The sequence below is a fragment of the Homo sapiens genome, chromosome 15, assembly GCF_000001405.40.
Source record: "Homo sapiens chromosome 15, GRCh38.p14 Primary Assembly".
Lineage (NCBI taxonomy): Eukaryota > Metazoa > Chordata > Mammalia > Primates > Hominidae > Homo > Homo sapiens.
This window is the reverse complement of record NC_000015.10, coordinates 56,079,567-57,232,999: the sequence shown is the minus strand read 5'-3', so window position 1 is coordinate 57,232,999 and position 1,153,433 is coordinate 56,079,567. Positions and strand designations below refer to the sequence as shown.

General features: G+C 37.3%; 6 protein-coding genes, 4 long non-coding RNA genes and 4 pseudogenes across 93 annotated transcripts in view, besides 43 other annotated features; 8 read left to right on the top strand and 6 right to left on the bottom strand.

The window, feature by feature from the left end:
- Positions 1–314,910, bottom strand: part of TCF12 (transcription factor 12) — a 373,221-nt gene extending 58,311 nt beyond the window's left edge. For 7 of the 34 annotated variants that reach the window (XM_011521960.4, XM_047432971.1, XM_047432972.1 and 4 more), the window contains exons 1-12: positions 314,094–314,356; positions 313,012–313,108; positions 311,902–311,974; positions 231,616–231,651; positions 169,177–169,250; positions 141,109–141,211; positions 66,534–66,598; positions 40,707–40,842; positions 35,175–35,227; positions 1,743–1,848; positions 570–709; positions 144–288 (exon numbers count right to left, since the gene is read on the bottom strand). In XM_011521960.4, coding sequence (XP_011520262.1) covers positions 144–288; positions 570–709; positions 1,743–1,848; positions 35,175–35,227; positions 40,707–40,842; positions 66,534–66,598; positions 141,109–141,211; positions 169,177–169,250; positions 231,616–231,651; positions 311,902–311,974; positions 313,012–313,086 — 1,006 coding nt within the window. In that variant the 5' untranslated portion in view covers positions 313,087–313,108; positions 314,094–314,356. Of the gene's footprint in view, positions 1–143; positions 289–569; positions 710–1,742; positions 1,849–13,409; positions 13,571–35,174; positions 35,228–40,706; positions 40,843–66,533; positions 66,599–141,108; positions 141,212–160,285; positions 160,348–169,176; positions 169,251–231,615; positions 231,652–311,901; positions 311,975–313,011; positions 313,556–313,771; positions 313,914–314,093; positions 314,357–314,643 lie in introns of those variants that run through there. The other 27 variants (NM_001322159.3, NM_001322157.3, XM_047432973.1 and 24 more) reach the window with 12 other exon arrangements.
- Positions 33,122–33,791: an enhancer, noted in NCBI's record as "NANOG-H3K27ac hESC enhancer chr15:57491407-57492076 (GRCh37/hg19 assembly coordinates)". NCBI's record gives its function as "activates a minimal SCP1, AML or CMV promoter by ChIP-STARR-seq in primed H9 embryonic stem cells {active_cell/tissue: H9 hESC(primed)}" and the evidence as "EXISTENCE:reporter gene assay evidence [ECO:0000049][PMID:30033119]".
- Positions 33,792–34,461: an enhancer, noted in NCBI's record as "OCT4-NANOG-H3K27ac hESC enhancer chr15:57490737-57491406 (GRCh37/hg19 assembly coordinates)". NCBI's record gives its function as "activates a minimal SCP1, AML or CMV promoter by ChIP-STARR-seq in naive and primed H9 embryonic stem cells {active_cell/tissue: H9 hESC(naive and primed)}" and the evidence as "EXISTENCE:reporter gene assay evidence [ECO:0000049][PMID:30033119]".
- Positions 34,462–35,131: an enhancer, noted in NCBI's record as "NANOG-H3K27ac hESC enhancer chr15:57490067-57490736 (GRCh37/hg19 assembly coordinates)". NCBI's record gives its function as "activates a minimal SCP1, AML or CMV promoter by ChIP-STARR-seq in naive H9 embryonic stem cells {active_cell/tissue: H9 hESC(naive)}" and the evidence as "EXISTENCE:reporter gene assay evidence [ECO:0000049][PMID:30033119]".
- Positions 57,603–57,803: a silencer, noted in NCBI's record as "peak2352 fragment used in MPRA reporter construct". NCBI's record gives its function as "represses an SCP1 promoter by STARR-seq MPRAs in K562 erythroleukemia cells {active_cell/tissue: K562}" and the evidence as "EXISTENCE:reporter gene assay evidence [ECO:0000049][PMID:32103011]".
- Positions 98,246–99,170: an enhancer, noted in NCBI's record as "VISTA enhancer hs623". NCBI's record gives its function as "enhancer in: forebrain[4/8]" and the evidence as "EXISTENCE:transgenic organism evidence [ECO:0001131][PMID:17130149]".
- Positions 99,240–99,954: an enhancer, noted in NCBI's record as "VISTA enhancer hs357". NCBI's record gives its function as "enhancer in: neural tube[6/10] | hindbrain (rhombencephalon)[6/10] | midbrain (mesencephalon)[9/10]" and the evidence as "EXISTENCE:transgenic organism evidence [ECO:0001131][PMID:17130149]".
- Positions 255,568–255,752: a silencer, noted in NCBI's record as "fragment chr15:57269446-57269630 (GRCh37/hg19 assembly coordinates)". NCBI's record gives its function as "represses an EF-1alpha promoter that drives an FKBP-Casp9 reporter gene in an ReSE screen in HepG2 liver carcinoma cells {active_cell/tissue: HepG2}" and the evidence as "EXISTENCE:reporter gene assay evidence [ECO:0000049][PMID:32094911]".
- Positions 313,317–313,756: a silencer, noted in NCBI's record as "silent region_6472". NCBI's record gives its function as "represses an Ori minimal core promoter by ATAC-STARR-seq in GM12878 lymphoblastoid cells {active_cell/tissue: GM12878}" and the evidence as "EXISTENCE:reporter gene assay evidence [ECO:0000049][PMID:35858748]".
- Positions 313,807–314,096: a silencer, noted in NCBI's record as "silent region_6471". NCBI's record gives its function as "represses an Ori minimal core promoter by ATAC-STARR-seq in GM12878 lymphoblastoid cells {active_cell/tissue: GM12878}" and the evidence as "EXISTENCE:reporter gene assay evidence [ECO:0000049][PMID:35858748]".
- Positions 314,187–314,236: a silencer, noted in NCBI's record as "silent region_6470". NCBI's record gives its function as "represses an Ori minimal core promoter by ATAC-STARR-seq in GM12878 lymphoblastoid cells {active_cell/tissue: GM12878}" and the evidence as "EXISTENCE:reporter gene assay evidence [ECO:0000049][PMID:35858748]".
- Positions 314,407–314,536: a silencer, noted in NCBI's record as "silent region_6469". NCBI's record gives its function as "represses an Ori minimal core promoter by ATAC-STARR-seq in GM12878 lymphoblastoid cells {active_cell/tissue: GM12878}" and the evidence as "EXISTENCE:reporter gene assay evidence [ECO:0000049][PMID:35858748]".
- Positions 314,501–346,830, top strand: TCF12-DT (TCF12 divergent transcript). The gene is made up of 4 exons (NR_015419.2): positions 314,501–315,460; positions 315,788–315,935; positions 342,833–342,986; positions 345,076–346,830. It is a non-coding gene; the product is annotated as a TCF12 divergent transcript (long non-coding RNA).
- Positions 315,057–315,196: a silencer, noted in NCBI's record as "silent region_6468". NCBI's record gives its function as "represses an Ori minimal core promoter by ATAC-STARR-seq in GM12878 lymphoblastoid cells {active_cell/tissue: GM12878}" and the evidence as "EXISTENCE:reporter gene assay evidence [ECO:0000049][PMID:35858748]".
- Positions 340,590–341,149: an enhancer, noted in NCBI's record as "NANOG hESC enhancer chr15:57184049-57184608 (GRCh37/hg19 assembly coordinates)". NCBI's record gives its function as "activates a minimal SCP1, AML or CMV promoter by ChIP-STARR-seq in naive H9 embryonic stem cells {active_cell/tissue: H9 hESC(naive)}" and the evidence as "EXISTENCE:reporter gene assay evidence [ECO:0000049][PMID:30033119]".
- Positions 344,779–345,932, bottom strand: LINC03065 (long intergenic non-protein coding RNA 3065). 2 transcript variants are annotated; one of them, NR_183869.1, is made up of 2 exons: positions 345,830–345,932; positions 344,779–345,312 (listed from the first exon to the last, which is right to left on the bottom strand). It is a non-coding gene; the product is annotated as a long intergenic non-protein coding RNA 3065 (long non-coding RNA). The 2 variants fall into 2 exon arrangements; NR_183870.1 differs by having other exon boundaries at positions 344,779–345,244.
- Positions 345,459–345,888: a silencer, noted in NCBI's record as "silent region_6467". NCBI's record gives its function as "represses an Ori minimal core promoter by ATAC-STARR-seq in GM12878 lymphoblastoid cells {active_cell/tissue: GM12878}" and the evidence as "EXISTENCE:reporter gene assay evidence [ECO:0000049][PMID:35858748]".
- Positions 346,009–346,098: an enhancer, noted in NCBI's record as "active region_9457". NCBI's record gives its function as "activates an Ori minimal core promoter by ATAC-STARR-seq in GM12878 lymphoblastoid cells {active_cell/tissue: GM12878}" and the evidence as "EXISTENCE:reporter gene assay evidence [ECO:0000049][PMID:35858748]".
- Positions 376,593–376,793: a silencer, noted in NCBI's record as "peak2351 fragment used in MPRA reporter construct". NCBI's record gives its function as "represses an SCP1 promoter by STARR-seq MPRAs in K562 erythroleukemia cells {active_cell/tissue: K562}" and the evidence as "EXISTENCE:reporter gene assay evidence [ECO:0000049][PMID:32103011]".
- NREPP1 (NREP pseudogene 1) lies at positions 386,188–386,687 on the bottom strand (annotated as a pseudogene).
- Positions 408,664–408,833: an enhancer, noted in NCBI's record as "experimental_40384 CRE fragment used in MPRA reporter constructs". NCBI's record gives its function as "activates a minimal promoter by MPRAs in K562 erythroleukemia cells, with activity observed for both the introgressed and non-introgressed 15:57116450 variant alleles {active_cell/tissue: K562}" and the evidence as "EXISTENCE:reporter gene assay evidence [ECO:0000049][PMID:34662402]".
- Positions 418,707–418,876: an enhancer, noted in NCBI's record as "experimental_40379 CRE fragment used in MPRA reporter constructs". NCBI's record gives its function as "activates a minimal promoter by MPRAs in K562 erythroleukemia cells, with activity observed for both the introgressed and non-introgressed 15:57106407 variant alleles {active_cell/tissue: K562}" and the evidence as "EXISTENCE:reporter gene assay evidence [ECO:0000049][PMID:34662402]".
- Positions 425,998–426,167: an enhancer, noted in NCBI's record as "experimental_40373 CRE fragment used in MPRA reporter constructs". NCBI's record gives its function as "activates a minimal promoter by MPRAs in K562 erythroleukemia cells, with activity observed for the non-introgressed 15:57099116 variant allele {active_cell/tissue: K562}" and the evidence as "EXISTENCE:reporter gene assay evidence [ECO:0000049][PMID:34662402]".
- Positions 499,472–499,741: a silencer, noted in NCBI's record as "silent region_6466". NCBI's record gives its function as "represses an Ori minimal core promoter by ATAC-STARR-seq in GM12878 lymphoblastoid cells {active_cell/tissue: GM12878}" and the evidence as "EXISTENCE:reporter gene assay evidence [ECO:0000049][PMID:35858748]".
- On the top strand, positions 499,491–602,824 carry ZNF280D (zinc finger protein 280D). 5 transcript variants are annotated; one of them, NM_001288588.2, is made up of 22 exons: positions 499,491–499,542; positions 525,694–525,737; positions 525,857–525,918; positions 528,733–528,879; positions 531,762–531,827; positions 531,928–532,067; positions 539,785–539,902; positions 543,530–543,700; positions 543,850–543,959; positions 550,523–550,746; positions 554,179–554,336; positions 555,326–555,426; positions 556,184–556,330; positions 564,043–564,177; positions 566,014–566,321; positions 566,465–566,605; positions 574,514–574,576; positions 578,497–578,615; positions 578,766–578,802; positions 590,003–590,048; positions 597,750–597,805; positions 600,878–602,824. In NM_001288588.2, the coding sequence occupies exons 3-22, from the start codon at positions 525,891–525,893 to the stop codon at positions 601,500–601,502; spliced, it is 2,940 nt and encodes a 979-aa protein (NP_001275517.1). In that variant the 5' UTR covers positions 499,491–499,542; positions 525,694–525,737; positions 525,857–525,890; the 3' UTR covers positions 601,503–602,824. The 5 variants fall into 5 exon arrangements, with proteins under 5 accessions (NP_001275517.1, NP_060131.2, NP_001002843.1 ...); NM_017661.4 differs by having other exon boundaries at positions 525,850–525,918; NM_001002843.3 differs by lacking the exon at positions 525,857–525,918.
- Positions 513,393–513,552: an enhancer, noted in NCBI's record as "active region_9456". NCBI's record gives its function as "activates an Ori minimal core promoter by ATAC-STARR-seq in GM12878 lymphoblastoid cells {active_cell/tissue: GM12878}" and the evidence as "EXISTENCE:reporter gene assay evidence [ECO:0000049][PMID:35858748]".
- Positions 528,876–529,045: an enhancer, noted in NCBI's record as "experimental_40335 CRE fragment used in MPRA reporter constructs". NCBI's record gives its function as "activates a minimal promoter by MPRAs in K562 erythroleukemia cells, with activity observed for both the introgressed and non-introgressed 15:56996238 variant alleles {active_cell/tissue: K562}" and the evidence as "EXISTENCE:reporter gene assay evidence [ECO:0000049][PMID:34662402]".
- Positions 602,825–627,403: 24,579 nt separating the features above from the next.
- On the top strand, positions 627,404–753,493 carry LOC105370832 (uncharacterized). Of its 6 annotated transcripts, XR_007064649.1 has the most exons (6): positions 738,969–739,544; positions 740,500–740,604; positions 740,978–741,114; positions 749,224–749,297; positions 752,016–752,424; positions 753,351–753,493. It is a non-coding gene; the product is annotated as an uncharacterized LOC105370832 (long non-coding RNA). The 6 variants fall into 6 exon arrangements; XR_002957754.1 differs by lacking the exons at positions 738,969–739,544; positions 740,500–740,604; positions 740,978–741,114; ... (1 more) ...; positions 752,016–752,424; positions 753,351–753,493 and adding exons at positions 627,404–627,624; positions 683,490–683,843; positions 684,993–685,140; positions 689,188–689,441; positions 689,904–690,413; XR_007064652.1 differs by lacking the exons at positions 738,969–739,544; positions 740,978–741,114; positions 749,224–749,297; positions 752,016–752,424; positions 753,351–753,493 and adding exons at positions 627,404–627,624; positions 735,927–736,087; positions 737,209–737,317 and having other exon boundaries at positions 740,500–740,852.
- Positions 741,515–741,809: an enhancer, noted in NCBI's record as "tiled region #15328; K562 Activating DNase unmatched - State 12:CtcfO". NCBI's record gives its function as "activates a minimal TATA promoter and a strong SV40 promoter by Sharpr-MPRA in K562 cells {active_cell/tissue: K562}" and the evidence as "EXISTENCE:reporter gene assay evidence [ECO:0000049][PMID:27701403]".
- Positions 764,311–764,360: an enhancer, noted in NCBI's record as "active region_9455". NCBI's record gives its function as "activates an Ori minimal core promoter by ATAC-STARR-seq in GM12878 lymphoblastoid cells {active_cell/tissue: GM12878}" and the evidence as "EXISTENCE:reporter gene assay evidence [ECO:0000049][PMID:35858748]".
- Positions 767,684–767,933: a silencer, noted in NCBI's record as "silent region_6465". NCBI's record gives its function as "represses an Ori minimal core promoter by ATAC-STARR-seq in GM12878 lymphoblastoid cells {active_cell/tissue: GM12878}" and the evidence as "EXISTENCE:reporter gene assay evidence [ECO:0000049][PMID:35858748]".
- On the top strand, positions 767,863–804,276 carry MNS1 (meiosis specific nuclear structural 1). The gene is made up of 10 exons (NM_018365.4): positions 767,863–768,030; positions 768,753–768,974; positions 776,479–776,606; positions 786,057–786,159; positions 788,327–788,556; positions 789,146–789,362; positions 789,463–789,570; positions 798,605–798,862; positions 801,502–801,627; positions 803,807–804,276. The coding sequence occupies exons 1-10, from the start codon at positions 768,028–768,030 to the stop codon at positions 803,897–803,899; spliced, it is 1,488 nt and encodes a 495-aa protein (NP_060835.1). The 5' UTR covers positions 767,863–768,027; the 3' UTR covers positions 803,900–804,276.
- Positions 772,990–989,027, bottom strand: TEX9 (testis expressed 9). 33 transcript variants are annotated; one of them, XM_047432466.1, is made up of 13 exons: positions 867,523–867,574; positions 867,330–867,421; positions 859,496–859,559; positions 848,969–849,048; positions 844,480–844,528; positions 843,600–843,682; positions 841,582–841,757; positions 838,753–838,835; positions 838,166–838,339; positions 820,564–820,698; positions 805,261–805,395; positions 804,527–804,633; positions 772,990–773,372 (listed from the first exon to the last, which is right to left on the bottom strand). In XM_047432466.1, the coding sequence occupies exons 1-12, from the start codon at positions 867,547–867,549 to the stop codon at positions 804,556–804,558; spliced, it is 1,176 nt and encodes a 391-aa protein (XP_047288422.1). In that variant the 5' UTR covers positions 867,550–867,574; the 3' UTR covers positions 772,990–773,372; positions 804,527–804,555. The 33 variants fall into 33 exon arrangements, 29 of the variants coding, with proteins under 29 accessions (XP_047288422.1, NP_001273378.1, NP_940926.1 ...); NM_001286449.2 differs by lacking the exon at positions 772,990–773,372 and adding an exon at positions 787,117–787,329 and having other exon boundaries at positions 867,107–867,421; NM_198524.3 differs by lacking the exon at positions 772,990–773,372 and adding an exon at positions 787,117–787,329.
- Positions 861,809–861,948: an enhancer, noted in NCBI's record as "active region_9454". NCBI's record gives its function as "activates an Ori minimal core promoter by ATAC-STARR-seq in GM12878 lymphoblastoid cells {active_cell/tissue: GM12878}" and the evidence as "EXISTENCE:reporter gene assay evidence [ECO:0000049][PMID:35858748]".
- Positions 867,281–867,330: an enhancer, noted in NCBI's record as "active region_9453". NCBI's record gives its function as "activates an Ori minimal core promoter by ATAC-STARR-seq in GM12878 lymphoblastoid cells {active_cell/tissue: GM12878}" and the evidence as "EXISTENCE:reporter gene assay evidence [ECO:0000049][PMID:35858748]".
- Positions 867,871–867,920: an enhancer, noted in NCBI's record as "active region_9452". NCBI's record gives its function as "activates an Ori minimal core promoter by ATAC-STARR-seq in GM12878 lymphoblastoid cells {active_cell/tissue: GM12878}" and the evidence as "EXISTENCE:reporter gene assay evidence [ECO:0000049][PMID:35858748]".
- Positions 867,931–868,110: an enhancer, noted in NCBI's record as "active region_9451". NCBI's record gives its function as "activates an Ori minimal core promoter by ATAC-STARR-seq in GM12878 lymphoblastoid cells {active_cell/tissue: GM12878}" and the evidence as "EXISTENCE:reporter gene assay evidence [ECO:0000049][PMID:35858748]".
- HMGB1P33 (high mobility group box 1 pseudogene 33) lies at positions 909,263–909,901 on the bottom strand (annotated as a pseudogene).
- Positions 916,014–916,565: an enhancer, noted in NCBI's record as "OCT4-NANOG-H3K27ac-H3K4me1 hESC enhancer chr15:56608633-56609184 (GRCh37/hg19 assembly coordinates)". NCBI's record gives its function as "activates a minimal SCP1, AML or CMV promoter by ChIP-STARR-seq in primed H9 embryonic stem cells {active_cell/tissue: H9 hESC(primed)}" and the evidence as "EXISTENCE:reporter gene assay evidence [ECO:0000049][PMID:30033119]".
- RNU6-1287P (RNA, U6 small nuclear 1287, pseudogene) lies at positions 958,364–958,470 on the top strand (annotated as a pseudogene).
- Positions 987,212–987,857: an enhancer, noted in NCBI's record as "H3K27ac-H3K4me1 hESC enhancer chr15:56537341-56537986 (GRCh37/hg19 assembly coordinates)". NCBI's record gives its function as "activates a minimal SCP1, AML or CMV promoter by ChIP-STARR-seq in primed H9 embryonic stem cells {active_cell/tissue: H9 hESC(primed)}" and the evidence as "EXISTENCE:reporter gene assay evidence [ECO:0000049][PMID:30033119]".
- Positions 987,858–988,503: an enhancer, noted in NCBI's record as "H3K27ac-H3K4me1 hESC enhancer chr15:56536695-56537340 (GRCh37/hg19 assembly coordinates)". NCBI's record gives its function as "activates a minimal SCP1, AML or CMV promoter by ChIP-STARR-seq in primed H9 embryonic stem cells {active_cell/tissue: H9 hESC(primed)}" and the evidence as "EXISTENCE:reporter gene assay evidence [ECO:0000049][PMID:30033119]".
- On the top strand, positions 987,918–1,145,720 carry RFX7 (regulatory factor X7). Of its 9 annotated transcripts, NM_001370561.1 has the most exons (12): positions 987,918–988,160; positions 988,915–989,085; positions 989,398–989,555; positions 989,713–989,875; positions 1,053,697–1,053,730; positions 1,088,517–1,088,599; positions 1,090,100–1,090,222; positions 1,129,330–1,129,446; positions 1,130,747–1,130,831; positions 1,131,434–1,131,641; positions 1,134,624–1,134,919; positions 1,136,380–1,145,720. In NM_001370561.1, exons 4-12 carry the CDS (start codon positions 989,715–989,717, stop codon positions 1,139,653–1,139,655), a joined length of 4,383 nt encoding a protein of 1,460 aa, NP_001357490.1. In that variant the 5' UTR covers positions 987,918–988,160; positions 988,915–989,085; positions 989,398–989,555; positions 989,713–989,714; the 3' UTR covers positions 1,139,656–1,145,720. The 9 variants fall into 9 exon arrangements, with proteins under 9 accessions (NP_001357490.1, XP_047288904.1, NP_073752.6 ...); XM_047432948.1 differs by lacking the exons at positions 987,918–988,160; positions 989,398–989,555 and adding an exon at positions 988,615–988,703; NM_022841.7 differs by lacking the exons at positions 987,918–988,160; positions 988,915–989,085 and having other exon boundaries at positions 989,121–989,555.
- Positions 988,096–988,145: an enhancer, noted in NCBI's record as "active region_9450". NCBI's record gives its function as "activates an Ori minimal core promoter by ATAC-STARR-seq in GM12878 lymphoblastoid cells {active_cell/tissue: GM12878}" and the evidence as "EXISTENCE:reporter gene assay evidence [ECO:0000049][PMID:35858748]".
- Positions 988,182–989,649, top strand: LOC124903569 (laforin-like). Its single transcript, XM_047433428.1, has 3 exons — positions 988,182–988,266; positions 988,821–989,017; positions 989,118–989,649. The coding sequence occupies exons 1-3, from the start codon at positions 988,182–988,184 to the stop codon at positions 989,565–989,567; spliced, it is 732 nt and encodes a 243-aa protein (XP_047289384.1). The 3' UTR covers positions 989,568–989,649.
- Positions 988,396–988,445: a silencer, noted in NCBI's record as "silent region_6464". NCBI's record gives its function as "represses an Ori minimal core promoter by ATAC-STARR-seq in GM12878 lymphoblastoid cells {active_cell/tissue: GM12878}" and the evidence as "EXISTENCE:reporter gene assay evidence [ECO:0000049][PMID:35858748]".
- Positions 988,504–989,149: an enhancer, noted in NCBI's record as "H3K27ac hESC enhancer chr15:56536049-56536694 (GRCh37/hg19 assembly coordinates)". NCBI's record gives its function as "activates a minimal SCP1, AML or CMV promoter by ChIP-STARR-seq in primed H9 embryonic stem cells {active_cell/tissue: H9 hESC(primed)}" and the evidence as "EXISTENCE:reporter gene assay evidence [ECO:0000049][PMID:30033119]".
- Positions 988,504–989,225: a biological region, named in NCBI's record as "H3K27ac hESC enhancer GRCh37_chr15:56536049-56536694".
- Positions 988,936–989,225: a silencer, noted in NCBI's record as "silent region_6463". NCBI's record gives its function as "represses an Ori minimal core promoter by ATAC-STARR-seq in GM12878 lymphoblastoid cells {active_cell/tissue: GM12878}" and the evidence as "EXISTENCE:reporter gene assay evidence [ECO:0000049][PMID:35858748]".
- Positions 989,376–989,435: a silencer, noted in NCBI's record as "silent region_6462". NCBI's record gives its function as "represses an Ori minimal core promoter by ATAC-STARR-seq in GM12878 lymphoblastoid cells {active_cell/tissue: GM12878}" and the evidence as "EXISTENCE:reporter gene assay evidence [ECO:0000049][PMID:35858748]".
- Positions 989,526–989,595: a silencer, noted in NCBI's record as "silent region_6461". NCBI's record gives its function as "represses an Ori minimal core promoter by ATAC-STARR-seq in GM12878 lymphoblastoid cells {active_cell/tissue: GM12878}" and the evidence as "EXISTENCE:reporter gene assay evidence [ECO:0000049][PMID:35858748]".
- Positions 1,000,643–1,000,843: a silencer, noted in NCBI's record as "peak2347 fragment used in MPRA reporter construct". NCBI's record gives its function as "represses an SCP1 promoter by STARR-seq MPRAs in K562 erythroleukemia cells {active_cell/tissue: K562}" and the evidence as "EXISTENCE:reporter gene assay evidence [ECO:0000049][PMID:32103011]".
- LOC390586 (hydroxyacyl-CoA dehydrogenase pseudogene) lies at positions 1,039,692–1,041,416 on the top strand (annotated as a pseudogene).
- LOC124903498 (uncharacterized) lies at positions 1,070,466–1,083,595 on the bottom strand. The gene is made up of 2 exons (XR_007064648.1): positions 1,083,503–1,083,595; positions 1,070,466–1,076,484 (listed from the first exon to the last, which is right to left on the bottom strand). It is a non-coding gene; the product is annotated as an uncharacterized LOC124903498 (long non-coding RNA).
- Positions 1,082,855–1,083,149: a silencer, noted in NCBI's record as "tiled region #1757; K562 Repressive non-DNase unmatched - State 23:Low". NCBI's record gives its function as "represses a minimal TATA promoter and a strong SV40 promoter by Sharpr-MPRA in K562 cells {active_cell/tissue: K562}" and the evidence as "EXISTENCE:reporter gene assay evidence [ECO:0000049][PMID:27701403]".
- Positions 1,092,036–1,092,644: an enhancer, noted in NCBI's record as "NANOG-H3K27ac-H3K4me1 hESC enhancer chr15:56432554-56433162 (GRCh37/hg19 assembly coordinates)". NCBI's record gives its function as "activates a minimal SCP1, AML or CMV promoter by ChIP-STARR-seq in naive H9 embryonic stem cells {active_cell/tissue: H9 hESC(naive)}" and the evidence as "EXISTENCE:reporter gene assay evidence [ECO:0000049][PMID:30033119]".
- Positions 1,092,645–1,093,254: an enhancer, noted in NCBI's record as "NANOG-H3K27ac-H3K4me1 hESC enhancer chr15:56431944-56432553 (GRCh37/hg19 assembly coordinates)". NCBI's record gives its function as "activates a minimal SCP1, AML or CMV promoter by ChIP-STARR-seq in naive and primed H9 embryonic stem cells {active_cell/tissue: H9 hESC(naive and primed)}" and the evidence as "EXISTENCE:reporter gene assay evidence [ECO:0000049][PMID:30033119]".
- Positions 1,145,721–1,153,433: the final 7,713 nt, after the last annotated feature.

Here is a 1,153,433-nt window from a genome sequence, read left to right as displayed (position 1 = left end):
ATATAACACACATATACATATATAACATATATACATATATATAACATTTATATATATAAAACATACATATATATATATAAAGATATCGGGGTCACTGAAAGTCCACAAACTTTTAGGAAGTTTTGCCAACTCAAAAAGCTCACCTAGAATGCTGTCTGATCCATTGATGGGAGGAGTGTGTGAGGCAGCAACGTAAGGTGAACTGCTGGTACTGCCGCGATGAAAGCTGGACATTGGTGGAAGACTCGTGTTTATGTCTGTTGGTGAAACTGAGTGTGGAGGATAACTCTAGATGGAAAGAGATATGATCTATTAAATATATTTTCTGAATAATATTCACATAAAATGGACAACTATGATAACAGGTCAAAAAGAGCATTTACAAGTTACAGCTAAAGAGCACTACTTATTGTCATTTATTTTTTAGAAAGGCATGGTAAACGCGGTAAGCCTTGAAGTACTTCAAACTTCAGAAGTTTTGGCAGACTTAGATTTTACACTTCTAATCCAAAAAGAAACACAAGTGAGGACAAAGTGTTGCTGTACCCTAGTCACGTGTTATAGCCTACCAAGCGGTCATGTGAATGAAGGTTGCCATAACTACTGGATTGAGACATGTGGGAAGTGGAGGTCCCCAGAATTCCACCAAAACCAGGCTGGCTCATCCCATTTGATGAACTCCAAAGGTCAGAAGAATTGTGGGTCCCATCTAAGACAAAAAGAGAAATATAAAATTTTCCTTAGCTAAAAATTTTCTTGTATTTTGATGTTGCTTATAAAAATTCAAGGGGTACCCTCCAGATATTTTTCCTCCCTTTTCCAACCTAGTCTTCTACCCACTGTTCTTCCCTCTAAACTGTAAAATTACTATTTAAAAAGAAGAAATTAACATTTTAGTTAGGGAAAAAAGTAATCTAAGCTGTAATAGGCAGGCCATTATAAAAATCTTCAGAAGATCTCAATTCATATCAAGGAAGATAGTAAAAATTCCAAATTTGGGAATAGGCTAGATTTATTTTTAGTTAAGTGGTATACTTATACATACACAGAAAGTTATTAATGCATAACACGCAATGTGCATTATATCAAACATTTTGAAACTGTGGAACAAAGAAGTTTTTCTAATAGTAAAACTAAGTAATTGATAATTACCATATTATAGTTAGCTTTCAAATGAAATGTGTCAGCAATGACTCCACTCAACAATATAAAGTCAAGGAACCATTTATGTAATAATTTATTGCTCCCATATATTTGTTTCCCATAGTCCAAAACCACAGGAGACCAAATAAAAATGATTTGCTAGACATGAATTAAAGGAAATGCAACACTTTTTCTCTCTTAACAAGTCTTACTCTGTTCTATGATATTCACTCTTTCTTTATATTGGTAATTCTAGGCATGATATGAATCCATAAATTAAACAAGAAACTAGAGTTAACAGTTTTCATACATTTCAATTCTAAAATGAGCAAGAACAGCTCTATTAATTTTTCTCAATTTAAGACCTTTATAAATTCAATCAATACTGGACCAGCACTCCAATGGTTTGCTAGATAATTCAATTAAATTGCAGTCAGCAATAAACACCACTGGAAAATTATAAAGCTAAATTTTAATTTAGCCAAAAAAAATGCCTAAATAAGGCCTGAATATAGGTATTCTCTTTCCTAATACTTTAAAATACTGGCTGATATACAGATGACTGCAGTAGTATTTGGCAATTGTTTGGTAGTACTTACCTTGCATAAAGAAAGTGCTAGCGAACATACTGGTTGGTGGCTTAGGAGATGGATAACTAGGAGATTCACGGTTGAAATCATCTGAATTTGGGGATGGTGCATATACCTTAAAATTAAACAGCACATTTAATTAAAATGTAAATGACTATCATATTACTTATGTAAAATGAGTTCTATATTCTGTAAGGGGCTTAAAAAGGCCTATCTAATTTTTATAAAGGGCTACCACAAATGAAAAGAATACTGCCTAAATCCACATAAATAATGTCAAACTTAATTACCATCCACATGTTTTTTTTTTTTAAGCTGGTTATTAGGGAAAACTACTACTCTAAATATCTCTGTAATGCATCTTGGTATGACAGTTACACCAAGTGACTGAATAAGCATTGAGCTGGCTTACCAAACACAAACCTCACATAGGCTCAGGATTCAAAATCTGATCGAGCAAACAAATGTCCTTTCAATATAGCATAACATAAAATCTGGGTTCATAAAATTCATTCTTTTCAGTGTTACAAGATTCACCAAATAAAATCAACATGAGTTTGATTAAACATTGCTATCTTTGTTACTATTAAGGGGTAACTATCAAAGGCACAACACAATTGTTCAGGAACTTCCTTAACTTGGTAGAGTTAGCAAATAAATTAAAAACACATTTCCAGTACACTTTCAAGTCTGGCAAAGCTTTAAGAAAAATCTCATTTAATTTGTTAGAGCAGTATTAATTTCCTTTGATAAACCCTTGCTTTAGATAAGCAAACTATAAACATTTTGAATTAGCAAATGGCCAACATTTGCATTCCTCTGGAAAACTAAATGGGCAGCCAAATAACCTTAATGATCAAAATGTGATCACACTATTCTCATAACTATTGAAACAAAGGTGGAAAACAAATAATATCTAAAGTGATGCACAGTCTATAGAAGTAAACCAGAAGTCAGGAAGAAGAGAAAGGTAAGCTATTATGAGCAGTGTATGAAACAAACAAATTATTTTGTTTTAGTTTGAAATGATACAAAAAATTCAACAAAATAAAAATTTTAAGTGTTGACTGAAACAGAATAACATTAACATTATGGAAGCATGTATTTTAAAAATCATGTATTAATTTGTTTGCATAAGCATAGAAAATTTCTAGAATTACACACAAGAAACTCAATAATGGTTACCTCTTTGGACTTCGAATTGGGAAGGAAGACTTTTACTTTATGTTCTTCTACATAATTTGATATTTTACCCCAAGCATATATTTCTATAGACTAATAATAGAAAAAGAGTTAAGGAAGCGCACCCAGATTAAAATGGGATCCCAACTTTTTATTTACATAAACTGTCAATTATATTAATTTATTCTTTCTTGGAGGTATTAACTGTAAAGACCCCTTGCAAATTACCCTAATCTTCCCAAGATTCAATTCCCTCTTTTGTAAAATGGTGTTAACACTACTTGCATGAGGAGACTGATGGGCAGATCAGATGAAATTATATATAAAATGTTTAGCACAGTGCCTTGTACGAAGTATGCAGGCAATAAGTTATAGCTAACAGTATCACCTTTCATTCTAACAGAAGTAGTTATGTTGCTAAATATTACCTGTTCACTACTCAAATGCTGTTCATTACAGTTTTCGTCTAACATGAGCTTAGTTATATATACAGTTTATTCTAAATAAAAGGTTAAAAAGTCAATTTTTACTCTTCGTGCTAGTCCTGATAATACTAGCACAGGTGACTTTTTTTTTTTTAAATGGACTGGCATTCAGGTTTGTTTCCTACCTTTCACATCCCAGAGGTAAAAACACACATCTGTGGTACCTGAGAAGTCTTAGAAAAGATACAGTATATTCCCAAGAATCATCTAGAAGGATCCCCTAGTTTGGGGAATATGGCAGATAAAATGGTTTGTTCCTCATAAGCATACTTTTCTGGTTTAAAGGTATTTCACAAATGATTGTGTTGAAATAAAATAACTGACTATATACCAATGTGTCTGCAATGTATTGTACAGGCTGATAGGCAGATAAGGTTTTCAGGAAAGGAACTTTGGACTATTTTCTTTTAATCAAGTTTCATCTTCTAAACTTAGCCCTAGCTAGAAGTTCTCTGTCCCCTTTCTATATAGATTTCCTCAAGCCAAGCTAAACCATGAACAACAAAAAAACAGAATAAATCCACAGACCTAGCCAGAAAGTACAATGTGAATCAAATTTAGAAGACAGCACCCGAACACATGCTTTTTATCACAAATGTGCACTTACTATACACATCATCCTTGATATGTAAGTATGAAATATAAAATTCTCTAATTTTATCCAGGTTATAGACTGAAACAGTAAGTCAGTCTCTCATACTTGATAATTATGAAAACACTCCAGTTTTGATGTGTCATTTCACACAAAAATGGACATAATTTGTCAGTTTAAATTTTTACATAATTTATCAATTTATATTTCTTTATCCTTATTCCCATTCAATTCGCTGTATTTCACACACTAATATACTTACATTTTTAAATTTTGAAAATGGTTACAATTACAGAAGGAAGTCAAAGGATAAACTTTCCTGATTTACAAATCGCTGCTAAATAAAAGAGAATATGCTGATCAGAAAATGGTTTATTCACGGTTGTCATGGAGAGCAAGAAAACTAAGATAAACCACACAAAGCACAGAAAGAGACTTGCCTTCCCTTACGCAAAAATTTTGAAGTTGTATGGAGAAAATGGCACATTTTAGAGGTAAAGTTTGTTTTTAATGCTATTTCTTTCAAACAGATTTTGAAAACAATGGACTTTTAAAGGACAGACCTTATAAATGAAAATGGCAAAAAAAAATCCTACTATATCATTTTTGTATTAACACGAGTTCAAAATTTTCATCATAAGAATGTTTTGAAATATATGGCTTTCAAAGAGGTACATTTACCAGCATTTCTAACACAGGCTAAATAAGCTAAATAACTTTACTTTTGGTATCTTAACTATAGCTTGCAAAAACATAGATGCAATGTTATGAAGCAGCAGTTGTGCCAGTCTTGATTTTTCAGATCAAAGACTTCTTGCGGCAAAGCACAACTGATGTGGTCTCAAAGGCTTTATTAACTCCAGATGTAGGGAAATAGTCAGCCAATTCCACAAAAAGAGCAAGTCTCTCTTGGTTACAATCAGTACTGGCCACAAATTAAAATCAGACTGCTTATGTCATCTGATCACCTGAACATAGATGCCAGTTTTTTTCCCCTAGTTAATGATCTAATCATTGGTTTAAATCTGAAGGATGATTTTGTATCATGACAGTCGATCTTAAAATTAAGAGAAAGGAATATATATGCTTTAAGATAATTAAAATCTACCAGGAGTCAAACTATTTTAAAGAGAATAGAAAAAGGGTAAAATTAAGTAATTTAAGATGTTCTATTAAAATGTGGTAGATATTTTCTTTAGAATTCTATCCTCCTTTTCAGAATGCCAAGCTCACAGTAGCTACCATGGGACCAACTCTTTTCCCAAGCACTTATACTTTCCCCTCTAAGAATGGTGTTAAGAAAAATTTTGAATGTGTGGTGAACAGACAGTTCTAACTTGGAAGAATAAAATAGAAAATCTAACAGATACCTCCCCTTCACTATTAAGTCTGTTGAAAACAACGCAATCACATAAATCATATCTTGCATGTCCTCATCACACTCACCGTAAAGCAACTTTTAAAAAGGGATAGTATACTTTGGGATGAATATTTACAGTTACTCTTCACAGTGATTACATAATTATCCTTAAAATGTTTTAGTTCATACAACAAATTTGAGTCAAACTGGCAAAGACAGATCCCTTTTTTCCTGCTCAGATGATTCAGTTTAGTCATATGGATAACCCCAAATTCAAGGCATACACTCTGTTCAGCTCTAGAGGCTGGAGCTGTGCACTGTGCTCTCGATTTCAATACATCTTTCCTGTAATTAACACTGGAAACATTCTTGTGAGGCAGGGAGGCGTAATGACTTTCTGTTATTGAGAAAAAATGCAAAGAAGCAGAGGTTTTGCTAAAGAAGATAGTTTTTCTTTTTATCTAGTCACATTCAGATAAGACAAAGTTAAAGCATGGTGTGATTATCCATACTTTAAAAATCAGATCTACAGCCTGTGTGGTGGCTGATACTTTTTAAGGTACCAAGGGATGAAGAGATGGGAATTTTCTTTAGTATGTGACAATAGCTATATATCCTAATTGAGATACCCTTCCACAGAAAATAAGAAGAATGCTTTATATGAGTATTGTCCAATAGGTTTCTGTGATGATGGAAATGTTCCGTATCTATGCTGTACAATACAGTAGCTATCAGTCACATGACTACTGAACACTTGAAATGTGGATAGTGCAATTGAGAAACTGAATTTTAAATTTTATTTTATTTTATTTAAATACTGCTTGTGGCTACTGCTTACTATACTGAACAAGGCAGATTTAGATCCTTCTTATCCGGCAGTTTAAGATTGTATAAATTATTTTGAAACATATTCTAGAATTCTTATGTGCTTCAAGGCCTAAGAAAACCAAAGTCAGCCTACATTCTGAAACATTTTGAGAACACCTTCACCTAATTTGGAATAAAGAAGTATGGAGAAGGCTACCTACTTTTCTGAACATGGTCCAACACAGAACTAATTACCAAGATTTCACTATGTTTGGGCTTCTGTTAGATCTTTTGTCAAGATGGTTTGAATAGCAGTTCTCTTTAAGTTCCCATATGTTCAGTATCATTAAACACTTTAACACACGCTAATGTGGGCCTCAAATATGTGAAAGGTCTGTGCCAATAACAGAAATTATATTCAGCATAATTTACATCAATTTACCAAAGTAACAAAACATAACAAAATTATTTGGCTAACTTGCCCTGCCATCATAATTTTAAAATGAAAATATGATATTATATTCAGGAACATCCACTTTATCTGGTATCTTATATAATTATATTTAGTATTAAACAATAAAAACTTTACAAGATCTAGCTAAGTACCTAAAACCTTGAGAAAAAAAAAAAAAGTCTAGGTCAATGAAATATTAATAAAAGAATATCCCAACCCAGGTCAAACCCTATATTAAAAAACTGTAATTAAGACTCTAGGCCTATAATTTTAAGCATATGTACATTTAAGAGTCAGCATTCAAAAAACTAGGTAATTTTAAGATTTTTAGTGTTTAAATTATTAATTTAATTTAAATTGATTAATCTGGGGGGAGGGGGGAGGGATAGCATTAGGAGATATACCTAATGTTAAATGACAAGTTAATGGGTGCAGCACACCAAACATGGCACATGTATACATATGTAACTAACCTGCACATTGTGCACATGTACCCTAAAACTTAAAGTATAATAAAAGAAAAAAAAAATGAATAAATAAATAAATTGATTAATCTACGCAAGTTCCACACGTAGCAATATATACAACCCATGTCTCTTTCTCAATTTTATGGGATTGGAATTTAGTAAAAAGAGGCTCTTTTAAGAAGAGTAAATAAAATTTTGCTTTAATAACTATACCCATTTGTATTAGAGTGCTAGGAAGATATCAGAGAAAATTAAAGACATTTCCTAAAAACCATTTCCTATATATTTTTCTGATCATTTTCAGATCATTCTGATCTGTTATTTTGTATTAATACTGATCTTATATACATCCTCAGATAAAAAGCATATATCCTTGGCTGGGCGCAGTGGCTCACGCCTGTAATCCCAGCACTTTGGGAGGCCGAGGCGGGTGGATCATGAGGTCAGGAGGTCGAGACCATCCTGGATAACACAGTGAAACCCCATCTCTACTAAAAATAATAATAAAAAAAATTAGCCGGGCATGGTGGCGGGCGCCTGTAGTCTCAGCTAGTCAGGAGGCTGAGGCAGGAGAATGATGTGAACCTGGGAGGCGGAGCTTGCAGTGAGCTGAGATCACACCATTGCCACTGCACTCCAGTCTGGGCGACAGTGCAAGACTCCGTCTTAAAAAAAAAAAAAAAAAAAAAAAAAAAAAAAGCATATATCAGTAACCTAAATGGTAACATTTAAAAATTTCTGAAACTTAGGCCTTCTCACTTTCCTTGTTCCTTCGGTAATCAAAATTTAAACAACGTAATCCCAAAGAAAATAACCTAAAAATCTAGATAAATATTAAAATGATAGTCTAATTCAATAATTCCCTAATATCTAAGAATATTTCAACAAATGACAGATTTGATAAATATCTCAATGCTTTCAGTATTTTCATATTACATAAAATGGCAAATTCTGCCATAAACTCCAATCTGCTACTAGAGTTTTTAATGGTAATTTCAAGCCTGAGGGGGAAAATATTTAGATAGTTCCAGTAAAAATACCACAAGAACTGAAACCACAGGTATTATAAAGCAAAACGTCTGAAGTACAAAGACTGACTCAGGCACATACAAGCCATCTCCACGGAAGATTCTTTTTACCTAATTAGCCTGTTAAAAATACAACTTGAAATTCTGTAAAAGGGATAAATATGTGTTTATATTTTCAGCAGTTTCCTAAGTAAAAGGACCAATATCTCTTTCCAAAAACTTCCAGAGACATGTTTATTTTCCAGGGAAAATAAAATGAAATTTCTTTTCTAACAACAGTAAGAAAAATGAATTCTAGTTTTCATACAAAGCATTTTAAAACCAACTGCTGCTCTTACTGTGTAACAAACACAGGTGAACATTACTGGTTTTCAACTGTGAGAAAAATTCCTTCTAAGCCCATTTAAATTAATCTTAAATTAACATTACTGGGCATATCACTGGTTTTCTAGGAAAATCAAGCACATTTTAGTTAATCTTAAATTAACATCACTGGGCATATTACTGATTTTCTACGATAAGTGCTATCATTTTTCTAATAATCTCAATGTTTTTCTTCAATTATGGAATTTCTAAGGGACAGGGTTTGAAACTTGTTTGCTAGGATAATATACTGAACAAATCAATGACTGACACGTTACCTACCTACTTTAAAAAAAATTTAGATTCAACAATATTGCACCTGATCCCCTTTGATATACAAGTGGAAAGGAACACAAATTTCTCTCAAAAACATTCATAAAGTTGACCAGTGACAACATACCTTCTAGTATGTAAAACTAGCAGGAGCTAGTTTTAACTCACTAGTATTTGTACTCACTTGAATCAAGATAAGAAAACTTTCTTGGGCTCACACACCATAGTCGCAGATATTTTTGGTAAAGGGGAAAAATGTGAAGTAGGTTTATGCTGAAGTCCTTGTCATTCAATGTCTTTAGCATTCTATATTAAGAGATTTTAAAAATGACTTCATGTTTTCCCTATTATAAAAAATGTTAGATTTAACTCTTTTGGGCCCATGGACAGTCTGGAAATGTGAATTAATTTAATTGTATATTCTTCTCTCATGTTAACTAGCAATAAATACCCCAATAGAACAGAAATGCAGCTGTATACAGTCACATCGGTTTCTGTTCTTTTATTAACTGAAAATGTTTGTTTTAAAAATAAGTCTTATAAGTATTTACAATGTAATTTTACTTACTTGCTACTCTATTTCTAAAAAAAAAAAAAAAAAAAAAAAAAAAACCTCATTGGTAGGCAGGTGCCAAAACCATGGCTAAACCAATTTTCAGTATGATTAATTCTATTAGAAGAGGAGACTTGCTAAAACGTATCTGAAAGTTTTAATTTTAAATTCTTAAACAAAAGTTGACAAAAATTTGCTTGACTAACCACATCAATTAGTATTCATGAAATTGTTACTCTGACCACACATGCAAAAGATTTGTAAGAGTGGCCTTGTGCTTTTCCCAGTTACGTTTTCTTTCCAATGTAGTATATATATGTATTTTTACATATCCAAATACACATTGGATCCAATGTAGTATATTTTAATGTAAATGGGTAGTCAGGATAAATTCAGTTTGGCCCTTTGCTATGGAGACTAATTTACATGTCCTTGGATGATACAAAGGAGAAAATGTGCTTTTGGGGGACAGATAGACCTGGGTTCAAATTCTGACCTCAGTACTTACAAAATAGGTGAGGTTGAACCTCATTTTCCTTATTTATAAAATGAGCTAGTAACAGCTAAATGACAGTGGTTGTGAAAATTAAATCAGATAAACAAAGTTCCCAGCACAGTTCCTCCCACAGAATAGCCCTTACAATCAAATTAGTTTCTTTTTTTTCCCAGATTCCATTCAAAGAAGCTTAATATTCAAAATGTGCGTCTAGCTTGAATTTTAAAACTTGGATTTCTGTGTTGTTTCTCAGAAGATTAAAATAATTTCCTCATACAATGAAAAGGCCATCATGTCTGTTTGTGTGGCAATTTTTATACCTGGAATACTCTGTAGCATCTTTAGTCCCAAAACTAAGAAAAATGGAGACTGGTCAGAAAAATGGAGTAAGGCACTCCAGAATCTTAAAAGTAAAAAAAAAAAAAAAAAAAAAAAAAAAAAAAAAAAATGGCAGTCCTTTTTTTCCCCCAAAACTTTTCTTTCCTTTGCTCTCAAGACTTTTTTCTCACTTTCTGTGTAAAGGACAAAATTTACTCAAATTAATGAGAAAACTGAATGCAGGCAGAGTTCTTTATAAAGAAGGAACCTCAGAAACCCACTGTTCTCTACTATTTTTTATATTTCAAAACAGTATAAGGTGCAAAATAGTTTTAGTTTTCATACTTACTATAAACCCACATTAATACCTTACAACATGATAAAGAATACAGCTACACAAAAATTACATATAATACAAAACATTAACCCCTTCTCTTTTTAAGCAGTAGGAAAAACTGCATTAACATTTTTGGCTTTTCTTTTCTACACCTACATGCCCAAGTCTGTTACATATCCAAGAATAAAATACTGGCCATACAATTTTAGGTAATAAAATATAAAAAAGTTCTTTGGTCTCTTCCTAGAGTTTGTTCAGTTTTATTAAAAGATCTGAAATACCCTTAAATATATGCAATCAACTCGAAAACTAAAAAAAAAAAAACTGGAAAAAAGGGAAAGAAAGCTTTCTGTTTAAGAGCAGGACCACTTAGGGTTTGTCACTCTCTCATAAAACCTGAAATGGGATGTTAAAAATGAATCAATGTGAACTTATTATTAGTATTTCAAAATATTATTTTGTTCTATCATTTTAAAATAAATCTATAAAATGAGATTAAATAGTTTAAATTTAACCTGTTCATGACAAGAAGTATATTAAACTTCTATAACTTAAGTGAAGACATATATTTCACTTAAGAGTCTAGAAATGTTAATGAAAGTGCTAGTTTTTATTTTAAGGCATTGACAAGCAGACATTTCCCAATATACACTAAAATAATACATTTATATAATCTTGAGACAATGTAATTACATACCACGATTTTCTTATTGAAGAAAACTGAAGTCATCACAAAATAATAATGTTGCCAATGACTTCTAATAACTACTAGAGAATAATTTTAAAAACTAGAGGTGGGTAAAAATAAAATACATACAAGTCTAGGGTCTTATGATTTGGAGGACTAAGCCAACATATCATCTCTTTATTTATATATTTTTCCAGAACATAAAAGTCACCTTTGACCTATATTAGGCACAGACTATCAATTTTTCCAGGCTCTCTACCATACCAGCTATGCCATCTACCATAAGCCTGGAAATACCACTATCAAAGCTCCCCCTACCCCCCTCCCAATGTAGAACAAAGAGAAATGTAATACAGTAACCTGTGCTTTCCAAAGAATAAAATCTAAACTCATTTTGAGTTAGTCTGGTTCAGGGTCCTACATAATTAATTTTACTGAACTTATACACGTGCACACACACACACACACACACACACACACCCCACACACATACCCACATACCATGTTCAGACTGTTTTACTTAAAATCAGACACAAAAGAAAATTATTTTCACATTTGAAAGACAGCTGGCAAGAAAATTATATAGAGATTAAATAATTTCACTCATCCATCTAAATCTACTTCTTACATTATCCAAAGCTCTGCTTATATGGGCAGCTTGAACATACACTTTTTAATGAGTTTAAAGATATTTTGACTTGCTTATCTTTTTTGAAAGCTTACCCAAAAGTTCACAACCAAACACTGGCCCAGTCCAAAGAGCCCTTACTAAAGCAATCAGTGAATGAAAAAGTGCTTTTATTAGTTCTTAGTATCCTAGTTGTAGCCATAGGCTACTTTAAAACATTTCCAAGTGATGAAAAGGGAAGAGACAACCATATCTAATTTTAAGCCCATTTTAGTAAAATGTAATTGAATATTCTCTATAACTTAAAACATTAACATTAAAAATGCTCCCCTCTCCCCCCCTTCACTAAGCCCATATATGCATTTTTTCATAAGACACCTGAGGGTAAAATTATTTGTGAAAGATTTAGAAGGAAAACACTGAGTTTCTGACATAAACCAACACTGTTATTCATTAGTGTACCTTTTAATAATATTTATCAAGTATCTTACAAAGATAGCTCCTATTGAAACTTTCCGAGTTTACTCTTTTTTTTTTAGAATATATAAAATCCTCTGGCTTATAGATTTTTTTGTAGAAACACAGTAAATTATTAACATTAGGTAATTAATTTAAAGAATAGAACTCTTGTTTAGCAAAACAAAAAAGTATTATTTTAAAACACCTAGTCATGTGCTTGCTATAAATCAACCAGAAGTACAGTGCATTCTTTGGAAAATGTATAAATGCATTCTTTTAAAAAATAGTGATTTATTTCATGAATCCACACAAGGTCAAAATTCTAGTTTGATTGGAAACAGATGGTATCCCAGAGAAGTCAGGCTCTGGACCTGAAACTCTAAACAGGAAATACGGCCCTTACTAGCTGACTGCTTCCCTAATCATTACCAGAGCTTCATACTTGTTATTTTTATGAATATCCTAGATGACTTTCATCTTTTCCTTCCATCTACAAAGCATCAAATAATTCTCAATACATATGTGTGTATATACATATTTTATGTAAGGATTTGTTCACAATATACGAAAACATAAAAACAAATGTACTTTCAAGCTCATTGCTAGTAAAGATATCAGGCTAATAACAACTCAGAAACTCAAGTTTATTTTCTACACTATCTTAAAAATAAAATGAAAGCCAACAACTATTGAGTAGCTATGTAGCAGACAGGACTTTACTGACACTACTTCTAAAGAAATCTACAATCTAGGCTGGGCGCGGTGGCTCATGCCTGTAATTCCAGCATTTTGGGAGGCCGAGGCGGGTGGATCACCTGAGGTCAGGAGTTCGAGACCAGCCTGGCCAACATGATAAAACCGCGTCTCTACTAAAAATACAAAAATTAGCTGGGCATGGTGGCGGGTGCCTGTAATCCCAGCTACTCGGGAGGCTGAGGCGGGAGAATCGCTTGAACCCGGGAGGCGAAGGTTGCAGTGAGCCGAGATCGAGCCACTGCACTCCATCCTGGGTGACAGGGCAAGACTCCGTCCCCCCGCAAAAAAAAAAAAAAAAAAGAAATCTACAATCTAATACATTGCATAAAAGGATAAAACAAAACCTCACAGATTTTAGTAAAAAGCGAGTAATGTATACTGCTTTCCTTTAAACAAGTGAGTTAGAAGCTATACAAAGAAAAAGGCTTACCGTTTTCCCATTGTAGTAATACATCAAAGAATTGCTGCCCATTCCAGGGACAGGATAAGCACAATACATGTTGATTTTGAAAATGTTACTATTTGTAGCTAATGCACACAGCCTCTCTCCAAGACATATATCCACACAGGCAAAGGGAGTAAGTCTTCAGTACTATGCATTCACACATGGATCTACTCAAAAGGAACTTATGCAAAATAGGACTGAACCAACTCACAGAGCACAGAGGGAGGGTTTATGCTGTAAGTAACCTCTTTCAATTTCCATCAAGTCCTTGCATTGGTGGAGGATACCAATAAGACAAAATTTGAGGTATTAAAAAAATGCAAGTCACTTTTAAGCGCTAAATAAATATGCCCTGAATAAAAATAACCCAAGAAATTATTAGATTTGTCTCATATATACATATATACACACACAAAAGGAAGGCATACTGACAGATTTTCTGCTAATCTGTTTTTAGTTTTAATTAAATTAGAGCACTTGTGGCAGAGAAACCTAGCTTGCTACACCTCCAGCGTTACCATCTGCCATGGTCTAAAGTTGCTTCAACTTTGATAAACACATGATCAAGTAATCAGGAATTGGAAACACTGAATCATGTGTAACAAGAAGGATCTAGACAGTTAAATCTTGTACAAAATCACTTCCTGGAGAAAGCAGACCATCATGCAAATACCTCTTAACTAGCTAGAACAAACCATACTTTAAGCTACAAAAATTATGTTGAGGAAAACTGAAAGGAACACATTTTATTAAAAAGCTTAGTCCAAAAATCAGATAGATTATCTTGAAACTAAATTACCTGTTTTTAAAATGGAAACACTTAATAATACAGATTTTCAGTTATAAAGCTCCTTGAATTCTTCATACACAACACCAATCAAAAGTTTATAATGTCCTGCAATAGGACTGTTCTTAAAAAAAATTCACACATCTTTCATATAAAGTATGAGAGAATAAACTAAACAGTTTCCTATAAGTCTTTCCTCTAAGTTTATTATTGTTCTTAATACTTTGTATATTCATATTTTTATGCTAATGCTCACATTTCTCAGAAAGGAAAAATAAGAAGTGTGGGAATAAATGTCTTACAGACATTTCTAACTCATACTTCGAAGTCAAAAGGTTTTAAAAGTTGTCTACAAAAACATGTGTCTCTTACACAGACACGTTTTGCTATTTAAATGTTTTCCAATCAATCGTTTGCTGTAATTACAACCTGGAAAAACAGAATAGCAACTTTCCCTTTTTGTGTCATTTCCCTTCATCAAAACTTCTTTGTACTATCCTTCCCTCTATGCCTTGTAGGTTCTAACGGGATTGTATTAATCAGAGGAGAGCTCACAAGCTGCAAAAGGGGGCACATCACTTTTTTTAAAGGTACCTTTCATGAAGCAGAAATCCTCTGTGAAATATTCTAGGAATATACTATAAGGGACCCCCTATCCCCCCAACCTCATTTTTACTAACATATTGATCAAATTATAGTAACGAAACTAAATCAGACAATAAGGGCAACTAACTTCACAATGTTTTAAAAGCTGATAGTATTGGAACAACAATAAAACCTCCCCACACTCTCCAGATATAGAAAAGGCTAAGCAGCAGCTGCAAAAGAACATCGCTGTACAGCAGACTATTAAAATGCCAGTCTGCGGAGTGGTTTGTAACTTCCTCCCTCCTGAGAGACCACAAAGACCCATTTCAATCCTTGGAGAACTGTGTAAAAAGCTTTGATTCACAATTAACAATAGCATGCCTTAAAACCATTCAAGTAAATTTTAGTCTTCCATACACAGTCTTTCTCTACTGACAGATCGGCTACTCTCAAAACAAAAAAAAAGGAAAATCAAACAAAATCGAATCAAAATTTTCTTTTTCTATTAATTATTAAAAATAACACTTACTTTTCAATAGAAATTGAGGAGGAATAGGGAGAAGAGGGGAGCCACAAAGCACTGACAATACTTCAACATTTTTATAATCATCGCTTCAATCTGAGAAAACTTTCTTATATTGGTTAAAAAACATCCACCTATGACAGTTAAGCCCATTTCCCTGATGCCGGGCAGAAAACAGAGAGGGTACTTACTATGTTGTTTGATAAAACAAACATCATAATGTAAACCCAACTAAGCAACCTTGGTTATTAAAGCACAATGAAAATTTTAATATTTTAACACCAGTTCTTTATTTTAGAGGCAATTATATGATAATCTGAAGAGAATAAACATACATTCAGATAAAAAAGAAATTCACTGTAAAAGCCAAATAGTATAATCAAATTTCTTTAATGGAAAAAAACACAGTTACTTTTGCACAAACCTAATCAGTTTATTAAACACCTAAGTAAGATTTAGTGTTAAACATGAAACCTGAATGTGAAACATAATTTGTAAAGAGAGTTGAGTAACTAATTAAAAGCTTTTGCTTCTACTTTTCATTGTTCTCCTAAAAAACATAAATATAAAACTCGTACATGTGTAGGTAAGACCTCCCCTGCCAATACAAACCGTAGTCACTTGGTATACACTACTGCCTAAATTGAGCATAGATATAAAAACTTAAAAAAACAACAACAACAAAACTCTATGCCTGTATCTATAATTATATGATATTAAAATCTCATTCTTCAAAAACAGTAAATCATCAACAAAACTGGTGGTAATCTACATAAAATGCCCCTATATTCTACTTGTATGCTATGGAAAAGTCTTTTAAGTTTGTCGCTCCAAAACAGCATTTTTCTTGAAGTCTGCCTTACCCCCCAAAAAACTAAAACTGTTTGATGTAGATGGTCATTGCTTGATTGCCATTATAAATTATCTTGTATAATAAAATCTTTTTTTCTCTGCTCCCAATTTTTTAAAAATTAATTTAATCTATGCAACAGCTGTAGCACAATTTCTTGTCCTAAGGAGAATCATATTACAGGAAAAAAATGCATATAGATGGATCAAGTGCTGCTTTAGTAAATGCAGTTGTTTAATCTTTGCTTTTTTTTTTTTTTTTTTTAAAGGAACATGTCAAGGGTTAATCCTATGACTCAGTCTGACAAAACGAGTCAGCTGGAGACAGGGCCAATTTTTAAACCTGATTTCAGACAGGCTGCCTGCACAGTAGTTCTGAACTGTCATGCACTTTTTATCCAGAATTGTTTCCACCCACAACGCTACATAATCACTTATGTGTTACTCTAAGATTATGTGATCTGACTCAATATTCATGTCACCTAGTTCAACAATATAAAAAAATCACCAAGTTTTACAGCAAGATAGGAATCATTGTACACACTAGCAAAATGACTAGTGAAAATGCCAGAGGACCCTGACAAAATACGTAACTTGGAGCCATATACCTTTTATTAGCAAACTGATGATTCCTGGTTTAAAGATTATTGCATTTCACCAATTTTCAAATATGGCTTTTCCTCCCAAATGTTATCAGGATGTTATGTTTGCTGCTATTCCAGTAGTCATTAAGCACAGACCTAAACTAGGCAAGAAAAAGCCATAACGTGCTTTGCCTAAACAAGTTACTTCTTTACTGACGATATAGGAAAAGATGTTTTCAAAAAGTCTACCAAGTAAGAGCTCTCTGGAAACTTCAGTTTAAATTCCAGGCTTCCAGGCAAAATTTCCCTCTTCCATCTTACTTTTCTGTTGATTGGGAAACAGATCTTCCTTGGAGAGCTATATAAAATTTCTTAGAGTTATCCACGCAGTATTTTTATCTACTTTATTAGCTCATTTTTATCCTGATATTTGGATCACTACAACAGTTATAGCTATTTTTAAATGATCCGTAAGCAAGAATGTTTCTAAAGGTAACACAAAATTCTAAATAGTTTTGGAAAGAAAATTTTTAATTGAAGTGAATTATGTATCTTGAATTAGTTAACATAGGCCAGTTAGTGGTTAATCTTACTGTATATTCTTCTAAAACAAACAGGCAACATTCCACTGTCCCAAAAGCCAGAAGATCTGGCTGGAAAAGTAAACCTAAAACCCACTCATAATATTCCTCACGAAAAGTTTCAACATTATTTCTAAGTGAATCAAATCTTGGAAAACAGACTTTCAGAGTAATAAATGAAGCCAAACTTAAAAGCTGACACATGAATAACTCCACGAATGAACACTATATTTTCCTAAAGGATGAACTCGGTAAGTAATAAATTATTGGCTGCAAGGGAGGTAGGGGTGAGGATAGATTTAAGAGGATAGTGAGAGAATCTGCAACTGAACAAATTCAAAGCAAAAGAACCTTCCCCAATGCCTCTTCTTCCTCATCTACCTTGTAAAGAGATGACATGTGAGTGAATGCTGTCTCTCAAATGTGCAGTATTTTAGTTAGCCTTGCTAATTAAGTCAGACATCAAAATTCCAGGTTTTATATCTGAACATTATATTGCAGACTTCTCTGGTAGTATATGCTACTTTGTAAATATGTTCAGAAAGTTGTTATTCTGGTTTTTCTAATATCCTCACATTTTAGAAAATTTACTTCTGCAAGAAAGAAATCAAGAATATAAAACTCCAGTGAAATAATGCATCATTTTCAAACCAATCCACTAGCATTCAATGCATATTATTTAAAGTTAATAGTGTTATTGATCTAAAATCAATAGTGCATCTTTTAATTCAACAATCACTCCCATCTTGCTGATAACCCAGTCTATCAGTAAAAAGCCTTCTAATTACTATCTTTCCACTGTATGAAAATCTTAAAAATCAAAGACTTGATTTTTGTGATCTTTACTCAAGTGGCACTCCATGAAAAAAACTGTTCCAATTAAGCCTCAATTGTGATTACCAAAATCTTAACCAAACCAATAACCAGTGGATATTAAAGATTAGTCTGAGTACTGGTAAATAACTTATTTGGATATCAACACATATAAATATACACTTCTCAACACAATGTAAAGACACATGCTAAAATTCATAAAATAGCGTCTGTCTCAGATACAGGATATCAGATGTCATACTGTTTCTTTACAAATATCTCAAGTCTAAATTGAGTTTTAGAAATGCTTAATGATTAACAAAACAGAAAACACCTACCTATATAGCCAATGGAAACAATCACCTCTGTAAACTGCATTTTTAAGGCAAAAGAACAATTAATTTCCTTTTGACAACCATACGACTATAATGAGGATATGTAAAAACAGCCATACCTCCTGGAGAAGAAAGCAAATAAATCTCTTTCTGAGGTGAATAAATTGTATCCCTCCGACATCAACATGAACAGAACTGACAGATCATACAAAGCTTCTAAAAGGCAATCATTAGATAACCCTTCAAATGAGACAGAACTATATAATTACTGAGAATATGTAAAATCTGAAGCAAATTGCACGTTTCTTTTGATCACAAACTCACAACGACAAAGCAGTTTTCTTTGAAAAATTAAAGAGGGGGGGTCCCCCTGCCCCTGCATCTCTTGGCTGTCCCTTTCTTTCCCCTTTCCTTCCCTACGTGAATTGCAGTTTGTCACTTCTCATTTACCACTTGAAGTAACACAGTAAGAGAATCATTAACTATGTTGCAACTTGATAATTTTCCTGCAGATGGCTCCATAATCAAAGGACTGCCTAAAGGTGTGTGTATGCACACATTAAAAAAAACAATGAGGATGACCCTCAGGTTTTTAAATTCCTTAAGAAACCAGCACTTCTGAAGAGCTTTCAAGACTGACACAAGGCTTTGCGCTATTGACTCGTTAGGCAATCTAACAACAAAACAAAACTGTAGGCAAACAAAGCTATCATTCAAAATCATCTGTAAAGCTAAATAATTTTTGTGAACATGATGTCTTGGGTCAAATTAGCTGTCTCTTAAAGAAAGTGCCACCCGTTTTTTTGTTTCTTCTTTTGGCCTGTGCGATTTTTTTTTCTTCTGAACTGGAAGACATCAGATCCTTTCAATTTATGAGAAATGGAACAGCACCAAGATATTCTATTCTATTTTAAATTCATTTTTTAAAAGACCAGAAGTTAACATCTGCATCTTAGCCCAGAACCATTTCAAAAATCTGCAATCCAAAGCTGTAAGTAACTTATACATTAAGTTATTTTTTGGTCCCCAATCTATATTTTTGTTTCAGTAAAAATTCTTGCTAGTGGTAGTAATTTTTTAATACTTCTTGCCTCTAAATAAATGTTGAGTCTACCAAAACATCCTCCCTCACATTTGTGACAATAAAGTAAAAAAGCAAAGCTAATTTTTGCTATATTCACTGGAAGAAATCATACAGATCTTGAATTTATGAAAAGACGTATCTTTTAAGAATGGTTTCTTATTAGTAAATTCTGGTGACCATTCTTAACAAAAGCCAAAAAATACTTCACTTTGAAAAGACATCTAAGAAGAGTGACATCAACAGGGAAAAAGATGGGAAATGGTGTCAGTCATACATTTTCAACAAAGAACAACGCAAAACAAGCAGTGCTTGACCAGTATTTGGTTATGCTTCACTATTCCTAACAATGACAAGTGTCCCTAAACAGACACTGGGAAACAGATATAAAACTTGGAAGAAATTTGTTAAGCTACTTGTTCTATGTAGCAGTAGCACATGTGTATGCAGTAGGGCAGAAGTATTCTCCCTATCATTCATTAGTATTCTATGTAATATAAGATGGGCTACTCAGGTCCCAGAAAACTGTGGAGTTATATCATGTAACGCGAAAGAGCACTAAACTGGGAGTCAGGAGACAGGGATCCAGGTTTCAGCTCTGCCTCTCAGGAGGCAAGAGAGCTTAGGGTAGGTCGTTGACTCTCCCTGAGCCTAATTTTCCATTTCTGTAAAATGCAGGCATTAAACCATTAAACTAGGCCAAAGACTTCCTAGCCATTTCACCACTAATAAAACATTTTATTATGCACTCCACCCCAAAACTCTGAATTCCTATTTTGAAAGATTTTTGTCTCTCAGACTCTTTTTTTAAAATTCCATTATGATAAATATTTTTCTCTCTTAAAAGGAAAAATCAAGGCAGGGTATGGTGGCTCATGCCTGTAATACTACCACTTTGGGAGGCCAAGGTGGGAAGATCCCTTGAACCCAGGAGTTTGAGACCAGCCTGGGCAACATGGCAAGACCTGTCTCTACAAAAAGTTAAAAAATTCACTGGGTGGTGTGCACCTGTAATCCCAGCTACCTAGGAGACTGAGGTGGGAGGATCGCTTCAGCCCAGGAGTTCATGCCTGCAGTGAGCTATGATTGTGCCACTGTACTCTAGCGAGGGTGACAGAGAGAGACCGTCTCTAGAAAAACAACAACAACAACAAATGAACAAAAGCAAAAAAGAAAACTCAAAGCCATGTAACTGCAGTTCAGAACTTCAGATTAAAAGGTAAATGAAGCATTGCCATACTGAGTTGAAATAATTCCAGTGAAAGAAACCTGATGTTTAATTACCATTTTATTTTGGTAAAGTATAGAATCCACAGAATTTGTTAGGTTTTTCTGATGTATTTTGAATCTTGTTGTATTCAAGATTCAAGATTCAAGCTGTGATCCACTGGCATAGATGATACCAGGTGTCCACACCAATCTTAAAGTGTGTGTGTGTGTGTGTGTGTGTGTGTGGTGTGTGTGTGTGCGTGTGTGTGTATGTCTCAAAGTCCTGCTTTGTTGCCCAGGCTGGAGTGCACTGGTGCAATCTTGGCTCACTGCAACCTCCACCTCCCGGGCTCAAGCCATTCTCATGCCTAAGCCTCCAGAGTAGCTGGGATTACAGGCGTGTGCTACCACACCCTGCTAAGTTTTGTATTTTTAGTAGAGACAGGGTTTCGCCATGTTGGCCAGGCTGGTCTTGAACTCCTGGCCTCAAGCGATCTGCCAGCCTCGACTTCCCAAAGTGCTGAGATTACAGGCATGGGCCACCATGCCCAGCCTTAAATTGTATTTTTATAATCATACCTGCAAGAGGCATAATTAAAAGTCTAAACCCTCACAGGAAATGAAAGGCTGAACCAAAAAAGGAATTTGAAAACATAATTACAACTTCTCAGTTCTAAGACAAGAGTCCAAAAGCTTTGTATTCTAATAACATTTATGCCAGCAAATGAAGTATCTAAAAGGCTAGTTATATATAACTCCATTGCCTAGTAATATGTTCATTTAAAACCATAATCTTTCTTTTTTCTTTTTATTTTTAAAGTATAATTGACACAAGGTCTCACTTTGTTGCCCAGCCTGGTCTTGAACTCTTGGGCTCAAGCAATCCTCCCACCTCAGCCTCCCAAAGTGCTAGTATTAGAAGCGTGGGCCACTGCTCCCTGCTCCCTGCCCTATCAACTTTATCTTGAACAAAATAGTAAAACAAAATAAAGAAAAGCAGTGACATCCTACCGATAGATAACAACTCTTACCTAACTTTGTCATTGTTTAATTTACTCAATAACAATTTTGGTTTCTCAATAATGTGCAAGTTAATCTACAAGTCAGATATTTCATGGTGAATACAGCATCACCTGGAAAACAAAACATTTATGGCTATGCCCTTCAAATAATATACAATCTCCTCCAGGGATGGCTTTGTTATAATTTTAGCACGCAACACAGAGTTAAGGAGTCAATATGGGAGCTCATCTTAAGTAAGTGGGCTGAGGCTCCTGCACTATTCTGTAATAAAGATGCAGTGCCCATCTATGACTTGTTTCTTTGCTCCTTTTGGCTGGAGAATTTAGTAGAGCAGTAAACAGGACTATTATACACAAATGTGGCTGTAGTGAGTATGTAGGTTGGAAAGTTTACAGGATAAAGTAAGGGAGTAAAGAGTGAAAAACGGGTGGCAACACTACAGTAACTTTATAGGTGCGCGATCTTGAGGACGCTTCCTTGCCATAACACTGGTGATTTCAGACTGAAATGGTTGTTATATAAAAAAGGTTCAAACTGTATTACTGTTGTTAAAATGGGAATAAAGATTATATGAATAAAAGAACACGATACTCTAATGCTAAGACCTCACATTGGAAAACAAATGCATGACTTCCTAGCTCTCATCTAATTCCTATCTAATAATTCCTATCTAACCAAGGGGCACACTGTCCATGTAAATAGAAATAACTACAGTGTTCTTTGCTGCTGAAAAGACTTTTAGTTTTCTGATGAAAACCTGGAGCTCTCTCTTTTCCTCCCTGAAAAGTGTTTACAAAGTTTAAGCATGTTAGATGTTTTATAATACAGTGAGTTAAAACATACAGTTATGTAGCTATCTTTCTCCTGAAGATAATTTAGATTATCTAGTATGTAGCTCATACCTTGTCTGAGTCAGCTAAGCATGGTCTAGAAAGAAGAGCTATGGCTGTATTGCTAATCATTTGCCTTTGTTCATTTATTCAACAAATAGTTATTAAGTATCTGTTATGCACCTCTGTGCTGCAGGTGCAATAAACAACATAAATAAAATCCCTGCTTTATTATGTTGCTCCTGGGTAACACAGATAAAGAATAAACGAATTAGGCCATATCAGATTGTATGAAGTACTGTAGAGAAAAATACATCAGGAAAAGAGTGAGGAGGTACTAGGGGTATGTTGCCCTTTTATATAGGATGGTCACAAAAGATCTTCATTGACAGTGTGATATGACATCAAAGAGAAAACTAGCCATTTGGATACGAGGGAAAGTGTGTTCCATAAACTGCAAATGCAAAGGCCCTGAGGTAGGAGTGTGCTTGACATCTTTAAGAAGCAGTAAAAAGGAGAGTATGGCTAGAGTGAAGTAAGGGAGGGGCAGAGTGGTAGAAGATGAAGTCTGAAAGGTGGCAGGTGTCTTATAAGCCATTTTAAAGATGTTGGTTTTATAATAAGGGAAGCTACTGGAGGATTTTAAGCAGAGGAGTATATGATCTGACCTAGATTTTAAAAGGATGTTCCTGTGTCTAAAAATAAAAACAAAATAAAACTGGAAGACCAGTTATAAAGCTGTTGCCATAATTTAAGAAAGAGGTAAAGGTGGTTTAGACAAAGATGATAGCTACACAGGTGACCACGAATGGTTAAATTCTTGAAGAGAATTCTAGTAAGAGAAATATAAGACTGTCCTCTGTTTCAAATTTATGTCAATGAAACCGTAACTTATTTCCTTTAGAAAAATAATTCCTGTATTGTTGTTTTCCATACTTTTCTTTCGCGTGAGGACCATGGCCCTATATTTTTAATTAGGTCATCCTAAAACAATGTAGAATTAATGCTGATGGCTGAATTACCTGTAATTTTCCTGCTTTCTGTTTTGGTTTTGGTAAAATGCTCCTATTTTGGTAACTAGGAATTAACTGCATAATTGAAGGGAGAAATGGGACATATAATTCAGTTTCTTATACAAAGAAGGCCAGTTAACATATTGAAGGTTTGAACAATCAGAGAAGTAAGTTAAAAAGTACAGCTTAGAGCAGGAAGTCATTAACAGGTGATGTTTCCTATTATAGATACATAAAATAATGGCCTTGTAGTCCTTATTTTTATCCCTTTAATTCAAAAAGCATTTCCTAAATACTACATCATGTGCCTGGTGAACAACAATTATGCAACAAAAAACATTTTGGGCTGGCCGCAGTGACTCACACCTGTAATCCCAGCACTTTGGGAGGCCAAGATGGGAGGATCACTTGAGGCCAGGAGTTTGAGACCAACCCTGGCAACACAGCAAAACCTCTTTTCTACAAAAAATAGAAAATGTAGCCAGGTGTAGTGGCATGTGCCTGTAGTCCCAGTTACTCAGGAGGCTGAGGTGGGAGGACTGCCTCTCTGCTTGAGCCCAGGAGTTTGAGGCCGCAGCGAGCTATGATGGCACCACTGTACTCCAGCCTGGACCACAGACTGAATTCCTGTTTCAAAAGAAAAAAAAAAATTTTTTTTTAAGTTCTTTCTTTCCAGGCTGGGTGCAGTGGCTCACGCATGTAATCCCAGGACTTTGGGAGGCCAAGGTGGGTGGATCGCTTGAGTCCAGGAGTTCGAGACCTGCCTGGGCAACAAGATGAAACCCTGTTTCTACAAAAAAAATACAAAAATTAGCCAGTTGTGGTGGCACTTGCCTGTAGTTCCAGCTACTCGGGAGGCTGAGGTGTGAGGATCACTTGAGCCCAGGAGGTGGAGGTTGCAGTGAGCCAAGATTATGCCACTGCACTCCAGCCTGGGTGACAGAGTGAGACTCTGTCTCCAAAAAAAAAAAAAAAAAAAGGATATTTTTGTCCAAAGAACAAGGTTATCTTTTGACTATAAGAATCTTGGCCAGGGGCGGTGGCTCACAACTGTAATCCCAGCACTTTGGGAGGCTGAGGCGGGTGGATCACGAGGTCAGGAGTTCAAGACCAGCCTGGCCAAGATGGTGAAACCCGTCTCTACTAAAATTACAAAAAAATTAGCTGGGTGTGGTGGCAGATGCCTGCAATCCCAGCTACTCAGGAGGCTGAGGCAGAGATTTGCTTGAACCCGGGAGGTGGAAGTTGCAGTGAGCCAAGATCGCACCACTGTACTCCAGCCTGAGCGACTGAGCAATACTCTGTCTTTAAAAAAAAAAAAAAAAAGAATCTTGAAGTCAGGGTCCATATTTTATTCATATTTAAATCCCTAAAGTCTAAAATAGTTCTTCATTCACGATAAGGACTTAGTATATATTTGTTGATTTTGACAGAAGGGATTCATATTCTCCTGACTGGGAATCTACTAGATGGAGCCCATACTAGTAGCAAATAAGTTTTCTAAATCTCATTTAAGTTACTGATTTTTGAAATTTTAAAATATCTTTTGTGTTACTGGAGAAGATACTGAAAATCATGATTTCAAATAATGATGAGTTTGACAGTTTAAAAAATTGTCAAGCTCAAGTCAGAAAACTTGAAGTTTTCTTAGTTCTTACTTATTATTTTTGTTGTTGTTTTTTGAGACGGAGTTTTACTTTTGTTGCCCAGGCTGGAGTGCAATGGTGTGATCTTTATCTCGGCTCACTGCAACCTCCACCTCCTGGGTTCAAGTGATTCTCCTGCCTCAGCCTCCCAAGTAGCTGGGATTACAGGCATGCCCCACCATGCCTGGCTAATTTTTGTATTTTTAGTAGAGATGAGGTTTCACCATGTTGGTCAGACTGGCCTCAAACTCCTGACCTTAAGTGATCCGCCTGCCTTGGCCTCCCAAAATACTGGGATTACTACAGGCGTTAAGCCACCGCGCCCGGCCTATTTATTATTTATTATTAATACTAGCCTCATAAAAGCAAAAAGGAAACTAAGAACCATATAAAATTTACTTAGATTCATAGGGATTAACATTGAAAAAATGAATTTTCTAGGGATGGAAGATATTCTTAATTTTTGTATGAAGGTTTTATGTTTAGACCAGAAACATGACACATGATTCAAAAGAATTGGTTTCACAGTCACACTTGGGTTGGAACCGATTCCCAAGCTGCCAGCAACTATCTTTAACTTTAGGTTCCTCTGTTTTTTGTTTTTTTGGGGACAGGGTCTTGTTCTGTTACCCAGGTTGGAGTGTAGTGGTGTGATCACAGCTCACTACAGCCTGAAACTCCCAGGCTTAAGCCATCCCTCCAACCTTAGCCTCCTGAGTACCTAGTACTACAGGCACACACTACCACGACCAATTTTTTTTTTCCTTTTCTTTTTTTTTTTTTTCTGTAGAGACAGGGTCTTGCTATGTTGCCTAGGCTGGTCTTGAACTTCTAGGCTCAAACACTCCTCCCATCTTGGCCTCCCAAACTGCTGGGCACTATGGCCCAGCTTTAGGTTCTATCAGAAAGTTGGAACAGGAAAAAAAATGGTGATTGGCACAAATATATCTAAGTTTAAGTTAAGTGTCTGTAATACAATAAACTCTCCACCTCCTGGGTTCAAGTGATTTTCCTGCCTCAGCCTTCCGAGTACAGGAGGTGGAGGATGCAGTGAGCTGAGATCGTGCCACTGCACTCCAGCCTGGGCAACAGAGCGAGACTGTCTCAGAAAAAAAAAAAAAAAAAAAAAAAGAGAATACAAGGTAGTGGATCTTAATAAAACCAAGAATCAGGACTAAGAAGTATTTAATTTTATTTTTAACTCTTTAGGTCTGTTTTTCACTGGAACTACATTTACCTTTTCTTTAAATCTAGTGCAGGTTGGCAAACTTCTATTTTCATAAATAAAGCTTTATTTATTTTCATAAATAAAGTTTTATAAAGTGTCTGTCAGTACAGGTGTGCACCACCATGCCCGGCTAATTTTTGTATTTTTAGTAGAGAAGGGGTTTCACTATGTTGGCCAGGCTGGTCTCAAACTTCTGAGCTAGTGATCTGCCTGCCTCGGCCTCCCAAAGCACTGGGATTACAGGCATAAGCCATCACGCCTGGCCTCATTACCTTGTATTCTTTAGTGCCTTAAGACCCTGGGCACTGGGCCAGAGTTTATTGTATTGACAGACTAAGGCATTTACATAATTCAACCATATAGCCTTTAAAAACCATATGAGTTACAAACATGCACACATACTGGGCTTTATCCTACATCTGCTTTGTGAAGTCTCTAAGATCTTACCAGCAGCCAAAGAGTTCAATAAACCTTAAAAGCTACCTGTAAATGAAATGCAGCCATGTTCTTCTTTTAAAAGGAATAGAGAAGTCAGAAAATAACAATAACAAGTATCACTGTATACAGCCATATCAGTACAACTGGATCCATAGGACTCACTCACTGGTTACTTTTCCTTCTGCTTTTTGGTTTGAAATTACATCAAAGACATTACCGACTTCTCACAAAAATCAACATCTTAGAACTACACATTAAAGGCTATTAATTCTGACACTGTTCTGAACAGTGGTTACTGTCAGCATAAACAGTGGCTACTTCTTATTAATGTATGAAAAAAATCTTTCACTTAACGACTAAACTGAATATAAGTTTGGAATGGATTAAAGGATAATCCACTTACGTACTTTACATACAAAGATTTTTCTGCTAGTCTGACCTGTAAGGTCAGAGACTGAATAAGCCACTTTGGAAATTTTGTATCACAGTAGCCTTCAAATAGAGATACCTCATCTAACAGCCCGAAACTCTTAAGTATATACAGTTGTTGTGTGTTCTCTATGCTGTTTGCCCAAGGAACTAAGCAAATACCTATTCTAACTCATGTTCAAGATCTGGAGGGTTTACTCATGAAGTTCAGCAAAAGCTGGTACTTTATGTAAATACTATTTATTCCAGAATCAGTAGATTTCTTGCTAGTCTTAAGGGCCTTGGATAATTGTTTGTTTTTATTTTTATTTTTTTTAAGACAGGGTCTCAGTCTGTCACCCAGGCTGGAGTGCAGTGGCGTGATCCTGGCTCACTGCAATCTCAACCTCTAGGGTTCAAGCAACGCTCTCTCAGAGTAGCTGGGACTATAGGCACACAACACCATGCCAGCTAATTTTTGTATTTCTTTATAGAGGCGGGGTTCCATTATGTTGGCTAGGCAGATCTCGAACTCCTGGGCTCAAGTGATCTGCCCGCCTCCACCTCCCAAAGTTTTGGGATTATAGGTGAGAGCCACTGCGCCTGGCCGGGCCGGATAATTGCCTATAAACACACTCTGTTATCTTGGCTTCCTAGTGACTTCCATACGACTCTACTCACAGAGTATTTTTCTTGCTGCTCATCTTACTATTTTCATGGATAAATTGGAGCTATCAGTTTCTCTATAGTTCTAACTCTTGACCTTTTTCTTACTGGTTCAGATGGCTAGCAAGCTCTTAAATCATAGTTTTAAAATTATTCATTTCCACCCATCCCAGAAAGTTCTGTTTGTCATCTCTTTCCTATTAAAAAAAAAAATCTTCAGTTTAGACACCCTCAGGATTTAGTATTTTTTTCTTTTGAATATTCTTATTCTACTTAGTATGTATAGCAGCACGCTAGATTATTAGACATGGTCTAGCAGTCTTTATGGTTTGGGAATACCTCAGGATATTTCCAATTGTCTCAAAAGGTATCCCTACAATTTCAAATTTACGATAACAAATGACTAAAAATTCACATTTTTTTAAAAAGAGCCATTCCCAACAAAATGAAATTCCATAAAAACTTTAGGAGAAAGAAAGGCACCACTTTCTTACCTCTTTTCTTTTTCTTTTTTTTTGAGACAGAGTCTTGGCTCTGTCACCCAGGCTGGAGTGCAGTGGTGAAATCACAGCCCACTGCAGCCTTGAACTCTTTCAGGAGTATCAAGAGATACTCCTGCCTTAGCATCTCAAGTAGGTGAGACCACAGGCACATGCCACCATACCTGGACAGTTTTTTAAAATATTTTTTTGTGTGTGTGTGTGCAGACAAGGTCTCACTATGTGGCCTAGGCTGGTCTCAAACTCCTGGATTCAGGGGATACTCCCACCTTGGCCTCCCAAAGTGCTGGGATTACGTGAGCCACTATGCCTGGCCTCATCACTTTCTAAATTACAGTCAGTGACTAATTCAAGGGCCACTGAACTTTGTAACTGTCTGCATCAAACCAAGAAAAAGTAGAGTCTAAGCTGTTTTGATTCATGTCAGAAACAATAAAGCTCCTTATAGTGGTGGAGAAGAGCTAGCAAATTTTTATTTGCAGGCAGACTCTTCCTCTGTCACCCAGGCTGGAGTGCAATGGAGTGAACATGGTGGGCTCAAGTGATCCTCCCACTTTAGCCTCCGAAGGAGACAGAACCACAGGGGGTGCCAATCACACCTGGCTAATTTTTTTGCAGTGACAGGGTCTCACTAGGTTGCTCAGGCTGGTCTTGAACTCTTGGGCTCAAGTGATCCTCCTGCCTTGGGACTACAGCCACCGTGCCCTGACAAAATATTTTTCTTGATGGGGTAAATTACACTTTGAGAGTTTAAGCAAGAAATTACAGTAACAGCTTTTGTGGGAATATATACATACACTCTTTAACATGACACTTGATTAAGAAACAATCATGTCATCAGGCTACGTACGGGACTGCAAACAAGTTACATTCAAAACTTGTAAGACACGTCATTTTGATGCAGAGTTAATATTTGATATGAAAAAGGTATTTTCAATTGCCATAGAACAAGAATACAACTTTAGGTATTTGGGTCTAGGAAGGGATTTCAAATCTCTCCAGGTATTTACTTACATTTTGGAAAGACTTGTTCTGATATATCTTGCTTCTTCTATTATCTACTGCAGCACATAAAAGAAAATGATCTATGTTTGGAAATATTAACACTAACTTAAGAAATAAAGAATAAAGAGCAAAGAAACTTTTCTGCATCTGAGAAATGCTTCAGAGGGCCATAAAGATGTTCAACGAGTGATTTAGAAAAGGAAAAAAAAAGTGTCGACTCCTGAGAGTTCAGAAAACAAAAATAATTAGAATGAATTCTAGGGGCAGCCGGATTTGATTCAACAAGTTTTCCTTCCTTTTGTAGATTGTTTTTCTGCAAGTGAATGCTTTCTAAACAACAAAAGGAACTGCTACAATTTACCATGCAGTCATTAGGTGCCAGGCACATACATTATATACACAGGTGGAGGTAACGTGAAAACTTTTTATTTCACTATAATACTTATCCTTTTTTATATATCTTCAAACTTTTTTTTGTTTGCTTTTCATCAAAATTTGGTAAAAATGAAATGCTAAACTTCTTTAAATTTCAGGCTGTAGTGGTATGAACTAGCTAGAATAATGAAGGAACATTTACTGAGTATCTAGGATACACCACACTTATAGTAGGTACATAATACTCTCACAATAACATCTGAGATAGGCATTATCATCCCCTTTTACAAATAGAAACTGGAGGTTCCGAGAACTCAACAGCAACTTCTCCAAGGTTACAAAATAAAAAGCTGAGGGCAGACCGGGTGTGGTGGCTCACACCTGTAATCCCAGCACTTCGGGAGGCTGAGGTAGGTGGATCAGGAGGTCGGGAGATCGAGACCATCCTGGCTATAGCGGTGAAACCCCATCTCTACTAAAAATACGAAAAATTAGCCGGGTGTGGTGGTGGGCACCTGTAGTCCCAGCTACTCAGGAGGCTGAGGCAGGAGAATGGCATGAATCTGGGAGGCGGAGCTTGCAGTGAGCTGAGATCATGCCACTGCACGCTAGCCTGGGAGACAGAGCAAGACTCTGTCTCAAAAAAAAAAAAAAAAGCTGAGGGCAGATAAATAAAATCCATCACATGCTTAATTGGGAAGTCTGTGGTTTTCTACTACTGTAGGTCCTTAAACAACAAAGCCAAATAAAAATAAATTTGATCAGTAAAAACATAATTGACAGAATAAATTTAAGTTTTAATTTAATATACTAAGCAAGATATTTTCTGAATAAACCAAGGTATTAAAGAATCAGATTTTAACACTCAAAAAGAAAATGGTGTTTGATATTAAGTTAGGTTGTAATCTTGGCCCTATGTGTGATTTTTGGCAAGTTAATTTATGTCTTTGAGTCTTAATTTTCTTATTTGTAAGTAGGGAATATTAGTTATAGAGTTGTTTGGCAAAAGGTTGAAGATTAGGATATGGGTAATGGTTAACAAAGTTCCTCACACATGAAGTCTTGCACCACTAACAACACAGTGACACTGAGGCTGTAAAGGATGCTAACAAATATATTACAAATGTTTCCTTTTTTTCCCCCGACAAATTACCAGGAAAAAACCCTGCCCCAAATCCCCACCCAGAGATTCAAAATTCCCTTGAACTTTGTATCTTAGTGAAGATCTCATATAGATGAAAAACAGCTGATGTACATGCAAAGAACAAAGACAAGAGTTGGCAGTTAGAGAATGGGAGGGGAGGTTTAAGAACCCTAAAACGGAAGTAAAACACCCTGCAAATCCAAAGTACCACCCATGCCTTTGGAAACTCCCAGATAAAACTTTAACAACTATAAATGCCTTCCATTATCTCTTGGCCAGAACAGTTGAGTTGTTTATCCAGGATAGACTGCTATGACAACTTATCTCTTCTCATATCTGTACTGATTTTATGTGTGCCCCCACTCAATCTACCTCTGGAGTAGAAGAGTGGGTTTGCTATAGGAAAATTACAAAGGTTGCAACTTGTATATAATCTAGTAATGCTGTACTTTTAGATGTGACCTCAACACGTGTTTATTTTTTCACACCTCCAGGCCTTTTACCTGTCTGGTCCATTCTCTCCTTCTCTAACAGATGAGCTGCTACGCATCTTTCCAGACACAACTTAAATGTCAACTCTTCCTGAAGTCACTATAGTAGGGTTAGTTCTACCTACCCTATGTCACCAGAGCACCTGGTACACACCCTTACTTGCTTCACTGCAATATAATTAATTCCCTGAATGCTTGTTTCTCATATAAGATAGTGAGGTCCTAGAAGACAATTATGGTGTTTGTATATGTTTGAATTCTCGGTGTCCAAGCATTATTCTACTGTTGCTGCTACAAAAGTCCACTTTTCCCAATCTTTAAATCTGTCTAGAAAAGCAAGTGGAGAATCTCATGTGCTTTAAAAACATCACTTCTTCATCAGGAGGAAGAAAACTATGCTCACTATTCTTTTTTGGTTATTTATTGAGCATATCAGTTTTAAAACCGTAAGTATGTAGCAATTTAGACCTGAAAGGAACTTCGAATTTCCCACTCCAAACATCCTAAGGGCTGACTAATCTAAGGCTATACAGCCAATCAGTAACTGAGCTGGGCAGATTTAGGTGAACCATTCACTTAATGTTACTGACTATACTGCTCTAATGATATTTAATACAGCTTAGTTAGACCTTCATCCACAAACAAAAGTTACTAGTCAGTGGTTCTGCAGAGAGGAACAGAGAAGCTGAGTTATGCACTTATGATACCTAAATATAAAACAGTTTACAAAAAAAGTCTCTAATCAATGCTACATGATCAAATTATACAGATTATCAATGCTTTGCATGCTAAGTAACCCTGCCTATTATTTTTTGTATCAGTATCAGCGATACTTAGTCCTTTCACTGTTTCTTTAGAAAAAGTCACATATATTTTACAGATTAAAGATAGAATGAACAAGTAGGAAACTGATGAAATCCTGAATGCTACTGCCAAATTTCCAATATGGTTTGGAAAGTATAATATTCAAATTATCATAAAATAAAATATACATAGTCAATTTTCATTTTTAATACTCCATTTTTCTTATAGTTTGCATGTCAAAAGTTTATAGTTTGCATATTTTTCAATAAAAGCTCTGAAATAGGAAATCACAACTTAAAATTCTATTTTAGATCCTGAGAAGGTAAACAGTATAACCTTAAGTGTTCTTAGGACATATTTTGTCATTATTTATTAAAGTATTTTCTTTTAAAATCTTTTCAGTTAATCCTAGAAGTGGGAAAAATATCTGTCTTTAAGGTTTTTCTGTTTTCTTTTTTAAATACTTGAGATTTCAGCCGGGTGTGGTGGCTCGCACCTACAATCCCAGCACTTTGAGAGGCTGTGGCAGGAGAAGCACAGAGCCCAGGAGTTCAAGACCATCCTGGCCTGGACAGAGACCTCCTCGTCTCTACAAAAAAAAAAAAAAAAGCCAGCCGTGGTGGCCTGTCCCTGTAGTCCCAGCTACTTGGGAGGATGAGGTGGAAGGGTCGCTTGAGCCAAGGAGGTTAAGGCTGTAGTTTGCAGTGACTGTGTCACTGCACTCCAGCCTGTGTGACAGAGTGAGATCCTGCCTCAAAAAAACCAAAATAAAACAAAAAGACCCTGAGGTTTCAACACAGCATTTTATCTAAAACATACTTTCAGTTAATTAAAATGAATGTGTTATTTATACATCCTTAATAACATTTAATATATACTAATATAGCTAGTAAAATACAATATATAAGTAGGCTTGGCCTGCAAAATTTCCTAATGGTTCTCAAAGAAATCAAGTTTCATCAGAATTCAGTGACTTGTTCCAGATACCTGAGACAATACAGAGAACTACTACCTCCAAGTAATGAATGTTATTACGATTACGAATGTAAGAAATGCTGGTGACCTCCAGTGTCTACTCTCCTTCCAGACTGTTCTGTCCATTTTGCCTACTGCTTTTAAAATCAAAGAACTATGGAACACTGAACATACACTGTTTCTTAATGTCAGGTTAAGAAATGAGATGAATTTTTCATTCACTAATCTGTTTTTTTAACCTGTATAGTTCTACTAAATATTAATGTGTAATTTAACTTTTATTACTCTCATTGAATTACAGTAATAAATTACAAGAAAATTGCACTGCTACATGTTTTAGCAGTACTGTCAGTTTTAATATGATTTCTGTTAATTTAACAGAAATCATCTGTTATGCTGTTGAACCACCTACCCCTGCATAGCACACAACTGTTAAAATGTAAATTGCCAACTATTTTTAGCTGCTGCTGAAAAAAAATTCCTGTCTTCGGGAATAACGATTTGAGGCATTGTGTTCATTTTGTTTATCAAGCAGTCTCTAGTGGGCCCAAGTGCTTATGCAAGCAAAAGCTTTTAAGAATGCCTGCAGCTGCAAGCCAACCTTCCAGGTAGGCTGCAGGTTCAGAGCACAGCTGCCCTAGGCTGCATAAAACTCAGATCCATCTGGAACTGAGTTACAGAGAGGATTTCAAATTCGACTTTTCATGTATCACACGGTAGAGAAGGCAGGGGAATAACACAGAAAAGAAGGAAGGCAGACAACCAAAAAGATTGTATCTCTACTTCAGCCTTAATAAAAACTAAAAAGCTCAGACCCATGCTGCTCCTTCTAGATTACTACTTGCCAAGCCGGATATTCCATTCAGTCTATACTTCGATGAGCTGACTCATCTGGCGGCACCTGCGCCCATGGGTTAAGTACTGCCAAATAAAAGCCCAACATCCATTTACACAACAAAAAGATGTACCCTACAAGGCACTGGGGCCTCAATCAAACAGCCTCACTCACCATTTCTTCTAAGCAAAGGGAGAAGAAAAAAAAACTTCCGTTTTTTGCACCAGAGATTTAAAAATTGTAGGTAGATTTACGATGCAGGTTCCTTTACAAGTACTTTTACTCCTTTAAAGAATAAAGTATATTTAATAGCACAGTCGCCCCTACAGTATTAGATTATCATGGCCATTAATGATTGTTCCACCAAACCTTTCCAACCTTCTTCATCAAAGCCCTTTATTCTCAAAGGATACATTTTTGAGCAAAGAGGGATCAACAAACTAGTTGCTTGAAAGCTTTCCTGATGCTAGGCTGAAGTTAGGAAAGGCTTAATGAAGGCTTTAAAACCCACAAGGGCTTCACAATGAACATCTGACTTGGTGATTTATGCATATTAATAACCTCAGTCCTACTGAGGCAAGCTGAGCCAAACATGTACTCCGAATCTTAATGTCTTTAGCTCCATTGGGATTATTACAAATGTAAATTTCTAAGATTTTCAGCTATTAATCTCTGTCTGTCCTCCTGTTCAGCAACATAATGACTAATTAAACATCAAAAGACCTGCATAGGAGATCATCTTTGACAGCTACTGGCCTAGTCCTCTTCCCAAGAGGGGAATTCAAATGACAGGGACAAGGAGTAAGAGCATATGAGTAAGCTACAAATCATTGCAGAGAAATCTAAAAACCAAACATTAAATGTGGATTTACCTCAATCAATGATTTTGTTAAGCACTGAACAATTACTATGTAAAGTATGCCCACTCGCATCAATCGAATGTACCCTTGTAGCAAGGTAATACGGAACACTTGAAATCAGTTTGTTTACCATCAAGTTAAAAAAAGATAGGTACTTACAGAAGAAGGCAAACCAGGAGGCACCTTTCTGACTTTTTTTGCTTGCAAGGGATCTGCAGATGGAAAACAATACATTTCTTCAGCATAATATACCAGAAAAAAATCAAGACTTCAAATTAACAGAATAACTTTTCCCCTAGCGTCTTTCTTGTTTTCCAATATTTGGGAGTAAGCAGCAAAATACAGTAATGAGGGCTTCATTCCTTTTAACTAGTCCCAGTGAAAAACAGGTTCTCCTAAAAAAGTGATACATTCTGAAAATACATATCCCATAAATTTGGGAAGATGACAGCAAATGAACCAATACAAGAAAGAAAACAACAAACTAGTATGAGGGAAGGGAATGAACATTTCTTAAGAAACTGTTCGGCCGGATGTGGTGGCTCAGGCCTGTAATCCCAGCACTTTGGGAAGCCAAGGTGGGCGGATCACCTGAGGTCAGGAGTTTGAGACCAGCCTGGCCAACATGGTGAAACCCATCTCTACTAAAAATACAAAAAAATTAACTGGCCGTGGTGGCGGGCGCCTGTAATCCCAGCGACTCGGGAGGTTGAGGCAGGAGAATCACTTGAACCCGGGAGATGGAGGTTGCAGTGAGCCAAGATGGCACTACTGTACTCCAGCCTGGGTAACAAGAGAGAACCTCTGTCTCAAAAAAAAAAAAAAAAAAAAAGAAGCTGTTCTGTGCCAGGTACTATACTAGGTACTTTACAGTTTCATTTGCAGAGGGGCACTTAGTGTAATAGGTCATGTTGATAATATGACTCCTTTAGCAGAGTCATATTTAGTGATTGCATCACACTGAGAATTAGGCTTAAAAGCATATTTTAAAAACTGAGAGCTAATGCTATGCTTGCTATCCTACAGTTTTTTAAAAATTTGAAATAAAGAAATAAAATGAAGGTTATAATGTCAATATATGATACATAAACTATTAAATATGGGCATTGACAAATGCAGTATCATTCAGTATTTGACACATTTACTTTTAACATTATGTGGCTATAACCACAACTACAGCATTAATTACTGTACAATTTGTCCTTGAATGTTTATATTTCCAGGAAATAACTTGACAGAGAAAGTATATTTCTTTCTCAGAATTTATCAATATAAATGAAAACATGAGTATTTCATATGTTAACCAGTCTCACTTGATGAGTTAATTTTACTTATATGTAAAATATAAAACTTGTTCATCTTATTTACTGTAAAACAAAGTGATAAACACAGGGTTCCAGGTTTACACAAAAAATGGATCAAATTCAGAATTTTCTGAGGGGCTCATTATTAGGAAGAGAGAACACATGAGGAAGCTGATGTAAAGTGTAATACTTTTGAAAGCTGTAAAAATGGGAATTAAACAATCACAGCACAATCATTCCTCAGTATCAGTGGGATTGGTTCCACGATCCCTGAGGATACAAAAATCCACAGATGCTCAAGTCCTTTAAATAAAATGGTGTAGTATTTGCATATAACCTATGCATATCCTCTTACATACTTTAAATTATCTCTACATTATTATGTATAATACCTAATACTATGAAAATGCTATGTAAATAGTTATACTGTATTGTTCAGGGAATAATAACAAGAAAAAAATAAGTCTATGCATGTTCAGTACAGATGCAATCACCCATTACATTTTTTTTTTTTTCTATCTGTGGTTGGCTGAATCCACAGATGAGAAACCCATGGATGTAGAGGTGGCCTCAAGTGATTCTCTGGCCTCGGCCTCCCAAAGTGCTGGGATTATATTTTCCTGGTCCATAAATGACACTATACAATAAAACATGCAGTTTAACCCATTTATTTTTCAGAGACAGGTTCTTGCTCTGTTGGCCAGGCTGGAGTGCAGTGGTATGAGCACAGCTCACTGCAGCCTTGAATTCCTGGGCTCAAGCAATTCCCCTGCCTTGGTCTCCTGAGTAGCTAGACTACAGGTGTGTGCCACCGCACCCAGCTAATTAAAAAAATTTCGTTTGTAGAGAGGTGTTTCACTATGTTGCCCAGGCTGGTTTTGAACTCCTGGTCTCAAGTGATCATCGGCCTTGGCCTCCAAAAATGCTGGGATTATAGGCATGAGCCACCATGCCCGGCCCCAGTTTAACCCATTTAACTTTGGACTGGGAATTCTCTACAGTGAATATCCCAGGAGGCTGCAAAGTTAAAAAGGCAACTTTATATGTAGCATATGAAGAAAACTGTACACAACAGCAAAGGGGGGAAGTATTCATTTCTGACCCCAAGAGGCAAGCCTATATTTCCTTAAAACAGAAGTGCCAAAGATGAACAACATCTGGCACACTCTGTATTTATAAAACCCCAACTACTCACAACTAATACAGCATTCCCTTGAACAAAAGCCATACTCCTTGTACGAAAACAGTCAACTGAACTGCCCCTACCAGTTTAGAGCCTATCATTCTACTTAGAGGTCATTATTAGTAAAAGATTAGTTTAGGCCAGTTTTTCCACTGCCATGTGAAAAGAAATTTTTCTTTTGTATTTGGTTACCCACCACTATACAATCAAATACAAAATGTCTGATTTAAAATCATGAGAGCCTGGGATTCACCGACCACTTCTGGGAAGTTGCAAAATATAATAGCTAAGAGATGGCTGGGTGCGGTGGCTCATGCCTGTAATCCTAGCACTTTGGGAGGCCAAGGCAGGAGGACCACTTGAGGTCAGGAGTTCGAGACCAGCCTGGCCAACATGGTGAAACCCCTTCTCTACTAAAAATACAAAAATTAGCCAGGCACAGTGGCTTGTGCCTGTAATCTCAGCTACTCGGGAGGCTGAGGCAGGAGACTCGCTTGAGCCCGGGAGGCAGAGGTTGCAGTGAGCCGAGATCATGCCATTGTACTCCAGCCTGGGGGACAAGAGTGAAACTCCGTCTCAAAAAAGAAAAATACATAAATATAAGTGAATAGAATAAAAAGAGAGTAAGCTGGCTGGATTCTAATTCCAGCTCCATCATATAGCAGCTAGTTACTTAACCCTCTTTGAGCTTCAGTTACCTCCATGTAAAAAGGGGGTAACACATCCTTTTGTGTATTTCATGTATTGTGATAATACGTGAAAGACGCTTAGGGGAGTGCCTAACACAAGTATGAGACTGAACAAATTTTAGCCATTATTATTAGGTTTCCATTAAAATGTGGGGAAAAATGATTATAAATTGGGTAATTAGATACTGTTATGCAGCATGCTGATTTCCTAAAGCACCTAAATAGTTTGTGAAGATGCTGAGGTTGATGCAGATCATCTCAAGAGTGCTTTTAAACGCTGAGATTTTATCAATAACTGTAATGCTAAGAAAGAGCGGCTAACAATGAGAAACAGCCATAAAGAATGTAGTAAGAACCCACTAAATGACATTTACACAGGAAATCGGTGGACCTCCCTGGGCACCAAGAGAACTACCATATCCCAACTCAAGCCTTGGCCAAATTATTTAGCTTCTCTGGGTCTTAGCTCCTCATTTGTAACATGAAGTTAACATTACAACCTCACAGAGGTTTTGTGAAAATGTAGTGTGTACAGCAATGCCCCTGGCATGGAAGAGACAATCAATAGTGTCTATCATCATAATCAAAATTAAAATGAAGAAGATACAAGTTTTAATTTATAGAAAACCTGAATTTTAAGTCTGGATTTTTCTGAAATTTACTCCCCTCTTCCCTAGTTATTTCAATAACTAATTTTCCCCCTGAACTTAATAGTGTATTAGCTTGTACTAAGTGCTTTTTGTCACAGTATATACTCACATAGCATACTAACAAGTTATTTTTCTAGAGTAACACTGACACGTCTAGACTCCAATCAATGTTCCTATTCTGACTAACTCATTAGGTAGGAAACAAGACTGGAGATGGAAAAATGCATTTACAATTTATCCTTTCTTTAATAACAAAAAGTATACTGGTCTAAATCACCTGGGCTGACTTAATAGTAAACATACTAAATCATCCATGATACTGAGAAGTGGACACATCTAATCAGAGTTCTCTATGCTGAATATGATGATCTATCATAGTGCCCTTTTATACCCACAAGCAAACCCTAGACCCAGAGACCAGGAATATTTCACCAAAACACAGGTTAATAGAAAGTAGATACATAAATATGAAGCAGTCATCAAATGCCTGTGCAATAAAAAAATGTGACATAATCTTTTGGTGGACTATATATTAGAAGCTGGCCCACTTTTAATTTAAAAATGCTTTGCAGCTTTAAGTATCTTGTTTAAAAGATATTTGGTAGAAATCACCAGAAATTCTGACATTTAAACACAGTTTGGATAAAGCATCAGAGAATACCTAAGGCTTGCTGTAAGCAGTAAAACAAAAGGCACTGGCCTGGTTAGGCTATGTGTAAGACATAAAAGAAGGGAGCTAATGAAAAAATAATGAGGTTTGAATGCTTCATATGAACAAAGTTTGCTTTTGCAGTAACGTTTCAGAACTAGATAGGGGTGACAGCGGCACAATGTAGTGAATGTAGTATATGCTACTCAACTGTACAACTTAATATGGTAAATTTAACCTCAATTAAAAACAAAGTGGAGTGCAGAAGCAAGTAATATGCAAAAGACAATGAACCTGGAGTTAGAAAATCTTAAAATTTTATCCTAAGTACTAATTATATGAATGTGCCTGCCCTCCCTTTTGACCCTCAGTTTTTATGTTAAATCTATTTATAGCAACTGACTAGCAGGATTGGTGAACTGATGAGATGAGAATGTATATAAAACCACCTTGCAAATTTTGTTATATCATTTTTAGTAAAGAATTAAGTTATTAACATTAGAACATGAAATTCTAATTACAAGAAGGAAAACTAGTTAAGTCTCATTTTTCACTACTTAGTTGCTCATGTGAGGACCAAGCAAGAGTATTACACTGGCTGTTTGAAACTTGTTAAAATTATGGCTTACAAATTGAACAGTCATCCAAAATTATTCATGGCCAAACCTTTCATTAAAAACTTACAATGTATTTATAAAAGTAAGAATTTTGATAATTTCATTTATTAAATATTTAATGGATGTATTATTCTTGTGCAAATAAGCCCTGACATCAATGTGATACCCACGAATCCAACTCTCTTCTAATTAAAAGCACAGACAGGGCTGGGCACGGTGGTTCACACCTGTAATCCCAGCACTCTGGGAGGCTGAGGTGGGCAGATCACTTGAGATCAGGAGTTCGAGAGCAGCCTGGACAACATGGCAAAACCCTGTCTCTACAAAAAATAAAAAACTAGCCAGGCACAGTGGCACATGCCTATAGTCTCAGCTACTTGCGAGGCTGAGGTGGGAGGACGGCTTGAGCACAGGAGGTTGAGACTGCGGTAAGCCAAGATTGTGCTGTTGCATTCCTGCATGGGTAACAGAGTGAGACGCTGTCTTAAACAAAGAAACGGAAAGAAAAAAAAAAAAAAGCATAGCCAGAAGTACAGATTATGGGAGGAAAAAACAACAACAACATATGTGGGATGGGATTTGTTGTGTGATACACTCACCAAGCGCTGCAGAGTCATGGAGTGGTCTCCTCCTGGAACTTGTAGCAGAGAATGAATAGTATGCTGTCCCAGGTTTTCCTGAAGAAGATAGCTGTGCTGGGCTCCCAAGCCCCAGATCTTGTCTCAGGAGACTAGACTATAAAATAAGGCCAAGGAAACAAGTTATTTTCCTGCTGATACTGACCCAAACCTGAAAATTTCATCACTTCTGAATTATTTACAACTTCAGCAATGTCTTAACTTAGAACGCACCCATTAAGTACGTTTTGAATTCAATTAGACCACTGCTTTCAGCCCATACCTACTTTCTCTTTTTTTCTCCACCCTCACATTGTCGGCCTTTTTTTCTTTTTTTTTTCTGAGATGGAGTCTCACTTATTTGCCCAGGCTGGAGTGTAGTGGTAAGATCTCAGCTCACTGCGACCTCTGCCTCCCGTGTTCAAGCGATTCTCATGCCTCAGCCTCCTGAGTAGCTGGGATTACAGGCGCGCACCACCATGCCTAATTTTTGTATGTTTAGTAGAGACGGGGTTTCACCATGTGGGCCAGACTGGACTCAAACTCCTGACCTCAGGTGATCCACCCACCTCAGCCTCTCAAAGTGCTGGAATTACAGGTGTAAGCCACTGCGCCCAGCCACATTGTCTGCTTTTTAATAATTATGTAGATCCATAAAATCTTAGAGTTGAAAGACACTTTAGTGGCTGTGTGGTATCACACTTTTTAATCATCAATATTTTTGAAAAATGGTCACTAGTCTTTGCTTTAATACTTTCATGAACACATACGGCAGCAGAAATTCTGTTCTTCTTCCTTTCCTTTTTTCTTTTTAGAGATGGATTATGCTCTGTCACTCAGGCTGGAATGCAGGGGCACGATCACAGCTTACTATAGCCTGGAACCTGGGCTCAAATAATTCTCCTTTCTTAGCCTGCTGAAACAGCTAGGACTACAGGCATGTGCCACCACACCCAGCTAATTTTTAAGTTTTTTGTAGAGATAGGGTCTCCCTATATTGCCCAGGCTGGTCTTGAACTCCTGGGCTCAGGCAATCTTCCCACCTTGGCCTAACAAAGAGCTGGGAATACTGGTGTGAGCCACTGCAGCTGGCCCATTCCTGCTTTTTTCACTTGAGTCTCATGACATGGGTTTGAGAGTCCTCCTCACCATCTCTTTTTTAACACTATATTTAAGCAATCTATTTATGTTAGCTCGCATTAAGGGGTTAAGAATGATCACATGCTTACGTGGTTCTTCATTTTGTTGCATCTGCTGCTATTAAGTCATGTCCCTCCAATGTTGTACTTGTTCAGTTTGTGCTTTTTGGTCCCAAATACAAGACTTAACATTTATCTCTGATAAAATTCATCTTGTTATACTTCGTCCACCATTATCATCCATTCCCATCTTTTTCAGATTCTTAATCTGTCAACCAATGTATATGCTAGCCTTTTTAATATCTTAGGCATCAAAAATATGATTAAGAGAAAACCCATCAGGATGACAAGGGTGAGGAGAGAGCTCTGAGGTATGCTACAGTGACATTATGAGACTTTGTGAAGTGCTTCATTTATAATTCAGAGATTCAGCAGCTCTAACCTACTAATGCAGTAACCCTCTCACAAAACAAACGAGGTTAGTTTGGCAGAATTTTGCACCAAGATTTCTGGTAGATGAGATGAAATAGGATCACAGAGACTTGAAAGACAGGAGAGGGAAAGAAGACCTCAAAAGGAAGGGGGGTTGAATACACTTGAGAAGATACTCTCAAGTGAAAAGAACTGTGATTCCTCTGGTACATTTACGAATCCCCCATCATATATTTAATACCCCTTACTGCCATCACCATACTCTTAAAAAGTAGTTGTTTCAGCCACCAAGTATCACAAAGGAACTGAGAAATAAAACCTCAGCTCTGGTCAAAAAGCAGGAGCAGAGCTTTGGAACAGTAGCCCTAATAGCCCAATCTCTGCCTCCAGTCTAACAGTCAAGAAAAACTCTCATTTAAATGACTTTTCTTTGGTGTTTGAGCTTTTTAAAAAGTTGAGGTGGAATTTATATAACATAAACACTGAATGTTTTCATTTCATTTCAAATCAGTGGCATTTAGTACATTCAAAATGTTGTTCAACCATCACCTCTCTAGGTTTCAGAACAGTCTCATCACCCCAAAACGAAATTCCAGATCCATTAAGCACTTACTCTCCATTCCACCCTCCCCTAGCCCATGGCAACCACTAATCCATTTCTGTCTCTCTGGATTTGCCTATTCAGGATATTCCACACAATTGGACTCATACAATATGTGGCCTTTTGTGTCTGACTTCTCACATTTAGAATGTTTTTGAAGTTCATCTATATTACAGCTTGTATCAAAGTACCTCATTCCTTTTTAGGATAATATTCCATTTAGTATGGCTATACCACAAACTGTTTATCCATTCACCCACTGATGGACATTTTAGTTGTTTCCAGCTTTTAACTACTGTGAATAGTACTGCTATGTATATTCATGTACAAGTATTTGAGTAATTGTTTTCAATTCTTTTGGGTATATAACTAGCAGTGGAATTGCTGGGTCATATGTGTAATTCTATGTTTAACTTTTTGAGGAACTGCCAAACTGTTTTCCACAGGGGCTGCACTATTTTACATTCCAACTAGCAATGTGCAAGGGTTCCAATTTCTCCATATCCTTGCCTAGTTTCTGTTTGCTTTTTAAATTACAGCCATCCTTGAGGGGCAAAGTGGTATCTCATTTGCAGTGGTTTTGATTCGCATAACCCTAATGACTAATGATATTGGGCATCTTTTCATGGGCTTGATGTACACTAGAATATCTCCTTGGGAAGAATGTCTAGTCAAGTCCTTTGCCCATTTTCTAACTGGGTTATCTTCTTGTTGTTGAATTGTAAGAGTTGTTTATATATTCTGGATACTAGGCTTATCAGATATATGAATTGCAAAATTTTCCCTCATTCTGTAGACTGTCTTTTCACTGTCTTGATAATGTCCTTTGATGTACAGAAGTTTTCAATTTTAATGAAGTATTTTTATATTGTTGCTGATTCTTTTGATGTTGTATCTAAGAATCTACTGCCAAATTCAAGGTCATAAAGATATACTCCTAGACTTTCTCCTGAGAATTTTATAGTTTTTTGCTCTTATATTCAGGTCCTTGATCCATTTTGAGTTCATTACTGTAGGCTAGGCGTGGCAGCTCACGCCTGTGATCCTATTACTTTGGGAAGCTGAGGCAGGAAGATCTCTTGAACCCAGGAGTTCAAGACAAGCCTGGGCCACATAGGGCGGTCCCATCTCTACAAAAAATTAAAACCATTAGCCAGGTGTGATGGTGTGCGCCTGTAGTTCCAGCTACTCAGGAGGCTGAGGTGGGAAGATCGCTGGCGCCTGGGAGGTTAAGGCTGCATGAACTATGATAATGCCACTGCATTCCAGCCCAGGTGACAGAGTGAGACCCTGTCTCAAAATAATGATAATTATTATAATTTCTGTATATGTTGTGATGAAGAAGTACAACTTCATTCTTTTGCATGTGGATATCCAGTTATCCCAGTCCCATATATTGAAGATAATACTATTTCCCTATTCAGTAGTTTTGGTATCTTGTTGAAAATCAATTGGCCATAGATGTTTAGGTTTACTTCTGGACTCCAAATTCTATCCCATTGGTCTATATGTTTTAATAACTGTAGCTTTGTAGTAAGTTTTGAAATTGGAAAGGGTAACTACTCCAACACTGTTCTTTTTCAGTATTGTTGTGGCTACTTGGGATCTTGAAATTCCATATAAATTTAGGAACAACTTTTTCATTTCTGCAAAAAAAAGCCATTGGAAGTTTGATGGGTATTGCATTGAATCCACAGATTGCTTTGGGGAATACTGACATCTTAATATTAAGTGTTCAAATGGACTGAATACCAGATGTGTTTACATTTATTTAAGTCTTGTTTAATTTCTTCTGGCAGTGTTTTGTAGTTTCCAGGGTACAAGTCTTATATTTCATGTTCAAATTAATTCTTAGTGATTTTCAAGGGAAATGAAAAAAAAATTAAAGAAATTAAATTAATTCTTAGGTATTTGATTCCTTTAAATACTATTGTAAATGGAGTTGTTTTCTTAATTTTATTTTTGGTTTATTACTAATAAACCATACATCCTGCAACTTTACTAAATTTATTTATTAGCTCTAATAGTTTTATTGTGAATTCCTTAAAATTTCGTATATATAAGATCATATCGTCTGCAAATGAGGATAGTTTTACTTCTTTTACAATTTGGATACCTTTTATTTCTTTTTCTTGGCTAGCTAATCTGTTTATTTTTTATTTTTTTGAGATGGAGTCTCACTCTATCATCCAGGCTCCCAGGCTGGAGTGCACTGGCACAATCATGGCTCACTGCAACCTCCACCTCCCAGGTTCAAGCGATTCTCCTGCCTCAGCCTCCTGAGTACCTGGGATTAAAGGCGTGCACCACCATGTCCGGCTAATTTTTGTATTTTTCATAGAGATGGGGTTTCACCATGTTGGCCAGGCTGGTCTTGAACTCCTGTCCTCATGATCCACCCACCTCAGCCTCCCAAAGTGCTAGGATTACAGGCATGAGCCACCATGCCCAGCCACTAATCTGTTTAGAACAAGCTTGTCCAACCCACAGCCTGTGGGTTACGTGGCCCAGGACGGCTTTGAATGTGGCTCAACACAAATTTGTAAACTTTCTTAAAACATTATGAGATTTTTTTGCAATTATTATTATTTTTTTGCTCATCAGCTATCATAGTGTTAGTGTATTTGATGTACTGTCCAAGACAATAATTCTTCTAATGTGGCTCAGGGAAGCCAAAAGAATGGATACCCCTGGTTTAGAATTTCCAGTACAATGCTGAATGTAATCAGTAAAAGTAGAAAACACTGTTTTGTTCCCAATCTTAGCGAGATGGTTTTCACACTGTTACCAACAAGTATATTAGCTGTGGGTTTTTTGTAAATGACCTTTACCAAATGGAGTTAAGTTCCCTCCCTCCTATTTCTAGCTTGTTAAATGTTATCATCATGAAAGAGTGTTGGATTTTGTCAGAATCTTTTTTTTTTTTTTGGAGACAGTCTTACTCTCACTCAGGCTGGAGTGCAGTGGTATCATCTCGGGTCACTGCAACGTCCACCTCCAGGTTCAAGCAATTCTTGTGCCTTGGCCTCCTAAGGAGTGGGATTACAGATGTGTGCCACCACGCCTGGCTAATTTTTGTATTTTTAGTAGAGACAGAGTTTCATCATGTTGGCCATGCTGGTCTTGAACTCCTGGCCTCAAGTGATCTGCCCGCTTTGGCCTCCTAAAGTGTTGGAATTACTGGTGTGAGCCACCATGTTCAGCTGAGATTCTTTTTTGGCATCAATTGAGACAATCATATGGGTTTTTTTCCCCTTTCTTTCTATTAGTGTGGTGAGAATTACACAGCCTAATTTTCATAGGCTAAACTATCCTTGCATTCCTGGAATAAAACTCCCTTAGCTGTGATGTATAATCTTTTCAATACGTTGCTGGATTCACTCTGCTAGTATTTTTGTAGAGGACTTTTACATCTATATTCAAAAAGGATATTCATGTGTAATTTCCTTTATCCTGTAATATTTGTCTTACTTTGGTATCAGAATTATGCTGGCTTCACAGAATTAATTAGGCAGTGTTTGGGAAGAACTGGCATTATTTCTTCTTTAAATGACTGGTAGAATTCACTAGTGAAGCTGTTTGGTCCTGGACTTTTCTTTTTTTCTTCGAGACGGTCTCACTCTGTTGCCCAGGCTGAAGTGCAGTGGCTCAATGATGGCTCACTGCAGCCTTGACCTCCCAGGCTCATGTGATCCTCTGGCCTCAGCCTCCTAAGTAGCTAGGACTGCAGGTGGATGCCATCACACTCGGTTAATTTTAAAATGTTTTGTAGACATCAGATCTTACCACATTGCCCAGGGTGGTCTTGAACGCCAGGGCTCAAGTGATCCTCTCACGTCAGCCTGCCAAAGTGCTAGGATTACAGGCATGAGCCACTGGGTCCTGCCTTGGACTTTTCTTTTATGGGAGGATTCTTATTACTAATTCTATTTCTTTACTGGTTTTAGCTCTGTTCAGATTTTCTATTTCTTCTTAAGCCAGTTTTGGTAGTGTGTTTATATCTAGGAATTTGTCTACTTCATCCAGATTATTCAATTTTTTTAGCAGACAATTATTCACAATAATCTCTTATAATCCTTTTTATTTCTATAAAGTCAGTAGTAATGTCCTCTATTTCCATTTGTGATTTTAGTAATTTGACACTGTTCTTTTTTTTCTCAGTCAATCTAGCTAAAGGTTTGTCAATTCTGTTGATCTTTTTGTTTACTTTTGTTTGCTTTTTGACACAGGAGTTTGCTCTGTTGCTCTGGCTGGAGTGCAGTGGCACAAACATGGCTCACTGCAGCCTCAACCTTTCAGGTTCAAGTGATCTTCCTACCTCAGTCTCCTGAGTGGCTGGGACTAGATGTGCACCACCACACCTGGCTAATTTTTAAATTGTTTTGTAGAGATGGGGTCTCACTATGTTGCCCCAGTTGGTCTTGAATTGGCCTCAAGTGATCCTCCTGCCTTGGTCTCTCAAAGTGCTGGAATTAAGGTGTGAGTCACCTTGTTGATATTTTTAAAGAACCAATTTTGATTTTGTTGATTCCATATTGTCCTTCTTGTCTCTATTTTGTTTATTTCTGTTCTAATCTTTTGTTATTTCCTTTCTTCTTCTGCTTTCTTCAATTTAGTTTGTTCTTCTTTTACTTGTTTCTTAAGGTATGAAGTTAGGTTACTGATTTGGTGCTTGCTTCTTCTTAAATGTAGGTATTTACAATAATAAATTTCCCTCTGATTAAGGCTTCTGCTACATCTCCTAAGTTCTGCTATGATGTCTTTTCATTTCCATTTAATGCTTCAGTTTCTTTAAAGCTTATTCAACAATGTTGGAGCATGAAGCAAACAATGTACTAAACCAGCCAAAGGTCATTCATCACATCTTTCAGAAATACTCATAATTAAGAATGTAATTTTCCAGACTCCTCAAAATGTACACTTTTCTTTAGATAAAGCTGATACATTCCCTTATAAAGGAGGAAAGTAGAGAGAAGACAATTTCAATTACCAGGCAATATAATGTGAATATGAAGGCTACATAATATTAATTTAATTATTTAGCATTAATTGTACAAATTCCAATAGATACAACATTTGGTACATTGGGAGAGAAAGATGTAATTATCAGACCTAAAGGAGAAGTAGTCTCCATTAAAATAATAACCTCCAGAAGAAATGATAAAAGGGAGAAAATGATCAATATAAATATAACAATAGGCATATATGTATTTTATTTATATGACAGACCATCAGCTATGAATTTTCTGATGGTGTTATGTGAGAGTAGTATGACCTAGGAATCATTAAATCTCCCATAGATGTTATACTGAAATTTCCATTGTCACATCTGTTTTGAATTTCCTTCTTTTATTTTGCTCAGGCTGGGCACATTCAATATTGCTTAAATGGCAAGATCAGAATATGGCTCGTAGTACACTAGATGGAACATATTATTACCACATGCTTAAGGGCAGGGGTCAAGTACCTTAAAGTTTCCTTTAAATATCATTGGTATTTCAACAGGATTTTTCCTGCTCAGTGCCAAACTGACTTTCATTGATATGTTTTGAGGTACCTGCTGCATTTATTACTTCATCTGCATTTTCTCATGGGGAAGGCACATATGAAGCTGGTCATAACATACACACAAACAAATATATCAGAAGGAGGGATGTGTGTATGTCTCTCAACAGTGTCCCTTACACTAACATTCCCTGGCATACAAATTCTTATGGGAATATAAGAGAGTGATTTATATTAGGGGTCAAAAAACCAGAGCTTAGAGGAGAAAGTGGGTCTGTTTTTGAAAATACTTTTCTTGAAAAACAGTCTCAAATGAAACACAATTCATTTATGTATTGGCTATGGCTGTTTTCATGCAACAGTGTTAAGCGTTCAGTGTTGCAACAGAAAACGTATGGTCTGTTAAAACCTAAAATATTTGTTATCTGGCCCTTTATAGAACTTTTTTTTTTTTGGCTGCTAATCTAATACGTCAGAGGGACAAAGGACTAAGTCTGCAGGGTGGTGAAGAGAAGTCTGTTTGCTTAATAAGGTAAACATAAACTTTCAGATGAGTAAAAGTTAGCCAGTGAATTATTTCTTCAAAGAAATCAAATAGTAGTCATAATAAGGGCTGAGAGAGGAAAGAAATAATCTAAATGATGAACAGGAAGTGTATTTCCTATATTTCTAAAAGTACACTGAAAATCTACACAAATACTCATGTTCTGGAAACAGCACTGGTTTTGGAGTTAGGTATCCCGAGTCCAAATCCTGACTGGTAATCTTGAACAAATTATCTAACATTAATGAGTCTGTTTCCCTCTTCTACAAACAGCTCACAAGGTTGTTGGGGGAAGTAAACAAGGCCTAAAAATAAAAGTGTACAGCACAGTTATTGGCCCTAGTTAATACAAAAAACTCAGTTTCATTTTTTTCTTTCCCCATTAACTCACTACATTCTAAATATTACAAAATAAATGAGACGAATGATATTTTTATTCTGTTTCCTGGGCATAAACCTTTTGTCTTAAGTAAGTGATCTAAGATTTCAGGAGACCTTGTCTGCCCTGAATCCAAGCTGACTGGGTTACAATTCCCAATGGCTATGGTAAGAAAGGATGTTGGAAATACGCAAGAGAATAGGGGCAGAAATGACAGATCCCTAGAGAGGATTGACAGATGCTAAATCCAAAGAGGGTGTGACAGATTCAAGCAGTATCAATTAAGATCAAGAATAAATAGGAAAATGTCAACTTATTCTCAAATGATTTAGCAAAAGTGTGTGCATTTGTGTATATAAAGTCATAAGCAGCACACAAACATATATTCATACACGCAGAATGAGTAGAAAGAAAAGGAATGTGTATATACAAATGTGGTGAAATGTTAACTGATGACTCTTGATGAAGTTCACATGGGTGTTCATTGTATTATTCTTCAACCTCTTCTGTGGGTTGGTAACTTTTCAAAATAAAAAGTTGGAGCAAAGAAGAATAAAATATTGAGGACTCCCTAATACACTTTCAAATGTACTATCTCATTTAGGATTTATAGCAATCTTAAGTATTATATAGATTTCACATATTAAAGTGATAACAAGTAGTGAAATCCTAATTTGAATCTAGGTCTGCTCAGAAAGCCCTTTCCTCAATACAACAAGACTTCCATAGTAACTCGGGAACATGCATCATTTCTAAGATTGTTAACTTGAAAACATGTAAGTGATTTATAAATGAATTTGTGGATTACAATCCTAAGGCTGAGATGACTATAGAACACATATTGGCAGATTTTTTATCTATGCAATAGTAAAGAAAGAAAAAAAGGAGAACAAATTTTTTTGGAAAAAACAAGTTTACTAGCTACCAGTTTTAGTGTTGATAAACCTTTTTCCTCACTATAGACAAATCTGGATATGTGGTTAGGAAATGCCCTGTCTTCTTGTTCCACAGTGAATATTAATGCCAAAAAAGATGCACAGGTTACACTTCTTTCAGCTGTCCTAATCACAGAAATAACCATTTTCCTGTGTTTAGTCTGTATCATGATCCATAAGATGAGGCAAAGTAAATATAGAAAAAATTGTTTCTTTTTAAGAATACAAGACCATATTTTATCCTGTTAATTAAAATGAATTCTTCAGTACTCTTAAGAAATACAAAAAGTTTAAGACAAAATTTTGTCCACAAGGACTTGACAGTCTACAAAATAATATTTAACAAAACAATGAAAAAAATACAATTAAAAAATCAAGTGCTAAACTATAAAAGCCTAAGATTTTGATATTCTAACACTAATAAAATAATATATTTTTCTTTATTTGATTCTTCAAACATTTAGGCAACACTGAAACACACATCAACTATTTTATTTTTCTTCTCCTAAAATAAAATTAGGTATCAGCTCATATTATTGATTTTTCTGTCTTCCTAAAACAAATGAGAAGCATTATTGATTACTACTGATCTTGTCCTGGAGGTATCTCCGGCAAAAAGAATACAGAACGATCCCAGAGGATATAGAACTAGGCAAAGCAGTTTTATTGTGCCGAGCTATCTTATTCAAGAAAGAATTAGTATTCTGAAATTACATAGTATGAATTTCTTAACATATTCTTGGAAAATAATCTTTTTTATAGTCATCTAGACTATCTTTTATAGAAATACATATATCTAAAATATAGATACAGTCATCCAGACATTTTTCTCTGTGAAAAATATATCTAATACTAGAGAATAATTAATAAAGGGTTATCCCCCAAAACACTAACGCAGCCTAGATGACTGCCCTAGGTTATGGGATAAAATCTACAATAAGTAAGTTATATTTTGAATTACATATGACAAACCTCTAGCCTGTGAACAAAATTTCCAATTTTTAAAAATAAGGAACTTTAACAGCCTATGTGATACATGTATTTTAAGTTTTTTCTCCCTCTTCATCTGTAAGAAACAGCTTAATTTCCAGATGTGAACTTGATGAGTGTAAGCTTTGGTGGTGATAATAAACAAAAAGTAAATGAAAGGAATAAAGTAGTAGGTAGACTTGGCCAACATCCTTTTTTTAATGGGAACTCTTGTTAATTATATTAGAAGGTACTCTAAATATGATTTTGTAGGGAGGCAGAAGAATATCCTATGTAAAATGGTGCTGCTCAGTAAGCTAGGAGGCGATTCAGAATCATACTGCTATAATTTGGATATTCTTTATTCTCAAAAGGGAAAATAAACTAGGCACAGTGATGTGCACCTGTAGTTACAGCTACTTGGTAGGGTGAGGCAGGAGGACTGCTTAAGCCTCGGAGTTTGAGGTCAGTCGGGGGAACACAGTGAGACCAAAAAATAAAAAATAAAAAAAACAGAAAGGGAAAATTAAGTGTTGAAAAACAGGCTTACTTTGTCGGAACTGGGTTTTATTAAGTGGCTTGGCTTAAACGCCAAGCCACTCATAACTTCACATCAAATAAGGGCCTAATTAACCGTAGGTCAAAAATTATTAGCATCGGCCAGGCGTGGTGGCTCACGCCTGTAATCCCAGCACTTTGGGAGACCGAGGCGGGCGGATCACGAGGTCAGGAGATTGAGACTATCCTGGCTAACACAGTGAAACCCTGTCTCCACTAAAAATACAAAAAATTAGGCGGGCGTGGTGGCGGGTGCCTGTAGTCCCAGCCACTCAGGAGGCTGAGGCAGGAGAATGGCGGGAACCTGGGAGGCGGAGCTTGCAGTGAGCCGAGATCACACCACTGCACTCCAGCCTGGGCGACAGAGCGAGACTCCATCTCAAAAAAAAAAAAAAAAAAAAAAAAAATTATTAGCATCATTTTATGATTAAAATTTGGAAGTACTACCTATTAATTTATTTAAGAAAATTAGATGGAGAGTACCTCATATGTTATAGTCACATATCTCCAAAAATTTAAAATACTGATATGAATTCATGGAACCTCTGCTGTGTTATTATTCTACAGAATTCCTTAATTTCAAGCCTATCTTACACCCCTGAAGTGGTATGCAGTTTTAAATACATAAAGGCAAGCAGCTGTTCAAAAGATTTATTTTTTGGGGGAGGGAGTATGTGGAAATTAAAGGAATAGAAAGGTATAAAACACAATTATAACAGAATACATAAACTGTTATGATTTCGCAGATTCTTTATGCTATAGTACCACGTGTTTCTTTTGTCACTGAGGGATCAAGAAACAAAATTGTTCTAAAAGGAGAATTATTATAGTATTACCATATTTGCAGTTGTTGTTCTAATTTCGAAAAATCATTGTGTTTTAGCTGTAAATCCATTTGAAGTTTCAGAGATTATGACAGAGTAACCCAAGAATGATAAAGAAGTCTCTCACCCCAAGTCATAATCAAATCAAAATCGAAGGGTGAGGGCAACTCAGGGCAAAAAATAAATGTTGGGCTTTAATAATATGTCAGTCTTCTGTTAATTTTCTACAAATGATTAAAAAAACTAACACATTTCAAATTTGGAAAATATCGCCATTTGTAAAATAATTGTATTATGATGCAAATTCATTTACATTGAAATTTCAGGGATATGTTAGCAATTATCAGCATGTTGTTAAAGAATTCTATCCTGAGAATCTCATTAGATAGTGATGCAAACTACAGTTATCATTCTGAGAACAAAGGGATCTTGAATGAGTAATCAATAGCAACTGGCAGAAAATGAGACATTAATTATGATCCTCTCTAGTGTTTTGTCTAAGACAAGATTTCATTAAATGCTTTGTGCAACCTGAATAGTTCCAAGTCATTATGAACACTTTGGACAATATATTAATTTGGGGGAGGAAGAAGGGGGGAAACAGAAAAACAAAGTGAAAGAAAACCTGAGATGCTTCTAATCCTTTCCTAGGTCAATAAAAAACCACCAGCCACCACTAGCCAACTTTTACACTGGTTCTTTTACAAATCCCAAATTTTATAATCTCAACATATCCTCTTGAAAACTTAATAAATATTGTCTATAAAGTGTCATGCAAGTTTGAGAAGATGACAGTCATCCATCAAATGTATCCTGCCAACGAAATCAGCCCAATCTTTAAAAAAAAAAAAATTTCTTTTGAGATGGAGTCTTGCTGTGTCGCCCAGGATGGAGTGCAATGGCACGATCTTGGCTCAGTGCAGCCTCTGTCTCCCAGGCTCAAGCAATTCTCCTGCTCACTGCAGCCTCCACCTCCTGGGTTCAAGCAATTCTCCTGTCTCAGCCTCCCGAGTAGCTGGGACTACAGGTGCACACCATCATGCTTGACTAATTTTTTTTGTATTTCTAGTAGAGATGGGGTTTCACTATGCTGGCCAGGCTGGTCTTGCACTCCTGACCTCTTGATCCGCCTGCCTCAGCCTCCCAAAATGCTGGGATTACAGGCATGAGTCCCGTGCCCAGTCAATCAGCCCAGTCTTTCTAGCACAAAAAAAGAAAATAAACTATGCATGTAATATTACAGTGCTAAAACGTGACAATCTAGTAGTTTCAGTTTCCTAATCTTCTTTAATTATTAGTCGCAATAGGAAATTTTACCATCTTAATTTTTCTTTTTCACTAATTTTTTTTTTTCTCAACTTCCCTCCCAAATCTTTTATCAGCCAATGAGAAGATATCACAGTAGAGAGATCCGGGATGTAGATCAATACAGACAGACTTCTTAGAAATAAAAGAAATATGAAGAGAACAAGCTAAATGTCATTTTAATATATGCAATATTTGAATAATTACAAATATGGAATAAGAATGACTTTCCTTTAGGAATGTATAGGCTTCCATAAAAAGTCCAACTTCCAAAAATGCTATAGGGGATTTTTTGAAGGCAGTCTTGTGAGGTTAGTAGTGAGCATACTCTAAGCATGTCTACTTCAAAGTGAGTAGTTTTTCTGAATGCCTGAATTTACAACTCTCTTATTAAAAAGGGCTAACTGAATGTTCTCCTATGTGTTACCAGTATGCCTTTGCGCCTTTTCTTTAATGAATACAAAGAAGCCAGCTGTGTGAGGTGCTAACATTAGAAGAACAGGAGATGAAATCTTATTTCTCTTTGGTATTCGTGGAAATGGTGTTAAGTAGCACTACTATTTTCAGAAGAGTTCTAATACTTTGAAGCCACTCTTTTTCTCTTTAATACTAGCTTTAACATGGAGCAACTAAGTATCCTCTCTTCTCAATTCCTTGTATTTTTGTAAGTATAATTAAGAGTAAAAAAACCCAATATAGCATTAGACATATAGTTAGGCATGCCATACTTTATAAAATGAAACATTACGTACTGGACGTCTTCAAAACATTAAACTTCTTAGTTTAGAACATTTCATAATACACAAAAGTAGGAAAAAAAAGTACAATTAACCTTCATGTACCTATCACCCAGCTATGACAGCTGTCAACATTCTGTTGTTCCGGCTTCATTTGTTCTGCCATCTCCTACCCCTTGTTACATGCTCCAAAATTGACAATAATCCCTTATCATGTAATAGCCAGTATGTTGTCACCTCTTTTTTCTGTTTTGAGATGGCATCAAATCTCTACCCATTATTTAACAGGCTCTTTTCTCCTGAAATAAGTTTACGAAAGAATAAACGGACTTTCTGAAACTGCTTCCAACGAGCACTAAGTATCATCAAAAGTATAATCATCAATTTTCATGGAGAGAACAGAAAGAAAGAAACAATGAATGCAGCCTGGGCAACATGGCAAAACCCCATCTCTACCTAAAAAATATAAAAATTAGCCGACTGTGGTGGCACATGCCTGTAGTCCCAGGAGGCTGCAGTGAATTACCCAAACCTGGGAGGTCAAGGCTGCAGTGAGCTGTGATCACGCCACTGCACTCCGCCCTGGGTGACAGAGCGAGATCTGTTTCACAAAATAAATAAATAAATAAATAAATAAGTAAATAAAATAAAAATAAAAGAAAGAATGAATGAAGTTTTTTCCCTGCCAAGTAGGCCCTGCCTAATCCAACTCTCTCTCTCTCTCTCTCTCTCTCTCTCTGGCCTTTTAACAAAAATAGGACATTAAAAGTGTCTATTGACTGGGCACAGTGGCTCACGCCTGTAATCCCAACACTTTGAGAGGCTGAGTCAGGTGGATCACCTGAGGTCAGGAGTTCGAGAGCAGCCTGGCCAACATGGTGAAACCCCCTCTCTACCGAAAATACAAAAAGTTATCTGGGTGTGATGGGGGGCACCTGTAATCCGAGCTACTCAGGAGGCTGTGGCAGAAGAACTGCTTGAACCTGGGAGGCAGAGGTTGCAGGGAGCCAAGATCATGCCATTGTACTCCAGCCTGGGTGACAAGAGCAAGACTCCATCTCAAAAAAAAAAAAAAAAAAAAATTGTCTATTGCCTGATACTCCAAGATCAGACTTTCTTTCCACAAAACAATTTATTTACCTATGTTCCAAACAACCCACAAAATGCACATCACTCTGCAGGCAGCTGATGGCTTGTTAGCCTTACTTATATACTCTTTCCTAGATCACATGGTTCAGATTCAAACAACATTTTCTCAATGCCTACTGTGTGCCAACTAGTGTGCATGTAGGCCCCTTTCACATGCTACCTTATGAGTCAATCATCTCTGGATAGCTTCCACATCAATCCAAGAGCTAGTCTTACGTCTTCTTAATCTTCGTGACTCCAACAATTCCCTAAATCACCAATCTACTCCCCAAAGGAGGACTAGATTGTTAGCCCTGGAAACCACTTGACTTGTGAAATCTGTAAGTCCAATATTCAACTCTTTGACATAACCTCCTTTTCTTATAGTGCCATCATTCCCTTATTACTTACTGCACCTGCTCTTTCACTGCATAACAACCAATATCTTGACCTTTTTTCCAGTCACAAAGTTTAATCATGGCTTCATTTCCTTCCTTTGAAACCTGGTCTAGTACTTCAACTATTCTCTTATCACTACATCAATTCTCCTATCCTTCTAATATTTACCAGCTATGAAATCTTGGGTGAATTATATAACTTCTTGAGGCTTCAGGTTCCTCAGCTATCAAATGGGAGGAATAATAATAACAGACGCAACAGCAGCAACAATATCACCACTTGAGTATGGCGGGGACCAAATGAAATTATGCTTATAGGGTCAAGTGACTGATACATGCTAGTTATTATGTAGTATCATCATTGTTAACCTAGCTAACTGGCCTGCAATCCTGATCACTATATTGATTCAACCATTTGCTGTCTGTGCTTATACATGTAGTTTGCTGGGTAGTATTAGAATAAAAGTTGAAGCACATACACAATCATACAGGTTAGTGTCAACAGTAATTTCTGGTCACCAACCTCAGATGGATCATCAACACCATTTGGAAAGCCTTTTACTTGTCACTAGAGAGCTCACGGAATTGAGGAACATTTTAAGGTCTTCTATTTCTTTTTCTCTAGAGACAGGGTTTCATTCTGTCACCTAGGCTGGAGTGCAATGATGCGATTATAGCTCACTGTAACCTTGAACTCCTGGGCTCAAACAATCCTCCTGCCTCAGCCTCCAGAGGAGTGGGAATACAGGCATGCAACACCATGCCCCTTTTAAGGTCTTTTATTTCAGTCAAACAATAGGTACTGTAATCTATTATAAAATACCAGTAAAGTAGATGTCTACCCTCTGCTTGGAAACATCCAGTGGGAGAAAGGCATTTATCTACCAAGGTTTAATGTTCTACGCCATTAACAGCTCAACACATGACAACATTTCTTTTTAAAATTAAGCTGAAATCTGGAATGCTTAATTTCTACCTATTGTCCAACTTTTTAACCTTCAAAGTTATAGAAAAGTCGAATTATGCTTCAAACACTTAAAAGATGCTCTTCATGTTATTTGAGTAACTAACTTCTTAGTTCTCTGAATGAGTTGGTTTACTTATGCCTGTTCTGAAACAGGTTTGCTCAGAATACAATACAGTATCAACTTTCTTGTTCTAAATATTACATTTCTAATAATTCTGCCCAAGACTGAGGCTACTATTAGGTTTGTTGTTACATAAACAAAGATCAAAATTGCTGTTTAAGACAACTAGTTTTAATTAATCCTGTTGGCGAAACAGCAGGCCAGTGTAATCTTGTTACAAAGTGGAAATGATCTTGTTCTTGACATTACCATACAACATAAGTCTAGAAGGGACTGGAAACTTGCTAATTCACTGTACTTAAACCTCCTGTTACAAAGAGAAAAACTGTAGAAGCCTTAGCTAACCTTACAGAGTTGTAGGAATTCTTTTTTTTAAGACACAAGATCTCGCTCTGTCACCCAGGCTGGAGTGAAGCAGCATGATCACAGCTCACTGTAACCTCAAACTCCTGGGCTCAAGTGATACCCCTCAATCACTTGAGTGATCAGCTTCCTGAGTAGCTAGGACTACAGGGGCACACCACCACCTGCAGTTAATTTTTAAATTTTTTTGTAGAGATGGGAATCTTGCTAAGTTGCCCAGGCAATTTGAACTCCTGGCCTCAAACAATCCTCCTGCCTCAGCCTGGAATGCTTTATATATCCTGTATATCAGTCCTTTGTTAAATATGTTTTGCAAATACTGGACTTCTAGACTGTGGCTTACCGATTTATTTTTTTTTTAACCTATGTCTTTTGATAAGCAGAAGTCTTTTAGTTTTTGTTTTGTTTTCTTCCCCTAAAGAGACAGGGTCTTGCTATGTTGCCCAGGGTGGCCTTGAAATCTATAACCCAATTTAGGAAGAACTAACATCTAAGTGACAGTAAGCCTTCCAACAGATGTTTGAGTTTTCACTGTTGAAGCTTTGCCATCTTCTGTTACATTCTTCCCTCAGTATTTCACGCTTTTGGATACTACTATAAGCAGTACTATTCTGTTAATTTTATTTTCTAATTTTTGCTGATAGTGTACAGAAATACAATTAATTTTTTAGATTGACTTTGTATCCTGTGATATAGCTAAAAGTACTATTTAGTTTTAGAAGTTTTCTTGATGATTCCTTAGGATTTCCTATGTACACAAACACGTCATCAGCAAATTCAACTTACTCCTTTTCAATTTCTATAACCTTATTTCTTGTCCTCATACACTGGCCAAAACATAAAATGATGAGAACAAAAATTATTACCTTGGTGCTGACATTAGGTGGGAAGCATTTAGTCTTTCATCACTAAGTATTCTGTTAGCCATAGATTTTTTTCATGTTTGTCTTTTATCAAATTGAGGAAGCTACCTTCTATTAGCTTGCTGAGAGATTTTATCATGAGTATTCAATTTTGTCAAATATCTTTTCTGTATCTATGGAAATGATCACATTGTTTTTCTTCTTGATTCTGTTATAATGTGGTGAACTAAATACATGGATTTTCAAATCTTAAACCAAACTTTCACTTCTCCTACAAACCACACGTGTTGTTTGAGTATTACTGGGATGTTGCTCACCTGATAAAAAGAGCTGAGAAATGTTCACTCTTCCTCTGTTTTCTAAACTAACTTGTATAAAATTGGTATTATTTTTTTCCTAAGCATTTGAAAGAATTAATCATTTTGAAAGAAGCCATATGACCCTTATGCTTTCTTTGTGGGAAGGTTTTTGATATGAATTAACTTTCATTAATAGATATACAGGCCGGGTGCAGTGGCTCACGCCTGTAATTCCAGCACTTTGAGAGGCTGAGGCGGGGGGATCACAAGGTCAGGGGTTTGAGACCCGCCTGGCCAATATGGTGAAACCCCATCTCTACTAAAAATACAAAAATTAGCCAGGCGTGGTGGCGGGCACCTGTAGTCCCAGCTACTCAGGAGGCTAAGGCAGGAGAATCACTCGAACCTGGGAGGCGGAGGATGTAGTGAGCCGAGATAGCACCACTTCACTCCAGCATGGGTAACAGAGTGAGACTCTGTCTAAAAAAAAAAAAAGAAAAAAAGATATACATGGATTCAGATTTTGTTTCAATTTGTCTCCTCTTGGTAAGTATTTTTCAAGGAATTCATTTATTTAATCTAAGTTGTCAAATTTACTAAGTTATAATATTTATTATATTCTTAATGTATATATGATTCATAGCAGTAACCTCTCTTTCATTCCAGATTCTGGTAATTTGTGTTCTTGTTCTCTTCTCCTTCCCCTTGTGTTAACTGGTCTAGCTAGGGGTTAACTTTATGATTTATTTCAAATAGCCAAATTTTGGTTTTGTTAGTTTTTTCTATTACATTGATTTCTGCTCTTATTTGTAGTATTTCCTTCTTTCTATTTATTTTGGGTTTACTTTGTGTTTCTTTTTCTAGCTAAGTTCTTAGGGCAGAATCTTGGTCATTCACTGTACATCTTTTCTAATACAAGCTTTCAAAAGTATACTTTCCTTCAAGGCACTGGTTTAGATGCACCAACACATTTTGTTATATCACATTTTCATTATTATTCAGTTAGAAATATCTTCTGAATTTCCTGTGGTTTCTTTTTAAAACAATGGGTCATTTAAACATGTTGCTTAACTTCTGAACATCTGGTGTTTTTCTAGATATCTTACTGACATTGGTTTTTGAGACAGAGTCTTGCTCTGTTGCCCAGGCTGGAGTGCAGCAGTGCAATAACAGCGCACTGCAGCCTCGAACTCCTGGGCTCAAGCAATCCTCCCGCCTCAGCCTCCTGCCACCACACCTGACTAGTTTTCTTTTTTTTTTTTTTAATTTTAATAGAGACAGAGTCTAACTATGCTGCTCAGTCTGGTCTTGAACTCCTGGGCTCAAGTGATCCTCCTGAATCGGCCTTCCAAAGGGCTGGGGTTACAGGCATGAGTCACCACACCTAGTCTTACTGACTTCTAATACAACTTTGCTTTTTACTAAACTTGTATTTTAGATTCAGAGGCACATGTTCAGCTTTGTTATATAGGTAAACTCGTGTCGGGGAGGTTTGTACACGTTATTTCATCACCCAAGAAGTAAGCCTAGCACCCAATAGCTATTTTTTCTGATCCTCTCCCTCCTCCCACCCTCTACCTTCAAGGAGGCCCCCGTGTCTACAGGTGCCTTCTTTGTGTCCCTGAGTTCTCATCAGAGTTTTTATTTAAGTCTTTTGTGTCCAGAGAACATACTCTGTATGGTTTCAAACCTTTCCAATTTACTGACACTAGTTTTATGGACCAGCGTATGATTCCAGCCTGTTAGTGTAATGTGTGCCCCTGAAAGGAATTTATGTTCTTCAGTTGTTGTATGCAGAGTTCTATACATATCATTTAGGTCAAGGTTGTCGATAGTTAATTTTGTTCTACATCTTTACTAAGTTTTTTGTCTAGTTATTCTGCAAACTGCTAAGACAGAAGTATTCAATTTTCCAAGCATGATTGTCAATTTGTTTATCTCTCTCTTTAATTCTATCAATTTTTGTTTTGCTTCGTTTTGAAGCTTTCTTATTAGGCGTATACACATCTGTCATTGTTATGTCTTTCTGATACATCAACTCTTTTATTATTTTATTATTATAAATGTCTGCATATGAGATTGGGTATAACAGGAAAAAAGAACAAGGAAAAACCAAATGGTATAAGCTTATCTCCAAACAACTAAGAGTTAAGTAAGGTACAGTTTTTAAAGCTGTCATTTTTTCAAGGGTATAATATCTGAACTCAGATGAACTTCACACTTTCTGAAAAAAACCAAGACCCTGCCACCTTCTACATTTAAACACTTAGAGAAAAACTTATGAAACTATGTGAATAAATACTTGCTTAAGAGGTATAAATGAAAAACTTTGTTATACTGATAAAAGGATTTTTCACTTAACTGTGGTAGTTTTTAAAGTGATATACCTATTATTAATAAAGACACTGGCTTCTATGCTCTGTGTTTCATCAATAAAAAAATTTAACTGCAGAATGATCTATCAGTGTTTCCAGTAATACTGCCACATGAGTTTCCTTTTAATGGCTCATCAGTTAATGTGATTGTTGTGAATGTAATATGATGACACTCATTTAGCAACATATTATTACATCATCTTAACATGAAGTAAGGCCCATCAGGCATTATTAAATTAGTCTGAATTTTGCAGTATGTCAGCAGCATTTTATGTACATTAATAGCAGAGTTAATGCTCCTTGGGGAATTCTGTTGAAGAAAAATGGTTTTAATGTGGTGTTTGGGTATAATTTTGGAGTCACTATTTATATTTCCTTGGATTTTTTTTGTCGCTTGTGAATAGGTAAGACAAAATGGCAGCCAGTTAGTTAAAGTATATTTTTTGTCCCTCCTCTGACTCATTATAATAAATACTGTCTGGAATACATGTTTTCCTTTGAATAGTTTATCCTTGCTGCAGAATAATCTTTCCACTCTGCTGAATTTTGGGCTTCCTCTCTGGGGCTCACGAACTGCTCCTATGAATTCTTAAAAAAAAAAAGGTATCTTTCTCTCATCTGAATATCTTTAAATCTTGTATATAGCAATATTGTTATTTTGTATCAAACATTCTAGTAGCCTTGTTCTTCTCTTTTCCATAGGCCTTCCTGATCTCTCCAAAATGTTTATAAACTGTTTGCTAAACAGTAATCATATAGTTTCCTCCAAGGATAACTCCTATTGGCTTACACAGAGGAGTTGGCATACACAGAGGAGTTGGGTTTCTTAAAGCATGAACTCTAGTCCATGTGAATCAAAATCACCTGGACATTTGTTAAAAATTTAAATTTCCTCTGGGAGTGGTGGCCCTTGTCTGTAATCACAGCACTTTGTCAGGATGAGGCAGGAAAATTGCTTGAGCCTAGGAATTTGAGACCAGCCTGGGCAACACAGTGAGACCCCATCTCTAAAAAAAAAAAAAAAAAAATTATATATATATATTATATATATATATTATATATAATATATATATAATATATAATATATAATATATATTATATATAATATATAATATATATATTATATATTATATATAATATATATTATATATAATATATTATATATATATATATTTTATATAATATATATATTATATATATATATAAAATTAGCAGGGCATGGCGGCTGCATGCCTGCAGTCCCAGCTACTCAGGGAGGTATATGAAGACCCAAATAACCTTTTGTTATGTGGGCCACATGAATTTAGAAATTTAATATTATGTATTTATTTTTTGAAATGTTTTCACAAGCGCATACACTTTAAGTTTCAGAGACCTACTACATAGGTGGAAGCAGAAACTGCTTATCTTTCAGATGAAGAAATCAATGTAGAGATGAGACTTGAACCTAGGTCTCTTGACTCTAAACCTTACATCCCTTGAGCCCAGGAGGTCTTGTGAGCGCCACTGTACTCCAGCCTGGGTGACAGAGTGAAACCTTGCCTCAAAAAAAAAAAAAATTTTTAATTCCCTGTCTCCTTCTCAAACAAATAAAAATGAAGGAAGGTAATAAGGGCACGGAGTTGAAATCTGATGGATTCCTATGCTGAAGTATAGTCATATAGTCAAAACACTCAAGCATGAGTTTAAGTTTACCACTTGCTAGATATGTAGCCTTAAGCATAATACCTTAGGAGAACCTCTGTTTACTAATCTGCAAAATGAGTTGTTGTTAAAAGAATTAAATGTGATTATGTTTAGTTCAATGGCTGGTTCAGTTAGTGCTCAGCAAATGGTAGCAAATTTTATTAGAGCGCTACACATTTAGGTTTAAAATAAATGTCTTTTGATATGAGAATTAAATGTGGTACAAATGCACATTAATCCTTGGTAAAAACTGTTAAGATTCACCTTTGCAAAACTGGACAATTACATTAATAGAACTTATTGCTGACTCTAACTAAACAGCAATACCTTTGCCAAGAGGGTATAAATACGTAAGTGAAAACATTTGAACATAATAAAAACATTAATATAAGCATGAACTATGATTTATTAGACTTAGCTGTGGTCTCAAAAAGCTTACAATAGTGTTTTCTCCCCCCTCAAGTTTAGCAGTAATGTTAACATTAGCCCAGTGGCTCTCAAACATTTAGGTCTCTTAAAAATAATATTAAAGATCCAAAATATCTTTTGTTATGTGGATTACATGAATTGAGAACTTTAAAATTATTTATTTATTTTTTGAAATGTTTTCATAAGCCCATACAGTTTAACCTTCAGAGATCTACTAAGTAGGCAGAAGCAGAAATGGCTAATCCTATCTTTCAGATAGAAATCAGTGCAGAGATGGGACTTGAACCTAGGTCTCTTCACTCTAAACCTCTGTCTTACCCCCCTCAACTGACATTTACTGACCTTCTACTGTATGATTAGGAACTGAGAAAAGCACTTTCATATATCTGATAATTAAACAAATTTGTTATGGTTATGAGGTATTCTTATGAGAATACATGTAAGATTCAATACTGCCTAACTAAGCTGCTATCTTAGATTTAAGATGAAGACGAAAAGACTTTTAAGGCCCTGAAGCAGGGTGGCAGACAAGTTAGCTTAATGATATGTCACAGAGGCAGTTTGCACAGCTTAGAAGCTTAAACCTACAGGATTCTTTGTAGTTACTTTTATCAATCATTCATTGTCCAAATGATGTAACTTAGTTTGGTTATTTATTTATTTATTTATTTTTGAGACAGAATCTCCCTCTGTTGCCCAGATTGGAGTGCAATGGTGCAATCTCAGCTCACTGCAACCTCTGCCTCCCGGGTTCCAGCGATTCTCCTGCCTCAGCTTCCCAAGTAGCTGGGATTACAGGAGCCTGCCACCACGCCCGGCTAATTTTTGTATGCTTAGTAGAGATGGGGTTTCACCATGCTGGCCAGGCTGGTCTCAAACTCCTGACCTCAGGCAATCCGCCCGCCTTGGCCTCCTCCCAAAGTGCTGGGATTACAGGTGTGAGCCACCGCGCCTGGCCACAACTTAGTTTTTCAAATTTTGTTGTACTCTGAAGAGATTCAGAAGAATGATGGTTAGGTGGCCTACAAAACTCTCAAAATGAGTACTATAGCCAAGATCAGAAATTAGATCCACGGCCTCCAATCCAAGTCATTTATGAACTAAAATTCAGACTATGAAATTCAAACAGTAACTTGTATCATAAAAAAGAATGAGTTCTGATATCAACTATGAATTGCAGAAATATTACAATCACCAATCCACATTTGATATGGACCAAAAAAGAGGATATTTTGGTTTTCATCAATGGATATTGCTAAAACTATACAGAATAAATTGTGTATCTTGGTTGGCCTTAAAGCACTGTTACCTTTGAAAAAGGTCAGAAAGATACCTTAATGGGGGCTAGATGTTCAATTGCTGCTTTTCTATTTTTTACTGTGATCTGAATAAGCACTTATATTCTGTGGTTCTCTGCAATTTTTAACTAGGCATGAGCGGTATGCTGGTAAATGTTTAACAACTGTTTAAAAAAATGGAAGCCCTGAATTGTAACATTTTTGAATTTCCACAGTGCAGTGTAAATACTTCCTTGATGGCCATTGTTTTGCTTGTTTTTATTTATTTTTTTTTAGAGATGCAATCTGGCTACATTGCCCAGGCTGGACTTGTACTACTGAGCTGAAGTGATCCTTCTGCTTTGGCTTTCCAAGTAGCTGGGACTACAAGTATAAACCACAGTGCCCAGCTCATAATAGCCAATTTTAAGATATCAGTGTGATGTCAACCATACTTGCTAAATTCCTAAAAGTTTAACAGATTCGGCTCTTGTCAGCTAGTAAGAGCTGGTAAGGCAAAACACTGGCTATGACACAATGCTAATCTATATATATTTTAAATGACTAGAATAAAATAAAGCTAACCATAAACGGAAAATAGAGCAATCATTAACAACACTAAAACTTTAAAAAATCACTTGGATGAAAATAGAGTAAGACTGCTTGGTCTGAAGCCAAGAAATCTGAGTGTTGGTCCAGTAACTACCCCCAAATCTATGATATTTAACAAATCACTTATTCAGACCATGCCTATTTGCCATTAAGGACATGGGAATATATGATCCTGAATTTTTACAATATATTTATTTTCTCTCTCTCTTTCTTCCTTTCCTTCTCCCTTCCTTCTCTTCCCTCCTTCCCTCCTTTCTCTCTCTCTCTTTTTGAGACAGAGTCTTACTGTCACCCTGGTTGGAGAGCAGTGGTGCAATCATGGGTCACTGCAGCCTTCAACTCCTGGGCTCAAGTGATCCTCCTGCTTCAGCCTCCCAAGCAGCTGAGACTACAGGCATGCACCACTACACCTGGCTGATTTTTACATTTTAAGTAGAGACAAGGTCTCACTATGTTGCCCAGGTTGGTCTCAAACTCTTGAGCTCAAGTGATTCTCCTACCTCAGTCTCCCAAAGTATTGGGATTACAGGCGTGAGCCACCGTGGCCAGCCTACTACAATACATTATTTTATAATGGGAAGGCATATCACAAAACAGGATGTTATGTAAAACTCTCTTAGAGGCACAATTATGAAATATGTATTAAATGGAGTATTATTAGCATGGCAGTTAAAACCGGCTCACATGCCCATGCCTGAAATTAGGGTGGGCCCTCATGTAGAGCATGCAGATGGCAGAAAACAAATTTAATATGTTCTGCCTTTCCTTTCTATTCTTTTTGGCTTGATTCTGATGGGAATCTGCAGGTGAATTGTGTGTTCAGGATTCTCAGTCTAAAGATATGAGGAAAAAGGCAGAAAAGATGCCCATTAGCAGAAGCACAAAATGCTAGAGAAGGTGGGAGAGTCGAAACAAAGATTCCAAGTCAGGGAGGGTGTGAAGCCTAAAAATTGGTTACATGCAGGATTGAAAACAAAATACTTCCAATATTAATGATCAGTTTGACATTACAGGATATTTAAGCTATGCAGATCAATCATATATTCTTTATGTACCACCAATTACGTTTTCTGTGAGAAAATATGCAAAAAAATTTCTCAGAAATGACAAGCATTTTGGAAAGCGGTAGCTTTGTTTCCAGTTAAAATGGAGGTGGGTTATGAAAATCTTTGATGATAAAGACAGCCTGGTAAACTGGGGAACTGAAACAATTTTAAGCAAAGAGAGCAAAAAACAACACTTAGTTACAAATTAAACAAACAGTAGTGAAATAAATTGGATAATTTCTATCTCATCTATTAATAGAGCCTTTATTTATGTGTTTAAAAACCATCTCATTGCTTTTTTTAATCATTAAACTTACTTGACAGCCTGGTAATCCAGTATCTCTGCTGTACAGGGAAAATGAGCCTCTCTCTGATGTTTTTCCTATAAAACAAAGAAATTAACTTTATATAAAACCCTTCATTTATTGACAGACAATCAAACTGCTAGACTATTCATGGTAATTATATTGCAGTTTTAAAATAGAAAGAACAAATTAGAAATAAGAGGATACAATTCAATAATTTGTAAAACTTGCTATCACTTCAGTCAGTCTGAGTCAAATTCTGGGCAGGATGTAGTGACTCACGTCTGTAATCTCAGCACTTTGGGAGGCTGAGGTGGGAGGACTGCTTTAGTCCAGTAGCTCAAGACTAGCGTGGGCAATAGTGAAGCCTCTCTACAAAAAATAAAAAATTAGCATGGTGATATATGCCTGTATTCCCAGCTACTCAGGAGGCTGAGGTGGGAGGATCACTTGAGCTATATAAAGTAGCATGTAAATACTTTATTTTCAACGTATAGTATTTTAAAACACATTTAAAAGAATGAAAGACATTTATATAGCCAACAATATGATACATGTACCCACTAGTTAGAATGTTTTCCCATGTTTGCTTCAGACTGAACCTTCTTCTCTTCTTTCTCTCTCAAAAATTAATACAGTATTGGGCCAGGCACAGTGGCTCACGCCTGTAATCCCAGCACTTTGGGAGGCGAAGGCGGGCGGATCACGAGGTAAGGAGATCAAGACAATCCTGGCTAACAAGGTGAAACCCTGTCTCTACTAAAAATACAAAAAATTAGCCAGGCATGGTGGTATGCGCCTGTAGTCCCAGCTACTCAGGAGGCTGAGGCAGGAGAATCACTTGAACCCAGGAGGCGGAGGTTGCAGTGAGCCAAGATCACAACACTGCACTCTAGCCTGGGTGACAGAACAAGACTCCGCCTCAAAAAAAAAAAAAAATTAATACAGTATAGACATAGCTCAAACCACACCTCTGGATAACCATTATCATAATAATGATGTGCATGATTACCATGTATGTTTTATACTCTTAAATATATATTCATGTTCTCGAACAATATACATTACTGTTTGCATTTAATATATTTAAACAGATGGAATTACATGGTTTTTATCTTGAAACCTGTATTTCCATATATTATGTTTTTGAGCTGTGTGTTGATAACAGATCCCTAGTTTGAGCATCTTTACTGCTATACAATATTCCATTATACAAATAAAACCAGTTTATATATTTCCCTACGGAAAGATAGTTTTTATATTTTTTTGTCATGAGCAATATTGAAACAAATATCCTTGCACATCTCGTGTACGCACACACACACACACACACACACACACACAGACATACATTCCTTCAGGATAGACACAAAGAAGGGAAACTGGTAGATTAAAGGATGCGAACTTTCAGCTTTATAGGCATTGATTGCCTTATTATTCTCAGAAGTCACCACGCCCATTTATATTCTTCCCAGCAACATGTAAGAATTCTTGCTGTGGTGGGGGGCAGTGGCTCACGCCTGCAATCCCAGCACTTTGGGAGGCCGAGGCGGGCGGATAACCTGAGGTCAGGAGTTCAAGACCAGCGTGGCCAAAATGGTGAAACCTCATCTCTACTATAAATACAAAAATTAGCCAAGTGTGGTGGCACACGCCTGTTAGCCCAGCTACTCGAGAAGCTGAGGCAAGAGAATCATTTGAACCCAGGAGGCAGAGGTTGTGGTCAGCCAAGATCGTGCCATTGTACTCCAGCCTGGGTGACAGGGTGAGACTCGTCTCAAAACAAAAAACAAAAAAGAAAAAAAAATTCTTATTGTGACTATACCCACTGATACGGTTTGGCTGTGTCCTCACCCAAATCTCACCCTGAATTGTAGATCCCATAATCCCGACATGTCGTGGGAGGGACCTGGTGGGAGGTAACTGAATCATGGAGGCGGTTACCCCCATGCTGCTGTTCTTATGATAGTGAGTTCTCACAAGATCTGATGATTTTATAAGGGGTTTTTCCCCTTTTGCTCGGTACTTCTCCTTGCTGCTGCCATGTGAAGGAGGACACTTTTGCTTCCCCTTCTGCCATGACTGTAAGTTTCCTGAGGTCTCCCCAGCCATGTTGAACTGTGAGTCAATTAAACCTCTTTCCTTTATAAATTACACAGTCTTGGGTTATGTCTTTATTAGCAGCGTGAGAACGAACTAATACACCCACAGTTCAAAACTTTCATGGCCAAGTATCAGTAATAGTATGGGCCAGTTCTTGAGGGAGAATGGAGGTTAAGTCTCACAGCGTTAACAATTAACAGTAGGGTACTCACTCATTTGTATTCAATATACTAAATGAATTTGCAAATGTGGTATTTTTGAGGCTCAGTAACTAAGGCCCCCAAACATGGTGCTTTGACATGCTGGATTGAAGCAGCAGCCTCAAGGTCTCTCTAAGTCATGCCCTCTCCACCAGACCCCTCCCCACAATCTTCTGTTTTTTGCAAAGCACAGAATGAAGTTGTTCTCTGAAATTCCCTATCTATTTAGAAACCGGACCTGCCAAAGAAGAACACAATTACCTTCCCTGAGTTTCAGTAATTCCTTCTATGCCAGTCATTCTAAGTTGGCAGTTCCCTTCAGTCTCTGCCATCTTCTTGTTCCAAGAAGATTTCTGATCCATTTTGATTACATGCAGGGAAGGCTGTGTATGTCAGAATTGCAAGTGTACAATCCTTTAATGGTTTTATTTTGTAGTAACTAGTTTTATTGAATTAATTCATTTATTTATTTTGAGACAAGGTCTCGCTCTGTCGTACAGGCTAGAGCACAGTTACATAATTACAGCTCACTGCAGCCTCCAACTTCTGGGCTCAAGCAATCCTCCCACCTCAGCCTCCCAAGTAGCTGGAACCATAGGTGTTTGCCAACACGCCTAATTTTCTAAAATTTCAGTTTCAGTAGAGACAGGGTCTCATAGTATGGCCTAGGCTGGTCTCAAACTCCTGGGCTCAAGCAACCCTCCTACCTCAGCCTTCCAAAGTGTTGACGTTACAGGTATGAGCTACCACGGTGGCCTAGCATTATTATTTCAAGGATTATTTTGCATATCTAAAGGGTTAACAGATGTCAGATTTAGAGTTGTAAAACTTCTACGTCAATTAGTCAGCATGACATGTATACTTTAATGAAAATGATACTAGTCTATTTCTAAGGTTTTTAAAAATAATTATGTATCATATCAATAAACAATTTTGAACATCCTATTCACCTGTAGAGTTTTTTTAATTAGTGAACTACATTTTTTATTTTTTATTTTTTTTGAGACTGAGTCTCACTCTGTCACCCAGGCTGGAGTGCAATGGCATGGTCTCGGCTCACTGCAACCTCCACCTCCTGGGTTGGAGTGATTCTCCTGCCTCAGCCTCCCAAGTAGCTGGGACTACAGGGGCGTGCCACCACACCCGGCAAATTTTTGTGTTTTCAGTCGAGATAGGGTTTCACTATGTTGGCCAGGCTGGTCTCGAACTCCTGACCTCGTGATCTGCCCACCTCGGCCTCTCAAAGTGCTGGGATTACAGGCGTGAGCCACCACACTCCATCACAAGTTAATACTGTATTGTATTTTGAATCAAATGTCCTAGTAAGAACTCTTTAAAAAAAAAAAGTTGAAGTGGAAAAAGGAACAAGGTTAAAGGTGAATATTAGCTCTGTTTTTAATAATGTACAGCTTTTAAATACAATCTTAATTATCTGTGTCGAGGCTACCCATATGATAGATCATTTTAAAAAACCTAAAGTTTTAAACTTACTTTCCTGTGCTTATTAAAATTCCTTATCCTTTCATAAAGGACATTGAATTCAAAGAGAATGAAAACTAATTTAACATAAGCTGAAGATGTTACAAAGTAAAAGTTTCTTCTGAAATGAAAGTTGATAGCTTATTTTCAAAATGATACTTAATCTATTCAAATAAGATTTTGAACTGTAAATACATTTTTATTTCACCTTTCATTTATTAGAAACTAGTTATTTTCTTAAGGACTTATAAGTTTGAGTATCCTTGAAATAAAATAATGCATACTCAGTCTAAGACTTAGGAGGCATTCATTTTTAATTCTTTCAAAATTACTTTTCACAAGAACTATTTTCATGAATTAAAATTAATCATATACATTATCTTTCTTTTATCTCAGGCATCTGACAACAAAAATCTCTGGCTACTGTATTAAGGGTTTCTACCAACCTTTTTTTTTTTTAACATAAATATACATAAATGAAGTATAGACAATTTTAACCAGTCAACTTCAGCTGAAAACAGTTTAAGAACTACTAGTAATGTAACATATATCTAATTTTCCTTGAAGCACCTATGAAAAAATTATTACAAAGAATTCTCTGGGATAGTCTAATACAGGGTTTTTACTACACTCTTGTGTTGCGGGGGTGTGAGTGTGTATAGGTATCGGTGTGTGCACATGTGCATGGGCCTCTTGGGCGGACTTCTCAGAATCACGATTATAAATGTACAAAACAAAATGTAAGTATTTTAATGTACAATGACACGTAATCATCAAAATGTTCTTTTAAAAACCTCACATTTCCTGTAATTTATTAACACATTAATAAGATTTAGCAGCAGGACTAATAATAATTTGAAAGCATAAATAATAGCTTAAGATATCTGCAACAATTATGATATGAAAATATCTATTGTTCTACTGTGACAAAAACTGTAGGTACTGTCTGGATTATTTTGTTATCCGTATTCAAAATGGAAGGCCATGCTAAATTTCACTTAGAGATTGGTAAAAATAAAGATGACAATTTTTTCCCATTCAAGTTCACTGATTTTCCTTCTGTCCTGGGATTCTCTGGACTCCAGGTTAAGAAACCCAACTCTAGTAGAATAGCAACATATTATTGGAAAATATACAAGAATAAGACATATATATGTATATTAAACCATCAGACACATAACTTGTGTGCAAAGGTATTTTAAGTAGCTAAACTTACATGGTTTACATTAACTACATTCAGCATTTTCTGACCTAAACTAAAAATTGCTCAAGAAATGACAGATAATTCTGACTAATTTATACAGTATTTAAAACATTTATTCAAGAAACAGCAAATGACTGAAGTTCAAGAAATTATTTTCTCCAGACTCATAAACTCTTAGAGGCATTAGTTACCCTAACAAATATTCTCAGACTTAAAAAAAAGTTATCTTGCTCTCTACCACTAATATACTTAAGTTATAACCTTTCAATGCTTACAGAAATACAAACTAATGCTATTCTTTTGACATAAGATACAATCGGCAGTCACAGTGAAGGTGGGAGTGGACAGGCACAGTTCTACATTCCCATTTCTCCCCATCTCAATTACAAATATCCAAACATTGACTGGACAGAAGAATCTAAGATCCATACATTCCATCAAACATTTATGGGCTAGTCACTGACAGATGAAGAGGTTAGGAGATGAGTAAGACACAAGCTTCTGGCCGGGTGCTGTGGCTCATGCCTGTAATCCCAGCACTTAGGGAGGCTGAGGTGGGAGGACTGCTAGAGCTCAGGAGTTCAAGACCAGCCTGGGCAACATAGTGAGAACTGACCTTTATAAAAAATAAAAAAAAAAACTTAGCTGGGCATGGTGGTGCATACCTGTAGTCACAGGAGACTGAGGTGGGAGGACTGCTTGAACCTGGGAGTTTGAGGCCGCAGTGAGCTATGATCATGCCACTGCATTTCAGCCTAGGAGACAGAGTGAGACCCTGCCTCAAAAAACAAAAAACAAAACACAAACAAAAAAACCCCCACAAGCTCTACCCTCAATAGGTGCCAAACAATGAAAAAGCTTATAGCCTACTGGATGACCAAGTTTTAGAAGTACTGCTACATTTGTTAGACATTTAGCTCTTTTTAGTGACAGAAATCTAGTATTTGATAATATATATTTACTAAAAATACCGCAAAGGTTAGAAGGTGCCTGATATGGTTTGTGTGCCCACCCAAATCTCATCTAGAACTGTAGTTTCCATAATCCCCACGTCGTGGGAGGGACCTGGTGGGAGGTAATCGAACCATGGGGGTGGTTACCTCCATGCTGTCCTTATGATGGTGAGTTCTCATGAGATCTGATGGTTTTATAAGGGACTTTTCCCCCCTTTGCTCTGCACTTTTCCATGCTGCCACCACGTGAAGAAGGATGTGTTTGCTTCTCCTTCCACCATGATTTAAGTTTCCTGAGGCCTCTCCAGCCATGCTGAACTGTGAGTCAATTAAACCTCTTTCCTTTAAAAATTACCCAGTCCCAGGTATGTCTTCATTAGCAACCTCAGAGCAGATTAGCCACAATCCACACTTGGAGAATGGTGTTCAGTTTCACTCTGCCTTCAACACCCAAATTTAGACCAAAGCAATTCTACAATACTCTCATGGTGTGTGCTCTGTTGTTATCAATAGAAAATAATGTATTGATGAGGAAACAGACAGAGATAATGATATTATGGCATATAAAGCCTGCTCAGCATTTCTTTCTGCAGCAGTCCAGTAAATACCTAAAAATTTCCAGACAAGTTTATTAGTTTCAATGAATAGATACTATTCAAGAAACAATTGTTGCCTTCACAACAGTACAAAATAGAATAGCTTCTCTATTTGTATGGAAGCCAACATTATTTCTGTTCATTTTTGTAAGACATTCTGATTTGCATTCATAAATTTGAATTCAGCATATTTTACACAGAAAAACTCCATGTGTTATAATTTAAGTATTAGACTGGTTTTTCTTAAAAGCTAAAAGCTTAACCTAGAAACAATTCCTGGATGTTTCAAAAAAGTTAATGAGATCAACATTACTATGTTCAAAATGAAATATTTCAGTGTGTAAGTCATGTGAGCTTTTCCATATTTACTTTTCAGAGAAACAATATGAAATCCTTACATAGGCAAATCTAAATATTTGTGCACAAATCTAAATCTGATGACAGTTTTATGAGCAGACTATCCTCCTCCCCCTTGAGTGTCTTTGAAAACTCATTATTTACCTAACCTTTTTGCTCGTGGAGAACCTGCTCCTCTTTTGTGGGCAAATCCTATTAAAATATCATACAATTTGAATCATACTAACCATCTGGAGAAACACAAAATGCTAACTTACAAAGTGGGCAAACCTGCAATGCCATAGAGTATGAGAGCAAAGACCTGGGAATTCTGATTACTGGATTCGTCTCTTAGCTCTTGCTTCGCTCTCATTGAGTCAACTAGGAAAGTAACATGTCGCTTAACATCAATGACCCCACTCACTCTTTTAGGAAAATCAACCAAATAACATGTACCTCACACAGACCCTGCACAGTTTAATTAATAAACTATTCAGAAATTCTTGTCTAGAAGATACTGTCAGAATTATAGACTTTATTTTGGTAGTAATCTGCTCAAATGTACAGAAAAAGAATCTAAAAAGGATCTTAATTGACCAGATTTTTTGTTTTTAAAGAAAAGAGAAAGGGGATTTTTAAATAAATGCTTGCCTATTTTCTTCACAACAATTTGTTTAAGCATTATTGGCTAACATTTGTGCCAACCACACTGCTGGCTACAGTGAAGATGCTTAAATATCTAGTGCCAACAGGCACAGCTGCTGGACTCTCTATGCCCTCCTCTTGTTCACTCCATGCCAAATTACTCACACAGCTATGAATGATGAGGCAGCAGCATAGGAAAATGCCAAGTGTGAGTGAGATTAGTGATAAACCACAGGATCCCTATAGAGGTCAGTGATTAGCAAGTTCCCAGTTGTAATCACTTTTCTAACCCAGCCTTTATCTCATCACATATGCCATCTTAATTTTGCACCAGCTTCCTGTGATGTGCATCAGAACTGTAAGCAGCTTCCCAATCAATAATTCTGGCAGAAGTGCTAAAATGCCAATGGAGCATCCTATTACCCTGATAAAAGCACACAGTCAGACCTGGGCAATTTGAATAGGCTTTATAAATGACTTTCTAGGCTGGGTGCACTGGCTCATATCTGTAATCCCAGCACTTTGAGAGGCTGAGGCTGTGGATCACTTGAGCCCAGGAGTTCGAGACCAGCCTGGGCAACATGGCAAAAACCCAACTCTACAAAAAATACAAAAAATCATCTGGGCATGGTGGTACACACCTGTAGTCCCAGCTACCAGGGGGGCTGAGATGGGAGAATCACCTGAGCCCAGGAAGTCGAGGCTGCAGTGAGTCCACTGAATTCCAGCCTAAGCAACAGAGTGAGATACTGTCTCAAAGAAAAAAAAAAAAAAGAAACGACTTTCTGAGACTTTAACATCTGTGATGAAGTATTCTAGGATGCAAAACATTCACCAACTCAACTACCCTTCCTCATGCTCTCCACTTCTCTCCCCTTAACATCAGATTTGCAAATTAAATATAAATAGGTGAGGATGAGAAGGTTTATAGAAAACAGTTTACATTTCCATCATTAGAATGGCCAGAAGAGAACATTAAAATGCACAATTCAATTTGAGAGGGTGAGGTGGGTGGGTAGTAAAAAATTCTAAATGAATGAACGGGGAAGAATTACATAAATACATTTTGATCAATTTCAGTCACTGACCAGAACATTCTGGGCCTGGCACGGTGGCTAATGCCTGTAATCCCAGCACTTTGGGAGTCTAAAGTGGGCGGATCACCTGAGGTCAGGAGTTCAAGACCAGCCTAGCCAACATAGTGAAACCCCATCTCTACTAAAAATACAAAAATTAGCTCGGTGTAGTGGTGCACAACTGTGGTCCCAGCTACTCGGGAGGCTGAGGCAGGAGACTCTCTTGAACCCAGAAGGTGGAGGTTGCAGTGAGCCTAGATCGAGCCATTGTACTCCAGCCTGGGTGGTGACATAGCAAGACTCCGACTCAAAAAAGGAAAAAAAAAAAAAAAAGAAGTAAACTATAATTAAAGGTAGCTCAAAATCTAATTTCCACTTTGGAATCACTTTTCTTAACAGTTGTATATTCTAAATTGTCCTTGATAACATAATTTACATCTGTATTGCACTGTTGCTTTGCCTAAAGTTCAGAATATGAGTATTTTTCTTAATGTCACCACATTTCCCCAACCACATGTTGTTTAGAATTTAGAAATAAAGACATTTTCATTTTTTACAGCAAGTCAAAAGATTACAGAACTAGGGGAGCTGTTTTTCAGGAAAAAAAAAAACCCATCATGAATGTGTACTCTTTAAAAATAATCAAGTCACCTTGGTGTCTTAATGTTTATCTCATTCTTAAAAAACGATTTAAAATAATTTAATGGTTTACAACTTTCTAAGGACTACATAAACTGAGATAATCATTCAATGCCTTAACCCTATTTACTCCACTTACTCCAAAACAAAGAAAAAGAAAGTCAAGTAACAATCACATCACCAAATAATTTGGGGGAAGATAGAGGGAACAAATTATCAAATACATCTACTTTTGGCATCTCATTTCCTTCCTGACATTAATGTATCTCAGTATTCACACTCTTAAATAATTTACTCCTTCTGACACACTGACTCTGTTTCCACCAAATCCTTGTATCAATGCTCGTCTAAGAAATTTCTTGCATTATACAATGATAAGCAGAACATTAGGCTCACTGTTGCTAAATCCCATTATTACCTCACATCTTTTTTGTATTTTGACTATTTAATTTAGACCATGACCTTACCAGGCAAGGTCAGTGTTTAACTCTGTTTTTTATGGCACCCAGGGACCAGAAGGCAGATGCCACTTGTTCAGAGAACACTGGTCTGGAATTCCAGACTTGTGTTGTTTGCGTGCCAGGGACAGATTCTACTCCAAGCCTCCATCTATGGCATAAAGCCATATGAAGGCAGAGAGACAGCTTAAGAGAACTGTGCTCTAAAATAGTGTATAATAAATGATTGTTAATTAGCCAGTTCCCCTGACAGCAAGAACTGGAAGAGAAGGAAAGAAACTAGTCAATGGAACTGCTACCATTCATCAACTATTTGGTCATAAACAGGCCAACGGAATGAAACAAACATGGAAATAAGAGTCAAGAGGATCTATTTCTGTCTCTGATGTGAACTAGCTATGTGAGATACATAAGTCATTAAACCTCTCTAGACCTCAGTTTTTTTTACCTAAAAAATAGAGTGAGGTGGGGCAAGTGTGGATTAAATGATTTCTTTTAATGTCCCATGAAATTGATATGCTCATCAACTCTTCGCTATTAATAAGACATACCCTTCTGGTGGAACATTAATTTGGACACTGCACATAGTAAAAAGGATAAGCTGCTAAAAATATAGGGATTTTTGTAATAAAGATGATGTACAGTTATAAAACCAAAGTGTAAACACTTGTTTAATACATTTTGAGACATTTAGCTGTGAATATATTTGCTGAATACAGCAAACTGAAGTCAGTATATTTAAAATTACCAAGACTTAATCCTATTCAGATTAAGAAAAACAAAATGTCAATGAAATTTTTTACTGAGACTCAACAGCCTCTACCTATGTAATATAGAAATGAAGCACATTTTGTACACTTTGTGTATAAAGAAAATACATAAATAGCCATCAAATGGTAACTATTTCATTTTGTTGAAACACATGGAGAAAGCCCAGAAGAGAGCCTTAAATCCCATTTAGGTTCTACTAAGACTGTATGCATGTGTTTTATGTTCTCATTTATTTATGAATGACAGGGTCTTGATCTGTTGTCCAGGCTGGAATGCAGTGGCGCTCGATAGCCTTGAACTCTTGGGTTCAATCCTCCTGCTTCAGCCTTCCAAGTAGCTAGGACTACAGGCACACACACCCACATAGGTTAATTTTACAACATTTTTGTAGAGATGGGGGTCTCTTATGTTGCCCAGGCTGGTCTTGAACTCCTGGCCTCAAGTCAGCCTCCCACCTCAGTCTCTCAAAGTGATGGGATTACAGGGGTGAGCCACCATGCCTGGCCTGCTAAGACTTAAATATGGTTCTTGCTACATGAGGACAAAATATGACATGTTCAATTTTCATTGAGCTGTCTCCAGTATTGCAATTTACTGCCATCCTATGTTTGAGTTTGAAAATAGGTAAAGGCCAGTCTCAACTTCTTGATGGGTCATAATCCAAAGTTGATTTGTGAGTAAGGCATAACTCAAAATAAAAATCTTACATATTAACTCATTATAACTGGATACACAAGTAAATTCAGGTCACAGTGTGTCAGAATAGAATATTTGCTGAATGGAGGAATGAGGAATGAAGGATGGAAGGAAAAAATGAAGGAAGGAAGAAAAGAAAAAAATCCCAACATTCTGTAACAGTAAATTAGAGAGAAGGCATGGGGTAATGGTAATGAACGAAGACTCTAGATGTAGACTAACCAGGTTTAAATTCCCACTTTGTTGCTTATTATCTAACAGCTCTGTCCCTTAGTTGCCTCATCTGTGAAACAAGGATAAAAATAGTTCTACCTCACTGGGTTTTTTGTGAGGATAAAATGTATTAACATCTTAAGTGCGTGGAACAGTGACAAACAAGGGGTAATTAAATTTTAGTTATTATTTTTGAACTGAAATGTACTGACTAGAAAATACATTTGACTATATTATACAATACTATATTGACTATATATATCTTAAATATTCATGCTTAAGGACAAAGTCTTAATTAGAAGAGAAAAAAATTAGATTCTAGGCAAAGAATTTAAAGGAAACTTTTGGATACTTTCAGAGGTTTTAAAATTCTTTATGCCTTTCATTTCATTAAAATTTAACGGCGTCACTCTTCTTAGCATTAATGAATGGGTAACTGGATCTCTTTGTATACATAGCCATAATCTGTTCACAACTGAAAAAAACAAAGATTCACCAAAGAAAGTATGCAAGATCCAGAAAAGGTGGTAGAGAGAGCTGAGAAGTCGAAACATAAAAGAACAGTCTAAAATGAATTTCAACAGAGTTTTAGATTTTGTAACATAGAGGAAAAAGGGTAGATATGTTTGAATATAATCTTTAGCCTGCCTATTCCTTGTTCCCTAAGGTTTGGGCAAAGTGGTTTTAGGGGAGCACCTTGGGTCTGATGGTCCCAAGTTTAGTAACTTTAGTAACAACCAAGATAGCTTGGTTGTTGTTTGAAGCTCACGGGGGAAAGAAGGGCAAACCATTTTTATTCAGTAAAAAGGAGCGCCAGGGTTAGCAGTGTGTAAACAGATGTTAAGTAGTTCACTATTTAAATGTTTTCATCTAGCGAAGACCCTATTCTTAAAATTATGTGCAAAAACCACTGGAAAACAGAGAATGAAAAAAGCCAAATGCTTGCTTCCTCTATCTCTTGGTATCTCTGTTTCATTTTGAAAATTTGCATTATATTACTGATATGGCTGGATTTAAGTCTGCCATTTTCTTACACGTCTACTATTTATCTCATTTGTTGTTTGTTCTTTTATCTTTCTCAAACTTCTTTTTTCTTTTCTTTTTTTTTTTTTAAAGACACAGGGTCTTCTTCTGTCACCCAGGGTGGAATGCAATGGCGTGATCACAGCTCACTGCAACCTTGAACTCTTGGGCTGAGATCCTCCCATGTCAGCTGCCCAAGTAGCTAAGACTATACCTGGTTTTTTTTTTGGAGAGACAGAGTCTTGCTATGTTGCCCCAGCTGGTCTGGAACTCCTGCCCTCAAGCAATCCTCCCACCTCCCCAAGTGTTGGGATTACAGGTATGAGCCACTATGCCCAGCTCTCAGCCTGCTTTTAGATTGAGCATTCCATTTAATAGCCACTATTGGTAGATAAGTTACATTTCTTTTTAATTTCTTAGCGATTGCCCTCAGTTTACAATATACATCTTTAACAGATGTTAAATCCTTCCTCCCATCTTTTAGATTACTGTTACATATTTTATAAAACCGACAATATAATGTACTAATTTTGCTTTAGACAGTTATTTCACAGTGTAATTTAAAAGGATGAAACGTATGTCTTTTATATTTACTTTCATTATTACCATTTCTGGAGCTCTCATTTCTTTGTATAGATCATGGGTTGGCACACTATGACTCATGGCCTGCTTCCTGTTTTTGTAAATAAAGTTTTACTGGAAAACAGCCATGCTCACTTGTTTATGTACTGTTCATAGTTGCTTTTGTGCTACAATGGCAGAGTTGAGTAGTTGTGACAGAAACTGTCTGACCCACAAAGCCTAAAATATGTAATATCTGGCTCTCTATGAAAAAAGTTTGCGGAGTCTTGGTGCAGATCCAAGTTTCTGTCTGGAGTGACATTCCCCCTGCTTGAAGAACTTACTCCAGCAGTTATTGTAGTCTGCTGGGAATGGATTTTCTCAGATTTTCATATATCTAGAAGTCTTTATCCTCTTTTTTAAGAAAATATTTTCAACAGATAAATAATTCCGGGTTGACACAGTTTTAAAAATTGTAATACATTAGAGATATCACTATCATCTTGCCTGCAAAGTTTCTGAAGAGAAGTCTGCTGTAGTTTATCTTTGTTGTTCTATACATGATGTGTTTTTTTTTCTGCCTCTGGTTGTCTTCAAGATTTTCTCATCTTTGGTTTTCAGCACTTTAAATATGTCTAAGGGAATATGTGTGGTGTGTGTGTGTGTGTGGAGGGGAGTTCTTGTTGTTTCTTAAGTCTTGCATCTATGGTTTGATGTCTTTCATTGCTTTTGGGAAATTCTTGGCCATTATCTCTTCAAATATTTCTTCTGCATTATTATTTATCCCTCTCATTCTGAAACTTTAAGCATACACATATTAGACTGATACTGTCCTGCAGCTCTGATCTTTTTTCATTTTTTTTCTCTTTGTGTTTTAGTTTGGATAATTTATACTGGCCTATATTCAAGTTCACCCATTTCTTCAGCAACTGGGTTGTCTACTGATGACCACAAAGGAATTATTTACCTCTGTTTTTTTTTTTATTACTACCATTTCAACTTGACTCATTATTTCCATCTATCAGCTAAATTCCCCATTAATTCATGCATGCTATGTTTCCCACTAGATCCTTTCAATATCTTAGCCAGAGCTATTTTCAAATCTTTGTCTGATAGTTCCAATAACAGGGCCACCTCTGAGCCTTGTTTTGTTAACTGTTTTGCCTCGATAGTTCCAATAACAGGGCCACCTCTGAGTCTTGTTTTGTTAACTGTTTTGCCTCTTGAAAGTATTTGTTTTGTTTTTCTCTTGCTTATGTGTGTGACTTATAATTTTGATGGATGCAGGATACTGTGGGTAGAACAGTAGTATATTTAGGCCTGGAAGTGGGTATGCCTCTTTCCATATAAGGACTTTAGAGTGAGAAATTCAGACAATCAGTTAGGAGTTTAGCTTGGTGTGACTGTTGCTGTGATGACTCTGAGTTTACCAGAGGCTTCCACTCCCTCTAGTGATCACCTGTTGTGCCTAGTGTTTAGCACGTGGCTGGGGTGCTGTAAAACTTTTCTGTTAGTATTTCATCCTCAGCTTATAACAGATGCTATAAACCTGTGCTTGAGAGTGGGTCTGTCCTCAAGCTTTTGCCCCTGCCCCAGTGGCAGACTGCTATTGCTTAGTACTCCTTAGGCTTGTGACGGAGGTAGTTCTCTGCTGTTTTAGTTCAGCCTCAGTACTTACAGAAACTGTGTGCTTGGGCCTCTTTGAAGGGTTCAAAAAAGTTAAAAGTTTGTAGTTTATCAGGCTTTTTTTTTTTTTGAGACAGAGTCTCATTGTCGCCAGGGTGGAGTGCAGTGGCACAGTGGCATGATCTCGGCTCACTGCAACCTCCACCTCCTGGGTTCAAACGATTCTCCTGCCTCAGCCTCCCAAGGAGCTGGGACTACATGCATGCGCCACCACACCCAGCTAATTTTTGTATTTTTAGTAGAGACAGGGTTTCACCATGTTGGCCAGGCTGGTCTCGATCTCTTGATCTCATGATCTGTCCTCCTTGGCCTCTCAACGTGCTGAGATTACAGGCGTGAGCCACCGTGCCTGGCCAAAAGCAGCATTCTTTATAGTTTTCCACACCCTAGATAGAAGCTGGAGGTCCTCTGATCTTCATTTTGGATAGTTTCTGTTTCTATGCCTACAAATTCACTGATTTTTTTTCTTCTGAAGTGAATAAGCTGCAGTTAATATCATCCAGTGTATTTTTCATTTCAGATACTGTATTTTTCTTCTCTCTAAAAATGACATTTAGGGGGCTGGGTGTGGTGGCTCACACATATAATCCCAGCAACTCAGGGGACGAAGGCAGGAGAATGGCTTGAGGCTGGGAGTTTAAGACCAGCCTGGGCAACATAGTAAGACCCTGTCTCTAAAAAAAAAAAAAAAAAAAAAATTGGCCAGGCATGGTGCATCCTTGCAGTCCTAGCTACTTGGGAGGGTGAAGCAGGAGGATCACTTGATCCAATAGTTCAAGGTTACAGTGAGCTATGATCGCTCCACTGCACCCTAGCCTGTGTAACAGAGAGAGACCTGCCTCCAAAAAAGGAGAAAAAAGGGGAAAGGGGAAAGGAAAAGGAAAAGGGGAGGGGAAGGGAAGAAGGAAGGAAGGAAGGAAGGAAGGAAGGAAGGAAGGAAGGAAGGAAGGAAGGAAGGAAGGAAGGGACAGAGGGGGAGAGACAGGGAGGGAGGGAGGGAAAAGAGGTAAATGAATAAATTCCGTTTTTTTCATAGCATTCATTATCCCTACATCTTATTCATTATTTTCCTCTACATTCTTGAGCTATCAAGCGTATTTATAAAAGCCATTTTAACATCTTTGCTTGATTACATCATCTCTCTAATTTCCTGGACTCTTGTTTCTACTGATTACTTTTTCTCTGGGTTACAGGGTACATTTTTTTCTTGTTCTTTTCATGCTAGTAATTTTTAAGTCAATGCCAGACCTTAAAATGTTTATATTTTTGGGTGCTAGATTTTGCTGTATTCCTTCAAAGAATGTCAGACTTTGTTCTGGCAAGCAGTTAAGTGACTTGGAATCAGTTTGCTCCTTTTCCAGGTTTGCCTTTAATATTTCTAACAGTGGGTCAAGAATACCCTTTAGTCCAGGTCTAATTCAGCACCACCAACACAATACCCTTTTGAAGACTACACATGCCCTGTTAATTATGAGATCTTTCCACTTTGGTTCATTGGAGAAAGAATTATTCCCAGCTTTGTGTGAGCTTTCCCTGGTCTCAAGTTGTTTCCTCTCATGCATATACATGCATGTACATGTCAGTACTTGGCCAAAGACTTGGAACCAAACTCTAAAGATCTTGAGCTCCCTTGCTCTCTCTCTGCTCCTTCCTTTTTACCCTATAAATCCTAGTCCCATAGCTTCTCTGAATTCTGATTTTTGTCTTCTCAACTCACAAAGACTGCCAGGCTGCGTTTGATTATCTCGTCTTTTTGCTGTGGCCCAGAATCTTCCTACAGGCAGTGAGAGAGTGGGGGTAACTTCAGGACTCACCTTGTTTTCCTGCTCTCATGGAGTGCCTACTGTCAAATGTCTGAAAAGTAATGATTTAGTTAGGACCACTATGAAACTTCCTAAGGTTTTTATACCTCTTAGAAACCCTTTCACACACCCCCTTTAAAGGAAAAAAATAAAAAAGCTTTCTCCTAGTCTTTCTCTAGCAAACCCATTTTTACAGATCAGAAAAAGATAGAACATAACAAAACTTGACTTCTGTAAATAATCAGACTTTCCAACAAACAAAGACTGCTTAGAGTAGTGCATGAGGTAGAAGATAACCTGAAAAGTTGGATCTACATTTGCTACTATCTTTACTTTTTGGAGTAGCCTAAGTTAAAAACATCCTACTCAGCGAGACTTTACCATAATAGATAATGGGTTTGATAAACTCTTGGACAATCTAAAAACTTTGTTAAACTACCTCTGTTTTTATGATATTGTGCTCTCTTATTTCCAACATTAGATGTTTTATTTCTAAAATACTTTGAATTCCACTAAGTCTGCTGACATATTTGAATTTAGAACAAACTGCTCTAAGAAAATGATCTCCTGTACTAACTACACACATAGCTATTTCTAAAAGGTTAAAAGGCTGGCAATTTTCCAGTTCTTTCTCATCATTTCAGTTATGAAATACAATGTCCAGTTCCTAGTTCTCTTCTATTTTCTTTGGCATGTTGTGACCAGTTCTCCAAATTCAGTATCATGTATTTTGTTGTGTAGGTCTTTAATTCCTGGCCCCAACCCTTGCCCACATACATATACTCTAAATATATGCTACAGATAACCACAGGGCATGAAAAACACTGGTGAAAATTGCTATTATTAAATTTTACTGCTTCTTAGAGGTCTGTCTCTCACTATGCAAGCTACGTCATATTTACATTTATTTTGACACTTTTATATTCAATTTAAAAAGTCACTGATTTCATTAAAATATTTTGACAAACTATATGCTAACTAACAGTAAAATTTATACTGAAAAATCTTAAAGCACTCCTGTTCTTTCTCCGAGGGATTTGTATATCCTGGCAATGTAAACATAGATTTAAGACTACACCTAGACCCGTCTCACGTGGGAAAACTGGTCACGTTGTTGTTAGTTATAATGCTTGTAAGTACATTTGAGCTTTCTGTTGTTGTTGAGATGAGGTCTCATTCTGTTAACCAGGCTGCAGTGCAGTGGCACAGTCCTGGCTCACTGCAACCTCTACCTCCAGGCTCAAGCTATCCTCTCACCTCAACCTCCTGAGTAGCTGGGACCACAGGTGCACACCACCATGCCCAGCTAAATTTTGTATTTTTTTTTTTTTTTTTTGCCACGTCACCCAGGCTGGTCTCGAACTCCTAGACTCAAGTGATCCACCCACCTCAGCCTCCCAAGTGTTGGGAATACAGGCATGAGCCACTGTGCCTGGCCATTTGAGCATTTTTTGAAAAAACAATTTTTGTAAACTTGTATTTTGTCATTTTCCTTGAACATTCCAACTTTCCAAGTTCCCTCCCACTGAAGGCTGCTGGTTTGGCTTGTTAGCCCCTCTGTATGAATTGTTCTTTTGTCACAGCATTAAGTCTGTGAGGGAAACTAGACAATTTTTTTTTTTTTTTAAACAAAGTCTTCCTCTGCTGCCCAGGCTGGAGTGCAGTGGTGTGATCATAGCTCATTCCAGCCTCCAAACCCTGGGTTCAGCCTTCAAACAGCTGGGACTACAGGTGCATTTGCATTTATTCAAATATTATTTCCTCAGAGAAGGGTTCTCTGACTAAACTATCTAAAATAACCCCACTCTAGCCTTTCTTTCTTTCTTTCTTTTTATTATACTGTTAACAAAAATCGACCTGGTAAAGTGGCTCACACCTGTAATCCCAGCACTTTGGAAGGCCAAGGTGGGAGGATGGCTTGAGCCCAGGAGTTTGACACCAGCCTGGGCAACATAGTGCGATCGTGTCTCTACAAATAATAATAAAAAAAAATTAGCAGGGCATGGTGACGTGCACCTGTACTCCCAGCTATTCGAAGGCTGAGGTGAGAGGATTGTTGAGTCCAGGATTTGGAGGCTGAAATGAGCTATGACCACACCACTGCACTCCAGCCTGGGCAGAAGAGCAAGACTTTGTTTAAAAAAAAAAAAAAAAAGTCTAGTTTCCCTTGCAGAGATAATGAAACTTGGCCAGTAACCTTTGGTAAAACCATTATAACTCACAATTTCCCCTTTTCCTATTATAAAGTTTAGGAACTCTGCTTTAATTTGTATTGTCACTTTATCTACATTTTACTATCATTTTCCATATTTGTATTTTGCTATTATCACATATGTGATAACTGAACCCAAAACTCCTTTGCATTTTCTGTTCCTGTGACTGTCTCTTTCCATTCATAATTTTATAAAATATGCACAAGGATTTAACTGCACCTTTATAGGTTTTTTATTTTATACTTTCTGTTTTTTTTCCCTAGAACATGCAAAGATCTCACTTAGTGCTTTTATGGTAAGAGTTTATTTTGGGTAAAGCTTTAAAAAAAGTATAAAATGCTTTAAAATATTTCAATGAAAGATTATAGCAGATAAGCAGGATTAATTTAAAAAACAAACTATTTGGGGATCAGAAGTAGTTGTTTAATAGGATATAGGTTTAGAGTTCCCAAAAGATATCTTACAACTAAGGAAATAAATATAAAGATAGCTCTAAAGGGTTAGATAACTATTACACTGATGTTAAACAAATACCATGCTTACTGGAATTAAACTTTCTAGAAGTAATAAGCTTAATAACTGAATATATAGTTACATTGTTAGTACTGAGAATGGAAGAAGTGATCCAGAAATGATTGCATTTATTTCACTTTTACTTCCTCAACTTTTTGGATTATATTCAGCCAATATCTATTTAAGGAACTGCTTTGGAAGGCCCTTATGTTTTATGCAAGGCACTGCTATTTTCCCAAATGAATAGAATATCCATTCTCCAGCTCCAAGTTTCCATGACAATAAAAACAAAACATTCATCAGCACCAACTTGGTATTTTATGGCAAATGCAGCTGCAGCTTATAACAGTTCAATCTTTATCCCAACTCATTTCTGCCTAACAGAGGCACTATATTTCTCCAAATCAACTGAATTATTTTTACAGTGATTTTCCCCACCGCAGACCTAAACACTAACAGTGTGTTACACCATCTCTAATTATCATCCACTCTTCCCAATTTCACGCCAAATACAATGAAAGGTTCCCAAATGTTGCTAAGAGCACATTTGATTTGTGAAATCTGAAAGCTCAGTTGATTTAAGTATTACAGCTTTAGAGGAATGTATAATATTTAAGCTTTCATGATTAACTACAAAGAAGACAGAATTTTGGAAACGAAAGACATTCACAGCAAACAAAAAGCTAAATTAAAATCAGTCAGATTATGGTAAGACAGTGCCCCCTTGTGTCTTGGTATTTCTGCCTTGACTAAATCCGGTATTCATTTCCTTAGAGTTCTATAATATAAATTTGAATATTTTTTGTATCACAGAAATAAATAGAACTTGATAACTCTCCTAAGACAAAATCCTAATTTAAAACAATATGAATACACTGGCTATTAAATATAAGTGATTTTTACATGAATACTCTGTAACATGGTGAAAATGTAACAAATTTGTATATCTAGTAATTTCATTTTAAATTTCACATTTAATTTACTATTAGTGAGAGATGTTGACAAAGTTTTAAGAATGAAAGAAAAACCTTGCTACTATCAGTTACATTTTCCTTTGGTATTGGTTCTCCTGTGTAACCACTTTATGCTAGTACTGGTTACCCTCATTATTACCCTGGGGCAACTAATGAGTTTGAGGCTTTACACAGAGAACAAGACTGTATTAAATAGAAGAAATTAACATGAAATCTTAAAGGGTATATGTAATAACAATATGAGTAATACCCTAAGTTACAAATAGCTTTAGAAATAAAAAGTCACATAAAAAACATCATTCATGTTTTTTAACTCCACTCAAAGTGTAATATTCAGATCAGAGGCAAGGCCATGAAGTTTGTAAAAATTCAGAATCTCGGGTACCATACCAGATGATCTGAACTAGAACTTGCATTTTATAGCAAGATCCTTGGATGATTCTTATAAGCAATAAAGCTTCAGAAACGCTGCTCTAAACTCAAAAGCCTTCCTACCCTCAACTATCACGCAGCAGGAGCAGAGTAGCATAAGGAGAGGCTGACTGACCTTTGGGCATAGAGTTAGCTTTTAGAGATCAGGTGGATTCAAAGAAAGAGAGAATCAGGAACAGCTCTAGGAAGGCATCCCTGAGTATATAAACTGAGGCTATGTCAGCGTGCTTACCAAAGTGACTCCTACACCAACTCTTTTTCCCTTTTTCATTCTCTAAAATATATTTTTTAAATGAACAGCTAAGATTCTATCAATCTGTGGTCAATATGGGTGACCAAGAAACTTCAAAAAGCAAATAATGTAAGAATTAGAAGTCCATCACTCATTATCAATGATCCCTAGTACACATTTTTTTTTTACATATTTCAAACTACATTTACTGTGCATTTTCTATCTTATTTCACACTCACCAATCCCCTGATAATCAAGTTTTATTATTCCCATTTTATAAATGAGAAATCATTTATAAATGAGAATCATTGAGGTCAACTAAATTACCAAAGGTCATAAATGTAGTGAAGGCTGAGCACACTGCTAAGATTCAGGTTCTGATTCCAAATCCTAGGTTCTCTGTACTGTAACACATTACCAATACTCATTAATGTAAATAAGCTTAATTAGATTGCCTTTCTCCCAATATTAGCTATGGACAGAATACCCTGCAGAATAACTTTAGAGCAGAAGACTAAAGCAGCACAGTAGCCCTGGGCATATGGAAATGTTCTTATTAAGATGTTTAAATGTTCTTAAATAAGGGATGTTCTTATTTTCTTTTGGCTCATCCATATTTTGATTTTCTACAATAAACATTGTATTTGATACAGGAAAAGTATTTTTAAATGCTCATAGTATATAGTATATTCCTTACAGATAAGCTAAAATCTTTAAAAGAATTCATGCATGTGAAGTAACCCATATAACATGTGCACAAAGAAGTTAGGTCTGCCAGGTATGGCAGCTCATGCTTGTAATCCCAGCACTTTGGGAGGTTGAGGCAGGTGGATCTCTAGTGCTCAGGAGTTTAAGACCACCCTAGGCAACATGGCAAAACCCTATCTCTACAAAAAAATTCAAAAAAGTTAGCTGGGCATGATGATGTGTGACTGTAGTCCCAGCTACTTGGGAGACTGAGGTGGGAGGATCACTTGGGCTCAGGAGGCGGAGGTTGCAGTGAGCTGAGCTCGTGCCACCACACTCCAGCCTGGATTACAGAGTGAGAAGCTGTCTCAAAAAGAGAGGGAAAAACAAACGAAGTTACGTCATTTGATGATTTGACTTACCCAATCATCAGTACAAAACGGTCACAAGTTTAGGAACACAAGTATAAGAAAAGAAAGCCTATAAAGTGTAAGAACTCTAAGTAATTTATGTAATTAAATGCTACTTGTTTACATTAAAAGCATTTACATTAAACAGTAAGATGTCATCAAATTATTTTCAAGTAAGTTCAGGAATACGCCCTGTTCTGGTCCAGAATGTGAACTTATTTGTACTACGCATCATCTATTTCTCTTTCTGTCACTTTCATTTTAAGAGTGAACAAATTCCAAAAGATAATCCTTAGAATGTGCCTCGTATCTATCCCTTTCTTTCTGCCCATAACAATCACCATCTCAGTTTAGATTCCTGTGGATGAACACATAAGCATTTGGCTCCCAACTGATACCCCTGCCTCTAGTTTCTCTTTGCTCCCATCTATCCATACAAGAACATCATCTTCATTACACTCCACTGTTCAAAAACTAATAGAAGTTTCCCAGTGCATGTGAAGGTGGATCAGGATATGCTATCCTAAAATATTACACTTTGGCATAAGAATTATTTTGTGCTGAAGGCATTTCAGTTTCTGAAATCCTTATCTGCCTAAAAGCAGAGCCTCCTAAAAGAACTCAATTGTCAAAAAAACCCTCCCCAGGAGCAACTCTAATCTCTCTTACTGGAGACAGAAGTAAGCACCACACCCAGAGAGACACTGTCACAAAGTAGCCTATCTCCAATCTATTATCCTAAAGACCCATTTATTTTTACAAAAAGTCATTTGCTTACCATAAGTGCCCTGACTTTTCCCTCTCTTTCTTCTACCAAGTTAGGTATACAAACTCCAAATTTTAAACAGTCTTTTGAGTAACTCGTCTCTGGGTACACTCATGTGTATAGGCAATGCACATGTGAATAAACCTCTGTCTGCCTTTCTCTTGTTAACCTATTGCCACACAAATGTACAGGGCCCCAGTCAGAAAACCTACAACCCAGCTTAAAACCTAAAAGATTTTTTTCCTTCTCTATACATGGAACACAAAATCCATTTTTTAAATATTCTGACATTGAGATTTCCACATTCAGGTTCAAAACAATCCTTTTTTGTTGCTGTTTCGGTTTAATTTTTAAAATGTCCCAAGCTTACATAAAAGTTGTTAGTAAATGAAACTTCCTCCCCTTAGTTATTTTTGAGAATAAGCAGCAGACACGATGCTCTACCACCCACAAAATACTTCGGTGTGTATGTGCTGATGTGTACTGTACAAATAAGCATGACAGAACCATCAGAATCATCTAATTAACATTTATACATTACTATCTTCAGACCCTGTTTGAATTTTACCAAATGTCTCAATAATGTCCTTTAACAAAAGGACCAAGTTCAGAATCATGCATTAGCTTTACTTCTTTTTTTTTTTTTTTTGGTGGGGGGGGGCACGTAATAGGTGTATATATTTATGGGATACATCAAGTATTTTGGTAAAGGTAGGCAATGCATAATAATGATGTCAGGGTAAATGCGGTATCCATCACCTCAAGCATTTATACTTTATGTTACATATAATCAGTCCAAATATACTCTTTTAGTTATTTTAAAACTTACAATTAAATTATTGAATGCAGTCACATTGTGCTATCAAATGCTAGTCTTATTCATTCTCGTCAACTTTCTTGACTTTCATATCCTTCATACTGTAGCTTAGAATGTCCCTCAATTTATTTTGCATGGTATTTCCTTAAGATTAGATTGGAAAGAGTAACACAGAAATGATGCTGTGTTCTCAATGCACTCTGTTAGGTGGCACATGAATCTGAATTATCCCATTATTGATGGTGAATCGACCACTTCATTAGGTGGTGTCTGCTAAGGCTCCTCAACTGAAAAGTTACCTTTTCCCACTTTAGTTGATAAGCATTTTGTGAGAAGGTATTTTGAGACTAGGTAAAAATCCTGTTTCTCACAAAACTTTATTCATTTATCAGCATAATTTATATATCAGCATAGACTTATAGTTTCCTACTTTATTCAAAGAATTATAAATCTATTACTATCACTATTTATTTTGTTGTTCAAAATGTACAGATTTGGCCAGTGGGAGCCCCTTTAGCCTGGCTTTTGGCACATCCTTCCTTTCCAGAATAACAAGATGCTGCTCCAGGCTCTATTCTCAGGCTCTATGAGTGAACACAGCTGAGGGAATCTGTATAGACATATATATGTAACACAGTTATATTTATATTTCTTTCTGTATCTATCTATCTATCTATCTATCTATCTATAAAAGTGTGAGTAAATACTGATATAATCAATTCCCATCCAACACCACAGGATTCATTCTGGTTTTGTTCCTTCCTATATTTGTAATTTCCTTCTCTAATAGCGATAATGGGTCTTTTATCTATAATATGTTTACATATTTAATCAATTCCCCTGTATATAGCCAACTTCCATTTGCTGCTGCATCCTGCACCCTTCTGTGTGGATGCTCTACTGCACAGAAGCTCTTATCTCACCTCCTCTTGTTTTTGCTGTGATCACTGGCTTCAAAAAGAGTGCTGCACAAAACCAAGGACTGTAGCTATATCGTTTCTCCCTTGAGCTGTTAAACACCCAAACTATTCCTCCCGTTTGTGCTTCTTCCCTTTATGTCATTCAAGCTTGAAATATTCTTCAACCAAGAGTTCCTACATTTTTGCCTAACCTTTCCATAATCTAGCTAATCTTCCTGTTCCTACCTACCTACAGCAACTGCCCCTGTGTCCCGCCACTGCAAATTAAGGGAGATGTGCCTAGGCTGACTGATTTCTGACACTTGAGTGCAGAATTATAAGGCTCACATAATTTAAAAGGAAAAGATAGTTCTTCTCTGAGTTGCAAGATTTATAGCTGTTTCCAGTGAAATAACTGTTAATTTAATTAAAAATAACAGCGAGTGGTCTGGGCGCAGTGGCTCACGCCTGTAATCCCAGCACTTCGGGAGGCTGAGGTGGGCGGATCACGTGAGGTCGGGAGTTTGAGACCAGCCCGACTAACATGGAGAAATCCCACCTCTACTAAAAATACAAAATTAGTTGGGCGTGGTGGCGCATGCCTGTAATCCCAGCTACTCGGGAGGCTGAGGCAGGAGAATCACTTGAACCTGGGAGGCAGAGGTTGCAGTGAGCTGAGATCGTGACACTGCACTCCAGCCTGGGCATCAAGAGCTAAACCCCATCTCAATCAATCAATCAAACAGCGAGTGGGGAATGGTTAGTTAATGCCTGCTTTTACCACTTTCACTGAAGAGTGTTTCCTGTCATTACTCTGTATCTGGAGAAACTGCATCAATATCTGGGGCCATAGTAAGAAAAATACAAGCAATCTAAAACTTGTTCACGGACAGTGACTAAGAAAATAAATACATTTGAAATCACAGGATTTGATACCAGTGGAGAAGTATTTCTGGAGAAAAAGGGTGATAGCCTGATTTAAATATCTGAAGGACCGGCTGTCACAGTTTGGTGTGATCCTCAAAACACATCTGGGACCAAAGTGGGAAAATTATATAGAGACTGATTTTTTTAAAAAACACATCATAAAGACCTACCAGAGATATCCAAAGATTAGATAAGTACCTTGAGAGAACGTATTACATTATTAGAGATGTTCAAAGCACAGATTGGACAATACCTTGACAGAGATGTAAAGGCATGCAAAAAGGCAAAAAAAGGGAAGTAATGAACTTGAGGTCAGAGGTCATAATATACTGGTTAAAATCAAATTGCAGAGTAAGATAGACCTGGGTTTGCAATGTAAATTGTTCAATCCTGTGCAAACCAATTATCTCAGCATCAGTTTCCTCAAATATAAAATAAAATAATTTTGTTTATATCTCATAGAATTTGAATTTAATGCATAAATATACACAAAGGCTTAGCCCACTATGTGTCCCAAATAAATAGTTAAATAAAGGCTATCTGCAATAATTACACGGCACTTTGTAATCAGCAAGCCCTAAGTGATGGAAGGCTTTACTATTAGGCCTTAGATCTATGAATGCAGGAACCTTATCAAACTTGTTTCCTTTGTTTCCACAGTCCTTAGCATAACGTCTGACACTTAGCACATGATCTATAAATATTTGTTGAATAAAAGGAGATTAAAATACTCAAGGGTTGTTGGATGATGAACCTTTTAAGGTTCCTCCTGATCCCGATAATCTGTCTTTATGAATCTGACTACTCTAGGTACTTCACAGAAATGGAATTATACAGTATTTGTCTTTTTATGACTGGCTTATTTCACTTAGCATACTCATTCAATTAAAACATTATCAAGATCCATCCATGTTATAGCATGTGTCAGAATTTCCTTTCTTTTTAAGGCTCAATAATATTCTGTTGTATGCATATACCACATTTTGTTCATCCATTCATTCATCAACACACACTTGGTTACTTCCATCCTTTGGTTAACTGGGAATAATGCTGATATGAACATAGGTGTACAAATGTCTCTTTCAGATCTTGCTTTCAATTCTTTTGGGTATGTACCTGGAAGTAATACTGCTGGATCATATGGTAATTATGTTGATTTTTTGAGGAATAAACTGTTTTTAATTAAATGGCAAAGTGCCTGTCCGATTTCTGTGGGAAAGACGGCATCTACTATACTCCAAATGTTAATACTGATAATGACTGAATGATAGGACTGTGAGTGAATGAAGTTTACTGTCTCTTTTTCTGGCTTACTGTAATTTCCAGATCTTCTATAGGGAGATTATGGAAATTAAAGAATGAAAACATCTATAAAGCTTTTTTGGTACTATTACTTTTTTCTTGAGTGTCATAGCAAATGCTTTAATATTCCTAGCCCCTAAACATTAGTGCAAGCATACTTTTTCTATGAATGCAGGCCACAGCTATAATGCTCTAACTTTTTTTTTTTGGTTTAAAGAAGTAAACATTAGAGATTTTTTAGTGTTTGCAAATAAAGGTGATGGCTAGGAACCTGGAAGATCTCCCTGGTGGTTTAGTTATGCAGGAGCAAAGCCCTATGTAATGAGTGATACTATTAATTTTTCCAGGGAAAAGGACTAAGATTCACTAAAGTTTGCCTAGTCAAGAGAATCTGTCTTCTGCTCCCAATTATCATAATCACCGCTAACACCCTTAAACTGTTTAGGGATGGATACCAACATGCAGCTGAAATCTAGTTATATGTATGATGATTTCTGAAACATCTATACAATAGAACATTAGGTCTTTGCTTTGAAAATTTAGTGTATGTAATTAATAGCCATAAAACGGATTATAAAAGACCATCATTCTTGTGGTACACATGAGTAAGAAATTTTAGAGCAGAGGAAAGTAAGGGGACAGAGATTACGAGAGCAAGAGGAAAGGATATTGGAGAAGGAAGAGTAACTAGAAAAAGAGAAGTCAAGGAGAGGTGAGAAGGGAGAGAGAAAAACAGACTGAGACTGACTGAGATTAATTTTGTCTAAATTATAGGCTAATGTGTTTGGGACAGTCTAAATATGATCTTATCTAGAGGACCTCTCAAGGTCCTTTCTGGAACTGGGATTATGTATAAAGCTTAATTTTAGCTCAAGTTCTCAACTGAAATAGGTAAATGATCTCAGCTACTGGTTAATTTAATCATATATTCACTTACTTAAATTTTTCTCAATTTCAGAAATATTAGTTACAATATTCTAAACCTAAAATTTTGATCATTTAGTAACAGCAAAACTCTTCATAACTGAAAACATCAATTGGTAGCACGCGCTTAAAAAAGAAATGACTACATAATGGCTTATAATGAAAATACCTGGTCATTTGCTTTTTATCTATGAACCCCAATAAACATAGTTAGGCCTCTTCTAGCTCTACCACTTTCTGCCTATTGCCTTATTTTAACTGTCTCCAAATGAACTCTTTTGAGAATAAGTGATTTTAAAAACAAACAGCTGCCCTGTTCCTACAACTGGCTGTTAGAATGGTTTATAAAGTGGAATATATGAATTACCCCTCTAAGCTTTACACTTTTCCTTTCGGTTAGATAGGAAACAGATCTGATTATCTGTGAAGTACTTGTCTGGAATAGCCATAGCAGTTGCCTAAATTTCCACTGGAGGCAGCAGACTCCCCAGGCAAACCCACATCCCATGACTTCTGAAGGTTTTAAGCCAGGAATGGTTAACAGGGTAAGAGAAGAAGGCTTTAAGATAAGGCACATTCCAAGCTTACAGAAAGCTTCTTCCAAGATCCGATTTAAACACTGAAACCCAGGCTCAGCTGTAGAGAAGCAGTGTTAAATGAAAAAACATGAAAAACAGAAATCTTTAGTTAACGCTGAAGTGTCATTTTAGACATGAGCATCAAAGTATAATTTCATGAAATATTTAGCCATCAGTGATATTAACAAGTAAAAGTAAAATGGAAAAACTGGAAATTCTTCTCTTTTGCCTGTCTTTGTTCTCTACCAAGGAGAGAACTGGCTTAAGGATGGGCCACTGAAAAGAGAAGAACAAGTAGAACTGGTGGTAATACTTTATTTTTTTTTTTTTCTTTTGAGACAGAGTCTCACTCTGTCAGCCAGGCTGGAGTGCACAATGGTGCTATCTTGGCTCACTGCAACCTCTACCTCCCGGGTTCAAATGATTCTCCTGCCTCAGCCTCTTGAGTAGCTGGGATTACAGATGCCTGCCACCATGCCCAGCTAATTTTTGTATTTTTAGTAGAGACAGGGTTTCACCAGGTTGGCCAGGCTGGTTTCGAACTCCTGATCTCGTGATCCGCCAGCCTTGGCCTCTCAAAGTGCTGGGATTACGGGCATGAGCCACCGTGCCCGACCTAATATTCTTTAAGTCTTTCCTATAAGCATAGTACCTCAGAATTATAATCTCTGCCAATATAAAAATAAACAAAACATTTGCAAATTATTACACTCTACAAGTGAAAAAAATCTAGATAGCAGTTGCAGAGTCACTGTATTATGGAAGCAATGCCACCACAACCAAATATCAATGGTTAAAATGTATTAAATCCTACAACGATTCCTACATTCTCAGTTAATCCACAAATATTTTTAGAAATAATATTTTAGGCAATTTAGATGAGTAACTTCTAAAATATTTTGTTTGAATACCATATTTTTCAATATAAGCCCTTTATACCTGTGTCAAACTTTTACCAAAGTGGAAAAAAATTTCATTATTCATTAATACATCCTTTGTAAATTACAGTATTTAAAATACATGGGGAAAAATGTGTTTTATTTATAAGCAATGCTGGATATCACATTAAGAAACACTGCCAGGGCCGGGCGTGGTGGCTCACGCCTGTAATCCCAGCACTTTGGGAGGCCGAGGCGGGCAGATCATGAGGTCAGGAGATTGAGACCTTGAGACTGGCTAATGCGGTGAAACCGCGTCTCTACTAAAAATACAAAAAATTAGCCGGGCATGGTGGCAGGTGCCTGTAGTCCCAGCTACTTGGGAGCCTGAGGCAGGAAAATGGCGTGAACCCGGGAGACAGAGCTCGCAGTGAGCCGAGATCGCGCCACTGCACTCCAGCCTGGGTGACAGAGTGAAACTCCGTCTCAAAAAAAAAAAAAAAAAAAAAAAAAAACAAAAAAAAAAACTGCCAGAAGCAGTGGCTATTGTCTATTGTCTGTGATTCCAGCATATTGGGAGGACAAGGCAGGCAGATGATTTGAGCCTAAGAGTTCAAGACCAGCCTGGGCGACATGGGAAATTGTCTCTATAAAAATTAGCTGAGTGTGGCAGTCCCAGCTACTCAGGAGGCTTAGGTGTGAGGATCACTTGAGCCTGGGATGTAGAGGCTGCCATAAGGCATGATAGCAACACTGCACTCCAGCCTGGGTGACAGAGTGAGACCTTGTCTCAAAAAAAGAAAACATCTATTACGAAATGAAGGAAAAGGGATCTTCAAACCTAAAATACTTATTTTGATGTCTCTGAAAATTTTATTGTTTCTTTGAGGGTAAGTTCACATATTTCCTTTATATGTATTAGTGTGAGATAATACACTAGAAATTGATAGCTATTTTTCATACCTTGGAATGTAGAAATAAGAAATATACGTCGATCTGTTAAAAGCTGTGACTTAAATCATGGGAATTATTGTTTTTGTGTTCAAACATTTAATCCATGGTTATGACAGGCCACTGTGACTTCATAAGAGAAATAAAGAGCAAACGTCTCCCAAGAGCAAAGAAAAAAAAGAAAACATGGCCTCCCAGCCTAGTTTCCTTCCCACTTCCAGTGTTTTTTGACACAGCAAAGATGGTTAAAAAGCTTGGCCTCTGACTTCTGTGTATGTCCTAGGTACTCAAAATAAACTTGCAAAGATGTCAGCAATTTTTAGTGTTTAGAAGCTGCAAGGGATAGCTGTCTTTATCTACTGTGCTCAGAGACAGCACATTACCTAATGTATCAAGGATACTGCAGATCAATAGTATAGATCAATGATTTTATTTAGACAAATTATAGATTTCCACATAATTTAATTGATGACATAAGCTCTATATTCCACCTAAACACAGAGTGGAAGATAAATGAAGATCTAAATTATTTAAAAAGAAAGTGAAAATAACCAAGTCAGCTAGTTTTTTTTAGCATTACAAGCCCATTTCATGAAAAAAAAAAAATCCAGATTTTTTCCCCCTCTAACACAGCTAGAATAGATGTCAGTTCTTAACAACAATGTATTTAAGCATTCTAGGTAACTAGCCTTTGGTTACATGATCATTCTGCCAAAGTGGCTTTTAGTTTTCTTATTCCCACCAGATAAATTAAGAGTAACTTTCACAGGGATACATATAAAACCAAGAAGCCAACAGTCAGCAACTTTATTACTGCTTGGCGAAATAACAAACCTTTTCTTCTATTATATGTGATATACTGCAGTTAAAGAAAAACTGGATACTTTTTTAAAAAGCTTTTCTATCTCAAATCTTACAAATCCAATTCATCTCAGAGAGGGCTACTATTTAATAAGCATTACTAAAATAATTTCATAATTGACACTGCTTGATCATTTATGTCTACAAACCTGAAACACCTTTAAGGTTGATACAGACAACTTTCTAATCTTGAGAGGAAAATTCATTTTGGATACTACCGTAAAGACAAAAGCAGTATCAGCTTATATACACCATGACTTTAATGTGCTAAATATACAAAAATAGTCTCTTTCATAGCATTTTACCAAAAAAACTGCTCAGAATACATGTTTTCATTTGAACAATTTTCCCTTCGTTTACTTTTTAATATTTTGATTCTTTTAAAAAAAGTTCTTTTTCCAATTACAGGAAGGAAATAAAAATAAATGCAACTCTTTTATGTAAAGTAAATCCATCTGGATGTTTGTTGCATCCCATACTACAAACCTGTGATCCCCAACCAGAATGAGTTATAGTAAAGCTGCAGGCAAAATTGTCTCCATATACCACAATCCATTATCCCTGTCAAGTTAATGTTCCATGTTGAGCCATATGGCATGGGTACACATTCAACAAAGGAAATTCCTTAAACTTGTTATAATCAGCACTTGCAGTCATCCAAAAAACTGACATAAACAGCTTTATTGTGTTTAGAGCATTTCAGTTAATATCCATGACAAAAACAGGAAACAGTACAGGAAAAGGAGGAGGAATGTGGGGGTGCACAGCTATTCAAAAAAAAAAAAACACAAAAACCCTCAAACTGTACATTTTATAATTAGATTTTTTTCCCTAAGCAAGTGATTTTCAATTACAGTAAGCTCCAACCTCTTGACAGTGATCCACTGGGCAAGATTTAAGAGAGAGGAAAAAAAAAATTAATGGCATCAGTTTTCCATGGTATGAGCAAATTTAAATCTTGAAGTCTTAATTGTATCTGATTCATATAAGCCATTTCTGGCAAAATAATGAATGATTTGAATTTTCATGTTTGTTTTCTTTCTACAGTTGTCTCATAATTGCTAAAATCTAATGGTGCTTCATTAAAAAAATAAGGCAATTTAAATAAAGAATCTTTATATGCATTAAGTGTAGGTCACAGATGAATCAAGGGCTCCCAGAAGCCTTTCGTACCTGGCACAGCCCTGCACATCAAATTCCAGTCAAGGTACAAGTAGAGCAGAACTTCATTTCAGCCCCCGCAGTGACAACAATAAAATGCTGAGAAAACACACTATCAAATACTGAACTCAGCATCAATTTCTGTTAATTACAGCCTTGTCAGCAACGTGATTATTCAAACAACTCATGCAAATGTTAATGAGGCCTTATTTGCATATTTATTTTTTCCTTTGTTGAAATGTCATTGATTATTACATTCTACTATGATGAATGTGGTTGATGATGTGCTCTGATATGTAATTAGTCATTAGGTGGAATGAATAGATCAATTATGAAAAAGGACTAAGATTAAGAAATATCAAACAAGACCGCCCAATATAACTATAGAATCTTTTAAAAAAAGAACCTAATAAATAATTTCTTGACATTTAAACTGCAACATCAGTAGTTTTCAATAAATAAACCACCACTCTTGTGAGGTTAAGTGAAAGCTTAAAAATACATCAGTACTCTGATAATCCAATTATGATCACAGAAACTATCTTTTAAAAAATTGCAAATCACTTCAAGTGGCATATCAAAACAACAAACAGCAAAAAAGAACAGATTTTGCTTTAAACTTGCACAAATTAGAAATACAGAAAGCGTAATCTATTATGAAGAGGAGGTAAAAATAGGTAAAAAGAGAAAAGCACATAACATCCTAGACAGAAGGAGTAGGAACCTGATGGAGAATGACTACCTTTACAAAAGGCAAGGTAAGCAAAAACAAACTCCTTCATATCCCAATTTGTTCTTAGAGGAAAAGGATTATTTAGCTTCTGAAACTGTTTGCTGTAACTATTCAGCCAGCACTTGCTATTCACAGATGGGAAAAAAAAAAAAAAACACATTACTGCAGACCAGATGGGAACATTCCACATGACCAAACCAATCAATCACCTCGGTGGGGCGCAGGTGCAACACAGCCGTGTAGCAACACACCATTTCACAGTCTATCGGGCACAAACACATGGCCACCAATCAATGGCACCCTGAGGACCTCGGAGGGGGCAGGCTCTCTGGAGTCTTACTGGTCCATGCCTGATGACTTCATAATCACACATCATTTCATTCACTAGAGGATACAAACTAGCATTCTAATAACCTTCTACTGAAAATGGTCATGTTGTGCATATTAATACAGGGTTGTTTCGAGTGAGGCAACTGACTTTACACGGCAGGCTAAGCAAGGCACGCAGTGCTAAAACAACCTGAAGCTAGAAACTTCTTCCTATTTGAAGATGGCTATTCTGTTCAGGCTCAGATCAATGGTAACATGATTCATTCTGCCACATCAAAGTTGGCATGCAAGGCTTGTATCCTACACAAAACAACTGTTAAACAATAGTATGAAACAAAGGAGGATGAAAGTAAAAATGGTAGTTGGTAATCTTGTATGAAGGATAAAAAGGCTTTGCATCCTTCTAAAATAACCTAGCTAAAACTGAATTGCAAATAAAAATTAGGTGACCATGAAAAAAATTTAAATGTAGAGTCACTGGCTTTGTTTTCCTCACATTCTCCTGGTGTGTGAGGGGTGACTCTGTATAGTGCATAATTACAAGAGAAGATAAATAGAACAATTTTCAGCAAACATTGCTATAATTAGACATAGGCAGAGCTCCATGATCTGTTAGGTAGCATCCACAGAGCTCTTGTCAGCTCCTTTTACTCAGAGAGGATGTAGGCAGGGATATCTTGGATAACTTAGTATTATGAATAACTGATTGACTATATGCCATGTACAGATGACACAATTTAAAAAGAAAAATCAGGAAAAATAGGTTTCATTCTTAAAAAAAGCAAACCAGCAAACTCAAATCCTTGGTGGGACAAGAATGGGCACACACGTGTTTAACCAGTAGATTTCTTTGATAATTCAGAGGGCAATTCGGCACCTTAAAGGTCCTTAGATTCCATTAGGAACATCAATCATCAGAGCCAGAAATCATGTGGAAACCAGTGTAACACACGTAGCTGAATCTGAATTGACCCTTTGACAACCCTGAAAGTTGACTTGGGTGATTAATTTTTGCTGCCAATATGTTTATTTGATCTCTCTCAAAAACAACATATAGAAAATCTAATTATTTCACATTTCAGATTAGGATGCTGGATACATAAGTATTTACTTGTAGATATAAATACTACACTTTGCACAAAAGGCTAATAGTGATTACATATTCTACAGTCTAAAAGAAAAAAATGTACACATTTGATGAAAATACGCCCACTACAACAGAGATTCCCTTTGGGAAAGAAATCTAGTGATTAGTCAAAATAAGATATTATTATTATTATACACTGTTTTGTTTGTTTTAGTGAGGGGGCTTGCTCTGTCACCCAAACCGGAGTGTAGTGGCACAATTTTAGCTCACTACTACCTGGAATTCCCGGGCTCAGGTGATTCTCCCACCTCAGCCTCCCAAGTAGCTGGGACTACAGGTACATGCCACCATGCCAGGCTGGACGATATCATGATTCCACAAAGAGAAAGCTGACAAGATAAACTCACTGGTGGTTTATTATACACCATTCACTTTAAAATGCATACCTAACTTCTTTTCCAAATCTTAGACTAGAAGAAGACATCAGACCCAAATCAGAAGACTCAGATTCTACTTCAGGTTCTTACTATTTGTTGTTTAGCCTTTATCAGATGAAATTATAACAATGAGTTCAATTTATTAATCTGTAGAACGATTAGAGAGGACCTTGAAGTTTCTCCTCATTTATAATCTCCCTTTGTGGCCTGACATAACTTTAAAGGCTCTGTCTAGTCATCTTCAGAGTATCATGTAGGGATGAACAGAGATCAAATGTGCCAGTTCCAAAAGTACAGCAGGAAAAGCATAATGAGATATACTTATTGTTATAAGTGGTCATTTAAAATTGATGATGAGTGATTGCTTTTATGAGGATACAAAGACAACCATTCCTTTGGTTTACAGAAGCATTAGTAAGTAAAAACAGTAATATTGGACTTAAAATTTGCTTGCTTTCTAAACAGAGTAACACCACCATTTGAAAAATGGTACAATGTTACCCACCCATCCCCCAAACAACATAATAAAAAGATCATAAAACCTCTCCAAACAATTTTCTGAAGTAACTAACACATAGGTTGAGCTTTCCATGCAATAGCTCGGTTAAAGCTCAAAATAATGCAGATTACACCCATTCACCAGAAATGGAAAAAACATAAAGAGCAGTGACTGGTCTCATCAAAGCAACAGGCAGAATTAAACAGCATTCAAAGCTGTTAACCACCAGGTTTACCTTGTGCGACCACCAGAAGACATTTTCTCTTTTTTGATTCCAAATTCAGTCCTAAGTGAAAGCACCTACGTTTGAACCTTTTGCCCCCAAAGACACAGGAAATATCTTATTAACAGTATGTCTGACAATAACGCTCTGAAAAGCAAAACAGAAAATGGAACCCTTGCTTTTTAACTACTATGAATACAGAATTAAATAAAAAATAATATAGAAAGGTGAGGAGGTGAGCTCTGGAGTCAGATAAAATTTAGTTTAAATCCCAATTCCATGACTTACCAATTTTGTGACTTTTGGACCAGTTACCTAAACTTTCTAAACTTTAATTTCCTGATATGAAAAATACATAGTAATTCAGGCAATACATACAACTCGTAAGTTGTGAAGATTTTATGAGCTAATATATGTAGTACTTAGCAACGTGTGTAACACAACAAGCACATTTTTCATTATCATTTAATATTAATAATTAAAAATAGACTAATTTGAAAACACCAAAACCAGAAAAAAAAGAATCTCTTTAACACTCTACTTTCAGTTCAGAAACAGTTCTGATCCCAACTCTGTTGTTTAAAATAACAGCACTTCACAAGAAAATTGACGGCTCTCTTCTGGTAATCAACAATAACTGGAGATGTTGGTCAATGAATTCCTCAGCTGGTCCCCTGATAATGCACTCTAGAGTATCTGAGTTTGCAAATCCTGCCAAAAGAGTAGGGGTTTCTCTTTTGTCTAAAAAGATTCTATTTTTTTCTTTCTCTGGAGTTGTGTGAAGTTAAAAAACAAAAACAAAAGTCAGTATGCACGTAATTTACAGATGCTGCCTCTCTAAAATCCACAAAAAAAAAATCAAAATGGTCAATAATATATGTCAGTGGTCCTGCTCACTATAAACTACATATAAAAACAGGTTAGCTTTAAGGTAATAACATCTGGAAACCAGAGTTCTTCAACCATTCTAGCTGAAACAGTCTTTGGTGGTCATGCATCAAGACATTCATCCAAAATTGAGCCTTTCATCTGTTACAGACATTTTATCCTAGAGAGGTCAAAGTGTAAGGAAAACACAGTTCCTTAGGCACATTACATTTCAAATGAATCTAAAGAGACAGTCTATTAAATTCGATTCCTTGAAAAGGTTTCTTTAAACAAATCAGCTATTTTTGCTTTTACAGCAAAGATATAAAAGACAGTATCATATACAGTAACTAAGTTTACCTACTCCAAGGAGCCATTTCACAGTAGAGGAGCATAGGCAAAAAGGAGGGGTTGTTGGGGGAGTACAGTGTTGAATCTAGCACGAATACAAAAATCTGCATTTGAATCTAGCGTTCACAAGCTAACTGTAAGATGAACCCTGGTGAATTACTTGTATGTCTTCTCTCTAAGCCTCAGTTTCTTCATCTGTGAAACTGGAGAAGGAATGGGAAAGAAGAAATTAACGTTTAATAAATGTCTTCTAAGTGTTAGGCCCTGTGCTGGGGGATTAGATACATCTTTTTATTACATCATTCTCAAAAATAGTGCAAGGCCAGAACCACTATCTCCATTTCAGAAATTAAATCACTAAGTCTCAGAGTTTCCTCCAAAGAAGATACACAAGTAGTCAATAAACCCATGAAATTATGCTCAATATATATTTCAGACAGGGTTTTACTCTGTTGCCTAGGGTTGGAATGCAGTGGCGCATCACAGATCACTGCAGCCTTGACCTCCCCAGGCTCAGGTGATCCTTCCACCTCAGCCTTCCAAGTAGCTGGGACTACAGGTGCGTGCCACTAAACCTGGATAATTTTTCTAGAGATGGGGTTTTGCAATGTTGCCCAGGCTGGTCTCGAACTCCTAGGCTGAAGCCATCTGCCTGCCTCAGCCTCCCAAGGTGCTGGGATTATAGGCATAAGCCATAGCACCCAACCTATATTCATTATTAGTCATTAGGGAAATGCAAAACCTCAGTGAGGTTTTCACACCATTAAGATGGCTAAAATAAAAGGAACAGACGCATGTTGGCAAAGATGTGAAGAAACTGGAACCTTCATAAGTTGCTGATGGGATTGTAAAATGGTGCAGAGCCACTTTGGGAAAAAGCCTGGCAGTTCCTCAAATGGTTAAACACCAGAGTTATATTACCTGGTAACTCCACTCCTAGGTATACACCCAAGAGAACTGAAAATACGTCCATACAAAAACTTGTACAGCAAATACACAGCAATATTATTCATAATAGCCAAAGAGTAGAAGTACTCCAAATCTCAGTCAACTGATGAACAGATAAATAAAAAATGGTATATCCATACAATGGAATATTATTCAGCTATAAAAAGAAATGAAATATTGATTATGTAACATAACACAGATGAATCCTGAAAATACGCTAAGTAAAAAGAGTCAGTCACAAAAGACCACATATTATGTGTTTCTATTTATATGCAATATCCAGAATAGGCAAATCTATACAGAGAGAAAGACAAACTGTTGCTAGGAGATGGGTGAAGGAGGAAATAGGAATTGACTTCTAATAGGTACGGGGTTTCCTCATGGGGTAACCAAAATGTTCAGAAATTAGTGGTGATGGTTGCACAACTCTAAATATACTAAAAACCCTTGAATTGTATACTTTAAAAGGGTGATTTTATTATATGTGATATATTTCAATAAAACTATTATTAAAAACACTGAAGTACAGAGCAGAATTGTGGTTACTGAGAAGGAACCAAAAAACCCCACTGAATTCTAAATATTTTAAAAAATGGCAAACTTCTCACATAGTGTTATGAAGATTAAATGAACAGAGCAAAAGCACTTTGCGTGGTGCCTAGGATAAATGAAGGTTCTTAACGAAATGGGACCTCCTTTTTCCTTTGTCAAATGCGGTAGAAGTTAAACATGATCTTGATTCTAACTTGAGAGCTTAATAAAGCTACCTGTTTCTCGTCATCTGATTAGCGAAAAAGGAGTACAATTACATGTTTATAGATGTACAGTAGGAAAATCAGTATATACCTATCATTAGTATAAAAGAAAATGGACTTACTAACAGCCCACACTTGAAGCGGACATACATATAATGAAAATATACTGAAGACAGCCAAATGAGTTATGTACAACTGCACAGAACTCCAAGGGATCCCCTCCAAATGAGTCAGTCATGGATCATCTCAGGAACAATGGAGTTGCATCCATGAACATTATATCCCCCTTTTTAAAAAAGAACATTACTGTTAAATGAATTTGGTAAGCTCATAAAATTGTTCTCATTTCAGAATTAGATATTCCGATGTCCAGGGACAGTATTTAAATGTTAAAACAAACAAGCAAAAAATGTGTGTTTCATCCCATTAGATGGCTCGCCCGAGAATTCTAACAGTGATCAAAACAGGACCCTACATGCCAATTAACTCATCAACCGACGTAATAGTGAAGAATAAGTAGGGACAGCTCTTCCTATGGGGCACCATAACCTCTAGAAAGAGTTCTCTGTATCTATTCTTACACTTTCACTGGGAGTGACTAATTTGAATTATTAGGTAAATAGTTTTTACTATTGATTACTATATACTCACACTCATTCACTCAACATTTCACAAATGGTCAACTCATTCTCAAACTCAGTAACAGGACTCACTTTGTTTAAATCGGTGCAGGAAGCACTGGGAAGATACTCAGAATCCTGAAATGTAAGGAGATGAAAAAATTTTCTATATAAACGGTGATGGTATTTATATGATAAACGCTACTCTATTATAGGTTGCCTTTACTTGTGTGAACTATGAATGACCAAAAACTATTAATGATGAAAATATTAACCATTTTTGTCTCCTCAAAGTTTAGCAGAACTTCTTGTATATTGTAATTGTTTTATAAATATTTACTGGATGTATGAATAAAAAAAAAGAAGAAAGAGTACAAGCGGGCCAGGCAAGGTGGCTCACACCTGTAATCCCAGCACTTTGGGAGGCCAAGATGAATGGATCACCTAAGGTCAGGAGTTCGAGACCAGCCTGGCCAACGTGGTGAAACCCTGTCTCTACTAAACATACAAAAATTAGCCAGGTGTGGTGGTGGGTGCGTGTAATCCCAGCTACTCAGGAGGCTAAGGGAGGAGAATTTCTTGAATCCAGGAGGTGGAGGTTGCAGTGAGCTGAGATCACGCCACTGCACTTCAGCCTGGGCAACAGAGCAAGACTCTCTCTCTCCAAAAAAAAAAAAAGAAAAGAAAAAAAAAGTACAAGTGAAGAGTAAGAAAGAATATATATTTATTGTTTTGATTTGTTTCCATTAAGAAAGGACCCTACCCATGTTCCCAAGACACAAAATAGCCACATTGGACAGATAAAATTATGGCCAATTACAAAGAATCTTGATAATCTTATAGTTTCTGTGTACTGCCTTGTCATAGAAAATTTCCATTAAACATTAACATGTAGCATAGAGATCCTCACTGTGACCTTTTGAGAATCACTGGGGAGACCAGATATTAAGGGAGATCAGATAATAAAGCAAGATTGGTAGTAAACCAAGATTGGTAGATGCAGGCTGGTTTAGGGCACATCAATGACAGAAAGATGGAATCTAACTAAGGAGCCAAAGACTGACATTATCAGAGAAACATATTTAACTTCAGCAACTGAGGTTTTTCCAATATGTAGATTAAAGGAAGGGTTTTAGTTTTTTGTTTCTTAAAGCAATATGCATGAGAAATGATTCTCCAATAGGACTGACACAGAGCATGTTATACTGGAGAGGATGGAGAGTAGAGATTATGAAATCTGAAAAATTCAGTTACCTTTTTGGTTTTATAATGCAAGTAGAAGGCTCAACCAAATTTTTGCTAATAACTTTATAAGGATGATTCAACAAAGAAGCACCTCTGGAAGAAAAACACTGTACTTATGACAAATTACTATGGACTGTTGAGGTCTCAATTTAAAAAATCAGATGCTTTGTTTTTTTTGAGATGGGGTCTCACTCTGTCAACCAAGCTGGAATGTAGTGGCGCAATCTTAGCTCAGTGCAATTTTCTCCTCCTGAGCTCAACTGATCCTCTCATCTCAGCCTCCCAAGTAGCTGGGACTACAGGTGCATGCCACCATGCCCAGCATTTCTTTGTTGTTGTTGTTATTTTTAGTAGGGACGTGGTTTCATCATGTTGCCCAGGCTGGTCTCGAACTCCTGAGCCCATGCAATCTGCCTGTCTTGGCCTCCCAAAGTGCTGGGATTACAGGTGTAAGCCACTGTGCCCAGACCTAAAATCAGATTCCCTACACACAAAATCTAAGTATGATAAACCTAAAGATTATAAAATACCATATTCACTGGAGTTACTAGTTGATTTAATATCTTTCTACAGTTTTAGTTTTCTATATGTGAAGAAAACAAGCTGAGAATTGCTTCTATTTACAAGAGTGTATGCCTTTTACTTAAAGGGTTATAAAATAATTTTAAAACTACATAAACAATAAGCAGAAAAAAATTTAAGTACAGCACATTCTGTATTTACTGAAAACACAAGTATTAATGTTAAATTCACCACTGTAAAGAGAAAACTTCTTGCTTTCTAGAAATTAGCTATGTGTCACAAAGTAATAAAGTAAAACTTAACTAGCCCATTACCATGGCTGTTCAGAAATTCATTGTTGGCTTGTCTGGTATCTTTAAGTTTAAAGGCTAATATGTAATAACTTTCTATTTATTTATTTCATGAGTCTCATCACTCATTCTACCTGTAGGTTTGCCTCGTGTAACTGTAAAATAGTAATTGCTTCATTTGTTGTTGGCCTTAAGTTAACTGGGTGCATCCTATTACCAATCACAGCAGTAGTCATATGATTTTATTCAGGCTTAACAGCTGGATCTACTACAATAGAACTTATAGAAATATTATAAAGTCTTTAGTCAACATTTTATTTTCAGACCTTACCACTGGATAAAGGAGAACAAGACCAGTTACATTTCAGGCCTCAAATCATACTTGGTTTTCTTAGGTTTCCCTGCATATAAAAGTTCCAAGTAATTTTTCATAACGATCTGGTCAGGCTGCTGAACCTGGGCATGAAAGCTTGGCTATCTGTCCTCAGTGGGATCTGTATCATCACCCCATTCAAATTTCCTATCCAGTTGATAGTTTCTTCCTGCTAAGGCAATGCTTAGACATAACGGCGGTCGCGGAAAAAGAAATATAATCAGGTTGATGCAACCACTCTAAGAAAAAATAAATATTTTTGGCTGGGTGCGGTGGCTCATGCCTGTAATCCCAGCACTTTGGGAGATGGAGGCGGGCGGATCACGAGGTCAGGAGATCAAGACTGACACGGTGAAACGCCATCTCTACTAAAAATACAAAAAAAAAGTTAGCCGGGCATGGTGGTGGGCACCTGTAGTTCCAGCTACTCTGGAGGCTGAGGGAGGAGAATGGCGTGAACCCGGGAGACGGAGCTTGCAGTGAGCCGAGATCGCGTCACTGCACTCCAGCCTGGGCAACAGAGTGAGACTCTGTCTCACAAAAAAAAAAGAAAAAAGAAATATTTTTGAGAGTCAAGCCATTGTGTCTGGTGAAAATGTTAGTGCACTGACAGGATATTAGCAGTTGGAGGCCAGCACAAGGACTTCTGGAATGTGGCTGCCTGCATTTCTTCATTTTGTAGAAGAATGTAGCTGTTACCTGCAATACCTGGGAAGTCTGGAACACCCATGGTAACCAGTTCAATCGGATCCATGAAGAAGGCCCCCATCATGCTGGCCAAGGTGAAGTCAACCAGAGTGCCCAGAATTCTACAGGGGATGATGGAGCCAAAGATACCCAAACATGCTAGCTCCCAAATTCCCTAGCCAGTCTCAGCATTGTTTGTCATAGCTGTACTATTTAATATTTTCCTCACATCAATGTTTTGCTGAAATCAAGTAACAGGAAATGAAAATGATAAATCTCTATGGAACAAAGTGGAATCAAAAACATGGAAACCAAAGTATATGAAAAACTCCACTAGAACAGAATGGAAAATCAGCAGCATTTGCCATGAACAGAAACTTCCTGCTTTAGATTCTGAGCCAGAGGCCTTTAGAGGAGAGACTCAAGAATTAAACCAGACACAGTGGCTCACATCTATAATCCCAGCACTTTGGGAGGTTGAGGTAGCGGGATCACTTGAGCTCAGGAATTTGAGACCAGCCTGGGCAATGTGAGACTGTGTCCCTATGGAAAAAAAAAAAAAATTTTTTTTTTTTTTGAGACGGAGTCTCACTCTGTCGCCCAGGCTGGAGTGCAGTGGCGCATCTCGGCTAACTGCAAGCTCTGACTCCCGGGTTCACCCGGGTTCACGCCATTCTCCTGCTTCAGCCTCCTGCGTAGCTTGGACTACAGGCGCCTGCCACCAGGCCCGGCTATTTTTTTGTTTTTTGTACTTTTCTAGTAGAGATGGGGTTTCACTGTGTTAGCCAGGATGGTCTCGATCTCCTGACCTCGTGATCCACCCGCCTCGGCCTCCCAAAGTGCTGGAATTACAGGCATGAGCCACTGCACCCGGCCTTAAAACTTTTTTTTTTTACATTAGCTGAGTGTAGTGGTGCTCGCCTGTAGTCCCATCTACTCAGGAGGCTGAGGTTGCAGTGAGCTGAGATTGTGCCACTATGTTCCAGCCTGGACAACAAAGCAAGATCCTGTCTTAAAAAAAGAAAAAAAAAAAGAGAAGTGGTAGAGTTGCCTTAGCAGCAAATGGAGATTGTCTACCTAATTAGAAGAAATGAAAGACTTTCAAACAAAATACTTTAAAAGAATCTTACAATGGAATTCAAAGTTATTTAACTCTGTGTTAGTATCCCAAATAAATCATTTAAAGAAACAAGGAAATTAAAAAATTTTAAACATTGTTAGCAGTGGTTTCAGCTTCAAAATAAAGCTCATTACCAAAAATAATGCTAATTATATACTTTCTATTGCAAAAGCCTCAGACTTTCATTCACTTAAGAATTATTTTCGTTCATGCTCATTCACTTCATTTAAATCATCAAAGCCATGTAAAAGCAAAAATTTTCTGACATAGCAAAGAGCTAAAGTTTGAATTTAACAAGAAAGAAACACACATAAAGGCAGGAAGTTTACTATTGTATCATTCATTGTTGTGAATGACATCTGTCTTTTTTGCTTCAATGTTGGTAATTATTTTGCATTTAGTTTAAATGTTTGATTTTCTCATCCACTCAACCTTTTCTCCACAATAATCTGAGACCCCTTTCCATTAAATTATTTTAAAAAGCTGTTTTTTAGTTGGTCTGCTCTGCTTATCTATTTTATGTAGAAAGAATAAATCCCTTTCAAATCTCTGTTCAATTTTTTCTACAACTAATGAACACATCCTAATTTATGAGCCTCACTCTTAGAAGGCTTAGTTTATGACCAGTTTGTAAGAGATCTAGTGAATACACATTTTTCTAAATACTGCATTCCAAATTTAATTGTATTTAACAGATACATTCCAAAGGTCCTAACAAAAACAAAACCAGGAAATAAAATGATGGGATGAATTGGCTCTTCTGGTGGTTCTCTTTGAAGCTGAGAAACTATAGTAGTAGCACAGCATTGTATTTTAAGAACATGTACTTTGGAGTCAGAGAAATCTGAGTTCGTTCTACTTCCTCAATCACAACTTAATAGTCGCTGCAGCAAGTTTGTTAGTTGACTTCTCAAGTTTGTTTCTATACCCATAAAATAATGCTGTTAAAAGAATTGAATGAAATAATGAATATAAACACTTCTTACAATGCCTGGCTTACAGGTATGTGCTGAACAAACTGTAGTTACTAGTATATATGATCATTATAATGAGAATTACATTGTCTTTCTGTTTTGTTTTTTGGCCACAAACATGAAGTCCAGTGATTATGTTTCAGGAAATCAAACATGCATCTCTCCTAAGATTGCTTAAGCTCTGATGAAGGGGACTTAAAGCTATAACACAAGGCAAATTTTTATTTCCTCAAAGGTGCCATGGTGAAAAAAATGTGAAAAAAAAAAATCAAGCAAGACTTTAAAAATGAGGTGATGTTTGAACAGGACTATGAAGCATGGGCAGGTTTGGGGGTGGTTTTTTTTTTTTTTTTGTACAAGGAAACAAGGAGATAAGAAGCAGGAAAAGTGAAAACATTTTAAATAGAATAGCATATAGTAGACAATAAATGTTGGCTAAATATGTAATACACAAATAAAAATCTCTATTTTATTCTAATCTCACCCATAGGTATACTGTGTTCACTCACCATCATAAAAATATGGCAAGGACAACCTAGTAAGTTATATATAACTCCACAAAACTCCAAAGAATCTTCCCCAAGAATTCCAGGAACAATAGAGCTGTATCCATGAACATTATTCCTTTTTAAAGAAGAACACTGTCAGACCATTTGTGCTGCTGTAACAAAAATTCCATAGAATCGGTAATTTACAAACAATACAAATTTATTTCTCATGGTTCTAGAGACTGAGAAGTCTAAGATTAAGGGGCTAGCAGGACTGGCATCTGATATGGGTTGCTCTCTGCTTCCAACATGGCACTTTATTGCTGCCTCCTCTGAGGGGAGCAATACTGTATCTTCAAATGGCAGAAGGGCAAGAGATAAACGCTGTGTCCTCACAGGGTAGAAGAGTGGAAGGGCAAGAAGGTGCGCCTTTCGACCTTGAGCCACTTCATAAGGCGTTAATCCTATTTATGATAGTGAAGCTCTGTCATAATTTAATAACCTCCCACAGGCCAACTACACCTTTTAACACTGTTGCATTGAGGGTTAAATTTCAACATGAATTTTGGAGCAGATACCATCATTCAAACCATGGCAAACACTATTGTTCAAATAAATTCAGTGAACTCATGGAACTGCTCTAATTTCAGAGTGAACCGAATTCATATTTAGAAAACAACCAAAAATGTATTATTTAAACAGTGACAAAGTCTGGTTCTATCCATCAGCGAAGTTAAGCTTCATCTTTGTCCTAGACTAGCGAAAGAACCTCAGTTTCTACGTCAGTCATGTAGCCTCACTGGTAGATGTCATCATCTATATAGCCTCTGGAATGTATGTCAGCTCCAGATCATGCCAAAATGCTACTTCTTTCAGTTTCAAAAACAGATATCCATAAAACTCCTGTTCCAGATTACCTTTCAGTATCAGCTCATTTGCAGAGGAGAGACAACAGGCATTTTCCTTTCCTTTCTTTTCTTTTTTTTAGACAGTCTCACTTTTTCACCCAGGCTAGAGTGCAGAGGTGCAATCATGGCTCACTATAGCCTCAATCTCCTGGGTCCAAGTGATCCTCCAACCTCAGTATCCTGAGTAGATGGGGCCACAGGCTTGCCACAACAGACATTTTCTGAGCCCACTTAACAACCAAACTCTTCCAGTCTCTCATTAAAGAATGTCTCACTTTCCTACACACTGAGATTCCTCACTCAGGTGGCTCTCACAGGAGATCAGCATTTACCAAAAACATTTTAGGAGAAGGATCAAAATCTTACAGGTCCCATATGTAAAATTAGATATGGTGGGGCATAGCAAAAAAATATAGAAATATAATTGTCCATATAATATAAATAAAATATGCTGATAAAATTTTATTCTTCAAGAAGCTGGCAACCTAACAGGAGAGACAGATATGCATTCAAACAACTATAACAAAAGCCAAAACATACACAGAACTGTAAGTCCTGAGAGCTCATCAATGGCAGGGATCATGTAATCTATCTACAGTTTAAAAGCAGTTCAACAAACAATTATTGAGCACTTGATATATATCAGATATTGGATAGGGCCAAGGGAAGAAATGAATCAAGACATCCTATCTTCAAGAAAACTCCAACCTAAAAGCAAGTGTACACAAACAGCAAATTTCAGCATAACATATACAGGGAGCCACAGACAAAACAGCAAGGGAGCACTGAATCCAAGTTGGGAGTTTAGGCAAGGCTTTCTAGAAAAGACAAGCATGGGTTGAAAACTCCAGGACGGCAAAGTCATAAATGCTTCCATTACCAATGTACATCCGAGTAGTCAACGCAGTATCTAGCAAATGGCAGAAATGCAGTAAGTACTGATAAATGAACTGACAGATTTAATTAGGCAAAAAAATGTATGAAGGGCATTTCAGTTAGGGGGAATAATGTGAAAGAAAAGCATGCAAACATAAAACACTTCAAACTAAATGTGTAATTATAAGCAGGTAAATAGTAGTAGGACCTAAGACTCATGACAAGAAATGACAGGAAATAAGGATGGGATATTTGAATACCCTGCATTTAGCTAAGGTTCTGAGACAGAAACAAGGTTGGTGGTCCAAAAAACTTTCAATGTAGTAATGTAAACAACTGATTTTTTTAAAGAGATATAAAGTACTATGGGAAAGCTTAAGAGAAAGAGGTGAATTCCTATTTAGGATTGCCACAGGATCACATGACGAATATTTACCAAGGATCTGCTAAATCAGTGATATTGTGATTCCACTGCCCATTCCTTTAAGAGTTAAAATATTCTAAAATCCAAAGTATACAGTATCCATATGGAGTGAGGGCTGTTGAATAAAGTAGGAGGAAGAAAAGAGACTCTATTTCTTAATTTTGTTTCCAAATAACACAAGGATGAAAAAAGAAACTTCAATTTTACTAGCTGGTTTACAATTATACTTGACTACGGAGTCTCAAAAATAGCATACAGTATCGTATCTAGTATGAAGAAGATACTTAAAAAAAAAAAGCTGTGGACCGGGTACGGTGGCTCATGCCTATAATTCCAGCGGTTTGGAAGGCTGAGCGGAGAGGATTGCTTCACATCAGGAGTTTGAGACTAGCCTGGGCACAATGTGAGACCCTGTCTCTACAAACACTGCCCACCCACCGACCTGCTGCCAAAAAAACAAAAAAACAAACAAACAAACAAAAAAACAAAACCACCATTAGCCAGTCATGGTGGTTCATACTTGCAGTCCCAGCTACTCAGGAGGCTGAGGCAGGAGAATCACTTGAACTGGGGAGGTGGAGATTGCAGTGAGCTGAGATCGTGCCACTGCACTCCAGCCTGGTGAAAGAGTGAGACTCCGTCACAAAAAAGAAAAAAGAAAGAAAACCTGTGAGGGTAGGCATGAAATAAATAGCCCTTCATTAACTGCAAATTCATGACTAACCTATCACAGTACATGATAAAACAAACAAGTTATTCTGAGAGAGTGGTTGATAGATAATACATTATATCCTTTGGGGGAAAAAAAAGGAAAAAAATGTTAGCTTTGAAAATCTGAACACTTTCTTTTTACCTCTATCTTAAGGAAAAAATAAAATATCTTCAGGCAAGTGTGTACATACACAGATATGGAAATTCAAGTATGGCTAGTGAAAGAATTAAAAATCAGTTTCTGGAATTCTAGCTAACTCTAAAGACACTTAGATTGCCTTTACACTGGTTAAACAAGACAAGAAAAACTGGAAAAGAAAATCACATTAGACATAAAAATCTGAAAATATACTGGCTACTTTAGACAAGTAGGTCTGAAGAAGTAACACATATATGCACAATGCAACCACTAACTGAAAAATCTAAAACTGAAAACGCAACCACTAACTGAAAAATGGTAAAAATTTTTCCACAGGCAAGTTCAGAAGGTTTCTGTTAACTGGGAGGCAAGTTAAGGGTAACAGCACTGTCTGAAGCTTAATCAAATTGGTAAGATGTCAAAGTATATCAAAAAAAGAAAAAAAAAGATATTTCAAATGAAGAGCACATACTGCTGATCCAAAGCACCCACTAAAGGGAAAAGAGGACCTTCATCTGTATAGTTTCTAGTTCAACTGCATCCAAAGTCTCAAGAGACAGTCAGTGATTCTTTAACATGGGTTAACAGAAATAAGAGTTAATTTGCTCAGACAAAATTCTTTCCTAATGAATCACTGCCCTTCAATTTGCTCTTTTATTTAACATTTACAAAGGTTGTTATTGACGTTTGCTGTATATCACTGCCAGGGGACCAAGCTGTGTCTGTGCTTAGAAAGAACACAATGGTGACAAGGCAGTGTTATAATCAACATAGAAGCTTGCCTTCCTCACACTGCCAAATATATCCTGGCCAAGCAACCTCATCCTAGACACTGCAGAGCCAATTAAATTGATCATTGTACTGAATACAAGATAAGCTTTCTGCAATGCAAGAACTGATAGAACAAAGATAACAGACAAAAATGACTCAATGAAATTATCAACAACAAAACTTAATTTAATATGCCTTCCCCCCCCTTATATTTCTATGGACAGACTATTGAAATATAAACTCTTCACAAAATAAAAACAATTTTTATAAAATATCTGCAAGCGTTCCATGTTTATAGTCTATAAAACCACTATGGAAATTATACAAGTATTTTAATAATAGTTTCATATTAATAATGGCATGATTCTAAATGAAATAAAATGGCCTTCATCCAAAGTTGGGGGAAATGTTATTACAAATTTTAATTTACCAATAACAGAAAATGCTAGAGTACTATCAATGTGCCAGGTACTACTTTCTGCATCAAGTATGTCCTTTAATTCTCAAACCAATATTACAATGTAAGTATAATTACTATCCGCATTTATATATTAAGAAACTGATGCTTACAAACAAGAGCCAGAATTTGAACCCAGATCATACTTGTAGGAAAGTAACTCTAATCCACAGTAACAAAGAAGTTTTGCTCATTCATGGCAGAGCTTAAAATTATAGCAACTCTTGAGGCTATTTTCTGTCAAAGTTAATAATATCTAATTATAGACCTAATTTTTACTAGTAAAGAAGATGTTAAGATCCTTTTTTTCCTACCTCTTTTATTGGGTTTTAAAGATGCTAAGAAGGCCAGGTGCAGTGGCTCATGCCTGTAATCAGAGGCATTTTGGGAGGCAGAGGCAGGGGGATTGTTTGAGCCCAACCTGGGCAACCTAGTGAAACTCTGTCTTGACCAAAAACAAAACAAAACAAAAAGGCCAGGTATGGTGGTGCACACCTGTAGTCACAGCTCCTTGGGAGGCAGAGGTGGGCAGAGCAAAACCCTGTCTCAAAATGAAAAAGAAAGAAAAAAAAAAAGGTGTTAACAGTTGAATTTTAACATAAGGCTTTTTTTTTCTACTTTAGCTCTGTTTTTCCTCATAAACAAAAGTGTCATTAAAAGAACAAACCTACATGACATGGTTAGCAGTGACACTGATGCCAAATAATGATGAAATCTGGAAACCTTTAGTATTCAAATCAACTCACACCCAAAAAAGGGAGTCAATAAAAGCTGTTAATAAATTACTTCATTATACTGTCCCCAAGCTTCTTCTCAGCTACCCTACTGCAATTAACCAAAATACTTCCTTCTCAGCTATTAAATTATATAGAGAAAAATAAAATAACGAAGCATTATAAGTGACATGAGAATGGCAATTATTACATAAACTGTAACCTCCCAGATGGTAAGATCTTATAGCTCTCATATATCATTTAAATAATTATTAAAAGAAAATCTGGACTTAGAAAATACTACATAATAATATTTACTGCTGGGTTCAGTGGCTCACTCCTGTAATCCCAGCACTTTGGGAGGCCGAGGCAGGTGGATCACTTGAGCCCAGGATTTTGAGACCAGCCTGGGCAACACTGCAAAACCCTGTCTCTACAAAAAATTACAAAAATTAGCCAGGCATGGTGGCATGTGCCTGTAGTCCCACCTACTCAGGAGACTGAGGTGGGAGCATCTCTTGAGACTAGGAGGCAGAGGTTGCAATGAGCCAAGACCATGCCACTGCTCTTCAGCAGAGCCAGAACCTGTCTCAAAAATAAAATAAAATAAAATAAAAAATATACCACAGTAAAAAATAATAGAATATTCATCAACCTCTGAGATCCATAATCTTATTTGAAAGTCAGCTACATAAGGAATCTAAAGTTTATTGGTTACCTGTGAAAATGTGTATATGTAGGACCCAGGGTCAGTACACATGATAGTTAAAAACAGGCTTTGGAGTCAAGGATACCAATACTTCCCTATCACTACTGATAGTGTCAAGTAAAAAGATACTTAATCTTGTCATGCTTCAGTTTCCTCAACTATAAGGTGGGACTAACAATACCTGCCCCACTTTTTTTTCTGAGGATAAAATGAGGCAATGTTATGGAAACAATCATGACAGAATCCAAAACAGTAAGGAACTATGTAAATGCTAAGTCTGGGAACTGGACAGAAGAGAGAAGGAAAAAGGCATTTTTTCCTATTTTTCTGAGTTAAGGCCTGGAAGAAATACATCTTTGTTTTCCTCTTCTCTCTCATCTTACAATCTTCTCCTATTGCCTAGCATCTCTCTGCTTACCTGGTGCTTAGGGTGCTAAACTCTTTATCATAGATCCCATCCATTCAGTAAATTGTCATCCATGGTACACCACACGCCAAAATGACTGACCTTTCTCGCACAAAACTTCTCTGCTAGGAATTAAGCAACAGAACTTGACTAATTTATAATAATATATTAACATTCTGACAGATTATACTTATTAACCCAAATCAATCACTAATGGAATACAAGGCATTAGTGAAAAAAAATTAAAATCTAGGCAAAAATAGACAGTATGACCTTTCCTAAAAATCTGCCTACAGGCTTGTGCTTTTTTCTACTTACTACAGATTCTTCCAATATAATTCACATCTTCACCAGGTCCTAAGTATTTTCAAAATAGCTTCCATGACAGTATGCAGGTAATAATAGTTGTTTGTAAGATGCTAATGCCACTAATGTCACTGCCAATTTCATCAAAAATTACTAGAATGTATATTTTGATGTTGAAATCATAGAAATTACCTGTTTTTCTTCATAATCAGAAGCTAACATCAGGACTAAAATACACTTATGTTTTGTTTATTAGTTTATGTAGCTCACTCCATAAATAAATGAATGAAGTACATTAAAGTTACTGCAACAAGAGGAACTAAACTATAATTTTTGAATAGAACTTTGAACCTTTGATCTTTAATTCTTCCAGTTAAAGGGTGGATAACCATTATCTATCCTATGAGGTAAACAGAACCCAAAAGAATATTTATTTTCCAAAACTACAGAAAGAGAACAAATCTAAAAGTTCAAAGTACTGTCAGCCTAAACCAAAGCTCAATCAGACATTTAATTGTTTGAGAATTGTTTAAAACTGCTATCATGCAACATAAACAGAGAGCAAAATAAACATGCTTACTGTTTTCTATTTTCCTTCCTTGTTGCATTACCAAAAAAAAAAAAATCCTCATTTTAGTCCTGAGTTTGGTAAGAAATAGCTTTCATTCATTCACGTATTCAATATATATTTCTTAATGCCTCCTTCAGGCAAAGCATTATGCTAGATGCCAAAGATATACAACAACTTAAAACTCAACCAACTATATTGTGAAACCAAGAATGTTGTTCTATTTGGAAATAAAAACATTGAGATTTTTGTGAAATTAGAAACAATTGAGAGGAATTCATGTACCCTAAGAAATGCTTACAATGGCTAACCCTTTCCACCCTACCTGTCCCGCTACTACCTCCACTTAAAATCTTAACTGTTTATAAAAACATTATACGTGGGGCATGGTGGCTCACACCTGTAATCCCAGCACTTTCAGAGGCCCAAGTGGAAGGAATGCTTAATTCCAGGAGCTCAAGACCAGCATGGGCAACAAACTGAGACCCCATCTCCACAAAAAAATAAAAATAAAAAAATTAGCTAGGTGTGGTGGTGTGCACCTGTACTCCCGACTACTTGGGGGGCTGAGGTGGTAGGATCATTTGAGCGCAGGAGGCCAAGGCTGCAGTAAGCCACGATCATGCCACTGCACTCCAGCCTGCACAACAGAACAGGATCCTGTCTCAACAAACAATTACAGTAGGTTAAATGCCTATAGTTTCTTCTACTGGCTGAAAGTACCTTGGGATGACTGCCAACTACAACCACTTCCCCAAGTAACAAGCTCCTGATAGAGTAATAAACAGAACATGTAATATGCTCCTATTTCAAAGAGTAATAAATCACATATTAGTGAGATAAACAAGTTTTCAAAAAGGGATCACAAAAAATTAGTTGTTAGGCTTATATATGGTTCTCAAAATTGAAGCCACTCACTAAAGTCCTCCACCCCTATTGAGAAGATCTAAGACTCTTATTTCAAGACTGGGGCCAAAGCCAGGTTTCATCTCTAAATTTACTATTTTTTTTCTTCTTTTTGAGACAGGGTCTCACTCTGTCACCCAGGCTGAACTACAGGGGCATCATCATGGCTTACTCCAGCCTCTACCTCCTGGGCTCAAGCTATCCTCCTGTCTCAGATTCCTAAGTAGCTGGGACTACAGGTGCATGCCACCACGACCCGCCTAGCTGAATTTTTTTTTTTTTTTTTTTTTTAAGTAGAGACGAGCTCTTGTTATTTTGTCCAAGCTGGTCTTGAACTCCTGGTCTCAAACAATACTCCTGATTTGTCCTCCCAAAGTGCTGGAATTACAGGTGTTAAGCGACTGAGCCCAGCCTAAATTTACTTTTCAACAGGAGTTCTGTATCTTCCAGCAGACAATGACAGTACTCCTTTCTTGAAAGGTAAGGGGGATGTTAGGAAATGAGCATTAAAAGAAAAAGAAAAAGAAAAAAAAGAAGCAAAAGAAAGGTAAGGGATTGCCAGTCAAGAAATGCTAATTTACTGAATGTTGCTATATTTCAGGCATATTGTAGAAGATACAGATAGAAATATAAATAACAAGGAGACCTGCCCTCAAGGAATTTATAATTCAGCAGAAAAAGAGAGAGGTGTACACAAATGTCTATGATAAATGGTACTAAGGTATGCTGCTCAGCGAGCTGCACAGATCATTAAGGAAATACAAAAGAAGCAGTGAATGTCTATTTCCGAAGCTACAGATGTCAAGCATAAGCTAATCCTTGACGGATAAGAAGAAATTCAGTGTCATCTAGGAAAGGCAAAAACTTGTGAAAGTGAATATTAGCTCTAGAAATAGGGAGTCACGGGGATATGGCCAGAGTGTGGGATACTTGGTAGAGATGAAGATGAGAAAAAAACAAAGCTTGAGCCAGAAAAATGAAGATCTTCAAGTGCCATACTAAGGAGCCTAGAGGCTTTATCCTAGAAGTAGGACACACAGAACAATGATGTGCAGGAGATCCACGATAACTTCTTACCATGAAAAAGCAGAATTCTTAATTGAAACTTAAAGTATTCAAACTGAAAATCATGTTTTAGTTAAATGAGTTTGGATTTTATTTTTTTTCCTACTCAAATAAAATGCTCTATATTACTATAGCTTAATATGGAATGTAATGTCTAGACAGTATTCTATTTTTATACTCATCATAAGCTTATTAAGTACAAAGTCTGAGTCTTTAGTAATTCTTTTGAAGGTAATGTCTTTTTCATCTTGATATTTCCCACACTCTTAAGCACAGTGTTTAGCACATAAAAGGTACTCAATAAAATAAGAGATACTATAGTAAAACTCTTACAGGAAAAATTATTAGAATTTGTGCTATACCAAATCAATTTCACAAAAATGAACTGCCTGTCCACTGTTTTTCCACAAAAAATCCAGGCCATCTACACCTTGCTGGAAGGATGGAACCTCAACTGCTATACTCCTTAGATTGCTATACAGCAATCTAAGTGGCCCCATCACAGCTCCTCTCCTTGAACATTTGTTGAGATCAAGTTGCAGCTGGGCCAGGCACAATCGGTCACAGTTAGACAGCTGAGGGCATTCCAAAGAGTAGTGTTCCTTCCTCCACATTATCTGCCAAAGTAGTCATCTACCTTCAGGCAGAGCTAACCCAAGGCCTGTCCCTGAAAAAACTGCCTGAGACTTGGCTTCTTTGCACTACAGTCTTAGATCACTGGAAAGTCAGATCACCTGAAAATTCAAGTGAGATCAGGTCACAGGGCTATTCCCGCCTGGAGGATATTCCCACCCCCAGGCCTTTCTACCCAAATCTAGAGAGCTAGAGCCCTCAGCTGTCAGCAGGCTCATGTTTCTGGACTAAAAAGTTTTGAGTACAATTCTCATTCCCACCTTCTTAAGACGGATGAGGGGCAGAGGATTTCCTTTCCTTCTAAATCACATGGAAAATATAAACTACACTCCAGAAATATTCCTGTGATCACTATGAAGTTAGATTTCTTTGGTAATCTAAAAGAAGTGGAGAGGGGGCTTAGCATCTTGTTCATATGGCACTTTTGGATAACTCTGCACTTTCTCCTCTTCCACTTACAAACTGTTTATAAACAAGCCAGCCAGGTGCGGTGGCTAATGCCTGTAATCCTAGCACTCCGAAAGGCTGAGGCTAGTGGACTGCTTGAGCTCTGGAGTTTGAGACCAGCTTGAACAACATGGTAAAATCCTGTCTCCACAAAAAATACAAAAATTAGTTGGGCATGGTGGCTCGTGCCTGTAGTCCCAGCTACTTGGTGGGGCTGAGCCCGAAGGATCACTTGAGCCCGGTAGGCAGAGGTTGCAGTGAGCTGAGACTGAGCCACTACACTGTAGCCTGGGAGACAGAGTGAGACCCTATCTTAAAAAAAAAAAAAAAAAAAAAAAGATAAACAAACCAAACCTACCTATTCCTCTGCACCACACAGGCAAACTAAGAGAGGAGATGGGAGTTGGGCCTCCTGTGGCTGATGGTTGTCATGGGTGAATTTCAAATTGGGTTGCAAGGCCTACTGATTACTTCTATTCCCCTTTGTGTCATCTTCCCTGAACAAGAACACACCAAGGACCTCAGTCTAAATGATCTCTCTTGCTTAGGTCTTAGAGAGAAAAGGAATTGTCCCTACCCACAGTGATCCCGAAATTTTTCTTTTAAGAACACAATGAACATCTAGCAAAAGTTGTAGGCACTATGTTTTCATAAGAGTTTGGCTTGAAACTCACTGGGATCTGGACACTCCATGACTCCGTCCAGGGTGAAATAACACATTCCTTCCACCAAGAAGCCAACCAGAAGTCCATTCAGCGCTAGCTAGTTGTCACAAACTCCATTTTTAAAACAAGAAAAAAGCTAGAACAGAGTATGATCACAGCAGGCCAAAAAAGAGAGGACGTTAAAAAGATGATTCCATTTAAAGTCCAATCTATGGGACTAACACCAGGCACAATGCATCTGAGACAGAATGTAAATATGGTTCCTCATTAACTGGAATTCTACATTTCTGTCCACTGACCCATTTTAGCCCAGGAAACCACACTCTGCCATTTTAATCTCCTATTACCATATCAAATTTTCCCCCCTTTTTGCATAATAATTAATGTTGGCAATAATCTGAAGGTAAAGCTTCTAGAGTGTTTCAATCTTTTTAACATCAGTTGGCATTCTAACCAAACACAGGGGCTTACTTTCAGTTTCCTCATTTATATAGTGAGATGAACTAAGTCCGTTTCTAGTTTTCAACACCCAATGTATCCATTCTATCTAGGGCCAGCCCAAGCAACCTGTAAAGATAGACTGAACTTCCTAAATTAAAGGGTTTTATGGAACTAGACAGAAAGCAGCAGCCTTCATTACTACTCTTGCATTATTTTCTTCCTGTACACAAAAAATCTCAGCTTCTCCAATTAAAAGCTAACTTTCAACCAAATTCATAAAAGCCAGTCAGAGAAAATAATTAATGAGCACCATGGAACGATGACGCCAGTTTCTCAACTGGCAAAGCATTTGTTTAGATTCTGTATTAAAAATGAAAATGTGATACACATTAGGTCAGAACCTATTAACACAAGCCAAAAAGATTCAGTGTCACAGTTTCACACTATCTGTGACACTAATCTATTCTGCTAGTGCTTTCAAGGCAAAAGCATCATTTTTCCCCCAACTATGGTATATTTAAAATAGAACTCCTAAAACTAAAAAATCTTAATACTCAGATGAACAAATATTATTTTTAGCCTACCTTGATCACATTAATTAAATCTTTCTTATTGTGTATTTTATTGACCCTTAGAACCATTATCTTTCAAGGTAGTCAATTATGACAGTAATCAGATATATTATACATTGTTATGCTATCATGAGAATGCATGCTGAGAAAGGTGTATCTTTACAACTTGCTGGGTAATTTAGGAGTCATTTTTACTTTTTCCAAATTTCTACTTTGGTCTCCTACGACATTAAATGATCTACACACTTTCTCATTAGAAATATTAGAACTATTTGTGTCTTCAATTAAAATATTTCATCTATCATATACAGCTCCACAGCAATTCTAACCGCTTTAATTTGTTCCCTCACAAATTAACGCTTTCTAGATACCTTATGCGTTCATTTGCATTAAGGAGGAAATCTTCATGGCTGACTTAATACAACTGTGATTTATGGTAATATATAAATGATTCAGATAAGAATATCTAATGACATTTTAAAAATCCCTTAACTTTTAACATTTTTATGAATGTAGAAAGGCAAATTAAGCTATCTTTGACAAGTTCTATGCATTTTTAAATATACAATAGTATCCATCTCAACAAAAACCTAAAATACTATACGCAACAATAGGTTAAGATAAATAATCTGAACTAATTCAGTTAATGGCTAACCTAGGCCACAGGTTTAAGTTAACTAACTATAAGAACAAATTAAAATCTCTGATATTAAGACGAGAATAGAAATTCGAATACTCATAGAAAAAGGATAAACAAAATACAATGAATTTCAAAATTCTTTAAATGCCACATAAATTGATATCCTATTTACAATATTAAGTATTATCATTATTGTGCAGACTTCTAACTGCCTTATGGGAAATAAGAAATATGCATTTTTTTTAAAGACCGGATGTCTCATTCCCTTCATAAAACAGGATCTCAGTACCTTTACAATAGCTGACATCTTAGCCCTTTTAGCGTTCCCCAGCAGACTCCACACACTGAGGCATAGCTACAAATGCCCAGAGAAAGAAGACCCACTGGGGAAAATTGTACTCTGCTTAGCTTTGCATGCATCAGTGGGCTTCACAGTAGATAAATATATCCTACAGCCAGATTAACTGACACACTGAAGCAAAAAGGGAAATTTGAGATTTAGCCACTTCATCCTAAACCTCTTTTTAAGCAAGAGGTGGTTTATTTTTACTTCAGATTTCACATATACAAGAAAACAAACAAACAAAAAAACACCTGTCCCAAGGACTCATCCACACTAACACTAATCATTTGAAAAATATTTCTGAAAACCTTAAATTTATAATTCACCATAGTTTATTATAATTTTAAAAGAGTCACAATTATAGTTTTTGTTTTGCAGACAATAAAATTTTTGACAACACAGAGGAAAGTATATTTTCATTTGTTATTGGCTCTTTGTACACTTTTTAAAAAACAGAACTTTTAAACAAGTTGAGGACAATTTTGACAAATTAAGTAGAATCTTTAAAAACTCAAGGGGAAGTTATGAATTAGCTCACTGACATTTTTCTCAACTCCATTTCCAAGAACCCACTCCTACCCCCCAACAATGTCCCTCACCCCCACACCAAGAGCCTCCAAGCCAGATCTCTCTCTAAGGAATTGTTTGCCTAACACCCAACCCTGGGGACCACCAGAACAACCTCACCCACATTCTCAAACTCTACCTGTAGAGCCAGTTTCTTTCGGCTAGTGAAAAACTGAAATTGTGTAAGAGTTTCCTAAGTAGAATCATCATTTTAGGGGAGAAAAAGGGACTCTTCAGATTTGATTGACATTATAAAAGACAGTCAAAACCTAACCCTCAAACCCCACTTCTCACCCAGTAAACTTGAGGACAGACCCAGATATTAATTGTTTTTGTGTCTTTCTATCTTGCCTCTAGGGTTGGGGGTACGGGGAGAAGAAAGGTGATAGGGATCAGCCCTAGGTAAAATTTTATCACCAAAGAATTAACTCTGAGATGCTCCAATATTTTTCTCCTGTACTGCCTTTCCCTCACCCCACACATCTATATGTCTTCTTACTAAGATGTTTTATGTAAGTACTTAATTCTGAAATACAGATTATCTTGATTTTTGAATATTCTCAAGTTGTTGATGGTCTTTGATGCTTCCCATTTCCTACTGCCCAAAGGTACAAGAGTGCAGTGCACTCAAGGGAAAGGACTAAATGTTGACCAAAAAGTTCTTCTCACTTGCTAATATCACTCATTAGAATTGTAGTTTCCTAAAAATAAAAGTTTAAAAATATTCTTGACTTAGAAATTCATGGATCTTCAGAATGCATGTTTGTATGTATTTTATTTATTTATTTTTGAGACAGGGCCTCACTCTGTCACCAGGCACGAGTGCAATGGCATAATCATCGCTCACTGCGGTCTTCAATTCTTGGGCTTAAGCGATTCTCCAACTTCAGCCTCTGGAGTAGCTAGGACAACAGGCATGCACCACCAACCCAGCTCATTTCTTAAAATTTTATTATTATTATTATTAATTATTTTGTAGAGACAAGGTCTCCTTAGGTTACCCAGGCTGGTCTTGAACTCTGAGCTCAAGTGATCCTCCTGCCCTGGCCTCTGAATGTGCTGGGATTACAGGTGTGAGCCACCATGCCTGGCCAATGAACCTATATTGACACATCATTATCCCCCCAAGTTCATAGTTTACATTAGGGTTTACTCTTGGTGTTGTATATTCTATTGGTTTGAAAAAACATATAATGACATATATCTACCACTAAAGTTTTATACAGAGTAGTTTCACTGCCCTAAAATTCCTATTCATCTCTCCTTCTCCCTTAAGTCCTAGCAACCACTGATCTTTTTTACTGTCTCCATTGTTTTGCCTTTTCCAGAATGTCATATAGTTGAAATTACACAATATATAGTCTTTCAGATTGGCTTGTTTCACACAGTAATCTGCACTTACACATAGTAATCTGCACTTACGGTTCCTCCATCTCTCTTCATGGCTTGATAGCTCATTTCTTTTTAGCACTGAATAATATTTCACTCTCTGAATGTACCATGATTTATCCATTCACCTACTGAAGGACATCTTGGTGGTTTCCAGGTTTGGCAATTATGAACAAAGCTGCTATAAACTTCTATGTGCATATTACTGTGTGGATTAATTTTCAACTTCATTGTGTAGACTTCATGGAACACAAATGTTGGACTGCATGGTAAGAGCATGTTTTGTTTTGTAAGAATCTGTCAAACTGTCTTCCAAAGTGACTATACCATTTTGCAGTCCCACCAGCAACGAACAAGAATTCCTGTTGCTCCGTATTGTTACCAGCACTTGGTGTTGTCAGTGTTTTGGATTTTGGTTGTTTTAATACATGTGTAGGGATATCTCACTGTCATTTAAATTTACAATTCCTTAATTACATTACATACAATTTTGAGCATTTCTTCATAGGCTTATTATTATCTTCCTGGGTGAGGTGTCTGTTCAGGTCTTTTGCCCATTTCTTAACCCAGTGCAAGTTTTCTATTTGTTACATTTTAGAAGTTCTTTATATATTTTGAACAGTAGTCCTTTATGAGACATGTCTTTTCCAAATATTTTTATATCCCATTCTGTGGCCTGTCTTTTTCATTACCTTGAGCAATTTACATGCACATGGCAATAACAGGCACAAGGTACAAAATACAAAAGCGTATGCAGTGAAGTTTCTTTTCCTCTTCTGCCTGCCGGGAGTTCTCTTCCCAGAAGGCAATAATTGTTGGCAATTTCTTGTATATTCTTTCAGAGATACTCTAGCCAAACGCAAAAGTGCCTACTATTTTTTAAACAAACTTTTTATTTTGGAATAATTTTACATTTATAGAAAAGCGTCAGTTAGTACAGAAAATTCCCATGTACTTTTCATCCAGTTTCCCCTACCATCTTACGTAACCACGCTACTTTTGTCAAAACTAAGAAATTAACATTAGAGCATTACTATCAACTAAACTCAAGACTTTATTAGAATTTCACTATTTTTTCTACCTATGTAATTTTTCTGTTCCAAGATCCAATCCAAGATACCACATTGCATTTAGATATGTATCATTTCTAACACAAATTAGAACAAGCTTCTCTGCACTTAGCTTTTTTCACTTAATGTATCTCAGAGATCTTTCTATCAGCACCTAAGGATATGACTCTGAAGGCTGTGTAATATGCCATGTATAGATGTGGAGTAATTATTTACTCAACCTTTTCTCTAATTTCTGGCTGCTTTGGTCCTAGACAGGAGCTGTTACTGTCTCCCATGTGATCTGCTTTTTATCCCTATGCTGACAGTAATCAACCACTTTTTAAATACCCCTTATAACGAACATAACAACTCATATTTATGGAACACTTTACAGTTTATGAGGTGGCCACAATGTTCAATCCAACAGTCCTGTAAACTTGCACTGATGTCCCCATTTTGCAAGTGAGAAAAATAAGACTCTAAGTGACTTGTTCAAGAGCATAAATAAAGACCAAACCAGCGTTTCTCATTAAAAACTTTTCATGGTTGGGCGTGGTAGCTCAGGCCTGTAATCCCAGCACTTTGGAAGGCTGAGGCAGGCAGACCACTTGAGGTCAGGAGTTCGAGGCCAGCCTGGCCAACATGGTGAACCCCTGTATCTACTAAAAATACAAAAATTAGCTGGGTGTGGGATGCACACCTATAATCCTAGCTATTCGGGAGGCTGAGGCAGGAGAATCGCTTGAACCTGGGAGTGAGATTGCAGTGAGCAAAAATCATGCACACCACTGCAGTCTAGCCTAGGTGACACAATGAGACTCCGTCTAAAAAAACACCACCACCACCACAAAAAGAACTTTACATAATTATGCAGGTACAATGAGGCACACACAAAGGTTTAAAGACATGTTCCCTCACCAGGGAGCTGCAATTTAACTGGAAAATCAAGTTTATAGGAACATTAAGAGATGGCGATACAAGGCATTCTCTATTAAGGTTATTCATATAAAAGGAAGAACCTGTGTTAGAATTTGAAAGCTAAACAGCATATACACATTAGGAAGATAAAGACCAGCAAGATTGGTCGGGCACAGTAGCTCAGGCCTGTAATCCCAGCACTTTGGGAGGCCAGGGTGGGAGGATCATTAGAGGTCAGGAGTTCAAAGCCAGCCTGGCCAACATGGTGAAACGCCATCTCTACTAAAAGTACAAAAATTAGCTGGGTGTAGTGGTGGGCACCTGTAATCCCAGCTACTTGGGAGGCTGAGGCAGGAGAATTGCTTGAACCCGGGAGGCAGGGGTTGCAGTGAGCAGAAATCAAACCATTGCACTCCAGCCTGTGTGACAAAGTGGACTCCACCTCACAGGACAAAAAAAAAAAAAAAAAAAAAAAACACCACCAAAGACCAGCAAGATAGATGAGAAAAGGAGAGGGACAGTGAAGAATGCCTAAATCCTGCTCAAAGGAGAACAAGGAGATCACTCAGACCAAGTAAAAGTTAAACAAAATAAAGATTTATGGCCAGGCACAGTGGGTCATGCCTGTAATCCCAGCACTTTGGCAAGCCAATGCCATCAGATCACCTGAGGTCAGGAGTCTGAGACCAGCCTGGCCAACGTGACAAAACTCCATCTCTTCTAAAAGTAGAAAAATTAGCTGGGTGTGCGCGCCTGTAGTCCCAGCTACTCCGGAGGCTGAGGCAGGAGAATCGCTTGAGCCTGGGAGGTGGAGGTCGTGGTGAGCCGAGATCGCTCCACTGCACTCCAGCCTGGGCAACAGAAAAAGACTCCATCTCAAAAAAAAAAAAAAAAAAAAAAAAGAAAAAAAAAATTTATTCTTGTGGCTCCACACAGGGAATCCTGCTGAAGAATCAACGTGCTTAGTATATTGCTACAACTATCTTATTAAGCCTCCCAAGAAAAGTCTGCCAATAATATTTTTGGATTTTGTGGCTAAACATTTTTTCCCTTCCTCTATCTTCCAATTATGTTATGAGATAGTCTTATTTAAGTATTTTTTTCTGTATAAATACATGCTCATTGTGAAAATATAGTATATTTTCACATATACGGTGTCTCTCCTGATACTAACTTCCAATCAGACCAATGTTAACTTTTTGATATTCTTTAGATTTTATAATCTACACATACTGCAATAATACATTACTCTGCCTTTCCACTATGAAATACTGTAGAAAATCCTATCACAAAATACTATTTTGAAGTGTTTTTTTGTTTGTTTGTTTTTGAGACAGAGTCTTGCTCTGTAACCCAGGCTGGAATGCAGTGGCGTGATTTTGGTTCACTGCAACCTCCACCTCCCGGGTTCAAGCAATTCTCCCACCTCAGCCTCCTGAGTAGCTGGGATTACAGGCTTCTACCACCACGCCCAGCTAATTTTTTTTGTATTTTTAGTAGAGACCAGGTTTTACCATGTTAGCCAGGCTGGTCTCGAACTCCTGACCTCAAGTGATCCACCTCTCCCAGTCTGAAAGGTAAGTTTTAATGAGTGCAATGTTATCCATCATATGACCATATTATAACTTAATTAGTCCCATATTGGGTGATGTTAATTTTTCTTTATAAAATACTGTGTGGGGCAAACATTCTTGCATACACATCTTTACGTGTATTTTCAATTACTTCCTTGGGTTAAATTCCATTGTGGTAGAGCTAACATACAATGTCTTCTTTTATTGGGTATGAAAATTCATCTTCATAAGTGCGTTTGGGACTGTTTTCTTTATACAATTTGCGTTTAACTTTTCCAAATGTACATGTGGAAAGTAGCTGGGACTACAGCAGGTGCCACTGCATCTGGCTAATGTTTCAAAAAATGTTTTGTAGAGGCAGGGTCCCAATTAAATCCTTAAGACAGAAGACAGCCTTAAGTTGAAAATGAATAGCATATAATACTCAGAAAATTCTTCAAATACTAACCATTAATCACTGTACATGGAATTTTAAAATTACATACTTTATAAACTGCATCAAAATCCACAATTTACATTTATCTTACAAAAATTATTTATACACAGCCTAGAAAATGCTGTATTTTTATTGTACATACCCTTTGGGGAGATTCTCATATGTTGGGCAGTACCGATTTTCACTAGAGCAACAGTATACTTTTTTTATTACTGTGCAATTCTCACACTATCCTCTCATTATAGATTCCCTCGACAGACTCTTTGCAGCTGTTCTTTGAAGGCTTCTCTCTGCATTAGGCTGCTCAATAGAGACGCGACTGCCCAACTGCCACACCTCTATTAAGCAGCCTAATTTTCACCTTTTCCTCTCCCAATATAGCAGTTCGATACACTAAAGCTAACAATCTTATATTGCTATCTTGAGAAGCAGGTTTTTTCTGAAAGATTTCTGATTATAGAAAACTAAGGGAAACACAGGATTTCAGAGAGAGAAAATCTGACATTTGCCTAGAAATTTGCCCATATTTGAAAACAAAACAACAGAAAAACAACTCACCTAACTAATAACTTACCATTCTGTATAGAGGCAGTATAGCTCCAGAAACTTTAGAAATAATTCACCACTACAACCACCAACCATCACGTCTGAATTTGTTTTTTAAATAAAAAAGAAAAAACCTGGTACTTTCCATAAAATTTCACATACATAACTTTTTTTTTTTTTTTTAAAGACAGAGTCGTGCTCTGTTACCCAAGCTGGAGTGCAGTCATGCGATCTTGGCTCACTGCAACCTCTGCCTCCTGGGTTCAAGTGATTCTTCTGTCTCAGCCTCCCTAGTAGCTGGAATTACAGGTGTGCGTCACGACGCCCAGCTAATTTTGGTATTTTTAGTAGAGACGGGGCTTTGCCATGTTGGCCAAACTGGTCTTGAACTCCTGACCTCAGGTAATCCACCTGCCACAGCCTCCCAAAGTGCTGGGATTACAGGTGTGAGCCACCACGCCCGGCCATATGTAACTTATTAATTCTTCAACAAATTGGCAGAGTTACTGCTATTTCAAGTATTTTTGTTAAATTATCTAGAGCAAGACTGGCAAATGTAGCCTATGGAACAAATCCAGGCCACCAACTGTTATTTTTATAGCCCCAAATCAATGATATATAAGTACTTATATAGCTATTTAACCATGTAAGTAGTTATATGTTTATGGCTTAGTTGATAAGCCATGAATTATATGTTTATGGCCTACTTCATAAACATATAACTACCTACATGTTTAAGTAGCTATATAAGTACCTATACGATTATCATTGATATTGGTATGCTGGACCACAGACCTTAGACTATTTACTATCTGGCTCTTTGTGTGTAGTTTGCTAATCCCTAATACCAGGGACAAGTGTGGAAAAGTATGTAAGAGAAACTAATAAAATTTACAATTAACTATACATTAACTAATCGATTTAATTTGCTGTGAAGTGGACTAGTAATGTACTCCCATTTAATTGTCACTCCCTAGAAATTTCATGGAACTTTGAAAGTGTGATAATCCTCCAGAGGTATACTCAAACTAAAAAACAAATACGTAACACAAGAATGACTGTGGAACCACCAAAACATATCATGTATATGGAAATACCCAAAGAAACATTTTTCAAGATAAAGATTTAAAAACTCAGAACCATATATATATGTGTGTGGGTGCATATGCACGTGTGTGTGTGCACGCACGCGTGCACATGCGTACGTATCAGAAAGTCCTGAAATACAGGCAGAATGGCAAGTTCTAGTGTTCACAGAAACCTAAAATCAGGGGCCAGGCATGGTGGCTCACGCTTGTAATCGTAGCACTTTGAGAGGCCAAGCCTGGAGGATCGCTTGAACCTAAGAGTTCGGACCAGCCTGGGCAGCGCAACAAGACTGTGTCTCTACAAAGAATAATTTTTTAAAAATTAGTTGGGTGTGGTGGCACACACCTGTAGTCCTAGCTACTTGGGAGGCTGAGTGGGAGGATCACTGGAGCCTGGGAAGTTGGGGCTGCAGTAAGCCATAGATGTGTTACTGCACTCCAGTCTGGGCAACAGAGCAAGATTCTGTCTCAAAAAACAAAACAAAACAAAAAACAAAAACCACCACCACCAAAAAAAGCCTCCCTAAAATCTAAAATCACAAATAAAAACAACAAATACCAAACTGGAAGTCACAAAAACCATGAATTATGAAAGGCAAAGGCTGAATTTTCCAAGAAGAAAAAGAAGCTGAGATGTGGAAATAAGGAGATTACAAAAATGGTGAATTGACACTCAAAATAATCAATTGTTTTATGGGGCCTCACATAAAATGTGAGGCTTATTCAACTACAGCAATGTAGTAAAAAAACCTATATAACTAAAGACCAGAATGTAATGGAAACCTTCAGACAATAGTAATACTTGTACAATTTAAACCAAAGCAATTCAGTATATGCTTTCAAATTTTTTTAAAAAATTATTTTGATGGCTAATTAAAACTTACATAAATACCATGACCACTAATCAAGCTACTGCTAATTCTTCACTTTGAAAGAGGCCCTAGAGTTTTCAGGGTATGGGGAGTAAGTACCAGGAATACCTCCCCCTACTTCTATTCTTTATAACATATTATTTATCCAGTTCAAACATCTATGAGAATTTTAATATGAAACCATTTATTTTAAATAAAACATTCTGAAAGCCTTTATTAAATGATGAAGGCAGCATCTTTACTATAAGAAGTTAGTCTGGGCTAGATAAAGTGGCTCATGTCTATAATCCCAGCACTTTGGAAGACCAAGACAGGAAGATCACTTAAACCTAGGAGTTCAAGACCAATCTGGCCAACACAGCAAGACCTCATCTCTACTAAAAAAAAAAAAAAAAAAAGAGGAAGTGAATCCGAAATGTTACCACATAGGAGGCAAGATCTGTTAATGCTGCTCTAGGACTTTTCTTAAATCAAAACAGTGTCCCAAATTCTCAACTGCGTGCTATGGTGTGCTTCTGAAATTCTACGCATATAGCAGAACTGTAAAGCTACAAAAGCTCCTTAAAAGCAATCTTTCTCTTGTTCTCTAGCAACCAAGTAGCCACGGCCCCTGTCATCCACCTCCCTACAGGCAGAACTCAGAACATCTCTGGTTAGGAGTTCATGTTCACTTGGTTAGAACTAGACACAAACAATGGGAAGATTCAAAGAAGAACCATTTATCAGATCTATGCAACTGGCCCACTATAAAACAATAAGGATCCATAAAGATAACTACTGATCATAGACAATGCACACCCAAGTGACAATGAGGAAATGCACTGGATAAACAAGTAAAAGTAAAGGTGGTCCACTTGATTTAAGTCCCTAGAGTTTGCAAGGATGCATAGTTAAGCCAATGTTGTGAGCTCACCAAAAAATCCATTAGACCAGATAACTTAAAAAAAAAAAAACTCTGAAATATCCTCTACAGATAGTACGGTTGTCTCAAGCCACAGTTGATTGCTTTGATCAATCTTCTGTTGAATATCCCATAATATATAAACAAAACAAATCTACTATAAGTTGAATACCATGCAAAAGACTGAAGACTTCATGAGGTCCTGAAAAAGGTGTTAAAGAGCCATTTAATCAAATATAAAGTCACTAATGGATTACGACCTGAGTTAGAAATAGTAGGCTAAATCAACAAGATTCAAATGTGAAATACAGGATATATAGTATTACCATATAAATTTTCTGAGAAGAATACGCTAAAAAAATCAACAACTAATTCTTTGTTTACTCTAAGACCTAGTGAATAATATATAGTTCACTTTTTAATATTATATTCTTATTTTAATTTTAATTTTTGAAATATTTTTTTAAAATTCAAATGAAATATATTTTTTCCCTATATTTTCTGAAATCCTGGTTACTCTTTCAAGTAATTCATTCTAGGACGGATTACCCATAGATAAGAGGGATCTGAGTCCATACAGGAGTACTCTGGAAAGTGTGGAACCTCTTTCAAACTAAGGCGTTAGTATTACTTCGGTCTCTCTCAGACTGGGTAGAAAAGAAGCCTTCAGGTCATCTCTGGCTCACAGAAACAGCTTCAGAGAATGGCTATCAAAATTCATTCTAACCATAGAAAGAGAACTGCTTTTTAGGCTGTAGAGGCAGGGCAGGGGCATGGAAAAAGACGATACTGCCAGGAACAGGATGTTATAAATTAAATGCACATGTCCACTGATTAAAAACATTCCATACCACTAAGGAATAAGGTACCTTACAATATAGCAACCATGAAGAACAATTTAGAGCAATCTGGAAATACTGGAGTGAGGGAGCTAGAGAAGGAGAGACCAGAACACTGTACTCCTAAATTTTCCCACTTCTCACATCCACTCTCCTTGGCCCAATTTGCCTCTCCAGTTCTTATTCTTTCAACGAAACATTTGCAAGGTGAAAGAGGGAGGGCTGATGATATTGTTTAAACCCCTAGGTCCCCCATGCTCCAAATCAATCTATTCCTAGCCTTCTTAGATAAATGGGTTAATAAACACCACTTTTTGTTTCACCCGGTTTAAGTTAGGTTCTGTCACTTATAACAAAAAGAGTGCTGACTGGAATAAATGTGACCCACAATAAAACTTTTCCTGATCACCTCTGGTTGTGCCTGAATGTAATCTCTTCTGAATGTCTGTAAGAATTTATTCGTATCACTGACATTCTGCCACGTATATTAATTGTTGAAATTCTTATCCCTCTATCACACTAAAATAATAGTCTATAAAGATAGACTGAATATTATTCACTTTAATATTCTACCATACAGTACTTTCCTCTGTAAAAGGCAGAAAAAGGGCATGGTAAAGGGCAGAAAAAAATGGAGGAATGAATACATAAAAAAGATGGAGGAAGGTACTCAACAACTCAGACTGGTTAATGAGAGTTGAGCAATAGTGAAAGAAAGAACAAGACAGCAGAGCTATAATGTAGAAAAAGGCAGCAGATGAAACAAATGGTTGAACACAAGAAGTTAAAAAGAGGAAAAAAGCAACGTAGTGGAAAGGGACTGTGAGCTAGTCAGAATCAAGAGGGTCAATGCCATGTTTCTTTTTCTGTTTTTTTGTTTGTTTGTTTTGTTTTTTTGAGATGGAGTCTTGCTCTGTCATCCAGGCTGGAGTGCAGTGGCGCAATCTGGGCTCACTGCAACCTCTGTCTCCTGCGTTCAAGCAATTCTCCTGCCTCAGCCTCCCACACAGCTGGGATTACAAGCATGTGCCATCATGCCTGACTGGTTTTTTTTTTTTTTTTTTTTTTTTTTGTATTTTTGTATTTTTAGTAGAGATGGGGTTTCACCATGTTGGTCAGGCTGGTCTCGAACTCCTGAACTCAGGTGATCCACCTGCCTCAGCCTCTCAAAGTGCTGGGATTACAGGGGTGAGCCATTGTGCCTGGCCAGGGCCATGTTTCAAACTAACAAGTAATTTCATTTTTCTTGGCTTTAGTGCCTTCAACTGTATCTAGGCTCCTTTCTCTCAAGTTTCTCTTGGTGCCAACATTTTGTGTTTGTCAGCACAGCCAAAGGTCAGAGAATGTAGATCAATGAATATACAATCATATTCTTTCATGAAATTTAGGGTTATTAAAACACTGGAAAAAGTAAAAGGCCTCATCCTTATGAAACACTGTCAAATCAGATACTATTTCCCTTCGACACTTTATAATCATTTTCAGTATCTCATCTAGTGAAGAAATTTCAAGTATATCAAACTACATATCTTTTTTTATTTTTTATTATTTTTTTTAAGACAGGGTTGGATCTGTTGCCCAGGCTGGAATACAGTGAAGTGATCTGGCTCACTGCAATCTCCACCTCCCCAGCTCAAGGAATCCTCCCTCTCAGCCTCCCAGGTAGGTGGGACCATAGGCATGTGCCACCATGCCTGGCTAATTTTTTTTATTTTTTGTAGAGACAGGGTTTCACCATATTGCTCAGGCTGGTCTTAAACTCCTGGGCTCAAGCAATCCTCCTACCTCCCAAAGTGCTGGGAATGTGAGCCACCCCACTAAGCCAAAAGAGTTAACTTTTGAGGGCAGGGTTGTATTACCCTTTGATAGTCTGAAAATGGTGATTCTACATATTTTGTAACTCTAGGAGATTTCAGAATTTTTCATAGGTTATATTGCAAGCAATATCAAGTTTACAGAAGAATTTTCTTTGAAATTTGGTTATTTGAGGTACCAAATATACAGAAAAAAAGTGTACTTGGGCTTAAATTCCCAGACAAATCCACTGAAACCTATGCAATCTACAATGAAATGGAAATAAAACACAGAAGCTTTACCAGAGGTGCCCTTTAAGTTCTGAGATACAGAAAGTGGAGTTAAGCAAAGAGATTCCAGCAGCAATGGGAAGACACTTGGTCTGCTTATAAGTCAAATGCTTATAAGCAGAGGTTTGACAGTAATATACTTGAGCAATTAGACCCAACCTGTTAAATGAGTTAACATGCCTAAAATAAGTTACAACAATATATACAGTCTGCCCTCTATCTGTGGGTTCCACATCTGTGAAATCAATCAACCACAATTTGAAAATATTTAGGGGAAAAAAATGGATGGTTGCATCTGTGCCGAATGTATACAGACATTTTTTTCCTTGTCATTATGCCCTAAACAATCCAACATAAGAACTATTTACACAGCAATTACATTGTGTTAGGTATTATATGTAAGTTATAGATGATTTAAAGTATACAGGAGGATATGTGTGGGTTATATGCAAAAACTATACCATTTTATATATATATATAAGGGACTTGAGCATCAGGGGACCCAATCCCTCACAGATACTAAGGGATGACTGTATAGCAATTCTATTAACATGATGCTATTTTACTTTTCAGAGAACTTTCATGATCTTTTTTTTTTCCTTTAAATAACCAGAAACATTTCCCAGTGTCCTACAGAAAACTAGTTTCTCAGAAGCTAATGACGCTCTTTACAAAAAGCCTTCTGTGCCTAATGTGATTTTGGGGTGTCGTAGGCTAAAAAAGTTAAATCAGCTTTTTCTTTTTTCAGAGTCTTTAACATTCCAAAGTACAATCTGAATTTCTAAGAGGGAACAACTGATACGCAATGGTGTCCAAAGTTATTTCACTGTGGAACCGTTTTTCCACGGTCATCCATCAAGATCAGTGTCTCCATAATCATGGTTTAAGAAAATGCTGAGCTAGTAAAAAATCTGAGCTATGAAGAAACAACAGGTATCTTAAACACCTAAACAGTGTGGCCTAATGGAAACAGCATTCAACTAAGAGTCAGGAGATATGAGTTCTACATTTAGTTTTAACATTTACTGGCTTTGTGACCTCAGAAAGAAACACTTAATTGTCCTCTGCCTTAGTTTTAATCATTTGCAAAATAGCAGTTATAATTCTAGTTGTGGCCTTTTTCAGGGTTGAATAAAAGTTATTAAATTTATGAGATTATGGAATTGTAAAATTCTAGAGCTGTACAAGACCTCTGAGAATTCCCAGCATTACCCTATCAGAAAGGTAAAGGTATTTTCAGAATCTGGATTAAAATCCACACCTCCTAACTCTCAGCCCTGCAATTTCCCCCTGTACCACCACATATTACATTCACTCTTTAAAAGAAAAATTGTTAACAAACCATCTCTAGAGGCAAAATAGTGTCTCAGAAAGGAACACAATTAAGGGTCTCAAAAAACAAGCAAAACCGAAGATAATTTTACACCTTAAGTCTCCCATTTATCACATATACACATACATACATCCTAAAATAAGTAAAGCTTATAAACATGGAGGGATTAAAAAGATAATAGTAGTTTATTACACAATCACTTGGGGATGGAAGCCAGGCAATTCTGTGAGAATAATTTGTTTCTAAGTTCAACCAGTAAACTGATCCTCCCATCATCAAAAATATGACTAATTATCAAAAGGTAAAGGAAAACAAGTATTACTGAAATTAATGAGAGGATCAAGGGTGGAGAAATGGACCAGAGCTGGAAGAAGCTTGAGACAGACAAGGCTACTTGGTGATTGATAGTAGCCTTGAATGACCATGGGATTCACTGCTACGGTCAAAGCTTTTCATACAGTTTTAATATTTCAGAGTACAGAACTGCTTGATGCTAATTACCTAGTGATGTGCCAAAAAGATGTACTTATTTCACTCGAAACATAAGAAAAGCCCTCTTTCCCATATTGACATATCCACAGGAGATTTCTGCAATTCATAAAAGAAACATTAACTGATTCAGCATAAAACACTTCAAAATATATACATGAATATATAAACACACTTTCTGTTGCAAATTGTTCATTACTGAATCATTATCAACCCTTGTTAGACAAAATTTCTCATTTTTGCAATGTACAAAATCATTAAAGTATTTGAAAGCTCTATCACAGAAGACAGTGGTGCTTTATAATCCACTGTTTCTTCAGGCAAATGTGCTTATGGCTGAACATAATACTCAAAATAACAACATTCCCTAGATGTACAATCCCTCCCCCACTTAATGGTGTTTTTATATGTTGACAGCAACAGGAAATGTTACTGCTTTCCTATTAGTTTTAGCTGTTTCTGAACATTCATCATGCACAGCACCACTCTCAACTGTTACCTGTTGCGATGATTGGTTATCAACAGTTCCAAATGCTTCAAATACTACCATACACATCTCAGCAGAGCTTTAATAATTTAGGTTTTTCAGCCAGAAACTCCCTTAAATTAACAAACGGCCAGAAAAGTCAGTCTATCCACTGTAACTATATATTGCTATAAACCCACGTTTGGGTGTCAGTTCAATTACTTCAGCTCATATCAAGTTGAATTGCCTGTTGCTGTATAGAACTGCATTGTGATTTAAGAGGCATTCATTTCCAAAAGCAAGCTATTGTCGTGCAGATTGTTTACACTAAGGTACCTCATTTGATCATTTTTACTAAAAATAAAGGTAAGGAAGTGAAGTATATCAGATATTGCCAATGACCAGTGAATTTCTTTTGAACCTATCTACTTAATCATTTCAGGGTTCTGTCTCCTTCTTTTATGTATAAGTAAACATTTTTACATTAGGTAGTTAAAACTCACAAATAAAACGTATGGTCTGGGCCAGACATGGTGGCTCATGCCTATAATTGCAACATTTTGGGAGGCTGGGGCAGAAGGATCACTTGAGGCCAGGAGCTCAAAACCAGTCTGGTCAACATAGTGAGACCTCATCTCTACAAAACTAAAAATTAAAAAATTAGCTGGTGTTGTGCTAAGGAAGGAGGACAGCTTGAGCTCAGGAGTTCAAGGCTGTAGTGAGTCATCATCATGCGACCGCACTCTAGCTTGGGTGACAAAGTGAGACCCTGTCTCAAAAATAAGAAAAGAAAATGTATGGTTTGTATATCTGCATCTGATACAAAGTAGTACCTAAACAACGTAGTTCACATGAATGCAGATTTTTTTCATTTGAATTAAGAGATCAATCTACTTACAAATATTTATTTACTTCAAGACTTTTTTTAGATGTTGATTTTATACATAGGGTATGGATGACTATTGAACGTATTCTAATAATTATCTGAAAACTAAAGAAACCAACAAGCACATGCTCGTAATTGCTCCAACTGAGAAAATGTTACCTCAAAGTGAATTACAGATATATTGTTAGTCAACATCTGCTCAGAGCAACTGACTGACATGCATACCTCTTAGGATTCATTTAATTTCCACACTTGTCCCGTACAAAATTTTAATCGTCACCTTGGTACAAAGCTGTACTAATGATGAAATTCCATTGGGCCTAAAAGTCATCTCTATGAGTGAAGAATAAAGGTAAGAACATAAATACAAAAAGAGCAATTTCTGATTTTTCACAGTTCAGAGTTATATTCTCAATTAAGAAAGCTTAGTTTAATCCAAAATTACAAAAACACGGACTTTTACTTGCCCTACTACACTTAATATAAATTAAATCCTACTTGGGGAAAAGTTGTACTCCGAAAGGAAATAATTTGGAGTGTTATATCGATTTTACTTTGATGGCAAGCTCAATTGAAAATTTAAAAAATAAATTAGAAAGTTTTCCCTAGCCAAATAATTTATTGTAAACCTAACTCTGATTTTTTTATCTGGAATGATAATACATATAATACCATGATTTTCTATGTGCATTTATTTACGCTGAAACAAATTGTGATTTTAAACACAAGTTTTATTGCTTGTGTCAGTTTTTTCACTCTTCTGTCATACTCTAATGGTTCTTCTGGCTTCAAACTGTCAACCGCCTTCGGCAAAATCCACACTAGACTATCAGATTCTGTCTCCTCGACACTATAGAGAATAAGGGAAACAAAGACTGTGCAAAGCAAATCATTTTAAATAAATTGCAGACCACCAGGATTTGGGATTTGGGTAATCTACTCAGATTAGTATGGCTGTGTCTTAAAAGGACGATTCTAAGATCACAATATAGGTCATGTCCTTAAGAAATAAAGTAAGTAATGAAATCAATGTCAATTACACAAACTTTCCATATTTATATGATGCCATAACTGGTAAAAACAGTTATAACTGGTAAAACAGATAAAAGTTTTTGTAATATTTTCAGCCCCAGCATAAGCAAGAAAAAAAATCATAAAACATACAGATTATTTTCAATCAGGTTTTGCAAAAGGGTAAAATATTTACACAAAAAAAAATGGTATTCAAACTGAAAAAAACAAGCTTGGGTTTATAATTTTAGACTGAACAACTTTAAACTTTCATTTGAGACAGAGAAGGAGAAAGGAAAGGAGGGGTGTTTTGCAGAGCATGATTAACCACAAAGGTTTTGCCTAAACATAAAAATCAAGTTTAGATGGTAGTGCATACCCTTCTTGAAAGTGCAACTTCACTTCTTCAAACCAAAACTTCAAAAAAGTCCTAGTATGAAGCCAAGTGCTTAAAACAATGCTGCAATATCTAAATATACTATGTTTTAATCAAATTGTGCCAGGAGAAATATTGTCCAATGCAAGTAAAGTCTGCCTAAAATCACTGCTATGTCACATTTTTAATTACAACATAATACAACTGTTAAGAGAAATAGTAACATCACAAATGCCCCTAAAACAATACTTCTCTGCCCCAGAAAACATGTAATGCTTGAGGTCACAAAGACATTGCCAAAACTGACAATCAAAACACTGCCACTTCTTTTTTTGACACCAAAACAATAATGCTTTAAGAGTAGACCCCAAATTTTCTGGACATTTGATCCTCAAGCTGTGCTGAACAAGAAAAGCCCTAGATGCCCCTAGAAACTCAAGAACTTTCTTCTAGATACTTACCTGTCCCTCCTGGACAAAGGGATAAAAAATGTCTCTGACCAAAGAAGCTTTGAGAAGACTACTTGCAGAGAATTACCAACTTACCCATCAGATTTGAGTTCATGAAAGGTGTTGGGGACAAGCCTTCATGGGCTCCTAATCGACTGTCATTCAAGTGATCACTGTAATGAGGGCTGTCTGTAAAACCCTAGGGGGAGAAAAAGATCAGAGTATTAAAGAGATTATTTGGCAGTCCCGCTAATTGAGCATAATGACACTCACCTAATTAATATACAGACTTACACATGGTCATTTCTGACCAAGTTTCTTGTTCATTATTTGAAAAGCTAACAGCAGAAGTGCTTCTTTTATTCCTTTTAAGATTTTAAGTCAAAAAACATTTTCTTTATTGATCGTAAAGAAAAGTGGGTTTCTATAAATAAACACTAACCATGAGCACGAATGTTTTCAAAGTATCATCAGCTCTTCTGATGGGATGGGGAGCTATAAGAATTCTGTAAACTATTACTAAAATTACCTCTAAGATTACTTTACATCCAAAGGGAAAGTACAATGGATTTTTTAAAATAAATTAAGAAAATATATTTCTCAGTTGTAATAAATTAGGGAAATGCTTATCTTTATCCTCCTATTCACTCCCTGCCCCCAGACCCTAAAAATAAAGCGTTAGGCAATTACAAGTGACTTAAAATACTAAAACTAATTCACAATCAATATGCTAGAAATGAATCCTTTCCTAAATGGCAAATATTCAACAAAAAAGGTCTGTTTATACTCATTTTAATACTACTGTAGTAGAACAATATATACTCCTACAGAAACTGAGCCATGTAAAAAGTAAAACAATTATTAAACATAGCTGATTTAAATTCTTAAGAATGAAATTACAAACACCATTAAAAACAATAAAGCTAATGTTACTTTTCACAGTAGCTGTTATTACATTTCTCCTTATAGTTTAAAACATATTTTTTTAAAGCAAAGGGGAAAAAAGATAAAGTTTACAAACAAAAACAAGTGTTACAAAATTACTACGTGATGAAACCTGTCCTGGTTCTCAGACTTTTACGCACTCTTTAAGTACAGCATTACCTCCAAAATCATATTGTTTCTAAACAAGGCTTTGAACTCTATTAATTAAAACTGCAGGTCATATATATCTCTGCCAATCTAAAACCAACATGGTAAAGACCGGAAAAACGTATACGAAGCCCAAGTAAGAGAAAAAACTACCCTGGCTCACAGAAACCTGAAACCACCCAGAATCCCCGGGGACTAAAAAAATCATCAATCACTGAACATTTATCATTCCCCAGACTGCAGGCTACCATTTAAGAGGACATTAATGTGGCTGAAACAGGCCTCACTATCTTTGCAGGCATGCTGTCAGTTCAATGAAAGGGCTAGGAATAGAGGGCTAAATAACTGTCAAATCATTACAATTGTTTATAGATGCATGTCACAACTCCTTCTGCTGTTCTGTTTTAACACTAATCTTCTGGAGTGCTAACTCCCAAATAAATCTTTGTTTCATTTTTACATACTTCAGAATTACTGATAGACATGTGATAGATATTCAAGAAGAATCTGGGTGCCATTCACAACTTATGACCACAAGTGTTCTCTGGTAACTATAACCATAAGTCCTGTCTGATACAGCCACATTTAGTAGACCCTATATACACAATAGTATGGCTCTTAGCTAACGTCACTCCACAGAGCTTACCATTTTTTTGTTTTTGTTTTTGTTTTTGTTTTGGAGACAGGGCCCTCGCTCTGTTGCCCAGGCTGGAGTGCAGTGGCGTGATCACTGCTGACTAGCCTCAACCTCCCAGGCTCAAGTGATCCTCCCACCTCAGGCTCCCAGGAGTAGCTGGAACTACAGTAGTGCACCACCACACCCAATCAATTTTTAAAATTTTTTGAAGAGATGGGGTCTCACTATGTTGCCCAGGTTGGTCTCAAACTCGTGGGCTCAAGAGACCCTCCAGCCTTGGCCTCCCAAAGCGCTGGAATTACAGGCCTGAGCCACCATGCCTGGCCCATAGAATTTGCTTTTACTACTTAAAATGAATACTAAGGGACAAATCACTATCTCACGTACATCTGGGTGTTCTCTCTGCCACCCTTCCCACTGCCATTCTTAGGCACACAGTCAAAGGAAGGCATCAAAACCTATAAAAATACTCACTTAAATATTGTTTGTCATCCTACAGCAATACTACTGTAGAAAAATGCCAATTAAAATGTGCTTGCGGAACAGCTACATTGTTCACGCTACACATTTGAATGCTAAAGGCAAATGAAAGAGCAATTTTGTATCCTCCCAGTTCTCTTCATTCTTGAACAACAAAAAGTAAAAACACTACAGTTAAAAAAAAAAAAAAAAAACTATTTCCTAAAGCACCACTATACAAATATATCTAAGTTTGAAATGTATTTATGGTGTTGCTAAATGACTACACACAATTTATTAACTTTATAGATTAGATTACATGTAGTGTCTTTTACCCTGCTAACCTAACTTTTTTGCTGTTCCCACTGCTAATGACTGGGATTTTCACAGTGCACCAGAAAATAGGAGCCTATAGACTTTTTTCCTCAAATACAAGCAAGAGTTGGATATGAATCCTCAATACCTATTTACTGAGATTATATGCATATACTATTAATCCACATATCAAGTATCAGTAAGGCACAATTTCTCTGATTTAAGGATGAAAATTAGATATTTTCCCCAACACCTTAGAGGTTCAATTTAGCAAATGGAACTTTGTTTAAAAGCCACTGTCCAAGAGACAAGAAAGGAATAATAGTTCTTCATCTACAGGTGCAAACTGATGCTGGGAGAAGGGACAAATAGAGTTGCAAAATGTTTGTCACAGTTTTACATCGCATACAACTGTACACCAAAACTTCACTTCAAGGACTGGGGGTAGCTACTGTTTGGGATTATTCCTGTCATTCCTTTCACACAGTAGTAGTAATACCCACCCATAGTATAACTTTTGGTGAAACAAGATGAATAGTTATGAAATAATTCACAAATATTTAAATACGATTATCACAAGTCATATGTTTAAAATCAGTTGTAGAAATGTACAACTATTAGCACGTCAATGTATCATCTAGTTGACCGATACCTACAGCAATGCTTTGTAGACTTCAATGTTCTTATCAAACGAGTAGAGATCTTGCTAAAATGCAGATTAAGATGCATAAGGTCTTGGGGGTAGAACTTAAGATTCTGAATTTCTAACAAATAGGTGATGCTGATGCTGCTGGCTTATCAACTACACTACTAGTAGCAAGAACTTACACAACTTGGAATAAAGATCTTTTTCATAAACACAGAGTAAAAAGGTCTAGAAAGGTGACAGCCAGGCACCCCCCACTGAAACCATATTAAAACACCAGAAATTTCCAGATAAGAATAAATTAGGGAGAAACCCCACAGTTTAAAGAAAAAAAAAAAAAAACTAAAGCAATTAGAATAGCAAAATATTTTTATGTATGTATGTAATCATCCATGTAGTTTTAAAAGTAGAAGGTAGCTTAGCTGTCAAATATAGCCCCAATGAAAGAAATAGGTTAGTTGACTAGGAGTTTAAACTTCTTCTGAAATACCACATAGAGTTAGGCAACAAGCATGGCTGCTCATAGAGCAAAAGGGGAAAATGTCATAAACCAGAGCACTCACGGGGCTGACAGAATAGCAGAGAACAAAGCAAAATAATGTAGTAACTTCCAACAGGCTGGAGAACATAGGTTGAAGGTAAATGGCCTAAGGGAGTGGTTGCAGTGACAAGAAAAGAACAAAAACCAAGCAAACAATGGTTAAGTTGGAGCCCGAGTGGATCAACCAATGGGACCAGTAAATGAATGCTATTTCAATTTTAAAATATAAAGGAAGTAAATCAGTGACATCATTAAATATACAATGATCATGCTGCATATTTCAAATTGATAGAAAGTTACTATGCTAATAAAAGGGGTCAAACATGGCTCCCAGGACTCCTAATTAAGATCTTGAATTCTGTTAATAGCAACTAAGATAAACGAGATTTTTTAATACATGAGATGACATACATTATGAAGGACAGAGCAATACTATCAGAATTATCTATTACACCAGCCTTTTAGCCACAATATGCTATTGAACACCAAAATATTTCCAAATACAACCTAAACAATCACTGTTCCCATCTTATAAAAATGGAAAGCACTCAAGATATTAATAATTGATAAAATCAGTTGATGCATGGCAAGATTACAAAAACCATTAATTTCTATACTTAAAATCTGTCTAAAATTTGGTTGGTAAATCTTAAATAATTCCATCTATGAATGCATAATACTTCATAAAAGCTTTGATATTATAAAATGTGGTCTATAAAGTAGATTTCATACTTTTCTCTATGTTCATTTCCTGATGCAGGAACTTAGAAATGTTAACCCCTGCTACAGTATGACAACAGACCTGAAGTGATCAAAGCAGCTTCCATATTTAAACTAAACAGCACATAATCAAATATATATATATATAAATTTTTTTTTTTTTTTTGAGACAGGGTCTTGCTCTGTTGCTCAGGCTGGAGTGCAGTGGCATGATCACAGCTCAACGCAGCCTCAATCTGCTGGGCTCAAGCAATCCTCCCACTTCAGCCTCCTGAGTAACTGGGACTACAGGCACACACCACCACGACCAGCCAATATTTTTATTTTTTGTCGAGATGGGGTCTCCTATGTTGTCCAGGCTAGTCTTGAATTCCTGGGCTCAAGTGAACCTCCCATTTTGGCCTCCCAAAATGTGGGCAATCAAATATTTTGTTGTATCCAAGGTGAGCAGGGGGGTAGGGAGAGGGAGAGGGAGAGAGAGGGAGACAGAGGGAGACAGAGGGAGAGAGAGGGAGACAGAGGGAGACAGAGGGAGAGAGAGGGGAAGAGACAGAGGGAGACAGAGGGAGAGAACACACCTAGTATTATTTATATAATAGTACTCTTATCTGGTTTCTCACCTCAAAAATACAAGAATTTTTTCTTTTGGCTAATTTTTAAAACGGCTCATTTAAAAAATTTATCTCATCCAATTTATAGAGTATCATCACCAGAGGATCTTTCCCAGTTCAGAATACACTTACAGTTTTACAAACCTATGTTGTTATTTCTTTGTATGAAAATCAGTTTAAAAAAAAGAAACCACTGTTTTTAAAATTCTATTAAAAAATTTTTCAATTCTTTTCAATGGCCTTTTTTTTTTTTTTTTTTTTAAAGGGAGGGAAAGAGGCTCTTTGAATAAAGATTACTTTCTCAGGAAAGCTTTCCCTGGACCCTAACAAGACCAAATTGCGTGAGATTATTCTGTGCTCCCACAGCAGTGAGCACTCCATCATTGCACGGCTCCTACTTATTAAAACTGCCTATTTAATTATCCATTTAAATTAAATTTATAATTTAAATTTGTGTTATAATTGCACAGCATAGTGTAGTGGATAAACATGAAATTTTTGGAGCCAGACTGGCAGGTAATTCCATCTTTGGTACATACAAGCTATGTGGCATGGGGCATATTAAACTTTCTTATCTCAGTTTCCTTATCTGTAAAATGTAGATGATGGTAATAAGAATGCGTTCACTTCACAGGTTGTTACAAAAGGATTAAATAAGTAAATATATGTAGCACTTGGAAAAGTTCCTGGCACATAGTAAGCACATAATAAACACTAGTCATTATATTATTATTATTATTATTATTATTATTATCATCATCATCCAAGTTAGAGATTATGTCTTACAAATTCTGAGAGCACAGGGACCCTATTTTTTTTCTTTTTCCCCCAACAATGACATCCTCAGAATGATGCCTGCCACATACATAGCAGGTGCTGAACAAATGACAAAGGGAGGGGAGGAGGTTTTAGCTGCTAAATCTTTAAAATGCTGCTGAGTTTTAGATATTATAAATGTCCAATCAGTTTCTCCATAGACCTCAGGGTAACTATCAGAAAGAAAGGTGGTAAGAAACTAGCTTATCTAACCGGATTGAACAAGTATCCACGGGTTTCTGGTATTCAAAGAGCTACAAGATTTCCCACCAATTACCGAAATCTTACACCCTCTAAGTGGGCAAAAGCCAGAAGAATCGGCCAAAACCCATAAGCCATCAGAAAGTTCTGGATGAGGCCTGGATATAAATAAGTGTTTATGCTTCAAAGTGAAATATTAATAAAATGGAAAGTTAAAAAAGTAAGAATAAATGCAGTTTCAAAGAGAGAAAAGTGTTCTTACTGTATTTCTTCACTTACCCCATCATAAATTGCCAAAATTAATGTCTAGATAAATAACGCTATACTTTCTAAAACAAATCCTTGAATGTCACTGTCTCTCTCAGTTAAACACAACTATGAAAAAGTCAAGTGGGTTGACTTGATCACAACAGTCTGTTATGTGAGAGCGGGAATTATATCTCTAGTTACCACTCACTAATCTCTCACAAGGGACAAGCACACTAACGGGCATGTAGTAGGTGACTAATCTGTTAATGTAATGAATGACTGAAAAATAAACACTACCCCAGTTAATGAATCAGGTCTACATCGGAAACAGCTACTTAATAGTATTTTAAGATTCTGATATCCTTTAACAGGTCAATACTAACATATAATAAAATTTCTTAACAGGGAGATAGATTCTGTCATCCAGGTCCATACATTTCTACAGGGCAAGAACTTTTTATTCCTCTTCATAATCCAAAAAGAGACTAGCATAGAATTTTGTGTGTAATGAAGTGCTTAAGTTTTTGTTGAGAGGATGAATAATCTCTTCAGGTAACATTTTATTCATGAATGCTAAGTAGTTTTATAGAATTACTCTAATCCAAGAAGGAAGAGCGAGTCTTGAACTGGCCTAGGAGGAAGAGGAGAATCAAAAACTTTTAGAAATAGAATATTCAAAAAATATGCTGGATACATGAGATGCTGCTTAGCACAAGGGCAAGTATTTTTATAAAATTACCTGTCCTTAAAAACTGTACTATATAGTGTGACATATCTAAACATTTTTTAGGAAACAGTTTATTCTAAATTAATGTACTAACTTTATACCTGTAAAAGGTTTATTGAAAGATTACATTCACATTAATGTACAATTTCATAATATACATTTAATATACATTTAATATACATTTATAATATACAATTAATATACAATTTTCTCCCTTTGCCTTCTATATATTCTTTAGTTTATTTCCAAGAAGTATTCTTTTGTGAAATACTAGATAGTATCTTTTAAAAGCTAGTCTTTTGCAGATAGTTTGAGAAGCACTAATCTACATCCTCAGTACTAAAAATGTGGTCCTTAAAACTGACTTATTGGCAAATTCTGGGAGTTTGTTGAAATGCAGAAGCTCCGGCAGAGTTTTAGGCCTAGTGAATCCAGAATCTGCATCTTAACAAGATTTAAAGGAGATTTATAAACAAAATGAAGTTTGGCAAGAACTGGTTTATATTATCCTGTAAGTCACAGGACCCGGTACATTGTAAAACAGTATTAGCCCTATTATTTCTTTTTGTAGTACCACTAGCACTCACTAGCACTACATCAAATCCTAAAGAGCTCACATTGTAAAACCATAATTCCACTGTCGTGTTCATAAATCTGCCTATCACATACTATATACAACCAGTAAAATTAACAGTTAAAATGTTACTGTCCCCCTCCCAAGAAAATCTCACATTTTACATAATTTAAAGCTTTTATCTTCTACTACTATAAATCAACAGTATTATCACTGAGCATATAACTGCTCGTATATATTTTTATTTCCTGATATTTGTAAAATCAGTTAAAATAAATCAAACATAAGGTACAATATAATTTTATTAAAACCCATGCTTAAGAAGCAACAACTAATTGCAAGAAAAGAGAACATCAGCCAATGAGCAAAACCATGTTCTTACATTCAGAGGATAACATATTTTAAAGTAACTTTAAAATACCAGTCCCATATATTAAATGTTTATTTTATAACAACAGGCCGGAAAAATAGGAGGAAAAAAGAATATACAATAATGCTTAACTTCTATAAAATTTATAGAGCTGGGTGCAGTCGCTCACACCTGTAATCCCAATACTTTGGGAAGCCGAGGTGGGAGGATCACTTCAGCCCAGGTGTTCAAGACCAGGGCAACATAGCGAGACTCTGGTGCTACAAAATACAAGAAAATCAGCCAGATATGGTGGAATACACCTATAGTCCCAGCTACTTGGAAGGCTGTGATAGAAGAATCCCTTGAGCCCAGGAGTTGGGGGCTGCAGTGAGCCAGTATCACGCCACTGCATTCCAGCATGGGAAGCAGAGCCAGAGCTCATCTCAAAAAATTTTTAAAAATTAAAAACAAATAAATAAAGTTTATAGAAAGAAGACTAGAAAATTAATTATAAAAAGTGTTAGTATTTTTTTCATTTGCCTATATTTTCCAAAAATTCCTAAAACAGTCGTTTATTTTTCTAAAAGATATATTATTTCTCAGATTTTCCTTTAACATGATTAAAATAACATATACCCATTGTAGAAACGAGAGAATGTACAAAAATCGCATCAAGTAAGCAGGAAAAAAATCTCTTTTTATCTCCACTGAAATGCAAACATCAACAAGACACATTTTCTTTCAATTTTTAAATGTTTCTAAACTAGTCCAGACATATTAAAATGTACATAATAAAAAGTCATGTGCCCACAACTCAACAAATAGAACATTACCAGTATAGTTTAAACCCCTATGTAATTATAATTCCCATTAGAAGCAAACACTATCCTAAATTTGTTTTTTATCATTTTCACACATTACTTAATACTTTCATTACATATTATTATCTAAATGATATATAGCATCACTTTTTATGTTTCTAAATAGTATCTCTTTTTCTTTATTCAGTTAACATTCAATATATAAGACTGATGTATGCTGACAACGTGTAGCACTGGTATATACATGTCACTCCTATAGAATACTCTATTTATAAACATACCACAATTTATCCAATTCCCTATTGACATTCAGCTTGCCTCCAATTTCTCCCTATTACAAATAAGGTTGTTATAAACATTTTAGGAATATGTCTCCTTGTACGAATTTATATGAAATTTTCTCTTGGGGTCAATTATCTAAATGTGAAATTACTGGTTTGCAAGGTATGCTTGTGTTCAAATTTACTAGATATTGCCAAACTGTTCTCTAGAATAGAAATATGTTATCATTTAGGGGGAAAGTCTCATATCTCTTGCTGCATCATGAAAGCTCCAAACTTATGAAAGGTGGCTTCCAAAATCCCCTTGTAAGTTGTATGTAATTTGTGACACACTTCCCAAATGATAAAAAGCAAAGCAATCATGATTACATTTCCTTATCAGTTCACTTAACCGTTAGTGTAGCTATATTCTTATCTGAAATAGTTTGGCCTGGGTCCAAAGGCAGTCCTTTGCCATAAAAAATGTTCAAGACACATTTGTTAAATGAGTTAATCTTTGCTAGCCTCTTCGGTTCATCTTAAGTTTCTATAAAGTTGCATACATTACTCCAGGCACCAATAGATTAAAATCTGCAAGATATACCATATATTTTTAGTTTGTCACTGGTATCCTATCTTGATAGCCAGTGTTGTGTGGACTGTTAAGAGTCATGGCAACAAGACTGGCTGCTGCTGACTTTTAGAATCTGACCCATGGCCGTAATAATACACAGTTCATGATTAAAATAGTACTGCATATCTTGGTAGGAACCACTAAGACAGTACTTTTGAATTCTGTTACTAGTCAGGGCAGTTGACCATGAGCCACTTATTTACACTCCCTCTTCCTGCCCCATGACTAAAGCCAATCATCTTTAAGGGTAAGTTCCAATTAAAAGTATAATAGTGAAACAATGTTTATTTAATAACTGGCTCACATATGTGCTAAATCCCTGGCCTAGATTCATTTCCTTGAAGGTGAAAGTAGATAAGCCACAGCTGATAGATCAGTGGTTCCTTCCAGGAATATATTACCGAATCTTCACTCATCCTCCCTAATTTGAGGTTTTGTGTAACAGTACTAACCATAATAGCATGGGCCGGGTGCAGTGGCTTTTGCCTATAATCTCAGCACTTTAGGAGGCTGAGGCTGGTGGATCACTTGAGGTCAGGAGTTCGAGACCAGCCTGGCCAACATGGTGAAACCCTGTCTCTACTAAAAATACAAAAAACAAAAACAACAAACAAACAAACAAAAAACATTAGCCGGGTGTAGTGGCATGCGCCTGTAGTCCCAGCTACTTGGGAGGCTGAGGTAGGAGAATCGCTTGAACCCAGGAGGCAGAGGCTGTAGTGATCTGAGATCACGCCACTGCACTCCAACATGGGTGACAGAGTGAGGCTCCAACTAAAAAGTAATAACTACTACTATAATAAAAATAATAATAGCATGAGCATACATTTGGCGATACCATTTGCCAGAACTTGGGCTAAAGGCTTTATTCATTTAATCTTTACAACACTATGAACTAGTTACTATTATTCCCATTCCACAGATGAGGCAAGAGGCACAGAAAATTTACACAGATCACCCAAAGTCTAACAGTAAATAGTAGGATGGGGATTTGAATCCAGGCTGTCTGTCCAGAGCCCACCATGAAATGCTGCCTTTCTAGTAATAACTGCTCCCCGATAGAACTATTGTGAACTGAATGGCTCAATGACAGGCTGAAGCCATACAAAATGAAGAATAAATCTGTTCAAACAGTAATTCATAAGAATAAAGGAATGAAAGTAGGAAAATGCAACAACAAAACAAAACAAAACAAAATTTAACTACCCAGTTTGGCAAATGGTGCTCACAACAGTGGAGACAGTCATAAGAGCTTTAGTAAACTGTTTGGACTGGGGGACTCTCATGAAGCCACAAACAAAATGGGAAATGGAAAAACCTCCGCTGCTAAGTGAACATCTACTGCAGACATTTTTATCTACCGCAGAACTTTTCTCTTGCCCAAGGTGGGAATAGGTACAGTAGTCTTCTGGGATGCTAACATAATTCCCATGGAAAATGCATACAGAGGCCTCAAAAAACCTAGAGGCAAATTTCTACAGCGTCAGAGCCAGTAGTTGAGTACCCTTATGTTAAAGTTTATGATAATGATTTGGCAATTATAGTTAAGAATTAATATTCATTATAATTAATTGGGAAAGGCTATGTAACTCCATTCTAATAAAAGGCATCCGAATGGCCTAGCTGTAATGCACTGACAATTGCAAAAAAGGAAATTATTCACAGAGATATCAAAATCTTTTGGGTCAGGGCCCTAAATCCAACATCAATTGAATGCTCAACAAGAGAAACAGCATGATAGGGGGCACTAATCTTCCTCAGGGACTCTGTGATTCGTTCTGCAGTACTGAAGCTTCCCAGAAATAGCAACTGAATGCAAAACGGCTTGTTAAGAGACAGACCTATTATCCCCTTCCTCAATTCCTAGATCTCTGAAATCAACAGTGATTATCTGGCTAAAGGACACAGGTGCCATGTGAATAATCCAACAAAGAACCGGCAATGAAGGAAGTCTTCATTTCTACTTAACATCAAAGGCAGACAGTACCCCTGCTTTCTGATGTACAGTATACAGTTTCTCTTGCAGAGTGCTCAGCAGCTGAAATGCTGGAACTCCCTTTGAAAAACAGAAAGGTTTCACTATCAAGTTATGAGAGGTAGGTGTAACTGTGAGTACATTAGATATACAAAACCTAACTTTTAGAGATAACCTTTAAATGATAAATTAGCTTCTTAAAACTAAAATATAATCCTGTCAGTAGAGACATTTATTTTCAATGAGCAGCTTACTGAAGTAACTAATCAGGTTTTTCTTGGAAGTGGAATACTTCCTCATTTTGAACTTCTGTAATTTTTCAATTTGAAAGAGCATCTAAATTATTTTTCAAGAAAGCTGCTGTTTTAATTTGAGAAAGCGTTTTTAGAATGATCTTTAAGTCTCCTTAAATATACCAAAATCACAGATTTAGAATCTGTGAGTCTTCCTATTAATATGTTAATACTTTATAGATTTATTTAAAGAAAATATCTCTTCAGGTTAGTCCTTATTGCTACAAAGAACAAAGGAATTAAATTCTAAATACACTACCCTCTCATTTCCATAGCACTTTTGTAACTAAAGACCATTTTACTTATTTCTGCATGGTTGTCAGTCTCCTTTCACTGAAAAAATCAGTAAGTAAAGGCATTTCCTTCTCTAACCACGTTAGAGAACAAGGCTGAGGAACAACCGCCAGGGGCTACTCATTCACCAGTTTGAGAAACATCTACTAGAATTGAATAAAATCACACAGCGGAGGGATTTTGTGGTTATTTGTGTGTCCAGATATACTGACTCGTATCTTACGTCAATTGATCTAATCAAACTATGTGAATTTATAAAAAATGAAAGCAGAAAAAGTACTGTTCCACTCCATCCCTACTCTACCAAAAAGCATGGTTTGTATCCTGGAGTGAGCATGAGATGTGGAAGTGCCAGCAATTCTCATGGATTTTTTAATGCTTCTCAGTGGAAGCATCTCCTTCCATGGCCATGATTCTAGTGTGAGAAATAGTATTCTTCATATAACATGGTATGAAAACACAAGTCAGCATCTTCACCTAGTACACAATCAAAGAAATAACTATCTGATCCATTACCAGAGAAAAACTCTATTCTGATGTGTGTATGTAAACTGTGAAGCACGTTTAAGTGGCATTACTTTATTGGAATAGTTTCAGCTAATACATGTAATTAAAAGTAAAAAGCAGTTATTTCCTAAAAAATAAAATTACACTTCAATTCAGACATTTAGTCCAAACTGATACTGCTTTACTGTATTTGCACCCAATACAAACTTTTCACATACTTACGAAAATATAATGAGTTAATTACATTTGCACATAATATAAAATTTTCAGATACTTACAAATATAGAAGACCAGCATTACTTTGATAACAAAAGGTCACAGCATTACCTTTCTTTTCTTATACCCTTCCTAAGGAAACTAAAGCTAATTGTGATATAAACTGAGTTATCTATGTGATCAAATACGATGGTTTTCATCAGCAGCAATAACCGAAATGGATTTCTTGTCTGCTTTGAGTTCTAATATTTGTAATGCATACTATCAATCTATATCCTAAATGCCAGGTGTGCTTTTTGATACTTCATCTTCTCGTCTTACCTGCTCTCGATTTTTAGCCCCCATTTTCTCCTTCAACACTCATCTTATTTTTTTACCTATCTTTTCATGTCAATCTAGTTATTAATGAAATTAAAGAAATTAAAATATGCATATGGAAGTGTGATAATGCATATGTATATATGTGTAGTACTGCCTATAATACATTAGGCATTGTGCCAGATGATAGGATGCAAGAATAAATAAAAGCCTTTGCCTTCAAGGAGCTTACAGTCACAAGAAGTCACAAGAAGAGAGAGACATTATCTGAAAATATATTAATAAACTGAATAACCTTTTCATGAGGTCTGGGCCTGAGATGCATGTACCACATTATAGCTTCCAAGGTTTGATTAGTACCATTGGACTCCCTAGTAGTCTAGGGGACAGGATGATAATAAACAGTAAAAATTTAAATGAGGTACAAACCAGTCCGCCAAATTACAAGTTAAACTTGCTGGGTTTTGTATGAATAGTTTAGAAGATGCTAATACACCAGCACAGCTTCAAATGGGAGCACCAAAAGCAGAACAAATACTGTTAGGCAGGCAGAAGTCGCATTAAGATTTGCTAAAGAATACCCTAAAGCAAAATGAAACATATTGATAACTGGAAAATAAAGTGTCAATAAGCACCTCTGGTGTCATTTTGATCATCACAACTAAGTTTTATTGAGTACATACTACGTACCAGCACTGTGTTAAGAATATCCATGCATTGTGTCAGTTAATTTAACCTATATTAACCTATATATCGAATAATACTATATTTCCCCCATCTCATAGACGAGACAATAAATGTGTTATTTAAGTTTCTGGTACCTAGTTAACAATAGGTAACTAATAAAAAATTAAAAAGAAGAAAATATTATTCACAATCTTGTCAATAAATTTGAAGAAGTAATACTTCTCAACTAATTCTTTCAAGCCAGGATTAGCATAACAAATTCTTAAGAAAGTACATGCAAACGTTTTTTTTTTTTTAAAAAACTACAGATCCGCCAGGTGTGGTAGCTCACGTCTGTGAACCTAGCACTTTGGGAAGCCGAGGCAGGCAGATCACTTCAGGTCAGGAGTTCGAGACCAGCCTGGCCAACAAGGTGAAACCCTGTCTCTACTAAAAAAAAAATATACAAATTAGGCAGGTGCAGTGGCGGCAGCCTGTAATCCAAAAAATGCAATTAAAAATACTTATAACATCATCAAAAATTATGAAACATTTAGTTAATAAATTAAACAGAAAATGTGCAAGACTTGTTCACTAAAAACTATCTAAAAATACTAACAGAGATCATGTCACTGCACTCCAGCCTGGGCGCCAGAGCAAAGCCTTGCCAAAAAAAAAAAAATATATATACACACACACACACACACACACACACACACACACACACACACACACATATATATACATATATATGGAAAGTAAATACTTAAATATAGAGATATATCATATGCATGAATCAAAAGCCTCCACACTGTTAAGTTCCCCCTCCAACTGATCTACAGACTCAATGCAATCCTAATCAAAATCCTACACAGCTTCGTAGAAACTGACATACTGGTTTTAAAGTTTTCAATATATATATGCAAAGAACGTAGAATAGTTCAAACAATTCTGAAACAGAATAACAAGGTGGAAGACTTACACTACCTGATACCAAGATTTACTTTAAAGGTATAGAAATCAAGACAGTTATGGTATTGGTGTGAAGATAAAATCAATAAAACACAATACAGAGCCCAGATATTGATCCTCGCATATATGGCCAACAGATTTTTAACAGAGATAACAAGTTAACTCAATGGGAGGGAAGAAAAATCTTTTCAACAAATGGTGGTGGCAAACTGGACAGCCTTATGAAAAAAAAATTAACGTTGACCTGACTTGACATCTTATACAGAAACAAACTCACAATGGATCACAGATTTAAGTTAAGAGCTAAATGTTTACACTGCCTAACTTACTATTTCTTGAGACTGCTACTAGCAGTCAAACTACATTTCTTAAGTAATATCGAGGGAATTCTATGATGGAAAAAAATGTGGGAAAAAGTTTATTCTATTCCTTTCTTTTCTTTTTTTTTTTTTTGAGACAGAGCCAGGCTGGAGTGCAGTGGCGCGATCTCGGCTCACTGCAAGCTTCGCCTCCTGGGTTCACGCTATTCTCCTGCCTCAGCCTCCCCAGTAGCTGGGACTACAGGCGCCTGCCACCACGCCCAGCAAATTTTTGTATTTTTAGTAGAGACGGGGATTCATCATGTTAGCCAGGATGGTCTTGATCTCCTGACCTTGTGATCCCGCCTCAGTCTCCCAAAGTGCTGGGATTACAGGTGTGAGCCACCGTGCCCGGCCTATTCTATTCCTTTCTTAAAGATTTATCATTTACTACAACCTATTAAAAACTAAGAAATCTAATAATAAAAAAGTCTATTTAATTTTAACTAATACATAAATGTTTTGGATCACAAAGCTCTGTATTCGTACACTGCTTGTTAATATCCTATGAAGGCCAGTTTGAGAAACTATGATCTTATTCAAAATTTTTGTTTTACACATTAGAAATCTGATGCCCATCCGAACGCAGTGGCTCATGCCTATAATCTCAGGACTTTGGGAGGCCAAGGCAGGAGGATCACTTGAGCTCAGGAATTTGGTAACAGCCTGGGCAACCTAAGTGAGACCCTGTCTCTACAAAAAATTAGCCAGATATGGTAGCACAGGCCTGTAGTCCCAGCTACTTGGGAGACAGGGGCAGAGGATCACCTGAACCCAGGGGTTCAATGCTGCAATAGGCCACGATCGTGTCACTGTACTCTAGCCTGGGCAACAGAGCAAGACCCTGTCTCAAATAAAAAAAAAGAATGGAAAGAAAGAAAGAAAGAAAGAAAGAAAAGAGAGAGAGAGAGAGAGAGAGAGAGAGAGAAAGAAAGAAAGAAAGAAAGAAAGAAAGAAAGAAAGAAAGAAAGAAAAGAAACCTCATGTCATGTCCAGAAAAAATGACCCATTTGACCAAGTTCATTTGTCTAATGAGAGAACTCAGGCTTAAATTCCCTGTTCCTTGTATTACAAAACAGATTATCATTTTCACTTGCTATACAATATGTCCTGGAGGTTTCATAAACAAATATTCCTTCTATTTCTGGACTTTTACTCTCCCCTAGGCCATCCTTATCATAGCTTTTATCATTCTACAGTACAATAATCTCTGTTTTTCCCATAAGAATGAGGACTCCCTTTATGAAATATAAACTGATGATTTTTGTTTTCCACAACTAATTTCAGTGACAAGGAAATAGTGGAATCTCAGTAAAAGCTTCATGAATGAAAGGAGCTGGGAAAAAAAACATTTCCATGTTAACAACATAAAGATGTGCATACAGAATTCCAAGAGACTACAAAACTCGAAGTAGGGAAGAAAGATACTGAGGAAAAACGATCTAAGGAAGTAAGGCAAAATTAGTGGAAAATAAACAGTAATACACACACAGCAAAAACTCAGAAAAGTCAACTCAATAAGATGCAACAGTATTACCAACATCGAGAAGATATTTGGTTCAGGACAGCTGGCACTTAATTATTTAATCACAAAATAATTTCCAGTCCTAACCACCAGAATATGCTCTGCTCCGTGCACAAAGCAACAAACTGATTATGATGTAAAATGACATTTAAATAATTATTTCATTTTATAAGAAGGTTAAAGCATCAGTTCAATATGTTGAAGGGAAACGTTTCAAGCTTGTTCTCAGAATAAAAGTGTTTAAGTATATGACAACAAAAATACATGACACAAAAATCTAACCATTATTGATGACACCAATCCTTTGGCCTATATAAGCTAATTTAGGTCTCTTAAATGCCTTGTGAGATGCATATCCTTTTAAACAGATTTGAGGAACTGAAATCTCTTCCTTTCCTAGAATGTATTAATCTGCAATCTGTTATAAGAATATAGATTTGTATAAATTTACATTCATAAGAATGTGGGTTGCCCTACTTCTTTTTCCCAATAATCTCCAAATCCCAAGACCTGCAATACAGTGAACTTTCCAAAAGTTCAACTGTGGTGGTAGACCTCTGTAATCCCAACTAATCAGGAGGCTAAGGTGGGAGAGGCACTTGAGCCTGGGAGGTCAAGGCTGCAGTAAGCCATGACTGTGCCACTGCATTTCCAGCCTGGGCGACAGAGCAAGACCCTGTTTCAAACAAACAAAGAAACAAACAAACAAACTTCTTGTTGGGCATTTAAAAACCCTAATAGTCCATCATCTTTTCAGGATATACTCCAAGAATTCAAAACAGCTACCTCTCCAGTGACCATCCAAGATTTGAAAAATTCCTAACATCTTTTTTTTTTTTTTTTTTTTAATCAAAATGGGCATGAAATTTCTCATGGGAATGTAAAAAGAAGAACAATGTATAGATTTCTATATGAGCTAAATACTGTATAAAACTTCCTCTATTAATTCTTGCACACTTCCTATGAGAAAAAGCTCTTTGGAGATGAGAAATCTGAGGCTCGGGAATTAACTCTCTTGTCCAAGGTCAAATAGAGTGGTGAAAACTAGAAGCAAACCTGTCTGATTCATCCTATGGCTCATTTATTTTAATACATAAAATACGAATTACTGCTTTTATAAGAAGTAAGATGGCAGTACCGTTATCCTGAAACTTCTAAGGCCGGGCGTGGTGGCTCATGCCTGTAATCCCAGCACTTTGGGAGGACGAGACAGGCGGATCATGAGGTCAGGAGATCGAGACCATCCTGGCTAACACGGTGAAACCCTGTCTCTACTAAAAATACAAAAAAAATTAGCCAGGAGTGGTGGTGGGCGCCTGTAGTCCCAGCTACTCGGGAGGCTGAGGCAGGAGAATGGCATGAACCCAGGAGGCAGAGCTTGCAGTGAGCCAAGATTGCGCCACCGTACTCCAGCCTGGGCGACACAGCGAGACTCCGTCTCAAAAAACAAACAAACAAACAAAAAAACTTCTAGTGACTCTGTCCTTCAAGTCCTGCACAAGTAGAAATAACTGTTCTGGGGGTCTCTTTTATAATTTGGCAAATGCAACACAGTAAAAAGGGAAAGTAATTTAGAGACAGCCTGGATAAAGTCCTAAGCATTTAATATCTGATAAGTTATCTACCTTTTCTGAGCTTCAATTCTGTCACCTCTAAAATGGAGAAGATTTTAAAAATGGCTTCTTGGTGAGCTCGTGTGAAGATCAAAGCAGGTAACATGAAAGTGTGTAAACTAAATTGTGACAAGTGCTGGTTATGATTTCATTGTTATTAATTTAAAAACCCAAGTGGGTACAAAAAAGTGTCACCCTACTTTTTATTCCCACAAATAAGCAATCTCTAAACTTAGGGAAAAAATATTAAACAGGCTGTCAAGAAAGACCTCAACAATTACAAAAAGGGACATAAAGATTCAAAGATTAATATGCTTTGATTTTTACTTGTTAACTTTAAAATCTGAACAGTTAGAAGATTAAAAAAGAAAACTATAAAGATTAGATCAGTCCTGATCAAGATGTTATTTCATGGGCCTAGAAAGTTAATCACAGTAAGGTGAGAAATTGACATGAAGGTTATTTCCAAAAAGATCCACAGCAAAGCCTCTCAGTAAGTGTTGTCCCCAGGAAGAAAGGCTAGTCTGAAAAAAACAGAAGCTTTAATTGTCTTAAAATGGAAACATGGGCAATCTGATCAGTATGTGCTTTCTTTCACTTTAAATATCTGCTAGCAAGAGATTTAAAGGTGCTTACATCATCACAACCCAATTTTTTCTTATCCAAAAACATTTAGGTTATAATTTATAGGCAGGTGCTGTTTCAAACAGAACTAAGAGTAAAAACATTTTACTCTTCTGGCTTTATTTAAACCTAACTTTAAAACACACCCTTTTTCTTACTCATAGTTTTCTTCACATTCAGAACATTCAGAAGGAGCAGTTACATAACAAAACAGAGATTAATGGGAACACAGATGCAATATATAGAAAACACTTACTTTAATTCTCTGACCCTTCTGTCTTGCTTTGCTATTTAACTGCTTCATCTCGTGTATTGTACCTGAGATCAAGAGGCATAAAATACTATTTCAAAATTCGTGTGTCCTTTCTAATTACTGTATTTGAACTCCTAGTAGCTATAAAATGTATACCTTTTTCCCCTTCAAAAATAAAAACAATAGCAAACACACAATTTTGAGAAAATATCTACACTAGAGAAGAAAAAGTAACACTAATCTTTATTACCCATCAATGCTGACAAATGGGACAACTGAGTAAAAGCTATTTTATATTTCTTTATTCACACAACTCGATTTTCCCATGTATTAAGGAAAACTATTTATCAAAATCAAACAATCTGTTTTAATACAACCATAGCTAACTTGACAAAGCCTAAATAAAACACATGAAGTTTAATTCAGGAGTTACCATTTTGTGGGTGAAGTGAGTCTACATGATTTTATATCTTTCCCAGTCACTTAGTTGTACCAGTTTTGTGTTTTCCCCTTTGTGAAATTTCTTATATAACTTTGCAATCTGATTACTATCCTCCCAATCCAAGTCTTATTTCATTATCCGTGGGTCCATGTACCATCTTTTCAGATCATCCTATTTTTTGTCACTCTTTCACCTTGGATCCATTCTTCATACCACAGTAAGTTAATATTTATAAAACATTTTGTGTATAAAATCTATTTTTAATTGGCTCCCAAAGAATAGATAACATTTTTTTCTACAGAAATGTTAACCTGCCTTATCTCGTACTATTTTCCCACAAAGTAAGCTGATTTATTATCTACCGAATTTTGTAATGAGACCACTGTACTGTTTCCATCATTCCATATTTCCAGACTTTCTTCCAGCCCTATTCAAATGCTATCTGTCCTGTAACAGTCTACTCAAACACTTCCTCCTCTATTAAGTCTTTCTTGACCATCCAAAGTAATCTCCCTCCTCTGGAATCTCACAGTAGCCAAGAAAATTATTTTCGTAATTAACTATTTGTTGCCTAATTACAGCATCTCCACTGCTGTCTTAAAAGAGTTAAGAAGTTTTTTGGGCTGTGTTTGTTTTTTGTTTTTTGTTTTGAGATCGGGTTTCACTCTGCCATCCAGGCTAGAGTGTAGTAAGGCTCATTCTAACCTCCGCCTCCCGGGCTCTAGAGATTCTCCTGCCTGAGCCTCCCGAGTAACTGGGACTACAGCCAACACCACCACACCCGGCTAAATTTTTAAGAGATGGGGTTTTGCCATGTTGCAGAGGCTGGTGTTGAACTCCTGGACTCAAGCGATCCACTTGCCTCAGCTTCCCAAAGTGCTGGGATTACAGGTGTGAACCAGCAACTTTTTTTTTTTCTTCACTACAACCTCAACCCCTGGGTTCATGTAATCCTCCCACTTCAGCCTCCTGAGTAGCTCGGACCACAGGTGCGCACCACCAGACCTGGATTTTTTTTTTTTTCTATTTTTTGTAGAGAGGGGGTCTCATTTTGTTGCCCAGGCTGGTCTCAAACTCTTGGGCTCAAGCAATCCTCCCATTTTAGCCTCCCAACGTACTGGGTTTACAGGTGTGAGCCATCACGCCCAGCCTAAAAAGTAACTCTTTAGGCAAATATGACTTACATGTCTAAGCATATTTCCTGAACTATAAGATACACATTTATTCACCTTTAACATTTAAGAAACTGAATGCATTTACAAATCTCAACATCTTAAAATTGGGGGATCAGGGTAAGTCCAACCTCCCTAAAAGCAGGCCAACTATACTGTTCTTATGCCACTGGACTCTGTTGGAGGAAGGAAACTACAGGTTGCCTCTGCCCATAGATACACTCTTAAGGCATCTGCTGTCAAATGTAAATGAACTACCCACCAGTTCCTTCTACACCTCCAGCCAGTATGACCCTGCTGAGGTCAGAATGACCTGTGTTTTTTGTATAGATAGCACATTAGAAAAACCAAGGTTCTATTATCCTATTTCTAACTCACTACCTACAAACTATAGAGAGGTTCTTAGCCAAACTCTTCCACATTAACGAAAAAATACTGAACTCCTGTTAAGAATGGAGAGAGCGCTAAACAAAATTAAAGTTCCCTTTAGCCATATCTGGCAGGAATGGTCCAGGATTTGCAAGAAAAATGACATTAATCTCATCCAGATAATCTTATAGGCTGATTTTACTTTCCCATAGAATCTGAAAGCTTATGTTTACTTTCACTGAGTTTTTATTTATTTTTGTTTCCCTTATCCCAAGGCCCCAATCTATGGCTTTGTCTATGAACTTTAGAAGACTGGAGAAATACTTAAATCCTTGTACCCACATATTTTCATTTTCAACCTAGTTGGGTCTATGGTCCGTTTTTGTTTTTAACAACTGGTCTGTGAAAAAAACCACTGCTGATGCTTTTTAAATGAACTGAATCCTCATATCCCTTTATTGCTATAGGTATCAGAAATCATAGCATGTATTGAAACAAAAAGCCTCAGAACATACCTATTACTATCCCTTAATAAAAAAAAAATCCCGGATATCATCTTGTGCTGAATCATATACAGCAGCTAAATCAAGTATTTTAAAGCTAAATCATCACCACACAACTGGTTTTCCCCTTTCCACTGACAGGTATAAGCCCCAAACTTTAGTGAGGAAGTTATTATTAGTACCCACCCCCTTTTAATCAATGAAAAAAGAAAAAAAGATTAAAGTAAAAACACATAACTTGCTCAGAGTCACAGAGCAATGAGGCAGAAGTGCCAGAAATAGAACCCAAGACAGCTTGATTTTAATGCTCAAGCTCTTAAATTCTATGCTATTCTACCCAATACACTATACTTGCTAAACTGTTCTATCATATCATGTCCCATGTCCTCTTTTATCAGCTGCAGACCCTCTTCTATTTTCACCTTTCTCCTCTCTCTTTTCCCATTCCTTCAGTATATGGCAGAAAACGTAAAGTTCTTTGAGTTGGGAAGTACTAAAGTCAAGGGGTTAAAAAGCACTAGCATAAGATTCAGAATATCTGAGTTCTGTCATGCCAGAGGCTGTCATTAACTAGTCACATAGCCTAGCCAAATCTCTACATACAGCACAAATCTACACCTGGTCAAATCTCAAACATGTCGTTTCAGTTTCCTCATGTAGGAAATAAAGAGACAGAACATATATAACCAATGCATCTTTCAGTTTTGAAAATTCTATGATACTGTAAAACACAGAGGGAAGAAAGAGCAAAAAGATAAATGACTGTTTCATTCTGCAAGCCATAATACAGACAGAAGAGAAAACCATGGTGGACATTTAGCAATTCATTTTTTTAAAAAGCACTCAAACTCTACTCAACTTAATATTGCTTCTTTTTTAAAAAAATAACTACCATAATAGATTACATATAAACTGAAAAATGTTCATGATTAAAATGCCAACTCTTGATCACTGATGATGCCTATAAATGTAATTCCTATCAGTGGTTTCCTATCAGTGAACTCAATTCTATCTTTTAAACTAAGGAATGACCAACTCTGTATCTTAGAAAAGAGTATCAATATACTCCTCTCTCCTACTCCCACCCCAGGATGCAAACCTCAATGGTACTTTAATACTCTACTCCAGAGCTTGGCGTAGGTTGGCTAACACAGTTAAAAAGGCAGAGAAACCAAGATGACCTGGCCTCTTGACATTTCCACAAACTCATATAACTCGACATTCTAGAAACAGAATTTGTACATCAAGAAATATAACCATGAAAATGTACTTCAAATTATTATAAATAACAATATAATAGCAGTTCTCACTTATTATATCAATAAATGAAATACTTCATACCTATTATCACATTTCATCTTCACCAAAACCCTACAAAATACATGTAAAATTATCATAATTTTAGAGACCAGAAAACTAAGACACATAGAAGTAACTTTCCCATGGTCACACAGTACAAGTTTCCAAATCACTTATTATTACCATTAATACCACCACCACCTACTTCAAGCTTCACCTTAAATCAACTTTGATTCTTTCCTTCCTCAACCTCCCAGCCTAGTTAATCTAGTAAATCTGATGATTGTTCCCGAATTTGATTATATTCAGCAAACATGTATAGAGCACTCATCATGTATAAGGTGTTATACTAGAGAGACTGATAACTTTTATATCCAAGTTTGGCAGGAAGAGACTGTTGCTTTCCCAAGAAAGAAATAAACAGTTGAAGAGGGGAAATTGATTTTATTTATGTCCTTCATACATTTAAAATAAATAAAAGTAGTTAAATTAAGCATGACTGAGTCGGCAAATAATTCTCATTTATTACACTTAGAATACAGCATATTTGCAAATGTATCCATGTGTTTAAATTTGTGTAATTGTTAAATATAGATCTAATGGGTGAATTTTGAGATACACAGGTTTAAAGCCAACACTTATATAGCACTCACCACATATCAGACATTGATCTATGCAATTTCCATATATTGCCTCATTTAATCCTCAACAACTTCATGAAACAGATATCATTATCCCCATTTCACAGATGACTAAACCGAAGTACACTAGATTTAAATAACTTGTCCAGAATCACACAGGTAGTAAGTGGCAGAGTTACGATTTATACCCAAGCAGTATGATTTCACAGTCTGCCCTCTTAAGCACAGCCTTCTGAAGAGAAAAAAAAAATCTGAAACTAGAGTAAGTCATTAACACCTTAGTGAACAAGAACAACCACAATATTCTCTGGCCTTTATGCCTGGTACACCAACATTTCTATGCAATAAAGAATAAAAAGCAAGGGAGAGAGGGAACAAACTCATTAACTAGATCTCTTGCCCATGTCTAAACTACCTGAGATTTTAATCACTCCTTTCAGTCTCAGGTGCTTTACCTTTATCACCACATTCACAAATTTCTAAAACTGGAAGTGCTATTCACAACATGATTCTATCTATATGTTCATGTGTGTGTCTATGCTCTCTGCACAGGTAGACAGCAGATGAAGAGTGCAGAAACCAGGACTCTAACAAAAGTAGAGAGGAAGGAACAAATGTTTGTTCCTTCCCTCTGGGTGTCTCAAACATGCTGAGACATGCTTAGGAAATGTGAAATCCACATTGCCTAAGAATGCTGACCATGCCTACCATTTCTTCTATAACCACTCTTTTTTTTTTTTTTTTTTTTTTTTTGAGACGGAGTCTCGCTCTGTCGCCCAGGCTGGAGTGCAGTGGCGGGATCTGGCTCACTGCGAGTTCCGCCTCCCGGGTTCACGCCATTCTCCTGCCTCAGCCTCCCAAGTAGCTGGGACTACAGGCGCCCACCACTACGCCCGGCTAATTTTTTGTATTTTTAGTAGAGACGGGGTTTCACCGTTTTAGCCGGGATGGTCTCGATCTCCTGACCTCGTGATCCGCCCGCCTCGGCCTCCCAAAGTGCTGGGATTACAGGCGTGAGCCACCGCGCCCGGCCTATAACCACTCTTAGGTACAATGTCTATTTTTATGTCAACCTAGCGAAACCTCTTCACTGAATGGATTGCTGTAGGTACTTCTGATAACCAGAAACTTAATCACCTCTAAACTGCGAGGCTACTTTTCTGGTGGATTTGGTAAAAGCAAGGGCAGACACACAGACTGGAACCATGCTAGAGTGACTTTTCCTAATTCTGAAAGAATGGGGATAAGCCTAACACAGAGATAAGAAGTTTGTGACCGCTTAATACATAACTCAGGTGGAGCTCATTTATGCATCAAGGCTACTATAGTAGAATGGTATCTTACAATTAAAGTCAGGACCCTGTAAGGCAAATAGTGTACATAGCAAAAATTTCCCTTGAAAAGCTATTAAATAAAGAATAAGTTCAATCAATATGACTTTGTGTAACTATTCCCATACAGTAACATATAACATACAATATTAATAGGGTTCATCTGCCAAATATGGTTTCATATTATTGTAAAGAAAGTATTGTTTCTCCCTTATAGTTTGGCATGGGAATGGGAGAGGGATAGAATGGCAGGCAGCTCAGATAGTTCAATTCATGTTAAGTTTAAAGCAGGTATATTGTATCTCCAACAAATTACTCATTTTGCAGTTTCTAATACCCTTTTTTTGGCCTACTAAGCATTTTCAAATGTTATAAAAAGTATAATAAAAAATTTCTATTTAGTGATGTTACTGAAAATCAAATTATTTTTAAATAATGGAATCTGCTGATAGAAATGTAATATTTATATAATATGATAAAGTCTAAATAAATTTCATTTACTTGATTTCTACTGAAGTATCTGCAACTACATTGTTTAAGTTGACAAATTTTTAACTAACAAGTCAAAACTAGTCTTTAGCCAACATTAATATTTATTTTTGAATTTAAGAACCTCAATGTACTTAAATAAGAATTTAAGAAATTCAATATACTAAAATAGGAGAATGAAGTACTTTAGTTGAGATTCTTATCAACACAATTATACCCATTTATGCTTATGATTATGAAAGAAATGGTCAAGATGGTGAATACTGTTAAAAGATGAAACCCCAAAAGCTGATAATTTCCCTATAAAGTAGTACTGAGGGAGGCTTCAAAGACAACCATAAAGTTCTCCTTGGCAAGAAGAGTTGCCAAGGAGAAACTGGATCCAGATTTTTGTTTGAAAATGATACGAAAAACTTCTTAACTATCTCACCAAACCTTTTAGGTTTAGACGATGACTAGGATAGAAGGAGAAAAATTAGTGAAAGAGTGGATTTCAATGGGAACAAAAATAAAGAAGGGTAGCATTAAATCTTCACTCTATCTGATCTCTCAATAGACAGGTAGAAATACATATGTGGTTCTATGGTTCTATGAAAACTAGCTTACTATATAATCAATTTAACTTTTCACTGTACATAATACATACTAAAAATAAATAAACTAAGTAAAATACAGCATTTCACATTTGACCTATAAATAGCAAAAAGAAAAGCAAGATTTGCTTTGGATTTCATGTCTGAAGGTAAACTTAATTTCAAGATCATAAATTACATAAGTGTTTGGATACATTAGTACTTTTCTTCTCCTAAAATCCTATGCAGCACTCAAGGGGGGTGGTGGGGGGGCGGGGCGGTGAAGAAAGCCTGAAAGAGAGAGAAATATAAGGCACCCAGGCACCATTTAATGCATTCTAAGAGATAACAAGTTATTACAAAGTAACTCAAGCCTCTGAAAAAAATAATCCAATATTAATAAGTAGTACTGTGAGTTTCCCACTACATAAAACTCCTACCTTCAAAATCTAAACTAGATCCTATCTCACATATTCACAATATTACTCAAAGAATCAGAAACGTTTAAGAGTGGAAGGAAATTTGGGTATCAACCAGTTTAAGTAGCCTCAAGACAAAAACAATGCGTCCAAGATTAAATAGCTAAGACAAAAATAGTGTGTCCAAGATTAAATGGCTGGTTCACAATACAGTTGATAGTAAAATCCAAGTCCTGACATACTCAGCATAGGGTTCTTTACACTACAATGTAGCTTTCTCAGCCTCTGATTCTCAAAAGTGAAACACAAAAACCCACCTTTAACAGCCTCTTTATATATCTTTTTGGATTCCATACGACTATCCCAGTTCTTTCCAAAGGATTTAAAATAAATTAAACATGGGCTACAGCCAGATATAACAGTAAAACCCCGTATTTTAAAAGGTATTTTAACTCAGCATTTTTCAATGCAAACTTGTGTAAACCATACTGAGACTATGCATTTCAGTCACTTACTCAGTTTTCCTCCCATTAAGGCAATTTGCTTCTAGGATTAACTACCCATAAATCTTATGCTTGTCTCTTTCTTCTCTTGGTTAATTCTGAGAGAAATGAGAAATTTATTCACTTAAAGTATGGCCTTTTGGAAAAGTCTTTCTCTCTCTCTCTTTTTTTTTTTTTTTTTTGAGATGGAGTCTCACTCTGTGGCCCAGGCTTGAGTCCAGTGGCATGATCTTGGCTCACTGCAACCTCTGCCTCCCAGGTTCAAGCGATTCTCCTGCCTCAGCCTCCCGAGTAGCTGGGACTACAGATGCCCACCCCCACGCCTTGGCTAATTTTTGTATTTTTAGTAGAGATGGGGTTTCACTATGTTGGCTAGGCTGGACTCGAACTTCTGACTTGTAGTGATCCACCTGCCTCAACCTCCCAAAGTGCTGGGATTACAGGCATGAGCCACCATGCCCAGCCTGGAAAAGTATCTCTTAACCTCGTCAGTTTACTAGAGAAAGTCTGGGAGCAGAGTGCTTACTTTTATTCCAATTCTTTGATCTAATTTTCCACCTCCTGGTCTCATTTTATAAAGCTTTGGGGGTTTTTTGTTTTTGTTTTTGTTTTTTGCTGGAAAGGGCTCTAACCTTGTGACCTCAGTGTGTAGAAAGTTGACTTGGTCCTATTTTCTCTTAACTGTTAACTAAGAAATGTCATCTGTTATGTCTGTTTTGATATGCTTCCAAGAGGCAGGGCTGTTGAGTTCCTGATGCAAAGGGCTGATGACTGTTGAAGCAAGGATGAGGGAGAGAGGCTAGAAGTTAGTATGTTGAAAGCCAATGCCATCTCTCAAAGCAAATAAACAACACATAAAGAAAAATGGCTAAATACATATGGAGAGCACTTATGCATTCTAAGCTCTTTAGTAGAGTACTGTAGGCAGTTCATGTGTACAAGTAACACCAAGAATATTTAACTGTAGGAAATTAAATTTCCAAAGTTTGACAGCTTATAAAAAGAACTAAATGTAACAAAAAGGTACTAGGTATTCTACTGCATTTCCATGAAAAGAAATTAATTTTCATTTCTCATAAGAAACAGCATATATGAAAGAAATTACGTAGTCTGCCAAATTACAGCTTTAATCAAGGGTTGATCAGCAAACTTACTCTAGATGAATCATAGGAAGGACTTGGTTGACCACTTGTTCCCCAAGATGTTGTACCTCCTCTTTCATCAATACCTAAAAAGAGAAGAAAATAAAAGATATATCTAAAAACATACTTTTGTGGATTTTTTTGGTACGGGACAGCAGAGTACAATTTAGCAAGTGGTATTTGCGCTTTCGTGGAAGAGCTAAGTATCAATCCTTGCTTCAGAAACCTGTAAAATATAAGTTACTGCAAAGTATCTTCATCATTGCTCCATCAATCCTCATGCAATACCCTATGTAAATTATAGTAATTCAGAATCAAAATATTTCTTTGCAGACTTTAGAATGGGGCATAGTCTCTCCATCCAGCACCACGCCCTGCACTGCTACTTCTAGGAGTAGATGAACCCCCAAACTTTGTCTGGTTTAGTACTGCCTACATGAAAACATGAATAATTCATTTTTCATAGTTAAGCCCTAGAAAATGAAGCAAGACAAACAATCATTCAATTTAATAAAGTTGGTTTCTTTCTGATCAGTGATCAGATATTCTTAACTGATGACATCAAACTAAATCTAACTATATCAACCATATCAAATCAACATTAGTTATATAAAATCAAAATGACATGAAAACTCACCCTTAGTAATTTTGTGGGTGACACTTCCATCTCTTCTAAAATTATACACAATTTGATTTCAAATAAGCAGTTCCACTCTTATGAAGGTGGCAAAAGAAAATTCACAGTGAGAAAGAATTAGGTGCCATAACCAACAAAACAATTTATTGTGCATCCTTAATGCATCTTCTGACACTTGGGCTCCATTATTTTCACCTCCGAATCAGTCCCCAGAAAAAGCTGGAAGACTTGGAGATCTCTTAATCCAGCCATTTCTACCTCTTCTGTTTTGAAGACTCCAGTCTTTTTCATCCTTGACTGCAAGGAGGGTACACTTCTCTAACCCCTTCTGAGTTTCATTCTATGATGAAATTCATCAACACAGAAATAGTTGACTTCTTTCTTTCATTCTTTCATGAGAACAGCCTAGATACTACAATGATAACATTCTGCTAAGTTTAGAAATTATCTTTCTTTCAAGATATTCCTGGAAGTCCCTCTGTAATTTCCCTGTAATTTAGGTGAGAATGTGGTATGTAATAAATTAAATGCCACAAATTCTCCATTAATTTGCAATGATTACTAAGGCTCTTTTATAGTGACACAATTGCCAAATTGAAAGGATGGGTAACAAAAAGCAGGGAAGGGGGAGGGGTCAGTTTCCAAAGTAGAATGTACTAATTACTAACTTAGTTATTAGGACTCTATTATTTTTATGAATCTGTACTTCCTGTATCAAGTGACTAAAGTATATTTTAATAACTTTTTTTAAAAAGTTGATACAAAAGATGAGTATCTAGTATAGACAACATTCCAGGCACAATTTCAAGTGAACCAGAGGCTTTGAAAACACAGAGATTACGTGAACAGTGTTTTGTTCATTCCTGTGGAGCTAGTATTAAAGTTCCAAATTTAAGAGATATTCTATGAGTTTGGGGAATGTCATGTAAAAAACACTGTTACCGGCCGGGCACCGTGGCTCACGCCTGTAATCCTAGCACTTTGGGAGGCCGAGGCGGGCAGATCACAAGGTCAGGAGATCGAGACCATCCTGGCTAATACGGAGAAACCCCGTCTCTACTAAAAATACAAAAAATTAGCCAGGTGTGGTGGCGGGCGCCTGTAGTCCCAGCTACTCAGGAGGCTGAGGCAGGAGAATAGCTTGAACCTAGAAGGTGGAGGTTGCAGTGAGCCGAGATTGTGCCACTGCACTCCAGCCTGGGTGACAGAGCAAGACTCCATCTCAAAAAAACAAAAAAAAAACACTGTTACCATCTCTCCAGTATCATTAGACACCAGTGAGCTATCTTCCAAGCATTTTCTCTGCAACCAACACTGTAGAATAGCAGCAAGTATTCCTCTGAGACTCAATCCAAGAAAAAGATGACCATTAACCTACAAAATCCACTAATATATGGAACTGCATATAATTTTATGAAAAGTTGTATTTTAAAAAATCACTTTTATTGAACATATAATGGTAAGTGATTTCGATGAATCTTGTCCTGATGAAAATAATCAAACCATAACTTAGTCTTTTTATGACTTCATATTTTCTTATATCAAATGACTAATAAATATGAGGCTTATGTGTATTTTAATTTTTATCTCATTTAGAGGCAGCGTTCATGTTCTGTCATCCAGGCTGCAGTACAGTGGCATGATGATAGCTCACTGCAACCACAAAATCCTGGGCTCAAGTGATCCTCCTGCCTCAGCTTCCTCAGTGCTAGGACTATAGGAACATGCCACAATGCTCAGCTAATCATTAATTTTTTTTTTTATTTTGTAGAGACAGAGTCTTACACTATGTTGCCTAGGTTGGTCTTGAACTCCTGGCCTCCAGCGATTCTCCCTCCATGGCCTCCTAAAGTGCTGGGATCACAGGTGTGAACCACTATGCCCAGCTTTGCATGTATTTTAAATACATTTGTAAAAACAGAGAGAGAGGAAAGATGGGTGCCAGTTACAGAGAACATCTCAAGCAAAATTCAAGAGACACACAAAATTATGTGAAACTACATATTCAATTTTCATCAAGTGACTCTACTTCTATAAAATAAAGAAAAAGCAAAGACTAATGAAATAAAATGGTAATTAATTGGGTGATGGCATCACCAGCTAAAGAGTAGTACATACCACTGATACTGGAAATGACAAGGGGCTCAAAGAATGCTATAGAATAACAAGAATCTGGCTAGGTTTTAAACTCAAGCTCTGTAGTTTTATTGTTAACATATCCAGACTCTGAGTAAAAGGTCGTGGCTGGCACTGACAAAGGCAAGAGTCATCTTTTAGAATCAATGACTCCTTTCTGCTAAAGACAATGGCTGTACAAACACAGAAATATGACAGGAATAATAAACTTTCCAAAGCTTCAGCCGTAAGACCAAGGTAAGCAGAAAAAGGAAATTACACACAGAAGATAAAACTTAACACAGATATTATACAAATTGACCAAAATCTGAAAAAAATACCTATTGACAAGAAAATACACCACAGTTGCAATACAGTGATGAGAAGTAACATTTTTCCTGTTATTTCTGAATTATCATTCCCATATTATTTTCATCATTCCCATTTCTAGTATATGCATGCGAATTCAACAATTTCAGAGAAGTTAGTTCCTTGACTCATAAACCAAAATGGCAGATGTAAGAGAAAGTTCAGCAATAATTAATGATAGAAACACTTTTGAGCCTTATTTGACTTTCTAATAAATTTTTTCCATTTCTATTCAACAGGATTAAAAGGGGTGATCAATAACAGAAAGACGTAAATTATTTTTTTCCTTGTTAACCTTTTATATAGATAATCTCTTAGTACCTGGTTTTCTGAATGGAATCAATTAAGTCAAATGTAATATATTCTGATTCTATGAGCTCCATTTTTAAAAGCATGCTGTTTTAACTTAGTATTTTCCAGTAAGGAACATTAAATTCTAGACCTCGTATCTAAAAACAACAGTTTGTGAACTTAACAAAAGCAATCCGCCTCTTTCTTTTGTGAAAACATTTAACAAGAAAAGTAACTAAGAGCAATCATAAATTACTATATATACAGGCAGTTCCCTAAAAGGCTGATACCTTAAAGAAGGAATAGAAAGGTAAAATTCAAGTTTTTAAGGTTTCAGAGTATAAGACTCTTAGAGGAACAGGTAAACTTCTTGCCCAAGTCCAACATCTGCCATTACTCCCTTTTCTAGGAAGAACACAGATTTAGACTACCTTCTTATGCTCTACTCCCATCTTAGTATTTGAATAACAGTATTTTCTTTCTAGTGTCAATCAAAAACTATCCCACAGCCTCTCTCCTACTTCTTCCCTTTCATCAAGCCACCAGAGTCCTATGGGCATCTCTAGGTTTTGATCCACTAGCAAAAACTGGAAACTGGAATTTTTTTTTTTTTTTTTTTTGGTGGGAGGAGATGCTTTTCTATGCCCTAAGCACCTATTGTGTTTCCCTCCACCCTCCCCCCAGCCCCCCACCACATATGAGCCCTGTAAACAAATTATTGTTAACACTGCAGAGTTTGAGTAAGTAAACCATCATTAAAGAATTGGTGAGACTTAGGCAAGACCTGCCTGAAAGTAAAAGGGAAGAATTAGGAACAAACCTGCTGACATGAACACCAGTTCCTTCTCTGCCCATTTGCCACTACCAGACCTATCACTAAAGACTCCGCCACCCTGAACCAAGACTAGGGTAAAGTGAGAAATAAGACAGGAAATGGGAAAATATTTTCAGTTAGTAGTGGTGAGTCTGATGACCCAAGAAAGAATGAAAGGATGAAACAGGGAGACAGCATACAAGAATGAGAGAAATGGTTAGGATGTCCCTGCAGCAAAAGCAGTAAGAAAAGCAATTCAATCTGGCCATACTGCTAGGGTATCATAAATGAGAGCCCATCCCTGTGGGAAAGAGACACACATACAGTTGGGAGCAAGGGCACAGGGAAAATCACATACACATTTCTCTCTTTTTCTCCCCCCACCCGCTGGTGCACATGTGCACTCTGCCTTTAGTAGCACTGAAATCAAATTTTTATTCTAGAAAGTAAAATGTACTCCAAAAATATCAAATCTCAGCACTGTCATAAATAAGGGAAACATAACATATTTTGCAGGATTGCCATCTGCTGTAGGGGGATCCAATAAATGATTTGATGAAAGAATTCTGACTAGAGATAGCTATATCAGATAATCAAAGCTATGAATGTGTCTATTTTTAATAGTGTCTTTATTCAATTCTATTTGTAGAGTAAGGATATTCCTTTAGATAAGACTCAAAGGCTGCAATCAATTGTAAACTAATATACACCTAAAAAACCAACACCAAGATTTTTTATTGTATTTTTCACATTTTAGACACTCATGAAATAAATCTATGAATGTATTTTCCCAGACATTCATTGTGAAATAGGATCAGTTAGAATATAATAACAAGTGCTTTGTTATGCTACACATTAGTAAAAAAGGGAAAAGCTAGGAAAATATTAAAATTGCAAGGGAATTTAATAGAAGTTAAAACATGCTACCTCATCTAAAGTATATAACATTAGTTATAGACTTTTTTACTTATAAAAAATTTAGGTTCTGTGCAGTGAATTGTCAAATAAAACAGTCTAAAAAACACATATGTAAGAAAGTAAGTCCGGTGGAAAGATTAGAAGGAATCACCCTTTCCGGTCATCTTTAATAATCCAATCAGAATTTTTGTTTGGCACTGTTGAAACCAAAGATTTACAAGTACAGATGTTCCATTAAAGTTTTTAGTGCCACAGTACAGTACAATAAGGTAATGAACACATGGCAAATTTCATTCAAAAAAATGACTAATTTTGAAAATGACTTTCATACATAGATTTTGCTATATTATTGTTACTAGCTATATCACCCTGATACAAATGCCCTGTAAAGATACAAAAGGAAAACCCAATGACTGATTTAATCAAAGAAGTAAGAGTACAGGGCCAAAAGGAAATGCCAAGTCTATCTCTTTAAGAAAAACAGAAACTGCCTGATGGCCAGGAATTGAAAGTAATACGTTCCCAGGGGTCGACTTGGGAATTGTTTAATGGGAACTATATAGTGATATGGTGGTCACTGTATTTTGAGGACTTGTTCTGACTGTCTGAACAGACATTCCAAGACTGACAAAGGCTCTTGAGCTACCTTTAAAACTCCCCTAAATTAGCTGTCAAGTTTCTAGAAAGAAGGAAGGGCCCTCCCAACGTACCTGAGAACCAAGTATTCTCCCAATCTAATATACCAAAGCCCTGTATCTGAAGACCAATGCCAGTGTTTTCTTCCATAGAAGCACTACAAACGTAGTTTTAAGAAAGGAAAAACAAAAAACAAAACGTTGATGCTATTTTTAACACAATCAAATCATCTCTGACCTGCATTACTGTAATAGTCTCCTAAATGTTTTCCCTTCTTCTTGCCCCTCCTACTAGAGCAACCTTTTAAAAACAAGCCAAATCATGTCCATCCTGTGCTCAAAACCTACCAATGGCTTCCCAACTCATTCAGAATTACTAATAAACCCAATGGTCTACAATGTTTTACAGGTTCTGCCTCCCACCTCTCTGAACTCATCTCCTACTGTTCTTTCTCTTCTAATAGTTACTATAAATCCTAGGGCTGGCGGAAAGAAAATATCTAGCTAGCTTGCTATCAACTACATAAAGGCTCTGGGGAGTAAACAAAAACAGGCTGATTGGGATGAAAATATAAACTTGAAAGAAGAGACCAGAATGGGTGAGTTTCTCTTTTAATCAGCTTTCAGGGACCAGCACAGGTGAGTTTCCCATTCTGAAAGCTTTCTCCTGCAGGCAAGCAGCAATAACCTCTAGTAACTAAAATTCCAACAGAAACCCCATTGTCTTTTTGGCCTGAAGGAAAAGAGGACAGAGACAGGACAACCACAGTCACTAGAAAGTGAGGATAGAATCCCAAAAGGGAGAAGGCCAGAAAAGAGAGGTCCCAAATTTTTGGTTTATCTCTGCCCACATCTTTGGCTGAGTCCTGGAACACCATTCACAGGGCAGGCACAAGGCAGTTTGTAGCAGAGACTAAAAGAACCGAATTGAGATCTGAGCAGCTACCAACTTCAGGCAAGAGATAATTTTTGCTATGAGTCTAACCAAAAGCAAATGGCTCACTAAAACAAATAAATCAAAACTCTTTGGAAGAACATGAAAATAAGCCACAATTTCCACAAATAACACTCATAATATCCAAAATTCTTTGACAGTAATATGTAACCCAATCTCAAGGGAAAAGATAATCACCAGAGGCCAACAGCAAGATGACCCAAAGTAAAATTTTCAGACAAGGACATTAAAGCAGATGCTGTAACTATGCTCAATAAAGTGAAAGATACATGCTTTTAATGAAAAAAAAAAAAAAGTGAAAATCTCACGAAGAAAAAGAAAACATTAAAAAAAACTAAAATTAAGCCAGGTGTGGTGTCTCTTTCCCGTAATCCCAGCACTTTGGGAGGCCAAGGCAGGTGGATTGCTTGAGTCCAGGAGTTTGAGACCAGCCTGAGCAACATGGCAAAACTCTATGTCTACAAAAAAATTAAAATTAGCCAGGCACGGCAGTGTGCTCCTGTAGTCCCAGCTACGTGGGAGGTTAACATTGGAGGATTGATTGGAGCCCGGGAAGCAGTGGGTGCAGTGAACTGAGATTGCATCACTGCACTCCAGCTTTGGTGACAGAACGAGATTCTCTCTCATAAATAAATAAATTAATTAAAAATAACTAAAATTGGCTGGGTGCAGTGGCTCAAGCCTGTAATCCCAGCACTACGGGAGGCTGAGGCAGGTGGATCACCTGAGGTCAGGAGTTCGAGACCAGATTGACCAACATGCTGACACCCCATCTCGACTGAAAATACAGAAAAGTAGCTGGGAATGGTGGTGGGCGCCTGTAATCCCAGCTACTCAGGAGGCTGAGGCAGGAAAATCGCTTGAACCCAGGAGGCAGAGGTTACAGTGAGCTGAGATTGTACCATTGCACTCCAGCCTGGGCAACAAGAGAGAAACTCTGTCTCAAAACACACACACACACACACACACACACACACACACACACCCCTAAAACTAAGTATCTGAAATTTAGAAAGAAATTTCCTGGATGGTCTTAAGAGTAAATGGAGATAACAGGGGTAACAGTAAGTGAACGTGATGAGAGATCATCAGAAATTATCCAATTGATAAAAAGAGAAAAAGGATTAAAAGAAAACAAACAGGGCCTCAGAGACCTAAGGGAAGATATTTAAAAGACTAACATAGGTATAATGAGAGAACAAAGAAAATATGGTAGAAAAAAGTGTTTGAAGAAATAAGGCCAAAAAATTCACAAATGCAGTGACAGACACAAACTTACTGATTAAAGACTGTACTCAGTGAAACCCAGAGAGTATAAATAAGAAGAAAACCATACATAGACACAACATAGTCAAGCTGCTGACAACCCAAAAATACAGAAAAGCTTGAAAATGGCCAGAAAGTGACATACTACATTGAAAGTAACAACATTTCAAATAACTAAGAACTTGTCTTCAGAAACTATGAATGCCAGCAGATGTGAAAAAAAAAATCTTTAAAGTGCTTGGGGTTGGGGGATGTGGGAGAATAATTATCAACCAATTCTATACTCAGCAAAAATATCCTTCAAGAATGGAGTTGAAATAAAGACCTTTACAAATAACAGAAAATTAAGAACTCATTACCAGTATAACTTTGGTATAAGAAATATTAAAAGAAGTTCTTCAGGCTGAAGGATAATCATTATTATTATTATTTTTTGAGACAGAGTTTTTGCTCGTCACCCAGGCCAGAGTGCAGTGGCGCGATCTGAGCTCACTGCAACCGCCGCCTCCAGGTTCAAGCGATTCTCCTGCCTCAGCCTCCCAAGTAGCTGGGATTACCGGCGTGCGCCACCACACTCGGCTAATTTTTGTGTTTTCAGTAGAGATAGGGTTTCACTATGTTGGCCAGGCTGGTCTCGAACTCCTGACCCCGGCTTGATTCGCCTGCTTCGGCCTCCCAAAGTGCTGGGATTACAGGTGTGATCCAACGCACCTGGCCCAGGTTGAAGGATAATGTTATCAGAGGAAGACCTGCATCCTAGGGAATAGTATCATATATAATAAATAAAAAGACTAATTTTTCCTTTAATGTCTTCAAAACACATAGAGCTTAGGAAAGAAAAAATAATTTTCTCTCCTAAGAGTTACAATGCATTCAGATGTAATACACATGATAACTATAGCATAAAGGAAGGCAGTAAATAGACCTATAATAAGGTCAAGAGTTCTGCCTTTTATGTGAAGTGGCACAATATTAACTCTAAATAGCCTTTGAGAAGTTAATGATGTATGTTAACATCCCTAGAGACGCTACCAAAAAAAAAAAAAAAAAAAAAAAAAAAAAGCAGAGGCATTGCAAAAAAGCCAGCTAATAAAAGGAGTCCTAAGAAAATCCCACCCCAAAAGAATGGAGATACAGTAAAACAAAATACTGTTGGAATACACAGAAAACAAACAAATTAGTAGACCTAAATCCAACCATACAATAAAATATTCCACTTCTGTCTGGGAAAGAAGACAGGGAAGCAATCAAACAGATACTCCTCTTTTCAGTGCGAACACACCCCATTGCTCTGTGAGCTCATAAAGTTCATGTTGCTGCCCTTCTTGAACAAGACAATTATATTTGGGTTTGGTGGTTAGAAAAGGAAGATGAAAACATTACAAATGGACTTACACATTAAACAAAAAACATACAACACTATACCAATGTGAAAGTGCAAAGGTTTTTTGTTTTTATGGTACCCATTAGGATCATAAGTCAGTACCAATAAAGCAGTTTCTGCATAACTATCAAGTACATTTTAATGAATTTTTGCTGATTACCTAACACAATTTGCTATTTAAAAACAGCTGTGTGAGCAATTACTATTATTAACTTAATTCCACAAACAATTCTATTCATTTCCTGTAATGAGGCCCATGTACTCCCTGGTTCAAGTCTTAGACCATTAATTCCTATAATGACAACACACTCTGCCTCTCTCAGAGGAACTCTAAAAATTTTCCTTTCATATTTTCCTTATATTTAAAAATCTCCCTCATAGTACAAAACTGCCACTCAATTCTTTCCATACTCACAAAAGAAAAATTTATATTCATCACCTTCACTTCTTACCATTTACTCACTCATTAATTAATCTCCTGCTATCTATCATCTTCTGGATCACACCAGCAAAACCAAATGCCACACACCCAGCAGGCTCTCAGCAAACATTTGTTTACAGGATAAAACTAAACTCTTTCAGGTCATCAAAGCCGTCCTCGTCATAAAATATAACTCTTACTCTTATTCTTCATTTCTTTGATCTCTATAGCACAGGTCAGCAAACTTTTGCAATAAAGGGCCAAATGATAGATACTTCAGGCAACTGGGGGCTGATCACTTCCATACCAACTACTCAACTCTACTACTCTAGCAACAAAGCAGCTACAGGCGTTATGCAAACAACTGGGAGTTGCTGTGTTCAAATAAAATTTATCTACAAAAAAAAAAAAAAGGTGATGGGCTACAGGTTATATTTACCTCTGTTCTGCGGTGCCTGATCCTGTTAAGCACCTCACCTTCATGACACTGGTCTTGTCAATGTCTTGGATGTGACAAAATAAAAACAGACAAAAAAGCAAAAACAGACAAGTGGGACTACATTAATCTAAAAAGCTACTCAAAACAAAGTCAACAACAGAGTGAAAAGGCAATCTACAGAATGGGAGAAAATATTTGCAAACCATAACTTTGATAAGGGGTTAACGTCCAACATACATAAGAAACCCCTACAATTCAACAGCAGAAAAACCCAAATAAGCCAATTTAAAAACAGACAACAAATTTGAATAGACATTTCTCCAAAGAAGGCATACAAATGGCTAACAGGTATATGAAAAGCTGCTCGGCATCATACATATCAGGAAAATATGAATCAAAATCACAGTAAGATATAATCTCATACCTGTTAGAATGGCAATTATTAAAAACACACATACACAAGAAAACAAGTGTTGATGAGGATGTAGAGAAACTAGAGCCCCCGTACATTGTTGGTGAGAATGTAAAATGGTATAGCTGCTATTAAGAAGATGGTATGGAGGTTGCTTTAAAAATTAAAAACAGAACTATCATAATGACCCAGCAATCCCACTACTAGATAGTTATCCAAAACAATTACAATCAGGATCTAAAAGAGATATCTGTATTCCCATGTCAACTGCAGCATTATTCACAATAGTAAAAATGTGGAAACAACCTAAATGTTCATCAATGGATGAAGTTATACTGTTTACATGAGCACTATCTAACATGTCTCAAATTAACAGCAAAGGCCACATTCAGCTCTTACTCTGTATCACCTTCAATGCTGAATACACAGAAGAAGCTCACTAAAGAAGTATTTATAAATAACATGACACTGTTACTTAACATAAGGACAAGTTTTCTAGTAGCAGATATAGTTTTGTTTTATTTTGGTTTTTTTTTTTTTTTTGAGATGGAGTCTCGCTCTGTCACCCAGGCTGGAGTGCAATGGTGCAATCTCGGCTCACTGCAACCTCTGCCTCCCAGGTTCAAGTGAATCTCTTGCCTCAGCCTCCCGAGTAGCTGGGATTACAGGCACCCACTACCAGGCCCGGGTAATTTTTATATTTTTAGTAGAGAAGGGGTTTCACCATGTTAGCCAGGCTGTCTTTAACTCCTGACCTCAGGTTATCCACCTGCCTCTGCCTCCCAAAGTGCTGAGACTGCCACCACGCCCGGCCTAGCTATAGTTTTTTACTTATCCACTTATGTTCACTCTCCCAATCTCCCTGGTAAAGGGCATGACATTGCAAGGCAACCTTCATAAAAGATACAACTGATGACCAAGGCACAGAACAAAGGCAATCACACCAAGAATGTACTCAACTGAAACCCCTGATATTAGCACACTGTTCTCATGAAATGGACTAAAAAATTCATACAAATTTGTTATATGTATGAGTGTACATATGTAAGCAAAAATTAATGTCATGTAGATTTCTAAATTCTGAACTCTCATAATTAACGTCTAAACCTTTCTGATTTCAAAATATTATTACAAAGCTCTAGTAATTAAAACAGTATGGTCCAGACATAAAGTCATGCCATTAAAAACAGACACATAGACCAATGGAACAGAATAGAGAACCCAGAAATCCATGTGTGTATGGTCAACTGCTCTTTGACAAGGAATACATAATAGGGAAAGGATAGTCTCTAAAAATGGCAATGGGAAAACTGGACGTCCACATGCAAAAGAATGAAATTGGATGCTGATCTCACATCATATGAAAAATTCAACTGAAAATGGATTAAAGACTTAAACATAAGACCTGAAACTAGAAAGCAAAGAACAAAACCAGACTCTCTGGGTAAGATCCAAATCTATATGGTTAAATGAAGGCACTCCCCAGTCAACATGGCAATGTGGTGGCTGGACAAGCAGAAAGCCAGTGTCTTCTCTGCTTAAGAAGTCAGAAAATAGGCTGGGCGTGGTGCCTCATGCCTGTAATCCCAGCACTTTGGGAAGCAGAGGCAGGAGGATCACTTCAAGTCTAGGAATTCGAGACAGCCTGGGCAACATAGCAAGAACTCATCTCTACTTAAAAAAAAAAGAAGGAGAGGAGGCAGAAAAGGCAGCATCCAGAAAACAGAATTTGAGAATGCCAATGTGACTGGAAATTACGGATGGGAAACACAAGGGAGCAGAAAGCCACAGCTGAGGAAGGTTCAAAAATTTACATTTAATTTCCCCTCCAATCTTTATGACCTCTCAACATAAACGTGAGGAAGAATACAAGAATCCCAACTAAAAGCAACAGGTGGAACGCTAAAATAACTGATCACAGATTTCAGATGCTGGGCACCACAGCAGAGACTAACTAGAAAGGCTTGGTAAATAATTTGGGCTTTCTACAGACCTGCCTTAACAAAGCATAAAACCATGCCTCAAGATAATCAACCAATAATTTAACTACCTACCAGAGCAAAAACAAAACTCTGCAAAAATTAACAAAAGCCAAAACTTCTACAACATATCACCTACATTTTCCAATATGAAATTAAAAATTACTACATGTGTGGTGAAATAAAAATGTGACCATTAGTCAACATATCCGAGGATGACAAAGATGGTGGAATAAGAAAAGGATTTTAAAGCAGCTATTATAAATATTCAAACACTTTAAGAAAAAGACAGTCAAAATGAATGAACAAATGGAGGCTCTTAAGACAGAAAACCATTTAAAAAAAGAAAATTCTAGCACTGACAAGCACAATATCTGAAATGAAAATTTCACTGGATAAGCTTAACAATGGACTGGAGCAGCAGAAGAAATGGTAAGTAAAACTGAACACACATCAATATAAAATTATTCAATATTAAAGCACAAAAAATAATGAAAAAATTAATAGTTTCAGCTACCTGTTAGATAGCATTAAATGGTCTAAATGCATGTAATGAGAGTACCAAAAGTATTTAAGAGAAAAAAACTGGCAAAAATTTCCCCAAATCAGTGAAAAAACTGTAGATCCAATGAACTCGGCAGTCTCTAAGTAGGAGAGAACTACAAAGCAAACCTCATCAATGCACCAATAGTAAAAATGTTAAAGTGCAAACGCAAAGAAAGAAATCTTCAATTCACCAGAGAGAAAAAAGATAAATTACATAAGAGCAAAATGATACGAAGACTTATCAGAAACAATAAAGGAATGACATCCTTTAAGCATGAAGGATGCTCATGTCACCTCAGAATCACTGACTAGAAACCCAAACTACAAGAAATACTAAATAGAGTTTTTAGGCTGAAGGAAAATAATACCAGATAAAATTCACAACTATAAAAAAAAAGAAAGCATACAGATGGCAAATATGTGAGTACGAATAAAGATGATTTATCCTCTATTTTCTTTAAAATGCACGTGATTGTTCAAAGCAGAAACTACAGTTGTTTTGAAAACCTTGCAACATTTGTATGACAAAGAATAGGAAGAGGTATACAGAATAATACTTTTCAAGATCCTTAATTTTACATTGACATAGTAAACTATAAGCTCCGAGTAAACTGTGATAAGACTGTATACTGTAATTCCTAGAGGAACCCCTAAAAATAACTGAAGGAGGTCCAGCTAAAAAGCCACGTTGAGGAATTAAAACTGAATACAAAAAATATTTGATTAATAAGTCAGAAAGGGCAAAACAAAGGCACAAAATAATTAATGGCGCAAAAGAAAACAAATAGTAATGTTACAAAACTAAATATATCAATTAGAACAAGAATTAGAGAGAATGCAGAGCAACTACAACTGTCGCAGTAAAATCAGTCTGGGAAACAAGCAATTTTTCAGAATATTAAAATACTTCTCAACTCTGACCTAGAAATTCCAGTTCACGGTAAATGAAAATATGTATCTACAAACAGAATTACACAAAACTGTTTATAGCAGCTTTATTTGTAATAGCCAAAAACTTGAAACAGCCCTAATGTCTATAGATACCCAAGGGGATAAATGTATGATGGTTTATTGATACAATGAAATACTACTATTCAGCAACAGAAAGAACAAACTGCTAATACACACAACAACGTGGATAAATCTTGTGAGCAAAAGCAGCCAGACACAAAAGAGGACATACTATTTCATTCCATCAATGTGCAAATTCCAGAAGTAACGAAACTAATCTATGGTGACAGAAATCAAAACAATGGTTGTTTGGAGTAGGTAAGGGTTGACTGGAAGCAGACATGAGACATCTTTCTGGAGTGCTGCTGGGTAGTTCCTGGGAAGCAGACGGAAGTATCTATAAAATAAATCCACTGAAAAATGCTCTCTCATGCTCAACCTATGAGTTGAAGGAAGCACAAAGGGGTAGAGGGAGAAGATGAATTGAACTACATAGCAACAAATGCCTCAACTGATCACATGGGAAGTTCTGGAGCTGGGATGACATTTGAGAACTGTCCCAAATTGCTGCAAGTGGGCCAAGACCTTTATACCTCTCCCTCCATCCCACGGCCCCCAGAAAGTGGATATAGGCAGCCCCCAGAAAGTGGACGTGACCACGGTCAACATGGCTCTCTTTAGCAGAGGGTAACTCTTGAAAAGCAACTTTGGTGAGTCATTCACCAACACTTCCAGCAGCTGGAGAAGTAAGTGTTCAATGCTGGAAGCCCTCCATTGTATCTTCTACATGTTATAAGGGAAACGTTTTATATCTTGATGATATAAACATCTTGATATTGATGATGGGTGTATGCATTTATCAAGCTTACTGAGTTATACATTTAAGATACACTTATTTCACCATATATAAATTTTTCCCAATATTCATGTTTTACTCACATTCTTGTGGGTTTCCAGAGGATAATGGGTACATACAGAAATCAAACAAACAGCAGCAAATTATGTTCATTAAAATTGTAACTCGATACAAACCAAAATGATAGGTTGAAAAAAAATCTACCTAAATGATAGAGAGTGCCATGTCTTTTGCAAGATACAAAGTAAGACTTAGTCCTCCACCACAATTAAAACTTCAGTGGAGGAGGCTGGGTGCAGCGGCTCACACCTGTAATCCCAGCACTTTGGGAGGCCGAGGAGGGCAGATCATGAGGTCAGGAGATGGAGACCATCCTGGGAAACATGGTGAAACCCCGCCCCTACTAAAAATACAAAAAATTAGCCGGGCGTGGTGGCGGGTGCCTGTAGTCCCAGCTACTTGTGAGGCTGAGGCAGGAGAATGGCGTGAACCTGGGAGGCGGAGCTTACAGTGAGCCGAGATCGCGCCACTGCACTACAGCCTGGGCGACACAGCGAGACTCTGTCTCAAAAACAAAACAAAACAAAACAAAACAAACAAACAAACAAAAAAACTTCAGGGGAGGAATATGAGTGCTGGCTTATGATTGGTAAGCCCATCCAATTACATCCAGGAAATTAATTAAATTTATAGATTGAGAAGGTAAATGCAATGTTATTTTTAGAAATTTAATGCAGATGAAAGGTAGAAAATTCATATGTAAATAAAGTCATGCACCACATAACAACTATGGAAGGCATATATGACAGTGGTCCCAGAAGATTATAATACTGTATTTTTATTGTACCTTTTCTATGTTTAGATACACAAATACTCATCACTGTGTTACAACTGCCCACTGTATTCAGTACAGTCATAGGGTACTGGTTTGTAGTCTAAGAACAAAAGGCTATGCCATACAACCTTAGGTGTGTAGTAAGCTATACCATCTAAGTTTGTGTAGGCACTGTACTCTTTATGATGTTAGCAATAGAATGAAATCGCCTAACAAGGCATTTCTCAAAACATATGGCCGTTATTAAGTGACACACAACAATGGGGGTATGTTTTGAGATATTGTATATTTATACTGATATTCAAGAGGAAAAAAGGTTTTTTCAGTTGAGGCTAATATTTTCTTTATAAAATTTTCAAAAATATTTTCTCTCACAATCCAAATAGAGAAGAAGGGTGAAAAATCAAGAATTATTTTCTGGCATTTTTGTAATATTGCAAGATAATCAATTGCTGCTCAAGGCAGAGATCTCCATAAGTCAACCAATTTTTGCTCATCTACCCCCATTACAATTTCTTATATTAAGAATCCTTATTAAACCACTCAAATTATTATTGTTGAATAGTTTTAGGTATACAAAAATCACTTATCTTGTTCAATCTTTCTCAAAGTAAGCTGGTAATCAAGATAGCAATAGAAGACAGTAACTTAACAGAACTATTTATAGAACACACTTCCCTTTGCTAACCTTGAATTACAAGTGAAGGGCTAAAATCTCTCCATTTATTCTACAAACATCTATGATAAAGTAACTTGTTTGTACTACTAAGCACCATTTTAAATATTCTAAGTATTATATAGAATACCTATCAAGTATGTAAAACCCGTTAGAAAAAGCAATGTCAACAGCAAAACGCTGGCAAAATACTTATAGGTGACAGTATTTCCTTAAGTATGAATTTATTCTGAGTTTGCTCTGTGTCCTTTAGCTGAATTAGCCATGTTCCTCCCTTTAAAACTTTCAAACTAAAGAACTTGTAAAGACGAAAGGCGTAGTTTAGATTCATCTCTGCCTATGAGCAAGGAACCAGACAGGGCTTCTTAATTTCCTCAATTACATCATCAACAAGATTGGGGAAAAGATGGGTAAAATATGAGTTTATGTATTGTTCAGAGCTGCCTCAGGAGGGAAGAAGGGGAAATACTGTTTCTCCCTTGGTGTGCCTTTAGTCAGAGGAAGATATTTATCGATAGTGTGAAGGAAACTTGAGAGATTAAGAACATTTAATATATGTATTCCAATAGTTTTAGAATATCAGCCAGGTATGGTGGCTCACGCCTGTAATCCCAGCACTTGGGGAGGCCAAGGCAGGTGGATCACTTGAGGTCAGGAGTTCGAGAACAGCCTGGCCAACATGGTGAAACCCATCTCTGCTAAAAAAAAATCAAAAAACATACAAAAATTAAGTGGGTGTGATGGCACTGGCCTGTAGTCCCAGCTACTCAGGAAGCTGAGGCAGGAGAACAGCTTGAACCTGGGAGGCAGAGGTTGCAGTGAGCGGAGATCATACCACTGCACTCCAGCCTGGGCAACAGAGTGAGACTCCATCTCAAAAACAAACAAACAAACAAACAAAAACAATGTCAGAAAAAAATGAATCTAACTGATGTCCTTCCATACCCAATTTCTCAAACTAGTGTCTGAGTTTCTCTTCAAGTCAACAAAGAAAGTAGAATATAGTGAACTCTGTAGTAACTATGTAAGGTGACAAACTCAAGAAAACATGCTTTAGAATTAGCTAGATCCAGGTATGATGCCAAGTTTTGATATTTGCTAGCTATGTGATGACCCTATCTAAGTCTGCTTCTTCCTCTGTTAAATGTGGGTTGATAATAGTACATAACTCAAGAGTGAGGCTGAGAATTAAATGAGATGATGTTGGTAAGGCGTTTAAGTACAGTCTCTGTCACACAGTTAAATTCTCAACAAATGTAAACGATCTGAAACTGTAAGGAAAGGTTTTTCATTCCTATTGTTAGAGAACTCATTTGGCAATTTTTCAGTGAAGAAAATCGTGGAAGGCAGTCATCTGCTGCTTATGAAGTTGCTGGGTCTAAGTTGGATTTCCCATTTGTGGTATTGCCTCTTAAAGTATCAGTTTCTCTCTGACTGGAGTACTGACAGCCTGCCGGAGCTAATAGCCTCTGTACTAAAACTTCTCCACATGGCTAGGCACAGTGGCTCAGGTCTGTAATCCCAGCACTTTGGGAGGGCAAGGAGGGCACATCGCTTGGGTCCAGCAGTTTGAGAACAGCCTGGGAAACACAGTGAAACCCCATCTCTACAAAAAATACAAAAATTATCCAGGCATGATGGTATGTGCCTGTAGTCCTACATACTTGGGAGGTTGAGGTGGGAGGATCGCTTGAGCCCAGGAGGTAGAAGCTGCAGTGAGCCATGATTATGCCATTGTACTGCAGCCTGGGTTACAGAGGGAGATCCTATCTCAAAACACAAAAACTAAAACAATAACGCAAACAAATAAAAAAAAATCCTCAACATGAATGACTTATTATAGCAAGTGATACAGAAGATATTACCACAGAGTGTAATACTGACACAATCCTGATCCCACTGCTCTTTAAAGTCAGTCAGGCTGCACAAAGATACTCATGTTTATCACAAATCAACTCTTTTCCTACTTTCATGAGAATAAAAACCTAGACAATAAAAAAGAAACAGTATTCATCTTATGGGGAAAAAAAGAATTTGACGTATTAATCCAGACACAGTTCAAATCGTTTGTCTTGAATGCCACACACTTTTTTGCCCCAGTTCCTTTTGTGAAAAGGAAACATAGGTTCTGCCTACTTAAATGGGACAGCATGTAATGTGTCTGGAACACATCTCACATGGAGTCATTTCTAAGTGTCTATAATCACCATCACAAAACGGTCTCCCTGCACTGTTTCACTGAGTTGTTTTAAAAGATTAACACGTGACAGAAAATGTTACTGTTTTCTACAATGATCAATTATATCTGCTTTCCACTACTGAATAATTTCTACTCAATAAGCATTTAGTGAAAATCTACTATGATTCTGGATGCTTTGTCATTTACACCCCCAAGTTTATCTTCACTGCTTTTTGTATGGTAGGTTCATCAGTACCACAAACGATCAAGCAAGTTAAACTCAATAAAACAGAGGTTTTCTCCCAAAATGTCCCATTCCACTTTATGTCCACTAACCTCAAAACATGTATTTGTATGGAAAACATAACAAATCCGTGAACATTTGAAAATAATGAATTCTTACTAAGCAGAATATGTCATCCTAAACACAGTCTTATAAAAAAAAAATTACCTGAAAAATCACATGACTAAAGTCAGCATGAAAAGCTCTACTTCAAAGAAAAGATCCATAAAATTTTGACCAGAAAAACGGGTAAAAGCAAGGCTGAAAAAAAAATTACAATAGTTAGAAAAGAAAAAAAATGGTAAGGCAAATCAGTCACAAATCTGGAACTCTCTCTGAGCATGATGATTCATTCAACAGGTAGAATATATGCCCTGTAAATTTCTCTAACAAACAAAAAGTTCATTTTAAAAACTAGTAATTAAATGACAATATAAGTAACTTCACTTAAAGAATCCACAGGTAAATTTTTTTTTTAAGAGACGGGGTTTCATCATGTTGGCCAGTCTTATCTCAAACTCCTGACCTCAAGTGATCCGCCTGTCTCGGCCTCCCAAAGTGCTGGGATTACAGGTGTGACCCACTGTGCCCGGCTGGTAAATTCTTAAACAGTGAAACATTTAAAACTCAAATAGCAGAGCTTATATTAGAGTCATGTGGCTCATTATCATATAAATTTACTATGTGTTCTGACTCTGTCCATGTTTCTAAGAGTATATAAATTCAGTAATACAGTATTAGCTCCTATTTATCCTTGTTTATTTCACTTTCCCATTTAATTCAAAAACTGTTTCTTCTTGTTTCCAATTTGAAAGTGTCCAATCTGAATGTAAAAACTGTACTACTTTTTCTCTTTTATCTGTTAAGCTTTTTTTAATTAAAACTTTCTTTCCATCATAGTTTTCGGTAAAAAAGCAAGATAAAAAAAAAAGTTTAATATGGTAACTTTAAAAACAATGCATGACGGGGAAAACTGAAGGGAACTAGAAAACTAATAATAATTTCATTTGCAAAGTTGAATTTTTTCTTCCTTTCACTATCTTCCAAAATTTCTGAAGTTTATAAGTTAAAAATGAGTTTTCTTGAAGAAATAACTTAAACCAAAAACAATCAATGGACAAATACAAAACTACTAGCCTAACACTTCATAGAATTCAAACACAATCACAAAGACTTCCAGAAATTCAGTATCTTTTACTTTGCTAAAATTCTACTGACTTAAATATTGTTTTAAATCAATTAAGAATACCCAATTTCTCCGAAGAAGACATACAGGTGTCTTCTTTGTATATTTTTATAGGTACATAAAAATGTGCTCAACATATCTGATCATCAGGGAAATGCAAATCAAAACCACAGTGAGACTGATACATATCCTCACACCCATTAGGATGACTATTATTAAAAAACACACACACACAACATAAGAACATAAGTGATAGTGAGGACGTGGAGAGACTGGAAGCACTGTTAGAGGGAATATAAAATGATACGGTTGCCATGGAAAATAGTATGGCAGGTCCTTAAAAAATTAAAAATAGAACTACCATAATGATCCAGCAATCCCACTTCTGGATACTTATCCAAAAGAGTTAAAATCAGGATCTCAAAAAGGTATCTGTATTCCCATGTTTATTGAAATATGAATAGCCAAAATGTAGAAATAACCTAAATGTCTACCGATGGATTAATGTAGTTAATCCATGTAGTTTTAGTGGGTCTTTAGATGAAAAAAATAAAGAAAATGTGGTACACACGTGCAATAAAATATTATTTAGCCTTAAAAGAAAGAAAAAATTCTATCACTTGTGATAACATGAATGAACCTGCAGGATGACATGTTAATAAAGTAAGCCAGTCACAAAAGGACAAATACTGCATAATTCCACTTATATGAAGTATCTAAAGTAGCGAAACTCAGAAGCAGAAGGTAGAATGGTGATTACTGTAGAGTGGGGAACTGTTATTCAATAGGGACAGAGTTTCAGTCATGCAAGATGAAAAAGTACTAAAGATCTGCTGTAAAACAATGTGCACATAGTTAACAATACCATACTAAATACTTAAGAATTTGTTAAGAAGACAGATCTCATTTTTTTAACCACAATAAAAAACAAAAAAGTAGACCTAAAAATTCATAAGAAAAAATATTTATATGTAAGGCTGGGCACAGTGGCTCACATTTGTAATCCCAGCACTTTGGGAGACAGAGGCAGGAGGGTCACTTGAAGCCAAGACTTCGAGACCAGCTTGGGCAACACAGTGCGATCCCGTCTCCACAAAAAAATTAAAAATTAGCCAGGAATGGTGGTGCGTGCCTGTAGTACTGGCTCCTCGGGAGGCAGAGGCAGGATGATCAATTCAGCCCCGGAATTTGAGGTCACAGTGAGCAATGACTGTGGCACACATTTCAGCCTGGGCAACAGAGTTAAGACTTTGTCTATATATATTAGAGCAGGAAAATCACGTTTTTTTGCATATACCAAAAAGTGATGCCCATTTCTTTAGCCATTATCTTTTTATTTCCATAAGAACACTCTGTTTTCGATCCTTTATCTTCAAAGAAACATTACTACTTTTGTTTCCCTTCGTCCACGTCCATCTGATGAACCACAAATGAGCCAGACCCACACTTGCTAAGGATTCACTTTATGCCCTCCCATATGAGGCAGAGGTTGCAGTGAGCTGAGATCGTGCCACTGCACTCCAGCCTGGGCAACAAGGCAAAACTCCATCTCAAAAAAAACAATAAAAATTGAAAAATAAAATAAGGTAAAAGGTACTTTTGTAGTTAAATTGAGTAAATGGGCATGCAGGCAATGGCTAGAAAATGGCAATTATATTAATATAAAATATGTTGCCAACATACCAAGAAAGGATTGTAATTACAGGTCCCAATCCAAGGCTTAGGGAAAAAACGTGTTCAGTAAACTTTTGATGTAATGATCATGTCTTCTTCTGTCATCCAAAATGACTTTCATAAATATGAAGAGCCACAGTACACTAGTAATGCGATCAAGTAAACAAATGGATTTTAACAAAAGTGAAAGGCAGCATTCTTCATACAAACTAAGTGGCTACTATAAATTTCCAAAGACCATTTTCCTATTTTTTTTTAAATCTCAATTATTTTTGCTTTTGTATAAGTGATGTCTTTTGTATTTTTAACTCCAAGAGTTGCCAAAATAAGCCCATTTACATGAGATGCCTGCAAACTAGCAAATTTACATTTGGATTTTGTTGGCTTTGGACCCTGCATTCTGTTCTCTTCTTTGTGCCATTGTTGTTTTCAGGTTTGGCAGTGGCTCTAGATCTTTGTTTAACTTAGTTTCTTTGTCTAACTTCTGCAGTATATACACATTATAAAATTAGCATGAAAGAACACTTTAGCTTTCATCACCACAATGAATTCCCACTGTGGCAAAGGCTTTTTTGCAAATTATACTTATGTGAATACAAAGGGAAAAACATAGACATAACACCTAATTTATCCACCTGAAGACAACATAAAAAATAAATAAGAGAAAGAACTATTTGGTTCAATAGTATAAAGAAAAGATTCATCATGAGATTAACATCCAATTTTAACGTACTAAAAGCTGAGTAATTAGAAAAGAGACCCCAGCACTCAGAGCTAAATTTGTTTGACTGCCAAATTGCCCATCTTTCTTTTAATCTTTATTGTACTTTTCTGTCTGTCTTCCAAAGTACTGCATCTGTCTTCCAATGCATTTTTCGTTTTATCAAATGTAGAAGAAGTACCTGATGTCAGGTAGGACATCCTGCCTCAAATTCTTCATGTGATTATAAACATGATAGCTTAATTTGTTAAAGTTAATACCTGAGAGCCTCATCATAGATTCACATAAGTTAATCAGGTAATGAAAATCAGTAATTTAAAAGGGATTTTTTTCAGTGTGGTCTTCAGAACACTATGAGGAAATGTTAAAATGTACAAAAATAGCCTATATGCACTTAAGCAGAAATTTTGACTATAATAACATTCACAACACCCAACTATATAATCACAAATAAAGTCAGTTGCCTTCACATCCATATTATGAGTAAGTTAATTACCCTAAATGCAATTTTTCACCCTAATCAAGGCAGTAGTATAATTAGGAAAATTCAAAAGAACTATTTATATTGGCTCGAAACTGTTTTTTGTGTTTACATCTGATCATGAGATATTCTCGATATTCTGAGAGCTCATGTCTCTTCAAAAATAAATAAACCATAGGGTAAAGACCTATTTGAAACTGCTTTTATCTTCTCCTACTGAATACCAGCCTAAAAACAGCTGTCTCTTCGTTTGAAGGTTGAGCTCTTCCTCCCATCACTTCTGGAGGAAAGGAAAGGCAGTAAACTTTTCAGAAAGTCAAACTCCTACTATTCAGCCAATTCTTACGGAACTCCTTTCCATCTGTTCCCTGACATTTCAGTCAGGTTATGCACTTGCCAAAGAGCTTTCTTCCGATACTGAATCCACTGGTGAAGACAAATGGAATAAGATCAATTTACTTTTTACCAAATATAATTAAAGGATAAAAAGCCATCATGATGTCAAGATAGGCTCCACAAATATACAGCCCACGTTATAAACAAAATCAGGAATCTAGATTGAACGATAAATTAATGGTTCAGAATCTTTGCTCTTTTGTTGCATTAAGAATGTACTCTACAATGGGGAGATAAAAAAGAATCCATATAATCATGTTTTCACAGACAGAAGATACTTTTTCAAAAGAAAGAAATAAAAATCCTGAAGAGGAGTTTGAATATTATTTACAAGTTACTCAAAAAGCCAATAATAAAAGTTCTTATTCAGGAAAGAAAGTGAGATAAAAGAGAGACTCATGAAGTCTGGAAAAGCTAATCAAGAGAGGCCTGAAATAATTTTTGAAGCAGAAGTTAGAATATTAGATCAAAGAGTAATACAGTTATATTAATATAAAGAAATTACTAGGTCTGGATGACAGGCAATCATGACTTCTGACAATCTCAAAGAGCTGTGGCACCTAAGTGGTAGTTACTGTGTCAGAGGGCAGGAATATTACTAGTAACTCTTCTTGTCCTTTAGGAGGTCCAGAAGAAACCCAAAACTGTACAAATAAATGGGTCTCATGATTCCTGAAAAGCCAGTCTGCAACAAGAAGGTCTACGGACTTAATAAGTAAGCATAACCCACAGAGAGACAGGAAACAAAGTTTATTTTGGGGGCTGAGGGTAAAAAATTCTACCACATGGACTACTCAAAGCAACAATAAAAACAAAAGCTGAAGCTATGATAAAATTAAGGATTTTTTTTGGTCATGGGTAAGGAAGGGTCTGACAGAGAAACAAAACCAGTGACCAGAAAACATTTGCTGAAGTAGATGGAGAGGTATGAATTGAATTCCACAAATGGTCAGAAAATATAAATAGCCTGAATGGGAAACCAAGTTAAATACCTGGGTATACAAATGACAATGAAGTAACTGGCTAACAAAATGCGAAGACTGAGGTTGAAATATTTCACGGAGCCTCAGAAATAGGGTAAAGCAGGAGATGAGTTTCAATATGAACAGATATGTAAGAAAAAACAACCCATGTCTATTTATTTAGACATCAGGTAATGACCTCTCAATTACGGCATCAATTACACAGAAAAGTGAACATGGATGTGTTCACTCAACCCTTATACAACAGAAGACAGCCTTCAATGTACCTTTAAACAAATTAATCAAATCAAAAAGGTAACAAGTGGAAGAATACTTTCTAAGTTTTTGTGAATTAATGGTACGGAATGGAGATACACCAAGCAGTCTGGCCTATACAGTTAAGGGGAAAGTATCATTTGACAATTAAGAGCTAGGCACATACCACAAAAATCACAGCATTTGGAGTACCTTTTCATTTTTCCTCATTCACACAAGGAAAAAAACATCAAAGGCCTAGTCATCTATCTATCCCGTGTCCCCTCAGCTAACTACAGTACAAATAATGTACATATATTTGCATATACCCAAAGAACCACTGCACTTCAATACAACGCTAATGTTTACCTCTATGTCTACAATATACTTGGAACAAGGACTAGCTAAAGAAAAATGCAGATCTCCCCAATATTCCCTTCTCCTGTTCCCAAAGTAGCAGTTTCCTACTAAATATAACAAAAATGCTTAGGACAAAAAATTTTTAGATAAACTCTATGGCTTGTCGCTTCTTTTTTTTTCACCTTACAAGTTACATTTTATTATCCTCTCCTAATTAAATGAAGGACATGCTTTGGCAAGAATGCGAAGGTATGAAAAGCGTATTTTCAGGCTGGTGAATCACCTCTAGAACTCTGAAGCCAAAGACTCAATCTGTGATATCACGAAATAGTACCCAGATATTTTTTTCTTTTCTTTCCCTCCCTCCCTCCCTCCCTCTCTTCCTTCTCTCCACCACCCCCACCTTCTTTCTTTTTGAGATGGGCTCTCTGTCACCCAGCTGGAGTGCAAGTGGTATGGTCATGGCTCACTGCAACCTCCAACTCCTGGGCTCAAGCAATCCCCCTGTCTCAGCCCCCTGAGTAGCTTGGACCACAGGCAGGCACCCTCATGTCCAGCAATTTTTTTTTTAACAGAGATGGGATCTCACTATGTTGCCCAGGTTGGTCTCAAACTCCTGGCCTCAAGTAATCCTCCTACCTCAGCCTCCCAATGTGCTAGGCATGAGCCGCCACGCCTGCCCCACACTTTTCTATTATTGAGAGCTTGCCCTATCCCAGCTTCCTAATCAGATGTTGTGAATAAATAGCTATTAATTCCTTTCTAATAAAATTAGAACAGGAATTTTTCCACTTAATTTTGTTTTTCCTTGAACTCTTATGAATATTAGTTTAAAACCTATTTCATTTTGTAATTAAAACTCCTTACCCCTAGAAATCCATCAAGCTGTTTTTAAGATAGCTTATTTCACTTTACAGTGCTGAACGTGATAATATCCTATGATTTGGTTCAATAAACGTATGTGTTTTAGCACTAGCAATAGAAATAAAGTCCTTCCTGAAAAAGGAACACTGGTTTTTTGCCACATCTAATTAAACCACATGTGTAAGTACATGTGTGTGAGAAAGATCAACTACATATTCATAAGAATGAAAAAGGAAACGGAAATCAGTACTAAAATTGATACTACCCTTCAGTTAATTTGTCCATTAAAAAGCAAGGGTACTTGTTACAGCATCAGAGAATCAAAGAAACGGAACATATGCTCATAAGAAACCGAACAATTTTCCAAAGCAGTCAAAATTGCTACCAAGACCCAAGACAATACAAGAGGACAACCCAGAATGGCTTCTTTATCTCCTTATCCTCTATTCTCACTAGAGCTCTTGATCTTCTACTGTGCACTTACTTCATCCTACAGTTAGGTAGCTTATACTACCTTGTTTGTTTGTTTGTTTGTTTGTTTTTTTGAGCTCTTGTCACCCAGGCTGGAAGGCAATGGCACGATCTCGGCTCACTGTAACCTCTGCCTCCTGGGTTCAAGCGATTCTCCTGCCTCAGCCTCCCAAGTTGCTGGGATTACAGGCGTGAGGAACCACACCCAGCTAATTTTTAGTAAAGATGGGGTTTCACCATGTTGTCCAGGCTAATCTCGAACTCCTGACCTCAGGTGATCCGCTCGCCTTGGCCTCCCAAAGTGCTGGGATTACAGGTATGAGCCACCGTGCTCGAGCCCCTTATACTACTTTTTAAATCTGCACAGGATGTCATTTTTCAAACCACCTTAATTTTCTTACCAGATTTTATCACCTCACAACAATCAACATAAGAAAATGATTACACTTTAAATCACTTACCTGCTTGTCCAGTTAAAAACAACTGACTTCTTCACTTAATTGAAATAACCACATCATCCCAACATGCTAGTTATGTGCAGCTGTCCCAATCCTTTGACTTACTATAAGGAAATGTTCAAAAACTTCTACACAGAGGAAAACAATATAGGATTTGCTTCTCTCTTTTCTCTGCTTCCCTTAAAAGTCCTTCTGAGAGATGATACCAAAAACACAAGCAATAATTTTTTTAAAAAGGGAAAACAGGACATCATGAAAATGAAAAGAAACCTAAAAGAATCTACAGAATTACATAAGGAATTTGTATTTAGAATATTTTATAAAGAAATATAACTCAGTAATTTTTTTAAATTTTCAATTAAAAAATGGGCAAATAAACAAAATAGTTCTCCAAAGAAAATAAGCAAACAGCCAATAAGCACATAAAATAGACGTTCAACACCATTAGCAGCCACTAAGGAAATGCAAATCAAAACCACAATGAGATACCATTTCACAACTACTAGGCAGGCTATAATTAAAGAGATAAAAACAAGTGCTGCCAAGGATTTGGAAAATTAGAACCCTCATATGCTACTGCTGGGAATGTAAAATGGTGCAGCTACTCTGGAAAACAGTCTGGCAGTTTCTCAAAATCTTAGAGTTATTACATGACCTGGCAATTTTACTTCTAGGTACCTACCAAAGAGAAATGCCAGATTACAAACGCAGTCAACCTCCCCTTTAAAATATCTCTTCTCCAACTCTTTTATTCCATTCCTATGACTTCTTCAGTGAAAAAAAAACAAAAAACCTTTATCTATATCAAGATGCCTTCATTACCGTCTTCACTGGTGTGCTGTTCAACTAATTCCACACCACATTTAGGGAAAACCAAAATGCTTTGAACAGCCACCGTTCAAAATCTTTCAAGAACCTCTCAAAGCCCAAAACTATTCAATGTGTCAGTCAAGGCAGCAGTCTCCAACCCTTCTGGCACCAGGAGCTGGGGGTGGGGGGTGGGATGGTTTTGGGATAAAACTGTTCCACTTCGGATCATCAGGCATTAGTTAGATTTTCATAAGGAGTGAGCAATCTAGATCCCCCCACACGTACAGTTCACAATAGGGTTTGGTTCCTATGAGAATCTAATGCCGCTGCTGATCTGGGAGGTGGAGCTCAGGAGATAATGTTTGTTTGCTTGCCACTCACCTCCTGCGGTGCAACGGGGTTTCCCAGTCTGTGCCCAGGGGTTTGGGGACCCCTGAGTCAAGGCTTCTCACAATCTGATCCTGATCCACTTTTCTAATTCCATAAGACCTCAGTTAAGAGTCTTCTAATCCTGACAGGCCAGGCTTTTGGTGTTTTTTTCCCCAAAAATATAAACAAAGAAAAAATTTTAACTTGCCTAAACCACCCTTCAAAGTCCATTAAAAGCACCTTGTGACAAGACTACAAACACTTTTCATGCTCTTATTTGAATAAAATTATTGTTTCAGAGGCTGGGCACTAGTGGCTCACACCTACAATCCCAATACTTTGGGAGGCCGAGGTGGGAGGATCACTTGAGGCCTGGAGTTGGCAATCAGCCTACACAACATAGTGAGATCCCGTCTCTACAAAAAAATTTTAAAAAATTAGCCAGGCATGGTGGTGCATACCTGTAGTTCTAGCTTCTTGAGAGGCTGATGCAAAAGAATTGCTTGAGCCCAGGAGTTCAAGGCTGCAGTGAGCTATGATCGTGCCACTGCACTCCAGAATGGGTGACAGAGCAAGACACTATCTCTAAAATAAAATAAGATAACATTACTCTTTCAGGAAACAATATCATTTAATCACTTTGGAAGTTTAAACCCCGAAGTCATTCACTGTGTGTAACTTTGTACAAATTACTGATTCCCAAGACTGTTTCTTCATCTGGTAATTAAGGTAACTGTACCAATCTCATTGGGGGGTTGTAAGAATAAAAGAATTCATGTTAAATACACATAAAAGTATTAAGAAAATGTTAATATTATTAACATTAGTTTCTAATATATGCGCAGTGATCTGGAAACTTACATGTTGAGGAAAATATTTTATGTTGATATTATTTCCTATGGCACCCAGAAAATGGGAAATTATATGTTCCTAAAAAAATTGGAGAATCACAGCAAACAGAATTTTAAATGACAACACTGCCTGTTCAAATAGTAAAGCTTACAGATTATTTCTCACTGTTTTGCTAAAGGCAGTATTGTGAAATGGAAATAACACTGACCAGGGAGACAGTGTCCTAGTTCTGGGTTTAAATCACTATTATACTGCTTATTAACTATACGGTTTTGGGAAGTCATTATAATTAGGTACTGGTCCTTCATATGTAAAATAGAGACAATACCACTATTAAATTCACTGTATCATGAGTATGAAATGAAAAGTATACAGATATGAGAGTACTTTTAAAACTACATACATATCTTTATACATCTACATATATGTGTGTATCATTAAAAAATATATTCTATTAAATGTTAAATTCATTGTCATAATTTATGAACCTGTTCACAACCATAAGACACAAGGCTGAACATATGAAACCATAAATGATCTTAAAATCAAACATTATTAATTTCCTTTGTTTCTCCAACACTGCAATCCCTTTCACAGGTGGCAAATTTTATTGAGTACAGCTACAAACTCGACTAAATAAAGGGCAAGCTCTTCTTGCCCACCCAGAAGTGGTCAAGCGTAGTGAAAAAACATAGGGCAAAAGGAAGAAAAAAAAGTCATCAACAAGAAAAGCAAGAACCTAAAGATTCTTCCATTCACAATATAATAGTTTATTTAACCCAAAAACAACAACAAAAATAATCTCAGTGACTCAAGTAAAATCTGAAAATGTGATCAGTCCTATATACATCAATTAGGTTATCCAAGCACACCTAAGGAAAGAGAAGCCATTTGCTTAATGAAGTGTTAAACTGTATCCAAATCCAAACAGGTACTATAAAAACCAATGTGGTGATCAAAGATTTAAAGTAGCTCACTAACAAAACTAAACTGAACTGTATATTACTTATGTCTCAATTTCATCACCAGGATACCATTAAACAAGTCTGCAGGATGAATAGCTTTAGGTAAACATTCTTTTAGAGAGCAAACAGCATTTACATGGACCCTTACATGTCAATTCATCATATCCATTTCTAAACCATTCTTATTTGTGTTCCCTTGTAATAGCTACTCTGGTGTTTACTTTCCTTTTGGACCTGTATAATCCCTACCAAATGTCTACGGAGCTGTGAAATTGAAGGGTTTTAGTTAATGGTACATCTTTAGAATTAAATAAGCAAGAAAGCTAATAATTTTTACTAATATATCATAAAATTCTATACGTAGAAAAATAAGTAAGAACCTACTTTCTTTCTCAGGGCTGTTCATGTCCCTGCAGTACCTCACAAGTAGAACATTTCTACAGCTTAGAAAATAAGAGCCATAATAAGCCAAACTGTTGTACATACCAAGAATTGCTCTAAAAAAAAAGTCAGTATCTTGCCACCACTACTCACACCAAGTTTCGATTCAGTTCAGACAATAATGTGGGGAAAACATTTGCCATTACTAACTGTGAAATCAATAATTCCCAAAGTCACAAGATCAGGATTTAACTACTGTAAAATAAAAATTCCATGTTACTGTCTGAATATAATAGCAGCTCCTCTTTAAAATTATTTTTTAAATTCTCATGTGGTAAAATTGACTTTTTTCACTTTAATGTATACATCTATGACTTTTAACACAATCATAGTTTTCAGCAATTATTTCTTCAAATATATATATATTTTTTGCATCACACTATTTTTCCTTCTGGAAATTCAATGACATAAGTTTTAGTCCTAATGTTACCAGTCCACAGTTCTCTGAAGCTCTAAAGTTTTTTTCATTTTTCTCTTTATTGTTCAGATTGAAAAATTTCTATTGACCTATCTTTATTCACTCTTTCCTCTTTCATCTCCATTCTGTTATTGAGTCCATCCGCAGCTTTTTAAGTTATAGTTATTGCTCTTTTAGTTCTAAAATTTTGTTTCCTCTTTACCTTTTACTTCTTTGTTGATACTTTAGTGTAACATTTGTTGCAGAAATGTTCACAGTTGCTTATGCAAGCATTTTCATAATGGAGGGTTTAATGTCTTTGTCAAATAATTCCAACATTAATATTATCTTGTCACTGGTGTCTGTTATTGCCTTTACCAGTGTGAATTACTTATGGCCTTTTGTATATCAAGTAACTTTGGATTATATCCTTGACATTCTGAATAATGTGCTATAAAACTAAGGATCAGCCAGAGGCAGTGGCTCATGCCTGTAATCACGGCACTCTTGGAGGCCTAGGTGGGAGAATCACTTGAGCCCAGGATTTCAAGACCAGCCTGGGCAACATAGTGAGACCTCCTCTCTACAAAAAATTTTAAAATTAGCCAGGCATGGTGGCATATGCCTGTAGTCCCATATGCCTGTAGTCCCAGCTACTCTGGAGGCTGAGGCAGGAGGATCACTTGAGCATGGGAGGTCCAGGCTGCTGCGAGCCCTGATTGTGCCAGCGCACTCCAGCCTGTATGAAAGAGTTAAGACCCTGCCTCAAAAAGCCGAAACGACACAAAAAACTCAGAATATTCTTAAATCCTATAAGGTATATTTATATTTTTGTTTTAGCAGACAATCAACCTGTTTAAGGTCAGTCTGCAAGTTCCAATATGCCCTCTGTAGATTGCAGTTCCAATGTCAGTTCAGTTTTCAAAGCCTTTGCAGCACTATTTGGATTATTCCTGTGGGTGTGCCATCCAATGGTAAGTCTACAACCTGGTGGAGTTCTATCTCATACCTGTTTTTAAAGTCTTTTTAAAATATGCTAATTAAGATCAGATTCATGAGCCCAAGGTGTCTGTATACGACTTCACGAGGTCTCTTTCCCAAGCTCTTTCCTCTCTTTTCCAATTTCCTGAGGATATCTTTTTCTGTCCTCCTGCCCGAAAGAGGTCACTTTTACAACTGCCTTGGTTTGGTGAAAAACATTGAGAGGATAGAGTAAAAAATGCAATGGGCTTTGGCTCTGCCTCTTGGAACTACAGTTCCATCAAACAGAGCTGAAGGTACCCTCCCCCTCAGAGTTTTGGTTCCTGCATGCAACGGCTGTCAGCTGATGTCATTACCATGTGATTGCCTGGGACTAAGTTGTAAGAAAATAGGGGAAAAGGAAAAAGAAAAAATAACAAGGGATGACCTCAACTCTCTCTAAGCTTTTCATCCTTTCTCACAGCTCAAGCCAGAGTTAGAGAGCTTCTGGATCTGGCTGTTTTTCTGCAGTGTTCACTTCTAGGTTTCTGGCTGTACTGAAATGGATCATGGAGGTTTGCTGGTATTTTGAAATCTGATGTTCTTTCTCTATCTGCCTGCAGCTGGTGACCATGTATTCTGTCCAGATTTTATAATTAAATTCAATTCTAAAGAAAGAGTGCTGTGTGTTCACTCCATATTACCCAGAACCGGAGAATATTATCCTCTTTTAAATAAGTAAAAGAAGCTGAATTTCTTCATGTCTAAATTCTGAGTTATAGGGTCTGATTATTAGCTTAATGATACTGTCTAATATCCAACCACAGCGATAAGCCAGGTCAGAAAGCCTCAGAAGATTGATCTGACCCCCCAAACCTCAAGCTAAACAATCCTTTTAGCCAAGCTCCTGGCCACAAAGAAGACAGGGAGATCACTGATAAACACTTCAACCAAATGCAGAGAAGAAAATGTTTATCCAAGTTCCACAAGGCCACATCTAGCCCTTAGCAATCACTTGACAGGAGCCAACATTCTGAAAACAGGAGTAGCCCACAACACTTAAAAATAAAGGTAAGAGGCAGAAAAATATAGAGAGAGCAGCATCTGATTTCTAAAACTATGTGGAAATATTTGCACCCTATTCCTTTTGAGAATACAAACATTATTCTTAATTTAGAAGACAAGTTACTACAGAAATAATAATTCACACAATAAAAAATGACAAGTATGTAGGCTTTATTCAGTCTGAATGGCAAGTCAAGTGGTTGGCATCAACTATATAATCCTTGAGATAGGCAATTGGTTGGATTTGATGAATAAATAAAGCTTGGTCAGTCAAAACTATCTCATATGAGCCAGTTACACTGTCTAAAATCCCACTACAGTAACTCACTTCTACAAATGTGAATTGTGGTTATACACATGGAAGATAATGTGTCACATACTAATCAGCAAGTTACTAAGAACTGAATCTTATATATGAATATGCAATTAAGATAAAGATGGAAATTAAATTATATTTTCAAAATGATTGAAAACAGAAAAAGAAGAGAAGAGGAAGAAACGGAAACAAACTGAAATTTCTATAGTGTTTGAGTTTCAGCAGAAAGACAATGGGCGATAGTTTTCCTATTTTTCAATTATGTCCACATATCCAAAATCTTTCTAATGAACGTGATTACTTTCAAAATAAGAAACAAATATTTATTAAAAATAAAAAAGGCCAGGTACAGTGGCTCTTTCCTATAATCCCAGCATTTTGAGAGGCTGAGGCAGGAATTTGAGAACAGCCTGGGCAACACAGCAAGATCCCATTTTCTACAAAAAAATAAATAAAGTTAGCCAGGTTAGCCAGGTGTGCTGGCTTGCACCTGTGGTCCCAGCTACTCAGGAGGCTGGGGTGGGAGAATCAGTTGAGCTCAGGAGTTTCAGGCTGCAGTGAGCTATCATCATGCCACTGCACTCCTGCCTCAGTGACAGCGCAAGACCATGATTCAATTAATCAATTGATTAATCAATTAATCAATCAATAAAGCAAACTCCTGCCTCAGTGACAGAGCAAGACCACGACTCAATTAATCAACTGATTAATCAATTAATTAATCAATAAAGCAAACTCTACAAATTATCACATGACCCAGTAATCTTATTCCCAGGTGAGATTTGAAATGAAAACTAGAAATGAAAACTTATGTTCATACAAAAACATGCACAAAAATGTTCATAGCGACTCTACTCTTATCTCCAAAAACTATAAAAAACACAAATGTCCTTTAACATGAAAAAACAAACTATGGTACATCCATATAACGTAACACCACTCAGCAATAAAAGAAAAGAAACTACTGATACCTACAACATAGTTGAATCTCACATGTAATTATGCTTAGTGAAAGAAGCCAGTGTCAAAACATTACATACTGCATTGTATTATTACATTTATACGCAGTCTCCAACAAGATAAAACTACAGTAACAGAGAACAGATCAATGGCTGCCAGGGATTAAGAGGTGAGAAAAGGGGAAAGTAACAGCTTGAACATGGTTTATAGGGTAACAGAACTATATATATCTTGACCGTGGTATGCGTTACACAGAGCTACACATGTCAAAGTTTATTGACTTATACACCAAAAAAGTCCATTTTACTCCATGTTAATTTTTAAATATAAAACTTAAAAACAACACAACTGAACAACCCATATAGCGTAGTACAAAGTATACTTTTCTCCAAGTAATAAGGTGGAGGAATAGTAAAAAATAAAACAAATAATCGATGTAATTCCAATCAAAATTCTAGCAAGCCTTTCTAAAATGAAACTGCAAGCTGATTCTAAAGTGCATATGGAAGTACGAAGGCTCAGAATAGGCAACATAATTTTTAAAAAGAAAAACAAAGTCAGGTAGGCATAAATTACAATAGACATAATGATTAATACAAGAATAGAGAGTACAGAAATAGAATCAAATACATGTGGTCAAATGATTTTCAACTAAGGCACCAAAAAAAAAAATTCAATGAAGACATGATAGTCTCAAACAAGTGGTGCTGGAACAACCAATTATGTAGTGGAAGAACCACTCTTTCACACTGGAAGAACCACTCTTTCACAATGTAAACGAAAATTAATTTGAAATGCTTATGATACATGTAAAGACAGGTGGGGTGGTTCATGCCTGTATCCTAGCACTATGGGAGGCCAGGTCGTTCGAGAGCACTTGAGGCCAGGAGTTCAAGACCAGCCTGGCCAACATGGTAAAACCCCGTCTCTACTAAAAATATAAAAAATTAGCTGGGCATGGTGGCGCACACCTGTAATTCCAGCTACTCAGGAAGCTGATGCAGGAGAATCGCTTGAACCGGGAGGGAGAAGGTGCAGTGAGCCAAGATCGCATTACTGCACCTCAGCCTGGGCGACACAGTGAGACTGCCTCCAAAAAGAAAAAAAAAAGGACTACATATAAAATCTAAAACCACAAAACTTCTGAAGAAAACAAGAAAAATTCTTCACAATTTTGCAGTAAGCAAAGATGTTTTTTAGACAAGACAATGAAAGCTTTGGTAAATGATCCTATCAAAATAAAATCCTAATGCCCCTCAAAAGACTATTCAGACAATGAAAAGGCTAGGAGAAAATATTCATATTACGTATAACTGACAAAAGATTTTATATCCAAAATTATGAGGTGCCCTTTAAATTTAACAAAAAGCTGGCAACTTGATTTAAAAACGGGCAAAAGAAGATACATACATGAACAATAAGCACATGAAAAAATGTCCAACATCGTCAAACATCAGGGAAATGCAAACTAAAACCATAATGAGATACTACCACATGAATAACAAAACTTAAAATGACTGACAATACCAAGTGTGATAGAGAATGTTGAGCAACTGCAACAATAATGTGTTACATGTGTTTATTAGTACATTTTCATAAGGCTATGAAGAAATACCCGAGACTGGGTAATTTATAAAGAAAAAGAGGTTTCAGTCGGGCGCGGTGGCTCACACCTATAATCTTTGAGAGGCCAAAGCGGGCAGATCACCTGAGGTCAGGAGTTCAAGACCAGCCTGCCCAACATGGCGAAACCCCGTCTCTACTTACTAAAAATACAAAAACTAGCTGGGTGTGGTGATGCGTGCCTGTGTTCCCAGCTACTCAGGAGGCTGAGGCAGAAGAATAACTTGAACCCAGGAGACAGAGGTTGCAGTGAGCCAAGACCACACCACCACACTCCAGCCTGGGCAACAGAGTGAGACTCCATCTCAAAAGAAAAAAAAAAGAAACATAGGTTTAATGGACTCACAGTTCCACATGCCTAGGGAGGTGTCACAATCATGGCAGAAGGTGAAGAAGAGACAAAGGCAAAGTCTTGCATGGCGGCAGGCAAGAGAGCGTGTGCAGGGGAACTGCCCTTTATAAAACCATCAGATCTCATGAGACATTTACTATCATGAGAACAGTAAGGGAAAATTCACTCCCATGATTCACGTGGGGAATCCTGAGACACATGGGGATTATGGGAGCTACAGTTCAAGATGAGATTTGGGTGGGGACACGGCCAAACCATATCAATGTGGGACTGTAAAGTGGTACGATCACTTTAAAAAAGCACTTTTCCACTCTCTCAGAGTATTAACCATACAGTTAACAATGTGACCTGGCAATTCCTCTACTCAGTATGTATCCAAGAAAAAAAAATGACCATAAAAAACCTTATAGAGAATTTCACAACAGATTTATTCATAATAGCTTAAAAACTCTAAAAGGTCCAAATATACATCAACGAACGAATGGCCAAATCAGCACTGGCACGTGGAAAACTATTATTCACTAAGATAACTAATTTCTGATGCATGCAACAACTTGGATAAATCTTGAAAACATTCTGAGTCAAAGAAGCCAGATACAAGAGTTTATCCTGTACAATTTCATTATTATGTAGTTATTTCTACAACAGGCCAAAGGTAATTTACAGTGACAGAAATCTGATGACCCGTTCCAAGACATAGGTGTTGAAGAAAACTAACTGAAAGGGGGTACTTTCTGGAGTGATGGACATGGTCCCTATCTTGATTAGAGTATATACATCTATCAAAACAGATCTCAAAACTAATCTTATCATACATTAAAATGTGTATGTTTTATTGTATATACAGTCAGCCCTAGGTATCTTCAGTTTCTGTATCTGCAGATTCATTCAACCTCAGTTCGAAAACATTTGGGAAAAAAAAATACAACAAAATAAAAACCAATACAAATAAAATAAAAAATAATACAAATTTAAAAATACAGTATAACAACTATTTACATAGCATCTACATGGTATTAGGTATTATATGTAATCTAGAAATGATTTAAATTGTATAGGAGGATGTGCACAGGTTATATGCAAATACTACGCCATTTTATATAAAGGCCTTCAGCATCCACAAATTTTGTTACCTGCAGGGGTCCTGGAACCAATCCCCCACGGACATCAAGAAATGACTGTATGTATGTTATATATACAATATTTACATATACACAATAAAATACATATTATGTAAAATGTATACGTAAATTAAAATATATAAAATGAAATACTGTACTGGATAAAATACAATGAAACTAAAAAATAAGCAGAGTCATACAAAGCAAAGTTTAATACAGACTTATTTACTGAGTTGAATGTTTTTCCCTTAAACTGTAAATATTAACGACTAAATCAGAAAATTTTTATCCGAGAAGCACAGACAATTTGTGGAGAAAAGTTGGCAGAAGTCAGGATTCCTCTGGTCCTCTCTTCTACAAGAGTCCTACCAACAGCATGCTGGACTGCTGCTTATAATAAATCAGTAACAGGACACTAGGCCTCTCAAGACAGTCTTTTTCACTGCTGAAACCCATATTCTCTTGAAAGTTCTCTTAAATTCTTAAGCTAAACTTTTAACCTGACATGGAAATGATGCTCTTTCAGAGAAGAGTTTGGCACACTATTGGCTGGTGAAATCCAGCCCACTATCTGTTTTTACAAATAAGGTTTTGTTGGAATACAGCCATTCCCATTTGTTTACCATATATTGTCTATGGCTGCTTGCTTTCATGTTACAACTGCAGAGTTAAGTGGTGACACAAAGCCCACAATGTTTACCTGGTCCTTTCCAAAAAGAATTTTCCTATCTCTGTTCTAGAGGAACACCAGAGAAATCTATATTATCTTCTACATGACAGCATTTAAAACTCTGGAGAGTATTATTCCTGTACATTCTCAGTCTTCCCATTCCCAGTTTTTTAACTGTTCCTACAAGAACATTTTCAGTAGCTCAAATCCTAAACATGCCTTTCTAAGTCACTACAGTTGACGAGTGACCCTCTTAAAGTATGAAAATGAATTCATCATCTCAGCGAAGATTACAAAGGAACCACTACCATCTATGATTCTGACACCACATTTCTATTAACACAGTTTAAGGTTTCATTCTACGTTTCATCACACTGGTGACTAACATTTCTTACGTAAGAACTTTTATTTTGTAAACTGATGTACATGAATTACTTTTATAAATAAAAACACTGTATGAGGAGCTATCATACAAATTCTTTCAACACAACTTCTCTGCATCTGGAGACCAGGCGCATTTCAAGTATTTAAAGCTCTTAGGTGGTAATCTTCTCTTTCTCTTCACTTATTATAGGCTACAATTCCATCCCATTGTGTCATTTAATACATGATTTCCAGACTGAGGATTATTCTAACTGAAACAAAACAGGTTCTGTGGTCAAAATTCCAAAGGGAAAATTCAGGTGCATAGATAAGAAATGTGAAAACGCAAGCAGGAGTGCCCCAAAGAAACCTCAATAAATGTGATTTTAGTGAAAAGGGCACAGGCTGGGGGCGGTGGCTCATGCCTGTAATCCCAGCACTTTTGCAAGGCTGAGGCAGGCGATCACTTGAGGTCAGGAATTCGAGACCAGCGTGGCCAACATGGTGAAACCTCCTCTCTACTGAAAATACAAAAATTAGCCGCACATGGTAGCAGGCGCCTGTAGTCCCAGTTACTAGGGAGGCTGAGGCAAAAGAACAGCTTTAACCCAGGAGGCAGAGGCTGCAATGAGCTGCGATCGTGCCACTGCACTCCAGCCTGGGCGACAGAGCGAGCTGAGCCTTGGTCTCAAAAAAAAAAAGGTAGCGGGGACACAAACTTATAAATCACATAGGACTAGATTTGAATTTAGGTGCTGTTCCATCATAGCTATGCAACACATTTTCATAATTTCAAAAGCAGATTAAAAATACAATGAATAAGCCAGATATTACCTTGACTACCTTTAAACATAAAACATAACCCAACATTTTAATGTAGGATTTACCTTTTCCTAACCTCAGCCTTCTAGCTTGAAGAATTCGTTCCTCTCCCTTACCTACCTTATCCCAAAGGGAAGTGAGCTTGTTGACGAATGTGCATGGTTCTTTTATATGTGGAGCTAATGTAATAAAAAGCTGCCAATATTACTGATTGGCACTATTCTTCCAATTACTGATTGGCACTATTCTTCTTACTATGGAATGGTCTAAGTCAGAAATTCTGGGTATTTTCTTTGCAGTACCGGCAAGCTCCTTTGGCAGCAGCTCTAAAGCCATGAATTCTGATCATCTTATCATTAATAAAGCTGACATTCCAGTCTTACTATGTTACTCTCTTGTATCTTATTTTTCATTTGGTTCCAAACTCAGGATCAAGAACCTTTTTTGGGTTGGGTGCAGTGGCTCATGCCTGAAATCCCAGCACTTTGGGAGGCTGAGGCAGGCAGATGACTTGCAGTCAGGAGTTCAAGACCAGCCTAGCCAACATGGTGAAACCACATCTCTACTGAAAATACAGAAATTAGTTGGGTTTGGTGGCGGGCGCCTGTAATCTCAACTACTCAGAAGGCAGGAGAATAGCTTGAATCCTAGCAGAAGCTGCAGTGAGCCGAGATCGCACTACCTCACTCTAACCTAGGAGACAGAGCGAGACTCCGTCTCAAAAAAAAAAAAAAAAAAAAAAAAGACACTTTTTTGAGTATGGGTCCTCAGATTAGTTTTGCACTTTGCCTTTCTTGCCTGAGCCATACTCCTAACACATTGTTCACAGTTATTTGTCTTGCTTCTTTAAAGCAGGGGTCCACAACCCCTGGGCAACAGATTACTACCAATATGTGGCCTATTAGGAACCAGGCTCCACAGTAGGAGGTAAGCAGTGGGTAGAGAGCATTAAGGCCTGAGCTCCACCTCCTGTCAGATCAGTGGTCACATTAGATTTTCATAGGCACATGAACCCTGTTGTGAACTATGCAAGGGATTTAGGTTGCACGATCCTTATGAGAATCTAATGCCTGATGATCTGAGGTGGAATACTTATGTCCCAAAACTATCCCCTACAACCCTCACCATCCACAGAAAAGTGTCTTCCACAAAACCAGTTCCTGGTGCCAAAAAGGTTGGCACCTTTAAACTATAACAAAAACTAATGTATTTGCAAAGAAATAAATTCAGAATCACACAGATTTGTTTTTTCTCCAATTTATTGTTTTCTTATTTACACCTAATTCAATAGCAAGTTTTGTACCTCCCTGTGTTTGAGTCTTTCCAAACATTCCCTCGGTTTTCATAAAAAAAACTTCTTTATGAATCCAATCTGCTTAATTTTAAATAAATAATTATTAAGAGGTTTGGGAACCAATATAATTGGCTCTTGGTAAGGGTACAACTCATATGGTTGGTGCAGAAGTATGAAAGTAAACTAGAATATAACTGACCAGATACAATGATCAGTAAGTTGTGATCATCAATTGGTGTATTTTTCAAGCAGAATGGGGAGGGGTGGTTACTCTGTTTGGTAAAGAGAGTTTCAATGTCCTCACCTTTTAAAACTGAAAATACCACTTCCTTTCTTTTGAAGTTCCCATGAGGATTAAATAAAAGACATAAAGTACCTACAAGTATTTGGCACATATCAAGTGCTCAATAAATACTCTAAACAAGCACTGAATAAAATCAAACTCCATACTTAAAAAATAATCTCTATGAAACAAGTGAATGTTGTTCAAATAATCTGCTTGAGGTAAAAACTGGAGATGTTGTCTAGGATTATTTCTTATAACCCCAGCTAAACTTTTAGTATGTCAACCAAAACAAAAATTTAAAATTCCTGAACAGCAAATTATGACATTTAATGTCTCTTATACAACAGAAACAGGAAGAGCCTCAATGCACTTAAAAGAGAAGGAAAACCACCTGGAGCTGTGTACATTATTCAACTCCCACCTGTGTAAGCTAGAAATAGTAACCTGTTCTCCTTTCAATTCAGAAATCTCATTAAATTAGGGTATGACTATTTCCTTCTACTAGTCACATGGCCCAACAAGAAAAGATCTGTCTGACCACGTGAAAAAATGCTCATCATCACTGGTCATCAGAGAAATGAAAATCAAAACCACAATGAGATACCATCTCACGCCAATTAGAATGGTAATCATTAAAAAGTCAGGAAACAACAGATGCTGGAGAGGATGTGGAGAAATAGGAACACTTTTACACTGTTGGTGGGAGTGTAAATTAGCTCAACCATTGTGGAAGACAGTGGTGGCGATTCCACAAGGATCTAGAACTAGAAATACCATTTGACCCAGTGATCCCATTACTGGGTATATACCCAAAGGATTATAAATCATGCTGCTATAAAGACACATGCACATGTATGTTTACTGCAGCACTATTCACAATAGCAAAGACTTGGAATCAACCCAAATGTCCATCAATGATAGACTAGATTAAGAAAATGTGGCACATATACACCATGGAATACTACGCAGCCATAAAAAGGATGAGTTCATGTCCTTTGCAGGGACATGGATGAAGGTGGAAACCATCATTGTCAGCAAACTATCACAAGGACAGAAAACCAAACACCACATGTTCTCACTCATAGGTGGGAAATGAACAATGAGAACACTTGGACACAGGATGGGGAACATCACACACCGGGACCTATCGGGGGGTGGGGAGCTGGGGGAGGGACAGCATTAAGAGAAATACTTAATATAAATGATGAGTTGAGGGGTGCAGCAAACCAACATGGCACATGTATACCTGTGTATCAAACCTGCACGTTGTGCACATGTACCCTAGAACTTTAAAGTATAATACATACATACATACATACATACATAAAAAAAAGAAAAGATCTGCCTGACAAATATTGATCACCAGGGTTTATGATTAAAAGAAAAAAATAAGTTAAACTATTTGAAATCACACTTCCTACCATTATAGGTCAAACCCACAAAATAAATACAGTATACAGTCATCCCTCAGTACAAGCCGGGGACTGATTAAAGACCCCTGCACATACCAAAATCAGCACATACTCATGTCCCTGTGGAACCCGCCTATAGGAAAAGTCGGCCCTCCATATATATTCAGACTTCACATCCCATTAACACTGTATTTTCGATTCACGCTTGGTTGAAAAAAAAAAAATCTAAGTATAAATGGACCCATACAGTTCAAACCCATGTTGTTCAACAGTCAACTGTCCTAAATATAAGAACTCCTATCTGTTAGGTTTCAGTCACTGTGGTAAAATCGTAGAAAGACCAAACAAGTCACTTCTGTGTAAAGAACATTTTATCCTTGGTGCTGCCCTATATAAGCCTGTTTTCCTAAGACAGATTCTGAGGCATGTAGCTCATTCTGAATAGCATTCTCAAACTGTTTCCTTATGATTGGCAAGAATCCTGACCCACATCTGTATGCTAAGCCACTGTTGATGCCAATGTTTTCTGACCTTGTGATCCGCCCTCCTGGGCCTCCCAAAGTGCTGGGATTACAGGCGTGAGCCACCGCGCCCGATGCCAATGTTTTCTGTCCCATCACTAGTTTAACCTGCTAGCTCCAGAGCTTACCCATGCCTTCCCATTTCAGCATGACACAATGGCCTCAGGTTGGCCCTCGAAGCTAGAAACACGATCAACGTTCTGCCCCAGTTCTTGGTCCCATGTCCTCTCTTGACCCATACTCTGCCCAATGACTAACAAGAAATGCTCACACCTTCCATATCTGAAAAGTTAAACTTCTTTTTAACTGAGATTTCTGTAAGCGTGTTCATAATTTTGTTCTATATGGGACACCAAAGAAACAGAAGAGATAATTTCCACTCTCAAGATGCTCTTAATGTAATTGAAGAATATATAGGGAAAGAAGTAAACATGAAATTAGTATAACATACATAAAGTCTAAAAAAAGGTGATATGTCTCACCCTCTTCATCTATCTCATATAATAAAAAATTAAACCTTGTTACTCTTAATTTCAAATATGATATAGTTCCCCTTGGTTTTGAAGCTCTTCACAAAAATAATCCATACCCCCTCAGTTTCTTATGCACACCTACTCATGCTCTTCCATGAAGTCTTCCCTGATTAACTAAAAGAAAGCTTAGCATTGTTACACCTACACATAGTCCCAAAATGCTTCCACATATGCCACCTGAAATAACATGCTTACCTAACTGCCCATATAAAAAAATAAACCAATTAAACAATATATGTTTATTTCGTTGAACACATTTCCCAAGCGACCTTATCCATCTATTTAGTAGATGGTTATATTAGCTTTGAGTAAGACATAATGGTTCTCTACATTGCTTGTCTACCTTCGATGGCTTGAACACTTGGAAAATTTAATGTTTGAAGCAAAATATAATACACAGAAATTAGGCAACAGGTTAAATAACAATAGGTGTCCCTCTCACTACTTCCACACTTTTTCCAAATGAAAATAAAGTACCCTTTTAAAAGGGTTAACCTACTAACACATGCAAAACATTGCCATGCAAAATACTGTTTCTCCACTTCTATACTTTAAGAAATAGAAACACAGGGATTACACTGTACTGAACGCTCTGCAAGAAGACCTCAAGATGAGCTCAGTACATTTGCTTCTGTTCCTATCCCAATTATTAGCAGGTTCACCACTCATCCCCTAACCACATCTGTTAAGACTATGCTACGTAAATAAGGCACACATGTCCTAGATTTTCTGGTGTAATTCCTATCTTACATACTCTTCCTTTTCATGAGGTTGTCATATGTACAATTAAACATGACTGGGTTTTTATAAATGTGAAATCGCCTTTGCAAAGATTATGACAGTGAGAGAGAAGTCTAGTATGGCTGACCCCACCTTGCTTCTAGCCTCACAGGATGGCTGTTCTAACTCATTCCTGGATATAGGCCAAGTTAACCATGGGAGAAATGCAGTTTATAGTTTAACTTGGAAGCAAGGATGATAACAGTCCCCCCCTAAAACTAATCCCCCTCCTTGCTCAGGGAATGAAAATTAATGAAAGGTCACAAGGTTAGAATTACAGGAGGGGCATGAATTCTAATAAAATGTAGGCATAGTTTCTATAGTCTTTTGCTTCTAGGGAGTCATGTGGCCAGAGGTCACAAGATTTGTGACATCCCCAATTGCTCCTATAGATAACATCACTATTGAGAACCTAAGGCTGGTCTTTTGAGATGTTTTTCAAAATTTTTCATTCTGACAACAGACTGACTCCACTGGGACCCGTGACTCATGACTCAAACCGGTCCTGTGGCCTCCACCCAGAGGTGGGTGGACTCAGCACATGAAGACCGTTTTTCCGTACCCCTATAATTTCATCCTCAACCAATCAGCAACAGGATAATTCCCTATCCTCCTGGCCACCATATTACCCATTAAAAACCTTAGCCTCCCTCTGAGTTCCCAGGGAGGCTGATTTGAGTAATAATAAACTCTTGTCCTTCTGTTTGGCCAGCCCTGCATTAAACTCTTTCTTTACTGCAATAACACTGTCTCAGTGAATTGGGTTTATCTGTGCAGTGGGTAAGAAGAGCCCATCAGGAGATTACAAGTATGTGAGACTTTGAGAATAAAAGAAGTTTAATTCCTATGTCTAACCAAAGGAATTAAATAATACTAATCTGTTCAAAACACATGGTCACTACATTGATAGTAAAAGGCAACGAGTAAAATACTTCTGAAATACCTTCAATATTGTCTGCTAACAAGTTGCACTTTAGCCAGTGCTGGCTACCAAAGTATTAGAACTTTGCCTACTTTCTTGTTAGGTTGATTCCTAAAAACTCTTTTCTACCAAGGTATCAACTCCTCTCATTCTTAACAGCTACCAAATTCCAAAAACAGTTTGGCTTGACTTTCTTACCAGATTTATTCAATTTAAAGTCAATTTAATTGTCTCGTAAGCCTTAGTCAGTCCAGGCCTTTCACCCCATTCTAGATTTTTATCAACACATCTCAGCACAGAATCAGAGGGTCTTCCTTACTCTAAAAAGAACCAGTAGTTAGCGTGGCTCATCAACATCCAAAGCAATAACTTTTGTTATTATTGTTTCAATCTCTCTCTTTTGTTTTTGTTTTACTTTGAGAAAAGAACTTTTATCTGAGGAATATGAGCCCTTTCAAATTATCAGGCCCCGGCTAGGGCACAGTGGCTCATGCCTGTAATCCTAGCCCTTTGGGAGGCCAAGGCAGGTGGAGTGCTTGAGCTCAGGAGTTCAAGACCAGCCTGGGCAACATGGCAAAAAATACAAGATGGGCATGCTGGCACGTGCATGTAGTCCCAGCTACTCAGGAGACTGAGGTGAGAGGCTGGCTTGACCCCGAGAAGCACATGTTGCGGTGAGCCGAGATCTTGCCACTGCACTCCAGCCTGGGCGATAGAGCTAGGCCCCATCTCAAAAAAATAAAAATAAAAATAAATAAATAAATCCGGCCCAGAGAGGCATTAAAATGAGACAGCAATTACATCCTACTTCCTGCCTCTTGAGCTATGCAGTCATCTGTTGAAACTGCTTGCTATTGCAACAAGTAGCTATAAATTAACCTAATGCCACACACATAGCTTAACAATGTATAGCCAATCACTAATCAATGTTATTTCTGTAAACTAACAAAAATTCCTAACAACTTTGTATCAGTCCACCTGTTTTGCCTCTAAAAATTCACCTGTAACTGCTGCTAATCAATGTGTATATTCAGAGCAACTTGAATCTATGCTCCCAGGTTGCAATCCTCAAGCTTGGCCCCAATACGCTCTCTACTTACATTAATTTTGCCTCAGCTTCTTCCTTTTAGGTCGACACTTTAGTGTCCTAAATTACTTTTTGACTGGCTTTCCAAGATCCTTCTACTAAAATGTAAAATTCAACAGTAACACCTCAACCCTCACTGGGTGATTCTTACACTCCCTGGAGTTTGTGATACATGGAGGTTTACCAAAATAATCTGGTGTCCCTTGCCTTCTTTCCCAGATTATATTATGTGACAATCCCTTCTTTTCTAAAACTGGGTGAAGAAGAAGAAATATACATGTATATTTAAAGAACAAGTATGTAAGGCCACATACCAGAGTCACCAGGAATTCATTGCAAGGTATGACTTTTTAAAATCTAAAGAATGAGGCAATGTTCAGGCAAAAAAAAAAAAAAAAAGAAAGAAAATTAGACCTTCTCACATCTCCTGAGGTTGCTTACAGTTTAACTGGTGGGTTTTAAAAAATATTACCAATAATTCTGCACTGAACATCTTTGTATGCCTATTTTGATATACCTACTTTGTATACCTACTTTTGCACATATATTTAAAGTAAACAATGTTGGGCTAGCATGCTAAAGCAGGGCCCTGCAAACTTTTTCTTAAAGGAACAGTTAAGAATTATTTTTGGCTTTGCCCATATGGTTCTGTTGCAACTACCCAATTGTGCCTTGTAGTGCAAAAGCAATGATAGGCAATACCAATAAATATTGGTGCGGCTATGTTACAACAAATCTTCATTTACAAGAAATAAGCAGTGAGCCAGATTTGTCTCAAGGGCGATAACTTGTGACTCTCCTTAAGTCAGCTAGAGGGCATATACATTTAAATGGCATTGCTAGGCTGAAGGGTATATGCCTTTGAAATTTTTATTTACTTCTCAAATGGATCTTTTATTACATGGGGCTACGAGGCCCTCAAATGGACACTCTAGAGAGAGCACCCATAATCTCAGTGTCAACTGTGTCAAGGGCCTGAGATTTTGCCCTACTTGTAAACTAACAAGGTAGCCTGCCACCCTTTCAAGGATGAAGGTAGAAGACAGGAGACTCAGATCAGAGACAAATGACTTTATTAGTCACATCCCAGCAAGAATATATCAGCATATTTGCATCAGTTCCCTTATCCCCACTGTCATGACAGCAACACGGATGAGCCCAAATGGATGTCTGCATGCCCAGTGCGTTTACAGGAAAGGAAGCCTGAGTTTAGGAAGCCCAGATCTATAATGCACAGTAAGTATGGCTGACTTTTGCTCTGGAGAGATAAATTCTCTCTCCATATACACAGTAAACATACCTGCCCTTTGTTCCAGAGGGAGAAACTATGTCTACTTTCCATGGCTGTTTAGTATACAAGCATCCTTGAAAGGACAGTCCAAAACAAAGGCAGTCAGTGCTTCTGCTTGTAAAACATGGAAATGCAAGAGGCCCAAGGAAAATCACCTTCTAACAATATGTACCCTTTGCTTCTACATTGTCTTAGGCTCCCAGTCAATTTTTCTATAAGTATGCCATTCTATCAACCAAGCTGATTAATCTGACCAACAAAGGGAGGACCAAATGTATTTAATTTGCCTTATGAATTATGTAATTAAGGCTACTACAAACAGGAACTCTGAGCAGCAAGGTGAGGTCAATCTACAGTACTGACTTCCACTAGGTCCTCTAGGGTCTTGGACAAAATCAGCTAAACAAATCCCATAAACCATCAAAGTCTACCTTAGAAATTCAACTGGCTTCCTCCTCATGTTTCTGTGTTGACCTTTCCACTTAAACTAAAGCATTAATCCAGGTATAGGAAGATGCATTGGCAATTACACAGAATCTACCTTGTAATCTGTCTGGCCCATGAAGAAGTCCCAGGCAATTCTATCATACATAACAATTCTGGCTAGTGACTTGATGCTGACCTGAATACCTTTTAGAGATAAAATCCTAACACTAATCATTTCAGCTGAAGTCAGGGACTGATTTCATAATACCTATCCTAACCGGATGACTCCATCCTAGAGATAAACTACCTGCAGGGTACACGTAAATAATGAATGAGTCAGCCCCTCCAGGAAATTCCCCCAAGTAATCTAGGTTAGCCTGATTTTGGAGAAATCTCAGCAATCATATGAGAACTATATGATGTTTCCTTAAATACCTAAAGGTCTCTTAAAATCACTCTTACAATACAAGTCATTATGTTTCTGGTAAGGGGGCAAATTAATGTCTGGCTTCTATATAAGAACTAAGGGACCAAGAAGTCATGAGATCGCCCTGGAAAGAAGTGTTGTTTACAATGGTTGGAACTCCACAAGTAAGATATAAATCAGTCAGGGCACAAGCCCACAGTACTTCAAACAAGGTCTTCCATCAGAATAGTGTGGCTTAGCATTCTTATTTTAGTTCAAATAACTGAGTCTCTAAGTCCTTGTTTTTTTGGAGAAACTGTCTAAGAAACATGACATGGGGCTATGTAGCCCACAAATGGACACTCCAGAGACAGCACCCATAATCTCAGTGTCAACCATGAAGGGCCTGAGATTTTGCCCTACTTCTAAACTCAGCCAAACCTCAGCCAGCCAAACCTCTCCTGTTTGTCCACACAACAGCAAGGTGGCATTCAGCCACTTTATGGAATAACTGAGCAATGGCTACAAAAATGGGGGTGGGCAAGACATCTGAAGATATTGACAGCTATTTTGCATGGAAGGTTAGAGTGCTGGGGCCATCATTGGTTATGGGGAATGAAAACCAAAACATGGGCTGAGCCATCTGGAAACGGGTGGGAGACTTAGCACTATGTTAAATTTAAAGCATCTGAATTTTGGTTTTGGTTTTTCACTTAAGACAAGGTCTGGCTCTATCGCCCAGGCTGGAGTGCAGTGGCACAATCTTGGCTCACTGCAACCTCTGCCTCCAGGGCTCAGGTGATCCTCCCACCTCAGCCTCCTGAGTAGCCAGAATTACAAGTATGTACCACCATACCCGGCTAATTTTTTATTTTTTGTAGAGACAGGGTTTCGCCATGTTGGCCAGGCTAGTCTTGAACTCCTGAGCCCAAGCAATCTGCCTGCCTCACATCCCAAAGTGCTGGAATTACAGGTGTGAGCCACCACGCCTGGACTATTTAAGGCACTTGTAACTGTTGATAATAATCTCCTCCTCAGACTCAGACCCTTCATCTGGAAGAGTCACTGCAAAAGAAACGAGAACATTAATAATAATAATAATAATAACAATAATAATAATAATAATAATAATAATAATAAAGGTCCAGAGAACCATTATACCTCCCCACCCCCATATCTTGACCCATAAGGACCACTGTAGGGAAACTTAGTTATCTGTATATTCACCAAATGGTTATCATACTTCTGACCTGACTGTCAACCCTGCAGAAGAATCTGAGTTGTTGAGCCAGAAATAATTCTTAATCCCCTAAGACCCCTTTAGGTAGGCTGCCACCTGGAGGGTGTACCTAGCAGGCTGGCCTGTGGCAACCTCTGAGAGAAAGAAAAAGAAAAAGACATCATGCCCAGGAATTTTCAAAATACATCTATGTAACTCCCAAGGTCTTTCATCCTGATCATTAACCAGGAAGCAGCAAATAGGACATGTTCCCTCTCTGGGGATAGGCCACATTCAAGGGACCAAACTGCTTACTAAGGACCAGGAGGAAATGAGAGAAGGTCAGAAATTTTTTTTTTTTTGAGTCAATTTTGTGACCACTCCAACACTCAACAATATTGGATTTCCACTGATGGTAGGGAATGAGGAAGGCCCACTAAATATCCTGACTAACAGCCCACTGTAGAGTGGCTTTTGGGATAGAAGGCATACCATCATCAGGGTGCAAATGGTCCCACAAGCTGAGTGAACACATAACACAAATTAGTTTCAAAGTTCACAAGTGTGGAGAAGTTGGCTTATCAGACTGGTACATCAACACTATGATATGAAAAGGTATCAACAGCAGTAAGGTAGTATCAATAGACCCAAGGAGTCAAAGGTCCAATGTAGTCAAGATGCCAGCAGCAGACAGGAACCCATGCAACGTGACCTAGATCATCGCAACACAACAATGTCAATTTTTGGCAGGAGCCACAAGTCTGAAATACAGTAGTGTCCTCTCCATCAGAAACTTAAGAGTACTTTGTAACACCAACATCTTGCACCTTAGCATTTTTTTTTAAAAAAGAGATGAAAGCAAGTATCCAATTGCTAGGGTATTTAGATTTCACTGGATACATTTAAAAGAGCAATGCAACCACTTTATTTTTAAATGTCAATACCAAACATCCAAATTATATCTTATGCAATTATTCAACTTGTAATTTAGAAATTTAGGTGTTAACTTAAAAACGCACAAGTAGTTTCTTCAGGTAAAAAGAAGTCTAATGAACTTCTCTACACTATAGTTATCTCCTCTACATTATGGAAGAAATCCTCTTACTTCACTGTTTCAGGCTCGGATCTTCATGAGCTACAGGACTTTTGAAACACTTCAACTGGGCCAGAGGCAGTGGCTCACACCTATAATCCCAACACTTTGGCAGACTGACGCAGGCAGATCACTTGAGATCAGGAGTTCAAGATTAGCCTGGCCAACATGGTGAAACCCCATCTCTACTGAAAATACAAAAATCAGCTGGGCTAATTTTTGCATGGTGGCGCACACTTATAATCTCAGCCACTTGGGAGGCTGAGACGGAAGGATTGCTTAAACCTGGGAAGTGGAGGTTGCAGTTAGCCGGGATCGTGCCATTGCACTCCAGCCTGGGTGACAGAGCAAGACTCAGTATAAAAGGAAAAAATGCTTCAATTGTGGCAATACCTGCTTGTCAAGCTCATTTTCTTACTGCAAAATTCTATTTTCCCCAAAGTCTATATAACATTGCCTGGAATATAGTAGGCACTCGATAAATATTTACTGGATAAATGAAAGTCTGATGCCAAATATTAATTTTTATTCTCTTTGCCTTCCTAACACACTGCCACGCCATCTGAGGCAGATTATCTCAAGAAACCTAGAGAAGAGACTATGTATATGGAAATACCATACTATCATACAGTTTCACACACATAAAAAAAAAAAATCTGCGGTATCTTACATATAATGATCCCAAAACAATTTCTAAAAGTACTAACTCTTAGAGACTTAGTAAATCTTTAAAGCAGTTAAATCAGAGCCTCTTACTCTCGATCACAGAAAAATAAAGAAAAATAATATAACTGATCCCTGAAGCATAAGGGAAACTAGAAAGAAAAATAAGCAAAGAAACCAAACCAGATTCAATGGAATATTCCTGTAGAGAGTATTCTGACAAACCACCAAGTTCCCCTTAATGGAGGACTCAGGCTGCCTGAGCAGATTGCCCAAGATTATGCTCCTTTCCCAGGGCAGCCCACAACCAATGCAAAGCTATATAAGGGCCTAGAAATTGAAGTCCAGCTGAGGACTTAGTCGAGGATGTCACTGGAACCGAATCACAACTCAACTTTTCCCTCTGTCCAATCCTGCTTCCTTCCCCTCTGTTTCACAGATGTTGATCCAAAGGGTACTCAATGAATATCCTGCACACTAAACTCTATCTCAGGCATCCCATGGATTCCAATCTGTTAATAATTCCTGAGAGCCACACTTGTAGATCAATGCGGCGTACAAGAGTTAGAATAATAGTTTCTACTTATATATCTTAATAGGTGAAGAAACAATACGGAAGAATGAAAAAGCTACCACTACTTCTCTAACAGTTCTAACTGAACCAAAATATTTTCCTTTAAAAAAATACATACCAAGTTATGAACATATTAAATATCTCAGTGTATATATCTATTACCATTATTTTCCAGGCTAGGACAACACTTCTTTCTTTCTAATAACAGTAATTGAATATATATATTAATGTAGTATATTAAATGTTAGATTATTCATGGTCTGTTTTATGTGGTTTTTATATTTTAATTTCTAATCAGAATAGAAATTCCCCATGTAAGTATTCCATTTTCTGTAAGCAAATTAAAAACCAGAAAGATACTCTCCTATTAAGATCCCTGCTTAAGAAGAAAATGCTGTCCTGAAATTTAATAGCAGAATACAAACACTTATAAATGATTCAGAGATCCTATCAGTAAAAGTATCATTTCCTATACACACCATTACAAGCAGCAAGGTTAGAATATGAATTAATTACATGAAGAAATGTAGGAAAACACATCCAAATCCATTTTCATAGCTGTTTCTCAAAATGTAATCACTTCTCTTACAAGCCCTTGAAATCATAAAATACTTTAAAAATTGATGGAAAGTCTGCCCACAGACTCTCTGTAATCACCTGAACTGAAAATCAGTTTTTGCATACAAGGCACTGGGGGTTTCTTGAGGGTGGAGAGGGTAGGAAGACTGGGGGGTCCTGTAATTAGCATTCCAGGACTGTTTTGGTGTCTGCAAATTAGGGGTGACAGTGGGCTGGTTATGGTGGGTTTCTTCTTGAGGGGTAAGAACAAGGGTCTTTGTTAATGAAGGAAGCCTCTGGCTAATTGTGGAGGGTGGAGATGCTTTTGTAAAACACAGTTTTTTTATTAAGCCGTTCTCACACTGCTATAAAGAAATACCTGAGGCTGAGGAATTTACAAAGAACAGAGGTTTAATTGGCTCACGGTTCTGCAGGCTGTAGAAGCAAAGACCTAGAATGTGCTTCTGATGAGGGCCTCAGGAGGCTTACAATCATGATAGAAGGAAAAGCGGGGGGCAGGTGTCTCACATGGGGAGAGCAGGAACAAGAGGGGGTGGATCCCTGACTTATAAACAACCAGATCTCACATGAACTAACTGAATGAGACCTTACTTATCACCAAGCAGATGGTTCTAAACCATTCTGAAGGATCTGCCCCCATGATTCAATTACTCCTAGCAGGACCCCACCTCCAACACTGGGAATCACATTTCAAATAGAGGTTTGGAGGGCACAAACACCCAAACCACATTAGTATCTTTTGTTTCTTCAGCATTTAATTTTTTTAAAAAATGATTGCTACAGTGAACAAAATTCTTATGAACCATTTTATACAGAGTCTAGATTGATGGTGTCAAGTTAAGTCCAGTAGAAAGCCAGCACAAACTCAAAGTCCCACCTCACTTACCTTAAAAAGGACCTGGGAATTTTCCAACTCGTAAAAATTTTTAAAAGTTCAGTTCTACCTGTCCAACTCTGACTCACAGCAATACGACTACATAAAAATGGGGCCACATGAACTACCAGAAATTATATTTTAAGTTATACAACACCAAGAACATCTGAGGACTTACCCTCCTGAAAGAATGGTTTTTAATCATCCTCCTAAATCAAGAGTCTCCAAACATTTTCTAGAACTAGACTGGCCACATCAGTCATATCAGAAACTATCCATGAACTTCAGTAAACACGTTTCTCACTCACCCTGGAGCTGTTTTTAAATACTCAGCAAATTAGGCAGTAACAATTTTCCTTATTTTTGCTTTAAGGAGCAGGAAAAAAGCTTCCCTTCATAAAAAAGTACCTCCTACAAAAGAGATCAGCTCTGACCACCTAAGAGTCAAAAAATCCTCTTCCAGTGAAAGAAAGTGAACTGCTTCTAATGTGTCTTTCCTTTTCCCTTTTTTCTACTCTTTGTCATATCGGTACTATGGCAGGCTTATTTTAAAATCTTACTTTTATAAATAATTTTTTTTAACTTAAAGATAGGCTGCATGTCTTGTTTATTTTTGTTTTCTGGACTTTTTCTGGTAGAGATGGGGGCTGCTCTTGAACTCCTGGCCTCAAGCAATCCTCTTGCCGTGGCCTCCCAAAGTGTTGGAATTACAGGCTGACTTCTGCTTGCCCACCAGCAAATATAATGAATGTTTTATCAATGTTCTTGACTTGAGTCCAAATTTTAGATTTTGAACATTCCCTGGCCTTCTCTTATAGTTAAGGAGTTTTTTTAAAAAAAAGGGAGGGGACTTTGGGATTGGACACAACTAAGTAAAACATGTACTGCGTGCAAAAGGAAATAAAATCAGTTATGCAGAGTAAAGAGTCAGAACTTGCTCATAAACCTATGTTAAATGTCCAAACTCACAATGGATAAAGAACGCACTACCTGTAAACCTGACTTCCACACTTACAGAGTCCCTGTGCTTTCCCCAACAGGTTACTTATATTTACCCTCAAATATATAAATCCAAATACCTTATTTCATCCATAAAACAGTTAGTTTTACATAGAGTCACACAGAGCTTTATGTTATTTTCAAATTGTATGTGGAAAATTCTATGAAAAATGTTTAACTTCGACTTGGGTTAAGTATATGAGCCATCCAGGGACAAAAAGGACATCACCTGTGGAACCTAGAACTTCATGTAGCACAATAAATTTGAGTTGAGAAATTAAGAAATGTCCTACGTGAACTTAATCTTTGCTTGTCTATAATCCTGATATTTTTTCAGTGTTTCTTCTGTTTTCTCCAACTCCCTTGCTGTAAAGGTAAGAGCATCAATTTAACACACCACATACAAACAGTAAAGAAGAATATTCAATAAATGCTTTCTAATGGTGACAGCAAAAATAGTACTGTGTATCAGGAAATTTCGCCATTCTCATCTTTGGCTATAAATCTACAGAATACTTAGGATTCACAGATAACTGGCACTGGATTTTTTTAAAAGCCACCTAGTTCATCCATATAAAAACAGGACCATTAGGCCACACACAGTGGTTCATACCTGTAATCCCAGCACTTTGGGAGGCTGAGGAGGACAGACTGCTTGAGCCCAGGAGTGTGAGACCAGCCTGGGCAACATGGCAAAACCCCATCTCCACTAAAAATACAAAATTAGCCAGGCTTGATGAAGTGCGCCTGTAGTCCTCCCAGCTACTTGGGAGGCTGAGGTGGGAGGACTGCTTGAGCCCTGGAGGCAGAGGGTGCAGTAAGCCAGGATCATACCCTTGCACTACAGCGTGAGTGACAGAGAAGGACCCTCTCTCAAAACAACAACAAAAAAGCAGGACCAAATTTTCATAGTTAAGTATTGAAAAGAAGGTTTGACTGGGACTTTAACTTCAAAATGAAAATTATTTTTAGAAGAGCTTATAGCATTTTATTTTACAAATTTAGGTCATTATTATAACCATGTGCTAATTCTGAGGAGAATCAACACAAGTTGACTTTGCTTATCCAAACAAAGGTAAATTTTCCACAAAGTTACCTCTTAATTCTTTGGTATCTAAACCACTTTAGATACCAAAGGCCCTTTCATGGACATCATGAAATATTGCAATTTTGCATTATCTACAATTTTGCTTTATGTTCAATTTAAAGTATACTGTCACTAGAGAGCAACCAATAAAGATTTTGACGCAATGGACATGGCTAGACACTACAGCTGTGGGATGTTTGAATGGAAATGACTGTAGAGATGAAAACTTTTGTTTCCCTCTGTAATCTCTACCTGTAAAAACCTGGGATTATGAATACTTGGACAATAAGGACTTCAATAAACTAATGTCTAAAGGATTTAAGAAAATTTAAAAATAAGCATTCATTAATCATGATGGCTTCAAGAAAAACCTATTGAGTAAAAATAGTTAATGTAGCCAGGCATGGTGGTGCATGCCTGTAGTCCTAGTTACTTGGGAGCTGAAGCAAGAGGATCACTTCAACCCAGCTATAACTGCACCACTATACTCCAACATGGGTAACAGAGCAAAACCCTGTCTCGAAAAAAAGAAAAAAAAAGGGTATTTTTACATGGCTAATGTGAGTGGAGTTACCATATATAACACAAATAACAATTTTTTAAAAAATTAAGACAATAAAATATATCCAAAAAAACACACAGCCAGGCACAGTGGCTCACACCTGTAATCTCGGCACTTTGGGAGGAAATGGAGGGAGGAATGTTTGATGTTTGATGCCAGGAGTACACAACCAGTCTGGGCAACAAAGTGAGACCTCATCTCTACAGGGAAAAAAAAAAAAAGAAATCAGCCAGGCCTGGTGGCATGTGCCTGTAGTCCCAGCTACTCAAGAGGCAAAAGCATGAGGATGGCTTGAGCCCAGGAGTTCAAGATTGCAGTGAGCTATGATCATGATCATGCCACTGCACTCCAGTGAGAGAAAGAGAGAGAGAGAGCGAGAGAGAGAGAGAGACAGAGAGAAAGAAAGAAAAAAGAAAGAAACAAAGAAACAAAGAAAGAGGAAGGAAGGAAGGAAGGAAGGAAGGAAGGAAGGAAGGAAGGAAGGAAGGAAGGAAGGAAGGGAGGGAAAGAGAGAAAGAAAGAAAGAAAGAAAAAGAAAGAAAGAAAGAAAGAAAGAAAGAGAGAAAGAAAGAAAGAAAGAAAGAAAGAAAGAAAGAAGGAAAAATATTTGTTACATCATTTTCCTTGAGTTTTCAGAAGGTATTTCTCAATCTGTCGGCATCTCAGACTTATCATATTAGTCAGTTTTCATTATACAAAAAAATCACTGGAAAGCTGGAAAAGACCTTAGGGATAATCTAATACTACCTCTTCATTTTACAAAGGAAGAAACTTAGGACCAAAAAGGTAAAGTGACTTGTCCAATATTAACAGTTTATGGCAGGGTGAGGGATCTCAATACATAATTCTTTCTCTTATAACAACGTGAAGAACATTTACCATACTCCAAAAAATTCTCTTAAACAAATTCTTCATTTTATCTTTTTTACTGATTGTCCTCCTCAAACAGAATACACGTCAAACAGAACACATCATACCTTTTTTGTTTTTATCTACTCAAAGTAGTTTGCTAGGAATGTCTTTCTACAAATAGTTGTGGGGAAAGACAGAAAATACTGACCCCATGCTTGCCTTTCTGAAAACATTTTAATATTGGTAGATAAGGAAATAACCTTATTTTCATCTACATGGTTTACTGTTTCTTGCAGAAGAATATTTAGCTATATATCAGGATACTTAATTTTCTTTAAAAAGAAACTGAGGAAATGTTTCACATACGATGTGAATACCTATACTTTGTAGAATACAATGTATAGACTCTGAAAGAAGCTAAGATCTTTAAAACATTTCATTAACCTTACAAATGACACAATTACGAAGCAGTAATTCCTCAAAGTACTTACCTAAAAAAATCTAGTTAACATGGTGCCAAATATGCTTTATCTAGCTTGTTAATTGCCATATCTCATTTTGTTGTTGTTGCTGCTGTTATTGTTTGAGATGAGGTCTCACTCTGTCACCCATGCTGAAGTGCAGTGGTGCGATCTCGGCTCACTGCAACCCTCTGCCTCCTAACTCAAGCAATCCTCCCACCTCAGCCTCCCAAGTAGCTGGGACCACAGACGCATGCCACCACACTCGCTCATTTTTGTATTTTTGGTAGAGATGGGGTTTCGCTGTGTTGGCCAGGCTGGTCTTAAACTCCTAAGCTCAAGCAATCCACCCTCCTCAGCTTCCCAAAGTGCTGGGATTACAGGCACGAGCCACCACACCCAGCCAATCATTTTCAAAAGGAAAGTAATTTTAAATGAATAGCTATCTCGAACTCCTGACCTCAAGTAATCTACCTGCCTCGACCTCCCAAAGTGCTGGGATTACAGGCGTGAGCCTCCATGCCCTGGCCAACATGGTGAAACCCCATCTCTATTAAAAATACAAAAATTAGCTGGGTGTGGTGGCAGGCGCCTGTAATCCCAGCTACTCGGGAGGCTGAGGGAGGAGAATCAATTGAACCCAGGAGGCAGAGGTTACAGTGAACCAAGATAGCACCACTGGACTCCAGCCTGGGTGACAAGAGCGAAACTCCATCTCAAAAAAAAAATTAATAGCAATCTTAAATCCAGTACTGGCAAAGTCATAATTTCTGGTAAAAATAAGTATAGTCCGTGAGAATAAAAACCTTATCTAATCTCAACATGGAATTTTAAATATCTATTACATCACTGGTTCCTTTTAATTTTTGTGGTGATAATATACTGAAATAAAAATCATAAAAGAGTGTTCAGTTCAATTTATTATTAAGCACATAGTACATGAATGGTACTATGACAGACATTGCAAACCACAGAAAAATTAGACATCCCTTGTCATAAATGACCTTACAGTCTAATAAAAGTAATAGCAATATATCCAATAAAATACAGTAAGTTTGGAAAAAAGGTCTACCAAATAAGAGTATAATAAGAATCCACTGAAGGGCAGCGGACTTTTCACCTGGAAAATAAAAAGCTTAGGGTGACTATTTAGCTTCCGTAAAATACTCAGACTGAGGGTGGTAGCTCACACCTGTAATCTCAGCACTTTGGGAGGCTAAGGCAGGAGAATGGGTTGAGGTCAGGAGTTCGAGACCAGCCTGGGCAGCATAGTGAGACCCTGTCTCTACAAAAAAATCTAAAAATTAGCCAGGCATGGTGGCATGCACCTGTAATCCTAGCTACTCAGGAGGCTGAAGTAAGAGGACTGCTTGAGCCCAGGAAGCCAAGGCTTAAAGTGAGCCATGACTGCACCACTGCACTCCAGCCTGGGTGACAGACCAAGGCCCTGTCTACAAATAAAAACAAAAACAAAAATTAAAATACATTTTTAAAAAATTATTAAAATACTCAAAAACTGTTATATAGAGGAGGATACAGGTTCATTCTGTTTTGCTACAACAGCAGAAATGAGATCTATGGGAGACAGTTGAAGGAAGGCTAAGTCAGCATTTCCTCAAGTTTATTCCACAGACCACTGATCCCTTAAGCTACCTCTCACAAAAAATACCACAATCATATAAATCTAGGAAACACGTGCAGTGTTTATATAGTATATGCAATACTAGAATTCTTCTGGGAGATTAAAAAAATGTACATGAGTATTAAAGAGGTATGCTAAGGAAATCAATTTAACTTTGTTTAATCAAGGGTTCTCCAAATATTCCACCATGGGTTTTGTTGCTTTATCTATTTTTGTTTATTTAAAGAATACCTAAGAACACCCAGAAATACTAGGAAGTATCAACTAATGTTTTTCTAATAATGACACCCTGATCATATGTCTTCAAAGGAAAGACTATCCTTAAAAATAGTAGTAGAGAGATATTTATATCATAATATTTGGCTGGTATCTCTCCCTCAGGCACAAAGTTTTGAACATAAAATGCTTTCAATGAATGGAAGAAAAAACAGTCCTCTAAAACAGCATATAGTATAGCTAATACTCTAAAGATCAGAATGAATTTCTAAATTTTCTTGAAAACATAGAGAACTGAATGTAAACTCACAATTTAAGAAATGAATGGGCCGGGTGCGGTGGCTCATGCCTATAATCCCAGCACTTTGGGGGCCGAGGCAGGCAGATCACTTGAGGTCAGGAGTTCGAGACCAGACGGATGAACATGGTGAAACCCCATCTCTACTAAAAATACAAAAATGAGCTTGGCATAGGGTCGGTCGCGGTGGCTCACACCTGTAATCCCAGCACTTTAGGAAGCTGAGGCAGGTGGATCACAAGGTCAGGAGACAGAGACCATCCTGGCTAACACAATGAAACCCCGTCTCTACTAAAAATACAAAAAAATTAGCCGGGCGTGGTGGAACACACCTGTTGTCCCAGCTACTCAGGAGGCTGAGGCAGGAGAATGGCGTGAACCTGGGAGGCGGAGCTTGCAGTGAGTTGAGATCGCGCCACTGCACTCCAGCCTGGGCGACAGAGCTAGACTCCGCCTCAAAAAAATAAAAAATAAAAAAATTAGCCAGGCATGGTGGTGCACACCTGCATTTCCAGCTACTCGGGAAGCTGAGACAGGAGAATCACTTGAACTCGCTTGAACTGTGGAGGTTGCAGTGAGCCAAGATGGTGCCATTGAACTCCAGCCTGGGCTACAAGAGCAAAACTCCATCTCAAAAAAAAAAAAAGAAAGAAAGAAATGAACAAATGTTAAGACCTACGTTTAGGTTCTTTAGCTCAATTTTTAATTATCAATATTCTCAGGAGAGAAGAGAATAATTATACAGCTAAAATTAATTATATGAAAAAAGCAAAAGTTTATCATAACTTAAAGTGAGAGTCACTCTTTATAGAAATTACATCACTGAGGAAAAAAAAACAAAAACCAATTTTCTTCAGTTAAGGTCAACAGCCCATCTATCCCTCAAAATGAAGGCAGACTGATGCACTACCATGTAAGAAGCCCGAGCCAACAAACCTTTACAAAATGGAATCTCAAGAAAAGGTTCTATTTGATTTTAAGTTTGCTTATGAAGCCAACCAAATACTGAGGAGAGAGGAAGAAGGTGAAAGCAAAGGAAATAAATAAGAACACTAGCTTCCTTCTTCAGTCTGCATAGGTACCCAAGGACCATTAGATTCAGTTGATCTTCATTATTCACGGATTCAATATATGCAACTTTGCCTATTTAATAAAATTTATTTGTACAGTAGCTGGGTCTTCCAGTCATTTGCAGACACACACGGGATAACAAAAAATCTGAGTCACCAAACATGCACATTCCCAGCAGACAACGAATAGGCTTTCTTGCTTCAGCTCTTATAATGTAAACAAGAGTCCTTTCAGTAGCCTATTTTGTGCCACGTTTTTGCATTGTTGTGTTTTTGTTGATGATTTCACTATTTCATGGCCCCCAAGTCATTGTAAGTGCTGCCTAGTGTTCTCAAGCACAAGAAACCTACAATGTGCATCATGGAGAAAATAGCTGTGTTAGATAAACTTAGTTCAGGAATGAGTTATTGTTTTGTTGATTGTGAGCTCAATGTTAATGAATCAACAATATATATGTCTTTAAACAGAAACACACATAAAACATGTATTGATCAGTTAACAAAAATGCTGTGACCAGATGCTCACAGGTACCTAACCCTGTATTTCCCCTAGGAGCAGTGGTTCAGTATTCACTAATTCGGTGTCCATGACAACTTTATAGACCATACTACCTTGACTGAGAAGCCACTGAAGTTACCCATTACCCTATGTTACATTACCTCCAGATTTCCTCAACCCATAGAAAAGTGGGCATCTGCAGAAAAAGTTTTCAGAAATGAATAAATGTTGGTTAGATTTCTCATATAAAAGCCCTTAGGAAATTATCATGTTCCTCTTGTAGAAGAATGAATTTTTCTAAGTTTGCTGTTAACCTAGTAGTGGCATACTATGAAAGATGTACAGTAGTTTTAAATGGTAAACTCTCAGCTTACCAGTAAATTCAATTCACTGATTTTAGAAGTGATCCTCTTTTCTCAGATACAGAATTCATATCATCTGTTGGTTTTGCAGGTGCGAGTATGTAAAGGATTCATCTGAATCAATCATTACCTGCAAACTGCTACAGTAGTACAGCATGAGAAGCGCCATAGACTGTCTGCTTTATTTATCTGTTTAAACGTGAAACCTTATAGAGACAGAGAATGAAAACTAAGTCTCCGTTTCGATTGACAGTTCGTCAGTCAAAAGGAAAGCTTTTAGAAACTTCTCTCAAGTCACTTAGTTTTCTTTTTGAATTGGGATATATCTATGTGGGAATCTAGAAATGACATGCTTGACCGATAACTGTCTTTTGCTAGTTCAGTACTCTGTATTGTGTCAAAAAATACAGAAGGAGTCAATTAATTATAGTCAATCAACATAGGTAGATGTCACTACACAGAAAATCTCAGGTTTATGAATATGAAGATATATGTGTTAGGTGGATAATATTTGTTTTAATAGACTTTATATAGTAAATAATGTAAACATTGTGATTGAGTATGATTTTAAGGGCACTCGCCTAGGGAGGAAACACGGAGGCTTTTTATTTTTTGTAAAGCGTATTTGGTTATTCCTTTGTGTTCTCAATTTTCTGGACAGTAAGATGTGCAAGAAGTGTTTGTTTTCTCATGGGGCATGTGGAACAGGTAACTATACCCCCAACAACTCCCACCCCATCTCTTCATCTTGCACACACAACACAATCACCATCATGTCTTTGCCTATTGAGACAACTCCTAATTTTAGTCTTTTAGAGCTACTAAGCATAGGTCACCACTTGTGCTCCAATCATTGACTTCTGAACATGGACAATGAAAACTATATTTAGAAAAACTAGGGACATAGATACGCTTCTCAACTTCAAAATACCTATAATCTCAAATTCAAATTCAAGGCTTATTGGTTTCTCTCTTTCTAGAAAGTTTCATGCTCTCCTTCAATCCGGACAGTTATGTAAGGGTTGTTGTAACACCTTCCATATCTGGACTCACTCTTTTACTCCTATGGCTTTCCAAAGACAGTGGCAATCCTTCTCCTGTGGCTTTCTCCTTGAACTCTTACAAAAAAGACAACCTCTAGAATAAACAATGGAAGCAGGCAGAACTAGGAACCAGTCACTCGAAAATATGTCCTATTGATGTGATGATATATAGCATCAATTAAGAAATTTTACTGACAAAAAAATTAATGTTTCAGGAAAAATGGGAGAGAGTGGAACACATGAATGACCCTTCAAGGAAAGTCAGACAAATCCAGAATGTGAGACATCCCTAGACAGGTGCTCTGCTTTCTGAAACATCAGGTATAAGGAAAACTATTTTAAATGAAAAGAAACTAAAACATGCAACAATCAAATCCAACGAATATTTTTTAAATCTATGAAAGACATTTTGGGGACAATCTGGGGAATGTAAATAGAAATCATGTCAGCGAATTGCTGTTAATTTTCTTTGTTAAAATAATGTGGTGTAAGTAGAAGAACGTCCTTTTTGGTGGAAATACTTACTGAAATATTGGAGGCTGGTATTCAAATCTGTGAAACCTACAAAAAATAATACAATTTGTGGAATTCCTGGACAATGAAATATAAACAGGCATTAGAAATCCCAGCACTGTAGGAGGCTGAGGTGGGCGGATTACTTGAGGTCAGGAATTCAAGACCAGCCTGGCCAACATGGCAAAACCCTATCTACTGAAAATACAAAAATTAGCCAGGCATGGTGGCACATGCCTGTAATCCCAGCTACTCAGCAGGCTGAGATAGGAGAATCACTTGAACCTGGGAGGTACAGGTTGCAGTGAGCCGAGATCGCGCCACTGCACTCCAGCCTGGGTGATGACAGAGCAAGACTCCGTCTCAAAAAAAAAAAAAAAAAAATTTTTTTTAAATTTTTAAAAATTTAAAAATAAAAGCACTAGAATAATTACAGAAAAGGCAAAATTTATTTCTAGGAAAAAAATGGCTGTAGAGTCATAATAAACAGGACAACTGCAAAATAAAGCACTAAGAAAGAATTTCAGCAGTGAAAAACTAAAATGAAGAAATAGGAGCCAAGCCCTGGTAATGGTAAATTTGACACAAATCATACCTCAGTGGCAAAAATAATCAGGCTTGGTGTGCAGTACTAGAAATCATTAATAAGGAGGCACAGATAATAAAAACAAAGTTAGACTGGAAAAACATCATCCTTTATGTTTTTGAAGAACCAGTTTTTATGTTCACTGATTTCTTATTTTTAATTTCATTGATTTCTGCTTTAATTTTTATCATGTTTTCTTTTGCTTATACTGGATTTAATTTGTACTTCATTAGCTTCCTAAGGTGGAAGCTCAGATGATTAATTTTCAATCTTTTGTCTAGTTTCTACATTCAATGCTACAAACTTCCTTCCAAGCACTGCTTTTGTTGCATCACAAATTTTGATAAACTTTTCATTTTCATTTAGTTTAAAACACTTTCTTTTGAGATTTCTTCATTGACCCATGTGTTATTTAGAAAAGTAATATCATCCCTTATTTTATATGTTTAAAAAAAAAAAAAACAGACTTCTGGCCAGGTGCAGTGGCTCATGCCTGTAATCCCACCACTTTGGGAAGCCAAGGCGAGAGGATCGCTTCAGCCCAGGAGACGGAGGCTGTAACGAACTATGATGGTGCCACTGCACTCCATCCCTGGTGATAGAGAGAGATCCTGTCTTTAAAATTTAAACAAAACAGATTTCAAGAGATGAAGTAGATTACAAAAGGTCAAAAAGAAAGTTGCTCACAGATTTTAAGTATAGGAAATGTGTTCTGTCTTTCAAATATTACTGCACAAGTGAATGAATACTCCTAGTTATGAACAAGAGAAAAATGAGAAAGTTTAGCATTTGATTAAGAAATGAAATTTAGGCCAGGCACAGTGGCTCATGCCTGCAATCCCAACACTTTGGGAGGCTGAGGTGGGTGGATCACTTGAGCTCAGGAGTTTAATATTTCTTTTTTTATTAATTATGAATTAAACTCTTCTTTTTGATTGAGACAGAGTCTCACTCTGTCACCCAGGCTGGAGTGCAGTGGCTCCATCTTGTCTCAGTGCAACCACTGCCTCCCAGACTTAAGGGATTCTCCAGCCTCAGCCTCCTGAGGCGCTGGGACTACAGGCATGCACCACCACGCCCAGCTAATTTTTGTATTTTTAGTAAAGACGGGGTCTCACCACATTGGCCAGGCTGGTCTGGAACTCCTGACCTCAAGTGATCCCCTCGTGTTGCCCTCCCAAAGTGCTGGGATTACAGGCATGAACCACTGCACCCGGCCAAATTCAACTTAATAGTTAAAAGACTATACAAGATCATCTGTTTCATCTTAGGTGAGTTTTGGTAGTTACTGTCCCAAGGAATTAGTCTATTTCACCTAAGTTGTCAAATTTATGTGCATAGAGTTTTTTAGTATCACTTATCCTTAAAATTCCTGTGGAGTTTGTAATGATATCCCGTTTGGTTGCTGATACTAGTTTTTTATGTCTTCCCTTTTTCTGCTGTATTGCTAAAGATGATCAATTTTACTGATCTATAAAAAAGGAAACTCAACTTTTAATGTCACTGATTTTAGCTACTGTTTTACTGCTTTTAATTCATTGATTCTCCTGTTACTGGGGTTTATTTGTTCTTTGACTAGTTTCTCCCCGCTCCCCCCTCCCTTTTTTTTTTTTGAGATGGAGTCTCACTCTGTCACCCAGGCTGGAGTGCAGTGGCGCGATCTCAGCTCACTGCAAGCTCCGCTTCCCGGGTTCACGCCATTCTCCTGCCTCAGCCTCCCGATTAGCTGGGACTACAGGCGCCCGCCACCACGCCCAGCTAATTTTTTGTATATTTAGTAGAGATGGGGTTTCACCACGTTAACCAGGATGGTCTCGATCTCCTGACCTCATGATCCGCCCGTCTCGGCCTCCCAAAGTGCTAGGATTACAGGCATGAGCCACCGCGCCCAGCCATGTCTAATTTCTAAGTACTTGGAGATTTCTGTGTTATCTTTCTGTTACTGATTTCTAATATATTTCCATTATGATCTGAGAATATATTTTTTGTAAGTTCAATTCTTTTAAATTTGTTAAGGTTTGTATTAAGACCGAGATACAGTCTGTCTTAGAGCATTGTTCCCTTGGAAAGAATGTATATTCTGCTGCTGTTGGGTAAAGTATTCCATAAAGGTCAATTAGATCTATCTAGTTGATAATGTTGTTCGGACATTCTGTACCCCCGGTGATTCTGTCTACTAGTTCTATCTATTCCTAAGAAAAGAATTTTGAAGTCTTCAATTATAAATGCTGAGTTCCTTCTGTACTTGGAAAGAATGTATATTCTGCTATTATTGGGTAAAGCATACTACAAATGTCAATTAGATTTATCTGGTTGATAGTCTCCTTCAAGCATTTTTTTTTTTTTTTTTTTTGAGACAGAGTTTCACCCCTGTCACCAAGGCTGGAGTGCAGTGGCACAATCTTGGCTCACTGCAGTCTCCACCTCCTGGGTTCAAGCAATTCTCGTGCCTCAGCTTCCCTAGTAGCTGGGACTACAACCACGTGCTACCACACCCAACTAATTTTTGTATTTTTAGTAAAGAGGGGGTTTCACCATGTTGTCCAGGCTGGTCTAGAACTCCTGACCTCAAGTGATCCACCTGCCTAGGCCTCCCAAAGTGCTGGGATTACAGGCATGAGCTACAACGCCCAGACCACCTTCAAGCATTCTATACCATTAGTAATTTCTGTCTACTAGTTCTATTCGTAAGAGAAGAATGTGGAAATTTTCTATTATAATTATTGAATTCCCTATTTCTCCTTTAAGTTCTATCAGATTTTGCTTCATCTATTTTTAAATTCTGTTGTTAGCTACTTACACATTTAGGATTGGCAAATCAATTCTTTTATCAATATGTAATGTTCCTCTTTATTTGGGTATTAGCTTAGCTCTGAAGTTTGCTTTGTTATTAATATAGCCACTAGGGTTTTCTTTCCAATAGTGTTTGCATGCTATATCTTTTTCCATCTTTTCACTTTTAACCCACCTATACCATATTTAAAGTAAGTTTCCAATAGACAGCATAAAGTGGGTTTTTTCTATGGACTCTTGACAAACTTTTAATTGATTTGTTTACAGCATTTAAAAATTCAACGTAATTACTGATGTGTAAGAACTTAAATCTACCATTTTATTATTTGTTTTCTCATTAATCCCTGTTTCCCCTTTCCTGTCTTTTGGGTTATTTGAATATTTTTTAACTTTTATTTTAGAATCTGGGGGTATATGTGCAGGTTTGTTACATAGGTATACTGGATGGTGCTGAGGTCTGGAGGACAAATGAATCCCTCCTGCAGGTGGTGAGCACAATATCTAATAAGTAGTTATTTTTCAACCCTTACTCCTTTCCCTTCCTCCCCCTCTTGTATTCCCCAGTGTCTACTGTTCTCATTTATGACCATGTGTACCCAATATTTAGCTCTCACTTGTAAGTGAGAACAAGTGGTGTACAGTTTTCTTTTTCTGCATCAGTTCCCACAGGATGATTCTCAACTGCATCCATGTTGCTGCAAAGGACATGATTTTGTTCTTTTTATGGCTGCATAGTATTCCATTGCGTATGTGTACCACATTTTCTCTACCCAATCCACCACTGATAGGCACATGTGTTGATTCCATGTCTTTGCTCTTGTGAAGAGTGTTAGAATGGACATACGGGTATATGTGTCTTTTTGGCAGAACAATTTATTTTCCTTTGAGTATATACCCAGCAGTGAGATTGCTGGGTCAAATGGTAGTTCAACTCCCAGGTCTTTGAGAAATCTCCAAACTGCTTCCCACAATGGCTGAAATAATTTACACACTCCCACCAATAGTGTTATGTGTTCCCTTTTTTCCATAGCATTGCCAGCATCTGTTATTTTGTGACTTTTTAACAAAGCCATTCTGACTGGTATGAAATGGTATCTCATTGTGGTTTTGATAGGAATTTCTCTGACGATTAGTGATTATGAGCATTTTTTAATATGTTTGTTGGCTACTTGTATGTCTTCTTTTGAGAAGTGTCTGTTCATGTCCTTTGTCCCTTTATAATGGGGTTATCTGCTAGTTGATTTAAGTTCCTTAAGATTTTGGACATTAGACCTTGTTGGATGCATAGTTTGTGAATATTTTCTCCCATTCTGTAGGTTGTCTGTTTACTCCCTTGATAGTTTCTCTTGCTGTCCAGAAGCTCTCTAATTAGGTCTCATTGGTCAATTTTTCTTTTAGTTGCCAACTGCTTTTGAGGACTTAGCCACAAATTCCTTGCCAAGGCTAATGTTGAGAAGAGTATTTCCAGGTTTTCGTACAGGATTTGTAAAGTCTGAGGTCTTAAAGTCCCTAATCCATCTTCAGTTAATTTTTGTATACACTGATAGGTAGGGGTCTAGTTTCATTCTTCTACATATGGATAGCCAGTTATTAAAAGCAACATTTATTGAATAGGAAGTCTTTTCCCCACTGCTTAGTTTTACTGACTTTGTCAACAATCAGATGGTTGTAGGTGTGTGGCTTTACTTTTGGGTTCTCTATTCTGTTGCATCATCTTTTTTTGTGCCAAGACCATGCTGATACCAAAAGCTGGCAGACACACAACAAAAAGAGAAAACTTCAGGCCAGTATCACTGATGAATACAGACACAAAAATCCTCAACAAAATACTACCAAACTGAATCCCCCAACACATCAAAAGGTATTTCACCATGATCAAGTAGGCTTTATTCCTGGGATGCAAGGCTGGTTCAACATACACAAATCAATAAATGTGATTCACCACATAAACAGAATTAAAAACAAAAACCAAATGATCATCTCAATAGATGCAGAAAAAGCTTTCAATAAAATCCAATATTTCTTCATGATAAAAACCCTCAACAAACTAGGCCTTGAAGGAACATAACTCAAAATAATAAGAGTAATCCATGATAAACCCACAGCTAATATCATACTGAATGGGCAAAAGCTGGAAGCATTCCCCTTGAGAACTGGAACAAGGATGCCTCTCTTAGCACTTCTATTCAATGTAGTACTGGAAGTCCTAGCCAGAGCAATCAGGCAACAGCAAGAAATAAAAGCCATCCAAATAGGAAAAGAAGATGAGCTCTCTCTCTTCATGGACTACATGATTCTATACCTAAAAAACCCTAAAGACTATACCATAAGGCTCCTAGAGCTGATAGGCAACTACAATAAAGTTTCAGGGTACAAAATCAATGTACAAAAGTCAGCAGTGACATTTAACCTAAGAGCCAAAACAAGAACACACTCCAATTTACAATAGCCACAAAAATAAAATATCTAGGAATATAGCTAATCAAGGACGTAAAAGATCACTACAAGGAGAATTACAAAACACTGCTGAAAGAAAATCGGAGATGACACAAATAAATGGAAAAACATCCTATGCTCACTGATTACAAGAATCAACATCATTAAAATGACCACACTACCTAAGTACCCAAAGCAATTTACAGATTCAACACTATTCCTATCAAACTACCAATGTCATTTCTCACAGAACTAGAAAAAAACTATTCTAAAATTCAAATTGAACCCAAAAAGAGCCGAAATAGCCAAAGCAATCCTAAGCAAAAAAAAAAAAAAAAAAAAAAAAAAAAGCTGCAGGTATCACATTACCTGACTTCAAACTGTACAAGGCTACAGTAACCAAAACAGCATGATATTTGAATATTTTTTAATTTATCCATTGTAATTCTAACCTACCTACTTATTTTGTAAGTAGTGGCTCTAGGGATTATAACATACATATTTAACTTTTCAGGGTCTATTTGGAATCAATATTTTACTCTTCAAGTGGATCATAGATGTTATATTTGATGCCACAGCCACTGAAAATCACATCAGATAATGTTATAACTTTTCCTCTCAATTATCCAACGTATTTTAAAGAATTCATGAGGAGAAAAACCATCTACAATATTTACCCAAATATTTACCATTTCTGTTTATCTTCTTTCATTCCTAATGTCAAGTTTTCTTCTGATATAAATTTCCCTTTTGTCTTAAGAACATCTTTTAGCAATTCTTTTAGATCACGTCTGCTGACAACAGATATTCTTAGTTTTTCCTTTACCGGAAAATGCCCTTATGTCACCTTCATTCCTAAAAAATACTTTTGCTAGTTATAAACAGTTCTTTTCTTTCAGTACTGAACAAATTGTTTTTTCTTCTTTATTCTTACTCCCATGGTTTCTGATGTAAAATCTGAAGTCATTAGAATCATTGCTCCCCCCAAGGAGCAATGTCATTTTCCTCTGGCTGCTTTCAATAGTTTTTTTCTTGTTTTTAGTTTTCAGATTAATTATGACATATCTGGGCATAAATTTATTTGGATTTATTCCATTTCTGATTCTCTGAATCTGTATGTTTGTGTCTTTCAATAAATTTGTGAGGTCTTTAGCCATTTAATTCTTCAAATATTTTCTCAAAACTACATTCTTTCTATATGTTGACTACCTCTTCCATTGTGAGTTGAAATCTTCCTGGTTCTTCATATGTTAGATTTTGGATTACAACCTGGATGTCTAAAAATATTGTTATGAAATTTTGGTTCTTGTTTAAATGTCTAACACTTTGTTATTTTCCCATAATATCCTAAGGCTCTGTTCAATTTTTTAAAATTCTTTCTTCTCTAATGTTCAGATTTAAAAATTTCTATTGATTTATCTTCAAGTTCACTGATTTTTTTCCTGCCATTACATTCTGCTATTGACCCATCCAGTGGTCTTTTTCCCCTAACTTATTGTATTTTTCAGTTCTAACATTTCCATTTCTTTGTATCTTCTATTTCTCTGCTGAGACTTTTTCATACATTTCAAGAGTGTTCACAATTGTCTGTTGAAACATTTTATAATAGCTACCATAAAATCTCTGTCAGATAATTCCAACGTTATTATCATGATGGTATATGTTGATCACCTCTTCTCATGTGAGTTGAAATCTTCCTTGTTCTTCATATGTTAGCTAATTTTGGATTATAACCTGGGAATTTTAACATATTGCTATGAAACTCTGGTTCCTGTTTAAATCCTGTGGACACTGGTAATATATTTGTTTTAACAAGTGATTCATTTGGTTAGGATTAGGCCATGAGCTCTAACATGGCTTCTATAGCCATGGTTCCAGCATCAGTTCAACTTTCAAAGGCTTATGCTGTGCCATCTGAATTTGTCCCACTTTTGTATCATCGAATGGTTAGCCTGGGTGACAGCCTTTATTTCCAAGTATGTATAGTTCAGGGAATTCATAAAGAACTTTATGGTATTGCTTTTCCAAGCTTCTCTTTACACGTGGTCTCAGTACTTTCCAATTCTCTGAGGCATCCCTTTTAATTCCTTCATCCAGAATGCTGCATCTTTGGTACTCTTCTTGGGTCACACTTCTGATACTGTATCTGACTTGGAAACAAGAAATGGAAGAACAAAGAGATGAAGAAGGAAAAAGAAAAAGCAATGGGATTTGTCAACTGGAGAGGAAAGTTCTCATCCCTCAGTTTTGACCATGGGCTCCTGCTGTAGTCTCTGCTGCCATTACCACACGGTTGCTTGGGAATAGGGCATGAGAGATGGAGAAGACAAAAAAAATGACAAAATTTTCATTCTGAACTTAGCAGTTATCTTTCCTGTTCCTTGAGCCAGAAGTAGCAGGCGTCTTTTAGAGCTTTCTGTTTCAGATTGCCCCACTTTTAGGTTTTAGATTGTGTTAAGTTGTCTGGGGATGCTGGAAGAAAAAAAAAATGGTAAACTCACAGCCAGTGAGATGGTATTCTGAATGCTAGTCTTCATTCATATCCCACCTGGTATTATTTATTCTGCAGAGTCCAGAAGAGTTCCATCCATTTTGCCTAGGTTTTATAGATGCATTCAGTGAGAAAGACGGGGTGCATGTGGTTAATCCATCATACTTGGAAAAGGGAACTAACCTCTAACTTCTTCTCAGTTGCTCAATTCTCACTGACACATGAACTCCTCAAATATCCTTATAAAAAGATAATCGGTAATTTAAAATAAGACAATAGTCCTAAGCATTCTTCTATTCACCAAAATTGCACTAATTCACATGGTAACTAACTCATGAAAAGATAGCCGTAACACTATTAATAAAATCCAATCATGTTTTGGCTAAACAGCTTTTATGACTACAGATGATCACTGCAAGGTCCTCAAAATTTTGTAGTGCACTATCAGAAAAGAAGAACTCTACTTCCTCACTCTTTAGCCTTTATAAAATTCACAATGGCATAATGTATAGCACATCACTAGGTATTTGTGTCTGTGATCCATTTACAGGTGATTAGGTAAGAATCACCATTCAACAAAATGTTATGTGACTTTCAATAGTAGACTCAAATTAAAATTATTCAGGACATGTTTTATTTCAGAAGAATGACCCTTAATCTCTTTCAAACCCTGGCTGCTACGTGAGAAACAAAAGCTGTAAAATTTAGTTTTAACAACAACAACAAAAAATTAAAAGCAGAAAGAATGTGGCAATAAAACTTAATTAAAGGAGACTGGATTTAGAAGCAAGGCTTAAATTTTTATTTATTTATTTACTGTGAGACAGGGTCTCACTCTGTCACCCAGGCTAGACTACAGTGTAATGATCACAGCTTACTGCAGCCTCAACCTCCTGGGCTCACATCATCCTCCCACCTCAGCCTCCTGAGTAAGTGGGACCAGAAGCATACATCACCATGCCCAACTAGGTTTTTTTTTTTTCTTTTTGGCTTTTTTTTAGTAGAGACACGATCTCACTGTATTGCCAAGATTGATCTGGAACTGCTGGTCTCAAGTGATCCTCCCACCTCAGCCTCCTAAAGTACTAGGGTACAGGCATGAGCTACTGTGCCTGGCATAGGAGATCAATTTTTAAGGAAATCTAAAGAATCATATGACAATAGTGTTTATCTCCATAATAAACTTAAAAGTTGTTTTAACCAACTTACTTTTTCTATACCCTGATGGTTAAAAGACAGTTAACCCTTGTACAATGTATTAATCAATGATGATAATTATTTCCCTAAATAAAAAAAAGGGCACTATAATTGAGATTTAACTTTGTAGTTCTGACAGAAGAGTATTTGGAAGGAATTAAGGTACACAAAAAATGAGTAACTCATCTGAATTTAGTTTAAAAATGTTAAATGTTTTGCCATGAAAACTTATTAACCCTAAATGTCTTTTAAATCTTTAGACCATCTTCATTCAAGCAGTAGGTATAGCTCTAAATTCACAGACTAAAAAGGACATTTTCCATAGTGCATATTGATAAGATCATATTTCCTCCAAACTTTATATAAATAGGTCCAAACTTTACTGTCAAACAATTAGATTTTCTGAACTGAGTAAATTAAAACCTTATATTGTAGAAATTAGAATTATATGGAAGATAACATAAGGTCACAAGTTCAGCCCTTTCAATGCAAATTCAATATTCCACTTTTTCCTATGTCTCTAACTGGTCAACCATTTTATCTTGTCCAATGTGGGACACTAGTCATTAGATGGAAACGGAAGACTGGTGAGGAAAGAGAAAAGAGGAGGAAAAGTAAAGAAATCAGGAGAGAATTGGATGCATAAATCAGTGCAAATCCTTCACGGTTAGTGAAAATCAACTGAATATGTGAGATGGTGGGTTGGGAATATCATCTTTCATTACATGACACATTTACGTAAGGCGAGCTTGGGAGACTAAAGCAAACCCCTGAGATTTGTTAACAAATCTGAAGACTGGCCAGGCACAGTGGCTCGCGTCTGTAATGTCAGCACTTTGGGAGGCTGAGGTGGGAGGACTGATTAAGCCCAGGAGTTTGACAGCAGCCTGGGCAACATGGTGAGACCCCATCTCTACAAAAAAATTTAAGGATTAGCCAAGTGCAGTGGTGCACATCTGTGGCCCCAGCTACTGTGGAGGCTGAGGTAGGAGCATTGCTTGAGCCTGGAAGGTAGAGGCTCCAGTGAGCCATGATTATGCCACTTCACTCTCCAGCCTAGGTGATAGAGCAAAACCCTGTCTCAAAAAAAAAAAGAAAAAGAAAAAAATTCTGAAGAGTTATAAAGAAATTTTAACGTAGGTGTTCTGGTCAAAGCTGCTAAAGTTTTTAAAGCTCAGCAGTATTTCAGAATCATAACCCAAGAACACATTGGGCTATCAAGCTACAAGTTCTGCAGTAAGTATGCTACAGGCCAACAGATATGTAGAGTAGTGTTAATAACAAATCTGCAATAGAATTTACCCCCCAAACCTGTAGATCCAATATTTTTTTAATTGCTGATTAGAAGGGCAAAGAAAAATAGAAACACCACATCCCTCTAAATGTTCCTGTAAAATATAAGCACCACGAAGAAAAACCACCTTATGATGGAGCTTTCTTTGAAGAAAGCTTTGGCATACATTTATCCTATAACTACAAGTCTATAAGTTTCTAAATCTGTCCTAGAAAAGGGGCCAAAACACTCTGAATTTTGTATCGTCTTGTTAGGGATACAGTTTTGAAGTAACAACATTAAATCTTATTTTGCTCTACTGATGCTGCCTAAAACACATTTTCTTTCACACACACACACACACGCACACGCACACACAGACACACACACACGATAAAGATTAACTGGAAAAGCTTTTCACATTAAGTTGAAAATGGTATAATATTTACCAAAAAAAAAAAAAAAAAAAGACAAGACTATGCCTAAAAATAAATGGTGTCACTGTAATACCGAAACTACCGAAGTTTTTGCCTGCTGAATACATTTTAAGGTATTAATACAATTTTTATCCTAAAACAAGAAAAAGTAAGACATTTCATTTTTAACTACTTTATTTTTTGTCTTTTAATCTTCATTTGTTTACACAGACATATAATCTAATAAACTCTATTGTTTAAGTCCGTCTCTGAAGTTAGAAAAACAGCCAGGTCAAGGAAAACTAGGTTTGGGAGAGCAACCTTGACATTTCAAGGCCAAACACTTTAGGCAGGTCCAACACCTCCTACACAGTATCCTCATCTCCTAATATCACACCCAAATGTAACAGTTTCCTGTTTCCTGAAGAGGGTGCATCAAGTTCACTTTAAAGGTCAGTTAATACTTCTACTAGGGAGACAAAAAGTACTATACTTTACTAAGTCAAGGTCAGCCCACCCTCTAGAAACCAGCAAACTGATTCCTACAGCAATAAGACTAGAATTACAATCTGTGTCCTTGGGTTTTAACACACGCTGTCTCAGTGCCTTTGAGGCAATAATGTCAAGAAAGATTTAGAAAGACAGACACACACACACTGTAAAATATAAACACAATATAAGCAAACAAACTTCTAAAGCAAAGGTTTGCAAACTATAGCCAGGATTTCTAAATCCACCCAGCTGCCTGGTTTTTTTGTTTTGTTTGTTTTGTTTTAAGTCCTGCAAGGAGAGAATGCTGCAGACAGAATCTGTAGGAGAACACAGTTTTTCCTTTAGAGAAGAGTTCAGCAAACTTTTTCTTAAAATGCCAGATACGAAAATATCTTAGGCTTTGCAGGTCAAGAGGAAAAATGAGGATATAATGTAGGGTCTCATAACCATTTAAACTATAACCATTTAAAATGCAAACACCATTCTCTGCTTGCAGGACTTAAAATATTTTTTCTAATGTTAAAATCTAATACATTACAGAAGCAGTATGATCCTAATTTAAATGTTGGTATAAATATGCATAATATGTAATATATGCAGAGAAAAAAGCTAGGAAATCAACATCAAAATGTCAATAAATAGTCATCTCTTGGAAAATGTTATTTTTAAAATCTTTATTTTTTATATACTTTGCAAAGTAAATTGTCATTGCTATAACCAGTAAACAGTTTAAACACGATTATAGTATACTTTTAAAAGAAAATATAGACCAAAAATATCAATTACTTAAATTTAGCTATTGAGTTATATGATACAGCTTCAGTAACACTGTGGTATTCACCATTACCTATACATCACACTGTTAAGAATTAAGATGGTATTTTTACATCTTTTACCATCCATAAATAAGAAAAGGCCCTTTGTTTTGAACATGGGAAGTCAGAGTTGCTGATCTGGACTTTCAAGGTCACTACTCTGGAATTAATTTCAGACACATAATACACTTTAAAGTTCAATTCAAATACTAATTGTCTACTACATTCACATTAGCTTCAATGTTTCTTTCAAAACACAGTGCAAAAACTGTGACCAAAATCCTAAATATGCACACTCTTTGTGCTCTTTATAACTATAGCAACTAACATTTTAAGTCATATTGGACAGTACAATTTCTTGTTGACAGTCACTAAACAGTTCAAACAAAAATACAGTCATGTACCACATAATGACATTTGGGTCAACAACAGACTACATATATGACAGGTCCCATAAGATTACAACAACATTTTTATTGTACTTTTTCTATGTTTAGATACACATTGTTACAAATGTCTGCAGTATTCTGTATACTAAGATGAGTAACATGCTGTACAGGTTTGTAGCCTAGGAGCAACAGGCTATACCACATAGTCTAGTGTATAGTAGGCTATATACCCCCTAGGTTTATGTAAGTACAATCTATGAAGTTCATATGACCAAATCACCTAATAACTAATTGCTTACAACTTATCCCTGTCAAGTGACACATGACTATATTTTTACTGACAGAAAATAAAATGTTACTATCTTTTAAAATGGTATTTCTGCTAAAAGGTACAATTAAACAATTTTGAATCGTATTTTAATGTTCTTGTTTAATAATCACTGCCTATATGTTTTAGCTGTTATTTTTAAGCACATTAACTTTATAAGCATAAGACCACATACTAATACAAGTGATATATGAAATATCACATGACCAGTTTAACTTGGTAAATAGGTTTACACTGAATGATTAGAAAGCATTTTCAAAGTTTCATCTTTACTGTGTTCTGAAGCAAAAATGAGTCTTTCCTATATGGTTTATTTCCTGAGTTTATCTTGAAAATGCACATAACTTTTACTTCTGGATGATGTTAAAATCCAAATTTAATTCTGCCAAACCACGAATTTAAATTAGAATACCACACATCAGTCTACAGATGACAGCTTTTCTTTCCAAGTGCCAGTCACATTTCTGTTCCTTTTATAGTACAATGTTAATTGGTAAACAATTTAATCTCATTAAAATGTAAAAATAACTTTTTAAAGTAAAAATTATTGAACCTGACATGCACCAAAACTGTAAAGCAGTGAAGATTCCATAGTTACCTAACAATGACTAGTCTTAAATGCAAATAAAATAGCAGCAACAAGAAATTTTCTCCTCTCCCTGTTTTCCTCATGACACAGGCAGACACTCAAAGCTTAAACATTTATTCTGAGGACACAAACCACGCTCCTCAGATTCTGTTAGTAACATTTAAAAGTAACTAATTAGGCCAGGCACGGTGGCTCAAGCCTGTAATCCCTGCACTTTGGGAGGCCAAGGCAGGTGGATCACCTGAGGTCAGAAGTTCGAAACCAGCCTGGCCAACATGATGAAACCCTCTCTTTACTAAAAATACAAAAAATTAGCCGGGCGTGGTGGCGGGCACCTGTAATCCCAGCTACTCAGAAGGGGCTGAGGCAGGAGAATCGCTTGAACCCAGGAGGTGGAGGTTGCAGTGAGCCCAGATTGCGCCACTGAACTCCAGGCCTGGGCAACAAGAGCGAAACTCTTGTCTCAGGGTGGAAAAAAAAAAAGCAACTAATTAAGCTCACTAAATATTGCATTACTGCATGTTGCAAGTAGATATCAAAATTCAAGTATTGGCGTTATCCTCAAAAACTTATTTATTAATTAGTAATATTATAGACCAAGATTCTTTTATTATCAAAAACAGCCAAAGATCTTCAATAAATCAATAAACGAGTTCCTTAACAGAAAACACTATAGAAAACTTTGAAGATTTTTTGTTTCATCCCAAACAAGTACATCCTGCTATGTATTACATGTAACTAATTTTGTCAGAATTATACTTAATTCACCTATTTTATAGGTTAACAACACATCTTACAAATCTAACGAGACAATTTTGTCATTCATTTTGGGCTAGGGTTTTCTTTTTTAAAAAATGCAGACAAGTATTTAGTAAATTGTGTTTAAAAGATACTGTGTATATAAGGATATACATAAGGATACATAAAGTAACTTCTGTTGTGAACAGCCTCTTTTTAAAACTTTAATTTTACTCCAAAAGATATGCAGGAATGTAATACATTATAAAACTTCTGGAAGATTTCTATTTCTGGTTTCTGCCATAATAAATAGTAGGGGTTTAAGCTGAGCTGCTTTTTTGACTTAAAAGATTTTTACACAGTCAGCTACTTACAACAGGACATACTGTAATACCAAAATGGAAACTACTTAATCAACATTTCCTCAAGAAAACACAGATCATACATAAAAGCCTATAAGTGTAAAGTTTTATTTCAAAAAGTAGCATTTACATTTTATTTATCAACAGAAGCTCAAATTTTTTCTCTGGTTTTGTCACCATATTCAGTTAATTTTGGTCAACATTGATAACATACACACCAAAAACCAGAAACGTAAGCAGCAATATAAGGTAATTTATTTATAATGTTAAACAAAAGCATACTTTCTGTAACCAACACAGACTGCTGGTTACAGAATAATTATGATCCTGTTCTCATGCTATGTCTTTTTAAAACTGTTTCTTTAAAGGATTTAAGCCATTCAGAAAACCCAACAGTTTGTGAATCACCCAATACAAAAAATTTCTTATTTCAAGTTTCAAATTGTAGTCATCTATAGCATTACAAAAGAACTGACAAAAGATCAAAAACTGCTGGGTGATCTCAAAATATCCCTCTTCCCTTTCTGTCCACTCCTCAAAACACAGTTTAAATTGATAAAAATTAAAACCTCTTAACTGAAATTCCTTCAGCCTCACAGTTGGTCCTGTTGGTTTTACTACGTATAACTTCTATCATCTAAGAAAATTTGCAGGAAATAAATTTTTAGTCACTGAGTTCTTCATTTAAATAGGAAAAACAATTACTCAGAATTAAACACGTTATTGTAATAGGCTTCATGAGCTTTGGTGTCCTAAAAAGAATCATTAAAACTAGATTTCATTAGGTAGGTACTATGGGGTAAATAATGATATACTCTAAGGACCAGCTTTTCTTCACTAAATGCTATCTGTTCTGTAACCTTAATTTACATGGCTCAAATTTATTCATACATTTTTATAAAGACAGGAACTACGGTTATAAGCACACTTATTTTGCTCTTTGGTATGAAAAAGTAGAGTTTGATAATGCCAATTTGCTACCATCTACGTATCTGGATAAATTAACCAGCTAAGTCAAAATAAGCCATGGTATACATATGAAGATTGGTAGGCCCGAGGGAAGTAACTAATTTAGTAGCCAAAATTAGTTTGGCTTCTGACTCACAATTTTAGTAGTCAAAATTAGTTTGGCTTCTGACTCACAATTTAAAATAATCCTTTGCAATATTCTTCATTTAATTGCCTCATTCTTTGTACTTCCTCTTCACAATGTCTAGGCTCACTTCCTAAGAGTTTTCTTGCAGAAATCAGCATTTATTGACCTCTCAAAGAACACACACTTGCTGTTGTCAGCAAAGAACACGGGATTGGAGAAAAAGCATTGTAGAAGCACTGGAAGGAAATAAAAGTGTATCTTCTCATGAAATAATGTTTGTTCAGATCTGGGACCTCAAAGAAATACTGAACATTTTGATATATAAAAAGAAATTATGTGCATTCCAACCCAAGAGTTCATTTCCTCTGACTGATTCAGGGCCTGACTTTTAGTTGCTATAATTGAGTAGAAAGATAATTTCTACCACATTTACTGGTACTTAGATGGTTAAGCAACATTACAGCCTCAGTATTTTTCACGGTGTCTTAGCACAATCTTACAAAGGTTCTTAACAAACAAAAGTACAAGCCTCTTGAGGTCATCTGAGATCTTATGGGACTTTTCATAATGGTAGGGTGTTAATCCCTATGGTCTGGCCTTTCTCCAATTTAAACCATTACCTAAACTGCTTACCTGAACTCCTATTACCTATTCAATTGGCTCACACATCCTTCATTCTCAATCTTGAACCACAGACCTTGCACACATTTTTTAACAGGCAAGGTAAAATGGCTTCTTTGGGTGCTTAACTACTACAGAAAATGTTTCTCACTCCAGAAGAATTAGTAAAACAGCAGTTTAAACTATACTGTGCTATGACCGTTTGAATTTTTTTTACCATTATTTTGTACGGTACACAGAACACTCTAATTGTCTGTGATTTTACATAGTCTTGGAATTTCAAGCTTTTATCTCTGACAAGAGAATTTGTTCATGATCAGCTTACGTGCTAAACACAGCTGTGAAAGTGCAATTAAGGTCTTATTTCACACCATGTTAGGTACCAAACCTGAGCTAGCACAAGGATGAAACAATGCTAACAGGCCCGGTTAACCACTCCCCTTGTCCCAACCATCCACCTTTCTCTCCCTCTCCACCCTTCACACACACACACACACACACACACACACACACACACACACACACCATGCACATGCTTTTCCTAAATTTGTATATAGTTGTATGCACATATATGTATAATGTATAAATGTGTTCACGTGTTTATACACATAATTTCAACCAGAAACATATATGGTTCATAAAGGTGAAAACAGAAGAACAACGTATCTTTCTCTCTTCACAAGAATAGGTTCTACATATCCTAAGAAACACTAAACAAAAAGAGGTCAATAATCCTTGATCCAAAATTCTTCTTCTTCTTTTTTTTTTTTTTTGAGACAGGGTCTCACTCAGTTGCCTAGGCTGAATTGCAGTGGCACAATCATAGTTTACTGCAGCCTTGACCTCCTGGGCTCAAGTGATCCTCTCACCTCAGCCTCCCAAGTAACTGGGATGACAGGCATGTGCCACCCTACCCGGCTGATTTCATTTTTATTTTTGTAGAAACGGAGTCTCATTTTGCTTCCCAGGCTGATCTTGAATCCTGGGCTCAACTGATCCTCCTGCCTTGGCCTCCCAAAGCACTGGGATTACAGGTTTGAGCCACCGTGCCTAGCCCCTTGAACAAAATCCTAAAATCCACAAAGTTCTAAAGACTAAAGTTTTACATAACTTATTTGACGGTAAAACCTGACCTGAACTGAAATGCATATTAGTATTTTTCAATTCAGAATTGCTGATATATTTGATTATAGGGTTCTGCAATAGATCTCTCTAGGAAATGTTACATAATATATAGTATTTACCACTAATACAGTTTTTAAAATTCAGAATATTTTGGATTCCAAGGCAAATCCAATTTCAAGGTTTGAGGCTAAAGAACTGTGCAGTAATATCTTTGTATTTTAAAAAACAGGTTTATATAATTATTTTCCCTCTACAGCTTTCTTGCAAAAAGAAATGCAACCTTCTATCAGTTCCATTCACAAAAGGAGAAAGGAAGGAAGGAAAGAAGGAAGGAAGCAAACAAGCCACAATAAGGCTCATGTCTTTAACTTCTCTCTCTAATAGTTACCAATCTCTCTTTTGCCAAGAGAGGCTTACAGTGGACTACAGGCAGCAGCAGCAGTCAAAGAATGACTACGGGAGACAAAGGTAACAGGACAGAGTTGAATACATATCAAGGTTCACAGAAAATAGGCATGCCAGCAATTCTGAATCATTAAGAATGTCCCATATTCTCACTGCTACTACTATTTCTAACAACAACCTTGTGTAAGAATATTTTGTTTCTCTCAATGTGCTTCCAAATATGTCATCTGACCTTCATATACTGTGTAGTCCCTCAATATGACCATTTTATATAATTCATTTGCAGAATTGTTACATATTTTAATCCCAAACTAACACCTACCACATATTTACTACCTACTCTGATGCTACTTCAAAAGCAATTCAGAATGTATATCTACTACAAGGAAATCAGATAATGTATGGTAAGACAGACTATAAATGACTTCTCAATTAGCAGTTACTTTTTGAATTAGATGAGCAACTGTTTCTCTTGCAGATATAGAATTTGTTTTTAATTAAACCAATTTAAATCACTAGGAGAGAAGATTCTATTTAATCTATTTTCTACAGAGAACGCATTCTTCCTCCTTGAAAGATTAAAGTATGGTTTACAGAATCAAGGTACAAATTTAATTTTTTTCTTTTAAAAAATGTAACAATATGTTGTTTAAAGCAGCAATGTGTTCAACAGTTACTAAGGTTAATTCTGCAAATTTGTCTGAAAACTGACTTGGGTAATTCATTCACAATGGTAAATGATGCAGACAGTTATCAGGTCACTGGAAAGTGAGTCAGCACCAATTCTATAATTATGGATTTTTCTGCAAATCTGTATTACATGTAATCACCATCAAAATTAAAAGATTTTGAATTTACCTATATTTTTAAAAAGCGTAAGAATTCTCAACCTTGTTTGGAGCATTTTAATTACCTTAATTAAACACATAAAATGTGATTGTCTAAAATTAAATTCAGTCATATCAACTAAAGAAACTTTAGAGTTTTGAATTATTCATCACAGTCACTCTTTACCTACTTTATTCTTTTTTAAAATAAGCCCCAAGAGCTTATGTGTTTCTTGCTCCCCACTATTATCTCTAAAGCCTACCTGAGTCTCTGGAGCTTTGTAGACAGTCAATAAATGTTAAATGAATGAATTGGTAAATTATATCTAAATTTAGAATCAAGAAAAGCTGCAGTTGACCCTTGAACAACACAAGTTTGAACTGCATGGGTCCACTCACATGTGTTTTTTTCCCCCAATAAAAGCTACACCAAGTGTACCTGCCTATCCTGCCTCCCATTCTATCTCCCCACCTCTTCTGCCCCTTCCACCTCTGCGAGACAGCCACACCAACCTCTCCTCTTCCTCAGCATGAAGACAATGATGAAGATCTTTATGAGAATCCACTTACACTTAGTAAATATATTTTCTTTCCCAATGATTCTCTTAATGTTTGCACTTGTCTAGCTTATTTTATTGTAAGAATACAGCATATAAAACATATAACATGAAAAATATGTATTAATTGTTTATGTTATCAGTAAGACTTCTGGTCAACAAAAGGCTATTCGTAGTTAAGTTTTGGAGGAGTCAAAAGTTATATACAGAGATTTTGCTGTGTGGGGAGTCAGAGCCTCTAACCCCCATGTTGTTCAAAGACCAATTGTATATAAGTGTTATGGTTTGAGTGTTTTTGGCCCCTCCAAAACTCATGTTGAAACTTAATCCCCAATGCCACAGTGTTGAGAAGTGAGGCCTAACAGGAGATGTTTATGTCTTAAGAGTTCCACCCTCATGAACAGATTAACACCACTATAAAAAGGGCTTGCAGAAGTGGTTTTGTTCTCTTGCTTCTGCTCTTCCATCATATAAAGACACAACATCCGTTCTCTCCAGAGGACACAGCAAAGAGGCATCAATGCATGGCTTCATCAAGACATCTCTTAGAACCAGAGATCAAACCTACTGATACCTTGATCTTGGACTTGGCAGCCGCCAGAACTGTGAAAGAATACATTTCTGTTCTTCATAAATTACCCAGTCTCCGGTATTCTGTTATAGCAGCACATAACAAACCAAGATATATAGTAAACTTTCAGTAAAGACTCTCCTGAAGCAAGATTATTATTTCAGTAGCCTCTGATAAATGTAGTGTCCCCCACATGACTATTACAAGTTCATGTTGTTAGATAAATCATCATTAGTCCGGAATTTATTATTGAAAATGCAGAAATATGAGGCTTCCTGCTCTAAACCTAAATAAATCTATGAAAGTGATTACCTAATCTTCCATAAATGTCAAATATCAACCTCTAGTCTTGAGTATTGAGAATTTAGGTGATTCAATAATTTATCCAACAACTATCTACTGCATGTCCAGTGTTATGCTAGGCATCCCAAATAAACATACAAATAATATCTATCTTCACGGAAAGCACAAATCTGAGAGAAGAGAGCCACATGAGTAAACAGCCAAACATGACTAGCAGAATGAACAAAATCCTACAGGAAAAGAGAAGACAACTGAAATTGGAGGCTGTGTGCACAGATGACATGACAACTGATCTGGCTGTCACAGTAGTGGGAGTAAAACATGGGAGTTGAGGAAATGCTAAGTCTAAGGTGTCAGATAAAGACTATGAACAGCAGGCGCAGCATGAGCAAAGTGCCTTAGTCTGTTTTGTACTACAACAACAAAATGCCAGAGACTGGGTAATTTATAAACAGAAATTTACTAGCTCACAGTTCTGGAGGCTGAAAAGTCTACAGTAAGGGCGCCAGCAGCCTCAATGTATTGTGGGGCCATCCTCTTCTTCCAAGATTGCACTCTGCACACTGCCCGGATTCTTACACGGCAGAGGACAGAAGGGCAAGAACCAAAAGGGGGCCAAACTCACCCTTTTATAATGGCATTAATCCCATCCATGGCCTAATAACATCTTTAAGGTCCCACCTGTTAATACTGTTACAACAGCAATTAAATTTCAACATCCAAGCTAACTGGAAGCCTGAGACGGAAGGGCATGCCACTACCCCCAGCTAATTTAAAAAATAATTTGTTTTTTTGGTAGACAGTCTCTTTATGTTGACCAGGCTGGTCTCCAACTCCTGGCCTCAAGAAATCGTCTCATCTAGGCCTCCCAAAATGTTGGGATTACAAGCATGAGCCACCGTGCTCAGCCAAAACAAAAATCTTGACTTATAAATGAACAATGGCTGATACATATGTAAACTATGAGGATATAAATCTATAATAGCTTCATCTATTCTACATTCTGGACCTGGCCTTCAAAGCTGGACATACTAAGGAAATACAATACAGACACAAATCCACTGTTACGATTAACAGGAAATTTTCAGTTACATTACACAGAGTATCCAATAAAACTTCTGCAAATGAATACAAGTAATGAAGATTTTCAGGGTACAGGTCACAGAAGTCATACATTAAGAATTCACAACATTTAGATAGCAGGAATAATACTGCTAAGAACTTTGATGCACAATCTCCTTGACCATCAAGTGACCAAATAAAGAACATACAAGGTAGAAATCTGTAATTTTTTTCTTCTAAGGAAAGCAATACTAAAAATCTATAAACATTTTTCATTGGCCCCTTCTGATTCACATACTCTCTTACTGTATTTCTTTAACTATTATATGACCATTCAACGTGTTTCTCTCAGACACATTCTGCTTCCTAAAAACACTTTCAAACATGCTACAACAGAATGTTTGCCTTCCATAGTTTATAAGCATATCATAAGTCAGGATCTATTTCTACTATCATTGCCCATCTCTCAGGAATGCATGGTTCACAACAAGCAAGTAATATTTACTGAATGACTCAAGGTATAGACTAAATTAAATAAAAATAATTTTGTTTGGGGGCTCAGGAAAGTCAATGGGAGAGATATTTTAAATAAAGTCAATGAAAAGATGAAAAGTAATTTAAAAACTGACCAAAAAAACATGATTTTATGAAAATTTCAAATAACATTATGGGTACATATTACTGTTGACAATAAACTTTGTCCAGTAGCTTCTTATCCTAAAGACTCAATTTTCAGAATGTAAAGCATAAGAAAGTAAATCAAACTTCCTGTTAAACATAAGAAACAAAGGTATGAGTCAAAGTAAACAAGAAAACAAAAATGAGTGACCTAAGCAAAATGTCGGCCATCCAAACACTGCATGTTCTATAAAAGAATTAACAGACTAAATAACTCAAGTGATAAGCTATGTTCTAAACTGCCTAGAGTTGTGCTGTCCAATGAGGTAGCCACCAGCACATTTTACACAATTAAAACTACATAATTAAAATTAAAAATTCAGTTGCTCAGTCACAGCCACATTTGACAAGACAAATTAAAAAGAAAATTTCCCATCATTGCAGAAATTCTATCTTTAGAATTTCTTATGAAGAATAAAGCTCCCTTGGGCTTTTTAGTTGGGCCTGCTGAATACTTAGGCCAGCAATATCTGGCCTAAGGGATAGTAGGCCCCACTAAAGAGCCAAAGAGAGCTTTCATTCTTCATAAGATATTTTTCTATCAAGGAAATAAGAGTATTTTGCTTTAGTATTTAACTATTCTTATTGACTACTAAAAACAAAAGAATTATTTGTATCATGTATGTGAGGTATAGACAAATAATGGAATAAAAATATTCTCTCCTGGAGGAGTAACCACAATGCTGAATTTAGTTTTTATCATCCCTTGCTTTTTGAAACAATTCTGGCAAATACGTTTCCCTAAAAATGTATTGTTTTGTCTGGGTAACTCTCTATTAGTGGAATCATGATTTTTCTTTATATTACATATTCTTTTCACTATTTTCACTAACTCTGAACTTCATTCTCGTTCATATAAATATTAATACTACAATTTAAAACAATTCTGGCAAACACATTTCCCTAAAAATTTATTGTTTTGTCTGGATAACTATTAGTGGAATCACGGTTTTTCTTTATATTATGTATTCTTTTCACTATTTTCACTAACTCTGAACTTCTCTCATCCATGTACATACTACTACTACTCGATACAGTACAATGAACCGAGTTTTGTTCAGAGAAAAGTAGAAATGATCATTGCAGTATTGAAGCTGTGCAAGTTACAAACACAAGACATAAGGTTCCAAATGATTCTCTAACAGACAAATGCATGCTTTTTAATATACATTTATGAGAATAGCTTCTTCATGCATCGAAGACAGATCTTTGTTACCGTACATATTTTATCTTTTTTAATTTTTTTAATTATTGTGCAGCGGTTGTCAAAGAGTGGTCCCGCAACCAGTAGCATCAGATCATATGAACCTGTTAGAAATGCAAATTCTGTCTGCCCTATCTCCAAGCCAGTAAGTTGAAAACTCTGAGGATGAAGTCAAGCAGTCTGTTTTTAAAAATCCTCCAGGTGATTCTGATATGTGCTACAATTTGAGAAGCTCTATAGAAGTATCCTAACATCAGTATACATAAGATATTAAAAACATGAACAAACACATTTCTAACGTTTAGCCAATACTCAATTGCCAAAAACAGATTACTTTTTCCTTTTGTTGAATTTTACAAACTTCAGCTCAAAAATACTGGATTCAAAACAATTTCAACAGCCAAAACACACACACAAAGCTACAAACGCTGTCTCCACCTCTCTGTGTGTGTGTGTCTCTCTCTCTCCACACATACATACACACACACACACACACAGAATATCGAATTTTTAAATTAACTGTTTTCTAATTCCGTTCAGAGTGGAGGGCAGTGGCATGATCTTGGCTCACAGCAACCTCTAGCTCACTGAGACCTCAACCTCTGTCTCAGCCTTCCGAGTAGCTGGGATTACAGGCACATGCCATCACTCTTGGCTACTTGTTATATTTTTAGTAGAGACGGGATTCTGCCACGTTGCCAAGGCTGGTCTCGAACTCCTGGACTCAAGCAATCCGCCCACCTCGGCCTCCCAAAGTGCTAGGATTACAGGCATAAGCCACCACACCTGGCCTTTTATTTAAAAAAACAAACAAACAAAAAAATTTTCCCCCATATGTCCTGCCAGTACCTTGCAACATCTTGATTTTGAACTTCTGTCCTCCAAAAGCGTCAGGGAACAAATTTGTTATTTTAAGTCACCCATTTTGTAGTAATTTGTTATGGCAGCCTTAAGAAACTAATGTAACTGCTCAATATAACCTTCTGCAAAGATGGAAATGTTCTAAATCAGCACTGTCCAATATGGTAGCCACTAGATACATATAGCTATTGAGCACTTGAAATGTGGCTAGTGCAAATGAGGATCTAAATTTTTATTTTAATTAATTAAAATTTTAAAATATGTCCCCTCACATTTTTTCCTTGAGATTTTGTGGAGGGAGGAAGAAACTAGTTGTCTGTGCTATACAGTGTCCCACAATCTCAATTTTTCTTGCTACTAACAGCAAAGTTGTATCTCCTTGCTATTCTTTACTATTTTCATCTTCAGTATTTCCCTTAAGTTACTAGGTGAATTTAGATGTTTGATCTGATTAAGATTCAACTGTCTGGGTGGGAGAGACCACTTCACACGTGGTACTGTCTTACATCAGGAAGCAAATGTGTCTAGCTGTCTTCTGGTAATATTAGTATTCATGATGCTCAATGCCTAGATTCATTGATTTATTAGGGCTTAAATACAAATTTGTAACATTATAATTTTATAATTCCTTCCTCATGTATTAGCTGTAATAGTTCTATAAAAAGAAACTTCCTCCCAGCACTTTGGGAGGCCGAGGCGGGCGGATGACGAGGTCAGGAGATCGAGACCATCCTGGCTAACATGGTGAAACCCCATCTCTACTAAAAATATTTAAAAAAAAAAATTAGCCAGGCGTGGTAGCGGCCGCCTGTACTTCCAGCTACTTGGGAGGCTGAGGCAGGAGAATGGCGTGAACCCGGAAGTCAGAGGTTGCAGTGAGCCGAAATTGCACCACGGCACGCTAGCCTGGGTGACAGAGCAAGACTCCATCTCAAAAAAAAAAAAAAAAAAAAAAAAGAAACTTCCTTTTATCTACTATTTAGTTGTCCAACGGTACAGTTCTTATAGAAAAGACAGAATGAATGCTCAATTCTTTCCTTCCATTTTCCACTTTAAAAAAAAATGACTGTTTCATTAGCATCCTCCACCAGTGTAACTAGTGATCTTATAAAGAGTCATTATGAACTCATCCATTTAAACATATACGGTGTGGCTCAATCCATTGCAAATATCATCTTTATTCCTGCTCAAGTTGTCCCATTTTTAGCCAAGCTATTAGTTTTTCAAATTGGACCCTGAGTCCTTCTGCAAAAGCCCAGTAGTGTTTGAAGCTTCCTATTATCTAGTGTGACAAGATGTTCCATGTTTCTCTTGTACATTTCTTGCCTCAGATATAAAACCAGCCATTTGCCCAAGTATCTGATTATATTTAGCGATAAATACGTAGGAAGCTCAATTTAGATACAAAGAAAATTTGACTTTTAAAACCTAAAGTTTTATTAAAATTATTACTTGTAATTGGCTATCTGTTGGTTGTCTGATATAAAAGTTTAGCAGTGCCTCACATTAAATAGCAGGAAACAAACAAAAAACAAACAAACAAAAAAAACCCCTAGTTTTTAGCATATGCTTAGCTACTGGCATATTTTATTTTTTAACATATTCACACAGATAATACAGCTAGGCAGGCTTTATTAGGTAAATTCATTTTTTTAGAATAATGAGATTCTAATAATTTGAAATTGCTAAAAGAAATTTCAATCATTATGTGGCTAGTTATTAACAATCATTAAAAGACCCATCATTCACAGATATTTTCCTTCTCAAAGTACAGGAATGCCATTGTATAGAAAGTTTATCATTAACTATTTTAAATGCAAGGTTTAACAGCAAATTCAATCACTCTAATATGGCTTTAATTCTTGCTTTAGACTACATTTTGTCAGCTACAGATAAAAGCATTTTGATTACTAATATTTTAAAGACCTGTTACCATACCCTTATTATTAGATCATGGCCATAAGCCAAATGCCAGTACATAAATTCCAATGTCAAAATGAACTTAATCTACTAATCACAAAAGATACTATAAACATGTTGTTGCCCTTTGTACATAAGCTAAAAATGTTTGCTATATATTGTCCCTTACTAACATTTTATGAATATTGCAAATGTTTTCATTAAAGAAAATGATGGGAAAACATTTATAAAATTAAACCAAATATATTTTAAGGAGGTCCACTATTCGAAACTCAAGAGCCACATGGCTAATGATTTTTTAAAATGTATTAAACAAATACATTCTGTAAATGGCTTAACTACAAAAGCAAAGATAGCTTCTAAATGAATTTTTTGGTAATGCCTTACCACACAAATTTAACCAATGATAAAACTTTTTCATAAAAATCACTTAGAAAGCGGATCTAAGTAAAAGGTTGGTAGAGAAAAAAAAATACGAAATTAGTTGTCAAACAATTTAGGGCTGGAATCCTAACTCTGCCTCATTACTTTTTCAACTACAGACCAGTCTTCCAACCCATTTGTTTCTTATTTTCCTCCTATATAAAAACTTACAAACTAGTATCTAACCTCTAGGATTGCTGTAAATATTAAAGCAGGATTGTTGTAAATACTAAAGTACACAGAAGTACTTTGCACAGTATCTCTCAAAGAATCTAACAAAGTGGATATTTAATAATTTTGTTATTCTTCCTTCTCTCAAAAACATATGCAGTTTCATTAAACCTTCTGTAAAGTATCTTTTTATTTTTAAAATTTTATTTTGACATAATTTGCAAGAGTACAGAAAAGCTGCAAGACTAGCACAAAGAATCCCCATAGAGTCTTCACCTAAATCCCACATGTGGTAACATTTTACCACAATTACTTTATCCTGTTCTTTTTCAAAGAATCACATTTGCTATAACCATTTTTTCCTCTCTGTTTTCCTGTCTACCTGCATATGTTTTCTGAACCATCTGAGAGGAAGTTTCAGACATGATACTTTATTACTCTATATATTTCAGTGTGTTTCCTAAAAAGAATATTTTCTTAAAATCAAAATACAATTTTCAAAATCAGGAAACTTAAAACTTAACACCAAAACAATACTACCATTTAATATACAGGCCTTATTGAGATTTTACCAATTGTCCCAATAATGTCCTTCACAGGAAAAGAAAAGCCACGAACACTGAACGCACTTATTTGTGGCATCTTTAATCTGAGTAATTCCTAAATTTTTGTCTTTCATGATATTGACATACTTGAAGAGTACTTCTCAGTTATCTTGTAGAATGACCTTTAACGTGAGCCTGTCTCATTCTCATGATTAGATTCAGGTTTTAGATTTTTGGCAGGAATAACACAAAAGTGATGGTGTCTTCTCAGTGCTCTATATCAGGAGACACTTGTCAACTTGTCCCTTTACTGGTGATAAAACTTTAATCACATGGTTACAATCCTGTCAGCAAAATTTCTCCACTGTAAAGTTACAACTTTCTCTCTGGAAATAGTATCTTGTGAGGCAGTATCTTCAATCTATCTATGTAAGTATCTTGTTACTCATCAAACTTTCACTTTGGTAGTTTTTAACATCCATTAATCAATTACTAACCAATGCATGAATCACTTATTACCATAATGGTTGCCAAATGGTGATTTTCTAAATCTATTGTTCCTTTTATATACATTAGTTGTTATTCGACTACAAAAGAGGAACATTGCCCTCTTCATCTATTTACATCTGTATGTACTCATAGATTCTTATTTTATTAATGTTATAAGCCATCACTATTATTATTTATTTTGATGCTGACAGTAGCACAGATAAGGCCAGTGGGAGTCCTACAAATATCCTGTGCCCTTTTGCTCATCCCTATTATTCTTTGAGCACTCCTGACTTTCTCAGATGTCAATGCTTTGTATGTACCTCTTACCAGATACAGCTTGGAAATAAATTAATGTATACACATGCATACATACTCATACATACACATTCATATATGTACACACCTGTCTCATCTATAACTATTTTGATTGTTGATCGACTGACAGATGGGAGGGAGGGAGGCGGGAGGGAAATGAGTTTACATTGATACTATGAACTCTAGTGGAAGATTACAGGATCTCTTCCTTCGAGTCTTCTCCCTTTCTACTTTTAAAACTCCCTCCTCCAACAAAAACCTGGCTTCTATTACCCATAAAATATTTACCTATTTGCTCAATCCTGGTATACCACAGAACATAGTTTTGGTTTGCTAGCCCATAGCTCTCCAGGAAAACGGAAAGCCTAAAAACTAGAGTTCAATATTTTTTAAAGTTACTTTTGTCTTCAGTCCTGAAGCTATATAGTCCAAACACTGTGTTCAAAAGTTGTGTTAGTCTGTTCCCCTCCCCTCCATAACTATGTTACTCATTTGAAATACAGATGAGTTCATTTGTCTCTGCTTTAGTCTATTTTGATTCTTCTCTGTGATTTTTTTAAGTATGAGAAACATTAACGTGGTTCCAAGTTAGAACTATATACAAAGGTATACTCAGTACTGTCACAACCTCCTCCATTTCCTTTCATCAGATTCCCATCCCTCATTATTTCTACCCTAAACCTACTAACTGTGTCTGTGGTTCCTGGCTTATCTTTTCTATGGCTCATTTGCAGACAGATGTATATTATCTTATCTTGGCTTCTTTACTACCTAAGCAAGTGTGGTATAGATGCTCTTTTACACTTTGTTTGCTGTACTTAATCACACAATCCTAAAATCACTATCAATTCATAGAAGTTTCCTTGTTCTTTTTCACATCTGCATTTTGTGGCTATACCATAGTTTATATAATCACTTTCCTATGTACTGACAACTAGGTTGTCTCCTAGATATAACTGTATTTTGCAATTACAAATAATACATATTATTTTATTGCTGGAAGCAAATCTTCAGGGTGAATGCCCAGAAGTGGAATTGCTGGATCAAAAGAAAATGCATATGCAGTTCTGTTAGATGCTGCCGAAGTTCCTTCCAAAAGGGCTGTACTAATTAGCATTCTCATTAGCAATGTACAGGAATGAATCACAGACATTTTAGTGATGGAGAAAAACGTTTTGAGCCATAAATCACTAAGCATAGGTAACTCACTTCTTTTATAACAGCTTTATTGAGATAAAATTCATATACCCTATAATTCACCTATTTAAAATACACAATTCAATGGTTTTTAGTATATTCGTAAGAGCTGTGCAACCATCAAATTACCACAAGCAATTTTATAATATTTTCATTACCCCTTCCTCCAAAAACCCCATATCCCTAGTGGTCATACCCCCTTCTTCCATCTACTCCCGCTACCCAACTCTAGGTAACCACTAATCTACTTTCTGTCTTTACACATTTGCCTAGTTTGGACATTTCATAAAAATGTTTGGATCTTGGTTAACCAAGGGTAACTGAATCCCCAGAAAGTGAAACTACAGATAAGGGAAGACTTCTCAGAGTCCAGAAATATTAAATGGAAAATTCCAGAAACAATTCATATGTTTTAAATTGTGTGCCATTCTTAGTAGCGTCTGAGTAGCATGGTGAAATCTTACACTTTCCCACTCCAACAGAATATGAATTATCCCTTTGTCTAGCACAAACCAAAAATAAAATTCTAAGCCCCCCAACTAACTGCATGGACCCCTCCTCTCAGCCCAGGGCATTCTAAAGTAAACCTGAAACAGTAGTTCAGGCCATGGTGGGAACTGTCCATAACTTTGACCTATTTTTCTGTTGGGTGTCTTGCTGTTTTCTTTTTCCGCCTTCTTTTTTTTTCTTTTTTGAGATAAAGTCTCGCTGTCACCCAGGCTGTAGTCCAGTGGCGTGATCTCGGCTCACTGCAACCTCCACCCCTTAGGTTCAAGCGATTCTCTATCTCAGCCTCCCTAGTAGCTGGGATTACAGGCACCCACTACCACGCCCAGCTAATTTTTTTTTTTGTTTTTAGTGGAGATGGAGTTGCGCGATGTTGGCCTGGCTGTTCTTGAACTCCTGACTTCAAGTGATCTACCCACCTCGGCCTCCCAAAGTGCTGGGATTACAGGCGTGAGCCAAGGCTCCCAGCCCACCCTCTATTTTCAAAGATTCTTTATACATGAAGGATAGCCCTTATTTCTGTGATAAATGTTTTTCTTACAATTTTTTGTTTGTTTGTGTTTTGAGACAGGGTCTAACTCTTGTCGCCCAGACTGGAGTGCAGTGGCACAAACACTACAGCCTCAACCTCTCAGGCCCAAGCAATCCTCCCACCTCAGCCTCTCGAGTAGCTGGGACAATAGGCGTGGACTGCCATGCCCAGCTAATTTTTTTTTTTATTTTTTGTAGAGACAGGGTCTCCCTATGTTGCCCAGGCTGGTCTCAAATTCCTGGGCTCAAGCATTTCTTCTGCCTCAGGTTCCCAAAGCGCTGAGATTACAGGCATGAGCCACCACGCCCAGCTGTTTTCTTCCAATTTTCTATCTGTCTTTTGACTTTGTAATTACTGTTTTTTCCCCATGCAAAAGTCTTATCTTTAATTTTTACATAGTCAAATGTATCAGTCTTTCCTCTTTTTACATTGGGATTTGAGATATAGAGAAAAACTCTCCTTACACAGGTTGCAGAAGAATTCATCCATATATTCTTCCTATATTTGTAGTTTCATTCTTTTACATTGGGATCTCTGTTCCATTGTTTCATTTAATGGGCCAAAGATAGTAATCTTGTTTTTTTTTTTTTTTTTTTTTTTGAGATGGAGTCTCGCTCTGTTGCCCAGGCTGGAGTGCAGTGGCGTGGTCTCGGCTCACTGCAACCTCCACCTCCCGGATTCAAGCAATTCTCCTGCATCAACCTCCCGAGTAGCTGGGACTACAGGTGCGCGCCACCATGCCCAGCTAATTTTTGTATTTTTAGTAGAGATGGGATTTCACTATATTGGCCAGGCTGACCTCGAACTCCTGAACTCGTGATCCACCCACCTCAGCTTCCCAAAGTGCTGGGATTACAGGCATGAGCCACCACTCCCAGCTGTAATCTTTTTTCCAAATGGTTAACCATTTATTAAAAAGTCCACCTTTACCCCAGTGCTCTGAGATGCCAAGTTTACCATACACTGTTTCAATATGCTCTTAGGTCTATACCTTAGTTCTATTCCACTAGTCTGTCCACATGACCTTTTTTAAAAATCTAATTCACAAAATGAGACAGACTAAATGTAGCTTAAGATTCCTTCCATCTAACTCTTAAAAGGAAAGTTAAACCACACACACAGCCACCATTAATTAGGTTGCCTATATGTCTGGATATGCCTTCTCAAGTGTCTTTTGCTCATCACCCCAACTTCTAAATGCTGAACTGCATACACAGTCTTCTGATCTCGTCTTCATCCTATACTCTCAACACTCACTCCAATCCCACAGATTAAATTTGCATTATCTATTCAGATGACTCCCAAATTGATAACTCCCACTCACATCTCTACCCAGAGATCAAGACCAGACCAATTCTCCACTAATATCTCCAAATGGGCGAGGTGCAGTGGTTCACATCTGTAATCTCAACACTTCTAGAGGCCGAGGTGGGAGGATTGCTTGAAGCCAGGAGGTGGAGGCTGCAGTGAGCCAAGATCACATCACTGCCCTCCAGTCCGGGTGACAGAATGAAATCTCGTCTCAAAAAAAAAAAAAAAAAAAATCTCCAACTGGATGTCTAATAGTATAGTGTATCTAAACGTGGTTTCCGAATCATATGTCTCAAAAAAGAAACCAAAACCTGTTCCTCCAGTTTTCTTCATTCTCAATTAATAACAGCTCTATTCTCTTTCTGTAGCACGGGCCCAAGATCCTCAGTTCTACCTCCGATATATATCCAAATTTTAATCACATCTTCTGTAGTCTCCTAACTGGTCTCTTCTTTCTACCCTATTCTCTACACAGCAGCCAGAGTGATCCTACTGAAGTTTATGAAACGAAAATAGATCTCAGGACCCCAAAATCACTAAGCCAAGGGAAAAGTCAGGCTGGGAGCTGTGTCAGGCAAACCTGCCTCCCATTTTATTCCTAAATAAGATAGTTACAAACATAAAAAGCTACATATCTCCCTCACAATTTGCCCACAAGGAAATTCCTTGTTGACAAAGGACAAACAGAACACAGTCATCCCTCTGAGGCTCACCTGAGACAAATACATATAACTGCTTCCTCTGCCCTATTGTTTATGAATGCAGATTAACTGAGCCAGACTAAAGTGTCTATTCAGTGGAAGGCTAACCAAGGACTCAAAAGAATGCAACCTTTTGTCTCTCATCTACTTAAGACCTGGAAGCCCATACCTCAAGTTGTCCCGCCTTACCAAACCAAACCAAACCAATGTACATCTTACACATAATGACTGATGTCTCATGTCTCCCTAAAATGTATAAAAGCAAGCTGTCCCCAGCCACCTTGAGCACATGTCATCAGGACCTCCTGAGGCTGTGTCACTGGCACATCCTTAACCTTGGCAAAATACACTTTCTAAATTGACTTGAGACCTGTCTCAGATATTTGGGGTTCACGAATGAAAGTCAGATGTCACTGTCTCTTAGTCTTGTCATTTCACTCAGAATAAAAGCCAAAGCCATGTTGTACAAACCAAATAGCCATGTTTCTCAAATTGACTGAAAAGCAATCTTATTCCTCTTAGCTTAGTGCTATAAAAGTGATATGAGGCCAGGCACAGTGGCATGCACCTGTAGTTTCAGCTACAGGAGGACTGCTTGAGTCCAGGAGTTCAAGGCTGCAGTAGCTATTACTGTACCTGTGAACAGTGACTACACTCCAGCCTGGGCAACACAGTGAGACCCCCATTTCAAAAAAAAAAAAAACAAAAAAAGGTAATATGAATGGATGCAAAGGAAAATAATGAGAGCCAGCTTTTTCAACTTTTTCTTATGAAACACAAGCCACAAAACAAAAATCAAAATTACATTCTTGACTGCGCGCAGTGGCTCACGCTTATAATCCCAGCACTTTGGGAGGCCAAGGCAGGTGGATCACCTGAGGTCAGGAGTTCGAGACCAGCCTGGCAAACATGGCAAAATCCCATCTCTACTAAAAATACAAAAATTAGCCAGGCGTTGTGGCACATGCCTGTAATCCCAGCTACTCAGGAGGCTGAAGCACAAGAATCATTTGAACCTGGGAGGCGGAGGTTGCAGGGAAGCCAAGATCGCACCACTGCACTCCACCCTGGGCCACAGAGCAAGGCTCTGCCTCAAAAAAACAAACAAACAAACAAACATAATTAGCAACCAATGAGAAGCTAAAATGATATTTTTTATCTAGCTAAAAGACAATTTCCTCTACTTAACTCGCTTAAAAAAAAACAACATTCACACTTTTCTGGAAATTCTACTATGGTTACTATGTTTAAGTTCTTCCCAGATAAGAAAGGTTCCAATGGCTAGAAAGCATCTGCCTTGATACTTGATCTTCAATTTGTATCCTAGTGCAGTTGAGCTGTACAACCCCAGCCCCTCCATCCTCGGCAATTTGTTAATTTTTTCTTGAAACCAGAACAAGTCCCAATGATCTGATCCTCTACTTTCTCTCCTTTAGGTTTGTACTAATACCTTACATATAAAAGTGAGCAAAAAACCAAGAGCAAGGAAAGAAGTACATCCGGTCCTTGGCAGACACAGTTCTGCCTGTCCTCCTCACTCAATGAATTAAACAGATACACAAACAGAAGAAGGAGAAGGAGCCAGAGTTAAAGAAAGGCAAACAAGAGCCAAGAGTTTCAGGAACTACACAGAACCATCAAATCAGTAAGCTAATTATGTTCCATCCAATACCAAAAAATGTCCTTGACAAGTATTTCTCAATTGGCGAATCCAGTCTCTATTCTCAATAATCAAAATCCCAACTTCAGCGTTTTTTTTTTTCTTTGTATTTACAGAAAAATTACTTCACACCAGGACAGGCTCACAGGTAGTCAAAACAATGTTCACTAGCAAGGTATATTATAATTTAATCCAGTTCATTTAAATATTTCTAATCACCATCAATAATTATGAAACCAAGTCAACTTAATATTTTTTTTTTGGTGGGGGAGGGGAAGGGCACGGGGGGACCGAGTCTCGCTCTGTTGCCCAGGCTGGAGTGCAGTGGCACGATCTCGACTCACTGAAACCACTGCCTCCCAGGTTGAAGCGATTCTCATGTCTCAGCCTCCCGAGTAGCTGAGATTACAAGCACCTGCCACCATGCCTGGCTAATTTTTGTATTTTAGTAGAGACAGGTTTTCACCATGTTGGCCAGGTTGGTCTCAAACTCCCGACCTCAAGTGATCCACACACCTAGGCCTCCCAAAGTGCTGGGATTACAGGCGTGAGCCACCGTGCCCAGCCAACTTTTTTATTCCAAAAATACTTCTACTATTCAATAAGTTCTTGATACCTTAATTTATAATTATTGACACTACAGTTCAGGTTCAAACACATTTAATATATATAAGCCATTTACTTTTATATTTTCTCAAATTTTGCTATGTGAGAAAAAAAATAAGTGAAAGTGTTTTTAGTATCAAAGTCACCTGAAGGAAAAATAACAACAGTCCGTGTATCTGGTAGTCGGACATCAAGTGACTGCAATCAATCAACTATACCCAGAGACTAACAGAGAAATAAGATAGAAAAAGAGTTTCAACAAAGCTCATGCATTCTTCTCCACAAGAAAAGCAAAAACCATTCCCATGGTCTCTTGTCATATATCAACACAATCTCTGATTTTAACAAGGCTTAGCTACCTTATTAATCTTAGGGGGTCCATTTTTAGCAGGTTAGATTACACAGCATGATATTAGGTTGGTGCAAAAGTAACTGCGGTTTTTGCCATTGAAAGTAATGGCAAAACCTAGGTTTTCTGCCATTGAAAGTAATGGCAAAACCTAGCTTTTTTGCCATTGAAATTAATGGCAAAACCTAGCTTTTTTGCCATTGAAAGTAATAGCAAAACTTAGGTTTGCACCAACCTAAATAGAAGCCAAAAAAAATAGGGCAACTAAAAATTCACAAATTAAGAAATAACTATAGTTAATAAGGAAACAAAATGCTACATATAAATGCACACTAGTGTAAAAAGATTAGCATATAATCAAACATTCCTTTCAACCTTCATCATAAGACTATAAATTATCACTATATGGTCTCATGATGCAAAATACAACAAATATTCATGACTGTATCCCTGTAAAACTATATATTTGGTAAGTTTTAGAAAATAAAATACAATTGCAATACATTTTCTAAAGATTTCAATCAAAAATCACTAATATAAAATATTACTTCTTCAAGAAAATTCACATAAATATAACTTATGCTATCAGAGCCAGTGACTAATTGTATGTTAATTATTAACCATCAAACCATTTCCCATCATGGATAACTGCAAGAGTTTTTTTCACTCGACTTGCAATAAGAGAATAACTATCCTGCAAATGGGGAATATCCCTAAAGTTTTATCAGACCCAAAAAACCCTGGCACTCCTCTAAGCCCTAGACATTTCCCTAGACCTGCTCAGTAAACAAAAGCAAAGAGCAAATGGTGATTTTGAACTTAATTCTGTATTTTAACTATTTCTTCAATGAATATTTATTACCATTTCCAGATATAATATACATGCAAATAACTAATGATTCTTTTCCAAACAGGATGAAAAAAATTCTAAAAATATTTGATTCAGCAGCTAGTTTCACCTTCCTCTTCATTCAGATTGTGGAAAGAAAAATCTCAAAAAGTTTTTGTAGTACCAAAAACTTCCCAAGTTTGTAATAAATGGGTCTAAAAAGTGAGAACTGTATTTTGCATTTGCATACAGTAGTGTTGCTCAAAACTGGGTTACTGTTTCAATATTTTCTAATAAATCAAAATAGCAAAACTTCTACCAGGTCCCTAGAATTACTTTCCTTGCCATTTTTACCAATATTTACTTCTTGGGAAAAAAAAATAGAAGAGCATAATATAATTAATACATAGATTCAGTCAAGCCAAATATGAGGAAACTGAATATAACATAGAAATGATACTATATGTCCCATTCTCAAGAAAGGTTTCACATAAGAATTAAGTGCTAGTGCCTTTAGTCATCCACTGTAGGCATCTCCTAAGCATCTAGAATACTACCACTTAAGTGTCATTCTTGAGAGAACTGAAAAAACAGTCACCTAAATCATTTTCTGGATTCTTCAGTTTAAATGAATAGTGGTTGGGAAAAGATCTATACAAAATTATCACTGGCTCTGGGACCAAACATTAAAAATAAGAGTATCCCTGATACAGGACATTATCTATGGTGACTACTTATACAACTTATTAAAAAGCTAAATAAATGATCTATTATTTGAATATGATTTTTACCACTGATCCATTTAAAATTAAAACCATCAATCAACTAGTTGTTACCAGGTATTAACTATGTGCCTGGTCCTTTATTATAAGGCACAAGAGTACAAAAATTCTGACCACAAACTTATTACTAAGGCAATAAGTTCAACACACAACACATAAACAAAAATGTGTAAAATCTTATTAAGCTCCAAATGATTTAATACATAAATGTTAATCAAGAGTTAGAGAAGGAAGAAATCCCTGTTGGTTATAAAAGTCAGGGAAACTTCATGACAAAAGTAAAACTTGAGTAGTGTTTAGAGAGGCTGAAAAATGAAAAGACATGCCAGGCAGGAGATACATCTTGAGCAATGGCTGGGAAGCAAGCATGAACAGCCACAGAGCAAAACCAGGAGTGAAAGTTGAGATTGAGAATGGAAAAGAGAGAGAGAAAGTTGGTGAGGTAAGATAAGGATCTTGAAAACAGCAGGCAGATCACAGAGTCTGGGAATTTATTTTTGTCACCAGTTTTTAAGCGATACCAAATTCTAAGCTGAGTAATTTGTAATGATTTTTATCTACTCTTAAAATTAGAAGCAACTCATATCAGAATGCATTACACCACACTGATTCTACCAAAACTTTAGACAATTTTAGGCCAGCTAAAACATTACATGGTACATTCTTCGAAACTTGTTCTTGAAACAGCAGACTTGAGAAGAGAAAACCTCATACAAATAAAAGTTCTGAAGGAAAATTAGCACTGAGGTGGAACTCAAAACATATTTGCGCTCAAGTTACAGCTCAAAATATATTTGACCTCAAGTTAAAGCTAATACTAAATGCTTATTTTCCTTGACTGCTAGTCTACAGATGTATGCTTATTCCTTTCCTGTCAACACACCCAGCACTTCAAAAGACCCAACCACTCTGCCAAAATTTTTGCCTTCAAAGAACCTTTGTTGCCATAGCAATCTCATGTTCTCCCAGGAACCAAGTTACGATACATACATGAACGCTGCCCAATCTCCCCAATTCCTCCTTGAGACACAGGGCATAGCCTAGCACAACTACCAATTTCTACTCGTTATAACACAGGGTATCAAATAGTATTTGACAGTTCATAAAGAACAAAGATTACTTAAAAATAAGTAGGTGCATCCAAAAGGGTGAGAGAAGGTTGTGGGTAGGAACCTCCTTTCATATTACAAAGCAGATGCCCTAAAGTATGAAAGCCAATGAAATAAAACACTGAGTCCAAATCAAACTTAATCAAAGAGCTCCCTCTTTTCACATATCTCAAAACACTCTTCCTAAAAAATAAAGCAAAGATAAAAACCATAGAAGCCTGGCACTTTAGTTAAGAATGTCCCCATCCTTATATTTTCACTTGACTAAAGATTTAACTCCTGAATCAAAAACAACAAAGCTAAATTCTGCCTAGAACTAAGCTTTCCTCAGACAAAAAGCAGCATATACTGTCAAAATTTCATAAAGAACGTATCTGCTAATAAATGGCACATGTGGAAAAACCACAGCCAGAGTTCAAGGGTGTGTTTCCAGATGTAAAATACTTCTGACCCAAAGAAATTGTTTTTTCATCTCTTTTCAAGTTATATTGCCCCACATTCCCAAGTTGAAAAAATTTTCTGTATGCTCAATTAGTCTTCAAGTTAACACAAAATACCACGACAATAAAAAAACAAAAACAAGTACTATAATAGAAAAGGCTAGAATAAAGAGTATTTAAATGCTGGATTATCTTTTGTACTTGATTTTTATTACAATTTCAGAAAATGATTGTACAGAAGGTAAAAAAAAAAAAAAAAAAAAAAGACCTTAACACATTAAATCTGCTTCAAAGAAACACTCACTTCCAGGAAAACTCATAGATTTTTTAAATATATAAATCATGAGCATTTAATTCTTCTGTATAAACTTCATCAAATCAACAGTCTAGACACAGGCTACAATAAAGTCATTAAATGCACACATAACACACTAATTTCCACTTCATTAGGTGTTCTCACCGAACTGAATTCTTGAAAGTCGAGCTGTTCACATTATCATTCTAAATATCTGGTAGGATTCCACAGCTTAAAGAGACATAAAGATGTCTCAGGAGTTGCAATTCTGTATCAGAAAGTAACTTAAGAGATGATCTAGTAACAACCTTTTCTTTCTGTTCAATGAGAAAACTGAGGCCTAAGTAGGTTACATCACTAATTGGAAGCATTTTCTCTTATTTGAACTGTGGTGGTCTGGGTTCGCTTTTTGTTGATTTGCTTTTTACATAATTACATTCTAGTCTTTTTCTTCATGTTTCTGGGATCTTTTCTTTAACATGGATAGTAATGTTGACTGTCCCCACTGCCAATAAAGCTGTTTTCTCTCTTCAAAGGAAGCTGTCCAACATGAATTGAAGATCAGTAACTCTAAAGACTAAAGGCGACTAAGAACAAAAAAAAGTTATAGTAGACTTTTATCTAATAAAGGAAAATCCGGAGTAGTGTTTAAACTGCAACACAGAGCACTCTGCTAAGCAGCACTGACAACAATTAAACCCATCAAACATCAGTTACACAAATTCAATCGTTTTCACACCTTACTAAGTAGTAAAGAGAAATCACACTTTAAAAGTAGCTAAAATTAACTACTGAAGCTGTGGCTTTCCAAGTTATTTGACCACAATTCACCATTAAACATATTTTTTTTTTTTTTTTTTTTTTTGAGACGGAGTCTCGCTCTGTCACCCAGGCTGGAGTACAGTGGCGCAGTCTCGGCTCACTGCAAGCTCCGCCTCCCGGGTTCACGCCATTCTCCTGCCTCAGCCTCTCCGAGTAGCTGGGACTACAGGCGCCCGCCACCACGCCCGGCTAATTTTTTTTTAATTTTTAGTAGAGACGGGGTTTCACCGTGGTCTCGATCTCCTGACCTCGTGATCCACCCACCTCGGCCTCCCAAAGTGCTGGGATTACAAGCGTGAGCCACCGCGCCCGGCCCATTAAACATATTTTATATCACCACCTAGTGTACACAAGCATATACTCACATAACATACATTTATATACAACATTTATACAACAAACTAAAATGTCATAAAAAACAATCCTCTAACTACATGTGATACACTCTCATAGCTTCCATTCTATTCTACTTTTTTACCATGCTGTATGAGATCTAAAGTGTTTTCTCAACCCACTAATTGGTAATGACCAGCAGTTTGAAACATGAGGAAAGTTATCTATGGTAAATTACATTACTAATACAAGCCTCAAAAAGAAGTTTTCATAGGCAGTTATTCCACAAACATTTATTAACATTTACCATATGCATAATACTATGTGTTTGACTATGCTGTGCTAGATACTGGACTATATCGTTTTGCGGTTGCTTATACAAATCTAACTATGGAGACTGTACTCTGGTGGTTTTTATTTTAATAATATGGTTGGATACCTGATACTTAAAAATGGAAAGCAGACATGTTAATCCATTTGCTCATTAAGAGTTTTTTTCTAGGTATTTTTTCTAAGATGTTTACAAATCCAAAACGGTATATATTTCTATTGCAATTATTAGCACAGCATACAAGTTTTCTCTCATCTATCAGATGTATGGAGCTATAATGACCATATCCAATACACCTTCGTTATGCTCAAAGCAATCAGCACAGTGTCTAGCTAGCATACTGTAGGTACTTATTTAATGAACTGATTTTTTTTTTTTTTTTTTTGAGACAGAGTTTCACTCTTGTTGCCCAGGTGGGATCTCGGCCTACTGCAACCTCTGCCTCCCAGGTTCAAGCAATTCTCCTGCCTCAGCCTCCCAAGTAGCAGGGATTACAGGTGCCCGCCACCACACCCAGCTAATTTTTGCATCTGTAGTAGAGACAGGGTTTCACCAGGTTGGCCAGGCTGGTCTCGAACTCCTGACCTCAGGTGATCCACCCACCTCAGCCTCCCAAAGTGCTGGGATTACAGGTGTGAGCCACTGTGCCCGGCCTAATAAATTAATTTTTTAAACTAATTCTTCAAGGTTGAGAATCCAAATATTAATTTTTAAAAGAATCATGATTAAAGAGAGGGAAAGGGTTTATATATCAAAGAATTGGGATAAAGTACAATACAGTAGGCCGGGCATGGTGGTTTACACCTGTAATCCCAATACTTTGGAAAGCCGAGGCAGGCAGATCACCTGAGGTCAGGAGTTTGAGACCAGCCTGGCCAACATGGTGAAACCCCATCTCTACTAAAAATACAAAAATTAGCCGTGCATGGTGGCAGATGCCTGTACTCCTAGCTACTGAGGAGGCTGAGGTGGGAGAATCACTTGAACCGGGGAGGCAGAGGTTCCAGTGAGCCGAGATTATGCCACTGCACTCCAACTTAGGTGACAGAGTGAGACTCCATCTCAAAAAAAAAAAAAAAAATACAATACAGTAGCCTTGGGTCAACAAAAGCACTTTTGGACATAACATCAAAATACCTGAAATATCAAAGCAATTCTCTGTATGACTAACTTGCAGCAAACATTTCGTAGGACTTTCAAAATTACTTACAAAAATAGAACTTTACTGCAAAAATGACTCAAACTAAACCAAATTCCATAAGGTATTAATGAAATCACTATCCTAAAAAAGAAATTTATCTCACCATTAGGAAACTGTAATTTAATGATTTCTATACTGAGTAAATATGTCCAATTCAAATTATTTGGGAGCTAAGTCAGAATACAAATAAATTACTTATTTGACGAATGCATTTTCAAATCTTACAACTCAGAAGACAGTGATTTTATCTGTAAAACATAGTATTGGGTTGGTGCAAAAGTAACTGCGGTTTTTTAACTAAAAAAGGCAAAAACTGCAATTACTTTTGCACCAACCTAAGTTTACAGCAGCTATTTCTTTTGATTTTTTTCAAGTTGTCAAAAAATTGGAACAATAATCTTGCTAATTTTTTTGTAAACCAAAGCAATTGACACAGATGCCTGTGAACTTCTAATTCAATATATAAGGAGTGTTTTGCTTGTACCATTACCAATACATGACCAATTTCTAAACAATTTTATTATTTTTATTTGTAAATAACAAATAGAACCATTTTAACAAAATAAGCATTTGATATCCGAATGTAAAAACTGTTCCTCTGTAAGTAGATTAAAAAGCCGAGTCAAAACAAGAAACTTCAATATTGATTAAACTGTCCCCAATTTCTCAATTTACATTGGATTAGACTCTTTGAGAAAAAAAGGTTTAATATGTATGTAAGGTGTTTCTCCTACAAAAACTGAATTATTGCTTCAGCTTTTCATGAACCTAGGTGGTTAACCAACATTCCTAGCACCTCAACAGTTGTCATCAAAGAGAAACTTTGTTCTCTCCACATGAAACAGCTGACAGCTACTAGGGAAGGGAGAGCACTATTTTTCTCAAGATTTTAAGGTTGCTCAGCTTTGCCATTCCACACCTCAGGTGACAGAGTGACTGAAAATCTAGTTTAAGTTTTTGAGATGCAGATATATCCTACTGTTAGAAAGCTGTAGCCTCTCCATGGAAACAATGGATACTCACAGGTTATTATATTCGTAGCAGAAATCAATTTTTCATCCATATATACCAAAGAGAATGCCAGGCTCATAGTAAATGTTTAAATATTTTTAAATAAACAAGTATTAATATTTGAGCACCTACTGTGTGCCAGACACTGTGTTGGACCTAAGAATACTTCAAGAATGTAGACAAAGTCTGACTTAAAAAGGGACAACAATGTTATCATCCAAATGATACCTGCCACCAGAAGTAAACAAAAAAATTCAAAATAAGGTATGACCCAATAAGCCAGAGATTTCTCACTGCTGTAGAAGACAGCCTAATATACATATAAAGGGCACTGAGGTTGAAACTCATTTCCAGTTTCACAATCCACTAGATAAGTAGTATAAACCAGGCATCCCCAAAATTAAAAGCTGAATTTATTTTATTTTACTTATTTATTTATTTGGTAGAGACAGGGTCTCACTATATTACCCAGGCTGGTCTCAAACCCCTGGCCTCAAGTGATCCTCCTGTCTCTGCATCCCAGGCCTCCCAAAGTGGTGGGATTACAGGCATGAGCCACGATGCCTGTCAGCCTTATTGCACTTCACACACACACACACACACACACACACACACACACACTCTCTCTCTCTCTCTCTTTCTCATATACAGGCAAACTGTATATATTGTCCAATGCTGCACAATCCAACAGAACTGTCTGCAGTGACGGGTAAAGTTCTATATTTGTACTCTCCAGTATGGTAGTCACTAGATACATGCGGCTTTTAAGCATTTGGAATGTGGCTATATCAAATGAGGAATGCATTTTTTTAACTAATTTAAATGTAAATAGTTAGAACCTCTGCCTGCCATAAAGACAGAGTAACAGAAATAGATTTACACTTCATGTGAAAAAAGGATAAAATGGAGAAAATAAATGAAATAACTATCTTCCAGACAATGGACAACAGGCAACAAAGGACAGTCATCTCTAAGGGAAAAGAAACAAATTAGATGAGCTCCACAAACACACAAACTTACTAAGCTAAGAAAGTTTGCAGGCCAGGGTGCAGGAAGGGGAAAGAAGATGGGAGACTGACAGACTCACTGAGATCAGAACGTGACTACGGATCTCATAGAGTCGGCAGGGCAGAGAACCTGAGAGCAGGTAAAAACTCCTGCAAAAAGTTCAACTTGAGTACTAACTGGCACGTGCATTTGAGGAAACTACCTGAAGCTAGAGACTGAATAACTCTAAAAGATAAAAGGTACCAGTGCCAAGCATTCACACAAGGCCAGTAATAGTGCCTATTCTCAACATCCAGACTGGAAAATTTCAGGAATCCCGGGGCACTGAAAGAGCACACAAAACACATTTCCTCAGTAGTGGAGAATAATTAACCCTAGACTGAGCACTGCTCCAGACTTACCTAACAAATCTTTAAAAGCAAGACCAGAAAAGATCAAGTAGTTTCAAAGTAATTTAGCTAAATTCCAGAACAAATCTCTAAAAGTTCCTAGAAATAAAAAATATACGGCACTCAGCAAGATAAAATCCACAATGTCTGGAATCCAATAAAAAATTACAGGGCAGATAAAAAAGAAAAAAGTATAAACCATATAGAGGGACAAAATTAATCAATTAAATCTAAGCAGAACTGACAGAGATGTTAGAATCAACAGACAAGGATGTTAAATTAGTTATTACGTGCTCTATATGTTCAAAATGTTTAGAGACATAGAAGATATAAAAAGACACAAATCAAACTTGCAAAGGTGAAAACCATAATGTATGAGATGAAAAGTACACTGAACAGGATTAATGGCTAATTAAACATTGTGGAAGAAAAACTAGTAAATTTGAAGGCATGGAAAAGAAACAATCCAATATAAAACACAAAAGAGAAAACAGAATTTTTTAAATGAAGTGAGCTGTGGCAAAACTTCAAGTGTTCTTCTATATATATATAATTAGAGTTTCTGAAGGTGGGGGAGGCCCAGTAAATTATCTAAAAAATAAAAAACTTCCAAAAATTTTCAAAATTTGGTAACCATAAACTAACTGTTTTAGTCTGTTTTGTGCTGCTATAATGCAATACCAAAGACTGGGTAATTCATAACGACAAGAAATTGGCTCACAGTTGTAGAGGCTTGGATATCCAAGATCAAGGAGCCAGAATCTGGCGAGGGCCTTCTTATTGCATTGTAACATGATGGAAGCATCATAACACAGAAAGGCAAAAAGAGGACAACAGACAGAGAGCAAGAGGGGGCAAACCTACTCCCATGATAATGGCATTAGTCCATTCTCGAAGACAGAGCCCTCATGACCTCTTAAACATCACACCTTTCAACATCATCAGAATGGTAATAAAATTTCAACATGAATTTTGAATGGAACATTGAAACCATAGCATTCACAGTTCCAGAAAGTTGAGCAAATACCAAGCAAAAGAAACATGAAAACATTGTAACAAGTCACATAATAAAATTGCTCAAAATCTGTAATTTAAAAAAAAAATCTTAAAAGCAGTAAGAAAAAAGACACTTTATATAGAGGAATAAAGATAAGACTATCATTAGATTTCTCACTGGATATTACAAAAACAAGACAAGCAAAATTTAATATACTGAAAGAAAAAATTGTCCATCTAGAATTCTGTACCCAGGAAAAATATGTTCTTAAAAATTAAGACAAAATAAAGGCATTTTCAGACATGAAAAAGCTGAAAGGAATTCATTACCAGCAGATCACTACTGCAGAAAAGGTTAAAGTTGTTGAAGTACAAGAAAAATGATTCCAGATAGAAATATGAATCTACAGAAAGATAAGAGGAGCAATGGAATGGTAACTCCATTAACTATATGGAAATGACATAATATCACCTGAAGTCCACTGATAAAAATTGAAACTGAATACTGCAAATCATTAAACCACTAAAATAACAAGTTATATCTAATAAGGCAATAAAGATGACAAAACAGAATAAAAAATATTCTATTAATATAAAAGGAGGCATAAAAGGAGGAAAAGGGAACCAAAGAACACACGAGATAAAAAGAAACAAATGGCAAGATAATGGATTCAAACACAGTCATATCAATAATTACATTAAATGTTCCAAATTAAAAGCAAAGACTTTAGACTAGATAAAAAACGCAGAACCCAATTATATGCTGGTAAAAATAAATAAACTGTTCTTTAGGTAGAATGCAGTTAAATGTAAAAACAAGAAAAAAAGTGTACAGTGCTAACATATCAAAAGAAACCTGAAGTGTATATATAAACATCACACAATGTGGATTTCTAAGCCATTATCAGAAAAAAAGGGGTCATTTTATAATGATAAAACAGTCACCTGATGAAGAGTACATATAATACTACTAAGCATTAATGCACTTAAAGACAGAGATTCAAAATATGTAAAGACAAACTGATGAAACTGCAAGGATAAATACAAAATTCACAATTCACATTACAGATTACAATTTCCCTCTTTCAATAATTGATAGATCTCCAAAACAGAAAATAAAAAAGAACATGAAAGACTTGAACAACACTACAAACTAAAATCACTTGATACTTAGAAAACACTCCACAAAACCTTGCAGAAGACACACACATTTTCAAGTTCATACAGAACATTTGCCAAGGCAAACCATATTTCAAACCATAAAACAAGACTCAATACATTTAAAATCACTCAATTCATACAAAGCATGTTCTCTAACCACAAATGCTTTTTTTTATTTTTATTTATTTATTTTTATTATACTTTAGGTTCTAGGGTACATGTGCACAACCTGCAGCTTTGATACATAGGTATACATGTGTCATGTTGGTTTGCTGCACCCATCAACTGGTCATTTACATTAGGTATTTCTCCTAATGCTATCCCTCCCCCAGCCCCCCACCCTACGACAGGCCCTGGGTGTGTGATGTTCCCTACCCTGTGTCCTAGAGTTCTCACCGTTCAATTCCCACCTATGAGTGAGAACATGCGGTGTTTGGTTTTCTGTTCTTGTGACAGTTTGCTGAGAATGATGGTTTCCAGCTTCATCCATGTCCCTACAAAGGACATGAACTCATCATTTTTTATGGCTGCATAGTATTCCATGGTGTATATGTCCCACATTTTCTTAATCCAGTCTATCATTGATGGACATCTGGATTGCTTCCAAGTATGTGCTATTGTGAATAGTGCCACAATAAACATACGTGTGCATGTGTCTTTATAGTAGTGTGACTTATAATCCTTTGGGTATATACCCAGTAATGGGATGGCTGGGTCATACGGTATTTCTAGTTCTAGATCCTTGAGGGATCGCCACACTGTCTTCCACAATGGTTGAACTAGTTTACGGTCCCACCAACAGTGTAAAAGCGTTCCTGTTTCTCCACATCCTCTCCAGCACCTGTTGTTTCCTAACTTTTTAATGATTGCCATTCTAACTGGCGTGAGATGGTATCTCAGTTCTCTGATGACTAGTGATGATGAGCATTTTTTCATGTGTCTGTTAGCTGCACAGATATCTTATTTTGAGAAGTGTCTGTTCACATCCTTTGCCAACTTTTTGATGGGGTTGTTTTTAATCTTGTAAATTTGTTTGAGTTCCTTGTAGATTCTGGATATTAGCCCTTTGTCAGATAGGTAGATTGCAAAAATCTTCTCCCATTTTGTAGGCTGCCTGTTCACTCTGATGGTAGTTTCTTTTGCCGTGCAGAAGCTCTTTAGTTTAATTAGGTCCCATTTGTCTACTTTGGCTTTTGTTGCCATTGCTTTTGGTGTTTTAGTCATGAAGTCCTTGCCCATGCCTATCTCCTGAATAGTATTGCCTAGGCTTTCTTCTAGGATTTTTATGGTTTTAGGTCTAATATTTAAGTCTTTAATCCATCTTGAATTAATTTTTGGACAAGGTGTTAAGGAAGAGATCCGGTTTCACCTTTCTACATATGGCTAGCCAGTTTTCCCAGCACCACTTATTAAACAGGGAATCCTTTCCCCATTTCTTGTTTTTGTCAGGTTTGTCAAAGATCAGATCCTTGTAGATGTGAACCACAATCAAATTAAACTAGAAATCAGTAAGAGAAATATCTCTAGAAAGAATATTTCCCCAAAATATGTGGAGCATGAATAACACACTTCTAAATAACCCGTAAGTTAAAGAAAAATGAAATGAAAAATATTTTAAACTAAATGAAAATAACAATCCAATATATCAAAATTGCTGTAATGCTACTAAAGCTGAACTTAGGAGAAAATTTATAGCACTAAAGGCCTATATTAGAAAAAAAGAAAGGTCTCAAATTGATGACCTCATAATGTACCTCAAACCAGAAAACAACTAAATTACATCCAAACTAAGCAAGAGAATGCAAGTAATAAAGTCACAGCAGAAGTCAAAGAAATGGGGGAAAAAATAGAGAAAAAAAAAAAAAAAGGCCAAGGAACTCAAAAGCTGGTTCTTTGAGAACATCAAAAAAAAAAACTGATAAACTTTTAGCCACAGTGATCAAGAAAAGAAGAAACAATCCATTTCAGGAATAAGAGCAGTAACATCACTACAGATTTTACAGATACTAAAAAGGATAATAAGTTAATGTTATAAATAACTAATATATTCGACAACTTATATGATATAAACAATCTTTGAGAAACACAAATTATCAAAGCTCAATCAAGAAGAAACAGATTATCTAAAGAACGTGGCTCTGGAACTATTCCAGAAACTAAACTTGTAGTTTAAAACCTCCAATGAAAAACTCTACACCTAGTTGGTTTCATTGGTGAATTCTACCAAACAGTTGTAGATTTAAGGGGAAAATAATACTAATTATAATCAAACTCCTCTAGAAAAAAAGAAACATACCAACTATAAGAAAACTCTTCCAGAAAACTAAAACTCCTCTAGAAAAATTTGTTAAAGCAAACATTCTAGAAAATAAATATTTCTGCATTTATTTTACATATCCAGCATTACACTGATGTCAAAACCAGACAAAAACATTGAAAAAAACTACAAAGCAATATTCTTCATAAACACACATGAAAAATTCTAAATAAAATTTAACAAATCTAATATAACAACACATATAAAGAATAATGCCTCATAGCCACATGGGGTTTATCTGAGGAATGCAAACTTAGTTTAACAATCAAAAAGTAACCACTGTAATAAGCCATACTAACGAATTAACAAAGAAAACCTATGTGACAATCTCAATAGACAGAGAAAAGATACCTGGCAAAATCCAACATCTATTCTAGGAAAATCTCTTAGAAGCTAGGAATAGAAGGAAACTCCCTCAATTTAATACAAGGTACTATAAAAAAAAGCCTACAACTAACATACTCATAGGTAAAAGACTAATGCTTTCTAAGATCTAAAACAAGACAAGGATATCTGTTCTCACCACTATTTAAAATTGTACTGGAGTTTCTGGAAAGTACAATCAGGCAATTTAAAAAAGGCATCCAGATTGGAAAGCAAGAAGTAAAATTATCTTTATTCACAGACTACATGACCATTTATGAAGATTATCCCATGGAATGGAATCTACAGAAAGTACCAGAATTAGTGAGTTTAGTCTGCACAGTATACAATGTCGCTATATAAAATTGTATTTCTATATTCTAAAAATTAATCAGAAATTGAATTTTTAAAACAATGCCATATATAACAGTATCAAGTATGAAACAGAGATATATCTGACAATATATGTTGAGACCTATACAGTGAAAACTACAAAACACTGCTGAGAAAGGCTAAAAACAACCTAAATAAATGGAATGCTACAGCATCTACATGGATCAGAAAACCCTATTACGATGTCAATTCTCCCCAAATTGATCTATAAATTTTATGGAATTACAATAAAAATTCTGGAGACTTTTGGTAGAAACTGACACAACAGTACTGACATTTATATGAAAATGCAGAGGACCTAGAATAGCCAAAATAACTTTGAAAAAAAAAAAAACAAATCTGGAAGACTATACAAACTGATTTCAAGATTACAAAGCTTCAAGAATCAAGAAAGTATGATATTACATAAAAACAAGAGATCAATGGACTAAATTATAGAATACAGAAAAACATACACATGTATTTGTGTGTGTGTGTGTGTGTATATACACAAAAAAGCCTTTTTTATAAACAATAAACTATTTTTGTTCACAAACATGCAAAGGAATTCACTTGAGAAAGAGTAATTTATGGAATCTATTCAACAAATGGTGTTGGAACAGTGGCTCATCATACACACACACACAAAAAAACTTCAATCCATACGTCACACCATATTACAAAATTAACTCAAAATGGATCACAGACCTACATGTGAAAGAAAATCTTAAAAGTTCTAAAAGTAAGGCCGTGTGCAGTGGCTGGCACCCGTAATCCCAGCACTTTGGAAGCCCATGGTGGGAGAATCCTCTGAGCCCAGGAGTTCAAGACCAGTCTGGGCAACATGGCAAGACCCCATCTCTACAATAAATAAGAAAATAAAAATTAGCCAGGCTCATTCCTGTAGTCCCAGCTACTCAGGAAGCTGAGGTGGGAGGATTGCTTGAGCCTGGATGGTCGAGGCTGCAGTGAGACATGATCATGCCATTGCACTCCAGCCTGAGCAACAGAGCAAAACCTGGTCTCAAAAAAACGTTCTACAAGTAGACATAAGAAAAAACATTTGTGACCAATTAAGGAAAGATTTCTTAGATACAACACCAAAAGCACAATCCATAAAAGAATAACCTGATAAACTGAACTTCACCAAAATTAGAAACTTCTGCTCCTCAAAAGACACTGTTTAGAGAATGAAAAGACAATCCACCTAGTAGAAAATATCTGTAAACCATGTATCTCGTAAAGGACTTGTACCCAGAATACATAAAGAAATCTCAAAACTCAATAATAAAAAACAAACAACCTAATTTTTAAAATTGACAACAGATATGAAGATATTTCAGCAAACAAGATAAAAGATAGCAAGTAAGTATATGAAAAGATACTCAACATCATTAGTAATTAGAAAAACACAAATGAAAACCACAGTGAGACAGCACTGCAGACCTATTCTAATGGCTAAAATTAAAATGAATAACCATACAAACCATTAGAAAGTATATAGAGGAACTGAAATTCTCATACACTATAAGTGGGAATGTAAAATGATACAACCGCTTTGGCAGTTTCTTAGTGAGTTGAAGATATATCTACCATATGAATGTCCACATAAAGACTTGCATTAAGAATGGTCATAATGGCCGGGCGCAGTGGCTCGTATCTGTAATCCCAGCACTTTGGGAGGCCAAGGTGGGCGGATCACCTAAGGTCGGGAGTTCAAGACCAGCCTGACCAACATAGAGAAACCCCATCTCTACTAAAAACACAAAATTAGCCAGGTGTGGTGGTACATGCCTATAATCCCAGCTACTCGGGAGGCTGAGGCACGAGAATCGCTTGAACCTGGGAGGAAGAGGTTGTGGTAAGCCGAGATCACGCCATTGCACTCCAATCTGGGCAATAAGAGCAAAACTCTAACTTAAAAAAAAAAAAAAAAAAAAAAAAAAAACATGGTCATAATAGCTTTATTTGTAATATCCCAAAATTGGAGACAACCCAAATGTCCATTAACAGGAGAGGAAATAAACAAATTGTGATATATGAATTACAATTAAGAAATAAGAATAAACTATTGGTACATAAATGAATCTCAAAATAATTATGCCGATTTAAGCCAGACAAAACAGAGCATTCTGTGTGATTTATTTATTTAAAACTACACGAAATGCACCCAGGCGCAGTGGCTCACGCCTGTAATCCCAGCACTTTGGGAGGCCAAGGCAGGCAGATCACCTGAGGCCAGGAGTTCAAGACCAGCCTGGCCAACATGGTGAAACCTCGTCTCTACTAAAAATGCAAAAATTAACTGGGCATGGTGGCGTGCACCTGCAATCCCAGCTACTCAGGAGGCTAAGGCAGGATAATCGCTTGAACCCGGTAGGCAGAGGTTGCTGTGAACCGATATCATGCCACTGCACTCCAGCCTGGGTGACACAGTGAGACTCCATCTCAAAATTAACAAACAAACAAAAAAACACAGTATAGAAAATGCAAACTAACCTACCACGACAAAAACCAGATCAGTAGTTATGTGGGAGTAGGGATGGGAGTGTGAAGGAGGACAGAGAGGAGGAATTAACAAATGCACAGGAGAAGCTCTTGAGAATGATGTATACATTCAATCACCTTGATTGTGGTGATGGTTTCCCATTTAAAGTTTACACTAAATATGTGCTACTTATGCTAAATAGTTGCTAAAAATTTAACCACATATTGCTAATGGCTACTGTACTTACTAGCACAGGCCTACTGTAAAGTAAATCTAGAGCCTTTCCCTTTTCCTGTCTTCCCCACTAAACATGCCTTTGTCTAGCACACTAGCAAAACATGCACCAATTCTCTAGACACAAGTAGCTGCTTTAACCTCTATAACCCCATGACACTTTAACCATTTCTATTAAAGAACTTTCCAGGTTGTATTAGTATTTATCTGTTCACATGACTGCCTTCCCAAACAAATTAGCTCTTCCAGAAGGGCCATATCTATGTCACCCTTCCATCCCTGAAACCAAGCACAGAGCCTGGCACAAATTATATGTTAAGTATATGTTAAGTAAATGTTGGTTAAATAAAGCTTACAGCTCAACTCTTTTAAACAAGTTTTTCAAAAGCCGGTCTTCTTACACTGTTTTTCTCTTCCAAGAAACACCATGACAATTAACTACATGTATATAAGAAAACTACTAAATCATCCTTGCCTAAAGGAAATGCTTTTAATTCATACATAACTGAGTTTCAAGCCTTTTTCCTTTTTGCAGACTGAGTTTTACATCTATAATTTTCATATAATAAAATTACTGAATGTGTGTAACAATGCTCTGTGTGCTCAGAATAAATATTAAATAAAACAAAGTTTTTTTAAAAAGGAGTTTACATTCAGTGGACTGTCATGCTTTTGGTAACTTTTTTTAATTACTGGGATAAAACTGCACATTAAGACATATTCCTAAAAATACCAGCAAATGCAGAAATATACAAATTGTGCTTAATTAGCGTACAGAGTAATGCAACAAGTCAATGCAATAAATAGCTCAGAACACCTAAAAACATAAACATTTAAAACAATTTAATGTAATCAAGACAAAATCCAAAATTTCAATGTATTTTTTATAGTTAACAACTGTTTTGCCTTTTCAGAGGTCTATGAAAGTGACCTTTCTTGGAAGTCATGAAATTGGATATTTTCCCTCATGCATAGTCACCCAAAAAAATCTGCCTGGAATCAAGAGAAATCATGCCAGAAACTCAGTTAACTTAAAGGTAATCTGATATGTGGCCTTGTCTATTTCTTCTAGGCTATAATTTCTCTGGGGAAAGAGTGTGACTTTTAGTGTCCTTACCAGGGAAAACAGTAAGCATTTTCTTCCCTCTAGTGATACAGCAAGATGAGTGAAAGTGGAAGATGTCGGAAGGTGAATAGGCAAGTAATGCTTGCAATACATTTTGATGTTCCTACAGAGGTCTAAAAACTTTTGGTACCTCTGTACTTCTGGCTGTAACCTCTAAGCTTATTCCATTATAAACTTCAGGCCCCAGCTTCATTCTGAGGTGATTGCGCCATTGAGATCACTGGTTTGTTTTCTTCAACTCACTCGAAACTTTACTGATATTTGTTACTTCACTGGTATTCACTCCAGTTTAAACATTCTCTTCTACAGTCAAGGTATTGTTTTTAAAGGACTGTTTTATACAAAGATTTCCCTGAGGCTAAGTAACCTTTACATACTAAATTCTTCAAAGAAAGAAAAGAAAACTTTTCCCTAAATATGAACTCTGATGTTCTGAAGTTACGGTGATTTTAGATCATTTTTTCCGATCATTATGACATCAGAGCAACCTTATGCAGGCTTTTCTGTAAAGACTCAAAGCATGGACTTTAGCAATAAATAATACTTCACATTGTACACTGCACCATCATTTAAAAAGCATTTTCAGGTGCTAGCTACTCAGGAGGCTGAGGTGGGAGGATCAATTCAGCCCAGGAGGTCAAGGCTGCAGTGAGCCATGATCACGCCACTGCATTCCAGCCTGGGCAACAGAGTGAGATCCCATCTCAAAAAATAAAAAAAAAAAGGTATTTTTGTACGCATCATCTCATTTAAACTTCACAAAATCCTTATAAATGAAGCTTATTAATAACCCTTACAAAAGTGATAAATAAGTCACACAAAATAAAAACCCTGACATCATCTCAGATGATATACTCTGCCTTAGAGCCAACTAAATTAAGATAAGTTCCTGTCAATTACATCTGCAGGCTCTCACTTGTATTCTCACCCAGCTCTGCTCCATGCAAGGCCACCATTTAGGCTGTGCACCCAAATACAGTGACCCCCAGGGGCATCACTTACATTGCATTGTAATACCTGACCAGATATATGTGGCTGTCATGGCTTCATTAATACTGCCCTCCTTCAAGCACCCTGCCTCTACTCTTCCACTACACATTTTCTGTTAACCATATTTACCTTCCTAAAAGGAAAGAGAATTTCTGATTTGAGCCATGATGCAGTAATTGGGACTAGATAAACCTTCTACTGCAAACAATTAAAAAATTAGAAAACACACATCAAAAGACTGCTTCCCAACACTGGAAAACAAATAATACAAGACTGTGATCCCTGAGAAAAAAGAAACTAGGTGAACTCTACCATCATCCTGATTTCCTATCTGGAAACAATTTGTAGATTACTGTGCAGAAGAAAAGGGATTTTTGAGCAGAGCAGTCATACTGAATGGAGGGGACAGAAATTAGAGTTCTGGGAGGAAAAGGCAGCTGGAATTTGCACAGCAGAGGTCTAGAGGAGGAAGCTACGCAGAGAAGGATCTCCAGAAACGTGCATGGAGTCACCTTGGAGTCCCGCTATATTACTAAGAGCAAATCACACACACACACAGTAAAACTCCACAATGGCAGGCGAAAAACAACCAGAGTTGTAAATTCAACAATTCCCAGAGCTCAAACAGGATTGGGAGATGTTTTCAGCTGGAAGCAGTCTGAATACAGCCTAAACGTTGAATGCCCAAAGCATTCAGTAAAGACCTCAGAATGCTTAGCAATAGAGCTAAACTATTCTTAGCAAAAAAGTTTCTCTAAGGCAGGACACAGTGGTGCATGCCTGTAATCCTAGCAATTTGCGAAGCCGAGGAAGGCAGATCACTTGAGGTCAGGAGTTCAAGACCAGCCTAGCCAACATGGTGAAACCCTGTCTCTACTAAAAGTACAAAAATTAGCTGGATGTGGTGGCATACGCCTGTAATCCTAGCAACTTGGGAGGCTGAAGCAGGAGAATAGCTTGAACTCAGGAGAGAGAGGTTGCAGTGAGCTGAGATCATGGTACACTCCAGCATGGGCAACAGAGCAAGACTCTGTCTCAAAAAAAAAAAAAAAAAAAAGGTACTTTAGACTCACTCACAAAAGCTTAAAAACAACTCTTGGAGTGTCTGAGTTGATCCCTAATAACTTAATTTCCTGCCAGAAAAAAAGCCTTACATCTCTAAAAAACAAAAAATGACAAAATCCAAACACTCAATAATGTAACACTCACTATGTCTAGAACTAAATCAAAATCTACAAGGCATGTGCAGCAGCAGAAAAATGTGACCCATAACCAGAAGAAAAATCTGTCAGTAGAAATAGGCCCAGAATAAAAAGGTGATACCAGCAAAAACTTGAAAACAACTATTATAAATTGCTCAATGACTTAAAAGAAAAACAGGAATATCTTGAGGAAAGAAATGCAAGACAATCTAAAAACAAAAGAGTTTCTAGAAATAAAAAAATACACTCTGTGAAATGAAAAGTTTATTGGATGGAATAAACAGGTTAGACACTGCAGAAGAAAAGATCGGTAGCCTGAAGACACAGTAAGAGAAACTATTAAAACTGACTTGTAAAGAGAAGGAAAATATTTTAAAAAATTAAGAGAACCCGTGGAACAGTATCAAGAGTGCTAATATATGTGTAATTGAAGTCCTAGAAGGAAAGGTAAGAGAGTGGACCAAAAAATATTTAAAGATAGAGCAGCCGAAATGTTTTCAAATTTGATGAACAACTATAAACATACATCTCAAACACCCATACACAGAGAAACCTTGCCTTAGTCTGTTTTATGCTGCTACAACAGAGTACGTGAGACTGAGAAATTTATAAAGAAAAGAAATGTCTTATCACAGTCCCAAAGGGTGGAAGTCCAACATTAAGGTGCTAGCATCTGGTGAGGGCCTTCATGCTGTAGCTATATCATACTACGGCAAAAGGCAGAGGGAAAAGAGAACCACCATGCAAGAAAGAGACAGAGAGGGCCAAACCCACTTTTATAACTCATTCTTGAGGTAACAAATGCACTCCTGAGATTATGACTTTAATCAATTCATGAGGATGAAGCCCTCACAGCCTAATCACTTCTTAACAATATACCTATTAATACCTATTAACACCATTACAATGGCAATTAAATTTCAATGTGAGCTTTGGAAGGGACATTCAAACCATGGCAAACCTCACAATCAAATTAGTGAAAACTAGAAAATCTAAAAGCTACTATAGGAAAAATATTATATAGAAAAGAATAAAGATCATTATTGCAGACTTGAAAAATAATGAAAGCCAAAATACAATGGAAAGACACTATTTCATCATCAAAAGGAAAAAAAAAGGTCAATCTAGAATTCTATATCTAGCAAAAATATCCTTCAAAAGCAAAGGCAAAATTAAAACCTCTCAGATAAGCAAAAATAAAGAGAATTTATTACCTGCAGTCCTGCACTATAAAAAATGTAAAGAAAATTCTTCGGGCAGAAGGAAAATGAGACAAGATGAATACCTGAATATACACAAAGAAATGAAGAACACTGGAAATTGAAAATACATGGATTAATATAAACTCTCTCTTAAGACGGATTAAGAAAAAAGCAAAAAGACACAATTTCCAGTATCAGGCAGAAAAGAAGAAACATGACTACATATCTTAAACACAATAAAACAATAATGGAATATTGTGAATAATTTCATACCAATAAGTCAATATAAAAATCAATCACTATTTTTATATACCAGCAACAAACAATTGGAAAAGTTTTAATGCCACATATAATAGAACCAAAGAACGTAAAAACTCTTAGGGATAAATTTAACAAAATGAGTGTAAGACCTATAAATTGAAAGTGCAAAATATTACCAAGGAAAATTTACAGAAGACCTAAATAGATAAGAGATATGTTCATGTATTGCAAGACTCAGTATTGTTAAGATATCAATATTCCCCAAATCCCAGCAGGCTTAATAGAAATCGACAAGGTAATTACAATTTATATGGAAATAGAATCTCTTAATATATCAAATGGAAGAATTAACCCCTTCCTCCAAACACTTATACTTACCATTTTTTACACAGTCTGTATCATATTTCTCTATTTCTCATACTATTTTGCAGTTAATGTTACTCAGTGTTTGTTTAATGTAGTGTGACTTGCTGACTTCACTGTCCCCATGGTAAGAAGGTTCACAGAACAATCAATATTCTACGAAAATATCTAGTGCACTAAAAATTACAATGCCAGGAATACTGCCAGCCAATCTTTCTACTCTGGCTCCTGGCAAGTAGAACTCTTAAAGAAGGGAAAGTAATTTTTTACTAATTTTATACAGGTTTATCAAAATGCAAAAAATATGTATATACAAAATAAAGGCCACTAAGTGACTTATTTTTTAATTCCCTTGTCTTAGCAGCTTGGTAATCTAGGCTCAACGTTTAAAGCAATTACAAGACAACATATCTAACCCACAATTATTTATTTAGATAAGTATTATCTTGCTCTCGGCTGAAAATAAAACTGACAACCCATTTCCAGAGCCTTCAGAGTCTCAATCACTTAATTCTGTTCCAACCTATACATTTTACAAAGTGGTTTTACAAAGTATTTTCACAGTATTTGCTTCTGCAAGAGACAAGATAAAGTTTTCAGTTTAATTCACTGTCTGTTATAATATGGCCCTATGGAAATAATAAAATCCATTTAACACAATATAATACATAGCTCAACAAATGAAAACTTCTGTTTTGAACACATTAAATAAAATTTCAAGTTTTTCATGTTTGTTTCCATTAGGTAATGGTTCATTATCTTCAGAAAGAAAACAAGTGGAAAATGAAGACCTCATATTCATAAATTTGAAATAAAAGACACACACTTCAATGGTTCTAAACTGCAGCCAGACTGGCTGCCTAAAAATTAAGTAGGTAGCTTGTTAAAAATTACGATTCCTAGGTTCAACACCAGCTTCATGCCGCTGGAATGCCTGGGGTTGGGGATCCAGGAATAATTTTTTAAAAGCTCCCCAGGTGACACTAATACAATGTTGGGTATGGATTAAGCAAGAATCAGTTCCCTTTCTAGAACCAATCCCACCATCAAATACATTGTAATAATGACTTTACCAAATTTTTATATTAAATAAGTGAGATATTTGGTAACAGGATATTAAACCACTGTCCATGAGACTCGCTTTTAAACAATTTGAACTAGCTATTGCTGCATTATTTCATGGATCAGCTTTGAAACCTAATTCTGCTACTTACTAGCTTTGTTACTCAACCTCCTGAAGCCTGTTTCCTTTTCTGCAAGAATGAGAGTAAAACTGAATCAGCTTCAAAGAGTTATTATGAAGAGTATGTTAAATAATTCATATAAAAGTGTGCCCTGTACAAGGGCCTATACATAAGGAACTAACATTTTATTGAAGGCTTTTTATTACAGTAGGACTTGTCTGTTTTCTAAACAAGGAGAATAATTATATAAGTTGGTAAAACTGAAATCTTATGATTGTCAAGAAATGCTAATGCTCTTCTTTTTTTTAGCTTAAGTCATATGCATGTAGAATCATGTATAATTAGGTCAAATCATTACACATATTTTAGAAAATCACAGATCCTACTAAAATCAGTATGGGCTCAATAATGTCCTTCACATAGTGATCCCCTATTATCCTCTTGTTAAATGAAAAGGTGAAGTTGCAGAACTATTTGTTCCCTATTGTGTAAAAAATAAGAGGCTATGCATCATTTACATATAGACGAAAAGCTCTCAGGAGAAACTGAACAGAGGAAAACCTCTGCCAAGGAGTGGGAATAAGGTATAGGAAGGAATGACTGTGTTTCTCACCAAATATCCTTCCATACTGTTTAAATTTTTTAGCTTAGGCTTATGTTCTTGCAATTTTTCAGAAGTAGTTAAAACATTTTCAGTCACATGATACAGGCTTTCAAATTTTTTAAATTTGACACTTTCTTCCCATGTCACCTAGAAGGTTGGTGAAAGCCACTGCAAATAGATATAAAGCACTTCCTCTGCAAATAATACGTTCATATCTGAACTGACAATTTCATTAAAAAGCCAATAAAGTCTTTAAAGAAAGAAATGGAAAGGAATATAAAATTAAAACCACTTTAATTTTAAAAAACTGAAGACTTACTTTAGATTTTGCCTCAATGCTTTTATACTATTTACACCTAAACCAGTTGAGCCATATCAAAATAGTTCTGTTACACATACGATACTAAAGCAACTTGTTCATCTTACATCAGGCACTAAGCAAATGCTTTCCTACAGTTTCCCAAGAACTATCTTTACATTGAAATATATTGTTTATAATACCCTCTTCTAAACCAAGACAATAGCTGAAAAACTCCAAACTGGCAAAGAAGCATTTGATACCAGAAAATATTTTCCTAACACAACCCAGCCTGAAGATTATTTTTAATACAAAAAGTTCTAAACATCAGGTACTCTTTAAACATCAATGAGATAGTCAATGAAAACAGTCAGATTATTATTAAATGTTAACAAAAGCTCCTTTTTCTGAACTTTCTTGCTATTCAGTATCTTCACCAAAAAGTGGCATTTATATTTTTTGAAATGTGTTTACAAACATAGCTTTGTTTCACAAAATTCAAAAATACAAAGCCTCCATTCAAATCATAAAAATACCAATTATCTCATCTTAGAATCACTGAATAAATGCAAACCTGCTCTTTTCACACAGAGCAAATGGGCACTTTCAGAGTACCAAAAATCAACCTTAAGACTGGTAAGGCGGCATCTCAGAAATCTGGAAGTTTTACAATCAATAAAAGTTACTGTTTGAAAAACAAAACAAAACCAACTCTACCAGGCTACACAAGAAAATATATTCTATATTTCAGAGGTAAACCATATGAGGATTGAGACACAGAAAAGAGTATTCTAAGAGCCAAAATCTCAGATCAGGTGGCCTTCAGTTAATGAGAAGCTTACAATGAAGAATGTTTTGTTCTAAAGAAGATTACTGAGATGAGAATTATAATCTTTATCAGAGATCATACCTCCAGACTGATATAGCCCTAGAGCTCTCCTCACAAAATGCCCTAACCTTCAAGAGATGCTTTTTCCGGCTGGGCACTATATACAAGACTAACAGGTCTCTCCATATCAGAGCAGTCAACTCAATTCCTAATAAAAAAAAAAAAAAGAAGAAGAAGAAGACCAGGCACGTGACTCACGCCTGTAATCCCAGCACTTTGGGAGGCCGAGGAAGGCGGATCACCTGAGGTCAGGAGTTAAAGACCAGCCTGGCCAACATAATGAAACCCTGTCTCTACTGAAAAATACAAAAAATTAGCTGGGTGTGGTGGTGCATGCCTGTAATCCCAGCTACTCAGGAAGCTGAGGCAGGAGAATTGCTAGAACCTGGGAGCCAGAGGTTGCAGTGAGCCAAGATCACACCACTGTACTCCAGCCTGGGCAACAACAGCAAAACTCCATCTCAAAAAAAAAAAAAAAATTTTTTTGAGACAGGGTCCCACACTATCATCCAGGTTGGAGTGCAGTGGCACGATCTTGGCTTGCTGCAGCCTTGATTTTCCTGGCCTCAGGTGATCCTCCCACCTCAGCCTCCTGAATAGCTGGGACTACAAGTACATGCCACCACACCTGGCTAATTTTTGTATTTTTTTGTAGAGGCAGGGTTTCGCCATGTTACCCAGGCTGGTTTCAAACTCCTGGGCTCAAGTGATACACCCACCTCAGCCTCCCAAAGTGCTGGGATTATATGTGAGCCACCACACCTGGCCTAAAATAATAAAAAATAATTTAAAGGCCTGGCACGGTGGCTCACATATGTAATCCCAGCATTTTGGGAGGCTGAGGTGAGAAGACTGCTTGAGGTCAGGAGTTTGAGACCAGCCTGGTCAACATAGTGAGATACTGTCTCTACCCAAAAAGAAAAAAAAAAAAAAAAGAGCAGCTGGGCATGGTCACGCACACCTGTTATCCTCAGGAGGCCGAGGCAGGCAAATCCCTTGAGTTCAGAAGTTCAAGGATGCAGTAGGCTATGATCATACCACTGTACCCCAGCCTGGGCAACAGAGTTAGACCTCATCTCAGAAGAAGGAGAAGGAGAAGGAGAAGGAGGAGAAGGGGGGGGAGAGAAGGGGATAGGAAGGGGGGAGGAGGGGAAAGGGGAGAGGGAGAGGGAGAAGGAGAGGGAGAAGGATAGGGAGGAGAGGGAGAAGGAGAAGGAGAGGGAGAAGGAGGAGAGGGAGAAGAAGGAGGAGAAGGAGGAGGAGGAGGAGAAGGAGAAGAAGAAGAAGAGGAAGAGGAAAAGGAAGAAGAAGGAGAAGAAGGAGAAGAAGAAGGAGGAGGAGGAGAAGAAGAAGGAGGAGGAGGAGGAGGAGGAGAAGAAGAAGAAGAGGAAGAAGAAAGAAGAAGAAGAAACAATTGCTAAAGACATCATGTCTAGATGTGCAGTCTAACTTCAAAATATGAAGACAACATATTTCCTACAATCAACAAAAGCAGCTTTGGCCCCAAATTCTAAAACCAAAGACGATTTAGAGTATTAAATAAAAGGTTCACCTCTACCACAAATTGACCAGGAAAATGAACTCATAATTCCATTAAATAAGACTATCTTCTTCTGCTTTTATGACTGCTTCCTCACATTGACTATAATACTAGATTATATAACCTCTCCTCCCTGGCCCAACTGGACTAAAAATCAAGGTCGTTTTAGAAAAAATATTGTTTCCAAAGTGTTGGCCAGCTACTGGCTTCCTAGAGTCCTCATAAAACAGAGCTCCTCTAGCCAATGAATCCCAGAATCACACAAGCCATTTTCCCCTCAGTCTCACATTACTAAAGACCAAAAGTGCTATATACCCTGTCAAAAAAAAAAAAAAAAAAAAAAAACACGCTATTAAAGTATCACTTCTTTTTGCTTTTCAGAGCTAGAGCTGACTGTGGTTCTACAGAACCAGCTGTTTTCACATACAACCTCCATGGCTTTACTACTTGGCCACTTCTTGCTCATCCTTGAGCAGAGTAAGTAAGAACACAAGGGAACATTCTCAAAAATGAACACCTCACGTCTCCACTCAGCTAATCAACGTAAGTTTCGGTGCTTCCTTAAAGCCTCACCATGCAGCTTGTGCTAGGAAAGAAAATGCAATTTGGGGAATGTGAAATCTTTCCACCAACCTATCACACATCTCCAACCCTAAATCAAATAGCCAGTTACCAAGTGTTTATTAACCTCAAAGCATGGTACTGTGCAGAAACACAAGTGTAAAGCACTATCTTTGCTTCCACAGAGTTTATAATCTGTCTAATATACATATAGTAAACAACAAAAAAATCCAAATGACAGTATTCTAAAAAATGTTAGGGTAAGTAAAACCTCAGAATTTCCCAACAGAAATACTTTGTTCAATATTCATCAAAAGCAGGCATCAGACTTTTTTTTTAATTATAGGGTTAAAACTCAGGAGGCTGACCAGCTATTATACAATAATTAGTTGCACTCAAAATCTACTAGGCATAGCTGCCATACTGACCTTAGCTCTGTCTTCAGTGGTTAAAAAAAAGAATTAGTACTGTCCTCCACCCAAGAGTCCTTAAAATAAGTGAATGCTACATTTGTAATGTATACATTTGTATACAATGTATACAAATACAAAGACAGTTTTATTTAATGGAATACATTTTTACAAAATTATCACCTGAAAAGGCTGGGGAAGATTTCGTAAATGAAAGAAAATTCAAACCGCACAAGAATGGCAAACAGTATTGCAGGTTGAGAGTGAAGAATAACTGGAAGTAGGAGGTCAGGTGAGGAGAGACCAGTGTCACAGAACCACACAATTCAGATTGAAAAGCAGTGAATATAAGACTGGCTAAGGTAAGTCTCCATCAGATTATTAAAGAACATAAATGCTAAGGTGACACTTTTAATTGTTTTGATACCCAGCAGGGAACAAAGTAGGTCCTGAGACAAATCACAGAAGAAGAGGTTTTAAGTGTATGAAATGGACTGTGTTATGGACTGAATGTTTGCATCCTCTCAAAATTCATATGTGGAAGCTTTAACCCTGAATGTGATGGATCCCCAATGGAGATAGGGCCTTTGAAAGTTAGTTTAGGCTAGATGATGTCATGAAGGGGGGCCCTAATCAAAGAAACAAGCAGCGACACTGAAATGGTAATAAAAAAATTACCACTAAAAAAAAAAAAAAAAAAGTCTCGGACCAGACAGATTCACAGCAGAATTCTAACAGACGTTCAAAGAAGAATTAGTACCAATCCTATTCACACTATTCCATAAGACAGAGAAAGAGGGAATCCTCCCTAAATCATTCTATGATGCCAGTATCACTGTAATACCAAAACCAGGAAAGGACACAACAGAAAAAGCAAACTACAGGCCAGACACGGTGGCTCACGCCTGTAATCCCAACACTTTGGGAGGCTGAGGCAGGGGGATCACAAGGTCAGGAGATCAAGACCATCCTGGCCAACATGGTGAAACCCCGTCTCTATGAAAAATACAAAAATTAGCTGGGCATGGTGGCACGTGCCTGTGATCCCAGCTACTTGGGAGGCTGAGGCAAGACAATCACTTGAACCAGGGAGTCAGAGGTTGCAGTAAGCCAAGGTCGCGCCACTGCACTGCAGCCTGGCAACAGAGCAAGAAAAAAGAAAAAAAGAGAAGAAAAAGAAAAGAAACAAAAAAAAAGAAGAAAAAAAAGCAAACTACAGACCAATACCACTGATGAACATAGATGCAAAAAATCCGTAACAAAATACTAGCTATCTGTCTCAAAAAAAAAAAAAAAGAAAAGAAACGAAAAAAAAAAAGAAAAAAAAAGCAAACTACAGACCAATACCACTGATGAACATAGATGCAAAAATCTGTAACAAAATACTAGCTAACCGAATCAAACAGTATATCAAAAAGATAATCCATCATGATCAAGCGAGTTTCATACCAGGGATACAGGGATGGTTTAACATATGCAAGTCAATAAATGTGATACACCACACAAACAGACCTAAAAACAAAAGTCATCTATCATCTTGATAGATGCAGATGTGGGAAAAAGCATCTGACAAAATACAGCATTCTTTTATGATTAAAATCCTCAGCAAAACTGGCATATAAGAGACATACCTCAATGTAATAAAAGCCACCTATGACAAACCCACAGCCAACATAATACTGAACAGGGAAAAGTTGAAAGCATTCCCTCCGAGAATTGGAACAAGACAAGGATGCCCACTCTCACCACTTCTATTCAATATAGTCCTAGCCAGAGAACCCGACAAGAGAAAGAAAGAAAAAGGGCACCCAAATCAGTAAAGAAGTCAAACTGTTGCTGTTTGCTGATGATATGATCGTACACTTAGAAAACCCTGAAGACTCCTCCAAAAAGCTCCTAGAAGGTTGCAGTGAGCCAAGATCACGCCACTACACTCCAACCGAGGAGACAGAATGACTCCGTCTCAAAAAAAAAAAAAGTTCCTAGAACTCATACATGAATTCAGCAAAATTAACGTATACAAATTAACGTATACAAATCAGTAGCTCTACTATACACCAACAGCGACCAAACTGATAATCAAATCAAGAACTCAACCTGTTTTAAAACAGCAGCCAAAAAAATTTAATACTTAGGAATATACCTAACCAAGGAGGTAAAGGACGTCTACAAGGAAAACTACCAAACAGTGCTGAAATAAATCACAGATGACACAAACGGGAACACAACCCATGCTCACAGATGAATCATGGCAGAATCAATATTGTGAAAATGACCATACTGCCAAAAGCAATCCACAAATTCAATGCAATTCCCATCAAAATACCATGATCATTCTTCACAGAACTGGAAAAAAAAATCCTAAAATTCATATGGAACCAGAAGAGCCATCACAGCCAAAACAAGACTGAGCAAAAAGATCAAATCTGGCATCACATTACCTGACTTCAAACTAGACTGTAAGGCCATAGTCACCATAACAGCATGGTACTAGTATAAAAATAAGCACACAGACCAATGGAACAGAATACAGAACCCAGAAATAAACCCAAATACTTAAAGCCGATCTTCAACAAAGCAAACAAAAACTAAAGTGGGGAAAGGACACCCCATTCAACAAATGGTGCTGGGATAATTGGAAAACCACATGTAAGAGAACGAAATTGGATCCTCATCTCATACCTTATACAAAAATCAACTCAAGATGGATCAAAAACTTAAATCTAAGACCTGAAACTTTAAAAATTCCAGAAGATAACATCAGAAAAACCCATCTAGACATTGGCTTAGGCAAAGACTTCATGACCAAGAACCCAAAAGCAATGTGACAAAAACAAAGATAAAGAGGTAGCTCTTAATTAAACTGAAGAGCTTCTGCACAGCAAAAGAACAGTTAGCAGAGTAAACAGACAACACACAGAGTGCAAGAAAATCATCTCAATCTATACATCTGACAAAGGACTAATATCCAGAATCTACAAGGAACTCAAACAAATTAGCAAGAAAAAACAAACAACCCCATCAAAAAGTAGGCTAAGGACATGAATAGACAATTCTCAAAAGAAGATATACAAATGGCCAACAAACATATGAAAAAATGCTCAACATCGCTAATGATCAGGGAAATGCAAATCCAAACCACAATGCAATACCACCTTACTCTCACAAGAATGGCCATAATAAAAAAATAAAAAGATAATAGATGCGGTAAAAATGGAACACTTCTACATTGCTTGTGGGAATGTAAACTAGTACAACCACTACAGAAAACAGTGTGGTGATTCCTTAAAGAACTAAAAGTAGAACTACCATTTGATCCAGCAATCCCATTATTGGGTATCTACCCATAGGAAAAGAAGTCATTATATGAAAAAAATACTTGCACACACGTTTATAGCAATTCACAATTGCAAAAATATGGAACCAGCTCAAATGCTCATCTATCAACTAGTGGATAAAGAAACTGTATATATATACATGATAGAATCTGTATATATATACATGATAGAATACTGTGCAGCCATAAGAAGGAACAAATTAATGGCATTCACAGCAACCTGGATGGAACTGGAGACTATTGTCCTAAGAGAAGTTAACTCAGGAATGGAAAACCAAACAACGTATGTTCTCACTCATAAGCAGGAGCTAAACTATGAGATACAAAGGTATAAGAATGATACCTTGGACTTTGGGGACTCAGGGAAAAGGGTGGGAGGGCGGTGAGGGATAAAAGACTACATATTGTGTTCAGTGTATACTGCTTGGGTGATGGGTGCACCAAAATCTCACAAATCACAACTAAAGAACTTACTCATGTCACCAAATACCACCTGTTCCCCAAAAACCTACGGAAACAAAAAATTTTTTTAAAAAAAGAGAGACACCAAAGGGCACATATGAGACCCTCCCACCATACACACACATACACTGAGGGCACAGTGAGAAGGTATCCCTCTGCAAGCCAGAAAGAGAGCCCTCACCAGAAGGTGACCATGCTGGCACCCTGATCTCAGGCTTTTAGCCTCCAAAACTGTGAGAAAATAAATTTCTGTCGTGTAAGCCACCAAATCTATGGTATTTTGTTATGGCAGCCCAAGCAGACTAAGACAGATTGGAAAAAGAGAGCAACTGGCAGCAAGAAGACCAAGTAAGGAGACTACTGCAATGTCCAGTAGCAAAGCAACAGATTACACAGCAAGCAATTAGCTACAGAGAAAAATAAGCTACCTCACTTGGCCCCAAGATTCTTAGAAGTTATATTCAAGAACCCTCACTATCCGTTTCCAAGGTCTTTAGTTTTGCTGTTTCACCTACCAGCTATTCTCATCGTTGCAATTTAAGATAGATCTTCAAGAAAGCATTAGGAATTATTACAAAGAGAGAAGCTGAGACAGAAGCCCCAAAATTTTCTTGAGTCCAGTCACGCAACTGTCAAATCGTTCCATGACCCTTTTCTCCCAAACCCAGTTAATGTCTTATTCTGAAGAACAATCAGCAAATAGCTCCTATGAAGGCCACAAGTACACTGACCTCCATCAAAGCTACCTCAATGGCTCTACCGGCACTGGGTTCCAAAGGAACCCAGTAGTCTCCTTACTTTGGATTTGTCAATTCCCTTCTTCAAAATAATGTAAAAACTTGTAAACAATACAATCGCATAAGATACTTAGGAAGTCATGTAAAATCCCAATATTTCCCAATATAAGGTAAGACAGCTATTTTATATACCCAGACAGACACTCTAAATGGAAAGGGACAATACTGGATGCTGCAGGAGCATCTTCATCACAAAGTCCTAATCACGAAGAACCAGGAAACAGCAGCGTCATCAGCAGACAGATCCAAGTCCTGTCATTCATGGATATGACTAAGTCAGACTTTCTTCCTTCAAGCATAAGCTTACAGCAGACAAGAGTTTCTCTAGCGTTTCATAACCTCCTCTTTGTATCGTCTCCTCCTCACTCAGGAGTATAAAAGTGTATCTGAACTTTTTAACTCTTTAAAACGTTAACTCTTTAGTGTCACTAAAATTTTGTTGAGATTACTGCTTATCAGTACAAAGTAGAAGCAGACTATTCCTAGGAACTATTCAGCTGTCACACATTCATACTTAAGCCTGGGGTTAACTTTGTCACTACAGCAGATCCTCAACAAGCATTTTAAAAACTGAGCTGAGAATAAAGGACTGAAGGGCACTAATATGGGGGCTCTATGGTTTGGAATACAATTAACAGAATCCTCACAAAGACTATGTCTGAGGATTTATTTTACTTTAGTGCTTCAATTTCCCCCATTTAACCAAAAAGACTCATCCAAACAATTCTGAGATTCTGATGAATTTATAAGAGATTCTGATGATTCATCAGAATTCTGACATTCTGATGAATTATATACAAATATTATATATATTTCATTCTGATGAAATATATATTTATATGTAAAATAATATGTAAATTACATATTAAAAATTATAAGGAGTTCCATAGGCTAGTGTTCCTCTCAGTCACCTGATTTAATCTTCAATAACTGACCATCAGAAATGTTTAAGTTTTATATGAAGATTCCCTCTCTCCATATGTATATGAAAAGCTTGGAATCCCTTTCAAGACTTGCTATGCCACCTAATAACTAATATCTGTACAGACCACAAACCTCCACATTTTAGAATTTCCATAAAAACTTTTAATCTGCTCATTATCACAACACCCTCAGGCAGTATTTTTATTGTCCTCATCTTAGACATAAGATAAACAGACTCAGAGAGGTTAAAATATTCTGCCCTAGGATCACATATCTAGTAAATAATAAAGCCAACACTAAAGCAAGACTTCGAATCTCCAAACTGCTCCTCTTTCAAATATACCACAATGTATCTTTATTTTCCACTACCTTAAACAAACCATTCTACACAGAACAAAAAACAGAGCATTAGTAGGTACTCGCTCAAATACCTACAGATGCTCTTTAACAAAACAACAGCCCAATCTACTTCTAAGTAAATAAAAATACAAAATGAACTAATCTTAACCCTTTCAATATTAGCATTATTACCTTTCATTTAATGAATTAAAAGTTCTGTTCTATTAAAGTATCTTCTGTATGTTTGATAACATTTTTAAACTACTTTTGGAATAAATATTTTCCATCCACTTTAACTTGTTTTTATAACTAAACACTAAATCTTTGAAAAAGGGGAAATAATAAAAATTTTCCATACTATGAAGTAACCATTCTTTTCTCTGACCTCAACTAAATGGTAGCTGTGAATATTCCAATATCTTCCAACTATCAAATTTCATATTCTTCCCAACTCACAAAGTCTAAAGACAGCTTAACAATAAGACCACACAAAAAAAGAATTACACTTTTATAAAGCTATCTGAGGTTGTAGCTATTTATATTTAATGTCTTGAAATACTAAAAATAAAGTCCTTAATTAACTATTTTATGGAGGCTTTTAATTATACTGTTTTCTCCTTAATAAAAATAAATCGGCCAGGCACAGTAGCTCACACCTATAATCCCAGCACTTTGGGAGGCCAAGGTGGGCAGAATTAAAGAACAGCCTGGCCAACACAGTGAAACCCTGTCTCTACCAAAAATTACAAAAATAAGTGTGGTGGCAGGTGCCTGTAATCCCAGCTACTTGGAAGGCTGAGGCACAAAAATCGCTTGAACCCGGAAGGCAAAGGTTGCAGTGAGCTGAGATTGCACCATTGCACTCCAGCCTGGGCGACAGAGCCACACTCTGTCTCCCAAAATAATAATAATAATAATAATTAAATAAATAAATCTTGAAGCACTTTTGGAGAATATCAACAGTACCCCATTTAAGACTTCTTTTTTTCTTCTTGTCACCTTGGCTTCAGATAAGACTTCTTATTATAACAAATTTCAAAGATTTCTAGAGATACTAAATTCCTCCTCAAGACAAACCATGCTCTTGTAGATTGGTATCAGTGCAGGTGCAACTACAACTGATTAGAGTTTGCTACTTCTGAGGGGCAATAAGAAACCACAGGCAAATGTATTTCACTGTTGATTTCTCTATTTCCTCTGTAAAATGAACAGTTACCAACTTCCTACAAGAGTTATGAAGTAAATAGCATATGAGTAAATATTTATGAAGCACTCTTATCATCACTGATTTTGTTTTAAAACAATAAGATTCCTCCCCTTCTCCCAATCATTCAGTGGACAAAGTCCTACTGCTATTATAACTTATTTGGCAAGTCTCCAGAGTCAAACTCAGTGAGAATAGAGTCTGCTCGCTACAGGCACTGTTCCTAAGCTTGAGAAGAGGGATTATACAAATATGAAGGCAAGAGAGACCCTGGCACTATGGCATGTTTTGTGTTCCTGCAGTACAGCATCTCAAACCCCTACAAACTTTAAGTGGATTTAATTATTCAACATTGTATCATGGTTCTTAAGACAATAACACTAGCAACAGTACAAGCAACAGGCTTGCAAAGCCACCAGAAAAGTCAATGGCTTACTGGTCTACCTCTCAAAACAGACTACAGCAAACTAGTTTATTACACACTTCATTACTACTTTCTTAGTTTATATTAAACAGTAGTGGGTCTGAGCCAATAACAAGCTCCTGAGGAAAATTTTACACTCAACAGAATCATAACCTGTTTTTAATTAAGATGCCTGTAATGAGTATATTTCAGGAATAAGCATCATGCTACTAATCTATGAAAACTTTTCACCAATATAAAAGGAAAGAATAAAGTTTACCAAAGACTGATTTTGTCTGTTCCCTACAGCAAAGTATCTTGGCTCTACTTTTTCTTCTTGAAGATGATTAGGATTTTCTTAACTGTTTGCTCTCAGTAAAAATTCAAAAAAGTATGGTCAGGGCTGAGGCTTCCTTATGGTAGAGATCATATAATGCTTCTTATATATACAAAATGGGGACCAAATGAAAAGAATTCTACACTCCTGATTTTTACCCTGAAAATTTCTCTGCATGCTTTAACTGACCAGAGAAATATCAGCACACTCCTTGGCCCAAAAGATGAGAAAGCTTCTCTCTCCTCAAAACAGATCTTGATTCCCTAAATCAATGTATTGGGTGGACTACTCAAAGAATAAAACTCAGCCTGAAAAGCTTATATTCCAAGAAGAATTTGCTTTATATAAACAAGTCCACCACAATTTTTTTTTCTGTATTTAAAATGATGAAGTCTCTAGTTGAGACTTTTGAGAACAAAAAGTTCTTACTGTGAGTTGAAAACAATCCCTGGGGTGGGGGGTGAAGGAACGAGGGAGAGGAGGAGGAGAGAGAGAGAGACAGATCTCCATAATACCTTTTCTAAAATCCATGGGGCCAGGTGGGTTTTAGAACTCAGTTTTTCAGATTTTAGAAAGGAAACATAGTATATAGGTATATATGTCACACGCTACAAATCAGCTACTGGCAACCACACAGGAACTAGGAAAATAGAGAATGTCAATGGCCTCCCTTCAGATAAGATCAGATTTAGCCATCAAAATACTTCATGCTGAAGTTAACTGTGGTTGAGATCTTTTTGGATTTCAAAACTGCAGATAAGGGACTGTGGATCTCTAACTGGGAAAAGGGGATCTTGACAAATAAAATATGCTATCACCTAGAATAAAAAAAAAACTAGCTGATACTTAGATAAAAGATATTAAGGATACTTAGAACAGTCTTGCAATGCCTCTAATTATCTACCTAATTGGAAAGTTACAATCATTTTAACTTATATGTTCCTATCAAGAGATTCAACATGAAACACTTTTCCCTTTAACTCTATTCCCAACTGAGAATAACACTAAAAAACATTTTCTAAAATCCGAGTATGTCAGTACCAAGTAGATTAAGTAAATGGGCCTCCGGACCACATGACAAAGTTGGCTAGATATAGTGGGGTTTCCAAATAGGAAAAACCTAAAAGGATCCTGCAGGAGAACTCAAAGATTCTTACCCTTGGCACAAGTGCCCATATAAGCTCAGATTTTCTAAACTGACCTGTGGTCAAACCACGCTACTGTTTAAAGTGAGCCTAGCATTTTTTACACTCCAAAGGTACAAACCAACCACTTATTCATCCCCAACCACCTCAAAACAACAACATATGCCTCTGGGACCAAGAAGCTGGATGACTGTAATTCCCTCCCAGCAGAGATACCTTCCATGCCCAACCAACATTCACAACTCTTGCCGACAGCAGCAGCACATTCACTCACTGACTGGAGTAGCCATGATTATATTAAGTCCAACCTGTGTTCACTGTATCAGCTACCAATGAAGTGATGAAAGAGTAATTATGAGTCAATCTTGTTCATTTTTAAAGCCTGGAAATAGCTCACAGGCAAAACTAACAGAAGCAAATACACTGACAACTTTTGAGGGAGGCCGCCTCCAGAGAGACTTCCATTTGGCAACTAGAATGATCTTCCATAGATTACCACAAATTTAGAGAAACTCCCTCAGTTCAAATTCAGGCACCTTCCTAACACCACAGAGCTGATAAAATGACATCTTGGGCCAAATTATCCCAATTTTAATAACCAAAATACAGTAAGTTATGGTAGTAGTGGTTTTTTAAGGGAAAAAAAGGTAGTATTTTCTGTCCTGTACCTTATCTCAAATTGTTTTATTATATTATTTTGAAGGTTTCATCCCTGAGTCACCACCCACTGCAATAAAAATTAGTAACCAATCTCTAATGCATTTTCTTTTCTGTGGGATCTTTAAATGTGATCTTTAGGTCCCCAAGCAGCTTACAGTAGCTTGGATGACTCACCATGGTCTTTATGAGAGCACATTTTTAACCTGGAACACATGAGAGCACATTTTAAACATGGAACAAAAAAAAACCAAAGCTCTCTCTATAAAAATTACATTTTCTTTTCAAGTCAAGGGTATCTTTAAAAATTACAGAATGATCTGGCTGGAAACAAGAAAGTTTCAAATAACAGTCATGTTATTAACAAAACTATCTGTGCTTCAGTTTATGAAAATAACAGTTTTCTTTCTACCAAAACCATTTTTCCCCCTGATGTAATGATCCCTTTTTACAGGCTTCTATAGGAGCAAGAAAAGGTGCATGAAAAAATACAGCTAAAGATATGCTCTAGAGTTGGGCTTCTCATTAAGGATTGGCCAGCATTCCATTCCACCCTGACCCTTATCCCCAAAGATACAAACCAAAACAGGAGGAAGGTAATGCCATAACCCAAAAATGATGCAACTTTAGAACTTCAGTTTTACTCAATGATTAATGAAAACATATTTAAATTACTACAGATATGTTTGTGGTAGCAAGTAGAAAATAAAATGTACATGAATTTTTAAGATACAATTTCTTCCACTCACTTGCAACGTGCTGCTTCAGGCTACCAAGGGAGTTTATGTTCCTTCTTCTCTGCCATTAAGAAAAAAAGTGAATACGTTCTACCCTAGAGACTCTTAACATTCTCTCCAACCTGTTCCCAGGCGTTCTATCCTTTCCAGTCAAGTAATTTTTATTTTACTTAATTATTTAGACTATGCCTCACTCCAGAAAGAATTTCAAGTAGCTGGAGAAAGAATATGGACAAAATGCTACATTCAAGTGGCGGTGATGCCTAAGCATGGAAAAGGATTTTCAAAAGGTGTACACATTCTCTTCATTATTCTGCACTCTACAAAGTATAGTCTACAAAATAATAACATTAAGAATAAATCAACTAAAAAAGAAAAGTTAAGGTTCCTGGGTACTTCATGACTTTTCAAAACTACTTGTATGCCTGATTACTTCTCAGACTTCATATACACAATTTTATGGCACTAAAAGCAACTCTGACTTGTTGCTCTTGTAGGGGTATTGCCTCACTTCCAACACCACAGACAAAACATTTCATTTTATCCAAAGTAAAATGAGATAATGCCCATAAATTGCTTATCACAATGCCTAGTATATAATAGGAGTTCAATAAACACTAGCTATAATACTGGCTTTATAATGATTTCTAATATAATCACTAGTATTACCGAGAATGCTAGTTAGAAGGTACCACAATAATAGCAGCTACCATTTTTTAAGCAGCTTTATAGGAAAAAAATATATAGATAACCTTATTTAATCTTCACAAGGATTCTGTAGGTGGGCATTATTACCCACTTTTCACAAATGAAAAAAGTATAGCTCTGATTATTTAAATATCTCACCTAAGGCCATCCAGCTAGTAAGCTGCAAGTCATCGATTCCAATCCAGTTGTCTGGCTCCTGAGCCCAATTCTTTCCAATACACTATATTGTCTCTCTCACAAAAAGTCAGGAATTCAAGGGCTCTCTCACTGACAAGACTCCAATTAGACTCCACTCCATTTCTATAAGCACAGGTCAAAGAATGACAGGAATTCCCTCCAGTCACCACACAACACATTTGTATACAAGCACAAATGTGCTCCAAATGTCATAATGCATTCCATTCACATACTAATAAAATTTTGTATTATTACATTAAATAATCAACCAAAGTCACTAATTTTATACATGTAACTCCACCATTAACATCAATCCCTGGCCTGATAATTTATCTCCCTCTGTGTTCATTTCCCTAAGGGAATTCATTAGTTTTAATTATTAACTTGTAGGCACAAAAAACAAAATTTGCATCTCCTAACCAAAAGAAATCAGAATGTGGGCAAAAACATATACATACACAAAAAGGTGGTCAGTACCACATTATTTATCATATCAAAAAGCAAATTAACAAAAATCCATAAAGGTCAAGTAATAAAAGAATGGATTTGTTAAGTTATGCTATATTCATTCCATTTAAGAGCATGCAACTATTTTAAGCCAAGTTAATAACAGGAGAAAATGTTAATGGTAGAAGATTAAGTGAAACAAAAAACAGGACATAAATGAACTAACATTAAGTTACCAGCTTTGCAAACGGAACTATAAGAAAAAAAGACAAAAAGGAAATAAATCAATTTTCTCTGGATACTGAAATAAAGCTAATTTTTCCCCTTTTGCTTTTTCTGTTCTCTAATTTTCTTTTCAATTATGACTATGTATTAACTTTATATGCAGAAAAAAGACGGTCTTCTTTTTAACCAACATCTTTACCGAGCATGCTTCCCTCATACATCTCCAAATTAGCCAGAAGAGTCCCAGGTCATGTGAAATATAAAATGCAAAAAACAATTCAGCATCTTTACTACCTCCAGCACTACTATCCTCCAATTATGTCAGAACTGCAATCTTGAGTCATTTCTCTTACCTACAGAAAGCCAATCCCTCAAATTCTAACAATCCTTTACTTCTGTTATTTTTCCTTCCTATTCCCTACACTAACACCAAATCTAACCCTTCACCAGCTCATCCTAGATTAGCATAAAGGCCTCCAAAGTAAATAAATGCCTTCCTTATTTTAGTGTCTCACCACTAACAATTTACTCCACCACAGCTAACTATGTGCTAGGCACTATTCTTGGAACTTTACATGTATTAACTCATTGAACACTCCTAACAACCTTATAAGGATAACGACTATTATTAGTCCTGTTTTATAGATTAAGAAACAGAAGCAGACAAGTAAAGGAACATACCCAAGATCACTGTGCTATTCACTGGTAATTTCTGGATCTGAACACCTGTAGTCCAGCTCCAGATAATAATATGTAAATATGAGCTCCCCCAGGAATTAAGGAGTGGTGATTAATAAAAACCAGCTTCTCTCTCTCTGAACTGTACAGGCCCTTGGATCAAGCTAAATTCCCATTTCCAGGTCTCTCCTCATGCTATTCCTCAGCTGTAAGACCAGTTCTTCTCTTCCCTAATTCATTGTCCATATCTCCATCACAAGTCAACTCTAAACTCAACATTTTTGAGTTTTCCTTAAGCCAGTTCCCTGACTCTTCAGCACAGCCTCTTTCTTATGGACTCAATTTAAACTACAATAATGTGTGTTTGTTGACATTTTCTATGTTAGAGAAGTTTACCTCAGTATTTTACTTCCCATCAAAATAATAAATTTCTCCACTGTTTTTTTTTTTTTGAGACAGAGTCTCCCTCTGTCACCCAGGCTGGAGTGCCGTGGCACAATCTCGGCTCACTGTAACCTCTGCCTCCTGGGTTCAAGCAATTCTCCTGCCTCAGCCTCCCCAGTAGCTGGGACTACAGGCATGAGCCACAACACCTGGCTAATTCTGTGTATTTTTGGTAGAGACAGGGTTTTGCTACGTTGGCCAGGCTGGTCTCCAACTCCTGGCCTCAAGTGATCTGCCTGCCTCAGCCTCCCAAAACGCTGTGATTACAGGCGTGAGCCACCACGCCAACGAAATGTCTCCACTTTTTCTGAGCAATGACCTTCTCCATTTCCCATCTTCCCAAAAACTGCTAGAAGAATGCATAGGTAAATACTAAATAGTTAACTGATAAAAATGAGATACTTATGGCACAACTATTTAACAAAGCAGACTGTCATTCATTAGTCTTTTGAATATATTTAAGTGTTTGTCTTCTCATTATCTTCCCTAAACACAAACAATTTAGATTTGCAATTTCAACATTCCCATCCATAAACATACTTTCAAGTGATACCCAAAAGCAGTCTTATTAAATGATCTTTTAAAAAGGCATTCCACACATTGTCCACAAATAGCACTTCTTTTTCTTTTTCAGGAGAGCCTTTCTAATAGTGCTACTTTTACTTTCTTTCAGCAAGATTACCCAAGTCTTTGACAACACTAGGCAGACAATGACATTCCAGGAAAAGACTACCAATTGTTTAAGAGCAGAAAAGACTATATGGCTTTAATAAGACAGCATTGTTTATTGCCCAATTAAGTATAAAATTTGAAAGTTGTTTATAGTCAAGGTTGGATATCTTCATCTTTATCTTCTCATTTCAAAAGGCTTGTTTAAAAACTCAAAGATATAGCAAAGGATACCTTGAAGACAGAAACTTGAATTTGTGTTTAAATGGCTAATGAAAACAAAAACAGTAATTGTAGGTATGCCTCACTATATATAATAAACAAGCCCCTAAAATGTTGTGATCTAATCAAATTGTTTTTCAAATCCATTATAAGCAATGACTACGGGGTTGGGGCGGGGGGGTGGGGGGGCGGTGGACACCATTTGTTTGTGGTTTTTTTTTGTTTTTGGAGACAGAGTCTCATTCTGTTGCCAAGACTGGAGTACACTGGCTGCGCCATCTCAGGTCACTGCAACCTCTGCCTCCCAGGTTCAAGCAATTCTCCCACCCCAGCCTCCTGAGTAGCTGGGATTACAGGTGCCCACCATCACACCCAGCAAGTTTTTGTATTATTAGTAGAAATAGGGTTTCACCATGTTGGCCAGGCTGGTCTCAAACTCCTGACCTCATGTGATCCACCCACCTCGGCCTCCCAAAGTGCTGGGATTACAGGCATGAGCCACCACACCCGACCTTGTTTTTCAATTGTTCAGGAATTGTCCTGAAAAGTATACAATACTCATGGTTGTAATCTTGTCTCTAATTTTTATGTTTTCCAAGTATGAGTTTTCATAAACAGGTTTTCTCTAAAAGACTCCCTTGCTACCTTTTACCTTAAATGAGCAACTTAATAGCAGACCATATTTGTCCTAAAATATATTTTTCCCCACACACCTGCTGACTCTGTGGTTACTCTCATTAATAACTACAGCTTACCTGAAACAAATGTCTAACATGGCTCAATATTAACAAGTATGTATTTACTACAAATTATAGCTATTATAAATTTCAACACTAATATGTACATAATATGAACCACACCCTACTCATAACCTTAAAATACCTTAAGTGAAAGGTCAAACCTGGTTTCCTCTCTAAAATCACCATTCCTATTTCTATCACAGTTCAGTAAAAACCTACAGTGGTACAATTTTGGTTTTCTCTTGATTTTGTTCTTGATATGTTCAAGTAATGCTACAGCAATTTGAAAAGCTTACTCCACGTTTAACAGAGAAAGAAGGCATTTAGTAATCTTACCATTTTTTTAATTACTTGAAAAGTGGATGCAGTTACAAAAGGCCAACACCAAGAATTCCTGTGGTGACAGAACAGTTTTTGCATCTTGACTGTATCACTATCAATAACCTAGTTGTGATACTGTACTAATTTTTCAAGGTGCTATTATTGCAGGAAACTGGGTAAAGGGTATATAGAATCTCTGTATAGTTTCTTACAACTGCATATGAATCTACAACTATCTAAAAATAGAAATACTGAAGAGTAATTTAATGAGAATTCATTTTTCTGGCCCTATGTCAATATTTTCAAAAAGCCTGTAAGTACATCTAAAAATAACCCCCCGCCCCACAAAAAAAGATCAGTAACTGAAAAATGAAAAACTGTATTCCTTTTTAAAAATTAAGAGCCAGAAAATACTTCCTACAATTATCTCTGAAAATTTTGGGCAAAAAGAAACTATACTGTTACAAACGTCTGAATTCAATAAGAAAAAGTGAAGCTTTACTTAATAGTTAAAATGACATTCTAGATAGAAACACCAGAGAGATGCTCAATATCTACAGATGGCTTACAAAATGACAACATCCCTTACTACTTGGATTCAAAAACAAAGGAAATTTTCAGATATCATACAAACAATCTACTAAAAACTAACCCAAAATCACAATCTAGACATACACACTCAAACCCCGAAGTTGAGGACATGGATTTAAACATCTGAACCATTTCCATTTTGTCAATCCTTTTAACCAACTTTCCTTCTATACACTGCCCTTTGTTTCTATACACTGCCCTAATTAGAGTGCCTGACCTTTCACTCCTACAGAAAGAAAAGTTTCTCTCAAGGTCACTTTAGGAACACTTCACAGAGCCTATCATACCAAGTGAACAAATTCACTCTCACCATAACGTGAAGAAAATTTTAACACCCTGATGAAGGAATAACATAACAGATCCTCAAGACAAATTAGTAGTAGTAAACACACCTTTATCTTTTCCAGAGTGACTTCCGACACTCATAAATAACTCAGCCATGATGAGTTATTTGTTTTGCTTCAGGAATAAGATTAAAGATAACATCACATGCTATAGTATATATTCTTTCAGCTAAAAAAGCTTCTGAAAGTATTATATATCGTTTCTCAAAAACAGCCCACTGTGAAATTGAGTCTTCCTCAAAAAGGACAAATAAGAAAGGAAATTACAATACCTGACTATAAACTCTAGTTTTCATAAGTCAAATGGCATGTAGTTTTTATAAATGTTACTCCAAAGACAAAACAGAAAACAAACAAAAAACCCTAATCTTTACTACAGCAGCTCTTCAAAAGGAAAGTCAGATCTTTAGCTCCTTAATAGCTGCAAATACATAGGCATTAGAGTGTATTACATAATATCCTTTGAAATCAGGGCAGAAGGTTATTCAAATGTCAATAAGGTATATAAATATAAAATATATAAGTAAAATAATGTTACTATACCAATTTCTTTTAGACATTCCCTTTAAGAACTGGCCACAGAAAAATTATATCTACCAGTACATCTTGATTTGAAAAAAAATCACATGGCATTTTCTCTTCCCCAAATTCAAATCCATTCACTAATTAAAAGTCACAGCTTTTTTATTACAATTTTTTGTAGCATTTAAAACAAAACACACAGATAAATATTGCTAAGTCCACTGACTACAGGTGTGTAAGTTCAAACCTTTCAATGGATAACAAATCTAACTTTTAAAACTAAAAGTTCCTACTCCAAATAATCAAATATGGTGACCATTCGCAATGTAGAAAAATAATTTTTTCTTTGTGCAATGCAACGTACTGAAGTCCAAAAATTGCTCCAATGCCATGCTTATAATCTATATCCCAGTTCACATACTTTTTAATTTCACAGACTACATAAATCCTTCTTAAGTTTAAAAAGTGAAATAAATGTAATTGCCTTTATTCTAAAAATAGAATGCACTTCTAACAGCAAGTTCCTGGAGTTCATGTTATTGTATCAGTGACTGTCCAGTTATATATATTTACCATAACTTAAGCTGGAACAGTAGGCAACAGTAATATCAAGACTCATTTTTAAAAAATACTAAGCATCATCTACTATGTATTAGTCAAAGTAAATCTGAAGGTTCCTGAGAATGAATTATTAGTTGCAAAAATGAGATGTATCAACACCAGTAAAGAAATACAGCCATCTTCTACAACTTTAAGATTATTAAATTTTCTCCCCCCTCCCCAAAAAGTAACAATTTTCAAATGATTACCAGTAAAAGGAAGGAGGTGAGAGAAGAGTTGGGACTTGCCTATCGTTTCATGATGTCCTTTTGATCAAGAATAATACTAGTCTTTACCCTACTTAAAATCCAAAAAATGCCTTCATTTCACTTACTTAAGATGATTAAGGACATGCTATACTTTCCCCATAAGCTCTAATTTCATAATTAAAAATGAATTTTAATAAATTAGTATACAATTTTTAAAAACAAACTTTTTAGAATGTAAAGTGGTATAAAGTGTTTAGGTGGTTATGAAATTAACCTTATTTTCTGATGTTTTATTCTCACAGTATTTTAAGAAACCAACTATCATTTTACCAGGGGAAATAAAAAGCACCCATCAAAGAGGCATTACTGAGTTTCAGCCCAGAGATTTGACAGTTGGTTTTCTTAAGATGATGCTGTCATGGCTTTAGTTATTTTTTTCATCTCTTAAGCACAAAGAAATAAATTTAAATTAAATAAAAAGTTACAGCTTTTGCACACTGGAATGGACCTTCCTTCTAAAATATTTTTAAATTATGAGTTTTTAAAAGTTAAAAAAAGAAAAAATGCATACTTAAGAAAAATGGGATGTTTTAAAATGGAGCACAGTAGTCATAAATGTATTGAAAGTAAATTTAAAGACAAGATCACTAGTGTGTAGATCTACTTTAACTTACTCTAAACATTATCATAATGTAATCTGGATATAGGAAAGGATTCAGTCATCTAATACTTATCATTTAAAAATAAATCTAAGTTTCTATTCATTTTGAAAATTTACCCCACTAACATTTTAAATAATTGTAAACGAAACTACTGATTTCCTACAGATTTCTGAGGGAACTGTCATCTTTTAAAATTAATAAATCTTACTAATTATCACTTGACTCAATTCCATCTTTTATATACATATATTCAATAATATTTAAATGTTATGCTTTCTATTTTTCTACTAAAATGTATCACACCACCAAAATATGAGTCTTTAGTTTAAGACATCATCTTACCTGATCCACTGAATTGACTGCTTCCCAGTGTAGTTGGTCTAGTTTTCCCACTATTAACAGGTGGGGAAAACATCTGCAAAATAACCCAAATATATCTGTTAGTCCTGAAATTCTTCTAGATTCCTTGCAAACAAAAGTCCACCAAAAGTCATCCATCAGTTATTAAATTTCAGAGGGAAGTTAAAATAAAATTGGAGATACATTCAGATCCAGAGAGGCAAATACACTGAATGATACTATTTCCTAATTAATTGGAAATAATGGTTACATTTTGTTCTGAAGACCCGATCATTTACATGGAAGAGTCCAAGATTATTAAGTTTAAACAGTATAGTATTACACATGATCTTTACTGCAGAACTAAGTGAATTTCATTACATTTACATTATATCTCAATATACACAGTCAGAATTATGGCCCATTAAATTACTACATACAGTAAGGATTATAACTGAATTGTATAAAGCAGGTATAGGTGCTGCCTCCTAACAGCAGTTAATAAAGGAATTAAACCCATTAAAAATAAAAGCAGTGGGCCCTTAGGTTTCAGTTGATGTTTTTAAGTCATTTCCCATGTTAAGAACATAATACACACACACACACACACACACGTGTGTGTGTGTATAAAATAAAAGTACTCTGTTTCAGAAGGCTCGAAATTCTAGCTCTGGACTACTTTTCTTGTCGCTGACATCTTTCAGGTACCATAAACTACATCTGATACTGGAGAGGAAAATGGTGAGGAGTACTGAAGAAAAAAACAACACTTTTTCATATAAAGTACAAGATCCCCAATAATCATCGCGGTGGGAGGGTGACTCAACCAAAGGTCATAATTACATTGTTCTCCTTTTAACTGGTTAAATCAAATGACCCCTCTGGCATTAAAGTTTTAAATGTGCAAGTCTAGACATTACATCAAAGTTCAGGTGTCCAACTTGGGGGAGCTGGACTCCAGCCCTGAGAACTACTGCTTAAGCAGAAAGCAGATGGAGTTCACGCTGCCTAGTCTCCACGTTGCTTCCCCTCACCCTTTATTTAAAAGAAACAAACAAACAAACAAACAAAAACCTCAGCAGAACCCCAAGATGCCATGGAAAGCTCTCATACCGCACTGAAGTCCAGTAGGTCGCTCAGCTCCTTGTCGGTCCCTATAGCGGCCATGCGTTGTTGCTGGGGATTCATCTTCGGCCACTTCTAGCAGGTCCTAGGGCAGAGGAAACGGGCTCAGCGAGAGACCACCGAGGCCCAAAGTGTGTGAGGGAACAGAGAGAGGTACTGGGGAAGATTACGCAAGAGCGCTGGGGGCGCCGGGATGACTTCCAGGACCCCGACTCGCTCCCACCGCGGCGCGAGCAAGGGGCGGGAGGGCTCAGTGCCCGCGCCGGGTCCCGGAATCCACGCGTTCCTCGCCGCGGCCCGAGATCGACGCGGCGGCTCCCGCAACTCGCCGCCTCTCCCCCAAGTTTCCGAGCCAGTCTCTGCCACCTCCTCGGCGCCCCCTGCTCCGCGCCGCCGCCGGGTGCTCCGCGCGCCGGGCCCGGCCGCGGCTGGGGTCTCGAGGAGCGGGGTGAGGGGCAATTCGGCGTCCAGCGAGCGGAGCGGCGGCGAGCGGAGATGCGAAGTGACTCACTCGCTCGGCAACAATAGAACTGACAAGTTGCAGGGAACGCGCCGCTCGCAGGCCCGCGTCTGCGGCCGCCGCCGCCCGGACGTCCCCGGCGGGCCCAGGAGGTCGGAAAGCACCCCCAGCTCATCCAAGGGGCGTTTTTAAACAGAAAACAGAAACCCCGACAACTAGTCTCGCTCTCGGCCGGCGTCCTCCTCCCCAGGCTCGGCCTCCTCCCACTTTTGCTGCCCTGCCCCGGACCTGCCGAACAATGAGCCTGGCTCCGCGGCCGAAGCCGCCCGATCTCCCGCGCGCCCCGGAGCCTGGGCGCCGGCCCGAGTCGGGCACCGAACGGGGCGCACAGGCCGAGCGCGCCGCCAGCGGGCCTGAGCGCCCGCGACTCGAGCCTCCGCCCCCACTCCGCTCCCCAACTTGGAGGGGACCCCGGGTTTCGCGCTGTACAAAGGGGCGCGGAGTTGAGGCGGGGGACGGGGGCGCCCCCACTCCGGCAGGGACGCGGCGGCGCCCCGCAGCCCCCAGCCCCGCCGCGCCGCCCCACTCCCGCTCGCTAGCCCGCAATTACCTGCCGCCCCGTCTCCGCATCCAACCACCCCGATTAAAGTTCACTTTGGCCGGGAGAACGGGCTTGGGCTTCCCCTTGCACCGCCCAGCGGCTCGGTTCACTTTGCCCCGCACGAGCTCTCGGGTCTGGGAGGGGGAGGCGGCTTTCGGGCCTGGCCGCCCCTTCCTCCCGGGGCGGGCTGTCGGTCCCCCCGAATAGAACTTGTGGGTCTCTTCAGGCGGACATTTTTTTCGCTGAGGCGGCCTCACCACCGCGCTCGGCTCGCCTCCGGATCCCTCCGCGCCGGGAAGAGCCGCGGGTTAACCCTTCCCTCCCCGACCCGCTCCGCCGCCTAGGAAGTGGGGCCGGCAGAGGGGGCGGGGAGGAGCTGTCGGGGACTGGGAGGAGCCGCACCGCGGCGGGTGGACAAAGCCCGCGGTCGGGTGAGGCGGGACGGAGTTGGGGCCGGTGGGGAGGGGCATGAGGCGCTCGCAGGCACCTCGAGAAGCAGGCCCCGACCGCTCGCCGACGAAGCCTCGTCCGGGCCTCCTGGGAGCGGGGTGGCAGGTACCGTGGCGCCTCCTCGCGTTGGTCTTGCTGGTTCTCGGCCCCCGAAGCGGAGCGACGGAGACACAGCTGTGGAAGCATCTGGATCCGCTGCCCAGGTCCCCGAGCTTCCCGGAACCCGAGGCCGCAGGACACTGAAGGCTGCCATTCCCGAGTAGGTCACGCTGGACGCCACCCTAAGCTGGGCCCAGAGGCTCCCGTCCAGGAGGGCTGCAGTCGGCGCAGACACCGCGCGTGTGGAGACGGGAGACCCATCCTCCTCGGCCGTTCCGAGAGTAGGCGCGGCCGGTCAGATTCGATGCAGAGCCGAATGCGGGAGAAAGGGCAAAACGTACCTCAAACCAGACAAAGCCTTGTGAGCTTCAGGTTCTCAAATACCCCACTCACCCAGACCCCACATCTCCAGTCAGCCCCTCGCACCCAAATCCCATTCGGAGCAACCGAACTGCACGTGGGACTAGTTCTTGGGAATGGATCAAGCCAGTCTCTTCATCTAACGGAGACAGCCCTGGGTGGCTCTGTCACACAGCCACTGTCTTGTGCACAAGTTCTGAACTTGGCCTCAGAGAAGCCCCAGAGTAGAAAGAAGACAAAATAAGCCCCAGTTCTTCGATTCTGGGCTGAAGTGAGATTTTCTTGAATGGCAGCCATTGTTTTGCCTCTTAGGTAAGTGAGTGCAGTAAAGACCGGTAAGGCCCACGCAGAAGAAACACTGAGGAAAGAAGACACTTCCAAAGTAACAAATGGGAGGAAGCAGCCAACGCCCGAGGACAACATGGCAAGAAGGAGCCTTTGGATTCCGGACTGGGATGGAAAGAGAGGTAGATTCAGCTACCATATGCCATTACTGTAGTTAGTACAGTTGTCTCTATATCCGTGGGATTGGTTCCCAGACTCTGGATTTTCTAAGATGTTCAAGTCTCTTACATAAAAATGGTGTGTTTCCCCATATACTTTAAATCATATCTAGATTACTTATAAAACCTAATACAATGCAAATGCTATGTGAATAGTTGTTAAGGTGTATTTAGGAAATAATCATCCAAAGAAATCTCTATATTTTCAGTACATTTTCAGGCTATATTTTAGGCTCTATATTTTCATGTATTTTCAGGCCTGGTAAGCCTAACTACATTTTTTGTTTTCAGTTGATTGAATCCCGGAATTTGGAAACCCCAGATACGGAGGGCGGACGGTACAACCGGAGCTGTCAGGTGGATTTCCAAGGCTTTGCATTGGCTGTACCTGAAACTTATGGTGGCCTAGACTCCCCAGTATCCACTCTTCCTTATCTTGGTAAACAAGCCCAGTTCTGAGTCACATCCCTGCTCTGCCTACTTACAGGGGCATGTGGTCCCAATCTAAGCAACGTAGCATAATTCCAACCTAAATCAGCAGAATCCCATTCCCTGCCACAGTTATTGGCTGGCAATGAGCGTAACATATTTGGGCCAATGAGAGGAGCAATTTCCTGGTCTTTGTTGGGAAAAGTTTTTCTTTCATTTTCTGAGAGCGCTTCAGAGGTAACCCATTCTTTCTGCATGTCCTCAAAAAAACGGGTCCCCTGGATGGTGGGTAGCCATCTTCCAAATACAAGTCTAGCCGGGTTAAAATAAAGAAGACATCAAGAAAACAAACATGCATAGAGATCTGATCTTTGGTGACTTTTTTTTTTTTTTTTTTTGAGATGTAGTCTGGCTCTGTCACCAGGCTGGAGTGTGGTGGCAGGATCTCGGCTCACTGCAACCTCCGCCTCCCAGGTTCAAGCGATTCTCCTGCCTCAGCCTCCCAAATAGCAGGGATTACAGGTGCGCGCCACCATGCCCAACTAATTTTTTATTTTTTTAGTAGAGTCGTGGTTTCACCATGTTGGCCAGGCTGGTCTGGAATTCCTGACCTCAAGTGATCTGCCCTCCTCAGGCTCCCAAAGGGCTGGGATTACAGGCGTGAGCCACCGTGCCTGGCTTTGGTGACATTTTTGAGGCTCTGAATCAAGCAACTTCTGAATTCAGGTCTATCTTCACTGATTAGACCAATAGGATTCGAATTTTCTGTTGTCTGTAATCTAGTGTGGTCTACACAGTACCACCCCAATGACCATTTTTTTAGTAGCAAAGACATAAACGTCAGGTAGGAAGTCTGATTAGATCATTTTTAAGGCCCCATTCCCATGTGTTTTAGTTCATTTTCTCCTACTGCTAACAGAATACCATAGACTGAGTGATTTATAAAGAAGTTTATTTGGCTCATGGTTCTGGAGCCCGGTAAGTCCAAGAGCATGGCACTGGCATCTTTAGAGGGCCTTCTTGCCGTGTTATCCCGTGGCAAGTGAGCACACACAATAGAGAGTAATCCATTCATGAGGGCTCTACCCTCTTAGAAGTTTCTCTTAAAGGTCTCACTTCTCAACACTTTTGCATTGGGGGTTAAGTTGTCAACACATGAACTTTGGGAGACACATTGAAACCATAGCACTGTGATAAGATTCTATGACTCCACAGTAAAACTGGAAAGAAATCTTGCAGAAGGAGAAGGTATGTGATCCCACATGTTGGATTCATGCTGTTTTCAAGATTCTCTTCTCATCCTGCTCACACAACTAGTGCAGAGGAAGAATATCTGTCTGCCCAAACCTTCAGTCATAGGGGCTCCCTCATTACTTAGGGACTGATTGGTGAAGTTTTTCATATCTATTATGGCCCGTATAGTTTTACTTTATAATTTATTTTCCTTATTAGATTGTGAACCCCTTGAGGGTTCGGACTGACATGCATCTGTCAGTACCATGCACCTAACGTAGTGCCAAGAGCATAGTAGACCCAAAAAGGAGGAGCTGGAATTAAAGCTATCATTCATTTGACATTATAACATGAAGTTATTTTTCATAATATAGCCTTTGCTTGTGTCATTTTTAATAAGAGAAAATGATTCCCACCAGTGAATCTCCTATAATAGCTCTGACTTATATAGAAGACAAAAAGAATATAAAAAGTGGAGTTTTGTATCACTTATAACTCATTTCTGGGCCTTTGCTGACACATCTAGATAGGGCCAGAAGCCTTTATTGAAAAGCTCAGAGAGAAACAACTAAGTAATACAAATTCAGTGTTAATTAATAGTACTATTTGTGTAGTATAAGTTAATCCCTATCGATAAGTTAATATTGAAAAGTATTTAATGTGCATTTCTCACATGCCGGGCATGGTGTTAAATGTTTCAGGACAGAAAGTCTAAAACCCATACTGCCCTCAAGAAAGTTATAATCTAATAGATTTTTTTTTTTGAGACAGAGTCTCACTCTATTGCTCAGATTAAAGTGCTGTGGCACAATCTCAGCTCACTGCACGTTTGCCTCCTGGGATTAGGTGATCCTCCCACCTCAGCCTCTGAAATACCTGAGACTACAGGTGCATGCCACCACGCCTGGCTAATTTTTAAATTTTTCTTCATAGAGACAAGGTATCACTATATAGCCCAGGCTGGTCTCAAACTCCTGTGCTCAAGTGCTCCTCTCACCTCAAGCCTCCCAAAGTGCTGGGATTATAGGCATGAGCCACGATGCCCAGCAATCTAATAGAGCTTAGTTCACTGTCCATTCACTGTAATCCACTACTGGACAGACACAGGAATTCTGTCAACATGGTTTCAGCCTCCCCACACACACAACACACACACTTCATCCTTGAACACACATGCATATTTTATGGGACACCAGAGTTGCCCAGAGAAACCTTTATAGTCAAAAGGAAAAGTAGCTAAAGCAATGGGCTTTTTGCTTCCTTGGCAGATTGACTTAACCTTGGACCCTTTTTAGAAGACAAGTATTCTAGGAAGCTAAGAGGAGAAGGAGAGAGAGAAGAGAATCAAGTCAGGTGTTTAGCGGGGGTAGTAAATTACTCTCCGGATGAAGTGACTGGCCTCCTAACGTTATCCACTAAGATCCGAGGTTGACGGCTAGTAGACCGTATGGTAGCTTTCTGCTCTATAGGAGAATAACTGGCCAGGTGCAGTGGCTTATGCCCATAATCCCAGCACTTTGGGAGGCTGAGGCTGGCGGATTGCTTGAGCCCAGGAGTTTCAGACCAGCCTGGGCAATATGGAGAAACCCTGTCTCTACAAAAAATACAAAAAATAGCTGGGCATGGTCGCATGCGCCTGTAGTCTCAGTTACTTGGGAGGCTGAGGCAGGAGGATTGCTTGAGCCCGGGAGGCGGAGGCTGCAGTGAGCCAAGATTGCACCATTGCGCTCCAGCCTGGGCAATGGGAATGAAACTGTCTCAGAAAAGAGAAAAGGAGAATAACTGTCCCCTTGTGACTAACAGGGATAATTTATGTAACAGTGAGTTTAATAAGTATTATCCTCAGTTCATGGCACTACCATCATTGATGAACTAAAAGCCAAGACTTTTTACTCTCTCATGAGCCAAATTCTACTAATGACCAACCATCTACTCTCCGCATTCTTTTCCACCAGCCAGCAAGAACCTCCCACTGTTGTGGTATTTCCTGGTAGAGATTTCGTCTTTTCCCTCTGAATGTTGATAGATAAAAATAGTTCTCTACTCCTTGCCAATATCATTTTTATCCACTATTTAAGACACTTAGATGGCTTATATGAATGCTATATTCAGATATGAGGACATGCCCCCCCCAATTGTCACTCAATATCTTTTACACTCAGTATCTTTTTCCCCTTTAGAATCTCCTTTCATATTTTATAAAAACACACATTTACACCAAAATCGAGACAAATTCAGAGGCCAGGAAAGGAAAAAAACTGCTAAACAATCTAGAGCATCAAACTTGGAGAGATATTTCCATTTTTTTAACTTAGTAGAGTTAATCAGAAAAAATGAATTAATAACCTTTTTCCATATTTCTGTGTGTATCTTGGCACAGTGCCTAGCAAGTAGTAAATTGCTCAAAAAACATGTGTTGAGAAATGAATTGTTATTCACTTCTAGGTAGAGATGGCAGTTGAACACATGCTCCAAATTTTGTTCCTTCCCAAAACCACACTAAGACATCAGTAATGAAATTTTCAAAACAATTTTTTTTTCAGACAGGATTTTGCTCTGTCGCTCAGGCTAGAGTACAGTAGTGCAGTCACGGCTCACTGCAGCCTCGACCTTCTGGGCTCAAGGAATCCTCCAACCTCAGCCTCCTGAGTAGCTAGCATCACAGGCGCACACCACCATACCCAGCTAATTTTTGTATTTTTTTGTAGAGACAGAGTTTCACCATGTTGCCCAGGCTGGTCTCAAACTCCTGGGCTCAGGTGATCTGCCTGCCTCAGCCTCCCTAAGTGCTGGAATTACAGGCGTGAGCCACTGCACCTGGTCCCCCAAATGTTTTGTTTGTTTTTTGTTTTTTGTTTTAGACAGTGTCACGCTCTGTTGCAGGCTGAAGTGCAACGGCGCAATCTCGGCTCACTGCAACCTCCACCCACCAAGTTCAAGCGATTATCATGTCCCAGCCTCCTGAATAGCTGGGATTATAGGCGCCCGCCACCACGCCCGTCTAATTTTTTGTATTTTTAATAGAGACGGGGTTTTGCCATGTTGTCCAGGTTGGTCACGAACTCCTGACCTCAGGTGATCTGCCCACCTCGGCTTCCCAAAATGCTGGGATTACCGGTGTGAGCCACTGCGCCTGGCCATATTGGGTACCTTTTTAAGGAAGGAGTGCCGGACTCATGTGCTTGTAATGGCATGATGGAAGTCAGCTTACATATTTAGAGATTTGTGTAGGCTACTCCCACAGATTAAGGATTAATTATTTCCAAAATAGATGCTCTAAGAAAAAAATCAAAAAGCAAAGAATACTTACCACATCAAAGCACCTGAAAAAATCCTCCCTTTTGCCAGTAAAGTAAAACTTGTACAGACTAAAAACTTAAGTATTTGGTGACTTGCCAGTCATATGATGAGAATAGGGAAAGGATAGCTGTTGTTAAAAGAATTGTTGGATGCAGTGGCTTATGCCTGTGATTCCAGCACTTTGGGAGGCCGAGGTGGGTGAATGGCTTGGGCCCAGGAGTTCAAGACCAGCCTGAGAAACAGGGAAACCCTGTCTCTACAAAAAATTTTAAAATTAGCTGGGCATGATGGCAGATGCCTGTAGTCCCAGCTACTCAGGAGACTGAGGCAGGAGAATCGCTTGAGCATGTCCTTTAATACCACAAAAAAAGTCCTTTAATGTAGTATGGTTGTTTAACATAGTGGCCCACACCTGTAATCCCAGTACTTTGGGAGGCCAAGGGGAGGATTGCTTGAGCCCACGAGTTTGAAACCAGCCTGGGCAACATGGCAAGACCCCATCTCTACAAAAAATTTTTAAAATTTAGCTGGATATGGTAGCATGCACCTGTGGTTGCAGGTATCTGGGAGGCTGAGGCGAGAGGATTGTTGGAGCCCAGGAGGCTGAATCTGCAGTGAGCTGTGTTTGCACTACTGCAGTCTGCCCTGGGTGACAGAGTGAGACTTTGTCTCAAAAAAAAAAAAAAGTTGTTTAAAAAGATGATGGTCATTCATCATCTTGGACTATGACAAATATCCACTACCATTCTTTTGCAGGTTTGGTTGTAAAGGTGGTCAGTAGAAAGTTATGAATGATGATTTAATTTAATTTTTCAAAAGCTTGAGTCCTTATAAATTCAGCTGCTATTTTGTAGACTCCTGACTGCCTCTGCCATTAATTTATTCTTTCAGTTTTTCATCAATTGAATAAATATATATTAAGTACATACTTTGTGCCAGAACTGTCTTCTATGCTTGGACTATACTAATGAAAAACTAGAAAAAAAAATCCTGTCTCCATGGAGCTTACATTCTAATGGGTTGTCTTCAGTCCCTGTTGGTACTCAACATCAGTTTTCAAACTTTTAAATTCCAAACAAGGACAGGTTAAATGGGTAGAGCAGAATAAGAAATCTAGTCTTTTTTCAGATTTAGAATAAGTTCTGTTTGTTGGCTTAGTTCCTAGGCACCTGGCTTTTCTTTCCTTTTCTTTTTTTTTTTTGACACAGAATCCCACTCTGTCACCCAGGCTGGAGTGCAGTGGTGCAGTCTCGGCTCACTGCAACCTCTGACTCCCAGGTTCAAGCAATTCTCTTGCCTCAGCCTCCTAAGCAGCTGGGATTACAGGCGCCTACCACCAAGCCTGGCTAATTTTTTTGTATTTTTAGTAGAGATGCGGTTGTTGGCCAGGCTGGTCTTGAACTCCTGACCTCAGGTGATCCGCCCACCTCAGCCGCCCAAAGTGCTGGGATTACCAGTGTGAGCCACCTCACCGGGTCTGCACCTGCCTTTTCAAATACGTGGCAGGGATGCATTCCAAAAAGTATTTAGTGTTTGGAATGCTTCTCTCATTCTAGTGAGTAACGTGAGAGCTAGCTATTAGAAATGTGCATATTGGAAGGTGGGCGTGGTGGTGCACATTTCTTGTCCCAGCTATGCTGAAGGCTGAGGTGGGAGGATTGCTTGAGCCCAGGAATTGGAGGCTGTAGTGTGCTGTGACTGCACTTATGATAGCCACTGCACTCCAACCTGGGTGACAGAGCGAGACTCCGTCTCAAAAAAAAAAAAAAAGAATCTTTGAAAGTCTCGTTCCATTGCCCGCTTGCTTCCAATGTTGTTGTAAAACAATGGATTCCATTTTTTACTTTCAGTCCTTTCTATTTGTCTTCTTTTGTGTCCTGTCTGGAAGCTTAAAGGTCTTCTCTTTGTCTGCTGTGTATTCAGATTTCCTGATCACAGACTTTGGTGTAGATCTATTTTTATCCATTGTGGTGTCCACTTGATGAATTCATTCAATTTGGTAATTTATACTTCAATTCAGAGAATTTTTCTTAGATTATTTCATTTACTTTTTTTTTTTCTGAGCTCTTACTATTTGAATTCTGAACTTCTTGAACTGGTCTTCTCTGTCTTTCTGCTTAAATTTCCTTAATTTTCTTTTCTAATCTTTTTTTTTTCATTTCTACTTTTCTATTTTCTTTTCTTTTGCTTTTTCTTTATTTTTATTTTTATTTTTTTAAGTAGATACAGGATTTCACTGGTTTTGCCCAGGCTGGTCCCAAACTCCTGAGCTCAGGAAATCCATCCACCTCGGCCTCCCAAAATGTTAGGATTACAGGCATGGGCCACCATGCCCAGCCTCCTATTTTCAATCCTAAGGCTCTTTTTTTAATATCCTGAACACTATTTCTTCTTTTTAAAAAAAATTATTCTGTCTGCTTTTGTTTCATGGTTGCAACTTTCTCCTGACTACATATATATGTATGTATCTCACATGTAACTCTAGAAATAGTAAATATGTCTAACTGTATATAGTTTTATTTTCCTTCTTTAGTCTCTGTTTTCACCAATTCACTTTTTGTTATTTCAATTTCTCTCTCCCACAAGAGAGACTTCCCTCAAACTTCTGATATTCGTTGGCTGTGTGTAATATTTAAGAATCGGGCAGCAAAATGCTGATGGTGGGTGCCTGTAATCCCAGCCACTCAGGAGGCCGAGGCAGGAGAATCACTTGGACCCAGGAGGCAGAGGTTTCAGTGAGCCGAGATTGCGCCATTGCACTCCAGTCTGGGAGACAAGAGCGAAACTCCGTCTCAAAAAAAAAAAGAAAAAGAAAAAGAAAAAAAAAAAAGACACCCAATACCAGAACCCTGCAGAAGGGAAAAGATGGCGCTGAATACATGAATACACAGAACTAGGCCTGAGATTTTCATGGGAATAAGAAAATTCTTTCTTGGTTTCCTCAACTCTTCTTGTGATCTCAACTATCTTACTTCTGAAAACAAGCAAATAGATATCACTTAGAACAGTGGTTCTCATATTGTGATTCTTGGATGAGTAGTATTACTATCACCTGGCAACTAATTAGAAATCCAAATTTTGGGGCTCCATTCAAGACCTACTCAGTGAGTAGAACTCCATTCCAGAAATTCTGAGGGTTGGGCTAGCAACCTATTTTTGTTTGTTTGTTTTTTGAGACTAGACGGAGTCTCGCTCTGTCACTCACGCTAGAGTGCAGTGGCCCAATCTCAGCTCACTGCAACCTCCCCTCCTGGGTTCAAGAGATTCTCCTGCCTCAGCCTCCCGAGTAGCTGGGACTACAGGCGCATGCCACCATACCTGGCTAATCTTTGTATTTTTAGTAGAGACAGGGTTTCACCATGTTGGCCAGGATGGTCTCAATCTCTTGACCTTGTGATCCGCCCGTCTAGGCTTCCCAAAGTGCTGGGATTACAGGTGTGAGCCCCCGCGCCCTGCTGCAACCTATTTTTTAACAAGCCCTCCCTGTGATTCTGATGCCCACTAAAGTTTGAGAAACAATATCTTTAGAGTAGTGGCCCTGTGAGGTCCTTAACAGCTCAGGAAAATTAAGATGAACCTAAGTCGGGCTACCAGAGTAGATACCTTGAATAGATAAAGACTATTGGAGAGATGTACTTAACAAAATACAGCAACGCTAAAAGGAATAAAAATGCATTTAAATTAACCTTTTTTTTTTTCTTTGAGACAGGATCTTGCTCTGTTGCCCAGGCTGGAGTACAGTGGTGCAATCATGGCTCACTGCAGCTTCTAACTCCTGGGCTCAAGCAATCCTCCTGCCTCAGCCTCCCAAGTAGATGGAACCACAGGCATGCGCCACCATGCCCAGCTAATTTTTGTATTTTGTGTAGCGAGTTCTCACTATATTGCCCAGGCTGGTTAAATTAACCATTTTTAAATAGTTGCTAAAAGCAAAAGTTATTACTGGTGAAAAGTCCAGAAAAAGGACACTATGTGACACCAAGTTCAGCTCTCACCACATGTCAGATCTTGTAAATGTTTTCTTACAAGTCACTGGCATCTTAGGCAAATTCAATCTATTATAATAGTCAATCTGTTGTCTATTTGAACATTCATCAAAAAATCATGGTCAGTATTCTCAAATTCTTAGTTGCATATGATCAGTTTCCTTCAACCAGGAGTTCTTCAAGGGTAAAGGTTTATATTGTATTTATTTTTTCTTATTAATAAATGTGTCTTCCTTCTAATGCCAATAATCTCTCAGTAATTGTTTATTAATTAAATGAGAAATTGTATTTTCAGTGAAAGTTACCTTGTCTTGATTCCCCTGGGTGATTTCATAAAAATGAATTGATTGATTTGGATTAGATGATTTAAATTGCACTTAATTATTGACACTTTTATTTAAGAAGAGTTAGGGAACAATTGTTCTTATATATGCAGAAATATTTTATTTGGGGATCATCTGTTGAATTTCTAATTTCACTCCACTGGCATTTTTATGCAATTACACATTAAGTTTTTGTGATTGGGACATTCTTCTTTAAATTTGAGATGTCTTAGTATAATTTTCCTATTCATTTGCATTATAAGCCTATTGGAGTTTTTTTTTTTTTAATTGTTTCTAATCTTTAAACGTTAAGCTTAAATGTTCACCTTAAACCTTCAAACTGTGTTCAGTAGCACAATGAAAGAATGCCATTGAATATTTTAAACATCTTTTACATGGAGGGATATCAACTTCCTCTGGAATTGGGAACGAAAGCTGAGGAAAATAGTGGTTGAGATTTGCTCATTATTTCCTGGGTCTTTGGCTACCCTCTTCCACTCTATTTCTAATGATCTGATATGTTCCATCTTGACATTATTCAAGTTTTCATAAAGTATGCTTGGTGGGATTAAAACTGCCAAATATATAAATTTTCTTTGCTTTCTAAATCTGAGTTGCATTTAGTCTTTAGATATGACTTAAAATAGAATTAAAGAAAGTGAAAATGAAAGCATTAATAATCATCTAGAATATACTTTCATTTACTTCAGTAACATTTTTATTTGAACAAGGGATTTAGTATTTTATTTCCCTTTTAGCCAAATAATGCAGTTTTCTTAGAAATGTAGCTTCATTACATTCATTTGTTGAATCAAAAGTGCTCTGATTTGTTTTTCCAATGAACCCTCTAAGAACAGAAGCGTTAGTCTATAAGAAAAAACTCTACCTTGGCTCTCCCAAAGTGCTCCTGTATTGACTTGTGTGACTGTCAGTCACACTTGAATGAAGCTCACGATGCTAATGAGAAATCAAAATCATAGGCTTATCCCCAAAGGATCCGTTAACTTCTCTCAGAGAAGCAAGGGTCTCTTCACACAGATCAGTCTTCTGTTCCTGACCACCTCAAAAGGTATTGGTCCCAGAAGGACAAAGCACAAGAATGTGGCTGGCCCATCAATAACATCCATGTTGTTTTTTTGCTCCATCTGTAAATTGAACTGATTTGCAGCTAGGTACACACGTAGGGGACTTAAAAGAACTATCTGAAACATTAGGATGATTAGCATGAAGTAATAGGTAAAACAGTGGGGGTGGGGAGGAACACATATGCTCAAGTGGGAACTTGTTCTCTGCATTTCAAAGATGCCAGTGCAATGTTCTTAAAACCTGACTCTTTTAGTCAATATGTCTAAGTGGGTTCATTGTTTATTCTGTCAATCAAATAGAAACAAAGATCTAGACACAGTAGACAGTTCAAAAGATTTACATTTTAAGACAAAGTACATAACAGAATATTCATTAAAGACAGCTTTAAAATAGTTAATGTGAGTACCCATCAAGGATATGCAAGTAAAATGAGATCCCATGTTACAACTGCCAAATTAGCATGGATATTTTAAAAAGCATGATGATCAATGCCGGTGAATATGCAGCTATAGGCACCCATAAACACTGCTGGATTGAATGTAGATTAGGAATTAGTAAATTAATAATTAGCCAAAACCACTATGGAAAGCAACTATTCAGTATATCTCAAGAGCCTTCTAAATGCTCATACTCTCGACCTAGTGATTCTACTTACAAAAAATTTCTACTTTCAGGAAAATAGGGGAAAAGTTTTATTTGTAAAGAAAAGCATTATGTTTATAAGATTTAAAAATAGATATCCAGTGAGGAGGAATTAATAACATATTATGGTAGATCAAGAGAATTTTCAAATCTATGGCATTTTTTTAACCGTGTTTTTTTTAATGAAATTTAGAAAGTTTTTCCTACAATTGGAAAAGGCTTATATCGATGTTACGGAGAAAAAAGTAGGCTATGAAACCATAAAAGCATAATCTCTTTCTGAACTTACTCTTTCTTACATTTGATAGTAAAATTCAGTTTCTCTGATTTAACCAACCAGTGATTCTCTGAAACACTCTGAAATTTACCCTTTGGTTTTTCCCCTTCCTGGTTTCCTTTGCCAGCCCTTCTCTATACTCTTAGTCCAGTGCTTAATTTCCCTTTTAGCCAAATAATACAGTTTTCTTAGAAATGTAGCTTCATTGCATTCATTTGTTGAATCAAAAGTTCTCTGATTTGTTTTGCCATCCTTGCCTTAGTGTTAATCTGCCAAACAGGCATGTAAAATGTAAATAATGTTTCTTACACCTGTATTTTTTTTGTTTTTTCTTGTTTGTTTGTTTGTTTCTCTTGAGACAGAGTCTCACTCTTTTGCCCAAATTAGAGTGCAATGACACGATCTCGACTCACTGCAATCTCTGCCTCCTGAGTTCAAGCAAGTCTCCTGCCTCAGCCTCCTAAATAGCCAGGATTACAGGCATGTGCCACCACGCCCAGCTAATGTTTTTTTTTTTTTTTGATGTCTTTATTAAAGCAGAACTTTCTTTTTTTTTTTTATTATACTTTAAGTTCTAGGGTACATGTGCACAACGTGCAGGTTTGTTACATATGTATACATGTGCTATGTTGGTGTGCTGCACCCATTAACTCATCATTTACATTAGGTATATCTCCTAATGCTATCCCTCCCCACTCCCCCAGCCCCACGACAGGTCCCGGTGAGCGATGTTCACCTTCCTGTGTCCAAGTGTTCTCATTGTTCAATTCCCATCTATGAGTGAGAACATGTGGTGTTTGTTTTTTTGTCCTTGTGATAGTTTGCTGAGAATGATGGATTCCAGCTTCATCCATGTCCCTACAAAGGACATGAACTCATCATTTTTTATGGCTGCATAGTATTCCATGTTGTATATGTGCCACATTTTCTTAATGCAATCTATCATTGATGGACATTTGGGTTGGTTCCAAGTCTTTGCTATTGTGAATAGTGCCACAATAAACATACGTGTGCATATGTCTTTATAGCAGCATGATTTATAATCCTTTGGGTATATACCCAGTGGTGGGATGGCTGGGTCAAATGGTATTTCTAGTACTAGATCCTTGAGGAATCACCATGCCGTCTTCCACAATGGTTGAACTAGTTTACAGTCCCACCAACAGTGTAAAAGTGTTCCTATTTCTCCACATCCTCTCCAGCACCTGTTATTTCCTGACTTTTTAATGATTGCCATTCTAACTGGTGTGAGATGGTATCTCCTTGTGGTTTTGATTTGCATTTCTCTGATGGCCAGTCATGATGAGCATTTTTTCATGTGTCTGTTGGCTGCGTCAATGTCTTCTTTTGAGAAGTGTCTGTTCATATCCTTCGCCCACTTTTTGATGGGGTTGTTTGTTTTTTTCTTGTAAATTTGTTTGAGTTCTTTGTAGATTCTGGATATTAGCCCTTTGTCAGATGGGTAGATTGCAAAAATTTTCTCCCATTCTGTAGGTTGCCTATTCACTCTGATGGTAGTTTCTTTTGCTGTGCAGAAGCTCTTTAGTTTAATTAGATCCCATTTGTCAATTTTGGCTTTTGTTGCCATTGCTTTTGGTGTTTTAGACATGAAGTGCTTGCCCATGCCTATATCCTGAATGGTATTGCCTAGGTTTTCTTCTAGGGTTTTTATGGTTTTAGGTCTAACATTTAAGTCTTTAATTTATCTTGAATTAATTTTTGTATAAGGTGTAAGGAAGGGATCCAGTTTCAGCTTCCTACCCATGGCTAGCCAGTTTTCCCAGCACCATTTATTAAATAGTGAATCCTTTCCCCATTTCTTGTTTTTCTCAGGTTTGTCAAAGATCAGATGGTTGTAGATGTGTGGTATTATTTCTGAGGCCTCTATTCTGTTCCATTGGTCTATATCTCTGTTTTGGTACCAGTACCATGCTGTTTTGGTTACTGTAGCCTTGTAGTATAGTTTGAAGTCAGGAAGCGTGATGCCTCCAGCTTTGTTCTTTTGACTTAGGATTGTCTCAGCTATGCGGGCTCTTTTTCGGTTCCATATGAACTTTAAAGTGGTTTTTTCCAATTCTGTGAAGAAAGTCATTGGTAGCTTGATGAGGATGGCATTGAATCTATAAATTACCTTGGGCAGTGTGGCCATTTTCATGATATTGATTCTTCCTATGAACATCGATGCAAAAATCCATAATAAAATACTGGCAAACCGAATCCAGCAGCACATCAAAAAGCTTATCCACTGTAATCAAGTGGGCTTCATCCCTGGAACGCAAGGCTAGTTCAACATATGCAAATCAATAAACGTAATCCAGCATATAAACAGCACCAAAGACAAAAACCGCATGATTATCTCAACAGATGCAGCATAGGCCTTTGACAAAATTAATAGCCCTTCATGCTAAAAACTCTCAATAAATTACGTGTTGATGAGACATATCTCAAAATAATAAGAGCTATCTATGACAAACCCACACCCAATATCATACTGAATGGGCAAAAACTGGAAGCATTCCCTTTGAAAACTGGCACAAGATAGGGATGCCCTCTCTCACCACTCCTATTCAACATAGTGTTGGAAGTTTTGGCCAGGGCAATCAGGCAGGAAAAAGAAATAAAGGGTATTCAATTAGGAAAAGAGGAAGTCAAATTGTCCCTGTTTGCAGATGACATGATTGTATATTTAGAAAACCCCATCGTCTCAGCCCAAAATCTCCTTAAGCTGATAAGCAACTTCAGCAAAGTCTCAGGATACAAAATCAATGTGCAAAAATCACAAGAATTCTTATACACCAATAACAGACAGAGAGCCAAATCATGAGTGAACTCCCATTCACAACTGCTTCAAAGAGAATAAAATACCTAGGAATCCAACTTACAAGGGATGTGAAGGACCTCTTCAAGGAGAACTGCATACCACTGCTCAATGAAATAAAAGAGGACACAAACAAATGAAGAACATTCCATGCTCATGTTTTGTATTTTTTTTAGTAGAGATGGGGTTTTGCCATGTTGGCCAAGATGGTCTCAAATTCCTGACCTCAGATGATCCACCTGCCTCGGCCTCCCAAAGTGCTGGGATTACAGGTGTGAGCCACCACACCAAGCCTGCACCTGTATTTTTTAAAAATCTTGTATACATAAATAATTTTGTTTATCCTTCATAAATTAATTGTCCCTTTAGATTTAATGTTTGTTGGATTTCTGAATCCTAAAATGATGTCCCTTTATATTAAAAATGGAAAAATACAGAAATGTAAAAAACTGAAATAAAATTTCATATAGTTCCACTGCATAAAGACAACTTCTAGTAGTTGAGAAAATTTTTTTCTGGTCTTCATTATTTGTCAAGGTTAAAGAGTTGAAAATAACTGGATCTTGTGCCTCTTAAAATCTATTTTCCCTAAATAAAAAAGAAGAAAGAAATAAGAATAAGAAAGAATGTAAATTTCATTTATAATATCATCGTAAGGAGACAACCTAAAGATTTTTTGGTGTGTTTCCTCTCTTTTCTAATCTTTGTTTATGTACATGCATGTGTATACATACATAATATATATTACAAACTTAAGATTATGCTCTCAATACAAGTTTATAAACTCATTATTTTAGGAAAATTTTCAAACACATAAAAAAGTAGAAAGAACAGTATAATGAACCCCTTTGAAACTCCACCCAGCTTCAACATTTATTGAAACATTTCTACCTCCAGATTAATTTGAAACAAACATCAAATTATTTCATTCACAAATGTTTCTTCATTTACATCTAAAAGATAAGGACACTTGTAAAAAATATAATGACAATATCATTGTAACATCTCACAGTTTTCATTTAAATGTTTTAATATCGTCAAGTATTCAGTGTTCGGATTTCTCCCAATTGTCTCATGTTTATTATAGTTAATTTGTTCAAAATTGAGATCCAAATAAAGTCCACATGTTGTATTATTTGATATGTGTCTTAAGCCTCTTAATCTTTTGCTTCTCCCTCCTTCTCTTTTATTGGATTTGTTGAGGCAAAATTGAGTTGTTTGTCCTATAGGACTTTCCATAGTGTGAATTCCTTCCTTCCTTCCTTCCTTCCTTCCTTCCTCCCTCCCTCCTTCTTTATTCCTTCCTTCCTTCCTTTCTTTCTTTCTTTTTCTGTTTTTGAAACAGGGTCTTGTTCTGTCACCCTAGCTGGAGTGCAGTGGTGCAATCAGGGCTCAATGTAGCCTCGACCTCCTGGGCTCAAGCAATCCTCCCACTTCAGCCTCCCAAGTAGCTGGGACTATAGACACAAGCCACCACGCCTGGGTAATTTTTTTTTTATTTGTACAGATCAGGTCTGATTATGTTTTCCAGGCTGATCTTGAACTTCCGGGCACAAGCAATCCTCCAATCTCAGCCTCCCAAAATGCTGGGATTATAGGTGTAAGCCATCACGACTGGCCTATAGTGTAAATTTTCTAATTGTAACTCCTTTAGTGTTATTTAATATGTTTCTTTATCTTCTGTATTTTGTTATTATTTAGGTATATAGGCTTGATCAAATTCTAGTTTGATTTTTGGCAAGAATATTTGATATGTGATAATGTAGGAGACATATGTCTGCTTGTTAATCTTTTTGTAAAGTTAGTCATCATTAATGATCATTCCCTAGCTGCATTATTTCACTAGGGGTTACAATATGATGACACTCTATCATTTCTACATCAATTATTAGCTGAAATATTCTGTAAAGAGAAACCTCCTATCATCAACTATTGGGTTACCCTGAGGTACAATTTATATATGAGAAATGAACTAGATGCTTGATTCATTCTCTGTATTTACCAGTTTTTTAAATAATAAGTTGGTTTCCTTGTATCTTCCAAAGGTACCAACAGAGGTTTTTTTGTCTTAGAGTATCAATCTGAGCTGACTAAAACATATTTACCATGCATCTATCCATTACGGATGGAATTCATGCTCAAGCTCTTCCTCACCTCTTTGATCGATGGAAGCATCTTCAGGTTTATTCCTGAGTCTCTTTTGACATGACTTAGAAGTCTTTTATACTTACCTTCTGATGTGACAGGGAACCCAGCAAAAGTTTATTTTGTTTGTTTGTTTTTGAGACAGGGTCTCACTCTGTCCCCCAGGCTGGAGTGCAGTCGTGCCATCATGGCTCACTGCAGCTTCAACTTGCTAGGCTCAAGTTATCCTCCCACTTCGGCCTCCCAAAGGGCTGGGATTACAGGTGTGAGCCACCATGCCCAGCCAAAAATGTTATTTTTAATGGCTGCATCGTAAGCCTATACTATTATTTATTTAATAAGTCCACTGTTCGGGGGAAGGGGCTTTATATAATTTCTAATGGTTCTCTACTATAAATACAGTGATGCACCACATAGTGACATTTTGGTCAATGGTGGGTTGCATATATGATGGTAGTCCCATAAGATGATAATGGAGCTGACAATTTTCTATCATCTAGTGATGTAACTGTTCTAATGTCTTTGCACAATGCATTACCTTTTCTATGTTTAGATACACAAATAATTACCATTATATTCCAGCTGCATATAGTATTCAGTATAGTAACATACTATACAGGTTTATAGCCTAGGAGTAATAGGCTATAACACATACCCTAGGTGTGTAGTAGGCTATACCATCTAGGTTTGTGTAAGTGCACTCTATGATGATTGCACAGTGATAAAATCACCTAATAATGCATTTCTCAGAACTTATACTATCGTTAAGTAACACATAGCTATACTTAGCTGTTTTATAGAAATAGTGTGCGTAGGTGACTGAAAATGTACTCATAAATGTTTTCTCTATTATTATTTAATGTTTAAAGAAAGGCTAGCCGGGCGTGGTGGCTCACGCCTGTAATCCCAGCACTTGGGGAGGCCGAGGCGGGTGGATCACTTGAGGTCAGGAGTTCGAGACCACCCTGGCCAACATGGTGAAACCCCATCTCTACTAAAAACACAAAAATTAGATGGGTGTGGTGCTGCGTGCCTGTAATCCTGCTACTTGGGAGGCTTGAACCTGGGAGGCGGAGGATGCAGTGAGCTGAGATCATGCCACTGCACTCCAGCCTGGTTAACAGAGTGAGACTCTATCTCAAAAAAAAAAAAAAAAGTAAGACTAGTTAACTAGCTTGTTTGTGGTCTGGCCTATAGGCCAGGGTACATCATTCAGTCATCACAGATATCTACCTCTAGGGTGGGGCTTGCAAACAATGAATTAAAAAGTGGAAGCAAATGTGATATAAAAACTCTGGGAGAGGGGGGCAAATACATGTTTAGGTTTCCAACACCCATTAGTCCCAGAGAATATTCTGCTTCTTAGAACTGTAATCCCTCTCACAGTCCCTGGACATTTCATTGCTCACCAACAGGATAAGATAAGCCTTGGTGGGAGTATGATAGATGGAAAATTTTTATTGGTAAACTCTATTGGAGGTGGCTCACTGATAACTACACAACAGGTTATAAAAGGAAAGTCAATGTCTCTCAACTACCCAAAATTGCCTATTGGCCGGTTGGAAATAACTGGACTTGCTAAATGTTAAAATGAATTAAGCCGTCTTACAAATACATGCAATTGGCATACATTTATTTTATTTTACTTTGGAGACATTCTCACTCTGTTGTCTAGGCCGGAGTGCAGTGGCATGATCTCGGCTCACTGCAGCCTCCACCTCCTGGGCTCAAGTGATGGTCCTGCCCCAGCCCCCCAAGTAGCTGGGACTGTAGGCACACATCACCACGCCTGGCTAATTTGTTTGTATTATTTGTAGAGACAGGGTTTCACCATGTTGTCCAGGCTGGTCTCCTGAGCTTGAGCGATTGGCCCACCTCAGCCTCCCGAAGTGTTAGGATTACAGGCATGAGCCACTGCACCTGGCTACATTTTAAAGTACTAAAAGTTTTCTTTGATTTCTGAATGTGATACTTCTAATTCTGATTGACATATACAATCTGCCTCTTTCCCAGAATGTTTGAAAGCTATTTTTCTAAAATTCTTGGGCATAGGCAGCAACTCTTTTCTTTTTTTTAAGTTTAATTTTATTTTAGGTTCTGGGATACATGTACAGGACATGCATAGGCATGTTTGATACATAGGCAAACTTGTGCCATGATGGTTTTCTGCATCTATCAACCCATCACCTAGGGATTAAGCCCCACATGCATTAGCTGTTTATCCTGAGGCTCTCCCTCCCCCCGCTCCCCTACCCCCGACTGGCCCCAGTCGTGTTGTTCCCCTCCCTCTGTCCATGTGTTCTCATTATTCACCTCCCACTTATAAGTGAGAACATACTATGTTTGGTTTTCTATTCCTGCATTAGTTTGCTGAGGATAATGGCTTCCAGCTCTATCCATGTTCCTGCAAAGAACATGATCCCATTCCTTTTTGTGGCTGTATAGTATACCATGGTATATATATAGCACATTTTCTTTATCTAGTCTATCATTGATGAGCATTTGGGTCGATCCCATGTCTTTGCTATTGTGAATAGTGCTACAGTGAACATACACATGCGTGTATGTTTATAATAGAATGATTTATATTCCTTTGGGTATATACCCAGTAATGGGATTGCTGGGTCAAATGATATTTCTGGTTCTAGGTCTCTGAGGAATCACCACATTGTCTTCCACAATGGTTGAACTAATTTACATTCCTACCAACAGTGTAAAAGTGTTCCTATTTCTCCACAGCCTCACCAGCATCTGTTGTTTCTTGACTTTTTAATAATCAGCATTATAACTGGCGTGAGACAGTATTTCACTGTAGTTTTGATTTGCATTTCTCTAATGATTAGTGATGTTCAGCTTTTCTTCATATGTTACTTGGCCACATAAATATCTGCTTTTGAGAAGTGTCTATTCATGTCCTTTACCCACTTTTTAATGGGGTTGTTTGGGTTTTTTTCTTGTAAATTTAAGTTCCTTGTAAATTTTGGATATTAGACCTTTGTCAGGTGGATAGATTGCAAAAATGTTCTCCCATTCTGCAGGTTGTCTGTTCACTCTGATGATAGTTTCTTTTCCTGTACAGGAGCTCTTTAGTTTAATTAGATCCCATTTGTCAAGTTTTGCTTTTGACCAACTCTTTTCTTTAGGAAGAAAATGAAGTTATAATAGCAGTCTCCAGAAGTAACCCAGCAATGATATAACCCAGTCATCACATACTTTCTTTATTTACTCAGTTTATATGGTCAGGTTCGGTGAGATAAAGGTGTTATTGGTCAAAACTCATTAAGTGAAATTAGTTAAAATTCATAGCTATATTAAAAAAATAACTCCTACCTGACAGAACAGTTAACATTCACCCTTCAAATTATAGAGGACCTCAAGCATCAAATGCTTAAGCAGAATGCAGAGTGTGTTTGGATTTGTGCAGTTTCCATGTTCTGCTCTCAAGACACTTACAGTCTACCATGCCAAAACAGAAAACTGATATAAATGCATTTCAGTAGGCAGTTATGTTAATTTCCCATTCTTTTATTTCATTTTTCTTAATTATAAGGTGAGGGTTGTGTGGATGGTTGTAAGGATGGTTACTGGATAAAATACAGGATGCCCAGTTAAATTTGAATTTCAGATAAACAAGGAATAATTTTTTAGTATAACAAATATTGTATGGAACATGCTTATTTTAAAAATTATTCCTTGCTTATCTAAAATTCAAATTTAACTGAGTGCCATGTCCTGCATTAAATCTAGTAACCCTACGGATGAGTAGAGCATAATGATGAGTGATCCTTGAAAATTTTTTTTAAAACAATATGTCTTATAATATAGAGTAACACTTCTCAAACTGTAATATTTACACAAATCACCTGACTGCTTGTTAGAAAGCTGTATTAGTCCATTCTCACACCACTAATAAAGACATACCTGAGACTGGGTAATTTATAAAGAAAAAGAGGTTTAATGGTCTCACAGTTCCACGTGGCTGAGGAGGCCTCACAATCATGGCAGAAGGCAAAGGAGAAGTAAAGACATGTCTTACGCGGTGGCAGGCAAGAGAGCGTGTGCAAGGGAACTGCCCTTTATAAAACCATTAGATCTCATGAGACTTATTTACTATCACAAGAACAGCACAGGAAAAACCTGCCCCATGACTCAATTACCTCCCACTGGGTACGTGTGATATGTGATATGTGGGGATTATGGGAGCTACAATTCAAGATGAGATTTGGGTGGGGACACAACCAAACCATATCAAAAGCAAATCCAAATTCTGCAGATCTGGAACAGGATCTGAGATTCTGCATTTCTTTTTTCTTTTTAATTTTTTTAATTTTTTTTTTTTTGAAATGGAGTCTCACTCTGTTGCCCAGGCTGGAGTGCAGTGGCGCTATCTTGGCTCACTGCAAGCTCCGCCTCCCGGGTTCAGGTCATTCTCCTGCCTCAGCCTCCCGAGTAGCTGGGACTACAGGCGCCCGCCACCACGCCCAGCTAATTTTTTGTATTTTTTAGTAGAGACGGGGTTTCACAGTGTTAGCCAGGATGGTATCGATCTCCTGACCTCGTGATCTGCCTGCCTCGGCCTCCCAAAGTGCTGGGATTACAAGCGTGAGCCACCACGCCCGGTCTGAGATTCTGCATTTCTAAAAAGCTTCCATTTGATATTGATGCTGCTGCTCCATGGACCACTCTGCAATGACGCAGTGGATATCTGTTTTGGGGGGAATTTTTGTTTTTGTTTTGTTTTCCCAGCTGCCCAGCATCTGAACTGTCTAAGCTTGGAGAATTCACTGGTATGTGAGTCTTAGAAGTAAAGCCTGATTCTCACTTTCTAGAAACTGATAGAAGTCATCACATAGTCACTTCACCATCCCCCCTTGCAACTTGGATTCAGGTGCTTGAGCTACCCTCCTCTAATTAGAAGCACCTGCATGGCTTTGAGTCAGAAACTAATAACCCAAAGAAGCAAGGATAGCAGTCAGTTCTCTTTCTCTTGCAACAGTGCAGTTGTGGCCAAATTGAGTTCCCAAAGCAGTGGTGTTGGTCAAGAAAGGAGCAGAGTCTAGCATGCTCAGCAGCATTAGTAATAGTAATCTTCTCACTGGGTTGCCTCTGCAGCATTATTTTGGGCATTGGTCTTGGCTGCACCACTTTGAGCTTGGTTCTCAACTCACATAATGATTCTGTGGGCTACCCAATTCCTTTGCCGCTAAATCATGCAGGATTGATTTTTGTTGCTTGAAACTAAAAACCCCATTGAAGCCAAAGGGTCTGCCAGAAGCTAGATGGCTTGCACAGCCCCGTCAGATGCACTATGTTTATGGAATGCCACCTAGGTCACCACTCAGCTTGATCTTTGCCTCACAGAGTGAAGAGGGTTCAGAGAGAGAGGCAAATGCCCTCTAGGTGGAAGGGTATCTATTCCCTGGCATACATTTCTATGCCTCCTCTGGAGAGGTTTCTGACAACGACTGCTTTTGGCTTAATAGGACTAGATTTATATGCTAACCCTGTCACCAACTAGTTATGTACATGAGTTTGGGCAAATTACTTAGCCTCTATGAGCTCCATTTCCTTGGCTGTGAAAGGGAGTTAAGACATGTTTTTATTATTGGATTTTTTCACATTATACATGATTATTTTACAACTTTTTTGAAGTATAATTTACATATAATAAAATTCACTCAAGTGTACATTTCAATTACTTTTAGTAAATTTATTGAGGTGTGCAGCTATTATTATAATCCAATTTAAAAGCATTTTCATCACCCCCAAAAGATCCTTCATGATCATTTATAGTTAATCACCATTCTCACCCCTAGCCCAGCAAACACCAATCTGCCTTCTGTCTCTATACATTTTCCCTTTCTGGACATCTTATATAAACAGAATAATACAATTATAACTATTTTTTACACTAGCTGTTTCTGCTATACAGACAGTCCCTGACTGACAATGGTTCCACTTAGGATTTTTTTTGACTTTATGATGGTGCAAAAGTGATTTACGTTCAGTAGAAATTTTACTGTTGAGTACCCATACAACCATTCTATTTTTCACTTTCAGTACAGTATTCAATAAATTACACAAGATACTTAGCACTTTATTATAAAATAGACTTTGTGTTAGACAACTTTGCCCAACTGTAGGCTAGTATAAGTGTTCTGAGGATGTTTAAGGTAGGCTAGGCTAAGCTATCACATTCAGTAGCTGTATTAAATGCATTTTTGATTTACAATATTTTCAACTTAAAATGGGTTTATTGGAATATAATCCCGTCATAAGTGGAGAAGCATCTGTATAGTGAGTTTCCTAAAAGCCTATATCTCTATATCTAACTGAATTGTTTATCTACAAAAGACATAGCACAGTGTTTGTATATAGTTAAGTGCTCCAGATAAGAAACAAAACACTGATACTTTTCCTATGATGTGGTTGTGGTGAAGATTAAATAAATCCATTAGACTTTTGCTACTCCAAGTGGTATCAGCATCACCAGGGAGCTGGTTAGAAATGTAGTCTCAGGGCCCATCCCAGACTTAGCGAATTAGAATCTGTAGTTTCACAAGATTCTCAGGTGATTCACAGTCTCATAAAAGTTTAAGAAGTACTATTCTATTGTAAGTTCTTTGAGGGCAGGGATTACGTGTGGCACATAGCATGTGCTCAGTAGTATTTTTTGTTTGAATAAATGAATGGTGCCACATAAGAAAGTATTTTGTAAACTTAAGTCTTACATACACAGGACTTTAAGTATAGGACTTTAAGTCCTATATACACAGGATTGTGAAAGAACAGCGGTATAGATTTTGGGCTTAACTATAAAATCTTTTAGAGAAAGTTTGGACTGGCACTTATAGTCCTAGTTTACATATCGAAGCAAGTATATTTATTTTTCTTACATCTGAGTGACAATTCCATGAGGAAACCGAGTTTTAGATAGGAAATATAATAGTCCCTTAACTGAAATTGACTTTATAGTGAATTTATTAGCATGACAATTAATTATGAAACTTCTGAAGATTGACAAAATTTATTTGGTTCTATTTTCTGTAAGAGATAAGATCTTGATCAACAGCTAGGAAGCTGATGGTCAGGCTTTACGGGACAGGATTGGTAGATGTTGTATAGTTATTATCAACCTCTAACAAGGAAAACCCATCTAGTTTTCCACTTACAGTCTTCTGGCTTGAAATGCTTTAATTTATTCATTTAATCATTCTTCAAATCATCAAATATTTATCAAATTTGTCACTCTGACGAGTGCTGTGCCAGGACTTTCTGATGGATTGCCAGGTACAATATTCTTGAGGAGTTCCATATCAATACAATGACGACACCTTTTCAACTACATGGGCTAACAAAAGACTTTTTATGAATTCATGAATGTTAAAGTCTTAAAATGCTATTAAAATCAAACCACATTGGCTATATATTTAACAAGTCTGTTGAAAAGGGTAAAGTTATATTTTCCAGATAAATCCAGTCTATATGGTTAATACTTACAGAATAGGAATTGCTTGTACTTAGGGTTGCTCAAGGAATATAAGAGGGGTGTCCTGGCAATTTTCCATTTGCACCTACAGATCCATTTTTTACCCTATTTGTCTTGCTTTTTACTGGCAGCTGAACTCTACAGACTGTGCCACACAAGCCCTCTGGTTTCTGGTTTGGTCAATGGGAGGTACCAACAGAAGTTTGGAGGATGGGAGGAAAAGAGGACAAGTGTTTATTCCCCGGTCCTTTGCTGGGCCACATTTTGGCAGTGACTGTATTTCTTTATTTATAGTAACAGCCTTTGTCAGGCATCCCTTTCCAAGCTACAGCTCTTACAGGGTTCCACTAATAGCTCCCCTCCCCTGTTCCTTCAAGCTTAAGGTCTCCCATTGTTGCCAGTCCTTAAGTACTTTACCATTCCTTGTTGGTTCCCTTAACCATTCCCATCCCTCTATAAATTATCCCTTTATTAAGCTCTTGTTACCTTCTTAGAGTGTGCCATCTTTAGTAATAAAAGAAGAGGCCATAAATCAGCCAGTATCTAAGGACCGCCTGCTGAGGTGGCACTGTTAAGACATATAATACATGATCTTGCTCTTGAGACACTTACAGTCAGCCCAGTGAAGGAGATAAAACCAACACATGTGAAGCAATTAGGAAACACTACACATTGTCATCTAATGAGATACTCCGTTTGTTTGCCTCTTACTAACATTCACCCTTCTTCTGGTAACCATCCCCTGATTTTCCTCTTCTGTTACTTCAGTCAATGTCTTTTGGGTGGAGTGAACTTCATTTTCAAAAACATTAATGACATGAATCAGACCTGAGCTACTGGATTCCTCTAGCCACATATCCCAATCAGAGCCAGTGAAATGTAAGAAGACTATTGCTGGCACCTGTGGGAAGGAAGCATGCACTCTTCCACTGAGATTGCTAACAGTAAGGATTATGTAAACTGGAGCTGTCAGCAGCCACCACATGGAGCCTAAAAATGAAGCCAGCACACAAGACAGAGTCAAGAGATGAAAAGAAATAGAATTCTAATGACATTGCTTAAGCCCTTGGATCAAACTATGCCTTAAGCTAAATATATAACTAGTTTTTCACTAAAATAGCTCTAACAATTCATAAATTGATACCAGGAATGGGGATTAGTAACAGAAAGATCCAGAAATGTTGAAGTAGCTGATTCAGATGAGGCCTCATTGGTATCAGGCTGGGACTTCGATACCAAAGCAGTAGGTTAAACTGGCACCTGTTGTATAGTGGGATTCAGAACATGTGCCTATCAAGGATAAAATGTAAAAGGGCCTGTTGTTAAAAGGTCGGATACTAAAATATATCAACTATTACTTGTTAGTTTTTAGTAATGTCCTTTAAGAAAGGCTCAAACTTAGGACTAAGATTGATTTATCTAAGGCAGAGAGGAAAAGATACCACTTTGTTACAAGTGAACATTTTTGCTTATAGGCTGCAATAAAAGATGACAGAAACATCAATAATCTGGAGCCATAAAGGGTTGAAAAAGCCCCAAGAGGATGTTAATGTTAATGAAGGCAAGAATGGATAACATTGGCACTAGGGAGAAGTCTTAATACACTCAGGCCTCTTTCAAGCAATTCCTGCCTGCTGAGAAAGGTAATAGTTATTCCACTCTACTCCCTCCACCACCAGCTCACACACCATCATCACTCCCTCCCCTTGCAAACCCAGTGGCTATTGTTTCAAATTGTTATCAGGCAGAAACCAAAATAGAGGCCTCTAAGTTAGAATACCAAGGCCTATTACTAAAAGACAAAAATGCTCAGATGAAAATCTAGATTCAAAGACTGAAGCTTAAAAAAAACCCTCTGGCTTTGGAATTCTCCCCCTATGGAATTGGCCAGATGCAAATAGACTAGAAGTTTACTAAGAATTAAAGAAAACTGGGCGAGGCACAGTGGCTCATGCCTCTAATCCTAGCACTTTGGGAGGCCGAGGCAGGCGGATCACCCGAGGTCAGGAGTTCAAGACCAGCCTGGCCAACATGGTGAAACCCTGTCTCTACTAAAAATGCAAAAATTAGCCAGGTGTGGTGGCACACACCTGAAATCCCAGCTACTCAGGAGGCTGAGGTGGGAGAATTGCTTGAACCCGAGAGGTGGACATTGCATGAACTGAGATAGCACCACTGCACTCCAGCCTGGGCAACAAGAACAAGACTTTGTCTCAAAAAAAAAAAAAAAAAAAAAAAAGAATTAAAGAAAATTGTACTGTGAGAGAAATCCTAAGTGTGGAGAAGAAAGGCTAGGTTACTTAAGCTTAACACAATAGATATTTATTTTTCACTTTTGTAAAGTCTAACATCAGTGCCCCTAAGTAGCAGGTGGTCTTCTACAAAATCATTCAACTACCCAGACTCCTTCTATCTTATGGCTCTAATGTCCTCCAGGTTCTTAGAGACCTTTCAGTGCAGCCAGAAGAGGGAAAAAGAGACTGGCAAAGGCATACCTACTACTTAACCAAATTGGCTAGAAGTGGTACACATCACTTTCACTCATATTCCAATGGAGACAGTCATGTGACTTTACCAAAGTTAACAAGGAGGCTGGGAAATGTAGCCCCTGGCTAGGTAGCTACTTCCCAGCAACAATTGTATACAACAGAAGAGGTTCACAACTCTTGGGTGGTAAAAGCTAATTATCTTTGCCATAGGAAGTGATTTTTCAATTCCCACTAGATCAGGAAGGAGAATGCTGAAGAGGTGTAGTCCCTAAAGGATTATCCTCCCATTGTCCATTACAGACATAGCCATGGAGGAACAATGAATGAGAGGTCCTCCAGAAATAGAACATATGGCAGCCAGATTGGTTGATCAAAGAACTTTCTCCCCTCTCATGTTAGGAAGCCCTTGCTATTCCTGTCTAGCAAGATATGACATATGCTATGAATTAGAGACATTTTGTGTTTGTCATTATTCATATTTCCAAATATGCATTTTCATTGCAGTTGTTCTTTTTTTCTGTCATTATATATTAAGTATTTTCTAGTTAATTTTATCATACAGCCTTAGGTTACTAGGCCATGAAGAACTTTATCAAATTGCTTTATGATATAGAGGCATGCATATCACCTTACTATCCTGGACTTGGAGTTATTTGTAGGACCTAGATGTGAGTACATTTTGGGTGGTAAAAAAACATTGTTACATTGAGTAGCCATAGATATCATTGAAGGCATATGTAGGGGAAGAATGTTTGGAGACCTCAATAAAATACCAGGGATGTGTTTGTGTCTGCTGTTTCCATTACCCAGGGCACATCTGTGCTTCTTCTGATAACCATACCCCTATTTTAAGTAAAAATCATCTGTGCCATTCATATGTTACTGATAGACACAACTCCTGGGATGGGCTTGTGAATCAGTCCAGGCCAATCTGAGCATCTCATTCTTTTGGCTACAGTGATTGGCTGACAAAAGAATGGGCGCTTGACCTTTGCTAGTAGTGAGGATGGTCTGGAGCTTCTGGTTGCTCATTTGTGGAATGAATGAAGCAAACAGCAGAGGAGAGCGCTAACATGTGGGGGAGAATCTGACTCTCTTTTTTTTTTTTTTTTGAGACAGAATCTTGCTCTGTCACCCAGGCTGGAGTGCAATGGTGCAATCTCAAGCTCACTGCAACCTCTGTGCAGGTTCAAGTGGAGAATCTGAATCTTGATGATATAATTGGAACTCTTCAGCCAAGCCATATCTAACAGAACTATCTTCAACTTTTCAGGTATGTGAGAATACATTCCCTTCTCACTTTACACCAATTTGGGTTGGATTTTATGTCACTTGTAACCAATGGATCCTTACTGAATCAAATACTAAATTATTTGAGGATAGATCCATAAACAAATACATATAGGAATGAGTGAATATAAATGTACTTCTGGGGCAAACCTAACTAAAATGGAAGTGGTAGACTGAGGAGTGGTTCACAGAGTAGAAGAGAACTAGGCTGGGGCAAGAGCTTGAAATTCAGTCAGGGCTAGGCACAGTGGCTCACGCATGTAATCCCAGCACTCTGAGAAGCCGGGGCAGGTGGATCACTTGAGCCCAGGAGTTCAAGACCAGCCTGGGCAACATGGCAAAAACCTGTCTCTACAAAAAATAAAAATAAAAAAATTGCCAGTTGTGGTGGCACATGCCTGTAGTCCCAGTTACTCGGGAGGCTGAGGTGGGAGGTTCACTTGAACACTGAGAGGTAGAGGCTGCAGTGAGCTGTGATCGCTCCATTGCACTCCAGCCTGGGCACCTAGGCGACAGAATGAGAACCTGTCTCAAAAAAAAGAAAAAGAGATTCAGTCACAAGAGTTTAAATTTAAGGAAATAGAAAATGTAGCCATAAAGGTGCTGAAGCACAAAGAAATGTGCTAAGAGTGAAGATTCAGAACCATTATTCTGGCAAGTTAGATTGGAGCAGAGCGAGAAGGAAGTCAGAAAGGCCACATAGAAACTGCTGAACTAAGCCTAGCTGGCTGCATTTAAGGGCTTAGACAGAGAACCTGAAGTAGAGACAGAGGAAGGGATCTGACAGAGGAGGTATTTTAAAGGATAAATTGAAGGCCCTGAGATGACTGGATAAAAGAAATAAAGGGAAGGAACAGGTAAAAAATGACATCGGTGTTTTCAGCTTGGGTGGCAGAGATAGCAGTGGTATCAATGAGAAAGAAGGGAAGTGATTTTGGAAAGATAATGAGATTATGAGATTGGTTTTAGACCTGTCGAAACCTAAAGATGGCAGGACGTCCAGTTAGATACGTTGATGAGATAAAGAGGCAAATATACAAGTTGGGGGAAAAAAAGGTGACATTAAAGATAAGGATCTGCACAGAAGAAACATTTGAACCAATAGTTATAGATCAGTAGAAGAGGGTGAGAGAAAAACAGAAATAAACACTTACTGCTAGACCAAGAGGAAAAAAAGTGGTGTCTCTGAATGAAATGAAATGTAGTGTCTGGTGGAGACACAGGAAGAATGCAGGACACTTTAGTGCATACAAAACTTAGAGAAGTTTCAAATTATGTTAAAAGTAAATGCCAAGCATGCACATACTCATCACCCCATCTCCAGCCTTATTTCTAACTGTTTTTCTGGCTTACTGCACAGCATTCACATTGGCCTCCTTTCTACTAATTCAGACTCACCAAACTGTCTCTGGCTGCAGAGCCTTGGCACTTGCTCTTACTTCTGCCCAGAATCTTCTCCCCAACCCCCCCAACCCCAATATTTGCTTGGCTTTCTACCTCATTTATCTAGACCTCTGTTTAAACATAACTTCCTCAAAGAGGCCTTCTTCAATCAACTTATCTAAAATATAAAATAATGTTCAACTCTCATCTGCATACTTCGTCCTTCTGCTCTTTTTCTTCATAGCGCTCTTCCCTACATGACATTATACAATTGTATATGATTGTAAATGTACTATCTCCCCCACTAGAGCAACTGTAATGAGGTTCCATGAGTGCATTCGTTTTACTCACTGACGTATGTCTGATAAGTAGAACAGAGCCTGGAACAAACAAAGCCTTCAGTAAGAGTTTATTTCATGATGAATGAGTGAAATGCAGTAATTAAGATGAAAAGAAAAAAAATCACAAGAGGTCCAAGTTTAAGTCACAATTCCTAGAACATGCCTATCATTTCACCCAAAAACTCTGCTTAAGGCTCTCATTCTGGCTGCATCTCCTCAAGGGGAAGGGAATTAAGGGAAGTTTGCTACTGCCAAGGAAGGGACTTGGGATACTTTCCTGGATGATAGTGGTAAGAATGCTGTTTTCTCCACAATTACTTCGTTAATAAGAGACATGTCCAATTCCAGACTTCACAGGGTTCCTTCTCCAGCTGAGCTCCAAGTGGAGCTTTGAGAGAAAAACAGAAGGGTGATGGCTAGAAGACTCAGGCTTCCAAAGTATTCCTCTCCTGAGTATCAGCTACCAGGTGAATTTCACAATGAGGATGACAACTTGGAAGGGGCAAGAGTCACGTGCCTGAGGGGAAAGGTCACCAGGGTGCAATCTCTGTTAATCCTTCTCTATACCCAGCTTCCCGATGCGGCCTGTACAGAAACAAGCACGCAGGCACTTAAGAGGACAGTGGTTTCACCGTGTCCCTCCCGGCGGCGCTCCCCACCTTTCCTTCCTCCCCACACGCCCCTCCCAGGCTGCAGGCTTAGCAGCCGACTTCCGCTGATCCCGGCTGGAGGGAGCCTGGAATCCAATTACTCTTCCCTAGGGAGCGCAATCCACCCGTCTGGCCGCAAAGAGCGGAGCCGGGGTCCGAGAGCCGCACAGGCCGGCCCTGCTCCGCCCGCCCCCACTTCCCGCCACCCCTGCCTCGGGCTCGGCAGCCCGGGCGGGGCGAGCAGAGCCGCGTAGAGGTGCGCGGCACTGCCGCCGGAACTATTTGTCCTTCCGCGCGCGGCCCGGCCCGGCGGGGCGAGAGGTTCGCGGCGCTGCATCCCGGGCGCCGACGTCAGCCGGGCTGAGTGGCAGGAGATTAGCCAAGGGCTTCCCCCGCCGCGCGTCCGGGCCAATCGGCTCCGCGGGCGGTGCTCCAGGGACGCGCACACGCACTTTCCAGAATCCACGCCTCCCAGCAACAGCCTCCAGCACCGCGACGCTGCCCTTCCGGCCCGCTTTCTTCGTCCGGCCTGCTACGGCTGCGGGCTTGGACCCTGGCCTCTAGTCTCCTGCGTGCTGCTCCCTAAAGTGACAGGGAAACGGGGCAAGAGGTCCAAGGGTTCCGTAGGAGAAAGAGTATCTGTGGCTCTCCCACCGTCCCGGCTTCCCTAACGGACTAGGGAGTGAAGCTCTGGAGATGGATCTTTGGGAGGAAAAAACTGGACCTCTCTTCGGGTTCTTTAGAGTTTAGGTGGAGAACTCTTTCAGTACCATTGAGTGTTCTCTAGTAAGAGGATCTTACACTGTTGGGTTTCTCACTTGCTTTAAAATTGTGGTCAGAGTACTTCATAAATCCTTTCCTTTCTGCATCTGGGGGAAGGAAAAAAAATGCAACACTCTCTTTACACATTGTCAGACTTTCGAGGCCGCAACGCAACTGACATACATGCTAGAAGGAGAAAGTGCTATATTATGCCTTGTGTCCTCTTTTGAATCACATTCTCCTGAGATGTGGCTGACCCTTAGGCCCATGGTGTTCCTGAATGTGATTGACATGCGTAGTTAGCAAGCTAGTGAGAGAGAACCAGGAAAATTGCTATCAAAACAATTACATACAGGGACATCAGAACAAACGCTTGAGACCACTGGGGAATGAGGGACCATCCCAGTTCTGCCACGGATGCCTTCGGGGATGGTGGCCAAGTCAGATCTTTGTGTCTTGTTTCTTCGTAGCAGATTGAATAGAACTATCTTCACCACACTCACTATTTCAAAGTGTGTTATAAACATTTCACTTAAGGTGAAAATGTTGAAGGTTTTATTTTGGGTGGAGGGAAGGTGGTGCCATTGAAAGGCACTCTCTGAAGGGAAGATTCTGTAAAAGGAAGCCATTTTATCTGCCTACAATTTGGTCATTTCAAAGAAATTCAATGTATATGTGTTAAGACTAATTTATATGCTGAGTTGTGTGCTATGTGGTCTTCATAAGAGTTATAATCTAGTAAACCCAGCTAACTCCTGCATTCTCAAACGGTTTCCCATGCCTGTGCCAGTTTCCATCCCTAAATTCTCGGCAGTTTCATTCCCTATTTCTGCTCAAAGGCTACAAACCATTGCTAGTTACAGGTACAGAACGGTGCTGCGGTGGGAGCTCCCCACTTGAGTCTAAACTGTGGCTGGAGTTCAGACGTGTGGATGTATCTGTGGAACTGATAGGGCAAGGCTCTAGAAGCCAATTGACTGGAGCGATTGAGGAGCCTCCTGGGACAGAACAAATCTTTGAGGAAGAAGGAGCCAGACACACTGAGCTTGAGCTAGGAACAAAGATAAAGTCTTGGGAAGGGAGGGGTCCTTTTGCATTCAGCCTTGTGTCCTGGCCCTTGTCTGAATCCAGTAGGAGTTGGGGAGGGGGAAGAAGATGGAAGGAGGCTATAAGTGAAAACTGAAATATCTGTTTCAAACTTTTTAACTTCCAGATTTCACATTCATAACACATGCCCTCACTTCTTCCTTTAGTAGAAAAAAAAAGGTATGAACAAAAGTGCAAACAACAGGAAACCTGACTAGAGGTGGAAATTTGAAAAATATGGAATTTATTATCCCATAAAATAAGAAGTTTGGAGAAAGGTGGTTCCACTATTGGTTGGTCAAATAACTTAGGGAAGTTGTCCGAGATTGAAGTGGGATTCTTCTTTCTGCTCTGCCATCTTCACATGATGGTAATTTCTCCTGTCATGTCCCTTCATGGCTATACGATGGCGTCTGCTTGTCTTGATGTCAAATACAGTCGGGCATCCAGCAAAGTAGCAAAGTATAGGAATACTATTTCTCTCTCTCCCTTTCTCCCTCTCTCCCTCTCTCTCTGTCTCTCCCCCTCCCTCCCTCCATCTCACAATAAAGGAAGGGAAACCCTTTTTAGAGGCTTCTAGCAGAACTGAGTCCCACTAGGCATAATTGTGTCACACACGAATCCTAAACTGATTATTTGTAAGAGGAATGACACTAATCGTAATCTACTCCTCACGCTGGGGAGAGAAATCACCCTTTGTGAACACATGGAAGGATATAATCAGAACAGCATCAAATTTTGCCAGAAAAAAAGTGGCTGTGGCTTAGGCCCCAACAAGTTCCTTCATTTTTCCTTTCCTCTACCTCAGAATGTTTCTGTATCTACTCTTCTTCATCACCTCTAAATTGTTCTATATTTATCCGTCTCCTTCCCTTCCCTCCCCTCCCCTTCCCTCCTCTCCCTCCCTTCTCTATCTCTGTCTCTCCCCTCTCTTCTCTCTTTCTTTCTTTTGGCAAAAGGGTCTGGCTCTGTTGCTCAGGCTAGAGAGCAGTGGTGTGATCATGGCTCACTGCTCACTGCAGCTTCGATGTGGTGGGGTCCGGTGATCCACTCATCTCAGTCTCTTGAGTAGCTGAGACTATAGGCACAAGCAACTACGCTCAGCTGATATAAAAAACATTTTTTTGGGGGGCCGGGCGCAGTGGCTCACACCTGTAATCCCAGCACTTTGGGAGGCCAAGACGAGTGGATCACGAGGTCAGGAGTTCAAGACCAGCCTGGCCAAGATGCTGAAACCCCATCTCTACTAAAAATCCAAAAATTAGCCGGGTGTGGTGGCATACACCTGTAATCCCAGCTACTCGGGAGGCTGAGGCAAGAGAATCGCTTGAACCTGGGTGGCAGAGGTTGCAGTGAGCCAAGATCGCGCCACTGCACTCCAGCCTGGGCAACAGAGCAAGACTCCGTCTCAAAAAAAAAATTCATAGAGACAGGATCTCCTTATGTTTCTCAGGCTGGTCTTGAAATCCTGGGCTCAAGTGATCCTGCCACCTTGGCCTCCCAAAGTACTGGGATTACAGGTGTGAGCCACCACACCCAGCCATACTCTTTCTTAACTAACTCAATAAAGAGGTGAACCAGCTCCATTTCAAGACCTGGCCTTCCATCTGTCTATCTTCCTAAGATCTTACTTTTCTCCTAGACCCTCACAGTGGTGAGGGGCTAAAATACATGCAGGCTGTTCTACCTGGCATTCTGTTATTAAAAATCAGAGGAGAGCTCTAGTCCCTTTTAAAATTGTTCCAAGAGAATTCAGATTGAAAACTGCAAGAACACATCCAGATCTTATTGGGTGGGATTGGGGAGGGTGCAGGGAGATGGGAAAGGGCATACTTCATCTTTTCCTACCTGGATTCTATACCTGGGGCTTCTCCACTGGCTCGGCAATGTGGGAGTCCCATTGGCTGAATTGGGAGAGGGTGAAAGGGAAGCAATATGGGAGTACTTGTCCCCTGGAGATTGAGTCCACCTCTATTTCTTTGAATCACATCCTGGAGGAGCTCTGATAATGGCTTGGCTTTAACCTGAAAGGTGTTCCGTTTTTCTCTTATACTCATATTTATTCATTTCTTTCATTTAACAAATATTACATGTTGACTGTCTTCCCAGTACTGTGCTATGTGCTAGGGAGACATTGGTGGGTAAGCCAAAGTGGAGTTTAATTTCTGGTGGGGGAACTTTGTCTCTCCACCAGGCTTGGCTTGAAATTAAGGTTATCTCACAGGACTAGAATAAAAAGTAAACCTAAAAGCAAGACCGAGTCATTAACTCTATGCATTCATCTATGTTTTAATCCTTCACAAACAACTACCATTATTAGTACAAATTATTTTGATTTTTACATAGCTCATAACGTTTCATATCTTTTCACTGAGGCCATTGTTTCAAACGATTACAGTTTCCAACAAGATAAACACCATGTAGGGGAATGCACTTGTGGTACAATATGCTTTATTAATAACATGCCTTGTCAGCTGAGCAGGCGAGGCTATGGATGGATGATTACAGCAAAAATGGAGTCTGTATCTGATGCAAGCTTATGTATCATCCGAGTTGTTACCCTATCTCTGCTCACAGTCAGGAACCTGTGAGATCTTATTCAACAGAATGGTTTGTAGATGCATTGAAAGGAGATAAAAATATTTAGTGTTACCTACCTTCCTTTGACTACATTTGCCTGAGAATGTACAGTAAAATAAAATTTGAATTTTTTTTTAACATTTCAAAATTCACCAAGGTTTGTTACATACACTTTCATTTTTAGTAGAAAGTACATTCTCCAAAAAAGTGCTACACTATATTGAAATATAAAACTGCTTATATATTTCCTACTAATAGCAGTTCTGCTTCAGATGGTATCATGGACCCTTGGTGTCTAATTTATCTTGACAGCATCTGAAGTGGAAGTAAACCAATTCAGACTGCAGGTCCTGAAATATAAGTCAGAGAAGGTGCATGTAGCAGAAGTGAAATGAGAGCATTTAAATGAAATATGAACCCGAATCAATCTGAATGAATTCCCCTAGCACCTCAGTCCAGGAAAGAAGCTGTAACCATTTTAATCCTTGCCCCACTCATGAGCAAGTGCATCACCCTAAGAAGTCAGTTAATTCATCTCTGTGTTTTTGTGTCGTTATTTTTACAACAAGGTTAAAATCTGTAGTGCCCCTGTACTCGGAATTCAGGAGAAAAGAGAGTTATACTTTTTCTGAAATGTAGCTGATAATTATCAATCAGTTATTAACAGGAATTTATTGAGCCCCACACCGACCCATCATTATATACCCAGGAACTAGCAAGCACCTTACACATAAATGTTAAAGAAATCTTTATTGCATGAATGAATGAGAAAATAAATCAATGTCACCTACTGTGTACCAGATTCTGTAGTATAACAGACATGAAATACATTCCTACCTTTAAGGAACTAATCATCTATTGAAATAAATACATATAAATACAAATGTACTTAACAATTGAAATATTAAATGCGAAATAAATGTTATACTCCATCATTTTCAAAGTAGAATTTCCAGATTCTCAGTGCTATGAATTCTTTCCTAAAGTTGACCCATTGCCTATGGTTTTGTTGCATAAAAGTGTTAGAAGATGCTTAATCAAATACTTCTAAATATAGAAATGTTTCATTAGGAAGCTATTCTGTAGGGTTTATATTCTTTTTATATTTTAATTAAAGTATGACATTGACATTCATACAGTGAAATGCACAAACCATTACCCAAATCAAAATATAGAACCAGAAGTCCTTTCCCCCATGAACTTTCTCAGTTAATTCCCTTCTTCCTCCAACCTGCATAGGTAGCCATTATTCTGACTTCTTCCGTAGTGCAATGTAGCCTGTTCTTGAAAGTTATATAAATGGAATTACACAATATGTTCTCCTTTGTGCCTGGCTTCTTTTGTTTAACGTTGTACCTGTATGATGCATCCGTTAGCAGTTCATTGTTTTTAATTGTTGCAAAAAAGTTATTTTCAAAGTGGTCTATGGACCCCTTAGGGTCTGTGAGAATTTTCAGGGGAGACTATGAGTAAAAATTATGTGGATAATAATTTAGAATTTTATTTATGTATTTATATTTATATTTTATTTTATTTTCCTTTATTTTTTGAGGCGGAGTTTTGCTCTGTCGCCCAGGCTGGAGTGCAGTGGTGCCATCTCAGCTTACTGCAACCTCCGTCTTCCAGGTGCAAGCTATTTTCCTGCCTCGGCCTCCTGATTATCTGGGATTACAGGCATCTGATACCACAACCGGCTAATTTTTGTTTTTTTAGTAGAGATGGGGTTTGACCATATTGGTCAGGCTGGTCTCGAACTCCTGACCTCAGGTGATCTGCCAGCCTTGGCCTCCCAAAGTGCTGGGATTACAGGTGTGAGCCACTGCGCCCGGCCAGATTTTATTTATTTACCTTTTTCAGTTCATTGATATTTTCATTGATGGTGTGAAAGCAGTGATGGTTAAAACTGCTGGCATATTAGCACGAATATTTTGTTTCCTTAGGTTTATACTTTTTATGTCCTCTCTGGAATACCTTTGTCTAACCCAAAGACACAAATATCTACTCCCATGTTCTTTTTCTATAGGTTTTATAGTTTTAGGTTTTACATGTAGGACTATGATCCATTTCAAGTTAATTTTTACATATGGTGTGGTTTTAAACAGTCCATTTTTTTTTTCAATTTTGGAGGGGATGTCCATTAAAGTTGTTCCAGCACTACTTATTAAAAAGGCTACTATTTCTTCCTCTCACCATTGAATTACCTTGGCATATGTGTCAAAACTCAATTGAACTTATACATATGGGTCTATTTCTAGACTTTGCTGCCTGCATGATTAATCTGTATGTCTATCCTTTTGCCAGTGGCACAATTTGGGGAGAATTGTTATGTTAACAATATTGAATCTTTTGGTCCATAAACATGGTATATATCTCAACGTATTTGTATATTATTTTATTTCAGTGAGGGTTTGTGTTTTCAATGTAAATATCTTTTGTTAGATTTATTCAGAATTATTTTATATTTTTGGTATTATTGCAAAGGGAATTGCTCCTTAAATTCAATTTTTCAGTAGTTTGCTGTTAGTATATAAGCATATACATTTTAATATTTGCCTTAAACAGATTTTTATATATTAACCCAGTATCCTGTGACCTTGGGAAATTCACTTATGGATTCTAGTAATTGTTTTGTAGATTCCCGGGGATTTTTCCATTAAAAATCTTATCATTTGCAAACAGGGACAGTTTTACTTGTTCCCTTTTGATCTTCTTTCCATTTATTTTTCTTTCCTTCTTATAATGACTGAGACCTCCAACACAATGTCAAATAGAACTTTAGAATAGTGGCCATGGTATCTTTGCCTTGTTCCTATTGTGGGGGAAAACAATTCAGCCTTACATCATTAATTATATTGTACTTATTTTATAGATGCCCTTTACTGATTTGAGGAAGTTCTCTATTATTTCTGATTTGCTGAAAGTTTTTATCAAGAATCAATGTTGAATTTTTGTGAAATGCATTTTCCATATCTATTGAAGTGATCATATGGGTTTTCTCCTTTTTTTGTTAATATAATGAATTTCATTTATCAATTTTAAAATATTAAACTAACTTTTCATTCCCGAGATAAGCCCTACTTAATCTTTAAGTGTTACTCTTTTAATATTCTATTGATTTGATTTGTTAGTATTTTGTTAAGGATTTTGCCTCTATATCAGTAAAGGATACTGATCTGTAAAATGTAAATACAATCTTTGTCAGGTTTTGCTATTAAGCTTATGTTACTGTATTAGTTTGTAGGGCTACTGTAAGGAAATGCCACAGAGTGGGAGGTCTAAACAATGTAAATTAATTTTTTCATAGTTCGGGAGACTAGCAGTCCAAGATCAAGGTCTTAGCAGGTTGGATTTCTCCAGAGGCCTCTCTCCTTGGTGTGCAGATGGCTGCCTTTTTGCTGTGTCCTCATGTGGTCTTTTCTCTGTGTACATATGTGCCCCTGGTGTCCTTCCCCTTCTAAGGACACTAGTTATATTGAACTAGGGCCCCACCCTAACAGCCTCATTTTAACCTAATCGGCTCCATAAAGACCTTATCTCCAAATATGATTACAATCAGAGGTACTAAAGGTTGGAACTTCAGCATACAAAGTTTGAGGAGGCACAATTCAGTCCATAAAAATTAACCTCATAAAATGAAGTGGATGGTGTTTTCTCTTCCTCTCTTTTCTGAAAAACATATTCTCCCCTCTTCTCTTTTCTGGAAAACATTTGTGTAACTTTGATGTTTTTACCAGTGAAAGCATCTGGCCCTTAAGTTTTCTTTTCGGAAAGGTTTTTCTTAACATACTCCATTTGTTTATTAGATATAGGCTTACTCAGGTTTTCTGTTTTTTTCTTGTGACTATTTTGGTGCATTGTACACTATTTAGTGCATTCAAAAATGCACTATTTTGGTGCATTTTTCATCTGTATTGTTGAATTTGTTGGCCTAATGTTGTTCTCTTATTATGCATTTGATGTCTTGCTGGTTATGGTGGCTCACACCTGTAATCCCAGCACTACTGGAGGCCGGGGTGGGAGGATCACTTGAGGCTGGGAGTTTGAGTCCAGCCTGGGCAACATACCAAGACCTTGTCTCTACAAAATATTTTTAAAATTAGCTGGGCATGGTGGCATGCTCTTGTAGTTCCAGGCACTTGGGAGGCAAGGTGGGAGAACTGCTTGAGCCCAGGAGGTGGAGGCTATAGTGAGCTATGATTGTGCCACTGCACTCCTTCCAGGAAGACAAAGTAAGACCTTATCTCCAAACAAACAAACAAACAAACAAAGGTTTTTCAAACTCTTCTTGTTTTAAATCTTTATGCCTTTTAAAAATAAGAGGGAAAAAAATCAAGATTCATCTGATTATTCTGGATGCTTAACTTTTCCATATAAATTCAACAATTAGTTTGTCAATTTCTACAAATAGTTTGCAGTTTTGATTGAGAGTGCAATTAGCCTGTAGATAAGTTTTGTGGAAATTGCCACCTTAACAATATTACATCTTTAGAACCTTGAACATTGTATGTATCTCCATCTATTTATATCTGCTTCAAATTCTCTTGTCAGTGTATTGCTGTTTTTAGCATACATATCTTGCACAAGTTTGTTGGGTTTATCCCTAACAGTGGTGGCATTAAAAATGGTACTGTTGTTTACATTTCAGTTTCTAGCTGTTAGTTTCATATATTTATATATATTGACATTATATCCTATGAGCTTTCTAAACCCATTTATTAAATCTAGCAGCTTTTATGTAGATATTTCTGGGATTTAATGTACATGATATGTTACCTGTGAATAAAGACAGTTTTATTTCTTCTTTTTTTTTTTTCTGAGATGGGGTCTTGCTCTGTTGCCCAGGCTGGAGTGCAATGTTGAGATCTCAGCTCACTGCAATCTCCACCTCCCTGGTTCAAGCAATTCTCCTGCCTCAGCCTCCTGAGTAGCTGGGATTACAGGCACCCACCACCATGCCTGGCCAATTTTTGTATTTTTAGTAGAGATGGGGTTTCACCATGTTGGCCAGGCTGGTCTTGAACTCCTGACCTCGTGATCTGCGCACCTCAGCCTCCCAAAGTGCTGGGATTATAGGTGTGAGCCACCACTCCTGGCCTATTTCTTCTTGTCCAATCTGCATGCCTTTTATTTCTTGTCCTTTTTAAAATTTCTTTTTCTTTTCTTATTACATTGACTGGATTCTCGAGTAAAAGCAATGAATGAAGACATCTTTGCCTTGTTTTCGGCAATAGGAAGAAAAACATGTAGTCTTTCATCATTAATCATCATATTAAAAATAGGTTTTGCTTAGTCTTTCATGAGATTGGGGAATTTCCCTTCTCTTCCTAGATTGCTGAAATTAGTACTTGTCTTTTTAATATTCTGTGTGACGAAATGGGAAGTACATGTGAAGTACTATTGCGGCATACAGAAATATGATTGCCTCAAGAAAAGCACTTGTGTGATTGTTTGAGTTGAGAAGTGAACTGGTTGCTTCTTTTTATGCAACATTATTTTTACTTAAAGTAACCAAGGACAAACTATGACTACTTAGACTTAAGTATCTGGCAGATATTTTCTCAAAAAAAAAAAAAAGGTTGTGTAAGATGAGGAAAACAACTGACTATATTTGTTAACATTTGTAACATTTGCATTTTAAACCAAAAATTTGAATTGTGAAAAATGTATATTCACTGTCCTGGGGCGTAACGTCTTCCCGGTACTTTAAGACTTTTTTGTGGTGGTGATATCAGCAAATGTGATTTTTCTGATGTACAATGAAATATGTCAACACTTGGGAGATCTACATAATTTAGTCAACCAAATTTTTTTTTTTTTTGAGGTGGAGTCTTGCTCTGTCACCTAGGCTGGAGTGCAGTGGCGCAATCTCGGCTCACTGAAACCTCTGCCTCCCGGGTTCAAGGGATTCTCCTGCCTCAGCCTCCCCAGTAGCTGGGATTACAGGCATGTGCCACCAAGCCCAGCTAATTTTTTGTAATTTTAGTAGAGATGAGGCTTCACTGTGTTAGCCAGGATGGTCTCAATCTCCTGACCTCATGATCTGCCTGCATTGGCCTCTCAAAGTGCTGGGATTACAGACATGAGCCACTGTGCCTGGCCATAGTGAACCAGTATTTTAAGAAACTACCACTTTTCAAGTTTTATATAGTATTAAAGAATACTATTCACAATTTTCTGAAAAGGCTATTTAAGTAATTCTTCCTTTTCCCACTATCTATCTTTGTGAGGTAAGATTTTCTTCATATATGTAACCAAAACAACTATCATGATAGACTGAAAACAGAAATAGATATGAAAATCCAGTTGTCTTTTTTTTTTTTTTTTTTTTTTTGAGACAGAGTCTCGCTCTGTCACCCAGGCTGGAGTGCAGTGCAACTTCCGCCTCCCAGGTTCAAGCGATTCTCCTGCCTCAGTCTCCCAAGTAGCTGGGATTACAGCCCGCCACCATGCCCGGCTAAGTTTTGTACTTTTAGTAGAGACAGGGTTTCACCATGTTGACCAAGCTGGTCTTGAACTCCTGACCTCAAGTGATCTGCCCGCCTTGGCCTCCCAAAGTGCTGGGATTACAGGCACGAGCCACTGTGCCCGGCCTCAGTTATCTTCTAGTAAACCAAACTTTAAGAGATTTGCAAAAGTGCAAAATAATGCCACTTCTTACTAATTATTTTTTGGAAAATATAGTTGTACATAAAAATATATGTGTTAAAATGTACTGATTTTTTACTGTTATTTTTTATTTTGGTAAAATATACATAACATACAATTTACCATTTTAACCATTTTTTGGTGTACAGTTGAGTGGCCTTAAGTACATTCACGTTGTTGTGCCACCATCACCACCATCTATCTCCAGAAATTTTCATCTTCCCAAACTGAAACTCTGTACCAATTACACCAATTACACAATAACTCTCCATTCCTCTCTCTCCAGAGCCCCTACCAACTACAATTCTATTTTCTACCTCTATGAATTTGACTAATCTAGATGCCTCCCTTAAGTGCAATCATACAATGTTTGTCTTTTTGTGTCTGGCTTGTTTTACTTAACATAATGTCTCCAAGATGTATTCATGTTGTCACTGTTATTTTAAAATTAAATTAATGAATATAATTTTTAAAAATATCTTGGTCTTAATTTTTTTTTTTTTAAGAGACAGGATCTTGTTCTGTTGCCCAGGTTGGTGCAGTGGTGTGATCATGGCTCGCTGCAACTTTGAACTCCTAGCCTCAAGTGATTCTCTCACCTCAGCCCCCCAAGTAACTAGGGCTGCAGGCACACACCATCATGCCTGGCTAATTAAAAAAAAAATTTTTTTGTAGAGATAGTGCACAGGCTGGTCTTGAACTCCTGGGCTCAAGTGATTCTCCTGCCTCAGCCTCCCAAAGTGCTGGGGATTACAGGCATGTGCCACCACATTTGGCCTAATTTTTTTCTTTTTGAGACGGAGTCTTGCTTTGTGGCCCATGCTGGAGTGCAGTGGTACCATCTTAGCTCACTGCAACCTTCGCCTCCGGGGTTCAAGTGATTCTTATGCCTCAGCCTCCTGAGTAGCTGGGATTATAGGCGTGGGTCACCATGCCCAGCTAATTTTTTGTATTTTTAGTAGACATGGGGTTTCACCAGGTTGGCCAGGCTGGTTTTGAACTCCTGGACTCACGCGGTCTTGAAGAGATCCCCACCATACTGTTTAATGAAGCTGTGGCCAGCTCAGAAATGAACTCTTACGTTAATTTACCCTCCTTTCCCGCCTCATTCACCTATTCTGCACTCTTAATGTCCTCAGATTACACCTCTCAATAAAGTGCTGGTCCTTAAATTTGCCTAGGCTCTGTTTTCTAAATAACTCAGGCAAAGACAGTGCCCAAAACAGTATAACAAGTGCTTAAAAAGATATTTTCTAAATAAACTAAGAAAAAAATTGGCTGTAAATATAGAAATATAAATAATTTTCCTTTAGTAAATTCAGAATTCATGACAATAGGAGCCCTAACATTGAGATTTAAAAAAAAACACAAAACCTTCAGCATATATGACATTGACATTTTGTAGAATATTTCCTTTTTTAAAATATAATGTTCATTATTTGGGATTTGTCTAATGTTTCCTCATGATTACATTCAAGTTCTGCATATCTAGCCAGAATGCTTCATAAGTGATACTGTGTCTTTCTTAGGGAATCACATTTACAAGTTCATACAGTATGTCTGTAATATCAATTCATCATCTGGTCAAGACTGCTAATCCTTTTTTTTTAACACATGCATTTAAATGTCTCTACTTTTCTCATTTATCATCGCATCATTATTATCCACCTCAAATAATATAGTAGGCTTCATTTTTGTTGCCTCCTGTTTCAGCCCCCCATGACTACCAACTAAAAGGTAAGCATCACAGAGGCAAGGATGTTTGCCTGTTGTTTTCATGGATATAATATATTCCAAATGTGTGTACAGTGCCTACCACATATTTACTGAATGCATGAATGAACAGATGATGATTCAGATTAGTAGATTATTGGATAACAGAGAATTTGTGTCCTTTATGACAGAACATTATTTTAATTTTTTAGAGACGAGATCTCACTATGTTTCGCAGGCTGGTCTTGAACTCCTGAGCTAAAGCAATCTTCCTGCCTTGGCCACCCAAAGTGTTGGGATTACAGGCATGAGCCACCGTGCCTAGCTGTGCCTAATTTATAAATTACATTTTATCATGGATACATATATATTTAGGAAAAACGCAGCATGTATGGGGTTTGGTACTATCCACGGTCTCAGGCATCCACTGGGGGTCTTGGAATGTATCACCCTCAGATAAGGAGGGACTACTACTACAAAATAATAGCCTTACTATTTTTTCCATTTCTCTGTACATTTATAATTGACAGTAAGAGAGCTTTCATGTTTTGACAAACATTTTAAAGGTCACAGGATAGTCATAATTGTTCCATTGATTATTATTATTATTATTTTTTAAGACAGAGTCTTGCTCTGTCACCAGGCTGGAGTGCAGTGGCATGATTTCAGCTCACTGCAACTTCTGCCTCCCAGGTTCAAGCAATTCCCCTGCCTCAGCCTCCCAAGTAGCTGGGATTACAGGCACGTGCCACCATGCCCGGCTAATGTTTTGTATTTTAGTAGAGACGGGGTTTCACCATGTTGGCCAAGATTGTCTCCATCTCCTGACCTCGTGATCCACCTGCCTTGGCCTCCCAAAGTGCTGGGATTACAGGCATGAGCCACCGCGCCCGGCCTCCATTATTAAAATCACTTTGCACAGTTTCAGCTTGCACTCTCATTTTTATGGTTCTGCACTGCCTGCACTCCCTGCATTCAAGGGAAGGTGCAAGTTAAATGCTTAAAAATGAAAACCAGAATGTTCTTACCATAGACTGATCTGAAGAAAATGAAGAACCACTGATTCTAGATGATAAGCTGTAGACATTAGCCTCCCATTTGGATCAATCCCAAATCTATATCTCCAGCTTGAGTTTCCAAGTGACTTTTGGTCATTCTACCAGCACTTAGTATGCAATACATCCAAAACTGAACTTCATCCTAACCCTCCCACCTACCAAAAAGCACCAAGCAACTTGATTCTCTGTCATTGAGTATCGGTTAGGATTAGTTTTGATGGCTAAACAGAGACCTGAAATAACAGCAGCTTAAGCAAAGTAAAGATTAATTTTTCTATCAAAATAAAACTCTAGGGTTAGGCAACCCAGTTGCTAATTAACCCAGGGCTAATTCCAGTATGAAGAATCACCAATTATCAGGAATCTAGGCCTTTCCTATTTTTTGTTCTATAATCCTTACCATGAAGCTTTTTTATCTTCAAGTTACCTCATGGTCACAAACCAGCTGTGGGCGCTTTAACCTTGACATTCCAGGCAGAAAGAAGAAAGGTAAAGAAAAAGTGCTGCCACCCTGCTATTCAATATACTTTAGAGAGCTCTCACGGATGCCCCATTCCAAAATGTCTGCTTATGTCTTATTAGACAATCCTATCTGTAATGGAGACAGAGAAATGTGGTTTTTAGCTGGGCATGTTGCTATCTTTTATATTAATGCTATATAGGTCAGTTACATAGAAAATGGGTAGAATGAATATTAGGCAAGCAATTAGTGGTCTCTTGTCAGACATCTTTAATGATCCTACTATTCACCTAGTCATCAAGCCAGAGACTTGGGGATTATCTGAGACTCTTCTCTCTCCCTCACTGCCCATATCCAAGGTTAGTTTATTATACTTTCTAAATATCTTTCGCATTTGGAACTCCACTTTTTTCTCTGATGCTCTATTGCCTAGAATAGTACATGACACAGATTGTTGACATTTATAAATGTTTGTAAAATTCTGATTCAATAGCTACTTTTCCTACATCTGGGGGAAGTTATCTCAGTGAACTTTACATCAGAGTCTTCAAACAATATTCAAAGAACATTCCTATTATATTATAAAGTGTAATTTCTGAAGTTCTTTAAGTTACAAAGCAATTTCCTATTCTCCGATACTAGTGGGAATTGAATTAGTTATTCAGTTTCAACAATATGAAACGTACTCCCCTCTCTGATATTTAATGTTTCTTAATTGTATAACTTTGTCTGTTAGTAGCTCCTGTCTCTTACACTCTGTCCTCCAGAAGTCCTCTATGGGACTTCCCTCAACATGCCCATTAGTGCATGAGTGTGTGCATGTGTGCGCACACACACACACACACACTGATGGCCTCAAGAATCTTGTTCCTTATGAAGTCAAAATGTCAAACATCTCAGTGGCAGGTAAGAAAAACAGTAACTCTCTCCCTGCTGAGCCACCTGCTGAATATTCCATATGCCAGGTGCTAATTTTAGGAGAAAGAAAGGAAAGTTTAAAAATGTATTCTCTTCTCACTGCTCAGCAAAAGCCTCCTTTCCTTTTCTTCTCAAGCAGCTGCAGCAGAAGCTTACGTGAATGCAAAATACAAGCGGTATTAGAAACAAGGCGTAATTTAAAAGATTTCACCAGATGACTTAAACAAATAAACCTGTTGGGTTAAGCTTATTGTTCTGGAGAGACTAAACACTGTGACTGGCCTTGGATTGATGGAATTCACTGGAATAGAGCAGGGATGACAAATTGGGATAAAATATTTGGCAGTTGTACTTTGTCTGAGGACAAATGACCAGCTTACTTTAAATTCATTTTCTGCAGCTGGTGAGTGGGTGGCCAGTTCTGCATCATACCTATTGTAGCCGAGTAAGTAACATTTCTTGACTTTGACAGGCTGCTCTCATTTGATTAGATATTTTACAAAACAATGTATTCTGCAGATCATTTTCAAAATGTTTTTCTTTCTCCAATTCCCATTCTGGTATAAATGAAGACCTCTGCAAGCTCTGAACATGCTCAGAGAATGGGTTGTTTTGACAAGCTGGAAAATAGACTATTTGCCAGCAATCTGCAAGCCAGAGCTTTAATAGTAGTCATATTACAAATGGTATTTTATCTTTGTCTTTACCATATTCCTTTATAGCTCTAAATATTTTATTTGCTGAAATAATTTATTTGAACACAGCAGCATTGGAGTGGGCAGTGAGAGCAAAAACACAAAGACCATTGTTGCAATTTCTTACTGCATTTGACATCATAATTTTATTCATTTGCTTTTTCAAACTAAAATTTCATGCAAAGTTGATGCCATTTCAACATGAATATGATTCTATATAGTAAGTTGAATGTGTAGAAATTCAGATATCTGGAAGTTATGAAACAAGGAATCAATTAGGTATACAAAAGCCGATGACTCACTATAGAAATATTCTTGGTCTCCTGTGCTGTGTATTAGCAACCATGGCCTACCCCAATTCCCATTTCCTTTAGTTGTGGAAGTTCTTGTGACTGCTTCTCCCTATGTTTATTTACTGCTCTTTTTTTCTTTTTTTTAATCAGTGCCTCTGTGATGTTTTCTCATCTCCTAACATTTCTGTTTACTCATTCTAGAAGCTAGACATCTGCAGAAAGTGCTAGCTAATCAGTTAAGAATTATTCTTTATCCCTTTAGCATTTGTGTTAAATGTAAATGTAATCCTAGACATTTTATACTTTAATTTGGGGGCTTATTCTGGAGATTTATTATTATTTTGTCAGTAATTATATTTGGAACTTTTCTTTCATTCTTAAATCTGATTTTATTTTTATTATTTATATATTCTTTTGAGACAAGGTCTCACTTGGTGCCCAGACTGGAGTGCAGTGGTGCGACCTTGGTTCACTGCAACCTCCACCTCTGCCTCCTGGCTCAAGCGATCCTTCTGCCTTAGCCTCCCAAGTTACTAGAACTACAGGTGTGCGCCACTAGGCCCTGCTAATTTTTGTATTTTTGGTGGGGGTAGAGACAGGGTTTTGCCATATTGCCCAGGCTGGTCTTGAACTCTTGGGCTTAAGTGATCCACCTGCTTGGGCCTTGCAAAGTGCTGGGATTACAGGCGTGAACCACTGCACTTGGCCCAAATCTGACTTTATGATTGAAGATAGATCTTCCTAAGAGACTGCTTTTTCCCATAAAAATAATTATATTAGGAAGAGCAAATAAAAATTTAAATAAAAGGAGCCTCTAATTGACCTTCAATTGATAGTCACAATTTTGCAAAGGAGAAGAGTCTATCAGCTCTCTCATTCCTACCTGACATCTTCCCCACTTACTGCAACATGGTCTTGGGCCAGTTATTTAACATTTCTGAGCCTCAATTCCCTTATCTGTGAAATGTGGATAAGAATAGTACCTACCACTAGGGTGGTTATAAGGATTAAGAGTTAATGTGTACAGGCCGGGCGCAGTGGCTGACGCCTGTAATCCCTGCACTTTGGGAGGCCGAGGTGGGCGGATCATGAGGTCAGGAGATTGAGACCATCCTGGATAACATGGTGAAACCCTGTCTCTACTAAAAATACAAAAAAAAAAAAAAAATTAGCCAAGCATGGTGGCAGGCATCTGTAGTCCCAGCTACTCAGGAGGCTGAGGCAGGAGAATGGCGTGAACCCGGGAGGCAGAGCTTGCAGTGAGTCGAGATAGCTCCCCTGCACTCCAGCCTGGGTGACAGAGCGAGACTCCGTCTCAAAAGAAAAAAAAAAAATTAAATAAAGAGTTAATGTGTACAAAGTGCGATGAACCACACCTGGCACCTAATAAAAGTTCCAAAAAATATTAGCTATTGTTATTGTCAAATTACCTCTATATAGATACATTTTCCTATCCTTTCCACTTTTCTTTCTCCTTCCCACATCAGCTTGTGAGAGAACAAGTCACTTCTAAGGATGCTAGGAGATTAGGAAGTGTGACCTGAAGCTGTGGTCACAGTCTAATCGTTTTGATAAACCCAAATGTTTAAATCCCAAAGAAAAAAAGTTCACCAAGACTGCCATATTGTACAACTCCAGGGGGCGCCATCCACCTGGTAGTCAGAGTGACTGCTGTTCCTGAAATTGTGCAGTGGACAATCCATGCAGCTATACATGGTAGCTCTGCATCCCACCATTCAATTACTTTGTTTATTTTCTTCACAATTCATTGTTTTCTGTTTCACGTAAAGTTATGTGTGCATAATGACATTTCAGTCAATGATGGACTGTGGACTGTGTTTAGGGTGGTGGTCCCATAAGATTATAATACAGCATTTTAACTATGCCTTTTCTATGGTTAGCTATGTTTAGAAACACAAATACTTACACTGTGTTATAATTGCCTACAGTATTCAGTACAGTAACATGCTGTCCAGGTTTGAAGCCTCGGAGCAATAGGCTATAACATATAGCCTAGGTGTGTGGTGGGTTATATCATCTAGGTTTGTGTAAATACATTCTATGATGTTCACACAATGACGAAATCACCTAGTCAGGGATTTTTCAGAATGCATCCCTATCGTTAATGCATGAATGTATGTGTAGTTATATACATTCACTGTATGACACACACACATAAAGCTTATCCATTGTTTTCCTTATACAAGTCTTTTTTTTTTCTTTCTGAAGGTGTTGACATTCAACTGGGAGTTATGTGTTTGTGTGCATCAAGGTTTATATTCACACCTACATGAAGTATTAATAGTGATAGAAAAACGTAAGAAGTAAAGAATAAATTACATTCAACTGTGTTGAAAATGCTCATAATTTATAAACATGATTGCTTTTTCTTCCCTCTATGAGATGATTACAAGTGGCTCAAAGCAAAGGATGTGAATAGAATCAAAATATTTAATTAATTGACCATTGAAGTGATAGGGGCTGATAGTAGATTTCCTGTCACTAAATGAAAGACATAGTCAAGCTGGGATAAATGTGATTGGCCAAATATCTCCACGACGTGTATGTCCGCTTTCTGTCATGTGTCTGTGGACACTGCCGGTGATTTGAATCAATATAACATTTTTTATTATTGTAAATAAAATGCTTCATTTAGTTCTTTCTCTGACATGAGGAAAAATTGTTCTCTGATGAACTACTTCAAGAAATATCCATTGAATTTTGAATACTGTGACAGTTTTATTTGAATTTATGACCAGTAATAGAACTACATACAGGTGGTACTGAGTTTCTACAAGATCCTCACTGTCATTTAAGCAACACAGATGTTTCCTTTATTCTTAATGAGTTAATCCCACTGCCATTCAAGCACAAGGAAGAAGGAGAAGGCGCCCAAAGGCCTATGTACCTAAAGGGAGTAGAATAAGCATAAAGCCTAGCTAATCTACAAATTTGATAATTCACCCTTGAATAATTGAAAATTTGATATATTTGCATTAGGAATGTGTAAATCAAGAGCACTGAAGTTCAACACATGCTGCGCTAAAATTAAAACAGTACTCAGATGGACTGAACCATGATTTATGATGTGCTTTTTTCAGTCCTTGGCATAGAATTTCCCTACTTACAAAAGAATCACAATGGAAAATACATAAAACTAGCTTTCCCTCTTGAGATGAATATTCTGCATATAATAATCTCTTGCTTCTTAAGTTACCATTCAGTTCACTTCAACAGTCATCTACTGAGCACCTTATTATGCTATTTCTGAAGATTCAAGGACGAATAAAACATAATCCCTGTTCTTAAGTTGTTTTCTCTTAATCCAAAGGATTGAAATAAAGTCAAGTGATCAAGGTACTGGGTTGGGGAGGCATGAAATAAGGTGTGAAAGGACGTATGGCAGACATTTGGGTCTTATTCTTTATAGCACTTTTTTTAGTAATCACTGGCAAATTGTTCTCCTACCCAGATTGCCTTCCCCTGTCTTTGTCAGCTCTTAGTATTGTCAACCTATCTTGTCTTGGGTTTAATAAAATATTCATCTAATAAATATGTGTGTTAAACTCTTAATGTACAAGTAACTTTTTAAGTGTTGTCAGTGACACAAAGTGATTGTCTTACAGCTGCTCACAATTTTCAATATTGTTTGAAAAGATAGTCACAGGAACTAACCCCCAAACAAGTCAAATGATGATTAACTTTATCATAGGATTATACATTGCACTCAATAGTGACAATGTAAAGTCAGAGTTCAGTGTGGAGAATCAGGTTCTTGACCAAGATTACACCACTGGTAAGCAGCAGAGCTGGGGTTTGAGACCAGGTCTGCCTATTGCCAACACCAGCATTCTTTTCACTTTAAAATTGCAACACAAAATAACATCATAAACATCAGTGCTTATCACAGACATATGCAAGGTTAAAATTGTTTTCAGCATTTTATGTGGAACTTTTACTTATTGTTATACTTTTGATCTATTGAGTGTCTTTTAGGGCCTTTTTCACACTCTAGTCTGTCCCCCCACCTAGAGGAGAACTCCTTTCTTTAGGATGCAGTGGAAAGAAACATGGACACTGAAGTATATCGCTGGTTATGTAGAGCAGGGGTCCTCAATCCCTGGGCCATGGACAAACTTTTCCCCCATCTGTGGAAAAATTGTCTTCCATGAAACCAGCCCTTGGTGCCAAAAAGGCTGGGGAATGCTAACATAGCGTCTTCAGTTTTCTCATCCATAAAAACCTCGCAGGGTTGTGGTAGAGATTAAAAGAAATAATTAATGCAAAGTCTCTAGCATAGCATGTCACTGACAGACCACTCTGGAAAGGTGAGTCATCTTCCCTTGAATTAAGAGAAAATATGCCTTTAAGTCCATCTGAGACAATACATTACAGCTGACAAGGACTGGAGGCCTATCTTGTTTACCTCCGTTGTTGCCCAGAGTGGAGCATGGAAATGCAGTGCGCTGATACTCTTTTCTCAAGGTCATATTGACAAATGTAAGCAGAAGTTTGATCATGTTTCTGTTCCTGTTTCTAGAGAAGTGACAACCTACTCCTAAAACATATTAAATAACTGGTCTGGATTTGGGGGAGTGTTATCCACATTTAATAGTTTCAATAATAAGATTGTGGGAAAATAATTGGCCTTCTGTAATTATTAATGATGTTGAACAACTTTTTATTGGTTTATTTGAAATTTATATTTTTTCCAGTGATTTGTCTGTTAATGTTCTTTGTCGTTTACTTAGTAATTTGCAGGAACTCTTGATAGATTATGGAATTTAATTTTTTTTTTTTGTGACGGAGTCTCGCTCTGTTGCCCAGGCTGGAGTGCAGTGGCGCGATCTTGGTTCACTGCGACCTCAGGCCTCCCAGGTTCAAGTGATTCTCCTTTCTCCTTTCTCAGCCTCCCAAGTAGCTGGGACTACAGGCATGCACCACTTGCCTGGCTAATTTTTTGTATTTCTTAGTAGAGCTGGGATTTCACCATGTTGGCCAGGCTGATCTGGAACTCCTGACCTCATGTGATCCACTCGCCTCTGCTTCCCAAAGTGCTAGGATTACAGGGGTGAGCCATGCCATCTGGCCTGTTGGTATATCTTTTAAATATAGCTTGTCTTCGAAAGATATATTGCATATCTTTTAGTTAGTTTAGGTTATCTTTTCCATACATGAATTCTAAATTTTTATGTAGCCCAATCTGCCAAATCTGACATGCCCTGTGAAACTCTCTACAATTCAAGGCTATATATATTTCTTCCATGTCCTAGCACCATTTGTTCAAAACAGTATACTTTCTCCTCTAAATTGCCTTTTCACCTTTGTCAAAAATCTGTTGTCTATATATGTATGCATGGTTTTATTTCTGGACTCCATCCTGTGCCAATGATTTCTTTGTCAATCTTTATTATCAATAGCACATTGTATTGGTTACTGTAGCTTTACGATATGTGTTGAAATCAGGTAGCATTAGCTCTCCAAATTTTTTGTTCTTTTTTGAAATTGTTTTGGCGATTGTAGATCCTTTGCATTTCCACATGAATTTTATTATCAGCCTGTCAAATTCTGCCAAAAGGCCTGCTTGAGATGGAAATGAATGTACAGCTCAAATTGGGAAGAATTGACATCTTAACCATATTGAGCCTCCTGAAGCATGAAAAAGGTATATCTCTTCATTTATTCAGATTTTCTTTAATCAGTGTCAGTAATGTTTTGTTGTTTCCAGTATGCAGGATTCTTACATCTTTGGTCAGATTTATCCCTAAATGTTTTCTAGTTTTTGGTGTTATTATAAATGATATTGTTTTAATTTTTTTTTATTTTCACTTGTTCATTAGTGGTAAATAGAAATACAATTGATTTTTTAATACATTAATTTTGTATCCTGCATGCTTGCTAAACTCATTATTAGTTCTAGTACCTGTTTTGTAGATTCTTTAGGATTTCCTACATAGATGGTCATGTTGTCTTCAAATAATGACAGTTCTACTTCTTTCTTTTCCATCTGGATGCCTTTAATTTCTTTTTCTTGCTTACAACCTCCAGTTAAATGTTTAATGGAGGTGGTGAGAGCAGACATACTTGTCTTTTTCTCAATCTTAGAGGAAAGCTTTAATTTTTACAAGTATGATGCTAGCTGTAGGTTTTTGTTTTTGTTTTTATAGATGCTGTTTATTAGATTGAGTATTCTCTTTTATACCTAGTTCGCTGAGAGTTTTTTTTAATCAGAAACCGATGTTGGATTTTTTCGAAGGCTTTATTCGTGTCTATTGAGACTATCATATGCTTTTCTTTTTAAATTAGTGTTTATATGGTGTCTTATATAATTTTTTTGAAAGTAAAACAACTTTGAATTCCTGGTATAGACCTAACTCAGTCATGATGTTTTATCCTTTTTAAATATTGATTGATTTGCTAAATTTTGTTTAGCATTTTGCATCTGTGTTCATGAGGGATATTGGTTTGTAAATTTCTTTTTTCGTTATGTGTCTGTGTGGTTCTAATATCAGGGTAATGGAGAACTCACAGAATTAGTTGGAAAGTATTTCCTTTTCAATTTTTTGGAAATTTGTGAAGAATTAGAATTATTCATTAACTGTTCATTCATGAATGTAACATTCATTAAATGTTTGGTGGAATTCACCAATAAAGCCATCTGGATCAGAGTTTTCTTTGTGGGAAGGTTTTTAACTGAAAATTTTGTTTCTTTAATAGATATACATATTTTTGTTTTGTTGTTTTATTTTTGAGATGCAATCTCAGCTCACTGCAACGTCTGCCTCTTGGGTTCAAGCGATCCTACTGCCTCAACGTCCCAAGTAGCTGGGACTGCAGGCACTCACCATCATGCCCTGCTAATTTTTGTTTATTTTTAGTAGAGTCGGGGTTTCACCATGTTGGCCAGGCTGGTCTCGAACTCCTGGCCTCAAGTGGTCCGCCCACCTTGGCCTCCCAAAGTACTGGGATTACAGGTGTGAGTCACCTGATGCCCGACCTATCTCTTTATATTATCTTTTTCTTCTTGAATGGGCTTTGGTAGTTTGTGTCTGTCGTGTGTCTGTCCTTCATCTAAATTGTTAAATATATTAGTTTGTGGTTGTTCATAATATTCCCTCATTATCCTTTTAGTATCTATGGATATCTATACTGATGTCATCTCTCTGACTCCTGATATTGGTAATTTGTGTCCTCACTCTTTTTTCCTGGTCAATTTAGAAATTTATCAATTTTATTAATCTTTGCAGGGTAGCTTTCAGTTTCCTTTTTCTTTCCCCTCCTCCTTTTTTTTTTTTTTTTTTGAAACAGAGTCTTGCTCTGTCATCCAGGCTGAAGTGCAGTGGCGTGATCACAGCTCACTTCAGCCTCGGATTCTGGGGCTCAAGTGATCCTCCCACCTCAGCCTCCCAAGTAGCTGGGAACACAGGTGTGCACCATTCCATCCAGCTAATTTAAAAATTTTTAGTAGAGACAGGGTCTCGCTATGTTGCCCAGACTGGTCTCGAACTCCTGGGCTCAAGGGATCCTCCTGCCTTGGCCGCCCAAAATGCTGGGATTACAGGCACCAGCCACATTTCCTTTAGCTTCATTGATTGTGTCTCTGGTTTTTCTGTTTTTGATTTTGTTTTATTTCTTTGATTTCTTCCCTGATATTTATTAATTCCTTTTTTTGCTTATTTTGGGTTTAATTTGCTTTCTGTATGACTTAAATCCTATTATGTTTATTGTGACTTGTTTTGTGGCACAAAATATTGTTTATCTTGATAAAATATCTCATGTGCACTAGAAAAGAATGTGTATTCTGCTGTTGTTTAGTGGACCTGTCCATACAAGTCAATTAGGTCATCTTGGTTGATAATGTTTGGAAAACCTGTATCATTACTATTTTCTGCTGACTTGATCTAAGAATTATTGAGAGGGGGTATTGAAATATTTTATTAGAATTGTGGATTTTCTATTTCTCCTTCTAGTTCTATTAATGTTTGTCTCATGTAAATTGAAGTTCTTGTATTAATTAGGTGAATAGTGTTTTTAGAATGTCATATCCTTTTGGTTAATTGACCCCTTTATCATTATGAAATGACATTTTAAACTCTCTAGTAACAGTGTTTGCTCTGAAATCTAGTTTGTTGGTCATTAATGTACCCATTTATTCTTTCTTTTGTTAAAGTTAACTTTTTTTTTTTCATTTTTAAACTTAACCTATTGGTGTTTTTCATATTTAAAGTGTATTTTTTATAGATAGCATATTATTGCCTTACTTTTTTATCCAATCTGATAACTTCTGTCTTTTAATTAGGTGTGTTTGGACCATTTACATTTTTTTCTTCTATTTATTTATCTTTAATTGACAAATAAAAATTGTATATATTTATGGTGAAAAACTTGATGTTTTGAAACATGTATACATTGTGGAGTGACTAAATCAAGCTTATTAACATATGCATTATTTCACAGTTATCTTTTTAAAATTTTTATTTTTTAAAAAATTTTGGTGGATATGTGGCAGGTGTATATATTTATGTGCTACATGAGATGTTTTGATACAGGCATGCAATGTATTACACATCATGGAAAATGGGGTATCCATCCCTTAAGTATTTATCCTTTGTGTTTCAAACAATCCAATAATACTCTTAGTTATTTTTAAATGTACAATTAAATTGTTTTGATTATAGTCCCTATGTTGTTCTATCAAATATTAGGTCTTATTCATTCTAACTATTTTTTTTGTACCCATTAACCATACCCACCTCCCCACCGCACCTCACTACCCTTCCCACCCTCTGGTAACCATTCTTGTATTCTCTAACTCCATGAGTTCAATTATTTTTATTTTTAGGTCCCACACGTAAGTGAAAATATGTGATGTTTGTCTTTCTGTGCTGTCTTATCTCACTTAACATACTGCCCTCCAGTCCCATCCATGCAGTTGCAAATGACAGGATCTCATTCTTTTTTATGGCCGAATAGTACTCCATTGTGTATAGGTACCACATTTTCTTTATCCATTCATCTATCGATGGACACTTAGGTTACTTCCAAATCTCGGCTAGTGTGAACAGAGCTGCAGCAAACCTGAGAGTGAAGAAATATACTGACTTCCTTTCTTTGGGGTGTATACCCAGCAGTGGGATTGCTGGATTATATGGTAGCTCTCTTTTTAGTTTTTTGAGGAACTTTTAAACTGTTCTCCATAGTGGTTGTATTAACTTAGATTCCTACCAACAGCGTATGAAGGTTCCCTTTTCTCCACATCCTCTCCAGCGTTTGTTATTGCCTGACTTTTAAATAAAAGCCATTTCAACTAGGGTGAGATGATATCTCATTGTATTTTTTTAAACCTTTCCTGTGGTGCTGATCATTGTAGTTTTTATTTGCATTTCTCTGATGATCAATGATGTTGAGCACCTTTACATATGCTTGTTTACCATTTGTATGTCTTTTTTGGGTGGTAAGAACTTAAAACCTACTCTCTTAGCAATCCTCAAGTATACAATATGTTGTTATTAAATGCAGTCACCATATTCTACAATAGATCTCTTGAACCTGTTCCTCCTAACTGAAATTTTGTATCCTTTCATCAACATTTTCCCAATATCAACCTTCAACCCTCACTCCCTAGTAACTACCATTTTAATCTCTGCTTCTATGAGTTCAGACTTTTTTAGATTCTACATGTAAGTGATATCATACAATGAATTGTCTTTCTGTGCCTTGTTTATTTCACTTAACATAATGATAACGTCCTCTAGGTTTATCCATGTTGTTGCAAATGACAAGATTTGCTTCTTTTTTTTTTAGGCTGAATTTCTTTAACCATTTATCCATTGAGGGACACTTAGATTGATTTCTTTTTTTTTTTTTTTCAGTTGAGAAGGAGTCTCGCTCTATTGCCCAGGCTGGAGTGCAGAGGCACGATCTCGGCTCACTGCAACCTCCGACTCCCAGGTTCAAGCAATTCTCCCACCTCAGCCTCCGGACTAGCTGGGATTACAGGTGCATGCCACCATGCCCGGCTAATTTTTGTATCTTTAGTAGAGACAAGGTTTCGCCATGTTGGCCAGGCTTGTCTTGAACTCTTGACCTCAAGTGATCTGCCCGCCTCTGCCTCTCAAAATGCTGGGATTACAGGCGTGAGCCACCACGCCTGGCTCCCTAGATTGATTTCATGTCTTGGCTATATTGTGAATAATGCTGCAATGAATATGGGAGTGCCAATATCTCTTTGACATACTGATTGCATTTCCTTTGGATATATACACAGCAGTGGGATTGGATTATACTATAGTTATATTTTTAATTTTTTGAGGAAACGTTATACTGTTTTCCATAATAACTATACTAATTTATGTTCCCACAAACAGGGCACAAGTGTTTCCTTTTCCTTTTCTCCATATCCTTACCAAGACTTGCTGTGTTTTCTCTTTTTTGATAATAGTTATTCTAACAAGTGTGAGGTAATATAAATATCTCATTGTAGTTTTTTGTTTGTTTGTTTTTGTTTGTTTTTGAGACTGAGTCTGGCTTTGTTGCTCAGGCTGGAGTGCAGTGGTGCGATCTCAGCTCACTGCAACCTCTGCCTCCTGGGTTCAAGCGATTCTGCTGCCTCAGCCTTCTGAGTAGCTGGCATTACAGGTGCGTGCCACCATGCCCAGCTAATTTTTTGTATTTTTAGTAGAGATGGGGTTTCACCATGTTAGCCAGGATGGTCTCAATCTCCTGACCTTGTGATCCTCCCGCCTCGGTCTCCCAAAGTGCTGGGATTACAGGTGTGAGCCACTACACCCGGCCCTGTTGTTTCATTCTTTTATCTTTCTGTTTCATCTCATTTAATCACCACAATAACCCGACAAGACAGGAACTATTATTATCCCCGTTTTTCTTTTTCTTTTTTTCTTTTTTATGGCAGGGGGGAGTGCAGTTTCACTCTTGCCACCTAGGCTGGAGTGCAATGGCGCAATCTGGGCTCACTGCAACCTCCGCCTCCTGTGTTCAAGTGATTCTCCTGCCTCAGCCTCCCAAGTAGCTGGGATTACAGGCATGCACCACCACGCCCAGCTAATTTTTGTTTTTAGTGTTTTAGAGATGGGATTTCATCATGTTGGCCAGGCTGATCTTGAATTCCTGACCTCAGGTGATCAGCCCACCTTGGCCTCCTAAAGTGTTGGGATTACAGGTGTGAACCACCACGCCCAACCTCATTGTAGTTTTAATTCACATTCCCTGATGATGAGTGGGTTGACTATTTTTCCATATACCTGTCGGCCATTTGTATGTCTTCTTTTGAGAAATGTCTATTTAGGTTCTTTGCTCATTTTAAAATCAGGTTGTCTTCTTGCTATTGACTTGTTTGAGTTCCTTATATATTTTTGATAATGATCCCTTATCAGAAGTGTTGTTTGCACATATTTTCTCCCTCTCTGTAGGTCATCTTTTTACTCTGTTGATTGTTTCTTTTGCTGTGCAGAAGCTTTTTAGTTTGATGTAATTCTATTAGGTTTTCCAGTATGACTGGGGGAATAGTGTATTATGTATTCTTTTGTGTCTGGTCTGCTCTTCTCTCCACTCAACATTGTATCTGTAAGATTTATTTGTGTTATTTTATGTATCAGTAGTTTGTTACTTATTGATAGATGTTTAACATTCCAATATGCAAACAAACTACATTTATTTACAAATTTTATTATTGATGGACATTTAGATTGTTTGGGGTTACTATGAATAAAATTGCCATGGACATTTATGTAGGAGTGGTTTGATAGGTGTATGACAGCACTATGCACTGGATACTGTGAGAGCACAGAGGAATGTTTCTGGGGATAGTGAAGCTTGATCTGAGTTTTTAGGGGTGTAAGAGATGACTGATGGGAAAGCAAAGGAGAGGTTTCTAGACAGGAGGAAGAGTCATCAGCAAAAAGGAAGAGAATCAGGAATAAATTATAGGAAAGGAGGCAGAGAAGAGACCAAAGTGGTAGGTGGACATCGTTATGATAAATTAAAGGGTTCAAACTTCACCCCAAGGAATTTCACACATGGTAAGATTTTCTTTCAATAAAAGTATCTCTGATCACAGCATGGAAAATGGATTGGAGAAGGGTGGAACTGGAGACCGGGAGACCTGTTAGGAAGTTTTGGTGAGGGGCTTGCCAAGCCAGATAACAAAACATTATGTTGTAAAGTTACAACAGTTAAGTCACCATGGTACTCTACCAAAAAAAAAGAGATAGATTTGAATATAAAATTTGTGTATGGTAAAAATAACACAATGCTACTGAACAAATAATAAAGTGGGGAGAAAATATTTCAGAATATATAGTAGACAAATGGTAACTATATTAACAATTCCCTAAGATAAATAAGAAAAGCGCAAAAAATCTAATAGGAAAATAGGTAAGGAATGTAAAGGGGCAATTTACAGATGAAATACAAATGGCCAATTATGAGAAAATGTTAAACTACTGCCTAAGTGATTATGTCTAAAATTAAAATAATGAGAAAAATTTACATTTCAGAGTAGTAAAAGGTAAAAATATTTATGATATCAAATGCTGGCTTGAGAATAGGGAAACACGTGTTAAAAATGTAAATTGGATGGCCGACTGTGGTGGCTCACGCCTGTAATCCCAGCACTTTGGGAGGCCAAGGCGGGCGGATCACCTGAGGTCAGGAGTTCAAGACCAGCCTGGCCAATGTGGTGAAACCCCGTCTCTACTAAAAATACAAAAATTAGCCAGGCATGGTGGCGGGTGCCTGTAATCCCAGCTACTTAGGAGGCTGAGGCAGAAGAATCACTTGAACCCGGGAGGCGGAGGTTGCAGTGAACCAAGATCACACCATTGCACTCCAGCCTGGGCAACAGGAGTGAAATTCTGTCTCATATTTAAAAAAAAAAAAAAAAAAAAAAAAAGTAAATTGGTGCAATCATTTGGAAAGCAATTGGCACATATCTTTTGACCTTGAATATATTATGGGAAATATTTGAAATATTTGCACAGAAATTTTCCCAGAAATATTTTCAGTATAAAACAAAGGTATACTTCCAATGTTATTCATTTGAATGGTGCTTATCATAGTAAAAACATGGGATAATCTAAGTAGGAGTTTGATAAGCTGTGTTACATCTATATGGTGGAACACTCTTCCTATATATTTTTTAAAATTAAACATATATATAAATATGTATATATTTCAAGAATAGAAAGGTATTGACAGTATGCTATTGGGTGAAAAAGGTCAAATTCTAGAAAATAATGGAAGGTATGATGTTATTTTTACAAACATTTGTTAAATGTAGTATATGTCAGAAACTGGGCCATTAACTAGTGATCCAGAAAAGAACAAGATAGAAAAAATTCTGGCAATTGTGGAGTTAAAAAAATGTCAACAGGTTAAAAATCGTTAACCCCTGGGGAATGAGAATGACGGCAGTGGGAGGGGGAAAGGATGTTTACTTTTTTCTTTATTCACATATTTGGACTATTACATTTTTGTCAATAAGCAACTTTTGCTTTTGTGATTTAAAAACTAAGCCTTAAAAGGAGTCAGTTATACTATTTTTTATCAAATATTTAAAGCAATAGTAAAACCAATTAACATTCTTGAAAGTGTGAAGAAATGGATGCTCTTATACTCTGTTTTAGAGAGCTTTCATTTGCATATACATTTTGGATTGCAACTTGGTAATATGTATTTTTTCAAACCTTAAAAATTTGCTTTGATACAAAAATTTTCTAGGAATTTATCCTGGGGAAAGATTTAAAAGTATGAAAAAATCTACAAATATGTTCATTGCAGCTTTCTGTATAACAGTGTAAAATTAGCAACAACTTAAATATCCTTCAACATGGGATTGCTTAATTAAATCATGGTACAAACGTAAAATTTAAAATGACTGTTGGCAGCACGTTGGTTGCCACCCTAACAGTCATTTTCCTTTTCTCCCTTGCTAACAGAATTGCCATTTTTTGAAGATATTGAGTGGCAAGATGATTAAGGAAGATGGGTGCGGTTCAGGTAGTGAATTGTGATTGATGATGGTAACCTTACCATGTATTTGGTTTAGGAGTTGACAGATGGTCTATTTCCGGTCAGTGAAACATCAAAGTAGTTATTTGTGTTTTTTGGAAGTACACATTATATTAAGAGATGTATGAAGAGAAAACTGTTTATTTTCACCTTCTCTGGATATTTTGTGTGAAGATGTAAGAATGTGGTGCTTGGAGCTATGTAACTATCTGAGGCTCTGAGAGAAAGCCATGAGAGTCACAGAGAAACCACCCAAAGCCTTCACTGTTGAATGGTCATGACCAATTTTGAAACTAATGCCAGACTTTTTAATTATTAATGTTTCTTTTAAAGAGTATCAACATTACTTACAAGTAAAATTGACCTTATTGGTAAAGCTCTATAGGCAGTGAAAACAGGTACAACTCTGGAATTAGCTTAGGTTGAAATCTTGGGTAGCTCTCACTAGTGCTACTCACCATTACACCATGAACTATTTACTTAAATTATCAAAGCCTTAGTTTTCCCATCTGTAAAACGGGAATAATATAATTTCTATCTTATAAGTTTTTAATGTCAGTGACAAATATATATATATAGAGAGTTTAGCAGAGTGACTTTAGTAAAGCTCAGTATTAGCTATTGTTAATAAAGTAACAATATTAATCTATACTGATATGAGAGAGTATGCATGTAATATTAAGTGATGAAAGCACCATTATGTATAGTAGTTACCATTTTATAAAAATAAATATATATCCCTAGAAAAATTCTAGAAATGTATAACAATTATGGTATTATTAATAACAATGCTTATCTTTGGGTATTAGGATTACTGATACTTTTAATTCTGTTCTTTTTATTTTTCTAAATGTTCTGGAATTTTAAAAAGTAAGCATATATTCTACATATACATGTACATACACACACATATACCTATATAAATTTTAAAGTAGTTAAATTTGGTGGGTGGTATGAAGAGGCAGAAAGAATGGAAAAACCTGCAGAGAATATTCAGAAGGAGTGAGGAATAGGGAGTGAGCACAGCTGCAGAAGCAAAGGGAGGAACCGATTTTAAGAAAAGCATAGTCAACGTTATGGAGTGCTTCTGGAGAGTGACAAGTCAGATAAAGACTGAAAAGCGTTCACTGAATTTCATCTTATGGAGACCAGTGGTCACCTTAGAAAGAACTGTGTCAACTAAGAAACCAGAGTGCAGTGAAAATGAGAAGTAAATGCTCAACTAAGAAATGAGTTGAAAAGCGACTAAATGGCAAAAGTAAATGTATATTAATCTTTCAATAAGCTGGACTGTGAAGAAGAAAGAGAGGGAGTGTTTCAGGAAGAATCCAGCACAGAAGAGATTTAAGCTACAGAATGAGAGAGACAGTAGTTATGGCAGGGGTCCCAAAGAGGCAGAAGAAAATGGTATCCAGTTGTATTTGTGTGGGAAAAAATTCCTTCAGCAAGAATTTTCATCACTTCATTTAGTGGTGTTTTTCACTCCCTTAATGGTGCATTTTGATGGACAGAATTTCATAATTTTAATGTAATAAAAATATTTTTCATTATTGTCAGTGATTTTATGTCTTATTGTAAAAATAATTTCTTATCCCAAGGTCATAAAGATGCTCGTCTATATTCTCTTCTAAAAATGTTTAAAATTTGCATTTAAGTCCATAGTTCATCTTCAATTGATTTTTGTGTATGGCATGAGGTAGACATCTTATTTCATTAAAAAACAATAGATAGCCAATTATCCCAGGCTCGTTAACTTTATCCATTGGTATTTGGTGGTACCTCTGTCGTGCACGATAGTGATTTGTGAGAGCTAAGTGTTAGCATCTCTCTCCAACTCTGCATTCAGTAAAGTCATATTGGTACCTTGAAAGCAGGCAAGTTTTAGTATTTACACATGGAAATCAGCAGGCAACTACAAACAAGGCTGTTTTGGCTGGGGAGCTGGCTTGTTCATGATGAACGGCTTTTGCAAAAAGAATCTAGATTCTAGAATCTAGAATCTAGACGCTAGATTTGAATTGCTAATATTTTGGTAGATTTAACATAGATTGTTGCATCTATGTTCGTGAGTGAGATTAATCTGAAATTTTTTTTCTTGTAATACTTTTGCTTGGCTTTTGAATGGAAATTGTGCTATCATTGTAAATTAACTGGGAATTGCTTTCTTTCTTTCTATTCTCTGGAAAAATTTGATTAAAATTGAAATTAACTCTTTCCAGTAGAACTTACTGGTAAAATCATTTTGGGCCTACTATGGTGTGTGTGTGTGTGTGTGTGTGTGTGTGTGTGTGTGTGTGTGTCTGTCTGTCTGTGTGTGTGCATGCATGCACATGCCTGTGAAAAGATTTAGGGTACTGATACAATTTCTTTTTCTTTTTTTTTGAGACAGAGTCTCATTCTGTCACCCAGGCTGGGGTGCAGAGGCACCATCTCGTCTCACTGCAACCTCCGCCTTCTGGGTTCAAGTGATTCTCGTGCCTCAGCCTCCCAGGTAGCTGGGACTATAGACCCCCGCCACCACGCCTGGCTACTTTTTGTATTTTTAGTAGAGATGAGGTTTCGCCTTGTTGGCCAGGCTGGTCTCGAACTACTGACCTCAAGTGATCCACCTGCCTCGCCAGTGCCGGGATTACAGTGAGCCACAGTGCCTGGCCAACAGTTTCAATATTGGTTGTAAGACCATTCATGTTTTCCTATTTTCATCTCATTTTTTTTCTGTTTTTTTTTTGGGGGTCCATTTTCTAAGAAGTTGTCCTTCTTACTGAAGTTGTCAAATTTATTGGCATAAAGATTTTCTTAACATTCATGTGTTAGCTTTTTAATTATGCTTGATCTGTAGTTTTCAAAATTTTTTCAATATTTTAATACGTGCCTCCCTTTTTATTGATCAACCTTGCCAGAGGTTTGCCAATTTTGGCTGGCATTTCAAAAACAACCTTTTTCTTTGTTGATGCTCTTTGGTGTGTATTTGTTTTCCGTTTCTTTAATTTATATTTTGATTATTTTCTCACTTTTAATATCTTGTTCTGTTGCCCGTTTTCTAATGTTAAAAGTCTGGCCAGATACAGTGGCTCACTGCACAGTGGCTTGCTGCCAGACCTAACTTTTAACATTAGAAAAAGAGCATTTTTGGAGGCCAAGTTGAGAGGATAATTTGAGGCCAGGAGTTTGAGATCAGCCTGGCCAACATAGTGAGACCCCTGTCTGTACAAAATAAATAAAATTAAGTCTTATTAATTTTTACCTTTTTTTTCCTAAAATTTGGCTATATGTTTTCTCCTGGTACTACAAGTTTTGATCTCAACTATTTTTGTTATAATTTAGGTCAATTTTTAAAACTTACATCATATTTTTCTTTATTCCATGAATAATTGCTAAATATATAACTTTTTGAATATTTTCAAAATTTATTTATTGTGACTAGTATTATAGTTATAATATGCTCTATATAACACTGATGCATCAAAATTTATCAAGACTTGCTTTATCTCCTAACACATGGTCCATTTTCATAAGCACTACATGTGTATTTAAAAGGTTGCAGTTTTTGCAGTTGCTGGATACAATGTTCTACGTATTTCTATTAAATGAAACTGTTCATATATTCCTTATCCTCACTAAGTTTTAAAAATCTGCTTTACCTGTTAATTATTAAGAGAGTTTCTTAAAATCTCTCATCTTGATGGTAGATTTGTCAATTTCTCCTTGTGATTTTGTCAATTTTTGATTTATACTAAAGGTAAGTTACTATTTGAATAAGTTTTTCTCAACATTTTATTGACTTCTACATGAGACTGACTTCTACATTAAACTTGAAATAATAGTTCAGTGAACATTTATACATCTTTTGCCTAGATTTATGAAACACTAACGTTTGCCGTATTGCTTTCTCTATTTCTATATGTGTATGGATGAATATATATGTATATATTTTTTCACATAGAGGTGAAATTGACATAAAATTAACAATTTAGAGTGCACAATTCAGTGGCATTTAGAACATTCACAATGTTGTGCAACCACCACCTCTATCTCTAAAACATTTTCATCACCTCAGGAAAAGCCTTGTATCTATTGAGCAGTCACTTCCCACTCCCCCAACCAGCTCTTGAGAACCACCAATCAATATGTCACTATGGATTTAACTATTCTAGACTGTTCATGTAATATGGGAACTTTTTATTTGGCTTCTTCATTTAGCATAATCTTTTGAAGTTCAAGAACGTTGTAGCATGTATCAGTACTTCATCTCTTTTTATGGCTGAGTAATATTCCATTATATGTATGTACATTTTGTTTATGTGTTCATCTGTTAATGGACATTTCTATTAATACCTTTTGGCTATTGTGAATAATGTTGCTATAAACATTTGTGTAAAAGCATCTGTTTGACCTTCTGTTTTCAAATCTTTTGGGTATATAGTTAGGAGTGGAATTGCTGGTCATATGGTAATTATATGTTTAACTTTTTGAAAAAAACCCTATCTGTTTCTACAGTGGGTGCATCGTTTTACATTCCCACTAGCAATTTGTGAGAGTTCTAATTTCTCCACATCTTACCAATACTTGTTATTTTCCAGTGATGACAATGATGGTTATTACTATTATGGCTGACCTAGTGGGTATGAAGTGGTATCTCATTGTGGGTTTGATTTGCCTTTCTCTAGTGACTAATGATGCAGAAGATTTTCATGTGCTTGTTGAAAATTTGTATAGTCTTTTTCGGAGAAATAGCTATCAAGAACTTTGCTCATTTTAAAATTGGGTTGTCTTTTTGTTATTGAGTTGTTAAAGTTCTTTAAATGTATTCTGGACAGTGAACTCTTTTTTTTTTCTTTTTTTTGACAGAGTCTTGCTCTGCCACCCAGGCTGGAGTGCAGGGGCACGATCTTGGCTCACTGCAACCTCCACCTCCCGGGTTCAAGCAATTCTCCTGCCTCAGCCTCTCGAGTAGCTGGGATTACAGACATGCACCACCACGCTCGGCTAATTTTTAGTACAGACAGGGTTTCACCATCTCTACTACATATTGGCCAGGCTGGTCTCAAACTCCTGACCTTGTGATCTACTGGCCTCAGCCTCCCAAAGTGCTTGGATTACAGGCGTGAGCCACCGCGCCTGGCCTCTAGACACTAGACTCTTATCACATACATGATTTGCAAGTCTTTTCTCCCTCGTATTGGTTGTCTTTTCATTTAATAATGGCCTTTGATGTACAAACGTTTTTCATTTTGATAAAATCAAATTTATCTATTTTGTCTGTTGCTTATGCTTTTGATAGGATATCTAAGAATCCACTGTCCAAGGACATGAAAATTTACCCCTATGTTTTCCTCTAAGAGTTTTATAGTTTTCACTCTTACATTTAGGTCTTTGATCCATTTTGAGTTAATTTTTCTATGTACTGTGATATAGGGAGTCCCTCTTATTCTTTTGCATGTGATATTCAGTTGTCTCTGTACCATTTGTTAAACAGACTATTCATTCCCCATTGAATTGTCTTGGCATCCTTGCTGAAAATCAATTGGCCATAGATGTATGGATTTACTTATGGACTCTCAGTTTTACTCCATGGATCTACAGGTTTATTCTTATGCCATTATCACATTGTTTTGATTACTTTAGATTTGTGTAAGTTTTAAACCAGAAAGTGTGTGACTTCCAGCTTTGTTATTCTTTTTCTTTTTGAGACGGAGTCTCACTTCATTGCCCAGGCTGAAGTGCAGTGGCACGATCTCGGCTCACTGCAACCTCCGCCTCCTGAGTTCAAGTGATTCTCCTGCTTCAGCCTCCCCAGTAGCTGGGATTATAGGTGCCTGCCACCAGGCTGGCTAATTTTTGTATTTTAGTAGGGACGGGTTTTCACCATGTTGGCCAGGCTAGTTGCAAACTCCTGACCTCAAGTGATCCACTCGCCTTGGCCTCCCAAAGTGCTGGCATTACAGGCCTGAGCCACCACGCCTGGCCTGTTATTCTTTTTCAAGTTTGTTTTGGCCCCTTGTAGCTATATGAATTTGAGGACTGGCTTTTACATGTTTGTGAAAAGGCCATTGGAATTTTGACAGGAATTATGTTATCTCTGGAGATTTGGATAGTATTGCCATCTTTAGTTTTCCAGTCCACCAACACAAGGTGTGTTTCTATTTATTTAGCTCCTCTTTAATTTCTTTCAGCAATGCTTCAGTGTAGATGTCTTTTCACTTCTTTGATTACATTTATTATGAATTATTTTTGTTTTTTGGATGTTATTATAGTGGAATTGTATTCTTAATTTCTTTTTCAGATTCTTTACTGCTTGTTTATAGCAACACAACTGATTTTTGAGCATTGTATTACACCTGAAATTGGGATGAATTCATTTATTAGCTCTATTATTTCTTCTGTGGATTTTTTGATATTTTCTATTTAGAGAATCAGGTCATCTGCAAAAAGGAATAGTTTTACTTTTTCTTTTTAATCTATATTGTTTTTACTTTTTTCTTGCCTAATTTCTCTGGCTAGAACTTCCAGTAAAATGTTACATAGTACCTGTGAAAGTGGACATCCTTGTCTTGTTCCTGATCTTAGGAGAAAAGCTTTCAGTCTTTCAGTATTGAGTACAATATTAGCTGTGGGTTATTCATAAATGCCCTTTATTATGTTAAGGAAGCTCCTTCCTATTTTTAGTTTTCTGGGTGTGTTTGCTCATGAAAGAGTATTGAATTTTGTCAAATGCTTTTCTGCATCAATTGAGTTCATAATATCATGTTTTTCCTTCATTCTATTAATTTGATATATTACATTGATTGATTTTTGTATGTTGAATCATCCTTACATTCTATAGATTCCTGGTATAAAACCCACTTGGTCACACTGTGTAATCTTTTAATATGCTGTTGAATTTCATTTGCTAGTATTTCGCTGAGGAGTTTTGCGACTATATTCATATATGCTGAGTATATTGCATATTCTTCTGTGGTTTCTTTATTTGGCTTAGGTGTCAGGGCAATGCTGGTTTCATAGAATAAGTAGAAAGCATTCCCTTCTCTTCTTTAGGAAGACTTTGAGAAGGATTGATGTTAATTATTTATATGTTTGGTATAATTCATCAGTGAAGCCATCTGGTCCTGGAGTTTTCTTTGTTGGGAGTTTTATTATTATTATTATTATTGATATAATCTCTCTGTCTCTCTCTCTCTCTTTTTTTTTTTTTTGACAGAGTCCTCCTTTGTCACCCAGCCTGAAGTGCAGTGGTGCAATCTCGGCTCACTGCAACCCCTGCCTCCTAGGTTCAAGCAATCCTCCTGCCTCAGCCTCCTGAGCAGTTGGGACTACAGGAGCATGCCACCATGCTGAGCTAATTTTTTGTAGAAGCAGGGCTTCACCATGTTGCCCAGAGTGGCCTCAAGCTTTCCTTCTGCCTCAGCCTCCCAAAGTGCTAGGATTACAGGTGTGAGCCACTGCGCCCTTTTAAATGTAAATGGTTATTTCTTGACGTTCCCTCTGACCCCTGCTTTTTGCTGTATCCCATTGGTTCTGGTATGTTGTTTTCATTTTTATTTATATCTAAGTATTCTCTAACTTCCCTTGTGATATCTCCTTTGATCTATTCATTGTTTAAGAGTGTTTTTAAATTTCCCATATTGGTGAATTTTCACAAATTTGTTATTTGTGAATAAAAATAGTTTTCCTTTTGTTATTGATTTTTAGCAGCATTCCATTGTGGTCAGAGGATATACTTCCTTTGATTTCAATTTTTAAAAGTTTATTGAGACTGTTATGTGGCCTAATATATGATCTCTCCTATAGAGTGTTCCATGAGCACTTGAGAAGATTGTTTATTGTGTTGTTGGGTGGAGAGTTTTATCTATATCTGTCAGGTCTGGTTTTTATAGGTCTAGTTGGTCTAGGTCAGGGGTGTTCAATCCTTTGGCTTCCCTGGGCCACATAGGAAGAAGAATTGTCTTGGGCCACACATAAAATACACTAACACTAACCATAGCTGATGAGCTAAAAAAAAAAAAAAAAAAAAGAAAAGAAATCACAAAAAAAATCATAATGTCTTAAGAAAGTTTACAATTTTCTATTGGGCCACATTCAAAGCCATCCTGGGCTGCATGCAGCCTGTGGGGCTGCAGGTTGGAAAAGCTTGGTCTAGGTTGTTCAGTCTTTTATTTTCTTACTTATATTCTGTCTAGATGTTCTAACCATTATTAATAGTAGGGTATTGAAGTTTCCAAATAATATTGTAGAATTCTCTATTTCTCTCTTTAATTCTGTCAGTATTTGTTTCATATATTTTTGAGTTATTTTGTTTAGTGCAAATATATGCATAATTTTTATATCTTCTTGGTGAATTGACCCTTTTATCAATACATAATCACCTTCTTTTTCTCTTGTAGCAGTTTTTGGCTTTAAGTCCAAAGTATAGCCATTCCCACTCTTTTTTGTTACTATTTGCATGGAATATCTTTTTTCATTCTGTATTAGTTTCCTAGGGGCACTGTAACAAAGTTTTGCAAATAGGGTGCCTTAAAACAACATAAATTTATCTCTTACAGTTCTGGATGCCTAAAGTTATAAATCAAAGTGTTGACAGGATTATGCTGTTTCTGAAGCCTCTGTGGCAGGATCCTTTCTTGCCTCTTCCAGCTTTTGGTGGTCCCAGGAATTCCTTGGCTGATAGCTGCATAACTTCAATCTCTGCCTCCTTCTTCACGTCTTTCTTCCCTGTGTCTCTTCTCCTCTTCTCTCTCTCTTTTTTTTCTAAAATCTTGTTTTTATTTTATTTTATGTTTTTTATAGACAGGGCCTCACTCTGTTGCCCAGGCTGGAGTGCAGTGATAGAATTATGGCTCACTGGAGCCTCAATCTCCTGGGCACAAACAATCCTCCCACCTGAGCCTGTCAAGCAGTTGGGAGTACAGGTACATGCAACCACCCTTGGCTAATTGTGTGTGTGTGTGTGTGTGGGCGTGTGTGTGTGTGCACGCGTGTATGTGTGTGTAGAGACAGGGTCTAACTGTGTTGCCCAGGCTGGTCTTGAACTGCTATGTTGCCCAGGCTGGTCTTGAACTCCTGGCCTCAAGTGATCCTCCTGCTGTGGCCTCCCAAAGTGCTGGGATCACAAGTGCGAGGCACTATGCCCAGCCTTCTCCTCCTCTTATAAGCACACCAGTCATATTGATTTAGGGCCCATCCTAATGACCTCATCTTAATTTGATTATGTGTGCAAAGACCCTATTCCCAAATAAGGTCACATTCACAGGTGCTGGGTGTTAGGACTTTAATATATCTTTTAGAGGGACATAATTTAACCCAAATACCATCCTTTCACTCAAACGATTTGTGTCTTTGGATCTAAACTCAGTCTCTTGTGGATAGCATATAGTTGCCTCATTTTTAAAAACACACTGTGCTGGGGCCGGGCACAGTGGCTCACACCTGTAATCCCAGCACTTTGGGAGGCCGAGGTGGGTGGATCACAAGGTCAAGAGATCGAAATAATCCTGGCCAACATGGTGAAATCCCATCTCTACTAAAAATACAAAAATTAGCTGGGCGTGGTGGTGTGCGCCTGTAGTTCCAGCTATTCGGGAGGCTGAGGCAGAAGAATCGCTTGAACTCGGGAGGCAGAGATTGCAGTGAGCCGAGACTGCACCACTGCACTCCAGCCTGGTGACAGAGCGAGACTCCATCTCAAAAAACAAACAAACAAACAAACAAAAAACCAAAAACATATCGTGCTAATTTTTCTGCCTTTTGATTTGAAAGTTTAATCTATTTACATAAAGTAATAACTGATAAGAAAGTACTACTTATGCCATTTTGCTCTTTGTTTTCTGTATGTCTTTTAAAAAAATTCTTAACCTTTGTGTAAATACTACCAGAGCAAGACTTTTCTAAAATGTCAAAAAACAACAGGTGTTGGTGAGGATGCAGAGAAAAGGGAAACTCATACACTGCTGATGGGAATGCAAACCAGTACAACTTCTATGGAAAACGATATGGAGACTCTCAAAGAACTAAAAGCAGAACCATCATTCCGTCCAGCAATCCCACCACTGGTCATCTACCCAAAGGTAAATAAATAATTGTATCAAAGACACACCCGCACCCATAGGTTTATCACAGCACTATTCCCAATAGCAAAGATATGGAATCAACCTAAGTGTCTATCCACAGATGATTGGACAAAGAAAATATGGTATATGTATACCATGGAATACCACTCAGCCATTAAGAAAAAGAATGAAATCATGTTTTTTGTAGCAACATGGTTGGAACTGGAGGCCGTTATCTTCAGTGAAATAACTCCGAAATGGAAAGTCAAATACCACATGTTCTCACCCATAAGTGGGAGCCAAACAATGTGTACACATGGACATGGAGTGTGGAACAATAGACACTGGAGACTTGGAAAGGTGGGAGGGTTCGAGGGGGGTAAGGAATGTACAATTGTACCTTTTGGGCACAATTGTAGACTATCTGGGTGATGGGGACACTGAAAGCCCAGACTTCACCACTACATGATACGTTCATGCAACAAAACTGCACTTGTACCCCCTAAATCTATAAAAATAAAAAAAATACTTTTCTAAAAGAACTTTTAAAGACACCTGGTTTAAGCAAGTACAATTTAGTTAACTATGCAGTTTTAGCATACTACTAATTAAGTATAATTCATAATAATAGCAAAAATATACATGATACCTAGAGTTAACAGCGTTAACTCTAAATGTTTGGTCATGATACCATTATGAAGGCTTCAAAAAGGAAAATTTATCATATGCTTTATTCTAAATTCCATATTTTTCTATCAGCTCTTCGGCTTTAGAAATAAAGGCACGCATCATATCTTCCTCTGACAATCCTTTTTGGGGGTTCTGTGCTTCCCATTTGGCCTTGCCTTTTAATTCTAGCATTTCTGAACACTCAATATTAATGTTTCCAATTACAGCTTGTTTGTAAAGCCCATAAAGTTCTTTCAGTTCTTCATCATCTGGTCTTGTTTTCAGCTTCCTCACATCTTCTGTGACCATGTCAAAATCAGCCTGCAGGGACATGGTGGCGGCAGCTGGGCTGTTGCTGCTCTCCAGGCACTCCTTCTGTATGTCTTATACCATTTTTGTTCCTCATTTCCTCCATTACTGCCTTCTTTTGTATTCCATTGATTTTTTTTTTGTAGTGTATCATTTAATACCCTTCTAATTTTCTTGACCTTTTTTTAGAGACAGGTTCTTGCTCTGTTGCCCAGGCTGCAGTGCAGTGGCATGATCATGGCTTACTGCAGCCTCAAACTCCTCTATTTTCTTATCAGTATGTTGAAAATTTATTTTATCCTGGCTAACGCAGTGAAACCCTGTCTCTACTAAAAATGAAAAAAAAAAAAAAAATAGCCGGGCGTGGTGGCGTGTGCCTGTAGTCCCAGCTACTCGGGAGGCTGAGGCAGGAGAATGGCGTGAACCCAGGAAGCGGAGCTTGCAGTGAGCCAAGATCGTGCCACTGCACTCCAGCCTGGGCGACAGAGTGAGACTCCGTCTCAAAAAATAAATAAAAATTAAAATTAAAAAAATTTTAAGTGGTTACCACAGAGGTTACAATCAACTTCATAAATTTATAACAACCTAGTTTAAATTGATCCAAATTTAGCTTTGATAGCATACAAAAATCTCTGCTCTATAGCTCTATACAGCGCTGCCCATACTTTATGTTGTGATTGTCACAAATTATATCTTTATATGTTGTGTGCCCATTAACAAAAATATATAAGATTTTTTCTTACTTTTTTTGTTATTTAAGCACCAAGCACAGGAGAAGCAAGGATACAAGAATTTTTATGTATTTATCTCCTAAATCATGTGGGAAATAAAAAAAGGAGTTATAAACTAAAAATACAATAACACTGAGTTTTATATTTATTTATATAGTTACCTTTACTGGAGTTCTTTATATGGCTTCTTCATATGGTTTCCAATTTTTGTCTTCATTTCAGCCTAAAGGAATCTCATTTAGTATATTTTTGTAGAGCAGTTTCACTAGGAACAAACTTTCTTAGCTTTTGTTTATCTGGAAATATCTTAATTTCTCTCTCCTTTTTGAAGGACAGTTTTGTGTTTCTGGATTCTTGGTTGACATAAAAGAAAAAGAGAAGGGGGGAGAGGAGGAAAAGGGCCAGGGAGAGATTGAGAGAGAGAGAGAAAGAAAAGGGAAAAAAGGAAGAAAAGATATCTCTTAGTCAGCTCTGTATTGGAGCACTCCTTCAATGTTTAGACAGGCTGTTTATAGCTCTGCTGTAGCCTTCATTTCCTGCTTGCATTGAACCTAGAGATCAGCCAGAAGTGGAAGCTGATCTTCCACATAGATCTTCTCAGGTCTTTTCCAGCATGTGTTCTACCTTGGGTATGCACATGGCTTTCTAAGTTCCCCAATGTATGTGGACACTTTTGAATGCCTAATTTTCCAAAGAAACTGTCTCCCTGTCTTTTCCTTCCAGGCTTTCAGCATATCTATAGTTTGCCTCAATTGCAATTTTTTTGTTCCAGGTGTGGCATGTTGTTTATTGGTCTTATAATGTTTGCAAGGAATACTCTCTGCATAGCCACTTTTCTCCCATGAGTAAGTCTGAGTTAGGTGAAACAAAGGCAAGCTCCTTGTGTCAGTCCTTCAGGTAGCTTTCAGACAGGTTAGAAAAGACAAACACGATTCTTTGTGAATATGATCTGCTCTTTTATCTCTGGAGCCAGAGTGCAGGGTCCAACACTGGCTGCTGTCTCCAAGACTGTCACTGAGTCTGGGACAAAGGTGGAGCAAAGGCAAGTGAAAATTCGCAAAACTTCCTGGCATTTTTAATGCCTGTTTCTTGATTTGGTGTTCAGTTTTTTGCTGTAAACCTTTGACGGTTTTCCAGAGTTTTGATAAAGTTGATTCCTATAATTTTGCTCAATTTATCAGTGTTTCTGTGGAAGAAGAGAGTGGGGGAGAGGGGGAAAGGGCCAGGGAGAGAGAGAGGAAGATGCTCTCTCTTGCACAATTTTAACCAGTGTCACCATATATCCTTTTTAATGAGCCATTTGAAAGTAAATTGCAAATATCATAGCACTTCCTTCCCCCAAACATAAACAGTATATCTTAGGAAAATACAAGTGTATAGGTATACTCTCATCAAATACATTTAACATTGATACAATATTATTATCTAATATACATTCTATTATTAATTTTCCTCAATTGTCCCAATATAGCTTTTCCCTCCATTCCTATTCCAATCAAGTATCACATAAAGCATGGTGGCAAATGTGTTTTTAATTGCTTTATTTTCCCAGTGAATTGAAACTTGTTTAGTGAAGATGCTGAAACTAACTTTTACTCGTAAGAGCTGCAACCCATAAGAGCTGATGTTAAATTTTTAGAATTTTGTGAGTCAGTTAACTTCACATTGGTGGCTTGAAATTGGCCAAGGTAAGGATATTTTCACCACAGAAATTGAAAAACACTAGAAATAAGTCTTCCCCTTCCCCTGAGAGCCTGTTAAATATTTACCAGTATACTATAGCTTTTTATCAATGTCTAGGGATTCATTTTATTTCTAATATTTTTTTTTCTTAAATATTTGTCTTAATGCTATCGTATATGGTAAACCCACTTTCTCCTGGATTTTATTTCCCTGATACATTGTTTTTCTTTTTTTCCCCCACTTTTAATCTTTCTTTGTCTTTATAGTTGAAAGAAATCTCTTTAAGGCAGCATATGTTTGTTTTTTTTTGTTTTTTTTTAAACTCAGTTTGGGCTGGGGCGGTGGCTCATGCCTGTAATCCCAGCACTTTGGGAGGCCAAGGTGGGTGGATTACCTGAGGTCAGCAGTTCAAGACCAGCCTGGCCAACATGGCGAAACCCCATTTCTACTTAAAAAAACAAAAGAAAACAATTATCCAGGCATGGTGGTGAATGCCTGTAATCCCAGCTATTCGGGAGGCTGAGGCAGGAGAATTGCTTGAACCCAGGAGGCAGAGCTGGCAGTGAGCCGAGATCGTGCCACTGCATTCCAGCCTGGGTGACAGAGCAAGACCCCATCTCAAAAAAATAAAATAAAATAAAATAAAATAAAATAAAATAAAATAAAAACTCAATTTGACAATCTTTGATTGTAACTTAGAGTTTAGTCCATTTGGACACTTGTTATTATTGATATATTTGAATTTATCTCTGTTTTCCTTGTGCTGATTATGTCCTATTTGAACCCCTTGTGTCCCCCACTACTCCCTGTAATTCACTAATACCCTCCTCTGCACTGCTCTGTGGCCTATGAGGATGACCTCTACAGCACCATCTGGGTTCCCTTGCAATCTGGTTTTGGGTTAAGTTCATAAATAGGACAAACCCATAGGTTTGGGACAGTGTTCCTCCCTACCTGGCTACCATCTGTCAGTGGCTGCAGTCTGTTATGACTTTAGCTCCTGTTGGGAGGTGCCTCTTTCTTGGTTCCAATTCTTATTGAGCTTCAGTGACAGAGTCCTCATGTCTTTCTCTACCAGGCTTCGGGTTAGTATTGGTTTCCCACTCTTGCTCATCTCAGTATTTTTCACTCTCCCTTACTGGTTCCCTTAAACCTGCCCTTGCCGTATTAAATGTTTCCTTCACTAAACTCTTTTCATGTAAACAGTTCAAGTGTGTCATGTGTTTCTTTTGGGACTATGATTGATATAATCTTCTTTGCAGCTTTTAAAATGTCCTGCTGTTTCCTTGTTTCTTTTTTCTCATATCCCCCATTCTTTTAGCTTGATGAAGTTTTTCCCCCTTCATTTTACTTTTTCTGCTCTTACTTTAGAAGTTATATATTCTATTTCTATTTTAGTGATTACTCAAAATATTTCAATAGACATAATTTGCTTGAGAGATTTTTAGGACACTTCAACTCTGATAACCTTCCTCTTAGATTATAAACAATTTTACTCAATTCTTTAATTCTATATTTTATTAAGCAAACAAATTATATATTATTAATAAATATGATGGTATATAGTCATGCCTGTTTAGAGATCTTAACCTGTTTAAAATTTTCTCCATCAACTTTCTTTTGCATTACAAACTCTCCTTATAGGATCATTTTTCGTTTTTCTAAAGTACATGCTTATAAATCCCTCTAGTAAGGGTCTGTCGGTAATACATCTTCCATGGTGTTCTTTATCGGAAAGTGTATTTATTTTGTCATTATTCTTCAAAGATATTTTCACTGGGTATGTAATTCTAAGGTGACATTTTTAATATTCTAGGTTTCTATTTGTTGCAGTTGAGAAGCTAGCAAACTTCACATCTACCATCCTTTTCTTTGCTCTGGCAGCTTTAAAATCTTGTTTTGTCTTTGGTATGTCATAGTTTTTCAGTGATGGTCTTGGTCTAGATCTCTGTTTTATTTATTGTACTTGCAATATATTGGGCTTTTTGAATCTAAAAATTTATGTCTTTAATTATGTTGGAAATATTAGTAGCTCTCCCTCATTTTTTCATTCATTCCCTTTCAGTATTGCAAGTATATATTTGTTAGAGCGTCACACTCTAACCATTCTGTTTGTTTATCTTTATTACATATATTTTATCTCTCTGACTTTCTGTGTTGTACTCTATGCAATTTCTCCAGATTTATCTTTCAGTTTACTAATTATTTCTTCACCTCCGTCTAATCTGCTGTTTAATCCCAATACCATAGTTTAAATTTTTTTCAGTAAATATATTTTACATTTCTTAAAATTCTTGTTGGTTTTACTACTCTACTCATTTTTTATAGACTCATTATTTGGCTATATTTTCTTTTATTTAAAAATGTATTAGAAATGTTTATTTTATATTCTATATCAACTTTTATATCTGAAGCTTTTGTGAGTCTGATAATGCAATTTTTTAAAGGCTGAGACTTGTCCCTGATAACTTATTTCTTCATGTCTCACTGTCTTTTATTATGGATTTATGTTCCTTGAGATTTTGTTAGTGGGGTTTTTTGAAAGTCCAAGTTGAAATTGAATTTCTTGAGAGAAATTTGCTTCAGTTTCTACTAAATGCCTGGGGACACTACCAACCTAAGACTTATTTAAATACAAATTGTTTCTTGTGTTGTGGGGGAACATTCAGATTCTGTATATTCTGTCACTAAATCCACCTGAGAGCATGCTTATAGTTTTGAATTATCAAGAATAACTTATTTCTGACCTTTATTTATGGCCAAGACTGAGACAGGCAATTTTCCTTACTGCGTTCCTCTGTGAGTAGATGTTTTCTAGTTCACTCACTGAGAATATTGCTTTTTTGGGATTCCTTACTTTATGCAAAGTCCAATATGATAGGCTGCCTCCCTTGGGCCCAGGTTCTGTCTCTTGTCTGTCATTCTGAATGCTCAGTGATAACCAGAGTCGGGGAAGAGGAAGGTGGGGAAGAAATGGGGAGATGTAGGTCAGGGGATGCAAAGTAGCAGATGTGTAGGATGAACAAGCCTAAAGATCTAATGCACAACATGAGGACTATAGTTAATAAAATCGTACTGTATTTGGGATTCTTGCTAAGTGGGTAGTTTTCAGCTGCTCAAAAACAGCAACAACAAAATTAATGGGTTACTATGTGAGATGATGGATATGTTTATTTGCTTCACTATAGCAACCATATCACTGTCTATATACAGCCCACAACCTCATGTTGTATACTTTAAATATATAAGATAAAATTTATTTAAAAGTTTTTTGTTTTTTTTTTGAGTTAGTCTGCGAGGAACCATAATTTTATATTGCTCCTGGATAAGGATAACCTTTATGTTATTTAGTTTAATCTTTCTCCTCCTCTTAAGTGGTCATGTTGTTTCAGTTTTTCCTTATTAAGTACAATAGTGGCGTGAACAATTTTGCTTTTATGTTTGTTGCTTCATTAATATTTAAATTATTTCCTTGAGATAATTTCTGAGTAGGATTTCTGGGTCAAAGGAAAAATGACTATTGATGCGAAAGAAGTTTAGGAAGTAGGATCAACAAGATTTGGGTGTAGGAGGTGAGGCAGAGGAAAGAATCTAGTATAAGACTTAAGGTTTTGGCTTCGGTAACTGGGTAGATGATTATGTCATTAACTAGGATTGGGAATACAGGTTAAGGTGGGTGTGTGCGTGGGGAATGATAACAAGTTCAGTTTGGACATGTTGCCTCTGAGGTGACATGTAGGTAGAGAAATTTTTAGTAGGCAGTTGGAAATACAGGGCAGAAGCTCAGGAGAGGGTTTCGGGCTATAGATACAGATCTGGGATTCATAAAGTTGGGATCCTCAGATCCCTGAGATTCCTTGATTATATTTTCAGTGGTCTGTGTTCACTAGGTTGATTTTTACATTCATGCTTACACTCATGCTTTCATTTCAACAATAATCTGAATTATCTGGATGACCACCTCATGAATGAATATTGCCAACTTACTTCAGTGTCTGAATTGATATTTATGTTCATAATCTTGCTGGTGCCAAATATCACAAAGCTAGGTTTAATATGTGAATGATGCAAACAGGTCAAGTGCAGACACAATGGTGTCACTGTGTGCTTGCCCATGGGAATGAAGGTTTCACAGTAGTTTGGACAGAGAAAAGTGGTGGGAGAGCTGAATCATCACATGGCACACAGCTCTATTTTAATTAGAAAGGAACTATGTTATTAGCAGCCAGTCCTATATTCACATTGTAAGTTGACAATTCAGTTTCAAGAAAACAACATAACCACACAAATTAATGTTCACTTCATTTTATGAGTATTTTGGAATTTTAGTTTCATTTGCATTCACTTAAAAAAGTTTTTAGTTGTATCACTGTATAAGAACTATGAACATGGCTGGGCGTGGTGGCTCACGCCTGTAATCCCAGCACTTTGGGAGGCCATGGCAGTGGATCACTTGTGGTCAGGAGTTCGAGACCAGCCTGGACAACATGGCAAAATCCCATCTCTAGTAAAAATACAAAAATTAGCTGGGTGTGGTGTTGGGTGTCTCTAATCTCAGCTACTTAGTAGGCTGAGGCAGGAGAATCACTTGAACCTGGGAGGTGGAGGTTGCAGTGAGACTACATCACACCACTTAACTTCAGCCGGAGTGACAGAGCGAGGCTATGTCTCAAAAAAGAAAAAACCCAAAACCAAAACCGAAAGCAAAAACAAAACCCTGTGAACACAAGGAATTTACATTTAGTTTTATATTCAAGTAACTAAATAATATTATAATTTAAAAATTTTCATCAATGTTGAAAACTTAGGAGAGATATTTTCCTTTAAATGACATTTGTACGTTACACAAATTTTTGTGCAAGGACTGAGGCATGGATTTCAATGGGACTTGTCATTTGCAATACAGAATAAGAAGAAAAAGGTACTAAGAATGAAACCCTGGAAAGTATCAGAAATTAAGGAATGAATGAAGGGAGAGAGAAAAACTTGAAAGTAAACCCAGTGGTAAGAGGAGAATAAGAAATCCAGAAGAGAAGAGGGTTCTCAAAAGGAGAAAATTGAAAAACATCCTTGAAAGGCACAGAGATGGCCTTTGCCCAAACATTTTGGTTGAATAGTAGTGTCAAAAGTCAAATTTTTGAAGTTGAAGAAATGAATGGGAGGTGTGACTGTGGAAACTTTCCTAAGTTTGGCTATGATGAAAAGAAAACAAAGAATGCTTCCAGAATGGGGCACAATGTCACTATGAATGCAAGTGTTTGAGCATGTTTATGTGTTGAACACAACAGGCTGATGGAGAGAAAATCCCCATATAGGTGAAAGAATGAGGTTTAACATTAACAGAATAAGGTTTTAGAAGAGATGGGACTCCGGCCAGGCACGGTGGCTTACACCTATAATCCCAGCACTTTGGGAGGCCGAGCCCAGGTGTTCAAGACCAGCCTAGGCAACAAAATGAGAACCTGTCTCTACAAAAAATAAAAAAATTAGCCAGGTGTAGTGGCGCGCACTTGTGGTCCCAACTGCAAAGGAGGCTGAGGCAAGAGAATTGTTTGAGCCCAGGAAGTTGAGGCTGCAGTGAGCCATGTTCACATCACTGCGATTCAGCCTGCGTGACAGAACAAGACCACATCTCAAAAAAAAAAAAAAAAAAAAAAGAGACAGTGTGACACAGATGACAAATGGCAAGATTACCCTGAAGGGTAATAATATTCTGATATTCTTCTTTTGAGATGAGATATGAGGAAGTTTAAAAGTGGAAACTGGAGTTCATGCTTGGTAGCTTCCAATTTTCTGTGAAGCAGGGGCCAGAGTGATAGGGAGGCAGTATTATGAGGTTCATGAAAGCAGTGGTGAAGATTTGTAATAGTTATTATACGAAATGGTCAGGGAACTTAGCAATACCGAATGCCTTGCTGAGATGTGAGTTCTAGTCTTGGCGGTGTCACTGACTAGCTCTGCAAATTGGGCAATTCGTTTATCTTGTCTGAATATTTGTAGAATAAAGAATTTGGAATAGGTAATTTCTGAGGTGCTCTCTAGTCTGCAAATCATTTAAGTTGTAACTCAGGCACTAAATCCTTTATAATAAATAACCTAACAAAATAAATGCTTTATTTTCCTCTTATAAGAGTTACTTCCAGAGCAAAAAAACATAAGCCATTTTGGGCAACATCTAATCTGAAAGCCCATGTGGATAATTTAAAAGCCAGTTAGAATAGGAAAGGAAAAGAAATGGAAGAATTATTTTTTCTCCTCACTTGTGAAGTGTAGCAATCATCCACCAAAACCAAACTACATGAAACAACACTCACAGATCCACGAACTAAAATAAGAAAAATAGTGAAAGAAATTATTGTCAGTGTCTTTTTGGCTTCTAGCTCCTGAGAATTTCTAAGTGAATTCAGCTATGGGTTAAATCATTATGAAATTCCAGTGAGGGACTGAGGAAAATGAGACAGCTTCAAGGAATTTCTTGTAACAGAATCCACTCCAAAGACCTAGCTACAGTGCCTTTTAAAGGAAAGAATGGCTCTGAATAAATAGAGGCTTGACAGTGACTGAAAATGTAAATTTAATGGTTCCTTTCTCTGTGCTCTCAAGCATTTTGTTCATAATTACACTTTTTAGAGTTTAAATTTAATTTATAATTTGAAGTGTTAATCAACCACAGTAACTTCCTGGAGATCATGTCTGGCCTTGCAAAGAAAGTTAAGACTACATTGATCAATGATGGGGAAACTAACTCTTTATTTTTCCATTGAAAAAGTTTTTTGCTTTAAAAACATCAAAGCAATAGTAAAGCATCTCAATGCCTGAAATACCAGAAAATCCGGGACCGTATGATTTGCTGAACAGCTTAGCCTGGAACACTGGGAAAGCGACTTTTATGGAGCCATGTGCACCCGCTAGACTCCACTGTGTCCAGCTCTTGGCTGTGCCTCTATGGAGGAGGAAGAAGCCTCCAGTAGCAGGCAAAGTGCTCGCCTTGCCAACTTTCACACCATTTATCAATTTACACTTCTGCTTCCCACTAGAATCTGAGCTCCTGGAGGATAGGGGAATTTCCTAATTCATCTTTTTTCCCTAGAGCCTGTAACAGCAAAGTGCATATAACAACTTCCTAAAATATGCTTATAGGATAAATGAATGAGGTAAATCTATGGTCCAGTGTTGCAAATAATTAAGTGAAGAGTATAGAATAATCTCCAAACATTTTTAAGGTATGGGCAATAACAGTTCTTTTCAGTTATACTAACATGGAAAGAAATGGCATCTGGCATCTTTCAAAATTAAGGATATATATATATATATATATATATATATATATATATATATGTATGTATGTATATTCCTGAATACATCTATGAGCATATGTTGTTTTGATTATTTCCACATATCTCTTGCCAGGCAAACTTTTCTTTATTTTGTTATTCTCCTGATTAAGGATCCATGATGATTTCTAGGTGCATGATGTATTGGTTTGGAGCCTTAGGACAATCTAATAAAAAACAGAGTTTTCAATTAAGTCCAAGATTTCATCAGCATTGTGTAATGGAAATTACATAGAACTATATTATGTGGGCATAATTATTACTCAGTTCTTACCTGAATGCTAAGCAAAAACAAAAAAGAAAAAGAAGAAAAAATGTATTTGAGTAACTGGGAAGTTCGGGAGATTGCATCTGGCTGTAGGCACAGCTGTTCCAAAGACTCAAACCATGTTCCCAGGACTTTGTTTCTCTCTTTCTTTCTCAGGTTCACTTATTTCTTCTTGACTTCAGTCTTCAGTTAGGATTTATCCTCTACAAAGGCAAGATGGCTAGCCTCCAAATGCCTCAGGCTCACATCCTTCAAAGTAATCTCCGAAGTAGAGAAAATCTTCCCAATTAACTCCAGAGGAAAAGTCCGGGGGAGGACTCTGCTTGGCCTAAACTATGTCTTTATTTGCTAAATCTGGATTGCATGCCCTGGCCTTGTGTCCTAGGGAAAGTAGAGTCCCATGCTGGCCATTTCCTTTCAGGGAGTGCAGTTCTCCAAAGGAAAATGTGTGGCTGTTACTGGAAGGGAAGTAGAGACAGATAAAAGCAGGTTTAACAGTCTACTACACCAGAGCTGAGATGTAGCTGGGATGTGCAGGTCCAGTGAGCCAGCTGGCATCCTTCCAGATTATTCAGGAGTCCATTCTGAATGGCTGGTGTCTATGCTGTACCATTGTTAACTCTTCAGAATATCATTCCTGCATGACAGTATCTCACTACTTATGAGTTACAAATAACATATGTAATGCAATATGAGCACTGCGGAATGCATAAAAAGTACATTTATCTTTATAGAACAAAATTTACCCTTTGCACTTAAAACATTTGTTGTTGAAGAAGCAGGGTATTTTTCAGAGTCTGATCAGAGGTAGAGGAGGGAAAGAGAATTGGTGAAACCCAGTGCCCTTTGCTTCTCATTAAGAAAAAATAACACACACGTGCACATACATGCACACACACACATATATGAAGTATTTATATCATATTATCACTCGCCCCAATATTTAAAAGTGATCTTTCTGATAATAAGACCAAATAATCCCCTCAGTAGTGAGCTTAGGTAAACTAGCACCAAAGCAAAGCTAAGTCCCAAGTCCCTAAGATGCCCTTCAAAAGCAGTCATCCATTTAATTTGATCTATTAAACAAACTTAGCAGTTGGGATGCCCACACAGTGAGAAAGCCTGCTTAGAGATAAAATTTTGGCTTTAATTGGAATCTTCTGTCCTTTATTAGACAACCATAAGCTTCCAATTATATACACCGTCTTTGTTTCAAATATGAAATTTTGGATTTATAAAAACTTAAAAATTTTTATTCTTAGCAACAGATTTAAGAATAAAAATGAGCTTCTGTCATGAACAAATATTATGAGGGTTTTTCTTCTTTCTTTCTTCCTTTTTTTGGCCACACCCCAAGCAGTTATTAGGAACTGACTAAACACCCACTGTGTATCCAGAACTGTGTTAGCTACTTGGAACTATTAAAAAGCAGTTGGAAAAATGATTCCTGTCCTTGAAGAATTTAGGTAATATGTCTCAGGAGTAAAAATTAGTGTACCCAGAACAATCAGGTAACAAATAAACAGTTGCTTTGCTGTCTCCACTAATAATGTAATGACTTCCCCTCCATTTCAGTCTGTTGAAATTTTACCCATTCTTCAGGATCTGTCTCCAGAACTGTCCTTTCTATAGCTTCATTGATTTCTTGAATATAAGGTCGGGCCCATATTCCTGTGAACAAACCACCCAAACATTTGATTTAAATTGTCCCTCTTCAGATGTCTTTGGCTCTTTATCATCTACAGGCCGCAGTTCAGTCCTGACCACCTCTCTTGTCTTTTCCCCACCAGCTCTTCTAGGTACCTACTGTTTTGAAGGCAAACCAAATCCTAGTACCAAACTCAAACCTAGTTTGGTACAGAACCTGGTAGCCAAACCAAAGTTGATAAATGCTGTGCGTTTCCACATCCAGTCTTTTCTTCCTGGAATAACCCTTTCCTTCCCTTTCCCCCAACTTAGTCCCTGATGAAGTTCCACTCATCTACTAACTGATCTCAGACCTCACTCTCTCCATGAGATCTTCTCCCTTTCCATCTACTAGACCAGAATGTCTCTATATTTCCTGTACCTATTTTTATGATTCTGGGTGGTAATGATATTTTTTCATGTTTGCATTCCCCTTCTAGCCTCTGTACCTTGAGGGTGGCACCCATGCCTGACTTATTTGGGAGTCCTGAGTGCCTTGTAGAGTGCCTGACACACAGCAGGTCCTCCATAAAATTTTATTAAAATGAGTTAAATTAAATAGGAGTCCAGAGAAGACTTGAGGTAGCCAAAGGTCCTCACTGAGCCTTGGGTTTTATATCAATTGAAAGTTGAAAAGGGGAAAACAGGAGCAACACCCCAGAGATGGGCACGAGCCTAGCAAAAGCTGGGGACTATGAATGGACACATCTGGCTTGAGTGGAGCCTGTAGAATAGGGAGTGTTGGGAAATAAGGTCAGAAAGGCTAGGCAGGGCCATGGAAGACTTCGTCAAAAGCAGAGGAGGTGAAACCTGATATAATAGCTAGTGCAATTTAAGAAAAGAAAAACTTAGAAATATCTGTACACAAAATAAGCCTTATCCCTTCTATAATACCTCTACTTTGGAATTTATTATTTTGTTACTATTAGTATATCACTGTTCCAAAGGGCCTTCCATCAGTGAAGCATAACAGTGTGGGGTTTTGAAGTGGAGTGTGATGCATGGGCGTTGGAAGCCCTGGAGTTGAATTTCCACTCTGGCACTAATTTGTGACCTGCTATGGTGAAATTGTTTTGAGTCGCTTATCCTCGGTGTTCTCATCTGTGAAATGAAGGCATGAAGGTGCATGACATGATTCATGAGTTCCCTTTGATCTCTAGTACTCAACATATGGAAGGATAATGAATTCTTAGCCAACTTATTAATCTACCCTTGTTCTTCTTTTTCTTTCTGTTTTTTTTGAGATGGAGTCTTGCTCTGTCACTCAGGCTGGAGTGCAGTGGCGCGATTTTGGCTCACTGCAACCTCTGCCTCCCGGGTTCAAGTGATTCTCCTGTCTCAGCCTCCTGAGTAGCTGGGACTACAGGCACATGCCACCACGCCCAGCTAATTTGTATGTTTTTTTTAGTAGAGACGGGGTTTCACCATATCGGCCAGTCTGGTCTCGAACTCCTGACCTCGTAATCCGCCTGCCTCAGCCTCCCAAAGTACTTGGATTACAGGTGTGAGCTACCGCACCCGACCTGTTCCTGGTTTTTTTTGCTTGCTTGTTTACCAGTTTTCTGGTGTCAGAGTTGCTTTATTAAACTGGTCTCTGACAGTCCCACAGTATGTTCTGCTGAGATCAGCCTCTGAAGCTTAACCATCTTGTGAGATCTGGAAAGCCCTCCTCAACCTCCACTCCTTCAAATCCCAGCCCCAGCCAACATCTTTCTTAAAGTTTTCCTGACCTCTGCATGTCTTTGCTATTTCCTCCCACTTTTAGGGTTTAAAGACAGTTTTTCTTTAGTTATCACTTGCTTCATATTGGCTTTTCTCTCTCCAATTAGTTTGTAAACATCTTAAAATAAGTAACTGTTAAGTGCAGTATTTGCTTATCTCCCCCACATCACCACAAAGCTAGGCACAAAATAAACATCTAAGGAGGTTTTTGAATATTGAACTGAATGATGTACAAGGGATATTAATAAAAATAGAAAAACTAAACCGTCAAAAAGGATAATCTATAGGGATTGGAATGGAAATAATTGTAGCATATCAATAATTTTATACATGGTATTTTGTACCCAGCAAAAGACTGTTTTAAGACAGAGTGATCTGTGAAGTTTCTGGTCTGTGGGCTTGTCTTGAATTAAAGAGTGGGTGGTACTAGGGCTTAGAGATATTCCAGCCAACTCGAGGAAAAGAGAAACAGAGAACTGTTTACTGAGTGACTTTGCTGTTGGACATGTCCCAGCTGCAGCTTGGGAACATCGGGCAGAGTTACCACCCCGCTGCCACAACCTCTGCCAACTTGGATAAAAAGCAGTGAAGTTGACCTGTCTTTTGGCTCTGGAACAAGGCGAGGGAGCGCACCAGCAGGCATGGGAAGGAAGAAGTTGTGAAATGAAAGACATGAAAAAGAGATGACTCTGATCTTCTTTCCCCTCACTACCCTGAGTCTCTCTCCTGCCTCCTTGATACCTGTAAACTGGTATAAAGCAGAATTCTATACCTTACACCAAGTGGGGCCTGGGGCCCTTGGAGTCCAGCTTGGGATAACAAGAAAGCAGTGAGAGTCAGTTGTTTTGTTCCCTAAAGCGGTTCTAGGTTTGAAAAGGTTTGAAATTAATCCTCTAGGAAGGTAATTAGCTTTCAAACAACATAACACTTCAAAAAAATCAATGCAAAATATAAGACAAAAGGTCGCTGTTTAAAGTAGTTGAGTTCTAGATCTGACAGTATTGTGGCTCTCTTGGTTGTAAATTAGCTCACGGAGATAAAATGTCTGAGTTTAGGACTTCAGATCCTGCCTTTGCTGTCAGATTGCCTCAAGCTGTCTCTGGTAGGAAAGTCTAGAAACATGGATTCATTATATACCCCCCCACTTTCTGACATGCTCCAAATCTGTTAGTGTCTGTAACAGAGCTCTGCATTGCATTGATTTGTCTTACTGTGTGAGGAAATTATGGGAATAACTCCCATGTGTCAGCAACCATTTAGTCAGCACACAGTTCCTTACCAGGGAAAATGGCAAGATTTATTAGGGAAAGTATCTGTCATCCCATATAAATAGATGCACAGTTAAAGCATATGTAGCAGGCAGGGTGTATGTTTCTGTGTGACTGATCATAAGGAACTTATTATCAGGAACGCTGTAGAAAAATCAGTCATTTGGGAAGGTGGCAAGCATAAGGGTACACTTATACTTCATGCAAAATGTCCCTCAAAATTGTAATTTTGGCTTTAAGTGCATTGTTGCGGTAGGAATCATTTTTATTAAAAATATATTTTTGCTTTAATTTTTTTACTATTGAGAAAATATATGCAAGTGATAAAACAGGCAAATAATAGAAAAAGGATGTAAAGGTCTTTTTCCTCTGCTTATGCCAGTCTCCTGTGTCCCTCTCCCTCAGAGGCCATCACTGTTGCCAATTTATTTTGTGTCATTAGGAAGTCTGCACAAACAAGCTCATCCTCTTCTTCAGCATTACACACATGGTAGTCCACACCCCACACTCTTCTGAAGTAGTTCTGGAAATCATTTCTTATTAGTCTGCAGTATGATCCAGGCTTATTGTTTTTCATAGATTTAACCAATGTTGACATCTTGCCTGACTTTAGAGTTTTTTGCTTGTTTGTTTTAACATTACAGATACATTTTAACCATAGCACCCACTGCCCAATTCCATTGCTCTCTGCCCAGAGATAATCACTATCCTGAAATTAGCATGTATCCTTCCTTCCTGGTTCTTACATATTTTGCACATACATAGTTGATATTTCATTGTGTGACTTTGGCACCATTTATTGATCCACCATTCTTTTTTTTCCCTTTTTCTTTCTTTTTTTTTTTTTTTTTGGAGACAAGGTCTCATTCTGTCACCCAGGCTGCAGTGCAGTGTTGTGATCTCAGGTCCCTGCAGCCTCAATCTCCCCAGGCTCAGGTAATCCTCCCACCTCAGCCTTCTGAGTAGCTGAGACTACAGGCATGAGCCACCATGCCGGGCTAATTTTTGTATTTTTTGTGGAGGCAAAGTTTTACCATGTTGCCCAGGCCAGTCTTGAACTCTGGGGCTCAAGAGGTCCGCCTGCCCACATTGGTCTCCCAAGGTGCTGGGATAAAGGTATGAGCCACTGAGCCCTGTCCACAATTATATTTTTGAACATTTAGGTTGGTTCCAATGTTTTGCTATTAAAAACGGTGCTACAAAAAACAATGTATTTCATTTCTCCTTGGGCATATGCGTGAGAATTTTTTAGGATACATACCCACAGGCAGAATTGCTAGGTCATAGGTTAGCATGTGCTCATCAACTTTGTTTGATATTGCAACATTGTCCTCCAATGTGATTTTCTACAATACACATTCACACCAGCCATATTTACAAGTTCTTTTTTTCTTTTTCTTCCACATCCTTACCAACACTTGGGCTTCTCAGACTTCTAAATTTTGCCCTTCTGATGGATGTGAAATAGTACTTCATTGTGGTTTTAATTTGCATTTATTACTGAAGTTGAGTATCTTTTATGTTTTTTGGCTGTTTAGTTTCCTTCTAACAATTAACTGTTGATATCATCGACAAATTTTCTACTGTATTGCTTGCTTTTTTCTTATTCATTTATAGAGATTTAAAAATACTCTTGATGCTAATACCCAGTAATATATACTATAATTAACTTCTCCAATGGCTTGCATTTTCACTGTGTCTGGCGTCTTTTGTTTCATAGAATTTTAATATTTAAATGTATTCAAATGATCACTGTTATCATTTATGCTTTTGTTATTTTATTTAAGAAAACTGAAAATGTAATGAAGACATTCTCCTGTATTTACTTTGTAATTTTAAGATTCCCCCTGTCACCCTACCATACATTTAAGGTTTTTAGCCCATGTAGGATGTATTTTGTTGTGGTATGAAATGGGGATGTAAATTCCTTTTCCCTGTACATAGCCAGTTGTCTTAGGACCACTTAGCTAATGTTTGCCACTCCCTGCTGATATGTAAGAGACTTCTGTTCCATATCAATTTTCCATGTATGTATTTGTCAGTATCTATACCCTTTATTCCATTCTTTTGGCCTATTTTTACTTTTTAATTTTTGAGACAGAGTCTCGCTTTGTTACCCAAGCTGGAGTGCAGTGGCATGATCTCAGCTCACTGCAACCTCTGCCTCCCGAGTTCAAGCAATTCTCATACCTCAGCCTCCAGAGTAGCTGGAATCACAGGCATGCACCACCACACCCACCTAATTTTTGTATTTTTAGTAGAGACGGGGTTTTACCATGTTGGCCAGGCTGGTCTCTAACTTCTAACCTCAAGTGATCCTCCCACCTCGGCCTCTCAAAGTGCTGGGATTACAGGTGTAAGCCACCACGCCAGGCCCTTTCAGCCTATTTTTATATTCCTGTCCCCAAAGCCGCACTTCTTAAAAGAATTATAACCTTGTATAATTAGCCTGGTAGGGCAAATCACCTCTCCTTAGTTTTCTTTTTTGAACATTTCTGTGCTAGTTGAGTGTCTAATCTTCCACACCAACTTTTGGGTTAGATTGTTAAATTCCATGAAGCCTTGTTGGGATTCTGGTTGGAATTACAATGATTCATAGATTCATTATAAATTCACAGGGTGATCTGCCAGATTGACACAATTATCTTTCCATCCCTCAGTGTCTCATCATTTATCCAGTGCATATTTTATGTCGTGTTTTATAATTTTGCCTAAATAGGTCTTGCAGATATTTCTGCCTAGATATCTATTCTAAATGGGAGAGCACACACACACACACACACACACACACACACACACAAATTTTTTCTCCTCTCACACCATATCCTGAACATGTATTCAGAATGCTGAATTTTCCTGTTTGAATTGTTTGTCTACACACTCTCCTGCATTTTTAATGTAAATTATCAGATAGTTTATAAATAAGAACAATTTTTCCCCTTCTTTCTAATTCTTATTCTTTTAAAGAGTATTGGCACTGGCTAGGACTTTTAATATTAATATAATGGTTAAGAGAAGCTGTAATAACAGACACTCTTGACTTGCTCCTGACTCTAAAGAGAATGCTTCTAACGTTTGACCACTAAGCATCAGGTTTTCTGTGGGTTTTTGGTAACTTTATACTTGGGAGAGATTGCTGATCCCTCCCTCTCACATTGGTTCTCCCTTTTTGCCTCTGTATAATCTCTATTTTATTTGGAGACATCAGTGTCAAGAAAATTGCCTGCATTTCAATGCCACCTTCCAGTGGGTGAGGGCATATAACATAGTTCCTGCCATTGGGATGTAAGTAGAAGTGATATATGCAAATTCCAGTAGTACCCCTAAAGTGGAAACATAATCACTCCTCCCTTTTCTCCTTCCTGCCACCTAGAATGCAGATGTAATGACTGGAATTCGCGCAATCATATTGTACTTGATGTGATCTTAGGAACAGAGATCTTACCAAACATCAAAATATTGGAAGTAACTTGGCTCTGGGCCACCTAATCAGTCTTCTACTTAGGAGAGAAATAAAATTCTATATAGTTTGGAGTTTTCTGCCACTCACAGCCAAGCTCAATTATATAATTATATAATTGATGAAAAAGCAATTTATGGGAAAAAAAGCTATTGGCAAACTGGAAGTGGACTACAACCTCATTTTCCTGATAAAATTTATCATCTATATCAATGAGGTGAATTACACTGATAGATTTTTAATATTCAACCATTCTTGGTATTCTGTCATGATATGTTTTTACAGGTGGTAAATACGTAATGATTTCGTTTCTTACTTTTTGCAAGGTTTTAATAAGGAAAACTTCAAACATACGAAAAATTTGGCCTGTACGGTGAACACCCTTATGCCCACCAACCAGATTCTATAATTATTTTATTATATCTGCTTTGTGCCTTATCTAATATGATGTCTTAATGCATTGCTGAATTCAATTAGATGATATTTTAAAATATTTGAGCACATGTGCCCAAAAGTGAGAAAAAACAACGATTTTCTTTTCTCGTATTGTCTTTTTCCAGTTTGGGTATCAAAAATATACTTACAAAAGAAGTAAAGAGAGCTCACCTATTTTTGTCTTCACTGAATGAAAAAGTCTGTTCAATACAGGAAATAAACTTTGAAGATTTGGTAAAACTCACCTCTTTGGGTAAGTACTTGATTGGCATAGTACTTAATGGATAGATTTTTTAAACTACAGATTCAGTTCTTTTAATGGTTATAAATAAATAGACTGCCATTTCTTTTTCATGTCACTTTTAGTGATTTACATGTGTCTAGAAAACTGTCCATTTCATTTAAATTGCCAAATGTATTAATATAATGATGTTCATCGTATTCTCTTATACTTTTAAAAATTTATAGTCAAGTCCTTTATTCCCGCTTTTTTCTCTTATACTCTCAATCAATCTTGCCAGGTTTTGTCTATTTTATTAGTCCTCTAAAAGAATTAGGTTTTGAATCGATTGAATTATATTGTCTTCATATAGAATAGGAATATATGAATCCTTATTGATTTATGAATACTATTGATTCTATATGAAACCTTATTGATTTTTTTCCCCTTTTGGCTATTTCTCCTCTTATTTTTGACTTTTTTTCCTTCTACTTTCTTTCTTCTAATTTTTAAACATTTTGACCTTTGGGGTATACGCTTCCTTCTTTCCATTATAGGCATTTAAAGCTCTAAATTTCCTTCTAAATACTGCTTAAACTCCATGCCATGGGTTTTGGTACTCATGTTTTTATTGTCTGAGTGGTGTTACACATTTGGTATTTTCTATTCATTTTTCTACCTTAATAATTATTTAGAAGTTTCTAAAATAATGGGGCAGTGTGACTATTACATTGATTTTTGATTTTATTGCATTGCTGTCAGAGAATGTTTTGTGTGATTTTGGTCATTGGTATTTGTTTGAAGTTTACTTTTTGACATATTATGCTTTTTGTAAATGTTTCACGTGTGCTAGAAATAATGTGTTTCCTGGGAATCTCTGAGCCTCCTCTTGCTCAGGAGGCTGCCCGTAACAACAACAAAAATAATGAAAAGAATGCGTTTCCTATAATTTTGGGTGTAGGTATTACCTGTGTTCTTTACATCTTCTACAACTATGATTATACATTTATCATTTTCTCTTTATAATTTTGACAATGTATTGTGTGTACACACACATACACACACACTGAAGTTCCAACTTACTATTTCTTCAATGTGAATTCTTATTTTTATCTTTTTATCCTTTTATCATTATATAATGGCCCTCTTTATCCCTTACTTTTATTTTGCCTTAAAGTTTAAAAAAAGATGATAATATTACGTTTAATTAAAAAAATATTTTTCTAGTACAGTTTATCCATCTATTTACATAATCATTTCTCTGTGTCATCAAGTTCTAGGTAGTCTCTTGGCTGAATTTTTAAAAATCCTGAGAATCTCCATCTTTTTGTAGGGAAATTCAATATGTTAATATTTATATGAATTTTGATTATTGATACATGGTTCATGTTGTGTTTTCTATTTATCTTTTTTTTTTTTTTTTGAGTCAGGGTCTCACTTTGTCAGTCAGACTGGAGTGCAGTGGTGCGATCTTGGCTCACTACAACCTCTGCCTCCCAGGTTCAAGCAATCCTCCTTCAGCCAGTTATTCTTTAACTTTGATTCTTTATTCTTTTCTACTTTCTATTAGGTTGAGCTAGTCTTTTTCTTTCTTTTCTTTTTCACTCTGTTGCCCAGGCTGAAGTGGTGCACTGGCATGATCTCGGCTCACTGCAGCCTCCACCTCCCGGGTTCAAGTGATCCTCCCGCCTCAGCCTCCCAAGTAGTTGGGATTAAAAGTATGCGCCATCACACCCAGCTAATTTTTGAATTTTTGGTAGAGATGGGGTTTTGCCATGTTGGCCAGGCTGGTCTCAAACTCCTGACCTCAAGTGACCTGCCCTCCTCGGCCTCCCAAAATGCTGAGATTACAGGTGTGAGCCACCTCACCCAGCCGTTTTTTTCTTTATTCTCCCCTTTCCTCTATACTGGAAGTTAGAAGGTAGGATTAAAATTTAAAAGACCCCTGGGAGAAACGAAAAGCCCAGGATTCCATACTACTTTTTCAGACTGCGGATTTGGACTTTTCTATTTCCCTCTTCATGGCAGGAGTAGCTCTTCAAGGTTTTCCTCCAAGGACTTCTCCTGGGTCTCCAGAGCCTGTGTCTCAGGGAATTCAGGCAGTTCTCTTTTGCAGCTTCTGAACCTAAACAGAGAAGGTGGCCTGGGGCCTGGGTCCCCCAGGCCAAAAGCCAGGGGTCAATATGAGCAACAAGGGCATCCAAGGAGAATTCTGCACAAGAACCACTGAGCCTATCAGCTGAGCTGGGGTCAAGTCAGGCTGAACCCACTGCGGCTTCGTCCTCTCTCTTTATTCTAAAACCGTTTTCTTCCTTTTGCATTCAGCTGTTTATTTAAAAGTTATTTTTTACTGCATTTTGCCAATTATTTCTATGTGTAGGTACCAATCTGCTATACTCTAAAAAGCTGTGGGAGTTAATTTACTTATCTTACAGACTATTTACAAGTTCCAAGTCTCACCTTCCACCTCACATCTTTTTGTTTTTGTCTGGTTTCCTCTGTTTCCATCTACTTGACTTACTAGTAGATTCTTTCTTTCTTTTTTTTTTTTTTTTAAGATGGAGTTTCACTCTTGTCACCCAGGCTAGAGAGCAGTGTGCGATCTCAGCTCACTGCAGCCTCTATCTCCCAGGTTCAAGCAATTCTCCTGCCTCAGCCTCCCGAGTAGCTGGGATTATAGGCGCCTGCCACCACACCTGGCTAATTTTTGTATTTTTAATGGAGATAGGGTTTCACCATTTGGCAAGGCTGGTCTTGAACTGCTGACCTCAAGTGATTCACCCGCCTCAGCCTTCCAAAGTGCCGGGATTGCAGGCGTGAGCCACCTCAAATCCCTTTGTCTCTCAGGTTGGGGAGGTAAGACCTCCTCTGCACACAGGCTCCTGGACACCATGCTCTGCTCACAGCCAGAGTCCAGGTAAGAAAGCTGGCCATAGTTCTCTGTGCCGTAGTTCCTGGGTGTGTTGCCTTTTCCCCATCCTTCAGCAGTTTCTAAAATGATGGACTTGACAGGTCTCAGCCTTCCTGGCTGGACACAACCCTGGCTATGATAGAAACATGCCCAGCTGGAAGCAGCTGACATGTCCAGAGCTTCCAGCAATGGGCTTTCCAATACAACATGTTGGGGCCCTTATTTCCTGTCACTTCTTTTTGGCTGGGTGGCTCCATCTAGCCACAGGCATTCCCTGGGCAGCTGTCAGAGTTAACATCTGAGCCTGGTCAGCACTAGTGCAGCTGTGGGCTCTGGCATTGCTGCTCATAAGTAAATTCCCCAGTGAGCCCACAGTGCTGCCTTGACATCTCTGTTGGGTGCAATTCTCTTCAAAGAAGGCCAGCTTCCTAGGTGCGAGCCCTATGCAGTCACACTGGGACCCGCCCTCAGACCTTGTACTTGGATTCATGCTCTGGTGTTGATAGCTTGAAACTTAAAATAATTTGTGAATAAAGTTTTGCTTTTTACTGGGCTCCATAAATTATGTAGCCTCTCCTTAGGAGAAACAGAGAAGAATACCACCGGCACTTGGGGAAGTGGGTGGGGTTTATCGACTAACCCGCGTCTTGGGAGTGCAGAGCAGCGGCCATTATAAGTAATTGTTTTTTCTCTGGGAAGCTCCCACCCATCTAAAAAGCATTTTAGGCCAGGAGCGGTGGCTCAAGCCTGTAATTCCAGCACTTTGGGAGGTCAACGTGGGTCTTGAGGTCAGGAGTTCAAGATCAGCCTGGCAAGCATGGTGAAACCACATCTTTATTAAAAATACAAAAATTAACTGGGCTTGGTGGCGGGCACCTGTAATCCCAGCTACTTGGGAGGCTGAGGCAGGAGAACTGCTTGAACCTGGGAGGTGGATGTTGCAGAGAGCTGAGATTGCACCACTGCACCCCATCCAGAACAACAGAGTGAGACTCCGTCACCAAAAAGAAAAAGCGTTTTAGTGCCTCAGAAAAGGGAAAAGGGTAGACAGCCTCTAGAATAGCTGTCCGATGTAACTTTCTGTGATGCTGCTAATGTTTTATATATTTGATGTCCAACATAGTGGCCACTATCCCCATGTGGCTTCTGAAAACTTGTATTGTAGCTAGTATGACTGAGGACCTGAATTTAAAAACCTTAATTATTTAAAAATTAAAGTTACATAGACACATGGAGCTGTTACCATATTGCACAGCATAACTCTAAAACAACAAAGTAATTTCTGACCTTTGTGCTTTGATTATTGTTCGTACTGATCTATAGCAAGACTTAGGCTTTGTCCAGAAAGGATTTTTAAATTCAGATTTAAGGCATACCATGAACTAAGATGGGGCCCTCAACTCATAGTGTTTTTTTCTTAAGAAAAAAGAAGATAACCTTACCACCTATGAAAGCTAGGTCATGATATGCGTTGCTCTACCCTGGAAGGGAGATAGTACATGGGTGAATGAGTTGCCCAAAGACTGCCCCTTCCAGTTCCAAGGGATTATGGAAGAAATGAGGAAGACAAGAAGTGAGAAGGCCAGAGGCCAGAGTCTTGGCAAGGAGTGATGGTGAGGAGGTGGTATAGTAGGTGGGTTGATAGATGAGCTTGAGCCATCACTCCTGGGCTTACATGGCCGGGATGTTGTACAGGTGATCTAGCAAGTCCCGTGTGTTCTGATGAGACAGAGGTTTTGAGAGCACAGAGGTACGCCAAAGGGCTCTGGTTAAAACAAAGAGGTACCTGAGTAGAAACTTTGAGATGGCCAGAAACACAGATTCCAGAGGAAATTACTTTACCTCAAAAAGCCAAACCAGAAAAATCAACCTTCAGTGGTCACCAGTCCAGTAAACAGAAAATCTAGCCACTTCACCTTTGGTTAGTGAGGATTCAGATAATATCTCTGCTGCGTGGGTCATCTAAATTCTTACAGACCCCACTAAACAGAGACAGAGTCACTAACTTGGAGGACAACAAAGAGATGGAGAGAAAATGTAAAGACCGTATTTTACCTAAAGAAACTAAAGATAATTTACATAAAGAAGGCATCTGAATTATTGAGCTGAACTAAGTTTAACTGAAGGGGATAAATTTAGGGTCCTTTTTTCCCAATTCCCTGTGGATGAGTAGATGAGTTATGGAGAAATACAGAAGCTATATTTTCCTCGCACATCTGAGTACAGAGTGAATGAATTTGTGACCCCACTACAAATATGTGTGGCTTCCTGCCAAGCCAGTGATGGACAGCAATTCTATTTCCAAGGCTTTGGCAGGGGTGGAGAATGTGTGGGGAAAGGGAGGATGCTAACTTCATGTACTGAGTCTGGGAGCAACAACACCAGCACCATGATGAATTGGCCACTTAACCCACAGATGCCCTCTCTTCAAAGGCACTAGCAACCTCACGTGGGAAGTACATTTTGAGTGTATCTGGGAGGGAGTTTTTCTCTTATCCTCTGCCTGGACAGGGAAGAGGTTGTAGATAACCCAGCTTACTGGTCCAAGAGCTTTGACATCAATGGGAGAGGGGGGATCTGGCAGATTATGGTGTCATTTTGGCTGTGCAGGCCCTAGTCATCTTCTCATGCAGGATCAAGGAGGCATGAGCTACTTGGACAAAATCCTAATATACGAATCTAAATCTAACATCCTGTGAGTCCTTTGTCCAGACAGGTCCTCAAGTCCTCTGTGGGCTACACCACCACCTGCAGGCCAACCCTGAAAAGTACATGTCCAAGAGAATGGAAGAATTACTGGGCTCTATTCTGTCCAGTCGAGACATCTGCATTATGCTTCAAGTGTTTGTAGTCCCAGAGGAAGAGCCCACATGATTTATCAAATATATTTATCAATTCCTGGAATTCATTAGACAATTCCCTACACATTTCTTTTCATAGTCTGTTGTAATAATTGACATGCTCAAAAGGGATGGAGGCTTTTCTTGGTTCTCAGATGCAGATGCAGTCTCCTAACAAGCCTTACTTAAGGTATTCCTGCCTTCCCCTGACCTACCTGACCCAGCCCAGTCCACGTGAATGTCTCCATCCACTGAGATGAGCAATATCTAGTGCTTGGAAGACCCAGCCCTGAAGTCTCCACCTCTGGGTTTCCTTCTCTAGGAAACCGGCTTTTGAAAGAGTATAATTGCTCCTCTTCCTTGGGATTAAGAATCACTTGTCATAGAGTTGGAGTGGCTAAATTAGATGCGGGAACTCAGTTTGCACCAGAGTCACCTTCCTCAAGCACTTTGGGTTTACCATTTCATACCCAATCCTGGGAGCCATAGACACACGAGGGAAGACTACAGCACTAATCCTGGAAATCATCTGCTGGGAATTTTGAAGATAGCCCGTCCTGGCCATCACTAATAGAGGTAGTCAGGTCTGGCAGGGGCCCACACAATTGGGTTTTTATGATATGTGAGTGTAAGAGGAATAGAGTGGTCAAGAATGAGCCTCAAGTCTATATCCTGAGCTGCTGGATGAATGGTAAAGCCAGGAGCTGCAGTGTATAAAACTGTAAGAAAAACAGGTTTGGGAGATAAGACCAAGTTCTATTTTGAAAATGTTCAATTTGAAATGCTTATTAGACATCTAATGGAAATGTCAAGTAGGTGGCAGAATATGTTAAGTCTGGAGCTCAGGGGAAATGTCAGGGCTAGAGAATATAGATCTGGGAGTTATTGACAGAGAGACAGAAATTAAAGCCATGGGACTGGATAAGATCTCCTATAAAGTGAACGAGTGTATTTAAAGAACAGAAGATGTTTAAAGAAATTAAAAAATGAGGAATAAGAGGAAGGAGCCAGCAGACTCAGAAGAGGCCAATCCAGGGACACAGGAGGAAAACCGAGACAGTGCGTTGACTCAGATTCCAGGTGGTTCACCAAGTGAAATAAAATCCACTGAGAGGTCAAGTAAGAGAAGGGCTGGGAAATTGTTCAGAGGATTTAAGACATGTAGAGCTCACTGGTGATCCTGAGAAGAATGGCTTCAGTGCAATCATAGGGAAGCAAACATGATTGGAGAAGACTGAAAAGAGACCATGAAATGAGGAAGTGGAGAGACACTGAGTATTGACAACTTGCTTTAGAAATGATGATGTAAGGAGGCCTGAGAAGCAGGAGGGAGTAGTTGGAGGAGGGTGTAATTCTAGAGAAGACAGGTTTTTTAAAGACAGGAGATATTATAGCATGTGTATCTGCTATGGGAATGATCAAACAGAGAGTGGAGATGTAGAGATGGTGGAGACAGTGATTGATGAAAAGAGCAAAGCCTTTGAGTAGGTGATGGGGAATCCAGGGCTTAAGTCACAAGGTCTAGGAGGACTAAGAGTCTAGGACAGTTTTTCCATCATCAAGGAAGGAAAGGCAAAACTTAATGAGAATGCTGGTGGGAAATGTTACAGTTGTCTTGTGGTTGTTTCTATTTTCTTAGTAAAAGCAGAGATGAGGTCTGTTTCAGCCAGCTCATGCTAGCTCAGTTCACTGAGACTCTGCCCTAGACACAGAGCCAAGTAATTTACCCTGACAACTGAGTTAGAAGAGCCCACGTGTCTTGCAAAAGGTTCTGGATTCTCAGAAGTGCCACTGCCAGATCTGGTACCTGTCCTTGAGAAAGGATGTCTGCTAGAGAAGCAAACACATGAAACGCTCCCACCTCAACTAAGAACCCACCTAAACATGTTAAGACTTTGTAGTCACCCAGTGAAAAACACCACCCAGTGGAGTGGAATGTGGAAGAAGAGCCAGACCTGATTAGAGCCTCCTCCCACATCAGGCTAAGGCTGCTGGCATCCTATAAAAAAATTAAGAAACCTACCTTAAATATTTTTTTTACCTTCTCCCTCTGTGCTGTGTTTTAAACTTGCTTGCTCACAATGGATTTTCCCAGTTTGTCCTCATATTTGGATGGATACTCTGTCTCTACCCAACCTTTTAGAAAAGATGGTTCTTTGGTACTGCCCAAATGGTTTTAAATTCAGCTTCTCCGTAGAATGCTTCCCCTGAATCTCTACCTCTTCAGCTCCAATGAGCCTCAGACATGTCCCAGGCTCCCAGCTACCATATCTCTTCCCAGCCTGCCTAGGCCCTCACTTCTCAGGGATGAAGGTCTTCACACATATGAGAAACCATGTAAAGTAGATTTTAGAAGGATAACATAGTGTAACCATAAGGTGTTATTCAAAGCAGCAGCAGGAGCAACAGGGCTTTCTGAGCAAGGCTTTCCTATTTAGCCTTCTTTATCTTTCTCTAGCCATTAAAAATGACTTCTAAAGGAATAACATATTCCTTGGGAAAATGAGTGAAAGTACAAATGAATTAGGGTTTAGAGAAGATGAGGATAAAGAAGGTTGCTTCCTCATGGAAGACCACACACACACACACACACACACACACACACACACACACACTTTGATTACTACACATAGTAACTACATGTATTGTAGCTTACAGATGAATGAAAAACAAATTTGAATGTCTTTTTTAAAGCAAGATTTTTGTAATAAAACACAAAGAGATATATTAATATAAAAATAAAACATGCATGATGGCACATAAATATTCTAATTAGGTAAATAAGCTTTCTTCAACCAAACATTTGTGGAGAGGTGTTTGGGCCCTGTATTTGAATCAAAGTATCTAAGTAAAGGTACTTCTAATTAAATAGGAGTCAGGGTGAATATTTATTTTCTCACATAATATGTGACTAAATGAATGAGGCTGTTTTGTTTTTGTTTTCTGAACAACCCTTATATTGGAAGCCTAGTTTGTCAGGTGCTATGGCTCTAAATGATTTTGGAACTTCTTGTTAGGAACTACCTTCAGAGCTCTTTTGATGAATAGGGTGACTGATTATTTCTGTTTTCCAGAATGTGGGGCTATAGAACTGGGAGAGTCTTAGGCAAATCTTCTTGATTTACCTGGAACTGAGGGAGATGTCCAGTCCTAAAACTGAGAAAGTTCCAGGCAAAATGGATTGAGTTTGGTCACCCTATTCATAAACCACACAAGAACCACCAGCCCATTGCTTTATAGTCATACAGTGTTACTCAGTTTGATCTCCTCCTTATTTTTAAGACTGGCCCTTAATGTCCTTTGGCTGTTTCAAAGACCAAATGTGTTCCCTCCACCCCAGACAACTTTGTAGCAACGTACAGAAGAGCCTGAATTCGGAAGGCAATTTTACAAACTTTCCTTTCTTCCTCCCTCCCTTCCTTTCTTCCTTTCCTCTTTCCCTCCTTTTCATTCTTACCTTTCCGTATCTGAGTCACAGTATTTAAAAGTATGTTGTACAAGTGGTGGATATGATAAAGACTTCTTTACCAAACTTTAGTCAGGTTCCCCTGAACCCTCTTCTCGACTAGGCCTCTCCCCTGGTCCCCATCCTGTCTTTGGCCTGCCTGGTGTAGTTTTAGGAAGAGTCCTGCCAAGTCAGTTTATTGAGAATACCCTCCCTTGATACCTGATCACCCCTGGTATCTGATGAAATTCATTTTATCCTATCTCCTACCCAGTTTTGGAATCCCTAAAACCTCAACTTGTAGCTCAGTACATTATCCCTTCCCCTTACTTTTAGCTGCTTAACACATTTTATGGTAATCACTAATTCATCACATGGAAGTGAATAAGAACCATTTAATATGATTATCTTCTCCATTAAAGCTGTCATCATAATTAGAGCTGCAGTGAACTGTTTGCCAGGAATTATAACTTCTGCCAAGAAAAACTTGGGTGTCATTTTAGAAAAATTCTTAGGTGGGGGAGGAGGAGATCAGGGCCATCTGTGTGGGGATCCAAAGCTGAATAATGATAAGCAAAGCCCCTTTCTCCTATTCTCTGCCAAACTCTGGCCAGCCCTCCAACTGGACCTTGCCAAAGACTTTAACATGAACTAGCTTTCAAGGTAGTCCAAGAAGCACACCCTCTCAGGGGAAGAAAGCCTTTGGAAAAGGCAGCAACAAATAAACATCAGGCCTCTGTACATAAGGCTTTCTAAAAGTTGTTCCAAATGGTTTTGTTTGCTACCCCACTGTTTCCAGGGCAACCACCTAAGCCAGGACAGAAGTAGAAGGAGACATGAGGCTAGAATGGGACCACCCACTGCAATTCTCATTTTTATCCTGATGGCAAGAACCTTTATATCGACTCAAAGTGTTTGTCAGGCCTCTGGCTGTGAATCACTGGAATAACATTTTGCCCTGATGGAAGTGTGTCACAGGCTGCTGCTCCCACATCCCCCCCATACTGAGGTGTTTTTAAATGGAACCAAATATCCCAGGGGAATTTTCTCTGCACTACTAGCATTGCTTTGTTGCACATTTTTAGATTACACACTGTAAATTATAGCTGAAGAAAATACAGTATGCTAATTTCCTCCTGCATGTCTTTGAGTTATTTTTAGGAAAAGTGTCTTTGGAATTCAGCTTCTCAGGTAAATGTTTAAAATGAAGAGAATAATAAGACTAAGGCAGAGGGATGCTCCAGGCTCAGACCACAGCTGTATCACAGTCTGGCAGTTTGTAATGAGCACAACTTGCACGTCCAGCATGGATTTCAGCTGCCAATAGTGGAAGAAGCTCTGGACTGGGCATCAGTAGATTTGGGTGTGCATGCTGATTATGCAACTTTGGATAAGTGACTTTGGAGGAATTTGTGTCATGTTCCTAAGTCTTGACTTCCTCATCTATGGAATAAGGGTGTTCAGCGAGATCTCTAGAGTGCTTTCCACTTCTCATACTCCACGGCACTGTGTGCTAAACTAAGCAAAACGACCTCAAATCACATGAGTAGATTGTGTTGACTATCTTTAAAAAGAATGAATAAACTCAGGCCAGGCGCAGTGGCTCATGCCTGTAATCCCAGCACTTTGGGAGGCCAAGGTGGGTGGATCACTTGAGGTCAGGAATTGGAGACCAGCCTGGCCAATATGGAGAAACCCCATCTCTACTAAAAATACAACAATTAGCTGGGGGTGGTGCGCACCTGTAATCCCAGCTACTCAGGAGGCTGAGGCAGGAGAATCGCTTGAACCCGGGAGGCAGAGGTTGCAGTGAGCTGAGATCACACCACTGCACTTCAGCCTGGGCGAAGAGTGAGACTCTGTCTAAAAAAAAAAAAAAAAAAAAAAAGAATAAATTTAATCTGTGAACATTATAAATTCAGGAGCATAAAATACTTCAGCCTGCGTTCTTCATGATCTCTTACTGCACTGAGGTTGTTAATTTTTTCACGTGGTGTGCTGGATATCTCCCATTTGCCCTTTAGATCCACGTTCCATCTTTCTCCACCCTGGCAGACTGTCCTATAAGGACTACAGCACACGCTTGTGTCCTGTGGCTTCTAGGTGAGCTCAGCAAATGTGCAGAAGTTTGAAAAAACAGTTGAGTGTAAGGTTGCTCCCTCCCTGCACCTTGCCTGTGAGGTTGCCATGACTGCATTCGGCAACCAAAGGTCACAGCTCCAGTAAAGCACCCTCTCTACCTAGCTGTCTTCAAATTTCCATAATAGATTCCTCCACTTGTTGCTTCAGGTCTAGGGGCACTGTACGACCCCTGTGGTTCTCTATGCCCAGTCTATATTTTTAAAAACTCGTTTAGGCTGGGCATGGTGACTCATGCCTGTAATCCCACCACTTTGGGAGGCCAAGGTGGGAAGAATCCGAGATCAGCCTAGGCACATAGCGAGACCCCGTCTCTAAAAAATTAAATAAATAGAAATAAAAGATAAGTAAAAACGAGTCTTTATTTATTTATTTATTTATTTATTTATATTTTAAGGAGGGTCTCACTCTATCACCCAGGCTGGAGTGCAGTGGCACAATCCTGGCTCACCGCAACCTCCGCCTCTGGGGTTCAAGTGATTCTCCTGCCTCAGCCTCTTGAGTAGCTGGGATTACAGGTGCCCACCACAATGCCTGGGTAATTTTTTCTTTTTTTCTTTTTTTGTATTTTTTAGTAGAGACAGGGTTTCGCCTTGTTGGCCAGGCTGGTCTCAAACTCCTGACCTCAAGTGATCTGCCCGCCTCGGCCTCACAAAGCGCTAGGATTACAGGCATGAGTCACCGCATCCGGCCAAAACTAGTCTTTATTAAAGTCTCCCCAGAGTTTCCATTGTGAATGAGCCTTCTGTTTCCTGCCGGTGGTACGCTGACTGATACACCCAGTTTCTGGGGATTACGGGTGTGGCAAGACCACAAAGTCCATGGTGCTTATTACTGAAATACATAAATTTACCTTGAATGCATCCTTTTTTTTCTCTTTAATTGCGGCTTAGAAACGATAAGAATCTCTGTGTACTGCTGCTTTGTTATGTAGTATTTGACCTCTATCCATGCTCGTATTAAACAAGATTCAGAAGCAGATAATAGAAACCATTCTAGTAGTTTTAGCAAGAAAGGATTGGCTACAGGGAATCCCATGCCCACAGTTACAGGGGCTGGAGGAGTGGGCTGTGGACTGGGTTCCAGAACAACACTAGAGAGCTCACCTGTCTAGAGAACTATCTCTGCAACAATCTGGAAGCTGGGGATCAGGAAACCACTATACCACTCACCAGATCCTAGATCACACTGCCTTGCCACAATTTGGCAATCAGAAAATTGTGGACTCAACTGTTGGCCCCAAACCATACTGTAACAGATTCGTACCATCAAAATGAAGGCCTGGGCACTGCCTTCCTTCCTACCTGACTCAGTGCTAACTTAAATTTTCACACAAGTACATCTTATTGGTGGATCCTAATCATATTCCTAGCTGTATGAAAGTCTGGAAAATGTCACTTTTAGTTTTCTAGCCTCTGCAGTATAGGAAGGCACTCTACAAGAAGGGTAGAATGAATTCTGTGCAAGCCCCTCTGCTCTATCTGCCACAAAATTATTTCAAAAACGTGAACTTCGGGCATTCAAAAAAGAGCAAAATTCAAATCTTTACTCTAGGATTTATTAGCTGCGTGACCTTGGACAGGATGCAAGGTCCAATATTACTCAGCCAATTTTTCCTCTGTACAATGGAAGTATAATATATACCTCACAGAATTGCCATTCATTCATTGATTTATATCTCTATCAAATTTTTACTGATTTTTACCTTAGTACCAGAAGTTTTAGTTGAAAGTGACAAAAACTAATTGGTTGATTAAGCCAAAAAGAAAACTATTAAAGGATATTTGGTAGGTCGCAGAATTGCCAGGAGGGCTAGAGAGCCAGGCTCAAGGATGAACTTCCAGGATACCACCACAAACAGTTGTCAGGACTAGCCTGAAGACACTGCTACTGCCTTCACCTCCCAGCATTCAATGCTACATTTTGCACCGCCAGCAGGAACTTTACTGACACAAGCACTACTGCCAGCCCTGTTATAGGAACTCAACAATGCCACCTCTGAAGGCCAAGTGGCAGTGGTGTCACTCTCACTGGCAGAAATGGATTCCATGTGGCATTACTTTCTCACATTGCTCTCATCTCAAAGAAATTTCACAAGGATGTCTGATGGGGCCTGAGTCACATGCTTGTGCCCAGCTAGCTACAAGGGGGGTGAAGAAAGCATAATTTCTGATATCTAATTTGGGGAGGAAAGAAACTTCCTAACCAAAAGGAGAGTGTTCACAGGTGCTGAGCTCCAGACAAAATAGACTACACCTACTCCAAATGGCTAAGCAAAAAGGATATTTATTGGCTCTCATTCTCTTTCTTACTCTTGTTCTTACTTTGCTTTCCTTTCCCCGAGCTTCATTTTCAGGCATTCTCTCCCTGGTGGCAGGTTAGGCCCTGAGAGCTGTAAACTTACGTTCTACCAGCCAAGCAATCCCTTGGAAAGAATGTGTCTTTCCCAATCATTCCTTCAGAACTCTGTGGCTGACTCTATTGATCTGACTTGGATCACGTAAGCTTTCCTAAATCATTCACTGAGCCGAGAAGATGGAATAAATTTACACACAATTTTGGGTTACATGCCAACCAAGCTGTAGAGGTATAGGTTCAGCCCTTCTAGAACTGTCTGGCTCAAGCATCGCGGAAGAAAGTTTTTATAAAGGAAACTTGGGATACTGGCAGGTGAAAACAATTATTGTCCACTATAATCTCCCAAGCTGTTTGATATCCATACACACACTCTCCTTCTCATACATGCAGCATCATCATAATTGTTATCACCTGCAATAGTGCAACTCTTTTACATACCTCTCAAAACTCCCTCCTTCCCCAAGTGCTAGGCCAGTTACTGCATCCACCTCTCAGCAACATGCATTATTCTCAGGTTGGCCCAGAATAGCTCCTTGTGTATTGGCAAACTGAGGTTAAATGATAAATTTAACCTGATCTACAATGGTAGAAATAGGTCAGGTTATCTTAATTAAAGAAAAAAAAAACTCACATGGAAAAGGGAAGGGGAAGAAACAGCTTAGAGTGGTCATTGGCAAACAGAATTTGTCACATCCTGCTTCTCAGGAATAAAAAGTGCTGTCTGCTCCAGTGACAGAGTGGATATATTGGTCAGCAAAAGTAGTTGATTCTGGTTTTCTCCTCTGGGAGAAGAGCCAATGTCCAGTATCCACTGTGGTCACCTCTGAAAAGGACAGTGGAGAGGATCACTTGTGAGGGTTAAACTAATTTAGAACCTAATTTTCTATTGAGAAGAGTTCAGGGGCCTGGAGATTACCTTAGGTTGGTTAAGTGTTTATCCAGAAATAACAATTTTCTTAGAAACCTAGTAGGCCCTCCATGCACATCCAATGGTAGGATGTCCTCTCTCATAGCAACAGGCCTTAGAGCTCTGCCCTTCCCTCCAGCTCTCAGCCACAAAGCCTTCAATTTTAACATTTCCTGGGGGCAATGACAAGCAATAGCCTGAGTCGAAAGAGATAAAACCAATCTCAGCTCCAACATCCCATGTATTTCAGTGGTTGGGCTGTAAATTGGGGACTAAGTGAAGCCTCATCCGTCAAGGAAGGCCCAGAAGGAGGTGCTTAGTAGAGCTTTTCCGGGAGACTTTTTTTTAGCTCCTCTTAAGTTTTCAGAATCTTAAGACATTACTTCCACTAACTTTAACTCAGGGGAGAGAATTCAGCTTAAGATTATCTGACTACTATCCCTCTTTGATCACAGGCCACAATTAGAAAGGGCTTCCCTTAGCAGTTTCTGTTCTCTCTCTCTCTGCTTTCTGATGACCCAGTTGTCTCTTACTTGTAGTAACTTATCTTGGGCTAAAAAAAAGTATCCAACCTAATCCAACGAGCTGACGTTTTTCTACTGACTCTCCCAAATCTCCAGCTGGACAGACACATTGCCTGAGTTTCCAGATACAACATGCTTTTGAAGATAGGCATTTCCCAGCCAGAGAAACGGAGGTCCACACTGTCTCCTGCCTCACCATGACCCTTCCAACTTCACATTGTCATTCTAAGTGTCAGTTGTAACTGTTATGTCCAGGAATCAATTTCTACTTCAGTCTATTTCTGTTTCTGCGCAAACAAAAGAAACTCACTCTGACTATCTTAAGCTAAACAAGAAATGTGCTCAAGGATGTGGACTGGCACAAATAATTAAAAGAAATGCTAAGTAAGCACCAGGCTGTGAAAAGGCCAGGAGTCAAAACAGCTCTAAGTATCCAGATAGTAGGAACTAAAGGTCAGTCTCTTTTCGTGGCACTGTTAGCGGGATAAATGATCTCTGTCATTTTCTATCTCTACGTTACTCTGCTCGAGATTTAATTTTTAGGAGACAGAGTCTGAATGGCATTCTTGGGTCACACATATACTCACCTCTTGAGGGCAGGGCAGGACATTTTGAATGATTGCCTCACCAAGACTAGCAAAAAGATTGTTTCAAGGTGTTTTTACCAGAAAAAGATGGAGTGAATGCCAGGCAGGCAAAACCCAAAGATGGTCAATATTTGCTATGTGCTAAGCACTGTGCTAGTCTGTCTGGATCCAAAGATAAATGATGATGGCTAACATTTATTAATCATTTGCTAGGTGCCAGGAACTATGTATTATTTCAGATAATCTTTTTAATAAATAGCGTAACGTAGATACTCTTGTTTTTGTTTTTTTTTTTTTTTTTTTTTTTGAGACTGAGTCTCGCTCTGTCACCCAGGCTGGAGTGCAGTGGCATGATCTTGACTCACTGCAACCTCCGCCTCCTGGGTTAAAGTGATTCTCCTGTCTTAGACTCCCGAGAAGGTGAGATTACAAGCTTGTGCCACCATGCCCAGCAAATTTTTGTATTTTTAGTAGAGATGGGGTTTCACCATGTTGGCCAGGCTGGTCTTGAACTCCTGACTTCAGGTGATCCACCTGCCTCAGCCTCCCAAAGTGTTGGGATTACAGGCGTGAGGCACTGCACCTGGGCATAGAGTAGATACTCTTATGTCTTAGTGATGCATGATTTTTCACTCCTTAAGGCTTAGCTAGATCTGGGTTCTTGTCTCACAACCAGGAAACATTAGTCACACAGACATCAAAGAGTGAGTGGAGTGTAATTTATTAGGCAAAAAGGAAAGCTCTCAGCAAAAAGAGGGGTCCTGAAAGCAGGTTGCCAGTTGGCCCCCTTCAAAGTTGAATACAAGGGCTTCTATATATCTGCTGATGGGGCTGGGTTCCTGTATTAGTCCATTTTCATACTGCCGATAAAGACATACCCAAGACTTGGCAATTTACAAAAGAAAGAGGTTTATTGGACTTATAGGTCCATGTGGCTGGGGAGGCCTCACAATCATGGCGGAAGGTGAAAGGCACATCTCACATGGCAGCAGACAAAAGAAGAGCACTTGTGCAGGGAAATTCCCCCTTTTAAAATCATCAGATCTTGTGAGACTTATTCACTATCACAAGAACAGCACAGGAAAGACCCGCCCCCATGATTCAATCACCTCCCACCGGGTCCCTCCCACAACATGTGGGAACCCAAGATGAGATTTGGGTGGGGACACAGCCAAACCATATCAGTTCCCCATTTTTGTAAGGTGTGAATTCCTGGTGACTCCACGCCATCCTTCCAGTGTACTTGCGGGGCCCTTAGCCTGAGTCCCGCCACATTGATTTATTTCCCTTACCGCACATGTGCTAAGGGACAGAATTTTTCACCGTGGGCATATTTAGTCAAGCCCCCTGTGCACAATAACCTTGGTGGGTCAGAGGTTCTCTGGGGACCCTCTCCTATCTGTCTAGGATAGTTCTCCGCCTCCTGCCTCTATCCTTAGGTCAGTGTCATAGGTTTAATTGTGTCTACCCTAAATTCATATGTTAAAGTGCTAACCCCACTATATCAGAATGTAATTTTATCTGGAAACAGTCATTGCAGATGTAATTAGTTAAGATGAGGTTATTAGAGAGGACCCCAATCCCATATGACTGGCATCCTTACAAAAAGGGGAAATTTGGATACAGCAAGATGCACACAGTGAGAACACTATGTGAAGATAAGGCAAACAGTGAAGTGATGCTCCTACAAGCCAAGGAATGCCAAGATTGTCAGCAAACCACCAGAAAGGAAAGGCAAGGTGTGGAAGACATCCCTCAGAATGATCCAACCCTGTTAACACCTTGATCTCGGATCTCTGTGAGACAATAAGTTTCTCTGTGAGAACTGTGAGACAATAAATTTCTCTTGTTTCTACCACCCACCTTGTGGTACTTCATTATGGCAGCCCTTGAAACTAATGCAGTTGGGTTCTCTAGAAGCAGAGCCTGAGATGAGCTTATTATCCAAGAGCTCAATGAAAGGAGTACCTTCCTAGGCTTCTCCTGTGTTTTCCAAAGTGGCCACAGCATTATTTCTGGTCCCATATACTCCACTAGAATATTGTCACTTCTCCCTCAAGAAGACGAGTCTTTAAACTTGAATGGGCCTTGTGACTGTCTTTACTGATAGAATAAAGTAGAAATAACACTTTGTGACTTCCAAGTTTAAGTCACAGAAAGCAATTTAGCTATCATCAGGCTCTTTTGCAGGGTACTCTCTCTTAGAACCCAGCCGCCATGCTATGAGGAAGCTAAAACTAGCCCATGCAAAGAAATCACAGGCAGAAGGACCAAGGTCCCCAGTGAACGGTTTGTATCAGGTGCCATACATGTGAGGGATGAGACTTCAGATGATTCCCATCCCCAACCTTTGTCTTCCATCTCACAAATCTTTTAACCTAGAGACAAGTCACTACCTCAAAGTTCCTGACCCACAGAATCCATGAGCCTAATAAATGGCTGTTTTAAGCCACTAAGTTTTGGGGTAATTTATTTTGCAGCCATAGAAACTGGAACAGGTTTTTACCTGGAAGCGGGGTGTTGTAATAAAAATCTAAAAATATGATAGTGGCTTTGGGGAAGAAGGTGGAAGTTGGAAGGACCATGAAGATACTGGTAGAAGAGTCTGATGGTCCTCAAGAAGGCTTGTAGAGAGAGCTTGAAGTAAAGTAAGAAAAAGTTCTTGGAAATTGGAGGAAGATCTTTGTTATTTAGTGGCAGAATGTTTAGCAACACAAGGACCTGTAATAAAGTAGAAAGCAGAAATTATACCCAATGAACTGAATTATCTAGCTAAGGAGATTCACTGGAAGAATGTTGAAGGTGCCCTCTGGCTATTTCTTCTTGTTTACGGTAAAAGATGAGAAGAAAGAAATAAGATGAACACAAAACTGAATTTGAAAATAAAACTGTCACTTCTAGGCTCTGTAAGATTGTCAATTAAGGAAAATGCTTCAAGGCAAAGATGAAACCTAGGTAAGAACAATAAGATCCTTTGATATGATCTCAGAAAAATCTCAAGTGATTCCTCAGAGAACAATTTAGTCAGATAAAAGATCCTCTAAGGATCTTAAGGGCATATCCCACAGATCACCTTTATCAAAAAAGGGCTTATAAGAATCTTAAAGATGTTGTCCCTTGGGAGCCTAATAGGAAGACCAAGGTAGAGAAGGGCTTATCTTGAAGGAGACCTTTGGGTAAGAATTCTGTTTAATGGAGTGGATTATAATATAATTCATTAAAAACTCAAAGATTTTAAAAGAATTATATCAACTTGGACTGAAAGATATAGAAAATACAAAATGAAATCCAAATTTCTGTGGGCAGAAACAGGCTGCAAAAATTACTCAGCCATAAACATGGGCTATTTTCCATGGAAAATGAAGATGGCCAAGAGGGTAGAGCCAAGAGCCAAAGTGAATTGTTCCCAGGCAGTAGAATTGATCCTTTAATCAAGGAACTGGCAACATATGTCCAGCTAGATTTCAAAATTGCTGTGGACCAGTGAATCCTGTGTGTATCAATTTTCTTCCTTTTTAAAAAGCAATGTTCATAGCAGTATTTTCTACCTGTTCCATTACTGCATGTTGGGAATGTGCAAGAGAGTTTTGTTTCTTTAGTTCATAGGTCTACATATCAAAAGGAAATGTTCCCAATAGGAAGTGGGCTGTTCCAGGGGTGAAGCCCTCAGAGGGATATCATTTCAAATTATCTTTTTGCTTTCCCCTTAGGGGCTCTTCCTTTTAATTCTACGTGTTGAGAGACCTCTTATCCTTCAAAGAATTCAAGATGTGCTGGGAAAATAATTGTGTAGCAGATTCTGATAGTTCTCTTCCAGTGTCCATTCTCCTCTTTTTCAGTAAAAGAACCCTTGCATTCTAGCTAAACACATGTCTGCCAGGAACAAAGATTGCATTTTCCAGCTTCCCTTGCAGCTAGGCTTGGCCATTTGTTTAAGTTATTGTCAATGGGATGTCACTTTCAAAGAGTATACCTAAAATAAGGATTATGCCCTTGGTTGTATTTTCTCCTTCCTGCTGGTAGGAATACAGATGCAAAGACCAGCTCTATTCAGCAGTCACACTGGATCATGTCTATACAGTCATACCCTAGGGTTGATAAAGAACAAAGCTGGAAGGATCCTGAGTCCCTGCCAAATTGATATTTTATATCAGAGAGTAAAATCTTGAGTGTTAAAGCCACTGTAAAATTGGGGTTTCCATCCCATGCTATACCATCTCATCCTCACAAATAAGATGTCATAGATGGTAGAATTATGGCTCTGTGAGAGCAGGGACCTTGTCTGCTTTAGTCATGGCTATGTCTCCAGCATCTAGAATTATGCATGGTGCATTATTTATAAAGAAATGAATGAATAAAATATTATGACAATTAAGAATGAAGAACCAACACAAAAAACTGAGACCAGCATTTCCCACGTACAATGTTTTTTTTAGTTGTAGTTAAATATACGTAAAATAAAATTTACCCTTTTAACTATTTTTTTCAGTTGTGCTAAAATACACATAACATAAAATGCACAATCTTAACTGTTTTTAAGTGTATAGTTCAATGGTATTAAGTACATTCACATTGTTGAGCAACCATCACTACCATCCATCTCTAACATTTTTCATCTTCCAAAACTTTTTTCATCCTTAAAACTTTTTTCATTTTCCAAAACTGAAACTCCATATCCTTAAACAATAACTCCTGTGGCCTCCTCCCTTAGCCCCTATCACCATTCTACTTTCTGTCTATATGGATTTGACAAATCTATGTACCTCATATAATTGGAATTATATGATATTTATCTTTTTGTGACTGGCTTATTCCACTTAACATAATTCTTTAAGATTCATTCACGTTGTAGCATATGTCAAAATGTGCTTCTTTTTTAAGGCTGAAAAATATTCCATTGTATGTGTATACCACATTTTGTTTGTCTGTCTATCAATGAGTTGCTTCCACCTTTTGGAGATTGAGAATAATGCTGTTATCAACAGGGGTGTACAGAAAATATTTTATTATTTACTTACTTTTTGAGACAAGGTCTTGTTCTGTTGCCAGGCTGGAGTTCAGTGGCATGACCTTGGCTCACTGCAATCTCTGACTCCAGGGCTCAAGTGATCCTCCTACCTCAGCCTCCCGAGTAGCTGGGACTACAGGTGTGGGCTGCCACGCCCAGCTACTTTTTGTATTTTTTGTAGAGACTGGGTTTTGCTATGTTGTGCAGGCTCGTCTCGAACTCCTGAGCTCAAGCAATCCACCTGACTCCACCTCCCAAAGTGCTGGGATTACAGGTGTGTGCCACCACACCAGGCCAGAAAATATTTTTAAAGACTGCAGATTCCTTAGATGTTCTAATTTACTGACTCAAGTCTTGAAAGTGGGAGAGGCAGGGTGGGGAGCAATTTGGAAGATATATTTTAAATGTTTTCCAGGTGATTTGGAGTACAGATAGTATAGTCCTTGAGTTGTCAATTGGAAGTCACTGATACCACACGGTGAGTACTACTTGTACTAGTCTACAGGTATAGAAAAAAACAGAACAATAAGGTTATGACGTGAGAGCTTTTTGTGTTGTTGAAAATGAAAGAGAAGTTGAATTTGGCAAAAATGAGAAGGGAGGGCATTTCAGGTTGGAGAAAAAATTAATTAAGAGATATAAACATTCTGATTTTAAAGTAGTTCCCACTTATCTGTGGTTTCACTTTCTGTGGTTTCAGTTACCCACAATCAATTGTGATCTGAAAATATTAAATAGAAAATACCAGAAATAAATAATTCCTATGTTTTTTATAGCATTCTATCCTGAGTTTTGTGATGAAATCTCACACTGCTCTGCTCCATGCTGCCTGGGACATGACTCATCCCTTTGTTCGGTGTATTCACGCCGAATATGCTGCCTGCCCATTAGTCATTTAGTAGCTTTTTGATAATGAGATCAACTGTCGTGGTATCACAGTGCTTGCGTTCAAGTAACCCTTATTTTACTTACTAATGGCCCTAAAGTGCAAGAGTGGTGATGATGGTGGATATGCCAAAGAGGATCCATAAAATGCTTTCTTTAAGTGAAAAAGTGTAAGTTCTCCACTTAAAAAAGAAAAAAAATTACATACCGAGATTACTAAGATCTACAGTAAGAATGAATCCTCCCTCTGTGAAATTGTGAAGAAGGAAAAAGAAATTCATGCATAGTACACTTGCATGTTTAGTACTATCTGTGTCTTCAGGCATCCACTGGGGGTTTTAGAACGTATCCCCCACGGTAAGGGGGATACCGCATTTTTCTAGGTGTCTCTAATTGTGCTGTCACAGCTCTTTCCAAGTCTAGACTCATGAAATATATATATTTTGTTCAACTATTATTGAAAACAACTAAGTATTGTTCCACTAAGAATATAATAAATTTTGTTGTATTTATGAAACTTCCATTAGAGCAACAACATTGTTAGTTTAGCCTTCCCATACATTTCTGTTTTTTTCTCTGGAGTGAAGATAGAACAGCAAGGGAAAAAAAAACTGATGCAGTAATATGACCTCTTAAAACTGAAATTCATCTAAAATGGTCTTTTGACCATGATGGACTGCGTAAGTTGTAATACAACAAAATCATTTCAAAATCTTTTTTCCAATAGCTGCACGTGTATATTATTTGATCCAACACTGAAACGAAATTGCAAACATTTTAACAGCTTCTTTGTTGCAGCTCTGAATCAGAAGGGGAAACTTGCCAGAAATCCTGGTTTTTTTTTCCCCAAATCATTCCATCCACTTCTAAATTAATGCATTGGTTGTATTCTGCCCCCTTTGGTTGAATTACATTAAAGACAAATTTATTCTTTAATCTTCTACAATAAAAAGATGTTAATTCCACTATTTAATTTATTTTCTAGATAAAATAATATGTGTTTCTGATACATCTGTTTTTAAATTTTCCCATTTTTATAAGTTGCTTGGATGTGACCAGGAAAATTCCTCCTACGATGGCTTTAAAATAAATTTTATTAACCTATTTTCATTTTGTGAGTGAACCAGTGATATTTACTATGACTTTCTTCTTCCTTTCAAGTATAATTCAAGTTGTTATTTGATAGTGTGTTGTTAACTGAAACTTATGGAGAGTTTCTTACATGTAACTTAGAGTTAAGTGAGAGAGACAGACATTTATGAAATAATCTCACAAATATTTTTATAAGTACCAAAATTGAATCCTTCCTGGACTTTCAGAGTGAATATTAAGGGGATTTTGTCTGTTTAAGGGGTCACGAAAGGAATTTGAGCTGAGAGTTAAAGCATAAGTAAGACAAAATGCATAATATTGGGTGTGTGGGAGGCCAGGAAGGTTTCAGGAAGAGGGAAGGGCATGAACAAAAGTTAAACATAGGCCTCTGTGGCTAGAGCTCAGGCAGCAAATGCAAATGTGCTTCAAGCTATATTAAGAACTTTGCCTTTATTCTACGTGCAATAATACATTAGCTTGGATGAATAATAGCTAAGAACCTTTCGGTTGCCAGTAATAGAAAATTCAATCCAGCCTTTCTTCATAAAATAAAGAAAGGCAGAAAAAGAACCATTGGCTTATGTTATGGTGAAGTCCAGAGTTCAGATCCCACTCTAAGGACAAGTTTTATTCATAGGGTGATGATCTTTTCCTGCCCCAGTTCTGGCTCTTTTGGATCCCATGACTCTACCCTTATCCTTAATCTTCAGTCTGGCTCCTACCATGGTCCCAAGAACTAGTCAATCTTTCTGATTGGATTTGCTTAAATCATATGCCCACTCTGAAGCCATTCTTTGGCTAGGGGAATGCTGTGCTCTACATGGTTTAGGTATGGGTTAAGTGCCCTCCCCTAACATTATCTCTGTGGCTAGGGAAGCCAATTAGGGAATCCATAACTCTGGAGCTGGAGATGGGGGTAATCCCACTCAAACCACCTTGGGGAGAGGTGGTTTCCTAAAATAAACTTAGGGTGTTACTGTCATAAGGAGGATAGAAATTTTCTGGACAGACATGATCAGATATCCAACATACTTTGGAGATTTTTAAGGAGATTGAGAAAGGAAAAAATAACATAAACAGATCTGCATTAATGACAACAACAAAGCAAGATGGGCTTTGGAGTAGAAAATGGTCTGAAACGGCTTGGAGTGGATCAAGACTGCATGCAGGGAAGAACAGTTAGTGGGTTAGAGTAGTAATCCAGTGTGATGATAGCCTGGACAGAGGAAATCACAGAAGAATTGGGAATAAGCAGAGAGATTTAAGAGACATGTGGAAGATGAAATGGATGCAACTCAGTGACTCACTGGATTTGAAGGAAATGAAGACCAAGAAGTTATTAAAGATAACCCCTCGGTTTCTGTCTTACACATAAATTGGATAAATGGCCGTGACATTATACTGATAAGAAGTACTAAAAGAATACCAGGTTTGGGAGTTATGGTCTCAGTTTCAGATAAATTTTAGTTCCTTTTGGAACCAGCCAGAAGACACTTACATTGTTTGGGTTTACTCAGGTACATGTATGAAAGGATTTGGAACAAATCACCTTTCATGCTTGGCTAAATTTCCCTAAATCTTCTCCTTTCAGAAAAAAATAGCTTACCACTCTACATAACCTCCAGGAATAAGTGTTGACATTTCTCCCATAATTTTTTTATGCATTGCATAAAGAGAAAAGAAATAATCTCTTTTCTTTCTGAAATCCCCTTCAGCTGGATACACTCTAATCTCTATTAACACAATCCTCTAGTGTACAAGGGACCCTGCTGCAGGCTCCTAGACATCTAGCACATGATGCAATGGGAGACACAAAGACACACACTCATGGCTTCTATTGATGTTCATGTTCTTTTCTTTCTCTTTTTCTCTTTCTTTTCCTTCCTTCCTTCCTTCTTTCCTTCCTTCATTCCTTTCTCTCTTTTTCTTTCTTGATCCCACTCTCTCACCCAGGCTGGAATGCAGTGGCTCAGTTATGGCTCTCTGCACCCTCGAACTCCTGGGCTCAAGTGATCCTCCTGCATCAGCCTCCTGAGTAGCTAGGACTACAGGCACACTCCATCACACCGGGCTAATTTCAAAAGTCTTTTGTAGATCAAGGGTCTCACTATGTTGTCCAGGCTGGTCTCAAACTCCTGGTCTCAGGTGATCTTCCAGCCTCAGCTTCCCAAAATGTTGGGTTTACAGGTACTATTGATGTTCTAATATGCTTTAAGAACTGAGGTGCTGGTGAGGTGTTTGCAGGGGAAGGGCTTCAATTTTAAAACGTACTCCTGTCAGTTTTAGAGTTAGTTCTTCAAGTTTTGCATATAGTATCTTGTTTGGTTGCAAGTGGTAAAAACCCAATTCAAAAAAACTGAAAATTAAAAGGGAATTTATTGGCTCTTATTAAAAAGAAATACAAGGTGATGGTGGCTTGGAGAAGTCTAGAGACATAAAACATTGCTAGATCTTCCTGTCTCTCTCCAGGCTGTATTTTCGTATGTGATTCTTTCAACCACATCTACTGAAGACAGATGACTTTTTGTGGTTTGGTAGGAATGAGATGTGAGGGGTGGGCTAACAAATTCACACTTACATTAACACAGCTTGGCAAACTCAGGAGATTAAAAGAGCTTTCCTCTCCATAGCCCCTTTATAAAACTCAAGGGCAGAAGTTTTATCTTGGTAGGTCATGTGCCAAACCCCAGGAAGATAAGGAATTATGATTGACCAGTTGTGGGGGCTATATAGCTTCTTGGGGGCAGGGATAGAAACCTAGGAATCAAAGGACAAGTAGTTTTCCAAAGGACATGTGCATGTTTGTGGGGAAAGGAAGTGAGGAGAAGGGACACAGTAACCATAAGAAGATAGAAAGGGATGCTTAGTACAAAAATAATAAAAATAATAATTTGTCCTTCTAATTACAAGGTATGAAAATTTCTTCAAGTGTTTGCTCCATGGAGGGGAAAAAGACTTTTTCATAGCTAAGACTTGCCAAGTAGTTCTAAACCCAGGTAAATCCACATCTACCATTAAAATACTCCTCCCATTTCTTCATTAGACAAATATTAACTGAGTGTCTACTTTGTGCAAAGCTTTACTTTAGTTGCAATACGGGAAGCAAAATATAGTGCCTCCCAAGTTATAGTTTAGTGTCTAGGAAGAGAAATTCTCAAACTCAAGTAAGTGGGATTGGGAATGCTGGTGTTCACTATTGTTAGGGTACATATAAAGCTATAGAATGAAAGAATCTCATGGAAATAAAAGGAGCTGTAATAGGGCACAGTCTTATCAAGATTAGGATAGAGGGTTGTTCTGCATCCAAAGAGTGATACCTCTGGGCAGGAATTTTTTGTATCTTCTCTTTAGCGTTTCACCAAATATGTGGTTCAAATAGAGATGACATATCTGTTTCTCTTGGTCCAGCTAAAAAAGGTTTTTTAAAAATACATATATACCAGAGAGGATGCCTGTTTGGCTTTACTAATAACCATTGTGACATCTGAGCAGTGTGTTAAGTTGGTTTCCCACAGAACCCAAGTTGGAGGCAAGGATTTAAGAGCTGGTAGTTAATTTGGGAGATAATTTCTGGAAGCACTTTTAAGGGAGTGGGAAATTGAGACAAGGAAGGTAAGGAAGCTCATTACTGAGCTACTGCTGTAGGCAACTGGATTTTTGTCCCATTGGGGGACTCTGGGAGACAGTGTAGAATATTTCTCAGAGTTATCCCAGTTGAGAGGCAAAGAAGTTGGATATTTCCCCTCCAACTCTCATCTGTCAGTGGCTGAAAGCTAATTTCAGGGGCATTAATGTCCATGTCCATCTAGTATGTCCATTTTCTCAAGTGGTAAGTGGCAGGTGCTTACAGCAAGATGCTGTCAGCGTAAACTGGATCAGGGAGTATGGGAGGGGACACAGGCAGGGAACCAACAGCATCTGTTATAGGGAAAACCCTATTCCTGTCAAATCATAGGTTGACAGCCTTTGGGTCAGTGTCTAATCAGCTTTGGCTCTTGTAGGAATTGTACTTATGTGGTATTAAACAGAATCTAAGACTCCCTTTTCAGGAGGACTGTGAACCATGGCAGGAACTGTTGATTAACATGTCTAATACAAGGTGATAGAAATATGAAGATAGTGGCCGGGCGCTGTGCCTCACGCCTATAATCCCAGCACTTTGGGACGCTGAGGTGGATGGATCACCTAACATTAGGAGTTCAAGACCAGCCTGGCCAACATGGCGAAACCGTGTCTCTACTAAAAATTCAAAAATTAGCCAGGTGTGGTGGCACATGCCTGTAATCCCAGCTACTTGGGAGGCTGAGGCAGGAGAATTGCTTGAACCCAGGAGGCAGTGGTTGCAGTGAGCCTAGATTGCACCACTGCACTCCAGCCTGGGCAACACAGTGAGAACCTGTCTTGAAAAAAATGTTTGTCATGAAGGCCTGAAAACAGCAATATCCCAATAGCAATGAGCACATTTAGCATCAAGATCTTGTTTTTTTTTTTTTTTCCTTCATTAAAAGCAACAAGGCAGAGTCGAGGCAGGAAAATTACAAGATGAGCCTGGAATATCTTGTTGTTGTGTCAGAAAGTAAGGACATGCTCAAAGAAAGATGAGGGTGTTAAAAAAAATAGAAAAGCCAGATTTTGGAGGCTCTCCCTGGCCAAAATTTGGGAGTTTGGTCATCAAAATAAATAACAACATGGATTATAAAATTGAATTAAATATGAATTTATGAAACTATACTGATATAAATAAATAAGTAAATGTAGAGAGGGTAAAGATTTTCCTTACAACTAGTAAATGTAGAAGGAATGATAGAATTAGAAAATCATTATTTGACAACCACCATAGAGATAATTAATTCAGAAAAAAATCAATAAATACTACAACTAATGGATAAAATTTGAAGAATGGAATAAATTACCTCTTAATAAACTCTTATTAATTAGAAAGTTTAAAAAGTATAAATTTACAGTGGAAAAGCTTGGCAGACACCACCTCAATCAAATGTAACTCAAGATTCATTGAGAGGAGTTTTCTTTTCTTTTTTTTAGAGACAGAGTCTTGCTCTATTGCCCAGGCTGGAGTGCAGTAGTATGATCATGACTCACAACTCATTGCAGCCTCAGCCTCCTGAGGAGCTAGGACTACAGGTTCACACCACCATGCCTGGCTAATTTTTTTTCATTTTTTGGTAGAGACAGAGTCTCACCATGTTGGCCAGGCTGGTCTCAAACTCCTGGCCTCAAGTGATCTACCCACCTCAGTCTCCCAAAGTGCTGGGATTACAGGCGTGAGCCACCGTGCCAGCTATTGAGGGGAGTTTTCTAAAACAAAAGGAGTCTCTCCAAAGCAATAACCTCTTTACCTCCAAGGATTAAAATTTCAGCCACCCTCTGTTTACTACCTCCCATATCTTCCCTCACTATCTCCTCCTCAAATGACCCTTTTAACCAAGCTCCCCATTAAAAATAAAAATGAGATAATTCCACTCTGAGTCTTAAAAGACCTCTTTTATTTTCATAACTGCTTCCTTTTCACAAACATTTCAAAATATTTTGAATGGAAATTTTGATTAATTATTGTTTCTTGCTTAAGTTATGGCTGTGTTATTTACAGTGAGAATTGTGACCATAATACACAAAGTACTGGTGAGTTTCAAAGTAGGAAAGTTGCTGGTAAAAGTCTTGCAGGAATTGATACACTGTTTTGACAGTTTACTCACTGTAGTGGATTTTAAAGGGCCACAGACTCTTTGAGCTTTTCCATCAAAATGTATAGTCTATATCCTCATCTCTTGTGACTTTGGCCAATGGAATATGAAGTGACATTGTGGCTTCCTAGCTGAGGCCTCAGAAGTCAAGAAGCTTCTGCTTTTGTCCCCCCGGAATCCAGCTACTATGGGAGAAATCCAGAGCGCCCTTACCACAGAGGCCGTGTAAAGGCAAACCGAAGCATGCAGCCAACAGCTTCAGTCAACCACCAGACACGTGAGTGGAACCATTCAGGACCAGTCAGCCCTCGGTCACCTTGCCAACTGACTGCAAACACATATGCCAATCCAGTCAATCATGGAGAGCAGATATGAGTCAACCCCACTGAGAGTCCTGCTGAAAATATCAACCCATAGAATTAGGAGGCTTAATAAACCAGGAGTTAACCAACTAGAGCTTGTGGGCCAAAACTGGCCCACTGTCATATAAAAAAGGTGTTTAATTTTAATTAAAATTATTTTTAGAGAGTATCTCACTCTGTTGCCCAGGCTGGAGTGCAGTGGCATGATCATAGCTCACTGCAGCCTCAAATTCTTGGGCTTTAGTGATCCTCCTGTCTCAGCCTCCCAAGTAGCTAGGACTATAGGTGCTCTCCATCATGCCCAGCTAATTTTTATTTTACTTTTTGTAGATATGGGGTCTTGCTATATTGCCAAGGCTGGTCTTGAACACCCGGCATCCCAAAGCACTGGGATTATAGGTGTGAGGCACTGCACTTGACCATACTGCCTCTTTTTGTAAATATAATTTTATCGGAACATAGCCACATCCATTTGTTTACATATTGTCTATGGCTGCATTTGAGTTACACTGGAGTTGAGTAGTTGTAACAGAGATTGCATGGTGCACCAAATTTTAACATACCTACTATTTGGCCTTTTGCAGAAAAAGTTTCCCAACCTTTATTTTAAGCCATTAAGTGTTGGGATGGTTTGTCATGCAGCCATAGATAACCCAAACACTTTCTTTACAGCAGAAGTGGAGTCAAGTCCTTGCTTGAACTATGATTAATTTCTGTAATTTCATGTACACATGCTTGAGACCTGTGAAGGCATTTAACTTTATCTAGAGCAACATCTGTTTTCATATGAGTAACAATGTCATTTTTCTAAATAGAATATGTTAATAATGCTTGGCACAACATCCACTTTCTTGATACAAGGCCGTTTTTGAATTTAATAACCAGATAAAATCCAGTATGGCTCTTTTCCATCCTCAAAAAGCATTTCATTTTAAAAATTATTCATGCTAAAGTGATTTCAACTTGATGTCAGAAATGAGCCTCTGCAGTATATGAGAGTCTTTCAAAGTCTAATAATTCACTGCAGAAAGCAACCTCTAAGTATTACTGCTACATTTTCACAAATTTTGCCTGATAGTAGGTCCTTATCTTTTTTTTTTTTAAGAAAAGTAAAATATTAGCCTGTCTTCAACCTTCTGAGAGATGAGCCATGTTTTTGACTTGTACAAGGTATTTTTAAAAACTAATTTTAGGGATTGGCAGATCTGTGTAATCCTGCCTTGTTGAGAAGTATATGAATAGATTTCTGCATGAGCTTGAGAAATATGAATAAATATAATGCCTACAACACTGTCAAACTCAGATATTTATCTGTGTAATGCAGAAGTTTACAATCTATTATTTTATGTCTAAATACATGGACAATCAGTTCAAGCTGATTAAATGCTACTATTTCTGCAACAAACTATGAAATAAAAGTCAAGGAGATGAGAGATATAATGTATTTTTCATGTAGTTATGCAGAAAGATGAAATGTACAGCAGGGCATTAGGGGATGTGGTTGATTCTTCTGGGTCAGTTTTGAAGCAGCTATGAGAGAAAATTCTGGTTATCAAAACAATGTAAAACTTGGGATCTAAATTGCCATCAGTATGAGTTATTGTGATTCTGAGGCCGAAATTTAGGTTAGCAGTCAAATCTGATGGTCTTTCCTCCAAGATATTTTATATCACCCATTCAAATTTTAAGAAAACCTTCTACAGCTCCTACCTTGATCTGTGTCTTTCCTACCTGTTCATAATTTATAACACAGATCCAATACTTTAATATTATTTTAAATAACATATTATATTTTTATTGTTCTTGATCCAGAATTGTAGGATTTTAGAACTGGGAGAGACCTTAGAGATTATCTGGTCCAGTTGCCTCATTTTACAGGAGAGAAGGAATTGTTTCTTTTCATGTGTATATATACCTTATCTCCAAAGGACCAATTTATATAATACCATTTTCACAAACCTAACAAACTATCATATTCTAAATCCTTTTAAGTCAAATAGCAATAATGTGCTTCAACCAGGTTAATTCACTACTTTTAACAATTTAATGAAGAAGTTGATGATATTCTGGTTGTTTACAGATTATGAGAACTTGGTAAGAGTCTTGAATGATCAGCAATAAAATTTAAAGGGATCTAAAAATAACAATAAATTATGAATTTGTCAGTAGGCTTGTGTTATGAGCTGATTTGTGTTCCCTCAGAATTCATATGTTGAAGTCCTAACCACCAGTACCTTGGAATGTGACTGTAGTTGGATATAGGGTCTTTAAAGAGGTAATTAGCCTGGGTGCAGTGGCTCAAGCCTGTAATCCCAGCACTCTGGGAGGCTGAGGCAGGTGGATCACTTGAGATCAGGAGTTTGAGACCAGCCTGGCCAACATGGTGAAACCCTGTCTCTACTAAAAATATAAAAATTAGCCAGGTATGGTGGCGGGTGCCTGTAATCCCAGCTACTCGGGAGGCTGAGGCAGGAGAATCGCTTGAACCTGGGAGGCGGAGGTTGCAGTGAGCAGAGATCATGTGGCACTGCACTCCAGCCTCCTGGGAGACAGAGCAAGACTTTGTCTCAAAAAAAAAAAAAAAAAGAAAAAATAATTAAAGTGAGGTCAGTATAATGGATTATAATCCAATGTAAATCCATTGTAAAATCCAAACCTTTTTCCTCTTGCCTGATCCATAAATCTCTTTCTTTTTCTTTTCTTTCTTTTCTTTTCTTTTTTTTTTTTGAGACAGAGTCTCATTGTTGTTGCCCAGGCTGGAGTGCAGTGGCGCTATCTCGGCTCACTGCAACCTCTGCATCCCAGGTTCAAGCAATTCTCTGCCTCAACCTCCCAAGTAGCTGGGATTACAGGTGCCCACCAGTACGCCCGGCTAATTTTTGTATATTTAGTAGAGATGGGGTTTCACCATGTTGGCCAGGCTGGTCTTGAACTTCTGACCTCGTGATCCAATTGCATCAGCCTCCCACAGTGCTGGGATTGCAGGCATGAGCCACCGTGCCCAGCCTCCATCAATCTCTTAACAAGGCCAAGGAACTGAACTTGCCAAGAAAGAACTTTCCTCGGCCAAAGGAGAAAAAGGAGAGACTGTGAACAGTTAGCCATTAATTTTTTTTTCACTTTGGCAACAATGTGAAATGGCTGTCAAAAAATGTAACTCATTTTGCACATTAGATTGTGCAATATCATTGCCAATATTAAGTTTGCAGTAATCCAATGTGGCTGGTGTCTTTATAAAAAGAGGAGATTAAAGACACAGACGCACACAGAGGAAGGACCAAGTGAAGACACAAGGAGAAGATGACTATCTACAAGCCAAGGAGAAATGCCTCCAAAGAAACTAACCCTGTCAATACTTTGATCTTGGACTTCTAGCCTTCAGAATTGTAAGAAAATAAACTTTGTTTAAGCCACCTAGTATGCAGTACTTTTTTATAGCAGCCCTAGCAAATCAATGCACCTTGTAAAAATGTGGCACCCAAGGCTGAAGATAATAAGGCAAATGTTGTCTGACCAAAGACATAATTGTCATCCTTATTGCACTGAACACCATAGCTCTGTTGATGCAATGTAAGATTTTGTAACCTGTACATAGCTGAGATATCCTGTGACTGATTCTCAGCTCAAAGTTCCAACCAAAGACACACATTTCAGACATCCAAAAATAATTGGAAAAATATTTAAATTTTACTTAAGTCTCTTAGAACACATGCAATGTGATGCAATATTCCTAACACATGGTAACACTTCATTAAAAATCTCGTTCCTCATCTGAAAAGCCCCCCTTGCCACGACGTAGCAGCTAATCTAATTTCTTTTTCTTTTCTCTCCTTCATAAGCTTCCCAAACTTGCTGTCTCAGCCATTGCTTATTGGCGTTTGCCTTTCTCAGCAACTTCTCATCCTCAGGATCTTCTTTTTTCTTGTGCAGCTCTCCAACTTTTCTAAGAGATTAAATCAAACCTTTTCCCTCTTACTCGATCCATCAATCTCTTAACAAGGCCAAGGAACTGAACTTGCCAAGAAAGAACTTTCCTTGGCTGAAGGAGAAAAGGGAGAGACTGTGAACAGTTAGCCATTAATTTTTTTTTCACATTGGCAACAATGTGAAATGGCTGTCAAAAAATGTAATGAATTTTGCACATTACATTGTGCAATATTGTTGCCAATATTAAATCATGGTAATCCAAAAAGTTTCAATGTTTATGTGTTAAGGGAAATCATCCTTATCTTGTACTCATATTGGTGGTTTTTTTTTTAAACATAAATGATGAGCTTTTCGTGGTCTTCCTGATAAGCTTCAAATTTTGGCCCAGGGTTCAAAATCCCAGGAACTTTTCAAATATTTTTTTCTGTCATCTAACATATTGGACATCATTTCTAGTTTAATAAACTGGTTAGGCTTGAGACCACCAGCTGAGTATGAGTCAGCAGTATAGTATGGCTGTTTTTATAAAGCTAACTGTGATAGTGAAATATATTAATAGGTCTCTGACATCCAGGAGCTGGGAAAATATCCTTCTGCTAAACTTAGAAATTGGTCACACCCTTAAAGTATCATGCCAATTTTGGGCACTGACATTTTAATGCACATGTGAAATGGCAGGGAGGATTTGAGAGCAGGATAACAAAAATGAACCAAAAAATGAAATAAAATGCAGTTAAAGTAGTGGTGATTATTGAAATGGGAGAAGAAAATCTTACATTTTAAGGAAGACGCTCAATAAGGAAGACATTTGCCTGTTGCTCTTCAGTTTCTCAGGGAGTCCAGGACAAAACAAGAGGACATGGCCTTTGGAAAACTGGAAACAACATAAAGGTCATTATAGGACTGTCTAAATAAATTATGGTGCCTCCATATAATAGAAAAATACCATGAAACAATTGATAAAAACATAGTGAATATATTTTTTTGTCATCTTGGAGTAAGGAAGGCCTTTCTAATCATCACATAAAATCCAATCCATACAGTAAAAACATTTAACTTTGAAATTTCCATTAGAAAAAAAACTAGAAAGAACATTTAAAAGAAAATATCCTATTCTTCTGCATATGGCTAGCTAGTTATCTCAGCACCATTTATTGAATAGGGAGTCCTTTTCCCATTGCTTGTTATTGTTGCCTTTGTCGAAGATTAGATGGCTATACTGTGTAGCTTCATTTCTGGGTTCTCTATCCTGTTCCATTGGTCTATGTGTGTCTTTGTACCAGTACCATGCTGTTTTGGTTACTGTAGCCTTGTAGTATAGTTTGAAGTCAGGTAGTGTAATGCCTCCAGCTTTGTTCTTTTTGCTTAGAATTGCTTTGGCTATTCAGGCTCTTTTTGAGTTCCATATGAATTTCAGAATATTTTTTTCTAATTCTGTGAAAAATGATGTTAGTAGTTTGATAGGAATAGCATTGAACCTATAGATTGCTTTGGGCAGTATGGCCATTTTAACAGTATTGATTCTTCCAATCCATGAGCATGGGATGTTTTTCCTTTTGTTTGTATAATCTATGACTTATTTCAGCAGTGTTTTGTGGTTCTCCTTGTAGAGATCTTTCACTTTCTTGGTTAGATTAATTCCAAGGTATTTTCTTTTGTGGGTGTGTGTGGCTATTAAAAATGAGATTGTGTTCTTGACTTGGGTCTCAGCTTGAACATTATTGGAGTATAGAAATGCTACTGATTTTTGTACATCAATTTTGTATCCTGAAACTTTAGTGAAGTTGTTTATCAGCTCTAAGGAGCCTTTTGGCAACACCTTTAGGGTTTTCTAGATAAAGAATCATATCCTCAGCAAAGAGAGACAATTTGACTTCTTCTTTTCCTATTTGGATGCCTTTTATTTCTTTCTCCTGCCTGATTGCTCAGGCTAGGACTTCAAGTACTATGTTGAATAGTAGTGGTGAGAATGGGCATACTTGTCTTGTTCTAGCTCTTAAGGCAAATGCTTCCAGCTTTTGCCCATTCAGTATAAAAAGTTGTCTGTGGGTTTATCATAGATGGCTCTTACTATTTTGAGGTATATTCCTTCAATGCCTAGTTTGTTGAGGGTTTTTATCATAAAGGGATGTTTGATTTTATCAAAAGCTTTTTCTACATCTATTGAGATGATCTTATGGTTTTTAATGATGTTTATGTGGTGAATCACATTTATTGATTTGCATATGTTGAATGATCCCTGTAACCCAGGAAAAGAGCCTACTTGACTGGCTAGCCACATGCAGAAGAATAAAACTGGACCTCTACATTTCACCATATACAAAAATTAACTCAAGATAGATTAAAGACTTAAGTGTAAGATCTAAAACTATAAAAACCCTAGGAGAAAACCTAAGAAATACCATTCTGGACATCAGCCTTGGCAAAGAATTTATGACTAAGTCCCCAAAAGCAGTTGGAACAAAACCAAAAATCGACAAGTGGGACCTAATTAAACTAAACAGCTTCTATACAGCAAAGGAAACTATGAACAGAGTAAACAGACAACCTGAAGAATGGGAGAAAATATTTGAAAACTGTGCGTCCAACAAAGGTCTTATATCTGGAATCTATAACGAACTTAAACAATTCAACAGACGAAAAATGAATAACCCCATTAAAAAATGGTCAGAGGACATGAACAGACACTTTTCAAAAGAAGACATACATGCAGTCAATAAATATATGAAAAAAGTCTCAACATCACTAATCATTAAAGAAATGCAAATCAAAACCATAATGAGACACCATCTCATACCAGTCAGAATGGCTACTATTAAAAAGTCAAAAAATAATGGATGTTGGTGAGGTTGCAGAGAAAAGAGAACACTTACAAACACTGTTGGTGGGAATGTAAATTAGTCCAGCCACTGTGGAAAGTAGTTTGGAAATTTCTCAAATAACTTAAAACAGAACTATTATTTGACCCAGAAATCCCACTACTAGGTGTATACCCAACGGAAAATAAATCATTGTACCAAAAAGACACATGCACTCATATGTTCATCACAGCACCATTCACAATAGCAAAGACATGGGATCCACCTGGATGCCCATCAGTGGTGGACTGGATAAAGAAAATATGGTATGTATACACCATGGAATACTATGCAGCCATGAAAAAGAACAAAATCATGTCCTTTGCAGCAACATGAATGTAGCTGGATGCCATTATCCTAAGTGGATTAATGCAGGAACAGAAAACCAAATGCCACACATTTTCACTTAAAGTGAGAGCTAAACATTGAGTACACATGGCCATAAAGATGGGAACAATAGACACTGGGCACTAGGGACTTCTGGGGTGGGGGAAGGGTATGAGGGAGGGTTGAAAAACTACCTATCTGGTACTATGCTTACTGTCTGGGTGATGGGAATCATTCATACACCAAACCTCAGCAACAAAAAATTTACTCATATAACAAACATGCACATATACCCCATGAACCTAAAATAAAGGTTGAAAAAAAAAGAAAATGTCAGAGTAAATAATGGGCAGAGAGCTAATTTCTTTAATGTACAGAAAAACTGAACAAATTAATAAGAAAACACTAACCACCCAATGGAAAAATGGACAAAGTATTTTTTAAGTTTATATTAAAATAAATGCAAATAGATAATAAAAATAATAAAAGTTGTTTAACTTCACTAATAATTAGAGAAATCTATTCCTAAGTAGAATTAGATACACTTTAAAAAATCCTGTTCAGCTGGAGTCTAAAAAAAAAAAATCCTGTCAAAGGGGTAGTATGAATTGGTATAAACTTCTTGGAGAATAATTTGGCAATATTGACAAAAATGTAAAATATGCACACTCTTTGATCCAATCATTTCACTTCTAGAAATTAATCCTGCAGATATTCTTGCATAAGTATGGAAAGATACAGACCCAATTAAGGTGTTGTTATAAGGAAAAAAGATCCCCAAGTGCCCATCAGTTAGAAACTGTTTATAAATTATGGCTAATATATACAGATGCTCTTTGACTTATGGTAGAGTTATGCCCCTATAACCCATTGTAAGTTCAAAATACCCTAAGTAAAAAATGCATTTAATGGCCAAGCATAATGGCTCTCACCTGTAATCCTAACAGTTGGAAGGCTGAGACAGGAGGATCCCTTGAGGTCAGGAGTTCAAGACCAGCCTGGGCAATAGAGTGAGAGCCCCATCTCTATGAAACACAAAAAAATTAGCTGAGTATGGACGTGCACACCTGTAGTCCTAGCTGCTTAGGAGGCTGAGGTGGTAGAATCGCTTGAGCCCAGGAGGTCAGGGTTGCAGTGAGCTATAGTTGCACAATTGCACTCCAGCCTGGATGACAGAGTGACACTTTGTCTCAGAAAAATAAATAAAATAAAATGCATTTAATACACCTAAGTTACCGAACATCATAGCTTAGCCTATCTATCTTTTTTTTATTGATAGGAAAACAATAATGATTATTGTTTATTCATACTAAGGAGACATGAACAATGACATTGAGCAATTTACCACTTAATTAAGAGTACTTACTTATACATTGCTATATGACCTTTGGCAAGATTACACTATTCTGACCTAAGTTGTCTGCTTTTTTCGTTTGTTTGTCTTATTTCTACTTTGTCTTTATGTTAGTATAATTCTTGCTACTCCATAATGACTTCATATTTTTTCATAAAACTGGGGTATTAATCATGGTACTCCTGTATCAATTATATAGGTATACTTTCTTTTTTTCTCATTTTAAATTTTAAAAAATTTTACTTTAAGTTCTGGAATACATGTGTAGAACATGCAGGTTTGTTACATAGGTATACATGTGTCATGGTGGTTTGCTGCACCTATCAACTTGTCATCTAGGTTTTAAGCCCCACATGCATTAGTTATTTGTCCTAATGCTCTCCCTTCCCTTGCTCCTTCTCCCACAACAGGCCCTGGTGTGTGATGTTTTCCTCCCTGTGTCCATGTGTTCTCACTGCTCAACTCCCACTTATGAGTGAGAACATGGGGTTTGGTTTTCTGTTCCTGTATTAGTTTGCTGAGGATGATGGTTTCCAGCTTCATCCATGTCCCTGCAAAGGACATGAACTCATTCTTTTTTATGGCTGCATAGTATTCCATGGTGTATATACGCCATATTTTCTTTATCCAGTCTATCATTGATGGGCATTTGGGTTGGTTCCAAGTCTTTGCTATTGTAAATAGTGCTGCAATAAACATACCTGTGCATGTGTCTTTGTAGTGGAATGATTTATAATACTTTGGGTATATACCCAATAATGGGATTGCTGGGTCAAATGATATTTCTGGTTCTAGATCCTTGAGGAATCACCACACTGCCTTCCACAATGATTGAACTCATTTACACTCCCATCAACGGTGTAAAAGTGTTCCTATTTCTCCACAGCCTCGCCAGCATCTGTTGTTTCCTGACTTTTTAATGATTGCCATTCTAACTGGTGTGAGATGGTATCTCATTGTGGTTTTGAGTTGCATTTTTCTAATGACCAGTGATGATGGGCTTTTATTCATATGCTTGTTGGCCACATAAATGTCTTCTTTTGAGAAGTGTCTGTTCATATCCTCACCCACTTTTTGTTGAGGTTGTTTGTTCTTTTCTTGTAAGTTTGTTTAAGTTCCTTATAGATTCTGGATATTAGACCTTTGTCAGCTGGATAGATTGCAAAATTTTTCTCCTATTCTGTAGGTTGCCTGTTCACTCTGATGATAGTTTCTTTTGCTGTGCAGAAGCTCTTTAGTTTAATTAGATCTCATTTGTCAATTTTGGCTTTTGTTGCCATTGCTTTTGGTGTTTTAGTCATGAAGTCTTTGCCCATGCTTATGGCCTGAATAGTATCGCCTCAGTTTTCTTCTAGGGTTTTTATGGTATTAGGTTTTACATTTAAGTCTTTAATCCTTTTTGAGTTAGTTTTTGTATAAGGTGTAAGGAAGGGGTCCAGTTTCTGTTTTCTGCTAGCCAGTTTTCCCAGCACCATTTCTTAAATAGGGAATCCTTTCCCCATTTCTTGTTTTTATCAGGTTTGTTGAAGATCAGATGGTTGTAGATGTGTGGTGTTATTTCTGAGGTCTCTGTTATGTTCCATTGGTCTACATACCTGTTTTGGTATCAGTACCATGCTGTTTTGGTTACTGTAGCCTTATAGTATAGTTTGAAGTCAGGTAGAATGAGCCTAGTCTGTCTTAAATGTGCTCAGATCACTGACATTAGCCTAGAGTTGGGCAATATCATTGGCAACACTATCCATTGGAGAGTATCCGTTGTCTGTCCTCCTGTTTGATTGACAGCTGACTGGAAGCTGAGGCTCACTGCTATTGCCTAGCATTGTGAGTATTGGACAGCATATTGTTAGGCCAGGAAAAGATCAAACTTCAAAATTTGAAGTACAGTTTCTACTGAATGCATATCCCTTTCACATCATTGTAAAGTTGAAAAACTGTAAGTCGAATCAGCATAAGTCAAGAATAGTCTATAATATGAAATTCTAGACAGCCATTTTATATTCCCGTGCCTACAGACATGAGTGGCTTGGATATATTATTAGATGAAAAACAAATTTTAGAAAGCATTATGTATAGTATAATCTTACTTGCAGAAAAATATATGAGGCAACATGGTATGCTGGTGGTCAGGCCTACATTCCCTAAAAAAAGCGAATGAAAGTTTCTTTCTAGTGAAAGGGATCAGTCTAAAAGAAGTACTAGCAATTAGATTTTGAGGTCCTATTCCTTCTATAGCAGTGGACTCATCAGTTAGGAAGCCTCACTCAGGCACACAGAGCTTCCAGTCAAATCAGTTTTTAGTGACTTGTTAAATATGAAAAGACAAAATTATAAAACATTTGAGGAATGCCGCCAACATAAAGTAGAGACTAAAACAGAAAAATAAAGCAACTCAGGAAACAGTTAACCCAGAAATAATACTTAGAGAAGAAAAAAATTTTATTTAAACCATTAATACCTTCAGCTTTCATGACACAAAAAATAATTCTATTTTCTATAAAAGACCCACCATCCCCCAAAAGAAAAGAAAGTTTTATGGATAATAAGTAGCTTTGGAAAAATTCAGTCTGGGCACGGTGGCTTTTGCCTGTAATCCCAGTACTTTGGGAGGCTGAGGCGGGTGGATCAGGAATTCAAGACCAGCCTGGCTAATATGGTGAAACTTCCTCTCTACTAAAAATACAAATATTAGCTGGGCGTGGTGGTGTGCACCAGTAATCCCAGCTACTCGGGAGGCTGAGGCAGGAGAATCATTTGAACCCGGGAGGCAGAGGTTGCAGTGAGCCAAGATCATGCCACTGTACTCCAGCCTGGGCGACAGAGTGAGACTGTCTCCAAAAAAAAAAAAAAAAGGAAAATTAAATAGAAGAGTTGGAAGGTAAAGCTCCCACTTTATCTCCCAAAAATAATACAGAAATACAAGAGATAGAAAAGAGGAAAGAAAAGATTATCAATCCGAGAAAGGCAATCGGAGTAACAGAAGTTCCAAAATTAAAAAACAAAAACAAAATGGAGGAAGGAAATAATCACACAAACACCAAAAGTTCCCCAGAACAGAAGGATACAAGTTTCCAAATCGAAACTGCATAAAGAGCATAATAAGTGATAGCACGCTGAATGAAAAAACACCCATACCAAAGCAGATTCATTGTGAAATTTCAGATCTCCAGTCATAACGAGAGAATCTTAAAAGGAAAAAAACACACAAACCAGATGACATACAAAGTTTTAAAACTCAGATGGCAGATGAGTCAACAGCAATGCTGACAGCTAAAACACACTGAAGTCAGGACTTCCGAAATTCTAAAGGAAAATTGTTTGCAACCTAAAATCTATAGCCAGACAAACTACAAATTAAGTAAGGGTAAATAAAGACATTTTCACTCATTCAAGAGCACAATTTGCTGTTCATATTGAGTTTTTCAGAAAGTTACTCAAACATGTGCTTCATCAATGAAGAAGTAAAGCAGAAAAAAGTACAGTACTGGAGTTCAAGAAACAAGACATCCAACATAGGAGAGAGAGGTAAGATAATTTCAAGGTGAAAACTTCCAGTTCAAACGAAGTGGGACTATGGAGGAGGACAAAAGGGATGTTGTCAAAGGAAAAAACCAAAACGAACTGATGTGTTTGAGCTACACTGACTTAAATTTTATGGTTCTATTGGAAGGTCTGGGATCTGTTTCATAAAAAACTAAGCCAGTAGGAAAACAAAAACAAAAACCGAGGTGATTACTGACTCCAGGAAATGTAAACGTTGTAATAGAAATGAAATGTAGTACAGTGCATTCAATGACTGTGAACGATGCTGAGAGAGATTATATATATCTATGTATGAGATATCTATTATATATAGATATATATATGAGATATCTATTATATATGGATATCTCATATATAGCTACATATTATATCTATAATATATATCTCTATATAAGAGATATATATTATATATAGATATCTAAAAACAGAAACCGAAGTGATTACTGACTCCAGGAAATGTAAACGTTGTAATAGAAACGAAATGTAGTACAGTGCATTCAACGACTGTGAACGATGCTGAGATATATATCTATATGTATCTATATGAGATATATTATATATTATACATATTATATATTTTATATTATATAATAATATATATAATATATATATAATATCACAATGATGTGATAGAATGATAAAAACTTGAAAACTAGGCCAGGCATGGTGGCTCATGCCTGTAATCCCAGCACTTTGGGAGGCCGAGGCGGGAGGATCACTTGAGCCCAGGAGTTCGAGACCAGCCTGGGCAACACAGGGAAACGTTGTCTCTACAAAAAGTAAAAAAGAATTAGTTGGGGCCCGATGGCATGAGCCTGTAGTCCCAGCAACTTGGGAGGCTGAGGTAAGAGAATCGCTTGAGCCTGAGAGGTCGAGGCTGCAGTGCACCATGATCATACCACTGTACTCCAGCCTGGATGACAGAGTGAGACACTCTCTCAAAATAAATAAACAAATAAATAGGAAAAAGAAAAAGAAAAATTATGTCTCAGAAACCTTGAAGTCTAGAAATGACCTTGCCTGGCTTTTAGTCAGGAGCTTGGAAACTTGCTGAGAACGTATTTTAAAAGGGAGAAGAAATGGACTCACTGGGACACATACTGGTGTAAATTCAAAGCAAAAAGGAGTAGAAGGAAAGGAAAAAAAGAAAGGAATAATAGCAAAAGAAATATTGGCGGTGACTTTTATCAAGACATGGGCTAAAAACAGGTCTTATGCTGCCTATGCAAAACGGTCAGTATTTTCTGCTGGAACCCTGCCCTTGGCTGCATTTCCAGGACTTGGAAGGTTTCTGATTAATTGATTGGCCAAAATGTAATGGGAACATGGAGCCTTCCTTTCCTATTGCCATATGGCTGTAACCAGGCAAATGTTCCCAATATCCCATCATGGAACTCTGAGTATATTTTCCTGTGAAAAAACTTTGCACAAATGAACTATGTATACCTGTAGTCCAGCTATTCTGGAGGCTGAGGCAGGAGGATTACCTGAGCCCACGTACTCAAGACCAGCCTGGGCAACAAAGTGAAACCTCGTCTTAAAAAAGACTTTTTTTTTTTTTTTTTTTTTTTGCACAAATAAACTTTTAGATTTGTCCTTGGCTCAGTTTGGCTTGTGGCTCCAGCCTTTATCTCTTACCAATCTTCTGACATTCTATCATCTAGCTATACCAACTATTTGTAATTCCCTCAACATGCATTAGCAGAGCATCTTAAGTTGCTTACATCATATATTTAATACATTTTCCCTTCTTCCATTTTAACAGAATTTTGATTTTTTGGGGGGTAATTTTGTGCCCTGCTTTAAAAGGGTAAAATAAATAATGAAAAGAAAACTTCTATGCCTTAGCTTCCTTTGGAGATAGGTGCTGCTATAGGATACCACTGTGACCAAAGAGATATAAATGGAATTCTGCTGGGGATTTCTAAGAAAGTTTTACTTCCCTTGTATGGGCACTGGAACTTCCTTCAGTTACTGGAAAGGGCTCCTGATCCAAACACCAAGAGAGGGTTCTTGGATTTCGCACAAGAAAGAATTTAAGGAGAACCCACGGTACAAAGCGAATGTAAGTTTATTAAGAAAAAGAAGGAATAAAAGAAAGGCTACTCCATAGGCAGAGGCAGCAGAATGAGGTGCTGGTTGGCCATTTTTATGGTTATTTCTTGATTATATGCTACAGAAGGGGTGGACTATTCACTGATTTTCCAGGAAAGGAGTGGGCAGTTCCCAGATCTGAGGGTTCCTCGCCTTTTTAGACCATATAGGGTAGCCTTCTGATGTGCCATGGTATTTGTAAACTGTCATGGTGCTGTTGGGAGTGTAGCAGTGAGGACGACCAGAGGTCACTCTTGTCGCCATCTTGGTTTTGATGGGTTTTACTGGCTTCTTTACTGCAACCTGTTTTATCAGCAAGGTCTTTATGACCTGTATCTTGTGCAGACCTCCTATCTCATCCTGTGTCTTAGAATGCATTAACCTGCTGGGATGCAGTCCAATAGGTCTCAGACTCAATTTACCCAGCCCCTATTCAAGATGGAGTTGCTCTTGTTCAAATGCCTCTGACACTTCTTTCTGCTTGAAGTATGGAACTTGAAAGCTGGAGTTGAAATGACCATCTAGAGACCCCAAGGGATAGGCCAAAAGAACCCCAAAGACCTAGGACTTGACATCCTTCAGGTCATTATGTCAATACCAGCAAGTGCCTACCTCTAGATTTCCAAGTATGTGAGAAAAAGAACTCCAACTTTGTTTAAATCCCTGTTATTGGTATTTTCAGGTAAATGCAGCCCGATGCAATTCCTCTCTTCTTTACATTTTTGTTACCGGAAATGGGTATTGATCTAGACCCCAAAAGAGGGTTTTTGGATCTCACACAATAAAGAATTCAGGGTAAGTCCACAGAGAAAAGTGAAAGCAAGTTCATTAGAAAAGCAAAGGAATAAAAAATGACTGCTCCAAAGACAGAGCAGCCCCAAAGGCTGCTGGTTGGCTATTATTATGGTTATTTGTTGATGATATGCTAAACAAGGGGTGGATTACTCATGAGTTTTCCAGGAAAGGGGCAGGGAGCTCCCAGAACTGAGGGTTCCTCTTCCTTTTAGACTATATAGGGTAAACTTCTGGAAGTTGCCATGGCATTTGTAAACTGTCATGGTGCTGGTGGGAGTGTCTTTTAGTATGCTAATGCATTATAATTAGCATACAGTGAGCAGGGAGGACAACCAGAGATCACTTTTGTTGCCATCTTGGTTTTGGTAGGACTTGGCCAGCTTCTTTACTGCGTCCTGTTTTATCAGTAGGATCTTTGTGACTTGTATCTTTTGCCGACCTCCTATCCCATCCTGTGACTAAGAATGTCTAACCTATTGAGAATGCAGCCCAGCAGATCTCAGCCTCGTTTTACCCAGCCCCTGCTCAAGATGGTGGCGCTCTGGTTCAAATGCTTCTGACAGTTTTACAAATTATTTTCCCACCTGGTATGGGTCTAGCAGAAGAAATAACGTGTAGCGGGTGAACTACAACTAATACTTCAAGATTTATCTAAAGGCATTTCTTCCTCCTTGCAAAGCTTTCCCTTACTTCTTTTTGCAAACTCAGCCTATTACGCATTCTTCTGTGCTCCCATAACACTTGTATAAACCCTTTTGATCATCTGTATGTTGATATATCTCAAACTTGACTTTGAACTCCTTGACAGCAAGACTGAGTTGTACCACTTTTGTATCTCCTTGCAGAGCCACAGACACAGAGGCACAACAAATATCGATCAAATGAATGTTGAATAAACTCAGACTATCTTGAGAACCCAAAGTACCTGTTAATTTCTTGATTGTAAATTTATTCTCCCAAATGCAAATGTGATGCAATTTTGCCTTCTGTGGCACAGACTTTAGAACCATCTAAAATACTGAAATGAGATACGTGGGTGTTCACTAACTCAAGCTATATTAACAGTCAGAAATAAACGCTTTTAAGGTTCTGAATTAGGCAAAAAAAGGAGGGAAACAAATATTCATTGAGCACTTACTATGTGTGAGGCATTGTGTTCCGAGGCTTATCTCACTTACCAAAGCAACTCTACAACATTAATCCCGCATAGCAGAAAAAGAAACTGAGGATACAGATATTGATTAATATGCCAAAGGTCACAGAGCTAGTAAACAGCAGCCAGAGAATGCCTTCAGACTTCGAGTGACTTTCCATTTCCCGCTGTATCAAGCTACCACTCGTTTTAAAAAGCTAGAATGTAAACTTTAAAATGCAGTGTAGTGTTGCATTATCTCCACCTCTAGACTTTCCCATTCTGGCACAGGGCAAAGCCCAAAAGTAGGGCTCAGCCCGGGAAGCCACATGGGTCGTTGGCTCAGCTCATGAAGGAATTTAAGAGCCAGCCGACAGAGTAAAGTGAAAGCAAGCTTATTAACAAAGTAAATGAATAGAAGGGCCAGGTGTAGTGGCTCATGCCTATAATCCCAGCGCTTTGGGATACCAAGGCTGGTGGATCACTTGAGGCCAGGAGTTCAAGACCGGTGTGGCCAACATGGTGAAAACTCGTCTCCACTAAAACTATGAAAATTAGCCGGGCTTGGTGGTGGGCTCCTGTAATACCAGCTACTCTGGGGGCTGAGTCAGGAGACTTGCTTGAACCCGGGAAGCGGAGGTTGCAGTGAGCCGAGATCGTGCCACTGCACTCCAGCCTGGGTGACAGAGTGAGACTTTATCTCAAAATAAATAAATAAATAAAGGAATAAAAGAGAAGTTACTCCACAGGCAGAGCACCCATTGTGGGCTGCTGGCTGGCTCTTTTTAAGGTTATTTTTTGAGGACTTGTTAAACATGGGGTGGATTTTTCATGAGTTTTCCAGGAGAGGGGTGAGGATTTCCCAGAACTGAGGGTTCTTCTTTCTTTTAGACCATATAAGGTAACTTCAGGACATTGGCATGGCATTTGTAAACTGTCATGGTGCTGGTGGTGGGGGGGGGGTGTCTTTTAGTATGCTAGTGCATCATAATTAGCATATAATGAACAGTGAGGACGGGTACAGGTTGCTTTTGCTGCCATCTTGGTTTTGGTGGTTTTTGGCTGGCTTCTTTATCGCACACTGTCTTATCAACAGGGTCCTGTAAAAGAAGTCCAGATGAATTCTTATCTCAATTCCAATTAGACCAATACACTGTGGTCAAATTTACCTACCTTAAACACAACTCAATTTTTTTTTTTTTGAGACAGTCACTCTGTCGCCCAGGCTGGAGAGCAGTGACATGATCTTGCCCCACTGCAACCTCCACCTCCCAGGTTCAAGTGATTCTCTTGCCTCAGCACCCTGAGTAGCTGGGATTACAGGCACCCGCCACCATGCCCAGCTAATTTTTGTATTTTTAGTAGAGACAGCGTTTCGCCATGTTGGCCAGGCTGGTCTTGAACATCTGACCTCAGGTGATCCACCCGCATCGACCTCCCAAAGTACTGGGATTACAGGTGTGAGCCACACTGCACCTGGCCAAACACAACTCTAATTATGACACTCATCTGAATAGAGCATCGATAGTTTTCCACAGTCTAGTGACAAAAGCCTCTAATTTGTGCTTATTTCACCAACGTACCTGTGTCCCGGCCAGACTCTCCTTTTGCTACCAGTGTTCCAAAATCCTAAATAGACCTTTCTACAATATTGACATAGTGTTTACATCTCACTGCCTTCAGAGACATTGCTCAAATTTTGTTTCTACCACCGAGTTTTAAAATTTTTTCACATAATTGGAGTGAAATAATCTTATTTTCCTCTACTCCTACTATAGCTTATTAATTTTACTCCTTTTTGCATTTTTAACTTCGTTCGTAAACAGCTTATTTGTAAGCTCCTAAAAGGTAGGACCATGACTTTTCATTTTGGAATCCCTCTATTATGGACATGGTATTGTGTCTGGAATTGGTGGGTTCTTGGTCTCACTGACTTCAAGAATGAAGCCGCAGACCCTCAGAGTGAGTGTTACAGTTCTTAAAGGCGGCGTGTCCGGAGTTTTTTCCTTCTGATGTTTGGATGTGCTCGGAGTTTCTTCCTTCTGGTGGATTCGTGGTCTTGCTGGCTCAGGAGTGAAACTGCAGACCATCGCGGTGAGTGTTATAGCTCTTAAGGCAGCGCGTCTGGAGTTGTTCGGTCCTCCTGGTGGGTTTGTGGTCTCGCTGGCTTCCGGAGTGAAGCTACAGACCTTCGCAGTGAGTATTAACAGCTCATAAAGGAAGTGTGGACCCAAAGAGGGAAGAGTAGTAAGATTTATTGCAAAGAGCAAAAGAACAAAGTTTCCACAGGTGGCCCCACAGGTTGCTACTGCTGACGCAGGCAGCCTGCTTTTATTCTCTTATCTGGCCCTACCCACATCCTGCTGATTGGTCCATTTTACAGAGAGCCCATTGGTCTGTTTTACAGAGAGCTGATTGGTCCGTTTTGACAGGGTGCTGATTGGTGTGTTTACAATCCCTGAGCTAGACAGAAAAGTTCTCCACATCTCCACTAGATTAGCTAGATACAGTGTTGATTGGTGTATTTACAAAACCTGAGCTAGACACAGAGTGCTGATTGGTGTGTTTACAAACCTTGAGCTAGATACAGAGTGCCCATTGGTGTATTTACAATCCCTCAGCTAGACGTAAAGGTTCTCCAAGTCCCCACTAGACTTGGAGCCCAGCTGGCTTCACCCAGTGGATCTCCCATCGGGGCTGCAGGTAGAGCTGCCTGCCAGTCCTGTGCGGTGCGCCCACACTCCTCAGCCCTTGGGCAGTCGATGGGACTGGGCGCCGTGGAGCAGGGGGCGGCACTCGTCGGGGAGGCTAGGGCTAAGCAGGAGCCCATGGTGGGGGTGGCAGGGGTGGCAGGGGTGGCGGGTCGGGGGGAGGCTCAGCCATGACATGGGGGGCTGCAGGTCCCAAGCCCTTCCCCGCGGGGAGGCAGCTAAGGCCCGGTGAGGAGGGAAGCGCTGGTGGGCCAGCACTGCTGGGGGACCCAGTGCACCCTCTGCAGCTGCTGGCCTGGGTGCTAAGCCCCTCACTGCCTGGTCGGCAGGGCCGGCCGGCCGCTCAGAGTGCAGGGCCCGCCAAGCCCACGCTCACCCAGAACTCTAGCTGGCCCGCGAGCGCATCCCTGGTTCCTGCCCGTGCCTCTCCTTCCACACCTCCCCGCAAGCCCAGGGAGCCGGCTCCGGCCTCGGCCAGCCCAGAGAAGGGCTCCCACGGTGCAGCGGTGGGCTGAAGGGCTTCAAGCACGGCCAGAGTGGGCACCCAGGCCGAGGAGGTGCCGAGAGCGAGCGAGGGCTGCGAGGGACACCAGCATGCTGTCACCTTTCAGTATCAGGTGCTCAATAAGTAAATGAATGATAAAAAGTCCAAATAATTGCACCTTGCTTGTCATTACTTTTTGTTCTCTACTTTACCTTTGCCCTAATTTCAAACATGAGTGACAGTAGGCTCACAATTTCAGCATTATACTTTCAAAAGTTTAAGTAAGTTTATTTTATCCCTCTATATTTCTCCTTATCCTCGTTGTTATATATTATGGTAGAAGAGCAGTAAATAAAACCATGCATTTTAAATATTTCAGCAGCTAAAAAAAATTAAGAATCAGTTCATTGCCCTGAAATAGAAAGCTCATTTGTTCACAACTTTTCCCACAAACGGAAAAGTAGTGCCTTCTAAAATGCTCAACCCCACAAACATTCCTTTAAATTCATAAAGATGCTCTGTAGGCAATGAATAATATAAAATGACCACACAAAAACAAAACAAAAACAAACTATCCCTGTCTTCAGCCAGGAATGTACTGGTGAGGGTGACCCTAAGAGATGCAACTCCAGGTCATTCCAGAAACTGATTTGAAAACAGCAAGGTTAACCTTTAAGTGGAGCAAGGACCAAACCCTGAGAAATAAAGCACAAGACCCAGAGCACAGGATGAGGCTGCTTTCCAAAGTTCCTAATCCACCTAGAAACCAGGCCCTCTAAAAGGAACCCAATCGACTTTGTTACCCTACTCTGAAACTTAACCAGAGAAGAGGAAGAGACTGAAAATCACACATCACACCTAGAGCCCAGACAAACTTTGTCTCAAACTACTGTCTGTTCTTGGGTGCCGTTCAGTTCCCAAAGAGAATTATTTGCTAAACATTGACTAAAGATTGGGTCCATTCATTCCCCTTAAAAAACTATTTACTACTCCTCAAAATTGCTACACCTGCCATCTCCCCTTCCCTTATGAAGGTGTATAAACATCTGGATCTCATTGGGTTATTGGCTAATCATTCTCCTACAATTTCCCTGTGCTAAGCATATTAAATACATCTGTATGTCTTTTCTCCTGTTAATCTGTTGATTGTCAGTTCATTTTCAGCAAACCTTCAGAGGGTGGAAGGAAACTTTCCCTTGGCCCCTACAGATTTTTGCTTAAGAAACATAATTTTTCCCTGCAGAGACTTGGTACATGTAGAGCATAAAAAATGTTTGTGGATTCAACTATGTATAAAAGAAAAAGATAAAATCATAATTAGCAAAGGGAATGAGGATATAAACCTTTCTAGGTCTTCTTAGGAGAGTAAAGATTTGGGGTCAGTGAGTGTATGTATCTTGAAAGATAGTCAAGTAGCTTATAGTAAGTGCTAAAGGAATTTGAGGGAAAGAAAGATTATTGAAGGTTGACAGAGGGAAAGAAAGATTATTGAAGGTTGACATGTATAATAAAACTTCAGAGTGGAGGTAGCTTTTGAGCTGTTCTTTGAAGAAAGTATTGTAAGGTGAAGGGAAGACATTTTAACTAGTCGAAATCACTTGACTAAGATGGGAAGGAACACAGGTGTTATGTATGGGGAGTCTGAACTTGGAGAATGGAAGGATCCTCTGAGGAGTAGTACAAGAAAAGGTTGGAAATAAGACTGGTGACTAGGCTGTAAGAAGACTGAATTTCAGGCTGAAGAGCATGGGGTGGGAAGGTATGATCCTTTTCCTTATCCATCATAAAGGTCACGGCCAACACCCCTATAACAAAAACAAGTTAACAAGAGAAAAGCATAACAAATTTATGTAATGGAAGTTTTATGTGACACAGGAAACCTTAAAAATGAAGACTCAAGGAAGACCCAGGAAAAACTTTTTTTTTTGTTTTTTGTTTTGTATTTGTTTTTGTTTTTGTTTTTTTTGAGACGGACTCTTGGTCTGTCGCCCAGGCTGAAGTGCTGTGGCGTGATCTCGGCTCGCTGCAACCTCTGCCTCCCAGGTTCAAGCATTTTTCATGCCTCAGCCTCCCAAGTAGCTGGGATTACAGGTGTGTGCCACCATGCCTGGCTAATGTTTGTATTTTTAGTAGAGGTGCGGTTTCACCATGTTGGTCTGGCTGGTGTCAAACTCCTGACCTCAAGCCTTGGCCTCCCAAAGAATTACAGGCATGAGCCACCATGCCCAGCTCTGTTTTTATGCTTAGGTATGATAAAGAATGCACAGCCATGTAGAAATGTGATTGGACAAAAGGGTTTGATCTAATGCTAATGGAGGGAGGATGGGAAAACCAGCAAGGCCTGTATATTCAGATTCTTCTTGGCCTCTCTGTGTAGAAATCTTCCTTATTCAGTATGGAGCAGGACCCCTCCAGAATGAGGGTTTTCAAGGGAGAGGGAAAAGAGTGACCTTTCCAGATTTTTATTTGTTTGTTTTTGAGATGGGGTCTCACTGTGTTGCCCAGGCTGGCGTGCAGTGTTGTGACCATAGCTCACTGCAGCCTTGAACTGCTAGGCTCAAGCAATCCTTTCACCCCAGCCTCCCAGATAGGTAGGACTACAGGCAAGTACCACCATGCTTAGCTAATTTTTCATTGTTTTATAGACACGGGGTCTTACATGTTGCCCTGACTGGTCTTGAACTCCTGGCCTCGAGCTATCCTCTCTTTGGCCTTCAGAAGTGCTGGGATTACAGGTGTGAGCTGCCCGTTCCAGGTTTTCTGGTTTGCTTTAGGGAAGAGGGGTGACTCACCTTGGGGAACAGGAATTCTGGTTTCTATGACTCTCTTAGGTGGAGAAAGAGGAGTGGGACACAAGAAGACAGGAGAAGGTCAGACGGACCTTGATACTGATGTAAGAGGCTTTCGAACCAGAGCCACCTAATCTTTTTTTATCCTATGCGTACAAGCATTGTACCTAGGGTGAATGCATTCCTCCTCTTAGTTTCGCGAATGCCCTACACTGTCTATGGAGTAGCTGTTCTTTCACCACTTTACTTACTTAATAAACTTGCTTTTGCTTTGCACTGCAGACTTGCTCTGAATTCTTTCTTGTGTGAGATCCAAGAACCATCTCTTGGGGTCTGGATCGGGACCCCTTTCCTGTAACACTGAGACCTTTCCAATTTCCTTCAGTTCAAAGTACTTAACATGCCAAGGTGCCATACTTTTTGGAATCATATTCTGAGTCCGAGAAGAGTTTGATTTTATTCTGAAATCAGAAGATGGTCATTAAAAAAAAGATGAGATGGGGGTTGGTGGGTATGTAAACAATGATCTTTTATAAAAATCTGTCAGCATTGTAGAGAATTGACTGGAAGGTAGAGGGACCCATAAGGTGGTAGAAGCAATTAAGGGACTGTAGTAATTGTGTAATCATAAGGCAGTTGAGACCTTGACTAGGTGGGCAATGGTGACACAGAAACTTAAGAACAGACTTTAAACACATAAGACATCTGGGTAAGATGGTGTATGGTGATGTATGCATACTGGTTAAAAGGAAAACTTAACATATGGCTTCCTTAAGGAAAAAATCAAAGCAGGGAAATATCTTTACAGACTTTACCCTCTTTCTAAATGCAGAAGTTTTTCATTTTTGTGACCCAGCATGTTCTTTTTAAGGGCTGTTTAAAAGCATACTGAATCTGTTTGGGTCTGTTTAAACCATACTGAAACAGGAAATGGTGCTGGCAAAAACTGGTTCTCCTTTCCTGCTTTTGTGTTCTGGCCAGCTTTTTGGCCAGGTAGGTGACAGTGGGCAAGTCATCAATGAGGACAAGAATACCAGCGCTGCCTGCCTTGCAGAAATATTTTGAGTCTCAAATTACTCTAGATTAAATTACTTCAAAAATATTTGTTGATCATCTACAGTGTATAAGCTCTGTGCTAAGAGCAGCAGGAGATATAAAAACAAATGAGAAAGTCTCTCTCTGTGGAAGACTAAAACAAGTATAAATCACAAGATAAGCTGGGCGTGGTGGCTCACATCTGTAATCCCAGTACTTTGGGAGGCTCACACAGGCAGATCAACTGAGGTCAGGAGTTCGAGACCAGCTTGGCCAACGTGGTGAAACCCCGTCTCTACTAAAAATACAAAAAAATCAGCTGAACGTGGTGGTGCATGCCTGTAATCCCAGCTACTCAGGAGGCTGAGACAGGAGAATTGCTTGAACCTCAGAGGTGGAGGTTGCGGTGAGCCAAGATTGTGTCAGTGCTTTCCAGCCTGGGCAACAGAGCATGACTCTGTCTAAAAAAAAAAAAAAAAAAAAAAAAAGAAATAAGAAAACACAAGATGGCAAAACAAAAATTTAAGGTAGAAAAAGTGTCTTAGGAGATAAAGCCCTTAAGTGTTCAAATAAATAAAATCAAGAATGGCTTCATGAAAGAGAGAACATTTGAGGTAAGGAATCAATAGGTAGAGAAGGAAGATAAGGGAAGAGTAGTTCACTCATCCATCCACTCAGCCACATATCCATCCATACAACATTTTGAAGCGACCCTCTTCAGTGGGAGACTGTGGAGATGAATAATACTCTCCTCTTGTGTAGCTTATAATTTAGGTAAAAGCTTAGTTCAGAGCACAAGGGGGTTGAATAATGAAAAATAATTCATTTAGTACTGAACGAATTGAGACAATGGGTGTAAATTGCACTAAATCTAAAGTGGAAGAATCCTACGATGAATGCAGTAGCAAAATATAGATTGTCAAAAGGTAGAGATTGCCTGTATGAGTAGAAGATTCCTTCCTGTTCAGAGGGTGGAGGGGCTTCAATTACACTTAGGGAGCAGGGACCAGGTCTGAGAGAGAAAATATTTAAATGATCAGTGAACAATCTGACTAAATGCTACTTATTTGCATATGTATTCTGTTTACTTTGGTTCCCCCCACTTGATCACCCTTCATACATACTGCGCAGGGTTTTGAAACATGGAGCACCAATAGAAAGTCAGCCAAAGCGATAGACTTCTAGGTTGCACAGTTTAGCTTCCTCTCAGTTGTTTCCTATCTATAACTGTCAATGTGGTTTTGCTCTTCTGTGGTGGATATTCAGAGTTCTTCTCTTTCTCTCCACTACATATCATTGGTGACTGATCCTCCTTTCATGAGGAAGATAGTTTATGAAGAAAAATATGGGGCCAACACTCACATTCTAGAGCTTCTTATCAGGAATATTCTTTTCCTATTAGAAGAGGAGAGGAAAACGGGAGAAGGGTAGAGAGGGAGAGATGAACTCATAGAATTGGTTGGCTAGCTTTTATGTACAGGAAGGCTGCGTAACGTGAAGTGAGAACTATTGCTATGTGTATTCCCATAATGAAAACAACAGAAAGTATCTTTTTGTAAAAAGAAAACATTTGGAATAAGAACACAAAAATTAAGCAGTTGAAAGCTTAAACAAGTCAGGAAGGGTGTATTATTCAGTACTGTGATCAAGGAATTCAGGAAAAAATAAATGATCTGTTCCTTCCTGATCCTTAGGACCTATTAATAATTAAGCCTCCTTTTGTCCACTCTTCCCCGACTAAAGAACTTATAGAAATGACACTCGTTCTACCTCATTAGACCAATCAAATATGTTTCCTTAGATAGAGAGGGGAATCTTTTCCCATCCCAAGCATCATTATATATCAAGAGAAATTAGTCACCTGTGTCTATCACAACCTTCCCACCCCATCCTCCACCCCAATGTGCTCTCATTATTCTTTTTTGAGTGCATTCTTATGGTCTCCCATTACAGGAACCTTAAAGCTATTATGGAATTTTAGTATACCTGTATCCCTGTAAGCTCAGTACCCTTAATGATTCCTTTCTAAACTACAGCCAATGCCAGGCACCCTATACAAATGCCTACAGCACTGCTCTAGGGACTCAGGAATTCTACTTTCAGCTTTGAACCTTCTTGTTCTGGTCTGAAGTATCCCATCATCTGCCTTGTCGCCATACGCTTGGACTTTGTATTGGCCAGCTAACATCTTCAGAATGATACATCAGTCAGATGGAATTCCTGACTTTCTATTTTTGCCTGTGGCAGTGTTTATTGAATAGCCCAGGACTCCTAAATATGAGCTCCAATTCTCCCCCACACTGACACCCAAGTCTAGTGCAATCATTCCCAGTCTACTCAGTCTTTATACCGTTTACTCAACCTCTTGCCTTTTCTTGGAAGCAACAAGGTGTAGTAATAAAAGCAATACTGCCATTGGAATAAAAGGAAATTGTTTTAACTCTCAGCTCTACTCTTTCCTAATCATAGAAACTGGAAATTTACTTAAGCGCTGTGAACATTAGTTTTCTCATTTGTTATGCGTAGAATGCTAATGCTTGCCAATTCTTGGGATAGTTGTGAGGATCAAATGAAATAATGTGTGTTAGGGAATTGCCCTGGAAAGCCTCTTTCTGGCTTTGAAGTGCGAAATGAACTATGGAGGAGGTATAGAGCAGAAGATACTGGCAGCTGCCTGATCTCTGTCTGTGTGTGCTGGATCCCTTCCCTTTTTGTTTACTCAAGCATTTTGTTCCTGGAACTGCCCTCTCTGTCTCCCACACCATTAGTTTGTCTTTCTCTATTGGGTAATTCTGGTCAACATACAACCATGCTGTAATAGCTCACATCTGTAAGACTTCACAACAACAAACCTAGACCTTCTGTTCCCCCACCAGGTGTAATTTGTCTGCTCCTCTTTATAATGTTTATTTCCTCCTGCTCTTTATTTTTCAAATTATTATTCAAAACATTTTTCTTTTCTAGAGACAGGGTCTCACTCTGCCAACCTAGCTGGAGTGCAGTGTTGTGATCTTGGATCACTGCAGCCTCGAACTCCTGGCTCAAGGGATCCTCCCATCTCAGCCTCTGGAGTAGCTGTGACTACAGGAGCACAGCACCACACCTGCCTATTAAATTTTTTTTTTTTGTAGAGATGGGTTCTCATTATGTTGCCCAGGCTGGTCTTGAACTCCTAGCCTAAGGGATCTTCCTATTTTGGCCTCCCAAAGTGCTGGGATTACAGGCATGAGCGATCATGACTGGCCTTCCTCCTGCTCTTTATTTAACCTACTCTGTGTTAGTTTGGGTACTCTGAAAAGCAGATACCAAGATGGAATTAGATGGGTAAGAAATTTATTGGGGAAATATCTGTGGAGGATAAAGGGAGGGTGGAGGAGTACCTGGGGAGTGCCTTTAGACTATCATCCAGGCCTGATACCTGGGAAAGGAGAAGGGGAAGGAAGGATAACTGGGAAGGAAGAGTCTCAGACTGTAGCACAGTTCTCGTTTTCCTTCATTTCACAGATAGACTAGGATTCTTTGCTAACACCTCCTTGTTGAAATCTCTAAATGTTGAAATGCCCCAGGACTAGGTCCTCAGCTTCTTCTGTATGTAGACTTACTCCTTTGGTTATGTCTTCCAGCCCCATAGTTTTAAGTGCCATCTGTATGGCAATGTCTCCAAAATTTACATCTCCAGTTGAAAGCTTTCTTTGAGCTTCAGAATTGAAGATCCATCTGTATACAAGACAACTACTTGAAATCCTCTTAATTGTCTAATAGGTCTCAAAACTTGAAATGTTCAGAACAAAACTTCTGATTTTGCTGTGAGGATAATTACTACAGTGGGCAAAAGTAGAAGAGTGAGACCAGATAGAAGGCTATTGCCATAATCCAGGTGAGATACAGGTGAGAGATGATGCGGGCTTGGATGAGTGGTGTAGGGACTTTGTAGATGATTAGGTTACAGACCTGGAGAAGAGGGATTATCCTGGATTATCAAGGTGGGTCCAGTCAAATCACCTAAATCCTTAAATGTGGAGAGGCTTTCCCGGCTGTGGTCAGAGATGTTGTGACAGAAGGGTCAGAGAGACGTGATGTTACTGGCTTTGAAGATGGAGGAAGGGGGCCATGAGCCAAGGAATGAAGACACCCTCTAGAATATAAGAAAGGAGAAGAAACAGTCACATTTCTGACCTAAAGAATTATGAGATAATAAATTTGTGTGGTTTTAAGCCACTAAGTTGTGGTAATTTGTCATATCAGTAACCAGAAACAATCACAGCATGTGTGTCCCATTCCCTGTATCAAAAGCAGGTAAAGACATTAAATGAAGTTCAGAATTGTGATTATTTATGGATATGGGTATTCAACTTTCTGAACTGAGATCATATTTATGGTTAAAATAACACAGGTCTTTCTAGTACCTTGGAGTGGTCATAAAAGTGATGAGCTTTCCATATGTGCCTGCAGGGATGAGAGGAACATCACCCACTTTATCTCATCCCGACTGAGTTAAATTTTAAGGACAATGATAAGTAACTTTTTTGTTTTTGTTTTTTTGCAGATGGAGTTTCACTCTTGTTGCCCAGGCTGGAGTGCAAAGGTGCGATCTTGGCTCATTGCAACCTCCACCTCCCTGGTTCAAGTGATTCTCCTGCCTGAGCCTCCCATGTAGCTGGGATTACAGGTGTGCACCACCACACCCAGCTAATTTTTGTATTTTTAGTAGAGGTGGGGTTTCGCCATGTTGGTCAGGCTGGTCACGAACTCCTGACCTCAGGTGATCCATCCACCTCAGCCTCCTAAAGTGCTGGGATTACAGACAAAAGCCACCGCCCCCGGCTGTAACTTTTTTTTTGGTAAACGGTAAACAAAATGAATACATGGACATGCAGGGACAATGGCACTAAATCAAGGTGGACAACAATATGACTCAAAGAACAGACCACATTGCAGAGAACATAAGCAGACCTTAAGCAATTTAATCAGAAAAACTGAGATGGCTACAGCCCAGTGAAATAGATGGTGTTTAATAAGGTTACACTATAAAACATAGCCTTCCTCAAATTAAAATTTTAAATTTATTAATTAAATTTGAGCTAGAAGTTACTCTTTTAGCCAGAAGGTAAGATGAAAGGGAAAAGTGCCAGAGAAGAGATATGAAATGCACAGAGCAGAAACTTGCCACACAGAGGCAAAGAAACCATTCCACTTAGAAAGTTCCAAGTGGCATTTGAGAGAAAGGATATTGGAGGGTATTAAGAGGGAATAACTGTGAAAATCCCCAAACGGGGTCTGAAATTCCTCTGGCAGCAATCATGGAAAGAGGAATACTAATGTTATAACCATTGTTTCAAAGCCTGGTAGGCCGAAGTTCACTAACCAATATTTGCATGTTTGCATGGGGCACGAATGAATAGCATTTGCAAATTCCATGTTTAAAGTTCCCTTGTTTAGAAATCTGACTTGCTTGATTTATGTCTCCTTAATCTACTTAGGCGAAGACCTTTCCTTGTGTTTTAATATCAAATAGGCTTTAGCATAGACTGGTCTAACGGGACTTTGCTATTGGTGGAGGCTTAATAGGGCATCAGGAGATTATAAGTAAATTTCATTAGGAAGCTACAATCTCTACCTCAGGAAAGATTACATATATATACGTGTGTGTATATACATACATGTATATGTGTGTGTGTGTGTATATATATATATATATATGTAAAAAAGTCAAACATATATACTTTGTAGGGGGTCAGGATATCCCCAGCTTTGCTAGAGGAATATTCTAGAAATACCCTGCAGGGATTACCTGAAGGTTTCTTATATTCCATCTACTGTTCACCTCCAGTTATGAACAAGCTACATAAACTTAGAGCCCAGGATTGCTTGGATAATTGAAGTTTTCCACTTTCAAGCAAACAGCTGAAAAGATCATGGCTAAATATAATTATTGTTTGGACAATGGATTTGATAGACAATAAAAGAGCATATTAATCACCTTTGACTGGTAGGTAATATTAGTTGCTGGTAAGGAGGGGAATTAGGTGGCTGTACTGGAGTTGTTTTCTATTTTTTAGAATTCTGAATTTCTGTCTAATTGTTACCAAAGAAGTAAACTATGAGTTATCCCAGAGAAGGGAAGCTTTCCTAATTTGGCAGACTCTAAAACAACTAAAAGGAACCCTCCTTAAGATGAATGCAGTTAAAAAACAAATATAGTCAGAGGGTTATGAAGATTTCTGTTCATAAATTTATGGGTGTTTGCATGTGAATAACCATGAGAATTATTTGAAATTTGTCTTAAAAGCGTTGCTGCTAAGAAGCAGCATTCTGACTCAGGCGATCAGGGAACTATGAATAGGGTAGGAACTATGAATAGGGTAGGACTCCAAAGAGAGTGGGAGATAGCCCAGAAATAGGTTGAAAAAAGAGGAGGCAGCCTAGGGTAAGGGCATTTCCTTTAGCCACTCCAGGCTAAGGGAATTCACAGATTCTGCAGAAAATATATTACATGTAAACAACAGAATCACACATTGCTTGCTTATTTATTTACTTATGAATAGGTAATGAATTAACATTTCAAAATTCTGACTGCTCAAGAGTATACAGCAACACATTCTCTTCAATTCCAATACAGCGACCTACTTTCCCTCCTCACAGGCAACTAATATTACCAAAATCTTATATATCCTTCAATGCAATATGAGCAAATATAAACATACAGTTTTGCCTTTCATGCAAATGATAGCATTCTATATACTTTGAAGCTTGCTTTTTTTTTTCACTAAACTATACTTGGAACTTACTACATATCAGTAAAACATTTACCCTTCTTTTTTCAGCAGCATGATATTCCATAGAATGGATGCATTATAATTTATTTGATCAACTTCATCTTGATGGATATTTATTTGCAATCTTTTGCTATTACAAAGAATGCTTCAAAGACTTTTCTAGAACGTATGTCATTTTGCACATATGTAACTAATCTGCAGGATAAATTCCTAGAGGTAGAATTACTGATTCAAAGAGTATATGTGTTTGTAATTTTGACAAATGTTGCCAAATAATCCTACATAGAGGTTGTACAATTTATGTTTCTAACAGCAATATATGAAAATGCCTCTTTTGGCTGGGTGCGGTGGCTCACGCCTGTAATCCCAGCACTTTGGGAGGCCGAGGAAGGTGGATCACGCGATCAGGAGATCGAGATCATCCTGGCTAACGTGGTGAAACCCCGTCTCTACTAAAAATACAAAAAATTAGCCGGGCGTGGTGGCGGGCGCCTGTAGTCCCAGCTACTCGGGAGGCTGAGGCAGGAGAATGGCGTGAACCCAGGAGGCAGAGCTTGCAGTGAGCCGAGATCCCGCCACTGCACTCCAGCCTGGGTAAGAGAGCCAGACTCCGTCTCAAACAAACAAACAAACAAAATGCCTCTCTCACACACTCTTATTTATGCAGTGTTGCCAAGCTTTGTTATGTTTTCCAATTTGATGGGTTAATTGTAATATTTCAGTTTATTTTATTTTTATTTTTATTTTTTGAGATGGAGTCTTACTCTGTTGCCCAGGCTGGAGTGCAGTGGCATGATCTTGGCTCACTGCAGCCTCCGCCTTCCAAGTTCAAGTGATTCTCCTGCCTCAGCCTCCCGAGTAGCTGGGATTACAGGTGCCCACCACCACGCCTGGCTAATTTTTGTACTTTTAGTACAGATGGGTTTTCACCATGTTGTCCACGCTGGTCTCAAACTCCTGACCTCAGGTGATCCACCCTCCTGGGCCTCCCAAAGTGCTGGGATTACAGGTTTGAGCCACTGGATCTGGCCAGTTTAATTTTAATTTGCATTTCTCACTATGAATGCAATTGAGCATCTTTTCATATATATTTGAGAGTCCTTTTTATTTCCTTTCATGTAAACCATTCACATTCTTTGCTCATTTATCTTCTGGGTTATTGGTTTGTCTCTAGTTTTATTTTTTTTTAATTCTTATAGATAAAAAAGTTGGGACTTTGTGATATGAATTGCAAATGTTTTCCAACTGTTTCCACAGAGTTCATGGATATTAAAAATTTCTTTGCCTTTATCATTTGAATAATAATTTGGATGATATAAAATTTTGCGATCATACTTTTTTTCATGAAGATTTTGGGGCATTTCCCTATTGTCTTCTAGAATTGAATATTACTGTAGAGACATCTTATGTCAGCTTGTTTTGTTTTTACCCTGCATAGATGACTCATTGTTTTTGTCTGATTGTTCAAAGGATTCATTTTTTTATCTTCAAAGTTCAGCAGTTGTATTAGGATATGTCTCAGTGTTGGCCATTATGCATCAATTTTTCCTGAGACCTGAGATGCCCTTTCAAAATGAACATTTTCTTCCACAGTATTTCAAATACTTTTTCTAATTCATTACATAGAGATTTTGAATAACTGTATATTGGATTTCCTTTGCCTGTCTTCCCTACTTATTTACATTTTATCTATCTCTAATTGTTTTAAATTCTATTTACTTTCGTTAATTTTGCTTGCTTTTCTTATTGCTAACTTCTATGTTTCTTTCTGTATTCTCATCAGTATCTAGTCTCCACTGTGCTACTTCTGATTTTGACTCCATTTCTATTTTTAAGCCACTTTCCTGGTCTCTCCATTTTCCTGAGTCTTTTTTTTTTTGAGAGACAGAGTCTTGTTCTGTCACCCAGGCTGCAGTGCAGTGGCACAATCATAGCTCGCTGTAGTCTCAAACTTCTAGGCTGAAGCGATCCTCCTGCCTCAGCCTCCAGAGTAGCTAGGACCACAGGCATGTGCCACCACACCCGGCTACTTCCTGAGTCTTGTATATCTGCTGTATGTTCTTGTCTTTTTAAAACATTGGTAAAATTACATAGCATAAAACTTAGGATTTTAACCATTTTAAAGTGTACATTTCTGTGGCATTATGCACATTCACCCTGCTGTGCAACTATCATTGCTATCCATGTTCAAAACTTTTTGGTCTCCTCCTGTTGAAACTCTGTACCCATTAAATGCTAATTCTCATTCTTCCTTCCCCAAAGCCCCTGGTAACCACAAATTTACTTTTTGTCTCTATGAATTTGATATATCATATAAGGTATCTCATATCTCCAGGTATCTCATATAAGTGGGATCATATAGTATTTGTATTTCTTGTGGCTGGTTTATTTCACACAGCACAATGTCTTCAAGATTCATCCACATTGTAGCATGTGTCAGTTTCCTTCCTTTTTTTTTTTTTTTTTTTTTTTTGAGACAGAGTCTTGCTCTTTCGCCCAGGCTGGGCTGCAGTGGCGCTGTCTTGGCTCACTGCAAGCTGCGCCTCCCGGGTTCACGCCATTCTCCTGCCTCAGCCTCCCGAGTAGCTGGGACTACAGGCGCCCGCTACCACGCCCGGCTAATTTTTTTTGTATTTTTAGTAGAGACGGGGTTTCACCATGTTAGCCAGGATGGTCTCGATCTCCTGACCTCGTGATCCGCCCGCCTCAGCCTCCCAAAGTGCTGGGATTACAGGCGTGAGCCACCGCGCCCGGCCAGTTTCCTTCCTTTTTAAAGCTGAGTAATACTCCATTGTATGTACATATGGGCTCTTATTTTATACATAGATTTCTTCATTAACTGTTAAATCCATGGCAAAATATTTGCTCGAAACTTTCATCTGCTCCATGGAAATACTTCTGTGATCAGAGTTCACCTATATTTATTTTTTTCTGTTCCTTTTCTCCGTGTGTGTGTGTGCGTGGTGTGTTCTCATCATACATATATATAATGTATACATATACACACATATAAAATGAATATATATAATGTATATATACACATATATAATAAATATATATAATGTGTGTATATATACACGCATATATGTAATGAATATATATGTGCATTCATTCTGGATGGTTTATTCTTGATTTCTCATTTTGGATGAAAGGGCTTTTCTTGACTAGCTACTTGTAAATGGTTCATATGATGGAGATGCTGGAGCCGTGTCCAAGGCTAGCAGCTCTCCTTAGGGACCCCAGCAAAGTGTGAGAGTCCATTTAACTATTACCTCTCCCCAACTGACAAAGATAGGCAGCTCTACGACTCACACCAGGCTCTTTTTTTCAATCCTCTGCCTCATCAACAGATTGTTTCTTAAAATATGGCTTTATCACATGAGTCTGTTCAGTCCTACCACCTCTACTTCTCAGAATCAAATGGTCATGGATGCTTCTGTCACCACCCCACCTCCCCTGTTAGGACACATGAGGATTAGAGCTCTGCATCTTGGGAGTACTCCACATCTTGGGGTAGTGCCAGTTGTCTCAGGGATTTGCATTTACAGGCATCTCCTTCTGCTTCCTCCCACATCCTGTTTGTTCTTCATTGCTTTTGGCAGCCCTTCTACCTATTTGTGGCTTAAAGTTTCATATGCATCCTAGCTTGTGTTTCTGTTTCTCATTCTTCTTTTGGGTGATTTCCTAGAGCAAAAGGGGGAAATGCCAATTTTTACTTCATTATATTCAAACTGGAAATCTGTATTTAATTCTTCTTCCATAGCTTAGGATAAGTGATTCTCAAATAAATGTATTATCGTTTTTATAAACCTTCAAGTTAGAGAAATTTCAGGTAAGATTATTTATATTTGAACCAAGAAGACCCAGCTGACAATTGCAATCACAAGCATGATGATGAGAGGGCAGACCAAGAAGCAGCAGCCTCGCAAAAGGAGGCCGGCACTGGCTTATTCCTAGTTGTGTATGTCGCATGCGACACCTTTATGTTCTCTGAGTCTATTGTCATAACCATCGATATATTTTCTATCACTCCATCTTTCCTACAAGTTTCAGATTTGAAGGAAAACAGCTGTTACTAGCCAATACTGTGATTGTGATCTAAGCATAGCCCTTGCAGCTGGGCATGGTGGTGCATACCTGTAGTCCCAGCGAATCCAGAGGCTGAGGTAGGAGGATAGCTTGAGTCCAGGAGTTTGAGACTAGCCTGAGCAACATAGCAAGAACCCCATCTCTCAAAAAAAAAAAAAAATGACCCTCCACTTTCTTCCAACTAAACATATTTGCATACGAAAAACTTGACTTTAGCTGGGCACTGTAGCTCACGCCTGTAATCCCAGCACTTTGGGAGGCCGAGGTGGGCGGATCACCTGAGGTCAGGAGTTCGAGACCGGCTTGGCCAATATAGAGAAACCCTGTCTCTACCAAAAATACAAAAATTAGCTGGGTGCGTTGGTGCAAGCCTGTAATCCCAGCTACTCAGGGAATTGCTTAAACTTGGGAGGCAGAGGTCATAGTGAGCCAAGATCATGCCACTGCATTGTAGCCTGGGCGACAGAGTGAGACTCGGTATTAAAAAAAAAAAAAAAAAAAAAAAAACCACCAAAAACCAAAACCAAAACAACAACAATAACAACAACAAAAACTTGAACATCTATGAGTGTATAGCAGGGGCTTGCTCCACTGTGAAGACCCTGCTGACCCACATTCAGGAAGGCCCTGAAATGTACCTCTGATCTATGTACAATATGTGAAATCTCATCAGTAATAATTTACTGTTTTGTGTTATTAGGGCCTCTTTTAAAATGCCTATATTTCTTTGAAAATAAGCAAGTTTTCATTGACATCTTTGTGGAAATTACTTTAAAAAAACTGTTTCTAGAGGAAGGAACATTGAGAAAGGAAACAGAGGAAATGGAAATTAAGAAACATCCAAGATAAACATTACTCTCTTAACAATCTGATGTAGCTTGCAAGTCAAGTTGCTACTCACATTATTTTACTAATAGTTATATTAGTAAAATTATATAACCATACCTGTAGGGAAACTAAATGTAAAATTTGGTAGGTAAGTACTTCTGGTGAGAAGGCAAAAACTTTTAAAATGCCTATAAGTAATGCCTACATTCGTTCCTTATTTTATGGAATTTTTAAGCCTTTCATTCCACACTAAGTCCAGTTGACCTTATTGTTCTTCCTAGAGCATACCTCTGCTCTATGGAAGCTTAGCTACTGTTCTGTTTATATCCTGTGAAGGAATACTGGCCAGACCAGCTAGTTTAAGGGAAATTAAAAGAAGCTCCACCCTGGGATTTTGCAATATCAACAGCTCTTATTTTATATGAAGAGTGATGTTAGGATTAGAATTAAGCTTTCCTGTACCAGGCTGGCATGGATAGTTGTTGCTCAAAGTCATAATTATCCAGTCATTTCATTTTTAGAAATGGATTTTTAAAAATAAAGTGACAGAGAAATGTGGATGTTCAATATGATCTGAATCCAGCAAAGATTCTAATGTAAAAAAATAAGCTTTGTGAATTGGAAACTATCATCTGACAGAAATCCTGTTTTGATTGACAGCCTCATATGGGTATAATATAATCATCCATACATTATGTATAAATTTACCATCATTTCCAAAGCCAAGCAGAACACATTGTTACTCCTTCTTAAAAGTACTCTTAATCCTTTGGCTTATACAACTGGAGTGATACTGCCAAGACAGCTATTTGAATTTCTTGTCTCATAAACAGAAGCACTTAGGCACAAATACTTGCAATAAGAACATATTTTGCAAGCCATTTTATTAATAGTTATGGTTTTGGAAATGATTAGTTAATAAAAATTGCGCCTATAATAAATATTGTGTTCTTATAACTTATTTATTCAGTGATCATTCACTTAATTGAGAATTTTTCCAGGATCTAGTACTTTTTTTTTTCTTCCCTTTTAGTCATTTTACATTTTAGTACTAAGATCAAGAAAAAGGAAAATGATAATAGCCAAAAAGGTATAAACAATCCAAGTATCCATCAACTGGAGTGGATAAATAAAATATGTATCTCCATAAATGGAATATTATTTAGCAAGAAAGAGAAATGTAATACCAATACATGCTATGACATGGATGAACCTTGAAAACATTATGTAAAGTGAAAGAAGCCAGTCATAAAAGACTGCTTACTGAACTGTATGCTTCAGTTTATATAAAATGTCAGAATAGGCAAATCTAGGGAGACAGAAAATAGCTTAGTGGTTACCTAGGGCTGGGCAGAGGGCAGCAGGATGGGAGTGACTGCTAAAGGATATGAGATTTCTTGTTGGAGTGATAAAAATGTTCTAAAATTGATTGTGGTGATGGCCGTACAGCTCTGTGAATACACTAAAAATCATGGAATTATATACTTTAAATGGGTGACCTATATGGTTATGTGAATTATGTCTAGCTTAATCCGTTAAAAAAATGAAAAAAGGAAAGTGAGATTCTTATATCAGTCACATTTCTAACAGTCATAGGGAAAAAAATCTGATGGCATTTTGATATGGAGTATCAATGAAAACTTAACAATACAACAGGAATTCTTACAAGCTCTAAAAATGTTTTATCTAGCAAAGTATTTTGGCTACTTTAATGCCCAGTTAAGTGTTTCCTCACTGTATTACTAGTCAGGTTCTCTGGAGAAACAAAATCAATAGTAGGATGTGTGTGTGTGTGTGTTTGTGTGTGTGTGTGTGTGTGCATATTTATATTGATATTGGTCTCAATATCGATACAGATATACACAGCCCCACACCCCCACACACACCTATTTTTTTTTATTATTATACTTTAAGTTCTAGGGTACATGTGCACAACGTGCAGGTTTGTTACATATGTATACATGTGCCATGTTGGTGTGCTGCACCCATTAACTCGTCATTTACATTAGGTATATCTCCTAATGCTATCCCTCCCCCCTCACCCCACCCTACAACAGGCTCCGGTCACAAACACCTATTAAGACCAATATCAATATAGATATACAGAGAGAGAGAGAGAGAGAGAGAGAGAGAGAGAGAGAGAGAGATTTATTTTAAGGAACTGGCAGATGTGGTTGTTGGGGCCGGCAAGTCTGAAATCTGCAGGGCAGGCCGGCAGGCTGGAGACCTAGGGAAGGGTTGGTGTTGCAGCTTGAGTCCAAAGGCAGACTGAAGGCAGAATTCCCTCTTCCTTGGGATCCACTTTTTCTCTTAAGGCCTTCAACTGACTGGATGAGGCCAACCCACATTATGAAAGGTAACGTGCTTTACTCAAAATCTACTGATTTAAATGCCATCTTAAAAATACATTCAAAGTGGCAACTAGACTGGTGTTTGACCCCCCAGTCTAGATGTCCAAATATGTGAATATCCAAATATGTGGATAGCATGGATAGCCAAGTTGACATATAAAATTAACAATTATACCCACTTATGTGGGGAAGTTAGTACAGTAATTTTAATTTTTTATTCCAATTTGGCTATCAACTGTTGAGAGCAGAGAAAGAGCAGGCCAACTGTTGAGCAGAGAGAATTTAAAGTAATCAATACAGGCACTATGGTATTTTGGAACTTAATTTCTTTTCAGAAGAAAAATTAATGCCTGTTTATTATGATACATTTTTTAAATGTCAAAAAATAGAATAAATAAAACAAAACTGACTCTGTCCTCATAATCCTGAGTTATATTTTTCAATTAGACTTTGTCTAGAATGGCTTCATAAATTGGGAGTTACGATTTTTAAAATAAGGAATATTTTAAAATCAAGTTTACAAAATGTATTAAGAAAACTTATTACGAAGCAACTAAATACAAACTGCCTACGGTATGCAATAGGTCATTGCCACTTTTTAATACAAACAAGGAAGTGAAGAGAATCAAACAATAGTGTTCATTGAAGAGGAGCCCTTTATGAGGCCATGGTCCTTACATTTGCAACTGCTAATCTTGCATGTAACACAAATAATGACAATGTTTTGCCTTTCTTACCAAAACTTTTGCACCCTACTCTATTACCCACAAACATTTTCTCCACAAACTTAAATAAGCCGGCAATGAATTTCTGCAGTGAAAACATTTTATCTTAATTGTGAATCAAACCACAGCCTACATTTGCTCTGGGGACCACATGTGTAGCAGATCAATAGTTATTAACTGAGAGTAAACTAAGTCACAGCAAGTTATAGTTAATCTATTCTACAATGTTATCCACATGGGAGAAGAGGAAGGGAAGAACAGAAAAATTAATATGAATGCATGCTATGCACCATGTTCGAAGGCCTATCACATGATTTAATACAACAATCCTGCAAGGTAGGTAATGCTTTGCCTGTTTCTAATAGAGTAGCAAACTAAAGCCTGGAAGGATAACAACATTGTTCTAGGTCACACAGCTAATAAACTGGGAAGCCTTTCTTTTCCCAGAGATTATCTTTGTCTTCAGTAGTCTCAAATAAAAGAAAACAGATGTTTTCTGAGCCTCAGGCCTTGTAACTGGTAATCCCTTTCCACTTTCTTAGGATCCTTCAAGCATGTTTGAGCTCCCATGTTTCAGCTTACCTAAAAATGCTCTGGTTTCCCAATTGATGTAGTAAAACCTGGATTGTTGTACTTCCCCACACCCCCTGAAGTTGTCTTGGCAATGGTCCAGTGGCCAGCCTGTCTAGCCTACATACAGAATCTGGTTTCTTTCTCAAAGTACAGTCTTTGTGAAGTTCACTGGAGTTTTTGAAACTATCAGTAGTGTCTGAATTTGGCTCTGTTTCCAGTCTGAGCTTTTTGATAAGTTATGATGAGGTGTACCTGGATTCTTATAATTCCAGACAAGTTCCCACATATCCCAAAAGTTGGGATCAAGCTTTATAAATGGATTTGATGAAGAATACAATGAATAAAGTATAAGCTGCAGATTTTTGTTTTGAGCTACTAGGTAAATGATGGTGCAATCTGAGACTGGTAAGACCGAGAAGCACTTTATTGGGGAAGTTGCAAGGAAATGGGCTGTTTTGAGCTTTAAGCACTTTCCTCATACCACATATCCAATGCCTCATCAATTCTGTCTTTTCCACCTTCAAAATATGTCCTTATTCCAATATTTCTCACTAATCCATTACCTCCTCTGTACCAGTCCAGGCTAAACCAAGAATACAGACACTATTTAAAACAGAGGAGATTTAATGCACGGAATTAGTTACACGATGATACAAGAAGCGAGAAGCTAGAGGGGATGGCAAGGTTACCTAGAGATTAACCACAGTGGGAATAGCAGAAGCAAGAGTCATTGGGTCCCTGCCAGCAGTGCTGCTTGATTGGGACACACACATGAGAGAGAGAGAGAGAGAGAGAGGAGGAAGAAGAAGACGAAGAAGAAGACAAAGAAGAAAAAGAAGGAGAAGGAGAAGACGAAGGAGAAGGAGAAGGAGGAGGAGGAGAAGGAGAAGAAAGAGAGAAGGAAAGAAAGAAATGAACTTGCTTCTTATTTGGGCTCTTCCATCTCCAAACAGTGCCTAAAGCCAGCCAGAAGCCGGATGAAATGGACCTGGAAAATGCAGAATGCAGGGACCAGCTAGCTAAGCAGAGCAAAGGAAGGGAGAAGAATGGGTCTGAGAGCAAATAGGCCCAGCTGGCATGGAACCTAATTCAAGCCACCATCATCTGTTGATGGATTTATTACAATGGTCTCCTAAGTCATGTCCCTGCCTTTACTAACCTCTCCTGCTGTTAGGGTAAGATTAAGCTATGGTAACAGAGACCCAATGATACAATGGCTTATTGCTTAAATACATTGCTTTATCTCTCACAGGTTGATAGGTTGATGGGAGCTTTGCTCTTCAAAACCCCAAGACCAGGGCTCCTTCTGAGTCCTTGCTTCTTATCTCCTTGGGTACTGTCATCATTTGCATATCAACACAAGGTCTCTGCTGTGTCTGAGTTGTGGCTTTCAGGAAGGGAAAAGACATTCAGGGCAAGGAATTTATTCTTTATCCAGTGACTCAGAAATTTCACAAATCATTTTACTCACATTCCATTCCTGTAGGGCTTATACTTAGGCACATACCCACATGCAACTGCAAGGAAGGCTGAGAAATGTAGCTTTAGCTGAGCAGCTAATTGCACCCAAGAAGGAGAGATTGAACTTGGTGGGTACAATCATGTCCCCTATAATCTATATTCCGGTTAGCAGCCAGGATATTCCTTTTAAAACAGGAGTCAGATAATGTTTCTCCTTTGCTCACAACTCTTCAAGGCTTCCCATTATCCTTATACTTAAATCCACATTCCTCATTATAGAATATAAGACTTCCAATTCTGGCATCTCCCTACTTCTTTGACCTCATCCCTACCACCAGCAGCAGGATCCTTGATTTGTAGCATTTGTCAATTTCCAAAGTATGAGTATTCCTACCATGCCTGATATCAGCTACCAAGGTAACATCACTGATTGCAAGGTTGGAAAGAGATGTACAGTTTCAGCTCTCGTGAGCTAGTATAAGCTGCCTTCAGCACACTACTGCCTACCATTCTCTGTTACTCAAATTTACCTAGTTTTTCTCTTGTTCCTCTAAGACAGTACTCCTCAAAGCATGGTTCCCCAGACCATCAGGATCAGCATTACCTTGCTAGAAATGCATATTTTTGGGCACCATCCCAGACCTACTGATTCAGTTGCTCTGTGTGTGGAGCCAGCAGTCTGTTTTAACAAGCCCTCCAGTTGATGCTGGTGTTAGCTCAAGTTGGAAAACCACTGCTCTAATATTTACTAAGCTTCCTCCCAATTTGGGGCCTTTATTCTTCGGCATTCTCTTCTACCTGATACTCTCTTCCTCCAGAGCTTTCATATTATCCGGGTCTCTGTGCAAATATCACTTCCTCAAAGTGGACTTCCTTTCTGCCAACTCCACTCTAGTCTCCTCACTAGAATATAAGCTGACATCAGGGAGTTTGTTCTGACTTCTGCATGTCCAGTACCAAAAACAAGGCATGACACATGCTAGGTAGAAGGAAATATATGTCAGATCAATTATTATATAACCAGTGTTAAAGTTAGTTTTATATTTTAATAAGTGCATTGAGAAACGACTAGAAAATAAATAGAAGAAACAGAAAGGAATTATATTCATACTGTTAGAGACCATTCATCCTCCTTCTCTTACTTCTTAACCTGAAGTTCAACATAGTAGTTCAAGTGTAAGTTATCTAAAATACTTTAAGGGTTAAAAAATCACATAACTAACCTTCCTTCCTTCCTTCCTTCCTTCTTTCCTTCTTTTCTTTTCTTTTCTTTTTTTTTTTTTGACAGAGTCTCTCTCTGTCACCTGGGCTGGAGTGTAGTGGTACATTCTCGGCTTATCACAATCTCCACCTTCTGGGTTCCAGCGATTCTTGTGCCTCAGCCTCCCGAGTAGCTGGGATTACAGGCACCTGCCACCAGACCCGGCTAATTTTTGTATTTTTGGTAGGGACGGGGTTTCACCATGCTGGCCAGGCTGCTCTCAAACTCCTGGCCTAAGTGATTCGCCCCCTTTAGCCTCCCGAAGTGCTGGGATTACAGGCTTGAGCCACCGTGCCTGGCCCACACATTACTATTTATCAACTGTTACTGGTCCCTTTTTTGGTAAAATCCTTGCTGATATAGTATTCATACACCTCACAATTCACCCATTTATAATGTTCAATTCCATAGTTTTTAGTATATTCACAAAGTTACGCATCTATAACACCATCAGTTTTAGAATATTTCATCATTCCAACAAGAAAGCCCATATCCTTTAGCAGTCAACTGCTCTTGCCCCATTTTTCTCCACTCTCCCAGCTCCTAAGTAAGCAATGGTTAATCTACTTTCTGGCTCTGTGGGCTTGCCTCTTCTAGACATTTCATGTAAATGGAATCATAAAATATGTGTTCTTCTGTGACTGGCTTCATTTATTTAGCATAATGTTTTCAAGGTTCATTCATGTTATAGCATCTATCAGTATAGAGGGCCTACCATATCCATGGTTCCGCATGTATGAATTAAAACAATAGGAGATTGAAAATAGTTGGAAAAATAACAATAAAGATACTAAAAATAAAAAATACAGTATAATTATTTACATAGCATTTACATTGTATTATAAATAATCTACAGATGATTTAAAGTATAAGAGAGGATGTGTGTAGCTTATATGCAAATACTACGCTATTTTATATAAAGAACTTGAGCATCCATGGATTTTGGTATCTTCAGGGGGTACTGGAACCAATCGCTTGCAGATATTGAGGGACAATGGTACTTCGTTTCTTTTTATTGCCAAATAATATTCCATTGTATGGATCTATCACATTTTATTTATCCATTCATCAGTTGATGGGCATTTGGGTCTTTCCACATTTGGCTATCAAAATAATGCTGCCATGTACATTCATGTTTAAGTGTTTGTGCAGACATGTGTTTTCTTTTATCTTGGTTATATACAGTACCCAGTGGTGGAATTGATGGGTCCTGTAGTAACTGTATCTTTAAACTTTGAGGAATAACCAAATTGTTTTTCAAAGAAGCTGCACCATTTTGCATTGCCACAAGCAGTGCATGAAAGTTTTAATGTCCCCACACCTTTGTCAAAACTTGTTTATTATCTGCATTTCTTATTATCACCATCCTAGTAGTAATGAAGTATATTGTGGTTTTTTAAATTTTTATTTTAATTTTTTATCATTTTAAAAAATGTTTTATTTTTAATTTTTGTGGGTACAAAGTATCTTGTGGTTTTGATTTGCAATTCCCTGATGACTAATGGCATCGATTTCCTTTTTATGTTCTATTGGCCATTTGTATATCTTCTTTGTAGAAATGTCTATTCAAATCCTATGCCCATTTTTAAGTTGGGTTATTTGTCTTTTTATTATTGAGTTGTAATAGTTCTTTATTATTTTAGATAGAAGTCCTTTATCAGAAATATGATTTGCAAACTTTTCCCCCATTCTATGGATTGTCTTTTCACTTTCTGGATGGTATGCTTTGAAGCACAAAGTTTTAAATATCGATTAGGTCTACATTATTTTTTTCTTTTGTTGCTTGTGCTTTTGGCATCACATCTAAGAGCTATTGCTAAATTACAGGTCATGCAGATGCCTATGTTTTCTTCTACTTCTAAGAGTTTTATAGTTTAGCTTTGATTCATTTGAGTTGGTCTTTGATTCATTTAGATCTTTGATCCATTTTTACTTAAATTTTGTATATGGCATAAGGTAGGGGTCTAACTTTATTCTTTCACATGTAGATATCCAATTGTTCCAACACCATTTTTTTTTTTTAAAAAGACTATTCTTTCCCCATTGAATTGTCTTGGCACACTTGTTAAAACTCAGTTGACTGTAAATGTGAGGGTCTATTTCTGGATTGTCAATTCTATTTCATTGATCTGTATGTCTATTCTTCTGCCAGTGCTCTGGTCCTTTTAATCAATGTCTGTTTGGTCATATCTTAGGGCCCATTTCACTGCACAAACATATGTTTTATTCCAAAGCAATTTTATCTGCATGTTTTTATTTCACAAATGCAGTCAGTTTCCACAAATGTAGTTTGTACATTTAACAAAATGTAGTCAGTTTTACCATCTGAAAGGAGAGAAGGACAGCAAATAATAAAAGGCAATGTCTCCTACTTCAAATCAGTGGAAATTCTTCTGAATACCAGAGGAAGGAATTGGATGATTCCAACCAGAAGAACAGTAATATTAAAATTATGATTGCCTCATCTGGATCCCAGATGTGGTAGCTGTCTCCTTCTAATAAAAACAGAGACAGAGCTAGAGAGCGAAAGAGAGAGAGAGAGGAAATCATAGGCACAGTGTATCTAAAATATTTGGAGACACATATTACTTGGCAATGTTAGTGAAAAGCTTTAATATGTTGATGAAAATTTAGCTGATTAGTTCTCCTGCCTTTCTGACAGAATAAATTATTCATCCTGGGAAATTGTGGCGCTACATTTCACCAATACTTCTCCACTCATTCCCACCCCAATACTCTCATGTCTGAGGTCCTAGGGTTACTTCCATGTGAACATTTTATGTTGATGAACACAATTGCTTTCTCTTTTGTCCAGAAAAAAAAAAGATTAATTCTACCCCTTGTGAAAATGGAAATACCTAAAACATCTCATCAGATGGAGCCTTGGACACTATCCTAAAGTAATCTTATCTCAAAATCAAACATATAAAATATGCTGTGATCTCTCCAAGAGAACTTCAACCCATAGCACTCTAGAATTTAAATGAAGCTTGCCTCATTTTGGGGAGCACCATTTTTAAAGAGTTTTAATTTAATAATACACAGGACACATTTTTTTCCCAAGTATGTTTTCAGTTTCAAAACCATGTGTTATTTACAGAAAATAGAATTCATGTGTTTTTGATTCATTTACACTTAACTCATTAAAAAATTCCTGTTAAACTACTTGGTATTCAAGGACTTTCAGTTTTCTAAATAAGTTTCCAAAAGCCTTCTTAAAGATATGAAATGGTGTTAAATAAATATGTACATGAGTTTCCAAACCATGTTCATAATTTTTCTTTGGAACTTTTTGCCTTTAATTAGTAAAATGTGCTTTTCTTCTAGCCAGAAAGAGATTAATGTGTGAAAATTTATCATTTGTCAATGCAGGAAAGCCTAAATTTACAAATAAGAAGTTTTAAATATCACCAATCAACAAATAACTTGATTCACATATATTCTACAAAATAAATGTCAGATAAACGTCAGAGATTTAGGAGGAAGAAAGTGGATTAACAATTATTGAACACTTCTTGGGTGCTATGTACTTAGCACTTTATGTATGTAGAATTTAATTCATAGGAGATGGCTATTTTCATCACACTTTAGCAGATGAGAAAATTGAGGCTCAGACAAGCTAAATAATCTTCTCAAAGCCACATAGCTAATAAGACAGAACCAGGATTCAAAGGTCTGTATGATTCTTCAGTCCATGTTATTTCAATTTCAGCTACCCATTTTGAATCCCACTGGATTTGAAATTAAGAGATCTGGTTTTTAATTACTGCACTTTTACGTAATACAAATGTGCATAAGTCTTAGCTTCCTTGACTATAGATTAGTCAAGATATTAAAAAGATATTAGTCAGATATTAAAAGGATAAAAAGAATATTGTGAACAACTTTATGCCAATAAATCTGACAACTTAGATGAAATGGACAGATTCCTTGAAAGATACAAACTGCCAAAGCTTATCCAAGAAGAAATAGATAACAGACAGTAATATCCACCTTATAAAGCTGTTGTTAGAGGAAATGAAATAATGCATATATAAATGCATCTAGATTGAATTGAGTTCATTCTCTTAACAACAGAGAACCTGTTCTCTCCAGCCTTGTCCCTTGTCATAATCTATGTTGTATGAGACTTCTATACATTTTTTATATAGCACAGGTTAACACTTTGAAATTGTAGATTTCATGTCCATTCCACCTTGCAAAATTTTCAGATTCTCCTAGACTGTAGAATATAATTAACAGTTCATACTGATTTTATTCTAAATTTACATATTCATCTCCTTTTGTTTCCCTAATAAAACTTTAATCAGAATAATTTACTCCTGCACCCAAAACCCAACATACACACTTTTTAGAAAACTACGGTAAAATACACATAATGACATTTATCATTTTAACTATTTTTAAGTTTATAATTCAGTGGAATAACTTAATAGTACATTCCCATTGTTGTGCAACCATCACCATTATCCCACACTATGCTTTTCTAAGTAGCATTTCACCATACCCTACATTGAAAGTTTCTTTCTACTTCTATTTATCAACTGTTAGTCTTCATCCAAGATCTGACTCAAGCCCCCTCATTTGCAGACTCTTCCTTTAGTGAGTTTGCCTGACTTGTATCAAATGTTGAAAGGCAGTTTTGCATAGTGGTTAGGTGTATAAACTCTGGGTCAGGTTGTTCAAGTTCAAGTTCTGTCTGTGTTGCTCCATAATTATATGGCCTTGGGCAAGTAAATCAGCCTCTTAGTGCCCTAGGTATTTATCCAAATGATTTAAAAACTTGTGTCCACACAAAAACCCACATATGAATGTTTATAGCAGCTTTCTTCGTAATTGCAAAAAACTGGAAGCAACCAAGATGTCCTTCAGTAGGTGAATAAATAAATTGTGGTACATCCATGCAATGAGGTATTCAGTAATAAGAAGAAATGAGCTGCCAAAGCTTATCCAAGAAGAAATAGATAACACAAATATCTACATATCTATTAAAAGATTGAATTTGTATTTAAAAACTTACCCACAAAAAAATATCCAGGCCCAGATGCCTTCATTGGTGAATTCTACCAAATATTTGGGGTAGAAAATAATACCAGTTCCACATAAACACTTCTAAAAAATTAAACAGGAGGAACTACTTCCAACTCATTCTGTGAGGCCGGAATTACCGTGATCCCCAAAATCAGTCAAAGATATTATTAAGAAAGGAAAACCACAGACCAATCCCCCTCATAAAGTTTGATGTAAACATATTTTTAAAAATTTAACAAATCAAATCCAACAGTATATAAAAAGAACCAAAAAAGGTCTATCTCAGGAATACCAGGCTGACTTAACATTTGAAAATCAGTCAATGTAATTCACTATTTTGACAGACTAAAAAAGAAAAAATGATAATCTCAATAGTTGCAATAAGAACATTTGACAAAATCTAGCATCCACTCATGATAAAAACTCTCAGCAAATGAGAAATAGAAGGAAATCTACTCATCCTGATAAAGGACATTGACAAAAAACCCTATAGATAAAAAGCTAAATGTTTTGTTTCTATCTTCTGAGATCAGAAGCCATAGAAGAATGTACACTGTCACCAGGCAAAGTGGCTCACGCCTGTAATCCCAGCACTTTGTGAGGCCGAAGTGGGTGAATCACGAGGTCAGGAGTTCAAGACCAGCCTGGCCAACATGGTGAAACCCCGTCTCTACTAAAAAAATACAAAAAATTAGCTGGGTGTGGTGGCGGGCACCTGTAATCCGAGCTGCTCGGGAGGCTGAGGCAGGAGAATCACTTGAACCTGGGAGAGGGAGGTTGCAGTGAGCCAAGATTGCACCACTGCACTCCAGCCTGGGCGACAGTGCTAGACTCCATGTCAAAAAAAAAAAAAAAAAAAGAAAAAAGAAAAATGTACACGGTCACTGCTTCTATTCACCATTAGTACAATAATGTAAAAAAATGAAAGAAAGGCATCCATATTGGGAAGGAAAAACTAAAACTGTATTTGCAGACCATATGATCATGTATGTAGAATATCCCATGGACTCTACAAAAAAGCTGGTAGAGCTAGTAAGTGACTTTAGCAAGGTTACAGGTTACAAGGTAAATTTTTTTAAAAAAACAATTTTATTTCTACATATTAGCAACAAACAATTGAAACTGAAATTTAAGAAATTACTATTTACAGTGGCATCGAAAACATGAAATACATATAAAAAAATCTGACATTGCATGGGTAAGACCTGTCCACTAAAAAGACTAAAATATTGCTACTAGAAATTAATGACCCAAATAAAGGAAAAAATAAACCACATTTATGGAAATGAAAGCTCAATGTTGTTAAGATGCCAATTGTCTCCCAAATTGATCTATAGATTCCATGTAATCTCATTCAAAATCCCAGCAGACTTTTATTGACCAAATTAACAGTCTGATTTTTTCATTCATATGAAAATACCCTGGACCTAGAAGAGCCAGAACAACTTTGCAAAAAAGAAAAAAATTGGAAGGCCAACACTACCTGATTTCAAAACTTTTAGTAAAGCTATTTTAGTCAACAGAGTATGATAAATAAAGCTATTTTAATCAGGAGAGTATGATATTGGTAAAAATATAGACAGACAGATCAACCACACAGAGTGGAGAATCCACAAATGGACCTACATATATATGATCAATTGATTTTTGACAAAGATTCAAAGGCATTGCAATGGAGAAAGGTTATCAGCAAATGATTCTGGAATAATTGGATATCCATATTCAATAAGTATATAAATAAATATCCTCAATTCATATCTTGCACCATATACAAACATATTCAAAAATTCATTCAAAATAGATCATAGACTTACATCTAAAACCTAAAACTATAATATTTCTAGAAGAAAGCAGGAGAAAATATTTGTGATTTTGGCTTATGTAAAGACACATCATCACCCAAAGTGTGAGTCATTAAAAAATATGATAAATTATACCAAAAAGTTAAGGGCTTTTGCTCTTTGAAAGACACCGTTCTGAGAAAGAAAAGACAAGCCACAGACCAGAAATAATAATTTCAAGTCATATATTAGATAAAAGACTTGTATTCATAATATATAGAGATTTCTCAAAATCTAAATATTTAAAAATATCCAATAAAAAATGGGTAAAACATTTGAACACACACTTTACCAAAGAAGATATATGGATGGCAAATAAATACATGAAAAAATGCTCAGTATCATTAGTCATTAGGAACAAGCAAAATTTTAAGCCATATATGCATTTATTAGAATGTCTAAAATTTAAAAAGATTGATCATACTAAGTATTGGTAAGGATGCAGCAGTTTCTTAAAAAGTTAAACATAACACCTGCCATGTGGCCCAGGACTGGAGTGAGATGACTGAGGAGACTGTCTCCTTTAAATTGCATCCTAGGTTCTTCTCTGGTTTCACCCTAGTCCTGGACTTGCATGTAACTTAGCCATTCTGCTCCTTCTCTTGAACTATTGTATTTGCCAAGAGTTTCACAACTTTGTTTTCACAAGTTTGTTTAAAATGGAAAAGTTGAAGTCTGAATCTCCTAGTGCTCTCTTAGCATTTCTCCAGAGCCAATAAAAATTATACAGAACATTCATTCGATTGCTATTTTACTAAGGTTGCTTCCCAATCCCCTTAGGGATGGATGTTGAATTTTATTAAATAATTTTGGCATCTACTAAGTTGATCATATGACTTTCTCCTTTAAACTTTTAACACACTGAATCAAGTTTTATTTAAAATATTTTAAATTAGGAAACATTTCAAACATACTGAAAAATACAAACAATAATGTAACAGACACGTATGTACCCACTACCAGTATTTACAGACATTAGCATTTTGCCATATTTGCTTCAGCTCACTCTCTCTCTCTTTCTTTTTTTTTCCAAGATAGGGTCTCACTCTGTCACCCAGGCTAGAGTGCAGTGGGATGATCACTGCTCACTGCAGCCTCCATCTCCCAGGCTTAAGCAATCTTCCCACCTCAGTCTCCTGAGTAGCTGGGACTACAGGCACGTGCCACCATGCCTGGCTAATTTTTTGTATTTTTGGTAGAGATGGGGTTTTGCCATGTTGCCCAGGCTGGTTTTGAACCCATAAGCTCAAGTGATCCACCTGCCTTGGCCTCCCAAAATGCTGGGATTACAGGCCTGAGCCACCACACCCAGCCTCACTCTCTCCTTTTAGATAAACAAAATGAATACAATAAAGTTCTCCATTTCTTCCCTTTCATCCTTTCCTTTCTGTTGAACTAGCATTTCTACTGAAGTTGGTATGTTCATTATCATGAATATTTTAATACATTCTATGTGATTTTATTTTATGTTTTAACAAATTTTATATAAATGGTATCATACTGAATGAATCATTTTGCAACTTGGATTCATTTCTATTTTAGTTTTTTTTTTTATTTACCATGCTTTTAGTTTGTGTTTCTTTTTTGTCTTCCGTGATCAATTTTTCTTCATTCCCTTTTATCTCCTCTCTTCATTTTAAAGTTATGTATTTTATTTCTATTCTGAATCCTCCTGCTGAAAAAACTAAAAATGTTGGAAAAAATATTAATTTTTTTCTCAGAAGCATTGTAGAACTGTCAAGGTAGTAAGGAATTACGGGCCAAAATCTAAGAAAACACTGGAATCTGGAGAGATAAGCTGAGCACGAATGCACTGAAGATGCCTTTTCTCTGAGGGAACTTGTTGATCTGGACAGATTTGAACCTTGGTTTTAGCAGATGTACCCAGGGCCTATCCAAGGAGGGGATCCTACAAGATGACCCCTCCCTAACTGAGCTAGCACCCCAAAGGGGTGTCACCCTCAGAGTAAAAGAAAACCTGAAATATACTGCTATGGTTTCAACTCATGTTGAAACTTAATCCTCAAGGAAACACTTTTAAGAAGTGGGCCTTTAACAGGCAGAGCCCTCCTGAATGTATTAGTCCATTCATGGATTAATGCGTTAGTAGGTTAACAGATTAATAAATTAATGAGTTATCTTGGGAATGAGTTAGTTATCACTAGAGTAGATCTGTTATTTTAAAAAGCCAGTAGGGCCACCTATCATAAACCCCTTTACCATGTGATACCCTATAGTGCCTGAGGACTCTGCAAAGAGTCCCAACCAGCAAAAAGGCCCTCACCAGATGCAGTCCCTCAATCTCGGACTTCCCAGCCTCCGTACAATTCTGGCTGGGTGCGGTGGCTCATGCCTGTAATCCCAGCACTTTGGGAGTCCGAGGAGGGCAGATCACGAGGTCAGGAGTTCGAGACCAGCCTGACCAACATAGTAAAACTCTGTCTCTACTAAAAATACAAAAATTAGCTGGGCATGGTGGCAGGAGCCTATAGTCCTAGCTACTTGGGAGGCTGAGGCAGGAGAATCGCTTGAACCCAGGAGGTGAAGGTTGCAGTGAGCCGAGATCACGCCACTGCACTCCAGCCTGGGTGACAGAGCAAGACTCTGTCTCAAAAAAAAACAAAAAGCAAAAAACATTTCTTTCCTTTATAAATTACCCAATCTCAGATAGTTATACTACACTCCCATACTCCCAGGGGTAGAGGTGAATGTTGCCTTAACACTGAGAAGAACAGATGAAAAAAGAAAAGGAGAGAACTCCTCCCTGAAAAGTTGTGCCCCACCAAGAATTACAGAGCTGGTTTGGATAGTCAGGGAACATGAAACCATGAAGTTGGATAATGTGGTTCTGACTGGTAGAGGAAAATCCTCACTGAAAGAAGGTAACCTTCATCCTAGGCCTCGAAGAATTCCTTTACATAATATTTTAGGGACACTAATCAGTGTACAGTAAAACACACATGTGCACATGCACATACACACACACAAACAGAAAAGATCTCATGAGAAAAAATATACACACGAAATTTAGCAGATACATGAATTATCAGACAGAGCCTATTTACAATTTAAAACATCAAAATACTCTAACAAGTGACCACATTTGAAAAGAACCAATGGTATTGTATAGAAATAAATATAAAAAATGAAAAAATTAAAAATCAGTGGACAGGCTGGGCTTGGTGGTATGTGCCTGTAATCTCAGCTATTTGGGAGGCTGAGGTGGGAGGATTGCCTGAGCCCTAGAGCTTGAGTCCAGTCTGGGCAACGTAGTGAGACTCTGTCTCCTAAAAAAAAATCAGTGGATAAATATAACAGCAAATTAGAAGACATATATATTAAGAAATTATGCAGAATGTAGCATAAATAGACAAAAAAGAAAATATATAAGAAAAGTTAGGAGACATGGAGGAGAGTGGGGGAATCTAACATTTTTAAATCAGAGTTATAAAAGAAGAGGAAGGAGAGAAAGGAGCAGAGGAAACACTTTAAGAAATAATGACTAGGGATGTTCCAGAACTAATGAAGAAACTCATTTCAGATGACTTGTCCATCTCACTATAGATCTCAAATGTTTGCAACACAGGCTATTCCATTTTAAAAACACTATTCCACTCATCATCTACAAATTTGAAGCTTCATTTATGTGTTGCTTATTTAATATGTCATTTAAAATTCCACTTTCATACTTGATAAATTTCAACTGTAGCCATCTTGGGCCAATATTAAGTTCAAAAAGCAGGCAAGTTTCAGGTGGGCCATTCTATAATAAGAAATTAACATCTTGATGCTCTACAGATATTTTAGTATACAAATTTTATTGTTAAAGGGTGGTAATGGTATTTAACATTTTCCATACTAAAATTATTGCTGCCATGTTTTATGATGTGGAACTCTGAAACATCAGTAACTCATTTGTCTGTAATTCAGAGGGGACACACATTACTTTCTGAAGACAATCTCATCCTTATTCCTAGTACTTTATTTCTTTGGCACAACTCCAAGTACCAGGTGGAGTGACTTTCTATCCATGTAGCTTTTTTTATGTTTTAATCTTTGCCAGAAAATGTCAATGCTACCCCCCCAGCTCTGCTAATTATTAAAACATAAGGCTCTGTACTTAATTAGTGACGATGAATAGATGTTTTCTAGGTATTTCTCAGGAGAGTTAATCTCAAATTCAGAGCTGTTCACTGTATTTTAAAAGCTCAGCTGAAAGAGGGCCATTGGAAGGATTTGCAATTCATTCATTTTTCTGGATACAAGAAAATCTACCTCTGGATTAAGACATACCATACATAGAATCTTGCCTGTAATGACCCAATAGAGAAATTATTTTCTGGTTTTAATTCAAGCAGTTTTGCTTTCCCAAGAAATTGATTGACTTTCTGCATTATAGACAACATATCTATTTATGGTCCAGTACCTTACTACTACTGCTTTAGGGCTTAAACGTAGGGAGACAGGATGTACGCATAGCTTTCAATTCTGTTTCTGACATAGTCACTTTGCTGTAGTTACAGACTCATCAAAATGGCCACGGTTATGACAAAATATAAATTAATTTTTATTGTTTATACCTCATTCCTTATACTCACTTCATTCCTGAGCTTCATCACATTTCTGATCTTCACCCTAGCTGAGGATGTCAGTAATTGCAGGAGGCTCAGGAATGGGCTGAAAACAGTCATTTTGCACATTATGACAAAATAAGAAAAAAAAAGTATAAGAGTTTCTATTTTAGTCTGTACCAAAATGTACCCTAGTCAAAATGATTGCATCAAAATTTTACATACTCTGGAGACTATTAATATAACAAATGCCAAATTGATTTAACAAACTTTTATTATGTCTCAGCTATGGGTTAGGTATTTGGTACATGAAAGCAATAATGAGATACTAAAGATAAGCCCAAATTGATAGCAAAGAAATTAATCTAATATTTGAGAGTAAAACTAGTAGACTCTGTACATAATAGAAGTAACCAACTATCTATAAAGAAGCAGAAGGGTCTGTGTGTAAATCAGTAACTAAGGAATTCTGGAAAGCAAGTTAAAATGAAATTCATTGAGCATATTTATTATGAGCTGGTCCTGTGTTTTTACCTGATTGAGGAGTGCCCAAAACTTCACACAAGATAAAAAGAGAATAGTCTCAGGAAAAGATGAATGTATTGCTATGCTATAATTCAATCCACCTCAATCTAATCAATTTTACCATACTTTGGCAGCAGAAGAAATATTTTAATACAGACATATTGTCCTACACGGCTCCTATAGTGGTGCAATAGATCGAAAAATGCAAAGAATGCTTGCCATTTATTCCTTCATTTGTTTATGCATTTGTCAAACATTCACGGAGTCTTGGTGTAGGTTTTGTAATAAGCATTAAAATGTAAAGACCAATAAGACACAGTCTCCACTCACAACAAACTTACAGTCTAGTAGAGAGCAACAGACCAATAAACCAATAATTATAATACAGGCTGGCTATGGCTGTAACTATTAATAATAATTACATACTGTATTAGTCAGCTATGGACACAATACTGCATAAGAATGCAGTGATTTAAAATAGCAATTGTATTCTCTAGGTCATAAGTCTGTGGGCTAGATAGGTAAGACTCCAACCCCTGGGTTTTGGGCTCCAGGATACAGCTTGGGTTTAGGTCAGCTCCATATGTTCCTCGTCTTTGGACCAGAAGGTGCCTGGGGTATGTGGTCTGTTCCATGTGTCTCACTCAGGGACTAGGCTGAATAATCAGCAGCAACCAGGGAAATACTCTTCTCATAACTGGAATAGGAGGGCAAGCTCAAGCACACAGCATATGTCAAACCACTGAATTACAGATGCTGACATCCCATTGGCCAAAACCCAAAACATATGATCAAGACTAATGTCAATAGGGCAGGAAAGAAACTATAATTGGAGTCTATAGGAGCAAATATTTGCTGAACAATAATCCAAACTCACACATACACAGTGCAATTGGAAAAAGCAGAGCGGGATTATATAACTCAAAGCTCTTGGTTATAACCAGTAGAAACAGATTTTGGAGTATTTAAGCAGAAAAGGAATTTATTAAGGAGCTATTGGTTAGTACATAAAGTCTCTTGAAAGGTCTAAAAACCAGTCCCAGAGACTATGCAACCAGGTACAACTTCCAAAATCACACAAAACTAGGCTGGAGAGGACACCACTGTTATTGCCAGTAGCACAGACACTCCCACTATAACTACCCACACCACTAATACAACTCTGTTGCTATAACTACTGGCACTATTGCCTCTAAAAATTGATTTTAGCTGCCTTCTTTGTTGCTATACATTGTCAGAGTTCTGCAAAAAAATGCTCTTTTTCATGCCATTAGCTTCTAATTCAAAATCTGGGACATATATATTTGATTGGCAGATCCTAGATCACATGCACGCCCTGATTACAAGGGATGTGGGAAAGCAAGCATTTGGCTTTTTCAGTTTTTAAAGAGACGGAAGCCTCCATCTCATAATAGCAACATCTCAAACATAGGTAGGGGACTCAGATGCCGTGTGGCAAAAAGTAAGAATGAGGAATTTCCATTACAAGCACACAGATGGAGGCAGAGGTATCAGGAAAATCTTCCCAGAGTAGATAGATTAGGTTCAAGTTGACTCTTAAAGAATAAGGAGGAGTTAGAGAGTTGACAAAGGGTAAAAATGGCCTTTGAAATAGAAAGAGTCATGAGAAAATGGCACACTTGTGGATGTGCAATAGTTTAGCACAGCTTAAATACAACGTATGGGGATGGATGTGTACGGAGCGGTCATGGAAAAGTGTCATGAAATTGTTGGTGAAAGAAATAGGAGATACATCATGAAAGCCACTTTTTGTTTTTTTGAGACGGAGTGTTTGCTCTGTGGCCCAGGCTGGAGTACAATGGTGCAATCTTGGCCCACTGAAAACTCTGCCTCCTGGGTTCAAGTGATTCTCCTGCATCAGCCTCCTGAGTAGCTGGGATTACAGGCACCCACCACCATGCCCAGCTAATTTTTGTATTTTTAGTAGAGACGAGGTTTCACCATGTTGCCCAGGCTGGTTTCGAACTCTTGACATCAGGTGATCCACCCGCCTCGGCCTCCCAAAGTGTTAGGATTACAGATGTGAGCCATGGTGCCTGGCCAAGCCTTGTATGTTATGTAATGTTAATTGGTCAAGTTATAATGTAGGAGAAAGAGAAAATAGGTATTTCATATAGAAAAGTATTTAATTCGGGGAAATATAACATTGGCAGAAAAGATGGAAGAATAGAAATCAAGGGGCTGCTATAACTTCATAGCTGAGATCTAGGATTCAGGAAGCCACTGCTGCTGTTACCATTGAGGCTGCATCAGTTGCCTCTTACATCCATGAAGCTGGTGAATGGATATCAGGACTCCAAGTTTAACTACTGTAATTGCCTCTTAACACCAACATCTTCATAACTTTGCTTGCCAATAGCAACAACAACAGAATATCACTTCTACCTCATTTTTATCTTCCAAACCTGGTGGTAGCACATCAAATTGGCAGAATCTACTACATCTGGTGCTCCGGTGGCACTACTGTATGGGGAATTTAGGGTTTTTTTGTTTGTTTATTTTTTTATTTTAATTTTTTTTAGATTTCCATCATCTCCTATTAGGAGAATGGAGGGACATTAAAGTGGGCAATCCATAGTGTCTAACGCACCATGTATGTAATTTTATGTATGAAGTTTATCTCAAGGACTATGAAAATGGTTAATATATATTTGAAGTATGGATATTACACACTTATATTTGCTTTCTGAAAAGTTGTTCCTGTGACACTGGAAGGAATTAATTGCAAGAATATACAATAAAATATTTTTGTAGTAATTCAAGCGAGATATTATAGAATAACTAGGAATTGAGAGTAAAGTAAGTGTTGGGGAAATACAAAGAAGGTAGACGCTTCAGAACATGGTACAGGGTCACTTGGTTATAGTGGGTTAGAGAAAGAGAAGATGAGGTTTACTCTCAGTTTTCAGAGTTGGATAACTGAAGGAGTGGTGACATGATTCAACAAAATGGAATACAGAAAGAAAAAGAGAAAGAAGCATAATTAGTTCTAGAAATGTTGAGCTTTTAGGTCCTGTGGGATAGTTACAAGGAGTTTTCAAGTTTGTGATAAGATATATGGCTCTGATGCTTTGGAGAGGGATGTGGTTTGAAAGTATAAATTCAGAAATCATGGCCACATAGATAAAAGTCAGTATCACAGGAAAATTCAATGACATTGTATTTGGATAACTAACACTAGGTACTAAAACAAATTACCAAAAATTCTTACTGGCTTAAGATAATAAGGTTTATTTTCTATGCACCTCATGGTTCAGAGCAATCCTCTGATTTTGGTGGGGGAGATATTTCTATTCCATCAACCGTTCAGAAACCTCAGGTTACTTCTTTGCAGTAGCTCCCATGTCTTCTAGAGCTCAGAATACTCTGGTCGATCCTCTGCATCTGACTGACCCAAGAACAAAAAAAGCTGGGAGAATGTTAACAAGTTTTAGGGGTCAGGCTAGAAGTAATGTTAGAATGGAGCTTCTCCACCTGGGCGCAGTGGCTCATGCCTGTAATCCCAGCACTTTGGGAGACCAAATCCGGTGGATTACCTGAGGTCAGGAGTTTGAGACCAGCCTGGCGAACATGGTGAAACCCCGTCTCTACTAAAAATACAAAAGTTAGCCGGGTGTGGTGGCACACACCTGTAATCTCAGGTACTCGGGAGGCTGAGGAAGGAGAATTGCTTGAACCCGGGAGGCGGAGGTTGCACTGAGCCGAGATTGCGCCATTGCACTCCAGCCTGGGTGACAAGAGCAAAAATACATCTCAAAAAAAAAAAAAAAAAAAATGGAGCTTCTCAAACTATCTGTCAGAAAGGACCAATTAAAAAAAATTCCAATCCACTGCAGACCATTACTTTTGTAAAAGACAATAAAAATGTTGTAACGTTGTGAGCACAGAGGGAACATATTTCAAAATAATAAAAGCCACATATGAAAACCCACAGCCAACATTTTACTGAAAAGTTAAAAGCATTCCTCTTAAGAACTGGAACACACGAGGATGCCCACTTTCACCACTCCTATTCAATATAGTACTGGAAATACTAGCTAGTCCAATCAGCCAAGAGAAAGAAATAAAAGGCATCTGAATTGGAAAAGAGAAAGTCAAATTATCTTTGTTTGCTGATAACATGACCTTATATTTAGAAACTCCTAAAGACTCCTCCAAAAGACTGCTAGATTTGACAAACGACTTCAGTAAAGTTTCAAGATGTAAAATCAACATACAAAAATCAGTAGCATTTCTATACACCAATAACAATCAAGCTGAGAACCGAATCAAGAACTCAATCCCATTTACAATAGCTGCAAAAGAAAAAAACATAAGATACCTAGGAATACATTTAACCAAGGAGGTGAAATATCTCCACAAGAATTATAAAACATTGGTGAAGGAAATTGTATATGACACAAATAGAAAAACAACCCATGGATTGGAAGAAACAGTATCACTAAAATGACCATACTGCCTAAAGCAATCTATGAATTCAATGCAACTCATCAAATTACTAATGTCATTTTTCACAGAATTAGAAAAAACAATCTTCAAATTCTTATAGAACCAATGCCAGGCATGGTAGCTCATGCCTATAATCCCAACAGTTTGGGAGGTCGAGGTGCAGATTGCTTGATCCCAGGAGTTTGAGAACAGCCTGGGCAACATAGCGAGAACCCACCTCTAGAAAGAATTTGAAAAAACTTAGCTGAGTGTGGTGGCATGTGTCTGTAGTGCAGCTACTTGGGAAGCTGAGGTGGAAGGATCACTTGAGTCCTGGATGTTGAGGCTGCAGTGAGCTGTGATTGTGCCACTGCACTCCAGCCTGGGTGACAGACTTGGACTCTGTCTCAAGAAAAAAAAAAAAATTATGGAATTAAAAAAAAAAAATCCTGAAGAGCCAAAGCTCCAAGCAAAAAGAGCAAAGCTGGAGGCATCACATTATCTGATGTCAAAATATACTATGAGGTTATAGTAACCAAAACAGCATGGTAATGTAAAAACAGACACATAGATCAATGGAACAGTATAGAGAGCCCAGAAATAAAGCCACATACCTACCACCAATTGACCTTTGACAAAGTCAACAAAAATACACACTAAGGAAAGGATACCCTAATTCAATATATGGTGCTAGGAGCCTCTGTTACAGGATTGAATGGTCACTGCTGGAGTGATGAAAAGTTGCTGGATTCATGAAGACAGGAAGAAAAAACAGGCAAACAGGAAGGAGCAAAGCCCTTCTTCTTCCTCCAGTCTTCCAGTCCCTCTTTAGTTCCCCCTATTGGCAGAGCCTACCAGCAACTGGCAAGGCACAAATTTGTTTTGTAGAGTCCTAGCTCCCAGCATCACAAAGCAAGAAGGGTGGCTGTGGAACTGGAATAAATAGTAGTTTAACTTGCCCACAAGCCAAGGATACAGCTGTAGGTAAAACCCTACAGAGGGTATATTCAGCTTGATCCTACAGGGAAATTCTGGAGTGTAAGTTATTTGTCTAAATTGTTCCTACCCAAGACAGGGGGAGCTAAAGCTTCCATACTCCTGCATTTATCAGTCATTGGTTAAGAACTGCCCTTGAGGGATATAATTTCCCAGGGACTTCCAGTCCTTGTGAAAGCATGCAAAGTAGTTCCAAAAGCCTAAGGACAGTCCTGTGAAAAAGAGTTGCAGATCCCAGCTGTTGAAAACAGAAGCACAGTGAAACTTCAGGTAATGGGAACACTCAAAAAAGGTAGATGAATATCACCTACCTTTAAATACTGAAGCATCAATAGTATTTATTCTGGAGGCATAGTTCTAAAAGCTGCCTATTTCTCTGCTTTTTTGACTAAATTTTTCTTTTTCAATTTAATGGCCGTTACTTTGAGGCTATCTGAAATAATAGGTGCTATCTGAAACATATGTAATCTGATCTTTTCCTAAGTGAAAGTCACTTTGTACTGGTGCTTCCTTGCTCAAAGCCTTTGAAAGTCACATCTCTGTTTGGAATGTAGAAGAAGTAGTGTTTTCCAACCCTGCAAAGTCCCCCAGTGGTGGACTCTCTCTATTACCTTTCATTTCTGTTTGTAATGTTAGGGCTCAGAGAACGATACCTCAAAGTATGGGGCTTTGGGGTGTGCTGAGCACTTCTGAATTAAAGAAACTTGGAAACGCTTAGAAGTTGCCTCAGAATAAAGGACTTTCTAAACTTCTTCTGTCCTCGCAACCCCCAAACACAGGGAGAGGCTCTCCCTGGAAGTTCCCTTATCTTTCAGAAGAAAACTTTTTTCAAAAGAAATTGCATTTCCAAAGAAATGCAATTGTTCTAAAGCCTCCTCCCTAGGAATCTCATCAAATAACCAGTGAAGATTAACCATAAGGAGAAGAGAAAAGACTAAAAGTCATCATCATGCCCAGACAGACTGTTCCTCTATTCTTCTCAGGGCAACTGAGATTACCTGGGAGACTTTATCTGCATAAGAAGACCGTCTTTGTTCATTTCCGTTGCTCAGGCTGGAATGTAGTGGCAGGATCATGGCTCACTGCAGCCTTGAACTCCTGGACTGAAGGAATACTCCCGCCTCAGCCTCCTCAGTAGCTGGGACTACAGGTACATACCACCACACCTGGCTGCTGCTCTTCTTACAATAGTAACCTGAAGTAACCTGATATTAACCAATCAGTTTTCTTTCTATTATTCTGTCTCAGTGCCCCACCTTACAAGGAAAGTAACTTTGAAATGACCAACTTGTTTTTTGTTGTTTCTTCTTTCTTCAGTCCTTTATCTGTCTATAAAGTGAACCACATCTGTTCCATTCATGGGAACACCTATTCTATTGGTGTTCTATTGCCCCTCACCTTCCTTCAACTTGTTGCCACCTCCCTCAGAGCTCAGAAAACTTTGTCCCAGACCATTGTCTGTTCTTTGAGCTCATTCACGTCTTCTGAAAATCATTTGCTACCCCTCAAAATTGCTTATGTCTTCTATTTTCTTCTCTGCTATGAAGAGGGTATTTGAGTGTCAACTGTCTGGCCCTTCTTTGAGTCTTATGTTTTGTATGACTCCTGTGCACAGTACCATGTGAATACCTTTGTATGCCTTTTCTCCTGTTATTCTCTCTGTTGTTGGTAATTTCAGCAGACTCAAACCTTCAGATGTGAAAAATTTCCTTCGCCCCCAACAATAAACTGGTTAATTCTGTTCTATGCTAATCTCCTTCTGATAACATCTTGCTAAAAATATCAAAAATCACCAACCTCTACCATTAATATTGCTTTCTGAACTCTTCCCTTAGCTCTACAAGTTATGTAGATACTAATCTGCCTTGTGAGATATTGTAAGCAAGAGTTTAGCCACTGCCTAAAGTGAACCTTCAGCTGTCCACCCTCCTACATCTATTTCCTCGATTCCCACCTGATTGCTGTGCTAAGCTAATGACACACATTTTAGTTTTTATCATTGTAGGCCATCACTATTATTAATCAGAGTTAGTGATTTGAGCTATTGCAACAAACCACCCTCAAATCTCAGGGTCTTAACCCAATAAAGGTTTATTTTTTGCTCCAATCAGTCCAGTGAGGATCAGTGTGTTGATGCAATTTTTAAGAAACCCAGAGTCCTTCTATATAATGTTGCTGCCATCCCCCAGCTTCTCAGAGTTTTCTGTATCTAGCTGACTGGTGTGTGAAAAACAAATAGGAACTATAAATTACTGGAAGTTTTAAGGTCAGGCTTGCATGGGAGGGTCACTGCTTCTGTTTACATTCCACTGTCCAGAATTAGTTACACAGCCCAATATAAAAGGTAAGGAAGCTGGGAAACATAGGTTTCCTGGGTGCAAAGAGGAAAATAAGATGGTGAATATGTATCATTATCTCTGTCACACTTAACGATGATTTCAGTTGCAGGTAAGAGAAAATTCAACTCAAATTGGCCTTGTGGGGGAGGAAAAACTTTTCTTCTACTTTTTGAGGTTCTATAATTGGGGGCCTGTGAATAAACTGACAAAGGACAAGAGAAGACAGATTTTAATCACATATGTACGTAAGGAGATCACAAGGAAGTGTTGACTCCAGAGGGTGGTTAGAATTTGGGGCTTAGAGACTGATATACTTCCCTGAAGGGGAGGGGGAGAAAAGCACTTATGGGAAAACAAATGACTTCTTAGAAGGGGAAGGAGCAGAAAGGGAACTTACGGAAATGACTTTTGGGAAAGATAAATGGGCCCTTTGGAGAATAGATGGGAGATATCATAGTTGTTTTGACAATGTCTGTTTAGATGTGGTGACATTCTCATAGTCTCTGACGGTGACTCAATCTTCCTTGGTTGCTCCCTGGAGGGAATTTATAACAATTGAGTTCTTTTGGGTTCTTTTGAAAGGCTCTGCTTTTAGGTAGATAAGGGATTTCAGGAACATAAACATATTCAGCTCAAAATAATTTTTATGCCACAATGGCTTATTCTGGATCCCTTCAGCTTAAACAACAAAGGTGATTTATTAGCTCATAAACCAGAAAAGTCTAGAGGCAGTATGGGTTCCGGTGATGTTTTATTTGAAGGTTTATGATTCTCTCAGGGATTGGCTTCCTTTCCCTATGATTGATTCTCCCAGCTATTCCTCCTTCACGTGTTGGCTTTATTTTCAGTTGGCTCTACTTAGTAGCAAAGAAAAAAAAAAGAGGGAGAATGTAGCTCTTCCAGTATTTACATTTGAATGCCATACCATTCAGAGAAAAAAAAGAACTTCTGTATTCTCTGCAATAAAACAAAAATCCTAGGCTTCCCTCTGATTGGCCTCTGAAACAAAAACTAGTTCAAAGGGTGAGGGTAACTCTGATAACTTTTGGCCAGTTGGACAATTCTTGGACCTGCTGTGCGGTGTATTACGTCTGTCCAAATTGCATGGATGAACACAAAGTAATTGTGGAATGAAAGCTGGGAGATCACCCATATTCACTGCAATAATTCAGGTAAGGATGTGGAGCATAATCTCACTTAAGGAGAATGAGTACTGTGAGGATATCTATAGCAAGTGTGTAACATGTAGAACAGGCTGAGAATGTAAGTCAGAGAAGCTCATAAAAAATGGTGGGAAAGCTCAGACCGTAAGTCAGGAGAACCAAAAGAACGGCGTTCTAGAGGCCAAGGGCGTATGATGTCAGAAGTTTGAAGGACGATGTCAGAATCATCCAAATAACTTCCTGTGTGCTGATTCTATTCTCATGAGTCATCTTTTGTAATTTGGCCTCTCACGTAAATGTTCCTTTGAATGAAAATACATTAACCAGCTTTTTGGTCTCCATGGCAGTTGTGTTTTTCATGAACAACAACAAAAAATAATTGCAATTTTGGCTTACACATGTGTCTCAGTAAGTTTGGTTGGTATGAATCATCCCCCAGGATTCAAATTAGTTCTGGAGACTGGCAACATTGAGCTTTTGTCTCTACAAAGTGAGGACTAGACTCTAGAATACAGAGTGCAATCTTCTCTTTCATCCTGTTATAAATAAAAATAATAGGATGCCATCATTTTATTATTTTTACTTTTTATTTTCATAGGTTTTTGGAGAACAGGTGGTGTCTCGTTACATGAATACGTTCTTTAGTGGTGATTTCTGAGATTATGGAGCACCCATCACCCGAGCAGTATACACTCTACCCAATGTATAGTCTTTTATTCCTCACTCCCCTCTCACGCTCTCCCCGGAGTCCCCAAAGTCCACTCTATCATTACTATGTCTTTGCATCCTTATAACATAGCTCCCACTTACGAGAACATACAATGTTTGGTTTTCCATTCCTGAGTTACTTCACTTAGAACAATGGCCTCCAATTACATCCAGGTTGCTGCAACTGCCATTATTTCATTCCTTTTTATGAGGATGCCATTATTTTGGACCAAACTCCTGCACTAAGCCCCAGCAGACTAGACTAAAAACCAACATGGAGTTACCCATGCTCACAAAACTGAAACTGAGTTGTTATGTGGCCTTCTGAGAAATCAGGAGAGAGATAACAGCCTAATTTCCCAAACAGGCCAGTTTAAACCTTCAATCCCCATGATAATGAAGTTCCCTGTTTTAAGTCGTTTTTGTTTGTTTTTGAGACAACGTCTTGATCTGTTGCTCAGGCTGGACTGCAGTGGCAGGATCATGGCTCATTGCAGCCTTGAACTCCTGGACTGAAGGAATCCTCTTGCCTCAGCCTCCTCAGTAGCTGGGACTACAGGTACACACCACCACACCTGGCTGCTGTTGTTCTTACAATATTAATCTGGAGTAACCTGGTATTAACCAATCAGTTTTCTTTCTATTATTCTGTCTCAGTGCCCCACCTTACAAGGAAAGTAACTTTGAAAAGACCAACTTGTTTTTTGTTGTTTCTTCTTTCTTCAGCCCATTTTCTGTCTATAAAGCCAACCACATCTGCTCCATTCATGGGAACACCTATTCTGTTTTACTGAATGAAGTGGTGCCTGAATCTAGAATTGCAATAAAGCCAACCGAGATCTTTAAATTTGTTGTAATTTCACCTGACACTGTAGCATGCTTTGCTAACCTTTAGGGACATTTGAAAAACGATGTCTTAAGAATGTTCCAAGATTTTGGAATTTTTAAACTTTCCATGTTTGCTGTTTTGACTATTTTCTGTCTTTTCCTGTAAGGTTTATTTTTCAGGGCCAGCAGAAAAGGGAAAGCTGGGTAGATGATCCCAGGCCCATGTGGGAGAAGGATAGGTCATGGTTACCTCCAAGTACACCAGATCTGTAGGAGTGATCCAGGTGGTCTTTGGGGAAGATTAATTTGGGGGCAGTAATCAATATGGAGACTACAGTAATGATAAACACTTGAGAAAAACTGGGGAAAGCCAGATGAGAGAGAAGAAACTGAATTCGAATAGGAAGATGAATTAGCAAGATTCAGTGATTGAACAGGGTGTCTGTTATGGATCCTAACAGGCAAGATTTCAAGTCTTGGTCACTCACAAGCTGCACCAGTAATGCCATTGCTCTTGAGAAGACAATCAGTTTAGGAAACTTTCCTTACAGATCAGAATACAACCTTTAGCAAGTATTTACGCAAGCAGTATCTTGGCAAGTGTTCTTCTTGTAAATTTCTTATACTTCTCGTTGTCAAACTTTAAAAAATGCTATTACAGGTTAATATGCAGATGGCAGAGTTAGGAATTAGAGTGTGCAAGTTAATCATTCTAATTGGGTCACTCTTGTCATAGCCAACTAAAAGAATGGAGAAGCCAGTGCTGGGGGAAGCCCTCAGGGCACATAACATTGCTCTAAGAATGGAATTCTCAGCAAGCCTGGCTGCTGAAACCGCCTGCTGTAACCTGAAACAGGTTTTATCTTCAGGTTTTAGCTTCTCAAAGAACCTGCTGCAGCTGTAGGGCAAGCTTTACCAAGCCCCTTCCCTCACCAGTCAGAACTAACCAGCTACCCAAAACTTTACTAAATGTCAACGAACTTTCTAGAAAAACAATAGATAACTTTTTTTAAAAAATAAAACCCCCTAACTCCTCTTTGTTCTTCTGACATACTGAAGACCACCCTGTATGTGTAAATAACCTGAACTTGCAATTCCTGTGTCCCAAATAAAACGCTAAATGTACAGATTCGTCTCTTCGTATTTGACCTCGACAGGGAACGCAAGCAAAACCACACATTTAAAACAGACTTGGTAAAATCAGCTCGTTATTTAAAGAAACGGACGATTCCTTTTTCTCTCCTGGTTTAGTCTTCGACCCACAGGCCCCTTGCTTCTTTCGAACGGCGGCTGTATCCCATGACCTTTTCACTTTCCAAGCCAACGGACTGGGGGTCGTTACACACGCGGAGGGCCCGGAACGCACGGCTCCTCGCCTGCAAATTCCGAGCAGTCCGGATTTTGGGGCTGCCTCCCGGCCACACCAGCCAGCAGCTCGCACCCACATGGAGGCAGGGCCCTGGCCCTCGCCCCGGACCGGCGCGTGGCGGGGCGCGTGGGTCTTCGAGGGCCCGCGACGCGGCGCACATGCCGGTGCCCGCCTCCCGCGTCGGCGAGAAGACAGGGAGCTCGGACACGGGGAGGCTGACCCGGAGCCTACCCATGAGGCAGCGCGCCGGCTGCACGAGAGCCCCCCCCTTTCCACGGCTCGGCTGCCAGCTCCGCAATGGGAGCCGCCGCCGTCGCCGCAGTGTAGTTTTTCGTGCTCCTCCTTTTCCTCCTCCTCTTTCTCCTCCTCCTCAGGGCTCCAGTCAGGCCGATCCGCTCCGCTCACGGTAAGCGCCCCCCCGCCCCCGCCCGCCCTGCGCTGCAGCAGGCAGAGGCCCTCCCGCGCGGCCTGCGCCGCCTCACTCCGGGGGCGCTGGACTGGGGGTCTTGAGGCCGGCGCGGGTCGTCGGGAGCGCCCAGAGCGCGGGGGAGGAGACCGGCTGCGCGGCGGCGGCCGGACCGCCATCTTGCGTCGGCCCAGGCGGGGGAGGAGGTATCCCGGCGCGACGCGGCAGCCGCCTCGGCTGCTGCAGGCCTGGGCCGCGCAGGCCTTCGCCTTCTGCTCCTCCGCCACCTCCTCTCCCAGGCGTGTGCGCCTGTTTGTCCCCAGCCTGGTTTTGGCTTTTCTCTCTGGAGGCAACTCCCTTTGGTACATTTTGTGCCGATGTTTGGCCAAGACCCATGGTCCTCACACCACAGCCCACCCCCGTGTCTCTTCAGTCGTAGGAAAGGAGACCAAAGGGGATTCGGGATTTGCAGGCACAGGGCCCCTCATTTTGCCCAGATGACCGGTCGTTCCACGTTTGCACCCTCATTTTTGTCAAAGAGACCTCCCCTCCTCTGCCATAGAATTCCCGTTATTGTCTACAGAAGAAGGGCCCTGAGGAGAAACGTGGAGTTGGAGACAAAATTTTCTGAGCTTTGCAAGGTTCACTTACTGAGACGGAAAGAATGATCTCACTCTGAGGTTTTAGCCTGCTCCAGCGATGGAAGGAATTCCTCCCAACTTATCGCAAGTTTTAACGCTTTTAAGGAGAAATCTGCTGGAGAGGAAAAACGTCAAGGTGAACCCGCTTCTGCAAGCACGGGAGACCTTTGGCCAAAGGCCTTTGTTTGCGAAGATTTGTTAAAAAAAAAAAAATCTGTCATCTTAAATATTTGGCTTTATTTTCAGGTTTGGACAGAATTTGTCTTTTTTAGTGCCATGAAACATAAAATGGAACGCTAGAAGGACAGTTTTAAAGCACAAAAGCTGCCTCTTAGCATCTGTAAGGTGTCCTGCTTTGGGGGACTGCTGTGCCAACTCCAGCTGTCTCCACGCAGAAACTTAACCAGGGAAGGCACTGGTTTGCTTATACCATTGTTAGGGCTGTGTGCCTCTGATGTTTTAACATCACTACAAATACTGTTGTAATTGTGTCTTGCTTTTGTGCCTTTCATTGATAACCCCTGATTTGTATCTCTTAGCCCCTTTTGAAGTGGTCTGGGTTGCTGGAATCATTTTGCAGGCGAGGAAACAGAGCCTCAGGGAGAGGACTTTAATGAGGTCACTGACTAGGAAGAGCCAAGGCCAATTATATTAATAGAACCTTAGGTCTTCTGACTCCTTCTCCGGTGCTCAACTCTAGTATATACCATTTTTGTGGGAATGAGGTAGATGAGAATAGGCAAGGAGGCTCACTTAAAGATTTTAAGAAACATTACTCAGTTGCCCTTTCGTTGATATTTTTATACTTTACTTTTGAAATGCGGTTGTTATGTTGCCCAGGCTGGTCTCAGACTCCTGGGCTCAAGCTGACCTCTCACCTCAGCCTCCGTAGCTGGGATTACAGGTGTGCACCATCTAGCCTGGCTTTTATATTTTTATTCTCGAGTTAATTTCTTAACTTTGCAACTTGCTATTTTTTTCGAAAATATTGGAAAGTTAAATAGCCCATTTGAACACTTAGTTTTAACGCTACCTTTTTGCCATATTTGCATTTTTCCACTTATCTCACATTCTGTTTTCTGAACGTTTCAAAGTGCATTACGGATATGACAGTTCAGCCCTAAATGCTGTATGTGTGTCAGTATGTATTTTGTAAGAGATCAAGGCCATTTTTCTGTGTAACAATACCGCAATCACACTTAAGAAAGTGAAGAATATTCCTTAAAATCTAACGTGGTGTAGTATATATTCACATTTCCCCCCATTTCTTCAAAATTCCTTTTCAGTCTTTTTTTTTTTTTTTTTTTTTTGAGATAGGTACTTGCTCTGTGTCCCAGGATGGAGCGCTGTGGAGCAGTCTTGGCTCGCTGCATCCTTGACCTCCTTCCTGGGCTCAAGCCATCCTCCCACCTCGGCCTCCTGAGTAGCTGGGAACCCAGGAGCACGCCACCACACTCAGCTAATTTTTGTATTTTTTGTAGAGATGGGGTTTTGCCGTGTTACCTAGGCTGGTGTCAAACTCCTGGGTTCAAGTGATCCACCTGCCTCGGCCTCCCAAAGTGCTGGGATTACAGATGTGAGCCACAGCACTGGGCGAAATTGACCTTTTGAAGAGACCTGGTCTGTAGTCTTTCAGAATAACCCATATTCCATGTTTTAGTGATAGTTCCTCCTGATAGTGTTTAAATTTGTTCCCCCTATCCTCTCTGTTTTCTCTAAACTTGGATTTGGGTCTAAAGGCTTGAATATATTTAGGTTTAATATTTTTTTGACAGGAATACTTCATAAGCCATGCAGTATGCTTCATTGCATACAACATCCAAAGGCACATAAAGTAGGCTTGTCTTATTAATAATCCTAAATTTGATCTCTTAGATAAGGTGGTGACAAGCTATCTTTCCATTGTAAGCATTTCCTTCTGCAATTAGCAAGTCATTTGTGGTGTGATATTTTGGCATTAGTAGTTGGTAGGAATTTACCTGCAGTAATCTGATAAACACAGTTGGGAGCAGTCGTTTAGGTATGGCTTTGGAAGTTAGGAAGAAGAAGAAGTGGAGACAATTCTGGAGGAAATACTAACCCATCTACTTTAGGGAACTTGGAATGCTTCTATGTGTTGGCATCAGAGCCTAGGGAGACTAGGAGAGAGGAGGCAGAAAGTAGATGTCAGAAAGCTTTGCCTTCTTTGAAAGTTTGCTTAGGACCATTTTAGCCATAGTAAGCTATGGTAAATAGAAAAGTTCTGAAGTAGTTTGATGTTGGAGGATTGCAAGTGCTTCAACTGGAACATCTGTCCAGTTAGGCTACTAATCCAGTCCTTTTTCATTCCAGTGTTCTATTAATCAGCATTGGCTCACTGAAATAGCAGTTTTCACAAATGAAAAGTCAACTGTAGTTTTAGGTGACAGGAAATTGGATATTTCTATTGACAACATACTTTGTTATTCCAAAAGCAAGTTTTGGAAGATGAGGAATACTTACGACATATTCACTAATTAAATATATAAATCCTGAATAGTTTTTTTCTTGCTTTAGAAAGGAATTAAAAACTTTGAATTTTCAGATTGCTTTAAATAGTGATTTAAATAATGACTTGATTTAATCAGTGCCTTATATCAAAAATTGTATGTTTAGAATTTTGATTTATTTCTCCAGAGCAATTTTAAGGATTCTCTTAACCCTCAGTATACGAGGAAAAGTGTACAATTATCACTATCATCTGGGTCAAAAGGGACTGGTTTTTTTTGCATTTTACGTTATTATGTATAATTTATAGGAGTAAAAATAAAGCATAATGTAAAACAACTTATTGGAGCTTTTAATAAGAATTTCAATACAGCAGATATCTTTGTATGTACTTAGAAAAATAAAAAATAAAAAATCTATTTCATGCATTTAATTACATAACACTCCTACAACAAATATACATCACATTTGAACGCTTTGCATAAACATTCTCATTGTAACACACATTTTTTTCTTTTTGAGTTTCTGTATCTGTACAAAGAACATCTTTCTTTCTTCCCATTTTCAGATCTGTGCAGAAATCATTGTGGTTAGAGGGTAAGACAACATTCCCTTCCTATTTTCTGCAAGTTATTTTCCTAGTTGCATGAGGAATTTCTTCTTGGTAACTTCCAGTTTTGTAACTGAAGCTTTTCCCGTACAATGAAAGTATACTCTGAACTAATATCAGTCATAAGCCATCTTCAAATCATTCTCTTCCAAGTATTGTTTCTGACCCACTTTTTGAATGTGTCACTTCTGTAGTCTTTTTGTAATACAGATCACTTCAGATTAATTTATGCAAGGATTTTAAAATTCATTGATGGTTGAGAATGCACTGAGCTGAGAAGAGTAGGTATAGTTTTCCTTAGGACAATAAGAATCATGAATTATATTCGAAATCCAGATTTTGTGCAGTTGACTTCTTTTGCTTTTCCATTTGTGAAAATTCACAGAAGTTCAATGCTGTTCTTCCTAACAGTGCCAACTAAGGAGAGTTTGATGCTGTGTGATATTCAGCCAAGTCTAAATTTGTAAAAAATTTGTCACAAGTTATATGTCTGACAGAATTTTGAAATTTTTCTGTCATTTCGTATATATCAATCTTGATTCTACTTTCATGCCTTTTCCCAATCTCTGTGTAGATCTGCATTGTCCAAGCTTATCATATTTCATTGTCACCTGTTGCTCAGATTTTCATTTCATGTTTTTCACCTTTTGAAGGTATTTCTACCTGAAATGGGCAACATCATCTGAATGGAATTAACTATAGATGCTCCTTGAATTACGATAGGTTACATCCTTGATAAACCCGTCATTAGTTGAAAGTATCATGAGTTGAAAATGCATTTAATACACCTAACATACTGAACATCGTAGCTTGGCTTAGCCTACCTCAAATATGCACAGAACATTTATATTAGTCTACAGTTGGGCAACATCATCTAACTCAAAGCTTATTTTTTAATAATAAAGTGTTGAGTATCTCATGTAATTTATTGAGTACTGTACTGAAAGTGAAAAACAGAATGGTTGTATGAGTACTGGAAGTAATGAATGCACTTTCACACCATTATAAAGTTGAAAATTGTTGTAAGTTGAACCATCTTAAGTTGGAGACTGTCTGTACTTAGCAACTTTCATACAAGACCCTGGAACTATTTGTCTTATAAATACTGATTCTAAATTTCAAATGCTTCCCTGATAGGTTCTTGCTTGTCATTCCTTCTGGGTTGTCTTTTTGCATGTACATCATCAAAATGCAATACTGGAAGAATTTTTGAAACCTTTGATGGTTCATAATTTTGTTGAAGACAGGACGGCCATCTTCTTTGCTCCACAATTGCAAGATTTTTCAATTTCAGATTTATGAGCAACTAACTAGAATGATCAATCCAATGAATTTTTTAAAATGTCTATATTTTCTATTTCCTTCCAGTCACCTTTGCATACCCCTGCATTCAATACTTGGGCACTTAAGCGTTGTATCAAGGCCGGGTGTGGTGGCTTATGCCTGTAATCCCAGCACTTTGGGAGGCCAAGGCAGGATTGCTTGAGCCTAGGAGTTTGAGACTAGCCTGGGCAACATAAGAAGACCTTGTCTCTACAAAAAATAAAAAATTAGCCGGGTGTAGTGGCATGTGCCTGTGGTCCCAGGTACTTGGGAGGCTGAGGTGGGAGGATCGCTTCAGGTCTGGGTTGCAGTGAGCTGCAATTGTGTCACTGCACTCCAGCCTGGGTGACAGAGTGAGACCCTGTCTCTTAAAAAAAAAAAAATGTATTAAGTAAAATTTTAGCACACACTTGTAAAGGATGAAAGACTGTCACATTTTCTTTGAGCAGAACAGCATGGTCCATATTCTTAATGTAAAAATATTGTGTGATGAAGTTCTTCCCACTGGATGAGAATGCCGTATTTCCTTTTTGTTTTTAGAAATACGTTATTCTCTCATTGATTAAGTTTGAGGGAATTTATCTAAAGTAACTCATCCAAGGACTCAGTCTGAGATTTCCCTTATAAAGTCATTTTCACTACCATCATTAAGAGTCTAAAGTGCTGCTGTCTATCTTTGTGTTAATCTTCTGGTTCGTCTAATAGTTGTGAAATGCCTTCCTCTGTTAATTTTCTTCTCTTCCATTTTGGGCAGAAAATGAAGTCTGAGTTCTTAATTGTATTCAGTGAAAACTAGAAACAGATGAAGGGGATCAGAATCTGCCACTTACGCATGAGGATTATTTTGAGTTGAAGGCAATTGAGAGTCAGTAGATGCTGGAAGAGTTCTGTGCCCTCCCCTTATTTGCCTAGTAGTAGCAGGGCATTAATTTCTATCTTTTTTCTTTTTTTTCTTTTTGAGACCGTGTCTTGCTCTTGTTGTCCAGGCTGGAATGCAATGGCGTGATCTCAGCTCACTGCAGCCTCCACTTCCCGGGTTCAAGTGATTCTCCTGCCTCAGCCTCCCGAGTAGCTGGAACTACAGGCGTGCGCCACCATGCCTGACTAATTTTGTATTTTTAGTAGAGACGGGGTTTTGCCATGTTGGCCAGGCTGGTCTCGAACTCCTGACCTCAGGTGACCCACCTCCCAAAGTGCTGGGATTACAGGCATGAGCCACCACGCCCAGCCAGTTTCCTTCTTATAACAGGGAGGGAAGAGCAACTCTTTTCCCTTGAGATTGAGAGTCAAGGCAGAGATGAGTTTGTATAAACAAATTTTACTAAAATAACCGTTATTTTCCATTAGTTCTCCCATTTTTTCTAGTCACTTTCCCATGGTTTATTGTCCCTGAAATTCCAAGTTCCCTTTTTTGGGGGGGTTAAAATAGTATAAAAGCCTCTACGTCTAACCACTTGTTTGAGTTTCACTTCTTTTCTGTGAACTCCTGTGCATGTCAATATTAATAAAAATTGTATGCTTCTTCTCTTGTGAATCTGTCTTTTCATAGTTTAATTCACAGGCCATGAGATACTGAACCAAAGGTGATAGAGGAATTGTTTTCCCTCTCTGACATAGACTACAAAAATGTCTTCAGTTTTCCATATGTCTTTGAAAATTGATGCAATATTTTTGCAAAACTATAAGAAAACTGGAAAATAAATGAGAACAATTAAGGCTAATGCATTAGTCATGATTTATTTCACTGTTGTATTATTCTTTTAGGCAGTCCTATTATTTTTTTAGCATAGTTGGGATTAATTGATGAACAATGGTGAAATAATACCTAGAATGATGGAGTTAGCAAAATATTTCAAGATGTAGGAAAAATAAAGCCACTAACATCCCATAATGTATTTTAGATTGATAAAAGGATTCTGTTATAGACCCACATAATAATTATAAGATATAATGAGTTTTAATCTATTTTAAAGTAGTAAGTAAATTTTCCCTTCTTTGTTTAAAGATCTCTAGGAAACAATGTGAATAATGTCAGTCTTTCTAAAAAGAACTGCTCAAGAAAGAAAGTAAAAAACTAGTTTCCTTTGGACTCTGATAGTATACTGGACTTTAATGGTTAATTTGGACAGTTAGAGTTCCACCCCTCTCCAATACACACATTAAACCTACCTGCCTCTTCTACTTCCATAATAGGTTTTTTTTTTTAGCCTGTTGTACTTTAATACATCTCTAATGAATACAGGCAGTACCTAGAAAGTTGTTCCTTGAGGTTTCTGTTCTAAAGTTTTTTTGTTGTTACCAGTTTTTTTTTCTTAAACCTTTCTTCCAAGCTTTACCTTCAGAGACCCTTCATAATAAAAAATTATTAATTGGAACCCTGGCACATCAGGCCAACGTTGTATTTAGGCTTTTTGCTTAAATGGATTACACCAAAAAATATTTCAGTCATTTTCATTGCAAACATTCCTGTTTTTCTGGTTTTATATAACAGGATGAAGACAAAGTAATTTTTGGGATGATGTATGCCTTGTTTCTTTGTGTTTGTAAACACAATGCCTTACACATAATTAATGTTCGATAAATACTTAGTTTTTTTTTTTAATCACCTGAATATTCCCCAACAGTTTAAAATTATTGCTTTACTTTTTGGATTGGTATGTAACTTACAAATTTTTGACCAGCTAGCATAGTAATTTAGCTTTCTTTTTTAAAAAGGGCTTTGACTTGTGTTTATCTAGTACAGTAGTTCTCTAAATGTGGTCTTGGGCTTGAGACTCTTTGAAGGATTCTACTAGGTCCTCCCTTTACCACATACTTTTCCTGTGAAGCTGTATTTTCTTCAACAGAAGAGTGTAGTGCAACAGGTTGAATGCAGAAGGTCGTAAGAGAATCCAGCTGTCTTTATTAAGACAATGAGGTATGCAAAAATGTAGCAAAAATGTAAAACAATACCACTCTTTAAATTTTTTGTTTTGAGAAATACACTTTTTTTGTAAAAATATATTAATATGTGCTGCTTTCATTATTATCATCTTTAAGTAAATGAATACATATTGAAAAAAATTTCTCAGGTTTGGGGTTTCTGGACTCCCAGGCAAAGATTCCATCCTTAAAGTTTAGTCAACCACACATCTTTTTTTGATCAGGTTTGGGATTTTTTTTTTTAACATTATTAACTGAATGCCTTTGAGTTGATACGCATTTTGACTAGGGCTAGTAACCAAAGCAAAGATGATCAGTCTATGAACTAATTTGCCCTTTGCTTCTAGGCTTCACTCCTGTGCGTTCCTTATTTTGTGGGTTACCTTTGGCAAATCTAAGAAGCTAAGCCTGGAGGGGCTTGAGAGAGGCCTGGGGGTTTTAGGTATAATCCTAATCTCTGTCGTATCTCTTGCTTTTTTTACTTGCTCTGCTTTTCCTATTCAAGGTTTAAGATTATCTGACTCTCAGCTATACAGGATTGCTGACTGCTGCTAGAAAGGCCTTCATAACCAAAATGCAACATGGAAATAGCTTTCTTACATTCCATGAGAAAAAAAATAGATCTGACAACGTTATTGAATAGAAAAAGGTAAATAAGAAAATTGGCACTACTTCAGTGACACTACATTGTAGTGTCTGTTCATTTGAGAAGTTATACACAACAGATGTCTTTCTATTCTTTGATTTCTTTTATTGTAGTGTTTTAGAGATTATAAAGTATGTTCACAGTTACCGTATTCCATCATCAGAACAAATACTTCTTTGCAAAAGGCGGTGTTATCATCCTTTACAGATGAGGAAATCAAGTCTTAGAAAAAGTTCATTTTATTCATTGGAATAACACTGGGTGCCAGATATTGTGTATTCATTTTATAAGATACGATGCCTTGGTTTTCCCTCACTTCACCGTCAGCCTTTTTATCTCAGAATTACATGTTCTCTTCTATTTGGGCTATACAATGCAGGTGAGCCTTACAGGCAGGCAGTGACAACAACTGTTAGAAGTGTTGCCTCCTTAGAGCATTTGACCTGTTCTGCACCTCACTGCACCTGGAAGCTTTTAACACTAGGATAACCTAACCGAGCTCTGCTTAGGTTGGAAAGTTATTAAACAATTTGGAATTGGTAAATGACAGAATGAAAGCATTATTTTAGTAAATTGTTAATTTGGGGGCTCTTTATTGAAGAGATGAAAGCAAAAATCTGGATGCTGAGAGACCAAGTACAGACAGTCCCCAGCTTAAGATGGTTTAACTTAAGTTTTTTTGACTTTATGATGGTGTGACAGCAATATACATTTAGTAGAAACTGTACTTCAAGTTTTGAATTTTGATCTTTTTCCGGGCTAGTGATATGTGGTATGATACCATATTGTGATACTAGGCAGCAACAGCAAGTTGCAGCTACCAGTCAGCCACATGATCATGAGGGTAAACAACTGATAACATACAGTATACTGTGTTGTCAGATGATTTTGCCCAACCACAGGCTAATGTAAAGGGTTCTGAGCACGTTTAAGGTAAGTTAGACTAAGCTGTGATGTTCGGTAGGTTAGGTGTATTGAATGCATTTTCAACTTACGATATTTTCAGCTAATGATGGGTTTAATCATTACCCCATCACAAGCTGAAGAGCAACTATATAAAGTGAATCTTATAAAGTAAATCTATTTCACTTTAGGTGTGAGGTTCTATGGGCGTGGTCAAGTATTGAGTGGATGGAGAGGCAAGGATGGTGTGGGAAATATTTTGAAGGAAGTCTATAGGGTTGGGGAATTGACTAGATATAATTAAAAGAGGGAGACATTGAAAAAAACCTCCAGGGATTCAAGATCAGAAGGATGGCAGTTTAGTAGAAAAAGGGAAATGCAAAAGTAAAACTAACTTTTATAATTTAAGGTAAGATTCATATAATTTCACCATTTAAAAATATACGGTTCACTGGCATTTAGTACATTCATAGTGTTGTACAACTGTCAACACTAATTCCATAATATTTTCAGCTCCTCAAAAGGAAACCTGTTACCCATTATTCTGAATATTAGATATAAATAGAATCAAACTGTGTGACTGACTTCTTTCACTTTCAAAGTTTCATGTTGTAGCATGTATCAGTACTTCATTTTAAAAAATTGCTAAATAATGCTACATTGTATTGATACACCACATTTTTTTCACTTTGATTATTTATTTATTTATTTTTTTATTATTATACTTTAAGTTTTAGGGTACATGTGCACATTGTGCAGGTTAGTTACATACGTATACATGTGCCATGCTGGTGTGCTGCACCCACTAACTCGTCATCTAGCAGTAGGTGTATCTCCCAGTGCTATCCCTCCCCCCTCCCCCCACCCCACAATAGTCCCCAGAGTGTGATGTTCCCCTTCCTGTGTCCATGTGATCTCATTGTTCATTTCCCACCTATGAGTGAGAATATGCGGTGTTTGGTTTTCTGTTCTTGCGATAGTTTACTGAGAATGATGGTTTCCAATTTCATCCATGTCCCTACAAAGGACATGAACTCATCATTTTTTATGGCTGCATAGTATTCCATGGTGTATATGTGCCACATTTTCTTAATCCAGTCTATCATTGTTGGACATTTGGGTTGGTTCCAAGTCTTTGCTATTGTGAATAATGCCGCAATAAACAGACGTGTGCATGTGTCTTTATAGCAGCATGATTTATAGTCCTTTGGGTATATACCCAGTAATGGGATGGCTGGGTCAAATGGTATGTCTAGTTCTAGATCCTTGAGGAATCGCCACACTGACTTCCACAATGGTTGAACTAGTTTACAGCCCCACCAACAGTGTAAAAGTGTTCCTATTTCTCCACATCCTCTCCAGCACCTGTTGTTTCCTGACTTTTTAATGATTGCCATTCTTGATACACCACATTTTATTTATTAGTTGAACATTTGGGTTGTTCCTGCTTTTTTGGCTATTATGAATAATGCTGTAGACATAATTTTTCAGGGGAAGATATGGTCAGTTTTGGAAATATAGTCATACCTTGCTTTATTCTACTTCACTTGTTGTGGTTTGCAGATATTGCATTTTTACAAGTTGAAGGTTTGTGGCAACTTTGTTGAGCAAGTCTATCTCAGCCATTTTTCCAACAGCGTGAGCACTTCTTGTCTCTGTCACATTTTTGTAATTTTTGCAATATTTCAGACTTTAAATTATTATATTTGTTATGGTGATTTCTGATCAGTGATCTTTAATGTTACTATTGTAATTGTTTTGGGGCACTGCAAACTGCACTCATGTAAAATGGTAAACTTATATAATAATGTGTGTGTTTTGACTGCTCCACCAGCCAGCTCTTCCCTAGTTTCCTCTCCATGGGCTTCCTTATTCCCTGAGACATAGCAATATTGAAATTAGGCCAATTAATAACTTTATAATGGCCTGTAAGTGTTCAAGTATAAGGAAGATTTGCACATCTCTCACTTTAAATAAAAAGAACTAGAAATTATTAAGCTTAGTGAGGAAGGCGTGTTGAAAGCAGAGGTAGGCCAAATACTAGGCCTCTTGTCCCAAACAGTCAAGTTGTGATTGCGAAGGAAACATTCTTGAAGAAAGTTGAAAGTGCTACTCCACTGAACACATGAATGATAAGAAAGTGGAACAGCATTATCGCTAAGATGGAGGAAGTTGTAATGGTCTGGCTAGAAGATCAAACCCGCCACAACATTCCCTTAAGCCAAAGGCTCGAGGTCAAGACCCTACTCTCTTCAGATCTATGAAGGCTGTGAGAGTGAAGATGGTGCAGAAGAAAAGCTTGAAGCTAACAGAGATGAGTTCATGAGGTTTAAGGAGAGACACTGTCTCCATAACATAAAAGTATAAGATGAAGCAGCAGGTACTGATGCAGAAGTTTCAGCAAGTTATCCATGAGATCTACCTAAGATAATTTATGAGGGCGGCTACACTAAACAATAGATTTTCTATATAGATTAAATAGACTTCTATTTATTGGAAGAAGATACCATCTAGGACTTTCATAGCTAGAAAGGAGAAGTCATGCCTGGCTTTCAAATTTTGAAGGACAGGCTGACTCTCTGGTTAAGGGCTAATGAAGCTGGTGACTTTTAAGTTGAAGCCAGTACTCATTTACCATTGTGAAAATCCTAGGGCCCTTAAGAATTGTGCTAAATCTGCCAGATGTGGTGGCTCATGCCTGTAATCGCAACACTTTGGGAGGTGGAGATGGGTGGATCACTTGATGTCAGGAGCCAGGAGTTCGAGACCAGCCTGGCTAACATGGTGAAACCCCCGTCTCTACTAAAAATATAAAAATTAGCCAGGCGTGGTGGTGCATGCCTGTAGTCCCAGTTATTCGGGAGGCTGAGGCACAAGAATCACTTGAACCTGGGTGGCAGAAGTTGCAGTGAGTTTAGATGGTGCCACTGCACTCAAGGCTGGTCAATGGAGCGAGACTCTGTCCCCCCCCCCCCCAAAAAAAATGCTAAATCTACTCTGCCTATGCTTTAAAAATGGAACCACAAATCCTGGATGACAGCACATCTGGTTTACTGAACCAGATGTAAACGTGGTTTACAACATGAATTACAGAAAATTTAAGCCTGTTATTGAAACCTACTGCTCAGAAAAAAATTTTCCTTTCAAAATATTACTGCTCATTGATAGTGCATCTAGTCACCCAAGAGCTCTGATGGAAGTGTACAAGAAGATTAATGTTGTTTTCATGTTTGCTAACACAACATCCATTCTGCTGCCCATGGGTCAAGGAGTCATTTCAACTTTCAGTTCAAGTCTTAATATTTAAGAAATAACATTTTGTAAGGGTGTAACTGCTGTAGATTATGATTTCTCTGATGGATCTGGGTAAAGTGAATTGAAAACCTTCTGGAAAGGAGTCACCATTCTAGATCCAATTAAGATCATTTGTGATTGATGGAGGAGGTCAAAATATCAACATTAACAGAAGTTTGGAAGAAGTTGGTTCCAGCCCTCATGGATGACTTTGAGAGTTTCAAGGTTTCAGTGGAGGAAGTAACTGCAGATGTGATGGGAGTAGCAAGAGAGCCGGATTTAGAAGTGGAGCCTGAAGATGTGACTAAGTGCTGTAATCTCATTATAAAACTTGAATGAATGAGGAGTTGTTTCTTATGGATGAGTAGTTTTTTTGAGATGGAACCTATTCCTGGTGAAGATGCTGTAAACATTGTTGAAATGACAGCAAAGGATTTAGAGTATTACACCAGCTTAGTTGATAAAGCACCAGCAAGGATTGAGAGGATTGACTCCAACTTGGAAAGGAGTTCTACTGTGGATCAAATGCTATCAAACAGCATCGTATGCTACCAAGAAACCTTTTGTAAAAGGAAAAGTCGATGGATGTGCCAAGCTTCATTGTCTTATTTTAAGAAATTGCCACAGCCACCCCAACCTTCAGCCAGCCACTACCCTGATTAGTCAGCAGCCATCAACATGGAGGCAGGACCTTCCTCCAGCAAAAAGATTATGACTCACTGAAGGCCCAAATGAGCTTTATCTTTTTTTTTTTTTTTTTTTTTTTAGCAATAAAGTAGTTTTTATTAAGGTATATATGTTGTTTTTTAGAGACAATGCTATTGTACATTTAGACTACACTATAGTTGTAAACCTAACTTTTATATTCACTGAGAAACCAAACAATGCGTGTGACTTGCTTTATTGCAATATTCACTTTATTGTGGTGGTCTGGAACAGAGCCCTCAATATCTCCGAGGTGTGCATGTACTGAATTTGAGGTGCGTTTAAATATCTAGATAGTAGTTTTCAGTAGTAAAAGAGGAAGGACTGGGACTTAGATGAGATGTCAGGGTGTCTTTCTCTGTCTGTGTTCTTATAAATAAATACCTGAGTTTGGGCATTTTATAAAGAAAAAAGGTTTATTTGGCTCATGCTTCTGCAAGTATCGTGGTACCAGCATCTGCTTGGCTTCTGGTGAGGGCCTCAGGCTGCATCCACTCATGGCAGAAAACAAAAGGGAGTCTGTGTGGGTAGCGATTTATAAGGTGAAAGAGAGGAAGCGAAAGAGGAGGGAGGTGCCAGGCTTTTTTTTTGGTTTTTTGTTTTTTGTTTTTTTTTTTAAACAACCATTTCTTGTGGGAACTAATAGACTGAAAACTCACTCATTACCGTGAGGACAGCACCAAGCCATTGGTGAGGGATTTGTCTCTTCCACCCAAACACCTCTCATTACCCTACCTGCAACATTGGGGATCAAATTTCAACCTGAGGTTTGAGAGACAAACATTCAGACTGTAGCAGAGGTGAATATTTTCTGATCTTATAGGCTGCTGTTGAGAATTGATAGCTGAGACTATGGGATCTATTAGATCTGCTGTTAGGGAACAGTTTCTGTGGGACTGAGGTCTAAACTTTGTGGAAAACCTGTTTTTACATTATTTAAGGAGGAAGTGATCTGGAGAATCTCTAAAGAGTTAAAAAGGAGTAGGTGAGTACACAGGACTATTGGTGTATAGAAAATTACTGAGCATGATATTTCAAGAAATGGTGTTAAAATAGCTGCAAGATAAACAAGGAAAATGCAAATGAAGAAAAGGTAATTTGATTTGGCTATTGGGAGGGTTTTTGGGGTCTTGAGGTGGATACTTGCTTTTAGCAAAGCACTGTGGAGTAGATAATGCTGTAGCTGCCCTGCTGTGCTCAGCTCAGTTTTGACTGACAAAGTGGGTAGCAGTAACTAGAGCAAGTGGTTTGCAACCTAGATCAGATTTGCAGGAGATTTTAGTTGGATGAAGAGGAAGTTTTGAAGAGGAAGATATTCCCTGTACCCTGTGTGAAAATTTTTCTTTCGTATTAAAGCTTTTAATAACTGTACTGATTTAGATTCATTGTAGATTTAAGCAGTCTGTTGAAGCATAGCCTTTCTATGTATTAATATTATATTAAAAGAATTTTGCATTTACAAAAATGTTAAAATTCTAAAAAGTTGATTTATCATGATGCTATAATATTTGAGGTGTTTGATCTGAATCTGTGTCTGTGAAGCAGTTGATTTCATTGGGAGTTTTGATTTAAGCCCTCAAACATCTTTATTAAAATGAAATTAATTTAAGATTGTTGGCTGTTACTTTTTTTTAAAGAATATACTTGTTTTGAATTAACTCAAGACTTTTGTTCTCAGTGTTGAGCTTCAACCTAACTGCTTCATTCATTATATTGTACTTGAAGGGTCTTAGAAATATTTGGATATAACAGGTTGATTATCAGATATTTTATTGCTAATTCAAAAATGAAGTTTCATAATTCAACATTTCTAATTAGAATTTTTTTTTTTACTGAAATAATGAAAAATCTTCCGTATCTTTCAGTCTAGGCAGAAATTTACATACCTCCACTAGAAGGAAATATTTTAGGGTTGGAAGGGTTCTTGAAGGGATCTTGAAAGTGAACATTTTCAGTCACATAATGTTTAAATTTTTCATATTTTTCTTTGATGATCTTTCTCACCTAGAGTTCATCTTCGTTTTTGATATTTTAACTGCTAATTGTTTTGTTCTTATATTGAGATGAAGTCTGCCTCCCTGTAATTTGGTATTCCAAATATTCCAGTATTCCTGGTGGAGGCAAATAGAGTTGTGTCTGAAATATTCAGCCTTAGAAGTGCCTGGATTTGAATCCTTGCTCCTCTACTAAGTTTTGTTACTTTGGGCGAGATACTTACCCTGTATAACTAAATTTCCACAGCTGTAAACAGGGGATGATGATAGTGTCTACCTCATAGGAGTTTTTGAGGATTAGGTGAAATAATATATGCATTTAATGTTAGCTAATGTTAATGTATACTAATTACAATTATTTTATAATTATATATTTATCATATTGTATAATTTATAATGGCGATAACATAGTAGAATGTAAGGAATGAAGTGATGTTAAAGCTCAATACTAGCAATTCTCTAGTTTGCTCAAAACAAGTAAATATTACTGTTGTTGTTATTATTACTTGAGCCACACAAAGTTCAAGTCACCTTCTTTCCTTCTTTCTCATGACAAACTTTAAAATCTCCATAAATAGCTTTTACTTCTCCCACCCTATAGTCTCAGGTTTTTTAGGTTAAATAACTTTAGTCCTTTCAACTTGACCTAGACAAAGCTCTAGTTCTGAATTCCTTGTAGTGGACATCTGTTATTTTTGCCACCCAGCATCTATTTACCCTTACTTGGTTTTCCTTTGGAAAACCATTCTTCCTCCAATCTTTATTCTTGTGCTTTTTGATTAAGACTCTCCCTCTGGTACCAGGGAGAGCATGTGATGTAAGCCCAAACCTATCACAATGCCTTAGCATTCCCTTAGTGATTGGGTTAGGGAAGGGCATGTAATTTTAGCCAAGCCAACCAACTCCAATCATAGCTGGGCCTCTTGTCATTGTCCTGGGTTTCAATATTGAAGATGGTTAGACTGGAGCTGTTATAGTCATCCTCAATGGAGATCCTTTATGAGGATAGAATCAATACAGAGGAAGTGAAGCCCAGGAATGGAGAAAGAAACCAGATTCACATGATATTGTGTGAATTATGCCTGTAGTTATTTCTACAAATGAGCCAATAAATATCCTTTTGCATAAGCCAGTTTGAGTTGGGTTTTTGTTACTTATAGTTGAAAGAATCATGGCCAATATGTAGTATTTCAAGTGGGGGTGTTGATTAGTATAGAATAGGGTAAAATAGTCTTCTCTCTGATTTAATACTCAAATTCTGTTATTTTGACACTGTGTCACAAATCTGACATCAGTCCCCACTTAAAATCCCTCAGTGGTTTTTCATTGTTCTTAGGATAAGGACAGAATTTCTTAACACAGTCCATAGGTGCTTCATTGTTTAACTCTTGTCTATCTCTATGTCTTATCTCTTCCCATGTAACTCCTTGCTTTTTTTTTTTTTTTTCAGTCACAATGGTTTCTTTGCAGCTTTTCATATTTGCTGGCTTATCTTCTGCCATAGGTCTTTTGCACATTCAGTTCCTTCTTCATGGAATCCTCCCTTCCTTCTCCTGTTTGCCTAGTTAACTCCAACCCTTTCTTCAAATAACAACTTAATTATCACTTTTCTTTTTTTAGCAAAGCCAATTTTGATTATGCTGACTATAATTCCAGGTTCATAACCTTCATAGCACTTACCATTGTCATTTTACATCTCTTTGTATGGGTGTTTGTCCCTATCTCTAGACCACAAGTTTCATGAGTGCAGTAAGTATGTATTAATTTTTGTTCATTATTGTATTCCTACCCGACACACAGTAAATGTTCAATCAGTACAGCTGTCCCTTAGTATTCATGAGGGATTGGTTCCAAGACCCCAGTGGATAGCAGAATTTGAGGGTGCTCAAGTCCCTTATATAACATGGTGTAGTACTTGGATATAACCTATACACATGCTCTCATATACTTTAAATCATCTCTAGATTACTTATGATACCTAATACAAAGTAAATGCTATGTAAATAGTTGTTATATATTTTTTAAAGGTGCATTTTTTATCATTCTTTTGTTACTGTTTATTGGTTTTGTTTCTGAATATTTCAGTCCATGGTTGGTTGAATCTGTGGTTGTGGAACCACGGATAGGGAGGGCCAAATGTGCACTTCTGGAATAAATGACCTTCTGTCATGTAGATCTTCTGGTACATCTTCAGCAGTACATCTTCAATTTATATTTTTGTTAATTTTTTTTTTGGGCAAATACAAAACTGTTACTACCATTCATTCTCTTATTGAGATCTTTTAAAGCTTCATTCCATTTATTTATTTAATTAACATATTCCTTCATTTGTTTTTAGATCCAGGGACAGACTGGGTAAAGCCTCATTCTGCTAGTTTACATGTATTATACTCTCTACTCATGCATAAATTGAATCTGCACACAGTATAGCTTTTATTCAAATCATTGCTATAAATATTGCCCTTAGTTAAGTCATTCAAGGCACTGGAATACCCTTCTTATCCCTTAACCACAACTCTATCTTCAATCACTATCATCTGTTGCATCACACACACCAAACTCTAGTGAGTGGGATTGGGAATAGGGCAGGAGAGGGAATAGGATTCTTACTTTGTACTTTATATACACTGTATGTTTGAACCATTTTCAGTAAACATGTTTTATTTTTTAAAAAAAGTGCTAATGAAAACATTTTTACTTTAAGGATTAATGCATATGTTTCTTCCATGATAGGGTATTTCCTAACCCCTGGCTAATGTGATTGCTTTTATTCAAACTCCTAACCTAGAAACTCTTAACTTTTTGGTTCATAGGCTGTTATGAGAATTTGATGCACTGTCTTATCTTTCCAGAAATTGAGTATTCACAAAATTTTGCTAACTTTTTTATTTCTATGGTGCCCCCAACACGTTATCAAGAACCTCTGCTGTACCACTTTTAGTTTTTATAATTATAGCAACCATATCCTCTTTTATAAGATATTTATGTATTCATCATAATCCCCCTAATAGGTAACTTTTTGAGATAGGATCCTTTTCATATCCTATGAAAAAAGTGTTGAGATTTGCATCTTGCATTAGAAAGAAAATAAGTATATTATTTTTCAAATTCTTAATCATTAATATTATCAAGTATTTTATTGTCCTTTCAAAGTCTTGACTGAGCTCACTAACTTGGAGAATTGTTTTGGCTTCAAGGAATCCATCTGGATTTATCTTAATTTCAGAGAATTAACGTGCTAATTCTTTGATAAGTTACCTTCAGAGAATGAAGTTTTTTGTATAAGTTAGGAGATGGGCAGGGAAAGCTGGCCTCATTGCTCTATCTTTTTATTCTTGGAAAGAGCAGCCTCTTCCAGGACCTGGATTTTCCCTATTCTAGTCCTGATCGCCTTTGAAGGCCACTTCTTTCAAGACTGAATTCCAACCTTTTCCCTTCTCTTTGCCTGTTCACTGTTAAGATTCTCAAATATATAGTCTTTTAAAAATGACATTAGATATTTTTGGTTTATTTTAAAAATAAAAACTATGGTGTATCCATATATTCCCTTTTTAAAGATCTTTTCTTCCTTAGAGTGCTTATTATCGGGAGACAATATTCTTCATAAAAATTAGAATCTTTCAGAAATTGGGTGAGATTTATCTTCTACAGTCTCTTAAGATTCTATAATCATCCCGTATTTTGTCTACAGTGTTTTAGCTGCTGATCAGGTGTTTTTAGTAATAAAGTTTGTGTGGTGGGAATGTGCCCTTTTCAAGAGTAAGACTGGTTTTTAACAGTAACAACTGGACTGATTCTGAAAAAGATACTTAGTTTTCTAACACTAAAACATTTGTAAGAAATACTTGAGGCACAAAAGGAAGTATTGATTTGAAATTTCATCTGCTTAAAGGTTGTAAATAAAAAATATAGTAAGCTAATTTCCTTATAAAATTTCATAGCTAAATACCTAAATTTTATTAAATCATTTTAATCATAGGTCTCTCCTTTAATTATATTATTGTTTATCGCTTATGATTTACATTTTCTATCACACAGATTTGTCTTATAGTGCCAAAGTAGGTATCATCATTCACTGCTTTTCTAATCCTGTTACAGTAATTTCCAATTTTCCATAATGGAATCAACAGGCAATGGATAGTAAGGGGATGTACAACAGGAGTTTTAAAAATTGCTCTTTTTACTCAAAATATTTCTTAGGATTGTAAGGTGGTGAACATTAAATAAAATTAATTTTTGAATACTTTATTGAGATAGTTGGAAGTGCTTGAGGGATCACAAAATCAGGGTTTGAAATATTAGATTGTTATTCATAGTTGAGAATTCACTTTGTATCCTTTAAGCTCTATTCATCTGAGATTGGAATTCTAAAATGATAGTCCTCCATTTCAGTATGCCATTAGTGACATAAAGACTAAAGAATTGCTTATAAAATGAAATAGAATATAAACAAAGCTGATTTAAGTAGAATGACTTAAATGCCTGATTTCTTGGAAAATTTCTGAGAGTAAAAAAATGAAAGATCAAACTTTACTGAACCAATAAGCCAGTGTCATCTAAATGATTCCACTGAAAAACTCGTTTTAAGTATATAAGTAAATTGTTAGTTTTTTTATAGATAGAACATTATCTTGAGCTAACTTTATGAGTTAGTTGAACTTCATTTTTATGTGCAATACTTATTTTGAGTATAAATTTTCACTATTTGAAATAGTTTTTTGTATCTATTAAGTTGATCATATCTTGTTTTGGTGTTGCCAACTTCTTGGTTAGTAATGCAATCCCCAATTAAAACATTTGTATGGTGGGGAGACAAAAAGAAAGATTAACTTTATAATGTGATTTTTTGGATTATTTCATTGATTTTATATCTTGAATTTATGGGATTGGGGGAGATGTAGAAGTTAACCATTTGACCGGGCATGGTGGCTCACACCTGTAATGCCAGCACTTTGGGAGGCCAAGGCGGGCAGATCACTTGAGTTCAGGAGTTCAAGACCAGCCTGGCCAACATGGTGAAACCCCATCTCTACCAAAAATACAAAATTAGTTGGGCATGATGGTGCGCACCTATAATCCCAGCTACTCGGGAGGCTGAGGCAGGAGAATCACTTGAACCTGGAAGGTGGAGGTTGCAGTGAGCTGAGATGGTGCCACTGCTCTCCAGCCTGAGCAACAGAGCAAGACTCCACCTCAGAAAAAAAAAAAAAAAAGCCATTCACCATGTTCCTCATAATCACTTTTGTGTTTTAATTACCAGCTATTTATTTATTTATTTTTTAGAAAATAAAATACTAAGATACATGTAGAATGAGTGTTTTTTCTTTTCTTTCTTTCCTTTTTTTTTTTTTTTTTTTTTGGTATGAGGGTCTCACACTGTCACCCAGGCTGGAGTGCAGTGGCCCAGTCTCGGCTCACTGCAGCCTCAACCTCTTATAGCTGGGACCAGGGGCATGTGCCACCACTCCCAGTAATTTTCTTGTATTTTTTGTGGAGATGGGGTTTTGCCATATTGCCCAGGCTGAGCTCAAGTCATCCTCCAACCTTGGCCTCCCAAAGTGCTGGAATTAGAGGCATGAGCCACTATGCCCAGCCTGAACGTTTTTTTCTTAATAGAAATGGTGTAAAGATACCTTATCTAAATGTTAATTTTTATATGTTGGTACTTTTGAATTGGATACTTATTCTATTAGATTAGTAGTATGTAATTTAACAGTGTGTTATGTTTATATGAGGGTTAAAATTTTTTTTGGTGTATATTTTAATTAGTTTAGAAATGCTTTTTTAAAAAGATGAAAATGTGGTAGGATAGATTTGACAGCCACAGTCTGGAAGATATAAAGCTAAAATTTCATCATGAGAAATTTCACTGTAATGAAGGTCATGTACCACATAATGATGTTTAGGTCAAGGACAGACTGCATTATATAATACGGTGGTCCTGTAAGATTATAATGGACTGAAAAATTCCTATTACCTAGTGATTTGTGTTATAATTGCCTGCGGTATTCAGTACAGTAACATGCTATACAGGTTTATAGCCTAGGAGCAATAGGCTATACCATATAGCTTGGATGTGTAGTAGGCAATACCATCTAGGTTTGTGTAAGTACTGTAGACTCTACGATGTTCTCACAACTACAAAATCATCTAATGATACATTTGTCAGAACTTATCCCTGTTGTTAAGTGATGCATGACCATAAAACAAAATGATTTCTAAATGCTTAGCTGATAGCACGTAAATTCCAGTATAACAGAATTGGGATCAGTTCTTTTTTTTGTTTTTTTGAGACTGAGTCTTGCTGTGTCACCCAGACTGGAGTGCAGTGGCACGATCTCAGCTCACTACTGCAACCTCTGCCTCCTGGTTAAAGCCATTCTTCTTCAGCCTCCCGAGTAGCTTGGATTACAGGCATGCTCCACCATGCCCGGCTAATTTTTTTATTTTTAGTAGAGTCCCGGTTTCACCATGTTGGCCAGGCTGTTCTTGAACTCCTGACCTCAAGTGATCCACCTGCCTCGGCCTCCCAAAGTGCTGGAATTATAGGTGTGAGCCACCATGCCTGGCCTCGAGTTCTTTAAAATGGGATTTATCTCAGAGTTAAAAATAGTTAAACATCGTTGAGTGGTTTCCATGTGCCAGGCACTGAGATGTGTTTTACATATATTATCTCATTTAATCTTCACTATAATCCAATGACATAAGTCTATTTTTATTTTTTATGTATATGTAAATGGTAAATGTATGTATAAAAAGCAGTAAAGCAAGGCACTAGGTTAACTAACTTGTCCAACATCATATTGGTAATAAGTGATTGAGTCAGAATTTGAATTTGGCATTCATTCTTCACCATGTTTTACTCTTCATGGTTACTAAATGTTTAAAGTATACAATAGATTTTGAGCTGAATTAAGCCAGAATCTTTCAGTTGAACTATAAGCCTGAGAGCTAGAATTGAAGATGACTTGGCAGAAGGTTGTGGCCATGCTGGTACTATGACTTGGTTCTCCTGGTTTCTAGTGCGATATTCTTTTTTTAAATGTGCAGATACTACAGTTGTAGTTTGTGAAATTGCTTAATTTTTTTCTTATCAGAAAGTAAAGAGGACTATATCTAGTATATAGCACACCTGTGTCCATAGTATGTGCTCTGTACTTGATCACATGCAGTATTAATATTATTTAACACGGCAGCAGTACATCGGGTGATATCTATCAATGGATGAAAGTGAAAATTTCAGATAGTTAAAACACTTAGACCCACATTTCCATTGATTTCTAATTTTTTTTATAGAAAAAATAAGATACAGTTTAATTTTAGATAAAAACTGAAACCAAAAATTTATAAAATAGGAATTATAATTATTTATGTGGGCAGTATCCATAAATGAATGGAATTTATTTTAAGTCAGTTACTTGGAATTCATTTTTCCCCCATGCAAACAGTATATTAAATATGGGCATGTAATCTGTACCTGAGTTAGTAGTTGAAGTTGAGAGTCCTCTTTTTTTTTTTTCCTGGCTATTTTATTTTATTTTTTCGAGAGACAGAGTCTTGCTCTCTTGCCCAGGCTGGAGTACAGTGGTGCAGTCTCAGCTCACTGCAACCTCCCTCTGCCTCTTGGGTTCAAGCGATTCTCCTGCCTCAGCTTCCCAAGTAGCTGGGACTACAGGCGTGTGCCACCACGCCCAGCTAATTTTTGTACTTTTTAGTAGAGACAGTTTGACTCTGTGTTGGCCAGGCTGGTCTCGAACTCCTGACCTCAGGTGATCCACCCGCCTCGGCCTCCCAAAGTGTTGGGATTACAGGCGTGAGCCGCCGCGCCCGTCCTTTTCGGGCTGTCTTAAAGAGCCAACTCTGAGCTGAGGCCTTTGATGTCTCCATTGAACATCTTTGTTGGATGTATTCTCTGGCAGCAGATTTAGTATTTATTTATTTATTTTATTATACTTTAAGTTCTAGGGTACATGTGCACAACATGCAGGTTTGTTACATATGTATACATGTGCCATGTTGGTGTGCTGCACCCATTAACTCATCATTTACATTAGGTATATCTCCTAATGCTATCCCTCCCCTCTACCCCCACCCAACGACAGGCCCCGGTGTGTGATGTTCCCCTTCCTGTGTCCAAGTGTTCTCATTGTTCAATTCCCATCTATGAGTGAGAACATGTAGTGTTTGTTTTTTTGTCCTTGTGATAGTTTGCTGAGAATGATGGATTCCAGCTTCATCCATGTGCCTACAAAGACATGAACTCATCCTTTTTTATGGCTGCATAGTATTCCATGGTGTATATGTGCCACATTTTCTTAATCCAATCTATCGTTGATGGACATTTGGGTTGGTTCCAAGTCTTTGCTATTGTGAATAGTGCCGCAATAAACATACGTGTGCATGTGTCTTTATAGCAACATGATTTATAATCCTTTGAGTATATACCCAGTAGTGGAAGGGCTGGGTCAAATGGTATTTCTAGTACTAGATCCTTGAGGAATCGCCACACTGTCTTCCACAATGGTTGAACTAGTTTACAGTCCCACCAACAGTGTAAAAGTGTTCCTATTTCTCCACATCCTCTCTAGCATCTGTTGTTTCCTGACTTTTTAATGATTGCCATTCTAACTGGTGTGAGATGGTATCTCATTGTGGTTTTCGCTTGCATTTCTCTGATAGCCAGTGATGATGAGCATTTTTTCATGTGTCTGTTGGCTGCATAAATGTCTTCTTTTGAGAAGTGTCTGTTCATATCCTTTGCCCACTTTTTGATGAGGTTCTTTGTTTTTTTCTTGTAAATTTGTTTGAGTTCTTTGTAGATTCTGGATATTAGCCCTTTGTCAGATGAGTAGATTGCAAAAATTTTCTCCCAATCTGTAGGTTGCCTGTTCACTCTGATGGTAGTTTCTTTTGCTGTGCAGAAGCTCTTTAGTTTAATTAGATCCCATTTGTCAATTTTGGCTTTTGTTGCCGTTGCTTTTGGTGTTTTAGACATGAAGTCCTTGCCCATGCCTAGGTCCTGAATGGTATTGCCTAGGTTTTCTTCTAGGGTTTTTATGGTTTTAGGTCTAACATTTAAGTCTTTAATCCATCTTGAATTAATTTTTGTATAAGGTGTAAGGAAGGGATCCAGTTTCAGCTTTCTACATATGGCTAGCCAGTTTTCCCAGCACCATTTATTAAATAGGGACTGCTTTCCCCATTTCTTGTTTTTGTCAGGTTTGTCAAAGATCAGATGGTTATAGATATGTGGTATTATTTCTGAGGGCTCTGTTCTGTTCCATTGGCCTATATCTCTGTTTTGGTACCAGTACCATGCTGTTTTGGTTACTGTAGCCTTGTAGTATAGTTTGAAGTCAGGTATCTTTCATAGAATTCTGTGCTTTACCAAGAAAATTCTGAAGCCAGTAGATACTTACCTGATAACTTAAAAACATTATGTATGAGTCCATAGGATATGTAATTGTGAATCTTAAAAATATTCCGTGTTCCTGGTATTGATAAGTCCTTAATGTGAAGCAAGGATTATCACGTATTTATCTGAAATAAGCATTATACTGTTGCTAGTGGGACAAGCTACAGCTATTCAAAAATTGAGTTAAAAGATTTTTAATAGTACAACTTTAGAACTAGGGGATATTTAGTTAAGCACAAGATTCGCTAGAGTCTCATGTGATAGTAACTCTGAATAACTGAATTAATAACAATAACTTCTGAAATTAAAGTAATAATTTTTCCTTTGTAGTAATTCAGTTTACATACTTTAGAAATTGAAAAGTAGGAAAGCTTGCTTTTGTCAGCCTAAGGATAAAGAGGAAAGTGAAGGTTGAATTAGTTATATATTCCAGTGTTTTAGATTTCCATTGTTTAATTGTTGACGTTTTTTGCTTTATAACTCAGTTTTATAAAAGCTTGTTTATTTTGTAAAATTCATGCTATTGCGTGTGCATGGAAATTCAAAAAACAGATTCCCAGTTTGAATAAAGCAATTCAAATAGTTTTTAAAAAAATGTTTATTCTAACAGCATTTTTAAAGCCAAATAAATTATTGACATACTAGATTGTAAACTTCTGAAGTCTTAAGAATGTGACTTACTCATTTTTGTTTTCCCCTGAGCTTAGCACATTACCTTCCATACAGAAGGCCATGAGTAGTTATTTTTTGAATGAATTAATCTATGATGAAATATTTCCAATGAATTTTCTGTTCCCTTTCGGTTGATAAAAAGCCAGAAAGATATAAACTAAAATTTGTTTAAAATTGTGTTTTCTTGCAGAAATAATTACATGTATTTCTGAAATACAAAGAAAAGATAACGTTAAAGATTAATGTCACTCAGCGTTTGAAAAGTTAGATTTCCAAAACCAGTACATTGTAAGGTGTTTACTCGTTTTTACTAAATACTTTAAAAAATTATTTGTAATTTACAAATCATCACATTTCTTCGAGTATTAAGTGCCAAGTATAATCACCATTTATTTATTAAATTTGGGTTTATTCAGGAATGAACCAATTATGTAAAATGAACTATATGTGTATATCAGATATATCAAACATAATTGACCTCTGTATAGGAGAAAAGATTAAATATGTATACATCTAATTTAATGAAGTCCACCCTAATAGTTGGTATCTTTATTTTATAGGAAGGAAAACAGAAATAACTTGCTGGCTTGTCTGGAGTCACATGGTGAGTTTAGAGGTTAACCTTACATCCAATAATTTGTGAATCCCAAGTTTCATGTTTCAATATTTGGTGTTACTTAAAGTGACTCATTAAATTGACTGATATCATGTGTCAGTACTTAGGTGACAATTTACAGAAAGTCATCTCTGCAGCTTGATGGGCGACAACCCTTTTCAACCAAAAAGTAAGTGTTGCTGCCACAACTAATACTAATATATGTGGCTTTTGTATCACTTTACCTCAGGAGAAAGGATGAAAGTTGGGAGACATTTTTTAAAAAACAAAAATGCTTAAAATTGTTAAAGTAACAAATGTTCACATAAAAACAAGTAATATAAATAAAAAAGTGAGTAAAATAGAAGTGTTTTCCCCCATTATCAGAAGAAACTACTTTTACCAATTTGGTACATATAATCATACATGTTTCTTCTGTACATAGACAAAAATTAAATTATTTCTAAAAAAATTATAAAGCTATTATGTCTTAAATTTTTTTTTTCTCAAAAATATGTCCTGGGTATATTAACAATGACAGTGCCCTGTTAAAAAGAACAAGGAAGACCTTTGTATACTATATGAGTTTGCTAGGGCTGCCATAACAAAGTACCACAGATTGGGTGGCTTACACAATGGACATTTTTCTCATAATTCTTGAGGCTAGAAGTCCAAGATGAAGGTGTCGTTAGGATTGATTTCTTCTGGGGGCCATATGGGAAGGGTTTGAGGCCTCTCTTCTTGACTTGTAGATGGCCATCTTCTCGTTTTTTGTTTGTTTGTTAGTTTGTTTTGAGACAGATTCTCACTCTGTCACCCAGGCTGGAGTGCAGTGGCATGACCTCGGCTCATTGCAACCTCCTCTTCCTGGGCTCAAGTGATTCTCCCGCCTCAGCCTCCTGAGTAGCTGGGACTACAGTTACTCGCCACCACGCCTGGCTAATTTTTTTTCTATTTTTAGTAGAGACTGGGTTTCACCATGTTGGCCAGGCTGGTATCGAACTACTGACCTCAGGTGATCCGCCTGCCTCAGCCTCCCAAAGTGTTGTGATTATAGGTGTGAGCCACTGTGCCTGTCCTCCATCTTCTCCTTACATCTTCCTGTGATCTCCTTTTCTGCTTGTGTCTGTGTCCTAATCTCCTCTTCTATTAAGGACACCAGTCATACTAGATTAGGGCCCACCCTACTAACCTTATTTTAATTTAGTTACTTCTGAGGACCCAATCTCTAAATATAGTCACATTCTATGGTGGTGAGGGTTAGGTCTTAAACATATGAATTTTGAGAAAACACAGTTCAGCCTATACCTATACCAACTGGATATAAATAATACTTTTGTTATTACTATACAACGAGTCTCCCTGATTGTTTAAAATTATGCATTTTCTGACTTCGCCTAGTCCATAGATTATTATATGCCATGTGCCTACTGCCCCTCTAATGTATAGGGGGAAATGTATTCCTATATGACGTTAGACATATAAAATTAAGACACATGAAAAAATAGCAGTTTGAGATCGTATATGTTAAATCTTGAATTGCATGATATTGATTATCAGTGTAGTTCAGATTTTGAAGGAAAGTAAAATCTAATGGTTTACAAGAGGAATTATAATTGAACCAAGAGTTAGGAGGGCCAGGGAATTAATATTTTGTTGAGTATCCACTTGATTTTAGGTGCTTTATGTGGCATTTTCTTGAATCTATGTAATACTTGTATTAGGTAGATATCATACTTGTGTTATAGATGAGGAAAATAGGTTCAAGTAACTTCTCTAGAGTCATATGATTAGAAACAGTGGAGGAAAGATTTGAATTATTCAACTTGATGTCAGCTCTCTGCTCTCTTTGCTCCAGACTGGAGTGACATAGATTGTAAAACTGAGAAGGAAAGATATTCTAGGTAGAAGACGTGGTATAAATAATCGCTCTGAGACACACAATAAGGCTGGTATTTCAAGTATTTAAAAAACACAAATGCTAAGTTATGACTTGTCAATGAAAATTAGTATTTTTAATTATTAGATTTGAAGAACTCTGTATAATTAGTAAAATAGTACAGTTTAGAGAAAAAAGTTTCATGATATTGATGGCATTTAGGAAAATGGGAAGGCCTTTTTTTTGGTAGATGGACTATACTATAACATTAGAGTGGGAAATGATTTGTGACATTCTTCCTGTGAGAAATATCTACTTTGCCTTTAATTGAATAAGCCTAATTAGTTTTCCATATTCTATTCTAGCATCTCTTCCCTGCTGTGTTCTGTGCCTGGCATTTTTTTTTTTAAAGACATACTCTCAATCTGTCACCCCTGGCTGGAATGCAGTGGCATGATCTCAGCTCACTGCAACCTCCACCTCCTAGATTCAAGCGATTCTCCTGACTCAGCCTCCCAAGGAGCTGGGATTACAGATGTGGGCCACCATGCCCGGCTAATTTTTTTCTATTTTTAATAGAGATGGGGTTTCACCATGTTGGCCAGGCTGGTCTCAAACTCCTGACCTCAAGCAATCTGTCTGTCTCGGCTTCCCAAAGTGCTGGGATTACAAGTGTGAGCCACTGCTCCCATCCTGCCTGGCATTCTTGAATCTGGTTTAGTTTATCCAGTTTATCTCCCACCTGTTGCCTATTATTCTTAGTTTATCTGCCTTTTGTGAATACATTTTTAAAAAGACAGTGGGTATAATCCTTTTTGTAGAGATAATCATATTCTATGTATACGACTAAAACTCACTTTCACTGAATTTGACTTCCAAATTTTCTGTCTACGGTAAATAACTACTGTCATTGATTATCTGTTTATCTAAATTTTACTATTTAATATTTTAGATAGTAAGCTCTGTATTTCTCACTGTTGTTACCACATACTGACTACAAATATCAATTCAGAAATTGCTATTAAGATTATTAAAGTACACCTTAAAATTAATGCTATGTATTACAAAAATGTTTTTATTTTTATTTTCAAAAATGAGGTTTACTTCTCTCCTTTTGAAAATTAGGTAATTCAAAAATGGCAGAACTGTTTATGGAATGTGAAGAAGAGGAGCTGGAACCATGGCAGAAGAAAGTAAAAGAAGTTGAGGATGACGATGATGATGAGCCAATCTTTGTTGGCGAGATATCAAGTTCAAAACCAGCAATTTCAAGTAAGCATTTACTTTTAGTGAAACCAAGCTTTATAAGGTATTATTTCTAGTAGAAAAACTTGTGAACTGTTTAATAGGTAGTTGATGTTCATGTTCCACTGTAAAGAGGAACATGATTGGGGACTTGAGGAAGGAGGTAAGAGATTAAATATCAGATGTCAGAAAAGAGAAATGGACTGAGATTAGCTGGTGACCCTGGAGGTCTTCTGAGATTAGAAATCATAATTTTTAATGGAGTTAAGTAATTATTTATTTATTTATTTATTTTGAGACAGGGTCTCACTCTGTCGCTAGTCTGGAGTGCAGTGATGCAGTCACAGCTCACTGTAGCCTCAACCTCCTTGGCTCAAGCGATCCTCCCACCTCAGCTTCCCAAGTAGCTGGCACTACAGGCATGTGTTACCATGCCTGGCTAATTTTTGTATTTTTTGTAGAGACAGGGTCTCACCATGCTGCCCAGGCTGCTCTCGAACTCCTGAGCTCAAATGATCCACCTGCCTTGGACTCCCCAAGTGCTAAAATTACAGGTGTGAGTCACTGCACCTAGCCTTAAGTAACATATTTATCTGTTTATTCTTTTTCATTTTTCTCCAACCCAGAAGAGAAAATAAAACATTTGGAATGCTTTGCTTAAAATTTCAGAATATACTAAGTGAGTTTTTGTTAGTCTCAAACGGGACTTCTCACATCCAGTCCTCACTGCAATGTCATCTATACGTGGCTACAAAATGTATAGGTGGTGAATGATTGCACAGACTCTGGCCTGTGTACCAATAGAAGCTGCAGCTTCTGACCATATCCGTCTTCCAGCAACTCCTTTTTATATTCATGAAAGAGAATGGCGCTGTCTACAGCCACTGTACTTGGATGATGTAGCATTTAGTACATTTAAATCCTTAAGGCTTTTGGGCAGAACAACTTGGTACCTTTGTGGCTTATTAGCTTTGAATTAGAGAATTGGGCTTGACATTGTTATAATATTAACGTGCAGATACTGATGACATTTGTTAAAATGTCCACTCAAAAATGTATGACAGTGCAGAGAAACAATGTACAAATTTCAGGGAGAAAGAGAAAATAGATCCTTTTCCATTTCATTTACTTGTTTGTTTGAAGCCAGGAGAATTTACCAAAGAATTTTATGTACCCAGTTTACCAGCGTGTGTGTGTGTGTGTGTGTGTGTGTGTGTGTGTGTGTGTGTGTGTGTGTTTACTTACCATGGTAGTGCTTAAAAGTGTGATTAAGAGACCAAAATTTTTTGAAAGCCTAGTTCTTGCTTCACTTACCTCTAAACTTGGATTGGCACCTTTATTCAGTTTTATCAGAGAGAGAGTAATTTCACCAATCGAATTTTCAATACTGTTTCCTGGGGCACATTGGTCATCTCTCATGGAATGCTAAGTGGAGTGCCACTTGGATTATAAAATGAATTAGGCATGATGGCATCGTCGGTGATAGTGGGACATAATATTCTATTGGTTATTGTTTTATACTGAAATATTATATTGCAAAATTCAAACTCTTATTGAAAACATGACAGTTAAGATTCAAGGTGAATTTATACTGATTGTAGATGACTCTTCATGGTATTCGGGTAGAACACTGTACATTAGTTTTAAAATAATTCCATCAAGAAGGGGATTAACCCCAACAGAATTTCTTTTCTACAGTGTTAAGGTGAATAATTTAAATGGTTTTATTGTTGTTTTATTTGTAAGCCATAAAATATGTTAACATATGGAACATGAGTTAAATGTTTATATAAAACTGCAAGAAAGGAGGGCAAAAACTTGTGATCCATAGACTACACCCACTAAATAGTACTACAGCAATAGCTCTTTCATGGTTTGAGTAAATATTTAATCCTGAATTTCTGAATGAAAACAGTTTCAAGTTCTTTGAGTAGATCTTTCTCTAATAAGACTTCTGTAGTGTTTAATTACAGAGCACTGCATTGACCTTATCAGAAAACAACCATATTTCTGTGTGAACCATTATTTTATAGAATTACTTAATGGGATCTGGTTTCTTTCTACTGTGAGGAAGATAAAAGAAATTTTTATGAGATTTGGTGGGTGGTTTTTTTTTTTTTTTTTGGGTGCTTTTTACCTTTTTCTAACCAGCAATTTTAGGCAAATCCTCATGCTTCCAAACTATAATTTGATAAGCTAGAAGTTACAGAGTTTACATGCATGCAAGAATGAGGAACTTTAAATTGATCCTCAAAGTCATGGCAGGCTCAGATTGACTTCTGGTGTAGTGGTAAATTTGAAACCTCTTAACTAATAAAATGCTATGATGAACTATTGGTTCACTTTAGTCTGCAATCTCTGATAGTTTTTCTTTTTTAACTCAAAACTAATAGTAGATAATCCGATGAGATTTTCTGTAATGCAACTTCAAGGCTTTTAGACGAGTGAATGCAGTGTAGAGGTTGGGCAAGGATTTGATTTTGAATCATAGGAACCTGACTGTATGTAACAGCCCTGTCATCATGCAAAGAAAGATATACATTTAAATTATAGGTTATATATAAATATGTTTTTGGAAAATTTTTATCAAGTATGTGATGTTTCTTTGCAAGCACAATGTTTTGACTCACCTGTAGTCAGATTTGTCATTTCCTTCTGAATTTTGGATTTTGAGTTACAATGAGAAAGATTGTTCTTAGTCTGTAAAACAAAACCTAGTTATCTTGTTTCTTTTGTTTCTTTAGTAGGTAAAGATGTATGTGTTTAAAATGAACTATATTCTTAAATCAGTGATTAGTTATATACTCCTTCCATAAATCTGTTTAAATGTTTTCAATTCATGATTTCTATTATCTTAATATGTATTTCATTCAAACAATGTATTTTAAAATAAATATAATCTTTTATAGATATTTTGAACAGAGTTAACCCCAGCTCATATTCAAGGGGACTAAAGAATGGTGCACTCAGTCGAGGTACAGTATTATTATACTATTTTAATTTTAAAGTGAAGTATTTTGACAAAATTGATTATGTACAAATAATTTCCATATATTGTGTTACTTTAAAATACAGGTATTACTGCTGCATTCAAGCCTACAAGTCAACACTACACGAATCCAACATCAAATCCAGTGCCTGCCTCACCAATAAATTTTCATCCTGAGTCTAGATCTTCAGATAGTTCTGTTATTGTTCAGCCTTTTTCTAAACCTGTAAGTGTTTCTAAAACTATACGGCCAGCTCAGGGATCCATTGGATGTTGTTTATCAATATCAACAGTACCCAGTTACAATTCTGGACTGTCATAAGTAGTCATCCAGTAGAAGCATAGTTAGCATCAGAAAATGTCACCATATTTTCGCTAGCTCAAGCAGTACCCCAAGTAATAACTGAAGGAGCTAACTACCCAACCTGTTAATAACAGGCAGTATGCCTAAATAGGTACAGTAATGAAAACTATACTATCAAAATGTGAATAAAATTATAGTCAGCCATAAATATTGCATAATGACAAATATTTAAGATTGCAGACGGGACCAGGTATTCTTAATTGGGAAAACAGTCAAGTGACCATCATAGCTTTTTATTCTGAAAACATTCCTTCATAGTTCAGTTAGTTAAAAAAAAACAAACATTTTTTCCTATTACAAAAAACTCCCACTTTTTTTGTTACAAAAAGTAATAGAAAATGGTAATAGTTAACATTCATTGAGCTGTTAATATGTATAAGTGTTTGTGCTAAATGCTATAGGTAAATTCATTTCATTTAGTTCTTAAACATCCCCATGAAGTAAACACTATTATTATCCTCATTTTTTAGTTGAGGAAACTGAGGCTCATAGAGGTTGAAAGATTTATTCAAGATCCCAAAGCTGGCAGTTGATGGATCTGGGATTTCAATCCAGCCTAACCCATAGTTTATATGTATATGCACACATACATACATATATGTTGTGTATAAATGTACACTTTTTTAGACATGAAAGAATTGCCTTAGTTGAACAGTTCTCAGATTGTAGTTTGCAATCCCCTGGGGTTCCCCAAGACCCTTTCAGAGGTTTGAGGGTCAACAGTGTTGTCATTATAATCAAAGACTGTTTTCCTTTTCCACTGTGTTGGCATTTGCACTGGTGATGCTAAAGTAATGGTGGATAAGCTGCTGGTGCCTTAGTGTGAATCAAGGTAGTGCCACCAAAGTGTACTTGTAGTTTCTGTATTAGTCACCTGCCGTGCACTCACAGTAAACTACATTACTCAACTGAGTATTACCCAGTTATACCCAATCCCTGATGAAGTATTAAAATGTTATTAGTTTTATTAACTCTCTACACTTGAATGTGTGTTTTTTAAAATATTCTGTGTGATGACATGGGTAGTGTGCATAAAGTACCTCTGTGTCTGAAGTATGATAGTTGTCTTGAGGAAAAGCACTTGTGTGATTGAATTGTGAGGTAAACTACCTGATTTTTTTTTGTTGTTACATGAAAGAATGAGTGACAAATCTTTAAAGTATTTACAATATCACTCCAGAAAAGAAAACAAATCAAATAAATATTGACTCAAAACTCTCCAAGTACATATCAAAATCTCAGGAAGGGAAAAAAGAGTCTAAAGAACAAAATATAACACTATTTTATTTCAGTCATGTTAGTTCAGTTTCCACAGTTTGAACTGGGTATAGATTAATATCTAAAACCAAAAAATGAACATGTGTATAGTGATGCTGAAAAATGTGCATTATTTTTTATTTATATTTTAGGAATAATAAAGTTAGTTATTAAAGAATTTAGTGATTTTGATTGAGTGAGAGGTGTGAGCTATATTTGCTTCTTTCCTGTATGATATACATACATTGTTTCCAATCTCATTTCTATTAAATAACTATAGGAGAGCCCACAGCCTTGTTATTTTACATATCACTATTTAGATATTTGTTATTTATTTATTTGTGTTGGCCTGAAGTAAATGTTACTTTTGTACGATATTTGAAGGATAGATTTATTTTATAAATTAATAGTTTAAATAAGATTTTGCCAGCATTTGAAATGATATTTATTTCTGTGTATCAATATTACCACAAACTTACACAGCTTAAAACAACATACACTCTTTATCTCATGATCTCACAATTTCTGTGGGTCAGGAATCAGGTCATGGCTTAGGTGGGTTTTCTGCTTAAGGATCTCACAAGGCTGCATTCAAGATGTGGTGCCTGAAGTTGCAGTTTCATCTGAAATTCTGTTGGGGAAGTATTTGCTTCCAAGTTCACATGGTTGTTGGTAGCATTCAGTTCCTTAAGGGATGTTGGACTGAGAATCTCTGTATCTTGTTGGCTTTTGGCTGGCTCCTTGCCACGTAGGTCTTCCCAATAAGGCTGCTTGCTTCCTCAAAGCTAGCAGGTGAGAGTGAGTCCTTAGCAAGATGCCCTTACAGTCTTAGGTAACATAATCACGTACACAAAAATCATATATATCCTGTCACCTTTGTTGTGTTCTATTGGTTAAAAGCAAGTCAGAGGTCCTGCCCACACTCAATGGGAGGGAATTACACAGGACCTGAATACCAGGACCTGGGGATTATGGGTAATGACATTTACATGGAGGCCACTTTAGAGTCTGTCTGCCACACACGCTTAGTCAATCTTGATTGTTTGGCAAACATTTCCTCAAATCTGTCACTTCAGCAAAAATAATTGATAGTAATATTTCTTACCAATGGTAAAATTTGAACTTTTAAGCAAAAATTAGAATTTTGGAAAACTCATTTGCCACCGTGATCTTGGCAGCTTTTGAATAAGAGTTTTCTGATGGGTGGTGGTGTTCATAAATAATGATTTTTAAAATATTGTGTAATGAACTATGTCACCATTTGGAAGACCTGTGTAATTCAGTGAAACTAGTATTTTCCACATAACTAGTATATATACTACAAAAGTATGCATGGGTAAAACATACATTTAAAAGCTAAGATAGACCAATGATTTTAATGGAACGGGTGTTCTGGGATACGGTTTCAGATTTCACACTGCAACAAACCTTTAAGAAAGTACCAACTGTTCAGTTTTGGTATAGTATCAAAGTAGTATATCCACAGTTAATTAAAACCCTATTAAAACACTCCCTTTTCCAGTTATATATTCCTGTGAGGCAGAATTTAATAATACTCCTCAACCAAAACAACATGTCATAGTAGACTGAAGGCAGAAGCAGATAAGAGACTAAAACAATTTTTGATTAAGCTAGATATTTAAGAGCTTTGCAAAGATGTGAAACAATGCCACTTTTCACTAGTTTTTTTTGCGTTTGCAAGTCATTTTTCATTAAAATGTTATTTATGTTAATTTGTAATGAGTTTGTTATTTTAAAATGAATAAATAAATATTATAAAATATTCTCTGTTTTAATTTCTAATATGGAAAATATTGATAGATATAACCAATGTGAACAAAAAGTCTTTTTGGGTTCAACAATTTTTAAGTGCATAAGATGATTCTGAAGCCAAAGAGTTAGGGCACCACTGTCTCAGAAAAATAGTAGTACATTTTCCTAAAAATGTATATTGTTTAAATAATAAGAACAATAAGGGAGACTGCTGAGTCTCTATCTTCAATCATCTAAGGTTCTACAGGCTATTTCTAATGTTTTAAAAAATGTAACAGGTGGCTGGGCGTGGTGGCTCACGCCTGTAGTCCCAGCACTTTGGGAGGCCGAGGCGAGTGGATCACCTGAGGTCAGGAGTTTGAGACCAGCCTGGCCAACAGGGCAAAACCCTGTCTCTACTAAAAATAAAAAAGTTAGCTGGGCATGGTGGTGGGCGCCTGTAATCCCAGCTACTTGGGAGGCTGAGGCAGGAGAATCACTTGAACCTGGGAGGCGGAGGTTGCAGTGAGCTAAGATCCTGCCACTGCACTCCAGCCTGGGTGACAGAGTGAGACTCCATCTCAAAAAAAAAAAAGTAATAGGTGTTCCTGAAGGTATAGCGGGAAAGGTACCCAGAATGTAAAAATTCTTTGCTATTAGTTGGAATCAAATTAACTTAGTGGTTTCTTTTATGCTTATTATAAGCTGTTTGGCATTTGAGGGAAAAAAATAGAAAAACAAAACATTATTTAATAGTTCGTTAGGTAAAAATCTTTCCAACGTTTGACCGAGGATGGGGAAAAAAAATAAAAGCAAGAGTTTGTACGTTTGGTGTTATAAGAGTTAGGAATTAGATTCCTTTCTGACTCAGAATGTTTTGGGCATAGTTTTTAAATCAAAGCACCTCAGCTGATGGTTCCCAGTACTTGGGTTCTTTTAAAAAATGAGAGGTTTTGCCAGTTGGTCTGGGTGGAACCCAGAAATGATAGCTGCTTAAAAACTCTTCAAGTGTGATTCTACTGTGCAGTCAAAGTTAAGAATGACAGAGGAGTATTCTGGAATGAATTGAGAATCCTGTTTAAGTGACTTTTCTCTGAATTTTGGAAGTCATTTTAATAAACTATAGTAGTTTTTTATTTTATGTCATATTTTGTGTGTGTGTTTTTACTTTTTCATGGAATGTGGTATCTCAACATCGCTTTCAGGTTGGCAGGGATGGGATATATTATTATGACCCAGAAAGTCAATGTGATATAGCTTAAGTGCATGGGCTTTGTAATCAGTCAGACCTGGATTCTATTTCCAGCTCCATCAGCAACAAGTGGGGCTGTACTGGGAGCCTTACTCGACCCCACCTAACCTTAGTTTACCTATTTATAAAATGAGGAATAATATTAGGTCCTTATTAGTATTGTTGTGATAGCTGCATGATATGATACGTGTACCATGAAGAGCAAGTACGTTTAAAACAAACAATTGTGATTATTATTTCAGTTTGAAAGGTGAGTAACTTGAAACTCAGAAGTAACTTTTCCATTTTTTCACAAATATTTGGAGAAAATGTTTACTTTGAAGTAAGATTATGTTTTATTACTGTTAAATCATAGGGCATGATAAAAAGAAAATACTACATGTTGAGGCCCAAATACCTACATCTGCCTACTAGGCCTCAAATTCTAGGATTAGTTTGAGTTACATCAATAGCTTGTTTCCGTAACTTCTTAACAAACCCATGTCAATAGAAAAGTTAGTAATAAAGCAAAATTCTTAAAACTTGAATATTCCTTAATTTATAATAATAAAACTTTTATGTTTCTCTTATGAAGTAATATGTATTTGGGGACAGAGTTTAGAAAAGTGAGAAGAGTGTATCAGGACCCTATAGTATTTGCAAATACATATTTCTCTTTTTTCACTGAACATTCTACTTGGAACATTTCCTAAAAAAATGTTAATTTGGCCGGGTGCAGTGCCTCACACCTGTAATCCCAGCACTTTGGGAGGCTAAAGTGGGCAGATCACAAGGTCAAGAGATGTAGACCATCCTGGCCAACATGGTAAAACCCTGTCTCTATTAAAAATACGAAAATTAGCTGGGCATGGTGGTGTGCACCTGTAGTCCCGGCTACTCGGGAGGCTGAGGCAGGAGAATTGCTTGAACCCAGGAGGTGGAGGTTGCAGTGAGCCAAGATCACACCACTGCACTCCAGCCTGGTGACAGAGTGAGACTCCGTCTCAAAAAAAAAAAAAAAGTTAATTTTTGCACAATAGTTTTATCAGTTTAATCATTTCTCCATTGTTAGACATACAGGTTATAATTGTTTTTCTGTTATAACTAATTTTCCCTTAAACATTTTTATTTCATTACCATAAATTCTTAAAAATGGAATAATTAGATAAAAGGGGGTGAACCGGCTGGGCATAGTGGCTTACCCCTGTAATCCCAGCACTTTGGGAGGCCAAGGCAGGTGGATCACCTGAGGTCAGAAGTTCAAGACCAGCCTGACCAATCTGATGAAACCCTGTCTCTACTAAAAATATGAAAATTACCTGGGTGTGGTGGCATGAGCCTGTAGTCCCAGCTACTCAGGAGGCTGAGACAGGAGAGTCAGTTGAACCCAGGAGGCAGAGGTTGCAGTGAGCGGAGATCAGGCCATCACACTCCAGCCTGGGCAACAAAAGTGAAACTCCATTTCACACACACACACACACACACACAAAGGAAGTGAACCTTTTAAAGCCTTCAGTAGCTACTGCCAAAGCTTTTATGCAGAAAAATTATACTAAAATATAAGCTCTACTTTGCCAATAATGAATGTTATCATTGCTTTTTAACTCAAACTAATATTAGACACAGAAAAAATAGTACAAACAGTTCCCATATACCCCTTACCCAGTTTCCCTTTATTTTAACATCTTATCACAACTGGGTAATTAACATTAACCCAACTATAGACTTTACTGGAATTTCATCAGTTTTCCCATTAATGTTCTTTTTCCTGCCCAGTATCCTATTCAGGATACTTGCAGTTACTTCTTTTTAATTTCCTCGTATTTTCTAGTTATTCATTCTTTCTTTGTCTTCCATGAACTTGACACTTTTAAGAGTAGTGGCTAATTAATTTATTTTGTAGTAGATATTATGGTAACATGCCAATTCATTAGTTAAATGTTGCTGTTGTTTTTATTTGCATTTCTTTGGCTGGTAATTTGGAAAAAAGGTATTTCGTATATGTTGTTCATTAGTATTTGACTTCTGAATTCTCTCAGTTTATGTCCTTTGCCCATATTTTTCCTAAAGTGATAGCCTTTTTTCCTTTAATTTTTAATCATTGTTAATCCGCTTGTTATGTATTATGACATGTAGAATGGTCCAAAAGTCACTCTGAGAGCTTACCGTCCACAATGAGTATCTTTTAGAAGTATTAATGGTATTGGAGTATACTTGTGTGTGTGTGTGTGTGTGTGTGTGTGTGTGTGTGTGTGTGTGTATGTGTCATTATATTTAATGTATAATAATATCGGAGTGTATGTCCCTAAATTATATTGACCATATTTTTCATAATTATGTACACCATGTATGTATGCTCATATATAACTTTATACTGCTTTATACTTGAGCCCATTATCATTCATCTCATACTTTTCACTCCTCTCTTCTTAAGATCTTCCTTTTAGTTTGGACCACCCTTTCTCCTGATGGAAGGGCTAAAACTTCCTTTGAGTCCCGAGGCCTCCAGGAGCAGGACAGCTGGCCCCAATTATTCCCATAAACAACTTCTGTTCTAAACCCTGTCTGCCTGGCATTCTTATTTGTTCACTCTACTGACCGGTTTGCTTTCATATTTGCCTGATAAGACAGAAGATTCCTGGCCTAGCGTGGCTTTCTATGGGATGATGGAAAGTGTGTGGGGCCCATTTTTTCTCTTTCTGACACATAGCTTATACATTTCTCCAATAAAGATGATTTCAAAATTCACATTATGTGATATATTCATCCTTAACACTGATGCACAATACTGCAGATTGATTCCGTTTGTTTGCCCTGATATCTCAGATGTGAGGTTTTTAGAAGCATAGAAGCTTTTAATTTTTTTGGTCATGTAAATATGGTTTTTTTTTTCTCCTTGCTTTTGCCCAAAGATTTTGCTAAGTTCTATTTTTTGTCCTTTAATGGGGATACTGAATCTTTAGAAGTCATCTAAAGTGTATCAATCTTACTGATATATAAGTTGATTTATGTTTCTTTTACCTTGAAGAAGTTGAACTAAGAATATGCCCCCCATTTTAGTTTTCTAGTCAGCAGTAAACCAGCTCTAAGTAATAGCTTGCTTTCAGTTTCAGTAGATGATAATTTTGGCAAAGTAGCAATTATCTTTGTGTTTTTAACTTATTAATAATTGAGTTATCAAAGGGTTTCCTTAGAATATTGGGCATACAATTTACTTTTATAAATGTCTATGAAATAAAATTCTTATATAATTATATAAAATTACATAATATATAATTATATTGAAATAATTATAACTGTTGAATAAATGTATTATTTTTCCTTTGAACTATTTAACAGGGTTATATAACAAACTCATCACGAGTTGTGTCTAATAAGTCATCAGAGTTACTGTTTGACTTGACCCAGGATACAGGATTATCACATTACCAAGGGGGACCAACACTTTCTATGGCAGGTTGGTTTTAGTATTTTTTTCATAAAGGTTATAGAAAGAAACTTGATGAATATGCATATGAGATTGACTTTCTGTTTTGAAGTCCCTACCCTTGTGTGAAGTTTTTCATATATTGTAAGGTGGAACGTCACTAGTACTTGAATACCTTATGTGGGTAATTTTCTGTAAAATCCTATTTAATGACAGAATATTTTATTTCTTCCTATTAAGTAAGCTAACCAACTTTGAACTAATTCTCACTTGGAGCTAACCATAGCTGAGAAATATTAAAATAATTTCTGTGAGTTAGAGAACTTCTCAGGTAGCCTGAATACTCTGTTTAAAAAAGTATTAATTAGTTTCTATGGACACTAGTGTGAAAAATATATGGCTATAGTTGATTTCTTAATTAGTTTAATGTCTTTCTATTCTAATTGTTTCAGCGTGATAGTTCAATATGATTATAAAGTGCTATTATAAACTCCCAACAATAAATAAATAGTGATTTGTACATAGTAAGTACTCATGAAATGTACATTGAAGGATTAGTGAACTTTCCCTGTTGAGGAACATTTAAAGTTCTTTGATTGTATACTGTAACAAAGTTCTTCATTAATCTAAAATAAATTAGTGTACTATAAAATAATTTTATCTAATTGAAAATTCCCTGTAATCAAGGCAGTTACTCTTTGTATCTTAGCAATTTGTATCTATTCAAATATTTGACTAAACAGACGTATACATGATTTTTTGGAATTTTTAGATTTACTAGCAAATCAGTGCGGAGAATTTACCAAACCCTCTCCCAGTTTTTTTTTAATAGTAATACTTTTATTATAAACTTAAACTGTTTTTCCAATTTTTTAATACTTGATTTGATATTCACCTCTCTGGGTGTCACTTACGTATTTAGTAACAATCTGGTTTGTGAAATAGGTAAGAACCAAAAGAAACAGGGAGAAAAAAATAGTTGTCTTAAGTCTGGTTTCATAAAGCATGTAGATTTATTCATAGAAAAAGTCTAAATTCTTGAAACTTCTTGGGAATAAAGAGAAATAATGACTCCTATTCTTTCTGTATAAGTGTTCTACTTCAGTGAGTGGGACTTTAGCCTGAGCAGTAAGTGGGATGATTTGATCCTCTATTCTTAAGATTTTTGTAGTCTCTATTAAGTTACCTAACCACTTTGGTTTTCTCATATTGTTAAAAGGGAGATTTTAATTTTTTTTGTAGAATGCATTCATTCTTCACATCTGGAACCATTCATTTGGACATGTAACTTTAATTCTTGCTCTACTTAGGGATTTTTTATGTCCAAATCCAAGTGAAATGTGAGAATACATTATAAGCTTTAAAAGACTTGACAATACAGTTATTCTGAATGATAATTATGAATGATATGTGCCACATGTTCAGTAACATGATTAACACACTACCATCTAGGGAGATTATGGGGGTTTGGAGAAAACTGGATTTGAGCTAAATCTTGAATGAGAATAGGATTTTTACCAGCAGAGAGAGAGCTGTTGAGGGTAGGGAGCAACACAAGCCAAACACAGCAGAGAAATAAGTTAAAGCATCAAAATTTAAAACAAATACAGAGTGATTTTATTTAATCTTGAGATTTCTTGTTTTAAAAATTCTTAAAGCAGTCTGTTTCTACTGTCCAGCCTCCTATATAATCAGATGCTTAATTCAGAATTCCAGCATTCATTGGTTTTTCAGGTAACTTAAACATCTCACAAGAATGTGAATGTGATTATACAGAATTTTTCCAATGTACCTACAGTATATCTATCAGTAATCGAGTATTTTGAAGATGGAAAAAAATCATTTTTATGTTATCTGAAAAGGATGAAAGAGAGAAGCCAAGTAGTATAATACTCTTATTTTGCTGTAATGTTTGCCCTTATTAAAAAGCTGACAGGTTAATCTATTATTATATTTTTCCCCTCTGAGGTAAGTTAAATATAAAATATTTTGTTAGTAATGATAATATCTGTAATTTATTACTGAGTGCTTTCTGTGTACCAAATGTTTTGTTGGGTGCCTTAAGTACATTATCTTATTTGGTCCTTAAAGCAGCTCTGTAAACTTGTAACTTATTTTATAAAAAAGCAAACTGAGGCTTAGAGAAATTAAGCTAACATAACTAGACTAGAGAGTGACAAGTTAACATAACTAGAGAGTGACAAGTTAACTAGTTAACATAACTAGAGAGTAACATTAACATAACTAGAGAGTGACAAGGTGTGGATTTGAACTTATCTGACTTTAAAACCTGGAATACTTCTAATATAGTTACCGTACCATTTCTACTTTTAATGTACAATTGTGAGGATTAAAATATGATGTACAGATTTAGAATCTCTTTTACAAAGTACAGTTGTATGTTATTTTCAAAAAAAAACTTTTCCGAGCCTTTTTATAGCCTGGATATCCTCATTTCTCTTGAGAATGCATTAAATAAAACTAAAATCCTTCAGCCTTAACAAAATGGTTTTCAAATGGGAAAGTATTTTTAGGAATGAAATCCTTATATAAAAATTTTATGCAAAATTTAAATAAAAGAAAAAAGAGTTCCTCTGTTAAACATGCTCAATATATTCTCTAAAACAAACCCATTAATTTCTGGGGAACATAGTGTGAAAATCATTATACTTACTACTTCCATTATGTGTGAAAATCATTATACTCACTACTTCCATTATGTGTCCTTTGTTTTTTTATTTTTTTTGAGACAGAGTCTTGCTCTGTTGCCCAGGCTGGAGTGCAGTGGCGCGATCTCGGCTCACTGCAAGCACCGCCTCCCAGGTTCATGCCATTCTCCTGCCTCAGCCTCCCGAGTAGCTGGGACTACAGGTGCCCGTCACCACGCCAGGCTAATTTTTTGTATTTTTAGTAGAGATGGGGTTTCACCATGTTTGCCAGGCTGGTCTCTATCTCCTGACCTCGTGATCTGTCTGCCTCAGCCTCCCAAAGTGCTGGGATTACAGGCGTGAGCCACCGTGCCTGGCCTATGTGTCCTTTCATATAAATGAATGAAGTGTTATCATTCAAGATTAGTTATTTCCACTTTCTGCGTAGCGATGAATGGGTAATACCACTCAAAGCCATGAGTAGACCGCTCTTACCTACTCTTCAGTTTGTTAGGTAGGAAAGAACTAAATTTCCATTAGACATTTTAAGTTGTTAAATTGAAAAAAGCATCTTAAGAGTATCTCTAAATTTTTGAAACAGGTAATTGTTGTTTTTTTACAAACTCTAGTGTACTCAATGCACTTAAGCATCTAAAGATAATTCATTTGTCAGAACTTATTCATAGTATACTTTTTTTTTTGGCTTGGAATATTGGTCTGGCTCCCTTTGTGATAGCTATTTATATATTTCTTTATTTGAAGCCATATTTAGAATTTTCTTTCATAGAGGGATTATTTTTTTAATTATTTAAATGTATGTAGTCCATGATAAATATATGTGCAATTTCTTTACACCCTTGAGTTTGGATCATATCAAGTTTTATCATTATTGTCATGATATGATAATTCAATTATATTACCTTTAATTTAGCTCCAAAATATTTTTACTCAGATGTAAATAATATTCTAATTTTAAAAAATATTTTTCTCACTATTTAAATTATTGTAGGTATGAGTGAAAGTTCATTTTTATCAAAACGTCCTTCTACTTCTGAAGTAAATAATGTTAATCCAAAGAAGCCTAAACCCAGCGAAAGTGTTTCTGGAGCAAATTCCTCAGCTGTATTACCTTCAGTTAAATCTCCTTCAGTGACTTCTTCCCAGGCTATGCTAGCAAAAGGTAAATATGAAATGTGGTACATAAAAAGAAGTTATAGTATTTATACATACATTTTTGAAGTGGCTATAAATTTTAAAAGTATTATTAGTGGTTATTTAAGGTTAAAAAGTGATGAATTTTGAGTCATAAATGTTCTGAATTTATTTTAGGTACAAATACCTCATCAAATCAGTCTAAAAATGGAACACCTTTTCCAAGAGCTTGTCCAAAGTGCAACATTCATTTCAATCTTTTGGATCCTTTGAAAAATCACATGAAGGTAAAACTCTTTCAAAATTTAATTTGTAAAAAGTTTGCACATTTCTAAAAATACTGATGATTACAGTAATTAATGGTTTGTCCAGAAATAATCTCATTGGTATTTCCATTTAATTTAAATAAAAATTTACATTCATAATGATTATATAGATTCTCAAATTCCTTCTAAATCCTCAAATTTTAAAACTTAAATTTGTATATATTATAATGTATGCTTATTGTATTTTAATTTTAAATAAAAATAATGTATTAATCCGATTATTTTATTTATTAGGTCATACTCTTCAAATGTCTTATAAAACAGGCATTTTATTACGTATTTACTTTTGCATATAAGTTAAAAATTCCGTTACCTTATTTTTGTGTCCATGTTAACATGTACATGTCACATTACACAATGAAAATCTGAGTTTTACATTTTAGTTTTTAACACTCAGGTATAAACTCCAAATGTTGAAGCATTTCATATGAAATAATTGTTTTAACTCAGTCCAGAATATAGTTCATATAATTGTGTAAATTAATTTGAGCTTTTTTTTTTTTTTTTTTTTTGAGACGGAGTCTCGCTCTGTCACCCATGCTGGAGTGCAGTGGCAGATCTCTGGGGACTGCAAGCTCCACCTCCCAGGTTCACGCCATTCTCCTGCCTCAGCCTCCCAAGTAGCTGGGACTACAGGCGCCCGCCACCACGCCCGGCTAATTTTTGTATTTTTAGTAGAGATGGGGTTTCATCGTGTTAGCCAGGATGGTCTCGATCTCCTGACCTCGTGATCCGCCCGCCTCAACCTCCTAAAGTGCTGGGATTACAGAATTTGAGCTTTTTATTGGTACAAGAAGCCCCTGAATTTAGGTTTTAAGAAATGTTCAAAGTACTAGTGAAGTATGAGATTTAGGTAACATTTAAAGTATTTTAGTAGATATTATAGTATCCTGCTGTGTTTGTGTAGAGATGGTCTGTACTCCCCTTGCATGCCCAGTATAAATGACAGGAAGGGAGAAAAGAGATCAGAAAAAAGGCAGTGTAGATTATATAAGGAAAAGAAGGAAGGAGAGGGGTGCAATGGCAAAGAAGTAACTTAGGAAAAGTTTTTGCTGTTTCAGAGATTGACATATTTTTATTGAAATTCAGCATTTTACAAAAAAGGTAGAAAAAATAAGGGAACTTAAAAAAGTTATAAATACAGTCTTCTTATATACGTACAGAGCCATATTTGGTCTGTCCTTACTCTCAGAGTATAGCCCTGGATAACTGCACGTTGTGTTTTGGTCTTATAGGAGAATTATCCTGTAGAAGTACTTTCAATTTTCCTCTTCTGTGTAATGTTTTGATGAGATTTCTGATGTTTTTTGTGTTTTGCATTATAGATGAAGAAAACAAAGACTACATTCTTTATCTGTTTAATTTTTTAAGTAGGTAGCAATACAGTCACATGATTCAAAATTAAAAAGCCTGCAAAGATATACATGTGAAGAATCTTATCTCTGTGTCTTTTTTTACCTGGTTCCTAGTATGACTCAAAGAAAATAATTTTTTATTAGTTTGTTTTGAATGCTCCCTGGGTTTCTTTCTGGATGTACAAGTAAACATGAGTGTTCTTATTTTCTATTTTGTACAGAAATTGTGGCATGTTATATATATCTCTGCATCTGGAGAGAATGGCAACATTCTCCAAAATGTGGCTTTTATGTGTTACTTCATGGTTTGTAATTACTTACAGTAGAAACAACCAGAACTTCATAGAATTTTCATATTAATATAATAGAACATTATGACATTTTAAATAAGGAAAGTATCTCTGTCATTGTAAGAAATTGTATTTCTTACAACTGAACTAAGTTGAAGATAATATGAACAGTGTATGTGTTTATATCATAAGGAAATCTTGAAAGAATAGTCTCCAAATCTAGGAAGGGAAAGTTTAAATCTGTGGGGACTTTTTATTTTCTAGTTTATATATTTTTATGTATCAGCTAAAGTTTTAGTGTTATAATAACTTTCATTTTGAAAAGAATGTGATTTTTACATTATTTGTGAATGATTTTTTTGCCAACTAGCATATAATGTTTTCTTTCAATGGAAAAATATTTAAAATATCAAATATTCTACAATAATTAGAAAAATATACTTATCTGAGACTATGTGTCAGACACAGTACTAAGCTTTAAATACATTATTTCATTAATCCTTAGAAAATTCTTTAAGATTATTTTTTCTCATTGTTGTATAACCAATTAACTGGCGTAACTAGCTTTCAAAACTCAGTTTCTTTAATGGTAAAGCCCAAGTTTTCACAAATCCTTTTTGTTTTGTAAAGTATAGGGGGTATTCAATATTATGTGGAAGATTGAAAATAGGTATATTACTTCTCCTTTGGGGTATGGAATTCGATATTTATCAACCAAATATAGCTTATTAATTATATTTATATTTCTGTGTCTTCACTTCCATTTAGTCCACTTGATCTGTCCTGGATTGGGAAACACCACATTTCAGTCCACAGCTTTCATTACCAGTATTTTCTTTCATATATTGCAATTTTGTTTCAAAGTTGTTGCTGTTGTTTATGATATAGAAGAATCTAGCTTTTATAACTATATTATGAGGCCGGGAGTCATGGCTCACACCTGTAATCCCAGCACTTTGGGAGGCCGAGGCCAGCAGATCACCTGAGGTCAGGAGTTCGAGACCAGCCTGGCCAACATAGTGAAACCCCATCTCTACTAAAAATACAAGAACTTAGCCAGGCATGGTGACACACGCCTGTAGTCCCACTGCTTGGGAGGCTGAGGCGAGAGAATCGCTTGAACCTGGGAGGCGGAGGTTGCAGTGAGCCGAGATGGCACCACTGCCCTCCAGCCTGGGTAACAGAGTGAGACTGTCTCAAAAATAAAATAAATAACTGTATTGTGAATGTATCCTTTAGCATTTTAATAAAATATCCTTTTCTTGGTTTTAATGGTTAGTGCCTTTTAGCCCAAATTCTACTTTGATGTTAGACTCACAACCCCTGTTATGGTTTCCATTTACCTGGTGTATTCTTTGTTTAGTCTTTTATTTTCAACTCTTCTGAATTACTTTGTTTTAGGTGTGCCTTTTGCTTTTAGCAAAGTTGATTTTTCTTTTGTGATCCTATATGAAAATCTCTTCTTTTAATAGTGGGTTTAGATTTACCAATATGATAGATTTATTTGGTCTTAGTTCTGTTAAAATTTTTCTTTCTCTCTTTTTTAAAAGCCTTTCACAATGTGGTTGCTTTATGTGTGTGTAGCTTAGGTTTCTAAGAGAGTTGTAGTTTTGTTCTCCTGATTATGTTTCTAATTTTAATGTATAACTCCACTAGTCTTCTATTCCTTTAGCAATTCTCTACTGTTCTTTTCTATGAGGAAGGATTAAAGTAGCATGAAACTTCCTGTTTTTAACCCACCCATCTTTCCCTTCTTTTTTGCTACTTGATTTTAGTCAATATTGTCTGAGCATTTGTTTACCTTTGCTGTCAAAATGTCTATACCTATATTACTTTATTTGGTGGCTCTAACTGATATTCCTTTATGAACTGTGAGGCAATCTATGAACTCTTCACCTTGTACTCTTTGTCCTTTTATCCTCTCCCAATTTTTATTTGTTCATTGTATTGTTTTTCCATTGTCAGGGCATATGACATTACATTTTTGTTTGTTTTGTTTTGTTTTGTTTTGTTTTTTTACCTTATGTCATATTTGTTTTGATCTTTTTCTACAGTAAATATAATCCACTGTTCATCATCAGTGTTTTTGTCATGGTTTATTTCGTTTTCTGTTTGGCTGAAGTTCATTCTGTAGTAATTTCATTTAGGAGGAGTCTGAAAACATCTTTCTGTGAGGTCGTTCATGTTCAAAGCAATTTGACTGTAGTCCATTCTGTAAAGACAGTTTGATCTAATATAAAGTAAATTGAATCCCACTATCAGGATTTTGTTGGTATAGCTCCCGTTTTCTAGTATTCAGTGTTGCTTTTGAGGAATCTGGGACAAGCTGAATTATTTTGCCTTTTATAAGTGGTTTGATCTTCTTGTTTGGCAGTCTGTAGCTTTTTGGTTGTCTACATTCTTTATGTTTTGAAGACTGATAATTTTATAATGATATAACTTGGTGTTGGGAATTTTGGGTGAGTCCTCTCTGGCATACACCTTGTTCTTTCAACCTGTATATTTGGATTTAGCACAGTTTATTTGAATTGTATTTTAAAATATTTATTCCATACAATTTCATCTCCAATATGAATTTGTTTTATCTTCTTTCCCTGACATATGTCTTTTTTTTTCTAATCCTTAATTTTTTTAAATGGACTTTTCTCCTACTAATATGTTTCCTTTATTTTATTTGCAATGTCTACTCACCACTGTATTCCTTCCTAATTTGTCTTCATGTCTCTGATTTTATTTTTTTCCAATACTTTCACCCTTGCAATGTCTACTCACCACTGTATTCCTTCCTAATTTGTCTTCATGTCTCTGATTTTATTTTTTTCCTATACTTTCACCCTTGATTTTGCCACTCTTTTTTTTCCTTCTAAATATCTTGTTGTCTTGGCATCTTTTCTTGCTTTGTGGTCTTCCAAATAGAGGCAGTTGCTTCATTATGTTTTTAAAATTTGTGGCTACTGTTTTCATCTGCAACTGCTCCACGGCAGCATAATTCTGATGTTTTTGTTAGAATTTTACATTTTTCTGTTATTTGCCTTCTTTTATTACATGGTATTTTTGTTTAGATGTGAGTGCCTATAGTGTTTAACAAGTTGGATTTTCTTGGGCCAGCTGTTTTATACAAGTTCCTTTTAGGAGGAAGCATAGGTTGCCAGGATAGTCTCACAGCTTGCTAGCTGGTTTAAACAGCTTTTTGCTGGGCAGAAGGCTTCCTGCAATTGTGACTTGTGTGTCTGATTCTTTATGTAGCACCGCCTTTCTGCTTCTCTGTACTGAATCAGGTCTGGGGTACTTCTGCTGCCATCCTTCTTGCCTCAGCTTCTGCACCTGTTTTTGCAAACAGAGGATATACCCTTGTGATTCAGAATATGTGTTTCACCTTTAAGATGTGTATTTTTACTGACCCTTTAAGATCTGTTACCACTGGGTCCCCTTTACTTCTCTGGTTTACTTCTAGCTAAATGCCATCTGCCCGATGTTGGCTTCTTTGAATAGTGCTTTCGTATATTATGGAGTCTGTGGCTTTTATCTGACCCTTAGTTTCAATGATAAACCAATTTGTGGAATTTGGTTGTGTAGCTTTTGGATGACTCTCAGGAGGAAAAGAGGAAAATGTTGACTGATGTTGGATGTTCACATGAGAAGCCCTATTTAACTATAAAAATAGGATCTCACCTCCTTTGCTCTGAAAAACCCACCTAAATTTTTAGGGCACTAACAAAGCAACAGAACATGGTCTGTGTACTGGGAGGAGTAAAGATAAGAATGATAGATAGATGGTGCCTGATATTTGTCAAACTATAGTATATGGCATTAAAGTACATATTTAATATTTGCAGAATCTTTAACCCACAAAAATAAGGGATAAATAAGGAGTTGCAGTGAAGATCTATTAATAAAACTAAAAGGTACCAGGGCTGAATAAAAGATGACCAGTTGATATTGTACCACAGCTCAGCTATGCCCCTCCGTAGCTTGCTCTATCCTCCTATAAAACCTTAAATCTAAGCTTGGTTCTCATCTCTTAAGGTGCTTATTTGTTTTTTTGGATAAGCAAGGATACTTTGCCGTTCTCAATGACTAAATCCTTCACCCTAATTCACTACAAGTTGTTGTCCATTTTTGGTTGTCAATGGTTTATTATTCAGCTCTTTTATAGAGATATGAAACATTGTTTAAAAGGTACTCTGTGAACAAAGTTTATATGTTTATTTAAAAAATCTGATCCTATCCTACTTTTCTGTTAAAAAAATAGAAAAACAGCAAGTAATTTATCATCTATTATGGGTATCATAATTTATAGCTATTTTAGGGTAATCTTTAATGTTCATAGACTAACTTTGCAATGTTATTTGATAATTTTACATTTGGGACAGAAGATTATCCACATTTCTAATTAAGGAGCCTATTCTATATTATATAATTTTTGTATATTTTAATTTTTCCTCAACCAGGCTTTATGAAATTTTATATATCACTTGATAATTAAATATATACATCAAGGCATATAAACATTTCCTTTCTATACATCTTGACGTGGACATGAGATGAATGATTTTTAGTTAAGGAACAGATTATTATTAAATATTTACATCTAAAAAGGCAAATTGCAAGGGTAAAGCTGTTAGAGCTATGGCCATGTCTTGGTTTTAGGGTTTCTCAAATCTTTTTGAATTTTTACATGAAGATAATAGGTGTTTATTATTTGAATTTTTAGACTATGTACATGCACCACAAATTTTTGGTGACTATTTTTCTAGATATATTACAAGCATAGTTTTAATGGTCTGGCCTTAGGTGTAAACACACAATCACTTTTTGGTATGTGGTTTTTTTAAAGAATAAGTAAGGCTTGTTTTTTTTTTTTTTTTTTCTCTTTCAGTATTGTTGTCCAGACATGATAAATAACTTTTTGGGACTGGCTAAAACAGAATTTTCAAGTACAGTAAATAAAAACACAACTATTGATTCAGAGAAAGGAAAATTGATCATGTTAGTTAATGACTTTTATTATGGAAAACATGAAGGAGATGTCCAGGAGGAACAGAAGACTCACACAACCTTTAAATGCTTCAGTTGCTTGAAAATTCTAAAAAATAACATTAGGTATGTAAATACTTGTTTTTATTTCTATTGAAAATTGAAATGCTGCAAATAAAAATGTTATACTTTTATTTTGTGTTTTCTATGCCATTCTAGGTAAGTGATTTTAACACTTTCTACTGAGAATAAAGGCGGATTCTCTTGTTGAAAAGCTCTGTCCTTTCTTGTGTTGTGGAGTTTGACTCTTGGATCCAGTTAGTTATATTTCTTTCACATAGCTTAAGAAAAGACTGTTTATTTTAACTTAAGACAAAATGAACTTCTTTTTTCTGTTTTAGTCGTGATTTTTGAATTTTTATTAGACATTTTTTATTTTCTAATTGCCTTTGAATTTTATATTTCTTCACATTACAAGAAGAACCACTCTGTGTTTGTTCAGGTTGAGCTCCTCTATGTAATGCTCAAATTTTTCAATTTATATTTATAGTTTTTAGAACATTAATCTTGCAGGAAAAATTATCAGTTTTAGAGATGTATCAGTTCTAGGAAGCATGTCTGTTTTGATTTTAAAATTTAACAGCTTTAGAAATTTGGGGATTTAATTCCCAGTGGAATATATGAATGCTTTAAATATTAGAAATTTGTACTTCATAATCGTTCAGTTGTAATCTTTGAAACTATTCTGTATAAATTAGTAACAAGAGAAAAGTAATAAGAAATTGAGTGAAATTATTTGTTGATTATGTAGCCTGATATTTATATTAGATAAGGTTTTTTCCTATCACTTTACTATAAAAATTTTCAGATATTAAGCAGAGTTTTGAAAATTTCACATTGGACCCTTGTACACTTAACCACCTTGATTCTACCATTAACATTTTACTATACTTGCTTTATTATGTATCTCTTCATCCTTCTTAGAACTATCTGATTTTTGGTGCATTTCAAGGTAATCTGCATTGTGTTTGTGCATGTGTGTACAGCATATACATATATGTATGCCTTTTGTGTTTATTCTTGGTAACTGTCATCTGTAATTAGCATTTCAAAGCAGCTGTAGTTACTTCTGAGTTCAGCATTTATTTGTTTTCCTGTGAGTCCTTGGGTCCAAAAAGAAGCATACATAAAAATCCTGAAATACACTGTGATATACACCTATAACAGTTATTAATGGTTTCTTTATGATAGTGCTTTATAATTTTCAAAGTTTTTTCACTTATTTTATATGAATTTTCTTATTTCTTTACCTCCTCTTATCAAACTTTAAGGGCCATCAATAGCTAATGGTTGCAGTAGTTTAACAAAAGGGAAAGTGTATTTTGAGATAAAACGTTGAAACAGTGTTGCAGTAGAACTCTACCACCTATTTCTGATGTCATGCCAACATCGGGAAATCATGTTAGTAAATATGGTAAAATGCAGAGCAGTGTGGTTCATTGACTTAATGTCTTGTACTGAAATATGAGGTTATGTTATTTCAGCAGTATTTTTTTGGCCTTTCCTTTAAGATTAGCCCATTTAATAGCAAACATGAAAATGGGGCTGGGCATGGTGGTTCACGCCTGTAATCCCAGCACTTTGGGAGGCTGAGGCAGGATGATCGCTTTAGCAAAGGAGTTCCAGACCAGCCTGGAGAACACAGTGAAACCTCATCTCTACAAAAAATACAAAAGTTTGCCGGGCGTGGTGACGTGCACCTGTAGTCCCAGCTACTTGTGGGGCTGAGGTGGGAGGATCGCTTGAGTCTGGGAGATTGAGGCAGCAGTGAGCTGTAATCATGCGTCTGCACTCCAGCCTGGGCAACAGAACGAGATGGTCTCAAAATAAAAAGAAAATGAAAAATTCATTTTTTTGGTTATGTTTATGAAGACTAGCTACGTATGTTTAGGCTTTCATAATATTTACAGATTTTAAGAAAATTATATCTGATAATATCCAGGAATTGAGTATTTTTAAAAATACTGATCATTTATTAAATGTAACCTTAATGGTAAACACCTCGTGAACAAAGAAGTTAAATGTATTATATAATATTTTACTTCAACAGTAAAAACTGGGAAGGCAACTTGATATTTATAGAGAATAATAAGAAATTGATAGCTCAACATTTCATTTCTCTTCTCTGCCATGTCAATATATTGTGGTATGGAGTTTCTTTCCTACATTGAGTGTCACTAAAAATAGTTAGATTTATCTTGTTCTGTGAACATCCTTGCAAGAGGTTTTGCTGTTTCCCTCATTTCTATTGGTTTGAGAAGTATGAGTTGATGGGAACTCATATAATAATTGGGAAAAAGCGAATTGGTTAAGGGAACATTTTATGTTAATAGACTTTAAGTGCTGAAAGCTGTGAGCTGAAAGTTTAATGGCTCATGATCTTTACTCTAAACGTAAATATTTAACAACGACCAGGATTTTTTGTAAGCATTTGTAGAGCTGTTGTTAAAACCAAAGGAGGAAAAGATATTTCAAGGTGTACCATAGCCCACTCTAAAGAGAATAGTGCTGTAAATTTGTGAAAAGAGGTATATATTATAATCTTCATGATGATTGCTATCTAGATTGATGACATTATCACTTAGTTTCAAGATAATTTCTTTTAGGGATTCAAAGTGAATAATTGTTAACAGTTGACCTAGTCTAAAAATTATTGTTTTTGTTGAATAACTTTACTCTCAAATTCAGCAAAAAGCTTTAGTAAGCTCTTTTAAATGTATTACCATTTATATTGCACCCTCTGCCATTGAAGGTCATAATTCCTGCTCATAGAAGCCTATTAGGGAAGCTGAAGTAGCAGAATGTAAAACTGAAAAATGTATGTTGCCTACAAAGGGCACTGTCTGCAAGTTAAGATGAACAGTCTGTGCTAACAGTAAACCAGTATCATTAAATAAAACAAAAGGTTCTTGTAATTGTAGGCATCAAAACTGCTATTACATGCATTTAGAAACCAAGATACAAGTAAAAATACTAGTAATTTGTCATTTAAGTAGCTGGAATCTATTGTATATTTTCAAGGCCTTAAAAGATTTCCTCCTGACTCTGTAGCTGCCTTTGGTGATAGGGTTTCCTTTATTTTAGTGTTTTATTTTAAAATGTAAATAGGATTCCAAGTATGGATATAGAGTTTCCTTTCTTTTAGTATTTAATTTTAAAATGTAAATAGGATTTCAAGTATGGATCAGAAGCCTGTTCTTTTATCTAAAAAAATTTTTTAAATAATCTGAAATAATGATTAAGAGTTATATCAAATTGTTGATCTTTCAGATTAATTACATGAATGAATTATTTTAAAGCAAAGGTAAAAAGATGTTTACTTAGCCACTTAAAGAAAGTGATTATTTAAAAGTGCATACTTTCCTAGGCAACTTTAAGACTTTTGAGAGTTTGAGTAATACATCTATATTTTTAAGATTTAGGTTCAGATTCTTGTTTGTGAGATTTCCTTTTTGTTTTTAAATCTCAAGTTTTGCACCTGTTGACAACCATTTATAGGTTTATGAACCACATGAAACACCATTTGGAACTTGAGAAGCAGAGCAGTGAGAGCTGGGAAAACCATACCACCTGCCAGCACTGCTACCGTCAGTTTCCCACACCATTTCAGTTGCAGTGTCACATCGAAAGTACACATACGCCCCATGAATTTTCTAGTAAGTTACCAATACATTTAAATATTCCATATTATTGATTTCGCTAATATAAATTGTGAGAAAACCTTAAGAAGCCTGTTAGAAAAATGAGAATGAGAACTAGACTTTGGAATTTGAGGGCAAAATTGAAAGGCCAAGTTTTAACTGTGATAAACTTTTAAATAAAATTAGTTACTAATATTAAAGTGCCTCTTGCAAATAATTCAGTATGGTAATTGCCTTGACATAAACTATGCATTATATGTTGGGGACTAAATTAGGAGCCTAGTATCCTAGTTTTAAAATATTAAATCATTGCTCTTCATTTAAACTTTAATAGGAAAAAGAACTACTGTTTTAGTTAAAAATCACAGGCGGGGTGCAGTGGCTCATGCCTGTAATCCCAGTCAGCACTTTGGGAGGCCAATGTGGGCAGATCACTTGAGGCCAGGAGTTTGAGACCAGCCTGGCCAACATGGCAAAACCCCGTCTCTACTAAAAATACAAAAATTAGCCGGGCATGGTGGTGCATGCCTGTAATCCCAGCTCCTTGGGAAGCTGAGGCAGGAGAATCACTTGAACCCAGGAAACGGAGGTTGCAGTAAGCCGAGATTGCGCCATTGCACTCCAGCCTGGGTGACAGAGCAAGATACTGTCTCCAAAAAAAAAAAAAAAAAGAAAGAAAATTACAGATGTTGGAGCAAGATAGCTTGGTTTTAAATCTCAGATCTGCCTCTTAATATAGCTACAAGATTTTAGCCACGTTACTTAATACTTGAATAATGCGGATAACAGAAATACCTTTCTTATAGGGTTGTTAATAGGAGTTGAGTTAATGTAGGTGAGGTAATGTGAGTGCTTAGAACTGTTCTTTGCACATAGTTAACAAGCTGTTTAACTCTTCACAACTGTCCCTACTGCTACTGTTATTGTTGTTGATATAGATGTATAAAATTAATTTTTATATTAATATCTTAAATATTATTATACTGTTTCTCTCCCACATTTAGCTATTTGTAAAATCTGTGAATTGTCATTTGAAACAGAACATGTTCTTTTACAACATATGAAGGACAATCATAAACCTGGTGAAATGCCATATGTCTGCCAGGTACACATACATTTTATTGTTTTTTTAAGTGTTTGGTTTGTTTGTTGTTTTGGTTATAAAATTTAAGCCTATTAGACCAGCGGTCAGCAAACTTATGCATAACTTGGCATAACTTATGCATTATATGAGGGATAGGCAGCAAGCTGGGTTTGGTCCACAGGCTTTTGTTTGCTTATCTCTGTACTGGACAAAGATGAGTCCTGTTGTATGTAGAAAAACAAACATATGGACTTACTGTGCTACATAGGGAAGAATGTAGTCATACAAGGGAAATACAAAGTGCTGTTAGATACAAAGAACCCTACCAAATGCTTTGGCAAAAGTATTTTTCCAAAGAAGAAGAATTTGAAGGAAGAGGAAAGCAAGGAAAAGATAAATTGCCATTGCCATAAACCTGGAGGCCATTAACAATCTAAAGGAGAATGCTGTTTCATGTAGCAGAAAAACATTTTATAGAGCAAGAGGTGCTAAAGCTTGAAACTTCAAGTCAAGACAGAAGGTGATAGATAAAAAGATCTGATAAAGAGAAGGAGATCTAGTTTTGTTTTGGGATGTATCCCTTAACTTTGAAAGCTACGTTTAATGTCTCAAAGATGGTCTTTTGGTGTTGCCTTAGTGAGATTCTTGGTTGCAAAGGCATCAGAGCTAGATTAGTAGTACATAATGTTCTCCTGACAAATTATCCATCATTGTTCCTTTGTAATTGCATATCAGTTTTAAATTTTCAAGTTAAACTAAGCCTTCTTTCTTTTTTTAGGTTTGTAATTATAGATCATCATCATTTTCTGATGTAGAAACTCATTTTAGAACATCCCATGAAAACACTAAGAACTTGCTATGCCCGTTTTGCCTCAAAGTTATTAAAATTGCAACACCATATATGCATCATTATATGAAGCATCAGGTGAGATTTACCAGTTCTTATTTGTTTATTATGTTGTCTTAGTGAAAAAACTGATTATGACTTGGAGAATCTTTAGATTTGTTCTGCAAGAGAAGCAGAGTTGTTCCAAATGACACTATTAATTTACACTTCAAGTTGAATTGCTTGTGAAAATTCCACTTCTTTTCCTTACTTCCTTTCTGGTGATGGTGTGGGTCATAAATAATGAAAATTCTGAAAGATAGCTAGAAATAGGAAGCTGAGGATTGACAGAAAAAGAAAAAGTTGAGTGGAATATCCAAAAGATTGAATATTTCAGGGTCTAAAGGTAGATATGAGAATGATTTTGAAGGGAGTTATCAGGACAAAGGGAATAATGAGTTTGAACTGAGGAAGAAAAGACTGAGGATTTATAATCTTATTTTTCGTTTTGCTCTTCAAACTTTATTTCAACTTTCTAACCCCTTATCATTATGAGAAGACATGTTGTCATTGACCTGGAGTTGTCTTTTATAGTTGTGTGACCATGGGAATAGTAATGACACTTACTGATCAGTATATGAACTCTGGCAGAGAACTATATTTAGATCATCACTTGTTCCCTGGATGGCTTCCACCAGTTTTGCTATATAATTTTGGAACTCAATATTAGTGCTTGTACCCCTCCCTTGAATTCTGATATTATGCTTATTGGCTCTTTTCCTGAAGCAATTAAACCATCTTTTATTTGGGCTAAAAATTTTGATGCAATACTAATCCTGTTCTTGCGTGCTTGAAAGAACAACAGTGCCTTTGCCAAAATTAGAAACCAATGGATTTACCGAATCTGATCATGTAATCAAATTTTGTCAACTCACTACAAAGCTCAATACATTCTCTTATTATTGATTAAATTGACATGCCAATTTATTCAGCATTGGTGCTCACTTTGCTGTCATTTTCAGTTGTTAGTTAAGTCATGAAATTGACTTGCTGTTTTTAATTGGAGAAGATCATGAAAGTAGAATTTCCAGATCAATTTGGGATCATATGTGTTGTGACTAGGATGCCACACATCCTTGAGAGTTTCTGGCAAGATCTATTCTAAGGTTTCCCCAATTACATATAGTAAATTACATATAGTAAGAATTACCTGTAAATCTCTCAAGTCTCCCAAACAATGTAGTATACTTATAAAAAATTTAATACAGATATTTATTTATTCTTGGAATAGATCACTGTTTGTTTTGTTGAACATAGTGTTATAAAAAAAAAAAAGTATCTTCATCACCCTTAGTGCATTTCTTTATGAACAGAATTTGGGAAACACTATTCTTGATACCCCGTATTTCATCTTTGGACTTTAATTTTGAAAGGGAGAATGAGGTATAAAGCAGTAGCTCTAGTTCACGATGGGGTTTTTAAACATAATCTTTCCCAGGTGCTTTGTCAAACTATAGAGTGAGATAGAGATGTGGGAAGAATAGTAACTATGGTAGAGATTTGGGGACCTGCTATGTGCCTGTGTGATTTATAAGCAAGTTGTCATGCCCTGAGTTGTATGTTTTAACTTGCCATGGCTGCCAATTTTCTTTTTTGTTTGGAGTGCCTGGGAGGTAGATAGCCAGCAGTAAAGAGGGGGCAGTCTATTAGTAAGGATCATTGGGCATCTTTGAAGGTATTTACAATTTGTGTAATGATTTACAAGACTGGAAAACCATAGCTGAGTGGGATTATAAACTTGTAGTTGAGATAACATTATTACCAAAGTATTAGACAATCAGAATAGTTGACTCCATGCCTCATTTTATTGTCTTTGAAGAACTCAGTTGTAACTTTTTTTAAAGATTATATTATTATGTCTTTAGTGATTTTAGAGTTAATAACCCAGTTTGTGTGACTTTTAAGAAATATTGATAGAAATTCCAGATGTGTTAAATATGCTCATTAGAGCTTTAATAAAACAAGCAGTTAACATACACTAATTACTTACCTTATGGCAGCAGCTGGTACTTTACATGCATTTTCTTGTTTAATCCTCTCAACCACTAGATGTATATTATTATTTCAGTTTTATAGATGAGGAAACAGAGCTTTAGAGAAAGTAACTTGCCTAATGTCACATTGTCTAATAAAGGCAGAGTCAAAATTTGACTTAGCATCCAAGCTTTTACTGCTCTACCAGAGTTGGATTTCACATTGGCATTGGGTCTAAAGGTAGAAATTACATATAGTAAGAATTACCTGTAAATCTCTCAAGTCTCCCAAACAATATAGTATACTTATAAAAAATTTAATACAGATATTTATTTATTCTTGGAATAGATCACTGTTTCTTTTGTTGAACATAATGTTATAAAAAAAAAGTATCTTCATCACCCTTAGTGCATTGAGATGCATGCATACATAAAAGAGATGTGTAAGACTTGAGTCCAACTAAGGAACTGGTAGATTAATGTATTCTACCTTAGGACTCTGGGCAAATGTTCATTGAATGAAAAGGCAGATATTTTGAACTAAATTGTACATGCTACTCACATGCATTTTCTCTGTTAATCTCTTGCTTTCTGCCTCACTATTCATTTAAGAAATATTTACTGAGTGCCTTAGTATGTGCTAGGGGCTGCTTTAGGTATCATATAGCATTGAACAAAACCAAGTTTGTGCCCTCTGGAATTTACATTATAGTAGAGAAAGATAATATATTTGTGTATGTGTGTGTTAGAATGTATATGCTGGCAATAAGTACTGTGGGAGAAAATGTGGAAGATGAGGAGTGCTAAAGATTGGGGAGGTGGTAGGAGTACAGGAGTGGTCAAAAAAGGACGTTGTATAAAGAATGTTCAAACATGGGCCTCTCTGAAGGATATAAAGGAGTAAGCCATGTGAATTACCTCGGAGAGGTGACATTATATAGGCAGTGAGGTGAGTGTATACCTGGGATGCTCAAAGAATAGCAAGGAGGCCAGTGTGGCTGGAGCAGAGTAAATTAATAGGAGGAAGAATAATAGGAGATGAGGTTATAGCAATAGAATGCAGGCCAATTCATGTGGAGCTTTGTAAGCCACAGCCAAGACTTTGGAAAGGCACTAGACATTTTTAAGCATATAAAAAGATGTGCCATGTTTTTATTACTGGCAGCTATGGAAAGAAAAGTCCATAGAGAAGAAAGGATATTAGGGGGAGAAGATAGAAAGTTTTTATAGTAGTCCAGGTAAGTGGCTTGGGCCAGTATGGTAGCAATCGTTGAACGAGGTAATGAGAAGTGGAAAGATTATGAATGGTTTTGAAGTTAGAGCTGAGAGGTTTTACTAATGTGTTTGACAGTAGATGTAAGAGAAAGAGATTAAATTTTTTGTCTTGAGCAGTTGCAAGAATGGAGTTTTCATATACTGAGATATGGGGAAGACTGAATAAGGAACAGATTTTTTTTTGTAGGAGGGGGACAGGGATATAGGAAGGAAATCTCGAGTTCAATTTTGTTCAGGTTGATTTGAGAAGCGTATTAGACATCAAGCAGTAATGTTACGTAGGCATTTGGATAGATGGTATTTAAAAACCATGAAACTGGATGATGTAACCTACTGAGTGGTTATAGATAGAGAAAAGATTTCTGGGAACTCAACTCTGGTGAACTTTTTACCTGCTGTATTGTTTTGGTATCTATTTTTTGGTTTTTCTCTTCTTCCTTGAGCACATATAAGTGAATTTGTTTAAATTGCCTGTACCTGTGATGTAATCCAATGTATCACACTTGTAAAATAGTCTTAAGAGCCTAGGAGGTCAAGGCTGTAGTGAGCCAAGACTGCACCACAGCATTCCAGCCTGGATGACAGAGTGAGACCTTGTGTTAAGAAAAAAAAAACTTAAGATCCAGCTATTAATAGAATTGTAACACATATTTATATATTGCTTTGAATTTTATAAAGAACTTTCATTTATGAAGTGCTTGCTGTATGCCAGTAACTGTGCTAGGTACTTCCTTATATATTACTTCACTTGATTTTTATAAATAATTGGTTGTGCCAAAAACAAACAAACAAACAAACACACACAAAAAAAACCACACACACAAAACTTCAGGCCAATATCCTTGATGAACCTCGATGCAAAAATCTTCACCAAAATACTGGCAAACTGAATCCAGCAGCACATCAAAAAGTTTATTCACCATGATCAAGTAGGCTTTATCCCTAGGTTGGAAGGTTGGTTCGACATATGCAAATCAATAAATGTGACTCATCACAAACAGAACTAAAGACAAAAATCGCATGATTATCTCAATAGATGCAGAAAAGGCTTTTGATAAAAGTCAGTATCTCTTCATGTTAAAAACTCTCAATAAACTAGGTACTGAGGGAACATACCTCAAAATAATAAGAGCCATATATGACAAACCCACAGCCAGTATCATACTGAATGGGCAAAAGCTGGAAGCATTCCCCTTGAAAACCAGCACAAGACAAGGATGCCCTCTCTCACCACTCCTATTCAACATAGTACTGGAAGTTCTGGCCAGGGCAATCAGGCAAAAGAAAGAAACAATGCACATTCAAATAGGAAGAGAGGAAGTCAAACTATCTTTGTTTGCTGATGACATGATCCTATATCTAGAAACCCCATCATCTCAGCCCAAAAGCTTCTTAAGCTGATAAGCAACTTCAGCAAAGTCCCAAGGTACAAAGTCAATGTGCAAAAATCACTAGCTTTTCTATATACCAATAACAGGCAAGCCAAGAACCAAATCATGAATGAACTCCCCTTCACAATGGCCAGAAAAAGAATGAAATACCTAGGAATACAATTAACAAGGGAAGTGAATGATCTCTGCAGTGAGAACTATTAAACAGATCACTGCTCAGAGAAATCAGAGATGACACAAACAAATGGAAAAACATTCCATGCTCATGGATAGGAAGAATCAATATCATGAAAATGGCCATACTGCCCAAAGTAATTTATAGATTCAGTGCTATTCCCATTAAACTACCATGGACATTCTTCACAAAACTAGGAAAAGCCATTTTAAAATTCATATGGAACGAAAAATAGCCCGAATAGCCAAGTCAATCCTAAGCAAAAAGAACAAAGCTGGAGGAATCACACTACCTGATTTCAAACTATACTACAGGGCTATAGTAACCAAAACAGCTTGGTACTGGAACAAGAACAGATGCATAGAACAATGGAATAGTATAGAGAACCCAGAAATAAAACCGCACACCTACAACCATCTGATCTTCGACAAACCTGACAAAAACAAGCTATGGGGAAAGGATTCCCCTATTCAATAAATGGTCATTGGGAAACTGGCTGGCCATAGGCAGAAAACTGAAACTGGACCCCTTCCTTACATCATACACCAAAATTAACCCAAGATGGATTAAAGACTTAAATGTAAAACCTAAAACTATAAAAACCCTAGAAGAAACCTAGGCAATACCATTCAGGACATAGGCATAGGCAAAGGCAAAGATTTCATGATGAAGACACCAAAAGCAATTGCAACAAAAGCAAAAATTGACACATGAGATCTAATTAAAGAGCTTCTGCACAGCAAAAGAAACTGTCAACAAAGTAAGCAGACAACTTACAGAATGGGAGAAAATTTTTGCAAACTATGCATCTGACAAAGGTCTAATATCTACATCTATAAGGAATTTAAGCAGATTTACAAGAAAGAAACCAACCCCATTAGAAAGCGGGCAAAGGATATGGACACGTCTCAAAAGAAGACATACATGCGGCCAACAATGATATGAAAAAAAACTCAACATCACTGATCATTAGGGAATGCAAATCAAAACTACAGTGAGATACCATCTCACACCTGTCAGAATGGCTATTATTAAAAGATAAAAAAATAATAGATGCTAGCAAGGTTATGGAGCAAAGGAGTGCTTTTATACTGTTGGTGGGAGTGTAAATTAACCATTGTGGAAGAGAGTGTGGCAATTCCTTGAAGACCTAGAGACAGAAATAGCATTCCACCCAGCAATCCCATTGCTGGGTATATACCCAAAAGAATATAAATCGTTCTGTTAAGACATATGCACACATATGTTCTTTGTAGCACTATTCACAATAGCAAAGACATGCAATCAGCCTAGATGCCCATCAGTGGTGGACTGGATGAAAAAAATGTGGTACATATACACCATGGAATACTATGCAGCCAAAGAAAGGAATGAGATCATGTCCTTTGCAGGGACATGGATGGAGCTGGAGGCCATTATCCTTAGCAAACTAATGCAGGAACAGAAAAATACCGTGTTTTCTCATTTATAAGTGGGAGCTAAATGATGAGAACACAAGACACATAGAGGGGAACAACACATACTTAGGCCTGCCAGAGGGCAGAGGGTGGGAGGAGAGAGAGGATCAGGAAAAATAACTAATGAATGCCTGGGTGATGAAATAATCTGTACAAAAAACCTCCGGGATACACGTTTACCTGTGTATCAAACCTGCACATCCTGCACATGTTCCCTGAGCTTAAAAGTTAATAAATAAATAAATAAACAGTTGTATTTCAATGGACATAGTGATGTATCTGGCAGAGATACAGCTTTAGATAAGGCATTCCTTTATAATTATATGTTGTATAATTATGTGTGTGTGCATGTGTATATATATATATATATGTAAAACAACATATAACTACAAAAGAGTGGTTTCTCTAAAACCACTATATATATATATTATATATATATAATATATATATATAATATATATATTATATATATATAATATATATATATAATATATATATATAATATATATATAATATATATATAATATATATATATTATATATATATATAATATATATATATATAAAATATATATATATATAAAATAATGAGGGTAAAAATTGCAGTTGATAATCTGTAGTAGAAAGAACACTGGATCAGGGCCCTGGTAATGTCAGTAACTAGCTATGGGGAAGTGCCTTAGCATTTTTTTGGGTCCCATTTCCCATCTGTAGAATAATGACAGGACTGGGTTTGAGGAGGGACTCAGTCAAGGGGTTCTCAGTAAGTTCAGTTGTTCTGTTTTATGCCTCTTCATCCACATTGTCTGATGTAGTAGCTACTAGCCACATATGGCTTTTTAGATTTAAATTAATTAAAGTTAAACAGTATTAAAAATGTAGTTCCTTAGTCACAGTGGCCACATTTCAGGTGCTCAATAACCACATGTGGCTAGTGGCTACTGTGTTGGACAATACAGCTCTCAAATATTTCATTATCATAGGAGATATTATTGGACAGCATTGGTTTATGTAACCACTTCTATAAAATAACCTTCTTTGAAATGTCTGGTTAGATTTATTTGGTTTTAGAGAGTTTAATTTATTTTACCAACTTTTCAACCAACTAGAAATAGCAAAAATTAGAAATAATTTCCTTTTTCTAGGATAAAAACGTAGTACATCTCATTTTCAAAGTATGTGTTTACTTCAAGTTTATAATCGAAAGAGATTTCTCACCACAATTAATAGAAGTTTTATTAGAACCTATTGATAGAACTTTCATGTACAGTTCTTACATAGTAGCGAACACTTTTGAAACCCAAATACTAATGTAATGACTTTTAAAAAATGAGGCATTTTATATTATTATGATAGGAGATGTTAAACCGCAAGTTTTTACATTATTTAGGTATCATTAAAATTAAGTCAGCAGTTTCAGGACACAGGATTTGTAGTTTTTGAAATTATTTTTCCCCCTTTTTCTGTTTTTTTCTAAACAGAAAAAAGGAATACATCGTTGTACAAAATGCAGGCTGCAGTTTTTGACATGCAAGGAGAAAATGGATCATAAGACTCAACACCATCGAACATTTATAAAACCTAAACAACTAGAAGGATTGCCTCCTGGAACAAAAGTGAGTTAAAATATATTGTATTTTAACATTTTGTATGATAATAGAAATTAACTCCTGCCCGGCTTTATATATTGAATGTATTTTTAAATGACTTCAGATTTTTGCTCAGACTCTAATTTTAGGTTTTAATTTTATGTGTAGAAGGAAAAACTTCTAACCATTGTTTTGAGTTCAGTGATAGCTGTTAGGTTAGAGTAGTAGTCCTTTTTAAAAAGTACAACTCAATTAACTTTTCCTGGGTCAATGGGTTGTTTCAATATTTTATAGGCTATTTTTGAGCTTTCAGTTGAAAGTGTATATGTTGACTTTAGTTGCTAAACTATAAGATGCTTGAGATCAGGAATCATGTTTTATTTATCTTTGTGTCCCCAGCATCTGGTACAGTGCCTTGAGTTCCATAAGTTCTCAGATGTTTGTTGCAGTTGTTATTACTGAGTTTACTCTGAGAAGCAAGTTCTACTGCTGGATAGCATTGTGTTTTAAGTGAGCAAACACATGTCTGACTGCATACTGATGATTGTAATTTACTTTTCCCTTTTTGCCTTATGTACATCTGTTTTCTCTGACTTCTTTATATACAGTCAGCTCTTGAATATTTGCTCCAGTGGAGGGAAACAGAGGCATGGATAATCCAAAGTGAATAATCCCCAAAACATTTATTTTTGGCTTTGGGTACTTTCCTTTGAATGTGGGTATGTCTGTTATTTGAATTAACTAAAACAATATAAAGCCATGCTCTGAAGACATGATAGCAAGAGAAGCTATCCAGCATCCTTCCCTGCAATCCATTCATTCCATGTTGGGACTAGACATGCAGAACACTAATGTAAGCAGTGCAGTCCTCTCTCATTTTTTCCCTTATTAATAATAATAATATTAATGATAATGATACTAAATGTTTTTATAGCACCTTAGAATTAGACTTTCAGTGTACTTTTTCATACATTCTGTTGTCTAATTCATACCACAATCCACTGAGGTTAATAAGGCAGGTATTGCCCCATGTTATAGATGTGAAGAAGCATAGAGAGGATAAGTTCCTTGTTCAAGGTCACATGGCTAGGAAGGCCTTTTGATTCCTGGTCCAGTGCCATTGTATGTTACCCAAGCACATGTATGTCATAGGACTTCCTTATTGACTGTTCCTCAAATACCGGAGGAGGGTATAGTCAAATGATTAACCAGAATGTTGGTAGGCACTTGTGTTTTTCATTGTCAACCAACAGATGAAATTAAACATTTTCTCATTCTGAATACTAAATGATGAACTTTGTATTAGTTTACTTTAAGAAATTTCTGAATATTATTTAGCCCTCTATGCAGTATAATAAATTGATGTAACTCCTCCCATAACATTTGTAAGCATAAATCTTGGGCACTGAGCCCCTGGAAAGAGGAGATCACATTTACTGTAGATCTGTTTCTTTTATAGTTGTTAAAGGGTAATTTAGGCCTTTCTAGAATTATTTTTCAGGCTTGAGATTTAAATTTTGAGCTCTATGCTTGTGAATTTCTTAAAGTTAAGTCAGGGCATAAAAATAGCTATGGAATGTGCTCTTTGTATATTCATATAATTTGTATTAACTCCTAATTATTCACTGATAACTGTGTTAACATATAACTGATATCAATACAAAAATGTAATATTACAACTTAATATCAAGTTTAATATCATTTAATAGTTTGAACATTTAGAATAAATGGGAGACTTACCTGATTGTAGTTTATATGTGCTTTTTTCAAAATTCTTGATTTTTAACTATTTTTGTACCATGATATTTTAATATTAATGTACTGATTAATCTCTTAAAGCAAATCTTCTCTTTATTTTTGTAGGTTACTATTCGAGCTTCAGTTGGACCTCTGCAATCAGGAGCTTCACCTACACCTTCCATTAGTGCAAGTGCTTCTACCCTTCAGCTCTCACCTCCAAGGACTAAAAATATAACTGCTAAAAATCCTGCAAAATCTAATACAAGTAAACCTAATACAGTCAAATCCAACGCAAGTAAACCTAATACAAGTAAGCCTAATGGAAGTAAATCTAAATACAAACCAAAAATCTCTAATATGCAAAAGAAACAAAGCACATTGGCTAGTAGCAATAAAAAAAGTAAAGTCAATACAGCATTGAGGAATTTAAGGTAATCTTTTATTCCTGATATACAATATAATTTAAACTTAAGTATAAAAACTTATACTTTAGTTAAGAGAACATTATTAAGGCTCTTCCTTATTATTTTTGTTTTAAAATATATTTTTATCATTTTTTTAATGTCTCCCTAAGGTATCGTCGGGGCATTCACAAATGCATTGAGTGTTGTTCCGAAATAAAAGATTTTGCAAACCACTTTCCTACGTACGTCCACTGTAGTTTTTGCAGATACAACACTAGCTGTAGCAAAGCCTATGTAAATCATATGATGAGGTAAGATGAATTAAATGTGTAAATTGCCAATTAAAATTATAGTTCAGCAAGTTTCTGTTTCAAAAACAAAGTTATCCTATTAGAAGCCAGTTTTTCTCTTCAAGGAGCTAAAAGGATCTAACAATAAGGAACTTTTAGGATATTGCCTGGTCCTATTTCTCAGCATAGTAACTAGAAATTATGGGACTAAAATTGTAAGAAAAATTAAGCTAATGAAATTAGAATAGGTTTGTTAGGGTAATAGTTTTTCTTTTTTATTTTTTTGAGATGGAGTCTCGCTCTGTTGCCCAGGCTGGAGTGCAGTGGCATCAGCTCACTGAAACCTCTGCCTCCCAGGATCAAGCAATTCCCCTGCCTTCGCCTCCTGAGTAGCTGGGACAACAGGTGTGAGCCACCATGCCTGGCTAGTTTTTGGATTTTTAGTAGAGACAGGGTTTCACCATGTTGGCCAGGCTGGTCTCAAACTGCTGACCTCAAGTGATCTGCCCGCCTTGGCCTCCCAAAGTGCTGGGATTACAGGCATGAGCCATTGCACCCGGCTGGGAAATAGTTTTTCCATGGAACTTTTTATTGCCCCATTGGTGTTTCAATAATGGTTACTTTCCAACAGAATTTTAAATTTTTAAATATATTTACTAAATAAATACTTGTAATCTCATGAGCGTCATCCTCCTTTTTTTTTTTTTTTTTTGAGACGGAGTCTCGCTGTGTCGCCCAGGCTGTAGTGGCGTCATCCTCTTTAAAGCAGTCACTTTGAGAGACTTTAAGATTTTCAGTGGAGTCTGTTTCTCTTTCTGTATTCCAACTGTCTTTTTATCCATCTGTCAGGCCATCTATACTTGCATCCATTCAGTGAAAATGAGACACCATTCCACCATGATGCCACTTTTGGAATTCTTTTTCATTAATTCATTCAACTTAGATTATTTGAGTACTTACTATTTACACTATGTTAGGAAAAGCCTTCAGAGTCTGCATTATTTTCATTTTTAGATCTCATTAGGGGAATACTTTATTCCTTCAGAATGGGTTTGTATTTTTTTTAAGTAGGCAAAAGTTGTTTAGATATAAACCTGAGAGTTTGCTTTTTCAAAGTAAGTTTGTTCAGTTTTTGTTTAAAATTAGAATTAATGTATTATAAGTGACTTTCTTGCAGATTACACATGACTTCTCTGTTACTTGCTGGTCATTATCAACTACTGCTTTCAAGGATTCTTCTACCTTTTTTGGTGGCTTCAGCACTTCTCTCGGTTTTCCCATGTCTTCATGGTTGGCCTGACCTCATGGTATCTTGCTTCTTTAGTGCCAGCATTTCACATCAACTTTTAAGTTCATATATTGTCTTTTTTTTTCTTGAAACTACAGTACTATTTAAATCTCTTCCTATAAACTGTTCATTCCTTTTGGATTTCCATTACCCCATGATGTTCAGAGCTTTGACTCCTTTTTCCAGCCTAGTAGCACCCATCTTAATTTTGTAGTCAACCTTACTCTCAGGATCATCTGTTTTGATTGTGGCTTTTTGTCCTAGAATCCTTTACATCTTTAGTCATGCTCACTGGCATAAAGGCCAAGGTAAGATTTGAACCTCTTCTCTTTTGAACTTCCTCTGTGCTCACTTCTAGACTATCAAATGGTCCTTGATTTAGTCAACTCTGATTTCAAAAACTTTAATTCTGATTAGGTCTTATTTTTTTAAAAAAGATCTCTTTATTTTTACCTGCAACATTTGTTTAATCCTTCTTCAGTACCCTAAAGATTTTATTTTAGTTTCTCAGTTGTTAACTTGGCCTATTAATTAGTCAATTGTAGGTCATCCTTTTTATTTTTCCTAAAATTAACTCTTTTCAACCCCACGTATTTTTCCTGTTACCTTCAATCAGACATTAATCTTAAAAATCTAACATGTCTCACTTCCCCATTAACTGTCCTTTCTCCCCCAGTTCACCATGACCATATTCAGTTAACTTGGATCTTCATCTCTTTCTCTCTATATGGTTCCTTCTGCTTACAAACATTTTCAGGTATTTAAAAAATTTTTTGGAAGAGGACAGTTTGTCCCAACTGCCTGTTTTCCTTATTTCTTGTCTTCCTTTTTACCATTAACATTTGTAAAAAGTGTTTGCTACCAGCTTTATTGTGATTCATTTCTTTACCTTTTGAGTATTGCCCCCACCTACCAACTAACATTCCTCTTTTAAAGATTATCTGTTATGAACATATCACCATATTTACTCCCTATTTTTCATTCTTACTCCTCTGTGACTTCTTTAGAGTATTTGACATTGTTGTCACTCACTTTTTAAAACTTAATTTGTTTAATGTTCCTGACAGCCATGTGAAATTAATTAATTTAAAAATTTTTATAGAGACTACTTCATATTTGTGGAGTACATGTGATATTTTGTTACAAGCATACAATATGTAATAAACCCAGGGATATCCATCACTTCCAATTTTATCATTTCTTCATTTCTTCTTCTTTTTCTTTTTTTGTGAGATGGGGTCTCACTCTGTCACCCCAGAGTGCTAGGTCTTGCAGTCAAAGCTCACTGCAACCTCAAACTCCTAGGCTGAAGTGATCCTCCTGTGTTAGCCTCCTGAGTAGCCATATAGGTGTGTGCCACCATGCCCAGCTACATTTATCATTTCTTTGTGATGGGAACATTCAAAATATACTCTTCTAATTAGTTTGCAATATACAAGAAATTCTTGTTCATTGTCATCACACACAGCTCTTAGTGTCATATGGAACTAAAAGCTTCCATTGCCACTCTTAGGGTTGGGTAGGTCTTTTTGTCTTTTTCTCAACCTCAGTGGTACCCTTGCTTCCCTCATTGCATTAGGTGCATCCCACTGAATGGCGAACTCTTCTCTGCAGTGTTGATTCTTGTTAGAAGTTTGAGGTTTATATATACAGAAGCCTGATTTTCTCCAAAGCATGAGAACCTTTAATTCCTATCCCGTACTAACTCTGTAGCCTCTCAATTGGTCTTTTTCCCTTTGGTCTCATACCTGCCCCAATCCATCCCTGTAAGTTGGTTAATCTTCCACAGAGTATAGTTTCTTCCATATTAATTTTCTTTCTTTTTTCCTTTTTTTTTTTTTTTTTTGAGAAAGGGTCTCACTCCAACCCAGGCTGGAGTGCAGTGGCTCCATCACAGTTCACTACAGCCTCAACCTTCTGGGCTCAGGTGATCCTCCCACCTCAGCGTCTTGAGTAGCTGGGACTTACAGGCATGCACTACCATGCTCAGATAATTTTTTTTTTTTGTAGGGATGGGATTTTTTCCATTTTGCCCAGGCTGGTCATGGGCTCCTGGGCTTAAGTGATCTGCCTACTCTAGCCTCTTAAAGTGCAATGATTATAGCTGAGCACCCCCTCTGCACCTGGCCCCATGTTTGTTTTCTACAGTGACTATTCGGTATTCCTTGTTAGTTCCCAGAATACCCTGTTCCTTCCTCTCAGTTTACCTTCTTTTTTCAAGTGTCTGATCACCACAGCCGTTACTTTCTTTGAATTGTGTACTATTCATCTATTTTGCCTTTTTTTTTTTTTTTTTTGAGACAGAGTCTTGCTCTGTCACCTGTCACCCAGGCTAGAGTGCAGTGGCAAGATCTTGGCTCACTGCAACCTCCACCTCCCAGGTTCACGCAATTCTCCTGCCTCAGCCTCCCAAGTAGCTGTGATTACAGGTGCCGCCAACATGCCCAGCTAATTTTTGTATTTTTAGTAGAGATGGGCTTTCACCATGTTGTCCAGGCTGGTCTCAAACTCCTGACCTCAGTTGATCCACCCGCCTTGGCCTCCCAAAGTGCTGGATTACAGGCATGAGCCACCGTGCCTGGCCCTATTTTGCCTTTTATTGTATTTATTTGTGTTTGTATTATCTTCTTGAGAAGAAGGGGGTCTTTGTATTTATCATATCACCTAGCACATTACAAACTGCAGGTGATAGTCATTATTTGTTTTAATTATAAAAGGTCCTAAATAAAATCTCAGAAGAAGGTGTTCAAAAATCTTGAAGCAGTTGGAGTATTGTTGGAGTAAGATCTTTTCAAAGAAAAGCATCATTAAATGTGTAATTTTTAATTTTTTTTAAGCAGCATTTTTTAGGTTCAGTTCTTTAAATTATTGTACCTTATTGGCTTATAGCTTTTAGGTAGTAATAGAAATTATCTGAAAAAAATGCACATAAATTGCTCTATAATCTTGCTATTATTCCTCAAAATGATGTATAAGAAGCATTTTTCTTTACATAAAAGAGAATTAAGTTAACATACATAAGCAGTATCTCTTTTTTGTAGCAGAGTTTTATTATTTCAACCAGGTTCATGTATTTTATTATGTACCTACTAGGAAGGTATTTAATACAATTTGCTAAGAAGTATGGCAAGCTGGGGGTGAAGAATCAAACAAGTCTGGATTTGAATCCAACCTTCACTGTATACATGTGGAACTTTGAACAAATTACTTAATCTGACTCTCAGATTGCATTTCTTGAAAAGAAAGTTATTGTGACTTTTAGAAAAACTGTATTAAAGTGCTTAATAACAATTTGCACTTAAGAGATATTCAAGTAATGATAGCTATTAATTTCTAAGTTGTCATTATTAGGATTGGGGGAGTTCCTGACTGTAATTTTCACAATTTAGAAGGGGAAATAAATTTACCTAGGTTATTGTGATAAACAAATGACTATGAAAGTACGGAGGAGGTAAAGATGAAATCTTTAAACAAGAAATAAGGGAAGATTTTCTGTAAATTTCACTTAGGCTTTGAGGGATGATTTTTAAAATTTCCAAGGAAAAAGAAAGCTAGTATAAAAATTTGTTTCTTACACAGTAGGTACGACAGAGTACTGAATTTTAAAAAGGTCTGCTTGACTTCATTATAAATTTTACAGAAATTTATTGACACTAAATGATAATCATAGGACTAGTTAGACTATTATGTCTTCTGCCTACAGTTTTCCCCCTTTTTTCCAGTTCATCCTTTCTTTTGCTGTAGGCAAATCTGGTCAGGTCATTCTTTGGCCTAAAATCCTTTCCTAACATTGATAGAATGAACTTCAGATTTTCTGGAAAATATAACACCTTTCCATATCAGATTCCTAACTACTTTTCAACTCCTTCAACTCCTTTTATTCTCTTGAAAATTCTTCTATATCTTCACAGTTACTCTTTGCTTTGCCTGGAAGTGAAGCAGTAAGAGTCTTCTAACTGCAGTGAACTCCTAATTGTTAGCTGGCTTCTACCCCATCTGTCTTGCAGCTTTCCTTCATGCAACCACAAACTCTGTATGTGTCACTATTGACTTTTATCTTGTGTTAATTATTTATGAATATGTATTCATTGATTTAGCAAATATTTTTTGGGCATTCATTCTGTGCCATCCCCTTTCTCCCCCAAACACTCCCCCCAAGCAACCATAAACTCTAGGGCAGGCAGCTTGCCTTTGTTGTTGTATCATCGGCCTCTAGTCTAATGTCTTAAAATTTTTAAGGAAATTGTTCCTTTTATGTTTCTTAGAAAGTAAGGTTGTTACTTATGTGGAATCAAGATTATGAAGAAAATATGATTAGAGGAGGTTTTTGACCTCAGTTTTCTTGAGGTATAATTTATACACAATAAAATTCACCTATTTTTAGAGAATTGCTTAATGAGTTTTGATAATTATATACTGTCAGCTAATCAAGTAAGGGATTTTTTTAAAAAATTAGGTTTTAACATTATATTTTTACTATATTGTAATAAAAAACCTTTCTTAGATTTATTTCTATATTGCTATTACCTTTATGGAGAGCTAATAGGAAGAAGGGTAGTATTTTTTTTTCCTTTTTATGTGTGAGCTGTGAATTCACTTTTCCCTTCCTGTGATACACAAAACTATAAGTATGGAATTAAATACAGAGAAATCAAGCAGGTGGTAGAAATCCCTTTTTATAGATGAGAAACTCTAAAACAATTCAGGTAACCAAAAATTTAAAATGGTCAACATTATGATATGGTATAAGTTGTAGACAAATGCAGAGGCTATCAAAAGACCCTATACTATAAGATTTTCTCTCCTCTTATATTTAATAGATAAATAAACCATAAATAGCCTGCTTGTTTGAAGAGAAAGAATAAAGAGCTTTTAAATCTCGTTTAAAAATAACTTATTTTGGTTCACATGTTTTAGTAATCAAACAAAATCTTGGACTTATTTCTCTGAGGAAATATAGTTGTGTATACAAGTTTTTGCATATAATTTCAGGGCTTCCCAACTTCCCAATGTACTCTTCTAACAAAACTTTGTTTTTGTGATACCATCTTAAATTTGTAAACTCTAATAGTAATTACTCCTAGGTTGAAGAAATGACTATTAGAAATCTGAGGATATTTTCTGGGGATTATAGCTAGTGACACATACAGAGTCTGTGATTGCATGAAGGAAAGCTGCAGATAGTTGGGTAGGAATATATGTATATATATATATTTTTTTTTTCCTTTTTTTCCCTATACATACATGTGGTGCTGGGGACAATTACCTTGTATCTGAGAGTAAGCATTGACCCAGGTGTGTTGGCTGCTGTTTCTTAAACTTTAGCGTGTGTGTGAATCACTGAAAATGCTTGTTAAAGCAAATTCCTGAGCTCCTCTGCCCTTTGTAGGTTGAGGGGTTGTCACGGGGGATGGGGTTGTTGGTGGGGGAAGACTACATTTTGAAATACAGTAGTCCCCCTTATCTGCTGGGGTATATATTCCAAGACCCCCCAGTGAACGCCTGAAACTGTGGATAGTATTACGCTCTATGTGTACTATACTTTTTTTTTCCTATACATACTATGTATAATAAAGGTTTATTTATAAATTACACACAGTAAGATAATTAACAATAGAACAATTATAATAACAATATACTGTAATAAAAATTATATGAACGTAGTCTGTCTCTCTTAAAATATGTTATTGTGCTGTATGTGTGTAACAGAAGCCACAGAAAGTGAAATGTGGTTAACGGTGGTGAGGAGGGACAACTGTAAGCTGTTAGGTGATATTTACACTTTTGGTCTAATACTGGCTTTCTAGTACAGGAAACTTTCCTTACTGGAATTAAAAAGGGTATATAGAAGCTATTATCATGGGCTACAAAATTGGGTTAGTTTTCTTTTCTGTGCTTAGAGGAAACATTGTTTTAACTCATGAGTTCCTTTTTTTTTTTTTTTTTTTTTTTAATAAAAAACACTCTACTAGAAAGCCAGGCTCGGTGGCCTCCCTCTGTAGTTTCAGCTACCCAGGAGACTGAGGCAGAAAGATCACTTGAGCCCAGGAGTTTGATTCCAACTGGGCAACATAGTGAGATCCATCTCTTAAGAAGAAAAAAAGTCTACTAGTAATTACAAGGAACACTGTAAATGTTTGAATTTACAGATGGTAAACAGTGGCATTTAGCTCAAGTTCTGTTTACTTCCCAGATCATTTGGATCCTACCCCACTCCCCCTACACAAACATGTTAAAATTGGAGAGTAATAAAAAAGAATTACTATTAATAACTTCATATTGTAGCACACGTGTTATTAACAAAAATTTAGAATTGTTTTCAACTCAGTAAATCAAAATATGTAATTTGATGTTCTTTACATTTTCTTAATTCTCAGTATTTCCTTTTTTAATATAATGGTAAGGTACAGTGCTAACCATCTAAGAATATGCCTAGGAAAATAGTGTCATTAGAATATAATAGGTAAAATGGAATATCAGATAAAATATTGAATTAAATGGAAGTGACAGGCATTATTTTATTATTTACATTATAATCTTTTATTACAAACTAGAAACTTAAGTATGGACTTGAAATATAGTTATAAATTAATGTGACTTATTGTATAATAAAATTTTTACTATCTCTTTTGTTTCTCCAGCTTTCATAGTAACCGTCCAAGCAAAAGGTTTTGTATTTTTAAGAAGCATTCAGAAAATCTCCGGTAACTAGTTGATCTTTTTTTACTCTTTCTATTGAAAAATTGTAATGACTTAAATTTTTTTTAACACAACAGCTTTATTGAGGTAGAATTAGCATACCATACAATTTATGTGTTTATAGGTTTTAGGATATTCACAGAGTTGTGCAGCAATCACCAGTTAGTTTTGGTACATTTTTATCACTCCAGAAAGAAACCCTGTACCCATTAGTGGTCATTCCCATTTCTCTCCAGCTCTTCCCATCCCTGAACAACAACTAGTCTACTTTCTGTCTGTGTAATATTTGCCCATTCTGGACATTTCATATAAAAAATGATACATGATGTGGTCCTCTGTGGCTTCTTTCATTTAGCATAATGTTTTCAAAATTCATCTATGTTGTAGCATGTATCAATATTTCATTGTTAAAAATTGCTGCAAAACCCATTGTAAAGGTACATCATAGTTTATTTATTTAGATTGTTTTCATTTTGAGGCCCTTATGAATAATACTACTGTGAACATGTGTGTGCATGTTTTTGTATGGACATGTATTTTTATTTCTCTTTAGTATATACTTATGATTGGAATTGCTGGTCTGTTTGATAACTCCATGCTGAGCGTTTGAGGAAGCACCAGACTGTTTTCCAAAGTAGCTCCACTATTTTACATTCCCACCAGCAGTGTTTGAGGGTTCCAATTTCTCCACATATTTGCCAACACTTTTTATTATCTCTTTTTGATTATAGTCACCCTAATGGGTATAAAGTGGTATCTCATTGTGGTTTGCTATAACTTTTTTTAAACCTGATATTAGGGTACCTAATTTGAAAATATAAATGATTGCTACTGGACATTAGAGAGTTGTGTTCATTGTATTCTTAGACCAGAAGTATGATTAGCCATTGTTCTCTTGCTGAATTTATTTCAGTGGAAAGGTGGTGTCCAGAGGAAACCTTGATGCGTTTGCATTGTAAAATGAGAACAAAAATAAGGCTCGCCAACAATATTTGAATATTAAAAAGATAGCTAAGCTATCTCTTAAAGGAATGAACACTTTTTTAGTTTTGAAGTAAATTTCCTTTAACCACTGGAATTCTTGAAATCAGTATATGATTTTTATAATTCTAATATTTTCTTTTGAAAATAAAGAGAATTATACAATTTTACTATACTGAAAGAACTGTTGATAAAATTTTCTAAAGGCATTGATAGTTATCTTTGGTTATACCACACACTTAGAATCCACTGAGCGCTATTGTTTCATATTCTTCTGATTTCTTGAACTTTCTTTGTTTATTTTATGTTGCCATTGCTCCTTGAAATGTCAGTGTCTTTGTTCCACCAAGCTGATCTGTAGAGATAAGTTTAGCGAATACTTATTTTGATGCTTTTGATTAGTGGAAAATGTAGAAGAGGGGATGGTATGTCTCAAGACCTTTGCATTTATTATTTCCTATGCCTAGTTTGCTTTCCCCCAGATATTGTATGGTTAGCTCTTTTGTCTCCTTTAGGCCTCTACTTTGATTGAGTGAGTCTTTCCTTGACTACAAAATTTAAAACTGTATCCTCTTCCCTTTGCTTTATCCCAGCATTCCCTATCTCCTGTTTATGTTTTACTTTTCTCTAGATCATCTAACATACTTTTATTTTACTTGCTTATTGCCTATGTTCTCTCACTATATTGTGTGTGGTTTGGTTTTTTTGTCTGTGCCTGGCACATAGTAGGCACTCAGTAAATATTTGTTGAATAAATTAATGTATATATTGAAAATGATGTACGTGGAAAATAGGTCCCATCTGTGATGTTAGACTAGTAGCTCACAGGGAGAGAAAATATCATTCAATTTTTAAAATGTTAGTACTACTTTTAAAATATTTACTGAATCTAGGGAAATAATTAAGCTACATTAGATGTTACCTTTACTAAAAACAGTTACAAGAGTGAATATGGTTTTATTGCATTCTAAGAATGAGAGTTTAATTCAATTTTTACCTCATTGTGGTCAAGCTCAGTTGTGTGTTTAGTTTCTCAATGAACTATGTGGTTTTAAAGATCTGGGATGTTTTTTCACTAAACCTGGCTAGTCTCAAATTGAAAATTGTTCAATTTCTGTGAATAGAGCTTAGCATAGTTATAATTCTATATGACAATGATTAATGTAATTATTCTTATTGAAATAGACTATTCATTCCGTAACTATTTATTACGTATCTGTCTTGCACATAAAGTAGCAGGTCCTGTAAAGATGACAGTGATGAAGCAGTGTTGGAACCAGCCTTCAGGGAATGTACAGTACAGTTTATTGGGTGGGAGTTAAGGTGTGAACATAAATAACTATGCGTTTTAATAAGTGCAATGAGACTTATTTCAGAGAGGAAAAATATTACAGTTCTTGTAGTGATCTGGATAGGTATTAGGCCTACTTGGCTTTAAAGGATGGGTATTGTTTCTACTGGTAGAAGAGGCACGGGGCATTCTAGTTCAATAGACTAAATTTTTTTCAAGAGTTCTGTTTACAATTCAAATTACTTTAGGCAACTTAACATCATTTGTACATTTAATATAATTGATTTTCTTTTAAATAGCACTTCAAATGCTTGGTGTAACCAACTCCCAAGTGCTTAACTCTTATAAGAAATTAAATATATAGTGGCTAAGTTATCTGAAGCATTTTAGTATTTTTACAGGCTTAATATTTTAAAACACCTTTCAGCTAAAAATCACACAAGTCTAAATGCATTTTAAGTTAGAATCTTAATGTACTTTATGTCAAGTGTATTCAAATACTTCAAATAGCAAATGCTAAACAGTTAGATCCAGTGAGGACAAAAACTCTTCCTGTACTCAAAAATAAAGTATTGATAACTAGGGAATTGTTTCCTAACCTCTTTAAACATTTATAATAATTACACATTTCATTTAAGAACTACAGCACTCAGGCCGGGCGCAGTGGCTCACGCCTGTAATCCCAGCACTGGGAGGCCGAGGTGGGGCTGATCACAAGGTCAGGAGTTCGAGACCAGCCTGACCAACATGGTGAAACCCCGTCTCTAGTAAAAATACAAAAATTAGCCAGGTGTGGTAGCATGAGCCTGTAGTCCCAGCTACTCAGGGGCCTGAGGCAGGAGAATCGCTTGAACCCAGGAGGTGGAGGTTGCAGTGAGCTGAGATCACGCCACTGCACTCCCGCCTGGGTGACAGAGTGAGACTCCCTAGTTCACAGTGCTGAGATGATGAGGAACTCAAGTTTGCAGATTTTAGTATTTTATTAACTACTTTAGCTAGTTCAGTGTTAAGTAAGAATAATACCAACCTTGATGGTTGTAGTGAGAATCAGATGAAATAATAAATGGGAAAACTCTTGACACATAATGTACAATCGATGGTGGCTAAAACGTGATCTGTTTTTAAAGCCTTCCCATTTTTCTTCTGATTTTATCTCCAACTGAATAAAACACCAGATTCTAAGTAAGCTCCATTCGAGCATAGACAGTACTATTTCTTGTTCACCATTATATTCACAATACCTAGTAGTACAGTATATATAAAAATAGCTCCAGTAAATATCAAGTGAATGAATACGCTATGTTCACTTTGCAGATGCGTGGGAGGACAAATAGAATGTGACTTGCCTAAGTTACACAAGTTGGTTGTGGAGCCAAGACTGACTCTAGGTCTTCTGACTCCTAACTTTTAACAATTGGTATGACAGGTAAAAGTGTAAAATAAATACTTTCTGTAAATAAATGGTAGCATAATTTGGACATGGCTATGTCATTTACCAGAGAATAATGTCAGTTTATGTCAAATTTATATAACAAAAATGGGAAGTTATAGTTATGTATGGCACAAAAAGCAAATTATGGAAAAATAATCATCAAACTTATAAGTGGATTTTCATAAAAGATAAAAATCTTTTTTTAATGCTTTTTTTTTTAGGGGCATTACTCTAGTGTGCCTTAATTGTGATTTCCTAAGTGATGTTTCTGGCTTAGATAATATGGCTACACACTTAAGTCAACATAAAACTCATACTTGCCAAGTTGTAATGCAGAAAGGTACGTATATGTAACTGTGCTACTTTAGATTTTTGACTTTTATTCCAGTATTTTTGGTCATCCACAATATGGTCTCTTTACTAAATCATTATTCTCACTCATCATATTTCATATGCTGTTGTAAATGTAAAACTTTTCTTCTAATTTCAGTTTCTGTTTGTATCCCAACTTCTGAGCACCTTTCTGAGTAAGTTTAATTTTTATTCAGTGCATTTTACTTTGATGGATTTTAGCACTATTGCATTTTTAAATGTATCATTAATACGAATGAAAAGTATTAAAGTATGTTGTTGTTTTTTTGTTTTTTTTTTAAAGCTGCTTGTTGAAATAGGTTCCTGCTCTATGGAGCTCGTGACCTGGTGCAAGACAAGTTGGAATTTCCTAAGTTCAAAGTTCTGAGATGTTTTCTTACACAAAGGCAGTTGAGCAGCCAAGTTCATGACACTAGCTCTCATTATTCAGCTCTTTTCAGCTTTCAAATGGGACTAGATTCTTATTCCACCTTATCTTTGTGTCAGGTTGACATATCTTAACATATTTTTTTTTCTCCAGTTTGCGCTGTCTAAAAATAACATTTGTTGCTATGGTCTTTTCTTTGCTTACAATAATTTTTGTTTTTCTCTGCTGTACTTGCCTTCAGAATAATAGATTCCAAATTATATGGCTGTTTGTCTTTTGTCTGTTTGTCTGCTTTCTTAATTTCTTATACGTCTTAAGTTTTAGGCCAGATAATTGTCTTTTTCTCATTCGTTGTCTGTCATTGTGCTATTTTTCTTATTTTTCAGATGCAGAAGCAGCCCAGAGATTTCAAAAAATATCCAGGGTATACCTGGACAGTGTCCCCCTTCGATGGACACAACTGATGCCTGTTCTCTCTTTCCAAGGAATGTGAATAATTTGACTGTGGGACCTGCTCTTAGGTTGTGGCCTCAAGAAATCAGATCTTGGGGAGACTCCCTTTCTACATGGCTGGCCTCCCATAAGGCTGATGTTGTTTGGCCAGAGATGGCTTTAAGGCCCACCAAATTGAGCATACTTCCCACTGGGGGCTTTGGCTTATGATCTTAAGCTTATGAGTCAGTTATGACCAAGAAAAGCCCATCAAACCACTGCTTCAGCATCCAAGTTGAAGTTTAGTCATTTTGGCTGCTGCCTTTAAATCTTTCTCTAGCATGAATGCAGTCCAAGGAATATAAAAACTCTAGTTGTTAGGAAACCATGGCTACTTTCATATCCTTGGAACAACAGGTCTCCACAATTAAGTTCCAAAATTGCAGTTATTTTTACTGACATATAAAATCTATTAACCAGTATTAATTCTGTAATTTTTTAACAATACCGATTCTTGCATTTTGATTTTTTAAAAATTAATTTAATAGCTTGGTTTTATGTTCTCAAAATTTATTAATGTCTATTTTATGATGTCTATTTTTATATTATATTATTTAAAATTTGTTTAGTGTTTGTTTTAAGAACTCCAAGAGATTTCTTAGAATTCTCTACAGATTTTGTGTAGCTGCCTATTTGTAGATTTTAAATTTGGCTGTTACTAAGCCCATTAAACATTATTAGATACTCTGTCCTATTGGGATTATTATTAATATTACCTTAATTGTGAGTTCTTAGGTGTAAAGAATTGGCAATACTACTTGCAGACCTTAAGAGCCAGTTTTAAAGTTACGTATTTGTGCGTCTAAGATGTAATGTCTACTTAGCCATTAATGTAGCTCCTTTGGGTAAAGGTAACATGTTAAAAAACATACATATGGTGACCAGTAATGCATGTATTTCTTTCCTTTATATATTTTAAATTTGTCATGTGTTTATTTTAGTTACATTGAATATAGATCTAAACTTTTTATACTATTATCCTTTTAATAAAAATTATATTGTTTAAGTGCCTCAGGAATTATTTGCTAATGAATAAAGGGTGTAGATTTTATCTTATAAATAGGAACATTGCTCTCATTGTTATATGGAAGCCTTGTTACTTGGCTGCAGACAGTGCTATATCTAGTTAGTATACCTTGCATTTTTTTCTTGCAGCACAATGAAAAGGTTACTATACTAATTTCTTAAATTTTAAAGACTAGCAAAATGCCTTTTGTGATCTTAATAGCCATAAGGATAGGCAGGCCGGTTTAGATGACCAGTTAAAGCCGGTTTAGATGACCACCTATTATATGACGTGTTTCTTGCAATTAATTATCAAAAGAGTTGAATCTAATAGTTCTGAATTTCCAAACTAATTTATATTTTAAGTGAAAGGTTTTCCAAAATCTCCGCAAGTAGTTTGTTTCTTAGTAGTGGACTTAGTGATATACTAGTTGTTTTTTTTTTTTTCTTATTTGTCTCTAGGAATTTTTGTTATCTCCTCTCTCTACCCAGTTTTTAAAAGTTTATCCAGAAACAATAACTTTTTCCATTTTTAACATTAGTTCATTTACAGATATTCACCTTACCTTGGTCATAGGTCAAAAGCAGGATAAACCACATTGTTAATATAGTAATGTAGGAGTACAGTCAATCCTTCATATCCTTGGGTTTTGTGTCTGCAGATTCAGCCAACCATGGATTGAAAATATTTGGGGGGAAAAACAATAACAAATAACAATATAACAATAAAAAATACAAATAAAAAACAATACAATATAACAACTATTTACATAGCATTTACATTGTATAAGTGATCTGAGCATCTGAGGATTTTGTTATTCCTGGTGGAGGTTTGGGGAGGTAGGGGCGACCTGTGGGGTGGGGGCAGGTTCTGTAACCAATCCCCTACCAATACCAGGGAATGACTGTACTGCTTTGTGGTCTTACATAGACTTTTTTTTTATAGTATGTATCAAATTCATTTTCTTAAAGTATGAATTCTTAAAGTTCTTTCCCAGTAAATTCATTTTTAAAAAAAGGTTCAAATAAAACACTTGGCAGTCAGTACAAAGTTTGCTTATTGTAAGCAATTAGTTGAATTTTCAGTTTAGTGCTAATGAGTTTTAGTTTGAGTCTAATCCCTCCTTACCATCATTTTATTCTAGTTTATTCATCTGGTCAGATAGCCATTTCATGCATATGTGCTTTTTGGTTACTGTTGAATAAAATATGTGATTGGTTCAGTTTGAGTCCATCATCATTCTTAGAAAAATAATTATTAAACTACAGAGGCTCAGATTCTTGCCCTGTTTTTGTCACATTTTGGCAAAACACTTTGCCTCTTTGGGCATCATGTATTTATTCAGCGAATATTTATTGAGCATCTACTTTGTGCCTGGCATTGTCCTAGTTTCTAGAAATATAGACTAATCTCTGCTCTTATGGAACTTACATTATATTTGTGAAAGACAATAAAAGTAAATAAAACATATAATATGTTAGATGATGATCAATACTATGGAGAAATATGAATCAGAGAAGGGTGATAAAGGAGTATGGGGTAGGTGTTGGAAGGCTGCCATTTTTAATTTAGTGAGGCCTCACTGAGAGATGACATTTGAGTGAAGACATGAAACAGGCAAAGTCAAACTCAGTCATGAAATTGTTCTTTTCTGTTTCTCCCTTACCTCCATTTCTCCCCTCCTCTGTTTTCTTGTATATCTACCTGGATGGATGAATTATAACAAAATAGAAGTAAAGGTTTGAGTTTTGTAAGTTTCTTTTTCTTGACAAAAAGTTGAGAATAGAATGATAATTTCCTCTAACAGATCTTGAGAGTGTAAGAATCTGTGGTAAATACATAATAACTCAAGTTTGCTAAACTAGGCTACTTAACTGGTTGCCTATTTTATTGTTGAATCAAATATCCTAAAAGCCACAATTTCAAGAGATTTTAAAAGTTGATTTAGTTCTCTGAGTGACATCCATGTTTGTTCTAAGCAAAGTACAATGGGAAAGACATTGACAGTCAAAATATTAGAGTTAAAGGACCCAGCTGCCTCACTAACTTTATTTAAGGTACAGTTACTTCAGTTTCTTTTTCTGTGAAATCGAGTTGAAAATATCTTTGTTTTGAAGATGTTAGAAATATGTAAAATGTGTTTTACAGATGTTAATGTGTGTATTATACTTTATTAAATCCCCCTAATTTAATGAGCTTTATACTTAGCACCAGTAGTAACTACATGGCTCATTCACAGTATGATATAGACAACCTTCCCATATATTCTTTGTCACTGAACATTGACACCCTACTTTTTATGTGTGCAAGATTCTGTGTCAGGTGTTGGAAACATGAATAAAACATGGTTTATAGCACCAAAGCAATTACAGAATAAGGGAATTAGAAATGTAGACACTGAATCCACATTTTTTACAGGGACTATAGTCAACTGATTTCATAATCAATTAAACCACTAATATCATGTATATATTGCATTATGGGATTTTTTTTGTGAAATGCTGTATCAGAAGAGAATCTGGACCTATTCTCAAGGTGAAATAGCACTTTATTCTGCTATTCTCAAACCAGTAAGTCATTAATTATCTTTCATAAATGTAAGCAGTAAGTAAACTCTTAGGAACAGAATGGCAGCCTTTTTCTATAAATCTTATATTTTAAAATATTATTTCTGTTAAGAGATACTTACTGTCATTGAACCTGTGACCATTGAAGATATATAAGGGTTCATTCCATTATTTTCCTGTGAAATTTTGAACTTACTTGGAGGAATTATTGGCTCTGGTCATAATCCTAAATTATAACTCTGTAGCTCTTATGTGTTCAAAATTGTTGGGAGACTTCATTTCATTAATTTAGCAAGATTAAAAAAAAAAAACAAACTGATCTATTGAGTTCATTTTGGGCTTGTTTCCTTCTTTAAACTTTTGAAATGTGACCGGGATTTTAGCCCCTAGATTCTCTCATCCTACCATAGACATTAATATCTCAAACCGATCTTTAGGAACTGTAAAATAGTTCTTCCTTTTCAAAATAGACTTAATATATTTGCTCCTGGTATGTAATTGCAAGTGGTTTCTGGCAATTTGGACTTCTGCCTTTGATATCTGGTAAGCAGGGAGAATTTGAGACCCAGTGAGATGGAAAAATAAATGAAACTTTAGTGTAGTCTTTCATTTAGGACAAACTGTACCAATCTCTACCAGTGATTCTGAGGTTACTACCATTTTTTTCAGTCTCTGGTTCCTGAGGGTTGTTGCTTATAGATTATAAATTAAATATCCAGGGTATAATTCAATATTACCAACAAACCAAAATAATAAAATAGAGTCCTAGACTGTCATTAAAATCTTCTGCCTACATTGATGGTCTTATTTTTTTTCTTCACGTTTTTACACATGAATATTTTGGTCTTTTTTATTTCTTGTCTCTCTGTCTTTACCTAGTTCTTTCTTCTGTCTATCTAAAATGATTATTCTGCTCTTTGTTATAATAGCTTTAGATGGCCAAATCATACCCTGGTGTTCTAAGATTAGCAGATCATTTCATACTAGAAAAAATAGAACTGGTCCTAAGGAGAATAGACCAGCAATCAAAATTAATGTCTGTTGGGTTGAGGGTGAGGTGGAAACATGGTATACTAAATTTGTTGTATACTCTCAAGCAGATTCTGAGCAAGAAGATTGATTCTATACTCTACCCATACCCATGACAATAATAACTAACATTTACTGAGCACATACAGTGTGGCAGACACTTTTCTAAGTGTTTTGCATTTATTTACTCATTTAATTCTCACATATTTGTGAGATATGAGCTGTTACTGTCTGATTTTATGGATGAGACAACTGAGATACAGATATGTTAAATAATTTGCCCAAGGTCGCACATACCTGTTAAGTGGAGAGCCTCAATTTAAATTCTGTCAGTCTGTCTTCAGAGACTAAACTACTCAGTAGTATCCTCTATTGCTTCTCTGCTTCTGCTTGTAGTTCCAGGTGTACATCCTGCCTTGTTTGTGATTGGCCAAGAAACTGGATAGGACTAAGCTTCAGTGTTAAGGCCCTCTTTCTGCAGAAGGGTAGGCAGCAACTGACACAATCATACGATTGGGACAGTAATCTAGCATACCAGTTTACTGTCCCAATCCTATGTTCTATTGCTCAAACTTCATAGAAATACTGCCCTAATGATGTTTGGGCAATATAACATTTGAGCAAAGAATGGTATAAACTGGTCTTTTAGTAGGATTAATTTAGCAGTGATACTCAGCATGTTTTAGAGTGGAAAACATATAGAGGCAGAGAGATCAGTTAAGGTTTTCAGTTTCCCTGGCATGATCATAAGGGAGCCTGGTTCACAGGAGAGGAATTGGCTTGAGGCAGTGCAGTGGAAATTTGAAGTAGAACCCACACATTTAATCCTCCTTCTATTGCTTAATGGCTTTATAACTTTAGCATTTTTAGGCCTCAGATTTTCTCATCTGCAAGATGGGGGTAGTTGAATAATATAATCTCTTAGGACCCAAGTCTAATACACTGTGATGTTTCTGAACTGAATTGTCAACTGTTTGAAAAATAACAAAGTGTATTAAAAATGGAGGAGTCATTCTCTGGATGTTGATTTTGAAGTTATATGAAGAGAAGTGATGGTTGGTGGCCAGGTGTGGTAGCTCACACCTGTAACCCCAGCACTTTGGGAGGCCAAGACAGGTGGGTCACTTGGGCTCAAGAGTTCGAGACCAGCCTGCGCAACATGGTGAAACCCCATCTCTACAAAAAAGTATAAAAATTAGCCAAGTGTTGTGGTGTGACTGTAATCCCAGTTACTCAGGAGATGGTGATGAGAGGATCACTGGAGCCTGGGATGTGGAGGTTACAGTGAGCCGTGATCATACCACTGCACTCCAGCTTGGGCAACAGAGTGAGACCTTGTTTAAAAAATAAATAAATAAATAGAAGTTGTGGTTGGAATTGTGTATAAGGATGAGATACACAAGAGGCAGGTCTGAGTGGTAAATATTTCCATATGAATGTTCTGTAAGCACCACAAATCCAATATGTCCAAAACTGAATTTATTTTTCCCTCAAAGAATGCTTTCTCCCTTCTTCGAATTCCATATCATGAATAATCTCTTACCAGCCAGGGCAGGCATTTGAGGGGGTCATATTTGTTCTCCACATTTACCTTTATCCAGTGTATACTTACATTCTTTTGGTTTTAACTTGTTCTCATCTCCCTAAACCAACCTTTTCTCCATTGACACTGTTACTGTTTTAATTGAGAAAGTCATTAACTGTCTCTTAACTGGACTCTCAGCTTGTCTTCTACCAATACAGACCTTTGTCTTTCTGATGCACAAATTTGGTCATACTTTCCTATTAGCATTAAAGTTCTTAGCATGAACACTTTAGCATGGCAATCAAGACCTTCCCTGAAGAGGCTCTTGTATGTTTTCAGTTTCATCTTGGACTACTTTGCTTTGTGCCTGACATTTCAGTGATATGAGACCACCAATTCTCATATTGTCATCTTGTTTCATACTTCTTTGCTTTTTCATACTTTCTCTGTTTCATACTTCTTTGCTTTTTCTCTGCCTTGGATCTCCTTACTCTGCTTTGCTAATTCTTGCTCTTTTTGCAAAACCAAGTTCACTGTAGTATCTTCATTGCTTCCTTGCCTCTTTCCCTTTCATAGTGGCTTAGGTCTCTGAACAAAGATGTCTTTTCTAAACCTTTTCATAATGTAAACATTTGCTTCATTGTGTTTTCTTCACAGTGAACTCCTTGAGAGGAGAGACAGTCTTTTTTAACTTTGGACTGGAACACTTAGTACAATCCCTGAAATATGTACAACCTGGTAAATGTTTTGCTCAGGCATCCTTTCCACATATAAATATATTGATAATTCTCAGAACAAATGATCAGAAATGGTAGAGTAGATGTTTTACTGTTATGTCTTAGTCTGATGATTACTATATTAAATTTAGTCCCTGAATGTCTCAGTGAATGGTCTTTTTATTTTATTTTGCTGTTTTTTGTTTGTTTTTTTGAGACAGGGTCTTGCTGTTTTGCTCAAGCCAGAGGGCTGGATTGCAGTGTGCAGTCATGGCTCACTGCAGCCTCAAAGTCCTGGGCTCAAGCAATTCTCCTGCCTCAGCCTCCTGAGACTGAGCTGGGACTCAGGTATGTACAACCATGTCTGGCTAATTTTTTAAAAATTTTTTTGTAGAGATGAGGTCTCACTATGTTGCCCAGGCTGGTCTCAAACTCCTGGTCTCAAGCTATCCTCCCATTTTGGCCTCCCAAAGCATTGGGATTACAGGCATGTGGCACCACGCCTGGGCTAAGTTGAAGGTCATGATTACTGGCTGACTTTACTACTGGTTGCTTTACAGCCTCTTTTCAACTTTTTTAGTATGCTTACAAATATTCTTAAAGATTACATTTCTAACATCAGCATTGAAAATTTTGGCTTTTAAATGTCATCAGAAAGAAAGAATGTGGCCTAGCTGAAATGAATCTGAATATTTTTCCCCTTATAGTTCTTCCCCTCACCCCATGGTATGTTTATAGTGTGAATGAAACCTCAAAGGAACATACTACTATAAGTGAGCCAGAATGTTAAATTTTGTATGGATTGGCTGGGCACGGTGGCTCATACCTGTAATCCCAGCACTTTGGAAGGCCGAGGCAGGTGGATCACCTGAGGTCAGGAGTTCGAGACCAGCCTGACCAATATGATGAAACCCCGTGTCTACTAAAAATACAAAAATTAGCCAGGCATGGTGGCATGTGCCTGTAATCCCAGCTACTTGGGAGGCTGAGACAGGAGAATCGCTTGAACCTGGGAGGTGGAGGTTGCAGTGAGCCGAGATCATGCCATTGCACTCCAGCCTGGGCAACAAGAACGAAACTCCGTCTGCAAAAACAAAACAAAAATTTTGTATGGATTGCTCCTAAGACCTGCAGAAAAATGCAAATAGGGTCATTTTAGTCTTTAGAGGGAAAAGCTTGTCCTGTAGAAATACATCAGAAAGATCTATTTCAGCAGATTTTCATAGAGGGGAAAAGTTATTTCTTGCAATCTTGATCACTAATGATGTTGAAATTGATCACCAGTCAGTCCTGTTCTCTTTGCATTGAAATTTTAAATAGTGTTTGCTATAAATACTACACTATATTTTTCTATTAAGAAGTATTGTAACATTCACAGGTGGAAAGTATAATTACCTAATGGTGGGTCATTAGCTCAGAACTTTGAGCTTAGCAAATTTCTGTCTTCTACCAAAGTAATTGAATGTCTAAAATAATGACTATTTCAGCAGGTATCTTTAGTAAATAAGAATTATAGGTAAGAAAATTTTTCTTTTCTAAAAGTGTTAATGATGTGTTAGTAGTATTAATCTTAAAGTATACTTTTGTAGTTCAAAGTTTGAGTGTACATTTTAGTGATGCATTTTATAATTTAAAATTTATTGTGTGCTTTTCTAAATATTTTTAAGATTTATTTTTCTAAATGTGTTCACTAGTTATTACGATTCTGTTCCTTAAAGAGAGTACTAATATGGTAAAAGGCACAAAACAAGATTGAAATCATAGGCCTCTTAATGCAAGTTATTTCAATAACTTACTTTGTTCTCACCTACCAGTTTCTTGCCAGTACAATAAAGAGTGATAAAAACCTCTGTCACCAACCTCCATCACAGAGATAGCAAGAGGACTGTGTTTCCTCTGTTGAAATGCCAGCAATAATGAACATACTTAACGGGGCTCATTTTAATAGCTGCATACAATTAATTTATTATAATAGGCATATGCTAAAATGATTAGCATGGTGATATTTCTTTTATAAGAATATAATAGGTCTTACTTTGATAACATTTACTACGATAAGTTGAGGGAGAAAAATCTTTCATGAAATATTTAAATTGTTCTGTGACCAATTTGTTTTTCAAACTGAATTTAAAATGACTAAATGCTTAGAAATAAAAATGAGTTGTAATATACACATTTATTTCAAAACTTCATTAATTTGCTTTTTCATGCTTTTTGCTTTTTTAGACTAATGTTTCATGTTTTCTTAGTACTTCATAACTAATTTTATTCTTAAAACTTATTTTCCTTTATACTGCATTAAAGCAGTGAAGTTATACTGTATACTTGATGTGATCTCATCTTTATAAGTATTGTGCACAATTAAATACTTGAGACAATTACAAAATCTTTAACCCCCAAAATGATTGACATTTGTGTCTTTTGTCAATTTTTTCTGCAAGTTTTATTCATTTTAATTGGCTTAACAAGTTGGTTGTAAATTATTGTAGTGCACTGCCAATATAGTGGTTTTACAAAGGACATAATCTATATTAAGTAGCAGTTTTGCCTAATAGCTAAAATACAGATAAGTAATTTCATACAGTTAATTATTAATGTTTAACAAAGTATAAACATTTATAGCCCTAATTTTTCAAATATGCCCTCAAAGGATGGATGAAGAAGGAGGGTTTTGCCAACTCTGTTTCATTGATTAGCCATGAGAGTAGCTTTTAGGATGGTTGACGTTTCTATCCTATTAGATATCTTTTTTTTTGTCAATGAAATTTAAGATAATATAGTTGCTGCTTATGTTAAATATGTTATTCCTTAGGTATAGCTATTAAGCCTTCATAAAATTATGTATCACTTAACTCTTGATTAATGACATTTCAGATCAGGTAGGTACCCTACTTACACAGATTAAAATTGAGTTTAATGTATAATATCACAAATAATATTTAGTCATTTCTGCAGCTTCTAAAACAAAGATCCTTTGGATAAGCTAGTTCTTAGATTAAATTGATTATTTTACAAGATTTTCTGGATGGCATATACCTTTGTTAATGTTTTAATAAGTTATAATTAATATTTTTAGAAATCAAGAAGTTTTAATATTTGAGCAGTGCTTATGGAGGTTTTAAAGAGAATATATTCCTCAAAATTCTAATTACTTCTGTGATTTTACTGCCTCCAGAGTAAGTTAACTATAATATTGTTATATTTAGTTGAATTTCACAATAGATAAAATATTTATCTTTTTTCACTTAAGTCCTGTAATCGTAAATACTGATGCATATTACTTATGTAAGCATATAACCTGCTTTTAATTTTTAAAGAGTAATTCTTGTTTTGAAACTGTTTTACTAATGTGTATGTCTTTTATTTTAAATTGTACTTAGCAAAGAGAACATTTCTTAAGTGTCCTTGTTTTTAGAGAACAAGGAAATAAATGTCTTTATTGATTTAGCACATTTATCGAATCTACTATTTAGTCTCATACGTTTAACTTTTACCTTAAAACATTTACAGAGGTCAATTTACTATTAAAGTATAAAATGTACATTAGTTTCGATCTACATTTTAATTATTTTAGGCTGGCAGAGAAAGAACTGTTTCATATTTTACCATCGTACATATAAAATAAAATATTCAATACTTATCTTGTTTTCAAGATTAAAAAAAGAAGCTCCCGCAAAGGAACAAGAACCTGTGTCTAAGGTAAAGTTTGTTTTACTTTATACCTTAAAGGTTTATACATTTGAAAGTATTATTGGTATGATATAAAATTTTTTTTCAATTTCAGCATGCATACATCAACAATATTTGGGATGTTGTGAGGAAGAAAAAAAATCGAGATTTAAAATTTTTCATTACATATAAAAATATCTAGCCCTAAGTAAAATTTTAAGGTATTCTTGTTTTGACAAAGACATCTTATATTTCACTTGCCTGTTATTTAGTTCAACTAGTGAGTAATGGAGATAAATTTATGAATTAAAAATCCCCAAATCAGTAAAACCTCAATCATTTGGCACACTGGAAAAATTAATCTTTCCAGGTTTAATTTTCTGGGATATTTTAACTGTCAAAAGGTTAAACTAATTTTTAAAATAGAAATATTTTGGATGTATCTTAAATATGTTTTAAACAAGTACTCTGAATGCAGAACTCAGAATTATCATATAAATGTTATTTACCGGACAGTCTAATAGATGACTGTAGAAATAGTTTTGCTCAACTACTTGCTTTCTTGATGTCAATTTATGTTGATATTACTTAATGATTGTTTGCCTCTTTTTGAGTGTAATGAAGTGAGGTAGATTTGACATTTATCTTTTGAATACTTTGTCTTGAATGGCGCATAATATAAGTGAAATCCAGGCAGAAGTATCAGCCTTCTTCCAAGCAGCTTTCTTTTGTACCATAGAAAGTTTTCTTTTGTTTAAAAGTTTTTCAACTACAAATTTCTTTAACAGATGCAGGTTTTTAAATTTTTTAATCTATTTCTTCTTGAGGGAGTTTTGGTAGTTTGTAGTTTTTTTGAGGAATGGGTTCATTTTACCTAATATGTTGAACTCGAATCTTATGTATATTGAGAAAGTTGCTTATAGTATCCCTTATTGTCTTTGTAATCTTTGGAATCTGCAGTGATATCCCCTCTCATTCATGATATTGACAGTTTGTGTGCTTTTTCTATTCTTATTATATATTTTAATTTTAAACATGTTGTAAATACACAGAATGCAGTATTACAGTTTTTACTTTAGACAGTTTTTTTAGGGCAATTAAAAACTTTAAAATTAGCTTTATATTTACCTTTATTTTTACCATTTCCTATACTCTTCATTTCTTTATGTAGTCTTCATTTCTGTTTATCGCATTTACATTAAAAATTCTGGCCAGGGATATAATGGAGCAAATGTTTCCGGTTTATACAGGGGTATACAAGCCACTGTTTGCCCCTAAAATAATTATGCCTAATTTGTTCCTTGTTTAACTCATCATAATTTAACAGAAGAAAATGCTGCATTCTGTGAATTTAAATATGATCAACTTTTTTAGTATTGTACAAAGGATATATAGTTTAGGGGTAGGGGAATTCAGTGAGCAAACAGGATATTCTTGTCTGGTCTAAAAACGACATTAAAATCACATATAGTTACATTATGGGCATCAAGATAAATGCAGTTGAGACACTTTGCACACAAATTAAAGATGATTATCAAATATTAAAAGATATAATATCAAATGACAAAATACATTATGCTGAAATTGAAAGCATATTGGTATGAATAGATTACAAAGTGTTATGCAGATTATCTGTATGGATATTTTGAGCCAAGTGGAAGAAGCTAAAGCTTTACAGTCAGTAAACATGACTAATATAAAGCTACACACTTAATAAAAGGCCTATCCCTTTGCTTACAACAATTGAAGGTAATTTTGAAAGTGTATTTGATGAACATAAAACTTGAGCAAGAGATATGCATATTCTTCTCAAATTTTAAAATAAATGAAAAAAGTAAACAAATGAGAAATGCATGAGTCACTGGGTGAAGAGTATTGATAATTATGAGGGCAGTGCTTATTAAATAGAAATTAAGATTATAAATGCCCTAATTTCATATTTTGTATAGAGATATAAAAAATTCAGTGAAATGTTTTCAGATTTTGAATTTCTAAACTGGAGAAAAATTGTTTTGTATAAATACATCTGATTTACAAAGACGAGCCACTAAGTTTGCACTTAAATATTCTGACGATTTAAATTCTATAGAAATTCTATATGAAATAGTTTAAAGCAGCATTTGATATCAATAACATACAATCAAGTTTGTGTTTGGGTCTTCTAAACCTTCTTAACATATTTTGCTTAGTGCAGTCTTAAACAGATTTGGAAATGGTATTCAAAAATTTTAAACAATTCCAGCCACAGTGGAATCCTGCAAATGAAGCTTACTGTAAACTGAAGTTAATATAACATTTTTTTATGATTGTCACTTGTTCAAGAGAAATTGTACATGACAGTTTGCTCATTTGAAAACAAAATAAGAAAAGAATTAGATTTGAAAATGTACTGTTGATGCATTTGCTTCCATTAGCCAGGAGAATAAAATAATACTGTTTTTGGCATAAATAAAATCTTTAAGTTTAAGCTAATGTGAGTTTAATTCTCCTACTTTTAAATTTTTCAATATTTTTCTGACTAACATTCTAGAAAAAAAATTTTTTAAATACACAGAAACAGGCTGGGCACAATGGCACACACCTGTAATCCCATCACTTTGGAGACAGAGCTGGGAGGATTGCTTAAGTCTAGGAGTTAGAGACCAGCCTGGGAAACAAAGTGAGACCCTGTTGCTAAAAACAAAAAACAAAACAAAAACACACCACACACAAAGCAAAACTTATAGGGGCATTCATTTTTTCTTTTGCCTCAGGCTTCAATATGGCTTGGTATAGCACTGATTGCAGAATAGTTACATCAAAATTTTTGAGACTGTTATGCTGAGCCAGAAAGTACCCCATGATTTCTTTTCCTTTTCTGTACCTTATGTTATTTTTCTGGAGTTAAAAATATGTATCTTTTTTACTCGTTTGTTTAGTTTTCTGTGCACCTAATGCTGTATTTTTTTCTAACGTTGCAATTTCTCTCTCAAATATTTGGAAATAGTTTTTCCAGTGTTCACACACATAAAAAAAAAATCGCTGGGGAGTGAAGGGGTCTGAAGATCTCCTCCCAGACTCCCCGCCTCAACTTAAACTAGTTGCTCCCTAAGCCTGTGCTTAGTTTTGTTATGTCAAGATTATCCTTTGCCACTCCCTTGTATTGGATGTCCTGTTTGCTGAACCATGAATTATTCCTCATTTCTTGGCTTACTCATCATTTTGATGAATTGTGTCCTCTACTAGCTTCCTGAGAAGGTGTGCATCTTTTTTCAGTTTTTGCATATCTAAAAATATATTTATGCGAATGATAGTTTGGCTGAAGTACATAAAAATAATTCCCATGCAGTTTTTAAAATGTTGTTTTTACTATCTTCTTATATCCAGTATTTGTATTAAGTCTGATGCATGTCTTGCTCCAGTTTCTTGGTATTTAGGTTACTTTTTTTCTTTTTGGAAACTTTAGTGATTATCTCTGTCACTGGTGTTTTGAAATCGCATGATATGTTCACCCATCCTTTTTTCATTCATTGTATTAGGCATCTGACAAACCTTTGGAGTTTGGAGATTTCTGTTTGGGAGAAGTTTTCTTGTTTCATTTCTGTGGTAAATGCTCACTTTTATTTTCTGTGTTCTCCTTTTTTTAAGAAACTCCTATTGTTCTGACATTGTTCTGACACTGAGCCTCCTGCATCAACTCCTTTTTTTTTTTTAGCTCATTTAATTGTATGTTATTTTCTTTCTGGCCTTTCATCTTTTTGTTTTTTTGTTTCAATCTTTTTAAATAATTTTCTAAACTTAATTACTTATTTTAGTTGCCATATTTGTAATTTTGAAGAGCTCTGTAACTTTTTATTTGTTCTTTAATTCTCTTTTTTACAGTTTTTGTTACTGTTTAATGGATATAATAACATATACCTCTTTGGAGATATTAAATATTGTATATATACTTTTTTCTTTTGTTCCCAGCAATGTATCTGATGTCTCCAAGCCCCTTTCTTTATTCCTTTTTGTTTTTTTTGGTATTTTTCATGTTAAGGTATGTCTTTTGTTATGTGGTGATCCTTACCCGCCCATACATAATTAAAGAATGAGGCTAAAATAATCATTGAAAACCGTATGTGTTTGAATGGAGACAGGGCTGTCTTGCATAGCCATTCAGGTTGAACACTGCAGAACTCCTGCGGATACTATTTAAATATATCCTTTGTAGTCTCAAAAATTACTAATGTTTACCATATTAGAAATTGAAATAATGATATTTTAAAACTATTGTCAAAAATAAAAATAATAAATATATGTTAACATAAATCACATTTTTTTTCTGAAAAATAACTATTTTCCAAAGCAACAGAAATTTAGTGAGAAAGAATGGCTTGATTTTACACTTTTGCATATTTCTTTAATGTCAAGCTTAGTAGAAAAAAATTGGATTCTCATGTTTCTGAATCCAATCTGTTGTGATACATTCTTTTGGTTGAAATGTATGAAGAATACCCAGCCTCACCCAGTACTTCAATAATCTTTTCCAATAATTGTGATTATTCTCCTTTGATACTGCACCAAAAGTGGAAGTTTTCTTGCTTGTTGCACTGTGGAATCTAGCTCCGTATCACTGACTTTTTTTGCTTTGTTACATCAAAATCTGTTTGTCTGTTTTATATTTTGAATGGATCTTTTATCCATGCCTAATTTTGTAATATCATGCATTGGTCATTTGGAACTTATTGGCCCCTTAAGTGCCCTGGATCTTCCAAATGTTGAAATATTTCATTATATAATATCAAGCACTCACAGTAAATATTAGCATTAATCTAATCAGTGGTGGGTAGGAGTTTTTGCTTGATTTTATTACTGGAAACGAATACTGTCAGTTGTTTTCCTTGATATGACAGGCTCACTTTGTTAATTTTTCAAAAAGAAAAAGTCTACTGAAACTCTAGTCTAGATATTCATAGTTTGACAGTCATTCTTTAAAATAAAAATGATCCTGTTCTATGAAAAAAATGTGGTTAAGTACAACTCACAACTCAATCACAGACCCAAATATTTTCAGTAGGCAATGGTTGTGACTTATGCATACTTTCTTTGCATTTTGTCACACAAAATATTAAAAAGATATGAGCTCAAAGATTGAGATTTAATAAAGTTTTTTTTTTTAACTTGTCTCGGTGTGGTGTGAAGAATACAATGTGTATGGTGGTGAAGAATACAATGACTACTAGTACAGGTTGCTACTGCCTTGATTTATATTAATTTGCCACCATTTTTACACACTTCTGTTTTTATGCCAAGAGTTGTGACTTCAGATGCCTCCTGAAAGTGGCTTGGATTCTCCAGGTGTCCATATGTCATACTTTGGAAACGGATGATATGAATTACAATGTGTTGCCCTCTGGATTTGTGCACTGTACTGTGTGCACAATCTGCATGAAAATTGCGTAGACTTCAGTGTGGGAAAATTAGGTGCTGAACTGACTGATTCTTTGTTGAGGAGGATGGTCTCAACATCATTATGGAGAGGCCAGGTGTGGTGGCTCATGCCTGTAATCCCAACACTTTGGGAAGCTAATGCAGGAGGATCCCTTGAGGCTGGGAGTTTGAGACCAGCCTGGGCAACACTGGAGACTTCGTCTCTACAAAAAAAAAAAATGTTTTTAACTAGCCAGTCATGTTGAGCACATACTGTGTAGTCCTAGCTACTCAGGAGACTGAGGTGAGAGGATTGCTTGAGCTTAGGAGTTCGAGGTTGCAGTTGAGCTATGATCATGCCACTACGTTCCAGCCTTGGTGACAGAGTGAGATCTTGTCTCTTAAAAAAAAAAAAAAAAAATTCATTCTGGAAAATTTTTTCTTTGGGGTTGATCATTTTCTCCAGAGAGAAATCTAGCTTCTAGCTGAGAGTGCTAGGTTGGGGAGTGAGTTCTCTGGCTGTTGGCATTCTGGAAGCCAGGCAGGGAGAAGGATTGTTAAGTACGTGGACTTTTACTAAAACTTTGTTTTCTCAGTATCTCATGCCTGCCTTTTACTTTTCCTGGTGTTCATAAGTCTAGACTATCTCCACTTCAGAAAGTTAACTTTTAGGCTGGGCACGGTGGCTCACTCCTGTAATCCCAGCACTTTGGGAGGCCGAGGTGGGTGGATCATTTGAGGTCAGGAATTCACAACCAGGCTGACAAACATAGTGAAACCCCATCTCTACTAAAAATAAAAAAAATTAGTTGGGCATGGTGGAACATGCCTGTAATCCCAGCACTTTGGGAGGCCGAGGTGGGTGGATCACCTGAGGTCAGGAGTCTGAGACCAGCCTGGCTAACATGGTGAAACCCCGTCTGTACTAAAAATACAAAAATTAGTCGGGCATGGTGGTGGGTACCTGTAATCCCAGCTACTCAGGGGGCTGAGACAGGAGAATCGCTTGAACCTGAGAGGTGGAGGTTGTAGTGAGCTGAGATCATACCACTGCACTCCATCCTAGGTGACAGAGCTAGACTCTGTCAAAAAAAAAAAAAAAAAATAGGAAGGAAGGAAGTTAAGTTTTAGCCTCTTTGGTAAGGGAAGGGATAGGTGCCTGTTGTGTAAGTTGCGGGGAAGGAGCATTTAGATTTCCCAGCAATGCTTTGTTTTTACTTTTTATGTACTAAATAGTAGACTGACCACCTGCAAATACCAGGTGTTTTTGGTTCTCTGGGCAAATTGATCTCTTTTCCTTGCACTCCTCCACTGCAGACATTCATTGTAACTTCCTCCATACTGCTAAATCAGTAACCACTCTTCCAATGACTTTCCTGTTTCTAAACATTTGGTGAAATCTGTTTAGCAATTAGTATACTTTGGTGTTTTCTTCATCTTTATGAGTAAAAATATTTTATTTCTTTGCCCTTGTTTTAGCAGAGTTTTGAGACGGTGAGTAGATAAGTGTGTGTGATTAATACACCATTATCAATTTTACAGGCTTGAGTCGATCTACCATAGTGGTTAAGAGGTAGATATAGATTTGAATCTTTACTACTTATTGTGGTATTGCCTTGGGTTCCCACTCAAGTCTTATTTCTCATATATTGAAATAGTGTTTATAAAATCTAATATGTAGATTAAATGAGATAGTGCATGTAAAGTTCTTAATATACTGCTTCATGCATCATATGTACTCCATAGCTGGTAATTGTTACAAGCTGTTAGGTTGGCCTATGGCTTACTGAGGTTTTACACTTTTCTTGCTTCCCTGTAAAACATTTGAAATAAGTAGAATGTTTCTTACTTTGTGTACTGTTTCATGTTTTTGGTTTGACAGTGGAAGGGTTACCATGACTCAATATGAAATCATAAATTCAGAAATGTTTTATCTAAATACCTGTGCCTAATATATTTATATAAAATACTGTGGATGCATCTTGTTATTCAAATTCAAGTTGTGTTTTACTAGTTTTCTATTTAAGTAATTGTAATTATGATCCACATTTGAAATAGAGGTTACGAAAAGCAGATATTGACATGAGTGGGTAACTGCTTTTTTACCTTGAATCAGAAACTTTTGGTACACTGAAACTTTTATAGGTTTAAAAACATTTTCAAAACCTGCATATAATTATGGAGTATTCTAATTATATTTTATATTTAATAAATTATTTTTCTATTTCTTTGTTATATTAAGTTGCACACTTGTTTCTTTTATCCAGAAAGTTTAGTATAATAAAAATAGTTTTAAGATTAACTGTGAATGTAAAAGAAAAGTATTATTAATTATTTCAGGAAATTGCAAGACCTAACATGGCTGAAAGAGAAACAGAAACATCAAATTCTGAAAGGTAAATATAAGGAAAAACTGAATTTCATAAAATTCAAGTATACAAAATAACACTTGAGCTGCATTATTTCACAGTTAACTGGCAAAGGACTATTTAAATGTTTGTATATAGTGCTATTTTCTGTAATGGCTCTTAATTAAAATAAAACTTAAAAACTTTAATCCAAGAAAAATATTCTCTATATCCTTTGTTTTTAAATCTTTTAAACATATAGAGCATATTTTATGTTGTTAAATTTTTGAGAAACTACTTACTAGCAAGTAAAATGTTGGCAGATTTTCTTTGCCCCTATTAAATGAAAACATTTACAAGATGCTGCATGTTACTGGACAGGAACAGTTGTTGCACATAGGTAATCTTAAGATTTTTTAAAGTATTTTCAAAAAGCTATAAGACTACTTATATGGTAGGATCACAATAGTTTCAAAACTCAGGGTTTGGCTTTTAAAATTTTCATACTTTGGTAGAATGTTAAAGAACACAAGATGTTTCACAGTCTTTTAGCAGAAGAGAATCTGAACATTCCAATTAGAACTTTATTCCAAAGAAGGGTAATTTTATTTTGTCTTTTAAGTAATTTGACCCATTTATATCTGTATGCTATATATTTTACTGTAGGTTGCCTGTTAGTCTGTTGAGATTAATCTTTTGTCCCTAAAAGCAAGTTATGGATTAAGTTCCTATGAAGGTGTTTCTTATACTTCAATAGTAAAGTTATCTCGCCCTTTCTTCACCTTGAATTTTTTGTAAGTTCTTGGGGGAATGTTAACAAAAAATCAACTAAGGAGTTAGAAAATGCGGACTGGTCATCTCTGTATTATTTAACATTTTACGTAAATTGTAGTTAGTCCATTATGATCTGAACAAAACTAAGAATTATACAAATTTGAAATGAGGAAAAAATAATTTTTTCCATATGTAATTGACCAGTTAAGATCCAAAAAATGAGTTAAGTGATTGAAATTAATGAGAGTATTGATTAAAGTAGCCTGGTGTAAAAATCAGAATCTTTCTACCACTAACATATGATTACAAAATATAGTGGACAGACTCACTCAATCATAATGTAACAAAAATGATACAAATAATTGATCACAGCCAGTTGCAGAGTTCTTTGTTCCTTCTCCATTCCCACTGATTCACTTGACTAGCCTTAAAAATATCTATATCTATATATAGAGAGAGAAATGGCCAGGATCCAGATGAAGAAAAGCAAAATTTTCCATGATAAAAAATAATATATTAACTACATGATAGACTATTTTACAAATTAAATTATGAATTTAATAAACATGGGATTTGTTTTGGAAACTGACAAACTTAAAAAAAGATTTATATTTTTCTCACTATTAATACCATAATGTATTTAATCATTCCTTTCTTGCTGGATAACATACTAGGTTTTTGGCTGGGCGCTGTGGCTCATGCCTGTAATCCCAGCACTTTGGGAGGCCGAGGTGGGTGGATCACGAGGTCAGGAGTTCAAGACCAGCCTGACCAACATGGTGAAACCCCGTCTCTACTAAAAATATAAAAATTAGCCGGGCTTGGTGGCACGTGCCTGTAATCCCAGCTATTCGGGAGGCTGAGGCAGGAGAATCACCTGAACCCGGGAGGCAGAGGTTGCAATGAGCCGAGATCATGCCACTGCACCCCACCCTGGACGTCACAGTGAGACTGTCCCCCCTCAAAAAAAAAAAGATAAAAAGATATTAGATTTTTTATATTTACTATTTTAAACATTGTTTTAATGAGCATCCTTGATAAATATCTTTTACATATTAAAAGTATGAAATTTATGGGGAAGAGTTGTAGATTGTAGGTGATTTGTTTAGTTCTAAAGTATATTGTTAATCAATAATTGTTAAAACTGGGTGCTACTGGTTTAGGAATAGTCTAAAGACAAATCAGTAGAACAAAACAAATAGCAGAGAAATAGCCTTATATAAATAGTAATTTAGTAAATAATAAATTACCTTTTGGAAATGTTGCTAGGATATTTGTGCAATTCATTGGGAATACGTCTAAATGTCAGATTAAATGTAAGAAATAAGGTATATGTAATCATTAAATTTATTTTCATAAAATAAGCATCCTTAGATCTAGATAATGGACTGATGATCTTCTTAGAAATCTTGTTTCTCATATTTTGTGATTCACTAGATAGTTTCTGTTAACACTTCAGGGCCAGAAGAAACACACAGAAGCACACATATATATATGTGTACAAACATGCACACACACTTAGATGTGTATGTATGTTATATATTTACATATACTTTTTCAGGCATGTGTTTTTTTTTTAAATTGGGCTATTAAAAATTAGAAAAATATGTTTGAATGCTTATCTGATTTTATGTATGGAAAGACATTCTAAACATAAGAAGCTATTTAAATCATAAAGGAGACTGGGCATGGTGGCTCATACCTGTAATCCCAGCCCTTTGGGAGCCAAGGCAAGAGGATTGCTTGAGCCCAGGAGACCAGCCTGGGCAACATGGCAAAACCTTGTCTCTATGAAATATAAAAAAAATAGCTGGGCTTGGTGGTGTGCACCTATATTCCTAGCTACTTGGGAGGCTGAGGTGGGAGGATCACTTGAGCCCAGGAGGTCAAAGCTGCAGTGAGATATTTGCACCACTGTGTTCCTGTCTGGGTGACAGAGCAAGACCCTGTCTCAAAAAAAAAAAAAAAAAAATCATAAAAAAATATAGATTTTTTTCCAAATATATTTTTTTATTTTAGGTACTTTTACAAGTTAATAAAAATACTTAAATTTAAACTAGAAACAGGCAAGAGATATGAACAGATGAAAATAATGACAGCCAGGACTAAAACTAGTTGATAGATATCTTTTAGTATGTGATTCCAGAGTTTCTCAGAATCTTGCCTAAGAAAATGGCCTCCTCCTAAATTTTACTGCCATAGCGAGGATTGGGAACTTGGACTGTTTTCCTTTTTGGTGGGCAAATGTACCTTGACTTTTTATTTTTTAGAACACGTCTTTATTTTGACAGTGTTCAAAAACATTGCTTTATGAAGAAATACATAATAAATGACTTTATTTTTCAGTAAACAAGATAAAGCTGCTTCTTCAAAAGAAAAAAATGGATGTAATGCAAATTCATTTGAAGGCTCATCAACAACAAAAAGTGAAGAAAGCATAACAGTTTCAGATAAGGAAAATGAAACCTGTCTTGCAGACCAGGAAACTGGCTCAAAAAACATCGTCAGTTGTGATTCAAATATTGGTGCAGATAAAGTGGAAAAGAAAAAACAAATACAACACGTTTGTCAGGAAATGGAGTTGAAGATGTGCCAAAGTTCAGAAAACATAATCTTATCTGATCAGATTAAAGATCACAACTCCAGTGAAGCCAGATTTTCTTCAAAGAATATTAAGGATTTGCGATTAGCATCAGATAATGTAAGCATTGATCAGTTTTTGAGAAAAAGACATGAACCTGAATCTGTTAGTTCTGATGTTAGCGAGCAAGGCAGTATTCATTTGGAACCTCTGACTCCATCCGAGGTACTTGAGTATGAAGCCACAGAGATTCTTCAGAAAGGTAGTGGTGATCCTTCAGCCAAGACTGATGAAGTAGTGTCTGATCAAACAGATGACATTCCTGGAGGAAATAACCCTAGCACAACAGAGGCAACAGTAGACCTGGAAGACGAAAAAGAAAGAAGTTGAAATTAGTCATTTTAAGTTTCAGTGTACCAACGATAAGGGCATTTGGAACAGTGCTATCAGGTGAGCTCAGTGGTGCTGTTGTAGGTTCAGAAATGGAAATATGTAAGGGAGGTCACACATACACTTTACCTGTATGTTCAACCTATGTTATCAAACAAATCAATTCACCAATAATAGCATGATTAGTAGGGATTCCCAAAAAGTTTTTAAAAACACGAACAGGATTTTAATGATAATTAAATTTGCAGTGGAAAGGTCTCATTTAATGGTTTTCAAGGAAATGGGATTTGGTTGCTGACATGAATTGATGATATTAGTAATATTTATAAAGCCTTTCAAACTTCCATCAATCCTAAGCTAAAAATCTTTATTACCTGTATATCCTTTTCAGTTAACTGAGAGGAAGGGATTTGGAAACCATGTACTTTTGGGGAGTAATTGATTAAAAACAATGGCTGATTGGCATTGTTAATGAAGGCTTTATTTGTGAGGATGATGCTGGTAAATGGAGCATGCTTAGAGTACTAAATTGATCTAATGAGAATTTGGATGAACATAAACTTAATTTTGGATTTAATATAACATTCCAGTCAGACGCATGTAAACAGAATATTTGAATCTTTGTACCTCCATACAAGTGTTAGCCTGCCAGGCTGTAAGCTTACCTTAATTAAACTTTCAGTGAAAGTGGAATTATTAAGATATAAATTTATATTTGTGCTTTTTGTCAGTGTGTAAGCTGTGTAGAAATTCTTTGATGTATTAGTTGTATTAATGTAAAGTAGAAACCCATTGTTGAAACTCCTGTAGCTATTATGCTTTTAATATTGTTTTAATGATCTTCCTTAGAAATAGGCCCATAAAAATGGTCTGGAAGCCAAACCAAAGTATGGTATAATGTAGATATTGTAAAGCAGTAAACTGAAAACATGTCCTGGCATGTATTCAGCCATGTTTAAGTGACTTTTCTGTAATTGTAAAATAAAAACTTCAAATGGGACCTAAAACAGTGATGTAAAAGAACTGGTTTTGGAAATTTAGCCTAATTTATCTATAAGATGGCTGCTAAATTGATTTTTCAGTTCTTTTTATCATCTAGAATATAATAGATATAGAAATGAATAATATGAAGAACAGTAGTTTGCTTTGAAATACTAATAAACTTTTATTTAAAATGCTTCATTTTTACTTCTTAAAATGTGCTTTGGATTCTTAAATTTTGTTTCACTGAATGTTCAATGTTTTAAATGGCGATTAAAATACTCTGCTGTATATAGTAGTTTTTGAGTAAATATTTGCAATAAAAATCTGCCCCCGAATAATTCTATTTTTCCAATCACTGCTTGATTCAGATTACCTTTGGTGCCTTTAGAAATTATATACTTGTTCAAGAAATTTAATATCAGTGTTAGTGGTGAGGATTCCATTCTACATTCTTTAACTGCTGATACATTATTTTAAATTAGGACTTAAAGTACAGGGGACAATATTGCTAATATTTATGAGAATAGATTTGCTTTATAAATTCTTTTACTTCAAGAGAAATAGAATTTAATATTATACTTTTCTATCTGCCCAACAATTTAAAGAGGCTAAATAGGCAAAATATATTATGAATTATTTGGAGTATTTTGGGGAGGAGAGCTAATATTTTTATCTTTCCTGCTCCCAAGAAAAGATAGGGAGAGAGGGAGCCATTAGCTCTCATCCTTCACCTTGTTAAAATGTAATTCTGTATCATGGAAGATTTTTGGAATAATATAAACCTTAGAAGAGCAGGGTTAGGAAAAACGCCTGTCTCTATAAGGACCACTTGTGAGTCTCATTCAGTCTGTTGCCACATTATCACATTATGACACCATAATCCCTTTGGAGCTTTGCTACATCAGCCCCCATATACCTTTTGAGTAGTGGTATTCAAAGTAGCAGGTCAATGAACTGTTTGTACCTATATACTATGAGAAAAGGAACCTATACTGGACTGTAAGTGCTTCATTGAGAAAGTCTGGCAATGAAAAAAAAAATAGCTGAATTAAGAATTGTATTTGGTACCATAGCTGGTTTACATTCTCTTTCAATCTCCTTATCTCCAATCAGGAACAACCAATCCAGGTATGCAAACCAAACCTTTGGTAGCAGTGCTTTAGAGCAGCGGTTAGGAAACCTTCTCTACAGGGCCAGACAGTAAATAATTGTGGGCCATGTGCTACAATTACCCAACTCTGCCTTGTATCATGAAAGCCACTGTAGATGATATGTAAATTATGAACCTATTTGTGTTCCAGTAAAACTTTATTTACAAAAATAGGATGTTGGCTGGATTTGGCCCATGGACTATAGTTTGCCTACTCCTGCTTTGTAGTGCTTAAACTCCTTTGATAAGAATATGAAAGCCAGTGATGCACTCTAGTGACTGCCTAAGAACTATCAAGACACCTTAGTATGTTATAGTTCCCTGTTAAAACAACGGGATTATGGTGGATTATAAGTGCAGTTTAATAACATCAAGAATCATTATATTTATTTTGTAGGATGCACTGCTAATTTATATTGAAAATCTGAATACCATATTTATTTGTTATTTCTTCCCCTTTCCATCTCTTCAGTGTTTTAAGGAAGAAACTATAAATTTTTTTTACCCCATGAATTTTTAAAGAACTATTCTAAACATTTGTTGAAAGAAACTAACAAGAGGTGAGTCACTTTATTTTGGTTAGAAGTAAAAAGATAAGGAAACCAAATATCTGGGCAATTATTTGGCTAGGGTTACAAAGCCTAGATTTGAACCCAGTTTGATCTGATTCTTAAGTTATTGTTTTTCCATTACATCTAGTTACTAGCATTTATATTAAACATTTCCTTTTAAAATATTTCTTTTTTTGCAAATAATCCTCCTATGGATGATACTAATTGTAATTATAACATCTTCAAGAAATGAGATATGTTGGGTGAAATTACTTTTATAGTTAGCTCTAGCTAACTTTTAATTGCTTGTTAAATGCATATGGAATCAAAGACTTCTTAACCTGAAGAAAGGGGATTTTTCCTCAAGGAGTTGTGAATCATTTTTATTAATAGGCAAGATAGTATATCATGTAAAGATACACTTTATAAAATAATTATTGAAGTTTTAATATCGTTACATTTTTGTAGGCTTCTGTTAGGTCATTGTTTGACTTCATGGTTGACAAGACTACTTTTTATACTATAATGAAATAGGAAGTTTGTATGCACTAGAAGAGGATTGCAAGTGTTTTATTTTTACTAGACTATTACAACAGTAAGACTTGTTTACTCAGCTAAGAAGTGAAACAGTTGATTTACCTATTTCTAAACTTAAGAGGAAAAACAATTATCTTTTAAGTACAGTTATGCGCCACATAATGACGTACCCCATGTATGATGGTGGTCCAATAAGACTATAATGAAGCTGAAAAATTACTCTTGCCTGGTGACATCTTGATAATGCTGACCCCATGTAGGCCTAGGCTAATGTGTGTGTGTCTTAGTTTTTTTAAAAAAAGTTTAAGAAGTAAAAAAAATTTTGTTTAATAGTAAAAAAAGGTTATAGAATAGGATATAAAGAAGGTACTTTCGTGCAGCTGTAAAATGTTTGTGTTGTTAGCGAAACGTTACTACAAAAGAGTCAAGTAAAAGGCCGGGCATAGTGGCTCACGCTTGTGGTCCTAGCACTTTGGGAGGCCGAGATGGGCAGATCGCTTAAGCCCAGGAGTTTGAGACCAGCCAGGAAAATGTGGTGAAACTGCGTCTCTGCAAAAAATAATAAAAAAAAATTAGTTAGGCATGGTAGCACTTGCCTGTGGTCCCAGCTATCCAGGAGGCTGAGGTGGGAGGATCACTTGAGCCTGGGAGTTCAAGGCTGCAGTGAGCCATGATCAAGCCACTGTACTCCAGCCTGAAGGACAGAGCAAGACCCTGTGTCAGGAGTCAAGTAAAAAAATTTTAAATATATAAAGTAAAAAAGTTATTGTATGCTAGGGTTTATTATTGAAGAAAAACATTTTTAAATTTAGCCCAAGTGTACAGTAATGTCCTAGGCCTTCACAGTCACCATTCACTGACTCATCCAGAGCAACTTCCAGACCTGAAAGCTCCATTGATAGTAAGTACTCATAGGTGTACAATTTTTATCTTTATACTATGTTTTTATTGTGCATTTTCTATGTTTAGATAAACACCATCGTGTTATACTTGCTTACAGTATTTAGTACAGTAACATGCTGCCCAGGTTCGCAACCTAGGAGCAACAGACTATGACATATAGTCTAGGTGTATAGTAGGCAATACCATCTAGGTTTGTGTAAGACCACTCCATGATGTTCACACAACGCTGAAATCGCCTAACAATGCACTTCTCAGAATAGATCCCTGTCATTAAGCGATGCATAACTATTTTTTGACTGATGCACATCTGCAGATCAACGTAGACAAAATGAATAGATTTTTGAAAGCCATGACAATATTTAATTTTCAACTTGAAAGCTTCAAATTAAAAGATACACTCAGATCATTTGTGAGGAACTAAACACATCTGTAGCAACAACTATAACATCTTTAAGAAATGAGATATGTTGGGTGAAATTACTTTTATAATTAGCTCTTGCTAACTTTTAATTGCTTGTTAAAAGTACCGTAAAATTGCCTTTATTTTTAAAAAATATATTACACATAATTTGGTCTTCATTGATGGCACAGTGTGCCATTATTATGAAGATTATTGGGCCACACTTTAAGGGATGCTGTAGCTGCAGAAGTTAATGGCTTGAAAGATAGTTGATCACAGAAGTTACCTTGGATTTTGGTTTCTGGAAAATGCCCCAGGTACATCTAGGATCATTAGACTTTACCAAAAACAGAATAGAAAAATTGACTGTATTGCTGATTCACTCCAACATCTTTCTTAAAATGACTTTTCTCCCCGAAATATTAAAGTAAAGCATGCTGTTTGTGGAGATTTGGAGAAGTATAAAGTATGCTGTTAAACTTTTTTATTTTTTGAGATTGAGTTTTTGCTCTTGTTGCCCAGACTGGAGTGCAATGGCATGATCTCGGCTCACCGCAACCCCCGCCTCCCAGGTTCAAGCAATTCTCCTGCCTCAGCCTCCTGAGTAGCTGGGATTACAGGCATGTGCCACCATGCCTGGCTAATTTTGTAGTTTTAGTAGAGACTGGGTTTCTCTATGTTGGTCAGGCTGGTCTCAAACTCCCAACCTCAGGTGACCCACCTGCCTCGGCTTCCCAAAGTGCTGGGATTACAGGCATGAGCCACCATGCTGGGCCAGTTTTAAACTTTTAAAATATTTCATCTTTATCTGGTGCCATAAAAACATTTTTTTTTTCTTGAGATGGAGTCTCGCTCTTACTCAGGCTGGGGTGCAGTGGTGCAATCTCAGCTCACTGCAACCTCTGCCCCTCAGGTTCAAGCAATTCTCATGTCTCAGCCTCCCAAGTAGCTGGGATTACAGGTGCCTGCCACCACGCCTGGCTAATTTTTGTATTTTTGGTAGAGACGGGGGTTTTGCCATGTTGGCCAGGCTGGTTTTGAACTCCTGATCTCAAGTGATCCACCTGCCTCGGCCTCCCAAAGTGCTGGGATTACAGGCGTGAGCCACCACGCCCGGCCTCCACTTCCTTAAAAAAATTTTGATTCTCTATATTAGGGGTTAGCAGACTATGACCCACAGTTGACCACCTATTTTTATAAACAAAATATTAGAACAGCCATACCATTTAATTACATATTGTCTCTTGTTACTTTTGCACTACAACAGCACAGTTATATAAGACAGAGACCATGTAGCTCACAAGCCTAAGTTATGTACAATCTGGCCCTTTAAGAAAAAGTTTGCCAGCTTTTACTTTATATTTTCATATAGTCCATATCATACCTTTATAACCATTCTTTAATTTTCATTATTGTAACCATTACAGTGGAACTTAGTTTATAAACTTGGTCCACATTTCTTACTATTTCGTGTTCTAGAATTACAAATTTGCAATTTTTTGAAGATTATTCAGTTTTTTAATCAAAAAATATTATTTTTTTTAAGAGACTCTCTTTGTTGCCCAGGCTAGAGTTCAGTGGCATGATCTCGGCTCACTGCAACTTCTGCCTCCCGGGTTATAGCAATTCTGCCTCAGCCTCCTGAGTAGCTGGGACTACAGGTGCACGCTGCCACACCTTGCTATTTTTTTGTATTTTAGTAGAGACAGGGTTTCACTGTGTTGCCCAGGCTGGTCTCGAACTCCTGAGCTCTGGCAATCCACCCACCTTGGCCTCCCAAAGTGCTAGGATTACAGGCGTGAGCCACCGCACCCGGCCTTTTTTTTTTTTTTTTTTTTTTTGAGACAGAGTTTCACTCTTGTCGTCCAGGCTAGAGTGCAATGGCACGATCTCGGCTCACTGCAACCTCCGCCTCCCAGGTTCAAGCAATTCTCCTGTCTCAGCCTCCTGAGTAGCTGGGATTACAGGTGCCGGCCACCATGCCTGGCTAATTTTTGTATTTTTTAGTAGAGATGGGGTTTCACCATATTGGCCAGACTGGTCCTGAACTCCTGACCTCAGGTAATGCACCCACCTTGGGCTTCCAAAGTGCTGGGATTACAGGCGTGAGCCACCACGCCCAGCCAAAATATCCATTATTATATTAACATACTCTTTATAGAAAAATAGTAAAACAATACTTAAGTATTTGTAGGTAAAAATGGAAAATTCTCTTACCACAATACTAGCGGAAAGCTTCTTGTCCTGGCATAAACTTCTAAGACTTGATGTTTTCATCTAGATTTTTTTTCTTCACCTCTTCAAAGTCAGTTTTATTTATTAATTTTTAAAAACCTAATGTGATTTTCATTCCTACAGTTCACCAAATATTTCTAGTATGTGTGGCCATGTAACTAGTTCCTGGCCAGTGCATTGTGAGTGAAAGTGGCTTCTGGTTTGGAGCATATAATTGTTGATGTGAAACTTTTTAGAATTTTTTTCGTTTGTCGTAGTGCTTTGTCATATTTGAGATGGTGATTGCTCCATCAGGCTGGGTTACTGAGGGACTACTATGAACAGAGCCTCCCTGTTTATTCAGATGGGCACATGAGAGAGAATGAGTATTTTTGTTTTAAGCCTCTATAGTTAGGGAATTTCTGTTTCTGCAACATAACCTGGCCTATCTTGATCAATACAGTCATGAATCGTGGAAGTGGAGTGCTACCATGAAAAAAAAACAAACTTAAACTATTACAGTGGCTTAGGTGACAGATGGTGTGGCTCCATGAGGTGATCCATATTCTGATGTGCGAGATTTGGTAAACTATTGCCTGTAATACTTGGAAGACATACAATATTCTTAATAAACTTGTATCTCTATCAGAAGACTTCGGATAACAGAATGTTAACAGCATGTTTTGATTACTGTATTAGCTGCATTTGACAAGATTTTTTTTTTTTTTAGATGGAGTCTTGCTCTGTCGCTCAGGCTGGAGTGCAGTGGCGTGATCTCGGCTCACTGCAACCTCTGCCTCCTAGGTTCAAGTGATTCTCCTGCCCCAGCCTCCTGAGTAGCTGGGACTACAGGTATCCATTACCATGCCCAGCTCATTTTTTTTTTTTTTTTGTATTTTTAGTAGAGATGGGGTTTCACCATGTTAGCCAGGCTGCTCTCAAACTCCTGACCTCAGGTGATCCACTCGCCTTGGCCTCCCAAAGTGCTGGGATTGCAGGTATGAGCCACCATGCCCGGCCTGACAATGTATTTTAAGAAAGAAATTAACTCAGCTGAGAAACGAGAAAAGGTAGGATTGCAAATGAGAACAAAAGAGAACACAGGAACTCTAGAAATTCAGATATATGCAAGGCTGGAGAGGCAACAACTTCTTACCTCCAACCATTAAAAGAAGGCCTTTAAGCAACAGAATTTAATTAAATAAAGAATATGGTCATTACAGTACTTGTTAAAACTTTTATTTTTTTGTTTTTTGAGACGGAGTCTCACTCTGTTGCCCAGGCTGGAGTGCAGTGGCGCAATCTCCACTCACTGCAAGCTCCGCCACCCGGGTTCGTGCCATTCTCCTGCCTCAGCCTCCCGAGTAGCTGGGACTACAGGCGCGCCACCACGCCCAGCTAACGTTTTTGTATTTTTAGTAGAGACGGGGTTTTGCAGTGTTCGCCAGGATGGTCTCAATCTCCTGACCTCGTGATCCCACCTCGGCCTCCCAAAGTGCTGGAATTACAGGCGTGAGCCACCGCACCCGGACTAAAACTTTTAACTAGATTAAAGAGAGGTCCCATAGTGTTTCTATATGAGAACTCCTAACAGCATATTTTGGGAAATTTATGTATTTTCTGAATTTCAAGACAAATCAGTCAAGAAATTGTTGAGACAGAGAAAAGTATTGTAACTCTCCTGTTAGAATTAAAGCTTAGTAATCAACTTAGAGCCATTATCCTTTGAAGGAATTCATTGAAGTCAAGCTCAAAAGCAAGAGCAGGGAATGCTGACATGTGGAGTTCAAGGGTAAGGTCAACATTTCCCGGAACCAGAACAGGAGCACTTAGAAGGAAAGTGGTCACAATCGAATCACTTGGTCTTACTTGTAGCCATTGCCATGTTGTAAGTATGTGTTCATGCCCCATCTGCTGCTGAGAGTTAGTCATTCTTGTAAATATAATAAATATCTATAGGTTTATGTAGATAGTATACTTTATACGAATCCTATCAATGGTGTTCCAAGAAATAGCACAATGTAGGAGCAAAATAAGCCCTTAAATTGGCAATTTTGACAGTGCTTCTGTGTAATGCTTTAACCTTGCCAAAAGAGCCAAATGTTACGTATTTCAAATACTACCAAATCAATTTGTTGGCACTTCCCAGTGTTCTACTGTTCTTTGCAAATACTTTCAACAAGAAATGCAAAGAAAAGAAGACGTGAATGTTATGGAACATTTTAAAAAGAAATCAGAAATGGATCTAAACTCTAAATTAACAAAAGCAGTATCAGTTTCAACAGCAAGATCAAAATCAGGGCAGACAAAGTACTTTCATCATTAAAAAAAGTAAGAGGCCAGTCATGGTTTTTGAACTTGACTCATATCAATGCGAAATAAAATAAATTTTTATATCTGAAACATTCATAACCAAATAAAGATAAAGACTATTGTGTAGGACAATTAATGCTTTATGTGCTTTAAATTTTTCTTTTGGGAATAACTTTTAAACAAATATTTGTAGTCTTCCAGTTTTTAAAATGATTTTTTATTTCACATTTATGTTACTGTTTCCTTCATTTCTGTTGTCAATATATCAGGTAGAAATAATGATATTAAAATATATCATCTTGTCACAGGATATTGGCTCATAGTAATAAACCACATTTTAATTTTTTCAGCAAAAAATTTCTGAAACATTTAGTATAACTACTACAGAAAAATTATTCCATATTTATTAAGGTTACAATTATTTAAAAATACATTAAGTATAATGTTATGAAAACTACAGAATGCTGATTCTGTATAATTTAGGAATTCCTGAGAATTTTCAGAAATTTTGATTCCTCATTCTTATATCCCAAATATTAGTATGTCAGGAATTGGGAAATGCTAATGACCCATATATCTTTTCAGTTAGACAAAATGGCTTAGGAAGCAGGTACTAAAGGGTCAGACTTCCACCAATGCCTGATGGTCTCAAGGTACTCCAGTCAAGTGTGGGAGGAGCTGGGGGAGACCTATCTTTAAAAATTGTGGTGTGCCTCTTGGCTCATTGCTGACTCAAATCATATAAACAAAAAACAAACTTTTTGAGAGAATTGTACCATTAAAGGAACCATGGGCCTGGATTAAAAGTTTATGACTGTTTGAGACCTGTGGGCCCCCAACTTTCTATAGGAAGCGGCAGAGTGAGAAAGCTCCCTGGGCCCCAAATAGGACATATTCCTTAATGCCTGCCTCAAAGGTGGCCAAGAAGGATAAAGGTAAGAGATAGGACCTCCTGGATGATAGGATCAAGAGCCTTGGACACCAATAAATTGGGGATCACCTCCCGAGGAACAGAATCAGGCTTGAATCAGGAATTTGTGCACCCCCATTGTAGAGGAAATCATAGCAGAGAATTGCTTTGGCCCACTAACTGCTTTTATGTCTCCCATCTTTCCCTTTCTGAATAGAAGTGTTTATTACAGTTTTTCTATCTCTTTTTCAATCTTGTATGTGTAGGGTATGAACAACTTTTTAGATCATTGATTAACAGATCAAGAGGAGACTAGGGCACACCATCTACTGATTTAGAGACTAGAAGGAGATAGTGGATTTTGAGTTTGATGCCATCGATGACAATAGGACTTTCAGTGCCACTTTTGATGCCATTTGATGGCAATGGGACTTTGGAGTTATCTCTCTTTAGAAGAGATAATGTTTTGGCTGTAGTCATAGGGTTATCTGCCATATAGTGGTTCTCCCTAGAGAACCAGACAGAGCAGGATTACACTTTCCTCATGGTTGAGTGGGACCATCTGTCTGGTTTTGGATTGTGACCTGTGGGCAAATACGACATGTCACTTCTAAACTGAAGCGTTAAATTACTGATTTGAGACCCTCTAGATTTTTGTCTCTCCTCTGATTTGTTTGCTGGTGATGTTTGAGATGGTTGCTCTGTCATCTGAGTTACTATAATGAACAGAAAAATCACTGGACTTTTAGAATGAATGAGAACCTTGTCAACAGATTCAAATGTTTATAGCTGCGATTTCAAGAACTTTTGTTTTGAGATTATACACAGACAAGTTTAGTTTATTTTTCTGGTGAATTGAACCTTATTTTTTTCCGGTGAATTGAGCCTTAGATTGATAGCAGATTAAGTCTATCAGTCAGGATAGGTTAGAATGACATTGTAATAATCCTCCAAATCTCAGTAAGTAAAAGCAAGAAAAATGTATTTCTCATTCATTCTAAAATTTTTCATGCCAGTGCCTAAGGACCCATCTCAGATTTTCTAACCTTTTTGATCTATCTCAGCAGTTCCTATCTTTTACTAATGCAAGCTATCCTCTGGCATAGTAATTTTACCATTAGTCCCTGTAGAGATTTTTCAAAAATCATCTTATTGCATAACTTTAAAAATAGTTTTAGGACTTTCACTTCTCGCCAATTTGGAGTAATAAGGGCTGGATTTACCCTCCCACTTGAAACAAAAAACAACATGAAACAATGGTGTTAAAGTTAGTAACAGCAGGAATGAAGGACAGTGATCCATGAGAGACAGAAAACAAATGAAGTGAGCTCTATGATTACCTTAGCTTACTGCTTTGAGTTTCCGAGTCATAGCACAGGAAATAGGAACTGAGGCAAAGTGAAGAGAGACCTTGAGTTGAGGAGGAAGAACTGAGGGCACAGAGAGACTCAGGAAGTGAGAGTTCTTAGGACCAAGTTACAGAGAGGAGAGAGCTGCATGGAGAGATTTGCAGTATTCAGCAGAGTACTATGTTGTGTGTCAGGAAACTACCAAAGGCTGGGAAAAGAATAATCAGAGGTGTAGGAGGAACAATGCTTGGCACTTTAAACAGGACGAGAAACAGTGCATTCCCACAAGCCAGAATGAAAACCTTATAATTTATGGGGCATGGGTGGAGAACTGAAGAAGGTTTGCCTCAGTAGTATGGGAATAATTAACCCTAGACTGAGTACTGCCCTGTACCCAGAAAACAAATGCTAAAAACAAATCTGCAAAGATCAAGTAATTTCTAAGTAAATGTACTGTGTCCCAGAATAAAACTCAAGGTATACAGAAATATAAAAATATTGAATATCCACAAAGGTAAAATTAACCATATCTGGCATCCAATCAAAGATTAGCAGGCCTACACAGAGGCAGGAAAACATTACCATAATGAGGAAAATCGCCAGTCAGAACGAACAGATATCAGAATTAGCAGGGGGGAACATTAGAATAATTAATATAACTGCTGTATCTTCCAAAAGTTAAGAAGCTGGCCAGGCACAGTGGCTCACACCCATAATCCCAGCACTTTGGGAAGCCAGTGAGGGAGGATCACTTGAGCCCAGGAGTTCAAGACGAGCCTGCCCACCATGGTGAGACCCCATCGCTCCAAAAAAAAAAAAAAAAAAAAAAAAAAAAGAAAAAGCCTGGCTTGGTGGTGTGCACCTGTAGTCTCAGCTATTTGGGAGGCTGAGGTGGGAGGATTGCTTGAGCCTGAGAGGTCAAGGTTGCAGTGAGCCATGATCGTACTGCTGCATTCCAGGTTGGCTGATAGAGTAAGACCCTGTCTCCAAAAAAAAAAAAAAAAAAAAGGTAAGAAATTATTTTTAGAAGACCCAAATTGAACTTTCAGGGATGAGAACTACAATGTCTGGGATAAAAATTATGCTGATGAGATTAATGGCAGATTAGATATAGCAGAAGAAAAGATCAGTGAATTTGAAGACATAGAAATAGAAATTATCCAAGATGAAACACAGAGGAAAAAAGAAATTTAAAAATTTATTTAAAAAAGGAAAAGAAAAAAGCATCAGTGGACACCTTCAAGAATTATGATATTTTCCAAACCTGAAAACGATCAACTCACAGATCCAAGAAGCTCAATGAACCCCAAGCACAAGACACATGAAGAAAACTATACAAAGGCAACATAAATTGCTCAAAACAAGTAATAAAATCTTAAAAGCAATCAGATAAAAAAAGACGTGTACATTTTGAGGAAAAAAGTTAAGGATGTCATCAGATTTCCTTAAAAGTACTGAGAGAAAAAAACTGTTAACCTAGAATTGTATTCCCAGCAAAAATGTCTTTCAAAAACAAAGGTGCAGTTACTCGGGAGGCTGAGGTGGGATGATTGCTTAAAGCAATCAGTTCGAAGCTGTAAAGAGCTATGATCATGTCTGTGGAGAGCCACTGCACTCCAGGATGGGTAACACAGCAATATCTTGCCCCTTAAAAAAACTTTTTTTTTTAATTTAAAAAAGTCAAATACTTTTTCAGAATTTTTTGGCACAGACCTGCACTACAAGAAATGCCAAAAGAAGCCGTGTGGACAGAAGGTATATATCTGAGAACAAATTATTTACCTGTATTTAAATTTTCTATGGCCTTACAGATTTTTCTTTCTCTCCTTGATCTATCAGTTACTGAGAGAAATGTTTTAAAATTCCTCACTGTGGTGGTAGATTTGTCCATTTATAGCTGTGATTTCATGAACTTTTGTTTTAATTTGAGATTACATTGTATGCAGAAAAGTTATTTTTCTGGTGAATTGAGCCTTATTAATAGTGACCATGCATAACGTTTATGTTGTTTGAGACAGCCATACAAGCTTTCTTTGGTTAGTATTTGCATGATATATATTTTCCACTACTATACTTTCAACCTTTCTGTAGTATATACATACAATTTAAAAATACAATCAGATAATCTTTGTCTTTTAATTACAGTATTTAGTCCACTATGTTTATGGTAATGATAAATTGTGAACATTCTGTTTATTCTGCATTCTATTTTTATTTTCTTTCTTGCTCTCTTTCAAAGTATCATTTTTCTCATCTTATTTTAATATTCTACTGGTTTTGGAGTTATATACAGACAGTACTCGACTTATGATGGTTTGACTTAGTATTTTTCAACTTTACAATGGTGCAAAAAAATACACATTCAGCATAAACCATACTTGTGAGTACCCATACAACCATTCTGTTTTTCATTTTCAATACAGTATTCAATAAATTACATGAGATATTTAACACTTTATTATAAAACAAATGTTAGATGATTTTTCCCAACTTTAGGCTCATATAAGCATTTTGAGCATGTTTAAAGTAGGCTAAGCTAAGCTATGATGTTCGGTAGGTTAGGTATATTAAATGCATTTTCAAATTATGATATTGTAAACTTTCAATGGGTCTATTATGACACAACCCCATCATAAGTCCAGGAGCATCTGTACTTTATACTGTTTTTTAAAATTTTTATTTTAATCTTTTAGTGGGTACTCTCCAGGAATTTACACCATGTATCCTAAATTTATTAAAGTCTATAGTTAATCATATTTACCCTTTTCCCAAACAGGAACCCCAAAATACTTAAATTCCACTTGAGACCATATACTCCTTTCTAAAAGGTGGCCTCTGCTACTCAGTTCTAGCCCAAGACTGCCCATCAAAAATGCAGGCTCAGAATGGGATATTACATCTTTTGATTTTTAAGTGTTGTCCAGAAATGTGTGAGCAAAACAAAAATATGTTGACAGTTCACCAGTTATAAGCCTCTTTTAGGCCTAGGAAAGAGAGTATTTCATGATGGCTTTACTCAGTAGTGGTTGGTTGCTACTGTTATCATACAGAAAGCTAACTGTACTCCTTGTCACATGTGGGGTGTTTTCTCCCCTGTTAAATAAGAGAAGTAAAAACTTGTAATAGCCTCAGCTTGCCTCTTCAGAAAATTATACCATGTATCCTTAACTTATTAATGTCTAAAGTTAATTATTTTTAACTTCATCCCAAACAAGGAGGTATAAACACTTCAATTCCAATCTTCCATGGAGGAGTAGACGTCCCTTCTAAGGTGGCAGCGGTGAGTCAGTTTCAGTCCACTATTGACAACCAGAAATGTAAGCCCAGTACTTGGTATAAAATCTCCTGTTTTGTTTTGCCTTTGTCTTGGTCAATATATTGTTGGCCAAACAAATTGTTTGCAAACCAGAAATGGCTGGCAAGCAGCCAGTTTTTAGCCTTTGCTAGGAACACGTAGAGTTAATTGTGATATCCATCTATTTACTCATTCATTCATTCAGTAAATGTTTGTTGAGCCCCTACAACTGTCCTACAATTGTGCTGTAATCCTTTGTTTTGTTTTAACTACTTGATGAAGAGTGCCCCCAAATGCTTGACAGAACTAATTCTCTTTAGAGGAACCTGCCTTCATTCCAGGACCTAAAGAATTTCCCATGAGGAAAATTAGCATATCACAGTCAGGTTCTCTCAGATTTACCATAATATTTACCATTTTCTTGTTCCCCACCTCTTAAATTTCATTTCTTCTATCTAAGTTGACTCTCCTACCTGAAGTACATCCTTTATAATGTTTTTTAGTGGGAGTTTTCAGATTGCAGATTTTCAGCCTTTGCTTGTTTGAAAATGTCTTTAAGTCCTCATCATGGAAAGAAATTTTCTGAATATAGAACTGTGCATTGAACAGTAATTTTCTTTCAGCATATTGAAATACCATTTATTTTCTTCTCACTTCTATATCGATTACTAAGAAGATAGCTGTCCATCTAATTGTGCTTCTTTCTCTCAGGCTACATTTAAGATCTTTTGGTCTTCTGTATTCTGTAGATGCATAATGACGTGTTTAGGTATAGATTTCTGTTTATTATTCTGTTTGACTTATTAAAGCTTTTGGATCTGTGAAATAGTGACTTTTTGGAACATTCCCACTATCTATTCAAATATTGCTTCTGCTCCATTCTTTTTAAAACTGATTAAGTTCATGTTAGACTTTTTGACTGTATCCCCTATGACTCTTAACGTTTTTTTTCTTATTCACTCTGGGATATATTCTGCATAACTTAATTGTTTTAATATGCTCTCTTTATATTGAATCTGCTGTTAACTGTATCCATAAAATTTTAAAATTTTCAGTTATTACATTTTACACTGCAGACATTCTCTTTTTTTTCTTAAACTCTACTTGTAATTTACTCATTTTCAAGCTTGTCTTTTATTTATTAAAGCATATTAAGCAAAATTATTTTATGTCTGAATATTCCAGTGTCTAAACTTTTCTCACGTCTGATTCTGCTGTGGTTTCTGTTTGTTCTAACCTGTGGGGTCTTATTTCCTTAATGTTTGGTGATTTGTATTGTGTCCTAATGTCTTAATTGTCCTCACATGGTAATTCTTAGAGGCCTGGAATAAAGAAAGTTTCCTCCAAAGAGGATTAGATTGTGTCAATCATCTGAAGATCTGGAGGCACTATTAGTCCACTACTACTTTACAGTTATTATTGGAGGTTTTGGAGACTACAAAACTGATATAAAATTAGGCTGCAAACCTGCTTGAAGACCACATTGTGAATACAGATTATCAGGAGAAATCCTTCCTATCTCCAGCGTGCTGAAATTGGAGACAGATAATTTTTCTTAGTCCTAATGGTTGTGTCAGCAGAAGGAGGGCCTTGAGTGTAAGTTGTCCAGGTTTTTGGCGTTTTGAACAAAGAATTAGACAAAACCCACAAAGTAACAAAAGAATGAAACACAGGAATTAAGTATCAAAAGCAGGAATTTATTAGAGAAAGCACTCCACAGTGTGGGAGTGGGCTCAAACAAGCGGCCGATGGGCCCCGTTACAAAGTTTTCCAGGTTTTAAGTACTCCTGTTGAGGTTCCTACTGTTACCCCTTATCTGGATGAAGGATTTGGTTTGTGGCTAAAGGCTGAGGTGAATGGGTGCCCTGTGCAGATGAAGGGATGGTCCCTGCTTGGCCCCAAGGCCAATCCAAGGCACTCTCCCTTTCCATCTGAGACATGGTGGAAGGGGAGGGTGGCAGGGACAGCAGCCTTTGATCCTTTGCTACTCAGGTGGTTGTAGGGAGATGGAATTTTACCTTTTGGTTTAGCTTTAGGAAGTTGGCCTGAATTGGCCTTAGATTCCCTGCCTCCAGACCCAGGTGTTTTCTCTTTTAGAAAGTTAGCATAAATTGACCTCAGATTCCGTGCCCCCAAATCTTGGTGTTTTTCCTTGATTCAGCACGAAATGGCCTTCAGTTCCCTGCCTCCAGACCCTATTCTCCTGCCTCAGTTGGGGAAATGTGTAAGTATTTCTAATTCACCCTTATACTAAAGGGTAGATCCTTGTGATTTCAGCATTGTGTGAAGTTCTACTCGTAGATATAAACTGTATTTTCCATCTTCTGTTGACAAGGCTGTGAAAACCCATGCTCAGGTTCATCCAGCTCAGCAAACGTCTCAAGGAAGAAGTCATCTCTCTGGGTTCTGCCTTCAATTAGTTTTTCTCCAGAGTGTTTTTTTCTCTCTCTTTCCAGATTAAAGACCTATTTAAGAAAACTTTAAAATATTTTTGGTTATTTTCAGTGAATTTTTTTCTTGTCTCTCCTTAATAATTTTTATTGGGTGGTTTGGCGTTTTCATCTGCAGATTCATTTTAAGTGGTATTTTTTTTCCTTTGCCTCTTTCTGTGCTCCCTCTTCCCTGTCTAGTAGTTCTGTGGTTTCTCCCCTCTAGTTGTCTAGGACTCTACTCCAAAATTATGCCTCAGTGGCTAGAAACTCCAGTCTCAAAGTGGCAGCTGGCTCAGCATCTGAAGCAGTATGTAGCTTTGCTCAGATTTCTGTGCAGTTTTCTCTTATGCCACCCCCAACCATGAAGTTATACAGGTTTACAGAAGCAGTAACCTCAGGCAGTGATCACAGCTGTTTTCACACAGAGACCCCAGCTGTACCATGGTTCCATGCCACATACATAGTGCTTTCGTTACATCAAAGGAGTAAAAACTCCCAGTGGCCCCTAGCTGCTTCCTGGACCTAGACATCGGCAGGGCTGCCGCTTTAGCCCCACCTTACTAGGTTGCCGCCTTCTGTTTCTGACCCAAATAAATGCTTATTTTGTATCTGGGCATGCATGAAACTGTCTTTTTCTTGTTAATTGAATCTATAATTCACATTTGTAGAGAAGGGGGAGAGTTCAGTGTTGAATTTACAGCACTCTTGACCTAAATTGTCCTCTTCACACATTTTTCTCAGTTTATTTTGTTGTCCTTTTTCTAGCTGCTTCATTTGGATGCTTAGTTCCTTTTGAATTATTCTTATTTTCTAAAAATGAGTTTAAGGTGAATATTTTGTATAGCTAACATTTACTAACCGTTTGCTATATGGCAGGCACCAAGCTAAAAGTACTTTACGTTGATTATTTGCTGTAATCTTCCCAAAAGCCTTATGAAGTAGAAACTGTTAGTATCTTAGTTTATAAATAAGAAAGTTGAGATACACAGTGAATAAGAAATTAGTTACGTGTAACCAAATAGGTAGTCTGACTCTCAAAAGCCTGGGCTTTTGACTAGGATTAGATATGTACCAATCACAACCAGTTAAGTGATGCATACATATATATAAAGAAAGACTTAATAGACGTTTTTCATTTCTCAGTTTCCTTCCTGCTACCCAATATAGCTAAAGGGCAATGTATTTTTTGTTTGTTTGTTTGTTGTTTTTTGAGACGGAGTCTTGCTCTGTTGTCCAGGCTGGAGTACAGCGGTGTGATCTTGGCTCACTGCAACCTCCGCCTCCCGGGTTCAAACGATTTTGCTGCCTCAGCCTCCCGAGTAGCTAGGATAACAGAAGCCTGCCACCATGCCCAGCTAATTTTTGTATTTTTAGTAGAGATGGGGTTTTACTGTGTTGCCAAGGCTGCTCTCTCTCGAACTCCTGACCTCAGGTGATCCGCCCACCTCGGCCTCCCAAAATGTTGGGATTACAGGCGTGAGCCACGGCGCCCGGCCAGTGCACCACATTTTGAACTGTTACCCAATTATCTATTCAAAAATAAATTTAAATGAAATACCTATTTTAAGCCACTAAATTTGTAGGAATTTGTCATGCAGCACAGAAAACAAATACAAACTGTTTCTGGTTTTTAGCTATTATAAGTTGCTTTGAACATCGCATGCAAGTCTGTGTATGGACATAAGCTCCGATTTACCTTTGGTAAATAGGAATAGGATGACTGGGTGGCATGGTAAGTATGCTTTTAATTCTTTAGGAAACTGCTAAACTGTTTTCCGAAGGGGCTTTTTGTTATATTCTCAGCAGCATTGTATGAGAGTTGCAGTTGTTTCCAAATTGTCACTAACACTTGGTATGGTCAGTCTCTTTAATTTTGTCCATTCTAATGGGTGTGTAGTGGTAAATCAGAGAATATGCTTTCCATAATTTTAGCCTTTGACATATATTAAGATTGTCTTTAGGGCTGAGTATATGGCCAGTTTTGGTAAATGTTTTATATGCACTTGAAACAAATATATATTCTGCAGTTGTTGGGTACAATATTCTACATATATCTGGTAGGTCAATTTTCTTAATTTTGTTATTCAGAACTTTTATATCCTAACTGATTTTGTTTGACTACTTGTTCTATCAATTACTGGATAAGGTGAGTTAAAATCTTCTACTCTGAATTCATTTCTTTTTTCAGGTCTTCAGTTTTTGCTATATTTCAACCACTGATAGTTTTTCTTTTTGAGAATATCACATAAATGAAATTGTTACAGGAAAGGCATCCCGATCCAGACCCCAAGGGAGGGTTCTTGGATCTCATTCAAGAAAGAATTCAGGGCGAATCCACAGTGCAAGGCAAAAGCAAGTTTATTAAGAAAGTAAAGTGATTAAAGTACAGCTACTCCATAGACAGAGTAGGGCATTCCCGAAAGTAAGAGGAGGAACACGTCCACCCTAGGTACGATACTTGTCTATATATATAGGATAAAAAAAATCATTGGGAGATGTGCTCTGCTACAAGGGTTTGTGATAAAGGATTAATTTTCTTAATTACTGTATTTTACAATAATCGATATTACCATTAAAGCAAAACTAGGAATGCTTCTCTTCTCAAGATAGCAGGATATCAGGACACTCCCAAGTCTGGATCTGTTTAGTAAACATTATCCATCTGTTCCCTTAACCGTAAACATCTAGAGGCTAGGAATACATTAGTTTCTAGGAATGCAGCCCAGCAAGTCCCAGCCTCAGTTTCCCAGCCCTCACTCAAGACGGAGTCACCCTGGTTCGAACACCTCTGACAGACTGATACATTATGTAACACTTTGAGACTTTGATTCAGCATAAGGTCTATGAGATTTGTACAAGTTGTTGCATGTATCAATAGTTCATTCCTTTTTATTACTGAGTAGTAATCCATTCTATAAATAATATGTTTATTCATTCACCATTAAAGGACATATGGTTGTTTCCTGTTTGATTATGAATAGAGTTGGTATAAACATTCATGTACATATTTTTGTGTGACCATATGTCTTAATTTCTGTTGTAAATACCCAGGAGTAGGATTGCTGGGTCAAATGGTAAGTGTATGTTTAACTTACAAGAAACCAGCAAGCTGCTTTCCAGAGTAGCTGCACAATTTGCATATTCACTTTTTACTTGGAATCAATATTTTACTTCAACTGGAATGTAGAAACCTCACCCACGTATGTTCTTTTATCCTCCATGCTTTACATTATAGTTGTCATACATATTACATTTATATTCATTAAAAGCCCATTAGATAATGTTACGAGTTTTGCTTTCAGCCATCAAATATATTTTAAAGAACTCAAGAGGAGAATAGTCTGTTATAGTTACTTAGGTAGCCACCATTTTCGTTGCTCATCCTTTATGCATAATATACCAAGTTTCCTTCAGGTACTATTTCCTTTTGGCTGAAGACATTTCTTTATAATTATTTTAGAGCAGATCTGATGACAACAAATGATCTTAGTTTTCCTTTTTCTAATGATGTCTATTTCATCTTAATTCTTAAATAATTTTAATAGTCTATAGAATTTTAGGTGGACAGATTTTTTTCTTTGTTTGTTTCTGCACTTTAAAAAATGTGCCATTTCATCTGAGTCTCTCTGGTTTCTGGTGATAAATCAGTAGTCATGTGAATCAATGTTCTTTTCTATGATAAGGCATTGTTTTTCTTTGGCTACCTTCAAATTTTTTCTTTGTCTTTAGTTTTCAGCAATTTGATTATGGTGTTATCAAAGTCAAATAAAATGATAGAGATGAAACTCTAAAGAAAATGTTTTATTTGGAAAAACGGAATTACCATTCAGGGCATGTACACAGACCAGGGTGGTCTTTGGTATCTTCAAAGAGCAGAGAAAAGGTTGGGGGTTTTATTAGAGAAATGTTATGTATTGTTTTGTAAGAAAACTCATTGGCATTAGGAAAGTTTTTGGGAGCTCATAAGCTCTGATTGGTGAGTAATGATGGGTAGGTAAAACTAGGCTTAAAGTCATGGCAGTTCATCTTAGCAGCTACTAGGTAAAAATAGTCTTAAGGTTGTAGCAGATCATTTTGGCAGTTGGCTTAGGAGACAGTCCCTGGGCAGGCACTTGTGCCCTGAGTGCTTTTCTTTTCTTTTCTTCCCCTGGTCTCCTGACTCTAATTTAATTGGGCATGATAACTCCAATTCATATAATCAATTCTCACAGTGTTTGGTTGTGGATTTGTTTGGGATTTTTCCTGTTTGAGATTCACTGAACTTCTTGAATCTGTAAGTTTATATCTTCTGCAAAATATGGGAGGAGTTTTTTGCTGTTATTTATCCTCCCCCTTTTTATTGTGGTAAAATATACAGAAAATAAAATTTACCACTTTGACATTTCTAGTGTATAATTCAGTGGCATTTAGTATATAAACAATGTTTTATGCAACCATCACCACTATTTTGAGAAATTTTTCATCATCCCAAACAGAAACTCTCTACCCATTGAGCGATAACTCCCCATTCCCCCTGCCCCTAGTACCTAGTAATTTCAATTCTATTAATCCTTTCTGTCTTTATGACTTTGTGTATTCTAGATACCTTATAAAATATGTGTTTGTCTTCACGTCTGAATTATTTCACTTAGCATAAGTTTTTCAACTTCATGTTGTAGCATGTATCAGAATTCATTCTTTTTTTGTGGTTGAGTGATATTCCATCGTACATATATATCAAATTTTGTGCATTCTGTTTGTCCATCTTTTGATGGACACTTTAGTTGTTTCCACCTGTTGGCTATTGGGAATAATGGTGCCAGGAATATTTGTGTACAAGTATCTGTTTGAGCCCCAGTTTTCCATTCTTTGGGGTATATATTGAGCAGTGGAATTATTGAGTCATATGGTAATTCTATATTTAACATTTTGAGGAGCTGCCAAACTTCCCATAGTGGCTGCACCATTTTAACTTCCCACCAGCAATTTACAAGGGTTCCGTCTTGGGTGCGCGATGACTGTCTGGGCTGGTGGCACAGAGGTAAAAGAATTTACCAAGATAGTTGTAGGTAAAGAAAGGCAGATTGGTTAAAGAAAGTATAAAAGTACGTTGCCAGGGAGCTATAGGTGGAATCAGCAGAAGAGTAGCTGACTGCAAGGAAACAAGGAAATAAGAACAAGAATGCTTCTTATGCTGAAGAGTGCTACAGGCAATACTGATAATGCTAAGGTTGCAGTGAGCTAACTTGCAGGTGTCTGATGATAGTTGGACCCAGGAGGGCAATGTGTAGTGGACCATGAAGAAAGGCAGACTTGAAGCTTATCTGCTTTCTCTTTTTGCTTTGCCTTGGTGTCCAGCCAGCCTGACTCCTTTTCCCTAATTATGAATCCACAGGTTCCAATTCCCACATCCTTGCCAACACATGTTAATTTCAGGAATTCTGGGAGTAGCCATTCTAGTGGATGTGAAATGATATTAGACATTATTCCTTTCTCCTCTTTGTCAGTCTCTGATAACACAAACATTAGACCTTTGGTACTGTCCCACAGGCTCCTTAGGTTCTTTACTTTTTTAAGAAATATTTTCTTTATTTTCGGATCAGGTAATTTCTATTAACCTATCTTCGAATTCACTGACTCATTTTTTTGTCATCTCCATTCTGCTATTAAGACTATCTAGTGAGATTTTTTTAAAAAAATTTAGTGATTACATATTTTTTTCAGTTCCCAAATTATCATTTGGTTCTTTATGTCTTCAGTTTCTTTGCTGAGACTTTATATCTTTTTATTCATTTTAAGAGTGTATGTCCTTACTTCCTGGAGCACCTTTATACTAATAATAGCTGCTTTAGCATTTTGGTCAGATAATTCTAACACCTGTGTCAAATCAGCATTGGTGTGTGTTGATCATCTTTTTCTCATGTGAGCTCAGATTCGCCTAGTTCTTCATATACTAAGTAGTTTTGGAATGTATCCTGGAAATTTCAAATATAATGTTAAGGGACTCTGGGTTTATTTAAATCCTATGGAGAATGTTGATATATTTGTTTTAGTAGGCAATTGACCTTATTGGGTTCTGGCTGCAAATTCCAACCAGCTTCTGTGGGTTGTGGTTTCAATGTCAGTTTCATTTTCAAAGCCTTCAGTTTTATTCAAATTTGTCACACATGTATGCTGCTCAGTGGCCATTCTGAAACCTGGCATGTGGTTTATCTCTTAGTTTAGTTCAGTCTTTGGTATGTTGGTTTATGATCAGAACCACACATGCATCCCTCAGAAGTGATACCAGAAATTCATAAACAACATTATCTGGTAATTTTCCAAAGATCCTCCCTTTAGGTATTTTCCCCAGTAACTTCCAGTCCCTTAAGCCTCTTTTTTGATCTTCCATCTGTAATACTGTGGCTTTATTTACCCCCCATCCTGCCCTACATTTTTCATGTCTGCACTCATATCCAGGGATAAGTGGAGGGAAGTTAGAATTTAAAAAGAAATGGTGTTCACCTCACTCTCTTGAGACTATAGCACCTCTGGAAAGTAACCCTCTCCCTCTCAGAATTTTGGTGCTCCTGTAGCTATCGGGAGATCTCTATCTTCTTCTTTGATCCTGAGTAGAAGGCTTCTCTGGAAGCTTTCTCTAGCTATACCAATACCTATCTCCACATTATAGATTGCCTTAAATCCACACTGAGAAATACTAAAGGGGGGTGAAAAGGGTCTATTCACTACCAGTTAGGTCTACTCCACTTCAAATTTCGTTGTTCTTTAGTCTTCATACTATTATCTTGTATTCACAGTCCTTCCACATTGTTATATGCATTCTGTCCAGGTTTTGTAGCCGCATTCAGTGGGAGAGTCAAAGTGGAGTGTGCTTACTCCACCTTACCCGGAACTGCAACTCTTAAAATAATTTTATAATTAACATCAATAGTAAGGGAGACTATGCATAAAACAAATAAACAAAACCTAACAAATTTGACATGTAAGCACTCTCACTGCCAGGCCAACATGTTGTTTAAAACTGTCCATAGAAATTGAATCTAAGTAGAGAAATTTCAGGTAGAAGCAAACTTTATAATTCCACCAAACCAAGAGCAAGTCAAGAATGCCTTCTATGATACTCTGGCTTCTTATTTTTAGGATGCAGAAAAGCTGCTCTGGCTAGCTTAAGAAAAATAGTTGCTCTGGCTAGTTTAAGAAAAATAACTTACTAATCAAGTATTATAAGAAGACACAAATACCTAAATCAGAAATGAAAGTGGGGACACAACTATTGACCTTTCAGAAGTAAAAAGGATTATAAGAGAATACTCTAAACAATTGTATGCCCAAAAAAAGATAACCTTGATGGCATGGACACATTTCTAGCAACAAATTACCAAAACCGACTCAAGAAGAAATAGAAAATCTGAATAGAGGTATAACAAGTAAAGAGAGTGAAACATTAACCAAAAACTTCCCAATGAAGGTAAGTCCAGGGTCAGATGGCTTCATCAGTGAATTATACCAAACATTTAAAGAAGAATTAGCACCAATCCTCAATTTTCCAAAAAGTAGAAGAGAACACTTACTAACTTGTTTTTGATGCCAGCGTTACCCTGATACCAAAATCAGATAAAGACCTCACAAGAAAAGGAAGTCACAGAGCAATATCCCTAAGTAATATAGATGTAAAAATTCTCAACAAAATATTAGCGAGCCAAATCCAACAACATATTAAAAGATTATATACCATGACCAAATAGGATTTATCCCAGGAATCCAAGGGTGTTTTGACATGAGAAAATAAGTGTAATATACCATATTAATGGAATGTAAAAACGCCACATGATCATCTCAGTTGATGCAGAAAAAATACTTGACAAAATCCAACACTTTTTCATGATAAAAACTTAGAAAACTCACTTTGGGAGGCTGAGGCGGGCAGATCACGTGTTCAGGAGATTGAGACCATCCTGGCTAACACGGTGAAACCCCTTCTCTACTAAAAATACAAAAAATTAGCCAGGCGTGGTGGCAGGCACCTGTAGTCCCAGCTACTCTGCAGGCTGAGGCAGGAGAATGGTGTAAACCCGGGAGGCAGAGCTTGCAGTGAGCCAAGAACGTGCCACTGCACTCCAAGAAAACTAGGAATGAGAGGGAACTTCCTCAACATGAGAAAGGGCAATTATGAAAAACTCGTAGCAGAAATCATACTCAGTGGTGCAAGACTAAAATCCTTTTCCCCAAGATCAGGAACAAGACAAACATGCCTGCTTTCACCACAGCTATTTGACATTGTATTGGAAGTTTTAGCCAAAACAGATAGATGGATGGATGGATAGATAGATAGATAGATAGATAGATAGATAGATAGATAGATAGATGAAAGATAAAATGGCATCCAGATTAAAAAGGAAAAAGTAAAACTATTCACAGATGATATGATCTTATATGTAGAAAATCCCAAATAATCCACAAGAAAGCTACTAGAGCTAATAAATTCCGTAATTTGTAAGATACAAGATCAACGTGCAAAAATCATTTGAGTTTCTGTATACCACCAATGAATAACCCAAAAAGGAAACCAAGAAAATAATTGATATGGTTTGGCTCTGTGTGCCCACCCAAATCTCATGTTGAATTGTAATGCCAAATGTTGGAGGTGGGGCCTGGTGGGAGGTGTTTGGATCATGGGGATGGTTTCTAATGGTTTAGCATCATTCCCGCAGTGCTGTCTCATGATAGAGTTCTCACAAGATCTGATTGTTTAAAAGTGTGTAGCACCTCCATCTGCTTGTGCTCTTCTTCCTGTTCCAGGCATGTAGGATGTTCGTCCTTCCCCTTCACCTTCCACCACCATTGTAAGTTTCCTGAGGCCTCCCTAGCCAAGCTTCTGTACAGCCTGTGAAACTGTGGTCAATTAAACCTCTTTTCTTTGTAAATTACCTATTCTCAGGTAGTTCTTTATAGCAACGTGAAAAGAGACTAATACAACAAACAATCTACTTACAATAGATCTGAGAATAAAATACCTGGGAATAAATTTAACCAAGAGGTGAAAGACCTGGACACTGAAAACTACAAAAAATTGCTGGCAGAAGTTAAAGAGGAACGAATTAAATGGTAAGACATACCGAGTCCATGGATTAGAAGACTTACTATTGTTAAGATGGCAATACCCAAAGCAGTCTACAGATTCAATGCTATCCCTGTCAAAACTCCAATAGCCTTTCTTTTCTCAGGAATGGAAAAGCCAATATTCAAACCTTTATAGAATTGTAAGGGGCCCCAAATAGCCAAAACAGAATAACAAAGTTGGAGGGCAAACACTTCTTGATTTCAAAACTTACTATAAAGCTACAGTAATCAAAACAGTGTGGTGCTGGCACAAGAATAGACATATGAATGTACTTAATACCACTGAATTGTACACTGAAAATGGTTAAGAGTAAATTTTATCTTACATATATATAGCAACAAAAAATGAAAAAAATCTGCCATACCTATAGGTTTATTTCTGGATTCTCAGTTCTATTCCATTTATCTATATGTCTATTCTTGTGACAGTTCATCTCCAGAATTCTTGCATCTAGTAAAAGTGAGACTCTATACCCGTTAAGTAATTACTGTACATTGCCCACTTTCCCTATCCCCTGGCAATCACAATTCTATTTTCTACCTGTTTAATTTTGACTATTCTAATACCTCATAAAAGTGGAATAATGTAGTATTTGTCTTTTTTGTGACTGGCTTATTTCACTTAGCATAATGTCCTCAAGGTTTATTCATGTTGTAGTATATGTCAGAATGTACTTCCTTTTCAAAGCTGAATAATACTCCGTTTTGTATATCCATTCATCTGTTGATGGACACTTGGGTTGTTTCCATATTTTAGCTATTGTGAATGATGCTGCTGTGAACTTGAGTGTACAAATATCTCTTCAAGACCCTGGTTTTAATTTTTGCGTGTAAGAAAGAGTGAAGCTATATAAAAATAAACCCAGTGCTCTTGCTATAGTCTAGAAAGAGGAATTGCTGTGGTTAGGATCCAGGCTTCCCAATTTTAAGCCTTTAAGGGTTAAAACTAGGACAGCTATTGACCTAGAACATCCTAACACATAATAGGCATTCAATGAAGGGCCGATTGAATAACTTAACTTGAGAAAGGCAATAGGATAGGCTGAAAGTAGCAGCTTGATGATGAATGTTGTGGCTTTCAGAAGCATGGTTACTGATGCCAAGTTATTATTGATACATTAGGATAAATTTAAAACCTAATTCTCGAGGCTACCTGATGCCACTAGCAGAAAACAATCAGTCCTTTCCTAGGATAGATGGTGGGAACCTTTACCACTAAAACATTATTTTCAGACTAAACACAAGGCTTCTAAACCTACTTCCAGATTACAACATCAATAAATAAAAAGATATGAATTTATTGCTGGATTCAACCAACAATTAAACTCCTGTAGTAGTTAAACACACTATCTTATCCTAAATGCCAAAAGTGTTTTCAGGATGAGGAAGATGAAGCAGCATGGGTTTAAAACTTGGTTTTGGTTATTATTATTAAAGCCAATTTATGGGCAGTGCTTTTCTAGAAAAATAAAAACTTTTTTATTCTCAGAACTTTGTTACTTCACTTCACTAATGTGTCAAGTAAGTATTACTGGACCATATCAACTCTTCTTGAAGTATGTACCACACCTTGGTTCTAAGGCATGCAAACAGAAATTCTGTGTAAATAAGAATTACCTGGAAAATAAATAAATATCATTACATCTGGATTAGGCAACAATAGGTGAGTTTCTGTATTTCAGAATTTCTCAGCATGAATCTACAAGTGGGATGTATAGTATATGGCTTCCTATAAGGTTATTTGACTTTTTATTTTTGAGAAAGATTTCTCAAGAGTAGAGCTCCTCAAAACAAATTTTGATAAATACTATTCTGGACGATTAGCATTTTTAGGAGCTGGGAAACTGTGGCCCATGGACCAAATCTATATGCTGCCTGTTTTTGTACAGCCTGCAAGCTAAGAGGAGTTTTTACATTTTTTAATGGTTCAGAAAAAACAGTATATCTTATGACACCTGAAAATTACATAAAATTTAAATTTCAGTGATGAATGCAAATGTATTAGCATACAACTATGCTCATTTGCTCACATATTGCCTATGGCTGCTTTTACACTACAATGGTAGAGTTGAGTAGTTGCAACAGAAATCATATGTGTCACTCTTATTAATTCACACTGCTGCTGAGTGCACTATAAGTCACAGTAATGTAGGTATAACGGGATAGAATTCCAAGTGTACCACCATACCACAATATTTTTTTTTGTTACTAGTCTTACCAATCATGTCAAAACAAAGGAAGGGAATAGTAGACTCTAAATGTCATGTTTTAAAGACGCAGTGAAGTGTGGATTATTTTGCTGTCAAATTAGATGGCAAAGTGTTGTATTTATCATGGAATAACATTAGAGTTGTGCTATAAGAATGTAGTATACATCTGCTTGCTGGACTAAACACTTATCATGATATTCCCAACTCTCAGGAATACAATGGTCAGAAAAATTAAAAAATTTAAAACAATATTTTATTATAACATAACTTATTTACAAAGAAACAGTGAAGGAGACTGTAACCAAAGTGAGTTTCCAAGTGGCTCGTTTGTTAGTCACATGAAGAAAGCCATTTACCACTGGTAGGTTAATTAGATTGTTTGATTGCAAGAGAGAAAAAAATGTGTCTAGAGAAAATTATTTATGACTATTAGGCTTATGGTGAGAACAGTTACTTGAAGAGAAGAAACATCAGTAACAAACTAAAGAATAAGGGCAAATGATTTCAAGTTGTTTTCCTTGACTGGATGAGTCCACAGATCATATTGCTGCTGATCATTTGTTTATTCCTAAAGACAATGCCAAATTTGAGGTGAAATAAGTATTAGACTCTTTATATAGAGAAACTACAGGTGAGATTTATTTTCACAGAAGTTGGGAAAACATTAATTCAGTAAAATCTGAAGTGGAATCTACTAAGATGTGTTATAATGGATGGTGGTAAAAACATCTGGAGCAGGCAAAGGCTTTGGTTGACAAATTTATAAAGGTTGTGAAAGTGTAAGTTGATTAAAGCCTTGGTTTTTCATTGTATTACTCATCCGTAGGTATTTTGAGGAAAATATTTGAATCTATCATGTGATATTGAACCGGTAGAACAACAATGAACTTCATTTGCTCTTGTGGACTTCATTACTTCCAAGAATTTTTGTCTGAAGTATAAGTTGAATACTTAGATTTTCCCCATCAAACAGTAGTTTTATGGCTTAGCAGTGGTAAAGTTTTACTGTGATTTTTGAGCTCAGGGCTGAGATTGCAATTTTTCTGAACAATAAGAACCACCTCAACCAGTATATCAAACACTGAATGGCTTTAGAAATTACCTTTTGCAGCAAACTTGATAGTTGTTTAATAAATTCAACCCAAAATTACAAAGCAAAACAATGCTTAGGATGTGAAACTTATACTGAATTAAAGTCATTTTGACAATTAATTTTTAAATCATAAAAAATGACAAGTAGCTTTATATACTTCCCATGCTAGCAAAAATTGAAACAAGAAACAAGATCTTCAATACTATACCATTTGCAGTAGATATATTTTCCAAGCTCAAACTGCCTTTCCAGTAGAGTTTTTGGGACTTTGATGCAAGTGCAAAGGGAATTTCCATATTTTGAAATTAATTTAACGGTGAAATTGAGGAGCTTCCACCTAACCGTTTAACTAGAAAGTGATTAACCTGCAATGTAATGACATGCTAAAATGAGATTCTGTAAATGCCTTCCAAATGATGAGTATGTTCAATAAAAGTCACATGAGTGGCTCAATATTAGTATTTTATAGTAGTTACTGTGTATAAAAAGATATTTTTAATGATGAAATACATAAAAGCTCATCACAAATTAGCATTAACATATAAACAGTTGCAAATGATTTTTATGATAGGGAACACTAACTATGAATCCCAATTTAGCAAAAATATTATCCCTGCCATTAAAAAAAAAAGTTCAGTTCTTCTCACTAGTAGACAACTATAACAAAAATTTGTACTCAATTTTTATTATATTTTGATTTTCATCAATTAAAAATTTGTGGAAATTTGTTTTCCCTCTTGTTACATAAAAATCTGTACAGTATCTTCAATTTTGCCTGTTGGCCCACAGAGTCCAAAATATTTACTATCACAACTTTTTATTAAGAGACAAGGTCTCTGTCTGTCACTGAGACTTCAGTCCAGTGGTGCGGTCATAGCTCGCTGCAGCCTTGAACTCTTGGGCTTAAGTGATCCTTCTCACCTCAGCCTCCTGAGTAGCTGGGACTACAGGCACATGCAATTGTTTCTATGTTTTGTAGAGATTGGGGGGGTCTCACTTTGTTGCCCAGGCTGGTCTTGAACTCCTGGCTTCAAGTGATCCTCCCATCTTGGCCTCCCAAAGTGTGGGATTATAGGTGTGAGTCACCACACCTAGCCACTATCACACCTCTTGACCCATAAAAAAGCCTTTACAAAAAAGGCTTGCTGAATTCTTAAACAGACCATTGAATTAGAATAGGAAGCCCAGAGCAAAAACATGCATAGATGGATGAACCTGGATTTAGTAAAAGGTGGTACTGCAGTTTAGAGAGGAAAGAAAAGTCTATTCAGATGAAAAAACATAAACTTTACCCTACCTCACATCATCATGAAAACAATTCAGGGTGGATTATAAATCTATGTGTGAAAAACTAAATAATAAAACTTTGACAGATAATATAAAAAGAATGTCTTTATGACTTTGAAATATAGAAAAGTTTCTTGAACAGAATACAAAAAGTATTAACCATAATTGATAACTGATAAATTATCAATTTTATATATAATTGATAAATTATCGATTATATATAAGAAATTATATATAAAAGAAAATTGATAAATTTTACTATATTATAAGATCCAGTTATCAAAATATACCATGAAGAGAATAAAGAGGCAAGTGACAGTGTGATATAGTTTGGATGTTTGTCCCTCCAAATATCATGTTGAATTGTGATCCCCAATGTTAAAGGTGGGTCCTAGTAGGAGGTGTTTGGGTCATGGGGGAGAATTCCTCATGAAGGGCTTGATGTCCTCCCCCGTGGTAATGAGTGCATTCTTACTCTGTTAGTTCACATGGAATCTGGCTGTTTAAAAGAATCTAAGACCTCCCTCTTCTCTTTCCTGTTCTTTCTGGTCATGTGATACACCTCGCTCTTTACCTTCCAGCATGATTGTAAGCTTCGTGAGGCCTTCAACAGAAACAGCCACCAGCACCACACTTCCTGTACAGCCTACAGAATCATGAGTCAAAATAAACTTTTCTTTATAAATTACCCCCTCTTAGGTATTCCTTTACAGCAATGAAAACAGCCTACTACACAGTGCTTTAGATTTAAATTGACAAATCTGTGACAGCAAAAGTTTCAGTAAGTGGCCCTTGTAGGTATCAAGTTCCATTTCAAAAGGATAGCAATCACAAAGCTCAAGGTTTACAGAAAAGAGAGCTAACAATCTTACCTTTCCTAGTTAGTAGAATTTATAATAAATCTAGAATACAAATTCTCAAATATGAAACAATTTATAAAATGAGCAATGACTTGTTCTTATTGCTATTAAGCAGTACTTTGAAAAGAACACAGTAGATGGTACTAGAACTAAGATGTTCAAACATTTTACAAATAAATTATGCATTTTTCATTCATATTATACCAACCACAACATTTTAAAGGCACTAGTTCTATTAGATACAAAATTAAACCTGATTAAATTGAAAAGAAAACACATTACAATGCAATTATCCATGTGGCTGTCATTTAGAGCCCTGGCTCCACTGAAATAATCATTAGAATAGTAAATAAACCTCAACAAAACCAGTGTGCTATTTTACATTAGTAAATGCGTTAGCTTTATTGTAGCTGGTGGGCAAAACAATTGATGAAACTCCTGGAGGATGACACATTTCACAGTGAGATGTTTTTCCATCCTTTATCTGATAAATATAGGAACCATCAGCAGTTTAAATGTGGCCAGTTTAGGTCAATAAAAACTATGAATATACATTTTTTAAGTTAGTATTTCAAATTCAGTAATAGAATCCAACAGACAGATGTTAATGTGCCTCAATCAAATTCTTCTATGGCTTTTATATATAATTGCTGAAATAATCATCTGATGACTAGAGTATTAGTCATAACAATTTTTCTCATGTAACCTAATCCTTCATTTTAAAAAGAGTTTTTAAAAATTGGCCAGCGCTGTGGCTCAGGCCTGTAATCATAGCATTTTGGGAGGCTGAGGCGGGTGGATCATCTGAGGTCAGGAGTTCGAGAACGGCCTGGCCAACATGGTAAAGCCCCATCTTTACTAAAAATACAAAAATTAGCCGGGTGTGGTGGTGCATGCCTGTAATCCCAGCTACTCAGCAGGCTGAGGCAGGAGAATCACTTGAACCTGGGAGCTGAAGGTTGCAGTGAGCTGAGATTTTGCCATTGCACTCCAGCCTGGGCAACAAAAGCTAAACTCCATCTCCAAAAAAATTAATTAAAAAAAATGTTCTTCGCACAGGGCAATTTTGGAACTTATCCCACTGTCTTTACTTCATAGTATGTTATGTACCTAATATTTAATTCATTTAGTCATTCAATAAACAAATTATTGTTTGTTTTGGAGGATTCCAAAAAAATATTTTGTCAGATATTAGAAGACAGAAGACTCATATAATATTCACAACCTATTTATTATGTACCAAGAACTATACTAAGAATTTTGTGTGTATTATCTCTCAATTTTGTTTGGAAAAACTATTGTAATGATTTAGGGATGAAGAAAGTAAGCCTTAGATAGGTTAACTCAAAAACATCTAATGCTGGGGTCCGAGATGAATGTTCTTTCACAGGCAGTTGAAACCAAAGTCTAAATTTGGAAAAATTTTGCTTACCTATTAGGGAAGACATGTCATATATTTTAAGACTTCACTGATACATAAAACAAACAGTGGCTAAAAATATAACTTGATTATGACAAGGAATCTAAAACCAATTGAATAAAATTAGTTAAAATAGTTGATCACTAAAATGTATGAGTGAGCCTAAAATCATATATTAATCCAATGAAAACATTAAATTATGTTAACTGTTCCCATTGATAGATATGGTATGTCTATTTGTTCAAGATTTGTTTTATGTCCTTAGATAAGACTTTAGAATTATCATATGGTCCTAAAATTTTGTTAAATGTTTTCTTAGTTATTTACTACTTTTTAATCCTATGGTAATGGAAGTTTTTCCAATATCCATTTCCAATGAGTCATAAAACCTATTGGTATTTGTATATTCATCCAGTATTCAGCCATTTTGATACATTTTGTCAGTAGTTCTTGGAGTTCTTCACTGAGTTTTCCAAGCATGTCATCTGCAAATGGAGATAATTTCCCCCTTTTTCAATATTTATATTGAGTATTTTAGTTTTTTTATTTCATTAGCTGGAACCTCCAAAAAAAAAAAAAAAAAAGGTCAAATATACGGTAGACATTTACCATCTGGAGAAAAGCCTATTCAACATCTGAACCATTTCTTTGTTGAGGAATTTTTTTTTGCCCTGTGAATCGGTTAAGCTTCTCACTATATGAGCAGAAAAAGTCAAATGCTTTACCTTCCCAACCCCCTTTGAGCTAGGATATTGGCAATTGAATTAGAGTCAGCAAGTCAGATGTGCCTGCTAAGGAGTCTGAGATAATAAACCCAAGATGCAGGTACAATGAAGAATTAAATTTTTGACAGTGGCACAGCATTCTTCTTCCAGGGAGTAACACTGCCTGTGCCACCATCTGCAATTGAATAGGGAATGCTTCCCTGCAATCTGTGGAATATGTCCTCAGTCTCAGAGCAGCAGTGTCCCTCCAGACTGATTCTGTAGCATGAATTCTATGTAATTCTGGCTGGCTGAACTCCCCTTTTTCCTGTCAGTTTTCCGTGCCCGGTTCGCCAGCCTCGCTGGCAATTCCACGAGCCACGTGGAATATTCTTTAAAAAAAAAATCATTGAGGTGAAATTACATAAAATTAATTATTTTCAAGTGAAGAATTCAGTGGAATTGATTCTACTCACATGTTGTTCAACTGCTTCCTCTATGGCATCTCCAATACTCCAAAGTAAAACCCTCTTACCAATGAAGCAGTTTTTCCACACTGTCCACTCGCCCCAGTTCCTGCAAACCACCAATATGCATTCTGTCTCTACAGATTTATCTATTCTGGATATTTTATTATAAACACATTTTTAATTATAAATATATGATAGTTGTACATATTTATGAGGTACATGTGATTTTTTGATATAGACATACAATGTGTAATTATCAAATCAGGGTAATTGATTTATCCAATACCTCAAGCATTTATTTCTTTTGGTTAGTAACATTCCAATTCCACTTTTAGTTATTTTGAAACATACAATAAATTATTGTTAATTATAGTTGCCCTACAAATCTTATTCCTTCTGTCTAACTGTATTTTTGGACCAATTAACCATCCCTAGTATAGTCACCCTACTGATCTATCAACACTAGGTCTTATTTCCTGTATCATACTGTATGTTTGTACCCATTATTCAACCTATTTTCATTCCCCCACATCTTTCTGGCCTCTGGTAACCAATCTACGTCATGACATCTTTTTTAGCTCTCACATACGAAGGAGAACATGTGCTATTTGTGTTTCTGTGCTTGGCTTATTACACTTAACATAATAACCTTCAGTTCCATCTATGTTGCTGCAAATGACAGGATTTCATTTTATTTTAAGGCTGGATAATATTCCATTGTGTATATATACTACATTTTCTTTAAGTATTCATCCACTGATAGGCACTTCGGTTGATTCCATATTTTGGCTATTGTGAATAGTGCTGCAGTAATCATGGGAGTGCAGATATCTATTTGATTTATTGATTTCCTTTCTTTTGGATATACACTCAGTAGTGGAATTGCCAGAACATCTGATAGTTCTATTTTTAGTTTTCTGAGGAAGCTTCATACAGTTTTCTATAGTGGCGGTACTAATTTACAGTCCCACCAACAATGTACAGGTGTTCCCCTTTTTCCACATCCTCGTTAGCATTGATTATTCCCTGTGTTTTTGATAAAAGCCATTCTAACTATGGTGAGATGGTAGCTCCTTGTGGTTTTGATTTACATTTCTCTGATTAGTGATGCTGAGCATTTTTTCATAAACTTATTGGCCATTTTTATGTCTTCTTTTGAGAAATGTCAGACCTTTTACCCATTTTAATCATATTATTCGGGGGGTTTTGCTATTGAGTTGTTTGAGCTCCTTATATATTTCCTTGTTAGACAGGTAGTTTGCAAATACTTTCTCCCACTCTGGAGGTTGTCTCTTTACTTTGCTGATTATTATCTTTGTTGTCCAGAAGCTTGTTAGCTTGATGTGATCCCATTTGTCCATTTTTGCCTTGCTTGTCTCTAGTATATTTGAGATAAGGTAGTGCGATGCTTCCAGCTTTGTTCTTTTTGATCGGGATTGCTTTGGCTACTTGGGGTCTTTGGTGGATCCATATATATTGTAGGATTATTTTTTTCTATTTTTGTGAAGAATGACATTGGTATTTTGATAGAGATTTCATTGAATATGTAAATTGCTTTAGGCAGTTTGGACATTTAAACAATACTGTTTCTTTCAACCCACAAACATGGATTATCTTTCCATTTTTTCATTGTCCTCTTCAATTTCTTACAGCAATGTTTTATAGTTTTAATTGTAGAGGTCTTTCATTTCTTTAAGTTTATTCCTAGGTATTTTACTTTTTTGTAGTTATTGTAAATGGGATCACTCTCTTGGTTGCTTTTTCAGATTGTTTGCTGCTGGCAAATAGAAATGCGACTGATATATCTATGTTGATTTTGCATACTGCAACTTTACTGAATTTATCAGTTCTAACAGATTTTTTTTCTTTGGTGGAGACTTCAAGCTTTTTTAAGATGTCATCTGCAAACAGGGCTAATTTGTCATCTTCCTTTACAATTTACATACCCTTTATTTCTTTCTCTGATTGATTGCTCTGGCTAGGGCTTCTAGTACTATGTTGAACAAAAGTGATGAAAGTAGGCATCCTTGTCTTGTTCCAGATCTTAGAGGAAAAGCTTTCAGTTATTCCTTTTTAGTATACTAGCTGTGGATTTTTAGTATATGGCTTTATCATGCTGAGGTATGTTACTTCTGTACTCAGGTTGTTTTTATCATGAAGTAATATTAAATTTTATCAAAGGCTTTTTTTGGAATGTATTGAAATGATCATGTGGGTTTTGTCCTTTATTCTTTTGATGTGATGTATTATAGTTATTTGTCTATTTTAAACTGTTGTCGCATTTCTGGAATGAATCTCATTGATTACACTGAATGATTGTTTTAATGTGTTGTTAAATTTGGTTTGCTAGTATTTTGTTGAGTATTTTTGCATCTACATTGATCAGTGATACTGGCCTACAGTTTTCTTTGTCTGGTTTTAGTATCAGGGTGAGGTTTGCCTCATAGAATGAGCTTGGAAGTATTCCTTCTTTTTTGGTTTTTTATATTTTTTAAGAATTTGGGTAGAATTGTTATTAACTCCTCTTTAAATGTTTTGTATAATTAAGCAGTGGAGCTATCAGGTCCTGGGCTTTTCTTTCATGAGATTTTTAAAAAATTATGTCTTCTATCTTGTTATTTATTATTGGCCTATTCAGGTTTTGGATTTCTTCATGGTTCAGTCTTTATAGGTTGTATGTGTTTAGAAATGTATCCATTTCTTCTAGGTTTTCCTATTTATTGGCATATAGTTGCTCAAAATAGACTCTAATAATCCTTTGAACTTCTGTGGTATCCAGTTGTCATGTCTCCTTTCTCAAACCTGATTTCATTTATTTGGATCATCTCACCTTTTTTTTTTTCTTAGTTTGGTTAAAGGTTTGTCAATTTTGTTTATCTTTCCAAAAAAACCCAACTTTTTGTTTTGCTGACTTTCTGTCTCAACTGTATTTATTTTTGCTTTGATCTTTATTATTTATTTCCTTCTATTAGTGTTGGGTTTGGTTTCCTCTTGTTTTCTAGTTCTTTAAGATGCATTGTTAGATTTTTGAAGTCTTTCTACTTTTTTGATTTGGGCATTTATTGTTATAAACTTCCCTCAGTACTAACTTTTGCTGTATCCCATAGGTTTTGGTATGTTGTTTTTCCATTCTCATTTGTTTCACAAATTTTTACATTTTCTTTCATAATTTCTCCATTGACCCAATGGTCATTTATGAGCATATTGTTTAATTTCCATGTGTTTGTACAGTGTCTAAAGTTCCTTTTGTTATTGGTTTCTGGTTTTATTCCGTTGTGATTAGAAAAGATATTTGATATAATTTCACTTATTTTGAGTTTTCTAAGACTTTTTTTTATGGCCTAACGTGGTCTATTCATGTTTGAAAAGAATTTGTATTCTGCAGCAGTTGAGTGAAAGGTTCTGCAAATTTCTATTAGGTCCATTTGGTCTAAAGTGCAGGTTATATCTGATGTTTCTTTGTTGATTTTTTGTCTAGAAGATCTGTGCAATACTTAAAGTGAGATCTTGAAGTCTCCTGCTATTGTTGTATTGGGGGTCTGTTTTTTAACTGTAATATTTACTTTGTATATCTTGGTGCTCCAGTGTTGGGTGCATATATATTTATAATTGTTATATCTTCTTGTTGAATTGACCCCTTTATATAGTGACTTTCTTTGTCTCTTTTTACCTCTTTAATTTTAGTTTATTTTATCTGATATAAGTATAGCTACTCCTGGTCTTTTTTGCTTCCATTTGCATGGAATACCTCTTTCCACCAATTTATTTTCAGCCTATATGTATCTTTATAGGTGAAGCAAGTTTCTTATAGGCAGCTTATGGTTGGGTGTTGTTTTTTTGATTTATTCAGCCACTCTGTGTCCTTTGATTGGAGGATTTAGTTCATTTACATTTATTCATTGTTATTATTGGTAGTTAAGGACTTACTCTTGCCATTTTGTTACATGATTTATGGTTGTTTTGTTGGTCCTCCCTTTCTTCCTTCCTTCCTGTCTTCCTTTGTGTAAAAGTGATTTTCTCTGGTAATATGTTTTAATTTCTTGCTTTTAATTTTTTGTGTATCTATCGTAAGTTTTTGTTTTGTCATTATTATGAGGCTTGCAAATAACATCTTTAACCAATTACTTTAAACTGATGACAACTTAACTCTGATTAGAAAGAAAACACAAAAATACAAACAAAAAGAAAACTAAAAAACTTTACACTTGTAACTTCAGTTCTTTTGCTTTTTGTCTTTTTGTTGTCTCTGTATCTTTTTATATTGTCTATCTCTTAAAAAGTTTCTGTAGTTATTATTTTTGATAGATTTCTCTTTATGTTTTCCTACTGAAGATAAGTGGTTTACACACTGCAATCACAGTGTCAGGGTATTCCGTATTTGTCTGTGTATTAACTATTACCAGTGCCTTTTAACCTTCAGGTGATTTCTTGTTGCTCATTAACATCCTTTTTTTTCTTTTTCAGATTGAAGAACTCCTTTTATCGTGTCTTGTAAAACAGGTCTGGTGTTGACAAAAATCCCTCAGCTCTTTTTTGTTTCGGAAAGTCTTTATTTCTTCTTCATGTTTGAATGATAATTTTGCTGAACATATTCTAGGTAGAAAGTTTTTTTTTTTCCTTCAGTACTTCAATATGTCATGCCACTTCTTCCTTGCCTGTAAGGTTTTCGCTAAGAAGCATACTGCTAGATGAATTGAAGACACTGATGCATTCTTCACTGTGCCAATTGCATTTCTCAGCTCCAGAATTTCTGCTTGATTCTTTTTATTTCAATCTGTTTGTTAAATTTATCTGATAGAATTCTGAATTCCTTCTTTGTGTTATCTTGAATATCTTTGAGTTTCCTCAACACAGCTATTTTGAATTCTTTGTCTGAAAGGTTACTCTGTTTCCCCAGGATTGATCCCTGGTACCTTATTTAGTTCATTTGGTGAGGTCATGTTTTCATGGATGGTGTTGATGCTGGTAGATGTTCTTCAGTGTCTTGGCATTGAAGAGTTCGGTATTTATTGTAGTCTTCACTGTCTGGGCTTGTTTATACCTGTCCTTCTTGGGAAGGCTTTCCAGATATTTGAAAGGACTTGGATGTTGTGATCTAGGCTATATCTGCTTTAGGGGACACCCCAAGTCCAGCAACACTGCGGTTCTTGCAGACTCATAGGGTTCCCACCTTGATGGTTTGGACAAGATTTTCTGGATTACCAGATAGACTCTTTTTCCCTTCCCTTACTTTCTCCCAAACAAATGGAGTCTCTCTCTGTTCTGAGCCACCTAAACCTGGGTGGAGTGACAAAAACACCCTGTGACCATTACCACTATGATGCACTAGGTCAGACTTGAAGCCAGCACAGGACTAGGCCTTGCCCAAGCCCTGCTGTAACCACTCCCTGACTACTGTCTATGTTTTCTCAAGGCCCTGGGGCTCTACAATCAGCAGGTAGCAAAGCCAGCCTGGCGGTGTCCTTTCCTTCAGAGTGGCAAGTTCCCCCAGACCCCAGGTGGGTCACGCAGTGCAGTCCAGGAGTCAGGGACTAGAGTAAAAATCCTTAGAAGTCTACCTGGTCTTCTACTGCACTGCAGCTGAGCTGCCTCTCAAACCACAAGAAGCAGTCCTTCTCACTCTTCCTTCCCTTTTACAAAGGCAGATGATATGGTTTGGGTCTATGTCCCTGCCTAAATCTCATATCAAACTGTAATCCCCAATGTTAGAGATGGGGCCTGGTGGGAGGTGATTGGATCATGGGGGTGGATTTCCCCTTTGGTGCTATTCTTGTGATAGTGAGTGACTTATTGCAAAATCTGGTTGTTTAAAAGAATGTGGCACCTCCCACCTCACTCTCTTCCTCCTGCTGCAGCCATGTAAGATGTGCCTGCTTCCCCTTTGCCTTCTGCCATAATCGAAAGTTTCCTGAGGCTTCCACAGCCATGTTTCTTGTAGAGCCTGTGGAACTATAAGCCAATTAAACCTCTTCTCTTTATAAATTACCCAATCTCAGGCATTTCTTTACAGCAATGCAAGAACAGACTAAAACAACAGAGGAGCCTCACTTCATGGCCACCACCACCACAGGTTGCAGGGAGTACTGCTAGACTACTGCTGATGTTTCCTTAAGGCCCAAGGGCTCTTAAGTCAGATTGTGGTGAATGCTGTCTGGCCTGGGACTCACTCTTCAGGGCAATAGGCTCCCCTCTAGCTCAGGGAAGGTCCAGAGATGCTGTACAAGAGTCAAGTCCTAGAACTTGCTTGGTGCTCTGTGCCCCTGTGGCCAAGCTGGTACCTGAAGCCAGCAAGTTTCAAGGGCTCACTCAAGGTATCTCTGCTGGTTAATCAGGGCCTAAGGGCTCTTCAGTTAGTAGGCGATTAATACTGCTAGGACTGGGTCCTTCTCTTCAAAGCAATGGTTTCCCTTCTGTCACAGGGTGTGTCTAGAAATGTCATCTGGGAGCTAGGGCCTGGAATGAGGGCCTCACCACTCTAACTGGTGCCCTATCCTACTGTTGGTCAGCTGGTATCTAAGATGCAAGACAAAATTCTCCCCGCTCTTCCCTCTCTTCTCTTCAAGCCAAAGGAAGGGATATCTTTTGGAGCCATGAACTGTGCAGCCTGGGGTTAGGGAAGAGGTGATGTCAGCACTCACTTAGCCCCTGCAGCTGGTGTTTCAGTAGGTTGTATGTCCCCCACGTCCACTGTCTCTGGGCCCAGTTCAGCCCTAGGACTTGCCTGAGAGTTGCAGTCCTTATGGCCTAGACTGCCTTTCAAGTATACTTAGAGACCCATAGCACTTTAGCCCATGGTGGCAAGGTTTGCAGGAACTCAAATTCTGACCACTGGGATCAGCAATTCCTCCTTGGCTAGGGCTGGTTTAAATGTTCCCTATGTGGGCAGGCATCAGCTGAGTTTGGTCAAATTTTTCTTTCTGCTCTAACAGTACAGCAGTGAGTTTATTGCCTCACAAGTGGTGAGCTCTCCCTTCCCAAGCACCCAGAGAAGCTCTACACAGCACACCACTGCCACTGCAAGGGGGTGGGGGTGTCAGCGATTCAAGACTGTTTTTTCTACCTCTTCAGCACCTCTTGGTGATAGGAAATTAAAAACAGGTACTGTGAGTGTTCACCTGATTTTTTGGTTCTTATAAAGTTTTTTTTTTTTTTTAATGCCTGTGTGTAGATGTTAAATCGGTGTCCTTGCAGGAGGGACAATCAGTAAAGCTTTCTGTTCCACCATCTTTCTCTGCTTCTCTCTTTATTTTTTGGTTTCTGTGAAAGCACATTTTTGCATCGATAGTGTTCAATTTAGTGTTCCTGTGGTAGAACAATTGTTGGAGGGCTCTATTTGGCCATCTTTCTCTGCCTTTCCTGGGGATTTTATATAATATATATATATATATATATATATATATACACACACACACACACACACACACACACACACATTAAAATATATATATATAAAATATATATATTCTGTGTGTGTGTGTGTGTCTGTGTATAATCCTGGTTTGTCAGATGTTTCGTGTCTGGCTTCTTTTACATAACGTAAGATTCTCAAGATTCACCTACTTTATAGCATGTATCAGTACTTCCTCCTTTTTATGGCTGAATAATATTCTGTTGTGTGTATACCATTTTTTATTTATCTACTTGTTTGTTGATGGACACTTGGGTTGTTTCCACCTTTTGCTGTTGTGAATAGTGCTGCTACGAGCATGAGTGTAAGTGTACTCTTTAGATTACATTTTTGATTACTGTTTCAAATACTCTGAGTTAAATACACTTCGTATTGAAATTGTGGAGTAGTATGGTAATTCCATACTTGATTTGTTAAGGAACCACCACCAAACTATTTTCCACAGTGACCAGATCATTTTACTTTACCATCAGCAATGGGCAAGGTTTCTAATTCCTCTACATCCTTACCAGCATTGGTCATATTCCTTATTATTATGGCCATTATAGAGGACATGATGTGGAACCTCAGTGTGGTTTTGATTCACATTTTCCTAATGATGGACATCTTTTTATGTTGTTGTTTATCATTTCTATATCTTCTTTGAATAAATATCTATTTAAATATTTTGCCATTTAAAAGGTTGGATTGTTTATCCTTTTTGTTGTTAAGTTGTAAGCACTTTTACGTATCCTGGATCCTAGTCTCTTGTCAGATGTAAGATTTGCAAATATTATCTCCCACTTTGTAGATGGCTTTTTCACTTTATGATAATGTCCTGTGATGCACAAAAAAATTTTAATTTTGATAAATTCCAACTTATTTTTTCTTTTTTGCTTGTGTTTTCAATGTCATATCTAAGAATATACTGCCAAATCCAAGGCACTGAATATTTATTGCTATGTTTTCTCCTAATAGTTTAAAAGTCTTAGATATTATATTTATGTCATTGATCCAATATCCTATTGTCCCATCATATTTTGTTGGAGACACTATTCTTTTCTCATTAAATCGTCTTGGTATCCTTACCAAAAATCAGTCAGTGAGTGATACCACAGGCACAGGCAAAAAAGGAAATATAAAGGCAAATTGAACTACATCAAAATTTAACATTTTTTGCATCAGAAGACAGTATCAACAGAATAAAAAGGCAACAAGAATGGGAGAAAGTACTTGAAAATCATATATCTAATAAAGGATTAATACCTAGAATATATAATGAACTCCTACAACTCAACAACAACAAAAACAACCTGATTCAAAATGGGCAAAGGACTTGAATAGACATTTCTCCAAAGAAAATATACAAATGTCCAACAAGCACAGAAAAACTTGCTCAACATCACTAATCATTGGGGAAGTCCAAATCAAAATCACCTGGTACTATCTCACACACATTAGCAGAGAAAATATTTAAAAACATAACCAAAAAATAACAAGTATTGGTGAGAATTTGGGGAAATTGAAATATGTGCACTATTGGTGGGAATGTAAAATTGTAATGGTCCGACAGGTTCTTTTTGCCCTCTGCCCAGCTAGAGCCAATTTACCAACAGTGGAATTGTGATAGAGAAAGAGTTTAATAAATGCAAAGATAGCTAAGCAGAAGACCAGAGTTTATTATTCAAGTCAGTCTTTCCAGAAATTCAGAGGCCAGGGTTTTTTAAGGATAGTTTGGTGCAAAGGGGCCTAGGAGATAAAGAATAGTGTTTGGTTGGGTTGGCAATGAAATCATAGGGGATTGAAGTGGGTTCTTACTGCTGTCATTAGTTTTTGGGTGGGATCACAAAACTAGTTGAGCCAGTTTATTGGTTTTAGTGGCACAAGCTTGTCCATCAGAATGCAGGGTCTAAAAAGTATCTTGAGCAGCAGCAGTCTTAGGTTTTACAATAATGAGGTTATCCTAGGAGCAACTGGGGAGGTTAGGAATCTTGTGGCCTCTGGCTTCATGATTCCTGAGTCATAATTCCTAATCTTGTGGCTAATTTGTTTGTTTTAGGGCTGTTTTCATCTCTGTTTCAGTTAAACTATAAACTAAATACCTCCCATAGTTAGCTCGTCCTATGCCTAGGAATGAACAAGGGCAGCTTAGAGTTTAAAAGCGAGATGGAATCAGTTAGGTCAGATTTTTTTCATTGTCATAATTTTTCTATGTCAGATTTTTCTCACTGTCATTTTTATAAAAGTGGTTTCAAAATGGTACACCTTTTGTGGAAAACAGTGTGGTGGTTCCTTAAAAAACTAAAAATAGAATTATCTTATGATCCAACGATTCCTATAGCTAGGTATATACTCAAATGAATTAAAAGCAGAGTCTTGAAATCTTGAAGAGATATTAATACACCCATGTTCACAGCAGCATTATTCATGATTGCTAAAATGTGAAAGCAACAAAGTGTCCATCAATAGATCAATGGATAAGCAAAATATGCTATATGTAATAACAGGAAAAGAATTGTGAGCATGACGTGAGCAAGATGGCAGAATAGTAGGTCCCAGCCCCTGCCTCCCCATAGAAACACTGATTTAATAACCACCTATGGTGAAAATACCTTTACAAGAGCTCATGCATCAGGTGATAGGTTCCAGCACCTGGTGGATAATAGAAGTGAGAAGACATTAAAAAGAGTGAGAACAGTGGCTTAACTTTACCCATGTTATCCTTCCTCAAGTTGGCATGAGAGATCTTCTCAGCCCTGCTTTTCTCCTGTAGGGGAAAAAAGAGTGTAAAGGGAGTGTCAAACCTTCCCAGCTTTTTAGGATGCCACCCAAGAAGCCTGTTTCTTTCACACTTCACCCAGAACACTGAGAGAATAGGCATGGCTAGATCACCTAGGAGTATCTAAGATCAAAGTAAAGGAGCAGGGGGTCTCAAAATTAGCACAGGGATCTCAACAGCTAACCTGTGGATCTCAACAGCTAACCTGTGGCCTACAGTAGCAGGTCCACCTGCTCATGAATCCTTGCAGTGTGTCTGCTTGTCTGCCCACAATCCCTGGCACCTGGCCTGACAGCAGACACTGCCAATCAGCCCATCTAGAATCTCTGATCAGGGTGACTAGTAAAAGGCTTTCCCTGCCAAAGCCAGTCTGTAAAGATGCAATATGGTAACTGCTTTTTCAAATATGCAGATACCAACATGAGGCAAGAATCATAAAGAATTGGGGAAACAATGGCACTGAAGGAACAAAATAAACTTCCAGTAGCAGAGCCTAAAGAAATAGAGATTGACTAACTTCCTTAAAAAGAACTCAAAATAATCATCTTAATGTAGTTCACTGAGTTGCAAGAGAACACAGATGGACAACTAAACAAAATAAAGAAAATAATACATAAACAAAATTAGAAGTTCAACAAAGAAATAGAAACCATAAAAAAGAACCAAATGGAAATTCTTGAGCTGAAGAATATGACAACTGAACTAAACAACTCAATAGAGAGCTTTAACATCAGACCTGATCAAGCAGAAAAATCAATGTACTTGAAGATAGGTTAAACTATAAACTAAATTCCTCCCATAGTTAGCTTGTACTATGCCTAGGACATTTGAAATTGAGTCAGAAAAGCAAGAAGGAAAAGAATGAAAAAAAGTGAAGAGAGCCTATGGGACTTATGGGACACCAGCAAGGAAATCAATATATGCATATGGGAGTTTCCAAAGGAGAAGATAAAGACAAAGTAAGCTTATTTAAAGAAGTACTCACTGAAGGCCAGATGTGGTGGCTAACACCTGTAATCCTATCACTTTGAGAGGCCAAGGTAGGTGGATTGCTTGAGCCCAGGAGTTCATGGAAACATGGCAAAACCCCATCTTAACAAACAAACAAAAACCAACTAGAAGTTTTCCAGTTGTGATGTTGTACATCTGTAGTCCCAGCTACTTGGGAGGCTGAGGTGGGCAGATTGCTTGATCCCAGGAGGGCAAGGCTGCAATGAGCCATGATCGCATCACTGTACTCCAGTCTGGGCAAAAGAGTGAGACCCTGTTTAAAAGAAAAAAAAAAGTTATTGAAAATTTCCCAAATCTGTGAAAGAAAATGAACATCCAGGTTCATGAAACCCAAAAGATCCAAAATATGTTGAACCTAAAGGAATTTACACAGAAAAACAATATAATTAAACTGTCAAACATAAAATACAAAGAAATAATTTTGAAAGCAGCAAGAGAAAGAAAATGGTGACTCATTGCATACATGTAACCCTGCAAAAGGCTGTGAGAGGATTTCTCAGCAGAAACCTTGCAAGACAGAAAAAAGTGGGATGATATATTCAAAATGCTGGAGGGGAAAAAACAACAAAAAAATCTTTCAACCAAGAATACTGTACCCAATAATACTATCCTTTAAAAATGAAGGAGTGGTGGGGCATGGTGGCTCATGCCTGTAATCCCAGCACCTTGCGGGAGGCCAATGCAGGCAGATTGCCTGGGGTCAGGAGTTCAAGACCAGTCTGGCCAACATGATGAAACCCTGTCTCTACTAAAAATACAAAAAAATTGCCAGGTGTGGTGGCGTCCACCTGTAATCCCAGCTACTCAGTAGGCTGAGAGAAGGGAATTGCTTGAACTAGGGAGATGGAGGTTGCAGTTAGCCGAGATTGCGCCACTGCACTGCAGCTGGGGTGACAGAGCAAGACTCCATCTCAAAAATAACAAAACGAAGGAGTGAGAAAAACTTTCTCAGATAAACAAAAGCTTAGGGAGTTCTTCATCACTAGATTACCTTATGAGAAGTGCTAAAGAAAGATAGTTCTTCAAGTTGAAATGAAAAGGTACTCAGCAGCAACACAGATATGAAAATATAAATCTCACTGCTAAAGATATATAGATAAATACATAAAAATGTAATAATGTAATAGCACATTAATCATTTCTGATCCTACTATAAAAATTAAAAGACAAAAGTAATAAGAATAAATACAACCACAAATTTATTGATGGATACACAATGCAAAATAAAATAAATTCTGACATCAATAATATAAGGTTGAGGGGAGGGAAAGAAGAGCGTCAGATTTTTGTATGCAATTGAAGTTAAGTTGTTATCAGCGTAAAACAGACAGCTATAACTGTAAGTTGTTTTATGCAAGCTGTATAGTAACCACAAACCTATAGTACATACAAAAATGGTAAACAATAAAAGAATCAAAGAATACCACTATCAAAAAACATCAAATATATAAGGAGGACAACAAGAGAGGAAGAGAGGAATAAAAGAAATACAAAACAGACAGAAAACAATGAACAAAATGGCAGCAGTAAATCCTTACCTATTAATAATTACATTAAATGCAAATGGACTAAACTGAATCAAAAGACAGAGTGGCTGAATGGATTAAAAAACAAGATTCAACTATATGCTGTGGCAAGAAACTTTCTCTAGTTTTAAGGACCTACATAGGCTGAAAGTGAAGGGGTGGACCAAGTTGTTTCATGTGTCAACCTAAATAACAGAAAGAGAGACTTTCTTTAAAAATGATATTTACTGGCCGGGCGCAGTGGCTCATGCCTGTAATCCCAGCACTTTGGGAGGCCAAGGCAGGTGGATCACGAGGTCAGGAGATCGAGACCATCCTGGCTAACACGGTGAAACCCTGTCTCTACTAAAAATACAAAAAAAATTAGCCGGATGTGGTGGCGGGTACCTGTAGTCCCAGCTACTCTGGAGTCTGAGGCAGGAGAATGTCATGAACTTGGGAGGCGGAGCTTGCAGTGAGCTGAGATCGTGCAACACTGCACTCCAGCCTGGGCACAGAGCGAGACTCTGTCTCAAAAAAAAAAAAAAAAAGATATTTATTTGGGAATGGGCATTGCAATGGAAATATGTGTGCCATAGTAACCTATATGCATGTTTAGGAGGTTACGGAAGACAAAGGTTTTTAAAGGAAAAATGATGAGGATTACATAAGTTTTTGAATCAATTATTTTTGACTGCAAGGATCAATAATAAGGGTGGTATCAGTTTGATGTTGGACAAGCAGTTACTGGGCAGATGTCCTTGTACGAGTATTTTTTGTATAAGATTGTGATGGCTTTTGTGCAAGGCTGCAATTTTTGCAGTCCTTTATGCCAATTCCTATTATCAGGGATTTATGCATGAGAACCCTCCTTTTATGGCCTTCCCTGGCTCCAGTTGTCGGGATTTTTTTGTTTTTGTTTTTGAGGCAGAGTTTCACTCTCGTTGCCCAGACTGGGGTGCAATGGTGCAATCTCGGCTCACTGCAACCTCCACCTCTCAGGTTCAATTGATTCTCCTGCCTCAGCCTCCTGAGTAGCTGAGAGTAGCACCTGCCACCATGCCCGGCTAATTTTTTGTATTTTTAGTCGAGATGGGGTTTCACCCTCTTGGCCAAGCTGGTCTCAAACTCCTGACCTCAGGTGATCCACCCGCCTCGGCCTCCCAAAGTTGTGGGATTAGAGGCGTGAGCCACTGCGCCCATCCTTGTTAGGGCTTTTAATGTTAGTATCTCCATTTTGATTCTGGCAACTTTTCAAAGTGCCCCCCTAATCCCCCACCTTTTCTTTAGAGACAGGATCTCACTCTGTCACCTAGGCTGGAGTACAGTGGTGTGATCATAGCTCACTGTAACCTTGAACTCATGAGCTCTAGTGATCCTCCATTTCAGCTCCCTAAGTAGCTAGGACTGCAGATGGGCACCACCATACTTGGCTAATTTGTTTTACTTTTTTGTAGAGATGGGATTTTGCTGTGTTGCCCAGGCTGGTCTCAAACTCCTGGGCTCAAGTGATCCTCCTGTCTCAGCCTCCTGAAGAGCTGGGATTATAGATGTGAGCCACTATGTCCAGTCCTGCTTTTTATCATTATCTTTCACTAAAAGCATTGCTGATTAATCATCCTGTGGTTAGGTTTTGTTATCTCTTGATGCCAAGATAGACTTCTCCCAATTTGTTGCTCTGGTCCCATGTTCTAGGTAGTAGCTGGCAACTATGAGTCAGTGTCAATGCTCTTTAAGCCATATTTAAGCAACAAGGGAGGTTTGGAGGAAGGGACTCTCAGGCTAAGTTTACATGGAGTTCATTGTTAAGTTCAATTTTCGTCTGTTCCGTAGGCATTGCTACCATCTCAAAGTACAGGGCCAGCATTATTGTGTCAGAAGTTGTACATCTGTAGAAATTTAACAAGTATTGGTAGTTTTTAGCCATGAACCTAGGCTTAAAGGCAACCAATTGAATAAAGGAAATGACCATAGGGAACTAGGTGGGATCTAATATAACCATGTGGCCTGTTTTCTTATTTTGTATATATGGGTCTCAGTTTCCTCAGAGGAATTTATCCAGGTAAAGCGTGTAGTATCCATAGCACATACATTTTCTTATTTAACCAACAGATAATACAGAGCAATTTTACCATCTAGTAGCCCATGATTGGGTTGGATTAGAGCAGAAAGTGAGCAACAGTTGTATTAGGAATGTTGCTAAAGTTACCCACTAAGGGGACTAAGGGATCTCAGGTCAGGTTCTATCAAATTACCAGTGCAATGTACTGTCTGGGAAATTTTAATTACACTATTTTCCTGCTGAGTGTAAAAGGTAGGCATTAAGAGGGTAAGAGTCTCATAAGATGGAGTCCTGTTCTGATGTCTTGGGAAAAGCTGTCTACAGTATGAAGCCATCAACTTATTATCCTGGTTTGCAGCTTTAATGTCTTTGGTTATGGTAATGGATGGGTTTGGTGAGCTTATCTGCATGGCTCATACATCAGGCAAAAATTTGTCCCCTAAAATTCACCTAGGTTCAGCACATAGGGCTTCGGGAACAGAGCAGTTCCCATTTTTTAGTGGTCCTATAGAAAAGAGTTGAATTGGAGAATAACTCAGGATCTAGTCTAGAATAACTCAGGATCTAGTCTGGTCTACAGGTAGATAATAAAACTTGAAAGCAATGCATAGAGCTACAATCTGATAATGGGAGTAATATACTTTTTCTTTAGAGACATAACTTTTCTCTCTATAGTCATCCCAATTTTTATTAAAGCTAATAAGTAAAAAAAATGATTTATAAAGTACATTTAATTTTATCACATTTAGGTCTGGTCATTTACATAAGTGCAGTAAGAATAGTGGTTGGCCACAGAGAAATCTCAGATTTATAAATCTCTCAAGATTTGGAAACCAAACTAAGGCAGACTTTAGATTTCTTCTACAGTCTTAAGGTTCCTGGGCCTGCCAGGAAGTGAAAATTTTTACTCACTATAAAGCTAAAAACCCTTGGAGCTAGGCATTCTATGCACATTCTCAAATAGATATTCCAGCCAAAGCCTTGGAAATACAACTATTTGTTCCAGTTGTGTCCTGTTATAAAGAGAGTAGATTCTTATTGAACTTGTGCAAATAGTTATCCTTCCATAAAGAAGAGTACTCATGAATGCTTTCTGAATTTTGGAGGGATCAAGTAGAGTGCAAAAGTAAATGTTTTCACTTTTGTTTATAAAAGTATACTTTACCAAATTACTATAAACTATAGATAATTTAAGAGAAAACATTCCTTTAAATCTGGAAAGCAAAATAGTTAAGTAAAGAATCAAAAATTTTCAAATAAAAGTCTTAAAACATTGTCTTAATCAGTTATTCTATTTCATGTAATTAATTTTCATTTGGCTTGGAATTGATTAGCAGTTTCACAAATTTGCCAGTTTTTTCATTACGGTTCTGAAAATTTATATTTAGTCTATTGATCTTAAAGTTATTAGAAAAATGTATTTAGGAATACTTGTTAGAGTCTTTTCAATGAATCTTATTGCAAATGCTTTTAGAGAAGATACAAAATTGTGGATGACAGAGATTTAAAATAGCCACGATTAAAAATCTGATGGAAGTTTATTCTAATCAGCAATTGACAATAAAATTTGGTTATTTTTGTGGCATACAACATAACCAGAATTATGACTGATGACATATTAGAATTCTAAGAGTTTTATATAATTTTGGAACATTCATATAAATAACATACCTATAAATAAAACTGAAAGAAGATCTAGCATCACTTATCAATTGACAATGCTTCCCATACAATTTACCAAACAAGCCTAATTATTATAAGAGGACACATCTGTCTATTGAGGCTCACCAGGGGGCCTAGGTTAATTCTAGGTCAAAAATACTTAATTTAGAATTTTGTTACAAAGGAAGCTCATCAAAGATGTGAAAGGTTTAAAACAGCTGATCAAAACAGAATCACAGGTCACTGTGACCCATAATCATGTCATCACTGTGACCTATAATCATTCATTTGAGCACAGTGATCAAAAGACTTCAAAAGCAATACGGAAAAGTCACTTCGATGTAAAAAATGCCTTAACCCTTTCAAAACTCAGTTTTCCTAAGCAATAAAAACAAACTAGTTAAAGATGACACATAAACCCAGGGAATTATTGATAAAACATAAAATCTTTTTTTAGGCCAGTTTTCAAAAATGTGAACAAAAATATTTTTCAGTGTGATTGTTTCTCCTTATGGGAAGCAATTTAGGTAACCCAGAAGTCAAATCTAATAAAAGACACTTAAATTTAATCAGATACAGGAAGAGTGTGTGCCCAAGGTTATGAGTGTATATCAAATCACAGAGGAAAGTAAACAAGAAAATTAATACCTTGAGCATGGAAATACATGGGTCTTGTAAAAGCATGGGGAATTTTCTGAGTATGTGAAATAATTCAGACATATCTGGAAAAGCCAAGAGTACAGAATCAAGTTATACTGGAGCAAAACATTGCTCTAAAAATGTAAAGCTACAGTTCAGAATATGGTTGAAAATTTTAAGAAACGTTTCAGAATTAAAAATCAAAACCTCTCCTAATTTTTTACTAAGAGCAGATTAATACCTCAGGAAAACCTTTTTCTACCATAGAAGACCAAATTTTTAATTTTATATCACTGTGTATTTATAGCATGCACACATAAATCAAAACTAATCTTTAGAAAGACTCACAATTTCCTTTTAATTATAGCCAGCACACACAAATGTTTTTCCTTTCTTTTTTTTTTCGGGGGGATGGAGTTTTGCTCTTGCTGTTCAGGCTGGAGTGCAATGGTGTGATCTTGGCTCACCACAACCTCCACCTCTCGGGTTCAAGCAATTCTCCTGTCTCAGCCTCCAGAGTAGCTGGGATTACAGGCATGCGCCACCATGCCCAGCTAACTTTTCTTGTATTTTTAGTAGAGATATGGTTTCTCCATGTTGGTCAGGCTGGTCTCAAATTCCGGACCTCAGGTGATCCTCCCACCTCAGCTTCCCAAAGTGCTGGGATTACAGGCGTGTGACCACCACGCCCGGCCCAAATGTTTTTCATAAATTCAGTCTTCACAAACTTTCCATGACTTACGCCAACCTTCCAAGATATGCTTAGACTATTAGTTTTGTTCTATATTTCTTCTTTGTTAAATAACCAGCCATTTTACTTTAGGACAGAAAACTTACCACACAAGGTTCTTTTTTATAGAAAAATTATCTTAAATTTTTAAAAATTATTTAAAAAATTTTTGGAGATATACAGTAGGTGTATACATTTATGGTGTCTATGAGATGTTTTGATAACTTTCTTTACATCTCTCTCTCTCTCTTTCTTGCTGGTTCTTTTCTATCTTTCTATTTCCTTCCTTAATTTTACTTTTTGAGACAACTAGCCTCTGAATTTAGACAAACTTTTTTATTTATTTATTTATTTATTTTTTATTTGGTTGAGACAGAGTCTTGCTCTGTCCCTCAGGCTGGAGTGCAGTGGCTCACTCGCGGCTCACTGCAAGCTCTGCCACCCGGGTTCACCCCATTCTCCTGCCTCAGCCTCCCGAGTAGCTGGGACTACAGGCGCCCGCCACCACACCCGGCTAACTTTTTGTATTTTTAGTAGAGATGGGGTTTCATCGTGTTAGCCAGGATGGTCTCAATCTCCTGACCTCGTGATCCGCCCACCTCGGCCTCCCAAAGTGCTGGGATTACAGGCATGAGCCACTGCGCCCAGCCTAGACAAACATTTTTTAAATGACACTTTTTTAATGCCTTATTATTTTTCTCATCAGAAATATGTTCATTTCTGTATACTTTGTATACAAAATTATATATGTTAATTAGAATGTTTAACTCTTAGTAACCTTAATTTCTAGTGATAACCTAGGAAGCAACAAATTTTAAACTGTCTGTCACATGTCAGTGTTTTGTAGAGAAGAAACATTTTATAATTTTTAAAAAGATGTTTTTCTATAACATAATTTTTTATGTACATTGATAGGCCCAACTATATTTAGTCTTTCTATAAAATTTATGAAGCAAAGTAAAATCTTATGTTTAGCAATATATGTTTCATTATTTTATCTTCTTGGGGAATTATCCAGACATTTAATGAGTATTGGTAAATTTAATATAACATAACTTTAAGATTTCAAATTATATAAAAGTTTGTTTATAAACATTTATCTCATTTACATTTACCTAATTCATTTTTATCAATTATACGTACATTACTTATGAAAACTGAAATTATTAGACAAAGCTAGCTATTATTTCAGATTATTTTTCTGTTAATGATTTTTACAGCCTGTGAATATCAGGTGTTCACCCAAGTAAGAAACTTACATGAGTATCTTGCCAATAAATCAGAAGATACAGCTGTTTTCATTATACCAATAGTAATAAATTACTCTTATTTATTAGAGTAATTATAAGTTATTGTAGAATAATTATTAAAGCAATTATACACAAAGATCATTCTGTTTTCAGGCTGGTTTTGAGGTATTTAACCTTTGTATCAAACCCTGACACCTTAAAACATCTAGTAAAGACAAATGTAAAACTGACTAGTAAGTCCAAGCAAAAATATATGCTAACAATTTTGAATTATATTTTTATTTTTTTACCAAGAATTTCAAAACCAACTTACTTATTAAAGGTCTACTTACGTCATATAAACTAAAGGCATTTGGGTTAATTATTAGATATTTTAACAGTTTATATGAGTACTCACTTATCTAAGCCAGTTTGAATAGAATTCCTTAAGGGATTTTTGGCCAACTATGCCAAATTCTACCATGTAGATACAACACACAGCATAATACATGTGCGTATATACAGACATATCTAAACATATATACACACACAAAGATCTTTTACCTTTATTTTAGAATTTTAGTTATGAGTCGGTAAAACATATTAATATATAGCATAAACTCATGAGTTTATAAAAGGCAGTTGAATCTAAATTATATTTCTGACAAAATGGGACTGGTTCACCTGACTAAATTTTATTTTCCCTGATAGGTAGTCTAATGAAGGCTGTGGGCCAAAACTTTGGATAAAGCAGTTTTTTTAAAAAAAAATCTTTTACTCTCCCCTTTTTCAGTTTCAAATGAGTTTAGTGGTTACATTTTTAAAATGTTTACATTTTAGCTGGGATGATTCGAATTGTGTGAGAAAAACAAAATCTCCAAGTAGTCTTGAATTTTAGTGACAAATTTGTCTTTTGTTTGTTGGTTTTGTTTGCTTGACTAGTCAATTTGGGCAGGAAAGTCCTGGAGGAAAAGTTATTTGCAGTTTTTTTTTCCCCAGATTTTTCTGGTTCATGCATAGCAGACAATGAAATTCTCATGCCAGACAGAGAAATCTTAGATTATTGCTCTGAATTTAAGATTTTGACCCATTTGATATGACAGCCTAACTTTGATAAACATTTATCTATTTATTTCCTTTTAGAATGTCAATCCTTCAATTAATTCTTCTATCAACTTAAGTGATTGTCATCCAGGCAAACCTAAATACATATTTCCAAAAGGTATCTAGATTGTTGATTACCATGGAGCTGTTGTATTTAACCTTTGTATCAAACCCTGACACCTTAAAACATCTAGCCCTTTAAACCTAAAAAAAAATATTGACTGGAATTCCATAAGCAGTGAGCTTATCTTAATACCAAAAGAAAAGTCAGCAGATTCAAAGTAGGCAGATAAAAATGGTGATAGACGCAGAACTTAGAAGGCTGTACATGTTAATGCTACAGTTGGTTGCAGTTTCTAATTTAGTTATAAGAAAAACAAGGTTGGGGAGTTTGAATGATCTCCTTTAATGGCCATAAATTATCCTTGGTGTAATTTTTGTCCATTGATTTAAAATGTACACCAGGATGGACCATAAGTCTTGAATTTATAGCTGTTTGAAGTCCTAGAGGTTTGGCATGATTTAGAATTTCAAGGATCCCATTCCATTCCTTTTTGTTCTGTGTTTGCTTTATTTTATTTTTATTTTTTTTATTTCCATAGGTTATTGGTGGAACAGGTGGTGTTTGGTTACATGAGTAAGTTCTTTAGTGGTAATTTGTGAGATTTTGGTGCACCCATCACCTGAGCAGTGTACACTGCACCCTTTGTGTAGTCTTTTATCTGTCACCCCCTTCCCACCCTTTCCCCCTGAGTCCCCAGAGTCCATTGTGTCATTCTTATGCCTTTGCATCCTCATTGCTTAGATCCCACTTATGAGTGAGAACATACAATGTTTGGTTTTCCATTCCCGAGTTACTTCTCTTAGAATTGTAGTCTCCACTTTTGAACTACAAACCACTGCTCAAGGAAATAAAAGAGGATACAAACAAATGGAAGAACATTCCATGCTCATGGGTAGGAAGAATCAATATCGTGAAAATGGCCATACTGCCCAAGGTAATTTACAGATTCAATGCCATCCCCATCAAGCTACCAATGCCTTTCTTCAGAGAATTGGAAAAAACTACTTTAAAGTTCATATGGAACCAAAAAAGAGCCCGCATCGCCAAGTCAATCCTAAGCCAAAAGAACAAAGCTGGAGGCATCACACTACCTGACTTCAAACTATACTACAAGGCTACAGTAACCAAAACAGCATGGTACTGGTACCAAAACAGAGATATAGATCAATGGAACAGAACAGAGCCCTCAGAAATAACGCCGCATATCTACAACTATCTGATCTTTGACAAACCTGAGAAAAACAAGCAATGGGGAAAGGATTCCCTATTTAATAAATGGTACTGGGAAAACTGGCTAGCCATATGTAGAAAGCTGAAACTGGATCCCTTCCTTACACCTTATACAAAAATCAATTCAAGATGGATTAAAGACTTAAATGTTAGACCTAAAACCATAAAAACCCTAGAAGAAAACCTAGGCATTACCATTCAGGACATAGGCATGGGCAAGGACTTCATGTCTAAAACACCAAAAGCAATGGCAACAAAAGCCAAAATTGACAAATGGGATCTAATTAAACTAAAGAGCTTCTGCACAGCAAAAGAAACTACCATCAGAGTGAACAGGCAACCTACAGAATGGGAGAAAATTTTCGCAACCTACTCATCTGACAAAGGGCTAATATCCAGAATCTACAATGAACTCAAACAAATTTACAAGAAAAAAACAAACAATCCCATCAAAAAGTGGGCGAAGGACATGAACAGACACTTCTCAAAAGAAGACATTTATGCAGCCAAAAAACACATGAAAAAATGCTCATCATCACTGGCCATCAGAGAAATGCAAGTGAAAACCACAATGAGATACCATCTCACACCAGTTAGAATGGCAATCATTAAAAAGTCAGGAAACAACAGGTGCTGGAGAGGATGTGGAGAAATAGGAACACTTTTACACTGTTGGTGGGACTGTAAACTAGTTCAACCATTGTGGAAGTCAGTGTGGCGATTCCTCAGGGATCTAGAACTAGAAATACCATTTGACCCAGCCATCCCATTACTGGGTATATACCCAAAGGACTATAAATCATGCTGCTATAAAGACACATGCACATGTATGTTTATCGCGGCACTGTTCACAATAGCAAAGACTTGGAACCACCCCAAATGTCCAACAATGATAGACTGGATTAAGAAAATGTGGCACATATACACCATGGAATACTATGCAGCCATAAAAAATGATGAGTTCATGTCCTTTGCAGGGACATGGATGAAATTGGAAATCATCATTCTCAGTAAACTATCACAAGAACAAAAAACCAAACACCGCATATTCTCACTCATAGGTGGAATTGAACAATGAGATCACATGGACACAGGAAGGGGAATATCACACTCTGGGGACTGTTGTGGGGTGGGGGGAGGGGGGAGGGATAGCACTGGGAGATATACCTAATGCTAGATGACGAGTTAGTGGGTGCAGCGCACCAGCATGGCACATGTATACATATGTAACTAACCTGCACAATGTGCACATGTATACATATGTAACTAACCTGCACAATGTGCACATGTATACATATGTAACTAACCTGCACAATGTGCACATGTACCCTAAAACTTAAAGTATAATAATAAAAAAAAAAGAATTATAGTCTCCACTTTCATCCAGGTCACTGCAAATGCCATTAATTTATTCCTTTTTATGTCTGAGTCGTATTCCATCATATATATATATGAATTTAAGATTTTGTGATATATATATCACAAGAATATATATACACACACATATATATATATCAATCACAGTTTCTTTATCCACTCATTGATTGATGGGCGTTTGGGTTGGTTCCACAGTTTTGCAATTGTGAATTGTGCTGCTATAAACATGCATGTGCAAGTATCTTTTGTGTATAGTGACTTCCTTTCCTCTGGGTAGATACCCAGTAGTGGGATTGCTAGATCAAATGGTAGTTCCGCTTTTAGTTCTTTAAGGAATCTCCACACTATTTTCCATATTGATTGTACTAGTTTACATTCCCACCAGCAGTGTTGAAGTGTTCCCTGTGCACTGCATCCATGCTAACGTGTACTATGTTTTTATTTTTCGATTATGGCCATTGTTGCAGGCGTAAGGTGGTATCGCATTGTGGTTTTGATTTGCATTTCCCTGATCATTAGTGAGCACTTTTTCATATGTTTGTTGGCCATTTGTATATCTTCTTTTGAGGATTCTCTATTCATGTCCTTTAACCACTTTTTGATGAGATTGTTTTTTTTTTTTCTTGCTGATTTGAGTTTGTTGTAGATTCTGGATATTAGTCGTCTGACAGATGTACAGACTGTGAAGATTTTTTCCCACTATGTGGGTTGTCTGTTTACTCTGCTGACTGTTCCTTTTGCCCTGCAAAAGCTCTTTAGTTTAAGTCCCCGCTATTTATCTTTGTTTTTATCGCATTTGCTTTTAGGTTCTTGGTCATGAAATGCTTGCCTAAGTAGGGAATGCATCCCTTTGTAGGGACATGGATGAAGCTGGAAACCATCATTCTCAGCAAACTATCGCAAGGACAAAAAAACCAAACACCGCATGTTCTCACTCATAGGTGGGAACTGAACAATAAGAAGACATGGACACAGGAAGGGGAACATGACACACCGGGGCCTGTTGTGGGGTGGGGAGAGTGGGGAGGGATAGCATTAGGAGATATACCTAATGTTAAATGACGAGTTGATGGGTGTGGCACACCAACATGGCACATGTATACATATGTAACTAATCTGCACAAATTTTTATAGTTTCAGGTCTTAGATTTAAGTCTTTAATTCACTTTGAGTTGATTTTTATGTAAGGTGAGAGATGAGGATCCAGTTTCATTCTCCTACATGTGGCTAACCAATTATCCCAGCACCATTTGTTGAAAAGGGTGTCCTTTCCCCACTTCGCTTTTGTTTGCTTTGTCAAAGATCAGTTGGCTATAAGTGTTTGGGTTTATTTCTGGGGTCTCTATTCTGTTCCATTGGTCTATGTGACTTTTTATACCAGTACCATGTTGTTTTGGTGACTATGGCCTTATAGTACAGTTTAAAATCAGGCAATGTGATGCCTCCAGATTTGTTCTTTTTGCTTAGTCTGGCTTTGGCTATGCAGGCTCTCTTTGGGTGCCATATGAACTTTAGAATTTTTTTTTCTAATTCTGTGAAGAATGATGGTAGTTTGATAAGAATTGCATTGAATTTATAGATTGCTTTTGGCAGTATGGTCATTTTTGCAATACTAATTCTACCCATACACAAGCATGTGATGTGTTTCCATTTGTTTGTGTTGTCTAGGATTTCTTTCAGCAGTGTTTTGTAGTTTTCCTTGTAGAGGTCTTTTACGTTAGGTATATTCCTAAGTATTTTAATTTTTTTTGCAGCTATTATAAAAGGGTTGAGTTCGTGATTGATTCTCAGCTTAGTTGCTGTTGGTATATATGAGAGCTACTGATTTGTGTACATTATTTTTGTATCTGGAAACGTTGCTGAATTCTTGTATCAGTTCTAAGAGTTTTCTGGAGGAGTCTTTAGGGTTTTCTAGGTAACAGTCAGATCATCAGCAAATAACAACAGCTTGACTTCCTCTTTACTGATTTGGATGTCTTTATTTCCTTCTCTTGTCTGATTGCTCTGGCTAGGACTTCCAGTACTATGTTGAAGAGGAGTGGTGAGAGTGGGCATCCTTGTCTCATTCTAGTTCTCAGAGGGAATGCTTTCAACTTTTCCCCATTCAGTATTATGTTGGTTGTGGGTTTGTCATAGATGGCTTTTATTACATTGAGGTATGTCCCTTGTATTCTGATTTTGTTGAGAGTTTTAATCATAAAGGGATGCTGGATTTTGTTGAATGCTTTTTCTGCATCTATTGAGATGATCATGTGATTTTTGTTTTTAATTCTGTTTATGTGGTGTATTACATTCATTGACTTGTGTATGTTAAAACATCCCTGCATCCCTGGTATGAAACCATTTGATCATGGTGGATTATCTTTTTGATATACTGTTGGATTTGATTAGCTAGTATGTTTGTTAAGGATTTTAGCATCTGTGTTCATTAGGGATATTGGTCTATAGTTTCCTTTTTTGTTTATGTCCTTTCCTGGTTTTGGTGTTAGGGTGATACTGGCTTCATAGAATGATTTAGGGAGGGTTCCCTCTCTATCTTGTTGAATAGTATCAGTAGAACTGGTACCAATTCTTTCAACATCTGGTAGAATTCTGCTGTTAATCCATCTGCTCCTGGACTCTTTTTGGTAATTTTTAAATTATTTCAGTCTCACTGCTTGTTACTGGTCTGTTCAGGGTATCTAATTCTTCCTGATTTAACCTAGGAGCGTTGTGTCTTTCCAGGAATTTATCCATCTCTTCTAGGTTTTCTAGTTTGTGCGCATAAAGGTGTTAAGAGTAGCCTTCGCTCATCTTTTGTATTTCTGCAGTGTGAGTTGTAATATCTTCTGTTTCATTTCTTACTGAGCTTATTTTGATTTTTCTCTCTTCTTTTCTTGGTTAATCTTGCTAATGGTCTCTCAATTTTATTTCTCTTTTCAAATAACCAGGTTTTGTTTCATTTATCATTTGTTTTTTTTGTTTGTTTGTTTCAATGTTGTTTAATTCTGCTCTCATCTTGGTTATTTCCTTTCTTCTGCTGGGTTTGGGTTTGGTTTGTTCTTGTTTCTCTAGCTCCTTGAGGTGTGACCTTAGATTGTCTGTTTGTGCTCTTTCAGGCTTTTTGATGTAGGCATTTAGGGTTATGAAGTTTCCTCTTAGCACTGCCTTTACTGTATCCCAGAGGTTTTGATATGTTTTGTCAGTTTGTTGTTAAGTTGGAAGAATTTTTTAATTTCCATCTTGATTTCATTTTTGACCCAATGATATTTAGGAGCAGGTTATTTAATTTCCATGTATTTCCATGGTTGCGAGTTCCTTTTGGAGTTGATTTCCAGTTTTATTCCACTGTGGTCTGAGAGAGTGCTTGATATAATTTCAATTTTCTTAAATTTATTGATGCTCATTTTGTGGCCTATCATATGGTGTATCTTGGATAAAGTTCCATGTGCTGTTGAACAGAATGTATATTCTGTGGTTGGATGGGATGTTCTGTTTATATCTGTTAAGTCCATTTGTTCCAGGGTATAGTTTACATTCATTGTTTCTTTGTTGACTTCCTGTCTTGATTACCTGTCTAGTGCTGTCAGTGGAGTATTGACCTCTCCTACTATTATTGTGTTGCTATCTCATTTCTTCTTAGGTCTATTAGTAATTGTTTTATAAATTTGGAAGCTCCAGTGTTAGGTGCATATATGTTTAGGACTGTGATATTTTCCTGTTGGGCAAGGCCTTTTATCATTATGTAACATCCCCCTTTGTCCTTTTTAACTGCTGTTGCTTTAAAGTTTGTTTGGTCTGATATAACAATAGCTACTGCTCACTTTTGGTGTCCATTTGCATGAATTGTCTTTTTCCACCCTTGTACCTTAAGCTTATGTGAGTCCTTATGTGTTAGGTGAGCCTCTTGAAGGCAGCAGATAGTTAGATGGTGAATTCTTATCCATTCTGCAATTCCGTATCTTTTAAGTGGAGCATTCAGGCCATTTACATTCAGTGTTAGTATTGAGATATGAGGTACCATTCCATTCATCATACTGTTTGTTGCCTGTATACCTTGGTTTTTTTTTTTTATTTTGTTTTCAAAATTGTATTTTTGTTTTATAGGTCCTGTGAGATTTATGCTTTAAAAAGGTTCTGTTTTGATGTGTTTCCAGGATTTGTTTCAAGATTTTAGAGTTCCTTTTAGCAGTTCTTGTAGTGGTGGCTTGGTAGTGGTGAATTCTTTCAGCATTTGCTTGTCTGAAAAAGACCATATCTTTCCTTCATATATGAAGCTGTTTCACTGGATACAAAATTCTTGGCTGATAATTGTTTTGAGGAGGCTGAAGATAGGGCCCCAATCCCTTCTAGCTTGTAAGGTTTCTGCTGAGAAATCTGCTGTTAATCGGATAGGTCTTCCTTTATAGGTTGCCTGGTGCTTTTGTCTCAGTTCTTAAGATTTGTTCCTTCATCTTAACTTTAGATAAACTGATGTCAGTGTGCCTAGGCAATGATCTTTTTTTTGAAAAATTTCCCAGGGGTTCTTTGTGCTCCTTGTATTTGGATGTCTAGGTCTCTAACAAGGCTGGGGAAGTTTTCCTCAATTATTCCCCCAAATATGTTTTCCAAAATTTTAGATTTCTCTTCTTCCTCAGAAATGACAATTATTCTTATGTTTGGTCATTTAACATAATCCCAGATTTCTTGGAGGCTTTCTTCATGTTTTCTTATTTTTTTCTTTGTCTTTGTTGGATTGAGTTAATTCAAAGACCTTGTCTTCAAGCTCTGAATTTCTTTCTTCTACTTGTTTGGTTCAATTACTGAGACTTTTCAGAGCATTTTGCATTTCTATAAGTGTGTTCATTGTCTCCTGAAGTTTTGATTGTTTTCTATTTATGCTATTTCACTGAATATTTCTCCCTTCACTTCTCAAATTTTTTTTTATTTCCTTACATTGGACTTCACCCTTCTCTGGTGCCTCCCTGATTAGCTTAATAACTAACCTCCTGAATTCTGTTTCAGGTAAATCAGGGATTTCTTGGTTTGGATCTGGTGCTGGTGAGCTAGTGTGATTTTTGGAGGGTATTAAAGAACCCTGTTTTGTCATAATACTAGAGTTGGTTTTCTAGTTCCTTCTCATTTGGGTAGGCTGTGTTAGAGGGAAGGTCTAGGGCTGAAGGCTGCTGTTCAGAATCTTTTGTCCCACAGGGTGTTCCCTTGATGTAGTATTCTCCCTCTTTTCCTATGGGTGTGGCATCCTGAGAGCCAAGCTGTAGTAATTGTTATCTTTCTTCTGAATCTAGCTACCCAGCAAGTCTACCAGGCTCTGGGCTGGTACTGGGGGTTGTCTTCACAGAGTCCTGTGATGTGAACCATGTATGACTCTCTTAGCCATGGATACTAGCACCTGTTTCGGTGGAGGTGGCAGGAGAGTGAAATGGACTCTGTGAGGGTTCTTAGCTTTGGTGGTTTAATGCACTGTTTTTATGCTGGTTGGTCTCTTGCAGGGAGGTGGTGCTGTCCAGAGAGTATCAGCTGTGGTAGTATAGAGAGGAACAGGTGGTGGATGGGGCCCTAGAACTCCCAGGAGTATATGCCCTTTGTCTTCAGTTACCAGGGTAGGTAGGGAAGGCTGTTGGGTCAGGGCAGGGCTAGGCATGTCTGAGCTCAGACTCTCCTTGGGCAGGTCTTGCTGTGGCTGCTGTGGGGGATGGGGGTGAGGTTCCCAGGTCAATGGTGTTATGTTCCTAGGAAGTTTATGTTTTTCTCTCCTGTGTCATGCAGGTTGTCAGGGAAGTGGGGGAAAGCCAGCAGTCACAGGCCTCACCCAGCTCCCACATAATCCAAAGGGCTGGTTTCACTCCCACCATGCCCCCCGACCCCAATAGCACCGAGTCTGTTTCTAGGCAGTGGACAAGCAGGGCTGAGAACTTGCCCCAGGCTACCTGCCTCCCAGCTGTGAAAGCAAGTTTGGCTTTCCTTCTTCCCCTGCCTGTAGAGTCTGCACACTGGATTCAGGCCCTCCCCCAAGTTCTGGCCAGGAGACTTCTCGATTAGTTCAAATTGTTGCCAAGTTCAGCTGGAGATTTCCTTCTCCCTGTGGCCTTTCCCAGTGCCTCTGGCCACCCTACCGAAGGACAACTGTGAGGCCAGGCAGAAATAGTTTGCTAGGGGACCCAGAGAGCTCACAGGGCTTTTCCTCTACCCCTGTATTTTGAGGGGTAAAGGAAAATCTGCTGTTTCCTCTACCCCTGTATTTTGCTTGGTTCTCTCAATTTACTCAGCTCCAGGTAAGATCAGCATCATCTCCCGTAATCTAGACCTTCAGTTTCCTTAGTGGGGTGTGTGTTCAGGAGCAGACGATCTCCCTTTCCCACTTCCACGGTTTGGGCACTCACAGTATTTGGATCATCTCCTGGGTCCAGCAGGAGCAATCTGCTTCCTTCAGAAGGTCTGTGGGTCCTCCCCGGCTTCCTGATTTATTCCTGCCGTCATTGAAGACAGAGGCGACTTCCTCCTTGGAAACTTTAGGCGCCACTGCTCAGTCCGAAAAAGCCCATTCCATTTTCTACTAATTGCTCGAGGGCAATGACAATCCTGAAAGCCCCATAAAGGAAAGTTAGGAGTTTGGACCAGTGTTTTAGATGGTGACCACTGCCCTCATCATGTTTAATTGGCCATCTTGCAACCGCCATTTAGAATGGTTATTTTTGTTCTCAAAAGATATTCAGAAGAAAGCCAGGGGAAAAAAATTTAGAAAGCCAAATTATTTATAAACATGCATAACCAAACCAAAATAAGAGTGCTCACAAAAATTTTAAGCTAGGCATGCAGATCAAACAAAATATTAAATTAGACATATAGAAAGAATTGAAAGTGTATTCACCAGAAAAGACATTCCTTACACACAGAACATAAATTCTGTAGAAATAAGAGTACACAAACTAGAAGAACACATGGCTTTATACCAGAAAGGGCTTGCCAAAAACAAACAAAAAAAATTTTTATTATTATACTTTTAAGTTCTAGGGTACACGTGTACAATGTGCACGTTTGTTACATAGGTATACATGTGCCATGTTGGTTTGCTGCACCCATCAACTCATCATTTACATTAGGTATTTCTCCCAATGCTATCCCTCCCCCAGTCCCCCACCCCTGACAAGCCCCAGTGTGTGATGTTCCCCGCCCTGTGTCCGAGTGTTCTCATAGTTCAGTTCCCACCTATGAGTGAGAACGTGCAGTGTTTGGTTTTCTGTCCTTGTGATAGTTTGCTGAGGATTATGGTTTCCAGCTTCATCCATGTCCCTGCAAAGGACATGAACTCATCCTTTTTTATGGCTGCATAGTGTTCAATGGTGTATATCTGCCACATTTTCTTAATCCAAGCTATCATTGATGGACATTTGGGTTGGTTCCAAGACTTTGCTATTGTGAATAGTGCCGCAATAAACATACGTGTGCATGTGTCTTTATAGTAGCATGATTTATAATCCTTTGGGTATATACCCAGTAATGGGATCACTGGATCAAATGGTATTTCTAGTTCTAGATCCTTGAGGAATTGCCACACTGTCTTCCACAGTGATTGAACTAATTTACACTCCCACCAACAGTGTAAAAGCATTCCTATTTCTCCACAACCTCTCCAGCATCTGTTGTTTCCTGACTTTTTAATGATTGCCATTCTAATTGGTGTGAGATGATATCTCATTGTGGTTTTGACTTGCATTTCTCTGATGACCAGTGATGATGAGCATTTTTTCACGTGTCTTTTGGCTGCATAAATGTCTTCTTTTGAGAAGTGCCCGTTCATATCCTTTGCCCACTTTTTGATGGGGTTGTTTGCTTTCTTCTTGTAAATTTGTTTAAGTTCTTTGTAGATTCTGGATATTAGCCCTTTGTCAGATGGGTAGATTGCAAAAATTTTCTCACATTCTGTAGGTTGCCTGTTCACTCTGATGGCAGTTTCTTTTGCTATGCAGAAGCACTTTAGTTTAATTAGATCCCATTTGTCTATTTTGGCTTTTGTTGCCATTGCTTTTGGTGTTTTAGTCATTAAGTCCTTGCCCATGCCTATGCCCTGAATAGTATTGCCTAGGTTTTCTTCTAGGATTTTTATGGTTTTAGGTCTAACATTTAAATCTTTAATCCATCTTGAATTAATTTTTGTATGAGGTGTAAGGAAGGGATCCAGTTCCGGCTTTCTACATGTGGCTAGCCAGTTTTCCCAGCACCATTTATTAAATAGGGTATCGTTTCCCCATTTCATTTTTTTTGTCAGGTTTTTCAAAGATCAGATGGTTGTAGGTGTGTGGTATTATTTCTGAGGCCTCTGTTCTGTCCATTGGTCTATATCTCTGTTTTGGTACCAGTACCATGCTCTTTTGGTTACTGTAGCCTTGTAGTACAGTTTGAAGTCAGATAGCGTGATGCCTCCAGCTTTGTTCTTCTTGCTTAGGATTGTCTTTGCAATCCAAGCTCTTTTTTGGTTCCATATGAACTTTAAAGTAGTTTTTTTGTTTTTTTTTTCTAATTCTGCAAAGAAAGTATATGGTAGCTTGATGGGGATAACACTGAATCTGTAAATTACCTTGAGGAGTATGGCCATTTTCACGATATTGATTCTTCCTATCCATGAGCACGGAATGTTTTTCAATTTGTTTGTGTCCTCTCTTATTTCCTTGAGCAGTGGTTTGTAGTTCTCCTTGAAGAGGTTCTTCACATCCCTTGTAAATTGGATTCCTAGGTATTTTATTGTCTTTGTAGCAATTGTGAATGGGAGTTCCCTCATGATTTGGCTCTCTGCTTGTCTGTTATTGATGTATAGGAATGCTTGTGATTTTTGCACATCGATTTTGTATCCTGAGACTTTGCTGAAATTGCTTATCAGCTTAAGGAGATTTTGGGCTCAGGTGATGGGGTTTTCTAAATATACAATCATGTCATTTGCAAACAGAGACAATTTGACTTCCACTTTTCTTAATTGAATACCCTTTATTTCTTTCCCTTGTCTGATTGCCCTGGCCAGAACTTCCAACGCTATGTTGAATAAGAGTGGTGAGAGAGAGCATCCTTGTCTTGTGCCCGTTTCAAAAGGAATGCTTCCAGTTTTTGTCCATTCAGTATGATATTGTCTGTGGGTTTGTCATAAATAGCTCTTATTATTTTGAGATACGTTCCATCAATACCTAGTTTATTGAGAGTTTTTAGCATGAAGGGCTGTTGAATTTTGTCAAAGGCCTTTTCTGCATCTATTGAGATAATCATGTGGTTTTTGTTGTTGGTTCTGTTTATATGCTGGATTACGTTTATTGATTTGCGTATGGTGGACGAGCTTTGCATCCTAGGGATGAAGCCAACTTGATTGTGGTGGGTAAGCTTTTTGATGTGCTGCTGGATTCGGTTTGCCAGTATTTTATTGAGGATTTTCGCATCGATGTTCATCAGTGATATTGGCCTAAAATTCTCTTTTTTTGTTGTGTCTCTGCCAGGCTTTGGTATCAGAATGATGCTGGCCTCATAAAATGAGTTAGAGAGGATTCCTTCTTTTTCTATTGATTGGAATAGTTTCAGAAGGAATGGTACCAGCTCCTCTTTGTACCTCTGGTAGAATTTGACAGTGAATCCATCTGGTCCTGGATTTTTTTTGGTTGGTATGCTATTAAACATTGCCTCAATAACAGAACCTGTTATTGGTCTATTCAGAGATTCATGTTCTTCCTGGCTTAGTATTGGGAGGGTGTATGTGTCCAGGAATTTATCCATTTCTTCTAGATTTTCTGGTTTATTTGGGTAGAGGTGTTTACAGTATTCTCTGTTAGTGGTTTGTATTTCTGTTAGATCCATGGTGATATCCCCTTAATAATTTTTTATTGTATCTATTTGATTCTTCTCTCTTTTCTTCTTTATTAATCTTGCTAGCAGTCTATCTATTTTGTTGATCTTTTCAAAAAACCAGTTCCTGGATTCACTGATTTTTTTGAAGGTTTCTTTGTGTCTCTATCTCCTTCAGTTCTGCTCTGATCTTAGCTTCTTGCTTTCTGCTAGCTTTTGAATGTGTTTGCTCTTGCTTCTCTAGTTCTTTTAATTGTGATGTTAGGGTGTCAATTTGAGATCTTTCCTGCTTTCTCTTGTGGGCATTTAGTGCTATAAATTTCCCTCTACACACTGTTTTAAATGTGTCCCAGAGATTCTGGTACATTGTGTCTTTGTTCTCATTGGTTTCAAAGAACATCTTTATTTCTGCCTTCATTTCATTATTTACCCAGTAGTCATTCAGGAGCAGGTTGTTCAGTTTCCATGTAGTCATGTGGTTTTGAATGAGTTTCTTAATCCTGAGTTGTCTTTTGATTGCACTGTGGTCTGAAAGACAGTTTGTTATGATTTATATTGTTTTACATTTGCTGAGGAGTGCTTTACTTCCAATTATGTGGCCAATTTTAGAATAAGCGTGATGTGGTGCTGAGAACAATGTATATTCTGTTGGAGTGGAGAGTTCTGTAGATGTCTGTTAGGTCTGCTTGGTACAGAGCTGAGTTCAAGTCCTGGATATTCTTGTTAACCTTCTGTCTCATTGATCTGTGTAAATTGACAGTGGGGTGTCAAATCTCCCATTATTATTGTGTGGTAGTCTAAGTCTCTTTGTAGGTCTCTAAGGACTTGCTTTGTGAATCTGGGTGCTCCTGTATAGGGTGCACATATATTTACGATAGTCAGCCATTCTTATTGAATTGATTCCTTTACCATTATGTAGTGGCCTTCTTTGTCTCTTTTTATCTTTGTTGGTTTAAAGTCTGCTTTATCAGGGACCAGGATTGCAGCCCCTGCTTTTTTTTTTTTTTTTTTTTTTTGCTTTCCGTTTGCTGGGTAGATCTTCCTCTAACCCTTTATTTTGAGCCTATCTGTGTCTCTGCATGTGAGATGGGTCTCCTGAATACAGCACACTGAAGGGTCTTGACTCTACAATTTGCCAATATGTGTCTTTTAATTGGGGGCATTTAGCCCATTTACATTTAAAGTTAATATTGTTATGTGTGAATTTGATCCTGTCATTATGATGTTAGCTGGTTATTTTGCTGGTTAATTGATGCAGTTTCTTCATAGCATCAATGGTCTTTACAACTTGGCATGTTTTTGCAGTGGCTGGTACTGGTTGTTCCTTTCCATGTTTAGTGCTTCCTTCAGGAGCTCTTGTAAGGCAGGCCTGGTGGTGACAAAATCTCTCAGCATTTGCTTGTCTATAAAGGATTTTATTTCTCCTTACTTGTGAAGCTTAGTTTCGCTGGATATGAAATTCTGGGTTGAAAATTCTTTTCTTTAAAAATGTTGAATATTGGCCCCCACTCTCTTCTGGCTTGTAAGGTTTCTGCTGAGAGATTTGCTGTTAGTCTGATGGGCTTCCCTTTGTGGGTAACCCGACCTTTCTCCCTGGCTGCCCTTAACATTTTTTCCTTCATTTCAACCTCGGTGAATCTGACAGTTATGTGTCTTGGGGTTGCTTTTCTCAAATAGTATTTTTGTGGTGTTCTCTGTATTTCCTGAATTTGAATGTTGGCCTGCCTTGGTAGATTGGGGCAGTTCTCCTGGATAATATCCTGCAGAGTGTTTTCCAACTTGGTTCCATTTTCCCCGTTACTTTCAGGTACACCAATCAGACGTAGATTTGGTCTTTTCACATAGCCCCACATTTCTTGGAGGCTTTGTTCATTTCTTTTTACTCTTTTTTCTCTAAACTTGTCTTCTTGCTTTATTTCATTAATTTGATCTTCAGTCACTGATATCCTTTCTTCCACTTGATCGAATCTGCTATTGAAGTTTGTGCCTGTGTCATGAAGTTCTCATGCCATGATTTTCAGCTCCATCGGGTCATTTTGTTTATTCTAGTTAGTCATTTGTCTAACCTTTTTTCAAGGTTTTTTAGCTTCCTTGTGATGGGTTAGAACATGCTCCTTTAGCTTGGAGAAGTTTGTTATTACCAACCTTCTGAAGCCTACTTCTGTTGACTCATCAAAGTCATTCTCCGTCCAGCTTTGTTCCATTGCTGGCAAGAAGCTGCGATCCTTTGGAGAAGAAGAGGTGGTCTGGTTTTTAGAATTTTCAGCTTTTCTGCTCTGGTTTCTCCACATCTTTGTGGTTTTATCACCTTTGGTCTTTGATGTTGGTGACCTACAGATGGGGTTTTGGTGTGGATGTCCTTTTTGTTGATGTTGGTACCATTCCTTTCTGTTTGTTAGTTTTCCTTCTAACAGTCAGATCCCTCAGCTGCAGGTCTGTTGGAGTTTGCTGGAGGTCCACTCCAGACCCTGTTTGCCTGGGTATCCCCAGTGGAGGCTGCAGAACAGCAAATATTGCAGAACAGCAAATATTGCTACATGATCCTTCCTCTGGAAACTTCATCCCAGAGGGGCACCCATCTGTATGAACTGTCTGTCAGCTGCTACTGGGAGGTGTCTCCCAGTTAGGCTACACAGGGTTCAGGGACCCAGTTGAGGAGGCAGTCTGTCCATTCTCAGAGCTAAATCACTGTGCTGGGAGAACCACTGCTCTCTTCAGAGCTGTCAGACAGGGACGTTTAAGTCTGCAGGAGTTTCTGCTGCCTTTTGTTCAGCTATGACCTGCCCACAAAGGTGGACTCTATAGAGGCAGTAGGCCTCGCTCAGCTGCGGTGGGCTCCACCCAGTTCAAGCTTCCTGGCCGCTTAGCTTACCTACTCAAGCCTCAGCAATGGTGAACACCCCTCCCCCGGCCAGGCTTCAGCCTCCAGGTCAATCTCAGACTGCTGCACTAGCAGTGAACAAGGCTCTGTGGGCATGGGACCTGCTGAGCCAGGCACGAGAGAGAATCTCCTGGTCTGCTGGTTGCTGGGACCACAGGAAAAGTGCAGTATTTGGACGGCAGTGTCCCGTTTTCCCAGGTACAGTCTGCCACGACTTCCCTTGGCTGGGAAAGGGAAATCTTCTGACCCCTTGCACTTCCCAAGTGAGGCAACGTCCCGCCCTTCTTCAGCTCACTCTCCATGAGCTGTACCCACTGTCCAGTCAGTCCCAATGAGATGAACCAGCTACCTCAGTTGAAAATGCCAAAATCACCTGTCTTCCGCGTCAGTTATGCTGGTAGATGCAGACTGGAGCTGTTCCTATTTGGTCCTCTTGGAATGGACCCCCAACAAAAAAATTTTATAGTTCTAAGAGGAATACAAGTTTTTTTCTTTACAGCAAGCTTATAAGCAAATCAGATCCTGAATAAAGTAAAAAAGAACCCACCAAAGGAAAGAATCTAAGAATTCGAGAGATTCACAGAGCCGAAAAGGTAACTCATGGAAGTGGAGAATGCCAAGGGCTCAGTTAGTATTGCACTTGATTCCACAGGCCAGTGATCTGTCTCTGATGAGGATGCTTTCTTCCTGCTTAGTGGACACCAAATTAGATCAACCTGTATAACAGACAGAGAGAAACTTTCTAAAAGCAAATGAAGTTTATTTGGGAATGGGCATTGCAATGGAAATACAGGTTGGTGCAAAAGTAATTGCAGTTTTGGGCCATGAATTTTAAATCATTATAACTAGGCTCGAACACATCTTTATTAATCAAAGTAGGAACCACTATAATCAATACATTTTTTGCCAATGAGAAATAAGTTTGTTTATTCCCATAGCATAAAAATCCATGCTTCAGGATTTGACAAACTCTTGGAAAGCATTTTCTGCCTCCTGCTGATTGTGGAAGCGTTTTCTCTGCAAAAAGTTGTCAAGATGCATGAAGAAGTGACAGTTGGTTGGTGAGAGTCAGGTGAATATGGCAGATGAGGGAAAACTTTGTAGTCCAATTTGTTCAACTTTTGAAGCATTGGTTGTATGATGTGCAGTCGGGCATTGTCATGGAGAGGAATTGTGCCATTTCTGTTGACCAGTGCTGGCTGCAGGTGTTTCAGTTTTTGGCACAGTTCATCGATTTGTTGAGTATATTTCTGAGATACAATAGTTTATCTGGGATTCAGAAAGTTGTAGTGGGCCAGGCACAGTGGCTCATGCCTGTAATCCCAGCACTTTGGGAGGCTATGGCGGGTTGATCACTTGAGGTCAGGAGTTCCAGACCAGGCTGACCAACATGGTGAAACCCTGTCTCCACTAAAAATACAAAATTAGCCAGGCATGGTGGCACACATCTGTAATTCCAGCTACTCAGGAGGCTGAGGCTGGAGAACCGCTTGAACCCAGGAGGCGGAGGTTGCAATGAGCTGAGATCATGCCATTGCACTCCAACCTAGGCAACAAGAGCAAAACTCCGTCTCAAAGAAAAAAAAAAGAAAGAAATGGGAAGAAAGAAAGAAGGAAGGAAGGAAGGAAAGAAAGAAAGAGAAAGAAAACTGAACAGAGTGGCAGCAGACCACCAAACAGTGACCATGACCTTTTTTGGTGCAAGTTTGGCTTTGGGAAATGATATGGAGCTTCTTCTCAGTTCAGCCACTGAACTGGTTGTCATCAGTTGTCATAGGAAGCACACTTTTTGTCACACATCACAGTCTGATCAAGAAATGATTCATTGTTGTTGCATAGAATAAGAGAGGACAACATTTCAAAATGACAAATTTTTAAAAATTTTCCCTCAGCTCATGAGGCACCCACTTATCAAGCTTTTTCACCTTTCCAATTTGCTTCTAATGCCAGATGATCATAGAATGGTCAACATCGATTTCTTTGGCAACTTCTTGTGTAGTTGTAAGAGGATCAGCTTTGGTAATTGCTCTCAATTGGTACTTGTCAACTTCCGATGGCTGGCCACTATGCTCCTCATCTTTAAGGCTCTTGTCTCCTTTGCAAAACTTATTGAACCACCACTGCACTGTACAGTTCATTAGCAGTTCCTGGGCCCAGTGCTGTTGATATTGTGGGTTGTCTCTGCTGCTTTATGACACATTTTGAACTTGAATAAAAAAATCACTTGAATTTCCTTTTGTCTAACATCACTTCTATAGTCTAAAATAAATATAAAATAAAGAGCAAGTAGTAACTCATGAGCACAAAAATGTAAAGTAAGAAATACACATTAAAATGATATATAACGTAACCACATTTATTTAAGAATGTGTTCCAGTATCAAACGGACAATTTCAACAATGCAAAAATGACTATTTACATATTCAGGGAGGTTAAGGAAGGCAAAGGTATTTTTTTTAAATGACAGAATTACATAAGTTTTTGGAATCAATTATTCTTGGCTACAAGGACCAATAATAAGGGTGACACTAGTTTCATATTGGACAGTCAGTTACTGGGTATATGTCTTGTAAAAGAATTTTTTGTGTGTAAGGTTGCAGTGGCTTTTGTGCAAGTTTGTGATTTTTGCAGACTTTCGTAAAAGTTCTTATCAGGGATTTGTGCGTAAGAACCCTCCCTTTGTGGCCTTCTCTGCCTCCATTTGTCAGGATTTTAAACATGAGTGACTCCATTTTTAATCTTGCAACTTTCACATATGCAAATGATAACCAAAAGAGAGCAGGCATGGATACAATTATTTACGATAAAATAGACTTTCAGACAAAAGCTGTAACAAAGGAAAAAGGAGATTATATAATGATGAAAGGGTCAATTCAATAGGAAGATATAACAAATATAGGTGTCTGACATCAGAATGCCTAAATATATAAAGCAAATACTGACAGATCTGGAAAGGGAAGTAGACAGTAATACAATAATAGCGTAGACATTAATACTCCACTTTCAATAACGGATGTTGGAGCCGGATAGATTATCATAAAGAAGATGTCGACTTTAACAATACTAAAGACCAACTGTTCTTAATAGACATACAGAACATTCCATCTAATAAGAGAGTACAGATTCTTCTCAAGTGCATATGGAACATTCTTCAGGATAAATCAGAATATGTCACAAAATAAGTCTTAATGTAAGAAGATAGAAATAATTCCAAGTATTTTTTCTAAGCATCATAGGTTGAAACTAGGAAACAATAACAAAAGAAAAAGGGAAATTCACACTTCATGCACGTTAAACAACACACTCTTGAACAACCACTGGGTCAAAGAAAAAAATCAAAAGGAAAATTTAGTAATATCTCAAGGCAAAGGAAAACAAAAACACAGCACACCCAAACTTATGAGATACACAAAAGCAGTACTAAGAGGAAAGTTGATCCCTAATAAACAACCTAATATTATATTTCAAGGAACTAAAAAAAAATTAATCAAGTTCAAAGGAAAGAAGGAAGGAAATAATAAAGATTAGAGCAGAAAAGAATATAATAGTGAAGAGACAAACAATACAAAAATTGTCAAAACTAAGAATTGATTTTGAACAGATAAATATTGACAAGCCCTTAGCTAGACTAACAAATAAAAAAAAGAGAAAAGATGAAAATAAAATCAGAAATGAAAGAGAAGATATTTCTGGATGTGACAGAAACAAAATAATTTAAGAGATTTAAGGGACTATTACGAACCATTATATGAGAACTAAATTGGACAAATTAGAAAATTATGAATAAATACTTACAAACAAAATACCTACCAAAATGCAATCAGGAAGAAATAGGTAACCAGAACAGACCAATAACAAATAAAGAGATTTAATCAGTAATCAAAAACACCCCCAATGAAAACAAGCACAGCACCAGATGGCTTCACAGCTGAATTCTACCAAATACTTAAAGAATGAATACCAATCCTTTGTGAACTCTTCCAAAAAATAGAAGAGTAAACACTTCCAAACTAATTTTATGAGGCCAGCATTAATGTGATACTAAAGCCAGTCAAAGACATCACAAGGAAAAAACCACAGGCCAATTTCCCTGATGAACATAGATGCAAAAGACCCAAAAATATTAGAAAACTAATTCAACAGTACATTGAAAGGATCATACAGCATGACTAAGTGGTATTTATTCCTAGAATGCAAGGATGGTTAACATACACAAATCAATCAATGTAATATACCACATTGTGATATACCATTAACAAAATAGAAGATAAAAAATCACATGATCATCTCAGAAGGTACAGAAAATTTTTTTTGACAAAATTCAACACTCCTTCATGTTAAAAAGTTTCAACAAATTAGATACAGAAAGAAACTTACCTGAACAAAGAAGGCCATATACAAAAATCCCACAGCTAATATCATACTCATTGGTAAAAAACTAAGAACATTTTCTTCTAAGATCCTGAACAAGGCAAGGATGCCCACTCTTGCTGCTTATGTTCAACATAGTTGTAGAAGTCCTAGCCAAAGCAATCAGGAAGTAGAAAGTTATAAAATGCATCCAAATTGGAAAGGAAGAAATTATGAACTGGTGGAAGACGTGACTTTTTATGTAGAAAAGCCTAAGATTATACCAAACGCTAAACCCAAAATTGTGAGAAATCACAAATGAATTTAGTAAAAGTTCCATGATACAAAATCAACATACAAAAATTAGTTGCATTTCTATATATGAACAATAAATGGTCTGAAAAGGATTAAGAAAACAATCCCATTTAATAAGCTAAAATACTTAGGAACAAACTTTCAAGGAGACGAAAGACTTGTATACTGAAAACCATAAAACCTTGAGGAAAATAATTAAAGCAAACAAATAAATGAAAAGATATCACCTGTTCATAGATTGGAGGAATTCATATTGTTAAAATATTCATACTACTCAAAGCAATATAATGCAATCCCTATCAAAATCCCAATGACATTTTTTTACAAAAATACAAAAAAGTTCCAAAATTCTATGGAACCACAGTAAGTAGTAAGTAGTCAAACCTATTTTGAGCAAAGAGAACAAAGTTGGAGGCATCACACTTCCTGATTTCACAATACATTGTAAAGCTATAGTATTCAAAACAAGATAGTACTGACATAAAAATGCACGTATGTCTTAGGCCATTGGAACATAATAGAACAGAAATAAACCCTTACATGTACAGTCAACTGATCTCCCACAAAGATGCCAAAAATATACAATGGATAAAGGATAGTCCTTTCAATAAATTATGCTGAGAAAACTAGATGTCTACATACAAAAGAATGAAATTGGAACTTCATATTACACAATACAGAAAAATTTACGAATAATGGAGTAAAGACTTAAATGTAAGACCTGAAACTGTAAAACTGCTAGAAGAAAACATAGGGAAAAAAACTTATTGACGTTTGCTTTGGTAATGATTTCATGGATAAAACAACCAAAAGCACAGGCAACAAAATAAAAAAAATAAGCAGGATTACATCAAACAAAAGAGCTTCTGCACAACAAAGAAAAAAAAATCCACAAAAGGAAAAGGCAGTCTATGAAATGGGGGAAAATATTTGCAAATCATGTATTTGATAAATGGTTAATATCCAAAATATATATAGAATTCCTATAACTCAATAGCAAAAAAAAGCCCCACAAATAACCCAATTTAAAAACGGGCAAAGGAACTGAACAGACATTCCTCCAAGAAGATATACAAATTGCTAGCAAATATATGAAAATGTGTTCAACATCACTACTTACCAGAAAAATGCAAATCAAAACCACAATGAGATATCATCTTACACTTATTATGATGGCTGTTAGCAAAGAAACAAAAGATCACAAATGTTGGTAAAAATGTGGAGAGAAAGGAAACATTGTACACTATCGGTGGGAATGTAAACTTGTATAGCCATTATGAAAAACAATAGTTTCCTCAAAAATTAAAAAAAGAATTACTATTTGATCCAGCAATCTCACTTATGGGTGTATATCCAAACAATTGAAGTCAGAATCTGAATAAATATCCACAATCCCATGTTCATTGCAGCATTATCATAACAGCCAAAATATGAAAGCAACCTAAATGTCCATGGATGGATAAAGGACAAAGAAAAAGTGGTAATGTACATACAATGGAATATTACTCAGCCTTTATAAAAGAGTAAAATCCTGCCATTTGAAACAAAATGGATGAACCTGGACATTATACCAAATAAGCCAGACACAGAGGACAAATACTACATGATCCCACTTATATGAACAATCTAAAACAGTCATAGAAACAGAGAAGAATGGTGGTTTCTGGGGGCTGGGGAAAGAGGAATATGGGGAAGTATTGGTCAAAGGGTACAAAGCGTCACTTATGCAAGATGTAAGTCCTAGAGATCTAGTAAAACAAAACCAATAGGAGTAAGTGTATTTTATATATATGTACACACACACATATAAAACAAAACCAATATATTACACTTGTATTGTGTGTGTGTATATATATACACCACACACACTTGTGTGTATATATATATACACTACACACACTTGTGTGTATATATATACACACACACATATGAGAAACAAAAAATATATAATTTATATATACATTATATATCTTAAATATGCAATTGGCTCATGTGATTATGAAGGCAACAATCTACAGTCTATGAGCTGGAAACCCAGGAGCTGATGATATAGTTCAGTCCAGTCTAACTACAAAGGAACAAGAACCAGGAAAGCTGATGGTATAATTTTTAATCTGGGTCCTGAAACCAACATAATAGTCCTGTGGACTGTTCTTTTAGATAAACATATAAACTGACTTTTCTGGTCTTAAAGCTTGAAACTTTTTGTTTTATCTGAGTTCCTTCCTCAGGAAAGGACCTTCAGGCCTCTCAAAAAAAAAAAAAAAAAAAAAAGTGTCAAAGAACTGAAACTAACCAGATCACCACATCCAGACTATCATACTTTGGACCCCTCATTCATCATGATTGCTTCCTTGCCCCTCCCTAGTTCCTGTTTTCTTACACAGTGTTACATTTCTTCCCTGCTATATAAACCCCTGGTTTTAGTTGGTCAGGGAGATGGATTTGAGACTAAGCTCCTATCTCTTTGGCTACAGCACTGGATTAAAGCCTTCTTCTTTGGCAATACTTGTTGTCTCAGTGATTGGCTTTCTGTGCGATGAGCTGCAGGACCTAGACCAAACCCCTGGTGTTTCAGTAACAGTCCAAGTTCAAAGTCTGAGGCAAAGATTGATGTCACAGCTTGAAAACTGGCAGAGAGAAAGATTCCTTTCTTACTCAGCCTTTTATTCTATTTATGACTTCAATGGATTGGATGAGGCTCACCCACATTGGGGAGGACAATCTAGTTTACTCAGTCTACTGATCAAATATTATTCTCATCCAGAAATACCCGTACAGACAACGCCAGAAATAAGGTTTAACTGAGTATCTTGGCACCTTGTGGCCCAGTCAAGTTCACACATAAAATTAACCACTATAACTGGTTCTTACCTGCAGCCAAGACTGAGAACCACTGCTCTGGGTACTGGAAAGAATGGCATTTAAAGCCTGGAACTTTATTCAAAGAATTAACAGTAATCTAAATGTTCAGGTGCTTCTCACAATAAGTAGACATCCAAGGTTAAAGAATGGCTAAATAAGTCAGACTGGGACAGATAAATTGGAGGAAATGGTATTTCAGCAAAAGTTTGTTTTACATAGATCTAGAAACATACTCACTTTTTCCATAACTCTCCATACAAGGGGGCAGATTCTAAACACAAAAGTAGGAGTTTTTATCTCTTTTAAGCAACAAACTACTTTAACATTCTAATGCAAGTTTGTTGCATTGAACTAAAAAGATGACTTTAATTTTCCATGATAATTAGAAAACTTGCCATTCATTTACTAAATATTTAAAAACTTTTCAGTATGTCTCCTCTTGTGCTCTTATAAACCTTTTATGAGTTGGGTAAAAATCAGTGTAGGATTCATGAATAAGTAAGTACAAAGTCTGGATTGATGCAAATTCAGTGATCATCACTATTTGGTTTTGTCATTTGGCAGCAGGGATAATCTTAACATCTAAACATAATTATCATTGAATTTGTGATACTTTATTCTACAACCCCAAATTTCACAATACGGAATTTGAATTTGTTTATCCTCTGGCAGTATTAATATAGGAGTCAAAGCCAAACTGTGGAGTATGAATCCCCTTTCCTCTTGGCAAAGTGTAGTTGCATTCTCTCTTTAGGGAAGCATCTTTTCCACAGTAATTGGGAAAAGGCACATGAAGAAATGAGAAAGGCATATGATCTTATCTCAGTCAAGGGCCTTGCTGGCTTTGTTCTGGTTACAATCAAGTTTCACAAACCCAGTCAACACTCCAGGCAGGACAGAAAACAATCTCAGAAGAAACAAACCCATGAGTTCTGAATTCTATTTCCTTATTCTGTGTGACTTTGTTAACATTGGGAATGTTATCAAAGCTCTCTGAGCCTCTGTATATTAATTTATTTAATAGGAAATGATAATATATACTTCATAGGCTTGTCATAAATATTAAATGACACAACCTGTTTAAAATCAATAGCACAGCTTTAGAGATGTATTCAATAGATGCTGGTTCCCTGTGTCTACTAGTTTTCTATACCACTTGTCCTCTTCTTCTGGTAAAATGTACCTGGACTTCACTTATCTATCTAAACCTCTAGTTCAGATAATGCAACGTAATAATCTGAGGCTGAGGCAGATCTCAAATGAAAAGAAGAAAATAATCCAAGTGAAATTTCAATATTTGATGGAAGTGAACCTGAGGTGTACAGTGAGTCCAGTCAAATGGAAAAATCTTTAGAATCCTAGTAATGTGAGCATACCAAAATGACTTCTTCAAATTGGATTGTCAGCGTATTGCATCAGTTCTAGAGGTACTGGGAGAGAAAGATTTCCTTGATAAGTAACTGAAGCTAATTTGCAAATATTCTTAAAGGCCATATGACCCAATCACCTGATTTGGATTTATCCTTTCTGCCTATTCTCCTTATCTGGGATCCAATCACATGAGTGTGTTTAAATTTGACTATGATAACCATTCCCTACAGATATCTACTGCCATGAGGGTTTTCTGATTTCAGTCTATGCTTCCCACATTGGTAACTGGGTAGTATTATCTAAAACAAAATCAAAACCCAAAAACTTGTGCAACAGTTTAAATTCATGCCTTTATCTCACTTTCTCCCACAACTCTATTAAAATTATAGTAAAGGGATAAAATGACAATAGATGGATGTGCCCCTTCCTAATCAAAACCCCTTCCCACCTCTGCAAAGGTAATCGCTATACTGACTTTTACAAAAAATTGTGTTACATAAAATTTACCATCTTTATCATTTTAAAGTGTACAGTTCAGTAGTAAGTTCATTCACATTGTGGTACAACCAATCTCCAGAATACTTTTCACTTGCAAAACTGAAAAATTATACCCACTAATGGCAAGTACCCATTCATCCTTCCCTCCAGCCCCTGGTAACCACCATTGTACTAATCTAAATATCTCACATACGTGGAATCATAGAATACTTGTCCTCTTTTTTACTGGCTTATTTCACTTAGCATAATGTCCTCAAGGTTTATCTATGTTGTAGCAAGTGTCAGAATTTTACTCTTTTTTAAGGCTGAATAATATTCTATTTTATTTACATAAGATATTTTGTTTATTTGTTCATCTGTTGATGGACACTTGAGTTGCTTCCACCTTTTGGCTATTGCAAATAATGGTGCTATGAACATAAGTGTACAAATATCTTTCTGAGACTCTTCTTTCAATATTGGAGGGTATATACACAGAAGCAAGATTACTAGATTATACGGTAGTTCTATTTTTTTAAGTTTCTGAGGAATCATCATATTGTTTCCCACTGTAGCCACACCATTTTACATTCTTATCAACAAGGCACAAGTGTTCCAATTTCTCCAAGTCCTCTCCAGCACTAGTAATTTTCTATTTTTTTGATAATAGTCATCCTTTGGGTGAGAGGTGTTATCAGTTGATTTTGATTTGCATTTCTCTAATAACTCGTGATGTTGAATGTCTTTCTATGTGTTTCTTTGCCATTTGTATATTTCTTTGAGAAATGTCTACTCAAGTCCCTTGTCCATTTTTTAATTGCCTGGGGTTTTTTGAGTTGTTGTTAGGTTGTAGAAGTTCTTTATATATTCTGGATACTAACCCCTTATTAGATATATACTTTGCAAATATTTTCTCCCATTCTGTAGGTTGTCTTTTCATTGTTGATTGTGTCCTTTGATGCACAGCAGTTTTAAATTTTGATGTAGTACAGTTTGTCTATTTTTACTTTTTTTGCCTGTGCTTTTGTTGTTACAGCAGCTTTACTTGTAATAGACTAAAACTGGAAACAATCCAAATGTCTTTCAACAGCTGAATGGATAAATATATCGTGGTATATCCAAACAATGGAATATTACCCAGCAATAAAATAAAATAAACTTTTGATACATGCAGCATTATGGTTGGATCTCAATATAATTAATCTGACAAACTTCAGACAAACTTAAAATTCTAGAAATGCACATTAATCTGTAGTCATAGATGGTCAGATGGCTTCACAGCTGCATTTCAATGCTTATCAAATGCTATGCCTTAAACATGTGCAGCTCATTGCTTGTCAAATTACAACTCAAAAAAATGTTAGAAAGAATTATCTCTTTGGTATTTCCACAGAATTTTGTTTTAAATCTCTATTACAGTGTTACCTTTGAAGTTAGAAACTTTAGAGTTAGAAGGCCTGGGATGGAGTCCCATTTCCATTAATTATTAAGCATGTGACTTTAGGGAAGTTAAAATCAGTTTTGTCATCTATAAAATGGATATAACTAAAGTGCTTCTCTCAGAATATTGTTCAGACGATTGAATGTATCAACTTGGCACATTGCCTATCAACTGGTGAGTGCTCAAAAATATCCATTGCTGTGATCAGTAATGCCACAGGGTGACCATTTAAGGACAGAGTCCATGTTTTATCCATCCTTATGTTCCTACTATGTTACTGTTGAACAAAGTACACTCTCAATTACAGCTACATAGGAGGAATAAATTCCGGTGTTCCGTACCACCATAAGATGACTGTAGCACACAATAATATATTATATAGTTTAAAATATCTAGAAGGAGAATATTGAATATTCCCAACACAAAGAAGTGATAAATGTTTGAGATATGAATATGGTAATTACCCTAATCTGATCTCTATATATTATATCATTGAAACATCACAATGTACCTACAAATATGTACAATTATTACTTGTCATTTAAAAAAATAAAAAATTGAGTAGGTTAAACTGGCTTATTATTGCAAACTGCCAGAGTATATTTAGCCATTCCTTGGCATTTGATCATTTGGAGCATTTTCAGTTAGTTTTTTTAATGTTCAGACATACACAGCTATAATATGTTGGCACAGTAATCATACAAACCCTCTCTTCCCCCATTTCAACTTACTTCTTGGGATATATTCTCAGGAATATTATTATCAGAAAGAGCATGATGAAAATATTGGATCGTGGTGGCTATTTTATTTTGTCTAGGATGTTTTCCCATTTCCTGTCTTCTTGTTCACCTCCCTTTTCTTCAGGAAATGCACAAGGAGGAGTGTGGTCCAGGGAGTGGTCATTTATAGTGCTCACCTTCACTGGATGGGCTCCTCATTCTCCTGTATTCCTCTGGGAAATGACTGATTTGTCAGTGTTGGGGGAAGGACATGTGACCTGAGTCTGTCCAATCAGTGTCCATGTTGGAGAGGGAAAGATTCAGTCCTCTGTTTCTCTTGGATCTTGAGATATAGGATGCAGGCCTTAGATGGTCAACAGCTCAGTCTTCAATGGTGTGAGCTACTCTAGGGTCCTTCAAAATTACAGAGGAATGCAATTTTTACTTACTTCAGAAAGTCTTGAACAATATGATTGGTTTTGTGATGTTTTTCTCTAAATCTTACTCAATTTGCTGTCCTGAAAGATTACTCATTTGCAATGTCACTAGCAGGGGATGAGTCAACCGACATCCCCATTGCCCCACATACATGGTTTTAGAATTTTTAAATTGCCTTTACTAATTTAATACGTATGAGGGTCATCTAAGTTTAGAATTCTGGACCTATGTATACATGTGCTATGTTATATATATATATATATATATATGAAAGAAATACATCAGCTTATCTTAACCGTTCATCATTAAAATGGTTGGAAAAAAAAGAATTCTGGACCTATAGCCCATCTTGTCACATATTGCTTTTCTCAGACTCCTTCAGAAATGCAACACAGAGGACTCTAGCCCAACGCATAATCTACACTCCAAACTGAAGTTTCTCCTTCAAACTTTGTCTGCTTTACCATCCTGATGAGCTTGCCTTCACATTAACTCAATGACCCATGTTGCCCTGTTCACCGAAATCCTGAAACCAACACTGAGGTAGTCCTGGAGCCTGGCTGTGGCTCTGCCCAACTTTCCTGAGCCACCTCCACTCCTTGCTACTACTGGTCACAGTGGAGAGATACACAGAGGACAACAGGCAAGGAAAAAAGAGAGCTGAAGATTATCATTATTTCCTCACTCTTTTCATCAAAGATATTATCTCCTGGTCCTGAAATAGTAGTGAGTGAAGCATTGTTATTACATAGCTACCATTTATTAGTGCTTATTAGGAGCTGGATCTTATGTTTTTTATTTTATTTTATTTTTTGAGATGGAGTCTCGTTCTATCACCTAGGCTGGAATGCAGTGGTGCCATCTCGGCTGACTGCAGCCTCCGACTCCCAGGTTCAAGTGATTCTCCTGCCTCAGCCTCCAGAGCAGCTGGGATTACAGGCACCCGCCACCCTGCCAGGCTAACTTTTGTATTTTTAGTAGAGATGGGGTTTCACCATATTGGCCAGGCTGGTCTGGAACTCCTAACCTCAGGTGATCTGCCCACCTCAGCCTCCCAAAGTGCTGGGATTACAGGCATGAGCCACCATGCCCAGCCGGGTCTTATGTTTAAATACAGTCATTTTAACCCTCATAACAATTCCAGGTTGGTGTTGCTATCCTAGTGAACGGATAATGAAACTAAGTTTAGGGGAGGTTAAACTTCACATGTTAGTAAAGAACAGAGCCAAGATTTGACCCCAGATACCTGACCTTCCTGACACGAAGCATGATGCTTTGCAGAGACAGCCCCATTCTAAGGCAGGATGCTTGGCAGTGGCCCTCTCCCCGTGACAGATACAGAAAGGTGATAGACACTTTACAAACATGCTTCTTAAGAAGAAAAATACTACGGTCACCAAAAATAAATAAATTATATACACAGCTTTGGGATCAAGGTAACTATCTTGAATGCCTTTTGTTGCTGCAGGGAAATCGATCAAAAGAAAAGGAACGCATCCATGCACGTGATCTTAATAGATTTTAAATGATCCTTGAGACACCAAATGCTACACCAAAATGCTTCCAAGCTCTAAAGTGACTAGTGAAATTATTTTGCGCAGACAATTTAAAATGTTAGTTATATTTCTATTCCAAATGTGCTACATTTGTAATTTATGATATGTTGTGATCCTTTGTATTAGCAATATATGTATAAAACTTAATTTGGAACTCGGAGTCTAAGTTTTCTGTTTTAGGATACAGTGGAGGGCAGTAGTTGTATATTTTGTCAGGCACACAAATACCCAATTATAAACTTTTTCCTAAGTCAAAATATTAATGCTATATTAAAATTTCTAGTATCTTATATAATAATACCCCATTTGTCCCTTTCAGCTGCTCCTTGACACCCTCCTGAGATACCAGACAATAAAAAATGTAGATTTTAAAAAGTAACCATCACCTTATGCTTTATAATAAGCCACAATTTTGTGCTGTTCTTATTCTATTAAAGACAATCGCTACAATATATAAACATGGTTAGGTAAGTGACAAAAATTCAATGGTTTCTAATTACTGTGAAAAACTTGGATTAGTTTTTCTTCCAAGATTAAGTGTCAGACTTCTCTAAATCTTTTAAAAATATATACATTATTCTCTGTTCTTGTTTCCATCATTTCGCTTGAGATTTTTCAGAGCACTTTTGCTGTCAGTCTTTTGCCATTTTAAAATAAGACCTTTCACTACCTGTATCCAGTGTCAAAAAGTCCCTGGGTATAACTCCTATTAATAATTGAGAGTCCTGGTGGCTTTCTTTCTCTGCTTTTTAGTATTCAGCTAACTTATCTCTGCCAAAGAGAATTAATAACAAGCTGGCTAGTATACATTTTAAATGAGCTATGCATATTAAAAGGATTATTAAAATGTTACATGAGATATATACTCAAAGGTAGAAACAATCATACATGAAAAGCAAGAACGTTCTAATACTACATTCTATGAATAAACAGGAAAGACATGGCAGAGGTTCACTGGTTTGCTGACACTAACAGCAATGAAGTCAAGAGAAGAGCTGGTACCTCACTAATAATAACCTTAGGGGCCACTCATGAGCAGGTTTGCAAATAACTAACACTTGAGTTACACGACCACCTGGCCTAACCTGAATGATATTGATCCATGTGACATTTAATAACAGTGTAATTATACAGCCTTTTAACCTTTTCAAATGCAGCTCCAATTTGAGATAAGAAAAACGACAAATCTACATATTTTTCCTCTATGATATTTGCATAAAGCTGAATAGTTGTATCTGTGAATAAATATTTATAATGACAGAATAGAATGTTTCATTAGGAACAAGACTGCCATTTTACTGATTCACTTACTTCTGTTGTATATCCATGTCATACCTGTTTTTGCCTTTGTAATTTTACACTTTATTTTAAACTACACATCAAATTTACTCAGGGATTTGACGATCAGCTAGTTTCCTCACTTGCAAAATAAAAGGAGAGTAAGGTAGATTATTTGTATTCAAACTGTTTTTAAGATATTTTTCAACATATGCAAAAGATAAGCTAGAGCTGGTATGGCTGATATGGGATAGATAGGGACTTTCTCCCAGGGAGAATGCTGATTCTCCTTCCCCTCCACCCTGCAAGAGCTCCAGGGAATCTAGTTAAAAACAAAGCAAAGCAAAGATACTTACAAGAACTAAGAAGTAAGGTTAGCAAGGTCACAGAATACAAGATTAATATAGCAATCCAATAATAAAATTAATAAAACGTATTGTTTCACAGTAGTAATATTCAAAAGAATAAAATACTTAGGAATAAAGTTAATGAAACAAGGATAAGACCTTTATACTAAAAACTATAAAACATTATTGAGAGAAATTAAAGACCTAAATAAATAGCGATATATGTGTTCGTGGATTGAAAGAGTTAATATTAAGATGACAGTACTCCCCAAATTAAACAATCAAGTCTATAAAATTCTTATCAAAATCCCAGTAGGTTTTCTGTAGATGTTGACAGACATATCCTAAAATTTAGATTAAAATCTAGATTAAAAAACACCTAAAATAGTTTAAAAGAATTCCAAAGAAAAAGACTGGAGGACTACACTACCTGGTTTCAAAACTTACTATAAAATTCCAGAAATTAACACAGTGTGGCTTTGGCATAAAGATAGATATATAAATTAATGTGAAAACAACAGAATTCAGAAATAAATGCACATATATATATATGGTCAGTTGATTTTTGACAAAGATTCCAAAGCAATTCAATGTAGGGGAAGAACAATCTTTTTTTTTTTTTTAAAAAAAAGCTGGAATAATTACATCTATGTATGTATCTATCAATTTATCTAAAGGAACATAGGCCCTTACCTCACACAATAGACAAAAATTAGCTCTAAATGAAACATAGACCTAGGTGTAAAACTACAACTATAAACTTTTAGAGGAAAACATAGGTAAAAAATTTTGTAACCTTAGGTTAGTCAAATATTCATTAGATATGACACTAAAAGCACAATCCATTTTTAAAATAATAACTTGGACTTCACCACTATTAAAAACTTTTCCTTTTTAAAAATGGTAAGACAAACCACAGGCTGGGAAAAATACATGCAAATGATGTATCTAAAAATTGACACATATTCAGAATATATAAAGAAAACCTACAACTCAATAAGACAACACACTGGGCATGGTGGCTCACGTCTGTAATCCCAGCACTTTGGGAGGCTGAGGTGGGCGGGTCCCCTGAGGTCAGGCGTTCGAGACCAGCCTGGCCAACATGGTGAAACCCCATCTCTACTAAAAATACAAAAAAAAATTAGCCGGGCATGGTGGCACACACTTATAGTCACAGCTACTTGGGGAGGCTTAGGCAGGAGAATCTCTTGAACCTGGGAGGCAGAGGCGGCAGTGAGCCAAGATCACGCCACTGCAATCCAGCCTGGGCAACAGAGTGAAACTCCATCTGAAAAAAAAAAAAAAAGACAACACAACACAAAATGACTAAATGATTTTAATAGATATTTTATCAAAGAAGACATACAAATGACTAATAAGCATGTGAAAAATGCTCAAGATTTTTGGTTTCTGGTCCAACATGTGTAAAGCTTGGAAGTTATCACTTCCATCCTCACAATAAGAAGAAAGCTGAACAAATTGAAAATCAACAGCTCTTCTTAGATCCATCAGGTAATTGAGGCCACAGGGCAAACTGCTGCCCCTGAAATGGCAGAGACAGGTAAATACAGAGTATCACAGCATACTGGGAACAGAAGTTGCTACTGGAGACAATACTATAGATAATGGACTAACTGTTGGATATTGAGCCTTGGACTAGTTTGAGAGAACACTTCCTGGAGATCCAGCTTTAGGGATCATCAGTTTTACCTCTAGGAGTCCCATAAGGTTTTCAGGGTAAAGAACAGAGAAAAATCCCCTCATGCTCTGGTAGGGGAGATAAAGACGGGGAATAATCATTTTGAAATACACATAGAGCATTCTGTTCTCCTTAACAAAGGCTTGTTCTCAAGGGATCTATTTTAATAGTATCTAGCTTGTTTGAGTTTTACTAGACTCTAACTGACTCTGGAGAAGGAAAATACCCAACTTCAGCCTCCTCAAGGCTTTGATGTGGGAGAAAGAAACTATAAGACTCAGACACTATTTGAGAAGGAGTCTCTAGGGAAACCCGAAGACAACAGAGAAAAACAAGGACACTAGGGGAAATTTTATTCTTTCACACCTACTACAATAGCAATAGTAAACACAGTCTATATACTAATCAGATAAACATAAAGCCTCACATGAAAGGTCTGTTTACCACAGTACCATTTACTTGATACAGTATGTTTGGCTTTCAACAAAAAGTTACAAAGCATGCTAAAGGCAAAAAACAAACAAAAAAACCCCCATAGTCTGAAGAGACAAGCAAACCATATTCAGACACAGTAGATTTTGAAAGTATCAGAACATTAAAAATAACCATGATTAATATGCTAAGGTGCTAAGAGGTCTAATGAAAAAGTGGACAACAAGAAAGAATGGATGAGTTATATAAGCAGAGAGTTGGAAATGCTAAGAAAGAATAAAAGGAAATGCCAGGAAAGAAACCACTTGTAACAGAAATGAAGAGTGCCAGTAGACTAGATACAGTAGAGGAAAGAATCATTGAGCCTGAAGATATGTCAATAAAAATTTTCTAAACCAAAAAGCAAAGAGAAAAAAGAATTTTTAAAAATGGAACAGAATACCCAAGAACTATAAGACAATTACAAAGGGTGTAACTATATGTAACAGGGTTGCCAAAAGGAGAAGAAAGAGAAAGGAACAGAAGAAATATTTGAAGTAATGATGGCTGAAAATTTTTCAACATTTTCAAAACCACAGATCTAGAAAGCTAGGATAACACTGAGTAGGGTAAATACCAAAAATGCACACCTCCACATAATAATCAAACTGCAGAAAACTAAAGACAAAGAGAAAATCTAGAAAGAAGCCAGGGGAGGGAAATACACTTTACCTACAGAGGAACAAAAATAAAAATGACATTGGATTTCTTTTCAGAAACCATGCAAGCAAGAAAAGCATGTGGTGAAATATTTAAAGAATTGAAAGGAAAAAAAAATCTACCTAGAAGTTTGTACCCAGTGAAATTATCCTCCAAAAGTGAAGGAAAAATAAAGACTTTATCAGAAAAAAGAATTGATGTAGACCTACCTTGCAAAGAAGGATTACAAGAAGTTCTTCAGAGAGGAGGAAAATGGTGTAGGTCAGAAACTTGGGTCTGCATAAGCAACAGGGAGCATCAGGAAAGAAGTGTAAGTAACATAAAATATTTTATTTTTCATATTAACGGATATAATACATTGTTCAAAATAACAATGAAGCAATATATCTGATGATCACAGCTTATGGACAAATGAATGACAGCTGTATTATAGGGATGGGATGCCCTCCTCTTTCCTTTCCCTCTTGGGAAATGGTGAGGAGCCATTTAGATCATGGAAATGGTGAGGAGCCTCTTGGGAAATGGTGAGGAGCCATTTAGATCATGTGGACAGGGATGAAACGATGAGTAGAAGGAACCTGGGTCCCTAATGTTACAGATTACCATATGAGCTCTAGATATTATTTGAAGGTCCCCATTAGAATTAGCTGAGCCTCTACCTAGCAAATACAAGAGCCTAGTACCAGTAGAGAAGTGTGAGAGGAATCCCGAGTGTGCAGGGTTAAAGGGGGATCAGAGAATGAAGGTAGCTCAGGTGCACCATTCTCATCAGTAGGTTGTCAATAAAAGAGCCACGAGAGAGAGAGAAGAGAACTTGAAGAGACAATAAAGGACACAATTTGCTGCTTTCTGAATCACTGATGAATCTGAGTCAGTTAAGGTATAAATGCTTCAAAAATAAATAGTATGAATGGCAAGAATGGACTCTTGTTAAGTACTTTCTAATAGTAGAATTTGCATTTATTATAAACCTGCATCGATGTTGCACTTTTATCAAAATTAAAGCCATTAAGTCAAATAATCCTAGTTTAATTATGAATAAGAGATGTATTAATCAACTACTGTAAGTACATTGTCACATTATTTAAAGAAAACTAAAAAATCATTTTGACAAGGAGATCATGTGCCAAACTTAATAAACATAGCCAGGACAATTTGGGTTGCTTAAAGATTTTTAAAAACAAATTTGTATGGAGATTTTTGCAGCATGGATATGGATATAGATATAGATAAGTAGATATATATATATATGAAACAAGATCATTAGCAATGTTTAGGTCTGGTTTATGGGATTAGGTAATAAATTTTCTTTTTGTATTTTTTACATTTTTGATCTTTTTTTAAGTTCAAATCATGTTATTAAATTATTATTTTTTTAATTTTATTATTATTATACTTTAAGTTTTAGGGTACATGTGCACAATGTGCAGGTTTGTTACATATGTATATATGTGCCATGTCGGTGTGCTACACCCATTAACTCATTATTTAGCATTAGGTATATCTCCTAATGCTATCCCTCCCCCCTCCTCCCACCCCACAACAGGCCCCGGTGTGTTATGTTCCCCTTCCTGTGTCCATGTGTTCTCATCGTTCAATTCCCACCTATGAGTGAGAACATGTGGTGTTTGGTTTTCTGTCCTTGCGATAGTTTGCTGAGAATGATGGTTTCCAGCTTCATCCATGTGCCTAAAAAGGACATGAACTCATCCTTTTTTATGGCTGCATAGTATTCCATGGTGTATGTGTGCCACATTTTCTTAATCCAGTCTATCATTGTCGGACATTTGGGTTGGTTCCAAGTCTTTGCTATTGTGAATAGTGCTGCAATAAACATACGTGTGCATGTGTCTTTATAGCAGCATGATTTATAATCCTTTGGGTATATACCCAGTAATGGGATGGCTGGGTCAAATGGTATTTCTAGTTCTAGATCCCTGAGGAATCGCCACACTGACTTCCACAATGGTTTAACTAGTTTATAGTCCCACCAACAGTGTAAAAGTGTTCCTGTTTCTCCACATCCTCTCCAGCACCTGTTGTTTCCTGACTTTTTAATGATTGCCATTCTAACTGGTGTGAGATGGTATCTCATTGTGGTTTTGATTTGCATTTCTCTGATGGCCAGTGATGATGAGCACTTTTTAATGTGTTTTTTGGCTGCATAAATGTCTTCTTTTGAGAAGTGTCTGTTCATATCCTTCACCCACTTTTTGATGGGGTTGTTTGTTTTTTTTTCTTGTAAATTTGTTTGAGTTCTTTGTAGATTCTGGATATTAGCCCTTTGTCAGATGAGTAGGTTGCAAAAATTTTCTCCCATTCTGTAGGTTGCCTGTTCACTCTGATGGTAGTTTCTTCTGCTGTGCAGAGCTTCTGCACAGCAGAAGAAACTACCATCAGAGTGAACATTTTTGATCTTTTTTAAAAGAGGAAAAATAAATATTTAAAATTTATCATTCTTGGGTGTTTCTTAGAGTGGGGGATGTGGCAGGGTCATAGGATAATAGTGGAGAGAAAGTCAGCAGATAAACACATGAACAAAGGTCTCTGGTTTTCCTAGGCAGAGGTCCCTGCGGCCTTCCGCAATTTTTGTGTCCCTGGGTACTTGAGATTAGGGAGTGGTGATGACTCTTAACGAGCATGCTGCCTTCAAGCATCTGTTTGACAAAGCACATCTTGTACCGCCCTTATTCCATTTAACCCTGAGTTGACACAGCACATGTTTCAGAGAGCACGGGGTTGGGGGTAAGGTTATAGATTAACAGCATCCCAAGGCAGAAGAATTTTTCTTAGTAAAGAACAAAATGGAGTCTCCTATGTCTACTTCTTTCTACACAGACACAGTAACAATCTGATCTCTCTTTCTTTTCCCCACATTTCCCCCTTTTCTTTTCAACAAAACCACCATTGTCATCATGGCCCGTTCTCGATGGTCGCTGTCTCTTCGGAGCTGTTGGGTACACCTGCGGAAAGGATGTCACTTCACAGTTGGAAGATTGCACAGCTGCCGGGCAGAGGCACTCCTCACTTCCCAGACAGGGTGGCCGGGCAGAGGCGCTCCTCACTTCCCAGGCAGGGTGGCGGCTGGGCAGAGGCGCTCCTCACATCCCAGACGGGGCGGCCGTGCAGAGGCGCTCCTCACATCCCAGACGATGGGCGGCCGGGCAGAGGTGCTCCTCACATCCCAGACGATGGGCGGCCAGGCAGAGGGGCTCATCACATCCCAGACGATGGGCGGCCAGGCAGAGACGCTCCTCACTTCCTAGACGGGGTGGCAGCCGGGCAGAGGCTGTAATCTTAGCACTTTGGGAGGCCAAGGCAGGCGGCTGGGAGGTGGAGGTTGTAGCTAGCCGAGATCACGCCACTGCACTCCAGCTTGGGCAACATTGAGCATTGAGTGAGCGAGACTCCGTCTGCAATCCCAGCACCTCCGGAGGCCGAGGCGGGCAGATCACTGGAGGTCAGGAGCTGGAGACCAGCCCGGCCAATACGGCGAAACCCCGTCTCCACCAAAAATAGAAAAACCAGTCAGGCGTGGCGGCGCTTGCCTGCAATCCCAGGCACTCGGCAGGCGGGGGCAGGAGAATCACGGGAGCCCGAAGCAGGGAGGTTGCAGCCAGCCGAGATCAGGGCAGTACAGTCCAGCCTCAGCAACAGAGGGAGACCGTCAAAAGAAAGAAAACGAAAGAAAGAAAGAGAGAGAAAGAAAGAGAAGGAAAGAAAGAAAAAGAAAGAAAGAAAGGGAGGGAGGGAGGGAGGGAAGGAAGGAAGGAACGATTTTAAATTTAAAAGTCCTCTATCTCCTTTACTGTTAGTTGAAGGGAAACAGGTAGAAATAGTGGATATAAGAAAAGTGTGCGCTTGAAGTGCTTCGCTTTTGTAAAGGAAGAGGAGAAACACTTCCAAAGTCAAGGGTGTTGTTCAGCTATAAATGGGCCTTTGTCTGTGTTCATCTCTATTACTCCTGCCAAGGACAGGGATTTTCCATGTGATTCTAAGAGGATTAAAATGGTAAAAAAGAGTGACTGTGACAAGCTGAGATGTGCCTTTAGGATAACCAAAGGTCAGAAAAGGATTAAGTAAATGACCCAGCTGGAGAAGGTAGAGAAACACCCTATCAAGGAGAACCTGACATTCTGAGGACAAGAGTGTTTGCTCGGGAAGAGCTAAGGAGAATGACACTCAGGGTGTGATCCGGGGAACAGCCTCAGATCAGAGAAGTGGAGTCTGGACTACGAAAACCGGAGGTTTTTCTGTGAGGAGAACCCAGGGAGGCTGCTGGCTGAGCTGGCGGGAATGTGGAGAAGAAAAGCAAAGACAAGAACCTGCTCCTGAGGTCTGGAGGTTGAGGAGAAAAGGAGTGTGGGTGAAGTAGTAATCTCAGAGACTGAGGCTAAGAGGAGAAGTCTCTGGACTGAATAAAGGCACCGCCACTAGAGAAGAACCAGAAGGTCCCAGAGTGCGTTATATCAAAATACCGGGGAATTGTTCTTAACATTTGCTTCAACTGTGTAACTGTATAATGCACACACCTCAACTTCCCCGTTCTATAGGAAGTGATACTTGCGTATCAACACTACAGTGCACCCTGTTGGGAAAAGAAGCATTGTTGGTGACCAGTAAATGAGGAAAGGAAGGATACTAACTTCAGTAGAGGGAATGCTGTTTCACAAAATACAGCTAAGAATGTTATGCATGCAATGTTGTCTTTTAATTTTCACAGTAACCCTCTGCAGTCAGTAATATTATCCCTGCTTCACAGACCTGAAGAGAAAAGAGTTTACTAATGTGGTCAAGATGCTCAGCAAGCTTAAGTCTGGTTTGAGCCGAAGCCCTCACTTCCCACCTTACCATGCCCGTGAGCACTCTCTGATCTGACTTGGAAATGAAGAGTTAAATTTAGGTGAGTCAAAATAGATCATTCAAGTGGAGAATAACCTGGCATCCTTATTTCTAAAATGCATGATAAACTTTCAGTATTTTACCTAATTTCCTGAAGATTCCAAAGAGATACTTAATTCTCAAGACCCCAAAAAGCCAGAAGCATTCCATTCTCCAAATGAAAAAATTGCATGTAATATTTTTTAAATGGAGCATCATTATATTCATGCCATTAATGGAATTAGATATGCTCAGATACATAAGCAGTATGCACAGTGTCCACATAATGTCTCAGACACACTAATCTGAGAGGTTGAGGAAATCAAATATTGTTAAATATTATTTAGAGATGTACAAAGGTAGCTCTCGGAGAGGAAGCCATCAGTAGGTTTATAACAAGTCCATGTTTTTCTTTTCTATTTTTGTATTAGGGAATAGATGTTGATAATCAAGAAAGATTACTTGTTTCCAGGGTGAAGGGGGAGGGAAAAAGCAACCAATTACACTAAATCAGAAGTATCATTTTGGGGGGGGTGTAATAACTGATAGGATGATGAGTGTTTTATTTAAAGTTCCAACAAATAATTTTAAGGAGAATGTTTCATTAATTCATGTGGTCACTCAGTTTTCATTCTTTCCTTCCAGTGCCAGCACTGGTAAGTGTGAGAGAAAAATGAGTAGGACATGGTCCTTTCCTCACAGTGAGGGCAATAGATACACATGAGCTAACTACAGTGAAATATGATAGGCTTTGCAAGGACAGATGAGCAAAAGGCTGTGGGAGCCAGAAGAAGGGAAGCATCTATTGCACCAAGACCTGTGTGACTGTTAAAGCTCCCCAAAGGCAGAAGCCAGGCCCCAGCCCCTGGAGTGACTGCCAACATAGCAGCTGCGGAGCCGCGGTTACACCATTGTAGCAACAGCCAGAAAGCAAGATGAAGCCAGGCCCGGCAGCCTCATGGTTGTGGTTAACAGGTGTTGAAGCAAGTGTGAAGGAAGTGTGAGATCAAACCACAGCTGGGTTTGGAGAGATAAACCTCTCTTAAATGCATAAAGAAATAACCTAAGCAGGCAATGTTGTCACTTCACTGAAGTTTAAGTTTGTCTTCAAATTTATCAGGATCCCAAGGTTTTTCCCATGGTTTTTCTAAGCTTTGACACTTACCTGGGTTACAGCTCTAATTTGGAAAAGGACAGAAATGTTGAGAATCAAATGCCTGGAAGTGAAAGATGAACTTCTGCAAGAAAGTGGCTGGAGTATTCATTAGCACTTTGTTTGGAACTTTCTCACCTGCTAAGTCCTCATCTGCTTCTTCCCTTAAAAATTGCAATGCTTTATTCATTCATTCATTTGTTAATTAAGTATGTATGGAGCACCTACTGTGGACTAAACTTTGATGATTCATAGATGATTAAATGCCATCACTCCTCTCTGGGAGTTCATCTTAATGGGAAGGCAACACTCAATCCCAATATAAGGCAATAAATGTGTAAAACATATCCTGGAAACACGATGGAGGAACTGATTTACCTGCCCAAGAAAGATGTCATAGGAGAGAATATCTTTGAGCTTGGGTGTAAAAGATATGTAGGGATTTTCAAATAGGATGGCAAAGAGATTTTTTTTTAATTTAATTTTTATTTTGGAGAAAGGGTCTCACTCTAACATCTACATTGGAGTGCAGTGGCACAATCATGGCTCACTGCGGCCTTGACTTCCCAGGCTCAGATGATTCTCCCACCTCAGCCTCCCAAGTAGCTGGGACTACAGGCACATACCACGGCACCTTGGTAATTTTTTGTATTTTTTTTTTGGTAGAGATGGGGCTTTGCCATGTTGCCCAGGCTGGTCTCAAAGTTCTGAACTCAAGTGATTCGCCCGCCTTGGCCTCTCAAAATGCTAGGATTACAGGCATGAACCACCATGCCTGGCCCAGAGAGTTTTTAAAGAGAGAAAACAGCCTGAGCTAAGTCACGAACGCCCAGAATTGCATGGAGTATTCAAGAAAAGGGGCCAGCATTAGGTCAGGATTGGAGTAACAGAAGATGTGCTGGAAAGGCAGATTCGGACTACCCTTATAGAAAAGAAGAAACAAACAATTGTCTTAAAAGCTTTAGCCCGTCCCAACTTGTGGGTTCAGAGACAGTGGGGTTGCCTCTAGTTGACTTTAGCTTGGCTTTGACTTGTTGTTTACTAGCCGAATTTCTAAGACATAGTTTTGAAGCAGGCAAAGTACATACAGAATGTCCCATTGTCCCCTTTCTGCTTCATCCCTCTAAAGAGCACTCTTTGTCTCCAGACTTCTTTCTAGCTTCTTTTATTCTGTGATCTAACAGAGTCTGTCAGCTGGAGGCTCCCTTCCTCATGCCTTTACTCCAGGCTCAACTGAATCTGATAAACACATTAAAAAAAAAAAAAACAGAGTAGCTTCACTGTGTTACTTCTCAAGACAATACGTCTGACTCTCAGTAGAAGTGTTCAATATTTCACATAAACTAATTTTTAGATCTAGCAAGTATGTGCCTGTGTGTTTGCATATGTGGTTGTGAAGATTTTGAGGAGAAAGGAGAGCAGATGCTATTTGGTCTGCTGATGTCATCATCTGGATTCACACGTCACTGAGAGTGAGGAGCGGACCACCTCTGAGCTCCACCTTCTTACAAGTTAGTGTGGCCATGGCCCTAGTGTCCATAGTCTGATGTTGAATGGGGCTTCGATGTACAAGGTCAGTATGTTTCAAGTTTTTATAATAGTCCCTATTAAAGATGTAAATTACCCTACCAAAAAAACAAAAAATTTCATTCACGAAGTCCCACTCTATCCTGAAGAATCCATAGGCTTCCTACTTTGAGAATAATCAGTGTGCAATGGGCTACTTTGAACAAACTAAAGTGAGAAAACACAAATAGAGCTCTACATTTTATGATAGTTGTGTTGTCAATATTGATCAATGGCCTACAAACATAAATATCACTGTCATGATCTATGAAACCAAGGGTGCCTCCTGGACCCTAATACAGTCATGAGTCACTTAACAATGGGGATACATTCTGAGAAATGCATCGTTAGGCGATTTTGTCGTTGTGCAACCGTCACAGAGTGTACAGTACTGAAACAAACCTAGACGGTATAGCCTACTACACACATAGGATATATGATATGGCCAATTGCTCCTAGGCAACGAATCTGTACAGCATGTTACTGTACTGAATACTGTAGGCAATTGTAACACAATGGTAAATGTTTGTCTATCTAAACATATGTAAACATAGGAAAGGTACAGTAAAGGCAGAATATAAAGGATTAAAAATGGCACGCCTGTATAGGGCATTTACCATGAATGGAGGCTGTGGGACTGGAGGTTGCTCTGAGTGAGTGAGTGGTGAGTGAATGTGAAGGCCTAGGACACTACTGTACACTACTGTAGACTTTATAAACATTGTACACATAGGCTACACTAAATTTTTTTCTTTCTTCAATAGTAAATTAACCTAAACTTACTGTAACTTTTTTATTTTATAAACTTTTTTTAACTATTTGATTATTTTGTAATACTTAAAATACAAACACATTGTACAGATGTACAACAATATTTCTTTATATCCTATTCTATAAGCTTTTTCCTATTTAATGTTTCACTTTCTAAGCTTTTTTGTTAAAAACAAAGACACAAACACATACGTTATCTTAGGCCTACAAAGGGTCAGGATGATCAGTTCTACTGTCTTCCACCTCCACATCTTATGGTCTTCAGGGACATTAACATTCATGGAGCCGTCATCTCCTATGATCATGTCTTTTTCTGGAATACCTCCTGAAGGACCTGCCTGAGGCTGTTTTGCAGTTCCTTTTTTTTTAATAAGTAGGAGTATACTCTAAGACAATAATTTAAAAAGTATAGCATAGTAAACACATAAATCAGTAACACAGTTGTTTATTATCAAGTATTATGTCTGCACATAATTGTATGTGTTATTCTTTTTCACCGGCCAGTGCAGTAGGTTTGTTTACACTCGCATCACCACAAACGTGTGATTAATGTGTTGCACTAAGAAGTTACCATGGCTACAACATCACTAGGCAATAGGAATTTTTCAGCTCCATTATAATCTTATGGGACCACCATCATATATGCAGTCTGGCATCGAACCAAAACATTGTTATGTGGGATATAACTGTATTCTTGACTTACTCTAAATAGTAACTCACATATGGTCTGTTATAAGAGATACAGATTTCTAATATATTCTCCATGTTCTACTGAGGTTCTAGAGGATTTTGGGGTGAAGTGAGTGTTTAATATTATTGGTATGGCTAGAGGAATATATGTCTTTTAGTGCAAGCAAAACCCTGCACTATGATAGCTAAACAAGAGCCATTTGCCTTTCAGTGTGTATAGTCTGAACCTTTTACAGTCTCTAGTGGCAATGTTGGGAGGAAGAGTAAGAGATAATACTAATAAGCTCTGATCTTGCAGATGCAGAATTCTGGGGCAGAAATGACTATAAAAGGCTTTGCCAACTGGGGATCCAGGACTGGCACTCAAATTAAAAAGGGAGAGCATCTCTTTTTCTCTTTTTTGTGTGAACCTTTTCCTCTCTACAAATAAACTGAGGCCTAAGGTACTCTTTTCCCAGTTCTACTGTGGGTGTTTAGCTTCATGAGCAAAGGCAGATGAAGGATTTGGTTTAAACCAACATCTTAAGCAGGACAGCTGGGAACTCTTCCACACCTCCTGGGAAAGCTAAATATGGTAACATTCTCCCCAGGCCCTCACGGGGACTATGTCACAAAGCAGAGCTGGGTGTATTGTATAGGCCTTCATGACAAGCATCACAGTCTAGGCTTTGCCAAAGGTGGTGAGCTGCCTCCATGCAGTGCTGGGAAACAATTGTTGGAGGCTGTTGAAGGGGAGTCAAGAATTTTGAGCATTATTCTCTTCTCCTGAGCTGAACTCCTTGTCTTATTTGACAGTTGCTGTGTGCAAAACAGGTTAACCCATTGCATTGGGTAAATGAAAATCCAAACTGAGGGTGTGTAGAAGCATTTTCCATCTGTGACTCAGGCAGGGCTTTTGCATATTAGCACAGAGCTCAACGAGTAGCAAGAGGGTTGTTTGTGCTTGGGTTATGTTTGCTGTGTTCCAAAACTAAGACAAAATCTGGCCTCAGATCCCTGAGGTCTAACTAATCCAGTAATGAGCTGAGACAGTTTGCTAGGTGTTGTTTCCACCCAATTCCCAGACTGTTCTGTTCTGGGAAGATATTTTCTAAGTTGAAAATGGGGTAAATGTAATAGGCCCTGCTCAAAAATGACAAATCTCATTGTAAAATCATCTACAAATGAGTTGAGCTGGTGATGCCTTAAAACATTCCTCTGTTTCTAAAGTTATATTCAAGAGTCTTATTGTCAAGAAAACATGATAGGTTTATCAAATACCCTGTAGAATACTGTACTCGAAGTGCCTGCTTTATCTTATGCAATTTTTCTATTTAATCTGAGCTGTATATATGCTACTGCAGCTTCAAAACATCTGGGCACAGCAATTTTTTCTATCCTGCACCTGCAAGGGTAAGTACACACATAAACAAAAAAGAAATTAAATCTTCCGCAGAGCTGGGGTAAAAAAGAACCCAACCAGCCATGAAGCTCAAGGGAGCAGTATGACAAGTGCTGAGCTGTAAACAAGCTTGAGAGGGATTTAATTCTTATGACAAGTGCCAGTGGTGGCATCTCACATGGACTCAGCATATGCACACATTTCAGAGAGGAGCCACACAGGATTTAATGCAAATAGAAAAGAAAAAAAAAAAAGAAACAGCTCTCAGTGCATCAGCTTCTTCTCATCTATAAATAGCCAAGCAAATCAGGATGAGCTAATGTTGTAATTATCTTGATTTTCAGAATTTTTGCCACTCAGAAGAGATTTTTAGAGTCTCCTCCCTGCTCTTTATAATTATAGCTGCTGTTCCAACCTCTGCCAAGGGTTGGTGGTTGCAATGTGATATTTGCCAGGTGGCTGCTCTGCAGCACAGAAAATTACCAAGTTTCCTTGGTTTGTCCGGTTTTGTCTTGTAAGATCCAATTCAAAACTTCAGAGGGCAACAATTCATCATCTTGTGACAGCCACTTCTTCACTTTTCCTTGTAACTTCTAGACTCTGGCGCTGTGGGGTCTTCCTGTACTTGAGTAAATGACATGACTGAGATACCAGAGTAGCTATGCTTCACTTTGCACAGAATCACAGACACCGATGTTGGGAAAGGATTAGAAACCAAGCGTTGTGACAGCCCAGAAGCTGTATTCCTTCCAAACGTGGAATGCCATGTTTGCTGATTTGTATTTTCTTTGTGTGTTCAAGAACTACACTGCAGAGTAGGAAAGGAGGGTAGAGAATGATGATTAAAAACAGGGAGGTGGGATGGGAGATCCTGCTAGTTGCCTACCTAATATCCTTCTTCTCTCTCATATCAAGAGTTGGCAAACTCCAATCCACAAGCTAAATCTAGCCTTCTGGCTGCTTTGATAAATAAAGTTTAATTGGAACGCAGCCTCACATGTATTGCCTATGGCTGCTTTTATGCTACAAGATCAGAATTGAGTAGTTGTAACAGATGCTGTATGTTCTGCCAGGCCTAATATATTTACTATCTGGTCTTTTATAGAACAAGTTTGCTGACCCCTGTCTTATATTAACAGAACCCCATTTTGATGGTGGCAGCTGTGTGCCAATTTTTTAAAAGTCACTTTCTTGTAGCTAGGGGTAACCACATGATCCAGTCCTGCCTAATGAGATGCAATAGAAAGTGAACTTGGGGGAGGCCTCCAGGAAAACTACTGTTTGCCATATAAAGCCGGCACTGACCGCTGCCCTTCTCCTTTCTTTTTCTTTCTTGTGGAGTGGCTATGCTAACACTTTTTTGGGGGCATGGTTCCCACTTCTGGTGCCTGGTGGAAATGGTGGCTTTCTCATGACTGTGAGGATGAAAGTAACATCCCAAGGACATAAGTGGGAATGCGGGTTCTTAATGGCTTCCTTGAGTAGTTGCTTTAGTCCTGGACTGGTTAGCCCTAGAAAGATTAGCCCATTGGCTGACCCACCTACAAGGGTTTCTATACATTGTAAACAAATGGAATCCCAACTGAAAACTAGGCTGGTCTTGATGGTGTGAGTTACAGCAAACGGATGTCAGAAAAGGTAAGAAACTGCCCTCCCTGTCCTACTTCCGTGGAAACACTCTAGGTAAGATTAAAATCCCCAAGTCCTATAACGAAATTTCTATCTTCAGTGTTAGATGGTCACTTGAATCATTTTTAATGAACAATTCAAACTTTGAATGCAAATTGTCTATATTGTAAGAAGAAAGTTCCCTGAATTTCTTTCCTAAAAGTTATCTACTTTTGTGGCAGATACCTCCTTAAATATATTAGCTATTTTCAGTGGTCAATAGTAGCTTTATGTAATGGTGATAACTCCTTTTGACTTAGGTAAAAATGATTGTATTTAGGATGTGAGAATAGGTAGAATCAGGTGAATACTCTCTAGCTCTGAACATGAAAACTTTATGTTCATTCAATTTCTGAAGAGTTAAAAACCATTTCTGTGCGATTTCCACAGTTCTTCCCACAGTAATTCTCTTTTCCCTGCCCTCTTCTTCTTTCTTCTCTCCCCTAAGTTCCTGTGCTTGATGCTTTAGGGCATGGGCGTAGTGAGAGATTAGAGAAGGCTGGAGAGTGAGGACTTCATAAAATAATCAGTGCAATTTCTGCCCCTCACTTTATCATACACTGTTCAAACTGAATCCATTAATGGATTTTTTTGCAAAATATGATCATTGCAGTAACGAAATTGGTCCAGGCCAAAACAGCAGCTTTAATGGGGACACAGCCGAAGCCACCCTGCTGCCCCTACTGCTTTCTTCCCTGGGCCTCGGTAGAACAGCAAAGATTCTGAAAGAAAACTTTAAGTGCATGTTGTAATACTTAATCTTTTCTCATGAAATCCAAAGAAAATATGCACAGTGTCTATGGAAAATAATTCCTCCTTAGGGTCCTAAAAAGTCTGCAATCAATATGACCTCACCTTGTAAGAGATCTATGTTGATTTTTAAGATAGGAAATTTACTTCATTTTTAAATAACAAAATCTTTAAAAATAGTTTTATTTGGCCATTTGTATGACTGCTTCTATCTCACAGACATCCTTTAAGAAAGCATAAAATATACTTTGTTGGGGAGTATTAAGTTTAAACATTATTTGGTTATTAATGCTGTCTTGGTTTGATTGCTTTATACCAAAAATACAAGTAGTTGGTTTCACTCTTCATGGTTTTGTCTACAAATTATTACACACTTTTGGCTACCATGCTTGTGAAGTTTCAAAGCCAAGCAAATGTGGTTCAATTATAAAAAAGTGATCAGAATATATAAGGAAGTTGGTGTTTTAAATAATCATATTTCCACAATTCAAAGCAATCATTTTCTCTTCTTTTCTATCTTATGAATGACAGCAGATCCACCACACTCCCTCATCAGAAAAATGGCTCTAAAATGTAAGCACAGCCAATGATGGCTCAGCCTCCTCTCCACGCATCTGTGAAATGACAAAGTGGTCTGGAAATATTCCTGATTAAAAAAAAAAATTTAAAACCCTAGGGTTTAAGGGTTCTGAGTCAGGATGTAAATAAACTGTTTATTTTAAATAAAATCTGGGAATTTAGAAGAGCATGAGAACTTGCATCACTTGTGTAGGCAGAATTCCAAAATGGCCCTGAAGATTCCACCCTTTGGTGCACATGCCCTGTATAATCCTTCCCCTTGTGTGCAGGCAGAACCGGTGAATATGATGGGATATCACACATCCAGGAGACTAAGCAATGGACTTTTCATTAATCAAAAGGGAGATTTTGTGGGTGGGCCCTAGAGAGTGGAAGTGTGAGAGGGCTTGTGAGGGAGCCACATAGCTGAGACCTGAGGGCAGCCTCTAGGAGCTGAGGGCAACCCCAGCTGTTCCTCCACCAGCAGGAATCAGGGACCTCAGTCCTACAGCTGCAAGGAAATGAACTCTGCCAGCAACCCGAATGAACCTGGAAAAAGACCTCAAGCTCTAGGTGAGACCCTAGACCCAGCCAATACCCAGATTTCAGTCCAGTGAGATTGAGCAGAGGACCCAGTTAACCTGTGCCAGGATTCCTAACCCATAGAAACTGTGAGATAATAAATTTGTGTTGTTGTACGCTGCTAAGTTTGTGGTGATTTGTTACGCAGCGATAGAAATCGAATACAATCACACATCCAAAGCCTATCTTTGATAACACTTACAGCCAGGGACCTTCATATTCTATTTGTGGGGAAGAGATATCTCTCACTAGAACTTTTCTTCTGGGGTTGATGGTCTGTTGGATGAGTGTTGTACTTGGCAAGGATCCCATAAAAGTTCATAAGAATGACTTGATCGACAGTAAAATTCATCCATTCATTTATTCTTTTTAAAAAGATTTGAGTGCCTACTCCGTGATAGGCATGCTTCCAGGTATCATTTTATATGATGATGCTCAGTTTTTTTCTGTTTTCCCCTCTAGATACTATTTCCACTCTTCTGTGTCTTGGGATGCTCAATTTTGTAGACCACTCTATAGGGCTTCCATGTATTATGGATGAAAAAATGAAATAAACTAACAGGAAGACTAAAGTGTAGAAAGAGAGTGAATAAGTCAGGACATGTATTTCCCTGAGTTTTGCCCTATGGGAGAACTTTGAATTAGCTGCCTTTCTCCATCTTGTTGGTCTCTCTCTGAGCGGCCCCCTCCCCTTGTCCCAGTCCCTGGATGGTAAGGTCTCCCCACGTCACTAGTCCTGGTGTACTGCCCTCTCCCTGCTGGTATACCAAAACCTTCGCCATACCTTTATAAGCAGTTTCTTTATCAAACTTTCTCCATTTCTTTGACGTTTGAGCATGCTCTTTCCTACCAGTGCCTTGAGGATACAACACTAAACATCCCCCCTGAATACCGGGTATTTGGAGCCATTGGGTCAGGGGATTGGATTCTGGTGTCAGTTCATTTTCTACCTATCTACAGGAACATGGTCTTTCAGGAACACTGTTTTCTTATCTGTACAACGATAGAAGAATGTAAAGTATCTCTAAGGTTTCTATCAGGCCTCATAATCTATAAATTGGTAGGTGGGTTATAAAACTTACATTGTGTGATGTTTGGAGCAAATACAATTTCTTTACTTCTGACTGATCTGGACTTCCTCGTAAATATCAACCGCTCCATTGGAGACTATATTCAAGCCAATGCAATGAAATAATGTAACTATCCCTTTAGATAATACAAGGTAAAAATGTCCAGTCTCTTGAACTTCTTAGCTCAGTTTTTAGTCCCTTCTCCAGCTTCTCTCCAGCATGGTGTCTCGGCTCTGGAGGGTGGGCACTGACTTATGTTTTGTGACCTCCTAAGGAAAGGAGTTTCTCTCCTTTGACTTGCCTGTATCCTCAGGCTCCTCTGATTTCCAAGGCATTATTCCCTGTCTGCCTCCTTGCAGTGTGTTCTGTAGACTTTCATAAGGTCTAGGGCAAAGATTGGCAAACTTTTTCCATAAAGGGCCACAGACAGTAAATGTTTTAGGCTTTGTGGATCATATGGTCTTTGTTACAACTACCCAACTCTGCAGCTGAAATGCAGCCAAAGATAATATGTAAACAAATGAGTGTTTCTTTATAAAAATAGGCCATCGGGTTGGTTCTGACCCATGGGCCATAGTTTGCCGACTCCCGGTCTACATGCTTCTTGGCTTTCTCAACTTCCCTTGGCTCTGAGTCCTGTAGACCCTGGCCCCTCAATCCTTACCAGGCAGGGCTCCAACTAGGTCCATCTGGCTCCCTGGCCAGAGAAGTCCACTCCAAGCCAGGTTTAAGCCTTCAAGACCCCAAACTCAGAACCAGCTCACACAGGAACAAAAGCAAGCTCCAGTCTTTCCGATGTACTTCTCCCTGCTTCGTGCGTATGCCCCTCAGTTTACCCGGATGTTTTCATAACCATTCTGTCCTAATGCTTTGCCCCAAGAAGAGAGTAAAAACAAAAACTCTGGAGGCCACTGTTTCTTGTTCCCTTTTTCTATCTCCTAGTGTCAGAAGGGTCAGATTTCCTCTCCTGACCTTTATTATTCTTCCAACATATTCTTACTCTTACCATAAAATGATAAACTTCTTGGTCTAGATGTGGAAGGAATCTATATATTGAGTGCCTTCTCTGTGATATGAGAGAACTATTTGTGTTCTTCATATGTGCACTCTTAGTTTTTAATATGTTCAAAGGGAAATGAAGGAATTTTGAAAATCCTGTTTTGAGAAAATAGTCTGATTTTAGGACTAACACTATTCTGCAGAAATCTATTTTGAATATCAAAAGCTGCATATTAACTCTCTCACTTTCTCTACCTGCCTTTTGGCATCTGCCACCACTAAACTCACACAAATGCTTCTAGTGGACTAGGGGGAAAGTCTTGTATTCAGGAAAGCAAATGAGAAAAGCTCATTAATATTTTTTCTAAGTAGGACCCCTATTACAAGTGAAAAGAAAAGCAAAATGAGGCAGCTATATAAGATACACCAGAAAAGCATCCTCATTCTAAACAGTTATACCTTATCTTTTATGCAAATCAGGATTGATCATGTACCTTACTCAACAGAGGTGGCTCCAAATTACTCTGGGCTGTACCCTAACCAGTATTACTTTCAAAAGCCAAAGTTTCCCTACACAAAGATGTCAGAAACGTATGCTGGTGGCTCTCTAAGGCACTTCTGAAAGAGATAGAGTGGAGCACAGGGAAGAACTTAATCTCAGGGTTTTACAGAACCACTTTCCCGTCTCTACTTTGTTCCTCAATTGCTATGAAATTGGGGGACTAGTTCTTTACTCTTTCTTAGTCTCGTGTATCTTATTTTAAAAGTTAGCATTAAAATATGTAATTTAAATACAACTGCCTAGAATAAAACCTGATAAATAGTGGATACTCAAAAAAAAAAAAGGACTTTGATACCTATGGCCATTATTATCAGAAGTTTAAAATGTCTTTAATTTAGTGACATTACTGGATAGTCACAACTCTGTTTCGTAAATTCTGTGCACGTATAAAGGGTCTTTCATGAGTTGAATTGAACTTCGACTGAATTGGACAGTGCCTAGATAAGTTTCACTATCTTTGTGTTTCTTCACTCCTTATCGGTGACCTCCAGCAGAAGAAATCAATAATAGGTTGGCTGGTACTGGATATAAGTATAATTTGTGATATGAATCACATATATTGCCTTTATATTTTTAAAATTATAATTCTTCATGGCAAAGCACAAACATACTAATGGAACGTATTCCTTTAATTGGCTAGACTGATGTGTAGACCCTGTAGTTCATGTCAAGAAGGGAGTGGGTTTCAGATTTGTATAAGCAATTCAATCCTTTTAATAGTGTACTCCATTTGTCTCATTTCCAACAAACAGACAGGAAACCCGCCACCCCTTCCTTTTGGCTTCATTCTCAATAATACTTAATGAGAAATGCATTGTCAAATTAGGTCAAAAAAAAAAAAACCAAAGAAGTTCTGAACTGTTTAAAAGTTAGTACCAATTGTTACATTGCCCATAACAAATCCACAGCAGAAAATAATTAGATTAAGTATCAAACTCACTGATGCTGTCTTACTCCACTGATTGCTATTCTCTGTGGAGAGGCAGACTCAATGTTATTGCCTGAAGATTGTTTTATAGATTTTTTAAAAGTACATTTTAGTTTCCTAATTCCCATGAGAGAGTTCGAATGGCCGCAGCTGCTGGGTTTATCAAAGGGTAGCTGCAGATATCTGCACTGTGTTTCCTGAAGTTTTTGATGTTCTCTGTGCTTATTTAAATGTAATGCAACTGACCCACAGCCCAATCAGTTTAACTTTACATTGAGAGTTTATTGGAGATAGTGGAGGTGGGGAAAAGAGTGAACTTCGTGATGAAAACTCGTGTGTAGAGGTAAAAAGATGTCTTGAGGAAGTAGAACAGAGAGAAAAAAACACACCCTCAAAGGCTTCCCAGGTAAGACCCCATAATAAGAACTGAAGAATTGTGGAAAACTGGAAATGAACGTGAGAAACAGATAATGGGTCCATGGTCCACCCTGTGCCTATTCTCTTTCCTTTGTCCATTCAGCATTTTCTCTCATGCTCTGTGCCCTCTCTTGCTGCCTATACTTGGCCCAGGGGCGCCTCCTCTAAACCTCTCCTTCCTTTCTGCCATTTCCTTAATCTTCATTAGAATGTATTGCATCCCTGGCCAGTGTAATGGAATTGCTATTGTTATAATCTGATACTGAATATAAATGTGTTGGTGTCTGCAAGGCACTGTCTTTAAATTCTACAAAGAGGGTTTGGGTAACCTGGGACTTGTCCTACTCTAATGGACAGAAGATAAATTGTGGAAGCAGGATAGTTGGGGAGATCATTGAATGCAGGAAGCTGCTCCGACAGACCAGATTTCCTCAAGTCATACCTGCTTAATCAAAGGAATGAGCCAGCTCTGGACATGCACATCAGAACATTCCATTTTAGTTTGATGAGGATAAAAGTGCATGACTGAGGGAAGATGGCAGAGCAAGAGGGCCCAAAGGTGATGACAGCTGTGGCAGGAGGAGCCCACTAAGGGAAAATCAAGAGGTCAGAGGTGTAAGAAGGCATCACTTCTAACACTGTGCCTGCTGCTACTGTGTTTATAGAGTGGTGGAGATAGAATTAAACAAAAAGGAGGGGAGGTGGCAGGGTGAATGACACAAGTTGGATTTTTCCTGTACTGTTAACAGCAGGGGCCAGATGGTGAAAACTCTGAATGTATGCCAAGGATCTTGGGTTTCATTTTGTGGGTGATGAGTCTGTGGAATTCCTAACACTCTTGTGCTATGAAGCATGGAGGTTTGTCTTGGGCCAACATGGTGCTCTGCACTCCACTTTCTCCCTTTCTATGGGTCTCCTTTCCCTCAGGTGCCAGAAGCTGAATTCATACACACACACTTCTCCCTCATGGCTCCCTGTTGCCATGGGGTCTGTGCATAGGCTTTCATTTATTTCATTATATTTTATTTTCATTTCATGTTTTTCCTTCAATCATGATCCCCACACCCATTCTTTGCTTCCCATAGAGGCGTCTACTCTGATGGACTTGGCAGATGTCCTCAGATATTTATATATCCTTGTAATTTATGCTGTGCTCTTTGGTATGTGTTTGTGCTTTAAACACATACTAATTATATTGTAACGTAAATTTTTTTTTCATTCAACAGTGTTTTATGGCCTATCCTATGGCTGTATGTCTATTTAATTTATTGCTTTCTATTTGTGTCTAATATCCCACAGAATCTGTTCACATTCTCTGATTTATTCCCTTAAAGTTGAGCAAGAGGTTCACTGCTTTCTAGAACAAACACCTTAACAATCAACATCTTCTTATACATTCCTTTATGGATCTGTGCAGGAATCAAGACTGGGGTTGCAGGTATAAGCTGTATGAAGAATTGGTTTCCACAGTTGCTGGCAGATTGCTCTCTGGAGAATAGCTAGTCCAGTTTACATTCCCACTAAAAATACACGAGAGTACCATATCCTTTCATCCCCACCAACATATTACATTTTCTAACTTTGTAGTTTTTGACAAACTTATGTTTGTCAAGTGGCATCTCATTTTTACTATATATTCTTCTGACCACTAATGTGGTTGAACATCTCTTCAATGATTTGGTAACTGTTCCAATTTCCTTTTATGTGAATTTCTCATTTGTCATTTGTCCCTATTTTTCTGCTGGGTTTCCTTTCTATTCCATATTTATTTGCAGGTATTCTTCATGTATTTAGATATTAACCTCTTGGCTTCTTTAATCATTGCACATATCTTTTCCCAGGGTGTCACCTGGTAATATTATCTGTAGTGTTCTTCATCAAACAGAAATACTCAACTTTGATAAAGTCAGATCCATATGATTTTTTTGTCTCTATGATGTAAACATTTTAGCTCTTGCTTATGTTCCCTCTAACTCCTGAGTGAACAAAGACTCTCTTTTTCATTTTCTTCTACTGGCTGTATCATTTTACTCTTTTATATACTTAGGACTCACTGATCTGAAGTTCGCTTTTGTGTATGGTGTAAGGTGGGGATCCAGATTTGTTTTTCTCCAAATAGTAATTCTGAGTGATGTGAAATGGTATCTCATTGTGGTTTTGATTTGTATTTCTCTGATGACTAATGATGTTGAGCATTTTTTCATATGTGTGTTGGCTGCATGTATGTCTTCTTTTGACAAGTGTCTGTTCGTGTCCTTCTTGCACTTTTTAATGGGATTATTTGGTTTTGGCTTTTTAAGTCATTTAAATTCCTTACAGATTCCAGATAGACCTTTGTTGGATGGATGGTTGGCAAATATTTTCTCCCATTCTGTGGACTGTCAGTTTACCCTGTTGATAGTTTCCTTTGCTGTGCAAAAGCTCTTTAGTTTAATTAGGTCCCACTTGTCAATTTTTGGTTTTGTTGCAATTGGTTTTGAGGACTTAGTCATAAAGTCTTTGCCAAGGCTGACGTCCAGAATGTTATTTCCTTGGTTTTCTTCTAGGATTTTTATAGTTTGAGGTTATAAATTTAAATCTTTAATCCATCTTGAGTTAATTTTTGTTTATGGTAAAAAGGTAGGGGTCCAGTTTCATTCTTCTGCATATGGCTAGCCAGTTATTCCAGCACCATTTATTAAATAGGGAATTCTTTCCCCATTGCTTATTTTTGCTGAGTTTAGATGGTTATTAAGATTGCTTATTTTTGCCAACTTTAGATGGCTTAGATAGTTATAGGAGTGCAGCTTTATTACTAGTTTCTCAATTGTGTTCCATTGGTCTGTGTGTCTGTTTTTGTACCAGCATCATGCTGTTTTGGTTACTGTAGACTTGTAGTGTAGTTTGAAGTCAACTAACATGATGCCTCTGGCTTTGTTTTTTGTTTTTTTGCTTAGGATTGCTTTGGCTTTGGGGCTCTTTTTTGGTGCCATATGAATTTTAGAATAGTTTCTCATAATTCTGTGAAAAATTATGTTGGTAGTTTGAAAGGAATAGTGTTGAATCTATAGAATACTTTGGACAGTGTGGCCATTTTAATGATACTGATTGTTCTAATTCATGATCATAGAATGTTTTTCCATTTGTTTGTGTCATCTCTGACTTCTTTCAGCAGTGTTTTGTAGTTCTCCTTGTAGAGATCTTGCACTTCCTTGGTTAGATATATTCCTAGGTATTTTTTGTGTGCATGGCTATTGTAAATGGGATTGTGTCCTTGACTTGGCTCTCAGTTTAAATGTTACTGCTGTATAGAAATGCTACTGGTTTTTGTACATTGCTTTTGTGTCCTGCAACTTTACTGAAGTTATTTGTCAGGTTTAGGAGCCTTTTGGCAGTCTTTAGGGTTTTCTAGGTATAGAATCATACCATCAGTGAAGAGAGATAATTTGAATTCTTCTTTTCCTATTTTCATGCCTTTTATTGCTTTCTCTTGCTTGATTACTCTGACTAGGACTTCCAGTACTGTGTTGAATAGAAGCAGTGGAGTGGGATTGGGCATCCTTTTCTTGTTCTTGTTCTCAAGGATAGTGGTTCCAGCTTTTGCTCATTCAGTATGATGTTGGATATGAGTTTGCCATAGATGGCTCTTACTATTTTGAGGCATGTTCTTCAATGCCTAGTTTGTTGAAAGTTCATAGCCACTAAGGGATGTGGAATTTTATCAAAATCTTTCTCTGCATCTATTGAGAAATCATATGGGCTTTGTTTTTAATTCTCTTTATGTGGTGAATCAAATGTATTGATTTGAGTATGTTGAACCAAACTTGCATACCATGAATTAAGCCTACTTGATTATGGTGAATTACCTTTTTAATGTGCTGTTTGATTGATTTGCTAATATTTTGTTGAGGACTACTAGGTTCCTCAACATAGGTTGCATCTATGTCCATCAGGGATACTAGCCTGTAGTTTTCTTTTTTCATTGTGTCTTTGCTAGGTTTTGGTATCAGGGTGATGCTAGCTTTGTAGAATAAGTTAGGGAGGAGTCCCTTCTCCTTGATTTATTGGAATAGTTTCAGTAGAATTGATACCAGTTCTCTGTACATCTGGTAGAATTGGATATGAATCCCTCTGGCCCAGGGCTTTTTTTGGTTGGCAATTTTTTTTTATGATGGATTCAATTTTGGAACCCTATATCGATCTGTTTGCAGTTTCAGTTTCTTCCTGATTCAATCTTGGCAGGTTGTGTGTTTCCGTTTCCTCTAGATTTTCTAGTTTATGTGCATAGAAGTGTTAATAATAGTCTCTGGGATCTTTTGCATTTCTGTGGGATTGGTTGTAATGTCACCTTTGTTGTTTCTGATTGTGCTTATTTGGATCTTCTCTCTTTTTTCTTTGTTAATCTAGCTAGCATTCTATTGATCTCGTTTATCCTTTCAAAAGACAAACTCTTAGTTTTGTTAATTCTTTGGATGAATTTTTGGATATCAATTTCCTTCAGTTCTGCTCTGATTATAGCTTTTTAAAAAAATTTTCTGCTAGCTTTGGGCTTAGTTTGCTCCAGTTTTTCTAGTTCCTCTAGATGTGATGTTAGATTGTTAATGTGAGATCTAACTTCTTTATGTAGGTGTTTAGTGTGAAAAGCTTTCCTCTTAACACTGCTTTTGCTACATGCCAGAGATTCTGATATGTTGTGTCTCTGTTTTCAGTTACTTAAAAGGATTTCTATTTTTGCCTTAATGTTGTTGTTTACCCAAAAGTCATTCAGGAGCAAGTTGTTTAATTTCCATTTAATTGTGTGGTTTTTGAGGGATCTTCTTGGTATTTATTTCTATTTTTATTCCACTGTGGTCCAAGGTAAGTTGGTATGATTTCAATTTTTAAAAATGTGTTGAGACTTGGTTTATGACCAAGCATGTGGTTGATCTTAAATTATGTTCCACATACAGATAAGAATGTATATTCTATGGTTGATGGGTGAAGTAGTCTGTAGATGTCTATTAGGTACAATTGGCCAAATTGATTTAAGTCCAGAATTTCTTTGTTAATTTTATGTCTTGATGATCTAACACTTTGAGTGGGATGTTGAAGTCCCTCACTATTAATGTGTGGATATCTAAGTTTTTTCATAGGTCTAGAAGTACTTGTTTTATGAATCTGAGTACTCCAATATTAAGTGCATATATATTTAGGATAATTAAATCTTTTTGTTGAATTAAACCTTTTATCACTGTGTAATGCCTTTCTTTGTCCTTTTTTACTGTTGTTGATTTCAAGTCTATCTGATACAAGAATAGCAAACCATGTTCTTTTTTTTTCCTGTTTGTTGTAATAGATCTTTCTCCAATCCTTTCCTCTGTGCCCATGGATATCATTAAGTGTAAGATGGGCCTTTTGAAGATAGAAGATGGATGGATCTTGCTTTCTTTTTTAATTTAACTTGCCACTGTGTGCCTTTCTGATGGGGCAGTTAGACCATTTACATTCAAAGTTAGCATTGCTATGTGAGGTTTTCATCCTATTGTGAAGTTGTTAGCTGGTTGCTTTGCAGTATCTATTGTGTAGTTGCTTTATAGGGTTTGTGGACTATGTACTTAAGTGTGTTTTTGTGGTAGCAGATACAGTTCTTTAGTTTCCATGTTTAAAACCTTGAGGATCTCTTGTTAGGGTGGTCTAGTGGTAAAAATTTACCTTAGTAGCTGCTAGTCTGGAAAAGATTTTATTTTTCCTTTGTTTATGGAGCTTAGTTTGATGGGATATAAAATTCTTGGTTGGAATTTGTGTTCTTTAAGAATGCTGAGTAGGCCCCCAATCTCTTCTGACTTGTGTAAGCTTTCTTCTGCTAAGAAGTCTGTTGTTATCCTGATGAGGCTCCCTTTGTAGGTCATCTAACCTTTTTCTCTAGCTGCCCTTAGGATTTTTTCCTTAGTGTTGACTTGGGGCAGTCTTGTCACTTTATGCCTTGGTGATGATTGTTTTGTATAGTATCTTGCTGATATTATATGTATTTCTTGTACCTGGATGTCTACCCGTCTAGCAAGATTAGGGAAATTTTCTTGGATTATTCCCTCAAATAGGTTTTCCAGGTTGTTTACCTTTTCTCCTTCTCAGGAATGCCAATAATTTGTAGATTTTTTCACTTTATATAATCCTACCTTTCTCAAAGACTTGTTTATTTTTTAAAATTCTTATTTTTTTTTTCTGAATGGATTAGTTTGACAGATTGATCTTCAAGCTCTGAAATTTTTTCTTCTACTTGGTCTACTCTATTGATAAAGTTTTCAATTGTATTGAGAAATTCCTTATGTGAATTTTTTAAGTTCAGAAGCTCTGATTGATTTTTTAAAGATGTTTATCTCTTCCTTCATTTCCTGGATTGTTTAGAAGTTTCTTTGTGTAGATTTTCAACCTTGTCTTGAAATTTATCGAGCTTCCTTGATACCCATGCTGTGAATTCTTTATTTGTCATTTCTGAATTTCCATTTTGGTTAGTGACCATTGCTGGAGAGCTAGAAAGATCTCAAATTAACAAATAGTGTCACAGTATTCAGATTTTTTCATGGTGCCAGAATTTTTATGCTGGTTCCTTCTCATCTGGAGATGTTGGCACTTTTAAGTTTTGTAATTATTTTCATGTGGATAGAATCCTTTCCCTTTTCCTTTCCCTTCCCTTTTCCTTTTCCCTTTCCTTTCCTTTCCCCTTTCCTTTCCTTTCCCCTTTCCTTTCTCCTTTCTCCTCTGTCTCCCCTTTCTCCTTTCTCCTTTCCTTTCCTTTTGTTTCCTTTCCTTTCCTTTCCAATATTATTATTGTTTTTCTCCTTTGTTGTTTTCTTCCCCCATCCAAGGGAATGTGACTATAGAGAATGTTGGGTAGAGTCTTTTGGCTTTGCTTCTCTAGCCCTGTGTATTTCTGTGAGCTGGTTTCATATTGGACTGTGTGGTTCAACCTAGAGGCTTGTAGATAGCTAGTAAGAGCTGGCTGTGGCCAACACAGGGGTATATATTTGATCCTTGTTTACTGAGAGAAGGTCTCAGTTGCTACAGGCAGTGGGCTAATCTGTGAAGTACACAGTGGTTTGAGCTCTCTGCTCAACCTCATAGAGGGGGACCAAGATGGGTGGGACCAGACTGAACAGATCCACCTACAGGTTACCCAATGGCAGGCCCAAACACCAGCGCTTGAGGGAGGGTCCAGGGGGTGGCCACCAAGTGTCCAGAGGCATGCCTAGTTTTGGGTTTTACATTTAAGTCTTTAATTCATCTTAATTTTTGTATATGGTGTAAGGAAGGGGTCCAGTTTTGATCTTCTGCATATGGCTAGCCAGTTATCCCAGCACCATTTATCGAATAGGGAATGTTTTCCCCATTGTTTGTTTTTGTCAGCTTTGTCAAAGATCAGATAGTTGTAAATGTGTGGTCTTATTTCTGGGTTCTCTATTCTGTTTCATTGGTCTACATGTCTGTTTTTGTACCAGTACCATACTGTTTTGGTTACTGTAGCCCTGTAGTATAGTTTGAAGTTGGGTAGTGTGATGCCTCCAGCTTTGTTCTTTTTGCTCTGGATTGCCGTGGCTGTTCAGGCTCTTTTTTGGTTCCATATGAATTTTAAAATAGTTTTTTCTAGTTCTGTGAACAATCTCAATGATAGTTAAATATGAATAGCATTGAATCTATAAATTACTTTGGGCAATATGGCCATGTTCACAATAATGATTGTTCCTATCCATGAGCGTGGAATGTTTTTCCATTTGTTTGTGTAATCTCTGATTTTTTTGAGCAGTGGTTTGTAGTTCTTACTGTAGAGATCTATCTTTCACTTCCTTAGTTAGCTGTATTCCTAGGTATTTTATTCTTTTTGTGTCAACTATGAATGGGAGTTTGTTCCTGATTTGGCTCTTGGCTTGACTGTTGCTGGTATTTAGGAATACTAGTGATCTTTGCACATTGACTTTGCATCCTAAGACTTTGATGAAGTTGTTTATCAGCTTAAGAAACTTTTTGGCTGAGACCATGGGACTTTCTACCTATAGGATCATGTTGGCTACAAACAGGGATAGTTCGACTTCCTCTCTCTCTATTTGAATGCCCTTTATTTTGTTCTCTTGCCTGATTTCCCTGGCCACGACTTCAAGTACTATATTGAGCAGGAGTGGTGAGAGAGGGTATAATTGTCTTGGGCCGGTTTTCAAGGGAATGCTTCCAGCTTTTGTCCATTCAGTATAATGTTGGCTGTGGGTTTGTCATATATGGCTCTTATTATTTTGAGGTATGTTTCTTCAATACCTAGTTTATTAGGAGTTTTTAACATGAAGCAATGTTGAATTTTATCAAAAGCCTTTTCTGCATCTATTGAGATAATCATGTGGTTTTTGTCTTCAATTCCATTAATGTGATGAATAGAATTTATTGATTTACCTATGTTGAACCAACCTTGCATCCCAGGGATAAAGCCTACTTGATCATGGTGGATAAGCTTTTTGATGTGCTGCTGGATTTAGTTTGCCAGTATTTTGATGTGGATTTTTGCATTTATGTTCATCAAGGATATTGGCCTGAAGTTTTCTTTTTTTGTTGTATTTCTGCCAGGTTTCATTATCAGGATGATGCTGGCCTCATAGAATGATTTAGGGAGGAGTCTCTCCTCAATTTTCGGAATAGTTTAAGTAGGAATGGTACCAGCTCTTCTTTGTACCTCTGGTAGAATTCAGCTGTGAATCCATCTGGTCCTGGGATTTTTTTGTTGCTAGGCTATTTATTAGTGCCTCAATTTCAGAGCTCATTATTGGTTTGTTCAGGGATTCAGTTTCTTCCTGGTTCAGTCTTGGGAGGGTGTATGTGTCCAGGAATTTATCCATTTCTCCTAGACTTTCTATTTTGTTCGCATAGAGGTGTTCATAATATTCTCTGATGGTTGTTTATATTTCTCTAGGGTCAGTGGTAATATGCCCCTTGTTATTTCCGATTGTGTTTATTTTAATATTCTCTCTTTTCTTCTTTGTTAGTCTAACTAGTAGTCTATTTTATTAATTTTTCCAAAAAACGGCTCCTGGATTTGTTGGTCTTTTGAATTTTTTTTTCTTTCTTTTTTTCTTTTTTTTTTTTTTTTGAGACGGAGTCTCACTGTTGCCCAGGCTGGAGTGCAGTGGTGTGATTTTTGGCTCACTGTAGGCTCCGCCCCCCGGGATTCGTGCCATTCTCCTGCCTCAGCCTCCTGAGTAGCTGAGACTACAGGTGCCCACCACCTTGCCCAGCTAATTTTTTGTATTTTTAGTAGAGACGCGGTTTCACCATGTTAGCCAGGATGGTCCCGATCTCCTGACCTCGTGATCCGTCCACCTCAGCCTCCCAAAGTGCTGGGATTACAGGCGTGAACCACCGCACCCAGCCTTTTTTTTTTTTTCATGTCCCAATTTCCTTCACTTCTGCTCCAGTTTTGGCTATTTATTGTCTTCTGATAGCTTTGGGATTCATTTGCTCTTGGTTCTCTAGTTCTTTTAGTTGCAATGTTTGGTTGTTAACTTGAGATCTTTCTAACTTTCTGATGTGGACATTTAGTGCTATAAATTTCCATCTTAACACTGCCTAAGCTGTGTCCCAGAGATTCTGGTGTGTTGTATCTTTGTTCTCACTGGTTTCAAAGAACTTCTGGATTTCTGCCTTAATTTTATTACCCCCAAAATCATTCAGGAGCAGGTTATTCAATTTCCATGTAATTCTATAGTTTTGAATGAATTTCATAGTCTTGATTTCTAATTTAATTGTGCTGTGGTCTGAAAGACTGTTTGTTATGATTTTAGTTCTTTTGCATTTGCTGAGGAGTGTTTTACTTTAGATTATATGATCAAATTTAGGGAGTGGAGCCAAGATGGCCGAATAGGAACAGCTCCAGTCTACACCTCCCAGCATGAGCAACACAGAAGGTGGGTGATTTCTGCATTTCTGACTGAGGTACCAGGTTCATCTCACTGGGGAGTGTCGGAAAGTGGGTGCAGGACAGTGGGTGCAACACACCAAGTGTGAGCCAAAGCAGGGCAAGGCATTGCCTCACCCAGGAAACACAAGGGGTCAGGGAATTCCCTTTCCAAGTCAAAGAAAGAGGTGACAGACGGCACCTGGAAAATCGGGTCACTCCCACCCTAATACTGCACTTTTCCAACGGTCTTAGCAAACGGCACACCAGGAGATTATATCCTGCACCTGGCTCAGAGGGTCCTACACCCATGGAGCCTCACTCATTGCTAGCACAGCAGTCTGAGATCAAACAGCAAGGTGGCAGCGAGGCCGGGGGAGGAGCGCCCGACATTGCCAAGGCTTGAGTAGGTAAACAAAGTGGCTGGGAACTCCAACTGGGTGGAGCCCACCACAGCTCAAGGAGGCCTACCTGCCTCTGTAGACTCCACCTCTGGGGGCAGGGCATAGCCAAACAAAAGGCAACAGAAACCTCTGCAGTCTTAAATGTCCCTGTCTGACAGCTTTGAAGAGAGTAGTGGTTCTCCCAGCATGCAGCCGGAGAGCTAAGAATGGACAGACTGCCACCTCAAGTGGGTCCCTGACCCCCGAGTAGCCTAACTGGGAGGCACCCCCCAGTAGGGGCAGACTGGTACCTCACACGGCCGGGTATTCCTCTGAGACAAAACTTCCAGAGGAACGATCAGGCAGAACATTTGCTGTTCACCAATATCTGCTGTTCTGCAGCCTCCACTGCTGATACCCAGGCAAACAGTTTTGGAGTGGACCTCCAGCAAACTCCAACAGACCTGCAGCTGAGGGTCCTGGCTGTTAGAAGGAAAACTAACAAACAGAAAGGACATCCACACCAAAACCCCATCTGTACGTCGTCATCGTCAAAAACCAAAGGTAGATAAAACCACAAAGATGGGGAAAAAACAGAGCAGAAAAACTGGAAACTCTAAAAATCAGAGCACCTCTCCTCCTCCAAAGGAACACAGCTCCTCACCAGCAATGGAACAAAGCTGGATGGAGAATGACTTTGACGAGTTGAGAGAAGAAGGCTTCAGATGTTCAAACTACTCTGAGCTAAAGGAATAAGTTCGAACTCATGGCAAAGAAGTTAAAAACCTTGAAGAAAATTAGACGAATGCCTAACTAGAATAACCAGTGAAGAGAAGTCCTTAAAGGACCTGACGGAGCTGAAAACCATGGCATGAGAACTACGTGATGAATGCACAAGCCTCAGTAGCCGATTCGATCAACTGAAGAAAGGGTATCAGTGATTCAAGATCGAATGAAATGAAGTGAGAAGTTTAGAGAAAAAAGAATAAAAAGAAACGAAAAAAGCCACCAAGAAATATGAGACTATGTGAAAAGACCAAATCTACTTTTGATTGGTGTACCTGAAACTAACGGGGAGAATGGAACCAACTTGGAAAACACTCTGCAGGATATTATCCAGGAGAATTTCCCCAATCTAGCAAGGCAGGCCAACATTCAAATTCAGGAAATACAGAGAATGCCACAAGGATACTCCTTAAGGAGAGCAACTCCAAGACACATAATTGTCAGATTCACCAAAGTTGAAATGAAGGAAAAAATGTTAAGGGCAGCCAGAGAGAAAGGTCGGGTTACCTACAAAGGGAAGCCCATCAGACTAACAGCTGATCTCTCAGCAGAAACTCTACAAGCCAGAAGAGAGTGGGGGCCAATATTCAACATTCTTAAGGAAAAGAATTTTCAACCCAGAATTTCATATCCAGACAAACTAAGCTTCATAAGTGAAGGAGAAATAAAATACTTTAGAGACAAGCAAATGCTGAGAGATTTTTTCACCACCAGGCCTGCCCTAAAAGAGCTCCTGAAGGAAACACTAAACATGGAAAGGAACAACCAGTACCAGCCACTGCAAAAACATGCCAAATTGTAAAGACCATCGAGGCTAGGAAGAAACTGCAAACCAACAATGGAGCATTTAGCCCATTTACATTTAAGGTTAATATTGTTATGTGTGAATTTGATCCTGTCATTATGATGTTAGCTGGTTATTTTGCTTGTTAGTTGATGGGACTATGTGAAAAGACCAAATCTACTTTTGATTGGTGTACCTGAAACTAACGGGGAGAATGGAACCAACTTGGAAAACACTCTGCAGGATATGTGTCTTGGAGTTGCTCTCCTCAAGGAGTATCCTTGTGGCATTCTCTGTATTTCCTGAATTTGAATGTTGGCCTGCCTTGCTAGATTGGGGAAATTCTCCTGGATAATATCCTGCAGAGTGTTTTCCAATTTGGTTCCATTCTCCCCGTTAGTTTCAGGTACACCAATCAAAAGTAGATTTGGTCTTTTCACATAGTCCCATCAACTAACAAGCAAAATAACCAGCTAACATCATAATGACAGGATCAAATTCACACATAACAATATTAACCTTAAATGTAAATGGGCTAAATGCTCCAATTAAAAGACACAGAATGGCAAATTGGATAAAGAGTCAAGATCCATCAATGTGCTGTACTCAGGAAACCCATCTCATGTGCAGAGACACACATAGGCTCAAAATCAAGGGATGGAGGAAGATCTACCAAGCAAATGGAAAACAAAAAAAGGCAGGGGTTGCAATCCTAGTCTCTGATAAAACAGACTTTAAACCAACAAAGATCAAAAGAGACAAAGAAGGCCATTACATAATGGTAAAGGGATCAATTCAACAACAAGAGCTAACTATCCTAAATATATATGCACCCAATACAGGAGCACCCAGATTCACACAGCAAGTCCTTAGAGACCTACAAAGAGACTTAGACTCCCACACAATAATAATGGGAGACTTTTACACCCCACTGTCAACATTAGGCAGATCAACGAGACAGAAAGTCAACAAGGATATCCAGGAATTGAACTCAGCTCTGCACCAAGCGGACCTAATAGACATCTACAGAACTCTCCACCCCAAATCAACAGAATATACATTCTTTTCAGCACCACACCACACCTATTCCAAAATTGACCACATAGTTGGAAGTAAAGCTCTCCTCAGCAAATGTAAAAGAACAGAAATTATAACAAACTGTCTTTCAGACCACAGTGCAATCAAATTAGAACTCAGAATAAAGAAACTCACTCAAAACTGTGCAACTACATGGAAACTGAACAACCTGCTCCTGAATGACTACTGGGTACATAACGAAATGAAGGCAGAAATAAAGATGTTCTTTGAAACCAAGGAGAACAAAGACACAGCATACCAAAATCTCTGGGACACATTCAAAGCAGTGGGTAGAGGGAAATTTATAGCACTAAATGCCCACAAGAGAAAGCAGGAAAGATCTAAAATTGACACCCTAACATCACAATTAAAAGAACTAGAGAAGCAAGAGCAAACACATTCAAAAGCTAGCAGAAGGCAAGAAATAACTAAGATCAGAGCAGAACTGAAGGAAATAGAGACACAAAAACCCTTCAAAAAATCAATGAATCCAGCAGCTGGTTTTTTGAAAAGATCAACAAAATTGATAGACCGCTAGGAAGACTAATAATAAGAAAAGAGAGAAGAATCAAATAGACGCAACAAAAAATGATAAAGGGGGTATCACCACCGATCCCACAGAAATACAAACTACCATCAGAGAATACTATAAACACCTCTATGCAAATAAACTAGAAAATCTAGAAGAAACAGATAAATTCCTGGACACATACACCCTCCCAAGACTAAACTAGGAAGAAGTTGAATCACTGAATAGACCAATAACAGGCTCTGAAATTGAGGCAATAATTAATAGCTTACCAACCAAAAAAAGTCCAGGACCAGATGGATTCATAGCCGAATTCTACCAGAGGTCCAAGGAGGAGCTGATACCATTCCTTCTGAAACTATTCAAATCAATAGAAAAAGGGGGAATCCTCCCTAACTCATTTTATGAGGCCAGCATCATCCTGTTACCAAAGCCTGGCAGAGACACAACAAAAGAAGAGAATTTAAGACCAATATCCCTGATGAACATTGATGCAAAACTCCGCAATAAAATACTGGCAAACCGAATCCAGCAGCACATCAAAAAGCTTATCCTCCATGATCAAGTGGGCTTCATCCCTGGGATGCAAAGCTGGTTCAACATATGCAAATCAATAAACATAATCCAGCATATAAACAGAACCAATGATAAAAACCACACGATTATCTCAATAGATGCAGAAAAGGCCTTTGACAAAATTGAACAACGCTTCATGCTAAAAACTCTCAGTAAATTATGTATTGATGGGACATATCTCAAAACAGTAAGAGCTATCTATGACAAACCCACAGCCAACATCTACTGAATGGGCAAAAACTGGAAGCATTCCCTCTGGAAACTGGCACAAGACAGGGATGCCCTCTCTCACCACTCCTATTCAACATAGTGTTGGAAGTTCTGGCCAGGGCAATCAGGCAGGAGAAGGAAATAAAGGGTATTCAGTTAGGAAAAGAGGAAGTCAAATTGTCCCTGTTTGCAGATGACATGATTGTATATCTAGAAAACCCATTGTCTCAGCCCAAAATCTCCTTAAGCTGATAAGCAACTTCAGCAGTCTCCGGATACAATGTCAATGTGCAAAAATCACAAGCATTCCTATATACCAATAACAGACAAACAGAGAGCCAAATCATGAGTGAACTCCCATTCACAATTGCTTCAAAGAGAATAAAATACCTAGGAATCCAACTTACAAGGGATGTGAAGGACCTCTTCAAGAACTACAAACAACTGCTCAATGAAATAAAATAGGATACAAAGAAATGGAAGAACATTCCATGCTCATGGGTAGGAAGAATCAATATCATGAAAATGGCCATACTGCCCAAGGTAATTTATAGATTCAATGCCATCCCCATCAAGCTACCAATGACTTTCTTCACAGAATTGGGAAAAACTACTTTAAAGTCCATGTGGAACCAAAAATGAGCCCCCATTGCCAAGTCAATCCTAAGCCAAAAGAACAAAGCTGGAGGCATCACGCTACCTGACTTCAAACTATACTACAAGGCTACAGTAATCAAAACAGCATGGTACTGGTACCAAAACAGAGATATAGACCAATGGAACAGAACAAAGCCCTCAGAAATAATGCCGCATATCTACAACTATCTGATCTTTGACAAACCTGACAAAAACAAGAAATGGGGAAATGATTCCCTATTTAATAAATGGTGCTGGGAAAACTGGCTAGCCATATGGAGAAAGCTGAAACTGGATCCCTTCCTTACACCTTATACAAAAACTAATTCAAGATGGAGTAAAGACTTAAAGGTTAGACCTAAAACTATAAAAACCCTGGAAGAAAACCTAGGCAATACCATTCAGGACATAGGCATGGGCAAGGACTTCATGTCTAAAACACCAAAAGCAATGGCAGCAAAAGCCAAAATTGACAAATGGGATCTAATTATACTAAAGAGCTTCTGCACAGCAAAAGAAACTACAATCAGAGTGAACAGGGAACCTACAGAATGGGAGAAAATTTTTGCAATCTACTCATCTGACAAAGGGCTAATATCCAGAATCTACAATGAATTCAAACAAATTTACAAGAAAAAAACAAACAACCCCATCAACAAGTGGGCAAAGGATATGAACAGACACTTCTCAAAAGAAGACATTTATGCAGCCAAAAGACACATGAAAAAATGCTCATCATCACTGGCCATCAGAGAAATGCAAATCAAAACCACAATGAGATACCATCTCACACCAGTTAGAATGGCAATCATTAAAAAGTCAGGAAACAACAGGTGCTGGAGAGGATGTGGAGAAATAGGAACACTTTTACACTGTTGGTGGGACTGTAAACTAGTTTAACCATTGTGGAAAACAGTATGGTGATTTCTCAGGGATCTAGAACTAGAAATACCATTTGACCCAGCCATCCCATTACTGGGTATATACCCAAAGGATTATAAATCATGCTGCTATAAAGACACATGCACACGTATGTTTATTGCAGCACTATTCACAATAACAAAGACTTGGAACCAACCCAAATGTCCAACAATGATAGACTGAATTAAGAAAATGTGGCACATATACACCATGGAATACTATACAGCCATAAAAAATGATGAGTTCATGTCCTTTGTAGGGACATGGATGAAGCTGGAAACCATCATTCTCAGCAAACTATCGCAGGGACAAAAAAAAACAAACACCGCATGTTCTCACTCATAGGTGGGAATTGAACAATGACAACACGTGGACACAGGAAGGGGAACATCACACACTAGGGCCTGTTGTGGGGTGGGGGTAGAGGGGAGGGATAGCATTAGGAGATATACCTAATGTTAAATGATGAGTTAATGGGTGCAGCACACCAACATGGCACATGTATACATATGTAACTATCCTGCATGTCGTGCACATGTACCCTAAAACTTAAAATATAATAAAAAAAAATTGAAAAACAAAACAAAAAAACTTTAGAGTATGTGCTATGTGGCAATGAGGAGAATGTATATTCTGTTATTTTGTGTGGAGAGTTTTGTAGACATCAGGGCCATTTGATCGAGTGCTCAGCTCAGGTCCTCAATATCTTTGTTAATTTTCTGTCTAATATTGTCAGTGGGGTGTTAAAGTCCCCCACTATTATTATTTGAGACTCTAAGTCTCTTCAAGGTTTCTAAGAACTTGGTTTATGAATCTAGGTGTTCCTGTGTTGGGTGCATATATATTTAGGATAGTTAGATCTTCTTGTTGAATTGAACTCATTACCATTATGTAATGTCCTCCTTTGTCTTTTTTTAAATCTTTGTTGGTTTAAAGTCTGTTTTGTCAGAAACTAGGTTTGCAATCCCTGCGTTTTTTGGTTTTCCATTTACTTGGTAGATTTTTCTTCATCCCTTTATATTTTAGCCTATCTGTGTCTTTGCATGTGAGATGGGTCTCCTAAAGACAGCATACCAATGGGTCTTGGTTCTTTATCCAGCTTGCCACTCTATGTCTTTTAATTGGGACATCTAGCCCATTTATATTTAAGGTTAGTATTGATGTGTGGATTTGACCTTTTCATCATGATGTTAGTTCGTTATTTTGTAGACTTGTTTATGTGGTTGCTTTATAGTGTCACTGGTCTGTGTACTTCAGTGTGTTTTTGTAGTGGCTGGTAACAGTCTTTCCTTTCCATATTTAGTGCTTCCTCACTGAGGAAGCTCTTGTAAAGCATGTCTGGTGGTAACAAATTCCCTCAGCATTTGCTTTTCTGAGAAGAGTCGTATTTCTCCTTCACTTAGGATGCTTGGTTTGGCCAGACGTGAAATTCTGGGTTGGAATTTCTTTTCCTTAAGAATGTTGAATATTGGCCCCTAATCTCTTCTGGCTTGTAGGATTTCAGCTGAGAGGTCTGCTGTTAGTCTGATGGGCTTCCCTTCGTTGGTGACCTGCCCTTTCTCTCTAGCTGCCTTTAACATTTGTTCTTTCATTTTGCCTTGAAGAATCTGATGATTATGTGTCTTGAAAAAGATCTTCTTGTGAAGCACCTTCCTGGAGTTATCCGCATTTCCTGAATTTGAATATTGGCCTCTCTAGTTAGGTTGGAGAAGTTCTCATGGATGATATCTTGAAATATATTTTCCAAGTTGGTTCCATTCTCCCTATCTCTTTCAGGTACACCAAGCAATCATAGATTCAGTCTCTTTACATAATCCCGTATTTCTCCAAGGTTTTCTTCATTACTTTTCATTCTTTTTTGTCTATTCTTGTCTGCCTGCCTTATTTCAGAAAGGCAGTCTTCATGCTCTGAGATTCTTTCCTCTGCTTGATCTATTCTGCTATGAATATTTGTGTTTGCATTATGAAATTCTTATAGGGTGTTTTTCAGCTCTGTCAGGTCAGTTACATCCTTTATACTGGCTATTTTGTCTGTCAGCTCCTGCAATGTTTTATGATTTTTTTAACTTCCTTGCATTGGGTTACAATGTACTCCTGTAGTTCAGTGAACTTCATTCCTATCCATATTCTGAATTCTACTTCTGTCATTTCAGCCATCTCAGCCTCAGCTTGGTTCTGAACCCTTGTTGGGGAGGTGATGTGGTCATTTGGAGGAAAGGCACTCTAGCATTTTGAGTTTTCAGCATTCTTATGCTGATGCTTTCTCATCTTTGTGGGTTTAGCTACCTTCAGTCTTTGAGGTTGCTGACCTTTAGATGGGTTTTTCTTTTCTTTTATCCTATTTGATGATTTTCAGGGTTTGGTTGTGGTATAAGATGGATTCAGCCAACTGGCTTCATTTCTGGGAGATTCTAGGCAGCCAATGCTCAGCTCCCAACTCTTGGACCACCTGCTCTGTCTCTGGAATCTTGTATTGGGCCCTGACTTTGTTCTCTGGCTCCTCAAAATTTGGAGTTTACTGTACTTGGGGGACCAAGGTGTGGCAGCTGCAGCAGAGTGCTAGCAGATGTAAAGGTACCTGCCTGCCTGTGGATGTTGACCACAGTGGCAGAGGCAAGGTAGCTGGTGGACAGCAGGGGGCCCCTGCTAGATATTGTGTGCACTGTTGTACTGGAGATGGTGTTGGATTGGGGTGGGGTGTAAGCCAGCACAGGTCTGGGTGCCTTCTCTGTGCTCTGCTAGCAGGAGTGATTTCTCAAGGTGTGGGAGGATCCCCTGTTCTCTGCATAGTTATTAGGGCAAGGGCAAGGCACTGGCAGGGGAGGGGATTGCTGGCTTTGTGCCCACCAAGGATCCGTCTGCAATGGTGGTCAGCGGGGTTGGCAGGGCATACTGCACCCCTGTGTGCTGGTGGAGCAAGTAAAGCAAAACCTGCCCTTGTAGACATGTGCCAACAATGTGATGTGGGGAGTTTCTGTGGGCCCAGAGGAAGCTGCAGTATGAGAAGGGAATGTGTGGGCTGGTGTACAGCCATAGTGGCTGCCTCACTGGAGCTCTCCAATCAGTCAGGCATGGTCCACCTGCACAGAAGCCATGATGTGGGGCCCCAGGGCACTCAGGACTGCCCTGTAAGTGTAACCAGGCTGGGGGCCCAGGAGAGTCCAGCAACCCAAGGAGTGCTCATGTTGGACCAGCCCTATCTGATGTGCAAGACCGCTGATATGGCTTGGCTGTTTCCCCACCCAAATCTCATCTTGAATTGTAGTTCCCATAATTCCCATGTGTTGTGGGAGGGATGCTGTGGGAGACAATTGAATCATGGAGTCGTTTTCCCTCATACTGTTCTCATGGTAGTGAATAAGTCTCATGAGGTCTGATGGTTTTATAAGGGGTTTTCCCTTTTGCTTGGTTCTCATTCTTTCTTGCCTGCCACCATGTAAGATGTACCTTTTGCCTTCCGCCATGATTGTGAGGCCTCCCTAGTCCATTGAACCTCTTTTTCTTTATAAATTACCTCGTCTTGGGTATGTCTTTATCAGCAGCATGAAAATGGACTAATACAACTGCCCTGCAGAGATCAGGTCTGACAGTTCCCCTAAGGCTAAAGTCTCTTCTGGATCAACTTGAGCCTAGAGGGATGGCCTTCCCTGGCCATGCTCTGCTACAGACGTTCCTTCACCAAAGCCTCTGAGCTCCACATTAGCTGGATTGCTGCCCCACCACTTTGCTTGTCTTCTGGGGGCTCCACTCCAGAGAGATGTGAGTCAGCAATCACTCAGTGCTATCAGCCCAGGATGGAGGATCTGTGCTGTGGGCCTAAGCCACAGGTTCCCTGTGTGGTGATGAGCAGTGGAGGGTATGTGGGACCTGTGAAAGACAGACTGGCCTCCTCTCCCTGGGTTGACTGCAGTTCATTGGAGGTGTGGATAGGGCATTTGGGGTCTTTGCTCCTTCATTAGTCCAAAGGTGACCAGGACAGTTCTATTGCAGAGACAGTGGCAGAGAGACTTTCAGTTGCCCCTGGAGGCTCTGTCCAGGGAGTTGACGAGTTGCTACTGGCTTGAGAGCTCTGCGGGGGGTGGGTGGAGGCCCAGGCCTGGAGGACCTTCCCAGTGAGGAGATATGGGAATGGGCACCCATGTAATAGACTGACCACTTTTCCATAGGACTGCTGCGGTATGCTGGCGGTCCGCTCCAGTCCCTAGTTGACTCAGATTTTCCAGTACCTGGAGTTATCACTAGTAAAGGCTACAAACAGCAAAAATGGAAGCCTGCCTCTCTCCCTGGGAGCTCTGTCCCAGGGAGGTATGGATCTGTGGCCGGCCCGAACACATCTGTAGGATGTGGCTGGAGATGCCCAGTGAGGATGAACGGGATGAGGGGCCTGCTTTAAAAAGTAGTCTGGCCACATCTTTGTAGAGCAGCTGTGCTGTGCTGGGGGTCTGCTTCAGCCCCTAGTCATCTTGGACACTCCAAAGCCTGAAGGCTGAAACAGCTAAGTTGGCCAAACAGCAAGGATGGTGGCCCACCTCTCCCCCAGGTCCCTTGGAGTTCTATCCCAGGGAGGCACAATGCTGCTACTGGTGGATGGCTGGAATTCCAAGCCAGCGGGTCTTATCCTGTGAGGGGCTATGGAAGTGGGACCCAGAGACCATTGCTGCTCAGCCCTAGATTCAGTCTCTTTCCTAGGGATTTGTGTGGGGGTCTAACCTCCCACTTTTGTGGAGTTGCAGCTACTTTTGCTGGGAAGCCCAGAAAGCTGGAGTAGCTAAGGCTCCCAGGTCTCTGCATGTGCCTGAGAGGCTGTTCTCTCAAGACCCCACATGCCTCTATGTGTCAGACTGAGGGCCCTAGCAGAGTGGGTTCACAAGTGTATTTCCTGACCTGGGGGTTGCAAAGACCTGTTGGAGAAGCATGGGCTCCTGGGATTGCACATTCACTCACTGTTTCCTTGGGTGAGGGAGGTTCCCTTGGCTGCATGTCGTTCCCAGGTGGGCTGTCATCCTGCCTTGCTTTTCTGTTCTCCACGGTTCAATTTGTTTCATTAATTAATCCCAATGCATGTGTTAGGTTGGTGCAAAAGTAATTGCAGTTTTTGCCATTACTTTTAATACCTGGATGTTTCAGTTGAAGGTGCTGTATTTACTCACCTTTTCCATTCCTCTCCCTGAGAGCCACACACTAGCTGCTTCTAGTCGGCCATCTTGGTCACTCCCCCTTTATTTGATTTTTATATATGATGAGAAGTAGGGGGTCTAGTTTCATTCTTCTACATATGGTCATCTAGTTTTCTCAGCACCACTTACTGAAAGACTGTCCCTACCCCACTGTATGTTCTTGGTGCCTTTGTCAAAACTGGGTTGGCTGTGAATGCATGGATTTACATCTGGGTTCTCTTTTTTATTACATTGGTCTATGTATCTGTCTTTGTGCCAGTACCACACTGATTAGGTTACCATAGGTTTGTAGTGTAGTTTGAGGTCAGATAGTGTGATGCTTCAGGTTTATTCTTTTGATCAGGATTGCTTTGGCTAATTTGGTAACTTTAGTGATTCCATACAAATTTTAGGAATGTTTTTTCTGCTGTGAAGAATGACATTGGTATTTAATAGCAATTGCATTGAATCTATAGATTGCTTTGGATAGAATTGTCATTTTAACAATATTAATTTTACCACCTCATGAGCATGAAATATCATTCCATATTTTGTATATCCTCTTCAATTTCTTGCATCAAAGTTTTTTGTAGTTTCCCTTGCATAAATCTTTCACTTCTTTGGTTAAATTGCTTTCTAGGTTTTTTATGTTCTTTGTAGCTATTATAAATGGGATTGCTTTTTTTATTTCATTTTCCAATTGTACTATTGATTTTTGTATGTTGATTTTGTAACCTGCAAACTTACAGAATTTATCAGTTCTAATAGTTTTCTTAGTAGAGTCTTTAGGTTTTTCTAAGTTTAAGATTATGTCATTTGCTAACAAGGCTAATTTGTCTTCTTCCTTTCAACTTTGGATGTCCTTTATTTCTTTAGACAAAATGCTCTTTCCAAGGCTTCCAGTATTATGTTGAATAAAAGTGCTGACAGTGGGCATCCTTGTCTTGTTGCATATCTTAGAGGAAAAGCTTTCAGTTTTTCCCCATTCAGTACAATGTTAGCTGTTGGTTTGTCATGTATGGCTTTTATTATGTTGAGGTATGTTCCTTCTATACTCAATTTGGTGTGGGTTTTATCACAATAGAATTTTATTGAATGCTTTTCAGCATCTATTGAAATGATCATGTGGTTTTTCTTCCTGGTTCTGTTAATGTGATATATCATGTTTATTGATTTGCATATGTTGAAACATCCTTCATCTCTGTGATGAAGTCTCACTTGATCATGGCTAATGATCTTTTAACGTGTTCTTGAATTCAGTTTGCTAGTATTTCATTGAAAATTTTTGCATCTGTGTTCATCAGTGTAATTGGCCTGTAGTTTTCTTTTTCTGTTGTGACTTTGTCCAGTTCATTGATTTTTTTTTTAAGAGATACGTTTCACTATGTTGCCTAGGATACACTCAAACTCCTGGGCTCAAGAGATCCTCTCACCTTAGCCTCCTAAGTAGTTGAGACCACAGGCATGTGCTACTGTGCTCAGTTTGTCTGGTTTTGGTATCAAGGTGATGATGGCCTTGTAGAATGAGTTTGGAAGTGTTATCTCCTCTTCCATGCTTTTTAAGGAGTTTGAGTAGATCGGTATTAATTCTTCTTTACATGTTTGACAGAATTCAGCAGTGAAGCCATTAGATTCTGGGCTTCTCTTTAATGGAGAACTTTTTATTATGGCTTTGATCTTATTACTTGTTATTGGTTTGTTAAAGGTTTCTACTTCTTCATGATTTAATCTTGGTGGTTGTATGTGTCTAAGGATTTATCTCTTTCCTCTAGGGTTTCAAATTTGTTGGTGTATAGTTGTTCATAATAATCTCCAATTATTTGTATTTCTGTGATCTCAGTTATATCTCCTTCACTTCTGATTTTATTGATTTGGGTCTTCTCCCTTTTTTTCTTTGGTAGTCTAGGTAAAGGTTTATTGAGTTTGTTGACCTTTAAAAAACCAACTTTTTGTTTCACTGATATTGTGTATTTTTAGTCTTAATCTTATCTAGATTTTTGTATATTATATGTCCATTTCCATTCATTTCAAGAAATTTTTAAATTTCCTTCTTAATTGCTTCATTGACCCAGTGGTTGTTCAGCAGCATATTGTTTAATTTCCACGTGTTTGTATATTTTCCAAGGTTCCTCTTGTTATTGATTTCTAGTTTTATTCCATTGTGTTCAGAAAAGATACTTGTTATAATTTCTTTGTTTTTGAATTTAAGATTTGTGCCCTAAGATATAATCTAGTCTAGCAAATATTCCATATGCTGATGATAATATTGTGCATTCTGCAGAAGTTGGGGGAAATGTTCTAAAAATGTCAGTTAGGCCTAACTGATGTTTCTTTGTTCATTTTCTCTCAGATGATCTGTTCGTTACTGAGAGTAGGGTGTTGAAGTCCCCTACTATTATTGTATTGCAGTCTATCTCTCCCTTTAGATCTATTAATGCTTGCTTTATGTACCTAGGAGCTCTGGTGTTGAGTGCCTAGATATTTATAATTGTTATATCCTCTTGCTAAATTGACCCCTTTATCATTTTATAGTGACCTTATTTGTCTCTCTTTATAGTCTTTGATTTGTAGTTTATTTCATCTGATAGATATTATAGCTACACCTGCTCTTTTATAGTTTTCAGTTGCATGGAACATCTTTTTCTACCCCTTTACTTTCAGTCTATGTGTCTCTTTATAGATGAAGTGAGTTTTTTGTGGGCAGCATATAGTGGGTCTTGTTTCTTTATCCATTCAACCATTGTTTGGCTTTTAATTGGAGAACTGAGTCCATTTATGTTCAATGTTATTATTGATAAACAAGGACTTACTACTGCCATTTTGTTGTTTGTTTCTGGTTGTTTTGTAACTCCTATTTTTTCTTTCTTCCTTACTGTTTTCCTTCATCGTTAAGTAATTTTCTATGGTAGTATGTTTTAATTTGTTGCTTTTTATTTTTAGTAAAGTGATAATAGGTTCTTGCTTTGTGATTTCCATGAGGCTTACAAAAAACATCTTATAGATATCACAAGTTATTTGAAAGAGATGCCAACTTATCTTAGATCATGAAGAAAATAATATAAAAAAAGAAATAATGAAAAAAGTCCTCTATACTTTATTCTCCCCTAACCATTTTGACTTTATTTTCTATCAATTTACATATTTTTATTTTGTCTATCTCTTGTCAGGTTGCTGTAGGCATTATTGTTTTTGATAGATTTGTCTTTTAGACTTTACACTAGACTTAGGAGTGGATTGTACATCATAATTACAGTATTAGAGTCTGCTGGGTTAGTCCATGTACTTAATTTTACCAGTGGGTTTTATACCTTCAAATAGTTTTCTTTTGCACATTAGTGTTTTTTTCTTCTTCCAGATTGAAGAACTCCTTTTATCATTTCTTGTTAGACAGATCTAGTGTTGGTGAATTTTCTCAGCTTTCTTTTGGGGAATACTTTAGCACTTTTTCATATTTGAAGGATAGCTTTGCTGGATACAATATTCTTGCATAGCAGATTTTTTATTCCAGCATTTAAAAAATGTCATCCCTCTTCTTACTGGCCTCTATGGTTTCTATTGAGAAGTCTGTTGGCAGATGAATTGAAGCCCCTTTATATGTTATTTGGTTAAGTTTTATTTTTTTCTCAGTTTTCTTAAGATGGCTATTCTGAATTCTTGGTCAGAGTTCACATATTACCATCTTGTTAGGGTCAGTCACTCATTCCTTGCTTTGCCTATCTGAGGACGTTGTGATTCCCATTTTGCTATTGTTTCTTGTGCATGTATATCTATGTCTTTGCATTGAAGAATTATTTATTGCCATCTTCTCTGTCTGGCTTGTTTTTTTCTTTTTTATTGGATATGTTTGCTTATAGAGTCTTTGTAATTTTCTTGTTGATTTTGTTTTTAAATTTTTATTCCTGCTAGGTTGCTGCTGCTTACCTAGTACTAGATTGAGCCTTAAGCCTAGGTTTGCTTTGGTTCTAGGAAACATTCAGAATGCCACCCATCTAAAATAAGGGAGGTCCCAAAGGGGATATCCTAGTAATGTGGGAAGGCTGGCTTTTGCACAGAGGACCTGTGGAATGGAGCTCCTACAGCACGATGCTGCTGAACAACCTCTGTGACTTGGCATCTCCTTTGGTTGAGTTACAAAGAAGTTTCCAGGGCTGGGAATGGTAGTCCCACTTCCCCCTTTGTCTCTGGCTGTCCTGAGGGATAGTCTCCCTTCAGGTACTGTCAGTGCTTCCTGTGAGTTGAGGCAAGGATAGATCTCCTGCCTGAGAACCCAAGATGGTGGAGAAGCTGATTGTTCACCTCACTCTGACTTTTTTTTCAGTGTAAAAAACCATGAATCAGGGAGAAATTTTTTTGTGTACTTGGTGCTGGGGGGCAGGGAGCAGCATAACAGGTGCTGTACATATGGAAGCCTGATTCTCTTAACATCTTCTCATAGTTTTTTCACTTCTTTGTGGCCCTGGGAACTGTCTCATCCTCATATTTGAGTTCTGGAACTTTGTTGGTGATAATCTTGGCACTGTATATTTGATTTTGGGTTTCTCCGGGGGACAAGGAAATGGAGTGAAACCAGCTTGTTTTGATGCTACATTTGAAACCAGAAGTCCTCTTGATTTTTTTTTTTTCTGAACAAAAGTTGGCCATTCGGACTTAAAATATCTTGATCCAGAGTTGAGTGAGTGTCAATGAATCGAGATTGGACATAGGGCTGGATGAAGTCGGGAGGAGTCGTTTTTGTTGTTGTTTTTAACCTTCTGTATCCAATTTGAAGTATGCTGAGAACTTATCCTTTATAGAGGCATGTGTTTTATTTACAGTCGTTGTGAGAAGAGTGGAAGTGCAGGAAGAAGCAAGTGAGGCTTGGCTGAAGGCTTCTTCACAGTGGATGAGAAAGTTAAAGAAAGTTCTTTCAATTTAGGTTCTATGGGTGGTATATAGACTGGAAAAAGGCAATGTGTATATGTATATGTGAATGTGCAAGTGTGTGTGTGTGCATGTGTGTACCTTTTGTGAACTGGAACACTAGGACATCAAACTACCTTACTTTGGGACATCTTGGACATTGAGAAACACAAAGAGAGGGAATACTTTGTTATCACCTCCAAACTGCTACTGCCTAGATAAAATGAGAAAGCTCTGTGCTTTGGTTGGCAGAAGTGGCTATTTAAATTGGAACCCCCTTTTTTTCATAGTTCATGCTTTGTGTGAACTAATATAAAATTTACCAGAAATGTAAACGAAGGCTACACATTAATGGGTGGTTGAGCCTGCGACTAATATTTTTTAATGCATGTGAGCATTCCTGAGGCTCTCAGAAATATTTTGGGACGTGAACTTTTTAAAAAACCAGATAAAGAGAAGAGGGACTCAGGGCCATTCTAGTTTGGCTATTAAATGTTAATATGACTTGAGTTGTACTCATGGGATGGTGACTTACTGGTTTTTGCTTTGTTTGCAACGAGCTCTTGCTCTGTTGCCCAGGCTGGAGTACAGTGGTAATAATAGCTCACTGCTGCATTCAACTCCTGGGCTAAATTGATCCTCCCATCTCAGCTTCCTGAGTAAGCTGGGACTACAGGCATGCACCACCATGCCCAGCCAATTTTTGTATTTATTTATTTTTTTGTAGAGACAGGATCTCACTATGTTGTCCAGGCTGATCTTAAACTCCTGGCCTCAAGTAACCCTCCCACCTCGGTCTCCCAAAGCTGACATACTGGTTTTTATGTGTGGGTGTATTACCACATTATGTGTATTTGGAAAATAAATATATAACATGTATATCACTTTTTTTTCACAATGGCATACTGCTGTGTTAATCTGCTTCATTTATTCAACAATATGCCATTGATATAGTCTAACAGTCGATGAAAATTTCTAATAATAATCAGAAAGAATTAATACATTTGAAATTTTTAGGTATTCACCCACTACTAGTCTGTCTGATGAGGCCCAATTTCCTTAGCAGGGAAGTTTCCAAACATTTAAATATGCAAATGTATAAAGGCAAATGAGATATCATTTAATTTGTTTATTGTCTTACAGTGAAAGAGAGCAAATGAGCAAGTTGATGCCTTTATGGCAATTATTTTTAGTATGATTTCTTTTGTGCTAAGGTGTAGCTGAAGGCAAACCTCAAATTCTAGCATGAACATGCAGCAGCAATAACATGAATATTTTAGGGGCTATGCGATTCTTTTTGTGGGTTATGGTTGGAAATAAAATTTTAAGTTACAACTCCTTTGGCAAATGTGTAATAAACTACTGGGACTAAGTCAGAATGTGTTTAAGTTCTCAGCCTCAGACCTGTTTCTATGAGACCCAAGTCCTGGGTGTCCAACATTTTCCATAATGTGACCCTCTTTCCTATTATTCTAGATTAATCTTTTACCATTCACCCCACTTAATACAACCCTGCACCTCCCTCTAGTCATATGAACTTACCTGAACAGGACATGTATTTTCATAGTTAAGGAATGTGACCAACTATCTTAAAATACCAGGGCCAGCAAACCTGCAATACAATGGCAGCAGCAGTGACAAACTCAGAGTGACTGGCTGTGCTCAAGAGCAGTGGCCCACACGACTTCGGTCATGGGTTTGATCCGCACCATGGCAGCTCCATTTCTTCTGTGCTTTTCTACCACACTCCACGCTTAACTTCACCTAGTCATCTGTAGACTGGTTCTGTTGGTCAGAATGGGGGCCACATAAAAGCCCTGGCTTCAGCAAATTTCAAAGCCCTGTTCCAATGAACAGTCATGGAAATTCAAAGGGAGATGTTATTATTCTTGAGGAGAACTAACCAATCTCTGTACTAAACCTATTTAAGGATGTTTTCACCCTTCCAAAAAAGAAAACAACAACAAAAAAGTACAGAATGTCTGTGTTTAAGGCATTTCAAGAATTAATGAACCTCATTCTCTTGTTCTTACCCAAGGCACATCGCTGCTTAAAACCACAAAGTGCTGACCTAGCCAGTGGTTCCAGAACCCAGGGCCTCAGCACAGCATTTTAAAGCCTCATCCTCACAGTAAATTACTATTTTAGTGATAGTCCTGGTAACATATGGCAAACGGAAAACACTTTCTGTAGATTAAACAACGTAGTTTTCATTAATGGTTTACTATGTACTTGAGACCTTAAAGAGATTTAACTAATTCTTCATTTGGTACAGTTGCTGCTGAATTATTTAAAACATCTCTTTCCTGCTTTAACTTAGAATTTGCATTAGAAAGTATAATACCAATTAAGACTCCTCCATTGCCTCAAATGCTCTAAAAATAATTGCAAATGAAATCCTAATCACACATACATTTCTTTCCCTGTGACCTCTCGGTTATTGTAAGTTTAAGCAAAATAAATGAACAATACACAGAATTTGCAGACGAAACAGCCAGAAGGTTAGGAAATTACTTATTAAGGTAACGAAAAATTAAAGACTAGTGGATGGCTTTTTGAAGTGCCGGAGACATGTGGTTCAGAGTTCTACATTTAGGTGGAAAACTCAGTGTTTCCATTTGACTAAGATATGTTGAATTATCTCCAGAATTACATAATGTAAAATATAAATGTAACAACTTACACTTATTTACAACCCCAAATTAAAAATGGCGGCTCAGTTGGCTGATTTGAGTTTTATTTACTATGATAAATAATCAAAAGTGAAAATTGGATGCCAGGCATAACTTTGGCTGACCATGTCTTGTTTGCTTATTTTTTGCTTAGCTTGTGTTTCTCTTGCCCCCTCTCCACTTTCTCCTCATGGTATGAAGTTTAAATATTGACTTTAAGCCTGTCTCAGAGGACTTCCTCAAGGTAGACCCAAACTATATCACATTCCTCATAACTACTTCTCTGGTTACCTTCCTAAAGGCAACGTCTACCTAGAATATCTGCTTCTCGCTGCCACATGTTCCTTCCATTCCATTCCATGAAGTCTACTTAACGAGCCCCTTCAGTAGAGAAGTTCTCAACGAATCCCTTCTGGATCCAGGCATTCTGATTACTGTATTATGACTGTGCACTCTACCCAGGTACATGTCAGCTTTCCTAAAATAGTCTGCAAATCTTGTTTTGAGTTACTTTTGTGTTACGACACATTTTCACTTGGGTACATGCCGGCAGATTAGTACACTGTGCTTACCATTTACCACCGAAGAAACGATACTGCTGGACAACAGGGAGCTTAGAATATCAATTTGAATCAGAGTGCCATCTACTGGTACAAATGCTACAATACTATCAGCAGGATTACATGATGCTCGATAAGCATTCAATATGTTTACACCCACACATACACATGAATTGTTCTCACAGTTTGATTAAATAATAAGGAATATGCTATATATATAAAATGAATACTTTGCTATCACCTTTAGTAATATCTATGTTTTTGAAAAACATACAATGATGACATGAGAAAATATTTCCATTTGGATCCTCTAAACAAAACTGTCATCTCCAAAAGATGGGTGTGAATTCTGGACTATTCCCTCTGGTTATTTTGTAACTTAGATTTTTAAATATTTATTGAAAATCATATTTGAAATAAGGAACTGAAACAATGTACAATGAAATGTCTAAATGACATTAAGTTCCTAAACAAGTAGCATTGTGTTGTGAAGAAAACTAGTTTTTGTTTTTATTTAAATCCAGGAACTTAGTTCTTTTATAAGGTGAGCCATCCCTACAGGACTGACTACACCTTTATGTCACGAATGGCTGAGAAAGCGTGATTTCTCAGCACAAAGGAATGTGGAAGGACTTTATAAAAGATCAATATTAAAAACATTTAATCTCTGCTTGTCAGGGTAACATCTTAGCCTATTAAATATTTTCTCAAACCCTTTAATAAATCCAATATTTTTACTCATTCTAAATAAAATTTCCTTGTGGGTAGATTTAAATAAAATGCATAGAAGTACGTCTGTAAATTAAGAGAAAACTTTTTTGCGCTCACATAGAGGCTGATTTGGATAGCATGGAATCATTGGCAACCAAACAGATGCCCTCATCTATAGCCCAGAGACAGCTCTCAGGTGTACAGAGAACATTTCATTTCCAACAGAGAGGTGAACTTAGAACTTGTCACTGATTTTTGCACCCTCTTAATCTTCCTGTTTATTCTGTGCTTCATTAAAGTCAATCTCCACAGGGCAGACTGTCATCTGAGCCCGGCCTGTCCTGCTGTCTGCTCTCTCCAGAGAGCATCCTTCATCCTGATAAACAGGCTGCGAGCTGGACATGTGACTGAGCTCCTTAAGGTAAATAGACTACAGAGAGTTGTTCCTTCCATGCTGGCTCAACAGAATTTGATAAGCAGAATCATTGACGTGTGCATCATAGTGGAGACAATGCTTTTCCAAAAGATGGGGTTTCAAAGTTACTGTTGTGAAAGAAATAGAGGATATTTATGTTTATCTTTGTGTCACACCATGCCTTTAAACGCTGTATTAGCTAGTGTCATTCATCTGCCAAGTGTCTCCCTCAGGATTCAGCATCATTTATAGAATGTCTTTGCATGCCAGTTCTGGGCTAGGCACTGAAGATGTAAAGACTTATATGGGGAGGGAAAATGGTGGCCATGGTAGGAAACATAGCAAAGCTCTCTTGGGAAGCCATAAAGCATGCCATATTAACAATGCCAGCCTGTGTGCTGAGTGTAGGGTGTGCCTGTTTGTTGGACTCGCAGATCATGTTATTCCAGAGCAATTGCTTTATCTGGATGAAAGGGCAAAACCGGGGCCTGAGACTGGTTTCCAGGCAGCACTGTTCACCATGTCTCATGTTGACAGATAAAGCACAAACTTACCTCTGAGGATCCATGGCTTTCTGTCTTACCTATTAAACCAGACCTCGACCAGACTCTGGGGAATGAAAGTCTAATCTCTCAGGTAGAAGGGCTTAAAGGAATCTTATATCCCTGAACTGAGGACAGTTAAGTTTCTATGACCACCAGCTGAGTACTGGAATTACTTTTCCAACAGCTGGATGATGGGAACTCTGAACAAGATACCCCAAGTGTCATGGCAAGGGTAAAGCCTCAGATTGTGGGTGGCCCCATAAGAAGTGGGGAGCTTTCATCCCAGTTGATCAGGGCAAGGAAGGTCTGTGTTTGACAAGTGGAAAGCATTGTAATGAAACTTGTTCCTACTTAGCTGAGAAGGAGGGTGTAGTCACGGAGGACTCTCAGCCAGCCCAGCCCAGTTTTCTCAGTTTATGAGAAACAAAAATCCAAGAAGTGTCCTGATGGTTGTCCCTTCTCAATAACTACTGCAATTTCTGCTTGGGAGGCATAACCAACAACAAGAAAACCAGGACAGCTCTAGGAGATGGGTCACTGCAGGCTCCAGGCCCAGGGCAGGGCATCAAGGGCAAGGGCTGCAACATCAGTAGGGCTGCCATCCTGTGCACATCCTACCCATCTTCAAAGCTTAGTGTAACCAACTACTCTCCCTTTTAGCTCTCCCTTCCCTCCCTGGACCACATGCAGCTCTCCCTCTTCTGATCTCCTCTTACAATGTGGTACAATTAAGCAATTTATTATATTAGTCTCATAGTCTAATTGTTCCTTCTATGTTGTGTTACCACAATGAGATCACAATTGTGTCTTTCATTTCTTTGAAATCAGAACACACAAGATCAGATATGTGGTAGGTATTTAATACTTAACCTAAATTAGAGAATCAGAAAAATGACTTTGGGGAAACATTTATATAGCTTCTGCCTTTAACACAATAGAAAACAGATCCAGAGAACTGCTGCTCTATTTGTTCTACAAGCATCTAGTGAAACTTCCAAGCCACTGTGCTGGGTGCTGTAGGGGGAGACAGAGATGCCCAAGAAAGGAGCACTGGCCTCACAGACCTTTCAGTGAGGCATGAGAAAGAGTACGTGTGCACCAGTTATCAAAGATGGAAACCCATGTGGAAGGTGAAAACAAGGCTGTGGAATCTCAGGTGAGGGAGGTAGTGGGTCAGCTGAGAGACTCAGATGATTTTATGGAGACAGTGGCACCTGAACCCAATCTTGAAGGATTTGATATGTGGGGTTTGGGGAAGAGTACCCAAGTTTGAATGCATTTTGGCCTTTACCAAGCTTTAAGTCCAATTTAAAACCAGACCACAGAGTCATATGTGCCAACTGTGATTGTGGCTACAATTCATGCTGAGTGCTATAGTTTGAATGTTCCTCCCTGACCCACCAAAGTTAACATGTTGAAAGCTTGATTCCCAAAGCAATGGTGTTGGGTGATGAGGCCTAATGGGAAGTGTTTGGATCATGGGGGCTCTGCCCTCATGAATGAATTAATGCGGTTATGGCAGGAGCATGTTCCTTATAAAAAGACGAGTTTGGTCCCTCTCTCTCTGTCCTTCTACCATGTTATGACACAGCAAGAAGGCCCTGGTCAGATGTCAACACCTTGATCTTGGACTTGCCAGCATCTAGGAATATGAGACATAAATTTCTGCTTTTAGCCAGTCTTCTCAGGTATGCTATGTTATAGCAGCGCAAAACAGACTAAGACACTGAGCCTCCAGAGGGCTTACTGAAAGAACACTTTGATCTGCCTGAATTGGAGCTCTTCTTGATGTGGCCAACCCCAGCTCCCCCATAGAAAGAAAGCTGCCTCTCTTCTTGTTTCTAAATTTCACTAGTCCCCTATTATCCACACCCCACAAGTGCAGGGAAGCTTCCAGTCCCACTCTCCTTTGGCAGAGTCAGGCAGAGACAGGGCACTGACCCCACCTGGTCTCGCCCCAGCACGTTAGACCGTGTGTTTACTCTACCTGCTGCAGTCCTGGCCCCCACTCTATTTTATGTAGGGTTCAAACTGTGCTCCTGGAGTCTGGGCATGAGTGCTGGCCACTTCTCTCTCAATTCAGCCCATACTCTGCCTCTAGAGTTTGCACTTCATCTGGAGGGATGCCAGGTGGAGCCTATTTCTGAGAAAAGCCACAGTGGTTGAGCAGTTCAGACAGCACAGACAGGAGCAACCTAGCCCTCTGCAGCTCAGACCTCTCCTCTTAATTCCTTACTCTTCCTTGGGGTTGGCTTTCCACAGCCCTCCAGCCTGAACAGCAGGTTCCAGACAAGTCAGGACACCCTTGTTTTCTCTCCCTGATGCTGCCTGGAACTCTGTCCTGCCCCACCTCTAGGAGTAGCAGCTCCAGCCTTGTTCTTGATTCTGCTCATCTGGCTCACCCTCACTGGGCATCTCTAGTGGCCAAAGAAAGTCTCCACGCAATATCCTTTTTTTTTATTTCTGTTTGCTTGCTTTTATCTCCCTTTTCTTATTCCCTTAGGATTTAGAGGGAGAGGAAAAGCATGAGGGTGCCAGGACAGCAGTATGGGAGGCACAGAGGAGTACTGGATAATGCACTGCTTTTTGCAAACTCAACTTAGAAGACTGCCCAATCAACTTGCTATTCTTTCTTCTTTCTAGACATGAGTCTTCAGTCTCCTGCCCTCAGCTTAGCTGGAAGCTGGATGACAGCCACATTAAGAGGCTTTCTGCAAGTGGCTTTTGGATGAAAAGGGGGCCTCTCAGGTACTCCACTCTCACGTTGCAGGCTCTGCAGCAGCTGGTCTATCTGGTGGCACTGGGAGTAAGTAGTATGGGAGACCCCTCCATGCCGGGGTCCCCTGGAGTGTCCTCCTCATAGCGTGAGGGTTCTTCTCAGGGATACTGAGGATAATTCACAATGGCTTTGTAGTTGCAATATTCTTTTTTTATTTCTTAAGTTTCTGTGTCCCAAATTTTAGTACAAATAAACATTTATATACATGGCAAGAAAATATGATCCATGCTAATCATTTAGTAAATGTGTGATTTCTTGTGATTTCACCTTGTCTAGTGTCACCCTCTTTGAGGCAGGGCAATCAATCAGGACATTAGCCATTTACTCTCCCTCACCTTCCAGCTACTCCTCACTCTTATCATCCGACTTTGAATGGGAGCCTCGCTCCTTCACCCTGAGCCGTCCATCAAGACCCAGCACTAGGGCCAGGTCTGGTGACGGTGGCCAGACTGCTCACACTGCTGCCCCAGAACATCCAGGTACTTTTAAACACTACTTGCTTAGGGCTTTCTGTGGCGTTGGACTGACTGAAAAGGCTAGGGGGGTGGCCATAATTGGTCCCACAGGCTTAGTATTTGAAAGTGTGGGTAGTAACCTCTAGACTCCCGGCCTGATGATGCGAGAACCTCAAGCTCTGAAAACTGGTGGGTCCAGGACAGCCCAGCTCCCGGCCAGTCTGATTAGGTGGGAGGGGAATAGAACAGGATCCCACCTGGTCCTTCTCTACCTCCATCCCCAGAAACCCCATCAGGGGTTGTTAAATATCTCAGATTAGCTCACCAATAAGTCTCAGGATATATTCACTGGCGAAAATGGCATGAAATGCACAGACATTAAGTTCTTAATATTTATCTTCTCCAAAGGGGTTTAACATTACTAAAAACTGAAAATAAACTCAACATAGCTTGCATTTTAGAAATGGTCCTGTAGATGTGTGATAAAGATGATCCTTTTCAATCTGCTAAGCAAATGTTTTAGAATCTGTGAACCCAAGGCTAATTCAGCCAGAAAGCGTGTTCTGCAGATTGCAAGCCTTGGCTCCCTCTAGTGGCCCTGACTGAGCCTTCGTTCCCGGCTTAAAATGCCCAGGACTTAAGAACTGTATGGGGATTTCAAAGCTCAGCTCAGCTAGCACCTCTTCCTTTTAATGCTCTGGTGACTCTTGACTACATGTATGTCCTCCCAGTATGAGCAACTTTGTTATTTTCTGTTGCTAACAACTAGCATTTTTTATATTCAGTTTATAAGTGAATTGTTTCTTGTGTATTTTCTTTCCCCCCAAAAAGTCACAATTGTGTCTTCGAAATGGGAAACACAGTATCAGGCATACAATACTAGCTAATACTTTAAATTTAGGAATTATAATATTAGAGTTAGTAGAAATGTTTGTATGTTAAGAAAGCTTCTCCTTTCACAAAATAAGAAACAGATCCGAGAATCACTGCTCTGTTCATTCCACGAGTGTCTGTCAAGTGAAACTTCCAAGTCACTATGCTGGGTACCATGGAGGAGACGGAGACATTCAGGAGATAAGCCCAAATCTCATGGACCTTTCAATGAGGCATGAAAAAAAGGACAGGTGCACCAATCATCAAAGATAGAAACCCCTAAGGAAGGTAAAAGTAAAGCCTGAGGGATCTCAGGTGAGGGAGGTAATGAGTCAGCTGAGGGACTCAGCATGGTGTTATGGAGAAGGTGGACCTTGACCTTGGCTTTGAAGGATGTGTAATATTTGATTATGTGGAATAAGGGGAAAGTGTGGTGGTGTGAAAGCACATCCAGGGAGGGTACTGTAAAGGGAGAATATCAGAAACTAAGACATGAGTGCCTTAGGGTCAAACTACAGAAGGTCTTTTTATTTTATTTTTATTTAAGAGAAGATCTCACTCTGTTGCCCAGGCTGGAGTGCAGTGGTGTGATCATGGCTCACTGCAGCCTCAAACTCCCTGGGCTCAGGTGACCCTTCCACCTCAGCCTCCTGAGTAGCTGGGACTACAGGTGCACACCACCATGACAGGCTAATTTTTGTATTTGTTGCAGAGATGAAGTGTCACCATGTTGCCCAGGCTGTTCTCAAACTCCTGGGCTCAAGCAATTCTCCCGCCTCAGCTTCTCATTTACTTTAGTTTCTTAAGAGACAGGGTCTTGCTGTGTCACCCAGGCTGGAGTGCAGTACCATGATCGTGGGTCACTGGAGTCTTGACTCCTGGGCTCAAGCAATCCTCCAACCTCAGCCTCCCGAGTAGCTGGGACCACAGGAGCATGCCACAATGCCCAGCTAGTTTTTATTTTATTTTATTGTAGAGACAAGGTCTCACTGTGTTGTCCAGGCAGGTCTCAAACTCTTGGGCTCAAGCGATCCTCCCACCTTGGCCTCTCAAAGTACTGAGATTATGGGTGTGAACCACCATGCCTGGCCTACAGAAGGTCTTGAATGGCAATGAAGAAGCTTGTATTCTGTTGAGCAGGAAGCGGGACTGGAGGAAGAAATTGTAAAAATTCCAGCTTCTTGAATATGTATTTGGCTCCTTTTAAAAAAATGGATTCTCCATCCAGCTGTCCATTTATCATTTATAGAGAGATTAATATAGGAGATTCTGGTGGGGACTAGATATCTGCTAAGTTTACTTCTTAATCGATATTACATGATTGGGATTTTTGAGCCATAAATTGACCCTACATTATAGGAGGGAAGACCTTGCATTTTTTTTGTACTTAGTAGGTGCTCAATGAAGGCTTCCTCAATTAACAGATTACATGAACAGGGTTGTGTTTCAGAAAGAGGAATTTGGCAGCAAGGTTTAAACTAGATTGGCAAGAAGGGAGAGACTGGATACAGGAAGGCTGCTTAGGACATTATTACTCATTTTCAAGGCCTAAACTAGGTGAGTGGAAATAAGAGTTGAACGAAGAGTAACATTGGGGAAGTAGAATCAAGATTGCTATTTTGTTGTGATTATTTGTGACCCTCTTCCTCAATGAATTGACAGTTTCATGAGAGCAAGAACTCTAACTTATTTGGCATTGTATCCCCACTACCTAACAATAACTAGCACATGTATGTGCTGAGTATGTATTCAATGAGCTGTGGAATAAATGTTGACTGGCTTTTGGAATAAGTAATTGAGATAGTGTTATTTGAGGGGCATTGGCCATCCAAGCCCCGGGACAAGGAGCAGCCAGAGATGCTGGATGTGAGCCTAGCATTTGAGTGACCCTGGCCCAGGGCAGAAGGGACACAGCACACAGCAGCAATCTCTGCCTTCTCACTATCCACTCCCTTTAGCCTGTGCTGGGCAGGCCTTCACCCCTACATCCTATAAAAGCTTTTCACATTTGAGTCACCCACACCCTCATGTCCTTCTCCCCTCTCTCTCTCTCTCTCTCTCTCATTTTACTTAATGTCTCATTAGCATTTGACACAGTTGATCATGCCATTCTTGGAACAGTCTCTTCACTTAACTTCCAGGATACTACTGTCCTGGTTTTCTTCCTACCTTGCTGATGGCTCTTTTCATTCTAGTAATTCTGGCTTAGCTTTCTCTTCCCATTTTTTTAAGAGATGGGGTCTTGCTCTGTCACTTAGGCTGGAGTGTAAGGTATGAACATAGCTCACTGTAGCCTTGACCTCCTGGGCTTACGTGATTCTCCCCTCAGCCTGTCAAACAGCTACAATTAACAGTTTTTAATCAGTGGTTTCCACCTTAGCTGCACGTTAGAATCACTGAGGAGTTTTAAAATTTCTTGATACTCAAACTGAACCCCAGACCAATTAAATCAGATATGTGAAGGATGGGTAGAGGTTCAACATTTAAAAAAAAATCTTCTGGTAATTTCAATGGGCATGGAGTGTTGTAAACCACTTCTGTAAATATTGAAGTTCCTCAGGGCTCAGTCCTTGATCTCTTATACCCTTGATCTCCTTGATATCCCTAGTCCCATGGGTTCCAAAAGCATCTTTATCAGTTGATGTGTAGATCTATACTTCTAGCCCCAGCTTCTCTTCTGAACTATAGATTTATATACACAAGTGTCCTATTTAAGATCTTCAGTAGGATGTAGACATCTCAGATTTAACACGTCCAAACACAAGTCTTTATTTTTCCCTGGCCTCCAAGTCTACTCCTCCAGTGTTCTCCATCCCAACTGATGGTACCATCATTCATTCAGTTATGCCAGGAAGGACACCTGGGAGATATATTTGAGTCATCTCTTTGTCATTCCTTACACCTAATCCATTGCCAAGTCCTGTTGGTTTTATTTCTAAAATTCATTCTGAACCCAATCAGTTCCCATAACCTCTACAGAGCACCACTATGCTCAACCTTACCTGCTCTATAACTCTACCTTTCCAACTGCTTCACCTGACTTCACTGTCATTCCCTTACAGCCCTCTCCTCAAGCAGCAGTTGGCGGGATCTCTGCAAACTTAGATCACATCGTATTTCTCATTCTTTAAAAAAAATCCTTCTGTAACTATTTAGAACAAAATCCAAATTATTTGCTCTGACCCCTGCCTACTGCTCCAACCCATCTGTCATTCTCCCCTTTGTTTGCTGTGCTCCTACTACAAGCCTTTGCCTGGGATGCTCTTCTGCCTAAATCTTCACGACTTGATGTTCACCATTCAGGTGTCTGTTCACATGTCACCTGTTCAGAAAGGTCTTCAGTGGCCTCACTCATCACAGCTAAAATGGTCACCTGGTTGTCCTCTAACTTAACCTTGCTTTATTCTTGTCTTAGCCCTTCTTGCTTTCTGCAACAATGATATTTGCTTATCTGTTTGTTTCTTTGTCTTCCTCCAGTAGAAGGCAGGGACCTTGTCTTGGTTTTTTACGACTGTGTCTCTGGCACCTGGTAGGTTCTTAGTTATTATTTGTTGAATGAATTGTCAAATCCAGAATTGAAGTTCAAACTGATAGTGAGGCAAACTGCACGACCAAGGTGTCAGTGTGGGGTGGATGAGTAATCACAGCACAAGGCACAATTAATCAAAGACTCTATTAAAGGTATTCAGGAAGATTATCTGGGTCAACGCTGGGTAGACTGTCTGTCTCCCCTAAATTACCATTCCTGCTCTAGTTATAGTATCCGAAACTCTTTCATTGGCAATTCAGATTCATGCTTCTATGTTGAAAGATTGTACCTTCTTTTGAATTCTCTTCTAAAATTCAAATATCCTCAGCATATTTCTATTGGCTATAAAATATTAGGGGGAAAAGATGTTCTGAGAGACCAAGAGCAGAGGGGACTAAGAACAGAGAGAAGGCAGATGATGGCCACACGAAGTCATCTTCACTATGCTGTAATGCCTTTGACAGAGCTCTTTGTGGGAATCAGTCCTAGCCTTCAAGAAGCTGTATAGCTAGAGGCCTTAACAACAACAACAACAACAAAAACTTTGTGTGGATCCCCACTGGGACTAGCAACCCCCTAATTTCTCTCTCCCCTACGTAAACTCCAATGCCATTTCTCAATTCCCAGTATAGTTTCTCAAGTATGGAGACTTAACAATTTTGTAGCCTACTTTAAATGCCCTTTGCACTCCTGATTGTTTTTCCATCACAGCAAATCAACCAGCCCTACTTGTTTCCAGAGGAAAGTGGTTCTGTAGCAGGTAATTTTAACATATCCAAACAATATCATATTTTTAAATGATTATTAAAAATGTATACATCTTTAATGTAAAGCAATACATTTTAATAACATTAGAAACAAAACATTTGATTACATTGGTATTTCATCTTGGGTTCCCAGAGAAACAGTCTTAGAGACAGAGATTAGCATGCAGAATACATATTAGGGACTGTATTAGTCTGTTCTCATGTTGGTATGAAGAAATATCTGCAACTGGGTAATTTATAAAGGAAAGAGGTTTAATTGACTCACAGTTCCACATGGCTGGGGAGACCTGAGGAAACTTACAATAATAGTGGAAGGGGAAGCAAACACATCCTTCTTTGCATGGTAGTAGGAAAGAGAAGTGCCTAGCAAAAGGGAGAAAATCTCCTCATAAGACCATCAGACCTCATAAGAACTCGCTCACTATCATGAGAACAGCATAAGGGTAACTGCCCCCCTGATTCAATTACCTCCCACTGGGTCCCTCCCATGACATGTGAGGATTATGGGAACTACAACTCAAGAGGAGATCTCGGTGGAAACACAGCCAAACCATATCGATCCACCCCAGCCCCTTCCAAATCTCATGTCCTCACATTTCAAAACACAGTCATGCCCTTCTAACAGTCCCCCAAAGTCTTAACTCATTCCAGCATTAACTAAAAAGTCCAAGTCCAAAGTCTCTTCTGAGACAATGTAAGTCCTTTCTACCTATGAGCCTGTTAAAATCAAAAGCCTTCTTCTCACAGCTCCACTAGGCAGTGCCCCAGTGGGGACTCTGTGTAGGGGCTCTGACCCCACATTTCTCTCTCACACTGCCTTAGCAGAGGTTTTCCATGAGGGCTACACCCCTGCAGCAAACTTCTGGATATCCAGGCATTTCCATACATCCTCTGAAATCTAGGTGGAGGTTCCTAAACCTTAATTCTTGACTTCTGTACATCTGCAGGCCCAATACCACATGTAAGCTTCTAAGGCTTGAGGCTTGCACCCTCTGAAGCAATGGCCTGAGCTGTACATTGGCCCCTTTTAGCACCAGCTGGAGCTGAATCCGCTGGGATGCAGAGCACCATGTCCCAAGGCTGCATAGAGCAGGGGGTGCCTGGGCCCGGCCCACAAAACCATTTTTCCCTCCTAGGCCTTCAGGCCTGTGATGCAAGGGGCTGCTGTGAAGATCTCTGACATGCCTTGGAGACATTTTCCCCATTGTCTTGGTGATTAACATTCAGCTCCTCATTACTTATGCAAATTTCTGCAGCTGGCTTGAATTTCTCCTCGGAAAATGGGGTTTTCTTTGCTTTTGCATTGTCAGGCTGCAGATTTTCCAAACTTTTTTGCTCTGCTTCCTCTTGAACACTTTGCCACTTAGAAATTTCTTCTGCCAGTTACCCTAAATCATCTCTTTCAAGTTCAAAGTTCCACAGATCTCCAGGGCAAGTGCAAAATTCCGCCAGTCTCTTTGTGTAGCAAGAGTCGCCTTTATTTCAGTTTGCAAGAAGTTCCTCATCTCCATCTGAGACCTCCTCAGCCTGGACTTCATTATCTACATCACTGACAGCATTTTGGTCAAAATCATTCAACAAATCTCTAGGAAGTTCCAAACTTTCCCAGATTTTCTTGTCTTCTGAGCCCTCCAAACTGTTCCCACCTCTGCCTGCTACCCAGTTCCAAAGTCACTTCCACATTTTTGGGTATCTTCACAGAAGCACACCACCCTCTACAGTACCAACTTGCTGTATTAGTTACTCTTTCACATGGCAGCAGGAAGGAGAAGGGGGAAGCCCCTTATAAAGCCATCAGATCTCATGACAGATTACTCTCTCATGATATGTAATATCATGATATGTAATCTCATGATATCATGTAATATGATATGTAATCTCATGATATGTAATCATGATATGTAATCTCATGATATGTAATCATGATATGTAATCTCATGAAAGATTACATATCATGAGAATAGCATGAGGGAAACTGCTCCCATGATTGACTTACCTCCCACAAGTTCCCTCCCACCATACGTGGGGATTTTGGGAATTACAATTCAAGATGATATTGGGGTAAGGGCACAGCCAAACCATATCAGAGACTGCTCGTAGGATCAACATTTGTGGAAGGGAAGGAGGCAGGGCTGGATGGAAGGAAAAGCTGAGTTTACTGCAGTCTCAGCAAAGGCCTCAGCTATTCCCTCAGGAGCTGTAAAGCTAGATGACCCTTCAGAGTTGACTCTCCTCACAGTGAGAAGGCTAGGCGTTTATGGATGCAAGCTGATACTGGGTGACAGTGGTCTGTGACCAAGGATAATTTCTGAAGAGGGCTGACAGCTCAGGGCTGTCTACTGGCAGCACTCCCAGCATCTAGGAAAATAAGTCCTCAGACCTGAAGACAGCATCCATTAAACCTAGTGTTTTCAAATTGATGTCATTTTTTGGTTGCTATTAATAACATTATTCTGGGTGTCTATTGCAAGGCAGTTGGATAAAATTATGTACTAAGAGTCTCCAGTGAGCTGGCTTTGCTGCAAAGGATTCTTTTCTTGTTAGTGTACTTCTTTTTTTTTTTTTTTTTGAGGTAGAGTCTCGCTTTGTCCCCCAAGCTGGAGTGCAGTGGCGCGATCTTGGCTCACTGCAACCTCTGCCTTCCGGGTTCACGCCATTCTCCCGCCTCAGCCTCGTGAGTAGCTGGGACTACACGCGCCCGCCACCACGCCCGGCTAATTTTTTTTGTATTTTTACTAGAGACAGGGTTTCACTGTGTTAGCCAGGATGGTCTCAATCTCCTGACCTCATGATCCGCCTGCCTTGGCCTCCCAAAGTGCTGGGATTACAGGCGTGAGCCACCGTGCCCGGCCTGTACTTCTAAAATACTTTCACTTTTCTACCTCTAATAGGTGTTACCATATGTAGATAAGAGTGTTGTTTTGTTGTTACTGACATTATTGTTCTTATTTAACATCCTATGAGGGATTTACATCATGCACCAGGTCCTGGGATTGCGTCTTAACTATCTGCAATGGTCATTCTGCTTCATGAGAAAGGTAAGATTCGACTCTCATTAATTCTACAGATTCATTTGAATCCAATTCCCAGGACTTTTCTTTAAAATAAACAAACCATATAAACTCCTCAGGTTGGATGGTGTTGGAAGAACTAATTATTTGTGTTTCCCATTACTGTTTTGTCCATGTAGGGACTACAGATTGCAGCACTGAGTAAGTGTAATTGAGAATTAATGTGTTCTGTGGCTCAGAGGTGGAAAATAAAACTGAGGCAGCCCATATGAGGAAAAAGTGGATTCTTGTCATGTAAGTGAGGCCATGAGGACACATGATTGTGGCCTTTATTGCTCAGGCCTGCCCAGTGGATACTAGGAAAAGGACCCTCTTTCTGGTATGTTTTTTCACCCTGGCAAGTTTAGTCTCTGAAATAAAACTAAATTACACCTTAGCTTCTTCATCTTTCTGCAAAAATATGGCCATGAAAGGGCAAGGATGTTATAATTAGCAAATTCTGCATATGTCTGAGCAAGCATTTGGCAAATCATAGATTTTTATTACATATGTTCTACTAGTCTGAAATTATAATTCTGGAGCTTGTAGTTGGTACCAGGTATTTCTTATACCCAACTCCCTCTCACTGCACCACTCCCAGCATCTGGGAATTGTGAGAGGAGAGTTTATCTGATTGTTCACAACTTCAGTTTACTGCTGAGGAGGCTCTCAGTATTTGCCTGGATGGTAATGTGGTTCAGTGGCTCAGCATGTGGATTCTCAAATCCTGGCCTCATCACTTCATAGCTGAATTATCTTAGGCATCCAAGATTAGCTGCTCAGGGTCTTTCTCTTTTCCCCTCTAAAATAGCAGTAATCATAGTACTTATTCCTGGAGTTGTTAAAAGGGTTAAAGTAGATAACAGATGTGAAGTGCTAATAGTACATAATGAAACAAGTACATATTAGGTATTATTATTATTATTTGCTAGGATTCAGTTTACAGGTATAAGGATCACTTGGACAATTTCTGGGGCAAAGAGTAGAGCACCCTGGTCTGGTTAAGCTGAAAATATTTTGTATGCATAAAATTAAGTAAATAAAATACTAATAAAGAAGAATCGTTTTCATGCAGAGTTTAAATCGGTGAAATAATTCCCTCATTAAAGTTAGATGTAACTGAGGGCACAGGATTAGACAGCTTATTGGTAGCAAAGGCAGTATTAACTGTTAAATTGGGGGCAGCTATTGCTGTCAATAAAAGTCCAGGGAGGCCGGGCGCGGTGGCTCAAGCCTGTAATCCCAGCACTTTGGGAGGCCGAGGCGGGTGGATCACGAGGTCAAGAGATGGAGACCATCCTGGCTAACACGGTGAAACCCCGTCTCTACTAAAAAATACACACAAAAAAAAATTAACCGGGCGTGGTGGCGGGCGCCTGTAGTCCCAGCTACTCGGGAGGCTGAGGCAGGAGAATGGCGTGAACCCGGGAGGCGGAGCTTGCAGTGAGCCGAGATCGCGCCATTGCACTCCAGCCTGGGGGACAGAGAGAGACTCCGTCTCAAAAAAAAAAAAAAAAAAAAAAAAAAAAAAAAAAAAAAGTCCAGGGATACGGCCGGATGCGGTGGCTCACGCCTGTAATCTCAGCACTTTGGGAGGCCGAGGTGGGCAGCTCACGAGTTCAGGAGGTCAATACCATCCTGGCTAACGCTGTGAAACCCTGTCTCAACTGAAAATACAAAAAATTAGCCTGGCGTGGTGGCACACGCCTATAGTTCCAGCTGCTTGGGAGGCTGAGGCAGGTGAATCACTTGAATTCGGGAGGCGGAGGTTGCAGTGACCCGATATTGCACCACTGCACTCCAGCCTGGGCGACAGAGCGAGACTCCATCTCAAAAAAAAAAAAAAAAAAAAAAAGTCCAATGATAGTTATTTTTATCAACCATAGAACATACGAATCACTTAAGAAATTTGGCTTTTCTACACCAGAAAGCCTTCCCCAGCTGAGCAGAACAAAATGTCAACTCACTAAACTCATAGCCTGCTTTTCTCATAAGAGAGCATTAATTATATAAATAATATTTTACTTATTTGTTAAACCCTGAAACATGCTTTCAAATTTTGATTTGCTAGCCGTAAGTCCCTATTCTGCTAAGCTATAATTAACTGGGCAGGAGGAATGGGTCTTTCTGAAGCCTAATACATTTCTAGTCCTCCTTTTCCATGTTCTAGGTGCTTTATTTGGGTATATTAGATTTCTATGCTAGAAATTCCTGTGGGTTTTTTTTTTTTATTTTAGAGAAGTGTTTCTTACACATAATATTGCTTTTCCTAATAGAATTTGCTCCATATTTATTCATTCAACAAATATTGAATGCCCACTATGTGCCAGTTAATAGTAGATAGGTGTTCTGAGTGGAGGTAAAAGGAAAATGATTTTTAAAAGAAGGCTAATAGGCAAATATATTAAAATTTTTTTTATTTCATATTTATATGTCTGCATGAACTCAACTCTATGCTACCTTAGCCTTGGGACCACATCTCCATGGTGTTTTGGTAAAATTTCCATGGTCTGTGATATCGTATCATGTATCTACTTGACACATTTGTTGATTGATGGTAAAATATCATCATAATACGGTGGAGACAATGACTCCAAGGGCAATGTGATTACCAGTAAGATAATTTCCTTGTAAGAAGAAAGAACATTTATATAGTTATAAATTCAGCCTGAACAAATGATATAACTCGTGGATGTTTTTCCCCAGCTGTCAAGCTTTAACAAAATTTGAGTGAAGCTTTATTTCTCTAAAAAGAAACACAAGATAGGCAAGATGCAAAGAATGGTCAGAGGGAAGAGGGAAGTTAAAATGAAGGTGATTGCCGCTCTGACATCGTAACTACACTTGTGAAGGCAATGGTAAGTTGCCTGCTGCAAATGGGAATCATTTCTAAGATATAAAATAAAGGTTTTACTGAAAGTATCAGGAAAGTTTAGCATCCAGTAGAAACTGAAACTAATCAAGGTTTCTTAGGTATTTTATATATTGATATTTCATTCTTCTATTTTTTTCTTCCAACTTTGTTACTTCCTTTTACTTAATGAATCTCAGATAATTTACTGTGGTTTTTACCATGAAAGAGAAATGCCAGGGATCCACTTTCTGAATAAGACTGGTAAGTAGGGCTGCATCATGAGCACATTTCAAAAAAAAAAAAAGAAGTAAAATAAAGACATAAAATTTTAACCAACTTTTTTAATTTTAATTTTAATTTTATTTATTTATTTATTCATTTTTGAGACAGAGTCTCGTTCTGTCGCCCAGGTTGGAGTGCAGTGGCGCGATCTCGGCTCACGGCAAGCTCTGCCTTCCGGGTTCACGCCATTCTCCTGCCTCAGCCTCCCGTGTAGCTGGGACTACAGGCGCTCACCACCATGCCCGGCTAATTTTTTGTATTTTTAGTAGAGACGGGGTTTCACCGTGTTAGCCAGGATGGTCTCGATTTCCTGACCTCGTAATTTGCCCACCTCGGCCTCCCAAAGTGCTGGGATTACAGGTGTGAGCCACCATGCCCGGCCTCAACCACCATTTTAAGTGTACAGTTCAGTGGCATCAAGTACGTTCACATTGCTGTGCAGCCATCACCATTGTCCATCTCCAGAACTCTTTTCATCTTGAAAAACTGAAACTCTGCAACCCATTAAACAATAATGGGTTCCTGGCCGGGCGCAGTGGCTCACGCCTGTAAATCCCAGCACTTCGGAAGGCCCAGGCGTGCGGATCACGAGGTCAGGAGATCGAGACCACCTTAGCCAACATGGTGAAACCCTGTCCCTACTAAAAAAAAAAAAAAAAAAAAAAAAGCCGGGCGTGGTGGCCAGCGCCTGTAGTCCCAGCTACTCGGGAGGCTGAGGCAGGAGAATGGTGTGAACCCGGGAGGCGGAGCTTACAGTGAGCCGAGATCGCGTCACTGCACTCCAGCCTGGGCGACAGAGCAAGACTCCGTCTCAAAAATAAATAAATAAATAAAATAAAAATAAATAAATAAATAAATAAATAAATAAATAAATAAATAATTCCCCCGTCCTTACTCTACCACAGCTTCAGGCAACCACCATTTTACTCTATGTCTCTACGGATTTGGCTGCCATAAGTGCCTCACGTAAGTGGAATCATGACGTATTTGTCTTTTTGTGACTGGCTTATTTCACTTATTTTCATGTCATTAAGGTTCATCCATGTTATAGCATGTGTCAGAATTTCCTTTCTTTTAAAAGCAGAATAATATTCCTCTGTGTGTGCGTGTGTGTGTGTGTACTTCTATTTATTGTCTATATACACTTGGGTTGTTTCTACCTTTTGGCTATTGTGAATAATGCTACTATGAACGTAGGTATACAAGTATCTCTTTGAATCTCTGCTTTCAGTACTTTTGAGTGTATACCCAGAAGTAGAATCACTGGATCATATGAAAATTATGCTTAAGTTTTTAAGGAGTTATCATGTAGTTTTCCACAGTGGCTGTGCCATTTTACATTCCTAACAGTGCAAAAGTGTTCCAATTTCTCCACTTCCTCATCTATGCTTGTTATTTTGTTTTTTATAATAGTCATTCTAATCAGTAAGTGATAGTATCTCATTGTACTTTTGATTCGCATTTTCCTAATGATTCTGAGCATCTTTCCATGTGCTTTTTGACCACCGTGTCTTCTCTGGAAAAATGTCTATAGAAGCCTTTTACCCATTTTTTTCCATCAGTTGTTTCTCTTTTTGTTGTTGAGCTGCAAACGTTCTTTATATATTCTGATAACCCCTTATTAGATATATCATTTGTAAATATTTTCTCCCATACAGTAGGTTGCCTTTTACTCTGTTGACTATGTCTTTTGGTATACAGAAATTTTAATATTTGATGTAACGGATCTATTTTTTCTTTTGTTGACTTCCATTTTGGTGTAATATCCAAGAAATCATTGCCGAACTAAATGTCATTAATCTTTACCCTATATTTTCTTCTAAGAGTTTTATACTTTTAGCTGTTATGTTTAGCTATTTGATCCATTTTGAGTAAATTTTTGTATATGGTACTGTAAGGTAAGGGTCCAACTTCAGTCTTTTGCATGTGGCAGGTGTAGTTTTACCTAAAGTTCCACAGATGTTTCTGGTTTGAGAACCACTGTGTTATGCTAGTGATATCCAGCCAGTTCCCTCTTCCAAAGATCATATGATGCATGTGTTTTTTTAAAAAGAAATTGATGAAGGGGCCATGCACAGAAACTATTTTTGTACAAAATTCACATATGCTAACCAGATTATGTTTGCTATTTCAGGTTTATTTAAAATGTGAAATAACTGCTGCCCACACTGATGACATTCTCATATTTTTTCTGCTTTTTCTCCATCTACTAATTGTCTCAGATATCTCAAACAAACAGCAAGAAAAAGATCAAGCCAATAAACAGGCATTTGAAAAGTGGCCCTGGGTTAGTTACATAGTTGCGTCCTGGAACAACAACAACAAATCCTCCTGGGGGCTATATCTGCATCATAGCCTCACAGTGCTCTCTAAATAAAGCTTCTCTAAAAATGAGCTCACAATCTAAAATTACAAAATCTAGAGGAAATAACCATCAACTGTGAGTGTTGGCAGAAAAATCTAACAGCAAAATTAGACATTTGAGAGTTTTATATAATGAACTTATCAAATACAATACACTTTGTTTAATCTGATTAAGGAAAAATAAAAATTATAAGAAAGATAAATGTATTTCTACTTTAATATAGTATATTTTAGAATCAACATGCTCAAGGTAAATTGAGCTAGAAAACTTTCTTTCCAGATTACAAGCCTACTCCCCATCCCCCAAAATAACTAAGAATATTATTAGAATTATTGCAGTGGAGATTAATTTATTAATGAGTAAAACCTATGAGTAAGACCTCTGAATAAAATAAATTGATAAAGTTAAATTCCCAAGGCAAGAAAGTGGCTCTATCTTAGAGCTTTCAGAAACAGACGCACCCTGCCAATACCTTAATCTTTGCCTAATAAGGTCTAGGTTTGACTCCTGAGCTACAGAACTGTAAGATAATCAAGTTGTGTCATTTTAAGGTATTAAAAAATTGAATTCCCATTTAGGATGAAAACTCTTCATAAATATGGGGAAACGGGGAATAAAACACCTACAGCATGAAAAGCAGTTTATAGCATGCAACCTTTATACTACTACATGTACAGTATGATCTCCTTTCATTAAAAAGTAAATATATATGTATATACTGTAACTCTCTAAGGTGTTAACTGTAATCTCTGAGTGATAGAAACATAGCATTTTTAAAAATATTTAGGTATCTATATAGCCTAACTTTCCACAATGCACATATATTGCTTTTCAATAATAAAAGAAAAAACAAAACTACAGCAAACATCATACTTCATAATGAGATGTCAAACATATAAGTCAAAAATACACCTATTAATTCTTCTATTTATCATTTTCTTATAGGTTCCAGCTAGCCCAATGAGGGAAGAAAAAAACTTAAAATGGAGTAAGAGGAAGGAAAAGGACAATAATAAAAAACTCAAGCAGAACAGAGCCCTCAGAAATAATGCCGCATATCTACAACCATCTGATCTTTGACAAACCTGAAAAAAAAAGAAATGGGGAAACGATTCCCTATTTAATAAATGGTACTGGGAAAACTGGCTAACTGTATGTAGAAAGCTGAAACTGGATCCCTTCCTTACACCTTATACAAAAATTAATTCAAGATGGATTAAAGACTTAAATGTTAGACCTAAAACCATAAAAACCCTAGAAGAAAACCTAGACAATACCATTCAGGACATAGGCATGGGCAAGGACTTCATGTCTAAAACACCAAAAGCAATGGCAACAAAAGCCAAAATTGACAAATGGGATCTAATTAAACTAAAGAGCTTCTGCACAGCAAAAGAAACTACCATCAGAGTGACCAGGCAACCTACAGAATGGGAGAAAAATTTTGCAATCTACTCATCTGACAAAGGGCTAATATCCAGAGTCTACAATGAACTCAAACAAATTTACAAGAAAAAAACAAACAACCCCATCAACAAGTGGGCAAAGGATATGAACAGACACTTCTCAAAAGAAGACATTGATGCAGACAAAAGACACGTGAAAAAATGCTCATCATCACTGGCCGTCAGAGAAATGCAAATCAAAACCACAATGAGATACCATCTCACACCAGTTAGAATGGCAATCATTAAAAAGTCAGGAAACAACAGGTGCTGGAGAGGATGTGGAGAAACAGGAACACTTTTACACTGTCGGTGGGACTGTAAACTAGTTCAACCATTGTGGAAGTCAGTGTGGTGATTTCTCAGGGATCTAGAACTAGAAATACCATTTGACCCAGCCATCCCATTACTGGGTATATACCCAAAGGATTATAAATCATGCTGCTATAAAGACACATGCACACGTATGTTTATTGTGGCACTATTCACAATAGCAAAGACTTGGAACCAACCCAAATGTCCAACAATGATAGACTGGATTAAGAAAATGTGGCACATATACACCATGGAATACTATGCAGCCATAAAAAATGATGAGTTCATGTCCTTTGTAGGCACATGGATGAAGCTGGAAACCATCATTCTCAGGAAACTATCGCAAGGACAAAAAACGAAACACCACATGTTCTCACTCATAGGTGAGAATTGAACAATGAGAACACATGGACACAGGAAGGGGAACATCACACACCAGGGCCTGTTGTGGGGTGGGGGGAGGGGGGAGGGAGAGCATTAGGAGATATACCTAATGTTAAATGACGAGTTAATGGGTGCAGCACACCAACATGGCACATGTATACATATGTAACTAACCTGCATGTTGTGCACATGTACCCTAAAACTTAAAAGTATATTAAAAAAAAAACTCAAGCCAGTTTACAGATAAATGATTAGAACTTAAAATGAAGTTCAGCAAGATTAGCGGATATAAAGTTGACATACAGAAATCATTTGCATTCTCAAGACACCAGCAAAAACAGAAACTTAAGTTTGAAAAAGATACAGTGGTGGACATCTACTTGCCCCTCCAGATTTCCCTCCACCCTTCTCTACACTGGTGGTGCCTTGGAAGACTGGCTGGCAACTAACTGTCTGTCTTGCTCTTTGAGCTCTCATTGGGTTTAGCTTGTGGTTGCATCATCAGAAGATCCAATGAAGGAAGAAAAGAAGATGAGGTTTGTGTTGCCTCAACTGTCCCTCTGAGGTTGTTCTTGGTGAGCTGCATCCTTTGACCAAAGTTCACAGCTGCCATCAAAGGGGTCTCTTCACATAGCTCTTTCTATCTTTGGGCTCTAGAAAAGTGCCTTCTCCCCTTTCCCTTAGACTCAGGAGTAGTGATATTTCCCCAAAGTTACTGGCTCCTGGGTACTGTACAATTCCTGCTGATCTCCTTAAACCTCGTCTGCATCTTTTTAAATGACTCACTTTGAGGGTACTGTTTCCTGTTTCGACCCCAAATAATAATATAGATATTATTTATGACAGCAACAAATAATTTAAAATATCTAGGAATAAATCTAACAAAAAAGCATGAAATCTTTATAGAGAAAATTATAAAACTTAAAAGACATTTTTAAAAGACAAAATAAAGATGCACCGTGTACATGAATAGAATTTAAATTGTTTGGCTTTTTAAAAGTTGATACATAAATTCAATTAAATTCCAATAAAGTTCTCAACAGTTTTTTCCATGAAACTTGACAAGGAAAATCAAAATTTATATAGAAGAATAGAGGGCAAAGAATAGCCAAAAATGTTCAGAAGAACAAATTAAGGTCTTGCTCTACAAGGTAGCAAGTATTATTATAAACAGATCATAATTAAAACAGTATGAAATCAGTACATTATAGATTAATAGGGAGAGATAGTGGTGCAGGGACCTTGTTATCCATATGGACAAAAGAGTAATAAAATTGGACACCTACCTCACATTATCCAAAATAAATCCCAGGTGAATTAAAGGTGTATTATGAAAAGCTTTATGATCTGAGATTAGTAAATGATTACTGAAGGCAAAAAGCAGAAAACATAAAATGATAAATTTGACTATATTAAATTTAAAGTTTCTGTGCATTAATAGACATTTTAGAGAAAGTAAAAATATAAGTCATAGCTTGTCAAAGACAAAGTAGATGTACATGTACTACAGTGGAATATTCTCACAAACATGGTGTCTAAAGAGATTTGCAGAAATATGACTCCATCTTATTACAGCATGCAAAATAGTATCACATATCTCTTACAAGTTGAAAGTATAAAGGCATGCACAAGAATGATAAACACTATTAAATACAGTACAATGTTATCTCTGGGTGGAAGAAATGAGACAGGAGAGGTGCTCTGATGCACAGAGCCAGGTTCCACATTTTTTCTTGTGTCAGATTATGGATACATGGGTGTTTATATTATTCTTCTCACCTTTCTGTATGTCAGAGATATTATTGGTGCAAATAAACATGACACAGAAGTAGAAACTGGATATTGGAAATCAAAGTTCAATAAACTAGAACTTTTGAGATTTAATTTTTAAATCTAAAGTAGATATGAACTATAATATTTAAGAGAAACATAGAAAATATCAGTACTGCTTAAATACATAAGCATTAAAAGGAGTGCATGGGCTGGGCATGGTGGCTCATGCCTGTAATCCCAGCACTTTGGGAGGCCAAGGCAGGCAGATCACTTGTCGTAAGGAGGTCGTGACCAGCCTGGCCAACATGGTGAAACCACATCTCTACCAAAAAACACAAAAATTAGCTGGGCATGGTGGCAGGTGCCTGTAGTCCCAGCTACTCGGGAGGCTGAGGCAGGAGAATCACTTGACCTGGGAGGTGGAGGTTGCAGTGAGCCTAGATCACGCCACTGCACTCCAGCCTGGGCAACAACTCCATCTCAAAAAAAAAAAGAAAAAAAAAAGGGAGGATATGATGAGATACTTCTCTATTAACTGGAAATCCAAACTGATTTTTTTTTACTAAAAAATTTGCTAGAAAATAAACCAACATGTCTTTCTATTAATAATTCAATGTTGACCCAAGTACAGGTAAAGGCAAGGGAAGGGAAGGCAGGCAGAAAGCCAAAGAAAAATAAAGAGAACATAATGGAATTAGATAAAGTAGACGTGGGCAGAATTAAATTCCCTGATCACAGATATCCTTGAGAATTTCAGAAATTGGTGAAGAACTTCCTAAAACCACTGTCATTTCATAAAACTCTAGCAGAGTGCCTGCTGAGGTTCTGAATACTAGGGGGGAGGGGGGCGGTGGGGGGAAGTCAGTACAACTTTTTTTAAATAGAAAAGAATGGTTTAAGTATTACAATGTGTCTATCAGGTCAAATTTCTTGGCCTGAAAGCTTTTGAACCTTTTGTGAAAGCATTAATTTGCAATCTTAAAAAATAATGTTGGACTTAAAATCAACATGAGTTGGTGAAGATTAAAATCTGTCAGTTTAATCTAATTTTCTTCTATGACAGGTCTGTTAAAGGGCAGCGACAGTGTAATTAATTGCTTGAGGCTCAGAAACCCAATTAATCTCTAAGTTGACTTTTATTTCACAGAATGTTAGTGCTACATGAGGCCTCAAGGATATTCTACCCTATCCTCTTCATTTTATAGAAGAGGAAATAGACATCAGGGAGGTTAAATGACTTGTTCAAGGTCAAAGATACTGTCTATTCTTGCCACCGTACCCTATAAATTGATTCAGTATTGCATCCTTAAAGCTTGTATGAGTTTCTGTGTTTCTGATCATGACATACTATTTGAACACAGATGGTTCTTTTGTTATAGTCTTTTATAAAATACCTGGACATTCATCTCACGAATGTTTTCTTGTAAGGGTTTTCAAGCCTCAGTTTTTAAAATTTGAAACATTTTCCATACTCTTTATGCAGTAACAGTTGTAAAAAGGGAGTGGGGAAGAACTGTGTCCTAATTTGCATACTTAGCAGGCGAACTCTGGGAAGGAGATGCAGTAGGTGTTTTGCCTTAAGTGGGATGTTGGGAAACAGGGATTGCAGTTTGACCGTGTGAGTGATGTCTAATCCAGGTGGTACTTGCAGGCCATGCCATCCCTCAAGGATTCTATGTGTCTGATTCCAAGATGTGGGCAGAAAATCTAGCATGTAGAGTATTTTTAGAGAAGAGCTCAGTGAGGCAGCAATAATAACAAATATGATGTATGAGAAGATCAGAGGAAATGAGAGCCACTATCAGTGTGGGAAGCATGGTGGTATGCCATATGTCAGTGTGGCAGCCATGGAAGTGCCCTGCTCAGAATTGTCCTTAGGGGAACCTGCTGCAAGGAAGGTGCTCCTCCCTGAACCTCCAGATGCTACACATTCAGATTTGCTGCTGCGTCCATGCTGAGACCATGCTATCCCCTAAGTACTCCTGGCCAATGCCAGGATATGAGAGCCAGGGCTTTTGACACAACATGGGACATATCTAATGGGAAGTCTTTGCTTGGAGACTTCCCATTAGCCTGGTAGAAACTCTCTCAGAATTGTGCTGCTGCTTGAGGCTCCTTTTTCTTTTCCTCTCTGCTTTTATGAGTTAGATCTATATTATGGTCTCTTTTTCCCCTCCCTCTTTAGCTTTCTTAGGACTTTCTCCAAATAAACCTCTTGACCATCCAATTCCATCCCAGCATTTGCAACTCAGAGGACGCTAACTGATGCAGAGTGTGGCGATTGCCCTGGTCGATGCCAAGGAGGGATAAAAATATACATAACTTGAGTAGGAATTAGGATCTTATTCTGCTGGTGGGGACTGATTAGCAATGGTTTCTCTTTGGTTGTTGTAGTTACCATTATCGCAGTTCCTCATTTATGCTCTCTCATGATGGCACGGCATTAGGATAAATGCATTGTAGTAAAATTTACTTCCAGAGAGAAAAAAAATCCATGTTTTCACAGATTCTAAGACTTTTTTTTTTTGCATTTTAACCTTTCTGAAATTGGGATATCTTTAAATAGATTATTTGCTACAATTTAATTAGTAGGATTGTTTTCTTCTTTACTGATGAATAAAATAATGGTGCATATCATTGATGATGTCATAGATTTGATCAAATTTATCAGCTCAGTTCAGGTCACCAGATGCCAGTTACTATAACAGATTCTAAAGAACTAAGGGGCTGGATTAGGTTTTGTGAATTATTATTTGACTATTTCTTAGGTATATCTACTAGGAAAGGAAAGAAAAACCCTAAGGAACAGAATTATATGGTGGAGAGGTACACAGTTGGTAACTGTTGCTCTGAATACATTAGTAGAGAAATAGCCAGAGAAGCATAAAAAAAATAGGAAGCAAGAATGTCTCTCATCACTTATGGTGCTATTCACTTTTTTACTCTTCCCATTTTCTTTCTTTTTTTTTTTTTTTTTTTTTTTTTTGCTACTTTTATGACTAATGCTGCCTTAGAGGCCACTATTACCTTGTTGTTCAGGTTATTCTGTAATCCTCATAGCAATATCTTATAAAACAAGAGACCTATGATAGGTTAGGTTTTCACTCTATATATTGAACTCCTCATTGATATGTGGACAGAAATCAACAAGTAGAGGACCAAGCAAACTAATTAAGTTTACCCACCATCTCCAGTGGGATGGGTCAGATGGAAGGATCTGTTTCCTTGATTCCTGTCACATGTACCTGTTGATCTAATTGGATTCCTTGGCACTACCTGCTTATAAAATTAGTATTGAAAGTGTTGTTTCCTTTCTCTCCAGATGCTGCCTTTATGCCTGCATCAGTTTTCCCTAGCATTCCCCATACTTCCAAATTAGGAAGTCTCTGCTTCTAACAAAATATCGTTGTTATTGCTGATATGGACACAAATCAGCAAGTACTGGATACCTAATACAATTTAGTAATTGTCATTATTGTTCTATAAATACTATGTAGAACATATATTGTATAATATTCTATGAGCACATCGCATTTCATTATGTATAAATTGTTATATCATCTACGATACTGTTAACATGATATCTTTTATTACAGTCAGAGTAATTAATTGTAATACAAATTTTAATAAAACAAAGCTGGGTTTGCCTAGGAAAGAGTAAATGAGGAATCACTTTGGTTTACTACTCTATAATTATTGGAAGGATTGGTACAATTAGTTGAAAATACTTCAAATATGTCTGATTCAGTGATTCTTTGAAAAAATTATTTGGAGTGGAGTGATGCCATTGACATTGTGGGAAAAATTCTTAAAATGTGAACTTTGCTATAATTCAAAGAGGTATCTTCCTAAGATTGAGAAAGAGAGGCAATATGGTCTAACTCATTTTCAAAACTTTCTGACCTTCACCCTTAGTAAGATACATATTTTACATCGTGACCCAATATATACATTCTATCTATCTATTGATAGGTCAATCAATCATCTATCTAGAACTAAAAAGTGTCACAAAACAATACCTAGTTAACTAGATTTGATGCACTCTATATTTTCTGGGCTATTCTATTCCATTTCTTTTTAAATACTGTTTGTGATCCATAGTTTGAAAAATGCTGGATTCATGAAAAATGAGCTAGGAGACAGACTTCGTACAAATCTCTGTCCCATGATTACCCCTTTCTACGAGCTTGCCTAGTTAATTCTTTCCTTTGAATCTTGTTTTCTTCATCTATAAAGTGAATGGGGTTGTTTTACTAAGTAAAGACAATTACATGTGAAGTGATTGGCACGTAAGAGGCACTCAATAAATCAATAAATGATAAGGTAGCAGGATAATGTTTTCTAATATTAATCAAGTGTTTTCCACTACATTTCCTTACGCGCTTTGTCGTCTATTATGAAGGCAAGGTTGTTACAGAACTGCTAGACTGTTCTTACCTGTTTGGTCTTTCAGTTAATTGATTCAGTGTCTCTTTCTCTTTCTCTGTCTCTCTCCCTCCCTCCCAGACATCTGTCAGCAGTCCAACAGTCCAAGCAGGGTCCAAGGACAATGTAGACAGCCCTGGGCCTCTGCCTTACTTCCTGTGCTCACAGCAAGCTTAGCCTCTTTGGCTCTCCCTCCTTGGTGACCACATTCTTTATCTGCTGTTCCCCATGGAGGGCAGCTGTGTTCCTCTTTTTCCCTAGGACCTTAGAGTCAGTGCCCAGCTTCTGAGTGCCCAGTTATTCTCCTTTCCCAAGATGCTGCTGCTCAGGTTTTCCACAGTTTGCCTCTTCTGGGCTGGCCCCTCTGGCCCTCCAGACACACTTCTCTAGGTACATAGCTGATATGCCACAATTTAATTAGCCATTCCCTAAACACTGCATGTTTAGATCACCCATTTTTGTGGTGTTTTGTTTTTGTTTTTTTGCTAAATTAGAAAATTTTGCAATAAATAAAATCGTGCCTTTAGTCGTTTAAAATTTTTGGTCTGGTTAAGTTTTCACTAGAAAAATTGCCATAAATATATCAAATGTCATCAAATTTGGTACCTTTTTAAAGTTAAGAAATGAAAAAAATCCATATAAACATAGTTTACACATGTATATATCTCTATATAAATATAGGTATATATGTATACTTTTCTTTTTACCAATAAGAGCTTATATAATTCAGAAGGGGATTCCTCCACTCTTCATGATGAATTTAATATGGTCATCTTTACTTCACCGCTAGCCAAATTACAGTCTCTGTGCATCATATAACAAATTCCTAATGACATCACAAGTTATTTGACATCACAAATTCTGTATTCCATTCCTATATACATAATATGTAGATGCCAGTCTTCTATTTTACTACTCATTTACAAATAGTGGCTTTTCAATAAAATTACCCAGGTAAATTTTTATTCATATCTACAATGAATAAGCATTCTTTCTGTGTAGTGTTCTCAACCCTAGAAATCAATATATTACAATTCTGTAGTTCTTTCTCAGTGTTATGCTAGAATTCATGAAGTCAGCAATCTCCTATTCCTGTAGACATAGTGAAGATGCAAGAGCAAAAGTGAAAGTGAGAGACGAGGAACGAAAGACATCCACTAAGCCTGGGTTTCAGTGAGCTCACCAACCATTTCTTCATGTCTCTTTACCCCTAACAATTATTTAGCACTTGATCACATCATCACACAGTCCATATGATTCCCAGATTATGGTGGCTAAAATATCCAGAAACAGATTTTCTTGTCTTAATGAAACAATCAAATTCAATATATGGAAGTTAGCCTATTCTGCATCAACCAGAAAGTAGTCACTTCCTAACTGCATATGACAGACAGAAAAAGTACTAAAGGAAGTTATATACAATGAAACCATTAAATGCAGATTTGCCACAAGGCAAGATGGTAATACTTGAACATTATGAAGTGCAGAAACTGCACAAGCACATTATATTTTAAACACTTCATCTATTTAACAAACTATGTACCCTCTTCAGCTAAATAAGATGAATTGAGATTCAAGAGGCAGCACCATACTAGCAAATCTCATCCTAAAGGCATCCATTAATATAAATCAACAGCAGCAATTTGGTTTGATCACTTATTTGCAAGAATCATTAAGGTTTATTAGCATAATTGTTCCCTCTGGGATTTCATGTCGAGAAAATGAAGAATGGCATTATCAATATTTAAAAGATAAGTGTGTAATGTTCAGAGTATTTCAACAGTCATCTGCAGGTGGTGTCCAGCTGCAGCAAATTAGATTAGATTTGGGCATTTTTCTGAACGAAAGAAAAATTGTTTTGTTCTAATTGCTTTATTTTATAAAGCAATACCATTTCGTAAATAATTTTTACTGTATAGCTACACTTAACAGTGCACATCTATTAACATGCTTTATTTCAGATCAGCAACTCTGTTAAGTTCAACCCTGTTATATTGTAACTACTGGGGGACATTAATCAGTATAATTCATCATCCATTATAAGGAAAAGCTCCTTCCCCTCAGTACTCTAGACATTTTAGTCTAGACTTGTAGGTAAAAAGTTGTTTTCTAGAGGGAAATGAACGAGAAGACTTCCTTGTAATGTTGGGAAGGCATAAGTCCTCCCTTAACAATGAAGTATCATTTATGATAGTAATAATTTATTACTAGAAATAATATTTAAATGTAATAATTGTTTTTTAATAATGACATGCAATGGAATGTTATTTAGTGATAAAAATAAATGAGCTATCAAGTCACATAAAGATTTGCAGGAACCTTTAAATGAGTTTTGCTAAGGGAAAGATGCCGGTCTGAAAAGGCTACATACTGTATGATTCCAAAGATACGACATTCTGGAAAAGGCAAATCTATAGAAACAATAGAAAGATTAGTGGTTCCCAGGGGTTTGGGAGGAAGGAGTGAGGGAGAAATGAATAGGTAGAACACAGAGACTTTTTAGGCAGTGAAACTATTCTGTATGATACTGTAATAATAGATATATGACAATATGTCTCAATTTTCTGACCTCAAGCAACCTTCTTGCCTCAGTCTCCCAAGTAACTGGGATTACAGGTGCAAGCCACCACTCCTGGCCAGATACATGACATTATGTATTTCTCAAAACCCACCTGGGAGCAGTGGCTCATGCCTATACTCCCAGCACTTTGGGAGGCCAAGGTGGGTGTATGACTTGAGGTCAGGAGTTCAAGACCAGCCTGGCCAAACTGGTGAAACTCCGTCTCCACTAAAAATACAAAAATTTGCTTGTAGTCTCAGCTACTTGGGAGGCTGAGGCAGGAGAATCGCTTGAACCTGGGAGGTAGAGGTTGCAGTGAGCCGAGATCATGTCACTGCACTACAGACTGGGCAACATAGCCAGACTTCATCTCAGAAAAAAAACAAAACAAATCCTCATAGACCTGTACAAAACAAAGAGTGAACCCTAATGTCAATTACGAACTTAATCATATTAATATTGGTTCGTCAAGTGTAACAAATGTACTACACTAATATGTAATGCTAAAAATAGGGGAAATTGTATGGGTGCGGTGGGGAGGAGAGGTGAGACGGGGAATTCTCTGTATTCTGTCAATTTTTCTGTAAACCTAAAACTGCTTCGAAAAAGGAGCAAAGTCTATTAAAAATGTAGTAATTGTTAGGATAATTTTTTAAAGGTTAAAATCAGCTAATTGTTACAATTGATTAAATTTGTCTTGGATTTAGGTCAATATTCTGGCCAAAAATCTTTTTCTCAGATTACCTATGAAATTATATGAATCCTTCTACCATATCCAAGGGTATACTGGAAATGAGGAATTATAACTGAAGTTCCCTTTAGAGACGAAAGTCTTCATTTCGAGAAGTAAACAGTAAAAAACATACATGTTTGCTGAAATACTTTGCAATGTCACTATTTCACTATTAGGAATTAACAAATTAAACCCCACACTCTATTGAATGTGTTATACCCTGTTCAACCCTGAACCCATGCCTGTCTCCTGTCTCTTCTATACAGTGCCCAACCCTTTGCGGAGATGGATATGCCAAGAAGAGAAATTTATAGCAGGCTGCCTGCTTTGCTCCATTCCAGATCAATTTACACAGAACACCCAGAGGGCAGGTTTACGCCTTCTCTCCATTTCTCTCAAACAGTGATGGCAATGAGTGGAGTACTAGAGACAACATAGATATGCAACCACGGGATAAATGACCAAAGGACAGAGAGACGAGCGACCTCAGTTGTATGATGGAACCAAGAGAAGTCGCTGATTTTTAGTTGTTTTGATCTGGTTGTAAGGATGGGGTGACAACTTCCAAGCTTTTACACGTCAGCACTGAAACTGCAAGTCCCATTTGTTATTAATCTTTAAGCAGACATATTGCTACAGAAGACGGACTCCAAATTAGAATAACACAAAGTTATACCACTAATCACCTTATACAAATATTTTAGTGTTGACAAGATTTCTCTGAATGTATCATTTCTAAAATCAGTATATCTAATTTCTCTGATCCATTATCATTCTTAAACTTCCCATTTAAAATGGACTTTAGTGTCTAACCTGCCTATGGAATGAACCAGATCAACATCCTGCCATCATGTAACGTGCTCTCTCTTGGTACCTGGACCACATAGCAGAGTAAGATTCATGTGGCTCATAGATTTTAGTCCCAAAATTTACCAGCAGCTTCTGCGGGGGGGGGGGGGGGGCGGGGGGGTGAAGTGAAGGCTGCTGGAAGCTCGTGCTACCCTCAGTGCCTCACAACCCAGCAAAGGGGACAGCGACCTGGACTCCCATTGCTGAGGATTAAACCAGTCATCGTCCCTAGCAGAGACCTGGCTGACTAGGCACTTAGTGTGCGGGATGCTCCATGCGTGGAAATTTCCTTCGGCTCCATGCATTAGGCAGTAGTTTGCGTATTTCTCTGTGCGCAGTCTCCACAGTCCCGAACTTGGCTCCCAAACCCACTGAAACCACAGTTCGGCCGCTGGAGGGAAATCGAGCTTCCCTAGCCCACTGCAAAGTGCTTGGGTCAGGCCACAGTCTGAACTTCCCGCTTTTCTAGTTTAGACCTATAGAAGTAGCCCTCCTGCCCTGGTCCTAAGAAGCTCAATGCCGATTGTATCTTATCGCGTCCAATGGGAGGCCACGTTCTGCGTGGGTCACTTTTGGTCGAGCGGAGGGCGCGCAGCTCCACCGTTGCCAAGACGCCGCGTAAACACCCGAGCGCGCGCAGCCAGGTGCGCTCCTTGGGGCTGCTGGCTGCTGCGTTTGCGGCGGGAGGTGGTGGCCGCGGTCCCACGAGAGGGGGTATTTTTCGTCAGCCAAGATGGTGAGCCAGTTGGGGGACTTGAAACTACTTGTTTATTGTTGATTTAATTCTAGTTTGGCGCTCATCTGCTTCTAAAAAAGGATTTTAAGTGCTTAATCTGGTCATTAATTGGGGAACTTGTATTTGCTTTCGGAGGCTTCAGGTGCTATTAGAAGGGACGCTCGCGGTGGTTTCCAGCTTTTTTGGCACTTTTCGCATAGTGTATTAAATACATCTTTAAATCTGCCCAATAGAACCTCTGAAGAAATAAGTAGATATAAAAGTGTAGGAGAAAGCGAATTGATAAATAGCGGCGAATTGACCTATTACATTTATGTTAGGAAAATCTGACCAGCTTCTGAACAGCACTTTATGGCCCTGTGGTGGTAGTCGTGGTGGTGGTGGTGGTGGGTGGAATGAGGGGAGGAGAAATTCCCTGGTGGTAGTAAAGATCTGGGTCTGTAGGGTGCGATTAATCCTAGCACAGCTATTTATTAGCTGCAGAACCTTGGGTAAAGTTACTTTTCATGTTTCATCTATAAAATAGGTAATAATAACAGTACCTATTTAATCGATATGTGAACATATTTACCACGTTTACTTTTTATTCGGTATACTCCTTTGAATTTAGGAAGGAAGCCAGGCTCTTCGTATCCTTTCTTACTAAGGTTTATATCAATACATTTTTTAAAATTAGATTTTGGAATATCAAAATATGCATCTTTTTTTTTCTTCCATCGTAGGGTTCCAAAAGGAGAAATTTGAGCTGTAGTGAAAGGCATCAGAAATTAGTAGATGAAAACTACTGCAAAAAATTACATGTCCAAGCTCTAAAAAACGTCAACAGTCAAATCAGGAATCAAATGGTGCAGAATGAAAATGATAACCGTGTTCAGCGCAAGCAATTTCTCAGATTATTACAAAATGAACAATTTGAGTTGGATATGGAAGAGGCCATTCAAAAGGTAAGTTTTACTATTCATTGTTACTTTTTTTTTCATTTTGCACCTTGGAAACGATGAAAGTCAGCTGTTAATGCTGGAAATGAGTAGATAAACAACAGCAGCAGGTAAGTGATGCCTGATTGTGCCTCAGCTCGGTGTAATCGTAAAGACCTGGGTTTCTGGAGCCGGCCTGTCTTTGAATCCTACTACTGCTATACCTTAGCTACGGACCCTTGAGTAAGTTGCTTTTACTTTTTTTTTTTTTTGGATGGAGTCTTGCTCTGTCGCCCAGGTTGCAGTGCAGTGGCACGATCTTGGCTCACTGCAACCTCTGCCTCCGGGGTTCAAGCGATTCTTCTGCCTCAGCCTCCTGAATAGCTGGGACTATAGGCGCGCAACACCACGCCTGGCTAATTTTTTAATTTTTAGTAGAGACGGGGTTTCACCATATTGACCAGGCTGATCTCGAACTCCTAACCTCGTGATCCGCCCGCCTCGGCCTCCCAAAGTGCTGGGATTATAGGGGTGAGCCACCGCGCCCAGCCTGCTTTTATTTTTTATGCTTTTTCTATAAAATGGGGAATAAGAATAGTACCTCCTACTTAGGATTGTTTTAATAATGAGTTAATACATGCAAGACTCTTGGAATAGTGCCTGGTACAGAATAAGCACTCAGATTTTTTTTTAACATAAATATGAACTCTGTAATTACTACCAGTTTTGTTCATGTAAGTACAATTGTGTTGCCTTTCATAAATTTCTAAAAACAAAAATTTAGGGGTGCCTTTAAAAAATTTACTGAAATTAATGTATACATTATTAAGTGGTAGAAAATGAACCCTTAGGTATATCTCAACATTTTAAGGGATTAAGGTGGTAGAAAAGGGAAACTAATAAGAATTGAGACATGATAGAAGTGAATTCTCATAAATATATAAAAGGTATTCTGATATGTCAGTAGTTTTTGAGTAGCTGCTGTATGTTAAACATTTTGGAGGATTTTGTGGAGAATAACAAAAGCAAATTTAAAAAATGATATCCACCCTTCTGTGTTCCAAATTCAAAAGCTTAGATATGATTTTTTTTTTTAACTCTGAGAAAGCACATCTTAGGGGTTGGATATTTTTCCTATTCTTATTATTTTCTCTTTAATTTGAAAGAATATCCCAGGTATCACACCAACTCTTTCCTACATAGTTAAGTGTACATCTAACAAAATATGGATGTTTTCTTACATGGAGTACCATAATACTATTATCTCACCCATTCCATAAACACATTTCTGTGATTGTGTCAAAAATCTGCTTTTACAGTTGGTTTGTTTTAACCAAGATCCAAGGAACATTCATACGGTGTATTTGGTGGTTATGTCTGTTTAAGTCCCTCTTAATTGAAAACAGCCCCTCCTTCACCGTGTTTTTCTTTTTTGACTTCATGTTTTTAGCTTGCTAAACTAAGCCAGTTGTTTTATCCAGTAGCCCACATTCTGAATATACGTGTTTGCTTCCTCATGTTCCTTTAATTTATTTCCCTATCTGTTATATTTCCTCTAAATAGAACCTAGCCATAAAGACACAATTAGATTGCGGTCCACCTTTTTTGGCAAGAATACTCCATAGGTGATGCTGTCTTTGTCATTGTGTCACAACAGGGAACACATGAGGTCTGGTTGTTCCACTTTTAGTGATGCCAGTATTGATCAGTGGGTTTAGGAAGACAGTCTGGTTTCTCCACTGTAAAGGTTCCCATCAAACTTTCATCTGTGGTTTCACAAAAGAATTTTTTCTTTCATTAGTGGTTACAAAAACTGATTTTCTGATTCTTTTATTCCTTTCACATTTAATTAGCTGAAATTCCTCTGTAAAGAACTTCACCTTGGGCCAGCACAATTGCTCACCCATATAATTCTAGCACTTTGGGAGGCCAAGATGGAAGGATCTCTTGAGCCCAGGAGTTCAAGGCTGCAGTGAGCTATGATCTTGCCACCGCACTCCAGCCTGAATGACAGATACCCTGTTCCCCTGCCCCCACCCCACAAAAAAAAAAAAAAAAAAAAAAAAAAAAAAAAAAACAACAACAAAAAAACACTTTGTTATTGACTAGGGTTATTTATTCTTACTGAAAAAGGAGACAGTTAATTTTCAGAGTAAGGAATTGGTGTCCTATTTTCTTCCATTGGTGTCTACCTATGTTGTGGTTGTTTTTAAATTTTTGTTTTATTTAGTTTTTGACTTTGTCTCTTTTTAAAAATACCTTTATGGACTCATAGATATTTATGTACTTAATTGCATTTATTATTATTTTTGATGCTCAAATTATCTCATCCTTGGCCAATGGATGCCCTTTTATATTGCCTCTGTGTCGTTTTTTTTTTTTTTTTTTTTTTGAGACAGAGTCTTCATCTGTCTCCCAGGCTGGAGTGCAGCCGCACCATCTCGGCTCACTGCAACCTCCGCCTTCTGGGTTCAAGAGATTCTTCTCCCTCAGCCTCCCAAGTAGCTGAGATTACAGGCCTGCACCACCATGCTAGGCTAATTTTTGTATTTTTAGTAGAGATGGGGTTTCACGATGTTGGCCAGGCTGGTCTTGAACTCCTGACTTCAAGTGATCTGCCTGCCTCGGCCTCCCAAAGTGCTGGGATTACATGTGTCAGCCACTGCACCTGGCCCTCTGTGTCCTTTTGACAATATTTCCTTAATCTTTGATACCTTCCTTGCTTTTTGTCAAAACAAACTGTTCTAGGCTTGTGATAATTTTATGTGTCAACTTGACTGGGCCTTGGGGTTTCTAGGTATTTGATAAAACATCATTCTCGGTGTTTCTGTGAGGTTGTTTTGGATGAGATTAGCATTTAAATCCATAGACTGAGTATAAAGCACATTGCCCTCCCTAATATAGGTGGGCCTCATCCGATCAGTTGAAGGCCTGAATAGAACAAAAAGACTGACCTTCTTTTGAATAAGACAGAATTCTTCATGCCTGATTGCCTTTCAGCTGGGACATTTCCTTTTTTTCTAGTCATTGAACTCAAACTAAAACATTGGCTCTTTCTGGGTCTTGAGCCTGCTGGTTCTCAGGCTTTAGGACTCAAACTAGAACAAAACCATTAGTTCCTCAGCTTGCCAGCTCACCTTGCAGATCTTAGAACTTGCCTGCCTTCATAATCACTTACTCTGGAGAACCCTGACAAATACAAAATTTCTCTCTTATATTTTTTGTCCTACACCTGGAATCAGCCATTGTGCCAGGAAGCGCTGTTATCATTTAGTGGAAATAATATTTCAAGAAAACTTGGGTGCTAGGTTTACTCATAATTCTTGGGTTATCATTGCTTCCAGGTTTTTTCAGTGAACAAATCTTGGAAATATGCATATTTTTAACTTATTATTTTGAGATAAGTTTAGATTTATAGGAGAGTTGCAAAAACAGTGTAGAGAATTCACATATACCCTTCACCTGACTACTTCTTAACATCTTACACAGATGAAAATCATGGAAAAGTTATCAAAATGGAGAATTTAGCTTTCATGGAATACTGTTAACTGTGAGATTTATTCAGATTTCATCAGTTTGTCCACTAATGTGTTTTTGCTACTTGAGGACCATAGATTGCATTTAGTTGTCATGTATCCTTAGTTTTTAGCCTTGAGAGGAATGTGGCTATGTGTCCTGAGTCACATAGCATGCTGCTACAACTTCTGCTTTTCCAATTACAGATTAAATCTTCCTTATTCTTGTTCTGTAAATGATTAGGAAAGACACCAGAGATAAGACCCCTCAAGATCATTACCCTTTCTCATGGAATGTTCCTTGGAATGCAACTAATTAAATTGCTATAATATGTATACTGACCTTATATGGAAAATGTTGCAACCCTGTTAAGCTTCTCTGTCTCTGCCTATATAAGTGAAACCTTAACTTCCCCACGTTGGAACAATGACCCATTATTTTGGAGTTTGTGTTTCCTGAGTGGCTGTCCTCAAGCTTTGCATTTGAATAAACTATAGTCACATATATATATATATATATATATGTATTTTTTTTTTTTTTTTTTTTGAGACAGAATTTCGCTCTTGTTGCCCAGGCTGGAGTGCAATGGCGCAATTTTGGCTCACCACAACCTCTGCCTCCCGGGTTCAAGTGATTCTCCTGCCGAGGCCTTCCAAGTAGCTGGGATTATAGGCATGCACCACCACACCCAGCTAATTCTGTATTTTTAGTAGGGATGGGGTTTCTCCACGTTGGTCAGGCTCGTCTCCAACTCCCAACCTAAGATGATCTGTCCTCTTCGGCCTCCCAAAGTGCTCCCAAAGTGGATTACAGGCATGAGCCACCGTGCCCAGCCAGTCATTGTTTCTTCTCCAATCTTTGTCTCCTCTAGTTTGTAAGAATTCTTCACTTTTTGCTGTCTTTCATGACCTTGACAATTTTGAAGAGTACACGTTAGTTGCTGTAGTAGTTTTCAATTGCTAAGTAACGAATTACCACAAACTTAGCTGCTTAAAACAACACCCATTTATTATCTCAGTTTCTGCAAGTCAGAAATCTAGGTGTGGTGTAGCTGGGTACTAAATATATTCCCAAGAGATAATTGAAGGCATATATCTACATAAAAACTCATACACGAGTGTCTATAACAGCATTATTCATGACACCCAGAAAGTAGAAACCCAGATGCCAGTCAGCTGATAAATGGATAAACAAAATGTGTTACATCTATACAATGGAATATTACACAGCCATAAAAAGGAATGAATTACTGATACATGCTACAACACGGATGAACCTTGAAAACATTTTGCTAAGTGAAATAAACCAGATACAAAAGGCCACATATTGTGTGAATTCATTTATATGAAATATCCAGAATATGCAAATCCATGGAGACAAAAAATAGATAAGTAGGTGCCAGGGGTTGGGGGAAAAGGTGAGAGGAATAGTAAGTGACTGCTAATAGGTTACAGGTTTCTTTTGGGGTGATGTAAACATTCTGGAGTGTTGACATTTTATGCCACACACAAATGTACACACAGATGTGCTATATATAGTGTGTACATACAATCACCTATATATATCTATAGCATTTATAAAAATATAACATGGCAGCTTTATAGCTGCCATAGCACAAATGTTTATAATATATAGCAGCATTATTTATAAATGTCAAAATTTAGAAGCAACCAAGATGTCCTTCAGTAGATAATGGATAAACTGTGATACATCCAGACAATGGAATATTATTCAGTGCCAAAATGAAATGAGCTATGAAGCCATGAAAAGATGTGGAGGAACTTTAAATGCATATTACTAAGTGAAAGAAGCCAGTCCAAAAAGGCTCCATTCTGTATAATTCCGACTATGTGACATTCTGGGAAAGGCAAAACTATGGAAACAGTAAAAATGTAAGTTGTTTTTAGGATTTTAGGGAGGAAGGGTTGAATAGACAGATCACAGAGGATTTTTAGGGTAGTGAAATGATTGTGTACGGTAGATACATATGATTATGCATTGCCAAAACCCATAGAATGTGTACCACCAAGAATGAACCTTAATGTAAACTATGGACTTTGCGTGATAATGATGCATAGGTTTAAGTAATGTAAATACAGGTTTACTGAGTGTAACAAATGTACCAGTCTAATGGAGGAGGCTGATAGAAGGGGAAGCTGAGCATGTGTAGGGACAGGGAATATATGGGAACTCTGTGTACTTTCTGCTCAATTTTGTTGTGAACCCAAAACTTCAAAGTCTATTTTTTTTAAGGCTCTGGAACTAGATAGTGGTGATAGATACACAACATTGTGAATATACAACATCACTGAATTGTGAATTGTAAAAGGTGAATTTTATGCTATATGAATTATATCTCAATTATTAAAAAATAACATGTACCAAGAATGTTACATAAATGGCATCAAACTGTATGTAATCTTTTGGAATTAGCTTTTTTCACTTAGCATAATTCATGGAGATTCATCCAAGTTTTGCTTGCATTCTTTTTCTTTTTATTGCTGAGTAGTATCCCATAGTATGGATGTACCACAGTTTATTTGACCACTCACATGATGAAGGATGTCTGGAGTATTTTTGGTATTGGCTATTATGAATAAATCTGCTGTAAACATTTGTATACAGGTTTTTAAATAAAAAGTTTTCATTTCCCTGGGATAAATGCTTAAGAGGTAAAATTGTTGAGTTGTGTGATAATTGCATGGAGGCTTTTTTTTTTTTAAGAGACAGGGTCTTGCTCTGTTGCCCAGCTGGAGTGCAGTGGCATGATCATGACTTACTGCAGCCTTGAACTCCTGGTCTCCGGCGGTCCTCCTACCTCAACCTCCTGATACAGCTAGAACTACAGATTTGTGCCACCACACCTGGCTAATTTTCTGTAAGGACAGCACCTCTCTATGTTGCCCAGGCTGGTCTCAAACTCCTGGCCTTAAGGATCCTCCCACCTTAGCCTCCCAAAGTGCTGGGATTACACGTGTAAGCCACAGCGCTCAGCTGCATGTTAGTTTTATATCAAACTATAAAACTGATTTTCAGAATGCCTGTACCATTTTACATTCCCACACAGCAATATATGAGTGATAGTTTCTTGCCAGCATCTGGTGTTGGCACTGTTTTTTGTTTTAGCCATTCCAATAGGTACGTAGTAATATCTCCTTGCAATTCTAATTTGCATTTCCTGATGGCTAATGATGTTGAATATCTTTTCATGTGTTTTTATTAGATACTGAATTTAATCAAGCCTCTAGATCTTTCTGCCATTTTTACAGGAAATATAAAAGAGAAAAAAAGTTCAGTGATATATCCTGGGGAAGCAATCAGTCAAATGCAAAATGTGGAACATTCTACGGGATGTATGTCCTAATTTCTATAACAAGTCAGTGGCTTGGGGGAAAAATGTGTGTAGAGGTGATTGTTACAGAATATATAAGAGACTTAAGAAAAATAATAATTAGATGCAATATGTGGATCTTGTTTGGATTTTGATTTAAGCAAACCAACTAGAAAAGTATGTTGAGACAATTGGGAAAGCTTGAATATGAACATGGTATTAGACATTAAGGAATTATTGTTAATTAGACGTGTTGATGACATGATTGTTATATTTTTAAAAATTCTGATCAGGTAGATATTCATACTGAATTATTTACATGGTAAGTGACATGATGTCTAGGATTGTTTTAAAACACCCTAGCAGAAAAAGAATAAGGGAAAAAAGAGTGAAATGGAAGGTAGAGAAAAAAGATTAGCAGAATGTCGACAATTTTTGAAAACATGTGTGATGGGTACCTGAGAGTGTATTTAAATATTCTTCTTACTATTGGCAATACTTGAAATTTTCCATGATAAAATATTTTGAAAAAGTATTTATTGAAACAACATTTTGTATTTTAAAATAAAACATCATCAATTGTTGGCCTTAAGGCATTTAGTTTTCTGTTATAAAACAAATTCAACCTTGATGAAAAAAATCTGATTCTAGAGGACAAACAACGAAGTTAAATTTTTCGTTCAGGCAGAAGAAAACAAGAGATTGAAAGAACTCCAGCTCAAACAAGAAGAAAAACTGGCTATGGAATTGGCAAAACTGAAACATGAAAGTCTAAAGGACGAAAAGATGAGGCAACAAGTAAGAGAAAACAGGTATCTTGGTTTCTCTAAATTTCATTTATTTAGTCTTTATCTTTAAACTCTTATGTAATCCTTAGCACCTGAAAGTGAAATTTCTTTGTTTATGTCATTTCACTTAGTTAATATTTTACCTGGAAATACTTATTGCTTTAAGTTCTATAAATATTTATTTGAGAAAAGAAGTTGTATTCATGGAAGTCTGAATATTTACAGTGAAAAATAAATATCAGTCCCCCTGCTCTTTCCTTTACACATAAATTTTAAAATGACCTCTTATAAAAAATGAATTCCTAATCTTAAGAGAAACCTTAGGTAATAACTAGTTTAATTTTATACCTCTACATAAATTTCCTACAGTATTTCTGGAATGACTGTGGAGCCTGTGTTTCAGTACCTCTAGTAACTGCAGTAGGAACTTTAGTCTTAATGTTAAATTATCTTCCCCCCCATTGTTTTAAAATTAATTTCTCTGTGACTTCATGCATCTGTCTTCTTTAGATGTCCTTTCACATATATGAACGCACTAAATGTTTTCTTCTGTAAGTTAGCTATCCCTTGTTCCTTCAGTTGTTTCTTACATAACCTGGCTTTAAGTTTATTCATCATCCTGGTTTCTTCTCTGATTACAGTTTAAATTATTAGTATTCCTTAATTGCCCCCATACTTCCGTATAATACTCCAAGAAAGACTGCCAGATACTCCAGATGACAGGACACTATTCTAGAATGTTTCTTGATCCTGCCTAAGATCGAATTACTTTTTAGGAACAGCCTTGTCACAGTGTTAATCAAAACTCAGGGCCAAGTAAATGCTAATCATATACTTATGTAATTGAATATATTGGAAATTTACTTCGATAGTTGTTACATTTTATCTTAATTGAGCAGGACGTCTGTAGAATATTACAGGAAACATGGATGAGCTTCATGGATTTTGAACCTTGTTAAATTATATTAATATGTTTGGCAAATGTATCCATGTGTATTTTTCTGGCTCCACAACTCTAATCAGATTCTCTAAGAGATTACCGATCCTTAGAAATTTAGAATTACTGTTAAAATCTGCTTATTGTTCTAGTCTCAAACTATCTTTTTGGGCCCTAATTCTCCAACCATCATTAGCTGTTACTCATGGTTTTTTTTTTTTTTTTTTTTTTTTCACCTGACGATGAACTATTTCTTATCTCTAATTCCCTGAAAACAAGAATTAAATAGAAGAGATTTTCACTTCTAGCAATTGCAGATTAGGTTATTCAGATAAATGTTCCTCCTGAGAAAAAGTCTAGGAAAAGCATAAAATTAAGATCTGTGAAAGGAAGGAAACCAGAATGCAAGCTTGGCATTTGTAGTGGCATTTCCTCTAGAGGTTTCTGCTGATTCCAAACAATGGCTGAGAGTTAAGTGAAGCAGAGCTTGGCCAATAAGCATATGGCAGTATGTTCAACAGCGTTCTACAAGCTGTACACTTAAGATTTGTGCACTTTAGTGTGTGTTTTACTTCAATAATACAGAATTAGATTTTATTAGACACAGATTAAGGGATAATCTGTGAAAAGGTTCTGGAAAATATTCAGAATAAAGCATGGAGAGACAAAAGGATAGAAAAATACAGATGAGAATTTAAAAGAGATACGGGCTATGGTACAAAGTTCTAGCAGATGTATTAATATAATTTTAGTCCTGGTAGAGAGGTGAAAGAGGATAATACAGAAGCATTATGTGAGGAGATGCTGGCCTGGAATTTTCAGAACATTGCAAGTAATGAAAACAGTACTTTCACTCATCCTAATAAAACTTTTAAAATCCAACAGTAATAGAAAATCATAAAAAAGCAGCCAGAACAAAAAAGATGATTATCTCCAAAGAGACAACAGTAAGAAGTATGACTTAATCCTGAATAGAAACAGTAGAAATTAAAAGATAACAGATTTACCTGGGTACAAAAAAAATAGAATGAATGAGTAGGACCTAGTATTTCATAGCACAGCAGGGTGACTATAGTCAATAATAATTTCACTGGACATTTAAAAATAAAGAGTATAATTGGATTGTTTGTAACACAAATGATAAATGCTTGAGGGGATGGATACCCCATTTTCCATGATATGATTAGTATGCATTGCATGCCTATATCAAAATGTCTCATGTACCCCATAAATATATACAAATATATACTGTGTACCCACAAAAACTAAAAGGAAGAAAGTGCTTGAGTATATACAAAAAAATTTACAACTCAACCAGAATTTTATACCTTGTGAAAAATTTTTTCAAACTAAAAGTCATTCAGTTGAGTACTCTTTCACAGAGTATGCCTCCTCTCAGCAGTGTCAGAATTGCTAAGAGTGTTTTTATTTTGTGCACAAGCCATATTAAAATTTTCACTGTCATGCAGAAATGGACTGTATTTCAAATTGGCATGTCTAAATTCAGGGAACTGCTCTGGTGCTTAAAATGTGTCCTAATTTATTTAAAATCACCTATATTAAGATTTAGCTTTTTTAATGTAAAAGAAATTAATTTTTTAAATGCACGGCACATTTAAAAAATCATTGAAGTTTATTTTGAAAATATTTCTTTGAGCTCAGAAATCATGACTCCTGTTAATTGATTTTGGAACACATGGTTTTGTAATCCAAGAAAGTACTTAAAAGATAATTTAACTTTGCTGCTGTTTTTAACTGGAGTTGGGAAACTCACTGTTTATTTTTAGAAATCCTATTTTAAATTATGGCACTAAACAATTAGTAGTTATAATTAATTGCCCAATTAACTAAATGTATTTATTACACAGTTAACACATACTGTTATGAAAGCAAAAGCAAGTACCTCATATCTCATTTATATTTAAGTTCAGCAAAAACCATTTCAAAGAAAAGACAGAGACAGTTTTTCCTTCTTAATACTATTACCATTACCTAGCTTATACCAGTATAATTATGTTCTGGACTGATAATCAAGCTGTTAATTCATAAAATAGATGAGATAGATTAAAAGAGCACAAAATAACATTTTCTGAGAAACAAAAACAGAAGATTGATCACCAATAATCCTGCATTAAAGGGAATACTAGCAGTTCTTCATTAGGTATTAATAGAAGAAGAAAAATGATCCCAAGCTTAATTTCAGAACTGCAAGAGGTACATGTATAGTAAATTTAGTTGATATTTGAATGTATAAAATATTTATTATGTCTTTTGGGAATTAAAATATGTAAAGAGTTAAAAATATGACAAAATGAGATAGGAAGTAAATGAAGTTAAAGTCAAGAATCTTGCATTGTCAAATAATAATGAATAAATTTATTCACCTGGAAACAAAGAAACATGCTGTAATATCTGTAATAAAAATTTGGAAAAGAAAATATAACTGACTAATAGAGAATAAAATACGATAATAGGAATTGATTATTCCAAAAAACTCATGTAAAAAAGAGTTAACATAGCAGGCTTGAGGCTATCTTAGAAAGTCCTCCTTGCAAGTTTGGTCTTTGGCTGGTTTCTGGAAACTAGGCTTTTGAGAAGGTTCTTACCACCTTAACTGCTGAGGATGATTCACTGTGGCTAAAATGTGAAAACAATATGGATTAGGCCGGGTGCGGTGGCTCATGCCTGTAATCCCAGCACTTTGGGAGGCCGAGGTGAGTGGATCGCAGGGTCAGGAGATCGAGACCATCCTGGCTAACACGGTGAAACCGCGTCTCTACTAAAAATACAAAAAATTAGCCGGGCCTGGTGGCACACGCCTGTAGTCCCAGCTACTTGGGAGGCTGAGGCAGGATAATCGCTTGAACCTGGGAGGCGGAGCTTGCAGTGAGCCAAGATCGCGCCACTGCACTCCAGCCTGGGCGACAGAGAGAGACTCTGTCTCAAAAAAAAAAAAAAGAAAAAAAGAAAACAAAACAATATGGATTATACTGAATACCCATTTTCTTTCTGGGAGTCTGGAATATTGGTACGTTCTAAGTAGAGGGTGCCTAAGTTACCACCCCCAATAAGAACCCAGAGCACTGAGTTCTGATGAGCTCTAATGTTGTCTGCCAGGCATTTCACACGTCACAACTCATTGCTCGGGGAATTAAGCGTGTCCTGTGTGTTTCCACAGGTAGAGGCCTTTTGCACCTAGTTTTCTCTGAATTTCACCCATGTGCCTTTTTCCTTTGCCAATTTTGCTGTGTTTCGTTTCTTTATAGTAAGTCATAGCCGTGAGTATAACTATATGCTGAGTCCTGTATCCTCCTAGTGAATCATCTAACCTGATGGTGGTCTTGGGAACCCCCAACACAGAAGCAAACAGGAGAGAAGAGAGAACATAGGACAGGGAAGACAAGTAGAAAGAAGATATAAGCTTGTAAATGGAAACCCAATTATATTAGTAGTTATAGTAAACATATTTGAACCATTTGCCAAAATTGATGAAATGTTGTATCAGAATAAAAATATCAACAGATTTTCAGAGGAATCAATTTATACATAGTATTTTCTCTGTCCATAGTGGAATTAAACTAGACGTAAGTAATAAAAAAAAATCTAGGCAATCTTTATATGCTTAGGTATTTAAAAATGTGCTTCACATTACCCTTTGGTCAAAAAGTACAGATGCTCCTTGATGTACGATGGGTTCATGTCCCAATAAACTACATTTTCAATTTACGACAGGTTTATTGGGATGCATCCCATCATGAATTGAGGAACCTACTGTGAATGCATATGGTTTTCTCACCATTGTAAAGTCAAACCATCATTAATCAGAGACTGTCTATAATCAAAATTGAAATTAGAAAGTATTTTTAACTGAATAATAATGAAAATACCACATACTAAAAGTTGCAGGATTGGACTGATATTAGCAAAATAGCAGAGTAGGCAGCTCCCAGCTCCTGTCTCTCCTCCCAGCCCATCCCCCGACTACAAACATCAGAAAACAAGCAGAAACTCTCAGAACCAATTTTATAAGAAATTTGGGTAGCATTCAAAGGTTTATTGCAATCAAGCAAATGCTGAAACAAGAAAAAGCCTAAAAATGGTAGTAAAGTTCTGTGGTATCTTCACTTGCCCTTTCCTCATTCCCTCCTAGCTCAGAGGCAGGTAGCCCTTGTTCCCAATGCAGGACCCTGGTCCCTGGTTCAGGAGGAGCAGAGCAGATCTTATTCACAAATTGTTGGGTATATCTGTTCTAACCTACCTTGGGACTACGTGAAAAACTAACACAAGGCACTTATCTGTTTTACCTCACTCAGAACTCATTTAGGCCAGAAGAACAAATTGTATCTCTGATAAGGATTTAATATCTGAAATATATAAAGAACTCTTACAATTCAATAATTTTAAAAACCCAGTTCAAAAATGAACAAAGAACTTAGACGTTTCTCTAAAGAAGATGTTGAGTGAATGATAAGTACATGAAAATATACTCAACATTATTTGTCATTAGGGAAATGCAAATCAAAACCATAAGAAGAAACTGTTTCACATCTAATAGGCAATTTTAATAAAAGTAGTGGAAAATAATAGGTATTGCCAAGAAAGTGGGAAAATTGGAACCCTCAGAAATTGCTGGTAGAAATGTAAAATGATGCAGGTGCTATGGGAAAAAGTTAAACAAAGGATTACCATATGAGCCAGCAATTCCACTCCTAGGCATAAATATACAAAAAATTCAATAGTGAGACTTAAATGGATACTTGTATACAAACTTTTGGTGCAGCATTATTTCCAATAACCAAAATGTTGAAACAACCTGAATGTCCATCAGATGGGTGGATAAATGAAGTGTAGTATATATACATTATACAATATCCTTCAGTTATAAAAAAAAAATGAAGCACTGATACATGCTAAAATATTAGTGAACCTTGAAAACATTATGTTAAGTAAGCGAGACACAAAAGGACAATTCCTTGTATAATTCCACTTTTGTGAACTATCTAGAATAGGCAAATAGACAAAATGCAGATTAGGAATTCCAGGGGTTAGGGAGAGGGAAGAATGGGGAGTTATCGTTTAAGAGGTGCAGCATTTCTCTTTGGGGGGAATGAAAAAGTTTTGGAAATAGTGTTGATGGTTGCAGAACACTGTGAATGTAATTAACACCACTGAGTTGTACATTTAAAAATGGTTAGGATGGCAAATTTTTGTTACATATATTTTCACATGATAAAAAATGTTATAGGACTGAAAAAAAAGAAACCAACTTGTGGCATATAGTTAAGGCTGTTCCTCAAGGGTAGGTCTTAATCTGAAATAACTGTATTAGAAAGGAAAACTCCATCTGGAATTACTAGAAAACAAACTGCAAATTCTCTTCTGGAATGATTACAAAAAGAAGGTAGGAGGAAGGCAATAATAAAGATAAGAGCAGAAATGAGTAAGTTAGAATATAAACATAAAGTAGAACAAATAAAGCCAAGAACTGTGCCATAAAAAGGTGAATAAAATTGACGACCCCTTGGTAGGGATGACAGAGTAAAAGAGAATGCACAAATAACCAGTTTTTGGAATGGATAATGTGATATCACTGTAGAGCATACAAACACTTAATGGACCATAGCAGGATATTGCAAACAATTTTATGAAAATAAATTTGAAAATGTAAATGAAATAGATAAATTCTTAGCACATTTTACCAAACTGATTGGCACAAGAAGAAATAGCTAAATGTTCCTATAACTTTTAAAGATATTGCATCTGTAATTTAACCTTGTCCACAAATAAACCTACAGGGCTAGGTGAATTTTACCAAACATTCAGGACAAAGTAACACCAATCTTATGTAGTTCTGTAAAACAGAAAAAGAGGAAGCCCTTCCCAATTTGTTTTAATCAGATCATTACCTGAATACGATATGAGAAACCTGTAGACTAATCTCTCTCATGAATTTAGCTCCTGTAATCTGAAATATTAGTCAATACGAAATCCAGTGCTGTATAAGAAAGATAAATCATCCTGACCAAATTTAATTTATTCCAGGAATGCAAAGGTGGTTTAACATTTTAAAAATCAGTAAATGTAATTCATCCTATTAACAATTATATGATTAGAAAAAGCCCATTGATATGAATCATCACTCTATGATTTAATAAAAAGAGTGTAGCAAGCTAGGGATAAAAGGGAATTTACAGCAACATTATCCTTAATAGCAAAATGTTAAACACTTCCCCTCTGACACTGAGAAGAAGACAGGGATGCCTGCTCTGACAGCTTTTAGTCATCTTTGTATTATACATACTAATCAGTGCAATAGGGCAAGAAAAAGCAAAGACAGGTGCTAGGATTGGCATTAAAGGAATAAAAATTTAATTATTCACAGATGATATGATTGTATGTGTAGAACATCCAAAAGCATCTACAAATAGCCGGGTGTGGTGGCTCATGCCTCTAATCCCAGCACTTTGCAAGGCCAAGGCAGGTGGATCACCTGAGGTCAGGAGTTTGAAACCAGCCTAGCCAACATGGTGTAACTCCATCTGTACTCAAAATACAAAAAATTAACCGGGCATGGTGGCACACACCTGTAGTCCCAGCTACCTGGGAGGCTGAGACAGGAGAATCGCGTGAACCTGGGTGGCGGAGCTTGCAGTGAGCTGAGATCACACCACTGCACTCCAGCCTGAATGACAGAGCGAGACTCCGTCTCCAAAAAAAAAAAAAAAAAAAGAATCTAAAAATAAGAATTAGCAAATCATTCTACCAAAAAAAGCATATGCATTTATATGTTTATTGCTGTGCTATTCATAATAGCAAAGACATGGAATTAATCCAGGTGCCCACCAGTGGGAAATTGGGTAAAGAAAATGTGGTACATATATACCACGGAATACTCTACAGACATAAAAACAATGAAATTATGTCCTTTGCAGAAACATGGATGGAGCTGGAGGCCGTTATCCTAAGCAAATTAACGCAGTAACAGAAAACCAAATACTGCATATTCTCACTTATAGGTGGGAGCTAAACATTGAGTACACATAGACATATATGGGAACAACAGACACTGTGAACTATGAGAGGGTGGAGGAGGAGTGGGTTAAAAAACAACCCATTTGATTCTGTGCTCACTGCCTGGGTGACAGGAGCTGTACTCCAAACCTCAGTATCACACAATATTCCCATGTAACAAATCTGCACATGTACCCCCAGTATCTAAAAGTTGAAATAAAAACTTAAAACCACTTTAGTAGACAGTTTGGCAGCTTCTTAAAACGCTGAACGTGCATCTACTGTATGACCTGATCATTCCACCTTAGGTATTTATCCAAGAGAAATGAAAGCCTGTGACCACAAATAACTGGTACTCAAATTTCCATAGCAGCTTTATTTGCAATATCCACATACCTGAAACAACTCAAATGTCTATCAGCATGTGAATAGATAAGCAATGCGAGTGGATATCTATAATCTTAAAATAATATCCTGCAATAAAAAGGAGTAAGCAATTACTATATGCAATAAATGGATGTATTTGAAAATATTGAGTGAAAGAAGCCAGAGAAAAATGGTACCTGCACTATGATTCCATTTATATGAATTCTAGAAAATTTATACTGCCTAAGGTGACAGCAAATTAGCTTGCCTCAGGATAAGTGCGAACATAAAGGGGTAGAAGAGAGGTACCACAGGTTTATAAGGAAGTGATTGGGACGTGTTCATGATCTTGATTGTGGTGATGGTTTCACAGGTGCATACATATGTAAAAACTTATCAAACTGTATCCTTTAAACATGTTCAGTTTATTGAATATTGTAGATCAGTAAAACTGAAAACTAAAAAATATATTCAGTGATATTGTTGGGTATAAATTTAGTATATAAACATTAATTGTATTTCTGTAAATTATCAACAATTAGAAAGTGAGATTTGAAAAATAATCTACAGAAGGATATGAAAAATACCTAATGAAAAGTATAAAACTACCAAAATAAAACACAGATATAAACATCGATAGACTTTTAAAAAACCAAATAATTAGAAGGATATACTATGTTTATTGAAGACTCAGTAATGTAAAGATATTAGTACTTTCCAAATTGATTTATGAATTCAGTACTATCACAGCCAGTTTTGTTTATTGTGAAGTCTGACAAGCTGATTCTAAAATGTATATGGAAATGAAAGTATCAAGAATGGCTAAGACAGTCTCTAAGAAGATGACCAAAATTGGAGACTTATCCATGATATGTAGACGTATTATAATTTACAGCAGTTGAGATAGTGTGGTATTGACACAGGATAAGCAAACAGATGAATGTAATAGAACAGAGCAGTACTTTTCAACCAGAAAATGTAAGCCCTAATGCCCTAAAGGCATCCATTAAATATAATGAATTATTTCTCCTATGGATCTAAAATAATACCCGCTGTATTCCCTCTTTGAGTAAATTAAAAATACAGTTACTCAGTTTTCTGTGAGGTTTTCATTCTCTTATGGTCCTAACATTTAAATTTGTTTTTGTTTTTTTAAACAGCATTGAGCTTAGAGAATTGGAGAAGAAATTAAAAGCAGCTTACATGAATAAAGAAAGGGCAGCTCAGATTGCTGAAAAGGATGCCATTAAATATGAACAAATGGTAATCATGTTTCTGGTCATTATGTTTTTAGCTTCATTTAGAAAATAAAAATTAGACTTGTTTCTTAAAAAATTGTCATATTGTATAAAGAATTTACACTGCTAGATTTCTTAAATATTTGTAAATTTTCAGATCCTTAAGATGTAGAAAATCCTGCGTGATTTCATTTTTAATATTAGAGCCTTTCAGAAACACATTGCTGCTTAGAATGACCAGCTATATTCAGTAACTCCCAGCATTCTTTATAGTCTCTAACTGATTATTCACTGACAAAGTAGTACAGTACAAATTGTTACCATGATAAGTGTATTTTAGAATGTTATGAAATTTTTAATTATTTAAATGTTTTTAAGAGTAAACTACTTGATAATTTTATGTAGGAAACTTTCCAGTTTTATAAAAGCCATCTCTTTTTCTCATGTTTCTCTCTGCTTTTATCCCCTTTTCTAACTCCTGATATGGTACCAAGTTGAAGATAAGAGTTACTCTTGGGCAAAGGAATCTCAGGCATACTCACTAGGAGTGCTTTGCTGTATGAATATATAATAGGGTTTACTGAATTAACAGTTAATTAAAAGGGTGCACATCATCCCTTGAGCTCTCATTATCAAACAGAAGGGCCAATTATATATGAATGTTTATATACACATACATATCTATTGTGTATGTCCACATAAACATATGTACACACACACACACTCTTATGGGGTGATATCAAAATACTTAACCAGTGCAGTGCAATATGGGTATCAATTAAGAATAGATACCATAAATGACACATATATGTGTGTGTTGCGTGTGTACAATTGTGTTAGTATAGAAAATGTCTAGCGGGTACACAGCATGCTGTTAACAGGAATACCTTTAGGTGTGGCAGGTGATAAGAAAAGGTGGAGAGACTTCATTTGCTAAGCCATATAGCGCTGTCCTTTGAAAAAGAAAGTAGCACAAACAATGTCCTGTTTGTCCAGTGGTTTGCAGTTTTAATTATCCTGATAGTTGAAGTTATTCAAGGTAGTTGTAGACGTTTTAATCTGACTCCTACGAGAATTGCTGCTATTTTCCAAATAAAAATTGATCCACAAAATGAAAGTCGAATACTACTAGGACTTGACTAGGTGTCATGCAAGTACTAGTTTTGGCTTTTTCTCTGAGCCTTAGTTTTCTTATCTGTAAAATGAGAACATTGTTTTCGGTAAGTGTGTGGTAATCTACACATAAATGTTATTGTCATCTCATTTTTTAATAAAGAATTTAGTATAGCATGTACAAAGAAGATAATCAGAAACATTTTTGGTCAAGTCATATTATCAGAGTATATGTTAAAGGCTTCAGTGACGTCAGGAATGACATTCAGTATTCATATTTTAATCTGTTTACTCTTTATGTTTGATGCTGCTGACCATTCCATCATTCGGGATGTGATCATAAAAGTAAAGCGTAGTTTAAAAAATTGCCTCAGTATATTTCATTTAAAACTTATTTTATTAAATGATTTGAAAAATGCTCAAAAGAAATAAGGGGTTTAACCCATCCAAGAAGAAAGATTGTCTCTTGACAATGGGAATGGTCTTGAGTGAATTAAAAGCTGTAGAAAATAGGCACAGTAGCATCTGTGATTCTTTTCAGATAAAGGGCCTTTAATAAATCAGAAAGGGGAAACGTCAAGGGCCAATGGCAGGAAAGAAAGTTTAGGCTAGGAGAAACTTAAGAGCTGCTCAAAGCCATTTAATAGCAGACCTGTAAGAAAGAGGCAGTACCATCTTTAAATAGCAGCTGATAAACAATGAAGCTAAAAACGATGAAAATTGCCTAGCTCAGTTTATAAATAGAATAATAAGATAATGACTGCTTTAGCAGCTAAATAGTTATTAAGAAACTACTTACAATTGTATTCATTGTTTTTTGAATGTGGAGTTATTAATAATCCTTATCAGGTATTGTCCTGAGAGAGCTACTTGAAGGGATAGGAAAGCTGCTTTAGGGTCTGACTTATTGTTCACACCCTTCAGGTAATAATAACTTACTTTTGCTTTTTAACCTAGACAGATGAAAAAATTTATTTTATGTAAAAGACTTTATAATATTCAATAACATTGGTGTAAAATATACTATCGTACTATGTTCAAATTTGAAAACGGAAAGATCAATTTTGTTTTAATAACAGAAACGTGATGCTGAAATAGCCAAAACCATGATGGAAGAACACAAGAGAATAATAAAGGAAGAGAATGCTGCAGAAGACAAACGAAACAAAGCGAAAGCACAGTACTATCTTGACTTAGAGAAACAACTTGAAGAACAAGAAAAAAAAAAGCAGGAAGCTTATGAGCAGCTGCTAAAAGAGAAACTCATGATTGATGAAATTGTTAGGAAGATCTATGAAGAAGATCAGTTGTAAGTTTATCCTAACTTTCTTACATGTCTAAATGTTTACTTTAGATATATCACAGGTTTGTTGTGAGGAACTGAAGCACCTAGAACAGTGCCTAATACATAGTAAGTGCTCAATAAATACTAGCTATGAAAACATAAATTGGGACCAACTCCTTCTCATCTCCGTTAGCATAATTAATAAATGAATTATCTGATGATTAATAAATGCTGAAGTGATTGAATGACCTAAACCTTTGTTTTTCTTATATATGCCCATATCATATGTCAGAGGACAGGTATTCTGATAAATTTTTTTGGTAGACAGCTTAAGTATAGAGTGCTGCAAAGCTAATGTTAACAGATTGTAGCCTTTATGAAATAAGATGCATAAAACTTCATTAATAGGTTAGAGGAGACTATCACAGTATTCTACCCAAAGAAAAATTCATACCTGACATTATATTTAGCACACAGTAAGCATTCAAAATGTTTGTTGCATGCACGAATGAAAAAACTATAGTGTTTTTCTGTACATTATTATGAACAAAATGAAATTACTTTTTTATATTTTATTGTTTACTATAAATCTGTACTTGTTATTGCTTTTCAGGGAAAAACAACAAAAGTTAGAAAAAATGAATGCAATGCGAAGGTATATAGAAGAGTTTCAGAAAGAGCAGGCTCTCTGGAGAAAAAAGAAACGTGAGGAGATGGAAGAAGAAAACAGAAAAATCATAGAGTTTGCTAACATGCAGCAGCAAAGAGAAGAAGATCGGATGGCAAAAGTTCAAGAAAATGAGGAGAAAAGGCTACAGCTTCAGAATGCGGTATTAAAATAACCACTTCTTTAACACTAGTAAAATTCTGAAATATTAGTTACAGAATTTGGATCCTATAAATATTTATGTTTTTTAAAAAATTTAATAGTTGACACAGAAATTAGAAGAAATGCTGCGGCAACGTGAAGATTTGGAACAAGTGCGACAAGAATTATACCAGGAAGAACAAGCTGAAATATATAAGAGCAAGCTAAAAGTAAGTTTCAGAAATGGAAAGAATGATTAATGTAGAGAAGAATATAATTTTGAGATGAAGCAGAAAAGAGATAGTACATTTAAATCCAACCATACTGGTAATTACATTATATGTAAATGGTATACTACAGTTAAAAGACAGAAATTTTCAAGCTGGCTAAAAAGATAGACTCAGGCATCAATTTATAAACTTACCATAAAAAGCATGATGCAACTATGTTGTCTGTAATCACAATTTAAAAATGAAGATACATACTTTAAAAGCAAAAGGATGGTGAAAGATACGTAACATACAGACACTAGTCAAAAGTAGGTTGGAGTTGCTACGTTAATATGAGACAAAGTCAACTTCAGGACAAGCAATTCATGATAATACAGTAAATTCATCTAGAAGATGTCATAGTCCTAAAGGCGTGTGAACCTAAATAATAAAGCTTCACAATACATGAAGCAAAACTGACAAAAACTGAAAGGAGAAAGAGGCAAATCCACAATCAGAGTTCAAGATTTTTTTTTTTTTCTTTTTCTCTTTCCAACTTTTACTTTAGGTTCAGGAGGTACATGTGCTGGTTTGTTACAGGGGTAAATTTGTGGGTCATGGGGATTTGGTGTAACATTATTTTGTCACCCAAGTAATGAGCATAGTACTCGATAGGTAGTTTATTGATCCTCACCCTCCTCCTATGTCTACCCTCAAGTAGGCCCCAGTGTCTGTTTTCCTTCTTTGTGTCCACGTGTACTCAATATTTAGCTGTTACTTGTATGTGAAGACATGTAGTATTTGGTTTTCTATCCCTGCATTAATTAGCATAGGCTAATGGCCTCCAGCTCCATCCATGTTGACGCAAAGGATATGATTTTGTTCTTTTTTATGGCTGTGTAGTATTCCGTGGTGTACATGTACCACATTTTATTTATCCAGTCCACCATTGATGGATATCTAGGTGGATTCCATATCTTTGCCATTGTGAATAGTGCTGCTATAAATACACACATGCATGTGTCATTATGGTAAAATGATTTATATTCCTTTGGGTATATACCCAGCAATCCCATTGGGTATAAACCCAGCAATCAAATGGTAATTCTGTTTTCATTTTTTGGGGAGTCGCCACAGTGCTTTTCACAGTGGTTGAACTAGTTTACATTCCCACCAACAGTGTATAAGCATTCCTTTTTCTCCACAACCTTGTCAGCATCCATTCTTTTGTGACTTTAATAGCCATTCTGACTGATGTGAGATAGTATCTCATTGTGGTTTTGGTTTGCATTTCTCTAATGATTAGTGATATTGAGCACTTTTTCATGTGCTTGTTGGCTACATATATATCATTTTTTGAGAGGTATCTGTTCATGTACTTAGCCTATTTTTTCTTTTTATTTATTTATTTTATTTTATTATTATTTTTTGAGATGGGAGTCTCGCTCTGTCGCCCAGGTTGGAGTGCAGTGGCGTGATCTCGGCTCACTGCAAGCTATGCCTCCCGGGTTCACGCCATTCTCCTGCCTCAGCCTCCCAAGTAGCTGGGACTACAGGCACCCGCCACCATGCCCGGCTAATTTTTTTCTTTTGTATTTTTAGTAGAGATGGGGTTTCACCGTGTTAGCCAGGATGGTCTCGATCTCCTGACCTCATGATCCACCTGCCTTGGCCTCCCAAAGTGCTGGGATTAGAGGTGTGAGCCACCGTGCCTGGCCAGTCTATTTTTTAAATAGGGTTGTTAATTTGTTTACGTTCCTTAGATATTATGGATATTAGACCTTTGTCAGATGCATAGTTTGCAAATATTTTCTCCCATTCTGTAGGTTGTCTGTTTATTCTGTTGATAACTTCATTTCCTGTGAAGAAACTCTTTAGTTTAACTAGGTCCCACTTGTCAATTTTTGTTTTTGTTACAATTGCTTTTTGAGTCTTCATCATGAAATCTTTGCCAGGTCCTATGTCCAGAATGGTATTTCAATGCACAGTTCTCATTAATCTATAGACTAGGTAGTCAGAACCGCAGGATATCGTATTGAAAGCAATATCAATAAACTTGACCTGACATTTAGAGAATACTCCACCCAACAACAGCAGAACACAAATTCCATTCAAACATGGAACCTTCACCGAGATAGATCATATTCTAGGACATAAAGGAAGTCTCAATAAATTTTCAAGGTTTTAAATAATACCAGATATGTTTTCTGACTACAGTGGAATTAAATTAAAAATCAGTAATGAAAATATACCTGCAGACTCCTTAAATATATTATAATTAAACAATATATTTCTAAATAAGCAATGAGAAAAGGGGAATAAATAATATTGGAAATTAGAAAAATATTTCAAACTAAATGATTCAAAAAACAGCATTCCAAAATATGTGACGTGCAGTTAATGCAGTGCTTAGAGGAAAGTTTATATCTTTAAATGCATATATTAGAAAAAAGAATGGTTAAAAATTAATGAGCCTGTGTCTACCCAAACCCATACACAAATGTTTATGCAGCATTATTCACAATAGTCTAAAAGTAGAAATAACCCAAAAGTAGAAATAACCCAAATGTCTAATGGATAAACAAAATATAGTATATCCATGTAATAAAATGTTATTCAGCTATTAAAAGAATGACAGACTGATCATGCTAAAACATGGATAAACCTTTAATTATAAATTTAAAAGTATGTGCCTCAGGAATGTTATATAAATGATATCAAACAATATGTAACTTTTTCAAGTTGGCTTTTTTTTATTCAGCATAATTTCCTGGAAATTCATCCAAGTTGCTTGTATTGATCATTTGTTCCCTTTTTTTGCTGAGTAACATTCCATTGGCATGTATATACCATTTTATTTGACCATTTGCCCATTAAAGGGCATTTGGAATGCTTCCAATATTTAGCTCTGATGAGTAAATCTGATGTAAACATTCAGGTAAAGGTTTTTGTATAAACATCAATTTTCATTTCTCTGCAATAAATGCTCAAGATTGTATTAGCTGGGTTTTGTGGTAACTGCATGTTAGCTGTGTAACAGACTGCCAAAGTGATTTCCAGAACAGCTGTAGCATTTAACATTCCCATCAGAAATATATGAGTTACGCAGTCTGTCTGCATTCTCACCAGCATTTGGTGTTAACACAGTTTATTTTTTAATTTTTTTCTCCTCTGTCCTCAGAAGCTCAACAATTTTTTATTTTAGCCACTTTTAAATATCCATGTAGTGATACCTTGTAGTTTTATTTTGCATTTTCCTGATGACTAATGATGCTGAACATCTTTTCATGTGCTTATTTGCTGTCCTCTTTGGTGTAAGATCCTCTTTGATGAAATAGTTCTTCATGTCTTTTGCTGATTCTCTAATTGGGTTGTTTGTTCATTTATTGTTGGGTTTTGAGAGTTCTTCATATATTCTAGATACTAGTCCTTTGTCAGGTGGGTGGTTAGCAAATAGTTTCTTCTAGTCTGTAGCTTTATCTTCTCATCCTTTTAACATGATCTTAGAGCACGATTTTTCTTAGAGCAAATGTTCTCCATTTCTATGAAGTTCAGTTTATCAGTTTTTCTTTTTATGGATCATGCTTTCTGTGTCAACTCTAGAAACTCTTCGCCTAGTTATTGAAGAATTTCTCCTTTTTTTTTTCCTAAAGGTTTGTGTGTGTGTGTGTGTTTTGTTTTTTTGGGTTTTTTTTTTTTATGCTTTTCCATTTTACATTTCAATCTGTGATCTGTTTTGAGTTAATTTTTGGTACAAACGATGAGACTTAAATACAGTTTTTGCCATTGGATTTAGTTCAGTTGTTCCACACCATTTGTTGAAATGGCTGTTTCTCCAACATTGAATTGCTTTTGCACCTTTCTTAAAACACAGTTGGCATGTTTGTATGGGTCTATTCCTGTGGTCTCTATTTTGTTCTGTTGGTCTATGTATCCATCCCTCCACCAATACTACACAGTTTTGAATACTGCAGCTATATGGCAAGTCTTAAAATTTTTTTTTTAGCTATTCTAGTTCCTTTGCCTTTCCATATGAATTTTTGAAGAATCTTGTCTCTATAAATATTTTTTGCTGGGATTTTGATAGGTATTGAATTAAATTTGAATATCAGTTTGGGGAGAATTGATAAATTCACTATATTAAGTTCATGAACACAATTTGGCTCTCCCTTTATTTAGATCTTTGAATTTTTTCATCAGGATTCTCTAGTTTCAGCATACAAATCCTGTACGTGTTTTGTTACATCTAAGTGTTTCATTTTTTGAGCAATCGTAAATGGAATGTTAGCTTTTATTTTGGTGTCCGTGTACTCGTTGCTAGTGAATTGATATTTTTGTGTTTATCTTGTATCTCACAACCTTGCTGAATTCACTTGTTAGCTGTAGGATTTTTTTTCCCTACATAGTCAGGCATGTCTTCTGCCCAGAGCTACAGGCTGTTTCTTCCTTTCTGATCTGTATACTTTTTACTTCCTTTCCTTGCCTTACATGCTGGCTAAAATTTCCAGCACCACTGGCTAGTGCTATGTTGAAGAAGAGTGATGAGAGTAGACATCACCTTTCCTGTTCTTGTCTGTTGGCTGCATAAATGTCTTCTTTTGAGAAGTGTCTATTCATATCCTTCGCCCACTTTTTGATGGGGTTGTTTGATTTTTTCTTGTAAATTTGAGTTCTTTTTAGATTCTGGATATTACCCCTTGGTCAGATGGGTAGATTGCAAAAATTTTCTCCCATTCTGTAGGTTGGCTGTTCACTCTGATGGTAGTTTCTTTTGCTGTGCGGAAGCTCTTTAGTTTAATTAGATCCCATTTGTCAATTTTGGCTTTTGTTGCCATTGCTTTTGGTGTTTTAGACATGAAGTCCTTGCCCATGCCTATGTCCTGAATGGTATTGCCTAGGTTTTCTTCTAGGGTTTTTATGGTTTTAGGTCTAACATGTAAGTCTTTAATCCATCCTGAATTAATTTTTGTATAAGGTGTAAGGAAGGGATCCAGTTTCAGCTTTCTACCTATGGCTAGCCAGTTTTTCCAGCACCATTTATTAAACAGGGACTCCTTTCCCTATTGCTTGTTTTTGTCAGGTTTGTAACAAACCTGTCTTTTTTGTAACAAAAAAAAAGAGCAGATGGTTGTAGATGTGTGGTACTATTTCTGAGGGCTCTGTTCTGTTCCATTGGTCTATATCTCTGTTTTGGTAGCAGTACCATGCTGTTTTGGTTACTGTAGCCTTGTAGTATAGTTTGAATTCAGGTAGCATGATGCCTCCAGCTTTGTTCTTTTGGCTTAGGATTGTCTTGGCAATGTGGCCCCTTTTTTGGTTCCATATGAATTTTAAAGTAGTTTTTTCCAATTCTGTGAAGAAAGTCATTGGTAGCTTGATGTGGATGGCATTGAATCTGTAAATTACCTTGGGCAGTATGGCCATTTTCACGATATTGATTCTTCCTATCCATGAGCATGGAATGTTCTTCCATTTGTTTGTGTCGTCTTTTATTTCGTTGAGCAGTGGTTTGCAGTTCTCCTTGAAGAGGTCCTTCACATCCCTTGTAAGTTGGATTCCTAGGTATTTTATTCTCTTTGAAGCAATTGTGAATCGAGTTCACTCATGATTTGGCTCTCTGTCTGTCTGTTATTGGTGTATAAGAATGCTTGTGATTTTTGTACATTGATTTTGTATCCTGAGACTTTGCTGAAGTTGCTTATCAGCTTAAGGAGATTTGGGGCTGAGACAATGGGGTTTTCTAAATATACAATCATGTCATCTGCAAACAAGGACAATTTGACTTCCTCTTTTCCTAATTGAATACCCTTTCTTTCTTTCTCCTGCCTGACTGCCCTGGCCAGAACTTCCAACACTATGTTGAATAGGAGTGGTGAGAGAGGGCATCCCTGTCTTGTGCCAGTTTTCAAAGGGAATGCTTCCAGTTTTTGCCCATTCAGTATGATATTGGCTGTGGGTTTGTCATAAATAGCTCTTATTATTTTGAGATATGTCCCATCAACACCTAATTTATTGAGAGTTTTTAGCAAGAAGGGCTGTTGAATTTTGTCAAGGGCCTTTTTTGCATCTATTGAGATAATCATGTGTTTTTTGTCATTGGTTCTGTTTATATGCTGGATTACATTTATTGATTTGTGTATGTTGAAATAGCCTTGCCTTCCAGGGATGAAGCCCACTTGATCATGGTGGATAAGCTTTTTGATGTGCTGCTGGATTTGGTTTGCCAGTATTTTATTGCGGAGTTTTGCATCAATGTTCATCAGGGATATTGGTCTTAAATTCTCTTTTTTTTGTGGTGTCTCTGTCAGGATGACAGACGACCAAAGTATCAGGATGCTGCTGGCCTCATAAAATGAGTTAGGGAGGATTCCCTCTTTTTCTATTGATTGGAATAGTTTCAGAAGGAATGATACCAGCTCCTCCTTGTACCTCTGGTAGAATTCGGCTGTGAATCCATCTGGTCCTGGACTTTTTTTGGTTGGTAGGCTATTAATTATTGCCTCAATTTCAGAGCCTGTTATTGGTCTATTCAGGGATTCAACTTCTTCCCAGCTTAGTCTTGGGAGGGTGTATGTGTCCAGGAATTTATCCATTTCTTCTAGATTTTCTAGTTTATTTGCGTAGAGGTGTTTATAGTATTCTCTGATGGTAGTATTTCCGTTGGATCTGTGGTGATATCCCCTTTATCATTTTTTATTGCGTCTATTTGATTCTTCTCTCTTTTCTTTGTTATGAGTCTTGCTAGCGGTCTATCAATTTTGTTGATCTTCTCAGAAAACCAGCTCCTGGATTCACTGATTTTTTGAAGGGTTTTTTGTGTCTCTATCTCCTTCAGTTCTGCTCTGATCTTAGTTATTTCTTGCCTTCTGCTAGCTTTTGAATGTGTTTGCTCTTGGTTCTCTAGTTCTTTTAATTGTGATGTTAGGGTGTCAATTTTAGATCTTTCCTGATTTTTCTTGTGGGCATTTAGTGCTATAAATTTCCCTCTACACACTGCTTTAAATGTGTCCCAGAGATTCTGGTATGTTGTGTCTTTGTTCTCATTGGTTTCAAAGAACATCTTTATTTCTGCCTTCATTTCGTTATGCATCCAGTAGTCATTCAGGAGCAGGTTGTTCACTTTCCATGTAGCTGAGCGGTTTTGAGTGAGTTTCTTAATCCTGAGTTCTAGTTTGATTGCACTGTGGTCTGAGAGACAGTTTGTTATAATTTCTGTTCTTTTACATTTGCTGAGGAGTGCTTTACTTCCAACTATGTGGTCAACTTTGGAATAAGTGCGGTGTGGTGCTGAGAAGAATGTATATTCTGTTGATTTGGGCTGGAGAGTTCTGTAGATGTCTATTAGGTCTGCTTGGTGCAGAACTGAGTTCAATTCCTGGATATCCTTGGTTAAACACTTTTTTCTACTGATATGATTATGACTTTTTCTTCTTTAGCCAAGTATATTACATTGATTTTTGAGTATTGAACCAGTCTTGCATCCCTGTAATAAACACTACTTGGTCATGGTGAATAATTCTTTTAATGTATGATCTATTTTTCTAATATTGGGTTAAGGATTTGTGCATCCATATTCACGAGGAATATTGGTCTGTAATTTTTTATATTGGTAGCGGGGTAATACTATCTTCATAAAATGAATGGGGATATGTTTCCTCCTCTTCTGTTTTCTGGAAGAGATTGTGTAGAATTCGTGTTAATTTTTTAAATATTTGATAGAATTTTCTAGTGAAACCATCCTGACTTGGGGTTTTATTTTGGAGGAATTTTAAGTTATTAATTCCGTCTCCTTAATAGTGATAGGACTATTCAGATTACCTTATTTCATATTTGGTGAGTTTTGGTAGCTTGTGTTTCTCAAGGAAGTGATCCATTTCATCTAAGTTGCCAAATTTATGTGTGTATAATAATTTGTAGTATTCCTGTATTATCCTTTTGATGTCTGTAGGGTCTCTAGTGATATCCTATGTTTTATTCCTGATATTAGTTATTTGTTTATTCATTCATTTTTTTTTTCTAGGTCAGCCTTGTTAAAGGTCTGTCCATTTCACTGATAATTTTTAAGAACCAGCCTTTTGTTTCACCAATAATTGTCTATTTTCTATTTTTAATTCCATTGATTTCTACAGTTTTATTATGTTTTTCCTTCTGCATATTTTGGGTTTACTTTACAGTTCTTTTTATAGGTTCTTGAAGTGGGGGCTTAGATTATCGATTTGAGACTTTTCCTACATACATGCATTTAGTGCTATATATATACATTTTCCTAAATGTATCCATTTAGTGCTATAAATGTTTCTCAGAACTGCTTTAGCAGCATCTCACAAATTTTGCTGTCTCACTTTTATTAACTACAATGTATTTATTTTCCTTGGCATTCCCTCTTTGGCCCATGAATTATTTAGAAGTGAGTGACCATTGTAAAATTATATTTTTTAGTATGTATGAAATTTTTCATAATAAAATGTTCAGAAAATAAAAGCTTATAGGAAAGGACTTAACTGTTCCAACTATATTTGAATTTCCCTAAAGAAGTACTGATTGTCATTGCTAGATAATTGTTTTTAAATTTTAGAGAATTTTGGAGAATGAAGGGAATATTAGAAGACTAGAGATGGGTAAGTGCAGCTTTGATTTTGAGGAGGAGGTTGGAAACTGAAAAATACTTATGGGTGGTTTGGACAGCTTTTGTAAGCAAGATTCTAGAATGATTCATAGTTACCATAGACTTTAGATGAATAAACTCAGGTGTGCAAAAAAGGCTTTTGTAACAGCTCTTTCCAAAGCAGTTACGTGTTAATTCTGAGTAGAGAAACAAGATGGTAAATATAAATTAAAATTTGTTCATGAGTAACAGAAAACAATCCAAATGTAAGCATATTCTTTATCCAGCTAGTTTTAAAGGGATGGACAAAGTTATCATGAAAAGCCTTACTTTTTCAGTTTGTATGATTTCATATTGTAATACTAAATTTAACCAAACTCTATCACTCTTTCCTTATAAATCTGGTGTAAGGAAATAGTTACTAAATTAACTTTCAGCTGTATTGTTTAGGAAGAAGCAGAAAAGAAATTGAGAAAGCAAAAAGAGATGAAGCAAGATTTTGAAGAACAAATGGCCTTGAAGGAATTAGTGCTACAGGCTGCAAAAGAGGAAGAGGAGAACTTTAGAAAAACTATGCTAGCTAAATTTGCTGAGGATGATCGAATAGAATTAATGAATGCTCAGAAACAAAGAATGAAGCAGCTGGAACACAGGAGGGCTGTGGAAAAACTTATTGAAGAGCGTCGCCAACAATTCCTTGCAGACAAAGTAAGAAAAAGTTGTGGGGTTTTTTTGGTCATTATCATTAAACAGCAATAGCTCATCTATCATCCACTAAACATTTACTGAGAAGCTTTATATGCCAGACAATGTTAGTATGTTTACTAATATATATATAAATTTTCTGACCATTTTTGCTTCTAGAAAATATTTATTGATGCTTTCTATGTGCTAAACACTGGTTGGTATTGAGAACATAAAAGGTAAATAAAACTAAGTCCATGTCACTTATGAATTTATGGTCTTGGTTAAGAAAAATATATAAAAAGTAATTATAAATATGTCATGTACATGTGATAATAGGTTATAGAGCTATGGATGTTTTGGTATGGCAGAGAGAGAAACAGATCATGAACACCCTGCATGCTATTTTAAGAAGGTGGGCTTTTCTAAGGGAAGCCACTGAAGATTGAAAAGCTGTATATTAAGATCTGTACTTTGAAAGACGATTCAAGTGAGAGCATTGAAGGTAGATAAGAGATGAGTAAGCTCGGAGATAGGGAGATCAGTAAGTAAGTTATTATAATAATCCCAGTGACAAGTGGTGAAACCCATGCAAATAGATAAGGGATCCACCCGAGAGATGTTAAGGATACGGAATTGATGGGGCTTGGTGACCAGTGAGATCTAGGGTGAGAGAAGACTTAAGGCTACCCCTAATAAATAATACTGTCATTCCATCTTTTTAATTATTTTTTTAATATTTTTAAGTTCCAGGATGCATGTGCAGAACATGCAGGTTTGTTACACAGGTATACATGTGCCATGGTGGTTTGCTGCACCTATCAACCCGTCATCTAGGTTTTAAGCCCTGCATGCATTAGGTATTTGTCCTAATGCTCTCCCTTCCCCTTGTCCCCCCCACCCCCCGACAGGCCCTGGTGTGTGATGATGTTCCTCTCCCTGTGTCCATGTGTCACTTCCATCTTTAATGGGTGACTGGGTGACATCCTAAGGAAAGAGTATAGAGGAAAAGAAATAGATTTTGAGGGTGCAAATAATTCTATTTTGTCCACCCAAAATGATTTGGTGGCCCAGGGGAAGATTACTAGTTGGAAATGTAGATTTAAGTGTTGGAGAGGGAATGAAGTTTTTGGCTTTGGATACATTGACTTATTTATGTCTCATCCGTAAAACTAAATACTTATATTGTCTCACTAGATTTTGTGGTTTAAGAACCAAATGGATAATATGTAGGTGTTTTGAAAATCGGTAGGAAGAGAAGAATTTAGAGGAAGACTAAGTGAGACTTACATGACTTCTTTTAAAACTATACAAAGTAGGAGTCAAAATAATGCAGATGTTTCAAATATGAGAAACTCATGGGAATACAAGTGCTGTTATATTTCAGATTGGAGCTCATCTGTTCTCAGAAGCTAAGCAGGATCAGGCCTGGTTAGTACTTGGATAGGAGAAAGCTCCTGGAAAAGTTAGCAAGACAACTAACTAGAAATCAGACTAAAAACTAAATGGAAATCAGATAAAGCCACCTAATGCATAGATACTTATACAAATAATTTTTGTCTTAATTTTTAAAGACTTATAAATGTTCCCAATATGAAGCTGTCGGCTTAGTTTTGTCCGTTTGATTGGGCAACATTTTTGTTCTGGCCCCAAGTCAAGGACAGATCTTCGTGATGAAACTCATTATACAATCCTATAAGGTCTAACCATGTTTTTTGGATTTCAGAGACATTCCTAAATAGGTATCTGTAATTCTGTCTACCTCTACGAAAATCATACGGTCAGACAAAATCTGAAACTTCCCAGGAGGTAGTTTCCTACACCAAAGCTATTCAGAATTTGTCCTAAATGGATAAGTTGATTTCGTAACTGCCTAAACAATTTAATTTACTATAAATTTTTCTTTTTAGGATAAACATTGAATGTGGCCTGCCAGATCCTTCTTAGGAAAATCTGCATTAGCCCAAAGTAGACTCTACCATTGGACAAAAATGTATCAAGTTTGCTTTCCCCTGTAACATTACAGAACTTTCCTGTATCTCCTCTTTATAAGGAATGGATGAATTAAGATAGAATTAGGTTTGAATGCAAGTACAGTCTCAAATTAACAGTGGCTTAGTAGATTACTGTTCTTTCACGTAGTTCAAGTCATCTTTTCTATATGGCCCAGAATTTTGATGTGATTATTTAAGAGTGAGCACTTTCCTAAGAAATACTAGTGGAATTCTCATGCTTCATATCATCTTTATATATATATATATGAAAATATCCTTTAGATATTTCTGATCTTCTTTATTCACTATTTTTTGTTTTACACTGTAAACTCTTCAGCATCTGGTATATGGTAAGCATTCAGTAAATATTTACTGTATTAGGCAGTCACTCCTTTGAATATTTTTTCCCTTGGTAATGAAGACACTTTCCTGAAAATATTTGTTTGCCTCCTTGTAATTTTAAAGGAATAATGACAGTAAAAAATACATAGATATGTGTACAGACATAAAATATATATTTTAAAAATATATATTATCTAGAATCTTTTGAACTTAGTGTCATAAATAGTTCATCAATTTTATCTAATTCATTGCATGAGTAGTTTTATTTGAAAACTTCGTATAAGATTAATGTACTTTGTGATAACAAAATTTGATCTGCATTTCCAGCAACGTGAACTAGAAGAGTGGCAGTTGCAGCAAAGGCGGCAAGGATTTATTAATGCAATTATTGAAGAAGAAAGGCTAAAACTTCTTAAAGAGCATGCTACAAACTTACTAGGCTATCTCCCTAAAGTAAGTGAGATTTATCTCAAGTTGTAATCTTCATGACCTGTAATAGTGAAAAAAACATGGTATTTGGATTTTAGAGTGCCTTGGTTTTGCTCACTTCTTGCTCGGTTATGAAGCAGCAATGGGATCCTCCTGTCCAGGCACTGAACCTCTCTGGGCCCATTTCAGTATATCTAAAATGATTGGTCTTAGCACATTATTAGATGTATGAGCTTGATTTACTGAATTTGTACCTTATTTATCGCCCAGGCTGGAGTGCAGTGGCAAGATGTCAGCTTACTGCAACCTCTGCCTCCCGGTGATTCTCCTGCTTCAGCCTCCTGAGTAGCTGGGATTACAGGCGTTTGCCACCACACCCAGCTAATTTTTGTATTTTTGGTAAGGACAGGATTTTGCTATGTTGGCCAGGCTGGTCTTGAACTCTTGGCCTCAGGTGATCCATCTGCCTCAGCCTCCCCAAGTGCTGGGTGGGCCACCACACCTGGCCTGAGTTTGTATTTTAGAGTTTCTTTTCTCCCCTTTTAGTGTAGGAAATCTAAAGCTACCCTAGAACAACTGTAGTACTTACATGCCAAAGATGAGAATGTGTATGAAAACATTGTCACTGGTAACACCAGTAATAGGCACATGGTTGAACTGAGCTTGAGACTACCCTAGAACTGTAGTACTTACATGCCAAAGATGAGAATGTGTATGAAAACATTGTCACTGGTAACACCAGTAATAGGCACATGGTTGAACTGAGCTTGAGACAGATCTGCTCTACAGTAGGAAGTTATAACTAGTTAAACTTGATTTTTAAAATTCCAGAAGATAGTGAATTTTAATGTATACCTGAGACACACTGTGACTTCAAATAAAATAGTAACTGGCTGGGCATGGCAACTCATGCCTATAATCCCAGCACTTTGGGAGGCTGAGGCAGGAGGATCACCTGAGCCCAGGAGTTCAAGACCAGCCTGGGAAACATGGGGAGATGCCATTGCTACAAAAAATAAAAAGTTAACTGGATGTGGTGATGCACGCCTGTAGTCCCAGATACTCTGGAGGCTGAGGTTGGAAGATTGCTTGAGCCTGGAAAGTTGAAGCTGCAGTGACCCATGATCTTGCCACTGCACTCCAGCCTGGGCAACAGAGTGAGACCCCGTCTTGTCTTAAAAAAGTAATAACAGTTTCATAGGCCACATAAACATCTAGACTCATATAAATAAGATCGCCATCTTTCAGCTATAGAAATGCCATTTCATATTTTATTCAGTAGAATCAAGTGCATATTTATTTTATTATATTCACTCTGGTGCTAAGGAAGGAAAAAGATATATAGGTAATTACTGCCTGGCCACAGGACTTGATAGTCTAATTGGTTAGAAAGGATTAAGGAATACAAAATGATGTATTAATGATAAAATCCATATGTAATTAATACATTTCATAAACTAAATTATAAATTGTAGGAATGTCTTTCTTTGGGATTTGATATTTTTGTAGAGGAAATAATTGTGGAGGCAGCAGGAGGGATTAATAAACTTGATATCCAAAAATGACCTTTATCCTTTAGGTCCTAATGGTGCCAAATGACTTCAGTTATCCCTAAAATTCTTTATTCTTTAGATTGCAATTTAAGTAAATATTTAATTTTGTTTTAAAGAGCCTTTTGCAGTATACTGTAGGGGAAAAGAAAAATAGAACAGTGAAGAATTCCAAAGGGTTTGCTTAAATGGCTTAACTCCAAACCTGGATTCTTTTCTGCAAGATTGACTGTTTGCTGATTAGCCATAGAACTGAGGCATGAAGAACTAATCCCATGCATGAATCTACTGAAGCTCACCATTATATCATATTATAGAGCTATTTAAAGAAAAGGGTAGGGTACAGTATAGATGAAGTGCCTTCCTATCTAGGTAATCCAAGCAGTAGAACTTGTAGAAGAGCTCAGATTCCTATGAAAAGCTCCTACACTAGAGCTGATAAATCAGAAAATTGGGTCAGTCTAGGAATATTCAATATATATGTAAAGTCTTATTTTTTGAAAAGTATTGATTTTTTTAAAGTTTCATTAATCTGTTGAATAGATTTCATTACCTTGGAGATAACTTTACTAATCTTATGTCTGTCAGTCTTAAAAGCATTTAGTGAAATATTCTGGTATTCAAAAGTAACCCACAAAGTATTTTTCTCGTAGGGAGTATTTAAAAAAGAGGATGATATTGATCTGCTTGGTGAAGAGTTCAGGAAAGTATATCAACAAAGGAGTGAAATTTGTGAAGAGAAATGATATCATCAAAATTGGGTAAAGCATAGATTTTTTGCATGTTACCACTAGATGTCAGCATAACTTTTGTTTTACAGTTCAGTGGCATTAGGTATCCATTGTCTGTTTGGATTTTGTAAATCATCACTGAATTTCATAACTTGTAAACAATTATCAGATACAAATTAATTTTAATCAAGCTGTTATTTTTGTACTGATAATTTCAAAATCCGATTTCTACAACACTACAGAGCACTGTTTGCATCCCCATCCTCAAGACAGTATATTTACCTTGACTAATACAGAACTCTACCCCAAAGTGAACTGCCTTCTGTCTGTGTTTACGAACTTTACTTACTTGATTTAGCCAGGGAAATAAATATTTGGAATTTTCTTTTAAAGCATCTTTTTTGGTCTACTGTAAGGGAGGAGAATTATAAATGAAAAGAGTCAAGAATTTTATTATCTGATGTGCTTAATTGTCACGCTAAGAACTTAAAAAACAACTCAAAAAGAGCTAATAGCTAATCTCCTAAATCTAAAAAGGGAATTCTTTGAAATTATTTTGCTTTCATAATCAAATATATTACTTATGAAGAATAAAAATAATTCAAACCACTACAATAAGTAAAATGGGTATCCATCACATACTGTCATAGAGACTAACTGAAGTAGATCACTTATGAATTTCCCCATTCAAGTGCTTTCATAAATTCCTCCTCAGTGAAAGATAGCATCTTGGCAGCTTCAATATGCATCTGTTAAAAAAAAAATCAATATTGTCTGATTTAGTATTAAGAGTAGGCCACCAAACAACAGGAAGTTTGTAAAAATGTGTGGATAATATATTGTCAGAATATAAGTTCTGTTGTAGGAATGTATACTCTTAATTCCAATAAGCATGATATTTGAAATGGTATTGTCCAACAGTAGTACTGAACCAACTTACTTTTAAGATAATAATAATTCTATAATATTTTAAATACCTGACCTTTGCAAAGAAGGAAAGTGTCAGAACTATGAATTTTTAGAGAAAGCAGCAATAGTGGTTTGGAAGTGATGTTCGCTCTAAGGTTTGAAGAGGCAAACAGTCCCCTAATAGTCATTCTTTAATTTGGTACTTTCTGTAGTTGAGAAGTACCTATACTGTATTTTCCAGTCCCATTTTCTACACTAACTTACTTATGTGAAAATATCCACTTGCTTAGATGACACATATATCTCACTATAAATGTTAGATTTCATATGATTTCATATGTATGATGCATTTTATATGAAGTTCAGTGCGTAAAGATGTCAAAAACATACCTAAAGTGAAAAATGCTAAATTTTTTAGTAAGAAAGTTACAAATAATATGATGATTTAACTTTAATGATAGACTCACCTTTTGCCTTTTTAAAACATCAATTAATTTTAACTGTTTCTTGAACCCTATCATTAATTCTCCTTTTTGTTTTTCTAGCTTCTTGTTTTCTGATTTTAACACTTCAATTTTTTTGTGTTCTTCATTTGCTATGTCCTACACAAGGAAAAAAAAGTGCCATATATTTTTAATATACAGCCTCAATGGAAAGAATTATAGACTATCATCACAACAGTAATAAAAAGTACTTTCTTAAACTGAAATATAAAATTTTTGTAGATAAAAATTGCTTTCCATTACCGAATTACTGGAATTTGATAGCTTTTAGTCATGCTCAGGTATTTCCCATTTTTAAAAAATGTTTTTAAAATAACTCAGTTCTAATTCCAGTAATGGCAAAGTAGCTTGTATTGAACCAACATAAACTCTGGATTTATGAATTTTCAAAAATAATATATTTGAAAACATTTTAAAAACGTTTAAAAAGTATATTTGAAGGTGTAGATGAGTAATCAATAATAAGTAGAAACTGGAAGCGATATGATCCTTGAAAGAGCAGAAATACTGGTTGAGATCCACATTCAACTAGCTTCTTCTAAAAGCACTTTCCAGTTTGTGGGTTCACAGAGGTAAGAACTCAAGCAAAAAGTAGTAGTCTTATTGGACTGAGGAGTCAGAGAGCAGGGCTGCCAAGGTGGTACAAAATTCTAGAAAAACAGAGCCCTCAAAACATGCATACGTATTTCCCTCAAATGCTTGGCAGACATCTAAATACCATTTAGAGGGTGAGACTCCTAGGTACCTGTGAAAGGAAATGGCTGTGGCCTTTAGCTAAGCAGAGAATTTACCCACTTCCCATGACAAGCGGGAGACCAAGTTTGTAATCTTGGTAAAAATGGACTGGATAAGCTCTTTAGCAATTTGGGCAAAGCAGAAAAAGGGTCAGTAGAAATCATTACGTTTAGGAAGATCTATACTTGAAAGATTAAAGGAAGTCATTCATACAAAAGGAAAATGATACCAGAAGGAAATGTGAATCTCTGTACACACACATAAAAAAGATGGAGAAAAAAGAAATAGTAATGTGTAATCTTATGTATACATACGTGTGTGTGTGTGTGTTTGTGTGTGTGTATATATATATATATATATATATATATATATATATATACACCTTTTCAAAAAAAAAAAAAAAAAACACCTCTTTAAAAGATAAGAGTGTTGTCAGCAAAATGGTGGATTAGGAAGCTCCAGGCCTTTGCTTCCCCATTAAAAGACTGACTATATGATACACAGACCAAAATAGCTTTGGGAGAGCTCTAGAAACCAATCAGTCAGTCAGCAGCAGCAACCAAGAGACTGCCTAACTAAGAAAAGGCCATATTCAAAGCAGTAGGAAATGTCATGGTGTTTTGCTCACCCTTTACCCACATCCTCCCTGGCACAGCACAGTCAGGAAGAAGCCACCCAATTCCCAGTTCTTCCCTTGGAATGGAGGGAAAAGAGTAGACTTGCTTGCAACATTCTGGCTTTTCTGGGGCCTGCCTGAGGGACTGCTATCTGTCTTGCCTGACTCAGTACTGATGGGAACAGCTGCATCATTTGGATATCAGGTTGGAAGCTGCGGAAACAGGTGGTTGGTACCACTGAATGTGAGAGGTGTAGTGAGTCCACAGAACTGCAGGAACCTGGTGGCAAAAAATTATGGGCAGAGGAATAAAATACAGCATCTAAATCTCTGAGAAGAAGTAGTGAGATTTTTAGGTAATTAGGACATTTAAAAGAAGCCGTGTGTATGGAAAACTGGAATTAAAACACACAGGCCCAGGAAAGACACAACCCCAGAAAGGTTTGAGAGGACCTCAAGACTTTACACCATGCTGATTAGTGAAGGTCTTTGCTTGCATGCAGCCAGTCTGCAAGACTGGGAGAAGTGGCTGTTTTTTCAAACACCCGTTTTTCAATGTAAGATCACAAGACATTCAAAGAAACAGGGAAACATGGACCATATTAAAGGAACAAAATTAATATCCAGAAGTGTATCCTAAAGAAACAAAGGCTTCTCACTTATTTGACAAGGACTTTAAAATAACTGCCATAAATATGCTCCATGAGCTGAAGGAGAATATTGACAACTAAATGAAATCAGGGTACCTATATATTAATAAAATGAGACTATCAACAAAAATTACAAAAAAGAACCAAACAAATTCTAAAGCTGAAAAATACAGTAACTGAATGGAAAAATTCACTTGAAGGGTTCAACAGCAGAGCTGTACAGGTATAAGAAAGAATGAGTGAGCTTTCAGACAGGTCATTTGAAATGAGCAGGTCAGAGGAGCCAAAAGTAAAAGAATGAAGAAAAGTGAACAGCAGCTAAGGGAGACCATCAAGTGGGCCAATATGTATATCAGTGTAATCTTAGATAGAAAAGGAGACAAGTAACTTATTTGAAGAATAGCTGAAAAATTGCCAAATTTAAGGAAAGAAATGGATACACAAATACAAAAAGCTCCATGAACTCCAAGTAGGATAAACCCAGAGACCCACAGCAAGACACATTTTAATCAGTCGAGTGTCAGACAAAGAGAAAATCTTGACAGCAACAAGACAAAATGGCTCATCACATGCAAGGGAGCATCTGTAAGATTATCAGCAGATTTTTCAGCAGAAACTTTACAGGCCAGAAGTCAGTAGGATGATATATTTAAAGGGCTGAAAGAAAAAAACCTAGAAGAATACTACATCCAGCAAAGTGTCCTTCAAAAATGAAAAAGAAATTAAGACATTCCTAGATAAGAGCTGAGGAACTTCATTACCACTGTATTTTCCCTACAAAATCCTAAAGAAAATCCTTCAAGTTGAAACAAAAGGATACTAGACAATAATTCAAAGCTATATGCAAATATGAAATTCCCCAGTAAATGTAAATATTTGGACAAATATAAAGGCCTGTATTATTTTAATTTTGGTTGACAACTCACTTTTCATTCTTTCACTTTTCATTCTTTTCGAATTTAAAAGACAAAAGCATAAAAAATACTATAAATCTTTGTTAATGGGTACATAACCTAAAGATGTAATTTGTGACACCAGTAACACAAGGTAGGGCAGGGGCTGAAAAGGAGTAGAGTCTTTATATACGATTGAAGTTGCATCATTACACAAAATCAACTAAACAATAAGGCAATAAGGAAGGAAATGAGAGGGTAAAAGTCCTCAAGACATACATAAAATTGTGAACAAACAGCAACAGACCTCCCAAAAACTTTAAATGTAAATGGACAAAACTCCCTAACCAAAATAAATTGAATGGAAGAATGGATTTTTAAAAACCAAAATCCAACTATATGCTGTCTACATGCAACTAACTTTAGATCCAGAGATATGCATAGGTTTAAGGTAAAAAGATGGAAAAAGATAATCTGAAATTTTGTAACCAAAAGAACACAGGAGTGACTACAGTAATATCTGACAAAATAGACTTTAAGTCAAAACTGTTAAAACATACCAAGAAGGACATTATATAAGAACATATGGGCCAAACAAAAGGGCCAGTTCAGCAAGAAGATAGATACAATTATATATGTACCAAACATTAAAGTGCCTAAATATATGAAGCAAGCATTGACAGACTTGGAGAAAAGACTACTCTATAGTAAAAGTAGACTTCAATACCCCACTTCCAATAATCAATAGAATCACCGGATGGAAGACCAATAAAGCAATAAGGGACTTGAACAACATTATAGACCAATTAGATTTAAGAGACATAAAGAGTAGTCCTCTAACACAAAGGCATAAGAAGGATATAATGGACTCTAGGGACTTGTGGGGGAAGGGTGAGAGGGATAAAAGACTACACATTGGGTTCAGTATAGACTGCTCGGGTGATGGGTGCACCAAAATCTCAGAAATCACCACTAAAGCACTTATCTGTGTAACCAACACCACCTGTTCCCCCAAAACGATTGAAATAATAAAGAAAAAATATAATCATATACCAGAACAGACAAATATGGAGAGACAGGAAGTAGATTAGTGGTTGCCTAGGGCTAGAATGTGGTGCAGGGTGTTGGGGGAATATAGAGTGGCTGTGAATGGGTACAGACGTTCTTTTTGGGGTGATAAAATTGCAAAATTGATTGTGGTGATGGTTGCACAACTTTGTGACTACTAAAAACAAACTTATTTGTATATTTTAAGTGGGTTGCATGGTATATGAATTGTATCTCAATAAGATGTTAACGAAAAAAATAAGAGAATACAGTTTTCTCAAGTGCACATGGAACATTCCCCACATTTTATAAGTCATACAAAGTATATTTTCCAATCACAGTTGATTCAAACTAGAAATCAACAGCGGACGGAAAACTGGAAAATCCACAAATATGTGGGGATTGAACAAAACACTCAAACTACCAAGGGGTCAAAGAAGAAATCACAAAGCAAATTGGAAAATATCATGAGGCAAATGACAACAAAGCTACAATACACCAAAACTTATAGGACAGAGTATAAGCACTGCTAAGAGGGAAATTTGTAGTTGTAAATGCTTACATTAGGAAAGAAGATTTCAAATCAACCTGACTTTACACATCAAGGAACTAGCATTTCACTTTTCTCTAGGAGACATTGATATCTGTATACCCTTGTTCAAAGCAGTGCAACTCATACTAGCCAAAAGGTTGGGAAGCAGCTCAACTGTCCACTGATGGATGAATAAACAAAATGTGGTATGTAAATACAATGATTATTAAGCCTTAAAAAGGAATGAAATTCTGACACATGCTACAACTTTGATCAACCTTGAGAACATTATGTTAAGTGAAATAAGCCAGTTAAAGAAAAACAAATATGGTATAATTCTACTGACGTTTACTTCCTAGAGCAGTCAAATTTATAGAGACAGAAAGTACAATGGTGGTTGCCAGGGTCTAGAGGGAGGTGGAAATGGGGAGTGGCTTAATTGGTAGAGAGTTTCAGTTTTTGCAAGATGAAAAGAGTTCATGGATAGGTTGTATAACAGTGTGAATCTATGTTACACTACTGAACTATATGCTTAAAATGTTTAAGAAGGTAAATCTTATGTGTAGCTTACCACAATTAAAAATTTTTAAATTAACAATGTAGAGTTTATAGATAAAACATATGACAATAGCAGAAAGGGTGGGGGGTAATGGAAGTATACTGCTAAAAGGCTCTTAAATTATTCATAAAATGCTATATTACTTGGAGGTATACAGTGATAAACATATATATAACAAATGCTGAAATGCATACAAAGAAGTACAGATAATGATCTAATAAAGGAGATAAAATGGAATCTTTAAAAAAGCAATTCAAAAAGAAGGGAAAGAAAACATACGGGCCAACTAAAACAACAGCTAGCTAATAGAGTTAATCCCAACCATATTATTAATCATTTTAAATATAATGGTGTAAGCACCTCAATTAAAAAGAGACTGTCAGATTGGATTTTTTTATTTTTTTATTTTATTATTTTTTTAATTATACTTTAAGTTTTAGGGTACATGTGCACAATGTGCAGGTTAGTTACATATGTATACATGTGCTATGCTGGTGTGCTGCACCCATTAACTCGTCATTTAGCATTAGGTATATCTCCTAATGCTATCCCTCCCCCCTCCCCCCTCCCCACAACACTTTTACACTGTTGGTGGGACTGTAAACTAGTTCAACCATTGTGGAAGTCAGTGTGGCGATTCCTCAGGGATCTAGAACTAGAAATACCATTTGACCCAGCCATCCCATTACTGGGTATATACCCAAGGGACTATAAATCATGCTGCTATAAAGACACATGCACACGTATGTTTATTGCGGCTCTACTCACAATAGCAAAGAGTTGGAACCAACCCAAATGTCCAACAATGATAGACTGAATTAAGAAAATGTGGTACATATACACCACGGAATACTATGCAGCCATAAAAAATGATGAGTTCATGTCCTTTGTAGGGACATGGATGAAATTGGAAATCATCATTCTCAGCAAACTATCGCAAGAACAAAAAACCAAACACCGCATATTCTCACTCATAGGTGGGAATTGAATAATGAGAACACATGGACACAGGAAGGGGAACATCACACTCTGGAGACTGGATTTTTTTAAAAAGCAAAGTCAACTAGATGCTGCTAATGAGAAGACACAAAGGAGTTACAAATAAAAGAATGGAAAAAGACAAGACAATGCTAACACGAACTAAAATAAAGCTTGAGTTGCATGAATATCAAACAAAGGTAATACAGGTTGAGTATCCCTAATCCAAAAGTCTGAAATCCAAAATGCTCTAAAATCTAAAACTTTTTGAGTGCTGACATGATTCTCAAAGATGAAATGTCCACTGTAGCATTTCTAAAACACTTCTGGTCCCAAGCATTTCTGATAAGGGATACTCAACCTGTATCAGAATGCAGCAACAAAAATAAATATAAATAAATAATAAGAGGTCAATTCATTCAAGAGGATTTAACAATCTTCTTAGATACTGGGTATTAATATAGCTAATAACCAAGTCTCAAAATACATGATGCAAAAATTGTTAAGACTGAAAGGGAAAATAGACAAACTCACAGTTCTATTCAGAGTTTAGTACCCCTCTCTTGATCATTGATAGAACAGGGACACAGAAAATACATAAGATACAGAAGTATTGAACAACACTATCAAGCAATTTGACATAATTGACATTTATAGAATACTCCACCTAACAAATACAGAATGCACATTCCTATCAAGGGCACATGAAATATTTCCCAATTTAAACCATATTCTGGGCCAAAAAAAAGTATCCATAAATTTAGAGTGATTCAAATAAAACCAAATGCATTCTCTGTCCACAATGGAATTAAAAATCAGTAAGAATGGTATCTGGGGAAAATCCCTAAGTATTTGAAAAATGAAATGACAAACTCGTAAAGTTTGTCATGGCTCAGAGGAAATAAAAAAGAAAATTAGAAAGTATTCTGAATAGAATAAAAATGAAAATACAAAAAATCAAATTTGGTGGGAAGTAGCTAAGGAAATTCATAGAGAAACATTTACAGTGTTTAAATGCTTATATTAGCAAAGAAGAAAGCGTACAAATCAACAGTCTCCACTTCCATTTTAAAAATTAGAAAAAGAGGCCAGGCGTGATGGCTCACATCTGTTTAATCCCAGCACTTTAGGAGGTCAAAGCGGGCAGATCACGAGGTTAGTAGTTCGAGACCAGTCTGGCCAACATGGTGAAACCCCATCTCTACTAAAAATACAAAAATTAGCCGAGCATGGTGGCGGGGGCCTGTAATCCCAGCTACTCAGGAGGCTGAGGCAGGAGAACCGCTTGAACCTGGGAGGCGGAGGTTGCAGTGAGCCAAGTTTGCGCCACTGCACTCCACCCTGGGCAACAGAGCAAGACTCTGTCTAGGGGAGAAAAAAAAAAGAGAAAAGAGAAAAAGAACAAATTGAACCCAAAAGTAAGGAGAGGGAAAGAAATAGAAGAGCAGAAATCAATAAAAAAAATAAAAAATCAGTAGAGGAAAATCAATAAAACCAGAATTAGTAAACCTCTAGTAAGACTGATCAGAAAAAGTAAAAAAGACACAAATTACCAATACAAGAATGAGAGGGGGGAATGACCCACAGGAATGTAGGAGGAATATTCAGAGGACAATAAGGAACTAGTGTAAAAAACTGTATGCCAGTAAATTTGACAACATAAACGAAATGAACAGATTCCTTGACAGATGTAAGCACCCAAAACACAATAAAATATAGCCTCTATAAGGAATACTTCTGTATCTATTAAAGAAATTGAATTTGAAGTATAAAATCTTTCCACAAGAAAACCTCAGGCCCAGACGGCTTTACCTGTGGACTCTACCAGACATTCAAAGAAAAAATAATACCAACCCTACAAAAACTTATCTGAAAGTTGAGCTTCTCCAGAAGAATGATTTGGAAGTTCATTTAATAAAGGCAGCATTACCCTGAAACCAAAACCAAAACAAATTCAAACCAAAAAACCTAAAGATGAAAATAATGTATAAGAAAACTAAATCAAGACTACAGACTAAACAGACTAGCACTATGTTCCCATGTATACAGACATTCACAAAAAAGTAACCAATAATATATAAAAGAGATAATGACACACCATCACCAAGTGCAATATATCCCAGGAATACAAGGTTGTTTTAACATTTGAAAGACTAAAAAAAGAAAAATATAATTTCAATAGATACGGGAAAAAGCATTTGACAAAATTCAACATCCATTCCTGGTAAGATCTCTCAGGAAACTGCAGTCAGTTTTTCTAAAACTTGTGAACTAAAAATGATTTATTTTGAAGGTGTTAAATAAATTTTAAAAAAGAAAACCAGTGAAGAATACACAAGGGACCATATGTAGCCCACAAAGCCAAAGCATTTACTAGTTGGTCCTTTACAGAAAAGGTCTGTAGAAAATCCTAAGGCTTCTAGAATAAGTGAGTTCAGCAAAGTTGAGGATATAGACTCAATATGCAAACATAAATTGTATTTCTCCATTATAGCAACAAACAATGGGAAACTGGAATTTAAAGAACATTTATAACATCAAAAAACGGAAACACTAAGAGATAAGTTTGAAAAAAAAGTGTGTAAAACCTGTATTCTGGAAACTATATATATATAAAAGCTGCTTGGAAAAATTGAAGAAGGCTTAAATAAACAGATTTTCTCTATTCATGACTTTAAAGACGCTATTAAGATGTCAATTTTCCCAAAACTGATCTATAGATTCAACACAATGCCTATCAAAACTCCAAATGTGATTCTAAAAACTTACATGGAAATGCAAAAGAACTATAGTAGCCAGTTGTGTTATAATAAATGCTCATTGGATGTTTTTAAAAAAGGCATTTATTGGCTTGGTTACTTGCTCAAAGCACCATATACTTTCCACAGCATTTATTGCAGTTGCACCTTAGCTTTGATAGATTATCTAAATTCGATAATTATCTAGGTGTTGCTTCATGGATTATCTAAACATTCAATTTCATTATAAGATAGGTGCACAGCTACAAGGATCACATCTGTTTTTTTGTTTTTTGGTTTTTTTTGAGACAGAGTCTCGCTCTGTCACCCAGGCTGGAGTGCAGTGGTGCAATCTTGGCTCACTGCAAGCTCCACTTCCCAGGTTCATGCCATTCTCCTGCCTCAGCCTCCCAAGTAGCTGGGACTACAGGCGCCCACCACCACGCCCAGCTAATTTTTCAATATTCTTAAAGAAAAAAAAAAAGCCCTCAAGAATTTCATATTAAGCCAAACTAAGCTACCTAAGTGAAGGAGAAATAAGATCCTCTTCAGATAAGTGAATGTTGAAGGAACTCTTTACCACCAGACCTGCCTTACCAAAGCTCTTGAAAGAAGCATTAAACATAGAAAGCAAAGACCACTACCAGCTAAGACAAAAACACATTTAACCACACAGATCAATGTCACTGTAAAGCAATTACACAAACAAGTCAACCTAATAACCAGCTAACAGCACAACAGCACGATCAAATCCACACATATTAATACTAACCTTGAATATAAACAGTCTAAATGCCCCACTTAAAAGGCATGGAGTGACAAGCTGGATAAAAAAGCAAGACTCAAATGGTATGCTGTCTTCAGAAGACCCATCTGACATTTAATGACTCTCATAGGCTCAAAATAAAGGGATAGAGGAAAATCTACCAGGAAATAGAAAACAGAAAAAAGCAGGGGTTGCAATTCTAATTTCAGACAAAACGTTTCAAACCAACAAAGATCAAAAAAGACAAAGAAAGGCATTACAGAATGGTAAAGTGTTGAATTCAGTAAGACCTAATTAGCCTAAATATACATGCACACAACACAGAAGCACCCAGATTCATAAGGCAAGTTCTTAGAAACCTACAAAGAGACATAGACTCTCACACAATAATAGTGGGAGACTTCAACTCTCCATAGTATTAGACAGATCATCGAGGTAGAAAATTAACAAAGATATCTGGAACCTAAACTCAGCACTGGACCAAATGGATATGATACCTTTACAGAACTCTGCACCCAAAAACAACACAATATACATTCTTCTTAGTGCCATATGGCACATACTCTAAAACTGACCACATAATTGGACAAAAAACAATCCTCAACAAATGTAAAAGAACGAAATCATACCAAACACACTCTTGGACCACAGCACAATAAACTGGAGTCAAGACTATGAAAATCACTCAAAACCATGCAGTTACATGGAAATTAAACAACACGCTCCTCAATGACTTTGGGGTAAATAATGAAATTATGTCAGAAATAAAAAAGTTGAAAATAACAACAAAGATATAACATACCAGAATCTCTAGAACACAGCTAAGGGAGAGTTAAGAGGGAAATTCATAGCACTAAACGCCCACATCAAAAAGTTATAAAGATCTCAAATTAACAACGTAACTTCACAACTGAAAGAATTCAAGAAGCAAGAAGAAATCAACCCCAAAGCTAGCAGAAGATGAGAAATAACAAAAATCAGAGCTGAACTGAAGGAAATCAAGACATGAAAAACCAGTCAAAAGATAAATGAATCCAGGAGCTGGTTTTTTGAAAAAATTAATAAAATAGGCCACTAGGTAGACTAGTAAAGAAGAGTGAAGATTCAAATAAACACAATTAGAAATGACAAAGGGAATGTTACTACTGACCCCACAGAAATAAAAACAACCATCAGAAACTACTATGAACACCTCTATGCACACAAACTAGAAAACCTAGAAGAGATGGACAAATTCCTGGACATGTACACCCTCCCAGGACTGAACCAGGAAGAAACTGAATCCCTACACAGACCAATAATGAGCTCCAAAACTGAATCAGTAATAAATAGCCTACCAATCAAAAAAAGCCTGGGACCCAGTGGATTCACAGCCAAATTCTACCAGATGTACAAAGAAAAGCTGGTACCATTCTTACAGAAACTATTCCAAAAAACTGAGGAGGGACTCCTCCCCAACTCATTCTATGGGGCCAGCATCATCTTGATACCAAAACCTGGCAGACAGACAACCAAAAAAGAAAACTTCAGGCCAATATCCTTGATGAACACTGATACAAAAATCCTCAACAAAATATTTGCAAACCAAATCCAGGAGCAAATCAAAAAGCTTATCTACCATGATCAAGTAGACTTCATTCCTGGGATACAGGGTTGGTTCAACATGTATAAATCAATAAATGCAATTTATCACATAAACAGAATTAAGACAAAAACCACGATTACCTCAATAGATGCAGAACAGGCTTTCAATAAAATTCAACACCCTTTATGTTAAAAACTCTAAATAACATAGATATTGGAGGAACAGACCTCAAAATAATAAGAGCCATCTATGGCAAACCCACAGCCAACATTATACTGAATGGACAAAAGCTGGAAGCATTCCCTTGAAAACTGTCACATGACAAGGATGCCCTCTCTCAACACTATTCAACATAGTATTGGAAGTCCTAACCAGAGGAATCAGGCAAGAGAAATAAAGAGAGGGCATCCAAATAGGAAGTCAAACTATCTGTTTGCAGACGGCGTAATTCTATATCTAGAAGACCCCATAGTCTTGTCCCAAAAGCTCCTTTTGGCAGATAAACAACTTCAGCAAAGTTGCAGGATACAAAATCAATGTACAAAAATTACTAGCATTCCTATATACTAACAACAGCCAAACCAAGAGCCAAATCAGAAAAGCAATCCCATCCCCACTTGCCACAAAAAGAATACCTAGGAATACAGCTAACCAGGGAGGTGCAAGATCTCTACAATGAGAATTACGAAACACTGCTCAAAGAAATCAGAGAAAACACAACGGGAAAAAACATCCCATGCTCACTGATAGGAACACTTATTAAAATGCCTATACTGCCCAAAGCGATTTACAGATTCAATGCTATTCCTATCAAACTACCAGTGACATTCTTCACAGAATTAGAAAAAACTATTTAAAAATTCACATGGAACCACAAAAGAGCCTGAATAGCCAAGGCAATACTAAGCAAAAAGAACAAAGTTGGAGGCACACTGTGTGACTTCAAACTATACTACAAGTCTACAATAACCAAAACAGCACATGGTACAAAAACAGGTACTGTTACAAAAACAGGCACATAGACCAATGGAACAGAGTAGAGGGCCCATAAATAAGGCCGCACATCTACAACCGTCTGATCTTCAAACCTGACAAAAGCAATGGGAAAGGGCTCCCTCTTCAATAAATGGTGCTGGGATAACTGGCTAGCCATTTGCAGAAGACTGAAGCTGGACCCTTTCCTTCCACCTTATACAAAGACCAACTCAAGATGAACTAAAAACTTAAATGGAAAACCCAAAACTATAAAAACCCTGGAAGACAACCTAGGCAATACCATTTTGGACATAGGAACGGGCAAAGATTTCACGACAAAGACAGAAAAAGCAACTGCAACAAAAGCAAAAACTGACAAGTGGGATCTACTTAAACTAAAGAGCTTCTGCACAGAAAAATAAATGATCGGCAGAGTAAAAAGACCACCTACAGAATGGGAGAAAATTTTTGCAAACTATGCATCTGATAAAGGTCTGATATCCAGCTTCTATAAGGAACTTAAACAAATTTACAAGAGAAGAACAACCCCATTAAAAGGTGGGGAAAGAACAAGAACAGACACGTCTCAAAAGAAGTCATACATGTGGCCAACAAGTATGAAAAAAAAGCTCAATATCACTGATCATCAGAGAAATGCACATCAAAACCACAATTAAATACCACCTCACACCAGTCAGAATGGCTATTACTAAAAAGTCAAAAAATAACAGATCTGGTGAGGTTGCAGAGAAAAGGGAACACTTATACACTTGGTGGGAGTGTAAATTAGTTCAACCATTGTGCAAAGCAGTACGGTGACTCCTCAAAGAGGTAAAAGCAGAACTACCATTGGACCCAGCAATCTCATTATTGGTATTATACCCAGAGGAATATAAATCATTCTACCATAAAGACACATGCACACAAATGTTCACTGCAGCACTAGTCACAATAGCAAGGACATGGAATCAACTAAATGCCCATCAATGACAGAATGGATAAAGAAAATTTGGTACGTATACACCATGGAATACTATGTAGCCATAAAAAAGAACGAGATCATGTTTTTTGTGGGAACATGGATGGAGCTAGAGGCAGTTATCCTTAGCAAACTAATGTAGGAACACAAAACCGAATACCGCTTGTTTTCACTTATAAGTGGGAGCTAAATGATAAGAACTTACAGAACACAAAGAAGGAAACAGACATTGGGGTCTACTTGAAGTGGGGAAGGTGGAAAAAGGGAGAGGAGCAGAAGAGATAACTATTGAGTACTGGGCCTAATACCTAGGTGATGAAATATATGTGCAACAAACCCCCATGACACCTGTTTACCTATGCAACCTTCACATGTACCCACAAACCTAAAAAAAATTAAAACAAAATAAAACAAAATGGCTGGCTAGAATATGGAGAGTCATCTGTTTCATGAAACCATTTTCCTTCTGTTTTCTTAATATGTGAACTAATACAATATAGAGGTCAAATCTACAACAATTAGGAAATCCTGATACCTAGGTGGTTATTCTTCATTTTCTTCAAAATCCCTGTAAAATGCACCAAATTGGAAATAATACTCGAATAACATGCTAATTACTGGTGAGTCTATAAAGATGACTTCCTAACTTGTTCATGTAATAACTTCTATTAATAAATCCCAGTTATGCCATCATTGATGGCCCCTGAATATGAAAATGACCTGACCATATAACAAACTATCTCACAGACGACATCTTAAAACTCTGTAATCACTACGGCACATATTTGCCTCTCAAACATGTTAGAGGATGTATCAAGGTCACTTTCAGTCTATTCCTGTTAAGTGTTACTAACTTAATCCAAAATGTATTATCTGTGTATATAATGAAGGTGGTTCCTAATTTCATTATCCAAGTCATGATTAAATTATTAAATATTGTTTTAATTATGAGAGTCACTTAACATTATGTTAAGTGAAATAAGCCAGTTAAAGAAAAACAAATATGGTATAATTCTACTGACGTTTACTTCCTAGAGCAGTCAAATTTATAGAGACAGAAAGTACAATGGTGGTTGCCAGGGTCTAGAGGGAGGTGGAAATGGGGAGTGGCTTAATTGGTAGAGAGTTTCAGTTTTTGCAAGATGAAAAGAGTTCATGGATAGGTTGTATAACAGTGTGAATCTATGTTACACTACTGAACTATATGCTTAAAATGTTTAAGAAGGTAAATCTTATGTGTTAGCTTACCACAATTAAAATTTTTAAATTATTAAATAGTTTAATTATTAAACAGAATTGTTTTAATTATTAAATATTGTTTTAATTATTAAATAATAAATTATTAAATTAAATAATTTATTATTAAATTATTTAATTATTAAATTATTTAATTAAATAAATTAAATTATTTAAGTATTAAATAAATTAAATTATTTAATTATTAAATATTAAATATTTAATTATTAAATAGAATTTAAAAATTATTAAATAGGTAATATCACTTATTACCCTTTCAGGTCAATACAGAACCAAAAAGTAACCAATATTTATAGAAGGTACAAAGGGGTTTCATGAACATTGGTATTTGAACTTTCATTTATTCAACAGATATTTAAGGCACCGAATGCTAATTCTATGCCAAGCATTGGCTAGACACTGGAGTTACGGTGATCCTTACAATAATTTACCTGGGAACTTGTTAAAAGTGCAATTTCTCAGGCCTCACTCCAGACCTATTAAATCAGAAATTCTGGGGATGGGACCCAGCAATGTGATTTAACAAGCCCTCCCAGAGATTCTGATACATGCTCAAGTTTGAGAACCACTGCCCTGTAAAATAGAGCCTTACTTTATCTATTAGAAAACTGAGGTTCAGAGAAGAATAAAAGACTTGAGATACAAAAGATACTTTTTTTAAACAACTTTTTCTAAGAGCTTAGAAAAGTGTCTGACATATAATATGGGCACCTGATAAAACTGGTTGAAGAAATCAATCTTCCAAAGAGTTGTGCCATCACCCAATAATGGCGACAGACAAGCATATCATCCTAACATGTTAGAAATGTGTATACTGCTAATGAATATATTTCTTCTGAAAAGAGAAATGTTCAGCATGACATCAAGAATTATAATTTAAGTATTATTTTTGACATGTTCATAAAAGAAGTAGTTACCAAAAGGGATCACTACAAAAGCTATTCAATTTTTCCATACCTTGTTATTTTGCCTTAATTTACTTAACTCCAGTTTATACTTTTCTGCTTCTTCTAGAGCTCTATTCAAGCGAACCTCTGTGGCACTTTGACTACTTGCAGCCTGTTTTTGCAGTCTTCTTTTATTTTCTAATTCCTGTATAGTAAAAAAGATTATGGAACATTTATAAATATATCATAGTTTCCCCCTTTATCATTTTGCAGTATCTTCCATATCCATATTCCTTGCTTTCTCTCAAACTTTACACACACACACACACACACGCTTGGGGGTAGAGGCTGAACACTAAGTGTTAGAGGTCTCAAGGAATTCTTGCCTCAAATTGGTATTAGAGAAATATATCCTAAAAAATGTAGTTGTGAACCGGGCTTTCAAATTACTTTTCGTTTGGAATTTTCTCTCTCTTTATTGACTCAAGACACAGTATACCTGTCCTCTATTTTATAAACAACTCATTATAACTGTATTTCTTCTCTTGGGAACCTCCCAAAAAGACCAATGTTAAGAGAAACTCTCCACTGTTTTTCTGTATACCTGACAAAGTAAATCTTTTCAGAATATATTCATTAAATGCACAACATTCTATATAGCCCTATAGGAAAATCCCAATTCTAAGTAGAAACAACAGATCTTATAGATTATTTTCCACATCCTGGGGTGAGTTTAGTCTTATATTTCTGCAAACATCCTAGGATATTCTGTTGCAGAGAGTCAACAGGCCAACACCTGAAGAAACATGAACCTAGAGGATAAACTCTTAACTCCACCATAATCAACCAGCCTCATCTCCTGCCAAAGATGTTACTTTCAGTAATACCAGCAGTAACTGGATCTCTCCCAAACAGCCATGGTGTTTCCTGCCTCAGTCTTCGCCTGTGCTCTTCCTCCTGCCCTGATCTCTGCCCACTCATTTTCACATAGCTAGCACCTACTGACTCAGCTAGATTTGTACTCTAGGGCATTAGCTCTCCCAGGACATATTTCCTTTCTAATCCTCATTATCCACCCAGATTATATTAAGTACCCTCTTCAAAGCTTGTATAGCACCTTGAGAGACATTTATCATCATATCTGCTATGTGGTACTGAAACTATCCCTTAACTTTATTTCCCCCACTATAGTTTAAGCTCCTTGAAGAAAAGAACTGTCTTAATTTCTGTATACTCAGCACTTCAGTGGGATATAAAAGACACTAACACACGTTAGTTAAACTGAACTTATTTTGTAATACTAAACCCACTCTTCTTTATATCCCCTACAAAGTAAGGCCTAGTCCAGAGCCTTACTCAATAAATTGAGAAGATACTCAATAAATATTATAGAGTTGAAATGATGAAGTTAAAAATACAGTTGTCTATATTCTTTTATAATTTTTTCCTGGCTATATCACTACATTTTATTTAAAAACTGGTCTCCCTGGCTCTGAGTAATTAAGGGGAAAAACAAAACAAAACACATGCTGCTCTTTATGTAGGTTTCTAAACAAATCAAACTGTGTATGGATACCATCTGCTATCACAGCCTTCTTCACAGCTTTGTGGGTGGTAGCTACAGGAAGAGCTAGCTTGATTTATCTCACTGTTCACATAGAAAAGGCAAAGATTCTCATTAGCTACAAAGTCCACATTTCTTGCTGCCTCATTTCAGTCTTCCTTCTTAAGAATATAGAAATGAATCTTTCCCCTCTTGCCTGCTGATGACTTTGTAACCTATTTCACAGGAAAATGAAAACCATCCTGTACCACATGATGTCCCCTATCCCTGAATCAATACTGCCCTCTTCTTGGGAGGTGTGGGGGAAAAATGATAGCCACAAGAATAGTAAAGTAGGAAGTAAAGTTTTCTATATGAGTAAATCCACTAAACAAATTTCTACTGTTATAAAAATTTAAGGAGTTACAGGTTGCTAGACAAAAATTTCACGAAAAATCTGAAGTCCTGAGTTGCACATTAGTTTTTTTTTAAAAAAAAAACCTAAGAAAATCAAATTTAACATTAAAATTCAAATACTGTGAGCTTCAAGAGGAAATGATGTACCACTCTCTCATGATTATTAAAGCATTCATAAAAGGCACTGGGGGAGAGTAAGAAAAGAGAGGGGCATGCATCAGCCACAGCAGAGGACAAAATGTAGTAAATGCTCTGGGAATAACACGAAGCACCACAGAAATTCAGATAAGAAATAATCAGATGAGGATAAATAAATAATCAGATATGGTTTCAGAAACAAGTGGCTAAGGTAGAAAAGAATGGACTAGGAATCAGAAAACCTGCCAGCTGTGGTAGACTCATTTCCATATCTGAAATTGTGAGTAATATTATCTATACCTAATAGGTTTCATTCATTTATTCAACACATTTATTAAGCACTTACTACATGCAGGATACTATTCTATATGATGGGCACACAAATTAACCAAAGTTCCTCCTCTCATGACATTTGCATTCTAGAGGAAGAGACAGAAGATGAACACATATATACACATAGACATATGTAATATCTGGCAGTGTTAAGGACTATCAAGAAAAAAAGGGTAAAGGGACAGAACAATGAGGGAAGGGTAAAACTATTTAAAATAAAGTGGTCAGGGAAGTCTTCCAAATGAAGTGAGGTAATGATTTAAGTAAAAATCTTAGGGAGGCCAGGCACAGTGGCTCACGCCTGTAGTCCTAGCACTTCGGGAGTCCAATGTGGGAAGATGAACCCAGGAGTTCGAGACCAGTCTAGGCAACACAGGGAGACCTTGTCTCTACAAAAAAATTTAAAAATTAGCTGGACATTGTGGCATATGTATGTGGTCCCAGCTGCTTGGAAGGCTGAGGCAGAAGGATTGCTTGAGCTGGGGAGGTCAAGGCTGTAGTAAGCCATGATTGCACCACTGTACTCCAGCCTGAGCAACAGAGTGAGATCCTCTCTCTAAAAAAATAAAATAATCAAATAAAGATCTTGGGGAAAGAATTCCAGATAATAAGAACAATGAAGACAAAGATCCTGTAGTAGGAATCCACTTAATATATTCAAAAATCACCTAGAAGGTCAGTGTGGTTTCAGCCGAGTGACATAGGCACAGTGTTAGGTTTTGATAAGAGAAGTGGGCAGGACAAGCCTAGGTGAACCTTGTAAGCTTTACTTAGAAATTTGGATTTTATTCTGAGTGACACGGGAAGCCTTTGGAGGATTTTAAGTGTGTATGCATATGTGTATGTGTGTGATGATCTGACTTAATTTTTTTTTTTTTTTGAGACGGAGTCTCGCTCTGTGGCTCAGGCTGGAGTGCAGTGGTGCAATCTCGGCTCACTGCAAGCACCGCCTCCCGGGTTCACGCCATTCTCCTGCCTCAGCCTCCCAAGAAGCTGGGACTACAGGCAACCGCCACCACGCTGGCTAATTTTTTGTAGTTTTAGTAGAGATGGGGTTTCACCGTGTTACCCAGGATGGTCTCAATCTCCTGACCTTGTGATCCGCCCGCCTCGGCATCCCAAAGTGCTGGGATTACAGGTGTAAGCCACTGCGCCTGGCTCTGACTTAAATTTTATAAGGATTACTCTGGCCACTGTGGTACTGCCAATCTAGGAGGTTATTATAATAGTTTAAATAAAAGATAGTGGCTTGGGCTTGGGTAGATGTAATGAATGTTTTGAGAAGTGGTTTATTCTATGTATTTTGAAGACAGAATTGACAGGACTTGTTGGTGAGCTGGATCTGGATATAGGAAAACAGATCAAGATGACTCTTCAATTTTAGACTGAACAATTGGGTGATGCCTTTTACTAAGACAGGGAGAAGGAAGAGAGCAGGTTTGCTGAGGGCAGGGAAGCAAGAGCTTCCTTTAGGACATGTGAAGTTTAACACACAATAGAGATATCAAGTGGGCAGAAAGGAAGAGGTAAGGGCAAGACACAAAAATGTGAGGATGATCAACGTATATATAGATGGTATATAAAGCCATGGAACTGAATGAGATAATCTAAGGATTAGATATAGACAGAGAAGAGACTTGGGCACTCTACTACGTAAGGCCAGGAAAATGAGGGAGAATCATGATTGTGGTGCTCCAGAAGCCAAATTAATAGTGTTTCAAGGAAGGAGTAATCAACTATTTCAAATATTGCTGAGATATAAATTCATGTGAGGAATAACTGACCAAGTACAATGGACCACAACTACAGTGTGGATTATTGGTGACCTTTTTAAGAGTAGTTTCAATGGCAGGGTAGAGATGGAAGCCTAAGCAAAAGTATTTTCAGGAGAAAATGGCACATGAGGTATAGAGACACTGAGTATAAACAATAATTTTGGGAAGCTTCACTGTAAAGGGGAGCAATGATATAGGACTGGAGGTAGATGTAAGATCTAAAGAAGTTTTAAAATAGATATATGAATGATTCTATGAAATGTCTGTACACTAATGAGTATAATCTGATAAGAGTAAATTTGATTTTGCAAGAGGAAGGACAATTGCCAGTGCAGAGACCTTGAGTAGAAGAGAGTATATAGAATCCAGTGCACAAGTGCAGGGGTCAGCTTTAGACAGAAGAGGTACTAATTCACTTTAACTGGAGTGGGGAGTGGTATAGAGGCAGCGAGGTTGTAAATTTAGTGAAAGGATGATAAAGTTATCTTTTGATTCTGTTTCCTTAATGAAAAAGGAAGCAAAGTCATGAGCCAAGAATAAGGAGGTTGGAAGGGGTGTTGGAAAGTTGAGGAAAAAAGACCAACTGTTTAATAATCATCTCCAAAAGTGGGAGAGGGAATTGACTTCTCAGAAAGTGAGGGTAGCAAATGCATTATACCTGAGATTTGTAAATACATTTAAAGTAGGACTGATTAAGAATAAATGACAGAAGAGACAAATTATCAGTATCAGAAATGAAAGAGGGGCCATTATTACACATCATACAGGTATTATAAATATAATAAACATAATACAAGAATATTATGTACAAATTTATGCCAGTAAATCTGACTTAGATGAAGTGGACAAATACCACGAAAAACATAAATTAGCAAAGCTGACTCAAATAGTAGCAGAAAATCAGAATAGACTTGTATCCATTAAATAAACTGAATTGGTCATTGAAATCCTTCCAAAAGAAAACTCCAGTGCACATGACTTTCCTAATGAATTATATCAAATGCATATATCAATATAACAGAATAGTTCAAAGAAGACCCATACATAAACACAGCCAATTCATTTCCTTCACTGGTGCCATGGTAAGCAAATGAGGAAAGAACTGTATTATCCATATGCAAAAAAGTGAACTCTGATCCTTGTCACACACAAAATGAACTTGAAATAGATTACAGGTCAATTTATATATGATTTTGAGATACACACACACACACACAAACACTATAACACTTCTAGAAGAAATCAGGAGAAAAGTCTCATGACTTTGGAGTGGATAAAGATTTCTTAGATAGAATGGGGAAAAAAGCACCAACCACAAGAAAGTAATATTTTGGGTAAACAAGCAAAAGCCACAAGAAAATAACATTTTGTAATTCATCAAAATTTAAAACTGCTGTCTTTTGAAACACACTGTTGAGAAAATAAATCCAAGTCGGATTGAGAGAAACTATTCAAAATATATATTCTTCTAATAAAGGAATTACATAGGTAAACAAAGAATTTGCAACTTAGTATTTTCGAATGGGCAAAAAATTTGAACAAATACATCGCAAAAGAAGATATATGAACGGCCAAGAAACACATGAAAAGATGTTCAATATCCATAGTTATAAAGGAAATACAAATTAAACTACAATGAGATACTACTACTTCTCCTCTAGAATGGCTAAAATTAAAAAGATAATAATCCCAAGTGTTGGTGATGATACAGAGTAACTCTAATTCTCATATATTGCTAGTGGGAATGTAAAATGGTACAATCACTGTGGAACACAGTTTAGCAGTTTCTTAAAAAGTTAAGCATACACTTTCCATAAAATTCACAAATTCCACTCCTAAGTATTTGGTATACATAAAAACGTGTTCACACAGAATACTTGTACATGGAAATTCACTGTGGATTTTTAATAGCCCACACTAGAAAAAAATTGAATGTCACATCAACTGGTGATCAGATAAACAAAATATGGCATATCCATAAATAAGTAATATGGAGCAATACAAGGAAATGAACCACACCACATGTAAAACATTGATGAACCTTAAAAATGTTATGCTGAAGAAAAATAGCCAGATATACAAAAGTCCATATTCACGATTTCATTTGTATGAAATTTTAGAAAAGGAAAATCTAATTTGTAGTGAAAAAATATAGCTCAGTGGCTGCCTGGTGCCATAGTTAGAGGTTGGAGATTTATGGGGCAGGAGTACAAAGGATATTCTGGAAGGGTAATATAAATTTTCATTATCTTGATTATGGTAGTAGTTATGAGGGAATATTAATTTGTGAAAACTTATTGAATTATAAGCTAAAAACAAGTATGTTTTATTGTATTTGTTATTCTTCAATAAAGTTGATTTTAAAGAAATCACTAACAGAAAAACAAAATCCAATGCTGAAGTAAAATGCTTTCTGTTTTTGTATTTCAGAAAACTCCATCTGTTAGCATTAGCAGCTTAAGTGATACATAATAATTTTAAAAATGGTTGGCTTTTGCAGATTTATAAAAGCAAGTCCATCACACTCAAGCTCTGGCATTTTCTGTGAACTGTACACCGAGATTTGTTTGTATAGAGATATAAAATGAGACTTAGCAGAGAATGATTCAATCTTGAGTTCTCATGGCTACATAACCCATGAGAATTATTATACCTATCTGGCAGGGTAGATAGGGATGCAAGCTGGAAAGTTCAGATCCAATGGAAGCTTTTATAAAAGCCTTCAGATAGCCAGTGTATCATAACTGCTTAGTACATTCATTGTGAACTAGAAGTCTCAAGTATTAAACTCTTAAAGAGTGATAAGATTTTGGAATAGATGGTACTTACGTTCATTTAATTTTGGGGGATTCGGGAATGACATGATTTGTTGAAAAAACACAGACTTTGGTGTCAGACACAGTTTGAATCCTGTTCTGCCACTACCTATATATAACCTTGGGTAATTTGCTTAACCAACAAACTCAGTTTCCTTTTTTTTTTTTTTTTTTCTTTGAGACGGAGTCTTGCTCTGTCACCCAGGCTGGAGTGCAGTGGCGACATCTAGGCTTACCGCAAGCTCCCTCCCGGTTTCACGCCACGCCATTCTCCTGCCTCAGCCTCCCAAGTAGCTGAGACTACAGGCGCCCACCACCACGCCCGGCTTTTTTGTATTTTAATTTTTTTTATTAATATACTTTTAAGTTCTAGGGTACATGTGCACAACGTGCAGGTTTGATACATGGGTATACATGTATCATGTTGATTTGCTGCACCCATCAACTCGTCATTTACATTAGGTATTTCTCCTAATGCAATCCCCCTGCCAGCTCCCTAGCGCCAGACAGGCCCTGGTGTGTGATGTTCCCGCCCTGTGTCCAAGTGGTCTCATTGTTCAATTCCCACCTATGAGTGAGAACATGCGGTGTTTGGTTTTCTGTCCTTGTGATAGTTTGCTGAGAATGATGGTTTCCAGCTTCATCTATGTCCCTGCAAAGGACATAAACTCACCCTTTTTTATGGCTGCAGAGTATTCCGTGGTATATATGTGCCACATTTTCTTAATCCAGTCTATCATTGATGGACATTTGGGTTGGTTCCAAGTCTTTGCTATTGTGAATAGTGCCACAATAAACATACGTGTGCATGTGTCTTTATAGTAGCATGATTTATAATCTTTGGGTATATACTCAGTAATGGGATTGCTGGGTCAAATGGTATTTCTAGTTCTAGATCCTTGAGGAATCGCCACACTGTCTTCCACCACAGTTGAACTAATTTACACTCTGCCAACAGTGTAAAAGAGTTCCTATTTCTCCACATCCTCTCCACCATCTGTTGTTTGCTAACTTTTTAATGATTGCCATTCTAACTGGTGTGAAATGGTATCTCATTGCGGTTTTGATTTGCATTCCTCTAATGACCAGTGATGATGAGCATTTTCTCATGTGTCTTTTGGCTGCATAAATGTCTTCTTTTGAGAAGCGTCTGTTCATATCCTTTGCCCACTTTTTGATGGGGTTGATTTTCTTCTTGTAAATTTGTTTAAGTTCTTTGTAGATTCTGTATATATTAGCCGTTTGTCAGATGGGTGGATTGCAAAAATTTTCTCCCATTCTGTAGGTTGGCTGTTCACTCTGATGGTAGTTTCTTTTGATGTGCAGAAGGTCTTTAGTTTAATTAGATCCCATTTGTCTATTTTGGCTTTTGTTGCCATTGCTTTTGGTGTTTTAGTCATGAAGTGTCCTTGCCCATGCCTATGTCCTGAATGGTACTGCATAGGTTTTCTTCCAGGGATTTTATGGTTTTAGGTCTAACATTTAAGTCTTTAATCCATCTTGAATTAATTTTCGTATAACGTGTAAGGAAGGGATCCAGTTTCAGCTGTCTGCATATGGCTAGCCAGTTTTCCTAACACCATTTATTAAATAGGGACTCCTTTCCCCATTTCTTGTTTTTGTCAGGTTTGTCAAAGATCAGATGGTTGTAGATGTGTGGTATTATTTCTGAGGGCTCTGTTCTGTTCCATTGGTCTATATCTCTGTTTTGGTAGCAGTACCACGCTGTTTTGGTTACTGTAGCCTTGTAGTATAGTTTGAAGTCAGGTAGTGTGATGCCTCCAGCTTTGTTCTTTTGGCTTAGGATTGTCTTGGCAATGAGGGCTCTTTTTTGGTTCCACGTGAACTTTAAAGTAGTTTTTTCCAATTCTGTGAAGAAAGTCATTGGTAGCTTGATGGGGATGGCATTGAATCTATAAATTACCTTGGGCAGTATGCCCATTTTCACGATATTGATTCTTCCTATCCATGAGTACAGAATGTCCTTCCATTTGTTTGTGTCCTCTTTTATTTCATTGAGCAGTGGTTTGCAGTTCTCCTTGAAGAGGTCCTTCACATCCCTTGTAAGTTGGATTCCTAGGTATTTGATTCTCTTTGTAGCAATTGTGAATGGGAGTTCACTCATGATTTGGCTGTGTGTCTGTTATTGGTGTATAGGAATGCTTGTGATTTTTGCACATTGATTTTGTATCCTGAGACTTCGCTGAAGTTCCTCATCAGCTTAAGGAGATTTTGGGCTGAGACGATGGGGTTTTCTAAACATACAATCATGTCATCTGCAAACAGGGACAATTTGACTTCCTCTTTTCATAATTGAATACCCTTTATTGCTTTCTCTTGCCTGATGGCCCTGGCCAGAACTTCCAACACTATGTTGAACTGGAGTGGTGAGAGAGGGCATCCTTCTCTTGTGCCAGTTTTCAAAGGGAATGCTTCCAGTTTTTGCCCATTTAGTATGAAATTGGCTGTGGGTTTGTCATAAATAGCTCTTATTATTTTGAGATATGTTCCATCAATACCTAGTTTATTGAAAGTTTTTAGCATGTAAGGCTGTTGAATTTTGTCAAAGGCCTTTTCTGCATCTATTGAGATAATCATGTGGTTTTTGTTGTTGGTTCTGTTTATGTGATGGATTACATTTATTGATTTGTGTATGTTGAACCAGCCTTGTTCAACCAGGGATGAAGCCGACTTGATCTTGTTGGATAAGCTTTTTGATATGCTGCTGGATTCAGTTTGCCAGTATTTTATTGAGGATTTTTGCATCAATGTTCATCAGGGATATTGGTCTAAAATTCTTTTTGTTGTGTTTCTGCCAGGCTTTGGTATCAGGATGATGTTGGCCTCATAAAATGAGTTAGGGAGGATTCCCTCTTTTTCTATTGATTGGAACAGTTTCAGAAGGAATGGTTCCAGCTCCTCCTTATACCTCTGGTAGAATTCGCCTGTGAATCCATCTGGTTCTGGATTCTTTTTGGTTGGTAGGCTATTAATTATTGCCTCAATTTCAGAGCCTGTTATTGATCTATTCAGAAATTCAACTTCTTCCTGGTTTAGTCTTGGGAGGGTGTATGTGTCCAGGAATTCATCCATTTCTTCTAGATTTTCTAGTTTATCTGTGTAGAGGTGTTTATAGTATTCTCTGATGATAGTCTGTATTTCTGCGGGATCCGTGGCGATATCCCCTTTATCATTTTTTATTGCGTCTATTTGATTCTTCTCTATTTTCTTCTTTATTAGTCTTGCTAGCGGTCTAACAATTTTGTTGATAGACAAAATTCAAAAAGCCAGCTCCTGGATTAATTGATCTTTTGAAGGGTTTTTCATGTCTCTATCTCCTTCAGTTCTGCTCTGATCTTAGTTATTTCTTGCTTTCTGCTAGCTTTTGAATTTGTTTCCTCTTGCTTCTCTAGTTCTTTTAATTGTGATGTTAGGGTGTCAATTTTAGATCTTTCCTGCTTCCTCTTGTGGGCATTTAGTGCTATAAATTTCCCTCTACACACTGCTTTAAATGTGTCTCAGAGATTCTGGTATGTTGTGTCTTTGTTCTCATTGGTTTCAAAGAAAATCTTTATTTCTGCCTTCATTTCATTATGTACCCAGTAGTCATTCAGGAGCAGGTTGTTCTGTTTCCATGTAGTTGTGTGGTTTTGAGTGAGTTTCTTAATCCTGAGTTCTAATTTGATTGCACTGTGGTCTGAGAGACAGTTTGTTGTGATTTCTGTTCTTTTACATTTGCTGAGGAGTGCTTTACTTCCAATTTTGTGGTCAATTTTAGAATAAGTGTGATGTGCTGAGAAGAATGTATATTCTGTTGGGGTGGAGAGTTCTGTAGATGTCTATAAGGTCTGCTTTGTGCAGAGCTGAGTTCTAGTCCTGGGTATCCTTGTTAACCTTCTGTCTCATTAATCTAATACTGACAGTGGGGTGTAAAAGTCTCCCATTATTATTGTGTGGTAGTCTAAGTCTCTTTGCAGGTGTCTAAGGACTTGCTTTATGAATCTGGGTGTTCCTGTATTGGGTGCATAAATATTTAGGATAGTTAGCTCTTCTTGTTGAATTGATCCCTTTACCATTATGTAATGGCCTTTTCTCTTTTGATCTTTGTTGGTTTAAAGTCTGTTTTGTCAGAGGCTAGGATTGCAACCCCTGTTTTTTTTTTTTTTTTTTTTTTTTGCTTTCAATTTGCTTGGTAGGTCTTCCTCCATCCCTTTATTTTGAGCCTGTGTGTGTCTCTGCACATGAGATGGGTCTCCTGAATACAGCACACTGATGGGTCTTGACTCTATATCCAATTTGCGAGTCTGTGTCTTTTAATTGGGGCATTTAGCCTATTTACATTTAAGGTTAATATTGTTATGTGTGAATCTGATCCTGTCATTATGATGTTAGCTGGTTATTTTGCCCATTAATTGATGCAGTTTCTTCTTCTCATTGATGGTCTTTACCATTTGGCCTGTTTTTGCAGTGGCTGGTACCAGTTGTTTCTTTCCATGTTTAATGCTTTCTTCAGGAGCTCTTGTAAGGCAGGCCTGGTGGTGAACAAAATCTCTCAGCATTTGCTTGTCTGTAAAGGATTTTATTTCTCATTCACTTATGAAGCTTAGTTTGGCTAGATATGAAATTCTAGATTGAAAATTCTTTAAGGATGTTGAATATCGGTCCCCACTCTCTTCTGGTTTGTAGGGTTTCTGCTGAGAGATCTCCCGTTAGTCTGATGGGCTTCCCTTTGTGGGTAACCCGACCTTTCTGTCTGGCTGCCCTTAACATTTTTTCCTTCATTTCAACCTTGGTGAATCTGACAGTTATGTATCTTGGTGTTGCTCTTCTCGAGGAGTATCTTTGTGGTGTTGTCTGTATTTCCTGAATTTGAATGTTGTCCTGTCTTGCTAGGTTGGGGAAGTTCTCCTGGGAAATATCCTGAAGAGTGTTTTCCAACTTGGTTCCATTCTCCCCATCACTTTCAGGTACACCAATCAAATGTAGATTTGGTCTTTTCACATAGTCCCATTTTTCTTGAAGGCTCTGTTGATTTCTTTTTACTCTTTTTTCTGTAAACTTGTCTTCTCACTTTATTTCATTAATTAGATCTTCAATCCCTAATACCCTTTCTTTCACTTGATCAAATTGGCTATTGAAGCTTGTCCACGCATCACGGAGTTTTCGTGCCGTGGTTTTCAGCTCCATCAGGTCATTTAAGGTCTTCTCTACACTGTTTATTCTAGTTAGCCATTCGTCTAACCTTTTTTCAAGGTTTTTAGCTTCCTTGTGTTGGGTTAGAACATCATGATCCTTTAGCTCAGAGAAGTTTATTACTGACTTTCTGAAGCCTACTTCTGTCAACTCGTCGGTCATTCTCCATGCAGCTTTGTTCTGTTGCTGGAAAGGAGCTGCAATTCTTTGGAGAAGAAGAGGTGCTCTGGTTTTTAGAATTTTCAGCTTTTCTGCTCTGGTTTCTCCCCATCTTTGTGGTTTTATCTACCTTTGGTCTTTGATGTTGGTAACTACAGATGGGGTTTTGGTGTAGATGTCCTTTCTGTTGATGTTGATCCTATTCCTTTCTGTTTGTTAGCTTTCCCTGTAACAGTTAGGTCCCTCATCTGCAGTTCTTTTGGAGTTTGCTGGAGGTCCACTCCACACCCTGTTTGCCTGGGTATCACCCACGGAGGCTGCAGAACAGCAAATATTGCAGAACAGCAGATATTGCTGGCTGATGCTTCCTCCGGGAGCTTCGTCCCAGAGGGGTACCCACCTACATGAGGTGTCTGTTGGCCCCTACTGGGAGGTGTGTCACAGTTAGGATACACAGGGGTCAGGGACCCACTTGAGGAGGCAGTCTGTCCATTCTCAGAGCTCAAACGCCATGCTGGGAGAACCACTGCTCCCTTCAGACCTGTCAGACAGGGACGTTTAAGTCTGCAGAAGTTGTCTGCTGCCTTTTGCTCAGCTACGCCCTGCCTACAGAGGTGGAGTCTATAGAGGCAGTAGGCCTTGCTGAGCTGTGGTGGGCTCTGCCCAGTCCAAGCTTCCCGGCCGCTTTGTTTACCTGCTCAAGCCTCAGCAATGGCAGATGCCCCTCCCACAGCCAAGCTGCCACCTCGCAGTTCGATCTCAGACTGCTGCACTAGCAGTGAGCAAGGCTCCGTGGGTGTGTGACCCGCCAAGCCAGGCACGGGAGAGAATCTCCTTGTCTGCCGGTTGCTAAGACCTTGGGAAAAGCGCAGTATTTGGGCAGAAGTGTCCCATTTTTCCAGGTACAGTCTGTCATGGCTTCCCTTGGCTAGCAAAGGGAAATCCCCCAACCCCTTGCACTTCCCGGGTAAGGCGACACCCCACTCTGCTTCAGTTCACCCTCCGTGGGCTGCACCCACTGTCCAATCAGTCCCAGTGAGATGAACCAGGTACCTCAGTTGGAAATGCAGAAATCACCTGTCTTCTGCGTTGATCACACTGGGAGCTACAGACCAGAGCTGTTCCTATTTGGCCATCTTAGAAGGGCACTGTTTTGTATTTTTAGTAGAGACAGGGTTTCACCATGTTAGCCAGGATGGTCTCGATCTCCTGACCTCATGATCCACCTGCCTTGGCCTCCCAAAGTGCTGGGATTACAGGCATCAACCACCATGCCTGGCCAGTCAGTTTCCGTTTCTATAAAATGCATTTTGTCTGGCATATGGCACTCAAAAAATTATCCCCATACAAAGGGAAAAAAAAATTCTCCCCCTACAAAGGGAAAAGTATAATCAATGTCACCCTTTGGCAACATTAATCTACTGACAAAGTACAGTATACAATGGATAAGAAATGGAAAATGGACACAAAATGGGAACTGAAAATAAGGGATGAATGAAAAACATTTGGAAGAAAAATTGCACAGGATTGGACATGATGGCCAAGAACATGAAAAGAATCAAATATATAACCAAGGTTTCAAGATTATCTGAGACTAGAACAGTGATGTGACAGAGCTTGGGTGCATAACGGTAAATGGTAAAGTCATGACAAATTAAAACATGGATGTTCCCCTAGACACTACAGCTTTTTCCCTTTAGACCAATTATATATATTTCTTAGACCAATAGAAATAGAATACAGAATACATATGTAATTACAAAATTTCTAGTAGCCACTGCAAGAAGGTAAAACAAACAGGTAAAATTAATTTTAATAACATATTTCACTTAACCTAATATATTCAAATATTATTTCAACATATAACCAATACAAAAAATATTAAAGAGATTTTGAGATATTTTACATTCTTCATTCTGTTTTACATGAATTCTTCAAAATCTGATTTTTACTTTATAGTTATAGCACATCGCAATTTAGCCACATATGGTAAGTGGCTACCATACTGGAAACACAAGTTCAGACTATTAAATACTATAATTAACTTTTATTACTAGATGAGTGGGGAAACAAACTGAAGTACATTCATTCATAGTTTACACTACTCAGCAATAAAAAGGAATGGACTATAATAGGGATAAATATTGAATGTTGTATTAGTCCGTTTTCATGCTGCTGATAAAGACATACCCAAGACTGGGCAATTTACAAAAGAAAGAGATTTACTGCACTCACAGTTTCACATGGCTGGGGAGGCCTCACAATCATGCTGGAAGGTAAAGGCACATCTCACATGGTGGCAGACGAGAGCTTGTGCAGGGAAATTCCCATTTTTAAAACCATCAAATCTCCTGAGACTTATTCACTCTCATGAGAACAGCACAGGAAAGACCTGCCCCTGTGATTCAATGACCTCCCACTGGGTCCCTCCCACAACACATGGGAATTCAAGATGAAATTTGGGTGGGGACACAGCCAAACCATATTCTACCCCAAGACCCTCCCAAATCTCATGTCCTCACATTTCAAAACCAATCATGCCTCCTAGGTCTCTGGGCCTGTGATGGGAGGCGCTGCCGTGAAGACCTCTGCATACCTTGGGAGACATTTTCCCCATTGTCCTGGGGATTAACATTCAGCTCCTCAAGACTTATGCAAATTTCTGCAGCCGGCTTGAATTTCTCCTCAGAAAATGGGATTTTCTTTTCCACTGCATTCTCAGGCTGCAAATTTTCCAACCTTTTGTGCTCTGTTTCCCTTTCAAAACTGGATGCCTTTAACAGCACCAAGTCACCTCTTGAGTGCTTTGCTGCTTAGAAATTTGTTCCACCAGATACCCTAAATCATCTCTCTCAAGTTCAAAGTTCCACAGATCTCTAGGGGAGGGACAAAATGCCACCAGTCTCTTTGCTAAAACATAACAAGAGTCACATTTGCTCTAGTTCCTAACAAGTTCCTCATCTCCATCTGAGATCACCTCAGCCTGGATTTCATTGTCCATATCATTATCAGTATATTGGTCAAAGCCATTCAACAAGTCTCTAGGGAGTTCCAAACTTTCCCATATTTTCCTGTATTTTTCTGAGCCCTCCAAACTTTTCCAACCTCTGCCTCTTACCCAGTTCCAAGGTCACTTCAACACTTTTTGGTATCTTTTCAGTAGCGCCTGACTCTACTAGTACCAATTTACTGGATTAGTTCATCGTCATGCTGCTGGTAAGACACACCCAAGACTGGGCAATTTACAAAAGAGAGAGGTTTATTGGACTCACAGTTCCACATGGCTGGGGAGGCCTCACAATCATGTTGGAAAGTAAAAGGCATGTCTCACATAGCAGCAGACAAGAAAGTTTGCACTGGGAAACTCTCCCTTTTAAAACCATCAGATCTCCTGAGACTTTTTCGCCATCACAAGAACAGCACAGGAAAGACTTGCCCCCATGATTCAATTACCTCCCACCGGCTCCCTCCCGCAACAAGTGGGAATTCAAGATGAAATTTGGGTGGGGACACAGCCAAACCATATCAAATGTTTTATGCTAACTGAAAAAAAAAAAAAAAAAACAGATTCAAAAGTCTATATCCAATGCGATTCTATTTATGTGACATTTGGGAAAAGTCCAAAATTTAAGAACCAAACACAGATCAGTGGTTGCCTGGTGGTGGAATTAGGGAAGGCCTTCACTAAATTCACAGGGAATTTTGGGGGGCTGATGGAACTGTTCTATGTCTCAATTATAGTGATAGTTATATTACTGCATACATTTGTCAAAACTCATAGAATTGTACACTAAAAAGTGTGAATTTACTGCATATAAATTTTGTCTAAGTGATTTTGATATTAAAATTTATTACAAGATAAAGCTAATTATACAAGACCAAAATGTTTAAAAAGCAGGGTTTTTAAATATGACCATACAAACGAGAAATGTAAGGGTACTAATAAAGGGGGCACATTTTCTTACTAAATCTCGGGATATGCTATATTACATAATTCTTATCGTCACTACATTTTACAAAGCAATCTCAAACAGTATATTTTTATTTTCACAATGGCACACTAATATAAGCTAGGATAGTTTATTTAAAATACATTCTCCCCTTAAATATGACACCAAAAGCACAGGAAACCAAATAAATATTAGATAAACTGGACTTCATCAAAATTTAAAACTTTTGTGCCTTTAGAGTACCATAAAGAAAGTGAAAGACAACCCACTGTAGGGGAAAACTATTTGCAAAATATACCTGATAAGGGACTTGTATCTAAACACATAAAGAACTTAAAAGTTCTTATTATTCAGTAATTTTTTCAAATCCAATTTAAAAAATGGGCAAAGACCTTAACAGACATTTCTCCAAAGAAAATATACAAATGCCAATAAGCACATGAAAAGATGTTCAACATCATTAGTTATTAGGGAAATGCAAATCAAAACCACAATGAGGTAACCCTTTTACACTTGCAGTATGGCTATAATCAAAAAGATAATCTAGCAGATGTTGGTGAGGATGTGTAGAAATTAGGAGCTTCATGCACTACTGGTAGGAATGTAAAATGGTACAGGCAGGTTGGAAAACAGTCAGCAATTCCTCAAAAGGTCAACATAGGATTTCCATATGACCCAGCAATTCCATTCCTGGCTATATAACCAAGAGAAATAGAAACATACGTGCACACAAAAACTTGTACATGAATATTCAAAGTATTTAAAATTGTCAGACAGTAGAAACAACCCAAATAACCTAAAGCTACGAACTGATAAACAGATAAATTAAATGTGTTATATCCATATAACAGAATGTTACTTGCCAATAAAAAGAAATAAAATACTGATAGGGGCTGCAACATGAATGAACCTTGAAAATATCTTAAGTAAAAGTCAGTCACAAAAGACCACATATTATATGATTCCACGTATATGTGATTTCCAGAATAGACAAATTTATTGAGACATAAAATAGAATAGTGGTTGCCTAGGGCTGTAAGGGATTGAGGGGAGCAGGGTCAGGGTGTGGTGGCTAAAGGGTATGAAGTATCTTTTAGGGATTATGAAAATGGTTGTGGTGATAGTTGCACAATTCTATGAATACACCAAAAGCCATTGAATTGCATACTTTAAAAGGGTGAATTACATCTCAATAAAGTTGTTAAAAATATTCTATGTAAGGGGAAAGAGTTTTCAGTAAATACTAATAAAATAACTGAACTGTCAAAATGGCATCTATACAAATGTGTAACCTTAATAATTTTCTTGTATCTGTGGCATTAAGTTAGGAAAAATACCAAATAATTACCCTTTCTACTGAAGACAACTGTTGCTGTAATCCATCATACTTTTTGTTTGCTTCTTCGAAAAGAGTTTTGTATTTTTCTACTTGAGACTGTTGCATATTAATTGTTCGCTGCTGTCTCATAAAATCTTCTTCAAAATTTTTTACTTGAGACTTTAAATTCTGAATTTCATCCTCCTATAGTTATAAAGTTATAGATTATGTGAAAAAATATGTAAGATTTGTTATCAAAACAAAGCAGAAAAAAAGACGTTTCATATGTTCTTTGATATTTATACACGTTTCATGAAAAACAAATTAGTCTATTTTTATCTTCAAAAATGGAAGTCAAATGTTTTATTTGCATTTAATAGCTTACACTACATTTGTAAGACTAATATAGAGAATTCTAATTGTAGCAAGAATTTAAGATATTTCAGCTCTGTGAAAATTCAACATCTCAGAATAAAGTTCAGTACTTATATACAATTTTTGAATTCAAAATTTAACTATGATTTATATCTAAATAAAGTAATTCAAAAAATGTAATTGAAATTGCTCCTAAAATATCTTTGAATATTAGAGCCTTTTAAGAGGTTTTTAAAACTTACCTTTTTATTGCATTCACATACAACATTATCCAATTCCTCCTGCATAACATGGAGTTTGGCCTTTAGAAATCTGATCTGTGCTTCTGTGAATTTAAATAATTATATTTACTGTCTTTTGCTGAATCTAAGATGACATCAATTGTAAGACAGACCATTACTTTATAAAGAAGAAAATACTCAAGATGGGGAGTCAAATAGGAGATATCTGTTAGGGGGCACTATAGGTACTCAACAGTCCTAATGAAAAGGTCAATGACGAATAAATCCACTCAACAGAAAGAAATCACAGGTAGTATTCACATAAGTTTGCAGACTAAATTCACACGCACCAGGGTGGTCCAAACTACATCAGATTATTTAAAGTGTTCTCAGGTCAGTAATGTCCCTGAGAGTTTGGCAGAAACAAACATAAATCTTCTCTAGCAAAACTCAGCTTCAGTGCAGCCACTGTGATTACAAAATGCCACTGACTGTAACACAGATCCCAATTTCTGAGCAGTTAAAATGTAGTATATGTGTCTTTGAAGCAAAGAAATACACTAATACCTTACTGTCTAAGCTTTCTCCCACAAACCTTCAGGATCTATCTTTGGTACTTTACTGCCAGCAAAAGTTCATTATTCAATAATATCAGCAGTAAATCTTTGAAGTTTATAGGCCCATAAAGTAAATAAAGTGAAAACTGAACTTAGAACTCACTCATAAGTCATTCAGTGATTTGTTCAAAATGGCATAGTAGGAATATTATAAAACAACCCTTACCATCATGGAATTTATCTTGAGGAAACACTTGGAACTGCTCTGAGAAGTCATTAGGACAAATCTCACTAAGCCATACACATGTGACGTGCAGAGCATAAAACATCTCCATACACACTTCCAGCTTTTTTAAGTGCCCTCAGTGTTATCATGGAGCTGATGAATTATGGTTGGCTCTAACCCTACCTAGGTCTCTTTGGCCTCAACTCTCCTACCAGCCTCTCATGTAACTCCAGGTGAGTAGGGAGTAGAGGGAAATGACAAATTAAAAAGGGTGAAGTTGACAGTAGTTGGCCTCTGAGGGAAAGAGGGAAGAAAAAATAGGAAAGCATGACTTTTCCCATTTCTTTTTCTCCCTAACTCTAACCTTAGTAACTCTACCTCAACTCTAACTCAAGGAGCAGAGTGCTCCCATGTCTGGAGGCCCACAGTACTAAACTCTGCTCCCCACTCGACCCTAGCTTTAATCTTACAAAGTAATCTGTGCTCCCAAATTACCTCTTGGTCTTTTTCTCCCACACATAACCAAACCATTCCAAGCAATCATCTAAAATAAGAGAAAATTCTCCCAAAAGAGAAGACACCTAGGCCAGTGATACTAAAAAGGGAACACAGGGAGGCAAAGTTCTAACAGGGCCATGGGACATGGGACCATGTTCCTCTACCGAGGAACAATCAATGCCTGTGCATCACATCCTCTAAAGCATCTTAGAGAGACCTAAAGGCAACTTACTGCTCCATTTACCTTCCCTTACCATAACTAGCCCTAGAAAGCTTGATTAGATCAGTAAATATAGTAAGTGCAGAAGAAAACTGCTCCCTACTTGTGATTAGTAACACAATAATTATTATACATATAAATTATGATTTTTCACAGAATCAGAGAATTTTAAAGATAAACTGATATGGTTTGGATCTGTGTCCCCACCCAAATCTCATGTTGAATTGTAATCCCCAGTGTTGGAGGTGGGGCCTGGTGGGAGGTGAATGGATCATGGGGGTGGTTTCTCATGAATGGTTTAGTATCATCCCTTTTAGTAGTGTCCTCATGATAGTGAGTTCTCATGAAATCTGGTTGTTTAAAAGCATGTAGCACCTCCCCCGTCTCTTGTTCGTGATCCCACCGTGTGAGATGCCTCACTCCCTGTTTGCCTTCCGCCATGATTGGAAGTTTCCTGAGGCCTCCCCAGAAGCAGAAACTGCTATGCTTCCTATACAGCCTGCAGTACCATGAGCCAATTAAACCATTTCTTTATAAATTACACAGTCTCAGGTATTTCTTTATAGCAGTGCAGGAACAGACTAATACATAAACTTAATGATCATCTAATACAAACTACTAAATTTTCAAATGAATAAACTGCTATTACAGAGGGGCTAAGTGGCTTGCCTGTAGTCACAATTAATTGTATTATAGTTCAGCAGTAACTAGTTCATATATACTCAATTGTCTTACTTTTTTGTTTCAATAGCATAGGAGGCTCCTCATAAATTTACTAATGTTTTCAGTTGATCAAAATTTAGTATTATTATTCTAGTGATATGCAAAGAATGAGTTAATAAGAAGAAAAATTATATTCATTAGAACACTCATTTGATTGTTTTACCTGATGCAATGTCAATTCATTTGTCCTTTTGCATGTGTTGATTTAACATGCAATAAATAAAATATATTAACAGTAAATGAAAAAATTCAGAAAAACTTTTTTAATATTTTAACAATAAGCAATGGGTATTTTAACTTAAGTTGAAATGTATTCAATCAAATCAGTACAATATAGTCTTTTTTATTTTTACTTTTTATAATGGAAAATATGAAACATAAAAGTAGGCGAGTTCAATGAACCTCATTTACCCACCACCTATCTTTAACAATGACTGACCCATGGCCAATTTTATTTAATCTATAATCCCATTCATTCCTCCCTCCACCACATCCTACTAGATAATTCTGAAACAAACCAAGACATCACAATACATTTTTTTAAATGGAAGAAATAGTTCCCCAAGATTTCTTCTTCTAAGTAACTGTGCTATAAAGATAAAAATAAAAAACTAAAGAAAATCTACCTGTTCCAATGTCATTACTAACACCAGAAAAAATATCATCTATATATTCAGGTAAGCCTTCTTCCTCCAGTTGCCCTTCAATTTTGCTAATTGTTTTTGCAAGGGAAAAGTCTGAGAAATCCTCTGGAATGGCAACATCGTCGGCAGTTTGGACATCAGAGTATTTCAATTTAACACTAAAAAATAAAAATTAAATACATATGTATGTATATACGTACATATGAACAAAATAGGAAAGGTAGACAGGATATATGCCTTTTACCCAAATAAGCAGATCAAAATTATTATAAATTTAAATTTATGATGAAATCTGTAATTGATATTTTTAAGGATTATATTACAAGAGACTACTATTACACATTTTAAATTTATGATGAAATCTACATGTGATACTTTCAAGGACTATATTACAAGAGACTTAGCAGATTTTTGGTTTTTATGAATCATGTGACCACAGAGCTAGAGAAGGCTTTATGAGGCCAGATGGTATAGACTTTGCTTCCAAATAAGGCAATACCAAAACTAAGAGTATTGCACTTGGCCTCCTAGGTCAAATCCAGCCTATGACTTTTAAATTTACACGCTTCTAGAGAAAAACTGTACAAACTGACATCATCCTGGCCATAATTCTACAAACAGCAAAGAAAAATACCCCTTGAGAAAGAATTACAGAGTGAAGAGCTAATAGCTCAATCAAACAACATTTTTTCCACCCAAAGAAACACATTCTTAACCACAATCAATACTAACCAAAAAGTTGGATGTGAATTTTTTTTAATGAAAAGGAGAAGACAGACAAAATCAAACTCATTTCTAAAGGCACTGAGGAATAGTCCAGGCCTAATTCATTGACACATCAACAAATTTATGGTTCTGAAAGCCAAGTTCACTTTTAAAACATAAGCAAAGGCTTCACAATTCATTTTAATTTTTTGTGGGTACACAGTAGGTATACACATTTATGAGGTACATGAGATGTTTTGATACAGGAATGCAATGTGAAATGAGCACATTATGGAGAAGGGGGTATCCATCCCCTCAAGCATTGTTTGAGTTACAAACAATCTAATTACACTCTTTATTTTAAAAATATAATTAAGTTATTATTGGCTATCGTCACCCTATTGTGCTATCAAATAGTAGGTCTTGATCTTCAGAATTCTATTTGAAAAATCAACTTTTTTTAAAAAAATGTGAAGTCTGAAAAGATAACCCTTTCCAGTTATATATGCATGTATGTGGCATGTATGTTCTTTTCTTCAATCTATTGTATAGTTAATTTCTGTTCCTTATCACTTCACTCTATTTTTTCCATCCCTTTTATTAAAAAAAAAAAGTTATTTAAACAATTAAGACACAAAAGTGAACAAAGATTTTTCCAGAATTACAATACAATGATCAGCCTGGGTAAGTAATAGACAAATAAATTTAATAACTTACTGAAGATGGTTGGTGCAACCCAATCCTCCACCTTTTCTAGAAGGCATCCTATCCTAGGGAGCATCTTGGGTCCCTTTTTATGCTTATAATACTAAGAACCGTCTTGAATTCTTTCTCACCCAAAACAACAAAATGTAAATTATAATTATATTATAGTCCTATTTAGAGCATGCCAAATCATTCTGTAGCTCAACAGACAAAATAATATATGCATTTTGTCAAATACTCAAAAACTACACTATTGAGCCTATTTGGGAGAACTAGGCAGAGATTAAAAAAAAAACCCAGTTGTAGTCACAGTTCTAAGAGAATAACTCACTAGAAATAACATTTATAAAAATTTTAGATTTAGCAATTTTGCTTAAGAGAACAATATAAAATATTTGTTAACTGCTGCAAAACATTCCTGAGTAGAAAATGTTCTAAATTACTGAATGTGGATAAGATATATGTGGTGTAACTTAATGTTTAGGGTGTAAAAAGATCTGGAAAAACAAACAGAGCTTAATAATTAAGAATGATGGTATTGTGAATTACAAAACTAAAAAAAAAGAAATACTTTGAAAACTATACTATACCTTGAATTTGTTTTCCTTCCTTTATTTGCAGAGTGTAATTTGTTTTGAACCTTGTTTACAGGATCAATGTTTTTGGTCTTTGGCTACATGAAAAGAATTGAAAGTATTGACTAATTAGAGTCTAATCATTTGCCAAAGAAAGCAATTCTGTAACACATAGAATTTTGCTACACAGAAAAACTGCTATTTGCTATTTTCATGGAATTACCAAAAATGTGTTTTCAAGAATATCACAACTGTATAGCTGGAAAAGACCTAGATAACACCAAAACCAAGAAATTCAAGTATAAGGAAAATGAGTCCTAAAGATTCAATGGTATTCAGCTAGCCAGTGGAATGTCATGAATAAATCTGGACGTTCTGACTCACAGAATTTAGTTCTCCTCATGAACCAATTATTCCCCAGGCAGACCTCCCGTGGCCTTCAGGTATACAGTTCCCTTGGCTTAGGTCTCCATGGATGGGAAACATAGATCCCACTATGTTCTACACCTGGAAGAGTGATCTCTACACTGTCACTATTTAAATGAACAAACAAACTTTTCAAATCACCTTCTTTGTATATGAGTATCATTCTTTTTCAAGTCTTCTCTCTACTAGATTTAAGCGTCAGGAAAAAAAAATAAGCCTCAGTTTACAAAGTCATTTCACCTAACATTTTTTCCACTATACCTCCAAATTATTCAGTGAAATTATGAGACAACAAAGGATTCCATTTAGTTTATGAGGGACACTTCACAAATGCATCCCTCTGAGTATCAAGGTTCATATTCTATTTCTGTTGAGTCATACCCCTTCTCTGCTTTGTCTAAGAAAAGTCTAAAAAATATCCGGAGTTCTACAGAATATAATTGCATTCACAGAAAGTTTGATTTCATACCTTAGTTTCTGAATGAAGATGAACTATCCCTTCAGATGGTAACAGACCTCTACAGGCCAAAAATAAACATTATACATTAATAATAGATGACACTGAGCTGAGACAATGAAATTCAACAATTATATTTGAAAGGGAAAATATTCAACAATCAAACAGACTTTGCTATAATTCTAGTTACCCACATGTTAATTTATTTTGAATGAGTACCATAAACAAGAAAAATGCTTTGGTTAAATAATTCACCTTTGAGAAGATACACTATAATGCCAATATTCTAGTAGGAAAATGTAGCAAAAATTTTAATGAATGGAAATCATAAAGAGTAATTGTGGGCTATCCACAGCAATTACCCATTTTACAAATAATTCACCACAGGGCTTTTTATTGTAAGCCCACTCAATGTTACTGTTCTTTTAATCCACTTAAAACACCTGGTTAGTGCCTGTTTTCCTCATTATATTGTGAACTCTATGAGGGTAGAAATCACGTCTGCCTTGTTCAATATTCTATGCCTAGTCAATTTAAAAGTTTATATGCCAGGTACTACTGGCGTAAGTATTTGTTGAGTGCATGAATAAATACACGTAAAATGCAATTCATTTTTATACACAAGGTTTTCAAAATATATTTGTAGTTTCAAACAAGGAGTGTTTATGGAGGTCTGCAAACTATGGCCCACAGGCTGAATCCACCCACTCACTCATTTATGTATTATCTATGGCTGTTTTCACACTACAACCTTAAAGTTAAGCAGGTACAACAGACTATACAGCCCACAAATCTAAAAATATTTGCTATCTGCCCCTTTACAGAAAAAGTTTGCCTAACCCATTGTCTTGGGCATTGTATTTATATCTCTGAAAACATACCATGTTAGCATCCATTATTGCTATGAAAAAACTCCACTATATCCCCTGAGAACTCCTAACCATTGGAGAAGACATACAACTAAAATTATTTTCCATCAGATGCCTCCCACTTAGCTAGCCATGCATAAATTTTTTCATATTAAATACAAAGATATACTTAGATAAATAAACCTCTTAACTATTAGAAATACCTCTGGGAAGAAAAAAAGGCTTTCAAAATATGTTAAAAATTACAGAAACTAAATCATTCTCACAAATGACATGAAAATGTTTCCAAATGTTATACAAATTTTAAGTGTCCTCTTTAATCTTCCTCATTTTAAATTAATGTTTGTCATTTTAGTACATTTTCTGTACCTTTCATTCCATTCCCCAACATACATGCATACATATCAGCCAAAAGACATTTAAGGGTTATCTGTCTCCATCAGATTTCACAGTGATATTACTTTGCTAGTGTATTTTCATGAAAAGTAAGCTATAGTATGGTATTCTTACTTTTGTTTAACTCCATGAAATGTCTGTTTGTAATATGATGGAAATAACTGTATGGTAAACCATGCTTCAAGCAGACTGGAGGATACGTATACTACGTTATTAGGAAATTAAACTCTGGTTTCCCATCACATTTTTTGACAGAGTCATCCTGGGTGTTGAAGACCTATTAAAATATATTCTTCCTAATTATAATTATTTAGGTGGAATATCATTGTTCCAACCTGAAATGAATGGTTTCTTTATAGAATTATCTCCCATATTCAGGAATTCCCAACTGATCAACAAATGCCATGTTTTACATGGTAAAAGCCATCTGTTCAAACAGTTGCATTAAAAAAAAACTGATAGGTAAACAGAGCGTCATCATCACAACATCATCATCTGTTGTTAGCATCATTTCAGTTCTTTAGTTTACTGGATAAACATCATGTCTAATCTTATGTATAATCCAAAGTTTGGAATTTTGATAACTTAAATATCTATTTTTCATAGAATATCACAGTATTACATATAATAAAGATAAGTGGTTTCATGGTATATGTACGCATACATATGTCTATCAAAATATAAAAATGTGTAATTGATGTACTTAAAAAATACTCAAAAGCAACACATATTAACTTCTTGGAAGCAAGATCAGGTCTGTTTACTCACCACTGTAATACCAGTAGCTAGAACTGGCACTAACAGTGTTCAAAAATTATTTTTTTCAGGTTTGAGATATAATTGATACATCACACAATATACTCTTTTTACATATACAGGTCAATATGTTTTAGCTAATGTATATGGTCACATAACCACCACAACCACCAAGACAGAGAGTATTTCCACCATCTCAAAAAGTTCCCTTGTGTTCCTTGGTAGTCCCCTAACTCCTACTCAAGCCCCAGACAACCACTTTGATTTCTGTCCCTAAAGCTCTGCCTTTTCCAGAGCATCAAATAAGTGAAAACATAGATTATGGACGTTTTTTAGCCTGGCTTCTTTCACTTAGCAACTATGTTGTTATTCTATTAGTAGTTCATGTCTTTTTATTGCCAAGTAGTATTCCATTGCATGGATATACCATAATTTGTTTATCCAGCCACCAATTGATAAATATTTTAATTATTTCCAGGTTTTGGTAATTATGAATAAAATTGATCTAAAAATTCACATGCAGGTTTTTTCGTGGATATATGTCTATATTTCTCTTGGGTAAATATCTAGGAAGGGAAATACTGGATCGCATGCAATAATTATTTTTGAATAAATGAATAATGTCCCAATATTTCACATGAGCCAAATATACTGCCATGTCAGTAATAAGCTTCTCTTTTGTCTCTAAACCCTGTAGGGCTATGCACCTCTTATAGCCTACTTCTTGATCTTAGAATACTGGAAGGCGGGGTACCCATAGTTGTTTTAATATTTTAAAAGCCAGAAATAATTATAGTCCATTGTTAGAGTTTCTTTGCTGATAAAACTTTCCCCCAAACTAGTGGGTTTCTTCCCTATTTAATTTCAGCCAGTTCTACATGCCATTACATCACCTACAATTCTTTCCAAGACTAATTATTTATTTATTTCTTCACCTGACCTCTCTTTCTCAATTTAAAAATGGGTTACTTTAACACTGTCAAGCTTCTAAGGAGAGACTATAACTTTAGTTAGGTCTTTGCCATGGGCCATTTTACCCAAATGAAAAGTTTCACTATGTGCCATTTAATCTGATCCTTGCATTGAGGAGCCTTAATCCACTGAAAAATTGTATCAGTAGTCATGAAGTCCACATGTTTAGTCTGATATTTGTCTCAAGGTTGAATTTTGATAGGCTTTTGTTCCTTACAGATTTTCTCAATTTTACCTTGTAATTCTTGAGGTCTAAAACCAGCTTACTCCACAACTCCACAGTTACAACAAGGGTAATCAAGAGTGTGCTGTTGGCATAATGACAACCATATAGATCAATGGAACAGATATGAAAGTCCAAAAATAAAACCATATGTCTGCAGTCAACTGATTTTTGACAAAAGTGCTAAGAACATTCAATGGGGAAAGAACAGTCTTCTCAACAAATAATGCTGAGACAAATGGCTATCCATGTGCAAAAGAATGGAGGTTGACTCTTATACCACATACAAAAATTAACTCAAAATGGATCAAAGAACCTGAATCTAAGAGTTAAAACCATAAAGCTCTTCAAAGAAATCATGGTCGTAAATCTTTGTGACTCTGAATTAGATAATCAGGTATTCCCTTTTATTTCTGCTTACAAATCAGCCAAATGTTTCCCAAACTTGTCTCTTTAACAGGACATACTGTTGATATTGTGTTTCAGCCTCTTTCCCCAGAGAACAAGTTCATTAGACACCTGTTGTGCCTCCCAATTTACCACAGATGATAGTTTTACTAAATTCATTGCCACTACATAATATTAATCCTTTATCTTTCCAGCCTCCAATATCAGTTTCCTTGCTGGCTCCCACCTAACTGCTAAGGTAATGCCACACTTCTGAATTTTTGTTATGCAGCATTCCATTCCCAATACCAATTTCAACATTAGCAAAGATAAGCAGGATAGTAACCTAAAAATTCCAGTGGCTTAACCCATTCAATGCAGCAGTAGTGACGAAGAAAGATCCTTTTTTCTACATGGTCCACACACGGTCACCCAGACACCAGGCTAGGAGATTTTACCAATTGGAATTTTACTCATCTTCATGGCTGGAAAGTCATTTGGAGGTCCACACACCAATTTTTGTCTGTTTTGGCTTGGAAGAGATTAACTAAACTTCTGTTCATAGCCCAATGACAACTGTAAGAGACTTGGAATGTTTGGTGATCATCATTCCGTCTGCTACAATATGATTTCATAGTTTTATTCACATCGATTATGTACTTTTCCTGTTTCCTCTCTAAAGTTTTAAAAATGAGGACAAGAATATACATTTCAAAATAATATTTTGAAAATTACATGAGATAAAGGGCTTGCACTGTGTCTGATTGGTATAAGCCCCCTATATATACATTATTCTTCAAATTATAGATTTTTCAATGTTTGCATGCAAAAAAGATCTTACATAACGATCCATGTACATCCTTTTAAAAGAAGGTGCTTGAGAATTTAAGATACTTACCTTAAACTGTAATCATCTTCGTCATCACATGATTTCATTTGTGTTGAAACAGGCCTAGATCGTACTTCTTGCCGATCTCTCTTAAATGAGTAAAGATAGGTAATATATCATATAGAAAAAAAACCAAACCATTAAGATATATTCAAGTGCCTCTCTGAACATTCATCATTTCAGAATTGTCCAAGGTTTCCATAACATAAAGGCACGGAATTCTAAATGCTATAGTATGAAGATAAGGTCTATAACACTAGTTGCACCTTTCATTTGTTCTGGGTTAAAAAATTCCATCCTAAGGGGAAAATGTAAGAATATCAAGGCCTTTACATAATATTTCTAACTCCAGTTTCCCCAGCCCTTTAGAGTCTTCCAGCTTATACAGCATACAGCAGAAATTAGAAGGAGGCACAAGAAATTTAAAAAATAAATTCACTAAATGGGTAGAAAAATTTGTCTCAAATCAGGAAAAACTTCAATGTTGAGAAGACTGTGAAGATGCTAAAAGTGAAGTATCAGGGGTAAAAGCTTTTGGCAAAGACACATCAAGAAATGAAAGTGAGGCAAGAGGGTGGAATAGAAGCCTACACTATTCATTCCCTCTGCAGGAACACCAAATTTTAACAACTACCTGCACACAAAAACATCATCACAAGAACCAAAAATCAGGTGAGCAAACACAGTACCTGGTTTTAACTTCATATCATTGAAAGAGGCATTGAAGAAGGTTGGAGAGACTTAAAAAGCTGACACCACCCCTTCCTGACTCACTCCTGCAGTGGCTGTGCAGCCTGAAGAGTCTGTGCACTTAGGGGAGGGACAGCACAGTGACTGGGCGACTGTGCATTGAACTCAGTGCTGCCCTGTCAGAGTGGAGAGCAAAGTCATGCGGGGCGGAGACTTTGAGTACCCATGCATGGAGGAAGCATCTGGACCAGCTATAGCCAGAGGAAAATCACCCATCCTGTGGGTCAGAACTCCAGTTTGTCAGCAAGTCTTGCCACTACTGGCCAAAGTGCTCTGGGGTCCTAGGTAAACTTGAAGGGCAGTCTAGGATACAATGGCTCCATTTTCTAGGCAAATCCTAGTGCTGGGCTTGACTCAGAGCCAGAGGACTAGGCTGGCACCTAGGGAGACACCAATTGTGACCTAGGAAAACACCAACCAGGGCACTAAAGGATTGCTTATGCCATGCCTTCCCCAACACCAGGCAGTGCAGTTCACAGCAACAAAAGTGTCTCATTCCTTCTGTTTAAGGAGAGGAGAACAAAAAGTAAAGAGGATGTTATCTTGCATCTCGGATACCACCTCGGCCATGGAAGACAGCCAACAGGGTGCCAGGCAGAGTCACGCAGCCACCATTACAAGCCCTAGCTCCTAAATGACATTTCTAGACACATCCTGGGCCAAGAGGGAATCTGCTGCCTTGAAGGGAAGGACCCAGTTCTGACAGCATTCATCACCTGCTAAATAAAGGGACCTTGGGCCCCAAATAACCAGCAGCAATACCAAGGTATTAATAGCAGGCCATGGGCCTTGGGCTCTGAGACATACTGACTTCAGGGGTGATCCAGCACATTCCCAGTTGTAGTGGCTACAGTGAAAGACTCCTTCTGCTTGTGAAAGCAAAGGGAAAAGTAAAGGGGCCTTTGTCTTGCACCTTAAGAACTAGCACAGCCACAGCAGGGCAGAGCACCACGTGGACTCTTGGGGTGCCTGATTCCAGGATTTGACTCTTAGACAGCATTTCTAGACTTGCCCAGGGCCAGAGGGGAGCCCACTCCCTTGAAGGGTGAGTCCCAGGCCTGGCAACATTCACCACGACCTGACTGAAAAGCCCTTGGGCTTTAAGTGAACACTAGCAGTGGCCTGGCAGAACCCTGCTATGGACTGGTGGTGGTGGTGACCACAAGGAGAGGCTCCTCTGCCTGTGGAAAGGGGAGTGAACAGCAGGAAGGACTTTATGTTGTAGTCCGAGTACCAGCTTAGCCACAAAACACTAGAACACCAGATAAATTTCTAAGATTTCTAACTTCAATCTCTGACTACCAGACAGCATCTCTGGACCCACCCAGGGCCTGGGGGAACTCGCTACCCTGAAGGGAAGGACACAAACCTGGCTGGCCTCATCACCTGCTGATTGTAGAGCTCTAGGGCCTTGAGTGAACATAGGTGGTAGCCAGGTAGTGTTTATAGCAGGTTGTGGGCAACATCCAGTACTGTTCTGGCTTCAGGTCTGACGGAGCACAATCCCAGTGGTGCTGGGCACAGGGGTGCTTGCATCACCACACCCCTAGTTTCAGACAGCTCAGCACAGAGAGAAAGAGACTCCATTTGTTTGGGAGAAAATAAAGGAAGAGAACGAGTCTCTGTCTGGTAACCCAGAGAATTCTTTCAGATCTTATCCAAGACCACCAAGGCCTCTACAAGTCTGCAAAAACCCTAGTGATATTGGGCAGGGGGCCCAAGTGCCTTTAAATAACTGGAAAGCCTTCTCAAGAAAGACTGGCACAAATAAACCCAGACTGTGAAGACTACAGTACTTAACTCTTCAATGCCTAGACAGTGACAAACATCTACAAGTATCAAGATCATCCAGGAAAACATGACTTTGCCAAATGAGCTAAATAAGACACCAGAGACCAATCCTGGAAAAACAGAGACATGTGACCTTTCAGACAGTGAATTCAAAATAGCTGTTTTGAGAAAGCTCAAAGAAACCCAAGTAACAGAAAAGGAATTCAAAATTCTATCAGATAAATTTAACGAACAGATTGACATAATTAAAAAGAATCGAGAAATTCTGGAGTTAAAAATGCAACTGACATACTGAAGGCTGCATCAGAGTCTCTTAATAGCAGAACTGATCAAGCAGAAGAATTAGTAATCTTGAAGACATGCTATTTGAAAATACAGAGGAGACAAAAGAAAAAAGAATGAAGCATGCCTACAAGATCTAGAAAATAGGCTCAAAAGGGCAAATATAAGACTTATTGGCCTTAAAGAAGAGGCAGAAAGAGAGAGGTAGAAAGTTTATTCGAAGGGATAATATCAGAGAACTTCCCAAACCTTGAGAAAGTTATCAATGTTCAAGTAAAAGAAGACTATAGAACACCAAGCAGATTTAACCCAAAAAAGACTGCCTCAAGGCATTTAATAATCAAACTCCCAAAGGTCAAAGATAAAGAAAGGATCCTAAAAACAGCAAGAGAAAAGAAACAAACAACATACAAAGAAGCTCCAATACATCTAGCAGCAGACTTCTCCGTGGAAACCTTACAGACCAGGAGAGAGTGGCATGACATACTTAAAGTGCTGAAGAAAAAAATATAGATTTTAACCTTAGAATAGTATATCCAGCAAAAATATCCTTCAAACATGAAAGATAATAACAGACCTTCCCAGAAAAACAAAAGTTGAGGCATTCCATCAACACTAGACCTGTCCTACAAGAAATGCTAAAGACAGTTCTTTAATCTAAAAGAAAAGGATGTTAATGAGCAAGAAGAAATCATCAGAAGGTACAAAAGTCACTGGTAATAGTAAACATACAGAAAAACACAGAATATTATAACACTGTAATTGAGTGTAAACTACTCTAAAGTAGAAAGACTAAATGATGAGCCAATTAAAAATAATAACTACAACAACTTTTTAACTCATAGACAGTACAGTAAGACAGAAACAGTAACAACAAGTTAAAAACTAGGGAGATAAAAGTAAAGTGTAGAGTTTGTATTAGTTTTCTTTTTGCATGTTTGTTTATGCAATCAGCGTCAAGTTGTCATCAGCTTTAAACAATGGGTTATATGATAGTATTTGCAAGCCTCACAGTAACCTCAAGCCAAAAAACATACAATGACCACACAAAAAATAAAAATCAGGAAATTAAATTATACCACAAGAGAAAATCACCTTCAATAAAAGGAAGACAGGAAGGAATGCCACAAGACAACCAGAAAACAAATAATGAAATGACAGGATTAAGGCCCTTATCAGTATTAACACTGAATGTAAATGCACTAAACTCTTCAATCAAAAGACGGACTGGTTTAATGGATGATAAAACAAGACCCCATGATCTGTCGCTTACAAGAAACATACTTTACTTAATAAAGATATATATATAGACTGAAAATAAAAAGGGTAGAAAAAGATATTCTACACCAAAAAAAAAAAGCAGGAGAACCTATACTTAGACAAAATAAATTTCAAAACAAAAAATGTAAGAAGAGACAAAGAAGGTCATTATATAATGCTAAAGAGGTCAATCCAGCAACAGGATATAATGATTGCATATAAATGCATGCAACACTGGAGCACCCAGATACATAAAGCAAATATTATTCGAGCTAAAGAGAGAGCTAGACCACAATACAGTAATAGCTGGAGACTTCAGCACCCACTTTTAGCACTGGACAGATCTCCCAGAAAGAAACTCAACAAACATCAGACTTAATCTGCACTGCAGAACAAGTGGACCCAATAGACATTTACAGAACATTTCATCCAAAGACTACAGATACACATTATTCTCCTCAGCATGTATATCATTCTCAAGGACAGACCATATGTTAGGTCACAAAACAAGTTGTAAAATATTTTAAAAACTGAAATAATATCAAGCATCTTCTCTGATCACATGGAATAAAACTAGAAATTAATAACCAGAACTTTGGAAACTATACAAAGACATAGAAATTAGATGATATGCACCTAAATTACCAATGGGTCAATGAAGAAACTAAGAAGGAAACTGAGAAATTTCTTGAAACAAATGATAATGAAAACACAACATACCAAGATCTATGGGATACAGTGAAAGCAGTACTGAGAGGGAAATTTATGCAGCTGTAAGTGCCTACAACAAAAAAGAACAAAAACTTCAAATAAATGACTTAGCAATGCATCTTTTCTTTTTCTTTCTTTCTTTTCTTTTTTTTTCTTTCTTTCTTTTTTTTTTTTTGTTTCTTTGAGATAGAGAGAAACTCTGTTGCCCAGGCTGTAGTGCAGTGGCATGATCATGGCTCACTACAGCCTAGACCTTCCTGGGCTCAACAATCCTCCCTCCTCAGCCCCTCAAGTAGTTGGGACTACAGGCGTGCACCACCACATCTGACTAATTTGTATTTTTCCTAGAGATGGAGTTTCACCATGTTGCCCAGGCTGGTCTCAAACTTCTGGGTTCAAGTGAGTCACGTGCCTTGGCCTCCCAAAGTGCTGGGATTACAGCTATCAGCCACCACATCCAGCCAGCAATGCATCTTAAAGAACCAGAAAAGCAAGAACAAACCAAACCAAAATTAGTAGAAGAAAAGAAATGAAGATCAGAGCAAAAATAAATGAATTTGAAATAAAGAAAAGATCAATGAAACAAAAAGTTGGTTTTTTTTAAAGATGAGCAAAATTAACAGACTAACAAAATAAGGGAGATGACCCAAATAAATAAAATATGAAATTAAAAAGGAGGCATTACAACTGACAATGCAGAAATTCAAAGGCTCATTAGTGGCTACTATGAGCAACTATACGCCAATAAATAGGAAAATCTAGAGGAAACAGATAAATTCCTAGACACATACATACAACCCACCAAGATTGAACCATGAAGAAATCCAAAACTAAACAGAACAATAATAAGTAACAAGACTGAAGCCACAATAAAAAATTTTCCCAGTAAAGAAAAGCCCAGGACCTGATGGCTGCACTGCGAATTCTATCGAACATTTAAAGAAGAACTAATACCAAACCAACTCAAACTATTCCAAAAATTGGAGGAGGAGGGAATACTTCCAAACTCATTTTATGAGGCTAGTATTACCCTGAAACCAAAACCAAAGACACATCAAAAAAAGAAAACTACATGCCAATATCTCTAACGAATATTGATGCAAAAATCCTCAAAAAATACTAGCAAACAGAATTCAGTTTGCTGAATATTAAAAAGACCATTTGTCATGACCATGTGGGATTTACCCCAGGGATGCAAGGATGGTTCAACATACACAAATCAATCAATGTGATATATCATATCAACAGAATGAAGGACAAAAACCATATGATCATTTCAACTGATCCTGGAAAAGCATTTGATAAAGTTCAACATCCCTTCATGGTAAACACACTTCAAAACATGAGTATAAAAGGAACAGACCTCAATATAATAAAAGCCATATATGACAGACCCACAGCTAGTATCATACCGAATGGGAAAAACTGACCGTCTTTCCTTTAAGATCTGGCCTACTTTCACCACTGTTATTCAACATAGTACTCAATGTCCTAACTAGAGCAATCAGACAAGATAAAGAAATAAAGGGCATCCAAATCAGAAGGAAGAAGTCAAATTAACCTCATTTACAGATGATATGCTCTTATATTTGGAAAAACCTAAAGACTCCACCAAAAACTATTAGAAATGATAAACTCAGTAAAGTTGCAGGATACAAGATCAACATACAAAAATCAGTAGTGTGTCTGTATGTCAACAATCTAAAAAATAAATAAAAAAGTAATCCCATTTACAGTAGCCACAAATAAAATACCTAGGAGTTAACATAACCAAAGCAGTAACAGATCTCTACAACAAAAACTATAAAACATCAATGCAAGAAATTGAAGAGGACACAAAAAAATGGAAAGATATTCCAGTTCATGGATTAGAAAAATCAATATTGTTAAAATGTCCATACTACCCAAAGCAATCTACAGATTCAAGGCAACCCCTTGCAAAATACCAATCGCATTTTCACAGAAATAGAAAAAACAATCCTAAAATTTATATGGAACCACAACAGACTCAGAATAGCCAAAGCTACCCTAAGCAAAAAGAACAAAACTTGAGAAATCACATTACCTGGCTTCAAATTATACTATGGTGCTATAGTAACCAAAACATCTGAGTACTGGCATAAAAACAGACACACAGACCAATGGAACAGAATAGAGAAAATCCAGAAACAAATCCATATACCTACAGTGAACTCATTTTTGACAAGGTTGCCAAGAACATACACTGGATAAAAGACAGTCTCTTCAATAAATGGTGCTGGGAAAACGGAATATCCACATGCAGAAGAAGAAGACTAGACCCCTACCTCTTGCCATATACAAGTATCAAATCAAAATGTATTGAAGACTTAAATCTAAGATCTCAAAACTATGAAATTACTATAAGAAAACATTGGGGAAACTCTCCAGGACATTGGAGTAGACAAAGATTTCTTGAGTAATACACCACAAGCAAAAGTCACCAAAGCAAAAATGGACAAATGGGATCACATAAAGTTAAAAAGCTTCTGCACAGTGAAGGAAACAATAAAGTAAAGAGACAACCCACAGAATGGGAGAAAATATTTTCAAACTACCCATCGACAAGGGTAGAAAATATAGGGAGCTCAAACAACTCTATAGGAAAAAAAATCTAATAATCTAATAATCCAATTTAAAAATGAGCAAAAGATCTGAATAGACATTTCTCAAGAAAAACACACACATGGCAAACAGGCATAAAAAAAGGTGTTCAACATCAATGATCATCAAAGAAATGCAAATCAAAACTACAATATCATCTCAACTCTGATAAAATGGCTTATATCCAAAAGACAGGCAATCAGGCAATAACAAATGCTGGTAAGGATGTAGAGAAAGGGAACCCTAGTACACTGTTGGTGGGAATGTAAATTAGTACAACTACAAAGGAAACAGTTTGGAGGTTCCTCAAAAAACTAAAGTTATCATATGATCCAGCAATCCCACTGCTGCGTATAGGTCCAAAAGAGGGGAAATCAATATATCTTTTTTTTATTTTATTATTATTATACTTTAAGTTTTAGGGTACATGTGCACAATGTGCAGGTTAGTTACATATGTATACATGTGCCATGCTGGTGTGCTGCACCCATTAACTCGTCATTTAGCATTAGGTATATCTCCTAAAGCTATCCCTCCCCCCTCCCCCGACCCCACAAGAGTCCCCAGTGTGTGATGTTCCCCTTCCTGTGTCCACGTGTTCTCATCGTTCAATTCCCACCTATGAGTGAGAATATGCAGCAATTGGTTTTTTGTTCTTGTGATAGTTTACTGAGAATGATGATTTCCAATTTCATCCATGTCCCTACAAAGGACATGAACTCATCATTTTTTATGGCTGCATAGTATTCCATGGTGTATATGTGCCACATTTTCTTAATCCAGTCTATCATTGTTGGACATTTGGGTTGGTTCCAAGTCTTTGCTATTGTGAATAGTGCCGCAATAAACATATGTGTGCATGTGTCTTTATAGCAGCATGATTTATAGTCCTTTGGGTATAAGCTGAAACTGGATCCCTTCCTTACACCTTATACAAAAATTAATTCAAGATGGATTAAAGACTTAAACGTTACACCTAAAACCATAAAAACCCTAGAAGAAAACTTAGGCATTACCATTCAGGACATAGGCATGGGCAAGGACTTCATGTCTAAAACACCAAAAGCAATGGCAACAAAAGACAAAATTGACAAATGGGATCTAATTAAACTAAAGAGCTTCTGCACAGCAAAAGAAACTACCGTCAGAGTGAACAGGCAACCTACAAAATGGGAGAAAATTTTCGCAACCTACTCATCTGACAAAGGGCTAATATCCAGAATCTACAATGAACTCAAACAAATTTACAAGAAAAAAACAAACAACCCCATCAAAAAGTGGGCAAAGGAAATGAACAGACACTTCTCAAAAGAAGACATTTATGCGGCCAAAAAACACATGAAAAAATGCTCACCATCACTGGCTATCAGAGAAATGCAAATCAAAACCACAATGAGATACCATCTCACACCAGTTAGAATGGCAATCATTAAAAAGTCAGGAAACAACAGCTGCTGGAGAGGATGTGGAGAAATAGGAACACTTTTACACTGTTGGTGGGACTGTAAACTAGTTCAACCACTGTGGAAGTCAGTGTGGCGATTCCTCAGGGATCTAGAACTAGAAATACCATTTGACCCAGAAATCAATATATCAAAGAGATATCTGCACTTCCATGTTTGTTGCAGCACTGTTCACAATAGCCAAGATCTGGAAGCAACCAAAGTGTCCACTAACAGATGAATCGATAAATAAAATGTGATACATATACACAATGGAGTACTATTCAGCCATAAAAAATAATGAGGCCCTGTCACTTGCAACAACATGGATGTAACTGGAAGTCATTGAGTGAAATAAGCCAGGCACAAAAAGACAAACTTCACATGCTCTCACTTATTTGTGGGATCTGAAAATCAAAACAACTTAACATATGGAGATAGAGAGTTGAAGAATGGTTATCAGAGACTGGGAAGGGTAATGGGGGATGCAGGGGTGGGAGATAAGGATGGTTAATAGGTAAAAAAATATATAGTCAGAAAGAATGAATAGTACCTAGTATTTGACAGCACAACATGTTTATTATAGTCAAAATCATTTAATTGTACATTTTAAATTAACTAAAATAGTATAATTGGATTTTTTGTAACACAAAGGATAAATACTTGAGGGGATGGATACCCCATTTTCCATGATGTGATTATTACACAATGCATGCCTGTATCAAAATATCTCATTTACCCCATAAACACTTACTATGTAACCACAAACATTAAAAATTTTAAAAAGAGAAAGTGAGTAAATAAAAATTAAATATGAGAAACCTTATATTGTTTGCTTCTGCAGGGGTAGGAATCCATTCCCCAACCCCTTTCCTAGCTTATCCCAGTTTTCTATTCTGTTTTTTATTTGCAGGGGGAGATTCTTTTTACAGGGCTCTCTGAGTAGAAAACGTAATGAATCTGTCATTCTACTATAACGTGGGGTCCTTTTGTACAAGTATTTTCCTGCTTTTCAGACACTGGCAAAAACTAAAAGATGAAATAAAAATATTTGTAGTAAAACATTTAATTATAAATTAGTAAAACATATAAGTATAAATTTAATTATAAATATTTTTAGTAAAACATCTAATTATAAATTATAAAATACAAATCTGTAACCATTATCAAAATATATTACTTGAAATGTTATATATGATACATTTCTTATTCCTAAACTAACAAATAATCATGGATTTGTATAAGGCATGAAGATAAAATATTGCCTAGGTTTCCTTCCCTGCTTCCATCAACTCCATTTTGGGGCATAGGGAGGATAGAAAGTAAGAATCAAAATTAACTAAGAACTGATAAAAGTTTTAAAGTAGACTACTCCTCTAAGGAGAGTTGCTCTATTCTATCAATTAATAATGAGAATTTATAATGAGAATTTAGATGACTGGAGAATCTAAATGGAAAGTACTTTTTCAGTGGCTTTTAGAAAATGTGTGCTTACTAAAAACATATACATATATACATTCCTATACCTATGCATATATATTCATGTTCAATTTGTAATAATTCATTGAACTGAACACACATGCTTTGGCTAGTGTTTTGTATATATGTCATATATCAAATGAAAAAGATAAAAAACTAGCATTTATATAGAATTATTAATAATTGTACATATACTTACTATTATTTCCTTAGCTTGTTGAACCACGTCAGCTGTTTTTGCCTGCAATTCTGCATTTAAACGCCTAAAAGCAGAAAATAATTGGGATATACTGAAGATCTTAACAAAAATAAAAAATAAACTTCAGCAATTACACGTTATCAAGTGACGTAATCAACAAATGCCAAAATATACATATGGCATTCTTACTCTAAAATGAACACAGCCATTAAGAACTTATCCTCAACTCCCCATGATTCCTCCTTCCTTGTAGTAGGAACTCAAACACTAAGTATTAGCCTTTCTGTGGCCCTCTATTAATTTCAAGTGACGTAACTTATCTAATATATTTGGGAAGAATAAGCTGGGTGAGTTCAACTCTGTTCCACTCACCACCTCCTCGTTATTAGCCTACCTGCAAAGAATGCAAATTCTAACCTTGCTTCTCCAGAGACAGGCCCTGCTCTAATGTGGGCAGAAGTGGGCACGGTATGGGGGAGACCTGCTCTGGTTTGGGGTATTGCTATAACTGGGGAGCTAAATGTGAGGTTTAGTGAGCAGACCCAACGTGGCTCACACCTCAGATACATACTTTAATATCAAGCTTCCTCGGAAATAAAGGTGACTATTTTGACCTCTACCTGTCACTCCTTTTTTAATTATGATTTTTCATTCTACTTGGAATCTAGCAAGAATAGAAATACTATTTACTTGGTCCTATATTAAGACTGCAAGGATGACAATATTATTGAAAAAAATTGTTTTTAAACGAAAAACTGCCCATAATCCTACCACCACCATCCATTTTTATTTTTAATATTCCCTTCCAATTTTCATCTATAGCATACACACAATTTTGTACTGTTTTCCCACAGCAATATAAAAGGAATATCTATCTTCACGTAATCTTTAGAAGCATGTTAAACTGCTATACGATTAAATTGCAATTAAGATAATGTACTGAACTCTGTCCCTATTGTTAAGTCCCCTTTTCACTTTTAAAGGTTAACACCATAATAAATATATTCAAAAGCATATAACTTTTTTCTCCTGTTGAGATGTCACATTTCTAGACCACCTAGGATCTTCTGAGGTTTTGTGAAGGAGACATGTTAAGGATTTTAAAAATTAGATATCTTGTTTTTCTTAGACATGGGATTCAGAAGTAACACAAAACACCATCTCCACCCCCAGGGAAAAAAAAAGGGGGGGAGATTAGTACCATATCCTTTAACAGTCTGAAGCTTTAAGAAATATTTTTATATCTTAGGATTACCTGGTCAAAAGAAAAATATCTAAGAAAGACTTAAAGGTGCCTTTAAAGTGCCATTACCTGATTTTTCAAATTTCCCTAACAAGGACTTAATCACAAGGATTAAGTTTCCAATTAATATAGTGGACCAAGATGACTGAGAAGACTATGCTACTCTAAATCCATGGAAATGCCAGATAAAATGTAATGGAGGAAATATTGCTAAGCTCAAACTCAGGCAAGGGAAATGCCCTGGTACTAAGAATAAAGCAGCAATTCAAAGTGAGAGCAACAAACAGGAACAGAAGCCAAAATAGCTTAAAAGCTAGAAGCTGATGTATGTGAGTCATGAAGGGATACACCTGTGAAACACAGACTACAAAAATTCTACCCACAACCTTAGGTGAGCAGAAATGAAACTAGAACCACAGGTAGAAAAGATTCTCTTGTGAGTAATTAAAACAAACAAGAGGGAAGTCCAAATTCATCTTATCTAGGTGATACAAGGACACCATGGAAAAACTTTAAAATAGAAGAAAGCTGACGTGGAATCAATCAAAACTCGAAACTAGTAAAGGTAAATTGAAAACCACCCTATAGGAACATTTACTCATCTAGAATATATAGGACTCTCTCAAAAAGCAAACTGCTAAAGATGACTTCAGAAAGGTAACAAATTGCATAAAGAAACAAGCCACTGAAAGAGAGAATCAGCAGATGTGAGGAAAGGGAAAATTTATACTATAAGAACAAGAGATAATATAACAATTAAAAAAAGATTTTAAAATTAGCATTAATTTGGAAAAAAAAAATGCACTTAGAAAAACATTAGGCAAGAGCCAGATTTTATCATAAAAGAATGCTGAATTTGAAAAAGATCCAAATATAAATTACATAAATGAAAAACACAGTCACTGAAATTAAGAACTCAAGGAAATTTGACAGATATGTTGAACAGCATAATGGGCATAGAAGGAATGAGTGAATTAGAAGACAGATATAAATAAATCACCTACAAGGAGATACAGAAAACAAGGGGATAAAAACACAAAAGACAGGTTAACATCCATTGAAGACAGATGTTATGTTCCTACTTAACAGAAGTTATAAAAGAAATCCCAGAGAGGCCTGGGTGCAGTGGCTCACATCTGTAATCCCAGCACAGTGGGAGGTGGAGGGAGGATCACTTGAGGCCAGGAGACCAGCCTGGCCAACATAGCGAAACCCCGGCTCTACTAAAAATACAAAAATTAGCCAGGTGTGGTGCTGCATGCCTGTAATCTCAGCTACTGGGGAGGCTGAGGAATGAGAATCGCTTGAACCTGGGAGGCGGAGGTTGCAGTGAGCCAAGATCGTGCCACTGCCACTCCAGCCTGGGCAACAGAGCAAGGCTCTGTCTCCAAAAGAGAAAAAAAGAAATCCCAAGAGGAGAGAATGACAGTATTTCAAGAGCTAATGCTGAGAATTTCCCAAACTGAAGACATGGATCTCATGAAGAATAAAGAAAACAAATCCACCTGTGTATACATCACAGTGAAAATACAGAATTTTAAAGAGAGTACTCCCTAAACTACCAAATCATTATTTCAAAACAACAGAGAAAAATAGTCTACCAGCATAATTATCTAAAAAGCTGACAGCAGATGGCTCATTAACATTTCTGACATTCTAACATTTCTATCCTTATATTACCAACAGACAATATAAGGATATCTTTAATGGGCTGAGAAGGAAAAGCTGGCCATCTAGAATTACATTCAGATAAACTGTAATTGAAGAATAAATGCAAAGTAACAATTTTCAAAAAGACTGGAGAGTTTAAGACTCAGGTTTTCACAAAAAGTAATAAAGGGTCTACACTTCAGGAAGGAGGAAATTGAATCTGGAAAAAAAGAATTATGAAGATATCTGAAAACATGATAAATCTAAATTAGTACAGACTATAAAAAAATTGATGATTAACTGGGTGTGGGTGTATTCAAAACAACAAAGTAAAATATTATCTAATTTAAAAGACAGAGGACACCAAGTTAAAGCATTCTAACGTCTTTCCACATCACTAAAAATAAAGACATAATGAAAACCCATTCAATCCAGCAGAAGACAGACAAGAACCAAAGACAAGACATAATAGAAAATATAAAAAATAAGGTGGCTAAGACAACTTCAAGTTATGTAATAATGTAAATATATTAAATTCACTTATTAATAGGCAGAAATTATCAGACTGGTTATAAAAAGAATGCTCTTACTGATAAATGACATACAAAGTTTGAACATAAAGGGATGAAGAAAGATAGACACTGCATAATAATGAATCAAGAAGATTTAAATAAGTCAAACAAGATATTCCCAAACAAAAATGGCCACATTATAAGGAATTTTTTTAAACTATAATTATAATTGATGATTTTTAATACACTTCTAACAGAAACCAATAAAGCTGCAACAAGAAAAAAGGTGAGGATACCGATGTCATGAAGAACAAATATAAAACAGATTAGCCAACAAATAATAAATACATTTTCTATCAAAGAACGCATAGAACTTTTACAAAAAGTGAACAAGCACTTGGCCACAAATAAGTCTCAATACATTTAAAAACTTAATATCACATCAATTCTCTAATCATAATGCAATTTAAAATAAACTAGGCTGGGCCTGTAATACCAGCACTTTGGGAAGCCGAGGAAGGTGGATCATTTGAGACCAGGAGTTAAAGACCAGCCTGGGCAACATGACGAAACCCCATCACTACAAAAAATATAATACAAAAATTAGCCAGGCATGTTAGCACATGCCTGTAGTCCCAGCTACTCAGGAGCCTGGGAGATGAAGGTTGCAGTGGGCTGAGATCACACCATTGCACTCCAGTCTGGGCAACAGGGTGAGACCCTGTCTCAAAAAAAAAAAAAAATTAGCATGGCATGGTGCCATGCGCCTGTAGTCCCAGCTCCTCGGGAGGCTGGGGTGGGAGAACTCTTGAGCCCAGGAGGTGGAAGCTGCAATGAGCCATAATCACACCACTGCACTCCAGCCTGGACATCAGAGCAAGACCTTGTCACATACATACTCAGAAAAATAAAAACTAGACAACAGTAAACAAACAACCCTATGTGCTTGCAAACTAAAAAACACACTTCTAAATAATTACTATGAAAATCGTATAATATTTAGAACTAAATAACCATAAAAGAAATATACATCAAAACAAGTCCTGGAATATAGTTAACCTACAGTTGGAGAGAAATTTAAAGACTAAATATATTTATTAAGAAATAAGAAAAACAATAAATGAGGTAAATAAACTAAAAAACAAAAAATTAATCCACCCCAGTTAGAAGAGATCATTTGTCTTTATTTCTGTAAAGATTAATGAAATTTTAAAATAGCACAGATTAGCAAGAAAACCAAAGCTGGTTCTCTGAAAAGACCAATAAAACAGATAAATCTCCCAGGAAGCTTGATAGAAAAAGAAAAAGACAAAAATAAACAATATTGGAAAGCTACCAAAAGGAGGGGTGTACATGGTTATGGATACAGTCAAGATTTCAAACATACCACCATAGACTCAGTTTATGCTAATGTATTTTAAAACATACATGATATGAACACTTTTCTAGAACAAAAAATTATTTTAGAAATAACCAAAAACTATTCTAGAAATAGTACATCTAATCATTAAAGAAGCTAAATGCATAGACAAAAAGAATCCCCTTGAATAAAAGAACACTAGACTCAGACAGTTTCACAATTTTAATCAAAGGGCAGAAAATCTCTAATTATAAAAAGCTTCCAAGAAAAGAATCAAAAAAGGAAAACTATTCGGCTTCTTTCATACAGACAGAATGATACTGATATCAAAAACAGAAAGGAAAAGAAGTAGAGAAAAACTACAACACCCATTTCACTTTTGTTCATAGATGCAAAAAACCTACATAAAATTATAGCAATCAAATCTAGCAGTCTTTAAAGGAAAACAAGAAACCTGCCTTTGTAGTTCAGTATGTTAAAACATTAAAGGAGGGAAAAAGAACATACCAACAGCTGAATTAATTAGGGAAAAAATAAGTTTTGATACATTTAACACTCATTCAAATTAGGAATTAAGGGGAAGAATTTTAAACATAATAAAAAGAATCTACCAAAACCCTAGAGCAAACCTCAAATGTAGTGATTATTAAAAGTGGGCTTCTCAAAATCATAAACAAGGAAGCTCACCATCACTTTTTCTATTCCATATCACACGGGAAGTCCTAAACAGAGAAAAAGAGAGAATGTAGGAGAATTATCAAGGGACAAAATGATCAAAATTTGCATATAATTGTCTTCATCAAAAATCCAAGGGAATTCACAGAATGAATAAGAGAGTTCAGCAGGACTGAAGATCTGTGTGTATATAAACGCAGATGTAGCATCAACATCTAAAAATTCTACATTTATAACCAATTAGAAAATAGAAAAAATTCCACTTATTATATAGCAACTATTCAGTACCTTGAAGCAAATTATATACGCAAGAATTTTATGTAGTAAAATGATAAAACACTATTAAAGGTAAAAACCCATAAATGGAGAAGTATCATATTCGTGGAAAATTCAATAGCATAAATAAGTCAGTTCTCTACAAATTAATCTGTAAATCCAATGTAATTGCGATTTATGAGGGGGCTTGCCCTACCAGTTATTATGTTATCTTATTGTTTAGCTATCTGGTATTATAATACAGGAATGAAGCTTGAAAAATCTATCCACTTGAGCGATTAGCATCTTCCTTAGTCTATCCTTTCGGACAGTGATTATTTCCTCCAACAGAAGCAGAACTGCAAAAGGTTTTGGATTGAGGTCCCTGGGAAGTAGCATTCTAATGATCAATGCCAAGACAACAGGTGGCAAAACAGATACCATACTGTTATAATTTCATATTCTTGCTTACAGGGATGGCCAGACATTTTACTCTTCTACATGACACAGAAGTATTCTAGAAGATTCAGGTAGTGTAGGGAGTTACTCTGTTCATATGCTTCAGATGTGCACAACTCAGAGTACAGATAACAGAACAAGTAACAACTGGCCACCATATAATACTGTTTAGCTATCTCGTTTTATAAAGTAACTCGTGCTAGAATACAATAATAGTCCCTGTATATTTCTCATTTTAAGCAGGACTGTATCCCTAAGGATGCACCAGAACCAGGTGCAAAATACACTCTCAAATAACTGAACAAATAAACCTAATCCAGGTATTTAATACTATATGGTTAATGATAATGAAAATAACCGTTTTGATTGAGGCATAGCTGATAAAGAACTATATATAGAAAACAGATTAATTTGCTTAAGTACACTTTTGAACTGGGATAATCGGCCCATTTCATCAGAGAGAAGAAGATATGATTATCTTCCTACTTGCTGTGGTAAATTGGTCTGTGTATAGTTCACCTAAACACAGTACCTTTCAGTTTTAATTTCAAATATGCTTATAGATCATATGTAGATCATACGATAACTCTAGTTTAACCCTCTGATACAAACTGCCAACTATTTCCAAATTTTAATCTAGTTATTTTATATTAAAACGGAAGGGAGTTGTTAAAAGGCACTTTTTTATAAGGGTATGTATGATGGCAAATAAAACAGACATCGCCTCTGCCCTTGGAACTTACAGTCCAGTGGAGACAGACAAAAAGGAAATTCACAAATGAATTTATTGTAACAAATTATGCTAATTAGAAAGAAAAATCACTGAGACAATGAAAAAGACCAACAAGGGAGCCTACTTAGCATGGTCAAGGAAGGCCACTCACATTACAGGTTGAAGGCGTGTGTGACTGTCTCTTTCCTGAGATAGAAAGAAAACCTGGAAGAGTTTTTGGAACTAAAAGGCCAGTGAAGCTGGAGAGTTTTAGGGGGAAAAGGGGAAGAGGGAATAAGATCAAATAGAGGAGGCAGGAGGAGCCACATCGATCAGAGCTTTTGAAATGCAACAGGAAACTACTGTAGAATTTTAAGCAAAGGCATGGTAGATCAAATTAAAAGATTACACTGGCTGCTGTGTGAAAACTTGGGGATGAGGAGTAGAATGGGCCAAGAATGAAAGCACCGTTGTCAGGATAGTTGTAATTACACTGAGAACAGATAAGAAAAGGAATATTTGAACGAGAATGGTAATTCTGATTGCAGTGGGAAGCATCCTTTCAATTTAGAAACCAACCTAAAGGAAATTTACACAAGGTAAACTCTATGAACTTGATATTAAGCGAAATAACCTAAACTATCAAGTGAACTAACTATTCGTGGCAATTCCTGCTACCCAAATAACTTCCAACAGTATCTTGCTGTTTACTTGGGCTACGTTTTAAATTAAACAACATGCTTACTTGGGCTAAATTTTCGCCCACTTCAAATATCTTCTAATACGCAGGCGAACTACTCAGATCAAAGACAAAGAAAGGATAAACGGCAGGTGAACGAGATGACGAGAAGGGAATGCTGCAGAGTGAGTGGTCCCGAAGATCCAGCCAGTCTCCAGAAAAAAGTACTTGTAAGCAGCCTCATTCAGATGAAAGAAAGAAGGAAAAGTTCAACCGCCGAATTTCTTACTTATATTCTTCCTCCAAGGCGAGGAGGTCGGGTCCAGGTGTAGAGGGTTGCTGAACGGGTGGCGGGAACGGAGTCCCTGGAACGCTGCTTCTCTGTAAAAGAGCCACAGACTTTCAGACCCGAAGTTAAAGGAAGTTAGGCGTCCTAGTCGCCGGAACCCAGACGCTCCCCAGGAGCCTGGAGTTGAACTGACCGTGAGACACAGACTTCGCCCCGCCATCTTCGGCGACTGCGACGCGGTTACCGAGGCAACGACGCATCTTCCCGCGAGAGTTTCCACATCCCGGTTGCCTCCCGCCCGGGCGCCTACGCCTTCCCACTCTCAGGTTCTGTGCTGCGAGCGGCGCGAGCCTCTGGCAGCGGGCTCGGCCTTTGCTCGCAGCACTCGGCGCTGTCCCAGGAACCCAGGAAGGCTTCCTAACTGCAAATTCGACTTAGTTAGTGCAAATTCTCAACTTGTGGGGGTTGAAAGAGTTTCAGCCAAAACAGGCAGGTCCTTTGCCGCTACTCTATAGAAAGCAAGCTGGTGAGGCAATCCCTCCCTGTTGTGCTTTTCAAACCGTTAGTGGCTAATCCGACCTTCACCCCGTTTGCTTAAAGTGAGCTCTTCAGTGGAATTCAGAAGTTTTGATTTCTAATTTTTGTTTACAGCATGCATGGCTAAGACTCAGGCTCTCAAGTTAGTCAACCTAAATTATTATCCTGGCACTGCCACTTACCAGTTATATGGCCTTGGGCAAATCACTCTGTATATCGGCCACTTCATTTGTCAAATGGAAGTGAGAATAGTGCCCACTTCACAGTTATTATGAGAAGCAAATGAATTCGTGCTTAGGATCATGCCTGAAACACGTAAGCGGTTAACAATTTCAATTGTTTTGGAATAAAATTGACATCCAAAAATAAACCGTGATATGATGTATGGTCATCTGATCTTTAGAAAGGGTGCAAGACCATTCAATGGGAAAATAATTGTCTTCAACAGATGGGGAGACAACTGGATATCCAAATGCAATTAGACCCTTAACTTCACACCATATACAAAAATTAAAATGTATCAAAGACCTAAACTTAGGAGCTAAAACTCTAAAGCTCTTCAAAGAAACTGTTGGTGTAAATCTTTATGACCTTGAATTACAATTCTGAGAATCCTTGATGGATTCTTAGATATGACACCAAAAGCAGTAGCAAAAAAAAAAAAAAAGAAAAGAAAAAAGAGGCTGGGCACAGAGGCTCATGCCTGTAATCCAAGCACTTTGGGAGGCCAAGGCGGGTGGATCACCTGAGGTTGGGAGTTCAAGACCAGCCTGACCAATATGGAGAAACCCCGCCACTCCTAAAAAAAAAAAATTAGCCGGGTGTGGTGGCTCATGCCTGTAATCCCAGCTACTGGGGAGGCTGAAGCAGGAGAATCGCTTGAACCTGGGAGGCAGAGGTTGCGGTGAGCTGAGATTGCACCATTGCGCTCCAACCTGGTCAACAAGAGCGAAATTCCATCTCAAGAAAAAAACAAAAAAAAGGAAAAAAAAATAGATAAACTAGACATTATCAAAACTAAAAACCTTTAGTTTCAAAAGATACCATAAATAAAGTAACAAGACCACAGGAAGAGGGGAAATTCTTGCAAATTATATATCTGATAAATAACTTGTGTCTGGACTATATAAAGAAGTATTAAAATTCAAAAATAGGTAGGTGCAGTGGCTCATGCCTGTAATATGAGCACTTTGGAGGCTAAGTCAGGAGGATCACTTGAGCCCAGGAGTTCCAGACCAGCCAAGGCAACACAGCAAGACTCCATCTCTACAAAAAAAAAAAAAGGAAATAGATAAATAAAAATTAGCTGGGTCCAGTGGTACATGCCTGTAGTCCCAACTACTAGGAGACTGAGGTGGGAGGATCACTTGAGCCAGGGAGATCAAGGCTGCAAAGAGCCATGGTCACACCACTGCACTCTAGCCTGGGTCACAGAGTGAGACCCTGTCTCAAAAAAAAAAAGAAAAACAATTTAAAAAAATTTTTAAAAAAGACAACCCAAGTTAAAAATGGGCAAAGAAATAGGGATTTCTCCAAAGAACATATACAAGTAGGCAAAAAGCACATGAAAAGATGCTCAGTATTGTCCTCAGGGAAATGAAAATTAAAACCAAAATGAAATGCCACTTGACACCCACTAGAATGGCGATAATCAAAAGGATGGATAGCCAGGCGCGGTGGCTCACACCTGTAATCCCAGCACTTTGGGATGCTGAGGCGGGCAGATCACCAGAGGTCAAGAGTTTGAGACCAGCCTGGCCAACATGGTGAAATGCTGGGAGATAGAAGTTGCAGTGAGCCGAGATAGCACCACTGCACTCCAGCCTGGGTGACAGAGGGAGACTCCATCTCAAAAAAAAAAAAAAGGATGGACAATAACGTGTAGAGGAGGATGTAGAGAAACTTGAACCCTCATAAACTGTTAGTGGGAATGGGAAAATTGTGCAGCCACTGTGGAAAATGGTCTAGCAATTCCTCAATAGTTTATACACAGAGTTACCAAACAATCCAGCAACCACTGCTAGGTATACACCCAAGGAAAATGAAAACACACCCACATGAAAAGTATATGTACAAATGTTTATGTCAGGATTATTCATAACAGCCAAAATGCAAAACAAACCCATAATGGTCATAAACTGATTAGTAATTAAATAAAAAGTGGTATATTCATACAATGGAATATTATTCAGAAATGAGAAAGAATGAAGTACATGTATACCACAATATGGATGAACCTTGAATATATTATGCTAAGTGAAAGAAGCCATTCACAAAAGACCAAGTATTATCTAATTTCTTTCACAAAAGATCACATACTATAGGATTCTATTTCAATATGACTACATATTGTAGGAAATGTCCGCAATAGGCAAATCCATAGTGACAGAAGTAGATTAGTAGTTGTCTAGGCTTGGCAGATGATGGAGGGTTAGCTAAGGAGTTGCAGGGTTTGGGGGGCGCTAGTGAAAATATTCTAAAATCAATTGTGTTGATGGTGTACAACTCTGTGAATACACTAAAAGCCAATTAATAGTACACTTTATATGGGTAAATATAGATATGTGAAATAAATCACTCAAGCTGTTAAAACATCTTAAAAATAAACTATTTACAACATCGAGGGATAAAGAAAGGAACACTATGCTAGCACTAATCAAAAGGAAGCTGGAGTCGCTATATTAATTTCAAACAAAGATGACATCAGAACAAGGAAAATTATCAGGGACAAAGAGGAGCATTAATGATAGAGGTCAATTCTCCAAGGGGATAGAACAATCCTGGTGTAAATCCTCCTAACAGTAGTGTCAAAATGCATGAGGCAAAAACTGGTAGGACTTGCAAAGAGAAATAGACAAATCCATCATTATATTTGGAGACTTCAATACTACTCCTTCAGTAATTAACAGGTTAAGCAGGCAGAAAATCAGCAAGAGTTGCTCTGGACAGCACCATCAATTAGCTTGATCTAATTGACATTTATAGAATACTCATTTCAATAACAGCAGAATACACATTTTTCTCAAGGTCGCATGGAACATTCACCAAGCTAGAACACATTCTAGCCATAACACACTTTAATAAATTTAAAAGAATATAAATTATATAGTTTAGGGTAGCTGTAATAAAGCACCACCAAGTGAGTGGCTTAAAACAACAGAAATTTATTGTCTCATGGGTCTGGAGGCTAGAAGTCCAAAACCAGGCTAGAAGTATCACCAGGACTATGTTTTGCTTGAAACCTGCAGGGGAGACTCTTTCTTTGCCTCTTTCTAGCTTCTATGGTGGCTGTCACTTCTTGGCATTCCTTGGCTTGCAGCTGCATCACTACAACCTCTCTCTGCCTCTATAATCATGTAGCATTTCCCCTGTGTGTTTCTGCTTTTGCATGGCATTCCTGCTTTTCATGAAGACTCCAGTAATATCGGATGTGGGCCACCCTAATGACCTCATCCTAACGTGATTACATCTGTAAAGACCATATTCACAGGTACTGGGGGTTAGGACTTCAATATATGGTAGGGAGGGGGAGGTGGCACACTTTAACCTATAACCGAAATTATACAAACTATTTTATTGTGGTCCCAGAGCACAATAAAACTAAACTAAAAATCAATAACAAAACAGCTGGACACCCACAAAATATTTGCAAATTAAATTCATACTTCTAAATAATACATGGATCAAGTAAATATCTAGAGGAATTAAAAAAACATTTTGAACTAAATAAAATTTGAAATATAACTTATCAAAACCTGTGGAATGTTATGAAAGCAGTGCTTGGAGTGCTTAGCATTCAATGCATATATTAGAAAAGAAGAAAAATCTAAACTCTGAATGTCTACCTTCAAGGCAGCTAAAGGAAAAATATTAAACTTAAAGCAAAAGAAAAGTAACAATAAACATTAGAACATAAATCAATGGAACTGAAACAGGGAAACAATAGAGAAAATCACAGAAACCACAATCTAGTTAAAATCAATAAACTTATAGCTGTGCTAACCAAGAAAAAGAGAAGATCCAAGTAACCTGTTCTGTGTTATTTTCTGTGATGGTCAGTCAGGTGTGGCCATGAGAGGAAAACAACATTTATTATACTCACAGGTCCTAGAAATAGGACGCATGCCATGCCATACAGGGTTACATGGGGAAGCCTCGGGATAGTCAGGAGGCAGAAAACAGGAGGAAGAGAAAAACCTGGACTAGAGCCTCTATTGGAGTTTCCACAGGAAAAGCAAGGTAGAGTAAACCCATTAGGATTGGCTACTATGAATAATTTCAGAGGGCCCCGGAGTATAAAGGTTGTCCTTAATTATCTGGTACATAGCTCTGCAATGGCTAAGACAGAGGAAGGCCTGTTGTATATGGACCAGACAGAAGAGGTATGGCTTCATATTAGTTTTTTATATATCAAAGCCATGCTCCCTGGCTAAGCCCTTTTGCTTAGCTAAGAATTGGCTTGCCCCAGGAGGAAGCAGTTTCTCCCAAGCCAGAAAGGATTTTTTAAAGATGTCTAAACATCATAATATACAGAAAATTAAAAAATATAAACAATACAGTACCAACATTAGAAATGGAAAATAAGTCATCAATTGTCCCATGAAAATTAAAAGGATAATAAAGGAATACTATGAACTCTATACCCCAACATTTAATAAATTAGATGAAATGGACCAATTACTTGAAAGATACAAACTACCAAAACTCATGCAAGGAGAAATAGATAATCTGAGTAGGCAAGGACATTGAGTCAATAACCTTCCAAGAAAGAAATCACCAGTCCCAGATGGTTTCTCTGGTGAATTCTAACATACATTTAAGGAAGAAATAACAATTCTACATAATCTTTTTTGGGAAAATAAAGGCAGAAGGAACACTTCCCAACTCATTCCATGACTCTAGCATTACCCTAATACTAAGAGCAGTTAAAGACATTATAGGAAAACTACAAGCTGATATCCCTCATGAATATAGATTTTTAAACCCTTAACAAAATTTTAGCCAATATAATCCAACAATGTCTAAAAAGAATTATGCAACACAATGGAGTGGGATTTATTCTCAGTATACAAGGATGGTTCAATATTCTAAAATCAATCAATGAATTCAGCACATCAAGAGGATAAAGAAGAAAAATTATATGATCATATAAATTCATGCAGCAAAAGCATTTGACAAAATCCAACACCCCTGAAGGTACAAACTCTCAGAAAACTAGGACTACAGGGAAATATCCTCAAGTTGATAAAGAACTTCCACAAAATATCTACAGCTTAATGAAATTGGATGCTTTCTCCCTAAGATCAGGAACAACACAAACATGTCCTTTATCATCATTATTATTTAATATTACATCTGAAGTTCTAGCTAGTGCAATAAGACAATAAAAGGGAATAAGGAGTATACAGATAAGGAAGGAAGAAATAAACCATCTTTGTGTATAGATGACATGAATGTCTATAAAGAAAATTTTTTTAAAAAAGAAAATCCAAAAGAAGAAATAAAACTCTCCTGTAACTAATAAAATGATAAAAACAAAATTTGTGTATACATAGAATGGACAATACAATAATATTCAGCCTTAAAAAGAAATGAAATTCTGAGACATGCTACTACATGAATGAAACTTGAAAGCATTTTGCTAAGTGAAATAAGCCAGACACAAAAGGACAAACATTGCATAATTCCACTTATTTAAGGTGCCTAGAAATGGTTAATTCATAGAGACAGAAAACAGAGTTTACCAGGGACTAGGGAGAGAGGAAAATAGGGAGTTATTTTTTCATGAGTACAGAGTTTCTGTTTGAGATGATGAAAAAGTTCTGAAAATGGATAAAGATTATTAAATCATTGCACAACTTTATGAATATATTACATTTAATGCCACCAAATTAAAATATGGTTGACATGGTAAATTTTATGTATATTTGACCACAATAAAAATTTCTAGTAAAGGGGTATCCTATAAAATATCCAACCAATACTCCTCAAAATTGTCAAGGTCAACCAAAACAAGGCTGTGAAACTGTCACAGCCAAGAGGAGCTTAAAGAGATATAACAGCTTTGTAAAGTGATTATATTAGTCTGTTCTCACACTGCTATAAAAAATACCTGAGACTGGGTAATTTATAAAGGAAAGAGGTTTAATGGACTCAAAGTTCTGCATGGCTGGGGAGGCCTCAGGAAACTTAACAATCATGGCGGAAGGAGAAGCAGGCATGTCTTACGTGGCGGCAGGAGAGAGAGCAAGTACGTGAAAGAGGAAATGTCAGACACTTATAAAACCATCAGATCTCATGAGACATCACTCACTATCACGAGAACAGCATGGGGGACACCACTCCCATGATTCAATCACCTCCCACCACGTCTCTCTCTTAACACGTGGGGATTATGGAGATTACAATTCAAGATGAGGTTTGGGTGGGAACACAAAGCCTAACCATATCAGTGACATACTGGACCAAACCCTAGAATAGGAAAAGACATAGTAAAATACAAGGAATTCTGAATAAACTATGGACTTCAGTTAATGTATCAGTAATGGTCTACTAATTTCAACAATTTAACCATATTAATGTAAGATCGTAATAATAGGGAAAACTAGGTGCAGGGTATATGGGAACTCTCTCTACGATATTCTCAGTTTTTCTGCAAATGTAAAACTTCTAAAAAATTAAATCTTTTTTTTTTTAAGTTAAAAGGGATTTTCTTCTTCAACAAAATTGTGAGCTAGATGATCTGGGACACCCTTCCACTGCACAACGACCAGATTCTGGAAAAAAAAAAAAAACTTATCTATGCATTACTGAACTTGAAGAAAGTAGGAGAAATTTCCATGTGTCCTCCTGACATCTCATTCTCCAGATCTCTTCCCCACAAATAAACAAGATCTTCTGATAGTAGGCATTTAAGAATAAAAAGGTTAAGCTGAGAAAATGCCCCAGGGAACTGTATTCAGAAAACAAGGCTTACATCAACAGCAATATGGAAGAGCTGAATCTGAGACCTCTGTGCTAATCTAGAAACCAAAAAGGCTAAAAGTCATTTAGACTGGTAGTGCCCCAACGGTCCTAGCAGATTCAAACACAAATCTTTTTCAAGAAAAAATTTCTAGTTAAGCCCACTAAATTCCCAGGTTAAGATTAAGACAATGTGAGTTCACCATCAAAAATCACCAGACATAAAGGAAGCAAGTCACCATAAGTGCAAAATTAGAAGAAATAACAAATATTTAGACTTCCAATAAATTCAGATATTAAAATTTTATCAGCTGTGAAATAGAGAAAATCTATTTAGAAAGAAATAGAAATAAGGGACAGAATCACAACAATGAGCAAGCAAAAAGAGACCATCAGGAATGACCAGGCAAATATGATAAATAATCAAATGAAGCTTGCAGATATTAAACACATATTTGTTGAAATGAAAATACTCAATGGACAGGTCGAATGGCAGATTATAAACAGATAATTAGTAAACCATAACATATCTGAAAAAATTATTCAGAATGAACAGAGAATGGTTAAACAGTACTGAAGTTAGACTGAAAAGATCTGACATATAAAAAAATCGGATTTCAAGAAGGATAGATTTGAAAAATTGAGAAGCAATACTACAAAAGTTAATTCCTTAGAATTTTCCAGAATTTAGGAAAGATACAAATATGTAAGTTCAAGAAGCATGGTGCATCACAAAGAGGATAAATTTTTAAATATATTCCTGGAGCTGTCATAATGCCAAAACACCAAAGAAAAAAGAGATCTTTAAAGCAGCCAAGAGGAAAAAAAGACAAATAACCTACAAAGAAGCAATTAAAGTAGGTGTTTTAATAGCTACAATGAAAGCCAGAAATACAATAAAATAATTAGCAGAATTTGATGATGATAAGCCCCATTATAATGAAAATTTGGATCAAGCATGCTTGGTTATTAATGACCAATTACTCACTAATGAATGGCAGCCTTCTGTCTAGTTCTATTCTCAAACTGGGTAGGACAAACTTCTATCTTCTGAATTTATAGGGTAGGGGACATAGTAAGGGATTGGTGGGAAAAGTCAGCACTCTATCTCAGGAAACAGTGAGCCTGAGGATGACTCCTTTATTGACAGTATTCTTATAGCCCTATCTCTTTTGATTAGACCGACTAAATGGGACCCAGCTAAATACGAGATCACTACAATTGCTGCCACTGTTCTGGAAGTCCTAGCCAGTGAGACAGGATCCAGAATTGGCACCATTTGACATTTATTTTGGAGCAGATAGCCACCACCACCACCATGTGATGCCAAACCACAACCAGGATGAGCAAATATTTTAATTATAGAGCCAGACCACTGGAACTTCTAGTCAAACAGCTAGACAGGCTCAAGTGACTCATTTCTTTAATTATCACAATAAGCCCACTCTTCTTTTCAGGAAGTTAAAAATATTCAACCTCACTAATCTTAGTATGAGGGGATTTTACTGTATCTTAAAAGTGATCAAAGAAAATAATTTCAGTTTAGAACTGTGCACTCATTCACCAATACTGTATTGCAAGATGAGGGTGAAATAAAGATATCTTTAGATAAATAAAACCTAAGAGATTTGGCACACACGTATGCCTACCAAAGGCACTTCTAAAGTACATGCTTTAGGAAGAAAAAAAACACTAGTGGAGTATTTTGAAACACCAGAAGAATGGTGAGCAAACAAGATGATAAACATGCATGCAGGCCTAAATAAATAATTTATCTAAAGGTCCTACTAATAATAATGTCTAGTTTGTGGAGTTTATCAGAAAAAGAAGACTAAAACATTGGATTCTCATCCAACTAAGAATAGAAGGGAACTTCTTCAACCTAATAAAGGGCATCTCAAAAAAACCCTACATCTAACATTATTTAATGATTAAAAAATCAAATGCCTTCCTCTTAATGTCAGAAACAAGACAGGCATTTCCACTGTCATCACTATTTATAATCATACTGAAGAACTGAAGGTTCCACCTTGTATAACGAGGCCAATCAATTGATAATCTTAGAAATGAAGAAATAAAACTTTTTGTTCATAGATGACATCATATGTACTTAGAAAATACCAGACTACAAAAAATTCATGAAAGTAGTTGGCGAGTTTAGCAAAGTTTTAGGATGCGAGGTCAATATACAAAAATTAATTATACTTCTATATACCATACTATAAAATTCTATTCTATAAAATTATAGTTTTATATACTATAAAATTTGATTTCCAATTATTCATAATTAGTATGTTCATAATTAGTATGAACAATTGGAAATCAAATTTTAACATGCAGTACTATTTACAAATGCTTAGGTATAAATCTACCAAAACATGTACAAAATATGTATGCTGAAAGCTGCAAAACATCATCAGAAAATATCAAAGATAACTAAACAGAAAGATACACTGTGTTCATGGATTGGTGGACTCAATATTGTTAAGATGTCAGTTCTCTCCAATCAACATCCTAGCAAAACTTTTGTAGAAATTTATCAGCTGATTCTAAAATTAGATGGAAAGACAATAGAATGACTAGCCAAAACAATTTTGAGAAAGAATAAGAATAGCAATGTTGAAGAATTAACAATAACTGATTCCAAGACTACAGTAATTAAGATGGTTTAGTGCTGATAAAAAATGCAGACATGTAAATCAATGGAAAAGAAGAGACAGTCCAGATGTAGACCCACAAATTTTAATAAAATGAAATGGAGAAAGGATAGTTTTTTAACAAATACTGCTGGGATAATTGTAAATCCATATTTTAAAAAAGCTAATCTTGATCCATATATCACACCATATAGAAAGTAATTTGACAGTGTCTCATAAAGTTAGACATATACTTATAATACAACACAGCAATCTAGGTAATTACCCAAACAAATGTAAGCTTGTGTCAAACACAAAAGACTATATACTGAATTATTTCACTAATATTAAGTTATGGAAAAGGTAAAACTATACTGACGAAAACTAGATAGATGTTTGCCTAGAACTGGGAATGGGAGGAAGGCGCTGACTGCAAGGGGCCATGAGGAACTTCTGGTCATGTTCTATATATTGATCATGGGCATGGATATATGACTGTATATAAATGCCAAAGCTTACTAAACTATACACTTAAAATAGGTAAATTTTATTGTATGTAAATTATTCCTCAATCAAACTAGGGAAAAATAAATTGGCTAAATTATTCCTCAACCTTCCTTGAATTCAGTTTGACTTACTTGAGTCACTTTTTGACTAAGAGTCATCCATGTCCACCCTTCTTCATACAGTACTGTCTTCTGTATCATCAACTGTTGTTCAGTCTTTATTAAAAGTGCACCACTATTTTCTATTTTCTCCAGAATTTTCTTCCATGCCTCTAAGTAACACCCATTCTACAAGTTTTGATGTAAATGTTCAAGCAATTATAATCATATTACTTTTGCTGCTTGCCTGACTGTAAGATGCCTCTGACTTCAGATATATTAAAATGTGAAAAAAATGTACATCTTGGAATTGAAATGTGATAGAAGGGAACAAGGTTTAAATACTTGTGAAATAAACTTTGTTATTATTATGTAATAATCTCTTTATCTCCAGTAATGCTTTTTGGTTGGTCACTTTTACCTGATATAAATATAACTAACACAACATTCTTTTGATTTTCCTGGTATGTCTTTCCCCCACCTTTTTACTTTGAGAGATCAACCTTGCTTTTACAATTAAAGGGCTCTAGAAACCTAGTGTTGGTGTTCAGCAGTGTCCATGATGACTGATGGAGGTAGTTATTTGACAAAGCAGTAACAGTAGTTTAAGATAAGACTTGTTAGTATACAAGATACACCTCCAGGGACTCCCAGAAATACTTGGGGAACATTGCAGATGTGGCTGATGTCCTCTGCAAGCACGTGGAGCAAAAGCCAGTGACATCTGAGTATTAATGTAATAATGATTCCTGTCTCTGTCCTCAGTTGACTTAATTCAGAATACATATATACAACATATAAAAATGTACTTAAAAGCCAGGAAGGATTCTACTAACATGTTAGCCTGGATTATTACAAATAATCAAATCTGCATTTTCTATTTCACTACAAATAACACATATTACCTTTGGAATATTTAGAACACTACAAGCAAAATGAGAGAAAAATAAGATAACCCATCTAAAATATAATGGAAAGATTGAGCAATAGGCAGACTGGAAAAAGGCCTCTAAAGCTGGCAAGAAAGAAGTCATTGATAGCCTCAGGAAAGACATTTATAGTAAAGTACAAGAACTAGGAGCCATATTAGAGGGAAATTAGTGGAAAGCAATTACTCTCAACAATATGTTTGAGGAATTTGGTGCCAAAGGATAGTTGCATATTTCTTTTGAATCAGTCCATGTCCAAAAATCTAAGGCTTAGGCCTAACCAACTAAATTGCCTCATGCTGATTTATTCCTGTATGTCACTTTAAATTTTTACCATATCATCTCTTTTTATTAGATTTTGTTTTCACTTTTTGTTAGATTTCATTTCAAATAAGTAATTTTAAATCACAATTTTAATCATGGTCAAAAATTACTTTTAATATTATTTGATTCCTTTTAAATTAATGTAACCTTAAAAGAAGCTATTATTCACAACTCAGAAAGCTGTAGATTATAATTCTGAAAAGTGTACACTGTTAGTTCAGAGTACTAAGATGATTTTATATTTTTCCCCAATGGTTTTATAAAAATATCAGAAATTGTGGTTTTGTAAAAATACCGGAAGTTGAGTAATAAATGCTATTTTTATTTTTTACTTACAAATAGTCAAAGCCAAATATTTTTTGTAGCATCCTTAGAAACTGACTATTCATTTTTTAACAGATTAGTCATGGCTGTCTTGAGAGGAAGTAATCAAAATCAAAACTATAGCATGTACATTAATTTAATTAAAACAAGCTTATATTTTTATTTTTTCTTGACAAACTTTGGGTTCAATCAGCTGTGGTCATGGTATTGACATCCTAGAAACCTCAGTAGTGCTCCCTGTACTTAAGGGGTACTTCTGATCTATTTGTGCAGAAAGGGGCTGTGAGCACCTAAATATTGTGCCCTACCTCACGGGAATTCAAATATTTGCTTCACTTTTACATAATTCCTCTAACAATAGGAAAGCCTGGGAAAGACAGTTTAGACAATGCACCAAGTGGGAGAGAAGATGGAGAAGAGAAAATAGCAATTTAAAGATATTTAGAAATGTATTTTCCAAAGAACTCTCATATAGTATGAAACTATGTATCAGAGCTCAATTTTCATTAACTGATCAAACATCTTATTTCAGAGTTTGGTGGGAGTCACTAAAATTTGCTGCATAAAAAGGTAATTTCTAAAATTTTAAAATAATATATCTCTGATATGACAACAAATATGTTTGCTGCTTTCCAGTAACCTGATATAAAATATCATCTGGTAAAAATACTGAAAATAACAGAGATAATAAACAAGAACAGAAGTGCCATCAGCCACTGCATTGTCAAAAGAAGAGTAAATTATTTAAATAGGTTTATACTAATAGAAGACAAATGGCAATGCTTGAAATAGAAATACAGGGCGGGGCATGATGGCTCACTCCTGTAATCCCAACACTTAGGGAGGCCAAGACGAGCGGATCGCCTGAGGTCAGGAGTTCAAGACCAGCCTGGCCAACATGGTGAAACACCATCTCTACTAAAAATACAAAAAAAAAAAAATTAGCTGGGCGTGGTAGTGGGCACCTGTAATCCCAGTTACTGGGAAGGCTGAGGCAGGAGAATTGCTTGAACCCGGGAGGCGGGGATTGCAGCGAGTTAAGATCGCGCCATTGCACTCCAGCCCAGACGACAGGGCGAGACTCTGTCTCAAAAAAAGAAGACGGCAATTAACTTCTGGCTGTGCCTTTATCTAACACTTCATTACTCAACACTTTCCAACCCACTCCTGTCTAGGATTCCTTCTAAAATTGCACATGCCAAATTCCTGGAAATGAAGTTCATTCACAAAGTGTTAAAGTTGTGGGTTCTTTCATTCTTGTTCATTTTAGAATAGCTTTAAGCTCACTTACAAGGATATCTTTAGACCAAAAGGTTTCTTATGTACTTATCTTGCATCCTCTTCCCACCCAATCTCAAATACTAAAGGGGATGATAATAGTGTCTAAAATGCCTTGTTAACAAAGTTATGTACTGGGAGTTAAATAAAACCAAAATAAAGAAACCAAAATAAAGCATTTTGTAGAGAAACCAAAATAAAGCATTTTGTAGAGAACTCAACTTGATACTTTCTTTGAAATAACATTTTGAATTAAAGAAATACACAATGACAAAAAGAAGTTTTCTCTTTCACATAGAGGATATTAATCCAATCTTTGTGCCTATATTGAAAATGATTTTTTGAAACTAGAATTTTTTTAGTTCAATATTATGGTAACTGCTAAGTCTGATTATTCATGACATTTGCAAAAACTATGGGTAATGACCTGTAGCTAGGCCTTTTTCTTGCCTAACTAAAGACACAGAGATCATTCAGGGCTTTTCCTGCTGTTCTCCCATTCTCTCCATTCAAAGAAGCCTTACACAATATGCAGATACTGCCACACTGGCTGCACTCGAGCTCTTGGGTGGTTTCAGTCCTCTGCATGTGACATAACTTTTTTTATATTCAAGTGGAACTACACACTCTAACTTTTTGAGGGCAAACTGAGAGGTTTTTACTTGCAATAAGATATCTTCTTTAAAGGAGGATGGCATTCTAACTCCCTTGTAATTGCATTTTGTGCTGAAATATTCAACAGTGATGATTTCCTATCATGACTTCATTATCTCATTGAGACAGGTTTATTAGGTAGGTCTTTGTCCTTTCCTAGAAACAATAAACAGAAACCTGGCATAAATTTCAGAACAACGTTACTTTGGATCTACACATTTCTTGTGTATTGTTATAATGTGAGATTTATCTTTCTTAGAAAGGTACACAAAATCGGGGTAAGACTCACTCTTGAATTATGATTAACATCCACAAATCATCATCTTTTCCTCAAGACACGGAAAACATTATTTGTTGTATCTTAAGTTTCTGGGGTTTGGCAGCCTATGAAGGGAAAATTGACCACTGGTCTTTGAAACAGTGACTCTCAGTGAAGCTATGGAAATATTTTGCCATTGCCATTCTTCTACTCCATTGCCTTACCAACTCCATTGCCACACATACTAAAAATACCTTTCTTTAAGCACTCATCATATGTCACATTCTTGCCTGGTCTTGGCTTCAGCTACCTCTCAGTTAATCAATTATCTTCTAAAGTAAATTATTTAAATAGGTTTATACTAATGGAAGACACAACAAACCCCTTCCATGACCACTGTCACTTTAGTCAGGGACTTTTTAAAGATCAATACAAGCTCAAGGCCTAGCGAAATGAATAAAAAAAAGTATGATATTTATGGGACCAGGATTGCTGTATTCCCCAGCAGAATGAAACTAATGGTTGAAACTCTAAATTAGGCTAAATAAAAGTTCAGACTCACCAGGTCACAAGGCTATTCTAGATTAAATGAGTAGAATCTGAAATTAGTTGGTGTGAAAGGCATGAGAACCTTCCAGGCATCTGTGGGCCCACAATATGGCTACCTTCTTATGTAGCCCCTTACCACTAGTGCCTACTCAACACAACATAAACTTTATCTCAGTTACTAATTTCAAATGCCTTTCCCATTGCTGTTTCTGGAATCCTTAATAGGAATCCAGTCTACTTTGTTGTTCTCCAAAATCATCCTATCATTAACAGGCCAAAGGTTATGTGGGACATGTGCCCTTGAACACTGTAATTTGAATCTCTGGACATTACACACTTGCCAACAGGGAATCATAAAACATAATGTATGTATATATTTTGCATATTAATACAGAAATAATATTTAGCAACAAAATATTTAGCATCTATGCACCAGACTTTGTACTAAGCATTGGGGATACAAAGATAAACAAATAAACTAGGGTGCCTGGGCTCAGATTCTTGAAAAAGAAATATACACATAAGTAATTTCACTACAATATAAGGACTATAAGCAAACATGACACCGGGACCTATGACAGCACAGGGGAGGGACAGCTCACTTTCAACCTAAAGGAGAGGGCAGTAAGGGAGGGCTTCTCTGAGAAGGTAAAGTCTTAACCGATTCTTGACAAATGAACAGATGTTCTTTAGGTTAAAAAGAGAGAAATGAGAAATGAGGTTCAACTTCTGGTATGGCTTAGTAATTTACTGGACCAACCTATTTGCAGATAACTATAAATCTGGACACAAACACACACACACGCACACACATACATATATATATGCACTCACAAGTATATACACGTGTGTATATATATACACACACATATATACACGTGTGTATATGTGCTTATATACATATACACGTGTGTGTATACACACACATATGCACAGAAAGCCACCTGTAAACACTGGAGAATGACCAAGAACAGGCATTTTATGAAAGGAAAACGATACTTGGGTGAAGGGAATAGCAGGGTGTGGGTTTCCTATTTTAATAGCTTTAGTCTGAGGGAACGCTGCATTTGGTACAACAGAGGGTTGCTAAAATACTCATAGAAAACCCATAGTCTTTCAGGCCTAAAGAACATGAGAGCAAATTTGGAGCAACTAGACAAGAGAGCATCAGAGAGGGAAATCCCAAAATTATGTGTATAAAGTCTGCCCAAATCTCTAGCTGACCCCTGAATTACACATGCATGGGCAGATTTCAAACAGCTCAATTAATGATCAATATTAGATTTGAGCTGTTTCCCAAGAGATAAATTTTGCAGGTTGAGTCTTACCAAGTTAATTCCATGCCATAACAACTCTTTGGAAGAATCCAAGACAATTCATAGTCTCTACAACATAAGCATTCATATTATCTAAGATACAATCCAAATTTACTTGACATACAAAGAAATAATGAAATGTGATTCATTCTCAAAATAAAAAATCATCAACAGAGACTGACCTTGAGAAGACCCAGATGTTGGAATTAACCAACAAGGAATTTAAAGCAGTTATTATAACTACTCATGGAAACATTGAAAAATTCACTTGATGGGCCAAACAGCAGAATAGGGGTGACAAGGAAATGGTTAGTGAACCTGAAGATAGGTCCGTAGAAATTATTCAATCTGAACCAGAAAAAAAAGAGAAAATGGTAAAAATATGAACTCAGGGACTTGTGAGGCAATATCAGTAATTCTAATGTATGTAACATATGAGTTATTGTAAAAATCACAGGAGGAAGGAAAAGACAGAATGAGGCAGAAGAAACATTTAAAGAAATAATAGAAAGAAATTTCCCAGATATGGTGAAATAAGAAGCTAAGTGAACACCAAGCAGTATAAATACAAAGGAAAGAAGCCATGCCCACATGCCATAGTCGTATTTCTGAAAACAAAAGATGAGAAAATCTTGAAGGCAGTCAAAGAAAATTGGCACATAATTTATACATGGCAACAGTGATTTGAATCATAACTGACCTGTCTTCAGAAATAATAGAAGTGAGCAGACAATGGAACATCTCTAAAGTACTGAGAGGAAAAACCATCAACCCTGAGTTGTTTATTTAGCAAAAATATATGCCAATAATGAAGAAAAATATAAATTTTTGCATCAAAGGAAACTATGCAAACTTTTCATCAGGTCACTTATACTACAAAGAATGCTATAGAAGTTCTTCAGGCTGAGATGAAATCAACTGTTTCTCTCTGGGTGTCCAGGAGCTGGAATCTCAATTATCCTGATTCCTATGATGCAATTTCCATCCCTAACAAACTACTTCCAGGAGAAGGAGTACTTCACAAAATTTCCATGACATAACAGATGTCAATGCAAGTTATCTTAATCCCCTCCTTTTATATAAAAAAACTTAAAATTTTAAGATAATTTTATATTCACATTGAGTTGTAAGAAATAATACAGAGATTCTATGCACCTTCACTCAGTTTCATCCAATGGTGGTATCTTGTAAAATTATAACACAATATCACAATTAGGATACTGACATCGATACAGACAAGGTACAGAACATTTCCATTACCAACATGGATGTCTCATGTTGATGTCTATAAATACATGCACTTTTCTAACATCCTCTATTTTCTTTAGTGAAATCTCTTAAAGTTTTTTGCCCATATTTAAATTGGATTGATTTTTTTTACTGTTGGGTTTTAAGAGCTCATTATATGTTCTATATACTAATCCTTTATAAAAAGTGTTGCTTGTAAATATTTTCTGCCACTCTATAGCTTGTATTTTCACCCTCTTAACATATTCTTTCATGGATCAAATGTTTTTAATTTTAATAAAGTCCAGTTTATCAGTTTTTCTTTTTATAGATCATGCTTTTGCTATTAAATCTAAGAACTCTTTGCCTGGGCCTAAATCCTGAAGATTCTCACCTGTGTTTTTTCTATAAGTTTTACACTTTTAAACTATGTTTAAGTCTGCAGTCCAATTTGAATTACTTTTGTAAAAGGTATGGAACTTAGGTCAAAGTTTTTGTTTTGTTTTGTGTTTTGTTAGTTTATTTTCTTCCTTTTTTTTTGCCTATGGGTTTCCAGTTGCTCTGGAACCATTTGTTGAAAAGGCTATATTTATCCCATTTAATTGCTTTTGCATCTTTATCAAAAAATCAATTAGGCATATTTTTCTGGCTCCCTTTCTGGGTTCTCTGTTATATTCCACTAATCTATGTGTCCATCCCTCTGGCAATAGGACATACCCTGATTACTATATATACATAATAAGTTTTGAAACTGAGTAGACTTATCCTCAATTTATTTTTCTTTTTAAAAAACTTTTAACCTGTTTTAGTTCCCCTGGATTTTCATTCAAATTTTAGAATAATCTCATTTATATCCACAAAACAACTTGCTGGGATTGTGACAGGAATTGTATTAAATCTGTATATTAATTTGGGGAGAAATGTTGTCTTTATTATGTTGATTTTTCAATCCATGAACACAATATGACTTTCCATTTATTCTGATCCTTTTTGAAATCTTTCATCAGTGTTTGTGCAGATTTCACCATACAAGTCCTACGCATATTTGGTTAAATTTACACCTAAGTATTTCTTTTTCTGAAAGAGAGAGATTGTAAATGGTATCATATTTTTACTCTTGGAGCCCAAGTGTTCATTGCTAGTATACAGAAATACAATTTCTTTTGTACGTTTATCTTGTATTTTTTGAGACTTGCTTACCTCAATTATTAGATGGAGATTTCCGGTAGATTTCTTAGGATCTTCTATGCAGACAAATGTCGTCTACAAATAGTGACAGTTTTATTTTTTCTTTTAAGATTTTTATGCGTTTAATTTCCTTTTCTTGGCTTATTGTGCTGTCTAGACTTTCCACATTATGTTGAATAAGAGTGTATAGAATGGGTGGGGTTGGTTTTTCCTATCTGCAAATGTCCTAAAGAAAAACGTGTGGTTGAGTCATAAAGCATATCCCAAATGTGTTATCAATCAAGATGATTCACCTTGGGACTAAGATGTTAGAGAAATGGGTTAGAAGACTCAAGACTTTGGACAGGATATCAGAGTAGCAAATGGAAGTTGAACTGACTTAATTCTGGGGCTTTAAGTGCTTCTTTTTGTGCAGAGGTTAGACTCATTTAAAAGATTTGGAGAAGGATAGATGCCATCCTGGGATCCAGGAAACACCATTTGCAATCCTGCCTCAGCCCATCCCTAGTAAGAGCCAGACACCCATCTTAGCTCAGACACAGCTTTATTCTGGCAAACTCATAACCCACCTCCTCCTCTGAAGAATGAGCTGAGATACCCCAAATCATACTTGAGCTCACTCCCTGCTTCTCTCCTGCCTCTCTGAGGCATCTTCTTCCAATCTCAGTTCAAAAATTCACTTTCACTGGGACTTCTTCTTGCCGATTGAGAGCCTTCACTGTATCTGTTTTTCTGAAGAAACCCTGAGTATTTATTGTGGTTGGTTAGATCTCAAAATACATTAAACTCTATGAGAAGCAAGCAGGCAATGTTTATATTAAGTACTCCCAAATTTGTATTTGGCACTGCCATGTATCCTGATTCCCACTTATGATAGGCACTCCACTCAGCTTAACTGACCAATTGTCCTTCCCAAGTTGTAACCCTGTTGTATTATGAACGCTTTCATATTATGAATCAGAAGGATGGGGCCCAGAATCCAGCCACGGACATCCATTGGCTCCTACAACAACATGCTGTCCAGCTGAATGTCTTTAGAGTAGCACTTCTGACTCCAAGTTGTTCCTTGCCCCAAAGCTATTACTAGTTTATCCACAGTCTTCTCTGTGCTTGGGCCTTTCATGACAACTATCACCATAATCTGGGTCACACTATCTCAACCTTTTCCTTATCTTGGCGGTTGCTTTGTCCAGGTTTTCCTTCCACCTACAACCAGGCAACTGTTGCTCTAAAAACCTCTACTGAAGGGATGGGACTTGGCTGACACTTCCCCCTTAAAAAGCTGGGAAAGAAGCTGGGCGCAGTGGCACATGCCTGTAGTCCCAGCCTACTTGGGAGGCTGAGGTGGGAGGATCATCTGGGCCCATGAGTTTGAGTGTAGCTTGGGCAACATAGCAAGACCCCATCTCTTAGGGGGGAAAAGGCCAGAAAACACTTTCACCTGAACCTGGGATGCAGGCTCAGTAGCCTCAACACAGTTCTTTAGGCATACATTATGAGTTGTTTGCCATTAGTAATTCCTGCCTTTTAACCTTCCCCTCTTAGGGTTACAGGATTCTCCCCCAACACACAAATATGTCAGAAAATTGCCCTTCATGAAAATTGTCCATTCATGTCCATGCTTCCAAAATATCTACTCTTTTAACCCTCATTCCTTTCCCCACCCCCAATTTCTATTCATTCAGTGGAGGTCTCTTAATCTGGGAGGAGATAAGCTCTCCCAGAATATCTGCATTTAGAAGATTATCACTAATGCATGGAAGAAAGTCAAACAATTCAAATTATATATACATATATATATATACATATATATATGTGTGTGTGTATATATATATATATATATCCAGATAGATAGATAGATAGAAAAACTAGTAAGTAAATCAATAAACAAAACAAGCAGACAAACAAGGTGAAGATACTGAGTAGACTGAGTTGGGGTAATAGTAACAGTCATTGTGGATGGGGTCTAGGTATTGTGTTAAACGGGGGCAAACAGTTCTGCTAACAAAGACAGATCTAACTTTCCTGTAATTCTGCTTTTTATGTTCCCAGTGTATTCTTAATTTTTTAAAAAAAGAAGAAAATAAACAAAAATTTTCTCATTAGACTTTGTATACATTGTATAATAGAAGCAAGTGTTTTCCTAATGATTTTTTTTCTAATTTCACATTTGGCCAAATATCCAAATATGATGATGTCCTACCTAATATGGCATCATTGGAGTATATAATACACAATTCACCCATTTAAAGTGAACAATTCTGTGGTTTTTCACAGAGTTTTGCAAGCATCACCACAATCAATTTTAGAACATTTTTATTACCCAAAAAGAAACCCCGTGCCCATTAAGACTCACTTCCCATTTCCCTCCACCCACCTAGCTGTAAGCAACCACTAATTTCTGTCTCTATGGATTTGCCTATTCTGGAAATTTTATATAAATGGAATTACACAACATAGTCCTTTGTGATTGGCTTCTTTCATTTAGCACAGTGTTTTCAAGGTTCACCTTTGTCGTAGCATTTATCAATCCTTCATTCACTTACATGGTAAATAATATTCCATTATATAGATATATCACATGTATTTATCCATTCATCAGTTGATGGAAATTTGGATTATTTCCATTTTTTGGCAATTATGGATAATGCTGTTATGAACATTCATGTGCAAGCTTTAGAGTGAACATATGTTTTCAGTTCTCTTGGATATATACCTAGGAGCAGAATTGCTGGGTCATATGATAACTCCATGCTTAACCATTTCAAGAACTATCAAACTGTTTTCCAAAGTGATTGCACCATTTTACATTCTCACCAGCAGTGTAAGAGAGTTCCAGTTTCTCCACATCCTCGCTAACATTTGTTATTGTCCATCTTATATAGATAGCCATCTCATGGGTGTGAAGTGGTATCTCACTGTAGTTTGGATTTGCATTTTCCTGATGGCTAAAGATGTTAAAAGTTTTTTCATTTGCTTATTGTCCATTTTTACGTTTTCTTTGGAGAAATGTCTATTCAGATCCTTTGCCCACTGGATCCATTGGATCTAAATCCTTTGATCCCTTTTAAATATAGGTTATTTATTTTCTTATTTATTGGGTTGTAGGAGTTTTTGTATATTCTAGATACAAGGTCTTTATCAGATAGACATAAGATTTAAAATAATTTTCTCTGACTCTGTGGGTTGTCTTTTCACTATCTTGATGGCAAAATGTGTTTCTAAGGTGTCAGTTCATTTCATCTAAATTGTAAAATTTGTTAGTATGAAGTTGTTGATAATATCCTCTTACTATACTTCTAGTTAATACAAGATCATAGTGAAATCCTCTTTTTCTGCTCATATTGGTAATTTTGCCATTTCTCCTTTTTCACTTGATTAGTCCTGCTAGGAGTCTATCAATTTCATTAATTTTTCCAAAATACCAACTTTTAGCCTGTTAATTTTTCTCTACAATATATTTATTTTCTGTTTTATTGATTTCTGTTCTTAGCTTTATTATTACCTTTCTTCTACTTTCTTTAGGTTTGATTTGCTATTCTTCTTATAGTTTATTTGAAAGTTAAAAAATTGATATGTAGCCTTTCTTTTCTGGATATCTAGATATATTTAAGGCTAACAATTTTCTCTAGGTACTACTTTAGCTTCCTCTGACAATTTTAGGTGATATGTTCAATATCAATCAGTTCAGATATTTTCTAATTTCTATAGTAACTTCTTCTTTGATCTATGAACTGTTTTAAATTATTTTTATAAACCTATCAGATTTTTCTTTCCTAATCATATGTTTTCTTTTTCATGGCCCTAACTCCTTTCTCCTGCTATGTTACCATTCTATTTTTCTTGCTTCAGTAGCCTTTTGAAAAGGCAAGTTGGAGCATTATACAGCATCTGAAGCCTTGCAAGATAAATTGTTGCCCTTAGGAAAAGATTAAAATCATCTCTCTGGAGAGCTATGATTAATGTTCTCTTCTTTCTCATCTGGCTAACAATGTTTGGACTTAGGTAACATGGGAGTTTACCCCATTAGGAAAGCATACATCCTACCGACTGTTGGGAAACAACAGCTGAGAGATTCCATTTTCTCTCTCTCCAGGAGCTGCCACTTTGGGTACAGCTGCAGGAAGTTTCTTGAATACACTCCTTAACAAAACCACATTTGTCCTTGTGGGTTGTGTTTCAGTCCAACATAACCTTTCCTTATTTTCTTCTATGAAGGCTTTTTAAAAAAGTTCTTTACTGTTCTTTAGTGTAGGGACTCACTGCACTGGGCCAATGTTTAAGTGTGTTTATTTCTGCCACTCCCCGATAACACCAACTTTTCTCCTGCACATAAGAGCTTATCTTTTCTTTCTTTTAAATTAAATATTAAATGCCCTGAACCATAATGTTTGCTCTTCTTTTTTTTTGACCACACACAGGTTGATAGAAGTTTCTTGTTGCAAGCGGCAATAGAAAGGACAACTATTCTTAAGTTTTGATTTTTTATAGCCAGTTGTTTTGGGGCTGAATTTTCAAAAACTGAGTAGAGGTAGCCATGTGGCTGTGTGTCCTTTTCACTTAACCTCTCTGAGCCTTAGCTTCCTAATCTGAAAAATAGGGATAATAACATTTCCTACCTCAAAAGCTTATTGTGAAATGTAAGAGTAATGAATATGAAGTATTAGGAGAGCGCCTGGCATAGATTAGTTACTATTTTTATGGGACCACAAGAGAAGTACCAACTGATGACGGTGTCAAGTGAAGAGGAAGGAGTGATATTTTAGTTCTTAGTTGGATGGTCATGTCTGAACTTTCAAATTCCAGACCCTAGGCTTCATCAAAGGGATTAGCAAGAAATTGAAACTATATCAATGTAATAGAAAAAGTTCACTTATCAAAAAAAAACATAGCTGACAAGAAAATTTGAGAACAGCCACATAATATGATAAACTGGGGAAACCAATACAAACTCATTACTTAAACAAAGAACTATCTTTTCCACCTCTATCTCTAAAATCATCAGCATTTTTGCCCACCATCAACTCTCATGTGCACCTAGAACTGACATTAAAAATCTATTAAAGTCAATTTTTTGTATTTGAGTATATTTTTATATTTTTATATCAATGTTTTTGCATATTTATATCCACTCATGACCTTTCATGGGTTCAACTTTTTAAATCAGTTATTTAAATAATAATTACTATTATTTTTCTGCTCAAATGATCACAATTGACCAAGGGAAATATTGCATGCTCTTTTCCCTTCCTTCCCTTCCCTTTCTTTCTTTTTAGGGTTTCCCCTGAAGTACACTCCCTCAATTCCCTTCTACCTGAATCCCTGTGTCAGCTTCTGTTTCTAGGAAATCCAACCAATGACACATCAGTATTAGGTATGGGGTAGAAGCAGACCCTAAGGGTGGTATTCAGGAGGTGACTCACCGCTGGCCAGCTGTCAAGAATACCTTATTGCTACTAATAGGTTGAACACTGATAATTCAAGATACGTTAAAGCAGTAAAATTGTTAACACTTTTCAACTGTGGTTGAGTGCAATGGGATCTACTAGAAGGAGATGCACTGGCCTGTGTAATATCGCTGGCATTTAAGAAGTATGGGAGGAGGAGTAATTATAAGGATTGTGGAATTGCATAACTGTTGCTAAGCACCATGAATGCTTTGAAGAGAAGGAAAAAAAAGGCTAAATGTGATTGCTCATCAATTCAAAGCCAGGTATAAAAACTAAATCTCTTCATTGGTATTAATTAAAGAAACCCTCATCTTCACAGAACCTACTCTTTAAGAGTGGCAGAACTTTAGAAAATATAGCATTTCCAACCCTAGCAAGCCCCCTGTGCCAAAATCAGGGCCCCAAGATGGGAGTAATACAACTCTGAGACTTGGGTTAAGTATTCTAAATAGACCTACTTCAGAACATTGAACCCCAGGTGTGCCCGAACCCTATGGGCCTGCAGAAATGGCCCACTCATTTTTGTTAAAAGATGCATGCTGCTTTGCTTGAAGAATATGCAGAAGTTTTAAATAGGCAGATGACTTATAAGACAGTGTTTGACCATTTCAGGATCTGTCACCCACTCCTGTCTTGGCAATCAGATTTGACTAGGGTCAAATCACAGCACGATAAAGGAGAGGCAGGTCTGATAAAGGAGGAAATGGATGAGCTACAAATGAGCTGCAGGAGTTCAGTAACATACGTGAGCAAGAACTAGGAAGTATATCCTGAGGATGTAGAATCAAGGGAAGTAGAGCATAGAGTGGAATAAGAGAGTCTGTTGATCTAAGGGCTCTCCCATGACATTGGACTTAACACCCTGGCAAGGATCTTGTTGTCCAGTTCTCATAAGCAGAGATGGATTTTAGGAGCTTGAAAAAAGCAATGGCTTATTTTAAATGAAATGGAAAATTCAACAGTTAACTAATTATGTTCCTTCAAAAGGGAATACCTTTTGAGAGACGTTGAATAAAAGTTCTGATTGAATACTGACAACCAATGATGTATTATCATGATTGTTAGAATAAAAGAGGATGTCAGGTAATAAATAGAGTATTGGCCCAAGTCTATCTCACAGTGAGTCCATTATGTTTATTGACCCACCTAATGGTCATTTTCATGATACCTAAACATATCATTGAAATGGATATACTTAGCAATTGGCAGAATCCTCACATTTGTTTCTTGAACTGTGAACAAAGCTATTATAGCAGAAAATCCCTTAAATTTCCCTTACCATCCTTGGAAGATTGTAAAATAAAAAACAATGCTGCTTCTAGGGGGAATGGCAAAGATTAGTACCATACTTGAAGACGTCAATGATACAGGCTTAGTGGTACCCATCATATCCCCAAGTCATTATCCACTTTGGCCTCTAAAATACAAGGTGAAGGTCTTAATCTATTTGAGCTGCTATAACAAAATACCACAGACTGAGTGTCTTATAAACAACAGAAATGAATTGCTTGTAGTTGAGGAGCCTGCCAGCAGATTCAGTATCTGGTGAGCGCTCACTTCCTGGTTTAGAGACAGTCATCTTTTCCCTATGTCCTCACAAGTCAGAAGGGGTGAGGGAGCTCTCCAGAATCTTTTATAAGGGCACTAATCCCATTCATGAAGGCTCTGCCATGATGACCTAATCACCTAATAATGGCCACACCTCCTAATACCATCACACTAGGGAGTAGGTTTCAACATATAAATTGGCGGGGGGACGTAAGCATTCAGTCTATATCTGTGCATAATGTCTCGAACTTAACTAAGTAGTAACCCTAATTGCAGCTACTCTGCTGAATGTGGTATTTTTATTACAGCAGACTAACACAGCCCCTGATAAATGATATGGGCTTATTAATCTGGCATATGCGTTGTTTTCAATACCTAGCAGGCAGGAAGAGTATAAACAGTTGGCCTTACATGGGATGGAAAACAGTACAAATGAATGGTTTTGCCCAGGGGCTAAGTTATTCTCCTGTTTTTTTTTTTTTTTTTTTTTTTTTTTTTTTGGAGAAGGAGTCTTGCTCTGACACCCAGGCTGCAGTGCAGTGGCGTGATCAGGGCTTACTGCAACCTCCACCTCCTGGGTTCAAGCGATTCTCCTGCCTCAGCCTCCTGAGTAGCTGGGATTACAGGCACACACCACCACACCCGGCTAATTTTTGTATTTTTAGTAGAGTCGGGGTTTCACCATGTTGGCCAGGCTAGTCTGGAACTCCTGACCTCAGGTGATCCACCCACCTCAGCCCCTCAAAGTGCTGGGATTACAGACGTGAGCCACCACACCAGGCCTGTATTCTCCTATTCTTTTTCATAACATAGTTTGAAAATACCAGGACTACTAGGCCCTCCCACAGAACATTATGAGTAAGAAATGACAAGTATTCAGGATGCTTTTGTAAAATACATGCACACCAGAGCATAGGGGACACCCCTATAAAGATTCAGGCCTACCACATCAGTGACTTTTTTTTAAGACAATGTTTCACTCTCGTTGCCCAGGCTGGAGACCAATGGTGTGATCTTGGCTCAATGCAACCTCTGCCTCCCAGGTTCAAGTGATTCTCCTGCCTCAACTTCCCAAGTAGCTGGGATTAAAGGCACTCGCCACCATGCCCAGCTAATTTTTTGTATTTTTAGTAGAGATGGGCTTTCACCATGTTGGCCATACTGGTCTCAAACTCCTGACCTCAGGTGATCCACCCACCTTGGCCTCCCAAAGTGCTGGGATTACAGGCATGAGCTACCGCGCCCAGCCAACATTTTTAACAGTCCAGTGGTCTGGGGCTTGCTGAAAGATCCCCTCCAAAATAAATAATAACCATTTCAAATATAGGTTTACAGTTCTCACCCAAAGTGCCTCAGCCTACACCACTATACAAGGGATCACTGTCTCAGACCAAGTGAGCTGTTGTACAAATAAGTTGTGGCAGTGGATCCGTGACCATGAGATTCACTAGTCCTATCATATACTGCACCACCCAAAACCTGCAGGTCTGATAGACAGGTGGAGCAGACTTTTGAAAGAACAGTATCATGTGAGGATGGGGAATTACCCTTTAGGATAGGCTTGGCATCTTAAGTCAATGAACATTGAATGGTACTATTTTTCCAAAGAGGAGAATCCAAGTGGCAAAAGTAGATTAGCTTTTCTCAGTAATACTCTAAGTGCTTCCTGTACCAGCAACTTCAGGCTCTGCAGGCCTAGAGGCTCTAGTTTGCAGAGAGGAAATGCTTCCCAAAAGGGACACACTGATAAGAGTCTCACTAAACTTTAAGCTATGGCTGCCACCTGGTCATTTCAGATTCCTTGTGCCAAAGGACTAGCAGGGAAGGAAAAGAGTCTCCATACTGGCAGGAAAATTAACTAGAAAGAAATAGGGTTACTGTTACACAATGGGAAGGAAAAACCATTTAGGATGTAGCTCATCTACTGGAATGTCTTATCAACCTGAAATAATCAAAAGGATCAGAATCCAGTTTTAAAGAGTTTATTTAAGCAAAAAACTAGGACCAGCCACTTGGGAAACACAGACTCCTGCAATGAGGTCAGTGCTCCAAAATTAAAAGTTAAGGTCTTGCTTATATAGGAAGAAAACCAAAAAATTTAACAGGATTACAACATTTTCTACACATGGCTTGTTTATGAGTTACAGTAATTTAATGAATTACCATTTGTTTTATTTTCCTTTCCAATTGAAAAGGGTGTTAGACAATGTAATAGCCATGAAGTCTTTGTGTGACAGAGGTAAGAGGGAAGTTCATCTATAATGAAGATGAACAGTAAGAAGGAAGGGGTCTTCCCTGGTGCCTTTTAGTCATTTACAACATTTTACAAAATATGGCAATGAAAAAGGCTAATATTTAACCACAGAAACAAAGGTTACAGCTGCCCCAGTTACGGTTGCTTGCACAGACTCAGGCCCTATAATCACATTCATTTAAGGCTCAAAATAAAGTTCCAACAGCTTATACTTTGAATTACTTATTTTCACAGTCTCTTGATAATTCCCCTACCCAGTGTTGATGCCAGACGAATACATGCAGTATCCACAGCCTATGACAGATGTGGTAACTAGAGGGTCAGACCCCTCAAGGATAAGGATCTGAATAGCCCCACCAGATAAGCCACTTAGCCCAGCAGAAGTGCAAGTTGAATGTGAAGGGGATATAGAATGTGTGGAACAGGAGGGAAATAATGATTTATCAGTTACAGCCTCAGGATGAAGTGTAATGTCAGGATTTGGAATTTTTTCCCACTAATCTTTTTCTTGTAAATTTTTCCAGGAAAAAAAGACTAACTAGAATCCAGGGTAAGTTATCTCCAGATGCGAAATAACTATTACATGAAGCAAGAGGATACAAGCTGTACAAGCGGTAGACTATAGAAGATGTTGTCATGCATTGTTCAGATACCCTCTTCAGGGTTAAAGTACTTACACCCCTAGCTGCTGGGAGTGTCAAACACTTGCAGTTCACAGCTGAGTCCTCTACTGGGAATCGCCCTACGCTGAAAGGTAATGCCTTGCCCCAGTTTTCACTCCCCTCTCCAAGGTGCAGCCAACAACCAAAGACTGGCTGATGTAGGAGTATAAGGGCCCAATTCCCTTGCCCTAATTCAGGATAATTCTGAAGGGCCATACCAGCTCCTTGTAGTATCACCTGAGGCTGTTGTTGCAACTGTACTGCAATTCAACTTCTCCAGCTGCCCAATCATTCTCATATAGGTAATGCTTATGAGTCTACTCCCCATTAAATCTCCTGCATTCTAATTTCCATCTGTCATCTCAGGCTGTTATAACAAAGTACCATACACTGGGTGGTGTATAAACAATAGAAACTTATTTCTCACAGTTCTGGAGGCTGGAAGTCTGAAATCAGTGTGCCAACATGGTGGGGCTCTGGTGAGGGCCCTCTTCCGGATTGCAGATTACCAATTTGGTAATCTGGGAGATATTACCAGAGAAATATTGGGAGATATAACATGGGAGAAAGAGAGCTAGCTAGTTCTCTGATTTCTTATAAGGAAATCTCATTTATGCAGGGACCACCCTTGTGACCTAATTACCTTCCAAAGGCCCCACCTTCAAATACCATCATATTGGGATTAGGGATTTAACATGAATGGGGGGTGGGGAATACAAACATTCAGTTTATTGCACCATCTCAGAGTCTGTTTCCCAGAAACCCAACCTAAGACAATCACACCCACTGAACAAGTTGAGATTATGGGGATATGATACATAATTTGCCACCGCTACAAACTAACAAATAACAAGTACTCTGAGAAGAAATGAAAGTATTTCAGCGATGCAACTGCACATGGGAGACCATGATGGTACTGAACTGGACTTTATGCAGGTAAAATCCAAATCAATATCCATAAATGTAAATAAATGCATCCTAAGTTGAAGTAGCAGCAGTATATGAAACACATGAAGTTGAATCCCTGTAACCTAAATGGCTGTAATTTATGATACAATCATATAATATTTTGCATTTAAACTTATATAAGTCATATTTCTAAACTATGAAGAAAATATGAATCGTTTGTGTTTAAATACATTGCACACTTTAACAAATTTTTTTATTTTTAATTTTTGTGGGTATATAGTAGGTATATATATTTATGGGTTACATGAGATACTTCGATACATATATGCACAGTGTAATGATTATATTAGGGTAAATGGGGTGTCCATCATTTCAAACATTTGTACTTCGTGTTACCAAAATCCAACTATATTCTTCTAGTTATTTTTAAATGTACAACTAAATTAGTTTTTACTATAATCACCCTGTTATGCTAGCAAATATTGTCTTATTTAATCTTTCTAACTATTTTTTGTACCCATTAACCATTCCCACTTCCCCCATCCCCATACCCTTCCCAGCCCCTGGTAACCACCCTTCTATTCTCTATCTCCATGAGTTCAATTGTTTTAATTTTTGGCTCCCACAAATGAGTAAAAACATGTGATGTTTGTCTTTCTGTGCCTGGCTTATTTCACTTAATATAATGACCTCCAGTTCCATCCATTTTGTTGTTGCAAATGGGAAGATCTCATTCTTTTTATGGCTGAATAGTGCTCCATTGTGTATATGTACATTTTCTTCATCCATTCATCTGCTGATGGACGCTTAGGTTGCTTGTATATACTGGCTATTGTAAACAGTGCTGCAATAAACATGAGAGTGTAGATACCTGTTCAACATACTGATTTCCTTTCTTTTGGCTCTATACCTGGCAGTAGGATTGCTGGATCATATAGTGTCTCTATTTCAATTTTTGAGGAACCTCCAAACTGTTCTGCATAGTGGTTGTACTAATACACACTCTCACCAACAGTGTACCAGGATTCCCTTTTCTCCTCATCCTCACCAGTATTTGTTATTGTCTGTCTTTTGGATAAAAGTCATTTTAAATGGTGTCAGATGATATCTCATTATAGTTTTGATTTGCATTTCTCTGATGTTTAGTTGAGCACCTTTTCATATACCTGTTTGCCATTTGTATGTCTTCTTTTGAGAAATGTCTATTCAGATCCTTTGCCCATTTAAAAAAATCAGATTTTTAGATTTTTTTCCTATGGAGTTGTTTGAGCTCCTTATATATTCTGGTTATTAATCGCTTGTCAGATGGATAGTTGGCAAATATTTTCTCCCATCCTGTGGGTTGTCTCTTCACTTTGTGGATTGTTTCCTTTGTTGTGTAGGAGCTTTTTAACTTGATGTGATCCCATTTGTCCATTTTTGCTTTGGTTGCCTGTGTTTATGGGGTATTACTCAAGAAATTTTTGCCCAAACCAATGTTCTAAAGAGTGTCCCCAGTATTTCTTTCAGTAGTTTCACAGTTTTGAGTCTTAGATTTAAGTCAGTAATCATTTTGATTTTTGTATATGGCACGAGACCGAGGTCCAATTTCATTCTTCTGCATGTGGATATCCAATTTTTCCAGCACGATTTATTAAAGAGACTGTTCTCTCCTTACTGTATGTTCTTGGCACTTTTGTCAAAAATGAGTTCACTGTAGGTGTACAGACTTATTTCCGGGCTCTCTACTATGTTCCACTGGTCTATGTGTCTGTCTTTATGCCAGTACCATGCCGTTTTGGTTACAATAGCTCTGTAGTATAATTTGAAGTCAGGTAGTGTAGTTCCTCTAGCTTTGTTCATTTGCTTGGGATAGCTTTGGCCATTCTGAGTCTTCTGTGGTTGCATTTAAATTTTAGGATTTTTTTTGTTTCTGTGAAGAATGTCCGTGGTATTTTGATAGGGATTGCATTAAATCTATAAATTGCTTTGGGACATGTAAACATTTTAACAATATTGATTCTTTCAATTTATAAACATGAAATATCTTTCCATTTTTTGTGTCCTCTTCAATTTCTTGTATCAGTGTTTTACAATTTTCACTGTAGAGGTCTTTGTCTTCTTCGGTTAATTCCTAGGTATTTAATTTTATTTGTAGCTACTGTAAATGAGATTAGTTTCTTGATATCTTTTTCAGATTGTTTGCTGATGGAATATAAAAATGCTACTGATTTTTGTATGATTTTGTATCCTGCAACTTAACTGACTGTATCATTTCTAATAGCTTTTTGGTTAAGTCTTTATGTTTTTCCAAATATAAGATCATATCATCTGCAAACAAGGATAATTTGACTTTTTCCTTTCCAATGTGGATATCCTTTATTTCTTTCTCTTGTCTGATTGCTCTAGCTAGGACTTCAAGTACTATGTTGAATAACAGGGTGCAAGTGGGCATCTTTGTCTTGTTCCAGCTCTTAGATGAAAGGCTTTTGGTCTTTTCCCATTCAGCGTGATATACTATCTATGGTTCTGTCATCTATGGCTTTTATTGTGTTGAGGTATTTTCCTTCTGTATCCAGTTTTTTGAGGGTTTTTTTTTTTTATCATGAAGGAGTGTTGAATTTCATCAAATGCTTTTCCAGCAACAATTAAAATTATCATATGGTTTTTTTTCCTTCATTCTGTTGATATGATGTATCACATTGATTGATTTGCATATGTTGAACCATCCCTCCATCACTGGGATAAATCCTACTTAGTCATGATGAATGATCTTTTTGATGTGTTGTTGAATTTGGTTTGCTAGTGTTTTGTTGAGGATTTTTGCATCAATGTTCATCAGAGATAACGGCCTGTAGGTTTCTTTTTTGATGTGTCTTTGTCTGGTTTTGGTGTCAGGGTAACACTGTCCTCATAGAATGGTTTGGAAGTATTCTCTCCTCTATTTTTCAGAATAGTTGGAGTATGATTGTTATTACTTCTTCTTTAAATGTTTGGTGGAATTCAGCAAAAAAGCCATCAAGTCCTGGGCTTTGCTTTGTTGGGAGACTTTTTATTATGGCTTCCAGCTTGTTACTTGTTATTGATATGTTTAAGTTTTGGATTTCTTCATGGTTCAATTTTGGTAGGTTTTATGTATCTAGCAATTTATCCATTTCTTTTAGATTTTCCAATTTATTAGCATATAGTTGCTCATGGTAGTCACTAATGATCCTTCAAGCTTCTGCTTTATCAGTTGTAATGTCTCCTTTTTCACCTCTGATTTTATTTATTTAGATCTTCTCCCTTTTTTCTTAGTTATTCTGGCTAACGGTTTGTACATTTTTTCTTTTCAAAAACCAATTTTTTGTTTTTTTGATGTTTTTTCATTTCAATTTTATTTATTTCTGCTCTGGTCTTATTTCTTTTCTTCTACTTATATTGTGTTTGATTTGCTCTTCTTTTTCTAGTTCTTTTTTTTTTTATATTTTAAGTTTTAGGGTACATGTGCACATTGTGGAGGTTAGTTACATATGTATACATGAGCCATGCTGGTGCGCTGCACCCACTAACTCGTGATCTAGCATTAGGTATATCTCCCAATGCTATCCCTCCCCCCTCCCCCCACCCCACGACAGTCCCCAGAGTGTGATATTCCCCTTCCTGTGTCCATGTGATCTCATTGTTCAATTCCCACCTATGGGTGAGAATATGCGGTGTTTGGTTTTTTGTTCTTGCGATAGTTTACTGAGAATGATGATTTCCAATTTCATCCATGTCCCTACAAAGGACATGAACTCATCATTTTTATGGCTGCATAGTATTCCATGGTGTATGTGTGCCACATTTTCTTAATCCAGTCTATCATTGTTGGACATTTGGGTTGGTTCCAAGTCTTTGCTATTGTGAATAATGCCGCAATAAACATACGTGTGCATGTGTCTTTACAGCAGCATGATTCATAGTCCTTTGGGTATATACCCAGTAATGGGATGGCTGGGTCAAATGGTATTTCCAGTTCTAGATCCCTGAGGAATCGCCACACTGACTTCCACAATGGTTGAACTAGTTTACAGTCCCACCAACAGTGTAAAAGTGTTCCTATTTCTCCACATCCTCTCCAGCACCTGTTGTTTCCTGACTTTTTAATGATTGCCATTCTAACTGGTGTGAGATGGTATCTCATTGTGGTTTTGATTTGCATTTCTCTGATGGCCAGTGATGATGAGCATTTTTTCATGTGTTTTTTGGCTGCATAAATGTCTTCTTTTGAGAAGTGTCTGTTCATGTCCTTCGCCCACTTTTTGATGGGGTTGTTTGTTTTTTTCTTGTAAATTTGTTTGAGTTCATTGTAGTTTCTAGTTCTTTAACATGCATTACTGGGGTGTTTATTTAAAAATTTTTTTTTATGTAGGTGCTTATGGCTATAAAATTCCCTCTTAGTACTGCTTTTGCCATATTCCATAGGTTTTGGCATGGTGTGTTTCCATTATTATTTGTTTCAAGAAATTTTTCAATTTCCTTCTTAATCTCTTTATTGACCTACTTGTCATTCAGGAGCATATTGTTTAATTTCCATATGTTTGTATAGTTTTCAAAATTCTTCCTCTTATTGATTTCTGATTTTATTTAATTGTGGTCAGAGAAGATGCTAGATATTATTTCAACTTTTTTGAATGTTTTATGACTTCCTTTGTTGCTAACATATGGTCTATCCTTGAGAATGATTTATGTGCTGAGGAGAAGAATGCGTATTCTGCAGCCCTTGGATGAAATGTTCTGTAAATATCTATTAGGTGTACTTGGTCCACAGTGCAGACTAAGTCTGATGTTTCCTTGCTGATTTTCTGTCTGGATGATCTGTCCAATGCTGAAAGTGGTGTGTTGAATTCCCCAGCTATTATTATATTGAGGTCTATCTCTCTCATTACCTCTAATAATATTTGCTTTATATATCTAAGTCCTCCAATGTTGGCTGCACATATATTCAAAATTGTTTTATCTTGTCACTGAATTGACCCTTGTATCTTTACATAATGACCTTCTTTGTCTCTCTTTTTGTCTTGAAATACATCTTGCCTGATATAAACAGAGCAACTCCTGCTCTTTTTGGTTTCTATTGGCATGGAATACCTTTTTCCATTTCTTTATTTTCAGTCTATGTATGTCTTTTCAGGTAAAATATGTTTCTTTTAGGCAACAGATCATTGGGTCCTATTTTTTTTCAATCCAGTCAGCTATTCCATGTCTTTTTATTGGAAAGTTTAGTCCATTTACATTCAATCTTATTATTAAAAAGTAAGAACTTACTCCAACCATTTTTTTTTTCTGGTGGTTTTGTGGCCTTCTCTTCTTTCTTATCTTCCTTTTTGATGGTGATTTCCTCTGGTGGTATGATTTGATTTCCTGCTTTTTATTTTCTGTGTATCTGTTGTGCATTTTTTGATGTGAGGTTACTATGAGACTAGCAAATCCTATTATATAATCCATTATTTTAAGCTGATAATAACTTTGCTTGCATGAACTAACTAAAGCAAAAAGAAAACTAATAAAATTTCTAATTTTGTTCCTCTACTTTTTTACCTTTTCATTGCTTGTACTTATATCTTATTATACTATGTCTTGAAAAGTTATTGTACTTATTATTTTTGATTGGTTCATCACTTAGTCTTTCTACTTAGGATAAGAGTAGTTTACAACCATACAGTGCAATAATATTCTGACTTTTTCTGTGTACTTACTCTTACCAGTGAGTTTTATACCTTCAGATGATTTCTTCTTGTTCATTAATGTCCTTTTCTTTCAGATTGAAGTACCCCCTTTAGCATTTCTTATAGAGCAGGTCTGGTATTGACAAAATCCCTTAGCTTCTGTTTGTCAGGGAAAGTGTTTATTTCTTCTTCATGTTTGAAGTATATTTTCACTGGATATATTATTCTAGGGTAAAATATTTTTTTCCTTTAGCACTTTAAATATGTCATGGCACTCTCTCCTGGCCCATAAGGTTTCCATGGAGAAGTCTGCTGCCAGACATATTGGAGCTCCATTCTATGTTTGTTTGTTTTTTTTCTTTTCTCTTGCTCCTTTTAGGATCCTTTCTTTATCCTTGACTTTTGGGAGTTTATTAAATGCCTTGAGGTAGTCTTCTTTGGATTAAATCTGCTTGGTGTTCTATAACCTTCTTGTACTTGGATATTAATAATATTCTCTAGGTTTAAGAAGTTCCCTGATAGTAACCCTTCAAATAAACTTTCTCACTTTAAGGCTAATAGCTCTTAGATTTGCCCTTTTGAAGCTATTTTCTAGGTCTTGTAGGCTTGCTTCATTGTTTTTTATTCTTTTTTCTTTTGTCTCCTCTAACTGTGTATTTTCAAATAGCCCAGCTTCATGCTCACTAATTCTTTCTTCTCTTTGATGAATTCTGTTACTAAGACTTCGATGCATTCTTCAGTATGTCAATTGCATTTTTCAACACCAGAATTTCTGCTTGATTTTTTTTAACTATTTCCATCTCTTTGTTAAATTTATCTGGGAGGATTCTGAATTCCTTCTCTGCATTATCTTGAATTGGAGTTTTCTAAAAATAGCTATTTTGATTTATCTGTCTGAAAGGTCACGTATCTCTGTTTCCACACGATTTATCCCGGAACTAAATTAACTCATTTAGTTCGTTTGGTGTCATTATGTTTTCCTTGATGGTCTTGATGTTTGTTGATGTTCATCAGTGTCTGGGCATTGAAGAGTTAGGTATTTACTGCAGTCTTTATTTACAGTCTGGGCTTCTTTATCCATACTTCTTAGGAAGGCTTTCCAGGTATTTGAAAGGTGTTGGGTGTTGAAATCTAAGCCATACCTGCATTAGGGGGTACTCCAAGCCCTGTAATGTTGTGGTTCTTCTAGACTCACAGAGATACTGCCTTGGTGGCCTTGGACATGATCCAGAAGAATGCTCTTGATTACCAGGCAGAGACTCTTGTTCTCTCCCCTTACTTTCTCCCCAACAAATGGAGAGTGCTTCTCTGTGCTGAGCTGTGTGGAGCTGGGGGTGGGGTGACACCAGCACTTCTGAGGCCACCACCACTGGGACTGCTCTGGGTCAAACCTGAAGCCAATACAGCACTCGATCTCGCCCAAGGGCCATTGTAGCCACTGATTGCCACTTACATTTGTACAAGGCCCTAGGACTCTACAATCAGCAGGTGGTGAAGCCAGCCAGGCGTCTGTCCTTCTCTTCAGGGTGGCTAGTTCTCCCAGTCCTCAGGTCCAGTGATGCCATACAGGAGTCAGGGCCTGGAGTCAAAAATGTTAGAAATCTATCTGGTGTTCTATTTTACCACTGAGTGCTGAGCTGGCACTCAAACCATGAGACCCAGTACTTCCCACTTCTCTCTCCCCTTTCCACAAGCAGAGGAGACACACCTTGTGGCCACTACTACCACAGGTCCTTGAAGCTTACTGCCAGGCTACTGCCAATATTCACTTTAAGTCCAAGGGCTCTTTGGTCAGCTTGTGATTAATGCTGCCCAGTCTGGGACTTGCCCTTCAGGTGAGTGGGCTCCCCTCTGGCCCAAAGCAGTTTGAGAAATGCCATCCAAGAGTCAGGGCTGGAATCAGGGACCCCAAGAGCCTGCTTGGTGCTCTTCCCCACTGTGGCTGAGCTGGTACATAAGGTGCAAGACAAAATCCCCTTTACTTTATCACCATAGTCACCACAGTTGGGAATGTGCTGGGTCTCACCCAAGGCCCACGATGTATCACCTGGGTGTCACTGCTGGTTATTCAGGGCCTAAGGGCTCTTTTGTTAGTAGGTGATGAGTCCTGCCAGGAACAAGTGCTTCCCTTGAATGCAGCAGGTTCCGTTTTGGCCCAGGGTGTGTCTAGAAATGTCATCCAGAAGCTAGGGTCTGGAGTGGGACCTCATGACTCTGCCCAGTGCCCTACCCTATTGTGGCTGAGCTGGTATCCATGATGCAAGACAAAGTCCTCTTTACTTTCCCCTCTCCTTACAAGCAGAAGGAAGCGGGGCTATTTTGGAGCTGCAAGCTATGCTGCCTGGGGTTGGGGGAGGGGTGGCATAAGCACTCCCTTAGCTGCCCTGGCTGGTGTCTCAGTAGTTTGTGTGTTCCCCAAGTCCATTGGCCTCAAGCCCAGTTCAGCACTACGACTTGCCTAAGAGTTGCGGTTCTTGTGGCCTAGACTGCCTTTCAAGTTTACCTAGGGCCCGAAAGCACTTTAGGCTTCAGTGGTGAGGCATGTTGGAACTCAGGTTCCAACTGCTAGAATGGGTGTTTGCCCTCTGGCTAGGGCTGGTCTAAATGCTCCCCCTGAGGCTGCTGGCTGAGTTCTCCCCAGTGTTGGCAGCACCAGTTTCCAATGCAAAGTTCTGCAATCGCTGCAATCTCCCTCTCGCAAACGCACAGATTCTCCTTCTGCACCACGAGGCTGCTGTGATGGCATGGGGGAGGAGTGGTGTTGGCAGTTCGAGATTGTCTTTCTTACCCTCTTCAGTGCTTCTTTCAGTATGAAGTTAAAATCAGGTATTGTTAGTACTCGCTTGATTTTTGGTTCTTATAAAGGTGTTTTTTGTGTGTAGATACTTGTTACATTTGGTGTTCCTGTGGGAGGCACAATGAGTGGAGGCTTCTACTTGCCATCTTGCTTCACCCCCTCCAATGGTATTCTTTCCCATACTGTTTATATCTTTTAAGCATTGTTTTAATAAACAAAATTAAGTGGCAGCTGAAGCAAGTAAGGATTCATTGTTCAATGAAACTGAAATAAAGCATTTTTTCATGACAGCAAAAACCCGGAACTAATCTAAATGTCCAATCAGGAAATTAAATAAATTATGGCGTACTATATCATCAGTAATAATATGAGCAGATTCATATTGATTGAAATAGAAAAATGTGGTTTTATTAAGTGACAAGACAACTACAAATTAATGTTATAGAATGATTTTTCTTTAGGAATAATTTATATTCAAGTATATATGCATTTGGAAAAAATCTGAATGAAAGAATATCAAAATGTTAATCATTATTTTGATAATGATTTTTTATTTCAATAGTTTTTGGGGAACAGGTGGTATTTGGTTACACGGGTAAGTTCTTTAATGGTGATTTCTGAGATTTTAGTGCACCCATTACCCAAGCAGCATACACTGTACCCAATGAATAATTACAATTATCATTAACTTATTGACTTAGATGCTTAGTGTCCCACCCAATACTCCATCCAACTTCTAATGGCTACCTCCATGCCTGAGGGCTTTTTATTCCAGATTTGTGGAATATAGCTCTGCATGTGAGTGAGATGAAAATGGTGAGGAAGTAGCCCACTACTGAGATAGCGTAATTCTGAGGTATTTATTTTGCAGCATCTCCCAGCGTTTCTCCATGAGATTTTTCTCCAGTTGCCCACCCTGACAGCTGGCTTACGAACACACCTTTCATTGGCTGGATTATTTTCCTTATATTACTCCTTTACTCTTCTGAATTGTTCTGCATTTCCAAATCTGATTTTTACTCAAATCCTTGTCTCATCTGCTTCTGGACATACCCAAACTAAGATAGTTACCTGTAATTTCTAAATATTTCTAAAAATAACTCAGATTATTTATGTAAAACGTGGATGTTTAAAAATATTTTATATTAAATGTTTTATAAATTAGATGATAAAAACATTTATAATTGAAAAAATTGAGTTTATTTTGTGTCCTTCAGTAAATATATTTGTCTACAAGTTTTCGTTTTGAAGCTGTGGTGTGGGCATGAAAACTACTTTCAAATATCAAAAGGCTGATACACGCAAGAAAAAATGGAATGCATTCACGATGACACTTAAAAAACCATAGAAAAAGAGGCTAGTGGGTAGAAGTTACAAGGAGAAGGATTTCTATTCAAAGAAGGACTTCCTAGTAGTGAAAGCTGTCCAAAATTGAAATAAATTTCTTGTGGGAAAAGAGGACTTCATTCAGTAGCAAGTGACAGTATGTAAGCAGTCACTTGTCACTTGGATGACCCTCATCTCTTGAGGGTCTCTAATCCTTGAGTTTATCTCATCAAACTATCTGGCTACCAAAGAACCATTTGTGCTTTCTAACCAATGATACCTGGAGTGTTAAATAATTGGGGACCGTATGTTCATTATCAGACCTTGAGACATGAGTGAAGGAATCATTGAAGCACCTTGTGCAAATGGTAAATGCACAGTCACAAAACGTAGAGGTGGGAAGAGACTTAAGATTCTGGATAATCACTAAATTTTGGTCAAAAAATGTTGACTTAAATTTTCTCATTATTAATACTGGCTATAGTCAGACCATGAAATAGGGATTGTTTTATATACTCAGTTGTAGCATTTCAAATATTATATGTGAACGAGAGTCCATCAAGAACATTTGGTCAGTTTGGACAAATAGAAAAATTAATTATGCATCCTTAAAACAAAAGGAAACAACACATATCTTTACCTTACATTATGAGAGGGTGCAGAGACAGGAAGAGCCAATGTGTAATACTGTTGGATCCCCCAATTTTGATAATGAACATTTTCTTAAGGTAGTTAAAGGAGATTTTAAAAATATGGTATCATAGAAATGGGTAAGAGGTTAAGTATGGAGCAACAGGGATGAATAAAAGAAAAGGAAGTGTTTTGCTAATGCCTTTGGAATCTCGAGTCTTTTGTCCTTTCATCCCTGTAAGTCATACCAGACTTTCTAAATCACGTATTTCATGTGTTCTGTTTTCAAAAACATGGCTCCATTTCTGTGGCAATGAGACTTCTGTATCACAAGATCCAGGATCTGTTCTTTCTTTCACCACTATCTAGCTGATGGATTAACCTTGAGAAAGTGACTTAATCTTTCTTAATTTCTCCATAAATAAGCGGACTATATGATTCTATAATTCACTTCCAGAATTAGCATTTGTGTTTCTACAAGGTGGTAATCAATGCTACACAGAAAAAGAGAACACATACTCATCTACCAAGGAACCAAGGACCTTCTAAAGCAGGCTGTCTTACACAGTGTATTGCCAAACTGACTTAAACCTGTTTGATTATTTCTGATTATTAGGCTCTATTGGAACCTTCTGATGACTAGAGGTAGGTAAGAACTATTGGTCTTTTCCTTTATAATCTGTCTATTATGTGGATTTTATAATGAAATCAAGTTATAGACCAAATCTGCCACACTTACACATGTTCTTCAGTAAGAAGGAATAAAAGCAGTCACACAACCTATAGTGTAAGCTTGCTAAAGCCCCACTTTTCTGACCTTTTAAATGCTAGAGCAAGTAACTTGCATGAAAGAGTCACTCAAGGCAGATGCATCATGACTTAGCTAAACATCTAGCCGAAGCCAGGCCACAAAATCCATCCTAAGTAGCTATACAAAGAATTAATTGGAATTCTAAGCATAGAGCACCATTCCAAAGGGTAAAAATAATGAGTTCACCACATTTCCATACTTTGTCCGTTCATGCAGCTGTGGAAAAGCCTATACAATATTCCTACATAATCCACATCTGTAGAATACTATATATTTTACCAATGAAAAATAATTTCTAATGCAGTATGCTAATTAACAAACCCTCTCAGTTAATTAAAGATATTAGGAATATTCCCTGTGGAATGTGAGCCTTTTTCCTACACACCACTTATGTGTGTAACTCAATGTTAATATGCCTTCCTAAGGTGTATATTAAAATTATACACATATATCCCACACTGTCCAAAATGAACTATTCTAAATTAAAGTATAGACTTGTAATGATCTGATATGCAGGCTTCCAGGAAGGACTACTTCCAAAAGGACAAGAACTTGTACTGTTTCTTTTTTTTTAACGGATAAAAAATTGTATTTACTTAGAAGCATTCAGAATGGCAACAAAACCACTGCGACTTTTTTTTTTTGCAATTACAGAGTGATATTTAGTTAAAAGAACAATTATTTTGTGTAAGAGACAACTGAAGATGAAAACACTACCATCCCCATATATAACTAATTTGTGCTGTGCACCAATAAGAACCTGCTTTCGATTTCTATGCCAGTTTACGACCCCCATACTGTACCAGGCCAGGTTTGTGGCTATGGAAAATACTACCAGGGCATGATATCTAAAGACATATCCATTAGTGTGTTAACTATACAAAAAAGGACACTGGACAGTTTAAAAACAAACCTTACAGAGCCTTACATTTCAATTATTTTCTTTAAAAGGAGTGAGTTGTGTACAGGGGAGTTAAATGGTTTGCAGACAAGAAAAAAGTCACTAGAACCAACTACTACTACTTTTTTCTTCCTCTTCCCCCTCCCCCTCCCTCTCCTTCTCCTCCTTCTCCTCCTTCTCCTCCTTCTCCTCCTCCTCCTCTTCCTCCTTCTCCTCCTCCTCCTTCTTCCTCTTCTTCTTCTTCCTCTTCCTCTTCCTCCTCTTCATCTTGTTCCTCTTCCTCCTTTTTCTCACTTTTTTCAGCCTTGACATCTCCCGTTTTTTTGCTGCATCAGGCTTTTCTTTAGCTTGGTATGCAGCAATATCCTTTTCACATTTTTCTTTCAGCTTCACAGCCTTCTTTTCATAAGGCTGCTTGTCATTTGTGCAGTGTTATTCCACATCTCTCCCAGTTCCTTTGCCTCATCACCAATGGGATGTTCTCTTTTGACTTCTGGGCGATATTCAGAACAGAACAAGAAAAAAAGCCGAAGGAGGCTCTCAGATACATAGAGTTCCTTGAACTTTTTTTGTTTCCCCTTTAGGAAACACAGGTTTTCATTACTTTTTCATGTCCACCTTTGCCATATCTTCAAATTTTCCTTTCTCTTTGGCAGACATGATCTTCCACTACTCTGAGCACTTCTTAGAGAACTTTGAGAAGTTGACTGAAGCATTGGCTGCTTTTTCTTGTGCTCCTCCCAACAAGTTTGCACAAAGAATGCATATGAGGACATTTTGATTCTCAGCTTCTTAGAATCTCCTTTGCCCATGGTTAGTTATTTTTTCTCAATGAGGCAGAGTCATCCAGTACCCATCCAGCTCTCACTTGCCCCAGTGCTGTCTCTATGGAGCTCAGTGTACTGCCATAGCTGTGCCTCCGTTCTTTATTTTTGTTAGGAAGTACTCTGTGATATTCTTTTCCTCCTCCTTCTTCTCCTCCTCTCTTTACCATGCCTCACCCCATTCTCTCTTTACCATTCTTCCTACTATACTCTTAGCATCATTCCCACCACCTTGTCTTCAACATGTGATATTTTTTTACTGTAATGTGATTATGTACTGTATTAAAATATTAACTCCTTAGTGTGAATTACAGTAATATTATTTGGCCCCTTTGTTCATTCCTCACACACATCTGGCAAAACTTTGACTCTGGATTAGTAAAACCATCTGCCTTCTCCATTCATACACATGGGCTCCTGAACATCGCTAGAGAAAAATCATACAACTGTGCCTTGGAGTCACTAAAAATTTAGTCACCAACTTCAGCTCACCTTCAAGTTGCCTAGCAGCATTTCTACACGTACTACAACATCTCTGTAAGGCCCAAGAGATAAGGAATCCTGAGGTAATATTAAGTATATCATTTCAATGATGAGACAGGATTCTGGTTGGGCAGTAGAAAAAAGCTCCCTCTCACCCACTCCTTCCACACTAAAACTCTTCCAAGACCATTTCTGCATGACCACGATGGTTTTCTTAATTCCATAATTGCCCCCTAATGTTTCTTCTCCATATAAGAGCCAGAGTAAGCCTTTAAAAATGCAAAGGTGACCGGGTAGTTACCCTGCTTACTCTCAATGGCCTCCTGCCACACTTAAAATAAAATGCACTTCTTACTAAGGCCTATCAGACTTGACACAACCTGTCCACTCCTCACTTCTTCCCTACTCCTCTCTATCCACACTGGTATTCTTGCTGATCCGCAGACCTGAAGCTCATTTCCACTCCTTTTCTGCTTGCTTTTCCTTTGGACAGGAACACTCTTCCTCGGAGGTGGACATGGTTCCCTTTATTTTTAAATTTACATATAGTAAAATTTACTGTTTGTGCTGTATACTTATATGAATTCTGACATATGCCTAGAGTCATTTATCTATTCCCACAATCAAAATATAAAGCAGTGTGATCATTCCTCAGAACTCCCTCAGGCAGCCAATTTACAGTCAACCCCTTCCCCCACCCACTCCTAACCCCGGCAACTACTTATGTTTTCTCCATCTCTATTGTTTTTAGACCCTAGTATTTTTACTCTAACCATTATTTGAGGTCTAGCTAGTCCTAATATCTGCAGGAGTCATTCAAATCAGTACTTGAGGATAGCAAAATAATTAATTAAGCATGACTGAAAGAGTATTAACTTAAGCATAGATATATTTAATAAACTAAATATAAGCTTTAATGGGAATGTGATGTAGATTCTCAGGGCAAAACCTCAGCTAGGCTGGTTAGAAGAATAATTTCCATGCTGGCCTGGCTTGGCTCAGATTCCTCCTCTCCTAGTTTGTCAGGTTCCTGCTAATTCCCTTCCCAATATCTGTTCCTGTCCTTCATAAATTACCTTTTCATATAATGGCCTTAATACTAATTGCAGTATTTTCTTTGGATTTACCAAAGTCCAAAGATCCTTTTAAGCACTGAATAACTGTTGTTGAATTGCTGAAGGTTACTCTAATGATGTCTGCAAAATGCTACTTGCCTATGCAGTTCCTGAAGTTCCCAGTCTCTTTCCATTTGAGCCCTGCATTCTGAGTCTGCTCCCTCACTCAGGAACCAGTTGCTTCTTAACCTGAGTATTCTGTGCTCTGGCCTTGGTTCTTTGGTTTGCCACATCTAAGTTTTGAGTATGCCCTGGGACAAGGGGGTTTAAATGTCAAAGTCAAACTTCCAGCTTAGTTACTGTGGCCTTATTGTATTCCTCTTTGATTATATCACACCCACTAATCATTCGCATCTACTAGGAACTCTGACCCATGAATCACACAGTGGCATTGAGTTTCCCACAAGTAGGAAATAAAAAATAACAAGAAAGCTCACAGGTTAGCTCCTGTACCTGCAGCTGTAGCATAAAAACCAGAAGTTAACAACTCTGGCAGGCTACGATTGTAAAGTGGCTTTGACAAACTTTGATGATTCACAACGTGGCTTAGGCTTTGTCTCATGCATATTAGTGGAAATGTACTGTCTTTATTTCCTGGTTCCAGCCACTCTTCACAATATTCCTGAGGGAGATATGTGTCCAAAGGGGCAAAGGAAAACAAAGGAGCCCTTTAGTATTAGACCAGTATGACCATATGGCCAGGTTTGCCAGGACAATGCTGGATATAAGGTGTAATTATCATAGCACATTTTTTACTCTCAAAGTGTACCCATTCTGATGACAAATCATATGGCTACCCTAATTATATACAGCAAGCATACACAACATATTACTCTCCCTATCTCCACAGCTCTGGAGGGAATAGGTAACTGAAGTTAAATGAGGTCACAGGGATTGGACCCTGATCTGATAGAAATAGTGTCCTTAGAAGAAACAACACCAGGGTGAGTCCTATCTCTCTCATGCATATGTGCTCTTGCTCTGTCTCTCTCTTTCTCCTCTCTATCTCTCTCTTTCCCTCTATCCCCACACACAGACAAGAAAGGTCATGTAAGGACATAGTAAAAAGGAAGCCCTCTGCAAGCCAGGAAGAGAGCCCTTACCAGAAACTAAATTGACTAGAACCTTGATCTGAGACTTTCCAGCCTCCAGAACTGTGAGAAAATAAATTTTTGTTGTCTAAGCTACTCAGTCTATGGTATTTTATTATGGCAGCTGGAGCTGACTAACATAGAGGTATAACAAAAACTATTGCCCTAAAGAAGCTTACACTTCAGCAGAGAATACACTCTGATTACTTTTTAGAGAATAATTCCATTGCAGTGGAAGTGAGCACCTAAATACTATCTAATACTAGACAAAATAAAATGAGAGTTTAAAAGATGTTGCAATAAAAATGCCTATGAGGGCACCTGTACCTGCAGCTGTAGCATCAGATACAGGGCCCAGGGGAGACTAGTTAATTACAAGAATATGACACAAGGTTTTAGAGAGGACATAGAGGAAAGAGTTTTGTCTCTGTTCAGCCTGATATACCTCCTTAAATAGGTGATCCTGGCTCCACATCATATACCATGTTTTGACATGGACCACCTACCTCACATTCAACAAACCTATGTTTTGCATTGAACCTACCCATCCTCCAGTCTTCTGACCACTGACTTTAATACTCATTTTCCAACTTCCCCCCATCTGAAAGATATGATTCACAATATTTTCTTGGCCATAACACTGGCTCATACAAACTGGGCTTCTGCCTCCTCATCCTGGGAATTGATCATAGGGCCAATTTTGACTGTGCTCTTACCTGCTGACTCTCTCATTTGGTGCTGCCATTTCCCTAGGTTTCTGCTGGGCCCAGACAAGTTGGATTTTGAGAAAGAGAAATAAATTAATATGAAGAAAATGAAGTTTCAACATTAAAACTGAAATCAACATGCAAATCTGAGGAACAGCAAAAGCAAACACGAAAAGCTTGAAAGGGTACCTTTTTATTATGGAAAGAAGAATAATGTGTGATTAAAATTTTTGCATACTCTGTACTCTAAGTTCTGAAATCTGCAATCAGAGCATCAGAAGGGTTGAAATGCCCACTATGATCTGTGATTTGTCTTATGTATATGTCTTGTTTTGTTGACACAGTTGGTAAGAGTCTTCTGCTTGTGTATCATGGTAAGTATTATCATTAAAAACCCCTCCTTTGATATCTGAACCACTTAGTAATACAGTCTTAGTAATGAGAAACTTTAACTTAGCCATTCAAATGGTCAAGACGTTTTGAAATGGTTTATTGTGGCCATCACAGAGGGGTTGGTCCTGCCTTATGACCTAAGAAATTCTCAAATTTATAGTGATAATAGGATAATACAGATGGATGATACAGATTTTTAAAATTTCACTTGTGAAACTTCCTCTCTGAACAATACTGGTGGGATTTTTAAATACTACTTTAAGCAATTAAATAATTTTCTTTTGTATTCTAAACCTAGGCAAACAGAGACATTGAAGACCTTTAATACAGTATGGATGTGGGCATGTTATGTACAGGGTTGTAATAGCGTAGAGTTCTTTAATCTCATTTGTTGAGTAGTCTCTTAACAACTGCATAAATTATTAATTATAAAACTGCATTGATGGGTTTATAATATAATGACATGTGTGACAATAATAGCACAAAGGAGGGAGGAAGAAGTGGAGCTATATCGGAGCAAATTTTTATATACTATTAAAATTACAATGGTATTAATCTGAACTTGATTGCTTAAGTTAAGATGTTAACTGCAATCTCCAAGAAAACCACTGAGTATTTCTCAAAAAAATAGTAAAAGAAACAACAAGAGAATTAAAATTATATGCTAGATAATATTTATTTAACACAAAAGAAGGAAGTAATAAAGGAATAAAGAAACAAAAAAGATGAAAGACATATAGAAAACAAATGGAGAATAGCAGACATAAATCTTACCTCATCAGTAATTTTATTAAATGTAAACTAAACACTAATCAAATTTAGTGGAAAAACCACTCCAATCAAAAGGCCAAGAACTGTAGAATAGATAAAAACATGATCCAACGATATGCTGCCTACAATATGATGCACTTTAGATTCAAATGTACAAATAGGTTGAAAGAAAAAGATGACAAAACATATAGCATGCAAACAGTAAACAAAAAAGAATTGGAGCAGCTATATTTATATCAGATGAAATAGACGTCAAAGCAAAAAGTGTTAACAGAGACAAAGAAGGACTTTTTTAATAATAAAAGGATCAACGCATTAGGAACATAAATAAAAGGGTCAATTCAACAAACACAAAACAATTACAAATATATATGCACCTAACAACAGAGCTTCAAAATATATAAAGCAAAGATTGAGAGAATTGAAGGAGAAATAAGACAATTCAACAATAAGAGAGATTTCAGTAACCCAGTTTCAATAATGGATAGAACCAATAGACTATAAACAAGAAAGCAGAAGATTTGAAAAATGCTATAAACCAACTAGACCTAATAGACATCTATGAACATTCCACCTCAAACAGTGATATACACATTCTCCACAAGTGCCCATGAGATATTTTCCAGAAAAGATCATATGTTAGGCCATAAAACAAGCCTCAATAAATGTGCCCTCCAACAAAAATTGAATAAAATTAAAAATCAATAAGAGAAGGAAATTTGGAAAATTCTCAGATATGTGGAAATTGAATGACATAATCCTAAATAATCAATTGTCAAAGATGAAATCACAAGGGAAATTAGGAAATACCTTGAGATTAATGAAAATGAAAGTACAATATATGGAACACAATTAAGCTGTACTTAGAAATGTCTAGCTATAAAGGCCTATATTTAAAAAAAGATCTCAAATAGAAAGCCTAAATGTCTGCCTTAATAAACTAGAAAAAGGATAGTAAACTAAATTCAAAGCAAGTAGAAGGAAGAAAATAATAAAGATTAGAGTAGAAATACATAAAACAGAAAATAGAAAAACAATAGAGAAAATCAATAGAAGTTGGTTCTTTGATATGATTCACAAAACTGACAAACCTTTAGCTAGACTGAAAAGGAAAAGAGAGGGGAAAACTTAAATTGCTAACATTAAGAATAAAGAAGGGGGCAGATATCTGCCTACCTTACAGAAACCAAAAGGACTATAAGGGAATGAATAATTGTTTGCCAATGAACTCAGTAGCCTAGATGAAATGAGTATATTCCTAGAAAGACAAACTGGTCAATTTGACTTGAGAATAAAGAGAAAATCTGAATAGATTCATAACAAGATATTGAATCCATAATAATAATTAAAAACTTCCCACAAGGGGGGAGGAGCCAAGATGGCCAAATAGGAACAGCTCCGGTCTACAGCTCCCAGCGTGAGCGACGCAGAAGACGGGTGATTTCCGCATTTCCATCTGAGGTACCGGGTTCATCTCACTAGGGAGTGCCAGACAGTGGGCGCAGGTCAGTGGGTGCGCGCACCCTGCGCGAGCAGAAGCAGGGCGAGGCATTGCCTCACTTGGGAAGCGCAAGGGGTCAGGGAGTTCCCTTTCTGAGTCAAAGAAAGGGGTGACGGACGGCACCTGGAAAATCGGGTCACTCCCACCCGAATACTGCGCTTTTCCGACGGGCTTAAAAAACGATGCACCACGAGATTATATCCCGCACCTGGCTTGGAGGGTCCTACGCTCACGGAGTCTCGCTGATTGCTAGCACAGCAGTCTGAGATCAAACTGCAAGGCGACAGCGAGGCTGGGGGAGGGGCGCCCACCATTGCCCAGGCTTGATTAGGTAAACAAAGCAGCCCGGAAGCTCCAACTGGGTGGAGCCCACCACAGCTCAAGGAGGCCTGCCTGCCTCTGTAGGCTCCACCTCTGGGGGCAGGGCGCAGACAAACAAAAAGACAGCAGTAACCTCTGCAGCCTTAAATGTCCCTGTCTGACAGCTTTGAAGAGAGCAGTGGTTCTCCCAGCACGCAGCTGGAGATCTGAGAACGGGCAGACTGCCTCCTCAAGTGGGTCCCTGACCCCTGACCCCCGAGCAGCCTAACTGGGAGGCACCCCCAGCAGGGGCACACTGACGCCTCACACGGCAGGGTACTCCAACAGACCTGCAGCTGAGGGTCCTCTCTGTAAGAAGGAAAACTAACAAACAGAAAGGACAACCACACCAAAAACCCATCTGTACATCACCATCATCAAAGACGAAAAGTAGATAAAACCACAAAGATGGGGAAAAAACAGAACAGAAAAACTGGAAACTCTAAAAATCAGAGCACCTCTCCTCCTCCAAAGGAACGCAGTTCCTTACCAGCAACGGAACAAAGCTGGATGGAGAATGACTTTGACGAGCTGAGAGAAGAAGGCTTCAGACGATCAAATTACTCTGAGCTACGGGAGGATATTCAAACCAAAGGCAAAGAAGTTGAAAACTTTGAAAAAAATTTAGAAGAAGGTATAACTAGAATAACCAATACAGAGAAGTGCTTAAAGGAGCTGATGGAGCTGAAAACCAAGGCTCGAGAGCTACGTGAAGAATGCAGAAGCCTCAGGAGCCGACGCGATCAACTGGAAGAAAGGGTATCAGCGATGGAAGATGAAATGAATAAAATGAAGCTAGAAGGGAAGTTTAGAGAAAAAATAATAAAAAGAAATGAGCAAAGCCTCCAAGAAATATGGGACTATGTGAAAAGACCAAATCTACATCTGATTGGTGTACCTGAAAGTGATGGGGAGAATGGAACCAAGTTGGAAAACACTCTGCAGGATATTATCCAGGAGAACTTCCCCAATCTAGCAAGGCAGGCCAACGTTCAGATTCAGGAAATACAGAGAACGCCACAAAGATACTCCTCGAGAAGAGCAACTCCAAGACACATAATTGTCAGATTCACCAAAGTTGAAATGAAGGAAAAAATGTTAAGGGCAGCCACAGAGAAAGGTCGGGTTACCCTCAAAGGGAAGGCCATCAGACTAACAGCGGATCTCTCGGCAGAAACCCTACAAGCCAGAAGAGAGTGGGGGCCAATATTCAACATTCTTAAAGACAAGAATTTTCAACCCAGAATTTCATATCCAGCCAAACCAAGCTTCATAAGTGAAGGAGAAATAAAATACTTTACAGACAAGCAAATGCTGAGAGATTTTGTCACCACCAGGCCTGCCTTACAAGAGCTCCTGAAGGAAGCACTAAACATGGAAAGGAACAACCGGTACCAGCCGCTGCAAAATCATGCCAAAATGTAAAGACCATTGAGACTAGGAAGAAACTGCATCAACTAACGAGCAAAATAACCAGCTAACATCATAATGACAGGATCAAATTCACACATAACAATACTAACTTTAAATGTAAATGGACTAAATTCTCCAATTAAAAGACACAGACTGGCAAATTGGATAAAGAGTTAAGACCCATCACTGTGCTGTATTCAGGAAACCCATCTCACATGCAGAGACACACATAGGCTCAAAATAAAAGGATGGAGGAAGATCTACCAAGCAAATGGAAAACAAAAAAAGGCAGGGGTTGCAATCCCAGTCTCTGATAAAACAGACTTTAAACCAACAAAGATCAAAAGAGACAAAGAAGGCCATTACATAATGGTAAAGGGATCAATTCAACAAGAAGAGCTAACTATCCTAAATATATATGCACCCAACACTGGAGCACCCAGATTCATAAAGCAAGTCCTGAGTGACCTACAAAGAGACTTAGACTCCCACACAATAATAATGGGAGACTTTAACACCCCACTGTCAACATTAGACAGATCAACGAGACAGAAAGTCAACAAGGATACCCAGGAATTGAACTCAGCTCTGCACCAAGAAGACCTAATAGATATCTACAGAACTCTCCACCCCAAATCAATAGAATATACTTTTTTTTCAGCACCACACCATACCTATTCCAAAATTGACCACATAGTTGGAAGTAAAGCTCTCCTCAGCAAATGTAAAAGAACAGAAATTATAACAAACTATCTCTCAGACCACAGTGCAATCAAACTAGAACTCAGGATTAAGAATCTCACTCAAAACCGCTCAACTACATGGAAACTGAACAACCTGCTCCTGAATGACTACTGGGTACATAACGAAATGAAGGCAGAAATGAAGATGTTCTTTGAAACCAACGAGAACAAAGACACAACATACCAGAATCTCTGGGACGCATTCAAAGCAGTGTGTAGAGGGAAATTTATAGCACTAAATGCCCACAAGAGAAAGCAGGAAAGATCCAAAATTGACACCCTAACATCACAATTAAAAGAGCTAGAAAAGCAAGAGCAAACACATTCAAAAGCTAGCAGAAGGCAAGAAATAACTAAAATCAGAGCAGAACTGAAGGAAATAGAGACACAAAAAACCCTTCAAAAAATTAATGAATCCAGGAGCTGGTTTTTTGAAAGGATCAACAAAATTGATAGACCGCTAGCAAGACTAATAAAGAAAAAAAGAGAGAAGAATCAAATGGACGCAATAAAAAATGATAAAGGGGATATCATCACCGATCCCACAGAAATACAAACTACCATCAGAGAATACTACAAACACCTCTACGCAAATAAACTAGAAAATCTAGAAGAAATGGATAAATTCCTGGACACATACACTCTCCCAAGACTAAACCAGGAAGAAGTTGAATCTCTGAATAGACCAATAACAGGATCTGAAATTGTGGCAATAATCAATAGCTTACCAACCAAAAAGAGTCCAGGACCAGATGGATTCACAGCCGAATTCTACCAGAGGTACAAGGAGGAACTGGTACCATTCCTTCTAAAACTATTCCAATCAATAGAAAAAGAGGGAATCCTCCCTAACTCATTTTATGAGGCCAGCATCATTCTGATACCAAAGCCAGGCAGAGACACAACAAAAAAAGAGAATTTTAGACCAATATCCTTGATGAACATTGATGCAAAAATCCTCAATAAAATACTGGCAAAACGAATCCAGCAGCACATCAAAAAGCTTATCCACCATGATCAAGTGGGCTTCAGCCCTGGGATGCAAGGCTGGTTCAATATACGCAAATCAATAAATGTAATCCAGCATATAAACAGAACCAAAGACAAAAACCACATGATTATCTCAATAGATGCAGAAAAAGCCTTTGACAAAATTCAACAACCCTTCATGCTAAAAACTCTCAATAAATTAGGTATTGATGGGACGTATCTCAAAATAATAAGAGCTATCATCTATGACAAACCCACAGCCAATATCATACTGAATGGGCAAAAACTGGAAGCATTCCCTTTGAAAACTGGCACAAGACAGGGATGCCCTCTCTCACCACTCCTATTCAACATAGTGTTGGAAGTTCTGGCCAGGGCAATTAGGCAGAAGAAGGGAATAACGGGTATTCAATTAGGAAAAGAGGAAGTCAAATTGTCCCTGTTTGCAGATGACATGATTGTATATCTAGAAAACCCCATTGTCTCAGCCCCAAATCTCCTTAAGCTGATAAGCAACTTCAGCAAAGTCTCAGGATACAAAATCAATGTACAAAAATCACAAGCATACTTATACACCAACAACAGACAAACAGAGAGCCAAATCATGAGTGAACTCCCATTCACAATTGCTTCAAAGAGAATAAAATACCTAGGAATCCAACTTACAAGGGATGTGAAGGACCTCTTCAAGGAGAACTACAAACCACTGCTCAAGGAAATAAAAGAGGATACAAACAAATGGAAGAACATTCCATGCTCATGGGTAGGAAGAATCAATATCATGAAAATGGCCATACTGCCCAAGGTAATTTACAGATTCAATGCCATCCCCATCAAGCTACCAATGACTTTCTTCACAGAATTGGAAAAAACTACTTTAAAGTTCATATGGAACCAAAAAAGAGCCCGCATCACCAAGTCAATCCTAAGCCAAAAGAACAAAGCTGGAGGCATCACACTACCTGACCTCAAACTATACTACAAGGCTACAGTAACCAAAAGAGCATGGTACTGGTACCAAAACAGAGATATAGATCAATGGAACAGAACAGAGCCCTCAGAAATAATGCCGCATATCTACAACTATCTGATCTTTGACAAACCTGAGAAAAACAAGCAATGGGGAAAGGATTCCCTATTTAATAAATGGTACTGGGAAAACTGGCTAGCCATATGTAGAAAGCTGAAACTGGATCCCTTCCTTACACCTTATCCAAAAATTAATTCAAGATGGATTAAAGACTTAAACGTTAGACCTAAAACCGTAAAAACCCTAGAAGAAAACCTAGGCATTACCATTCAGGACATAGGCATGGGCAAGGACTTCATGTCTAAAACACCAAAAGCAATGGCAACAAAAGACAAAATTGACAAATGGGATGTAATTAAACTAAAGAGCTTCTGCACAGCAAAAGAAACTACCATCAGAGTGAAGAGGCAACCTACAAAATGGGAGAAAATTTTCGCAACCTACTCATCTGACAAAGGGCTAATATCCAGAATCTATAGTGAACTCAAACAAATTTACAAGAAAAAAACAAACAACCCCATCAAAAAGTGGGCAAAGGACATGAACAGACACTTCTCAAAAGAAGACATTTATGCAGCCAAAAAACACATGAAAAAATGCTCATCATCACTGGCCATCAGAGAAATGCAAATCAAAACCACAATGAGATACCATCTCACACCAGTTAGAATGGCAATCATTAAAAAATCAGGAAACAACAGGTGCTGGAGAGGATGTGGAGAAATAGGAACACTTTTACACTGTTGGTGGGACTGTAAACTAGTTCAACCATTGTGGAAGTCAGTGTGGCGATTCCTCAGGGATCTAGAACTGGAAATACCATTTGACCCAGCCATCCCATTACTGGGTATATACCCAAAGGACTATGAATCATGCTGCTATAAAGACACATGCACACGTATGTTTATTGCGGCATTATTCACAATAGCAAAGACTTGGAACCAACCCAAATGTCCAACAATGATAGACTGGATTAAGAAAATGTGGCACATATACACCATGGAATACTATGCAGCCATAAAAAATGATGAGTTCATGTCCTTTGTAGGGACATGGATGAAACTGGAAATCATCATTCTCAGTAAACTATCGCAAGAACAAAAAACCAAACACCGCATATTCTCACTCATAGGTGGGGACTGAACAATGAGATCACATGGACACAGGAAGGGGAATATCACACTCTGGGGACTGTTGTGGGGTGGGGGGAGGGGGGAGGGATAGCATTGGGAGATATACCTAATGCTAGATGACGAGTTAGTGGGTGCAGCGCACCAGCATGGCACATGTATACATATGTAACTAACCTGCACAATGTGCACATGTACCCTAAAACTTAAAGTATAATTAAAAAAAAAAAGAAATTAAAAAAAAAAAAGAAATAAGGAGTCACCAAGGGAGAAGGGGAGAGAAGTACACTGTAAGGCACAGACAGCTGTGGGTGCAAATGCCAGGGCAGAAGGAGGCAGCTCCAGAAAATTCTGAAGGGTTCTAGACTTGGGTGTTGAGAGGGTGTTCGTCTGAGGTCATCTGTAGGGCCCTTCCCTATGACTTTCCAGAGCAACCTCTCTCTGCAATCGGAAGGAGAGTTGGGACTGAGCCCAAATGTGGAAGCCTGTGCATGTCATTTTGAAAACTCTGTTGAGGTTTCAGGGTTGCGCCACTGAAGGACTGGCATTGGAACTCCTGAAAGGGTTTCCATCTCCAGTTGGATTAGCTGCCTCTGTTCTGTGCTCCCTGACCCTCTTTTTCTCTGCTTTCCCTTTGCTCAGAAGACTTGCTATTCTGATTTGCAATGACTCATTATCTAGCCACCTATCTTTAACCTGTCCAGGCTTCCACTGATGAATCTGTGCAAGAATGTCAGTGGCTAGCCTACTTGGCAGAGCTGGTGCAGGGATCATAATAGACCAGCAATGGAAAGTAGGATGCGCTGTTGACAAAGATTCTGTCCTTGACCAAGCTCTACTTGGCTCCTCTGAGCCCTCTTCTTCGCTAGGCCTCAACCTTGGCCTAGAAAGATGTGAACAAACACTAGCAGAGTTTCTTTTTTTGTTTTGTTTTGATTTTTGAGACAGAATTTTGCTCTTGTTGCCCAGGCTGGAGTGCAATGGCCCAATCTCGGCTCACTATAATCTCCACCTCCCGGGTTCAAGTGATTCTCATGCCTCAGCCTCCCAAATAGCTGGGATTACAGGCATGCACCACCACACCTGGCTAATTTTTGTATCTTTAGTAGAGACGGGGTTTCACCATGTTGGTCAGGCTGGTCTTGAACTCCTGACCTCAGGTGGTCCAACTGCCTCAGCCTCCCAAAGTGTCGGGATTACAGGCGTGAGCCAGTGAGCCTGGCCCCACTAACACTGAATTTCTAAGAGATCAAAGCCACGTCCCTAGGATGGCCCTAGTCTCCCTTAAAGTGCCTGCCTAAGAAAACTCAAGGCTGCCAGAGGAATTTACTGTTTGTTTCAGCCAACACCTGAAGATTGGGCCCATCTCCCAGACTCTTTGGAGGGCAGGAGCCTAAGTTTGATAAATGCCAGTTACCCAGATGGGTTTCACATGGACCAACCTGCTACCACCTCCCCTTCTCCCAGTGCCCACCTCCAGCTTTTTGGGATTTTTCACTTCCCTGACTCTACTCAAGCTCTCACTATTTCCCCTCCCACTCTCTCATTCTCCCTTGAAACAGCCCAGTCACCTCTGCACAAATCGGAATGTAGTTCAGCTCTTTTCTCTACTGTTAATTGTTACTGAATAAAATCTGTTTCACTGCTTTAAAAAAAAAAAAAAAAAAAAAAAAAAAAAAACTTCCCATAAAAATCCCAGGCCCAGATGCTTTACCAATAAATTCCACTCAACTTTTAAAGAATTAACACCAATCTTTCTCAAGCTTTTCCATTAAAAAATAGAAAAGGAGAGAATACTTGCCAATTCATTCATTACCACCATACCAAAACCAGACAAAGATTTCACAAGAGAAAAAAATCTACAGACCAATATTCCTTATGAATGTGGATGTTACAACCATCAACGAAATACTAGCAAAACCACATCCAGCCATATAAAATATCCAGTGTTTTACACTACAACCAACTGGGATTTATTCTAAGAATGCAAAGTCAGGTAAACATCTGAAAATCAACTAATATAATACCAACAGAATTAAAAAATACAAAAACCACAGAATCAGCTCAATAAACACAGAAAAAATGGACAAATTCCAACATCCTTTCTTAATAAAAAACCTCAGCAAATCAGGAATAGAAGGGAATTTCTTCAACCTAATGAAAGACCATCGATAAAAAACCTACAGCTAGTGTCATACTTGATAATGAACGTCCTAATGTTGTTAAGATGGTAATACTCCCCCAAATGATCTGCAGATTCAAAACAATTTCTATCAGAATTCCAGCTAGCATGTTTTATGTAGATTGATAAGCTTATCATAAAATTCATATAGCAATACAAGGAATCCAGAATAATCAAAATAATCTTGAAAAAGAACAAAGTTGAAGGACTCACAGTTTCTGATTTCAAAACTTACTACAAAGCCACACTAATGATAGTGCAGTACTGGCATAAGATTAAATATACAGATCAATGGTAAAGAACTGGGAATACAGGAAAAAAAGTCCTTCTACTTATGGTCAATTGATTTTCAGCAATAGTATAAAATAATTCAATGGCAAAGGTAATCATTTCAATGAATCGTCCTGGGGCAACTGGATGCCCTTATACAAAAAATGAAGTTGGACCCCTTCCTCATACACTATACAAAAATTAATTTAAAATGAATCATAGGCCTAAATGTAAGAGCTAAAACTATAAAACTGTTAGAAGAAAACAGGAGTAAAAACATTCCTTGGATCAGGAATGATTTCTTAGATATGATACCAAAAGCACATGCAACAAAAGAAAAAATAGATAAACTGGACATTATCAAAATTAAAAGCTTTTGTGTTTCAAAGGACATCATCAAGAAAGTGAAAAGACAACCCACAAAATGAGAAAAAACATTTGCAAATCATATATCTGATAAAGGTCTAATATCCAGAATAAAGCACTCTTACAACTCAACAAAACACCAATAATTCAATCAAAGAATGGGCAAAGGATTGGAATAGACATTTCTCTAAAGACAAATAGTCAATAAGCATATGAAAAGATGCTCAACACCATTAGTCATCAGCAAATGCAAACTGAATGACAATGAGATACCATTTCACACCCAGTAGGATTGGCTATAATAAAAAAGATGGAAATAACAAGTATTGGCAAGGATGTGAAGAAATTGGAACCCTTATACACTGCTGGTAAAATGTAAAATAGTGCAGCTGCTTTGGAAAACAGTTTGGCAGTTCCTCAAAAGTTAAATGTGGTTACCTAAAGACCCATCGTTTTCACTCCTAGATATATACTGATGAAAACTGAAAATATGTCCATGGACAAACTTGCACAGATGTTCACAGTAGCATTATTCATAATAGCTAAAAAGTAGAGACAATTCAATTGTTCATCAACTACTGAATGGATAAACAAAATATGATATAACCAGTCAATGAAATATTACTAGGATATAAAAATAAATGTATTGATCCAAACTACAACACGGATGAACTTGGAAATATTAGACTAAGTTAAAGATGCCAGACACAAAAGCTATATATAATTCTATTTTTATGAAATGTCCAGAATAGGCAAATCCATAAAGACAGAAAGTAGATTAATGGTTTCCAGAGACTCAGAGACTGGGGGCAGGGGAGAATGACAAGTATATGCTAATGAGTATGAGGTTTCTTTTGGGGGTGATTAAAATGTCCTAAAATTAGACCTTGGTGATTGTGCAACTCCACAAATACATTAAAACCACTGCATTGAATGATTTAAAAGGGTGAATTTTATGATACGTAATTTATGTCAACAAAGCTGTTATTTTTTAAATGCCTGGCAAATATTGGACATTTAATAAATGTAGGTTGGTTTTATTCCCATCAACCTCAATTCAAATCACAGAGTTGAGGCTATTTCCTGCCCAGAGTTTTACAAACCTTTTATCTCGTCAGTCCTGGCAGTGGCCAGGTGGTAGCACCTGGGGATTGCCAGTGAGGGAAATTGGAAACAGCTGTCCAGATTGGTGGGCTAGGGAGAGGAGCTGCAGTAAAGCATGGGGAATCCAAAATTGGGTAACAGATGCAGGCTCTCGCTAGAGGCTGTTTAGACAATAAGCTTGGGGAAAGGGTAGAGGATAAACATTGAGACAAAAGACCAGTGGCCTGTGATGTGGAAGTACCTTAATTCAGTGAACAGCTTCTTATATCCCTCTTTCTGAGTTTCATTAGGCTGCCAGCTTGATTTCTTAGAAAGCTAGGGCAGGTGTCCTACTGCCAGTACTCACCGATATTTAGTCATTTTCCCCCCAGGAAAGTGTATTTTAGATAAATAATTATGTTACTGAGCACAGCCAGGAAGAACAAAGGAGAGTTGAGATTTTAAACTACCCTGGATATGAGTGAAAAAAGACTGTTGAAATTTATTGGGCATATTAGCAACAGGTAAACTAAATATAACTGTATTAATGGCCGGTATAAGTTTCTTTTAATTTTCAATGTTTCATGGGTACATAGGAGTATATATTTATGGGATACATGAGATATTTTGATACAAGCATGCAATGCATAATAATCACATCAGAGTAAATGGGGTATCCATCACCTCAAGCATTTATCCTTTATGTTACAAACATTCCAATTATAGTCTTTCAGTTATTTTTAAAATGTACAATAAATTATTGTTGACTGTAATCACCTTGTTGTACTATAAAATACTACATCTTAGTCTAACCATATTTTTGTATCCATTAAATATTCCCACTTCCCCCAACTCTAAACCCCTTGCCAGCCTCTGGTAACCATTATTCTACTCTATATCCATGAGTTCAATTGTTTTAATTTTTAGCTCCCATAAATGAGTGATAACATGCAAAGTTTGTCCTGTGCTTGGCTTATTTCACTTAACATAATAAACCTCAGTTCCACCCATGTTGTTGCAAATGACAGGATCTTGTTCATTTTTATGGCTGAATAGTATTCCATTGTGTATAGGTACCACATTTTCTTTATTCATCTGTTGATGGACACTTAGGTTTCTCCCAAATCATGGCTACTGTGAATAGTACTGCAATGCACATGGAAGTGCAGATATCTCTTTGATACACTGATTTCCTTTTTTTTTTTTTTTTTTTTTGCTATGTACCTATCAGCCTAGCAGTGGCATTGCTGGTAGTTTTATTTCTAGTTTTCTGAGGAACCTCCATACTGTTCTGCATAGTGGCTGTACTAATTTACATTTCCACCAACAGTGTACAAGGGTTACCTTTTCTCTGCATTCTCACCAGCATTTGTTATTGCCTGGCTTTTGCATAAAAGCCATCTTAACTGGTGTTATCTCATTGTAGTTTTGATTTGCATTTCTATTGAGCATGTTTTTATATGTCTGTTTGCAATTTGTATTCTTTTGAGAAAAGCCTGTTGACATTTCCTTTTGCCCATTTTTAAATCAGATTATTACATTTTTTTCTCTTTGAGTTATTTGACCTTCTTATATATTCTGGTTAGTAATCCCTTGTCAGATAGATAGATTGCGAATATTTTCTACCATTCTATGAGTTGTCTTTTCACTTTGTTGATTCCTTACTTTGCTACAAGAAGCTTTTTAATTTGATGTGATCCCATTTGTCCATTTTTGCTTTGACCACCTGTGCTCATGGGGTATTACTCAAGAAATCATTGCCCAGTCCAATGTCCTGGAGCGCTTTCCCAATCTTTTCTTGTAATAGTTTTATATTTTGAGGTCTTAGACAAGTGTTTAATCCACTTTGATTTGATTTTTGTGTATGGCAAGAGATAAGGGTCTAATTTCTTTCTTCTGCATATAGATACTCAGTTTTCCCAGCACCTTTTATTGAAGAGACTATCTTTTCCCCATTGTACGTTCTTGGCATTTTTGTCAAAAATGAGTTCACTGTAGATTTATAAATTTATTTCTGGGTTCTCTGTTCTGTTTCTTTGGTCTATGTGTCTGTTTGCAGGTACCATGCTGTTTTGATTACAATAGCTCTGTAATATAATTTGAAGTCTGGTAATGAGATTCCTCCAGTTTTGTTCATTTTGCTCAAGGTGACCTTGGCCATTCTGGGTCTTTTGTAGTTCCATATAAATTGTAGGATTTTTTTTTTATTTATGTGAAGAATGTCAGTGGTGTTTTCATAGGAATTGCAATGAATCTGTAAATCGTTTTGGATAATATGGATATTTAAACAATATTAACTCTTCCGATCCATGAACATAGAATATTTTTCCATGTTTTGTGTCTTCTCAATTTCTTGCATCAGTGTTTTATAGTTTTTACTGTAGAGATCTTTTACTACTTTAGTCTATTCCTAGGTATTTAATTGTATTTGTAGCTAATGTAAATGGGGTTACATTCTCGATTTCTTTTCCAGATTGTTCACTGTTGGCATATAGAAATGCTCAATGCTTCGCTTGAGTCACAGGAGTTCCAGACCAGCCTGGGCAACATGGCAACACCCCATTTCTACAAAAATTACAAAAATTAACCGGGCATGGTGGTGTATGCCTGTGGTCTCAGCTACTCAGGAGGCTGAGGCGGGAGGATGGCTTGAGCCCAGGAGTATGAGGATGCAGTCAGCCATGATTGCACCACCACACTCTAGCCTGAGCAACAGAGTGAAACCAAAACCAGACAAAGACACATCAAAGAAAGAAAATTACAGGCCCATATCTCTGATGAAAATTGATGGGAAAATTGTCAACAATATACTAGCAAACTAAATTAAACAATGTATTAAAAAGATCATTCATCATGACTATGACCATCATGGGATAAAGTGGGATTTATCCCATGAATGCAAGGATAGTTCTACATACACAGATCAATCAATGTGATACATCATATCAACAGAATGAAGGACAAAAACCATATAATCATTTTAATAGATGCTGAAAAACATTTGATAAAATTCAACATCATTTCATAAAAACCCTCACAAAACTGGATACAGAATGAAGATACCTCAACAAAATAAAAACTTTATATGACAGACCCATAGCTAGTATCATACTAAATGGGTAAAGACTGAAAGCCTTTCCTCTAAGATCTGCAACAAGACAAGGATGTCCACTTTGACCGCTGTTATTCAGCACAGTACTGGAAGTCCTAGCTAGAGCAAACAGACAAAAGAAAGAAATAAAGGGCGTCCAAATTGGAAAGGAAGAAGTCAAAATATCCTTGTTTTCATAATGATCACACCACTGCACTCCAGAGTAATACTGGCCTCGTAGAATGAGTTTGGAAGTATTCTCTCTCCTTCTATTTTCTAGAATAGTTTGAGTAAAATTGATATTAGTTCTTTAAGTGTTTGTTAGAATTCAACACTAAAGCCATAAAATCCCATGCTTTTCTTTGCTGGGAAACTTTTTATTACAGCTTTAATCTCATTACTTGTTATTAGTCCGTTCATGTTTTGGATTTCTTCATGGTTCAATCTTAGTAGGTTGTATGTGACTAGAAAGTTATCCATTTCTTCTAGGTTTTCCAATTTATTGGCATATACTTGCTCATAATAGTCTTTAATGATCCTTTGAATTTCTGTGGTATCGGTTGAAATGTTTCCTTTTTCATCTGTGATTTTATTTGGGTCTTCTCACTTTTCTTATTCTGGATAAAGGTTTGTAAATTTTCTTTTCAAAAAGTCAACTTTTCCTTTCATTGATCTTTTGTATTGTCCTTTTCATTTCCATTTCATGTATTTCTGCTACTCATATTGTGTTTTGTTCGCTTTTGCTTTTCTAGTTCTTTATGATGCATCATTAGGTTGTTTTTGAAATTTTTCTTCTATTTTGATGTAGGCACTCATTGCTATAAATTTTGGTCTTAGTACGTATTTTGCTGTATCTCATAGGTTTTGATACGTTGTGTTTCCATTTTCATTTGTTTCAAGAAAGTTTTAAATTTCTCTTAATTTCTTCATTGATCATTCAGGAGCATATCATATAATTTCCGTGTATCTGTATAGTTTCCAAATTTCTTATTATTAATTTCCAGTTCTATTCTATTGTGGTCAGATACTTGATATTATTTCAATTTTTCTGAATTTTTAAAGACGTGTTTTGTGGCCTAACATATGGTCTATCCTTGAGAATGATCCATATGCTGAAGAGAAGAATGTATATTCTGTAGCTATGGATGAAGTGTTCTATAAACATCCATTAGGTTTATTTGGTCTATAGTACAGATCAAGTCCAATGTTTCTTTGCTGATTTTCTACCTGGATGATCTGTCCAATGCTGTAAGTTGGTGTTGAAGTCCCCAACTATTATTGTATTGGGGTCTATCTCTCTCTTTAGCTCTAGTAATATTTGCTGTCTATATCTGGATGCTCAAGTTTTGGGTGTGTATCTATTAACAATTGTTATATCCTGTTGTTGAATTGACCCCTTTATAATTATACAATGACTTTCATCCTTTTTTATAGTTTTTGGCCTGAAGTAGATTTTGTCTGATGTAAGTATAATGACTCCTGTTCTTTCTTGGTTTCCATTTACATGAAACATCTTTTTCCATCCCTGTATTTTCATTCTATGTGTGTCTTTATAGGTGAAGTGTGTTTCTTGGAATAGGCAACCGATTATTGGGTCTTCTTTGTTAATCCATTCAGCCACTCCATGTCTTTTGATTGAAGACTTTAGTCTATCTACATTAACTGTTATTATTGATAAGTAAGAACTTACTCCTGCCATTTTGTTATTTGTTATCTGGTTGTTTTGTAGTCTTCTCTTCCTTCCTTCTTTTCTTCCTTTCTTTTTGTGAAGGTGATTTTTTTTTCTGGCAGTATGTTTTACTTTCTTGCTTTTTACTTTTTGTGTATCTTTCGTAGGTTTGTTTTGTTTTATTTTGCTTTTGAGACAGGGTCTGGCTCTGTTATCAAAGCTGGAGTGCAGTGGTGCAATCATGGCTCGCTACAGCCTTGATCTCCTGGGCTCAAGTGATCCTCCCACCTCAGCTTTCTGAGTAGCTGGGATCTCAGGTGCATGCCAGCACACATAGCTATTTTATGTTCGTGTGTGTGTGTGTGTGTGTGTGTGTGTGTGTGTGTGTGTGTAAACAGTGTCTTGCTCTGTTGCCCAGGCTGGTCTTGAACTCCTGGGCTCAAGCAATCCTCCTGCCTTGGCCTCACAAAGTGGTGGGATTAAAGGCATGAGCCACTGTGCCCAGACTGTTGGAGGTTTTTTGATTTGAAGTTACCATGCGGCTTGGAAATAACATCTTATAACCCATGATTTTAAACTAATGACAACTTAACACTGCTAACAAAAGCAAACAAAGTAACTAACAATTAAGCAAACAGAAAACTAATAAAAACTCTATGCTTTAATTTCATGCCCCTGCTTTTTAATTTTGTTGTTTCTATTTCTATTTTATTATACTATGTCTTTTAAAGTTGTAATTATTCGTTTTGATTGGTTCTTCTTTCAGTCTTTCTACTCAAGATATGAGTAGTTTACACACAATTACAATGTTACAATATGCTGTGTTTGTCTCTGTACTTACCGTTACCATTGAGTTTTCTACCTTTAATGATTTCTTATTGCTCACTAATGTCCTTTTCTTTCAGATTGAAGAACTTCCTTTAGCATTTCTTGTAGGACAAGGCTGGTGCTGATGAAGTTCCTCAGTTTTTGTCTAGGAAAGTCTTTATTTCTCTTTAATGCTTGAAGGATATTTTCACTGGATATAGTATTCTAGGGTAAAAGTTTTTTTTTTTTTCCTTCAGCACTTTAACATCATTCCACTCTCTCCTGGGCTATAAGGTTTACACTGAGAAGTCTGCTGCCAGATGTATTGAAGCTCTTTTTTATGTTCTTCATTTTTTTTTCTCTTGCTGCTTTTAGCATCCTTTCTTTATCCTTGACCATTGCGAGTTTGATTATTAAACACCTTTTGGTAGTCTTCTTTTGGTTAAATCTGCTTGATGTTGTATAACCTTCTTATACTTGAATATTGATATCTTTCTCTGAGTTTGGAAAATTTTCTGTTATTCTTCAAAGTTAATAACTCTTATATTTGCCCTTTTGAGCCTATTTTCTAGATCTTGTAGGCATGCTTCATTCGCTTTTCTTTTGTCTTCTAGCCTGTCTTCAGGCTCATAATTCTTTCTTCTGCTTCACCAGTTCTGCTGTTGAGAAACCAATGCATTCTTTAATATGCCCATTGCATTTTTCAGCTCCAGAATTTCTGCTTGATTCTTTTTAATTATCAAATCTCTTCATTAAATTAACCTGACGGAATTCTGAATTCCTTCTCTGTATTATCTTAAATTTCATTGAGCTTTCTCAAAAAAGCTATTTTGAATTCTCTGTCCGAAAGGTCACATATTCTTTTCACTCTGTGATTTGTCAACCAAGTGCCTTATTTATTTCATTTGGTAAGGTCACATTTTCCTGGATGGTCTTGATGCTCGTTGATATTCTTCAGTGTCTGGGCAGTTAAGAGTTAGATATTTACTGTAGTCTTCACAGCCTAGTCTTGTTTGTACCTGTTCTTCTTAGGAAAGCTTTCCAAGTATTCAAAGGGAATTGAATCTTGTGATCTAAGTATTTGGTCACTGCAGCTATATCTACATTAGGGCCAGGTAGAGACTTTTGCTTTACTTTTCCCCAAACAAATGAAATGAAGTCTCTCTCTCTCTCTCTCTCTCTCTCTCTCTCTCTCTCCCTCTCTCTCTCTCTCTCTCTCTGCTGAGTTGCTTGGAACTGGAGGAGAAATGACACAAGCACCCCTGTGGCCACCACTGGGAACGTGCTGGGTCAGACCCAAAGCCAGCACAATACTGGGTCTCACACAGGGCCCACAGCAAACACTGCCTGGCTTCTGCTTATGTTCCCTCAAGGTCCAAGGGCTCTACAATCAGCAGATGGCAAATCCAGCCAGGCTTCTGTCTAGAAGGCAAATCCAGCCATGCATGGGAACTTCAAGGCAACAAGCTCCACCTGAGCCCAGGGTGGGTCCAGAAATGCCATATAAGAGCCAGGGCCTGGAGTCAGGAACCTTATGAACCTATTTGATGTTCCATTAAAGTGTGTCTGAACTGGCACCCAAGCCACAAAACAATGTCCTTCTCACTCTTCCCTCTCCTTCCCTCAAGTAGAAGGAGCCTCTCCTCATGGCCATCATCACCCCAGGGCCCACAGCAAGTACTGCCTGGCTACTGCGATGATCAAGGCCCAAGGGCTCTTCAGCTTGTGGTGAATGCTGCCAGTCCTAGATCTCTACCTTCAGGGAAGTAGGCTCCCTTCTGGTCCAGGGCGGTTCAAAAAATGCCATCCAGGAGTGAAGGACTGGAACTGGGGACCCCGGGAACCCGCTTGGTGCTGTACCTCGCTGTTGCCAAGTCAATATTTAAGCTGAAAGACAAAGTCTCCTTTACTCTTTTCTCTCCTTTCCACAAGCAGAGAGAGTCTCTCCTCATGGCCACTGAAAGCCAACAGGATATTGTGTCTCACTCAAGGCTCCTGGTGAGTACTGCCTGGCTACCACTGATGATTATTCAGGGCCCAGAGTCTCTTTAGTCAATGGGTGATTAATCCTGCCAGAACTGGGTCCTTTCCTTCAGAAGAGGCAGCAGGTTCTCTTCTGGCTCAGGGCGTGTCTAGAAATGTCATTTTGGAGCAAGGGCCTGGAATGGGGGCCTTATGACTCTACCCAGTACCCCATTGTACTGCGGTTGAGCTGGTATCCAAGTTACAAGACAAAGTCCTCTTTACTCTTCTCTCTCTTCTCCTCAAATGGAAGTAAGGGGTATCTCCTGGAGCTTCGAGCTGAGCTACCTGGGTTTAGGGGAGAGGTGACACAAGCATTCCCTTGGCCACCCCAGTTGGTATATCGCTAGGTCATGTGTACCCCAAGTCCACTGGCTCTGAGCCTAGAACAGCACCAGGATTTGACCAGGAATTCTAGTCCTTGTGGCCTAGACTGCTTTTCAAGGTTATTTAGGGACCCTGAGTGTTTTAGCCCATGGTGGTAGAGCTAGCCAGAACTCAGGTTCCAACCACTGGGATGGGCAATTCCCCTCTTGCTAGGGCAGGTCTAAATGCTCCCTCCATGGGCACTGGCTACTTTCTGCGCTGTGTGGCTTCTTCTGTGACAGGGCAGTACTGAGTTCCAATGCAAAGTTCTACAACCACTATGCTCTCCCTTCTCCAAGCACACAGATTCTATTTCTGTGGCACAGGGCCATTGCTACTGCTGGGGCATGGTGGAGGGGTGGCGTCAGCAATTAAAGACTGTCTTTCCTTCTCCCTTCAGTTCTTCTTTCACTGATATAATGTTAAAACCAGGTACTGTGATCACTCACCTGATTTTTGGCTCTTATGAAGGTGCTTTATTGGGTAGATGGTTGCTCAATATGGCATTCCTTGAAGGGGTTTGGGGGGAACAATTGCTGGAGTATTCTATTTGGTCATCTTCCTACATAACTTTTAATTGTGATGCAATAATTTACTCAGATAAAAAATTTATTCATGTAATCAATAACAGTAAGCAATTCTTGTAGGAACAGAACTAAAATATATTGAGAATTGATTGTTTATTGGACACTGTGTTAAGTACTTTTCCAAATAAGACCGAGAAAGATAAAGCCTAAGAGAGAGCCTAATCTTATGATTGGACAACAATGGCCTTTGAAAAGCAGTTTCATTAGAGTGGTAAACCAGAGTTGGGAGGATTAAAGAATGAGTGAACGCTGAAAAAGTGAAAGTAATGTGTATGGGCTCCTTCTTCAAGTTCAGCAATAAAGGGATGGACAGATGAGACAGCTTGAGGAAATGGCAGGGTAAAAAAATTATAGTAACTTATTTTTCTATTATATGATATGGGCCCAATGTAGATGCTTTGGAAGAACAGAGAAGTATGAAGAAAAAATAAAATGGTTTATGATCTTTAAATAAAAATAAACAAACTACAAGTCTATACTTCCTACATAAGTTCATATCAAAGAAACCTGAATACTAAGCTATTTAAAAGCTAGTATACAATTTAGATTTCTAACTAATCAAAGTATATTTCTATTAAGAATTTAAAAAGGGGAGGTCAAAAAGTTACTTTTTAAAGGGAGATATTTGAAGAAACATTGTGGAAGTGGCTAAAGGTACTTGATACTGCTCAAATACTATTTTCCTTGTTAATATCAAGAAACTTTTGTTGATAGAAGTGGTCTAGAAATTTAGAATGAAAACAGGGTGGTACTGTCTCAAATACTTTTTTGTAAAGGAGATGTAGTATAAATAAAATAAATTACAATAGCCATAATTGTTCCATGCAGATCACATAATCAACATGGGCAGAAGCAACTTGGTGGGGTATTAAAATAACTGAGCCAATCAGATTGCAATGTTCTTGTTATTTGGAACATCCAGACCTAATCAGAGATAAGCACACATTCAGTATTCATGCTTTCATTCATTTTTTAAAAAGTGCCTACTATGTGTAAAATGTTTCCCCAGAGCCTGTGATAGACATAAAGAATTATGGCACAGTAGTTGGCCTCAGGACAAGTACAGTCTCGCTGGAGAAGATAAGACATTACCAAATGCTGTCTTTTAATTTAGAAATTTTGTAGTGGCCAGGCACGGTGGCTCACGCCTGTTACCCCAGCGCTTTGGGAGGCCAAGGCGGGTGGATTGCCTGATGGCAGGCATTCAAGACCATTCTGGCCAACATGGTAAAACTCTGTCTCCACTAAAAATACAAAAATTAGCTGGGCGTGGTGGCTCACACCTGTAATCCCAGCTATTCAGGAGGCTGAGGCAGGAGAATCGCTTGAACCAGAGAGGCAGAGGTTGCAGTGAGCCAAGATCGCACCACTGCACTCCAGCCTGGGCAACAGAGTGAGAAAAAAACAAAAGAAATTTTGTAGAAAACTAAGCCACCTGGGTAGAGTGTTAGGTACTTATTGTTAGGAGAACATTTGCTGTTATTGTCAAATTCTGTAGATTTTCAATTTCAAGGCATATATTTTCAAGTTTGTTGTTGGGTAATAGATAAAAGATGCTTATGGTAAAAACTTATTCAAAATGACACAAAAGAGCATTTGTTTTTATATATCATATATTTGTATTTCTTACCAGTACTTAAGAGACGCCCTATTTTTTAAGATATTAGTTTTTACTTCATTAGCTTATTATTTCATTTCCTTCTCAGTTTTACCTCTATCCTCATGACATGCAATATGCAGCACTTGGTAGGTACATTCCAAGTCAACATAATGCTTGGCCGGTTGCCATTCCCTGTTCTCTTTATATAATTTCTACAGTATTTTTTGTAAACATTATTTTTTCTATAATATAATCTATCTTCCTTTTCTGTTTCCTGTATTTCTTTTGTTGTTGTTGTTGTTGCTGTTTTAGCTTAATCACATAACCCAATAGGGATCAAAAATTCTTATTTCAACAGCTTCTAATCTTCTATGGAACTCTTCCTAGACCTATGGATTAACATCTACGTTCAATATTCTAATCTACCAAAGAGGAACGACACTGAGCTTAACTTGCTTCTTTCAACCTAGGAGAGCAACTCAAAACAAAAAACAAAAAAGAAAAAGAAAAAAAAGTAGAATAATTGAACTCACCAGTTTACTGATTTGAGATCTTCATAATACAGCTTCCTTATTTTGACATGAATTCCCTAGACGTTAGACTCACCTATATTCAAATTTAAGGGCAAAAGCATTCCAAAGACAAATATAAATTACTTTTGAATTACTCAAACTCTGCTTTTCCCAATACAGACAATTGAGTTGACATTATATTTTACACAGTGAAAAGTGAAACCTTTGGCTAGCAATTAACTTTTTATATAACTTTGAGATATTGTAGCCGAAAGAGATAGAGTACAGACATTAATAATTCTTTTTAAATGTTACATTTAAAATACCTTTAAAATTGGGTCATAATGAGTAATTCTTGAAAAATCCCCAGCTAATTTTAATGCCCTAGCTTTAAATAATGCTGAAACACAATGTCTTCATCTTGAAAATTTGACAACCAAAATGATACTAATTAAAGAAACTTGAGCAATTTTCCTAGGGCTCTAAAACAAAATGGAATTTGAAATTCAGTAACAAACTAGAATGAATGTCACAGAATTAGGTAATTAGATTTTAAAAGAAGCATACATGTAATACAGGTAGTTTTACAAGGTATTATATGGAATGTAATTTATGTGAATTTTAAAAAAGATATAATACTGGGGTGCACTTAGCAGCTGATGCTTGTATAAGCTGGGCCGTGGGGTATACTGAGACTTGAATTTAAGATGGAACAGAAGGAGGAACTGATCCACTTATAGGATTGGGTCACAGGGTAGCAAGCTAGTATTCAAATGGCAAATTCACCGCCAGTTCAGACCGCATTGAAATTTGGCTCATTCCAGTGGGCAGAGGTAGAGAGTAGAAAATATGAAGCCAGGAGAGGCAGCAGTTTGGGATTTTAGGAGCAGAAGCGTAACAAAGCCTTTGGTTTATAGGAAAAAAGATTCAGCCCCTCAAGAGCAGGCTGTTAGGATCTCATTCACATGGATTTGGTTCCAGTGCTCCTGTCCCAATGGGGAGCTTGAATTCTGAACAGTTAACTAAGGGAAAAATCCGGTCAAATGGCCTGGGATAACACAGAGGAATGAGCAGAAGACTGTGGCTTTAGGACATATGAGAAGCCAGGACTCTCCCTAGGCATACAAAGTAGTAAAATTAATCCCATACTCCAATGGCTGTGGTTTGAATCTGATAAAATATCGCCTCCTTTAGGTACAAAGGCAAAAGCAATAGCTATGAGATGGTCAGGAACCTGGTGAGACTAAATATCAGGTGGAGATGACAGTGCTTTTAAAGGAGCAGGGCCAGTGAAGGCAGAAACTAGTAAGCAGCCTGGTCCTCAAGAAGTTACTCAAGATGCAGAAAGGATGGAACACCCAAAATTGAATGGTTTCTACTTGGACACCAGCTTAGCTGGTATATCCAGTTAGAACATCAGAGTGATACCTCCATAAGGATACTTGGTGAGTTATTTTTTTAAAACCCAGAATGTTATAATAGCTATTAGTAATAGCCACATTTACAAAGCAGCTCTGTGGGCCAAACATTTTTTGTAAATTATCTATAATGCTCTCAACAATCCTACAAGGTGTTTATACTTATTGCTATTTTTATAGGTAAGGAAACTAAGACTCAGAAAGGTACAATAAATGGTCCCCAGTCCTTCAGCTAATAAGGTCAGAACTGTGTCTGTTTCTGGATACTGCACTTGTTCCATAAAGCAATTGAGAAGAAATAGGCTTATATTATAGAATTAAAAATATATAGTTTATTACTAGTTAAGGAAAAAAGTATATTTATATATATTTAGGCTTACTTTAACATATATATATATGAAAAAACATACAGCCTTCACTACTGTGATGTTCTCATGTTAACTGGTCCTTTTAAGTTTAGGTATTAGTGAAAGCTTTAGATAATGTCTACCCTTGTCAGTCTCTACCTTGGTCTCTTAGTGTCTGCCTTTTTACCTCCCTAATTGGTATATAGATATACTACCCCAGTTCCTAAGCTAACCCTAAGTGAAACAGAATTTGTGTTTGAAATCTGCTGATATTCAAATTCCAATTTATATTTCCTTTGTTTGGGTTATACCCAAGCATTACCATGGTATTTCCTCCCAGCTACTCTCAAGCCCCTCACATCAACTAACACAGGAAAAGCCAAGGAATGAGGTAATATTATTAGCTAGGATTATAAAAATTTAAATGAAAATTACCAAAGGCTCCTTAAGATAGTAAAGAAGTTGATATGGATGCCATATTATTTCTGTTAACAAAGAAGCTTCTTTGTAAAGGAATATTTTAACATTAGAAAATCATTGGCCAGAGATAAAAACAGTACAGGAGATGTAAATATGTGCATTAGTTGAGAAGGCTACAATACTAATATATCACTGATTTCCAAGTAAAATAATGTTAGATGTGCCAACAAACAAAAAACATACATTGGGCATCTGAAGGAAGAAGAGTCAAGGTTAGGAGTGAGAGGAGAGTGTTTCTCCCTGATGCAGGAAAGGAAAGGAAGGAAAAGACAAGAAGCAGGATCAGCTACAATCTGAATGGACAAGCAGACTTTTCTGTCAAGGCAGGGCAGATAACGGGTCTTAGAAAACGCTAGTGAAAGTGAAACATCTTTTTGACAGTCCATCCCTCTAGCTCCCCTCCCTCCCAGCTCCAATCATATGCACTAGTGGACTGCACTTTACCCAGATGGTCCTAGTCATGGCACCAGGGGTAGTAGAGATAAGACCCAAGCCAGGTGTGAGAGTTTATCCAACTGTACAGTCAGAAGGAGCAGTGTCTACACAAGACTGCCCTCACTTATGACACCAGTTGCAAATGTGGGGGTTCCCCAAATACCCTCATACTTGATAATTCACTAGAAGGATTCGTGGAACTCATAGAAAGTTGTTATATTCACAGCTATGGTTTAATACAGGGATTAATAAATCCAAGGGAAGAGACATGTAGAGTCCAGGAGGGATCCAAATGTGGAGCTTCTGGTCATCCTCCCTGCATGAAGTCATGGATGGTGTTAAATCCTTCCAGCCACAATGTGAGACACACATGGCTGGCCAGGGAAGCTCACACAAACCTTTGGTAACCAGAGTTTTTACTAGGGCTTGATCACATACTGCCTGCATGGCTGACCTTTTGAGGTCAGGCTGATACCTGTAATCTCCAGTCCCTTCTGGAGGCAAAACTGATACCCTGCGGCCCAAAGCCCCGTCATAAATTACATTTGTAGGCCATGTGGTGGCCAAACTACACCCCCCACCCCAGAACATTCTAGAATAGAATTTATATTAGGCAGAACATTCATGGGCCTACAGATCACTTCCTGGTAGTTGGGCAAAGGCCAGACCTCTCTTTGGAAAATTCTTTACTACATGCCAAGTCTGTCAGAATTCTTCCCCAGGATTTTTCTTTTTGTTTTTTCCTTCTTTTTATTTTTTTTATTTTTTAGATGGCAAAGAAGGGACTGTCTTTTTTGTGCGTCTGATGGGGTCTCACTCTGTCGCCCATGCTGGAGTGCAGTGGCACAATCATGGCTTACTGTGTCCGCAAACTCTTGGGTTCAAGGGGTCCTCCCTTCTCAACCTCCTGAGTACCTGAGACTACAGGAGCGTGCCATTATGCCCTGCTCATTTTTTTTTTCATATTGTAGAGATGGGGTCTCACTATCTTGGCCACACTGGCTTCAAACTCCTGGGCTCAAGTGATCCTCCTGCCTTGGCCTTCCAAACTGCTGGGGTTACAGGAGTGAGCCACTGCACCTGGCCAAGAAGGAAATGTCTTAGTCATGATCGCTTAGAAGTAGAACTTGAGACAGGATTCTTGTGCAAATGACTTACTGAAGGGGTATTCTCAGAAGAAAGCTAACAGGATATGAGGGAAGCAGGATAGCATAGGGAAAGAAGCTAAGCACAAAAATGAGTGTGAAAAGTTGAGATCTAGCCATAGCCTGATCCCACAGGAAGATCTTGGCATGACTACACCTCAAAATTGACCCACCTTGAGGCAAGGGGCTTAGTACCGCCATATCAGTCAGCTATTGGGTATGAGCCACCACTGCATGTATGTCAGGAATGGTGGATTACTTCTCAGGCATTTCTAGGTAAGGCAGCTCCTAGTGGCCCAAGGCATTTTTCCAGAACTGGGTATAGCTGTGAGCTAATATTAGCCACATTGACAGCAGCTCAGAGATAGGGACATCTCCCTCTTCTACCACTCATTCTAGATTCCCCTCCCCATTGACAAACATTTCCAGTGGTCTAGGTTTGCCCTGGTGGAGTAGCTCAGACCCTCACTGCCAAAAGGTCTAAGGCCCTTCCCAGGCTGTAGTTGCTATTTTTGCCTGTATAGTGTTAAAACCAGGCACAGGAATACTCAGAGATGTCCTAGGGGATCACCTGAATACCAAAACCATTTCTTCCTTCCCTCATATATATCAATAGTCCTTCCTCTTCATGATGCTCTCTGCCAGTGTGTTCATTACTCTCTCTGCCTTCCAGCTGCCACAGAGGAACCAGAAGCCCAAAGTAACCAGGAAGCAGCTATAGCTTTAAGTTTATAGGTACTCTATGTTCCTTGGTAAGAGGACGCCACCCCTGGCAATACAGACCTGTAGACCCACAGATCCTAAATCTCCAAGAACATGATGCTGCATGAGGATACTACTATTTCTGCCCCTTCATTCCTGAACCCATGTATCCTAACTATGGGGAACATAGCACCATATAATAATCATCACTTTGAGATGTATACAGCATTATGAAGAATAGTGCTTCTTTCTCAGATGGAAGTCATTTCTATGCCAGCGCCTCAGTTGAGGCATCCTGAAGCCATGTCACCACATTAGCAAGCTAACAGCTGTGGGTTGTGCTGTTATGTGATAGTACTAAAGGATGCCACAGTCATGTGCCAATTGCCTCATCTCCTTTGCCACGAAGTGGGTCCTTTGTTATAGGACATGTTATGTGGGATCTCATATCAGTAAATTAAATGCTCCATGAGCCCTCTGAGAGTAGAATTGGCTGAAGCCCTATGAAAAACAAAGACATACCCATACCCAAGAAAATCATAGTCAGAATGAATCTTTGCTCTTTCAAAGGTAGAAGTTGGGGGGAGTGGGGAAATTGGGAAGATGTTGGTTAAAGGATACAAAATTTCAGTTAGACAAGAGATATAAGTTCAAGAGAGATCTGCTGGACATCTTGGTGACTAGAGTTAATAACAATAATGCTAAGAGAGTAGACTTTAAGTATTCTCACCACAAAGAAATGATAAGTATGTGAGGTAATCCATGTGTTAATTAGGTTGATTCAACCATTCCATAATGTATACATATATCAAAACATCATGCTGTATACCATAAATATATACAATTTTGTCAATTAAAAATATGAATAAATATAATAAATAGGGGGGAGGATGTTGTCTTATGTTATCAACTTGCCACCAAGTAAGAGGTCTCCACAAGGTAGTGTAAATGATCCTCTCAACCATCCAAAGTGAAAACAAGCATCGTTGGTCCTTCAGTTTCAAATCACATTCTATGGTCATAATGAAGGTCAATAGCATCCCTTTTTCTCCTACTCAGACTTGCAACATCTCTGACCTAGATCTTTCACATATGTATTTAGAAAAGGGTCTCAATCTATATTACAATCTGTATCAATGAATAACTCTAAATCTAAAACATCTAGGTGCATCAGGATCATTTCCTTATCAGAAGCTTTACTTCTCTTTATACTTCAATTGGGACTTGGTTTACATTCACCACATGTGCAAAATCTACCTGATCTCACCTTCATATCATCCCCATGGAAACTGGGTGATAAAGGGAAACATAAAAGCTTATGCTGTCTGCTGTGCCATGACCAAAATGTACTTTGTCAACCAAGATGGCAGAGTAGAAGATAAAGGCCTTCATTCTCCCATAAAAAAACAATGACAGCTAGTCACAAACCAAAATAGCCCAGAGAGGGCTCAAGAGCCTATTAAAGAATCTGCAGCAACACAATGGAGAAAAAGAAAAAAAAAAAAAGGAGAATAACCACATAGAAAGGATTGCTGGTCGCCAGCCATAGTGGCTCACGTCTGTAATTCCAGCACTTTGGGAGACTGAGGTTGGGGTATCACCTGAGCCCAGGAGTTCAAGACCACCCTGGGCAACATAGTGAGAACCCACCTCTATAAACATTAAAAAAATTAGCTGGTATTGATTGTGGTGCATGCCTATAGTCCCAGCAACTCGGGAGGCTGAGGTGGGAGGACTGTTTGAGGACCGTAGAAGGTCAAGGTTGCAGTGAGCCATGATTGCACCACTATACTTCAGCCTGGGTGACAGAGCAAGACCTGTATTGAAAAAAACTGGGGGGGGCAGGGCTTGCTGATGAAATCAACATACCTGAGACACCAAGAGATCACTAGGAGCAAAAAAGAAAGGTGGTGGCTATTGGTATCAGCCATGCAGCAAGAATCAGCACAATCCCTAGCAGCCTGTTCTACAGAGGACACTGGCATCTCTTGCCACTGAGGTAATGAACACCCATTACACAGAGGAACCTGAGAGAGAGAGATGTGAGTGCATGACCCTCCCTGCACCCCTCTGCCCCCCAACAGACACACAAGAAGCAGCTGCTTTTGAACTACATTGGAAAAAAAGCTGACACCTCTCCCGAACCCAGTTGTGCTCCAATCCTAGAGGCATGGCAGCTCCACGTGCACCCACTCTCCAGACCCAGGCACTATGGCTGTATCGAGTCTGCCCACATCTCAGACACCAGAGACACTGCAATAGTTAGCTAATTCACACTCCAGAGCCAATCCCTTGCTTCCCATGGCCACACTCCAGAACTGGCTCAGCTGCCATAGAGAGCTAGACATCAGCCTGATGCCAAAGACTTTGTAACTCCGAGCATGTCTGTGCTCCCATTCTTGGCTCCTCGGCTGCTTTACAAGCATCTGTGCCTCACATTCTGTTACCAATGAGGTGGCAGGGGTGCCTGCTCCCTGGGCACCAATGCCATTACCACCCTAGATCCCAGAGCTGTAGTCCACGCATGTCTGTGCTTCAGGCCTCAGCTCCATGGCCACTCCATAGGGGTCACTCATCAGTCACCAGTGCCACTGCCACTGCAAGTGAGCCCACACGCCAGACCCAGTGCCAAGAGAAACCCCCTCAGCCACAACTTCCCCTATGAGAGCAAAAGAAACCAGGAGAACCTTAGCAGCCATTAATTACTGCTTAAGAACTGAGCAACCCTCACTGCCACTGTGAATAGCCACAGTGTTAGCTGCGAAGGATTCCTGCAGTCTTCATCAACACAACCCCCAGCTGACAGAGCTACACAGACACTACACATCTGGAACCCTCAATGGTGCCAGAACTGCTGCACCCTACCCAGCAAGTGCCTTTATATTCCCCCTTCTTGTAGGGGAAGATCTTTCCACAGCAAAACTAACTTACAGAGTCTGAAAGAGGCAACTGCTCCACCAAGTGAATAGACATCAACATAAAACAATAAGAAACATGAAAAAAACAAGAAGACATAACACCAAAAGCACACAACAATCTCCCAGTAGCTGACTCCAAAGAAATGGAGACATACAAGCTGTCTGACAAAGAATTCAAAATAATTGTTTAAAGGAAGCTCAGAAAACCTCGAGAAAATACAGAGAAATAATTCAATAGAATCAGAGAAACAATAAATGACCAAAATGAGAAATTAAACAATGAGATTGAAATTATATTTTAAAAATCAGACAAGAACTCTGGAGTTGAAAATGCAATGAATTAAATGACAAAAGCAATAGAGAACATCAACAGCAGAATAAAGCAAAAGAAAGAATCAGGGAACTGAAATAAAGGTTATTTGAAAATATGCACTAAGGGGGAAACAAATGAAAAGGAAGGAAGAAAGCTTATAGGATTTATGGGATAGCATCAAAAAAGCAAACATTAGAGTTATAGGAGTTAAGATGAAGAGAGAGACAAAAGTGTAGAGAGCTTATTTAAAGAACTAACAGAAAGCTTTCCAAATCTGGGAAAATATATACATATGCAGGTATGGAAAAGTTAAAAGCCTCCAATCAGATTCAATACAAACAAGACTACACCAAGACATTATAATCAAACTGCCAAAAATCAAAGACAAAGAAAAGATCCTGAAAGCAGCAAGAGAAAAGAAACAAATTGTATATAAGGGATTTCTGAAAAGGCTAGCAATGGGTTTCTCAGCAGAAACCTTACAGGCCAAGAGAGAGTGAGAAAATATATTCAAAGTGCTGAAGGGAAAAAACTCCCAACCAAAAATCCTGTATCTGGTAGACGTATCCTTCAGTAATAAAGCACAGACAAAGACTTCCCTAGAGAAACAAAATCTGAGGGAGTTTATCACCCCTAGACCTGTCTTCTAAGAAATGCTAAAGAGAGTCCTTCAAGCTGAAAGAAAAAGATGCTTATTAGTAACACAAAAAAACATGAGAAAGTAGAAAACTAATTAGTAAAAAAAAATTCTAGTAAAAGCTAGTAAAAAGCGAACTAGTAAAAAAAAAATCACCAAAGAAATGCAAATTAAAAGCACAATGAGGTATCACCTCACACCTCTTAGAATGGTTATTATCAAAAAGACAAAAGATAAGTGTGGGCAAGAATGTGGAGAAAAGGGAACCCTTGTACACTGTCACTGTGGGTGAGACTATGAATAGTGCAACCATTATGGAAAATAGTATGCAGATTGCTCAAAAAATTAAAAATACAACTATCATATGATCCAGCAATCTCACTACTGCGTATATATCCAAAGGACATGAAATCAGTATGTCAAAGAGATGTCTGCACTCTCATGTTCATGTTGCAACATTATTCACAGTCGCCAAGATATTGAATCTACCTAAGTGTTTATCAATGAATGAATGGATAAAGAAAATATATATATACACAACGGAATACTATTCAATCTTAAAAAGGAAGGAAACCCTGTCATTTGTGACAACATGGATGGCCCCAGAGGACATTAAGTTAAGTGAAATAAGGCAAGCACAGAAGAACAAATACCATATGTTCTCATTTATATGTAGAACTTTTAGAAGTTGAACTTACAGAAACAGAGAGAAAATGGTCACTACATGAGTCTGATGGGGTTATATGGATTGAGGAGATATTGGTCAAAAGACAAAAAATTTCAGTTAGGAAGAATAAGTTTAAGAGATCTATTATTCATTATGGTGACTACAGTTAATAACAATATATTGTATATTTGAAAATTGCTAAGTATATTTGAAGTGTTCTCACCATAAAAAATAATTATATGAGGTACTACGATGTTAAATAGCTTTGTTTGGCCATTCTATGATGTATACATATATTAAAACATCACATTATACACCACAAGTATATATACATATTTTTTTCACTTGTCTATTAAAATAAATAATTTTTTTAAAAAAGTTAAGTTCTTTGCTTTTCACCCAGGAGTCTTGTGTCTTCTGCCAGCATCCCTGAAACCAGGTCAGGCTAAGATGTTAGCATGCAAGTAGGGTTAAATCTCAGATCCCATAAAAAGTGGGGAAAAGAATGATGGTAGGAAGTTTCTACTCTAGTTGTGGCTAGTATTTAAGTAATTATTATATAGCATCCATCCACCTTGAAGTTTAATTTTCTTTACCATAATCTTTCTATAAAAAAGATTCATAGTTCTCCTATTGACATAACGTTTATTTCATTTATTGAAAACTTGGGCCATTATGTCAAATATAGAGCATCCTCCATGTCCTATGCTGCATTACAAAGCATTCTGACATTAAGTAACAGTAAAAACCACTCTGTTCAAATTGGATTTCCCCTATCCCTGAGTTTCTCCCCTGACTATAGGAAGGGGACTATAGAAATAATTGTCTCATCTGCCTCTGCCTCAGTAGAAATATTAGTGAAATAGTTAAAATATGCCAAATTACATGCAAAACCCAACTAGAAATTTCTAGTAAGCACTTGGATGCAACTTGGGGAAAATGTGAGAACTAAAGATGTAGTAATTTGAACATCAGTCACGAGATTGGCTAAGACATACAACTTTATTTTTCTACATTTCAACTTTCTAATCCTGAGCCTCCATTGCACTGGCTCAGGAAAATTGACCTCTGCCATTCTTGGAGATATCCTTCTTCCTGGGTTGTACTATAATTTCAGTGTCTTACACAGTGCCAGGGTAAGAAAGGGAACTTAAACAGTTCTCGCTGAAGTCTGTTGTCCTATATCCAATGGTCTCTACAATTCTAGATGTGCTCTGCTGCTTTTATGCCAGTTTAGTGCCTGGGGATCTTTTTAAGACTGCTTATGTCCTGTCTGCCTAGATGCTCCAAGAGTCATTTTTCTCTGGCTACTCTCTTTCTCTCTGCTGCCGCCCTAGTGGCACAAGATGATGTGTCAGTGCCTCATCTCTGGACCCCACAGATCTCATTTTCATCGCCTATCCTCAGTCTAAGAAGCTGTTATTTTAGTCTGAGGTAGATCTTTGTACTTTCATGTTTCTTTTGAAACATGCCATTTATGCCTAGGAAACATCTCCCTTTCTTTTAACTTCCCCTTTAAGTTTTCCTGAGGGCTTACACTTTTGGAATGCAACAACCAAGAATTGTGGACTATTTCTGCTTTTTGTTCATCTGCATACCTCCTCTAAGGCAATGATCACAGGAGAGGGGAAATACAGAGATGAAAACGCCATAGATTCATATCTCAAAATAGTTTCCAGACACACAGATTTTATCAGAAGCTGAATAAAGGTGAAGTCATAAAAATTAATCAAATATTTTTAAATCTATTTCATAAAAATCCAATGGCCTATCTTGCACTTTAAACTGTACTCCTGCCACTAAACTTTTCAAACTATTTCAATCCATGGTGATTTTATTTCCTTCTAAACTCACAGGAGCTAATTGCCACTATTTTCATTTTGTAGTAATAATCACGTACTACCTTGTCATTTAGTTTGCTCTCCAAGTATACTGAGGTTTTACCTATAATTTTTTATGTTGCCTAACATAAAAATGTAGTCATTATAAAGAATTTGGGGATTTAACTTTGTGCCATGGCAGGCAAATTATTTAAACTAATGCTCATACTGAAAACATAAAAAATACTGAATAAAATATGTTTTAATTTCCTTAAGAGTACTGAAGAACTGAAAAGATTTTAAGGAACTAGCAGGCCAAAATCCAAGGGAAGGCTGAAATCCAAAGAAAAAAGCTACAATATCAAAGCCACTTTTGGCCTGAAGGCTCTGTCATTCCTGTAAAACTTGAATTTGGTTCTGGCAAACTTACAGGGTGGTGGAGATAGAAGTCAAATCCCAAATGGGAGGAGAGTTTAGTAGAAGATTTTCCCAAATTAAATTGTAGCCCAAAAAGCTATACCCTTAGGGTATAAGGTGTGTACTCAGATGTGATTAAGTGAAGGATCTTGAGATGTAGAGATTATCTCAAATTATCTACGACCTCTGTTTCCCGCAACACCAGGAGACATCTTTGACTGTTCCTAAAGGCAGTAATTGCCAACCGGAATTCTATGTACCAACAGAAAATATTTTTGAGAGTGAGGGTAAAGTAAAAATGTTCAGAGACACGAAAATCAAGAGACTGCAACTAGCACTCCCACACTAACGAAAATTCTAGAGGATGTACTGCAGGCAAAGGAAAGTAATCTCATAGAAGGTGTGAGATACGAAAGGCATAAAGAGCAAAAAAAGTGAATATGGGTGAGTTTAAATGAACGATGATTTAAAAGAGATATAATAACATCTTAGATAAATAAAGTTATAATATAGAATTAATATATTCAATAACACATAAGTGAAGATGGAACATTATACAAAATTGAGCTATAAAGCAAGTCTCAACAAATCTAACATGATTAAAATCATATAGAGAATACTCTCTTGCCACAGTAAAATTAAGCTAGAAATCAATAACAAACAAATAGTTAAAACAGAGAGACCAAATGGGGGCACTACTTAAGTCCTATGGGAGAAGATCAGAACTTGGAAAAAAAGGTCAAGCCAATGGCAGTGAGGATGGACGGGGAAAACAATAAAGATATATTTAGAAAGTGAAATAGCTACAGCAATTTAGGATGCATAGTGGATAGTAGGGCCATCAAATAGGACTGGAAATACTGGTAAAGAGGCATGTTTGGAGAGAGAAATGAGTTTGATTTCTCTGCAAGACTAGTCAACAATTGTTTCCTTCCAGTCTCATTCCTATATATTTCCTTCTTTAACGCAATAATAATAATTCTATTATTTAATATAGTTTATATTCCTTATTTTAATTAATATTATATAACACAGGCATTTTTACATGCTATCACATACACTTGATAAAATGGTAATATAATATTCTTTCCAGATAATATCATAGTTTACTTAGCCAGTATCTTACTGCTGCACACCCTTTGAAAGGATATTTTAACTTTTTATGCACAAAGTTTTAATAAAATATTTAGGATTACTTCTTTAGGATAGAGTCAAAGAAATTAAGCTGGGCATTGTGGCTCACGCCTGTAATCCTAGCACTGTGGAAGGCTGAAGCAGGAGGATCACTTGAGGTCAGTAGTTTGAATGCCAGCCAGGCCACATAGCAAGACCCTGACTCTCTTTAGAAAAAGAAAAAAAAGGAGAAGTGTAATTACTAGGTCAAAAGACATAAACATTTTTAGGGCACTTGACACATTGCTAAAATGTCTTCTAAAAGATTTGTATTGACTTACATTTCCACCAGCAATGAATGAAGTCTCATTAATAATATTAGACATTGCACTATCGATTGTTAAAAATCTGTTTAATTCATAGGTGAAAAATAGAAGTTGCCTTAATTTGCAGTTTTCTGATTACTATGAGGTTAGACATTTCCCATATTTGCTGGAGACATATTTTCTTTTCTGTGAATTCATCCCTTTGTATATCAATTTAAGTCTTAGTGTTTCAACAAATTTATATCAGCGTTACCAAATTAATTGTGATTTTTTTTTCTTCCAGGTTTATGTTTGTCTCTTAATTTTAACTATGGTTTTTTGAAGGGGGGGTAAATACAGTTTTAAATATTCACACAGTTAAATATTAATTTTTTTCATTACTTTTTGGCTGTCTTCTAAAAACTTGATAAATACTAACATTTATTTTTCCTATGTTTTGATTTGTTTTTAGATATTTAACTCAAACCATCTGGAATTTATTTTGATGCTAGACGTGAAGTGAGAATCTACAGGATTTTTTTCCCCAAATTGCTAAACAATTGCTCCAACATAATTTATTGAATAACTCTGTCCTTTTCCATTGATTAAATATCTTTTATGTACATTGGATTCATATTATATTCAAATTTATTTCAGGACTATCTTGCACCAAAAGGTATAAAAGGTATTTGTAACTGCACAGTTATAATATGCTTTAATATCTAGTAGATATTTTTGAATACCATCTGATAAGATATTATTTTATTGCTTTCCTTCTAGAAATATTTTTAGTGAGGATCATTCATTGATTGCATGCGTTTTAAACCACCAACATAAAGAAACTAAAACAAATTACAACATGATAACATGGTCATAGAAGTAATGCAAATAATATAAAGGATATAAAGCAAAAAGAAAACAGCTTCCCCTGTGTCCCTTCAAACTCTCAATTCTGCTCATTGGGGACCACTGTTAACATTTTGTTGTATTTTTCCAGAAATGTTATGTATGTGTATATGTACACACACACACACACACACACACACACACACCACACAATGTACACACTATAAATAAAAACATATATGTTTATTCTCCCCCTCTATTTTCACAAATTGGATCATATTATACATTCAGTCCTCAAATTTATTTTTTACCTCACTTTTCACAACAGTAGCAGTTTCTTTATCCAGAATAAACTTTAAAATAACTAGTGCAGTTCCAAAATATCCCACCAAAGTTTTGTCTGGAATTGTATCAACTCTTATACAAATTAACAGGCATATTGAATTTCCCTCACTTTGCAATATCAAGGAAATGCTTCCTCTAGCCCCTAGGTCTTTGCTAAGGAATTTTCCACATCTACTTCAATCCCACTTTTCTCCCTTTCAACTATCTAACTCTAAACCACCCTTCAGGTATTATTAATAGCTTAGGATATTTTTTCCCACAAACCTTTCTATATACATTTTTCCTGGACTTAGTGTTTTAATAAAAGTCACAGTAATTCTAATGGGTTTTGGGGATTCTAATGAGATTTCTTGATATCTAAGAATATAATTTGCAAATAATAAGAGTTTATTTCTGGTTCACCTTTATTGCATTGACCAGAACTTCCTATGCAATATTAAGTAATAATGGTAACGGTGGACACCCTAGCATTATGTCTACTTTTGATGAATATGCCTTTTGGGTTTTACTTTAAAATATGCTATCTACTGGGGGTTTGAAACAAGTACGCTTTACCATGTTAAGAAGGTGACTGTTTACTTCTATTCTTGCAGAGAATATATTAGGAATGACTTTGATTTTATTAAATGTCCTTTTGGCATCTGTTGAGATGATTGTGACGTTTTAAGTGATTTATTTATATTAAGAAATACAAATAATTTTCTACAAATAGAAAAATATTTCCTATTATTGAATCTTGATTACATTCCTAGAATAAAATCCCTTCTGTTCTGGTGGATTAAAAATACATATTGTTGCTTTCTTTTTCTCACATTTTGTTTAGAAGTTTTTCACCTATGTTAAATAAGAAGGATTACTAAAATCTTTTTTTTATTTGAAAGAAGCATTTAGAATGATAGAACATCAACATTTAAGGGGTAGGTATTCTCCGCTCAGGGTAGAAATGAGAAAGTTATAAATGAAGAAGTTGATGTTCTGGTTCATGAAAACAGTATCTTGTGAATTTGATTAGCATCAACCAATATAATCTAATCATCCCTGGATGAATCAAGTGCCTCAAACTGCGGATCTTCGGAATGGACACTGTATTTGGGTAGAGCTATAAAGCATAATAATAACCATGAGAACTGACTGAAAGCAGTCACCTATAACAATTCTCATTACCAATTCCTAGGTCAAAGACTGTTTATAAGGTGCAAAAATATTACAAAATTACTTCATGGGGTAGATAATGTAGATTTCTTATATTTTTCAATTATTTTGACTATCTGAGGGCTTAAACCAGTGGTCCCCAAACTTTTTGGCACCAGGGACCATTGCCATGGAAGATAATTTTTCCACGGACTTAAGAGTGGGGCGGGGGGTGAGGGATGGTTTTAGGATGAAATTTTTCCACCTCAGATCATCAAAAATTAGATTCATAAGGAGCGCACAACCTAGATCCCTCGCATGGGCGGTTCACAGAAGGGTTCGGGCTCCTTTGAGAATCTAATATCATGGCTGATCAGACAGGAGGCAGAGCTCTGGCAGTAATGCTAGCTTGCTGCTCCCCTCCTGCTGTGCAGCCCAGTTCCTAACAGACCATGATCAGTACCCGTCTGCAGCCTGGGGGTTAGGGACCCCTGACTTAAACTATATACTAACCTCTGTTAACCAGTATCTTTGAAGGAATTTTCTTTTCATTTAACTTTAAAGGGGTTCTACTTTTCCCCTCACCGTTCTGCAACACAAATATATTTTAAAGCACCTCAAACATATAGGAACCCTTATATTCAAAACTACCAGCAATTTTGCTAATGCTGAAGACAATATGCAAGTAATTCAGATGTCATTTAACCTCTTCAATACAAGATTTCTATCACAGACAATGCCTTTCTTACCCATTAGTGAAAAAAAAATCCTGTAGCACCTCTTAATTCAAAAAAAGAATCTTAAATTCATTAAATCCCTCTGAAGCTATGAATGTCAACTTTGCTTTGGCTTCTGGTTTAAGTCATTTACTGATACCCCAGCACATGGTTGAAATTACTTTAGCAGATCTATGCTAGGCGTAAGTTATTCATCTGGCTTTGCAATAACATTGATTTTTCTAATTAATACTCAGTCTTAGGCATAAAATCTGGCTTGAGAATTTAAATGATTTAGCCAAGGACTGACAGATGTGGGAATCATTCCCAGCTTCAATGATTCTGTTATATACCTCTTCAGATAACTTTCTTCAGTATAGTCAATTCTGTGAGATTAAAAACATTATTACAGTTACGTTCTTTTCCTTTTTTCTTATGGATGAAGTTTCATTTCCCTATAAACTTATTGGAAATTGTTAGAATAGGCATAATCTTGACTTCATTTGTAGCAACCACATTTATACATTATTTAACTTGGCTCATATAATTTATTCCTTATGCAGAGAAGTTATATCTATCATTATACCTCCAATCTTTGCCTTCGGGTAGAATGTTCAGAAGATACAAGGAAGGTTATCCCTCTCCTAAGGTCATTCTTGCATAATGTACATATTTTTCAAGGCTTACACAATGTGAAGGTTTAACACTAAAATCAGTAATATCCTTCATTTCCCTAGACCAAAGGCTCTTGTCACACAGCAGTTTAAGCTGTCATCAGCGATCATGGCTGGGGGTGGGGTGGGTGGAGAGTCTCTAAGTCTTCTCTCAATATTTATATAGATGTTCCTCAACTTATGATAGGGTTATATACAGATAAACCCAACACAAGTTAAAAATGCCATAAGTTAAAATGCATTTAATACAATTAACTTACTGAACATCATAGCTTAGCATTGCCTGCCTTAAATGGCTTATAACACTTACATTATCCTATGTTTGGGCAAAATCATCTGGCAATACAGTACACTGTAGAATATCAGTTGTTTGCCCTTATGAATACACAGCTGACTGGGAGCTACAGCTTATTGCAAGCTGTCCAATATTGCAAGAACATCATACCCATTTCTACTGAATGCATATTTCTTTCAAACCATTGTACAGTTGAAAACTTGTAAGTCAAAGCATTGTAAGTTGGGAGACTATATGTAGACATGCCACATTTTTAAAATTTTGTGAACGCAAACAATATTTCTGGGTAGTTTGCTTCACTTTAGTAAATTATGCTAAGAAAATTTGTCTGTACTTTGGAGTAAGGCAAAAATATGAATACATACCTTTTTAATGTCACTCTAAATTATTGTGCAACGGCCCTTTCCAAGAATTACTGAATTATTTAGAGGATTTTATTTTTGCTTGACTTACTCTTTACTCTTAATTAGGGCTTAAATTCCATAAAATTAGGTGTTAACTTTTAGATTTCTCTATGGAAGTAAAGGTAATGCCAGTGGTTGTGGTTTTCTTCCCCTGTAGGACATTAAACACTATCTATTAGCAAACTCATTTTAGCTTTCCTTTGACTAGATAACTATATACCTTAGGTTCCTCAAATTCTTGTTTGAACCAGCTTTACCATCTTGTTGATTCCCTTGATAATGAGTTAAGAAATCTTTGACACATATTCACTATAGTATCCAGACAAGAGATAAGTCTTAATTTTTAAAAATTATTCCTTAACAGGTCTCCTGTTTAACACAGTTCACTTTTATGGCCAAAGCCTCCTATATGTCATTCACTTCCCTAGCTCTTCTCAACAAAGTATAAAGGTTGGTGGTTTCAAATACTTTAAAACATGAGAAAACTATAAATTCATGAGGTACATTTCTGTATGCAAACACCAAGTAAAGCATTTTTAAAATCCTTGTCACTGGCAAGTACATGCATGCTTTTTTCCCGTTAAAGTTAAAAATATATATATGTATGTATGTTGTGAGTAAATTTAAAATGTCATATCAAACCAATGTTCCAAATACGCAATTAGAGGAAAAATAAATAAATGACAAAAATCATATTTTTAAAGACATTAGAGTAATGTAGAAGCAAGGACTAGATAATATTCCAGAGGAGGAAGACCCCTTTTTAATAAGATTTTGCTAGAATCAATTTTCTTACCCCCAGGAAATTTGCTAATTCTAAGCTTGGATTAAGGACTGAACTTGATGCAGATAGAGGGACGGACTGAGTGGGTGAGGAAAAAAAAAAACGTGGATCTCTTGGTAGCTGAGGTTGTCATGACAGACTGAATTTTTGAGGAACCCAAAACCTATGAGAAACTTTCCTCATGAGATATTTACTGAGTTTTGGGCCTGTGGGGAAAGTGGAAAAGTTCAGCAATAAGCTTCTAAAAGGCAGAATAAATATAGTGTTTAAGAGAGAAAGTCCCACAAGGAAGAACTGCTTCAAAAATACTACCCATATCCCCATAAAGACATTTTCTAGAAAGCAGAGGCTAAAAAGCTAATCTCAAAATTTCCCAAGGAAAGAAATGAATCTCTCACAGTACCCAGGCTGGGGAGACAAAATATGGCGGACTCAGTCAAAATGGGATGATGGGCCCAAAGACACTCCAGTGGTGCACTGTAATTTACTAAAACGGCAACCCGCAACTAACCTAATCTTTTTTGGATTGAGGGAATCAGCCTTTCACATTATCTGCCTTGCAGAGAAAAGATGAAACACTTGCTGGTGGAATATACATCATCTCCTTCTCTATGATACTTTCATGCACTATATATGGCATTACAAGACATACAAGGAGAAAGGATAATATGTGCAATAATCAGGTTTAAAAATAGAGAATAGAAGGAGACCCACAAATGCTATAGATATTAATGTTTATCATACAAGGAGATTAAAATGACAATAATAAATATTGTAAAGAACATATAGGAAAGAATAGGTTGAATAAAAATATTGAAAATTTTAATGCAGTACCAGAATCTATAAAAGAGATGAGCATCAGGATTTTAAGGATGAGCAAAAACGACTAAAGAAGCTTCGTGGAAAGGGGAAACCAAAGAAATAAAAAGGGAAAAGAGAAAAAAAAAACGAAATAGTGTTGGTCCCTCAAGAGGGAGAATTTCTTCCTCAGTGGCAGAGAGCAGAAAGGGCATTTATTGTCTTTCCACAAATTGGAGGAATGTCATCTTCCTAAATGAAGGTTATTTGGAGGAATACAGTCATCTCCTTGTTGAAATCTAATCTGGTTAAATTGTGGCTGGTTTCTTCAACACATTCTAACTGTGCAAAATTTTTTGGCCTTGGCCATGTAATGTGAGGTATACCTAATTCTCTAATGAAATGAATACATAGAAAAAAAACAACTACTTTGAATTTCATATGGAACCAAAAAAGCCCATATAGCCAAGACAATCCTGGGCAAGAAGAACAAAGCTGGAGGCAACATGCTACCTGACTTCAAACTGTAAGGCTACAGTAACCAAAACAGCATAGTACTGGTACCAAAACAGATCTATAGACCAACGGAACAAAACAGAGGCCTCAGAAATAACACCACACATCTACAACCATCTGATCTTCAACAAACCTGATAAAAACAACCAATGGGGAAAGGATTTCCTACTTAATAAATGGTGCTGGGAAAACTGGCTAGCCATACACAGAAAACAGAAACTGGACCCCTTCCTTAAACCTTAAACAAAAATTAACTCAAGATGGATTAAAGGCTTAAACGTAAAACCTAAAACCATAAAAACCCTGGAAGAAAACCTAGGCAATACCATTCAGGACATAGGCACGGACAAAGACTTCATGACTAAAATACCAAAAGCAATTGCAACAGAGGCCAAAATTGACAAATGGGATCTAATTAAACTGAAGAGCTTCTACATAGCAAAAACAAAAAAACTATCATCAGACTGAACAGGCAACCTACAGAATGGGAGAAAATTGTTGCAATCTATCCATCTGACAAAGGTCTAATATCCAGAATCTACAACGATCTTAAACAAATTTACAAGAAAAAAAAAACAAACAACCCCATCAAAAACTGGGCGAAGGATATGAGCAGACAATTCTCAAAAGAAGACATTTATGCAGCCAACAAACATGAAAAAAGGCTCATCATCACTGATCATTAGAGAAATGCAAATCAAAACCACAATGAAATACCATCTCACACCAGTTAGAACGGCTATCAGGAAGCAACAGATGCTGGCAAGGATGCGGAGAAATAGGAACGCTTTTACACTGTTGGTAGGAGTGTAAATTAGTTCAACCACTGTGGAAGACAGTGTGGTGATTCCTCAAGGATCTAGAACCAGAAATACCATTTGACCCAGCAATCCCATTATTGGGTATATACTCAAAGGATTATAAACCATTCTACTATAAAGACACATGCACACGTCTGTTTACTGCAGCACCTTTTACAATAGCAAAGACTTGGACCAACCCAAATGCCCATCAATGATAGACTAGATAAAGAAAATGTGGCACATATTCACCATGGAATACTATTCAACCATAAAAAAGAATGGGTTCATGTCCTTTGCAGGGACATGGATGAAGCTGGAAACCATCATCCTCAGCAAACTAACACGGGAACAGAAAACCAAACACTGCATGTTCTCACTCATAAGTGGGAGTTGACAATGAGAACACATGGACACAGGGAGGGGAACATCACACACCAGGGCCTGTCAAGGTGTGGGGGGCAAGAGGAGGGAGAGCACTAGGACAAATACCTAATACATGCAGGGTTTAAAACCTAGATGATGGGTGGATAGGTGCAGCAAACCACCATGGCCCATGTATACCTATGTAACAAACCTGCACATTCAGCACATGTATCCCAGAACTTAAAGTAAAATAAAATAAAAAACTAAAATTAAAAAAAAAGTTTAGAGAAGTCCAAGAAAAATACAAAGGAGACCACACCCAAGAATATTAAAGTCAAATAGCTGAAAACTAATGAAAAGAGAAAATTGTAAAAACAGACAAAAGAAACATGTTGCCTTCAAAGAAGCAACAGGACATAAGACTGACTTTTCTACAGAATTTTTGGAAGCCAAAGGCAATAGAATGGCATATGTAAAGTGCTAAAGGAAAATATAACTGCCAACTATAAAACTGAGTATAGAGTTCTATACTCAGTTAGAACCTCTTTGAAAAATGAAGGCAATTTATTGCAAGCAGAACTACACTATAAGAAAAAAAGATACAATTTTTTTTAAAGCTAAACAAGAATGAATGGAAGCACAGTAGTACATGAAGGAATTTAGAAAAAGTACAGTTCAGAAAAGTTAAATCTATTGGTAATATAAGGGAATGTTGAGCATTTAAAAAAATAACGACAATAAAGTCGTGTGGGTTAAAAAAATATAGACAAACAAAATATATAACAATAATAGCACAAAGGGCAAGAGGCTGGCTCACCTAGGCAGAACCAGGAAGATGGGGCCACTAAAAAGTATATAAGATTAATTCAGCCAAAAATTTTAAACAAATTGCTAAAGGCTGATGTGAGCTAAAATAAGAGTATAAAATCCTTTGGAGCCATGTACATGACACGAATTTGCACCCATTCATAGGCTCTTCTCCCTAGGGCTCATGAGGTGTTCGTTAGAAAGATTTGGGAGAGAGCAAGAGACCAGAAGAAGCATCCAATGAAGATGAGCCTTAGAAAATGGTAGTAACCAAGTTGTGGGAAAGAGATCATGCTATGCTTGGTCCTTTGTCCACTAAGAACAAAAGACCTAACCAGCTGGGGTATGGGGTTTGGAGGGGTGGATAGCAAACCATGTCATCCCTAGGCCACAAGTGAGCTGGAAGCTGGGGATGAAAAAACTTCCAACCGTTGGGGGAGGAGCCACAAAACCATTCTGGATCTAGACCATTAGAAATTTTTTGCTAGTACTGGAGTGAAAGGATTAAGAAAGCACCACCCTTAGACATAGGGACATAGGATCTACTGAAGAATGAGGCTAAACTAAGACAACAGGGAATTCCCCTGGCCTCATCAGCAGGAAAATCAAACACCAACAGTTTGCTGTTGGCAAGTAAGATACCTTGGAGAGTGACCTATTCTGAAACTCAGGAACACAGGGAAGGCTAAAACCTGAGGGTGGGATTAGGAACTTCAAGAAAAACTATCCAGCAAACTAATTCTCACCCTAAAGTTAAAGTAATAGCAGAGGAATGAAGCCAGTGGTACACTGAAGACAAACCCAGCAACAGCAAAACATAAAACCAGCTCCACTCCTGACAAGTTTGACACAACCTTCTCCCACATACACAATAATGGTAGGAGAAAAAAAAAAACATGCCTGCCCATTTTCAGGCATAAATACTACTTACCTGAATCTTACTGTTCTACACACTCTCTAGCAATTAACAGAACATTAGGAAAGTGCTCACTTTGGCAGTACATACACTAAAATTGGAATGATACAGAGAAGATTAGCATGGCTCCTGTGCAAGGATGACAGACAAATTCATGAAGCATTTCATTAAAAAAGAGAGAAAGAGACATATAAAAGCAAGAAAAAATGAACTCACTGTCAAAAAACAATGCAACCAAAAGAACAAGATTCAAGAGATAATGTAGACATTACAATTATCTGACAAGTAACTTAAAATAACTACAATTAATATGGTTCTAGTGGGAAAAAATTAACAACATGCACAAAAAGACAGCATTTCAGCAGAGAAATGGAAATTATAAGAAATTAATGGAAATACTAGAAATAAAACATGGTAACACAGATAAAGATTACTTTCAATGCACTCAAAACATCAAGGAAAGTCAGTGAAATTGAATGTAGGTCAATAGAAATTATCCAAATTGAAGGACAAAAAGAAAAAAGGTGGGTAAATAAAAACGGCTCAGAGCACCCAAGAGCTGTGGTATCATATCAAACGGTCTACCCTATGTAGAATGGTAATCCTACATAGGGTTGGGGGTGTGGTTGGGGGTGGAAATGACAGAGAAAAGAAAGAAACCAAATAAATACTTGGAGAGTTAACATTGGTTGAAGATGGTTAACATTTTTCCAAAATAATGTAAGACATGAAGCCACAGATACGAGAAGGTCAGAGAACCATAAGCAGGATAAATAAGAGCAACAAAAATAAAACCACCTGGATACATTATATTCAAAGTGCTAAAAGTGAACGATAAAGGGATAATCTTAGAGACAACCAGACGTAAAAAGACATTTTACATATAGAGCAACAAATATAAGAATTAGAGTAGACTATTCATCAGGAATTATGCAAGCTAGAAAAGAATGGAAAGAAATATTTAAAGTGCTGAAAAAATTGTCAAACCAGAATTTTATATGTTGCAGAACTATCTTTCATACATAAAGAAGAAATAAAGACTTTCAGACAAAAATAAACAGAAGTATTACAGAAATTTCTTCAGAAAGAATCAGAGCTAGACAGAAATTTAAATCTACACAAAGAAATGACAAAGATAAAAGACTTTTTTTCCTTATTTTAATTGCTCTAAAAGATAGCCAACTATTTAAAGCAAATAATAGAAAGACTACTTTGGGTTTACAACATGTGTAAAGGTGAAATATAAGAAAATGATAGAACAACAGATTGGAGGGAGGAATTGGAGTGTACTGTTGTAAAGTTCTAACATTACATGTGAGTGACATAATGTTATTTGAAGGTAAACTGTGATTAATTGAGACATGCATTATAAATTCTATGTCAACCACTAAAAAGTTAAAAAGAAGTATAAGTAAACCAATAGTAGAGATAATATTGAGTTAAAAAAAATACACAATTCGGCCGGGTGTGGTACTGCAATCCCAGTACTTTTGGAGGCCAAGGCAGGCAGATCACAAGGTCAGGAGTTCAAGACCAGCCTGGCCAGTATGGTGAAACCCCATGCCTACTTAAAAATGCAAAAATTAGCCGGGTGTGGTGGCACATGCCTGTAGTCCCAGTTACTCAGGAGGCTGCAGCAGAAGAATTGCTTGAACTCGGGAGGCGGAGGTTGCACTGAGTTGAGATAGCACCACTGCACTCCAGCCTCCAGTTTGGGTGACAGAGTGAGACTCTGTCTCAACAACAACAACAACAACAAAAAAAATAAATAAATAAATAAATAAATAAAGAACCCCCACCAATTCAAGAGCAGACAGAAAAAGACAGAAAGAGAATAAAGGACAAATTACATAAATAGCAGACAACTAGCAAGATGATAGATTTAAATCTGACAATATCAATAATTTCATTTAATGTAAATGATGTAAACACAACTAAATAAAAGAGTATGTTATACATTTTTTTAAGTCAAATCTATTGGGAAAACAAAATGGTGCAGCCACTATGAGAAACAGTTTGGCAGTTCCTCAAAAAGTTAAAAATAGAGTTACCACATGACTCAGCCGTTCTACTCCTATGTATATGCCCAAGAGAAGGGAAAAACATATGTTCACACAAAAAGCTGTACATGAATGTTCATAGCAGCATTATTCAAAATAGCCAGAAAGTGAAAACAACCCAAGTGCCTATCAACTGATGAACTGGATAATTTATGTAATATATCCATACAATGAAATCTTGTTCAACCATAAGAAGCAAAAGAATGATACATGCTACAACACAGATGAACTCTCAAAACATGCTGAAAGAAGACAGACACAATAGGCCACATGTTGTACATTGCATTTATATGAAATATCCATAATATGAAAATCCATAGAGAAATAAAGTAAATTAGTGATTGCCAGGGGTTGGAGCAAGGGGAGAATTGGAATTAACTACCAACAGGTACAAGTTTCTTCTTGGGGCGATGGAAATGTTCTGGTATTAAACAGAGATGACAGCTGTACAACACTGTGAATAGTCTAAAAACCACTAAATTGTACATTTTTTTTTTTTTGAGATGGAATGTTGCTCTGTCACCCAGGCTGGACTGCAGTGGCGCGATCTCAGCTCACTGCAAGCTCTGCCTCCCCGGTTCCGGCCATTCCCCTGCCTCAGCCTCCCGAGTAGCTGCGACTACCGGTGCCCACCCCCATGCCCAGCTAATTTTGTTTTTGTAGTTTTTAGTAGAGACAGGGTTTCACCGTGTAGCTGGGATGGTCTCGATCTCCTGACCTCGTGATCTGCCCGCCTCAGCCTCCCAAAGTGCTGGGATTACAGGCGTGAGCCACCGTGCCCAGCCTAAATTGTACATTTTTAAAATGTTTTAAATGTTGACTTTTATATGAATTTTTTCTAAATTTTAATAATTAAAAAGAGACTTGACTACATCCTCTCTACAAGAAACTTACTTTAAATGATAAAACAAAAATAGTTCAAAATAAAAGGGTAGAAAGTCATATGCCATACAAACACTAATCATAAGAAAACTGGTGTGGCAATATTAATATCAGAAAATACGACTTCAATATAGGAACATTTCCTGGGATAAACAGGAAAATTAGCCAGGCATGGTGACTCATGCCTGTAACGCCAGCATTTTGGGAAGCCAAGGTGGGTGGATCACCTGAGGTCAAGAGTTTGAGACCAGCCTGACCAACATGATGAAACCCCATCTTGAGAGGAAAAGCATGGCACGAGAACTACGTGACGCATGCACAAGCTTCAGTAGCCGATTCCATTAAGTGGAAGAAAGGGTATCAGTGATTCAAGATGAAATTAATGAAATGAAGCGAGAAGAGAAGTTTAGAGAAAAAAGAGTAAAAAGAAACGAACAAAGCCTCCAAGAAATATGGGACTATGTGAAAAGATCAAATCTACGTTTGATTGGTATACCTGAAAGTGACGGGGAGAATGGAACCAAGCTCGAAAATACTCTTCAGGATATTATCCAGGAGAACTTCCCCAAACTAGTAAGGTGGGTCAACATTCAAATTCAGGAAATACAGAGACCACCACAAAGATACTCCACGAGAAGAGCAACCCCAAGACACATAATTGTCAGATTCACCAAGGTTGAAATGAAGGGAAAAATGTTAAGGGCAGCCAGAGAGAAAGGTCATGTTACCCACAAAGGGAAGCCCATCAGACTAACAGCGGATCTCTCAGCAGAAACTCCACAAGCCAGAAGAGAGTGGGGACCAATATTCAACAGTCTTAAAGAAAAGAATTTTCAACCCAGAATTTCATATCCAGCCAAATTAAGCTTCATAAGTGAAGGAGAAATAAAATCCTTTACAGACAAGCAAATGTTGAGAGATTTTATCACCACCAGGCCTGCCTTACAAGAGCTCCTGAAGGAAGCACTAAACATGGAAAGGAACAACTGGTACTAGCCACTGCAAAAACGTGCCAAATTGTAAAGACCATCAATGCTAGGAAGAAACTGCATCAAGAAATGGGCAAAATAAGCAACTAACATCATAATAACAGGATCAAATTCACACATAACAATATTAACCTTAAATGTAAATAGGCTAAATGCCCCCAATTAAAAGACACAGACTGGCAAATTGGATAAAGAGTCAAGACCCATCAGTGTGCTGTATTCACATGCAGAGACACACATAGTGTCAAAATAAAAGGATGGAGGAAGATCTATCAAGCAAACGCAAAGCAAGAAAAAAGCAGGGGTTGCAATCTTGGTCTCTGATAAAACAGACTTTAAACCAACAAAGAACAAAAGAGACAAAGAAGGCCATTACATAATGGTAAAGGGATCAATTCAACAAGAAGAGCTAACTATCCTAAATATATATGCACCCAATACAGGAGCACCCAGATTCATAAAGCAAGTCCTGAGAGACCTATAAAAAGACTTAGACTCCCACAGAATAATAATGGGAGATTTTAACACCCCACTGTCAATATTAGGCAGATCAATGAGACAGAAGGTTAACAAGGATATCCAGGACTTAAACTCAGCTCTGCACCAAGCAGACCTAATAGGCATCTACAGAACTCTCCACCTCAAATCAACAGAATATACATTCTTCTCAGCACCACATCACAATTATCCCAAAATTGACCACATAGTTGGAAGTAAAGCACTCCTCAGCAAATGTAAAAGAACAGAAATCACAACAAACTGTCTCTCAGACCACAGTGCAATCAAATTAGAACTCAGGATTAAGAAACTCACTCAGGGCCGGGCGCGGTGGCTCACGCCTGTAATCCCAGCACTTTGGGAGGCCGAGGTGGGCGGATCACAAGGTCAGGAGTTTGAGACCATCCTGGCTAACACGGTGAAACCCCATCTCTACTAAAAATACAAAAAAAATTATCCAGGTGTAGGTGGTGCACGCCTGTAGTCCCAGCTACTTGAGAGGCTGAGGCAGGAGAATGGTGTAAAACCTGGGAGGCAGAGCTTGCAGTGAGCCGACATCACACCTCTGTACTCCAGCCTGGGAGACAGAGCGAGACTCCGTCTCAAAAAAAAAAAAAAAAAGAAAAGAAAAGAAACTCATTCAGAACCGCACAACTCCATGGAAACTGAACAACCTGCTCCTGAATGACCACCGGGCAAATAACAAAATGAAGGCAGAAATAAAGATGTTCTTTGAAACCAATGAGAACAAAGGCATAACGTACCAGAATCTCTGGGACACATTTAAGCAGTGTGTAGAGGGAAATTTATAGCACTAAATGCCCACAAGAGAAAGCAGGAAAGATCTAAAATCGACACCCTAACATCACAATTAAAAGAACTAGAGAAGCAAGAGCAAACACATTCAAAAGCTAGCAGAAGGCAAGAAATAACCAAGATCAGAGCAGAACTGAAGGAAATAGAGACACGAAAAAACCCTTCAAAAAATCAATGAATCCAGGAGCTGGTTTTTTGAGATCAACAAAATTGATAGACCGCTAGCAAGACTCATAAAGAAGAAAAGAGAGAAGAATCAAATAGATGCAATAAAAAATGACAAAGGGGATATCACCACGGATCCGACAGGAATACAAACTACCATCAGAGAATACTATAAACACCTCTGCAAATAAACTAGAAAATCTAGAAGAAATGGATAAATTCCTTGACACACACACCCTCCCAAGACTAAACAAGGAAGAAGCTGAATCTCTGAATAGACCAATAACAGGATCTGAAATTGAGGCAATCATTAATAGCCTACCAACCAAAAAAATTCTAGGACCAGATGGATTCACAGCCAAATTCTACCAGAGGTACAAAAAGGAGCTGGTACCATTCCTTCTGAATATATTCCAATCAATAGAAAAAGGGGGAATCCTCCTTAACTCATTTTATGAGGCCAACATCATCCTGATACCAAAGCCTGGCAGAGACATAACAAAAAAAGAGAATTTTAGACCAATATCTCTGATGAGCATTGATGCCAAAATCCTCAATAAAATACTGGCAAAACGAATCCAGCAGCACATCAAAAAGCTTATCCACCGAGATCAAGTTGGCTTCATCCCTGGGATGCAAGGCTGGTTCAACATACACAAATCAATACAAGTAATCCATCACATAAACAGAACCAAAGACAAAAACCACATGATTATCTCAATAGATGCAGAAAAGGCCTTCAACAGAATTTAACAGCTCTTCATGCTAAAAACGCTCAATAAATTAGGTATTGATGGGACGTATCTCAAAATAATAAGAGCTATTTACGACAAACCCACAGCCAATATCATACTGAATGGGCAAAAACTGGAAGCATTCCCTTTGAAAACTGGCACAAGATAGGGATTCCCTCTCTTACCACTCTTACTCAACATAGTGTTGGAAGTTTTGGCCAGGGCAACCAGGCAAGAGAAAGAAATAAAGGGTATTCAATTAGGAAAAGAGGAAGTCAAATTGTCCCTGTTTGCAGATGACATGATTGTATATTTAGAAAATCCCATCATCTCAGCCCAAAATCTCCTTAAGCTGATAAGCAATTTCAGCAAAGTCTCAGGATACAAAATCATTGTGCAAAAATCACAAGCATTCCTATACACCAATAACAGACAAACAGAGAGCCAAATCATGAGTGAACTCCCATTCACAATTGCTACAAAGAGAATAAAATACCTACGAATCCAACTTACAAGGGATGTGAAGGACCTCTTCAAGGAGAACTACAAACCACTGCTCAATGAAATAAAAGAGGAAACAAATGGAAGAACATTTCATGCTCACAGACAGGAAGAATCAATATCGTGAAAATGGCCATACTGTTTAAGGTAATTTATAGATTCAATGCCATCCCCATCAAGCTACCAATGACTTTCTTCATAGAATTGGAAAAAACTACTTTAAAGTTCATATGGAACCAAAAAAGAGCCCACATTGCCAAGACAATCCTAAGCAAAAAGAACAAAGCTGGAGGCATCACGCTACCTGACTTCAAACTATACTACAACCCTACAGTAAACAAAACAGCATGGTACTGGTACCAAAACAGAGATAGAGATCAATGAAACAGAACAGAGCCCTCAGAAATAACACCACACATCTACAACCATCTGAACTTTGACAAACCTGACAAAAACAAGAAATGGGGAAAGGATTCCCTATTTAATAAATGGTATTAGGAAAACTGGCTAGCCATATGCAGAAAGCTGAAACTGGATCCCTTCCTTACACGTTATACGAAAATTAATTCAAGATGGATTAAAGACTTAAATGTTAGACTTAAAACTATACAATCCCTAGAAGAAAACCTAGGCAATACCATTCAGGACATAGGCATGGGCAAGGACTTCATGACTAAAACACCAAAAGCAATGGCAAGAAAATCCAAAATAGACAAATGGGATCTAATTAAACTAAAGAGCTTCTGCACAGCAAAAGAAACTACCATCAGAGTGAACAGGCAACCTACAGAATGGGAGAAAATTTTTGCAATCTATTCATCTGACAAAGGGCTAATATCCAGAATCCACAAAGAACTTAAACAAATTTACAGGAAGAAAATCAAACAACCCCATCAAAAACTGGGCAAAGGACATGAACAGACACTTTTCAAAAGAAGACATTTATACAGTGAACAGACACATGAAAAAATCCTCATCATCACTGGCCATCAGAGAAATGCAAATCAAAACCACAATGAGATACCATCTCACACCAGTTAGAATGGCAATCATTAAAAAGTCAGGAAACAACAGGTGCTGGAGAGGATGTGGAGAAATAGGGACACTTTTACACTGTTGGTGGGACTGTAAACTAGTTCAACCATTATGGACGACTGTGTGGCAATTCCTCAAGGATCTAGAACTAGAAATACCATCTGACCCAGCCATCCATTACTGGGTATATACCCAAAGGATTATAAATCATGCTGCTATAAAGACATATGCACACGTATGTTTATTGCAGCACTATTCACAATAGCAAAGACTTGGAACCAACCCAAATGTCCATCAATGATAGGCAGGATTAAGAAAATATGGCACACATACACCATGGAATACTATGCAACCATAAAAAAGGATGACTTCATGTCCTTTGTAGCGACATGGATGAAGCTGGAAACCATCATTCTGAGCAAAGTATCACAAGGACAGAAAACCAAACACTGCGTGTTCTCACTCATAGGTGGGAATTGAACAATGAGAACACTTGGACACAGGGCAGGGAATATCACACACCGGGGCCTGTCATTGGGTGGGGGGGATGGGGGACGGATAGCATTAGGAAAAATACCTAAAGTAAACAACGAGTTAGTGAGTGTAGCAAACCAACACGGCACATGTATACATATGTAAGAAACCTGCACATAGTGCACATGTACCCTAGAACTTAAAGTACTAAAAAAAAAAAAAGAAAAGAAACCCCATCTCTACTAAAAATACAAAATTAGCCAGGCATGGTGGTGCACACCTGTAGTCCCAGCTACTTGGGAGGCTGAGGCAGGAGAATTGCTTAAACCCAGGCAGTGGAGGTTGCAGTAAGCCAAGACTGCACCACTGCACTCCAGCCTGGGAGACAGAGTGAGACTCTGTCTCAAAAAAAAAAGAGAGAAATTACATAATGACAAGCAACCAATTCACCAAGAATATACAAAAAAATGCATAATAATCACACATCTAACAAAAGATTTGCAGAATATAGGAAGTAAAATCTGACAGAATAAAAGGTATTAGATAAGTCCAAAATTATGGTTGGTGGCTCAGAGCACCCAAGAACTGTGGTATCATATCAAAAGGTCTTTTGAATCAACACTTTTCTCACTGTAATCAATAAAGCAGTAGGAATGAAAATCAGTAAAGGATTAAAAAGCCTGAACAATACCATCAACCACCTTGACCCAACTGATATTCATATAATAGGCCACCCACACAAGAGAATATTCTTTTCCAAAAATATGAAACCTTCACCAAGATAGACGATATTCTGGGCCTTAAAACAAACAACAATACATTTAAAAGAATTAAAAATCATATGAAGTATAACAGAATTAAAGTACAAATAAAGATTTCTGAAAAAAATCCTATTTGGAAATTTTTATAAAATCTCTTCTAAATAATTAATGGGTCACAGAAGAACTTACAAAGAAAATTGGAAAATAGTTGCAATTGAATCAACATGAAAAAACATCATATCAAAATTATTGGGATGCAGATAAAGCTGCCCTCATAGTGAAAGTTTTAGCATTAATGCTTATATTTAAAAACTATAGAAAGGCATGGTAGCTTATACCTGTAATCCCATCACTTTAGGAGGCCAAGGCAGAAAAATCGCTTGAGGCCAGGAGTTCGAGACCAGCCTGGGCAAGAGGAGGAGACCCTGTCTCTACAAAAAATAAAAAATAAAAAAAAAGCTGGGCCTGGTAGCACATTCCTGTAGTTTCAGCAACTCGGGGAGGCTGAGGCAGGAGGATTGCTCCCATCCAGGAGTTCAAGGTTACAGTAAGCTATGGTACCACTACACTCCATGCTGGTACCACTACACTCCACAGTGAGACCCTGTTAAAAAAAAAAAAAAAAGAAAGAAAAGGAAATCAGAAAGTTCTCAAATCAATGATCTGAGCTTTTATCTCAAGAAAGCAGAAAATTTTTAAGGAAAAGTGAAAGAGCTAGTACACAAAAAACTGAAAAGAAGAACAAAATTGGAGGACTTACTACAAGATTTCAAGATTTACTATAATCAAGTAACCAAGACAGAGGGTGATATTGGTGAAAGGACAGACATAAACAACAGTGGAACCAAACAGTCCAAATACAGACCCTTGTACATATAACCAGCTGATTTTTAACAGAATTGCAAAGGCAATTCCATAGAGAAAAGACTGATTATCTTTCTAAAACATAGTGTGGAAAAGGACATCTGTTGGAAAAAGAAAACAAAATCTCAACACATGCCTCAGAACATACACAAAAAATTAAGTCAAAATGGATGACAAATATAAATGAAATATTGAATCTATAAAACTACTGCAGTATAATGTAGGATAAAGTCTTTGTGACATTAGGTCACACATGTCTCAGAGATTACTTAGTCAATAATTTTTGTGGACTGTGAACCATAAAAGCAAAAACTGATAAATACTTGTCCATCAAAATATTTGAAAACTTTTAAACTTCAGCTCTTCAAAAGACCATGTAAGAAAATTAAAGACAAGCAACAGACTGAGAGAAAAATATCTGAAAAACTCTTATCATTTAAAGGTCTCCTATTCCAATACATAGAACATTCTAAAAACTCAATATGAAGAAATCAAACAACCCAGGGAAAAAACTTTGTGAAAGATTTGAGCAGATACTGTATGAAAATAAGGCATGTGGATGACATATAGGGACATAAAAAGGTGTTCTACATTAGTAGTGCTTGGGGAAATACAAATTAAAACCACAATGAAATTCCACCACACACCTATTAGAATGGCAAACAAAAAACTTGACAATACCAAAGGCTGATGAAGATGTGGCACAAATTGGAATCCTTATTCATTATTGCTGGGAATTCAAAAACGGTGCGACTATTTTGGAAATGAGTTTTCAGTTTCTTAATTTAAATGTATACTTACATGGCACAGCAACTCAACTCCTAGGTATTTACACAAGAAAAAGGAAAATGGGTTCACATTAAAACCTATATGGGAATGTTTATAGCAACTTTTTCCAAAGTCACCAAAGACTGGTAACAAGCCAAATGTATTATTCATAGTTGCCAAAAAGTGGAAATAACCCCAAAAATGTCTTTCACCTGGTGAATGGATAGACAAATTGGTATATCCATGCAGTGATACAGTACTCATTAATAAAAAACAAATGGCAGAAACAATAACATAAATGAACTGAGATGTATAATTCTACATAAAAGAAGCCAAACACAAAATGCTTCATATTATATCGTTCCACTTATATGATATTTTATAAAGGTAAAACTAGAGGGATAGAAAAGAGGTCAGTAGTTGTCAGGATCTGAGGATATGGGGAAGGGCTGATTTCAAAAGGGCACAAACAAATTTGGGGGAATGATGGAACTGCTCTATACCTTGATTGCGGTGGTAGTTACATAACTATGCATTTCTCAAAACTCATAGAACTATCTAGTAAGAATGGTGAACTTTACTGTATGGAAGTTGTACCTCAATAAACCTGAATTAAAGAACAACGAATAAAGAAAGAAACATCAAATAAAAATATAATTAACCCCAAGAAAATTAGGAAAGGAAAAAGAACAGATGAGAGAAATAATTTAAAAACAGAAACAAAATGGCAAACGTAAAGTCAATTACATAAGTAATTACATGAAGTATGAACGGACTAAGCACACCAGTGAAAAGGCAAAGATTTTCAGACTGTATTTTAAAAAAACAACCCGTGGCCAGGCACGGTGGCTCACGCCTGTAATCCCAGAACTTTGGGAGGCCAAGGCAGGTGGATCACCTAAGGTCTGCAGTTCGAGACCAGCCTGACCAACATAGAGAAACCCTGTCTCTACTAAAAATACAAAATTAGCCGGGCATGGTGGCAAATGACTGTAATCCCAGCTACTCGGGAGGCTGAGGCAGGAGAATCGCTTGAACTCGGGAGGCAGAGGTTGCAGTGAGCCATGATCGTACCACTGCACTCCAGCCTGGGCAACAAACCAAAACTCCGTCTCAAAAAACAAAAACAAAAAAAACAGCCACGTGTGTTGTTATTCTTTAAATGTAAGTACAGAGACTGAGTGAAAGCAAAAGAATGGTAAAGATATTATCATGCAAACAGCAACCTAAAGAAAGTTTGTGGTTATATTAATATCAGACAAAGTAAACTTTAAGGCCAGAAGTGTACTAGAGATAAAGGATGGCATTTTATAAAGATCGAGGGATCAATTCAACAGGAAAACACAACAATCCTAAATTTTTATGTCCATAGTAACCTAGTATCAAGTAATATAAGCAAACATTAGTAGAAGTAAAGGAAAAACAGACAAAATCTTAATCAGTGTTATACCTATCTCTGGTGTGTTAGATGCAAGAGGATAATTAGATAACGAAAATTAGAAATTATATAGAATATTTGAACAAAATGATTAACCAATTTGACCTACTTGATATATCGATATGACACTACACCTAACCACTGTAAAATACAGTTCTTTTCAAGCACATATAAAATGTTTGTCAAAATAGGCTATATGCTATGCATAAAACAAGCCTGAACAAGCTTCAAAAGTATTGAAATCACATAGGATATGTTCTCAGACCATGGTGGAATTAGCCTGAAAACCAACTAATAGAAACATGACTAGAAGATCTGAAAATGTCTGGAAATAAAACAAAGCTTTTCTAAATAAACCAGTACTCAAGATAATGAAAATGAAAATGCGACTCATCAAAATTTATGTGGTGTAGCTAAAGCAGTGTGTGCTGGTTACTGAATTATTGCCTCTCTGCTCCAATTCCTCATTTGCCTGTTGTGTGAAAATGCGTTTTGGCCCTTTAAATATTTGTTCTTGCCAGCTGGAACTTTGTCATTACAGGGCACTAGAAATATACTGCAGGAGGAAAACATTTTTTGCTTCCTGGTTCTCGTGTGCTTGCTTCTCCAGGATGCATAGTTTTCCCTAGTACCAAGTTTCTGTAGTTCACAGTGGCCAGCCACACCCAGCAACCAGCAGGCAGTTGTGTAGCAGAATGACTCCACTGAGACATCTCCCCATGAATGCCTTTCACTGGCACCCCAGAAGGTGGAATTCCAGTACATTTCGTCAGTACAGCACCATGGCAACTTCTCTGGCATCCAGTGAGCCACAGCAGTGCCCTCTACAACAGGGTGTTGATCTTAGGCCTGGGTGGCATATTCCTTGGGTCGGCTATCTCAGCTCCAAGGGAAGAGGCTGTAACCTACATCTACTATTCCTATATCCTTTGGGATCCTCTTCTTGCTAGCCAGTCTCTCATTACTTCAATGACCTGGTACAGTTAATAATTTTTTTTTTTTGAGACAGTCTCTCGCTCTATTGCCCAGGCTGGAGTGCAATGGCGTTAGCTTAGCTCACTGCAACCTCCCCTTCCCAGGTTCAAGTGATTCCCATGCCTCAGCTTCCCGAATAGCGGGACTACAGGCACATGCTACTGCGCCTGGCTAATTTTTGTATTTTTAGTAGAGATGAGGTTTCGCCATGTTGGTCAGGCTGGTCTCGAACTCCTGACCTCAAGTGATCCACCTGCCTTGACCTCTCAAAGTGCTAGGATTACAGGCATGAGCCACTGCGCCTGGCCTAATAATTATTATATTATTATTTTTTGGTTAAAATTACTGTGTGGGTTCTCTCTGATTGGATTTTTTTAATTCACAATGATTAGAAGAAAGTTGACTTTACATGCCTATATCAGAAAAGAAAAAAAATCAAAAATTAATTTCTAAGTTACCATCTCAAGAAGTTAGAAAAAGAACAGAAAATAGAGGGAAATTAATAAAAATGAAAACAATAATTGATGAAATAGCTGACATAAAATTGAGAAAAATCAACAAAGCCAAAGCTTTTTTTAAAAAAAGAATATCAATAGATTTGATAAACTCTTAGCAAGACCAATCAAGAGCAAAAGTATAAATTACTAATATCAGAATCAAAGGGCAATATCCCTACAGATCCTACAAAACTAAAAAGATAAATCAGAAATATTTTGAATAATTTTATATAAATACATTTGACAATCTATATAAAATGAATAATTTATATAAAATCACGTCATCTAAACTGATAAAAGAAAAATTAAAAGAAATAAAAATCATTGTTAAATATATTCTATCTACAATTTAAAACTTACCCTCAAAGAAAATTTGAGCTTCGATATATTTAGTGGTGAATTCTCCAAAACATTTAAGAAAAATATATCAATCCTACATAACCTCTTTCAGGAAAGAAAGAAAAAACGCTTCCTCCTAATTCATTTTTTTGAGGCTAGAACAACCCTAACACAAAAATATGACAAAGATATTATAATACAAGAAAGTTACAAGCTAATAATTCTTACGAACATAGGGACAAAAATTAGAACAAAGTATTAAATAATCAAATCCAAAGAATATGTAAAAAGGATAACATATCATAACCAATTTGGTTTATTCTAGGAATAAAAAATTGGTTTAAAAAGTTAATCAATATAACTTACTTCACTAAATTATATTTGCTTTTTTTATGTAAATAATAAAATAATAATGAAAGTAAAAATCACTGATCACCTCAATAGATGCAAAAAGGCCTCCAATTAACCACTAGTTCATAATAAAACTTCTCAGCAAATTTGAAATATAAGCGAACTTTTTAATATGATAAAGTTTATGTACAAAAGGCCTGCTGCTAACATATTTAGTGGTGAAATATGGAATGCTTTCTTCCTGAATTCAGAAACCACTCAAATATATTTATTTTCATTACTTGCATTAATCATTGCACTGCAGGTCCTAGTCAGTGCCACAAGGCATGAAAGAAGAGCTGTGAGGTTGGAAAGAAGGAAGTAAAAGTGTCATTTCAGATGACATGATTGTAAATATAGAAAAACCCAAAATAATATATACACAATTAGAATTAATGAATTTAGATAAGTCACTGAATACAAAATCAATACATAAAAATCTATTGTATTTGTATGTGTTTGCAAAAACAATTGGTAAATAAAAAATTTTAAACAATACTATTAACAATATCATTGGAAAACCTCAAATATCTGGGAATAAATTTTATAAAAGACATGTAAGATCACTAAAGTGAAAACGGCAAAACATTTCAAAGAAAAATTACATAAGATCTAACTAGATGAATAGATATACCATGTTCATGGATTTGGAGACTTCATATCATAAATTAATTTTATAATTTAAAAGCTATTCTTCAAAAGTTATTTTATTGATTCAATGCAATCCCAGTCAAGATCCTAACAGAATTTTTGTGGAAATGTATTAGAGATTTCAAAAAGTTATATGGAAATGCAAATGACCTATAGCAGCCAAGAAATGAAGAAGAATAAATTGTTGGAAGATTTACCATATCAGATAGCATAACTTACCATAAAGCTACAATATTTAATGCAGTGTGGTATTAGTATAATAATAGATACGTATACCAAAAGGGAGCATCTAGAAATAGGCTCATATATATACTTGATGTACAACAATGATGCCACTGCAATTTTGTAATAATAAGATTTTTTTTCAATAAATGATGCTGGAGCAATTAAATAATTCACATGAAACAGACTTTAACCTTAATTTACACTATCTACAAAAATTAATGCTGATTAAATTATAAACCTTCATGTGAAAGAAAAACAGTAATATCCAAGAAGAGAAATCAATAAATTTTTTCTGTAAAGGGACAGATAGTAAATATTTTCAGCTTTGTAGGTCATACAGTCTTTGTTGCAACTACTTAACTCTGCTGTTGTAGTCCAAAGGCAGCCATAGACAATACATAAATGAATGAATGAGAATGGCTGTCTTCCAACAAAAATTTATTTACAAAAACAAATGGCAGGTCACATGGGCCATAAATTTCTGACCCCTGCTCTAGAAGATAACGGAATATTTCATGACATTGGGTAGGCAGTGATTTCTTAAATAAGATTCCCCAAAAACATAAAACATAAAAGATGGATTAATTCAAGTTCTGAGGTTATGTTTATTGAAAGGCATCATTAAGAGGATGAAACAGCAAGACATAGTTTAGTAGAAGATATTTGCTATATATGCATATATATATGTATTATATATGTTTTATATATACATATAGGTGTTTATATATGTATATATATACACATATATATTCATATATATCCAACAAATAACATATCTACAATATCTAAAGAATGTCTACAAATCAATAAGAAAAAGGCAAATCAATAAACAAAATGAGCAAAAACTTGAGCAAGCATTTTACAAAAGAGACTATCAATATGAATATAAGCACATGAAAAGATGTTCCATATAATTAGTAATCAGAGAAATCTAAATAAGAATAAACCATACTCAGATATTAGTACATCCCCAACAAAATGGAGGAAAGGAAAAAGAGTGACACAAAAATCAATGTGCAAAAATCGCTAGCATTCCTAAACACCAAAAACAGGCAAGCCAAGAGCCAAATCATGAGTGAACTTCCATTCACAATTGCTACAAAAGAATAAAAAACCTAGGAATACAGCTAACAAGGAAAGTGAAGGACCTCTTCAGGATAACTACAAATCACTGCTCAAAGAAATCAGAGATGACACAAACAAATGGAAAAACATTCCATGCTCATGGATTGGAAGAATCAATATTGTGAAAATGGCCATACTGACCAAAGCAATTTATAGATTCTACGCTACTCCCATTAAACTACCATCGACTTCTTCACAGAACTAGAAAACACAATTTTAAAATTCATATGGAACCAAAATAGAGCCTGAAGAGCTAAGGCAATACTAGGCAAAAAGAACAAAGCTAGGGGCATCATGCTACCCAACTTCAAACTATACTACAGGGCTACAGTAACTAAAACAGCATGGTACCAGTACAAGAACAGACACATAGACCAGTGGAACAGAGTAGAACACCCAGAAATAAGATCACACACTTACAACCATCTGATCTTTGACAAACCTGACAAAAACAAGCAATGGGGAAAGCATTCCCTATTTAATATGTGGTGCTGGGAGAACAGGCTAGCCATATGAAGAAAACTGAAAGTGGACACTTCCTTATACCATATACAAAAATCAACTCAAGATGGATTAAAGACTTCAATGTAAAACCTAAAACTATAAAAACCCTAGAAGAAAACCTAGGCAATACCAATCAGGACATAGGCATAGGCAAAGATTTCATGATCAAGATGCCAAAAGCAATTGCAACAAAAGCAAAAATTGACAAATGGGATCTAATTAAACTAAAGAGCCTCTGCACAGCAAAAGAAACTATCGACAGAGTAAACAGAAAACCGGCAGAATGGGAGAAAATTTTGCATTCTATGCATCTAACAAAGATCTAATATCCAACATCTACAAGGAACTTAAACAAACTTACAAGAAAAAACAACCCGATTAAAAAGTGGGCAAAGGACATAAACAAACAGACACTTCTCAAAAGAAGACATACATGCAGCCAACAAACATATAAAAAAAGCTCAACATCACTGATCATAAGAGATGCAAATCAAAACCACAATGAGATACCATCTCACACTAGTCAGAACAGTTGTTATTAAAATGTCAAAAAATAACAGATGCTGGTGAGGTTGTGGAGAAAAAAGAACACTTTTACACTGTTGGTGGGAGTATAAATGAGTTCAACCATTGTGGAAGACAGTGTGGTGATTCCTCAAAGACTTAGAGACAGAAATAACATTCAGCCCAACAATTTCATTCCTGGGTATATACCCAAAGGAATATATTAACAAATTGTTGTATTATAAAAGCATATGCACATGTATGTTCATTGGAGCACTGTTCACAATAGCAAACACCTGGAATCAACTAGATGCCCATCAATGATAGACTGGGTAAAGAAAATGTAGTACATATACACCATGGAATACTGTGTAACCAACAAAAAGAATGAGATCATGTCCTTTGCTGGGACATGGATGGAGCTGGAGGCCATTATCCTTAGCAAACTAACGCAGGAACAGAAAACCAAATACTGCATGTTCTCACTTATAAGTGGGAGCTAAATGATGAGAACACATGGACACATAGAGGGGAATAGAACACACTGGGGCCTATGGGAGAGCAGAGGGTGGGAGGAGGGAGAGGATCAAAAAAAAATAAGTAATGAACTACTAGGCTTCATACCTTGGTGATGAAATAATCTGTACAACAAACCCCCATGACACACATTTACCTATGTAACAAACGTGTATATCTTGCGCATGTACCCCTAAACTTAAAACTTTTAAGAAACAAATAAATAAATAAGTAAAAATTAGCTTAAATTCAGTATTCACCTCAAACTTTTCAAAATCTATTTCATACCTATAATTATATCCCCTTCTAATTTCTAATGCTGATAACTCTCTCTTTTTTTAACCTTGGTGAGACATTCCAGACTTTTGACATTTTTGGTTCTTTTCAAAAAATCATCTCTTAGTTTTATACAAATTTATCCCACCCCAACCCCCAACATTTTATTCATGTTTTTTTCCTTTAGTAATACCCTTGCTTCTACTTTATGTATTTTTTTCACTAGCTTTTTAAGCTTTATACATGATTTATTTCTAGCCAATCTTTTCTTATTTTTAAAACACGCATACCTGGCTGCATTTTCTCTGAGTATATGTAGATTTTGATTTGTATTGTTTTCACTGTCATTCTTATTGTTGCAGTTAAATACACTAGCTCTGAATCATGCTATCTAGGTTCATATCCCAACACTGTCATTTATGGATTGTGTGCCCTTGGCCGGGTTATTTAGTACAGCTTTGTGCTTCAGTTCCTCATCTGTGACATGAGATGATAATGGAATCAACTTCCCAAGATTACTGTGAAAATAAAAAGATAATCCATGTAGATCACTTAGCATAATGCTGGTTGTATAACAATGTTCAATAATTTTAACATATTATCATTTGTAAATAATTTATAATTTCATTTTAAATTTTTTTGTATTAAAGGAGTGGTTTTTATTTCCAAGTTTATAAACAATTTGCTTATTAATTACAACTTTTATTTCAGTATAAAAAATGTAACCTGAATGATTTATCTTGAAATTTAACATTTTCTTTGTGTTTTAGCAGCTAGTTAATGTTTCATGTGTGTTTGAGGAGACTATGCATTCACTGTTTATTCATACAAAGTCCTTTATTCGATCAAGCTTCTTTGTTATTCTAATCCTCTCTATCCTTACTTTTTTCCTACTTGATCTATCAATTTGAGATGTGTGTTAAAGTCTTCTAAAATGGCTCTGTATTTTTCATTCCTACTTATATTTCTATCATTTTCACTTTATAGGTTATAAAGATGACATTTGATGTTATATTCTTAGATTTATAAAGGTTCAGTATTAGTAGAGCTTCTTACAGAATTCTATTTTTCACTAATATGAACATTTTTTATCTTGTCAAACCCTTTTCGCATTATTCTTTTTTGTCTAACATTGTTACTATATTTGTTATCCTTATTAGAACTTGCCTGATGTATCTTTCTACGTTTTTATTTCCAACCTTCTTTTTAGGTGTCTTTTTCTAAATTTGAGATTTTTTTATTAAAGAAATTCTGTCCATGTGTCATGTACTGGAATCACTGATGGCTTGACTTTTTTTCTGCCATCTGGTGTTCCATATGTGTGTGTATGTGTTTATCATATACACACAGCTATATAAAAGTTATAAAACATACAGCTTTTAGAACTTACCTCCTATCTCTCCATCATGCTTTGTCCCTGCCATCTTTATGTTGCAATCATCTAGAACAGGGGTTCACCTGCCCCCTGCTTTTGTAAAGTCTTATCGCACATTCATTTACATATTATCTATGACTGTTTTCACACTACAACAGCAGAGCTGAGTGGTTGCAACAGAGTCTATATGGAACACAAAACTGAAAATATTTACTATCTGGTCTTTTACAGAAAACATTTGCCAACGTCTAATCTAGATTTTAATTTTATGCTATTAATTTTAAATATATGTCATATTTAGACAAATCATCTCTTTTCTCTCCACTGATTCTTGAATGCTTCACCTTCATCTTTCTTGGATTCATCATTTATTTTGTTAAAATTTATCCTATAGTCATCCTTTCAAAGAGATTCTATTGGTGATACATATGTCCTGAGTTTATTTCAAAAATCATGTTTTTAAATTTCTGGGATCATTGTTTCATTTTCATGGATGTAATATCTTGAACCTCTTTGAGGATAATTGTTATATTTGTGATATTTATAAGTATATATTTTATATACAATAATTATATTTTCTTAAAATTATAAAATTTATAAAAAGAATTTGTATTCATCTTTTTTAAATTTATAAACTCTCTTTCGTTAGGTATTATTTTTTCTGAGTTTGGTGTCTCTGCAAACTTGTATTATTCTTGTATTGGATTATTCTTTTACTTTATAAATAAGAATCCCTGTTAGCTCTCTCCTTCTGCTTGATGTGGGTCAACTTGTGATTATAGGTGAAGGGAAGGGCATATTGCTGGGGAGAGTGTTTCTTTTCAGAGTGAGGAGCCTCCCTGTGCCTCCTGGGGTCCACTGCTACTCTTCTGTCTGTTGGCTCTCAGAATCCACAGGCTCACTACTTAATCTGTGGACAATTACAAGCAAAAGAAGGGAATGTGAGTAGCAGTCCAGCTGCTCCAAATGCAGTGTTTCAGTTAATCACTCTGGCCATTACCCTAGGATGTCCTATTCATAGAACCTGTTCTCTCTGAGCTTGTAGCATCCCTGAAATTTATCCTACCTCCTCAGCAATCTAGAGCCAAATGTACGGCACAGTTGCTCTAGTATGTTTTTCTAAAGTCTGATCCCATCTCCTGAAAATTTCTCATACACTTACGGCATTTTTCTTGTCCCCTGTCCTGTTACCAATTAACCTCACCCCCTTTAATCTTTTCTGTCATTTCATAAGATTTGGTAGAGGTAACTTTCCTGCAGGCTGGCATCTTGATTTACTCTTCATACACAGGATTTTTGAATTAACTCTTTCAAAACACCATTAAATGTAATTTGTGGGTGATAACCTATGTTCTTGCCATTTTTATTTCAAAACATTTAAAAAGATACTCAAAGTTTCTTTGACACAGAGAGAAAAGTGAAGCCCTATTCCAACAATTCTCTGAGGGGCAAGTCTCAAGTCACTTGCCTTTAACAACACATTGGGTAGTCTATTCCATTTTTTTTTAATGTTCTTTCATGGGAGTGGGAGACACTGATTGTGAAGAGCTGTAATTTTTAGCCACTTTTTCCACCTTATACATTGGGCAGCGATAAGTGACATTTTCAGTCAGATTTGGCTAACAAGCTCATCCTGTTATGGAATTCTACTCCCTCCCTGCCATACCTCAATTCCTGACTGCTGAGTAGCCTGTTCAGAGTACATCAAGAGCTAACTTTAACAGCTTTAATACTCACTAAGAGAACCCTTCTGAGAGTAGCTAGAAAGCACAGACCCTCATCTCTAATATTATTTGGGGTTTTGAGTCCCTGAATAGCTAGTGTCATTTGGCTTTCTTTAGGGACCTCAGAAGGGATACGTGTTTAAAGTTCCTATAAATATTGTGTAAGATTTTCCAACTGATTATGAAGACCTTCCGTTCTTTCTCCTTTTTCAGTTCTGGGGTTGATATTTGGAGGGGGTTAAAGTCAGACACCTCTGTACACTCCCAGGACTCTCTGACATAGCATGTGTTGAACCTCTCCTTGTTTTATGATTTTTGGGGTTTTTTTGCTTGGTGTAGGCAAAATTTTTTCTTCTTGCCATCCAATGGTGCCTCTTTCCCTATCTGCTTTGTGCATTTCAAACACGCAGAGTTTGAATGTCCTTCTGTGCTCTGATCAAGGAATTTCTTGCAGCAGCTATCTTAGGTGCCGTGTGGCTTTTAGTGATCATGACCTGTGCTTTATCAGACTATAAAGTAGTGGCATGTAAAAACTAGGCTGCCACCACTTTTGGTTTTCAGGACTCCTGTCATTTTTAGGGCCCTTATCCCCTGCCATCAATCTATTCCTTCCCTTCTCCTCTCTACCTTCCAGAAAAAAAGGAAGGGAAATTCATAATTTATTTGGCTTTTACTATGTGTAAAGCATTGTGTGGAGTATTTTCAGAAATATTTTTCATTAAATTATCAGTACAACTGAGTGAAGGAGTTATTATCCCCACTTTTACCAATTGGAAAACTGAGGCTCAGAGAAGCAAAGAACTTGCCTGAGATCACAAAAATGGCAAGTGGTAGAGCTGAGATTTGGATCCTAGACTCTAAATTTGGAAGCCCGGGGGATCTCCATGAGGGTCAGCCTCAAGCCTCATCTGCCCAAGAGTGTGGATCTGAATTCAGATAAGAAACTAGAGGTTACAGGAAGCACGCAGCAGACTCTTTTCCTTAAAAGGAACAAAGCTGGCCAGAGTACCTTTAAATCTGGAGAATTGTAGCACCAGATGTCAGGCTGAACAGACACAGTTGGCTGCTTGAAAAATTTTTGTAAAGTCATGGAGACATGAATTTTAAGTACAAATTAACTATGTTCTCAGCTCCTACACCATTATTATGAATAAGATATTGAGCTTTCTTATTAGCCCATTCTGCTTTTTCTGACATTCTGCTTTTATTTTGTGGCCTGGACAAAAAAAAAAAAAAAAGGTTTTTCTAATAGCTCAATTCAACAAACATTCATTGTTTGGCTACTTTGTGGGAGTGACTATAGTATATGTTGGAGATATAGAGAAGATTAAAAACATACTTCCTGACCAAATATAGTTTGTAGTACTGGAAGTCAGGTAGAGGGAGTGTAGATGCAAGAAATAGGCAAACAAACCTACAATTAGCCTACAATGAGATAGTATGACATAAGGCTGTACAAGGTACCACAGAGCCACAGAAAAGAGACAGCTAACACAAACTGGCTGGGAGTGGGTAGGGAATGGATAAGGGAAAACTGCTGAGAGGATGCAATTCTTGACAAAAGAGTGAGCCCTTCACACCATAACTTTATGTGTAAGACTCTCTGGGGGAGGAGAAAATCACACTAAACTAAGGAAGTAATGAAAGTCTTCTCCTGAGTGTCTGAGAAGATAATTCAGTTGCTAGAGCTGCACTGGAGCCTAAACAAACTTTTCACTCCCCAGCTCCCCTTAAGTTTCTATGCCGTCGCTTGTATGTCTGTTCCTGGATTTCTGGGTGGTTATCCTGAATTTCCCCAAGGCCTGGCCAATAATCCATTCCTCTTCATTTGCACCTGCTTTCTCTGGTGCTCCATGAGGAAATTTACTCAGCTTCTATCATTCCCTGGGCCTACTGCTCCTATCAACACTAAGCCATTATCTTATCTTCTTTAAGCCCTCTGAGCTCCTCTTCACACAGTTTCTGCTTAATCATTGCCTCTTCTGGTTGTTGTCTAATGGTTTCTGAGGTTAGCTTTCTCTTGTGTATCTTTCAGCTACTGTTTTTACTCCCAACTGCCTAACCTTCTCTCCTTATCATATTCATACTCTCCAAAAAAGGAATCAATCCGTTAGCTAATTACTAACATCTTCCTTGGGCAAAGGTTTTATTGAGTCAGCTCATAAGCCACTGTCTAGCCGGAAGATTGATTGTCATGGTGTCAAATGTTGAGCCCTGTTCCAACTAGGGGGCCAGGGTTACAAGAGACAAGGATGGAAGCTTACATCAACAGAGCCAGGCTTGGAGGGTGACTGTGGATATGGCCGACAACCTGAGGCTTTGCTGAATTAGGAGAATGACACTACAGGCATAATTAGAGGCATTTTAAACGGAGAAAACAAAAACATACTAACATCAGCCACAATATAACACTGGCATAACTTCAGGAGATGGTAAGGGAAAAAGGGATGAAGAAAAATAGAAATTCATCCTTGGGAATAAACATTTATGTACAGGGAAGAGCAGAGAAAGTAGATCTATTCTTGGAAAGGAGACAGGTTGGCCCACTTCATAAGAAATTACCTTTCCTGAGATCCACATAAAGAAAATCCAAAGACATCTTCTCAAATACATGAGGAGTGACTTACAGAGTGTGGTAAGTGTCATGGTTCCTTGGCCTAGCCAAGTTGACACATACCCAGCTATTCAAATCATACTCTAAGCTGGATGTTGCTGTAAAGGTACGTATTTTGCAGATGTGGTTAATTAGCTACAATCAGTTGACTTAAGTAGATTATCCTAAATAATTTTGGTGGGTCTCATCCAATCAGGTGAAAGGTCTTAAGAGCAAAACTGAATTATTTTGTTTTTTTTTTTCCCTAAGGAAGAAGAAATTTCACCTGTGGGTTGCAGCATCCACTATGCAAGGCATTTTGGCCTTCCCTACAGATTTCAGACTTGCCAGCCTCACAATCACATAAGCCAATTCCTTTAAAATATGTAAACATACAAATATAAAATATATATCTCCTACTACTTGTTCTCTCGTAGAACCTCGCTTTGTACACAGTATGGAAGCACAAACTCCTCAGACTAGCTTGAATACACTCGGAATTTGGTACCCCATATAACCTTTATCATCAGCTGTTCACTCCAATTAGACCAGTCTTCTGTGTGTCTTGTCATTTGCATGCTCGTTTTCCTGCTTCTACTCACACTGCCTTTCCCTTCGGACTTGTCTCCATTCTTTCTCCCACCTTTATAAATCCTTCATTTTACTCACACTCTAGCTCCATCCCAAGTCCTCCACGCCACTTTTAACTTTAGCTCCTTTTGCTCTTTCTCTAAACTTCCTTAGCAGTTATTAGCTACGCCATTCACTGGTTTTTAATCTTATATATCTCACCTACCAGTGTCTTTTTTATATAGCATCCACCACTAGGAAGTATAAATTTGCAAGTACAAATTTGGGTGTGCAAGACATGTCACTATTCTTTAAATCAAATTAAATTTACCACAGACTTAAGTGATCTCAGCCTTAATTCTGCTGGAGTAGAAGGAAATCCAATCTCAGTTCTTACTGGGCTTTCCTCTCTTCCTAGTACTGCAGTAGGGTTTGAAAGACTTATGTTGAGCCTAGAAAATGGAAGATGGACTTTGACATCCTCACTGGCAATTCCTCCACTTATGGGCCAAGAGAGGCAAGGGAATCCAGCCTCCCTAATGGCATTGTGCATCCATATGAGGTTAGAGTATCTCCCTGGGGTACTCTTATTCTTACTACTGGAACCCCAATCTTTGATTTTCTACAGCTCATGGGAATTTTTTTTTCTGTAATTCCACCTGCCCATAGATGCTTCTTCTTTCCTCTTTTTTTTTTTTTTTTTTTTTTTTTTGAGACAGATCCTCACTGTGTCGCCCAGGCTGGAGTGCAGTGGCACAATCTCGACTCACTGCAACCTCCACCTCCCTGATTCAAGCAATTCTCTGCCTTAGCCTCAGCCTCCCAAGTAGCTGGGATTACAGGCACCTGCCATCATGCCCGGCTAATTTTTGTATTTTTAGTAGAAACGGGGTTTCACCATCTTCGCCAGGCTGGTCTTGAATTCCTGACCTTGTGATCCACCTGTCTCAGCGCCCCTTCCTTCCTTCCCTCCCTCCCTCCTTTCTTCCCTCCCTCCCTCCCTCTCTCTCTCTCCCCAGATGTGCTTACCTTTTTAACCCCCTAGCAACATCTCCTCAAGGAGCAACAAACTTGAAAGACAGATTGCTGGGTCCAATTCCAGAAATAACATTGACACTGCATTCTAAGGAGTCCTGTTCCAGGAGGCTTCATTTAAAATGTGAATGGTGCCCCCTGGAGTTGCCTAAGAGAGAGCTCTTGTCAGACAACTTTCTGCCTAGTAACACAAAGTTCCCTTGAAGCCTGCTTGGAATGGAAGGGAGGGAAAATATAAGGAGCATAAAACCCAAATAAATAGCTCAATAAATTATCCTGTCACACACCTTTTGTTTGTTTTTTGTGTTTTTATTTCACTTTTAAAAATATGTATGGGCTGACATGTGTAGTGTTCCAATTAGATTATGAGCTTCTTGAAAATGAGAACAATATTTTACTACTTATTTTTTAATCTTTCTAAGGTCCCAATATAGTAACTTGTACATAGCAGGTTCTCGAATGTGCCTTGAAAGGAATGGAGGAATGATCGACCTTGTGAATTATTGGTTAGGCCCCACCTGTTCAGACTGCACTGGCACTGACTTCCTCACTGTGGGATTGGCTCTGGTGTCTTTTCATTGTCACTTTTAGTGTTAAGTAAATAACTAAAACACTTTTAGTGTCACAATTTAGTGTTTTTCTTTATCTGCTTCTGTTCACAGCCACTCCTTTCCTGAATTTCTAAGATATCAAATTTCTACTTGGGACTTTTTGGCCCAAGTTAAAGTAAACACTTCCTTTAAAATGTATGTAGATGATATTAACTTGAACCTTCTTTAATGTAAAAGAATTGAAAGTTACAACATAAACATGTATATGGTACCAACAGTGGAAAATTTCTAAGTGAAATCAAAGCGGGATCTAGCATTTGTTTCATCATACTACTCACTTGAAGAGCTGAGTATATTATGTGAACTTTATCCCACTAATCCTTAGAGATAAGCAAAGGTACTTGAAAGAATGACTTGTACAGATAGGGTCACATAGCCAGGTAGTGACAGTGTTAACAGTCTGCTGCCTTGACAGTATTTGAATAGTTAGGCTACTTAGCCTTAACACTGGGCTATACATTGTTTTAATGACATAATGACATATTTGTGCTCTAACAGAAGAATTCACATTTTCACAGCATACTTACATTAGCACTCTTGGTATTGAGAACATGTATCAAAATTTGCCAATATTAACTTAGTTCTGAACCCCCCAACTTCCCTCTTCTGTAATCTTGCTGCTGCTTTTATTTTTCTCCTCTTCACTCCCTCCCACATCCTCTTCTCTCTAATGCTATTAAAGACTGAAAGAAAGCTCAATCACATTACAGCATTGAAACTTATATATATATAAGCCCTCCTAGGACTACTTGCACTTTGAAAGACAACAGCTTAGCTGAAAGAAATTATCCATCACTTTCTGCTATCAAGGAAGAATTGGGAGAGGTGAAAAGCCTTCTTTCCTTGTTCTCTTAAATAACATGTAGGTCATTAAACTCTACTTTCAGCTTCTAGAGGAGAAAGCTTGCAATGGAAAAAGACAGAGGAAGTAATGATCAGGGGAAAAGAGGATGAGAGGAGTATTTTATTTTTATATTCAAGTTGGGAAAGAAGGAGAACAGGGTAGAACTTTACCTTTTCCATATCTGGTAAACCACCATACTTTGTGGAAGTGAAATGTATACTTTCAGCACTTAATCAGTATGTACCAATAATGAAACCGACTTTCAGGCCTTCCTTTGATAGAACGATCCTAACTATAATGCAAAGTAACATTTTGTAAAGTGGGTTTTTGTCTCTCTCTCCTTCTTTTCCCTCGCCTATACTACTTTAGGATCTGATCACAGAGTCAACACCGTGCTATGCATTATTCCTTCAGCAAACAGTACCCTTTCATGGCTTCACACCAGTGCTCATGTTACTCCCTTTATCTGAAATCATCTTCCCTCTGTTGCTCTGCCTACTCAACTCCTATTCATCCAACAAGACCCAATTAAAATGCCAGCCATGATGCCTTCTCCAGTTCTTCTACCCTGAGCAAGACCAATCCCTCCCTCCATTATGACTCCACAACACTAGTGGATATGTTTATAACTCATCATCTTATATATGTTAATATGTTGCTCTACTTCACAAAAATGTAAACTACTTCAAGTTGGGGCCAGGTCTTATTTATTCATATTTTCCGTGCCCAATACTGCTATATATCAGGCATGATAAATGTATATACTACAGTCTGGACAGTATAAAATGTTTACAGTTTCATAAAGGAGACAAGGTTTACAGACACAAGAGAGCAAGACAATATAATGGATTGGGCTAGGAAAATGAGGGTTAGTTAACTACTAAATTCCACAAATATTTATTAAATAGTCAGGAGTCAGGAATTATGTCCTGGGACTACTAGGATAAATAAAATAGTCATTTCCTTTGAGGTGCTGACAATCCATCTTGTAGATACTCTCTAAATGTGGACAACACTTCCCTGGTTTACCTATAACTTTTCATGTTTTCCTTATAGCAACCCTCTGATGTACATCATTATTTTCATTTTTATAGAGATCGAAACAGAGGGTTTGAATTCCCAGGTCTTCTGACTCCAAGGCCAGGTTTTTCTAACCCACTACATCAGTGTTCCTCAAAATTTTCCTCTGGTGTACACTTTCCCAGTAGAGAATAAACTTAGGCTCCTCAGGGTTGGGTAATACTTGTGTGTTATCTTAAAAAGTCATGCTTACTACAATGTCTTACCTTATTTACCAGAGAGTCAAAATGATGCTCAGAGAAAATGAGCCACATTGATTCTGGGTCCTTGAGGGTCCTCAGTACAGGGTTGCACAATCAAAGGAACCCACATAATATGAGAAGCACATGGCTACACTCCTGCCTTTATTCAGGGTCCCTGGGTTTGGCTTGAGTCCACACTCAAAATTTTGGGTAACTTCATCAGATTTCTTAATGTCATGATTTTATTCACAGTCTTCTCTGAAGACTGGAACAAAACACCCACTGTACTCCCAGATGTTAAGTGAGTAGTGAGGGCTGCCCCTTTCCTCCCTGAAAGGGTATCTCACTCTGGCAATAAGGTCTCCTCAGTCTGATACTCTCTGCCACCCCTCCCATTGCTGGTCTCCTTCAACTCCCTGTAGGTCCTGGAAGGCCGGAAAAGGTTTACCACCACACTCCGGTCAGCACCGCCGCTAGAGGGCAGCCCGCGGCTGCAGCTTCGTGAGCCCTCTAGTGGCTGCTGGGGTGACCTGGCTCTTTTATGGAACCCATTAAAAACTCTCAGAAGTTGCACTTGGGAAGCCAGCCTGTGTGACACCCGGTAGCGAACTTTTTATAAAACGTCTTGGTTCTCGGCTTCCTTTTCTTAAGGCCTTTGGCAGACCTTAGATACGTTACCCCCTCGATGACTCTCCCACTTCCTAAGGATCTCCCCCTCCCAGGGTGTTGCAACTTGGAGCCATCATTCTCTCTTGGCAAGGCAAAAAATTAGAACCTTGGGGAACTTGGCAACTTTCCTCAACGTGATATAGGGCATACACACACACACGTATATATATACCTACATTCAAGATTTTTCAGCGTAATTCCAGTTTCAGCATAGCTTGCAGGCTCTGGAATTAAACTTCCAGGACTCAAATTTTGGCTCCTGCATTTACTAATTGGGTAATTTTAAGAATGTTAATTAACCTAAGCTTCCATTTCATCTGTAACAGAGGGAGACTAATAATACCTACATTATACACTCTTGGGGAGGAATAACTATGATAATGTATGGAAAGTGCTAGTCTGGCACACAAAGTGTTCAACAAACATTAGCTATTTTTATCCTTCAAAGCTTCTGTCTAGTGCACACCATGTCTATCAATTAGGTCCACAAAAATACTGTCTTTACACACCCACATGAAGATATGTATGCAAAATGAATGTCGTAAACCACCTATAGTTTCCTAAAGTGGCTAAGCTAATAGAGACCTTAGAGTATGGAAAAGGGGGCTCATTTGTGTGATGCAACTCGTGCAATGGGTAGTTGGAGCACAGCGTAATCCAAGAGGCCCCGGGGGCGGGGGGGCGGCTTATTTTGCACACAGGTGTTCTTCCTCCCTGCACCCCCACCCTCAACCCTCACCACGTGCAAGCATTCAGTGTGAGTCTGGGCCTTAAGTCTGTGGGCCAGGAGAGAGGGCACAGTGGACAAAAGCAAGAGGGTTTCAGGCCAAGGCAGGGAACTGAGAACTCAAAGGCCAGGCAACCCAAGCCAATCAGATTCACCATCCACTAGGAGTCTAAAAGGTGGCAGAGCCCCACAGCCCAAAGTCCACACACAGCAGGAAAGTGGCCAGAGGATCTAACAGGTAGAAACCTGATAGACACTCTATCAGAAAAGTTAAAGCTGAAGGGCTCATAACACCCACGGGCCCAAAGAAAGGTCAGTGTGAGCTGAACAGCTGTTCCATTTGGTGCCAGAGGCCTTGGCTGTTGTATTCTACATCCACGCAGCCTCCCTGATCAGCCCCACCTAGAAAAGCCAATTCTTCTGCTCTTAAAGGAGACTGACTTATTTGTGGCAAAGCTATCATTTAGGTATGAATGGGAAGGGGGGGAATGGTGCGGAGTCTGCGGGGGGAGGGCGGGTGTTCAACGGGCTCCAAAGGAAGGAGCTCGTGGCTGACGCCTGAGCCTCCATGTTGTGAGTACTACATGCGTTTCTTTCAGAGGCAGGCAGTGGCCTTGGCTGCAGGGACCCTGACAAGCCGCGACTTGAGCTATGCTTTAGAGCCTGGGTGGAATTGGGAGCGGTATAAAGGAGGGAGGGCATTCCTGGAAAGGGGGTGGGGTGGGGTGGGGAGGTGGAGGGGAACAGCATGAGCAAAGGCACGAAGGAAGAATGAATCTGCTGCGCGTTGAGGATGGCATGGAGACTTCCCTGATTGGAGCCGGGAGTTCTTGCAGGGGGATGGAGGCCGCTATGATTGGATAGTTAAAGTGGGGCCAGATTTGGAGGGCTTTGAATGCCCGACCGAGGAGCACTCAACCCAGCTCCTGACTCGCGATTTCCGTTCAAGACCGAATTACCTAAAGGGTGGTTAATTCCAACGGGTGTTCTTCTTTGGGGGCTTCTGAAAAGTCAGTTTATCGTCTTACCTGCTTCAGTTCTCTTCATTTACTCAGGGAGGAAGTAATCCTCACATGCATGTGCAGGGGAAGGGGGATAATGTTGATTTCTCTTTACTTGCTTTGAAGATGCCTCCCCCGCCCAAATCCCATTTCCACGCCAAATATTATTAAATTTGGTTTCTCCTCCTCCTCCTCACGCAAGTTCTCTTTCTCTCGCCAGCACCTCCCCCACGTTTTCCTGCTCTCCACCAGCCGGGCCGGACTCCTCCCGGCCCCCAGCGGCGCGCTTCCCTGGCCCGCTGGCCCGCGCCGCCCTCCGCGCCGTGCGCCCCCATCCCGGCCCGTCGCGCCCGCGGCCCGCACACCCTGGTCCACGCCCCCCGGCGGAGCGGTAGGTGTTGTGCGGTCTGCGCCGGGCCGCAGTGCGGCTGCGCGCACTGGGCTGCCTCCGGGGCTGGCAGGGCAGCGGCGGCCGCGGCGGCGGCGGGGCCGGGAGCGAGCGGCGGCGGCGGCGGCGGCGTGGGGAGTGGCGTGGAGCGGTGCCTGGGGCTGCAGCAGCACGGGGACCCGGCAGTAGAAAGCCCCGGGGACAAGGAAGGAAGGCTTGGCCGCCAAATCCCTGAGCAACCGTTCTTCTTGGATTTTGGGGGGAGCCTGCCCCCCCCACTTCGTCTTCAAACGCCCCCATCTCACCCCCCCACAGCCCCGGCCGCTGACGGGAGGAGGCGGCGGCGCCAGCGGGGGGCTGAGGGGCGCCGCCATGCCTCTCCCGCGGTGAAGCGCCCCGGCCGTGAGGAGCCGCTGGTCTCCCCGGTGATGTTCCCCAGGCGGCAGGCGAAAGCGACTCACTCGAGCCCTGGGGTAAAGGCCTAGCTTATCCAGCTTCCTTCCTCCTCCTCCTCCTCTTCCCCTCCCCCTCCCCCTCCTCCTCTCCCCCCTTCGTCCTCCCCTCCCGGTCTCTTCCCTCACCCTTCCCCGCGCCCCCATCTTTCCCTCCCTCCCTCCCACCCCTCTGCAGCGATGGCAGAGGAACAACAACAGCCGCCACCACAGCAGCCTGATGCCCATCAGCAGCTTCCCCCCAGCGCCCCCAACTCGGGGGTGGCCCTGCCAGCCCTTGTGCCCGGGCTGCCAGGGACAGAGGCCAGCGCGCTGCAACACAAGATCAAGAACTCCATCTGGTAAGAGGATCCTCCATCGCTCGCGTGAAAAAGCCCAGGCACATTTCTGCTGCAAAGTGGGTGGGGGGCGGCGGGCGGGGGGAGCGGAGGAGGAGGCTGATGCATTCATTGAATGTGGCTTTCCCCAGTCGGGTGCACATTTGTAGGATCTCTGGAGGTGTGCGGACTTTGCATCAATCAGCCCCTGTCTTCTTAGCTAAAAAATGCTTTTACCCCTTCCTCAATTGTGAGTGCAGATAAACAAGTTTTTTGGTTTTATTTTTTCACTCATTGTAACAGAAATATGGGTCGAAATTAAGTCATATTGCATGATGGTGGCATGAATTTGGAACTGGAGAATGTGAAATGTGTTTACTCCTTTTTGCAGCCATAGAAGGAGGAAGAAGTGTATTGTGAATTTTCACCAAACAGATACTGTGCGTAAGAATATTAATATGCAGCACAAAACCTAATGTGTCTCTTCCTTTCAGTTGGGTTAGCTGCTATTTCTGAATGTTTTTGCCTCCCTTATCCTAATATTAAATTTCTTTTTCAGGGAGTTTATTCTTTGCATTGATTGTGAAGAAAGTGCTTTTTTAGTATAAAATATTTTAAGATGGTAGTTTACAACAAAGTGGTTTTTTTTTAAATTAAAATATAGGGAATCAAATGTCTTGCCATTTGTATGTCTTTTTAAAAGAAACCATTGATGGAATATCTTTCGCTATTTTACTTTCTTGTATGAAAATTTCCAATATTTCAGCATTAAACTCCTAAAGTCTAGTGGGAATCTTTTAATAATTAAATACACTAAGTCCATCCACTGTTAGAGCCATTGCAATATTCTTTGAACATGAACTTGCATTGTTTTGTAGGATGCTTCATTAACTGCCTTTTTTAAGTGTAGCAATATTTTTTAAATGGAAAGTAATATTTGGAATTTGGTCTAAGATTGCTTTTAATAGAAGTTTAAAAAGAATTTTATATGGTATTTTAAAAAGCCTTGATTTTGAAAATGGAAATGAAATCTTTGCAGGGCCATCATTGAATATGAGTACTAAAATATCAAAACTCATTTTCTCATTTTGAAAACATATCGTAAAGCAACTGGCGTTGCATGAACAGTATTTGCACATTTTTAAAGTGACAATTTTTAAATACAAGATTTAGGTTAGTTATATAGTAATTTTCATTATTTTCTTGGCATGCATCCATGCCGTCATGATGCTGATATGAAGTAGGTCAGTGCAGGCTTTAATAGTTTCATCAACAGTAGTTGGCAGTTGAGTATCTTGCTTTCAGTTTTAATTTTAAAATGAAGTTTAAATATTTTAAAGGAGAATTTTTTTGGCTTTGACAATAGTCATGTTGTGGCAACTTGAATAGGTCTGATAGATATGATTGGGGTGTGTGTGTGTGTGTGTGACAGAAAGCAGGCTTTATTCTTCAATGGATACCCTCACCCCCTTTTTAAAGCTATAATTTAAAAGAAGAGATGGTGAATATCTTGCTTGCCATCAAGGTTTTCACAAAACCAGTGTGTATGTGTGTGTGTTTTTAACCTCTAGTAACGTGACGTAACTTTGTGTTTCTGAAATCATCATTAAATTGAATTAAGCACCTTGGTTTTACATTCAGATGTGGGAAATCCAAGTTAATGGACTAAAATCTTTTAAGAGAGACAAATTTTAAAAGTTGAATGAGTAATGTATATTTTAATTGATTATGAGAACAAGAGGGGAAAGGAATCTTCACTTTATAGTTTTAAAATAAGTGAGTTGTGGAGGCAACTGACTGAAATGTTTGAATAATGATGATAGTCGAGTGCACTTTTTGGCAAATAATGTGTAAATTTAATTTTTTTTTATATTGGCACATCCATTACAGCCTAACTGCTCTGACTTTAACATGAGAAAAACTTCTGAAGTAGAGTGCACTCCAGTTTTTGGTACTTGCTCTGAAAAAATAATGGGCAGCAAACACGTGAATCCCAAAATATGAAAATTTATATTTTTGTTTTAAAATTGTAATGATACACTTATTGGCATCTAATGATCAACTTTAGAAATCCTATTTGCAAAAATGATTTTTATATACTTAAAATTTCGGAATAAACAACATTTGTAGATAATAAACAAAATTAGTAAATATACTTAATAGTGTCATACCCCCTGCTCCACAAGAATGGATTTATATTATTCATCAAGTGACTATGTAAAATAAAGATATCAAAAGTGAAAACTCCTTTACTACCATATATTCCTAAGAAATAGTATATATGTATTAAATCATTTTTAATAGATGATTGCAGTTAGATATTTCACATTTTTGAGACAATAATATTATTTTACAAATTATTTTATCACCTGATAATATTCTGAGAGACTATCAGTTTTGTACTACTTCCTGAATCATCCTTTGGTGCCATTATTAATGAGAGTTTAAAATTACACTCAAAAGAAATGTGACATTTAAAAATTATCAAATGGGTTTTGCATTTGGTTTATCATAGTTTCTAAATTACTGGGCTTGCATATCACAAACAAGTCTGTACTTGTCCTCCTACTCTACAAATATAAATATAGTATGTGATGTAGGCCTTTGGACAATAAGTTATCAGTTCATAATTTACTCTGTTTATTAAACTGAAATATGGTTTGATAAAAGTATGTGCATTGAAATATCAGGCATTAAATGAGTCTGGAAAAAAAGCATTCAAAGTTGAGTGGAAAAGAGTTGGAAATATATTTTAAAGGTAATTATAGAAAATAAGGTTAGTACAAAATTGACAATGTTGTTATGTTTCTATAATATGGTTATGAATACCTTCAAGTTAACTCTAGGTTAACAAGCTTGCATGTTTCTTACCCTTACTCATTCTTACTCCATAGACAAAAGGTCCAAATCACTGACACTATTCACTAGAAAGGAGATTTCTTAGTAGGCATGTGCTTTAGTATTGAATATGCTGTAAGGTTATTTGTATTTTCTAAAAAGTAGAATTCCAAAATTAGCTTTTTGTTGTTAAAAAAAAAAAAAGAAAACTAGTAACCCATGTATTTTTACCTAAAACAAGGCCACAACCCAACCTAACTGCAAACTTCTTTTAGCTTAAATTGTACCCCTCTTTGGTTACTTCAAAAAAAAAAAAAAAAAAAAAAGAAATACCAAAGCAAGTTTTCCCTTCCTCTTATCTCTCAGTGTCTTCGTAGTTTAGTGAAAATTTTTTAGTGTAAGCAACAGTAAACACATTTACTAAGTCCTTTTATTTACCTTTTTAAGGCAGTTTTACTTGAAACCCTGATAGAATAAAATTGCTGTGGAAAAAATAGGATTGAGATGGTTTCTGCCTGTTTGTGAATTGAGATCATACCTACATGAGTGGGAGTGAATAACATATTTGCAGTGAGGCTGTAACATAGATACAGGTTGATCATCCCTAATCCAAAATCCCCCAGAATTCAAGATGCTCCAGAATCTGAAACACTCCAAAATCCCAAACGTTTTTAGTGCCACAAGTGAAAAATTCCACACCTGACTTCATTGTATCACACACAAAATTATTTAAAATATTGTATAGGCCAGGCGCGGTGGCTCACACCTGTAATCCCAGCACTCTGGGAGGCTGAGGCGGGCGGATCACCTGAGGTCAGGAGTTCAAGACCAGCCTGGCCATGGTGAAACCCCGTCTCTACTAAAAATACAAAAAATTAGCCGAGGGTGGTGGTGCCCACCTGTAATCCTGGCTACTCGGGAGGCTGAGGCAGGAGAATCGCTTGAACCCAGGAGGCGGAGGTTGCTGTGAGCCGAGATTGCACCATTGCACTCCAGTCTGGGCAACAAGAGCAAAACTCCGTTAAAAAAAAAATTGTATAAAAATTACCTTCAGGTTATGTGTATAAGGTGTATATGAAACATAAATGAATTTCTTGTTTAGACTTGGGTTACATCCCTAAGATGCTCATTACACATATGCAAGTATTCCAAAATCCAAAATAATAAATTGGAGGCACACTAGGCGCAGTGGCTCACGCCTGTAATCCTAACACTTTGGGAGGTCAAGGTGGGCAGATTGCCTGAGTTCAGGAGTTTGCGACCAGCCTGGGCAACACGGTGAAACCCCGTCTCTACTGAAATCCAAAAAATTATCCAGGTGTGGCATCGTGCGCCTGTAGTCCCAGCCACTTGGGAGGCTGAGGCAGGAGAATCCCTTGAACCCAGGAGGTGGAGGTTGCAGTGAGCCGAGATCATGCCACTGCACTCCAGCTGGGCGACAGAGCAGGACTCTGGTTCAAAATAAAAAACTAAAAATAATAAATAAATAAATAAGTCGGAAGCACATATGATCCCACGCATTTCAGATAAGAGATAGTCAACTTGTATTAAACTTGTACCTGAAAATTCAAAAGAAATCCTGATGTTTTATTTTAGAAAATATTCCAATACTGCATTTACTCAAATTTAGGGATTCTTAAAAGAATTTGTTATCAATTACTGTTTTTATTTCTGTAACTTTATTTGCAGGCAAGACCTCATAAGCCTCTTCTTAAAACGGTCATATAAGATCTATCGTTTTGCCCACTTTATGGAAAGAGATAAACAATGACAGAAGACCTATAAGATTCTACTGATTCCTTATTAGACCCTGGAAAAAATGCTGGGGTCAGAGTTCCTTATCTTTATTCAATCCTGTAAGGCATACATACTTCTGTATCTGCTATATTTTAGGCTGAAGATTATAATAAAAGTAGAATTATATATATGATCTATTTTGGATGTTTTCTGAATTCTAGTTAAAACCCAAATTGAACAATTTTGTTTTACTTTCTTATGATGATGACAATCAACATCTAGATATTAAGTGATTAATCTCTTGTTTCCATCTTAGTTACAGGGAGCTGTGTTTGGTGATCCAGAAGGTTTACATAGTGATGCCATATTAGTTCTGATTACAGTCCGCCATCCTAGAATGCAGTGGTTCAGTTTTATTCTTGGTTTTTGAATCAGGTAGTTTATTAACTCTGTTGAGAAATATTGTTCCTTCAGCTACAGTGGAAAACATGTACTATAAATTCATAACTTTAGAGTTTACTTTAACTGAAAGTCTATGATTTTCATTTTGCTTTAAAAATACAGACCGACTAGCACATCAGCTGGCTTCCATGTATTTTTGATTAGTAGGTTGACCTCCTACCTACCCTGAGTTTAGCCTGTCTTCAATACCAAGCACACAAAAGACTTAAGATGCATTTTGCATATCCGTATTGAGGCTAGCTGTGTCCCAACATGGTTTCTGGTTCCAGAAGGAAGGCAGTTCCTTGCTCTCCTATGATTTTAAACTGATAAAATTGTCTTCCCTATTGACAAAAGTTAATTGCAAGTTAAGCAATTCCAAGCCTGTTGATTTTCTTGTCTTGTTTAGGTTGGGTAGTGGATATGTACATATTTAAATGATTGACCAATTTGCTCTCTCCATTGAAAGGTGTCTTGAATGATGGTATGTGCAGGACTGATTTGGTTTATGTCTAACTGTAAATTTTTGGTATTAATTGGGGAAAATGAGCTTCATAGTGGTAGAAAAGAGAGAAGTGTCTTGTTATGAAAGATGCATTGGATTAAGAATTATGTTGCATTACTTTTTCCATTAGAAAATAATATTGCATGCTAAAATTGTGCAAATGAAAATTAAAATAAGCCTTATCATTTACTTATATTTGAGGACTTTAAGCAAGAAGAGTTTGTAAGTACTTAAATGAGTATCTGCTATATACAAAGTATGCCAGAGACTGGCATTTGAGGAATGCCCATTCACTTGTAATATTAACCTTGTAAAATTGACCTAAGCAAAAATATGCAATAAAACTTCTCTTTTATTCAGTTAGGGGACCAGGAAAAGAAGTGACAAGTGTCAAGGTAATGCACTGTGGAAAAAGTAGACCTTAGTTTCCTCATTTACAAAATGAGAGATTTTTACTAAGTGACCGTGAAGGTTCCTGAGATTCTAACACTGTTACTAAATCAATATTGACAACAATAATAAAACCAAAAGCACAATGAAAGACTAATATAATTAATTTATCATAGGCAATCAACAGAACATTTTCATTGGATGAATTATTAGGATTTGTCAGTGTTTCCTTGGGTGTTAGCTGAGGAGGACTTGCTTATTGCTACCTTGTGCAAGGGTTCTGTTATGTGAGATTAACTGTGCAAATCTTTATTGAGCATATATTACATTTAAAGTAGTTAAGAGCTGTTTATTGTGCAAAAGTAAGGCTATGCAGTAATCCTGGTTGTTGGGGAGTTTACTAACTGCTGGTTGAGAGATTGTAGTAGGGAGGCTGTTTGTGTGCTGCTTTTGTTTTGTCTTCTTTATAAAGAGATGTTTAACCTTATCCCATAATAGTAATGTAATATTTTAAGGCAGTGAATGTCATATTGTAGATTCAATTATATAAATAAGAAAAGTATGTACTCTTTCAGAATAATTTAGTGCAGAGTTGAGCTTCACAGCTATTCCTCTTCATCTAGGATAGATATTTTAATAAGTAATCGTGACAGAATGTTCTTTGTAAATTATAAGGAACATGATAGTAAGATGGTTATTCTACATCTCTGAGCAAAGTAGACCACTCTTGTCCAGTGCCTCCTATTCTACCATTCTCTTTCTGTTTAGTCTTTTAGTTGCTTTCTCTTCTGCTTTTTGGAGGGTTCTAAGTTCGAGTTAAAGATGAGAAGCATGGGCCAATAGGAGGAAGAATCTTCCTGCCTTGGGTAGGATAATAAAATAAGGAACAATAAACACTAAGGCCTTAATGCACTTACTTGCTGACTATGAGATTAAGATATTTGGCACTCAACCCACATAAATAAATACCTTAAAACATGATTTTTCTTTTTTTGCGACTGTAAATAGGCATTTACTTTTTCTATTTCACTAACTGTATGCCTCCTATTTATAAGACAAAATAGAAACATGAGGTTTGGTTAATTATGTACAACCTCTCTATCAGGCATCTATTACCGTAGCTCATATATATATAACAAAAAGTTGTGTGGGAGGTGAAATTTTCTATTTCCTCGTAACTGAGCACAAACTGAAAAATTCTGATATTCCTTACTATTTGAGTCTTGCTTTTTTCCTGAGTGCAGAAAGTGAAAGATCAGAAAGTGACAGATTCCAATCTGTTATGTCTTGGATTTTTGGGAGGCATGAGTCCATATGGTACACACTACCATGTCTTCCAAATAGCCTTATCTGAAATAAAAAAAATAAATTATCTGAACCCATTTGTTGTCTAAATTTGAATAGCAAAGGTTTAGATAGCAAAGGATACCTTTACACCCATTCCAACACGGGATTAGCAAATTGATTGGAACTTGCATGCTAAGTCTGATTGATTAGTGATATTTCTAGCAAGGGCATGGGAATAAGAAGTAATGATACACATGCCCTATAATTGCCACCCTTTTTCTTTCCAAAATCAGTAATTTTTAATTTGAGCTCTCTTATAGATGAAGCATTACAGCAATGGCTATCTTGGGGAGGGAGAGTCACTAGGGCTATTGTCTTGCCATTTATGATGCCTAGTTTTAAGGTATAAACCAAGCATGGAGAGCACTTGGTTTGTGTGTTTTTCTGTTTTTCTGTGGCTTTTCTGTTTTGAGCACCTGTATTGTCAAGTAGCTACAAGATGAGAACAGGGCACTTTGGGAGGCCGAGGTGGGCGGATCATGAGGTCAGGAGATCAAGACTATCCTGGCTAACATGGTGAAACCCCGTCTCTACTAAAAATATAAAAAATTAGCCAGTCACAGTGGCGGGGCCTGTAGCCCCAGCTACTCAGGAGGCTGAGGCAGGAGAATCGCTTGAACCTGGGAAAAGCAGGGGCTGCAGTGAGCCAAGATCACGCCACTGCACTCCGGCCTGGGCGACAGAGTGAGACTCCATCTCAAAAAAAAAAAACAACAAACGAGAACAGGGGATTACTGTATGAACTGGCTGCTTCAATTTGCACTATCCATAACCCTTTTTCTTTGCTTCCATTATCTTATTTCTCTACTTACGTATGTGCTGGTCTGGTCCCATTACCTGCTACCTTAAGAATGTTGTTTCTGCTGATATAAGTGTCTAACTTTAAGATCCAGCTTGTGAAACATGTCTCACGAACCTTTCGTCAACTCCCAGGGGAACAATGATCTGAGTTGTGTAATTTAATTTTTTTCAGTAGTTTAGACTGGCCTTTCCTAAGGTAAGTCCATTTTAGTGAGTTTTTACTGAATTTAAATGAAACACTCTCATTTTCTAATATGTAAAGTTGATAGGAATTTGGAGATTGAATATATCTGAAACAAAGTAATCACTTGCAGAATCAGTAGTCTACAATATGACAGTAAAATATGTTATTTCTATATGGCAACACCAAGAACTTACCATTGTTTTTGCAGTAAGCATGAAATTTAAAAATTTAATTGGATGAGTGTCACTTCAGTGACATCTTGCTTAGAGTAAAGTTGGTGCTTCTGGGAACCTGAGAAACGTATTCCAACAAGATGCTTTAGTTAATGTAAGTGAATCACTTCCGTAATTTGATTGCAGTCATTACATCTATTAATAAGATATATCAAAGCAATCTATGATCAAAATTTAACTGTCATATTATTAAATGCATGTCCTTTTTTCTGAAGCAGGAGCCACTAGCAAGCAGCATTTTAGGCAGATTCTACATGTACAGGTTTTTAAGAAGTCAGAAGGTCAACGATAAATTCTGAATTTATAGAATCATGTAGTCAGGGAAAACTGAATTCAGTACACATTTGTTTTAATGACTGCCACATACAAGGCATAAAAAGGTTAAAAAAGTATAAGACATTCTTACCACTTTAAAACATTCACCCTCTTTTGTGGGAGACTCATCAATTGAGTTTATCAAAAGTAAGTTTTGTTAAATGCAATAATGGCGTATAAGCAGTGGTATAAACAAATACAGAATTAGGTGAGGGAGAGATTCAGTGAGGACATAATATTTTTACTGACAAAATTCAGGATAGTGGCCTTAATGAAAAATCAAGGGATGGGCTATAAATCCAAACACACTTAACAGTATACTTACTTGGTCATTGTTAATCTCACTAGCAGAAATTAGATTCAGAGTTATGATGACAGTGAGCTTTGCCAATAATGTGAATAAATAGAGGAAAATGGCTTGGGAGAAAATTTGCTTGACTAAGGAATAGGATTTCCACTAACTAATCACAATCCTCTCATGTTAAGTTTCGATGTACAAGTAGAAGAAAGAATATAAAGTAATAGTAGAGAAGAAAAGGATGTGAGCTGGGTGGGAACTGGAGCAGAGTACCAGAGTACAGGTTGCCACAACCAATGTCACCTTAAACTTGGCCTTTCACAACCACGATTTTTCTATGCCTTAGTACCTTGCCACCTCAAATTGCTTTCATTTACTCTCATTTCATTTACTTTCATTTCATTACTCATTTCAGTTACTCTAATTCTTTTGATAGTAGATATCACTTTTCCTTCTTTCCATCAGTCTGGCAGCATTGGTTTCATCTTTTATTTTTCTCTCATCCTCGTGTCCAGTATTTTAACAAGTTTCCCAGTTTGCAGTGTAGCTTAAATTTCTCCTTGTCTTCCTATTTCCACTGCTGATATGGTTTGGCTGTGTCCCCACCCAGATCTCATCTTGAATTGTAGCTCCCATAATTCCCACCTGTTGTGAGAGGGACCTGGTGGGAGATAATTGAATCATGGGGGCAGTTTTCCCCCATACTGTTCTCATGGTAGTGAATAAATCTAATGAGATCTGATGGTTTTATAAAGGGAAACTTCTTTCACTTAGCTCTCTCTTTCTCTCTTGTCTGCTGCCATGTAAGATGTGCCTTTCACTTGCCACCATGATTGTGCGGCCTCCCTGCCACGATTATGAGGCCTCCCCATCCACATGGAACTGTGAGTCCATTAAACCTCTTTTTCCTTATAAATTACCCAGTCTCGGGTATGTCTTTATCAACGGTGTGAAAACAGATTAATACAGTAAATTGGTACTGGTAGAGTGGGGCACTGCTGTAAAGATAACCCAAAAATATGGAAGTGACTTTGGAACTGGGTAACAGGCAGAGACTGGAACAGTTTGGAGAGCTCAGAAGAAGATAGGAAAATGTGAGAAAGTTTGGAACTTTGTGAGAAAGTTTGGAACTCCCTAGAGACTTGTTGAATGGCCTTGACCAAAATGCTGATAATAATATGGACAGTGAAATCCAGGCTCAGGTGGTCTCTGATGGAGATTAACCTGTTGGGAACTGGGTTCTTGCTATGCTTTAGCAAAGATACTGGCAGCATTTTACCCCTGCCCTAGAGATTTGTGGAACTTTTAACTTGGGGGAGATGATTTAGGGTATCTGGCAGAAGCAATTTCTATGCAGCAAAGCGTTCAAGAGGTGACTTGGGTGCTGTTAAAAGCATTCAGTTTTAAAAAGGAAACAGAGCATAAAAGTTCAGAAAATTTGCAGCCTGACGATGTATTAGAAAAGAAAAACCCCTTTTCTGAGGAGAAGTTCAAGCCTGCTGCAGAAATTTGCATAAGTAACGAGGAAACAAGTGTTAATCACCAAGACAATGGGGAAAATGTCTCCAGGGCATGTGAGAGGTCTTCATAGCAGCCCCTCCCATCACAGACCCAGCGGCCTAGGAGGTAAAAATGATTTCATGGGCCAGTCCCAGGGCCTCCCTGCTCTTTGCAACCTAGAGACTTGGTGCTCTGCATCCCAGCAGCTCCAGCCATGGCTAAAAGGGGAAATCTTTACGTAGATTTCAGAGGATGTATGGAAACAGCTGGATGTCCAGACAGAAGTTTGCTGCAGAGGTGGAGCCCTCATGAAACCTCTGCTAGGGCAGTGTGGAATGGAAATGTGGGGTTGAAGCCCCTACACAGAGTCCCCACTGGGGCACTGCCTAGCAGAGCTGTGAGAAAAGGACCACCATCCTCCAGACCCCAGAATGGTAGATCCACCGATAGCTTGCCCTGCACACCTGGAAAAGCTGCAGACACTCAACACCAGCCCATAAAAGCCGCCAAGAGAGGCTGTATCCTGCAAAGCCACAGGGGCGGAGCCGCTCAAGACCATGGGAACCCACCTCTTGAATCAGTGTGACCTGGATGTGAGACATGGAGTCAAAGGAGATCATTTTGGAGCTTTAAAATTTGACTGCCCCACTGGATTTGGGACTTGCATGGGGCCTTTAGCTCCTTCGTTTGAACAATTTCTCCCATTTGGAATGGTAGTATTTATCCAATGCCTGTACCCCCATTGTATCTAGGAAGTAACTAGCTTTTTGATTTTACAGGCTCATAGGTGGAAGGGATTTGCCTTGTCTTGGGTAAGATTTTGGACAGTGGACTTTTGAGTTAATGCCAAAATGAGTTAAGACTTTGAGGGACTGTTGGGAAGGCATGATTGGTTTTGAAATGTGAGGACATGAGATTTGAGGGGGGCAGGGTGGAATGAAATGGTTTGGCTCTGCCCCCACCCAAATCTTATCTTAAATTTAGCTTCCATAATTCCCATGTGTTGTGGGAGGGACTTGGTGGGAGATAATTGAATCATGGGACGATTTTCCCCCATACTGTTCTCATGGTAGTGAATAAGTCTCATGAGATCTAATGGTTTTATAAGGAGAAACCCCTTTCACTTGACTCTCATCTTCTCTTGTCTGCCACCATGTAAGACGAGACTTTTGCCATGATTGTAAAGCCTCCCCAGCCATGTGGAACTGTGAGTCCATTAAACCTCTTTTTCTTTATAAATTACCCAGTCTCAGGTATGTCTTTAACAGCAGCATGAAAACAGACTAATATGACTGCCAAGACCATAATTCAGTATTTCACCATGTCATTCCTGGATTATTACAGCAGCAACATAGCTGTTCTGTGTCCTTGTCCTTTTTCCCCACTGCACTATGCTGTATATTGCAGTCAAAATAAGCCTTCTTGCTATTCACCAGCATTCAACATCCACTTCAGTCCCTCAGGCATCTCACTGTTTGCCTTATATTCTGTGATCCTACTTTAATTCCTGCTTTACATCTTTTCTGTTTTACATCATTTCCTTGTCTCCAAACCCTATTTAATTACATCTAGTAGCTGGGACTACAGGCACCCACCACCACACCCAGCTAATTTTGTTTTTGTATTTTTAGTAGAGTTGGGGTTACACTGTGTTAGCCAGGATGGTCTTGATCTCCTGACCTCGTGGTCTGCCCACCTTGGCCTCCCAAAATGCTGGGATTACAGGCGTGAGCCACTGCGCCCAGCCATTTAATTACATCTTAATCATTGTTGAAGCCATAGCTCAAGTACTCTGAAACATTCGTTAGCTACTGTAGTACACATTGACCTTTTCTTGACTTCATAGTGTGTAGTGAGTTCTGTACAATTTATCACTTAATCACTCATTTTTTTTCCAGTGCTGTTCTAATAAACAAGCTATTTGAAGGTGGGGACAACAATTTTGCATCTTTTTATTTTTCACCTAGTGGTAGGTACTAGTGAATATCTTTTTTTGTTTACTGCATTCTTAGAGGCACTTTTATTTTTTTCTACATATTGTTTCTGTATTTGATAACATAATGTGGTAATTTTCTCCCAAAACAAGATATTAAACTGATGTTACACTTTACAGAATAAAGGACTTAACAGCAATTGATACTTTTAAAAATTGCATTTGTGAAACTGAAGTAATCATTTGTTGAGAGTTTCAGTTTTCCCAATCCCATATCTTTCACTATGTACCTAGATTTAATAATGTGTGTTCCAAATGAAAGCCATTGTGTCCTTCATCTAAAAACCACTGAGCAGATGACTACCACATGGTTCAGCAACCTTTCGTGACTGAGTATACAACAGTAGTTAGGGTTTTATGGACTGGTTAGTTATTTTGTATTCCAGCCTAGTTCCCAAGAGATAAACTTGGAATTTTAAAGACCCCTTAACATTGAATTGGAGATGGCTTTTTTAAGTTTGGTCCTAGCAGAGGGTTTGAGCTATTTTTTTTTAGGAGACAAGACCCAAGGCTAAGATAACTTGTTTGAGTTATGGCCAAAGCCTGAAGGTGGCAAAGGAAGCCTGTCGGTGAGGGCAGATAAGGAAGGAGGTAGATTTATTTGGGAAGTATGGAAGAAATAGGACTAAAATAGGAAAACAACTGTGAGGGCCTGAAGTGTTTCAAATTCATACAAGTGGCTACCCTGGCTACTGATGTAGAGCTTTCTTTCCTTCCTTCCTTTTTGGGTGGGGGGCAGGGGTCCAAAGATCTTGCTTTTAAAGACCCTTTCAGCTTTAAAATTGTATTTTATATTGTGCTACTTGGTTACAGCAGTGGTTCTCAAATTATGACCCTATTAGCACCACCTGGGAACTTGTTAGAAATTTAAATTTGGGGGCTCCCCCAACCCAGAATTGCTATAACAGAAACTCTTGGGCTATGGTTAGCAGTGTTTGTTTTAACGAGTCTTCCGGGAGATTCTCATTCTCTAACTGAAACCGAAGTTTGAGAAACTACTGGATTAGAGGAGTCATCTTCTTAAAAACAAAACAAGCACTTTGGGAGGCCAAGACAGGCGGATCACGAGGTCAGGAGATCAAGATCATCCTGGCTAACACGGTGAAACCCCGTCTCTACTAAAAATACAAAAAATTAACCAGGCGTGGTGGCGAGCACCTGTAGTCCCAGCAACTCGGGAGGCTGAGGTAGGAGAATGGCGTGAACCTGGGAGGCGGAGCTCGCAGTGAGCCGAGATCCTGCCACTGCACTCCAACCTGGGCAACAGAGCGAGACTCCAACTCAAAAAAACAAAACAACAACAACAACAACAATTAGGCCAAAGTCTCATGTTGCAAAGTTATAGTATGGTAGTCCCCCATTATCTGCAGTTTCACTTTCTGAAGTTTCAGTTACTTGCAGTCAACCACAGACCAAAAATATTAAATGGAAAATACCAGAAAAAAAATTTGTGAGTTTTAAATTGCTCCCTAATCTGAGTAGTGTGATGAAATCTTGTGCCATCCTGCTCCATCCTGTCCTTTAGTCACTTGATAGTCATCACAGTTAGGTGTATGGTAGTGCTATGTTCAAGTAACCCTTATTTTACTATGTATTATAATTACTTATTTTACTATTTATTCTATTTTGTTCTTACAATTAATCATTAGTTATTGTTTATCTCTTACTATGCCTAATTTATAAATTAAGCTTTATTATAGGTATGTACAGGAAAAAACATAGTATATATAGGGTTCTGTACCATCTGTGGTTTCAGGCATCCACTGGGGGTACTGGAAGATATCCCTCGAGAATGAGGGGGGACTACTTTATTTTCAATCATTCTTAAGTCCTCCAAGGTGGAATTCATAATTCCATAATTTTAATGTTTTTGAATATAATCCTACAGCCTCATTTTAAAAGTTTAAAGTATTGTAAGTATACACTTTTCCTCTAAACTAAAATCTTTAGTGTCAGTAATTGTGTATTAAATGAACTGATGAAAAAAATTAAACACATAGTGTTTAGTCATCATTATCTTCTTTTTTCTTTAGAGCACTTAGTGTCTTAATCATAGTTTTTTTAAGTTCCCAGTCTGATAATTCCAAAATCTGTCATATCTGAGTCTGGTTCTGATGCTTGGTTTGCTGCTTCAGTTGAATGAAAAAGATGGAACATAGTTCCATAGTTCATTTACATAGTTCAATTACATAATTCCATAGTTCAATTCCATAGTTTAATTACAAAAGGTGTAACATAAGCATAATGGGAATATCAGAAGTGGAAGAAAGAAAGGAACAGAAGAAATATTTGAAGTAATAATAACTTGAGGATTTCCCAGAATTAATGACAAACACCAAATCCAGGAAGCTCAGAGGACACCAAGCATGGTAAATACCAAAAAAAAATATGCCTAGGCATATTTTACTCAACCTGTAGAAAATTAGAGAAAATCTTGAAAAGCCAGAGAGAAAAAAACCACTGTACCTACAGAGGAATAAAGATAAGAATTATATCATATTTGAACTGAGAAAGCATGCAAGCAAGAAGAAAGTGCAGTGAAATATCGGTGTTGAAGAAAAAGAAAGTAAAACCGCCAACCTAGAATTTTGTATCCAGCAAAATTATTCTTCAAAAGTGAAAGAGAAATAATGACTTTCTCAGAGAAACAAAACTTGGAATTTGTCAACTGGTAGAACTGCCTTGCACAAAATGTGAAGAGGTCTTCAGAGAGAAGGAAAATGATAAAGGTCAGCAATTCAGTTCTATATAAAGGAAGAGTGAGAAGAAATAAATGAAAATAAAATAACACCTTTTATTTTTCTTATATTTACTTGATCTAATAGATAACAGTTCAAAATAATAACACTGTATTCATTGAGTACAGCTCATGGATAAGCGAAATGAATAACAACAGTGTCATTCACTGCTGGGATGAAGGAATTGAGAATACTCTAAGGTACTTGCGCTAATCGTGAAGCAGTATAGTGTTATTTGAAAGTGGACTTGGATTAGTCATAAATGTATATTGCAAACTCTAGAGCAACCAATAAAAAAAATTTGTTAATAAAGGAAGTGTAATTGGTTGCTAAGAGACTTGAGAATATGGAATCATATAAAATGCTCAAATTCAGAATGGAAGACAAAAGAGAAATGGAAACAACATGGTCAATGAATAGTAAAAAGTTAAAGATATGGTCCATATCAATTCAGTTATATCAGTAATCATTTCAAGTGTGGATGTTTTAAATAACACCAATTAAAAGACTGTCAGAGTGGATAAAAAAACAAGACTCAACTATATGTTGTCTGCAAGTTTATCCTTTACAGTAACCAATTTCATTTTATCATTTAGTAACCAATTACTTGTAATATATTTCATGAATGTGTTGTAACACTGAAGTTGAGAACCTTTGCAAAATACTATAAGCCAGTGGCAAAGTGCTTAAATTACAGAGGTGAAGAGGAAATGGCCATATTTGGTGCCAGTGTTATGTATAAACCACTTAATTTTTCTACTTAGAATTAATTTTACAAGTAATTATTGAGCACTTCTTATGTGGATTCTGATTTTTTTAAAACAGGTTGATTGAGATAATTTACATACCAAAGAGTTTTTCCTGTATTAAATAGATTTGAGGAACCTCCAAACAGAAAGCAAGCTCCCTTTTGTTCTTTGATGGTTGGCCACTCCCACTCCCATCCGAGTTTTGGGTGCTACCTTTCTTTGGGGCTGCAGTTTACTTTTGATGCCCTTCCTCAGTAAAGGGTTTCAGCTATTTATAGCTTTCATTATATTCATGGTAATAAGGAAATCATTGGGTACAAACTTGAAAAGTAGTGGGTAATTTACATCAGGGTCCCACTTTTATTAAATAGCAGGTCTTATCACAATGCTTAAGTATTTACAATTTTCTCTCTGTATTACTTTCTTATTCCATCTTTGCTTCTAGCCCATTTAAGCCTGGGTTTTCTTTCTCAGCTCCTTTTATCACTTTGTTCTTTTTCCTCCAGCTCTGCCTCTGAAATTAAGTGCCCAGTCTTTGGCTTCCTGAAAATGATGATCAGAGTTTGTTACTTAACAGTTTCCCTGAACTAATTTCCCCTAGGGTGTACTGTATCTGTTTGTCACTCTTTCCAAAGGTATTTCTTGCTTTTAATCCTTCTTTACATGACTTCCCTCTGGGTAACTAGTAGGTATTCCTGTTGAATACCTACATTTGTATTTCCTTTTACTCTTTTAATTAATCATGAATTCCCCACCTTTCCTGATAGTCACTATGATAGGTAGACTCTGTAGGTGGCCCCAAAATATTTGCATTGGTGTATTATTACATCTCCTTTAAAGCTTGTGTTTAATAAATATGGATTACATTTTTATCTAGTCTAAAGACACAAGATAATAGCCAATAAATTGTGAAAGGAAGTATTTCCTCAACACTTCTGTAGTACAGAGTGTTTGTAGTGGAAAATTCAGAACCTCCTATTTTGTCTCCCTGTCTTTTGTTGCTCCTTGAATTTTTCTCCATCCCCTTTTTGTTTTCTTGTTTTTCCTCTCTTGTTCTTACCCTTTTCCCGTCCTCTTTTTATATTTTTTCTCTGTCTTCCACTTCCTCTCCCATCATAAAAGAAAATAGTTATTCATATAATTTATAAAAGTATTGTGTCTGCTTTTAACATTTAGAATCTGAGAAGTTAACAGCTTTTTATTAGGTTGTTTCAAAGTTTAATTAGGTTGTCTAAGAAAATATGTGATTAGCCTTTGATATAAAAATATTATTACAAAATCATTTAATAATGTCCTATAGGGAAGATGTGAGTCAGCAAGCAGGTTTATAGAAGGAAACGGTTATGCTAGATAGTTTACTTGCTTGTAGTCTCCAGATATAAAGATACCAAATTTCAACCTGTTGCAGGCACCTGTTGAAGGCAGAGAGGAATTAAGCTAGAAAGACATTTTGGAGTTCCTAACTTCTAAAGTGAGATGTGATTGGGATTCCTGACTTCTAAAGTGAGATGTGAAATGTTGTGAATTACCTACATTTTCAGCCTATTTGGAGAGAAGTACGATTTATGTCTTGCTTTAAATAATAGAATAAAATCTCTATAATTGTTTAAAATCAGTTTTTAAGTAAGTTGGAGTGCATATTCCAGCACTGGCAGTGCAGTATAAACAATGGAGAGGTAGCTCAGACAGGGCTTTCCATAATGAAGACAATGACCCATGAGGGACTGTAACTGAAACCCAGCAAGAGAAATCCGGTTTTATAAGAAATTGTTTTGGGATGTCAGTTGTACAGTGTTTGTTACTTGTTTATATAGCTGAGGTTACATGTGTTAATCTTTGCTATGACTTAAAAGAGATAAATGGGCTCTGGAGTTATTGTGGCAGATTAAAAAACAAAACAATTATATTTTAGACCTGCATATTTTGGCTGTTTTGGACTACAGTTGTTCATCCCTTGAGTTCCAAATGTAAAAATGTTACATTCAGTAATATCTAATTGTGAAATCTTGTTTGTTACTGCTGTTCTTGTTCTTTTTTTATTCAGAATCTTAAGTAGTATTTTTGTTATAATACTAATACAAATCAGTGATAAAGGAGGCATCAACAAATCAGCAGGAGGATTATTTAAGAAATGGTATTAGTGCAGTTGGTTAGCTGTTTAAACAGGCAGAGAGAGAGAATAAATTAGCCTCAACCCCTAACAGTTATCAACAGAATTCCAGATGAATACATAGTTAAATGCAAACAACAGTGGGATGATTTTCAAAAAGTAGGACAAAATAGAAATGAACTTCTGATAGAATGAAAAGTTTTCTCTATTAAGTAGAAGACATCTCAGAACAAACAAGTGAAAATAGAAGTTACTACTTATAATGAAAACCCCCAAAAAAACTTAGGTGTTTTTTTCACTTATACTGAATCCCTATTAAAAGACAGGACAGAGGAAAATGGGAAAATGTGAATGGCTATGTAGTCATTAAAATGTTTAACGACTTCATGTAACTACGTTAGTAAATTCTTTTGTTAAAATATTAGTGGGGTTAAAAAATGCCGTATAGTTAATACAGTTTTACACAGAGAACTGCACACACACACACACACACACACACACAAAATCCTAATCTTGGCAAAAGAGAGTGGAAGAAAAATACACCAAAAAATGTTGCTTTTTGTTAATGTTGGGAGTGATGATACAGTTTTCAAAATATTTATTTTCTTCTTTTTAATGTGTTTTTTAGCCTTTCTGAGATGAACAGTTTACATTAAAAATACTTACTTTAAAATTGCTTGCTTACAGAATTAAAATACTTCATAATTTCTTTGCAACTTGAGTTTTCAGCTTATCTTCTCTATCCTCCTTTCTCTTACACACGGTTCCCTTACCAGGACTGGCACCGTTCATTTTACAAAATTTTACAAAAATTTTAATGTGAATGCCTTCAACTTGTTCCATTTTACTACATGGCCCACCACATCTTATTTATATTAGGTCCAGCTGCATCACACATTTATGTTATTTGCCTATCCCTGAAGGTTATCCTTCAAAAAAAAAAAAGACTGCTTATTATTTTTAAATTACGCCAGGATTTTACTGTATAGCTGTAAAAAGATTCTGTTGTTTATGTATAATGTCTTGAGAAAATGTCCACCATGCAATGCTAAATGGGAAAAAAAACTAGTTTTATCTTTTGTGATTACTGGGATTGGTGTTTGCTGACCTCCACTGATATGTGGGTTTTCTTCAAATTCATATGTTAAATGGGGGAAAAAACAAAACAAAACAGTCGAAAGTATAAAGTAAACTGAGGTAGCATTTATCATGGTCTTGAAAGATGTTACAAATATATAAGTAGAAGAAAATATACCCGAAGTAAACAGATGCTCTTTGTAGGGCTTGGTTTTTTAATTTCTTGAAAAATTGTTCATTTTTTCAGTTTTCTTGATGAGTATGTATTAAACTTTAAAAGTATATAAAAATTAATTGATACATTTTAACTTCCAGGACCAGCCTTAATGGGGTAATGGGTGTTAAACTTACCCTCCCTCCATGATCAACTGTAAAAGTGGATAAAAGACATGAAGCAACTGGGTTTTATTTGGCATTAGATAGCCAACCATAGGGCTATGATCCTTAGGAGAAGGGAAATCCAATAGGTAAGCTCACCCTGGCTATCCAAACTGTAGCTGAGGGAAATAATGCCCAAATAGAGACTAGAGGTTTAGTAGGATAAAGGAAACAGTGATTGGAGTGCATGGCTGCTGAAGCAGTTGGATTTGTAAGGCTTCTGCTGGAAGGAAGAGAGCTGCTTAGAGAAGCTTCAGAAACCTTTATGGGGATCATTCTGAATCTTTAACTGAATGCCGAACTCCACGTGTGCAGGGCCAGTCTCTTCTAAGAACAACTGTTGGGGCCTGTAGTCAAAAGGAGGTTCTGGAGATTACACAGTGCTGAAAGACATAATTTCAAACAGCTAAATTGGAGAGGTCTCGCTCAGCACCTTGGGCATTAATTAAGACTTCAGGATGTCTATAGCATAAAGACTAGGGCTACTTTACCCATAGAGTAAGAATTATTTTAGATCAATTCTACAAAGCATAAAGCTAACCTTTAAAAATACTAGGTTAAACTGCCAGTAAATAACTTCATGCAAAAACAAAACATACTTTAAAAGAATTCCAAATGTTCCACAACATAGTACCCACAATGACCAGCTGTATAAAAAATTACTAAACAAATGAAGAAGCAGGGAACTATAGGGAAAAAAATAGAAATAGACCCAGAGATGACAGAGACATGGAATTAGCAGCCAACTATTTTATGTTGTCTCTGGTAAATAGGCTCAAAGATTTAAAGGAAAAGATGAACAGTATCCATGCACAGATAGAGAATATCAGCCAAAGTAGAGCTCTAAATAAGAATCAAATGGAAAACCTAGAACAAAAAATGTAATATCTGAAATGAAAAATTCACTGAATATGCTAAATGACAGATTGGAAACTACGAAGAAAACTTCACTGAAGTTAACTACAGAGAGAAAAAAGGAGAGGAAAAAGAAATGAACAAGTCTCTGTGACTCGTGGGCCAATATATGTGTAATTGGAGTCCCAGAAGAATAGATACTGGAGCAGAAAAATAATTTGAAGATATGATTATTGAAAGATTTATGAATTTGAAGAAAACCCACATATCATTGGAGGTCAGCAAACACCAATCCCAGTAATCACAAAAGAAATCATAGTAGCACAACGAGTACAATTACTTAAAACTAAAAATAAAGAGAGCATCTTAAAGACAGCTAGAGGGGCAGGAATGGGGAAGATACGTGATATACATAGGGAAACAACAGCAACGAAGACCAACTTCTCATCAGAAATAATGGAGGCTAGAAGACAATGGAACCTTTTAAGTGCTGAAAGAAAAAGTTGTCAATCTGGAAATTTAAATCAAACAAAAATATATTTCTGAAATGTAAACAAAATAGACATTTTGAGATGAGCAAAAGCTAAAAGAATTCATCACCATCAGACTTTCACTGTAAATAATGCTAAAATAAGTCCTTCAGTCTCAAGGAAACTGATGCCAGTCAGAAACTCAGATCAAATGAAGGGGTGAAGAGAACCAGAATTGATCTCTCTGTAGGAGAATATAAATGACTTTTTTAAAGTACATATTTTCTGTGAAAGACAGTTTTTTGTTTAATGCAAAAATGTTAACAATGTTTATATCATGTAGAAGTAAAAGATCGTGAAACAGCACAGAGAACAGTAGTAAGACAGATTGAATTGCACTGTTGTAAGATGATGAACTTACAATATTAAGTGAAGGTAGACTGTGATAGATTAAGGATATATATTGTAATCCCTAGAGCAATTGTCAAAGTGGTACAGGTAAAAAGCCAATAGAGGTGATAAAATGGAATACTAAAAAATATCAGATGAATAATAAAGAAGACAGGAAATGAGGAACAGTGGAACAGAATGAATAAAAAACAAGACCATTAACTTAATCATTAATAATTACTTTAAATGGGTTAAACATTATGGTTATAAGGCAGAGATTTTCAGACTAGATAAAAGAGCAAGCTCCAACTATATACTGTCTACAAGAGATATACTTTAAAGTGTATATTATATTTAAATATAAAGATTTGGAATAAATATAACCTAAGAATACAGCTTACTAGGGAAGTGAAAGATCTGTACAACAAGAATTACAAAACACTGCTGAACGAAATCATAGGTGACACAAATGGAAAAACACATTCCATGCTCATGTATAGGAAGAATTAATGTTTTTTAAAAGGCCATACTGCCCAAGGCATTTTACAGATTCAGTGCTATTTGTATCAAACTACCAGTGACATTCTTCACAGAATTAGAAAAAACTTAAAATTTATGTGGACCTAAAAAAGAGCCTGAATGGCCAAGGCAATCCTAAGCAAAATGAACAAAGCGGGAGGCATCACATTAACCTGACTTCAAACTATTATGTAATACAAGGCTACAGTAACCAAAACAGCATGGTACTAGCACAGAAACAAATAGACCAATGGAACCAGAATAGAGAGTCAAGACATAAAGCCATACACCTGAAACCATCTGATCTTTGACAAAGTCTACAAAAACAAGCAATGGGAAAAGGACTCCCTATTCAATAAATGTTGCTAGGATAACTGGCTAGCCATATGCAGAGAATTGAAACTGGACCCATTTCCTTATATCATATACAAAAATCAACTCAAGATGGAATAAAAACTTCCATGTAAAACCTAAAACTATAAAAACCCTGGAAGATGACCTGGGAAATAACATTCTGGTCATAGGAACCGGGAAAGGAAAGATTTGACAGAGGCCAAAAGCAGTTGCAACAAAAACTGACAAATGGGACTTAATTAAACTAAAGAACTTCTGCACAGCAGAAGAAACTGTCAACAGAGTAAACAGACAAACTATAGAATGGGAGAAAATATTTGCAAACTATGCATCTGACAAAGGTCTAATATCCAGAGTCTGTAAGGAACTTAAATTAAGCAGAAAAAAAAAACATTTGGCTAGGTGCGGTGGCTCCCGCTGTAATCCCAACACTTTGAGAGGCCGAGGCGGGTGGATCACCTGACGTCAGGAGTTCGAGACCAGCCTGGCCAACATGATGAAATCCCATCTCTACTAAAAATACAAAAAATTAGCTGGGCATGGTGGCAGGCACCTGTAATCCCAGCTACTTGGGAGGCTGAGGCAGAAGAATCGCTTGAACCCAGGAGGCAGAGGTTGCAGTGAGCCGAGATCACGCCACTGCATTTCAGCCTGGGCAACAAGAGCAAAACTCTGTCTCAAAAAAATAAATAAAATGAAATAAAATAAAAACCATTAAAAAGTGGGATATGAACAGATGCTTGTTAAAAGAAGACATTCACATGGCCAACAAGCATATGAAAAGATGCTGAACATCACTAATCATTAGAGAAATGCAAATCAAAACCATCTAGTCAGAATGGCTGTTATTAAAAAGTCAAAAAAAAAGGTTATGCTTCCTGGTCAGGGAACAACAGAAAGATGCTGGTAAGGCTGTCAAGAAAAGGAAATGCTTATATACTGCTAGTGGAAGTATAAATTAGTTCAGCCACTGTGGAAAGCATTTTGGAGATTTCTCAAAGAACTGTAAACGGAACTACCATATGACCCAGCAATCCCATTATTGGGTATATACCCAAAGAAATAGAAATCATTCTACCCTAAAGACACATGTACACACATATTTTCACTGCAGCACTATTCACAATAACAAAGACATGGAATCAACCTAAATGACAATCCATGGTAGACTGGATGAAGAAAATGTGGTAAACATACACTATGGAATACTACACAGCCATAATAAAGAATGAGATTATGTCCTTTGCAGCGACGTGGATGTAGCTGGAAGTCATTATCCTAAGCACACTAATGCAGGAAGAGAAAATTAAATACTGCATGTTCTCACTCATAAGTGGGAGCTAAACATTGAGAACACATGGACGCAAAGAAGAGAACAACAGACACTAGGTCCTACTTGAGGGTAGAGGGTAAGGGTTAAAAAAGCTACCTATCAGGTACTATGCTTATTGCCTAGGTAACAAAATAATCTGTACACCAAATCCCTGTGACATAGCAATTTACCTATATAACAGACCTGCACGTGTACCCCTGAATCTAAAATAAAAGTTAAAAAAATATTTACAATAAATATAAAAGGATGGAAAAAACATGTACTAAGCAAACACTAACCATTAGAAAGCTGGAGTGGCTCTATTAATACCAGACAAAATAGTCTTCAGGATAAAGATTATTGCCAGTGATAAAGTGGATATATCTTGATGATAAAAGTACCAGTCATCAGAAAAACATAAAATCCTAAATATTTATTTATATCTAATATTGGAGTGTCAATGTATATGAAGTAAGAACTGATTTAACTAAAGGGAGAAGTAAAAGTTAATTTTGTAGTCTTGTCAATTAATTAAGAAATTATTACACTTTAACTTTTTATAATAAACCCCAGAAGGTATTAATGTTTGTATGTTTTCACTCTTTTTCTCCCAGTGTCATCCTGCTCACTACTTTTTTATCTAATTTGATTCCTTCACTCATTTCCATTTGTTTATTCACTGTTGTAATATACATTTATTCTCTAATTGTGCAATTCGATCTCTCTGTTATCTGATATTGGTGTGTAGTGGGAATTGTAGGTTTGTAATAAGACAGACATGGATTTCAGTCCTGGTTTCATTTCTAGATTTGTATTTGTACCTCATTTTGCAAGTAATGTACATAAAGCACAATGTATTGGCACTCAATACATGATACCATTATTATTTGAGAGAGTTTTTTTGCTTGGTTTGGATGGAGGTGATTATCGCCTTCTTTGTTGCTCGCTACACATGCTGTTAAAGTTGGCTTTCCGCTTTTCCTAATAGAATAACTACTGCCATGCCTCCTCACCTCTAGAGGCCTAGATGCCATACAGCGAGCAGTCCCTCTGTATCTGTGGGGAATTGGTTCCAGGACCCCCATAGGTAACAAAACCAGGGATGTTCAAATTCCTTATGTAAAATGACATAATATTTGCATGTAACTGCATACATTCTTCTATATACTTTAAATTGTTTCTAGGCTGGGTGTGGTGGCTCACGCCTGTAATCCCAGCACTTTGGGAGGCTGAGGCGGGCAGATCACCTGAGGTCAGGAGTTCAAGACCAGTCTGGCCAACGTGGTGTAACCCCATCTCTACTAAAAATACAAAACATTACTTGGGCATGGTGGCGGGAGGCTGAGGCAGGAGAATTGCTTGAACCCGGGAGGCAGAGGTTGCAGTGAGCCGAGAACGCGCCATTGCACTCCAGCCTGGGCAACAAGAGCAAGACTCCGTCTCAAAAAAAAAAAAAAAAAAAAAAAAAAAGAAAATCATTTCTAAATTACTTGTAATACCTAATACAATGTAAATGCTGTGCAAATCGTTTTTATACTATATTGTTAGGGAATGATGACCCAAAAAAAGTTTGGGTGTGTTCAGTACAGGCACAACCATCTCTTTTTTTTCCCCCTGAGTGTTTTCAATTTGTGGTTGGTTGAATCCATGGATGCAGAATTTACAGATAGAGCTGACTATATCCTTACATAATGCTCGCTGGGTTTTCGCCAGTCTCCCAGGTGGAGAACTAATAAAAATCAAAGGTAAAACACGACAGATTGGCTCGATTGAGTGAAAGAATATGGATTACTGTCATTTCATGAGTTATTTAGCATTTATGCCTGAATATGTTGCTACCAAATAACAGCTATGCATATCATTAAAACTGTGTACAATTAAAGCTATAATTAAATAAATTGTACATATCATGCACTTCAGCTAATGTGTAGTCAGACTTCATAACTAGTACTCAAGTTGTATGGATACTGACTCATAAGTTAAAACATTTAGTGGAAAAGATGCCCATGTATTATGAAGGATATAAAGTCTATAAAGTCTATATAAAGTCTATAAAGTGTGTGTTTTATAATAGTACATGCATTCCTTTATGACATCAAGAGAAAGCAATCACACAAATTCAGAGTATGTGACATTCTCAAGACAACTGTCCTGGGCTCTTCAGAAAGGGAGTATTGTAGAAAAAAAAAAAAAAAAGTTGTAACAGCCCCTTACAGTGTATGAACCTAGATTTGATCTGGTTCTAGGGGTGAAAGCTCTGTTAGACATTCTTGAGATAATTAGGGAAAATGCGAAAGTGGACTGCATGATATATTGTGGAATTATTGTTAATGTTTTTAGATGGCATAATGAAATTGTTATTTAGGAGATTTTGCTTATTCTTAGTAGATACATTTGTCTTCTTATTCTTAGGAGATGTCAGGTATTGTAATGTATACAACTATTAAAATAGTGCAGCAAAATGAATGTATTATAGTACATATGTGTCTATATAGAAAGAAAATAAATTTGACAATGGTCAATATAGGTGAAGCATATAGTTTTTGGTTGTACTATTCTTTCTAATTTTTTTTGTTTTAACCATTTTTATGTTAATAAATTGTTGGAAAATACCTGCAAATACTTGGCAATTAAAAATATACCTCCAAAGAATATCCGTAGAGCCACGCATGGTGGTGTGTGCCTGTAATTCTTGCTACTCTATAGGCTGACAGGAGGATCACTTGAGCCAGGAATTTGAGACCAGTCTGGGCAACATAGCGAGACCCTATCTATATTTTTTAAAAAAGAAAGAAGAAATCATGACAAAAATTAGAAGATGTAGAAAATTTGATGATAATGAAAAGATTCCACATCAGAACTTGTAGTTGTAGCTAATTGATATTTATAAATTTGTGATTTAACTGGCTTGTACTTGGGGGGAAAGTTGAAAATTAATGAGTTAAGCTTTGAATTTTAGATAAAAAATGAACAGAACTAACCTAAAGAAGGTAAGAGGTAGAAATTGATTAAATAGAAAATTAAAGTATGATAGGGTCAGTAGCATCTAATTTGGTTTCTTTGCAAACTTGTATTAAATGTTCCGGGGTCAGAAGTGACAGATCAAGAAAAAAGTAGGTGCAAATAATATTAGAAATAAAAATGAGTCATAACTATGGATGCAGCAGAGGTGAAAATAAGAATATTATAAGCAACTTGATGCCAATAAATTTTAAAACTTGAATACAATGGATGCATTCTAAGAATACTTTAAATTACTTCAGTATTAGAAAACTTAATTGCCCTTTAACTATTAAGGAAATGGAGTTAGTTCTTTAAAAATTGCCCACAAAGAAAATACCAAATCACCATAGTTTTGTAAGTGAAATCTACCCAAGATTCTAGGAACAAATAATTCTAATCTTATACAAACTCAGAACTTAGGAAGGAATTCTCTGTGGTAGTTAAAAAATATGTTTACAATCTCTTGATATTTTGGAGCCCTGTTCCCCTTGCCTTGAGTGTGGGCTGGACCTAATCATGCAATTCTAACAGAAGAAAAGCAGACATGGTGGTGTGGGACTTCAGAACATAGTTCATAAAAGGCACTGCAGCTCCATTTTCACTCTCTTGAATTGTTTGTTCTGGCAGAAGGCAGCCACCACATCATGAGGTAAGAAGCCCACAGAGAGGCTCTTGTGATGAGGTATAAGGCCTCCTGCAGTGTGAGTGATCCATCTTGGAAATGATAATGCAGCTCCTGCTGATATCCTGACTGAAACCTCGGGATAGACTGTTAGACAGAACCCACCCACCTCAGTGACTCCTAAGTTTCTGACACAGAAACTATTAGATAAAAAATGTTTGTTTAAACCATTAAGTTTTTGAGTAGTTTATTATACAGCAATAAATAGCAAATATACATTCCTACTCATTTTGTGAGGCTGGTATAATCTTGGTATCCAAATAGAATATAAGAATGACCTTTAATTTTACTATCCCACTCATAAACATAGGAACAGAAAATCTAAAACAAAAATTAGCAAATTGAAGCCACAAGTGTATAAAAATGGTAATAACATCCTAGCCAGCTTGAGTCTGTTACAGGAGGGCAAAGTCGGTTCATTAGAAAATCTGTTCATATAATTTACCACATTAACAGATGAGGGAAGTCAAGTTATTTGATTATCTAAATTGATGCAGGAAAATAAATAACACTGAATATCTGTTTTATGATAAAACACTTAGCAAGTTAGGAACAGAAGGGGACTTCTTTAACTTGATGAATGGTATCTACAGACTACAATAGATTTAACAGTCAGCCCTCTGTATCTGTGGGTTCAACCAACTGGATTTGAAAAAAGAAATATAAAATGATACAATAATAATACAGATTTTAAAAACATGATACAGCTATTTACATAGCACTTACATTGTATTGATTACAAGGAATCTGGAGATGATTTAACATACATGAAGGTGTGCATAGGTTATATGCAAATACTGTGCCATTTGATAAAAGAGATGTAAGCATCTGCAGATCATGGTATCCATGGGAGTCATAGAACTAGTACCTTGATACCCACCAAGGGACAATTGTACGTATTAGTGAAAAAGTTGTAGTTAAAACACTGTCTTTAAAATTAGAAACAAGAAATGTACAGATTTCTTAGTATATTCAGAAGTTAAAAAAATGAGTAAAACTTAATAATTAGAAGCTAACTTACCATACGTTAGTCTACATGGAAAACTCAATCTACACAGAATTACGAAGATAATGTAGCAAAAGTCATTTGCATTTCTGTATACAATAAAAATCGATAGTGTAATTAAACATTTTCAATAACAAGTAGGTTCTTGGAAATAAATGTAGCTATAGTTATGTAAGACTTTATTCTAGAATTTTTTTTTTTTTTTTTTTGAGACAGAGTCTCGCTCTTTTGCCCAGGCCGGAGTGCAGTGGTGCGATCTCAGCTCACTGCAAGCTCCTCCTCCCGGGTTCACGCCATTCTCTGGCCTCAGCCTCCCAAGTAGCTGGGACTACAGGCGCCCGCCACCGCGCCTGGCTAATTTTTCGTATTTTTAGTAGAGGCGGGGTTTCACCATGTTAACCAGGATGGTCTCGATCTCCTGACCTCGTGATCCGCCCACCTCGGCCTCCCAAAGTGCTGGGATTACAGGCGTGAGCCACCGCGCCTGACCTATTATAGGAGATTTTAAAACCTTATTGAAAGATTTTCAATAATGTAGGCATAAATAAATGGAGACATGTTCCATGTTCATTGAAATAAATATCGCAGATTTTTTATTTCTTAATATATTTATAAATTCAATGAAATTTTAATCAAAATATTTTTCAAAAAACCTGACAGTCTGATTTTAAGCTTTTGGTGGAAGAAAAAATGGCCTAGAATAGCCAAAGTGCTCCTAAAGAAGAAGGACAAAGTTAGGAACTTGCCATACCAAATGCCAAGAGTTACTATAATTACAGTATTTATGGCGGTTTGGTATTTGCACATGGTTAAATAACTGGAGATGAGGGAAAAGAATTGAGCCTAGAAAAAAACTCATGCATGATGGATACTTGATATAAGACAGAGGTGAGCTTTCAGATAATGGCAGCAATGGGCTATATAATGGTGCTAAGATCACGGGCTATCAATATAGAAAAAAAGTGAAATGGATCCAAGTTTACCCCTTGATCCACAATCAATTGTAGGTGACAAAGATTGTAAAAGAAAATCTTAAAAAATACTAGAATAAAATATATACTTGTTTTTACAGGACAAAAGATAGTTTTAGAGTAGGGAGGGATACAAATGCACATATCAGGAAGGAAATGATTACATATGTATGTTTAATTTTTTCTAATTGAACTTTTTATTTTGGGATAATTGTTGGTTCACATCTAGTCATAAGAAATAATATAAAGAGAGATCATGTGTACCCTTTATTACCCAGTCCCCCAGTGGTGTCATCTTGCAAATCTGTAGCGTCATACACTGTCACAACCAAAACATTGATACGGTCAAGACAAAACGTTTTTGTCACTGCAAATATCCCTCATGGTATCCTTCTATATCCCTACCCACTTCTTACCTTTCACCCTCAACTATTGGCAGTCACTAATCTGTTCCCCCATTTCTAAAGCTTTTGTCACTTCAAGAATGTTATGTAGATAGGATCATAAGTCATCTTTTGGGATGGGCTTTTTTCACTCAGCATAATTCACTGGGTGTTCATCCAGATTGTTCTAGCTATCAATAATTTATTCCTCTTTATTATGGAATAGTACTTCATGATATGGATATATCACAGTTTAACCATTCTCCCATTGTAGGATATATGGATTGATTCCAGTTTTGGGCCCTTATGAGTAAAGCTGCTGTAGACATTTATGTACAGGTTTTTATGTGAACATAATCTGCATTTCTCTGGGATAAATGGAGAAATGTACAAATGTACTGTACCAAGGAGTACAATTGCTTGGTCATATGGTAGTTGCAAGTTTAATTTCCTAAAGGATAGCAAAACTTTTCCAGAATGTCTGTACCATGTTACATTCCCACAGACAATGTCTGAGTGATCCAGTTTTTCAATATCCTTGCCAGTATTTGGCATTGACACTCTCTAATAGCTGTTCTTATAGGTATATAGTATACAGTGATATCTCATTGTGGTTGTATTTGTATTTCCCTAATGGCTAATGATGTTAAATATCTTTTCATGTGTTGTTTACCATTTATACAAACATCTGTACTATTTGTGTATACTCTTTGGTGATATATTTTTTCAAGTATTTTGCATACATTCTAATTTGATTGCTTTTTTTGCTGTTGAGTTTTGAGAGTATTTTTAACATACTCTATTTTTAACATATTTCTTTGTTGGATATACGTATGAAATGTTTTTTTACACTAAAGCTTGTCTTCTTTAATTAACTTTTTTTAAAAAATAAACTTTATTTCTTAGAGCAGTTTCAGATTCACACAAAAGAAGAACCAGAAGATACAGAATTTCCCATACATTCTCTGCCCTCAACATGCATAGCCTCCCCATTATCAACATCCTACATTAGAGTGGTACAGTTGTTAAAACTGGTTTACCTTCATTGACACAGTATTACCCACAGTCCATAATTTACATTAAGCTTCACTCCGGGTGTTACACATTCTATGGGTTTGGTCAGATATATAATGACATGTATCCACCATTAAAGTATCATAAAGAGTAGGCTTACTACCCTAAAAGTCCTCTGTGCTCTGACTATACATTCTTCCCTCCCCTCTAACCCTTGGCAACCACTGATCTTTGTACTGTCTCTGTAGTTTTGCTTTTTCCCTGCATGTCAATAGTTGTAATCACACAGTATGTACCCTTTTTATATTTGCTTCTTTCACTTAGTGTAGTATACATTTCAGTTTCTTTGATGTCTTTTCATGTCTTGTATAGCTAATTTCTTTTTAGCACTGAATCATATTCCATTAATAGATATACCACTGTTTATCCATTCACCTACCGATGACATTTGTGTTGCTTCCAAATTTTGACTGTTGCAAATAAATCTACTAAAAACGTGTACCAGTTTTCGTATGAATGTATTTTTTTCTCCTTTGAGTAAATTTCATGAAGTGCAATTGCTGGGTCATAGGGTAGGAATCTATTTAGTTTTGTGAGAAACTGCCAAAATGTCTTCCATTTTGCATCCCCACCAGCAGTGAATGCGAGCTCTGGTTGATCCACATCCTTGTCAGGATTTGGTGGTGTCAGTATTTTGGATTTTGGCCATTTTAATAGGTATGTTTAGTATCTCATTGGTGTTTTAGTTTGCATTTTCCTGATGACTCATGATATGGAGCATCTCTTCATGTGCTTATTTGCCATCTGTACATCTTCGGTGAAGTATCTATTCAGGTCTTTGTCCCATTTTTTAATGGGGTTGATTATAAGAATCTTTCTGTATTTTGGGTAAGTCTTTTATCTGATGTGTCTTTTGTAAATATTTTTTTCTCCATCTGTAGCTCAACTTTCTTTTCTCTTGGCAGTGTCTTCTGCAAAACAGAAATTTTTAATTGTAATGAAGTCCAGCTCATCAATGCTTTCTTTTATGGATAGTGCATTTGGTGTTATATCTAAAAAGTCACAAACACAAGGTCATCTAGTTTTTCTTCTATGTTGTGTTCTAGGATAAAGTTTTGCATTTTACATGTAGGTCTGTAATCCATTTGAGTTAATTTTTGTGATGAGTGTATGATCTGTCTCTAGTGTTTTTGTTTGTTTTGTTTTTGCATATGGATATTCACTTCTAGCACTATTTGTTGAAAAGACTGTTTTTTCTTTGTTGTATTGCCTTTGCTCCTGTGTCAAAGATCAGTTGGCTATATTTCTGTGACTCTTCTGAAAAGGACTGTAGAGGATTGATATACTTTCTTTTTTAAATGTTTGGTAGAACTTACCAGTGAACCCATCCAGACCCTTTGCTTTTGGTTTGGAAAGATTATTAATTATTGATTCATTTTCTTTAACAGCTATAGCCCTTTTCACATTTTCTATTTCTTTTCTGATTTTGCAGATTGTGTCACCCAGGAACTAGTTCATTTAATGTATGTTATTACATTTGTTGGCATAGAATTGTTCATGTAATTCCTTTATTATCTTTTTAATGCCAGGGGATCTGTAGTGATGTCCCGTCTTTGATTTCCAGCATTAGTAATCTGTGTATCTTTTTCTTTTTTAAGCCTTCTTTTCCTAGTTTCCTACGATGGAAGCTTAGGTTATTGATTTTAGGTCTTCTTTTCTAATATATGTATTCAGTGCTATAAATTTCTTTCTAAGTACTGCTTTTGTTGTTTCTCACAAATTTTGACATGTTGCGTTTTCATTTGAATTAAAGTATTTTACAATTTCTCTCAAAATTTCTTCTTTGACTTACGCGTTATTTAGAAGTGCATTGTTTAATTTCCACGTATTTTGGAATTTTTCAGCAATCTTTGTTTATGATTTAATTCCTCTGTGGTCTGAGGGGAGATACTCTATAATTTCTATTTTTAAAAAAATTTGTTAAGATGTGTTTTAATGCCCAGAATATGATCTGTCTTGGTGAATGTTCCATGTGAGCTTGAGAAGAATGTGCTGTTTTTGGATGAAGTGCTCTATAAAAGTCCTTTATATCCCATTGGTGGTGGTGTTGAGTTCAACTCTGTCCTTCCTGATTTCATACCAGTTGGACCTGTTCATTTCAGATAGAGGGATATTGAACTCTTCAGAACTCTTCAAGTGTAATAGTCTATTCTGTTTCTCCTTGCAGTTCTCTGTTTTTGCCTTACATACTTTGAAGTTATATTATTAGGTTCATATACATTTAGGATTGTTACGTCTTCTTGAAGCATTCACCTATTTATCACTATGTAATGCTCCCCTTGCTTTGAAGCCTGCCTTATCTGAAATTAATATGTTAACTCCTACTTTCTTTTGACTAGTATTAGCATGACATATCTTTTTCCATCCATATACTTTTAATCTGTATGTATCCTTGTATTTAATAAAGTTGGCTTTTGTAGACGACATATAATTGGGTCTTATTTCTTGATCCACTCTGACAGTGGTGTCTTTCAATTGGTGCATTTAGACCATTGACATTCAAAGTAATTATTTATATAGTTGGATTAATATTTATCATATTTGTTATTTTCTATTTATCGTCCTTGTTCTTTGTTTTTATTTTTGTCTTCCTCTCTTTTTTGTTTTGCCTTTTGTGGTTTTGATTGAGCATTTTATTTGATTCTATTTTATCTCTTTTATTGGCATACTAGTTATATTTCTTTCTTTGCGTTTTTTAGTGTTTGCCCTAGAGTTTTCAGTATACATTTACAACTAATCCAGGTCCACTTTTAGTTAACGTCATACTGCTTCACAGGTACTGTGAATACATTATAATAACAAAATAATCCTAATTCCTGCCTCTGGTTTCTTATATTACTACTGTCATTAATTTTGTTTATATAGAAGCATATGTGTCTGTATAAGAGCATACATAATTCAGTACATTGTTCCTGTGATTGTTTTGAACAAATTATCTGTTGGATCAATTAAAAATAAGAAACATTTAAAACTTGATTTTACCTGCACTTTTTCCTTCTCTGATGCTTTTTCCTTATTTACACAGATTTGCATTTTGACCTTTATTATTTTCCTTCTCTCTAAAGAATTCCTTTTACAGTTCTTGCAAGGCAAGTCTACTGGCAACAAATTCCCTCGATTTTTGTTTTTGTGAGAAAATATTTCTTCTTCACTTTTGAAAGAACATTTTGCAGGTGTTAGTATTCTAGGTTGGGTTTTTTTTTTTTCTCTTGACACTCTCGAGTGTTTCACTCCACTCTCCTTCTTGCATGGTTTATGAGAATCAGATATAATTCTTATCTTGGCTCCTGTATAGGTATGGTATGTTTTTCCTCTAGCTTCTTTCAAGATTTTTTCTCTATCTTTGATTTTCTGTAGTTTTGAGAATTATATGCCTAAGTATAGTTTTTTTGTTTGTTTTGTTTTGCTTTTGACATTGATGTTGGTTGACGTTCTCTGAGCTTCCTAGATCTGTGGTTTGGTGTCTGACATTAGTTTGGGGAAATTCTTTTGTCATTATTGTTTCAGAAATTTCATGTATTACTCTTTTTCCTATCCTTCTGGAATTTCCATTACACATATGTTACACCCTTTGTAGTTATCCCACAGTTCTTGGATACTCTGTTCTGGGTTTTGTTTTCTTTTGTTTTTTCAGTCTTTTTTCTCCTTGCTTTTCAAATTTGGTGGTTTCTACCAAGTTAAACCTCAAGCTGAGATTCTAACCTCAGCTGTGTCCAGCCTACCATTAAGTCCATCAAACATTTCTGGTAGTGTTTCTAATCTCTTGACATTTCTTTTTAGTTCTTATAATTTCTATTTATTTATATTGCCCATCTGTTCTTGCAGTCTGTGTACTTTATCCATTAGAACCCTTAGCATCTTAATCATAATCATTTTAAATTCCTGGTCTGATAATTGCAACATCCCTGCCACATTGGACTATGTTTTTGCTGTTTGCTGTGCTCTTGAAACTGGATTTTGCCTTTTACTGCCTTATAACTTTTTCTTAATAACCAGGTGCGAGTTACTGAATAAAAGGATCTGCTGTAAATAGGCCTTTAGTAATGTGGTAGTAAGGTATGTGGGGGAGCATTCTATAATGTTATCTTGAGGTCTCAGTCTTTTGGAAAGCCTGTACCTCTGCCCTGTAAACTTCACAAGTGCTTCTCAGTCTCTCCAGTGCCCCCTTACTTGGAACAGGATGGCTAGACTGGTCTGGAGTTGGGTTTTGCCTTTTGCCCAGGTCAGTTATGCTCTGATGAAGCTCCAGCAGGATAGGCTCTGGTTGATTTAATTTCTCCTGAGGGTAGCGTTATTAGGAACAGAATGCTTTGGCATATTTCACAATGATTCCTTTTCTCCTTCCCTTGTCTAAGGCATGAAAGTTATCTCCAATATTCAGAGGAGGTTTTTCTTAAATATTCACTGGGAAAACCTGGTCAAGCTCTTGGAGGTAAAAGTGTGGAGATGCTTGATTACTGGATTTCCCTGGAGTTTATCTCAGACTTGTTCATTCTGAGCCTCTTGTAATTCATCAGTTATAGTTTGTTTACCTCCTTTGGTACAGATTCTCATGCAGGTTTGTGGCTTGTGGGTTTCTGCTCCAGCAAGCTACAATTCTCTGCATTTTCCTATTGGTCTTTCCCATTTGGGGGGTTTGTGATTTGACCCCTGATCTTACCACTCTGACAAATCCTAAGAAGAGTTGTTGATTTTTCAGTTTTTTTCGGCTTTTTATCTTGTAGGGCTTAGTGTTGACTTACAGCTTCTTACATGCTGGACCAGAAACCAGAAGTCCTAGCTCTTTTTAAAAAATTAATCTGCTTAACAGTCTTTTGTAGAGCACAAGTCCAATTTATCAGTTTTTCTTTCTATGGATAATATGTTTGGTGCCAAGTCTAAGAACTTTGCTTTGCCCTAGATCTGAAAGAGTTTATTGCTTTTTTTCTCAAATGTTTTGTATTTCTATGTTTTACATTTAAGTCTGTGATCCATTTTGAGTTAATTTTTCTGTAAGGTATGAGGCTTAGCTTGATGTTAATTTTTTAAAAATTTGTTTTAATTATAGTAAAATGCAACTAAGATAAAATTTACCACTTTAGTCATTTTTAAGAGAACAGTTCAGTAGCATTAAGTACAGTCACATTGATTGTAGCCATCAACACTAGCCATCCACAGAACTCTTTTCATCTTGCAGAATTGAAACTCTGTACCCATTAAACAATACCCCCCCATTTCCTCCTCCTTCTAGTCTCTGATACCCACAGTTCTACTTTCTATCTCAGAATTTCACTACTCTAGGTACCTCATGAAAGTGAAATCTTACAGTGTTTGTCTAGTTTGGGGTCTTTTTTAATTTTTAATTTGACATAGTTATTTTAATAGTACATGTATGTATTTATGGGTAACATGAGATATTTTGATACAGGAATGCAAAGTGTAATAATCACATCAGAGTAAATGGGGTATCCATCATCTCATGCATTTATCCTTTGTGTTACATACAGCCCAGTCATACTTTAGTGATTTTTAAATGTTCAGTTATTTTTTACTGTAATCACCCTGTTGTGCTAGCAAATGCTAGGTCTTATTCTATTTTTTTTTTGTAACTATTAACCATCCCCACTTCCCCACACCCCACCCCCAACCCCAACCTTCAAGCCTCTGGTAGCCATCCTTCTTCTCTCTCTCTCACTTTCTCCCCATGAATTCAGTTGTTTTAATTTTTACCTTCCACAAGTAAGTGAGAACATGTACTGTTTTTTTTTTCTGTACATGGCTTATTTCACTTAAAATAATGACCTCTAGTTCCATCTATATTACTGCAATGACAGGATGTTGTTCTTTTTTATGGCTGAATAATACTCCATTGTGTATATGTACCACATTATCCATTCATCTGTTGATGGACACTTAGGTTGATTCCATATCTTGACCATTGTTAATAGTGCTGCAGTAAACATGGGAGTGCAGATATCTCTTTGACATACTGATTCCTTTCTTTGGGCTATATAGCTAGCAGTGGGATTGCTGGATAATATGGAATCTCTATTTTTAGTTTTTTGAGGAGCCTCCAAACTATTCTCCATCATGATTGTGCACCAGCCACTGTGTCCCCCTAACAGTGTATGTGGTTTCTCTTTTCTCCCCATCCTTGCCAGCATTTGTTATTGTTTTTCTGTGACTGGCTTATTTTACTTAGCATAATGTCTTCAAGATTCATTTATATTGTAGCATGCATCACAATGTTTTTCTTTTTTATGTCTGATGAATAATATTCTATTGTATATGTGTATCATTTTTTTTTGTCCATTTATCCATCAATAGACACATGCATTGCTTCCACTTTTTGGTTATTGTGAATAGTGCTGCTCTCAACATTAGTGTACAAAGGTCTGTTCTAGTCTGTGCATTTATTCTTTTTGATACATACTCAGAAGTGGAACTGCTGGATCATATGGTAATTTTAATATTTTGATGAACCACCATACTGTTTTCCATAACAGCTACACCATTTTCCATCCCTACCAGCAGTACACAAGGATTCCACTTTCTTCACATCTTTACTAACACTTGTTAATTTTCTGGGTTTTTATATAATTTTTATTTTTAATAGTAGCTATCCTAATGGATGTGGGGTGGTATCTCTTTTTTTAACCTGTGAGTGTCTGATTGCTTTAGCACCATTTGTTGGAAAAGCTGTCTTTCCTCCATTTAATAACTTTCACTTCTGTCAAAACTCACTTGAGCATATTTGAGTGAGTTTATTTCCAGGTTCTTAGTCATGCTTCACTAATATATGTTTCTGTCCCTCTGCTAATAGCAGGGTAGTGACTAGCTTCATAAAATGAATTGGGAAGTTTTCTCTCATCTTCTGTTTTCTGTAAAGGAATGTGTAGAATTGGTGTTAGTTCTTAAATGTTTAGTAGAAATCTCTAGTGAAAACATCTGGGCATTTACATTCAATTTTAAAGTTTTGTTAGTCAAACTTGTGTCAACATAATGAGAGTGAAAGGGTAAAATCACTCTGGGAGGAGAAGTGAGAGAAGATAGTTGCAATATAACTGAAAGAAGGTTAGTATTTGAGATAAAGACATTTTACAGATTTCTAAGAGAGAAACAAAATTTGGGCAAAAAGCATAATCAGGCATTTCATGGAAAGGAAATGTGTTCAAAAACCTAGAGAAACTTGTTCAGACTTGTTAGTTCTCAGGGAAAGGCAAATTAAGACAGCCTTTTCCTACCCACTGGAATTGGCAAAACTTGAGTTTCCTGCTACTGGCAATTACAGCTATCTGCTCTGAAAACTAAAGTGTTACTCACAACTTCATTTTATGTTCTCTCTCCTTTGGTGATGTAGAAAGAGCATTTAATTCAGACCAGGGATTTGGAGAAATTAGACAATATTTTTTGGAGTATGTGCTTTGTCTTAAATTTTTGAAATGCTCTCCACAAGCCATAGAAAACTCTTCTTTCTTAGGGGAAAATACTCTTCTTTTGCCTTTATTGTCTTAATAGATGCCTTTATAGGCATTCAGGTGCCTTTTGGTTCTAGACAATATGATCGTTTTAGATGTTTCTGTGTATACTACTTATTCTCATTGGTCAGTTACTTCTTTAAACTTTGTGCTTTGAGGTTCACAGATTATTGAGCACGCCTAGTTTGAACTGTAGCAGGTTTAGAGTAAGGTGCATGACCCTGACTCGCATTTGATTTCATTAAGTTCCTTTTTTGGTCTTAAGAGCATAAGACTAAAATAAGATTATTTGGGGTAAGATTTTAATTACACTCATACTATATTCCATTGCCATTATTACTTGAATGTAGGTATGGGTAGATAGTATAGCTCCATAGATCATTACCTTTTGGTTTTGATCAAATCAAAAAGGTGTTCCTGATCATTTAGTTATTAGACTTTACATTAAAATATTGTAAGGATCTAGACCCTCAAAGCTTTAGCCTACAATATTCTCATATTGCTTACAAATACTCTGGCACTGATTTTCCCTGGGTTTGTAGGAGTAGCCTTACCTGTGCTTTTAAATCAGCATTCCCCAACATGGTCTAATAGTTTCTCAAGATGATCCATGAAAATAAAGTGTTTTTTTCATTAGTTTGGGAAATGATGTATGGGATAGCTCTTCAACCCACTCTCAAATAGATACAACGTATGTTAGCATATTAAGGTTCGTGATCAGGCCAGGCTCGGTGGCTTATGCCCATAATCCCAACACTTTGGGAGGCCAAGGTGGACAGATCACTTGAGGCCAGGAGTTCGAGACCAGCCTAGGCAACATGGTGAAACCCCATCTCTATTAAAAATACAAAATTAGCCAAGCGTGGTGGTACGCACCTGTAATCCCAGCTACTCGGAGGCTGAGGCAGGAGAATCACCTGAACCCGGGAGGTAGAAGTTACAATGAGCCACGATTGGGCCACTGCACTCCAGCCTGGGGCAACAGAGTGAGAGTCCATCTCAAAAAAAAAAAAAAAAAAGGTTTTGTTACAGAAAAGAGGTCCCAATCAGACCCCAAGAGAGGGTTATTGGATTAAATGCAAGAAATAATTCAGGGCAGGACCATAGAGTAAAGTGAAAGCAAGTTTATTAAGAAAGTAAAGGAATGAAATAATAGCTTCTGTATAGACAGAGACGCCCTGAGGACTGCTGGTTGCCTATATTTGTGGTTATTTCTTGATGATATGCTAAATAAGGGGTGGATTATTCATGCTTCCCTTTTTAGACCATATAGGGTAACTTCCTGACATTGCCGTGGCATTTGTAAACTGTCATGGTGTGGGTGGGAGTGTGGCAGTGAGGATGACCAGAGGTCACTCTCGTGGCCATTTTGGTTTTGGTGGGTTTTGGCCGGCTTCTTTACTGCACACTGTTTTATCAGCAAGGTCTTTATGACCTGTATCTTGTGCTGACCTCCCATCTCATACTGTGACTTAGAATGCCTTAATGTCTGGGAATGCAGCCCAGTAGGTTTCAGCCTCATTTTACCCAGCTCCTATTTAAGATGGAGTTGCTCTGGTTCACACATCTCTGAGAGTTTCATGATCAGTCTTGTATTATAAGGATAGGGGAACTTAATCCTTAAATTAAAATCCAATTTTAAACAATATTAAAATCCTGGCTCATTTTATTTAACCCAGCAATTCCTAAATTTACCTGAACATTAGCCACTTTCTCTGTGGGTTACCTACAGATATTAGGAAGAAGTGTCTTCGCAAAGTGTACTTCTAGAATACGGGCAATATGTCACTAATCTGTACTAACTTTGCAGTTTTCTATCTGTTCCAGGTTGTCATATGGTTGGCTTCTCACGTTTTCAGATACCTTTTATACTTGACAACTTACTCCTGCCCATGTTCTATTATAATCCCTTACTGACTGTAATACATAAATGCCTTATGATCTGTGCCTGTGATTCTTGGTTTTAAGTGAAGAGCAATAAGATATTAGCTTAGTCACTTTTTTTTGGTGGGGGGAGGGCAGATATTGAGATACTGATCACTTTGCTGTCCTAGTAAAATCTAGAAAGGAATTAATCTGCATGTATCATGATTGATGGCACTCTACCCAAGAGATTGGCAGTTTTATGTACATTTTGGATGTAAGCCCTGTCAGAATAACAGATGACCTCTTTTGTCTCTGTATGCTCACCTCTGAGACAGTCATTATACTTTCTTTTTCTTTTTTAGAGACAAGGTCTTGCCCTGTCGCCCAGACTGGAGTGCAGTGGCACAATGATAGCTCACTGCAGCCTCAGACTCCTTGGCTCAAGCCATCCTCCTGTCTCAGCATCCCACATAGCTGGATCTATAAGCACACATCACCACACCTGGCTCGTTTATTTTATTTTATTTTTTTTGTAGAGGTAGGGTCTCGCTGTGTTGTCGAAGTTGGTTTCAAACTCCTGGCTTCAAGCAATCCTCCTGCCTTAGCCTCCCAAAGTGTTGGGATTACAGGTGTGAGCTATAGCTGCTGGCCCAAACTTTTAAGTATAGCTCATGAGACATGCTGTGCCATAGACATACACTGTCCAGTACAGTAGCCACTAGTTGCATGTGGCTGTTGAATACTTGAAATGTGGCTAAATCAAATTGAGATGTGTTGTAAGTATAAAATACACATTGGATTTCAAAGACTTAGTATGAAAAAGATCTTAAGTACCTCAATATTTATATTCATTGCATATCAAAATGTTAATATTTTGACACACTAAAATATTTTACTAAATGTAATATCTGTTTTTTACTTCTTAATGTACTAGGTAATTTAAGATTTCTATGGTTTGTATTATATTTCTATTGGATAGTGAGACTGTAGGCACTTCTCCCGCGAAGTGATAGGTTTCAGAGACTAAGCCTGATTATCTAGGTTTTTATAAAGCTTTCTGGTCTGGGGAAAAATTGTGTTACTTGGCAGTTTTTCTGTGTGGCTGTGTGGTTTTTGTTTTGTTTTGTTTTGTTTTGTTTTTTGAGACAGAGTCTCGCTCTGTCGCCCAGGCTGGAGTGCAGTGACGCGATCTCAGCTCACTGCAAGCTCTGCCTCCCAGGTTCATGCCACTCTCCTGCCTCAGCCTCCCAAGTAGCTGGGACTATAGGCGCCCGCCACCGTGCCCAGCTAATTTTTTTGTATTTTTAGTAGAGACGGGGTTTCACCGTGTTAGCCAGGATGGTCTCAATCTCCTGACCTCGTGATCTGCCCATCTCGGCCTCCCAAAGTGCTGGGATTACAGGCATGAGCCACCACGCCCGGCCAGTGTTTTTTAAACTTTTGGCCAAAAAACAAATGATTTCTTATCCATACATCGCTTTGAAGTAGCCCAAAAAGAGACTACTACCAGACATTCCTACATAGAATTATGCTTTAGGCACAGGAAGGAAAATGAAAAATCTAGACGTATCTAACTATATCCTTAATAAATTATTTTACCTATTTCCACTAATAACTCTTCTATCTTTAAAAATATATCAGTTTTGGTATCTTCCTCTCTAGAGCATCATTTGAACATTGAGGAGATTACTTCGTAATTTTTTGATCTCCTTAGATAGCCTTCTCCTTTATAGATTGAAATGCTTTTAGGCTGGATTTTCTTTCCTTTGGTTCTATTACTGCCTTGTGGAAGAGAATTTTAATATTAACTATCAAATTGGTTTTCGAATTGTTTTGCCTTTTGTGATAAGAAAAGTTCTGTGATTCTTGGGTTTAAGTGGAGGACTACAGGACATTGAACTTGGCGACTTTATTTTTTGGACCAGATTTGGGATACTGAACCCTTTACTGCCCTAATAAACTCTTAACTCTAGAAAAGAGTAATAAGTCATGTCTTACAAGTATACCTGTAGGCCATTTTAGCTACAGTTTTAAGAAATGTTCTCATATTAATTTATATGAGACACTGGTATAGTCCGTAGTCTTCCCATTAAGCACCATTACCTGGATATGCCACCTTAATGGAATTCTCATTTTAACTTCAGCTCTCTAAACCATTTCCATTTTGGTTTTCTTTTTTATAATCATTTAAGCACCTAATACCATGGGCTGGTTTAATGCTTTTCAGTTAAAAAAAAAAAGACTTGTACATACATAGCATGTCACCTATTAGTGGCACCTAAAGTACATTCAAAAAATTGAAGTCACATTTATCCTCTTGTTTTTCTCAATTTAAAGATCTGCCTTATCTCTGACACAACTTTTTCTTTTTTTTTCTTTTTGAGACGGCGAGGCTTGCCAGGCTGGAGTGCAGTGGTGCGACCTCTGCTCACTGCAACCTCCGACTCCCTCATTCAAGCATTTCTCCTGCCTCAGCCTCCCGAGTAGCTGGGATTACAGGCATGCACCACCACACCCAGCTAATTTTTGTATTTTTAGTAGAGACAGGGTTTTACCATGTTGGCTAGGATGGTCTCGATCTCCTGACCTCGTGATCCGCCCACCTCGGCCTCCCAAAGTGCTGGGATTACAGCACTTTTACGACTTTTTCTTAATGTAACATTAGATACTAAGCTGCATGGTTTGTAACTTCCTCTGAAACTATGCAGTAGGAGAAGAAGAGTTGTTTTCCCCACTGTGCAATCCAGTGATGTTATCTTGCCCTGTGTTTTAGCTTCTTTTTAAATGTTTTATATGTTATAAAAACTTAAACAATAACAAAAAGTTTTAAAAGCTTTTTAAATGTTTGAAAAGAAAGTAAAGGCTTAAAATCTCATCTCCCAGAGAGAACAGTCATCCTTACAGATGGGTCGCTGTGCATGTAGCTATCTCATGTTTTCATTTCATTATTTTTATGGAGATTGTTTCCTGTTCTGTAGACTAGGTAAATTTGCCTGTATTTGGAACCTGCACCTACCTCTGAAGGTTCAGCACTAGAGGGCACTGACCTTTAATTCAGCTTATTTACTGACAATATATAATGTTTCTATGACAGAGGAAGTTCCAAAATGGTAAGACTGGGGCACAAAATATTCTTCTTGATTAAAATCCCAGTGTAAAGTGGAGGCATTATTATCAGACATAATCATAGCATTTTTAACTGGATAATGGAGCCAAATAAAAATCAGTGTGTGACCTTGTACAAGTCATTTTTTATCCTAATTTGTAAATGAAAGGGTTAGACTAGATTTAGTTTTAATGTAGCATTTATTAAGAACCTATTACATGCTTGTTATTACAATATGGCTTTTTATGTAAATGTTGAATCTTTATTTTAAAAACTCGAGATGTAGTATGCCTCGGGAAAAATGATTCTTCTAAGTCAAGGGCATATAGCTAGTAGTTGCAGAATTGGAATTCTTCCTGTCAAGACCATGTTTTTGGTTCCTGCTATATTTACCATGGTGTTTCTTACTAAATAAATTTATTTGAAGATCTTCTTAACTTTAAGGAGTATATTATATGTGCAAATGCTTTCCTGTTATTTGACATATTTGAATCCTGTTGACTCTTTGAGCTTTTAATATTAATATCAACCTGAAAATGCTTGCATTAAAGAAAACAGGGAAGGCATATAGATTGAGGCTAAAGAGAGCAGCACAATTTGTTCAGTACTCTGCCTCCCCAAAATACATATTTTTACAATCCTGTTAGAGCAAATTAGCTATTTTTAAATATTACAATGGTAAAATTCAGCATTTGGAGCAACCAGCAATCACGTAAGGAAAGATACCTATACGTGGAAGGACAGCAAAAAAGGAAAATAACTCATTAGAAAGCAAAAATGAGTCATTATATCCTACACTTTCAAATAATATTCTTTCAGTATCACTCAGTGGTAACTTAAGTAAATACTGATTAACAGTCACTCAGTAGACTGGTTATAGTGGTTGAATCTTTGATTTACAGCCTTCTCTTGTAAATTTTAAGTTTTTCACAGTTTAAATCAACATCAGAAGGTTTTTAGGTGTCAGACTGCAGTCTCTTAGCTGTAGGTCCTACATGGTTTATTTGCTTTTCCTTTTAAAAGGATCTGCTAAGTCCTTCCTCTCTTTTAACTTTTTTTTTTTTCTTTGTCAGAGATGGGGTCTTGCTATGTTGAACAGGCTGGTCTTGAACTCCTGGCCTCAAGTGATCCTTCCATCTTGGCCTCCCAAAGTGCTGGGTTACAGGCCTGAGCCACCACACCCAGTCCCCTCTTTTAACTTTTCATTGTAAAAAATTTCGAATGTATACAAAAGGAGAGAAAAGACAATGAACTCTCAGGTCTTTATTATTCAACTTTAACAATTAGTTTCATAGCTAATCTTATTTATCTGTAAGTCTTCATTGGTTATTTTGAAGGGAATCCCAGACATCATATCACATTTACAGTTTGTTTGAATCAGTGTCCTTATGGCTACTGGTGGATATCTCTCAAACTGTAGATCCCTTTAAAAAATTTTTTCTTGAAGTTTTTTATTTGTTGAAGAAATTGGATCCTTTGTCCTATGGAGTTTCCCACAGTCTGGATTTGCTGATTTTATCTTCATGGTGCTATGTAGCATATTCCTCTTCCCCTTTATTACTATAAATTGGTAGTTAAATAGAGATATGTTTCAATATTTCAGCAAGAATACTTTGTAGGTGGTGTTGCGTACTTACATTGGGAGGCTGAGTCCCTTTTACTCTAATGGAACATATTTCCTTGACTATACTGAACTAGACATACGTTGCTCTAGGGAGAGATGTTTTTCTTTTGAGGGCGTCTGAGGCAAAAGTCATTCTAGGTCCCATTCTTTTTTTTCTTTTTTATACTGCCTCCACTACAGCATTCCACCTTTGAACTTCAGGTTAGGGATTGTTGGGAAGAGGCTATTACCCACCTGTTGTATGCTCCTAAATTATTTAGTTAAGAATGTAGAAACCAAGTGACTATTCTGAATAGCAGCAAATACAGTATATCTAAAAAAGTTTTTCCCATCTCTTTAGGTTTCCTGTGGTACATATAGCCACCGTCCCTACGAGAAAGGTTCAGCTAGCATTGCTGTATCAAGTTCTGAATATATCATTGCCTTTTTGTACCTAGGCTTTCTTGAACATTCTGCAAAGACTTAATAAATGATATTTATAACATCACAATTTTCTGGATTTTGAACTAATTCAGCACTAGCAAGACCATATTCTCATCCTGGGGGAGAGAAAGCAGAGTCAGTGCCCAGATGCACTTAAGTGGTATATTTACCTCTAGCATTCCAGAATCCTGGAAAGCCCATCTTCCTGCAGTCCACCCCTTGAATCTGTTTTAATACCCTTTGACTTCTGTGGTTCAAATATATAGTTTGTATCAAAGACCATGATCCAAATACTTTTTTTCCACACTCCTATCCCTACTTTGCTTCCCTTTCTCTCCCTTCTCTTTCTTCCATCCTTCCTTTTATTGGTCACATGTTTATAATTGCCTAACGTGTACCAGGCAAAGTGCTAGACTTAGGAAGCAGGTTAACAAGACATAGGCCTTGTGTGCAAGGGAAGGGATGGCCCACTGGGACATTTCATTATCTATATGAAAAAAAAACTATCACATCACACATGGAATCCAGAAAAACTCAGCCCCCAAATGTGAAAAGCAAAAGTTTAGAAGAAAATAAAATAACTTTGGGAGCTCACGGTAAGGAAGATTTTTAAAAACATGTCAAAAGCACTTTTCATAAAGAAAAATATTTGACTATATTAAAATAAAAATTTTCCTTGGACAATGAACACTGTTTAAAAAAAGCAACATGCCGCTGATGGCGATGTAACTCAAGTAGTTGACAAAAGATTAGTATCTAAAGTATAAAAAGAGCTTCTATTAGTAAATAAAATAATAAAAACCACCATGCAGAAAAAGGGGTAAAGGATATGAGTAGGCAATTCACAGAAGAAAACTTAGTGATCAGCAAATACATTAAGGTGTTCAACATCACTGATTAAAAAAAATGCATTTTAAAACAAAATATTTCATACCCATCCGATTGGCAGAAGTCTGTCATTACCAATTTTGGAGAGGATAGAGAGAAATCAGTCTTATACACAGCTGATGGAGTATAGATTGGCCAAAATTACCTTGAAAGGCAATTTGGCAATAATTAGAAAGTTGAAGATCAACATACTGTAGTGTGTGTGCGAATATTTGTGTATGTGTCCAAGAAAAAGTCCTGCAATATGAATAACAAGATCTCCATACCAAACATTTGTTGCAATGTTGTATGTTACAGTACAGAGCTGGAAATACCGTTAAGAGCCCATTATTAAAGAATAAATAAAGCAATGGAATACCGTGCATATTAGTTTGCTAGGGCAACCATAACAAAGTACCACAGACTTGATGGCTTAATAGAAATTTATTTTATTTTATTTTATTTTTACCAGTTCTGGTGGCTTGAGGTCGAAGATCAAGGTGCCAGCAGGGTTGATTCCTTCCGAGTGCTGTATCCGTTCCATCAGATACAGCACTTGGGGGTTAGGGCTTCAACATACAAATTTGGGGAGGGGTCTGGACACACAATTGAATCCACACTTCTATGTAACAGTTAAAATGGGTAAACTAGAATGTATCAAAATAGATAAACTTCTAATGCCTATTAAGTAAATTTTTTTAAAAAAAAGAGTGATACATGCCGCAGAACTTCATGCCTGTGAAGTAAACAAAACTATTGTATTGTTTATGGAGATAGTCAGCATTTGTAGTAAATGTATATACATTCATGGGAATAATAACAACTTCTGGATAGCGGTCACCACTGAGAAAGGAATGGTGGAATGAGATAGGAAAAGATCCCATGGGGACTTTATCTGTAAAGTTTTCTTCCTTAAAGAAAAAAGGAAAAAGTTGAAGTTTGTTCAAACTGGCTAGCAGGTACATGGGTGTTATATTATTCTTTATAACTTTCCTATATATTTGGAACCTGATAATATTTTTTAAAAAGCAAAGAAAATATATGAATGAAATAATGTTATTAATAGAAGTTGAAAATTCATTTGTGTAATATGATCTAGTAATCAAATATCAGGCACAAGTTACCTTATGATAAAGTTCATTCTTCTGGCTGAAATTAGATTTTATGTTTAGAACAACAATAAAATCAATAAATCTTTATAGCATCCTATGTCAAAAGCAAGATGTTTACTTTCCATACATAAAAACGTGTGAGCTTTTGAAATGACTCATTTGTAGAGCATTGAGTTGCGTATATTAGGGAACTTCTTATAATGTAACACAATACATAGCATATGTCATTTTGTTCTAGAGCAGTGGCTCTCAACTAGAAACAAGTGGAAATAATGTGGGGCAATTTTAGCTGTCAGAATGTCTAGGAAGCACTGCTGGCATTTAGTGAACACCACTGTATGATTCCAAACATCTTATAATGCATTTGATAAACCCATAAAGTAAAGCAGGGTGCCATCCTAAATGTCAGTACCTGGTTGAGAAACACGGGTCTTTGGTTAATTTCCTTTCATGAAAAGTAGAGTCTCTAAAATTCATAAGAGCAGGCAAGTACTAAGAACAATGACTATTTCAAAGGCAACTTGGATTACAGAGAGAAACAGAATTGATAGTTTGCAATCTGTTGATTAGGCACTAGTAGTATCTAAAGGAAGTTTTTTCTTAATTTTATGATCCTAATTATTTTTTATTAAGTAAAATTAATAACATAAAAATTAACCACATAAAGTGTATGATTCAGTAGCATTTAGTAACTTTACAGTGTTATGTAGCCATCACCTCTATCTAGTTCAAGAACATTTTTCATCATCCAAAAGGAATATGCATTAAGCAGTCACTCTTCATTTCCGCAACCCCAACCAACCACTCATCTGCTTTCTATCTCTCTGGATATAGCTATTCTGGAGATTTTGTATACAGGGAGTCATACAATATGTGACCTTTTATGTCTGCCTTCTTTCACTTAGCATAAAGTTTTCAAGGTTTATCCATATTGTAGCATTTGTTGATACTGCATTCCTTTTTATGGTTGAATAATATTTCATTTTAATAATATATCACATTTTGTTTATCCATTCATCCACTTATGGTCATTTGGGTTGTTTCCTCCATTTGACTCTTGTGAACAGTGCTGCTATGAACATCAGCCCATTTGTGTAGAGGTTTTTGTTTGCATTCCTATTTTTATTTCTTTGGGTGGAATTGTTAGGTCAAGTGGTAATTCTCTGTTTTAGCTTTTTGAAGATATGTCAAGTTTTTCAAGAGCAGCCATATCATCTTTCATTCCCACAAGCAATGTGCAAGGATTCCAATTTCTCCCCATCCTTACCAACAGAATCCATTATTTTTAAGAAGACAAAGTAAGTGAATTTAAATGTCTTCATGGTGTGATTCCGAATGTTTTTTATTTCCTTTTTTTCTGGCTACACCTTTTTAGCATTAGCCACTATTATGACTATTATTATTTTTTTAAATATAAAAAATTTTGTTTTATAGCATATGAGCAAACAAAAGTAAAAGTAAATAGTTTTCATTTAATATAAGCAAGTATAAGGTAAAAATAAGTTTTGCTATGATGGACTGCGAGCCAAGTCACAACCTACAAAAGGGATCTGAAGTCAATGTGTTTTTAACGGAATTAATTATTTTATAGGGGTAGAAGCTAAGAGTTTGATTTGTCCTGGTAAGGATAGAATGTAAGAGCTTCTTCTCGTTGATCTATTATAGTATACCTCCTCTATTTCAGATTGTCTTTGGGTTAAATCTAGTATCTGGTATTCACAGATACCTCTGTTTCTATAACACAAGAAATTTGAATCAAGTATATAGGAGTTGTGAGTCACTCTGACTTCAGACTTGAGGACTCCAAATAAATGTAAAAATAGCATTGAACTTTTGGATAGAGGCTAAACTTGGTGTTGGAAGGGACAAGTGAGAGTCTCCTAGAATATTTTCTGCAGTAAAAAATAGTTTATCAATGATTTGTTGAAACTGGGGAAAGTTTCTGAAATGTTTCTAGCAAACAAGATATCTAAATGTTCTTTCTGTGATACTATTGCTTACATTGTATTATATATTATATATGTTTGGCCCATGACTGCTAATTTATTTATTGTATCATCTTTAAATTTGAATAAAGGGAAATGTTACATGGTATTTTTGTGACATTTCTTTGTGAGAAAGTAGGATTAGACTAAGTTTTTTTAATTTTTAAACACATGCTTCCTAAAATTTATTATTTCTTTTGTGTAGCCCCCCTGGATAAGAAAGCTTTATCTAGCTTCACCCTATAGTTTGATTTAGAGAAAACACAATATGCTTTCTCAAGCCATCTCTGTTGCTTAAATTTTTATCTGCTTTATTGCTGATGTTTTCCCCCTCTTCCCTACTACTTTATATCAATAACATTCTGGTAATATGACTTGAGATGTAAATCTTGAAAGATTTAGAAGATGAGTAGTTAGCATGTTCCATAAATGTAATAGTTATGATACCACAGCACAATTATGGTACTGAAATTTTGTTTTTTAAAATCTAATACCAAAATACCAGACTGATACTATTTAATTAAAATTTTTGTAAAAGTTAAAAATCAGCAAAACAGGAAGTTCAATGCCTGTCATTATCAATTATCAACAATCATCAATTTAAAAAATTAGAAAAATATTAATGTTGAGCATACATTGTCATTTGAACAAAACTTATTTGCAGATAAAATTAGTAGTATCATTTTATTCAAAAATAGAAAATGGCCTCAGAGGCTGCCCGTCTGCTGGTCCCAACACCACACGCGCCTTTCCTGCCTGGGTCTTGTTGCAGTCGCCGCCGCCACTGCACCATGGCTTTCATCACCAGGCAGTTCATGCACTCTTTGTCTTCCTTGTCCACAACCTTGGGCAAGAAAAATCATCATCAAGCACATGATGGTCATCAGCATCACACAGGTTGCTGCAGTGACCGGCCACACAGTAGTGTTGCTAGACCAGACAGAGGACATCTTGGCAAAATATAAAGAGGGAATTGAGAAAAGCCTTAGGAAAGTGACAAAGAAGTTGTTTGTAGAAAACCCTAAGGCTTTTGATGAATTTGTGGAGAAAACCCTAAGCAGCATATCAACCAGCACAGATGCAATATCCGTAGTCCACAGCACAGACCTAGTGGTAGAGGCCATTGTAGAAAATCTAAAGGTGAAAATCAAGCTCTCCAAGAGGTTGGACAAGTTTGTTGCTGAACATACAAGTTTGCCAGCAGCACTTCCTCTTTGCAAATTACAAGCATAGCCAATGCTACCACCAAACAAGACCGATTTGCTGGCCTCCATTTACTCAACCCAGTGCCCCTGATGAAATTTGTAGAGGTCTTTAAAACACCAGTGACCACCCGAAAGACATTTGAATCTTTGGTAAACTTGAGCAAAACCCTGGGAAAGCATCCTGTTCCTTGCAAGGACACTCCTGGGTTTATTGTCAGCTGTCTCAGGATTCAACACCTCATGGAAGCAGTCAGGCTGCATGAATGAGGTGATGTATCCAAGGAGAACACTGACACTGCTATGTAGTTAGGAGCCAGGTACCCCATGGGCTCACTTGAGCTTCTAGATTACGTTGGGCTGGATTCTGTGCAGTTCATCATGGATGGATGGCATGAAATAGATACAAAGAACCCCATATTTCAGCCCAGCCCATCCTTGAAAAAGCTGATGGCAGAGAAGAAGCTTGGCAAGAAGTCTGGAGAAGGATTTTACAAATACATGTGATGCTCAGCTTCTCTGGCACTGAGAAGAATCCCTGTGAGCGCTTACCAGCCAGCACCCAAAGTGCCTGTGAGAATACTCTTTGGTCAGACATTCCCTCACACAGCACAGTCTATTTGATAAGCATTTTGATTGTAATCTATCCGAAGTTATTATTACGCTAGATACAGTAGTAACAGATTCCACCATTAAGAACTAATTCCCATGTTTAGTCTGTTTATTTCTGTGTATTTTCTAAAAAGCGTTATACTGTTGGTGCTTTGGAACAAATGCTGTCATTTTTGTAAAGAATTGCCTGAATTCATTCTCTCATAAGGGGAAGATACTTGCTCTGAGAGTGAGAGTGAGAGTATATTGTGTTCATTGTTGCTGTGTGGCAGTCACAAGCCATTGGGACAGACAGGGTGTGTCTGTGGAGTGCTTCAGCAAGCAGCACCTGAATCTTGCCTTTATGAGAACATTTTGCCCCTTGCAGCCTTGAGCCTTACCCTACCTTCTGGGCACAACATAAGATGTTATATCTCCATTCAGCTGATCATCAAGACACTGCTGCTGCATGGGTGGGCTTTCCATGTGCTTGGTTTGCAGTAAGAGGTCGGTTTTCCTGGTCATTCAGTTCCACAGATCGTAATAATTACTATCTGTCTGGTTTTTTTTTCCCACAAGAAATCAGTGTTGCAAAATTGCCTATAAATGGACTAATAAAATACAGTCTTTTAGTCTGTCAAAATTTGAATTGAAATAAACATGTATAAAATAAAAATGTTTAAGAAACCCCAAAATAATAAATGAACATTTAAATTATGAAATATTTAAAAGTCAAATGTTATCTGCTTTTATAAAGTGCAGGCTCAGATGTGCATTGGTGGTTTATTATTGAGTGATACGTGTATTTTTGTGCATATCTTTCCAGCTGCTGAAAATGCTTTCTTAACTAGTTGGAGTAATGGTAAAAAGATAGATAATTGCAAATATATTCTTCTAACTCCTTTGTCTATAGGTAATTCCATTTCTTTTTTGATAACTTTGAGGTTTTGTTATTTGAAATTTTATTTACTTGAATTTTCATATATTTAATTTTTTAATCAAAGCTTTAGGAACTTATAATTTATTGACTCAAAAAGATATTACAAAACATGCTAACAAAAACCACAGTTACCCAAACCACTAACTCATTGCCTGTCAGAGAGAACCAGGTGCTTTCTCTTCTTTTACATCCCTACCTCTGTCCAGTGACAAAAATTGGCCAGAGAGGAAGGGAGCCCTACTGATGGTGAAAAGTCCAGCTTCCTGGGTTATCACAGAGGGTAGAGAGTGATTTCAAAGAGCAAACAGAAAATAGCCAGCCTAAATAGATTTAATTTCTAAGATGTCTCTTTTTAACTTTCTGAATATACTTTAAAAATATATGTATATAGTATCCAATTTGTGTTTCTTGAATGCCGTGTCTTCCCTTAACCTTTGTGAGGATTAAAATTTTGTTTTCTTTTTGCACAGTGTTATTTCTTCCAAGTAAGGGTTTCACCCCCTTTTTTCCTGTCTTTCATATTAGAGAGTTTTTTCCAGTTGTCTGTCCATCTGAGTATGTTTAAGAGTGGGGCACAAAAAGTTGATAGGAAGCTCTTCATGTGTAGATGGTGCTTCTGCTGTCTGATTCAGTAGGTCTGTAGTGGGACCCATAAATTTGCATTTTAACTAGTTCCCAGGAATACTGATACCGTTAGTCCAGGAATCATATTTTTTTAAGAACTGCTTTATTAGGGAATGCTTTTGTGATTCATATCTATGGAAGGGAATGGATGGGAAGGAAACAGCTTGGGCAGAGGTGAAGTTGAACTGTAATGCTGAAGAGTTCTGAAGATAGAATGACCAATCAAAGCTGTCCCAGGTTGGGGGAAGGGGCTGGGCCTTAATATCCCCATGTTGATTAGTGTCTAGATATGGGCTGTCCCTGGAAATTGGTATGACCTTGAGAAGTGATATTTCCTTCAGCCTAAGCAATCATACCCAAGGGTACAGACACTGAATGCTGACAGACACCCATGGCTTTGTGCTGCACTGCACTGCACTCCCAGCAGTGGACAAAATTCTTTCCTGAAAAGGGGAAATGGAGCATTGCATTATGTTGTCTGTACATGATCCTTCCCAGTGAGCAGGGAAGCCTCATCCTGAGACAGATACTTTTTCTAATTTTTCCTTTACCATGGATTAATTTTATCTACTCTAGAACTTCATATAAGTAAAATCATATAGAATGAACTTTTCTAGGTGTTTTATATGGCTCAGTATAATATTTATTAGATTCATCCATGTTCCTCTGTGTATGTATGGGTTACTTTTAATTGCTGAGTAGTATTCCATTGTGTGACTATGCCACAAAGCGTTTATTTATTCTTACATTGACATCATTTGGATTGATTCCAGTTTGGAATTATAAAGATGCTATGAACATTCTTTTTCTTCAACATCTGTTTTGTGGACATCTAGTTTGATTCCTGTTGGATAAATACTTATGGTAGGTTTATGTCTAAATGCTAAACTAGTCCAAGGTGGTTTTGCCTTTCACATTCCCACCATAAATGTATGAAAGCTATGGTTGCTTCAAAGCCTTGCCAATATTTGGGTTTTTGGAATTTTAAATTTAAGCCTCCTACTGGTGTATTGTTGCGATTTTGATTTGTATTTCCTTGGTGGCTTGGTTCCTTGAACATCTTTTCATGTGTTTATTGGACATTTGTGTACCTTTTTTGTGAAATATCTATTCCAGTTGTTTGCTCTTTATTAATTGAGTTACCTGTCTTTACTATGGAGTTGTAGGAGTTCCTTATGTATTCTGGGCATAAGTCTTTTGTCAGATATGTTTTTCGAGTATTTTATGTAGTTGTTTTTTTTTTACTGTCTTAATTGATGTCTTTCAGTGAATAGAAGTTTATTCTTATTTCGATGGGGTCTGATTTATTTTTATTTTTAGAAACAGGGTCTTGTTCTGTTGTCCTGGGTGAATTGCAGTAACATGATCAGAGCTCACTGAAGCCTTGAACTCCTGGGCTCAAGCAATTCTCAGCCTCCAAGTAGCTAAGGGCTACAGGCATGCACCACCACGCCTGGCTTTTTAAAAAAAAATTTGTAGAAATAGAGTCTCACTGTGTTGCCCAGGCTGGTCTCAAACTCCTGGCCTCAAGCAATTTTTCCGCCTTGGCTTCCCAAAGCCTTTTTAAAAATGTTTATTGCAGTGGGGCGCAGTGCCTCACGCTTGTAATCCCAGCATTTTGGGAGGCCGAGATGGGCGGATCACCTGAGGTCAGGAGTTCAAGACCAGCATGGCCAACATGGGAAAACCCCATCTCTACTAAAAATACAAAAATCAGCTGGGCATGGTGGCGTAGCTACTGGGGAGGCTGAGGCAGGAGAATCACTTGAACCCCGGAGGTGGAGGTTGCAGTGAGCCGAGATCGCACCACTGCATTCCAGCCTGGGTGACAAAGTGAGACTCTGTCTCAAAAAGAAAAAGAAAAAAAAATGTTTATTGCTTCTGTAACCCTAAGAAATCTTTGTCAGCTCTCACATCATATTCTCCTATGGTTTCTTCTAGACACTTTAAGCTTCAGCTCAAATTTTTCTATAGTATGAGGTTTGTACATTTGTTTACAGATGTGTCTAGTTACTCCACCAGGATTTGTAATAAGGATTTTCTTTTGTCCCTCGAATTGCTTTGGTACCTCTGCTGCAAATCAGTTTACTATGTAGAAGTCAGGTATCATTAGTCAGGTTTCATTCATACAACTTTTTCACTGCATGCAATGTTACTTTTTTCTGGCTGCTTTCACAGTGTGCTTTTTATCTTTGTTTTTTGATCCTTTTGACAATGTGTGGGTTTCTTTATAATTATCCTGCTTGGAATTTGCTGAACTTCTGGGATCTAGAAGTTTGTGTTTTTCATAGGATTTGGGAAGACTTTGGCCATTTATTAAACATTATATTTTTCTGTCTCATTATCTCTCCTCTCCCATTGTACATAGTTAGACCACTTGATATTGCACTTTAAATTTCTGAAGCTCTGTTTATTATTTTTAAAAAATCTTTTCTTCACATTCAATAGACCTATTGATTTTCCAGTTAAGTGACCCTTTTTCTGCCATCTGATCTCAAATTAAGGTCATCCAATGAATTTTTCATTTCAGACATTATAACTTTTAAGTTCTAGAACTTCCATTTGGTTTTTTTCATAACTTCCATTTTTCAGCTGAGATTTCCCCATGCGAACATTTATTATGACCATATTTTCCTTTAAATACTTGAACATGTTTATAATACTTGCTTTGAAGTCCTTGTCTGCTAATTCTGACACTTTGGATCATTCAGGATTTAGTGTCTGTGAGCTGCTTTTTCTCTTGACTCTAGGTCTTTTTTTCCTGTTTGTTCACTATAGTGTATTTTGCTTGTGTAATGGGCATTATCAGTGATATGTTATAGACTTTGGATTCTGTTCTTTTTCTCTGATGAGTGTTGACTTTTTGTTTTAGTAGACATCTAATGTGGCTGGATTCAAACCCCAACTTTATTTTTTCTGTGACAGGCAGCAGCAGAAATCTCATCTCAAATCCTTCCACCTTCCAGCTGTTTCTTTTTGTGAAGAACCTTGGAGTCTTCCTCAAACTAGGGTCATTCAAATACTGGGCGTAGTTCATATAGAAATTTTGGAGCACTTTCCTTTCTGGGATTTCACCTTTCACTTTTAAGCTGCCTTGGCAACCCCAAACTTTGTCCTTTTTAAGCTAGCAAGACAACAGATTCCTGCTTCAGTCTAAGTGACCATTGCCACATGGGCTGATAAGTACCCTCAGGCAAAAGCCTTATAAAAATTCTACTAGTGCACTTTGGGAGGCCGAGGCAGGTGGATTGCTTGAGCTCAGGAGTTCTAGACCAGCCTGGGCAACACAGTGAAACCCCATCTCTACTTAAATACAAAAAATTAGCCAGGTGTGGCAACATGCGCCTGTAATCCCAGCTACTCAGGAGGCCGAGGCAGGAGAATCACTTGAACCCAGGAGGCGGAGGTTGCAGTGAGCTGAGATCGTGCCTCTGCCCTCCAGCCTGGGTGACAGAGCAAGACTCCATCTAAAAAAAAAAAAAAAAAATTCTACCAGTACAGTTTTCTCATTTAAGGCTAACTTCCTTCCAGTTGCTTCCTGCTTTTGATTACTCTTTTGATTTAATGTTTGTTTTTATATTTTGTCCAGAATGTATAATTGTTATGTGTAGCAAGTTTATTTTAATATATGTTAACTTGTCGTTATCTGAAGCAGAACACTGAAGCATTATTTTAATTGAAACACTCAAAGTATATTCAGGTGTTAGTTCAGGAAACTGAAACATCCACTAAATGGAATATTACAAAAAATACATTACATTAAAAATTTGAAGACTCTTAGTAGAACATGATTTTGGTAAATTTAAATAATACCCTGCTTTGATTATAGCTGTGTTAAAAATTAGATATGTTCATGAATACATACAGGAGAGAATATGGGAAAGAAGGAAAGAGTTTATTGGTTGTAGTGGTGGAATTTGGGGGAAGTTTTCAAAAATATTCCATTAACACTGGTATAAAACTATGGTGTGTTTATTATACACACATATATGTATAGATATGTGTGTTTATTATACACACATGTATAGATATGTGTGTATATTATACATATATACACATACACACATGTATACAGTTCATAGGTATACATATAGTATATGTATACACCCATATAATAAAAGACTCCTAGACAGTATAGTTGAGCTCTTGTGGCAGGATTTTCACCCCACACTCCGGACATAAACTTTTGATAAGATATATACAGAAAGGTTATATACGTATATAAAAGCTTCAAATCAAGAAAGAGAAATTAAATTCATAGGTGCTAGTAACAAGGAATCAGGGGAGCTTACTTAAGAAAGGTCGTAAGCAGGAACTAATTTCTAAATGACCCATAGTGGTTTTCATGTCCTCATACAGACCTTAAATGCTGGGGATTGATGTCTTAATGTTCATAGGAATGTCTAGGCCACATACTCTGTGCCCTCACAAAGTAGTTGGAACTGATGAACTAAAGCATAGAACCTGAAGAGAGATTTTTACCTGTGAAATAGGACTAAAACAGGGAACCCACAGACAGACCCAGGAAGTTTCAGGTAAGCTTGCTGTTTGCTCAGGGCATGTAGAAGGGTAAAATATGAGAACCAGAGCCTTAAGCCTGTTTTGTAGATGAATGTGGAGTTTCATTTGATATAACAGTTTCCTTCTGGTACAAGGACTCTAAATCAATAAATCCGTATACAAATTGGTCTGGAACCATTAAACCCTTAGAAATTCAGCAGAGACAAATGTGAAACTGCTTCTGTAACCCACAGGATATGAGACTCCTCTGAAAAATAATCTTTGTGAAGATAAGTTCATAATTAAAAAATTTCAAATCACGAGAGAAATTAATGCCAATCCAGGTATACAGGACTTCCATGGAGAAAATATCCTCACTTAAAATGAACTCATGATTAAATTAAAAAGCATAAATTACACAAAGAAAGGGAGACTGACCACAAACTTCTCATCAGTAGTAAAAACCAGAAAACAAAAAGAAAGATGGTTTAACAAAATTAATATGCAGCAGAGTAGAGCTTAAGACAAAATGGCATTACTGAGTTTAAAGGACACTAGATCATGATTAAAGGAATATACTACCAAGAAAATGTAAAAATTATAGTCTTATTTATATAGAATGTAGTCTTAGCAGTATAGTCTTAGAGTTAAGAAGGCAAAAATTGACACTTCCAAAGAGAAATTAATAAATGTCCAGTTGTAGTTGGATATTTAACATATGTCAGAAACTGGTAGATAAAATGGCAATGAATTATTTAAACAGCATAATTAATAAACTTGATTAAATATAGATCTATATGGAAATCCCTCTAGCAGATAAATAGAGAATATAGGTTTATTTAAAGGATACATAGATTCTTAAAAAATATGACTGTGACTTGGGTCCCAAAGGAAGTTTTCATCATGAAAACCATATTCCCTGGCTGAAGTGAAAAAATAATTGGTGAGTAGTAGATAGTTTAAAAATAAAATACATACATATACATGGACATCAAATACTAAGTTACAAAATATTTAAAAGTAAATAACAAAATACTACGTAGCAAAATTTGTAGGTTCCAGTTAATGGAAATTTTTCAGGAATAGAAAGATAAAGTCTTTCTTTTGTGTGCTTATTAAAAACAAAGAACTAAGAGGAAAATGTGTTTTGTATTCAACTTTAACAGCATAAATACAAATAATGCAGAAGAAAAACAAAAAATAAAAACTGATGAGATGTCAAAAAAGCTCGATCAAGAAAACTCAAAGCTAGTTTTTTAAAAAGATACATAGATAAACCTCTTTGCCAGGTACTGTTCCTTGCGTTGGGAATATAGTAGTAAGCAAATCATACCAACTTCTGTCTTTATAAGCTAGTGGGGATGTTGGACAAACAGATAAATGCCAGTGGCAGTAATTATAATAAAGATAAATAAAGCAACGTGAATGACAAGATAGTCAGGGAAGGTTTCTAAGGAGATAACGTTTGAACCACTGAGCACAGAAAAGTAAGGGAGCAAGCCAGGCAGATAGCACTTTTGAAGAGTGTTCCTTGGCAGAGAGAACAGAAGAACAAAAGCCTTAACTATCATACTAGTAGGACTAAAAGAAGAGTGCCTTAAATTGATAGAGAACATTTACCAAAACAGATGTTACCAGAATTATTCTTGATTACAGAAAGTTTAGAAGTAAATTCTTTAATGCGGAAACAAAACAAGGATATCTTCTATCACTGCTACTCTTTATTATATTGGAGATTTTAGCCAAAGTAATTAGATAAGAAAAAGAAGGGAGAAAGAGACATAAAGATTGGAAAGGAAGAAAAATATTAATTATAAATGAAATGATTATCTACAAGAGAATCTACATACTATTAGAACTGTCCGGGCGCAGTGGCTCACACCTGTAATCCCAGCACTTTGGGAGGCCAAGGCAGGTGGATCATGTGAGGCTGGGAGTTTGAGACCAGCCTGACCAACATGGAGAAACTCCGTCTCTACTAAAAAAAAAAAAAAAAAAAAAAAAATACAAAATTAGCCAGGTGTGGTGGCACATGCCTCTAATCCCAGCTACTCAGGAGGCTGAGGCAGGACAATTGCTTGAACCTGGGAGGTGGAGGTTGCGGTGAGCCGCGATGGCATACTGCATTCCAGCCTGGGCAACAAAAGCAAAACTCTGTCTCAAAAAAAAAAAAAACAACTACATGCTGTTAGAACTAATAAGAGTTCATGAAGGTTGCTGGAGATAAGGTCAACATAGAAAACCAATAGTTTGCCTGAACATCAACACACAGATAAAATTCACAATACCATCTGTAAGTTGCCTTGTACTCTTTCTAACAAAAGATTTATTCAGAAAGGAAATGACATTTTAAGGACAGATTAAAAAAATGCAAATTATCAGTCATCTTCTCCCATTCAACCTATAACATTAATACAGTCCAAAAATAAAGTCCTACATAAAGTTTAGGAGGACTGTTGTGAAATTAGAAAACCCGATTGAAAAATTCACCTGGAAAAACAAAGGTCCAAGAATTGTCAAGACTGTTTTGGAAATGAACAAGGGGGGTCATGCAATCAAATAAATAGACCTAAATTTTATAACAGTAATAAATTTGAAGTGTGGTGTTAACTTAGGGATAGGTGAGTAGATTAATAATAAAACAGAAAAGGCCCAGAAAAAGATTCAAGCGTGTACAGAAATTTAGTATAATAAAATAGTGAATGGGCTCCCAGATGGAAGTAGTATATACTGTATATTACACTATACCATATACAAGAATAAATTCCGATTAAAGATCAAAATGAGAAAAGCTAACTTCAAAACTTTTAGAATAAAATATAGACTGCTTTTAACCTTAGCTAGATAGGATTTCTTAAATAAGACATAAAAATAACTCATAAAGGAAAAAAATTGACTAGATCAAAAATGTTAACTTTAATAAAAGTTATTAACAAAGTTAAATATGTATAATAGAATTAGTATCCAGAATATATAAAGCTTCTATAATGTAATAAGAAATAGCTCCGCTTAAAAATATGCAAAGGATAGGAACAAACAATTCATAGGGGAGAAAATCCCTATGTCTAACAGGCAGGTAAAAAGGCACACAACATTGCTAGTAATTGAGGAAAAGACAATTTTTTAAAAAAATACAATTTCATGCCCATTGGAATAGTAACTTTTTAGTATATATGTATTACCTATATCATGTATAAATGGCATATATATGCAAGGTAATAAGAAAATAGGAACTATCATATACTGCTAATGGAAGTATAAATGGATACAAGTGTTTGAGAGAAATTTGTTAATATAAAATAAAATAGAAAAAAATCATTTATAAGCCCTAGAAAATTGACTTCTAGATTTAAAGCTGAGAAATTCTTACAGGTATATGCCAAGAGACATATACAAAGACACTTATGGCAGTATCGTTTGTAGAAAAACTGGAAGCTACATAATTACCTTTCAGTAGAGGAATAGATGAATAAATTTTATTATTCATTCAATGGGATAATTTTTAGTAGTTAAAATGAATGAATTTCATTTAAGTGTATCAACATGGATGGATCTCAAAAACAATGTTGAATTAAAAAATTGTAGAAAAGTACAGTGTGATGGAATTTACATAAACATTTAAAAGCTTCACAGAACAGTGTATGTTGCTTATAGATTTTTGTTTAATACAAGTAACAACTTGAAGTAACAACTGGAAAGTTTACATATTGGATTAATGATAGTTGCCTTTGAGAAGGTAGGGAGGGGTATAAGGCTAGGCAGAAGAAAAGGGGAACTTAAAATTCATCTATATTTTTCTATTATGTTTAAGTATAAAGTAAAAATAATCAAGGGGCTAAGTTAAGTGATTCCAGGGCCCTCATCTACCAGAAGGGCTTTCAATTTTCTTTATAACTCTGTCCTTTAAAACAGCAGTCCCCAACCATTTTGGCACCAGGGACCAAATTCATGGAAGATAAAAAATTTTCCCACAGATGGAGGGGTGGGGGAGATGGTTTGGGGATGATTCAAGCTCATTACATTTATAGTACAGTTTATTTATGTTATTATTACATTGTAATATATAATGAAATAATTATATAACTCACCATAATGTAGAATCAGTGGGAGCCTGCTTGTTTTTCTGCAACTAGATAGTGGTCTCTTCTGGGAGCAATGGGAGACAGTGACAGATCATCAGGCATTAGATTCTCATAAGGACCATGCAACCTTGATCCCTCACATGCACAGTTCACAATAGGGTTCACAGGCTCCTATGAGAATCTAATGTTGCCACTGATGTGACAGGAGGCAGAGCTCAGGCAGTAATGCGCTTGGTTGCTCACCTCCTGCTGTGTGGCCCCGTTCCTAACAGGGATGAGAGTTGGGGACCCTGCTTTAAAAGGCTATCATTTACATATATTTTTTAGAGGTTTACCAAGTTGTTTGTGATAGGTGGATAGAACCATCCTCCTTAGATAATCCCATAGAGTAGTCAGTTACTGGTAGAATGAAAATATATTGAGATCTATATGTTATAAAATAAACATTTCATTTTCATACTAATTTATATAAAAACTCATTCTTAAGTGGTCCCAGTCTTTCCAAGGACTTTTTCTTCATCTGGGGGACTGAAATTTTTTTTTTCATTTATTCATTCAACAGATTTTATTGAACTCCTTACATATACCAGATGATACAGCAATGAGCAAAACAGACAAAGCCTGCTATCATGAAGCTTAAATTCTAGTCAAGGAAGATAGCTGGTAAACAAATTAATAAAATTATAACATCACTGGTGATAAGTGCAATGATGAAAAATAAAGCAGGATGAGAGCTATAGCGAGTGACTGGGAGTATTTTATATGGGGAAGTCAGGGAAGAACTGTCTGTTGAAGATAACATGGAGCAAGTAACAAAGAAAGTAAAGGGATAAGTTATATGGGAGAAAAGTCCTAGAAGCTGACAGAGCAAGCCAGTGCAGGGCCCACTCCTGCCGCGGAGCTATCACGGAGGCTGCCTGGCTAGAGCTGAATGAATGAAGAATAGACTAGTATGAGATTAGATCAGAAAGATGGCAGAGGATTGGGTCATACTGGGTTTTTATGGCCATGGTAAAGACTTTGGAGCAAAGGACTAATGTCATCTTCAAAAAGAATCACTCTGGCCACTTTGTTGGGAGTAGCCCACAGGGTGTGGTGGTTGGTGATAGGGCAAAGATAGAAACAGAGAAACCAGTTAAAAGGTTATTGTAACACCTTAGACAAGAAATAATTACTCTTTATTTTGTTTTATTTTTTTTGGAGACGGAGTCTTGCTCTGTTGCCCAGGCTGGAGTACAGTGGCACAATCTCACCTCACTGCAACCTCTGCCTCCCGGGTTCAAGCAATTCTCCTGCCTCAGCCTCCCAAGTAGCTGGGACTACAGGTGCAAGCCACCATGCTCGGCTTTTTTTTTTTTTTTTTTTTGTATTTTAGTAGATATGGGGTTTTACCGTGTTGCCCAAGCTGGTCTCGAACTCCTGAGCCAAGGCAATCCACCTGCCTCTGCCTCCCAAAGTGCTGGGATTACAGGCATGAGCCACCACGCCTGGCCAGTAATGACTGTTTAGACCAAGGTGATGAGAGATGGTTGGATCCTGGATATATTACCTTTTTAGCAGCAATTCTTAATATGTAGATTACTCTCACATCTCAGAGGAAACTGGGAGTTATTGAGAAGAGAGAAAAAATAGTACAAGTTAGGTGCCAATGAATTATAAGCTATACAAAGAGATTTTAAAACCTAAAAATCTTTTGTAGGACTGTGGGAAGGGGATTTCAGTACCTCTTAACCTATCCTTTATCCTTTACTTTTTTTTGCTCTTTTTAGTCGTTCTGAACTTTGCAGTTAAACTGAATCCAGTCATATTTTATTGTTTAGAAAATGAAATTTGAAATCTGGGTACAGGCATAAAATTTTGTTATTAATGATTGTGTTAAATGAGATTTAAATACTAATTTTTTTTATATTATAGCTTAGCTGTATGGCTACATACAAAGGCAAATAACCAATTTTGGTTTACATATATTTGGCTTTATAACTTTTTACAGAAGACAATTTGGTTTTAACATCTTTTAAAGATTGTGTGTAAACTGTTCCTGAACATTTTGCACGATTTCTTTGCATTTTCACTTTCCTATGTGTTACAACAAAATCCAAAGGATAGTTGTTTAAATTATTTTATACTGGCTTCATTTGTGTTATATATTAACAGTTCACTTATATTCAGTAGTTCAGTTAAATTGATGTATAGTGGCTTTATTGTATTATTTATTTCTAAGTGTATTTTTCTGCCCTCCCAATTTATTACTATATTAGTTAATCTTTTATTATTGCTTTTATGTCTAGGGATTCCTGTTACTGGTGTGTGTGTGTGTGTGTGTGTGTGTGTGTGTGTGTGTGTGTGTGTGTGTGTTGAGACAGAGAGAGGAGGGAACAGAATCTTTTATGTATCAAATCTTACAAGCTACAGATTGTAGTACATCGTTATGACTTTTAAGTGCTAAGCAAATTATTGTCCAGAGTGGCAGGCAGACAGTAAAAATCATAATTATTGTAAGCTCTGGGCCATACTTGTAAGTATAGTAATAAATCTGCACTTATACACTGTTAAAAATTTAATTGTTTATTCAAAATAAACTTAGGAAATGTTTTAACCATGCTTTAAGATTAAATTTAGTACAGTAAATGGGAAATAGATTTTTGTTTTGCTTTGTGAAAAACACAGATTTAGGCTACAATCCCTAATCTTAATAGGAAGCTGTATTTATTTTTTTCTTAGTAAGGAAGACTAAATTACCACATCTTTTTGAGAATATTGCAGATAGTTAATAAACTTTTCATTTTACTAACCTAACTTTCTCTTTCTTTTAGCAAAACTGTACAATCTAAAGTGGACTGCATTTTGGTAAGTGAAATAACTAATATTAAAATCCTTTTGCAATAAGGTTTTTATGACGATATAAAATATACAGTTTTCAAGTAAATATTGATTTTAAATATAATCTAACTCCAGTGAATAAAATTTGATATTTTAATTACAGCCCCCTCGGGTGAATTGTTTATAAGCTACCTAGATACTTACCTGTATCTCATCAATAATAAAATCACAATCTGAGGTAATTACATGTTTTTGAATCTTAACTGGCTCTTACTGAAAGACTGCTTAAACGAACAATTAAATTGGATATTTATTTTTCTATTCTAATAACTCTGAGAATTTGTTTAGAGAAAAGTTTTTGAAGATGTTTAATGGGTTAGTTTTGTTGAGATAGTGTGTTTTTCATGTTTTGGTTGGCAGCCTGTAGGAATTAAGCCATAATAATAGTTTAAGTTTAGATTCTACTTAATAGAATTGTAAAAATTTGTTTTCAAAAACAGCTTTTAAGATGCTTAGTGGATTAGTTTTTGTGGGGTTGCCAGCTTTCAAGATTTAAAGCCACAATAATAGTTTAAATTTAGATTGTGTTAGTATAGTAGTAGTTTCATAGGTCTTCTTTTAAACGTGTGAGGGAAGGAGCATTGCAGCTACTGGGACATCTGGAATACTGCTGATTTCTTTCATAAAATCTCTACCAAAAGGATAGCCTCTAGGCTTTAGAACACACGAAGGCTCTATACTGTTAGATTCCCCAAATTGTCAGTATAGTTAGTTCTCTTTCCCCACTTGTGACTTGGGAAGTTCTCTTATCCAAGTTTGGGTCTTGCTTATAAGCTAACCTGACTATGTTGTTGTTGGTGGTGGTGGTGGTCTGTTACAGTGTCTGGTGCTGAAATAGTATGATGTCTTATTAGCTTATATTATTATTAGCTTATTATTCTATAGGTAGCTGAATACATAGGAATAGTTTATAGGAGAAGAGGAAATTTAATCAGTTCTCTTACACTTTTCTAACCTAATAGCTAGCTAAAAGAGGACTTTGTGGAGGTGTTTTTCTTTTTCCTTTCATTTACTCTTCTTTTTGTTGTGTGTGTGTGTGTGTGTGTGTGTGTGTGTGTGTGTGTGTGTGTAGTTTTTTGGTTTTCGAGTTTTTTTTTTTGTCTTATAATAATCCTCTGAAGTAGGTAATCTTGTTACCTCCCTTTTACAAATGAAGACACCAATGCTCTTGCATTTCATTCAAAAAATTATTAAAATTATTGGACATCTTCTGTCTGCCAGTTTTACTCATAAGGAATACAAAACAGAAAAGACATATTCCATGCCCTTAAGAAATTTAGTCTGTTATAGAGAGATATATTCAAGACTACTCTTAAGACCTAGAAAAGTGGTGACTGGGAGTGGAGGGAGTAATACATTGCCACCAACCCCCAGAGCATTTCCTCTGTCTTCCAACTCTTAAGAGTCTCATTGTTAATGTGTCATTCTGTAATTATTTCATGTTTATCATATACTAGACCCTGTTCTTGGTACGAGAGTACAGTGGTAAGCAAGACAGACACAGTTCTTGTCTATATATGGCCACCCACTCTCTTTGCAATACTTGAGATAACTTTGGAGGATCACTCACTTTTTTCTCTTCATTAAGAAGAGGTAGAAGACTGGTATAAATTATAAAATATGACACTTATAAAATACTAAATAAGAACAAAGTTCTTTTTAAAGTCTTTTAAGAGTTCAGAAATGTTTACATTTTAGTCTAAGTTTTAGAATATATGTAAATTTTTACTCAGTAATTAAAAAATATTGTGTTAGGTCCTGGACATACAGTGATGAACAAGATACTAAGATCTCTCCTCTCATGATCCTTTTATTTTATTGGGTGAGGTAGACATTAAACAAGTGACTAAATAATTAAGCATTACAATTCAGATAACGATAAATGATACTCCACAATTTTTAAAAGGGAAAGGGAGGCAAGTGATGGTGGGTAGGGTAACCTTAGATAGGGTGGCCAGGAAAAGCTTCTCTGAGAATCTTCTCTGAGGAGATGACATTTGAGTGCCGACCTGAGTAATAAGAAGCCAGCTTGAGTCATGATCTCCTGGTGACACACATGAGGTAGAAGGAACAGTAGGTACAAAAAATCTGAAGCTGGGAATGAGTTTGCGGTATTTGAAGAATACAGGATCCCAGTATGCTGGAACTTACGGAAGGAAGTAGAGAATGATAGAAAAGTTCAAGCAGGAAGTAGTTCATGTATTACATATTTAGTCATGGCAAGTAGTATCCTAAGTGCATGAAAGCTGATGAGAGGATTTTATGCAGAGAATAGTGCAATCTGTTTTTTTTTTTTTAATACCCTGGCTGTTGTTGGAACAGTGGATTGTAGGGGGATATGAGTAAAAGCAGGAAAATTAGTTAGGCTATTGCAGAAGTTCAGTAGATAATTCAAGGCTCTTGCTCAGATGATGGCAATGGAAGATTTTTTTTTGTAAGTAGATGGATTTAAGGCATTTTTGGATATAAAACTAGTAGGCCTTGCTTGCTGATAGATTCAATGTGGAGGGGAAACAGAGGAATCAAGGATGATTCCTTTCAGTCTAAAGCAGTTCTTCTAGTATTTATTATACCACAGGTTTGTGTGTAATGAATTTTCTCAGTCTGTGTTTATCTATGAATGTCTTTATTTTGCCTTCTGCTTTAAAAGATGGTTTTGCTGGAAATAGAATGTCTGGTTTACAGTTTTGTTTGCTTGTTTTTTCTTTCATTGTTTTGAATATGTTAATCCATTACATTTTGGACATCAGCCATTAATTATATTAATGTCTGCCTGTACGTAAGTTTTCTTTTGTTGGTATTAAGATTTATCCTAGATTGATTCTGTCACTCATTCACTTCTCCTGTCTCTCTGACTTTTAACAGTTTGACTACGTATATAGTGGATCACTTCATGTTTGTCCTACTTGGGCTTTGTTGAGCTCACATAGATTAGTTAGGTTTGGGATGTTTTCAGCCATTATCTTTCCAAATACTTTTTCAGTCCCTTGATTCTCTCCTCCCCTTCTAAAATGCCCATTTCACGTATGTTGAAATGATTGATGTTATTATTCTCTTCTCTCTGAAGCTCTATTTACTTTTTTCTCTGATTATCTTTATTTGTGCTCTAGTTTCTCTATTAAGATTTCCTGTTGTCTGATTCTTTGTCATTGTGTTTTTCTTTGCGTGTTTAAACACAGGCTGCCTCATCCTAGCAACACTACTATTTTAACCATGTGGGATAGGTCATGGCAGCAGCCATAAGCAAGAATAATAGACTCTCATAGTTACTACTACCTAAAGTTCAGTAGTCACTAATGACTAAACACTTCCCAATATGTTGTTTGCCTGTAGTTAGTTTCCAGAGCCTAGTTTCTGACCATTTTGTGTCATTTTATACTTGTTTGTAGGGAGGATTGGCCAGCCTCTTTACTTCCTTTTCCAGATATCTCAATCTTCTCATAAAGATTTTATTAGGTTTTCTTCTAGAAGTTTTATAGTTGTAGTGTTTTTCTTTTAGATGTTTGAACCATTTTGTGTTAAATTTGTGTTTGCTTTAAGTTGAACTTCAAGGTTTATTTTTTACAATATGGATGGATATCCAGTTGTCCAGTACCATTTATTGAAAAGTCTGCCTCTCCCCAGTCACTTCCTATATCAAAAATCATTATATGTGGGTGTTTTTCTAGGCTCTTATTTTCCATTGATTGCTGTGTCTGCCTTTATGACATCACTACACTGTCTTGTTTACTGTGCTTTATAGAAAGTCTTGATATCAGATATATAAATGGTTCATATATTTTTTGGCATTTCCATACAAATTTCAGAGTTACTTTGTCAATTTTTATTTTTAAAAAAAGTTCTACTTGGATTTTTATTGGGATTACATCAAATTTATAGATCAATTTGGACACAATTGATGTCTTATTAACAAATTTTAATTCATGAGCTTGGTGTATCTCCATTTCAGTTGGTTCTTCTATAATATCTTTCAGCGTGTTTTGTTATTTTCTGTGTATAGGTTTTGTACACATTTTATTAAAACTAAAAGTTTTTAGATGCTACTGAGTATGGCATTTAAAAATTTTTGTTATCCATTGTTTTATTGCTAATAGTTATAGTGATCTTGTAACCTGCAAACTTGCTACATTCACCTATTAAATCTAGTAGCTTTTATGTAGTCTTTAGGATTTTCTACCCACTCAATCATATTATCTACGAATAAAAAGAGTTTTAATTTCTTGTTAATTTATATGCCAATTTCTTTTTCTCACCTTATTGTACTGCTAGGACCTCTGGGAGATAGGCTAATAGAAATGTGAGAGTGAATTTCCTTGCCTTGTTCCGGATCTTAAGGAAAAAACAGTGATTCATTCACCATACAATATGAAGTTAACATTAGCTTGTTCATGGACGCTCTTCATCAGGTTAAACATGTTACTTTCTGTTTCTATTTTGCTAAGAGTTTTTTTTTTAAAATCATAGTTACTTGCTGATTTTTTTATTTTTCTTAGACGGAGTCTGGCTCTATCAACCAGGCTTTAGTGCAGTGGTGCAATCTCGGCTCACTGCAACTTCTGTCTCCCAGGTTCAAGCGATTCTCCTTCCTCAGCCTCCCGAGTAGCTGGGACTACAGGCATGCACCGCCGTGTCCAACTAATTTTTGTATTTTTAGTAGAGACAGGGTTTCACCATGTTGTCCAGGATGGTCTCGATCTCTTGACCTCATGGTCTGCCTACCTTCGCCTCCCAAAGTGCTTTGAGATGGGATTACAGGTATGAGCAACCGTGCCCAGCCACATGCTGATTTTTATCCAACAATTTTTCTATACTTACTAATAGTTTGTTTCTCTATTATCACTTTTCTTATTCTTTTCCCCTGAACTATCTAATCTGCTATAAATCCCATCTAATAAATTTTCTCTTCTAGATCTTATATTTTTTTCAGTTCTAGAAATTCAACTTTTTGGGTTTTTTTTGAGACAGAGTTTCACTTTTGTTGCCCAGGCTGGAGTGCAGTGGCACAATCTCAGCTCACTGCAACCTCCGCCTCTTGAATTCAAGTGATTCTCCTGCCTCAGCCTCCCAAGTAGCTGGGATTATAGGCGCTCACCACCATACCCGGCTTATTTTTGTATTTTTAGTAGAGACGGGGTTTCACCATGTTGGCCAGACTGGTCTCGGACTCGTGACCTCAGGTGATGCACCCACCTCAGCCTCCCAAAGTGCTGGGATTACAGGTGTGAGCGAAATTCCACTTTTTTATAGAAGTTTTTATATCCTCCATTTTGTTTCTGTCTTAAATACCTGTCCTAAATTCCTTGACTGCTAATTGTAGTATCTCTATCATTTGTTTATCATTTTCTCTATCATCTTATCATTTTGTTTCTGTCTTAAATACCTGTCTTAAATTCCTTGATTGCTAATTGTATTATCTCTATCATTTTTGTGGTCCCTTTTTTTTGAGATGGAGTTTCACTCTTGTTGTCCGGGCTGCAATGCATTTCAGAACCACAGCTCACTGCAACCTCTGCTGCCTGGGTTCAAGCGATTCTCCTGCCTCAACCTCCGGAGTAGCCTCCAGAGTAGCTGGGATTACAGGTATCCGCCACTACACCCAGCTAATTTTTTGTAGTTTTAGTAGAGACAGGGTTTCACCATGTTGGCCAGGCTGGTCTCGAACTCCTGACCTCATCTGATCCACTTGCCGTGGCTTCCCAAACTGTTGGGATTACAGGCGTAAGCCACTGTGTCCGGCCTGTGGTCCATTTTATTTACTGATTTTCGTTGCAATTACAGGTCATAATTTTCTGCTTCTTTGCATATGTAATACTTTTTAATTTAGTGCTGAACACTGATTTTTATGGTTTTTGAGCATTTGAGTTTTCTTCTCTTCCTTTGAAGTGTATTGAAGTTTGTTCTTCTCTTCCTTTAAAGTGTATTGAAGTTTGTTTCAGCAGAACTGGAACATGTGTCAGCCACTTGTAGATCCCTGGTAGCTCTTTGCCCAGCCTTTTGGAGTTTTTATCTACATATATACAGTTTAGTTTTCAGCTATAGATTCCAAATTCCAAATCTACATAGGGATTTGTGTAAATTTTGAAGCTGTTTATTTTTCTTCCATATGATTCTTTGCCACCTCGAACACTAACCTCCTTCTCTTTAGCTCTGCAGTACTGCCTTGCTTTGCTTAAGTTGCTTCTTTCTGCACGACAGTCAAGTTGTCTTCAGATAGAATCGTCTCATTTGTTTTTTTCTTTTTCAGGTCTAACAGTCTATGCTTTTTGTTGTCCAATTTCTGAAAACACTTGTTTCTGATATTTTGTTCATGTTTTGAGATGGTGGTGCTGGGAGAGTTGCTGCAGTATCAGGTACTCCACTGCGGCCACATGCAGAAGTCTATTAACAGCTATTTTAAGGATTCAATAAAATATATAGGCCCCTTCACACCCTCTTTTTCTTTAGTGATTTATTTTCCACTATTCTCCACTAAACCTGTTTCAGACTTCTTTAGCTCAAGCTACTAAACTCGCCTCTTCTTTTCTTGCTGCCGGTAAATGATCTTGCCTTCTACTTCTCTGAGAAAATAGGAAGTTGCCTTGTGGTACTCCACCAAATTAATACATTTCTTGTCCCTAACTTAATACTTGCTCAATTCTATACCTGTTCTTGTCTTCTTTCCCTTATCTCTCAACAGAAGAGTTGTCCTTCTGCCTGTCTGAATGCTGATCTCTCTCTGCCTACCCTCTAGGTCTCATCCATTCCTATCTCAGAATTCATGTTATGATTCATTCTCTTTCTCCTACTTCTTTATTTTCTTATTTTTTACTAGCCTATTCTCATGAATAGTTAAATGCTTAATTTTACCCCCATATTTAAAAAAGAAATCCTTCCTGAAACCCACAACCTTTCCTCTAGCTACCACTGTATCTTCTTCCCTTTGAAAGAAGAAAGTCAAAGTTTAGTCAAAGTGTTGATTGAATTAGTCTCATGCCTCACCTTCCATTCAGTTTTGAACCCCAGTAACAAAAATCTTTAATACCACTCCTCTGAAACTTTTATAAAGGATACCATGACCCCTCACTGCTGAATATAATAGGTAATATCACTTCCAAATGACAGCCTTTTTTCAGTTCACTCTGTTGACCATTTCCATACACACACTACCCCCTCATCCCCCCAGTTTGGTACATTCTCATTTTTAAAATTCCTTAAGATGTCACACTATCCTGGTTTTCCTGTTACATTTTAGGCCGTTCCTTCTCACACCCTTCAAGGGTGTCTGTTGCTTTGCATTTTGTCTATATTTGTCCAAAATAATCTCATCTACTTTGATGGTTTCAATTAGTCTCATTATACCAATGACTCCTAATTATATGTCCCCATCCTAAGCTCTAGGCCCATATAATCCAACTCTTTATCAGCTGATCAGTTTTACCTGGATGTCACATAAGTACTTCAAACTCAACTTTTCCAGAGCCAAACTTGTATCATACCCCCACTTCTATAACTATCTGTATTAGTCTCCTATTGCTGCTATAACAAATTAACATACATTTAGAGGCTGCATAAAATAACACAAATTGATTATTTTAGACTTCTGTGTGCCAGCAGTCTGACATGGGTTTCACGGGGATAAAACTAAGTTGTTAGCAGTGCCATGGGTTTTTTGTTTTGTTTTGTTTTGTTTTTTTTCTGGAGACCCTAGGGAAGAATATGTTTCCTTGCCTTTTTTAGCTTCCAGTAGCTGCATCTTCAAAGCCATTAATGGCTGCTTGAGCCTTTTTACATTGCATCATTCTGACAGGGCTCTTTTTTGTAGTCAAATCTCTTTCAGCCTCGCTTTTATCAGGATACCTGAGTATACATTGATCCTACTCAGGGAAGCCAAGATAATCTCCCCATCTTAAGGTCCTTGATTTGGTCCCATGCCATGCAAATTTCCAGGGGTTCAAAGATTAAGACATGAACATTTCTGGGGTCATTATCCTATCATACTATCTTAGTGAATGGTACTCACTCATGTAACCTAAAAACCTAGAGGTCAGTCTTGACTCTTCCTCAGCCTGCTTTACAACTAGTCAGTCACCAGATCCTATCAGTTCTGACTCCTTGGTTGCTCTATTTTTGTGTATTCCTACTGCTACTGCATTAATCCAGATCATAATTATTTGAGATACTGCAACTCTTTTTCTGCTTCTAGTCTTTCCACATTCGTTCTCCACACTATCATCATAGTCGTCTTTATAAAGTTCTGTTTATTTCACACCTTTGCTTAAAACCTTTCATTGGCTCCCCATTGTTCTGCCTTATGGTGTGGAAGATTCTTCATACTCAGACCTTACCTTTTTTGTCCAACCTCATCTTTCTCCACTCTCCCCACAGCCTATCAGCAAACTGTGGAATAGAAGACAATATTTACTCCCTCAATCTGTAAGAGCATTATCCATGGAACTTTCTGTGGTGGTAGAAATGTTTTATATCATATATGCACTATTCAATATGGTAATCAGTAGCCATGTGTGGCTACCGAATACTTGAAATGTGGTTAGTGTGACTGAGGAATTGAACTTTTAATTTTGTTTAATTTTAATGAATTTGAAGTTAAATAGCCACATGTGGCTAGTGGTAATGATTTAGACAACAGAGATCTCGAACAGTGCTTCTCAACCAGAGGCAATATTTGCCCTCCACGCCCCTAGGGGACATTTGACAATATATGGAGACATTTTGGGTTTTCACACTTGGTGAGTTCTACTGGTATCAGATGGGAAGAGGCCAAGGATGCTGTTTCAGCATCCTCCAAAACAGGATGTCCCCCGCCCCCATAACAGACTTAGCCCAAAAGGTCAGAGTGCTGAGGTTAAGAAACTCTATTCTAGACTGTTCCTTCTTTGTTCGTAACACGTACTTATAGTTTAGGATTCGTCTTAGATATCAACCCCTCTGGAAAGCCTTCTATGATTTCTCAGGTCTGAATTTTATATTTTCTGTTCCATTATATCCTTACCTTATTTGTGTGATACAATAACCTTTATGGTAGTTATAATTGGCATTTTTATTTGGTCTTGGCTTCTTGAGTATAGGAACATATGCATTGGAATATACCCAGAGGCACATGAACGTGATCAATATTTGTTGAATGTATGAACGAATATAAACTAATGAATCAATCATTAAACATACTGCGGTTTAAAATAGAAGTGTTGCCACCTTAAATTTATACCTTTTAGAGATCATACACTTATAAAATATTTGGAAATATTTTTGGGAGTTACTCCTGGTTTGCCAATAAGTAAAGATAACTCATTCCTTTAGAAGGGAAGAACTTTTTTTTTTTTCTGTTTCTGCCATTCTTCCCTTTGCTCCTGCTCTACTTAGTTTAGTATGCCCCTTCCTTCCATACTCACCTGTTAAAAGATAACCAATCCACCCCACTCTCATCCCCAGAGTGCTCGTGGGGAACTAAAACTTTATTGCATAAATGCAGGAAGGATTTGAGCAGGTGAAGTGGGACAAAGAGACTAGAAACTAAAAAAAAAAAAAAAAAAAAAAAAGAACTGACTAGCATTATAGCAGAGTGGCTCAGAGCAGAGGCTATAGAATGAAACAGAACTGAGTTTGAATTCTTGTCCTGCCATTCTTTTCTGAATTCCCATAATTCTAACCTAACTTAGGTGGGTATAAAGAAGGATAATAGTACCTATTCCACTGAGTTGTCATATATATTAAATGAGATAATTAGTGTAAATAAAGTGCATAGCACATAAGCACACATGGCAGCTTTAGTTGAAGGTGTTATATGTGTAAATTCATAATGTGGATCAAAGTGACTTAATTTCCATAAATATATGTTTCTAAGTCTAAACATTAGTCAAGGATTGCATTTTATGTTCATCATCACAGAACTTACTGTTTAAAAATAAATGCTCACCATATGGAATTACTGAGGGCAGAGTATTGAAGTTCTTAAACATAAGCAGGTGGAAGATGGAGAAAGTTTGGAATCACCTGGCTAAAGCCATCCAAGAAACTGGAAGGTGCTTACTGTAGAACACTTCATGCTCCCTCCCTCTCCAGGCCTTTGTAGGTGCTATTCACTTTACCAGCAGTGCTCTTCTTGAGTTTCTTCACTTGCCTAAGTTCTACTCCTTTTGTTGCACTAGCTCAGAAGTTACCATTTTCGGAAATCTTTATCTACTAGGACTATGCATTTATCTGCAGATAATAGAAAATCCTAACTATAGAATGAAACAACTGGTGGCTTAAAGTAGTAAGAATTTGTGTCACCAAATAAAGAGTCCAAAGTTAGGCATTCAAGAGTATTGCAATAACTGCAATGCCACCAGAGTCCTAGTCTCTTTTTTATTTGCTATGTTATCTTTTGTTGTGTCACATCACTGATGGGCTGCTGTACCACTATGCCTTTAGTCCAAAGACTAAGGCAGGAAAAAGGGAAGAAGGGCAAACGGGCTTTCTTCTAGGGAAGCCATCTTTTTATTCAGGACACCTCCTTATATTCAGGAAAACCACTTTAGGAACTTCAACCTCCAGAGTAATGTCAACATGGCTACCCCTACCTGCAAGTGGAACTAGGACATCTTTTGTTTTCTAGTCTAAACCAGAGGAAGAAAAAGAATGTGGTGGTTAGCAACATATGTGTCATGAGACAACATATTAGTCATGCTGTCCAGTGTTAAGGGCCCCAACTTTCTTGTACTCTGTGTATATCCCTATCAAAGCTATTACCATGTACTATGCTATCGCCAGCTTAATTTGTTTTCTTCTCCAGAAATAAGTTTTGGAAGTAAGGGCTGGGACTTATGTCTCTATATCCCTAGTACTTTAACACTGTCTTTTCATGGAAGACACTCAGTAAATATTTACTGGATCGTTATTTACAAACAGTGATTATCAAAAAGTAAGTAAATATGCACATAATATCCCCTAAACAAAGTTTCTTTGTTTTTTATTGTTATTGTTAGTATTTATTAATTACTATGAGGCAGACAAAGGCTTCACATGTTTTATCATTCAGTCCTCATAATTTGCCTGTGAGGTTAATGTGTCATCATTGTCATTTTGCAGATGAAGAAACAGACTCAGACAAGTTTAAGTAATTTACCTAAGGTTTTAAAACTTACTTATTGGTAGAGTTAGACATTTAATTCAGATAATCTGACTTCAGATCCCAGACTTTTAAAAAACTATGCTATATCATGCTTTACAGATTTTCTGAAGTATGAGCTTATAATCAAGAAAATGTTCCTTATTTTTCCAAATAGAAAGTAATCTGAAATGAAAAATTAAAAACTGGACTCATCTTACTGAATTTTGGTAACCAATAATTGTAAACACAGTCTGTTTTTATAAGCAGGTTGTCTGAATGCCATTTTAAAAACTTACAGTGTGCTCACTAAAGTGAAATAGCTACAATAATGTTAGATATTTAAGTTGATTCCAATTATGAAGACAATATGAAATCTACTAGAAGTAAAAAATATAAAGTACTTTTCTAGTTTTAAAGCTATGAAAAAATTTATCTGTTTATTGGTAAAGACAAATGAAAATATTTGTAGTAGCATAAATATGAATAGATTTTTTTGTTAATGTTTTAGTGCTTTTGCAGTGAAAATGTAATTTTTAACAATAAGCAGCATATCTTAAACTAAATTTCTTATTTGAGTTGTAACATTTTTAGATGTATAATGTCATAATACACTTGTAAAGCTGATCCAGTTACATTTTTCATAATTAGTTTACTAGTGAGGGTAATATTTTACCCTTGATATATCCAACACCAGAGCATTATTAGCTAAACCCAGCTGAGTGTAAGTTTCTCAGTCTATATTACCGAGTCCCCTTATTTTACTTCAGTTACGTTGGTCTATCGGAGAGGTATAGTTAGGGACTAAAATGTAAGAGAAATAACTTTTTTTTTCCTTGAGACATCGTCTCACTCTGTCACCCAGTTTGGAGTGCAGTGCCATGATCATAGCTCACTGCAGCCTCAAATTCCTGAGCTCAACTCAAGTGATCCTTCTGCCTCAGCCTCCTGAGAAGCTGGGACTATAGGTGCACACCACCAAACCCGGCAAAAAAAATTTTGTTTTTTTGTATGGATGAGGTTTCATTATGTTGCCAAGGCTGGTCTTGAATCAACTCCTGGCCTCAAGTGATCCTCCTGCCTCAGCCTCCCATGAGAAAGAATTCTTAACATGTGGTGTACAAAAGGCCTAGTCTGCTGAGAGTCAACCAAAGGAGGATGGGAAATAGTAATCCAGTGTTTCCCAAAATATGCTCCTTGGAATAGTAATTCCATAAAATAGGAATATGTTATGCAAAAGGTTCCGTAACCAGGCATGGTAGCTGTCGCCCCAGCTACTCAGGCTGGGTGGATTACTTGAGCTCAGGAGTTCCAGACTGCAGGAGCTACAATTGTGCCGCCACAGTACAGTCTGGGTGACAGAGCAAGACCCCATCTCTTTAAACCAAAAAAAAAAGTTCCATAGTCAAGTATGTTTATGAAATCAATTAAAAGATGTCTTAAATGCTTTATCAGCTGCTACATGTCATCAACCTTATTTGTGCAGTATGTTCCAAAATTTTTTTGCTCTGAATTCCTCTTCACCCTTTTCCTCATACAACTTCTCATGAAACTGGTGTTATGAAACACAATATTTATGAAATAGTAAGGTCTATAGGGCAAGTTTCTAGCATAGAAAGAGAAATTACTTTTTACATATTATTCATAAGTAACAGGATGTTGAGAACTTCCTGTTTATATTACTGCCTTCAGGTGTGTATACCAACAGGAAGCAGTCTCCCAACTAATTCTAATGTTTGGGTCCCCTAAATTGACTAGTTTTGCTTTGGAGTTATTAGAAAAAATAAAGGTTAAGAGGGCTATATATTTTGGTTCCCTTTAGCAAGGCTAATGTAAAATTAAATAACATTTAGCTTGCCAGGAATTCAGCTGAAAACAAGAGAGAAGTATTTCTATCTCATGGATTCAGTAATTCAACGCAATCCTAGTAAGATTTTAGAAGAGTAGACAACCTAGGCTGGTTGCCGTGGCTCATGCCTGTAATCCCAACACTTTCCGAGGCAGGAGAATCCCTTGAGCCCAGGAATTTGAGACTAGCCTGAGCAATATAGGGAGATCCCATCTCTACAAAAAATAAAAAATCAGCTGGGCATGATGGCATGAACATGTATTCTCAGCTGCTTGGGAGGCTGAGGTGGGAATATCTCTTGAGCCCAGGAGGTCAAAGGCTGCAGTGAGCCATGAACGTGCCACTGCACTCCAGCCTGGGTGACAGAATGAGACCCTGTCCTATCACCTGGCTGCAGAGATCAAAGGCTTAAAACCAGGGATAAAAGAGGCTGAGTATTTTAAGTTCATTTAAGTCTGTATTACATACCTTCCAGGAAGAGTGTACCATCTTATTTTCTAGGCTTTCTAACCAGCCAGTGTTCTAAGAAAGCATTTTTATGTTTTGCCAGCTATTTCTAGGTTTAAAAAATGCAGGTAGCCTATATTTTTGGTAACTTAGCATACCCTAGTAAAGCATCTGCTTTACAGGCCATGCTATGCTCAGCACCTGGAAGGCCAAGTAAACTCACCTGGTCAAAAATGGAACGTGTCTAATGAGTTCCTTCTCATTGGTACGTATATGGCTTTCTGAATTAAGTCAGCTCTACTAGGGTAGGGTTTATTCATGAGAACTGACCAAAGGAGGATTTTCTAGGACTGTCATTAGGAGAGAAAATTTGAAAAATGATGTGGGGTTACCAGAATACCTGTTGCTTCTGGAGGATTAAGGGTATTGTCACTTCCTGAAACTAGGTAACAGATGCCATCATTTAGATAATTGTGTAGTGAGTCAGGTTCCTTCCAGGGGAGAAGTCTTAGTGATGTCCTCTTGCAGGGGAATATAGTAAAAAACTTGTAGTTGGTATATTTTAAGTTTTAAACACTGATTATGTAATCCTTTAAAACAGGGGTTCCCCAGGTATGGTTCATGGCCTGTCAGGAACCGGGCCACACAGCAGTAAGTGAGCAGCAGGCGAGCAAGCATTACTGCCTGAGCTCCGCCTCCTGTCAGATCAGCAGCGGCATTAGATTCTTATAGGAGCACAAACCCTATTGTGACCTGAGCATGTGAGGGATCTAGGTTATACGTGCCTTATGAAAATCTAACTAATGCCTAATGGTCTAAGTGGAACAGTTACGTCCCAAAACCATCCCCATAATCCCCACCCCATCCATGGAAAAATTGTCTTCTGTGAAACTGGTCCCTGGTACTGAAAAGCTTGGGGACCATTGCTTTAAAAGACTTTTTCTTTCTACCTTCCAACTCTACTGGCACAGTGTTTGTACTCCTGAGGCAAATGATCAAAATTAACAGCCTAAGCTGTGTTCTCTAAAAACTGTCCTACTTTAGTGAACAGCAAAGCCTATTATGAGATAAACCTTAAGAACCAACTTTCTGGGCACACATGAGTTGTCCATTACAAAAATCTAAAACCTAAAAAAGAAAAAAAATCGCGGCAGAGGTACTAACTACCCCATGTGAAAAATCCAATTTTAGCATAGTTAAAATCAGGCAAAGGAAGGCAGTGCAAGCAGTCTGTTGGTAGGAAGTCTGTTCATGTATCATGGTTATCTGTGTGGAATTTCAGTAGTACCTGAGTTCTCACCAGGATCCTATCTGGGACACTGCAATAGATATTATTTCCCTGGGTATAACCTTCCTAGTCTCATCTCCATCTTGGCTTAATGGAATCTTATTGGTATGGCTTGCTCCATATCTAAGTGCTGTATGTTTCACAGATCTTGGATATTAAAACATATGATTGCTCAGATATAGTCTGGATGGTAATAACAAACAGGTGTGGTCCAGCAAATCAAGCATCTGGTGCTTATGGCCCTGGAAGGAATCAGCTACTGACCCTGTAGATGGACCAGAAGGGCTAAACTTGAGACCCACAGCTAGATCTCTTCCACAAAATTGTTTTGTTTGGCCCACACTGATGTTCTAAAATTTTTGGATTGGTTGCCATATTTTAGAAAGAGGAAAGTTCACAGAAAAACTTAGGTATTTGTTTTCTCTTTTCTCTTGAAAACAGGACACTGAACCCTTGTTTGCGCATGACAGCAGTTGAACCTAAGTAGTGGTTATTCCTTTTAAACATGACATGCACTCTTTAATCCTCTTAGTCCCCACCATGCTTTTACCTCATCAGATTTTTCTTACCTATGTTCTACTGTACTCATGTGCATTACGTGCCTGGCGTTTGAGTTTGTGGCTTTTGTGTTAGATTATTTGGGGGCAAGGTTATTATAAGAGCTATTCTTTACAGGGTTGGGGACCCATAATGGTACATATGAGGATAGATAATGGGAAGAAAGCCTCTGTTTTTATTTCTTAGTAATATGGAGTCTTTACTGTCAGTTCCTGCTTTAGCTGCCATTACAACGGCCAGCCAATAGAAAGCAAAAATAGTATATAACAAAGAATAATGATAACTGTTTTGAGTCTCTGCTATAGATCAGCCACTGTGTAAAACATGTTGCCTTCTCACTTTCCTGTGAGACCATCCTTGATTACTCTATTTTAAATTGTGGTTTAACATACCCTCCCAACACTTTTTCTTCATAGCGTTTATCATCATCATGTAACATATGTTTTACTTTTAAATTTTATTGTATGTCTTCCTGTTACTAAAATATAAGATAGTGCCTAGAGCATAGTAGGCACTTGATGCTAGATGAATATATAAATGAATAATGTTGTTTAATTTTTAAACTTTCCAAGTCTGTCCCATGGTTTAGTGTTTTAAATCAGAAGCCAGTCTTCTTCATTTACTTACTGCTAAAGTGTTCCTGAGAAACAGACCTACTATTAGAATGGGGCCTTCTAAGAGGTGACACACTCCCAGCAATAAATTTGAGTAGTTCACTCCAGTAGTAATTCTTAACAATTACTTTCCTGCCCTCCAGAGATATATGCTGCATCTGTGAGGGGTTATGGATGTGTGGAGTATGCAATTCCAAAAAATTATCTTCTTCCCTTTACAAGAGAAAGCATGCTTTCTCACCTCAAATCCTTGCTTTAATGAATACTAAATGGTGACCAAGGTCAACTCACCGACACAGACTTGATTGAAACTAAAATTTTGTTTGCATTATCTAATTAAAATATATCAAATAAATAAATAACAAAAATTCACCTGTTACTGCTCGAAAAAGGCTCATGGGTAGAAGATCACATTTATTTTGTGATACGGCACTGGAGTTACTGTTAGTAAGATTTATCTCAGAATCTTATTTTTTCTTTCTATTCACTTAGTGGAGAAGAAATAGGCACTTTTCAAAATGAAGAGCATGTCTGTGCAGAATTTACTTGAATGAGAAAACTTGGCAGTGGGGCCAGATTTAAATAGCTTGTTTGGTTTTGTTTAGTATCACAAAAAGAAATAATTTATATAAGGCCATGCCATTTAAAGGATTGTGAACCTTTTACTCTTTCCTTTTTTTACATTAAACACTTGAGTTATTGTATCCTCCTTTAGTATGTGAGAAAAACATGGTTATTAATGTTTTTTTTTTCTCTCCTGTTAGGGACTCGAGTGGACTAAATTGCCACTGAGCCCCAAAAAAATAAGTTCTGGTAACTTTTGTGTTTCATGATTATAAACAATGCTCTAACCATTGTCAGCTAGCTTTCAAATTTATTACATTGTCTCAAAAATATGATGGGAATTTCTCATCATTACCAGAAAGAAATGCAATTTTCATTAATATGTTTATATTCAAAGAATGACATAATACACAAAAGTGTGCTCTGATGGAAACAAATGAATTCTTACAGTATTCTAATTTTTCTATCTTTGCACTTTAAGTCATTTCAAACTTGCAGAAAAGTAAACTCTAGGGGAGAAAAGAAGGAAAGGTTACTAGGAACAGAGAAAACAGAGACTAAAGAATTGACTTTTCCTCTCAATGGCCTACCTGTTTGTTAAGGCTGTAACTTTGTAATCTTGAAGAATCCAGTAGAAATCCAGTTTTTTGAAAGCATTGTGGCAGCTGGACTGTCAAGTACCATCATTTTTTTACATGCTGAAAAAAGTTAAAAACACAGTGACTAGAAAGATCTAAACCTTATCCTTCTTGCTGATACCACCACCCATCCCCACCTGCTAGTAGAACTGTGTGATCTTTTCAAATAGCACACAGAAACATTGATAATAACCTTGGCTTCTCCTGAGTGATTCAGAGTGAATTTAGGGGAATGTTACATGATGATCCTATGATGGTCAGTTTTTGTAGAATTTAACAATGGGAAGATGTGTTCTTAAGATGGCTCTCATTTGAATTCTATTTCAAGGGGACTGAAATATTTTGGCTTTGGTACCCTTTGGCTATTTGAACCATAGTTCCTACTATATGAGTGTTTTAGCAGTATGCCCTTGTCTAAGCATTTCATTTGGTTCTTACTTTGGCACTTATGAAGCCAAAGATACTATGATACTACGGTACTTTCTACCGTGTTATTCATTATCTCAGTTTCAGAGATTCAGCTTCCTTTTTTACTATTAAGTTCTAAAAAATTCATTGTAGTTGTGTTTCTTTCCGGATTTATCTTTTGATTTATCATCAATTTATGAACTCAGTTTCTTTAAAGTATTAAACAGGCAAATATAAATAGCTAAGAAAACCGAAATATATTTTAGAGCACATTCATAAAAATTACCAATGAATGTCCCTACTTTTTTCTTTTATAATGTAATATAATCATTTCTTAGTTTTATGTGCAGAAACTTCTCAATATTAAGCACAGAATCTACTTAGTAATATCTTACATGTCTATCTTGGAGTAAGAATTTGTCAGTGCTAATGTTGCAGCCCCTTGGGGCTTCTTAATATTGGAATTTCTCCAGGCTTGATTATAGTTGAGGGAAGTTCAAAGGGAATTTTTTTATTGTTTAGCTTGTTTTTAGGTTGCAGTAAATTCTCTAGGTCATCCAGCAGGATTAGGAAGAGAAGCATTGTGAGAAACAGGTTTTGGGTTTTGCTGAAATTTGCTTGTCAGCATTGCATCACTTTTCCTTAACTGTTCTCTAAGTACTGATGTCTTTCAAATTGACTCAGATCATACTCCTTATCTTTGAGCAGAATATTTTGAACAGAAAATTAAGCCATTTTCATTTATATACCTAATTCAATAGGTTTATAAATAAAAGGGCAAATCCTCACGATAATACAGTACAGTAAAAATTGCTCTCCCCCTAGAACTGAGAATAGAAAAACAATTTCCTCTTACATTGTTTATAGTAGGTAGCCCTTAAAAGAAAATCACTTATCCCTGCCACCCCCAGTGGTCCTCATAACAAGTTAGGAAACTGAAAATTGCTGAAAATTAAGAATTCTAAGCAACAAGCATGGAAAATAGAGTCCTCATACCTGACCTTTTTCTCTATCTTCCTTACTCAATCCTGTGGAAGAACTGCTGGGGCCTGAGAGAATATAATATCAGGTATGTTGATTGTTTCCATAAATTTAAAGAGGCAACAGAATAAGCTTTATATTTTCTCCCTTTTGATCCTTATACTTTCTCCTTTTTGATCCTTCTGTTAGTGATCTGGTGAAGAAGAGTCCTTTTAGAAACTGCTCCTGAATCAGTGTCGCTTGAGGGGGGAAAAATTAGTATTTCTTTTTGGAGTTTTGTTTTTGAAGCTTAAATCAAGGGCAGACAAATTCAAGCATAATTATTAGTGTATTTATGTTCCCTCCATATATGGTAACTCAACTGAAGAAACAGTTAAACTTGATTATTTAGGTTTCTGGAATTTAAGCTGACTATTCCAAACACAAAGTTAAAACTTAAAAAAAAAAAAAAACTTTTTACTGATACCAATCTGAAAAGAAAAGTTTCATGGACTAATTATGGACATGATACCCTGATTGATCATCTTCCACCAGAACTCATTTATTGTCAACCTGGCCAGTACTTTGGAAGGTGTTTATAAGTCTCAAACAAGCATTTCTGCTAATTCTGGAAATAATGATCCTCAGATATAATTTCACCATCAAGGATTTGCAAGAAAGCTCCTCAGTGAAGTACTAATTGTTATGCTCTTTATAAGCATCAGCCCTTCCCCACTTTTTTAACCTTGCTTAAAAAAACAAAACCAAACAGAATAACATGAGAGGGAAGATTGTCGTTACAGGAAACAAATCACTACAGATTTCAAACAAGGGAAATCACTTTTCATTAACATTTGTGAAGTTGTGGCTTAAACCTGATGCTTCACTTTTTCACAGTGGTCCCTAAAAACAGGAGCAGATCTCTCCATTTAGGCTACTTTTAAATTGAATATTATGCCAATAAATAATGAAAACATAGTTCCTTACCATCTGCTTAAAGGTCTTTAAGTTCTGGTAATAAGACATTTAAAACTCTCTCTGGTTCTCTGTAGTCCATCTGGTATGTATTGACAGTTCAGAAACAGATGTCCGGAGCAAACAGGAACACCGAAAAATTAGTATTTGCAATATAGAATATTGTTTCAGGTATTTCTTTATGACAGAAGAGAAATGAAAAGTTACCCATTTTGTTCCCAGACGAACCTGGAGAAAGTTATTTCTGAACTATTCTGCTTAGATTGATTATTTCTTTCTCTCTAGTAGCACAGCTGTTGTCAGAAATATTTACTAACTTCAATTATATGTCGATAGCTTAGGAAAAAATAGTATCTGCCCTTTTCTGCACTCACCCTAAGGGAAGCCAGTACTTGTGTAACATAATCTTCAATGATGAGTGACCAAGTCTGATGGTCACCTATAAAATCTGGAGGACTCTTGCTCTTGTGGTATTCCAACCAAGTTAGTGGAGATTACCAGGCGAAATACGTCCTGAATTTCTTAAAGATGCCTTACCTACTCCTAAGTTCGTTGAAGCCTTATTCACAGTACCTAAGATACAGAAGCGACCTACGTGTCCATCATCAGATGAATGAATAAAGAAAATGTAATTATACATACACAATGAAGTAGTATTCAGCCTTAAAAGGGGGGAACTTCTGTTATTTACAACAACATGGACTAACCTAGAAGGCATTATACTAAGTGAAATAAGCCAGGCACAGAAAGACAAATAATGCATGATCTCACTTATATATGGAATCGAGAAAGGTTGAACTCACATACATAGAGAGTAAAATGATGCTTACCAGAGACTGGGAGGTGGCAGGGAGGGATATGGGAAGGGGAGATGTTGATCAAAGGGTACACAGTTTTCGTTAGATAGGAAGAATAAGCTGTAGTGCCCTATTGCACAGAATGGTGTCTATTATAACAATAATGTGTTGTATATTTCAGAATTGTGAAAAGAGTTGTTTTTTGGGTTTTGGGGGTGGGTTGTTTTGTTTTGTTGAGACAGGGTCTTGCTCTGTTACCCAGGCTGTAGTGGCACAATCCTGGCTCACTGCAGCTTTGACCTCTGTGGGCTCAAGCAATTGTACCACTTTAGCCTCCCAAGTAGCTGAGACTACAGGTATGCACCACCACACCAGCTAATTTTTGTATTTTTTGTAAAGAAGGGATTTTGCCATATTGCCCAGGGTATGAGAGTAGATTTTAAATGTTTCAGCTACATAAAAAAATATGTGAGGCTGCAGTGATTTGTGATTGTACCACTGCCCTCCAGCCTGGGTGACAGAGTGAGACCCTATCTCTGTAAAAAAAAATTTTTTTCTACTTTAATGTTTTAAATGCCTTACTTTGCCACATCAAATTTTCTATACTTGTTGATAGAATTTGAATTATAAACTCTTCTGCCAAAGATCTGATTTTAAGCAATAACATATTTTTAAAATAATAACATTTACATAACACTACCTATCATAAGTTTTATATCACAAAAATTATGAGCATTTTGTCGCTGTGTTTTATATTTTGAAATTGATACTCAGCTTAAAAAGCTTGCCTAATATTACAAAGCTAATGAGTGGCAAATCTGGAACTCAGATCTGGGTCTTCTAATTCTATATCCTATACCTTACCCACTATAGCTTACTGCTTGATATAGACATCAATTTCAAGTAACAGCTGCTTCATTCATCTATTTTATATATATGTCATATCCTTATTATAGGTCTTATGTAATATGGGTTATTCTTTATTATTAATTTGTCAGTAGGAGACTTGCTTATTAACCTCAGATTTATAAAAGCTTCATCAAAGCTACTTTTATTACTCTGCTAATCAGTTACTGGGTGATATTCTTATATGAGAAGTCTCTATGACATAAGTTCTAGAAGAGTCAGTGAATCATACATTTTGCTGTATGACCATCTTAAGGATAAATTGTTAGGCCGGGCGCAGTGGCTCACGCCTGTAATCCCAGAAATTTGGGAGGCCGAGGCGGGCAGATCATTGAGGTCAGGAGTTCAAGACCAGCCCGACCAACATGGTGAAACCCCATCTCTACTAAAAATACAAAAATTAACTGGGCGTGGTGGCACACGCCTATAATCCCAGCTACTCAGGAGGCTGAGGCAGGAGAATGCTTGAACCTGGGAGGTGGAGGTTGCAGTGAGCCAAGATTGTGCCACTGCACTCCAGCCTGGGCAAGAGAGCAAGACTCCGTCTCAAAAATAAAAATTGTTAGGTTTTTTTCCTAAATTGAATACCAACTCAGAGAAAGACGTTTTCATATGCTGAACATAAAAGTGGCATTCTTTTTCATCTGTAATAAAGAATCCCATGATATAGATGTAGCACAAAAAATCAGTAGAGAAAGTGTGAAATACTCAGTAAGTGATACTGGGACAATTTTTAGTTAGGTCCCTACTTTATATCTTACAGAAAAATAAATTCCAGAGGAATTAAAGGCCCACACATGAAAAACAAAATTTTTAAACTTTAAAAAGAAAATATAGGATACTATCTTTATGACACTGAAATAGGGGAAAATTTCAAAAACAAAAGACCAAAAGCTCAGATTATGAATGAAAAGATTGATAGATTTGACTGCCTGGAAATGACAAACTTCGATATCACAAGACTTCAAAAACAAAGTGAATAGACAGGCTACAACTAGGAGAAGATATTAGCAGCACTTTCAACCACTAGAGGATTAGTATCCAGACTGCCTGATAAATATCCGCATATTTAGATGAGTAAAAGAAATGAACGGGCAGTTCCTTGAACATTGTGGTTCTCCAAGTGTAATCCTCTGACCAGCATTAGCAGCATCTCCTAGGTGCTTGTTAGAAGTCCAGATTTTCAGGTCCCCACTTGAGACCTACTGAATCAGAAACTCTGGAAGTGGGGTCATGCACTCTTTGTTTTAACAAGCTCACTAAGTGAATCTGGTGCATATTAAAATTTTAGAGCTACTCTGTTAAACTCAAATGATAAATAATATGAAAAGATTCAGTCTCATCATCAATCAGAGAAGTATAAAACAATTAGATACTTTTTCATACCCATAAGATTAGCTAAACTTTAAAACTTAAGTTTTAACAAGAATCTGGAGAAATAAACTGTAGTATTGCTATTAGGAACATAAATTGGTATAAGTTTTAGAGAGCAATTTGAAAATATCCAATAAGGTTGACTATATACATTCTTTGTTACCAGACACTTGTACTTTTAAGTTACATACCTTAGGAAAAAACTCTCACACAAGGCCACAAGAGTCACAAATAAAGGATTTCCATTACAGCACCATCTGAAATAGTGAAACTTTGTTATAACATATTGTCTATCAGTAGAGACATGAACAAACTGTGGTTTTGTTTCATAGAATACTATTTCTATATGCTGTTAAATAGATTAAGTCCAAGATCAGAAGCAAACATGCCAAAAGGTTAGCATCTTGTAAATGTGGACATTGATGCATGCATGTGCACATTCTCTACTGTGTTTGAAATACTTTGTAGTTTTAATTTTTAAAAATTAAATGAGATATTAAAATATTGAAAGAGTTTCCATTTGGCTGTGTCTTATCTTTCAGGATTCTGCCTCAAAGGTGGATTTAGTTTGGACAAACCAGGATCATTATAGTTGAGGGTCGTAACCAGACACTGGAAAACATTTTTTAAAACAATCAGTAAATGCAGATTAATTGAAGATAAGCTGCATACTTTCCTGAGTAAATGCTACGTACGGCCCAAAGTAGAGGAACAGATTGGCATATTGCAGGTTCATGTGTAGTAAACTTATTAGAGCTGACTTTTTAACCAGTTTTTGGATTTTTTTAAAAGTAAAAGTTAACTGGAAGAGAGCATGAAGGCTGTATATTCTAAACTGGTGCTTATAAACCATTTTTTGCCCATACCCCATTCTGATAAATGTAATTATATTCTTGGTTAATATCATTTGAAATTCAAAATAAGTTAAATACTAATCTAAAAAATGAATGAATGAAAGCCTTTTTTATTATGGGGAGGAGACTTTTTCTTGTTTCCACATTTTTTTAAATATACTTTTTAAGTTCTGGGTTACATGTGCAGAACGTGCAGTTTTGTTACATAGGTATTCATGTGCCCTAGTGCTTTGCTGTACCTATCAACCCGTCACCTACATTAGGTGTTTCTCCTAATGTTATCCCTCCCCTAGCCCCACACCCGCCGACGGGCCCCAGTGTGTGATGTTCCCCTCCCTGTGTCCATGTGTTCTCATTGTTCAACTCCCACTTATGAGCGAGAACACGCAGTATTTGGTTTTCTGATCTTGTGATAGTTTGCTGAGAATGACGGTTTCCAGCTTCATCCATGTCCCTGCAAAGGACATGAACTCATCCTTTTTTATGGCTGTATAGTATTCCGTGGTGTATATGTGCCACATTTTCTTAATCCAGTCTATCATTGATAGACATTTGGGTTGGTTCCAAGTCTTTGCTATTGTGAATAGTGCCGCAATAAACATACGTGTGCATGTGCCTTTATTGTAGAATGATTTATGGGTATATGCCCAGTAATATTGTGGGTCAAATGGTATTTCCAGTACTAGATTCTTGAGGAATTGCCATACTGTCTTCCGCAATGGTTGAACTAATTTACACTCCCACCAACACTGTAAAAGCGTTCTTATTTTTCCACAACCTCTCCAGAATCTGTTGTTTCCTGACTTTTTAATGATCGCCATTCTAACTGCCGTGAGATGGTATCTTATTGTGGTTCCCATTTTCATTTCTCTAGTGACCAGTGATGATGAGCATTTTTCCTATGTCTGTTGGCTGCATAAATGTCTTCTTTCGAGAAGTGTCTGTTCATACCCTTTGCCCATTTTTTGATGGGGTTGTTTTTTTTCTTGTAAGTTTGTTTAAGTTCTTTGTTTCTGGATATTAGTCCTTTGTCAGGTGGATAGATTGCAAAAATTTTCTCCCATTCTGTAGGTTGCCTGTTCACTCTGATGATAGTTTCTTTTGCTGTGCAGAAGCTCTTTAGTTTTAATTATATCTCACTTGTCAATTCTGGCTTTTGTTGCCATTGCTTTTGGTGTTTTAGACATGAAGTCTTTGCCCATGCCTATGTCCTGAATACTATTGCCCAGGTTTTCTTCTAGGATTTTTATGGTCCTAGGTCTTACGTTTAAGTCTTTGATCCATCTTGAGTTGATTTTTGTAAAAGGTGTAAGGAAGGGATCCAGTTTCAGCTTTCTACATATGGCTAGCCAGTTTTCCCAGCACCATTTATTAAATAGGGAATCCTTTCCCCATTGCTTGTTTTTCTCAGGTTTGTCAAAGATCAGATAGTTGTAGATATGCGGAGTTATTTCTGAGGGCTCTGTTCTGTTCCATTGGTCTGTATATTTGTTTTGGCACCAGTACCATGCTGTTTGGTTACTGTAGCCTTGTAGTATAGTTTGAAGTCAGGTAACATGATGCCTCCAGCTTTGTTTTTCCTGCCCCGGATTGTCTTGGCTATGCGGGCTCTTTTTTGGTTCCATATGTAGTTTAAAGTAGTTTTTTCCAATTCTGTGAAGAAAGTCAGTGGTAGCTTGATGGGGATAGCACTGAATCTATAAATTACTTTGGGCAGTATGACCATTTTCATGATATTGATTCTTCCTATCCATGAGCATGGAATATTTTTCCTTTTGTTTGTGTCTTCTCTTATTTCCTTGAGCAGTAGTTTGTAGTTCTCCTTGAAATCCTTCACGTCCCTTGTAAGTTGTATTCCTAGGTATTTTATTCTCTTAGTAGTGATTATGAATGGGAGTTCACTCATGATTTGGGTCTCTATTATTGGTGTATACAAATGCTTGTGATTTTTGCACACTGATTTTGTATCTTGAGACTTTGCTGAAGTTGCTTATCAGATTAAGGAGATTTTGGGCTGAGATGATGGGGTTTTCTAAATATACAATCATGTCATCTGCAAACAGAGACAATTTGACTTCCTCTCTTCCTATTTGAATACCCTTTATGCTTTGTCTTTCCTGATTGCCCTGGCCAGAACTTCCAATATTATGTTGAATAGGAGTGGTGAGAGAGGGCATCCTTGTCTTGTGCCAGTTTTCAAAGGGAATGCTTCCAGTTTTTGCCCATTCAGTATGATACTGGCTGTGGGTTTGTCATAAATAGCTCTTATTATTTTGAGATAAGTTCCATCAATACCTAGTTTATTGAGAGGTTTTAGCATGAAGGGGTGAATTTTATCAAAGGCCTTTTCTGCATCTATTGAGATAATCATATGGTTGTTGTCATTGGTTCTTTTTATGTGGATTGGGTTTATGTGGATGGGATTATGTTTATTGATTTATGTGGATGGATTACGTTTGTTGTTTATGTGGATTGGATTTATGTGAATGGATTATGTATATTGATTTGTGTATGGTGAACAAGCCTTGCATCCCAGGGATGAAGCAAACTTGATCATGGTGGATAAGCTTTTTGATGTGCTGCTGGATTCGGTTTGCCTGTATTTTATTGAGGGTTTTCACATCGATGTTCATCAGGGATATTGGCCTGAAATTTTCTTTTTTCGTTGTGTCTCTGCCAGGTTTTGGTATCAGGATGATGCTGGCCTCATAAAATGAGTTAGGGAGGAGTCCCTCTTTTTCTGTTGTTTAGAATAGTTTCAGATGGAATGGTACCAGCTCCTCTTTGTACCTCTGGTAGAATTCGGCTGTGAATCCGTCTGGTCATGGACTTTTTTTGGTTGGTAGGCTATTAATTACTGCCTCAATTTCAGAGCTTGTTATTGGTCTATTCAGGGATTCGACTTCTTTGTGGCTTAGACTTGGGAGGCTGTATATGTCCAGGAGTTTATCCATTTCTTCTAGATTTTCCAGTTTATTTGCATAGAGGTTTTTATAGTATTCTCTGATGGTAGTTTCTATTTCTGTGGGGTCAGTGGTGATATCCCCTATATCATTTTTTTATTGTGTCTATTTGACTCTTCTCTCATTTCTTCTTTATTAGTCTGGCTAGTGGTCTATTTTGTTGATTTTTTTTTTTCAAAAAACCAGCTCCTGGATTCATTGATTTTTTTTTTTGAAGGGTTTTTTGTGTCTCCATCTCCTTCAGTTCTGCTCTGATCTTAGTTATTTCATGTCTTCTGCTAGTTTTTGAATTTGTTTTCCCTTGCTTCTCTAGTTCTTTTAATTTTGATGTTAGGGTGTCAATTTTAGGTCTTTCCTGCTTTCTCTTGTGGGCATTTAGTGCTATAAATTTCCCTCTAAACACTGCTTTAAATGTGTCCCAGAGATTCTGGTATGTTGTGTCTCATTCTCATTGGTTTCAAAGAACATCTTTATTTCTGCCTTCATTTCGTTATTTACCCAGTAGTCATTCAGGAGCAGGTTGTTCAGTTTCCATGTATTTGTACGGATTGGGGTAAGTTTCTTAACCCTGAGTTCTACTTTGATTGCACTGTGGTCTGGGAGACTATATGTTATGATTTCCCTTCTTTTGCATTTGCTGAGGAGTGTTTTACTTCCAATTATGTGGTCAGTTTTAGCATAAGTGTGATGAAGTGCTGAGAAGAATGTATACTCTGTTGATTTGGGGTGGAGAGTTCTGTAGATGTCTATTAGGTCCACTTGGTCCAGAGCCGAGTTCAAGTCCTGAATATCCTTGTTAATTTTCTATCTCATTTATCTAATATTGACAGTGGGGTGTTAAAGTCTCCTACTATTATTGTGTGGGAGTCTAAGTCTCTTTATAGGTCTCTAAGAACTTGCTTTATGAATCTGGGTGCTCCTGTATTGGCTGCGTATATATTTAGGATAGTTAGCTCTTCTTGCTACATTGTTCCCTTTACCATTATGTAATGCCCTTCTTTGTCTCTTGATCTTTGTTGGTTTAAAGTCTGTTTTATCAGAGACCAGGATTGCAACCCCTACTTTTTTTTGCTTTCCATTTGCTTGGTGGATCTTCCTCCATCCCTTTATTTGAGCCTATGTGTGTCTTTGCACATGAGATAGGTCTCCTGAATACAGCACACTGATGGGTCTTGACTCTTTATCTAATTTGCCAGTCTGTGTCTTTTAATTGGGGCATTTAGCTTATTTACATTTAAGGTTAATATTGTTATGTGTGAATTTGATCCTGTCGTTATGATGCTATCTGGTTGTTTTGCCCATTAGTTAATGCAGTTTCTTAATAGTGTCGATGTTCTTTACAATTTGGTATGTTTTTGCAGTGGCTGGTACCAGTTATTCCTTTCCATGTTTAGTGCTTCTTTCAGGACCTCTTGTAAGGCAGGTCTGGCAGTGACAGAATCCCTCAGCATTTGCTTGTCTGTAAAGGATTTTATTTCTCCTTCACTTATGAAGCTTAGTTTGGCTGAATATGAAATTCTGGGTTGAAAATTCTTTTCTTTAAGAATGTTGAATATTGGCTCCCACTCTCTTCTGGCTTGTAGGGTTTCTGCCGAGAGAGCTGCTGTTAGTCTGATGGGCTTCCCTTTGTGGGTAACCTGACCTTTCTGTCTGGCTGCCCTTACCATTTTTTATTTCATTTCAACCTTGGTGAATCTGACGATTATGTGTCTTGGGGTTGCTCTTCTCGAGGAGTATCTTTGTGGTGGTCTCTGTATTTCCTAAATTTGAATGTTGGCCTGTCTTGCTCGGTTGGAGAAGTTCTGGATAATATCCTGAAGAGTGTTTTCCAACTTAGTTCCATTCTCCCTGTCACTTTCAGGTATACCAATCAAATGTAGATTTGGTCTTTTCACGTAGTCCCATATTTCTTGGAGGCTTGACTCGTACCTTTTTTTTTTCCCTCTAATCTTGTCTTCTCGCTTTATTTCATTAAGTTGATCTTCAGCTGATATCCTTTCTTCTGGTTGATCGATTTGGCTATTAATACTTGTGTATGCTACACGAAGTTCTCGTGCTGTGTTTTTCAGCTCCATCAGGTCATTTATGTTCTTCTCTACCTTGGTTATTCTAGTTAGCAATTCAACTAACCTTTTTTCAAGGTTATTAGCTTCCTTGCATTGGGTTAGAACCTGGTGCTTTAGCTCAAAGTTGTTCGTTATTACCCACCTTCTGAAGCCTACTTTTGTCAGTTCTTCAAACTCATTCTGCATCCAATTTTGTTCCCTTGCTGGCGAGGGGTTGTGATCCTTTGGAGGAGGAAAGGCGTTCTGGTTTTTGGAATTGTTAGCCGTTTTGCGTTGGTTTTCCCTCATCTTTGTGGATTTATCTACCTTTTGTCTTTGATGTTGGTGACCTTCCAGTGGGGTCTTTGAGTGGATGTGTTAACTCCCGACCCTGTTTGTCTGGGTATCACCAGCGGAGGCTGCAGAGCAGCAATGATTGCTGCCTGTTGTTTCCTCTGGAAGCTGCGACCCAGCGGAGCACCTGCCAGATGCCAGCCAGAGCTCTCCTGTATGAGGTGTCTGTCGGCCCCATCTGGGAGGTGTCTCCTAGTCAGTATACACAGGGGTCAGGGACCCACTTGAGGAGACAGACTGAGCCTTAGCAGAGCTGGAACGCTGCACTGGGAGTTCTGCTGCTCTCTTCAGAGCCATCAGGCAGGGATGTTTAAGTCTGCTATAAGCCACTGACTGGGGCTGCTGCCTGTTTTACAGAGATGCCCTGTCCAGAGAGGGGCAATCAGGCAGTCTGGCCACCGCAGCCTTGCTGAGCTGCAGTGGGCTCCACCCAGTTTGAACTTCCCAGCAGCTTTGTTTATCCTGTGGCTGTGAAACTGCCTACTCAAGCTTCAGCAATGGCCGACCCCCCCGCCCCACCCCGCAACCCCCCGACCAAGGTCGACTGTCTCAGGTGCATCTCAGATTGCTGCTGTGCTGGCAGCGAGAATTTCAAGCCAGCGGATCTTAGTTTCCTGGGCTCCGTGGGAGTGGGACCCGCTGAGCCAGACCACTTGACTCCCTGGCTTCAGCGCCCCTTTCCAGGGGAGTAAATGGTTCTGTCTTAGTGGCATTCCACATGCCACTGGGGTATGGCAAAGAAGAAAAAAAAAAAAGCTCCTGCATCTAGTTCGGTGTCTGCCCAATTGGCCAGCCAGTTCTGTGCTTGAAACCCAGGGCCCTGGTAGGGTAGTCACCAGAGGGAATCTCCTGGTTTGTGGGTTACGAAGACCATGGGACAAGCGCAGTGTCTGTGCTGGAGTTCTTCAGGCTCAGTCCCTCACAGCTTCCCTTGGGTAGGGGGGAAAATTCCCCGACACCTTGTGCTTCCCAGGTGAAGTGACGCCCCACCCTGCTTCGCCTCGCCCTCCGTGGGCTGCACACACATTCCAACCAGTCCCAGTGAGATGAACCAGGTACCTCAGTTGGAAGTGCAGAAATCACCCGCCTTCTGCATCAATCTCGCTGGGAATTGCAGACCGGTGCTGTTCCTGTCTGTTTCCACATTTTTATCTGCATATGTAAAAAGGATCCTTCAGTTTCCTCAAAGGTGCTAGAGGAAAGAGTCTAATTTTTATATTAATCAGGATGGGCTAATCTATGATGTTGTAACTAAGCCTGAAATACCAGTGGCCTAACCACAAAAATGTATTTTCATTCACATCATATGCAGCAGAAATCACTGAAGACCACTGTTCCAAATAATCCCTCAGAACCAACATTGACAGGAAGGCTGACATGTTATAGCTTCACCAGTGCAACACATGGCTTCCAAGGTGCCACAGAGGGGGAAATGGGATGGGGTGACACATTGATTTTTTTTTTTTTTTTTTTTGAGACGGAGTCTCGCTCTGTCGCTGAGGCTGGAGTGCAGTGGCGCAATCTCAGCTCACTGCAAGCTCCGCCTTCCGGGTTCACACCATTCTCCTGCCTCAGCCTCCCGAGTAGCTGGGACTACAGGCTCCCACCACCACGCCTGGCTAATTTTCTTTGTATTTTTAGTAGAGATGGGGTTTCACCGTGTTAGCCAGGATGGTCTCAATCTCCTGACTTCATGATCCGCCCACCTCAGCCTCCCAAAGTTCTGGGATTACAGGCTTGAGCCACTGCCCCCGGCCGACACATTGATTCTTAACTGTCAGCTGAGTAGTGAATTACATCACTGTGATCAGATTCATAATAATCACATGACTACAAGCTAACTGCAAAGTGGACTGAGAAATGTAGGTGAGCAGATGGAATACTGTCTCTGTCCCATGTTTTCTTCACCTCTACACTTGCACCTCATAGAAAGAATTAGCTTCATGTTACTAGTTCTTATGTCAGTATTTTTTGTCAACCAAAGTTTTAGAAGGGAAGGGGGTTGCGTGGCAGGATTCAAACACCAAAGTCCACCTTCAACCTCCAAAAGCAACTTGATCTTACACTATGCCTTCATTTTCCCCTTGATCACATAATATAAAAATGAATGTTGAATCTGATTGTTTGCTACAGGCTTTTCTGTCCAGAATGTGAAAGGTCAAAGTACCATCTCAATCGTCATTAAGTTTGTAGCATTGTTGTGCTTTCATAGCTAAAAGTTCAGAAAAACCGTCTTCATAAATCTTTGCTTATGAAAATGGGATGATGACATGCAAGGTCGGCTCACTTGCTGGAAATAACCAAGGATATTTTTTGAAAATTCTCCAAAATTGTTTCCTGGAATGTGTTTGACATATAAATCAAACTTGAGTTCAAAGATTCCTTTTTAATATCTTTTTGCAAAGATTGAAGTGCATGAGAAAGAGGTCTTTTAAGTTTTCAGGCAAGATCTTCAACTGCAATAGTATGAAATTATCAGCTACCTCATTCAAAAGACTTGAATAATATTTGAGGTTCTGCCTAAATTTGAAACCGTTTTCACTAGCTTTTCTTTGAGAACTTCTTCAACTCAAGTAAGTGAAGACTTTTAAGTCTACAAATGTTGTTTGTCATTTAAGTTTCACTTCGAATCATCAGATATGTTTTCCAAATGTGCAAATCTCTGTTAAAAATTAGAGTTTTTAGGCTGGGCATGGTGGCTCACGCCTGTAATCCCAGCACTTTGGGAGGCCAAGGCAGGCGGATCATGAGGTCAGGAGATCGAGACCATCCTCGCTAACACGGTGAAACCCTGTGTCTACTAAAAATGCAAAAAATTGGCTGGGCCTGGTGGCGGGTGCCAGTAGTCCCAGCTGCTCGGAAGGCTGAGTCAGGAGAATGGTGTGAACCCGGGGGGCGGAGCTTGCAGTGAGCTGAGATTGCACCACTGCACTCCAGCCTGGGCGACACAGCAAGACTCCACCTCAAAAAAAAAAAAATTAGATTTTTTATTGTAGTAAAATATACATAGCATAAAATTTACCATTAGTGATATTTAGTACATTAACTGTGTTGTACAAGTACCATCTGAATCTAGTTTCAAAACCTTTTCCTCACCCCAAAAGGAAACTCAGTACCCTTTAAGCAGTCATCTGCCTCTGGGAAACACTAAGCTGCTTTCTGTCCCTAGGGATTTGCCTATTTTGGATATTTAATATAAACAGAATCACATGATATGTGTCTGGCTTCTTTCACTTAGCACGATGTTTTCAAGGTTCATCCATGTTGTAGCATGTATCAGTACTCCATTCCTTTTATGGCTAAATAAAAAATTATAATTTTTAAAGTTTATGAAGTTGGTCTTTTCTCTGGTGCTCCAAAAATAGAATACCATTATGATTTATTTTATAAATCCAGCCAAAGGAATTTTTTTTGACCACCAACGAATTTCAACATAGAACAGAAAACTTTTAATTCTTATCATTTAAATTGTCATAAAGCATATCAAATAATCAGATGTTTAACATACTTGCCACATGATACTCTTGCCTTGACAATCAAGCAAGGTTAGGGTCTTCTCCTAAACCAGTGAGCATTGTTTCAGAAGCCACTAATTAGCAGTGGATGACACAGTATATCCAAAACCAGAAATCTTGATGATGAGCCCAGCCTTGCTGGACTGAAATGCCATCACTATACACTTGAGTCATTTTTTTTGTTTGCTTTATAGAATTTTGTTATTATCAGTTTTCATGCTGCTCTCCAAATTTTTTCTTCTATGTGTTGTACCCCATATGGCAATGAAAACAGTAATTGAACAGTTACAAGTTTTCATTGTTTTAAAAAAAATTAGGACACTGACTTTAATCTTTTTCAAAACTTTTTTTTGCCATCTTCTAAATCATCTCTTTGGTGCTTAATACTAATTTAGAACATCTTCTGAAATTTCTTCTATGTTCTGGAATTTCTTTTCTATTCTTTTTTCCAGTATATTTAAAATTTGAAAGCTATATAGAATCCAAGGTTTCTCCAACAGTAGATTTTTTTCTTTATGATCAAAAATGATATTTTTATTACACTTTCTCAGACATGGCTCATAATATTAGGTATTTTATTATTATAACCTTCTCTTAATTTAATATGATTGGCATTGGTGTGATTAAGTGGGTGATGTTAATAATATTTGACAGTAGTTCATACCTAGCATCCCAGCACTTTGGGAGGCAGGAGGATCACTTGAGGCCAGGCAGGAATTCCAGACCAGCCTAGGCAACAATTTTGTAGCAACAAGCTACAAAAAATAAATTAAAAAATTATGTGGCTGTGGTGGCACGCACCTCTGGCCCCAACTACTTGGGAGGCTGAGGTGGGATGATCAGTTGAGCCCAGGAGTTTGAGGCTGCAGTGAGCTATGATTAAGCCACTGCAATTCAATCTGGGCAACAGAGTGAGACTCTCTTAAAAAAAACAATTTGACAAAAAAAAATTTCAGGAACCATATTTAAGACATTAAAGTGGGGTGACATCGGAGGTAGGAAAACCAGCTGGTTAGACATTTTAGAAATTTAAGTGTCATTAAAAGTTCATTAAGGGCAAGAACTGTGGTGGTGGTGTGTTGTTCATCTTTGTTGTATTGTTCACTCTTTGTATGATTTGTGATACATAGTATAGGTTCATAGTTATTTTATGCCACTTGTGGAACATAGCAGAAAACAAAAGTAATGCATAAGCAAACGAATTATCCTTATTCTTGAAAGAAAGACAGCTGAAGACCTAGACTACTGTGGTGGCAGTGAAAAATCGAGACTGGAAGAAGATGGGGCAGAGTGTTAGAGGGCTAAATAAAGGATTAATGTGGAATGCACCAAGAGAAAAAGAGTTAAACACACTCCCAAACTGAACACTGTGGAAACTAGAGAAAAGAAGGTGATGATAAGTAGCAATTAAGAAGAGAATGTGTGTTTGTTTTCTTTGAGGGGAGAGCTACACAAGGGTATAGCTGATAACATTAGGTATTGGAGCAAGAGCCAATTGGAAAATACCTGTAGGCCATGGGATTTTAAAAATGTAAATTTGGGAGCTATTTGCATGTGATTGATTAAATCATTATGTGGATGGATTCTAAGATTAAACTTTTGTGGATATCTTCTGATAAGACTAAGAATAGGCTTGGTTATATCATGTTAAGTATTTTCAAAAACTGAATCTCTGTTTAAACTGTGCTTTATTAAGTAAGAATAAATTCTACCAGGAATGCCAGTAATCTGTCCACATTTTTCATTGCAATGGAATTTTGCTTAGATTAGGCTACCAGAATTTTACTATGAATATTTTTATTATAATAGGATTTGTGGCACATTTGGAGCCATTATGGCAAACTGAGTTTAGAAGAAAGGTAGGAAGGCAAAAATTATTTTAAAGGTTACATTTAGAGACAAAATGACATAGTTGCAGAACAGTAGCAACAGAAAATCTTACAAGTAGATTCTCTAAATAGCTACTGTTGGCAAGCCAACAAATAATTACATCTGTAAGGTCTGGAAAGAGTTACTGGTTTTATTTCAGTGTTTTTAACCTCAGTTCCATCCACAGGTAACAGTAGCACCATCAGTCACATGTTGTAAATATTTGAAAATTAGAAACGGATTCTAGAAATTATGTCATTCATTTTATAGTTCTACAGAAAATTTGCTGTAAAAGTGCTGAAAACCTCATAGCCAGTTAACGGTTAGTTAACTAATAACTGTTTCTCTTGATTCCTGGTCCAGTACTTGTCCTATAGGACAAGTAAAACCCTCCTTCTTTAAATGTGATTAAAAATGAGAAGCTTTTTTTGAGCCTTGGTCAATAATTCTATTTATGCCCATGATGTAAGAACTAATAGGGAAGTGCCATTTTCTTTTATTAAATTTTTGTATGCAATAAATTTATCAAATAACCTCATTGTATTATTTTAGTGATGAGAAAAGACAGATGATTCATCTGTTTTAAATTTAAATAGTCATTATCGTTTAGGGAGATGTTAGTAAATTTTGTTTGGGGAAAAATGAGTGTTTTTTAAAAATGATCTTTCTTTTTAATCCTTTGTAAATAGCAAGAAGTTGAGAAGTTTACAGACCTAGAGAAACTCTACCTCTACCTTCAGCTGCCTTCTGGTCTCAGCAATGGAGAGAAAAGGTATATCTATTCTTGTCTTTGCTATAATTATGCTGTTTATAGGATGTCCCTAGGATATATGTGAGGTCTGTATGTTTTGGTTGTTAGAGTTTTTGCAATATTCCTGAAATGATTAGAAAACATACTGGCAAAACAATACATCATTTTAGTCTTTGGTGATATTTGGTTAAGTATTTACTTGCAGTTTTTGTTAATTTATTTGTGCAATTGGGTAAATGCTATGACATGCAATTTGGGTTTTGTTTCATAGACAGATGACTATGTTTATGCAGTGTGAGGGATTGTGAAAATTGAACAGAAAACCAAAGAATAAACAGATAAGTATCATAAGGAATAAGGTATAAGAGTTTTTTTAGGTACTATCAGATAAACACATCATAGAATATAAAACAGAAAATAAAGTGAAATTGCCTGTATGAAACATGAATTCATAAATGTAAGGTGTGTTAAGTGCTTGGGGTATTACTATAGTTTCATCATTAAAAATTATAGAAACTGTGGAGAGAAGCTGTTCATTCAGTCATTCTAATTTTTAAAAGAGTTTCCTTAACCTTTTAAGTATTTCTCAGAATTCATCTCATTCATATAAATTATGCTTATCATTCTATTTTTTAAAACTGTATATAGAAATAAATGAAATGCAAATTATTTGAGTTTTATCTTTTTTTCCCTCAGACCAACTTTTATCACTGTTTTAATCATGTTATGTCCTAGACACTTGCTCAGTGTTTTCTTTGAAATTAAATAAATTATTCTTACAGATAGCTGAGATGGATGTCACAATCAGTAGAGTAGCTTCCCTTGTCCTATCTTTGGTGTCCATTTCGGTATTTATTTATAAGTAATACTTCCATATAGTAAAAGTTTACAGTGTTTAATGGATATGTCAGGCTGAGGCAGGGGGCCTGGCTTTAGGAAGGATTGTAGGGGGAGATTTGTCTGTTCAGGATCTCTCTGGTGCAAATTCCATTCTGGAGCACAGAATGCTTTAGTAAGATTTCCAAGTAGTTATATATACATATATATGTGTGTGTGTGTGTGTGTGTATGTATATATGTATATGTATGTGTATACATGTGTATATATATATGTGTGTATATATATATATTATATGAGAATGCTGAGCAAATAGAAATAAGCAATTTTTATATAATTTTGTTTTAAAGTTTGATGATTTATTTGGTAAGTGTAGGCAAATGAACAGGTAAGTACATGAGCAGATACCCACTTAAAGGTGATTTTTGACCAAAACAAATACTTTGTCAGTGCTCTATCACCTGCATGGGGAGGGATGGAGCAGGGCAGTAACTTCAGTCTTACACTAGCTATAGCAAACAGCTCACAACCATAGGTGGACAATTATCTACTAGATGTCCTAAGTTTGGTTTGGTCGTTGATAGTGTATTTGTATACAGTTCTTTAGTGGAACATTTAGGCCTAGCTCAAAAATCGTTAATGAATTGCTGTCTGGTCAGCTAAAACATGTTTTCATTCTATTAGTGATCAGAATGCCATGTCATCTAGTCGGGCACAACAAATGCATGCCTTTTCCTGGATTCGGAATACCCTAGAGGAACATCCGGAGACTTCACTGCCCAAACAGGAAGTCTATGATGAGTACAAGTAAGTAGTATGTGTAATATGGCATGCTGATATATTAAAGAGGTAAAATACTATACTTGGCCATAGTGATTTGTTTTATTATTGGTGAATATCAAGCTGGTATATGGGAATTACACTTAGAAATCTCTTAAGATTCATTCCAGCTCTAAGCTTCTGTAGTAGCATTTATAATAAAGGGGGGCAGGATTAATGAATAAAAGGATTTCTGTAGAGTTCTTCAGGATGACAGGAGGGAGGTCAGAGAGTGCAAGGACAGTGGTGTAGGATTGGTGAATAAAAGGATTCCTATAGAATTCTTAGGTATGATAGGAGTGTGTATCTGGGGTTAGAGAGTGGAAGGCAATAAATAAATCAATACATAAGGCGAAACTAAAACATGATTTTTTACTTGGACTTTTTAAAGGCCCTTTTCATGAATCTAAAAGTCTTCTAATTCTTCTCCATACCAAAGAATATTGTATATTATTTATCAAGGACAAGAGAGTTGTCCTTGCACATGTTAGACACTCAAATTTGGTTGTATTTACAATTTATTTAAATCCAGGATACAAAAATACAGAGGCTGATGAGCCCTTCTGGTTAGAAAAAGGTTAATAGGTGCTAAATATAGTCTCGTTTAACATTTTTATAATTGATTTGGAAGGAGGAATTTATTCCAGCAGAGTAAATAAAAGCAAATTTGAGGGCATATTGAAAGGTCAGACCAACAAGAATTAATGTGTTGTACTTACAAATTTGGGGCAAAAAGTGTCAAATAAGTGCTATTGCTAACCAGTGTAAGGTAATGCGAAGGAAATTGTACTTATTGAGATTATTGGTATCTATTCACAGTTCTTACTACCTCACCAAAAGAAACATAATGGAGCTAGAAGAAAGTCTAGATAAAAATATCTGAAATGATCAAGAGAACAAAGTTAAACTGAAGGACTCTAGATTTATTTTCTCTTTACAAAGGTTAAAACTGAGAGTGCATGTGATCCAACTTGTTCATTCATTCAGTCTACAACAATCCATTGAATACCTATATGCCAGACCCTGTGATAAGTTCTCAGGATACAATTGTAAACAGTCACAGCCCTTGCCCTTATTCAGCATATATGCATATATATATATATATATATTTAGAGTAAGCATAGATTCTTCATTAAATTCAAGTTAGTTAAAATAGACCCCTCCGAAACTTCAAAGAAGCAAATTTGAATTCAGTAAAAGGTTATAGAAATCAGGTAAACTTGTATGATATGTTGAAACTCTGGATTGAAGATCAAGAGAATAGATTCTGCCATTAAACTTGTGTGACATAGGCAAGCATTTTAACCAGTCTTTGTCAGTTGGTTCATCTATAAAATGAGGCAGTTGAAGATGTATGAGGTTTCTTTGGTTTTTTTGTTTGTTTGTTTGTTTGTTTTTTGAGACAGGGTTTAACTCTTGTCACCTAGGCTGGAGTGCAATGGCACGATCACAGCTCACTGCAGCTTTAACTCCCACTCCCACCCCCACCCCCAGGGCTCAAGCGATCCTCCTGCCTCAGCCCTCTGAGTAGCTAACACTATGGGCATGCATCACCATGCCTGGCTAACTTTTGTTTTTGTTTTTTGTAGAGAAAGAGTTTTACCATTGCCCAAACTGAGGTTTCTTTTAGCTCTAAAATTCTAAAAGTTGTCTCAAGTAGGGAATGTTAAAGGACTAATTATCCAAAGATGTCTTGCTGGTTTTCCAAAAGGCACATTGGGCAAATAAATGTGTGACAATTCCATAACAGACTAATGAGGGAATACAGAGTATTCATATAATTTTTGAAGTGATGACTTTAATCTGCACCACCCTTCATGATACCTTAGAGAGAGCATGCTGCATTTGCGGAAGAGTGATCCTGGCCCATGAAAGCAGTCCTTATATTCCTAAAAGTTTTCTGCCTTTGGCAAGACATGGTTATGTTTTCCTATAATATTTGAATTTTTCCTTGAAATCTTTTTCAAAGATTCCCATAAATTCTTATGATTTTTTTTCTAAAAAAAGTTAAAGGATTTTTTAAACAAAAGAGACCCAAAACATCACATTGTTTGGGAGGAGTAGTGAGAACTCCAATTTTGAGCAATTAATTTACAGTTCAGTAGAGAGCAACAGAGATAAAAGAAAGTGATTTAGCGGGGAAGGAGCCAAGATGGCCGAATAGGAACAGCTCCGGCCTGAGTGACGCAGAAGACGGTGATTTCTGCATTTCCATCTGAGGTACTGGGTTCATCTCACTAGGGAGTGCCAGACAGTGGGCGCAGGTCAGTGGGTGCGTGCACCGTGCGCCAGCCGAAGCAGGGCGAGGCATTGCCTCACTTGGGAAGCGCAAGGGGTCAGGGAGTTCCCTTTCCGAGTCAAAGAAAGGGGTGACGGACGGCACCTGGAAAATCGGGTCACTCCCACCCGAATACTGCGCTTTTCCGACGGGCTTAAAAAGCGGCGCACCACGAGATTATATCCCGCACCTGGCTCAGAGGGTCCTACGCCCATGGAGTCTCACTGATTGCTAGCACAGCAGTCTGAGATCAAACTGCAAGGCGACAGCGAGGCTGGGGGAGGGGCGCCCGCCATAGCCCAGGCTTGATTAGGTAAACAAAGCAGCCAGGAAGCTCCAACTGGGCGGAGCCCACCACAGCTCAAGGAGGCCTGCCTGCCTCTGTAGGCTCCACCTCTGGGGGCAGGGCACAGACAAACAAAAAGACAGCAGTAACCTCTGCAGACTTAAATGTCCCTGTCTGACAGCTTTGAAGAGAGCAGTGGTTCTCCCAGCACGCAGCTGGAGATCTGAGAACGGGCAGACTGCCTCCTCAAGTGGGTCCCTGGCCCCTGACCCCTGAGCAGCCTAACTGGGAGGCACCCCCCAGCAGGGGCACACTGACACCTCACACTGCAGCGTATTCCAACAGACCTACAGCTGAGGGTCCTGTCTGTTAGAAGGAAAACTAACAAACAGAAAGGACATCCACACCAAAAACCCATCTGTACATCACCATCATCAAAGACCAAAAGTAGATAAAACCACAAAGATGGGGAAAAAACAGAACAGAAAAACTGGAAACTCTAAAAACCAGAGCGCCTCTCCTCCTCCAAAGGAACGCAGTTCCTCACCAGCAACGGAACAAAGCTGGATGGAGAATGTCTTTGAGGAGCAGAGAGAAGAAGGCTTCAGACGATCAAATTACTCTGAGCTACGGGAGGACATTCAAACCAAAGGCAAAGAAGTTGAAAACTTTGAAAAACATTTAGAAGAATGTATAACTAGAATAACCAATACAGAGAAGTGCTTAAAGGAGCTGATGGAGCTGAAAACCAAGGTTCGAGAGCTACGTGAAGAATGCAGAAGCCTCAGGAGCCGATGCGATCAACTGGAAGAAAGAGTATCAGCGATGGATGATGAAATGAATGAAATGAAGCGAGAAGGGAATTTTAGAGAAAAAAGAATAAAAAGAAATGAGCAAAGCCTCCAAGAAATATGGGACTATGTGAAAAGACCAAATCTACGTCTGATTGGTGTACCTGAAAGTGATGGGGAGAATGGAACCAAGTTGGAAAACACTCTGCAGGATATTATCCAGGAGAACTTCCCCAATCTAGCAAGGCAGGCCAACATTCAGATTCAGGAAATACAGAGAACGCCATAAAGATACTCCTCGAGAAGAGCAACTCCAAGACACATAATTGTCAGATTCACCAAAGTTGAAATGAAGGAAAAAATGTTAAGGGCAGCCAGAGAGAAAGGTCGGGTTACCCTCAATGGGAAGCCCATCAGACTAACAGCGGATCTCTCGGCAGAAACCCTACAAGCCAGAAGAGAGTGGGGGCCAATATTCAACATTCTTAAAGACAAGAATTTTCAACCCAGAATTTCATATCCAGCCAAACCAAGCTTCATAAGCGAAGGAGAAATAAAATACTTTACAGACAAGCAAATGCTGAGAGATTTTGTCACCACCAGGCCTGCCCTAAAAGAGCTCCTGAAGGAAGGGCTAAACATGGAAAGGAAAAACCAGTACCAGCTGCTGCAAAATCATGCCAAAATGTAAAGACCATCAAGACTAGGAAGAAACTGCATCAACTAACGGGCAAAACAACCAGCTAACATCATAATGACAGGATCAAATTCACACATAACAATATTAACTTTAAATGTAAATGGGCTAAATGCTCCAATTAAAAGACACAGACTGGCAAATTGGATAAAGAGTCAAGACCCATCAGTGTGCTGTATTCAGGAAACCCATCTCACGTGCAGAGACACACATAGGCTCAAAATAAAAGGATGGAGGAAGATCTACCAAGCAAATGGAAAACAAAAAAAGGCAGGGGTTGCAATACTATTCTCTGATAAAACAGACTTTAAACCAACAAAGATCAAAAGAGACAAAGAAGGCCATTTCATAATGGTAAAGGGATCAATTCAACAAGAAGAGCTAACTATCCTAAATATATATGCACCCAATACAAGAGCACCCAGATTCATAAAGCAAGTCCTGAGTGACCTACAAAGAGACTTAGACTCCCACACATTAATAATGGGAGACTTTAACACCCCACTGTCAACATTAGACAGATCAATGAGACAGAAAGTCAACAAGGATACCCAGGAATTGAACTCAGCTCTGCACCAAGCGGACCTAATAGACATCTACAGAACTCTCCACCCCAAATCAACAGAATATACATTTTTTTCAGCACCACACCACACCTATTCCAAAATTGACCACATACTTGGAAGTAAAGCTCTCCTCAGCAAATGTAAAAGAACAGAAATTATAACAAACTGTCTCTCAGACCACAGTGCAATCAAACTAGAACTCAGGGTTAAGAATCTCACTCAAAACCACTCAACTACATGGAAACTGAACAACCTGCTCCTGAATGACTACTGGGTACATAATGAAATGAAGGCAGAAATAAAGATGTTCTTTGAAACCAAGGAGAACAAAGACACAACATACCAGAATCTCTGGGACGCATTCAAAGCAGTGTGTAGAGGGAAATTTATAGCACTAAATGCCCACAAGAGAATGCAGGAAAGATCTAAAATTGACACCCTAACATCACAATTAAAAGAACTAGAAATGCAAGAGCAAACACATTCAAAAGCTAGCAGAAGGCAAGAAATAACTAAAATCAGAGCAGAACTGAAGGAAATAGAGACACAAAAAACCCTTCAAAAAATTAATCAATCCAGGAGCTGGTTTTTTGAAAGGATCAACAGGATTGATAGACCGCTAGCAAGACTAATAAGAAAAAAAGAGAGAAGAATCGAATAGATGCAATAAAAAATGATAAAGGGGATATCACCACCAATCCCACAGAAATGCAAACTAACATCAGAGAATACTACAAACACCTCTACGCAAATAAACTAGAAAATCTAGAAGAAATGGATAAATTCCTTGACACATACACTCTCCCAAGACTAAACCAGGAAGAAGTTGAATATCTGAATAGACCAATAACAGGATCTGAAATTGTGGCAATAATCAATAGCTTACCAACCAAAAAGAGTCCAGGACCAGATGGATGCACAGCCGAATTCTACCAGAGGTACAAGGAGGAACTGGTACCATTCCTTCTGAAACTATTCCAATCAATAGAAAAAGAGGGAATCCTCCCTAACTCATTTTATGAGGCCAGCATCATTCTGATACCAAAGCCTGACAGAGACATAACAAAAAAAGAATTTTAGACCAATATCCTTGATGAACATTGATGCAAAAATTCTCAATAAAATACTGGCAAAACGAATCCAGCAGCACATCAAAAAGCTTATCCACCATGATCAAGTGGGCTTCATCCCTGGGATGCAAGGCTGGTTCAATATACACAAATCAATAAATGTAATCCAGCATATAAACAGAGCCAAAGACAAAAACCACATGATTATCTCAATAGATGCAGAAAAAGCCTTTGACAAAATTCAACAACCCTTCATGCTAAAAACTCTCAATAAATTAGGTATTGATGGGACGTATCTCAAAATAATAAGAGCTATCTATGACAAACCCACAGCCAATATCATACTGAATGGGCAAAAACTGGAAGCATTCCCTTTGAAAACTGGCACAAGACAGGGATGCCCTCTCTCACCACTCCTATTCAACATAGTGTTGGAAGTGCTGGCCAGGGCAGTCAGGCAGGAGAAGGAAATAAAGGGTATTCAATTAGGAAAAGAGGAAGTCAAATTGTCCCTGTTTGCAGACGACATGATTGTATATCTAGAAAACCCCATTGTCTCAGCCCAAAATCTCCTTAAGCTGATAAGCAACTTCAGCAAAGTCTCAGGATACAAAATCAATGTACAAAAATCACAAGCATTCTTATACACCAGCAACAGACAAACAGAGAGCCAAATCCTGAGTGAACTCCCATTCACAATTGCTTCAAAGAGAATAAAATACCTAGGAATCCAACTTACAAGGGATGTGAAGGACCTCTTCAAGGAGAACTACAAACCACTGCTCAAGGAAATAAAAGAGGATACAAACAAATGGAAGAACATTCCATGCTCATGGGTAGGAAGAATCAATATCGTGAAAATGGCCATACTGCCCAAGGTAATTTACAGATTCAATGCCATCCCCATCAAGCTACCAATGCCTTTCTTCACAGAATTGTAAAAAACTACTTTAAAGTTCATACGGAACCAAAAAAGAGCCCGCATCGCCAAGTCAATCCTAATCCAAAAGAACAAAGCTGGAGGCATCACACTACCTGACTTCAAACTATACTACAAGGCTACAGTAACCAAAACAGCATGGTACTGGTACCAAAACAGAGATATAGATCAATGGAACACAACAGAGCCCTCAAAAATAATGCCGCATATCTACAACTATCTGATCTTTGACGAACCTGAGAAAAACAAGCAATGGGGAAAGGATTCCCTATTTAATAAATGGTACTGGGAAAACTGGCTAGCCATATGTAGAAAGCTGAAACTGGATCCCTTCCTTACACCTTTTACAAAAATCAATTCAAGATGGATTAAAGACTTAAATGTTAGACCTAAAACCATAAAAACCCTAGAAGAAAACCTAGGCATTACCATTCAGGACATAGGCATGGGCAAGGACTTCATGTCTAAAACAGCAAAAGCAATGGCAACAAAAGCCAAAATTGACAAATGGGATCTAATTAAACTAAAGAGCTTCTGCACAGCAAAAGAAACTACCATCAGAGTGAACAGGCAACCTACAGAATGGGAGAAAATTTTCACAACCTACTCATCTGACAAAGGGCTAATATCCAGAATCTACAATGAACTCAAACAAATTTACAAGAAAAAAACAAACAGCCCCATCAAAAAGTGGGTGAAGGACATGAACAGACACTTCTCAAAAGAAGACATTTATGCAGCCAAAAAACACATGAAGAAATGCTCATCATCACTGGCCATCAGAGAAATGCAAATCAAAACTACAATGAGATACCATCTCACACCAGTTAGAATGGCGATCATTAAAAAGTCAGGAAACAACAGGTGCTGGAGAGGATGTGGAGAAATAGGAACACTTTTACACTGTTGGTGGGACTGTAAACTAGTTCAACCATTGTGGAAGTCAGTATGGCGATTCCTCAGGGATCTAGAACTAGAAATACCATTTGACCCAGCCATCCCATTACTGGGTATATACCCAAAGGACTATAAATCTTGCTGCTATAAAGACACATGCACACGTATGTTTATTGCAGCATTATTCACAATAGCAAAGACTTGGAACCAACCCAAATGTCCAACAATGATAGACCGGATTAAGAAAATGTGGCACATATACACCATGGAATACTATGCAGCCATAAAAAATGATGAGTTCATGTCCTTTGTAGGGACATGGATGAAATTGGAAAACATCATTCTCAGTAAACTATCGCAAGAACAAAAAACCAAACACTGCATATTCTCACTCATAGGTGGGGATTGAACAATGAGATCACATGGACACAGGAAGGGGAATATAACGCTCTGGGGACTGTTGTTGGGGAGGGCGGTAGGGATAGCATTGGGAGATATACCTAATGCTAGATGACGAGTTAGTGGGTGCAGTGCACCAGCATGGCACATGTATACATATGTAAGTAACCTGCACAATGTGCACATGTACCCTAAAACTTAAAGTATAATAAAAAAAAAAAAAGAAAGTAAAAAAAAAAAAAAAAGAAAGTGATTTAGATAGGCTACAATTTAAAAAGGCAGTAGTAGGTAAGGGAGAGTTTTTATAATAGCATGATTAGGAAAGAAATGCCAGTTCTGTTCATGGAATTGGAGAGAATTATTCTAATGATAATTAATAGAGTACTATACACAAAATATCTGAGTCTGGGTATTTTAGTTCAAAAAATTTCACTAAGAATATTTCACTTATTTACTGTAGTGTTCCCCCATAGCATTTCCACATAGTAGGCACTAATTTTATAGTAAGAGTGATTAGAGCGGAACCTGATCTCTGACAATGATAATAAAATTTGTGTTGTAACAGACCTTGTAGGTCTTCCACTATGTTCCTATCCTCTTTTTATAGATGAAAACATTTGAAACCTAGAGAAGTTAAGTGACTCTACCAGTGTGACAAAACTAGTGAGGGGCAGATCTAAGACTAGAACTCAGATTTCATGAGTGAGTTCATAATAGGTTAAGAAGGTAAGCGTGTTAAAGTTGAGTAATATCAAACTGAGTGGGTAGAAAACATTGGACAAGTAGTTAGAAATACTGCTAATATTATTTGGCCAGGACTTCCACTTGGTGTAGATAAATAAGCAGCTCAGAGTATGAATTAGTTTACATATGGTTAGTATACGTGCATACAAATAATATGGTTATTGTAAGAGACACAGCATAACAACATGACATGTGCTAGGAAGAAAGAATGTTGGTGTTTCCATAGAATTACAGCATGTAGAAGCTTCAAGTTGTTCTGTTATTTGATTGTACATTGCCTAAAACCATAATTTGCCATTTGGGTTTAAATAATTTGAAAGAGATAAAAAAGGTAGAAACACTACAGAAAGGCAAAATGTAGATCAAAGTATTAGAAAACAGTTAAAAGTTTTACAATTATGTTGTCTAAAGAAAACTAAATAGAATATAGCTATATATTTTAAGAACAAGAGTTTTAAATCACAGGAGAGATTTCAGTTAGACACACAATCATTAGGCACTCATTATCCTGTTTAGAGTGCCTAAATGAAATTTCCCGAACAAAAACTTAACAGGATCAGTTTAAGACTGATCATTCTGTGTTCTCAATACTCAATGAAAGAAATGGTGTTATTAATATGAAGTATCCTTTTAAGTTATTCCTGTTGTGTATGGACCCTTTTATAATTCATTTCAGTGTATTTAGATGTATTTGTGTCAAAATCCCTTTAATAGTCATTAAAAGCAAAATCCCTTTGAGGAAAAAAATGAAGTTGTAATCTCAGACAGTAAAGACTGGCTTCTTTTAACTGTGTTTTCATGCTAAATTAAGATATTAATAGAAATAAAAAGCTTTAAGGAGCTTTCAGTATGCAAAAACAGTTTAGTTTACAAATGATTTTGAGCTTTTTTATTTGTTGAAATTTTTGAATTCTAATATTCATGTCTTCAGGAAAATTATTAGTGCATTGATTTTTATACTGTTTTTCTAATTATAAAATGTATATTCATCATGAAAGTTTGGGCAAATAGTTATAAATGTATAAAGAAGAAATTTAGCACCTGTAATCTCACTATCTGAAAATAACCATCTGGTTTTATTTCCTTATAGTTTTTCTAATGCCTTCTTTAATGTATACATTTTTGTTGTTGTTTAACCAAATTTGGCCCCACTGTTTATGCAGTTCTTGGGTGAGAGGGTAGTTGCAAATAGCACTGCAGTGAACATCCTTGGCTGTATAATTTAATGTAAATTATCAAAATTGGGATTGCTGGCTAAATACTGTTATTTATTATTCACTAAATGCATTTCTTTCTGATATGTTTGTTCTAGCCTTTTACATGTCCATTTATTAAAGACATAAATATTAAAACATAAATGTTTTTCAAGATTGCTGTTTGTTAATTTTAGTTAATTTTTAAATAAGTAGTCTGATCTGTACACTTTTGTCACAGCTTGTAACATTACTATTATGCTTAGAAAAAACTCCATGCCACCAGCTGCTGAATACTCACATATATTTTTCCTAGGTATTTTTTATTTTATTTTTTATATATAAGCCTTGAGTCTATCTGTGATTTATTTTAGTAAATGCTATTAGATAAGGTACTTATTTTAATTTTTTCTAAATGGTTAATTATCCCAGCTTTTTTATTGAATAATTTTTCTGTCTTAACACTAATCTATAATGTACTGTTACCTTACTAAAGGCTTCTGGACTCAATTTTCTTTCTTTATGTTCTCTGTTCTTCTGGTAATACTATACTACTTAGATATTTTAGCTATTAAATGTTTAAATAGCTGACAGGACCCATCTTTCCTCCTTATACCTCTTTTTCACAAGTTTCCTTGGTTTTATTTTCTGACCAGTTAATTTTTTTTATAGGAAGTTGCGAATCAGTTTTCTGATTTTAAAAAAGGAAACTCTAAGGGGATTTTGATTCAAACACATTAACTGAAAATTTTAGAAAAATTAACTACAGACTAGAAATATGTTTCTTAATTTACATGTTTCTTTCATGCCCTTCATTAATGTTTTCCCTTTTTTCCCTCAATTAAGTTCACTTATTTTCTCCTTTAACATAATCCTCGGTAATTTCTATTCATATTGTGAAAAATATGAATAATATGAAAAAATGAATAAATATGAAAAAGACTATTTGTTTTGGTTTATAGGAACTTCCTAGATTTCTGTTATTTTTATGTTGTACATTTTATATTTACTGGATTTTGTTTAGTCCTTATTTTTAGTTGTTACTTTTGACTTTTCTAGATAGTTTATCCTGTGAATCTTCTTCATTGTCTTTACTTTGTTATTACATTTAATAGACTTTCCTTCCAATTTTACATATAGCAGTGATAGACATCATTTCCTCTTACAGTAAGTTCACTGATGTTAAGTATGTATCACTTATAGTTGAACAAGACTTTATTTTCTTTTTAATGAGAAGTGAATATTGGAATTCATTAAATATTTTGGCATCCAAATGAGATTATTTTGCAGTGCTTCTTATTTGACCTGTCAATGTGATGTATTTTATAAAGATATTACTTAATATAGGCCGGGCACAGTGTCTCATGCCTGTAATCCCAACACTTTGGGAGGCCAAGTCTAGAGGATCACTTGAGGCCAGAAGTTTAAGACCAGACTGGGCAACAAAACAAGACCCTGTCTCTACAAAAAATTAGCTGGGCATGGTGGCATGCACCGGTAGTGCTAGCTATACGAGAGTCTGAGTTGGAGGATTGCTTGAGCTCAGGAGGTGGAGGCGGCAGTAAGCCAATGCACTCCAACCTGGGTGACAGAGTGAGATCCTGTCTCAAAAAAAAAAAAAAAAAAAAAAAAAGATACCTAATATAATCTCTTATTTCTAGAATGAATGTCCTCCTTATGTCAAGACGTGTTATCTTGTAGTGTACCATTGAGTTCTGTTTTCAAGTGTATTATTTAGGAACTTTGCATCTACATTCATAAATGAATTTGGTCTGTAATTTTCTTTTTTTTTTTATGCTATCTTTGTCAGGTTTTGATATCAGGGTTAGGCCAGCTTTGCAAAATGAATTGGAACTCTTTCCCTAATTTTCTGTGCTCTGGAACAGTTTATATAGCATGGGACTTATTTATTCTTGAAAGTTTTAAAGAACTCAACTACAAAACCATCTAGGCCTGGAGCCTTTGTTGGAGGTAATTCTTTGACAATTTTTGTGTTTTACACTGGTTAGGTTTTTACTTTATTCATCAATTTTGGTCATTTGTTTCTCTCATAAATTTAATATCTTTTGTATCTTCTTATATGCTTTTTGATATTTCTAGTTTTGTACATTGAATTTTCCTCTTTTTTCATATTTCACTTAGCCTAATTTATTTTTTAGATTTTTCTTTTTTAGACAAGTAAAATCTGATATGTTTTATTTTCTTGTCTTTTTTTCATTTATTAGGTGCTTTTATTTTTGGTCCTTCTGGTTTTCTTGGGTTTTTTTCTTACTCTTTAAATGGAATGCTTAACTTTGTTTTCATTCTTTCACATTTAGGATAGGAACATTTATATCTATGAATTTGCCTCTCATTATAGTTTTGGCTGTATTCCATTTGATATGCATATGAGTTGTTATAATTGCCATTATTTTCCAATAGTGTGGAATTATCGTTTTGCTTTTTTCTGTGACCTAAATTAGAAGTTTGTTTTCTTTTTAAATTTTTCAGGTGTTTGAGGGTTTATTTCATTTTATTTTGCTTTACACTTTCATATTTTTAGTTTTATTAAATTGTGGTCAGAGAATGGGGCTTAGTTTCTGATATTTTTATTGAGATTTACTTTCAGTCTAACAAATTATCAATTTTTAAAATATTTTGACATTCTCTTTCTGTAGCTCTGTATATTACATTGATTGCACTAATTCAACTTTTTAATATTTTTCAAATTCTGTAAAAAATTCTTTTTGTCTGTTAACACACTGCTCATCTTCAACTGAGTAAATTTCTCACAAAAATGATGTGAGATTCTTTATCACAGTTCCTTACTGTATTTTTTATGAGTTTTGCTTTACAAATGTTAGGATTAACACAAAAGTTTCATGATTTTGTATCCTTAGTAGAGTTTCAATAAAATTAATTTTAGGCAAATGCAAGTACATATAAGAAAATTAACTGTATTACAGGATAGGGAGTTTTCAGCTACCATTTACAAATGGCTTAGGAAAATCTTTACAAATTGTACCCTGGGAGAAGCAGCCACATGTACCATGGCCAAAAAGATCAACCATAGGAAACATCATCAGAAAAATACCAAAACCAGAAACGTTTCACCCTTCTACAAAACCATGATAATGCCAGATACCTCAGCCTGAACTATGCCAAGTAGACATTGCAAGACCTTTATGAATTCCTAGTTTTAGAAATACCATTACTTTTTTAGATCTCTTCACTTTGTATTCATTGCCATCATCACCTACCCTGGGCGACTGCTTTGTTTTCAGGGCAGTGTGCTCTCCAACTTCCTGTTACAAAAATTTTCAGAGATAATAGAAATGTTGAAAGTATACTGTAAGAATATCCATATTCCTATGTGCTTCACATAGGTTCAACAGTTTTTTTCCTATACCATTTGTAAGTTGTGGATATGATACTTCTCCTAAGAATAAAGACAATCACTTTTATAATACTTTGATTACATCTAAGAAACTTAACATGAGTTCTATAAAATTCATCTATTACCTGATTTGGAACTTTTTTTTTTTTTTTTGAGGGGGAGTCTCACTCTTGTCACCTAGGCTGGAGTGCTGTGTTGCAATCTCGGCTCACTACAACCTCTGCCTTCCGGGTTCAAGTGATATTTCTGCCTCAGCCTCCCCAGTTGCTGGGACTACAGGCATGCACCACCACGCCTGGCTAATTTTTATATTTATTATAGGGATGGGTTTCACCATGTTGGCAAGGCTGGTCTCAAACTCCTGACCTCAAGTGATACACCCACTTCGGCCTCCCAAAGTGTTGGGATTACAGGCGTGAGCCATTGTGCCTGGTCCTGTTTTTAACCTAGGAAAAAATAAGTTATTCTTCTGATCCATGAACATGGGGTATATTTTTGTTTACTTAGATCTTTAATTTCTTTCAAGGATGTATACATCTTAATCTTCTTTTGCTAAATTTATTGCTCAATATTTTTGATTGAAGTGGAATTATTTTTAATAACACTTTTGGATTAGTTGTTGCCAATATATAGAAATAAGAGTGATTTTGTATATTGATCTCGTATCCTGCAATTTTGCTCACCTTTATTAGCTCTAATTATAGGGTTTAGTGTATTTCTTAGGATTTTTTTATCTATTTCATCTGAAAATAGAGATAATTTTACCTCTTCCTTTCTAATCTGGATGTCTTCTCATTTATTTTCTTGCCTGATTGCCATGGCTAGAACTTTCAGTACAGTGTTGAATAGAAATGGTAAGAGTGGACACCCCCTTCCTTGTCTGTTGCCTGATACAAAGAGGAAAGCTTTCAGTCTTTTGCCATTAAGTATGATATTATCTGTGGGTTTTTATCGATGGCCTTTGTTAGGTCAAGGAATTTCCATTTTGTTACTAGTTTGTTGGATATCTGTCAAACGTTTTTTCTGCATCTATTGAGATGATTATATCAAAGGTTTTTTTAGATGAACTGAATATAGTGTATTACATTATTATTTTTATATGTTGTACCTATCATGCATTTCTGGGATAAATCACACTTAATCATGATATCTAATCCATTATGTATGCAGCTAGTTTCAGTTTGTCAGTCTTTTGTTAAGGATTTTTGCATCTGAGGGATATTGGTCTGTGGTTTTCATTCTCAGAATGCTTTTGTCTGATTTTGGTGTCAGGATAGTGTTGGCCTTAATATAATGAGTTTAGAAGTATTCCCTTCTAAACTATCAAAGAGTTTATGAAAGACTGATTAGAATTCACCAGCTAAACCATCTTGGTCTGGGCTTTTCTTTGTAGGTACTTTTTAAGTTACTAATTCAATCTCTGTTACTGGTCAGGTTATCTATTTCCTTTTGAGTCTATTTTGATAGTTTGTGTTCTTCTAGAATTTTGTTTCTTTCATGTATATTATCCAATTTGTTGTCATACAGTTTTTCATAGTATTCCCTTGTAGTACATTTTATTCAAAGTCAGTAGTTAATACCTCCGTTTTCATTCATGATTTTAGTTATTTGAGTCATCTCTCTTTTTTTTTTTTTAAACTTGGACAGCTTAGCTGAACATTTGTTAGTTTTGTTAATCTTTTCGGCCGGGCGCAGTGGCTCACGCCTGTAATCCCAGCACTTTGGGAGGCCAAGACGGGCAGATCACGAGGTCAGGAGATCGAGACCATCCTGGCTAACACGGTGAAACCCCGTCTCTACTGAAAATACAAAAATTAGCCGGGCATGGTGGCGCGCGCCTGTAGTCCCAGCTACATGGGAGGCTGAGGCAGGAGAATGGCATGAACCTGGGAGGTGGAGCTTGCAGTGAGTCGAGATCGCGCCACTGCACTCCAGCCTGGGCGACAGAGCGAAACTCCGTCTCAAAAAAAAAAAAAAATCTTTTCAAAAAAACAATTTTGGGGTTTACTTTTTTTTCTAATGTTTTTATATTCCCTATTATATTTCTTTCCACTAGAATCTTTATTATAGCCTTCTTCTGCTTGTTTAGGAGTGAGTTTTCTCTTTTGTTTCTAGTTTCTTAACCTGGAAGATTAGGTTATTGATTTGACACCTTTCTTCTTTTTTAATGTAGGCATATGTCCCTATAAATTTCCTGCTAAGCACTTCTTTGACTACATCCCATATATTTTGATATGTTATGCTTTCATTTTTATCTCAAGTATTCTCTAATTTCTCTTGTGTTTTTTCGATCCATTGATTATGTAGGAATTTAATTTTCACATACTTGTGAATTTCCTTTTCCTTCAGTTATTGACTTCTAGCTTCTTTCCATTATGACCAGGGAAAATACATTGTGTGATTTCAGTTTTTTTTAAAATGTATTAAGTATGATGTATCCTGGAGAATATTCCATATGCACTTGAGAAGAATGCTTTTTGTGCTATTGTTGGCTGGAGGAGTGTTCTGTAGATGTCTTTTAGGTCTAGTTGGTTTATAGTGTTGATCAAGTCATCTGTGTCCTTATTGATCATCTGCTTATTTCTATTCATTATTGAATTGGAGCATTGAAGTCTCTGACTGTTATTGCTGAATTGTCTTTTTTGTGTGTTTTACTTATTTTGGAGCTCTGTTGTTTGCTGCATAAAAAGTTACGATTGTTACAGCTTCTTGGTGGATTGACCATTTCATCTTAATATCTTTGGTAACAGTTCTCTTCTCTGATATTAGTACAGCCCTCCAGTTCTTTTTCAGTTACTGTAGCCATGCTTTATCTTTTCTGGTTCTTTTATTTACAGCCTATTTGTGTCTTTGAATATAAGTATGTATGTAGTATATAGACAACATATACTTTGATGATGTTTTATTTTAAATTCACCCTGCCTTTTAACTGGAGAATTTAATCCATTTACATTTAATGTAATTACTGATAAAGTAAGGTTTACATTTGCCATTTTGCTATTTGTTTTCTATATGTCTTATGCCTGCCTTTGTTCCTCTGTATCAGGTGGGGTCCTTCAGGGAATCCACCACACAAGTGAAATAATGACAATTGTTTGTGATGAGGATTTGCAAAACACTCCAACTACTTTATTTCAGTGAACACAAGACTGCACTGGGAATATGGGGTATTAGTTTTCAAGGCTCCTAATGGGGAATGAGAGATCAGACTAGGGCAAGTTAAAATGGCACAAAGCTATTCTTAAATAAATGCTACCCAGTTTGCTGCAGGTCTTTGGTTAATTTCCAGGGATTTTCCATTGTTTTATGGAGGAGTCAGTTTAGGAATTTTACTATGCAGTTCACTGATACTAGGAAACTAAATAATTTAAATCCCTAAATGTTGATGGATCAGATAATGGTCAGTTCTAGTTGCCATGCTTTATTCAAAAATTAACTGAAATGATCCAGCAAATTGAAATAGCCATTTTAACCATAAGAAATAAAAACTATGAAAACACAGAAGATCAAAGCCTTTATAAAGACTTTGTTATGGTCTGTAAAAAGCATAAACTATGAAACAGACTCCTTCCAAATTATATTTAATGCTTCCCTCTGCTACAGAATAAAGCCCCAAACCATTTATTTTTCAGGGGAAGGAGGACTTATACAGGGGAGAAAGATTGGACTTGGAAAGTAGCTATATGTATATAAATTTGAGTCCTAATTTATTTAGACATATACTGGGATTTGTATCCATGAGGAAGTCCTTAACGTTTAATGTTTGCCTACTATCCTTTTGTAAAATGGAAAAATATCATGCTTTTTTAAGATTAAAAACTGTATATATGAACTAGCTGAAAAAAGCAATCAAGAAAGTAATCCCATTTATGTTAGCCACATACACACACACACACACACACACACACACACACACACTCACACACACAGAAGAAACCCTCAGAATACGCTTAACCAAGGATGCGAAAGACTTCTACAAGGAAAACTAAAAAACAGTGATAAAAGAAATTAAAGAAGATACAAATAAATGAAAAGACATCCCATGCTCATAGATCAGAAGAATTAATATTATTAAAATTACCATACTACCCAGAGCAGTCTACAGATTGAATGCAATTCCTATCAAAATACTGATTGTATTCTTCACAGAAATAGAAAAAAAGACCTTAAAATTTATATGGAAGCACAGAAGACCCAGAATTGCCAAAAAATGCTAACCACAAAGAACAAAACTGGAAGGCTCACATGACCAGACTTCAAAATATACTGCAAAGCTGTAGTAACCAAAACAGCATGGTTCTGGCATAAAAGCACACATATAGACCATGGAACAGGGTAGAGAATCCAAAAGTTAATCCACAATCTACAGCCAACTGATTTTTGACAAAGACGCTAAGAACACTCAGTGGGGAAAGGACAGTCTCTTCAATAAATGGTGCTGAGGAAACTGGGTATACATATGCAGAAGAATAAAACTAAACTCCCATCTCTCACCCTATACAAAAATTAACTCAAAATGGATCAAAGACATAAATGTAAGACCAAAACTACAAAATTAGCAGAAGAAAACATAGGGACTTCAGGACATTGGCCTGCAAAAAGATTTTATGAATAAGAGCTCAAAAGCACAGGCAACAAAAGCAAAAGTAAACCAATGGCATTATATCAGATCAAAAAGCTTCTTCACAGCAAAGATAACAATCAATACAATGAAAAGAAAACTTACAGAATGGGAGAAAATATTTGCAAACTATTCATCTAAACAGGAGATTAATATCCAGATCATTATGTACAAGGAACTCAGACATTTAAGCCGCAAAGAAAAATCTGATTGTTAAATGGGCAAAGGACATGAGTAGACATTTCTCAAAAGATGGTGTACAAATGGCCATAGGTACGTGGAAAAATGCTCAACATCACTAATCATCAGGGAAACGCAGATAAAAACCACAGTGAGGTATCATGTTACCCTGTTAGGATAGCTACTTTCAGAAAGACAAATAAATGCTGGAGAGGATGCAAAGAAAAGGGAACACTTACACACTGTTGGTGGGAATGTAAAGTACAGCTGCTATGGAGAACAGTATGGATTTTTTTTTTTTTTTCGGAGACTGAGTCTTGCTCTGTCACCCAGGCTGGAGTGGAGTGGCACGATCTCGGCTCACTGCAAGCTCCGCCTCCTGGGTTCACACCATTCTCCTGCCTCAGCCTCCCTAGTAGCTGGGACTACAGGTGCCCGTCACCATGCCTGGCTAATTTTTTGTATTTTTAGTAGAGGCAGGGTTTCACCGTGTTAGCCAGGATGGTCTCAATCTCCTGACCTTGTGATCCGCCTGCCTCGGCCTCCCAAAGTGTTGGGCTTACAGGCGTGAGCCACTGCACCCGGCAGATGTTTCTTAAAAATACAGAGAGGTGTACCAAGATGGCCAAATAGAAGCCTCCACTGATCATCCTCCCTGCAGGAACACCAAATTTAACAATTATCTACACACACACAAAAATGTAAGAACCAGAAATCAGGTGAATGGTCATAGTACCTGGTTTTAAGTTGAAAGAGACACTGAAGAAGGTACAAAAAAAGTCTTGAATTGCTGACACCACCTCTCCCCCATCTCCCAGCACCTGCCACGGAGAATGAGTCCACTTGCAGGAGAGAGAGTGCAGCAGCTGTGGAACTTTGCATTGGAACTCAGTGCCGCCAACAGTGGGCAGAACTCAGCCAGCTCCTGTGGAAAGAGCATTCAGACCAGCCCTAGCCAGAAAGGAAATCTCTCATCCCAGTGGTTGGAAACTGAGTTCCCACAAGCCTCACCACTGCAGGCTAAAGTGCTCTGGAGTCCTAAATAAACTTGAAAGGCAGTCTAGACCACAAGGACTGCAATGTATAGGCAACTCCTAGTGCTTTGCTGGGCTCGGAACCAGTGGACTTGGGCGGCATACCACCTATTGAGACACCAGCCAGGGTGGCCAAGGGAGTGCCTGCATCAGCCTTCCCTCAACCTGAGGCAGCAAAGCTTGCAACTCTGAAAGAACCCCTTCCTTCCACTTGAGGAGAGGAGAAGGAAACGTGAAGAGGACTTTATCTTAATGCTTAAATACCAGTTCAGCCACAGTAGTATAGGGTACCGGGCAGAGTCTTGAGACCTCCATTTCAGGCTCTAGCTCCCAAATGACATTTCTAGACACACCCTGGGCCAGAAGGGAACCCACTACGTTGATGGGAAGGACCCAGTCCTGGCAGGATTCATCACTTGCTGACTAAAGAGCCTTTGGGCCCTGAATAATACCATTAGCAGTGGTAACCAGGTAGTACATGCCAGAGGTCTTAGGTGAGATTCTGAGACATTCTGGCTTCAGGTATGACCCAGTGTATTTACAGCTGTGGTGGCTACAAGGCAAGACTTCTGGTTGGAAAAAGCAGAGGGAAGAATAAAGGGGATTTTGTTTTGCTGCTTAGGTGCCAGCCCAGCCACAGTGGGGAAGACCACCAAGAGGGCTTTTGGGGTCCCCGATTCCAGGCCTTGGCTCTTAGATGGTTTTTGTCGACCTATGGTATTTGGCCCTTAGATGGTATTTCTCGAATACCATCTAAGGGTGAGAAATACCATCTGAAGGGTGAGTCCCAGATTTGAGGGCATTCACCACAGGCTGACTGGAGAGCCCTTGGGCCTTAAGTGAACATTGGCAGTACCCTGGCAATACTCCCTGTGGGCCTGTGGTGGTGGACACGGGGAGACTCCTCTGACTAGGGAAAGGGGAAGGAAGAGTGGGAAGGACTGTCTTGTGGTTTGGGTGCCAGCTTAACCGCAGTAGGATAAAGCACCAGGTAGATTTCTAAGGTTTCTGGATCCAAATCCTGCTCCTGGATAGCATCTCTGGACCCATCTGGGGTCTGGGGCAACTCACAACCCTGAAGGCAAGAACAAAAGACTGGCTGGCTTCACAAACTGCTGATTGTAGAGCCCTAGGGCTTGAGTGAGAACATAAATGGTAGCCCTGTCGTGGTAACAGTGAGCCTTGGGCAATACCCAGTGCTATGCTTGTTTCAGGTCTAACCCAGCACAGACCCAGTAGTGATGGTCACAGGGCTGCTTGTGTCACCACTCCCCCAGCTCCAGGCATTTCAGCCTAGAGAGAGGGAGAGACTCCATTTGTTTGGGAGAAAATAAGGGAAGAGAACAAGAATCTCTGCATGGTAATGCACAGAATTCTTCCAGACCTTATCCAACACCATCAAGGTGGTACCTCTGTGAATCTGCAAGAACCACATTACTGGACTTGTAATGCCCCCAAATGCAGTTATCTCTGTGGTGGCCAAAAACAGATCACGGCACAAAAGTCCCTTCGAATACCTGCAAAGTCTTTCCCAGTAGGATGGGTACAAACAGGCCCACACTGTGAACACTACGATAAATATCTAACTCTTCAATGTCCAGACACTGATGAGCATTCACAAGCATCAAGACCATTCAGAAAAACATGACCTCACCAAACGAACTAAATAAGGCACCAGGGACCAATCCTGGAGAGACAGAGATATGTGACCTTTCAAAAAGAGAGTTCAGAATTGCTCTTTTGAGGGAGCTCAAATAAATTCAAGAAAACACAGAGAAGGAATTCAGAATCCTATCCAACAAATTTAACAGAGATTGAATAATTTTTAAAAAGCAAATTCTGGAGTTGAAAGATGCAATTAATACACTGAAGAATGCATCAGAGTCTCTTACTTGCAGAATTGATCAAAAAGAACTAGTGACCCTGAAACAGGTTATTTGAACATACACAGTCAGAGGGAGACAAAAAAACAATAAAAAAAAGAATGAAGCACACCTACAAGATCTAGAAAATAGCCTCCAAAAGCCAAATCTAAGAGCTATTGGCCTTAAAGAGGAGGTAGACAGAGAGATAGGAATAGAAAGTTTATTCAAAGAGAGAATAACAGAGAACTTCCAAAACCTAGAGAGAGATATCAATATCCAAGTACAAGAAAGTTACAGAAAAGCAAGCAGATTCAACCCAAAGAAGACTACCTCAAGGCATTTATAATCAAATTCCTATCTGAGGACCTTGATAGACCCCTATCTCTTGCCCTATACAAAAAGGTAAAGGATAAAGAAAGATCCTAAAAGCAGCAAGATAAAACAAACAAATAACATACAATGGACCTCTAGTACATCTGGCAGCAGACTTTTCAGTGGGAACCTTGCAAGCCAGGAGAGAGTGACATGACATATCTGAAGTGCTGAAGGGAAAAATATTTTACCCTAGAATAGTATACCCAGTGAAAATATCTTTCAAACAGGAAGGAAATAAAAAGATTTTCACAGACAAAAGCTTAGGGATTTCATTAACATCAGACTTGGCATACAAGAAATACTAAACAGAGTTCTTCAGTCTGAAAGAAAAGGCTGTTGAGCAGTAAGACATCATCTGAAGGTACAAAACTCAGTGGTAATAGTGTATACACAGAAAAAAACACAGACTATTATAACACTGTAATTGTGGTGTGTAAACTACTCATAGTAGGAAGACTAATAGATGAACTAATCAAAAACAATAACTACACAACTTTTCAAGTCATAGTACAATAAAATATAAATAGAAACAACAACAAGTTTTTAAATGGGGAGACAATATTTGAGTATAAAGGTTTTATTAGTTCTCTTTTGGCTTGTTTGTTTATGCAATCCAATAATTTGTTATCAGTTTAATACATTGTAAGATATTATCTGCAAGCCTCATGGTAACCTCAAATCTAAAAACATACAACAGATACACAGAAAAATAAAAAGCAAGAAATGAAAAAGCACTTCATAAAATTCAACATCTCTTCATGATAAAAACCCTCAAAAAACTGGGCATAGAATGAACATACCTTAACATAATAAAAGACATATATGACAGACCCACAGCTAGTATCATACTGAAAGAGGAAAAACTGAAAGCCTTTCCTCTAAGATCTGGAACATGACATGGATGCCCACTTTTGCCACTTTTATTCAAATAGTACTAGAAGTGCTAGCTAGAGCAATCAGACAAGAAAAAGAAACAGGGCATCCAGACTGGGAATGAAGGGTCAAATTATCTGTCTTTATAGATGATATGATTTTATATTGGAAAAATCTAAAGACTCCACCAAAAAACTATTAGAATGGATAAATTCAGTAAAGTTGCAGGATACAATATCAACATACAAAAATCAGTAGCATTCCTATTTGCCAACTGTGAACAATCTGAAAAAGAAATCAAGAAAGTAATCCTATTTACAATAGCTACAAATAAAATTAAATACCTAAGAATGTACTTAAAGAAGTGAAAGATGTCTACAGTGAAAACTATAAAACAATGATGAAAGAAATTGAAGGGGACACAGAATGTAAAGGCGTTCCATGTTCATGGATTCAAAGAATCATTATTAAAATAATTATACTACCCAAAGCAATCTACAGATTGAATGAAGTGTCTATCAAAATACCAATGACATTCTGCACAGAAATATTATAGAAAAAACTATCCCAAATTTATATTAAAAGAGATAGCCAGAGTAGCCAGAGATATCCTAAGCAAAAAGAACAAAACTGGACTAATCACATTACCTTCAAATTATACTATAGAGCTGTAGTAACCAAAACAGCATGGTACTGGCATAAAAACAGACACATAGACCAAAAGAACAGAATAGAGAACCCAGAAACAAATTCATACATCTACAGTGAACTCGTTTTCTTTCTTTCTTTTTTTTTTTTTTTTTTGAGACACAGTGTCACTCTGTCACCCAGGCTGGAGTCCAATGGCGCGATCTCAGCTCATTGCAGCCTCCGCCTCCCAGGTTCACGCGATTCTCCTGCCTCAGCCCCCCAAGTAGCTGGAACTATAGGCACGCACCACCATGCCTAATTTTTTTTTGTATTTTTAGTAGAGACAGGGTTTCACCATGTTGGCCAGGCTGGTCTTGAACTCCTGACCCCATTTGACCCACCCACCTCGGCCTCCCAAAGTGCTGGGATTACAGGCGTGAGCCACCGCACCCAGCCAGTGAACTCATTTTCAACAAAGATGCCATAAGCATACACTGGGGAAATACATGGTTTCTTCAATAAATGATGCTGGGAAAACTGGATATCCTTATGTAGAAGAATGAATCTAGACCCCTATCTCTTGCCCTATACTAAAATGATATCAAAGTGGATTGAAGACTTAAATCTAAGACCTCAAACTATGAAACTACTATAAGAGAACACTAGGGAAACTCCAGGACATTGCACTGTGCAAAAATTTCTTGAGCAATACCCTACAAGCACAGGCAACCAAAGCAGAAGTGGACAGATGGGATCACATGCAGTTAAAAAGCTGCACAGCAAAGAAAGCAGTTAACAAAGTGAAGAGATAACCCACAGAATGGGAGAAATTATTTGCAAACTCTCCATCTGACAAGGGATTAATAACCAGAATATAGAAGGAGCTCAAACAACTCTATAGAAAAAAAATCTAATAATTTGATTTAAAATGGGCAAAAGACCTATATAGACATTTCTCAGAAGACATACAGATGGCAAAAAGGCATGTGAAAAGGTACTCAACATCATTGTTCATTAGAGAAATACAAATCAAAACAACAATATATAGTCTCACCCCAGTTCAAATGACTTTTATCAAAAAGACAGACAATAACAAATGATGACAAGGATGTGGAGGAAAGGAAACCTTCATACACTGTTGGTGGGAATATAAGTTAGTAAAGCTACTGTAGAGAATAGTTAGGAAGTTCTTCAATAAACTAAAAATAGAGCTACCATATGATCTAGCAATACCACTGCTAGGTATATATCCAAAAGAAAGGAAATCTGGATATCAAAGAGATATCTGCACTCCCATGTTTATCCCAGCACTATTCCCAATAACCAAGATTTGGAAGCAACCTAAGTGTCTATCAGCAGATGAATGGATAAAGAGAATGTAGCACATAGGCAAGATGGAGTACTATTCAGCCATAAAAATAGAATGAGATCGTATCATTTGCAATCACATGGATGGAACTGGAGGTCACTATGTTGAGTGAAATAAACCATTTACAGGAACACAAACATCATATGTTCTCACTTATTTGTGGGAGCTAAAAATTAAAATAATTGAACTCATGGAGATACAGTAGGATGATGGTTACCAGAGGCTTGGAAGGGTAGTGGGGGCACAGTAGTGAAGTGGGGTTGGTTGATGGATACAAAAACATAGTTAGAAGGAATGAATAAGATCTAGTATTTGACAGCACAACAGGGTGATGATAGTCAAGAATAATTAAATTGTACATTTTAAAATAACCAAAAGAGTATAAATGGATTGTTGGTAACACAAAGAATAAATGCTCGAGGTGATGGATACCCCATTTACCCTGATATGATTATTACACATTGTATGCCTATATCAGAGTATCCCATATACCCCATATATATATATACCTAATATATACTCACAAGAATTTTTAAAATATGTGTAGATAGATAGATAGATAGATAGGACTATCATATGATCCAGCAGTCCTACTGCTGAGCATTTAGCCAAAGGAAAGAAATCTGTATATCAAAGAGACACCTAACGCCCCCATGGTTTATTGCAACACTATTCATTATACCCAAGATAAAGAATCAACCTAGGTGTCCAACAGATGAGTGAATAAAGAAAATGTATATATACACAATGGAATACTGTTTAGCCATTAAAAATAAGATCCTGTCACTTGCAGCAACATGAATGGATCTGGAGGTCATTATGTTAAGTAAAATAAACTGGGAATAGAAAGTTAAATGCTGCATGCTCTCACTCATATGTGGAAGTTGATAAAAGTTCGTTTCACAGAAGTAAAAGGTAGAACAGAAGATACTAGGTGCTGGGAAAGGGGATGGGGATAGGAAGAGAGTGGTTAAAGGATACAAAATTAGAACTAGATAGGAGGAATAAATTGTATAGTACTGAAAAATGACTATGCTTAACAGTAGTGTATACTTTCAAGTAGTGCGGAGGATATTGAATGTTCCCAACACAAATAAATGACAGATGTTTAAGATGATAGATATGCTAATTACCCTGATCTGTTCACTGTACATAAGTCTACATGTTAGCTTTTTTGAAATTCTTAGTTTCAAAACCATATGCTGCTCTTCTCAGTTTTTGTTCATATTCTTTCCTCTACATGAAATAGACCTGCCTCACCCTCCACCCACCCTAACACCCATATGAGTAAATCTACTTGTTCTCTAAGGCCCAGTTTAAATCTCCTTTCTCCGTATAATATTAGACCCTTAGTTCTAGCTCAGGCATGGCATTTTATTTACAGCACTCTATGTAACTTTTATTGGAAAGTAACATACACACAGAAAATATATACAGATTATAAGTTTACAGCTTGACAAATCTTTACAAAAGGAATACCCTCGTATTACCAGCATCCAGATTCAGAAACTAAACATTACCATAATCCTGCCTCATAACCTCTTACACTCACTCTCTTTACCAGCACCTCTCTCATCAAGGGTAACCTCTGTCCTGGCTTCTAATGCCACAGGCTAGCTTTGCTTGTTTTTGAACATTACATGAATGATGTTATACAATATACTATATTTTTTATCTGGCTTTTTTACTCAATATTTGTACAGTTTGTACAACTGTACAATGTTTGTACAATTTGTACAACTGTACAATGTTTGTACAATTTATGCATTTTAGTTTATTCATTCACACTGCTATGTAGTATCCCACTTGTGAATATATACCATAATTTCTTAGCTCATTCTTCTGCATACGGACATTATCCTTTTTTCCATTGTAGTTTTAACTTGCATTTCCCTGATGACTAATGAAGTTGAGTGCCTTTCTTATATGTTCTTGGGCCAACTGGGTATCGTCTTCTGCGGAGAACCTATTTAAGTCTCTGTCCTTTTTTCTCACCTCTTCTATACATTCATGAATGGTAGGTAACTACATCTCACTCATTTTCTACTGACACAGATTCTATAAGAATGTCATACTGTTTACATTACAGCTGTATGTATTTATTAAGATTTTATGCAGAAAAGTAAAATTGAGGGCTGATCACTGTTCTTCAGAGGGAACCTTTTAAAAATGTTGTAGTGCAACCAGTCAACAAATATGTATTGAGTACTGACTGCATGAAATTCTACTTGAGTCATCAGTAAAGAACCACTTATTTAACTACAAACCATCTTACAAACCATTTTACAAACCATCTTTACCTCTCTCTTCCTTAGTTTTCTCATCTACGAAATGGTATGATTACATCAGATGACACTAGGGTCTCTTGGCTTTTTTTGTTTTCATGTATACAACCTTGTGAAAATTTGAATTTATCCTTTTACTAACATGAGTTCAGAAATGTTCCCAACTATTGAATAACTAAGTGTAGTATAATTGGATCTGGATGGAAATTCAAAGATGAGAGATGGTTACTCAGGAATTTACTGGGTCAAGGCCCCTTCTTTCAATGTTTGTTAATTCTTAATCTATAGGTAGTTACTGTCGATAATCATAAATCTGGACATTTTATATGCAGTTAAATTTTTTTTTTTTTTTTTGAGACGGAGTCTCGCTCTGTTGGCCCAGGCTGGAGTGCAGTGGCACGATCTCGGCTCACTGCAAGCTCTGCCTCCCAGGTTCACACCATTCTCCTGCCACAGCCTCCCACGTAGCTGAGACTACAGGCACCCACCACCACGCCCGGCTAATTGTTTTTTTATATTTTTAGTAGAGACAGGATTTCACCGTCTTAGCCAGGATGGTCTCAATCTCCTGATCTCATGATCTGCCCACCTCAGCCTCCCAAAGTGCTGGGATTACAGGCCTGAGCCACCGTGCCGGGCCTATATGCAGTTAATTTAAAACAACGGAGACCTCAGGCAATCCAAAAATGAAAGTATGTATACAAAGAGAGCTCATACTATATGTAGAGTATGATCAATATATTTATCACATATGTGTGTGTGTGTCTTTGCTTTAAAAATAACAATCCAAATTCACCAAAAGAATAGTCATTTTTTAAAAGCCTGAATACACTAAGCAGACAGCCCCAGTTTCCCCTTCCACCACACACGTGTCAACTATAAATCTTTCTGTCTGTATGGATTTCTGTACTGTGGATATTTCATATAAATGGAATCATACAATAAAAAAAGAATAGTTATTTTAGCTGGGCACAGAGGCTCACCCCTGTAATCCCAGCGGCTCACCCCTGTAATGCCAGCACTTTGGGAGGCCGAGGCAGGCAGATCACCTGAGGTCAGGAGTTCGAGACCAGCCTGGCCAACATGGCAAATCCCTGTCTCTAGTAAAAATACAAAAAATTAAGCTGGGCATGGTGGTGGGCGCTTATAATCCCAGCTACTCGGGAGGCTGAGGCAGGAGAATTGCTTGAACCCAGAGGTGGAGGTTGCAGTGAGCAGAAATCACGCCATTGCACTCAAGGCTGGGCAACAGAGCGAGACTCTGTCTCAAAAATAAAATAAAAATAAAAAAAGAATAGTCATTTTAAATGGCTTCTTCATAGGCCATGAGAACTCAAGCCTTTAAGATTTACTTTTTACTGTGATTAAGTAAAGACACAAATTTCTTTTTAAAATCTTGAGGATTTATCAGATGACTTCATAAACTATGGGATTTTTTTTATTAGCAATTTATAAACTTCAGGTTAAGGTTCTTAACCTGTGAATCATGATTCACCATGACTGAATCTTTTTTGTAGGATTATTAGCCAAAATGATGGAAAGGAAAGGCAAGTCCTGGTTAAGGAGGGTCATATATGATAGTTTTTTTATATATAAATAATTTAACTCTTCTTTAGTTTTGACTTCAAGCAAAGTAATCTTTCAGATATATTGTTCATTGTGTAGTTACCACAAAAAAAAGCATTATCAATGAGTTTCAAAGGTGATATATTAGTATGATCCTAGTCTAAGATCAGCTTACTAGTACTACTATCATTGTTCAACATACTATATCATTGTTCTGCCCAAAACACAGAACAATACGAAAACGATAAATTTCTTTTTTCTTTTTCTTTTCCTTTTCTGTTGTTTTTTTGTTGTTGTTGTTTGTTTTTTTTTTTTTTTTGGAGACAGAATCTCACTCTGTTGCCTAGGCTGGAGTGCAGTGGCGTGATCTCTGATCACTGCAACCTCCACCTCCCGGGTTAAAGCATTTCTCCTGCCTCAGCCTCCCAAGTAACTGGGATTACAGGCGCCCACCACCATGCCCAGTTAATTTTTTTTTTCTGTATTTTTAATAGAGACAGGGTTTCACCAGGTTGCCCAGGCTGGTCCTGAACTCCTGAGCTCAGGCAGTCGCCCACCTCGGCCTCCCAGAGCGCTAGGAATACAGGCATGAGCCACCACACTCAACTGGAAAAGACCAATTTCTTTATGGTTAGGGTCAGGCACTTTTGAAGAGTTTTCTCTCCAGAGTCTTAAGATCTATTTACTCCTTAAAAATAAGGGAGGATTACAACAACTTTTCCACTTTCTAAGGCTCAAGCTAATTAGATATTTGACCATATTACTTGTACTTCATTTGTCTTTCAGATTGTCTAGCAAATGTTTTGTTTGATTAATACTTTTAAGGCAATGTAATTCTACCATGTCTTTGGGACCTCCCAAAATTCCCATATCCTTTATTGTCATTTATAATATTTGAATACTAAGACTCACTAAAATAACATTATGGGTCTAGGTAAGTCTTAAGAGTCCTTTTAATGGAAAATTGATAATTCTTAATTATTTTTATAAATATTAGGAAAAAATTTAATGATGTAATTTTGGTTACAATACAAGCATTCAGTTTACTTTTTTTTTTTTTAATTTTATTTTACTCTACATTCCGGGATACATGTGCAGAATGTGCAGGTTTGTTACATAGGTAAACATGTGCCATGGTGGTTTGCTGCACCTACCAACCTGTCACCTAGGTATTAAGCCCCTCATGCATTAGCTATTTGTCCTAATGCTCTTTCCTCCCCTCACCGCCCCCGCAACAGGCCATGATGTGTGTTGGTCCCCTCCCTGTGTCCATGTGTTCTCATTGTTCAGCTCCCACTTACGAGTAAGAACATGCAGTGTTTGGTTTTCTGTTCCTGCATTAGTTTGCTGAGGATGATGGCTTCCAGCTTGATCCATGTCCCTGCAAAGGACATGATCTCATTCCTTTTAATGGCTGCATAGTATTCCATGGTGTATATGTACATTTTCTTTATCCAGTCTATCATTGATGGGCATTTTGGTTGGTTCTATGTTTTTGCTATTGTGAATAGTGCTGCAGTAAACATACATTTGCATGTGTCTTTATAATAGAATGATTTATATTCCTTTGGGTATATACCCAGTAATGGAATTGCTGAGTCAAATGGTATTTCTAGTTCTAGATCCTTGAGGAAGCTCCACACTGTCTTCCACAATGGTTGAACTAATTTACATTCCCACCAACAGTGTAAAAGTGTTCCTATTTCTCCACATCCTTGCCAACATGTGTTGTTTCTTGACTTTTTAATAATCGCCATTCTGACCGGCATGAGATGGTATCTCTTTGTGGTTTTGATTTGCATTTCTCTAATGATCAGTGAAGTTGAGATTTTTTTCATATTTTTGTTGGTTGCATAAATACCTTCTTTTGAGAAGTGTCTGTTTATGTCCTTTGCCCACTTTTTGATGGGGTTGTTTGTTTTTATCTGGTAAATTTAAGTCCCATGTAAATTCTGGATCTTAGACCTTTGTCCATAGGTAAATTGCAAAAATTTTCTCTCATTCTATAGGTTGGTTGTCTGTTCGCTCTGATGATAGTTTCTTTTGCTGTGCAGCTCTTTAGTTTAACTAGATCCCAGTTGTCAGTTTTAGCTTTTGTTGGAATTGCTTGTGGCGATTTCTTCATAAAATCTTCTCCCATGCCTATGTCCTGAATGGTATTGCCTAGATTTTCTTCTAGGATTTTTATGGTTTTGGGTTTTACATTTAAGTCTTTAATCCATCTTGAGTAAATTTGTGTATAAGGTGTAAGAAAGGGGTCCAGTTTCAGTTTTCTGCATATGGCTAGCGAGTTTTCCCAGTACGATTTCTTAAATAGGTTTGTAGTTCTTTTTTTTTTTTTTTTTTTTTTTGATTTGTACTCTGATATTTTTTATTCTGTTCCAAATAAATTCTGGTCAGGATGCACTAAATTTATTTTTACAATTTACTAATGAAGCATTACTTTAATTTTGAAAAATACCGTACTAGTGCATAGCCAGTCTATGTTACAGTTACCTGTTTGAAGAGAGCTCTACCATCTTAGGCAAGTTATTTAATTTCTGAGTCCTCAGTTTTCTCATCTGCCAAATGAAAAGGCTGAACCAGGTTAGTGATTCTTTTTTTTTTTTTTTTTCTGGGGCAAAGTGTCCCTCTATTGCCCAGCCTGGAGTGCAGTGGCGAAATCTCAGCTCACTGCAACCTCCGCCTCCTGGGTTCAAGTGATTCTCCTGCCTCAGCCTCCCGAGTAGCTGGGACTATAGGCACACACCACCACGCCCGGCTAGTTTTTGTATTTTTAGTAGAGACAGGGTTTCACAATATTGGCCAGGCTGGTCTCGACCTCCTGACCTCGTGATCCACCCGCCTCGGCCTCCCAAAGTGCTGGGACTACAGGGATGAGCCACTGCACCTGGCATTAGTGATTCTTAATCCTGGTTGCACATGAGAAATACCTGGAGAACTTTTAGATACACTTGTCTGGATCCAGGTTTTTGCCCTCAGAATTTCTGATTCTGATTCTGATTTAATGGTTTTAGGGTGGGGCCTATGCCCTGGTATTGTTTTTTTGGTTTTTTTTTTTTTTTTTTTGGTTTATTTATTTTTTTATTGATCATTCTTGGGTGTTTCTCGCAGAGGGGGATTTGGCAGGGTCACAGGACAATAGTGGAGGGAAGGTCAGCAGATAAACAAGTGAACAAAGGTCTCTGGTTTTCCTAGGCAGAGGACCCTGCGGCCTTCCTCAGTGTTTGTGTCCCTGGGTACTTGAGATTAGGGAGTGGTGATGACTCTTAACGAGCATGCTGCCTTCAAGCGTCTGTTTAACAAAGCACATCTTGCACCGCCCTTAATCCATTTAACCCTGAGTGGACACAGCACATGTTTCAGAGAGCACCGGGTTGGGGGTAAGGTCACAGATCAACAGGATCCCAAGGAAGAAGAATTTTTCTTAGTACAGAACAAAATGAAAAGTCTCCCATGTCTACCTCTTTCTACACAGACACGGCAACCATCCGATTTCTCAATCTTTTCCCCACCTTTCCCCCCTTTCTATTCCACAAAACCGCCATTGTCATCCTGGCCCGTTCTCAATGAGCTGTTGGGTAAACCTCCCAGACGGGGTGGTGGCCGGGCAGAGGGGCTCCTCACTTCCCAGTAGGGGCGGCCGGGCAGAGGCGCCCCTCACCTCCCGGACAGGGTGGCTGGCCGGGTGGGGGGCTGACCCCCCCACCTCCCTCCCAGACGGGGTGGCTGGCCGGGCGGGGGGCTGACCCCCCCCACCTCCCTCCCGGACGGGGCAGCTGGCCGGGCAGAGGGGCTCCTCACTTCCCAGTAGGGGCGGCAGGGCAGAGGCTCCCCTCACCTCCCGGACGGGGCAGCTGGCCGGGCAGAGGGGCTCCTCACTTCCCAGTAGGGGCGGCAGGGCAGAGGCGCCCCTCACCTCCCGGACAGGGTGGCTGGCCGGGTGGGGGGCTGACCCCCCCACCTCCCTCCCAGACGGGGTGGCTGGCCGGGCGGGGGGCTGACCCCCCCCACCTCCCTCCCGGACGGGGCGGCTGGCCGGGCAGAGGGGCTCCTCACTTCCCAGTAGGGGCGGCCGGGCAGAGGCGCCCCTCACCTCCCGGACAGGGTGGCTGGCCGGGTGGGGGGCTGACCCCCCCACCTCCCTCCCAGACGGGGTGGCTGGCCGGGCGGGGGGCTGACCCCCCCCACCTCCCTCCCGGACGGGGCAGCTGGCCGGGCAGAGGGGCTCCTCACTTCCCAGTAGGGGCGGCAGGGCAGAGGCTCCCCTCGCCTCCCGGATGGGGCGGCTGGCCGGGCGGGGGGCTGACCCCCCCTCCCCCGGACGGGGCGGCTGGCCGGGCGGGGGGCTGACCCCCCCCACCTCCCTCCCGGACGAGGCGGCTGGCCAGGCGGGGGGCTGACCCCCCCCCCACCTCCCTCCCGGACGGGGCGGCTGGCCAGGCGGGGGGCTGACCCCCCCCCACCTCCCTCCCGGACGGGGCGGCTGGCCGGGCAGAGGGGCTCCTCACTTCCCAGTAGGGGCGGCCAGGCAGAGGCTCCCCTCACCTCCTGGACGGGGCGGCTGGCCAGGCGGGGGGCTGACCCCCCCACCTCCCTCCCGGACTGGGCGGCTGGCCGGGCGGGGGGCTGACCCCCCCACCTCCCTCCCAGACGGGGCGGCTGGCTGGGCAGAGGGGCTCCTCATTTTCCAGTAGGGGCGGCCGGGCAGAGGCGCCCCTCGCCTCCCGGACGGGGCGGCTGGCCGGGCAGGGGGCTGATCCCCCCACCTCCCTCCCGGATGGGGCGGCTGGCCAGGCGAGGGTCTGACCCCCCCATCTCCCTCCCGGACGGGGTGGCTGCCGGGCGGAGACACTCCTCACTTCCCAGACGGGGTGGCTGCCGGGCGGAGGGGCTCCTCACTTCTCAGACAGGGCGGCTGCTGGGCGGAGGGGCTCCTCACTTCTCAGACAGGGCGGTTGCCAGGCAGAGGGTCTCCTCACTTCTCAGACGGGGCGGCCGGGCAGAGACGCTCCTCACATCCCGGACGGGGCGACAGGGCAGAGGCGCTCCCCGCATCTCAGACGATGGGCGGCCGGACAGAGACGCTCCTCACTTCCTAGATGGGATGGCGGCAGGGAAGAGGCGCTCCTCACTTCCTAGATGGGATGGCGGCTGGGCAGAGACGCTCCTCACTTTCCAGACTGGGCAGCCAGGCAGAGGGGCTCCTCACATCCCAGACGATGGGCGGCCAGGCAGAGACGCTCCTCACCTCCCAGACCGGGTGGCGGCCAGGCAGAGGCTGCAATCTCGGCACTTTGGGAGGCCAAGGCAGGCTGCTGGGAGGTGGATGTTGTAGCGAGCCGAGATCACGCCACTGCACTCCAGCCTGGGCACCAATGAGCACTGAGTGAAGGAGACTCCGTCTGCAATCCCGGCACCTCGGGAGGCCGAGGCTGGCGGATCACTCGCGGTTAGGAGCTGGAGACCAGCCTGGCCAACACAGCGAAACCCCGTCTCCACCCAAAAAATACGAAAACCAGTCAGGCGTGGCGGCGCGCGCCTGCAATCGCAGGCACTCGGCAGGCTGAGGCAGGAGAATCAGGCAGGGAGGTTGCAGTGAGCCGAGATGGCAGCAGTACAGTCCAGCTTCGGCTCGGCATCAGAGGGAGACCGTGGAAAGAGGGAGAGGGAGAGGCAGAGGGAGTGGGAGAGGGAGAGGGAGAGGGAGAAGGTTTGTAGTTCTTGAAGAGGTCCTTCACTTCCCTTGTTAGCTGTATTGCTAGGTATTTTATTCTCTGTAGCAGTTGTGATTGGGAGTTCATTCATGATTTGGCTCTCTGCTTGTCTATTGATGTATAGGAATGCTTGTGATTTTTGCATATAGATTTTGTATTCTGAGACTTTGCTGAAGTTGCTTATCAGTTTAAAGAGTTTTTGGGCTGAGACAATAGGGTTTTCTAAATATAGGATCATGTTGTCTACAGACAGAGACAGTTTGACTTTGTCTCTTCCTATTTAAATATCCTTTCTTTCTTTCTCTTGCCTGATTGCCCTGGCCAGAACTTCCAGTACTATGTTGAATAGGAGTGGTAAGAGTACATTCTTGTCTTGTGCCGGTTTTCAAAAGGAATGCTTCCAGCTTTTGCCCATTCAGTATGATATTGGCTGTGTTTGTCATAAATAACTCTTATTATTTTGAGATATGTTCCATCAATACCTAGTTTATTGAGAGTTTCTAACATAAAGGGATATTGCATTTTTTCGAAGGCCTTTTCTGCATTTATTGAGAGAATCATGTGGTTTTTGTCATTGGTTCTGTTTATGTGATGGATGACATTTATTGATTTACATATGTTGAACCAACCTTGCTTCCCAGGGATGAAGCTGACTTGATGGTGGTGGATAAGCTTTTTGATATGCTGCTGGATTCAGTTTGCCAGTATTTTATTGAGGATTTTTGCATTGATGTTCGTCAGGGATACTGGCCTGAAGTTTTTTGTTGTGTCTCTGCCAGGATTTGGTATCAGGATGATGCTGGCCTCATAAAATGAGTTAGGGAGGAGTCCTTCCTTTTCAATTATTTGGGATAGTTTCAGAAGGAATGGTACCAGCTCCTCTTTGTACCTCTGGTAGAATTTGGCTTTGAGTCCATCTGGTCCTGGGCTTTTTTTGGTTGGTAGGCTATTTATTACTGCCTCAATTTCAGAACGTGTTATTGGTCTATTCAAAAATTCAACTTCTTCCTGGTTTAGTCTTGGGAGGGTGTATGTGTCCAGGAATTTTTCCATTTCTTCTAGATTTTCTAGTTTATTTGCGTAGAGGTGTTTATAGTATTCTCTGATGGTAGTTGTATTTCTGTGGGATCAGTGGCGATATCCCCTGTATCATTTTTTATTGGTTTATTATCATTTTTTATTGTTTTATCTGTGGGATCAGTGGCGATATCGCCTGCATCATTTTTTATTGCTATTTGATTCTTCTTTATTCATTCAGTATGCTTATAGTTATCAATTAGCAATAAAAATACCTCATCTGTTAAATAAAGGGATTAGTGCACCTCTCTGTGCAAGTTCCTCATCTATAAAATATGTTTAATAAAACTACCTGTCTTAAGGTTGTTGAGAGGATTAAATGATTTAACACAAAGAAAGCACTCAAAAAATGTCAGGTATGGTTAGGTATCCCATGACTATATTTTACCACAAGTCTTTTGTGATTCATTGTTTATATTTTTGTACCATTAAACAATGTTTACCTTTAACTTGTACAATTAAATTTGTGACATGAATGAATATTAAAGACTGAATTGTTACCATGGATTTTGAGTGATGTGTTCATAGTCATATTGAATATTAGGCTTAATTTCAGGCTTAAAAATGTACTTTTAAACAAGGAGCAAGAGAAAAAAAAAAACAATTCTTTCTTCTTTTTTTTTTTTTTTTTTTTTTTTTTGAGACGGAGTCTTGCTCTACTGCCCAGGCTGGAGTGCAGTGGCGCGATCTCGGCCCACTGCAAGCTCCGCCTCCTGGGTTCACGCCATTCTCCTGCCTCAGCCTCCCGAGTAACTGGGACTACAGGCGCCTGCCACCACGCCCAGCTAATTTTTTGTATTTTTAGTAGAGGCAGGGTTTCACCGTGTTAGCCAGGATGGTCTCGATCTCCTGACCTTGTGATCTGCCTGCCTCGGCCTCCCAAAGTGATGGGATTACGGGTGTGAAATTATTTCATTTTTAAAATGACATTAGAGTGTTAGTGATCGCGTAAACAGAACATTCTCCGTTCCTCACCCTTTTTTGAGTCTTGCAAAGTATAATCTGACACTGAGTTAAGAGTCAATTGACACTGTATCTTGCTTGGTCAACCTGCAGTTAACGTTGTGAAGCAGGAAAATGAGATGTAAACTAACCAAGATCTCCACATGGCCTGGAATGACCAATGGTTTGTTATATAGGACAAAATTGAATAAATATTATGTAAGTACTTACTAAATTAGATTTTTAAAAGAATCATTGAATATCTAGATTTTTCTTAATGGGGAAAGGTGTCCTATTGAAATTCTTTTTCTTTAAAAATTACAACCACTAGAAATTGGATAAGGCCACCTCACAATAAAGAGTCCTCCCCATCAAAGAAGGGTTCGTGTTGAGGTAACCCATCATTTAAGAGTATGACCATTTCTACATCTGGCAGGAAGTTGAACTATACAACTTCTGATTTATTTTTTCAATTCTAACATTTCACAAAATTAAAGAAATTGAGAACCTATTCTAGGTATTGTTCTTGTTGTTTTTACATTGATGCCCTCTTTATTTTCTGTTTGAAATGAGTTATCAAAGCATAAAGTTTTGAATCATAGGCAGTTTTCTTCTGACATGATTCAGGAGGAATAATTTGAGCTATTTATGTCTACAAAGTACTTTTAATATTTATCCACCAGAGTATTCGACAATGAGGTTGTTATATCCTTCCAAGAGGTAGAATAAGTATCAAAAACCAGATGGAATTGGATGATTTTGTGAAATAACCACACAATATAAATTGTATTGAAAAACAAATTTGGCATTGGTCATCTGTATACCAAGAAAGACAAGAAACTTTTTATCTGAGGAACGTGAGCTCTTTTAAATTACTGGGCCCAGTGAGGCATTAAAATGTGAAAGTAGTCATCTCTCACTCCCCTCTTTGAGCTAAGTAATCTGCCTGCTGTATGGACTTTAGACTGTCACCACCAAGTAACCATAAACTAACCTAACAATGCCATATGCTAGACACCATAATTCATACCCTATAGTTCAACAATGTATAGCAATTACTAATCAGTTATTTCTCTACACCAATGAGAATTCTTAACAAACAATTTTTGTAATTGCCCCCTCTCCTAATTTGTCCTTTTTTCTTTAAAAACATGAGCCTTTCCTTCATTCTCTGGAGCACTTCTCAGCATTTCCCAGTCTGCAGTCCTCAACCTTGACCCAAATAAACTAAACTACTATATTAATTTTGCTCACTTTATGTCTTTAGGTCGATGATACTTAACATTACTTCTTTTGCCAACCTTTCTCCTACCCCTTCTGCCAAAGTAAAAAATTTTGGTTTACTAATGAAAAAAAAAATCAAAATCTGAAACACAGATGGAGAATAGAATGGATATATTATCTCTCAAATGTCTCATTACACTGCCTCTGTTTATTTGATTTCAGTTTTTTAGACCCATTTCTGCCAGTGCTGTCCTAGGATCCGGAGGGGGGCAATGTTTCTTCTTTGCTTTTTTAAGTCTTTTAATGTGTTTCTTTAATGTTTATTATAGTTTTAAATACAGATGGTCTTACTATGACCCTTAAATCTTGTTCCTAGTGCTGAGAATACACTGGCGAATCCAATAGGTATGGTCACTGCCCTGCTTGAACTTAGTGTGATGAAGAAGACAAATAAATTAACTATTGTGTAATTGTAACTCATGCAAAGAAAAGAAACAGATTACACTGATAGGGAACATGATGAGGGTGTGACATGAGGACGTTGCTTTAGTCGGAAGAGATCCTTTCAAAAATCATAAAATTTAAGCAGAGACTTGAAAGATAAGAAAAGTAATGTTCCAGGTAGAGGAATCAACATGGGTCAAGTCCCTGGGGTGCAAAAGAGCCTCATTCTCATTTTCTTTTTGTGCCGGTTTGAACCATAAAGAACTCATTTAACTTGCTTCTGAAATTGTTATGATTTGATGCAGCTCATTTCCATTGTCAGCACCCAAAATAGTTACCTCTTCACTTTGCTCCTTCAACCTTGCAAGACCCCCTGAGCCCTCAAAGTATCAAATTTAGTCTCAATTTAAATATGAAGCTGCTAATACTACCTATATGGGAAACTTTCAGTACGCATTAGTTCCCTTTCTGCTCGTAGCATTGTTGGTGATGTGTTTGCTGGGCTACTCCTTCCCATCTTTTAACCCCAGGGGTATGCAGGATTTGCTGTGGGAATAGGGAAGCCACAAACAAGAGAAATAGCATTGTCTCCAGAGCTACCCTTATTCTTTCTGTATTAAGGCTCCCAGGGGTCTCTGCCTCCTCTTGAGTCTCTCCCAACTTAACTTCTTGAGCTAAGGTCACTTTAGGGATGTTATCAGGACATTCAGCAATCTACAAAAAGACCCAAGTCCTGGTTTCCATTACACCCTGCCCACCATGTGTTCCAGTTGTTTTCATTTCTTTTCTGCATGACTTCATCAAGAAGCTGTCCTGGTTGATGCTAAATGAGAGGTGAGGCGGAGACAAGGGAATTCCTCTGGCTTCCTCTTCATTCATATTTCCCAGGTAGTGGTTCTCCCAAAGGCCTTGGTGGCCAGAATAAGGTGTGGCCTTGGTCTGCTGCTGAACTGGTAGAGGATTGACATTTTACCTATGACTGGCAGCTCTAGAGAAAAACAGAACACCTGATTCCAGTAGTAGTTAAGACTTGGTGTGTCTCCAGATCCCACTTGAAGTTACTGTCTTACAAAGTAACTTTTTTCCTAGCAATACTAGGGATGGTGGGGGTAGAAGGAGGATAACACTAGGACCTTTGGAACCTCTCCCCTTGCCTGTTTTTTCTCTTATCAGTAAAATGAGAGTGTTGGTGTATTCGTAGGGTCCCTTTTAGTTCAAACATATCATGTTTCTAAATTTTAAACCACCTAGTAGTATTATCTCTGTCTGATGTGCATGATATGTATATTGGAAATTATCCCAGTATGTGAGCCTGATACATATGTGGAAACTTACAGCCCTACTGGCTGAGCTGGATATATTCATTTATGAGCACTGGTTGGGATTGTAATTCGAAAACTTTGTACCAACATTGTATCTTACTGCAAGATTTATGAATGTTATTGAAAGCAGGACTATATACCCTGAGGTTGAAGCCAGCTAACTAAACCTGAGTTAACATGCATCACCAAAGAGTGATGATCATAGACATTGTGGCAAATGACTTGAAAGATCCTTTGCTTCACTTTGTCAGAAGGATCAAATTGTATTGAAATAGCACCCTGCGATATAATTCTGAATTCTGTCACTCTAAATTGGTCCTTCCTTCTTTTGCAGGAGCTATTGTGACAATCTTGGTTACCATCCATTAAGTGCTGCTGATTTTGGAAAGATCATGAAAAACGTCTTTCCAAACATGAAGGCACGTCGTTTGGGCACAAGAGGCAAATCTAAATATCCTTTACCAGAATGGTGTTAGTAATATCTCTGTGTTCTCACTTGTTATAGAACATCTATTGTTGTAGTTCAACTGGCAACTTTATTTAGAAATAAACTTCAAATTAAAGCAACTCAAAAGCTTAAGTAGAATAATTGCAAATGTAACTTTCACAGGTATTTATCACACTATGAAAGAAATAGCAAATAATGGTTTATTCATAGATTAGAATTGTGATAGATTTTACCTTAGTCTATCAATGTAAAGTGTTATTAATGGTCTGATCTCCTTTGTTTTAACAGTAAGAAGTTTTGAGGCCTGCCATATGTTTAACAATTATAAGAATAAAAGTGGAGAAAGATGCTAGCTTATCTTCGTTTCTTCCTTTAATTTAGAAACATAGGGGATCTCCTTGGCAAAAAAAAAAAAAAAAAAAAAAAATCTTATGGAACTTTAACAGAAACACTAATCTTTCAGTACAAGTATTTTTCAGCCATCCATTTAAAGCCCATATTAAAATTAAAGCCAGAGTACAGAAAAGGTCCTTCTTGTGATGGAGAAATACTTAGGAGCAAACAGAAATAAGGAAATTAAAATTAAGAATTCATTATAGTTCTTTCTCCTCTTAGAAGAAGATTGTAAAATAGAGGGTCTCTGTATCATATTAGAATTACATCCATTTTCTCCCCCTTAGCTCTTGTCTTTTTTTCAGAGCATAAAATGGAGGAGATGAGAGGAAGGGGAAGGGAAGAAACTTGCTTTTCTAAAATGGTTCCAGGTGTTCTCTAACCACTAGTTGGCACGACCTATTCTTGCTTCCCAAATGCAAACAAAAATGTTTTGATGTGTCTTTGGCATGTTACAGGCGATAATCCTGTATGTTTCAGTGGAAAAAGAGAAACGAAAAGGTTAAAGCCCTTGTGACACTCTTAAGAGTTGTTTTTGTCCCAGAGCCCTGGGCTGAAGTTTCCCTTCCCTGTGCCAGGTTTCCATCTGGCTATTCCTTTCCTTCTGACCTGTTTGTTACTGGTGGCTGGCACAGCATATTAGGAACATTTATTCATAAAATTTATAACAGATGAGAATCTTTTCATTTAAGACAGTAGTATTTAACATTCTAAAGGGGTATTTCAGTTTCAAAAGAGTAAAAGTGTCCCAAGTTTTTAATATTAAGGTTTTTCTTACTGAAGAATTCAGAAAGTAGATGTTATGTCATGTTGATTTTTTTTTCTCATTTCATATATGGTTACTTTTAAAGTGCTGTCTGTATAAGCAATTCATTTAATTTTGAATATTTAGACCTTAACTGTTTATTACATATTGCTACAGTGGACTAAGAAAAAAAGCTTTTGTTCATATGCCAACACTGCCCAACCTTGACTTTCACAAAACTGGAGATGGGGTAAGAATTCAGCCTTTTCTTTTTAATAAGTAAAATTGTACCTTTATATTAACATTGAAATGCATCCTGCAAAGTCTCATTTGGTTAAGCCTAGCGACTGTGCCTTTTACAAATAAGAAAAAAAAAATCACACAGTGGCTGAAAAATGTTAGTGTATATGACCTACGTCAACATGAAATTTGGGGGAACAAAAGTTTAGAAGTTACTGATTTCTCGATATTTCCAAAATACATATTGACTATATGTGTGTATAGTCAAGAGGAAAAAGTCAGTCATCATGTAATATGTTTTATAGGAATTTTAGAAAAAATGTGTGGCTATTGGCATAGTTTTGACATTAGAAAGATTCAAAACATCAGTCTTCTTGTATGTTTAAAAACCATTTAAAATGTTATATTCGCAAGGCTGCTGACTGCTGTGCACTAGTGGGTATGAGTCCCTTATTTGCAAAGCTCTTATATGTCTGCCAGTGGGTCAATTCATACTACTTTAACCCACAGATTTATATTGTATCTTCTAATTAAGAATACATATCTTTAACATGCTTCAATTTAATTTCTCTGGTCTTTTACAAGTTAACATTTCCTTTTTTCTTTGCCTAGTTGGAAGGAGCTGAACCTTCTGGGCAGCTTCAAAATATTGATGAAGAAGTTATCTCTTCTGCTTGCCGTCTTGTGTGTGAGTGGGCCCAGAAAGTGTTAAGCCAACCATTTGACACCGTCTTGGAATTAGCCCGCTTCCTTGTAAAAAGTCACTATATAGGCACCAAGTCAATGGCAGCTCTAACTGTAATGGCAGCAGCACCAGCAGGTACAACATTACTGTGAACAAGCTAAAAACTGACAGAGGTATTATTGTATTTAGAATTGGTAGCAAAAGAAGAGTTAGATCAAAGAACTTCATCCTTTTAGTACTTGCATGTGTTCACTCTTACTCCGCTTAACACTAAATTCAGATGGGTCTGTTGAGCCAAGAAAATAATAATCCTTTCATTATAAAGCTTAATGCTATGTTTCTATATATTGCTTTGCTGGCATATGAAACTGTAGATTCCCCAGCTGATATGTTATTAATTTTTCCATTGCTACTTTTACATTTATAGAATGTGTTTATATGTACTTTTATATGTACATATATGTATATGTGTATCTAAATTAATAAGAGAAGTAAAATAATAAGATTAAATTTTAAAATTACTTGTTAGATTCCCATTCCAGAAACTAATGCTTATAAATAAAATTATCTTTGCACACTGTGACAGGTAACTTAGCCTCAAAAAAACAAAACCGTACAAAGCCTTACTAAAAAATAACAAGAGTGATATTTTTTACTGTGTATTCATGACTATTTTTATTCAAAGATGAGTTTTTGGAATCGACAATTTTGGGAATTGACAGTCTTGTTAGAATGACTCCCTCCTAAATTAATAGTTGTGTAAAATAACAGTTCTGATGAATTTTTAAAAATATCTTATTTCAGTTATACCTTATAAACCTAGAGTGGATAAATTATTCTAGAAAATCAGGATGTCTGTTAAAAATGTAGTGATATAGTGATCAGAGACTTATTTTTCCAAGGACTGTCCTTCTAAGTGTTAATTCTGAATATTTAAAAATCTACAATAGATTTATCTTGGCCAGAATTATAGTCTCTTAATTAACTTCACTTCTTTTTTTAGTATCTTTTACACATTAATAATGAGTCCGTTTTCTTCTAATTTTACATTTAGTATGTGGGATGTATGTGTGTGTAACCTCTCCTTTTGTGGTCAATTGAAGACCCATTTCAGAAAAAGAGTGTCACAGAGTTTTTCCTGTCTGCATGTAAACTGTATGACCTAAGTCTGTTTATTCATTGTACTGACCAGCAGGAGAATGCTTGACCAGCCTTATCGAGCTAAATAGCTCACTTATGTTACCTCATTTAATTCCCCCAGCAGTCCTGTGAGATAGGTGATATTTATTCCCAATTTATAGACTTGGGGAGGTCAATTAACTTGTCCATGGGCACATAAGTAATGGAGCCAGGATTTGAATTCTGATTTGTCTGTCTCCAAAGCCCAGCTTCACTCAATTATATCATAATGTCATATAGTAAAATAAGCTTTAAAAGGAATGAACCCTTCAGTTTGCTCTGCTGTCTTTCTCCTGCCCCTGCCAACACCTAAAAGAGTACATCAACAGATGAAGGATTTAGGAGGTATCATGGGGAAAAGAAACATCTCTTTCCTATTTCTGTCATTCACAAAGTCTAACTGTGGGAAATGTTGAATGAATTGAATGAATGAATTTTTAAGGTCTAAGTGCAAATAAAGGTGTGAGTTTAACAAAAGTATTAAAAATTACATATATTAAAAAGACACTCCATTTTTGAAAGCAATCAGCCTGAGAGGGTAAATACTTTACCAATTGTATCATTACTCAAAACATTTTTAGAATGTCTCTCAAAATTTTGATCTCAGCCCTTACTATATTTTTCAAAAAAGACCTTCGATAGTAGACTAATTTTTATCCTTTGAAGGTGAATTTTTTTTTTTATAAATATAGTCTCCATATTAAGAACAGGTTGTGTTACAAATGTCCTTTTGTAAGTCAGCTGCTTGGAACTCATTCCTGTCTCAAAACCCTGGCAGGAAGGATAAGACAGCCAAGCTATGAGCCATTGGCAGAGGCTCTCCAGAGTGCAGGTGCTGAGAAGCCAGAGCTGAGGCTTGGGGTCGGAAAGGGGCAAAACAACTGGAGCTGGATTTGAGATGAAAAATTGTGATTTTTAAAAGGGGCTGGGGGTTCAACAGATCCTCATCATTATTGAGTATGGGGAGAGAGTTATAGCTTCCTCATTGTCTATTTCCTGCTCCCCACACCAAGTTGTTGTTGTTAACTAGAATGATGAAAAGCAGAAATTGGGATGGGGAAAAGAAAAGAAAGGGCAAGGTGTACCAGCAGGATAGTTGTTCCTCTCCTTTCTTCTCTTCATTGTTTTTACTGCCCACAACTTACTTTCTAATGATCTCAATGCCACGCCCTAAATCTGAAATGAGCTTTTAAAAAATTTTTATTTTATAATCCATTTTTCCTAAAATTTATATTTTGCTTATTTTGTCAATTTTTTTCAGTGTTTATCTTACTGTTTTAAAGGTTTTCTCAGTGACACTTTTTTGGAATATCTTAACTTTAGTCTTGTTAAGAAATTCTGCTTCTGAATTTCTTCTAGGTCATACTGGAATCATTGTATAGTAGCAATAAAATAATAGTGCCTATTTCCATGAATTGCTGGTAGGATTAAAAACTGTTTTCTCCATACAAATTTATTCCATTATGAGGAGTGGCTTCAGCAAATATTTATTGAATTATTGAATGCCCCTCATGGGCTAAATATTAAAATCATGAAAATACATGTATTTATTTCTGATTAGAAATGGGGGGAGGGAAATTTACTGACCTTTGAGAAAATGTAAAAATGCTGTGTTGGCATTTATCTCAGCTTCTGCACATTTACGATATAGCTACGGTTTTTAAAATCCTGTTGTTAACTGAAACTGTCACCTGATTTTAAAATCCTGTTGTTAACTGAAACTGTCGCCTGAGTTGAACCATATTGTAAGATGACAAAACTATATTGACAATTGTTTATAAATTCGAAGTCTAATGCTTCATAAAGAAATTGTGAGTTAAAATTTGCCATTTTGGTTGCTTTGTCCAGTAGATGGCTACATTCTCAAAGAAATTCAAAGGAACCTCCCTTCTATAAAGGAGAGTATTTATTGCAGCTTTCCTTTCTGTTTATTTTCAGGAATGAAAGGAATTACCCAGCCTTCTGCTTTTATACCTACAGCTGAAAGTAATTCCTTTCAGCCTCAGGTGAAGACTTTGCCATCTCCAATTGATGCTAAACAGCAGTTGCAACGGAAAATCCAGAAGAAGCAGCAAGAACAGAAACTACAATCCCCTTTGCCAGGAGAATCTGCAGCAAAAAAGTCAGAAAGTGCTACAAGCAATGGAGTGACTAATCTTCCTAATGGAAATCCTTCAATCCTTTCTCCTCAACCTATTGGTATCGTTGTGGCAGCTGTCCCTAGTCCCATTCCGGTAATATAATTAAATAGTATTTGGCCTTATTGGGATGGTGGGAAATCAACTGTTTACTTAAAAGTGGCAGATGAAAAGAAGGCAGGTATAAGAGTAGCCACAAACTGATTTTGTGACCACAGGAAGATTCATTCCCCTTCAGTCTTTTATTCAGGATGTATGTTGTTGATTACAAAGTAAGCTATGAAACATTATTGAAAATATAAAGATCCAAGACATACAAAGTATGCACATAACCACTCAGAGCTTTATGTAAGAGTGAGTAATTTTCTCATTTTTAGAGTTGTTTCATCCCTGGCTGAGCCAAGATTTTTTTTTTTTTTTTTTTTTTTTTGAGACAGAGTCTTGCTCTGTCTCCCAGGCTGGAGTGCAGTGCTGTGATCTCGGCTCACTGCAACCTCCACCTCCTGAGTTCAAGCAATTATTCTGCCTCAGCCTCCCGAGTAACTGGGATTACAGGTACTCACCACCACACCCAGCTAATTTTTGTATTTTTGTGTTTTGTATTTTTAGTTGGCCAGGCTGGTCTTGAACTTGTGACGTCAAGTGATCCACCCGCCTTGGCCTCCCAAAGTACTGGGATTATAAGCGTGAGCCACCCCACCCAGCCAAGATAATTTAATTGCAGTCTTTTTTTAAAATTTAAACGCTTTTCTTTTTTACATTCAGATGGAGTAAAATTCTAATGTGTAATGATTACTTAAATGTAGGCCTATCCGTGGCTTATCAGATACAGGACTAGAACCTTGGCCAAGTTCTTTAGCTAGTTTATTAACCTCTATTTGTAGATAAGGAAACAGTCTCCTCCTTTCCTATCTCACACAACTGAGGTTATGATGAAGGGACTTTTAAAATGAGAGTAAGTTGGTGCTTTATGTTATTATTGATAATAATATTTAGGAAGTATTTTGTCGTTTTTCTTGTTCCTATTATCATCATCGTGTTATTAAAATATGAAATACATGGTAACCGCACTATTCATTATAGGGCAAACTGGAGTAGACAGTAGTTGTATCTTATTTGCAGTGGTTTAGTTACAGACATTTAAGGTAGACACATTTATAAGACAGTTTCCCCTATGAGTGAGCCATCTTAGCATAGATTCTGGTAGGTAACCTTTACAGTTGTATGTTTCTTCAAGATTTTATGTCTTCTTCCTGTAACCCCCTTAAATCATTGTTTCAGCAAATATTCATCACAGGTGTGAAGCTTTTAGTCTTAATTGAAAAGTAACTTAATGTTCTTACATATTTTTTAATTATAATGCATTATGGTTGCATTTGTTACATTTATGTGTCTGATTGTGTAGAACCTGGTCTAGAAGAACTCTCTTCTAACATAGGAACTTTTTTCTTTTTAACATTAACATTTAATAAATGACTTAAAAGTATATACAGATACATGAATTACTATTTACAGGCTAGACCTGTTAAATCTGATTTTTTGCTATCTTTTAACAGGTCCAGCGGACTAGGCAATTGGTAACTTCACCGAGTCCAATGAGTTCTTCTGACGGCAAAGTTCTTCCCCTCAATGTACAGGTGGTCACTCAGCACATGCAGTCTGTGAAACAGGCACCAAAGACTCCCCAGAACGTTCCAGCCAGTCCTGGTGGGGATCGTTCTGCCCGGCACCGTTACCCTCAGATCTTACCCAAACCAGCGAACACCAGTGCACTCACCATTCGCTCTCCAACTACTGTCCTCTTTACTAGTAGTCCCATCAAAACTGCTGTTGTACCCGCTTCACACATGAGTTCTCTAAATGTGGTGAAAATGACAACAATATCCCTCACACCCAGCAACAGTAACACCCCTCTTAAACATTCTGCCTCAGTCAGCAGTGCTACAGGAACAACAGAAGAATCAAGGAGTGTTCCACAGATCAAGAATGGTTCTGTCGTGTCGCTTCAGTCTCCTGGGTCCAGGAGCAGCAGTGCGGGGGGAACATCTGCTGTGGAAGTCAAAGTGGAACCCGAAACATCATCAGATGAGCATCCTGTACAGTGCCAAGAGAACTCTGATGAGGCTAAAGCTCCCCAGACACCTAGTGCCCTTTTGGGGCAGAAAAGTAATACAGACGGAGCACTGCAGAAACCTTCAAATGAAGGTGTCATTGAAATAAAAGCAACTAAGGTCTGTGACCAGAGGACCAAATGTAAAAGTCGCTGTAATGAAATGCTGCCAGGCACGTCAACAGGCAATAATCAAAGCACTATCACTCTATCAGTTGCTTCTCAGAACTTAACTTTCACCAGCAGCAGCTCACCACCTAATGGTGACTCAATCAATAAAGACCCTAAATTATGCACTAAAAGCCCAAGAAAACGACTGTCTTCTACATTGCAGGAGACCCAGGTGCCTCCTGTAAAGAAACCAATTGTGGAACAGCTTTCAGCAGCTACCATAGAAGGGCAGAAACAAGGCAGTGTTAAGAAGGACCAAAAGGTTCCACATTCAGGGAAAACAGAAGGTTCAACAGCAGGTGCTCAGATTCCTAGCAAGGTATCAGTAAATGTCAGTTCACACATAGGAGCAAATCAACCCTTGAATTCCTCTGCCCTTGTTATCAGTGATTCAGCTTTGGAACAGCAAACAACCCCATCATCATCTCCAGATATAAAAGTAAAACTTGAAGGAAGTGTCTTTCTCTTGGACAGTGATTCAAAGTCAGTTGGCAGCTTTAATCCAAATGGATGGCAACAAATCACTAAAGATTCTGAGTTTATATCTGCCAGTTGTGAACAACAGCAAGATATCAGTGTTATGACAATTCCTGAGCACTCTGATATCAATGACTTAGAGAAATCTGTTTGGGAATTAGAAGGAATGCCACAGGACACATATAGCCAGCAGCTACATAGCCAGATACAGGAATCTTCTTTAAATCAAATACAAGCACATTCTTCAGATCAGTTACCTCTGCAATCTGAACTGAAGGAGTTTGAGCCTTCTGTTTCCCAGACAAATGAAAGCTACTTTCCTTTTGATGATGAACTTACACAAGATAGTATTGTGGAAGAGCTGGTGCTTATGGAGCAGCAAATGTCAATGAACAATTCTCATTCTTACGGCAACTGTTTGGGAATGACCCTTCAGAGTCAGTCAGTAACTCCAGGAGCTCCAATGTCATCTCACACTTCCAGCACCCACTTCTATCATCCAATCCACAGCAATGGCACTCCAATCCACACACCCACACCCACACCCACACCCACTCCTACTCCAACCCCAACCCCAACCCCGACATCTGAAATGATTGCTGGATCTCAGAGTCTGTCACGGGAGAGCCCTTGCTCCAGGCTAGCCCAGACTACACCTGTGGATAGTGCTTTAGGAAGTAGCCGACATACACCCATTGGTACTCCACATTCTAACTGCAGCAGTAGTGTCCCCCCCAGCCCTGTTGAATGCAGGAATCCGTTTGCATTCACTCCAATAAGCTCCAGTATGGCATATCATGACGCCAGCATTGTCTCAAGTAGTCCTGTGAAACCGATGCAAAGACCCATGGCCACACACCCTGACAAAACCAAGCTTGAATGGATGAATAATGGGTATAGTGGGGTTGGTAATTCATCAGTTTCTGGCCATGGTATTCTCCCAAGCTATCAGGAACTAGTGGAAGACCGTTTCAGGAAACCTCATGCTTTTGCTGTGCCTGGACAGTCTTATCAGTCTCAATCCAGACATCATGACACTCATTTTGGTCGTTTGACTCCTGTCTCTCCTGTGCAGCATCAAGGTGCCACTGTAAATAACACCAACAAACAGGAGGGTTTTGCAGTCCCTGCCCCTCTTGATAATAAAGGAACTAATTCATCTGCCAGCAGCAACTTCAGATGCCGGAGTGTGAGCCCTGCTGTTCATCGCCAACGTAATCTTAGTGGAAGCACCCTCTATCCAGTATCTAATATCCCACGATCTAATGTGACCCCCTTTGGAAGTCCAGTTACCCCAGAAGTTCATGTTTTCACAAATGTTCACACAGACGCATGTGCCAACAACATAGCTCAAAGAAGCCAATCAGTTCCATTGACAGTCATGATGCAGACAGCCTTCCCAAACGCTCTTCAGAAGCAAGCAAACAGTAAAAAAATAACCAATGTTTTGTTGAGTAAACTTGATTCCGACAATGATGATGCAGTGAGAGGTTTGGGAATGAACAACCTGCCCTCTAATTATACAGCCCGGATGAATCTCACTCAGATTTTGGAACCTTCCACTGTTTTTCCTAGTGCCAACCCACAAAATATGATCGATTCCAGCACTTCTGTTTATGAGTTCCAAACACCATCTTACCTCACCAAAAGTAATAGCACCGGTCAGATCAATTTTTCTCCTGGAGATAATCAAGCACAATCAGAAATTGGAGAGCAACAATTAGATTTCAATAGCACTGTTAAAGACCTGTTGAGTGGAGACAGCTTGCAAACCAACCAGCAGCTGGTAGGTCAGGGAGCATCTGATCTCACTAATACTGCATCTGATTTCTCTAGCGATATCAGGTTGTCTTCTGAGCTCTCAGGCAGCATCAATGATTTGAACACTTTAGACCCAAATCTACTGTTTGATCCAGGTCGTCAGCAGGGACAAGATGATGAAGCTACACTGGAAGAATTAAAGAATGACCCATTATTTCAACAAATTTGCAGTGAATCCATGAATTCTATGACTTCATCAGGTTTTGAATGGATAGAAAGCAAGGACCATCCTACTGTTGAAATGTTGGGTTAAATTGTGTTTTATAACATGTAGCACACTGTATCTAAAGACATATGTATTGTATTTGTCTTAATGGAAGTGCCTCCCGCAGCAGAAATACTATTAATTGTGACATTTTAAAAGCGTTTGCTGCAGAAGTGGTTTCTTCAGTAGGAAATGGTTAGACTTGCCTCAGTTCTTAACAAGTGTCTAAAGACAGTAGGCTGTAGAAGAACAAGTATTAGGTTTTAAATTTTATAATGTGCCCCATTTATTCACATTGATTGACTATCCAGCTGTTACAAGAGCAGTCGATCTTTATTTTGTGTAAGTTAGTTTCATTTCATCAGATGATCTGCACAGAACTCAGAATAAACCATCAATTTTAGGTATAGGCTGTTTTGTTGTTGGCATTATCTTTTAGATATAAAATCATAGCTAGGGTGAACTGTAGACAAGAAAGTCTTCCTTGAAACAGGGATAATATTCAGGTTATTATAAATATTTAGGCTTGAAGCATAGAGCTACTGTAGGGTGAAAAATCTCTGTAGGACTTTCTGGGGCTTCAGTACCATTTACACCCACGATGAAGGGCTTAAATAGAAAATAATGGAAAATTAAATATTACTTTAAGGAAAGCAAAGCTGCACTAAAATTTTTAAGGGAAAAAAAACAAGTAGCCATTTATATTTGTGACCTTGCATTAATATTTAAATGTTGATTTTAATATGGAGCTAGCACACATAGATGCGCAGGCACGCACACACAAAACAAGCAAATGTAACTCCAGGCATTTGTAATTTAATATAATAAATACAAGCATGTTAGAAAAATGCTTTATGTCTTATTATTTGTTAAGTTAGGGGAATGAGAAGGAAAACAAAAGCATTCTCTTAGTTTCATCACAATGGCTGCATGTACATATTGAGATTCTAACTGAGATTTACTTTGAAATTTTTCATTAAAATATTCCACAATAATCAGTTTTTTTCCTCTTCAATTGAGTGACTGACTCCCTCACTCCTCCTGAATATAGTAATGTAGTTTGATCATAGGATCCCTTTGAAAAACAGGAAGGAGGATAACATAAAAAACAACAAAAAACATTTCACCACCTAAGGTCTGAAGCCACAAATCTTTATATCTCTGATGAAACAAAGGGGATATCAATAGTACTTGAAGAAGAAGAGCATTTTATTACTTGCTTAATTTATTTATTGTGATAACCACAATTGCAAAAGAAGAACTCAGGATTTGTTTTAAAATGTTTCTCTCTATGGCTCCCATTTTGTTTTGTGAATAATTATTTATGAGTTGCATGTTGACACAAACCTACTCACTGGTTGAAAGCTCCATTTAAGTGAGTTTCAAGATCACTTTCAAAGAGATTTTTAAATTGCCATTGTTTTTAAAGCTAACATAAAACCATTTGCTATGCTACCTTGAACCTAGCTAAGCTTTCCTTTACCTTAGTAAGCCAATCAGAAGACTACAATCAATGAATATTTAGCAAATGTGCTGAAGGGTTTAATAAGGTTTTGTTGTTCAATAAATTTGCAAGGTAGGGTATTAACATATTTTGATAAATAAATGGTGCTAGAGTTGGCGCAGAGGTTTATATATTGATATGTCTTAGTTATTGGCATTTGTGTGTGTTTGCTGTTATCTTGATTTCATGATTTGTTAGGTATTTTTTTCTTGATGCTAGTTATTTCTTCACTGTACATTGAGACACAGCACTACTGCACACCAAAGTATGCAATACCCAAAGGAAACTGTGTGATTTCTCCTGACAAATGATGGGAGCCTTTCTTTATGAGATACTCTGAAAAGGAGATTTTGAGGCCATTCTAATCCCTTGTTTACATTATTAGCTTCCTACTAATATAAAAATAATGGAAATCTTTTTTGATAAAAATATTAAGACTGGAGGATTTTTAACCCCTTGTACAGTATTGCAGCAAACTCTTTAAATTTGGTTGAATTCGTCCAGCAAACTTTCTGGGGTTCATATATTGCACTAAATTTGTTGAACCTGTGGTAGGCACATCTCTTAGGATAAATGCAACCAATACAGTCCACAGATTAAACTTTTTAAATGTGTTTCATTATGAAAAGACAAAATGTCATCAAAGTGACAGATAAAATTGTCTTATGTAGCAATGTGCATTGATCTCAATGAGATATTTCTATTATTCTCTTACATGAGAATATTACAGCAGGAAGAATTAAGTTTAGTTTGCTTCACCATGTTAATACATGATCACAAAATGTGCATGAGTGTTATTGACTTATCTTGTACAGTACTAGGATTCCTGTAACCACTCTTTTTTTTCTTCGCTGTATTGAAACTGGTTCAGTGTTAACCAGGCAAGCATAGTTATTCACAGGTTATTTACTTTATGTTTACTAATTCTGCTTAGTTATTGTTGAATATGTTCTGTTCCAGATTATTTTTATTGTTTTGATGTTTAAAACATTTTGCATACTGTTTATCATAAAACTTCATGAAGTAAATAATTTTGCATATAATTGCAATAAGCACTGACTTTTGAACTGAAAAGAAGGAAAGTGTTTTTTTGTGCAGTGCTTCTGAGGTTCATATAATAGTCTTGTACTATAATGTGCTTTACTACACGATAAATGACAAAAACAAGCCCTGTTTCATGTTTCATTTAGTGCAAAAAGTCAGATTTCCCCAGTGTTTTGTTGTCTGTTGTACCTGCTGAAACTACAGTAGTTGAATATTGCGGTAGCATTTCAGTTCTCTTTTTTTATTAAAGTGCTCAAAAATTGTTTTTTAAATGTTTTCAAAAACAATTAAAAACATTTTATATTAAACTGACTGGATCTGAAGGTGTTTTATGGGACATATTTTATATAGGCAACACATTTTGTAAACAGACCCAATGTTATTCTTCCTTTGATGTCATTAACTTTAGGGAGTGAATAAAAATGAGCAGAAGGCAGAACAGTGCTGCTGATCTGCTGTGTGCTATTAATCCAGAAGAATACACAGATCTTAGTTCATTCATCAAAACTCTGTTGTTCACTTAAGATTATTACCAATGAATGGTGCATGGCATAGAACTTTATGTTGTCCAAAAAGCCATCTTTTTCTCTTTCACATAGTGTTTAAATGTTAGCCTATGGAGTACCTAGGTAAGTATATTTCTGGAGCTCTGAATAGAAAATGAGAAAATTTTAAGCATAGCTGTGTTCAAAAGCAGTATAGACATTTCCAGGTACCAGAAATAACAAACTGATAAGTGTAATGAATTTGTAAGCCAGAAGCTGGGCTACAGGTCTGGAAGCAGGCCGAAGTAGCCAGAAATGTCAGCTCCTGCAAAGTAATGAAACCAGGGTCTTGAATGGAGTTTCCTCACTCTTGAAACTGAGAAGCAACAACAACCAGTGCCAGGGACTATATATTGTAGACAGATCTTCTCAAACAGCCTACTCCTCTGTTTACATAGATCTTTGTAGATCTGTGATAGTTCCACTATCACCATAGATCTGGAGCCCTCAGTTTGAACAGGTGGTAGAAGCAATTACAAAAGGAAAGGAGTGGAGATTAGGAAGGGAGAGGTAAAGAGCAGGAAGGCTCCCATGAAAGCTGAGCCTGCAGATCAAAATTCAAAAGTACTTGAAGAAAAACTAATCCCAAGAAAGGCAATCAGTCACTCAAGAGAAAATGAAAGTAATGAACTACCTAGATAATACTATAAAATTAGTATGTTAGGATCCTCAGTGCTCAATGACATGGAAGGGTAAAATGTCAGAGCAGGCAAACATAAGAACCAGTGCATAGAGTCAACCAGTAAGAAATTCTGGGGGTGAAAATACTGTGTAACACCTGAGGTGATTTTGGTTTCAAGTAATTGAAAACCCAACACTGGCTTAAACCATAAGGACACTTACTTTTAGCTTAATAATAGTGGAGATAGGAGGTTCAAGGGTTCATTCAATGGTTCATTGTTTACAGGCACCAGATCCTGTTTGTGTTTCTGTTCCATCATCTTCAGCTTTGCTTTGCTGTGTCTATTACCTCATAGTCACAAGATGGCTGCCACAGCTCAGATGTTATACCCTCATAACATCCCAAGCAGGATAGTAAGAGCAGTTCTTAGCCTTTTATCAGAGAGAAAAAAAAATCTCAGAATCTTCCATTAAGCACTCCATACACACACACTGTTAGTCTCATTGTATTAAACAAAGGCTCATCCTAAGGCCAATTACTTAGCTTAGATCCTTAATTAATGCTTTATAGGTAGGAGGGGGGGCCCATTTCCTGGAGCATGTGGTCATTCATCTTAAATGAGTTCCATCACCTAGGGAAGATATTAGGGACTTGCTCTTTGGGAGGCAACCAGTAGTGGTCACTGCAAAAAATAGCTAGGTAAGATGAGTAAGATCTTGTACCCACCTTTGAGGGGCTTACAATCATAAAGAGTTAAGTACATGTTCTTTGTTAAGTGCCAACAGTATGTATACTACACTATGTAGAAGAAAAAATAAGAATTTGAAATCTGCCGAACTAAGTTTACTGGTGCTAACTGTTAACTGGTATCTTGCCTTCCCCCTATGAGCTGAAAAATCAGGTATTATTGAGTATCACAAATGCAAGTTGCCTCAGCTCCTACAGCATAAGAAAAGACCAAACTTTTTATTTTGTTAAATCTGAAGTACAGATTTATTTTGACATGCATTGTTATAAATGAATTTTTAAATAATTAAAGTTATAAATTTATGGATGGGATCACTTATTAATATTGCATCATCTGAAATTTTAAAAATATGTATGCCAGTCTTGTTGCTATAATCTGCTTAGAAAAAAGAACAAAACAAAAAGACTACATTTTTCAAGATTTGATTTTTAAGAAGTACTTAATTCTTGGAGAGGAGAAGAGAGTCATATAAATAAAATATATCATGAGAGTGATATTACTGTGGTATATAGAGTATTTCTTTGCATTAGACCCAGTGTTAGTTTGCATATATTCTCATGTCCTCATTGTAACAATTTTTAGCGAGTATTATTTTTCAGGTGAGAAAATTTTACTTCAGAGATTAACTGGTGGAGGTAACATAATAACAGGAAGAGCCAGGATTATCTTAATTTCAAATCCCACTTCATACCATTATGCTATACTTAAGATATGTGTTCACAGTGTACCTACTGCAGTTGTATGATCTGGTTGCTTCTTTGAAATTTTCATTCTGGTTTTAAATTTAGAATTGAGTTTGATTTTTGTGGAGTTCTTTATTTAACCTCCCATCCTTATATGTCAACAATTCTTTTTCATTTTTATTGCTTTTAGATTTACCTGTAGTTTGTAATTTTCCTCCAAATTACTTGAATCCTTTTCCCTCCCTTCTCTCCATAGAAATACCCTGATGTATTAGGAGAATGAAGATTTAAAAACAAAATTTTGTTTTCCACACAGCTTTTCAAGCATATTTCATACAGGTATACTCTAGTCATATTTATGTTTAAATCACTTAAAATGTCATCAAAATAAAAATGGGACTTTTTTTTTAACAGATGATAAAGTGCCTAAAATATGTCAGTCTCTGTACAAGGTGCTAGAGAAGACACCTGCCATTTTGAAATTTTGCAATATAATGAAAAAGACACAGTGAATGTCTTTGCAGGATGCAATGAGGTCACTATAGCAGAGGCGGATACTTACCAGTAGTATGCATTCTCCCCTTCTTCTTTACTGTAAAAGTCCTTGATTTTTAGCTGAGCACACAGCCATCTGACCAAAAGGCTGCATCTGCCAACTTCCCTTGCAGTTAAGTGGAGACACTTACCAAGTACTCAAAGAGATGTAACCAAAAGGTTTGGGTGCTACTTCTTTGCAGTGTTCTTGTCCTTCCTCTCTGCTGGCTGGAATGCAAATGTGATGGCTAGAACTCAAGCAGCCCTCCTGGACTTCATGTTAAAGACACATGCTGAGGATGATTGAGCAACAAGATACAAGGAGCCCAGGGCATGATGACTTTGGAAGGGAAGATGCCCAACTAGTCCTGACTGCTTACCTCTGGATGTGTTTTACATGAGAGAAATAAATGTCTTTCTGGTTTAACTCACATTTATTTTGAGTCTTATTTTGAGTCTCTGTCACTCAACACAAATCCAAATTCTAGCCAACATAGCTTTAAGCAGGAGTAGGGAATGTTAGAGTCACATGGTGATTGCCAAAAACATCATGGATGCCCCAATGGCAAACTGCATCTCATTTTCATTGGGATTGGTAAATCAGGAGAGGATCCTAGAAAAATACCCTTTCATAGCTTTGGGGATTGGGGGAGACAGAAATAAGAGTAGATGAATTCTGAGCTGCTGATCAAATTGAAAGGCAATATAGCATTCTGGTCAGACCTAGGTTTAAGTCTCAGCTCTGCCAGTTATAACCGTGACCAATTATAACCATTCAAACTTACTTGAATATTAGTAATGATATCCATCTGGCAACCATTTCTAGTGCTGTGCCACATGGTTCTGGCCTGTTCATTATTTTTGCCAACATTTTGAATGAACACACACTAAGTTTGCTGTGGCAAATGTAGATTGGCTTGCTCAATTTCTGTTCCAGCTTCCTCCTTGTATGAAGGGGCAGGAAAGCCAAAAAACCACATTTTCTAGACTTCCTCACAGCTAAGTTGTGAATATGAATTACATTTCATCTATTAGATTTGTTATTGAAAGATCTGAAGGAAAAAAATTGAAGCAGAATCCATCTTCCTACTTCTTTTTGGTGACTTTTTCTTGCAAGCAAGCTCATGGAGAGTTTCTTAGCAGCAGTGTTCTAAAGTCTATTCTTGTGATTCTTAGGTTTGAAGGTCCATGTTCCAGTGCCAAATCACCAATTTTGTGAATGTCTAGAGGTGGTCAAGTGGTGCAGTGATGGTACCAACAGTATCAGCAACTTCCTAGTGTGGCTTCCTGCTCTCTGCAGTAATTTCAGAGACAAACACATGGGTGATTCCCCTGATAATCAGCTCAACCATATTGTTCCAGGAGTCATTTCTGGAGGTAGTCTAAAGCCTGTTTTTCCACTTACAGTTGTCCCTCAGTATCTGGGCAGGGATTGGTTCCAGGATCCCTAGGGATAATGAAATCTGCAGATGCTCCAGTCCCTTACATAAAATGGCAAATGGCATAGCATTTGCATATAGCCTATGCACATCCTCCTGTATACTTTAAGTCATCTATAGATTACTTATAAAACCTAATGCAAGCCAGGCACGGTGGCTCAGGCCTGTAATCCCAGCACTTTAGGAGGCTGAGGCAGGTGGATCACTTGAGGTCAGGAGTTCGAGACCAGCTCGGCCAACATGAGGAAACCCTGTCTCAACTAAAAATACAAAAATTAGCCAGGCATGGTGGTGCACTCCTGTAATCCCAGCTACTTGGGAGGCTGAGGCTGGAGAATTGCTCGTACCCAGGAGGCGGAGGTTGCAGTGAGCCAAGATCGCATCACTGCACTCCAGCCTGGGCAACAAAGAAAGATTCCATCTCAAAAAAAAAAAAAATGCAGTGTAAATACTATGTAAATAGTGGTTATACTTTATTATTTTTATTGGTATATTTTTCTTGTTGTATTATTTATTGGCTTTTTATCCCAAATATTTTCAATCTGTGGTTGGTTCAATCTACAGATGAGGAACCTATGGTATGAAGGGCCAACTGTATTTATAAGCACTTAAACCTCTGCATTAAATCCTTTTCTGTTTAAAATACCTAGAATAAACATTTTCTACACTCCACCCTGACTCATAACATATGCCTATAGGCTAGGAGTCAAGAACATCTTAGATCTGGACCCGGTTCTATCATTCTTCTACCGTCTCTGCACTTTAAGAAATAATGATCCCTGTCCTAGTTACTTCCCAGAATCTTGTGAGTCTCTGTGAAATATGACAATATGTTGTAAACCCTAAGTCTAAGAGGTTATCATTATCATAAATACCTGTGTGAAAGAACAGACATTTATCTGAGAGTGGGAAAAATTATTGTCCTTTTTAGCACTTAAATGTTATATTTTACCTGAAGCCTCCTTCTACCCCCACCACATACACATGTGTCAGAAGGTAAAGTATAAATCCATATTCAGAAAGGCACTGAACTTTGAATTAATGGCAATAAACAAGAAATAAGTGTTAGTAACCATTTTAATTTAAGCCAAGCTATATCTGAGCATATTTGTTTAACATAGATTATTTGAATCACGAGATCTCTTGTATTTGGACTTCACGTGTTTGAAACACACAGTATAAATTTCCTACCACAAACCCATTCCTAGTTAACATATCTCTTTACTGAATCCTTCATAGTCTTAGCTCATCTTCATAACAGTTCTGAGATTGCTGCCTTAAGAAGTACTGGTAATTTCATAATTGATAAGCCAAGTCCCTGTTCGTTTGGTTTCTATGACTTTGTATTCTCATTCACCTTCTACCTCTCAGATCCTTCATTCTTGGACTCTTTCAGGGACCAGCTTCCTCTACCTATTATTTAAATATAAAAATTCTTTGACATTCTGTCATTGGTTCTTCTCTTATTATTCTACTTTCTCTCCCTAGTCATTTCAGAAACTCCTACAGCTCTATTGATGGCCTCCAAATCTAAATTTTCACATTTGACCTCTCTATTTACTTCCAGTCTTAAAATCTAAATGCCCAAACTGACACACCTTCTCTTTTTCTCCAACCTTCTCCGCTTCCTATTTTCTGTTAACAATGTTATCACTGCAGTTACCAGTTGAAAGCTCACACAGCCAGGCATGCTGGCTCACGCCTGTAATCCCAGCACTTTGGGAGGCTGAGGTGGGTGGATCACTTGAGGCCAGGGGTTTGAGACCAGCCTGGCCAACATGGCAAAAACCCATCTCTACTAAAAATACAAAAATTAGCCAGGCATGGTGGTGGGCGCCTGTAATCCCAGCTACTTGGGAGGCTGAGGCAGGAGAATCACTTGAACCCAGGAGGCTGAGGTTGCAGTGAGCCAAAATCACACCACTGCACTCCAGCCTGGGTAACAGAAAAAAAAGAAAAAAGAAAACTCACATGCCCTTTCCTTCACCCTTTCCTCAACATCAAATGAGTTTCTAAGTCCCATACCTTTGAAATACATATCTATTTGTTTCTTCCTTTCCTTCCTGACCCTGCCTTGGTTGATGGATGAATTTCTCATTTGAAATACCAAATTATTTATAACTTCTGTAATAATTTCTGTACAATGCCATCATAGTAGTCCTTAACTCAAAAGCCTTTGATATTCAGAAGTCAATAGCCTTCATAGATATAAGCAATAACTAGTTAGAAGATACAACGCAAGAGAAGATCCTTTATTATTATTTTTTATCATTATTATACTTTAAATTCTATGGTACATGTGCACAACGTGCAGGTTTGTTACATATGTATACATGTGTCATGTTGGTGTGCTGCACCCATTAACTTGTCATCTATATCAGGTATATCTCCTAATGCTATCCCTCCCTCCTTCTGCCACCCCACGACAGGCCCCAGTGTGTGATGTTCCCCACCCTGTGTCCAAGTGTTCTCATTGTTCAAGTCCCGCCTATAAGTCAGAACATGCGGTGTTTGGTTTTCTGTCCTTGAGATAGTTTGCTGAGAATGATGGTTTCCAGCTTCATCCATGTCCCTACAAAGGACATGAACTCGTCATTTTTTATAGCTGCATAGTATTCCATGGTGTATATGTGCCACATTTTCTTAATCCAGTCTATCATTGATGGACATTTGGGTTGGTTCCAAGTCTTTGCTATCGTGAATAGTGCTACAGTAAACATACGTGTGCATGTGTCTTTATAGCAGCATGATTTATAGTCCTTTGGGTATATGCCCAGTAATGGGATGGCTGGGTTAAATGATATTTCTAGTTCTAGATCCTTGAGTAATCACCACACTGTCGAGAAGACCCTTTTTATGCTAATAACAAAAAAGATAAAATATCCAAGCATGAACTTAAGAAATATATAAAATTTATATAAAGAACACCTTTAAAACACTTCTACTGGCTGGGTACAATGTTTCACACCTGTAATCCCAGCACTTTGGGAGGCCGAGGCAGGTGGATCACATGAGGTCAGGAGTTAGAGACCAGCCTGGCCGACATGGTGAAACCCCGTCTCTACTAAAATTATAAAAATTAGCCGGGCACAGTGGTGGGCGCCTGTAATCCCAGCTACTCAGGAGGCTGAGCCAGGAGAATCAATTGAACTCGGGAGGCGGAGGCTGCAGTGAGCCAAGATCATGCCATCACACTCTAGCCTGGGCGACAGAGTGAGACTCCGTCTCAAAAAAAACAAAAGCCTCTTTCACTGAAAGGTCCAAGGTAGACCAGAGCAAATGGAACAGGAAAACGTACTTAGATGAGAAGAGTCAACATCGTAAAGACATCAATGCCCCGTAAGTTAATTAATACATTTAACATGATTCCCACAAAAATGCCAATTCTTTTCTAGAGCTTGGAAAATTGGATATACATTTAAAATGAGAACACAGATAAGTATAGCCCAAAAAATCCGAAAAGAAAGGAGTGTCTGAAGAGCTAGCCCAACAAGGTATTACATATAGCGTCACATGGCAAAAAGGCCCTATAAGTAATGTCAGGCAACAAATGACAAACTAGGAAGAGATATTGCAACTTATATCACATACATACCCCTTTATATTCGTATTAGGGGTAATATCCCTAATATGGAAAGAAGTCCTAAAATGGTGGGAGGCAGAAGGCCAAAATCTAATAGAAAAATGGGTAAAGGATATTAACAGAGAGCTCACAGAAAAAGAAATGGTCATTGTGTAAGAGGTGTTCAAACCAGAGCAACTCCATCTTGAACATGGACTGGCTGGGTAAAATGAAGCTGAGACCTGCTGGGCCACATTCCCAACAGGTTAGCCATTCATAGCCAAAGGATGTTTACGGTTAAAAGAAATAGGTTAATAATGTTAAAGGAACACGTTAATAATGTTTACTGAATTGACCCAGGACTTAACAGACCCAGGATATAACAGACCCAGGAAATGTCCTGGTGTCCCAATATCTTAAAAACAAAAGCACTTTTAGTTTAAGAATAAGTTTTGCTTTCAACATAATAATATAGATTATCGCAGAAGACAGCAGTTATACAAAGATTAGCAATCTTTTGTGACAAACCCTTGTAGTAGAATACATCTCCCCATGATTTTTTGCTTTGTTATCTTATGTACAAACAAGCATGGCACCTAAGGCGAACATGTTCCTCCTCTTGCTTTTGGGAATACCCTGCTCTGTCTATGGAGTGCTATTCTTTCTTTACTTCAATAAACTTACTTTCACTTTACCCTATGGACTCACCCCTAATTCTTTCTTTCACGAGCCCTCTCTTGGGGTCTGGATCAGGACTCCTTTCCAGTAACACTTAGACATGAAAAAAAAAAATGTTCAGTCTGACTCATAATAAGAGAAATACAATTAAAACTACACCAAGATACCACTTCTCACTTAGGTTGGCGAAAATCTAAGTTTGACACCATCCTCTGTGGGAAACACTGTGAGACACAGGCATTCTATATTGTTTTCTTGCACATTTCCTAGGAATTTTCTAGACAACAAATTTTGGACATCCAAATGACTAGAGAGAAGTCAACCTAAGGACTGGCATTGAGCATTAAATACCTATTGTAAAACTAAGACTACATGAGGTTAAAGAGGAGAGAGTATATACTATGTACTGGACACATCATCTGAAAATGTACATACAACTAAAGAACGTGGAAAGTGCCTATGCAAATAATTTTTTAACTTTTTCAATAAGATGTGTGTTGATAAAATAGGTGATTTCACTGAGACTGTTGTATATGTAATGTAAGACAATGCAAACTAATTGTGTGATATTCTAGTTTTATATTTCTTAGGTCCCTGAGAACCTGGACTCTCAGAAGAAAGGCTATGCCTGTGTAAGAAAGAAGTTTTAAGTAAAAACTCTGCAGTCCTGACTTTGAATTCCAAGTATCAGCATGAACTCATGGAACATCTTGGTGTACAATAGCAAGGAAGCTTCCAAAGACTATAGAGGTCATGTCAAAAAGACTCAAGAGCCAACTTGCAGAAGCTGCCACTGGACACAGATGGGACAATGTAAGCTCAATAAGGATGATAACTTCAGCAGATCAAAACACTTAAAATATGTTTAAGTCTATGAGTTTTAATGATCCTAAAAAATTAACTGCTCACCTTTTGAGGATGATAGGTAACCAACTTATTTTAATTGATAAAGAGAAAGAAACAAATATTTATCCTGCCTTTCCTTTGTGAGCTGGACCACTGGATAACGAAATAATAGATAAGGGGGGATGCTCTAGTTATAAATATTCTAGCATCCCAGCACTTTGGGAGGCCGAGATGGGTAGATTACTTGAGGCCAGAAGTTCAAGACCAGCCTGGTCAGCATGGTGAAACCCCGTCTCTAATAAAAAATACAAAAATTAGCTGGGCGTGTTGGTGTGCACCTGTAACCCCAGCTACTCGGCGGCTGAGGCAGGAGAATTGCTTGAACCTGGGAGGCGGAGGTTGCAGTGAGCCAAGATCGCACCATTGCACTCCAGCCTGGGTGACAAGAGCAAGATTCTGTCTCAAAAAAAGAAAGAAAAAAAGAAAAGAAAAGAAAAGAAAAGGAAAAGAAATATTCTATCTAATGAATGAGGAAGGAATGACATAATGCCATTGAGTGTAATGGCAAAAACCACAATTACTTTTTTTTTTTTTTTTTTGAGACAGAGTCTCACTTTGTTGCCCAGGCTGGAGTGCAGTGGTGCAATCTTGGCTCACTGCAAACCTCTGTCCCTCCAGTTCAAGCAATTCTCCTGCCTCAGCCTCCCGAGTAGCTGGGATTACAGGTGTGTGCCACCAACCCCGGCTAATTTTTGTGTGTTTTTCAGTAGAGATGGGGTTTCACCATGTTGGCCAGGCTGGTCTCAAACTCTTGACCTCTGATGATCCACCCGCCTCAGCCTCCCAAAGTGCTGGGATTACAGGTGTGAGCCATTGCACCCAGCTCAACCGCAATTACTTTTGTGCCAACCTACTAACATTACAGGCAAAGACTTCAGGTCTAAAACACCAAAAGCAATGGCAACAAAAGCCAAAATTGACAAATGAGATCTAATTAAACTAAAGAGCTTCTGCACAGCAAAAGGAATTATCATCAGAGTGAACAAGCAACCTACAGAATGGGAGAATATTTTTGCAATCTATCCATCTGACAAAGGGCTAATAACCAGAATCTACAAAGAACTCAAACAAATTTACAAGAAAAAAACAAGCAACCCCATCAAAAAGTGGGCAAAGGATATGAACAGACACTTCTCAAAAGAAGACATCTATGCAGCCAACAGACAAATGAAAAAATGCTCATCATCACTGGTTATGACAGAAATGCAAATCAAAACCACAAGCAGTGATCAAGGCTGCAGTGAGCCAAGATCATGCCACTGTACTCCAGCCTGGGTGACAGACCAAGACTCTGTCTCAAAACAAAACAAAACAAAACAAAAAGGATGCACTGTATCATGGGGGTACAATTAGTAAAATCAGAGTCTGAGAAACTCTACAGAGCAAACAGTCCAATTTCAAGAAAATGAAACGCAATGGAAGAGGAACCTGTAGATTAAAAGACACTTAAAAAGTTATGTGGGCCGGGTGCAGTGGCTCACGCCTGTAATCCCAACACTTTGGGAGGCCGAGGTGGGCGAATCACAAGGTCAGGAGATCGAGACCATCCTGGCTAACACGG

Coding starts and splice junctions, on each gene's coding strand:
- LOC124903569 (XM_047433428.1), top strand. CDS start 988,182: ATGGTGCGGAGTCTGCGGGGGGAGGGCGGGTGTTCAACGGGCTCCAAA. Junction 988,267..988,820: donor GACGCCTGAGCCTCCATGTT/GTGAGTACTACA, acceptor CTTGCTTTGAAG/ATGCCTCCCCCGCCCAAATC. Junction 989,018..989,117: donor CCCGCGCCGCCCTCCGCGCC/GTGCGCCCCCAT, acceptor GCCGGGCCGCAG/TGCGGCTGCGCGCACTGGGC.
- ZNF280D (NM_001288588.2), top strand. CDS start 525,891: ATGGGCGACAACCCTTTTCAACCAAAAA. Junction 590,049..597,749: donor AACAAGAACCTGTGTCTAAG/GTAAAGTTTGTT, acceptor TAATTATTTCAG/GAAATTGCAAGACCTAACAT. Junction 597,806..600,877: donor GAAACATCAAATTCTGAAAG/GTAAATATAAGG, acceptor TTTATTTTTCAG/TAAACAAGATAAAGCTGCTT.
- MNS1 (NM_018365.4), top strand. Junction 768,975..776,478: donor TGGAAGAGGCCATTCAAAAG/GTAAGTTTTACT, acceptor TTTTTCGTTCAG/GCAGAAGAAAACAAGAGATT. Junction 786,160..788,326: donor CCATTAAATATGAACAAATG/GTAATCATGTTT, acceptor TTTTAATAACAG/AAACGTGATGCTGAAATAGC.
- TEX9 (XM_047432466.1), bottom strand. CDS start 867,549: ATGGCGGGGCGAAGTCTGTGTCTCACG. Junction 867,422..867,522: donor GGCGAAGTCTGTGTCTCACG/GTCAGTTCAACT, acceptor GCTCTTTTACAG/AGAAGCAGCGTTCCAGGGAC. Junction 843,683..844,479: donor ATCTTCATTCAGAAACTAAG/GTATGAAATCAA, acceptor CTTTTCATGTAG/CCAAAGACCAAAAACATTGA.
- RFX7 (NM_001370561.1), top strand. CDS start 989,715: ATGGCAGAGGAACAACAACAGCCGCCACCACAGCAGCCTGATGCCCAT. Junction 1,090,223..1,129,329: donor GAAGTCTATGATGAGTACAA/GTAAGTAGTATG, acceptor CTTCTTTTGCAG/GAGCTATTGTGACAATCTTG. Junction 1,129,447..1,130,746: donor GGCACAAGAGGCAAATCTAA/ATATCCTTTACC, acceptor ACTGTTTATTAC/ATATTGCTACAGTGGACTAA.